The sequence below is a fragment of the Sphaerodactylus townsendi genome, linkage group LG07, assembly GCF_021028975.2.
Source record: "Sphaerodactylus townsendi isolate TG3544 linkage group LG07, MPM_Stown_v2.3, whole genome shotgun sequence".
Lineage (NCBI taxonomy): Eukaryota > Metazoa > Chordata > Lepidosauria > Squamata > Sphaerodactylidae > Sphaerodactylus > Sphaerodactylus townsendi.
The window spans coordinates 79,534,424-80,604,543 of record NC_059431.1 but is presented as its reverse complement, the minus strand read 5'-3'; the positions used below and the strand labels follow the sequence as shown (position 1 = coordinate 80,604,543).

General features: G+C 43.4%; 17 protein-coding genes across 26 annotated transcripts; 9 read left to right on the top strand and 8 right to left on the bottom strand.

The window, feature by feature from the left end:
- Window positions 1-10,511: 10,511 nt before the first annotated feature.
- Window positions 10,512-56,052, top strand: GLDC (glycine decarboxylase). The gene is made up of 25 exons (XM_048503833.1): window positions 10,512-10,951; window positions 11,395-11,473; window positions 21,262-21,397; window positions 28,043-28,207; window positions 28,554-28,631; window positions 29,256-29,403; window positions 29,979-30,175; window positions 31,758-31,854; window positions 32,324-32,429; window positions 33,414-33,553; window positions 34,483-34,563; window positions 37,002-37,099; window positions 37,676-37,760; window positions 37,854-37,895; window positions 38,699-38,841; window positions 39,167-39,242; window positions 47,316-47,441; window positions 48,091-48,240; window positions 49,026-49,138; window positions 49,785-49,926; window positions 50,775-50,886; window positions 53,568-53,663; window positions 54,044-54,216; window positions 54,650-54,730; window positions 55,223-56,052. The coding sequence occupies exons 1-25, from the start codon at window positions 10,646-10,648 to the stop codon at window positions 55,364-55,366; spliced, it is 3,114 nt and encodes a 1,037-aa protein (XP_048359790.1). The 5' UTR covers window positions 10,512-10,645; the 3' UTR covers window positions 55,367-56,052.
- Window positions 56,053-62,403: 6,351 nt separating this feature from the next.
- On the top strand, window positions 62,404-80,548 carry LOC125436692 (E3 ubiquitin-protein ligase UHRF2-like). The gene is made up of 11 exons (XM_048503911.1): window positions 62,404-62,616; window positions 63,487-63,610; window positions 64,488-64,595; window positions 65,169-65,273; window positions 71,536-71,642; window positions 72,929-73,091; window positions 74,479-74,616; window positions 76,747-76,870; window positions 77,244-77,407; window positions 78,640-78,738; window positions 79,479-80,548. Exons 1-11 carry the CDS (start codon window positions 62,528-62,530, stop codon window positions 79,623-79,625), a joined length of 1,368 nt encoding a protein of 455 aa, XP_048359868.1. The 5' UTR covers window positions 62,404-62,527; the 3' UTR covers window positions 79,626-80,548.
- A 977-nt stretch (window positions 80,549-81,525) lies between these two features.
- LOC125437011 (E3 ubiquitin-protein ligase UHRF2-like) lies at window positions 81,526-145,268 on the bottom strand. Its single transcript, XM_048504382.1, has 6 exons — window positions 145,115-145,268; window positions 121,168-121,410; window positions 113,733-113,995; window positions 102,328-102,546; window positions 92,851-92,960; window positions 81,526-81,539 (listed from the first exon to the last, which is right to left on the bottom strand). Exons 1-6 carry the CDS (start codon window positions 145,265-145,267, stop codon window positions 81,526-81,528), a joined length of 1,002 nt encoding a protein of 333 aa, XP_048360339.1. The 5' UTR covers window position 145,268.
- Window positions 145,269-181,055: 35,787 nt separating this feature from the next.
- KIAA2026 (KIAA2026 ortholog) lies at window positions 181,056-236,590 on the top strand. 2 transcript variants are annotated; one of them, XM_048503018.1, is made up of 8 exons: window positions 181,056-182,239; window positions 196,768-196,968; window positions 216,532-217,925; window positions 220,869-220,945; window positions 223,733-223,822; window positions 228,258-228,373; window positions 228,586-228,764; window positions 230,256-236,590. In XM_048503018.1, the coding sequence occupies exons 1-8, from the start codon at window positions 181,704-181,706 to the stop codon at window positions 233,921-233,923; spliced, it is 6,261 nt and encodes a 2,086-aa protein (XP_048358975.1). In that variant the 5' UTR covers window positions 181,056-181,703; the 3' UTR covers window positions 233,924-236,590. The 2 variants fall into 2 exon arrangements, with proteins under 2 accessions (XP_048358975.1, XP_048358977.1); XM_048503020.1 differs by lacking the exon at window positions 196,768-196,968.
- Window positions 236,591-238,213: 1,623 nt separating this feature from the next.
- Window positions 238,214-250,129, bottom strand: MLANA (melan-A). Its single transcript, XM_048502745.1, has 5 exons — window positions 250,010-250,129; window positions 247,837-247,931; window positions 241,800-241,896; window positions 240,384-240,488; window positions 238,214-238,776 (listed from the first exon to the last, which is right to left on the bottom strand). The coding sequence occupies exons 2-5, from the start codon at window positions 247,908-247,910 to the stop codon at window positions 238,708-238,710; spliced, it is 345 nt and encodes a 114-aa protein (XP_048358702.1). The 5' UTR covers window positions 247,911-247,931; window positions 250,010-250,129; the 3' UTR covers window positions 238,214-238,707.
- A 6,841-nt stretch (window positions 250,130-256,970) lies between these two features.
- ERMP1 (endoplasmic reticulum metallopeptidase 1) lies at window positions 256,971-307,558 on the top strand. The gene is given in 16 exon segments (XM_048503196.1): window positions 256,971-257,387; window positions 263,301-263,445; window positions 263,448-263,604; window positions 267,177-267,304; window positions 268,985-269,090; window positions 275,624-275,770; window positions 276,488-276,580; window positions 278,634-278,846; window positions 279,509-279,729; window positions 280,965-281,139; window positions 292,092-292,282; window positions 293,612-293,764; window positions 299,324-299,526; window positions 301,045-301,160; window positions 302,409-302,572; window positions 303,965-307,558. Coding segments are annotated over 16 exon segments (2,658 nt in total). The 5' UTR covers window positions 256,971-257,106; the 3' UTR covers window positions 304,130-307,558.
- A 587-nt stretch (window positions 307,559-308,145) lies between these two features.
- On the bottom strand, window positions 308,146-390,825 carry RIC1 (RIC1 homolog, RAB6A GEF complex partner 1). 2 transcript variants are annotated; one of them, XM_048504805.1, is made up of 26 exons: window positions 390,186-390,825; window positions 380,651-380,758; window positions 363,899-363,975; window positions 356,519-356,626; window positions 355,627-355,769; window positions 355,380-355,513; window positions 351,594-351,685; window positions 341,019-341,107; window positions 340,280-340,424; window positions 338,959-339,007; window positions 335,208-335,360; window positions 334,726-334,929; window positions 333,829-333,867; window positions 333,167-333,277; window positions 331,486-331,575; window positions 330,232-330,392; window positions 329,094-329,232; window positions 322,311-322,427; window positions 319,605-320,333; window positions 318,793-318,951; window positions 317,334-317,470; window positions 315,991-316,277; window positions 313,908-314,102; window positions 312,336-312,513; window positions 311,989-312,177; window positions 308,146-310,074 (listed from the first exon to the last, which is right to left on the bottom strand). In XM_048504805.1, exons 1-26 carry the CDS (start codon window positions 390,324-390,326, stop codon window positions 309,789-309,791), a joined length of 4,260 nt encoding a protein of 1,419 aa, XP_048360762.1. In that variant the 5' UTR covers window positions 390,327-390,825; the 3' UTR covers window positions 308,146-309,788. The 2 variants fall into 2 exon arrangements, with proteins under 2 accessions (XP_048360762.1, XP_048360763.1); XM_048504806.1 differs by lacking the exons at window positions 363,899-363,975; window positions 390,186-390,825.
- Window positions 390,826-390,866: 41 nt separating this feature from the next.
- On the top strand, window positions 390,867-462,371 carry PLGRKT (plasminogen receptor with a C-terminal lysine). 2 transcript variants are annotated; one of them, XM_048504812.1, is made up of 5 exons: window positions 390,867-391,046; window positions 448,657-448,743; window positions 458,599-458,729; window positions 459,504-459,613; window positions 459,719-462,371. In XM_048504812.1, exons 2-5 carry the CDS (start codon window positions 448,663-448,665, stop codon window positions 459,838-459,840), a joined length of 444 nt encoding a protein of 147 aa, XP_048360769.1. In that variant the 5' UTR covers window positions 390,867-391,046; window positions 448,657-448,662; the 3' UTR covers window positions 459,841-462,371. The 2 variants fall into 2 exon arrangements, with proteins under 2 accessions (XP_048360769.1, XP_048360768.1); XM_048504811.1 differs by lacking the exon at window positions 390,867-391,046 and adding an exon at window positions 438,096-438,312.
- On the bottom strand, window positions 404,270-438,096 carry LOC125437311 (programmed cell death 1 ligand 1-like). 3 transcript variants are annotated; one of them, XM_048504809.1, is made up of 6 exons: window positions 437,995-438,096; window positions 414,900-414,968; window positions 411,478-411,837; window positions 409,235-409,519; window positions 406,803-406,949; window positions 404,270-404,756 (listed from the first exon to the last, which is right to left on the bottom strand). In XM_048504809.1, exons 2-6 carry the CDS (start codon window positions 414,952-414,954, stop codon window positions 404,674-404,676), a joined length of 930 nt encoding a protein of 309 aa, XP_048360766.1. In that variant the 5' UTR covers window positions 414,955-414,968; window positions 437,995-438,096; the 3' UTR covers window positions 404,270-404,673. The 3 variants fall into 3 exon arrangements, with proteins under 3 accessions (XP_048360766.1, XP_048360764.1, XP_048360765.1); XM_048504807.1 differs by lacking the exon at window positions 437,995-438,096 and adding an exon at window positions 422,384-422,465; XM_048504808.1 differs by lacking the exon at window positions 437,995-438,096 and adding an exon at window positions 420,275-420,360.
- A 1,424-nt stretch (window positions 462,372-463,795) lies between the features above and the next one.
- On the top strand, window positions 463,796-468,114 carry LOC125436878 (relaxin-3-like). The gene is made up of 2 exons (XM_048504221.1): window positions 463,796-464,134; window positions 467,573-468,114. Exons 1-2 carry the CDS (start codon window positions 463,921-463,923, stop codon window positions 467,797-467,799), a joined length of 441 nt encoding a protein of 146 aa, XP_048360178.1. The 5' UTR covers window positions 463,796-463,920; the 3' UTR covers window positions 467,800-468,114.
- A 3,219-nt stretch (window positions 468,115-471,333) lies between these two features.
- On the bottom strand, window positions 471,334-562,436 carry JAK2 (Janus kinase 2). 3 transcript variants are annotated; one of them, XM_048503148.1, is made up of 25 exons: window positions 541,362-541,432; window positions 539,663-539,738; window positions 521,750-521,999; window positions 518,028-518,151; window positions 515,729-515,846; window positions 514,245-514,390; window positions 510,039-510,360; window positions 507,110-507,229; window positions 505,420-505,577; window positions 503,466-503,577; window positions 501,054-501,240; window positions 500,470-500,597; window positions 497,329-497,463; window positions 495,787-495,874; window positions 493,791-493,918; window positions 492,886-493,024; window positions 491,501-491,652; window positions 487,026-487,176; window positions 485,850-485,986; window positions 484,829-485,018; window positions 482,776-482,900; window positions 477,654-477,826; window positions 477,357-477,474; window positions 476,255-476,368; window positions 471,334-474,780 (listed from the first exon to the last, which is right to left on the bottom strand). In XM_048503148.1, exons 2-25 carry the CDS (start codon window positions 539,723-539,725, stop codon window positions 474,673-474,675), a joined length of 3,486 nt encoding a protein of 1,161 aa, XP_048359105.1. In that variant the 5' UTR covers window positions 539,726-539,738; window positions 541,362-541,432; the 3' UTR covers window positions 471,334-474,672. The 3 variants fall into 3 exon arrangements, with proteins under 3 accessions (XP_048359105.1, XP_048359106.1, XP_048359107.1); XM_048503149.1 differs by lacking the exons at window positions 539,663-539,738; window positions 541,362-541,432 and adding an exon at window positions 562,121-562,436 and having other exon boundaries at window positions 491,495-491,652; XM_048503150.1 differs by lacking the exons at window positions 514,245-514,390; window positions 515,729-515,846; window positions 518,028-518,151; ... (1 more) ...; window positions 539,663-539,738; window positions 541,362-541,432 and adding an exon at window positions 510,951-511,203 and having other exon boundaries at window positions 491,495-491,652.
- Window positions 562,437-569,530: 7,094 nt separating this feature from the next.
- On the bottom strand, window positions 569,531-603,266 carry RCL1 (RNA terminal phosphate cyclase like 1). Its single transcript, XM_048504220.1, has 9 exons — window positions 602,930-603,266; window positions 599,180-599,251; window positions 595,857-596,032; window positions 591,725-591,799; window positions 590,070-590,194; window positions 586,760-586,885; window positions 584,006-584,162; window positions 577,881-577,984; window positions 569,531-570,453 (listed from the first exon to the last, which is right to left on the bottom strand). Exons 1-9 carry the CDS (start codon window positions 603,066-603,068, stop codon window positions 570,303-570,305), a joined length of 1,125 nt encoding a protein of 374 aa, XP_048360177.1. The 5' UTR covers window positions 603,069-603,266; the 3' UTR covers window positions 569,531-570,302.
- Window positions 603,267-612,926: 9,660 nt separating this feature from the next.
- On the top strand, window positions 612,927-621,769 carry AK3 (adenylate kinase 3). The gene is made up of 5 exons (XM_048503110.1): window positions 612,927-613,286; window positions 616,316-616,435; window positions 618,660-618,832; window positions 620,529-620,647; window positions 621,373-621,769. Exons 1-5 carry the CDS (start codon window positions 613,136-613,138, stop codon window positions 621,494-621,496), a joined length of 687 nt encoding a protein of 228 aa, XP_048359067.1. The 5' UTR covers window positions 612,927-613,135; the 3' UTR covers window positions 621,497-621,769.
- A 5,087-nt stretch (window positions 621,770-626,856) lies between these two features.
- On the bottom strand, window positions 626,857-637,434 carry CDC37L1 (cell division cycle 37 like 1, HSP90 cochaperone). The gene is made up of 7 exons (XM_048503108.1): window positions 637,250-637,434; window positions 634,065-634,346; window positions 632,928-633,018; window positions 632,521-632,636; window positions 631,688-631,810; window positions 628,586-628,750; window positions 626,857-627,445 (listed from the first exon to the last, which is right to left on the bottom strand). The coding sequence occupies exons 1-7, from the start codon at window positions 637,322-637,324 to the stop codon at window positions 627,362-627,364; spliced, it is 936 nt and encodes a 311-aa protein (XP_048359065.1). The 5' UTR covers window positions 637,325-637,434; the 3' UTR covers window positions 626,857-627,361.
- Window positions 637,435-639,135: 1,701 nt separating this feature from the next.
- On the top strand, window positions 639,136-668,243 carry SPATA6L (spermatogenesis associated 6 like). Of its 3 annotated transcripts, none has more exons than XM_048502839.1 (13): window positions 639,136-639,250; window positions 640,185-640,322; window positions 641,325-641,373; window positions 641,854-641,895; window positions 647,918-648,042; window positions 653,695-653,772; window positions 654,538-654,804; window positions 658,091-658,202; window positions 661,292-661,335; window positions 663,435-663,613; window positions 664,967-665,060; window positions 666,090-666,205; window positions 667,746-668,243. In XM_048502839.1, exons 1-12 carry the CDS (start codon window positions 639,212-639,214, stop codon window positions 666,189-666,191), a joined length of 1,269 nt encoding a protein of 422 aa, XP_048358796.1. In that variant the 5' UTR covers window positions 639,136-639,211; the 3' UTR covers window positions 666,192-666,205; window positions 667,746-668,243. The 3 variants fall into 3 exon arrangements, with proteins under 3 accessions (XP_048358796.1, XP_048358799.1, XP_048358798.1); XM_048502841.1 differs by having other exon boundaries at window positions 639,144-639,223; XM_048502842.1 differs by lacking the exon at window positions 654,538-654,804.
- A 9,250-nt stretch (window positions 668,244-677,493) lies between these two features.
- Window positions 677,494-737,139, bottom strand: SLC1A1 (solute carrier family 1 member 1). Its single transcript, XM_048503886.1, has 12 exons — window positions 736,693-737,139; window positions 712,288-712,428; window positions 699,093-699,185; window positions 698,286-698,400; window positions 694,439-694,481; window positions 692,678-692,785; window positions 691,782-691,966; window positions 691,061-691,168; window positions 690,138-690,260; window positions 689,163-689,357; window positions 683,334-683,468; window positions 677,494-679,716 (listed from the first exon to the last, which is right to left on the bottom strand). The coding sequence occupies exons 1-12, from the start codon at window positions 736,787-736,789 to the stop codon at window positions 679,470-679,472; spliced, it is 1,590 nt and encodes a 529-aa protein (XP_048359843.1). The 5' UTR covers window positions 736,790-737,139; the 3' UTR covers window positions 677,494-679,469.
- A 69,105-nt stretch (window positions 737,140-806,244) lies between these two features.
- On the top strand, window positions 806,245-980,309 carry GLIS3 (GLIS family zinc finger 3). The gene is made up of 12 exons (XM_048504313.1): window positions 806,245-806,536; window positions 823,917-823,982; window positions 824,440-824,917; window positions 870,982-871,174; window positions 871,895-873,008; window positions 927,706-927,867; window positions 929,237-929,347; window positions 947,757-947,898; window positions 960,161-960,317; window positions 968,502-968,686; window positions 977,469-977,651; window positions 979,902-980,309. Exons 3-12 carry the CDS (start codon window positions 824,533-824,535, stop codon window positions 980,036-980,038), a joined length of 2,769 nt encoding a protein of 922 aa, XP_048360270.1. The 5' UTR covers window positions 806,245-806,536; window positions 823,917-823,982; window positions 824,440-824,532; the 3' UTR covers window positions 980,039-980,309.
- Window positions 980,310-1,070,120: the final 89,811 nt, after the last annotated feature.

The following is a 1,070,120-nucleotide window of genomic DNA, read 5'->3' as shown; positions in this document are numbered from 1 at the left end:
TTACAGTGACATACCTCTGAAGATTCCCACCATAGATGCAGGTAAAACATTAGGAGCAAAAACTACTCAACCACAGCCTAGAAAACCCACAACAGTCAGTTGATTCCAGCTGTGAAAGCCTTCAACAATACATTTTCTAAAATACTCTTTATTTTGCTCTGTATGTAATAATTTATTTCTCTGTGGAAGTATACCTGTGCAAGAATATATTTTAATTATTTCAAAATTGTTACTCTATTTTATTGCCCAATCAGGAGATTGTTGCAAAGTTGTATCATAATGTAAAATCTATTTGAAAGAAAAAGTTTTACATCAGAATTTACCTCAGGATTCTGCCATTAGATGCCCGTGAAGTACTATTTGTAATAATAAGTGAAGCTAATCATGAACCTCAGTATTTACTCAAAAGGAAAGCTAGTTTTTTCACGTGTGCCACCATAAAGGGGAGCTTGTCATATATTTGCATACAAATTAGAGTTATTTCATTAATATTTTTGTGGGAATAGGAGGTTCTCTCTTTCTCTCACAGATACTCACTTATACTCACAGGTACAGAGTGAAGCTTTTCTAACATTTTTGCTTAAAATGTTTACTGAATTATTTGTTATCTTGTGTGAAAACACCAGATGGCAGTAATGAGACAGTGAACAAAGGCTGTACAGATTGTGGTATTCAGTTATTTCTTCTGTGAAAAACGATATCTTTGTGAAGCAGTTAGACAGACTATTGGGAACAACAGCGTGCTGATTCTTCCAAAGTATGGTACAGAGGCCATTTACAAGCTTACAGGAGGAAAAAAAAGATTTCCACTTTTGGGCGACATCAAGTCATATCTGACTTACAGCAGCCCCATAGGGTTTTGAATACAAGATATATTCAGTCGGGTGTCATAACCCTGGTATTCCTTGGAGGTCTCCCATCCAGATACTAGCTAGGGTCAAGGCTGAGAGTGTGTGTCTGGCCCAAGGTCATACAGCAGGCTTCCATGGTACAAGTGGGGATTCAAACCTGGATTTCCCAAATCCTAGTCCAACACTTTAACCACTACAGCGCACTGACTCTCCCTTCTTTTACACTACTATTACACAATTGAATCATGTTCTGCTGAACTTCATTATTTATAGCATTTCTGTGCTGCCTTTTCATCTAATTTAGGGTCCCCAAGGTAGCAAACATTAAAACATTTCAGACATTAAAAAGCATTTGAAATGCACATAGATATAAACTATTCAGAACAATAAAATAAAACATAGAATAAATGCATAAAAACATGCAGAGAAGGAGAAAGGTTGACAAGGGTTAGTGAGAGAACTCCAAACAAAGCAACAAAGGTTCATCTGCTGGTGGAAACAACAAAATAGGGAGGGAGGCAAACTTTTCTGGGGAGAGACTTCCAAAATTTAGGCAGGACAACAGACAAGGTCCTTTCTCAGGTTGCTGCCTATCTGATAGCGGAGCCAGAAATGAATTATTCCATTTCTGATCTTGCTGTTTAATAAAGGTGAAAGTTATGTTTTATTTCTTTATAAGTTAGATAGGAACAAGTTGTATTAGGTAGAAAGCAGGAATTGTAGTTGTATTTTGTATTTGTATCTGCATGGAACCTCCTTTGCTCAAGGCAGGAATCCACCCCTGCTCCACCTGTGCATGTCCCTTTCATTTGCAAAAACCATGAATGGACATTTGACAAAAGGAACCCTGGAAGAAGCACATCCATCTGCCTAATCCCATCAGCAGGCAGATAAGGGTGCTGTTAGGTTTCGTTTCCTGACCTCAAGCACCCAAAGGACTTCAGTTATGCCAGCACCTTTAATTGGGCCTAGAGCAAACTGGGAGCCAGTATAGATGGAACAAAGCTGGAGTGATGTGGTCCCTATAACACACTCTAGTCAATGTTCTCACTTCAGCAATCTGTACCAACTGTAGCTACCGGACAGTCAGATGTTGTGTGCATTTCATTAATCCAGGTGTTATGAGAACATGTACATCTGGCAAACAACTCTCCAATGGTTTCATTTTATCCTCAATATCCAGAATGATTATCATTACAGACCTGGAAGTGCTTAACTGTCAATTGCGTTCACGGGCTTCTGTGGAGTTTACTGCGAAGTCAGTGTATTTTGGTTTGCAGTAAAGATTACATTTGCATTAATGAGCAATTTAGTTACTGTGCATTCTTGTCTTGAACGCACATAATACAAGGAACTGAGGATCTCTAAAGCTAACTTTAATCATGGTTTAAAGAAACCAGTTAAGACACTACAACATTTGAAAAATTAAATCCTTTTCAATTATATAATCAGAGACACCAAGAGCTGTGATGAAGGCTATACTTCATAGACTTTGTGAAGATTCTTGGACACCATTCTTGAGTTTTTCCTTCTGTATTAAGGTTGTGTGCATGAGTTATACATAATGTAACAAATTGTCTACGTGGTCAGTTTACTTCAGTATTATGTATACTAGAAAAAAAAAGTAGCTGATCAGTGTGCCTTATTTTTACATAATTGAGATGATTCTGTTATTCATGCTAAATGTATTGGGCTGGATCATTCGTTTTAGTTCTTGTCTCATATCTTTTGATGCCCATCATTTGTAGGCTTATTGCATGGGTGTGCTTTTTAGTGTTCACTGGGTGGCAGTATTTCTTTTTAATCCCCACCAAATGGGTATGAAACACTTTTTCCTGCATGCTAAAGATTGACACTGAACAGTCGACTTGACTGTAAAATTGGTGGGGGTGACAGTGCCTGGTTTACTTGTGACGAGGAGAGTTGCTTTTCTGGCTAAAGACAATAATATTAACATTGAAGACAAAAATTTTCTTTGAAACTGTGATTCAGAGAGGAAAAGAGCAATTTGCTACAGCAGACAGAAGGAAGATCTGAATAGCATGACACTGCCTTCTTTGTGATGGATTTGGGGAAGGGGGAGAAAGCCTATATAAAAGCATTAGTCCTGCCCCCTTCTTCTTTTTTGACCATTGGGGAGGGAGGGAGGCATCCACTGTCCATCCATGTATTTCAGAATGGGCACAATCTAGTTTCCCATTTGGGGGTCAGGTAAAAAAAAAATCCCCTCTGACCCTAGCCTGAATGGGGATCTTTTGCTACTCTGCTCTGAAAATGTTAACAGGAGATCCACCAGTTTCAGTAATGCCTAGGCATAGTATTCCATGTTGGCAGTTGCAGTGCAGGTCAAGTTGCTTGAATGAAGAAGAGGAGGAGGAGGAGTTTGGATTTATATCCCACATTTCTCTCCTGTAAGGAGTCTCAAGACAGCTTACAAACACCTTTTCCCTTCTTCCCTGTGATTAGCACAAGCTCACCCAGCAGACTTCATGTGTAGAAGTGGGGAATTAAAGCCCTGTTCACCAAATAAGAGTCCATTGCTCATGTGAAGGAGTGAGGAATCAAACCTAGTTGTCCAGATTAGAGTCAGCTTAACCACTATGCCATGATGGTATGCAGTACAACTTAGGTGAGCACCCTGGGGCATCTTTTCGTTGGTGAAAGATAAAACTGGGGCCTGGGTGCCTTCTCGGATGTGGAGCAGATTTCTCCAAGTCAGGAGCCACAGAACTCTGCGGCCCATCCGCCTCTGTATTTGCTGGCCCTGCTGTCTGAGAGCCACTTACTCTTGCAGAGTGAGCAAACATGCCATGATTCCAGGAGTCACTTTGATTTTGCCCATTGGATTGGGCTGCCCTATTTGAAAAAAATATCAGAGGTGAGGCACCTATAGAAGTAATCTCAAACTGAGAAGCAGGGCCAGGGGAAATGGCAGCTCAGCTCAGGAAAAGCAGTTGAACATCTCCTCATGTGTAAATGAGAAAACACAAGGAAACCCCACCGTGGCAGACAGTGAATGCACAAAGGGCCTATGATGAAACTGGAATCTGAACATGGATTTGTAAGTGAACATCTTGAATCACGTGGGGGGGGGGTTGTCTCTGTTTTGTGCATACTCTTTTTTAAAAATAATTGGTAATGTATTTCAAATATTTCAGCTTAATATTAGCCATGTTTCTCAATATAATGTGCTCAGTCCAAATAAAATAATATGATGAAATTGCCTTAATTTCTGTGTAAGAAAACGAAACTGCCTATCTTTACATTGTACAAGGGGGCATTCTGCCAGCGTACTGCTAGAAATTAGTAAATCTGACCCAAATCCCTGTTTATTGCTCAATAAGCCAAGGTTGGACAAGTCAAGTCCTTGTGCATATTGCGTAGCTGCTTGCTATAGATAACATTATTTGATGACAGACTTTTTTAATGGGCAATGGTTATAATATCTAGCGTTAAAAACTGAATGCTAGTTAACTGAATAATATTAAGCACAGAGTATGTAAGTGTTTTAATGTAATAAAATGCTAAGTTTACCTTTGTACCAGGTGGGAAGAAGGGAATGTGAGAAATTATAAAATGGTCTAGTTCTCTTGCAATAGTGTCTTTCCTAGTTTTCTTTTTCTGTACTGTTAACAGAATTTTCACATGACGTTCCTCCCTGTTGCGGGCAGGTAATGGGACCTTCAAATCGCTGTAAGTCCACACCTGAGCCAGGTAAAACGTATTTTTCCTGGCACACCAGGCCATGAAGCTGTTTGTGTTTAACTGTCACCCTTAGAATGTTCGTGCAGCCCGTCTGTCTGTGGCCTGAGGGCTTGGTATGAGGGCTTAGAATGTTCTCGCAGATGGGCAGAGATGAGCATTGAAAACAGTAAATAGGTAACACTGTTAGGTAATACGACTGGAAGTGAAACACATACACACTTTGCTGTGTGAGACACCAGGTGGGGTCCCCCCCCACACGCAGGTAACTTTCACTCTCTGTGCCTCACCCGCTGCTACCACACAACACACATCCAGCTCATCCTCACACACCTCACTCTGCCCTCCCTCACATCCAACACCACGTACCCACTTCCTCACCCATATTCGCCACAGCTCTCTTTTACTAAAAGCGAGCTGGAGTTTGCCTTTTTCTTCTAAGAAAATCCACGGGGTGGGGGCGAACCAACACTAGTGGCTCCTTTTGCACATGGCCCTTTAAGAACCCAGGAAGCTGGCCTCAATCTGAGCGCCTCACCACCCTGCCTCTGCTGCCTGACTGGGATAGCCTCCTTGCCCCAGTTCTGCCTTACCCAAGCCAGGACTGTGCGTGTCAACCAGCCTCATGGACATCAGGATTCGCACTCTGGACAGTTCCGCTGTGGAATGGAAAGGGTTATCCTATACTAAAAAAACAAGACAGCACCATATAACGATATGCATTAAAAATGGAAAGAAGGATTCCATTTGACCACCCCAAAAGGCTATGCTGGGGATCATTGCACCTGCATGGACATCTGTGTGGGTTGCGGACTGTGATGAGAAGGACAATTGCCACAGCAACGCGTGGCCGGGCCCACTAGTAAATTTATAAACTTCTGTATAATAAAAGCCAGCTTCTAAGTTTACTTGTATATACAAAGTCATGTAGCGAATCCCGCCTCTTTCCTTGATGTACTATATACTATCACACTAGTATTTCTCTGAAGACAGGAGTAAGTACATGCAGCTAAACTGAAATACAAGGTTCCCATTTCATTCATCTGATTTTAGATAGCTCACTCTTGAGACCAGGGACCAGCTTGTTTCTGTTGGAAAAATAATACCAAATAAAAAATCTGTGGACAGTAGAAAAGGATGGTTACGCAAGGATGCTGTTAAGTTATGCAAGAAGTGTTTTTAAAAATACAGCTTTCAACTGCATCATTTATACAACCATTAGTACATGAGTCACTTTCTGATTAGCCCTAAAACTTCGAACGTAATTTCCCTAGTGTATGCTTATGGTTGATTGGGCAGATTCTGCTGTACTTCCTGAAAGTTTCTACACACACTCTCTGTTCTGCATACAAAGGGTTTTGTTTTGTTTTTTGCAATCTGTAACATATTCTGTCTTCTTGACTTGACCTTGTGCTTCTTATGACCGCAAGCTAGTTTCCTGTTCTTCAACCACAAGCTGACATCTTATCCTGCTGTTTACCATCAGTTGCTTTTGTGTTGTCCCTTGATTTGTAAAGTGCTGTACAAGTTAATGATGCCATATTTATACCAGTAACATTGGTTATATTGCCCAGCCCGCTAAGGTAAACTAATATGGGATACTTGATGGTTGTAGTACTATGTCTTCTCAGTTGTTTGTTCAAATGCTTTTTAAAAATAATAAGAAAACAGTATTACTGGTAATCATCTCCTTTATGCTACCTTATTGGCAGTTGAAGGTGTCTCCAAAATAAAAATATTCACATACCTCATCTTATTCTGAGCTGCAATATATTCTCCTGCTATCCCCTTAATTCCAGAAGAAGAAGAAGAAGGTTTGGTTTTTATACCCAGCTCTTCTCTAACAAAAGGAGTCTGAAAGCAGCTCACAATCACCTTCCCTTCCCCTCCCCACTACAGACACCTTGTGAGGTAGGTGAGAGTGTTCTGAGAGAACGGTGAGTGGCCCATGGTCAAGGCTGCATGTGGAAGAATGCGGAATCTTAACCACTACAGCATGCTTAGAAATGTTCAGGAATTTGTTCACTGCTTTCATTCCCCATCCTGGATCTTCACAAAGCACATGTCATCAGTGATATGAATATTTTCCCTCATGCACAGCTTCTTCTTGCCTCAATATCAATCCTTTCTCCCCTTTTGATAAGTCACGTAATATACCTTGATTCCTTCCCTCTCTCCAAGCCAGGAAAACAGAATATTTTGTTTTTAAGTTGAATCTTTAGCCTACAACTGGAGCCAGTTTTTGCCAAAAGGAATTTTTGACTGGTTCCAAATGCCCTGTGTTTGTGCAACTGCTTAGAGTACTGCCTGCAGTGATATTGCCCTTGGACGAGTTTCTGATTATTTCAAAAGCTACTTGAACCTACTCAGATAATAGTTATATCTCTGCTTCTCCTTTGGTTCTACCGATTTGGCTTCTTGTCCCTCTTGAGAACGAGGTGTGAATAGTTGCCTTGGAATATCTGGCTCTTGATGGCTTTCTAGTGTTAGGCATTATTTTTGCATATTTGATATTATTTTGATGCTTCCATTTACTAATTCTTCCACACAAATATTCTATTTACCTTGATAAACTTCATCCCTGTTTTAACTCTATTTGAATTCTAAGTATGACTTCCAAGTAGGGTTACCAGATCCAAGTTGGGAAATACCTGGAGATTTGGGGGATGGAACCTGGGGAGGATCAGATTTGGGGACCAGAGGATTGCAAAGGGGTATAATGCCACCTTCTAAATCAGCTATTTTCTCCCGGTGAGCTGATTACTATTGCCTAGTGATCAGATATAATAGCAGGAACAAACCTTAAAAAGCAGACTTCTAGAACAGGAATACCATATCTTGTTGGGCCAAGCAAATAAATCATGTTCACCCCTTTCTGTCGGAATAGTACCAGAACAGGGGCACATAGTCAAATATCTTGAACTATTAACTGAACCACAACAGAGATGGATTATTACAAGGGCCAGATGCAATACTTTTACATTGGCCATTACAAAGGGTGTATCTATCCCTCTCCAGGATCGGGTCTGCCCACACTGTAAAAACCAAGTGGAGGCTCTTGCTCACATTATACTTGACTGTCCGAGATATGTGGGTATTAGGAATTTCTCTCCTGGGCAGGCCTTAGACGAATCTGAAAGAGACTCTGACAACTCTGTTGTGGAGCTTTTGTTAAATAACACAGAGGCCATGCTCTTGGGAAAAGTAGTAAAATTTCTTTCACAAGTGACAAAATTTTCTAAGTAACGTCCAATGCTAGATACAGTTTATCTGTCTGTGTTTTGAATGTACTTTTGATTTGTACTTCATAAATGTCTGTAATGCTCTGGAGCCTATTTTAATATGCCTAATAAAGGTTGTTGTATTGTATTGTTCTTAATAGCAGGAAGTTGGCAGTCCTACTTCCAAGCTTGTAAACATGCTTTACCACTTAGCAAAAGATTGCTTTTAGAATTTTATGTGGGTCACTACGCAGATGGAGGGCAGGGGAACCTTTAAGCCAGGTGGAGAATCTAATCCAGCAGCTTTTAGGAAGGAGAAGTGACTAGAAAAAGTTATTTTAGAGTGATGTGGGGAGCAAATAGATACTGGAGCACACTCAGACTTACCAGTCTAACAGTGCACTCTTAAGGAGAGTTAATCCAGTCTAACCCCATTCATTTCAGTGAATTTAGATTGGAGTAACTCTGCAAAGGATTGCACTGTAAGTGTGCATGTTGTCTGGTATACAGAGTAACAACTTTAATGGCTCAGTTGTCAAGTTGTAATATAATAACTCAAAAAACATGAAAAATGTGGCCTGGATTCTGAAAAATATAATCTTGGCAACTACAATAGAAGAAGAGGAAGAGTTTGGATTTATATCCCCCCTTTCTCTCCAGCAGGAGACTCAAAGGGGCTTACAATCTCCTTGCCCTTCCCCCCTCACAACAAACACCCTGTGAGGTAGTTGGGGCTGAGAGTGCTCCGAGAAGCTGTGACTAGCCTAAGGTCACCCAGATGGCGTGTGTGGGAGTGTACAGGCTAATCTGAATTCCCCAGATAAGCCTCCACAGCTCAGGTGGCAGAGCTGGGAATCAAACCCGGTTCTTCCAGATTAGATACACGAGCTCTTAACCTCCTACGTCACTGCTGCTCCTACTTCCAAATAGGATCAAACTTGAAACTGAAAAAAATTATGAAGCAAAAAACTATGAAGCAAAAAAATGGTTCATTATTTTTAAATAAAAGAATAAGTTCTTTATATCCAGACTTTGTTGATTTAAAGAGCAAGCAAGAAAGAGATTTTAAGTTTCACATAGTACTGGCAGCTCAGTCCTGGGCCTTAAATGCACTGGTTTTACTCAGTACTGATTTTAGTGATAATTATTTCATTTTTATGATACTGTGTTTCATTTGATTTATTTATAAGCTTACTATGAAAATGTGGTCTGGTGAAAGTTGGCTTGGAAATCATATAAGTAACTAAGATCAAATACAGTGCTTCATTTATTACAGGCTGGTAAGTATAGCTGCAAGCAATGTAAGAGTCTTTGAACCTTACAGAGATGCAGGCTTATATAGCGGAAGCGTAAATGGCTTTCACATCATGTTATCCAGTTTGCATGGATGTCAGTGATTTACCACGTAGTAACAACATCAGTCACATGGAGCAATTTAAACTAGGACTCTAGTCATTTGCACAAGCCTTCATTCTTGAGATTGTGTATTGTTACCAGTTTAGGATCCTATGTTCTTTAGATCATAATGTATAATGGATCTTTCTTTTTGATCTTTAAGTCCGACATTTCTTACAGCTTGATCCTCCCTTCCTCTTTTCATCCACACAGCAACCACCCTGTGAGAAAGGTCAGGCAGAGGGAAAATGACTGGCCTAAGGCTGTCTAGTGAGTTTCCCTGACAGAGTAAGGATCTGAACTTGGGGGGTGGGGGTGTCTCTCAGATGCCAGTCTCACCACTACACTGCATGAAAGTTGCTGTAGTTCAGTTTACATGCAGCAGTTTCCAAACAAATGTCCTTTCTTGCCTGCTAGTGCAAATCTAATTGACTAGATAGCTGCAACCAAATGCATGGGGAGTTATTTCAGATCATTTACAGTTCACTGTCATCAGAAGTCTCAGCCCTACAGTAAGCACCACAGTTACTTAATTCGTTGCTAGGCTGTTCACACACTGCAGGTGTTAAAAAGTTAAAGGGATTAGAGAGAATAGAAGCGGCTGTCTTCTTTGGGCAACCAGGAGAGGGGATGAAATGTGCAGGGCGGGGGGGGGGGGGGGAATCCCTAGTTTGTGTGTGAAGTGCAAAGATCAGCCCTGCTGCTAAGGAACTAGCTCTTTTGCAGGGGGAAGGAGGTCATGACAGAATCAAATACAACAGTTTTATAAGACACACACCCACCCAAATAACAGTTGTAAAATATGTTGTTCCGGGTGTTTTCAAGCACTGTGGTCTGAATTCAAGACGAGGGAATATTGTAAAGCAGATTAGTTTGGCAACAAGTGGGAGTCTTGCATCCAAAACACCGACGTGGAATTTAAACTTTAGAGTCCGGGTCCGGAGGAGACCTGTGCATAGAGGGCGGGAGTCAGAATTTAGAAATGAAACGAGCTGCGTTTTCGCCGCAGGTGGGCACGCGCAGCCCTGTGGAGATGAGCGAGGCAGCAAAAACTGGGCGCGGGCGGGCGCAGGGGGAGAGGGCAACAGGTGCCTGCGGGCGGGCATGGAAATGTCCTGGCAACGGCGCACCTCGTGCAGACCGACGGGCCGGCTGATTAAATGGGCTGGCAGGATTCGTCTGGCTGGTTACGCGTGAAACTGGGCTGTCTGCCACGGAAGACGCCTCCGCCGCCCAGCGACGCCCATCCTTGTGACCGCCTCGGGGGGGTGGGGGGGGGTGACTGCCTGACAAAGCAGGTGGCCTCGATGGGGCGGGGCCGGCAGGGCGGGGCCACCGGAGCCCCTCCTCTTGGGTTTGTGGTTGGCGCGGGGCTATAAGGGGGCTCCGCCGCGAGGAGGTGCGCGGAGGGCAACGCAGTCTGCACGGAGCGAGACAACTTTACTTGCGCGCCTTAGTGGTGGGGCCGTGGGCAGCATGCAGGCTTGTTTCCAGCAGTGGGGGCGACTCGTGAGCCGGGGAGCCCACCTGGCCGGACCCTATGGCAGCGTCTTGGGGGGCAGGAAGGTACAAAGCCGGTGGGGACGCCGGGGGCAGCAAGGACTGGCGGGGCTGAGGAGGAGCAGCACCGGCGGGGAAGGGGTCGGTGCTGCTATTGCCGCCGCTTCGACCTCCTCCAGGCACATCGAGAAGCTGCTGCCCAGGCACGATGATTTCTCCGAGCGGCACATCGGTCCGGGGGACAAAGACAAACGGGAGATGCTCCAGACGGTGGGGCTGTCGGTGAGGAAGCTGCGCGGGATCCCCTCTTGTCCGAGTGTCTTGCTCATGCCTGTTCCTCGTTCCATTAAACACACCCGCACCCAGGAAGACCTTAGCCCGACACTCCCCTTTCATCCGACCCCTGGCTAGCGCCCTCTTTGTCTTTGTAGTTTCATCCACATCAGTGGATGCACGCACCCTTCGAAGCCATTTGGGCTCATTTCAGAAGGCATCATTTAGGTGGGGATGCGGGAGGAGGGGGGGATAAAATCAATTTTTTTAAAGAGACTTCAGAAACAAAAGCTTTTGTTTGTTTTAAAAATAAGAAGAGGTTTCATGAGACTTTCCTTCCTTGCTTCTGTTGCTTTGTATTGCCATTCCTTTGTCTGCCTTGAGGGTAAGCTTTAGAAGTGTAGAACTTTAAATGTGTCTTTAATTAATGTGATGCTTTGGTGTATTTTTAGAGTATTGATGAGCTGATTGGTAAAACAATTCCAGCCAACATCGGCTTGCAAAGGCCTTTGAAGATGGATGACCATATTTGTAAGTGTGTCTTTTACCCAGATACATCTAAGCCATTATATGAAATCTGTCTGCTTTTCAATGCTGCTCAATTAATTAATTAATAGGCTTTAAAATAACTGTATGGCCAAATCCAGTTTTTCATCACTTTAAAAATCTGTAGTGATGCTGAACTCAAAAGCTAAGATTGCCATTTAAAATCTCTCACATGAAGTTAACTGTAGGGTGGATTTTCCCCAAACAAGGGCAAACCTTTTGTCTTTATTCATCTTGCTTTTTAATAGATGGTTTCTCAATACAGTAGCATATGAATAAGTGGAGATAACGTGTATGTGTGTAAAATGAAGATGAAAACTTTTACAGTACTTGTAAGGTCTGATAGTCTAAGATCTGACAGATGAAATGCATAAATGTTGCCCAGATGCATTTGAAACATTTGGCACAAGTTTTGTGTTATCCCAAACATCTACAAAACTATCTTTTGAACCATCATTAAGCATTTTGGCTGCGTAAAATGTCATTACATTGTTATACACAGAAACTTTGTCAGGCAGAATATCAACATTTCAAATGCAGATTGCTACTATCTGGGAGATGTAAATACTGTTATTGTCACTGGAATGCCAGAAAAATATCACTTTTGAGAGAGATGTTCCTCCTTGTGCTTTATTATCAAATGATCTTTACTTCAGCTATCATACTAATCTCTTGGTTCATTATAGAGATCCTTTTAAAACTAGTCAGAATGATTTTGCTTAGAACTACATACATTAGTGCATTCTTAGTAGTCATTCAGTAACAGTTTATGATTCAAAGAGTCTCCTGTATTATTCTGTGGGGACAAAGTATACATCAGCATTTATCTTTAGTCCTATAAATATCTCCTAAGCACCTAATGTAAAAATGGTATGTAACAACTCTTTGTAGAAAACACGCTAATGACCTAGACTGTTTTAGCAGGGTTTGATTAAACAGTTGTACTGATACAGCCTGGGAGTTTTTAAATTCCCTGAAGACTAAGGATAATCTAATCCATGATAATGTTTTAATATGTAAGCACACATATAATTTGATTTCTCTTTTGACGTTGCTCAGCAGCAAATTGCCATTTGAGTGTAAACCTTACGCCTTGCGGCCTCTGTGAGAGTCCTGACCAGTTCAATCTGGTTAGTTTGAAATATCACAAACAGAAGCTGCAAACAGAATGAACTGCCAGTATGTATCTCCATATTATATATTGCAGACTTCCCTGAAGGAGCCTGTTGGTAAAACACGTAGGGAATTTTAACTGATAAGATATATTTTTACTTTATTTTGTACTGTGTCAGCCTTGGTCTTATTTTATATCTCTTAGGCTCATTCCGCACATGCAGAATAATGCACTTTCAAACTGCTTTCAGTGCTCTTTAAAGCTGTGCGGAATAGCAAAATCTACTTGCAAACAGTTGTGAAAGTGGTTTGAAAACGCATTATTTTGCGTATGCGGATGGGGCCCTAGTTTCAAGATAAGCCAAGTTCTCTCTCTCTCTCTCTCTCTCTCTCTCTCTCTCTCTCTCTCTCTCTCTCTCTTCATTAACAAAAAGTTTTATATTAATGTAACAATTTATAGGTGTTTTTTTCTAAATAAGACAGCTATGAAGATTCAGTACTGAGGAAGGATGATTAAAAAAATCAGTAAATCTCATGTAACAATCTAAGTTATTCATACAAATATCTAGACTATTAGTGAACGGATTATTAGTGTGACAAAGATGATGCAGTTTCTTATTGCTAAATGAGATTGAGAGGGAGGGTACTTGGGTAAAGTATCCCAGTGCAAAATGAACATAAGAACATAAGACCTAGCCTGCTGGATCAGACCAGAGTCCATCTAGTCCAGCACTCTGCTACTCGCAGTGGCCCACCAGGTGCCTTTGGGAGCTCACATGCAGGATGTGAAAGTAATGGCCTGCTGCTGCTGCTGCTCCTGAGCACCTGGTCTGCTAAGGCATTTGCAATCTTCAATGTAAGTATTCTGTCTCAAATATGAAGTTTTATGGCTATAAATTTTACCCTTTATTTAAAAAATGAACTTGAATGTGATTCCTATCCTTTCCCAACTACCCTTTGGATGTATTTGAAGAGGTCCACAGTGAAGGATGCATGAGTTATGGAAAATGTGTGAATTATACACAGAACAATCTTGTTTAAAGTTTCTGAGAGCCGTTGTGGCATAGAAGATAGAGTGTTGGATCCTGAGAGACCTGGGTTTAATTACCCACTCTACTATGGATGCTAGTAAGTGACCTTAGGCCCATCACAAACAGGGCTACTGTTATGAGAAAATGGAGGAGAGGAGAATAATCTCCTAAGGTGCTTTAAGTCCTAGATGGGGAGGAAAGCAGAAAATAAATCAATATAAGTGCATATCTGTAATAGGAGGTCTGGATGTCCTGCTTCAAAGTAGCCGTGTTATTAATAAGTACATTTTCCCAAGGCTCAAAATATTAAATGGAAATTGAGGCAATGATTATTTGCTTTGCATGTTAAGTGTTGAAGCACCAACTTGTGTGTATGTTTGAGGTGAGTATTGTTGCCCTTTCCAAATCAAGGCCTCACAGTCGTCTCAACTTCTTTTCTCAGGCCATTTCCTCACGAATGCGGAAGCGGCCGGGTCGGTGTACTCGACGCCGACCCGACGACGCTAGGACCGTCTGCACGGACGGTCCTAGAAAGAGCCGGTGTGTCCCTGGGCCTCTGGCGTGTCGCCGAGGCCTGGGGACACGCCCTGCGCGCCTGCTCCAGCGGCGCAGGGTGGGGGGGCGTGTCCCCGGGCCTCAGCGACGCACCGGAGGCCTGGGGACAAGGTAAGTACAGGGAGCGGGGGGGGAGCGCCGGGAAGCCGCTGCCGTTCGCACGGCGGTGGCTTCCAGCCGGCGTTTTCCCAACAAGTGCGCTTCCGAGCGCACTGGGGAAACGCCGGCATAGGGACAGGCGGCCGGCGCGAGGGCAGCGCGGCTGCGACGCAGCTGCGCCCCCTGTGCGAACGGCGGCCTGGGGACGGCGTTTTTGCCGTCCCCAAGCCGCCGTTTATGGCCCGTGCAGAAAGGGCCTCAGTCTATTGCAAATGGACTTCTACATCAGAGCTATCTTACATAGGTTAAAACAACATTGGAGTTTGACTGAACTTCATTTTAGTCTCTGCAGTGTGGTAACAAATCCTAAGATATTAGTGGTAGCAATGTAACTTACTGAAACATTCCACAGTAGATCTTAAAAGTGACAAAAAAGTAACAGTGGTCAAATTAAATCTATTTATATTTTTGATTTATATACCTGACCAAACAGGCTATGAATTATCATTAATCATCCTTGTTGTTTCTTTAAATAAATCAACTTTATCTGGGTCTACTGATCACTGATATGAATTAGTAGCATTGTATTATAAATGGCTGCCTAGTCAATGATAACATGGAAAGAACAGCTGGTGACATTTCCACTCATGGGTACAGCAAGTCTTGTTTGGCAAGCTAATAATCTAGTGTACTGTTGCATAACATTGCACTTCCCTGGTAAAATACCTCATAGGGTTATTGACATTTGGATGTCTCAGAATCATAAACTGGAACTTTATTTCAAAAGAATGAGAGTGTACAAGGTCACCATATTGCCTAATCTGATATCTTTTAGTGGACAATTAATAATTTGATCCAATTACCATGTCAACATGTTGACAAGCAAAGTTCCCTCTGCAAGATCTTGTTACTGAACACTTTGTACTAAGAAATAGCATAAGATCAGTGCTAACAATAACATAAAGTGACTGAAGGGGGGAAGGCAAAGACAGGGTGGAACGAGAAATTCACAGTGTTTCACTCCATTAAATTATATAGAGCCTCACACGTTAACAATTGTTTAATGATTCACATCTGGTGTTGGAAAAAAATGTTCTTCACCCCACCCCACTCTGTTTTGTTTTTGAATTACAGCTCAGCCCCTGTTCTTGCTCTCCTGTTTTCCAAGAGGTTCACAGACAGTTTATTCTCTGGCATTCATGCCCTTTGAGTTTACATCCACCAAGAGAACTCTGTTGCTAGTCTCCTGAAATAAGCTGACTATTCATAGTACATTAGGACAGAGATAATTCTGTTCTTCCATTGTCTTCTCTCTACCTGTTACCATGTTTTCCACTGGCTTTCACTTTTACCTTTGGGAGGCATATAGGCATTATGTTAAAGACTGACATATTATATACACGTCCTTTTATATTCTCCTGAATTGTAAAGATTGAGAGGTGGCGGTGAGTGGATAGGTAATAGCAGATAGAACTGAATAGTCTTTTGATACATGTCTGTTCTGATTCAGTGTATATTTTCCCTTGTCTTTTTTAAGGTTTGTTATTTTATTTTCTATGCAATGATAGACATAAATCCAATAGAATAGTTAGAACTGTAGAATCTAAAGCTAGTTTAATGTCAGTAAAAATGAACTATCCCCGGTGAGAGTTTAAATGATGAGAGAATGGCATCTTCATGGACAAAACTGATTTTTGCATCTTAGCTAATGGAAATTCAGTGCTTCTCTTATAATCATAGGAAGCTTTACTTTTTCTCCATAGACTGCTTCATGACTTTCACTTTTATGTCTGCTGTTTGATTAAAAGCATATTATACAACAGCAGAAATAGTTTAGTGTCCTTGGTGGTCCAAGGCTTCATGCAGTACTGGCAGTCAGAGGAAGAAGTTTGTTTAAAGTGTTTAAACCCCTGCCTTTACAAAATGTTTTCATGTATTCTTCTTCCTACTACCAATATCTCGTTTTTTGATGAAAAGGAGAGAAGGTAGAGTTCTCCTTCCTCCAATCAAATATATTAGACGTGGTCATTCCTTATTTTCCTCCCTAAACCATGAAAAATATTTGCATTTATAGAGTTGGATTTAGTTTCATAAATCCTGGATTGTTTGTGATTCAGTGCAAACTGCAACAGCTATATCTTTAACAAAAAGAATGCCACCTTGTCCTGTAACTTCAGTTTCTAAATTGAGAACACCTAACAATGTCTTTCCTCTAACAAAATTAATCTTAATCACATACCCCAGGTGGTGCTTGCTTATATTTCAAATCAGTTTTGGGAACATCTGCATTTAGCTGGTATAAACAGCATTTGTGGAATGTAGAAATACGTAATTTTCCAGACACGCAGTAGCAAAAGTTCAGCTGAAAGTGGACTACCTCCCAGGTGAAAGTAGCGCCCTGCCCATAAATGTTAATATTGTACTGAATTCACAGTGTCCTTTCTCTTTCCTGAGATAACGGTGCCAAAAGATCAATGAACTCTATTCTTGGTACGTTAAGATCATTACATCTGATCATTATGCAATACTCACAGCCCAGAAACATGAGCAAGGTCAGTTGTAGGTATTGATTCAGCAAAAAAAAAAAAATGCTAGCTACATTTTTTGAATGATTACTCAAGTTCAGTGTAGTAGGTTTGTTGTAATGTATTTCATCTTAGCTGCTGGCCTAGAAAACTGGAAGCAGCAGTCTGAGGAGGATGGCCAAGTTCCAAGTGTTTCTTAATGGGTGTTTACAGTCCTCGAATTTCCATCTCCCTCCTCCCTGTTCATCGAGTACATTGCTTTATAGCTTTCTCATTGCACAATGGAGGGGAGAGCCTCAAATTAAGCAATTAGATTCATAATCAAAGTCCAATGTCCATAATATAAAGATAAATACTGAAGTAATTTGTTAATGGGTTGATCTCAATATGCTTAAGAAATCTGGTTGGCAGCCTAAGGTTTTGCCATCGCAATATTTCAAAACATAGAGCTAACTAACCTAATATTCTGGAATCCCTGACTTGTCAGTCTAGTATTTAGGATCAGGGTATTAGAGACACATAGACCAAAGCACTTCAGGAGGTCAAGTTTGTGATATTTAGTGAATACTGGGCTGCCCCCACCTCTTTGAGTATGTCCTTTTTACATCTAGCATCCATCCTCATTCTAGTTTTTAATGTTATCTACCTGTACTTCCATTTGAAGTTTTTTATGCATTCAGTCTGTTTTACTTTATTCAGTCTGTTTTACTTTTATGAACCAAATACCAATTCGGCTTAGTAACTGGAAAGGGAACAACACCACTTTAAAATCTGTATTGTGATCGAGTAATGAAACTGCTTGTTCTTTTAAACTGTCTTTTTAAGGAGACTATACAAGATTCAGTCAAGAAAAACACTACCACCTCCATTTTTTAACAAGTCCTAGTAAACAGCAGCAGTTCTGTTGATATTTATTTCTAGAGATTTCAAGTTCCTAAATAAATAAATGGGTCACGTGTTTTTTATTGATGAGTATACCACATACAGTGTGTTTTTGAATGAGGTGTTTTGTGGTGTTAACTGCCAGACTGAGGCATAAGTACATTTGTGTATTGGAGAGCTTTGGTATGTTCTGGAAAACCCATAATATTTGGGGTGGGGATGGCAAGACCAGAAAGAGGAATTGGATAAATCACCTTTTGCAATTGACATTTTGGATTACATTGAATAGGTCATAAATGTGTTCGCTGCGTGACCTAAATGAGGGAAGACATCATCTTTGAGCAAGTGCTTCTCCTGTGAGTCAGGCGTCTGTTAACGATCTCCACAGAAAATACATTCTTCTTTGTTTTGCTAAGAAAGGAAACTATTTCTGATAATGTTCCATTGTCAACTGTGTGTTACTTAGGCTAACTAAATATGCAGTTTGATTCTTTGGATAGTTTTGTGATTCCACTGAAGCCACTGTTTTCATTTCTAATTCATGCCAAGATTTTCATTTTATGAAGGGCTCAATCACTATTGGTAGATACTGGAATCTTCTAGCTGGGTATTTGTTCAAGCAGTCCTTTTTTCGTGATTTACGCACTATTGTACTTTGTTGTGGACAGTTACAAGTTCTATTTACAATAATTATTTCTATTTGATGTAAGGCACGCATTCCAAAATGTATTTGAGCTTAAAACATCTTAATATTAAAAAATTATTCTAAACTAAGCTTGTATGCAGTAATTTATAATATGCCCATATCACTCCTGTTCATGACAGTTGTTAAAGGAACAGTGATTATATTGGATTGGATATGCCCTATATGAAATGGGAAGAATTGCTGCCCAACTTTAAAATGTTTCTTAAGAGGAACATATCTGAACTTTTTAATTTGTGCAGAAGGGCATCTCATTCCTTGCATAAACTAAAGATTTATGTAAATAAGTGTCCATATGGATCAGTTGCCTGAGAATGAATTGGCAACCATTTCTTGTTGACCTCTATGGATTTAATTCTGTTACTAGCTAATTAAGGCAAATTACTGTTCTAGTAATTTGCCTTAATTAGCTGTTCACCAGTGAATTTAATCAACTTGGTCACTTAATGCATATAGGGAAAAAGTCTCCAAATATTGAATTTTTCATCCAAAGTATCAAACCTGGAATCCTATGCTTCAAAGTTTTTCCTTTTTGACACCATTCTTACTGGGTGTGATTTCTTTGTAGTGTGTTTTCCTATGAGGACCATAGAAAGCCTGTTTCATGTCTGTGTAACATACTTATATTTGTTGCCTCTTCGAGGAAATGTTTCTTTGATTTGAATCACAACCTGGAATTGTATTACTGCACCACATCACATAGATTTAGTCTGCCTTTGAGAACTTGCAACGCTGCATTCCCAAACAGTGATACTGCTGTAATCTTATTGATTTCAGTGGATTTAGAAACTAGTAACTCTTTAGGATTGCATTGTTAAAATATGCATGTGTTAATTCTTCTGTCTATAGCTGTGAATGGGGGCTTCCTCAGCATGTTCATTATTAATCTGCAGTATTGTGTACTCATGCTGTACTCAGCAAAACCGCATTATCTAAATAATGGCCAATACAATGCCCATCTGACTAGAAAGAAGGTTTCAAAATAGTCTTGTCCACCGGAAGGCCTTCTCTCAGGTGGCAAGTTAGCACGAGCAAAGTAAATGGTATTTTCACAGATAGGAGTATAACTTAAGCAGTGAAGGCTACTGAGATTGTTTTTCTGTACCAATAAGGTGGTAGTTGATAACCTCCACGCCACCAGATATAAATTCAGTGGTTTTTCTGTTGCCCAAGGTAGTCATGTGCAGAGGCATACAGCATATAGGGACACAGGGTCCCCTATGTCCCTGGGCCCATGCCTTTCAGTCATGTGGGGGGCACCTGGCACCCCCACATGATGAAACAGCGTATGCCCCAGCTTCAAGCCATTGAGCCCTGCTCCCCTGCAGGGAGGAGAAGGAGCTGGGCTCAGCGGTGGGTGGCTGCGGCACCAGCCTGGGCCACCCGCCGCTGAGCCCTGCCCCACAGCCTCCGTGCAGGCTGTCTTTTGCCCTCCCCAGGCCTGGGGATGGCAGCCTGCAGAGAGACTGGGCTCGGTCTGAGCCCCACCCTCGGCTTCCATGCAGGCCGGCTTTTGCCCTCTCCAGGCCCTGGAGACAGCAGGAGCTGGCCTGCAGGGGGGACTCGGTCCAAGCTCCACCCCCTGCCCCTGAGCGTGCAGGGGCAGAGGGCCTGGAGGAGGTGTTGCTCCCGGGAGCCATTTCCCCTCAATACACTTCTGGTCATGTGTGTCATTCAAGGCTTGCTAGTGAATTATAGTTCCAGAGGTTCCAAGAATGAATTGAGTTAATAGAAAACAGTTGTTTTATTCTTGCCAAATACATTTGCTTCCTGCAGAAGACCATGTTGCATGGTATACTGTTCAGAGGGTCCCCTGAACCTCAGCAGCTTCTCAAAGCGTGGTTGTAGTAAAGAAATAGCTCCGATAAATCTTGTGAAACTTTTCCCCTTTGGGTCAAGTCCTGCAATGTGACTGCTCTGATATCACAGCCTTCTAAAACACTGCCAGCTGGATGCCATGATCTTAGGGCAGTTCACTCCTTTGTAAGAATACACAAGACCTATGTGATACCACATATCTGCTGCTTGTAATAAAATGGGATTACTGATTTATGTTTTAGAGTACAAGTCCCCAACATGGCAGGCACCAGGAAAAGGTGTTGGTGGGCAAGTGTTTTTAGAAAGAAGGAGGGGCCAGATGGTGTCTTTGCTGAACTCATACAAAAGGGATAGCCAGGTTAGATACCTACAAAACTGAGACAGATGCTGCCATATAAGTGTTCTTACCTAGCTCAATATTTACTCTGTGTGTGCACAAGAAAATATTTTAAAATAATATGTGAATTTTAAAAGGCATGTGTTTTACAAAGTTTTTGCCTGAAATGTTAGTTACTCTCAAAGTTTTACAACCTCACTCCCTGACATTTTTTTTTACAGACTTCACCTCTTGTGGCAGCCATGTTGTGGTTCGGTCCACCACATATTAGAATTCCAAAGGTGACACAGGCTCAGAGGTGACCTCTGTTTTAGAGGCTTTAGGGACTTCTATGGGAAGAGTAAGTTAGTTCAGCTCCTTTAGAGGCCCTTTACATTCTGTGTTGCAAACTTTCAAAATTACCGTTCAGTGTGTTGCCCTGTTTATAAAAAAGGATTCAGAAGTTCTATGTGAGATATCAATTGCATATAAAAGTCTATACAGTAAAGGCCTTTTGACTCAGTTCTGTGGATTACAACAGACATAAAAGCTGATGAAGATAAGATATGCAACTAATTGATGAAATCAAGCAAGGAAGGAAGCCATAGCGTAGGAGATTCAGGACCACTCTAGCAGGCGGCAGCTCTTAGCTAGTACTATAATGCCTGCAAAAATGTTCAGCATTATTAAATCCTTCACAAGATGTCCACTATAACTTTCTTTTCAATTAGGTGAGAATGAAATTCTTGAAACTTTACACAGTATTGCCAGCAAGAACAAGATCTGGAGATCCTATATTGGCATGGGTTATTACAACTGTTCAGTCCCTCAGGCCATTGTGAGGAACTTGCTGGAGAATGCAGGATGGTAATGTACATTATTTTATCATTACACAAGTCTTTGGTTCATGAATATTTTTCAGTTTATTAACATTTTGGGCTACATGGAGGCACACTCGCTATATACAGCTACTTGTGCAATGCTTCAAAATGTTAATATCAGGAAAACAGCATCTGTTGAATTAACATTTTTAAAGGATGAAAATACTTCCTTTCAAATATGTATGCCTGACTATAGAAACATGTTGTTTCCTTTATTTCTTTGAATACCACCAGGTTGCTATTGTTGGTGGGAATAAATCCATCCGCAAAAGTTATCTTTTATAATTTTTATTGTGAATGTAAACTTTATTTGAAAATTCTCAGTTTTAGAATTACAGTGAGGGTAAACTTAGGAAAACAGGTTTGACAGTCTTGGACTTTGGTATATTAATTGTGCTAATGAAATCTTGATTATTAAATATTTATTTATGAGTTTTGTGAAACACATGGTACAGACAGTTTAATTCAAAAAAGTGGAAACTTGGGGTGTTAAAGAAGTGGAAAGCAAACTAATTTCAAATGTAACATAAATTGCTTTCATCTTGTCTTTGGCTATTGACAGAGGTTCATTTGCAGCAGCTACTGTGGTGTTTGGAAGGAAGGCAGTGTGGTACAGCCTGATTTCATCAGAGCTTGGAAGCTATGTAGGGTTAATAGGGTTAATACTTGGAAGAGAGACCAGCAAGGAGATTCTGCAGAGGAAGGCAATAGCAAACCACCTCGCTTCCCACTTGTCTTGAAAACCTTTGCTGGGGTTGCTGTAAATTGGCTGCAACTTGATGGCACTCCACATGCAGATGGTGATGTCCCTTTTAGGCCAGTGACAAACCCAAATATAAAGGCACTCCTTGCCTTTGCACCTCTTGATTGGAACAAGGCACACAGGACTCCTCTGACAATCTATAACGATGGTCTGCAGATGCCAGTGGTTACTTTTCATCCCAATCTGCCCTGAAAAATCTTTTATGTGACATGTTCTTGCAATACAGTGGGATTTCTACCCCTACTGCCATCAGAGGACAGATGTAACTAAATAACATAAGGTGAAGCATGTGGACTACATCAGTCTTGTAAATAAATCTACAGATTGTTTTTACAGTCCCTTGTGTCTACATATATCATTATTATCTGTGGCTTCAGAGGATAAATCCTTCCCCCACCTCCTATAGCTTATTTCCTTGATGCAAGTATTATCACCACAGGCAGCTGGCCATTTACAGGCTTAGTTTACGCAACAGAAGGGGGGAAATGCAGAGATTTTATATTGTTTAGATGGGAAGGCCAAACATTTCCTATGAAACAACTAATAGATTACTTTTAAATAAGTTTTTATTGGTCATGTTTCTAAATTTTTCTAAATAGCATGATGCCTAGCAGCATATTAGCAATGAATACACATTTGTCAAGTTTCTGAAATTTTTGATTTGCATATTAGATTTTCTTTTGACTATCCAAAGGGAACTCTGTAGTTGTCTTGTCGTCTGTAGTCATTAGAAATCTGTAGTCATTTTGCTATGTGTCACTGCTTCACATATTATCATAACAGGCTATAAAATGCTTGGAAACGTTCAACATTCTGTCTCTAGAAGATCATGCTGTTCATGTAAAAAATGCAGTTCTTGTGTACCAGAACATCACAGCTTTAGGAAGTAGTTCTAAAGTAGTGGTTTAGAGGAATGTTCTGAAAGCATGTTCATTCCTGGTTCCAGTAAAAATGAGCAGTGTCCACTTACTAAGCTTGTAAAGTTGGTCCTTGAAGTAGTTGACAAAGCTAAGAAAAGGATATATAAATGTATGGGGTATGTGGTTTTTCAAAAAGTTTATCCTACGTTTCCAGTGTGTTGCAGGAAAGCACTGTGAGGCTAACAGCTTTCAAAGACTAATCTGGCAAAACATTCGCATTCTTCCAGCAAGAATCAATAGGGGTCTTGGAAAGAGATGAGTTGTCTTGCTGCTTTTGGAAGACAATTGCACACAGTCATTCATTTATGACTAGCTTCTTTATTTTCAGGTGATATTTAGCAGAAATAACACTGTTTGCTTGTTCTCAAGGCCAGAGGTAGGATTCATGTTATTCCCAACCTGAATGGAAGGATATTTCTGCTTGCTCTAGGGGAGATAGGATTTCGATCCCTCCCCAGTACAGACTCCAGTGCTGCATCCCACCATTCTCAAGTGTCCCTGACCCTCAGGAGTGACTTTTTGGGAGGTGCAGCAAGAAGGAGAGTTAGATTATTTCCAGCAGATGCCCTTACCAACCCATTGTCTTACCCATTAAGCCCAAGATGATGAAACTTACCACCATGCACTGTATTCACGAGCCAGTATTCACCTTTGCATTTTGAATTAATCAGTAAGGGTTGATAAAGTCTGTAGAATTCTACCCAAAGGAAGATCTTTTTTACTCTTTTGAATTCTCTTTTTGGCTATAAGCAGCAGTTGGTATTCTCAGGTACCGCAATTTCAGTATATGCACAGGAAGTTTTTTGTTTTGATTTGTAGAAGTGCCTGTGACAAATATGTCAATAATGCAAGAGATGTGTAATTCATACAATATTTGGTGAATAAAACTTAAAGAGAAATGAAGAGATAAGCAAAGCCACAACTGGGACACTAACCTTATAGTCAACTTGGAAACGGGTGTTGAGCTATCTTCCCATTTTGAATTCATGCCACCATTGTTGAACAAACAACAGGAAGTTGTATGTGTGAACTTTACAAATATAATGGCTTCCTGAATGTTTATTTAGATAGATGAGCAATGTTGTACTGTGCACTGGATTTTTTTCAGCATTTGCAATAACGTGAAATTGTATGAAGAGTTTTAACTCAACTGATTCTGTTGCTGCCATGTTTTCATAAAACAAGTACACAGAAAATATGAACTTGAGGCATAATAATTACTCCTTGATATGAGTTAGTTCACAGAGAAAAGTTGATTGCTTGAATCTACCTTTCAGGTCCATTTTGTTTGTTCTTTATAGATCCACAGGGAAAAAATTGTATGTATGCTTGTATGTAGCATTGCTGACAGGTTTGGATTTTCAAATAAAAAAGTCAGAACTTTGTGTAAGATGTAAGAATAATAATCACTGAGATTTAGCAGCTATATTTTTCTTAATGAGAAAATCAACCAGTGTGGTAAGGGGGAGGGGGGAAACAAAAAAGCCCGGTGGTTTTTCTCTCTCTTCAAAGTTGTCTAGCATTTTTCATTTGTTCCAAAAATAGGATAGGTTTAAAAAACATCACTTTGGCTCAGTAACCTACAATCAGCTGTTAGCAATGTAACACTGAGGACTATATTCAGCTGCACATGTTTTGGTGTCTATACTTCCTGAATGTTTTCACACTACTTCTCTGCTTTGGTGTTGCCTTAGAAACGAAGCTAATTAATTCCAGCAACGTGACAAGAACATAAATGAATGGGCAAAGAATAGAACGTATGTTTGGCTTCATGAGAGAGGTGACAGTGTGTCTAGACTTTACCCTAGAAATCTGTTTTGGTAATCATTGGTAATTATTTTGAGGTGTACTTGAATTTGTGAAGTTTCATGTATGTTGATTAAACTTTTGGCAAACGCTGACTGATACTAGCCAATTTAAAAAGCAGAGTAATACCCATAAAAAGCAAAGTTACAGCATTCAAATGAACTCTGCAGAAGTAATCAAAATAGGATATATATGGGGGGATGGGTAGATAAAAAGCAGTTTCCCAGGACAGGAATGGTTAATTTGAGTGATACGTGTAACTAGTGGGGTCACATGGGGATTTAAAGGTTTCAGTTTTAGGACAGGGCCTAAGCTTCTTGAAACATTAGCCAGAAGTGGTACTACTGAATAGAGGTTTTGTTCTTTTCTTTTGCAAAGATCTTGGATTTTGTGATTAATTCTACTTTGAATTATGCTGTTGAAATTAAAATTGCTAGGTCACCGCTGGCCACTGGCAGGGGATGGGCGGGTGGGGTAGGGTTGCCAGAACTAGGTTGGGACACTCCTGGAGATTTGGGGACATCTGTTCAATGCCATACAGTCTGCACGCCAAACATGCATTATCTGTAGGGAAACTGATCTCTGTAGTCTGCAGAGGAGCTGTAAGTCCTGGAATCCACAGATCCCACCTGGAGGCTGGTATCCCTAGCTGGAATTGATCTAATTCTTACAATTTTGCAGAAGACCGCTTTCAGTACAGGCATCCGAGTCTTCCCCAAAAGCTCCTCTGAGGACCACCAGACCTTCAGGAATGATGATGTGACTGAGGGACAGGATACAAGTAGGAGTACCGTATAGAAATGCTGTCCATACACTCTTGTAGCAGCTTTCATTCTAATGGCAGAGCTTGCTCTAGTAGTACAAGAGAGTGAATGAAGTGATTTTTGCCAGTTCTCCCTTTTTTCCCTGCAACTTCATGACTCATCCTGCATGGTTGTAGAAGCTAAAAGGAGAAATTGCTGACCCCCAGCAGTTTTTCAATGTGCTTAAGTTAGGGCTGTTTTGAGAAAGTAGCAGAGATCTGTTCTGTGAATCTGTTAATTTCAACAAAGGCTTAGATCCTACCCAGTGTCTTTGTAGCATGTTGCTTTTTTCAGAGGGTACAGTTCTTAGATCATGAAGGTGAGCTTTCTCCCTTCCTTCACTTAGTTTTATCCAGCCTTGTAAATAACACATTACTAGTTTATAACATGTCTGAATAGGCCACCTGGAGGAGTTTTATTTGTCTAGGTACCTAAAAGCTTAACTAAGGTGCATCTTTTCCATTTTGATGATATTATAAAGATCAGTTCAGAAGCTGTAGGAGGGATTGGCCAGCCTTTGAACATCTTCAGAGGTTATAAATGTTTTCCTTAAGAAAAATAGAAGATACTGGATTAATGTAGAAACTTAGCTGTGCCACTTGTGTATTTTAAAAGGTGTTTTTACAAATCCTGTATGTTATTTGTAAAAGTGAAAAACACATGCTTTGTACGTTTTAACTGTTTAAAGCTGTGAAAAAATGAAAAATGTGCATTCCTTTTTAAAACCTAGGTCAGCCTTTTGTACAATAATAGGATTACCTAGAAACTGTGCTTTAAGTTAATAGCTGCCTTTCTTGAGGCACAATGATTGCTACTTTAATATTTTTACAAACATGTTTTAATAGGTGATCTTAAAACTTTCCAAATGACAAGTTTTTATACAGAAATTGTAAATGCACATAGCAATGCCAGTAATCATCTCAAATGGATAACCTTGTGTGTGTGCCTAAAAAGTTAAAGCATGTAACACAGGTCATGGCCTAGAGAGCATTCCAACGCCCAGTTGAAGCCATAATCTGTACATCACTAAACTGCTGCCTATAGAGACAATAAGAGTACAACATCATTCTTAACCTTCACATTATATGCCTGCACGACTGCTTACCTGGAACCAGTAATTCACAAAGTATTTGTGGTTTTGGTCATGGCTGAAATTATTAGAATCTGTTTGCAGTGTTGTTATTTTTTCTTTAAATGCAGTTTGGTAGCCAAGCTACTTTTGACAGTGTTCACATGTAGAAATTCCCTTGGAGGAAAGGAAAGACATGTTTGAGGTAGACATACTTGCTAACCATGGTTTCTGATGATGGTTTGTAACAGGGGCGGAAAGGGCGCCCCTGCACCGGCAGGAATCCTGCCAGTGGAGGGGTGGGGGCGGTTCGCACGGGAGTGTGTGAGCGGCCTCCGCAGAGGCTGGTGCGGGAGAGGCGGCTCTGCACGGAGCCGTCTCTTCCCCGTCCCCCCTCATTCTCACTGCACCTGGCCAGTGATACTGGCACGATTGATCCCTGCTGGACTACTAAGACCCGCCCATGCCGCCCTCCGACCTCCAGGGGTCGGAGGACAGCGAGGGAGGGTCTCAGCAGTCCGGTAGAGCGACGCAGGATGACGATGTGAGGGGGGGATGGGGAAAACAGCGTGTTCCCGGCTGTGCCGTTCGCACCGCACTGGCGGGAACACGCTGTTTTTAAAAAAAACCTCCCTCCAGGAGGGAGGTTTTTTGGGGCGGCCTGATGCTGCTCTGGGGGAGGTGGAGGGAACTCAGGTCGGCGCTGCTGCGTTTCAGCAGTGCTGCCTATGCGAACGGCGCCTGGGCACCTGTGCGAACGGCATTTTTGCCGTCCCTAAGGCGTCGTATTTGGGCCGTGCAGAAACGGCCTAGGACTCAACCAAGACACAATTCCCAACTATAGCTAAGCTTCATGTTTTGGTGCTATGACTGCAACTGAGTGACTAATGCAACTTTCTTATAGGTTTCTTTTATACTATTTTATTTATCTTAATAGATGATTTTAAAAACTTCACAAAGTAATATCAAGCATAACACTTTACATGTACTGAATGAACGCAAACATTTTATCAGAAAATTATATATTTTGAAAGCATTCTTCTGAGTTTGTTGAGAGAAGTTTATTTTCTTGCAAGCTACACAAATGCCTTTCTAAAATTGTGGTTTTTACCTGTTCAAATGATAATACAAATGACTATTTAAATTGATTTGGCTACAGTTTTTGGTAATAAAATTTTAACAATTTTAAAGAAAATTACTCATAGGTGTGCAGCATACTTTTTTCATTGGTCAAACAGGCTTGATTTCTGCAACCTGTTAATTTTACTAGGGTTACCCAGTATACACCTTACCAGCCAGAAGTATCCCAAGGCAGGCTGGAGAGTTTGCTGAATTTTCAGACAATGGTGTGTGACATCACAGGGATGGATGTGTCCAATGCATCTTTATTGGATGAGGGAACTGCTGCAGCAGAAGCGATGCAGTTGTGTCACAGGTGAGCAACTTAAATGCTTATGTGAGTTGAATAAATCATAATGAAATACTTTGCCTTACAATTTCCTTGAGTTAAATATATGATGTGTTCTTCCTGCCAACCTGCCTGGAATGGAAAACTGGACCACAAATGTTGAAGCCACACAGAACAGATACTTTATATGTGTCATGAAAACTATTGTGCCTTGTATGCCAGAAGCTACTTTTTTCCAGAAAAAAGCATAGTTTGGTAACCTTGAAAATAGAATATTAAGTTATACTATAGTTTTAAATTGAAATGAAGAATTGTATTATTTCCTAAGAAGCATAATTAAAATACCTATATAAAGTTCTTTTTCCCCCTGCAGGCAAAATAAGAGGAGGAAGTTTTATGTCGACATCCGATGCCATCCTCAGACAATAGCTGTGGTGCAAACTAGAGCAAAGTAATGTTTGTTTAATATTCTCTCAAAAAGCAACCTAGGCATTGTAAGAGAGATCATTAAAGTGTTAATTAATTCTAGCAAATCAAGTCTGAATGGTATCCCAGGATCTATGGGTCAGGCCTTCCTTGAGGGAGCATATTTTTGAAAGAGCACAGCAACCACAGCACTTCACTAATTAGGGGGGAAAATTTAAACCAACAGGACATGTTCCATATTAGGTATTCCATTAATGAAAGTTCCCAGTCTCACATCATTCCATTAATGAAAGTTCCTAGCCTCTCATTAAATCTCACATCAGTCAGGTGGCTAGTTGTAATGCAGCAGGAGTCCTGATAACTGGTGATCGCCTCTAATGTTGCCTTGCTGTTTTCCAATGTAGGGAGACTTTGAACGATTATATAGTTCAAACGATTATATAGTTATATAGAAATGAAGAAAATCCCAATATTTTGATTCTTGGGATTCAACTCTTGGTTATGTCTGGGTCAAGGGGAGACTAAATGTAGGGTGGGCTAGTTTTTAATTTTGCTGCCCAGAGATTTCTGTTTTTGTGTTTTCTCTTTTTCAAGTAGCTCATGCTTTGAAAATAGTTTCCTATATTGCTGAATGTCATTTGCTTTTCAGTTACACTGGCACCCTTGTGGAGTTGAAGCTGCCTCGTGAGATGGACTTCAGCAAGAAAGATATCAGTGGAGTCCTGTTCCAGTATCCAGATACTGAGGGAAAAATTGAAGATTTCACTGGACTTGTTGATCGAGCTCACCAGAATGGGGTAAAAGCAGCTGTAATATATATCTACAGTGATAGTGTGTCTGGTAAATTAGCTGCAGCACTAATGCATGTTGAAGACCATTTTCCCAGCATAACTGGTTTGTCTGGGCATTGGTGCTCCAGTGTGCTCACAATGCCCATGTGCCCTCATGGACTATCCCACAATGATTTCAGCTGAGGCATGAAATAAATCTGCATGTGTGTTCTTTGGTGTAAGTGAATCTGCAGTCTGTATCCAGATAAATGTTGGAGCTCTCACCAGGACAAGAATGCTGTATATTTTTTATCATATATGAACCATTGGAAATAAATAATTAGTTCCCTAATGTTGCATTCAAGAGATAGTTTGAAGATTATAATATACATTTTCATTAGGTAGGATACTATGTTACTGCTTCTATGTGAGTGGTCTTACTTCATAGGAGAAGATTGATCACCAGGAGAAGGGAGTGATACAATTGCTATCCTTCGTTGCTTTGAGAAAAATATGTGCATTTTATAACACATTTTACGCAATTTCTGTGTAGGTTTTTCTCTGTATAAGATGCTGGCAAGGTTGACCTTCTCTTGTTTCAGACTCTTGTGTGCTGTGCTACTGACCTGTTAGCTCTATGCATCTTGAGACCTCCAGGAGAATTTGGTGCTGATGTTGCTTTGGGAAGCTCCCAGAGGTTTGGGGTACCACTTTGTTACGGTGGGCCACATGCAGCGTTCTTTGCTGTCAAGGAGAACTTGGTGCGAATGATGCCTGGAAGAATGGTGGGAGTTACAAGGTAAACTATTTTTTAGTTTAAAATCTGAATCTCAAATCTCTCACGGCAGTTTGCTGCTCAGGTTCTTGGTGGATTGTTCTGAACTGGTCCAAAATCACAGTTTTCTGAGGTAGAATTTCCTTCTGTATGCTGTTACCTGCTCTTTTTTTTTCATGAAGAGAAATATCAGTCTGAAATCTCTTCTGCAAGAAGTTAAATTTTGCTTTATTTACTACGTGAAATTCATGCAGTAAATCACTTGCAATTTACTACATGAATTTACTACATGGAATTCATGTAGTATATCACTTGCAATTTACTACATGCAATTTTGCTTTATTTATTACATGAAATTCAGGTTTTTCTCATTAGATTTAGTCACTGAACTTTGGTAGAGAATTGCTTGTATCAAATAATATTTTAGCTGTGTTAATACTATAAAACTTTAATTGTGTCTTACCTCCTGTTAAATCTGTTCCCATCCATTATAATACCAAAGAATAATGAAGACAGAACTGTTAAATGGTTAATTTACAGTAAAAACTATGACTCATCCCAAAATAAATTTGTAGTGACCTTCAAGAAGCCATTGATACTTTTCACAAGAATGTAGAGTGGGCAGCTGAAAGCTCTAAGGCAGTTTGAGAAGCTGAAATTAGTTGAATGAATACTGCAGTTTCAGAAGAGTGCTTATACTGTGGATTTCAGGAATTCTAAGATGTTCATACTGAAGTTATACTTGGCCCCTTCCGCACATGCAGAGTAATACACTTTCAGTCCACTTTGAAGCTGGATTTTACTGTGCAGAATAGCAAAATTCACTTTCAAACAGCTGTGAAATTGGATTGAATGTGCATTATTCTGCATGTGCGGGAGGAGCTTTGGTTTATAAATACTGGATCCAGCTGCTTCCTCTCCCAGTTGTGAAGGGTATTGTTGGTTCAGTTTCACCTTCATTTTATTGATGGATAAATTGGCCTACTGGAAAATGTATATTTCCTAAATACATATCTGCTGATGAAGGCAACTAAAGGGGCAGAATGACTGCACAATTTTTTTCCCTACACTTATAATTTCTCTCTTGCAAGTATTTTGTTCCTGGATCATTTTTGTCCTACAGACAAACTCCTCCAATCTTGGAGCCCTGTTGCAGGGGAGAAGTTGTAAACTTGACTGGGAGATACTGGCAAGGGAGAACTAGCATGCTTGTGAAATATTAAGTGCCCCCACATACAAACATTTGTTTTCCAAGGAAATCATGAGGCTGAGTTTCTGAAGTTTCCCTACTGTGTAGTGACCTCTCTAGGGAAAACATTGCCAGGGGGAAAGGAGTGGGGGGACTGGTTTTATGGTGCCTTACCTACTGTAGCCATTTTCCTCTTTTTTTTGTTTCACAGGACTGCAGTTTATATGACTAGCAGCCATAGTGAGCTAAATTCACCTCACCCCTCTTGATGCTAAAGAAAAGAGGCCTTGATGCAAATATTCAGGAATAATTTGATAATTTATGCAACAGTTTTTCTGTTGTTCCCACTCCATTAGCAAAAGCAGAGGCCTTTAAACAATGGAAGTAATCTTTTTTTCTCTCTCTCTGTGGCTCAAGGGATGCCAATGGGAAAGAAGTATATCGCCTGGCACTGCAAACCAGAGAGCAGCATATCAGGAGGGATAAGGCTACAAGCAACATCTGCACTGCACAGGTGAGCTGTTCTGTGGGCTTTAGTTGACAAGAGCCATTTGGAAGTCATAGTAAATTGTCATCATAAGAATTAGCAGACAACCAAACAGTACAGCTCTCTCTCTCACTCACACACACTCACACATACACCACACACATTGTTCTTAAAGGTTGGATGTGAGCCTTGGTGTCTGTGCCTAAGTGTACCAAGGGCTCCAATGCCTACTAGAGGTAATGACAATATTGTGCCCTCAGATATTACTCAAATTTGCAGCTAATATTTGCATACTTCTTTTTTCACATCTTACACTTGACAACTTGTAATGTGTTATTGTACTGTTTATAGGCATAGTTGTAATTTTCTTCCCCCTTTTTTGCTCAGAATGATCAATGTGTATGACTGGTAATGTGTTTCTTAATATACTGCTGGATGATAAATTTATACTAATATGCTAGCAAACTGATTTGTTTGCCAATTGATTACATTTTAGGCACTTCTGGCTAACATGGCTGCCATGTTTGGAGTCTATCATGGTGCTAATGGATTAAAAAATATTGCCAGGAGAGTGCATAATGCCACTCTGATTTTAGCTGAAGGTAAGTTAATATTTAATAGCTTCATAGTGGCAAGTCTTTAAAGATTGGCATCCTCTGGTCAAAAACAAAGTCCTACACATTGATAAGATAGATAGGGGACCTATTGGTCAAAAGGAGAAGAGTTTGGATTTATATCCTGATTTTCTCAACCAGAAGGAGTCTCAAAGCAGCTTGCAAACTCCTTCCCTTCCTCTCCTTACCACAGACACCTTGTGAGGTAGGTAGGGCTGAGAGAGTTATGAGAGAACTGTGACTAGCCTGAGGTCACCCAGCAGGCTTCATGTGGAGGAGTGGGGAATCAAACCCAGTTCACCATATTAGAGTCTATCTGCTCTCAGAGGAGTATGGTCTATAGGGACATGGGGTCACCTATGTCCCTGGCTGCATGCCTTTTGGTCATGTGGGTGGGCACCAGGTGTTCCCCCCACATAACCAAAAGGTGTGCATCCCAACCACATGCCACTGAACCCCGCCCCTGCCTCCCTGCCGGCTGACTTTTACCTTCCCTAGGCCCTGCCAGCCTGCACGAAGGCCGGGGGCGGGGCTTGGCAGCAGCGGGCAGTCCCGCCTCCGGCCTCTGAGCACAGGGTGGCACGGGGGGCACCCAGAGAAAGGGTTGTCTTCAGGCTCCATTTCCCCCCGCTATGCTTTTGCCTGCTCCTAAACACTACACCATGCTATTGTGTCTGTCTATTGGAGACTAAGAAGAACTATTGTGTCTATTAGATACTAGAAAAATTGCCAGTGAAGCAACATATCCTATCAGGGCACATTAGCCAGCATGTTTCTTCATGTTTCCGTGACCAAGTCTGTCCAAACTTAAGTCTATTACAGTAATTCCTCCATCATTCTGGCTCTGGTCCCCAGTTCAGTTGTTGATAAAACTATTAACAACCTAAAGATAAGTACATGCACAACATATGGAATCTAAGGAAATGTGAACAGCTGGTGGCGCAGAGAGTTTTCATGTTTTGTTTCTGATAGGTCTGAAGAGAGCAGGTCACAAACTGCAACATGATCTATTTTTTGATACCTTGAAAATCCAGTGTGGCTGCGATGTTCAAGAGGTGTTGTCCAGGGCAGCCCAGAGACAAGTAAACCTGCGGATTTACAGTGATGGCACCGTAAGTGACAGTTTATTGGCAGGATTCTTCCAGTGCTTTTTAAAAAATTGAACATTGCCTGTCAGACTAATTACCTTTCAGACTATTGTATTAGTTTTATGAGTATGAGGGGTACATAATAGAAAAATTACGTATTTTACTGCATAAGCATATGCTACAGGTGGTAATAATGTCTGCTTTTTAGAAATGTGGTTGTCCATGTAGTAGGGTCAAATTAAATCAGAGAAACTGGAAAAAATAAAAAGATGTTGATCTTTTGACAACTCCATATATTTCTCAGCCTGAATTATGCCAGGTGCCCTTTGGTATCTCCTCCCTGCCCTTGTAATTTTTCTGTAAATTGCATTGTAAATATCTGATAGTGCTGGGGTTTTGTTTACCCAAATTACAATGAGTGGGACACTGAAAGGAGCATCGAGGGTAAAACTAACAAAAGCTGGTTCCTTTGCTAGTGATATTTTCCCATGAGTAGGGAGTTCTTATCTTTGTAGCCAGGGGGGTATATGTAACACTCAAGGATAAACCAGATTCATTTTCATCATTAGCAAACCAGGTTTTGTTATTAAGGGAACTTGTATCTCTGATGCCTCTGACTCTCTATGTTACCACATTTATAAGGTTTCACATTTACTGACAATACCTAGTAGTTTAGTAGTAAATACATTTAGTGGGGACTTGCTGTTGTATCTCAGAGAGCTGTTCTCTAAGACCTAAGAAAGCTACAGGAACTACATACTGAAACCACATAATTTTTAATTATTATTTTTAATTATTAATTTAAGTCTTAAATTTGGATACTTTTGCTTGCTTTAGTGAAACATTGTTTTAAACATAATGTTGCTCTTCTAGCAATTCAGAAGTTGTGAGTGAAGTATTAATGCACTATGAACATAAACAGAATTGACATTTCTGTATGGTTTTGTTTGCAGCTTGGCGTATCTCTTGATGAAACTATCACTGAAAAAGACCTGGATGACCTATTATGGCTTTTTGGTTGTGAATCTTCAGCTGTAAGTAGAGCTTCAGTTATAGCACTTCATATGCCAGTGGTGGCGAACCTATGGCACGGGCGAACCTATGGCACTTAGAGCCCCCTCTGTGGGCACACTCAAGCGGAGTCGCCCCCCTCCCACACACATCTAGGCTGGCCTGGGCCACTGGGTTCAATTATTAGCAATAAATTATTATTATTATTATTAACATTAAACCTATTAGCATTAAACCTAAGACCTAGTTTTGGGGAAGCAGTGTAGGTAACCCTGTTAAGCGCTGTTAAACCCCACTGCTTTTCATGCAAAGAACTAAAGCGTGATACTTTACCTGGGAGTAAGCTCGGTTGCTGGCAATGGGGCTTGCTTCTGAGTAAACCCTCCTAGGGTCATGATGCACCCATTGGAAGAGTTGCACAGTTGCTTCAAAGCAAAGCCACCGACTACCACCAAGCTTACTCCCGAGTAACGCACGCCTCGGAGCCAACTGTTTTTTCTAAACTAAAACCTCAGCATTCAGGTTAAATTGCTGTGTTGGCACTTTGCGATAAACAAGTAGGTTCTGGGTTGCAATTTGGGCACTCAGTCTTGAAAAGGTTCGCCATCACTGTCATATGCAATCAGAGAATAGTGTGCTGATATTAGACAGGGCCCAAACATATCTATCACAAACATATTGTAGATTCTTATAGACTCAATAACATAACACATACAGTGAGGGAGGTAGCTGTCAGACTGCTTGGATAATGAAGAGGTTCATTGGTCCTCAGATATATCTGTCCTGCTCTTTCTCAGTACAAGGTATTTGTACTCTGGAGCTTAAGTAACTAGCACTGAGAGAATGGGGAAGAAGATTTACGGGGTGGGGGAGGATCTGTAAGACATCAGTTCAACTATCATTCACTTAGATGGTCTTATCTTATTGCTGCTTGCATACTGGGGCAGGGGAGTACCAGGCCCTGTTGAAGTTATGGGAATCTAATCTATGAATCATTCCCATAACTTGAAAATATTTTCTGTTGCTTTGTAAGGGAGCTCATACTTATGGTTTTCCAAATTACTTTTCTGGCAGTATTACCATTCAGAAGATTGTAGGATGAGAAAATAAGCTGGCTATATCTGTTATAGTTTGTCAGTCTTGCTGGTAGTTACTGTTTCTCAGTTTTTGCACTCAGTCTATTTGTAAATAAAATCATAGCAGCTGACATAAATGCTCACCACATGTATAAGAAAGGGTGTCAGTTCTGTGGGTTTTTCCCCTTCCTGCTTGTTTGTGTCTGTGTATTTGCCAAAACGTCGTCCCTTCTGAAATAGATAAGGGTACTATATGACCCAAGAAAAGAAGGATCAAGGTGCGTAACCAATTTTCATTGCCTGAGGTAAAAAGGCCCATGTCTTGGGTCACCTCCATTTTGCATAGAAATTTTCACTATTTATCAGAGTTCAGCACCACCTGCTAAAATTAATAAGGGGGGGGGGTGCGTATCAAGGTAATGGGGACTGAAAATGATCCCATCATAAAAAACCATAGTAACTTTATGAGGTTTGTTCAGCAGTTAAGATATGAATGAGTTAGTCATTTAATGTATGTGTGGATATTGCTTTTTTAAAAACGGTTAGCTCCAGGAAGTATTGAGTTGAATGGAAAAGTATGTAAGTAAAATATCAAGGATCACTAAAAACCCCACTCAGTTTATGTTTGGGGTCCTCATAGATTCTAGATACCATTCCTGCATAGTTGTATCTGTGTACAATAAACAGTAATCCTTAATATAATATCCTAATTTTAAAATTAGAGTTTTTCAAGTACATTCACTGTGTGTATTAAAACTGGCTTAATAAGTAGTCTGTATGCTGTAACACTGAACAATACTTGTTTCTGGATTTGTTCTGTGAAAGAAGTGTTGTGAGACTATAATCTGTTCCCTGAAATCCTATGATTCAAATCCCTTAAATGGGCAGCTGTCTTAACTGTTAATACTTTGGTTTCCCATCTCATTAATTAGAAGCGTGTTCTATAATGTCTCAAGATCCTTCATCGATCCAAAAACAAGATTTGGGAAGGAATCTTTGTTTATTCAACTACTTAACTTTACTGGAATAAAATCTCCTGAGTTTTAGAAAATAGCTTATATTGACCTTTTCCCCTTGAGTTTTGTATGGTGAAATGTAATTTGAAAGGTAAGTTCACTTCGAGATATTTCTAGCTGTTGTGCTGCATGGATGCTTCAGAGCAAGAAAGATTGCTTTCCTGGAGTATATCTTTGAAGATAATTAATTTCTTGCAAGGAATTTGGGAATTATGCACACCAGAGTTTTATAGTGGTTAACTGACAAATTGCTACCAGAAAGTTAAAGACCTAAGATGGGAAATAAATAGCCTTTAGTTTCTAGACAGAATGCATTCTGCATGCAAAAAAATCCTACCCGTGAGTACATATACCTTTTTTTCTTTGAAGGAACTGGTTGCTGAGAGCATGGGTGAAGAAACAAGGGGAATTTTTGGCACTTCATTTAAGAGAACTTCAAATTTCCTAACACATCAAGTATTCAACAGGTTTGTGGTGCTAATTGGACTGTGTGTCTACATTTGGCTCTGCTTTCCTCTTACTCTTGTTGAAGCTGCAATACAGATTATAATAGTGAAACAGGGTTGATTTTATTGCTTCAAAATGTTATTGCTGCAGTTAAGGCAAGTTAAGAGTTGAATTCCTAGCTCAATTTTTCCAATATTTACATTTAGAAGACTGCCCAAAAGCTTGTGGAGGAATCTGCCTAAATCGGACCATGCAGTGTTTGTCCCTTAATGGCACTTTTAAAAATGGCATTTTGATAATGCTTGTGTATGTTTAAATATGGAGGGTAGGTACCATTATTGGGTCTGACCAGTTAGTGCAGTTGCTGTATGTTCTTATTGACTGGATAGTGTAATATATTACTGTCAACTTGTGGACAAATATTTTTAAGTACAAAATAGAAGCAAGAAGAGGAAAGGGTTAATTGTTTGCAGTAGTTACTAATCTGTCTTTTAAAATAGTTATTCTTATGACATTGTACTTTGTGAGACGCTAACTGTGAATTGTCTGTATTGTGTAGTTAACTGGCTTGTTAATGTAACGTTTTGTGTCTTCAGCTATCATTCTGAAACCAATATTGTACGATATATGAAAAGACTGGAAAACAAAGATATATCCCTTGTTCACAGCATGATTCCTTTGGTAGGTATTAATTTAAAAGGTGTAAAATTGATATTTGTTAGTTTCTTTGAATGAAACCCGCTGATCACATTTGTATGTGTTTTTCCCCCTCAGGGTTCCTGTACAATGAAGCTGAATAGCTCATCAGAACTTACAGTAAGCTTTTCTAGGAAATGTATGCCTTTTCTGACATCAATACAAAAAAGTAATAAGGGGTGGTTATTACCAGTGAATAATTCCTGACTAAGTGTATGCATTAATAAGAATAGAACACTTAAGATTTCCTTATGCAGTCTTTCTCCTTTGCATGAAGGTATGCTTTGTGAGATCCATGTGGTTGTGAGTGGGCTTAGCAGTTTTGAGCATGTGGTGGTGTTTGCCCTGTTCATCAGACCACTCAGCATCTGGATCTCTCCATGAGACTGTTGAAAGGAAAATCAGTGTTATGGGCTTGCTCGTACAAACAATTCATTGAAGAATCCTACTTACATTTACAGGGAGATTGACACAGTTGGTAATTCAGTCAAAGATACTCTCTTCATAAACAGGGAGATTTTGTATTCCTACAATTTTGTACTTTAAGGGGCGGCGGGGGGGCAACAGGACAAGTCAGTGACTGGTTCCTGCCTGAAGAAGGTAAGAAGATGTGGGGGTCAGTCGCAAATGTCTACAAATGAGTCTTTCTGTAGTAATTTTTGTTTTCTGAATTGTTCAGAAAACCAAATGTGGTTAAAATATAACAATATGCAAAGAACTTTTAATAGCACTCTATTAAGATCAAATAAAATCAGTTTCCAAGTTGATCTCAAAATTCAAAAGACAAGTGACAAAAAGAAAATGTTTTACCTATCCATTGGATTAACCTGTGTGTGTGTGTGTTTGGGGGAGGGGGGTCCTTAATCACATTTTAGAAGCAGGAGAATGTTTTAACTTTCTTCCTTTTCCCCCTTCTTCTTTAGCCTATAACGTGGAAGGAGTTTGCCAATATCCACCCCTTCGTTCCTCTAGATCAGGCTCAAGGATACCAGCAGCTCTTCAGGGAGCTTGAAAAGGATCTATGTGAGATCACAGGCTACGACAAAATTTCTTTTCAACCAAACAGGTAGGAGCAATCTTGCTTCTGTCACAGTTTCTGGGGCGGGCTTTTAAAAACACATTTTGGTTTATTTTCAAGGGCTGTGAATTTTTTTCCCACCCAGATATCCCTTCAGTGAAAGAAGAAGCAAGCACACTGTGTGTACACTAACAAATACCCAGTTGCCTATTTAGTCACGAGTAGTGTAATGAATGTTCATGGATATTTGTCACATATTTTGAGTAGGAAAGTTGGTCTTTTATGGGCCTTGCTTTAAAATGAATTTACCTTCTAAAAATTGAGTATTGAACTGCATACTTTGACATTTATGATAAATTCTGTGGTTTTGCAGTGGGGCCCAAGGTGAATATACTGGATTGGCTGCAATCAAAGCTTATTTAAATGCCAAAGGAGAATGTCATCGAAGTGTAAGTGAAATGATTTTTAGAGAGATGAACAGGTGCATTCTGAATGCTTTTCATTTCATGGGGTCTATACCCATGAATGATTCCATGGGAATTCATGAGGCCCAACACATCCATACTCATGAGGCCCAATGTCATCCATACTCACCTAGGCCCAGGGAGGGCCAAAGACATGTTGTGAAGGCCAGAATCAGGTCCAGTGGTGGTGCCACCAAGTGCATGGGTGACTTCTGCAGGGTCAGGACCTATTGTTGGTATTGCTGGCAAAAGCAGGTGGAGTACATGGCAGCTATGTGAGGGAGAGAGTTATACCCAATACCGAGATTGGCAGTGGGAGTGAGCATTTCAAGCAAGCTTAAGGGAGAGAAGAGTCACCCTATGAGAACCTTGGGATTAACACACTCGAGGTGATAGTCTCTGCCCCTTAGGAAAGTGGTAGGAGAAAGCAGTACAGGAAGAGAAGACAGGTTGATGCAGGCTCAGTCTTCAAGAGAACTAGAGAAGGGTAGAGGGGGAGGGGGTTTTATCACTATTTTTCACAACCCAGAATAAAATTTGACAAATTGTTCTTGGATTTCTTTTTCTATTGTGGTTGTAGTATCATTTAAATTTTTTAAAATTAATTTACCTTTTTTCTATTTGCTTTTGTAAGCTGTATGCCAAAAATTTGCCAGGTTTATTTCCATATTCAAAATGTTTCTGTTTTAAGAATGCAAGGCTTTTTTTGCATTTCTTCAAGTAAATCTAGTTGAGTCTTTTTACAGCTTAATCTTGAATATTTTTTTTCTGTATATTTTGGGTTTTTCTCCAGATCTTTTAACTGCTCCATAATATTTTCTATCCTTTGACATTTATCTTTTTTTGTATTTAATCTTCCTGTCACATATGCTTTGCTCATATTCCAAACTATTTTGATTGACATACCTTCAGTGTTGTTAATTTTTAAAAATCACCTAAGTCTTGACATTGGTTTACCACTTCTTTCTGTAACATCAGATTGTCATCCATTCATCTTCTTTGTCCAATTCTACTAGTACTCAGTAAGAGTTCAAATGGGTTGTGATCTGCAGAGATCTGTGGTAAGATATCAGTTTTTTCAACGTTTGTGATTAATGTCTTTGTGAGCCAGCACATATCAATTCTTGAATGTGTTGATGGTGATGTAAGAAATATGTGTAGTCTCTTATTTTGGGATTGTTTCATCAGTCAGGTTCAGTATGTCCATGTATCGAAACACATTCTTTGGTATTTACCTTTTTCTGGATCCATCCATATTTGGATCTAATACTGCATTCATATCTCTAATTAATATTAAGTTATCCTCTTGAAAATCTAAAGTGACTTGGAAAAGTTTCTAAAAAAAATCTCTTGAATTATTTGTTGCATATGTGTATGTTTGTTAAAACACATGCTTTTCCATCAGGTGATTAAGTTTGAACAGAATAAAATCTTCCATCTGGCTTTTTAAGTTCTTTGGATACAGGGATCTTCTGGATTGTAACATTAGTTATTATTTCTTATTATTCGTTGACACTATATAGGCATTGCCTAATTTCTTACTATTTAGTAAATGTTCATGTTGAACATTGATGTGGGCTTCTTGATAACAGATGATACCAGCATTTTGCTTATGTAGACAATTGAATATTTTATTTCTTTTTGAGGGAGAATTCAAACCATTGACATTAGCTAAAATGATCTTCATGATCTGTTATTTGAAAGAAGGGCTGCTGCCTCACTAAGTTTGTCATCTTCTTTTTGTTCTATTTGGTCCTCTTTGGAGTCAGGTCTGGAATTTTCTAAAGGATCTGCATCTGTGAGTTGTATTATCAAATGCCTGGCTTGTACAGTTTTGATTATTGTTTTCCTGGTAGATAGAAGCACTTCAAATGCACGTTGAATTTTCCAGTAGTATTAAATTATTTTTTCCAGTAAAACTTGTCTAAAAATTAAATTCTCTTATTTTCTCCAAAAGTGTACTCAACAAGTCTTGGAAGATTGATATCTCAGTCTTTTCCACCGTGTGGTTGAGATTGTTACTTTTTAAGAATAGTGTCTCTTAGGCTGATTCCACATGGGCCAAAAACAGCGGTGTGAAAATGGTGTGAAAACAATATAAACCCTTTTACACTGTTAAACCCTTTTACACCATTTTCACACCGTTTTCACACTGCTGTTTTTGGCCTATGCAGAATCAGCCTTAGTTTTCCCATGTGCAAACGTGACAATTATGTCTCTTGGTTCTTTGTTTTTTAGAACAAATCTCAAATTAATTTTATAGATTTGTTCCATGTCAGGGAAGCTGTCTCCAACTGGAATATGTTCTTATAGAATCTCACGGAATTTTTCTTTAAGGTTGTTTTTGCCAATTGTCTCTTACTTCTCTAAATCATAGATTATTAGCTCTTCATTGAACTTCTAGAACTTCAGTTCTTTGCTCCTTCTACTAATCTTTTGTCTTGGATATTCAGTTGGCAATCAAATTCTTGTTGCATCTCTTTTATTTTCACTATATCCTGGGTATTCTCTTAAATATTTCCTTTAATGGCTGCTAGATCCAAAGCTATCTCCTGTCTGACACTCTGTAACTCCACTTGCTTGGTGGTAAGTTCTGATTTTTTAATCTCTTATCTTAAGTTTTTAATTTCCTGCTTCATACTATTTTATGACTGTCTAAGTTGTGCAGAAATTGTTTGAACTTGTTTGATCATCTCTGCAGAATTGCACATTTCTTGACTTAGCGCTTCTTCAAAAACTGTATCTGACAGTCTTCTTGTGATTAATTTTTCTTTTTTTAGCAAAAGACATACTGTGTCATCAGCTAAATTTGTATTCTACAACAAACATATTCTTTCTCTTTACTAAAACAATATTTTATTATTAATAGTATCACATCACTTTTGAAATTTCAAGCATTACAATTAATATTACTATATAATGTATAAATGTCTCAGTTGTAGTTAAATATGCAGTATTTTCTAGAGTATTAAATCAACAATAAGCAATTCAATTTATTTTCTTGGAAATATAGGAAAAATAAAATATTTAGAAAGAAGAAGATAGTAACACCGGGATAGCATAGGTGAAAACACTGTGTAAAGACACTAGGGAAAATACTGGGGAAGGAATAGTATTCTTAAATTGACATTGGCAAATTAATATGTAAGTCCTGATAAGTATCATAAACAGGCCAGGCTAAGTATAATTTTAGTATGCTAACACAGACTGGAAAGATCATATTTTCCAAATGTTTATATTTAAAAAAATCAAAAATAGCAAATGGATCAAAAGGAAAAGAAAAAATAGAAAAATCAAAAAATATTCTTGATCCTAGATGTCACATCTCATGTATTTAGTTGCTCAAGGTCATTTATCTTCCAGTGCAGTGTTGAATCTTTATTATCAGCTATAATTCCATTAAGTCCACAAGATGGCAGCAACGTTTTGAAAATAAGTAAAGCAGTTTCCAAGGAAGTGAAAAAATCAGTTGTTTATATTATAGAATGGAGTTCCAGATAGGAGCTAACTTTGGTTCTCACGGGGCTCAGGCTTGAGAAAAAATATTCTTACTGTGATGGTATGAAGCCACCTATTCATAAATAGCATTTAATTCAAGCTCCAACCTCTGTCAAGAGTCCCATGATACTAATACATGTTGGAAAACCTGTTATCACTACCATAAAAGAGTTTCTCACATACCTTCATACCTTCTCACGTACATTTATAGGTGAATATAATTGACGTTATCTATTTATTGCCTGTCAGCTGTAAATCCTTTAAATAGAGTGATCTTGTAATCTATTTGGTATCCTGATGTCTTCATGCTATGCAAGTCCAATCTGATGAGACAAAGCTTATTTTCCTATTCTTTCTTTGAAAACAGTTTAATAAACCTCCAGTGTATTAAAAATCATGTTGCAGATCCAGAAAATAAAGGAAAAATACAGAACTTCCGTAAAAGAGAACATGCAGAAAAAGTGAAAGCACAAATCTAAACATCATCCTAACACCCACAATTGCCCAACAGTCATTCCTTTCAGTAATGTGTGGCAGAGAGCTTCTGAAGGCTCATCTGTTCAAAGCAGCATTTTCTCCAGAAGTCCTTGGTAGAGGAGTAGTTTTGACTGGCTAGGAGAGGGGGAAGTGACCAGCCCCTGCAGCCTGTCGGTCCAAGAAGCAGTGGGCTTCCACCAATCCATGGAGGCTTTTAAAAATCTGAGTACATCACTTTAACTTACAAGCTGGTTACAAGGGGGCATGAAGGAGACAGTCTTGGGTGCAGCGATCTCAAGACCCGCCCAGCTGTAACTGAGCCATAAAGAAGTGGAAGAGCAGATTGTTATCTGGTGACTTTCATGAACAGCATGAAGGAGCAGTATGATGTGTTTCTGTCCCTGGAAATACCAACTGGATGCCACACATCAGCATGGAAGCAAATTATTTTAGTATGTCCGATAAAAATTGCATTATGTGTCCAAACTTTATGAATCCTTTTAACTGTGCAGGGGAATGGATGGGGGGAAAGAACTAAAAAAGGCCAGGATTAATTATCCACTAAGGTCAGAGGTACACAAAAAGAGAGCATGACAATCCTCTGCCCTTGACCAAAAAAGAAAAAGGCTGAGAAAAGAAATCTCTCTGGTCCTCCATATGTTTCACGTTATTGTCTACAGCAGTAGAAAGTGAGGAGAGTTTTGGAAGGGCATATTTTGTACTTCCAATAATGTATGGAATTCACACAGTTCCTTTCAAAAGTGATCACTTCTATAAGATAAAAGCAATCCTCACCAGATTTCTGATGGCAAGCACATCTTTTCTTCTTGCAAGTTCATTTATAGCACCAATTCCATTCCAAAGAGAGAAGTGAGATGGAAGGTCTTGTCCCCAATTTGTGTAGAGTTTGAGAGGCTCTCAGAAGCATTAAGTAGTTTTTAAGTTTCCACATGGTTAGCCAGTTCCATTGTGCATACACGCAGGAGCTCATCCTGGGAGTTGCTTTACGTTTCAGAGGCACCCTTCAGGCAGCAAGACCCTCTTATTCCCAAGTATCTCTGAAGTTTGACTCTACATCAGAATTGGTAATTACTGCAAACTTTTGGCTCCCATTCAACCAGCCACAATTTGTCAGCTCTGTTGCTAACTTCTGTTGCTTAGTATAGCTCAGTGGTTCTCAACCTTCCTAATGCCGCGACCCTTTAATACAGTTCCTCATGTTGTGGTGTCCCCCAACCCTAACACTTATCCATTTTACAGATGGAGAACACTGATGCAGAGAGTCTTAGGTGACCCCTGTGAAAGGGTCGTTTGACCCCCAAAAGGGGTTGCGACCCCCAGTGCCAGCACCTCAAAGCACTGGTATAGCACCTCAAAGCAGTGTGCATAACACAGACTGATGCAAAGTGGCAGGTTTACACTTCTCTGTTCTTCAATAAGTCTTACTGGTCTCTTTTTTTAAAAAAGAAGTTCTTACTGAGGCCCTTTCTTGTATCAGGAGAACAGCTTACAGCACATAATGAAGTTCACTGCTGAAATCCTGGAACAAACTAATTAGGTAAATTAAATAAAAAGGCCTGCTGAGGCTGGCACTGGTGCTGCAATTTTCCAAAACCTCATCGGGACATTCAGAAGGCTTTTGTATCAGGATTAGAAAAGCAATGTAAATTGACATTCATGGCTTGCTTGCTTGCTTTGCACAGACATAAGGACTCATATGCATACTGCAAGCTAAAAATCTATCATTGGAGATTCAGTTGCACAGTCATATTTCAGTTTTTTCCCCTACACAGTCCAGTGTACTTTCCCTGATCTCTGGTTTTCTCTCACAGTTGTCATGCCTTTGTCAGATCTGTGCAGTTAGTTCACAACCACATAGAAATGAGACTTTTCCTTTTCAGTCAATTAAGAGACAAGCCTTGTTTGATCCAGCATTCTGTTCAAATAAGCCTTTTTTTCTGCATCTGGTAGCTTCTCAGTAGGGAAACATTTGCAATCTTTTCTACATTCCTTGTCCCTGTTTTAGGTCAGTTCTATGAAATGTATAACATAATTGTCATACTTTGAATTTTTTCACCCTGTTAGCACTGTATGATGGTCTCCTTTAAAAGATGTAACTATTAAGTCTGACCATTTAGAGGCATAGAATTGGAAAGGGCCATACAGGCCATCTAATCCAACCCCTTCTCAATGCAGGATCAGCCTAAAGCATCTTTGACAGGTATTTGTCCAGCTGTTGTTTGAAGGTTGCAAGTGAGGGGAACCTCAGCACCTCCCTAGGCAACTGATTCCCCTGCTGAACTACTCTTACTATATTAAAAATATTAAAAATAATTTTTCCTGACATCTCGTCAGACATTTTCTGCCCATAATTTAAACCCATAATTGCGAGTCCAGTCCTTTGCCACCAACAGGAACAGCTCCCTGCCCTCCTCTAAGTGACTGCCTTTCAGATACTTAAAGGAGGGAATCTTATTCCCCCTCCACCTCCTCTTCTCCAGATTAAATATTTGTCCCTCAGCCTTTCCTCATAGGACTTGGTCTCCAGGCCCTGATTGTCCTTGTCACTCTCTGCTGCACCCACTCCATTTTGTCCAATCTTTTATTTTTAAGTGAGGCCTTCAGAATGGCATTCAGTACTCCAGATGCAGCTGGACCAATGTGGTGCACAGAGGGATTATGACAGTTTGCAATTTGGATGTTATGCTTCTGTTGATATCCCCCAAGACTGCATTAGTCTTCTTTGCAGCTGCATCACACTAACAGTTCATATTTAGCCTTCAGTCCACCCATGCCTCCAGATGTTGTTCACACACACGGATACCCAGAAATGCATTTCCATGCAGGATGCGTGCTTCTCATTTTTGTTACCCAGATATACAACTCTGAATTTGACCTTGTTGAATTGCAGGTTGTTCACATCCATCCACATTCTCCGTATGTTCAGATCTTGTTGGATTCTATATCTTTCCGAGTGTTTGTTATTCCTCCTCATTTGATGTCACCTGTAAATTTAAGGAGTGGTCTCTCTACTACTAAACACTAGATATCAAGAGTCTTCTTTGGAACTTTTGTGCTTACTTCCATTTATTTATTTGGAGGTTCTCCCACCACAGAGCTCTTTCAGTCACCTCAGAAGACTGTACTAAAAAAAAAAAGGTCTGAATTTTCAAACTGCAAATTACTTAGCATGGCTTTCCAAAATTAAGAGGACTTATGCATGCAAAGCCTGTGTGGGTGCTGCCCTTGGGCCAGTCACATGCTTTCTCAGTCTAAGCTGCCTCACAGGGTTATAAGTAAGGATGAAATGGAGTGAGGGAGATAAAAGGTGGGATAAAAATGTAATATATGAACATCTTTGTTATAATTTTACAACAAAGTTACTTATTACATTTTTGTTGTAACTTTTGTTAACTTTAGTGTCTTATTACTTCATAGAAAAGGTCTCTTGCTGGCATTTCTTTTTAAAGTGCCCATTACAAGAGGGCTTAGGAAGAGATCCAAGGAAAAATACTTTACAATTGGGATCTGAGAATTGTAAACAAGCAGATTATGTGCTTAAGAGGCTTTGGGTATTACAGTATGCATGAGATGATTCCATGGCAAATTAGTGGAACTCAATTACTCGATCTTTACCCTTTCTGATAAGCAGTCCAAGGACATGGAGACTTTGCTTCATCTTCAGTCATTTCACAATCATCTCTAGCTTTATATCTGATGTTAGAGAGTGAGATAAACTTTCCTAGAATTTTTCCTAGAATTTCCTAGAATATCATTTAAACTGTGCTGCTATGCATGCAGTGTTACCATGCACGCAGCATTAGCTCCCCAGTGTAACAGCCACCCAGGCTGTGGATCTCTGGTGTGCTAAAGTTTTATGGGAAGCAGCTGCAAGCCCAGTTTATATGTGATGCTGGGCATGTGCAAGATTGCATGGATACGTTCTTCTTGCCTGGTACTGTATTATTCACATTAAACCATAGTACAATGACTTCAGGGCTTAACTGCCCTGGAGTGTAATATGCCTTAATGAACTTGCACAATATGGGCATTTATGTTAACTTTAGCTTTCATGTTTTTAAGGTTTGCCTTATTCCAAAATCTGCACATGGTACTAACCCAGCCAGTGCTCAAATGGCAGGAATGAAGATTCAGCCTGTTGAGGTAGATAAAAATGGAAGCATTGATGCTGGCCATCTTAAGGCAATGGTAAGTTTTTCTGTGGTGTCTCTTTCCTTCCACCTTGCATCTGTTAGAAGTTTTCATTAATGTTTTGCCTCTTGTTTTCCTTTGTTAGAAAAACTGGGTTTTTATGCTTCCCTTGGGGTTGTGCACTTCACAGTGGGTTTTCCTCACGGTTTTCAGTTTGAACAGGAAAAACCCTCTGTGTAGCTTCCACAGCCAAGACAAGCAGCTTCCTATTTCCTTGTTCTGGTTGATAGAGCAGAACTGCTTTAGTGTGGGTGGGGAAGACTAGGAGGAAACTGTAGGAAGCCAAACACATGTTAATGAGTAGCAATGGAAGGGAACAATTTGAAAGAGCAAACAGTAAGCAGCTGTAACTAAGTATTTAGTATACCAAGCAATAAGGAAAGAATGCATATTTCTTTCTAGCCAGGAAGATTGGTCTGTTTGCCTCGACCCGTGGTGGCGAACCTATGGCACTCCAGATGTTCATGAACTACAATTCCCATCAGCCCAATTGGCCATGCTGGCAGGGGCTGATGGGAATTGTAGTTCATGAACATCTGGAGTGCCATAGGTTCACCACCACTGGCCTAGACATTTGGGGAAAGTCTGAGAAAATGTTGCCCATCCTTGACCTCTTCCATGCTTTCTGTTTTTCCCCAATTTGAAGGTGGACAAGCACAAAGAGAATCTTGCTGCTATCATGATAACGTACCCCTCCACTAATGGTGTCTTTGAAGAGGAGATCAGTGATGTGTGTGACTTGATTCACCGACATGGAGGCCAGGTTTACTTAGATGGAGCAAATATGAATGCCCAGGTGGGAAATGGATTTTATGGATTGCTTCTGATAAATGTGTGGGCTTGTGCACCTCATCGCTATTAAGTAATTTTACAAGTGTGTCCAAAGGGATCGGATGCTGGGCTTCCCAGGCCTCAGCAGGGCTTTTCTGCATCTAAACCTGTAGTAATTGCTTTATCATACTGCCTGTTTCTGTTTGTACAAATCCTTTGGTCACTCTAATTCCTACTGCATTCCACATTCTTTTTCACAATCCTTGTATGAGTTAACTGGAAAATTATTTTGAGTCAACTGGAAGGATACTCATTTTCTGAATGAAGAATGCAGAATAAAATATAAGCAAGACTCAGCATTTGTTGAGGCAAACCAGGGTTTATCTGATCATCTGTTAGTCAAAGCCTAGCTTTATAAATTAAGCATAGATAAAATAAACAGTAGTTTCATGTTATGTCTGAAGTAGCCCAATGTGTCTTGTCAAGGTGGGAGAAATCCCTGGTGTGTGTTGCTGATTTTTGAGTATTTTCCAGAATTGCCAATGTAATATTCAGATTTAGAATTTAAAAAATTCAAGCCATCCTTTGGATAAGAGACTACCTGTGAGATGAATTGCACAGTTGCAGATTAATTTTTAATATATTAAGGGGGTAAGTGGGAATGTTATGGTTCAGTGTTGATTAGTCTTCTAGGGAACATTGTAAGCCTGCCAGATTTTGAATCTTAAATTGCAGGAGATACGCTTGAGATTCAGTAAGCCCTCCTTTCTTATATTTGCAATGCTGATGTTCTGATGTTCTTCCTGCTAGGTTGGCCTGTGTCGTCCTGGAGACTATGGATCAGATGTCTCTCATTTAAACCTTCACAAAACTTTTTGTATTCCTCATGGAGGAGGAGGACCTGGAATGGGGCCAATTGGAGTGTGAGCATCTGGTTTGTTTAATTTAAAATGTGTATTTCAAGGAAGTTGATGCTGTTGAGAGAGGGAAAAGAGTGAGTCAGAATGTTAATGGGCAGTCAACAGTACAAACTGAGCTTGCAGTTTTCCCTTAGCAATGGCGGGCAAAGTACGTAATTCCAGGCAAAGGGATTCAGATGTTAGAATGGTCACAATTCCTTCCTGTAACCTTCCTGCCCTCTGATTATGAAAATAGGACCTTTTTCTAGTATGGCTGGCTGTAGTCTTCTATTCTTGGAGCTAAAATAATGGTTGACACTTTAAAAATGGTATTTGTGGAGGGACAGAGAAAGACATTTAGAGGGAGAGAGAGAGAGATTTATAACCAATAATCTATCTGTAGGTTTCATACCATCTTAAGCATTATAAGCTGCTAGACTTTTATAGTGGTATACTGGAGGTCAAAATGCTTTCAAAATGTATTTGAAAGAGCCATCCTATTGGAATTAAGTTTACGTAGGTAGAGTTTCATCCTGGGATATTGAATGAAAGTATGCCACTTTCCTTAAAACTCTGAACACTGTTTTAGCATGAGGAGAGAGTGAGGGGAATGGTATGTGGCATTATGGAAGGAGTTTGATGTATATACTTTTGCTTTGTTTGTTTTTAGGAAGAAGCATTTGGCTCCCTTCCTACCTAGCCACCCTGTCATTGCATTACACCATGACAAGGACTCCAGACCATTAGGAACAATCAGTGCTGCCCCCTGGGGATCCAGTGCTATTTTGCCCATTTCTTGGGCTTATATAAAGGTTTGAGTTATCATTTGATCCATCTTGATTTTATTTTTTGAAAGAAGGTGGAGATTTGCATGAATATTGAGACCATCTGCCATCTATAAGAAGAGTTTCCAACATAATTCCCCAATACTTTAAATTAGGGGAATTGAGTGAGCTATTAGTCATTTTTATACACACCATTTGACTAGTGTCGCAGCTAAAAGGGTAAAGTTTCCTGTATATGTTCCCTTTGAAGAATCCCCTCCATGCCCATACTTCAAACTCATCATGTACAAAATCATGTACAAAATCAACCACCATTTATCCTTTCATTAACCATAAACAAAATTACCATTGTCATCTGTCGTTGATAGAAGTTTCTTATGATGGTTCAATGTTCCTTAGACCAAGTTTCCCTTAAATTAAATCTTTGAGGAAGTATACATTTTTAAAGAACCTGCTGCTGATTTACTTTCAATATACTAATGTCCCCTCCCAAGACCAGGATGGTGCAGACTAACTAGCCTGTTCTTGTCAGATCTATGAAGCTAAGCAGAGTTGGCCCAGTATTTGGATGGGAGACCACGGAAGTCCAGGGTAGGTGGGCAATGGCAAATCATATTTGTTTGACTTTTGCTTCGAAAACTCTACGGGGTTGCCATGAGTTGGCTGCAACTTGACAGCACCTTGTACATGCACTGTCTACTACATTCACAAACAGTAGAACTGCCTACTGCAACTTTCTAATATACTTTTGTAAGGTAAAACAGTTTGAAATGATCACCTAGAGAGCATAGTACTTTTTGATCAGAGAAACAGGGTAGAAAATCCAGGAGGGGTATGCTATTTTTTATTACTATTTATTGTTGCTCTCTTTTCAGATGATGGGAGGAAAAGGCCTTAAGCATGCATCAGAGATTGCAATATTAAATGCTAACTATATGGCAAAGAGATTAGAGAAGCACTACAAAGTCCTCTTTAGAGGAGCCAGAGGCAAGTATCTCTCTTACATCGTCTTCTGCCTAAGGTAAAGTGATCCATGGTTCACTATACATTGATGAGCATCAAAACCAGAGACGCTGTCCTTGGTTTTAACGGCATTGGTAGCAGAATTGTGAATGTAACCCTATACAAGTAGGCAGAATCAATCAACTGTCTGAAGCCATTTTTGCCCTGATGAGTACACAGTCTAGTTCACCATATAATTTTTCCATGTTCATATTGCAGAGGATCTGCCCACATTGTACATATTCAAGTAATAGCTTGAATAGGCTGTGCACTATAGAACTTTGCATTTTCTTTTTCTAGTTTCTTGCACTGAAGTGTGTCACCAGCTGCTAAGCTATCAAATTGTGCCCATTTCTTATCACTGGTGCCATGCAAAAACATGCTGAGACTGTTTGGGGCCAATTACAGTCTACTTAATACAAGCAGAAAGCAATTGTTTTTGTGAAAATACTTTCAAAAACTGTAAGAGCAGTTGTGAGGGTTGTGATGGATTTTCAAAGCAAAATCTATATAACCCTGCTGCTTATATATACTAGCCAGAGTGAAGGGTGGTTGGACTTCAGTTTTTAACGGCTGACAGGGAGAGGCAGTTGGAATTTCTTGTTGGTGAGACTCCAGCTGGTAAAGGCTGCTATTGGAAGGAGGTTTAAGTGAAGATCAGAAGGATCAGGCTGGTTATTTTGTCCTTGTTCAGCTTGATACAATTCTGCTTACTCACCTAGTGTTTTTAGTGTTACAAAGTATTCCATGTTTTGTGCATGTTGCGTGCAGATGTGCGGACTCCAGGGGCGTAACGAGGCAGCCCTGGGCAAACTGTAGCCCTGGGCAAAACCTGAGTTGGATGCCCCGCCCCATGGGCGGCCACTCCACCACGACCAATTTTTTTTTGCACCAGGACATTGGTGCCTGCAGGGGGTGCATTTTTAGACATATCAGCACCAAGGTTTCAGCCCACATCCCACAATCCCACATTCTTTGCTAAGGAGATGGGGGCTACCCTTTTGAGGGTCCATAACTTTGGACCCCCTGAACCAAACTGCACCAAACCTGGGGGGTGCCATCATGACAGTCTCCAGATGATACCCTAAAATTTTGGTGATGATGATACGTCCAAGAATGCCCTCCCTGCAAGAACATCCTGAAATTTGCCCAAGAATCTTTGTTCTGCATTGAGTTTTCTGCATTGCTGTCGATGGGGGTTGCAGGCTGGGGGAGGGGGGGCACATTTCTGAAGGCATAGTCTCAAAACTTTCAGGGTCTCATCAGGAGACTGCCCTAATGATACTCCCCAGGTTTGGTGCAGTTTGGTTCAGGGGGCCAAAGTTATGGACCCTCAAAACTGTAGCCCCCATCTCCTATTAGCTCCCATTGGAAACAATGGGGGATGGGGCACCCCCTTTGGGAGTCCATAACTTTGGACTCCCTGAACCAAACCTCACCAAACTTGGGGGGTAGCATATGGATAGTCTCCTGATGATACGCTCAAAATTTGGTGCCGCTAGCCTAAAAACTGTGCCCCCTTAAGGCCACAAATGGAAAACCACTAAAAATACCCAAAAATGAACCCAGCATTTTGATGCCCCCCACAAGGTGATGCCCTGGGCAGCTGCCCACCTTGCCCAATGGGCATTATGCCAGTGGCGGACTCCGCTTCCTTCATAAACCAAACACACACTTAACTTTGTTGGAAATAAATGGCCGCAGCCCGGTTTATTAACACATAAAACATAACTCTTTTGGAAGCTGGGCAGGCATATTGGGGCACATCCTGGCCACCAGGCAGCGAACCGCTGAACCTGGTCACTGTCAGCACCACAGCTGACCCCTGGCCCATCGGGCAGCGCACCGCTGAACCCGGCACCGTCCCCCAATGGGGACTGGGACAGGAGGTTACTAGATGTCACTTGGGCGCCTACCCATTTGTGACACCCCCTCCTGCCAGGGGTAGCAAGCTTGAAACAGGGCTTCCCAGGCCTGCATCCTCAAGCCCAGCCCTACCCCCAGACCTCTTGGCAGCCTAGCAAGGAGGCTGCGTTGAGCCGGGTATTGGCTTAAATAGCCTGCCCGGCTCCCCTGTCACATGATGGTTCCAACCCGTCACGTGACCCTCCATTCCAACGAAGGGGAGGCGAGCCAATCGCTCTTTCCTCCCCTGCCGCAACTGCACTCCGGGTGAGTCCTGGTGCGCTTTTTAATAAAGAATCCACAGTTTCTGTTATTTTTGCTTGTTAACCTGTTTTATTTAACTTCCTCAAGCCCTCCCCAGACTTGGCTATGCTTCCATGAAACAGGAATTGGTTTTACTTACTTGCGGGCCTGAGGTTCTTGGCACCAGGGAATATAATAGCTCCCAGTAGTTTTTCCAGGAGTTTGCAGAACCCCTTCTGATTAAAATGAGGGTCCTGCTGGTGGCAGCAGAAGGTACTTCAGGCAGCATGGGTTGGATAGGTTAAGTTCAACAACCTTTGAAGCAAGTTGGATCAGAGGAGGAACAGCCTGCAGTTCACCATGACGTTGTATGGTATACGTTTTGACTGAGCATTGTTCTGTACATTTGAGTGCTCAAGGCCCCTAGCATTGTGAATGCTTCAAAACAAAGTTATCTGATCTTTGTGTTTCATTCTTTTCCACATGTGCTGAGCATATAACATTATTTTTGTACCCAGGTTATGTAGCTCATGAATTCATTTTGGACACTAGACCTTTCAAGAAAACAGCAAATGTGGAAGCTGTGGATGTTGCTAAACGGCTCCAAGATTATGGTGAGACAACTAAAAGAACTACAGCCTGCTTTGTGGGTTCCCTCTTCCCTTCTTTATCTTAGTGCAAGTTAAGATTGGTTGTTTTGGAAGCCACGAATTTGACAGTTAGAAGAGATGGCATTAGTGGTAGCAAGATAGAATAATTTTTTTCTCTGCAGTATAATATAATGAATAGGTTAGTAATAAGGCTTTGCACTCAATCTTCTGTACAGGGGAAGAGATAAGGCCAGAGACTATTTAGTCAGCTTACAAAAATGTTGTTCTCTTCATGCTTGTTCTAGGCATGTAGGCTTTTGGCTGGGTAAGGGTGGCAGCCGGTTGATGCCTATTTCCAGGTACACCTGTTTGCCCTAAAGTCTAACAGAGTTCTTGTTTGGTAGGATTCCATGCTCCAACGATGTCATGGCCAGTAGCAGGAACTCTTATGATTGAACCAACAGAATCAGAAGACAAGGCAGAATTAGACCGATTTTGTGATGCAATGATTAGTATTCGGCAAGAAATTGCTGATATTGAGGAAGGAAGAATGGATTCTCAAATTAACCCCTTGAAGGTGAGTTGAGGGCTATCCATGGGTATAATTTCTTCTTTTCTAAGTAAACTTTTATTATGTTTGAGGATAACAATGCCTTGTAGAAAATGGGAGAATCTCCCATTTCCATTGTATATAGTATGGTGAACATCAGTATCCTGAATTTTAGCACTGAAAACAGGAAAGATATACCTGTTACACCCTGCTTTTCTGTTCTAAATCATCTATGAGTATCCCAAATTCACTGACTCTTGCCCCCAAAAGTTAATTTCACTCAGATCTCATTTAAACCAATGTGACTTCTGTTAGTCAGAATCTTCTGTAGATTGGGGGTAGTCACTCTGTGAACAGTTGAACTACTGCATTTCAGGAGATTATGGCTCCTAGGAAACTGAAAAGTTCTGTCTAGGTAAGTAATTTCACTGAGCTTACTATGTTGTTTTTGTTACCTTAGATGTCACCACATACCTTGACCTGCATTTCTACTTCTAACTGGGATCGTCCTTATTCTAGAGAAGTAGGAGCTTTTCCACTAGTAAGTATTAATAGAATGTAACGGCAACAAAGTGAACTAGATGAAGTTCATTTGTGGTGAAACTTTGAATCTATGTGGCATCCAAAAGACTGCACCAACCAACTTGGGTCATATGAGGCTTTCCATATATTCGACAGTAGCTGTTTGTAGCAAAGAAATATTTTTGCAGTAGGGCAGTGGTGCTCTGAGCATACCACTTGCTTATTTTCAGTGGCTAGGACCCAAAGAACCCTTGAAGTATCTCTGAGTGTCCAACCAGGCAACAGCACCCTCCTCTTCCTCCCCTCCTATGTCTCTTGGCCAACTGCTTTTGACACAGCTGTTGAAAGTTTGCTGGTAGAAGATCCTTGGTTTGCCTAAACATGGAACTAGTTTGGTCATGAAAATTTGGCTTTGGTTTTTCACTCCTACATCTGTTCTGTTATTCTGTTTTGTTGAAAAATGAACTAATAACTTTTTTGCCTAAGTATGTGTTTTATTTTTGTCCTTCAGCCATTTGTGAAACCTGACAGCAAATTTTGGCCCACAATTGCTCGAATTGATGACATTTATGGTGATCAGCATCTAGTTTGTACCTGCCCACCAATGGAAGTCTATGAATCGCCTTTTTCTGAACAGAAGAGAGCATCATCTTAGGACCAAGCCATCACCGCCTCCTTCTCTCCACTTACAAGTATACAGGGTTCCTTTTCCAAAAGCAACTGGGTTCCAATCTCACTGCTGCATTTTTTTGTCCACAAAAATGGATTATTTTAGCCCAGTGAGCAAATATATATACAGTGTATATTTTTGTAATCTCTATATACCTTTAATTCCTGTGCAGCTATATGTAAATATTTATGGAAACAAACTGACTTGCTTCGGTGCCTCAGTTTCCATGGCAGTCCATACTGAAGTAGCCTTGATTTAGTACTCTTTGTTCTATTCAGAACCAGGTCTACTCTGTTAATTATTTTTTTTCCTGCTTAAACTGTGTCATGGCAAGGCCTATGGCCCTGCTCATCAAAGTGCTCTGTGATACAGAGCAGCCATTTATTTGAATGGAATCTGTATATGGTTGGATTCATTTTGGGACTCAGGCTGCATTGTGACTGTGGGTATTATTCCTTTGTTTAAACAGGAAATATGGGCTATAAACCAACACAGATCTAGACATGTTGAAATCTAGTAAGATGAATGAATTTAAGCGTAGCTCTTTCTGTATTGGATTGTGGCCACAAATTTTGTTAAAATATATTGACTGTAGCTTTGATAATGTCATCAAGGAAATTCTTTTTTAAGTTTTCAGTATTAATGTTCCAATAAAACCTAATAGACCTCAACAAATAGCTTTTGGAGTTTGATTTCAAACCACCAAGAGATGCATTCTCCTGAACTATTCACAGCACGTTTGGCCGTTCTGGAACCAAATAAATGGCCTATGTTTAGCCTGACCTGAGATTAAGTCCTAGGGCAGTAATTGCTGTTTTACAATACTCTAGTTAGTCGTGACCAGAAACAAAAAAGGGGTTATGAATTTATATACATGAGTTTTCTCTTGCCAGTTGCAAGTGGTAGTATGGTTGTCACTTCAGGCAAATTCATGACGGCAAACTTCAGTAGTCAAAGTTTGAACTGCGTCGATCTAAATGATCAAAATCTAAATTATCTAACATTAATTTCAGCAGGTTTAGATTATACTAACCCCCCTTCCTTTCCAGTTTGTAACGTCAGTGACTTACTTGAATTCGGAGGTTCAGTCTCTTGCAACATAACTCCCCAGTGTGTTGCCTGCTTCCCGACATCTTCCCCACTTTAAATTACTTCCTTTCTGTTTTTTGTTGTTGTTCTATGCCACTTCAGCTCATTTTTAGGTGTGAACAGGACTTGGTTATGGAAGAGCCAAGCTCTAGCAGAGCACTAAACGCTTAGGCAGTAGCTATAGCTTGGCTCAGTTCATCTTTAATAAGAGCACACTATGCTTGAAATCAGCACCACAAGAAGTGGAAGTAAATATAAGAATGAGAAGAGCTAAGGTGAATGGACTACTACAGTCCTTCAGTGTCAACCAAACAACCCCATTTCACTCTTTTTGTCATTAAACAGAATACCTTCACATACACATCCCAAATAAAACTCACATGCCGTATAAGTGGCATCCACTTACAAGGAATTGTCAATAAGGTTACCTGCCAAAATTTCAGCTATGTAAAAATGAGTACACAGTGTAGTTACTGAGATTGCAATTAGCATGTGATAATACCCATTATCTCTTCTCAAAATTCCAGAATTATGTAGGTTTAATAAGATTGAGGATTCCATCATTCTACTTTTGAGGTGTTTTCAGTACATAACAGTAAAAAAAACACTATTCTCATCGCCTGTGAAAGCTAATTATTACTTCCTTTTCCTGATCTGCAATGATTACCAGTGCTTACTTGCTGTGTTGTTGGACTTTCTAGATACTAATGTTTAGATACAATACCAAGGCAGACTTACTCAGCAGACTAGGAGCCCCTACTCATGACAGGTCCACATGGCGGCTATTTCTGCTTCCCACAGTTAGAAGCAAAAGCACACCACTCTTCCTGGATCTTTCTAAAGGTCTTAAACAATCTCTATCCTTCTAGGACTCCCATTTTACCCTACAGGTCTCTATTGGAAGTGCTGACCTACCTAATTCAAGATTCTTTTCTGCCTTTGGCTACATGCACCTTAGATGTCTTCCCTTTAAAGGTGGATGTTTAAGTAGCCATTACCTCAACTAAACAGGTGGGTGAGCTTGTGGCTTTCAGTGCAGAACATCCTGCCATGAAGTTTCAAGATCCAATGTACACTACCTCTGCAAGGCAGTGTCAAGGGTTCACCTGATACAGGATATTTCACTTCTGGTGTTTTTTCCTACCCCCCTACCCCCAGGGACTGAAAGAGCCATGCACACTTTAATGCAAAACAATATTATTTTATTTAAGGAAGAAAAATCAGTTTAGGAAGGTTCCACAACTATTTGTTTTTGTGGGTCTCAAAGTGGAAGGCTGCCTTGTCATAGATTGACCATCTCCACGATCAGATCCTGCCATGAACATGCAGGACTCACCTCCAGGCAAGAACATGGGCTGTTTTTTCATGAAACATCCTGCTGGCAGAGATTTGCAAGGCTGCGACATGGTTATCTGCTGATGCTCAATCAATTTTGGGCACATCAAGAAAAGATACATCTGTGGGGATAGTAATGCTACAATCTCTCTTCCAATAGAGGCTAACCCCTCCTTCTGCTAATTTAGCTTCCTAGTCTTCTAATGTGAAACTGCACAGAAGAGCAAAGATGGAAATAGTCTGTGCTTACTTGTAACTGTTGTTCACTGAGTTGTCTTTTGTGCAGACATGCATTCTCTCCAGTTGTGGGATTCAAATAATTTAACAACTGGTTCTGGTGGTAGGATTCAAATAATGTAACAACTGGTTGTTTACAAGCACAATTTATCAACCGGTTATGCCGAAGTGGTGTGAACCTGCTGAATCCCACCACTGATTCTCTCCCTCCAACTCCACTGTGAGCTCCTATTTCATCCTTCCTTGATAGAGACTCATTGTGGTGGCTCAGGAGAACTGAGGGAAAGCATCTGCCTTTGGAGCAGGAAAACAGCTGCTAGAATGTTCCGGAGGGGAGAAGCTCCCCTGCTGTATCTCCAGACCAAAAATGTACGCTAAAAATCTTCCAAGTGGTTGGCCTGTGCATGCACAGCAGACAACTCCATGATTTACAGTTACAGGCAAGTGCAGCACTGTTTTCCTCTAACTTGTCTAGGATACTGTGTGTGTCTGTGTGGTGCAATTTGCATTTATAATTAATGCAGCTGCAACAAATTGAATCTATCTTATTTGGAGTAAAGGATGAGTATATATCCTTCAATATCGTACATCAGAAAACAACTCAGCCAATTGAAAGCATATCATACAAGAAAAAAATGTGTCAGCAATTACCAAAATAGAAATACACCTGAAGACACACTTACATAGATCTGGCTGACAGGAAGATACTTATAATAAATGCTTTGTTAACTGGCATCTTGAACCAGTCAACTTGCTTGAAGGCATGCCTGGGGGCCGATTTCCTGGGCTGGGCAGGCTAGGACATGAGTGACTCAGGCAAAGCATGGGCAGCAATCGAGCAAACTGTGGGTGTGGCTAGGGCCACTGCCTGCTTGACGCTTTTGTCCTCTTGCAACCAAGTAAAAGTTTTCTCAGTGTGATCTCCATATGACTGTTGGCTAACAATTTTTATGGTATGTACCTGTTGCTCAGACCTGGCTAAAATGAACAACACTGGGGGCAGATCAATAATTTTTGAAAAATGAGGGCTGCAAAGCTTTTTGTTTTGAATAGCCTGCACTTGAGGATTGAGAGGTAAATTGCATACGTTAAATTCCTTCAAGCAACTCTATGGCAACTCTATGAATCAATGTCATTAACAGCCTTGCTCAGGTCTTGCTGTGTCTCTAGGCCAGGGGTAGGGAACCTGCGGCTCTCTAGATGTTCAGGAACTACAATTCCCATCAGCCTCTGTCAGCATGGCCAATTGGCCATGCTGGTAGGGGCTGATGGGAATTGTAGTTCCTGAACATCTGAGAGAGCCGCAGGTTCCCTAGCACCCCCGGGCTAGCAGCACCAAAATGTTCACGCATCATCAGGGAGAGACTGTCCTATATGCTACCCCCCCCCAAGCTCTTGGTGCAGGAGTGTTTGGTTCAGGGAGTCCAAAAGTTAAGTGGACTCCCAAAAGGGGTGCCTCTATCATCCCCCATTTCAGTTTCAATGGGAACTAATAGAAGATGGGGGCTACAGTTTTGAGGGGTCCACTGATAACTTTGGCCCCTGAATTAAATCCTCGCATTCCAAACGAGGAGGGAGGCCATCATTAGGGCAGTCTCCCCGATGAGAGCCCCTGGATTTTGAAGACTGTGCCTCTCAGAAATGGTTCTGCCCCACTCCACCCCCCCAGCCACTGCAACCCCCCATTGACAGCAATGCAGAAAACTCCAATGCAGAACAAAAGATTCTTGGGCAAATTTCGGGATGTTCTTGCAGGGATGGGCATTTTTGGATGTAATATCAGCACCAAAATTTTAGGGTATCATCTGGAGACTGTCATGATGGCACCCTCAAGGTTTGGTGCAGATTGGTTCAGTGGGGTCCCAAAGGTTATGGACCCTCGAAAGGGCAGTGCACCCATCTCCTTAGCAAAGGGCCAATGGGAGTAGAGGCACCCCTTGAGGTGGGTCCTATAACTTTGGGACCTCCCCTAAACCAAACTGCACTAAACTTGGGGTCCCCACAGTGACAGTTTCCAAGATGATACCCTGACACTTTTGGTGCAGATACTATCCAAAAAATGCGCCCTCTTCTGTGGTAGGAACACATCCCAGAAATCTCCTTGCCCAAGAATCTTCTTGTTCTGCATTGAGTTTCTGGGCATTGATGTCAAATGGGGGCTGTGCAGGCTGGGGGGCACATTTCTGAAGGCACAGTCTCAAAACTTTCATGGTCTCATCAGTGAGACTGCCCTGGGATGATTCCCCCCCCAGGTTTGGTGCTGTTTGGTTCAGTGGGGGCTACAAAGTTATGGGACCCTCAAAACTGTAGGCCCCCATCTCCTATTAGGGCTCCCATTAAAAGCCTTCCCTATTGGGCATAGACAACAGTACAACAATAATAAAAACAGATTAAAATGTGTAGGGTCGGAAGGAAATTCAGAATAGTATGCTTTTAGTAATTTCCAGGAGAAAAGTCATGCCACTATCATACAGAGAGAGAAGGATCAGGATTGTCTCAAACAAGTGCAGTGTGTAATTCTGTTAATTAAAACGTGGGAGTATTCCTTGGTAAATGGGGTAAAGGAGTAAGATCTCACATACTTGGATCTGATTTCCTTTGAATCTGAGACAGTGTAGTAATCTGGTGGGCCAGAGATTCAACTGAGCTTCATCATTACATGGGGCACAATCTTTTAGCCTTTTCTTGCTTGTTAAATCTGCCATGTAACAAGGCAGAGGGCATAACTTTAAACCTGGCGAGCATTATGGCTCTCCTTTGAGCAGGGTTTATTAAGCAATACAGGTAGTGTGCCAAGTGGCCCCGTTCAAATGAGAGAGAAAAATACAGGGGGGAGCATGTTTTCTTGACTGCGGTGATTAGGGTAGAGAACTCTCTATCCAATAGTTGACCTTTTAGTACTCCAACTCAGGTTTTGCCCAGGGCTACAGTTTGCCTCGTTACATCCCTGGTATGAATACCTTTACAGTACTCTTCCACTTCTGTTTATCTGTTCCATGGAATTCACTACTTCTCTTTGCTGATTTGTTTCCACTGTATTGTTTTTGTGTTTTCAAAGCTTTCTAAAAATATATGGGTTAAAACATTATAGTTGATACTTAGATTATAGTTTTAGTATATTTACAGTGCCATTCTAAGCAGACTTATGCCTTTTTAAGTCCACTGAAGACAGTTCAGTTACAAGTGTTTTGCTCTGCTTAATGTACTATTAGAATGGAAAATTCCAAGATGTGTCACATATCAATACTGTACATTACCCTTTTTTTCTTTCTTTCTTTCTTTCTTTCTTTCTTTCTTTCTTTCTTTCTTTCTTTCTTTCTTTCTTTCTTTCTTTCTTTCTTTCTTTCTGTCTGTCTGTCTGTCTGTCTGTCTGTCTGTCTGTCTGTCTGTCTGTCTGTCTGTCTGTCTGTCTGTCTGTCTGTCTGTCTTTCTTTCTTTCTTTCTTTCTTTCTTTCTTTCTTTCTTTCTTTCTTTCTTTCTTTCGGAATGTAATCTATACCAGCCTAGTAGCCCATTTTATTGTTATACTAATGTAATGCTGAGTGTGCTGTTTAATATACAGCAGCACATTTTGGATCGTTTCTATATAATTTGTTTCAAGTTGGAATATGTGCAGCTGCTCACCAGCAGTTGACATTGATGGCAAATTCCATGTAAACCTCAGTGCACTTGTCATTTCTGTTTATTTAAATCTATAATTCACTAATCAAACAGAGTTACAGGCATGATCTGTATTAAAATTAAAAAGGTATTTAAAAATCACACAGCTTACCAAAATTCCAGTCAGACCAGCAGTCAAAAATAAGACAGGCCAGTCTCTCAAGATATCTAAAGATCAGTTTTTCCTCAAAGAGAAAGATTTAAACTACATACAAATGGGCCCAAATCCTGGACCTGGTGCATCTCTAGTGGCAGGGAGTTCAATGCTTCTGGAGCCACGACTGAAAAATAATCTGTTAAGAATTGTAAACAACTTTTTGATTACCTGTAAGATGCTAGAAACAGTGTAGACAGTGTAAATAGTCACCCCATGTCGAGCAGCCTCTTGTAGCACAAATCCTTAGCATTGTCATTGTGCTATACTTACATTTAACGTTTGTTTTGCATTCTGCTGTGAAGCTATGAGTAAACAGATCTGTACTGCATTAAATACATAGGAGGAAAAAAAACCAAATTTGTTTTTAAGCTTTTGGTTTTGTAGTAACTATTCCTAAACAAATTCTTAACATTTTCAGGGTACAGTATATATATTTACATCATTGGGGTAATCTTCCAAATATATATTTTGTGCAACCTGGCTTGAAAGTACCTCTTGATTAGCAAGCCGTGCACAAGAGTGAGTAAGATCTGTCATAAAGAGGAAAGATAATCTCACTTTGCTTTGCAGGAAAGAGTGGCCCTGAATGCAAGCATTGCCGAGCTGATCCAGATAAAGAATGTCGATTTTGTTCATGTTATCTATGTGGAGGGAAACAAGATGCCCACATGCAACTTCTCTGTGACGAGTGTAACATGGCCTACCATATATACTGCCTGAATCCTCCTCTAAGCAAGATACCTGAAGATGAGGACTGGTAAATAATGCAAGACATTTATTTTATTTAAGGTTGCAGAGAATGTGCTTTTGTTCGTTTGTTTACTGAATTATAAGACTTTCGGATTGGTCCTTAAAGTGATGGGCCTGATTGTTTGTTTTTAAAAAAGGAATATTGCTTTAATGGAACATAGTGCCCTTTGGACTACCAAGGAAAAGGATTTTGGGCCTAACTCTACTGAGGCCTAATTAACATAGGTGAAGTTGATATTTCTGAATAGAAAAATGTTGCCCTTGTTTATATCTGCTGCTGAAGTACAGAACAAAGTGAGCTCCTGTGAATAGATTTACCTAGAGGAGAGGACTGCAGTTGTTTAAATGCTGAGCTAAATGCTGGATCTACTTATGAGTAAATCTGCTTGCAAATTGGCGCTTCATCATGTCACATAGCATGTTCATTGTCTTATGCCCTCATTATTCCTGAGCTGGTTGTGAAACTGCAATTCTTTGCCAAGAGAATCAGAATTGCACAGATGAGACAAATTATACAACTTGAAGTAATTGTGCATATATTTCCTCTGCTGGTCATAGGGAGTTGCTAGGTGGAGCTATGCTCTGAAGCCCCTCCTTTGATCACTGGAAATATTTTTATGCAATTCTTGCTTGAAATAGCATAGTACACACAATCCTGATTATTTTTGAAGAAGAGATGTATTTGTTGAAGACGTACAAAAAGTCAGCAGCATGAGAAGAAAGGTGGATGGCAGATAACTTGGAAGAGACACAGAAGAAGAAACCAAAATACAACCATGATGGAGATGAGCAGAGTTGCGGAAATTATTCCAGCCATCTCATCATTGGCTCATGTTTTGTGCAGGAGTAGATAACGTAACAATGTGTTGTTTCTCAGGTATTGTCCTTCCTGTAAAATTGATTCCAATGAAGTTGTAAAAGCTGGGGAAAAGCTCAAGCAGAGTAAAAAGAAAGCAAAGATGCCATCTGCCTGCACAGACAGCCAGCGGGACTGGGGCAAGGTAACCAATAGAAACCAGCTGTACACTGTGTATATTTGTGTTCTCTACTAGCACACATGCTAAAATGCTTTATACATACTGGGAACATGAGCTGTAGGGATATTTAAATATTGTATATGACCAAATAAGTGTACATGTTTGTTTATATATTTAGAACATTTTTATGCCATCTCTCCAGGGAACTTGCCCAAGGCCATACTTTTCCTACCTTGTATCCATCATGTGTCCTCGAATGCGTGTGACAGTGCTTTACCTTGTCCCACTGATGATGCTGTGGGTGGTGCCGTATTATCACTGTTGTCTTTTACTCAAAGGATGTAGGCTATTTATGTCTTTATTTGTAACCTACCTTTCTCACAGGGACTCAAGGTGGATGACATGTAGTGAGTTACTACAGTCAACAAATGGTTACTCTTGAGTAACCAACATGCAGTTGCTGCTTAGTGCCATTTTGTTTCTTGGCTTAGCCATATATTTTGGATTAGCATCTCTTCAGTTATAAAATCCTTTTCAATGACAGTCACTGCCCACCTTATTCAGGATTTCAGTGATCCTCACTTGGTATCCAAGAGGCACTAGAATTTTGATGCAATAATCTAATAAAAAACAGTTTAGTAGTTTACATTTAGTGAAATTCACTGGTCAAATTGCTAGTATATATATATAAAATTCCCTAAGAGTAAAACTCATAAAACACCTTGTTTTGCACCAAGAGAGTAAAGGCTGCTGTCCACATCCCAACCTACTTTATGTGTATCTGCCTGTGTAATGAAATGAGTTCTGAACGTAAACAAGTGATACAAGTTGGTTGTGTGTCTTTTCATTAAACTTTGCAACTGTTACTGATAAAAGTCAATTAGTATCTTCATGTTTGTAGGGTATGGCCTGTGTTGGGCGTACTAAGGAGTGTACTATTGTTCCTTCCAACCATTATGGACCTATTCCTGGAGTTCCTGTTGGAACAACGTGGAAATTCAGAGTGCAGGTACATATGCTTTCTCTAGATTTATAAATTAAGCACACAGATACTTTTTCTTCTAACTTGTATCATTTGCACTAGTGGGCATGTTACTAAACATAGTCCAGTTTTAATTCCAATGCTTAAAATAAAGTGGTGTTTTTAGTGTCATTATGATCTAAAGATTGCAGTTACAGTGGTGGTTGGTTTCCTCTTGGCAGCCCCTTTTCATGGTGCGTTGGAGGCCATGTTTTAATTTCTCACAGGTGCTGGGCCTTTCCTTTGTCTGGTGGCTGACCCATTAACAGACTACTAGGCTTGGACCTTCTGTTTATAGCCCTGTGCTGCGGAGTCCGTTTTGTTGCTTAGGTATTACATTTGAACGAAGATCTACTTGCTACTGTAGGTCCAATTTGGGCTTGTGATTATTTTACTGCAGCTTCTTGGATGTATGACAGAAACCTTGAAACTGCAGATGTAATTTGTAATGAAGGTAGAAAGTTGGCTATCCAAAGTGAAATGGTGAATTCAAATTTAGATCATTGCTGTCATAGCCTGTGAACTCTTTTTTAAACCAGGTTGTTAATTTTTATTGTGAAGGTGAGTGAAGCGGGTGTCCACAGACCACATGTTGGCGGAATTCATGGTCGTAGCAATGATGGAGCTTACTCCCTTGTGCTGGCTGGAGGATTTGAAGATGAAGTAGTAAGTTTTATTTTCAGAATATTTTGTATGTGTAGAGAGTTAACTGCATTGCTTGTATTCACACCGTCAGTGATATATTTCAATTCAAGTATTATTTGCAATAAGAGAAATATTTCAGAATAAGGTGCTATTGTAATAAAGTTTGATCCATGAGGTAGCAGTGGAAGCCTGAATGAAAAGGGAAGAGAACAGCGACTTCCATGAACTGCAGGGAAAATAATCCTTACCTCCTCTGTTGTCCCTTTCTGCCCAGGAGCTAAAAATTATTCCTCTTGTTTCTTCATTCGCCCACACTTTGTACAAACTGCAAGAAAAGTCATAAATGTCTACAGGTCTTCCTTAATTCTCATGAGATTGTTTCTTTTCATGAGTGTTCAGTCATTGCTTTTGGTTGCAAACAAAACTTGAGCCAAGGTCTTTCAAAGAGAATGAATCTTGTAAGGGTGTAAGGGTTTGGGAAGATCTATAAGGCACATACAGATTGTTTCACTGTTATTAAAGGTGTTGGAAAGTGAGAAAGAAGGAGAATTTGCTATTCCAGCTGCTGCACAGGGAGGTGGCAAAGTAGAAGAAACTATTGCTGAGGAGATGGATATGATGGGAGACTGGTGATGAATAGGCAGGATGTTTCATAACCCATTTACTTTCTGAGGAGACCACCTCAGGGAACTTCAGTGTAGAGCGAACTCTACCACTCTTCTTCAAGTAGGGACATTCTGAAATTCATATAAAAATATCTCTGAAGCAGAGAATATCTTACAAATGATTAACAATTTTATTTTTCCTGTATATCCTTAGTAGTGGGAGTTCACTTCTTTTTGTAGTAAAGCATCAGCCATTGACTTCGTCATATCTGAAGACTGAAATAGTCTGTATTGGCTCAGTAGACTGCCACAGTGCTTCAGAGCAGAATACAAAAACTTGTTTTTTTTAAAAAAAATCTTTATAGAAAGGATCACTTTGCTTCAGTATCTGGTACTGAGATTCTCAGCACACTTAGTTGCAGGCCACCCTTTCTGAAATGGACATTTATTTCCCAAGAATTACATATTCAATTTTTATGCATTATTGTGAATATTGCAGTGTTTCATAATGTTAGGATTGAATACTTTCATTCAGTCACAGCAAATTCTGATTTTGCCAAGCTCTGTCTGGTGATAATTCTGAATAAACACTTAGAAATGGAAGAAGTTGACCGGGGTGAACGGAGTGAATGAAACATTTCAGGAGAAAGCTAAGCCAGACCATGCTTTCTGACAGCTAGTTTTCTTCATGGAAGGTTGTGTTTTTTTTTTAATGGAGGAACATTCATCCACACCTGCAGCCTGAAATTGTACAGTACATTTCATTTGATCCATGCCACGTTTGCTGCATGACTGTATGTATTGCTGGAGGAATATATTAATATCCCTAACAAAAAATACTGAATATGGTTTGCAGTGCCATCCTAATCAGAGTTACACCCTTGTAAGCCCATCTACTTCAGTGGAGTTAGCATAGTGTACTCTGCTTTGGATGACAATGTTAGAAACTTCCAGCTGGGTTTTTTAAAAACCTTCAGCATGTCACCATTCTAATATAGTTATTTTTGTGTATTTGTGTATTAATTCTTCACTCTCCCAGTGTCCTCAATGCAGCATACATGAAACCAAATTGCACCTACATTTATAGCATTATGATAAGCCTCCCGATGTTGCTGCCTATTTGGGAAGCACTAGAAATTAGTGTGATGTGTCAGAAGCTAAGGTTGCAGTGCTGTCTCATCTGCGACATTTCGGTGCAGAGGGAGAAGTATTCAATCCTGTGAATCCCCATCTACATTCTGAAATGGTATTGCCCAAGCGCAGATTTACCGCTTCAGTAAGATTGAAGAAGTGAAATCTTGAGATCTAGCATTGTGAACTACTGAGGTAGGTTTTGGAAGACTGTCTCAGACTAATCTCAGCATCTACCACCTGGAAACAGATGTTGGGGAAGTATGTACAATGCATAAATAGAGCTGCAAGCTGTTTCACTAGATGATGAATCAATCTTGTGGGTCTTTTTTCATTTTGTTAGCCCTGCTTGTGTTGTAGATATAAACTGTTTTCCACAGTTGGAGTAATGTTTACTTACCCTGGTCTCCAGCTCTGAACTGTCAGGAGGAATTTTGAAGCATGCTTCAGATGAACAATAAAGCAGTAAGCAATACGTTAAGAGTCATTCAGAAGGAAAATTAATCATCACCCGCAGGAGTACCTGAATATCATCTGTTCACTTCCAGTAGCACTTTCTCAGCTATTGCTGCTGCTATGGGAATTAGCTTCTAAAGACTTTGGTGTCTTTGGTTGGCGAAATCCCATGAGGAGGTACTTGATAGCTCTAAATTCATCTGCAAATGCCAAGCTTGCCATCATTACCAAATCCAGAAATGTGGGCATCAGTCAGTTGCAGAGTCTGTTGCTGGCTTTTAAAAAATAGTCCCGGCATGTATAATAGGATAGTAAATGAAGCATTTACGCAGTATCAGTCACATGGGCTAAGATTAAGGACCTTATTCTGTGTTCACTGACGACTGATGTTTTTTCCTTGCAGTTTTATGTTTCTTGTTTTCTTTCTTATGTATTATGTTTGTCACGTATATTAATTTTAAGAACGCAGTTTGATTTAGAAATTCTCTTCCAGTGCTACAGTTTGTTGTTGGGTTCCGTATACAGCCCTCTAGCATGGCTTGAAGACTATTTTTCACAAAAGCTTGGGAAAATTGCTGTAATGAATTATTACAGAATAACTTGCTGATTAGGAAAGTTGCTGTTGTCCCTACTGTCACCATTTGATCAGAATGCTGTATTTGCCAATAACTGTACATTCCCTCTGGTTGAACTTCTCACTTATTTACTGAGTTTTCCATCCCTACCCTTTGGACCTTCAAACAAACTTTGGAAAACCCACTAGTTTATGTTAAGTATATTTAATCTTCCTGGTTATTCTGTGCAGACACACAGGGGACTGCACTTGTGCAGGCCTGTCACGGAAAGATTTTCAAGCTTTTTGTCTGCTCTGCAGCTCTGAAGAACACTTGTTTCCCTCCCCCTCTTCTTGTGAGGGAAGTTTCCTATCCAAATGGTCAAGTGATGGGCAGGGGAGGAGTGCTATTCCCTTAGTTCTTCTTGCACCTGTCGTGAGGCAGTTTTCATCAAAACTGTACTGTTTTCTCTTCTACCATGGAAATTGGGCTCTGCCCTTTTCCAGCAGTTTTTGCTTTGGCTTTGATGTTTCTTTTCCTCACACCGACTTCAGGCCCAGTGAGGTAGTTTTGTTGTCAGAATTGTGAGTTTTTTCTCTTTTACAATGGACATTGAGAAGGGCTCTGACCTTTTTCAGGAAGTTTTTTTTCCTTCGGCTCTGCTGCTTCTTTATTTCACATCAGGCCTCTGGCCCTGTGAGGTAGTTTTCTTTGTCAAGATTTTGAGGGTTTTTTTACCATGGAATTTGAGAAGGGTTCTGCACTTCTTTCAAAAAGTGCTTGCTTCAGTGTTGCTGATGTTTTTTTCCCCTCACATCAGGCCTAAGGCCCCGTGGGGTAGTTTCGTTCACAATTTTCAAGAGATGTGTGATTTGTACTGTTACTGTACTGTTAGTCATGTGAATTGCCCCTTTTGGTTCCATCTTCATTTTCTTTGAAAACTCCTGTGCCTCTCCCCTAACTTAGGGACGGGCAGAATAGGACCTGTAGGCAGAATAAAACTGCCCCGTCTTCCTTCAGCCCCATGCCAAATTCTTACCCCTTACCACACAGGGGAGAAGTCAGGGATGTCTTTTCCCAGGAATCAACCCAGTGGAAGGACTTCTGCATCCTGACTACATGTTGGGTCCTTTTTTAATAGACTGTCTCAACTTGTGCCATTTTGGGAAGCCATTACTGATGACAGTGGGGTTTATTTGAAGATGGTAAAGTTGGGCTACCATTTGGAACTGTCTTCGTTGTCAGTTTTTTCTCTGAGTTCCAGTATGCTGCCTGTCACCCATTTTTGCTGCTGTTGCAGAGATTCAGTCCTTGCGCTCTTAAGGGGGCGATCAGAGAAGCCCCTGCTATCCAAAGGGCATCAGGATTATTCCCCTTCTTTCTTTCCAGAATAATTAGAAGTCTGGTGAAAGGTGCCCCATTCTGAGTTTGTATTTTCCCAAGTCCTGCATGTTTTTCCTGACAGACGTTCCACTGCTGGTAGCCCCTTACTCAGACTTTGCTGTGGGTGTCTTCACAGATGCATATTTTCATATCTCAGTCCAGCTGCAGGTGCAATGTCCATTGTAAAAGAGAAAAAAACTGAGCCCTCTGGGGGTAGGGCGGTTTATCAAATAGAATGAATGAATGAATGAATGAATGAATGAATGAATGAATGAATAAATGAATGAATGAATGAATGAATGAATGAATAAATAAATAAATAAATAAATAAATAAATAAATAAATAAATAAATAGGCGTAGTGACTGTATGGAAAAGAGAGGCAAACCAGCAGTCTCTATGATCTCTGCATGTTTGGTTGGATACAGATCATCATGCTAATTATCAAAAATGGAGGAAACACTCTTTGGCTTTTCTGAAAGTATTCTGTTCCTCAGCTAACAGTGTGATCTTAGACAGAGCATTACATGCTTGTAAGTTCATTGAACTCTGAGCTTAGAAGGGTTAGAATTTCACTGTATGTTTCTAATTCATCTCTAGAGAACAATTTTGCTTTCATGATATTTTTATTAGGAGGTGATGAATAGGGCCAAGAAGACTGTTTATGGTGTGGCTGTAAAATCAATTAATGTAATAGCAGTTAATGCTTCCATAAATTGCTTATAAAGTGTTAGAAATCAATCATCGAGTTACACTTGTCATACAGGTCAGCAGGTTACTTTGTTACACTAATTTGTTTACTTCTGCCCATAAAAGATGAAATTGTATTTGTTGATGTGTTAGCATTTTTAAATCAAATTTTTATTTGCAATTTTTTTAGTCTAATATTTTTGATAGCTAAGAAAAATATTAAGTGATGTCTCGTGAGCCCCTTCCCCTTTCTTGATTTATATTACAAAGAAAGGCCCTTTCCTCATAGGCCAAAAACAGCGCCCTAGGGACGGCAAAAACGCCATCCCCAGGGAGCTGTTCACATAGGAGGTGCTGCTGCATTGCAGCAGCGCCGTCCTTGCTCCTCCCAGCGGCACAAAGACGCCATTTTCAACCACGCTCCACGAGCGAAGTTGTTGAAAAGGAGCGTCTTCCTGTCGGTGCGGTGTGAACCACACCGCAGGGAAGCCGCTCCTTTCCTCGTTGCTCCTACTCACTTGCCACTCCAGCATCGTTCTGGAGGACTGCAGGGACCTGCCCACACTGTCCTCCAACCTCCAGGGGTCGGAGGGCAGCGTGGGCGGGTCCCTGCAGCCCTCCAGAGCGACGCTGGAGAGACAGGTGAGTGGGAGAGGGCGACCAAGAGGCGGCTCTGTGCGGAGCCACCTCTCCGGCTAGGGAGGAAACTGGGAGGGAGCATAAATTATGGTGGTGGAGAAGTGCTGCCGCCGCAGTGCAGAAAGGGTCAAAATCGGGTCTGTGACTTGTAACAACCAATTTTTTGGTGGAGTGTTGTGGCAATCCAGGTTTATTTCTGTCCATTTGTGTTACCAATTATTATTGTATCAGGGTTTTTTTAAGTACCTAATTTTAGTATATGCCATTAGTGTATGTTCAATTGTTACTGGGAGTCTTTGGGAGTTCACAGTTCATTTTTTAAATGGTTGAAACCAAATTCATGAAGCCCAGTTACGGTGGTTCTCATACTTCTGCAAAATGCTCTAATCATACATTTCCCTCATCTTTTAAATATTTGGAAGTTGCAATTCTGAGAGAGGCTGGTATCTCTTTTGAGAGGGAGATGTTGTGCAGGGGAATTCAAAATGTATTTGATTAGCACAGTGCTAGCGGATGTTTATTCCATTCTGTTGATTCTTGTGATGAGAAGATGATATAAGATGTTGCATGTTCTATACTATGAGTGTCTCATGAAAGCTGAATTAATCCTTTTAGAATTACAGTATTCTGTATAAAATGTGTACCTTATGCCAGGAAAGCAACCTATTCTTCTATGTTCAACCTTCATTAGAGACAGATTCTCCTCCTAGTTCATAGCAGACTTGGTGGAGACTTATTTTGATTATATTCAGAGCTATGAAATTTGTCATTTTTAAGCTGTTACATTCATTTGAAAGTTTAATCACTGACTGATCTTTTCATATAGGACCGAGGAGATGAATTCACTTATACTGGAAGTGGTGGGAGAGATCTTTCTGGCAATAAAAGGATTGGAGAACATTCATTTGATCAAACTTTAACACATATGAACAGGTAGGTATTATCTAAAGGAGAAATTCACTTGAGCTAAGGTTATTTGAAAACATGGGACATGATCCATCTTCTCCCTTATTCACTGTTTGCAAATTCTCATAGGACATAATAGAGCCCATTTATTCCAGTCCTCAGCCAGGCACAGTGTTCTATTTCTGTTTTGCAGTTCTTACCAAAGTATTTCAGGCTAGAATTTTGAATTAGTAATGTCTGTCTCAGCTGCTGTGAACATTTAGAGCTAAAATATTTGTAATGTTTCCTTCACTTAAAGAGGCATAGTCTTCAAAAATCATTAGAAAATTAACAGTGAGTCTTGGATCCAAACTGTGTTTTTCTGCTCAATTCTGCCATTTATCTTGCTGGAGACCCTCATTTTGCACCTGTGCAGCCACACAGACTGGCCCGATGATCTACTAGCTGCTAGGGGCAGAATTACTGGGGCATGAGAGTCTGAAGTAGGAGGAGGGAAAGCTCTCAACAATTATCACTTCTGAATTTGCTATACAGGATCGGATCCAAGCCAGTATTTTAATGAGTGACTTTGAAGTTGATCATAAAAGTCAAATTGAAAATGCTGAACACAGCAACATAACTACAAATGTTGTTAATCACCATGCTAAGAATTATTAGGAAATAGATTGATGATAATAGAGCCAGTATTGTAAAACCCATATACTGATGTTTGGTGCTTGTTCATCTGTAATATAGTCTATTGTTGACCTGGAAAAGATGCAAAAATGAACAACCAAAATGATCAAACCATCAGATTATGTTCTCTGAGGAAATGAAAAAAATGTTCAGAAAATGCAAAACTAAGAAAAACTTAGACAGGGTGAGGGGCACAAAAAACTGTATAGAAGCTTATAGGATTGTGCATACTGTGAAAGAACTGGAGTGGGCTTTCTCTCTCACAATATATGATATTAGAACTTAGGACTGCCCAATGAGATTGATGAGCAGTAAGCTTAGAACAAAGAAAACAAAGGACTTTGTGATATCACACATATTTAACTTGTGGGCCCCACTGCTACCTTACAGTGGCTTTAAAGGATGATGTTGGTTAGCAGCCGGCTACAAGCCATGATGCTAACAAAGCATCAAAGCATGTTTAGTGGCAGTGTATGTCTGAATAGCAGTTACTGAGAGCCTCAGTACAGGTCTTGGGCCTCTGAGACTTGCTTGTATGCGTTCTTGGAGTATCTATTGACCACTGTAGATTTTTGGACTAGATGGACCATTAGGAAGCATTATATCATATGAAGACCTCTAAATGCTTTTTTCCCCAGGGCACTGGCCCTTAATTGTGATGCCCCATTGGATGATAAAAATGGAGCAGAGTCTAAAAACTGGAGAGCTGGTAAACCAGTTCGAGTGGTTCGCAGCTCAAAAGGGCGAAGAATCAGCAAATATGCTCCAGAAGAAGGCAATAGATATGATGGCATTTATAAGGTGTATATTTTTCTTCTTTCTCTTCATGAAAAAATGAAAATAATAGCATTTTTTTCTTTTTAAAAAAATTGTGAATTTTCTCATTGTTCAACGTTTCTTTAGGGTACTTGGTAATCTTTTCTCATATTCTAAGGTAGCATCATTTTATCGTGTTTCCCAGTAAATCAAATTGTACGTATTCTGCTTTCAGATAAATAGACCACCAGATTCTTTACTTGCCATAGCAGTTTATTTGTTTGATTACCGGTAATCAGTCTATTCTCTTTCTGTCCAAAGGCTTCTAAACATCCCATTATAATATTAGAACAATACTATAGCCAATAAAACATTATCAAATTAATTGAAAACCCAGGCAGATAGGAAAGTCTGGCAAAGACTTTGTACCAGCAGTACTCTGTTCGGGAGAGTATTATACCATCTGGTTGCCACCACAGAGAAGGCTCTGTCTCCCATGGCCACTAATCTTACATTGGAAAACAGACACAAATAGAGCAGGTCTCCCAAAGTCCCCAATTAGATCAACAGCAAAGGGAAAGTTGAACAAGACAGGTATAATGTCAGCCAACGAGATTTAGCATTGGGAAAGTGGATGCTGATCTCCATTGTGTTTTGAACTGTGTCTTCAGTTTATTAGCCCACCACTGCACTCAGAAACTTGTTCGGATCCACCATCTCACCTGATACTTTACAGAAAGAGCAGTAGAGCTGAACCTTATAAGGGACAGAGTATAATACTGTAGTGGCACAAACTTATTGAGCCTGAACAACTGTATTCTAGCACAGCATTTTGGTACAAGTCAGATAAATAGACTCACTGGGGTGTTGTGTTCCTAATATCCATCTAGCTAAGGGTACTATATTTGATGGTATTGAAAGCAGTCCAGAAAAGCAAAAGAGTCACATTTCCCCCTGCCCCTTGATGGATGAAGATAATTTATTGTGGCCTGAAGCCACATTGAAAAAGTTCAAGTAATCCAAGAAAGCCTAGAAATATCCAGCTGTGACTCAAACATCTTGTTCAAAAAGTAGCATTTGTTATTGGATAACAGTTAATTAGTAATACTTGTGTGAGTTCAAAGGAGACATCTTTAATAGGGGCTTCTCAACTACAACCAGAACCATTCCAATCCTCTTAAATTTATCACTTATCTTGCCCTTGGATGCAGCTGAAGAATTCCTCAAACTAGATTCCTCAAACCAGCTAAGAATGTTTTAGAATTTAAAAGGTACACATTACTTACATCTTGAATTTTAAAGGTACAGATTACTTACATCAGTTTATAATTTAAAAATAAATGTGTAGAGTGTTTTAATCAGATATAGGTTTATAGGAACTTTCAGACCACAGACTGCTAATGGAACTTCTAATGGAACTTCTCTAATATAGGTGGTGAAATATTGGCCAGAAATTGGAAAGTGTGGATTCTTAGTTTGGCGCTATCTTTTGAGAAGGGATGATGCTGAACCTGCACCTTGGACTTCAGAAGGAACTGAACGGTCAAAGAAACTGGGCCTGAGTTTACAGGTTAGAACTTGCCAGAATTATATTGAGGAAAAAAATCAATTAAATGTGATACTGACCTCTTTGCCCTGAGAACCCGGTTGGATGTCAAGCCCCTCTGCCTAGGTGACCGACTTATTTGTGCCTGCCTGCAAAGACTTATGGATGCAGAGGATTTCCAAAATGCTCTGCAGGATGTGATGCCTATCAGCGATTCCCTCAATGAGCTGTAAGGATCGGAATGTCCGACACTCCAAAACCATCAGATGATCACTCCCCAGTGCCCTCTTCACTCCTGTGTCAACAAGGCCCCTTGGTGAACTGTGGGGCTGCAATTGATGAAGCGGGAAATGAGAGGGTTAGAGCGAGTTTGGCAGAGAACTTGTGATGAGGTTACTGGAGCATCTTATAGGACATTTATGAAGGTCTATGAGATGGCAGTCAAGAAAGCAAAGGAGGAGTTCTTTGCATCCTCGATTGTGTCCACTAGCTCATGCCCAACACAATTATTTGAAGTAATTCAGTCTTTAACATCCCTACCTGTGGGATCCAAAAGTACTGACATGACTGTTAGCTGTGAGGCTTTTTCGCGGGTAAAGGCTTCTTGCATTTCCATGACCTTCTGCCAACTGTTGGTAATAGTAAAAGAACTGGAGCCCCCTTGGCCATCTTCTGGTCCACCTTTGGACCATTTTAGTCTGCTGTGAGACCAACCTCCTGTCCTCTTGATTCGTGCCCTTCATGGCTCATGAAGGCCTGCCAGGAGGTGGTATGATGCCCTATGTTGGATATCATCAATCACATCCTTGAGCAAGGAGTGTTCCAAGGGAGGTTGAAAGAGGCAGTGGTACACCCCCTCTTGAAAAAAGCATCTCTGGATCCTGCTGATGTGGCCAACTACTGGCCAGTTTCAAATCTGTCATTCCTGGCTAAGGTAGTTGAGAGAGCAGTGGCAGAACACCTGTGGGCATTTCTGGATGACTCATTGAGCTTTCCAGTTCAGCTTCCATCCTGGCTATGGGATGGAAATTGGGCGAGTTGCCATCCTAGATAATCTTTGACTACAACTATTAGACCTCATCAAAGCTTTTGACATGGTCATTATATTTTGGCCCACTACCATGCTGATTAGAGGAACAGCCTTAAAATGGCTTACCTCATTTCTGCAGGATCAAGGAGAGCGGGGGGGGGGGGGGGGGGGGGGGATGATTTCCCAATGATAGCCGCTTGTTTGTGGAGTGCTGCAAGGGGCTATCCTTTTCCCCATGTTATTTAACATCTACATTCAGCTAGTTTTGAGCTATGCTGATGACACCCAGCTTTTTCTGTTGACGGAAGGCCAGCCGGCCACCTTCCAGTGTGTTGAAGCCATCTCGAGAGTTGAGTATAGCATCTGTAGTAGCCAGCCTTCCTTACCCATATTTACATCTGGTGCTAGATTATTACCATTTGCACCCCCTTAGTTTTCCTTTTCTCACTTTGTGAAATTAACAACAGAATGTGGAGAAAGAGTATTATGAGGCTTGGGAGATTTTAATTGGCAGTCACCTGTATTGGTTTTAAATAGTATCTATTTGTGCTAGATTTGTATTTATTGTAGTATTTTGCTTGTGATTTTATTGTATTATTTTAACCTATACTTGTAAGTTGCTCTGAGCCCGATTTCTGTCAGGAATTGGGCGGGGTGTAAATGTAATAAATAAATAAATTCTAACATCTACAGTAATTTAGAATGAATTACAGTTTCTTCTTTAACCTTCACTCATTAACCTTGAAAATTTTTAGAATCCAAAATAGATTCTTGTTAATTACATCAGGTAGTGATGGATGAAGTGGGTGAACTGCTGCTCATTTCTTTCCAAATAGATAAACAGCCCTCAGTTCCATAAATAATTCTGTAGGCTATAGAGCTGGCTGGAATTCCCAGGTCTTCAGGTCTTCTCACTGTTTCAGAGTAGTAAACACAGAAGAACAATATGTAGCTGTGTCTTAGTTGAGTCAGTTGTATGGATGAATGCTTTTTAGCTCTCCTTTCACAGGGATGAATGTCTTTTTCTATATGATAGTTTTTAAAAAAATATTTCAAGGCAATCTTGATTTTAATGCTAATTTTGTTTAGAATATTTCTAAAACATGATCCTTTTTTGCTTCTAGTATCCAGAAGGCTATTTGGAAGCCATGGCTAGTAAAGAAAAGAAGGATAAAGTAAAAAAACAAATTGTCAAACCGGAGCCAACAGAACAGAGCAATGGAAATCAAAAAAGGCCAGTCGATGATGGTATGGCTGCTCAAGTATTTTGGTGTTGAATAGACAGTAGAAGTGTATAAAGTGTATAAGATAATGCTAGGATGGTAGAGGCAGTTTGAAACAGGAATATGAAACTGGGGAGAAATATAAACACATTTGCCTTAACTAAAACTTAAGTGAGAATAGCAGTCTCTTGCAGAATCATGTGAATATTTTACAGTCAAAAACTCTTCTGCTGTACCTTTTTTAAAACTGGATTTCACAGTTGTCTAGCTATGCAGAAATAAGGTGAGTGGGAATCTCTCATCACTAGTTGTACCAGTAACCTTGTCGTGGTGGAGTATCCAAATACTCTTACCCTGAGAGCCCTTTGCAAGGCACTACCTGGGATAATATTTTTCAGAAGCTGTAGAAGAACCTCCAAAAACAGCCAAAGCCAGGCGGATGGGAGACGGAGGAAAAGGTGAAGCGTTCCAGTTGACTCAACAGCAGCAGTGGTTGATTCAGGAAGACTCTCCAAACCAGAAGCTGTGGGATGAAGTACTTGCTTCTCTTAAGGAAGGACCAGTATGTTTCTGGAGTAATTTACATATTCTGCATTTTTAATCTTTCTTACAACAGCTGTAGGAGATTCACATGTAAAACATTTATTGACATACAACAGGAGGCATAAACTTTGTTCAGATATACCACAAAACATGGTTTATTTTTAACCGTGGTTCATTTGTGAAACCAAAAATGGGCCTGCCAATAGTGATTGAAACCTGACTTGTCTTTCAAATTCTTGGTTTCATTTGTGGGGTTCTTTCTTCTACCTCCTGTCCAGATACCCAGCAGGTCTCTTAGGCTGCTACATGAAGCACGACTCAGAGCAAAACCTTATTGTGGTATCATCTCACTTACTGTTAGCCACTGGCAATGCAAGAGCAAGGAAGCCATATTCATGAATCCTCAGCCACTTTTGGAATGGCAAGCACCCACACAGCCATGTCCTCCTTTGCAAAAACTACCAAAGATCTTTGCTAAGGTTTCACATAAGCCCTTTCCTCACAGAAAACAAAAACAGCCAGAAATAAAACATATATTCTGTGTCTTTCCTGCATATGTCAGTTTCACCAATCACTCTCCCAAGTCTACGATTCCAGTCGTGCAAGGTGCTTGCAGTGCATACTGTATGTGCACCGGCAGGTTGTTGTCTTCTAGCAAAGACTACCTGCTTACCACATATCTAGAGTGTTTGTATGCTGAGTCCCAAACCTCACCAAAGCCCCTTGGAAGGGGTGAATGTCTTTATAAACTTTACAAAACAGTGAGAGCAAATAACAGGAACAACAGTAATTGCCAGCTTGGATATAAAATGGAGGATCTTCTCTCTAAGGAAAGGGCTGAGGAACTGCATGTGGAAAAATAGCTCTGTCAGTCCTCCCTACCTCCAGCTCTCCTCCCTCTCAAGTCCATTGCCTTAGTGAATATAAATAAGTTGCTTTTACAGAGCACTTCATTAGTACAGTTCAGACACTGAAGAAAGGCATGGATAGATCCATTGGTGTAGCCTTCCACAGCCATAGGAATTCATGGAAGGAGCATAGCTGCTCCTTAAGAAGGTAGAGATGGAGAGAGGAGTCTGTTGCCTGGCAGACTTAGAGCTAAGATTTCAAGCATGGAGAGGTAATCTGCTTCCTACTGTGAAAGTGACCTTTGTTTTTTTAAAAAATAAACTAATTGCTGCTATTTTGATATTTCTGGAGGTGCCCACTCTAGCATTTCATGGTCTGAATTATTTTTTATTTCTCTACTAGAATTTTTTGAAGAAACTGGAACAATCTTTTATGTGTGTCTGCTGCCAGGAGTTGGTTTACCAGCCAGTGACCACAGAGTGCCTCCACAATGTCTGTAAAGTAAGTACTCTAGCATCTGATCCTTCTGAAGGATTTGGGAAATTACTGTGCAGTCCAGAACTGAGTCACTCCAGTCTAAGCCCACTGAAGTCAATGGGTTTAGAAGACTGGAGTAACTATGTACTGGATTGTATTGATAGTCTTACAATCCTAGATTCATACTGTCTGTTCCATGGGAAGTAACTTGACCGACCATTCCAACTCAAGGTGGAAAAAAAATCCCCATGCTGTGTTCATAGTGGGATCTATATTAATCATTAACCATTTCATTGTTTTCATTTCATGAAAATAGTAAACCTATAGGACACAATATTACTGTAGAGCTCCTGAAAGAGAGACGTTCTTGAATTTTGAACTTTGAATTTTTGCATTTGATTTTAAATCTGTATTAACCGCTGTTTTTAAAAAGGGATTAGTAATTTATTTGTATTGAAGTTTTAATCAATCAATCAATCCATCAATAGGATTGTAGACAGCTATTAAAAAGAGATATTTTCTTGTGATTTAATTTCAACATATGGAGTTGCCGTGTGTTGAATCGGAAGATTGATCCAGTGTCACTCACTCAGAATGGTAGCAATTCTCCAGGGCCTCTGGTGGAAGTCTTTCATGTCACTTACTACTGGGTCCTTTTAGCTGGAGATGCCAGGGATTGAACCTGGGGCTAATGTATGTCAAGCAGATTCTCATAGAGACCTAGCCCCTTCACAAACCTGTGTCTTATCATTCTGTGCCCTCAGAGCTGTTTACAGCGCTCTTTCAGAGCTGAAGTCTTCACCTGCCCTGCTTGTCGACATGACCTTGGAAAGAGCTACATCATGGTTCCCAACAAGATCCTGCAGACGCTACTTGACCAGTTCTTCCCTGGTTACAGCAAAGGGCGATGATACATGATTGGTCCCCCATTCTTCTCCTAATGACTTATAGACTGTAAAAAGAGAAGAAACCAGGAAAGCTCGTGGACCAGAAGGGGAGGGAAATTCACTTTAAGGCCACCTTGTGAAACAGCTAATCCAGTTCTCTTTCCCATTTAGCAATCTTTTGGTGTAGCAAGAACTTTGACTTCTCAGCTGTCTTTGAAACACTGAAGGTAGTTTTGGACAGATGACAACTAGTTTGTACACAGGAAAAATAGGGGCTTCAGCTCTGACTGGCTACAGTAGCTGAAGCTTCAAATTATGATTTCAATTTTTGTAACTACCTCAGATGGAGGAAAACAATTTGTGGGGAATTTTAAGAGCATGTTGAATGAAGTTTCGCTACACACCACCTCCTGAACAATTAGTTTTGCCTCGTCCCTGCAGTTTGATTTTTACCAACGGAATACGGCACTTAATCCGGCTTTGATTACAGAACATCAACTTCTGTGGTGTGCATAATCTTTGTTTGTGTTTCTTCCCGTTATGCTGTATTTCTTTCTTTCTTTTGCAAGAACAGGCTTTTAGTCTATTTTGGTGAGCGTCCTTGTGCTCTCGTATCTTATGCAAGTTGACTACTAATGACTGAGAACAATATGAATGCATCGTTGCTGTTAATGTAAAGTGATTTGTGTTTTTTGCACTTAAGAGAGGTATTCCAGACACTCGATTTGTGTAAAAACTATTTCATATGAACCAAGCCACTTTTTGTATTCGGTAATACTGTATGCTTTTAGTAGGTCTTGTATCAGTGGCAATACATCTTAACACGGCATTGAGAGCAGTGCTAGCTTGGAGAGGGCTCAAATGGCTTCATATTGTGATCTGAAATTTTATATACAGTATATTCTTCCTCCCCATATACCTTATTAAATATTTTATGATTCTGAAAACCTTGTTAATTGCTTGTATTTTGCAGCATGAAACAGAGGGTGTGTGTTTTTTTCTAAAGGAGGGCATTTTGTAATAATTTGTGAAAATCACTTTGAAAATTTTGATAATCTGAGCCAATGTGCTTGATAAGGCTGAGGTTTAGATTAGATTTTTGGAAAGTGGTGCATTAAACAAAACCTATTTTATTTATTTATTGGATTTGTATCCCACCCAATCCCCGAATGGCTGGGTGGGTTACAACAATCTTAGAACATTAAAATATGGCTCTCAGCTCAAACTGGCTGAACACATCTTTAATAACCAGTGACCCATGCTGGAAAATGATACTCTTCTCACTGTCAATGGGAGGCAAACCTTTTCTTGCTCAAAGACAGTCTCCAACCGGGGCCTGCAACAAACCAAGATCTGGCCTCATATCTACTCATTCACTTGTTCATTTGCCAATGTTATACATGCCCTCAAATGTCAGCAGTGCCCTTCCACTCGAACATTGCACATATAGCTCAGTCCCTCCTGTCTGCGTGATTTTGAAATCTTTAACTAGATTAGTTTTCATATATGGCTTTGATTGCAGTTCTGTTGGTGACTTGCTACTGTTACAACAAATAGCAACAGTCTAGTGTCTACTCTAGAGCAAATTATTCAGAGCATTTCAGTAACCGTAAGACCTTAAGATAGGCTACTGTTATTTTCTTCATTACAGACTGGGGACAGGATTCCATAAAGCCATCTAGAGAGTTCTTGACCCTAACTGAAGACTGAGAAATCTATGAATAAGATTTTTCTCCTCTAGTGTACCATATCCTCTTCCTATCTTCTTTTGTCATTTTTTTGAGTAATAGCAGAACTATCCATCAAAAATATTTCTGCATCTTTGTTTTATAGTTTTATCAAAGTGCCAAAATGAAGACTAGTTGTGTGGGAAAGTTTGTATAGTTCCTGTTTTTTAAGTAGCAAACTCTAACAATTCAAGTAATTAAGTCACCTTTCCTTGGCTCCATAATCAACCAAAAGGGTGCCGCAACCAAGAAATCAGGAAGCATACTAGGAAAGGGCAGCCATGAAGGAACCAGAAAAGATCTTTAAGTGTAAGGAAGTGTCACTGGCAACCAAGATCAAGTTAATTCATGCCTTATTTCCTAAACTGGAAAAAAGATTACTTTGAAATGTAGTGTTGGAAAAGGGTGTTACAAATATAGTGGGCCACCCAAAAAACCAAATAAGCGGACTGAAGATCAAACATGACTAAGCTGAGGCTATAGTAATTTGGTTACATTATGAGAAGACAAACATCACTGGGAAAGACAATAACGCTAGGAAAAGTTGAAGGCGGTAGGGAAAAGAAGATGACCCAACATGGCCTAGAGCAGGGGTAGGGAACCTGCGGCTCTCCAGATGTTCAGGAACTACAATTCCCATCAGCCCCTACCAGCATGGCCAATTGGCCATGCTGACAGAGGCTGATGGGAATTGTAGTTCCTGAACATCTAGAGAGCCGCAGGTTCCCCCCCCCCCCCACCCCCCCCCCCCCCCACCCCCCCCCCCCCCCACCCCCCCCCCCCCCCACCCCCCCCCCCCCCCACCCCCCCCCCCCCCCACCCCCCCCCCCCCCCACCCCCCCCCCCCCCCACCCCCCCCCCCCCCCACCCCCCCCCCCCCCCACCCCCCCCCCCCCCCACCCCCCCCCCCCCCCACCCCCCCCCCCCCCCACCCCCCCCCCCCCCCACCCCCCCCCCCCCCCACCCCCCCCCCCCCCCACCCCCCCCCCCCCCCACCCCCCCCCCCCCCCACCCCCCCCCCCCCCCACCCCCCCCCCCCCCCACCCCCCCCCCCCCCCACCCCCCCCCCCCCCCACCCCCCCCCCCCCCCACCCCCCCCCCCCCCCACCCCCCCCCCCCCCCACCCCCCCCCCCCCCCACCCCCCCCCCCCCCCACCCCCCCCCCCCCCCACCCCCCCCCCCCCCCACCCCCCCCCCCCCCCACCCCCCCCCCCCCCCACCCCCCCCCCCCCCCACCCCCCCCCCCCCCCACCCCCCCCCCCCCCCACCCCCCCCCCCCCCCACCCCCCCCCCCCCCCACCCCCCCCCCCCCCCACCCCCCCCCCCCCCCACCCCCCCCCCCCCCCACCCCCCCCCCCCCCCACCCCCCCCCCCCCCCACCCCCCCCCCCCCCCACCCCCCCCCCCCCCCACCCCCCCCCCCCCCCACCCCCCCCCCCCCCCACCCCCCCCCCCCCCCACCCCCCCCCCCCCCCACCCCCCCCCCCCCCCACCCCCCCCCCCCCCCACCCCCCCCCCCCCCCACCCCCCCCCCCCCCCACCCCCCCCCCCCCCCACCCCCCCCCCCCCCCACCCCCCCCCCCCCCCACCCCCCCCCCCCCCCACCCCCCCCCCCCCCCACCCCCCCCCCCCCCCACCCCCCCCCCCCCCCACCCCCCCCCCCCCCCACCCCCCCCCCCCCCCACCCCCCCCCCCCCCCACCCCCCCCCCCCCCCACCCCCCCCCCCCCCCACCCCCCCCCCCCCCCACCCCCCCCCCCCCCCACCCCCCCCCCCCCCCACCCCCCCCCCCCCCCACCCCCCCCCCCCCCCACCCCCCCCCCCCCCCACCCCCCCCCCCCCCCACCCCCCCCCCCCCCCACCCCCCCCCCCCCCCACCCCCCCCCCCCCCCACCCCCCCCCCCCCCCACCCCCCCCCCCCCCCACCCCCCCCCCCCCCCACCCCCCCCCCCCCCCACCCCCCCCCCCCCCCACCCCCCCCCCCCCCCACCCCCCCCCCCCCCCACCCCCCCCCCCCCCCACCCCCCCCCCCCCCCACCCCCCCCCCCCCCCACCCCCCCCCCCCCCCACCCCCCCCCCCCCCCACCCCCCCCCCCCCCCACCCCCCCCCCCCCCCACCCCCCCCCCCCCCCACCCCCCCCCCCCCCCACCCCCCCCCCCCCCCACCCCCCCCCCCCCCCACCCCCCCCCCCCCCCACCCCCCCCCCCCCCCACCCCCCCCCCCCCCCACCCCCCCCCCCCCCCACCCCCCCCCCCCCCCACCCCCCCCCCCCCCCACCCCCCCCCCCCCCCACCCCCCCCCCCCCCCACCCCCCCCCCCCCCCACCCCCCCCCCCCCCCACCCCCCCCCCCCCCCACCCCCCCCCCCCCCCACCCCCCCCCCCCCCCACCCCCCCCCCCCCCCACCCCCCCCCCCCCCCACCCCCCCCCCCCCCCACCCCCCCCCCCCCCCACCCCCCCCCCCCCCCACCCCCCCCCCCCCCCACCCCCCCCCCCCCCCACCCCCCCCCCCCCCCACCCCCCCCCCCCCCCACCCCCCCCCCCCCCCACCCCCCCCCCCCCCCACCCCCCCCCCCCCCCACCCCCCCCCCCCCCCACCCCCCCCCCCCCCCACCCCCCCCCCCCCCCACCCCCCCCCCCCCCCACCCCCCCCCCCCCCCACCCCCCCCCCCCCCCACCCCCCCCCCCCCCCACCCCCCCCCCCCCCCACCCCCCCCCCCCCCCACCCCCCCCCCCCCCCACCCCCCCCCCCCCCCACCCCCCCCCCCCCCCACCCCCCCCCCCCCCCACCCCCCCCCCCCCCCACCCCCCCCCCCCCCCACCCCCCCCCCCCCCCACCCCCCCCCCCCCCCACCCCCCCCCCCCCCCACCCCCCCCCCCCCCCACCCCCCCCCCCCCCCACCCCCCCCCCCCCCCACCCCCCCCCCCCCCCACCCCCCCCCCCCCCCACCCCCCCCCCCCCCCACCCCCCCCCCCCCCCACCCCCCCCCCCCCCCACCCCCCCCCCCCCCCACCCCCCCCCCCCCCCACCCCCCCCCCCCCCCACCCCCCCCCCCCCCCACCCCCCCCCCCCCCCACCCCCCCCCCCCCCCACCCCCCCCCCCCCCCACCCCCCCCCCCCCCCACCCCCCCCCCCCCCCACCCCCCCCCCCCCCCACCCCCCCCCCCCCCCACCCCCCCCCCCCCCCACCCCCCCCCCCCCCCACCCCCCCCCCCCCCCACCCCCCCCCCCCCCCACCCCCCCCCCCCCCCACCCCCCCCCCCCCCCACCCCCCCCCCCCCCCACCCCCCCCCCCCCCCACCCCCCCCCCCCCCCACCCCCCCCCCCCCCCACCCCCCCCCCCCCCCACCCCCCCCCCCCCCCACCCCCCCCCCCCCCCACCCCCCCCCCCCCCCACCCCCCCCCCCCCCCACCCCCCCCCCCCCCCACCCCCCCCCCCCCCCACCCCCCCCCCCCCCCACCCCCCCCCCCCCCCACCCCCCCCCCCCCCCACCCCCCCCCCCCCCCACCCCCCCCCCCCCCCACCCCCCCCCCCCCCCACCCCCCCCCCCCCCCACCCCCCCCCCCCCCCACCCCCCCCCCCCCCCACCCCCCCCCCCCCCCACCCCCCCCCCCCCCCACCCCCCCCCCCCCCCACCCCCCCCCCCCCCCACCCCCCCCCCCCCCCACCCCCCCCCCCCCCCACCCCCCCCCCCCCCCACCCCCCCCCCCCCCCACCCCCCCCCCCCCCCACCCCCCCCCCCCCCCACCCCCCCCCCCCCCCACCCCCCCCCCCCCCCACCCCCCCCCCCCCCCACCCCCCCCCCCCCCCACCCCCCCCCCCCCCCACCCCCCCCCCCCCCCACCCCCCCCCCCCCCCACCCCCCCCCCCCCCCACCCCCCCCCCCCCCCACCCCCCCCCCCCCCCACCCCCCCCCCCCCCCACCCCCCCCCCCCCCCACCCCCCCCCCCCCCCACCCCCCCCCCCCCCCACCCCCCCCCCCCCCCACCCCCCCCCCCCCCCACCCCCCCCCCCCCCCACCCCCCCCCCCCCCCACCCCCCCCCCCCCCCACCCCCCCCCCCCCCCACCCCCCCCCCCCCCCACCCCCCCCCCCCCCCACCCCCCCCCCCCCCCACCCCCCCCCCCCCCCACCCCCCCCCCCCCCCACCCCCCCCCCCCCCCACCCCCCCCCCCCCCCACCCCCCCCCCCCCCCACCCCCCCCCCCCCCCACCCCCCCCCCCCCCCACCCCCCCCCCCCCCCACCCCCCCCCCCCCCCACCCCCCCCCCCCCCCACCCCCCCCCCCCCCCACCCCCCCCCCCCCCCACCCCCCCCCCCCCCCACCCCCCCCCCCCCCCACCCCCCCCCCCCCCCACCCCCCCCCCCCCCCACCCCCCCCCCCCCCCACCCCCCCCCCCCCCCACCCCCCCCCCCCCCCACCCCCCCCCCCCCCCACCCCCCCCCCCCCCCACCCCCCCCCCCCCCCACCCCCCCCCCCCCCCACCCCCCCCCCCCCCCACCCCCCCCCCCCCCCACCCCCCCCCCCCCCCACCCCCCCCCCCCCCCACCCCCCCCCCCCCCCACCCCCCCCCCCCCCCACCCCCCCCCCCCCCCACCCCCCCCCCCCCCCACCCCCCCCCCCCCCCACCCCCCCCCCCCCCCACCCCCCCCCCCCCCCACCCCCCCCCCCCCCCACCCCCCCCCCCCCCCACCCCCCCCCCCCCCCACCCCCCCCCCCCCCCACCCCCCCCCCCCCCCACCCCCCCCCCCCCCCACCCCCCCCCCCCCCCACCCCCCCCCCCCCCCACCCCCCCCCCCCCCCACCCCCCCCCCCCCCCACCCCCCCCCCCCCCCACCCCCCCCCCCCCCCACCCCCCCCCCCCCCCACCCCCCCCCCCCCCCACCCCCCCCCCCCCCCACCCCCCCCCCCCCCCACCCCCCCCCCCCCCCACCCCCCCCCCCCCCCACCCCCCCCCCCCCCCACCCCCCCCCCCCCCCACCCCCCCCCCCCCCCACCCCCCCCCCCCCCCACCCCCCCCCCCCCCCACCCCCCCCCCCCCCCACCCCCCCCCCCCCCCACCCCCCCCCCCCCCCACCCCCCCCCCCCCCCACCCCCCCCCCCCCCCACCCCCCCCCCCCCCCACCCCCCCCCCCCCCCACCCCCCCCCCCCCCCACCCCCCCCCCCCCCCACCCCCCCCCCCCCCCACCCCCCCCCCCCCCCACCCCCCCCCCCCCCCACCCCCCCCCCCCCCCACCCCCCCCCCCCCCCACCCCCCCCCCCCCCCACCCCCCCCCCCCCCCACCCCCCCCCCCCCCCACCCCCCCCCCCCCCCACCCCCCCCCCCCCCCACCCCCCCCCCCCCCCACCCCCCCCCCCCCCCACCCCCCCCCCCCCCCACCCCCCCCCCCCCCCACCCCCCCCCCCCCCCACCCCCCCCCCCCCCCACCCCCCCCCCCCCCCACCCCCCCCCCCCCCCACCCCCCCCCCCCCCCACCCCCCCCCCCCCCCACCCCCCCCCCCCCCCACCCCCCCCCCCCCCCACCCCCCCCCCCCCCCACCCCCCCCCCCCCCCACCCCCCCCCCCCCCCACCCCCCCCCCCCCCCACCCCCCCCCCCCCCCACCCCCCCCCCCCCCCACCCCCCCCCCCCCCCACCCCCCCCCCCCCCCACCCCCCCCCCCCCCCACCCCCCCCCCCCCCCACCCCCCCCCCCCCCCACCCCCCCCCCCCCCCACCCCCCCCCCCCCCCACCCCCCCCCCCCCCCACCCCCCCCCCCCCCCACCCCCCCCCCCCCCCACCCCCCCCCCCCCCCACCCCCCCCCCCCCCCACCCCCCCCCCCCCCCACCCCCCCCCCCCCCCACCCCCCCCCCCCCCCACCCCCCCCCCCCCCCACCCCCCCCCCCCCCCACCCCCCCCCCCCCCCACCCCCCCCCCCCCCCACCCCCCCCCCCCCCCACCCCCCCCCCCCCCCACCCCCCCCCCCCCCCACCCCCCCCCCCCCCCACCCCCCCCCCCCCCCACCCCCCCCCCCCCCCACCCCCCCCCCCCCCCACCCCCCCCCCCCCCCACCCCCCCCCCCCCCCACCCCCCCCCCCCCCCACCCCCCCCCCCCCCCACCCCCCCCCCCCCCCACCCCCCCCCCCCCCCACCCCCCCCCCCCCCCACCCCCCCCCCCCCCCACCCCCCCCCCCCCCCACCCCCCCCCCCCCCCACCCCCCCCCCCCCCCACCCCCCCCCCCCCCCACCCCCCCCCCCCCCCACCCCCCCCCCCCCCCACCCCCCCCCCCCCCCACCCCCCCCCCCCCCCACCCCCCCCCCCCCCCACCCCCCCCCCCCCCCACCCCCCCCCCCCCCCACCCCCCCCCCCCCCCACCCCCCCCCCCCCCCACCCCCCCCCCCCCCCACCCCCCCCCCCCCCCACCCCCCCCCCCCCCCACCCCCCCCCCCCCCCACCCCCCCCCCCCCCCACCCCCCCCCCCCCCCACCCCCCCCCCCCCCCACCCCCCCCCCCCCCCACCCCCCCCCCCCCCCACCCCCCCCCCCCCCCACCCCCCCCCCCCCCCACCCCCCCCCCCCCCCACCCCCCCCCCCCCCCACCCCCCCCCCCCCCCACCCCCCCCCCCCCCCACCCCCCCCCCCCCCCACCCCCCCCCCCCCCCACCCCCCCCCCCCCCCACCCCCCCCCCCCCCCACCCCCCCCCCCCCCCACCCCCCCCCCCCCCCACCCCCCCCCCCCCCCACCCCCCCCCCCCCCCACCCCCCCCCCCCCCCACCCCCCCCCCCCCCCACCCCCCCCCCCCCCCACCCCCCCCCCCCCCCACCCCCCCCCCCCCCCACCCCCCCCCCCCCCCACCCCCCCCCCCCCCCACCCCCCCCCCCCCCCACCCCCCCCCCCCCCCACCCCCCCCCCCCCCCACCCCCCCCCCCCCCCACCCCCCCCCCCCCCCACCCCCCCCCCCCCCCACCCCCCCCCCCCCCCACCCCCCCCCCCCCCCACCCCCCCCCCCCCCCACCCCCCCCCCCCCCCACCCCCCCCCCCCCCCACCCCCCCCCCCCCCCACCCCCCCCCCCCCCCACCCCCCCCCCCCCCCACCCCCCCCCCCCCCCACCCCCCCCCCCCCCCACCCCCCCCCCCCCCCACCCCCCCCCCCCCCCACCCCCCCCCCCCCCCACCCCCCCCCCCCCCCACCCCCCCCCCCCCCCACCCCCCCCCCCCCCCACCCCCCCCCCCCCCCACCCCCCCCCCCCCCCACCCCCCCCCCCCCCCACCCCCCCCCCCCCCCACCCCCCCCCCCCCCCACCCCCCCCCCCCCCCACCCCCCCCCCCCCCCACCCCCCCCCCCCCCCACCCCCCCCCCCCCCCACCCCCCCCCCCCCCCACCCCCCCCCCCCCCCACCCCCCCCCCCCCCCACCCCCCCCCCCCCCCACCCCCCCCCCCCCCCACCCCCCCCCCCCCCCACCCCCCCCCCCCCCCACCCCCCCCCCCCCCCACCCCCCCCCCCCCCCACCCCCCCCCCCCCCCACCCCCCCCCCCCCCCACCCCCCCCCCCCCCCACCCCCCCCCCCCCCCACCCCCCCCCCCCCCCACCCCCCCCCCCCCCCACCCCCCCCCCCCCCCACCCCCCCCCCCCCCCACCCCCCCCCCCCCCCACCCCCCCCCCCCCCCACCCCCCCCCCCCCCCACCCCCCCCCCCCCCCACCCCCCCCCCCCCCCACCCCCCCCCCCCCCCACCCCCCCCCCCCCCCACCCCCCCCCCCCCCCACCCCCCCCCCCCCCCACCCCCCCCCCCCCCCACCCCCCCCCCCCCCCACCCCCCCCCCCCCCCACCCCCCCCCCCCCCCACCCCCCCCCCCCCCCACCCCCCCCCCCCCCCACCCCCCCCCCCCCCCACCCCCCCCCCCCCCCACCCCCCCCCCCCCCCACCCCCCCCCCCCCCCACCCCCCCCCCCCCCCACCCCCCCCCCCCCCCACCCCCCCCCCCCCCCACCCCCCCCCCCCCCCACCCCCCCCCCCCCCCACCCCCCCCCCCCCCCACCCCCCCCCCCCCCCACCCCCCCCCCCCCCCACCCCCCCCCCCCCCCACCCCCCCCCCCCCCCACCCCCCCCCCCCCCCACCCCCCCCCCCCCCCACCCCCCCCCCCCCCCACCCCCCCCCCCCCCCACCCCCCCCCCCCCCCACCCCCCCCCCCCCCCACCCCCCCCCCCCCCCACCCCCCCCCCCCCCCACCCCCCCCCCCCCCCACCCCCCCCCCCCCCCACCCCCCCCCCCCCCCACCCCCCCCCCCCCCCACCCCCCCCCCCCCCCACCCCCCCCCCCCCCCACCCCCCCCCCCCCCCACCCCCCCCCCCCCCCACCCCCCCCCCCCCCCACCCCCCCCCCCCCCCACCCCCCCCCCCCCCCACCCCCCCCCCCCCCCACCCCCCCCCCCCCCCACCCCCCCCCCCCCCCACCCCCCCCCCCCCCCACCCCCCCCCCCCCCCACCCCCCCCCCCCCCCACCCCCCCCCCCCCCCACCCCCCCCCCCCCCCACCCCCCCCCCCCCCCACCCCCCCCCCCCCCCACCCCCCCCCCCCCCCACCCCCCCCCCCCCCCACCCCCCCCCCCCCCCACCCCCCCCCCCCCCCACCCCCCCCCCCCCCCACCCCCCCCCCCCCCCACCCCCCCCCCCCCCCACCCCCCCCCCCCCCCACCCCCCCCCCCCCCCACCCCCCCCCCCCCCCACCCCCCCCCCCCCCCACCCCCCCCCCCCCCCACCCCCCCCCCCCCCCACCCCCCCCCCCCCCCACCCCCCCCCCCCCCCACCCCCCCCCCCCCCCACCCCCCCCCCCCCCCACCCCCCCCCCCCCCCACCCCCCCCCCCCCCCACCCCCCCCCCCCCCCACCCCCCCCCCCCCCCACCCCCCCCCCCCCCCACCCCCCCCCCCCCCCACCCCCCCCCCCCCCCACCCCCCCCCCCCCCCACCCCCCCCCCCCCCCACCCCCCCCCCCCCCCACCCCCCCCCCCCCCCACCCCCCCCCCCCCCCACCCCCCCCCCCCCCCACCCCCCCCCCCCCCCACCCCCCCCCCCCCCCACCCCCCCCCCCCCCCACCCCCCCCCCCCCCCACCCCCCCCCCCCCCCACCCCCCCCCCCCCCCACCCCCCCCCCCCCCCACCCCCCCCCCCCCCCACCCCCCCCCCCCCCCACCCCCCCCCCCCCCCACCCCCCCCCCCCCCCACCCCCCCCCCCCCCCACCCCCCCCCCCCCCCACCCCCCCCCCCCCCCACCCCCCCCCCCCCCCACCCCCCCCCCCCCCCACCCCCCCCCCCCCCCACCCCCCCCCCCCCCCACCCCCCCCCCCCCCCACCCCCCCCCCCCCCCACCCCCCCCCCCCCCCACCCCCCCCCCCCCCCACCCCCCCCCCCCCCCACCCCCCCCCCCCCCCACCCCCCCCCCCCCCCACCCCCCCCCCCCCCCACCCCCCCCCCCCCCCACCCCCCCCCCCCCCCACCCCCCCCCCCCCCCACCCCCCCCCCCCCCCACCCCCCCCCCCCCCCACCCCCCCCCCCCCCCACCCCCCCCCCCCCCCACCCCCCCCCCCCCCCACCCCCCCCCCCCCCCACCCCCCCCCCCCCCCACCCCCCCCCCCCCCCACCCCCCCCCCCCCCCACCCCCCCCCCCCCCCACCCCCCCCCCCCCCCACCCCCCCCCCCCCCCACCCCCCCCCCCCCCCACCCCCCCCCCCCCCCACCCCCCCCCCCCCCCACCCCCCCCCCCCCCCACCCCCCCCCCCCCCCACCCCCCCCCCCCCCCACCCCCCCCCCCCCCCACCCCCCCCCCCCCCCACCCCCCCCCCCCCCCACCCCCCCCCCCCCCCACCCCCCCCCCCCCCCACCCCCCCCCCCCCCCACCCCCCCCCCCCCCCACCCCCCCCCCCCCCCACCCCCCCCCCCCCCCACCCCCCCCCCCCCCCACCCCCCCCCCCCCCCACCCCCCCCCCCCCCCACCCCCCCCCCCCCCCACCCCCCCCCCCCCCCACCCCCCCCCCCCCCCACCCCCCCCCCCCCCCACCCCCCCCCCCCCCCACCCCCCCCCCCCCCCACCCCCCCCCCCCCCCACCCCCCCCCCCCCCCACCCCCCCCCCCCCCCACCCCCCCCCCCCCCCACCCCCCCCCCCCCCCACCCCCCCCCCCCCCCACCCCCCCCCCCCCCCACCCCCCCCCCCCCCCACCCCCCCCCCCCCCCACCCCCCCCCCCCCCCACCCCCCCCCCCCCCCACCCCCCCCCCCCCCCACCCCCCCCCCCCCCCACCCCCCCCCCCCCCCACCCCCCCCCCCCCCCACCCCCCCCCCCCCCCACCCCCCCCCCCCCCCACCCCCCCCCCCCCCCACCCCCCCCCCCCCCCACCCCCCCCCCCCCCCACCCCCCCCCCCCCCCACCCCCCCCCCCCCCCACCCCCCCCCCCCCCCACCCCCCCCCCCCCCCACCCCCCCCCCCCCCCACCCCCCCCCCCCCCCACCCCCCCCCCCCCCCACCCCCCCCCCCCCCCACCCCCCCCCCCCCCCACCCCCCCCCCCCCCCACCCCCCCCCCCCCCCACCCCCCCCCCCCCCCACCCCCCCCCCCCCCCACCCCCCCCCCCCCCCACCCCCCCCCCCCCCCACCCCCCCCCCCCCCCACCCCCCCCCCCCCCCACCCCCCCCCCCCCCCACCCCCCCCCCCCCCCACCCCCCCCCCCCCCCACCCCCCCCCCCCCCCACCACTGGAGAGCCGCAGGTTCCCTACCCCTGTGCTAGCCTAAAAACTGCGCCCCCTGCAGGCCAAAAATGGAAAACCACTAAAAATACCCAAAAACGAACCCAGCATTTTGATGCCCCCCACAAGGTGATGCCCTGGGCAGCTGCCCACCTTGCCCAATGGGCATTACGCCAGTGATTTATACAAATAATGCTTCTTGTGATAATGAGGAGAATAGACCAGACAAGGAATTAGGAGAAAAATAAAGCTTAACAACATTTGAAGAAAAATGTAAAGAGGGTTAGCTGACATCACAAATTCATTTTACATAAGGCTATGGAGGACAAAAAATAGTTCTCCAAATTTTTCACACAAAGATTTTTTTAATGTCATTTAAACAAAATGTAATTTACCACAACATGAAGAGCTTATGTTCTTCCTCTATTGCAAGTGGTTAGCCTGCATGTGGCCAGAAGCATAAGTCAAAGAACTCTCGGCTCTTGGCTCACAATCCCCAGAGCTGAATAAGAGGGCCCAGTGGATACAGTACCAGCCCAAGAGTTGGAACAGAGCTTTCGTTTTATCTAAGGAGGAATCCACGTGGGCCAAAAACAGCAGTGTGAAAACGCTATGAAAACAAGTAAACCCTTTTACGCTGTTTTAAGCCATTTTACACTGTTTTCACACCATTGTTTTTGGCCCAGGGAGAATCTGCCTAAATTACATTCTGCTTTTCAAAAGCCACTTCAGCCTCCAGTGGGAAGAAGAGGGGTATATCTTAAGTATAGACACATTCTTTCACATAATATAAAAAAGCCTACTTTTGAACTCTCCATCTGCAAATGTCAGAGGATATGCTCCCGGCTTTTCAATCTTGTATATTTCCTCTACAAAAAGTAGTTTGCAATCATTTATTATATTTTCTGGGCCTCTGAAAAGTAAAACAAAATATTTTAGCTCAATATATCTCCAACTCTGAATGACTACACAAATGTACTCTGAAACCACTAGTGTTGGCTGTATGGACTGCATTTCATAAAAAGGATCAATCATGTAGTGATCATAGTCTGCAAACAAAACTGAACAACAAGCAGTTCTCAGGCAATAATCCTGAGGTAGTTTTACTTCTAATAATGATTTCCAGTACTGTAAATTCACCTAATATGTATATGCCAGATACATTGGATGCTAAATATTTACTTCCTTTTCTATATTGCCATTCAAGACATGTTGACCAAGTTGGTCCACAATGAAATTAACAATAAAATAAGCAGCAAGATAAGGAACAGTAAGAAGGGATCAGAAACCATTTAAACCCAAGTTTAACAATATGAAACATGTAAAAATATTAAAATTAGAGAACATTAAATATTTTCATGCCTCTCTGAATTCAATGGGAGAGTTAAGCACTCTCACACATACACACTGAAATCAATGGGACAAAGGGAGCATGAGGTACCCTCCTGGATCAGATCAGTGGTCAATTCAGTCCAGTGTCCTGTTTCACACACTGGCCAGCTACTGGTCTTGGAGGGTAAACTAACAGGATAGCTGCCTTGTGTGAGGTTTACCTCCCCCAGACATGGAGCTTCTACTGATCATCAACTTCATCAGATACCTGGTTCTAATATTATGGAAGAAGTTCTCTCTATCCCCTTTATCTTACAAGCCTCTATCCTCCACACAAATCTCTACTCTCACTTAAAAAGCTCACTCTTCATAATCTCTTCAGAGCAAAATGTCCCAACCTTGACTGTAACCAGATTTCTTGAATATGTCTTTAATGATCTCAGAATCTATTGACTTACTGTATTCTCTTGTTTTCATTTTATTTATAATTCTACCAGTTTTCCTCTATTGGACACCATAAGTTTGGAATCTTGTTTACAAATTATCACAACTTCACCCAAGTCAGGCAACTCCTGGACTCCTGGACTTCCCCATAGAGCACATTATGGAACTCCTGGACTTCCCCATAGAGCACACAGGACTGAAAACATACCCACTCTTCAGCATAACATAATAAAAAGTACAATTGCACACCATTTGTGTAACTGTTCATGCTCAAAAAACAAAGAGCTTGTACCACACAGGTGACTGTATGGTTAGATCTTTGAGGAGAACACTGTATGGTTAGATCTTTGAGGAGATCCAGTTCTCCATTATGGAAATAATGGAGAAGCGAAAAACTGTTCTATGCCTCTACCAAGCATGTTACTGGCCCAGCATCTGAAAAGAGGCCTGGTTTCTTAGACAGTTGTAAGCAAACTAATAATAACATACTATAAACACTAAAGGAATGCTCTCTATGATGTCAGGACTGGAATTTAATTCCACTTTCATTCTAGCAACCTGCAAGTATTCTTATTCCTGCTGCCACAGTAACCAGAGCTGAAAAGAGAAATTAGGAACTGTCGTGGCCACTGAAATCCCTGCAACCCAAAATCTAACTTTTGGGTTGGGAATCCAAGAATGGAGCATTGCCCATAAAATAACTACCAACTTTTATTTGATATGTCCCTTCAATGGAAACATGTAGAACATTTTTTGTTTGTGGATTTGTGTGCAAGATACTAGAGACCTGTGTCCTCTATGTGAGAAGGGATTTAGCCATGAGGTTCAGGGTGACAGCTGCATGCTGATCTATGTATACAGTATGTATACAGAACAGACCAGTCGAAGCTGGAAGTATATAATTTAGAGAAGATACTTATGTGGGTGGAAAACAGGCTATACTAATAGGTTGTATTAGACATCTTCATGCTATTCCCTCTTCCAATGTATTTCTCCGCCTGAAGTGATGGGTTGCCAGTTCCAGCAGCCCATCAGGTCCTAAATTGCTGCTCAACAAAGAATCAGGAAATGGGGAGAGACTTCCATTCAGAATTTAATCTTGTACATACCAGTTTGGCTGGATCATCTAAGACCAAGGAAGATTGCATTAAAGTGTGTGAAATGAGCAGAGAAGTCATTCTGGCATACCAGAATGTCATTTCCTCCATTAGTTGTAATGACAGGAACTTGAAGTTAAGGGATTGCCTAACAGACAATCAAGTAGACCCCCAACTTCAACACTGAAAACAGAATAAGGATACCAGATATAATGCCCCTATCCCACCTTCTGCACTGTCAGAGCTGGCATTGAAGACTACAAGCTGATTATTCTAGGGAATTTCAACCATCACACCAAGACCATCTTGTCAATGCAACTTGAAACTTCATGGTCTCTGTGGCACATCATGTTATATCTGGCTGCATGCAAATAGAAGAACCAAGCCCTTTAGGACTAAAATCTAGGCCTGGGAAACCTTAATATATCAGTAGACCATACCAGTAGACCATCAGTTAGGAATGTTTCCTGCCTGCTCTGGAGAATTTTACTGCTGTTGCGACAAAGATTCTATGAGAGACCACATTATTTATATATTTGTTTATTGGATTTCTACACCACTTTTCCTCTTAGAACAGGCTCAGTGTGGTTTACAGCCTCTCCAGAAATGGAGCAGTGGCATAAACAAATGGCAAGATTGTATTTTGGTGTCCTTTCCCACTGGGTCAAACGCAGTCAGTCCTTTGGTTTATTAAACCAAAGGATTGCTGGTTGAAGAACATTGCCAACAAGCCAGCTGAACACAGATTAAAGCTGTTCCTTATAGCCTACTCTGTAGCAGTGATGGCAACAAAAATACCTCACCCGCCACCACAGCTTCTATACAGAGCCATTCAGTTCAGGATTCTCACTGGGTCAGGGATCTTTCATAACCAAGACTACAAGACAAATTCAGCTTTGTGAGAGGCATGATGACTGCATGGTGACTTGCCTGCCTTGTGTGAAGGTTGCAGATGTCACGCTTCGTCTAGATAGGCTGATAGACAGTGATGGGGTAGAATCAGCAGCTGTGGTCTATGAAGAGTTGTAGCAACCCCCTTTTAATTTACACTTTTTTCTGCAAGTTGGGGAGGGGGGTCCCCCCCCCAAAATTTTCAGGAAAATCTTACTTCTGTCTAAATAGCCCCAATTCATTAATTTAAGAATCCACAGATTGGTTATGGATGATTCCTGCATAACCAATGCATGAACCCCACGCCTGATTCCTATTGAAAGATTCGCTAAGTAAGGACCATATTCTTCAGGATGGAGGGAAACTTGAAAGACAAAAGATCATCTCCATTCCACACACTTTATTTGTACCTTCTAAAAAGGTTCACTAATGGAATGTAGTAGAAGCTTTGTGCTATGAAACCTGGATGGTAATAAAAGATTCTCTACCCAGCAACCACATATTTCTTAAGAACATAAGAACAAGCCAGCTGGATCAGACCAGAGTCCATCTAGTCCAGCTCTCTGCTACTCGCTTGTATTCTTGTATGCTTCCATCATTTCCTTCATAATCTTTTAATTCTAAAAGCCGATCTAAAGAGAAGGTCAGTTTCTACATAAATTCATACAATACTACTGAATCAAAAGTATAGCATGGGCCATTAACTGAAAACCAATGAGGGGACAGTAGAAACTTGAAACAGCAGGTAAAAAAGGAAAAGAAATACTGAGCCCCAGAAAGCCAACAGGATTACAGTTTGAGACCCTGGCAAGAGATCCATATTTAGACCAACACTTGCTACAACCAATTAAGTAATCTGTCAGTTTCCACAGTTATTGTCAAAGAGCCTTTTCAAGGTCAGCAAAGAAACACTGGAGGCTACAAGGTTGAAATCAGGGGAAAATAAAGCAGTGGAAAGTACTGGCACAATCTGGACAAGCATACCACTAATTTTATTTATATTTTTCACATTAAAAGCCGACTTAAGTTAATAACCTTCACACCAAAATCTTTCACCTACTTTGCTGCTAATTCAATAAAGAGATAACTGAAGCTCCAAAGAGTTCAGTACTTAGTGGTTATTTTATCCCAACTTTGCTAAAAATTCATGAACATGGTTGTCTTGAATTCAACAGAATTAACCAGATGTAAACTGAAAGCTGGCTATGGCATGTTTGCAATCCCAAAAACATTAGGAATCAAATGCATTCTTCCATATTCTTTAGATTATACTATAAGAATAGGAACATGCCATGACCTGAATGGCTAAGATTAGCCTGATCTCATCAGATCTTGGAAGCTAAGTGGGGTTGGTCCTGGTTAGTACATGGAAATCAACAACAAATCAAGCGTTGCTATTACAGAGTCAGGCAATGGCAAATCACCTGTTTGTCTTTCACCTTGAAAACCCTACAGGGTTGCCATAAATCAGCTGTGACTTGATGGCACTTTGTACCGCCTCATTCCTACCTATCTTATTCAATTCCCTCTCTTTGGCTGCTGCTTCCCATGAAGTCACTTTTCAGCCCCCACATCTACTTCCCCTCAGGCCCATGCTCCTTCTTTCTATCACTACCCCCTTTCTGGCCCCTTACCTCGTTCTGGGGCCACAGAATGTTGGGTTCCATTGGGGGTTGCTACACCAACCCCAAATGCCATTCAAACACCACTCCTCCACTGTCCAGGTTTTCCTGCAATCCTGTACAGGTAATTCCATTAAGTCTATGTATCCCCCACTGTGTGGATTTTTTTAAATCTGCATGGTGGGGTCAAACTAGAAACTGATAGATCCTATAAATTTTTGCCATTGTAAACATAGTGTAGGAGAGGCTGAAGCAATGTGCATTTCATCTTTCATCACAATAACCATCAGTCTGTAGTCTTAATATTTTTTTAACAAACTATTAATGGTGCAAGTGTATTTATGTGTGATATGCCTATGGAAAATCTTCAAGAAGATAGACATGTAAACATTCTCTTTCTCCAATATAAATAAAAAAGATACCACTGTTTGTCCATATAGCTGACAAATCAAATAGGGATGGATTCAAAATCATTTCCACATTGGCCACAGAGTACAACTTTATCAACATATTACCACAAAAGAAAATTTGGAGGAATACACAAGTGCCTTTACATACATCTTTCAGCCCAGGTGTGGAATCTTGGACATACACTGCAATGTAACTGAAGTAATATTTAGAGAAATATAAGAAAAAAATACATTTGCACTAAACTAATTTTTATTGAACACCAATAAAAAAAGAAAGAAAAAAGGAAAGCAACACAATAAAGTACAAAAAAATCAGGGAATGCAATGGAATAACAATTCATGCACATAAAATCAGGGAACGTGGTTAAGTTCCTAGTAGAAGAAGTCACATTCAGCATACGTGCCCAACCACAAGTACTGCTAACAGAGCTCACCCAAAGATGCATGTGTATATCACCAATTATGACTGTCCTGCTGACATGGATCCCATTGCCATCCCACTTTCTGTGGACCCACCAGCAGGTCTGCTAGCTATAGCAAGCTCTGGGAGCTTTTCTAACTGTGCAGAAGGGAAAGGCCCATGCAGAAACCAGATGGTTGCAACACTTTCCTTGCTAGACTCTTTATTTCCTCCACCAGAGGTAACAATAGAGCACTGGACACTTCTTGACACAAGAAAAGAGGAGGGTGGGAGGGGAAAGTGAGCAAAAAGACTCAAATCAGGGATATGGCTGAAGATCAGAATACAGCAAGAGGAAAAGAAGGAAGGCTAAAGGACATGGAGAAAAAGCAGGAAAGGTCTTACATTGCCTAACTCTAGTGTTAGCACTGTCAAGAGTTGTGGGGTAAAGCTGAGCCTGACTAAACCTCATAAAGAGTCAAAGTGCCAGAGGAACAATATAGGGAACTTTAAAAGTTGGGCAAAAGGGGGGGGGGGTCCTTATATACTTAAAATACATGCCCCTTTCTGCCGGAAGCAGGAATAAATCAGTTTCAGCCACCTCTCCCTACAAAAAGTTCTTCCTTATTTTCTTTTTTTTCCCCCACCATCCAATCATCCAATATTGCTTGCCTAGAAGCAAAAAGTTAGCTTTCTTAAGAGCTCCGTTCCCAAGCATGTGTACAAAACATGGAAAGCCTGGAAAGTGGCCAGGTGGGAAAGGGAGGAAAGAAAGGCATGTTTTTATGCAAAGGAAGTCTCCATGACACTATTTCAGACAACCCTGCTAATAAAAATGGTGCAGTTGGATTTTCCACTTTAACACTACATCCCTCAGCCAGAATATCCAGTAAATCAGTTATTTCTGGCATTGCTGGCAATAGTCATGGTGTTATTCAGGACTATTGAATAACCATTGTTTAGCAAAGATTAATCTTTCCAAAAATAACAAAACGATACTTTGATCATTCCCATTCATAGCATCACTTGAGTATCTGCTGTTACAAGCAACAATATCAAAGAACGACATTCCACCCTTTTTTGGAGTCACTTGGACAGACAAGGGAATTATAATTTTGGCCATGATTCAAACTGTAGATATTATGAGCTTCCCCTTTTACCAGCTAACAACGCTTAACAACGCTGGATTTGATTCAAATTGATTTAAACCAGAAACTGAATTAAATAAAACTGATTTAAATCACAATTTAAATCACTAGTCAGTAAGACTCAATATAAATCACAGTTTTCAACATAAATGCTCGTTCTTGCTGATCATTGTAACCTTAATATTTATAACCCAGATAAAGGTTTCATTTTTGGAATATTAACTTTTTAGGTTAGTTTTACAGTTATATCAGAAAATTAACAATTGTTTGCTCATTTACCATTTGAAACAGATAATTATGAAATCACTGTGACATGAACTATTTCCAGTTTATTAGGCAAGTCATTCATATTTAGACAACTTTTCTGCTGTACATTATTGGAAGTAAAAAAATAATTAAGCATAACCAAAACCATTAAAATTGTTTTATTTAACTAAAACAGTAATATTATATAGCATATATATTCTTGTATTCGCTTAAACAACCATGTTTGTTAATTAACTTGGTTAAACAAAATACCTTAAAAAAACCTTCAGACTGACTACATCAACCAGGAAAAACTAAAATACTGTTTTCTGCAGCTTACTCATGTTCATCTTCATTTTCTTGTTTACTCATAATCTGGAAAAGAAACCATCTTTCCTGCTGTCTCAGATCCTGAATGATTTCTCAATGTAGAAATGAAAGAGTCCAAAGGGAAAAAAAATATTTTTATGTCAGCAGAAGAAGCTACTGCTGTTAAAAGTGAAATCATTTCTTCAACAGTCTCTAAATCCAAGTGCTTAAGTGACTTCCACCAGTTCATTGGGTGTGACTTTCTTCAAAACATATTTCTTAAATGGCTCCACCTTAGCTCAACATTTGGTGAATGACTGTTTGATAGTCTTTTTCTTCAACACTTTAAAGTCTAAATCTGGTATGAGGTATTGACAATACCTACAAGAAAATGAACTGGAGATAAGTCCCATTATTTTTTTAAATTCTTGTAATTTAATTCTATCATCAAACAGTTCCAGGTTTAAGCGGTCATTCAGTTCCTTCCAAATTTCAACAGCATCATCAACAAAACAGCTATTTTTCTGATCTTGCTTAAAGCTTCAAAAATGTTTTTCAGGATGCTCCACACAGGTTCAACATTTCTTTCAAGCCCAGTTAAGACAGTGCCATCTATTTTCTCCTGATCACAAACTGTCATCAGAATAGGTCAGTTCTCAATACACTGCTCAAAATGTCCACTCCAAAGATCCATGCAACAGCTCATAGGAGAGTAAGCTTGGTTTCCCCCTTCCTTTTCAGAAAGGCTGCTGCAACGGGATTGTTATGGCAGCATTTAGCAATTTCAATGACATTAGCCTTTATTTCTGAAGCCTAGGAAGTGCATCAAATGGGCCCTGCAACCATATATTATTAGCTTGGTATTCTCTTCATTCTTGGTCATCAAATCAAATCAATAAAATAAAATAAACTCTCTTCTAAATTTCTTCTCATCTCAGATACACTTGCAGCATTGTCTGTGACCAGGTTGCAAATTAGACTTTTGAATTTTCGTTCATGTTTTATTATTTTTGTTGCTACTTCTTCGAAATATGTGTGCATTTGCTGACATTACATTTGTTCTCAATCAGAGATTTATCTACAGTGGTTTCTGGATGGTGGATTTTTTTTCTTTTAGGTGATATGATGTGGATATGGGGTGTACATGATGTGACTGAAAAATTATCCTGGACAAATAATTCTGAAACTGTAGAACAGGAGAGGATTATCTTGAGGGTTTCCAGAATCCTGTAGGCTGATGATGGGGCTCACCTAAATAAAAAGTCAATGCTATTATTTTTATATACCATTGCTGCTTATTTAGCACTCAGTCCTTCCTGAAAAAGGAAAGTCTGCCTGTTCCAACTATATATTTCTTTATAACAACTGTAACAAAAGTGACAATACCATGCAATAAAACTAACAAATATATTTTGCTCAAATGTGATAATCCTTCAAGAAGGTTTTTAAGAAATATGATGAATCAAAAGGTTTACCAACCTGAAGATCCTGCATGTTCAAACATGTTCCTTTAGTCATCTTCATCACAACTTTCTCCTATGAATGAACACTTCTCATGATGTTGCCCAAAGAATGAATGAAAAGATGCCTAGAGTTCTGTTTTGTTGGTTATATCTGAATTCTTAGTTTTACTGCTCTAGAAACACAGGTTGTAAAAACTGCTAGATCATCAGAATTCTACTGTATACATTGTAGAAAAGTATCCATAAAACATTATAAAAAAAGAATAGCTCAATTATCCCATTTTCATTCACAGGAAGACCTACCTAGTTGTGACTGCTGGGAAATCTAAGGCCTGGATCGCTCAGAGCCCCACATGAGATGCCAGCTTTTCACTCAAAAGAAAAGATCTAGCACAGAGCAACAGAGAAGAAAGCAGAAGTCTTCTTGCCAGCTATTCACAAGACAAAGTGAACTGCAGTCTGAAACCACCTTGTTCTACTCTAGGTTCTCTTCCTTCTTCCTTAATTCTGCTTTTCTCCAAGATCAATTCAACAGGTTTTTCCACTTCCTTTCTGATCTTCATCTGGCTTATGTGTGAATTCAGAAGAATCTTCTTCCAATCCAAGTACTTAATGAGGAGCAAGGAAAAACAGAATCTGATACTCTTCTGTCTTTCCCCAGAACTTCAGTGGATTCTAGAAGAAAATCTCGTCTCTTCCTAGGCACAGAGCTTCATTCCAGTAAGCAGTTATAAACCAATCAGTGTAAACTATATCTATGTTTTAAAACAACTTTCTTCAAGAAATATAAGATCCAGAACTAACTGGAAATCAGGAAATGTGCTGGTTTCTTAAAAAAAATCTGTAGAGTCATGGCAATTAAAACTGAAGTCATCTTTTTTGTAAACAGATTTCTAAAATATATCAATAAATTCTTACCCCAACATAATTTTGGCATAAATTTCTTTGTTAGTCCTTGAAATTTCCCTTAAAGAGGTAATTTCTGCATCAAACCAAAATCCTCTTTCTTCAGGACTCTCTACATTGTAGTTAACCATTACCATATCACCCACACGTAATTCATTCCATTTCAAAATAGTTCTTGCTCGTGGTCGTAGATTACGGACAGTCATATCGACAATGCCACTTTCTGGGTACCTGAAAAAAAATGCAAAGGTCAAAGAACATCCACATCACAAAACAGACTTCAGAAAATGCAATATTTGCATTTTCACTGTAAGCATAATTAACTTTGAAAAGTACAACAAGCATTTTTAATGGAAGCCTGATTATATCAAACCACTATCATTTCCAGACTTGTGTATTTTTTTCAAGTATGATATGATCCAGGATACCATGCAACTAAAAATACAATCATAAATATATTTTATTAGAAATAAGTATTGCTTAGGTTCACTAGGATTGCTATTTAAGCCTGCTGAATCAGTGGAACGCCCTACAAATTTTGAAACACAGGCAGTTTCCAAGGGCATTATGCAATGTGGAGTAGTGAAGATGTTAATGAAAAATATGGGTAAGTTTATAAGGAGCTCTGTGCACTGTAGCCACACCTTCACAGATAAACAATCAAATTCACATACAAAGATGTCTTATATCAAGTTAGACAACTGATCTAATGGAGATGACTGGATATCACTGATACAAATGTAATTTCATTATTATCCCCCCCCCCCCTTATTTCAGACTATCAGCTTGAAAATATAATTTAATTTTGGTTTGAAAGACTGGGACCATTCAAATTCTAAATATACTGGATATAAATCCTAACAGTTTTAATCACTTCCAAATAAATGTGTTTAGGGTTATACATCAAAGAATCCTAATTCATGTCCACATCTGAATCTCAATGACACTGAAGTTCACAGGAGTAATCTCCATGAGAGAACTGAAGAGACAATAAAGGTTACTGTAATGGGTCATGAAGCTGTGATATCACAAAAAGGTAGAGTAGCACATCCAAACTCCTTCAGATTAAATGAATGAGTAAATTGGGGTTTTTTTCCTTGCCTAAAACCAGGAAACAAAGCCATGGCAGAAGCCTGCTGTAACTATGAAACAAACTATCTCTTTGGATATCATGACAAATTTCAGTTAGTGCTGCGAAGTGATATCTCTTTGGATATCATGACAAATTTCAGTGCTGGGAAGTCTTCAGTCATGGTTTGACATATGATGGGAAAAATGCATAGACCTGAGGACCCCCTCCCCCAGATCATTCTCCTCACAAACAATAATCAACCACAATTTGCTTGTGACATCTGAAAAGTAAGTCCTATAAGAAGAGGCTCATTCTTTCATAAAAAACCTTTTGCTTTTTTTTAAATGTCTGCATGTGTAAGTGCCATTAAGTCTCAACTGACATGGCATCCAGTGAGGTTTTCAAGGCAAGAGACGCTCAGAGGTGGTTTGCCATTGCCTGCGTCAGATGGGCTGAGAGAATTCTGAGAGAACACTGACTGGCCCAAGGTCACCCAGCAGGCTTCATGGGAAGAAGTGGAGAATCGAACCCAGTTCACCAGATCAGAGTTTGCCGCTCTTAACCATTACACTATGGTGGCTTCTGGATGCACCCTTGGGGAACAGTGAACGCCACAGAACAAATGGAAAAGTTCAGAGTGTTGATAACTTCTGAAGACAAAATGTAAGATCAAGAAACGGGATCAAAGTATGACACTCAGATAGAGTTCTTAGTTTTGAAGACTACAAGTCTACAGGGTACACTATAGAAACCTGTCAGAGGTATGCATCATACAAGAGTACACATTTAAAAAGAAACTAAGAACAATATCATAAAAGTTTTCTAGACAGCCTAGTTTATAATGTTAATTCCTGGTCTTAAAAAATTATGAAACATACATACTGTTGAATGCATATCTCAGTTACAATCTTATGTGGTGCTGTTTAAAAATTTATCTTAAAATTAATCAAGAGAAAAGAGAGGCAAAAATAAGGTTATTTATCAGCGAAGATTTTTGTACTACTAAAACAGTGAAATAAACAAAATACTTAAAACTAAACATTCAGTTTAAGAGGAGAATTGCTACAAAGTACAGAAGATGGTACCAGAAACTCAACAAACCAAGCTGATTTAGAAATCACAAATAGTCTGATGCAGAGGAAGATTTAGGCCTCAGTAAACAAAATCCTTTGGATACTCACCATGAAGATTCCTTCTTCTTTGAGATAAGGAGGGCATCTTCAGAGTGTGGGTTATTCCCACCCATTTCCTCAGGGAGGCAGGATTTCACAGCTTCCAGTTATTGGCCCTCTATTGGGCTCTGTGAATCAGGGCCTTAGTTTAAAGACTTTCTGAGCATGAGAGTTTATCAACAATAAGAAAGATGAACAAGTTAGAAAGGAAGCATAATAACATAACAGGTAACAGAAAGAACAACGTAACATCAGAAATCATTAGTAGGAAGGAAAGTGAAGGAATCTTGATCCTCTAAGCTTGATCTATCGATGATAGTCTTTTTCAAAGTACTTCCTGTTTACTTCTTCTCTTGACATACATCTGACCTGGTTAGTTGCCTTCAGGATTAGGAGAGTGTTTGAGTCTTGAGAAGCCCTTGGCTTGTCTCCTTGGTGGGCCAAGATAACCTCAGAGAAGAAGGAACCTTCACAGTGAGTATCCAAGATGGGCCAAGATACCCTCATTACCTCAGAGAAGAAGGAACCTTCTCTGAGTAAGCAAGGTTTTGTTCTCCGAGGTGGAGAGCATCTTCAGAGTATGGAGCATCTCTGACTAACTTCTGATAGGGGACATCCAAGTTCCAAGACTTGTTGCAGCACTTTGCAACTCAATGCAGAATACCCAGAAGTTACTTTTGTAGTGGCAGACAAAGGTAGAGCGGAGGCTCACATGGTTGCCTTGCAGATTTCTTCCACAGATGCTTAACATTTCATGGCCACTGTTGCAGCTGCACTCCTGGTAGAGCTGGCCCTAAAGCTTTCCAGTGGCAAGAGCTTACTACTCTATACACTTGAATGATGCATGGCTTGAAGTTATAACTAAAGGTCAGCTTGGACATGTTTTGTCCTTTGTTTGGTAGAGTCAAGGATATGAAGAGTTAATCAGTCTTATGGATGTCAGCAGTATGTCTCAAGTATACGAGGGTATGCCAGACCTTCTCACAGGGATGGGAAGGATTTGGTGAGAAAGAAGGAAGGTGCAGGTCCTGCTGCCGGTGGAAGGCTGAATTCATCTTGGGAATTAAGGTTGGGACTAGCCTCAGGACAACCTTGTGGAAAACGCAGAGGCCCTTTCTAGACAACAGTGCCCCCAGCTCAGGTATCCTGTGGGCAGAAATGATGGCAGTGAGGAACAAAACCTTCATCCTTGAGGACAACCTCCTGAAGAGGTTCAAAGGGAGGTTTAATGAGAATCAATAGCACCAAGTGAAGCCACCAGACAGGCAATCTATGGATGGGCAGAAGGTGATTGTTGTCTGGAGGCCGGCTCGCCGGCTATTGAAGACACAATTGTAGAGATGGCTGCAACCTTTGCATTTCCTCTCTCATGAATCTCTGTATTTCCTTCCTCATTGAGCGTTGTATGAGGGCCAATAAGTCCCAGGGACAAAAAGGCCTCCATTCTGCAATCTAAAAAGATTGCCCTCTCACAATATCCAACAGGAGAAAGGTCAGTCTTACATTAATCCTGAAGCCTTCTGCACCATCCCTGCCACTGGAAACCTGCTGAGCTGATGTAGAAGAGGTAGATGGAAAGCAAGCCTGGCCATCGTTACCCTGGAGGGTCGAACTGGCTGTACTTGGAGGGCTCTCAGCTTATGCTGGCTTTTTCACTCCTTTTTTGCTGGTCGCACTGCACCACTTCCTTCGGAGAGGCTTGAGTTCTTGCTCTGCACCTTGGACACTCCCAAATGACTGCAGCTCCATCAGTTGAAAAGGGGTCGGTTAGCTGTTGCTGAGCTGAGAAGAGGCCCAAGGCATCATCCTCATCTGAAAGAAAAGTCTCTTCCGCAAGTTCCAATGTCGCCTCGTTATGCATCTGCTTCATGGCTGAGAGGGAGCAAGAGAGAGAAAGCAGGAGGGGGCAGGTGAAGAATACGCCTTGGCTTGTCTCCTTGGTGGGCCAAGATAACCTCAGAGAAGAAGCAATCTTCACAGTGAGTATCCAAGGTGGGCCAAGATACCCTCATTACCTCAGAGAAGAAGGAACCTTCACAGTACCTCAGAGAAAAAGGAACCTTCATCCTCCAGAGGAGAATAAGGAGAAAGAGAAGGAAGGAGAAGGTCACTGAAAAAAGGAAGATTAAAGAATGAAAAGGCAACTAGGCTCAAAAAGGCAGAGAAAATGAGAAATGAGTCTCTCACTGATCTGCTCTCCCTCGAGTCAGGAAATAAACTGAGAAACTGATGCACAGAGCCCAAAAGAGAGCCAATAACAAAAAGCTGTGAAATCCTGCCTCCCGGAGGAATGGGTAGGAATAATCTATTCTCTGAAGATGCCCTCCATCTCAGAGTGAGAATAATCTTCACCTATGCCTGATCAGGCAGCAATAATCCACACCTACCTAGGACACCTGCCCTTCCTCTAAGCCCAGAGGCCAGCCATGTGTAGGTAAAATACATGTTCAATCCAATCTATGCAAGCACCAGATCATGCAGTCAGAGCAAGGATTTTATTTGTAATACTGATTACAGTATTTTGACTTGTATGTTAAATTTTATGCACATCCACCTTACTCAAAAATGCCATTCACGTCTTGGAAATTTCTTTTATTTTGTTTATTTCCACTTATACTTCACCTTTTTCACTGGGTCTCAAGGTGGATGACAGATGGGATGGGCATGCTAGATGGCTAGTGAGTCAAAGAGAGGTCTTGCTTCTCTACTATGTTTTGTGGAAGAATATCATCTAAACTAAGTCACAGATAACTTGCAGATTTGGAGAAATTAATGGAAAATAGTATAATTCAGTTGCTCTGCAACACATAAACAGATGCCAACTGGGATTTCAAACATCAACCATTAATCAACTTATTCAATGTCTTTATTATGCTTCAATCAAACAAAAAAGGTCTCTGGAAGAGCCAGAAGGAACAAACATACATGCTTCATAGATGGCAATTCGTTGTACAAGGATGAAAGGGAAAAAAAACATGTAATAATACCCCGATGAATGAAAATGATGTCACTTTGCTGGGATTGTACATATATACATATATGTACATGCATATAAGAATATAGGGGCTACAAAAGGGGCCTCTGAACTACTTCTACACGCTGTACTTTTTTGTAATGCATTTAGGAAGAACAGTATATGCACCAGTATATGCCTTAGAGCAGTATGTGAGGGGAAAAAAGAGAATATGACTAAAGCTCATAAGCACACAGCATTATAACGCCACAAGAAATTTAGAACTGGATCTAAAGGACATTTATAGCTTGGGCAGGGGGATTAAAACCCATTTCACCTTCCAATTTCACCCTCCTTTATGCTACATTCAATACCATTCTAGAGTTGCTTTTTAGGATGGTGTGAGAACAGTAACAGGGAAGTGGAAAGCACCATTTCCCAAGTGGAACTCTGGCTGCATGCCTCTTAAGAGGCATGACAAAAAGGTGACTGTTTTGAATATCATCAGTGCACCTTTTCTCACAAGCATGAGCTCAGAGTAGTTTGTCAGTACATAAAAGACAGGCAGATTATTAAAACAGAATGTCTAAAGGAACTTTAGAAGCCACAACACACCATTTAAACATTAGCATAAAAGCCAGCAAAAACCATGATAACCAGATCACATCTCCAGAAATTAACATAAAGCTCTCTGAAGTAAAATGGCCTCACTGGTCTCCTCAAGACCAGTAAGAAGGGATCTTCACTTTCTCTGGTAATGCATAAGAGTGGTTCAAACAAAGACACTCTTGGATAAGCAACCATCATCCTGACTTGTCTGACAAGAGATCATGTAGCCGGCACACAGTTTCATATGAGAATAAGTGGTTCTTCAGGAACTATTAAAGTTGATGTTAGTACAGCAAGAATGTCTGTGAAAGATAATACAGTAGAATAACAGAGAATAAAAGGCTTTATAGAAAAAAAGAAGTGTTTCACACAGATTAAATACCTTTAGGGATTCAAAAGGGAGGACCTTTCCAGTGAAAATAACATACAAGATGACTCAAGCAGTGGAAGATTGGAGCACCATATAATTAAGATGGCACAACAGGATGACAGACGAGCTGAAGGAACATAAAGGAGAAAAGATACTGGGCATATTTACTTTATTTATACCTCACGGGGACCTAAAGCAGCTTATGTTATTCTCCCCATTTTATCTTCACAACAAACTGGAGGCTGAGAGAAAATGAAGCCAATTATCTGGAACAAAGCATGGAATTTGCCAGAACTGGCGTAGCTAGAATACAGTGGTGCTGGAGATGTGTGGGTCTGGATGATAATGGAAGTCTGGGGAAAATAAAATGGTTGCTAGACAGGGAAACTGAAGCGAAGCCTGGGTGAAGCGGCTGACCTGGAGACAGGCAAGACTATAATTCAGTTCTGGGATCTATTGCTGCTACTACTTCTACTACCACTTTTCTCTTCTACTACTCTTTTCTGGCTGCACAGCTCTGTAATTCATTTAAGCCTTGAAAGTCCAAGGAGAATATTCTGTTCATTTAAAAGCAAGACAGCAATTGAAAAACCAACCTTAGCACTACTGAATACAAGAAGAAACTTATAAGAAATGTGAAATTTTGCATCTGAAGTCTAGTACCAGTAGTATAAAATAAATCACATAAGGGGGCACACATTTATGATTAAACTAAGCTGCATGAACAACTGCAGAGATTTTTGTACAATTTAAAATGTTTAGTCAAGGACTGGAGGGCAGAAAAAAAGAACACCAAGTTGAATAGGAACAGGGAAAGGGACACAAAGACTGGGAGCAATGAGGATGGTCAATGAATTGCAGAGAATATAGCCATGCTAATTCTATTCATAGCCTCCTATCCCTTTTAGAAACAATTCTTGTAAGTTTCCCATTTATTGTTCAATCCATAAAGACTGGAGAAGTATATATATATTGAAAGAACATGGGTTTCTGAAGGTTTGGATATCACTGCAATATTCATTACAAACCCATACTTGTACTATAAGTTTGTGGTTATGAAGATTTTCAAAATATCTAATAATATTTCTGCCTACTTCCTATATTTGTGCAAAACTCCTCTTCTACATACACACCTTAAACTGTGAACCATAGCAGCACACTACAGCACTCAAAATGAAGCACTGCAGTAAATGAAACAATGCTAAGATAAGAAACAAAGGAAATTCTCATTCCATCTGCACCAGACAAACCATTTTCACCAGACCCTGAAAACCAATAATGAAGCACACACATTATCCTCTAAACTCATATATTGCCCTTGTATAGTTTAAGCATTATAATCCTAGCAAAATATTAAAGGAATACAATTAAATGAATATGTATACCAAGTTTAATTATGCTACCTGATTAATCTGACCTTGGAATGGATACAATTCAAATCACACTGAAAACTATGTCAAATTTCTCATGGACTTTAACAGTTTGTGATTACAGCTGATTATATCACATCTGAAATAGAAACTAACAGTTTTTGGGAAAATGTGTTACAAGATACCAACATTATTTTACTAGAAAAGCGTTCCTAATAAAAGTATGAAGTCTTAATATATGTATTTAAACCTAAAACTTGAAAACATACTACACAATAGAGACTCTATTCTGTGAAAGCTTAACCCTGCTGAACCTGCTTCTAATTTTAAATATTAATGCTAACATAGCAGAACTCTCACGTGATCTTCCATCTCTATGGAAACCTTTCTTAGCAATTGGTTGCCCATGAAGAAAGACTCCCGTTTTTCTTGACCACAGGCTCTATTTGAACATTCCTAGAATGTGATGCAAACAAAAAACGTTAACCCTCCATGAGCATGCAACAAATCTATCTTGAAAATAAGCATTTTTAGAAAATACTTCCCGACTTTCCTCTAATTAGAATTTGAAGATAAAACCATTTTGATCCATTTACTGGATATAAAATCGAAACTGGTAGTACATAATAACTGTTTCAGATGCAGTTTTTCCCTCTCTTTTCTAATCATTTAACTGGCAACCTGAATCAAGCTCACACAGTCTAGCAACAATAATTTGCAACAGGAAACAGGCTGGCATTCCCTAAATGAACTTTTGGATATGGTCATGCATGCATGAATGTCATGAAAGAAGAGACAAAATAATACATCCCGTATCATCTTTTATGTTATCAATACTACATTTCCTGCTGGAGAGCTAGAAAAATCACTTTCCCAGTCTCATTCCACACAGCCTATAACAAGTTGCAATAATAACAAATGAACTTGTTTTCCCTTTTGATACATGGAAAACTAATTCATTCCTAACGATTGCAACTCGTTATAAATATGCTGTGCAGAATCCACTACACACTGAATAATACACTTTCAATATACTGTGCGACTGGATTTTACTGTAGTGGATTCTGCACAGCATATTTATAAACAGTTGCCATTATTAGAAATGAACTTATTTTCCTAAATGAGTTCAATGCATTGTTGAAGGCTTTTACGGCTGGAATCACTGAAGTGTTGTAATTGTTATAAAGGAGTTGCATAAACCAGTAGCATTTTTTCCTGATGTTTCGCCTAAATTCACCACAGATGCAGGCGAAACGCCGGGAAAAAATGCTACTGGAACACACCACACAGCCTGAAAAACCCCACAACACTCCAGAAAATGAGTTCATTCATAACGATTGTAACTCGTTATAAATATGCTGTGCGGAATCCACTTATGTGAAACGGCAAAATCCACTTGCAAACAATAGCGAAGGTGCACTGAAAGTGCTGAAGGTGAATTATGTGTAAAAGAGCTATAATTTGCAACACTCCCCAAGCAATGTCAAAATTAAAAGTGCAAAAGATTCAGCAGAAGAGAGTGCACACTATTCTATTTATGAGTTGCTTGATATACATGAGAGCATTTTATTTTGCTAAGTGCAATATCTCCCTATTGTAAATAAAATAAACTGTCAATATGCTGCCAGAAATTAAAGGATATTTTCAGATCTTCTAATGTATACATTGCTTGTAACAAATTATTATGTCCATGATCAATTATGTGGTTTGCTAGCTGTTACTGCTTACTAAAAGAAAGCTGTTGATTAAAAGTAAATATTTACTCAATTAAAATAATACAAAGGAAATATTTTTGGATTTCTGAACCTGTTTCCTTTATGTTACATAAACAATGAAAGCGACACATAAATCCACACTGAACAAATGGAAAATCCCTTACTTCTGACATTCTTTACCAATTCTTTAGTTCTTACACTGTTGATTTACAAGACAGAACTTGATCCCTGTTCCCCTAAAAAAGAATCCTCTTTCATTCTTCTCCAAAACAACATCAACAATGGGAAAAAAACGTTATCCAAATAAATAAAAACAACTAGTTAGTTGAGAAAACTGGGTGGCAGCAGTTTTGTCAAACCTTCCATTTAGTGTGAACTTCCAGAAAGTACACCATCACAGTTCTTCGGAGCGCTCTCAGCTCCACCTACCTCACAGGGTGTTTGTTGTGGGAAAGGAATTTGTAAGCCCTTTTGAGTCTCCTTGCAGGAGAGAAAGGGGGGATATAAATCCAAACTACTACTCTTTCTTCTTCTTCCATTGTGACAACTGACTATTTCTCCCTGCATCCTAATAATGATGCTAGGACAGATATTGAGTTAACTGGTACCCTCCCCCTGAACCCTTTTGATAAATGAGTACTACCTTGACCATTTTCCAGTCCTCTGGTACAGAGACTGATTTTGTCCTGTTTTTAAAAGGCACAACTGAACTGTATCACAGTAGCATTAAATTGCTCTAGAGGAATCAGGTTCTCCTCTGAAAGTTTGCCTAGAATTCTGACAAAAACATGACTGGGGTCCAGTGAAGTTATCATAAATCAGTACAGAAGAAACCAGGAACTTAAGTTCCAAGGCCAAATGTAACCTTCAAAAACAGTTTGCTAACCCAAAACTTTTGGGACTCCCAGGGCCATATGGAAAAAAAAAACAGCAGAAATCATACTACATCAGTCAATGAAGCCCCAATGTAGAAGAACCAGAAAGGCATAAGAGACACTCCATCTTTGATACAACCAGGAAGAACACTAAATTGTTCGCTGCAGGGGGGAAATGGAATAAAATGCCAGCCCAATGAGAGGCAAGAATTGCTCCATGAGAAATTATACACCTCAATCGAAGGATTTAACTTGTGGCTCCAAAAGATCATTCCCAAATACCAGCATCAGAAACTCCCGAATACTTAAGCAGATTTCCAAATAGCAGTCTATCGGACAGAATGATCTAGCCAACTTCCTCAGTTAATCACAAAGTCAGCATCATCTTCTGCCAAAATGTACCTATCTTCCAGTACAGTTCCTGATGAGACAACATCTACACCTCCCAAAACACCTATGAGAAGTATTTTAGGTTAGTTTCATTTTGCAGACCTATATTCAGCACCAGAGGGACACTATGGGACCAGTCACAAACTGTCAGCCTCAACCCTGGCAAATATTTGGATGGGAGACCCCCAAAGAATACTAGTATCATGATGGAAATGGCAAACCACCTCTCAGTGTTTGTTGCCTTGAAAACCCTACAGGGTCACCATATGTCAGTTGTGACTAGATAGCAAAAATATGTCTGAGAACTGTTTCTTGCTTTACAAGCTGACCTGCTTATTCATATTTGTCCCATGTTGTGCCAAAAGATGTTGTGTGTTGAAAACAGTGGCTATAGCACGGGGATTTGGTAATTGTCCACTGTTCTCCATTCCTTCCTAGGTGTGGCTCACCCATGCAAATTAAGTGAAATTTCTGCATAGATGTATAATATTAAAGTGACACTGATACCCACTTCCTTGAAATAAAGTAAACACACACAAGCTCTCCAAGAAAATTACATCTAATGAAAGATAAGTAAATAATGGCCAAAAACTGCCTTCCTGATTATTTCTTCATTGTCTTTCAAGCCCATTCAGAGTATTTTGTTATTTCCAGATAATTAGTTTCAGAAGTGAAGTAAACATTTCATCCCAATTCTTAGGAAGAACCATATCACTCCTAATAAATTCACTATATTCAACAAAATGTTTTATGCCGTTTAAAATTCTGCTTTCTTGGAACTGTAAAATTTGAGCTTGTTTTCTTAAGGATGCCAGTTTCTTGGGAAATTCTTAGTTTATACAAACCATATAAACTCACATGTGTCCTCATAAAAATATCAGCAGCACTTACTCATCATACTTGATATGATAAATAATATCTCCATCATTGTCCATATAATCTGAATAAGATGTGGAAGGCGTATTGTCCAAATTATTTGTCTTTTCTCTTGAGTGATCTTGGCTTAAGTTTCCATTAGTCCTTCTGTAATTACTTCCACTTTTTCCTTGAGCTTTTCCATTTTTATGTCCTTTTGTTGCTCGAGTAACATTATGTATATGAGATTCAAACCAGGATCCAATCGTGTCATCTCGGGCATCCACCAATTCATTTATCTAAAATAAATTTGACAATTAATGATTGCTATGTTGAAAAATAAATGTAACTATGTGGACACTTCAAGCTAGTTATGTTCTCAGTTACAATACAACACATCACTTTAACTACCTACACATCCTAAATAGAATGCTGCATATTTACAATGCAATCTGAAGCAAAGTTACACCCTTGAAGTTAACAGTTATAGAAGGATAGGACTGCATTATTAGAGCACCACTCTGATTTGACTTAAAAGGTGTCAGAATTTTTTTAAAAGAAACAGCCACAGATTTAATAAAACAGTTTTATTGTTTTACTCTTCACATCTCCATGGCATTGTGCACATAAAGAAACTAAGCACATTTGAAGTCTCCAGATTTTAGCATGAAGGTTTCCAATATTTCATTGGTTTTCTCCATAATTATATCCTCTCAACAGATGTTTCCATATCCACATAACACAGCTAGTCCTAGATTTAAAAAAAAACCTGTTCACTTCCCCCACCTTCCACATACACATCTTCCAACAAAAGAACTTAGCACTGCCAACAGTAATTGATAACGTTCTCGCATAGTATTCCACACAATATTGCACATTTATTGTGTAAAAAGTGGTTGGAATACGTTTGTTGAATGAATTCAGATCTCTCTCTTCATTAAACACTTCCAGAAAGAGAGAGATCACACCATCTTGTCACTGAAAACACAGTACTACATTTCAAAATCTAAAAGAGCGATTTATGGCTCTCCCTACCAATCTAAAACAGGTGGGGCAGGTTGGTTGACAAAAAGTCACATGGCCAAAAAAACTTTATTGGCCAATGCCAGACAGAACTGGGCATGAATAAAACTACCCCTTCTACCATATCCACACTTCTATGTGGTTTTTCAAAATCTGTGTATATATGTCTTTAGGGAGATTTTTTTTAAAAAATCTGTGCGTATATTTCTTTAGGGGGAGATATTCTCACACTATATCTCAGAAGCATTTATAAATCCCCTTTAAACAATGGCAAATTGTAGCAGCTTCCTCTACATCACTTTATGAACTTTTTTTACTATTGAGAAAAAATTACTTATTTGAGCTTTCTTTTGAAAAATGAAAGACTCCATTGGGACTGCCAGCATGAGAATAGCACTTAAGAATAAGACAGAATGTTATGTTGTCTGGAAAAAATTCTTAGGTTGTCTAAATTCAACTATATACTTATTCAAGGCAATGAGCCAATTCCTAGTTAGTGGTTTGAAAACGGAATAAAGCTACCGTAAACATGGCTTCATGAATCTTTGCATTTCACAGGTCAAACTAATTATATTATTAACGTTTTCATGCTATTCTATAGGAAGTTTAAGTTCATACAACTTAGATAGTCTGCCCATTTCCCCCAAAATCATCCAGCTGATTGCAGCTATGTTATTGTTACAATTCAACATTTCTATTAAGACATAATACTCGAATTCTAAATAAATACAAACTTAACTGAACTACTTGGAAATAAAATTTTATTCACTTATTTTAACAATATTTACTTGTTTAAGACTGTAGCATTAACATACAAATCTGTTCAAAATTTATCACAAATGCAGCTTTATTTATATTTTTGCTATTGTTTTTGTCAAGTCACAGCTGACTTACGGTGACCCTGTAGGGTTGAGTTTTCAAGGCAAGAGATACTGGAAAGTGGTTTGCCATTGTCTGCCTCTGCATCAGAACCCGGGTATTCCTTAGAGGTCTCCCATACAAGTACAGGGCTGGGAGTATGTGACTTGTCAAGTCATCCAGTAAGTTTCCATAGCAACGCTGGGGATTTCAACCAGTATTGCCCTCCATGGCCTCGTGGGCTCTCTTGCAAAACAGTTCAGTCCTCCTGTCTGCAGTATCTTTAATCTGTCCTTGTGCATCTTTGGTAAGTAAGCAGGCGGACTGCAAGGTCGCCAAGAGAGTGTCAATGAATGGGACCTGAAGCAGCTCATTGGTGTACTCGGGTAGAGCATAAAGCCTATGGAGCAAACTATGGAACTGCTTGTTAGGCTGCTCCCACTCTTTGGTGAGGTGATCTTCAAATAGTTCTGGTAAGGGAAACGGCTATTGGTTCACTCACCGTGAAGAGCCTTTCTCCAGAGAGGCGTAGGAAGTCTCTAATGGGTTCTCTCCCATAAGGGAGGTTTTTGCCCCAAATGTGGCAGAGTCTACGCGGGCAGTCCCCTGATTTTTTGGGGACTGTGAAAAAAAATGCTCGGGGGGGGGAGCATTTCCAACTGGCCCCGGCTGGGGAGTGGAAGCCCCGGCTGCTGCTGCCCGCGTAGACTCTGCCACATTTGGGGCAAAAACCTCCCTTATGGGAGAGAACCCATTAGAGACTTCCTACGTCTCCTGGAGAAAAACCTTTTTTGTTTGGTGGGGAGCTGGAAAATACTCAGCATCCCCTTTAGGTCTGAATTTGTGCTTAGGCTTCTCAGACTCCTCACTCCCCGCAGCCTCCTCCAGATGCAGTGCTGCTACAGCTTTGGATAAGAGGTACTGATAATCATCGGGGTTGAAAAAACGTGACGCCTGTTCCTGGACAGCTATGTCCTCAGGAATGTCTTCCCCCGAAGAAGGTGGCTCTATATCGCCATGTACAGAGTCTGAGGACCCTAGGGGTGTGTAGTCGGGGCTCATCCTGGGTTTTTTAAGTGCTGCCTTGGTCTTCCAAAGTGCGTGTGCCCATTTATTATCCTTAGGTGGGGGTTTGGGAGCCCTATCCTGATCACCCTGGGAGGGATTTGGGAACCCAAAATCCTTGAGGTGATCCCTGAACATGTTCACTATATCCTCCTTCATGGTTGTTCTCTCAACAGAATAAGATTTCGGCTTTAAAGGAGGATAAGTTCTCACCCATCTGCTGGGAATCAGCTGATGTTGGTAGAGCGTTGGAAGCCGATTCCAAGCCAGAGGTGACCTGGAGAAGGGCCCCAGAGCATCCTAAGCTCTCATCTTCTAAAACGCGCCTCCCCACAGCTGCAGCAACCATTTTAGGAGCGATTGCAATTTTGGCACCGAAAACCTCATTGACAGAGTGTGCCTCTAGAGAGGACTCTGGTGCGGGGAAAAGGAAGCAGGTCACCTGATGTAGGAACATATCATCCCTGGTCAGTGAAGAGGAGGTGTCAAGCTGGCCGTCCTCCTCAGAAGACAGGAAAACTTTTCCCTTGTGGGGTACTGCGATTGCCATTCGCCCCCCTTAGCTGCCCTTGTACTGAAAGGACAAACAGGCAGAGGCCAGCAAAGACACCCGAAAAGGAGCGTCTCATTAAAGCTACATGTAGTCCTTTCTATCAAAATTTGCAGGCAGCAAGGTTTGTAAGTTGGAAAGGAAACTGAAGAATAGAAAAAGGCAAGACAGTGTCCCTGAGGCAGGAAGAGAACTGGAGAGCAAAGGGAGCAGAGACCAACTGCCAACAAGATGGAAATCAATCAAGTTTTTCCTGCCTCCCTGACTGGGTGGTTGAAGAAATACCCAGCTGTCCTCTCGATCAATTTGAGATGAAAACTGTTACCTAATCATCTGTAATGAATAAGAATTTCTACCAGGCAACCAAAAAGCAGAACAACAAAAAGATGGGATTTCTTCCTTTTCTGAACCACAAGTAACTTCCACAGATATGCACAGGCAGACAAGCTAGATTTAGTGAACCAGTAACTTTATAGATATCTCTGCAGGACTATGTTGAGAATTAAACAAATTACTAGATTTGTTTTTTAGGGGAGGGGAATTATCTCACATCTCATTGGTTTGAGAGTCTGAGATGTTTGTTAACTTGCAGGAAGTCAGTTGCTGGTTTGCTCAGATCATTCTGAGCTATTAAGACGTAAAAACATTTCGCTACCATGTGCCTCCTTACTGGTGGCACTTGCTACCTAGACTGGTCTACTTTAGAAGTGGGGAAGACAGGGATGAGAGGGTTGAAAGTTGACTGGATGGTTCTGCTGTAAATTGAGTTAGATGGCTTTGCAATTCTGACCATTTGAAATAATTTTTTAGTTCCCATCCATTCTCTAGCCAGTAAAATATGGGACAACTCTAAGCCTGACAACTACAGCAGATCCTGCAACAAGTGTTAGCAAGATTTTTGTTCCCATGAAGAACATAAAGCAGAGGGGGCTGCACACATTAATCTGAACTCCCTGACAAATGTTTGCCTGCACTACCTTTATTACAATGCGTCTTCCTATTCTTGCTAGAATACCACAAGCACCATACTGCACTCTCCCTCAGATCGTCTTCTAGTTGAAAATATTGAGAAGAGAGAAACAGGTAGAGGAGTGATCAAGAGAAGGTTCCCAATAGCTAAATCTGGCCCATAACCTACTCACTGGATCACAATAAATTACATCAAAAACCTTAAATTAAAGTGGTACATGGCACTGTTCCAGCATAAGTGAGCTGAGAGTTATGACTCCAAGCTGTGTTACCACACTGCACTCCCCAGCCCTGGTAATAGGCTTCTACGAACTGAACCATTAACAATGCCTGAATTCCAGCTGCAGCAGTAGGTACTTCAGTATCAGCAAATTTCTATGGTAACTGAATATTAAATGAGGCATGTGAAAAGGCTGCTACATTTTCAGCCAAATCAAACCAGACCACAGACTAATTTGGAGTACAAGTCTGTAAAATAATGCGAGAAATCTGGATTGGTACGCCTTTTGAAGTGAAGGAAAATATAATCTACTAGTGGGGACCGGCCACGCGTTGCTGTGGCAATTGTCCTTCTCATCACAGTCTGCAACCCACACAGATGTCCATGCAGGTCCAATGATCCCCAGCATAGCCTTTTGGGAGCAGCAGTGGCGTAGTGGCTAAGAGCAGGTGCACTCTGATCTGGAGGAACCAGGTTTGATTCCCAGCTCTGCAGCTTGAGTTGTGGAGGCTTATCTGGGGAATTCAGATTAGCGTGTGCACTCCCACACACACCAGTTGTGACCTTGGCCTAGTCACAGCTTTTCGGAGCTCTCTCAGCCCCACCTACCTCACAGGGTGTTTGTTGTGAGGGGTGAAGGGCAAGGAGGTTGCAAGCCCCTTTGGGTCTCCTACAGGAGAGAAAGGGGGGGGGATATAAATCCAAACTACTACTACTACTACTACTACTACTTCTCCTCCTCCTCCTTCTCCTTCTTTTGGGGTGGTCAAATGGAATCCCTCTTTCCCTTTTCAATTCACATTATTATATGGTGCTGTCTTGGTTTTTTAGTATAAGGTAACCCTTCCCATTCTACAACGGAACTGTCCAGAGTGCGAATCCCTCAGTCCATGAGGCTGGTTGACATGCACAGTCCTGGCTTGGGTAAGGCAGAACTGGGGCAAGGAGGCTATCCCAGTCAGGCAGCAGAGGCAGGGTGGTGAGGCGTTCAGATCGAGGCCAGTTCCCTGGGTTTTTAAAGGGCCACGTGCAAAAGAAGCGGAGCCAGTAGTGTTGGATCGCCCCCACCCCGTGGATTTTCTTAGAAGAAAAAGGCAAACTCCAGCTTGCTTTTAGTAAAAGAGAACTGTGGCGAATATGGGTGAGGAAGTGGGTAAGTGGTGGCTGGATGTGAGGGAGGGCAGAGTGAGGTGTGTGAGGATGAGCTGAATGTGTATGAAAGTATGTGCGTTGTGTGGTAGCAGTGGGTGAGGCACAGAGAGTGAAAGTTACCTGCATGGGAACCCTACCTGACGTCTCACATGGCAAAGTGTGTATGTGTTTCACTTATTACCTACCAGTATTACCTAATTACTGTTTTCACTGCTCATCTCTGGCCATCTCTGCAGACATTCTAAGGGCATACCAAGCCCTCAGGCCACAGACAGGCTGCACGAACATTCTAAGGGTGACAGTTAAGCAGAGCCAGCTTCATGGCCTGGTGCGCCAGGAAAAAGATGTTTTACCTGGCTCAGGTATGGACTTTTGGCGATTTGAAGGTCCGATTACCTGCCAGCAACAGGGAGGGACGTCATGTGAAAATTTGGGGGCGATCTGTCCAGCTGTTTCGGTGTTAGGGCAAGACCAACAAACGAATTTTTTTCTAGCAACACAGTACCAAAGAAGCAAACTGTAAATGTTACAGACCATGTCTCTTAAGCAAAAAAGCAGCGCTGCACTCTCTACTAAACAGTATTAATCTAGCAAGAAAACATTAACAATGAACAAAACAGGCACAACAAACAAGCATGTAATTCCCAATAACTAGTATCTGCCCAGTAAAGTTCTCAGTGTCCTTATAATAATTCAACAAATTATTAAAAATGACTAGTAACACAACAGTATCAAATTTACAAAAGAAAGATTCAAAAGTATAAGGGAAGTTCTTACTCGCTTTTTTACTCTACCAGTTGATAAATGATCACCAGCTAGAAATAAAAGCACTCCTAATCACCTTCCAAAATTGAATAAAGTTGGGAATTTTAACATCACAGCTATATCTACCACCCATAGATTTTATCATGCTTTCTAAAAAGAGGCAGGCTGGGACAACCCCTCATTTTCATAGAACAGGAAAACCCAAGGGCTGATATATCTTTCCTATTTTCTGGAACCAATTATCCACTAATAATTGGTGTAATGGATGGTGTAATCAATGGATGTTTGGCTTTTTTTTTTTAGAAACAGAACTACTGCACTACAATTAACTTTTGAAATGGGCAGTCCAATCTGGGGGACGGGGGGAGAGAGAGAGAGATCTGGTCTTGGAGTCGTGCCAGCACATGTGCCCAACCCGCTGGCTTAAGTGGAAAACCCGATCAGTCCCAAATGCAGATAACAGCATTTTGCCAGCATAACAATTATCTGCAGATGAAACCAGAGAAGGCTCTCATGTTATTGAAAGAACAAAGAGATGTAAGTCACAATCCCAAACTCTGCTTTCGATTGCATGGCCAAAACTAAAGAGCCATCAGTATTTCTCTTAGATTGCATCACAGAATGCAGGGAAGGAAAACCTGACCACTTACTGGCTTCACCTAATTAACTAAACTTGCATCTAAAGAATAAAGCCCCCCACAGGATACTTTTTTCTAGGGTACAGATATTTCACTTTAGACAGGGGCTGAAAGTATAAATCTCAATTTGTTTTAAAGAAGAGTAACTTTTTATCACATTGGTCACATGAATAAACTGTACCCAGAGATAAGCCTGCAGGTGCAGTCCAAGACTTTGAAAGATACATTTACCTTATACTGTCCAATACCAGGATCAATAAGAAACGAGCGGGCTGATGTAGAAGGCTCATTGGATGATCCTCTGTTTGCTCCTTGCTTGGTTTTGTTCTTACAGTTGGCAACTGCACAGGGAACAGCCTTTCCATCTTTGTTAGTTAATGGAGTAGTAACAGCATCAGACTCAGAACGTATCAAAAGCTGAACTATATCATTCAGTCCAACATTATAATCAAATAATGTATGTCCATCTTCAAGCTGTCCAAAATAAAAATGTAAAAGTTATTTCAAAAATCTTTCTTACACATAAAAAGAACTGCATCACTATACCACTATACATCACTAAAAAAATGTTCCGCACAAAGGTAGAAAAGAAACATGAGCACGAGAAAAACAATTACTACTGATTTGCAAGAACACATTAAAGAATTCATGTTGTTTTATAAACAGATAAGTATTACAACAGCTCTTAAAGTGCTTATGCAAGAGTTTGTGTACACTATTATTTCCACTGTTCTTGAACAATATTCCAGTGTAAAAGTCCCCAACATAGTGCCCATGGGTACCATGGCACCTGCTGAAGCCTTTCCTGGCACATGCCAAGTATTTTTTTGAGAAAGTAGATGTGGCCAGGTGCCCAAAATGGCTTCTGATTAGTCCTTGGGATCTGATTGGCTGTTCAAATTGAAATGACATTGTTTCAGCATAAGCTACCTGTATGTAGGAGTTGTATGATAGTCCACCGCCCTGAGCCCTTCGGGGGAGGGCGGTTTATAAACCCAATTAATAATAATAATAATAATAATAATAATAATAATAATAATAATAATAATAGCCTCAAGCACTACCAGTTGGGGCGTTGCCTGTAGGAAAGGAGGTCATTTCTTGAATGAAGACACCTGAGGGTTGATTAATGGCAATGGCCGATATAACAAGCACCATTTGCAGGCTAAGGAAGTCAGATAACTGAGGAGGACAACGAGACTGGGGAATCTTTTCTAAAATGTGCTCAGAGGTGTGGCTTTTAAGAATTAGTATCCATCCTCTCTTGATTACCTAAAGAGACTTCCTCTGGTTCCTGAATAAAAAGGCTATTGGACTTTCTTATCATCTTGCAGCCGGGAGCTTTCTTGTGTTGTATTAGTCTGTCTGGAGGAGGAAACTCCTACACAGGAGGTTATTTCTTTGGGAGAAAGCTCGCTGGAGAAGTCAGCAGGCCACTTGTTATCTGGCATGCAAAGTTATTGAAAGGCCAGAACAACATCACAGGCTCATACACTACCATCACAGTGTTTGTTTAACTCTCTCCTCTTTTCCAGGGCACTTTTAAAAATTACTCTTCTTGTCTACTGCATTTGGGCCTCCTACGTATATGTCTCTCTATCGCCTATAGTAGCCATTTTGTGGTTGATTACATCTCTCACAATGGCCATTTTTGGTTGCATCCAATACGTATCAGAACTTTATAGCTTTAAAAGGGGCTTGGACAGATTTATGGAGAAGTCGATTTATGGCTACCAATCTTGATCCTCTTTGATCTGAGATTGCAAATGCCTTAACAGTCCAGGTGCTCGGGAGCAACAGCCGCTGAAGGCCATTGCTTTCACATCCTGCATGTGAGCTCCCAATGGCACCTGGTGGGCCACTGCGAGTAGCAGAGAGCTGGACTAGATGGACTCTGGTCTGATCCAGCTGGCTTGTTCTTATGTTCTTAACTCACACGGTGCCTTGAAGCTCAAAAAGGTTGGGGACCCCTGTTTTAGTGTAAGTTGTAAAACAATCCTTTCATTAATGTAAGTCATCTTGTGTCCAAGGAGTAATTGTTCCAATTCTGATAAGGGCAAAAAATCTTTCTTCAAACCGAATACAGATTTTCTGAACACCCTTAGTTTAACATAACAAATGTCCAAATCATGGAAATCAGAAATCCTTTTCCTACATAAAGGCTGACATAATAGAGGTTATAAAATTATGCACATAGTAGAGAGAGTTGACAAAGAACTTATTCGCCCCCCCCCCAAAAAAAATACCAGAACTTGAGAGCATACAATGAAGTTGATGGGCAGTAGATTCCAGATGGACAAAAGGAAATGCTTCTTTATGCAGTGACTGACTAAAATGGTCCATTGAATACTCACCGTGAAGGGTTCATCTCCACTGAAGACAATAAGACATCTTGAAGACGGGTGATTCCCAACCCTTCCAATAGGAAGGCAGGAAAGTATTTTCCTTGAACTTCCTGCTCCTGTTGGGAGTCGCCCCTCTCTTCAGTTTGAAAACTTCCAACGCAGTTGTGCATAACTAATTATACCTAATTGAAGCGTAAAAATACTAGAAAACATTTTGAACACTTAATTTATTACTTAACAGAAACAGGAAGTCATTGCAAAGAAGATAAATGCTAGTAACACAGAGACTAACAATATATAGAGAAGTGACTGGAACTACATACATAATGACTGGGAGAACCAAGATGCCTTCCTTTCTTCAGTGAAGGACCCTTCCCAATGAGTATCCAATGGACTGTTCTCCACTGAGGCAGGAGGACATCTTGAAGATAGGACTTCCTAGAGAAGTGTCCTAGAACACTAGGTGGGTTATAAATATTATTTCAGTATATGCTGAAGTATCTTTCCACCGAAGGCTGCATCAGAAGATGCATAAACATCAAGTTTGTAATGCTTAATGAAGGTGCATATATATTGGACCTACAGATTTTTTGTCGTCACCCTATCAGTCAGGGCAGTGTTTGTGCCAGCGCTTCATACTGAGTTTGCAGTGACTCCCTCTTGGATAGGCATTTTTGAGCTTTGTATGCCTCCACTATGCAAGTCTTTAAAGTCAAACTAATCAAGGCTCTCAAAATAGACTTGCCCTTGTTTGAGTAACTAAATGAAATAAAAAGAGACTGCTATCATGACCCTCCACTGTCTTAGCCAGAGTCATGCCACATTTCTTACTACAGAGTGTTTAAGAAGCCTTGAGATTTGTTTGCAATTCACTTCTCCCTGTACCAGTCTGCCCTTATCCAGCTTCAGCAGCTGGAGAGCAGGGGGTTGGGACTGGGTGTCATCTTCTCAAATTCTCAACATCTGAGGAACATGTGTGTGAGAGAGTGGGTAAGTATGTGACTGTACTTTCCCGCCACAGGGAAGGTAAGGGGAGGTGTTGTGGGCCTGACAGATCTATGCTGGGGGATATAATGCTTTGACAGTTCTAACAGACAATATGTCAACAGTTTTTCTGTGCTTGCAATCAATAAATAAGAATTCTTTCAAAGTACTGATTCATTTATTGGACAAGTCTGGGGTTGTGACAACTGCAACCTTCTGATGTCCTCAGTCCTGTGTAAGTACATCCTGACCACCCTCCAAAGCTTTTCTGGGGAATGTTTGGGGTTAAGACAGAAGAATGGCAAGGAAATTGCTTGGGAAATATGGAACCTACTCTCTGCATTAGATCAGAATGTGGGGTCTGTGCACAAAATGATCTTGTCCCTGTGGATTACACACAACTCTAGTGAAATTGATAGTGCCCCCAATTCAAAAACTCTGCAAGCTGATGCGATCACCACAAGGAATAATATGTTCATCCATACCATTTTAGCGTGATGTCCCTGATCAGTTCAAAGGGGGCTTTAGTCAAGGCTGAGAGAACTGTATGAAGAAGTACTGTAGTCCCGGGAAGATGGCCTGAGTCTCTAGCATGTTGATGGGTAGACAAGATTCCTCCCTTGTCCACACTCCCTGTGTGAAGGGGGTACCCATGGTTGCTCCCCAACCTTGTAGGCTTGCATCGGTGAATACCTGGGGACGATCTGGAAACAGGTACACTTTGCCCTCTGTCAAGTTTAGCCTGGACATCCACCATTGAAGATTGTCCTTTAAGTGGGATGGAATGACCAGAGATTTATCTTTTTTCTCTATTATGTCCCACTGGTATGGCCTGGGAAACTGCTGAAGGGGACTGGCGTGGAGTCTTCCCCATTGGATCATGTCTATGGTTGATATCATCAGTCCTAAGAGGCTGGTTAATTGTAGAAGAAGTTGCCGTTTGCTGCGAAGGACTGAAGACACTGATTGCTGAATTCTGAGCACCTTGTCCCTTGGAAGAGATAGGGCAGTGGTGGCGAACCTTTGGCACTCCAGATGTTATGGACTACAATTCCCATCAGCCCCTGCCAACATGGCCAAAAGGAGATAGGGTGTTCTCTTCCAATGATATCATGGCCTCTAGATGCTCCATCTGCCGCTTGGGTTCTAAGGAACTCTTTTGACGATTTATTTGGAAGCCATGCTCTTCCAAAACTTGGGATGACTCTTATCAGGTCTCGAAGGACTTGTTCTTGGAATCCGGACAAATGAGAATATCGTCCAGATATGGGTGGATGTGTATGCCGTGCTGACGGAGAAGCTCAGCAGGAGTTAGGACAGTGGAAAAGTCCCTTGGAGCTGTTGCCAATCCGAAGGGAAGTGCCCAGTATTAGTAGTGATGTTGATGCATGGCGAACCTCAATAATTTTCCGTGGGCCGGATAGATTGGCACATGAAGGTATGCTTCCATGAGCTCCAGGGATGACAGCAGGTCTCTGGGTCTCAGGGCTTCTGAAATTGATCTAAGGGTTTCCATCCTGAACTTCCATATGTGGATGTGTTTGTTAACATACTGCAGGTTCAGGCCAATCGCCATTCTTCTTTGGAACAGTAAAAAAGTGAGAGTAGACTCCTAAGGTTCTTTCTGAAGATAGGACTGGTTCGATCACTAGGATTTGTAGCAAATGTTGTATAGCTGCCGCCATTCTTCGGGCTTTGTCAGGCTGATGGCTCACTGGTGATGGCATAAAGTGAGGTCTCGGGAACTGAAGAAATTCTAAGGTGTACCCTTCAGACATGACTTGCTTGGTCCAGGCATCGACATGTTGGCCCTGCCATCTCTGACAAAAGTGGAACACTCGACCGCCAACCAGAATCCCCAGCCAGTCATGGCCAGGAAGGCCCGTCTGACCTGTTGAATCTGCCCAGTCTGTTGAAGGGACAAAAGGAGCTATTGCCCTGGAAGGACTGCTGTGGCTGCCATGCTGGTTGTCTGCCATCCTTAGAGAACCTGGGGAGGGTCCTCTGTGTCCAAAAGGATGACCCAGGAAAGAACTGAGGAGAATTGGTTCTTACAAATTTGGGTAGAGATTTCCTCTTATCTCAATTCTGCACTAGAATTTAGTCTAGTTCTCAGCTGAATAACTTGTCTCCTTGAAATTAATAACTTGTGATAACAACCATTGAATGAGGGTCTGCTTGCCACGCTCTCAGCCATGCATTTCTTCTCGCTACCATGGCAGATGCCATGGAGTGAGCAGAGAGGGAAACCACATTCAGCATGGCGTCAGCCAGAAAGGAATTTGCTATCAACACTCTTTCCAAACCCTCTCTAATACCTGTGTCCTCATGTGGAACCATGTCCAGTAGGCGCCTAATCCACACTATGGATGTACTGGCCATCATTGATGAAGTAACGAGTACTTTGATGGACATTGCAAACTACTTGTGCGCCCTCCTCAGCGCCACATCAGACCTTTTGTCTAGTGAGTTTTTAGGGTATCCCTCCCGGGATAATGGGCCTCCAGACTGCAACCCTGCCCCTGAGGCATCTACTAGTTGTACATGTAGCATTTGATTAAAATATTCTGGCACGATATATAGTCTCTTGGCTGCAGCAGGCAGTCCTCTGCTGTTGAGTGGCTTAGTCCAATCCTTCTTAATCCTACTCCGAGGTTCCGGTTCCGGCAGGCGTGAGGGAACGACCCATTGGATACTCACCATGAATGGGTCTTCTCTCGGGTGGTGAAGGCCATCTTGATGGGTTGTACTTCTTTACCAATCGCTAGTCAGGCAGGAAGAGCTTTTGGTGACTTCCTGTTGGCGCCAAAACCCAGTATCTGACGAGCAGAGAAAGTGGACAAGCAGACAAGAGAAATAGACAGCACCAACACTGTGTTAACCTACTCTAACTAAGAGAAAAAACTCTAACATTGCGAACATGGAAGGAACCAAAAACTCTAGATTCAAAAAACTGGATTAACTAACTCCCTGCAGACAAAATTGCTATTTCAGGGCGATAGTCCAGACTACCGGGAGCATATTATCAGAGGAGAACGAGAACAGGGAGGGCCAAGATGGCCTTCACCACCCGAGAGAAGACCCATTCACGGTGAGTATCCAATGGGTCGTTCTCTAGGGTGGTTCCGGCCATCTTGATGGGACTCTCCAAGCAGTACCCCAATAGGGTGGGTTCCGTTAGTCTCCAATAATATGCTCCAGGACCCTTCTGCCGAAGGAAGCCTGGACAGCGTCCAAAGACGTCAGCCTATAGTGTCTGACAAAAGATGACGGGGACGCCCAAGTGGCAGCCCTACATATCTGGTCTATGGGAACCTGCTTGACTAGGGCTGCATTAGCTGCTGCACTTCTAGTAGAGTGGGCCGTGATCCCACTCGGCACCGGCAGATTATTAGCCTTGTGTGCCTCGATAATGCAGGCTTTGATATTAGAGCTAATGGCAGCAGCTGACATCGCTTCCCCCAATTTGGGGGGAACCACATTGACAAAAAGAGCTTCAGATTTCCTAAGCTGTTCAGTGCGTATAAGGAACGCTTTTAGCGTCCGTCGTACGTCCAAACAATGCCAGAGGCGCTCCCTGGGGTGAGAAGGCTTGGGACAAAAGTTAGGCAACACGACCTCCTGTCTCAGGTGGAATTCTGAGGCGACCTTAGGCCGGAAGGTCGGGTCCAACTTCAAGACTACCCTGTCGGGGAAAAACTGGCAAAGGTTGGGGTTGACGGAAAGGGCCCTAAGCTCCGACACGCGTCGGGCGGAAGTAATGGCCACCAAAAAAAGGAGCTTCATGCGCAACCAGCGGAGATGAACGGACTGGACCGGCTCAAAAGGCGACTTGGTGAGCGCGTCCAGCACCGCGTGGAGGCGCCAGGAGGGGAAACGATGGACGGTTGGAGCCTGCGACTGTTTCACCCCTTTCAGGAACTGGAGAACGTCCGGATGGCGGCTAATGGAAACATCACCCACAGATGGAAGAACTGTGGCTAGCGCTGCGATCTGCCGCCTCAGAGTGGAGGAGCGGAGGCCTCCAGCGAAACCGTCCTGTAGGAAGGCCAAAACGGAAGAAATAGAAGGAACCTCTGGATCGACCTGCTTTCTCCTACACCACCTAGCAAACGCCTTCCAAGATGAGTTATAAATCCCGATGGTGGACCTACGTCTGGCTGCCACCATAGTGTCCACCACCGCCTCGGAGTAGCCCTTGCTAATCAACCCCCTCCGCTCAAGAGCCATGCAGTCAGCTTGAGCCACCCTGGATCCGGGTGGAGAAGGGGCCCTTGTGACAGCAGATCTTGAGTGACTGGAAGAAGGAACGGTGGCGTTATGAAGAGTTTCTGAAGCATGGAGTACCACGACCTCCTGGGCCAGTTCGGTGCCACCAGAATGATTTCCCTCCCCTCCTCCTGGACTCTCCGAAGCAACCTGTGCAGCAGGGCTAGGGGAGGGAAAGCATAGAGGAGACCGGTCGGCCAATGAGCTGACAGAGCATCCATGGCGGTCGCTTGAGGGTGGAAGAAGCGAGTGATGAAGACGCTGATCTGCGCGTTCAGGTGAGTGGCGAACAGGTCTATCACCGGCCTTCCGAATCTGGACACGATTTGACTGAAGACCTGAGGCTTGAGCCTCCATTCGGCATTCGACAACCTTGTCCGACTGAGCCAGTCCGCCTCCGTGTTGAGGCACCCCCGAACATGTTCCGCCTTCAGGGAGGTCAGGTTTGCTTCCGCCCACTGCAGGACCCGGTAGGCCTCCCTGTGGAGCTGGGAGGATCGGGACCCCCCCTGATGATTTAGATAACATTTGGAAGAAACGTTGTCGGTGTGCACCACAACATGTCGGTGTAGAATACTGGCTCTGAAGGACCGAAGGGCTAGGAGTATGGCCTTGATTTCCAGGACATTGATGGGTAGAGACGCCTGAGAGGGGGTCCAGAGACCCTGGGCAAACTGTTGGTTCAACTTGGCCCCCCACCCCCTGAGGCTGGCGTCGGTGAAGATGTGAAGTTGCTGCCGAGCCGCAAACACCTTCCCCCCGCTCAGATTGCTCGCTGAAGTCCACCAGCTGAGACTGGCCCGCGCTGAGGGCGACAGGGGGAGCACTCGGTCTTTCCTCCGGATGATGCGCGACGCATGCGGACGCAGTAGAGCCTGAAGAGGCCGAGCATGGGCCCTGCCCCATTGGATGAGGTCTATGGTGGACATCAGGAGCCCTAACAGGCTGGCAAGCTGGAGCAGGGTCGTGGATCTGACCCGTAGCACCCTGAAACAAAACTCCTGGATCTTTTTCACCTTGGCTGGAGGCACGAAGAGGGTGCAGGAGGAGGTATCTATCAGAGCACCAAGGTGCTCCATCCTCTGGGCGGGGGTGACAGAGCTCTTGCTCAGGTTGACGACAAAACCATGGTTCGACGGCGTTCTCCGCACCGAATCGACATCCCTGGACGCTTGCGCTCTGGACCTGGACCGAAGGAGAAGGTCGTCCAGATAGGGGTGGATGTGGACCCCCTGGCTGCGCAGGAGGGCTATCGGAGCGACCAAAACCTTGGTAAACACCCGGGGCGCAGTCGCCAGGCCGAAGGGAAGAGCCACGTATTGGAAATGTAGATTTCCCAGAGCGAAACGAAGGAAGCGGGAGTGTGGGGGGCAAATTGGGATGTGCAGGTATGCATCCTTCAGGTCGAGAGAAGTCAGGAAATCGCCCTGTTGAATCGCCGCTACAGTCGATCTGAGCGTCTCCATGCGGAAGCGAAACTTGCGAAGGAAACGATTCACGTGACGGAGATTGAGGATGGCCCTGGAGTCCCCGTTCTTTTTGGGGACAGTGAAAAAATGGGAGTAGACCCCCACTCCCTCCTGGCCAAAGGGCACTGGTTCGACTGCTCGGATGGAAAGCAGGTGAGAAATCGCTGACTTCAACCTGGCGACCTTTTCCGGTTTCAAACTGATGGGTGAGGGGAGGAACCGGTCCCGTGGCAAGCAGCGGAACTCTAAGGAGTAGCCGGAGGAAACGATCTCCTGAATCCATTGGTCGGTGAAAGGGGCCGTCCATTGATGTTGGAAGTGTCGAAGCCGGCCTCCTATCGGTATGTCGGGGCAGTCATGCCTTGTTGCCCTGGGCAAGGTCAGGGCGGAAGGACTTTCCTCCTCTGACGTGTCCTCTGAAGTCCTGTCGTTTCCGAAAGGAACTCTGACCCTGCCAGGTGGACCGTCTACCTACCCGTTGCGGCCGAAAGGACGACCGAAAGGACCGAAAGGCTGGCTTGTGGGCGAACCTGGGCTTGTCAGCTCTGACGTAGCGGGGCATAGTCTTTTTTCGGTCCTTTGTTTCCACCAGGATCTTTTCCAATTCAGAGCCAAAGAGAATGCCGGCCTGGTAATCGTAGCTGGCGACCACCGTCTTGGAGAGGCTGTCAGCCTGCCAAGGCTTGAGCCAAACCAGGTGCCTGGTGACTGCCGCCGATGCCATGATGCGCGACGAGGTCAAAAAAGCGTCAAGAGTGGAATCCGCGAGGAAGGACACGGCCATAATCACTCTTTCAACACTCTCACGAATACCCTGGTCCTGGGGCGGGATGATGGCCAACAGCCGTTTCAGCCAGACCAGGGTGGCTCTGGCCACCGTAGCCGAAGGAGCTAGGATCCTGGCAGCCATGGCGGAGCCCTCATGGACCCTACGTAAGCTAGCCTCAGCTTTTCTGTCAACAGGGTCCCTAATGCTGCCCTCCCCATCCCTGTGCACTAGGCCCCCTGAATGCAGGGCAGTGACAGGACCATCTACAAGCGGGGTTTTAATGAGGCCGTGAAGATGTCCTGGGGCAAGGTATAACTTGTTAAAAACAGAAGGAAAGCCCTTATTTGAGGCTGGATTAATCCACTCCTTTCTGAATTTACGCTCGAAGAATTCAGGTAGCGGAAAAAATTTGGCCACCTCATCCTCCGCGGGGAAGGATGAGGTCAGCCCCTTAGGGCACCCCTTGATGGGTTTGGAGGGCTGGGTGGAGTTCGGGTCCTCAGCGTCCTCTGGGTCGTGTAACGCCAAAGCGGAAATGGTTTTCGCGAGCAAAGTAGGGAGCTGCTCAACTTTAAAGAGCCGGTGACTTTGGTCTGTTGGCTCAGGGGCAGGGGGCTCTGGGTCAGAAAAATGATCCGATCCTGACAGTTCCCCCTCACTAATGTCACTGATGTCAGAACCATAAGGGAGGGCTAACCAGTCTCTGTCTGATCTTCTGGGAGACCTAGGGGATCTGTCTCTGTGGCGCGCCCTCTCCTTTCCCAGGGAAGGGGGGGGAATCTGATGCAAAACCTGCTCCCTAATGGAGGAGTGCATCAATGCCACTAACTGCCGAGGGGAAAACTGGCTCCAATCATTGGGAATATCCTCCCCCCGTGTGGATGGGCCCGGTACCGCCAAATCCTGCCCATAAAGATCGAAGTCCCTCAAGTCGGTGCATCTGCGTCGAGAAGGATCGGCCAGGCTGTCCGCTGCGCGGGCGGAGGAAACGGCAGAGTCGATGCGGCGCGGCCCTCCTTCGGCGGGATGAGTTCCCGCGTCTTTTTCCCTGCCGCGGCTGCTGCCTGCTAGTTCTTGGCGGCCCGTACACGGGCCGGCTGAACTTGCGCGCCTCGTTCCTCTCTCCCCTGGTGAGCGGGAGGCGTTGCGCTGACGGGCCCGATGGCCAGTCATCGAGGCGCGGGTCTGCTCCGCTCGCTCGGCACCGCCGCTACGGGGGGGGGGCGAGCGCAAAGCCCGGGCCGCTGCCCTGGTGTTTTCTGCAGTGGATCTGCAGAAGCCCTCCCTGGGCGGGGAAAAAGGCGCCGTGGCCATGGCCCCTGAGGGCAAGAAAAAACTCCTCCGCTGAGGTAAAAAACTGGAGACGGAGGGAAGGACAAACGGGGAAAAAACTCACAATCCACGAAGGGAAGGAATACACAAGAAATCCACAGAAAAGAAGGGACGAAGAAAAACTGCAAGGAGCCTGACGAAATTGCTGCTCTAACTAGCGTAGGCAGGAAGATACTGGGTTTTGGCGCCAACAGGAAGTCACCAAAAGCTCTTCCTGCCTGACTAGCGATTGGTAAAGAAGTACAACCCATCAAGATGGCCGGAACCACCCTAGAGAAGCATGCTTTTACCTTCTCCGCAAGTCTTTTATCAAATATTTATTAACTTTTACCAAATATTTATTAACTTTTATCATATTTTTAACCTTCTGCCGTTTCTCATAATAATTCCATCAAGCTTGAATAAGTTGCTCTAAATGTTTTGAATTCCTCCAAATTGGAATGAGCTTGCATCTCAACGCTGCTGAGCAGTTTTTAGTTAGTAAATTACTCCAGCTGTAGTTAAGTGCGAGGGTTTTTTTTTGCTGTTTATGTGATTTTTTAAAAATCCTACTCCTAAACAGTTCCGGGATGGGGAAGCACTCAGGTTGGGAATCCACATTAGGGAAGTTCTGCTTGCTTCCTTTAGGTCTTCCCTTAATAGATTTGCCCGCTTCTGTGGAGTCCCCCAAGGGGTCCAGATCAAACTCTGGATCTTGAAGATCCAGAGCAACTATGGCCTTGGTAATTAGAAAAGGCAGGTCATTTAGCTTAAAGAAGTGTGGAGCCTGATCAGCAGAGTCTGGGGGATTCTCCTCTGAGTCAGAAAAATGGTTAGCCCAATCTCCTCCCATCCCTTCACTCCACTGTTCCTCTTCTGGGAAGGCTACTGGATTCCTGTGAGAAGGTATCCTTCCTTCCAAGTTACCCACGGAGGATGACCTGGACCTCGATCTAGTAGGGAGAGAGCCTCCTGGAAGAACTGCTTGGTAAAGCTCCCTGGTGAGAGGATTCAACTACCTTCTTCACTATTCTCATTAGCAAGGCTACAAAGTCGTTGGGGGGAAACCCTGCCATCTCTGGCCAGAGGTCTCACTGGAGCTGTGAGTGACTTCCTATGCATCAGGCTCCCCCTGCTGCAAATGGATCTTGCCTGTTCTCGGCATTGTCCTCCGATGGGACATAGGGGCTGGGGAAGCTCAGCCACTGGTGCAGCTTGCCTGTTGTCGGTGCTTGCGTTCCCTTGCAGCATTTCTCCATTTTGCGCTTCTTCTTCTTCTTTTTCTGCAGTCTGGTCGCTCTAGCCACGATCAGCTGGCTGACTTCCTGGAGCTCTGTTGCCCTGGCCTCGGTCGGCTGGATCCTGGTTGCTCTGCCCTCGGCCAACCAGACGGCCTCCTTGGGCTCAGTTGCCCTGCCCTCAGTCAGCCAAGCAGCCTCCTGGGGGGGAATTATTGCCCTCCTCTGGGTCAGCCATGCAGTTTCCTGAGGGGGATAGCTGTTTTCGGGCCCTTGTGGCTTTTGCAGCACTCCTGGAGAAGCTTTCCGTTTGAGGAGAAAATGAGGCAGCCATTTTGTCTATCTAGTGAAAAGGGTGTCAAAAGATTGAACAACCTTCTCTATCCCCTATCCCCTTAAAATAACACTAAGGGAAGGGTAAACATCACCAAAAATGGAAGGATAGACAACGAGAAAGACATGGCACACAGCAAACCAGACAAACATTTTCTAACACAACGATAAAGCACCAATCGCTAAGGAGCCACTGTAGTTCCATGCACTCCCATACGAGGCAGGAAAAATACTGGCTAAAATGGAGTCCGCTGGCAAGACAAGAAGTTGGAAAAAAGTAGTTCCTGCCTCCCAGAGAACAGAGTATGAAACACCCATCAAGATGTCCTCCACCTCCAGGAGAACAAATAGTCTAACTCTACACATTTTCAGACACTTTTCTCGGAAGGGGGTAGGTGCAAGAACCATTAATTAAAGTAAGCAAAATCTTTGTTTAGATCAAGAAAGTGAAATGTGCTTCTAGTACTTATTAGGTCTCAATTCTGTTACCCCTCCTTCTTCTACCCAAAGCAAATCCCAGCACTGGCTTGCTTTCCCTTTCCTTAGTTGAAGATCCTATCCCATCTGCAGAGTGAAAGAGACCAACTGGGCACAGAAGGAATATGCAAGTCTAAAACCAACTTTCTAAACTGAACACAAAATATCCACAGACAGTTGCTGCCTATGCCCTCACCATGCAAAAAATAGTGAACCGATGACTTTTTAGTCTAGGGAATATTTATTTTGAAGAAGTTTATGCTTCCTCTGCAGAAACCTGCCAAAGGCAGCTTTCACATAAAAACAAAACGTTAAAAGATACTGACTAAATTTTTGCATCAAAAACTCACGGCATTATTTAAAAAGAGATCATAATACAGCTTAACATAAGTTAAGTTTAAACAGCTTAAAATAAGTTAAAACACTGAAAATAAGTGTTAAAATTAACAGCATAAAATAAGTTTCAAGACTAAAATAGTTATTAAAAGATCAACCCCATTAATTAAAATCTTGGGCAAATAGGTTTTGGTTGGTGCCTAAAGGAAAGCAACAAAGGTACTAGAGAAGGCCAGAATCGAAATACATTATGAGAAAGTGTTTCTTTTTTTAAGGTACCGTATATACTCATGTATAAGTCGACCTGCATATAAGTCGAGACACCTAATTTTACCACAAAAAACTGGGAAAACGTATTGACTCGCCTATAAGTCGAGGATGGGAAATGTAGCAGCTACTGGTAAATTTCAAAAATAAAAATAGATACCAATAAAATTACATTAATTGAGGCATCGGTAGGTAGAATGTTTTTGAATATTTATTTCAAAGAAAAACAGTAAACCAGCTCTGTAAGTGGAAAAGGGAGTCAACAAAAGCAATATGGTCTCAACAATAACTTTAAAAGTACAAAAACCTTAGCTCAACCAGCAACCAAGCCATAACACAAGAGTTAAAATCCTTCAAAACTGGATTTTTGGTCAGGGGAGGAATATTTATGTTAGCAGTACCAACATTTCAGAGTATCTTTAGGAGACCCTCCTGATGATACCACCCAGGTTTGGTGCAGTTTGGTTCAGGGGGTCCAAAGTTATGGATCCTCAAAATGTAGCCCCATCTGGTATTAGCTTCCATAGGAAACAATGGGGGATGGAGCACCCTCTTTGGGGGTCCATAACTTTGGACCCCTTGAACCAAACTTTACCAAACTTGGGTGGTATCATCAGGAGTGTCACCGCTAGCCTAAAAACTGCGCCCCCTGGCAGCCAACAAAGTAAAAACCCTAAAATATTTTTAAAATACAGCTGACTCGTGTATAAGTCGAGGGGGGCTATATGGTATTTGAAACATCCTAAACACACTGTCTGCTCGTTCTCTACTAGTACTTCTGCCATACAAAAGTGTTCCCAAAAACCATTTACTTAGAAATGGGTCCCCCTACTTGCATCCAAATTTCAGCTTTGGCAAACAATCCTCAAATAACACCTGAAAAATCCCCTAAAACATAAATCTGTTGAATCCAAATATTTTCATGTGGTGGTTGTCTCTTGCCTGTGTGTGAGAAAGGAGAGGAATTTGGATTTATACCCTGCCTTTATCTCCTGTAAGGAGACTCAAAGCAGCTTTCAAACTCCCTTCCCTTTCTCGTTCTCCAACATACACTTTATGAGGTAGGTAGGGCTGAGAGAGCTCCGAAGAATGTGATTAGCCAAGAACAGTGACTAGCACAGCAGGCTGCGTGTACAGGAACAGGGAAACAAATCCAATTCACCAGATAAGAGTCGGCCACTCATGTGGATAAGCAGCAAATCAAACCAGGTTCTCAAGATTAGAGTCCACCTCCTCTTAACTACTAACCTCACTGGCTCTCAAAGATGGCCATTCAAAAGTAATACTGACGAATTATTTAAATTGACCACCCAATAAAGATGCAAGTACACAGAAATGAGTAGACCATCAATAATTTAGTAAGAAGTCTTCAGTTTCAGATAAAGACCACCACCCTCCCAGGTTCTTACAACAAACAATATTTATTGCCATTATCTTCCTTAGTGTGTTATACAAACCACCATTCTGAATAATGCTTACAGGGTAGGATAGGGGGCACTGGAGAGGAGTTTATGGAACCAAAGGGGCAGTGTGCCTGGAGGTTTGGGAACCACTCTCTAGATGCCAAAAAAGTTTCTAGACCTTGAGGAACAAAGCTGCCAGCTAATGTAAAAGAGGCCAGCTAATGTAAAATACCAACCTAATAAAATCTGACAATTATGAATTACAGTGAATATAGTACTATTTGCCACAAGCACTAGGTAGCAGTGTCCAATGCTAGTTATCCTCACGTAGGGAAGTCAGCCCCAGTATTACAACACATCTACTGGCTCTAATGCTAGATGGAAGATATTGCATATATCCTCCCCCTATTAAGAGAAAGCTATACACGTCTTGCTGGATTAGATGGTCCATTTAGTCCACCAACCTGTTTCACAGAACAACCAATCAGGTAACCTGGAGGACCAACAAATAGGCCACAGTCATCCAGCACAGGTATTCAGAGGTTTTCTGCCTCTGAAAATTGAGTTTCCCTTACATCATTATAGCTAATAGTCATTGATGGTCTATATTCCATGAATCTAACTCACTCTTAAAGACATCCAAGCTAGAGACCATCGCTATGACTACTGTAGAGCATTTCACAATTGAATTACCCATCAAGTAGAGAAGTACTGCCTCCTATTTGGGTGCCCCCAAGTTATAGTACTATGGGTGAGGGAGAAAAGGCTTTCAAACCACTTTGCCTAATTCTATAAACCTCTATCATGCCCATCCACACACACCCCTTGCTCCAGCGTGGAAGAGAGAAGCACTTTCAATCATAGGAAGAAAATTGAAGCAAAGTCTACTACTGCCTTTGTTTTCACCATGCTGTACCCACCTTTGTTGGCAGCAAAGAATATCTCAATTCCAAATAAAAAAATTGTTCATTTATTCAAATGCATTTATGTTTACACAGTATAATTACATCTTATCATTCAGTTGTTAATTAGCACAAGTGTTATTGATAAAACACATTTTTCATATGTTTAATGACATTGTTACAACTGCCAAATATTCAACTCTAAAATACGAGGATTTTTTTCCTATAAAAGTTCGAGATTGGTGTAATTATTTTGCTGCTTCCGCCATGATTTAACTGCCTGAACAGCAAACCTGTTGCAACAATAAGTACTTCTTCCAGCAAGGAAGTGATATGCTAGGCAGAAATAAAAGCTGTTTTGGGTAGCCACATTCTCCTGGATCCTGTTTGCCTAGCCGTAGCCTTTATACCTACAACCCAAAATAATAGACCAAGAAACCCCAAAACAAGTAAATACAAATGTTCTGAGAAGAGGCTGATCCAATGACTCAAGCCCAGAGAGATCTTGCTACATTTACAATCTGTTAGTTTTAGTCATAGCCAAAACATAACATATAAATAACATTAAAAACCTTTTAAGGGGAGCATTAGCAAGTCTTCATATATTTAAGTGGAGCCTAACAAATACCTTACACTGAAATATATATTTCAAAGAGCCCCAAAGCATATAATTCCACAGAAAAATTAAGTCACTCAATCCTACATGCAGCTGTTTCAAATCAGAACTGTATCACACAGTATGCAGCACAAAATATGCATATACCACAACACACACTCAGACTGAGATGCTAGGAAATCTGGACTCCTTGCTGTTTGGAACTATGACAAGCAAGCTTTTTGTACTCTTATTCTCAGGCATATGGTCACACATTCACGTATGAAACAGCACAAAACAGCTTCCCACACAATCCAAAATATCTGCACAAACCACACAACTCAGGTAGCACAGATAATCGATTAAAAGAGCCTGGTTCTTAGGGGACATACACTGTCATCACCAATTAAAGAAAAATGGAATCAAACTGCATCACTCATACTCATCCCTTGTGGTATCCCACCCCTAAGCATTTTCCAAGTGTAAAGTTAGAATGCAAGTATTGTTGAAAGCTTTCACGGCAAGAATTAAATGGATGTTGTGGGTTTTCTGGGCCGTGTGCCCCTGGTCTGGTAGTTTTTGCTCCTAATGATTTGCCAGCATCTATGGTTGGCAGGACCGGAGCAAGGGAGAACTGCGCCCAGCCACGCCCCCGAGCGCACCCAGTGCATCACGCTCCCCTGCCCTCTTGGCACTACACCACTGATGGTTGGTGTAACAAAGCACCCCCTAGTCTTAGAGGGTATGGCTCTCTCACACACAAGCATCTGCCAACTGCCTATGCCCTGAGGGAAATTTTTCCCTCCAAAATCTCTAAGTGACCAAACAGCTCTGATTGAGCAACTTTTTAATAGAACAAAAATTTTAGTAATGTGGCGAGGATGCTTAAGAGTTTATATTTCTCCTTCAGTTTTCCCACACACACACACACACACACACACACACACACACTTAAGAAGCCATCTAAATAGTATTTAGCTGCTCTTCCAGGTCACTTGTCTTTTAGGCAGCATGAAAAAAAACCTAAAATTACCTGTGTCTTTCTGTCACAAAGTAAATAAAGAAATGGCACCAGAGGATTATAAAATTGAACGCAAAAATTGAAAGATTTTATTTACAGGAACAAGTTTAAAAGTGATAATCTAGCAAAGAATTAAGGAGGAAAAATATATAGGTACAAAGGAAGCTGATTTTAGAGAAGTTGCTATGTACAAGACTTTGTTTAGTAACTTATCCAGTTGATACAAATTACAGACTTTGTGATTTCCTGATGATACTGTCACTTTGCCACAAGATAAAATTAATCTGTTACTTCAATATAGTTGTTACAGAGTTCAGTTTGGCGATCTAGCCCTTTTTCTTAAAATCATACTTTTTATTCTCAGGTAAGTACAACACATACAGTTTTTTGGACACTAATACAAACTCTCCCTTAGAGTGTCTCTTTCGCATGATGCTTAGAAGGATGGCCACTCTCCTTGAGGAAGCTCCAATCCTCTCTATATAACTCCCCTTTCTCTCAGAAGTTTCACTGCTTCATATTTGAGTGGGGTTCTCATCAGAGAAAAAAATCACCATGGCACCAGTGTGATTAATCAGTGTTACTGTGCTACCTTTAACTCCAGGAGCTCTGGTACAGATTCCTTTACTGAACACTGCCCTTCCTGGCACTTAATTCAGAGAAGCACAGCTCACTCTGAACTGGCCCTCCACTTCCAGAGAACAAGAGCTCCTAAGTGCTTGGGTACGTTACAGTTGGCATCTCAGCAGGCATGTCATAGACATCTTACCATAGCATGCCTCTGAAGATGCCAACCATAAATGCGGGCAAAATGTTAGCAGCAAAATTTACTACACCACAGCTACACAGCCCAGAAAAACCAAAACAGCTTGTTACAATGCAAGATTCTTGGGACTGAACCTGCCTTTTGTTAAGTCATTCTAAAAAATTGTCAAGATTATTAGAAGTATGAAATAACAATAATACAGTGCAATACTGGTTTCCCAATAATGCTTCTGTCTACCTTACAAAACACTGTGCCCAAGTACAACATTTGTAACTGCACACATTAAAGTTATCCAGTCACTCTCAAAGCAACAAAGACAACAAAACTGAGCTCTAAACTGAGCTTTCCCAGAATGCTGCAGATATGGAAATATATCCTGCAGGTTCAGGATTCAACAGAGGGAGAATCCTTTCCCATCCATCCATTAGAAGAACATGTGTGTAAATGAAAGGTCCCAGAAAGTACAAGTTAATTTCAAAGATGCTTAGAGAACCAAGGTTCCTTTACATAAGGAACTGAACAGCCAGGGGAATAAGGGACCGTATAAGAACATAAGAAAGACCCTGCTGGATCAGACCAGAGTCCATCTAGTCCAGTACTCTGCTACTCGTAGTGACCCACCAGATGCCTTTGGGAGCTCACATGCAGGATGTGAAAGCAATGGCCTTCTACTGCTGCTGCTCCTGAGTCTGCTAAGGATTTGCAATCTGAGATCAAGGAGGATCAAGATTGGTAGCCATACATCTACTTCTCCATAAATCTGTCCAAGCCCCTTTTAAAGCTATCCAGGTTAGTGGCCATCACCACCTCCTGTGGCAGCATATTCTAAACACCAATCATGCGTTGCGTGAAGAAATGTTTCCTTTTATTAGTCCTAATTCTTCCCCCCAGTATTTTCAATGTATGCCCCCTGGTTCTAGTATTGTGAGAAAGAGAGAAAAATTTCTCTCTGTCAACATTTTCTACCCCATGCATAATTTTATAGACTTCAATCATATCCCCCCTCAAACATCTCCTCTCCAAACAAAAGAGTCCCAAACGCTGCAACCTCTCCTCATAAGGAAGGTGCTCCAGTCCCTCAATCATCCTCGTTGCCCTTCTCTGCACTTTTTCTATCTCTTCGATATCCTTTTTGAAATGTGGAGACCAGAACATGAACACAGTACTCCAAGTGCAGTCGCACCACTGCTTTATATAAGGGCATGACAATCTTTGCAGTTTTATTATCAATTCCTTTCCTAATCATCCCCAGCATAGAGTTTGCCTTTTTCACAGCTGCCATGCATTGAGTTGACATTCCCATGGAACTATCAACTAAGATGCTCAAATCCCTTTCCTGGTCTGTGACTGATAGCACTGACCCCTGTAGCGTGTATGTCAGGGGTCTGCAACCTGCGGCTCTGGAGGCTCATGCGGCTCTTTCAGCCTTATACTGCGGCTCCACATGTCCTGGAGGTCAGAGGGTAGCGTGGGCATGTCCCTCCGCAGCAGCGCTGGAAGGAAAGGTGAATGGAGGGCTGAACCGGAGGCGGCTCTGTGCGTGAGGGCGCTGCTTTTTGCGTCCCCTCCACTCCCCTCTCCTTCTGCCATCCCCCCTCTGTTATCAACCAGTTTTTAATCCATAGGGCAACTTCCCCTCTTATTCCTTCATTGCTGAGTTTTCTCAATAGTCTCTGGTCGGGAACTTTGTCAAAAGCCTTTTGGAAATCGAAGTAGACAATGTCCACTGGTTCCCCCTTATCCTGTTTACACCCACAAAGAACTCTAGTAAGTTGGTAAGGTAGGCCTCTGCAAAAGCCATGCTGACTCTTCCTCAGCAGGTCTTGCTTTTCTACATGTTTTATAATTTTATCTTTAATGGTAGATTCTACTCATTTATTAGGAACAGATGTCAAACTGACTGGCCTGTAATTTCCTCCCCCCCCCCCCCATCCTTTGGTGTGACACTGGCCATCTTCCAGTCCAAGGATGGAGGCTGATTTCAGGGATAAGTTGCATAACTTTTCCATTAGGGTATATTGTCCTTCCAGAATAATGAGAAAAGGGGTTCAACGTTAGAGAAGAATACAGCCTTACAGCTATGAGAACTATGACAGATCAGGAGCAGCTTAGAAATGATATGGAGTTGTCTTGGAGAACACCCAGAAACAAAAAGTTGGGTTTCCATTTACTCCAACTACACTATAGTAAGAGTAGAAACTTCTTTAGTTTTCGATCAACCATCACTTTTCAATTAGTGCTGGAAGATTAATATCTTTATTACATGATAAAAGCTCAATTTTCTATCAGACTTCAAAGTAAAATGGAGTCAGTCCAAGCTCTCATGCCAAATATATGCAGACATTTATGAAACCTGCAGATATGTGGGTTTTTCGCTCAAAACCGAAAACAACTTTATATACCAGTATAGACAAAGGGAGAAGAACCTATCTCCCTACATCCTTGCTCATGGATTATAATTAACAATTCAGCAAATCTAATCTTAGAGACAAGTTAACATGATTTTGAAAAGCATTTAACGGTAATTTTAAACACTTGCCTTTTTATACTATTTAAAGTCAACCCTTCTCGCTAGGACATAAAGTGGATTACAGTACAATCAACAGGATGGGACATTCAGTAAACACTGAAATACAATTTGCAGAATTAAGCAAAAATTTAAAAAAACTGAAACAAAGCAAATTGTTACAATGATCCATTAAATTATGCCAAATTACATATGATTCTACTTGCAGCAAACTTTGCTCAGTAGTATAGATCACAGTCCCTAATAAACTATCCAAGCAACTTTGTGATATTACCCTAATATCTATGCGGAAAAGTTCTCTTTAATCATTCAGTTTTGCATAGTTTGTGGGGGCTACAATGAAGATATACATACAAGCAGTTGTTGATTCTTCCCATTTTGGCTGTCACCTGCAGAAAGTCATCCTTAGATGAACAAAGCTGATTTGATAAAGCACAGGGGGGAGGCAATCTTGCGGATATGAGGGTCCAATGCCATCAAGGGCTTTACTGTGACAGCCAATTTAAACTGAGCCCAGTTACAGATGGGATGCCAGCAAAGTAACTGCAGAATGGGAGCAAGATGCATGCACCATCCAGCTCCAGATAATAGTTGGACCACAACATTCTGCACCAACTGGAGTTTTCAAACTGATTTTGAGGGGAGACCAGGATACAGTACATTACAGTCGTCTAGTCAATGTTACCCTGGCATGGTTCCAGGTGGCCAGATCAGCTGTATCAATAGGCCACAAGTTGCTACAATACATGGTAAACTATACATTAATTGTTGCAAGAGATTTTGCTATATATTTCTAATATGAATGCAGACAGGTAGTTTCTCAAGTCATGCAAGGCAGAAACATGCCAAAATTGGTCTAAAGATGCTGCAGTTAACAACAGCAAAAAAGCAGAACCTGCCACGTGCTTACACAGGAATGGGGCCATGGCTCAGTGATAGAGAATATACCTGGCATGCAGAAGATCCCAGGTAAAATCCCTAGCTTTCCCAGTTAAAAGGATCAGGTACCAGATACTGGGAAAAGCCTCTGCTTGAGTCCCTGGAGAGTTTCTGCCAATCTGAGGAGACAGTACTGAACCTTATGGACTGATGTTCGTATTCAGTACAAGGCAGCTTCATGTGTTCACTGCTACACCATAACATGTTATGTTGGCTATCAGGAGGCTTTAAAACTAATTACAGAGTTGTCAACAAATGAACTAGGGACATGTTTACTCAAGGCTTCCTGTAATAAACTAAGTTACCCACAGACAAAAGTACAATTATAATACTACAAAGGCATTTTGCTCAATAGCTGTGCTGGAGTCAGACTTCAGAGAAGATTGCTAGGTGATCTTTGACTAATCCCTCTAAGCCTAACCTACCTCACAATGTTGTGAGGATAAAATGAAAGGGAAAGATGGAAGGATAAAGACGTATTTAACAAATTCCTTACTCTGGCCTATGCCCTAGCAGGGGTAGGGAACCTGCGGCTCTCCAGATGTTCAGGAACTACAGTTCCCATCAGCCCCTACCAGCATGGCCAATTGGCCATGCTGACAGAGGCTGATGGGAATTGTAGTTCCTGAACATCTGGAGAGCCGCAGGTTCCCTACCCCTGCGGCCTAGTGTATCACATCGCATTACTGGCTCTGTTATATTAAATGGACATATCCAAGAGTCCTTTAAATAAACTTTATGGATATGTCTGTAAGGACAGAACTGAGGAGACTCTTCAGTGACCAGTCTCTTGAGGCATTTTCTGTCTTGTTCAAGTATCTACAACATTTTTTGCCATCAAATCACAGCTGACTCATGGCAATCCTATAAGAATTTTAAGGCAACAGATGTTCAAAGGTGATTTGCCATTGCCTGCCTCCACATCATGCCCCTGTATTCCTTGGAGGTCTCCCATCCAAATGCTAGTCAAGGCCAAAGCTGAGTGTGTAACTGGCCCAAGGTCACTCACCCATCAATTTGCCATGGCAGAGTTTGGATTCAAACCTGGGTTTCCCAGACACTAGTCCAACACTTTAACCACTATACAACATTGATTCTCATCAACAACACTCTACCACTCCCTCAACTCTTTTTGCCACTGAGATGTGAGATACACACTGTTATTATTGTCAATTTCATATCTACCAATGGGGTATACATTCTGACCATTCCTCTTATGAAGCATATTTGTACCCCAATCTCATCTTCAGACTTTCAAATAAGTCATTGGGCCATAATATGTCCCCAGCCCATCAGGGTGCATTCTGCCCATTCTGTACAACTTGTAAAGCACCAGATTCCAGAGGCTATGTGGAGAATCTTATAAGACAATACCCATAATGCATATCAATTATGGAAGTTCTGGCTGACTGAAAAAGTGCAGTGACTAAACCATGTGGCAAATGTACAACAAAAGATTACATGTAGGCACAACATGTAGTCATCAAAATGAAAAAAAGGCAATCCTTTATGTTGCTTAGGAATCCCAAACACCATCTATCACTGACAATTTGGTAAAGATGCCTACATTCTTATCTGCATTTCAAGCAGCTGAAATGCCAATTCCAAAAGCAGCTACTGTATATAATGCACTGAATGATGTCTTGCTCTAAGATCCAAAACTATTATGGGCACCAAAGAAAGGCTAGCTTAGAATGCTTTCTGGCAGCGAGTATATGAGTTTCTCAAATTGCGCCCAGGCAGTACAAAGCAACGATTCTGCATGCGGTGCATCACTAAGCAAGATACAGCTGGTTCATAAAAAGGGGGGGGGGGGGGGACATGACCCAGAACAGAACTTTTCTTGGATTGGAGACACTGTGTATCAACAGTTTCTGGAGACCGTTGAACCGCCGGAAGTGGCGCCAGCCACAGGAGAGGGGGCCCGCGTTACCTGCTCTCCTGCACACATACCCCGCCCTTTTTCAAAACAAGCGTGTTTCTGAAGCTGAGTGGCAGAAAACACACGTTAGAGGCTGAGCCTCGCCAGTAAAACCAGAAATTGGAGGTGAGGCAGGAAAGGTAAAACTGCCCCTTCCCCATCATTTCCTTAACACAAAGGCATTCTGGGGCTGCCACCTCCCCCCCCCCCCCGCCAGGTAAGGTGTTTGGTAAACAAAAGGCGGGGGAGGGCAGGTGCTGAAAGGCAAAGGTCCTGAAGGGGAAGACCGGCATGTCACCGCCTCACCTGCTTGCCCCGGTAGAAAAGGCGCTGCCGGTCGGGGCTCACACGGAAGCTCTCCTGGATCTTCTCGCGGAGACTCTCGATCTTGGTGAGGCGGCTGAGGTCTTCGATGGTCCGAGTCTGGGCACCGTCGATGGTGCGGACCTGGATCCACATGGCGGGCTCCCACTCGGGATGGTGAAAGGCACCCGACCCGCAGCCAAGGGAAACGGCTTCTCACGCCTCTTTGTTTTGCGGAGGAAAACTGGCAAGGGGAAGCGAGAGCAAGAAACCCTCCTCTTCAGCCCAGGGTCCCCCGCGAAGCTCCTTCACCCCCTCCCCGCCTCCGGCTGGCCTTCCTTCCTCTCTCCCTCGGGCCCCACCAGCAAACCACGGCTCCACCCGTCCTCTCGTTTTCTGTCGCCCGTACCCAACGGCTCCAAGGGACCAGCTCCGAATGGCCGCCAGCCTCTGCTACGATACCGGGTTTGGCTCCGCTAACGGGCGCCTACGGGAGCCATGTCCTAACCCCCAGGACTGTTTACCAGGCGGCGCCGCTCTCACATGGAGGTCACGGCGCCAACGCTGTTCTCGCGAGACAGGCACGGACCACCACACGCGCCCCCGCCCCGACCTTAAAGAGGCGACGGAGAGGCGAAAGACGAAGGCGGAGCTTAAAGGAAATCGGTTCGGATTCGCTCCGCTCCAGCCTGTTGGAAGCCGAGGCCACGCCCTCTTGCGCCGCTGCCGCAGGCGACGCATCTTGGACGGCGGTGGCGGACGGCACGGAGCATATCGTGGGGTCCTCTCCTTGATCTGTGCGCGTGCAAACATCTTCCGGGGCCAGGGCTGCTGGTTTTGCAGGTTGGGTTTACAGAGCTTCATTGAAAGCTGCATCTCAGCAACTGTGCGATTCTGTTCTTGGAAGTAAATCCCGTGGGGTTCAATGCGGTTTACAGACAATTGCAGTCTTATAGAGCAGTTCGATTAACGATTATTTGGGAGCAAGTGCCAAAGTCAAGTTAATGTCCAAAGAAGCATAAATAAGACTATACCTGATATCAAGAGTGTTCCCTTTCAGACTTGTCCTAATCATGGACTGAGTGAGTATGTGATCAGTTACTTGAGAGGCAGCCCAGTTGAGTTGATATGACTTCTTGGAAACACTATGTAAGGGTGGATTGCTTTTCATAAAGGTGGTCATGTTTGCTTATTCATTAGTATGCACAGTTCAGGTATAAAGTGGGAGTTGGGTAGGAGAACTGGGGGGGGGTTACAATATGAAAAGTTGTATGAATAGCAGCAGCTAAAAATGCTCATATTTAATTTTCCCTGATACATCCTTCAGGCTCCTCTCAGGAACTTAAATATAGAAACTAGGGCGACTCTTAGGAAAATTCCACATGGGTCAAAACAGCAGTGTGAAAATGGCGCAAAATGGTGTAAAAGGGTTTACACCGTTTTCACACCATTTTTACACTGCTGTTTTTGGCCCATGTGGAATTTTCCTAAGAGTCTCTGGTCAGTCATCCAAACTACCAAATAGAATGTACCACACCGGCCATGTAGTGTGGCCTATCAGATCCAAGCAAGCAAAAGCTTTATAACTTCTTTGCTGTCACCATACTGTGCTTGTAGTCAGATTGAAAAGTTGAAAATATTGCAGGCCTGACATTTGCCCTGGGTCTGGCAGCACTCATCTTAAGTATCTAAGCTAGGCTTGAACCCTATTGTCTCCAAAGCCATGCCCCTTTTTGTGATCATGAACAAAACAGCAATACAGCTGAGTGAATATCCATAAGAAATCTGTCACAAGGAGGCTGGCATGCTTCTTCCATAGTCCTTATTTATTTATTTTCTCCACAATGAGGTCCAAAGCAACTTACATTGTTCTCCATTTTATCCTCATAACAACCCTAGGAGGCTGGTTAGAAGGTGTGTTGGGCTTGAGGTCATCCTCTGAAGATGCCAATCACAGATGCAGGCAAGACCTTAGGAACAAGATCTACAGACCGCAGCAATACAACACGGAAAACCCACAACAGTCAGTTGAATCCTGCTGTGAAAGCCTTCGATAATACATTAAGTCAAGCTTGTTTGCAAGCTTTTGATATAGCAGTGTTATTGACAAATATTTTTTCTATTCCTCCATCATTAGTGTCAGAAGAACCTTACCCAATGGGGATTTTAAGGATTATTTAAGGCTTTATGCTACTCAAGTGCCCTGGAAAAGGAAACATTGATGGAACGCTATAACATATTTGCTAGATTATTTTGAAGAAATCTGTTATTCAGTGGTAATTGATATACAGATCCTGTACCAACAGTGTCGGAAGCAACCATTTTTCACAGTTGCATGGATCTAAAGTTAACAGACTATTTAAAGGTGTGAAGACCACTTGCAAATTAAATTCATGCATGTCATGGCTGATTAAATCTTGGCGCTATGCCACTGCAAGAAAAAACGCAATCCTAAACAGAGTTAAAAACCCTTCTGGGCTCATTTATTCAATGGACAGAAGGGTGTAACTCTATTTAGGATTGCGATATAACTTACATCAAGCACATAAGGAACAGTATTTTGTCTCCTCTTGGAAAACCCCCATATTGGATAAAGGTCTAACCAATTATCAACCTGTTTCCAGTTATCAACCTGTTTCCAGACTAGTTAATTGAGCATGTAGTCACAGCACAGACATATCTTCATGGTGAGAGAGGGTGACCGCAGACATATCACCGCAAGTCCCAGACATATCTTCCCTCGATCCATTTCAGTCAGCTTCAGGACTGGTCATGAGTCACATACAACTTTAGTAAACGCTAGCAGATTACCTATAGTTGCATGTGAACAGGAGTAAAGGTTCCCTCATAATTTTGTTGGACTTTTCATCAACCTTTGGCACAACTGACCATGACATTTTATTAGATTGTTTGAAGCATGTCCCTCTAGAGAAAGTGCCATATGTGAGCAGAACCACTGAAAAAGCTCAGTATCCTATAGATACCCACTTCCATCCTGAGGAAACCTCTAATGGTGAACTGCACTGATAGGTAGATAATATGTTATTTAATTCTTCAAGTTCAAGAAGAGTTCAAAAGTAAGACTCATTGAGTTCAGTAGGATAGTATTCTCCAGGATTATAATTTAATTTTTTCAGATGCTAAGTATGTTGTATCCCATAGAGGAAAGTTGAGTTTCCTTATAATTCACCTTTGTCCACTAGATGGCAAGACAGAATAAGAAACACAACAATAATAAATAACAGAATAGGAAACACAATAATGGCCCATTCTGCACAATGCAAATAAAACATTTGAAAAAGAACCATTTTGGCTTCTTTTCTCCACATAGCGTGGGAGGGGGCGGGACCATTCCAGGAAAAAATGGTTCTTTTGTCCACTCTCCCTTGCCCCTGTCCAGGTCTCACTTTTGGTTTATGAGCAGCTGGTTCCTGTCATTTTCTGCCACTTTAGGCTTCTCCGTGCTGCACAACCTTTTGCAAAAGGTTCCCGTGGACATTTGCTCTGCATGTAGCTCATCCGCCCACCATTTCCATGTGCAAAGTATATGAATAAAGTTAGTTTTGACGGCCAATTCTGCACACGTGTCTTTTTTCCCTTTGTTTTCAATGAGGTGTCTTCAAATCTACAAAGACTCAATATTGGTTGTTCCGGCTGCTTTTCCTCTTGAGGATTCAGGAGTGAACTGATGAACATTGAATTATATTTCAGTTGTTACACCATGGTTTACTTGCAAGCTCTGGTTAGCCGAAATCTTGAATGTGAGTCTTTACATTTGGCTCAGTAATGCTGGTGTGCTGAAAAATGATTTGTATGTAGCAACAACAGCTTTATTCTATCCTCTAGTTCAGTGATGGTGAACCTTTTAGAGACCAAGTGCCAGGGGCGGAGCAAGGGGAAACTGCGCCTGGTGCACACATGTGCCCTGCGTCCCTGCCATGCCCCTGTTCGCCCCCACCCTGCCCTGAAACACCCCCACCATGCCCCCAGTACGCCCTCACCTCGCCACCCCGTGTGTCGTGCACCCATCGCCCCTTGGCGCTATGCCACTGCCAAGTGCCAAACTGAGGCGACGGTGCGCGTGCCCACACAGAGGGCTCTGAATGCCACCACTGACACGTGTGCCGTAGGTCCGCCACCGCTGCTCTAGTTCCTTCTTACAACAATTTGGAATGTATTTTACCCTTCCCCCATCCCAGTCTGAAAAATCGTTGTGGCTAGTTGCATTATTACACGGTCTTTTCCTCTCCATCTAGGATGCCAAATGCAAACACATCAGGACTTGATCAGAGAATCTTAATTGGCATGGGGGGTTGTGTCAAAAAGGTGTTGGTCTTAAGCCATGATGGGCTTCAAGGATATTGATGAATAACAGCAGTTCACAGTATGGTACTAGAGCAAATTCGATTTTATTTTAGGAACGGAATAGACCGATAATACCTTAAAATAAAATTCACATATATTTCCACAGTAGGATGTTGCAGCACAGTGAAGATTCATAGTTATATGGGATGTTTATCCTAAATGATGTCTCATAATCCCAACCATCTCAGATAAATGTGAATATATTTTTTAAAATTTCAGAGCTTATACAGTTCTTACTAAACATTAGTTATTACTATTATTAATTTAAATAGATGCTCTTCCCCTTACAAACTCAGACCCACCACCAGCCCCTCCTACTCCCTTGCACTCCCATGCATTCCTTTCCCCTTCCCCTTTTCACATTTGTTAATTAAATTTTTGTTATTATATTGATAAGTCGATATAAACAGAGAATCACTACAAAATTGCTGTCCTTTATTGCATTGAAAAACCTTCAAATGGCTCATAAGCAATTTCCCTCATGCTCTCACTTCTAGAGCCATTGCAGTTAACAATAGGCTTGTGTGGGTGGGGGGAATGTCTGTAGGACAAATTACAAATGGTGGGTTAACCATTTAATAACAAGCCTCTCTCCTCCCACAGAAGCAGCAGGAAGTGTGTGTGTGGGGAGAAGAGATATTAGTTCTAGAACATGGACCCTTCTGCAGAGTGTAATCAAGAGAATTACCTTGCCTCTTTCTTTTTTCAAAGGGAGGTCATTTTTGGAAAGGATCTACAATATTAATATAACTGCAATTTAAAGGGCTTCAACAAAGCTATCTTGCAACCATTGGGTGTGATGAGGTCTGTGCCTTTAAGAGGGAGTTGATGGGCAGAGTTAAGTGAACCATGAAAAGCAGAGGCCCATTGAGCCTTCATCAAACAAGTAGGGAAGCAGGCAGTGAATGCCTCCTTGTGTGTAAACAAAGAAATGTGAGAAGACCACATCCCCACTGCACAACTAAGAGCCCCAAGGTAAGCATTCCATGCATAATGGGCTACAATTGCAGTCCAAATTGCAAAGACAGGATGGATCAACACTGGCTGACATTAGAATTACAACTCTATCTTATACCAGTACAAGGCTGCACTTCAAAAAATGTTGCTTTCTGTCAAATACAACTATCTTGGAAGCAAGCAAGGCATATGCAAGAGGAAAATTAATAGCAATTGCCACTAAACAGAAGAAAGACAAGATGGAAAAGAAATGAAATACTGTAAATAGAATGAAAATATTGGCTGAACATCATAAGAAAACAACAGATAATGAAACATTAAGAGAACTGAAGATGTTGAAACATCAACAGAACCTATTAGAAATGGAAGAAATGCAAAAAAAAAGTTAAGATTTTGAAGCAAAAATGTTTGAGCATACCAACAGGCCAGGACAATTTTAGTGCACCAGTTGAGGAAAGAAATTAGAAGAAGGACAATAATAGCTGTTTTTAAAAATGGTACTCTGGTATATTCAGAAAGAGAAATACAAGAACCATTTGCTTCTTTATTTTCCGAACTTTATAAAAAAACAAAACGTGGAAGAAGAAGCATTAAAAGATTATATTGCCCAGATTCCCATAAAAGAAATTCACAGTAGAGATATTCTGAACAAAAGTATATCCATTTTTAAATTATCACAGGCTAAAAAAAAATTGAAAAGGGAAAACTCCAGGACCCAACAGCTTAATCTCAGACAAATACAGATGTGTGGAAGAAAAAATAATTGTACCTCTTCAAGAAATGATGAATGAGCTATACTTAAGAGGGAATTTCCCCCTGACCTGGGAAGAGGCACATGTGACTTTAATACATAAAGAAGGGAATGACCCAGAACTGCCACAGTCATATAGACCAATATCATTATTAAATGTGGATTACAAACTATTTGCAATTGTAATGGCAGCAAGATTAAGAAAGTGCATTCAGGAGATGATACATGGATCAGACAGGTTTTGTTCCCAAAACATATATGAAGGACAACATACAATTTGTAACTGATGCTTCAAAATTCTCTAAGACCAAGAAAACGAAAACCTCGTTCATCTTTTTGGATGCAGAGAAAGCCTTTGATAATATTTCACGGACATTCATGTTAAAGACATTGGAACATATAAATTGTGGTCCTAGGTTTCTAGACTGGATACAGAGAATATACACTAGACAAAGAGCAAGAATATTAATTAATGGTACTTTGACAGAGGAAATCTAAACTGAAATGGGAACAAGGCAAAGATGTCTATTATCACTGCTATTATTCATCCTGCTTTTGGAACTCTTGGCAACAAAGATTAGACAAGATGAAAGAATCACAGTTCTAAAAATAGAAGGAAAAGAATTAAAGGTTAAAAGTTACACAGATTATGTCAAATAAGTAATCCTCACTTTTCAATAAGACATTTTATGGATCAAATAGAATTATTTGGACATTTTGCTGGATATAAAATTAATCAGCAAAAAAATTATCACAAGGTTTTTAACAAAACAAGAACAACCTGGAAAAAATTCAAGTAGTTCTACAAAGATGGTCCAAACTTCAGCTTTATATGTATATACATGAAAAGACCTTGAACGCATGGCAAACACATATTAATAAATTTATCTGGAGCAATAAAAGTCCAAGAATAAGATTTAAAGTTCTACAAGATGAAAAAAGAAGAGGCCCAGCTGCACCCAATATTAAACTATATTATCAAGCAGCAGGACTTGTGTGGATTCCTGATTGGATATTAAATCCATTTCACAGACTAGTAAAATTAGAAACTGCAGATTTAACAACAGGTATACATAATTATCTATGGCTGAAAAAAAATGTCCAAAAGACAGAGCAGATGAGAAAAGACTCCCATGTAATAAGAAACGGACTTTTTGAAATCTGGGAAAAAAAGTATGACTTGGCCCTCCAAATTTTCCTCGAGAATCTCCCATGGAAGCCACTTCTGATACAGAAACATAGAAGAAGAATGACAATATACTCTGTAAGGAAATTATCAACAAGCACGGGAAAATCAAATGATGGCATGTGATAAAGGAGGAGGACAAGAAAATACAATGACTGATATATTTTCAGATAACATCCAGACTCAGAAGAGAACTAAAATCACGGGGGGGGGGGGAGGGGGGGGACACAGTATATGAAAGTCAAATTTTGAAAAAGAGGTTACCTCACAGAAACAACATTTGATGGGAAGAATACATAAGATTCTGCTAAAATTAGAACCAGAAATGAAACAGGTAAATATATGCATGGTGAAATAGATGCTAAATCTAAAAAAAGAGATAACTTTTCAGTGATGGGAACTATTATAGACTAAAAGCATTAAACTTACTGCATGCCAAATGCTAAAAGAGAACTGGTATAAACAGTTATATAGATGATACATAACTACTGAAATGATCAAGAAGATCATTCTTCGTGACAGTCTGCTGGAGATGTCATGAAGTTGGGTCCTTCTTCTATATGTGGTGAACTTGTAAAAAAAATTAGGAAGTATTGGATAAAAATACACATGAAAATGCAAAAAATAATCAAATTAAGATTTCCCCTTATTGCCAAAACAATGTTACTAGGTATCTTACCAGAAAATATTCCCAAAAAGCTTAATGTCACTTAATAACCGCAGTAAGAATAATAACTGCAGCTTGTTAGAAAACCAGTAAAACTCTTAATGCAGAACTTTGGGAAGATAACATTAGAGAATATGCTATAATGGCTAAATTACCAAACCTTTTTAACAGATCGTCAAGACATGAATTTGATGATAAATGGGAACTGTATTTCTTATTTGAGGCTGAATCGACTATGTAAAAATAATAGCAGGAAGAAAACTAATTTGTTAATGATCAAGATACAAGAAATTGTTTAGTGATATTGCAGAGCCAGTGGACAGAAGGTAGTGAATGTTAAGACTGTATAACATTCTCTCTGATATTAGTTATGTGATCTCAAGATCCAATGAGTTCAAATTAATATTCATACAGTTTCTGGGTAGCTATATTACCTTTTCTGTTTTGTCTTTACTGACTTTTTTCTGCTTCATATTTTTGTTAACTATATTGAAAAAATTAATAAAATATTATTTAAAATGTTGCTTCCTTTTCTTGACATGGGATGAAGAAACACAATTCATGTGACATCACTATATGGGGAAAAAATTGTAGCCTATAGAGAAGGAAGAAGGAATAAAAATATGTGGTTGATGTGGTATATCATCTTGGCTTATCATATCTGGATTCTAAGATTGGATGCCTGTCTACTGTCTGTAATTTACAGCCTTTTAAAAACAGGATTCTTGTAAGTCTAGTTACTTCTTTTCCAATTGGAAGAGATAATTTTGTCCATCAGGAAGGTCATTTCCTTTCTTGTACTGCACGCTAAGATTGTCATTCACATACAGATAACGACTGTTATTTCTATCACCATGGCACTCAAATGATACAGATAGTGCTTCACGTGTATGCTTGATGAAAAGGTGTTCTTCGAGCCCCTTGTTCAATAACTGTGAAAAACACAAAGTGGTATACATTGTTTAAGTTTCCTACTTTTATTAAATTTTCTAATACATTATAGTGAAAAGAAAATAATTATCTGTATTAATGTACATGCATGAGCAATGGCTTCATGCTCAGTTTTTAAAGCATAATGTTTCTCAGAATTTTTAAGGACACTGCAGAGCTGAATGTCCAAGAAGTTTCACTTTCCTTTTGGATTCTAGATAATGCATTTCATTTCACATGGCAAGTCTTAAAAGACAAAAGAATTGGTTATTTCAACTTTCCAACCCCTGTGTGATCTTATGTGAAACCTCATCTGAACTCAGGCTTACTCTATGCAGAAGTTCTTGACTAATGTCAGGTACATTTGTGCTTTACTAAGTGAACAAGGACTTCATAATATGGGCAGCCATATTTGATGTGAGACTTATAATGTACTGTATATATTCGCATATAAGTCGAATTTTTCAGCACATTTTTGTGCTGAAAAAGTCCCCCTTGACTTATACACGAGTGAGGTGTATTTTAAAAAATATTTTAGGGTTTTTACTTTGTCGGCCGCCAGGGGGCAAAGTTTTTAGGCTAGCGCGGCACCAAAATTTCAGGGTATCATTAGGTTCCCATGATGATACCACCCAGGTTTGGTTAAGTTTGGTTCAGGGGGTCCAAAGTTATGGACCCCCAAAGGGAGTGCCCCCATCTCCCATTGTTTCCAATGGAAGATAATAGCAGATGAGGCTACCCTTTTGAGGGTCCATAACTTTGGACCCCCTGAGCCAAACTTCACCAAACCCGAGTGGTATCATCAGGAGGGTCTCCTAAAGATACTCTGAAATGTTTGTACTGCTAACATAAACATTCCTCCCCTGACAAGCACCCTCAAATTTTCCCCAGATTCTCCCTTTAAATCACCCCCCCCCCTTCTGAGTAGATTTAAAGGGAGAATCAGGGCCTACAGAGCTAGTTTACTGTTTTTCTTTGAAATAAATATTCAAATACATTTAACCTACTGATGCCTCAGTTAATGTAATTTTATTGGGATCTATTTTTATTTTTGAAATTTACCAGTAGCTGCTGCATTTCCCACCCTCGACTTATACGCGAGTCAATACGTTTTCCCAGTTTTTTGTGGTAAAATTAGGTGCCTTGGCTTATATGCGGGTCGACTTATACTCGAGTATATACGGTATATGGGCCAGCCCAGTCTCTCAGAGCTTTGTTATGTTGGCTGGAGACTGAAACATAGCAAGGCAAATGTATTACTCTATTGACTAGATCAGGGGTCGGGAACCCGTGGCTCCCGAAACGCAAGCGGCTCTTCGCTGCTTCTCCTGTGGCTTCTGACGTGGCTGCCCCTTCCCGTGCAAGCCCAGGCAGAAATTAAAGGCAGCGAGGCAAGCAGGTGAGCGAGCGGAGCGGGGGTGAGGGCAAGCGAGTGAGTGGGCGGGAGGTGGGCAAGTGAGCGAGCGGGCGAGCGAGCGAGCGAGGGGGAGCGGGCGGGCAAGCGGGCAAGTAAGAGGGCGGGGGGCGAGCGGGCGGGGGGCGAGCGGGCGGGCAAGCAAGCGAGTGGGCGAGCAGGCGGGCAAGCTAGCGAGGGCGAGCGAGTGGGCGAGGGAGCCGGGCTGCAGGGAGCCGGGCGGCAAGCAAAGAGCGAAATGCGAAAGTGGAAGCGCAGGGAGCCGGGCGGCAAGCGCTGCGGCCAGGGGGGCGAAGGGGGCGGGCGGGCAAGCGAGTAAAAGTTTGTGGCGGGCAAGCGGGCGGGCAAGCGAGCGAGGGCGAGCAGGTGGGCAGGCAAGCAAGCGGGTGGGCAAGCGAGCGGGGGCAAGCGAGCGGGGGCAAGCGAGCGAGCGGGGGAGCGAGCGGGTAAGCGGGCGGCGAGTGGGAGGGCGGGAAAGCGGGTGAGGGAGTGGGGGCGAGCGGGCAGGGGGGGCGAGCGGGGGCGAGCGAGCCAAATGGCTCTTGGAGGTTCCCAACCCCTGGACTAGGTAAAGAAACAAGGCAGCCCTGGCCAATCAATAACCTTTATGGTGCTTGCCAGTCATGGTGACAAATGTTCCATCCACAGTTCTTTTCTATGCCTAAAAAGATTTTGGAGCCAGTCACACATAGCTGCCTAAGCTAGATGTCAACCTTACATCACAAGGTTCATAATTCTGCTTCAATCTCAGGAGTCCCTAGAGTGAGCCATTCTTTGTGGGCAGCTGGTGGCATGTTATGCTACCAGCATTTAAAAAATAATAATAAAGGTATGATATACTGAAAATGTTTAGGTGCTTTAAATTGTATGTTTTAAATTGTATGTCTCCTTGAACTACACTCTAAACAAATACTATGGAGGTAGATACTGCTTTGAGCCTAACCAAGTTTGCTATGTGCCCGCTTTTCTCTTCCCATTGGATATGCCTGTATAATTGTGAATAACCAGACAGGGAAAAAATCCTCAATATTCTCAATATTCTGTCTTCACAAGAAAACAGACAATGCAAATGAGGGATTGGGAAAATAGGAAGCATGAAACAATCTAATATAAAGCTGGCCTGTAGACCTTGTCATGCACCAAATTAAGCATAGGCCCACGAGCCATGTATGGAAGCCCAATAGAGACTTATTAAACCTGTTTTTATTGCCTACATAGGACTTTAGAAAGGGTGAGGGCTGTCAAACCATTCACTCACTTACTGAAATCTGGACTGTGGGCTGGTTTGACTTCGCAGGTCACAAACTGTTTGGGCCTGGCATACAATAGTTCTATAATGTATTCTAAACATTCTTTTCAGAAACTGGAATTAGTTCATTGCTTACCATCTGGACATCAGGTTCCTCATCACTGTGATTATACGAATAGAGCTGAAAAAGCAGACACCCCAAATATTAAGACTGATCTTCTATTCAGATTTATCCTAATGACTTGTTTAAGGATTGATTCTGACTTAACTTCTCGCCAATTAACTGGGGATGAAAGAGAAGAACTCAAGTTATACCGTGTTTCACATCAAGACCTAAGTAAAACTGCAGCTTTATCCACCATTTCCTTGCTCCCGCTCCATGGGCTCCACACCCTCACTCATCACAGCCTGGTCCAGACTAGATAGTAACTGGGGGCATGGAGCACATGCAGGGACTCGGGGAGACAGAAGGAAATGGTGAGTGAAATTACAATTTTACTCAGGTCTTGATGTGGAACATAATACCAGCATGGAGCAGGTTCATGTAGTCTACACAGTTTGGTGTTTTCAGTGCATTTGATGACGGCACTTCAGGACCCAACTAGAGGTGATGGCATCCTCATGGCTGCTATGCTGTTGACGTTTTACAGTAATTTAATATTAACATTTTACAGTCATTTAATCCTGATTGTGCCTGCAACACAGTGCTTTTCTTCCCCATATATCTTTTCAAGTGCTGAAACAGCTGCAAGGGAGTGTAGCCATTCTGATGCTAGATAAATCACAGGGTGTGGGGGAGACAAAGACACCTCAGCTGCCTGCGCTGCAGGCCCAATCAGTACCCTCAATGTATTTTTAAATGACTTTAAAATTGTGCTGGTGGCATAAAGAGGACTATGAGGGCACTGTCAAATCTAGTTTGGCCTTCATTCTTTTCCCATTGGGTGCAAACAACTTCTGCTAAGGATTTGGAAATCAACCATCAATGTTGGGGAAAGAACATAGCCATAGTTCTCATCAAAGCATTTTCATACTTTGGGGTCCTTTAGTCATGTAAGGTGGGGCATAGCTGTGTAAAAAGGCTCCCAGGGCTCATCCTGGGCACCCCCCCCCCCGCAGCTGTGCCCCTCCCCCAAACTCCACATGAAGATTGGGACTCAGGCATTGTTGAACACCAGGCAGAAGGGCTTGCCCCACCCCCAAACTCCACAAGGAGTTCAGAAGCAGGGCCAGTAAGGTTTGCTCCGCTGGTCAGCATTCAACTGAACCCTTGCCCTGATCTCCACAGAGAGTTCAGGGGCAGGGCACAGTTGCAAGAGGGGGATGGTCCTGCAAAGCGCTTCCCCCATGACTGTGGGAAGTGAAACCTGGTTCTCTAGCCCCCCTACACCTCCCCTCACTACACCAGTGATGTTAGGTCAGGATTATACAGAAAAGCCAATTAGCCCAAGGCACCCTGAGGATATAGTCTATTTCCAAGTACAGTATGATGTTTTCAGCTTCCTGAAGAAAAGAAGATAAGAATCTAATCAAAGGCTGATATGATGAAGTTCAGTTCAAAAACAGAAAGCTAAAGAGTCTGTTAGTGATTTGACACATAATTTGGGTTAGACATATTAGAAAAGAGAATATTTATTTACCACTTCACATAATTCTAAAATTATAAAGAATCAACTAAAACTCAAAGCCAACAAACAACCACATTACATTACTGCTCTGTGGAAAGCCTGCTATTGGAATCTCATTAAATGAAGAGCTCAATGAAATAGTTCAGGTTTTTACTTCAAAACACACACACACCCCACACACAAACAATTGCAGTATCTTTCTTCCACTTTATGTAAATCATCATCTGGAAGTGAAAAGATAACCAAGTAGCAGGTTCTTCATGCCTCTGTGTAGTTTGGAATGGGTTGAAACATGTATTCTTATTAGCCATCAAGATCTGTCCTGCCTTTCTAGAGCTGGGTCAAGTTTTTGAAAAGGCAAATAGATGTAAAAGTGACTTGGTAGAACCATCCTATGAAAATATTATTTGTTCCATTCTGCCAAAGAAGTAAACAGACTCTAGTGTACTCTCTGAAAGCAACAGGTGATTTTGCTGTAGTGGCTTTCTTGTTTTACTCATTATGAAAACAGCTCCCCCTCTTTTTTTGGGGGGGGGGAATTTTGCTCATTTGGGGAAGTAGCTAACAGTGCAATCCTAAACAGAGATATACCCTCCTAAGACTATTGAAATCAAAGAAGGGTCCTGTTTTTATTGAGGACTGAACAATAAATACTTCCCTTCTGTATTGTCTTGTTTTGTAAATATGTAAATAATATGTCTTATGAAAAAGTCAAAAATCTCAAATTTGCAGGTTAAGTGTAACATAAAGCAAGATCTACATTTTAAACAGGAAACTGCATATGTACCATGGAATGTTGCCCATTCTTCCAAAATTCAAATATGGGGCATGTATGTATGTATGTATGCATGCATGCATAATCTACCTCTTTCACTGAAACTCAAAGCAAACTACTGTTATGAAGTATTTTGTGTGAATTGCAAGTGTGTTATTGACAAAGCAATCAATAACAACCAATTAATGTCTAGACAGTCAAATGTTTCTTCAATTCTCAATTCCTATCTTTATTCCAGATATAAAGGAAAACCAATACCTTCAGGTTGTTGCCATATTTGTCTTTAGTCAGTACCCAAAATTTATTTCTTGATTTCTGGGTGAAGGTAACCAAAGGTCTTCTACTATTCCGATCTGGAAAGACATAAGAAGGCTTGTTTTGTGGCTTAAATTTTTAATTCTAGGAAGAAGCAGTTAACAATATACAATGAAATACAGAATTTATTAGTTTTTCCAAGATAACTTAAAGACGAAACTGAACTGCATTATCCACAAATTGACAGGTCAGTTGCAAAAATGGAGATGTTAACCATTGCCATTAATACTTACCATGTAGTCCTAAGGGTGGGGGGCAGTGGCATAGCGCCGGGGGGGGGCACGATGCCCCAGGCAGAGCAGCAGTGGAGGGTGGCTGGGCTGTCAAGGGGGTGTGGTGGGCATTCCGGGGTGGGGCGGGGACAGGCAACGCTGCAGCAAGGGTGCAGGGCACATGCACGCCCCAGGCATAGTTTCCCCTTGCTCCATCTCTGGCGGGGGGCATGAAATCGTTTTGGAGGCAGCACAAGGGTGTGCCAATGCAAATGCCCCATACACCAGCAGAGGGGCAAATACACTGGTGAGGGGCATTTGTGTCCGTGGTGGGGCACTGTAGCTGAATGCAGAAGTTTTCCCTGCACTGGTACTAATCTGCTGCAGGAGCCGTGCCAGTGTTGGGGGGGGGGGGGCAGACGTTCCCAAGGGTCAGCTTCTAAAGGGCTTTCAACCTGGAATGTTCCCTACCCCAGCAGCTGATGTATACTATAAAAAAGTGAGTTGTAGCCCACTTGGGGATTTTTCAGGCAGCCAGGTATTTCTCATTTTCATTACTTGTTAAGCCACCCAAATCTCTTTGGAGGTGGCGCAGCTATGTGCTCCATCCCCAGTTGCTGCAAAATTGGATTGCACTGACCATGTTTTACTAATAATTGGGCAACCATAATTATTTATTATGAATTATGGAACTCTACTGGTTCAACAAGGTGTGTTTTGGATACTTGGGAAGACTTCATAATATGGTAGAAGATACCAAAATGTTTTTAAAAAACACACATAAACCAAGAATTTTGGAATATAAAGGACTTTCCACATGGATTTTTCTCATTGCTCCTAGCCCCATACTTCTTCAGTTTATCTCTTTATTCCTGCATACATTTTAGGCATTTAATTTTCACTTTTTGTTTTGCTTTTTATTTTTTCCATTTTTCCCATTTCTTCTGAAACCACTTTTAACCTGATCTGAAAGTCAGTTTTGAGACACCTTTTTCTTTTTCCATAACATTTCTGTTATTTTTTTTGTCCTGTCCACTCCCACCTACTAGTCCACTTTTTGTTGATTGGACTGCTGTCATCAAACCACTTCCCCTCCTCTCCCATCCTGAAGATGCACGGTTTCTTTTCTAATTTTTCTTTTAAAAGCACCAAAATATCAATATGGTGCTATAATGAAAGGCCAAGCAGATTGTCTACATTATCAGCTTCTGTATTTTTAAAAAATATGGGTTTAGGCCAGTGATGGCGAACTTTTTCGAGACAGAGTGCCCAAATTGCAACCCAAAATCCACTTATTTATCACAAAGTGCCAACATGGCAATTTAACTGAATACTGAGGTTTTAGTTTAGAAAAAAAACAGTTTGCTCCGAGGAGGCGAAGCAACCATGCAATGCTTCAAACGGGTGAATCACGACCCTAGGAGGTTTTACTCAGAAGCAAGGCCAGCCTAGATGTGGGGAGGGGGCGATTTTCCGCTCCCCCCACATGACAAACTCTGTGTGTGCGTGCCCACAGAGAGGGCTCTGAGTACCACCTCTGGCACGTGTGCCATAGGTTCGCCACCACTGGTTTAGGCCCTTTCTTTGTGGAGGTATAAGGAAGAAGGCATATCTCTGCAAGGGAAGAGACTGGAACCTACTTTTTAAAAAATGAAAACTGGGACTTCAGAGAACCTCTTTGACCTATGATTAAGAAAGGAAACAAAGAGGAACATGTGGTGGCGATTAGCAAGCTATCAACAACAGATAACACAAAAACAGCCACACAATAGGCTCAACATATATAAAGGAATCAGAGGAAATATACAGTATATATTTTAAAAAGGCACAACAGAAAGCAAAAGCAATATGATAACAGCATACAAACCACCAAACAGAATGAATGGAAATGCACAAGAAGCTGCAGGAGAACATGTAAGTTCAGTAAGTCCAAATGAACACCACTGTGAGATGAGTGTGCAGAAATTAAGATTCTCACTGTGGGAGAATTCTTCAATGAAGGAATATTTTTTGTGGTAAACTTCAAGCCAATGAGTATTTCAAAGGCTTTTGTTCTTGGAACAGCGAAACGGGAAGAAAAGCCATATTGCCCTGCCTACATTATTTCATAATAACTTTTGAAGATTCGTTTTGGAGCATTGACTGCTTTGCTGTCAGCATGTGTTAGCTAGGGTGTGGCCAGACAGACCAAAGTTCAGGCAGGCAGCAAGTGAGACATAGTCAAGACAGACCAGAGTCAGGGCAAGTTTCAGACAAAGGTCAAGGCAGTCCAGAGTCAAGGCATAGGCAGGAGATCAGGCAGGCAGGCTGGGAGCTGGAGGTCAGAGGAAGACCAAGCATGTAGAGCTTACCAGGAAGTACATTTATTGTACCCAGACAGAACCAAGCCCACAACATTATTTATGTAGGAAGTCTTGACTAATGAGGCTGGGACCCTGCCTTTGTACAGCTGGCTTGTTACTCAGCTCTTCTGAGATTCCTGATAGTTCTCCTAGCTGCATAGCATCACTTTCTCCCTTGGGTTGCAGGGAAGGGCTTGGAGCTGGCTCTGCTGCCTGCATCTCCTCACAAGGAGCCAGCTGTGGCTCCATAATACCTTCAGGCTCTACAGCAGAGTCCTCAGTGCTTTATAAAAAGGTTGAAACAATCAACCTATCAAAAATATTTTTTAAAGCAATATAATTACCAGATTCTCACCTCTGAAGTGGTGTATCCAAGTAAATGGTTGACTGCCTAAATATAATAAACAAAAATAACAAACACTTTTATGCTACTACAGTTTAGCAACATGAATTAATTTTAGATTCTCTTATCCATTAGACCTGAATCTGAATTTAACAGATTTTTTTTTTGCACACGCATAGAAATGCACTTTAAAGTAGGACAAGATCTTAAAGCAAACTACATCCTGGAATATATGCCTATGAGGGTGGAGGAGGGTGGTCTAAAAATCTAAAAATAAATAAATTTTATCATGTATCCAGTTCTGTATTGATGCAGCTTGTTAAAATCCACAGATTAAGCTGATAAATAGAAGAGGGAGATATGTTCACAAACTTCGGGGAAACTTATAAGATCACCAATATGTGTAACTTGCCATTAATATCAGATGTATCAGAAGACCTAGGAGTGAACATTACACCAGTTTTTTTTTCTTTTTTTAAAAAAAGGGTTCAGAGAGGAACCAGGAAATTACAGTCCACTTAGCCTAGCTTCTGTTCCAGGCAAACTGGTAGAAACTATAATCAAAGAATTATCAGGCACACAGATGAATGAAGCCTGCTGAAGGGAAATCAGCATGGCTTCTACAAAGGGAAGTCTTGCCTCACCAACCTTTTGAGAAAGTGAATAAAATATAGATAACAGTGAGCCAATAAACATTACATTTGGACTTTTAGAAGCTTTTCACATCACTAAAGACTCCTAAGCTTAACAATCAGGGGATAAGAGGACAGGTCTTGTTATGGATTAAAAACTGGTCAAGCAACTGGATTAAAAACTGGGTAAGCAACAGGAACGAAAAGAATAGACCCTTTGTTCAATGGAGGGAAATAAGAAGCGGGATCCCATATGCATTGGTATTAGGTTAGGGCTGGTGCTTTTTAATATTGAAAACAACACTTTGGTGGACTTTTTTTGCTAGTCTTATCCAAATCTTCACTAAATATGTTTGTAAGGTTTCTTTCATGATCAGATGTTAGCAAAAATTAATGATGAGGCATTTATTAATCCTCAAAGATCACAAAGGAAACACATCTGATCTGGAGCAACCGGGTTTGATTCCCAGTTCTGCCGCTTGAGCTGTGGAGGCTTATCTGGGGAATTCAGATTAGCCTGTACACTCCCACACACGCCAGCTGGGTGACCTTGGGCTAGTCACAGCTTTTTGGAGCTCTCTCAGCCCCACCTACCTCACAGGGTGTTTGTTGTCGAGGAAGGGCAAGGAGATTGTAAGCCCCTTTGAGTCTCCTACAGGAGAGAAAGGGGGGATATAAATCCAAACTCTTCTTCTTCATCATCATCATGCTGAGTTGTAGATTTTAAGTTTAAATCACTTTAAACATTAAAGTTTAAAATGTTTTGACACAGTAGGGCTGAGAGTTTACTTTTAGGATTTTGTGGGCAAACAGTCTTTTTTTTTTTACAGTAAACCTACAGCATTAGCCTTGAGAAAAATAACACATGAATCAATGGTTTTATAAACCTGTCTTTATTAATGGAAAAATTCCCACACCACTCCTAGAGCAATTATGAGACCCACCTGGCTTTATCAGAAATCATCATGCCTCCCTTCTCCCTCCCCTCATCAGCCAAGCAGGAGAACAAAGTCAGGGCCGGGCATCTCTGCCAACTCCATGCTGGTTCTGCAAGTCCACATTTCCTTGAGGAGCCCATAATATTGACTCGGTCCTTGTTGTCCTACCACCTATGGTGAGGCACACCCCAAATCTCCTTGGGCAAGGCCCAGAGAGCAAAGTGGGACTCTGGACAATAAGGAAATTTAAGTAAACATTTAGCAAAAGGTCAACATGAGAAACATATATACACTAACTTGTAATGTTGAATTATGCAAAACATACCTTGTGAATCCTGAAGAGATATTCCAGCTGAACCAAAATGCACCACTTTGGAGTTGGCTTTTAATACACATTTCATAACCTGGCCTCTATATTGAAAACGTCCAGTTGATTTCTAGAAAAATACATGATTTCAATTATGCTAAGCTGATGATAGCCATCTCTTTAAGAAGCAATTTACTCTTAAAATCTAGAGTAATGCACCATTGGAATTCATGTAAGAGCTTCTCTGTACATTTTTATGAGCAAGAGGAATGATCAGTGTTTGCAGTACAAAAAGCTGCACACACGAGGAAGATTTCCCTTCCTACCAGGAAACAATTACTTAAAAGAATCTTTCCTGAGTAAGCTCATGAAGCTGGCTTACACTAAATCAGACCATTGGTCCACCAAGGTCTGTACTGCCTATTCAAACTGGAAACAGCTCTCCAGAGTGGTTGAGGTCTTTCACATCACCTACTACACAATCTTTTTTTTTAATGGAGGTGACAGAGATTGAACCCAAGAGTTTCTGCATGTCAGACGCTGTTCTAGTGAGCCGTGGTTCCCAAGTGTTCAGTCCTTGTCCATGATCACATCACGTGCACCTCAGCATCTGTGTTCTTTTATTTCTAGAGTTCACAGTTTTTACTACCCTGGTTTACCATGAAAATTTGATCCCACAGTAATGATGGCTGAAGTTGATTAATATTATTTTTCTCTGCTATTTTGGAATTAAATTCTGCACTTAATGTGTTTTTTTGGCGGGGTAGGGGGTGGGGTGGGGTTATTTTGAATATGAGATCCAGGAATTGTAACTGCTGCTGTTGGCTCTCGCTTTCTTACACAATATTCTTGCTGTTTTTGCAATATTCTTGTTGTTTTTGCAATATTTTTGCGAAAAGCAAAACTTCCCTCCAGCAATATTACACGAAAGGAAAGAAATGCTATTAAGATTCTCAGCTCAGATCCAGAAATCATCATACTTCCAGCTGGACAGGTTCGGGGTGAGGCATCTCGGCCGCCCCCAGACAGAAGGGAAACTGCCTGTTTTAGATGTCTTGGTCTTTCGCAGACCCAACCAACAATTGGGCCACACAGTATACAGAAAACCAGAAAACCGACACACACAGATCGATATCTACATAAAAACTCCAATCATCATCCACAACAGAAAAGGGGCATAATCAAAACTTTCACAGATCGTGCAAAACGAATTTGTGAAGCTCATCTCCTCTCTGATGAAATCAACCATCTAGATTGGGCTCTGCAGGCTAATGGCTACTCCACAACAGAAATCAGAAGATCTTTAAGACCAAGAGAAACCCAGAGGACTGAGGAGAAACAGCCTACCACAGGAAAAAATATTTCTACCATACACCAAGGGAATCACAGATCAAATAGGGAAACTAATGAAAAAGCATTACCTACAAGCCATCTTCAAACCCACCAGGAAAATACAGCAAATGCTACGCTCAGCAAAGGACAAGAGAGACCCCCTCACTTCTGCAGGAGTATATCACATACCCTGTAGCTGTGGAGAGGTCTACATAGGAACCACAAAATGCAGCATTCACACCCGAATTAAGGAACACGGAAGACACTGTCAGTTTAACCATCCCAAAAAATCTGCAGTTGAAGAACTGGACCATGCAACTCTTTGAATGGGTGACTCACAACCCAGCAAGGGTTTACTTAGAAGCAAGCCCCATTGCCACAACCGAGCTTACTCCCATATAAAGGATCGTGCTTTAGTTCTTCGCATGAAAATTAGTGGGGTTTAGCAGTGCTTAACAGGGTTACCTACACTGCTTCCCCAAAACGAGGTCTTAGGTTTAATGCTAATGATCAAGCCCAGCAGCCCAGACTAGTCTAGATGTGGGGGGGCTATTCCCCCCCACATGTCGAACTGTTTGTGAGTGCCCACAGAGAGGGCTCTGAGTGCCACTGCTGGCACCCGTGCCAGAGGTTCGCCACCTATGTTCGAGAGTAGTCGTAGGGAGCATTCTTACTCAGATGTTAGACTACACTTAATAGTTCTCGCCAGCATGGCCACTGGCCAGTTGGCGGGGCTGATGGGAATTGCAGTCCATAACATCTGAGTGCCAGAGGTTCGCCATCTATGTCTTATAGAAATGGGTAGGAGACCTTATATTCCAGCGTTAGGGACTACAATTTCATTGCCTTCGCCAGCATGGCCAATTGGCCATGCTGGCGGGGGCTGATGGGAATTGTAGTCCATAACATCTGGAGTGCCAAAGGTTCGCCACCACTGTCCTATGGAGTAAATACCCTTGTGGCAAATGAAAAGGAGACAAAGGAAAAAAAAAGACAGAGCCTTTAAGTAGTACTGTGATAAAGAAAACTGAAGTGCTTCTCCTTCTGCAAGAGACACTTTTTAATACTAGAAAGGTGGCAGTAGAAATAACCACATAAAAGTTGGGGGCTTAGGAGAGCTGGATCTTTCCAAGCCCTCAGGTAGACAGAAATGTAGCTGGCAAGTTCAGTGCCTCCCCACAACCAAAATTTATTAGTATCTGTTTCAAAGGTAGGGAAATTGTATAGACTTCCCCCCAAAAATCAGGATCTTTTGTTGCATTATTGCAAAGTTTTAAAATCACTACTGCTTAATGGTCATTTTAAGAACTCTACCATGCAGGCAAACATAAATCTTTTTTAAAATGCTTTAAGAATCTTATGCTATGTACAGCTGATTCATTCTCATACTTACATTAGATTGCATGCTTAGTTTTTTTAGATTCCTCTGATTGAGATGCTTTGGAAGGCTAAAAGAAAGTCAGATAAATATTTAGCCAATGCACATACATTTCTTTTTTTAAAATGAAGGATCTCATGTTACATGTGGTCAATTTATCTTTTCACTTACGTTAGCTGAAAATCACTTCTGTTTTCTAGCTTTCATCACTGAGCTGGATGGTGAAATTCTCTAGCTTGCTTTGAGATGATCAATAGAAGACAGATGTTTGGCAAAACACACATACTGTAAGTATAACAGCTTTTAAGAATCTTTGGGATGTGAGACTCATTCTCATAGTTACAATATGGGTCATTCTTTGGACTAGTTTATCACACGTTCTTCTGCTGGCAGCTTACTGCAGCCCTAAAGTTAATTTTTAAAGACCAATATATGACTCATGGCCAGAAAACTCGCAAGACAGAGACAGGCAAGCAGTGACGTAGGTATACATTTTTTATGGGTGGGTTCGGTGACTGAGGGCGTTCCGGCTGATCCATTCCATGCATTGTTTCAAGCAAGCTGGACATGTAATGGGAGAGGTTTGAACCCAAGACGCCCCCTTACCTATGTCCCTGCAAGGTAAGCACAGGCTGAATGAATCAAGAAATAATGAAAAATAATCCCACCATTCCCAAGACCAGATTCCCCTCCCTTTTGGATGGGACTCCTAGGGCCAAAATATACCAGACATTTTTTCACTATCTGTCTCTGGTTTTTGACCAGCACATGGATAATTTCAAGCAAGTGCTTCTTCAAAGTTATGTAAATAACTCCCTTGAGGAAGGGGTTTTTTTTTGGGGGGGGGGAAGCCAACTGGGGAGAGGCAATAACACCCCCCCCACCCCTCAGTAGCAGTTCAAGTCAAAAACCATTCCCTCTAATCTTGAAAAATGATATTCCTACAGCTAATGTGTGGAAAAGCTGAATGAAGGAAAATGCTAAAGGAAAAACAAGTGAATCAGTATTTCAGGTATTTTGGCTCTTAGTTCCAGTCATTAATACTAATTCTTCTGCAGATGTCAAAATAAAAGCATTTTTTATTTCACTGATTTGCTGCCTAAGCCCAATGTAAATTGTGCAACAAATAAAGCACAGCCTAAGTGACTAGAAGCAGAAAGGGCATCACCTTGATTCTGTTTGTTGTCAGAGCATAAGCAACAATGTTGGCTCTATAGATCAAAAGCAAGGATGAAATCTGTGTGATTCTTTTTATTTGGAATTGAACAACCCAATATACTCATGACATTGTGCAAGCAATTTAGTTGGCCCTAATGAAAGGTATTACATGGATTTTGTTCTCATTTTTGGATTTTGCATAGGCCAATATGACTGTTCAACTTGTTCTATGGACCCAACCAGGTATTATAGAACACTTGGATAGTGGCACATTTATGTGCTAAATGCCATCAAGTTGCTTCCAATTCATGGTGATCCTATGAATCAATGTTCTCCAAAGCATCCTGTCATTAACAGCCTAGCTTTGGTCTTGCAAACTTACCAATCTTCCTAGCATTACCATCTTTTTCAGTGACTCTTGTCTTTTCATAATGTGACCAAAGTACTATTGCCTCAATTTAGTCATGTTAGCTTCTGAACTAATTACTGATTGGCACATTGTGTTATTTGACCTGAATTTGATTTTGAACCCACTTATTGTATTTTTGGTGGCCCATGGTATCTCTCAACAGAAGAGAACAAATAATTTTAGTGGTGATGAGGATGGAGGAATCTTGAAGGCTAGCTGGGGGGCAGCAGCAGTAATGAAAAGTGACATTGGTGGAAGATCTTTTGTAGACAATGAGAGTGCCATTACAGATAACCCTGATTAGTGCTGTGCAGAAGGCAATGGTAAACCATTTCTTCCCAACCCATACCTTGAAAACCTTATGAGACAATCCAAAATCAAAAAAGATATTGTGCTGAAAGATCATATTTCCAGGATGAATGGCACTCAGTCAGCTACTGGGGAAGAAAGGAGGACAACTACGAGGAACAGTACTCTTAATGATGAAACTGGATTAAAGTCAAAAGAATGTTCATTTATTGATGTGAATGGATGCAGAAGTCCAAAGCTGTTTGATGCATATAATAGGCACATGGAACATGAAAAGCATGAATAAAGATGAGCTTGAAATGGTAAAACAAGAAGAGGAATGCTTAAACATTTCCATCCTGGGAGGGAGTGAACTAAAGTAGACTGAGTTAGGACATTTTCAGTCAGCAAATTACGTGGGTGTCATATAAAAAGCAGCATTGGAAGGCAAGTGGTTGGGGTGTTATGTATCCTTTCTCCACCTTTCATTTGCCACCAAACTTCTTCTCCTCTGCTGTCTTAATCCTTGTAGAAGCTATTTTCGATATAAAGTCTACTCAGAGGGAGGAAATGATAAAGGTGGTACCAGGGTGAGAAGCACGTTAATTGTCCATTTTGTGGGGCTTCTTGATCACACTACAGTTTAAATAGTTCCATTTCTACTGCTCAAACTGTCACATATGAGTTGTTCTGCCATAATGATCTACTTGTCCATAAGCTCCTCCATTTCTAGCCCTCAGAAGTTCCAACTTAATTGTAATTGTTTGGAATCTGAGGAAATAGAAGGTATTAGTCTGGTCCTGTCTACTCATTAGAGTGCTTAGCAGCTCTCCTGACTTTCCATATTGAACCAATCAGCCAGTAGAAAACAGCTATTCCACTTGACCAGCTATATAATTAACTATTCCATCTTAGTTCTCAAGCTGGAGAAAGGAAGGAAATGAGCTTGGATTTGCCAGAACTTCAGCTGCAGTCCTGATTCTATAGCCATCCTTTTTCAGCCAGTATAACTTTTATGTGCCATGTCCTGGTGGCTGGAGAAAGGAAAGAGCTTAGTATCATCAGGCCCAACTACTTATGAATTGTCCAATAATGAGCTTCAGTAAGGATCATCTGCCTATAGAAGCCTCTGTATCTAACAGACATAACCTCCTAGGGGACTATCTCAGATTAAGACATGCTAAGGGCCATATGATATATCAAGCTTAAGAGACCCCATAACATTACTAAAATGGTAATTAAGTTCATTTTTATTTAGAGGCCCCTCATACTCTAAGGTCAATTATGTACAAGGTATCTTCTGTGCGGTGGGAGCGAATGTCCATCATGGCAAGATTTCTTGTACAGATGCATTTCCTCAAGCCCTGCTTTCACTTTCCATTCTCTCTGCAGTAAGCAAGACCACTTCAAGCCCAATTTTAATTTGCTTCACTGCCAGAGTGGGATAAATTTGCCAGTGAGCACAGCTTTACCCCAGATATCTTCCTTCTGCCCATTGCCACACTTCCCATTCCCTTGCACTGCCATTCACACCTTCTCCCTTGCCCCCCCCCCCCACATTGCTGGTTGCTTCAATTCACAGAAGGAAGCTTACTCACATGGACTTAGCCAAAACTCTCATATTGATATTTCAAGATATTGATATAATAACAGCAAGTGCTTGGAAATAACAAGCCTCTTTGTCCTCAGGCTGCAGCAGCTACAGCAGAAAGTGTGGGGGGAGGGAGACATAATATTAGACCTAAGTTATGGCCCCCTTCTTTAGCAGCCTGTGGTCAGCTAATTACTTTGCCTTTTTCATTGGTGTGTGTGTAGGGGGGTATCTTTGGAACTGTAATATCAATATAAGTGCAATTTAAAGCCAGCAATCTTGACTACAGGGTGTACTGAGATCTGGAAGCCAGTTGACAGGAAGTTTATATTCAAGCCACCACTGCAGTATGGTTGTCTGGAATCACTGGGACCAACCTGGGCTGATAGGTAGGAGCATACCACCCAGGGGGACATATGGGGTCAAATGTCCCAGGCAGCCATTTAGTCATATGGGGTGAAAATCACCCTCCACACCTCTCTTCCTTACTCCCTGTGTCGGAGTTTGGGGGCAACCCCCGCTTCAGACTCGCCCAGCTGCCCCACCCCAGCTACCAGCAACCTACCCTGAGCTGAAGGGTGAGCTGGGAGTGGAGGCAGCTAGTAAGCAAGACTGGGGAGGACAGGAGGCCTGTGGCCGCAGCAGACAACTGAGCGGCGAGTGGCCCCTCAGTGGGCGGCTCAGGTGTGAGCCGCAAGAGCCCAGCAGCCCAGGGTGACCCAGCAGACTTGAGGACGATCCCCATGCCTAACAGGAAGGCCATGGGTGGGGCTGGGAAGAAGCAGGCTGGCATGGAGATGGGCCGGGCCTGCAGAATAAGGGGGCAGGGCACTAATTGGCTGGAAGGCATGGATGTAGGTAAGGGGGGGTTCTCGGGTTTGAACCACCCCATTCATGTCCGAAGCTCCGCCCCTCCGTTTGTGGGTTTTTAAAACATTTTAGTGCTTTTTGGGCTTTTGGCCTGCAGGGGGCGCATTGTTTGGGCTAGCAGCACCAAACGTTCAGGGATTGTTTGGGGGACTCTCCTGATGATACTACCTGGGTTTGGTGAGGTTTGGTTTAGGGGGTCCAAAGTTATGGACTCCCAAAGGGGGTGCCCCCAATGTTTCCAATGGGAGCTAATAGGAGATGGGGGCTACATCTTTGAGGGTCCATAACTTTGGACATCATGAACCAAACTTCACCAAGCCTGGGATGTACTATTGGGAGAGTCTCCTACTGATACCACCCAGGTTTTGTGAAGTTTGGTCCAGGGAGTCCAAAGCTATGGACTCCCAAAGGGGGTGCCCCCATCCCCCATTGTTTCCAATGGGAGCGAATAGGAGATGGGGCTACACCTTCGAGGGTCCATAACTTTGGACCCCCTGAACCAAACTTCACCAAACTTGAGACTCCTAAAGATACCCTGAAAGTTTGGTGCTTCTAGCTTAACCATTGCACCCCTGACAGCAGGCACCCCCCAAATTTCCCCAGATTCTCCTTTTAAATCCACCCCCTTCGGCATGGATTTAAAGGGAGAATCCGAGGTCCTAAGTTTAGAAGAAGAAGAAGAGTTTGGATTTATATCCCCCCTTTCTCTCCTGTAGGAGACTCAAAGGGGCTTACAATCTCCTCGCCCTTGCTCCCTCACAACAAACACCCTGTGAGGTGGGTGGGGCTGAGAGAGCTCCGAAAAGCTGTGACTAGCCCAAGGTCACCCAGCTGGCGTGTGTGGGAGTGGACAGGCTAATCTGAATTCCCCAGATAAGCCTCCACAGTTCAAGTGACAGAGCAGGGAATCAAACCCGGTTCCTCCAGAATGCACCTGCTCTTAACCACTATGCCACATTGAAAGTGAAGCTGTTTCAGGGTGGGGGATAATCCACCCCAAAACAGCATCACTTTCAATGTTGTTTAACTGGGGACGCCAGATTCTCCCTTTAAGGTGGATTTAAAAGGAGAATTTGGGCTCTTTAATTTAAACACCATTGAAAGTGATGCTGTTTAGGGGTGGATTCCAGCATCACAGCGGCTGCCCATGTGGGGGGCGCAAAACTCAGATTTTGCACCAGGCTCCATTTTCCCTCTATGCCTCTGCCCAGAGGGGAGGGGCAGGGGAGGGGAGTCTGCCATCCCAGACCTCGGAGAGGTGCTTTTATAAGCGCTAGGCCGGGGGCAGGGCTTGGGGAGGTGTGGTAATGCCCTAAGGGTGAGGGGGTGGCCCCACCCCCGAACTCCCCCATAAAAAAATCTATACCTACGTCCCTGCTGGAAGGGGTGGCATGTGCACAGAGGGAGGACAGGGAGGATAAAAGGGGGGAATGTGAGAAGGTGGGGAGGGCAGCTTTGCTGCCCATGGGTGAGGGTGGCCCCCAGAAAACTCAGTTCTTCCCTTGGGCTCCATTTTCTGTCGATATGCCACTGCTGATAGGACCTGATGGGGAAAGCACACATTTTAGCTGGGTTCAAAGATGAGTTCAAATCATGACTAACTGGAATAGAAACTCTTTGATTGATTGATTGATTGATTGATTGATTGATTGATTGATTGATTGATTGATTGATTGATTGATTGATGATGACCAAGGTGAGCATCTGTTCCTAAGAAAGTTTGAGACACTGACAACTTTACAAGCAAAAAGCAGAAGCATATATAGGCAAACTGACATCAGGATCCTGCAGAACGTTTTCACCAACTATACAATGACAACTCAATACTGTACTATTATAACGAATAGAAAAGCAATCTATACTTGCTTCTTGGCACATTTTTAAGAATACTACTTCCTTATCTATCTTACTGTACTAGTGTACAAAGAATTGTTGACTGTTATGCTTAAGAAAACAGGATATGTGTCAAAGGTTTGTTTGCTCTATGAGGCAAGGAATACAGATTTTTGAAGACTTAAATTGAAAGCACAGGTAACAGTGCTAAATCAGCACTAGGTCAAACATTCCCCTTAGTTCTTTACTTGGCCTGCACTGACATAACTCCACTCTGGCTCATTCACATGTCACCTTTTCCCTCTTCAGACCTATGCCTCCCAGCTGCAAAAGCAAATATGTCAGAAACAGGGCAGATACAGGTGATGGGTCTGGAGCTACATAGAAAGTGGATTGGGAATGCAGTTCTGCTGGATCAAAGTTTTTATTACTTATTTTTACATTCTGACACTCTTCCATCTTGACAATTCTGGAAGGGTTGCCTGTGGGAGCATGGCTCTTTCCCGGCCTTGCTTAGCACTCCCAGAAGTGGTGGAAGGTACAGAGACCCAAGCTGCACTACCTTGTTTTTCTGTCACAGGCAGGCATGCTACCACAGAAAAGAGCTAAGATTGAACCAAGCCCAGCTCCTAGTTTGAGACTCACATGGCCAGTGTAGGATAAGTCAAATAATTCCAGAATGCACCCCCCCCCCAAATCCAAATGTCAAATATCAGGGGTTTGAATACCCTCAAATACCAGTATTTATGCACTTCCCAAAATGCAAATCCAACCCCCCCCCCCTTTTTGTAATGTGTGCACTGCTCATTCTTACTCTCTGGCTCTCAAAATGGATGTTTGGAAATGTCCATATGATTGCCAGAGGGAAAACCTCTAGGTTAATTTCACACTTTCAACACTTTAACTACAGTCACTCATTCGTTAGTTTTTATAGCACTATATTTCTCACAAAAATATGAAACTATCCGTTCCTCATAAGCAAAATCATATATAACATGCTGCAGTTTGCCACTGTCTGATAAAAATTCAACTTTCTTGTATCCTTTAAATTTTATTCCTCAGTTTGAAAGGTGCTTCCTTTTAATTGCTTCCTGATTATTAGAAGTGGCTGCATTAGTCCTGAAAGATCCTTAAGTATCAGTTCTTGTTCCCAAAAGGTGAGAGGGCACCTTAATTATAATTAATTAACATTAATTAATTTTTCTCTTTGCAGCCAAAACAAATCCTTTTCCTTTTATCTGTCAAGATTACAAAATGTAATTGTACAATTACAATAAATGGGAATGAAAGAATTGTAAGCACTCACTCCTGTGCTGCTCTGGCTGGCTGGTTGTCTACTTGGGTAGAGAGTCACTGTAGAACAGCAGGTTACAGACTCCCACACTAGACATTTGACTCTCTCAGAAAACAGTTGATATCAAAATAGCAGTTGATATCAAAATACACAACCCCAACCCGCTTCAGCCTCCCTGACTCCTTGCAATGCCCCAACACTGTAAGAATAATATTAATCTAACTCAATATCTGCAGCTGTCCAAGTCTCTTGAAATGTAATAATGTCATAGTTCCAATTAAAGAAAGGGATTTCTGGGCAGCAAGATATACAACAAAACCAGCCAGGCACCCTTCCACAATAAAATTTCAAAACAGTTCTCTTAGGATTGCATTGTACACAATCTCTTTGTGCAGCTGGTTTATTAAAGAGTAGTGGACGAATAAAAGTATCCTTAAGTACATGGGCCAGAAACACCCCCCTAGATGCTAAAAAGGCTCTTTTGCGCAGCATTTTTAAAGGGGTGCTATGTGAATAGAAAGTTAGTAACACTTTTAATTGCTGCGCTCTTGATTCCAAGATCTCTACCATTTTTAGGTTTGCATCATTAATTTCTTTCCCAAACAGTACTCTTAGATTCTCCAAACAGTACTCTTAGATTGTCCAGCTATTTTATAGAAGAAAAATTAGAAATAAATTTCCAAAAAACTAAAATTCTTGTGTCTGGGAAAAGACCAAAGATGAGAAAATGGCAAATCCAGGGTAATAAAATAGATCAAGTTACCAGATTTGCATATTTAGGGGTAACAATACAGGCCTCCGGTGCCAAAAATTTCCACCATAAGGCACAAGCTATAAAAGAAAACTGCAAACAGTATTCTATAATTTCACAAGACCCATGGAGGCTCATATGTTCCAGCAGCTCTCAAGCTTTACAAAGCGAAACTAATTCCCCAATTAACTTATGGTTCCTTCCTAGGACCTTCTCACTGTTCGTTTGGCACTTTGGAAAGAGTTCAATCTAGATTTTTAAGATCCTTAATGCAGGTTCCAAAGTTGTTTCCACATTTCAGCACCAAAATGTCAGGGTATCATCTGGAAACTGTCCTGATGGGACCCCCACCCCCAGGTTTGGTGCAGTTTGGTTTAGGGGGTCCAAAGTTATGGACCCTAAAAGGGGGTGCCCCATCCCCCATTCTTTGCTAAGGAGATGGGGGCTACCCTTTCGAGGGTCCATAACTTTGGACCCCCTGAACCAAACTGCACCAAACCTTGGGGGTGCCATCATGACAGTCTCCAGATGATACCCTGAAAGTTTGGTGCTGATACATCCATGAATGCCCTCCCTGCAAGAACATCCCGAAATTTGCCCAAGAATCTTTGTTCTGCATTGAGTTTTCTGCATTGCTGTCAATGGGGGTTGCAGGCTGGAGGGGCACATTTCTAAAGGCACAGTCTCAAAACTTGCAGGGTCTCATCAGGAGACTTCCCTAATGATACCCCCCAGGTTTGGTGCAGTTTGGTTCAGGGGGGCCAAAGTTATGAATCCTCAAAACTGTAGCCCCCATCTCCTATTAGATCCCATTGGAAACAATGGGGGATAGGGGCACCCCCTTTGGGAGTCCATAACATTGGACTCCCTGACCCAAACCTCACCAAACTTGGGGGGTAGCATAAGGACAGTCTCCTGATGATGCGCTGACATTTTGGTGCCGCTAGCCTAAAAACTGCGCCCCCTGCAGGCCAAAAAGGAAAACCACTAAAATACCCCAAAACGAACCCAGCATTTTGATGCCCCCCACAAGGTGATGCCCTGGGCAGCTGCCCACCTTGCCCAATGGGCATTACGCCAGTGCCAAACCCAGGAGATTCTGGCACACTTGGCCTCCCTCTCTCCCACTAGTCCTAATATGGCTTCATTGCCTCTGGACTGGCTTCTCCCAGACTGGTGATTCTGGTGATACACACAAGGGCAAGGCAGACTAGATAGGTCTGGTCAGTTTAAAAACCGCCAAGCTCCTGAAGGGCACTTCAATCTGCACCCAGTCAGGGCCTCCTCTCTCTGTCAAGCATACACCACTTAGACAGGGACTGGACTTCTGTCAGCCAACACTGCTGAGACAGAATCCTTTTCTTCCAGAGCTGACAGACTCCTCTCTGCCAGACTCTGCTCTGCTCTGACTGATCTTCAGTCTGGACTTCTCTCTGACAGACTCCGATCAGCACTCCCTCTAAGTGTTGTAAGCACACTAGCTCCCCCTAGCTTTGGCCAAATGTTATTGGTCCTTTCCCAACCAATCAGGTTGGTTCTCTGCTTGTGGAGCCTTTTTCTCTTACTCTGGCTGTTGCCAAGGCCTTCTCAATTAGGCCTGTTGTACGCCAGCCCTTCAGGGTGGGGCAAGTTCGTTACATCAGGCCATTTCAATCCCCAAGGTCTTTTCCCTTTAATACTGCGGGATAATTTGCAATCTAGGTGGCTTAAATCAGTCATTAGTTCTCTGTACAAGATGGGTATATCCCCCCCCCCCCCCCCCCCGGCTATTCTAGAGCTGGGATATGCACAGGCGAAATCATTTATCAAGCAAAGAATTTTTGATATTGAGCATCAGTCTGATTTAGCGGCTTTTTCAGAGTATCCCTCTCCAGATCACCTAAAAAACAAAAATGATCCAGCACCCTATATATATATTTTCTAGAAGGAAGTAATAAGAGAAGATCATTCACTTTAGCTAGAAGTGACTCACTCCCCTCTAGGGTTTTGGAGTGAAGATACAGGAAAATTCCCTTTGAAAAAAGGCTGTGTGATTGTCCATTAAAAGAGATAAATACGATGGAACATATGTTTTTCAGGTGCCCTTTGCTGAAAGAGCCTCGTAAAGATATGTTGGGTCCGATATTAAAGAGATTTGGTGGTAATAATAACAAATATATATTAAGAAGATTACTCCAGGGAACAGACCCTAATATTACATCATGTTGAAAGATTTTGTGGTTACTTGTGTAAATTTAAGAATTTTTAAGAACAATGAAAAATAGGGTGAAGTGACTTTTTAAATAGTTACTGAGAAACACCATTATAACTTTTGGTCATCTTGGCTGTTGAAATATGCAGGAGTATTATTTTAATTGTACCTTATATTAGTTAAGAAGGTTCTAAGCTGGTTTATTTTAAATTGTATTGTAAATACTTTGGTCAAAGACCGTAAATAAATATTACTACTGACAGTTCTCTAAGCATGTTTCTCCAAATCCAGTCAGGTGAGAGATTCCCAGACTTGCGATTGTGGGGAATCATCAAGTGCCTTTGCCCTCAAGGCTACCCCTTCATATTTGAAGTTAGAACCTATAGATCCACAGCTTGATTTTTGGGATGAAATGATGGGCTCAAAAAGCAGCAGCTCTTCCAGAATAGAATAATGGTCATCTGACTGCCTGTTATGGCCCAGCCAAGCTCAGCTGAACCTGGGATTTAGATGGCTGTTTTAATTAGCAGCCGGATGGTGGCATTGTGCTCCACTCTCAGCTGACAACAGTGGAGCTGCAGGAAAAGATGACCCCTCTTAAAACAGCTGTTAAAACAGTCACAGAACAGCAGTGGCATAGCGCCCCGGGTGCGCGTCTGTACAGGGTCATGGAGGGGACATGGAGGGGGTATTCCAGGCCAAGGTGGGCATTCCATGGCAGGGGCGAAGGGCGTGTGCATGCCCCGGGCGCAGTTCCCCCACTCTGCTCCTGTAGAACAGGAAGTGGGGCCCTTCCTGTCCCCCTCACTTGATGGTGACTGAGGCAATGAATTGTTTTGCTTGCCTGCCTGTTCTAAAATACTGGAAATGTAGGCAGATAAAGGAACAGACTTACCCACCAAGTTGTTTCGAAGGAGTTTCTATGAAGAGCTGCTTTGATAATGTAAAGGAGGGCAATGATGAGGAACCTCAGCTAGTGCTTTTGCTACATCTTTTGCGTACTTCTTCACAGTCCTTTCTTGTGTTACAAGTTTTAGTCCTTGGTTACTTCAGCTCAGCAAAACTTGCTATCTGCTCAGAACTTGCTGGGAAATTTGTCAGCTGGAATGTTTTTCACTGCTTGAGTTCTTGGCGGGCTGCCTAGAAGTAATATTCCTGCCAACTCTTAGCCCTTATCTTAGGCTGTCCCACAAATTGCGAAATTCTGTATATAGTCTACATTATGTGATTGATAAAAATTAACTTTGAAACTTTGAACTGGAGTAAGTATTGTTTTATCATCTTATCTTTATATTATAATCTCTTTTGCTTTAAAGGAATACATAGGTATTGTTTTATTCTGTTTTAAATTGAAGTTTGCTGCTTTTGTAAAACTGATTGTATGCAAAAGCTGGTCAATGACTATAATACACTGTCTGAGTAAACATTTTGTTGAGTGTGAGGAGAGCCGTAATCTACTTCAAAACCTGCAAGATCCCTTTGCAAACCAAAAAGATCTGGTTTGAGGTTTAACATCCTGGACCAAATGGTAAAGGGAGGAGAAAACCTGCTTCAATAAAACAGAGTGAACACTTGCTTGCTCACTTACATGCATGCGCGTGCACACACACACATACAGGCTGAAGCCATGAAACCTCCTGTGACTTTACTTATGCTGACCTCATGTATGTATCAGGAGTTAGATTTTATTTTTACCATACCAATTTACTGCTCTTGGGCAGGAGCCAGCCTGCGGCCATGGCTCAGCAGCAGGCAGTTCAGGCCGGCTCCTGCCCGAGAGCCAGCCTCCCTGTCAGCTGGGAGTCTGGGGAGGCAGGAGGCTCAGGCACCTGCCTGAGCTGTAAGCTGCAGCCACAGACCGGCTCTTGGGCAGGAGCCAGAATGCAGCTGTGGCTCAACAACAAATGGCTCGGGGGGGCTCCATCGGCTGAAGGAGCAGCCTGGCAGGGCTGGGCAGAGGGGCGGCCCATGGTAGACATGTTCCAGCCCTCTGGGCGCCCCTCGGCCCATCCCCGCCAGGCAGCCCAGGACCACCACTGCCCAAGTAGCTGCTGGGACCCCCGCGTCGGAGCAGTCGCTGGCTAAAATAAGTGGGGCGGGGGAGGCATCCAGAGCAGCTGCTGCCCCCGGCCACCAGTTTCCCCCGATATGCTATTGCTTGGACTGGACTCAACTCCCTTCTGTAACCTGATATCTCTGCCTGGCAGCTCAAGCTGGGACACAGTCTAAGATACGTTTAGCTGAACAAAGAGGTCAATAGATCTGCATTTGTTCACCGAAGGTGAAAAAATCAGCACTCGGAGATGACTTTTGATTATCCTATACGGTATTGATCTGTATCCATCACAACCATCTGATCTGTATTTATCAGTCGTTAATCAATATTTAGGAAACAGTTCAAAGCATTTTCTTGCATCCCGGTGGCCCACCACATTTCTTATCATTTTTGTTCAGACCTCCGGTAAGCAATCAACTCTTTGTCATTGGCTTACCTCAAACTGCCTCAGGAAACAATTTGCAGTATAAATATTAGTTCTTTAGTCATGCATAGTGTGTGTTTTAGATCTGTGCCCACACACCCATTTGCATGCGGATTCCTTCCTTTTGCTCTTGGATATTTCCCTTTTCGGTACTATTAGTTGTCCTTCTCTTTGAGACTGGTAAATATCACCAAATCCTAAACTCTATCCACCTTTTAACCTTTTTTTCTCAGTAAGCTCATATTTGTGGGCATATGTATGCTTGATCAAAATCAATTTTGATTTTCATTATTGTATTAATATAATCCTTAACTTTTACCTGTTTATTTGAGAATTGTCTTACCTGGACAATCCCCATACACCCAGGTTATAGATTTAAGTTACTGTCCACAGCTAATTCCACCAGAGAATCCAAACTTTTTTAAAAAAAAATCTTTCTAAACAGTTGACCTGTTCCAGCATGTGCAAACACAGAAAACAACTTGATGAACAACAGTTACAGGTAAATATAACCCTGTTATTTGTTTTAACAATCAACATAAATATATACTTCAGACATAATTCATTTATGTAATGAATTCATATTTTAGGATGGAGGATATTGGCATAAGTGTATAAGGAGTATAAAGTTCACACTGTCGGAACACACATAGTTAAATAAAAATAAAAATTACAGCAATGTAATTACAGCAATGGAACACCATATTTGTTCCAACCGTTAGCACAGATAAATCTGGAAGTGTATTAGCAGTCTTCCGTCAAGATCATTTAAATCAGAGCGCTAGGCTTCATCACTGCCACCTGCTGCTCAAACAACAGCACTTCCCAGAATTAAACATTTCTACAAAGGCGGATATTTCTCAAACATCTCACATCGTACAGCGCAGCATCGTCATTCTGTCTTCCTTCACTTCCCATTTTCCCGAAGGCGACCTTTCAGGAAAAACTTAAAAACACACACACACACACACAAGTAAAGCCACGCAGTGCTTTTTATTCTCTAGAATTCTGTAGAATCTGTTCTCTAGAATTGACGGAGCTCCCAAACAAAGCCTCCTATCAGTTAGCACTGGATTTAAGGCAAACCCACAGTTCTGGGATATACAGTCATCATCATTAGCAGCTGGTCTTTTAAAGATTGCCCCTCGCTCGCGCCCATGTGCGTTCCCCTGCCTTCCATTGGCTATGCAACAACGCGCGTGACCCCGCGGCTGTTTCTCGCCCTCCTCCCCTTTTTTTCGTCGCTCGTCGATGACGAACCCTCCAGCTGATGTCCAAAACAAAGCGCGCAGCGAAACACAACGAGCATAGGCCGCTTCTGTCGCACATGCGCAATTGCAACGGACTCTCTTCCCCACTCCCCTTTCTCTGTCTCTGAGCTGAGGGGAGGGGATAGCAGCTAAGGGCTAGTAGCGCCCCCCCCCCCCCCCGTCCATTAACTGACAGCGGCTTCGGCCGTGTCCTTCAGCAGGAGAGGGGGATATAGAGCCTTTCATGGGTCAGACGTCCTGACGTGACGACGGAGCAGAGGCCTGGTAATGGAAGCGGGGAGGGACGGAATGACACAGGGACCTGGGCAGCAGCAGGTCCTGCACAGGCAATCCTAAGGGGGCGGTGGTTCCCCTCTTCTTACTGTCTTTTAGGGCAGGGGCGCCTCAGGTTAACCATACCTGAGGCGCCCTTTATTTTATCCCCCACCCATAATAAGCAGCCATCCGTGATTGTGTGTCCTTTGCGCTCCTGGAGCTTGGAGCTGCAAATTCCAACGGCTTCGGGGGCCTCCAGCATCCCAAACACGAAGTTAGATAGGAGGCGTCGGTGGTACACTGGCAGCAGCGGCGGCTACCTGGGCCACGATCGTCCTAGCGAGTGGGGACTGACGGCGAGCAAGGAAGAGAACTGTCGGCAGGGCAGGCTGAGGGCAAGGGGGGCTCAGAGCCTTAGATGGCGAGGGGACTTCTTGCGGGGTCTGTTCCCTGCACCTGTCGTTCTAGAGACGGCGGGGCATGAATCTGGCGCAGCCCGGGGGCCAGGAGGAGGAGGACGGCGGCGAAGGAGAAGAAAACGGTATGGAGCCGCCGCCGCCGGACGAAGCCCCGGCCGCGTTAGTTGAGTGCCTGCTGAACGAAAAGGAGAAAGATGCCGGTGGCCTCCACAGCTGGGAGCAGAGCCTGAGCCCCGAACTGCAGCAGGCTTATCGCATCCTGAGCGAGTTTTTGCTGGAAAAGCACCGGCCACTGACAGCGCCTTTTCTGAAGCCCTTGGAGGGCCAAAGACCTGAGGACGGACCATGTGAAGTCGCCTTTTCCTCCTACCATGAAAGTAGAGGGCATCCGTCTCCTCAAGAACCTCAGCCGCTGACGTTACTGAAGATGGAAGAGAAGTTTTCTGTCGGGCAATATACAGGGATCGCGGATTTCGTTGCCGATTTTCGATTAATGCTGGAGAGCTGCTATCGGTTGCATGGTGTGGATCACTGGCTCTCTAAGCAGGCCCAAAAGTTGGAGATGATGTTGGAACAAAAGTTGGCGCTGCTATCTCGGTAGGTGTAACCAAGGCATTATTTTCAATACTGGGCTAGCAAGAAGGAAATTATGAGTATGTTCTATGCAGGATGGAGCAAATTGCACCTTACTTAAAACCACAGGTTATATTTATGGACATCTTGATTTGGATACATCAAAACCTATATTTCTAAGACTTCAGACCTAACAGATGCTAACTAGAGGGTAGGTCCCTGTGAATTCAAGCTCTATAGTGATGGGTGTTTTGGGGTTTTTTTTTGCTTTCAAAACATCTGACTTAAAATGACTCATGGTGATGTTTGCAAAGTAAGACATGTTCAGAAGTGGCTTGTCATCACCTGCTTCAATGTCATGACCCTAGTATTCCTTTTATTATTATTATTATTAAACTCATTTGAGGTGCTGTTCCACTTAATGTAATTTATCAGAAACGTTTGTTTTCATGTTTGCTGCGTGTTACTTTTTTATCTGTACACTATTTGAAAACAGTAGAAAGCTCACATGGCTGAATTTCTTAAAAAGGGAGGTGCTTGGCTTTAGTATTCCTTGAGTTAATGCATTCTACTATGAAAACTGGGCAGCCCAATGGGGGAGGATCCCCCTATGGAGCCAGCATAGCCCAGTGCCAGCATGTGTTCCCATCCCGCCAGTGCAAGAAGCAAAGGCCCCAGTGGACGGGGGTGTTTACCTTTTTTGTCAGCTGCTGCGCAGTTCCATGGTGCCCATCCCAAAAACCACACCGTTTCCCAGGCCTGCAGGTGCAAAACACTGCACTGGCGTGGGGTGGCCGTGGCTCCAATCTTAGTCAGCCAATACTGTCTGGCTGGACCTCATACGATGGCAGAGACATGGCAAAGATAACACCACAATTTGTGTTGCATATCTTTATTATCTCCCATTTTCACTGCTTTATTTTGTGTTTGTTTTTTTCTGGCTTCCGGCACTACGAGAAAGGCCGGGGGGGGGGGGGAGCACCAAAGTGGCACTGTCACCACCCACCTGGGACTTTCTGGATGGGACTGCTAACCATGAATATATGAAGGTAGCTGGCTGCTATAAAAAATCAGGCTGAAATTTTTTTAGCATTCACATGATTGAAGTAACTGTCTGTTCAAATCAAAATAACTATAGCCTAAGCTGAAAGAATAAAAAATATGAACTCAAAACCAGACCTTAGGCTTTGTGTGTAGTTTGTTTGCCATTTGAAAAACAAAGCAGTGTATGGGTGGAGAACTGAAATTTGCAGTCATAAGTGGTAGTGGTGTAAAGTGTGTCAAGCAGTCAACTTATGGGGGTTTTTAAGGAGAGAGATTAATAGAAGTGGTTTTCCTGCCTGTACATAGCAATCCTGGATTTCCTTACTTTTCATCTGTTCAAGTACTAGCCAGGACTGACCCTTCTCAGTTTCCAAGATCTGACAAGATTGAGCTATCCCAGGACATCCAGATCAAGGCAAAATTATGATGGCAGAAAATAATTATTCTGGAGAGAAAGGATATGGTGTTATGTGAAATAATCACTCATTTTGGGGAGAGCACTCACACTTTTAAAGTGTGCTGAGATATTGAACTAAACTTGATTTATCACCTCTTCTGTGTGTCTGTGTGTTTCTTTTTAAACACATCTTTTATTTACCTCTCCCAACTGCAATTGTGTGTTTGTTAAGTAAGCTGGTGATAGTTTTCCTAGATGCCCCGAAAATTAATCTGTAAAAATAAAACACACAATCATGCAAATATTTAGGTGACTGCATGAGGCAGAGGTAACTAAAAATCAGATTGGGCTTGTACAGGTGCAAAAAGGGAATATATAAATGTATTGCCATGGCAGTTCTATGAGTAAGAATTCATTGTAAGTTTTCCCTTACTATTCACAGGTTTAACCTGTGGCAGTCTGCACAGAACTGTTAAAGACTGGGGCACTATCAGTTGTGCTGGTAGCATATTTTGTCATAGTTTCGGAATGATTCCAATGACTGCTTACTTGGTAGCTTCTTGATATTGCTATGCCTGTTGCTCCCTACGAGTAGCAAGTTGGTTGCTTGCAGGTACCATCACACACAAACACAGTCTTTCCAGGCTGAATTTAAGGCACTGGTTTGATCTTTAAAACCTTTCATATCTCCAACCTACATATCTGAATGACTATCTTGCCTATCTTGTATTTCAGTACTTGTGCAAAGTATTTGGAGCAGGATTAGCGTAGATATAAATATTGATCATTTTCTATCAGTTTTTAAAGAAATGAAGATGCAAAGCTGCGCAGTTCCATGAGACTTTTTTCTTATTTTGCTTCTGTTAGCATTGGAGATGATGGTGATGTAGTTATGGTTTGTTTTATCATGATGTATGCCCCTGAACGTATTATTGTATACTGCCTTTGCCTGCTACATAAGGAAAAGCAGACTACATATTTTAATAAAATCAACAACAGTGGCTCAGGATCCACATGTAGCTTTTAGCTACATCGGGTAGGGAACCTGCGGCTCTCCAGATGTTCAGGAACTACATTTCCCATCAGCCCCTACCAGCATGGCCAATTGGCCATGCTGACAGAGGCTGATGGGAATTGTAGTTCCTGAACATCTGGAGAGCCGCAGGTTCCCTACCCCTGAGCTACATGCCCCATGATACCTGCCCCATGTTTCTGGAAAGTGGGTAGTTTCTTTAGAAACTACGATGATTTCATCATCACTACTGGCCCAGTATTAAGTACAATACACCTTGTTTGTAATAGTTATATAAAAGTTTCTGGAGATGTAGAGAGGTTTTGTATATGAGTCCAGCTGGGTGACCTTGGGCTAGTCACAGTTCTTCTGAGCTCTCTCAGCCCCACCTGCCTCACAGGGTGTTTGTTGGGGGGGGGAAGGGAAAGGAGATTGTAAGAAGCCCCTTTGAGTCTCCTTACAGGAGATAAAGTGGGATATAAATCCAACTCTTCTTCTTACAGGAGAGAAAGGGTTTAAATGCAAACCTACTCTTCTGCTGTTTTGTATCAGAATTCTCTTGCAAATCCTTTCCTTCTCTCCAGATACACAAGGACTGATTCAAGTCATGACAGTAGCGGAGAGAGAATCCTTCATGGTCAAAAATAGTATAGTAATTGAAAAAGGTAATGCAGGTATATATTATTTGTGTGTGTTTGACATGGTGTGAGGGGTCTGCAGTAGTCACGTGACTCTTGTGGTTGATGGGAACTGCAAATGTGACTTTTTGCAATTTTTGGAGTGAATATCACTCCAATAGTGTGTCTGGTTCCCTACATGATGATATATTTCGTTGTGGCCAAGTTCACAGTGACTATGTAGCCCAAAAAACACTGTAGTTTCCAGCAGCTGCCATATGTTATGCCCATAAAATTGAATGCCACCGTTTGTTTTTTTCTATGACTAAGAATTCACAGTGTTGGGCTTCACAGTGCTTCATGAAAGCAAGTCTCATCATATTCATGTGAAAGAGGTAGAAATATGGTAAAAATTGCAACTGCCCAAAGGGGGTAAAAAAGGGATTGAAATCTATGTTTATTTTGGTTTGTGCACATGACTGGTGTGCGTCAATACACTTATGCAACATAAGCTAACTATGCATTCCCACCTTCATTAGTAATGTTGTGGTAAGATCAGAGTTCAACTACTATTGCTATAGAAATACCCATTATTGGCATTATTAACTAATGTTAACACTAACATCAAAGTAAGCTCTGTAAGGGAGATTTTAATAACCATGTTTCAGTATTGGAAAAGCTGAGGCTCTTTGTGTTATATAGGATGTATTATATAGGATTATATAGGATGTCTTCTAAAATGGATTTGATTACAAATATGCACCATTTAATTGTTTTTAGTTGAACTCCTGACAATTCAGTTTACTTTATTCTACAAAAAAATCCTATCTGTAGTCTGTTAGTATGCTAAAAGACGGTCAGTATAAAAAATTGGAACATTGCTAATTTATGAACAGCATGGTATAAATATTTTAAACTGATAAAAATGTTGTTGTAAATCTAGAATTCACCTAGTACTTATGGGTGGGATTTTATGATGTTGTCCTCTTTATTTGAAAAGTAATATAGCTGTAGCATTCTATTCCATTCTTGCTTACACATGAGTTAAAGTAGCTCATTTTTTAGTTTCTTCAGTGAACCAAACAGTGATTGGTGAGATGTGCTTATCTCCATGATGGTATAAAAATATTAAACAGAGACCTTGCATGGTTGGTTTTGTTCAGTTTGCATAGGTTTAAGTTGTATTACTATGTCATCAGTCTCCCCCAATTTAGCAATGGTAAACAAGGTTTTTCCTATTGCATATATTGCTAAGCATGCCCAATGTGAGTAACATACTATTGAACAGATTGTTGACATCTGGCCGTTGCGTTCAGCATTTGGGTTTACATTCATGGTGACTTCTTGTGCATCCTAGGACAGAGATTCTTAAATTTTATTCTATTATGAACCACTTTTTGCCATCTGTGTTATTTGCAGCACACCAAATTTCCCTGTGTTGATTGTAGATTGTAGGACATCTGAAGAGTTTCTAAATTAAATTATCTCCTTTCACACTCTGATACAGTTGTACTGTGCGTACTAAGCAAAGGAATAAGTGTGTCAATTTAAAGGCAAAAATGCTAGATTTGCACATGTTCTGTATCAGCTATTCGCTAGCCAAGCTCTCTGGTTCAGGCTTACTCTTGGGTAACTGCATGTGCAAAGTGTTGCATTGCTTCTATAACACAGCCAGCTTCTTCTAATGCTCAGTTTTGGAGAAAAATAGTTGCCCTAAATACAAGTGTGCAAGGGCAATGAAAATATATGTGATTCATAAAAAGAAGACAGTATGTCATATAAGTGATTGTGTATGCTGTGTTGGTGATATACAAATAATAGAAGAGACATAGAACTTGATGATTGAATAGATTGAGTTTGCTACCCCCTGTTCAAGGATGGAACTGTTGTTGTTCTGGAACATCAAATCTGTGCCACCTGACCAGAACAATGATTACTGGTCCATTTTCTAGACACGAGTCTCTTAGCAAGGGGTATAATACTAATGATGAAATTTTGATGACATTTTTACAGCTCTTCCACAATTTATACAGTGAAATGGTGATAATTGAGGCTCACTTTCAACTTTCTGATACTCATGCAACAATGCATCAGAAATTGAGCTAATTCTGATGCAGGTGCATTTGGTTGACTCAACTGATAGTACGTCCCTAAAGTATCATGTTCACTGAAACAATCATTCTCCAGTGATGTCTTGTGAAATTGTCCATCTAAATTTGTGACTTCATCAAACTTAACTTTATGAAGCACTTGAGAAGCAAACTGCTTCATTTTTCTTTTGTTCCTTGTGGAAGTAGCATTGTTGGATGTCATCAGCTTATCACATACTTGTTAAAAGTCCATAATGGAATTTTGCAAGAAGTTGCCTGTCTTTCAGACATGCCACAAAAGACATGCCCATGAATGTCAAATTTGGACACCCGCATGCTTCGACTTGTATTCCACTAGAAACTCTCATAAAATTACATGAATTTTCTGCTGATTGGAGAATAAGCTGTTCCCAGCCTTTTTGAACAAATGGGCACCTTTCGATTTCTGATGCTGGATGGTGGGCACAACCATAGAATGGCTGCTGCAAGAGGTTGAGCTTACCGTGAAATTTCCAGGAGAGAGATTATACATAATTCCAATAGTAGTCCTTCATTGTTTTAAGCAGAAACTCTGTTTAAAAAGATGCTTTCTTAAATTGCCATATTGTTTAACAATATCAGTCAGAGGCCTTCTGCACATTTTTGGTCTTCTTTGGGTCAAATGTACATTACCGTATATACTCATGTATAAGTCGAATTTTTCAGCACATTTTTAATGCTGAAAAAGCATTATATGCGGGTCATTAAATTTTTTTGTGTGTTTTTACTTTGACGACCAGCAGGGGGTGCAGTTTTTATGCTAGCGGCACCGAAATTTCAGGGTACCCTCAGAAGACACTCCTGATGATACCAGCCAAGTTTGGTAATGTTTGGTTCAGGGGGTCCAAAGTTATGGACCCCCAAATGAGGTGCCCCCATTCCCCATTGTTTTCAATGGGAGCTATTAGTAGATGGGGCTACCCTTTTTCGAGGGTTCATATATCCTTTGGACTCCTCTGAACAAATGTCTGAATTCGAGCCGAAAACCTGGCTGGTCTCATCGAGGAGAGAGTCTCTTTATGATACCAGCCAGGTTTCTGAGGTGAAGTTTGGGTCAGGGGATCCAAAGTTATTGGACCCCCAAAGGGATGCTCCCCATCCCCATTGTTTACAATGGAAGCTAATAGTAGATTTTCCATTTCTGATAATATCCCTCTTAAAATCTAAGTTGGGTTACATTTGGGCATACAAATGATGATGAGGAATCCAGTTTTGGAGGATTTTAACTCTTGTGTTTTAGCTTGGTTGCTGGTTGAGCTAAGGTTTTTGTACTTTTAAAGTTATTGTTGATACCGTATTGTTCTTGTTGACCCTCTTTTCCACTTACAGAGCCAGTTTACTGTTTTTCTTTGAAGTAAATATTCAAAAACATTTAACCTACTGATGCCTCAATTGATGTAATTTTATTGGCATCTATTTTTATTTTTGAAATTTACCAGCAGCTGCTGCATTTCCCACCCTTGACTTATACACGAGTCAATAAGTTTTCCCAGTTTTTTGTGGTAAAATTAGGTGCCTCGACTTACATGCGGGTCGACTTATACGCGAGTATATACGGTACCTTCAGGTCGGATTCTCAATTGTGCACGTTTCCCTCCCAGAATTCACTGTGCTGCAGATCAGATAAACTCTGCAGTTCCCAGGAGCAGGCAATGCATGATATTGTTTCTTTATTTATGTTGGATTTATATCCTGCTCTGCCCCAGGGCTCTGGTGCAGGGAAAGCAGAGCAGAGTGATATGTGTTTTTACTTCCTTTGGCTTTTTCACTCCTCCCCACCTTTGCTTGTCAGACAGGAGACGTTCTGCTTCCATATCTAGGGGATTGATAGAGCCCCTTTTTGTTTTTTGTTTAATTTAAGCACTTTCAATCTATCCCAGGAACAGTGGTGTATCTGCCTAGGGATAAGGGAAACCCCTTGTCCCCGGGCGCCACTCTTCTGGTCATGTAGGGGGCACAAAATCGGCCCCCCACGTGACCAGGAAATCCTGCTGTCTTGTCGTTTTCGCATGCCTCGACCCCATCCGAGGCACACAAAAACAACGAGACAGCAGGACTTCCTGCTGCCTCCAAGCGCCCTCAACCCCGCCCTGGACTCCCCCTCCCTTCCTTCCCAGCCGGCAGCCTGCAGTCTCTTCTGACCTCCCCTCCGGGCAGGCCAGAAGAGACTGCCAGAAGAGACTGCAGGCCAGAAGAGACTGGCCTTGGATACCTTCTTTTATAAGCACTGAGGCCAGGGGTGGGACTTGGGGAACAGGAAGTCCCACCCCTTCATGCTCCCCATGCTATTTCTTCCTTAAGCAAAATCAGCTGAGCTTCAATTTCTTCATATTCAAAATATCTGTCAAGTTGCATTGTTGTTGGCAGTGCATTGATGACAACAACTTGCACTACCTTAGCTTCAAAAAAATATTTATACCTATTTCCAACAGCTGATCCTTCGACAGACTAGGCAGTTGACCCCCTACATTGTAAGCCTTCATCTCTCACTTTTGAATACATCACTTATAATCTGCTGTGTTAGAATCTTGACTTCTAGGATTTTTGAAAGTATATGTCAGTTTGTACATCTTTCTCTAATGTATTGTTGGTGGATTCTAGTTTTATGTAGTCATTTGATTTTTCCAGAAAACAAATATTAACTATTTTAGTTGACTACCCTGGGTTCTGTAGGACTATCTTAAAAATTAAGGAACTCTTTAAAAGTTAATTGTATGAGTTTCAATACCTGAAAGAGAATATAATAATATAATAGAGGATGTTTTGGAGGTCACTGATCATAAGTCAGAAGTAACTTGGAGGCACATAATGCACTGTTCTTGTTTTGTTTCCAAAGGTATAAAATCAGGCTCGTTGGGGAAGGCCAAGCCTATCACATGAGGGGTTGGGTCTGCTTGTGTGCTTTGGTGAAGTCAAGCATAAAACAGCTCCCAGTTTTAAAGTGGCGGAGAGGACAGGAGAAGAGCCTGTCCTCTTCACCTCCAATCAGTTTCAAGGCTTTCAGTTCACATCAGAGCACAAAAGGCTGTACCTCGGATCCCAGCATCAGTGAGTCTTTTGAGTCAACACCTCACTGATGCTGGGATCCCAGGTTCAGCCTTGAAATGGTTTGCCTTGTATCTCCAAGACCAGGGACAGCAGGTGACTTAGGGTGGGAGGGAGATGTCTCAGAGGTAACCTCTTGTTTGTTTGTGGGGTACCGCAAGAGGCTGTCCTATCTCCAGTGTTGTTTAACATCTACATACAGCTCCTGGCACAGCTTGTCAAGAGCTTTGGGCTGGACTGTCACCAATATGTGAATGACACTTGGCTTGTTCTGTTGATGGAGGGCTGGCCAGCCGCCGCCCCATAAAATCTGACATAGTGTCTGAAGGCTGTGGCTGGTTGGTTAGAAAAGAGCAGATTGAGGCCAAATCCACCAAAGGCGAAGGTTCTATGGTTGGGTTGGGGTGGTCCCGTTGAGGGTTTCTGGCTGCAGAAATTTGGGGCTACAGCATTGCATCCAGGTGCTTCAGTTAAGAAAATGGGTGTGACTCTGGAATCCACCTTTTCTATGGAATCCCAGGTCACCAACTCAGCGAGAACAAGCCATCTCTTCCAGGCAGTTGAGGCTCCAACACCTACCGCTGCTGCCCCTCTCTGCCCACTGCTCGCAGCATCTGCCCCCCTTCCCTGATCTGTCCCTGGGAACAGACTGAGCAGCAGCTGGGTACACCACTTGGCTTCCTACAATTTCAAAAGACTTAGGATGAACTAGTGGGCCCGGCCACGCGTTGCTGTGGCTCAGTTTGGTGAAGTGGAAAAGAAAGAAAAGGGGAAGCAAATGGTTTGAACATGTGTCATTGCACAATGCTTGAAAGGGAGGGGAGGGGCAAGGGCCCCCTCAGTCCCCTCCCTCTCTCCCGTCCCCTTGCATGGCACCCTGCCCCATCCCTCCCTAACGTTCCCCTTCCTCTGCTAGGGTGGATGGGCCATGTCCAGGTGGCGGGCCCTGTCTCTTTCACTCCCTTCCCTTGCAGGTGAATTACCTAGCTTAAAACACATTGGGAATCATGAGCTACGTTGTGTTCAAATTTCAGAGCGTTTGGTCCAGCAAACCCCCAGACCCTCCCTCACCTTCCCCTTCATCCACTAGGGTGGATGGACCATGTCTAGATGGCGGGCTCAATCTTTTTCACTCCAGATGGCAGTGGTTTTCAAGGAAGGCATGGTTGTTTCCCTTGTATCAGAGGGTGTTGCTTTGACGGCCAGCAGATGGCGCTGTTGCGGAACAGAACTGTGGTTCCAACTGTCACAGGTGTGGCATGTGCACAATAACTGGCACAGTTGTGACATGTACACAACAGGAGGTGTGGAAACAGTATGGAAACCTGGCCGCACGCGAATGCGACGTTATGTGAAAATTTCAAAGCAATCGGTCCAGTAGTTTGGGAGATTACCTGTCAGCAGAAAAACGCACTGATAGATTTTTATATATATAGATTAGACCTTGGCCTCTTCATTCAGAAAATCCTGGGCCTGGAGCTCATTGTACAGTTGGCACTGGGCCAGGAACATTGGAAATTCTTCCACGTTCCCCCTGAACTTCTCTGGTGGGCTCACCAGATATATTCCCAGAGGAAAAGATCCGGGGCATATTTGTAGAAATGGGACCCAGTGACCCCCAACTCCATGTGGAGTTCAGGCACCAGCGCACCGTTCAACTCTGGGCTCAGCTTGGCTGCGTTAAGCTTTAAACTGCAGGAGGAGCTTGGGGCCAGTAATATAAAGTTGAAGCCAACAGAGCCACTGCTCAGTTTGAAGCTGAACTAAGCCTGGCTTCGTTGAGCTTTAAACTACAGGTTCGAAGGCTACAGGCTGATCTCACAGTTGAATAGGCATGCCTGGCTCCCAAACTCTACATGGAGTTCGGGGAAGGGGGGGGGCAGTTGAACACTGAGCTCAGTCTGGCCGGGTTCACTGTTCAACTGTGGGCTCCACCCAGTGGTGGGATTCAAATAATTTAACAACTGGTTACAAGCTGGTTGTTACATTTTAACAACCGGTTCTGCCGAAGTGGTACAAACCTGCTGAATCCTAGCACTGGCTCCATCCTGAAACTCCACATGGAGTTCAGGGTGGATCGCAGTTCAATGGTGGTTGCTTGGAGACTGTGGGGCAGGTCACAATTTAACAATGACCGCTCAGAGACTTCAACAGGTGGCACTCAGGGCACTTGCCCTGCCTTTCCTCACCTTCGATACGCCTTTGGCAAAGGTACTGGTACAGGCAGCATGGTTCCATAGGGTAACTTTCAGACCTGAGCCTGCGGTGACTCAAGCTTACAGGCTAAGGTTGATGATGCTGAGCTACCAATTACATGGTAAAGTGACGGTCCTTCACATCCCTCTGAGTTCGCCTTCTCCTCTTTTCCAAGGGCTTTGGTAACCCAGGGTGTGAGGCTGATAGCTGTAGCACTTCCGCTTAAACTTCAGAGCCCAGGCTGCAGAACTGTAGGCCACTGACTGTGGCATGAGACTTCCTCTCTGCATCTGACAGTGTCTCTACCTTATCTGTAGGGTCTTCCTGCAACATCCAAGGGCCGGGGCTGGATTCAACCCAAGCCCTCAAACACTAGCATTTGCTTTTGTGAAACTGAGTCTTGCTGCTAAATGTTTTGTTGTCCATATTTGCTGTCTTACATTGATTTGAACAATCATATGAATGTGCTAATGGGAACGTGAATAATGTTTTTCTAAATAGTTTTAGGAAAGTACTGTGTGTGTGTATGAGTATGAGAAAGAGGTTTTATGTTGAGTTTGTGCTGCTGGACCATATTAAACTAAACAATTCTGCAGCTGCATAGGCTAAATTAATTTTTCAAGCTAATGGAAATTCTCAAGATTTCCATTTATGTAAGGTTTGAATTTGAGTTTATACATTGCCTATAAGTTCCTAGCTAGTTTACTTCATTTTGCTTGCCAAGTAGGCTGTGTATTTTACATTAAAATTTCAGAAGTCCTGTTGTAAAAATAAATCAGTAATGTTATCTGACGTGTCTTAACTGCCTTTTGACCTTTGTCCTGTTCCAAAACATGATGGCGGAGGTTGTATCCTTCCCTGACACTGCTGTTTTGCAATGGCAGGTCCATATATAACAAGACCAAAATGCTACAAGATTATTTTGTGGCACAAAATGTTGACCTGGCATGCATGACCAAGACCTGGATTAGGAAGGGTGAGACAGTCAGCTTAAAAGAGCTGACCTCACCAGATTTCTCAGTCCTCCACTGAGGGGTTAGGGTGTCTAGGAGGCTTTCTCTTTCAGAGCCCTCCCCATCCCAACGATCTCTGGCATTGAATGTGTAGGCCAGTATGGAATGCAGTCCAGAGTCCTCCCTGCCCTATGGAGATCCAGGTCACCAATACACCTTTTACCATCTTCGACACAGCTGGCTACCTACTTATCCTGCCCTGAGTTAGCTACAGTGATCCATGTGACAATAACCTCCAGGCTAGACTACTCATTCTATGCAGACCTGCTCTTGAGGCTGACTCAGAAGCTAACACTGTTCCAAAATGCAGCAGCCATATTCCTCACTGGTGTGTCAGCGAGAGAGCACATAACACCAGTGGAATTCCTAATCACTCCCAAGGTTTTGATTATAACCTTTAAGGCCCTGAGCAACTGGGACCATTGTATCTGTGGACATCATTATCACATATTGCCCACAGAGGGCACTGTGGTCAGCTGGGAAATACAGAGTTTCTTGCTCTTCATCTGATAAGAATCACATAGTGTCTACAGGAGGTCAGGGCCTTTAAAGGAGCCCAAATTCCTAGGCTGCTTGCCTTTCTTGACCACCCTCTTCTCTAATTTGTCCAAGATGAGGCTCCACTTGAACATCTTGCCAAGGTAAAACAGTTTAAGTGAAGTAGAAATTTTGCTCCTGCCTCCTACCATTCAGCTCTGGAGAGCCTTTCACGAACACCAAAGCTAGTTAACCCCTAACTGTGGACCTAAACAAGGGACACTTTTAGCCCAGGGATGGGAAGATTACCCAAATCCTGAAAAAAATGTGGTCCTTCTCTCCTGTAGGGGGTATGAACTCCCTTGAATCTAACAGCTGGTCCTGGTGGGTTTTTCTTCCAGAATATCTGTGGCAAGAGGGTTAAGAACCAAACTGAGCTAATGTGGTTCCAATTGCCTAAAGTTTTTAGGGTTTTTTGGAAGGGAGAAGTACCTTGCTCCAGGAAAAGGCTTGCAAACCCCAGGCTAAGGTGCTGGAAAACTCCTTCCCACTACCTTTCAACTTGAAAAAATACAGCTGCTTGCAGCAATTCTAGAGCAGTTCCTACCCTACCAAAAGCAATTTTGCACTGCACATAACCCAAGCCAACCCTGGGTAGACCACAGATGGGTCAAGAGGAGAGAAGTTCCATGTTGCCCCTTGCATTCTACTATATCATTTGCATGGTCTTGTGGACAAGTAGGGGTGTCTAAACAACACAGCTTTAGGAGATGAAAAAGGAAGTAAAGATTCTCAACCCCAATAGTTGTCAAACACACAGAATCACACATATACACACCCTAGAGAGTTTTCACAGGGGGTATCTCCTTACATCTGCGTGCTGAAAACGTTTGTCAACCCAAAGTATTTAGACATGCAGGGTTATGCCGGCATTATCCACCATTAATCTGTTACCTTGAATAGGCAATCTCAACTTAAGTTGTGGGAATTAGGTGAAGATAGGGTACAAGAGGGGATAACTGGGATCAAATAACCAACGTACACCAGGTTAGTCCTTAGTGGAAATTCTCATATAAAGAGGCATTTATTGGAAGTTGAATCAAGTTTAATTGAAAAATAATAAAAGGAGGAAAATAAGAGGGAAAATAAGGAGAAAATAATATTTTAAATCCAGTGAAATACACCCTTCTAGCTAGCTTTTCGAGCTAGCTAGAAAAAATAAGAAGATAGGATTTGATAAAATTTTGGGTTGGATGATAATTGCCAATCTTGGAGGGAGACATCAATGGGAACAGCATTGAAGAGGGAAAACACCAGCATTTCAGAGAATCAAAACCTAACTAACACATACAAGTGGGGGTGAGAGGGTCCAGGACACATATGTAGGACCCTGTTCTTATACCCTAAGATGATCACGGACGTGACATGAGATGTTACGGCAGGGAAGAAATTGCAGAGAGATCAAGGGAGTGATCGATTGCTTCTCTAGATCTTTGGATCAAAGGGAAGGAAATCTTTGAAAGTTTGCCACCATAGGGGTGGAGAATTGGTGAGAGAAAGTTCTTCTCAGAGAGCTGATATGATCGCCTTTGAGCTGACCAAATGAACCTTTACCTGACCCCTTTGTGTAGCCAGGCACATCTTTTGACGAGAAAAGGTGTCCTCTCCCTTCCTGCCAAAAGTTGTAAACCACAAGATGGATTCCTGAATTATCCAGAGGGCATCCATTTGGGGGAGGGGGGCAGCGTCCTGCTCTTTTACAGACCATTTTACAGAGGAGGGGTGTGACTGCTAATGCTGGACCTAGAAATGATAGGTCCCTGCAAAAACCTGGCTGAGAGATAAGTTCTTCACTGTCTGAGACTCTAGAAATCCACCGCTAGCAAAGAGTATGCAGTACTGGATTATTTAGACCAGTGACCTCACTCAATATAAGGAAATTATATGTAACCAAATAAGATGTTTCCTTACTTTAGTTTGTCACGTGGAGCAACATACAACAATGCTTATAATTAATTGTGAGTCTCAAAAAGCAGGCAATCGTTGTTTTAAAACATATTATACATTGTGCATACTGAGTCCTGTAAAAAGACATGTTCCTGCTTGAAGGAATTTGCATTTCAGTAGCACAAAGATGTGAGAAGTGAAAGGTGGGAAAGGGGAGGCAGAGTTAATGGATTAATATGATCATGTGCAGTTATATATATGTTTAGGCTTCTTTTCAGTTGAGGTCTTGGTAGCTGCTAATAAAATTGAGACTGCAACACTTGTGTTTCGTATGTATGTTTTAAAGTGTAGATTTGGTTTCTTACTGTGCAAAAGGCATAAATGAAACCTAACGTCAGAAAACAGTTGCCTATTCAGAAGAAAATAATTCCTACTGTAAAGGCAAATTTCTTTTAACAGAAAGCAGCTAATAACATAATGGCCAAATGTTTTAAAAGGTGAAGACCGTGTTCTGCTATGAAGGATTGGACGGTCCTTAGTATATGCAGCCATACCACTTGAGAAATAGCCTTATTCATTTTAATTCACCTTTTAATAATTTTTTAAACCTAGCTAAGACAATGACTGCTGGTCAGGAAAAATATACTTGTGCATTGATTTGATTTTTCTTTCAAGGCATTTAAGAGAGAAGACAGCAATAGCAGTAACATCTAAAGGGTTCTATGGGCTGGAAGATGAGAAGGGAACAGCTTGTGCTTCAACAAGGCGTCGTTCTACACCACGCAGTTTAGCAGGCTTGACCACAGGCGTGTTTGAATCCATAATGGTTCAGGTTCTGAGACAGGAAGAGCAACTGAGAGCCAAAGAAGAAAAGAGGTAAAAGGCAAAAGTGGCATATGTGTGTCGCTATCTTTTCATCCCCCTTCCCCAAGCTTTGCTCCTTTGGAGATCAAGCATATCATGTCCCATCATTTCTGGTTCAAAATGGACTGCTCAGTTGAAGATTTCTACATAATTAAGCATCACATTAGGTAGTCTAATGCTCCTGTGTCAAACATTTCTTATTCAGTTCATTTTTAATGGGAACATTTGTTAAAGTGGTATAAGATTCATAATGTGTTTTAATTGTTTTGCCCCAGAAATTAGATGTGGTGTTAAAAAGCTATCTGTTTATTTACTGATGTTTTATTTTACCTTTTGCTGTTACACTTTTGTATGGTTTTGTAATGTACCTGTCTTTGTGTGCCTTTTGAAAGTAGCATTTTAGAGCAAATAATGTAATATTGCTGGGAGAATTTACTTTGAATTTGATTTTGTTTTGAACTTGTTTTGTTTTCTTCATATGATAAATGAACATATAGTTGTGTTGTGGAAGGCTTTCACAGCCAGAATCATTGGGCTGTTGTGAGTTTGTGGACTGGGTGGCCATGGTCCTAACGTTTCACACGTGTCTTCAGAGGCATGTCACAGTAAGATGTCTTTCTCTCCATTGCAAAGTGTGGAGTAATGTGTTTTGTTGCATATCTATTTTGGCCCTCTCTCAGGTGGGAGGGGGCGAGGCTCATTTGAAGTGTCTGTGTGAAGTTCATTTGCAGTTGCATTTGTATGTATTCTGGTGGTTTGAATGTCAGTGTCTTATCTCAGACACTGGAGTAGGATGAGGCAGTTTGGGGGAAGGGAAGGAGTTTGTTTCATTTTGTGGGTTATTGAATGGTGTTTGAAAAGTCCCCTGATTTTTGGTTTTGGTGGTTTTAATACAGGTAGTCACGTTTTGTTGATTTTCAGACTCTTTTTGTTGAAACCGTCTCGGTGTTTAGGAATTTCAATGGTTTCCCTGTGTAATCTGCCATAGTTACTGTCAGAGTTGTCAAGAATTTGTGTCTTCAAATAAGATCCTATGTTTGGTTTGGGTTAGAGCATGTTCAGCTTCTTCTGATTTCCCAGTGGTACCCAGATTGGTTTAGCCTGCAGGAGCTTTCATGTTCTTTTTCTTGTCAGAATGCTGCATTTTGTAGTTAAATACTTGGACAACAATAAAAGAACATGAAATAAAAGAACATGGGGAGGAGATGCCTTCCAGATGCCTTTGGTCATGGGAATGCCCACTCCCGAAATGGAAGTTTATGTTTGGCAAAAAAGAAGTGCAGTCCATAGGGGCCCATATGAAATATAAAAAACTCACTGAGAAGACACCAAAATCCTTAAGGCAGGGTGTGTGGGATGGATGCTGTTAGGACTTTGAGCAAATCGAGTAATACCCATGATGGCAGACAGAGTACAGGGAATTCACCTTGCAGTACAGGACTACTACTTTGCATGACCCTGCCTCCAGAAGAGCAAAGTCCACACACTCTATGCCTAAGCCCACCCAAGCCTATTTCCCGGTACAGCGACTACACAGCCAGGACGCAGTGGGGGTGGCTACAACAGTACAGATAAGTTGGGCAACCTTTCTCTTGGAAGGCGGAGGACATCTTGATGGGTGATTTCTACTCCATCTCAGGGAAGCAGGAAAAAGAACTCCATCACTTCCTGTCGAGGCTTGGACTCCATTTTAGCCAGTATTTTTCTTGCCTCAACAGGGAGCGCACGGAATTCTTGGGACTCCTGCTTAACCTCCTTTTTATCGCTTTCTTGTGCCTGATCTGTCATCCTGTCCTATTGTATTGTCCCCTTTTCTCTTCTTTCTGTAACTTGGGTTTGGGGACCTTTCTGCTTATTTATTTTTCTACTAATAGTTTTAATTCCCTTAGGAAATTGCTGTAGGCTGCCTTTCCCACCTAAACAAGATGGCCTCCAGAGATTTCCCCCACCCCCAGGAGAGCTTCCATCACTCCGCAGCAGACGCCACCAGGGCAGCCCTTCGGGGGATTCCCCTCCCAGGCAGAACTATCCAGACAACCCTGAAGAGGGCCCCTCTAATCACTCCTCTAGCTGCCTGTTTGAAGGCTCTGCGGCTGAGCAAGGAGCGTCCTTGGAGGCTCATCAGCCTCCGCATGCTAAACGCATGCACAGCAAAAAGAACAGCCGACAGGGAGCAGCCAGCTCCAAAAACAGGGAAAAAACCCGACTAAGCACCTGCAGAGCAGACAAGCCCTGTCGCACCCAGCACAAGCACAAGCAGCCACTTCACAGGAACTCAAACAAGACCTATCCTTTTTTACAACCTTAAACATTGGTGAGTTGGAGGGTGGTTCTCAGCCCTCAGGCTGGGAGGAATCTGCTAATCCTTCAGCTGTGGCTCCGTTTAATTGGCAATCTCTTACTCCTGCTGACCTTGTGGAGTTTTTGAACAGAGCTATTGAAAATAAATTAGAGCAGTACCTTCAGGGCAGAGGGGCTAGGGCTACCGGCTCTCTCCCTTCCCTGGAATCTATGCAGAACAGAGAGGCCAGGGCTACCTGCTCTCTCCTTTCCCCTGAAACAGTGCAGACCTCTGATAATGGGCAGACTGGGGATTACCTCAGGTCCCCATTAAAGGAACAAGGTCTCTCTCAACATGCACAGACTAGGGGTTACCCTAGGTCCCCAATCCAGGACCCACACCATATTCCTCATGGACAGACTAGGGGTTACCCTAAGTCCCCATCGTGCAATCCCCTGACCTTCCCAGAGGAAGAAGAATATTATAAGGATGAGGAACCAGATTCAGCAGATCATTTCTCTGACTCTGAGGAGTTGCCAGCACTAACATCAGATAATGCGTTTAGATGATTCAAAGAAGAAGAATTAGCATTCTTAATTGCAACTACCACCGCCCTTGACTTGCAAGATCCTGAGAATGCCCAAGTCCCAGATTCCAACAGAAGCTTCCCATCAAGGGATGCCCTAAAGAAAGTAAAGACTTTCCTTTTCCTCAGGAAGAAGTTCACCAATTGGTTTTTCCCCTTCCTGAATTTTTTATTTGTAAGATTAGCAAAGAGTGGGAAGCTCCTGCTGCCAACAAACGCACCCTGTCGGTGGCTAAAAGGCATCCCTTGTACCTAAATATGTAAGCAATATGTTACAGGAAAATTTAGCCTCTAGGAGTTCAGACCCAGGAGCCTATGGATATATTCATATTCAGCCCTCGCCAGATGTTGGCCACTGGGCTGCATCGCCCGGCAGCCCCTGGCAGGGCTAATTGGGTCGTATGGGTGATGGGAATTGTAGTCCATGAACATCTGGAGAGCCGCAGGTTGCAGACCCCTGCCCTAGTAGATGCCCCAATTGCAGCCACCCAGTCGGCTGGCCTAGTTACCAAAGATGGGGAGGGCAACCTCAGGGACTGTCTTGACAAAAGAACTGAGGCTATACTTAAGGCTTAAGCAATCGCATGAGTCTCTGGCATCAGCCATGAAAGCCATAGCACCCGCCTCCACGGTCGCTAGAGCCCTTTTGTTTGGGTGAAACGCATCCTAGACTTCTTACCACCTGAGGAAACAGTGATTAGGGAAGGATTTGAACGCCTTAGGATTGGTTTGTCCTTCATCGCCAATGCAACCCTCGATGCCCTGGTCCTGTCAGCACGCTCCATGGCTTCGACCATAGTAGCCCACCACAATGGATGGCTCAGAGCCTGGTAGGCTGATAATCATTCAAAAACACTGGTGTCTGGCTACTCCTTTCAAGGCCAGGCCCTTTTCGGCAAGGACCTCAACCAAATTTTGATAGAAATGAAGGACAAAAAGAAAGTCCTACCTAAGTTCCTGTGTCCTGACAGGAACCCCTCCTGGCCTAGGACCACCTTTCGTTCACAAAGAACTCTACCCAGAGCCCCTAGGGATGGAAGAAATATGTCCTGGTTTCCCAGAGAGGGTAGGACCACCACATGGTAACCCAGAGGCTCTGGTTCCTTTCACCACAGAGGCAGCTTTCGTCCAAGATTCGACAAACCTCCCAGGGCAGATGGCACTTCCAAATCCTGTCTCCAACTCAGACTCAGTCCCAGTTGGCAATCTCCTCTTCCACTTCCAGGAAATCTGGAGAGGTGATCTCTTCCACTTCCAGGAAATCTGGAGAGGTGATCGTGTGAACTCATGGATAAGAGAGGGATACACCATCGAGTTTCTTCACCTCCCACCCTATCGTTTTCTACTCTCCCCTCTCAGCTCCAGATCACAGACTCTGAACTCCACAACTCATCTCATATCCATCAGAGAAACTGAACCGGTTCCAAAGGAAGAACTGTGCTGCTGTCATTACTTGCACTTCTTCACGGTCCCAAAAAAGACCGCGGACTGGAGGGCAATTCTCAACTTTCTGACGGTCAACAAATACATCAGGCTTCACAGATTCAAAATGGAGTCTCTCCGAACAATCTCCAAAGCGGTCAGAATGGGAGACTTCAAGACTTCACTGGATCTATCCAAGGCTTATCTACACGTCCCAACTTGACCATCTCACCAATGATTCCTCCGATCACACTCCTTTGCCAACAGAGGGTGCACATTCACTAATACTTGGACAACCTCCTCATCAGAACCAGGTCCAGAGAGACCGTGGGTCAAGATCTCAACCAAGTGATGCTGGTCCTGCAACAACATGGTTTCTTGGTAAACAAGGACAAAAGCAACCTCATTCCACCACAGCAGATTCTTCATCTAGGGGCCATCATTGATTCCACCAAGAATCCCCTCTTCCTCCCAGAGGAGAAAATCACCAAGATCCAGAGGATGATGATAGCCTCCTTACTCCAGTCCAGGTCTGCCTCACTTCTGTTCCTGACCAAGTTTCTTGGTATCCTCATAGCCTCCATATACCGGTTCAATGGGGGATATTCCATGCTTGGCCCCTACAGCTATTTCTTCGACCATATCAGTGGGACATTATCAACAAGAGAGATCGGACATTGAAGATACCCCAATCCCTCAAGGGACAACTCTGATGGTGATTCCACATACAGAATCTGAACCAAGGAAAACACTACCTGACAATCAATCAAATTCAGATATTCATGGGGAGCCAGCCTAGGGAATCAATATGGTCAAGGAAAATGGACATCCAATCAGTCCAAACTACCCATCAACATCCTGATGGTCAAGGCCATCCTGATGACCCTATAATGATTTCAGACCACTATCAAGAGCCAACATGTGTTAATCTGCACAGACAGATTACTTGCTGAGGAGACCTTGGTTCTCCACAATCCGGGAGCTTGCAAAGAGTCCTCCCTATCGGATTCCGGTGACTCCAGACCTTCTTGCACAGGGACCACTGCGACATTCCAACTTAGGTGGGCTCAACTTGACAGCCTGGCTGTTGAGTGGCGAAACCTAACCATGAAGGGTTATTCAACAGCTGTTACCAACACTCTTTTGGCTTCCAGGCATCCAGCTACCCTTTGCATGGAAGGCATTTGTCAGATGGGCCGGGAGAAAACAAATTGGCCTAGAGACTCCCTCTCTTTCTTCGGTATTGGACTCCCTCCAGATAGGTTTTGAGATGGGACTCCATAATAACACCTTAAGAAGACAGTTTGCCGCCCTATCCACCGTTTGGCATCCCTTCCACGGCCTTCCAGCAACTCAGCATCTGGACATTCTCCGGTTCTTGAAAGGTGTTTAACAATCACAACCACCAATATGTCACCACTTCCCTTCATGGAAACTTCACACAGTACTCTCAGCACTTACCAATTCACCCTTTGAATCAATTCAAACCATCCACCTTAAATGGTTTCGGATGAAGGTGCTTTTTTTAGTCGCGATCACCTCTGCTAGAAGGGTTTCAGAGCTATGGGCTCTTTCCATCAATCCGAACCTCTGTGTGTTCCATAAGGACAAAATAGTGCTCAGAATGTATCCTACTTTCAAGCCTAAAGCCAGATCAATGTTCCACCTGCAACAGGACATTGTTCTGCCCACGTTCTGTCCTCAGCCATCACATCCTACAGAACGTTCTTGGTATACCATGGATGTTAGAAGAGCAGACAAGGCATTCATAATCAGGACTGACTCCATACATCAAACACAGACTCTCTTCATCAACACAACTGCTCCTAGGTTAGGTCTTCCTATGTCCACGGCATCCATCAGTTCGACTTTGAAGGCCTGTATTATAGAGGTGCATAAGGCGCTTAATATACCAGTTCCACCAGGTACTACATCTCACTCCACTCACTCTGCAGCCACCAATACAGCATTCCGTCACAGTGCTACAGTGGAGCAAATTTTCAAGGCAGCCATTTGGTCTACCCTCTCCTCATTTGTCAAACACTACAAAGTACAATCTTGGGGCTGAAACCATCTTTGGGCAGAGAGTCCTCGAACACATCATCGACACTTAACGATAGCCCACCCTACTTATGGACACTGCTTTGGGAGGTTCCATCAAGATGTTCTCCGCCTCCCAAGAGAACGGTCCATTGAATACTCACCATGAAGGGGCCTTCTCTTGGTAGGCATGAGGACATCTTGGCCCTCCCTGTGCATTGTTAGTGTCTTGTATGGGTCCAGGGAACTCTTCTCTAGGAACCCCATTCTTCAGGGCTGTTAGGTACTATCTCTGTATTGGGCCTGTTGTTCTGGTTGAAGTTAACGTTGATTTATATGTTTTCACAAAGTTATGTGTTATTTGGCATACTTTCGTGTTCTATTAACTGCTCAGGCAAGTGAATACTGACTAAAATGAAGTCCAAGCCTCGAGAGATGAAAGATGCTGATCCTCTGCCTTTAGTAGCCGCCTGCTGCCATGTGACAGACCATTGAAGCATACAGTAATGACCGAAGAGGGAACCACACTCCTGGGATTCACAGTATGCCTGTGGGGACATAGTGGAGGAACTGTTAGACTTCGGATGGAGGACACTGCTCACCCTGGAGGGTCCCCTTTGACCTCCCTGCCCAGCCCTGTTGGATCTTACCTCCTGGTGTTGCTTTCAGGCTACTCATCCCTTCTAGGTGTTTAGCTGCTATGACCATGGTGACCTTGCAGGCAGATCAGAGCAGTGTGGGCAACAGGGTTTTCCACGTTGCCAGCCCAGCCCTCACATTCCTTTGTGAAATATGGCTGTGGTTTCACCACCAGTCATAGAGGGCTCACACTATCTGAACACAGTACATGCAGAGAAGATGCTCTTGTTCAGGCTGGTGGTGTAAAATGCCAGTGTTACCCTGAATTCGGACAGGCAGGTCAGGTTACTGCAACTTCTGGCAGATGACTGCTGAGCACATGTTGGCACTTGGCCATCCTTAACAAACACTGACATCCTGCATGAAGTGCTGCAATGATTCCTTCTACCAGGCCATAAGAAGAATATGGGACCTCATGGCCATGGGGGCATGCTACAAGCAAGCCCTCAGGGATGACCTGACCAGACCCTGTTCAGTCATGAGGGGCATCATCTCCACTTCTGTGGTTGGCAATCGTGGCACAAAGGTCCTCACTTGTGAGTGGACTGTCTATACTGCTCCACCAAGGCTGCTCTCCTGTCCAAGCTCCGACTGGTCCCCCTTCCCCCCTCTGATAGGGGCAACTCTCTCGCATACTCTTCCTCTCAGGAGAGTGTTGACAGCTGCAGAACATCTGCCAGCCTTCCTGGTTAGCTGCCCTCACCAGACAGTGGGGATTCAGGGGCCACCCCAAGCCTCCTGCCCGTGAGGGTCCCAATCCGTACTCGGTGCCATCACTGCCTTCTCCCTAGGGGTCAAGCCAATTGAGATGTGGGCCATCAAGGGCCTTGAGTGTTCCCCCATAGCAGTATCTCCTGTCCTAGCAAGAACTGGGGGGAAGGGGTTGATAGGGCTGGAATCTTGCTAGGGACACATCTTCACAGGTTCTCCCTCTGTTGCAATTGTGGCTCCTGTACCCCTATCATTTGACTCTATTGTCATTGAACACCTTCAGATTTTTGCCCCTGCTGAGCAGAGCACTGTGGCTGGAACTGTAGTTCTGCATTCACTTATCATTGCTGGGTTGCCAGGTGATGCTAAGGGAGACAGACTGTCACTGTGGGAAAACTCCACATTGTCTGATATTGGCCCGGCTCCTGGCTCAGTTCCTAATGGGACCAGGTGCCCCTCCTTGGAGCCCAGGCGCACCTCAAGGCAGTCCTGCTCCTCCTGCCATAGATGACACCACTGGCCCCATTCTGAAGCTTGAGGCCCTAGCCCCACCCATCCCCCTCGTGTTGGCATTGATGTGAGCAGCCATAGAACATGAGTGCCTGGGTGTGTACTGTAAGTGGCTGGTGTCCACTTCTAGCAGATCGCTATATGGAGGGTCTCTTGGTCACAATCACAATAGTCTCTGGCCACCTTGAAGATTTGCTTGTTATGGTATGGGATGTCACTGAGGGGCAGGCATGGATGGAGGGGTCCTAGTTGCCTTCTCCTTCTCACTGTGGGCCCCAACAGTGCCAACATCTGCCTGCCCACTGGCAATGCCACCTGAACCTGTCTAGAGGGGTTGCCTTCACCAGCAGGATCTTCCCTGGGGCCACTAGGGTTGCTGTTTGTTTGTTTGTTTGTTTGTTTGTTTGTTTGTTTATTTATTTATTTATGGGTTTTTTATACCGCTCTACCCCCGAAGGGCTCTGAGCGGTGTACAACATAGTTTCATCTACACAGTGCACAATAACCCATATAAATACCCCATTAAAATTAGATTAAAATACAGCGATAAAAATTAATAAATAAAGATGACGCCCCGCAATAACCCCAATTAAAACCCTCCCAGAGGGGGGAAGTAACAAAGGTGGATCCCAAAGGGGGGGCACTCTCAGCGACTGGACACTCCAAAAGCCCAGCGGAACAACTCAGTCTTACAGGCCCTGCGGAACTCACTTCAAGGTCCTCAAGCGAGGGCCCGGACAGCTGGAGTGAAGAGAGTGTTCCACTGGTAGGCAGGGGCCAGGGCTGAAAAGGCCCTGGCCCGAGTGGAGGCCAGTCGCATCATTGAGGGGCCAGGAACCACCAGCAAATTGGCCTCTGCCGAACGCAGAGGCCGAGTAGGGACATATGGGGTAATGCGGTCCCGAAGGTACGAGGGTCCCAGGCCGCGTAAGGCCTTAAAGGTCAACACCCACACCTTGAAGATGATTCGGAACTCAACTGGAAGCCAATGCAGGTGGCGCAACACAGGTTGGATGTGATGGCCCATTTGAATCAGGAGGATGATCTCGTACAGCTTCTTCTAACCCCAGCTCTTCGCTCCTCAAAGGACTCTCTCGTGAATGCGGCAGGAATTCAGTTAATCAAATTTGCCATCAAATTTAACAAATTATGGTTAAACGGCCTCAAGTGCTATAGGAATGCAGATAGCTTTACCTTGGTAAACTCGCTCGGTGCTAGCGTGATCGATTACATCTTAATATCCCCCTATCTACACCAGTGTGTCACATCTTTTAGCGTTGGGGACTTATTGCTAAGTGATCATCTTCCACTCAATGTAACTTTTTTATTTGAGGTAAAGACTAATACAGAGGACCCCACCAACTTTAGGCATCAGAAAATAACATGGTCACCTCAGGTGGCAGCTGCTACAGAAACACTACTTAGCTCTTTTACATTTAATAAATTAAAAGAGAATATATTACAGGCTGACACACCAGAACGTGGAATACATCACTTTGAACAACTAGTTTCAAATTTAGCAGGGGAACTTCAAGCCGTCTCCTCGACCAAATCTAAGGCTGTAAACGGTCATAGAGAATGGTTTGATCGCTACTGTATTGAATTTAACAACTTAATACGATCATTATATAGAAGTTACCGCAGCACAGGTGGGGAAAAGCTACTCAGCAATATAACGCAACTGAAAAGGATTTTCAAATTATGGTACAATGGAAACGAAAAAATCAATTCAACAGCAGTGGGAACAACTATATCAAGCCACTTTAACAAATAACATTAAGCAATTCTGGCAGATCATAAATAGAAGGGCCCAAACGTGCAGTATCCAGTTGCCCCATATTTCACTAGACCGATGGTTCAGTTATTTTTTCTAATCTGTTCAATGCTAGCCTAACTGAATACCCTGATTCCACTTCAATACCAGAGGAGCTACCAGATTGGCCTGAGGTTAATCCTCAAGAAGTGAGTAAACTAATCAGTGGTTTGAAAAGCGGTAAGGCCCCAGGTCCTGATGCAATAATACCAGAAATACTTAAATCCTCACCCGAGTGGTGGGCTACAACTCTGGCTTCCTTATTTACCCATGTAAATAACACGGGCCGCATCCCAAAGATGTGGCTGGCGTCTATAGTTGTCCCAATCTACAAAGGTTGGATGTGATCACGAAAGGCGCCCCCTGTGAGCAGCCGCGCCGCCGCATGCTGGACCAGTTTTAACCTCCGAATCAAACGCAAGGGAAGGCCCGCGTAGAGCGAGTTACAATAGTCTAACCTGGAGGTGACCGTTGCATGGATCACAGTGGCCAGATCCGCGTTGGAGAGGAAGGGAGCCAGCCGCCGGGCCTGGCGAAGATGGAAAAACGCAACCTGGGTTGTATGGGCCACCTGGGTCTCCATTGAAAGAGACGAATCCAGGTGGACCCCCAGGCTGCGGACAGAGGGGTCGGCGCCACGAGACCCTCCCACACCGGGCGGCTGGAAGTTCCCAACCTCCCCCCACGGTCAAGCCAAAGGATCTCCGTTTCCGATGGATTTAGTTTCACCCTGCTCCGCTGCAACCACCCAGCTCCCGCCCCCAAACAATGCTGTAGAGCCGCAGGGGCGGTGACAGCTCCTCCATCGACAGAATGAGCTGAGTGTCATCGCATACTGATGACAGATCAGCCCAAAGCTCCGCATCAGCTGAGCAAGGGTCGATATAGATGTTAAATAACAGCGGGATAATAGAGCCCCCTGAGGCACTCCACAATGAAGTGGGCACCTCTCTGGGAGGCTTGTTCCCCGACCACACTTGCTGACCCCGGTCCCGGCGAACGACAATCCACTGAAGGACAATGCCCTGTACCTCGAAGCGCCAGGCGGTGGGTCAAAAGGTCGATCGACCATATCAAACGCTGCGGTCAGATCTAACGATACCAGCAGCGCCGATCCGCCTCGGTCTAGCTGTATATCGAGCGCATCTGTGACAGTGACGAGAACCGCCTCCGCCCCATGCTCAGCACGGAAGCCGGACTGGTAGGGATCGAAAACCGCTGTGTCACCCAGGAAACCCTGAAGCTGCTCCAACACCACTCTCTCAATTACCTTCCCAGGAACGAAAGATTCAAACGGGCGTAATTGGCCAGATCTCCAGGATCTAACGATGGTCTTTTTAAGAGTGGGCGGACCACTGCCTCCTTCAACCCACCCAGAAAGACTCCTTGCTCAAGAGAGCCATTGATGATATTCAACAGGTGGGGTCGTAACTCCTCCCGGCAAATTTTAATAAGCCAGGAGGGGCACGGATCCAGAGGACAAGTAGTAGGTCTAACAGCAGCCAAGACCCTGTCAACTGCGGCTTCAGAGAGCAGGGAAAACCGGGCCAAACAAGGTCCTGAAGACGGCAAGGGGGCCTCCAGTTCACTAATTGTAGACAAGGTGGCAGGAAGGTCCTGGCGAAGCCACGTGACTTTATCTGCAAAAAAGCTCATAAATGCTTCACAGCTAATAGCCAATTGAGGATTTACTGAACCCTCCGATAGAGAGGTCAAAGACCGAATCACATGAAACAATTGTGCCGGGCGAGAGCTAGAGGACGCGAGAGAGGAAGAGAAGAACGCCCTCTTCGCTTCCTTCCTCACCATCTCGTAGGCTTTCATAAACGTCCTATAAGATGTTCGCGTAGCTTCGTCACGAGATTTCCTCCAGACTCGCTCTAGGCGTCTGAGTGCCCACTTCATATGACGAAGCTCTTCAGTATACCACGGAGCCCGCCGAGAACAAGGACGCAGAGGACGCCGGGGAGCAACAACTTCGATGGCATCGGAGAGCCGGGAATTCCATTCCTCCACCTGCTCATCGAGTGTGCCGGTGGGTTCAGGATCCCGCAGAGCATTCAGGAAACCAATTGGATCCATAAGTCTCCGCGGGCGGGCATAAATCAGCCTGTCGCCTAGACAGGGGTAGTGTGGCAGATCCATCCGAACCTTCAGGGCATAATGGTCGGACCATGGCACTCTGTCAACAGAGGATACGACCAAATCAATACCTGACCCGAAGACCAAATCTAGCGTGTGACCGGCCTCATGAGTGGGGCTGGAACTTACCAAGGAGAGGCCTAGTGTCGCCATGGATGAAACCAGGTCCACAGCCACTGCACATGAGGCAGTGTCAACATGGACGTTGAAGTCGCCCAAGACAACAAGTCTGGGAAACCGCAACGCCCAGTCCGCCACCACCTCCAGCAGCCGTGGCAGGCCATCCCCAGGTGCGCTAGGCGACCGGTACACCAAGAGGATTGCCAACCTCTCCAAGGCCAACCACTCTAGACCAACACACTCCATGCCAGTGATCTCCGGGACAGGGACAGCCCTAAAGGGAATTGAATCACGGATGAGCATTGCCACCCCACCCCCCCGGCCCTGTGTTCGGGACTGGTGGAGGCACGCGAAACCCGGTAGCGTGATCTCGCGCAGAGCGACGGTCTCACCTTCACGCACCCAGGTTTCGGTGATACAGGCCAGGTCCATCTGCTGGGCTCCAAGAAAATCATGGAGGACAGCGGTCTTATTATTAATGGACCTGGCATTTATCAACACCAGAGACGAAGCAGAGTGTCTCTGAGCCCGACCAACCTCGTTCCTTGGGATAGGACGGAGGTCAGAAGGTGAACGAGCATACCCATATCTCGTCCGTCTTCTATCATATGGCCGCCGCCTACCATCATACTTTACCAAATTCCGCCAGTACTGATTCCCAGCCCCATATATGGTGCCCCCATATTGCCACTATCCCCCCTCTATCAATAGCCTAGTTAAAACACCCCACAATGGGCCAGGCTTGCCACTAACTCACTTCCACTAATCTAACTAAGATTAATATTAAACTACCACAAGCAAGGCTGGACTAACTGCTTACACTTAATGTACTGAATGATGCCACTAGCTCTATTTTCTAACCTATAACCACTAAAACTACAACTCACTCTAAGTTACAGGTGAATCATGAATATATGAGGGCGAAGGAGGTGGGACTTCACGGTCCTCAGCAGGTTCTCCAACAGTCTCCCAATGCCCTCACCACAGGGTACTGTAGATGTAATGAGATTTAGTTGGACGGTAATAAATATCAGTAACCAGGCGCTTGGAAGATGTAGAAAAGTCACAAAAGGGGCGATAAGGGCCAGTAGAGGGCACCAACGGGTAACAAAAAGAACTGCTGTTACTAGTTCTCTGTGCAGACCTTCTCCCACTGTGCTCCTCAATAGTAGAAGCGTTAGCCAAGCGGCAAACAAGGGGCCTGCACACCCCAAGTAAACCACTCGTACGTCAGTCCACACATGTACAAATCGCTCTTGAAGCCACGGCTTGCTTGACCCTCTCACCGCCAGCCTGTCGTGTCTAATCGGGGCAACAGCTTTATCGTTTTTCCTGGACTGCACCACTAGTCCCGAGAGCCGCCTCCACTGTCCATGCCTCTTCGAATAATCAAGGTCTTGTCTCAGTTCCAGCACACCCCAAGACTGCGTTTTCGATGCTCGCGTGATGGTCGCGGTCTTCAAAGCGCCATACTCTAGCACACTCTGGTGCCGCGTTCCCAACGTTCGCGTTGTAGGCGCGGCCTCCGAAGCGCCGGAGTCGCCTAAGAAACCGGCAGCTATGCAGCCTCCCGCAGCGGGCGCAATTTCTGTGCTCCGCTCCTGCTGGCGACGAAGCTCCTGGCACGACGAAGTTCCCGCTCGGGGGCCAGATGGGGTTCCTGTCACCAACCCCCGATGTTGTTGCCACCGAGCCGCTCCGTCTCCGGGCCCCGCGCCCAACTTATTTTGGTCGCGGGTCTCCCGGTTCGGCAGGGACCAAGTTGGAAAATGGGAGGGGGTTACTGCCACCGACCCCCAATACTGCCGCCAGAACGCACCGTCTCCAATCACCAACCCACCAGACAGAAGAAAATTGACATGGTGGGGGGAGCGGGAGGCACCGCAGAGACCGCAAAGATGTTGACCCCTGCGCCCCCCTCCCCAGAGCCTTTGTGGAACTCCAGTGCTTCTCTGAGCCCTGCGAGGCTGGTACCTCTCCCTCACACTCTGCTGCCCTATTCAGGAATACATGTGGCAGCCCTGCTCCAGCCCTCCTTTATCTGATCCCAACCCTTCCCCCCTCTAGGCTGGCTTTGGCACCTCATTCCTCCCATGTTTCTCCACCCCGCTTTTCCCCAGTGTTGCTTTTTTCTCTGCTATTCTGGGGCTGGACATGGTGCAGCACATCACTGACGGTGCAGCTCAGCTGCGCCTTTGACCAAGGCGCAGGTGCGCGCGCACACACACACACACACACACGTGGATTGCAACTTATTATTCAAGCAGTCAAACCATAGAATTTTGCTGTGCAAAGGCTCAGCTCTGCTTTCAGTGATTAACTTAGCCAGAGAACAGACTTTTGCCAAAAGTGTTTATCTTGGGTACCAGAGGAATTTTATTAAGCTGATTAAGCAGACCCTGCAGTAGTGTTGTGTAGAACACAGATGGATTTTTAAGGATTTAGTAAGAACCAGTAGCAAATCCTACTTTAGTTTTTTTAAATAATCATCTATCCTTACCTCTTAAATACCATAAAAACAAAGTTACAAGAGAAATCCTTTTTGTAGTGGTACCGTATTTTGCCTTCTCTCTTTCCAGCCTAGTAGATATCAAAATAGAACAGGATCCCAAAACATCGAGTGCTGCTGAGCTACATAACAGACTTAAAGCTACAACATGCTTGAAAAACAATGCAAAAATGTTTTGTCCTAAAAGGCAATAATTGCGGGGGGGGGGCGTTACTGATGATATAGCAAGGGCTTTCATGGAACATTGCTCTTTAGAGCATTTAGAAATGTGTATAATGCTTGACTTGTAATAGAAGCCATGGTCAGGGATAGAAGGAAGGGTCTTTGAGCAGAAGAGGGGAAAGACTGAGTAAAAAGCTATGTCATTAAGCCAGAGTTAAACCTTTTTCAACGTAAAGGTGACAGTAGATTTGAGGATTCATCTGCCATTTCCTGGACCATCTTTATTCTAGAATGCTCCATTTGGATCCTAGTGCCTTGGGGACAAAACTAGATAGGCACCAGGACCCAAATTGAGCATTCTAGAACTAAGATGGTTCAGATGAATTATCATTTTTATGTTGAAAAAAGTATAGTATTTTGTTTGTTACCCCAGCCTTCAGGATTCTTTCACAGCCTGACTACTTCTGTAGTAGGAATTGCGTCCAGTGTATACCAGATATAGCAGGTTGACCACAACAAGAAAGTTCTTCTCTTTTTGATTGAGTCAAAGTCCTGTACAATTTTGTTTAAATTGCTTTAGTTATTTTTGCTGCTGGGAAGAAGGCAAGGCATCATTGTTGTTCTCTTGGAGGAATCAGTTCAACCTAAAAGTATTTAGATTTGAATGTGCCGAAGGAAATGCTTATCTTCTGTTTCCACCAATGAAGAATTTGAGGATGTGAGCCAGAGCAGTTATAACAGAATCCTAACACAATTGGAGGTTGTAAATATAATGAAAGCTTATAAGCAAAGCATTTAGTTAGAAATTAACTGAAAAGAAGCCTGAAAGTGGTACAATTTAATATCTCTATGAATAAGGTGACAAAGATTTTTAAAACTAATATTTAACCAAAGAAACAACTCACAAGGTTTTGTGAATCCAAAGTTAATCACTCTTAAGATTCATTAATTCTAGCTTGTGCATCCTCTACTTTACTGAGCAGGATAGTTTTCTAAATAGTAGTGTAAGACACTGAAATTACTAGATTTTTAATGTGATAAAATTGCATCTTTTCATGGTCAGTATAAAATCAGTAAGGCCAGACTTCTGAATACTAATATTTATGTATAAGAATTTCATACTTTCTAGACCATGGCATGGTAACTAGCTAAAGCTGCAATACTTCAAACAGTGGGAAGAAAAAAACACTGGATTCAATGGAACTTTTTTGTATAGCTGCAGGGCAATTAATAGATTTGAAACAGTTCGAAAAGCGCCCTTATTGTTTCCTATGTAAATAATGTACTATAACAAATGTAGAAAATAAAGATGATTTTTTAAAAACAGAATTGAGAAAACAAGGACTAAGGAGGGTATGTGGACTAATTAGCTTTTTGTGCTGTGGATTTTGACATATTAAAATCATTCTTGTTTAACTGGTTGTTTGTCATTCTAATATATCTTAGTGGTATGATACTGAATATTATAGGCTAGCATTCAAAGATGTGTGGGCCTAAGACTGCAATTCTATTCACACTTATTCAGGAGTAAGCTTCTCTGAATAAATGTTTGATTTAAGCTTGTGTGTGTGTGCTGATTAATATGTAAGAGTGCAAGATGCTGTAGTTCTCTGTTCTGACTGAAGCTGTTCAGGCTGTTCTACCAAGTTCTCTGAAGTTCAGAAGTGGACTTTGGGGCAGAGTGGAATCTTTTATATCCTGGATGGAGAGAGTCAAATGCCCACTATACACGCTGAAGAGTATGTTCTCTATTACATTCATTCTGGTGACTATCTGGCTGCCGTCTTCAGTTGTTGGTAGCAACAGACATAATATATTTTTATGTTTGTACCGAATACATTCACATTCTAGGAGATATAACAAAATAAAACTTTTACATCATTTATGTTTCTGCTGCCTCTCCAGAAACCTAAGGCAGCTTCCAAAGTAAAAAATAACAAAACATGAAAATATATTAATAAACATCTAGCATTTTAAAAAGCCTGGCATAAAAGCCTATATCATAAAAACAGACTATTGACAGCGCGGCCCTCCAGATGTTATGGACTACAGTTCCCATCATCCCCTGCCAGCATCATGCCAGCATCATGATGGGAACTGTAGTCCATAACATCTGGAGGGCCGTGAGTTTGACACCTCGGTAAGGTTTCCGACTAAAATAATCCTGAGTGAACAGAAATGTTTTGACCTGGCACCTAAAAGAAAGGAATGTAGATGCCAGGTGAACCTCAAGCGGAAGGGCATTCCATAAGTGAGATATCACTGCTGAAAAAGCCCTGTCTATGGTTGCCACCCACCTCAACTCTGAAGGTAGAGCCATAAAGAGCAAGGCTTGGGATGCAGATATTGGGGCACAGGCTGTTATAGGTCAGGCTTCAGAGTTCCACACTGCCCGGCTGCCTCCTAATTTGCTCTCCCTGCTGGTGTAAGTGCCACTTATGCTAGCAGAGTGGGCAAACACACCAGTGCAACTCTACACTAGCTCCAAGAGCCAGTTCGCACCTCCCCCCTGATTGGTCTGCCCATCATACTCCTATCTGAAAAGGATCACTGTGTCATCTGTCATCTGTATGATATCACTGTATGCATTGTCAGCCAAGAACGTTCATGCTAAATTTTCACCCTGATGCAATCTGTGTTATTCAATTTAATTTAATTTATATCCTGCTCTTTCCCCGCAGGGGAAATTTGGTCCTGATGAATTCAAAACTTAATAACTGTGTTTTCTTTTAATGTTATATTTATTACTGCCTGGACAGTTGTTTTTCTTATTTTATTATGGTCTTTGACCTTACACAATAAATTTCACCTAGTTACCTGCCTGCCTATTACTATTGAATGGTTTAGACTTAGCATATAAATAAGCAGTGAAATGAACTGGGTTGCATGTATTTTTTTTGTCATACAACAATTATGCTAATGTGAAATGATAAATAAGCTAGGTACTTCTGAGGATTGCCAAGAAATGCTAAAATAAAATAATTGTCGAAAATGCTAGGTTCCACAATGAAATTCCTAGGCACTCTCTATGCTGATTGTTTGAGTAAGATATAAGATCTTATTTAAAAAAGGATTAACTTGTTATGAGCTTCAATTCAAAGATGTATTAATATACTATTCAGTTTTCAAATGTTTTAGTTGACATTTTTGGTGTTTTTGGAGTAATACACTGTTTGAACCTAGTGGGCTGATTTTGCTGCACTATGCTAATCAGCAGTGTTAGTGCGTGTGTTCTACACAGCAGGTAGTTCAGTAGGAAAACAGCAATGTCAATTTCCACAGTTATATTATCTTGCAGACCACTGTGGTAGTAGCAGTTAGAGCATGGCTTCCCAATTTTGTTGAGTTTGTGGGCACTTTTGGAATTTTGAGGAAAAAGTTCCACCATATAATGGCTATTGTGTGATGCTGGGCCAAATCCAAAAATGATTGCCATGGTGAGGACCAGGATTGACTGTTGCTTTGGGATGCTAACTGTGCTAAAGTGGAGGGCTTGCTAACTGTTCAGCCGCAGGGATAGGATGCCAGGCTCTAAAACATAAAATCTGTTTCCATGGCAAGTAGGGAGGCCAACCTCCAGGTGAGACCTGGGGATCCCCTGGAATTATAGCTTATCTCCACACTACAGATATCAGTTCCCCTGGAGAAAGTGGATACTTTGGAGAGTGGACTCTATTGCATTGTTCCCATTGGTGTCCCTATCTTCCATAGGCTCCATCACCAAATCTCCAGTGGTTTCTTAACCTGGATCTGGCAACCCTCCCCTCCATCCCCCATCAGTGGTTAGGGGGGACCTGGCAAGCCTCCCCTCCATCCCCCATCAGTGGTTAGGGGGGACCTGGCAAGCCAGGGAGGCACATGTGACCATCATATGCTCATTCAGAACAAGGCCAGTGATTTATTAATGTGTGAGTTGAGAGAGAGGATCCCAGCAAAACCCTTTGAATTTTATATTTAAGACCCGAGAAGCAAGCAGGCACTAGAAAATGTATCTGTAGTGTGTGCAGTAATGCCCATGGGCATTAGAGATTGCTTGATTTGTGCATCAAACTGAGACTGGGGATACCCCATGCAGACAGGTTATCTAGGGCTTATCTAGGAGCAGCAGTGGCGTAGGAGGTTAAGAGCTCGTGTATCTAATCTGGAGGAACTGGGTTTGATTCCCAGCTCTGCCACCTGAGCTGTGGAGGCTTATCTGGGGAATTCAGATTAGCCTGTACACTCCCACACATGCCAGCTGGGTGACCTTGGGCAGCTTCTCAGAGCTCTCTCAGCCCCACCTACCTCACAGGGTGTTTGTTGTGAGGGGGGAAGGGCAAGGAGATTGTAAGCCCCTTTGAGTCTCCTGCAAGAGAGAAAGGGGGGATATAAATCCAAACTCTTCTTCTTCTTCTACTCAGCCTGAATTACCTCATTGGGTTGTGTTGAAGTTAAAATGGGGAAGGGCAGAATCATGTATGTAACACTAAGCTCACTGGTAGAATGGTGGGCTACAATTATGATAGTTTCTAAAAAAAACTCAGTATTAATAGAGTCATCCAATACTTTGTAGAAATAATTTTATTTTAGACCTAAACCGTATTCTAAATTCTTAAAATTCTAGATATTAAAACTGATCTGTTTGTTTTTTGCTTTATTAGACATCGAGAACAAGAAAGAAAAGAAGCAGAGGAAGCTAATCACAAAGAAATAGAAGAATGGGAGAAATCTCTCCTAGGTCAAGCAGCACCCACTCGAATGGAATGCATGTGGGAAATTCCAGCTATTGGTCACTTCCTTTGTTTAGCACAGCATATTTTAAACTTGCCCGAAATAGTCTTCTATGAGTTAGAACGCTGCCTTCTAATGCCACAGTGTAATGCTTTTTTATCTAAAATAATGACCTCTTTGTTAAGTCCTCCTCATCGGAGATCTACCTTGCATCGAAGGCCAACTCTTTCTTACAGCACTTGGGAAGCAGCACTTCGACAAAAAGTACAGCAGTGGTATACAGCTGTAGGGCAAACTGACAATCCTGACAGCTGTGCTGAAAAACTTGGTCTTTGTCCTCAATTTTTTCAGGTTCTTGGAGAAATTAATCCTTTGGAAGAAAAAGCATTTCATGAGCTTCCATTTCGCCAAAAAGTGTGGCTGCTAAAGGGCCTTTGTGACTTTGTGTATGAAACCCAAAAAGATGTCCAAGATGCTGTACTTGGACAGCCTATCCATGAATGCAGAGAAGTGATTCTAGGTTATGATTACTTAGAAAATGCCTATGTTCATTTCCCACAGTTCTGTGGTGCAGATGTCCGGATTTACAAACAGAGGCCTTTTCATGCCCCTGAGTTTCCAGGTCCATCTATCAAGGTAAAAAGAGTTCCACGCATTAAACTGGAAAAAGTGAAATGTGAATATGCCACCAAGAGCAATGGGGAAGTTAGATGTGGTGCTAAAGAAGAGCTGCTGTCTCATGCAAAGGCAGAGCCCAGGACAAGTCTTTGTTCAGCAAAGATCCATTTAGACCATTTGAGTGTTGCCCCAGAAAAAGAAATGAAATCCAGATGTGAAGAGAAAATTCATAAGGGCTGTGACTTTACAACAGACTGCTGTAAAGAAAATAGGGATCAAAGCATTGTTCTGGGAGAGAATGCTGACATTGGGGGGCCTCTCAGCCCAGGAGAAATCAGGATTGTGGAGAATGGGGGAAAATGTGATGAATCTTCTGTAGTGAAAACTGAGGCTACTCTGTTAAAAGAGAACACTCTTAAAACCTGCCAAATGCATGTGAATGGGAATCACACTGATAATTCAGCTATGAATAGCTACAAAATTGCTCGAGAAGTAAATTCAGTAAAAAATAGCAAAACACTAAAGCTTAGTAAAATGCGAGCAAAAAAGAAGAAAAAGAAAAAAAAGAAACTGAAAGATATTTTAAGTGAAAAGCTCCAGAGGAAGCGTGAGATTCACCTTCACTCCCTGAAATCTTATAAGCCTGAGATCCAGAATAAGTTGCTCATGATGAAAAAGAAAGTCAAACACAAGAAGCACAAATCTGGTAAGGTGATTTTTACACCTGATATGGGGAAGGCTATGAGTGTATGTCAGTCCTTGTAGGTGGCCTTTGATACCTGGTTGTCCTTGTGCCCAAAACATCCTAATAATATGGATCTGATACTTCAGAATGTTAAGTATTTATGCAACTCTGATTGTATGTTGAAGCAGGAGCTCTGGGGGGAAAAAACTTCCTTTTATACAAATGAAGAGCAAAAGTCATGATCTACAAAAATATTGTGGTTCAGCTAGAAATTGCTGGGGGGTTCTTTTGTTAATGGTTACACTGTGGCTCGTTTTTGTTCGATGCCTTATCCATGCTGTGCTGTATTATCATTGTGATGTGGTTACATTTTCAAAAGTGGACAAAACTACACTGAACATGGTTTTTTGATATAGATTCTCCCATTTTTGGTCAGCTTCCACTGAAAATATTCTGTAGTTCACTGCAAGCTTCAATTGCTTTGGTCATTTGTAATGGGCCTGAATTTATTTTTCAAAGATTTGTAGCCATATATTGAGAATGACTGCATTGCTTTCCTTTTTGACATGGTACTAATTATAACTTTTTTAAACTTCAAAACAAGAGTAGGCTGAGTGTTTTGTATTCAGCCTTCAGTACTGTTCAGAAGCAAAATGGGATACGGAATTCAGTATCTTTCTTAATGAGAGGAATAGATTGTTTTCCAGGACCCTTTAATTAAAAATACCTTATCAGCAAAAATACAAATGAAGATGATGTTATAGATTCACTGTTTGAAAATGAAATTGTTGTTTTTTAATTAGATCCCTAACACTGAGTAGTTACTAAGCAGACAGTGTTTAGACAATTCAGAGCACCCATTTACTATCCTGGTTTTAAAAGTTTGTTGTCCATGACATAAAACTATAACTCTGGAATGCCAAACAGGCAGAACAATAACACTAAATGTTAAGTTGCAAAAATCAGCTTTGCTTATGCTTTTTTGGTGCGACCTGGTAAAACACAACCAAGAAGAATCTTCTCAGTAAGTGTTCACATCTTAGATAATGTCTCTTCTATGTCTGTTCTCCTGTTTGGAGGAGAAGAACTTAGGGCTCAGATTCAGCTGTATTGTGATGCTGCTTCTACCGAAAAAAACACTTTAAAAATACAAAAAACCCACAAACGGGGGTGGAGCTTCAGACATGTAATGGGGGGTTTGAACCTGAGAACCCCCCCTTACCTATGTCCTTGCATAGTAATGCCTTTTGGCGACTCTGTTTCAGCCAAATTGGAGGATGCCTGTCTGAATGCTCACAGGCTAAGCAAGCTGGGTGCAGCAGTTGGACAAGGCTGGTAGCTTGTGGGGGGTTTGTATTTTTAAAGTGTTTTTTCCATTTTTGGCCTGCAGGTGGTGCAGTTTTTCGGCTAGCATCACCAAAATTTCAGAGATTTTTCAGGAGACTCTCCTGATGATACCGCCCACATTTGGTGAGGTTTGGCTCAGGGGGTCCAAAGTTATGGACTCCCAAAGGGGGTGCCCCATCCTCCATTGTTTCTAATGGGAGCTAATAGGAGACGGGGGCTACACCTTTGAGGGTTCCTAACTTTGGACCTCTTGAACCAAACTTCACCAAACCTGGGTGGTATCATCAGGAGAGTCTCCTAAAGATACCCTGAAAGTTTGGTGCTGCTAACTTAACAATTGCACCACTGACAGCAGGCACCCCCCAAATTTCCCCAGATTCTCCTTTTAAATCCACCCCTTTGGCATGGATTTAAAGGGAGAATCTGAGGTCCCCAGTTTAAACATTTGAAAGTGATATTCTTTTCAGGGTGGGGGATAATCCACCCCAAAACAGCATCACTTTCAAAGTTGATTCTCCCTTTAAGGTTGATTCTCCCTTTAAGGATTTAAAAGGAGAATCTGGACTCCCTAGTTTAAACACCATTGAAAGTGATGCTGTTTGGGGGTGGATTCCAGCATCACAGTGGCTGCCCATGGTGGTGGGGGGGGGGGCGTGCACGCAAAACTCAGATTTTGCACTGGGCTCCATTTTCCCTAGCTACGCCTCTGCCCGGAGGGGAGGGCAGAAGGGGCTGCTGGCTGGGAGCCCAGCTGGTGGGGGGGCAGGGGAGTCTGCCATCCCTGGCCTCAGAGAGCTGCTTTTATAAGCACTGAGGCCTGGGGCGGGGCTTGGGGAGGCGTGGCCGTGCCCCCAGGTGCGGGTGGTTGCATGGCCCTGCCCCATAAAAAATCTGTACCTACGTCACTGGCTGGTATCATCCCTTTTCTTGCGGAGGGGAGGGGAAGCTCAATATACCACACTACAGTTGTGCGGCTGGTTGCTTTTGCTCTTATTTATTTGTTCTAATGAACCTTGATGACTCAAAGTAGATGGTTGTTTTTAGGGGTCAAAAGGATTTTCTATTCTTATTAGTGAGCAAATACAGGGGATTTGAGAATGTTTGTCTTTTTTAAAAGCTTTGGGACTTTGCCTCCTCACAAATAAACCTATTCATCTATATGCAGTTAGAGATAATATAGCTGTGGTGGTTTAATTGTACATACATATATGATTTTTAGAAATAATATTTTGTTTTCTACTGTCTTCAGAGTTAAAACAGCTGGTCTCTGATTCATGTGCAGGTCTCTTATGAACATTAATATTTGAGGGAGTGTATAAGAGGAAAAATATTTTTCATTATTTTTCCTGGTACAGCTTCTGCAAAGGAATTCAATAAAAGAATAATAATTATTACAATATTCTTCCTGGAAGTCTAATTTTATAAATATTCTTTCTGGAAGTCTAATTTTATAAAAACCACTACCATGAGCTTGCTAAAATAATAAAATTTGCCTGTGAAGATACTTATAGTGTAGTTCTGAAACAGTCACGTGAACTATTGAAGTTAATTTTTCAACTCTTTTGTATTAATGCTTTATAAAGCATTAAAGATTTATGTTAATATTTTTCCTTCAAGGAAAGAAATCTGTGTCTAAAAAAGCAATTACAAAGAAGAGAAAATCTATTACGAAGCCAGCTGTTCCAGAATTTCAGGTAAATATAGTTTTCATCTGAATTAACTTGAACATTATGAAAGCAAAGAGGCGGCATACTTCTAGCATGCATATACAAATTTAAGATGATTTTGTGTTCAGTCATAGATATTTTTCCATTAAGTGAAACATATTACTTTTGTCATGGAATTGATATATCTAAATATTCTCACAAGAGTTAAATATAAATTTCCATAAACTGAAGAAGTAGACTTGAGATACAGGCACTTTGGCAAATATAATGACATGGGATGCTATATAACCTGTTTTTGGGGGGAGGGGAATCCACACAGGTCCCATCCCCAAACGATTTCTACAGATGTTTTATTTCCAGCTAACTAAGGGTTTTTTGAAAAGTACCTAAACTAGCAATGCTTTTTTGAAAAAATCAGGGTTATAACCAATGGCTACTACACTGGTAATCAATGGAAGAAGGTCCTTTATTTTCTTCCCTTCCACCATACCATCCAGTGTCAGAGAGAATCCACCTGCCATTGCCCAGCTGTCACAGGGAGCCCCCTTTTTCTTTATCTTTTGCGCGTTGCATCTGCATAGCTACGCAGACAGCCGGTCATATTGTGCGATGATTGGCAGGGCTGTGGGAGTTCATTTCTACATGCCTGCATAGCTATCCATATGCTGCAGGAAATTTTTTTTAAAAAAGAGAAGCCTCTCCATGCAAATGTTCGAAAGCAACTTGGATTGTTTGCATCGGTTCTCATCGCTGCCTGCACAGCGTGCATGTAAATGGGAAAATGGGTTCCCTATGCTCCCTGATGATTTCAACCATGTATATATCTTTGCTGTAGTCATACGTTTATCCAACCTCTCTCTGCACCAAGTGGAAAGAGCAAGTTTAAATCTGACATTTGCTCCCCTCACGCTAGGGCAGAGGTGTAGCTGGGCCAAACTGTGCCCCCACATGGCCCCTTGTGCCCCCCCACGGTGCCCCCCCATGGCATCCCCTTCCCCCCTTCCCCCCTTCCCACATTTACCTTAGTTCCTTTCCTTTTTCTAGTACTTTTTCAGGCTGAAAAAAGCGGCCTCTTCACAGTTCAGGCTAAAAACTGCCTGAGGAACTATACTTCCCAGGAGACCTTGTGAGCCCCAAAGGTCTCTCCCTAGGAACTCAGAGGCTCAATGAGGGTCGTATGAGGAAAAGGAGGAGGGAGACAGAATTTTACGCCCCTGGTGCTCAATGCATCCCCTGCCCCCTTCCCGCTCTGCCACTGTGCTAGGGATGTATGTGAACCTATCAATTTCCCTTCCTTTCTGCAACTCTCATGCTTCACAGCATTTTGTTCAGGAAAGGTTCTCAGCATCAGCTTTTCAGGGGCACACAGAGGTTTGAGGATGAGGGGAAGTTTGAATCCAAATCAGTACTGTGTTAAGCATATAAAACACGTGGAATTATCTATAAAGTGAAGTTACTTGAAAAACCTGATTATAAAGAAGGAAAACAGTTCCAAAGAAGAAGGTTAATTAAAAGAATGACATAGGAGATGTATTTTACCAGTGCACCATTCATATTTATCCTAGATTACATCAGCCATGATCCAGTGATCTTGTCACTCAAAAGCCAATCTGGGAATTGCTGCCAAAGTCAGGCAATGGAGAAAGGGCTGTTATCTAAGGCCAGTGTGTGTGGGTGTAAGACATTGGATTCATGGCAACTATAATTTAAAGCTTTAAAAAAATAACTACAGTCTTAGATATTTTTACATTATTTTAATTCAGTAATTTTGCCAGTATAGCATATGTCGATGAATACAATTTTTAAGTGCTGAGTTAAAGATACAGTTCCCAGTAATTGTCCTTATGATTGTCTTCAAGCAGTTCTTTCATTAAAACTTGCTTCATAGGCTGGATCCAGTGTACATTTTCCAGTAGCAGAGTCTGATCTTCACAAAATGCTGCTTCTGAGGGATAGGAGATCCAAAGGAATGAGATGGATTGGGGTGGGGGGGATGTCTACAGCAGAAAAGGGAGCTGGTGGAAATTGACAATTTAGTCTGGATCACACCCATTGAGCCAGTGCTGAACATGTGAAATGAGTTACATGATTTTATGGACTAGTTTTTATCTTCACTTTTTGTAGGGATGCTAGGACTGAAGACAAATATATTGTCTAAAGATCAACTAAAAATACAAAATTTCCAAGAAGCATCACATTGCGTTGGTCTTTCTTACTTTTAAAGTTCTGAATAGTCGTTACTTACACTACACTACATTACTGAGCCCTATGGGGGAGGGCGGGATATAAATCGAAGAATAACATAATTTTTAAAAAAATACTTTTTTCCCCTACAACAATTAGAAGCATTCTAAATGAGCCGTGCAATTCTAAATTGTGATAGAGTTTCAAGAGAAGAAAATACTGGATGGTCATCCCTGAACTGACCAAGTTAAATTTGGCAATTTTAATATAATCTTTATTTGTATACCAGCCCAATTCAATGACTTCTAACTTATACATATAGACTTGAATGGTTAAATTTGGAGTGTCTGAAGGCATGTGAGAATTAAAAAAAAGCTTCAAATATTTGTGTGAGATTAATTTTTCTAGGTAAAAAAGCCCTTCGGGGGAGGGCGGTCTATAAACCCAATAATAATAATAATAATAATAATAATAATAATAATAATAATAATAATAATAATAATAATAATAATAATAATAATAATAATAATATCTATACTTTTATCAGATGTTAATCAATCGTCAGATATGTTAATGTCTGTTTTTTAAAAAACTTGTTTGATATGAACGATGTGTTTGCTCTCATTTTAGCTTATTTGCACTAATCTTGACGAACTCAGGGATTTAATTAGAAAAATTGAGAATGAACTCAAAGATGTGGAAAACGTTAAAAAGAAATCGGTATGTTTTTCAACTTTATACTGCGGTTGTTAAATGTAACATATGTAAGAGGTTTCTGTGAGGGTTGTCTACTGCAGATGTATTTAATCAGTGTTTTCTTGAGTTAGATGAAGCATGGAAAACTTTTAAACATCCCCACTTTGTTCTCCTGGCAGCTGTCAGTCATTAAGTGCTCGCAAGGAAAAGGAGCTTGTCCATGGTTGTTTCTAAAGGCTTCTTAGTCAGATAAAGCTTAACGTGGCTAATTCCATGGGAAAATATAGTTTGTTCCTCCCCTTCCCTTTTCACTGCTGATGTATCAACCATTTCCCTTTATTCCTTTAACTGCAAATTTGCTGGGCATGAGTCATATCACTTCTCTGTGCTGAGTCTAGTACACATACTGGTGTGGATGTAAATTAATAATGGGACTGGTCCTACCCATGAAATATTGGGACAGTTAATTCAGAATATGACACAGTGAGTAAAAATAAGATATACTTATTTAGAAGAATTTGGAAAATAGTGTTAGATAGTTAGGTGGTGAAAAAAACTGATTCCAAGATAACTATTGGCCTAACCTACCTTACAGAGTTGTTGTGAGGATAACATGAAGGAGAAGCAAATTATGTGAGCCACTTTGGTTCCGCACTGGAGAAAAAGGTGGGATATGAATGGAGTAAATAAAATAAACTGTTCAAAATGTACTTCTTTTTTTAAAGAAGTCACACATTCATATATTTATGCAGATTCGTACCTAGATGGATGCTTGAGACTCATGCACTTTTTAATCGTTACTGCCTTAGAAAGAGACTTTTGCTAATACCTCATTTAGCAACTGAAGCTGGGAGAAAAAGGCAGAGGGGTCTGTTCACTGGCGTAATGCCCATTGGGGGCCAAGGTGGAGCAACTACTCAGAGCATCCTGCCTGTGATGGGGGGCATCAAAATGCTGGGTTCGTTCTTAGGTATTTTTAGTGGTTTTCCATTTTTGGCCTGCAGGAGGCGCCAGTTTTTAGGCTAGCAGCACCAAAATTTCAAGCGTATCATCCCATGGAGACTGTCCTTATACTGCATACCAAGTTTGAGTGAGGTTTGGTTCCCAGGGAGTTGCCAAAGTTACTTGGACTCCTAAAGGGAGTGCCCCATCCCCCATTGTTTCCAAATGGGAGCTAATAGGAGATGGGGGCTACCAGTTTTGGAGGGTCCATAACATTTGGCCCCTAGAACCAAACTGCACCAAACCTAGAGAATCATTAGGAACAGTCTCGATGAACCCTAGAAAGTTTTGATGACAATATTACTTTCAAAATATGCCCCCCAGCCTGCAACCCCCCCATTGACAGCAATGCAGAAAACTCAATTGCAGAACTAAAGAGATTCTTGGAGCAAATTTGGGGATGTTCTGCAGGAGGGAGGGCATTCTTGGACGTATCATCACCAAAATTTTCAGGGTATTGCTCCATCTGGAGACAGTCGCATGATGGCACCCCCCCAGGTTTGGTGCAGTTTGGTTTCCAGAAGGGTCCCAAAGTTATGAGACCCTCAAAGGGTAGCTACATCTCCTTAGCAAAGAGTGTGGGATGGGGGATTTATTTTGAGGGTCCCATAGCTTTTGGACCCCTATAAACTGCACCAGTGGGGAATTTAGAGGGTACCATAAGGACAGTTTCAGATGATACCCTGAAGCTGATGCCAATAAATCAATAAAAGCCCCCCTGCAGGAACATCCCAGAAAGTTACCCAAGAATCATTTATTCTATTGAATTTTCTATTGCTGACCATGTGAGTTGCAGGACTGGGGGACATTTCTGAAGGCACAGTCTCAAAACTCTAGAGGTTCTCATCAGGTGACTCACCCTGATGATACCCCCCAGGTTTGGTTTTGCAGTTTGGTTCAGAGGGCCAAAGTTATGGACCCCTCAAAACTGTAGCCCCCATCTCCTATTAGCTCCCATTGGAAACAATGGGGGATGGGGCACCCCCTTTGGGAGTCCATAACTTTGGACTCAGCAGACCAGACAATACCAAAACCTCTCACCAGAAGCTTGGGGATGTATAGCATAAGGACAGTCTCCTGGTGATATGCTGAAATTTTGGTGCTGATATGTCTAAAAACTTCACCCCCTGTAGGCACCAATATCCTGGTGCAAAAACAAATTTGGTCGTGGTGGAGTGGCCGCCCATGTTGGGTGGGGGGCATCCAACTCAGGTTTTGCCCAGGGCTACAGTTTGCCCAGGGCTGCCTCGTTACGCCCCTGGGTCTGTTGCATGAGGTGGGCACGTGTATTTCTAATAGAACTACTGCCAAAGCTAATTGCTATATGTTCACATCTTAATTATGTGTCCTATGGTTGCGCAGGGTGCTAGAACAGTAAATAAATGAAATGAATGATGGAACTTTATTCCATTAAGTAAGACACACAGTGGCACAGACACAGTGGCACAGATTATCAAACTTTTCCTGGTTTTGCATTTTGTTAATGTATAAGTTAACAGACTGGGCCTACACATTCTAACTCCGAAGCGAGTCCCACCAGTAGGCCTTGCTCCCAAGTAAGTGTACATGGGATTGCTATCTTAAACAGATTTTATTGTTTTTCTAAACTCTGGAGTGTCCATTCAAATGATTTCTGGTTGTTCTCTGTTTAAAAGAGCCTATGAATTGCAGGCTTACCTCTAGTTAAATATTCACCCACAGTAGCCCTATATTATGTTCGTTTTCCATTCCTAATCCTTAATTCAGGCATCAGTGTTTTTCTTCATCTGGCATTTTTAATCGGAAAGCTTATTTTCAAGGCATAATTTTAGGTTCTTCCATTCCCCTCCCCCCCCCCCCCTTGTTTTTTGCTGGGTTGCACTTTGGCTAGTAGCGTTCCTTTCCTGATCTTTGATGTAATCTGGCTATACAGCTACATTTTATCATGTGGTTTATGTTCTTTACTTCAGTGACTGAGTATGAGCTGCATGTAGAGTCTCTATTCTTTTTCTAGATGGTTATTTTATTCATCCCCCTTCTGTAATATGCCCAGTATACCAACAAAAACAGGTTCATGGCCATAGGTTTAGCACAACCAAGGTTCTATGTGAATGCTAGTAAAGAATTTTTAAAAAATTAATAGTAGGGAATCGGTGTCAAATTTGACTCCTCCTGTTTGTGTGTAACACTTATAGACCCAAGCAATAGCAGAAAAAATGTACATTAATGTTTTATGCTTTAATGTTAAGCATGATAGTGTAGGTTCAGTTGCCCAGCAGTAAAATTAAGGAATGAAGCTAGAGTAATACCACCCACTCCAGTCAAGATTATGGCTGCAATTGTAGCTTCCAAATAGTCTTCAAGAGAAGCCCCATGTAGAGCACACTACAGTCATCTATTCCAGATGTTAACAGGATATGCATTGCAGTGGCAAGATCTTTCCTACCCAAAGAATGGTCATAAATGGTTTACCAGCCAACACAGGTGAAAGGCACTGATGCCATCTGCTCATCCAACAGGAGGCCTGGGTCCAGGATCACCCCCAATCTACACACCTTCTCTTTTAGGGTGAAATGAAACCCCATTCCAAAGCAAGAAATATTCTAATTCCTGTATCAACACCACCACCGCACACACACACACCAGTAGCACCTTCATTTGGTTGGGACTAAGTTTCAGCTTGTTAGCCCCCATCCTTCCCGAACTACATCCTGGTACCCTGTTGATGGTTTTCTCATCCTCCCTGGGATTGCCAGAAGCACAAGATAGAGCTGAGAATTATCTGCAAATTGATGGCAGCTCAGGCCACATTTCCATACAAACTCTCTCAGTGACTTTACATAGATGTTAAAAAGCATTAGCGACAAGATAGAGTGTTGCAAGATGCCAGAGAAAGCAGTGTGCTGTAGTGGTTAAGAGCAGTGGACGCTAATCTGGAAAACCGGGTTTGATTCCCCACTCCTTCATATGAGCAGTGAACTCTGATCTGGTGAATCAGGTTTGTTTCCCCACTGCTATGTGTGAAGCCTGCTGGGTAACATTGGGCTAGTCACAGTTCTCTCAGAACTCTTTCAGCCCCACTTATCTCACAAGGTGTCTGTTGTGAAGAGAGGAAGGGAAGGAGTTTGTAAGCTGCTTTCAGACTCCTTACATTTGAGAAAAGCGGAGTGTGAATCCAAACTCCTCCTCCAGAGGCCAATGGACAGAGCAGCAGTCCCCCCCCAGTACTACATTTTGAAACTCAGCTTTGAAATAGGACTGAAATCAGAGCAGAATAGCGCCTCCGAGTCCCAACCCCAAAAGGCAATCCAGAATGATATAATAATTGATTCGTGGTATTTGAATTAATTCCCTTTTCTGTCTATAGTATTGGGTTATCTGTATGATGATGATCACAAAATGTTTGGATTAAGCTTAACAAACTAACTTAAATAGATGCAAATGTATTGTAATAAATATAGTATTTACTTATTTACAGGGAAGGTGGTATCATCGAAAGCAAGCTGTAAAGGAGTTACACTGTACCCTGATACGACTGCTAAATGAATTGTTACCATGGGAACCAAAACTAATGAAGGCTTTTCAAAGGAACAGGTAATTAGCCAGCTCCTCTTGAATAATGTGTCATGTAAGAATTCATCACCAATAATCTTAAAGTGCTCTTTCTGGTATGGTTATGGACAAACAGCCTAATTTTCTTGCACTACTTTCAACTTTGGAAGCTATGCATAGATAACTGACCAAATCTATTATTTCCGTAGCTAATTATTTTTAAAGTATTGCTGATCTCTAATGTTCTGTTGAAGGTCTCGACTTAAAAAGGATTATGATGACTTCAGAAGGCAGCCAGACTATGACAAATTTACCAGAGAACAGTGGACTAATGAAGATTGTGAAGTAAATTCTGGTAAAGAAATCTCCAGTACATTAACAAGTGAATCTTCAGAGCACTCTGAATTTCTGAAAAGGGATCACACTGACACAGGTAAGTGTTGTTTTTTTGTTATTGTGACTGTGTAAATATGTTGTAGTAGTTCATGTATGTTGGTTCTTGTTTTAATAAGTTAGAGCAGTCACTTAATAAGTTAGAGCGAGCCACTTTGAGCACCATTCGCCAGTGTGACACCCGCCTTATGTTTCAGGAAAGTGGGCAAGCCCTTTGCCTAATGGGGCATCTGGTTGGCAGGTGCTTTGCACTTTGAAACAGCTGCTGTCTGAGGAAAAGGTAAGCTCCAAGACTCCCTGAAGTGCAAGAATCATGCCAGGGATGGAAGCAAATGTGGTTCTTTTGGTTAACATTCACAGCAATTGTAACTCTCTGTGAGCGACAAAATAATTACTAGGGGTGTGTGTTCAGCAAAGCCAAACCAGAAAAAAAAATACTTTATCAATATTTTGGGAGAGGGGTTTCTCCCGGAAAAAAATGGTGATGATTTAAGGGAGCCAAAAAGCAGATGCCAAATAATGCTGATTTTTTTCAGCATTATTTTGGGCTTCTTTGGACCTGTTGCCATTTTTAAAAGAGAGAGATCCTCTCCCTCACCCCCTTTTCCCTCACTTATCTGTGGGCTGGCTGGGTCTCGGAGGCAGCAGGTAGCGCAGAGATGAATACTGGGCCAGGTCCAGCCAGACCCAACATTCAGTTCTGCACCACTGCCACCTTCAACACCCATGTTGAGTTTGAGGGCAGCTGGAATTTTTCAGGTTTAGGTTTAACAGACCTGAAAAATTTCAGATATCCAAACAACATTGAAACCCTCCATTCTGATATGGGAATTCAGGTTTGTTTGTTTTTTTACATTTCCAGACCAATTAAACTGGATAGCTGGAAAAGTGAACATAGAAACTTTTTGTTCTGTTAACCATCATGAAATTGTGGAATAGCAATACATTTGTTATATATAAAAACTCAGCAATTTTTTGGAGGCTTTTCAAATACGTCTCTAACGCACACATGAAGTAACCTTATACTGAGCCAAAACATTAATCTGCCTGTGTCAGTATTGTCTGCTTTGACTGACAGTGACTCTCCAGCGTCCCAAATGAAAGTCTTTTGCATTGCCTACTAAAACTGATCCTTTTCATTGAAGATGCTGGTGACTGAACTGGGACCTTGAGTATGCACAGTGTACAGTGGAAGGCTAAAGAAGTGTGACCTTGTACTTTAAAAACCCGTTGTCAGTTGGTAGTGAATGTCATGTCCTCATAAACTTTCATAATGTTGGTTCTTAATGATTTCCAAATGAAATTTTATGCCTGTTCAGAAAAGTTTTGAAACTTAAATTGGACATAATGTTCTGTATATTGTGTGATTAGCATGTGCTTGATGAATTCATGACCCGTAACGTTCATTGGAAGTTCCATTTGTTAGCGTATGGCTGCATTCCAACTATATGTTACTTTTAATACACTAATAAACTCATAACATTTTAGACATTGTTGGCTTTATAAAACCAATCCCTTTTCTGTCTTTCAGAGCACATGAAACTGACAGAAATGGATCTTGTTGCCAGAAAAGCCAGGCCACTAAGAAAAGAATTATTTTGTAAAGAAATACAGAAGATATTGCCTAAATCTGTTAAGCGACAGTCCAAGCAAAACAGCTACCTAGATGATAGCACAGAAGAGTTTTTGCCAAGAAAGAAACTGAAATTAAGCACAAGTGATACTGCAGTCCAAGGCATAGAAAGTGAGCTGTCAGTTGATAGCTGCCTGAATAAACTAAAACAAATAGAGTCCCCATTTTCAGAATCGTTGGATGTGACAGACTCCGTAACATCAATCTCAAGCATAACAAAAGGGACAAAACCTATCCAGGCTTTACTTGCTAAGAATATTGGTAACAAAGTGACCTTAACTAGTCAGTTGCTACCCATTCCATGTAGAAGCATTGCTGCCTCTGAAAAGTTGATAATGTCAACTACTGGTTCTTCCTCAGTCAGTCCAGTGCTATCCAGCCAGGCCAATTCAAAAAACCCTTTACAGGTGTTGTACAAAATGCCAGGAGGTCCCTGTGTGCCAATAGACTTGCATAACAATTCAATGAACATTCAGGTTCAGCCTGCAGTTGACTGTAAGCCAGGAGAGAAAGCCACAGGAGAAAAAATCATGCAGCAAGTTCTCATTTTGCCTAAAAAATTTCTCATCCATCATAGAGAAACCAAAAGCATGGCAAAAGATATCCTGTCACTGCAGCACAAGACTACAGATCAGCAGTGTATCTCTCTTCCACAGCCAATGGCTATCCACACTACTTTAGAAACCTCCCTTCCAGCTTCCTCTGTAAATGCTGCTGCCACATTTCTGCCCATCTCAGACTTCAAAAAGAATACTACACATTTGCCCCCTGGGGGCAGTGCAGTAAAGAGACTTCCAGTGTTGCCCTCCATAACTTCCACAGGTAGTGTACAGACATCAGTGGTAAAAATTAGCCAAAGTGAGAATACTAAAACAAAGACTGTAGTTTCAGCGGCCTCATTGCCTATCACTTCACCCTCTGATTCCTCGACAATTCAGTCTTTGACAACACCTCTCCAGCAAAATATTTCTGCAGGCACCAGTAGTTCTTCCTCAAGACTAGCATCTCTGCAAAAAAGCAATGAGGTTGGTGAAGCTAAACAAGAACTGAAAACTGTCTGTATCAGAGATTCACAGTCTATTCTTGTTCGGACGCGTGGTGGGAACACAGGAATTGTTAAAGTACAGACCAATACAGATCACTGTTCTCCAAGTAATTTAGCTCCAAGTTCTGTGTTCACTTATACACCTCAGCTTCAGGCATTTTTAGTGCCAAAAACCACACAGTTGACAACCTCTGCTTTTGCACCTGTTACAACTGCCATGCCCAATTTCTCAACACTTGTCCAATCCTCTCTAACAACTTCAGCTTCCATTCCAACTCTTCCTGCTGGTGTGAATCAGGTAATGGGGAAAAACATGACGTGTGCATTTGGGCAGTCTCATAACAGTGGCACAATTGGTCGTGGAATTCAAAAATCAGGACATGTTTCCTCACCTACCTTCTTGCCTCCTATGTCATCATCTAACATTGTTATGCCCACGTTGCCAAGTAGTTCTGGAAATGCAGTTGGCGTTCCTCCAGGAAATATTGGGCACAATACCTCTGGCATTACCCAGACCCCTTTTATTAATCCACAAGTTGATGGCAATAGTACACAACATCATACTACTCAGCCTGAGACCACAACCACAACCAGTGGTAATCTGATGTGTGGTGCTCAAATGCCAAAACTTATGTTAGTCACAAATCCACCCATTCTTTCTTCCTGTGGAACAGCAGGAGTCAACTTAATCCCTACTCCAACATCTACTGGCCTTAGTGCACAAAAACTGGTTCTTATTAATACTCCATTTGCCAATATCCAGTCAACCACCAATTTAACTGCAGAATCCTTTAAGCAGGCCTTTCCTCCCACAATGAGCAAAACATATGTTAAAAGCACAGAGCAGCCTCAGTTAGTTCTCATTCCTTCTGTTGGGGCTTCGCTAAAAGTAAATACATCATCAACTGTTTCTCAAATTAAAGATGTAAAAATTGGTGTTAATATTGGTCAAGCCATTATAAATAGCACAGGTAATGCACAGAATGTTCCTCCAATTAACATAATGCAGTCTGCAGCTCCTAAAGACGGGGAGGAGAAAAATAGCCAGAGTATAGTTTTGCCATTGTCAACAAGTGGTGGTTTGTCTCCATTAACTTCAACGGTGGTGAGTCAGAGTATTACATCAGTCAGCGAGTCTCCGATTGTTGCAGCACAAGTACTAAGTACACCTACAGCAGCAAATGCATGTTTAGATTCTGCTTCAGTGACATGGAGTAGAACTTCTACTGGAACACGGCCTACTGTTTTGGTTGGAGGAATAGATACTTCAACAAAAGTAACACCTGTTCCATCTACCCGATTGCGTACTTCTAATGCTGGAAATACTATGGCTATATCAACTGTAAAAACAGTACACCTGGCTTCATCTGTGCTGATTTCAAGTACTCAACCAACAGTATCTCACCCAAGTTTATCATCTACTTTTCAGTTACCAGTGACAGTTGCCTTGCCTGCACCTGTGAATGGTGCCCCTAAAGTAATACATACAGTTCCTCAGTTGCCAGTAGTTCCAACTTCTGCACATTGTACACCCCCTTCAAAAGGACAACAGTCTACAGTGATCAACTTTCAGCCTTCAGGAATTTCAGCTACCATGCCAACAAATGGAAGTGCTCAAAAACCACAGACTGTATTGCCACCTAATCCACCAAATGCAGGTAAAGTAATTAGTCTTTCAAACGTAGTTCCTTTGCCCTGCCCACCACTTCCCCCTAATTTTGTAAAGCCAGCTCCTGCTCTCAGTTGTGCCCCAGTTGCCTCTACCACTCATATGGCTCCAGTTTCATCTGTAGCAACAGGACAGCTGAATGAGTCTTGTGTTCAACAGAAAATAATTATTAACACCTCTACACCTTTGGCACCTGGAACTCAAATAATGATCGGTGGCACTGGTTTCATTGTTCCACCTCAGGGCCTAGGAGCTGGCAGCCATGTTCTTCTCATCTCTACAAATCCTAAACTTGGGCCTCTGTTGACTGTTAATAACGGCCATGGTTTTCAAGGAGTACCCCATGCCCCCTCTGGTCCCCTGAAGAGCACACAAGCATCAAATAATACATTGAGTTGGCAACCATCCAGGCAACCTTTGAAAAGCTCTACCAAAATTGTGAACTCTCTTGGGGCTGCAAACACTCTGCCTATTGTACATGCAACATCACAGACAGTAAACAGTGTTGCAAAACCATGCACTCCATCTTCTGCAGCAGCACTGGCCCCAGCTTTGGTTACGACCACCTCACCCTCTGCTATGGCTAAAACATTTTTGGTTTCTACAACTGACACTGACAACTCCCAGGTACAAGGGAGAACATCTGTACTGCATTTAGACACATCTATCAAAAAACTGATGGTCAGCCCAGAAGGAGCTATTCTGAATTCTATAAATACTCCGATCTCAAAAACCTCCTCCCTCCCTTCATCCTTCTCTCCTGACATAGTGTCCACAACCAGAAATCCTGCTGTTGTCTTCCCTAATTTTCTTAAATCCAGCATTGGTGTACCTGACACAGCTGCATCTTGAATTTAAAGTAATTGAGCCAAGTTAAAATGTTGGGGCATTCTTTTGTATGTGAAAGTAATTTATAATAGTTGAAAGTTTCCTTATTCTGTTTGAAACATACTGTGCTTGGAGGCTCATGTACATAAACTTAAGGCAAATCCTAAGCACTTTTCAATTTGAGCAGATGGCAGCTCTCAGATACAGGATTTTTTTTTTTTTTGCATGCCACCATGCACAGATCTGAATCAATTCAGAATTCTGCATGTGGCAACTTTATCATATATTTAGCTTGCTGTTGCATGCTGAAATGCAAAACTGCCACCAGCTGCCCAGGGTTTGTAGATTTAAGGCCCAAGTTGATTTGTTTTTAAATTGCTTATGTTAGATTGAGACTGCCTTCAAGGGTTTTCTTGTTTTTTTAAAAAAGTGAGGAAATTTCTCTCTAAATACTTTTCAGACTTGTGCTTTCAAAAGGTTGTTTAATAAAGTTAGTAAAGACCAGCTGTTATGGCATGTTATAACATGAAATGTTTGATTCTTGATTAACACACTGACAGGGATTTTTTTTCTCACAGTTTAGACTTTTCCAGTCTTGTTTATTAACAGTATAGTACAATTTATTACAAAATTTCCTTTGCATTGAATTTTTTCTGTTTCTAAAAAATAAGCCTATTTATACATTGTAAAAATGCAGCCCATGGTGTAAAATTGTACATTTCCCCAACTCCCTAACTGTGTGTACTAAAAGAACTACTCTGTCTTATTTATGTTTTGTTTATATAATGTATAGTTTTTTAAGTATTTTACTAATTTTGGATAAGTGTATGGTTTAGCAATAATGCAGAAGAATCTGCATGTAATAAACAAAATTGCTGTATTTCTGCTTTGTATAATGCTGTATCACTGACCCTAAGGACAAAGGAATATTTAAGAGCACGAAGTTCATTTGTCTGTGTGCATTAAGAAATTGAGATACAGTATTGGAGTTTGCAAAAAGACTGTAGTATTAAGCACATTAAATTTACACATTCCATTAAACTAGTGGGATTTACTTACAAGGCTGTTGTTTTTCAAGCCTTCAATTTTTTGTAGCAGCTCTTCTCTGCATCATTTCTAACTTTTCTAATGCTTATAAGATTACGGACACATACATTCCACTGTTGGTATTCCCGTTACCATGGGATGTTGAAAATCATTTTTATTGTCCAAAACATTTGCTAAATTTGATGTGTTGATTGGTTTAATGATACCAGCAAACATGTAAAAGGATAATGAAGATTTCACTGTTTTGTATCTAACAGTCCTACAAGATTGTCTTGGACATTTTTAAAAATGGGGTATAAATATTTTAAATAAAATAAGACAGAGAAGCCAAAATCTGAAGCATGCAGCCTTTCTGGCAAAAATAGGAGTGCGATGTGCTCAAATAGTTCTGAGCCAGAAGGATTGGAGAGCTGGAATTGTTTTAGGAATTACTGAAATCCAAAATAGTTTCTTTTATATCATAGGTCCTTGTAATTGCGGAAAAATAATTTAACAGTACATGGGAGAATAAGGATAGGAACTAAATTGCCTAATGGCCATATTAGAATTAAGAAAATGTTGTTTCTGAATGAAGGAATATGAGAAGCAAAGACAAGAACGTTAACACAGTGTTTGTTTTTCTATTTATTTTTAAACATTTTGGGCTGCAGGCTTTCAGCCAAATATAAAGTATGTTAGCTGAGCTAGTGGATGAACAAACCTGAGGTTTTTAACAATTCAAGAAATGAAGAAATGTCATCCCTGCTTACCCTGCTTCCTTAATTTTTGCTTAGACAGATTTTTATTTTTGCAGGCATAAACTGTTTTGCAGAATGTAACTGTTGAATTTTAACTGGACTGGTCTGAATAGTTTCTTGTAACAGCTGGTTTTCTTATCACCTCGAACTTCACACTAGTCAGTAAGAAATTAGCTGCCATTGGCTCTAGTGGCAGTGGAACTGTAGTTAGCAGACATTCATGTTGTCATAGATGACTGTCACTATATAACTGTATTGTGGAAAATCAAAAATTAAAGATGAAAAATTCATGAGATGTTTAGAACCCCATAGCGTGTGGTGGCCATGACAGCTTTTTAATGTAGGCATGTTAAATGTTTTGACTCTGTGGATGGAGCATGGCTGTGAAGCGTCTACACCAATTTGGACCTGGACTTCTAAATGTATTGTCTGCTCTTCTTCGTCTCTACTCCTTGTTTAGTTTATTAAACTTAACACCCCGCTCACTGGATCTTGGAGAATCTCAGAGAAGTGCCTTCGGTCTTGTTGTGGACTTTGGAAAGCATTGGCATGGTGCCTCTTGTCTTACTGTGCTCTACTGGTGACTTTGTTACATGACAAGACTTGTACTGTTATCCAGCTGTACTTGAGGTGGAACAGAAAGTGCTGCAATTAGTCAACTGTCTGTAATTATATCAGAATGAGGAAGAATCAACCTGACAGTCTGCAAATGGAGTTGTGTTCTCTTTCATCAACATCCAGCCCCTTCAACTCTCTTGTATTCTTTAACAAAGGGGATACAAAAAGTTGCTGCAGAAGGGGAACATTTTGGATTCACGATTGTGTTAACATGCAGCAAACTTCTCTTGCCTGGTAATTGCTAAGAACATCTATGGGATTCAATTACACCAGTGTTGTTTTTACCATATATACGATGTTACTTGATTAATTTATACCTTCCACCTGGTTACAGACTTACTCTAATCTCTGTTGGGCTAGACTTGGTATAATCCACATTTGCTGTTTCAGTTTCTTTAACAATACAAATGATTGGTTCTGGTGGGTTTTCCAGGCTGTGTGGTTGTGGTCTGGTGGATCTTGTTCCGAGTGTTTCACCGGCATCTGTGGCTGGCATCTTCAGAGGTGTATCACAGAGGGAAGTCTGTTACACACTGTGTCCAGGCACAGTGTGTAACAGACTTCCCTCTGTGATACACCTCTGAAGATGCCAGCCACAGATGCAGGCGAAACGTTAGGAACAAGATCCACCAGACCACGGCCACATAGCCCAGAAAACCCACCACAACCAGTTTAATCCAGCCGTGAAAGCCTTCGACAATACAGTGCAAATGATTGTTCACCAGGGCAGCTTGATATCTACAATAATTTACAGCAGTGATGACAACTAGTGAATGCAATGTAACATGCCCTAAAACTAATCTGACAAACAATAGTTTTCATCTGGTTGTGGTGGGTTTTCCGGGCTGTGTGGCCATGGTCTGGTGGATCTTGTTCCTAACATTTTGCCTGCATCTGTGGCTGGCATCTTCAGAGTGTAACAGACTTCCCTCTGTGATACACCTCTGAAGATGCCAGCCACAGATGCAGGTGAAATGTTAGGAACAAGATCCACCAGACCATGGCCACCCAGCCCAAAAAACCCACCACAACCAGTTGAATCTGGCTTTCGACAGTAATTTTCATGTTTTGATTATAACGCAGTCTCCATTTTGTCAAGACCACTTTGGGTTCACCTCATACTTCTTTCCTAGTTTCTTTTATCCTGTCCAATATATTCAGCAGTTGCAAACAATCAAATTAAGGAAATGTATTTTAAGAATAATTTAGATTTCCTTTGTGTATGTAATGATTTTCTGTAGAGTTTGTTTTGCAGGACATCCTGGTTATGTCATATCAGGCTTGGTATCTTATACGGATTCAGAGGCAGTGGTGTCAGATAATTTGACTATTCAGTGTCATTGCAAACCCTCCAAGGGATTCAGAATTTTAGCTATAATTTCTAAAGGGTGGTAATTTACCCCAGAGTCTGTAAAACATCTGATTATTTACCAGGCTTCACTGCCTGGGACTCCTGATGATCAGCAAGATTGGGTGTACTGCTCCTGCCATTTCTAAGTACGTGCTGCCAACTGCACGAGTAAGGCAAACAATGCTGCCAAATGTAACTATACTCATAACCTGCTGTGGAAAAGATGTCCAGATGTAGTCACCCCAGTGGTGACGAATGGTGTTTCCTGTCAACATCCTTCCCCCTGTACTACTGAATTGCTCCATCTGATTGATCAGACCTTTTTCTTCATAGCACTCACCTGGAGGTAATGCTGCATTCATGCTTTCTTTCCTTAAAGTATCTTACTCTGCTGACTTTTGCTGTAGTAATATTGAGAGAATGAAAGTAATCTCACTGGGGAGAAGTACTTTTGGGTAGAAATGCACAGGTAGGAAATAGATGTGACACACTGAAGGGCACCTTGTCTACAAGCATTGTCTTACGCTGCCTTAAGATCTTGTTTCACCCTCAGTCAAGTACTTCTGCATTCAAGAAAGCAGCATGGGACTGCTATTTATTATAATAGCCGAGCAAACAGAGGAGAGGAATTGAAGCACAAAAGGCTTAATTCCAATTCCAATTTCTGGTCTTGAGTTAACAGAAAATCCTATTGCATCTTTTACTACAATGTTATTTTTAAGCCAAACAGAATAATGCTTTTGTTAAACAAGAATTCACAAATTTGAAGAAGTCTGGATCTTGCTCTTCAATATGTAACATGCTTAGTAGAATGCTTAGGGTAACAATTTCCCATGTTACTTAATACCTTATCCTAAGTGAATCCCAGCAAGTAGAATCCCAGGTGCACAAAGACTAGGACATCAATATAATAACTAGATTATCCCAAGCAATAGTGGTTTCTGGAACCATTCATAGGCACAGGCATATATTTTTTCCTTATGAAGCACTAGAAAGGACATATATTTAAGCAAGAATCTAGCTATAGCTTCCAATCTGATTTAATTGTTCCTGTTTCATGGCATGTATGGTGGTGGCAAAGAGCTGGCAGAGATCTTCTCATAAGCTGGCGGAGCATCAGGCACCTGTGTTAACAAAAATTAGGTGGTGGAAACAAAGTTATCCACAGAAATATTACAAGTACTTAACAAAGGACATTAACAGACATATAAAATGCTTTTTAGAGAATTTTCCACCAATATTGTAACCCAACATTCTTATGTTAAAAGCAGTCATGTCTTTTGACTATTCTTTTTGTTTTACTATTGGATCAGACATTCCTCTGCATGTTTGCTCAGCCACAACTACCACTGAGTCTGTGACTCATTTGCTGATGACTGTCCATAGAATTGTAGTCTTTGTTGGTAAGACCTGATGTTTGTCCAAGAAGCTACAAGGAAAAGAATCATGCATCTGATGAACTTGGCTCTCACTCTTGAAGGCTTATGCCACAACACAATTCTTAGTCTTCAAGGGACCGATAGGCTCTTTATTATTTTAGCTGGAGCAGAAACATTCATCCCCCCCCCTCGTTAATCAAAATATAGGCATTCACTCTGCAATCAAACTTATACTCACTGCTTATAGATTTCAGCATTAATTCCAAAAAACAGACAAGATAGAACTATTAATGATACTATAAAATCAAGTGGCTCAGAGTAGGCTTTGTGTCAGTGAAATAAGAGTGCTGAGCCCCTCCCCTGCTTCCCAGTCCTGCAAAGTGTATTGGTTAATTGGCAAACAAGGAGAGACAGGTTTTTTTTTTAAGGAAAATTGCCAATTAACCAATGAACCATATTTTTGTATACTAATGGTTATTAGGTAAGTTTTCCATTGGGGCAAATCGTGGCTTCTTGAGACCATTTCAATTTGAGAAAGGGATTCGGAGGCTCAAGCCCGCCCCCCGCCCCCCGTTTCACAGTCCCAACCTGAGTTGGACTTGTGTACATCTGGGATTTGAGTTCCCACAACAGAACTTCAGGTGCATATCTGTCCTATGGACTTTGTAATATGTGAATCTACCCTAAAGTAAAAGGAAGCAGTGGAAGAAAGTGCAGTCAAGTCGCAGCCAATTCACATTAACCCCTTAGGGTTTTCAAGACAAGAGATAATCAGAATTGATTTGCTTTTGTCTGCCTCCAGGTAGTGAGCTTACTCTTGTTTGTTGGCTCTAATCCAAGTACTAATCAAGGCTAACTCTGTTTAACATCTGACAAGATCAGGCTATCCTCAGCCATCCATATCGGGGTAGAGGGTAGAATAGCTTTGTCAAATTGCATATATCGTCAAATAGGAATAGTTTTCATTTCATACAGCATCAGCAATATTGTACTGTGATTTAGTTCATAAAATGGCTTGGATCTGGTTTAAAGAAAGAGCTGAATGAAAAGCAAGGTGCTATGAACATTTTCATTTAATTTAGTTTATTCCATTTATAGGACATCTGTACAACTCGCTTATAAGTACAAAAAATGGTCATATCTGAACATGCCATATGAATTAATTCCTATTGCCCGTGCATTTCCTCCAAAACCACTAGAGAAAAGTGTTTTCTTAAACACATGAGCACATAGGTATCCCAAATTCTAGTTGCTTACTGAAATAGTTGAGGGACAAAAATTCCTGAAGTGGTATTCAGGCTGAGACTATTACATAAGTCTTTATTAGCTTTAGTGAGATACATTAATCTTACCACATGGTTGAAGTTGGTGGTGTATTCTTGTAAAGGGAATCTGGAGCCCAGCAAAGCACTTTTGCCTTCTGAGGAATTCATGGTGGCCCCTCCAGAACTCTTGCTCTTTGGTAAAGTGAAAGAAAAAAGAAGGGAAGTCAATGTCTGAGTGCAAGTAAAATGAGGTTATGGAAATTAGGGATCACAGAATCATAGAGTTGGAAGAGACCCCATGAGCCATTAAGTCCAACCCCTTGCAATTCAGGAACACACAATCAAAACATTCCTGTCAGATGGCAATTTAGTCTCTCTTTAAAATCTCCAAAGAAGGAGATTCCACCACACTCTGAGGTAGTACTGTCAAGTATATTGTTTTCTTCTTTCTTTGTTCATGCAAAACACCTATCATTAGGGGGAGTCTCACATATGTAGTAGTCTATATATTCATCATCATCAACAACTTTTTTATTGGCATGAGTTTATAATACAACAAAAGGGTTGAGGAGGATTAGGTTAGGATTAATAGATACAAACATTATAAATAGTTAATTAAAATTTGTTAAAAAGAATAGCAATCAATAAATACTAAGATCTAAGGCAGATCTGTTGCGCCAGCGCCAAGAATTTAGCAACATCTAAGGATCTCTGAGGGCATTGATCACAGAGCAGATAAAAAGCCTTAACTCTATCTAGTGAGAGGACATAATTCTCAGTATGAAGATCTATATACTGTCTTCTAATTGAAGCATATAAGTCACATTCTAAAAGGATGTGCTCGATTGTTTCACTGTCTTTTCGAGAACAAGGACATGTTCTTTGATGGTAAGGGATCTGATGAAATCTGCCGCTCAAGACTGCTGAGGGAAGCGCATTCAAGTGGGCTAACATGAAGCTACGTCTAAGGTATGGCGAAGATAAGTTGTAAAAATACATTGGTAATCCTTTGCTGATGGAAGAAAGGTTAAATCCCTCAGGTAATATGCCCTTCATGTGCTGGGTAGATAGTAGTTGGGTTTCAGCATCTAGTAGCCTTTGTGACAGGAGGTTGATAGTCTATATATTGTCTAGCTGCATGACTCACTCCAGGGCTTGGTACTCTATGTCCAAGCTCAATTTTGAAACAAGAACATGTTAAACAACCTCTGAGTAAGTATGTAATGCATTTCTCTCATGACGGCATAGTGTCTTCATGTTGAACCATGGAGATCTATGTATCGCTTATGTATGTATTAGAGAGCCAATGTAATTATAATGGTAGAGGAGGGTTAGAGAGACCTCGGTTCAAAATCCCCATTCAGCCATGAGGGTCATTGAGAGAGTCTGGGGCAGACACTCTCAGCCTATCTAATAGGGTGGTTATGAGGACAGGCAGGACAAAAATGTGACAGAAACAGGACATAGCAACCCTCCTATAAGGAAGCTGGCCACAACCCTTACCAGAAGGCTTTTATAACCACTGCGTCTTTTGTAATACCAACAGCCAAGGATCAGTAAAGCGCCAAGAACTGCAATGAGAATTCCAATGCCTGCAACCCTGTTGTGGGAAAAAAGAGATAAGGACGGGCACAAAACTCATGATATCGTTTCGGATAGGGATTTCTGTATGCTCTATGTAAAAATCCACTTTGGAACAAAAAAATATAAAACAACAGATGCTGTTGCTTATTTGGGTTTGCAACAAATGCAAATCAGCGTGTTCAGTTAGTGAAGTTCTGCATAATTCAAGATTTTATAATATGGTAGGCAGTGAAGGAAACATGGTCAACCTGGAATGAAGATGTATTCTTGATCATTCCATGTGGCACAATTGGCACACAGCATGACGTTTTCATGGAGGGACATGACTGCAGTCACAAACAGTATAAAGTTTTAGTACACAGTATTTCAATTCATGTTGCAGCCTACATGTTGCAGATAGAAGTTCTATGCATATTTCCATCCACTCTGGATGGGGTTAGTAAACACTGCTGAAGATGAACACAAATAATGTTGCATAGCATTCTTTTTTCATGATGAAAGCCTTATCCATCGAACAGATGTTGCTTATAAAAATTAACTTTAGAGGCTAGCCAGATCCCTTCTCTGGTAGCATCATTTTCATATGTACCAATAGATGTTTTGTGCATGTAAAGTGTCATTAAGTCACAGCCAACTTGTGGAAACCAAGTAGGGTTTTCAAGGCAAGAGACTCACAGAACTGGCATGCCGTTGTCTTCCTCTGCTTAAACTTAACAAGCCTCGTATTCATTGGTGATCTCTCACCCGAGCAAGGACCAGGGCTGACCCTGCTTAGCTTCTGAGACCTGACAAGGTCAGGCAAGCCAGGTCAATTCATCTCAGGGGATATGCTTATGAAAATTTCTTTTAAAAAAGTTTTAGGAGATTTTGGGAGACTAAATATACAATTGTTTATGTATCAACATTATCAGCATGTTTAACATCTTAATTAGGGACTCGGTTATTAGGATAAGGCCAAAAAACAAACTTACTTTTCAGGTAAAAGTCTCTTAAACTAACAACTGAGAGGGAGATGCTGCCCAAAACCTCCATCTGCCATCTTTTCTCAGCACTGTGCCAGTCATACAATGATTTTGCAGCTCCTTGTCCTGTGTGATAGTTGAACTAAGCTGCAGGCATGCCCTGAAAACTACTCTAAACTGGGATGTTCATTTCTAAATTTATGTTATTTAGAGTTTGCTTTTTTAAGAAGGGCTGAAGGCAGATTACAAATTGTGACTTAGTACAATCAACAAAATGGGACATCAATAAACAGTCTTTAGGACTGCAGAAATTAAGAACCAGCCAGAAAGAACTGAAGCGTAGAATAATACATTAAGAGGTACAAAAACTACACAACAGGATCCGACTTACAATAAACTACACACAGCAATATAGACCACAGTCCCTAATAATTTATCCAAGTTTGTAAACCATTTTGTCCAGTGCAATTTCATTGCCTGTGCAGAAAAGCCCTCTTGAATAACAGCTTTGCATACTTTTAAATATATATATATATATATACGAAAAAGGGGGTGGGGAGAACCAACCTGCCAAACAAGCTAGGAACCAACAAGGATTAGGAACTAAGAAGAAAATAAAATAATCAACATATAATCAACATCATTCAAGGTGGTATCCAAAGACCACTATTCTCTCCCAGACCGAAGTAGAAATCACAGTATGTGTTCTTGTGTAAACCAAAACACAAGGAAGGAGGATGCAATAACTTCTGATACCACCTTGAACAGTAGAGGCAGTGGTGGGATCCAAAAATTTTAATAACAGGTTCCGATGGTGGTGGGATTCAAACAGTGGCACCGCCGCACACACGCACCTCCAGTCCCTATTGGGCAGGGAGGTTGCTTTAGTAACCCCTTCTCGGCAGAAAAAATTAGTAACCACTTCTAGAGAAATGGTGAGAACTGGTTGGATCCCACCTCTGAGTAGAGGGGTTCTTAGTGTATATGGAACTATTTAAGACCTATATAGTAAGTTTCACTTGATTTCAAATGGTGGTTTGGTGGTACCACCTTGAATGGATGTGGACTCCTCAGTGAATATAGAACTATTTAATACATTGATTAGAGTTTTAATATATTTTAGATTCATATACAACCTTCCTAGCTGGAATTAGATTTTTTTATGTTGTTAGGATGGTGTATGTAATAGTTTGATTTCTAAGGAAAATCAATTTTGACTGAAATGCATTAGGTCCTTGGGTTATGTCGTGTGCTATGTATAACCATTTATGTTATCTATATGACTGTTATTTTTTTCACTCAGTTTTAATTACTATGGAGGGTTTTTTTTAACTTAAAGATTGAGTACACTGTGCAACAAATATTGATATAGTTTGCAGAAAGCCCGGAAAGTGGGAGTTTTCCTGACCTTCTTGGGCAGGCCATTCCATAAGGTGGGAGCCATAAAAGAAAGCACATGTACAGCCAGTTGCTAATTATGCCCGTTTACAAGTTGGCACCTGCAGAAGCCCCTGGTGACATGAGTGAAGATGCTGTGGTGGAGGATAAGGAGAGAGGCAGTTCCATGGATAAATCAAAAGAGCCCAATCTACACTCAGGCCCTTTCCATACAGTGGAAAGGGTGCCTCTCCGCCGGCAGAAATTATGCCAGTGGAGGGGAGGGGGCCATTTGCACGGGAGCGTGCGAGCGGCCCCCGCAGAGGCCAGCACAGAAGAGGCGGCTCCTCACGGAGCTGCCTCTTCTGCATCCCCCCCCACTCACCTCGTCCTCCAGCATCAGTCTGGAGGGCTGCAGGGACCCACCCATGCTGCCCTCCGACCTCCAGGGGTCAGGCAGCGTGGACGGGTCTCAGCAGCCCTCCAGACCAACGCTGGAGGACGAGGTGAGTGGGGGGGACAGGAAAGCGGCGATGGGAAGGCGGCACTTTCCAAAAACCTCCCTCGGGAAGGGAGGTGGAAAGCGGCGCCTTCACGCCGCTAGGGGCTGCACAGGACAGCGCTGCTGAAAACAGCTACCCAGGGACGACGTTTTTGCCGTCCCTGTGCTGCTGTAAATGGCCTGTGCAGAAAGGGCCTCAGACAGAGGTCATCAACTAAAGCTAGCAGAGCCTTCTCTGTCTTATAGCCTGATCAGAAGCCAGATCTAAAAGGGCCTAGAGCAGAAGACTTGGAGATGCTCCACTATTACTCTTTGTCACTTTGCCCAGAGAGGGTAGAATAGAGGCTGGGCAATAATTGGCCACATAATTTTTTCTGTAGAGGTGGGTTTTTAAATAGCAAACAGAAACCACCTCTTTGAATGACTGAGGAAAGGTGCCTTGAGTTAGTGGCTAATTTATAACAAATACTAAGGGTTTGTTGATGCAGTCCTCACATGATTTTAGCAGCCAGTATGGGCAACGGTCCAGGGTACAAGTAGTGGCTTTCACAGAACCCAGGATCTTGTCAGTATCCAGCACAGAAACTCGCAATACAGTAGGCCATTCTTGTCATTTATCTGACATCCAGAGTAGAATGTATCTCAATATTTTATCAACAAAAAACTGAGAAAAGTATTACAGGTAAGCCCAGTTCAAAGGGGGGCAGGCTGAAAATACTCCTGGAAATGGTGTGACCTTGTGCTGGTGCATTTACCAGTGGCCCTTGCATTTACCCCTTGTCCCCGGGCACCACTCTTCTGGTCATGTGGGGGGCGCAAAATCGGCCCCCCACGTGACCAGGAAGTCCTGCTGTCTCATCGTTTTTGCGTGCCTCGACCCCATCCAAGCACCCTCTACCCCACCCTGGACTCCCCCTCCCTTCCCCCCTGCCAGCTGGGTCCCCAGCCAGCAGCCTGCAATCTCTTCTGACCTCCCCTCTGGGCAGGCCAGAAGAGACTGCAGTCCCAGCCTCGGAGACTTTCTTTTATAAGCACTGAGGCCGAGGGGGGGCTTGGGGAGCAGGAAGTCCCACCCCTTCCTACTCCCCAAGCCCCACCCCCTGGCCTCACTGCTTATAAAAGAAGGTCTCCGAGCCCGGGACTGCAGTCTCTTTTGGGGGGAGTCTGTGGGGGGGGGGAAGGTGGGCACCCTAGACCTTGCCCATGTCCAGGGTGACATGGGCGGGGTCTAGGACAGTGGGTGTGGAGCCTGGGGCATCAGGGAGCGGAGCTAGGGTGGTGGGGGCAGAGGGGGGCGACAGAGCCTGGGGGCGACCTGGAGACAATTTGTCTCCGGGCGCCATTTACCCCGGTACGCTTCTGGCATTTACCCTCCCCAAGGTACTTACCCCAGTGGAGAGAGCTGACATGCCAGTGGCCAAGTGTCCTGCGGCCCCACTGGCACAAAACCTGGGCTGACATCCTGCTAGGACACCAGCATGGTGGGGGGGCAGGCTAGGGCATCCCTGGGAGCAGAGCCAAACCCTTCCAGGGTTCAGGGCTGGTTGTGCAGCACACCAGCCCTCAAATGTGTACCACCTTTTAAAACCTATGGGTGAGTTTGGGGGCTTTTATGAGCTTCCTGTATCACTGGAAAGCCCCATTGGAGGCAGCTGGGCACCACTGATGCTGTGTCCTGCTGCCTCTGGGTTTTGATATGGCTGTAATTGGGACAGTAAAGAATCAGGTTAGGCATCAGCAGAGGCTGGGGTATAGTTGATCTTATAACAGTAGAAAAGTAACCTTTCATTGCCACCGTCACCACTGCTTCATAGATATTACAATGAGCTCCACAGTGTGATCTGTCAGATTCAGTACCATTTCTCTTCCATACCATTCTGGACATCTCCCAATCCTTTGCAGATCACTTGCCTCTGTGGTAAACAACGGGGCTGGGTTTCATCCCAATGGCAGAAGAGATTGACAAGGGCAACCTTATTGATGGTTTTAAGGAACTTACATTCTGTGTTTCCTCAATAGAACACATGTTTGGGATCCTAAAATTCCTACAATGTTCTGGAATCCAATAGGATTCATGAGCCTTTGTGGGTGGATCATTGGATCATTTTAAGAGGGGATCTGCTTATGTAGGTGCTGAAGCCACATTGTCTTTAAATAGTAGGTCATGATTCGGGGCAAATCTGCAGCCCTGAAACCAAACTTTCTGTCAAAGGTTCAATGCTAAAGATCAAGTACAGGGTGCAACCTCTTTCATATGTTAAACCAGTCATATTTTGGGAAACACAAAAGGTAGTAAAAGAAGTTATAAAATCCCAGGCCAATCCTGATGAGTTATCCTTAGCATGAATGTTTAAATCCCCTAGAATTATCAGTCTGAGAGTCTCCAACACCGCATCTAACAGTATCTCTGCCAAATCGTAGAGGTTGCCCACTAGGTAACTTGGTGGCCAGTAAACAAGAAGAAAGTGTACTCTATCCTTAGTTCCTAATGTAAGGTGCATATGTAATTCTAGTGATAGTTTGCACTGGAAATCTGCAAAAGTTGAAGGCCTCATGGAGGATTATAGCCACGCCTCCTTCTCATCCAACTGTGCATGACAGATGAAGACCCACATAATCAGATGATGTTAATTGGGACGCACCATGTTTTTTTCTTCCAACCATGTTTCATTTATACAAACCAGGCTAGTTTCTTGTTCCTGCAAATCTCACACAGATGTACACTTTTCTGCTTCACTGATCTGGTATTGCACAATATTAGAGTAGACGTTAGGGAAATAGGGACTCCTGTATCATCAACTCCCAGGATGCTACAGAGGTTAGGCAGCAAACAGCCTTGTGAAGGACTGGCTATCTGTGATAAATCCCACCCCCATACATGATTTATAATCTACCTTTCTATCAGGGAGTCAGATTGAGTAAATTCAGTCAACATAATGGGACATTCAACAAACACTGCATTAGGATTGTAGAAGTCCGTAGTCTTGAGTTTCAGTTAAGTGACCTGTAAACTTAAACATGATTCTAGATGGAGAAAAACATATCTTGCAGTTAAAAAGATACATCTTTGTAAATGAACCAGAATTTTTATTTCTTAAATGGAAATGATCCTTACTCTTCTGCTGAAAGATAGCTGTACCCCTTCCCTCTGCCAAAGCTGCCATCTAGGTAATGCTCTCCCCTGGGCATCTTGTTCAGTCCAAGCCACTCCTATGAAATGAACAGAGTTATGACTATTCTGTACAATGCACTCCCACGGCATTATCTTGCTCCCACCCCTCAAATGTGTCTGCCTTTTAGCCCTCCCTGGAATGTATATGTGTGAATATTTGATGCCACCTCTCTTGCTTAATTCAACTCCATTTTTTATGTAGAGCATTTGGTACAATACTTTACTCACCATTACTTTCTGAAACTGAGCCTAAATATGCATAACTGAAACAAAAGTATGCTTTTGTTTGTCTTGGTGATGCTTTTATTGGGATGCTTTTATTTATCTCTATCTCCATTCCTTTGTATTCTTTCATCATAGATATTTCATTTATTAACACACCAGGCCAGAAGCCTGACTCCTTGTATTCTGTAAAATGTCATGCACAAGCACTAGTGTCATATGAACAAGCAATCTGATGTATAATTCTTGATGTTCCAAGTCAGACCAACAATCTCACATGCTAGTAAATACTGTGTCTGGTGAACTGAGCGCTGCATCACAAAGTTTATACTAGAACCAGTTTTGTCCGTTTTTAACAGGACACCTTTTTATTTTACAAATACTCTGTTAATGAAGAGAAAGATGTTCTAAGGAGGTCCTACAAGAGGTGAAGTCTTCAGCGTTTGTGACCTAGCAGAACAGAAAATGGCTTGGTAAGATTGCTGTACCTCAACTCTTGAAATAGAAACACTGTAGAACCATAGTGTTATTTTGTTGGATTGTAATGTTAATAAGTTTCTTTTAACTGTGGGAGAGATGAGCAAAAAATAAACAAATAAAACTATGCACATATTTTTAGTAATGATTTGGCAAGAGAGGTGATAATCTTTCAAATTAAGGTATGTGGGGCCAATTGACACTGACCCCTTAAAATATTATTGTTTACTGTGAAATGCCTGGGTAATCCATTTATTTATTAATTTTTTTGCCTTTCAGCTTCATATTTTTAAATTTATTTATACCTATTCTGCTTATATGCAGCTTGAGAAAAAAATTAAATCATATATGCATCAGAAATCAGCTCATCTTTTTTCCTCATACAGTTACTTTGCACCCTTCTCTAGTTTGAGGAAAAAATATGTAAAGATTGGATGAATCTGCGACAGATATGTACATAGATAGTTTGTGATCCATCAGATGCAGCCAAAAAAGTAATTTTATCTGGCCTCTAGCAGATGTAACGATTTTTTACAGTGTAGTTTAAAAATACCACTGACAATTTTGTTAAGAAAGAAAAGAGGAAAAGAGGAAAGAAAAGAGGAAAAATATCATGCATCTTCTTAAATTAATTTCTTTTGCTTTCCCCAGTAGCCTTCAGACTCATCATGAAAGGTTTTTTTCAGAAACTCAGGATACCCCCAAGGGTAATTTTACAATGTTTGCTCCATCTGGTCGAGTAAGGTCAGGGGAATTTTTTTAAAAAATAATTCTCATAATGGCTTTGAGGAATGATGGGTAAGGAGGAAGGTTGTAAACATTACTTCTATGAATTCACTTTAAATTCAAAGCTTTGGATCCAACCCAACGAATGTGTTTTATTAGATGTATATTAATTCATTGCATATAATTTTACCAATGCGGCAAACCAAAAGGCTATTTTATTTTAATTATGCTGATTGATTCTACCTCATTGGCATTCAGACGGCAGTATTTATGATTTTCCTAATGTCGTACTTAAAACTTTCTGATGGATTTGTGCCTACCGTTTATTTAAGTGCCAGAGGGAAATTAAACCATCCAAACCAAATCAAGCGGGATGGCTTAAGCTAATTTTTACACTCAGGTTCTTGGAAAAATATACAAATAAACATTTTGGCTGCAATTCTGCCAGCAGTTTTGCTGCTGAAATACCATTAAACAGGACTTAACCACGGGATCACAACTTGTTTCCACTAAGTAGCATTTACGGTGCACCAAAATAACTGACTCACTACTTTAAGTTAATAACAATATTCCATATCTTGAAGTCACCACGGTTTAAGAAATTTAGTTCATATTTTATTAAGCTCAAACTCTCCCTCCAGAACATACTATAGAAAGTGAAGATTGAGAGAGAGAAATATATGAAACATACCTTCCTCACAGGTCCAGACTCCTTGAGTACTGAAGGCGTAACCGGATATTTCCTTCCCTTCTTGTTCTTTTTTTTCCCTCCTCCATAGGCCTCGCTCTTATGACTATCACGAGTTAGAATTTCTGCTGGTGTAGCTTTTGATCACTAATTAGCGTGAACAAATATAACTTCTGCTCTTTCTGTTTGTACCAGTTTCCCGGATAATCCTGCCACTTTCAACTCATAGCTAGACGAGCTTGCCAGTGGATATTCAGGTCTTCCAGGAACTGATGGATACATAATCACTTCAGATATTTCTAACTTATTTGTGCAACCACAAGTTTGCATTAAAAAAGTTAAATACCAAAAATTAAATACCAAAAAAGTTAAATACCAAAAAAACAAAGCATTCCCTTCATCCCCATGTTATCTATTTCCCTTCTCTTAGGCCCTTTCCGCACGGGCCATAAGAGCGATTGGCTTGGGGGCGGCAAAATGCGTCCCCAGGCATAAATGCCGTCCGCCGTTAAGCACTGGGGCGCAGCTTCTATGCGATGGCAACCACGCCGCCCTCAGCGCCGCTGCAGCATTATCGTCCCCACGCCGGCGTTTCCCCAGTGCGCTCGGAAGTGCACTTGTTGGGGAAATGCCAGCTGGAAGCATGGCAGCGGCTTCCCGGTGCTTCCCCCCCCCTTGCTTCCTGTACTTACCTTGTCCCCGGGCCTCCGGTGCGTCTCCGAGGCCTGGGGACACACACCCCCTGCCCTGCGCCACTGGAGCAGGTGCACAGGGCCAGGGGGGCGTGTCCCCAGGCCTCGGCGATGCGCCGGAGGCCCGGCTACCGTCGACTGGAGTGCGGCGGCTCCAGCATGGTGCCGAGCTGCCTGGCTCTTTCTAGGACGTCGTTACCGTGCAAAAGGCCGGTACCCTATAAGCGTCGATCGAATTCGGCGTCAATCGCCCGACCGGCCATTGCTTCCGCGATTTGTCGGAAGCTTGGCCTAGTGACATTTACTAATATCTCACTCATTTTCCTATATCTGAAAACTATTCAGGTATATTTTCTTCTCTTTCAGAAAAAGAGGCATCACTGCTTAGAGTGAGGGTGCTGCGTGAAGAAGCTCTTTGTCTGTGCAACCAGCCCACAATCACAAATAATGCATGTGATGATAAATCCTGCATATTTTTTTTCGCTTTGCCATAGGCTTACTGAACATTCAAGATACGGGTTGTCAAAAGGTTTATTATTCTTGTGGCAAGGACACAAGACATCATTGTGGAAGTATTAATGCAAGCTTTCAGAACAGGCAGTTACAGAAAATAGTAGGAAGAAAATAACTGAATTGCTTATAAACAAAACATGGTCTTGGTGACGCTGGGCCACTAAGCATAACCTTATTTGTTTGTTTCACATACTTATATCCGGCCATTTCACCATTTAGGTTTTCAAGGTGGTTGACAACATCTGGATGACAAAGTCTAGGGTAGAATCGTCATGGGACTAACTGCCCATTCTGGGGCGGGGGGGGGGGGGTTGAAGGGAGTTATGGAGGCAGTGGGACCCTACATTGGTAAATTTGCTCTCCCCAGGACATTTACTGGGGGATAGGGGGCATTCCAGAGGCATGGCCGAGGGTGGAGCCAATGCTTTACCTTCCAGGATCCTTATGCCTGGGCTTCGACTTACACTACCCTTTGGAGTGGCATAAGCCCGCGGAGCACAATGGAAGGCTTTTGGGCAGCGGGGAGGGGTTTCTTTCTTTTGCCTCCCTATGATGCCAAAAAGCCACCTGGAGGTGACAGGGCACTACCGCAGTGGTGTCAGCCCTGGCTACACCAAGGGTTTGAACTGGGCTGTTAATAACAACATTTGAGGCAGAATACCAAATTTTCTCCTGCGAGCGATGCCGCGCATACCCTTCTAGCACGCATGTTGGCAGTTAGCCTCCAGAAGAGTCACCGCACTCCCAGTAGATGTAACAACGGTGATCACTCCTCATTTACTACACTGATATTCCATTTTTAACAGCAGTTTTTTGCTGCAACTGACCAACAGGGCTACATCTTACGTATTATAACCAGAATGAGAGAAGTCACACTTCTGAGTAGACTTGATTAGGCTTGCTCCCTGAGTTTATCAAACCTAGATTATTCAGAGGGTGTATTCGTTGCCTATGTAACGGGGGGCTTTCCAGATGCTAGAACTATTACATTCAATTGTCTGTTTTCATGTGGCATACTTTTTGTTTATAACACATATCACACGTGATTTTGTTTGGAAGGTGGGAGAGCTCCGCCGGGAGCAGCCTCTCAGCAGGCGGAAACCGGAAATCCCCCCGTGATTTTGTTTGGAGTCTTCTGCTTTTCCCCCTCAGGTATCCAGCCTACAAGTTCCGTGAAAACTGAGTGTAGTATTGTTCTCCTGTGGCATCCTGAAAGTTTGCATTGTGTTTATATGGGATTGATTTGATTGATCTCTCTTTGTACCAGAGTATTTGAACTAATAGATACTATCTAGCCTTTTGCGTTTGTGTAAATACAAGTAATCCATAATAGTTTCTAGTCCATAAAAATAACTTTTTAATCTATATGCATATGCTGAACCATGTTAAATATTTGTAACACAGCAATGGCGGTTTCTCTTAGAGTCAGTTTGTACTCAGCACAAATGACTAAGCAAATAGCAGTTTTGGATCCTACTTTATTCAATTTCTAGTTACCCTGTTTAAAAATGAACTGTAATAACTAACAACACAGAGGGACTTTAAAAAGCTTACAAAGTCCATAACCAGATCTGGGATAGGACAAGTATACAAGATGTGTGCTGCTGAGATCTTTTCAAATCCATGTTCTCTTCATCTTTTTCTGTGTAAACAGTGCCGCTGAGTTTTCTTACATTCTTTCCAGCTTAACAGATGATTGAGTTTAGTGGCTAATTTACATTACAGTTCAATTGGTACATTAAGCTATTTGTTCCAAAAATGCCTGCTTATGAGCACAGTGACCCATGCAAGCACACTAGGATGTGAAATGCAAAAGAGAGAAAAATGTTGAACATTTAAAAGGCATAATGTAGACCAGTGTCCTCAGGCTTACTTTCAACCTCTGCTAGTGCTCTGTATAAGCTGAAGTTTATGTGCTGTGAAATGGAAGGCAACACCACATCAATAAGAGCAAAATCCAAGACTCAAAGGCTTGTTTGCTGAAGAAACTGCATTTGCTGATAATCTGGTATAATAGTGACTTATTCTTCAGGGCTCAAACAACCTAAGCAGTTCTGTGGCAACAACTCCTGATTGGGGGTAAGGGAGTATGAGAACCTTTGTTACTCTTCATGGTCTTCTATGTAGACCCACATGGCTTCCCACAGCGCAGAGAAAATTAGTCAGATTCTGCAAAGAATCATCTAGAGTGCTTCCCCTCCCTCAACCAAGAGGCAGAAGAAATTCTGACTTAAATGATCACAGGATATAGGAGGGAGCACTACCCTGTGGGCCTTTCCCCACTCTCGTCTTTCCCCTCTATGCCTTGCGCTGCTCTCAGCGCACAGCATCCCAGGCGTGCGCCCGGCCGTCCCCACAACCCTGCGCTCTGCGCGGGGCCATCAAAAAGTGCCGTTAAGAAGAGTGCCTGGGATGCTGCGCGCTGAGGGGCGCAACAGCAGCAGCTTCGGGGCGGCTGCGCTGTCGCCGTCCCTCTCAGTGGGGAGTGCCGAGGGACCCCGCGCTACTCTCCTCGAGTAGCGCGGGGCTTAAGGTAAGTGGGGAAAGGCCCTCTGTTACCTTTTTGTCATTGCATTAAGGGAACACTTGTTCAGCTTCTTAGTGTTTTCAGTCATTGGTCAGAATGGAGCCAAAAGGAGCATTTTTTAAGAAGTGCGCTACTTGTGTGGCCAAGATGATGAAGAATGATGACCACTCAGATTGCCTCCTTTGTTGAGGGAGGGGTATATTCCCTTGGTTTGACAGACTTGCTCCTTGTTTACTCCTAAGACCTTCAGCATGAGCACTTCTCACCTCAAGGCGGCATTATATGAAAAATTCCTTGCCTTGGACATTGGGCCTTTCCCCACTTACCGTAAGCCCCGCGCTACTTGAGGAGAGTAGTGCGGGGTTCCTCCTCCCTCCCCACGGCTAGGCTACAGCGCAGCCGCCTCGGACGCTGTCAGCTGTTGGCGCCTCCTTAGCCGCATGCATCCCAGGCGCTCTTCGGAACGGCGCCTTTTGACGCACTCAAGCATTGGTGAGCTGGTCGTGGGGACGCCTTATGCTGAGAGCAGCGCGCGGCATAAGGGGGATGGAAGGGAGTGGGGAAAGCCCCATTGTCAGCAAAGGACAATAACATATCTAAGACCACAGTGCCAGTGGGAGCAGCATTGAGGGACCCTGCGGGGCAGCCCAGGAGCGCAACTTCTGTTCCATCGTGCGGGAAAAGGACCGTGAAGAGATCTCATCCTATCAAGAGGCACCAGTTAGACAGTCTTGCAAATTCATCATCATTTATTAAACTTTTATGACCAAAAGTCTTAAGCAGTCTCCTCCTTTCCATTTTTCTTTTTCTGCTCCCCTTAAAAAACTTTATCCTCTCGTTCTTTTATCTTTTATTTTTGCTCTCTGCCTCCCCTCCCCTCTGTAACGTTGATTGTCTGCTTGCCTCCCCCACAATTGCTGGCTCTCTGCTCACTTACCCTAGAGTCTACACTAACAAAACTCTGCTTACCTGGGACCCCACTATTGGCATAGTGATTGCCTGCCAACTTCCCCCCAGCCTCAGTAGGGTCCTTGGTTCCCCCCCAGCACCATCTTTGGCATAGTGCTCATCTTTGCAACCAGACGTGGAATCTCTCCCAGTGTTCACTCCCAGAAGATGCTTTGTGTAATTGGGAGGGATTTAAACCCAGCTTCGTGGGGGAGGATGAGTGTAGGACTGGGTGGGCTACTGCCAAGCCAGGCAAGTGGCTGCAGCTGGGGCAGCTGGGAGGGTGCCTTGCCATCGCTGCCCAACCAAGCCCTGCTTGTTTTTGGGGGGAAGGCTGAGTACTGGGTGGGCTGGTGCCGGGCCCGGTGGGAGGGTGCCTTGCCGCTGCTGCCTTGCCAGGCCCTGCATGGTTTTTTGAGGGAGAGGGTGGGTGGGGTATTGAGTGGGCTGGTGCTGGGCCATGCGGGAGGGTGCCTTGCCACTGCTGCCCCGCTGGGCTCTGCTTGTTCTTTTGTGGGCAGAAGTGGGCGGCTGACTAGAACACCGGGTCTTCATGGAATGCATGGTGATTGGTTGGAAGTGAGTTGTCACCACACATTCTCTTCTGAGTGAATTATGTATTAGGATGATATTAATAAATCTGTTCATTTTCTAATGGTGGGTGTTGGTAATGAAGGTTTGCCCTGTGTTTGGTTGTTGCAGCTTTTAAGGTGATTCCAGAACAGATAATGCTGAAATACAATGTTTCTTTCAGTGCAGCAATGATTCCTGAGTAGAGTTAGTCTTCTGTAGGGTGAAGTCAGTCACAGAGCCTTACCAAGGTATAGTACACATTTAAGGCCTTGTCGCCAACTAGATGTAATAAAAGGGCAACTTGAAAGACTGCTTGTTTAGTGTCTGCTCCACAGACTGTCAGGTACAGGCAGACTTCTTTCTAGAGAGCCCCTAGAGTTGCTCTTAGAGCAATAGTACCAATATACCACAGAAGTGCCTCCCTATTGCAGGAAATAAACATTGGGTTTTAAGGTGTCACTAGACTTCTGCTTTATTTTGCCATGACAGACTACTGTAATCTTATTGTAATAAGTGGCCTCAAATACAGGGTATGGGATTTAAATAAAACAATTAATATGGGAACGTAATGCAGAACTGTTTCAGTCTAAACCAGCGATGGCGAACCTTTTCGAGACCGAGTGCCCAAATGGCAACCCAAGACCCACTTATTTATCGCAAAGTGCCAACACGGCAATTTAACCTGAATATTGAGGTTTTAGTTTAGAAAAAACTCTGAGGCGTGCGTTACTCAGGAGTAAACTTGGTGGTAGTCAGTGGCTTTGCTTTGAAGCAACTGTGCAATTCTTCCAACGGGTGAATCATGACCCTAGGAGGGTTTACTCATTGCCAGCAACCGAGCTTACTCCCAGGTAAAGGATCGCACTTTAGTTCTTTGCATGAAAATCAGCGGGGTTTAACAGCGCTTAACAGGGTTACCTACCCTGCTTCCCCAAAACTAGGTCTTAGGTTTCATGCTAATAATCGAGCCCGGCAGCCCAGATGTGTTGTGGGGGGGCGACTCTGTTTGCTCGTGCCCACAGAGAGGACTCTGAGTGCCACCTCTGGCACCCGTGCCATAGGTTCGCCACCACTGGTCTAAACTCATTGACTGTAAAGGACTGCACTGTAAAATCAATAAAGATTGCCAGAAGGCAGTTTCATCTGCCCTGACTGAAAACACTGTGTGCAATGAACAGAAAATGGAGGGTTGTTGAATTATGAGAAATGAAAAACACTCTACGTGTACTCAGAAGCCCATTTTTAAAGGATTGCTACCTCCTGGTTGGGAAATTCCTGAGAGTTGGGGGCAGGGGTGCAGCTTGGGGAGCTCATGATTTGGTGAGGAAGCTCATCAGGGTCCAATATCACAAAGCCCACCCTCCAAAATAACCGTTTTCTCCGGGAGAATTGAGCTCTGTCATTTAGAGATCAATTGTGATGCTGCGAGATCCCCCCCCCCCCTTCTATGTTGTGGCATCCCACATTTCAGAACTCCATTCTGGTGATTCCAGGCAAGACCATGGCATAAAAATCGTAATGGCAGTTCCGTCCTAAAGATGATTTGTGGCAGTCATGAAGAAAACGAGATTGAAAAAAACTAGGAGAGGCTTTCCCCCTCTTCTTTATAGGATCGCCGTAATCCTGGTGACTGGCGGGAGGAGGAGCGAGTGCCATCATACTTTCTCCCCATGTGACCTTAAGAGAGCGAGCGCCTCCTTTTAACTCGAGGGCGAAGTCAAGGTGGGCCGGTCCCAGTCGAACACTTCTGGCCCTCCGTCGCCACCGTCGGCGTCGCTCTCCTGCAGTGCTCAGTCCGTCCTGGAGCGTCCGCGCGTGGGTTAGGTGGAACCGGAGTTCGGGGCTTTATGGAGCAGAGCCCGGCTGCGGTTGGGGCCGTTAGACGTCTCCGTAGCCAGGCCCCGCAGCAGCAGCATCACCACCACCATCAGGGTCCGGAAAACAACGAAGACGGGCGGCATGGAAAGAAGTCTGCCGGAGGCGGCTGTCCGAGGCTACTGTCCGAAGCGGGCGCCTCGCTTCCGCTGCTGCTATACTTGCTCGGGTTGCGCGTGCTCGTGCACGTCTCCTTCCAGCGGCTGGTGCAGGCGCCGCGAGACCCGAAAGAATTCGACGCCCTTCGCGCCAGGTACTCTCGGCTACTGGACCTGCGCTTGTTCTCCCTTCTTCTTTCTTGTTGCAGTTTGCTCTCTTGGTGCTTCACCCTTCCTGCTGAATGTCTGGGAAGGACGGTGGTGGTTGACAGAGAAATAAATCCTCCCCCCTCTACCTGTCTAGAACCGCAGGCAAAAGATGGCTGAGTGTGTGGTGGCGTTAAAGAGAAACGGGCTGTGTGACCAGATCCTCTAAACGAAATCCATGTAATACCTCATCACTTTTAGATAAAGTCGAAAGGTGACACAGGGTGTTGGGTTGGGCTTAATTAGACGAATTTTGCTTCTTGGAGTGAGTGCCAGTAATGGCATTCAATGGCCAGAGACTGTGCACCTGTGCAAATGATCTCTTCTGCCTGTCAGTGGCATCTTGGTCATCTTGTCCTTGGCCTGATCTACACTTGTAACAGAATGAGGTGATAGATTCTTTAATTGTGGAAAAGCCCATGCCGTTTACAGGGCAGTCCTCTGCAGAGTTAACTGAATCCTATTAAACTTAACCTGGAGTAACTCAGCATAGAGTTGTACAGCTAGTTTCCAGGTGTGAGAATATTACTTTTCATTGCACCCCAGTATTAAAAAAATACTCCCTGCAAAGAAGTTAATACAGGGAATAAACTGGATTAGATCTTTTCTGACTAATATGAGATATATGCATGTATGCATATTAGCAACTGACCACCTGCACTGTGTCCATGATACCTGTCAGAACTTTTCCATCTCATTTTGCTGCTGGTGTAGGCCATACCCAATTAACTATTTCCCACAACACTGAAGTTGTGGATTCTCTTAATCTACATCTTTCCGATCTCCATTAGACCATAAGATATTTTCCTTTCAGCCTGCTGTGTTAATCTTTATGCTGTCTTCAGAATTCTACAGAACAGAGATTGGCACTAGATTTTATTACAATATATATATAATGAGCCAGAGACAGTATCTAGTTTACAGAAGGGAAAAGAACCTGTGTGGCTCTAGTGCGAACTAGATTTTCTTACCCCAACACCTGGCTGTCTTCAGTGTGTTGCTCCTATGGATTGGCAGATGTAATCCTAGGAATTGTATTTTTTACATTCCAGAGTTAATGCATAGCTTATTTAAGAAGGATAATAGTTCTTCAGTTCAGGTTTATTACGGCCATTAGGCCAGCAAAAAAGAGCAGAGAAGAACAAGAAAAAGGAGGAACAACAAACAAAAGAACAATCGAATTTGCACTGAAATCCACGAAACAGAAATCCACACAAAAAATATCATCAGCTTGTAGCATTCTTACGGTCACCCTCATGTGGTCTGGCTCTTGGTCCCAACATGGTTCTTCTCTTACTATATGCCAGCATACAAAATTTAGCTACCTGCTGAGATATAAGAGAAACTCGGTCTTCCAGCAAAATTCTGACAGGATGTGAGTCAGAATTAACTCTAGTTAAATTTCTGTACTGGATAAACAATGGATGAATTAACGCCTCCCTTCCCCTTTATGGAGTTCACAATGCAATAAAATATGTAATACAGAGTCCACTTCCCCTGAGTTACAAACACATAGTCTCCTATGTCGTGGGATTTTTTGAAATCTGCCCATTAGATTGGCTGATGGAAAGTCACCAAAAGCGGGCCCTTTGAAAAGCCCAGCGGCATTTCGTAGATGTTATATTGGACAGGTAAGGGCAGTTTCGAGATACCTGTCCAAGATTTTAATGGTTTATATAATGCCGGTAACAAGGAGAAATCTGTTTGCATTTCAATATCATTGAGCTGTTGATAGACCAAGGCTGTTGCTCTGCAATGATCCAGTTCCAATAATTGTACAGGATCCAAACCACACTGTGTAAGTTTAAGTGTTATTTTTTCTAGCCAGCTTGGATATGGTGTTGCTGCCAGAAGCAAGCAAGCAATGAAACCCATGGGATGGGAGAGGACTTTAAGCCAGTATTTGATAATAAGCCTCCAAAAGGTTGTCTCAACTTTAGCCAACCCCTGCTTCTTGTCTTAAAACTACATTAGCTGTACATTTAGGAGTGTTAAAAGAGCTCTGAGGGAATGTGGATAGGACTCTCTCTAATAGAGTGAAATCGAAATTATTGCCAATGGGGCTCCATAGCTGAGTTGTGCCAGGGATTTAGCTTCAAATAATCTAATTGCCTGGAATAAATCCACCTTGTGATCAAAAATATCTTAGGATTGCCTGTGAGCTCCTTTGTGCTGTGTGTGTATGGCTGTTTGTATATATGGGCTGAGGGTTTTCCGTTGTACTGGAAAACCACACCTAGGAGTATTTGAAACACTTTATTTGTTCAATCTGATGACCTAACAACTGCCATTTCAGTTTCTTAAATTTGGCATTAAAATGCACTATCTCTTGGTCTTTGTGTAGTTGATGCTTAGCTGTTCCTCTGTGCATATCTGAGCAAATATCTTCAGCTCTTTTTAGCCCCACTCTTGTCAATGATAATACAACAGCATCATCGGCATACATGAGAATGGCTATACTCTTATCACGTAAGGATAGGGTGCATGGGTATCTTTCTTATGAAACCTGTTATTAATGTGTTAACATAAAAGTTAAACAAATGGGGTGCTAGAAGGCACCCTTGCTCTTACACTTTCTGAGTAGAGATGGGCGCCAAGTTAGATGACTAACATGTGTGAGAACCTTACCTGTATGGTCACGTGTTCTCATGTAACTTGACAATTAAGTGGAGAAGCATGCCTATCGATATTAGTTTCTGCTAACTTTGACCAAAGTTTTACTCACGAGTTACATTGTCAAATGCAGCTTTAAGATCAACGTAAAGCTGCGTGATAGTGATCCTTTTGACAAGCACATATTTCTACCAGGTAGTTTAGTATCAGGCAGTGATCCATAGTTGAACGGCGGCCTTTACGAAGCTAGCCTGTTCATCCTCCAATAGTTTTTTCTCTATTCAGCCATTCAAGTAGTTTTATACACAGATATTTAGTATATAGTTTGTTTGCAACACTAAGTAAGCTAATTGGTCTGTAATAGGCTGGATTTGAGGATAAGCCTTTTTAAAAATAGGGACTATAATTGCAGCACTCCAATCAGATGGAACACAGAAGTGATTGCTATTGATATGAGTAAAAGCTCAGCCAAAACTGGGGCCCACCATTCTACATTAGTTTTCAGTAATTCTGGTGGTATAAAGTCGCTCTGGGCCTTGCCATCTTGCAATTGCAAGATCATGATTTTAATTTCATCCGTGGTCACTGGAGGCCATAGTGGGATATCAGACAAGACAGAGTGATGCCAATGTTAGAGCTCCTGCTGATCTTTGTAGAGGTCAGAGAAATAACCTCCCAGACTTCTGCTGGGATTGTGTTTGCCATGGTAAAGTTGTAAAAATTGTTATTCTATGCTATTAGTCTCCAAAAGTTCTGGAATCATTGGTTTTGGCCTAATTAAGGCTTGCCATTTGGCATGACTGTCCAACTTTTCTTATGTTTTATTAGGGATTTGTATGATCTTTTCCCTTCAAGTACTTGAGATTGTGGGATCACACCAGCTTGAAAGCTGTGGAATAATTTTATAAGATTTTCCTTAGCTAATACACAATCATGGTCAAACCACTGTTTATGGAATGTTCCTGAATGAGAGATAGCTCTGCTGTTCTTTTGAAAGGAGGGTTTGAGGGTTTGTACAAGTTCCTCGTGCCCTTTTAGTATTGGCCCTTTATTAACCTGTTTTAAAAGTTCAGCTTTTTGTCCAACCTACCTATGTCTGAGTTGAACCAGCTAATGAACTGTTGTTCAATATTAGTATTCCATTTTATTGGGAATCTGTTTGACTCTACTGAGAGTGCCAAGTGTGAGGCTCTAAGAGATCTCAAGCGTACCAATTGTCAATCCAGCACAAGGGGAAAGTTGGTCACTTTCTACCTGTGGAACTACTGTAAAATGTCTGGTTCTAGTTATGATTTCCTGAGAACCCAACAGGTAATCATCAATAGTTGATGCTTTAGTACCAGACCAGAAAGTGTATTGCCCTGGGTAACTCTCATTGACTCCCATTCAGAATAACTAAATTAAAATTTAATTGCTGTTTGGTACAAAACACATTCCCCAAGATAATTAATTGCTATATCAAGATTGTTTCTCTGATTATAAATATATGGTGTGTCATTGTCCTCCAAGCATACCCCAAATCTAGCTAACAACTGTTCATCATTCTGTCCCATTTTGCATTAAAGTCTCCACCAATAATTAGATGAGCTGTAGGGTAGTTCAGTGATAGATGGCATAACATTTCCTCTACCTTGGTCCCACTTTGACTTAACCTGGTCCTTGGTTTGAGAAGGAGGAAGATAAATATCAACACACAGAAAACAAACTGACTTCGACTATAATAACACCACCAAAGCCCATGGGCATGGGCTATAAATTCTTTAAACATGCAGATTTAAGTTGGTTGAGATGAATATTCCCAGTCCCCCTGATGGTCTACCCCCTCTTATACTTGGAGTTGCCTCCAATACTACAGAACAAAAATTAGGGATATCAAAATTGTCAACCATCCATGTCTCTTGTAAAAGCAGGATATCAAATTGATTTAAGAAATTAATAAAATTGACATCCGTGGCTTTAGTGGCCGATAATAGTTCTCATGTAGTATCCATTTGCCAAAATGCTGTGTCGTCACTTTTCCAGCTTCCAGTTTTATGTTACCTGCAAACATTTTAATAATTGTTTTGCTTGCCATTGGTCTCCACTTGTACTTAGCCATTTTTCTCTCTCCTGGCTGTGACTGTACCAGCATGTGGGCTGACCTACTTTATTGAATTAATGAGCTCTGGCCCACAAATGTGTCCATTAAGCTAAAATAAAATAAAATCTCCTGCTTATTTTTCCTGCAACAGACTCCCATGGCTGCTTCTCTGGAACAATCTTTCTGTGTCAATATGCTTACTGCTGTGTCATATCAGATTGACCTTAGGGTGTGGGTGCAAGGAAAATGCCAACCACACTTATTGGGTGTGTTTGCAACACAGGGAAAATGTGGCTTTATTTTGTGCAGTGGTATCATTTGTAGGTATAAGCATTTGAATCTGGCAGAAGAGTCTGACTGAATAAATATTTCAAAAGCCTAGTCCCGTGTTAAATTTCTGAGGCTAAGAAGTGAAAGCCATAATACTTTCCAAGGTTTATGTGAATAAATTCTATTCTGATGGGCTGTTGTTTTTAATCTTCCAATTTCGTGCAGTAATTCTTGGAAGTTTTGTTATTTTCCTTGCTCTATTGTTTCAGGTTGTCTGTACCTGGAACTACGTAAAATTAATTAAAACTTCCTCCCTCCCTCTCAAATAGAGAAACCACTAGTTCAGTGAATGTATTTCTCACTAGAGAACATAGATTGTTATTAAAATGTTTATCTAGACTTACATTACCACATGTATGGATGTAAGGCCAGTTTGGGGGCATTGTTGCATCACTGTCTACTATGAAGTAAATCAGTAATACTGTTGTCAGAATAAATGAAATAACTTCGTATATGCTGTTCAGAATGTGTTAAAGGAATTGGAGTAGATTTCCCATGTATGAGAAATGATAAGTGAAGTGTGTGTAGGCAAAAACAATTTTTCCTGGACTTCTGGATGCCATTCTTGTACATTTGAAAAAAATTAAAATTCAATCCTATAACCCACTTTCTATACTGTTGTCTATTACAGTGATCTTTTTTCTTGCTCCTTGCAGTTCAGTGGAATGTTTACTGGCCCTTTGCCCTATAACCTTAAAACAATATGGACTGTTGTTAGAATTATGTCATTGAACTCATTGATTTAATTCTATTCTTGGTTTCTCTGGGATATTTCACCAACATTTACACGTGTGTTTTAAAATAATTATACTTCTAATATTTTATATTGTTTCTATAGGGCATATCTAGAAAATATTACCGCATTTGGCCCCAGGGTCGTTGGAAGCCCAGAAAATGAAATCCTTACTGTCAGCTACCTCTTACAACAAATAAAAGCAATTGAAATTGAAAGCAGTAATGTCCACAAGATCTCTGTAGATGTACACAAAGGCCAACAGGCACCTTCAGTATTGACTTTCTTGGAGGCTTCACCAGTTACTATGATAATATTACAAATGTGGTGGTTAAACTGGAACCTAGAAGTGGAGCTGAGCATGCAGTACTGTCCAATTGCCACTTTGACTCTGTGCCAAATACTCCAGGTAAGTATGTAACAGAAATCTTGTGTCCATTGGGAAACATCACTGTGCATTTGCACCTCCCGCTTTAGGACAGGGTCCTCAACTTTTTTGACCCTGTAGTCACCTTTGAAATTCTAATACAGGATGATGAATGGAACTGCAAATTATTGTTGTGGGAGGCAGAACCTCTTACAAAATGGAGGCAGAGCCAGCCACGATATGTCAAAGAGTAAGGTCATGCATAACTCTATTAGTAACTCTTTAATTACCTTTAGTCACGCAGTGAAGATCCTTGTGCCACAGTGGTAGCTGTCAGAGCAGCTTTAAACTACACATCAGATCTTCAGTGGCCAATCAGAAGCCCAACAGATTTTCTTGTAATTCCTCCTCACTGATTTACGGAGAATTGCTTCGATTGCTGGGTGCCGCCTTCTCTCTGCACTCAGAAATGCGCTTTGGAAGCCTTCGGGTTTCACCAATGTCGGAAGTTTTGAGGGCTACCTGCGAAACACTGTTGCACATGTGCAAATGGCGCTATGCGTAATACCTGCGAGTATGTCAAGCTTTCGGTATTTGCCCGGCCGTTGTCAAGGCTACGGACGGATTTCACTGCTAACACTGAGGTTCCACTGTATATAGTTTTTGGGAAAGGTAGCTGAGAGAGCCATTGCGGATCAGCTGCAGGAATTTCTGGAGAACATCTTGCTTTGGACCCCTTCCAGTCTGGCTTCCGTCCTGTTCATGGGATGGAGACCATGCTGGTTGCCATCAGGGACGAGTTCTGGTTGCTACTGGACCAAGGGGTTAGTGTTGCTGGTCTTGTTAGATCTCACTCCAGCTTTTGACTTCATCAATCATGATCTTTTGCCCTGCGCTTCACTTCCCTACAATGCTAAGATTCAAGATAGAGCTTTGAACTGGCTAACCTTGTTTTTCCAGGACTGGAGGCAGCTGGTGTAACTTGGGGAGGGGATGACTTCTGACTGGCCTGTAATTTCCTGGGTCCTTCCTAGTTCCTTTCTTAAAGATTAGTGTTACATTGGCCATCTTCCAGTCTTCAGGGATGGAGACAGATTTCAGGGATAAGTTGCATATTAAAGTGAGAAAATCAACAATTTCATGCTTGAGCTCTTTAAGAACTCTTGGGTGAATACAATCTGGGCCAGGGGATTTGGTAGCATTTAGTTTATCAATGGCTGCCAGAACTTCTTCCTTGTCTACCATTATCTTCACTGGTTCCTTGGATTCACCTCCTAAGAAGCTTGGTTCAGGTACAGGAATTTTCCTCACCTCCTCTTGGGTAAAGACAGATGCAAATAATTCATTCAGCTTCTCTGCAATCTCCCTGTCATCCTTTAGCACACCCTTTGTTCCTTTGTCATCTAACGGGCCTACTGCTTCCCTAGCTGACTTCCTACTTTTGATGCACTTGAAGAACTGTTTGTTGCTGGTCTTGATATTCGCAGCTATGCGTTCCTCATAATCCTTTTGCCCTCCGCTTACACGGCCTAATTTGCTTCTCTTTTGCCACCATTTGTGTTCCTTCATCCATTATTCTTCATCAGTCAAGCTAGACTTCCGTTTTCTAAAAGACATCTTCTTTTTTCTGATAGTTTCCTCAACCTCCCTTGTTAATTATGGTGTCTTTCTTTTGGACTGGGTGCTGCCTTTCCTAACCTGCAGAACACAATCCAGCTGAACTTTATTACTGTGTCTTAAAATAACCTCCAAGCATCTTGGACAGTTTTGACTCTCTTGATTTTCCCTTTCAGCTTCCATGTGCACTATCCCCTTCATCTTTGAGAAATTTCAACTTTCTGAAGGTGAATGTAACCTACATTAGTAGTTGTCGCACTTGCTTTCGTGCATGCAGAGATACTGAATCTGACAGCATTGGCTGGTCACTTTGTTCCCCTATCGGCTCAACAAGCTTACTGACTTCCTGTACCAGGTCCTGGGTCCCACATAGAATTAGATCTAGGATCACCTCTGCCCTGGGTTGGTTCCACAACCATCTGCTCTAAGCCACAGTCATTTAGCAAATCCAGGAATGCTCTGTCCTTACTATGACCTGAACCTGTATTTTTCCAGTTTATGTGGGGATAGTTGAAATCACCCATTACCACTTCCATATTTTTGCTTTTGTTCGGCCTCTCTAATTTCTTTTTCCATCCTCAGAATCTTCCTGTGCACTTTTGGTCGGGGGGGACGCATAATATATTCCACTAATATTAGACTATTATCCTTCACACCTGGTATTGAAGTATCCACAGTGCTTCTGGGTAGGGGAATCAGCTCCCTTGTGCATTGTCTATTTTATGTGACACTATGATCTCTTTGACATAGAGGGCAACACCACCCCCGATACACCCTGTCCTATCCTTCCTGTAGAGCCTGTAACCTGGGATAACAGCATCCCACTGGTTTTCTCATTCCACCATGAGAAGTGTTTGGGAAACACTTATATGTTTCTAAAATAGCATGTGATTTGACATGGAGTTTATTGTTGGAGAAACAGAAACCTAAAACCCTTCAGACATGTGAAACTAGTTTTACTATTTTACTTCTTCTGGTGCTGATCATTACATGAAAGTTAATCCCATGAATTTTGGTGGAACTCGCTTGAAGCAATTCATTACTCGACAACAAGTTTTCTTGAAAGTGAAAAGTTGCATTATAGTACTCATACATCTTGTTTCTGTTGAATTTCCTTATTAATACATTTTGACAACAGCTGCCTTTTAAAGTAAAACACCCAACATATCTTAGTGAAAGATTAATAGAATATTGTTTGAATAAATTGAAGTATTTTCAGGACTGAAGGTATCTCTTTTTATTTTTACATATTCTAGAAAATTGTTTGACAATATACAAAAAAGTTTCTAATACATTGTTGAGACTGTTTTTCTTGTATATGTGTTAACTTTCATGAAGATTAATTTTCAGCAGCTGTTTCAAAGTCCTGCCTACAAGCATTTTTGAGATTTATTGTGATTTATCATACTATTTTGCTTACAGTATGTTAACCCTTAGGCCAGTCTTACAGTGGTGTAGTGGTTAAGAGCAAGTGGATTCCAATCTGGATAACCGGATTTGATTCCCCACTCCTCCACCTTGAAGTGGGATGGAAGCCATCCTGGTGAACCAGATGTGTTTCCGTACTCCTACGTTCCTAGTGGGTGACCTTGGGTTAGTCACAGTTCTTTGGAACTCTCTCAGCCCCACCTACCTCACAAGATGTCTGTTGTGGGGAAAGGAAGGGAAAGGAGCTTGTAAGCCACCTTGAGTCTCCTTACAGGAGAGAAAGGCAGGGTATAAAACCAAACTCTCTGTGTTTTGATATGCAAACCAAAACAAAGAAGCATAGGACCTGATTATATTTCAAGTGGTTTCATATATGCAGATTTGGCTAGAGGAGAGAAAATTCTTCCTTGGAGTTATGTTAGAATTTTTCATGTAATTATCTAGGCTTGCAAGAAATTTTTATCATAAATATTTATCATCTGGCTGATTGAATTTAAAAGCTGATATAGGTAGAGAATTGCATTTAAAGGGATAAAAATGTATTGCACTGAATCTCTTATTATTATAAGGTGCCAGTGATGACGCTGTCAGCTGTTCTGTGATGCTAGAGATACTGCACACACTTTCAAAATCTCCTGAACCTTTGCAGCATGCTATTATATTCCTGTTCAATGGTGCAGAAGAAAGCATCTTGCAGGTAAGTCTGCATTATAGTTAAAATATAGATACAGTCAAACACTTGCACAAGGATACCACATTCTTCTTGAGTCCTAAGGGCCTAGAAATGCCCAATGTAATTTTTTTTATTTCTTCTTTGAGCTGAAGAGTGCCTACTTATTAATCATTTCTGAAGATGTCACTCTTCAGAAGTAAAAGCCTGAAGGTTCCTTAGATACCACAACTGGTTTGATTCCAATTCTGGTTTGATTCCAATTCTGGTTTGATTCCAATTCTGTTTAGAAGAACAAGTTTAAGTCTGTGTCACAGAAGCTTTCCCTGCTCAAAGTGGGTAATCTGGTGAGCAGGTCTGTTTGAGTGAGGTAGCTCTAGTTCAGGACCTATGTTTCTCTCAGCCTGAAGCACTCCATCAGCCTCTGTCAGCATGGCCAATTGGCCATGCTGGTAGGGGCTGATGGGAATTGTAGTTCCTGAACATCTGGAGAGCCGCAGGTTCCCTACCCCTGCTCTAGTTAAACTCCAATTGTATGCAAATCTGTTCATGATATAGACATTAGATAAATCCTGAGGTGGAACTTTGGCAGGTGGATTCGGCAGGCAAGTAGTAAATTCCATTCTTGTATGTGGTCGTGTGCAATCAGAATCACACATTTTAACACCCCCTTTGTTACCATCTTGTATAACAGTGGTGGCGAACTTATGGCACAGGTGCCAGAGGTGGCACTCAGAGCCCTCTCTGTGGGCATGCACAGAGGCCCCCCCCCCCCCCGCTTCTAGGCTGGCCTGGGCCGCTGGGCTCGATTATTAGCATTAAACCTAAGACCTAGTTTTGGGGAAGCAGTGTAGGTAACACTGTTAAGCGCTGTTAAACCCCACTGATTTTCCTGCAAAGAACTAAAGCGCGATCCTTTACCTGGGAGTAAGCTCGGTTGCTGGCAATTGGGCTTGCTTCTGAGTAAACCCTCCTAAGGTCGTGATTTACCCGTTGGAAGAGTTGCACGGTTGCTTCAAAACAAAGCCACCGACTACCACCAAGCTTACTCCCGAGTAACGCACGCCTCAGAGCCAACCGTTTTTTCTAAATGAAAACCTCAGTATTCAGGTTAAATTGCCGTGTTGGCACTTTGGGATCAATAAGTGGGTTTGGGGTTGCAATTTGGGCACTCAGTCTTGAAAAGTCTTTGCTATCACTGTTGCATAAAATGTGTAGCAAGTTGTATTCCTTAATAAATATAACAAAACAACATGCAGTATCAGTATATATTTATGATTTCAGTAAGTATTCACAACAAAATTTATAAAGCCCTTTAGTATAATGTTGCCCTTTATTCGTACTGTCGATGTGTTTTAAATTTTGTGGAGTATGCTAATATTCTGCTAATGCCTTTTATTAGTGTTCATCTACTAGGGGGCTTCAGGAGGGACCAGCATGAACTGTACCATTTCAGACTTTACGTGGGGCAGGGGTCATAATGGGATGCTGTGCTCCAAGCAATATTATGATACACAGACATGTCATGTAGGTGTGCTGCTCGATTACAGTTCAGCTTTTGTGTATGTGTATGCTGCCCTGCAATCATCTTTCTTGTCTGGCAGTGCATTCTACTACTGCGATTGGCAGCATCTTGTCAAAGCCAAATATTTTATGTATTGAGATAATAGCTGTCATGTTTGATGCCTGTTATCTTTGCTTCTAAAGGCTAGTCATGGCTTCATTACACAGCACCATTGGGCTAAATCAGTTAGAGCATTTATTAATCTGGAGGCTGCTGGAGTAGGAGGGAAAGAGCTTGTATTTCAAACAGGTAAGAAGCTTAGCACCTCTTCTGTAATCCTGTTGGGGTTTTTTCTCTTTTGAAAAAATTAAAAATGCTCACCACTTAAATACAAAATAATGTTTAAGGAAGAATAACTTTTGATACCTGATCTCTCATTCATTGTCCTGTAACTTTAATATTTTGCTGTACTGCTGAATTTTTGTTATGGCCAAAGTAAAAGCATATGAAAAGGGGAAATTACTTTTCATATGTTTCCCAGTTAAACCAGTTAGATCATCTTTGCTGTTGCCAGACAGGTATTTATAGGTTATAATATTTATGTTCTGCTTTTCTCCCCAAAGGATCCAAGGCAGCATATTAAAAACTGCCAGAATGAATCAATAATGACATTAAATGCTCATTAGCAGTAAAATGTGGTGATAGAAGGTGCTGTCAAGTTGCTGCTGACTTAACAGCGATTCCATAGGGTTTTTAAGGCAAGAGATGTTCAGAGGCAGTTTGCCATTGCTTGCCATTGTATGGCAACCCTGGACTTCCTTGATGGCCTCCCATCCAAGTACTAATCAGGGCTGATCCTGCTTAGCCTTTGAAATGTGATGCGATTGTGCTAAGCTGGACCACTACAGGACCAATATTAAAATAACTCTCCACAAATCTATCTCTAGCCTGCACCATAAAACTCAGAAGAAAGAACCCTTGTAAGTATTAACGCTGCAGCAATCTCTGAAATTACATCTCCTTCTGAAAATCAGAAGAGAGAGAGAGTTTTCCTCATTTGCTTCGGTTGTTCCATAGTTGAGGAAATCTGAACATTCTGAAAGGGAAGAACAAGGCGCTATAAGTTGATGGGAAGAACTCAGCTAGTTAAAGTGGCCTTGTTTCTTTAAAGTAGTCTAAAAATTGTTTTTACAGTTGCATTAAACAGAGATTTCTTTTGCTTTCTCTTAAGATTTGGCAGGATAATAGGCAAAAGGGAACAGTTTATAATCTTTGTGGTGTTTTGTAAAATCTGATTGTGGCAGCTTTCTTAGTTTCTTTCTCCCACTCCCCTGCTCTTAAGAATTAAGGTACTAATGTATTATCTGTTCCTCAGTTCACACACGGTTGGTTCTGTGCATGTGAGCAGTGTCTATCTGTCTTTCACCATACACTCGTAAGCACAAGTATAATGTACAAAGCAGAAAAGCAAGGATTTTGTCAGCAGTGATTTCCATGATTACCTTACCATGTTTTCATGCATCCTTAACAATGGCACTGTTTGTGCTTGCCCCTGTCACTTGAACATATGTCCTAGGAAGTTTTGGGCTCTTTGTATAAACAAAAACATGTTAACATGAACTTTTTGTAAAGAAGGTCATAGTAGATGTCAAGGGTGTGCTTCTAGACAGATCATGTAATTCGTGCCACAATTTATAAAATAAATATATTGATGAATAACATTCAGTGAAAATACAACCCTACCCTAGAAATCATGTGGGTTTAGAGGTAGCAACTTCAAGATGAATTTTAGCAATATGTTTTTAAAACTGAAACAGCATTTAAATTCATTAGACGGCCTTTGATGAAAATTTGATGTAATTCCTAACCTCTAAATATTTAAAAGATTAAAAATTCAAATGAAATTTCATCAGCTGGTGTAAGCAGGCTGAATAAGATAATAGAAATTAGGCACTGCCTGTTGTCATACTTATGACCCAATCTGGGGCGGGAGCAGAATGGCTGCAGGAGGTGATGCGGACTTACGCTGACATGTTTGTCCTCCTGGCTGGCACAAATGGCACTTATGCCAGCCAGGAAGGCAAACGGAGGCGGGAAGGTGTCACGGAGCTCCACAGCTCCTGATTCTCTTGTAGCCGCTGCTTCCGTAGCTGCGCCGGCCTAACGTGGAGGCCAACACTGTAGAGGCGTTCCTGGAGACAGAACTTCCCTGTGGAGAGCTTTCAGGCAGCTGGTTTTTTTCAGCTTTTTACTGCCTCCCCACAGCCCCTGGAAGCCCTCTGGAGGCAGAGTGGCAGCAGTGTATCACCCAAAGGTCTGGATTGGGTTGTTTGTGTCACTATTTTGTGTTCAATATTGATTTGCTATTTTGAGAGTATCTTGAGTGTGTGGCACAGCTGTTGACTTCACTAGATTCTCCAAATCATTCCTCACAGCCAACATGGAAGGTTAGTATGTGAAAGAAAATTGTGTGCATAGCTGAAATATCAGTTACTGTGTTTTTTTTCACAGCCACAGTTTCCTCAGCAGACAAATCCATCAGTACAATCCTATATAGATTTGCCTGTATGTCCTACTGAGTATAGTGACTTCTGAGCAAACATGCATAGGATATTACTATACATGCCTCAAAAGACCAACTGTTTCTTGCCGTGTTGGACAAGTGAGCAGTAACAGTAAAAATTGCAAGGAAAGCTCTGACTGTGTGCATAGTTCTCTTGCATACGCATAAATGGCTTTTTACATCATAATCCACATGTGTGGTAAGATAAGTATCTTGTCCAGGAGCTCAGAAGTAGACTCTCAGAAAACCTGTTGCTGTAACCAAACCATACAGTTCCTTTTTTGTGCAAGCTGAAGGAAGTGTTAAAAATAAGTTCCATCAACTACTTTGTGAAACCGCCCAGAGCCCTTCGGGGGTTGGGCGGTCTGTAAGACTGAAAAATAAATAAATAAATAAATAAACATAATTGACTTTGCTGTTTCCTCTTTTTCATTTGTGAATCACTGCAGTTTTACCGAAAAGATAAGCTGCTTCCAAATCAGTAGCCATGAGTCTATCTTCCCTAGTCTTCTGTCTTGTTTAGTATTACCTACTTGATGATGGCATAATAGTGTGGTTTGTTTTGTACATACTCCCCAGCATAAGCGGCAGCTGGCAGGAGAGGAGAAATATGTAAAACTGAGAGGAGGGACAGAGGCATATGGCTGCTGTTTTGGGTGTGTGTTTCAGCTAAAACACATTTCTTGCCTAAAGTTGTAGAATTTTTTTTGTAACCCTTGTGACAAGGGCCTTTAACTTCTGTGTATTAGTGTTTGCTTAAGTGACAGAGATTAGTATTTGTTTAAGTGAAAGTTTTGGAGGAAAATACAGTGGATAGAGTAATGTCAGATGAAATTAAAGATTTTGTGATCCTCATTTGCTTCCTCTTCACAAGTATTAGAAAAAGGAAAATATCACCATACGATATTGTTCATTTGAGACAGTTTCAAAAACTTATAATAATTTTTCCCCTGCTTAAACACATGCTGAGAATGGAATGTACGAGTGTGGAATGTACAAATACTTGGGAGAGAGGAGGAATGGGTAATGAAGTAGAAAAAGATTCAAGAGCACAATCTTCCAGGAGGTTTAACCACATAAGCTTTATTGCCATGAAAGGGAGAGTACTAAAATGCAGCTCTGCTCTTGTGCAGATTTGATTTGGTGGGGGTGGGGGTGGGGAGAACTTGTGTAGGGAACTTGTGCAGGGAATCATTCTAACTAGAAAAAAGGCACGTGTTTTCTTCTGGTTGTTCCTGGTACACCATGCAAGCTATGGATCAAACAAAACACATTTTGTTCCCTGTCTGTCCTGACGGTGCTGTTTTTTAGAAGTACTTTGAGAAATAGAACTGAAAAACTGCTTACTGCTTTGCTTTGTCACATGATTTATTTCAGCTATGAAATGGGGCAACTGGATACTGCACGTTTGGGCCCTTCTATTTATGATCTGCCAGAATTGCTTAATGTTATTTGTTAAAGTGGCTTGATATAGTTGTTCCCACTGCTGTTCGAATTGATTTTTTCGTTTCCATTGTACCATAATTTGAAAATCCTTTTTCAGTTGGGTTATATTGCTGAGTAGCTTTTCCTCACCTGTGCTGCGGTAACTTCTATATAATGATCGTATTAAGTTGTTAAATTCAATACAGTAGCGATCAAACCATTCTCTATGACCGTTTACAGCCTTAGATTTGGTCGAGGAGACGGCTTGAAGTTCCCCTGCTAAATTTGAAACTAGTTGTTCAAAGTGATGTATTCCACGTTCTGGTGTGTCAGCCTGTAATATATTCTCTTTTAATTTATTAAATGTAAAAGAGCTAAGTAGTGTTTCTGTAGCAGCTGCCACCTGAGGTGACCATGTTATTTTCTGATGCCTAAAGTTGGTGGGGTCCTCTGTATTAGTCTTTACCTTCAGCTATGAAGGAGCATCAGATAATGAGAGTGATGAGGAACGTATTTGCTGTATGCTGATTTTCCTGGGGCTGCTTTGGGGGAACATTGGCTTTTAAACTCAGAGTATCATTCTGGCACTGCTGTGCAAATGCTTGTGCATTTATAGGTATAAGCAGAATCTATCTATATACTAATGGCCAAGAAGACCAAAACGGAAGGTACCTAAATCTGGTGATTGGAGTTGTGCACGGGCAAAACAGCTCTTTCAACAAACTTTAAAAAGGCCCCAGATTTGCAAAAAAAGAAAAAAAAAGTGAAATATAAAAAACATTGGAGGTTTAAACAAAAACCCAAAAATGATAAAAGAAGTGCCTGTAGTTTTAAGCAATGGATTCCATTGCTAAGATTGCCAACTCCAGGTTGGGAGATTCTAACGTAGAGTCTGAGGAGGGCAGGAATTGAGGAGGGGAAAAGTCTCAGCGGAATATAATGCTATAGTTCCCACCTCTAAAGCAGTCATTTTCTCCAGGGAGACAGATTTCTGTCACCTGGAGTACTGTTTTAATTCTGGGAGATATCCAGGTCCCACCTGGAGTTTAGCAACTCAAAGCTTGGCAGGAAACGCTGGGTGACTTGATACCACCTGGCTACTTGTTACTGATCAACAGCAGCCACTCTATGAAAGCCAGTGTGGTGTACCAGTTAGAGTTTCAGAGTAAGATCTGGGAGACTCACATTTGAATACCCATCTTACTGTAGAAGCTCACTGGGTAATTTTGGACCAGTCACATACTTTCAGCCTAACACAAGGTTGTTGTGTGGATATAAAGGAGAAGAGAACAATGTAATCTGCTTTGGTTCCTGCTATGGAAAAGGGGTGTGTGTGTCAAAATGAACTGAATGAATAATAAAAATAGCTGAAGATGGGCAGATTAGAAGATTGTTGAGAAAGAGAGAAGGAGACAGGGAAGGGGAGAGGATATGGGGATTGCCAAGAGGGAAGAAAGAATAAATAGTATGGTTAGGGGGATATAGATCTTGAGGGTTCCTCACCATGCAAGTGGGCATGGCCCAGTAGCTGGCACCACACAATTGGGCCACAGTTTACCTAGGTAGAGGCTGCTGGGGTAGAGGAAAAGCTGAAGATAGGTGGTGAGGTGTAAAGGAGATAGGGTTGCCAAGTACCTGAAGATTTAGGGGAGGGGGAAATAAGCCTGAGGAGGGTGGGTTTTGAGGAGGGGAGAGACCTCAAAAAGGTATATCATAGGTTCCACGCTCCAAAGGAGCAATTTCCTTCAGGTGAACTAGGGTTGTCAACTTCAGGTGGAGGTTCGGGATTTCCCATAATTATAACAGCCCTTCAGACAATAAAGATCTGTTTCCCTGAAGAAAATGGCTACTTTGGAGGGTGGACTGTATGGCACAATACCCTGCTGAGTTCTCCCCTCTCCCCAAACCCCACTCTCTCAAGGCTCCAGCAGCCCCATATCTCCAGAAATTTTCAAACCTGGAGCTGGCAACCCCAAGGGGAAACTGATTTCAGTAGTTGACAGACCTGCTGTGATACAGGAGATTTCCAGCCTCCACCTGGAGTTTGGCAACCCTAGAAGGAGAGAAGAAAGCTGAAAAGGGGAGAGGCAATGCAAGCTTCCAGGGAAGTGGAAATAGTTGGGGAGAGGGAAATGAGGTGCCTCCCACAAGTCCTTGCAGGTTCCTACTTGTTCTCTCATCATTGCTGAATTTGCCCTTCCTGTCACAGATCTTGCTTCACTAATGCTTCACAGATCTTGCTTCACTAATGCTTCACAGATCTTGCTTCACTAATGCTTCACTAATGCTTCACAGATCTTGCTTCACTTTATTTATTTATTTATTTATTTATTTAGTTAGTTAGTTAGTTAGTTAGTTAGTGTCATTAGGAAATTGCAGGACTGAGAAATGGCTGCTCCTCATACATCCCTCTTTTTCTGACACAAAGATTAATACAGTTTGAGACTAACTGATTGATGTCCTTGGTATCCTTGGACCTTGCATTCTTTTTGCAAGAATTCAACTTTTTCAGACTTAAGTATTAAAATATTCTGGAATAAAATGAAAGGAATAAGCTCATATTCAAAATTATTTTTCCCACATTGCATTCTTTATAATGCTACATTACCATATATTCTACATTTCTTTGGTATGGATCTCAGAGGATTTGTATTGTCTACTTCATTCCAAATTTCAATATCTTCATTAATTGAGCTATGTTGGGACTAAAAGCACTGAAATTGCAAGTGGATTTTCTCACTTAATTTTACATTTGTTCTCTGAATCTTTTTTGTTGAGCAGCCTAAGAACTAAATAATACAACAATTATAAATGAACAAATATTTAGTTTATTACTGTTTTCTAATGATTACAGGACCTGAAAATGCTTGGCTGGTGCAGGCCTATATCTCTGCTGCAAAACATCCTTTTGCCTGTGTTGTAGCTCAAGAGGTGTTTCAAAGTGGCATCATCCCAGCAGATACAGACTTCCGAATTTATAGGGACTTTGGCCACATTCCAGGTATGTTGTCAGACAATACTAGTAGGACCGTTACTGGCTTCCTAGTATGTATGTATGTATGTATGTATGTATGTATGTATGTATGTATGTATGTAGTTAGTTAGTTAGTTAGTTAGTTAGTTAGTTAGTTAGTTAGTTAGTTAGTTAGTTAGTTAGTTTATACCCCATTTTTTCCACAGTGGGAACTGAGTGGCTTTCATTACTCTGCCCTCCTCCATTTTATCCTCACTATAACTACCCTGTGAAGTAGTTCATGCTGATACCAACCCAGCATAACCTACAACTATCCATAGACAGAATGGAATTTGAATCTGGCTACCAGATATAGTCTGGCTTCTAACTGCTATATACCTACTGAGTTTGCATTTGGACATGATGAAAAATTTCTGCCTGTGATGAATATGAACTTGGCTGTTTGTCAAAGTCATGCTCCTTTCTCTCTCTCTCCTTTTCTCATGCATGGCACATTTTTCACAGTTTTCTGGTTTGGAAGCCTTCAGTCAAATTCCAGTTTATTGTCATGTCTGAATGCAGGTAACTGGGCAAAGGAGAATTTCTTTCCTTCCCACAAACTGGGGTCCTCAACAAATTCAAATGTTAATACTCAGTCTGTCCTTTTAAAGATTAAGTTGCATAAAAATGTTCTGTGATTTGGTACTGTAAATGATGTCTTGACTATTTATTAAAATGTTGATGTTAACTTCATTGTATTTATAGGAATAGACCTGGCTTTCATTGAAAATGGCTATATCTATCATACAAAATATGACACAGCAGATCGAATTCTGACAGATTCTATTCAGAGAGCAGGTTGGTATGTGAGGTTTTTCAGATTTATTGCAAGCCTGAAATATTAGTTTCCATGTTGACTACAATGATAGCTGAGAACCACAGGCACTGTCTTAATAAATAATTCCATGATGAAGGAAGAAAAAGGAATTTTTCAAGAAATAGAGGGAAGGACATACCTCAAAGAAGAGTATCTGAGAGCTATTGTAGGTCAGCCATCAGAGGCCAAAGCTCAGAGTGAGCAGAGACTGGTTATGGAGGCTAACTACAAGAAGAAAAACTTCAGAGATGTGAAGAGCAAACACAAGGTAAAAGAGGTAATAGGCCCACTGTTGGGTGAAAATGGGGAAACTGACAGAAGAAAGAGGTGACAGAAAGGCTCTGTCTATTTTGCCTCAGTTTTTTTCCCTGAAGAAGAAAAATGGGCTCATCTAGAGTGGTATTGGCCAAGGCCTCGTGTCTGAGCTGCTGTCTGACATAGACACAAATATTGTGAGGCACCTGGCTGCATTGGGTGAGTACAAATCCTCTGAGCCAGACAGTTGCACCTGAGAGCCTTTGTCCATCATCTTTAAGACCTGTTGGAGGATAGGTGATGTGCTACAAGACTGGAGGAGGATGGATGTTATCTGTCTTCAAAAAAGGGAGGAAGGATTACCCAGGAAACTATAGGCTAGTCTGTCTGGGCCTCTGACCCTGAGAACATACTGGAGCAGATTTTAAAGGGATCAATCTGCGGCCATCTGAAGAACAACTTGGTGATCCAGGAAAATCAGCATGGATTGGTCCTTAACAGGTCCTGCCAGACCAACCTCATTTCCTTCTTTGATCAAACAATGAGTGTACTGGATTGTGGGAATGCCATTGACATAGTTTACCTGGGTTTCATTAAAGCTTTTGACAGCATGCCCTATGATATTTTGATGGGTAAACTGGAAGGCTGAAGATCGAACTCTAAGATAATTAGGTGGAGTAGGGAACTGGTTAGAGAACTGTGCCCAAAGAGTAGTTGTCAAAGGCATTTCATGATAAAGTGATGAGATCATCCTATAAGATGCTTATGAAAGCCTATGAGCTGGTAGTGAAGGCTGTGGAAAAAGAATATTATGCAGTTAGCATCGCATCTGCTAACTCCTTCCTGGATCTATAGTTTAGGGTGATTTGGTCCTTGATGACCCTTATAGAGAGGCCTTAAATTTTTATGAATTTGGAACTCATCTCTGAGGCATTTGCAAACTTCTTCGCAGATAAAATCTTATCACTCCACCAGAACTTTCTGTCAATTTTGATGTAGTCAGTAAACTGGAGGCCCGTTGGCCATCTTCAGATTCGATATTGGACCAGTTTAGCCATCTCTCCCAAGATGATATCAACAGGATCCTGGGAGCTGTGAAGCTTACCACTTGCCTCTTAGATCCATGCTCGTTTTGTCTGGTGAAAGCCACCAGAGACATGGTACAGGTACCTCTAGGGAAAATGATCAGTCTTGCCCCTGAGTTCAGGGTTCTTCCTTGGGGAAGTTGAAAGAGGGAGTGGAAAGGCTGCTCTTGAAAAAGCTATAACTGGATCCAACAGATCCTTTGAACTGCCACCCAGTGTCCTTTCCATTTCTGGGTAAGGTAATTGAGAAAACAGTTGTGGAGGCTGCATGACAAACAAAACAGCTTAATCTTTTAACCCTTGTATGATTTCCCATACCCTGTGCCCTGTATCTTGTAAAGAGAAGAAGACCATTGCCTTAAGCACCATCAACAGACAAACTGTGTGGGGTTGGAGGAATAAGTGCTTTCCCCCTTCCCTTCCCCACAAGACCCAATCAGAAGTGCACTTCTGAAATGTAGCCTTTACATTTGCAGGGAAGATATAATCTTGGTATTATTTGATTCATCCTTAAAGAGAAATGGGCATTGCAGTGTTTTAGGGTTTGAGTAGCAATATTCTTACAGTAATAAAAATGGTAAATAGGTCCAATAACTTTAATATGTGTCATGTTAACATGGATTTGATGAAATGTTAGTGTGAAAAGGCCGATACTAAAGCCATATACTAAATGTACATTTTTAATTTTCTAAAGGAGACAATATCTTAGGAGTGCTGAAATACTTGGCAAAATCAGACAACCTGGACAAATCTTATGAATATCAACATGGGGAAACTGTCTTCTTTGATGTCTTCGGTGTGTTTATTCTGGCTTACCCAGCTCGTGTTGGTGCCATTTTGAACTATGTCATCACAGCACTGGCTGTTCTTTATCTAGGCAAAAAAATATTACAGCCCAGAATGAGAGGTAAGTCCAGGCCATTATATGGTTTTCAGACAAAGTGGATCTCGTTTTTAATGGTTTGTGCCACGTGTATAGGAGCAGGACTTCCTTATGCAGCTTGAGCTTCCTCTTTAGTTTTTTGTGTTGTACCACCCATAACCCTCAAAACAAACTTCTGTTTTTGCCTTCTGTGAAGGGGAGTGAGGTGCCAAAAACTAGAGTTAGAACCCCAGTTACATGAGGTGCCTTTCAACAAGACAAGTTCTATCGATATCACATCTTCTAGTGATTTATTTCTGTTCTCATTGCAGCTTTCATTTTCCTGATCAAAATGAAGTTGAGAATGTTTGAGATCCAGTGTTTTCAAAGTCTGCATTCTTTATTTCTTGTACATATTTTAATGGTTTTAAAACATATAAGGTTAAAAAACATCTAAACTTGCTTTGCATTGCTTAAGTGGCAGAAAAGTTTAGCAAGTTTTTATGACAATGTAAATATCTGTATTCAACCAATTCTCAAATACACTATTCTAGAAGAATATACTTATACTCAAACCAGTGTTTTTATACATTTATACATTAGCTGTTCTGTTTTTTTGTTAGACAACCTTATTGTTGATTGTAAAAGAACACATTGTAGTAGAGGTTGTTAATTTGGTTGTTAATGTATTTCTCCTTCTTTTTCAGCGATTAATTACCCAAGGGAACTTGCCATTGCATTTGTGTTTACAGTTCTGACTTGGCTCACCACTTTGCTTGGCATCCTTATTTTGGCAGTGTTTATTTCTCTCATTGGACGCTCTCTTTCTTGGTACACTCACTTCTATGTGTCCATTTTTCTGTATGGAACTGCAGCCTTGGCTAAATTGATTTTTGTGCACACATTGGTCAAGAGATTTCATTATAAAGTAAGTATATATTCCATATATAAAGTATGTTGTATATTTAATAAATGATAAAATGAATAATAACTGTGTTTTTCTTCTCTGATTGTTGTGACCTGAAATTCTGACCTGATTGTCAGCTAGTTTATATGTTGCATTAAAGAGGAGCAAGGATCCAAGTCTCTTTTCTCCCTCACCCTTGTTCATTTGTGGATTTCAGCATATCCGTTGACTTGATTCTGACAGAATGCCAGTCTGTGGTTTGATGTGTGTGAATGACCCTTGAAGCTTTCACAATCCTCTTTTTTGTGTTTGACAAACTAATTACATGGCGATTGTAGAGGTTTTCCTCATACTCCGTTTCATTAAGTCTGACTTTCTGTTTCTTGTGGGAAGGGGGAAGTCCAGTTCTGCATGTGTTTTGCTCCCTCTAGTGGTCAATTTGTTATAACCTGTTATATTCTGCTTAAAAAAACCACCTGCAATGTTTATCAAATTGGCCACCAGAGGGAGTAAAGCATGTGTGAAATTACCCCCCCCCAACCCCCCCCCCCAAAAAAAACCAGGGAGTTAGACACAAGAAAACTGACAATGCGGAAAAACCATTAAACTGAATTACAGCCTCCAGTCCTAACCCCATTATTTTAGCAGGATGTACTTCTGCTGAAGTCTGCTCTGAGTTACTTTTCATCCAAACTGGTGACCTGTGGTTTGCTCTTTCCTTGCAAATGAGAATTTTCCTGTTGCTGTGTGGTGAACTAATTAGTTTGCTGTTTGGAGGGTTGGGAAGAGGGATCTGGAAGTGATCTTGAAGCAAAGTCAAAGATGTCCAAGGACTGCAAATTGTACTGCTTGTTCAGGTTACTTGGGTGGGGAAGTTGGATGAATGAAACTGCAAAAGAGTGCAAGATATGCATGTGTTCTGCATTCCAAGGAGGATGCATGTCTGTGTTCTAAATTTAAATTTGAAAATAGCCCTAATTAAATATTTATTTGGAAAAAATAATATAACGACATTTTGAGATAGGTTAGACCCTCAGTTGCAATCATGTTATGGGAATTATACAACCCAGTTTTTCTGTATCTCATTAGGAAATAAAAGATATCATGAGGCAAAATTCTCCTGAGGATGAGCACTGTCTGAAAGCATTCTTCACTTCTTGTGCTCTAATTTACTGTATCACAATGTTTGAAATATTGACTATTAGAAGTAAGGGAGAGGCTTTATTCTTATACTGTAAATTTTTCCCTTTTCCCAGAATGCAAATGAACAGTTCCTTGGAGAGATTTTCTTCGATGTTTCACTGATTTTTTGGTCGATTATGTTGGTCTTGTTTACGTACCTAGGAATTTGCTCAGCGTTTGTCAGTGCGATATGGGTAGCATTTCCCCTACTCACAAAATTAATGACTTATAAAGAGTTCAAAGAAAAAGGTAATGATTCTTCTTCTTTATCTGTTTAGTTGTGTCCGACTCTTGGATACTCTGTAAACCAGTCCCCTCCCTGCTTCCCTGTTTGCCACAACTTCTTTCAATTAGTTGATGTTCATTAATGTCTCTCTTAATGGTTTCCAACCGAGTCATTGGCCTACCCCGTTTCCGTTTACCATTCCAAGTAGCATCTCTTTTTCCAGTGAATTTGCCCTCATCACATGTCCGAAGTAGGTCAGCTTCTGACTAGTGATCTTGCCCTCCTGGGACATCTCTGGGTTAATACGCTCCAGGACAGCTTCGTTGGTGACTGTAGCTGTCCACGGGATTCGTAAAAATCTTCTCCAACACCACAGCTCAAAGGCATCCACTTTTCTTCTATCTGTTTTTGACAGTGTCCATATCTCACAACCATATGTCATGATTGGGAACACTATGGCTATTATCAGTCTTTCTTTGGTGGTAATTGAGACATCTTTGCACTTCCATAGTTGGTCTATACTCACCATGGCTGTTCGCCCAAGGGCTAAGTGTCCCCTGAGCTCTACTGTCGAGCTGCCATTAAGATGGATGACGAATCCAAGGAAAATGAATATGTCAACCACTTCTGTTTCTTTGTTGTTGATTTTAATATGGACTTCTTTGTTGGCAGTGGTATTTTTGATGTTTAGGTGAAGTCCCATTTTTTAATTACATTTTTACCTGAGGACAGTTATGATTGACTTGGTTGAAACAAAAAGCACACTATGGCTGTTTCCTCACAGCCAAGGGAGAGAGCCTGCATCAGCATAAATCATGCCAATGCAGGCTCTGGGGCCATTCGCACAAACGGCCCCATGGGATGCGCAGCTGTTGGAGCAGGCTCTGCAGCAGTGGCGTAGGAGGTTAAGAACTTGTGTATCTAATCTGGAGGAACCGGGTTTGATTCCCCGCTCTTCCGCCTGAGCTGTGGAGGCTTATCTGGGGAATTCAGATTAGCCTGTACACTCCCACACACGCCAGCTGGGTGAACTTGGGCTAGTCACAGCTTCTCGGAGCTCTCTCAGCCCCACCTACCTCACAGGGTGTTTGTTGTGAGGGGGGAAGGGCAAGGAGATTGTAAACCCTTTTGAGTCTCCTGCAGGAGAGAAAGGGGGAAATATAAATCCAAACTCCTTCTCCTCCTCCTCCTCTTCCTCCTCCTCCTCCTTCTTCTTCTCCCCCCCCAGCCCCAAATGCCTCCTTACCTCCTGCTGGCAGGCATCGCTCTGCTGTCACTCTGAGGAGGCCAGGGGACATGCCCCCATGGCCAGAGCGATGGCTGCAGCTACGGAGGCCAGGGGGTGTGTCTCCTGGCCTCCTCAGAGTGACAGCAGAGCAACGCCTGCCAGCAGGAGGTAAGGAGGCATTTGGGGCCGGGGAGGGGAGGGGAATATGCCAGCAGCGGATGGAAGCCGACGTTTGCAGGAAAACTTCCTCCCTGAGCGAGTTTTGAAAACACCGTTTGGGTGGGAACAGAGTGCTGCTGCATCTCTTTGGCAGCGGCACCTGTCCGAAGGATCCCTGCCAAAACAGTGTTTTACCAGGCTGAAGTCGTTGCTTTCAGCCCGTGTGGAAACCGCCTGTGTTCCTGGAAGAGTAGGGAGCAAGTTGTAAATTCTTCTATTCCCATGACTCCTTTGCATGTTTGAAAAAAAAAGATTGACAGCTTTTCCTGGGCCCTTTGCAGTACAGAAGGGGAATTAATATCCACAAATCCACACATTGAGGTATCACAGTATTTCACGGCTTTATGACTGGGGATGCTGGGAATAATGGTATGAGTAGGAAACAATCTTCTCTCCTACCTTCCTCGGCAATATCATTTTAGGTATGAATGATTATGGAGCTTTTGTGGTGTCCAAATGTCTACTAGAATTTGGCAAGATATGGGCCAATTGCTACTGAGCCATAAATCTTCTAATCTGTGTAGCTGCCCATGTGTGTAGTTGTGAACTCTTTGGGCTTATGGGGCTAACAAAAATCAAAATTTTGTTTGCTTTTGGGCAGCTAGCACTGAGCATTCTTACACAGGGCCTTCAGTCTCATCATCTACAGCCAGCTATCTTGAATGAGATAGTTAAAACTGGGTTGGAAACAAATTCATTAGAACACACACATAAATCAGAGTGTTTTACTTAAAAATTGATTTTTTAGTTCTTTCTGTACATTCACTAACCAGCTCATACATTTCTAATCAGAGTTAAAATCTGAACTTTTAAAAATTGGAGTCATTAATATTTTGGTTAAAGAACTGTGGGGCACAGAAGCACATCTGGGTTGAATCCAGTCATTTCATGAATGGATCCAGTTTACAGAAGGGGTTTTGGCCATCTCGCCCTTTCCCCATTAATAACCCCTTGTTCCCTCTTTCCCAAAGCTGTTCCAAAGAAGTCAGGAGAACTTGTCCCTTTCTCGTGCAAATTTCATAAACAGAGAAAAGGCTCACACCGGAATGATTCATGCTTATTTACCCATCCTGTTTTGGTTTCCTGGTGTTGTACATAACTCTGTATGGATACCTTGATTTGCAAAGGCATCTTTTTGGGAACTAGCAGGGCTGTTAGAAGAAGGAGCAGGTAGCAGAACTCTTTCCCACAAGCTCACTAAAAACTGGCTACAGTTTTTCATCTTTTAAAGCAGTTTTGTTGCATAGAGTTCAAAAAGAAAAGTATTAAGACTTGCTTGTAGAATTCACTCTATAATTCTGTGATGCAAAGAAATGTACCCAGTATGTCTGTACATTTGAGATTATGCTCCTGAATGCTAGAAAGTTCAGTTGTAGATGAATATTTGAGTTGGTAACCAGTAACATACGCACTTGTTCAAGCAGCATATAAATTGTGCAGTGGAAAAATTAAATCAATTATTTAAATGGATATAAATTTCCCGTACTATCACCTGTGCATGAAAGGGATATTCAAGTGATGGTGGTGTTGTAGCATAGTGGCTAAGAGACTGAATTATGACTCAGGATGTCCCCAGTTAGAAGGGATTTCCCCCACCCATAAGCTCACTAAGTGACTGTGGGCATGCTTTCTCTCTCAGCCTCAGGCCTGGGTTTCATACTTCACCCCCGCCCCCCCCACACACACACACAGGTTGCAAAAAGATTTTGATACAAGACAACTTTTGTGCAACACTTTGAACCCTGTAAAGCAGTAAATAAATGGTGAGTATTATTAAGACAGAAAATCTAGGGCAAATATTCATGATTAGTAAATAAACAATACTTTTATTGCACGAATTCTTTTCATTGGACCGAAGCGCAATTTTCACCTTGAATAGAAAACCCATTTTTGAGGATTCTTGGGAATGGTATAGAACACGAAGTGCTAGAATTGGTGGAAGTGGCTTCCCCCATTTGCACTTGTAGAAATGCCCTTCTGTTCAGGAAGAGGGAAGTTGGTATGTTTTCCCTTTATTTTGAAATATGATCAAGGTTGAGCCAGTTAAGATTGGGGGGAAAAAGGGCTGTGTGTTGATCATATAAATAAATAAATAATGAAGAAAGGATCCATGGCTCAGCTGTAGCTTGGCATTCTGAAAGACCTAAGTTTTAATCCCTCGCATCTCCTGTTAAAAGGATCAAGTACGAGATGGTGTGAAAGACCTCAGCCTGAGAACCCTGGACCATCAGAATAGAAAGTTGTGGCTTTAAAAAATATTTTAATTTTTTAATACATGAGAATGAACAAAAAGGAAAAAAGAAAATTGAATTAAACCATACTTACAGTTAGTTCTAAAGACTCATGGACCTATTTGGGGGCAGAAATGAGACCCCTGGAAGTGATGCGTGGCTGTGCCAGCAGATTTGCCCTCCCTGAGGCACTTGCCCTGGTGGAGGGGTGAAACTGCTGGCATGGAACCGAGGTGGTGTTCCCCAGCACTGGGATGTGGCGACAGAGTGCCAGCGCCCCTGATGCCACCACCAGTGCAGTGGAGGTGGGCTGGGGACATGGCTGGGGAAGGAGCCGACATTATTCAGCTTCCTCCCAGCCATTCACTATGTTACACCAGCAGCCAGGATTTGAGATGTACAACTCCCTTTTGGGTGATGTAAGTCTTTTTAGCCCAGTGGGGGGCTTCCTGGTGGTGGGGAGGCTTTTATGCTTTTGAAGTCTCCCCATACCACCAGAAAGTCTCTTCGGGAGTGGTGGCGTGGCCATGGCAGTGCAGCTGGCCGCCTGGCCTCTTGAATGGGACTGTAAGAGAGGAAACACAAGTATATATACATAATATTATATAAAAAGCAAAAACAATTACCAATAGCCATTATTAATGTAAATTCTGATAATCCAAAATTGGTTAAAAAAGTACAGATGAATGGTTACTATTATAAATTTCTGGATTTTTTTCTCACAAAATAGAAGTTATATTGGCATATTATTATCATTTGTCATAGTTTGATTAATTGTTTATCTATTTCCTCTTAGGCCCTTCTCGATATAATGTGTCGTAAAGGTTATTGATAATTTATATACATCATTTCAGCGATATCAGTCACATTTTGCTATTTTTTGGTGGGGGTTTAATATAAATGATATGCTTTCTATTTTTCTTGGAATTTTTTGGGTGGTTACTTGTTCACAGAGTTCGTTCATTTTGCCATTGTTGTATATTCCACTGGCTTATTTTCCCAATTCTCTGAGCCTGGACATTCTTATTCCTTCCGTTTTGTTGCAAATACTACTCTAACTGCCATTATTAAATATAAAAAGAGGTCTTCTAAGATTTTTGGAATTCTGGGGGGGTAACTTAGTCTTGGCTGTCCTGCCCGTCTTAAGGTGAGGGGGACAGAGGCAGCCTGGAGGGCCCTCTTAACAGTGGCCCCTGCACTGTGGAATACCCTCCAACCAGAGGCCCGCCAGGTATATACTCTCTTGGAGTTTCAGCTCCTGCAAAGACTGGCCTCTTCACCTGGGGGTTTGACTGATTCCACACGCCCTTCCCCACTGGGATGGGAGGGCTTGAGATGTCCTGTACACTCCTCCCACTTTTGGGAGTGGTTAGGGTGGGTGTTTTAGAGTCTAGAATGCTTTATGGTTTTAGGATTGGTTTTATAGTGGTTTTACTGTCCTATTGTGTGGGATTTTATTATGCCTTTTAGTGTAATCTAAATAATAATAATAATATAATTACATTATGTGAATGAAAGTCAAGAACATGCATTGATGGAAGTGAAAAACAGGCATTTATTGAAAGCCCAGAGAACCAGACAAGTGTACAGAAAAAATGTGATTAAAACAAGGACTGAAAGTTGGCACAACAAAACATTTGCACTGCCAATTTCTGGAGAAGATCAAGGACATGGTGGACAATGAAAAGATCTGGCTGTGGAACTGGAACTGGACCACTGGGTTTAGCTGCTCAAGAGCAGGAAATTAGGACAAATACTATCAATGCCAGAATGGAAAAATCCTCAGATGATGCAAAGTGCAGATTGTGCAAGGAAGCCTGTGAAACTGAAGATCATACTTAGCTGCTGCAAAAAGATCACCCAGACTGAGTACAAACATGGAGAGGAACAGAGCCCTCTCCAGCATCGCACAGTGTTGTTTCACAGCTAGTTGCAAATGTGTTACTGGGTAAGCATATAGAATCAAGGTGCTGTTAAACCATATGGACAGACACAATGCTGACAGTTCTCTGTGCATATATTTATGCACAAAGTTTGTCTATCCATGACCATCATTCAGAAAGATCAAACACTATAAACTAAATTTTGATATCACCTCTATTTGAATGCTTTCAAGTAGAGGCTGTTTTTAGTAAGAACTGTGTGACTGCAAGTGATATATATGCATGTGCTAATTGTGTCTACAATGTGTTACATTATAATAATTATGTATTTTCCTTGGAATTTGGTTCTCTTATAATCCAATCCAGATGGGGGGAGGGGAAACAGCTTTAGCAGCATGTTTGCCTTCCCCAACAACTTAAGTGGCACTTAACGCTTCCTGGTGCCCAACTCAGAAAGCCTGCCATCTGTAGAGCTATGCTGGTGGCCATGTTTTGGGGACAGGCTAAGGGTGTTCCCGGGGGTGGAGTTTACTTTAGTCAGTTTCCACTAAATTTTAAAGCTGGGAATGCCCCCAGGCACAGGCTTCCAGTGGCACAAGCCTAGTTAGCCCTATGGAGGGCTTTCAGGCAGCTGGAGGTTTCGCAGTTTTTGCTGCCTCCCCGTGCCATCTGAAAGCCCTCTGGAGGAGGTATGGTGGTGCAGAAGTGGTGCTGTCCCCAGCTGTCACAGCCTTGTTAGCCTTCTCCTTCTAGACCCTCATTCCAAAAACCTGTACCTGCTGGCAGTGGGTGGATCCTCCCATGCATATTTCTGCAAAGGTTTTGGCTGCATTACACCTTTCTGTTGCCAACTCCTGTTTACCTGAGCTGTCAGTTAAATTGTACTGTTTACAGTGATCCAGTTTGAAATTTCACCTTCACAAGGTTAATGTTGGGCTTCCCTTTCCTAGCTTAATTTTTAAGATTGTATTTTCCAAATATGACTTTCTGTTCCATCTATTTTCAATATGTTCAAGCACTGTTAGGCAGCTTTGAAAAAAAATTTTTTAGTACAAAATGATACTAGTAGAATTATGACAATCATTCTATGAGAAAATCTTTTCTACCTTTTCTTTCATCTATGCAGTTTAGAGTTGTTTATTTACTAAATTTCTATACTGCCTCTTCTCAACCAAGTTGGGCTCAGGGTAAAATACAATATTACAGTTAATTGTCAGATTTACCAACATTAAGAGCTCCTATTGGTGCCAAAAAAAGAGAAGAAGTCATATTCAGCACCAATAATGGGAATGTAAGAGGGAAAACAAAGAAAACACAGCTAAAAGTCAATGTAAAAGGAAAAAGCAATATTTTTAAACCTTAAAAGAAAAACAGGAAGGGATGGGAGGGAAGAGAGGAGAGGAGAGGAGGCCACCTGGATGGAACAACTCAGTCTTAAAGGCCCTGTGGATTTGTAGCAGATCCCACAGGTCCTGGGTTTCACTTGATAGAGTGTTCCACCAGGCTGGGATAAGAACTGAAAAAGTTCTGGCTCTAGTTGAGGACAGCTGGAAGGCTTTTGGGGCAGAGACCACCCTTAAATTATTTGCTGGTGAGCATAATGCTCCTTTAGGGATATCGGGGGAGCTGGTCTCTTTTAGGCCTTTGCAGGTCAATACCTTGAATCTGATCTGGTACTCCATCCAGAGCCAGTGCAGATGACAGAGAACTGAAAGGATATGTACCCTCCATGGGGTCCCTGTAAGGACCTGTGCCACCATATTCTGAACCAGCTTGGATTCTGTGTCAGTCTCAAGGGTAGCCCTGTGTAGAATGAGCTAACAGTAGTCTAATCTGGAGGTGACCATTGCATAGGGCACAGGGCTAAGTCAGGATGGGTCAGGAAAGGGACCAGTGCCAGAATTGACACTGATGGAAAACACCACTCCAGCTACATTTGTGACCTGTGCCTCAATTGATAAGGGATGATCAAGCTAATAATTGCACCTTTTTGGCTTCCCAGTCAATCAACTGTAAATAAATAAAAATCACACAGTATACAGAATAAACTGCTATTCAGCCCACGCTGAACTAGTGTGAGACATATTGTAAACAAAACTTTTTGGCTTCCCAGTCAATCAACTGTAAATAAATAAAAATCACACAGTATTCAGAATAAACTGCTATTCAGCCCACGCTGAACTAGTGTGAGACATATTGTAAACAAAACTTAGAATGGAGTACTGAGCAAAAATATATATTCTCATCTCTGGCACTCAACATTTAAAGAAACAAAACTAAAATATTCCCACATACTTCCAGACACTTTTTAAAGTTTACAGATTCCTGAGGGAACTTGATTATTTACTTTAGACGTCATGGCACTGTATATTAACATATTACATGACAAAGCATGGCAGATGGTAGAATTTTATTTGGATGCACATTCAGACTTAACCCTTTACTTTTTTCTTCATTGAGTTACTGTATCTGGTACTGGAACATCATTATTTTAGTTTCAATGACAATTTTATTTACAGTCCAGGGGAGTTTCTATGGGCATTCTCCTCACACCATCTGTGGCAAATTTATTCATGACACATTTATTCATGAACACGATTTTTTTAAATGCACAAGCCAATCCTTTTTTAAAAGAATATTGGTTTTTTATCTGTTTATTGATGACCTATTTTTGATTTATGACAACTCTGAGGAGTTGCATGGATGATTAAAATGGCTTAATTCTCTTCATTCCAGTCAATGAGTTCTATGCAGATTGCTTGCCTTGACACTTTGGTGCAGGTAGATGGGGATCACAGACTTTTTGTTACTGTCTATAAAAAACCTCACAAATAGGAACTTCCATTTTGACTCATTTCACCCTCCACACCTGAAATGCAAATTATCCTATTCCTTTTGGAGAGCCACTTAAGGAACAGTGCACTTAAGATAGATTGCAAGAAAGAAACCAGATCCCTCAAAGTTCAGTTGTTGAACCATAATTATCCAGGGCACATAATAAAATCTTGAAGGAAGAGAGCAGATGCAGTGGGTAGGAAGGACATGTCACCCAAAATCATGGATCCCCATCAGACGTTAACCTGCTCTTCAACCTCCCCCCCAGTAATAAAATTAAAAATATCATATATAAATATTGGTTCTTTCTAGAGGATAGAGGATCTGCCAGGTGTGAATAAAAAAAGACTAACATGTTAGATTAGAGGACATTATAAATGTGGACATTATGTTGCTTGCCCTTTAATTTTATGGTGCAAGGAATTCAGCCTTTCATCTGTGAACTATTGTAAAGCAATTTGTCATTTTTCAAATTGTAATACAAAAATACCATATATGCTCTTGTGTGCCCATGTGGTCTTAATTGAATGGGAAGTATGACATGCAGGATCAAGATACTTGTGATAAAGCATGTCTCACAGATATCCCACCAGATCAGGAAATCACCACAAGTAAACCATTTTATCAACTATCAACGCTCATCAGAGTCCCTGCAGTTTTTTGCATTACTATTGGTGACTACCTCAGTGAACCAGCTTTGATTTTCACAAAAGATTGTTGCAAATGGAATCTTTTTTTATTCATTGTTTGAATTCAGTAAAACCTTTTGGATTGAACCAAAACTTGGACATATCTCCCTTTATATGAGTTGTTGCAGACTTGGAGTATAGATAGTACGGTAGTTTAATAAGTTTATCAGTCATGACTCAGACTGAGGCTTGCTTAACAGAGTAACACTTATAACAAGGACTACAGCGGGCAATTTACTGATCTGCAGATAACGCTGTCTTCATGAGCTAATTATAATATGTGATTTTTTTCTATTATGTTTCATGTTTATGAGTCAGAATTATGTTACTTACTGAACTGAGATTGTTCTCGTGTTGTCTGTTTTGTATAAAGCCTGTGATATTCACATTGAACATTTTGCCACTGTTTTAGAAGAAAGTTTAAAATCTGCAAGTGTATTTGAACAGTATTTTTGTTTCATGTTCATGGGTCAGAATTACTCCACTTACTGAATGGAGACTTTTCTCATACTGTTTTTTGTAGAAAGCCTCTGAAATTTACATTGGGCATTTTGCCACTCTTTAAGAAGAAAGCTTAAAATCTGTAAGTTTATTGAAATTGTATTTTATAACATTTTTAGGATGTTCTTCAAGATTTATTTATCATATTTTGCATAATTTGTTCTAGCATTCAATACACTTCAAGCCCTTGAAGAGTAGAACTGTAAAGTTTATACCGGTAACTTTGAGGGGCACTTTGAAGCTCTTTTTTCTTAACATTGTTATTGCATGAAGGTTTGTTACAATTCTAAGTGATGTTTAGATACAGCTGTTTGTTTTGCTGAATTGCAGCCAGCATGAGATGTTTGCATTTTTCCCACTCAGATTGTGAGGTGCAATCAGTGCAAAGGTGTTTGGAAGCATGCGGGCATCTTTCAGTTTTCTTTAAATGTTGAGTGCCGGAGATGAGAATATATTGTTTGCTCAGTACTCTGTTCATTCTGACACTAATTTAGTGTGAGCTGAATTTATTTTGTATACTGAGTGTGATTTTTATTTGTTTTATACACACAGTCATTGACTGGGAAGCCCCACAGGTGCAGTTATCAGTTTGATTACTGTTTATCTGTACCTCCCAACAGTGGTTGCGATTACTGTCCATTGATAAAGAAGCATCTAGAGTCATTCTCAACCTTGTGACAAGCTGTGCTGGTGTCAGTTGCACACCGTCAAGAGCTGGTAATTGGCACTCCGATCCTGAAACACCTCACTACAAGACCTCGATCTTCAGTGGATTCAATTTCAGTCAACTCTGTCTCAACCGCTTCACCACAGCCTCCAGATGACTGGCCGATATCATTGGAATAGTATCTGACCATCCATCCATCAGCAGATATAGCTGAACTTCATCGGCATACTGATGACAACCCAGCCTAAAACTCTGGACTAACTAGTCAAGGGGGCATGTATATATATTAACATCATTGGAAAGACGATTTCCCCCTGTGGGACTCCGTGTAGCCATGATGACATCTTCTTCCCTTGCACTACCCTCTGTCCCTGTCCTTGGAGGAATGAAATCAGCCATTGCGAGGCTTTCCCATGTAATGCCAATGTCAGCACGGCAGTGGACCAATAGATCATGATTGACCATGTCCAAAGCTGTTGTTAAATTGAGTAGTAACAACAGCACTAGCCCACTTTGACCCAGCTGCCTCTGAAGATAATCTCTGAGAGTGGCCAGTGCTATTTCTATCTCGTAGTCAGGCCAGAAGCTGGATTGAAATGGGTCTGGAGCCAATGTGTCTTCCAGGAATGCCTGGTGCTCTCAAAGGCATATGTAGATAAACTCATCTTTGCATCTAGAACATCTGCAGTACAGATTTCTCATTTATTTTTCTTTTCTTGTAGGTGCCACAATGAAGTTTCTTCTGATATACCTTCTGGGAATGTTTGTTCCATACCTCTACTTAATGTACCTCAACTGGATTATATATGAAATGTTCATTCCCATCATGGGGCGCAGTGGTTCAGAAATTCCACCTGATATATTGATGGCTTCTTTTGTTGTTGTGTCGTTTATATTACTTTCTTCCTACTTCGTAAGGATATTTTTAAAATTACACGTTAACTAATACTTCTTGAGCTGTATATGTTATGCTTTTAGATGAGTTTATGATCTAAGAAAGTGGTACCATGGCACCCATCCATTGCTTTCTCTGATGTAGTGTGAAGTATTTGTAGACATGAATGGGAATTTGTGGACTGAGAGCTTGAATCTCAAAAGGCTTAATTTCTGGTCATGTCTGTTAAGACCAGACATGAAAGAGCTGGATTCTGGATCATGAACTTTTCTTGACGTTCATGGGTAAAGATATTATTCTTGACACAACTTACCTAGTATACAGATAAGAACAAAAACCCAGGGATTCAATGGTTATACAATGATCTAAGGCCGTTTCCGCCTGCCGGGCAAAGATATGGCGTAAATATGGAAAAAAAAATCGGAAGCGTTAGCCGCGGCGCAGCGGAGGAATGCGCCACGATGATCGGCGCCCGTGTAGCAGCTAAACCCGGTAGCGAAGGCGGTGTATTCAACAAGCGCTTAAAACCCACTCTTTTTTCCCCATGTATCGGCCTTTCGTCGCGAACAGCATACGGGCTATGCGTCACAAATGGCGTCAGACCTGCGGCCATGAAGTCGCGCCCGAAGCAACATCGAAGACGCGCTTCCTTAAGCGCTTCCGTCGCGAACCGTCACATTTCTGGCGGGCTCTGCGGGCGTATAACCTCGCTTGTCTGTGAGCAGCTTTGGGATGATGCGTCGCAATTTGCAGCGTCATCAATCGCTACTTTGGCGTCGCGGAAGCGGCCTAAGGCGTTTCCGCCGCGGGCAAAATATAGCGTCGTCATAGCGTCAGGCGAGAAGCGTTACGCGCAGCCTTTTGAGGTCGCGCCAGTCGGCGCCCGTCGCTAACGCTAAACGGCCGCTGAAAGGCGGTGTATTCAACAAGCGGCTTAAAACCACTCTTTTCCCCATGTGGCCGCGTCGGCCGCGCACAGATGCGAACAGCCGCCCGCCGGGCACAATAGGTCACAAATGGTCCGGGCCTGCAACCACCGCCAAGTCGCCAGGCAACTATCGCTGGCGCCCGCTTCCTTGGCGCTTCCGTCGCGAACCGTCACATTTCTCTTGAGTTTCTTGGACGTAGCAGCTCCGCCTGTCTGTATTGAGCAGCTTTTGGGATCTTTGTCGCCCAATTTGCGGCGTCATCGGCGTCGCTACTGGCGATCTTGGGAAAGCGGCCTAAAATTCTTTTGTACAAGATGGTATATGGGTAATGGAAGTGTATTCTAGACATCTGTAGCAGTTCTTTGTCAAATTACATAATCTGATCTTTGCTGTTTTGTTTCTGTTCTTTGCTTTCTAGCTTAATTTCATCTACCTTGCTAGAAGCACAAAGAAGACAGTAGTAACCTTAACTACAGTTTTTGCAGTTGTATTTATCCTTGTCTGCAGTGGCATCTTCTTCCCTTATAGCTCAGATTTAAGAAATCCAAGGCCTAAGCGAATTTTTCTTCAGGTAAGAAGTGCAGAGGTGGAGTTGTGGAGATACTGCATAATTACTTTCAGTTACAGCAGAACATCTAATATGAAGATAATTACAGTCTACATTTGGCTTCTTCCCAGACATATTTATGCTTAACTATTGACATTTATATCCCATAGCCTTTGGGATATAATAGTTATTATAGCTGAAGCCCTGACCTGGATAGCCTAGGCTAGCCTAATCTCTTCAGATCTCTAAAGCTAAGCAGCATTGGCCATGGCAAGTATTTGGATTGGAGATCTCCAAGAAATTCCAGGGTTGTCATTTGGAGGCAGGCAATGGCAAACCACCTCTTCATATCTCTTTTCTTGAAAACTTTACCAGAGATCACTGTATGTCAGATGTAACTTGACAGGAAAAAAATTACAGCTGAAATATGAAAAGTAAAAATGATTAGCCATTCCTCATTTTGTTCTGGGACATTTTGCTGCTTTTTGCAATACTGCTCTTGGCTACTGTTCCAAATTTTGTCTACACAGTTTGTGCTTTTTTAGGATTGTTCTGGCATTTTTTTATAGAACACGCTGTTTGCATGTGTTCTATTCTCTTTCTTTAACAACACTTTTGACCTTTGAAGTACCAAAGACAAATGTAATACTGCAATATGTGTGCGACTTGCCAGACTTCAATTCTTGTTTGTTATATTTGTGATCGAGGTTTATCTCTATTTTCATTCAAATTGCAGTAGTTTGCAGTTAGAAACCAGCTGTAGTGATTCCATCTGGAATTGCGGTGGAATTTTCTTCTTGCTAGATTAGGTAGATAGTAGATGGGAATTTATCTGTTCCTTAAAGTTTTTTGCTCCATTTCCATTTTTATCTGAATGTATTTATTAGGTAGAGTTTGGATTTATACCCCCCTCCTTTCTCTCCTGTAAGGAGACTCAAAGGGGTGTTCAAACTCCTTTCCCTTCCTCTCCCCATAACTACTGCACCTTGGTCCTTTCGGCACTGCACAAATAAAACGTCCTGTGGCCATTTTAAGAAGTATTTTGAGGAGGAACTCCACACAGCGTTTCCCCCTCTGGATTTTCCATTTCCGTTCAGGGAGTCCTAACTGTACACTTCCCCCCCCACAAATCACCCTGCAGATGTGTCACACACCCCCCCCCACCCACCCCCCACCCCCGGCTGTGCAGAATGCAGGCCAGGAGATGTCTTATGTTCCCTGTCTGACTATGTTGCTCTCTGGTCAATTTCACCCTCAGCTGGTGTCTGACATTTTGTATGCAGCTGAAGAGATTTTCCCTGCTGTCATTTGCTAAAGGTTGCCCCAGGACATTTGCCCCGCAGGCTCCAATCCTGGTTGCCTTTTCAACCCAAATAGTGCACAGCTGGTCCTGCCAATTCCAGTAATGTATTAGTTTCCCTTTAAAAAAATTTTCTATGAATTATCTCCATAGCAGGCACAGATATGAGAATCTCATATGATATGATGTAAAAAGAGAATCTCAGCCACTTGGAAGACCAGTCTACCTCCCATTGATAAGCATTGGGTTATAGCTCATTGAAAATAAAATGTAGAAAAAAAAGGAAAAAATGTGCACTATTTGGGCTGAAAATTTGCCCAGGATTGGAGTCTGCAGGGCAAACATCCTGGGGCAACCTTCAGCAAATGGTGGCAGGGAGAATGTCGGATACACAAAATATATCCCCCACTCAAACAATAAAACGCTTGTAGGTTTTCAGGGATTTTATTGAAGACATCTGAGAGACAGAAGAAGACAGTTCTGGCGAAAAGGTGTCAAGCAGTTGATAAGATGGATAGCATAATCCCCACCCCCACATGGGAACAGAGAGAGTCAGAAGTGTCCAGCCTGAAGGCCCATCCCAGCCACAGAACTCCATGACTTAAATCCTGCAAGCCAGGTTGAGAGCATTTTGGTAAAAATTAAGGGGAAGAGAAGCAATAGTGATCTCATTGTGGGGGGTCTATTATAGACCCCCATTCCAGACTGAAGAGATGGATGATGAATTATTGGAACAGATGACCAAACTTGCATGAAGGAGAGAAATAATAGTAATGGGAGATTTCAGTTATCTGGATATTTGCTGGGAGTCAAACTCTTCCATGACAATCAGGTCCAACAAATTTCTCACTTGCTTCACAGACAGTTTCATGGTCCAGAAGGTAGAAGAAGCAACAAGGGGAATGGCCAGTGGTGGGATTCAGCCCATTCGCACCAGTTTGGTAGAACCAGTAGCTAATTTTTTTATAGTTCGGAGAACTGGTTGTAATTCCCCCACTGAGTCCTTTCAGAACTGGTTGTTAAATTATTTGAATCCCACCACTGGGAATGGCTATTTTAGTTCTGGTCCTAACCAATAATGATGACCTGATTAGTGTAGTGGAAGTGGTAGGATCCTTATGTGCAAGTGATCATGTTCTCATGGAATTTGTTGTACAGTGGAAAGGGGATGCTAAGCGTAGTCAGACACACATTCTAGATTTTAAGAAAGCAGATTTCAGTAAGCTTGGGAATCTAATGGGTGCAATCCCATGGTCAAAAATACCTAAAGAGAAGGGAGTGCATGATGGCTGGGAGTTTCTTAAAAGTGAGATCTTGAGGGCACAATTTCAAACAGTTCCAGTGAGGAGGAAAAATGGTAGGTGTCTAAGGAAACCAGGATGACTGTCTAAAGAACTTTCAACTGAGCTAAGATTTAAAAAGGACACGTACAATAAATGGAAAAGAGGGGAAATTACCAAAGAGGAATTCAAACAAATAACCAGGATGTGTAAAGAGAAAGTCAGAAGAGCAACAGCTCACCATGCCAGGGGCTTGCCAGAGAGGTTAAAAACAACAAAAACCGTTTTTTTGGTTACGTCCATAGCAAAATGAAGGAAAATGGTAGGATAGAGTCACTGTATGGAGAAGACAGCAAAATGCTAACGGGGGATGGAGAAAAAGCAGAACTGCTCAACACCTTCTTTGTCTTTTCCCAAAAAGAAAATGGTGCTCATCCAGAAGAAAATGAAACAGAAGTAAGAGAAAATAAAGAGGTAGTGCAGGAACACCTGGTTACTTTAAATACATTCAAATCTCCAGGGCCTGATGAACTACATCCCAGGATATTAAAAGAACTGGCAGAAGTGTTACTAGGTACTATACTACGCATATAAGCTCAGAATTTTCAGCACATTTTTTTTTGTGCTGAAAAAAGGCCCCCCCCCTAGGCACCCTTGCTCATACCTAACCCGAAGTCAGAACTATTATCTTTTAAAATATTTTTAGGGTTTTTTATTTTGTCAGCCGCCGAGAGGGCACTACGTTTTTTTAGAGCTATCCCAGCACTGTGCCAAAATTTCAGGATATCATCAGGTGACACTCCTGATGATACCACCCAGGTTTGGTGAAGTTTGGTTCTGGGGGTCCAAAGTTATGGACCCCAAAAGGGGGTGCCCCATCCCCCATTGTTTCTAATGGGAGTTAATAGTAGATGGGGCTACATTTTGAGGGTCCATAACTTTGGACCCCATGAACCAAACTTCACCAAACACTAAGTGGTAAATATAAGGAGAGGTCTCCCTAAAGAATACTGCCTGAAATAAGTTGGTACTGCTAACATAAACATTCCTCCTCTGACAGGTTGTGTGAATGTCCCTTCTAAAATGACACCCGCCGTGTGCAATTTTAAAAATATGTACACTAAAATAATGAACTATCCTTTTAAAGAACAGGGTAGCTTTGAGTCACAGTGAACAGGCATGTTCATTCCAGTTTTTATTGTAAGATCCATTGTTTAAAACCCTTCCTTACAAAAAAGCTAAGGTTTTTGTACTTTTATAGTTATTGTTGATACCATATTGTTCTTGTTGACCCTCTTTTCCACTTATGGAGCTAGTTTACTGTTTTTCTTTGAAATAAATACTCAAAAAACATTTAACCTACTGATGCCTCAATTAATGTAATTTTATTGGTATCTATTTTTGTTTTTGAAATATACCAGTAGCTGCTGCATTTCCCACCCTCGACTTATACGCGAGTCAATAAGTTTTCCCAGTTTTTTGTGGTAAAATTAGGTGTCTCTACTTACATGCGGGTCGACTTATACATGAGTATATACGGTAATCTCAGAACCACTTGCTATAATCTTTGAGAACTCCTGGAGAACCGGAGAAGTCCCAGTGGACTGGAGGAGGGCTAATGTTATCCCCATCTTCAAAAAGGGGAAAAAGGAGGACCCTAATAATTACTGTCCTGTCAGCCCGACATCAATACCAGGGAAGATTCTGGAGCAGAGCATTAGACAGAATGATCTAGCATACCTTGATTTTAGTAAAGCTTTTGACAAGGTGCCCTGTAATGTTTTCACAACTAAGCTAGTGAAATGTGGACTGGACAATGCTACTATTAGGTGTAATTTGTAATTTATCTCTGTTGAAATTAATTTTGTTTGTTTTGGCCCAGCCCTCTAATCTGTCCAGGTCATTTTGAATTGACTGACCGAACTCAAAGGGTGTTCATGAATGGCTCATCTTCATCCTGGAGAGAAGTGACTAGTGGGGTGCCACAGGGTTCTGTTCTGGGTTCAGCACTATTCAGTATTTTTATCAACGTCTTGGATGATGGAATAGAGGGAAAATCAAATTTGCAGATGACATCAGATTAGGAGGGGTACCTAATACCCCAGAGGACAGAGTCAGAATTCAAAATGACCTGGACAGATTAGAGGGCTGGGCCAAAACAAACAAAATTAATTTCAACAGAGATAAATGTCAGATACTACATGTAGGCAGTAACAAAAATGAAATGCACTGATATAGGATGGATGACACCTGACAACACTACAAGTGAAAAGGATCTGGGAGTCTTAGTAGACCACAAACTAAACATGAGTCAGCAGTGTGATGCGGTGGCCAAGAAAGCCAATGCAATTCAGGGCTGTATCAATAGGAGTATAGTGTCAAGATGAAGAGATGTAATTGTACCTCTCTATTCTGCATTGGTTAGACCTCACTTTGAATATTGTGTACAGTTCTGGGCACTACAATTCAAGAAGGATATTAACAAGCTAGAATGGGTCCAGAGGAGGGCAACCAAAATAGCAAAAGGTCTGAAATCCATGCCCTACAAGGAGAGACTTAGGGAGCTGGGTACATTTAGTTTGGTGAAGAGAAGGTTAAGAGGTGACATGATAGCCATGTTTAGATATTTGAAGGGATGTCATGTTGGTGAGGGAGCAAGCTTGTTTTCTGCTGCTCCAGAGACTAGGACCTGGAGTAATGCGTTCAAGGTGAAGGAAAAGAGATTCCACCTAAACCTCAGGGAAAACTTCCTGACAGTAAGGGCTGTTCGACAGTGGAATGCACTACCTCGGGGTGTAGTGGAATCTCCGTCTTTTGGAGGTTTTTAAAGAAAGGCTTGATGGCCATCTGCAGGAGTGCTTTGATTGTGTGTCCCTGCATTGCAGGGGGTTGGACTTGATGGCCCTTGGGGTCTCTTCCAACTCTATGATTCCATGCTTAGGCTTGCTCTCATAAGAAGGCCAAATCTGCCCAGTATCTGATTTTTTAAAATCATTTTTCCAGCACTTGAGCAGAAGATTTCATGATCTGGATGGCCACTTAGCAAAAAGCGATTCAGGAATATGGGTTAATGGACTCGACTATGCTGGAATTTCTCATGTATCTCCTCATATTCCTGAACTCAATGACACAATTAGAACAAAATGTGAAGAACAGTCACCTCTCTGTGGATTACCTTGGATCCTTCCTGTGGACTATCTTTTTAGGTTGGTAACATCATTTTCAAGAGTTATTTGAAATAGGTCAACTGATGAAAGACCGTTAAAATCAACTAACCATTTATAAACAAAGCTGTTGCTACATATTTAAATTAGCTAGTACATTTATATACATTTATTTATATACATTAGCTAGCAAATACATTTCTGAGGAATTTGAAGGGGGAAATGGTAGAGCTTTTTACTTCAAAAGACTAAACTTGGAATTGCCAGGAGGATAATTTTCTTTTTCTTTCTGGTTCTGGCACCTCCTGCCCTTCTCCACAACTGTATTAAAAAAAAATTTCATTGTCTGTATGTATTATTTAACATTGTACACTCATAATTAACTCAAATAAAAACCTATTTTTTTACTTATGCATTTTACTTATGCTTATAACTTACATCAATTCAAGTGAGTCTTTCACATCTCTACAGGACCCCATATAGGCTTCCTATTAATTGTAAGGCTGTTTGGTTATTTATACTAGTATAGCATTGATGTGTAATAGCTGTAACTTCTCTGAAGGTAATTAAAGTTGTATCCTACAATTCTTCTCTATAATATGGATTCACAAATAACATGAAAAATCAAGACCATTTCCTAAGTGGCTTTTAAATCTATAAATCCACTTGGTCTCCCACTGTAATAAATGTATTTTTATGTTAATGGATTAATGGAAGAGAAAAAGAACCCCAAAGTGAAACCAAAGGGAGTGAAAGAGTTTTCCTTGAGTTGCCAGAAGTTGAGGGCGGTGTCCTTCCTAGAGTTATTTGAACACCAGATGACCCAAATCCTGTTTTTTATTTATTATAACATTTATACCCTGCCTTTCCTTGTGGTTCAAGGCAGCTAAAATTCTAACCCAGCCAAACAATGCTATTCTCTACCTAATCAAGCAATAGATCTTTTGTAGGTACATCAAGTAGATGTCCCAGGAATGGCACTCTTCTTAGGAAGCCTGGTGATGAAGGACATGCTTCATGCCTGTGCGACAGGCTGGATTATGAATCAGATGAAGAAATCTCACAAGGCCTCAGTTTGCTTGCTTACTTTCACCCTCCCTCCCTCCCAAATAGGGTCTCGTGGGTGGCAAACATTTCAGCGTTAAATCCGCATTTAAAATAAAAGCACATATGAATGAATTTGACTACACATCAGCACCAAAAAACGCAATTTGCTTCTCAGTTGCAGTTTGTGGCAGACTCTTTTTACTTGGTAATGGAAGATCTCTCTCAAAAGGCTGTGCTAGGGGAGGAGGGAGCATGCGAAGCCTTGACTAACTCATGTAATGTCAGACTGAGATTTGACATGATGTCTGAGCTGTAACTTCAGAGTAACCTTTCACTCAAAACAAGGGGTTTGTAGTACCTTTTATATCGCAAGACTCTTTTGTCATTTTCTCTGCAGCAGACTAAGATCCCTTGAAATAGCCTTTCAGTTTTTCACATGTTGTACAGAAACTATTTGTTTTGATAGAATTAACCCTGGACAGCAGTATAAGGTAACAAACTGTCTTCTTTCAGGAAAAACTGGTATCTTCCTGCTCCAGTGATTGTGCCAAAGGGCTCTATTCACTTTCAGCTTCTATCCAAAGAGCAAATGCCCTGGGATTCTACCAAGTTGACTTTTGAAATTTCAGGTGGGTTTTACACATGCCTTCAGTCTGTGGTTTATTACTTGTCAGTAGAAATTACTGTGGTTTTTACAAGTAAACTTTTTTTGCCTAAGCTGAGAATAAGATATGTCATAGAAAATGTACAGTCATCTCGTTCAGGTTCTTAGTTGTGGTTGTTCTGGCTGTTGTTGTTACAGTCACAACATGTACCTGGTAAATGTGACTTCTGTCTGTGACAAGTTATGACACAATAAATCTTTGAAGTGCCAGAGGCTCCTTAGATTTGACTGCGAGCAGTTAACAGGCTAATTAACAGGTTGATTCCACGGGATGATGTTTTTCCCATTTCAGTAACTCTGTAACACTTGTAGTTATGCTGCTCTCTCCAGTAGCATTTGCAAAGTTTCTGAAGCACTCTCTCCCCATCCCCCAAGAAGCAGGGGAACCAATGAATTTTCCAGTTTAGAGAAAGGTAATGGGACATTTCTACCTTCCAGCAATCAGCGTTACTGAAAGATTTCAGTATTGTTTTATTCTGGAACAGAGCTATTCAAATACACTTTTGTTTGTTTTTCAGTGTAGTATTGTGCAGTGCTGTGCATACACCAATTCTTGTTAAAGATATGTGGAGAATCATGACAGCAATATGACAAAAATGGGGTGAAGGGTGAAGAGTGAATGCAGCATCTGGTGTGAAATGAAACCATGGCTAACTAGAATAAAGCCCAGATTACTCTGTGTGGAATCGCTGTTACAAGTGTAAACTGAGCAGCAATGACAGTCTTCTGCAGTCAGCATGGCAACTTCAAACTAAATTTTTCCCAGCAATTTGCAAGGGTTTTCTTTTTAATACTTTGAAGCATTCTTTGAAGCATTCTGCTGGAAGTGAGAGCAAGAATTTTCAGTGTGATATTTTGTTTTGGAACTATTTTGTACTTGAAATTTCATTACTAGCTACAAATTTAAACTTTAAGTGGCTTTGATATCTTACAACAATGGGGAATTTTTTTATGCAACTGCTAGGAATTTTCTGATAGAGGCTTCTAGTTCTCTCATCCAGATACCATGCCTAGAGATCCTTGGAGTAAATTAATCAGTTTGTAGTGTGGATGTAACTTTGTTCGCCTGTTGTTGGGCTCGGCACTGTAGATTGTGATGAAGGACTTAAGCAGTTGGGGCATAAGAGAATGTCAGTGAAGGGAGATTCATCTCTGAAAAATGGCTCTTTTTATTGCACACCTGTGCAGGAACCTTTGTCTCCTTTTCGCTTAGGTCCAAGTCATATGTCGGTATACCTTCGACCACATCAAGGGGCGATTTTGTCCAGGTGGTCCCTTGGAGATGGAACTCCTGTTGTTAATATAGGGGGAGATTACTTTGTGTATTATTCACATGGGCTCCAGGCCTTGCCATGGCGCTTCTGGATTGAAATGAAGGTGAGAAAGGTGGGAATCCTGCTATACCATAAACATAGTTCTTTATTTCACAGAACTCTCTTGCCTAATCCACTAAATTACTTGGCTTTTGTGTTGTCAAAAAAATTGTACTAATGAATGTTAATTTTTTGCCTTTATTTTTAAAGACAATGTGGGTTTTCTTTTCATGATTCAACCTGTCTGTGTGCAAATAGTGCGGTTCCTTGCAAATGACTCAGTTTGGAACACTATGTGATGTGGAGGGAGTTTACTTCTTTCCTTTCAAGAGATCTGCAATGGAATCAGACATGTTGTTTGCAACCATGGCTGGGAATGGAAATTAAGTCGCTATGCTAGGCCAGTGCTGGCATGTTGCATAGAGAAATCAGCTGCCATTATTATTAGTTTGCCTAACTGGATGGGATAGTCTTCCTGCCCAATAAAAGAATGTGGAAGGGTGTGCTATCCTTGTAATCAGAGTTTGAAATGAGAGTGTTACAGACATTACTCTTATGCCATGATTGAAACAAATCATAGAAGAAAGGGAGGAGCCTTCGTTTCTGTCCGTAACTTTGGACTCCCTAAACCAAACCTCACCAAACCTGGGTGATATCATCAGGAGAGTCTCCTGAAAAATCCTTGAAATTTTGGTGCTGCTAGCCTAAAAACTGCGCCCCCTGCAGGCCAAACATGGAAAAAACACTGAAAATACCAAAAAAATCCCATAAGCGAACCTGCATTCTTGGCGCCCACCACAAGGGGGCGCCCTGGACAACTGCCCACTTTGCCCAATGGGAAGAATGCCTCTGGTGCTAGAGAGGACATATGGCAAAGAAAAAATAAAAATGATAAGTTTCTTTTAATGTTGCTTCTTTTGATAATATTTCTTTAGGTTAGAATTGCAGTAAGGGGACATTTGCCTTCCTTCTGCTTAGAGAACAAAGGACTGCCTTCCAGTTTGCCCAGTGGTATCCTTTCAGCATTCCCTTGAATCTGTAGTTAATATTGAGCTAGAGCATTGTGCTTGCATGTTCTGTATATTTCCCATGTACTCAATCTAGTGCTCTGGGCAGCATGCCTTAGTTGCCTTGAAGCCTGTTTTGCAAGAGAGGCAGCCTATACAGGTTATCTATAAATAAATCAGTGAACAAAAGCTATCCCATGAAGCTTTTCTCCATACTACCCGAATGCTGAATTTGCCTTTTGGTTAGATTTCAGTGTGCTTGCCACTCTCACCATTGCCCTTCATGTCTGCTCTTCTACTGTTTGCAGGCCCAAGTCTGCTGAATCTGATCTTGTTGTTGTATAGTGATTTAGAAGTTCTTTTCGGGAGGAATTGTTGCTAGAAACTATGAATTCATTTGACATCATTGAAAATGCGATTACTCTGACTTTGTTCTTTCTGTTTTCCAGGTCTCAGATGAGCCAGTTAAAGGAATGGTCACCCTTGCTATAGCTGCCCATTATTATTTTGGGGAAGATCAGAAGTCACCCCAGTTACATGCCTTATCAGAAAGATTTCCAAATTGGACATTTCACTCCAGTTGGGTCTCCACCTATGACCAATTTGTCTTTTAAACCAGAGATAACATAAAGATCACTTGATGATAGATACTGGATAACTGCTTTAATTTATAGGGAGTTTGGGCAAGTCAGAGGAGACAGGAGTTTGGCAATAGTGAAAAATACTTTACCTACAAGGGTGTTTCTATGGCAGCTCGGATACCTAAAGGGTGGTGAAGTTATCTGTTTCCTCCTTGGGAAAAGAAGAGCCTCAGTGTTTTCATGCAGTATGTACCACCCCATTTCTCTCACTTGAATGACCAATATGCCTGTGATACACTTAAGATGAACCTTAGCTTTGAGATATGGCTTTACGATGGACTTCCTGATCGTCTTGTAACAAAAGGGGCTTTTGTTCTGGATTCTGAGCACAATGAGTTAAATACTCCTCCATAGGCATTAAATAATGTGAGTTCTGCCTTCCCTAAACCCTTGTCGATCCTTTCTAATAATCTGAATTAAAGCTCAGAGATTTTTATGATTGTACATCATGGAGGATAAGCAAGTGTTAAATGATTACAGTTCTGGGGTAATGACGCCTACTTACAATGAATTCTGTAATCAAAGTTCTTAAAATTATGAAACCAGAGAAGTTGGTGATCAGTCTCTTTCAAACCCATTTTTCCTATGTTGATCTTACTGCTCTGTTTTCTTTATAATACTTGTCTTTCTCCTTTCTGGAGACTTGTGCTGATGCTTTAAAACAGTCTATTTTCAGTAAAAGTTGGATAATTTACCTTCTGCTCTGTGGGGATCAATAAGTGTGAAGGGCAGACTTACACTTATCAGATGCAAACACATACACATTATCTTCTACGTTAAGCACTAAGCTACCACTTTGGCCTTCTGTCATGTTTATGTGTTTTTGTTGTTGTTTTGTAGTCAATAAGTGGTTGATTATTAACTTTTATTTCTTATGAGTTTTTCATAGTTGAATTAGGAAATCTCATAGGAAATCCCATTGCAGTACAACTGTCTAAAAGTAGAAAATGTGCTCTGAAAAAAATTGAATGAGCTAGTGCAGCACAAAGTTTGAGTACCTGACAAATGTGTCACTGCTTTTTAAAAAAATTCTCCATAGCCTTTTCAGCATAATAATCTAAATATTCAAAGCCACAATATTTCTGTGCACTCAAAAAAAGCATGCTTGTGGAAGAAATGTATACTGGCCGGAAAGTACCTTTCACTTCTAGAGAGCAGAACGGAGGCTGAAAACAGAATTAACTAGGGCCCTTTTGCTGGTGAATATAAAAAGCAAACACGTTGTTTAAAATAAACTCTTTGCTTTCTGAATAAGATGATAGATTAGTTGTAGAAAGTAATTCAAACATAAACATCCGGTCACTTTGTCCTCTATTTGCCATCTTATGAAAAAGAAAACATGTAATTCTTTTTACTTTCTTAAGTCCTTGGTACTCAAATGATCTGGATTATATAGTCCTTTGTTGACAGAAGGTAGAAAACCAATACTTGTACATGCTGTTGTGTAAATATTTGGTATGTCGCTACTTGGCTTATTTTCTCTAAAGGGGCTTTACTACTTTGAATATCTACAGTGCCTGTGGGTAGAAAAGCAATGCTCCATCTCCCATTACAGGTGTGGTTTCAGCTTATGAAGTTAGGCTGCCCCCTTGAGAGCATAGAGAGAATTGCTGCTAAGATGCCAAATCACACAAGAGTCCAAAGATGACTCCTTGCGTATGTGCTCCTATTCAGGATGATATTCTGTGTTGGTTCCCAAACAATAGTTTAACTGACAAGCTGCTTTTCCTCTTTGCACACAGCACTCCCCATGTCATTCAGACCCAGACATTCCACTTGTATTAGCCTTTGCCAGCCACCTTATGCAGAAGGTAATATGAAAATCGGTGGAAGTTAAGATCCTATGTACTTGCTTCTAAAAACAAGTTATACTGTTATTCTCTCAAACCCTACTGTTTTAGCTTAATTGCTATCATTTGGGCTGTGTTAAATAATTCTTCACTTTTGTCACTGGGGAAAATTTTTATGATTTGGCTTATAACTTTTTTAAAAATGCCAGTAATTTTGAATTTCATCAGCAGTAAGTTATGCAATGTTTTTCTAGATGCAGAACAATTGCAATTTCCAAATTAGGGCAAAACTAGACAATTTTGCTAAAGACACAGGTACTGCCAAAATAGCAGTGCATTTCATATCTTTAGAGGTGCATTTCATATCTTTGCTCTTCAAGCATAACTTATGCAGCATGGAGGGATCACGACATTCACTCATCCCCTGCCCTCCCAACGACAAAAATGCAGAAAAACATAATTTCATGGCAGAAGATGTCTTCTGCTGGCTCTTAAGAAGGGAGGACCTAGTTTCATGGCTGCTATTTCTGACTGCACCTAACGTGTTCAGTGTAAGATAGCCCTAAGCAATACCATTGCTTTGCCCATGAAACCCAAAACATGCCAAGCAATGCTGATCAAAAGCCAGGTACACAAAGATGTATGTGACCTCTTGCCTTAGTAACTGCCAATCCTGTGTTTTTTTTCTGTTAGGAATTTTTCCCATTTAGAAGCAAGTACAATGTTCATTCGTCCTAATTGCCTTATACATATTGACATTTTATAGTAGGGAAGTGCTTGCAATGTATGCCACTGCACTATTGTACAGTTTGTGTTCTCTGGCAAACCCAGCTTGGAAGCAATTCACATCTGTCCACAAAGCCTTTCCTTAAATTGATGTCCATTGTGCCTCTAAACTTATGTAGCATGCCGCAATGAAAAATATCTTAAGATGTGTCAAAATATGCAAGAAATTATTGACTTCCCCGTTGGAAGAAAAGCTTCACCTAACTCAGGATGTGTATTTTTATTACATAGCAGAAAGAAATAATGGGATGAGCGGGGGGTGTTTTTTATTTAAAAATACTTAATTGTTTAGCACCGGAATTATTCTAACTTGTCTTCCTTTGTTCTGGCCTTGCACTGAAAGGAGCTTTGTGACAAAATGAGTTTGAGAATAAAGATTCTGACTTTATTACCAGTCAAATCTAACTTGTGGTATGCCTGATCATTGCTTACATATGCCATTGTGTAAAGTATACCTATATAAATCTATGCTGTTTTCATGCACAGCGTCTGCACCTTTGACTGGACTGTACCACTTTAGAGTATAAGTGGCCTGCTTCTTTATGGAGAAACACTTCCATCTCATAGAAACTAGTTGTGAAGAAAGGGTCTCGCTTGGTATTCTGGGGTTATGCTGCTTTTCTACCAGCAAGATTTATTTCAGAGTTTTTTTAGGGGGAAACATTTGTGTTGTACGCCCTGACCTGCAGTTTGAAATGGGAGAAGGGAGAAAGACAGACACTGCTGCAGCAAAAGGCTGTAAAACAGATGTGAAATGAGAAAAAAACATGAAAATAGAATGGAATGGAAAGTTAAATGATGCTAAATAAATACTTTAAGAAGAAAACTTGCAGTAAGTGAATTACTACCATCCTTACAGTGGTCTTCTAAATGTAGCTATACAACAGGAAGAAAAGGCAGTGAATTACACTCCATGAGCGTGCTTGGAGCCTTTGGCACCAACCCTTTTCACCCTCACGTGCAAGCAGCTGATGCAAGATACAAAAATCACCAACTCTCTTGGTCTTCATAAGACTCAGTAGTATTGTGATTAAACTGTCAGACTAGTAGCTTGGAGACCTAAATTCAGATCTGCACTTTGCTTATGGAAGTTGCATGTCCTTGGGTGAGTCATACATACCCAGCATAACTTACCTTATAAAACAAAATGGAGAAGAGGAGAAGGATGTAAGCTTTAGGAAGATGTAGGGTTTGGAGAGAAAGGTGGGGTAGAAATTAAATTACAGTTCTGGATGTTGAGGTATTGCTTCTGCATACCCTGTGGCTAAACCTGGCTGGAGACATAGTTCCTTGGAAAGAATACCAAGTTGATGCCAGTTGGTCTGGACAAATAGCTTGAGCACCAAGCTGAGGCCATGCCAAGGTGTTACACAAGGAGCAGCAGCATTTTAAATAAACAAAATAGATGTCTAGTACTTTCCACCCTTTTGTAATTTTATTTAAAATTATTGCACGTGTACCAGTACTAATGTTCTTATCAATTTTAAGATTATGCAACAGCAATAAAACTTAGTTACATTTATCCATTAAGACAATTTAATTTGGTCTTCTGGAAGAATACACGAAGTTATAACCAGTGACTTTCCCCACCCCTTTAAAATGTTCTGAACTCATTCCTGGATCAGAGTTCGAAAGAGGAAGCTGTTCAGACAGCTGTCCTGGGGGCTCTGGCAAATAAAGCTCATCCATCTGTCTGGCTGATAAACGATTTGGTCCATGTCAGTTTCCATTACATTCATATTTATAAAAATAAGTGTTAGTTTTTAATATAAAAGTAGAGTGTTGCATTCTTTTTGTTTCAATTGCACAGTATAAACCAGCCAATGTCTAAATTTTAATACTGTTACAGGTATTTAATGTTATGCATACTGGGATAGCAGATAGGAAAAATAAGTACCTCAAAGCAACCATGAACCTATGCCACAACCAGATTTACATAACATTGTATGAAAGTTAAAATAAACATTTGTAATTAGTTACAGTTATATGCCTTATAAAATATTTTCAAAGTGGTGGTTTGTGTACACCGTCGTTATCAAGTCCTAATTGCAGTAACACGTAATAAGATGGTCCTATTTACATAAAGACTAGACTAGAAAAAAGAATTTACAAGTGAAATAAATAAGAATCTTCAGCAATTGTTTAAAAATGTCTGTTCAGAATACCTTTAAGGAGGCCAATGATAAAATAAAAGCTCTAGCAACTGAACCCCAGCTGCTAGTCATGAAGTGTCAATGAAAGTCTGTTGCCTCTCAAGGGAACTGCAACTCTGCTTTCTGCTTTCATAGTGATAAAGGTATAAACATGCAGGATAGGGAGCTGTGAAACAAGCACCGAAGTATCACACCAATCTTGAGAATATACAAGAGTATTCACAAAACATACAATGTATTTTACAATTTCATACAAAAAGTTTAGTGATACCAAACATAATCTATGAAACAGAAGAGCCCGATAAATCAGGCCATCCCTGCCTTTAGGCAATCAAGCTAGTCAGAATGTACAAACTTGGCATACATAACATGCAGTTTTCATTCTAACAAACTTAATTTGTGAACTTTTAAGGGTGTGGGTTTGAAAACCAGTCTAGCTGAAAGTTACTGGACATGTGACATACATAAGTGCTGCCTTATATTCCAGCAGAAGTGATCAATTTAGAACTGTCTCACATGATTAGGTGACATTCTTCTTGCATCCTGAATGGAGCCAACAATAATCTGGGGCAATTATGCAAAAGTGATGTACTGCCCAATCGAGACGTTTAAGGAACAAAGTCTAGCACAACAAGCTCTTCAAAATGAAACCGTGACATGAAAACGGCAAGATTTTTGCATTCCATGTAGTCATTTTTAGAAATGATACAGGCAAGATTGATTGCTGGAAAATATTGTTTGCATTCACAGAGAATTTCTGGTCAACGCATGTAAAAAATTCAGCATAAAATCAAACACATTTCAGTGTTGTGGGAAGGCTTGAATTGCGTCCTGCCAAAATAGCATCTGTTAACGCCTTTACTCTGGCTGTGCTCATGTTAACATCATTGGCCAGCAGCTCTGTTAGGACACAGTGCAGTCATAACTGCCTTCCTGAAGGTGATCCTCTTCCTCCAATCCAGCCATGTCATCCTCATGCCGACTCAGGGTGCTACCACCAGTGTCATTTTGAGGGCTGGTGCTGTGGCTAGCTGAGCTTCTGTTTTCTTCTACCCTCGGAATGGCTTGCTCTGCCACTCTGGACAAGTTCACTGGCTGAAAGGATTCTGGTTGCACTTGCTCCTCCACTATCTCACTCAGCTTCTGGAGTTGTGGCTTCATAACAGTTAAAAATGGCTTATACCCAGGACTAAATAACAGCAAACAAATAAGCAGTCATCTTAGTTAATTATCCTAAGCATCTTTTGTCATTAAGCAAATATTAGATCTTATGTACAGAAAAAAACAAAAAATATTCAACAGGGATAGATGCATTGCCTGAACAATGAAAGCCCTTTAGCAGACACCACCCATATGAATTCCAGCCTTCCTTTGTTGTTTGGAGAAACATGGAATGCATCCAACTTGGGTTCTTCTGCTACTAGTAAACCACCATATTCTGTCGTAACATTACTGTACATATTTTAAAAAATACTGAGGGAAGAACAGTCCATTGGATACTCACTGTGAAGGGTCCTTCTCCTGGTAGAATAGGAGGAGATCTTTTAGTGGGTGATTCCACACCCCAATCTCAGGGAGGCAAGAAACAATTTTTGTCACTTCCTGCTTGTGGCTTGGAGTGCATTTTACCTCAGTATTCGATTGTCAAAGCAGTAGCTCAGAGACAGCAATAGCAATAACATTTAACAGGCAGCAACGTAAAACAGTACAATAAACGTGGACACAAAAAGGTAATGGGAACTCCAACTGGAATGCTAATTATGTTAAGGGAGGGTCTAGATGTCCTCCTTGCCTATCAGGAGAAGGCCCCTTCACAGCGAGTATCCAATGGACCGTTCTCCTGGAGGAGGAGGAGATCTTGTAGCGGGACCTCCCAGAGCAGTGTCCCAACAATTGGTGGGTCATCATTAGCCTTCCAGAACGTGCTCTAACACCCTTCTGCCAAAGGCTGCTTCCGTCGCAGTCCATGATTATAACTTGTAGTGCTTAATGAATGAAGATGCGGACGACCAAATAACCGCCTTGCAGATTTCCTCTACTGTTGCATGTTTCCTGAGAGCCGCATTAGTAGCGGCGCTGTGGATGGAATGTGCCATAATTCCTGGAGGAATTGGTAAATTGATTGCCTTATGTGCCTCTATGATGCAGGCCTTTAGTGTGGAACTAATCGTGGCCTTAGACATCAGACAACCGATGTTCTGTGGCATTACATTAATAAAGAGGCTCTCTGTTCGGTGAAAGGATTCCCTCTTTATGATGAAAGCTTTGAGGGCATGTCGGACATCTAAGTTGTGCCAAAGCCTCTCCCGAGGGGGTTCTGGCGACTCTAGAAGTGGCTCTCTGGTTCCTTCAGCTGAACTTTTGCTGAATTGTTACGTAATCAGAGAAAAAGATCCGTCCGTTATTTTGAGTGGAGGAAAAAGAGGTGGGAAAAATCACGAACGGTCAGACATGTCTTGATCTCCCAACCTGAAGGCCATAGGAGTGTGTGGGCAAGCAGGGAGAGGGCCCAACACTAAACACACAGTACAAACACAGGTAACATACAACAAAGGAATTCAACTATTCTAATGGCAAAGAGTCTATACGAAAAATGTGCTCTCCCTTTTGAGGTAGGAAAAATAGTGAGGTAAAATGGACTCCAAGCCACAAGACAGGAAGGGAAAAAAGTTGTTTCTTGCCTCCCTGAGAATGAGATGTGGAATCACCCACTACAAGGTGTCCTCCGCCTCCAGGAGAACTCTGTGCACCGCATGGATTCTCTGCTTCTGTCTCTGAGGTTCTTTCTGACAACTGAGATCGTTATGCAAGGGATCTGAAACATATCTTGCCTGATGAAACCCTTTTAGCTCCACACACTGTTGTATATTCAAATAATGGTTAAATAATCCCTCCTTGGGGAAATGTAGTGTTAGAAAAAGGGGACTGGAGGTGTTGGTGTTAAGCGAAAGCACCTTGCACCAGGGAAAAGCAGAGAAATGGAAGAGATCTTTGTTTTTAATAATGAGTTCACAAACCAAATATAGTCAAACTCTATACTAAATGGTTTGAGGGTCTAGCTGGCATATTATGTAAAGGGTAATATGGGAGACCAGGCGCTTACCAGTCTGTAGAAGCCCATCTGTCTACTGCGTACAATCCTGTCTTGATATTCTGCAACAACTCTCCATCAACCTCTGAAGACTGCAACAGGCTAAAGACTTGGTTGATTATTGAAGATTCTCTGAGAATAAGGCCTATAACAACACACCAGTCAAGGCATCCTGCTTCCATAAAAATGTGAAGCAAGTACCTACAGAAAACAAGAAAGAGAAATATCTTGCATTGCACAGTGGGTTGTAATGCCTCCATCTTTGGCCAGGAAAGGGTGGGGTATAAATTGAATATAATCATCATCATCTGGTAAGAGCAGTACAGAGATGACATCCCAAATTCATAAAGCCAACTTACCTCAGCTGAACCTGTGATTTGTGTGGCCCTTTACTGGCCAGTTCCAAGGAGATATGCTCCAGCTCTGATTGTGTTAAACTCAACGTGGAGAAATTTTCATCCACCATAGTCCAGTCTCCATCCACTATAGAGCTGGTTTCTGTCAAGTCTGTTGCTGAACCAATACTGCATTCATCACCTGTGAGAAGAGGAAGAGTTTGGATTTATACCCTGCTTTTCTCTCCTGTAAGGAGAGTCAAGGCGGCATACTTCTTTCCCTTCCTCTTCCCACAACAGACACCTTGTGAGATGGGTGGGGCTGAGAGAGTTCCAAAGAACTGTGACCAAGCCCAAGGTCACCCAGCAGGAATGTAGGGGTGGGGAAACAAATCCAGTTCACCAGATAAGAATCTGTTGCTCCTATGGAGGAGTGGGGAATCAAACCCAGTTCTCCAGATTAGAGTCCACCTGCTCTTAATCACTATATTATGCTGTAGTGCAACTCCCCAAGACAATGAAATATGCTTAAAAATTACTGGATGATATTACAGTTTGTGCACCAGAACCAAAAGCATATGGTCCTCTAGATCTTTGATTTTCCAGTGAGATTCCTCAGTTGTGAACTGAGTTGTGAACTGAGTTGGAATGAGAATATGCCCTTGAATTCTCTGTAGCAGGGGTTTCCTCAAGAACAAAAAAAATAGTACTAGATAATACTACTTAGAGATCAGTCTGTTGCTTGGAATCCTTTTGATAAAATACAAGGGACCAGCACAGTGTCACAGAAATGGGCGTTTAAAATATTGCCTCACCTTACACTTGCCTCTATGCATCAAGAACACTACTTATGAAATCTCAAACCACAACATGAGTAGACTGGCACAAAGGATAAGAACAGCATGTTTAAAGAATGAATTGGAGATTCTCAGTACTGCAGACATCCTTTCTGTCTCTATCTTTTTTACATATGTAAATATTGTGCAGCAGGAACCAATCAAATAATCAAATCCTCCTAAATTCAAAAACACAATAATCTCTCCTTTATCTCCTCACAGATAGTATTTTAAAAGAGTTTCAGAAGCATTGTCTATCCCTTTATACCAAATGGTTATTGTTGCTATCCTTTTAGTTCATTTTTACAATGTTTTCTAGTTATAAACTCACAATTAGTATACGGATCTTCCGTTGACCTTTTTCTCCGTCTCCTGGGGCTTTAACTCTGGGGAAGGAAGATGAGTTCTCCGACTCCTCTTCCTTCCCGAGGAGACCCCTGGAGAAATGTGGATAATCTCAAGTGCCTCCCCTTGATCTGGAGACGACAAATCAGGTCTGAGGCCGCCTCTTGTAGAGGAACTACAGTTGGTCCCAAGCTCAGACTGGAAGTCATGAAAATTAATTTTTTGTACGGTTTCTGTAGTAGATCTCTTCCTCACACTGTTCATGGTAGAACTGTTTTTTCTGACAGTCTTTTCTTCAGAGAAAAACTAAAGAGTAGCCATAAATACTGTAAAGCGATTGTTTCAGAAATAATACATAACTTGGAAACATCAACAGAGGGGGAAAAAAGCTAAGTATAAGAATGTTGTTGCATACCTTTATTCAACAAAGGTGAGAGAAATGCCTCCTGCATGTGAGGTCCATGGGATGATGCTGCATCCATCTCTCTTGGGGGGGAACTGATGGTGCCAAGCCAACTGTGACTTCTAGGTGCACTTGGACCTCCAGAATCTATTTCCATATTCAAAAAGCTATCTGCCGAGTGTGATTTTAGCAGTTGCTCCCCTATTACTAGAAATAAAAAATTAAGTATAATCTACAAATCTGATAGAAACATCTTTTTCAAGATGTCCTGGTATTTCATGCAAGCTCAGCTTTATCATCACAAATAATTGACAGCTTTACTATACCTAAAATATACACCAGAAATCTTACATTCCTCAAAATAAAAGTGAGGATCCCTGTGGGGCTTGTGACCAGTGCTTCAAATGGGGTTCCTATCAGGGGAACTGAGCTTGGGAGTTCAACGCGGGAGCAGGGATCCCTCTAGCCCCAGTTTCCTGAGAAAGGGCAAGCAGGCTCCACATCAGCAAGGAGGGCAGGGTACTGATGAATCCTTCCTGCCAAAGAAATCTGCACAAATTCAGGTAAGCACCCTGTTTCACTCTAAAAACACCTTTAAACAATTAAACCGATTATGAAGGTAGAAAGCCTGCAGGAGAGAGGGGGCTATTCAATATTTTGCAGCCAGAATCACATATGTGATTATCTACCCACTAGGGTGTGTTGTGTGTGATACGTAGAGCTCTTGTGGAGAGCGAGAGTCTCAAGAAAAGAGGGCATCAGTCTAAGGAGGAAGGATGTGACCCCTTGGAAGGGACCTCTTAGGGAGGTGAACTTTTAGTAATGGGTGATTCCATTATTAGGAATTCAGAGACTGGGGCCCATGACAGGTATGTTGACTACATGCTTTCCTTGGTGACACAAAATTATTCAGGATGGTGAAAACAAAGGATGACTGTGAAGAGCTTCATGATGATTTCCACAAATTGAGTGGGTGGAGTACAATATAGTAAACAAAGTTCAATGTACGTAAGTGTAAGGTGATCCACACTGAGACAAAAAATCCTACTTCAAGTATAGGGTAATGGGATCAGAATTTGCTTAGACTAGGGCATGGGGGAGATCTCATTGGGGATACTGTGTGCAACATCTGGTCATAACATCTCAAAAAGGGCACTGCAGAGATGAAAAAAGTACGTAAGAGGGCTTCTAAGATAAGGGAGTTGAAGCAGCTTGCCTATGAAAAAAGGATGAAGCGTCTGGGATTTTTCAGTTTAGGCAAGTGACAACTAAGGGGGACATGATAAGAGGTATATAAAATTAAGCATAGTGAGGAAAGAGCTGACAAATTGCCTGCCTCTCCCTCACAAAAAATACTAGAACCTGAGGGCATCCAGTGAAGCTGATAAGCAGTTGATTCTGGATGGACAAAAGGAAATACTTATTTATACAGCTCATTATCAAAGTGTGAGATGTACTGCCAGAAGATGTCTTTAAAGGGTGATTAGACAGATCCATGGAGGATTGGTCTATCAGTGGCTACTAGTCATAACTGAAGGGAACCTCCATGTTCAAAGGCAGTAAACCTCTGAATCTCAGTTCCAGGATTCAATAGGGGAAGACCTCAGCTTATAGGGCCTATTGTTGGACCTCCAAAAGAAATGGCTGGCTACTGTGTGAGACAGGATATTGGACTAAATGGACCTCTGGTCTGATTCAGGACAAGGATATTCTTATGAGAGAACATTTCTTCATCTCATCCCTGTATGTATAACAAACATTCATAAGCCACTACTTACTCTCTGTCAACGGCTCTTCATTACAAATTTACATTGGTTGATGGAGTTCAAGAAAGGCTCTTAATGAGGAAATGCAGGTATCCAACCAATTAATCTGCTTGCTATTCTAATGACCGAAGGGCAACACCCCTTACCTGCATGTCAGTTTTGTACTTTAACATAAATTATGGAAGTTGCAGAAACTGAAACTGGCTTGGAGAGAAAGTAGAACAGAAAGAGCCAAGTATTTGCATTTGTCTTCCTCTGCATTTATGTCAAACCTCAAATTACTTCTACCTCCTAGTTCCTTAAGAGAAAACTGAGGACCCCGTCAGTACCTGTTCTGTACTTCCCATTCTTGAGAGGTGAATTTATGGAGCAGACTGGAATAATTGGAAATGGCCAAAGGAAGTCATGGTGTAGTTTCTTCAGAGCCATTACAAAATCCTCTACACGGGCAGCTCTGCTGCGCTCCTTACACAGCCAGCCTATCAGCTCAAAGCCCAACTGTGCTGCAAAGCAACCAAGATCCTTAAGCCTGATTTCTTCCAATAGGCGCCGAGCATGTCGCCAGAGCATCATGTCAATGTACATGTTTTCAGCACAGTCATTTTCCTTACTCCACCTGGTGGAGAGAAAAAGAACACAGATGTGACTACAGAATTAATTTTTACTATTACTTGTTATACTTTTTTGTTGAACAACAACTTCCAAGAATGCTGGACCAGTATTAGAAAAGTATTAAAATATTTATTTTCTGAAAGGTTGGTAATACCGTTAATATATAAAGCATTACACTTTTTGGGGGGGCGGGGGGCGGGTGGGGAGAATCCTTTTTTCCCAGACTTCCAAACAATTTCCTCATATTCCTTAGAGGACCACTTCACTATTTCCAACATGTATAGCACTGATGCAACTTAACTAAACTAATCTGCTAGGAATTAGCAGCACAATGCTAAAGCTTGTTAGTGAACTATTTAGGATTGCAGTTATGTCAATCTAATTTGAAATATACTGAAATAGGAATACACTGGCATAAAGGGTCAGAAATCAGAAGTACTTAACTGTTTCTAACCACTGTTATAACACTACACTGGTGAAAACACTCATGTTAAGCTCAGAAACTTAAGTACAATTCAATGGGAGTAAAAAAGGAATTTCCCTCACTTATCTCTAGACATGGCACAGATATGGAGAACAGGTATGTCTGCAGCCAAACAAACTCTCCTCAGCACTATATAAACTCCAACGAGGACACCCATATCTCAGATGATTGAATGCACAGAATGAGAAATCTCTGTTGCCACACCTGGCCCATTTAGAGCATGCAAGAGGTGGTGGAAACCTCAGGGAAAGGGAAAACTTTGGGATGGGGAGATAGAGAGCATTCAGTGGGGGGTTGTTTTCACATATGGCTGATGCAGAGATGTCAGTATGCATGCCACTCTCAGTTTCTGTGCCCAGTGGGAGCATTCCTTTGAGTAGGGCCAAAATACTGATTCACATTTGATCCAATCTAGATATACTACTGGCATCAGATACAGGACTGCTCGTGAAGTATAATAATTTAACTGGCATGACGTATAAACATATTCCTCCAAAAGAGGAATCTATTTCCTATACAGCCAACGAAGAACACTTTACCATAATGCAAATAAGAAAATATAAGAATGACCATTACCTTTTACCAGAGGGACCAGATGGCATACTCAAAGTTTTCTGCAAATTAAACTTGCCAGCTGGGATGCCATCTCCAGACTGGGACAAACTAATGCTGCGATGTCTGAAGAATTCAAAGCCACCACTTGAACTAGGTTCCTATAAGAAAAACATATACTAAGTAAATATTACACATTATATTCAGGGGAGACCAAGGCAAAAAGAGACATACAGAAAATGTATACTAGGACTTTAAAGAAAAAATTACCATTTACAATTTTTGTTGACATTCATTTTCCAGTTAATTGTTTGATATGTGATTAATGACATTTCTGCCTGGGGGAGCAGCACTTGAGTGAATCAGTGAATACAGATTTCCATTGTGAAAATAAATGGTTTTGATTATACTAGCAAATCACTAGGCAGAAATTCAACAGGTAAAGCACTCTCACTTGTTAAACCCACTCAACACAAACCTATATAGCATTTAGAAATTCTCTGAAGGATAGCACTGCTGCAGAAGGTAGATTCAATGCATTTCTTTTTCTAAAAAAACTATTCTAGCATTAAAGACTTTGTTTGAGAATGCTCTGATAATTTACTGATGCACTCTTTTCAATTTTTTCATCCTGTAAATAATAAGTTCTCACAAAATGTTACCAAGCTTTCCCAAGGTTTTTAAGCCCAATTCTCTTCCTCTCTATGCTGGAGGCAACTCTGATGCTGAAGACCCCATGGTGACAATGACCACATACTGTTTTACCGATATACTTTATACTGCTTTACCTATAGGTTTCCATGGTGGCAGCGGGGAGATAATTTATAAACATATAGGTCATTAATCATCATTAGTGTAGGTTGAAACGGAAAGGAAAATGTAGTGTATGGAGCTAAGTTTTAGGCAACCATAATGTGAAAAGTTATACTTCTGCACCATACTAACTGTAAAAGCAGGAGCTTTCTAGTGCATGAATGTAGGCAAGAGTCTTAACTCTTCTCATCAGCTTAAGATTTTTTCAGTTCTCAAAAATAATATATGCAGGTTCCTAGAGGCTAAAAGGTTCTGTGTTGGCAGGCCTGAGCGTGTGCGGTCCCAATGTGGGGATGCACAGAAGATCAAAGACAAACTTCTAGTCCTGGACAGGAGGTCTCTCTGATTTTTAATGATTTTTCTTTGTTCACCGAAGCTCTCCAGGCCATATGCCATTGCTTTACAGAAGTGTCCCCTGATCCTCGAGCAGCTTTTCAGAAGGCATAGGAGGCTGTAGAAGGAAGAAGGGAGAGGAGGGGAGTCCTGATCCATGAGCAGTAATTAAAATCCAAGTCAGTGCTAAAGTATTTAATATATTTATGAACCACCTCTTTGTAGGTATGCTCAAGGGAACTTGTATATTTGCCTCACCTTTTAAGTTAAACTGATGAAATGACTTTTGGCTAATTACCAACATATTTATGACAAATATACAGCATTCCTAACAGACCTGAGTTGCTGGTGTAGCAGGTGGTGTCTCGGATTCTCCAGAACCAATGGCTTTCAGAAATCTGATCATATGCCGGCAAAGATCCCACTTGCCCTGCTCCAAAGCAGTATTGAATAGCAAAGTTGCATGCTGCCGGCTAACCGCTGGAACCTCCATATTCTAGAAGCAACACAAACTACATATATACAGACTCCCACTGATAAGTGAAGTAAGATAAGAAACATTCTGTGAAAAAAACTCTACCTCCCCCCTTAAGTTATGGCTTACAGCTAAAGTTAACCAGGTAAAAGTGATTATTCTAACAACAAATAATGGGTTGGATCCTATGCCTATCGTAACATTCAACTGAGCAAAGTTTATTAATGTATTAATTAATATATTCATACTGCACCTTTCCTTTGCTCAAATTTGACGCTTACTAGCAGTATGATAGGATCTACTACACTGACATGGGCTCTATTCAGGCATTTGGTTGCTATCAAGATATTGCTGGTAGGAGCAAATGAGGCCATAAGCAGGACTGTGACCCAACCAAGCTGGAATAGGAATGCCTGTTGTACCAGCTGGTGCTTCCATGGGAATTCCCAGGGTGTCTAAACAAGGCCTCAGGCTATGAATCACTGCTAAAGGCAAAAACATTATGAACTTTGGAATTCTCCCTTTTGCATCTCCCTGAAACCTTTATTTAATGCTTTTTGAACTAACGTATTTATGATACATTTTAAAAACAACCCAAAGTAGTAAAATATCTCCTTTGGTGTAGCATACCTACACCAAATGCTTTTTGCAGCAAAATGACTGAATGCTATTACCTGTAAGATAATAAGGTAAGAGGCAGCTGTGTCTAAGTCCTGGACCATTAAACACTCTTCAAACAAGTCTTTTGGGTTTCCAACAGCAGCAAAAAGGTAATTCCACAGGGCATATTCTGTCTTTCGAGCACAGTGAACAACTGTCTGCAGGAAGAGGGGGAATTCTGTAATGAATTTAGCCACAGTGGGAAGTAGAGGGTCAGGAATGGGTTCCCGTGAGGTAGCTTCTTCTTCCAGCACTTCATGAAGCATCAGTTCTAGTACATGAGGAAAGTACGGCAACGTATCACAGGACTGAGCCAAAAGCAAGGCTTGTTCACCAAGGTTCTTCACCAAGAGCTGGCGTAAGATATGATGGAGGTAGATCTGAGACGTTCTCTCAACAATACAGAAAGGGAAGAGAACCTCTAAGTGTTCTGTAGCACTGCTGTGAGTGTATAAACAGTCATAGAGTACAGTGTCATTGACAGCACCAAGAACCAAGGCATCTTCAAAAAGGACAGCCAAGGGGTATATGTTAATATGGAAAGGCAGCATAATCCGTCTTGACAGAAAGGAATGTGGTTTACGGTGGTCCCTGGGAAACAAAGGAAGCCAGACTTTCATACCTGATCCACCACAGCTGAGCCACAGGGCCTCCATTAAGTGCCGTTTTTGTTTGTTAGAACGGCATGTAGTCCAAACATTTTCAACAGATTGGGCAAGTACAACTGGAGCACAAAATGGCAGCTAAAAAACAGAACAAAACACCAAATCTATAAAAAGGTTTCTTCCACATTTTAGACACATTCTTACAAAAATATGGACAGGGTCTGGAATAAAGAGAACAGAACAGTGCTCAATGTGATTTGTATTAGAAGTCAGCATTGAAATAATCTACAGTTCTATACAAATCACATTGAAACCATGCCTCTGCATCTAGTCTAGTATATTGTTTCATATGGTGGCTGACCAGTTATGCAAGAGGGCTAACCAGGGGCGTAATGAGGCAAACTGTAGCCCTGGGCAAAACCTGAGTTGGACCCCCCCCCCCCCGGTGGGCTGCCACTACACCACAACCAAATTTATTTTGCACCAGGACATTGGTGCATGCAGGGGGTGCATTTTTAGACATATCAGCACCAAAATTTAAGCGTATCATCAGGAGACTGTCCTTATGCTACCCCCAAGTTTGGTGAGGTTTGGTTCAAGGAGTCCTCCATTCTTTGCTAAGGAGATGGGGGCTACCCTTTTGAGGGTCCATAACTTTGGACCCCCTGAACCAAACTGCACCAAACCTCGGGGGTGCCATCATGACAGTCTCCAGATGATACCCTGAAATTTTGGTGCTAATACATCCAAGAATGCCCTCCCTGCAAGAACATCCCAAAATTTGCCCAAGAATCTTTGTTCTGCATTGAGTTTTCTGCATTGCTGTCAATGGGAGTTGCAGGCTGGGGGGGCACATTTCTGAAGGTACAGTCTCAAAACTTTCAGCGTCTCATTAGGAAGCTTCCCTAATGATACCCCCCAGGTTTGGTGCACTTTGGTTCAGGGGGGCCAAAGTTATGAACCCTCAAAACTGTAGCCCCCATCTCCTATTAGCTCCCATTGGAAACAATGGGGAATAGGGGCACCACCTTTGGGAGTCCATAACATTGGACTCCCTGACCCAAACCTCACCAAACCTGGGGAGTAGCGTAAGGACAGTCTCCTGATGATGCGCTGAAATTTTGGTGCCACTAGCCTAAAAACTGCGCCCCCTGCAGACCAAAAAGGAAAACCACTTAAAATACCCAAAAACGAACCCAGCATTTTGATGCCCCCCACAAGGTGATGCCCTGGGCAGCTGCCCACCTTGCCCAATGGGCATTACACCAGTGGGGCTAACAACAGGGCATAAGAGGTCAAGGTCCTTCCTAATACTGCCGCCAAGCACTGTATTCAGAGGTTTGTTACAAATGTTTTGATATCTGCACCTGGGGACCCTGTTTAGTGAAAAGGAAGCATCGAAATGTTTTAAATAAATAAACTTTACATTTGAAGCATAAACTCCCCAATTCTAATCTGCATGATATCCTCTACTGCAGCAGAGACAAGGATGAAGAATTAGGTTGGGGGCACTGCCACAAGAGCAACATGCTGGATCCTAACGACTGTCAGCTGAAGTCATATGGAACTTTACTGCATTCTACTCCTGCGTCCCTTTTGACTTTTGGAAGCAGGACTCCTCCCAGTCCACCCCAGACAGAAGAAATCACTGGGAAAAGGGGAAGGTGGCAAAAATTTAAGCTTGTATTGGCAGAAGTCATGTCCTACCATATGTTCCCTAATAGTTATTATGAATTATAGGATGTTTATCCAGCCCCTGTCTTCTTCCAATTTCTGAATTTATTTTGAAGTACTTTTCACACAATTACATGTGTCCTCCTGGTGAAAGTATTTACACATAAAAGGCCTTGCACATTACTAGGTTGATAAGTAGCAATAAATAACTACAAAAGCTGACAATGTTACTAAACACTATTTTTTTTTAAATGGCCATAGAGACAATCTGTGTTACAAAAACTGGCTTCTAAATACCATCTGACAAAGTTGTAAAAAGATCTACATGCTTTAGGAATAACGGACACCTGCATTGTAAGCTGTGATTGCTCATGTTCATTTTGCATGTTCCTTCTACAGTCTGAAAAGATACTGGGCACATTCTCAACAGTTGTAACTCACAAGTTTCCTTTGGTTGGGATTACTGTCCTTTTCTCGTATCTGTGGCCCAGAACGATCCCTTTGCACCATAATTAGCTGTCCTGCTAAGTTTAACATAATGCTCTCTGCTTCACAGGCCTTAAAAAAAAGGAATTAAATTACTTTTTCCACTTTGAAGAATGTAATGCCTATATACCAAACTATAAAATGCATTTATGACAGCACAAATAAAGCATGTGAGTATCAATGCCAAGCGCTGCAAAATTAGATAAAGTAAGCCCCTAGTTGCAAAAGCTTGCCAATTCTACATTCTAGCACAACCTGGGTAGACTGAAGAGAAAGCTAGAAGAGACAAGAGATGCTCAGCAACAGACAGATTTTTAAAGTGCCTATAAAATATGAACATATATGAGGCTCATATTAAGGAAACAGATGAAATAAAACCAAATTTTTGTACTAAGCTATCATTCCTGTCAATTACCATTTTTCATTTTTACCAGGTTTGTTAATTTAACTATTTAAATCACAGGTGTCAAACTCGTGGCCCTCCAGATGTAATGGACTACAGTTCCCATCATGCTGGCAGGGGATGACGGGAACTGTAGTCCATTACATCTGGAGGGCCACGAGTTTGACACCTATGACTGATTTACCATTTTAACACACTTATAAATTGAAGGAGACTCTCCTAACATACAGTGCTCATTACAATTCAGTCTCATACGTTTCAATTAGCCCGCTGATCAGTCTCTGGAAAATTCTGCAGAACTGTTTGCATCTTATAAATGTGTGTAATTCACGTATCCTCCAACTATTTAAAAAACAGCTGATGAATAAAACAACTTTATGGAAGTTTTTGTAACTAGTCTATTAGGAATTAGCCATGACATATCATTTTTATAATACTAATCAATCTGTAATATGGTCATACAAAGCATAAGATGATACTCACAATTAAAAGGATAAAATACATTAAAACTACAACTGTATATCTAAACAATCTTCTGGCAGAAGATATGGGAACAAAAGGTATGGGAAAATAAAGAAGATGGGATAAGAGTGTAAATATTAAAAGGGAACAATAACATTGGCAGATAACTATTAGATTACAGTATACTCTATTAAAACAACCTTAGTACTTATTATTCCTACTCTGTAGCACAGACCATCTTTGATCTGTTCATAGCCCATGCTGAATAGAAGTTGTGAAGAAAAAAACAGAGATAAGATTTTAGACATCACTACCGGTTTCCATGCAGATTGAAAATTAATCATAATCAATGGGGTACTGCCCAGTGGCAGAAAAGATAGACTGATATTTTGGACCTTGAAAAGCTAATCTTAAAAATTTAGATTATACAAATTTCAGTGACTCAAAATTTGTGACGGGACCCAATTTGGCAGCACACAGGAGTTGCAAATTGACTTGGCTTCAAACAGTTTAAGTACTGAGGAGTAAATGGCCACCATTTTGTCTTAAGGAATTTAAACACAGTAGTTGAGCTCCTCCGCATTTCCAGCAGCAGAGGTCTTCGAGAGTTTTTCTGCTACCGGCAGAGTGGAGGACTGCCCCCAGATATTTAAGGCAGGAAATCAGCTCAATCCTATGACCATCAATGCTCCACAAATTACATTTTGGCATTTGGGCAGGTGCCATGATTTTGTTTTTCTGATAACCAAGTTCTAATTTGTCCTCCTTACAATACAATGCTAGAACGTTCAGTGTGCTTTTCAGGCAAATACACTTTCTTGAAAGGATTACTGAACTATTTGCAAAAAGCAGGACTGAAATATTTTGGGAGGTGAAAGTTCATGTTATGAAAATGGCTCACCATATTATTAATATGCATCTCTATCCAAAGGGTGGGGGGCGAGTCCACCACTGGGAGCAGCAGGAAGGCTGGGCTGGCAGATTCACTCTTTCTGGGGCATTTACACTGGTGGAGGGACAAAACCGCCACCATGCAGCCACCACTGCCCTTCCCCTAGCAGTGGGATGTGGTGCAGGATGCTATGGCAGCATCTCTGCAGCACTGCAACAGAGGTGGCCAGAGAGGAGCCAGCATTAGTTAGCTCCCTCCTGAACTTTGCCAGTGGGTCACAGCTCACACTTAGGCCAGCTATTTGGCTGGAGTAAGTGCAGTGCGGCCCACTGGGAATTTTCAGAGGTGGGGTGGCTTTTTGCCTTCCCCACACTGCTGGAAAGCCTCTTTGAGAGCAAGGGCCGGGGTGACTGAAGCCCCATGGTAGGTGCCCACCATGTGGATGGGGCTACCCGATGTTAAATAGAGGCAGGGCAAGTATACATCCTTGCTTTATACCTTCCCTAGTTTTATCCTTTTAATTATAAGTAACGTATCTACCTTATGTGGGTCTCTGTAATCAAGATAGATTGATAAATGTCCTTCTACAATCTATTAACAATCCGTGTATGTGTACAGTGACTTGAGTTTGAACACATTTTGTTGCTTCACCTCACTCGCATTATACTATTTAGTAAATAAATGCCGTCCAGTGAAATTCCTGCTCGATAGAAATAATACCGGTGCTTCGAAAAATTCTGTGTTTGGCCCTATTTAATAAGTTCGTTGAAATCATACATCAAACAATACAGTATGCTGTTGTACTTACAAACACCCCTACCAACCAGCACAGGCAATATTTTATTTCTGAATGAGAATTATACAAAGTGTATAAATTTGACAAATGTACTAACATGTGAGACAAATTTCCAGAAATATGAAGGTGGTAAAATAAAATGGCACACAGGTTTTCTTACTGCCATAAATTTAATATTTATTTATTTATTTATTGTTTGGACTTTTATACCGCCCCATCCCCGAAGGGCTCTGTTGAATATGTTGAATTGAGATATTGTTTACAAAGATGAATTCTTGCAGGAAGTCTTGGAACATCTGAATTCAAATGGCAGAATTTATTTGGAAAAATCTTGCAAGCAACCTAATTTCTGGTGACAATATATGCGCATAGTTTCAATCCTTCTGCCTTTCATTAGAGCTCAGAAATGACATTTGGGATTTGAATCCATGTGTGTTCAGAAGGATATCATCTCCACCGATATGATCATACAAAATATGCAAGAAAAGTAGCCACATCTTGCATAAAGGAAGATTCCCTAGGAGGTTCTTTAACAGTTCCAGTAGAGCAGAGCACTGAGTTGGTTATAGGGCGATGGGGCGGTATATAAATGTGATAATAAATAAAAAATAAATAAATAGGCTGTGTGATCCTGACCAAAACGAATACTAGCTGAATGTTATGACAGTGAGACAGCAGGAATTACAAAAACATGTTTGGCACTCAGCAGGTGTACTCCCATTCAACCTGAGTACTCCCTCATTTGGTAAAAGTAATAATATCTGCATTTGGAATAGAGATCAAATGACTTGCAACATTAATTCCTGCAAGAAAAGAGGTCACTGTAGTGTAATGAAAATGCCTCAGATTTTCAACATGCTCAGTGTGCTTAAGTATTTTTATCACATTTCTTGAAACACTTGAAAATGCTTACAAAGAATACACACAGAGAGAGTACTAAAAACAGTCAAACAAAATCCAAACTTCTTGCAGCCAGAAACAAGCCTATACAAAAATGCACTAAATCTAATCTGGGACTCAGACAAGAAAAGCTTGCTGAAACAAAGTCACTTTACACAGAAGGGGGGGGGGTTGCCTCTATATAGGGAAGAGGCAACTTTTCAAGTATGAAAGTTCCAAGCCATGAACTTTAAAGGCTAAAGCCAGCACCCTGAATTTCACTTGGAGCCAATGTAATTTTTGGCAAATACAGTAAAATGGGCATTTCACCCAACTTCAGCTAATAGGTGAGCCACAGCATTCTTCACAAACTGACATTTCTAGGTTATCTCTTAGGGCAGCCCCACATAGAGCATGTTACCATTATTCAGTCTGGAGGTGACAAAAAGTGAATGTATGGCCAAGTCAGCCCAGTCTAGGATGGCAGAAGGTTTTCTAAAATGGTGAAACTAAAGATATCACAAATAAGCTGCAAGGGCAGCAGAAGTTTTTTTTTTTTTTAAGTTGAATAATGAAAGGATGCCAAAGTCACCCACAATTGCATGGAAACCTCACAAGAAAGAAATCTCTGCAGAAATCTTCACTGGACAGGCACTCTCAGCCATGGTTAGAATGACAGACTTGGGATCTGGGAGACACAGGTTTAAATCCGTACACTGCTATGGAAGTTCACTGGGTAACCTTGGGCCAATCACATACATTCAGCCTAACCTACCTCACAAGGTGACTGCTGTGTGGATAAAGGAGTGCTTTGTGTCCCACTGGGAAGAAATGTGGGGTGATCAACTCTTCGTTTCTCAGATGGCCGATGAATGTACTTCAGAGGCCTTGAGATTGATGGCAAAGTATGTGTGATGGTACTAGGAAAAACCTCTAGTCTTAATATGTTAAGTGACTAGGGAAATAATTTTGTGAACACTTTTTTCACAGTAGACTCCATTCTGACAAGACTGACATTATGTTTGACAGATAAAGGTTACAATCTGCCAATGAAGTAACAAGCCACAAACAGCCAATCAAAAAGGCCTCAGTTGATCTGTAGATCTGCTAAATACCAAACTGTCCCATTTTCTAGCAATTAGCTAAAAGTCTTTGCTCTCTTCCAGTTATCCAAGAACAAGGTCAAGCTCCTGATGGGTTTAACAATGACAACATAGTGACATCTTCCAATACCAAGAAAAGAGGAAAGCATTTGGAAAGCATTCTGCTCAGATACATAAAAGACAGCAGAAATATTTTCCTGCAACATATACTGTCTTCCTAATGAAGGAGGCTGTGATAAATTAGAAGCTGTTTTGTTTGGCTACTGCTGGTCAACTGAAGCATTGAATCCCACAAGTCACGCACTAAAACTCCTGTATGATTCAAGCCTCCCTGTGACCCCCCCCCCCATTTTGAGTTGCCACAGAAACGGCAAAGTCAGAGGGGCACGGACCTATTTGTTTAAGGCCAGTAGCTTCCCTGATTAATAAGCCTTGCTATCCAAATCTTGGGGGTTTGTTTCTGGGGTGAGACCATGTACAAACTTGAGTTCCACACTTCTGTTAAATAAAACAAGTTTATTAATTAGAGAGAGAGCAAAGGTTAAATTTTCAAGCAAATAACAGGCATATAAAAATAACAAACTTCTAGCTGCTATATAACTATTCTAACTAGACTGTCACTCAATTTGCTAAGCAGCACCAACTTGAATTCACAGCCAGCTCCCACTCTTCTCCTGCATAGTGACCAAAGAAAGCAAATGAAGCCTACTCCTTTTTAACCTCATGAGGCAGACCTTAAGAACATAAGTGATCCATCCAATTTAGCTAAGTAAAGCATTTCAGCTGTGTAACTCTAGGGAGTGAAACATGGGCTTCTGCCAAATAACGTAACTCCCAAGGCCAAAACTTCTGAGAACAGGTTCCTTTAACAGTACATGAAGATGAAGCTGAGCTTGGAAAACAGCATTTTTGAAGGATGCATATTCAGTAAGTAGAAAAGTAGAAACAGGGTTACCAACTTTTTACTCCAAATTCCTTTTGGGAATCGGTCATCTGAGGTACTGCTGCTCTCTCCATGAAAACTACAAAACTGAGCTAGGTAAACAGAATTTTTGAATTCAGTACATTCTGTCAAACGACTAGGACACTCTCATAGTCTCCTGTTCAAAGTGGCACCTTGGTTCGGGCATACAGAATATGGAAAATTTCTGCTTCTCAGCAGCAAGGTCAAGCTGACAGTGAATCAAAGGGAAAGATATTGAGAAAAGGAGGCATTCACAGATGCAGTGCTTCATCAGCCCTAACCATTTCAAGACCACTCTAAGTTGGCCACACATTCCATCTTGTCAACATAAGGATCTGGCAACTGCAGAATACCAGATACTAATTGGCAATCTTACTTGACTGGTTACATCACCTGGTCAGTAACCCAAATGGTCAGATGGGTTATATCACTTGGCCTACATTTGATTGGCTAGCCTAAATCATGCCAGATAAGGCTGCGAGGAATAAAGGAAAGATCCCTCATTCTAGTTTCACCCTTTGCTTGAACTACAACTTGCTTTGGGACACTTCTGACTTCAGTTAAGACATGGTAGACAGACACCTGCTTTTTTTAGACTTTGAAAATATGTTGGACTTCATCTTGCTAAAAAACCCTCTGAATTAGAGTACCATTGTTTGTATGTATCTAGGGTTGGTATTGTTTTATACTTGCTATTCTTTGCACTTTGTTGAATATTCCTGCACATTGCTTTAACAAATCACTTCAATTATATTTTGGTGAGTTCTTGAATTCAGCAGGCTTCAATCCAGTACTTTGGCCCAAGTTGGCTACAGCTACGACAGTCACTTGTTTTGGAACTTCCCTTGTGAGTATGCAGCTTCACAAGTTTGGTTTCTGGTTTAGGGCCAGGAAGGGCTAGAGGCTTGGTCCCTTTGTCTCTGTCTGGATGGCCAAAGGGGCTGGAGGCAGAAATACCCTGAGGTATGTAGACTCACAAGCCAGCCTTTCATTTTGTTTTTCCACTGACCAAACCTACACTCTTCTGGAGCACACCCACCTGGCAACACCGAGGAGGTGGTGGATTTGTGACACATACCAATTAGGTAGAAGAAATATCTCTTATATTGTTCTTTCAGAGAATTTGTCCCAGACTATATAATTCTCTAACCTGTGGAGTATCACCAAAGATTTATCAGTTAGCACAGCAGTATTTGCATATTAATTCTCCAGTTTTGAGATAGTGTGAGTGTAATGTACCTGCTGCGGCATTTTCAAGCTGATGCCAGTCTCTGTTCTCACAGATGTCAAAGTAACAGACACAACAAGGAAGGGATGAGGAATATAACGTGACATCGAAACCTCCTGAAGAACTTGAATACTGGCAGTAGGATTTGGACTGCAAAGCCAAGACAAATTGCAGAGAAGTTATTAATTCTATACCACGCTAATTGCAGCCAACAGTTGAATGGAAGAATCTTCCAGTAATTTATAACAGAAGTCCCCAACCTTTCTGAGCCGGTGGGAACCTTTGGAATTTTGACATAGCATTTTGTGTGCAGGCACAAAAGGCTGCTACACAAAGTGGAGTCAGCCACAAAAATGGTTGCTGCTTCAGACACACAGTAAAGGCCCTTGTGCTGTGATGGCAGCCACTGTCCAAGCAATATTTTTAAAAATCTGCACAATGCACTAAATCTCCAGTGGCCAGTCAGAAGCCTTGCTGGGCAAAAGTCCTATCTGACTCATTCTAAAAACACTTGGCAAACACCAGGAAAGGTACCCACCGATGCTACCCACACTGGGGACTCTGACCTATAAATCTGTTAATATTTAGATTTTCTCAGATTATCATTAACATCAATACTAGATAATAGGTAATTGTTTCCTAGGTCTTATTTGAGAAGAAAATAAGACTGAGAGGAGGATATTAGTAAAATATTCTGTCAAATCAGTTACTAAATAAAATTTTATTTTGACAGGTAGTATAACTGCCAAACCTAACACTTAAATGTTACAGTATCTGTAAAATGAGAACAGGATAAGAGCTATTGCTCTTCAAGAAACTGATTGTGTGAGAGTGCTAATAGAGCGCTAACTTCCGTAGGTTCATTCTTTAAGGAAGTTCTCAGTTCTAAGTAAAATGCCAAAAATGTCAACAGTTACACACCATACTTTGAAAGCTTGCCTCAGTGTTACTGTAGCACTCAAACCTTGTAGAAGCCACCTGTTTTGTAAAATACAATCTTCACTTCATGAAAATAAAAAGAAATAACCTTCCATTTGAAAACATAACATTCCTTATCTTTCAGCCCCAAAATTAAAGGGCAAGTACTAAATTTTCACACAATGATATAAGAAAGTAGAAAATAGAGTAACCAATTCATGTGATCCTCACCCATCAGATTTTCTTTCAATACTGTAAAGGCAAATAGAACAGTCTGCTCTGAACAATATTACTATGTCCCGAAAAACACTGAGCAGTAATGTTTCTGCATCCACTTTGGTGATATGAGCAAACGCATTGTCCAGATTGGCTGTTCGCAAATACACTCTTAACTGCAAGGACATAAAAAAAAAATAAACAGTCCACATCTTTACGGCACAATTAGTATTGCTGAGTTTTAGTCTCTAAGCAGATAACGAGGACCTCCTAGGTGAATTATAACATGGGACAGAAAAGTACACTCAGTATTTGAAGTACACTTCAAATACTACACTAACATGACTTTCACAATTGGCCATCAAAAGAATAGGTAGGAAGACTGAAAATATTTACCAGTACTCAAGATAACCCCACCCTAAAGAATTTGATAAACATCTAATTTACATGTCTGGGTTAGCAAAGCCTGGGACGGCCACAAATCATCAGATACAAATTGTTTTACAAATTCTGCCCTCACCTACATCCTATTACTTCACTCTTCACCAATTGGAAATATGAAAAAATACTTTCCTTATTTCCCAAGCTTCTGCAGAGCTTTAATTCAGTTCTCCATATTACTGCTTTATGAGCTAGATACATTAAATACCCTTCCACCAGCATTCTTCTCTGAAAATGCAACTCACTCTCTCACCCAACAGTGATACTTCAATCCTCCTAATCCTGCATGTTACTCTCATTAGCAGCATGAAAACGAAGTACTGTATACACTCGCATGTAAGTCAAGTTTTTCAGCACATTTTTTGTGCCGAAAAAGCCCTCCTTGACTTATACATGAGCCACCCACCACCGCCCATCGTCCCCCTCACACACTCATCTTTTCCTTTCCCTGCAGGCTCCAAGGCTCGGCTTCAGGGAAGCTGCCGCTCGGGCAATCTGTCTCTATTATTTTCTTAAAAGGACAATGCTCCAAAGATTGCTCTGTCTGGCGTTTCCTTGCTTGCAAGCAAGGAAATGCCAGCGCAGCCAAGGCTTTTCCTGCCTGCTTTGGAGTTACCACCCTAGACTTATACACGAGTAATAAGTTTTCCCAGTTCTTGGTGGTAAAATTAGGTGCCTCAACTTATACACGGGTCGACTTATACACGAGTATATATGGTAACAATTTGATTGATATATCTTCTTGTGTTTTAACATGTCTTAGCATTTCAGAATGACACGTGAAAAATGAAAATAAATGAAACATTTTTCCTAAGACCCACGCCTTACCTCTTCTTGACGATCACTTAAGTTGTAACATGCAATAACAATGAAATCATTCCACCATACTAAGCCGCCAGTCACAGTCATGGTTTGTTCCTTAAAGAAAACAAAAAGTTAACTATCAGAGCTTTAAAATATGAATAATATATTTTTCACATTTATGGATATACTTCACAATGAAGCTCAGTGTCTCTGTAAACTGTGTTTATCATTGCATTGCTATTTTTAAAAGTCCCCAGTAGTTATTAAAGATGTAACCTAAACAGAAGTTGTTTGCATCTTTTCCAATATTCTGCAGATAAATATTAGCACAAAATTTGTGACTGATGTGAAATGCTTACAAAAATTATGATGGCTTAAGTCCATTTCCCTTCTTCTCTGGATGAAGATGGCCCTGCTGCTGTGACCGATGTTAACTGGAGACTTTCTAAAGCAAGGATGTCAGACTCATTTGTTATGAGGGCCAGATATGACATAAATATGATTTGGTGGAGCAGGGCCTGGGGGGTGGGGTGCTCACCCCCGTGCTCACCAGCCCAGGACAATACTGGATTAGGAGAGGCTGCCTCAGCTGGCGAGCCCACAGCAGGCCTGCCAGCCCAGACTGGCACTGGGAGAGGTGGTGAACCCGGGGGGGGGGGGGGGGCTCAGCATGCTCGCCAGCCCAGATCAGGCTGCCTCAGTTGGTGAGCCCACAGAGAGCTCACCAGCCAGATTAGCATGGGAGGTGGCTCTCCAGGCCAGATTGGAAGCAGGGTGGGCACCTAGATTGGCAGCAGGCACTCCAGGCCTGATCAGGAGGCCAGATCCAGTCCCAGGCCACATGCTTGACACCCCCCATCTAATGAAAAACAGAAGTGAGAAGCCCAAAGAATGAGAAATAATGATATCTCATCCCACCTGTTGTAGCAAAGAATGTGATGCTGCCTGGCTGAACTCAGTGATGGTCATCTGATGGCCTGTTCCTTAGGTACATCTGTCATTCATTCAAAAACAGAACTGCATCTGCATTGTCAGTTGCTTGGAAGCAAAGTGTGGGACAGTTGAGCCCCATTAGATGCTTAGAGACTTTCTCTCCTTCCCACAAAAAGTATATCAAAAAGGCCCCAGCTGCTGGTTGGAGAACTAACACCTTCCCATTCCTTCCAGCAAAAACCTCAACTCAAACAGCTACCTGTTTTCCATAAAGCTGGATCAAAAGAACCATCAGCAGCGCACTAACATAAAGGATCTTTCACACACAGCTTTCCTGCTAAAGCTCCCTGTACCAGTCCAAAAGGAATGGTATGAGTAGGCAACACAGAAGGAGAAATGTAGAAACTGTTCCCCCTAAGAGTGGAAATGCTCTTCCACTTGTGAAAGTAAGCAATACAACTCTGAATATCAACAAACAAGTCTACCATTGTAAGGACCTTTAAGAGATTATTAAAGACTCAATGAAGCCTTTCCTCTCTGGATACATAAAATGAAACACTGTAGCTAAAACTGAGAGATAAAGCCAAGCATGCAAATAAATATTTTTCTGCATTTGAGTGTAGCTAAATGTCCCACATATGAGGAACCTTGGCTGTATGAAATGAGACAAGCAGCAGCACACAATTAGAATTTAACCTTCTTTATATAAATCAGAAGCAGCATTTTTCAAGCAGCAATACATTGATTCCTTCCTCCTCCAACAACCACTCACTTGGGTAATGTTTCCAAACAATTTCCATTTTTTGGAAAGCAAAGAGTAATGTGCAAAACCAAATTTGCCAACGACAGCGACATTCTGCCCCAACTTATCTATGGCTGAAAACTGTTCAGAGAAGAGAGAAGAACATAAAACAACTTGTCAGCGTTTTAACAGGAAGAACACAATACTAGTTCAGCATTTGACATGTTTAATTAAATGAAAATAAAATGCTTAGGTTTTCCCGTTACATGTAACTTAGGGGTCACCAATCTTTTCTTTAACAAGAGCAGCTTCTAATTTTAAGAAAGCAACTCCTCCCACAGCATGCTACCAAAGTTTTGTTCTCTCCGAGAAACAGAAGGAGGCCTACAAAAAGCACCAGAAAGGAAGCACCAGAGAAAAATCCTATTTAAATAAAAGCTTCTCTAGAAAAGCCTGCAGCAGATCCTCTAGGCTGGGATGCACAAGCCGCTCAGCAGTCAGTGAGCTACCACCTGCTCACAAGCTTCCTGCTGGAGATTTCTAATCTAATGCAAGCAACAGAATTAATTTCTATAAGCATTTCTTAATCATTCCTAATTTCTTAATAATTCCTAATAATTTCTATAAGCATTCCTTTACATGGAAATGAACTCTCAAAAGGTATAAAATACAAAAATCTTAAAATAACTCACCCGTATAGGCCAATTGATCTCTAGATAGGTACTGTGAATCTTTAAAAACAAAAAGAGGCATTATAGACAAATTAAATTTAAAATTCCTGTAATTCATTGAAGTCAAATACACACAGACACGCGTGTTTCGTTTTTTACAAACCAACAAGGTTACAAACACAATATGTAGACAAACATTTAATATGGTACTTTGAGGCCCTTGGCATAGTCTACCTACTTTGGTCCCAAATTTTTAACTAGAATGCATGTAAGAAGAAGAAGGAGTTTGGATTTATATCCCCCCCTTTCTCTCCTGTAGGAGACTCAAAGGAGCTTAAATCTCCTTGCCCTTATCCCCTCACAACGAACACCCTGTAAGGTACGTGGGGCTGAGAGAGCTCCGGAAAGCTGTGACTAGCCCAAGGTCACCCAGCTGGCATGTGTGGGAGTGCACAAGCTAATCTGAATTCCCCAGAAAAACCTCCAGATTAGAATCAAATCCTCCAGATTAGAATGCACCTGCTCTTAACCACTACGCCACTGCTGCTCTGTTGTGCAGTTCAAAGAAGATTAAGCTCAGTTCTATATAATAGTAAAGCTATTTCTTAAATACTAAAAACTGCCTATATACAAAAAGTATGGCTTAACAGATTCAACAGATTCTTGAAAAGCATACTGAAACATACATACAATTTTATTAAATCCCAAATTGGCATGAATGCTTCATAAATATTGCATATGGTACTTCCTACAACCAAATTTAGCAAAGTCTCTAATGCAGGTAGGTCAAAGGGAGACGAAGTAACCCAGACTTTTAAACCCAAAAGATTCTGACAAGCATTATGCTTGTCAGAATCTGATAAAGAAATAAGACAGACCAAGTCAAGGAAGTAGCAAAATGCTTAAGAAAAAACTTACCTGTACAACATGCCAATGTCTGTGTCCTAATAAAGTGCTTAAACCCTGAGAATCTAAGCTCCTAACTGAAAATTGGCCTCTTTCTCGAATGGCCGTATGCTCAGTGTGTGCTGAGGAACTTCTAGGATTCTGAGCTTGTATTGTATCACCAGAATTCAAGTACAAGCGATCTTCTCCCTGAAGGAGGACCTGTTCCTGATTGCTCTATGAAAAAAAACAATACTTCTAGTCAGCCAACAGTGCAAACAGTAACAGAACTGCATAGCAACTAAACTAAAATGGAAAAAAATTAAACTGCTCAAGAAAAAAACTAAAGTAGCACTAAATTTTCTGATCTTACACAATATTATTACTAGGGTAAACTCTAACAAAGATGTTTTGTTCTATGAACAATCACATTTTTGCCTAAGAGGCATTAAGCATGATCTAATACTATGCACAAAACATGAACCTTAAGAAAATGAAAAATTGTGTATACTTACTATGCAAGGGTTAATGGTGAGTGCACTCTTGATGAACTGGAATTGCAAAATTCCAAACTGCTTGGCTTCACTTTTGCATTCCTTCTCTGCCATTACATTTCCAGAACTCTTTGCTTCGATCACCCATAGGTGATAGCCTTCTGATCCCCAACTCTGGAAAAAAATATTATCAACTATTTAAAAAATAATTAAAGGTACCATGAGAAGTGAATATTCTACAGCAATCTGTCACACGATAATCAAGGTTCTTTTACAAAGCTGAATTCAGGCATCACAGTTAGCCAACACTACACATGAAGCCAATACGGGCCAGTTTCAGGCTCATCTTATTCCTGCCTCTTGCTGCACCTCTTCTGATACAAAGGCTCATTAAGCAGAATAAGGCACTTTCAAACTGCTTTCAGTGCTCTTTGAAGCTGTGCGAAATAGCAAAATCCACTTGCAAACAGTTGTGAAAGTGGTTTGAAAACGCATTATGTGCGGAAGGGGCCAAAGTGTAATGGCAGGCTGTTGGTAGTTATGCCCCACTGTCCAAACATTTTGGAGGGAAGTTCACAAAGCGCTGCAGGAGATTTATAATGTTAATGTGAGAAAAAAAACCAGAAATGTACCTTTTGGGAATTAATTTAAGTGGGAAGTTTAGCAAAAATTATAAGTTTGTTTTATTATCTGATAACCTGTGCTAGTATTTCCTTAGCCAGATACTGCAAGAAAGAAGACGTTCCATCCAAATAAGAATGGTTGGACAAAATATGGTCTTTGTACAGAGCAGATAAAATGACATATCTAATTAAAGAAGAAAATGAAGATATATTTAAGATGTGGTCTCAATTTCTGGACTACATGTTGAAGCAACTAAAAATTATAAATAAAATAGAATAGTGGGAATTAAGTAGTATCCTAGATTAAAGTAATGATTTGACTTAGAATTGTATATCCTGTTCCACTTTTGCTCTCTTCTTTTCTTTCTTTACTTTATATTGTAAGTAATTTTGTTTAGTATACAATATTAAGTTTAAGTCAATCAGAATTTGTTTGAAAATGCTGCCCCAATTCAGAGGACATAGAAAGACTTCATAGACGATAAAGAGGGAAGTCACTGTTTTTGATTAACATATAAGAATTCATTTATTGTGTATTATTTTCCTCTTTGGGAATTCATGGATTTTGAAATTAGAACTTTGTAATTTTTCATTTTAATGATAAAAATTAATAAAAATGCATTTAAAAAGAAAAAAAGTGTGATGACAGAAACCTAGTTTCTGCAATATACCATTTATCTGCAACATACAAATGTTCCTCATGCATCCTGACCAACAGAAGGGGCAGTAAAAGAAGTCTAAGGCCTATCTGTCTCTGTACTGCTTTTGAAAACAATATGCTTTCTACTGAACAACTGCAACCAGGAGAATTGGAAGCAAGGACATAGGTAAGGGCGGGTTCTCGAGTTCAGACCCCCCCATTGCATGTCCGAAGCTCCGCCCCCGATTGTGGGTTTTTGTATTTTTAAAGTGTTTTTTTCGTTTTTGGCCTGGAGGGGACACAGTTTTTAGGCTAGCAGGACCAAAATTTCAGGCTATCGTCAGGTGACTCTCCGGATGATACCAGCCAAGTTTGGTGAAGTTTGGCTCAGGGGGTCCAAAGTTATGGACCCCCAAAAGGGGTGCCCCATCCCCCATTGTTTCCAATGGGAGCTAATAGTAGATAGGTCTACCCTTTTGAGGGTCCATATCTTTGGACCCCCTGAATCAAACTTCACTAAACCTAGGTGGTATCATCAGGATAGTCTGCTGCTGATGCCACCCTGGTTTGGTAAAGGTTGGTCCAGGGGGCACAAAGTTATGGACTCCCAAAGTGGGTGCTTCCATCCCCCATTGTTTCCAATGGAAGCTAATAGGAGACGGGGGCTACACCTTTGAGAGTCCATAATGTTGGACCCCCTGAACCAAACTTCACCAAACCTGGGTGGTATCATCAGGAGAGTCTCCCAAAGGTACCCTGGACGTTTGGTGCTGCTAGCTTAACAATTGTACCCCTGACAGCAGGCACCCCTCAATTTTTCCCAGATTCTCTTTTTAAATCCACCCCCTTCGGCATGGATTTAAAGGGAGAATCTGAGCTCCCCAGTTTAAACATTGAAAGTGATGTTGTTTCAGGGTGGGGGATAATCCACCCCAAAACAGCATCACTTTCAATATTGTTTTATCTGGGGACCTCAGATTCTCCCTTTAAGGTGAATTTAAAAGGAGAATCTGGGCTCCCTAATTTAAACACCATTGAAAGTGATGCTGTTTGGGGGTGGATTTTAGCATCACAGCAGTCGCCCATGGGGGAGTGGTGGTGCACAAACCGCACATTTTGCACTGAGCTCCATTTTCCCTAGCTACTCCTCTGCCTGGAGGGGAGAGAGAAGGGACTGTCAGCTTCCAGCTGGGAGCCCAGCCGGTGGGGGAGGCGGGGTGGGCGGGTCATGGGAGTCTGCCATCCCTTGCCTCGGAGAGCTGCTTTTATAAGCACTTAGGCTGGGGGTGGGGCTTGGGGATGCGTGGCCACGCCCCTAGAGGCAGGTGGGGGCGTGGCCTCGCCCCTGAAAACCACCCCATAAAAAATCTATACCTACATCACTGATTGGAAAGCATCCGAAGGGCTGAAAGTGGCAGCAGAAATAATCTAAAGAGGACTGGAATTTGAGGACACCTGGGGCTTGGTACCTGCCAACCTACAGTCTTATTTCCCCAGGTTTGGAGTATGAATGGTGACCAGCACATTAGGAGAATAGGGATTGGATTGGAGTGCTGCAAGATGCTAAACTGGATGGACATTTGTTGACTTGGTGAGGGAGCACAGGCATGCAAGGGAGGGAGGGAGGGAGCCCGGCATCTGGACATGACCCGCCCACCCTAGCGGAGGGAGGGGGAGTGGAGGGAGCGGGAGGGTTGCCATGCAAGGGAAGGGGAGGGAGGGAGGGGAGGGGTTAACCGAAGTTAGTTCCCCCCACCAACCAGGAACCATTAACATGTACTCTTTGGGGGTGATCTGTCAACCAGTTACTGATCTGCCTAACAGTATTATGATCCAATCCACATTTCACCAATTTGTCAACAAGAGTATCATATGGAACCTTATCAAAAGCCTTGATGAAATCAAGATACATTATTTCCACAGCATTCCCCTGATCCAACAAGATAGTAACTCTCTCAAAAAGAAAAATAACTTGTTCTTAAGGAACCTGTGTTGACTCTCAGTATTACAGCCATCCTTTCTAAATGCTTGACTGACTGTTTGATTATTTGTTCAGCAGGTATAGATGCTTCCAGGTATAAACATCAAACAGATGGGGGTCAGTAGTTCACTGGATCCTTCTTTTTCACCTTCTTGAGGATGGAGACAATATTTGCCTGCCTGCCGGGTACCTGTTCCCCAGGAATTGTCAAAAATAATGGACAGAGACTCCGAAATTCCAGTCATGACTTCCTTTAGTACCCTTGGATGCAATTAATCTGGTCCTGAAGACTTAAAATTCATTTAAAGAAACTGGGTATTTATGTAGCACACCTATAATCATTCTAGGTTGCAACTTGTTTCCTCATCATGTCCTCTGTTTTTGCCACATTGGACACCATTTTCCTTGCAACAGAAGACTGGGGATTCATTCTTTTCAGTGTACTGGAACAGTGATCTCACCTAAATTCCCTGAATAAAATCCAGCAACAGCTTTTACTTTTGTTGCTGTTTACTGAATAGTGCTTACCATAGAGCTGATCTTTAGAGGGTCTTTTTTGGTACCATCAGACTGATAACTAAAAATAAGAACACAGCACATTTTATTAAATACTAGATCATCTGAAGTTAAGAAAAATAACCTGCTATTTCTGTATAGGCAGATACACATTAGAGACAAGGAGGAATTCTTTATCTACCACCCTCAAATCCTTCCTTTTGCTTCTACATGTATTATACAGAGCATGCCCCTGGGGGAAAAAGTTCATATTACTTAGTCTGCTTGCAGATCTGGTATTCTCAGCTTTATATTGCTGTGTATGCAAAACCATACATGATCATGGCGAAAAGTTCAGTGGCCTGAATTGATTTTGAAAACAACATTTGGAAAAGCCCCCCTCCCCACCCCACAATTTCCTGACTTCCAAAAGATTCATCTCCTCCTCTTCACAGAACCCTTAAAATATGGGCTAGCAAGAAGACAACTCTTCCAAAGCATTCTAGCCAATCTACTGGCTTTTTCAGCTATGTTCCCTGCCTGATCCTATATGCAGAGAAAGGTGTAGCAACTAGAATTTGGAGTTAGCTAGAAACTGATCTTTTTTACTTTTTTGCATGGTGCAGTGGTTAGAGTGTCAGAATAGGATCTGGGAAACTCAGATTTGAAACACCACTCTGCCACAGAACTTTGCTGGGTTAATTTGGGCTAGTCACATACATTTAGCCTAATTTACCTAACAGGATTATTGTGAAGGTAAAACAGAGGAGAAGATAACAATGTACACTGCTTTAGATTCCCATTGCGGAGAAGGTGAACTACAAATACAATAAATATATTGTCTATAAATATATTGTTCCCTTCCCTCTCATTTGCTTAGATGTTCTTAGAATAAACCTTCTGAACTTGGAACTTCAACTCGTAGATGATGTTAGAAGCCTCTTTGTTCACGCACCAGGAATATTGATAGAGAGGCTACTGCCTGTGGCAAGAGGGAAGATACCCTTGACATCTTTCTAGAGGGATAGAATGGACTTTCCTAATCATATACAAGCACAGAATCTCCCACAGCACAGACTAAGAACTGGCCTGGAATATTTATCAGTGTCACACAGGAATTAAGCTACCCCCAGGTGATAGCAAACTACTGAAGACTTGGGGGATCTAAAATGGCTGAGTGGCATCCACAGAGGTTTTTAAATGTATGTGTCCACAGCAGGTCCAGTGAATCTTTTACAGTGTAAAATACTGACCTCTGTGGTTAGTACCTATTTGAAATAAAAAACCAAATACTAAAAGACAGGCCATTCCATTCTGCTCAAGATTCAGTCACAATAATGCTTAAAATACTTACGCAAAATCTCCACCCAAAGTACAGATCAGCTGGGCACCAAAAACACTCCATAAGGAAAGTCCACCATATTCCCAGGTTACCATAACAACACAACTATCAGGTGACCATCTGATTAATTTAACAGCACCTGTTTTGTTCCATATGTCTACAAAAAAAATATCATCCAACACATACACATGTTAAGAATAGTACAAAGAGTATAAGGAGCTATGAAGGTACACAGAAGATCTGTGAATCCAAAATGAAATTGTTGCTTGTCAAGCTCTTTTTCATTTGTTCAACAATTTCATTTTGCACTGTCTATCCACTGTCATGTAATGCAACTATATGTGAAACACAGATCCTCACATCTCTTTTCTGCACATGCATTATTTTATGCTATAATACATTACACACTTTTCTTCATCATTTAGGCTATCTACAAAGCATTCATGTTGAACCTTTCAGTAAAACGTATTAAACAACCATTAAGACAGTAAAATTCTGAGAACACAGTGGAGTAAAAGTAACAACTTGGAGGACAGTAAAAACATTTTCATTTTACATAAACTTGTTCATGACAAATACATGATGAAATCTAAATCTACCTATATTTCTGGAAATAGGTAGTCTTGGAGGTTGCAGGTCATTATGAATTATCTGCATTTGCACAATTGTTAACTTTCTATATTTTAATAAAACAAGTTATATTTTTGAATAATGAGGAATTCAGTATCAAAATTAATGTGATAGAACTCACCGGGATACTGCTTGGGTGTTAACTCCAGTTTATGAGACAGCTGCATGGCCCCTGTGGTGTTATCAATTGTATAAACTTGTACTGAACCACTGAAAAAGAATATGCTATTTGTGAATATTTAATGTTTTTGTTTTTCATGCAAGATTAAGCATGTACATGCTTCCCCCCCCCCCCCCCCCAACATACATTAGTGCATGTGCATCAGTTCATTCAATCCAAAACCCAAGTTAGGGATTTTAGACAGGACAAGGAGATGGACTGGAGATAAAGGGAAGGAGTTTAGGAAAAATAATTAGGAATAACTAGGCAAAATAACTCAGTATGGCAACACAGTATCTCAAAGGAGGGCAAAGGAAAATCGGCTTACAAGAAGAGAAGGCTGTAAAGATCTCAGTGGTGCTGATTCTCTTCACAGCCGTTTGGCCTTGACTGAATTCCTTGGCACGGGCGACGGGCCAGAATTCGCAGCAACCACACTGTTAGGGGGGCTTATCTCATAGAGCAAGATGAGAATTCCGTTCCCATGAGAATGGGACTGGAGACACCAGGAGGGGGATGGGACAGGGGATGTTATAACCTGTAGTTTAAGCGGGGAAGTTCCCATTCCTGTCGTAATAGGAGTATTATTGAGGCTTTCTAAGATGTCTGAATAAACGGTCTTTCAACCAAAAGCCTTTTATTTCTGCTTCGTTGGAATTCCTTACATTATGACAGGAATCACTCTTTATTACTCTTGGTAAAACCAGTGAATCTCTGGTGGTTAAACATGCAGAGATTGAACATTCCTGAAACTGTGGAAGGCACGGTAGCCCCCATAGAGGGTTCCGAGCCTTCCCTTCCAGAATCTGAGGAACCAGGGGAGAAGCGGATCTGCGCTGGTAACTCTCTCCCGTCCTGCGATCACAGCACGAGTCTTCCCCTACTTCGTTGGGATGAGGGATCACCGGTTCTAGCGATCATGTGGAGTTACATGAGTCGATTTAGGGAGCTGTCTATGGATCGGCGCCTGGTGATGGGATCTCTACCGTTTCCGAGTGGATTACAAACCCCAAATGCAACCCAGTCTCTGAGGAAATGGGCCTGACTACGCTTCATGCTGATACCGGGGAGTCACTGGAAGCGATTCCTTGACTTCGTGCCGATGATGCTCCCAAAAAGGACCCGGCAGTGGCATAGCACGGGGCCCGTCCCAAATCTACAACTGAAACCGGGACTATATGGCAGAGATTGGGATCGGTGATTGGGAGAGGTTTCCGTGCCAGTTCTCAATCTGGACCCCCCCAGTCCCTGGACGGGAGCAGATGACAGAGCAGGAGGCAGCTCCGTGGAGCCGTCGGAGGGCGGGAGGAGTTGCCATCGGAAGGAGGAATCGAGGAAGATCTGACTCCCCATCCAGATTCGTTCCCCCTCCCGTCCAAAGAAAGTTGGGACGATGAAGTGGCCAGGCTGCGCGATGCCAAAGAAGCATGGGACCGTGAGCGCAGACTCTGGGAGGAGGAGCGCGAAGGTCTGCAAAGGGACCGTGAACAACACCGCAAAGATGTCCAACTTCGAGTTAAACCGGGCCAGAGAGGCGTTGCAACGGCAGTATCAGCAGAATTTATCGATCCATGACAAAGTCTGGATCACTCCAAAATGGATCTGGAGCATGGCCTTGAAAGCATCAGGGCCATCAAAGCGCGAGAGTAGCTGACTGCGGCCATACAGCGGGATAAACAAGCTAAACTGGATGCGTGAAAGAAGCGGCCTTACATGCACATCAAGATGCTTTGGCTGCATAAAGAGAGGGAATTGGCTTGCCTTGGAGCAGGAGCTGAAGAGGCGGCGGGGATCACGATAAGCTACGAGGACCCAGGTCGGTGCCCACACCTTTACCAGCACCTACCACACGCAGCCTGCGTGGGGATTGCGATACTGCACAGAGATCTCGTCAATACGCTCCTGGCGCACCTGCTGCTACCTCCTTTCTGCTTGGCAGGAGGAGACTGACGGTGCAAGGCCCAGCTCGCTTCCTCAACTTGGCCGGTACCTCAGCGGTCCTGCTGCTCTCCCAGCCCGCCCGCCGCAACCTCCAACCTCAACGGGTTCCAAGAGCGGTTGGGGAGAGGATATTACAGACCCCCATCCCGGCTCGCTTTTGGCCAGGGACCGCTCGCTGCTTCCCTACTTCATCCTGCAACGATGCGCATATGCAGGAATTTGATATTGAGATTTGTATCGTTCCTGAGCATGAGAAAAATCACGGGGACATAGGGCCAGTCTTGGATGGGGTCGCTGCTGAATGGTTTGTGACTCTCCTCCCCGAATTGCAAGCTGATGATACTTCGCTGAAATGGCGGATTTTCTCAAAGCCTTGCGTGTCGGCTTCCAAGATCCAGATGCTGAAAAGCGAAGAGGCCATTCGTTACCCGTAAAAACCATTCAGCAAGGGCAACCGTTCTTTTGCGGAATTGCCAGCGTGAATTTTAGATCGCGGCCGGCTACTAAGAAAACTTCCTCCTGACTGGCCTGAAGCGCATGAAATGCTTGAATACTTCTTCGAGGCTATGGATATCAAACTTGGAGACGAATTGCTCCTCATCCGCATCCAGCGCACCGTCGCTGAAGTGGATTGATCTGCAGGATCGCAAGTAGCGAAGCCCGTCTCTAGATTACGCAGCTTCGTGCGGGGCGCCCGTCCGAAACCGAGCACCACGACTACCCCAGCTACTGCGCCAAGTCAAACCCGGCCGTCTCCACGGAAACCACATCCTGAAACGCCGCCCGCCCGTTTGGGATTATGCCTCCTATTGTGGTGGTCCTGGCCATCTGGCTGCCAACTGCCGAAAAGAAACAGAAACCCACCGTTCGACCTCGCGCACCCCCCCTCTGCCAAGCCTCCACGGAAGTCTGGTCCTCCGCCAACAGAGTTAGAGTCAAAGCCATGCTATCGAGAAGGGGACTTGAGGGAGGAAGTGGCGGTTTGTCTCTCTTCGGCGCCCATGGACATGTAGGTCCTACTCCCAGATTGACGGTGAGTAGAAGGCGAAGCCAGCGCCCATTACTATTCAAAGCCTCTTTAGCCAACCCTGCTAAGCATCGCAGCGTATCCCTAGCCTCCGCCCTGCGTCGACTCGGCTGCTCCCACTGTTTAATCTGCGGCCGCCCAGGTGGCTGAGAGCTTGAAAGCCAGACGAATTCCCCTAAGTGAAGCCCATTCCGTTTACTCAAATGGATGGCAGCCCACTCGGAGCTGAAAGGCCGGCCCGATTCAAAGCGCAACCCGTGCTTCTCCGTTCTGCGCTGACCATTTGGGAGAAAGATTAGTAGTTTCGTTCTTGCGCCAGTGTCCAAACACTCCATGGGCTTGGGCAGGCCAAGGTTGTTATTACATGAGCCAAATAGTATTTGGAAAGAAGCCGAATTCTAGAGATTCACTTTGGTCCCCTGTGGGGAGCACATGAAGTGGGGGGAAACCCCACCTCCAAATGACATTGAACAGCTGGTAATACCCGGCTTTGCACACATCAGTGACTTCTAATCCCTACCCGATATCCCCACAAGCTTATCAAGATTTGGCCAGGGTGTTTCAGGGAACAGGAATCGCGATCAGTTGCCCCATAGGGATACCGATTGCAAAATCATGCACTGCAGCCGGAGCTCAACTACCCCAAGGGGTAGAGATCTATCGCATGAGGCCCCACCCGAAGAGAAGGAGCTCCAGCGCTTTCTTAGATAAGAATCTAGCTCGTGGATTCATACTGACGAGCCACCAAACCACCCATGCCGCCCCTGTTCTGTTTGTAAAGAAAAAAGGCGGCTCCTTGAGACTTTGTACTGATTACCGTGGATTAAATGCTGTTTCCATGTCCAATAAATACCGCTTTGCCCGCTTAATCAAAGATCTCTTAGATCGCGCTGGGCAAAGGGCTGGATTTTACTAAAGTTGGATTTAAGAGGAGGCTTATTACAGGGTCAGGATTGCAGAGGAGTCTGAACATTTAACAGCGTTTAATCACGAGAATTTGGACAATATGAATACTAATAATAATGCCATTACGGTTTTGGCTGGAGCACCGAACTTTTATGGCCCTTATCAGCTGAAAGGTCTTACCCAAGATTTATTGTATAAAGGGGTGAGTCGTGTACTTAGATGATGTCTTGATTTATTCACAAACTATGGAAGAGCATGAAACACTGGTTCGGGAATTATTACCAAGCAGCTTGCTTGACAACTCCCTCTTAGCGAAATTATCGGGAAATGCTGTTGTTTTTCATCAGTCCTCCATAGACTATTTGGGCTATCCAGTTTCACCTTGATGGCTTAAAATGGATCCTGCAAAACAGGCGCTATGGTACTTCAATGGCCTGCCCCCACCAACAGAAAAGAATTGCAATCCTTCCGCTTGGTTTTGCCCTTCAATTTCTATCGTGATTTTATACCCCAATTTGCCAAACTGGCCCTTCCACTCACAGACCTCTTACGCGCAAGGCAAAGGATTCACAGGCTGCTAAGCCCGGTGCTCCCCTCCCTTGGTCTCTCCAGGAATGTCAATGCGGCATTCCAGCGTCTGAAAATCAGCTTTCACTACTGAACCCATTTTGAAACACCCCGACCCCGACCTTTCCTTTTGCATTGTAGGTTCCGTGGATCGCGCGTCCGGACAAAGGCTGGCGTAGCCCTCTTTGCAGAGAAATAAAGATGGTAAACTTGTTCCGTTAGTAGCTTACTTATCCAAAAAAGTTTTTCTGGCCCTGAGCTCCAACTGGACCGTAGGAGATAAAGACTGCTGCTATCAAGGTGGCTCTATGCGCTTGGCATGCCACTGGCTTGAGGGGGCCAAACACCCCTTCCAAGTTTGAATTCGGATCATAAAAGAATTTGGCCGCCCTCTCACCCACCCCCCCTCAAAATGTCCATAAAAGCAAGCTTAACTACGTTGGGCTGATTTTTTCTCTCAGCTTCTCCTTCACAGTCCATTTTTTCCTGGCAAAACCAAATAAACTGGCCTGATCGCGCTGTCTCGTCTCGGGGAGAGGTGATTCTTCCATACAGAAGATATCCCATGCGACCGTGCTCTCCCCTCCCAGCTGGGTTTTGGCTGTCACTTTCGGTCACAGGCCTCTGCTTCTCCTCCCCCTTCGCCCGTTCCGGCTATCGTCTCCCCTTCCTGCGGGAACTAGAGGAGGCGGGGCTCCGCGAACTTCCAGCGGAAGGAGGAGAACTCCCAGCTCGCGCAGCTTGCAGAGGGTGGCGTTTTGGAAACAGGGGGGTGTTGGTACGTGCCTCCCCGCCTTCGCAGGCAGGTTCACCCGAGAAGCTTGCCATGATGCCCGGTCGGCTGGACATTTTGGCTTCCTCAAAGCGCTACATCTGGCCCGTCGCCAGGTCTGGTGTTAGTAGCGCCATCGCCGCGCCAAAGATTTATTGAGGCTTATATCAAGGGGTGTTGTTCTGTCTGCGGAGGCCAAATCCATTCGAGGAAAACCCCATGGACTTTTAAAACCTCTCCCTGTTGCCTCCGGCCCTGGGAGGTTATTTCGATGGATTTTAATTGCGGATTTGCGAGGAAAGCCAGAGGGAAACACAGTTTTATGGGTGGTGAGAATTGGACCTGTTATTCTCCAAACAAAGCACATTTCATCCCCCCCTGCACCACCATTTCCCTCCGGCTCCTAGAATTGGCGACTGTTTATCCAACACATCTACTACCTACACTCCGCCCCCCCTCCAAGGTGGTGTCCGACCATTAGCCCCAATTCATCTCAAATTTTGGAAGAGCTTTCCTATGGACTTGTTGGGAGCCACCCCGGCCCGGTTGCCGCCCTACTGCGTTCAAAGTGGCCCGATTGAATCAGAGAGGAAGTCGAAGACAGAGCAGCTAGAGCAGTACTGAACGTTGTTACACTAACTATCATCAAAGACAATTGAGTCGCGATTTAATCCCATTTCGCGAATGATCACGCTTACAACAATGCCGTTCATAGTAGCACACAGAAGACCCCCTTTGAAATTGTGTCTGGGCGTTCTTTCCCACCACTGCCCCAACTGCTTACTGGACTACATCCTCCAGAGTTCAAGCTTAGTGGATTTCATCCCACTGGCCTGAGGAGGTGGAAGAGCTGGTCCCGAACTGCCCTGCAACTTAAACCAAGGACTCACAAAAGTTTCAGAAGGCGGATAAAGCATGCCCGTTACCTGATTTCCCTTTACGTGTGGGGGCTTGGGTTTTATTTGTCTACTAAAAATCTTAGAGAGCGTTCCACCAAATAATAATATTCAAAACTGGGCAAAGAAATTCGTGGGTCCTTTTAGAGTTACAAAAGTGATCCAATGATGCTACTGCTTTCGTTTTAGAACTTTGCCCTGAATTCCTTAAGTAATATCCATCCCGTCTTTCCATTTCCAGTTTTGCTCAAAGGAGGCTCCCGTTTCCGATGGCGGGCGCGACCCTCCGGAGATACCCCCGCCGACTATAATTGTTATGGCCACAAGCGCACTATGAAATTGGCCTTTATTCTGGACTCTCGCTTTAATCGCCAATCGCTTGCAATATTTGGTTTTCTTAGGGTGGGATATTCCTCCGGATTCATAATCAATGGGTGTGATTCGGAGAAAATATATCGATGCCCCTCCTTATTTCTGCTTTTTCATCGTGCCTTTCCACTTTGGAAACCGGAAGGGTTTTTTTTTTCTTAGGAGAGGCAGAATGTAAAGATCTCAGTGGTGCTGATTCTCTTCACAGCCGTTTGGCCTTGACTGAATTCCTTGGCACGGGCGACGGGCCAGAATCCGCAGCAACCACACTGTTAGGGGGCTTATCTCATAGAGCAAGATGAGAATTCCGTTCCCATGAGAATGGGACTGGAGACACCGGGAGGGGGATGGGACAGGGGATGTTATAACCTGTAGTTTAAGCGGGAGTTCCCATTCCTGTCATGTCGTGTGTGTGAGCTTTCTAAGATGTCTGAATAAACGGTCTTTCAACCAAAAGCCTTTTATTTCTGCTTCGTTGGAATTCCTTACAAAGGCTCATGCTAACCATCAACCTGTTCCCAGCCCTTCAAATTTATTTCAGTTATAGGCTTGAACAGAGCCTTAGGCAATAAAAAAAATTATAAGGTGATGAAAGGAGTAGGGGAGGAGGTAGAAGAGTTTTTTTAAAAAAAGAACATTATGTAGCATTTATTTTGTAAAATATTTTCAAAGTAATATTTTCAAACAGTAACCATGGCTCTCTAAATTCAGAATTAATCAGCATAAACCCACAAAATATTTCTACTAATAGTTTGTTTTTAAGCACCACACGTTTCCAGACTTAGGCCCCTTCTGCACATCCAGAATAATACACTTTCAATCCATTTTCACAATTGTTCGCAAGTGGATTTTGCTGATCCACACAGTAAAATCCAGCTGCAAAGTGGATTGAAAGTGCACTATTCTGCATGTGCGGAAGGGGCCTAAGACATGAAAAAACTCTCGACATTTTATTCAGTCTGAAAACCAAATGAGAATAAAAGGGAAATTACAAATCATAGTAGACCTGCTTTGATCAAAGACAGCAACCTCTAATCTATAATGATTTGTTGAAGTTCACTCGGCAGTTTATTTCCACTAATCAGTTTGACAATGTAGGTATTTCTTTTAGCACTCAGTGTTTATAGAGCAAGTGCAACAGAGCAGAGTATCATTAGCTGCCTGCTGGAAGAACTGCGAGGGCTTGGTCTCTATGCCTTGTGATCTGTTTGGCCCTCCAGGGGCCAACTGACAGGCAACATGAGAAACAGGATGCTGGACAAGATGGACCTATGGTTTAAGACAAAATAGCATATCTTACATTTTACAGAAATCCACTCCCACTCTCACCCTGAATCAGACATTGACATACACTGTGCTACTAACCCAGTCATAATCTTCCACTAACATTGGTGAGAAAGGAAGGGATTATCATTTAAAGTTATGGGTAAGCCAACTTGTTTGTCAAATAGAAAGGGAGGTAAACTTGAAAATAAATAAAAGTGGACAATAGCTGAACTTATTCTGTTTTCTCTGTTTTATAAGAAAATAATTTTTATTGGTCTATTCTTTCTGTTCATTCAGTGGCTACTTCATATACTGTTTCATCACATCCACAGGTTTTGTCAGCATCTCAATAAGCAATGCCTCCAACAACACCATTTAAAGACACAGGCATAACCCTGCAAGTCACTCCCACACTGCAGTACACAGCTAACCAAGACCGTTCTAAGGGAATAACTACCCACCCATAGGAGCAAGACATCTATTTATATTATAATTCTTTCTGCTGCTCATCAAATTAGATTGCACAAATTCATTTTTAAAATGGCCTTGTGCTTGCTTCAAAGTTATTTGTTTACATGCAGTCCTCATACAGTTCAAATGCTGATTTTTATGGTACAGATCATAAAGGTTCCCTATTTTAGCTTGACTTTAAGAATATGTATTCCACACACTTCACAGCCACATAAATTACACACTTGAATGAATTTCTTAACTTACACTATTTTGAATGCCGATTTCAGATGCCCATTGTATTTCAGCAACTCTCAAATTATTTTGGCATGGTAGCCCATGCAACAACATTATATCAGCTGAGATTTCCAACAACTTTTGACTGCCTATTTTAAAGGATATGCTATCTTATAAGATAGCACATGCTATCTTTTAAAGGATATGCTATCTTATAGTAAAAGATCTTTCATCTTATATTAATAGATGAAAAAAGTGTCACAGAAATATCTCAACTTGTCCTTTTTTAGCTGTATAGTCAATGGCTTTGGGATATGTTACCAACAGTCCAGTTTCAAGCTATGCCTAGGACGGCCTCAGGATGATGTATACCACTCAAAACAGTTGATAGTAGTAAGCATAGACTATGGTGAAAGGAAGGGGGTACCAGGCATAAATGCTGGTACTCTGTTACTAGTCTATGGATACAATACTATGCTAATGAAACCTCTTCCTCTGCAAAAGGACACTGCAGCAATCCAGTAACCAGACACTATTCATACTGTTCTACAGCTGCCCAAACACCTATAATGTCTATTGCCATGCAGAATCAAAGACCCATGGAGTATTCATAATAGAAAGAAGAGACATCATGATCACAGTGGATGACTATACCTTATTCTCTTGTCCCCCCACCAGGGCAGCCCACCCCATATGAACCTTCAAGATGTGTGGGGGAGCATGTTAATAGACTGCCATCCAGACTCTGCCCCAGATGCTCTTGCCAGTTGTTTGAGGGTTGTGGTGGAGTGGTTGAAAAAGAGCTGCTTGCAATTGAAGTCCCTCACAACTAACGGTCCCTCACAACTAACCTTTAACAGCCTCAACAGGGTAACTGCTGGTGAGTTGGGTGGATGGTATACCATCCAGATAGCCAAACTCTCCTCAGTGCCCCACGCCAGGCCAACACAACCAACACCTGGAATTTCCAAAGCAGGGAGTGCCCTGCAGGAGAAAGCCTCTCACATCAACATTGCCAGAAAATCAAATGAGGAACAAAAAAAATCTATCCCTCTCAGAAATATGTAGCACTTCTTTCAAACTTTTGTACAATGATCTTCAACAATTTGGAATGGAGAAAGGGGGTACAAAGAAAGAGCACAGAGGAGAGCACTCTACAAAGTAACCTGATAGATCTCCATACATTTCAGGGCACTCACATATCTATGGCCCAATCCAGGGGGTGGGGGAGTTGTGGAGATGGTGGGTCTCTATGCCAGCAGATTTGCCCTCCCCGGGGCACTTATCCTGGCAGAGAAGCAAATCCACTAGTGGGCAGCAGCCATGGAATTGCACAACAGCCAGAAATAACACAGAGCAGGAGGTTTGGTCAGGGATGGAGTCAATGTTAGTTGGCTTCCACCATGGCTTTGCCTTTTGGGTAGTGTAAGTCCATTCAGCCCAATGAAAGTTTTTTTGGCAGTCGAGAGAGGTTTCTTATTTTTTGCCTCCCGGGACTGCCAAAAAGCTTCTGGAGGCAGCAGGGTGATACCACAGTGGCATTGTCCCGGGTTTCTCTAGGGCTCTGGATTGGGCTGTCCGTCTCAGACAGGATCTTTGAGGACAAAATAGAGAATTCACTTGAAATCGTTTCCAAAAACAGAATTGGAAGAACATGGTATCCCAGCAAATGAGCCTCTAATAAGATGAAGATGAAAAGGTATTAAACAACATACTATACTGTTTAGTAATGACAAGCCCCAAGTCACTGATACGGAACATGTTTAGACAGTATGCCTATGTGAAGAATTCAAAACATGACTTTGCACGGTAGCCTAATTATCTTCAGTAAACAAATGACAAATGAGTTTTCCCCCCAGCCTAGCGTGTGACTTGCAAAATGCTTTATTTCATTAATAAATAGTTCCAATCAGACTTTTTACAAGACAGGGTATATTTTCTGTCTTTCTCTGAATGATGCACAGTTTTCAACAGGACTACCCCTAACCAGAAGTTTAGAAACTTCTTTTTTTAAAAAAAGAAAAGTGTTGCTTAAGAACTAATACAGCATAAAGTGAGATAGATTTCCAGTCTGTTAAGATTTACAGGAGAAACAGGCAACTTACTTTGCACATCCAAATGCCATTAATTGGTACTTGTTGTTTACAGCCACACAGGTTCCATCCAGAACATCCTGTGCCCAAACACCATGAAGTTGCTGTAAGATATGGTATAAAAATTTTTTTGTAAAGCATATTGCTTAGTCTGCAACAGAGCATACTTCAGATGAAGGCCGCACACTTCAAAGCCCTTGCATTTAATTCACAAGACACAGAGACTGTCACATTCAAGACCTTGCAAATAAGCTCCTAACAAGAACTGAAACCAGTTTCCCATACATAAATTGTTCATACCACTGCTTATCTATGTTTTAGAAAGCAGCAATATTATTCTCTGCACCTCTCTCCCAACCCCATTTCTCAACTGAGCCTTTGGGGGAGGGCAGTGTGTATATATAAATAAATAAATAAATAAATAAATAAATAAATAATAAAAGGCAAGCACATCTGCTTGGATGTGAGAGGCTCTCTAAAACTAGAAGCAGCTTTTCAAAAAGTAAACTTAAACCATTTGCTCTTGAATGTGAACTACTGCAAATGATGCTGTCATTTTGCATTTTATCTTTTCATCTAAACTGCTATTAGCACCTTGGAAGGTAAAAAGGCAGATTAGAAATACATTAAATAAACACATTGTTGATAAAAACCAAAGCATACCACGTGTTGCTGGATTTGGCAATCTTACATTAAAGTTTTCCATAAGGAAACCATCTTTTCCTTAAGGATGCTTTAAAGTGTGATGCCTCCGTTAGCAAAATAACTTCACTAAGTGAGATATTAAACACCAGACACCTCAATACAGGTTTTTGGAAACAAGGCAGTACTTAACTAGTCAGCTTAACAAACTAGTAACACAAATTTCCAAGTCTGTATTTAAAACACAAGTTTCAGTTAGCAAATATTATTAGTAGGACTTGGTGTTTATAATTTTTCATGATTTCATAGATATATAATGTAGCAGCTCTGCTGAAGTTAAACAATTCTGGGAGACAGTTCCAAAATCAATGTATGTGCATTCTGCAGAAGATGTAATCAAACACAGTAATTAGAAGTAAAAGAACCTAGAAAAGTACAAACAATTTAAAAATCAAGTCAAGCCAAGACAACCTTTATTGGCATATCAGCATAAAGACAAAGGAAAAAAGTCCTAAGAGTTTGAGAATTGGCTGCAGTGCTATACAACTCCTACTCTATGTTTGAAAATGCATCATGATGGCAAGACGTAGAAATCTGGCTGCTGTCTCGGTTATCTTAGCAACCTCATTATTCAACTGGTATAAAAAAAAATTGTTGGTCTGACAAACGTTTTTTCTTTGCCAGAACCTGTTGCAAAAGATTTAATCTGGTTGTTTCATAGAGAGGGCAGTACAAAAGCAGATGTTTGAGCAATTTTACACAATTCATGGTGCATATGCAAACTCTCTCATGATGAGGAATTTTCAGCTGTCTGCCATGAAACAAAGCTGATGGGAGTACAATACATCTTGCACAAGTAAAGGCTCGGTGCTGATTGGGCTCTGTTAGTTGTATTAAATACTTTGCCCATACAAGTTACCTAGAGGTAGATTCCAAAGTAGAGAATGGAACAGAACTTACTGGCTTCTCTGGTTAGATTCCAGTATTCTTGATCAGTCAACCGCCTTTTCAAGCTCTGAAGGATTTCATTGGCTGGTAACACTGCCAAAGCCTCAAGTAAACCTACCTAGAGTAAGTATTTTGGCCTCTATGCAAGCCCCCCACTGAGATCTTTGGAGGGCGGGCAAAGCTTCAAACGTTAAACTCAGGACCTCCAGGTTGAAGCATACATGTACCCAAAACTTGAAGGTCACTAACCATGCCCTGGTTGCAAGATGTTGACCAGCTTCCAAACACAAAGAAGCATATGGCACACAATGGGGGACACCTAGTATCTTATATAAGAGGCAAGATTGAATCCACTCAACCTAGTGGTTCCAGGCTCCTATCCATAGTGGTACACCATAAAGCAGTTGCTGGGCCACCTTGGCATAGAAAACTTTGATGGCCGCTGGAACAAATTCATGGCCCTTGGTGTAAAAGAAACGTATAATAGCCATGGTGCTGTTGTTACTTCCAGCAATTGCTAGATTTCTGTGTGTGGCCTAGCTTGCTTTGAAATGGAAGTTAAAGCCCAAATATTTGAAATGTTTAATTTGATCCAGGGGCTTACCATTTAGAAGCCATCTGACCGGCTTGTATACATTTGAGAATCTTGGATTTTGCAAAGTTCAGTACCAGAGAATTGTTATTATAGTACTCATTGCATTTGTTGAGGAGGTGTTTTAAGCCAGTTCTGAATTTTGACAAGAAGATTGCATCATCTGTGTACAATAACATCGGGATCTGAGCACCTCCTAGCCATGGGGCATGCAAATTAATTTATAGCAGGTTTGGAGCAAGATCATTCAAAAATAAATTAAATAATTCTGGCGCCAAAACACAACCCTATTTAACACCCCTTGTGGCTGCTATTTTAGGGTTGAATGACCCTGAGGGAGTACACTTTATCTGACACGTGGTATCCCTATGTAATGCCTTTATAAGGGTAAGGAGCCAACATTCATATTCATTTTATCCAACTTTTCCCAGAGTAGACTCCTCTCTACAGAGTCAAAGGCACCCTTACGATCAAAAAAGGCAATATACAACTTGGACCTCTCTTTGTCTTTATACTTGGTACTTAATAAGTTAAGGACTATACAGTAGTCCAAAGTAGATTTGCCCTTCTTGAATTCAATTTGTTCGCACCCCAATATCCCATTTAAGGAAATCCAGGAGACAACACTGTCTAAAAGATGTTTGGCATACAGTTTCCCAGCAATTGATAGCAAACTTATGGGTCTGTAGTTAGATGGTAATGTGTGATCTCCTATTTTGAAAATTGGGACAACAATGGCATTAGTCCAGTCTGGTGGGACTGCACCTGTTTTATCCACTGTTGTGAATAAAGAGGCAAGCAGTGAAGCCCACCATTCTATGTTCATTTTGAATAGCTCCCAAGGCAGTGCATCCGGCCTTCGGGATTTGCGCAACTGAATTGATCGATCCATACCCTAATTTCCTCCGTGGTGACCCATGGCCATTCAGGCATATCCTGAGACTGGACTCGATAGTCCAAGATCTTGGACTATTGGCCTATCCCCATCAGTATTAAACAGCTTTTGGAAATGTAAATACCATTCATGTGCAGAAATGCTAGAGATGGGGTAAATACTCAGATGCAAATCACCAGATATTATTGACCAAAATTTCCTATAGTTATTTGATAATGTAGCCTGAATAAGAGTGTCCCAGTGGGAAATTATGCTTCTAGAATTTAAAAATACACTTGTGTAGTAATTGAATGAGAAATATGTTTTAAGCTCAGCATATGAATTTTAAAAAAATAATAAATACATGATACAAAATGTGACAGTAGAATATAAATGAAATTTGGGTGGATTACACAGAATTGATGTTAGAAAGCAAGCAAATGAAACATGAATACTGCAGCCTTAATTATACAAATAGAACTTGTTGCTTGTGAAATGTTTTTCTTGTAAGAATGTTCAATATGGTTAGATTGAATATACTGATGAATACAGAAACCCTACAGAAAGAACAGTAATGGAGTGTGAAAAGAGCTCATTTTGTTCTAGGTTTTGCCCTAAGATCTTTTTTCACTAAACCACCCTGGTTTATTCTTACCATAAGAATAACACAGGAGAAATATTTCATTAGACTACAAATTTGAGCAGCCAACTAATGATGTACTAGTTCAATATAAAAAAATACCTCTGCTGTGAATCCACTTGACATTGGTGTAATAAAACCAACTCTGCCATCATTAAACACAACAGCAAATCCATCAAGCGTAGAACAGTATTCCATATCTGTGATATGCACATCTTCAAATCCCAAAAACGAGCCTGGTAATAGAGCAATTAAAGTGTTTGACTATCATATTTCAAACTGTCTTCTTGGTCTTCATTAGATTCAGAGTATTTCTTCTCTTTATAAACAGGATATGAATAAGAAATACCTCTGGAAGAATGTAGGTCCACAGAAAATGGTACTGTACAGAGATTTATGGCTTTCCTTCCATTTATCACACCATCCCAGTGAATTAGATGAAGCAGACCATCAACAGTAGCCACAAGAAGATCTTCCAGCATGGCCTGTAAACTACAAGAAAGGCACAGTAGGTACTACAGACAGTGATGACCAAACAAAATTTCTTTAATTTTATTATCTTCTTCTAAAACAGGGGTAGGGAACCTGCGGCTCTCCAGATGTTCAGGAACTACAATTCCCATCAGCCCCTACCAGCATGGCCAATTGGCCAATGGCCAGCATGGCCAATTGGCCATGCTGACAGAGGCTGATGGGAATTGTAGTTCCTGAACATCTGGAGAGCCGCAGGTTCCCTACCCCTGTTCTAAAAGGAAAGAATGCAGCTCAGACTTTGAGTTTTCATTCATTCTTTAACTGGGATTTGGGAAATTTCCAAAATAGGACACAGCAACAGGCTTTTTTTAGCAAAAAGAAGAAAAGAACTTAAAGACCCTGGTCATTATAGAAAATAAACCACAGTAAATAAATTTACAACCAGACTTTCTGATGAAGAAGAAAAGAACACTGGCACCTATAAATGGATCATCACAAGTTCTACTGAGTCACTTAGTAGACATAGAAGTAGGCATATGGCAAGACATAGAAACGAAACCATAACACAGTATTCTGATACACTGACTAGAACTAACCCAAAAAGATATTAACTTCCTGGATGTTACATAGTGTCAGTGCTTGACATCGCATAACTATACTGGTCATGCTTTAAATGTTCCACCAGTGATTTCCTGAATTACTGCTACCAAGCATTACACTAGCCATGTCTGATCCAGAAAGCAGAAATGAATGAGCATACACTGTACCTGGTTATAGATGCTTGCAAATCCAAAATGTGCTTCTTCTCTAGATTTAATGATGGGGCACATTGTTCTTCCTTATAGTGTGGTGTTCCTTTCATATGTGGGCTTCCTCTTTAAAAAGAAGACAAAGAATAATTCGGCCTTCACAAGGCTGTTTTATTGACTTCCTCAAACAAAACTAGTTTCTCAACTGAACAGAGGCCCTTTCCGCACGGGTCAAAAGCAGTGGCAGCGGGCCAGTAAAACAGCGTTTTGGCGGGGACTACTCACACAGGCACCGCTACCAAATTGCTGCAGCAGCGCCTGGATCCCGCCAAAACGGTGTTTTTGGAAACACCGGTGTTTTGGAAACGCCAGCTTCCATTCGGTGCCATGCGAACGGCACTGGGTGGAAGCTGGCGTTTCTCTCCCAGCCCTCCCAAATGCTCCTTACCTCCGGTCGCCTTCTGTTGCGTTGTGCAGGCCAGGAGACACGCCCCCTGGCCTCATTCTCCAGTGTCATCGCTCTGGCAAGGGGGGGGGGTGTCCCCTGGCCTCCACAACGCGAAAGAAGGCAACCGGAGGTAAGGAGCGTTTGGGAGCGGCGCAGCCTGTGCGAAGGCTGCGCCGCAGCTCCCAGCGGGACCATCCATGCGAATGGTCCCACAGGGGTGCACTGGCATAAACTATGCCGACGCATCCCCCCTCAGTGCCTGTGCAGAATGGGCCAGACACTCTATGATAAAAACGATGTTCTTTGTCATATAGTCCTGATGAATGTCCCAAACAGAAGAGGAATGAGGACATCAAGTGATCAGTGCAGCTCTTACTCTAACTCATCTATGAAGCAGGCTCCAGGATCTATGAAGCTGGCTCCAGTATCTTTTATAGCATGACAGTAACTCTACACTGGACAGCCACCCAACCTCGGTCAGAGGAATAGAGGACACAAAACCACAACACAGGAGATAGGTTTCCTCTAAATTAAGTACTATCTTTTTCTAGATGGATGTTATCCTTTTATGGGACAACTGTTCCATAAAAGTCACATGACCCCTATGATCCAATAAGAATATAGTAAGGATTCTGGGGGAACATAGGTACTAACTTATATTTGAATTGCAAACACAAAAACATCTCTGGAAAGGAAAGTAAAATGCCTAAGTTTGTTAATTTCAAGGTACATAAAAAAATTGAACAAAGTTGTCTATTTTTTATCTTGACTGTCATAGAAAAGGTTTTACCCAAAAGCAAAACGCACGGCTCAAAATATATTTTCATATGAGTGTCACAAATTGCTTTTTTGAGATGTCACATTCCACTGGTAAGTACTGCACTTTACACCTGTTTACTTAGCAGTATTCAACTATCAATGCAAGAAGCTTCATTTTTTAGGAAAAAAATAATTTAAGATTTTGAAAACTGGTTTTCAGATACTAAAAAATTGTATGCTACTACATACAAGACATAAATTATTAGACACCTCCGAGTTCATAAAATGCTAATAATATACAGTGAAGTGACACACAATTCTGACTGGAAATTTAAAAGGGAAAATCAGCATCATAGTTGCCAGTCATCTGAACTCAATTTTTGTGTGCGCAAGTACAGAAGTCTCTGCAATCCTATGGGTACAATTATTCTTTGTAATCATACTCCCTTGATAAACCTCATAGTTCTTATTTGTTTTAATCAAACACATTACTGTAAACAAATTACAATTATTTTCAGAAACAATTAAAGTTGAAAATCAATGTTTTGTAGTAAAAAAATAGAAGCATATAATTTGAACAGAAACAGACTCATACACAGTTTGTTTGGCCATGAATCAGGTTGAGGTTTTTCTGACCAGACTCACTTTCTCCATAGCCACAGATCAGCAGCTGAGAACTCGCTTCCAAGGACCACAGATACTGATTCTGTCCTGGCCATGGCACTACAGAAGGGGCTCCCAGCCATCCTCTCTGCCCTGTGTTCCTGAGAAAAACAGTTCTTGCCCCATTATGCAGTTGCAGGGAAAATAAGGTGAGTCAGCAGAACCCTGACCTGACCTGTGGCCAAACATATTGTACAATTTAGCCCACAGTTGCAACAGATTGTAATACCAGCATATTTGGATATCAACTATTTAACATCATGGTGGAACTCTTTTCAAACATACTATAGTATACTAACTGTTGCTAAAATGACTCACTTTCAACAATAGCCATATCCTTCAAAATATGATGTATATGCGCAGGAACTGACATTAGCTAATGCTTTAGATCACCTTATGTAATTTTTCATGCTATACATTTTGAGTAAAACCTTGTCTTAAAAAACATTTCATTCATTCAAAAATAAATTTTGCATTCCCAAATTCCCCAAAGAAGGAGGAGGAAGAGGAGGAGGAGACTGTGATCCTTATCAGGTGTGTTACATACCAGCATCTTCATCTACCCTTGTTTTGGTGAAAGTGTACTTAGCAGGCACTCTCTGGATAAACAGAAGCCCAAATTCAATTCATGCATTCCTCGTATTTATAATTAGAAAAGGCAGTTGGGGAATGCTCAAACAAAGATATATTTTTGCAGGATCCCTTAATTTCTATTTTCTCCACACTGCCAACAGCAACCGGAGTGAATCTTGAAGCATATGTAAGATGGTTAAAACTTTAAGTGTTCAGATATGGCACACATCCTTATGAGTCTGAGTATTCCAATTACTTTGACCTTTAAACTATGAACACACACTGCTGACAGAAGCAGGAAGGAATGCTTTGTCTGCGTTGCCACATCAGCAGTTGTTGATGTCTATCCAAATTCTAAATTACAGCAGACAGTTCTCAAAAGTGTCAGAACGAAAGAGGATATTCACAAAAGGCTGTCAGTATACTACTATAGAACAAACATATTTTCAACTGAAATGCATACAGGCCACAGAGACTTGCTGTAAAGTTATTAGCATTCTCTTTATACACTTAACAAACCAAAGGACACACATCACAAAAACATAGCTCCTTGACACTTCTACCATAGCAGAAAACAGTAAGGACATGCTTCAGGTCGTTCTGGCCACCGCAGCATCTACCACCAAAATTTTAAACAGTCAAGAAACCTCTGCTGGAAAAGAGGATAATTTTCTGTATGCCCCAGTGGAAGAACTAACCTGAAGGTTTAGTCCATTTTCTTTAGTAAAAAGCGAGAAAAAAGAATGTGGAGCCCAAAGTCTGGGGTATCCTGTAGCCCCAGACTGATTATCATTATTCTCACTGGGCTCTGGATCTCCCATGTGAGTGGAAAGTTGCAGAATCTTCAGGGCTCTGTAGAATAATGGCAGCAACTCATCCTGAGTCTGAGACTGGCGGGCCAGATGAGGTCTTCATCTGATAGCTCCCATTCTTTCTGTCTGAGTTAGACTGAGTGCTCAGAAGATTGCAAATCTCTTCATGCAGTTGGAAAGACCTTGGAGAAGAATCTCAGGAAGGGGGGGTTAGTCTTTTTGTGCCACTTCAGAAGGCTGAGAGGATTTTTAAGTGATCTGAGTCTGGCCCATAAGGGAGTCCCTGACCCCCTGGTTAGTCTGCCTCTTAGATAGAATGTAGACTGAGGAGAGGGCAGGTACATGAAGAGCTGTGCTTCTTTCTGTCCAGAGACTGCTCTGTTCTGACCACCTTACTATTTAAAAAGTTGGTCAGCCACTCCTGAAAACTCACTGAGCAACAAAGGAATCTTCTGCCTGTAAGAGGAGGATTGACCTGCATACTCTTGGTTAGTTTGCATTTGCTGCAGGGGAAGATGCAGCTGATGGCAATTGTTACAACATGTGGGCATTTTATACCCCCACTTTGCTTCCATAGTCTTCTGTCATCTAACATGATGACCTCCTATTACCTGCCAGTGTGCAGGCTGTTTCAGATTCAAGCATGCAAATTACATAGCCACGGGGGTTCTGTGGTGATGGTCACTTTAGCAGAACTGGAAGTAGGAAAGATGAACCAAGAGGGTATTTCCTCCCCTTCAATGAAGACAATTAACAGACAGTAAGGCAAACAAGGGAAAGAAATGGACCAATTACACACAAGGTGTTTGTAATGTGGTGGTAGCGAATATCTATTGCAGCAAGATTTCTTCTATGGATGTTTTCCTTTTAGCCCCACTTTCACTTTTCACACCCTCTGCAGCACTCTGTCTTGTAGCATGAATTTTGCTTTGTTGCCAGAGCAAGGAAGACTTTCCAGTGGGCACAACTTAGCCCTGGACCTCTTCCCTCCACCCACAGCAAGACTGCCTAATTTTACCCCCCTCCCACAATTCCCTCATAGTACTGGGCACTCTTCTCCTTTGCCCTCCTCCCTGCTGCCGATTCCTTCCTGCTTCTTGTCCTGCTGTCTCATTTCTATTGCCCATGGCCTCCCTACATATCTTTAGATTTTTAAATTTAAAAAAAATTAAATGACCATACTGTTAGATCGATAAATCAATACTAATACTAAAAAAGTAAAAATAATAAGAAAAGTCGATCAGTCACCTGATTTGCCCATGCATTTGATCAACAAACTGGGATGTCTTCATCCTCTTAGTATTAAACACAAGTGATCAATGATTCCAGACCATACTAGGAAAAGTAGTTGGCCTTGATGCCTGGGGTTACAGCAGTGGGAGATGGGCTATCGTGAACCTGGGGAACTTAGCAAATGGTGGTTCATGTTGTCCTTTTGCACTCTGCAAACTGCCATTGCTCCCCCCCTCACTCCCCACCACAAAAGACATTATGTGTTTGGGAAAAGTGTACAGATGCCGTTTTCAATACTTTTCTTTAATAGTTCACCTTTTTTATACTGCTATATTGCATGCATGATACAAAACCTGTGAAACATCTCCCCCCCCCCCCCCCAAACCGGACGCAAGCAAACATCCAGCTGATAGGTAATGCCGGCCCCATTGCAAACAAGGCAGAGGGTAATAATGGTGAGCACGTCTCAAAACAAAGACTCCCTGGCCAATTCTCTTTGAAGCTGAGGGACCCTCACTGTGTGTAATGGGCCAGGATCACCAAAAAGGAACTCCACAGCAAAAAGAGGCCAAGAGGTAATCACAGCTCCTCGAAGTCTGAACATGCAAAGGAGACAGGAAAAGAACTGAAGGAAAACTATTCTCATCAGAGATGGGAAGAAAATGATTTAATTTCCTGCCTCCTGGGATGGTGGGAAAAGTACCCAAAGGTCAGTAGTCTTCCTCTCCTCAAATGATAAGGGCTATTTAACAGCTCATGCTAGAATGTAGTGCAAAACATGAACACTAGATCCAAAGATGTTCTTCTACAACTTCTTGTTGAATTGGGAGCTAGGTAAATGTAAAGAACTAACTTGTTGTGACAGCACTGCAGCTGAAGTGTTCTACAGAATGTTTCAGCATCTCAAGTGTTCTACATAACAGAATTTGTTGGAATTTTCCTTCCATTCATGGGTTTTTGAATTGAAATGAACATTGTGTCTGTACTTCTGTGTTGTTGTTTTTTTGATACAATGTTTTTAAAAACACAAGTCCACAAAGTCTAGTGCTATTTATAAGTTTACACATACTTTATATCAAATGGTATGTCTGGTTCCCAGATGCTTTTGCCATGTTTTCCTTTGCCAAGCATTAGTTTCTAGTGCTATTTGGCTTGCTTTTCTAAACTTTAATCAGTTTTCCACCATAACATTAAAAATTAGGTTGAAGACTGAAATGCATTCTTTGTACACGCACTTGAAAGCAGCATCTCAGAGCATGGGCTTATGGCCAGCAATGACCATGTTCCAAGTTCTATTCTGAACTGGAAGGAAGCTGGAGCGCTGCCACATATGGTCTTGGCTTCATGCAAACATCAACTGCTATTTATTCTTTAGCTTTACGCCAATGAATTGAATAGAACAGTCTAGAGAAGAAGTCAAGAAACCCCTAAGGCTCAACAGTATTACAGTCATCCAGGAAACCTATTTTCTACATGAAATACCTGAAGGTCTTTCCACACAACCAGCCAAAATATACTGCACTTGGATATCAGTTCTTAAAGATCTTGTCAACAAATGCAATAGATCATCATCCCATCTACAGGGATGATGTCATCTACATGGCATGACCAGCTTGCTAATGTGGGTTAATTATGATGCCGTCCCTACACTGCTTGTTAATAAACATATGGGTAGATGAATGCTCCAAAGCGGGAAAGAAGTGAGCAAAAACTTGAAAAGAAGTTAACTCTTTAAGGATGATGAAACAAAACAGCAGAATGCTACCTCAAGGACAAGAAAGGAAACGTCTAGATCATGATCACAACTTTGCCATGTGGTTTGTGTACCATAACAGACAACAAGCCCTCAAATAATCCATCTCTCATCTTTTAATAAAATTAACATTGTATTAGCTTACCCCAATGTAAAAACTCAAAAATATATCAATGGTTATCTATTGTAAATTACAGAAAAAATATTTTAATGGGAAATGATTGAAGCAATCACTTTAATATTCTCTTCCAAGATTAACAATATAACACTTTTGAAACTATGGAACTATATTTGAACATTTGTTGGGTGTTGCCAATTTAAGGAGAAACCCACAAATAGAGGAAATCAACTATTTTGATCTACTTTATAAAGGTATTGACAAATTGGGTCTGCTTCATAAACTGTAAACACATTCATTTTGCTTGTCATTTCAAAAAATACATTCAGTTGAATCCTAAAGAAGTGGAAATAGACAAATACAAAAAGATTTTTGATACCTTCCACTTCCCAATGCATCTACTTTTGCTACCCAAAAAAGAATTGGGAGGTCCTTACAATGCAGCATGATGTCTACTACCAGAATGGAGAACTGCCAAAAATTCCATCCGCCATTTCTTGTGAGAGCTGTAGAAAAACTCACATAGCAGCTGACCAAAGGTGGCACAAATTTTGCTCTTATTCCACCAGCAAGGTAGTACAAGCCATTTGCAACTAGTCAAGAAGAGACAGGTCCTATCTTAACATTTCAAAGCCAGCAGCTTGGGGCAATTTATATACAGTTGGTCTTAGATAAAACAGCAAGAGTTACAAGATGTGCTCATATCTACTTCCTGCTTCTCAAGAGAGATCCTAACTAACCAGGACATTCCATTCTTTCTCAAAAGCTTCAAACAAGTAGAAACATAGTTGTTTGACCCCTGAAGTAAAACATGGTTTAATTCTTTTAACAAGTCTGCTGCAAGATGCATTGCTGAAATTCTCAGAGGTTTTGAGTGTCAGCCAATAAAGCAAATGACAGCTTTTCACATTTCAGTAAGTTCTCACTGACACACCAAAATACTGTATATGTATTTAAGAAAACATTTTTACAATAGTTTGTTTCAAGTGGTTTTTGAATGTATGACAGAAAGAAAAGAAAAAAATTATGGCAGACTTACTTGGGATAAATTGGTTCATAAAGGTACTTGTCTCTTGCAGATGGAAGATTAAACAACAAGATATATCCATTTGCAGTCTGAAAAATATTACAATATCCACATGAGTAAGTTTTTAATGAGTTTCCGTTAGAGCTATTTCAAAGCATTATAAATTTAACACCTATATGTTTTTCCTAGAACATTGTGAAGATATTGTTTTATGTTCACTGTCACACATGTACACACACACTTCATTCATGTAACACTGAATGTTGATGCATAAACATGAACATGTACTAGCTGCATTCAGAGATATCAAACCAAAGTTTCTCATTATGGTAACAAAATATGGAACCTTCAGGCTAATGCCCTCCCTCCTTGAGCTAAGAAACAGCAGACTCTATAGCCACAATAAACTACAGTTTATTATGCCATCTGAAATGGTCAAAACAATAAACTGTTTTCTGTGAACCAGAAACTCTTCAACTCCAAGTCACAGTAAAGGAAAGCCTTATGAGGCTCATGCCAGTCATAATAATGCATATTTTATTCTTGCATCTGAAAAGAGCCACAAAATATTACAATATTTGAAAATAAAAACCTCTATTTGTATATGAAGCGCCATCAAGTTGGTCCTGACTTACAGATACCCCATAAATCAACGTCCTTTAAAGCATCCTATCATTAATAGCTTTGCTCAGGCCTTACAAACTTGATGCCATGGTTCCTCATTTCCTGCTGCCTTCCACTTTTCCTAGCATTATGGTCTTTTCCAGTAACATTTGTCTTCCCATAATGAGACCAAAATACAATAGCCACTATCTAGCCATTTTAGCTTCTAGGGAGAATTTAGATTTGATCTGTCCTAGAACCCACGTCTTTTGGGAGGAACATGGTATCTTTAAGCCTCTCTTCCAACACCACAATTCAAACTAACCAAACTTCTTCCGCCATGGCTCTTTGACCGAGGGAGGGAGAGGGAGGGGTGGCATACAAGAGAGGGAAGGGAAGGGGGCCTGGCATCTAGACATGGCCCACCCACCCTAGTGCTGGGAGGGGAGGGGTGGCATGCAAGGGAGAGGTAGGAAGGGGCCTGGTATCTGGACCTGGTCCACCCACCCTAGTGGAGGGAGGGGCAGGGAAGGGAGGGGTGGCATGCAAGGGAGAGGAGGGAGGGAGGGGTGGCATGCAAGGGAGGGGAAGGAGCCCAACATCTGGACTTGGCCCACCCACCCTAGCGGAGGGAGGGAGAGTGGAGGGAGGGGTGGCATGCAAGGAAGGGGAGGAAAGGGAAGGGGGGTTGGAAAGGGGAGTTGGAAAATTTACTGTCCAACTGTCACATCCATACATAATATTAGGGAATCATATAGTATGAATTATCTTGATCTTGGTTGCCAGGAACAGATCCTTTCACTTAAAGAATCTTTTCTAGTTCTTTCACGGCTGCCTTTCCAGTCTCAGTCTCATTCAAATTTCTTGGCTGCAGCCTCCCTTTTGGTTGAAGATTGATCCAAAGAATTGAAAACCTTGAACAATAAATATTTCTTCATCATCAGCCTTAAAGTTGTGTCATTCTCCAGTAGTAATTACATATGTCTTGATGTTCAGCTATAGTTAAACCTGCTTTGGTACTTTCTACTTTAACCTTCATCAGTAAGCATTTCAGGTCTTCCCTATTTATGCCAGTAAAATGGTGTCACCTGCATATCTCATATTGTTAATGTTCCTTCCACCAATTTTCACTTTATCTTCATCTAAATCTAATCCAGCTGTCCTGATATGTTCTGCATATAGATTAAAGAGACAAGAAGACAACATACATCCTTGTCTAATACTTTTGCCAAATGGAAACCAGTCTACCTGGTAAAATCTACAGACTGCTACATTTGCAGGAAACATTGACTGATTCCTGTCTTTCACATCAGTGCATAAACCAGCCAACAAATTCCCATTATCTCCTCCTCCATCCTCATCCTCACGGCTATGTTCCTATTCAGTGTAGCTCAAACATCCCATCCATCTGATTTTCCAGGGAACTGATAGTTCTTGCTTTCACAATTTCTCACACCAACATAAAAAGCATCTGGGATTAACTGCATTGTGTGAGAATGAGTGAGATTTTGTATGTGTCCCACTCCTGGAATGGGAGTGCTAACTGAGTGTGTGAGTTCGTACACTGGGGAGGGACCCTCTGTGTAACCTTAAATTCCAGTCAGATGAAGGTCCAATTGCCTACTTTTCAAATACATTTACCCAGGGAACGGTCCATTGGTATACTTACCCTGAAGGGGCCTTCTCCTGGCAGGCGACGAGGGCATCCTGATTGGGTGATTCCCAACTCATTCTCAGGGAGGCAGGACGAAGCTTGATGTCACTTCCTGTAGATGGGTTGGGCACACCCTTCTGGCCCCAGTATTGGAGTAACGTAGCAGTAAAGAGGGAAAGAAACAACTGCACAACACATGAATATAACAGGAAGCAACAAATATAACACAAGGCAACCGTGAAGGAAACTGATACTAACGGTATCTAACGTGAGGAGCATATAGCGTCTAATCAATTTATCTAACCGTTATCCTACTAAAAGGATCTTTTCACTCAGGATTGGGGACTAACTAGCCCGGTTACCCTGTTAGATTAGTTAATGATGTGTTGATTCCCCTGTGAGATTGGTGAATATTTTGGGAGGGCCAGGATGCCCTTGTCGCCCGCCAGGAGAAGGCCCCTTCAGGGTAAGTATACCAATGGACCGTTCTCCTGAAGGCGGTAGGCTCGAAAGGCATCCTGGATTGGGACCTCCCTCGACGAGTGTCACTATAGGGTGGGATTATTCACCGAAAATATGCTCTAGGACTCTGTGGACAAAAGCGGCCTCATTGTCAGCTAGAGATTGCAGCCTGTAATGTTTGATGAAGGTTGTGACGTGAGGATGACCCAAGTAGCTGCCTCTCTGCAGATATGTCCTCCACTGGTATGAGCCAGCCGGCCTAAGTGTCGCATTGGCTGCAGCGCATCTGCGTGGAATGTGCGCAATGATTCCTGGAAGGTACGGGTATGTTTTACTGGGATCAGTATGCTTCTACGATGCAGGACCTGATATCGCGGTGCTGATAACTTAGCGTAGTGACATTATGCATCTGGCAGGTTAGGGGTGGACACATTAATTAGGAGCGATTCTGCTTTTTTTTCTGATATGTTCTGTGCGGATGATGCGCTTTTAAGCGCCCTCCCTAACACATCTAAGGTGTGCCACAGCACTTCCTTGGGGTGTTTTGGTGAAGGAAAGAAAGTGGGGAGCACGATTTCTTGTTTTAGATGAAAAGGAGAACCAACTTTTGGCCTGAATGTTGGGTCTAGGCGCATCACCACCTTGTTTTTATGGAACACACACAGTTGTGAATTTATCGATAGGGCCCTTAGCTCGGAAATTCTTCTGGCAGAAGTGATGGCCACTAAGAAAATTAGTTTCATGCGGAGCCATTTGACGTGAAAAGATTGGATTGGTTTGAAGGGGGGTTTGGTGAGCGCGTTCAGGACTAAGTTCAATTTCCATGAAGGAAAGCGGTGAAGGACTGGTGGTTGTTTTTGGCGAACTCCTTTTAGGAAGCACACAATGTCCGGATGTTTTGTGGCCGGTACCCCTTGTAGGTGACCCCAGACCGTCGTTAAGGCTGACACTTGTCTCTTGAGGGTCGCGCTTCTGAGGCCCCTCTCGTAGCCGTCCTGGAGGAATGCTAGGACCTGGGCCACCTTGGGACGTACCGGGTCTGTATGGTTTAGTCCATTTCACGAATGATTTCCATTTAGTCCATTTCACGAATGATTTCCATGAAGAGTCATAAATGCGTAAAGTGGAGGGGCGACGTGAGGCCACTATGGTGTCTATTACTTTTTTGGAGTAGCCTTTCTTTTTCAAAGCTGAGCGTTCAAGTGCCATGCGGTTAAGCAAAACCAGCTGGGGTCTGGGTGCGTGATCGGGCCCTGGGACAGCATGTTTGGAGGCGTTGGGAGCCGAAACGGTGGTTGACTGGACAGTTGCAGAATGGAAGAAAACCATGGTCGTCTCGGCCACCACGGAGCCACTAGTATGACCTCTGCCTTCTCCTTCCAGATCTTCCTCAGGAGTTTGGGGATGATGGGAAACAGAGTGAAGGCATACAGAAGTGTCTGAGGCCAAGGAGATGTCAGAGCATCCGTTGCTGCTGCTCGGTGGTGGTAATATCTGGTGAAGAACATTGGCAGCTGGTGGTTCTTTTCTGAGGAAAACAAGTCGACCCCTGGAGTTCCAAACCATTGGACTATCTGTTGGAAGATTGACGGGTGTAACATCCACTCCGCTTCCATGATCGTTTGTCTGCTTAGCCAGTCGGCCTCGACATTTAGGTTCCCCTTGATGTGTTCTGAGGAGAGGGAGCTGAGGTTGGCCTCTGCCCAGTTGAGGATATGGAGGGACTCTTGATAGAGGCGACGGGATTGCGACCCTCCCTGATTGTTGATGTGTGAGCTTTGGTACCGCCACATTGTCCGTTCTCCAGTAAGACATGTCGCCCCTGGATGAGGGGGTGGAAGTGCGTACCCAGGAGTGCCAGAGCGTGCTGCCCTCATCTCCTAGGAAGGTTGATGGGGAATTTGGACTGAGTAGGGAGTCCATGTGCCCCTGGGCAATTTGTTGTCCTTGGAAGGTGTGCTCCCCAACCTCTGGAGACTGGCATCTGTGAAGATTTGGATTCTGTCTCCGTAGGTAGGTAGACCTTGCACCCCTGGGTGGTTAGTAGGTTTTGAGGGTGTGACTATCACCGTAGGGCTGCGCCGGAGATCTCGAAGGAACCATCGACTGCAGCATTTGGTTGGCTTTCTGCATGTGAGTCCTTGTGTAAGGTCGCGAGAAACCTCCTGGAGGGTCCTGGCATGGAAGCTGTCCCTCATTGCAACATAGCCTCTATTATTGATATAGAAAAGTCCCATCAGTTTGGCTAGTTGCAACAGGGGAAACTGTTTTGGCTGAAAGGATGGATACCATCAGGCTTTCGGATCTTGAGGGTCTGATGGCATGAGGGATGAAGAGAGTTCAGCCGGGTGTCTATTACTGCCTCCAGGTGTGCGTTCCAGATAATGCGTGTTGAAGGGACGGTGGAACTTTTTTGCAAGTTTACTAAGAAACCATGCATCAGGCACCATGACGTGTGTTCAGATCCACCTCGGGCTGTTTTTTGAGACTCTGATCGGATAAGAATGTCGGCCAGGTTGAATGAAATGGACATGGATGGTCTGTTCCCAGAGACTCATGAGGGGTGCGAGGAGGACTTTTGTGAACACACGGGGCGAGGTGGCGAGTCCGAAGGGAAGAGCTTTGTATTGAAAATGTTGTTCTCCCTCCGCAAATCTCAGGAATGATCTGTGCTGTGGGTTGATGGGGATGTGAAGGTACGCTTCGGTGAGATCCAGAGAGGTGAGGAAGTCCCCCGGCCGGAGGTTCTCTACAATGGATCTCAGGGTCTCCATTTTGAAGCGTTGTAGGCGAATGTGTCTGTTTACGTAGCGAAGGTTTAGGATGGCTCGCCAGTCCCCGTTCCTCTTTGGCACAGTGAAGAAATGGGAGTATACTCCGGATCCACGTTCTGAAGGAGGCACTGGCTCTATGGCGTGGATTTTGAGGAGGTGTTGAATGGCCCGTTGTGTCCGGAGTCTCTTTTGCTGATTGCGGTGCATCGGGAAGGCTTGAAAGCGAGGCTTTGGAATGTAGGAAAACTCTATTAGGTAGCCGGTGGAGACTACCTCTGAGGTCCAGCGGTCGACGTGATTTCCCGCCCAGATGTGCCGGAAGTGTTGTAGACGGGCGCCGACCGGTAGATCGTGATAGTCACGGTTTGGTGGAGCGATCTGGTTGGAAGGACTTTCCACCCCTACCCTGTCTGTAGTTGGAGGTACGAAAGGAAGAGTTATTACCACTGTAATTGTTGTTGTTATGTCTACAGAAGGTATTAGAAGAGGAAGAAGGCCATCTTTTTCCGTCCCTAGGGGCTCTGGTAAGAGTTCTTTGTGATCGGAAGGTGGCAGGTGTCACCGGTTTTAAAGGGAGGAGGACTCTGATTAGGCCTAACGTACCTGGGCATGGACTTTTATTTCCTTTGATTCTACCAGGGACGGCATCTAGCTCTGGGCCGAATAAAGCGTGAGCTATGATGAGTCAAAGGTGAAAGCTTAATTTCGACCTGCTTAGATTGGAAGTCTGCTTGCCATGCGCCAAGCTTGTCATGGAGCTTTGCCTTCTGACAACCTACCGAATACCCCATCAGCCAGCAAAGGAGCCATGACAGAGGCTGATGGGAATTGTAGTTCCTGAATATTGGAGAGCCGCGAGGTTCCCTACCCCTGCTCTAGATCAGATCGGGGTAGGAGACCTGCGGCTCTCAGATGTTCAGGAACTTCCACAATTCCCATCCCAGCCCCTACCAGCATGGCGCATGACAGAAGGCTGATGGAATGTATGGACTATTTATCTGGAAAACATCGATTCTCTAGCTCAATAACAGGGAAGAGGCTACGTCAAAGGTAAAGCAGAGTCTGGCCCAGTATGAAACAGCCATCAACATCCTTTCCCAGTGCTCCTTCCACTCTCTGATGCCCCCTGTGTTCAAAGCAGGAATGAATTTCAGAATGCAGGCACTTCAAGCGATGGCTGTCCCGGGCCATCGGTGGCTGGAAGATGCTAGGGCTCTAGTGGAAAGGGCTAATCTGTCATGCTTAGCCTTTTAAAGGGTGACATCTCTCTCTCCTTTTCATAGTCCGGAGGCATCTTTTTAAAGGTGCCTTGTCGTCTTGCTTTGGTAACTAGAGCCTCCTGATTGCAGGGGCCACCACTGGGAGAATCAATTAAAGGGGTTTGAATCATGGCATGGACATGATCTGGCGGCATGCATATACAATTTCTTGAGTAGTGAGGGATAGCTTTTGTTGATAATTCTAGATGGAGCCACTCTCTCTTTGATTTTTTTCTCTCAAAGAGTACTCCGGTAGCAAGGAAGAGCCGCGAGGGGTTTCCTCCTATTTGAGGAAGAAGATTTCTTTCTTCTTCCCTTTGGGAAGGCGCCTTTTCACCGAGGCTTTTGGGTCCGGAAGAGAGTGGATGTAGTTCTTCATGCGTCTGCTGACATCGTGGAGTTCTCCCAAAGCCAGAGATGGCTTTCGCCATCATAAGTGCCAGATTTTCCCTGTTTAAAGAATCTTTGGCACTGTTCATTGCGGCTCCTACACTGGTATCCTCTCCTCCTCAGAGAAATGATCAGAAGAATCTGCTGATTTCTCTCATCACTACTATTTTCCTCTGAGAAGGTAGAATTGAGGGGGTCCCCTGTATGATGTGTGGGAGGGATATGGGACTGTTGGGATCTGGAATTAGGAACTGGACCTATTAGCGCCTCTATATGTCTGTTATGGGATCTCTGTGGCAGCCCCCTGCGTTTGGATTTCTTTTCTCCTTTTCACGCAGGGGACATTTCCTGTCTAGCTTTCATTGCTGTTTATTAAAAGCTTCTTTTCTTATTAGGTGCTGCAGGGGAAGAATTGGCCCAAGCATTCATATCAAAGAGAGACGGGGTAGTAGAGGGATCCCCTCCCTCATCCCGATCTTGCCTGTTGGAGGAGGCGGTGCCTGGGTCCTCCGCTAGACCGTTGTTATCAGCATTCAGGCTGTGGGTGTCTTCCTCATTCTGAGCTCTCCCCGCCTCCCCTCTCTGCAGAGGAGCCGGAACGCTCTCTGCTCTGGCCATCTCTGGTGTTATGAGGGGAGGGCGGGAGGCTGTAGGCCTGGAGCCTGCGCCATCCCTAGATCCCAAAGGGGCGGGGTGGTGCTCCCTTAAGGGGAGAGGCGAGGGCTCGGAGTCCTCCTGGCGCCGCGGGCGCTTGGCGGGAGCCGCATCTGCGCCTTGCGTTCTTTTGGGCGCATGCACATCCTCGTCATGCCACGTTTGTGGCTTTTTTCCTTGCTTAGCGTCTTTTACGCAGCCGCTTTGGTTGCCGTCGTTTTCTTCCCCTTTTTGGAGTTGGATGGGGGTTAGAAGTGAGCGTGGGTCTGATCCGGCAGTAATAACCACGGCTTTGGTCCTGCTGCGGGAATTATGGAGGCTTCGGGTGCCCTCCACGCTCGCGGATCCTGGCAAACTTGCAATGTCAAGATGGGAGGAGGGGAGAAGGCGCGCCAGAGGTAGGCCACCGTGGTACAGAAGGTGCTCCAATTAAGTTGCTTGCTCCTTGGAGGAGGAAGAGGAGGGTTGACACACAAGGAAAAAAACACTTACAGTATGAAGACAAAAGGAAAATACGAAGAGGTGAAGTTTCCTAAGAGAATTTCTGATCGGGCTTGGAGAGACTCCAAGACCTGACCTCCCTGTCTTGGAGAGGCAGGAACAGACAATACTGGGGCCAGGAAGGGTGTGCCCAAATACCATCTACTGAGGAAGTGACATCAAGCTCGGTCCTGCCTCTCCTGAGAGAATGAGAGTTGGGAATCACCCAATCAGGATGCCCGAGCCTCGCCCCCAGGAGAAGGTGGGAGGTGCAATTTTTTATACTACATGGATGCCAAATTAAATCCTCCCTCAGGCCAACTGACACAAAAGTCTTTATATCTCTATCCAGGTGTTTTAAAACTGGTCAAATTACCTACAAGTAAAGCTGAATTCTATGGTATCAGTATCACTGCCATCTATTAGGAAGAGTTAATCCACAACCAATTTATTGAATTCACTGATCTTGGAAACACCAATCTGCAAAGGATGCGAAGTAGTGATGGGCGAGTTGCACCTCATCATAGAATTTATTCCTGAGTCTCAGTGTTCCCCACTTGTAAAACAGGACTCATCGATGAAACTGGGGTGAAAGTTTACATGAACAGCTTAAATGTTCCTTAGCACAAATGCACTTTGAAAACTATTTCAAGCTATGTAGTTTCCCATGAGCAAAACAGGGCTGTATGGGAGTATTAAGGAAGAGATGGGTTGTATTAAATAGTTCTCTACTATGTATTAATAAATAATCTTGGGTTAGGCACCTTTAAATGTGCTCCAGTGTCCCTTAATTGAGAAATGGGACAATAAGTTTTAAAACAGACCTGTGATATGCATGGTTCATTTCTTCATTAGAGGTTGAACTCTGTGATCAAGGAGAAAAACTCCACTTACACAACAGAACTACCATGCCTCATTTCTTTCACAATGGCTGCTCCCAAACACCGCCTTGGAAGTTCGGGAAATGCCTTGCAATAACACTGGGTATTGATGCTGAAGTCTTCAGAGGGAGGCAGGTTGGTGAAACCTCACATGTACAGCAGGTGACCTTATGCTTCAGTAACAAACTGTAAGGTTCAACCTGATATATTGCATGTGTGAATTCTGTATGTCCCATATGTATGACTTTTTCCATTAGAGTTTTGTTCTCCGCAGTCCGCATTCATAACTGCCCACCAAATCATGCCTGCTACACACCACTCAGGCCCTTCCCTGGTCTTTGTGCTCAGGGGTATCCTTATTTTCACCTGTGAAAAACTGGACAGTATGTACTTAAGCACGTTGCGATCCAGCAGTTTGCAGTTCCATCTTTAGCAATGGGAATATTTAGAACTACGAACTGAATGAAAGGCATTTGAACTGTTAAAATTCATAAAGGTACCAACCCAACACAGGTCAATCTGATGTTAGATAATATGTTATATGCATACAGTAGAAGAGTCCAGGTATGATAACATAACATGTATGTTTCAATTTTCCCCCAAAAAAATTTCCTCCTCCTCATCTCTTCCATGACCAAATGCACTAAGACTCAAATGTAAGTTCAAGACTTAAAACGTGTACGTTTAGGATCTACAAAAACTGAGTAGACAAACTGCCCACAAATTAGAAAGCAGCATGCTAGCCAGTCAGTCTTCAGTCCATTTCAATAATTTAATATTGACTGAGTATACTTCTCAAAAGAGCAAGACTGAAGGAGAAAAATGAAAGGTTTCAGATTTCTTTCCAGGCATGGTTTCCTGTTTTTCAGTTAAGGATACAGATGTACAAGAAAAGTTGTCCATTTCACTAGCTGTTCTTCTCAGTAATATTTTTGCCTTCAATTGCAAACCAATTACTACAAACCCAATGCCTGTTTTAAGGCAATTTATGTCATTTTAGTGCACAAGAGACACAAAGTATCAAATGTAAGTCAGCACTATCTACTCCTAACATCTTCTTTACTATTTACCAATATTTAAATATTTATTCACCAGCTACCTTATGCCAGCAGAAAGAGTAAAACAATACTGTGAGGTACCATCATTCTGACATTAACATTACAATAGATCTCCTTGAATTTCACTCTTGAAGCAACCTGCCATTGTCTAGCAAGGCTCTCATCAAGACATCAAAATAGCCTATATTAGCCATAGTTAAAAGGCCAACTTTGGGCCAAGACAATCTTAGTTCAACTGTGATCTTGTTTTATACCAGTTCAGGTACTTTTTCTTAAGGTTGCCACACAAATTCACGAACTATGGACTCAACCCTACAAAAAGCAAGAACACCATAAAATCATGTTTACATGTTCCATCTAACAGTAATTTTTAGGCAAGTGAAAACAGCCACCTGCGAGGAACATTGCTTGGGAAGGGGGCTGGATTCACTTTTCGTGGATGGAGAGGAGTTGACATTTACAGAACAGATTAGGAATCTGGCATGGTTTGGGGCTGTTGGAAAAGTAGGTTCGAGTAGTGGCCTTCTATTGGCTGTACTTACACTTTCTGAGGCTCAGTCAATTGAGACAAACTAATTCAACTTTTGCAACATCACATTTTAAGTACTGTAATTACTATGTTTGACTGTCCTTGAAGACAACACAGAGACTAGCTAGTTCATAATACAGCAACCTGATGATTGTCAGATCCTGCCTATTTTAGAATACCTATATTTGCTGTCAATGTGTTTGCATTCAATTAAAAGTGCTGTCTATGGCCTCCAAAGCTCTTCACAGCTCTTCACACACCTGGACGGCTCTATCTTCACTTATGCCCCTGCATCCAATTACTGTTTTCTGGTTACCACCTGTTGGCTGTTTTTCTACTTGAAGTAGCCCACCTACCATTGACCAGAGCCTGTGTTTTCTCTATAATAGTTCTCACACTATGGAATGGGCTGCATAAGGAGGTGAGGGCATCACTAACTCCATAAATTTTTTTTGGAGGCACTGAAAGGCCATTTTATTTGTTAGGGATTTTAATAGGACATGGGTTGAATGCTTTCACGTATTTGTCATTTGAACTGTAAGCCACCTTGAGCCATGGAGAAAAGCAATAATGCATAAACATCCAAATAAATAAGTGGGAAAGCACTGCCTTCTCCACATACTCTGGAAACTGGATCTGTGGCATCAGGTTTTCAGTCTGCTACCTCTTTCTACAATCAAGTTCCAAGAAACATTTTGCACTGGCTTGACATTCTCAGAGAACATGGAGCTATTGTTTCCAAAAAGATCTTCAAGTTTCAGTGGTGGCCAAGAATTTCACCAAATGCTATTAATGAAATGCAACTGATGAGAGGGCTATCACAATGATCATTCTAGATGGGTAGTCATGTTAGTTTATAGCAGAACAACAGAACACAAACCCAGTGGCACTGAAAGACAAACTAAAAATACTGCTGGAATATATTTTAGTAGTCTTTTAGGTGCCCCCAGAATTCTGTTTTATTATGATAAGAAGGCTGTGAGCACTTTAGTCAGGCTCATGCCTAGCTTTTATTTTGTAATCTCAGAATCATGTATCTGGTGATGCTCTAGTTGTCTATCCAAATGCCAACACCTGGAGAATGTGGTTCACTGAGAAAACAGAACAATTATATCATTGTTCCAGCACCTGCTAGTCCTCCATTGTCTTCCAAGCACAATGAAAAGAACTGCTTTCAACCTCCATAAGATACAAGAGGCTTTAATTCTACACAATATAAAAACTGTCTTTACATATCCCACTGTAATCTCTCATGCTTCTTGTTCAAGAACATACACCCAAAATCTCTACTCCACACTTCATCACTTGATGATACTCACTACTGGTATCAAAGACCAGAATATTTGCATAACCAAGCAATTAAACAGCAAGAAGAATGAACATTTCAGTTTAAAAACACACATTTTTAAAGATATCAAAATGGCACAAGTAGTGTACTGTTCTATACAGAAATGTACTTTGAAATGCTATTCAAACAAGATTACAAATAGCCAGCACTGGTTCTAAATGAAGCTAGCCTACAAAGAATCAAAAAGCTGCAGCCAGTTTGTTAATTTCCCTGCTTCTTCTAGCATAAACCACTAAATGACACAGAGTGGCTAATGTTACCATTCAGTGCCATCCTAACCAGGACTACAGCCTTCCAAGGCCACTAATGAGCTTAGAAGGGTGTAACTCTGCTTAGAATTGTACTGTTAATACATTCAGTTTTACATAACTAAAACAGAATGCAACTTTTCAGAAGCAAAAGCTATCAAAAATGAAGGAGGACTTCATGATAAAAGAAAGCCTACAATACAGTTCTGAGCATGCATGTTTTGTTATGCTTGCTGCTTTACCCTAACATACGATGATACAGTGTACAAACTGAAATCACAATTTTAAAAACACCCAAAATAAAGAATCCTACCACTTCAAGCAGCTCCACAAAAGATATGGTTGAATGAGATTAACTATTAGCTATTTATAATGTGGCAATAGTTTACAGACTATACAATTATGTAGTTTCTCATTTAGATCAATACATACGCTTACCAAAATCATCAGTGGCATGTGTGACAACTTGGCACATTTAATCATTCATGCTCATTAGCCAAGTCTTCCATTACATGCACAAGCTGTCATGTTGAAATCCCTCACGAGGCTAACTTTATGTTTGCTAATGCATTGTCCCCACAACCACAGAAATTGGTCAACTCCTGAGCTGAGTTCTGAAGCACCAGGATTATATGTTTCAGGGTGCTCCTGAACTGAAATAAGCAAAAGAACGTATGTGACAGCAGGAACCATAAAACCAAATCTAGATAAGAGACATTCAAGTAGAAGAGACATTCAAGACAAAAACCAAAATGTTTAAACATGTGTTTATCAAATCGTTTGCATTGCAGCTATACAATCATGAGTTTCCCAAACATTCTGATATAGCTTTCATCTACATGTTAACATTCTAGAAATCTTTAAAATATCTGCAATATTTCTAAGCCTGATAATGGGGGAAAGCTTAATTAAAAGAGCATGATATTACCAAATGACCAAAAGCTATGAACTTAAAAGGAAACTATATTATGATAATTTCCAGCCTTAAAATCTTTAGATCACTTTCAGGACTGTGATTTAAACAAGGAGCCTGCAACGAAAGTGCTCTTTTTCACCCCAGCTGAAGTGTAAACAAGACAGAACATGTAATGTCAAGGTTTATTACAAGTATTGTTTACTGAAAGCAAAATTCTATACACAGGACAGTGTTATTTTTATACATAATACATTCAGAAAAAATTGTGGCTAAAATTGTTAGCCTAACACATAAAAATGGCAAATGGTTTGCATTTATGTATACAAATCCATAATATAAAACATTCTGGTGCTTGCCCACAAGCTAGCCTCTTATTTAAATCTAGGAACTTAGCTTCATCCATCTGAATTTCATTTCCTAGATTTTGCTTTCAGTCAGTCAATAGTCAGGGATGCAATTTTATATGCTTTGATGTGGCCAATTTAAAAATGAACAAATACCTCCGCTATTCCATGTACCAAACTTCTTCTTTTTTAAAAAAATCCAAACTCTCTATGTAAACATGCTATCATTCAGCTGGTCTTCTCAATACTTGATTTGAGGCCAGGTAGCTAATGTAAACTACTATAATTTAGGGAATTTCATATAATGTGTTGCCTTATTTCAGACATTACAGACTGTGGTGTTTTGTGAAAGACAAAAATCTAGATAATTTCCAGGCTTGTCCACTCACACATGCCTTTTCTCTTGCACAATATGTACAGATAGAAGGCAAAGAATGTTCAATTTTCCCATTATAGTGCGAAACAAAAGGGGAGAGAAAACATGAGCCCAACAAGTAAGAAGGCTTGTGAAGTCAAACAAAATCTGTCTCGTTTATGATACCTAGACACAGGTTTCATAGATTGATATTCCCTTTTTGTCATCCTCCACAATGTACAAATCAACAAAGAATTTGGAAGGGGAAGAGAAAGGGTAGTAAAGGATTCTATTTCTTTACTCCCTCCTCACTGGAATAGGAATCAATCACCAATAAATAGATTTGGCTTCTTTTGAACCCATTATCATGCAATGTAAAAAGGGGAATGGATACTACATAAACAATGCAAAAATGCAATAAATATCCACAAGGCTATCACCACAACCACGTGGTATATTTTAACTAATGAGTCAGTTTATAAATGGAAATTTACAATAGATCATGTGTTTTCAAACACTTCATATATACATTTCATCATCCAATGTAAAAGGAGCATGTTACGAAGAGGGTCCTTAGGATAACTTTTCTGAGACTCAAATCCTAATGCAGAAAATTTATTGAGGGCATTGGAAGGCTGTACGAGGTTGACTAAAAATCTGGAAGGTTAACCAGCCCCACCTAATATTTTCATAGTTCTGATTTGCTAGTAATTGAAAAAGCTGAAAATAGTTTATGTAAAATTATGCACTTATCTCTAATATTGGATGATGAAATGTATATATGAAGTATATGAAAACACATGATCTACTGTCAATTTCCATTTATAAACTGACTCATTAGTTAAACTATACCACGTGGTTGTGGTGTTAGCCTTGTGGATACCTACTGCATTTTTGAATTGTTTATGTAGTTCCTTTGAACCCAGCCAGTTCCTTGTAATTCATTCAGAATTACAAAGACCCTGCTCTTTATTCTCAGAGTGACCATATGAGACAAGAATTGAGCTCAGATATACCACACAACAAAGGAGCACAATGTCTGAGCCCAACCGTTCCCTTCTCTAATCCTACAGTAGCATCAAAGGTGGGTTTAGCCTTCCATTATCTCTGAAGTGACCACATAGAAGAGGGGTAAAATTTGGAAGTCAAAAAAACCTTACGAATGCCAGCATAATGCAGTAACTGTGGCAATCAGAGCTACAGGACAAGTCTGCAACTCAACCAAAGAACATGCCCTTTGTATATTGAAAGTTCCAGGCTCAACCTCCAGTTGAAAGACTCTCAGACAATAGGTGCCAGGAAGATCTTTCAGTACCCAGGACCCTGGAGAGCAGCTGCTGAGGTGGATACATTAAACCTGATCACTAGCATAAGGCAGCTTGATAAGATCATCCACCCTGCAGCTCTCTGTGTTGATTTATTTATTTATTTTATATCCTGCCCAATCCTTGAAGGGCTCTGGGCAGGTTACCACAAGCTTAGAATGTAAAAATATAGCTCTCAGCTCAAACTAGCTGAACACATCATTAACAACCAGCGGTCTATGCTAGAAAATGATACTTTAATTTGACGTGATGTAATATTCCTCAGCCACATGCCTTTGACTGCATCAAGTAAAAAGTGAATGGAGTAAGTGACTATTAGGTAGGCTCATGACAGCCACTATGTATCCCATTATTGCTTGAAACTTTGTTTCCATACAACCATGCTGCCAGGAGTTTCCATATATACGGAGGATCTGCACAGAAACCCGGGAGAAGCAAATTGCATTGACGGAGAAACCAGATACAGCTAATTATGTACAACTAGTATGAATTATTGATACTGTCATGTAGTGACATTGAAGGACTAAACCAATTGGGTTTATTTAGCGGATTACATTGGAAAATTGTAGTGTATACGTTTTTGAACACTTTTTTGTACTATTTGAATTATTTATTTAATGAGTATATTATACACCAGGGGTAGGGAACCTGCGGCTCTCCAGATGTTCAGGAACTACAATTCCCATCAGCCTCTGTCAGCATGGCCAATTGGCCATGCTGGTAGGGGCTGATGGGAATTGTAGTTCCTGAACATCTGGAGAGCCGCAGGTTCCCTACCCCTGTTATACACTTTATAGTGGTATATAGGTGGAGGGAATATAGAGTTTTTCAGTGTTTACATTAATATATATAAAATTGCCAATAGCAGTACAAGTGTGCAGCGTTTCTCTGTTCATTCTTTTCCTGTTCACATCAGGAGAGCCCACAGGCCAAGTTCACATCCAGGGTAGTTTTGACTTTTTTTGAGGGGTGAGAATATTGGGGTCATTCAAACCCATACACATTATTTTTCTGCAAAACCAAGTTATCTCTTCCTTTACTAGAAATCTATCCTACCTCCTCCCATTTAGGCTCATACTATTGCCTCACACATTGACATTAATATCGGGGAGGCAGGAAATGATTTCTCTTTCTTCCTCTTCCTGTTGGAGTGAGAACATCCCCTTTCCACAGTTCGGAAACTTCGAAAGTAGTAGCCTAGTAAATAACTAAAACTGTAACACTTAACCTTAGTGAAAAGAGATGAGGAAAGAGGTGGGGAATAGCTCATCAACAGTAATCAGAACAATAACATTAGTAAGAAAATGGGTTAGGAAAAAAGAAAAATAATTTCCTGTCTCCCCCATTGAATGGAAACATGCACAAGATGTCCTCCAGCTCAGAGGAGAACAGAGAATTACTCAGATGTTAAATGTCCCTACCACCAAATCAATTTAGTAGCCTAATTCCACCCCCACAAAAACTCAAGGAGCATCTTTACTCACCGAAATAGCTAACATGGTGCTGTCAGGCCTCCATTCAGCTTGGTCATAGTGTCCAAATTGCTGTGCTGCTTTTGGTAATTCTCTGTAGCTTACAATTAACACACTGGGCTGGGGAGAAAGAGTACAACATCTAAATTTGCTATAGTTAAGAGTTAATCAAGAGAAATAACTCCTACAAACAACCTGCTTACATGGCTACAAGAAAAAAATGCTGTATGACTGAAACAAAAACCACATTACATTTTATAAACATTTAATAGTACAGCAAAAAGGATCCATATATGATTGGTTCAATTGTCATTTCTCATTTTTAGAGATGTCTGTGTTCTATACTTCCACGTTTAGGCAACAGGTTAACATGGAAAAAATCCACAATCAACAGTAAATGGTTCAATTTTGGGGAATGTATATTAAGTTTTATATTAATTTTGCAGCAAAGTATTAGGGCTTGTAAAATCTCAAATGCCAAAAATCAATTAACTAATACAAGTAGCAATTTGTACAGCTGCCTAGAAGCTTAGCAAGTCCTTGCTCTTAAAAAGACACACTGTGCATGGCTTGTAGTTTCCCTTTAAGAATTACTAGATATAGCAATCAGTATTTAATTTAATACAGTGGTCACATCTCCTACTGACAAAATGAGAAGTGAAACTTACATTCTTGCAATGGTTTCACATGTTAATTCTTAACAGCATTCCACCAAAAACAATTGAAATGAATACAGATTATATACCGGGTGCAAACTGAAAGACAAGCACCTTCCTAGTCCACAAGTATCTCTCTAGTGATACTTACGGTAATAAAAAAAGTATAACAAGAGTCAATGGAACACATATTCTGATTAGAGTTTTTCCTCAGTCTCTCAAGTAATTTTGGAAAGGACCCAATTCTTGCTTACCTATGCCATTCCTCCAAACTAAATACATATTTAATGCACTTTCAGCAGAGACTGTAAACTACACAGACTGTAAACTACACCCCCCAAAAGTTCAACCCAAAACTTGTTCAGGTACCACGAAAACTCATCCTAGTACTTTTTAAAAATGTTAACTCGGTTACAATCTAAACTGAGAACTTTCATAGGATGAGATATAACTCTTAAAACAAATCAAAAACAAGAAAAGAGGCAGGATAATCTACCTATCTGAAGAACTGAATTATACTAGCACAGGACCCATAAAATTAACCAATGTATATAATCCTGAAAACATATTAAATTATGTCACTCCTAAATTCCAAGATTTTATTCATATTTACAAAGATATCTATTCCACTACTGGACTGCTATTTAGAAACAAAGCTGTCCAATACAATCAATGCTGGTTAGTATTAAGGATTGAGATCAGCATAAAATAAAGCATTTAGGCAGATTTTGTACATGAGTGACTGCTCTTTCTCTTGAAGGGAAGTCAAGAGCTAGGACAAAGTAAAAGCTTATTGTGCCTACGCACCTCACTCAAAAACTAATACATCATCAGGCAAGCTACCCATGCAGGCCTACACTGCAGACCTGAACATCAACATTACTGTGACTATCCTGCTCAGTCTCAGATGACTGCCAAGAAAGATCACAACAGTATTAAAAATGTATAAACCTGTCCTGCCACATCATGGAAAAATATATCTTTTCTGGTTAAGCATTATAAATGACAATGAATCACGTAGTTCCAAACCCAGTGCTTTTAAATATTTTTATAAATTATTTGGATGAGGGGTGGAGGGACTATTTATTAAATTTGCAGATGATACCACATTGTGAGGGTTATTAAGGACCCTAAAAGATAAAATTCAACAAGATCTGAATACACGGGAAAAGTAAGCAGATGTGAATAAGATTAAATTTAATAAAGGTAAGTGCAGAGTTCTATATCTGGGTAGCAAAAATGAGAAGCACACACACTGTACAGGAGATAGATTTCTGAGTAACATAGCTATCTGAACAAGATCTAGGAATACAGGAGGACTGTAAGCTGAACATGAGCAGTCAGTGTGATGCAGCTGCAAAAAATGCTAATGTGGTCACAGGGATGTATCACCAGAGCCATTACGTTCAAATCAAAAGATGTCATAGTCCGGCTGAACACCGCATGTGGAGTACTGTGTGCATTTTGAAGGCCTTACTTCAAAAAGGATGTGTACAGAATGGAGTGGAAACAGAGGAGAGTGACAAAGATGATCAGGGGCCTGGAGACTGACGAAGGGACTTAGGAGGGTTTAGTCTGGAAAAGCGGAAGTTGACGGGAAACATAATTGTTATCTTTACATTTTTGAAAGACGGTCACTTAGAGGAGGGTAGAGAGCTGTTCCTGTTGGCAGCAAAGGAGAGGACTCGCAATAATGGGTATAAATTATGGGCAAAAAGGTACCAGCTGGACATTAGGAAAAAAATTACAGTAAAAGTAGTTCAAGCAGTGGAATTGGCTGCCTAGGGAGGGGGTGAACTCCTCTTCAAGCTACTGCTTAAACCCTTGTCAGGAATGCTTTAGGGCCACTGATCCTGAAATTGAAGCAGGAGGTACAACTAGATCAGGGGTCTGCAACCTGCAGCTCTCCAGATGTTTGTAGTCCTTGAACATCTGGAGAGCCGCAGGTTGCAGACCCATGGACTAGATGGTCTACATGCCCCCTTCTAACTCTATGATCCTATAGATTTCATTTACTTCTGCCACACAGTGTTTGCCCTAAACATTATACATGACAGTATCAGTTCTTCAGATGCATCAGATGCTTTAACTTAAGCCACCCGAAACTGACAAAATATTCAAGGTGTTACAGGTATTATATGTACACAAGCAGTATACATAGCAAAGTATATATAATTCTACTTAGTACAACTATTCTATTCTTTCTACTGTGTTTCCCCGAAAATAAGACAGTGTCTTATATTAATTTTTGCTCCCAAAGATGTGCTATGTCTTGTTTTCAGGAGATGTCTTATTTTTCCGCTCCACAGCTCCAAGCTCTGGTGTTCTGTTTGATGGCCATGCTTCCAAACAAAAACTTTGCTACGTCTTGCTTTATATTCACTTCACTTCAGCAAAACCTCTACTACGTCTTATTTTCCGGGGATGTCTTATTTTCGGGGAAACAGGGTAGTCCAAAAATACATAGATGTGCGCATCAGCTGTCCAAACAATTTTACCAATGCACACTAACAAGCTAGTAATGCTTGAAAGAGGTACAAAAAAGTAACTAAAAAGATAAATCTAAGAACACATTTCACAACATATATACCTAGACATATTGAAATCCTTTTAGGCTAATACTGGGGATAGGTAAGAAAGAACATATACTTTATGAATTTCAGCATAATGATCTTTTAAAAGAAACACAAGATTAATTCCAAGAAATTTTGTCTCTCTTTGTTGTTACCCCATGGTAGTGGACAGTGCCATCAAAGCACCAGACATTCAGAGGTGGTTCACCATTGTCTGAGTCTGCATCAGGACCCTGGTATTTCTTAGATGTTTCCTATCCAAATACTAACCATGGCCAACCCTGATTAAGGCTAGTCAATCAATCAATCAATCAAAAACCTTTATTAGGCATTAAAACCACCATGTATCAAAATTACAAGGTTAAGGCTAGTCTGGGCTTAGTCTCTAATCAGAGATATCCAAGTATTTGCCTATCATTTTTAACCCAAAGTTAAGTGCTAAGAATAACATACATATGACATTGAAAAACCAACATAAAAATTCACAAATAGTGACCTGCTGCAATTATTTAATTGTATCGATTTCAAGGCTAGTAAGCAGCAAGACCTCTTCAAAACATGTCAAGTCTTGCTTTCTGGCTTGACTGGAATATTTTTTAAAGTACTTCCAATGTATAATGCACATTCTTTAACTGAAAAGCCAGGAAATCAACATTTTTTTATAAGTTGACATGTTTCATAAAAATTCTTCATGCAGAAAAATAACACTTCTTTGAAGGGAAGTTTTAGCTGCTTTATAGAATGATCCAATGAGATATCTTGTAAGCAGAGCAGCACATGTTGTTAACTAATATGGCATCAGAAATCACATGTTAGCTTAGCCTAGTGTGTCGAGTTTTTCAAGGATTTTAAAAGCAAGTTCAGAGTTGCATGGCCCAGACCTTCTTGCAAAACCACAGGATGCTATTTCACCTGCCATATCACAGACTACTATTTGGTACAAATCAGCTTTTAGATAAATAACCAACAGTAGCACCTGCTTTAGCAACATTTCCTATTCCACAGACTGCCGACAACAGTTATGTATACATTATTAATGCCTGGAAAGTTTCTGACCTATTAACTATAGGATAACAGTACCACTGTAATAATATGAGCAATTACTAGCTGCCCTTAAGATCATGCAAAATGTTAAGTCATCCACATTATCCAGTGTGCTGCTAGCACCAAACTTAATGCACCAATCTCAAACCTACCAGATCTTCTGTATCTCTACAGCCTAGAAGCCAAATTAGGTACCCATTCATTTACTACATACTTCATCACATTTAATGGCCTTCCCTCTTCAGAGCAAGTATCATTTTCAACAGGTAACCTGGCCTTCAGTAGACATGCTCATAAACCCATAAACTGGCCACACTGAGCATGACCTTAAGTTGGGAAAGGGAGGATATTAAGTTGAATAAAATAATAATTTCTTCCAGCAATCCCAGTGGGGTTGCAATGCATCCATGATAAATCGTAACCATTCTCAGACCAATAAAACAGGCAAATTTTTGTGTTGGACATCATTGCTATTAATATAATGCAACTCATGTTTATAAACAATTAGCTTTCCATGTTTTACAGACTGCAAGAACCTTCAGATTTTTCACAAACAAGAATTCCTTTTCATGTGTTCATGTAGAGAAAAGGGAGAAGGTACTTTCAATGCTTTTCAGCTTTTCGGCCTTTTTCCTACTTAAAAAGCTACACCAAAATATTTACATGCTGTAGTAAACCAGCCCTAATACCAGAGGCAGTAGCACATAAACAAGATGAAGTGTACCAACACATCAACACAAAGTACCCCAGATACATAAAGTGGATCAGACCTAGGTCCCTGTAGTCAGGGATGCTCTAGGGCTGATCCTGCATTGAGCAGGAGGTTGGACTAACTGGCCTATATGGCCCCTACTATCTCTTTGATTTTATGGTTCAATATTGCTCTTTGTGAGAAGGAACAATCACAGTAATAAAGGAATTACATCTCAGGCAGGTTAGACTGCTGCGATTTGTCATGAGGGTGCTGCAAAAACATTAAAGGCGTGTCTTGAAGTGTGGCAGCGTTACAAAGGGAAACAGCTTTGACATCACCTACTACTACTGGTCACAAAGCACCACTGTAAAATAACATTGTATCCTAAGCATGAGGGAAAGTAGAAACTCAGCAATGGCATGTGGAACAGCTGCCTGTGGACTGCAGCTTCCTTTGACAACCTTTTCAAAAGTCAAAGCTTACCTGATACAGCTGTAATCACAATAGTGATTACAGTATCTTTTTAAAGTTGGTTGCATTTTAAAAATAGTTTTTCACAATGCAATGGGAGGGTGGCAGGCAAGGAGGTAGCATGACTCCAGAGCTGAGGTAAATGCCACTTGCACCAGTGTAAGGGGCAGGGGTGTAGCTAGGGTAAATGGAGCCCGGGGCAAAATCTGAGTTTTGCGCCCCCCCCATTTGGGCAGCCTCCCTCCCCCACCACGACCAAACAACATTTTTTGCACCAGGTCATCTCAAAGTCACCATTGCATTATAGAACATGGCCCAACACACAAATCTGAACACACCCAGGGCTCCCTAGTTTAAACAACATTGAAAGTGATGCTATTTTTTTTTTTTTTTAAAGGAGAGATCCAGCCTGGAAACAGCATCACTGTTAATGTTCATTTAAACTTCTGAAACAGATTATCCTTTAAATCCGCCTTAAAGAGGGATACTCTGGGCTCCCTAGTTTAAGCAACATTGAAAGTGATGCTGTTTCAGGTGGATTCCCCACCCCAAACATCATTTTCAATATTGATTAACAATGAGTTTTTTCTGGGCTGTGTGGCGTGGTCTGGTGTATCTTGTTCCTAATGTTTCACCTGCATCTGTGGCTGGTATTTTTTTCAGAGGTGTATCACAGAAGTCTATTATACACTGTGTCCCTTCTCTTATAACAGACTTCTCTCTGTGATACACTACTGAAGATGCCAGCCACAGATGCGAAGAAATGTTAGGAACAGATCTATCAGACCATGGCTACACAGCTGTAAAACTCACAACTACCAGTTGAATCTGGTTTTGAAAGCCTTCAACAATACTTTTAATGTTTTTTTTTAATCCTAGGGGGGAGCCAAGATTCTCCTTTAAATCCACTCAAAGGAGGTGTAAAGAGAACCTGAAAGGAAAATGTGAGGGTGCCTGTCAGAGCAATGTTTAAGCTAACAGTACCAAACTTTTAGGCTATCTTCAGAAGACTCTCTGATTAAACCACCCAGGTTTAGTGAAGTTTGGTTCAGGAAGCCCAAAGTTATGGACCCTCAAGGGTAGCCCCATCTACCAGTAGCTCCCATTGGAAACAATGGAGGATGGAGCACCCTTTTGGGGTCCATAACAATTCAAACTGCACCAAACAAGATTGCTATCAACGGAGACTATCATATGATACCACCTAGGTTTAGTGAAGTTTGATTCAGGATCAAAGTTATGGACCCTCAAATGGTAGCGCCGTTTACTATTAGCTCCCATTGGAAATAAATGAGTAATAGGGTCACCATTTTGTGGAGTCCATAGCGTTGGACCCCCCTGAACCAAACTGCACCAAACTTTCAACTGGTATCTCAGGAGAATACTGGCAATAGTCCTGAAAGTTTGGTGCTGCTTGTAAAAACTGCGCCCCCTACCCAGGCCAGAAATAGGAAAAACCCTGAAAAATAGAAAGCCACTAGCGAACCTGCAGTTTTAAGCCCACCACAGGTGGCGCCGGAACCTGTCCCCGGATGTCCCCATGGTAACGCCCTCTGGTAAGGGGCAGGGGTGTAGCTTAGGGTAAATGGAGCCGGGGCCAAAATCTGAGTTTTAAGCCCCCCCCATTTGGGCAGCCTCCCTCCCCACCCGCGACCAAACAACATTTTTTTGCACCAGGTCATCTCCAAAGTCACTTACATTGCATTTATAGAGACATGGCCCAGCCTGCAAATCTGAACAGACACAGGGCTCCCTAGTTTAAACAACATTGAAAGTGATGCTATTTTTTTTTTTTTTTAAAGGAGAGATCCAGCCTGGAAACAGCATCACTGTTAATGTTGTTTAAACTTCTGAAACCAAATTCTCCACTTTACAAATCCACCTTAAAGAGGGAGACTCTGGGCTCCCTAGTTTTGAACAACATTGAAAGTGATGCTGTTTCAGGGTAGATTCCCCACCCCAAACAGCATCATTTTCAATGTTGATTACCAATAATAGTTTTCTGGGCTGTGTGTAGCGTGGTCTGGAATATCTTGTTCCTAATGTTTCCACCTGCATCTGTGGCTGGTATTTTTTTCAGAGGTGTATCACAGAGAGTCTTTATTATACACTGTGTCCAGCCTTCTCTTATAACAGACTTCTCTCTGTGATACACTTCTGAGAAGATGCCAGCCACAGATGCGAAGGCTGATAGGAACAAGATCTATCAGACCATGTGTACACAGCCTGTAAAACTCCCACAACTACCAGTTGAATCCTGGTTTTTTGAAAGCCTTCAACAATACTTTTAATGTTTTTTTTTTTTTTAATCCTAGGGGGGAGCCCAGATTCTCCCTTTAAATCCCACTCAAAGGAGGTGGATTTAAAGAAGAACTCCCTGAAGGGAAAAATGTGGGGGGGTGCCACCTGTGTCAGAGGCAATGTTTAAGCTAACAGTACCAAACTTTTAGGCTATCTTCAGAAGACTCTCCTGATTAAACCACCCAGGTTTGGTGCAGTTTGGTTCAGGGGGTCCAAAGTTATGGACCCTCAAAGGGTATCTACTATTAGCTCCCATTGGAAACAATGGGGGATGGGGCACCCTTTTGGGGGGTCCATAACAAACCCCCCAGACAAACTGCACCAAACCTGAATGCTATCAACAGGAGACTATCCTTATGATACCACCCTAGGTTTAGTGAAGTTTGATTCAGGGATCCCAAAGGATATGGACCCTCAAAATGGTAGCGCCGTTTACTATTAGCTCCCATTGGAAATAAATGGGTAATGGGGTCACCCATTTGGCCAGGTCCCATAGCGTTGGACCCCACAGAACCAAACTACATAAACTTTCAACTGGTATCATCAGGAGAATCACCTGGCAATAGTCTGAAAGTTTGGTGCTGCTAGCCTAAAAACTGCGCCCCCTGCAGGCCAGAAATGGGAAAAACCCTGAAAAATAGAAAAAGCCACTAACGAACCTGCAATTTTTGCGCCCACCACAAGGTGGCGCCCGGGGCACTTGTCCCCGGATGTCCCCATGGTAGCTACGCCTCTGGTAAGGGGCACTTACATAAGTGCAGAGGAAATTACACTGGTATTAGGGAGCACCACACCCAGGCAGAAGCACAGCCATGGTGCCAGCGAAAGAGTCCATGCTGAAGGGGTGTTGGCTTCCTGAGCCCTTTCAGCCCCCCTTGCCAGTGCTCCCTAACTCCAGCAAAATCAGTGGCCCAGCCTTTTGTGCTAGATAGACCACTTTCATGGAGGAAATGGTGGAAGCGCTTTTGGCTTGCAGGCCACCAAGGAGCAAGTCTCCTAGGGGGTGGCAAAGCTGCAATGTGTCTCTGCCATCCCCAACCCCTTCTAATCCCTTCAGCACTGTAATGTAAATTGAAAACAAAACTGGTGGGATGATTATATTTTGCTAACATGATAGGGAGATACAGCATATCCCCATGCATCCTCTCAAATCCCAACACTTCTGTGTTGTGTTACAGTATGGACATCAGATTGTGAAATGGGTAGCTACAGACAGCACTGCTGTCATTGCCAACTTTTGGTTCAATAACTTGGATTATGTTAATTTCACTCATGTTTAATGAACATACCAGACGAACATAATCTTTTTAATTACCTACTGCAATGGATTCAGATTACAGGATACTTAATTCAAAAACAGAATTTGATGGGCACTTCAGGTGTTTGGCCTAAACTACAGGCACTCAGCCATGGAGAATAACATCATGTGAATAAAACGTAGTTGCAAACTGTGAATACAATATTCATGGACTGAAGAACAGTAGAGAATGTGCAGAACACAGGACATGAACAGACCACTCTACAGCCATTACACATATTTTTATCATTCCCTTCACTTAGGGCACTTTACCATGCAAAACACGCCATCTGCCAGGAGTCCAGCACAACACCACTGTGGTGTAGGAAAGTTACTACCAAATTTGCTATCGGAGAACAAAGTTCGGAAGAGAAAGGCTTGCCCAAGAGTGAACAAGTGAGGGCTACAACCCAGGCCTGGGTGAGCCCTCTTCGAAAAGGACCTCCGACCTCGCTGGAAGGAGGGGATGGAGAAGCAACGCAGTGACGAAAGACTCCACAGGGACACTCACCCGGCTGTACCAGATGCTCAGCTGAGACCGGGACAACACAGCGAACAAAGTCCTTTGCGGGTCCGCGTGGATGCGTAGTGGGCGCTCGGCAGCCTCCAAGGGGCATAGTAGCCTCTTGGGCCACCCGCTCAGGAAATACATGGCTGCAGAAGCCCCCCGCTCTCCCCGGGCTACGAGGCGGCAGAAGCGGCGGCCGGAACCCGCGAGAGTTTCAGCATCGGCCCCGGGGGGCGGGGGCGCTCTCGAGGCGCCAGGAGCAGCAACGCAGAATAACAGCGAGTTTTGCGGCCAGAATCTTCCCGGAAGCCGGTCGGGCCCCCGGCGGAGCTAAGTGGGGGCGCTCGGAGGAAGGGGCCGGGGGGGATCACTTTTCAGTGGGTCTCAGGCGAAAAGAGGCGACAGGGTCGTTACAGCGCCAGCCGGAGTCCTCGCGGCGCCTCCTCAGTCCTCCAACCGCCTCGCGCCTTTCCCCCAACAGCTCCGCTCACTGCCGCCATCTCTTCTTTCTCTCCTCCTCTTCCTTTGCTCGGTTGGCGTCTGGCTGTCGGAACGCCGGAGGAGCCATAGACGGGGACGCGCATGCGCACACTCGTACTGGCAAAGGGGGAGAGAAGCAGGCAGCGGACGCTCTCTAACGCCGGCACGCTGGTGTGGGATGAGTGGGAGGGAGAGAAGGCAACGGAAAAACCGCTGATTGGGTCAGGTGTCTGAGGGAAAGCCGGAAGTTGCGTAAAAGGGCAGGCACCGCCTCGCTGCCATGCGCGAGGTTGGAGGGGCAGGGTTTAGTAATTTAGGAATTGGAGGAGTGGGCTACGTTCTCGGGCCGTAGTTGGCTCGGTGAGCGTGTAAGAGGAATCCAGTGTGAGTAGCGAGCATGCGTTTTTCCTGTTGTCGTATTCCTTTTCATCCGCAGTTCGTGCGCTAACAGGTTGATGCAAGCAGTATGTTGAATATTATCAAACTCATCGATTTTACGTAGGTGAAGTGCGGGATTTAATGGCAATTTCTGTTGAAGTTCTGTTCGAGAATTGAGTGATCCAAAAATGACCTACTGAAATCGTTTGATCAGTTAATGGTCTGAACTAATTTGCCATATCCAGAAAGGAAAATATGTGGTCATGAAGCTGCTTTTTCTCAATCAGACCTTTCAGGATGTCAGTACGTGAGGGGCAACACTCTTAGTCTGTTATAGCAAAATTAAGTAGACAAGTAGAAGTCTAGTAGCACCTTTTGTAAGTCTCAATGCTATCGGCCTCTTGTTTAATCAAGATTGATATCGTTTGAGTGAAAGTTAGACTCTCCAGGCTCAAAAGCAAAGGTATTTCATATCACTGACTTATTCTTTGATCCTGTTAGCTGATGAGGCAATAGATTGGATCCCTCTGCATACAGAGCAATTGCTCTGCTTCTTAGCCACAGTATTTTCTATTGAGTATTCAGGGTTACTTTGACCTTTGCAGATCAGTTCCAAAGGGATCATAGATTAAAATCCATCATGTAAAAATAATAGTTGTGCGTCTCTATTTGCATAAATTCTCAGATTATTTCTTGAATGTGTTTTCTGGGATTGTTTTCCCTAATCCATGTATTTAAAGCCTTTCGTATGTTCTGAGCTGGCCTGTAATAAAAATTCTAAGGAGTTCTTCACTGGGACTGATGCTGGAAATGGCAGTTCCAATGGGTGATATGAAAAGGTGTGTCATGCAGCATGTTTCAACATTAGGTGGCAGAAGAGATCTTTTGGGAAATAGGCATGCTTTTTGCTGATGCTCACTGAGAGATCACAAAATTACCAGTCAGTCAAGTGACTTTTTTGCTTTGACTGCTACCCATAGTTATTATATCTATAATAAGAATATCTAGCACTTTAGATACAACAAGATTTTCGGAATATGAGCTTTCAAGAGCCAAAGTTCCCTTCATCAGACGAATTCATCACAAAGCTTTGATTTTCAAAATCTCCTAACCCCCCCCCCCCATCTCTAACTGTGCAATTCTTAGAGGGGGTGGATATTGTAGAGGTGGTACAAGGTTACGACTATACAAATGCCCCAGTGCAGAAGTTGCCCGTGCCAGCTTCTTTGTTGCAGGAACCTAGACCAGTGGGGGGTGGGGGAGAGGGTGCCCAGGGGCATTCCTGAGGATGGGGCTAACTTTAGTCGGTTTCCAAAGGGTTTTCAGCCTATGAATGCCCTCGAAGCCTGCAACCAATTTATGACATTAAAAAGCGTGTCCTAGCACGCATGGTTTTTTTGAGAGGGCTGAGGATTTCTCTTGTTTCCCCTGCTTGTCGCATTGCCTGAAATTCCTTTTGAGGCGGTGCAGCTGTGCCATGGTGGTACCATCCCCAGTCATTACAAAACTGTCCCCCACTCTGTGGATTGCACTGCATGGTGCCACTGGACTCTAGCTCTTCCATTATCTAGCTCTTCCATTGCAGACCAACATACCCTGCCTCTGAAACTATAGAAATGCAAAAGAAGATAATGGGAAAGGAAGAGTCTCGAATGGAATACAAGGCAATTCATCAGTTTTTGTGATTTGTTCAGGAGAAACAAATACATAATTGTGTCATCACAATCAAATGTTGTTCTATTTTCCACCATAAGTTGCCCTTTTAATTCCTAATGCTCTGCCTTCTTCAACCACATTGAACAGGGAGGTATTTAATAACATCTATAAATCTTCAACTATGAATTTTTTGATTGGCGTTCATAATATTTTACACACAGGTGTCCAGACTTATTGCATCAGTTAACCTATATGTCTCTGAAACATGATTTTCATGACCCTGTTGTTGCTGTTGGTTTTCCCAATCTATTTTTTGTACATAAAATGTCAGGAAGTTGAGATATACTCAAAAGCATCTGATGAACTAGTCTTTAAGAGGTAACAGGGCTTCTGTTTGTTTGTTTATAAGTCTAGGGACTCTTCTGCCCCACAGCTGCTTGAATAACAACTATATTCCTCAAATGTCTTTCCATCTTAAAGTCCAACTGTGCTTGTTTCAAAAGGGTGTTGAGGAGTGACAGATAGAGAATTCTCAAAATGAATAAATGGTGCTCTTCTGCTCTTTTTCATCTAAGGAGCAAATCATGAAAGAGAATCCTGTGTACACTTCCCAGGAAGTCATGGTTAAAGCATTGATGATTTCGGACTGTAACCTGTCTTAGAGTTCAGTTACAAATATCTGAAAGAAGACAAATTGTTTTAAGTTCTGAGATGATCTGATTGTCACTTTCTAATACCTACAGGGATGCCATGCGGAGGATGGGCTGGAAGGTTTCCAGTTCTGTTGGATGGAAGGATTCAGACTAATGGATATAAACTACAGCAGAGGAGATTTCATCTTCGTTTGAAGAATTTCTTGCTGATGGTGAAGTGTGTTTGACACTGAAATAATCTGCCTTTTAAGGTGGTGGATTTTTTTTGTCACTGGAGGGTTTTTGAAGTATTGATTGGATATCTACTTGTTGGGGATATTACCATTAGAGTTCCTGCATTAGCAGGTGGTTGGACTAGATGACCATGGTGGTCCCTTCCATCTCTGAGATTAAATAAAGAAAATAATATTGGAAGTAGAAGGCAATTTTAGAAATCAGTGTTATTCTCACAACTAACTCTGGATTTGGAGGGGACTCTCAGCATACAGTAGGGTCATACATACAGATACATAAGGGGTAACCTTCCTCAACTATTTCCCTCCTCACAAAGAAGCAAGTGGCCATGGAGGCATGTGATGATAGCTGTTTCTGGTTACTGTTTCCACTCAGTTGCTCACCTGCACAGTAAATGAGCGAGTGACATTACCCAGGAATATTCCAGCTCATCCACCAGTTTTTTATCCAGATGGTAGCTTTTCATCTGCTACCGGTCAGTGATGCAGAGTGGAATAGGAGAAGGCAGTGCCAAATATGAACAGTGTCAAGGCAAGTAGTTGCTGAATGCAGCCAGCTATAACAATGGCCCCTTATGCATGGAATGCTTACCTCAGGGTTCATTATGCAGTAGGGTCATCTCACATTCCTCTGTTTACACATGAGGAGGCAGTCACTCCTGGGCATTTTGTTTTTCTCCAGGGAACTCTCCTGGGCCTCTTTCCCTTAACTCCGCCCATCAGAACCCCCCGCGGAACATAAAGCAATTTAAAACTGTGTAATTAAGATGGCACTGAACGAGGTTGACTGCTGCATTGCTCCCAGTTGTTAAACAGATAAGATTGCTGGATTCTTTAACTTTTCTTTTGGAGTTGGGGTTGCTTATACCGGTTTCGAACATAATTAGCGATAAAAACCCTGACAAATGAAGCTATTGTTCTATCCTGCTGTTTGCAAAGAGCTAGTTTTTAATTGGCAATCACAGGAGCAGTTGTCAGCAATAATGGGAGCAAGGAAATGCCAACGTTTTTCCCCGCTTTCACGAGAGCTGAGAAGAAAGAGGCAAAGCAGAATGGATTATTATTTTCAAGATAAATCTCCTGTATAGGATATGTTGGATGGTCTTCCCCTTGAGAATAGATTTACAGCTCTGCATAATTTACAGCCTTAAGACAATGCACAGCATTTGGATGAAGTCTCAGTGTAAATGGAGCCAATCAGTGTTCGTAGCACAGGATAATTCAGGACATAAATTAATTGAAAGAACTCCAACTACATCAGAGGTCTTTTCCTACCAAGCCTCTTTGATATCCTCAACTCTAAAATTACTACTAGAAAATTTAAAGAGCCTAGCTGCCAAACTAGACTCCCTGAATAATTTATGCCAAATAGTGGGGCAACATAGCACACAAAGGATCTGCGAATGTAAATGGAACACCTTCAGATCTAGTAGGACTTTTTCCTCTCCCAGACCATATGTGCAAAATGAATCATCATTACTGTTACAGAGGAAGAAAGTGGCTCTTTATATTGGAGGCTCTGAACTGAACTCAAAGAAATGGCATAAGCTTTACCAAGTCAAAAAATCTCTGAGCTTAGTATTGAAATGTAAAACATCTGAATTAAAATTACTGGGATATGATACACTCCCTAAAGAAAGCTAATATCACAGACTTGTACAGACAGTATATTTTATATGCAGAATTTTTTGTTTTACAAATATGACATTAGAGTGGTAAAAGTGTTTGAAAATCTAAGCGTAAGTTAAATCATAAATAGAAATGAGCTATCTTGCCTCTGCATTGGGAATAATCTTTCAACAATAAATGAAATAGTGATGAACGGGAAACAAATGGTTCTGCATTTAACTTCAATTAACAGTGCTCTACCACTATAGTAACCCTCCAAGATAACAACTTGTGTATAAAACCTAGTATCCCAATGAGACGGTTAGATAAGGATTTACTGATGGAAGACACAAAAAAATCTGCTTTCCTTTTATGCATTCCACCTCCTCAGTCAGCAGAATTTATCGATGATGCCGGACTGGTGACAGTGGATGGTTCTTCCAAAGAGAAGATTGATAACACTGACTTCGCATCAGTTGGTGTTAAACAAAAACAAGTCTTGTTACAACAAAATAAATTCCCCATGGAATGGGAAGTCGATCAGATACAGAAAGAGATGTGTGGCCAAACCACAGGAAAAACATGGGCCCAAGAACTTTTAAAATTGAATCAAGTAAACACCTTGAATTTTATTGAACAGCAGAGTCTTTTTCATCAAACCTCCAAAAATGTCTCCCTGGTTACAATATCTGCAACAGATGATCTGATCTTTGAGGAAGAAGTATTTGAGGCCTAGAAAGAAATTTCCCAGAAGGAGCAAACTGTAATAATTAACAGATTAGAAAGAACTAAAGAACGGCTTTAATCAATTTCAAAAGAACAGATCAAAATCCAACAGTCTGAAAATCTAATAGAACCAACACAGGATATGCATAGGAAGACTCCTAATGAGTTTGCATTGGAAAGGAAAGAACATCATATTGAAGCTGAAATCCATATGCCTCACCCTAAATTGGCCATCAACATGTAACCAAGACACTTGGGGGCTGAACCAAAAAGATTACTTATATCTGTTATTTTAGACCAGCCATTAAATTGCACAAAGAATCGGACAAGTAGCTAACAGATTTCAGTTATTGCAGAAGAAACCAATAACGGATGTATACAGCATAATATCAATTTACCTATTGAGGATCCAGATGCATCAGCTTGACTAACTCCAGCTAATAATGAAAAAGAACAAGAAGAAGAATTGGATTTATATCCCCCCTTTCTCTCCTGTAAGAAGACTCAAAGGGGCTTACAAACTCCTTTCCCTTCCCCTCCCACAACAAACACCCTGTGAGATAGGTGGGACTGAGAGTACTCAGAAGAACTGTGACTAACCCAAGGTCACCCAGCTGGCGTGTGTGGGAGTGCACAGGCTAATCTGAATTCCCCAGATAAGCCTGCACAGCTCAAGCAGCAGAGTGGGGACTCAAACCCAGTTCCTCCAGAATAGAGTATCCCTTCTCTTAACCACTACACCACTGCTGCTCCTGATGCTATTAAAGTAATCTTGTGGAACATCACTGGATGGGAGAATAAGGCTAATAATATTTCAGGATTATTTGCAACTGGATGGGAGAATAAGGCTAATAATATTTCAGGATTATTTGCAATATTTTTATATCCTTTTACTGCAAGAAACCTGGACCACCACTCCTATTAATATTAATGAATTCACCACATATGCTCTTCCAGCCAAAAAGACCAAGAACCATGGCCAACCCACAGGGGAACTCTCAATTTTGATCTCTCACACTTTTAAATCTAGTGAGCTGAGTTCATGTAATACTATAGCTTTCTCCGTAATGACTGACTTTAAGAATCTAAGGGTCATTATGGTCAATGTATTTAAGCCCCTAAGCCAAAATAAGGAGTCCTTGGAAGCAGTATGGAATAGTTTTCAGCCTATATTGGGGAGTTATAATTCATTTAGAAATTATTTTAGTGGATGATTTTAATGCTAGGACAGGCAATGATGTGTTTGTTTGTTTTTTAAAGGAATTTAGCTAGCTAGATCAACTCCAGTTGATGTTCACCCCTCATGTTTGCAACTCTAAAGATGGGATAGTCAATAAGGCTGGGCATAAATTGGCAAGATTAGCTTCAAACTGCATTAAAACCTGGGTAAACCGTGTATGCTATTTTGCAAATGCAAGAGAGTATACATTTACGTCCCCTAGGGATTGTAGTGTGATTGATTACTTGTTAATCTCCCCAATTATGAAAAATTATTTAAGATTTTTTACTGTTGGAGACACCCTTATAAGTGACCGTCTTCCCTTAGTTAGTGTCTCCCAAATTAAACAAGATCCACAAATACAAAAAGTAGTGGATTACAGTACGACCAAACTTATCTGGTCACCTGTTGTTGCCCTTAAAACACTGGCAATTTTAAATAGTTCTGATAATTTGAATTTTAGGACTTTTAGTAATTACAAAAATTTGCAAGAAATAATTGATAGTTTTGGGTCTTTTATTTTTTACATCACGACTCATAGCTGTTAAGATGGAAATGAGGAATAATTGAGTGAAGGGTGTCAGCTGGTTTGACAGCAAATGTAAATTACTACATACTCATATTAGGAAATTGTGCCGTCATCTTTGCTCAACAGGAGCAACAACACCTCCCAAGAAATATTTGTTCTCAAACATACCCTGAGCCAACTCATCAAACAGAAAAGAGAAGAGTATATTAAGTAATACTGGGATCATTTTGCCACTTTCTCCCTCCTCGTTGTAGCTCATAGGATTGGCTGCATTTTATAGGAATGGGCTATTACAAAAATAGCCTTTGATCAAGCAAGTACAATCTTGACCTATATTGCTTACGTTCTAGTGGTCTGTCCTCTCTGGCTTAAAATGGGAGAGGCGATCCAGTAGAAACTGCCTAGACATTTACCAGTGACAAATAGCAGCTGCCTCCACATTGCCTATGCATCAAAACCTCTGATAGCAAATTAAGTAAGGAAAAATGCCTTTTAAGCTGAGAATATCTCCAAAAACACTGATGTATTGACAACTGAGAGTAGCACATGACTACATGAACCCATGTAACAGCCTTTATGAAAACTCAGCATTCTATGTCACTATTTTTTTAACTGTGTACTCTTGAAAATGTCATGATTTCTTAGAAATGTAATTTCTGTGCAATATTTACTGCAGTACTTCTGCAATAAACAATGTACTGTCAACTGAGTGGCAAGCATTTTATATACTAATTCCTGGGAAACCCCGGAGCCTTTAACTAAATCAGCTAAAAAACAAATTTAAGGGAAGTGTTCCCTTGAAAATTTTATTTATAGCTGTTTTTAAAAATCAGTTTCAGTACAGGTTGTTTTATAAGTTGCTTATTGAAGATGTTTCCTAATGTTACAATCATCCTTAACATAACCCAGGATTAGTTACACAGTAATTTTTGGTTGATTCCAGCAATAAATTCCTATTTCTGCCACTCCTCCCATTGCAAACCCCAAAATTCACCCCTCTTGTTGTTCCTGTCATACACACACAAATCACTGAGCCCTATATCTCTTCACACTACATGATTTTTGTCTATTCAAAGTCAGATACTTGGATTAATCCATTTTTTATATGAGATCCAAGTATCTTGATTAAGGCATGCATTTTCCCAAGCACTTTGGAGAGCAAGTAGTTTAGTTATGAGAATTCCAGGAGCACATTAATCAGGCTCTTTTGTGCAGTCCTACACAACCTCTTCAGTCCTTAGCCATAAATTACCCACGTATGCAGGGTGATTCTTCTTCACAATGGGATCTCTGGTCCTAAAGTTTCACCAGTTGAAATTTCACCCAAAGTTTCACCCAAATTTCAGCAATGAGCAGCTGGATCCTGAATTTTGACTGAATGCTATTACAAATTGTGGTTCTGCTCTAATTTTGGACATTAGCACTTATTCCCTATTCATGCCCAGGTAAGACCAGGTGCATAAAAATGGTTTACCAAGCCCTTTATTCTCATATTTGGTTCTGCTCCCAAACCATCTACCATAATTGCTGGCACTGAAATTATTAGACTTTCTTGTGAACAGGCAGTGTGTGCTTTCTGTCTCCCTTGTTTTGCTTCCCTTCTTGAAACTGACTCTCCATGTCTTTTTACCCATTTCCAGTTGCCGCATGAGGATGGGACAGCTCTTGCTGCAGCCCCCCCCCCTTTTGACACAAAACGCTCAACACCCATAGCTGTGGGGGAAAATGTTGGCCATTTATTGACACATATGCAACAAAGAAGTGTAAGGCGCAGCATGGGATCTGATCTGTACACCGGGCAGCCCGACTGCTATCATCCAGTGACTCTTTCCTCCTACCTGCCTGTTGAAGGAAGATGTAAACCTTTTCTGTACCTCAGCTGGGCAGACGGCCACATGCTGGATCTCTACAGGACTCAGCTGGGCAGACGGCCCATGCTGAACATCCCTTTACTCCCATGGGGTGCGAGCCTCGGACATCCTCTCCTGGACGTTCCGCCACACAGCTTGCTCCACCCTGTAAATCTCTTCTGGAGGTTCCCCAAAGAGAGGTAGCTCCCTGGCTCCCCACCCACACAGATCAGTTCCCATGCACAACCTGCCACCAGAAGTTCCTGCATAGTGCACAGCCCAGTAGACAATGCTGTGTCCCACGATCCACACCACACACCTGGGACCTGCAGGAACTGAAGGACACGCAGTGTTAAACCACCAGAAATGGCCTGATGAAGCCCTTATAGGCTGCAGTCTGCCAGGGTTAGGACCCAGGTCCTGAATCTTTCCCCCAGGGTACCCCAGGGCTATAGAAACTGCCCCAATCTGGAAGGTGTGTAGCCCATAATCGGCATGTGGTAAGCCCAAGTGATCCAGCCTGATGTATACCGCCGCAGCCTGATGTATAAATATTGACCCTGGATGATAACATCACCCACCACCGGTGCCGAAGCTGCTGCTGCACAGGGCCTCAAAAAAGCCAGCAGAACAGCAGAATCTCATAATGCACGGCACATACAGTTGGCAAACTAAGGAGCAATTTGGACAAAACTTCTAGTAAGAATGGGCGCCACCCGTCCGCCGGGCATGGCCCTGTATGGACCCACCCATTCATTGCACACCAGGCCAGGAAGGAAGACGATGGGTTGGGCCTGCCGGTCACTCTGCAAAAGAAGGATACCACTGCCAGGAATATGGACATGGTCTTAGCCGAGCGCCCTAGTGAACACAGGTGGTCCAGGTGCTGCAGGACAGTTTCCTCGCTGACGGAGAGGGCCTCCTGTTCCGTTGCATGCAGCACCACTGTCATTCAGGAAGACCTGCAGGGCTCCCTGGTATGAACACCATGTCATCTGGGTGAGTGAGTCCAGCACCCCCTGTGCTATACACTGTTGTCTTCCCCTAGGACCGTGTGGCCGGGAAGGCTGAGCCACCTCCCCCCACCTCCTCCCCAGGGCTCATACATGAGGGGCATGCTGCTGCCCGTGGCCTTCCTGGGCCCCAAAGTGCCGTGCTACCTCCCCAGCCTTTTGCCAGGGAAGCCCGGGGACAAAAGTCTCCCAAGCCACACCACGTGGCCGGGGTCAGGACGGCTCCCCACAGATTTTGTCATGCTTGAGGATTTTCAGATGATCCTCTGAAGATGCCAGCCACAGATGCAGGTGAAATGTCAAGAGAAAATACTACTGAAACACAGGGCATACAACCCGGAAAACCCACAACATTCTGGTCTTTGATTTTATGAACAGTCCTCTCCAGGTTGCAGAGACACGATGCAAACATTTGTAGTGGGTGTTTGGAATGAAAGGGGGGGGGGTTATTGTGAGCTACTTTAATTATGAGGATGGTGGGAAAATCTGTCAGTACAAGTACTTACACATGCTGAAGCATCACCTCTCCAGAAACTGGACAGCCTCCATTGCTTCCTCGAGGGCTGTGGGCATACGTGGTGCTTCTACCTGCTATCAACAGGTGTTATCTCATCAACCCAACCCAACCCCAAGCCCAGCTTACTTCTGGTTTTGCAATCCAACTGAGTTTTTTAAAAGCTCTTACAAAGAGCTAGTGAGGAAAAAAACATTTGGAAGTAAGAATTAATGGCCAGCAACACTGGTTCTGCCAGCTGATTCTCCCTTAAAGTGCTATACCCAAATTTTGTTAGGATGTGTTGCTGTGCATTCCTGTGCTTCGTTCTCATGGAAGTGGTAAACCTATGTTTGGAACACATCACTTTGAGCTAATATGATTGAATAGCCCTTCTAATCTCAAGGCAGGGCCTGAAGTTGTCCTGGAATTACAACTGATCTCCAGACATGAGCTTTCCTTGGAGAAAACAGCAGGACTAGAAGACAGACTCTATGACATCACATCCCTTCTGATCTTCCTCCCCAAAATGCACCCTCCGCAGGCTCTACTGCCAATTTCTAGGAATTTTCCAAGCTGATAAGCGTGCTCCCTTGCCCTAAATCCCTCTGCATAGAAAACTAGATGTTAAGGGGAAGGGTCTAATCTAATCTCCTTGTCCTGCTGAGTTTCTTTGGGGAGGGACATCTTTGTCCAGTGGATAATTAAAACCTGTGAGCCCTTCTTAGGGAATCAAAACTGGCAAATGACTGCAATTTAAAAACCTGTCATATGATAGTTGGCTTTCATCTCTTCTGTTAAAGAGTCAGGAAATACTTTTTTCAGGTACTCGGGCAGCTTGAGTGAAATTAAGTGACGCAGAAAGTGCACAAGCTTGTATTAAAACCCCACATGCTCAGGAAGTAGCACATCCACATCAGATGCAGAAGCCCAGGCACAGCAATGTCCATCCAGCTGCTGAAACCTAAGAGCCGGCTTCCCTTCTCTTCGGGAACAGCCACACCTTTTTTTCAGGGCTTTTAAGATTCACCACGCATGCAAGCAGTTAAACTCATTCTTAATTGTAACAAAACCAAACGGCATTTACTTTCACTTAGGCCCCTTCTTCACATGCAGAATAATGCACTTTCAATCTACTGTCACAATGGTTTGAAAGTGGATTTTGCTATTCTGCACAGTTGCAAAGTGCGTTGAAAGTGGATTGAAAGTGCATTATTCCGCATGTGCAGAAGGGGCCTTAAGTTCTGACAATGCAGAACTGGTGGCCCATGAACTCTGAAGGCATGACAGAGTTACTCTGCTAGTATGGACTGTGTCCAGGTGGCAGTTCACCTCCAGCTACAAAACACAAAACACTGCTGAATAGGAAAGAACTTCCTCAAAGGGTGTACAAAGTAACTTGGGCAGCTGGTTAAGTCACTAATGGTTTTTGCTATGCCATATAATTCTGCCTTGGGGGTGGGGCAAACAGACAGACAGAGGTTGGGCCCTGTGTGGTTTGTGCAGAACAGCTTGTAACAAAACCAATCACAAGCAGAGTTACTAACCTGAGCTACCCAATAGGCTGGTAGGCTGCATTGAGCTGGGACCAGAATACATTACACAAACTGTGTATATACTCTGACCAAAGATAATCTAGAAGATTTTTATCCTAATATACCATTTTTCATATCTTATTGGCCAGCAACATAATGACAATTTTGAATAGAATATTCCTCAAACTTGAGGGGGTTGCATTTCCCTTTTGCAGAAATCTGGCATTGCTGCCTAGGTGTTATTTAAATTATTCTGTCTCTTCCCTACTAAGGTATCCTGTTGTTCCTCTTCCCCTCTCTCTACCCCTCTTTGACTGATCTCCATTATTGTTATGGTTTAAAGGTGCCATAGAATTTTAAAGAGATGCTGAGGATTTTAAGATGTTAAATGGTAAATTGTCTATTAAATAATTTTAATTGTTGTTGAAAATGTTTGTAAGCTGACTTTGATTTGATCAGGAAAGGGTAAGTTACGAGTCAAAGGAAGGAACATACAAACAAATTTACAGATTGGATCCAAACAAACAATTGGCAGTTTCCATTGATCTCTTCCCCTCCCTTCCTGATGAAGACTTCTCTCATACCTTTTCTCAGGGATCCCTATCTAATGATATGTGGAGATCAATGGGCTGAAGCAGAAAGGGAGACAGCAGGAAAACTGCTCTGTCGATGGAACTTTTAGTCTGGATCCCACTCATAGTGGACAAAAAAACAGAATTCTAAATCAACATTTCTAATGTTATATTTGTGTCATAGTGTGATCCTTGAAAAAAAGGCATTTATGTTAGGGGGGACTTTGATATCTCAAGCTCACCTTCCCTCTCTCTGTTCTAAACAAACTTCCCCCTCTGTTCTAAACATATTTGATACCTGAATATAGGCTTGAGTTCTAACTACCTCAAATGATTCCACTTGTTGAATTTCCTATTTTCGTATTTTCCCCTTCCTGGTGCAGCATCCTGTAGCTTCTAAAAAGTTCACTGTAAGTCAGGGAACCCTCTGGAACAGCACAAAATGAAGCTCAGGAAGTATCAGCAGGAATGGAAAATCTGTAAAAACTGGGAACCTCTTTAATATGAGAAGGAATGCCTTCTCAGGCATTTTAAAACCTAATTATGGTTTCAAGCAAATGTGACTAGGATGTGAGTATTACTGCACATTACCCAAGAAATCACCTGATCTGTGAAGTTACTGAGATGCAGTCAACCCTTTTCCCTTGTACTGTTTTCCCTCTTAAAACTACAGTTCCTTTCAAGACAATTTTGTGCTCAAACTTCCATATATTATTTCAGTAATCCTTACTCAGTAATCGAGCATGGTATAATAGTTAAGAGTAGTTAAGCGGTTAACTACTAGAGTGGTTAAGACTAAAGAACTGGGTTTGATTCCCTGCTCCTCCACATGAAGCCTGCTAGGTGACCTTGGATCAGTCACAGCATCAGTCACACAACTGTCCCATCCCACGAGGAAGCAGGCAATGGCAAATCACCTCCAAATGCCTGTATGGATGACCTAATATGGTAGACAGAGGTTGACAAGGAGTACCTTGCCTAAGGCCACCAACTTCTAGTGTTTGCCACTGAGTGAAGACATGAGTACACAAAAGAGTTTCTTTTTTTTCTCTCTGGTCAAAGTACGACGGATGCCCTTTTGACAACCAGATTAATTTACCTCTTACAATATCTCTTTAATGCATAAATAGACAGACAAAAAATAAACACAAAAGTCTTATTACCAAAAGTTCAGACACTTAATATGATGACAGAACATTTAAAATATACTCCAATAACCCTTTAAACTGCTGAGCAATAATACTGACAAAAAACAGAAGCACAGTTTACCTTTCAACAGCTATAACTTCTTGAAAAGGGAAATATGGAAAGTACAGAAATGAAAACAATATCACATGCTTGTTTGAGTTCTTCCACTGGTATGATCCAGATCCCCTCAGAGTAGTGGTGGAAAGACAAGGAACATTCCCTGATAATCTCTTATCTCATGGGATGAATGTGATGCAGATGCATAAGGGTCCCCATGATTTAGGCATTTTCATTGTGCAAGTCTTACAGATTTGTATTCTTCAGATTCAGAAACGAATGCACAGAGAATCCAAATTTGTCAAATTAAAGAACTGCTAGTAATTTCTAAACTGGCATCTGCTTCTTTTACCCTTGAGCCGTGGGAAACTTTCCTACAGTTACCTAAAAGTGAAAGAAGATGAGAATTATTACTGCTTTTCACATGTTTAGCTACACATTTGCATACAATTTTTCAGCTTTGCCCCCCAAAAGATAATATGTTTCTGGGCCAGAAGTAATTAAAAAATAGGTCCAAAAATAAGCCCCTAGAGTTTAATTTCTTTTCCATTATATTTATCCATTTAGAGTGGAATGATTCTGACAGTAATTGATACAACAGGATATGAGAATCTGCCTTAAAGTGTACTCAGATCCAGAATGTAAAAGCTCTGAGCCAGGCCAGTGTCTCCTGGCTGGGTTTGAGGAAGCCCAGCCAGCTGGGAGGCAGAGGGAGCTCCTTATTTCGGCAGTGACTCCCCCTGATGTCACTGCCCAAATAAGGAGCTCCCTCTGCCTGCCGGCTTCCCACCCTCAGCTTATACGCGAGTCAATAAGTTTTCCCAGGTTTTGGTGGTAAAATTAGGTGCCTCGGTTTATACACGGGTCAGCTTATACATGAGTATATACTGTAATCTGTTCCACTTCATGATCATTTATTCACCATTTATGGTTTTGCCACAAATTGGCAAAGACCATGATTTTTGTTTTTTCATAATTGATGGACAGTTTATTGCTTGTACAATACTGTGCAAATCGTTTCAGCTAACGCTTCAGCCCAATCTGCAAAGTTGAAAGCAAGGCAGAGTTATTGGCATATAACAATATGGCATCACTTTCAAATCCAGCCTTCGACTATGTCCATCCAGAGGCGTTCCTCCCATTGAGCAAAGTGGGCAGTTGCCCAGGGCACCCCCTTGTGGGAGGCGCAAAAACTGCAGGTTTGTTTGTGGGATTTTTTTGTATTTTCAGTGTTTTTTCCGTTTTTGGCCTGCAGGAGCGCAGACTTTTGAGGATCCATAACTTTGGACCCCCTGAACCAAACTTCACAAAACCTGGATGGTATCATTAGAAGAGTCTCCTAAAGATACTCTGCAAGTCTGGTGCTGCTAGTTTAACAATTGCACCCCTGACAGCAGGCACCTCCAAATTTCCCCAGATTTTCCTGTTAAATCCCCCTTCTTTGGCATGGATTTAAAGGGAGAATCTGAGCTCCCCAGTTTAAACATTGAAAGTGATGCTGTTTCAGGGTGGGGGACAATCCACCCCAAAATAGCATCACTTTCAATGTTGTTTAAACTGGGTACCCCAGATTCTCCCTTTAAGGTGGATTTAAAAGGAGAATCTGGGGTCCCTAGTTTAAACATCATTGAAAATGATGCTGTTTGGGGGTGGATTCCAGCATCACTTATTTAAACTAGGGAGCCCAGATTCTCCTTTTAAATCCACCTTAAAGGGAGAATCTGGGGTTCCCAGTTTAAATAACATTGAAAGTGATGCTTTCCCCCCCAACTGGGGGGACTGGATACAACACCATAAAATGTTTTCATAGCAGTAATAAAACATTTTGAAAGCATTTTGAAAATGTTTTCCAAAAATTATTTCTGCTGTGTGGCATGGCTGTGTTTAGATTTGTGAGTTGGGGTATGTTCTGAAATTTGGTGTAAAAAAATCATTGCTTGGTCACAGTGGGGGAGGGCGCCAAACTCCAGTTTTCCTAGATATGCCACTAGGTGTAGCTAAAGGGAGCCGGGGGGGGGGTGCACGTTGCACCAGGCATGCGCTTGGGGGGGCATCAAACTCAGGTTTTGCCCAGGGCTCCAGTTTGCCTAGTTACGCCACTGTGTCCATCAACTTGAGGGCAACAGATCAATGAGAAACAAATTGGATAAAGTGGGTGCTAAGGGGCAATCCTGCTTCACATCTTTGTTAAGTCTTGGTCAGGGCAGCTAACATAACAGAATTTCAAATCATCATCATGTGAAGATACACCAACTTCTAATTGAAAACTTAGTATGAGTAAGATCAGCCTGGACACTGGAGCCTTATATTAGGACTTAGGTAAATAAATCATGTGTGAAAAATCTTTCATTCAATATGTGAACCACAGCCACCTACAAAGATATTGATGGGCAGCAAAAGAGGACAAGAGAGAACCAAATACCTTCTTACCTTTTTGGATATACAGATTTGTAGATGATGTTCTCCTTACAACTTTGAAGACAAACAGCAGTAGAAAAGATAATACCACCAAAGAAGCTGAGATAAATGAAACGAGATAAAAATGTTGATACCCAGAAGCTGATTCATCCACGTAATCTGTAAATAAGAAAAATTATTTTATTACTTTTACATGTAACTTGCCCAGTTATGCCAAAGTAGTTTGATTTAATCAACTTGGGATAAGAAGACATTTCCATGATCATTGCGGTGGTAGCTGTCCTGTATGCTGACAGTAAGCTATTGCTAGCAGGAATGCAAGAGAGGTTATGTGAAGGCCAAAACTTATATTTGACCCACTCCTACTAATGCTTGGCACCAGCTGATCCCAAAATGACTTCCACAGGAATAGGGATGCCAGCTCTGAGTTGGGAAATACTTGCAGATTTTTTGGGTGGAGCCTTAGGAGGGCAGGGTTTGGGGAGGGACTTCTTGTGGTACAGTGCCATAGAGCTCATCTTCCACAGTGACCCTTATCTTCAGGTGAACCAATCTCTGTTGCCTGGAGATCAGATGTATCAGTAGGAGATTTCCAGCTACCGCCTGGAGGCTGACAACCCTACAGAGAAAGCAGAGCCAGCTGCAAAATGACTGCTCAAGCTTACATTCAGTCACACAGTGAAGAGCCTTGTATTGTGGTGGCAGTTGTTGCCAAAGCAACATTTTTGAAAATCTACACAGCCAATCAAATTTCGAGTGACCAGACAGAATCATTGCTTGGCAAAGGCCCTACCTGGCGATGCTTACTTTCTATAAAAGTATTGGGTGACAGAAAAGGCGGATTCCATGGTGCCCATTGGAGACCCCTAGATTAACATGATAAAGGCTAGGAAGTTTGAAGGAGATATACTGAGAGCAGAGCTGGTAATTATGAGTCATGAAAGGAGACAATGGAGGGATCCACCCTTGCCGAATGTCATGTCCAGTTTTAAGTCTTTATAAAAAGCATTTTCTAGAAACATGTTTTAAATCAATAAAACATGAGGAATAGGAATTTTACTTTTATAAAACAAAAGCTGTGATTCTCTTGAATTCTGAGGAAATGAGGCAAAATGACTGCTGAACTTAACCAGAGTCATAACTCACCTTTCTGTCCTGCAAGACAGGCCCTTTCCACACACATCACCCTAAAAGGTTTCTAAAATGTTTTCAACCCCCTTCTATACTATGGCTAAATCCCCACTGAGAAATTAAATCCAGAATACAACCAGATTTCAAAAGAAATGGCACCTTTTCATCACGGTTTCACTCTCCCCACTGCAGCATGTGTGTGATGAGGAGATACATGTCTATCACGCTTTCAAACAGTGCAGCACTCCCCACGATCACGCGATCAAACACACAGTCTGCTCAGTGGCTCTTTCTTCCTCATCCTGATTGGCTGTTGCGCTATGTTGGGGCGGGAATTTTTAAAAACTTTTTTTTGCGCAGGTATGTGACTTAGATGAGATGGTAGCTGTTTTTCGCGCTAAACTACATTTATGCTCGTTACCCATGCAGCTGCACTGGCACAAACATCTAATTTTAGTTTACAGTTGGCACAGAAATCACGTTCCATGCAACCACATTTCTACTAGCCTCTGCCAGCACAAAAAAAGAGGGGCTTCACGCACAGCCCACTGCACTCTGATTGGCTGGAAGGTTCCGCATTACTCCCTAAGGCGGGGAATTAAATCTAGATTCAACCCCCCGAACCTCCCCACCTATCTGGGTTCAGCGCATGTTTTTTTTTAAAGGTGCACTTCTATACAGGTTCTTAAAAACGCGTGATAAGGGAGAGCGGGAGCGCCAAAACTGGGATGAGTCCATGTTCGGCAATCAGGTAGTGATTCATGGCTGCCATTACATAATTTCCCCCTTTTTTTAGTTCTGTTGAATCGATGCTTTAATGCTTCAAATCTTTATGCTTCAATTCTCTACTCCATGTCTTCTTGATGCTTTAAAAATTGCACCCCCAATAAAAAAGAAACAGAAGTGATGCAAATAAACCGTGATGAAAGGGGAATGGACGAAATGTTTTATTTCCTGCCTCAAAATGTTTTAAAAGGTTTGTGTGTAAAGGGCCTAAGATTACCACCCCCTTCTTGTGCTTCTCTCTAGAATGTATGTGAGCATTTCAATCACACAAAAGCAGTTCACTTGTTCCCTTAGAACAGGGGTCTTCAAACTATGGCCCTCCAGATGTTCATGGACTACAATTCCCATCAGCCCCTGCCAGCATGGCCAAATGGCAGGGCTGATGGGAATTGTAGTTCATGAACATCTGAGGGGGCCATAGTTTGAAGACCCCTGCCTTAGAATATGAATAGTCCTGAATGTATGTGTGTCAAACTTTGACATTAATAAATGAAAATGATAATGTGAAATCACAGGTAAATTTTTACCTAACTGAAATGCTGATCTATATGTTTTTTCATTCAGTTTTTTATTCCAAAACACACAGGTGTAGTTTCCACTAATGCTTTGTTTGACTTGTAGAATACTGGTCACATTGAATAGTCCTTCTTCAGTCAGCTCAAAAGTAGTGTTTGCAAACATGCTGACATTAGGATTTCTCCCATCATGCCAGGATACTTCAGCCAGGGGATACCCTTCTGACTGACAAATTAAAATCAGACCCTCTTCCTTAGGATCTTTTATTTTCTGGATGTTTATTCTTTTGTATGGCGCTGCAGAAGAAAAAGCAGAGCACAACAACTTTGAAACATTTGCATTATTTTTGGGACACAATTACATGTTATGTTCATTGGGGCTAATTCACACTATTATTATATAATGAAATTCTCATGTTGTCTCTTGAATGCTTTGATATTTATCCCCAACATTGGATCTCTTGGCTTAAAGTATTTCAGGGGGAGTTAGGGTATCATATCTGAATGGCAACACAAGATCCCAAATTCAATCCCTGGCACCTCTGGTTAAAAGCATCCCACATAGCAAATGATGGGAAAGGTATTTTTCTGCCTGGAACATAAGAAAGAGCCTGCTGGATCAGACCACAGTCCATCTAGTCCAGCACTCTGCTACTCGCAGTGACCCACCAGATGCTTTTGGGAGCTCACATGCAGGAGGTGAAAGCAATGGCCTTCTGCCGCTGCTACTGCCGAGCACCTGGTCTGCTAAGGCATTTGCAACCTCAGATCAAGGAGGATCAAGATTGGTAGCCATAGATCGACTTCTCCTCCATAAATTTGACCACGCCCCTTTTAAAGCTTTCCATCACCACCTCCTGTGGCAGCATATTCCAAACACCAATCACGCGTTGCGTGAAGAAATGTTTCCTTTTATTAGTCCTAATTTTTCCCTCCAAGTTCTTGGAGACCCTTGAAAGCTGCTGCCTGTCAAAGAAAAAAGACAGTGTGCTAGCAGATTGGCCAGCAGGCTGATTCAATACAAGGCAACTTTACATGAGCCCTTCGGGAGTAGAGTGGTCTATTAAATTTAATAAATAATAATAATAATCACCATATGACCTGGTAAGTAAGCTCACAGCATGAGTTGGAACTTCAACAAGTCCAGTTGCTAGGCAAAAAAAGGCCATTCTTAAGAATGCTCAATGTTAAGTTGCAAAATTTTAAAAACCACAAGGGTATTTTAGAGTATCTGTCATGGTCCCTCATAATACAGGGTACTTCTGAGGAATAACATGGGTGGGACATGAAATATGGGGGACACTTCCAAACATAAGATGACACAACTATGACCTTAATTTAATGTAACCCCAGCCAATGTTCTCAAGTGAAGCTTTCACTTCAAAAAGATCTGACTTCACTGTTACAAGTAGACCATGTTACCACTGTTACAAGTAGACCAGAGGCCAATCTACTGGAGATCCCCGCCCCCTCTATGATGCGGCTGGCCTCCACTAGGGCCAGGGCTTTTACGGCCCTGGCCCCTGCCTGGTGGAATGCTCTTCCTCCAGCTGTCCGGGCCCTGCGGGACCTAAATGAATTCCGCAGGGCCTGTAAGACCGAGTTATTCCACCGGGCTTTTGGGGAGGCCGGCTGCTGATAGGTGCCCATTAACAACTGAGATCCGCTGTTCCCCTCTCAGAGTTAGAGGAGTTAATGGTTGAACGCCATCTGTTTTAAATATTTATGGATTTGGAGCGCTGCATTTTAACTGGTATTAATTTTTAGCATTTTATCCTGTTTATCCACTTGCCTGTAATTATGTTGTAAACCGCCCTGAGCCCTTTGGGGGAGGGCGGTATAAAAGTGGAATGAATGAATGAATGAATGAATGAATAAATAAATAAATAAATAATCAGAATCTTTACTTAATTTTGTCACCATGGCTTTTTACATGGTAGAAGAAGGAACTGTGGTAGAACAAGCATAGGCTATGTGCCATATGCCTGATCATAGTGTGAAGTAATTGTGTAGGTTTCCCGTATCACATCATACTTAGTTTTCCACAAACTAAGTCTGAGTATGAGTCATTGAACTAGAATAAAGAAAAACACATGTTCCTGTTCCCACAATATATCTGAGAAGTCAGTCCAAGTTCTTGAGAGTCAATTGATTTGATATGATGTCTGGGAAACTGATTTCATGCTGCTGTTGTGACCCATGCTATTCTGTTATGCAAAGTGGAGAAATGTCCCTCATGGTATGCATGTACCAACCTTTTACTTCCAAAGTAATGTATTTGTAATCAGCCTCTCCATAGTTTATGACACAGAGGAAAGAGCCTGCATCTGTGACCTTTACTTTGGTGATACTGAGTGCAGAACATCCCATTTGTAATTCTTCATGCAGTAGGGTGGCTCTCCCTCTATAGTCTGGGTCTTGTAACGTGAGGTCTTCCTGTCCCTTGTGGAGCTTGTAGATTTCTTTTTCTTCTTGTCTTGGTGATGTTCTTTTCCACAAGATGCTTAACATTTTAAAATCTAACTGGGAATTGACTGGAAAGCAGCATCTCAGTGTCACATTGCTCTGGTACTCCACAGAGTACTGAGACTGAAGAACCTCCACTGTAAATAAAGCTGAGGCACAAAAGCACAGCATGATTATCTATAAAGCAAAATATTACAAAATATTCTCCCTTCCTGCACCATTTTCTCTTTCTTTTCTCTGAAAGCTCCCATAGCCACCCTGCTTTTCCTCACTTTCCCGCACACCAGCCAACCTACCTTTATCCATCTTCAGCTCTCCCTACTTCAAGTCCTTCCCTCTCCCTTGGAGCCTCTGCTCAAGAAAACTATAGCTCAGTGGCAGCCAGCAGGCCCAGTTGTGTGGTGGAGAACCCTTACCACACTATTTCCTTTTTTTCTTCTCCTTCTGGTAATGCCAAATTTTCACATTTCTGCTTCTTTCTATCTTTCTCCATTAACCAACCTTCTTCTTTTTATTTGCTCTCCCCCTCATTTTTTGCTGTAGTGTATTTACTTCAGGTATACCATGCTGTTTTCTGCAAAGGGGACTCAAATCATCTTACATCATTCTTCTTTCCTCTATTTTCTCCTCACAACAACAGTATGGGGTAGTTTAGGCTGAGAACATGTGGCTGGCTTCCATGGCAGTCTGAAACGATAACCACTATACAGCACTGGCTTTTGTGGGGTGCATGCTGTTGAACAAATGTGAGCAAGCAGGTCTGGGTGAGTGGACTGAAGGTATCCACAGTCAGATGTCTGTAGTTAGCATGTTAACTGCATGAGGAAGAATCATGTGACAGCAATTCACCGTGAAAATATATACATTCACTTTTTAAAGGGATTCCTCTGCAAATGGTAACAGATTGCTTACCTGTGCCTTATTTTTCAAGGCAACATTGGTATGATTGATGTAGAGTTCCTATTTTCAAATGTAGAGTTCCTATTTTCATGCAGATTCGAGAACTCTGATCAAACACACTTCAAGAAAGAGGAAATCTCTTGTTTTCTTGGTTTTTTTTAAAAAAAAGAACTGAATATACTCACTATTCATTCAACCTTTAAGCCATTCATGTTAAGAAGGTAAGGAATTCCACAGAAAAATGTATTATCAAAGGCTTTCACAGTCGGATTGTGGTGGGTTTTCCGGGCTGTTTGGCTGTGGTCTGGTGGATCTTGTTCCTAATGTTTCGCCTGCATCTGTGGCTGGCATCTTCAGAAGTGTATCACAGAGGTGTATCACAGAGGTGTATCACAGAGGGAAGTGTGACTCTGCAGGTGAAACGTTAGGAACAAGATCCACCAGACCACGGCCACACAGCCCAGAAAACCAACCCCAATCCACAGAAAAAGTTTTAGTTATATGAAAACAGACCACAAAGGAGGTTTTTAAAACAATTATCAAAAAATTGCTTTCCAAAGCCCTAGTGTGCTTCAACAGATGTTACTCTAAAACTCTCTCTTCTGCTGTTGATGCCAGTTTCTCCCCTACATTAGACTTGAATCAAGATTGAGCAAACATCCTCTTAACTGCAGAGAATGGAAGGGAGAGCTAGAAGGGAAAATAAGAACAGCACCTAATTAAATCAAGCTTGCTGGAAAAGAACAAGAAATCCCAGGGAAAAGCTTGAGGAAATATGAGTCAATGCTTTGCCCAGAAGAAGTGAGAAGTGATCAGACTACTATCAGGAACTTCCAGTAATTATATTAGTGTGCCTATAGACCCAAAAGAGGCATTCACATTGCTCTAAGCATGGACATGCTGAAAACCTCCTACAACAAACTATCTGTTTGGATTTGTCCAAAGAATCTACCACTTTCTGTCTATATTCTGTGACTTATCTGGGCCTAACATGCTGCAGATTTGAGACAGTCTGGATTAATTCCCTTTCTACTGCTGTTTCCAAACCTAGCAAGGACAGAACCCTTTCCCAAAGCATACTTGTGTCTGGCATTGGTTCTGCTTTCCCCCTCTTGAACTAGCTGCCCAGACACCTGGAGCTTCATCAGAGGTTTTGGATACCACACTGGATCAGGAGAGGCAGCTATTCTGATTGCTTCCACGTTGATCTTTAGCTCCATGACACTCTCAGTGGTTTTGTTTTTGTTTCTGCATTACCTCAACCTGCAATCATCCCCCTGCAAGGTTTTTCCCTGTGTCAGAGTGGTTTTCCCAAACATACCTCGGTACAATACTTTTGAAAAGATTGTACTCAAACCATGTTTGGTCACTGTATAGATGGGAAGGCGCAGATTTCCATGTCTATCTTCCCTCATGCCCACTATTCTCCCCAGCACCTGTGTTTTTCTGCTGGCTCCTGCCACTGAGCAACACTAAAGAGGGAAGGCGTTGAGGTGTCATACTGGAGTGTGCCAGGAGGCGGTGAAAGAGGTGCTGGGTAGCAGCTACAACACTGTGCCGGTACATGTCAAATGGCAAACTGATCAGGGCATGGGTATGGGTGACAATGTCAGTTGCTGCTGATGGGTTCTTCTATCCATTCAATAACTGCATATCTGCATGTTGCTGCAAACCTGGGGCCTCTGTCAGCCCCTCCTGATGTATTCCAGTAAGGGTACCACATCCCCTTTCTCCTCTTGCAGGACTCGATATCAGGGGCTAAACATTTCCCAGGGATTCAATACTCAAGTCACTGTTGGTACCATGAATGTTAGCCAGTCACTTTGCCAGTCTTCAAATCCAAACTAGCATCTCTACACGCAGAATGAGAGAGTAAGAGGCTATGGCGGGAGAGAATATTCTGTCCACATTGGGTTTCTAAGGCCAGTTTCATGGGTATGGGCTCCACTCAAAGGAAAATGGGGCCACACTCACATAGACGTATGTCAGATAGCATGCATTGCTTCAAACCAAAATGCACATTCATCAGGAATGTCTGTTGTGTAATGCAGCATTTAACAAATGGAATCTGAGCAACACTGAATATGTCTCTCTCCACCCCCCACCTCCTCCAGTTTCAATTCTCCATTTACATTTCCTATTTTCTGCTAATTTTCTGGTTGGGTGGATTTTTTCTGACCTTGGAATTAGAAACTTGGGTTAGAAATCCAAGCCTATTGGATTGTTTTGAAACTCTTGGGCTATGTCCAAATGAAGTGAACCATTCTCTGGAGATTCTCTGTTGAAAAACTATCCAAGAAAATGCTCTCACCTGTCATCAAATGAAGCTGGATAGCAGGTAACACAACCAGCAGCAGCTTGAACATTTTTCTAGAGGTATCTAAAAGACAATGTTAACTTCATAAATATTTTCAAATATGTCAGCAGGTTGACACATGCCAAAAGTACTTTGCAATGTTGTTGCTTATGAAGGCAACAATAATTAAGGACCCGTCCTAAGAACTGGTTTGCCAGAAAGTCAATGGCAGTTTCCTCCTAAAGTACCTCTTTAATTTAATTTTGCATTCTTAAGGGAATGGAATGTATAACAGTGGCAAAAGCATTTCATTCAGGGCAAAATTAATCCACAAGGTTATAACAATTTAAGCATGATGGAGATGAAGCTGAAACCAAATAACTGTCCCTCCTCCATGAATATGTATTTGATAAGCATCCAAGATGGTACCAACCATGTGCACTGTATGCTGGATTCTTAAAAACAGTCGTTTCAGAGCAATGCTGTCTTGGGCACTAATTCTTGCCATCATCCAAGATTTTTAATTCGTAATTATGTCCATAGCGTTTACATTCTCAGATTAAATGATTATGGGAGGAAGTGGAGTGTGTTATGTCTCTCAACGAGCCCTAAAATATCCATCTGCTATGTTGATTGCGGGTGGTGATCTCAATGCAAGGATGAGACACAGAAATGCATCATGGGCACATAGGTCCTGTCTTTGGTGTCTTGATAAAGAAGGTAATCATTTTTTTTTCTTTTGCAAGTTTCTTTAGATTCTGTGTAACCTAGCTGGAGTTAACCCAGGGTAGCCTGGCTGGACTATGTCTGGCCCAAGTAGCTAATATAATACATTTAACTATTTTGAATGGAGCTGCCTCAGAAGATTGGTCTAGACAATTTTCCTTTTGGTCTGGAATTAAGCTTTCCACCACAGATTATTTGATGGTGTCACATGATTTGGCTTGTAGGACACAAAATTTTGAAATTTAATCAAGGCCAGAAAGTGATCACCACTTTGCCCTGTAATTTTGAGGATTATTTTCTTAAACATCCAGCACCTACACATCTTGATGCAACACTTGAAATAGTGTTAAAATTAAATGGAACTGGCAGTGAAATAAGGCAGTCAGTGAATGGATCAGTTTGCAGAAAGGTGGAGAGATTCACTCTAGATTATCAGGGGAATCGGAAATATCTACCTCTGTTCTTTGGAGCAGAATAAACTGAACCAGATCTGGATAATATGGTTTCATCCTCTTAATAAGTTCATCATATATATACTAATCTAGTTTTTTTTTAAATACTAATCTAGTATTTTTTTAAAAAAAAGTTAAGCCTATGCTCCTTTTAAAAAAAACTATCAGGCTTCTTATTTGGGAAGCCTAACAAAAGCCTAATTTTTTCATTTGGTGAACAAGTGAACACTAAGCTAAAATTTATGTTGTGTGTGTTAAAATTCCCAAACTGTCACCTAACTGTTATTAAAAAAAACTAATCAGAAATGTCCTTCAGAATAATTATATTTTTCAGATCCAGCAGCACTACCCCAGAACTAAAAAGAAACCCACCAAAAGCCCAGACATGTACCTATACACACCACAAAAGATCTTTAAAACAACTGAAGAAAAATGCCAAAAGGCAAACTTTTAAAAACAGCAACCAAGCTGGACCCCCCCATCACAACCCCTTTATTTATTTATTTATTTATTTATTTATTTATTTATTTATTATTTCGATTTTTATACCGCCCTGTCCCCGAGGGGCTCCGGGCGGTGTACAACAATTAATACAGATAAATACAGATAAAATAAAACAACAACAGCCCATAAAACTCCGACATAAAAACATACTGAATTTCATTAAAACAGCGGTAATTTCATAATAAAGGCACCCGGAGAATCCTTTCCTTTAAAACCCTCCCCTGGGGAGTAATCGGACTCCTCCATAGGAGGATAATCTTGATAGTATCGAACAGGGGCGCCATACTCAGCGGCTGGTTGCTCCAAAGGCCCGGCGGAACAACTCGGTCTTACAGGCCCTGCGGAACTCACCGAGATCCCGCAGGGCCCGGACAGCTGGAGGAAGAGTGTTCCACCAGGCCGGGGCCAGGGCCGTAAAGGCCCTGGCCCGCGTGGAGGCCAGCCGCGTCACGGAGGGGCCGGGGACTACCAGTAAATTCGCCTCTGCTGAATTAATGTGCAAAACATTCTACAACAAGCCAAGAGACCCCAACAAAACACCACAAAACCAAAACTGCCCAAAATAAAACCAAAGAAAATTATTTTTAAAGACACAGAAAGAAAACAAAGGCTCCCTCTGACCCACTGCAACCTACCTAGCAAAACAGAAAACAGCAGCAAAACCCCCCCAGAAAACCTGACATAATTTTAAATTTTAAAACCTAAAGTGCAAATCTCTTCTGATTTGCAACGAGGGTCCTCCCAGAAAAACAGGCAGGCAGGCAGCAGAATTAATCCAAGGCACAAACAGACCATAGCAGCTGAAGCCATACCATCAGCGCTCCAAAAAATGTTACCATGATATGGGATCAAGCAGCACCAGGACTGTGTTTTGTCTAATTTGCTCATGGTTAGAAAGCTATGGGCTACAAGAGAATCACTGTGATTGGGCAAACAGTGCATGCTCCCCCTAATGAGTGATTCCATTTGCCTGGAAATCCTCTTGTTAGGAAACCCATTAAAGAGCAAAAAACAGGCCTCAAAATATCAACAGCAGGCAATCCCATATATTTGTGAATATTTCTGAAAATATTTTGGACCTGGATTCTGGTATTCCCAAAAATCCCATATATCATCCAGATACTTGAGTATACCTGAAAAGTATTGATGAAATATTTCCCCCCAGATATATTTGGGTTGGATATATCCAAATGCAAGTCTTTAGTCCCTCATGCTCAATACTGCTCACTCCGGTTGACAGTAGTTCTGCAAAGCCTTAGAGAGTGTTTTCAATTCTGTCATGACAAAGTGTCAAGGACAAAGTGTCAAGGACTGTACTCTGGACTTCCTCTTTGATTAGCAAAGACATAGCAACACTGAGCTGTAGCCTTTGGTTTGAAGGAATATGGATATCTTTTCTTTATTTTATTTTTTTGGCCATCAAATCACATTTGACTTATGGAGACCCCTTGTAGGTTTTCAAAGCAAGGGACCTTTAGAGGTGGTTTACCACTGCCTGCCTCAGGTCACAAACCTGATATTGGTGGCCTCTCATGCAAATACTGTCCAAGGGCAACCCCCCTTAACTTCTGACATCTGACAAAGAAGAAGAAGAAGAAGAAGAAGAAGAAGAAGAAGAAGAAGAAGAAGAAGAAGAAGAAGAAGAAGAAGAAGAAGAAGAAGAAGAAGAAGAAGAAGAAGAGGAGTTTGGATTTATATCCCCCCTTTCTCTCCTGCAGGAGACTCAAAGGGGCTTACAATCTCCTTGCCCTTCCCCCCTCACAACAAACACCCTGTGAGGTAGGTGGGGCTGAGAGAGCTCCGAGAAGCTGTGACTAGCCCAAGGTCACCCAGCTGGCGTGTGTGGGAGTGTACAGGCTAATCTGAATTCCCCAGATAAGCCTCCACAGCTCAGGCAGCAGAGCTGGGAATCAAACCTGGTTCCTCCAGATTAGATACATGAGCTCTTAACCTCCTACGCCACAGGCTGCTCCAAAATTGAGCAAGCCTGGGCTATCCAGGTCAGGGGTTTCTTGATTAAACCTTTATCCTATTACATAAAAGGCTAGGCCTCGTGACAGTTCACTTCCAGGGTGTGGGCTGGGCTGGGCAGGGGATACTGTTGTCCCAGCCTCAAAGAGCTGCTTTTATAGGCACTGAGGCCTGGGGGCAGAGTTTGGGGAGGCATGACCACGTCCCCAGGGGTGAGGGCGTGGTCATGCCCCCGAACCCACCTCATAAAAAATCTATAGCTATGTATATTTGGTCATTGACTGTAAATAAAGTCTACTTCTATAGCTACGTCCCTGCTTCCAGTCAATTGCCATGCACACCTAGCTTGGGGTGGGGCTTACACAGAACAGGCAAAAACCAAGACAAAACAGTGGACTGTGGTTGTTACTAACTCTGTTACACTCTTGCCCTTGTCCCCCACTGCTGAATAATTGCAGTCACTGTACTACCAGCAGCTGCCTAAGGAGGAACAGGCACAGTCTTCAGCTGCTCCCCATGGGAGGGTTGCAATGGCTGGCGGTTGCAATTGCACTGTTGTATGGTAATAGGGACACGGAAAAGAGACAGGCATTCAGGAAGAGGAGGAAGGTGCTGACATAGTGCCAAGAGGAGTGGAAAGGCAGGAGGTCACCCCCCCGCCCTCGCTGGGTAACCTTAACCTTTGCGTGATGATACAGGCATCCCGGAAGTGGAGGAAGATGAGAAGCGAGCTGGTGATGCAAGGCAAAGGAAGAAAGGAAAGGCAGGAGGTGCTGACACACTCAGTGGGCACTGTTAACCCGCCAATAGTTTTCTAGAACTCTTTGTATTTGTTTGTACAATGGACTTTACTGCTATTAGATAAAGCAGGTTTGTCAGCACTCAAGGTCAATCTATATATTTCACTTCCACATACTTAACGGAGCCCTACTGCTGTTTTCTAAAATTAAAACTGCTGGGGGGTGGGGAGGGGGACAGTTGAAGCACCAGGGCAAGAAGTTTTTCCCATCCACCACTTCCAAACTTCAAAAAACTCCTTCAAGTGGCTTCCCCCTCCCTCCCTCCCACATGGAGTTCTGACGTTCCCTCCAAACAGGCATTTTGATTCCAAAAACAGAAACATACATGAGGAGAGTGAATCAGGGAACAACATGTGAGAAAGAGGCTAAGCATGTTTTCCTCTACCACATGTCCTCTGTCAATCATGTTGCCCTCAACTGGTTCATTAAACAAAAAATAGCCTGATGGAGGGGGAGGACATGGCCACATTCTGGGCAGGGAAAATGGCTGCTATATTGACAGGAACAGGAAGTTGTAAATTTTTCTACCCAGAAAGCCAGCCTTTGCTGCAATCTTTTACAAAAAATTAACAGTAAAGTAGGTTTGGGAAATATTGGAGAAAAACCAGGGAAACCTGCACTAATGTATCATGATGCTGTGGGGAAGCAGAAAAAAATTCCCAACAGCAAATAACCAAGGCAAATAACCCGTGTTTGCTGGTAAGTCCAGGGGTGGGGTTGGCAGTAACTGGGCATTCTGTGGTCCTTGGGCAATTGTATGGGTAAAGGAGGGAGGTGGGGAAGACTATGGAATGGTGGGAGGCAGACCCGTCCCCAGACACACTCTGAACTCTCTACTTTTTATGGAAAAGCTAATTTTAACTGTCAATGTGAGCCATTGAAGAAGGAGAAATATATGCAGTTGGGCATCTGAAGCATCATCAGATCCGACGATTACCTGCCTCCAGGCGTGCCCTCCACAGTCCAGAGAAGTCTCAGCCAGAGTGACATCCACCTCCACAAATGCACCAGCTTGCTTTTTACCCTGCCATGCCCCAGCAGACTGGCCCAGTCAGTATGCTCTCAGTATGCTCTGCCATCACTGACTGATTTAAAACAGGAACGTACTCAAATCAGAGTTCTGGAACTGTTAACAGCTGCCACCATGTCACGAAGCTAGGAATGGGGTGTTCACTCCTGCCTCTTTCAATCCTGGGTTCTTTTCTTCCAGACACTCCACACTGCTGAGTTTTCCAAAAATGTTGTTGGAAAAACAGAAAATAATAAACATTTCTAATACATAGGTTACTCTTAAGCATCGTTCCAGGCTGGTTCTTTGGTTCAGACCTGGCATGGAACTGCTTTCTCCCGCCTGGCCTGGAGTAGAATACCCTTTGTTAACTCTCTTTGGCACCCAGGAAAACTCTGTTTTCTGGCCATGTGATTAGCTAGTTCTTTGTCCTATCCTCACCGTTTGGCTAGACTTCCTTTTGGGTAATTTATTCAAAGCCCTTTGCCAGGCTAGTGTGAGATTGTAACCAGAGCAACCTCTTCACAGCAGTGTCACATCCTAGAACAAGGAAATTCCCCTGAAGCATTTGCCAGATGCTGAGCTGGCATAATTTAGATGAGTGATCTGTCACAAGTGTCAGAGACATAGAAAACCACACATTTGTATGCAGTCATTCTAATACTTTTTGTGAGCTAAGTGTGAAGTGGTTAAGATGAGTGTGAGCTAAGTGTGAAGTGGTTAAGATGTTGGACTAGGAGGTTCAAATCCCCACTTTAGCTCAGTCAATCCATTCTCAGCCTTGACCATGGCTAGTATTTTGATGGGAGACCTCTAAGAAATACTAGGGTCATGATGCAGAGGCAGACAATGGCAAACCACCTCTGAATATCTTTTGCCTTGAAAACGCCATCAGGGGTCACCGTAATTCATCTGTGACTGTGAAAAAAATCCTGAGAATAGAGTTCCTTTGGTGTTATCAGTTTGGAGCTCGTTAAGTTAAGTGACCAAACCTTAAAATTCTAGTCAATATAAACATTCCGTCGCACTGGCATAATCTGGTCTCCTCCAGCTAGTGCTATAAATCTCTAGATTTGTAATAGTAGTTACAATATTGTTGTTGAATAGTTTTTGAATGTCCCATCTGATACAGGGAAGGGGAGTGAGGGAGGGGATGGGAGGGAGGGGTGGCATGCAAGGGAGGGGAGGGAGGGAGAGGGGGCCCAACATCTGGACATGGCCCACCCACCCTAGCGGAGGGGGAAGGAGGGTGCCATGCAAGGGGAAAGATGGGAGGGAGGGGATGGGAGGGAGGGAGTGGTGGCATGCAAGGGAGGGGAGGGAAGGGGAGGATATTGAAATTTCAAGACATTTATTTATAGTGCCCATCTAGAGTTTTTCCAAAAGAAAGTGCAAGTTCACCTCCACCAATATCTATCCCTTTCCTTTAAAACAAACAACCCCCCACCCAAAAAACCCACACCTCATTTCTTTTTAAAAGATATACATCTGTGTCGTTGTTGTTAACAGTTTAAAAGGGCACAAACAGGTTTTCAACTGTGGCTAGTCCTCCTATTTGTACTGTCAAAAACTACTTGTATGAGTGGAGGGGTTTCCATTGGTCCAGCTATAGGACTACCTTTACACAAGACATTAGTAGACAGATATGAGACTTCCTCACATTGCTCAGCTGATGTGGATGCAGGTTTGCGTTATGAGGTTCACAAGAAATGGCAGGGAGCCTCCTTTGAGATGGAGAGGGATATTCAGCTACATTTGAGGTTATAATTTCTTTGTACACAAAAGGACACGCAATTAATGCTAAATCAAATACACTCAGGTTTGCCAAAGATGGACAGCTTAGAATATTTACCAATTCCCTGTTCCCTGTAGGTTTCATGTTTTTTGTATCAAGAGATTTTTGTTTTTAAAAAATCAAGTCCTTCTTCTCCAATTCCTTAAAAATAGTTAATACTTTATCAGCAGCATTATGTATTAAAGTCAGATCTCTATCACAGTGGAATTGTTCAAGTTTTCCCCAGATAAAAGAACACTGACCTGATTGAGAAAGGCAGGCAGGAGCAAAGAATCATTCTTCCTTCTCAACAGCTTATGGCTCAGATACTGATTTAAACCAGCTTCCTCTGGAAATTTTGTTTAAGGAAATCAAAAGCTTGTAGTTTCTCTTTCATTTTGCTGATGTAACCAATTTCCCGACCTTTAATAGCCTAGCATCTTTATAAACACAGATTTGTTGTCTTTATCTTCATTACAAAAACAATATAAAACCAATTAAACTTGTTTTCTGAATACTATGGTGACAAACTGTTCATTAGCATAATGGCCACCACACTCTTCAATGGCCATGCAGAATGACTTCATCCTTTTGCCTCTGAAATTTGCTGCCAGTAAACCACCACTGTTATTACTAGTCCTGGAAGCAGTAGGCTGTGGATTGCAAGTGTAATGATCATACAGAACACAGGACCAGAGGACTTCTTCACATAAGAACCTAAGTCAGGATGGCCTCTAGAAAAGTATGTGTGAGCCACAAGCAAGCCAAACCAGAGAGAGCGCCAGGCAGAAAACGTGTGCGAAAAAGGGGCATGGTGGAATTGGGGGAGAGAAGTGAGGTCTGTAATTCATCTCCTCTACTCTTAATTAAGAAGGAATGGACATATACAGGAATGGGCTTTATCTATATATATAAAAAGCTAACCGTGTATGTGTTGATGACAGTATACCTCAGTAACTGCTGGGCCAATTCCTCTGAAAATTCCCAGCCACTATAGTCAGTCAGGCGAGAGTGTTTTTAGATGTTCACATACCTGAAATTTCATACCTGGCCCAGGCAAAACGCCTTTTTCCTGGCGCTCCCTGCTGAAGGACATGCAGCTGCCTGTGTGTAACTGTCACTTTTAGAATGTTCGTGCTGCTTAGAATGTTCACTCAGATGGCCAGATATGAGCAGTGAAAACAGCACATAGGCAGTAACTCGAGTGGAAGTGAAACACATACACACACATACACACGAGGGAGAGGGAAGGGAGGGAGGAGGGGGAGGAGGAGGAGGAGGAGAAGAAGGAGAAGGAGGAGGAGGAGGAGGAGGAGGAGGAGGAGGAGGAGGAGAAGAAGAAGAAGAAGAAGAAGAAGAAGAGGAGGAGGAGGAGGAGGAGGAGGAGGAGGAGGAGGAGTTTGGATTTATATCCCCCCTTTCTCTCCTGCAGGAGACTCAAAGGGGCTTATAATCTCCTTGCCCTTCCTCCCTCACAACAAACACCCTGTGAGGTAGGTGGGGCTGAGAGAACTCCGAGAAGCTGTGACTAGCCCAAGGTCACCCAGCTGGCGTGTGTGGGAGTGTGCAGGCTAATCTGAATTCCCCAGATAAGCCTCCACAGCTCAGGTGGCAGAATGGAGAATCAAACCCGGTTCCTCCAGATTAGATACACGAGCTCTTAACCTCCACTGCCACTGAGAGGGAGGGGTGGCATCAGAGATGGGATCCAGCAGGTTCTCACAGGTTCCCAAGAGTAGGTTACTAATTATTTGTGTGTGCCGAGAGGGGGTTACTAATTGGTGATTTTGCCACGTGATTTTTGCCTTAGTTAGGCCCCTCCTCTCAGAAGTAGCACGCAGAACTTGAAGCAGTCTAGCAGGAGGTACACCAGTGTGCGTGGCAGCCTGCGTCTGTGTGCATTCGTTTCCCACCCAAGGACCGGCGCAGCGGCTGCATCCTTGCCACAGCCCCGCCCAGGAATGCCCCGCCCCTGGAATACCCGGCCACGCCCCCATCGTGCCCCGCCCAGCCCCATTGGTGCTATGCCACAGTTTGAATCCCACCACCATGGGAACCTGTTACTAAAATTTTTGGATCCCACTACTGGGTGGCATGCAAGGGAAGAGAGGGAGGGAGAGGAAAGGGACGGTGGGGGAGGCATGCAAGGGAAAAGAAGTGAGAGAGGGGAGACAGTGAGGGGTGGCATGCAAGGGAGGGGAGGCAGGGGGCCCAACATCTTGATATGACCCACCCACCCTAGCAGAGGGAAAGGGAAGGGAGGGAGGGGGAGGGGTGGCATGCAAGGGAAGAGAAGTGAGGGAGGGAAGAGAGTGAGGGGCGACATGCAAGGGATGGGAGGGAGGGGCCAGGCACCCTAGATTCCCTGAATACTGCAGTTACAGTTAAGAAAACCAGGCACACATTACTCAGGAGTAAGCTCAGTACAGCAACCATGACATACTTTGAATGGCTGCGTCACGCCCCTCAGAGGGTTTCCTGAGAAGCAACACCCATTGGCACCAACCAAACTTACTCCCAGGTAAAGGATCATGACCAGCCAGCCTAGATGTGTGGGAGGGGTGCCTTTCCATTCCCCCCCGCAAGGAATGCGGGCACACTCATCACTGACATCGCACAGTATCAGGCTGCGTGTTTGCATGAGCATGTACTGCTGGCCTCTGCAATTGATTTGCTGCTACTGTTCCTTTCCCATTTCACCACAATAAGCCACAGCAACGCGTGGCTGGGCCACGCTAGTATTTTTATATAAATTTTCTAGCTCTCATGTTTTACAGGCCTATGTCAGATGAGAGCAGGTTCCTAGACTGATTTTTTTAGGGGGCTTGAATATCCATGCTAAGGGAAACCTCAACAAGACCAACCTAGGATTTTATTGGCCCTTTCCCCACTTCAAAAGTGAAAGTGTAGGGGGCCCCTGCTCCGTGTTCGGTGCGTGGTTTCAAAAAAGTGTACTTCCGAACAGGATCCGAAATGACGCGTGCGCTGAGGGGTGGGAGGAGCGGCAGAATCGGGGTGACTGCGTTGTCACTGCTGGTGTAGTGGGGAGTGCTGCAGGACCCTGGGGTATTTGCTGTGAGGAGCGCGCATCTAATGGTGGGTGGGAAATCGACCATTGTCTCTTTAATTTGGACCTCTATCAGACTGCAATGTGCCCAACACAAACTGAGGTCACGCACTGGATCTAATTTTTTGGACTGAGCAACTGAGGGGTGGCTTAATTTCAGGATTAGAAATGTGGCCTGACCTTGGCTTTGTGTATGTGGTTCCAAGACCTCTCATTAGAAGAGTTTGGTTAAAATGGTCCACCCACAGAGACTCATGAATACTACTAGACTGCAGAACACTCTGGGGGATTTTAGGACCCCAAATATATGCTCAGCTGAGGCTTCAGTGGTAGTGAGAAACGTGAAGATCCTTGTAGCTATTAACAAGGTTGCCCTTCTACAACTGCTCTCATGCATGGGATGTAAACTGTCCCATTTACTATGGAACTGGGTGACATGAAGAAGGCTGGGAGACATGTAGAATGATGCTGGCAGTGAATCTGAACTGAATCCGATAGATGATGCTTAAAGCTCATTGGAATAGTTTTATTTCTTTCATTGTTCAAATTCGGTAGACCCTTTTGGACTGAACCAAGACTTAGATCCATCTTCCTTAATATGAGTTGCTGCAGACTTGGAGGATAATTTAATGAGTTCATCAGTCATGACTCAGACCAAGGCTTACTTAATTCTTCAGAGCAGTACTAGTAACAAGGACTAGAATGGGCAGGCCTTCCTGTGGTATATATAATTATAATTTGTGATTTAAACATGTTTCATGTATATGGGTCAGAATTTTGTTACTTACTGAACTGAGATTGTTCTCATGTTGTCTGTTTGGAAGAAACAATGTGATATTCACACTGAACATTTTGGCATTGTTTAAGAAGAACGTTTAACATCTGTAAGTGTATTTAAACAGTATTTTTTGTTCATGCATGGGTCAGAATTACTTCACTTACTTAATTGAGACTGTTCTCATGCTGTTTTCTGTAGAAACCCTATGAAATTCATGTTGAGCATTTTGCCATTATTTAAGAAGAAAGCTTATAATTTGTAGATGTATTGGAACAGTATTTTTTAACGATTTATTTGCTGATCATATTTTGTAGTTTGTTCTAGCATTCAGTATACTTCAAGTCCCTGAAGAGTACAACAGCAAAGATTATACCAATAACTAGCCAGCTTGAGGAGAGCTTTGAAGTGCTTTTTTGCTTTACATCATTATTATATGAAGGTTTGTTACACTTTCAAGTGATGTTTAGATGCAGCTGTTTTCTTTGCTGAATTACAGCCAGCATGAGATGTTTGCATTTCCCCCTACTCAGATTGTGAGGCACAGTCAGCAGTCAAACAAATGTGTTTGGAAGAACATGGGGATCTTTTGGTTCTGTTTCTTTAAATGTTGAGTATCAGAGACAAGAATATATTGTTTATCTGGTACTCCATTCAGAGTTTTGTTTATAATATATCTCGCACTAGTTCAGTGTGGGCTCAATAACTGTTTATTTCATATGGTAAGTGTGATTTTTATTCGTTTCATACATACAGTTTATTGACTGGGAAGCCCAACATGTACATTTATTACTATTTACCATTTTACCTGCATCTCTCCACTGCGGTTGTGATTATTGCTCATTAATATGGGAAGTAGCAAGACCATTTACTGTTCAATATGTTCTGTACTGTGGTTGAGGTATATTTTCCACTTCTTTTGGATTTGTGCTATTAGTGCTGGGGAAAGCTGCCATCTGGGTGAAGTCTGACAAGACAATGTAACTTTCTGTTGCAACGTGCTCACCTTGTACATCTAATAGCTGATATTTAAAATCAGCTTTTTTCATTATCAATACTGCAAACATAAATCTCTTTTTTAGTTAACTTTACATAAGTGGCTCACACAAACAAGCTCAGTTTATCTATCAATGTGTTGCTTTTCTCACTGTGCTGAGTTCAAATTTTCTTCCCCTTTGCAATGTTTATAGACTTATCAGAAAGGAAAATTTCTGCTTGTGGGTAAAGGAATTTACTCACTATCGAAAGCCAACTTTATAGGCCACCATCATAAACAACTATTGTGGCATTTTAGAGGCATGTAAGAGCAGAAGATGTTGCCGTTAATAAATGAGTCACTTTTAATAACATCAAAATCATTTCAAGAGTTCCACAGCACTGCGCTTCAACACCCACAAATCACAAAATGGAGCTGTGGTCAAAAGGATACTGAATTGAGAAGCTTTGGGTGGAATTGCAAAGAAGACTTACGGTAGACTTAGGATTGTACACAGTACTTCTTAAAATGAAAAAAAAAAGGTGGTTGCCCAAAAGAAATTAGGTGGTTTCCCAAAGGAATTTAATACACCAGTAGTTCGATATGATGATAGCTGACTTGGAAATTTGGTGATTATTGATTATTAACTATTGAAATTGTGTGGAGCTTACTCCCAAGTCATTATGCACAGAATTGCAATCAAAGGATAGAAGCTCCTGGGATATGCCAGTGAAAATATTTACTGGGAAATATTTAAATACTTGTATCGTGAAGAACATTAATTATACTGGTCAGTGAGCTTGGTTACTGAAAAGTGGTTATTGCTATTTTACTTTGAATCATATGATTTCAAAATACGATTTAAGTTTGATCATTTATTTTTAGTCAGGATACTTATTCTGTAAACACTGTAGATGCCTAAAAGGTTAGCATTTACCACAAAAATAAGAGGAAGATTATTCAGCAAGTAAGACTGTTACATACATACATACACGCACACTCTGCCCCAACACGCAAACAGGAAGAACTGTGATACCTCCAGTAGTTTAGCATAATGAGAACTAGATAAAGGAAATTAGCTCTTCGAGAAATATTTTTCTGTTCTAAGATTATTTTATGTTACTTTTTGCTAATGTCATAGAAAAATCCTCATCAATTTTTTTATCCTGATGGAAATGCGAGTAACACATGAATATGTATGTTCAATGTATGTCTTCCAACATGCAGTTAAAATTAGAAAGGAAAAAAAACGTTGTCTAATTACAGGGTGTCCCATATGAAACCCTGGAGCACTCCACAACTGACAGGCCTGGTCCTGGACTTACCACAAGGAGCAGGGACCTCCAGGAAGCTTGCGGCACAAAGGAACGGCAGAGAAATGTTCAGGAGAGCCTGAGCAACAAGAACAATCCTCAGCAGTTCCAGGAGGCAGCACAGCCCTGGTCAAGCTGCAATCAGCAGTCCACAGCAGCCTTAGAGAGCGGAGCCGGGCTGGCACAGCCCTAGCTACACTGCAATCAAGGAGGAGGGCCAGGAAGGCTGAAGAGCCAGTCACCGGCCAACAGGGCAAGGCAGACAGCTCGCCAGCTACTAAGAGGCTGGAACAGGGAGCTCTCAGGCAAGAAGGAACCTCCTGTGAGGGATAAAAGGGAGGCAGGGAAAGAGGGAGGTTTGTTTGGTGGGGAGGCTCAAGCTTGCAGGAGTGCTGTTTAGTACCTGACAGAAGTAAAGAGTTTATGAATAGAAGCCAGAGTCATGTTCTGTTGGTTCCAGAAGAATAGCCCAGCACTTGTGAGGCCAAGGTGGCCTATCTGCAGGGGTGATTGGCAAAGGGGACACTCACAAGTAATGTTGCACTTTTTTGCTTATGGTAAAGCCACTTTTGGCCGGGGTGAAAGCAGAATAAATTTCCTACTGGTAGGGTCTCCCAGGGAGGGGGCGGAGAGGCTGAAAGCAGAAACTGGGAAGGAATCCCTCTGACCACTTTCTCATCATCCCACAACTGTTCACTTTCACCCTGTTTATTGGAACACTATCCCAGATTTTATTAAAATAAACAACTCTTTTTGCAGTAATATAAGATGGAGTTATATTCATCTTATTTCTGAAATTGTATTTTAATTTTAAAAGTCGCATGTAAAACATTTTAATCAACAAAATGTGTATTTTAATAACATCAATTGATTGGTTTATTGCAGTTTGGGGGAAGTGACATTTGATTACTGTACTATATGCAATATGCTTTGAAAACTTCATCTGATGAAAATATGTGAGAATGACAAGTTGTACCTAGTTCTGAGAAACACAATGGTTTTATTTATTTATTTGATTCGGTTTTTATATCACCACTCCCTTTTGGGGTTTGGGATGGTTTCCAACAATAATCATTAGAACAGTAAAATCGAGTACAATTAAATCACAATAAATAGACGTTTTTTCTAGATGAAGTCTTGATGGCAGTAACATATCTAGTAAACGATACTAATTAGAAGTTGGAGGAATTCCTCCTCCTCCTTTTAATTCCTCCTCCTGATGGAGGAGGACCATCAGATGGTCTAAGGGGGGTGTCTGATGTGAAGGGTGGAAGCCCAAGATGGTATATGGCTGCCTCAACCATATGCTTATCGTAGACAAGGCCCAAGATGGTATACCACTGCTGCCTCAACCATATGCTTGCAGTAGACAAAGTCAACCTCTGAATAAAATATGCATATATCACATTGGAGGACTCATGAAGGTACTTGTGTTTCTAAGGTTGGCAGTATGAAAAATGGTTGTGAATGAACCATGCTAAAAATTCCCTGCCTGAATCTCCCGTCTCACACATTCAGCCCTGGAGCACAAAGTTCATTATGGAATATGTTCTACTGTGATACAGCATTCTTGCAGTTGAAAAACACCAGCTAATAGCTGTCTTGTTACAAGAAGACAAAAGTATTTCAGTGTGGAAAGCAGTTTTATTTCTCATAAATTAGGCTGATATTATAAACATGAAAATAAAAATAATGCCACACTATGTTTTTACATCAAGAAGATTAGTACACAACTGAAAACGAAGCGTTTGGAAACTACACTTTCCATGCTGCTTCCTTCCCTTGTGTTAAAACAGGTGCTGGAATAAAAGGAAAAGGTTGTCCCTCCTATTTATTCTTTGCCTCTTTGATCTTTGGTCTTACTGGATTATGTTGTTTCACATGTATTGTTGCAGCAGGCAAAGCTGTTGAATTTAACCCTTAATAGGGGAACAGAGAGAAAAGATGGAATACGGAGGAATGCAGGGTCAGAATTAGTTCCTATCCTTCCTGGGCTGTTCTCAAAACGCAAGTAGCCCAATAAACTTTGAGCTTCCTCAGCTGTTGGCTTTCTTACTCCATGGAACTTTCTAAGGGGCCCATGTGATCTAAGGGATCTTGGAGACCCAAGTTCAAATCCCCACTTTGCCATGTAAGTTTGCTAATCCCAATTCATCTTTACCTCATTCATATGGTTGTTGTGAGGACTAAACAATGTAAGATATTTTGGGTCGCCAATGAGGAGAAGAGGGGTGGGGATGAAGGAAGGGACTAAATAAATTGTACTATAATTGTACTATAATTACTGAAATCCTTAAACTCACTTGAGGCCCTAGTCAATGTTTTCTGCTGGAGCTGGGTACAAAGTCCCTGCAATTGAGATTACTTGAATCTCAGGGAAAAGCAGATGCCTTCTGGTCTCAAAGGTACTAGAGCCAAATCCTGAAAATCTACACAATGATTTGCCAAAACTGACACAAAATACTTCAAGGAAATGTGCACAAATGTAGAGATGTGTTATCACTCTGATCCCAGCACCTTCCAGTGATAAGCATCTTTCCCACCTATCAGAACACTTTGAATTTTTTGGTATCCTTCTTTGCAGTGCTTAACCCTGTTTTCCTCTTCTGCTGTTATGCCTATTTAACACAACCAGAAACTAACAAAGGCCTTGACGTAATTGGTAGATGCGGGGGGGGGGGGGGGTCCCAATAAAGAGGTGTGTACGTCTCCTTTTGGTCCTAGTGGGGAGAAAACTTTAAAATATTTGTTTACTTACCACATTAAACTGTGAGGTATGTTCCCCAGAAAAATAACTGTGCTGTTGGGAACAATACAAGCCGTAATGACAAACTCTATTTTTAAAGCTTAACTGACATCACAGGCATTTTCACCACCCACCTTATGCTAACATTTCCTGACTGGGTAAACATCAAAATACAATAAATGATGACACTTTAGTGAAGCCATTGGAAAATTAGGTTCATGTGTAGGGCTTGGAAATAATTACCACAAAGCTTACATCGAGTGACATTTAAAATGTGTTTTCAATTGCTGGTATTTGAAATGATTTTTGAGTACCTGGAATGTCTTATTACTACTTATATAACTGACTAACTACTTATGGCTAAAGAAGTAAACCATGACCCTTTTGTCACTATCACTTTCTGAAGTTAGCCCTTGTGGGGCACCATCAGTATCTCAGACATGAACAGTTCTACACACATCCACACTGGCACAAACTTGTGTCACCTCCACAGGCCCATTCACACCTCTCCGCTAGTACTGGGCCATCAGTCTCTGGGTCTCTGGCTGGTGGACTTGTTAAGAGGACTGGCGGTAGTATGTTGATAGAGTTCAGATGCCAATAAAGACTCAGGCCCCTTCCGCACATGCAAAATAATGCGTTTTCAAACCACTTTCACAACTGTTTGCAAGTGGATTTTGCTATTCTGCACAGCTTCAAAGAGAACTGAAAGCAGTTTGAAAGTGCATTATTTTGCATGTGCGGAATGAGCCTCAGATACTAGTGAGTTGCTTAATAAAAACTTTACTAGCTTAAAGGTAGAGTAACAAGGGGGAAAACAGTGAACACTATACTATACTATTACATTTTGCATGTTGCAACATGCTGGCACATGGTCCAAGTGGGAACAGTAACTTTATAACCTCAGGTATGCCTGCTGATAGACATATAACAAATGGCTACTATACTGGTCAATGACTAATCAATAGGTAGGCTCATCAGAATGTGACCACAATGTCTTGTTTACATACAGACAGACAGTTAACACTTTCATGACTGGTTGTGACCGACACTTGCAAATCTCAGCATAGTTTTTCCCTGAGGTTGTGAGCCTTCTTACTTCAGCACTTTATGATTTTGCCTTGGACCAAATAATCTCCTTAAGGCTTTTATAAAATTTTGACATGAAGTTTCTTTTTCACATAAAAAAAGCTGTGTGGTAAGTTTCAGAGAAGACTTATACAATAGCAAGTATGCAAGACAGCTGCAGCAGAAGTCAGCAGTACCTCAGCCCCCAATGAATTTTATCCCATTTTACCTCTAGAGTGCAGTCCCCTTCCCAGTAGTCAAAGTCAAAGAATATGGTGCCAAGGGAGAATACTTTTTTTCTCAGTTCCTTGGGGGAGAACTGGGGTTGCCAAAGCAGGAAGTTCCTTGGGGGAGAACTGGGGCTTGCCCAAAGCAGGAAGTCCTCGGCTCTGGGAATGTTAAAGAAGTCCCTTGGTGATGCAAGACCTCTGCAAGAGCATGTAACCAAAGTATTCTTTCCCCAACACAAGCACCAGTTATAGGAAGAAGGTTAGTTTTTATACACCACATTTCTCTACCTGTATGGATTCTCAAAACAGCTTATCATCGCTTTCTCTTCCCCATTCCCCAACAGAGAGCTCTGAAAGAACTGTGACTAGCCCAAGGTCAATCAGATGGCTTCATGTAAAGGAGTGGGGGAAACAAACCCAGTTCACCAGATATAGAGTCTGGAACTCATGTGGAGGAATGGAGAATCAAACCTGGTTCTCCAAATTAGAGTCCACCATTCTTAACCACTGTGCCACACTGGCTTCTGAGATGAAAGCAAAACTGATTGAATAGTGAAATGTTAAATGAGAAAAGGTTTAGCAAGTCTAAAACATTACATTAGGTCACACACTATTGTAATAATTCAAGATGTTGTCTAACTTCTTTCAACCACAGCCCTGTAAGTTTTTGTTTCCTCAGATTATGTCCAAGGTCCAATTGTGCTTAACAGGAATGGGCCCATTACATAGGGCAGAATGTCCCCTTGCAGAATGTGAACTCAACCTTGGCCAATACAGTCCTTTGCAGTGTTAAAGCTTGGACATGGATCAGAAAGCAAAGGGAGAAATTAAGCAGGATCCTTATGGCTAATCATTGAGGCACAATCGCTAACATGGGGTTTCTACTTTAAGTTCTTTATGAACTTAAAGCTAACATGGTCACCTCTCTCTCTCTCTCTCACACACACACACACACACACACACACACACACACACACACACACACACACACACACACACACTCATCTTCCTATACTTTCTCTGATGAAGAGATGGACTGGTTTTAAAAGTTAGCACCTGGCAATCTTACTGAGAAAGGACTACTTAGAAAGTTATTTTCTGTTAATATATTAGATATAACACCAGTTGCGACCCCTCCACTCACACAGCCTCTTTTACCATCCCTATCTCACCATGTTTTGCAGTATAGGCAGACATCTGTTCACAAGTTACAGGGAAGACACAGTCTGAGTACAGTATACATTTGATAGTTCTTTGTATGTATTTTGAGTAACTCTTACATAAAACACAATACATGTACAGCTGAACATGTGATACCAACCACAAAGATACTGGTCCTTGGTTTCATTTATGAAGTGAATGCATGTTGACTTTTTTCTTACAAAGAGGTATACATAAGATGTATATGTGTTCACTGTAACATGTAAACAGGGCTATTGTCTCTTGTTGATACAGCAACCAATATTTTAATGCTGTCCCCAGCAGAAATAATGGTTAGATTTCCTTTGGGTAGTCATGAGCAGCTAGCTGTTTTCAGCAACAGAGACTTTTTTCAGTGATGAGAGTTTAAGGAATACCATGGGCCCATTCTACTTTTCAAAAGATGTCCCAGTGAATTCAAAGGTGCTTACTCCGAAGTAAATTGCTTGCATCTGGCTAGATTATCTTCCTTTTTATACAAATCTGAAATTATTTCAAAATATTACTTATGATCCTATTATTATTGTCCGTCACCAGAGGAATCCAAAGGATTTCTGAAGGATTTTCTGGCTACCATGTCTGGTGCTCCTGTCTCATCCATGCTATTACTTTGGAATGGTGAGGTAAGGAGGGCCATAGAGACAATCGCTCCTAGGTGCCCTCGACCAACTGGTAGAGCCCCTTTGCATTTGGAGGAGCTCAAGTGATGAAACAGGACTCACTTCTTCTGATACATGAAGTGAACAATCCTCAGATCTGATTTTATATACCGTAGGGGGGGGGGGCATTACAGAAGGAGGCCACTGTAAAACAAGAACCTACTGAATCCTTTCCATATCACTGGGATTAGGGGCATGGCACCCCCCCCCCAATCTTTGTACCAGAGAATAAGTCTGAATTTTTTCTTTTTCTTTAACTTTAATGAAATGACAAAATATGTTGATCTTATACAATATTATACATATATTTTAAGCATTTCTGAGTTTCTAAACTTTTTCTGTGTTGTCTACTGGCCATCTGCAGCTTCCACAACCCCCTCCCCCCCAAAAAAATCCCCATTTAATTTCTTATGGTGACCCATGAGATATCAAAACCGCAGTGGGGAAGGGATAAGTGTACATCAAGTCTAAGGCAAGATGAAAAATTCACAAGTGTAACAGTGGAGTATGTGAAATGTTAGAACCTATGGCGAGCAGGAGTGTAAGGTCCTATTAAGAAGGGATGGCAGAATATACTGATGTTGGATTTGTGTCCATTTAGTCTTCTGTTCAAGTAGAGAACAAAAAAACATTATTGACACATGACAGCATATACTAAGTTTGAGGATGAATGAGTGGATAAGTTCAACATGATATGCTACGGTTATTGAGTCCAGTAATAATAAAATATGTGGGAATGAAATTGACATCTAGGTTTGTTGTAGGCAGGAATGGATTGAACATTATGGTTAATAGGACTTTTCCAGTGAGCTGATGGCCTATCCCTCTACCTGGGCAAGGCAAAACCAGTGGTGAGAAGGGTGGTCCCCAAATGCGCCCCAGTGGTATGGAACTGGGTGGTTCTTTATTCCTTCCTGCCTCCCTGGGGGCAAGGCTGGGACTGTTTTCCAGGACTGGGTTTTTTTTGCTCCCAGTCTGCCCAAGGTTGGAAGGGTTGATTTCTGGATTTGTGACTCTGCTAGATAATTCCTGTTCAAATCTGGGATGCTGGCTGTGAGAATGGCAAGGTCTGCCACCCAAGGTTTGTGAGAAAAAGTGTTATTATCCAAGGTGGGTTGCAAATTACTGATGATGTGTTGGACCTGCTCGAACTATGAGCTGTAATTGAGTTCTGTTGTCATCATCTCTGGGCCTGGTTGATCTGTTTCTTGACTTCACTAGGTGGGTTTTATAATACTAGGAATGCCTGAGAGACTCAGTGCTGCCTCCTTCTGCTTTAATGCTGCCAGGAGTGCTGGCACTCAGGATTAAAGCAATCCAGATGTGCAGATATATGCAAGAAGAGCCATGCTGTCGAAGGCTGAATCAACATATGCCTCTTTGGTACAAAATACCAAAAGGTTTTGCTTCTTTGATAGCAATAATAAAATTAGATCAGTACAAAGGTAGCACAAGTCCATCATATCAACACCACACAGATTTCAGTTTATAGAAACAACTTGCAGTATTGTCTTTTAGAATTGAAATGGTGCCATCTAGTGCTCACTATATACAAAAACACCCAGGAGATTTAAGCAGATTCCGCATGTGCCAAATTCCGCATGTGCCAAAAACATCGGTCTGAAAGCAGTGTGAAAGTGGTGTGAAAATGGTGTAAACCCTTTTACACCATTTTAAACACTTTTACACCATTTTCACACCGCTGTTTGTGGCCCAAGCGAAATCCGCTTTAGACACACAAATAAAACTGCATATGTGCTTAAATCAGATAATCTTTAACTGCTTTACATAAATTTCAAAGCTAATTCAAAATCTGGCCTTGGTGTGAGGACCAAAACAGATACAGAAAGGAAAGATGTTTCTGCAGAAAAAAAAATCAGAAAAATTGAGGAAATAGGAGGTTTCCCCCTGCCCAAAGAACTTGTGTCTATGCGTGTGGAGACACTGTAACTGAATGAAAAACCCCCACCAAATGTGCTATGGCAATGTTGTAACAACCTGACCAGGGGAGGTTTGTAGCAGAGAGCACATCCTGCATGTTTGGTAATCCAAGTCACCCTAAACCCACTAGCCCTGGGGTAGGGAACCTGCGGCTCTTCAGATGTTCAGGAACTACAATTCCCATCAGCCCCTGCCAGCATGGCCAATTGGCCATGCTGAAAGGGGCTGATGGGAATTGTAGTTCCTGAACATCTGGAGAGCCGCAGGTTCCCTACCCCTGCAGCTGAATAGCTGCAGAACTGTCTGCCACTGTCAAATAAGAGGGTGCGGGACTGAAATGTTACAGATGCTGGTACCTTTTCAGGGTAGGGTTTCAATCTGACAGTCCCCTGTACATGATCTTTTTTACCTCAAACATCCCCCCCCATTGGTAGACCTAATATCTTTTCTCCCCACTAGCTTTACAGTAAGGTTAAAAGCACAGGGACGTAGGTTTAGATTTGGGGGGGGGGTCAGGGGGGGGCCACAACCCCACCCACCCCAGGGCATGGCCACGCCTCCCCAAGCCCCGCCACTAGCCTAGCGCTTATAAAAGCAGCTCTCCGAGGTCGGGGATGGCAGACTCCCCCCCCCCCCCGGGGCAGCTGCTGTGATGCAGGAATCCACCCCCAAACAGCATCACTTTCAATGGTGTTTAAACTAGATCCACCTTAAAGGGAGAATCTGGGGTCCCTAGTTAAACAACATTGAAAGTGATGCTGTTTGGGGGTGGATTATCCCCTACCCTGAAACAGCATCACTTTCAATGTGGCGTAGTGGTTAAGAGCAGGTGCATTCAAATCTGGAGGAACCAGGTTTGATTCCCTGCTCTGCCACTTGAGCTGTGGAGGCTTATCTGGGGAATTCAGATTAGCCTGTCCACTCCCACACACGCCAGCTGGGTGACCTTGGGCTAGTCACAGCTTTTCGGAGCTCTCTCAGCCCCACCCACCTCACAGGGTGTTTGTTGTGAGGGAGCAAGGGCAAGGAGATTGTAAGCCCCTTTGAGTCTCCTGCAGGAGAGAAAGGGGGGATATAAATTAGCTCCCATTGAAAACAATGGAGGATGGGGCACTCCCTTTGGAAGTCCATAGGTTTGGACCCCCTGGACCAAACTTCACAAAACCTGGGTGGTATTAATAAGAGACTCTCCTGATAATACATCCCAGGTTTGGTGAAGTTTGGTTCAGGGGGTCCAAAGTTATGGACCCTCAAATGTGTAGTCCCCATCTTCTATTAGTTCCCATTGGAAACAATGGAGGATGGGGGCACCCGCTTTGGGAGTCCATAACTTTGGACCCCCTGAACCAAGCCTCATCAAACCCGGGTAGTATCATCAGGAGAGTCCCCCAAACAATCCCTGAAAGTTTGGTGCTGCTAGCCCAAACAGTGCGCCCCCTGCAGGCCAAAAACGGAATAAGCACTAAAACGGTTTAAAAACCCACAAACGGGTGGGCGGAGCTACGGACATGAATGGGGGGGTTCAAACCCGAGGAACCCCCCCTCACCTTACCTACGTGCATGTAAAAGCACATAGTTATTTCCGTCGGAGGATAAAATCAGGGAGACCCCCTTGTTAACCCCTCGTATGAAGTTAAATCAGTCGGCATTTTTTAAAAAAGAACTGTATAATGGTTAAGTTCGACACTTCAGGTTTTCACAGCTGATTCCTATTCTGTTTTTGTGGATGAGGCACATCACGGATTCACCAGTATGAAAAAAGTATTCGAATTTAGATCTCTTGCAATGCCAGTATTTGTCGGGTTGCAAATTCGAGCACAGCATGGAAATCTCGGGCAATCATATTTACCAGCCAAGCAAAGTCCTCCCAAACTTAAGCAAATCAAATCATTTCTTAACCTTCCACATTTTTTCCAGTCCGGTGAAGTAAGGGCAGATACAGCTGAACTCCATCCAAAAGCACGCAAACAGATCGCCCCCTCGCCACGTTAGCAGTAGGAACTGGACATGCCAAATTAAAGACAGGAAACGAAGAGGCGTGCTCTATTGCAGGCTTTTTCCTATTACAACCGGAAGTTTATCAAGTCAGGTGTTTCGCTGGCCAACTTTCCCCAGTTTACACACGGAAGGGAGCAAAGGTGCAGACACTCGCGAGCCAAGAACCGAGGCAGTAGTTGTAGTTGCAAACCTGCGACGACTCGAGGCTGAGTGCAGGAGGTAAGTTACTTTGGGATGGGAGTTGCTGAGAGTTGCAACTTGCGAGGAAGGGGTCTGTAAGGATGTACACGGGTGAACAAGAGATTGGGGAACACGTGCAAAGGGATGTGCGTTCACTGCAGGGAATGTAGTTTGTGAGGACTGACAAGCGTTGCACGGAGGTTTCCATGAAAACGTAGCCGTAGGAGGCATGCTTCAAAATTGCCCTGGTGTCTGAGTGCATACTTTGGAGGACTGGAATGGAGCACTGAGGTTGATGCCTGCTACTGACTTAGGAGAAAGGCACTGGTTCTAGAGAGATGAACCGCAAGACCAAGGTATTGATTACTGGACTGCTATCAGCCTCTGATATTGGTGGAAATTATAAGACCCCTGTGCCCTCAAACTTTCTTGAGAATTGTGGAGTTATGCCCTTCTCATCCTGACTTTATGGTGCCATCCTGGTCGCCAGTTCTGGTCCAGTTCTGGTCGCCGCATCTCAAAAAGGATATTGAGGAGATAGAAAAAGTGCAGAGAAGGGCAACAAGGATGATTGAGGGACTGGAGCACCTTCCCTATGAGGAGAGGCTGCAGCGTTTGGGACTCTTTAGTTTGGAGAGGAGGCGGCTGAGGGGGGATATGATTGAAATCTACAAAATTATGCATGGGGTAGAAAATGTTGACAGAGAGAAATTTTTCTCTCTTTCTCACAATACTAGAACCAGGGGGCATTCATTGAAAATGCTGGGGGGAAGAATTAGGACTAATAAAAGGAAACACTTCTTCACGCAGCGTGTGATTGGTGTTTGGAATATGCTGCCACAGGAGGTGGTGATGGCCACTAACCTGGATAGCTTTAAAAGGGGCTTGGACAGATTTATGGAGGAGAAGTCGATTTATGGCTACCAATCTTGATCCTCCTTGATCTGAGATTGCAAATGCCTTAACAGACCAGGTGATCGGGAGCAACAGCCGCAGAAGGCCATTGCTTTCACATCCTACATGTGAGCTCCCAAAGGCACCTGGTGGGCCACTGCGAGTAGCAGAGAGCTGGACTAGATGGACTTTGGTCTGATCCAGCTGGCTTGCTCTTATGTTCTTATGTTCTTATCCTGTGATTCGTGTGTTGCAGTACTGGACCTCTGTACTTTTGCATGCACAGTTATCATATACCTAGAATTTGCAGTTGTCATTGAAAAAACTATTGGTGGAAAAAGACGGTGGGCAGTTTTCCCATTCTTTTCACTGAACCTTGCTATAGACCAGGGGTCTGCAACCTGCGGCTCTGCAGATGTTCATGGACTACAATTCCCATCAGCCCCTGCCAGCATGGCCAACATCTGGAGAGCCGCAGGTTGCAGACTCCTGCTATAGACAGCACTTGGCTTTACCTCCTAGTGGTGGCTAGGAGCTGCTTCATTCTGTTGCCCACATTAACCTGACAACCTTCACCATATATTGGAGCTATCCTTATCCTTCTGTAACATGATTTTTTACTCTATGCACACAAACAGGTTCTTCTTCATGACACGCCCATTCTTATTACAGCTGTATACATTAACAAGTATATCTACTTGATATAGATTCATGCAATGCATGATTGGTGTTTGGAATATGCTGCCACAGGAGGTGGTGATAGCCACTAACCTGGATAGCTTTAAAAGGGGCTTGGACAGATTTATGGAGGAGAAGTCGATCTATGGCCACCAATCTTGATCCTCCTTGATCTGAGATTGGAAATGCCTTAGTAGACCAGGTGCTCTGGAGCAGCAGCAGCAGCAGCAGCAGCAGCAGAAGGCCACTGCTTTCACATCCTGCATGTGAGCTCCCAAAGGCACCTGGTGGGCCACTGCAAGTAGCAGAGTGCTGGACTAGATGGACTGTGGTCTGATCCAGCAGGCTCTTTCTTATGTTCTTGCTTGTATCTATGTGCCCCTGGGCTCGTCTGCTCTGTTGATTGTTCTGGATTTGTCCTTTAAGGAGTGGTGCATGAAATATCACTATGATGGTCCTACCTGTGCCATCTTGTGACAGTTAAAATAATAATTTTACTTTCCAAAAATGTATCTAGACATTTGCCACTCAAGCATGGAGCGTTCATATAGACCAGGAGTCTTCAAACTATGACCCTCCAGATGTTCATAGACTACAATTCCCATCAGCCCCTGCCAGCATGGCCAAGTGGTAGGGCTCATGGGAATTGTAGTCTCTGAACATCTGGAGGGCCATAGTTTGAAGACCCCTGATATAGACCTTAATTACCTTTGCTAAACTGTTGCCAGAAAATGAACAAAAGAATTCTTTCTCCCTGCCCTAAATACCTTGCAATTTCAATAACTTTCCCACCATTTCTTCTTCCAAGCTCTTCCCTCTCTAAGTGGACTACGATATTAAACTTCTCCCAGTGAGTTAAAAAGAAAGCCACTTTCAGCAGCCAAACTATTCACACCTTCCTTCAGTTTCAAGGACTGAGGAACAGTTCTACTGGTTGCAGATGGGCCTTGCATAAATACAAGGTCAGGAGAGATAAAAGCTGTTAACAGTTGTGTCTTTTTTCCTTTCTTTCAAGATCCTTTGATCTGATTATCTTGAGCGGTGGACAAGGAATGTTTATTTTTGAAGGAAAATATGGTGAAGAGATACTTGGCCCCTGCCAACATACTCATTGGGCCTCTAACCATCAACAAAAAGGGGGGTTAGTTAAAAAGAAGACAAATCATCAATTGTGATAAAGAGTTATAGTGAGGGCATTTCCAACATCATGTGGGACAGGGAATCAGCCTTTTCCAAATTACATTGGCAAAGTGTATCTGAATATATAGGTTCCCTAGAAGACTGCTGAAGGGGCGGTGTTCAGATGTGTGAGCATAAATGCTCTACTATAATGAGAGTCTGATAGATTTCTGATGTAAGCTGAGATATTTCGAGATGGAAGGATGCCAAAAAAACTGGATAGAACCTACTTTCCTAGCTTGTATAAATAAACTGAAATAATATCTTCTATATGTTTTTAATAGTTGTTAGAGATTCATTTTTCCCACGTCTTAATAAGTCATCCTTTCCTAGGCCAAAATTAAGTAGTTTCTTATCTATTGCCTGCAAGTGAGAATGAAAGTGACCTTGATTGAGTTCATAGAGCAGGGTAGGCGGTCCTTCTTTGTTGAAAAAAAAATTGTTAAACTATGTTTAAATGCTTGTAGCCACACTTTAACTTCCATAGAGCCTTAGCCCAGTTCTAATCTTAAAGCTACCCCATCTATGCATCTTGTGGTCCCTGTAATTCGTTGCAATAATTGACACAAAGATTGGTGTAAATTCTCACTGGTTCAAATAATCTATACTGAGGCTCCACATAGGAGCTGTGGGATAATTTTCATGTTGAAAATCTGCAGTTCCCCTGGAATATATTTGCCTTAGAAAAGTGTTCAACAGCTGTCACTGAGAGTTTAATTTTGTTATGAATTTGAGATGGGATTGCCAGTTGTAAAAATCACATCCATGCATGGAAATTTGGAAACTTGTTCTAATTGGTTGTAAAAATCACATCCATGCATCCATGCAGTTGTAAAATCACATCCATTCATCCACATCCATGCATCCACATCCATGGATGCATCCACATCCACATCCATCCACATGCATCCACATCCACATCCATGCATCCACATCCATGCATCCACATCCATGCATCCACATCCATGCATCCATGCAGTTGTAAAATCACATCCATGCATCCATGCAGTTGTAAAAATCACATCCATGCATGGAAATTTGGAAACTTGTTCTAATTGTAAGGTAGGGGATTGATGTGTGTTTCTGTTCAGGCATTCTGGCCTTGGCACATTCCAGGATCTGGGCTGTGTGCCCAGAGTGGCTGCGAAGTTAACCTTGCTTTTGCGCTTATCAATTATGTGTGTGAAGCTTGCTTTCTTGCATCATGGGAATTGGGTTGGGGAGGCATGGGAGGAGCTCCATTACCCGTAAAAGAGGCCGCCTATTCCCGGGAAGGTCAGAATCTGCATTCCGTGTAGTGTGATCATTGAAGTTTATGAAATAAAGAACTATTCTAAGTTACTTGTTTCGAGTCCTTCAAGGTTCCTTACATTATGCAGATTCTCACAACTTTATTTTCGGATTGATTGTGGCCAAGCACCATCCTCATCCGTTCTGTGGATCTCCGATGTCTTCCAACATGCGGAGTTTGACTTTTAAGGGTCCGTTGAACTCGGAATATGAAGAGACTGTGGTAGCCCCCAAAGAGGGCTCCCTCTCTTCCCTCCACACAACAGTCCCTGTGGAGGAGCCAGCGGAATCAATCTCCCTGGTGACCCTCTCCAAGCCTCGGCTCAGCCGGAGCTTAGCCTTCCTCCAACTGCACGAGCAAGTGGAAGAAGTCCCCCTGATGGCTCGGCGTACGGTCTCGGCCGAACGTCTTGAAGTGCGTCAGGAATTCTACGATTCTGGTGGCGGGATGTCGATGGATTGTGCCCCCCAAGAGCGGCATGTCACCACCCGTCAACATATGGATTACAAACCAGTGATGCGAACGGTGATGGAGGAAATTGGAGTATCGACCATCCATGGGGACACCCAGGAATCTCTGGAGAAATTTCTGGATCAATACCTCGAGGAGCCTCCTCCCGAACACGACTGGCAGAGCACAGGAGCGCGCCCGAAGGGCTCGTGCCCATCAGCACCCCGAGACTCCATGGAGGGTGTTCTGGATTTACAAAAAGGGTCCGGGGTCAGACTTACTTTTGCAGAGGATGCCCAGCCGGGATCCTCGGACCTCTGAGAACTTCGAGGCGACTGCCATGCCGGCTGTGGACTTGAATCGCCCTGTCCGGACCGGTTCCTTGGGCTGAGCAGCTTGAAGCCCTCGAGATGGCCCAACGTGATTGGGAACAAGAGCGTGAAGCCCTCGAAAGGGAGCGCGAAGCCCTCGAACTGGAACGGGAACAAGAGCGTGAAGCCCTCGAAAGGGAGCGGTTGGCCCTTGAACTGGAACGTGAACAGCAACGCCAGGACCTTGAGTTGGAACTGGCACGGGAGAAAGACGTTCTTAAACAACAATATCTCCAAGACCTTACAGTCCATGATCGAGTACTGGAACAATCCAGGCTTGAACTCCAACGTCAGCGTGAGTGTTTAAAAGCACTAGAAACCCAAGGAGAGGTCGAGTCCGCGAAATGCAAAGAGGGGCTAGCGCAACAGGCTGCAGCAGGACCGAGAAACTCTCACCACGACATGAGAGGGAACTGGCTGCAAGAGAAGTGTTGATCCAGAGAGACGGCGCGGCCCGATCGCGCTCGCCCGCCGCCCCAGTTCACATGGCTCCTCGGCGAGAGGCCCCCCCTGCTGCAGCGTAGGGCAGTTTCCCCAGTACAGCCCCTGCCGCCACCAATCCCAGTTGCACAACCACCGCCTGGACGGGTCCCGGCCCCTGCCCCGGTGCCACCAGTAGCCCCGGTGGCCGGTCGGGGTTACCCTCGACCCCACATCCCGGCGCGCTTTGATGGAACCGCTTCCAAATTACCATACTTCATCCTACAGTTGGATGCACACATGCTTGAGTTTGATTATCTTTATTGCTCGGAAGCGGAAAAAGTTCGAGACATCGGATCCGTGCTAGATGGGGATGCTGCAGAATGGTTTGTGGAATTACACGAAATGGGGGGGGGCTGAACTTCAAACCGTGGCTGCCTTACTCCAGGGACTCAGACTGCGGTTTCAAGATCCGGAAGAGGTGAACAAGGCTATTAAGACTATTAAAACCATCAAGCAGGGTACCAAATCCTTTGCTGAATTTGCTCGAGAGTTTCGGCTGGCAGCAAGCAAACTACCGGACTGGCCTGAATGCATGAAATGTGAATATTTCCACGATGCGGTAGACCCTGACATCTGCACCTGGGCAGTTACGGTGCGTGAGCCACGCACCATCGCAGAATGGATTGAAGTGGGCAACATCATCGCGGCCCGACTTACCCATTCCAAAACGGGAAAACCTGCAGCTACCAAACCTACCGCTAAACCTGCCGCCGCTATGCCGCCGAAGAAAACAGGTGGGGGGCCATCAGTCACCGAGTCCACCTCGGATCGTCGCCGACGCCTCGGATTATGTCTATATTGCGGAGGACCGGGCCGCATGGCGGCCAACTGCCCTAAGAAGCAGAAAACCCCCATTCCCGCTCATCGCAAGTCGACAGCACGGACCCCACGCAAGCCAGGGCCTAAAGCACCCCAAGGGGCTACGCAAGCCGTCTTTGATGACGAACCAGGAGAGATCGATGACACCGAGCCTGAAGGGGTGAGCCTCTCGTCAGCCCCTGCGGAAGAGAACCCAGCTCCAGATGCGGTGAGTGACGGGGGTGCCCCCATAACTATTATGACCTCTTTGGCCAACACATCCAAGCATACGCGCATATTGGCACGCGCACTAGTGGATTCAGGTTGCTCCCACTGCCTTATGAGGCCTCAAGTAGCGGAGCAATTAAGGCTTGAACGTATAGCATTGGCCAAACCCATTCCCTTCACTCAAATGGATGGCAGTCCATTAGGCACTGACGGCCCGGCCCGTTTTCGAACCCAACCGGTGCTCCTACGTTGCGCAGAGCACTGGGAGAGATGTAGCTTTATCCTGGCTCCAGTCGTCAAACACCCCATCATATTAGGGATGCCCTGGCTACTCTCCCATGAACCCACCATTTTCTGGGGGCAACGCATCGTTCGGTTCATGGATCCTCCTTGTGGGGATCACATGCATGAGGGGGAGCCACCGGAAGATTCTACTGAACTTCCCGATGAACCCCAACTGATGGCTCTCGATGTCACCCCAAGTCCGGGGTTGATCGAAATCCCCAAAATCTACTGGGATTTGGCCAAGGTCTTTGAAGAACAAGAGTGCGACCAACTACCCCCCCATCGGGACACAGACTGTAAAATCCTCTTGGTCCCAGGGACACAACTTCCTAAAGGTAGAATATACCAGATGAGCCCAACCGAGGAGAAGGAGCTTCGTGCTTTCCTAGATAAAAACCTGGCTCACGGTTTCATTCGTCTGGCCACCAAAGAGCACCCATGCAGCCCCTGTTCTGTTTGTAAAAAGAAAGATGGGACTCTGACTCTGCACCGATTATCGAGGTTTTAAGCGCCCGTCTCTATTTCAAATAAATACCCCTTGCCCCTAATCAAGGATCTCCTCGATGCATTGGGGAAGAGTATTTTCTACAAAGCTGGATTTCGCGAGAAGCCTACTACCGAGTCGCGGATCGCTGAAGGATTTGAACCTTTCACAGCCTTTAATACAAATTTTGGTCAATATGAATACCGTGTAATGCCCTTCGGATTATCCAGAACCCCAGGGGTTTTCATGTAAACTATCAATGATGTCCTGCAGGATTTTCTGTTTAAGGGGTGGTGGTGTATTTAGACGATGTCCTTATATACTCCCAATCGGAGGAAAAGCATGTGCGTCTGGTCAGAGCTGTATTACAACGTCTACTCGATAACTCCCTATTAGGTGAAACTGTCTAAACGTGCCTTCCAGCAGACCTCCATGGATTATTTAGGTTATCGGATCTCTCCGGAGGGCTTAGAAATGGATCCGGCCAAAGTGGCTGCTGTTGTAAATTGGCCCGTTTCCACAACTCGCAAGGAACTTCAGTCATTTTTAGGTTTTGCCAATTTCTACCGGGACTTTATTCCCCAGTTTGCCAAAATTGCCCTGCCTCTCACAGATTTGCTTCGCACCAAGGGGAAAGGTCCCCAGGCGTCAAAACCCGGGGCTTCCCTTTCCTGGTCCCCAGACTGTCAGGATTCTTTCCAAGCTCTTAAAACCGCTTTTACTACAGAACCGGTTTTGAAACACCCGGATCCCTCCTTGCCCTTCGCCGTGCATTACGTATGCGATGCCCCGGACAAAGGCCTTAGGAGGCGACTCTCTTGCAGAAAAAAAATAAAACAATAAACTTGTTCCGTGTGCTTATTTATCAAAAAGACTATCTGGTCCTGAACTTAATTGGACTGTTGGAGACAAAGAGACGGCTGCCATCAAGGAGGCTCTTAGTACTTGGCGGCACTGGCTGGATCGTCCCTTCCAGGAGCTGCTCGTCCCTTCCAGGTCTGGTCTGATCACAAAAATCTGGCGGCTCTGTCTACACCATTCAAAATGTTGGCTAAACAGTTGAGATGGGCTGACTTCTTCTCCAGGTTCACATTCACAGTCCATTTCTTTCCAGGCAATAGCAACAAGTTGGCTGATGCCTTGTCCCGTCTGCCTAAGGGGGCGGACACCTCCTTACATGCGATACCTCGTACCATCCTCTCACCCTCACAATTGGGATTGGCGGTAACCCGATCCCAAACGGCTGCACCCCCGGCGCCTCCCCCTACGAACATCCCGGACGTTGTCTCGCCGTTTCTACGCCACTCGGAGGAGGCGGGGTGGCAGGACGTCCTGAAGGAGGAATCCGACCCTCTTGCAATTGAAAGGGGAGTGTGGAGGAGGGGTGACTGTTGGTACGTCCCGCCGACCCTACGTAAGCAGGTTCTGTTGGCGGGCCACGACGCTAGACAAGCGGGACATTTCGGATTTTTAAAAACGCTCCACTTACTAAGGCGGCAATTCTGGTGGTGCACCATGCGCAAAGACATTGAAGCATACATTAAGGGTTGTCCGACATGTGCTGAGGCTAAATCCATCCCGGCAAGCCCGCACGGATTGTTACATCCCATTCCTCCAGCTGCCAAACCGTGGCAAGTGATATCCATGGATTTCATTACGGATCTCCTCGAGAGCCATGGGAATACGGTCTTGTGGGTGGTGGTGGATCTCTTTTCGAAACAGGCACACTTTGTTCCATGTCCCACCATTCCCTCGGTGCCAAAATTAGCCAGATTGTTTATTCAACATGTCTACCGTTTGCACTCGGTGCCGGAGAGAGTGATCTCTGACCGCGGCCCCCAATTCATATCTAAGTTTTGGAAAGCGTTCCTGGAGATTCTGGGAACCGCGTCAGCTGTCGCTGCCCCGTACCACGTGCAAAGTGAAGGCCAGACCAAACGGACCAACAGAACACTGGAACAGTACCTACGTTGCTACACCAACTACCATCAAGACAACTGGGTTGAGCTTCTACCCTTTGCTGAGTACGCCTACAATAATGCGGTTCATAGTAGCACCAACAAAACCCCTTTTGAAGTGGTGTCTGGTTATTCTTTTCCACCCCTGCCTCAACTCCCCTACCAGGCGTTGCAGCCCCTGGACTTTGGCGACTGGATCCAGTCTTTGGCTGAAGGCTGGAAGACCGTGTCTTCCTCGCTTGCACAAGCGCAGGAAGCGCAAAAAACTCAAGCGGACAAGCGATAGAACTGACTTTCCCCTACAAATTGGGACATGGGTTTATTTGTCCACCAGAAACCTTAGAGACGTGCACAAGTACTCCAAGCTAGGCAAGAAATTCATAGGTCCGTTTCGGATCACCCAGGTGATCAATGATGTGACTGCTTTCGTTTAGAGTTGCCAAATTAGTTAAGTAATATTCATCCTGTGTTTCATTCTAAGCTTACTCAAAGCGGGCTCCAGATTCCGATGCCTGTACGACCCAACAGAGGTTCCCGCCCGTGATTATTGATGGCCACAAGCATTATGAAATCGATGCCATTCTGGACTCTCGCTATCTTCGCAAACGCTTGCAATACTTAGTTTCTTGGGTGGGGTATCCCTCGGGCCATAATCAGTGGGTTTATGTAGAGAATATTGACGCCCCCCCCCGTTGATCTCCGCTTTCCATAAGTCTTTCCCACACAAGCCGGGTGGGGAGGGAGCTTTCTTAGGAGAAGCGGAATGTAAGGTAGGGGATTGATGTGTGTTTCTGTTCAGGCATTCTGGCCTTGGCACATTCCAGGATCTGGGCTGTGTGCCCAGAGTGGCTGCGAAGTTAACCTTGCTTTTGCGCTTATCATTTATGTGTGTGAAGCTTGCTTTCTTGCATCGTGGGAATTGGGTTGGGGAGGCATGGGAGGAGCTCCATTACCCGTAAAAGAGGCCGCCTATTCCCGGGAAGGTCAGAATCTGCATTCCGTGTAGTGTGATCATTGAAGTTTATGAAATAAAGAACTATTCTAAGTTACTTGTTTCGAGTCCTTCGAGGTTCCTTACAGATATCAGTTCTCCAAATCATAAAGGTGGTTTTCTTGGCTTAAGAGAAGGCTTTAGAAAATATCTTTGATTTTAAATGATAACTTTTGAGTATTACATGTTGAGTCTTGGAAGTAATTCTGTGCTTTTAAAAGTAACCTGAATTTTCAGAATGAAAACTATTCTAGCTGATAATGTGAATTTTACAATTTATTCTATTTGTTTAGGTTAAAATGGGATTCATCTTTTCAAAGTCAATAAATGAAAATATGAAGAATCAGCAGGAATTCATGCTCATGAACTCTAGACTCCAGGTTGGTTCTATAGAGAATCTAGCAATGTGCTTATTTTTCATTTTGGAAACACTGATTGAATTTGAGAAATTACTTGAATATACTTGAAAAAGTATATTGGTGATAAAAATGTTATTCTTTGTCAGGTTTCTGTCCCACCCTAAGCCTCAAGGTAAGTATCTGTTACTGGATACAATAAGGTAGATTAAAATTCCTACTTTATGCAGAAGTATTTCTGTATATATATCTATTTGGTTGCAGAGTTATAATGAGAAATGTCCAGCTGGCATTTTTTTCCTTCTGCCTTTGCAACAAAAAGATCTAGAGGCTTAGTTTTTTTTAAAAAACAAGAAAACTGTGAACTAATGCAGTGTTGCAATAGATTGTTATAGCATCAAAAACCTTTCACATAATAGTTAGTAGCGTTTTTTTCTTAAAAGCGTGAAATGGCCAGAGCAGGACTGAGGTAAATCAAATGGCACCAGGGTAGGCAGGGTCTGAAAAACGCAAACCTCCCCGCCTACATGATATCCAAAGGCACTTCGCCGCACTTTTTCCAAAACTATTGTATCAAACCACATTTGAGAAAGATCACAGCAAAGGAGAAGAAAATGCAAATGTGGGATGAATAGAGAATTTCAAATGGATCCCCCAAAACAGCCCTGCATCAAGGCCAAGGTAGAGTAAAACATTACGATGGAAGTAGCCCTAATATGGATCTATTGTATGGATTCCGAGACCAAACCATGTTTTGTGCTATAGCAGCTACAGTCCTATGCTTTTAGTATTAAAAAGTCACTGAACCATTCCTTTGTTTGAAGGAGAAAATAAAATATGATTGAACTGATGCATGGCCTCGTAGTTTCTTTGCACAGATCACTCTAAGCCATGAGACACTGTATAAGTGAGGTTATTTCTAAGCAGATATTGCTATTTCACTTACTACCATTATAGATCAGACTTATTGAGTAGGAGTCATATATGTCAGGGAGAGGGAGGAAGGAAACTCCAGAAACCTATTGCAGTGAAACTAAAAAAAAAAGTCTTCCTCTGTTTGCTGCTGGAAATCTTTTAAGTGAAAGTATATAACAATTAATACAATTTACACCTTAGAGCAGCTAATTGGTTATTCTGAATTTTACAAAATGCTGCATAGCAGCTTACCGTTAATTACCAACAACTGTTTAAACAAATCTCATACTTACTTTTTGTTTTCTCTGTATTGTTGTTTATCAGGAGGAATCTGTAGGTTAACTTTAAGTATATCTCCCCTAGGTAACACACATCACAGACATGAGTAGGATCTTTGCCATTTTGCAGCCAGGATGTGCATTTTTTTTCAACCATGAGGATGGAGAAAGATATATGTTTCCAAGTCTGAATTGCTTGTTATGTGGGGATGGCTCACATGAAGACAGGAAGGCTTGACACTTTAAAATTTCAGTTTGGCTCAAAAAGTTTAGTTGTTTCCTGCTCTCATCAGCCTTCTCATTTCTAAATAGTGGTGTACCAGGCCTAAATGGCACCTGGGGCATGACCACCTCCCCGTGCCCACCTCCCCGCACCCCCCCTTGCACCCCACTTACGGGAGCTGGCGGGGGAGGGTGGGGCTCAGATGGGCTGCTCAGACGGTTGCTGCTGTGGCAGGCCAGCTCCTGGGTTGGCTTGCGCCGCTGCGCCTCACCCTCCCTCCGAAAAGCTGTGACTAGCCCAAGGTCACCCAGCTGGCGTGTGTGGGAGTGCACAGGCTAATCTGAATTCCCCAGATAAGCTTTCACAGCTCAAGCGGCAGAGTGGGGAATCAAACCCAGTTCCTCCAGATTAGAATGCACCTGCTCTTAACCATTACGCCACTGCTGCTCCCAACTCTAAGACAATGAAAATCTTGTTTGTCTGTAAGGTGCAACTGGACTAAAATGTAGCTTTTCTACTGCAGAGCAACACGTCTGAAGCACATACTCATTTTTTCAGATTTTTTAAACCAAGAGGCTGCAACACCAAAGGAAGCAATGACCGGGCAGGCTGCCATTGTGTCCATTCAAAATTAACTAACCCTCCCGTGATCAAAAAGATACTGGGGATTCTACGCAAAAAGCCACTGAAGGCCAAGATAAAATAACTTATTATGCATGTCTCCCACCTTTCTTGCGGGAAACTCAGAGGATTTGTAAACCTCTTAACAGTCCTGGGAAGTGTCAAATCCTAGCTTAGTTATGAAGCTCTAAATGACCTTAAACATTATCTCTCAGCATGATCTGACAAGGTTGTTTAGAAGCAGTGGCCTACCACTAATGGGGACATGAAGTATCCCATGTCCCCAGGCATATGCCGTTTTGTTATGGGGGGGGGGGGTTGCCCTTCCCAGGGCATAAGCCGAAGGGCAGAGGGCAGAAGCATTTAATGGAAGCAAATTACACTAACAACAGAAGTATTATATAGTCCCACTCAAAAATAAGTCTATAGTCCTTAGAATAAACAATTGCTAATTCCTCTGTCCCTGTTTACAATTCTGACTGATCAGTGACTGTTGCAACTTCAAATCATAAACATATGAAGGTGATGATCTGAATTGGGCCACTGATCCATCCATTCCGGTATTGTCAACTTTGACGGGCAGCAGTTGCCAATCAGAGGTGTTTCAGTGCTCTACTATCTGAAATTCTATTTTTTAACTGGAAATGCCAGGGATTGAATCTAGGATCTTTTATATGCACAACGAGCACCTTGCCACTGAAGTGTGGCTTCTGTCTTAAAATAGCTTTGTCTGTAATTCAGTGATCTGAAATAATGAGTAATCACCATAACTAGTTTTAATAATGAATTCCTCCTCCTATTTAGGTAAGATTCTGCCCTTTATTCAACAACTATTTGGTATGTGGAAGAGGAATATTAGAACAGAAACTTCAATTCTGAGAAAAAAATTATACATTAAAAAAAATTTCTTGGCAAAGTCAGTTCAAAGAGTACAATTGGTTTTCGGTGGCATTTCATTTCCAGAAAGCACCATGATATAGCTGAAACAGGAAAAATATGATCCTACATCTGGCATTAGTGCTAGAAAACTCCACTTCACACCTCCATCCTAATACTTATATGGAATTAAGGTACCGTGATTTCAATTAGGTTGCTGCCTTACAGTATAAGCTGAAAGTTCTTAGATGCCTTCCCCTTCAGATTGGGAAAGGAACACTGGATTTACTCTGTGGAAAGGGTGGCATTTTACTGCACCCTTTTTTAGGGACGTGACAACAATTTATGGTGACTCTGTTAGTTATCTTCTTGTCTTCATGTTCATTATCTCTTCTGATCAGAGTTATAGTACAAGTTGGGAGCCATTATACTTTCTGGCGATCCCTATTCCCCTTTTAGCTTCCCACTTTTGCTGCTATCAGGGCTATTGTAGCTCAAGATCACAACCATCCCCATTGCTTACAGGCCTATCAGAAGCTCCTGGTCTCCATAGCCAGATCTACCACAGCTGTTTCTTCTCTCTTCATTGTCACTGCTGTCCCCAGAACCACTGTGGCTCCTGACCCCCCCCCCCCATTGCAGACACCATTGACTGGCTCATGGTGCCTCCTGGCCTCCACCAATGGACCTGGTACAGCTTCTCTCCACCACTGTCACCTTGGCCACCATATCTCCTTGCAACCCCCCACTCCTCCCTGCTGCCACTGCAACAATGCCTAGAGGAAGAGGAGGTATATGTGTTCTCAGTGATGTGCAGGTAGCACTTTACTTTGGGAGGGGAGTTAAATCCACTTAACATATTTTTAACATTTTTGGGATTTTTCTGCATTCCTGAGGAGCCTTTTCTTTTTCTGGGGTCCCAGTTAATAGGTTTAGATATCCACAGATGGGGCCATGCTGGAATATACAATTTTTCTCTGAATTTTAGAACATTTATTGTACAGTTTGGGTGTGATGGACCTCCAGACCTTCCTCAAATCACCAAGACAGGGAAACTGCTCACTGACCAGCCTTGTCTGATTTTTCCTGCCTTTTTCCTGTCAGGGACTGAAATGCTTCAGGAGTAGTGTTTGGTGACAAGAAGCACTTTCCCTCAGCCCTGTTATACTCCCAGAAGGTGAAGGAAGCCTTCCTTGGCAAACTCCTTTATATAAGGCACAAATAATAATACTGAAGTAGATGAAAAACTTAAACAGAATAAAGGATTTATTTAATAGAGAAAAAGATGGAAATGGGAGATGGATAACTTAGAGAAAGGAATAAGACAGCAGAAATATATATTTACAACAGAGATCTTTGGCAGAGAAGCAGTATTTGTTTTCTGGCACAGGGTCAAATAAGTTTGGTCAGTTTCAATAAACTTAGATGTTCTTCAGATACTACAGTTATTTAGATGGTACAGTTCCTTATATAAAATGTTACTGTGGCTAATGGATTACTTTACACACATTCAGGATCTTATCAGGCTTGGTACCTTAATTTCAGTTCCTGCACTCAACCCTCAGATAGAAAACCCTCAAAATAAACATAAAAATTCTCTTTAGAAGAAATTCAAAGCAAAACTCCATACAGCAGACTAACTGGTCTTTCGAATTCTTCTTCCCCTTCCTGGAAGATCTATTCCCCCTTGGTTATATATATATATAGTTCTTCAGCCTGAGCTCTTCAGTAACTTAACCACCAGATCTCCCAATCTGTGTATATCTACTTTCAACTACAGCAGACAGGGCTGTCACACAGTAGAATCAGACAGATTTACTTAACTGACTGAACTACTTTCCTTAGAGAGGTTACATGCTAAGCACAGCAAAGGCAGATAACTGTTCACTTCAGGAACTCTAAAATCTAAAAAGCCTCTCAGAGAGTTTTACACAGAGAGATAACCTCCACCCTCTCAGTGGCCCCTTCCGCACACGCAAAATAATGCGTTTTCAAATCACTTTCACAACTGTTTGCAAGTGGATTTTGCTATTCCGCACAGCTTTAAAGAGCACTGAAAGCAGTTTGAAAGTGCATTATTCTGCATGTGCGGAATGAGCCAGTGACATCAAAACTTTTACCAAATCAGAATGCAGGGTTGCCTCAGCCAATCAGGTGACTTCCCTGTTCTCTGCAGTCTGTCACATTGGGATATAGCTAAGTTGAGTAGGTGACCCCCACCATTGGAGATTGGAAGTTTGGAATCCTTGACTGACTGATAGCAACTGTCCATTCTAAGATGCTCTCTTTTCGTCAAAGTATAAGGTACCTTCATGATAAGCACAGTGCTTTTTTTGGTCAACACTTTTCTGATACACTTTGGGAGAAAAATGAATAGGCTTCAGATTTTGCTTAGCTGAGCAGTAGGATGCAGACTACTACAACTAAGAACTTTTAAGGAGAAATCTGTCAACAAATATGTGTTAATATTCTCTTGGCTGTCTCTTCAATCAGCATTGGGATATTCAGATACTAGTCTGCATTCAGAGAAAGACAATGTGGGGTCTTATAACAAATATTTTAATGGTGCAGCTTAAAAAATAATTGTTTCAAGGGACTTGATTTTTCCCCCCTCACTCACATCTTTTACTAGGATTATTGTTGAATATGATAAATACTGGCACAAGTAGGATGGAAAAGATATTGGCAGCTTCCTGTTTTCCTGACTATCTGATCCCTGTAGTAGTAATTACAGTGGTTTCACATATAACTGTTAGCTTCATTTGATGTCAAAAGCTTCCTCTTGTATTAGACAGTGACATTACAATAACTTTAAGGGTAGGGAATGATGCTTGTGTCGACAGGGATGTGTGTATAGTATGAAATATAAAATGGCTTCCTCTTTAAAAAGTGTAATATCCATTTTCTGTTAAGAATATCTCATAACTGCCTGATCAGTATACATTTAACACTAGTCTTTATTGTAATCTTTATTTTGGTTTTTGTTCTCATAACCATTTGTTATAATTTGATACCATGCTACAATTAACAAAGCCTTTATTTTTCCAAGATAATCAAGCACAATTCTGCAGGATAAATTTAAATCTGATATCAAAATAAAGGAAACCTGGCCTTAATAGTGCTGAAAAGATCCACTTTTCCTTTGTCAAGCAAAGGGGTTGTTTTCAATTAAATGTTATAATCACAGAAACTTTGATATTCAGTAGTTACTGCTACACAGCTTTAGCTTCTGGGTGGTTTTTTTTAGCAGATAGCAGCAATAATTGGAAGTAATAACAAATTAATTATGGGGATTAAAACCCCAGTAATAATAAAAAGAACAATTATGACCCTTGCTCAGAATTTAACATCATTCCATTTTGATCTACTCAATATTAAATGTGTCTTCTAAATATCAACAATCATTAATGCAGTTGGGCACTAAAGTTTCCCTTTACATTCAGGGTGTATGTCAGAATTTCTCTATATATATAAGGAAAAGAAACTCAGGCACTAAGATGATGTCTCATTATTTGATCACATTGGTATATTTTCTTGCTGTGCTTAAGCTTTTAGCAGAGGGCTAATATGAAACAGATAAATGTAGTTTGAGAATCTGTTTCCATATTCTAAACCAGTTTTAGTCAGCCATCATGCCAAATCATAGCTTGAGTTAACATTTTAGCATCCCCAGTCATAGTTTGAGCTGCCAAACCAGCAAGCAAACCATGGCTAAGAATTTCTTCTTTTCTGCCTACTCAGAACTCCAGTCTCTAGGGGCATTAGCCCAGGGCTGAGCAACAGTGGTAACTATGGTTTGTCGATTCAGACATCCATCCAGCAACAACTGACACAGATAACCATGGTATTTTATTCTGGTTTGATATCCAATTGCTAAGTGTTACCAATTCATAATCATTACCTCATAGTTAAGCTTTCTTAAATTTGTTTGTCATGCTTTCATCAGGGACTCAATACTTACCCAGGAGTAAATCCCATTGGATTTTATAAGACTTATTTCCCATTACATGTATATCGAATTGAGGTATTAGATGTGCAGCTCTGATTATAGTTGACTTATTTTTATAAAATGGTCTTTTTCTAGAATGGTCTTCACCTCACACCAATCCACTATGTTATGTTTCTTCCATTACTATATAATACTTGGCTATTGCATATTATTGTTATTGTTGGGAAATGGATCCAGCATTTCCCTGCCGGTGCAGGAACACAATAATTGCAGATGTAACAGAAAAAAATGAAGACTTTGAGGAGAAGCAGTCTTGCTTGGTTTTACTTATTGTAACCAGTTTTGTGTGTCATACTGGCCCATTGGGTAGGGAAATTAGCTGGTCTCTATTCTAGTTGATTTCATTCAAGAGAAAAACTTAAAGAAATCAGTATATGTTTTTGAGTGAAAGCTTTGTAATCACTACCCCCAGTCCATTTATAAAAGATTACTTGTGATGTTGGTAAGCAGACTCCCTTTCGTATACACAAACCCTTTTAATTTCTTTAAAATAAAAGTCATTTTTTGAAATAAAAGCACTGTCCCTTGGGCAGTGGGAAGGGGGAGGATGGGGTGGGCTATTTCTCTGATTATTAGTAGTGCGTGGACATTATTAGTGTCTATGGTTGTGAGATGTGTGTGTAATTTGCCTCTGGTCTCCTTCCAATCTCTGGTGTGACCTGCTGGTATGCCAGGGGACACAAATCAAACAATTGCCTTCATGCCAGGTAGGCACAGTCCCAGTATAACAAGCAAGCAAAAGTCACTGCTGCTTCGTCAAATTGAAGCCCTCTTCATAAGTCAGTAAGTCAGAAATGTGATTGGCATAAATAATTTGAAAAGATAAACGTCTGTGCACAATTCTCTTTGGCAAGATGTGTGTGTGATTCTGCTGTGATGTAACATAAACTTAAGTTTAATATCTGCTGATTTCACTTTCTGTGGTAGAATACTGGCCAGATCCTAATGTTTTGGAATATTACCAACTGTTGTTAGCTATTTAGTTGGTATTAACTGTAACAGTGGGAGACTTTAATTTCGGTTTTGATTATAAAGACATGCATTTGGATGTTAATTTTGGCTTTTGTATACTACAGATGAAATGGTTTAAAACCCAGCAAAATCAGTTGACCAGACATCATGGCAGAATCCAATCTAAAAGCTGCAGTATCATAGGCAGCTGAAGAACCATTGCTCAACTTGCTATTTGTCTGAAAGGTTTGGACCATATAAGCCTTCTGATTATGCCAGCTATCACTTACATTGCAAAATTATTCCCTCCAATGGACCATGAATAAAAGGTCTAATAATGCCACATCACCCAATATCAAAACAAAACAGAACTTTATTAGCATATAAGCAAGCCTGGTCTAGACCCTTCTAGGCCATAAGAAGCCATAGCCAACAACCAATAACACAAGTGAAAAATGAAACCAAAGGAAGACACTTACCTTAAGGGATCATGTTAAAATAATGTACCATATAGCAAGGGAGAATCAACAATTGCCCATGATGTAAAATTGATGATTTATGAAATGCTTCCCAAGCTTGTATCTTTTGATATAGTATTTTCCAATATCACTTCCAACTTTAAAAGCAACAGCCATGTAGTGTTTTACATTTAAAATGGTTTATGGAATTTAAAACTAATTTGAAAATATTGGGCCAAAGCAAAGTCACATATTTGGTAACTTCAGTGCTGGAAGAAAAATGTGTTGCTTATTAAATTTTAGCAAGTTGTTTATTGATCATTGAGTAATATAAAGTATAATGCTACAATCAATAAGTCTGTATACGAAAAGCACAGAGAAAGACTTGCATATTAACTAAAACTATTTTTTGCTCAGTTTCAGGCAAAACAAATTGTTATGGCTGTAGACTTATTTGCCAGGTCTTGTTAACAAGCTTGTACCAAAGAACAGTATCTGAAAGTCAGATGACTTCTCCCCCCCAAATAATTCAAAAGTTATTTTCTCCTAGTTAGGATCTAGATAACTATGCTATACAACTATGCCAGTAAATATAGTTTTGTACAGCACTAAGGTAGAGAAAATAAAACTATATGGGTATCAGCATTCTCAATTAGAGAAAAGTAAAGATGAGGCAGTGTATCAGAATATGACAAATCATTAAGTTCTGTAATTAGATGTCATGTAATGATTCGGTATTTTACTCAGTATATTGGAACAAGATGTGCACTAGGCACTAGTATCTAACCTAAGTCTTTCTGATGGTGCTGCTATATTGTCAGGGGGGAAAAAAATCTATGAAAGTGAACAAGCTGAAATTATTGTTTCTATTCATTGCCTGGGGCCCAGGCCTCCAAACTTCCCCAAGCAACCTGACCCCAAGCCACCTATTTGCAGGCCTTGACAAGCCTCAGCAGCCCAAGGAGACGGGAGAGCTAGGCAGCAGGCCAGGGCCAGCTAAGGCAGAGCTTGTCTCAGAGTCCCACCTGGCAGGAAGCCAGCTCAACAGCAGGAACAGACCTTTTCTCCCAGGAGCCAAAGGGGCAGGCTCAGGAGTGGGGCTGTAAGGGAGAAAAGAAGCTATAAAAGCTTCAGGGAGCCAGAGAGTCAGAAAGGAAAAGGCTAGTTGGTAAAGCCTGCTTGTAAGGACACTCAACTACTAGCAGTGTCTCATTGGGATGCTACCCAGCTGAGGATAACTGAAACCTGAGGAAAGTCACTAAGGTGACAGGAGCACTGTGGCTGAGATGACAGGGAGCCCTGGTCACAACATCCATTATATCTACTGAGATTTCTGTTTTCTAGATTTGTTCATGTCCTCATTCTGATTGTAATTCATTTTGCATAACTGAGATCTGAGAGTGGCAGTAAGTTACAATTGTGTTGCTGCAGGATACACCAGGTTGTTGAAAGAGTTTGCAACATCTGAACTGTCTTGATAAGAGCTTTTTTTGCAGGAAAGCTATTTGACCCTACACATAAATTTGTTTTCTCTCTCTTTACATTCAGCTGGAAAGACAACTGCTGATGCAAAATCAGATGCGAGAGAGGCAATTGGCTATGCAAATTGCTTGGTCAAGAGAATTTCTCAAGTATTTTGGGGCATTTTTTGGACTTGCAGCTGTGGGTCTTACAACTGGGTTTGTAAATTTTTATTCTAGATAACTAAAATGCTGTGTTTTAACTATACTTTTTATATGTTCCAACTTCTATTTTCAAAGAAGCCATATTTTAGCTAACAACTCATTGGTGTATGATTTGTTTGTTCCAGTGTTTGAGTGGTATGGATTGGAGGTACTCCAGTGTAAAATGTTGGATTTTGTTATCTCAGACTATTTAAAAGTTTACAAAATAAGCATTGAAGTAGCTGTGTCACTTGGTACTAGTAGTAACCACAGTACTAGAATCTCTTTCCACATTTCACATGGTTAAAAATGTACTTATTAGACAGAAATTGCCACCCATTCCTGCTACCATCTATTAAGAATTTTTTGCATGGAGAATAAAATAATCTCATGTAATAAATTACTATGTTCACATTTATTGGGTGTTTAAACTGATCTTCTGGAAACAGCACCATTTTTATAATGAAGTTTGTTATAATCTCAATTAACAACTAACAAGGAAATGGAACTTGCAGCTGTTCACAGTATCTGATAGTGAATATGATACTGCTACAAACAGAAGACAAACGCCTACTGATAAAAAAAATTTAAATAGCTTGTAGGGTCAATATAAAATTGTGTTTATGAACTGAATCACAAATAAACTAGAGAAGATCTTAGTTGCAACAACATATCCTTGTAACTATTGCATATTTATTACAAGTAATTTTAAACATGGTATCTTACCTGCATTGATTTTATTTCTGCCTGACATTTGGGTTGATATTTATTTGTAATTTTTTTAAATAGGGCTATTAAAAATAAGAAGCCTGGACTTTTTCTTCCAATGGTTCCTTTAAGCTTTATCCTTGCCTACCAGTATGATATGGGTTATGGCTCACTTCTACGAAGAATGAAAGGTAACCTACAAACCTTAAACAATACATACATAATATCAATTTGTCATCTCTGATATACAGGAATTTGGTCGATTTTTACATACATGTGCTATTCTTTTTTTCAAGGTGAAGCAGAGAACATACTCGACACAGACTGCGCTCTGCTAGAAATGCCAAAAGGACCCCTCACTTTTGAAGGCCTTGAAAAAGCCAGAAGAGCACAGAACAAGTTTTTTATTGAAAGATAATTTGTTCATACAGCAGTGCTACAGAGAACAAGGACACATATTTGTAATCATGTTGCTGACTTTAATATGATGAAATAATCATGCATAAAACCCCTTCAAAAGAGCTAGAAGCTTCCCATTAATCAGGCCATTGGTGAAAAAGGTTGAGCGGGGAATGATTGACTGGCTGCTCCCCCTCCCCCCTTAGGTCAAGAGTTCTCTTTTTGATTGGGGCTTGCATGTAGTGGTGGCTGTTTGGATCAGAGGAGCTATTATGCACATAGAAACCCACTTGGATCTCAGTGAAAATGTGTTTTTGAGTGTTTGTATTTGGTCAGAATACAACGTACTTTGTGGAAACAAAGCAATTGGCCTTTCCTCTGTACTTGCCTTTTTATTTTTATGGGTGCTGCAGAACATCTTCCTGACCTTGTAAATGTCATAAATGCCTTGTTTTCAGTTAATGAATTACAGTGATTCTCAAACGGTATTTGCCAACTCCTTTGAGGACTGTGGGGAACCTGGAGGGAGGATGCAAACTACTAAAAAGAGAGAAGATCCTGGAGCTCCCCTGCAGACAAGACTTGGGTAAACTAAACACACCCCAGTAATAGATGCCTCTAATCCACTTTAGAGTTGTGCAGGCTCCTGTCATTCAAACCTTCTACTAATGACCTCCCTGTGTTGACTCAACAAGTGGAGAGCAGGAATAAGCACTTCTGGAAAGCCACATATTCAGTCACAGAGAGGGCGCATACATTTAGATACCTCCTCTGTGAACAAGGTGGGGCAGTGTGCTTCCTTCCGTCCACTCACATGTAGAAGTTTGTAATGAGGTTTGGAAAGAACTGCAGCTTTTTTGTGTTTCTGTGCATGAGGCTTTGGGAAGTGGATCACAGATAGGGGCTGTTGTTTCTCATTGAATGTCAGTGTGGAATTACTACCCCAGAAGATTCCCGCATTCAAGCAGGAGGCTATATGCACAAGACTGCTTTTTTGCATACTCACCTTTAGCATGGATTAGAGACGCTAACGGAAAAGGGCCCTTTCTGCACATGCTGTTTATCATATATGCCAAATGGTACTTTTTTCCTTTTTACTTCCACACTTTTTTCTCTGTTTGGTTCTGAAAATGTTTCATTCATTTTTCCTCTGTGGTTTTCCAAAGCACTTTTAGTGCTATGTTTTTTATGTTTCCAAAACAGCTTCCCTTAAACATGTGATCATGTTGGAACAGTCTTTACTTCTCCACCCCACCAAACACATGGTTCTTGTCCATGCCCCCATGTAGTTGCCCAACCTCTCCTTCACTCATTTCCTCCTCCCCCTCCTCCTCCATTTTTGAAAAGATTTTTAAAAAATCTTTGTCTTATTTAATTAGTGAAGCAACACCGAGGCAGACACACATAAGCAGGGCAATTGGACCAACTTCAATTGGTCAATTTCATATAGAACTCGAAATGGAACATTCAAGCACAGATACAAGCAATCAGGGTTGATTTTTGGGGTGTAACGTTAGGGCACAGACACAAACATCATCTCTGTTTAACAGGTATGCCCGTGCCAAATGGGGAAAGACAAGGCTACAGAGTATGTATTATTGCATTGCTGTTATTACAAAAGCATTTGCTCTCAATGTATCATGCCAGTGCTAGCAGATACCCCAGGAAGATCAGATCAGTTCAATACTTCGCTCCTTCTTTCTGATCTTTCCTTGGAAAAATCCTGTGTGCATAAAAAGCCTATATGTTTAGAAAGGATTAAAGTTCAAATTGGAGAAAAGTTTTCACATTAAACGGTGGGCAGGGGTTGAAAAGCAAGATTAGAACGTTATGGGTTGTATCAAGCAATATGTGAGTGAAAAGGAAAATGTATTTAGTGTAGTAGGGCAATGGTTGCAGCAATACATAATGCAAGACTGGGCAGGATGCCGGTTAGCCACTGAACTTTTTCCTTGGCCCTGAGGTGTTCCTGGCTGGACAGTGGGGCTAGCTAATCCCCATTGTGTCACCCTAAGGTGATTTAATTAGTGCTCTGAACAGATCATTGTTATCTGCTCTCATCGCAGCAATCAATCAGTATTCAAGAGACTATCCCAGGCATTCTTTTGGGTCCTGATTACACATCTAGCCTCTCCTATATTTTTGTTGGACCCCTGAAAAAGCTATCAATTCTTTGTCTCAGGCTTTCCAGCCAGCCTACCTCATACTGCCTCAAGACCCATTTCTGGGTATAAATATTGGTCCTTTGGTCACTCATTGTGTGCGTGTGTTCTGGATCCATGTGCTCGACCCCATTTGTGTGGGGGCTCTTTTGCTCCTGAAAACACAAGTCATTCTCCTTTCCAGCATTGCTTCCCCAGGTCATCTCTTCAAAACTGGTAACTATTGCCCATCCCTGAAACCCTATCCAACGCCATTCTTCTCTTAGCCAGGTCTTGTATACTTAGTGTGTGTATGCTTGTATACTTGTATACTTAGTGTGTGTATTGTTTAAAATATATTCCTTGTTTTCATTCTTTTATTATTAATAAAACTCACTTGTTAACCATTCAACTGCCTTTCATTTAAAAGTTCTCACGCAGATGATCCCAGTACACGCAGGTATCAATCCCAGTTACCTGCTCTTGTTCTCTGTCTCCAGTTTATTCCCCCAGTTTAAGTAGAGACTGCCTGCTTCGGGTAACATGTATGGAACATGTACAACATACGGTTAATATGATTTAATTTTTCAGACCATGGCTATCATACACCAGGCGCCAACTTGGATGAAGGGCTTTTCTACAGCTTTGGGCAGATAGGAGTGTGTACTGAGGTAGCATATTCTACCTCCTCTCCCCTAGCTCTACTCCTTTTTGAGCTAGAAGCCAGAAATGGCACATCCTCCTCATCTTCCTTTATCAGACTTTTTAAAACACCCTGGTCTTGGTGGGGGAATTCCCAATGGCCTGTGAATACCCAGAAGCTCTATGCAGGCATGACCCAAGCCTGTGAGCAAACACTATTGGTGTGACAGCATTCTCTCTGCTGCTGCATTTGCCCCAAGGGTCAAGCCACCAGACAGATTATCAGGTGGCTGCTGTTAAAGGACCAGTTGTCATTGGTCTGGTGACTGGTGTGTGGATCTTTGAAGGGTGTGTCTATTATCTTTCTTGCCCTAGCCACTAGCGGATGCTGGATTTGGACTGTAGGACACCAAGAAGTAATGGGCTCTGGCATAGTTATTCACAATGTAATTTAATTTTGAAATCATATCTTATCCTATGTCTTGGATATGTGAAAAAGAGAAGAGATATATAATTGCTTTTACTTACAAAAGCAGACAGAAAGGAATAATTCTCGTATTCTAGTATCTGGGTCCCAAACATCTCATCTAAAGATGATGCTTTTGTTTAGGGATATTCTATATGTAAATCACTAGGAAGACACATGGAAGCTATAAATAAAAAGCAACCAAAGTATTGGGCCATAACACCTGGACAGTTTATAGACAAAAAAGGGGGGAAATTATCTGTACCCCCCTCCATGTCTAGGTACACAGAGACAGAGCTGCAGAAACAATAATTCCCAAGCTGTTAGTGGGTGATACTCTATTAAGCTCTTGTTACCATTAAAGTGAAGTGGTCAATACTGTGAAAGGTGGGGGTATGTGTGTGTGTCCTACGCCGAGCGCCAGTAACAACTCAAAAGAAAAAGTGAGGAAAGGAGAAAAAAAACTAGCGGGCCAGGTAGGAGAGCAGCAAAGCAGCGGGTTAGTTCGTTTCTACCAAAGTACCAATACGAACACTGATGCCTCCTTTAAGGAAACTGCCATCTGGCAGAGGATTCTAGATATCCTTGTAAATTAATGAGACAGGTGGGTGGGAAAGTGGAGGAAGGCAATTAGTAGCACGAAATCTGTGGCTGTGGTGACGGTCGCACAGCCCGCCTGTCCTGGACGAGGGCGGTGAATCAGAGGCGGAGGGAGTTGCTCTGGCTGTATAAAACGGGGCAGGGGGAGCTCCTGTCGCCAGGTGCCCACCAGGGACTCTACTTGGAAGGGCGCTCCTGCCCAATACCGAGGCGCGTTGGGCGGCCGAGGGTGGGTGAAGGAGCGCCAATCATGAAGCTGACGCATCCGCTCTTGCTACTATCGCTGCTGGCGGCGGCGGCGGCTGAGTTCAATGGGCACAAAGCTCCAGGACTGCGCCGAAGGAGCGACTCTGCCGTGAAACTCTGCGGCCCCGACTTCATCCGCGCCATCCACTTCAACTGCGGAGCGTCTCGATCCAAGAAGCGCTCAGAAAGTCAAGCGGCGGAGGAGCGGCTGCATCCCGGTGAGTAGAAAACTACTGGGCCGTTGGCGGGAAAAGTGGAGATTAGAAGGAGGTGCACGTGTTGAAAGGAAATGACTCCATCGTGGTGATGGACAGATTATCTTTAAGCAGAACCACAACAAACAGGCAGGCGAGTACAAGATCATTAAGTTTTCTGAAAGTTGGAAGTTTTCTGAAAGTTACCCGTTACTAGTCCTAGCCTATCTACAGTAAATAGCACCTGGGGCAAGCAGTGAAATTTCCACCCCCAGCCTCCATTGGCATGCGTGGGGGGGGGGGCACTCTGCACATGTTTGGAAAGCAGGGACCCTCACGATTTTTGTGCTAGGTCACCCCCAAATCACCATCATCAGATGACATGTCATACCATAGCCACAGATCTGAACACAACAATCATAGACCTATTTCATCACGTCGCCATAGTGACGCAAAAACGTGGTTGCAAAGCAGGATCCTCATAGATCCTCATGACTTTTTCACCCCCCCCAATCACCATCAGATCACAGGTCATGTTCCTAGCTATAGATCTGAATAAAACAGTCATGGAGCCGTTGCGCTGCAATGGGTGGTGCAAACATTTGGTTGCAAACCATGGATCCTCATGATTTTCAAAAGTAAAGGTAAAGTTTCCCCTTCAGTCATGAGTGATTTTATAGGCAAGCCTCTTTTGTGGAGTAGTTTGCCATTGCTTTCCCTGGCTATTCTTTACCCCCTAGCTATGAGCTAGGTACTCATTTACTGACCAAGAAATGGATGGATGGCTGAGTTGGCCATGAGCCAGCTGCCAGGATATCTGACCCACAGGGGGCTCGAACTCCTGACCGTGTGAGTGGCAGTGCAAACACTTAACCACTATGCCATGTGCAAGGTAAGGGGTTTTTTTCTCCCCCCCCCCCATTCATGTCCGAAGCTCCACCCCTCTGTTTGTGGGTTTTTAAAACATCTTTAGTGTTTTTTTCGGTTTTTGGCCTGCAGGGAATGCATTGTTTGGGCTAGCAGCACCAAACTTTCAGGGATTGTTTGGGGGACTCTCCTGATGATACTACCCAGGTTTTGTGAGGTTTGGTTCAGAGGGTCCAAAAGGGGGTGCCCCCATCCTCCATTGTTTCCAATGGGAGCTAATAGAAGATGGGGGCTGCACCTTTGAGGGTCCATAACTTTGGACACCCTGAACCAAACTTCACCAAACCTGGGAGGTATCATCAGGAGAGTCTCTTACTGATGCCACCCAGGTTTTGTGAAGTTTGGTCCAGGGGGTCCAAAGCTATGGACTCCCAAAAGGGGTGCCCCATCCTCCATTGTTTCCAATGGGAGCTAATAGAAGATGGGGGCTACATCTTTGAGGGTCCATAACTTTGGACACCCTGAACCAAACTTCACCAAACCTGGGTGGTATCATTAGAAGAGTTTCCTAAAGATACCCTGAAAGTTTGGTGCTTCTAGCTTAACAATTGCACTCCTGACAGCAGGCACCCCCCAAATTTCCCCAGATTCTCCTTTTAAATCCACCCCCTTTGGCATGGATTTAAAGGGAGAATCTGAGGTCCTCAGTTTAGAAGAAGAAGAAGAGTTTGGATTTATATCCCCCCTTTCTCTCCTGTAGGAGACTCAAAGGAGTTTACAATCTCCTTGCCCTTCCTCCCTCACAACAAACACCCTGTGAGGTAGGTGGGGCTGAGAGCTGTGACTAGCCCAAGGTCACCCAGCTGCTGTGTGTGGGTGTGCACAGGCTAATCTGAATTCCCCAGATAAGCCTCCACAGCTCAAGCGGCAGAGCAGGGAATCAAACCCGGTTCCTCCAGATTAGAATGCACCTGCTCTAAACCACTACGCCACATTGAAAATGATGCTGTTTCAGGGTGGGGGATAATCCACCCCAAAACAGCATCACTTTCAATGTTGTTTAACTAGGGACCCCAGATTCTCCCTTTAAGGTGGATTTAAAAGGAGAATTTAGGCTCTCTAGTTTGAACACCATTGAAAGTGATGCTGTTTGGGGGTGGATTCCAGCATCACAGCGGCTGCCGGGGGGGGGGGGGGGGCTCAGATTTTGCACCGGGCTCCATTTTCCCTCTGTGCCTCTGCCTAGAGGGGAGGGCAGAAGGAACTGCTGGCTGGGAGGGCAGGGGAGAGCAGGGCAGGGGAGTCTGCCGTCCCCGGCCTCGGAGAGCTGCTTTTATAAACACTAGGGCAGGGCGGGGCTTGGGAAGGCGTGGCCATTGCCTAGGGCGGGTGGGGGTGTAGCCCTACCCCCGAACCCACCCCCATAAAAAATCTATACCTATGTCCCTGGCCACGTGGCTCCTCCTCATGATTTTTTGTTACCCCCAAATCACCATCAGATCACAGGTCATCTCCCTAGCCACAGATCTGAGCACAACAATCAGGGGTGGGTGGGCTGGAGCCAGGCAGGAGAGCAAGAGAGCAACTCAAGAGTAGATGGGCACTGCTGCCCTCCACCTCCTGAGCACTCATGTCCCTATCCGGAGGACAGCTGCTGCCCCCCTTCTACCCCAGTCTCACTCTCAGACCTGCTCCTGATCTCCCACCTTCCCCTAGTGCCTTGGGGCATGTGCAGAGTGCTCCCCTCAGCAAGCTGATAGACAGTGGGGGAAGGGCAATTTCACTTCTTGCCCTGGGCATTATTTACTGTAGATACGCCCCTGGGAGAAGGGGTTTCTACAGCTAGGACTAATAATGTGCAACAGGTGGTAAATTTTCTTAGGAAAAGGGTGCTGGGAAGAAAGGTTAACATTTCCTGTGCTACCATCAAACACCATCCCCCTCACTGGCTGCTTAATGCGATTCAGACACTAATTACTTTAGGTCCTCATTTTGTACTGTAAAACCAGGAAGCTGACCAGAAACAGAGAGGTTCCTAAGAAATAAACAAATGTAGTCAGAAATTTGGGGAGATGGCTTCTAACCTGCCTTACCTAAATAGTAGTCTTATTGCAACCAGAAGTTAATTCTAGGTATAGAAAAAGGAATTCAGCAAATAACTTGCATTCTATCTTTGCCATCTTTCACATCGACCTACTATCATGAAATATTTGAAGTTTTCTGAAACATCTGGGTTATTTTCTGAACAGTGAGATACTTTTTAAAATCATCAAACAACCCATTTGAATTCTCCACACTACAGCCTAGAGAACCATTACAGGAATTACATTTGTTCCCAAATTATTTGGCCTTATAGTAGAATTTACTCAGGAAATTTGAAAAGGTTTATCACCCGATTCTCAATTTGTTTGAAAATTCATAGACTGCACATGACATCATTGAAAGACAAACCCAGTTTACTGACTGTGCTTCAAAGGAAATCTATTCAGCTTGTACTGCAAAACTACAGACATTGAGTAATGTTAAGAAAATTGTAATCCAGAAACTGGCATTGCACAAATAGTAACATTTTGGTGATTTTTTAAATTTTAACAGGGTTTGTTCTGCCTATCAGTTACGAAGGGATGGAGGATCCAAAGGAGCGGTCAAGCTTTGATTTTTCGAAAAGGGAAATAGAGGATGAAATTTGGCAATATATAAGTGAATTGGTAAAGCTGAGGGAATCAAAAGGTCTCCTCAGAAAACGTGACTACTCTGCGGTGGTGGCTGACAGGTGTTGTAAAAAGGGATGTTCCATAGCTGAGATTAATACACTATGTTAAGATTACAGTTACATCTCATTTTTTTTTTTTACAGATCAATGATATTGGGCTAGTTATGGGCTATTTGACTGAATACTGTGTGCAGGAAGAATCAGTAAAGACTATTAACTGTTAATTTATTTTGTTTGCAAGTTACTGATGGTGTACCTCTTATTAAATACAAAAACTACTACATGTACAGCTGTCTGCAGAACTCTCTTACACTTTTATTTACTGCTTCTAAAAATGTTCAGTTTTTCTATTTCTAGCTACTCTGAAATCATGCTGATGTTCATACAATATTAGCAAAATTGTAGAATTAAAGCATAGATTATAAGCATACAGAATCTACACGAATATATGTGTGTGCATTTCTTTTACTGACTTTTGGATAGCTTAACTCAAATGACATAACCAGGAATATTTTGCCTATAGTTTTCCTAACAATCAGTTTTTAATATGTAAATACAACATAAACATATAAAATGTTCTGGGGAGGTTCTAATCTCTGAATTGATAGAGGCACAGGGGCACAGGGGCACAGATGATGAGGAACAAGCTAGACAGCAGAAAGTTTACATGCATGGTCCAGATTATATACACTTATATAATCTGGAACACTTATACCTTTAAGGTGACACCTACAATATGCATTTACAATATAGAAAAACAGGTGGATGAAAAAGCAGAGGGACAAGGAAAGCAGCAGGAAGTGTAACTTTGAGTAGGTCAGATCATACACTGATACTCTTCTGAGATCTGTATAAGATTATTGACACGGAGTTCAAAATAGAAGGTAGATGGAGTGAGAGCTGCTATTAAGCTCAAAAGTACAGAGTGAGTGTGGGTGTCCCTGATGAAGAAGAGTTTGGATTTATACCCTTTTTTCTTAACTGTGAAGAGTCTCAAGGCAGCTTACAAACACCTTTTCCCTTGTTCTCCCCACAACAGAGACCTTAGTCGATTCCGCACTTGCTGCGTTCGACCTAAGTGCGCCGCACAACCACTGGGATCAACGTGGTTTTGTACCAACTTCGCCCTGTGTAACGGTCAAATTTCCGACTCCAGTTGGGAACTACTACTTTTTCAGGGAACCACGCTCAAACTCAGCTCAATTCCAGTAAAGTGCGGAATCTCTGGTGCCAGGAGTCCCCCATTCAGCCAATCGCAGCTGAGTGTTTTGGGCATGCGTACAGCTGGCCAATCAAAAAACGCCACCTCGTCCCTCCATTCCTGTGGCAGTTTTTTAAATAACGTGTGTGGGCATAGACGGAACATGGCCGTAGAACAGTAGCCAATCGGAACGGAGCGGTGAAGAGGCACAGGATGATTCCGCCCTCCGAGCTGGGATCAAGATGGTTGCAGTGGGGAACAACAATGGCTTCGACCTAGGTCAGTACCCTTTTCAGGGAACTGGGTTGAACCTATTTTACTCATGTGCGGAATCGCCCCTTGTGAGGTAGGTGGAGCTGAGAGTTCTGAAGAACTGTGACTAATCCAAGGTCACCTGGCAGGCTTCATGTGTAAGAGTGGGGAAACAAACCTGGATCACCAGATTAGCATCCACTGCTCTTAACCACTACATGATGCTGGCTCTCTAAGCACCATTCTCACTAGGCTACAATCAACCAATCAATGCATTCATAGCTAAAGTTCAGCTCATCACTCTCCAAGTTAAACCAAAGGCAGAACACAGAAAGCTCTGTTTGACTCTAAGATGACAAAAGTTTTGTCAAGTCTCAACTGACACAAGGAGACACCAACCGTGGTGTCCAAGGCAGGAGATGAGCAGCGGAGGTTTGCCATTGCTTTCTACCACATAGCAACGCCAGTCTTTCTTGATGGTCTCCCAACCAAATACTAGTTGTGGCTGACCCCATTTAGCTTCCAAGCCTTGATGAGCTTGCGGGCAAGCTGATACCATGCAACTTATATTTCTCAGCCATACCACAAAAGCCAGTTAGAGTTCCAAACCAGGTTCTGGGAGACTCAACTGCAATCTTTTCCCTTCTGTAAATTAGACTCAGTTGCAATCCCCACTGGCATGGTCGCTCACTGTACATTCTCAGCCTAACTGACCTCACAAGAGGAAAGCAGCCTGATGTATGCTGCTTTAGGTTCCCACTGTGGAGAAAGGTGGACTATAAATGAAGTAATAATAATACTAAATATAGCTGGCTAAGCAGATAAAAGACAGGGAGACTGGTGAGTGGGAAGAAAAGAAAGCAGCAAGAAAAGGGAAGAGATTAGAGATGCTTCCTGTGGACAGAAAAAGGAAATAGTGCAAGCAGAGGAAATGAAATGCCTCCCACAAGCCCTTACGAGTCCTCTGCTTGTTCATTCCTAAATGCCTATTTATTGGCACAAGAGAGCTTGCAATAGGTCTGAAGATCCTCAAATTTTATCAATGTAATTTGTAAAGTATTGCTGAATTTAAGTTAATAAAATTATGATGATGATTGTATTTGTTGTTGGAAGCCACCCTGAGCCTATTTTCTTGCTGAGAGAAAATGGGGTATAAATTGAATTTTTAAAAATTAAACTCTCCTTCTGTAGGTCAGTTTCCCACAACTGTCAACAACTAATTTACATAGGCAGTTTTTATTCATACTATCCTGAGTTTGAACAATGGTGAGAAGTATTGTGACACAATGTACAAAAATCACAACCCACTGTAGGATTTTAAAAAACAACATTTAATACTCTTGAGATATTTTGGTACAGCAATATACAGTAACTAGTGCCCAAGAACTGTGGAAGCGTTTCTTACAAATTCAAGATCGAGCTACTTTTCTTTTAAGCCACAGTTAATGCTGAAACTTTTGCTTATTTTGTGATTGATTCAACTCTCTGTAACAAAAGCAGGTAATTTTGAAATGTAGCATGTTGATATTTAATGAACTACAGACCGGTACATGAAGCTGAAAATCAAAGCAACAGTATTTCCCCAAGTTTTACAACATCTTATCAAAATTAGTTTCATTTTAAAAATGCTAGAACTTTCACTTTACTTCACAGTAGCAATACTGAACATGTAGAATTATTTCACAACCAATCATAGCCATTTTTTGGTATCACAAACAAAAAAGTGGTCGTATGGACAAACAAAAAATGGTTATATGGAAACTGCGGGAAAACAATTGTTAACTGCTTATTTTAGTACACAGATTGCATAATATGTGAAATGCACAGAATTAATGTCTCAACTACAGCATATTTCTGAAGTGTATTGATTTCAAAATATTACTTCTGACATTGTCACTGCACTTGTACCATGTAGGCATTCCGCACTGAGTGATTCAATTAAGAAACATAGAATCACAGTCTAAATTAAGTTTCAGAAGGGACAGGGAAAGGCTTCTGCAAGCACCCAAGGACTTTGCACACCTTCTTCCTTCCTTCCTTCCTTCCTTCCTTCCTTCCTTCCTTCCTTCCTTCCTTCCTTCCTTCCTTCCCTCCTTCCCTCCTTCCTTCCTTCCTTCCTTCCTTCCTTCCTTCCTTCCTTCCTTCCTTCCTTCCTTCCTTCCTTCCTTCCTTCCTTCCTTCCTTCCTTCCTTCCTTCCTTCCTTCCTTCCTTCCTTCCTTCCTTCCTTCCTTCCTTCCACACACACATTCCACAGCCTCTGTATTACTCTAAGAGCTTTTCTTCAAGGTTAGGGGAACCACTAGGCAGAGTCCAATACTGCAACTGGAAGTAAAATTTAGGAAAGTCTCCACAATCATGCAGAAACATGTTAGGCACAAGCATGAGGATATCAATTCCTTTACAAATTTCAAATAGTCCACGACTACCTTTTGACCATGTCTTTAAAAACCAAAAGTAGCTGCATTTTAACATATACTGAGTTAAAGGAATTATATCTGCAGGTGTCCCAATTCAGGGGCAGGGAATTTGGGGGGGGGGGGGCACTGAGTTTAAATAATGAAGACAGAAGTATTGTTCTTCCACTGAATGTTTTAAATTTTTATCCTAACTGGAATCCAAATTTCCATTTAAACTATGAGCTACTTAGTCCCAGCCTAATGAAAATATCAATTGCAATATACAAAACACAACTTCCTGAAAAACTGGAAAAGATATAAAGGTGGGGGGTCTCTAAAATACAAAACTTCAGAAGTCTATCTTCTTGTAAATTGGCATTCAACTGAAGAAAATTGACAAGTTTTACTAGAACAAGCAAAGGCTTTTATTTACATAGGGGGAAAACAGTACTATGGAAGATCTCTACATTGTATTTCAAAAACTTCCCTGAGTTTTTTTCTTTACACAGAACATAAAAATCCTTTATAAGATAGATGCATCCCATTAGTGTCATACTGCTACATTTGTTTGTCTTGATACCTTATATTGCTTTCCTTGCCTCTTAAAATGCTATCTGAAAATCTAGAATGCAGCCATGTTCAATTTTGACCCTGGCTTCTGTCCTCTTCCCAATCCAGCTGCTTGGCATAACTCCCTACTCTTAAACATCAACAAAAGTGTTGTGTGAATACAGCATACAAGACCGACTGTGTGATCCCTTTCCAGCTAGGCATTTCCCACTTCCCTTTACAAACATTTTCAGATGAAGTATACTTCTATTTGTAAGGGAGACCAAGGTAATTCCTGTAAGGATGGAAGTAGAACTTAATGTATGCATTAAAGCCACAGGCCAGTTCTAGTGCTGGTTCTAACACATTCACTGGAGTCTACTACACAGCACAGTCGAATGATGATGCTCACCAGATAAATATTTGCAACTTTTTTGTGGTACTTTTTCATCCTATACATCACTACACATACCCTCTTTGTTTGAAATACACACATAGACTATGAGATTTATGGCATAGTGCCATCAAGGCAACCGGTTCACGCATTTGTGAAGTTTGGAATGTTTCACAAATGCTTGTGTCAGTTGTCCTGTTCCGCCAACTCTCTCTTTGGATCAAGTAAGAATTACACTTGAATACAAATTTGCTTAAAAGGACAGCTATGCCTCTAAAGTACACCTGATTGGATAAGCAGTGTAATAAGGCAAATTATACAGCATAATCCATTTCCACTGAATTTTAGGGACAGCTTGGAAACTTCCAGCCGCAAATGAACAGCCAAGGGTACTACTACTAGCTACTCTGTACCTTTCCTTGAAAAAAAATTATCTGCATCACAAAGCCTGGGTCTGGTGGAACTGCACTAAACTTCAGTTTATTTGACAAATTACTCCAAAAAATTAAGCAAACAGAATCACATGGCTGCTGCTACACAAAGCCAATGTTCAAGCCTAAATGTACTCTCTTGGGCCCTCTTGGTTCTTAGCTACATTAGAATAATAATTTCTGTTTCTGTTTGAATAACTCACCCTGCAAATATGGAAAAAGCAAACCTGAAATATTTTATAAGACTGGCAAGGAAAATTTTGCCAATGTGGAAAAGTTTAAGCTGCAAAATGCTTGCAAATTTGTTTAGCTTTAGGAGACAGACAGAGAGAACGTAACACATCCACAACATAAATATAAGAAAATAGATGATTATATACTTGTTCATTTAAAAATGAAATTTTCAGCAGTTGGTTTTTTTTTTTTTGGAAAAATATATAATTTGATCCCTTTCCTTAAAAATATATACAGTACATCACTCTGCCTTAATCTTTATCTCTGTTTACATTGCTGGCCAGTGATTGACTCAGACAGGCACATAGAAAATTGCTTTGTAAACTATCCAAAAATATACATTTGACTTGTTCTACAGAGAAGCCATTATGGCTTGGACATTTTAAAAAACTATATAACCCCATTCATAAAACACAAGCCCTTGTGCAGTGCATGATAAGAATGCCAAGCCTCTCTTTGTTCAGCGAGGAAAACATTTATGATGCCTCCTGGGTTTTCTTTTTTTCTGCTGTCAGTTTGCAGAGAACAGACCTACACATCTCGCATCTGACACTCTATTCTGAATGGCTGCAAGGCTCCAGCAAATCCTCTTGTCGGCACCAGGAGTGGCCTCTTCCGTGACCTGCAGGCCAACCTCATGCTCAGTCAAGCGGCTTCCTTCTCTTGTCACCATAGATTGGTAGGGATTGTGCTTTTCTGCCACACACTTCAACTGTATGTTCAAAAAAAATTCTTCAAACTCTAGATAACTGCATAGCCACTAATTATCCAGAGAAATGTATATTTAGGCAAAATCAATTGTGTTATCTGTCAATTAGATGAAAAGTAGCTTTGTCTGGGAAGCAGCCACCTTTTATGGTAGGAAAACAGACAAGGGGAAATCAAGACAGACTCCACAAACAGCAACAGTGTGTAGTACAGGGTGACTCTGAATCTCTATATTTCCATACAGTTCGGTATGTTGTCTTAAGTGCGAATATTTGCCCTTCTTAAAAGGAAGCAACTTAACACAGACACTTTTAGCGGTGCTGTCAAACTGGACCCAAGATGTTTCCAACACAACGAAGTACGACGAGTCAGATGCTTATAATGTCACCTTCATTTGAGCAGCCACCCAAGGCAGCCATTATGTAGACAAATCCTCAGTCTCTACATTTAGTTTTCTTATCCTTCCATTACCTTCTCTGCTTGACTTCTTCTTTTTTTTTGGCAGAATTGATCTATGACCCTAGAAGGCAAACCATGGTGATTGCAGACTGACCATATATTATGCTATTTTGCTTTTCAGACAGCCAACGTCCTTTCCATTGGTGTGTCATTTTAGTATTCTTAATGAAGAAACAAGCAGAATTTGTCCACATCATTTGCAAGTTTGGATGTGATGATTCCCGACAGTCTCTGTCCTCAGAAGAAATGAATGCACATGACAGTGCACAGGAAGTCAATCATCTGCAGCCATCCAAAGAACCCAGAACACATTTGTTCTCTATGCCAGTGTGTCTCTCTAGATGAATTCCAGCAGTCTCATCCGCCCATGCTCTCCCTTATGAGATCCACTCGCAGACCAAGGTCCCTAAAGGAGGGTCGCAGGCTCACATTATTATTCCAGCATTCTGTCATGATGGCATAAGCCTTGGCAAGAGAAAAAACATCAAATGAGGTCAGGGGCCAACCATTCTAAGGAAATCTTGCAGGTCAGGGTCTCAGCAGCTCACACAATCGCACTTACCTCAACCCCTTCTCTGTAGCATACCCCCTCCTCCCACCTACATGGTTATGCATGCAAACCCCCATCTCTTCCAAATACATGCAAAGTTTGTCCATTCATCAGCCAGAAATAAAAATGGGAAAATGGAACTGTTGAAACCACCACCCATCTGAGATATCTGAGACTGGTCTGGCAGTGTCTCCATTCAGGGCAGCTGTTCTGTTGTTACTAGCTATAGCTCAGTTTTGCAAGTGAGGTTGGCTGAGTCAACAGCACAAGTGTTAATGACTTATAACTTATCGCTCTGCTAACAGTAGTGCCTTCTGGCTCATGCAGACTTTCTGTGATTTAATAGAATGCTGTTCTACTTTACACTCTTCCACTAGCGACACCTCTGTGGAACCACAAAATACAACTAATTCACTTTACTGCTTGCTCTACAGAATCTGATAGAATAGCCTGAACATATGTAGGTAGCTCCACAAATGATTAACAGTATTGTTGAAAGACCAGAGATCAGTGATTTTTCCCAGCTCTTGAGCTTTTAACAGTCTTTCCAGTAACTTCCCGCCCCCCTTCTTCATTGGAGCAAATGGGGGAAAAAACCCAGAATTATTTTAAGCAACTGAGGTGAGGAAAGGCTTCTGTTTCTACTCCATTGGACAACGCTACACACAAAAGGGGGAACTAAAAATAATTAAGACTGTTTCTTGCTTTCAGAAGGTCCAACATTGTAAAAACCATTCCAAGTAAAACCTAACCAAAAATATACTAGAAGAAAGAGTGGTGGATGGGCAAAGAATAATTTTTCAACCAGCCCCTATTTCAGAACTTCTGAAATTCCTTTGGGCATATTATGATGCACACTTGGCAAGGATTTCTGTCTGCTATCAAAATGATTACTTTCCCATAGTCACATCATCCCAAACATGGAGATATCTTAGTGACTTTCACTGTACTCTAGCAACCATTAACTGGATAAAAGGAACTCTGAAGGTAACAACCCTTATGGAGCTAACAGCACACACAGCACATTTCTGAGTTGCTTTAAAAAACAAACATGGTTTACAGAAGATGTGTCTGGTAGTGATAACATTTCAAGGGTGGGAATCTCAGCTGAAAACAGGTAACTTCTGTACTCTGAAAGTATTTTGTAAACTTTAGGTGGTTTGGAGCAACAATGGAGTATTGCATCTGGGGGGTTTCCCCTTTAAAATTCCAAGCTGCCGAAGAAAGCAAATGTTATTCTTGATTTTGTGATAACACCAGAGAAAGACAGAAAGTGAATGTGACTAATATAAGCCACTAGAGACCCAAGAACAATAGCACGTGCCCCTCGTAACTGGTGATACTTGCCCCAACTTTGAGAACAGCAAGATAAAGAATTACATTCCGTACCTCATCAGGGCACCCCTCAGGTCTTGGCAACCGTGCATTATTTTTCAAAAGCTCTATCAAATGGAACACGATCATCTGGTTTTGCTTATCATTGCCAATCATGCGCATGAACTCCTGAAACAGAAACCACCATGACTCTGGGTCAAACTGATAACACTGGAGCATGTGTAAATGTTTAAATGAAAGTTCTCAGCAGAGAGCCTGGTCTTTATATATATTTTTTTAATTTGATGCAATGCAATATGGCAGAGGCAAACTCTTGACACAGCAATGAAGCACCATTTTTTCAATGTAATTCTGAAGATAGTGCAGATACCTAAAATATGTTTGTATTATGCTAATGAATTTAACACTGTGCCTCTGATAGGGTTTTTACTTGTCACCATAAACAGAAATGGTTAAGAAAATGACGGTGGTGGTGGGGAACATGAGGAGGAAACAGAAAATCATGACACCGTTGGCTTGCTTGCCTGGGAAGCATCCTGGAATTTGAATGACCACACTGCAGAATTACACAGGATTTCCTAGGGCCCGCCCCCCAAGCTATGATTTATGTCCATGACTTGGACTGCTGTATTTTAAACTCAGTGTACTTTCTGCTCAATGTGTTTTCTAGCCATTACAAGGAAATTTAGAACGGTCAGAAAAATTGATCCATTCCAAATACAAATGATGGGAACTTGCCCATTTTGTGTGTACATCAAGATGGGATCTGTCAAAGTTCCTGTAAAGTATGCCCCAAACTAACACTTTTCTTTCCATGATCTATGTGTAAATTTCTGCTAATATTATCTTTTTAGTCTATGCTACAAAACATGAGCTGGAAAGAGAAAGAAGGATATTGCTGAAGACCCAGACTTATTTTGAGAGAACAAGGGTGATGCTATGGCATGGACATTTATTTATTATTCTTTTTATCTACATTATTTACAGTCCACCATTCTCATTTGAACTTAAAGTGGACTACCCAGAGTAAGTTAATACAATCAAAAATAGGATAGGACATCCAATAAACAATGCAACAGGATTTGGACTGTAGAAATCTGGAATAAATAAGAACTCAGAAACAGAACTGAAATAAAGCATAAGCATATATACAAACCGCTGGAGGGCTTTTGTTCTTGTCTATGTATGTGAAGAGTTCATATAGAACTACACCGAAGCTCCACATATCTGAGGCCACAGAAAACTTGTTGTCTGTCAGTGATTCTGGAGCATACCTATATCACAAGGGAAAGAAAATGGGAGACAGAATATGAAGCCCATAAAACACTGCATGGAAGTACCGGTACATTTATTATATTTCTAAACAGAATTAGGGACTTTTCAACCCTAATTCAAAAACCCAACATTTTAACGCAAAATGACACTTAGGATCAAGCAGCCAACAGACACTTACCAAAATATAGGGCTCTCGCCTGGCTCCTTAACTTTGTAGTACTCTTTGTCCTGAGGCAAAACTTTTGTCAAGCCAAAATCTCCAATTTTAACTCTGCTCTCATTCTCCACTAAGATATTCCGTGTTGCGAGATCTCTGTGGACGTACCTTTTTGTGCCCAGATACTCCATCCCCTGCACATAAACACGGTGTTATGAAATCATAGTTAGATGAATTGGTACGTAAGAATTAGAGAGAGGGAAAATACTACAAGCCACTTAACCCATGTCTGGAAACAGTTGTGATGTGACTCAGGTTTCCTTGTTTCCTGTGGAAACTGCTTTTGCTTTCAGTACCAAAAGCAAAACAAAAAGCAAAACACACCAACAGTAGCTCCTCACGGATTGGCTCACTGAGAAAAGGCCAAAAAAAGTCTAGCCTGTGTAACCCCCATGCCCAGAATGGGTTGGCCCAGAATGGGTTGACCCAGTAAGAGGGTGGAGACTCGAAGCAGCAGAGAGGCTGAAAGAGCTCCTTTGCAGAAGAACAAGGCTACCAGACTCGGACCTTGATTTCTATAAGCCCTTAACACCTTGTTAAGGTAATTGCAATATTGTTGGAAACTACTGGGAAGGTAGTTGTTGTTTTTGCTATGTTGTAAATGTTGGAGTTTATTGTTTCAGGGTTTCTTTTGTGGTTGTAATGGGTGAGAGTTCTCCTGGAGACCTTCATCATGTTGCAACCTGTTCATCAAGCCCTTGGAGTCTTCAGGAGCCAGCCAACTTGCAAAGAAGATTTGGACTTGGCAATATCAGTAGACTGTAAATAGAAGGACTTGAAATGCAACCTGAACAGGACCTTGAATTGTAACGTTAAATGTTGATGTTTTAAAAGTGTAAATTGTAAAGAAAAGTAAACCATTTTGTTGTTTAAAAATTGTTGTTGCAACTCATTCCAAGTACTGCCCCACAGAACCCACAAGCTGAGGTTACACCTGCTTCTGTTTTTTGTGCTATTAAGGTAAATATTATCACATCTTGATTTTTTGGATCAAGAACAGAAAAAAACATACTAGAAGGTATCAGGCAGAAGCATTCCCAAGTATGAGGATATCTATTTAATTTTGATTGAATCACCACCAGATGTCACCACTGGATTTGCTGCTAGGAGATGGGACCAAAATTATCTGAACAACCAGCATTCTCACACAAAAAATAGCCGCTCTGATACTCTGTGGAAAGTTTAGTTCTGGAAGGTCAGAAGAAGAAGGTTAAGAACATAAGAAAGAGCCTGCTGGATCGGACCAGAGTCGATCTAGTCCAGCACTCTGCTACTCGCAGTGGCCCACCAGATACCTTTGGGAGCTCACATGCAGGATGCAGAGGCATTCCTCCCATTGGGCAAAGTGGGCAGTTGCCCAGAGCTCCCTCTTGTGGTGGGCGCTAAAATGCAGGGTTCGTTTGTGGGATTTTTTGTATTTTCAGTGTTTTTCCCATTTTTGGCCTGCAGGGGGCACAGACTTTTGAGGGTCCATAACTTTGGACCCCCTGAACCAAACTTCACCAAACCTGGATAGTATCATTAGGAGAGTCTCCTAAAGATACCCTGAAAGTTTGGTGCTGCTAGCTTAACAATTGCACCCCTAACAGCAAATTTCCCCAGATTTTCCTTTTAACCCCCCCCCCCTTTGGCATGGTTTTAAAGGGAGAATATGAGATCCCCAGTTTAAACATTGAAAGTGATGCTGTTTCAGAGTGGGGGAGAATCAACCCCAAAATAGCATCACTTTCAATGTTATTTAAACTGGGGACCCCAGAGTCTCCCTTTAAGGTGGATTTAAAAGGAGAATCCAGGCTCCCTAGTTTAAACACCATTGAAAATGATGCTGTTTGGGGGTGGATTCCAGCATCACTTGTTTAAACTAGGGAGCCCAGATTCTCCTTTTAAATCCACCTTAAAGGGAGAATCTGGGGTTCCCAATTTAAATAACGTTGAAAGTGATGCTGTTTCCCCCAATTGCGGGGACTGGATACAACACCATAAAATGTTTTCATAGCAGTAGTAAAACATTTTGAAAGCATTTTGAAAATGTTTTCAAAAATATTTCTGTTGTGTGGCATGGCCCATTGGTGTGTTCAGATTTGTGAGTTGGGGCATGTTCTATAATGTAATGGTGACTTTGAAACGACCTGGTGGAAAAAAATCGTTGTTTGGTCACGGTGGGGGAGGGTGGCTGCCCAGCCGGCGGGGGGGGGGGGTATCAAACTCAGGTTTTGCCCAGGGCTCCAGTTTGCCTAGGTACTCCACTGGCAGGATGTGAAAGCAATGGCCTGCTGCTGCTGCTTCTCCCGAGCACCTGGTCTGCTAAGGCATTTGCAATCTCAGATCAAGGAGCATCAAGATTGGTAGCCATAGATCAACTTCTCCTCCATAAATCTGCCCAAGCCCCCTTTAAAGCTAACCAGGTTAATGGCCATCACCACCTCCTGTGGCAGCATATTCCAAACACCAAACACATTGTGTGAAGAAATGTTTCCTTTTATTAGTCCTAATTCTTCCCCCCAGTATTTTCAATGCATGACTCCTGGTTTTAGTATTGTGAGAAAGAGAGAAAAATTTCTCTCTGACAACATTTTCTGCCACATGCATAATTTTCAATCATATCCCCCCTCAGAAGTCTCCTCTCCAAACTAAAGAGTCCCAAACGCTGCAGCCTCTCCTCATAAGGAAGGTGCCCCAATCCTTCAATCATCCTTGTTGCCCTTCTCTGCACTTTTTCTATCTCTTCGATATCCTTTTTGAGATGTGGTGACCAGAACTGAACACAGTACTCCAAGTGTGGTCGTACCACTGCTTTATATAAGGGCATGACAATCTTTGCAGTTTTATTATCAATTCCTTTCCTAATTATCTCCAGCATAGAGTTTGCCTTTTTCACAGCTGCCATGCATTGAGTTGACATTCCCATGGAACTATCAACTAAGACACTCAAATCCCTTCCTTTCAGTTGGTCTGTGACTGATAGCACTGACCCCTGTAGCGTGTATGTGAAGTTTGGATTTATTGCCCCTATGTGCATCACTTTACATTTTGCCACATTGAATTGCATTTGCCATTTCTTAGCCCACTCACCTAATCTATAAAGGTTCAATTTGTTTATCAGGCTCCTCTATTTCCATTCATATCCCACACTGGGAGACTTAATGTTCTTTATCAGTGATAAATATTAGCCTTATTATATCATGTTTCAGCTAGGAAGACAAAGAATAACTTCTTGATTGACCTCAATGATAAACACAAAAATTCAACTTTCCATTAAATCTCTTCCTTTCAAAAAATATGTAACATCCATTAAAACAAGCAGGAAATGGAATCTTTACTGGACACAAAACAGTCCACATTTTGCCTGCACCTTCACCCCTCCCTGCAACAGATCTGGCAGTCAAGCCCATAAGGTGCACTGAGAGAGAGAACACGGGATGACTGAGCAACAGGATAAAGCCACAGCAAGCTCATTGAGGTAGCGGCACGAACCCTAAACTCTAGGAGGAAGCAGAAAAGAAGCAGGCAGAAAGCAAAAGGTGAGCTGTGCTTTTTTGGAGGGGTATTCTTAAGCTCAGATTTTTAACTGTGCACATTTTGGGAGGGCTTGTGTGTTTTCTTTTTGAGGACTTGGGAAGACTTTTGTGTGGGGATTTTTCTTTGTCCTGGTTGTGTGCTTGCCTCAGGCTTCTCAGAGGTGGGGCTTCCGGTAAGTTATTCAGCCAGTGATGTAGGTGTAGCTTTTCTATAGGGTGGGTTCAGGAGGCGGGGATCGGGGCCATGCCCCCACCCCCCCTGGGAAGGGCGTGCAGCACAACTAAGGGAATCCACCCACACAGGCAGCCGGCATCGCATACTTGCAAGCTGCAAGTCAGCCGGCTGGGGAAAGAAAGTCTCACCTCTCAGGAAGCAGGTTTTGAGCCCGGGAGCTCTCACGAGAGGCGAGACTTTCTTTCCCCGGGCAGCTGGCTTGCAGCTTGCAAGCGTGTGCGGGTGGCTTCCCTTAGTTCTGCTGTGCGTGCGTGCCCCCCCACCCCCCGTGCACTGGCTTCTTGTTGGGAGTGGGACGGACTGACGCCTTTTCAGTGCCACTGCCGCTCGGTTGCCTGGGCCTGGTGGGAGGCACAACTGGGGAGGACGGGATGTGCAGCTGGGGTGAAGGAGCGTCCAAGTCCCCCTGCCAGACATGTAATGGGGGGTTAAACCCATGAACCCCCCTTACCTACATCCCTGCATTCAGCTATCTTCAGCAATCTCACTGAGGTAGTGGCTCAGCTCCACTACTTTACTGTCCCAAAACGAAAACTCTTGGATATATGCCTCCTGGACTTGATAATTTATTTTTTATTTATGAATTAGCTCTAGAAATACTTCTTTGGATACCTCTGTTTGACTCAATTCTTCTCACGTCCCCGTTGAGAAATTCTTTACAAAGTCAGGTATCTGTATAATATTTTCCACAGTGAAGACAGATGCAAAGAATTTGTTTCATCTATACACAATTTTCCTTTCAGCATTCACTAAGTCTCTTATGCTTTTGTCATATAATGGTCTAACAACTTCCTTTGATAATTTCTTGCTTCTGATGAATTTAAATTGGTTGTCTGTTTGTCCAGCAACAAGCACCTCGAGTTCTTTCCTTGCCTGCCTTACCTTGTAACCTGCATTTCTTTTACCAGTTTTTGCCCCCTTAAATCTTTTCTATTTGAGTCAGACTCCCTTTTGCTAAAGAAATCCCACTCTTCCCAATTAGCAGTATACATTCTAGCTGAACTTCCACTATTGTGGTTTTAAATAGTCTCTACGCATCATGAAGAGCATGACCCTGCACTTCAATTTCATTTTCAATGAATCCCTTAATCTTTGAAAAGCTGCCTCTCTTGAAGCTTTACACAGCTGTGTTGGACTTCCCAGGCAGCTTACTGCTAACACGTAGGTTGAATTTGATAGCCCTGTACAGTGAAGCTATTGATGATAATGCAAATTAACCACAAGGAATAAATGCTTTAGTAAATAAATATACACATACATCCACAGTTCAAAGTGAAAAGCCTTGACAAACACACCTATCAGCATTAATGACACCTGTGGAATTTATTACCTTGCATATCTGTGAGGCGTACTGCAGGAGTTTCTTATGATCCAGTCTGTCTCTATGTTTCTGGATGTAGTCACGTAAACTTCCATAGGGTAAATATTCCATTATCAACTTCAGGTTTCTTCGACCTTTAAAATATAGTTTTAAAAAGTGTCAAACCCTCACTTTAAATTTTTCTAAAAGAAAATATTTAAATGTTACAATTTGTAGTAATTCCTTCATATAAAAGCTTTGACATTCTTCCACAGAATAGCAACAAATCCAAAATTGGCATATTTATTATTAATAAAAGGTAAGTATTCTACTGTTTATTTCCACAAATTTTGCCATTTGGCCAGTAAGAACATATCCAGAATCATGTCCAGGGGCAATTTCATGCTCCTTAGTCAGGGGTCTCCAAAGTACGGTCCACAGGCCACATCCAGGCTGCCAAATGATTCAATCTGGTCCGTGGCTGCTTGCCCTCCCTCCTGGCCTCTCTGCTACAGTGCAATCAGCAGCAGAGTGCAATCAGCCTGTTCAATGCTAGGCTGAGCCTGGCTGGCTCCAGCTCCACCTTATGCTGGCTCCGCCTTCGAAATCCATAGTAATGAGTACAACATTAATAGAAGTTCTCCAGTTTCAGTCCATTATGACTTTTATTACATTTTATGAGCTTTTTCATTAACATAAAAGGAAAGATTGTACTGGCTGGATCAGATTGTTTTATTTGTAGCATCAGTGGAATGGAAAAAAGTTTCAGAAGAAGGCAAAATAAACCTCAGCCTTAATATTGTATTTTTCAAGGAACAATGAATGCATGTTCTTTTTTATCTATCCTTATGCAATCAGTCATTAAAAGAGATGGTTAACAATAGCCAATTCCTCTCAAGCTTCCTGAATGACACATTTATAGTACGTAGAAAAGGTAAGGCATACATTTTCTAAATAAAATTACAGATATTTCTAGCTAAATATTAGCCAGGGCTAGGGGAATAGCATACAAACTATTGAAATTCTGTATGCTTTAGAAACAAAGCAACTGGAAGTTGAAAGACCAGGCAAGAAATTGCACATTAATTTCTCCCCTTCTAGATTTTAATTGTATAGGAAGGAGGTGAAGAAAAATTATACTGTGGTTTAGTTCCTTAATTTCTGATACTGCAAAATGTGACAATGCTGTCATGTATAACAATCACAAACATAATTGTTGTTTTTTAAAAATCACACTTTGTCTAAGAAGTCTGGATTGAAAAAAGATCCCCATACAGATTTCCTTTCTGCTCCTCCCTTTCTACAGTCTCCCAAAAAGTACTGAAAAGTGATCTTGAGGGAGGGAACCACTAGGAATAGTGTAGGATGCAGTATAGGGGCGGGGGGAGGTCTTGCACTTCCATTGGTAAGAAAGGGGCATTTGGATCCAACCCATTAGAAGAGTTCACTATGGTTACTTTCCTTTACCTGAACACATCCATTGATTCAAGTTGTGACAAGTGGAAATTTGTGTTGTTATTGATAGTAGAGAAAAGCTGAACGATAATTAAAATGCATATTTAAAATAAGTGGGAGGCAGGGGGAGAGAAAGTAAGAGCATGCCAGTGTGATACATTGTTAGCCAAGGATCTGGAAGACCCACATTCAAATCCCCATTCTGCTCTGAAAACTTTCTGGGTACTTTGGGGCAGTTATATATTGTCGACCTATCCCACCTCACAGCACAGTTGTGAAGGGGTCGAGACTGTTGTCTGCCACTTTGGGTCCCCACTGAGGAAAAAGGTGGGCTACAAATGAAATAAAAAACAATACTTTGGTTAATTGCTTTGGGAATTATATGAGGTATAAAATACAAATTTCACAAATTACCCAACTCACTTTTTAAAAATCACAGTGGACTCTGGGAAACTTAACTTTGTATACCAACTATAATATAGGAAATGTCTGCCTCTGATTAAAGGACTGTGTTTTGACATTGGCACTTACTGATTTCTGCTAACAGGGAACAATTTATAAAATGTGAAGGGATTGCTTGCTTTATAAAAAATGCTAACCGAAGACAGCTATTCAACATGCAGCTTACCAGCACTATAGCAGACTCCTTTGTACTTGACAATGTTGTCATGTTGCAGGGATTTGAGAATTTCAATTTCTCTTTCAAAGTCCCGCAGATGTTCTTCTGTGCTGTGCTGCAGCTTTTTAACAGCCACTACCTCCCCAGTATTGTCCTGAAGTGGATCGTATCGGCACATCTCCACACTGCCAAAATTCCCCTGCAAAGCAAATCAACACACATTTCTACCAAAAACATAACAGCAGAACACTTGATAGGTTGTTTTCCTAGAACCAGTGACCTGTGTGACTGAGGCCATTCAACCAAACACAGTCCATTCAGTCTCGTGCTTTTGCAGTCCTAAGCAGGACTGCACATCACCGGAACATTCCTCATGAATTCAAAAAGCACTGCATTTTGTTAGGATTTTAAGTCATCCAATAATCCCAACCCAACCTGAGGAACAGCTTGCACAATGCATATTTAAGTGCAAGAAAAAAAATGTTAAAGTGGAGCCAGGAAAGGAACGGAAACTGAAATGCAAATACACTATAAGCTTTGCAAGCCAAAGCCTCACAATAAAAAGAATGTATTCTAGCACAGCAGCCACAGAAAGTTTTCGAGCTCCCAGGGTTATCGACTAGGCAGAACCTAAGAGTCAGTGATGGTAAGATGTACAACATGAGCTTAATTATCAGAGTCAGAACAGGCAAGTTAAAAGCCCATGTCTTGTTCTCCCCATTAAGCCAATTCTTCCCAAATCACACTGTCATGACCAGCCAGTTATACATGTAATTATCTTATCCTCATAGATTCCATGTGGATCAATATGACGACAGGGTTGCTGGGTATTCCACCCATGGCCCAGGTGCCCCATCCTCTACTCCCAATCACCATAATAAAGAGGTGATACCATGAAAAAAAAAGAATGGCATTAAATAAGAAAAGAAATAAACATATAAAGTGTTAATTACATTAAATTATGAACATTGGTTGTAGCCCTCCTTTGCTGCTGCATGCCTCTGCAAGGCCACAAATCTAAGCTGCCTACCTTGCCAAGCTGCTGTAAGAACTTGAGGTGTCTCTCTTCAAAATGTGTCGGATCTCTGCTTGCAAAAGCCCCAGAAAATCCAAATGCACCAGTTCTCAAATTTGGCAACATGTCATTTTCTGTCAATAGTTCATAATCTTGGGGAAAACAGAGAAACAGGGAAAAAACTACTTAACCAGGTTCTCCATAATGCCTAATCAACAAATAGACGGTCATAGCAGGCCGATCAATTTGCTCTCACCATCAAAAAAAAAGATATGAATGCAGTATACTAGTTTTCTATCATAATGTTGTTAAGTAGCAACCTAGTATCTTTCAGAAGTCCCAATACAAGGTTGCTTCACTTATGTTTATGAGCACACACAACATTTGAGATGAAGATGTAATTTATGCATACAATGAAGATGTGTTTGCAAACACATATATCACGTAACAAACAAATGGGCTGGGATACAGGGCTAGCACATAGTCCAGTAAAAACAATGAGAAGGGGGTGGAGGTCTCGGTGACATTGCCCCTGTAGTGCAAGAGATAGAAATCTGCCATCTGAATTTTCTTTGGGTGAATGGGGAGCACACCACTCAATCATTATGAACTAGTGCAGAGGTCTGCAACCTGTGGCTCTCCAGATGTTCATGGATTACAAATCCCATCAGTCCCTACCAGCATGGCCAATATGCCATGCTGGCAGGGGCTGATGGGAATTGTAGTCCATGAACATCTGGAGAGCCACAGGTTGCAGACCCCTGAACTAGTGGGACCCTTTAAAATGTTAGCAAAATTGTGGAATAAACACAAGTATTGATAAGGGGAAGTTAAGAGCCTTGCAGAAAACTGATCAAAGAGAAATACTCAAAATTTAAAGAGTACTTTGTATTGTATTCATAAAGCACTTCACATAAAGTGTACTCTTTCCAACTGCCTTGTAAACAAGGTCATAATTGTTATCTCCAGTTTGCAATGAGGAATGGGGCTGAAGAAGCGGCTTGCCCAAGTAAGTTCCTGGCTCTTAGCTTACTGCTACACCAGCCCTCTGAATTGGCAATTAAGGTGAATGGCTACTAAATGACACCTCTTCCCTGGCAACCCTTCGCCTAGGCAACACAATACATTTTTATAGCAGGCTGAGAAATGGACAGTCATGCAAACCCTGTAACCCTTTCTCTGTTAACATACCTGGAGTGAACAAACTGTTAAGATCACGTATAATTGCTCTGAATGAAGGCCTAAAGTCTGGTTCATAATCCATGCAATTATTTATTAGATTGGCCAGTTCTGTCCAGTTTGGAGCAGGAAGCTGGTGCCTATCTTCATAAAACTGTAGTTTCTAGAATTCAAGATGGTATAAGGATGATTAAAAACAGCTTTAGAACAAATTCTCAGCAGCTTTGGAACAAAATACAGTATGTTTTCAACAACAAAGGGTGGATGAGGGATTTTGTCAAGCCTTTGAAGGAGATATTGCAAGCAACAAGTATGGTGCAGCAGTGAATGCCCTGCCTCTTTAAACCAACTCAATCTGAGTTTCCCAGTTAAGTTTCTTGCAAGTCAGTGAAACTCTTCAACAATACTGTAAACAAACACAGAACAGAAGAGCCTCTTGCACTGGGGAAGATTCCTTGCATTGGAAGGAAGTCCCACCATTAGCAGAACAAATCTGTGGGATCCAACCTACTGAAACCTTTGAATAATTCCAATTTAGCCTCTTTACACTGGAGTACCCCTTTGAAGGCTTTTGTTGATGAACTGTGACTTTCGGGTTGAAAATAGAATAGTCCAATAGACTGAGAGGTTCTTCCACTGGTTTTCTGAATACTGTGATTTTTAGTGTCAGATTTTTGACCATTTATACTTTTAAGTAGGGACTTGCTATTTGTCTTACGTAGAAATCAAGACTCAGTGTAGACACATGAATGGGAGAGTGAGGCCAAGATAGTAGAGCCAATGTTATTAGGTCTGTAATAATATTGCCTGTCAAAATTTTCTACCTGGTTCTAATTGCCTGGAGAGCTCAAATTCCACATCCAACATTTATTGTTATACAGTCAATAATCAGCATAAATGTCACAATTTCCTAAAACCATTAATAACCCATAAAATAATATCCACTTAAAATTCTGTAAATGCATAGGAAAACATTATAATTAAAAGTATAGAAGATTTTAAAGTTCCAGTAGTTAATCTTAACCTTAATCCAACAATATCTGGTGAATTGTTCTAGCAATAGTATGCTCCATGACCTTTGAGTTGATATCTACAAGAAGCATCTTAAAATATACTGAACCCAAACAGCCAGGATAACTGTTGAACAAAGGAGTGATACACTTAAAAAGGAGGCTCTTGATAAAAGGGGCAGCAGAGTAAAACGTGCTCTGAGCTTTCAATTTTCCCCAATTTCACTCAAACCTTTTTATAACATCCACCCAGGACTGCTGATGGGAATGCTTGGCATCCTGCAAGGATGAATGCCTGCTTCTGACTACAGGTCTCCAGTTGAGAAAGATAAGGGGAAACTACAGATCTAGTATTTTCTGGAAACAGGATAGCAGAAGATTTCTCTGCCTGCCTCTCTATCAATCACCCTTTGCTTTGAAGCTTGAATTAGAAACCTGAGATTTGAGATATTGCTTAATGTTTATAGCTCTCATGACAGCAAAAGAAAAAAGCCAAGTAAAATTGAACTAATTATATGAATCTATTGCAAGTCTAGGGAATAACAAGGGGGGGGGAAAGAGATCCATAACAGCTTATGTTTTAAATCTCATTCTGCCAGTTTGATCATTTGATGCATGGTAAGTGGTGTTTCTACTACAGATCACCTGTATTATGTAAGATTTATTAGATCCAAAGTTTGAAGACAGGGGACTGTTGCCAATTTTTATTTCTTATAAAGTATACTTTGGAACTAACCAATAATTATGAGGATGATGCAGTTGGACAAAGCTAAAACTTCACCTAACTGCAGCTTCCGCTGGCTCTGAGGTCTGCAACCTGTGGCTCTCCAGGTGTTCATGGACTACAAATCCTATCAGCCCCTGCCAGCATGTGGCCATGTGGAATTGTAGTCCATGAACATCTGGAGAGCTGCAGGTTGCAGACCCCTGCGCTGGCTGATTTAATTTTTTTCTGAAATATAAATGCCCATTAAAGAAAAAAGTTGTAATGAAACTTCAAGGCTCATTCTCTAAAAATGATAATAAAAATGCAAATAAATAGACCCCAGGAAATGACTTCATGCCACCAGAATTACTGAAATCCAATGCAGAATGGTGGGCACCGGTATTGGCCAAACTTTTTTCCCATATTAATAGCACCGGTCATATTCCATCAGACTGGAATGCCGCAATTATCGTTCCCATTTTTAAAAAAGGTTTGTCCACAGAACCGGCTAATTATAGACCAATTAGCCTTCTTAATGTCACGAGCAAACTTTATACTAAATATCTGAGTACAAAACTTTTAGAATGGATGGATAGGGAAAATATATTGGCAGATGAACAGGCAGGCTTCCGCAAAGGCCGGTCGACAATGGACCAGTGCCTAATACTTAACTATTTGATAGAGAAATATGTAAATATTAAAAAAGGATCTCTATTTGCAGCCTTCATTGACCTTAGAGCCGCATTTGATAATGTCACACGAGTCGACTATGGACAAAACTAGTGAAAACTAATATTGATAGGCGTCTCCTCCATCTAATTATCAAGTTACGACGAAAATACAACTGTACAGATAAGGTTTCGCATGATGGCAGGCCTAACAGCACCCATTCCTACCAGAAGGGTGAGGCAAGGGTGTCTCCTAGCTCCTCATTTATTTAACATCTATGTTAATACACTTATAACTGCATTTCAAGGGGCGAATACCCACGCACCTTCCCTTACCCCCAATAAAAGAATAGCCATTCTTATGTATGCAGATGATGCAAGTGGTATTATCTCTTACAAGGGTGGGACTGAAGAGAGCACTGAGGATTTTTGACCAAAAGTGCACCAAGAACTGTTAAACATCAATTATACCAAGACTAAGATAGTGCACTTCAACACTAAAACTCAAGAGATCTAAATGGCAGCTGAAAGGGCAACAGATAGAGCAAACAAAATGTTTCAAATATCTAGGAGTGGTGTACCAATACAATGGGAAGCCCACAGCCCATGTACAATCAGTTATTCAATCGGCTCAAAGAAGTTCACAGGCAATCTTGAGGTTTTCACTCACAGGGGAACGGATTCATCCCAAGTGCAGTTAGGACTGTTTGAGGCGAAAGCCTTAGGGCAATTGGCCTATGGTGCTCCGTTGGCTATAAATGATTTCAGATTTTGTGCCTTTGGAGAGAGTCCTATCGATCTTTCTGAGATACTTGTTTAATACACCGAAATGTACAGCCAATGTGGTATTAAGGCAAGAAGCAGGGATGGCCAAAGTCGAGACCATCTTTTGGAAATTAACCATCAAATACTGGCTTAAAGTACTTTCCTGTCCCCAGGGATTAATGCCTTCATTATTGGCAGCAACACCCTACCCTGGATGGCTAGAAAAGATTACATCAAAACTCAGACAGTGTGGTCTTGATCCAATGCAACTTTTGGAGATTGGAAGTAGCAGAGCAATGGGTATGGTCCACCAACGCCTTACTGACATTGAGTTGCAAAACAGATTTCCGCTACCTGTCCTATATAAACCACTCAAAATCATGGATAGGTATTTCAGCTGCACCTTATCTATCCGTAATAACATCAGCAAGAAGCCGATGGGCTTTTTCTAGGGCTCGCTTCGATGCCTTCCCATCAGCTAATCTGATGGGACGATTCCAAAACATTCCAAGGCACAGGAGAACCTGTGTGTGCGGCTCAGGGGAAGTAGACTCAATGTCACATATCTTACTGCATTGCAAGTTACATGAAGGTGAAAGGAAGCTGTTGATCCAACCATTGTTAACTCGTCATGTATATCCATTCATAGATAACTCGGATACGAATTCTGTAAGAATATTATTAGAAGATCGTGTTTCTGCCATCTCACAGAAGGTAGCTAAATTTTGCATACTGGTACACAACAAGCGTAGTTCCTTATTAAAACAAAGAGCCGCACTGTGTGATGAGGACTGTAATAATGCCTGAAGCTAATGTTATTTATTAATAGATTTTATAATGGATTTTAATTTATATTATATTTTTGTATAAGTGGAGTGCTATGTATTCACATGTACTCTGATTTTAAACTATTGGCTGGCCAAAAGGCCGTAATAATAAATATCTATCTATCTGCAAATAAATAGAAAAGTCCACAAGGACTTTTGCTATCATATTTACAGAATGAGCCTTGAAGTTTCATTACGAGGTCGGCATTGAGTCTAGATTTCCGGCTAGCTTGTTCTTGTGCAGATGGCTGGTTTGTTACGTACTTGTAAACGTGTGTACATTTCCATTTAAGATTGTAATGAAACGTAAGTTAAAAAGTCTGTTGTTATGGCACTCCAGTTGGAGGCTTTATTTTGTCAGCATTCAGCTGTAGCCTTGAGGTACAATTTTGTCCTTTACTACCTGGTAATGGTCAGAAGCAAATGAAGAAACTGTAAATTTGACTACTGCATTAGTAATATCACTGCAAATATTGTAAGATCAAAATGTTAAACTCCACATTACTCTTACTCTCTGAGAATCCAGTGCACTGAGAGGCTTGTCTCCCCCACTGCAGATTTCCCACAGAGTGGTCCCAAAACTCCATTTATCTGTCGCCAAACTCAACTGCTTGGGATTTTCTATGCATTCGGGTGGAACCCAGGGTATCCTCTCAAGAAGAACTAGATAATCGGGAAGACAAAGGTTAATCATTATTGAGAATAAATTCTTTACTACTGCATTTTGTAATCTGCCTTGAGTCTGAGTGACAAAGGCTAGGTGTATGTAAGTCAGTAAGTACTGCTAAATAACAAGGGGAATAATTGCTGACCTGTAGAAAACAATTCACAAATGCTCACATATAATATAGCCCTAAGCATCCGAGGCTTTCGATTCTATTTTGTTGAGGAAAATGTTCTGCAGACATACAAGGACTTCCCATTACAAGAAGAAAAATTCTTCTGATTCTAGCAAAGAACAGGGAATCTCTGAATATGGAGCGTAAAGCATTAGATTATGGCCAGGGTGCTGATTCTATTTTGTAACTTCCTCTGAGTGAGTTTGGCAGATTAGGAGACTGCAAAAGTAAAAAAAATTCCAAGTGCCTTGGTGCCTGGAATAGACAGTTTTTCAAAACCATTTCATATTAACCTTCAGATGCCTCTGTCTTGTATGGCATTCTCTTTTCCATTCTATGCCACAAGATCATTTGGGCAGCACAGAAGTTATCTCACATTAATTATTTATCATTAAGTTGTGCTTTTCAGACTGAATTTTAAGAAATAAGTAGCCCAGCTTTTAATGCCAGGTTTTAGTATTTGCCATCTCAATCATTGGATTTGGTCAGGCTATTAAATAAAAAAGGAGGCAAATACGTAAGATGCATTGGCCTGATTAAAATAGTATATGCTGTTTGAAATCCCAGTCCTGGGAAACCAACTGAAATGTTATAAGTGAACAGAGACCAGATTTTACCTTTTTGCAAGTGTGTCTGGCTAACGAAACAAATATGTCTAAGGCAGGCAAAATTAGTAATTTTTGTAAATGTGCGTGTGTGTGATTACTTAGAGAAGCGAGTCTAATGGTTCAAAAGCTTGTGTGCTGGACTAGGATCAATAGTCACCCAGACAATTTTGAAGCCCTTGGCAAATCTTTTTCTGTCTTGTGATATTGTTGGTGCCGCCCAATTCTTTCTGCACACATAGGATTAGATGCATCTTTTTGGAACCTCAGTACAATTTCCAATGCTTACCTTGGAAAATTTTTGATGCAGGTTCATGCTGCCTAACTTATTCTATTATTTATTATAGGGCTTCCCATACAGTGCCGCTGAATTATGAACAATGCACATAATTACATATTGACATTTTCAAGGCAACAAGTTAACCATTGAAATGGTAGAATCAGAGACTTACTGTCTTTGGGCAACACTGTAATGCTGATTCCGGGATCACTAAGCTTGATAAAAGGAAGGTTCCCCGACTTCCTATCTTCTTCTCTGATAAGCAAAATATTTTTTGCACATACATTCCCATGAACAAGGCTTTTATCTTCCTGGTAAAGACAAATAGTGTTATTTAGGTTTTTTCCCCTCTCCCAACACAAATCATTTACCATTTCAAGCTTCTGTAACACTGTAAAAATAATGTCGGACACTAAAGCATGGAAGATTTTCTACTGGAAACAAATTCCCAAGTGTGGTAAGGACAACAGTCTAAAGTCCCAGGTTCCACGGATGGGAACTCAGAGGATTCCACTGAGAACCCTAAGCAAGCAGAGTCTGTCTATTGTTTGCAGTATCAGCACACTCCTCAGATTCCATCCAGAGTCAACTGCTGCTCTGATGGAGGAGTGCCTTGCTTCTACATTGAAGTCTCACAATTTCAGGCTACAAACTGAATGAAAACTCATTAATAAAACTGTTTGAAAACTGGCAGATAATTTACATTGTATGATTTCCCCACAGATGCATTTTGAATCTTGGATACCTTTGTATTTTAAAATAACTATGACAAGAACAAAGTATATCTCCCCCAAAAAAGGTAGGGGAGGGGGACAGGATGGCACACATTTCCTACACATGCCCAACAGTAACATTAATATTTTCTCTACATTCCACAAGATACCGAATAAGTTTTTCCTTTTCTAAGGATCAGCCTTTATTAAAATGGTCTGTATTCTACACATCAGAATGTGTGAAGCCTCTATGTGAAAGCATGTGAAATATTTACCATAGGAAAGCAGCTTAAAGAAGTAGGGGGCACCTACCCAAAACAACTCAGACTGTTTGCTTTGGAATCACACCGAAACAGCTACTTACCAGAAAATGCATGGCCATTGCTAGCTGCTTGGCAACTTCCAGTTTCCACAAAATGTTTATAGAATATTTATTCTTTTTCAAATAAGTGTCCAACGATCCAAACTTTACAAACTCCTGTACAAGAATATCTGATAAAAAAACAAAAGAAATCCCAAGCCATCAATGCTTTCTAACCTCAATGCTGTTACACTTCAAAATCATTATCCTTCTTCACAGTTGTGCCACATTTTTTAAAAATGGCTATTTTCCCTGTAGTCTAGTGTGCATCTCCAGTTATGCATCAGACATTCAAAATATCCAAGCAGACCTGAGATTTTCTATCTTCATTTCTAGGCTGACCTTTTCTAAACTGTACAGACATTAAAAATGATAACACGAAGCACAGATTCCAATATACACTTTGCATTATACAATGTCAATATATCAGTGTACATTGCACATTTTTGGTTACTTAAAATCCCGAATTTTAAAAGGCAGCAATCCCAAACTGTTCTCAGAATCATAATTTTGAAAGCATTAAGAAGTTACTTTAAGAAGTTCAGCAGAATCTCTGCTAGCTGGCAACTAGACACTGACAAACCTATCTAGAGCGCTGCAAAAAGCAATTTATTCAGTACTATCACAGGACTCACAACAGACAAAAGAATAACTCATCTATACTGATTCTTCTATGTAAAAAGGAAGCCTGCAAATAGCACTGCAGTTTTTTATAGTTGCCCTTTTCTCGTTTATATGAGGAGGATGGTTAGAGCAAAAAGCTCCCTGCCCCACTATTGCAGGCATGGGTGAGCAGGAATCCAGCAGGGACTAAACCTCAGGTCAAATGTGCCAATTGCCAACCACTAAAAGAGAGAGCTGATATACAAGGCTTTCTTGTTGCTGGGTGTTTTTATCACTCAGGACCCTGCGAGACTTGCAGAGTTTTTGCAGGGCCTGCAAGAAGGACCCGTTCCGCCAGGCATTCGGCCAGCCTGGTTAGGCACATGATCTACCATTCCACCTGGCCTCCCATGGGAGTGGGGGTGGGGAGAGAAAGAAGTAGGGCGCCATCTGTATTATTTTTATGGTTCTGGTTTTATTGAGTATGTTGGAATTTTTATACTGTGTTTTAATGTATGTTTTAAAAACTGTTGTTCACCGGCCTGAGCCCCTAGGGGGAGGGCAGTTCACAAATTTAATAAATAAATAAATAATCAATCAATCCTAGGTGGTGTGGGTTTTCTGGGTTGTATGGTCGAGTTCCAGTAGTATTTTCTCCTGAGGTTTTGACTGCATCTGAAATCTTCAGTGGATGAAGATGCCAGCCACATCTGAATATGCCAACCACAGATGAAGGCGAAATGTCAGGAGAAAACAGTACTGGAACAGGACCGTACAACCTAGAAAACCCACAACACTTTAGTGAATCCAGCCATGAAAGTCTTCAACAATATGTTCTTATCCTCTTTGGGAATCTGCAAAAACTAGCTAATTTCAGGTGTTCAGTTCAAGAGGAGAAGATGGAAAGGAGATGAGGTACAAGAGCAGATTTTAAGAGCATGACTATTCAGAAGGTTTATAAAATTACAGAATGGCCCTTCTTTACAACTAATCTTAAGAGGTTCAATTATCTATTTCCCAATCTTTTGGAAAGTGTAAGCAAGAGGTATTGGCAAGTGACATACACTTATTAAGGAGGACAGGTAATGTGGATCTTTTCTCCAGTAAAATTGAACACGCGAGTTACAACTAAGGTAAAATACACCATTATGAAAGGTTTTTTAAACAAAATAGCCCTCAAATATTTACTCTGGAGTTGCAGCAGTCTGCATACACACAAACAAGCTGACGGGTATAAATAGCTTATGTTGTATGCATCTTCCACCGTTTCAGTACCTGAATGCTCCTGCCAAACAATGTTTACCTGATTGGGATGTAAATCAAATTCTGAAATAAATATTTATGCAGTGCATTATTATTCTAATGTGAATATGGAACAGTAATTGGCTTTACTCACTTTCCTCTCCAAAGACGCAAACGCCATAATTTAATACCAAGTGCTTGTAAGACAGCTGACTCATCATGCTTGCTGCCTCAAAGAAAGACTACAAGAGAACACGAACAACAATTAGTAAAGAGAACACTGATTAGTAAAGAGACTGTCTGAAATCGAGTCTCGTTAAAGCCCACCTAAATTTTCCACACACCTTCCTCTCCCAACCTTCTGCAATAATACTTCATGACTGATGGTGTACATTGGTCTCTGCAGGCCCCTATGAATTGTTTTGGTTACAATGCATAACTAGTTTGATAATAAATCTATCCAACTTATTGGCAGTAGGAAATCCCTAAAGAGAACATGAGGGGCTATTTTCAATGCACATAGAAATGTCTGACAGTTCCACAGCAGAAGCAGTAATGAATGATTGGTAATTGATCTAGCACTGGGATACAGCATTTAGTCTGTGTACTAAACACACACACACACACACACACACACACACACACACACACACACACCCCTGGTCAATTCCATGAATGCCTGGTTCAGCTGAGCATTCTCCTATTACTGGGCTCTCCCATTTGCCCTGCCTCTGGGCTGGTGGGAAACTAGGGATGGTGATGGAAATGACATTATGCTTTCTGTCAACAACATTCTAGGTGAAAACCAACACTCTGAAAATCCTATGGTAAAACTATGGCTTTGCAGCCCTATCCAGGTTTACCTGGAAATAAGCCCCACTAAACACAGTGAACGTTTCTTTTGAACAGACATGTGAATGGCTTGGCCAGATCCCCACCCTGCTGTGAAACTCAGTGGCTGACTTTGAACCAGCCAGTCCCTCCTTGATCTAGGCCTAATTTACCACCCAACTACATGCCTCATACATGATAGAGAAGAAAATCTACCCGATCTCCTTGGAGGAAGGAAATGACAAGAATGTAATGTATTCGCTGACCATCACCCATTGAGGCACTGAGCAAATCCTGCTTAGCTTCTGTAAAGTTGCTGAATCATGTGTTTTCAGACAATCCTCTGTCATATAGTAATGTAGTTGCCACTTGGGGTGTGGTTATGTGGCTTTAATGAGTGGCATGACAAAATTAATGAGGTGAAATTCTTCTCAAAAGCCTAGCATATTGGATTTCAGTCTTGTCAAATTATGTGTGGTGACTTCAAGGTGTTCCGCAGACAGAACTACAGAATTACTTGAGTGATCAGGCAGGGCTACTATGAGGGATTGTTGGGACAAAGCTGGGCTGTCCAGCACAGTAAAAAGGATGACGTGAAGGTCAAGTGGTGCAAAATGAACCCCTACATATGGTGGGTTGATGTAAGAAAAATGAGGGATGTTGACAGCTGTGATTTTGTGTGTTTGTGTAAAAACTGTCATTTTGTGCCTATTCAGTGGTAAGAACTAGAAATCCACAACCTTAAAAATGACAGGTGCAACACTCAACATGTAGAAGTGCACTTCTGTACGCTGCTTTGGAGCCACTATGCACCCTCAAATAATTACACTCATCATCTATACAGTGCTCTAAACCAAACACAAACCTCACAGTAGTTCCTGTGAACTTTATCCAGAACTTTCAGTAGGACTTCAGTTTCATGCACCTTGCCATAGTCTCCCGCTTCTTTCCTCACACCTTTGAAAATCTTAGTAAACGTACCCTGCCCAAGGCTTTCATTCTAACAGAAAACAGCATGAGAAGAAAAAAGGATGAAGAGGGAAGAGTTAGTTAACTGTAAAAACCTGTGAATTTTCAACTAATGAGGCATGCTGAGGAATAAAGCCTACTGACAGCAAATCAACATGGCTTCCACAAAGGAAGTCCTGCCTCACCAACCAATTCCAAGTGATTCGGGGAAGTTAACATGTATGTAGATATGGGAGATTCGGTACTCGTTATATTCTTGACTTCCATAAGGTTTTGGGCAAGTTACCTCACACCAAGGGCTCCTAAATAAGCTTAGCAGTGATGGGTTAATAGGGCAGGTAATCTTATGGATTAAAAATTGGTTAAAACAACAGAATGCAGAGAGTGTATACAAACAGACAGAAGAATGCACATAAGGATGACTTGCCTTATGCTGAAATAGATCCTTGCTTCACTGTCTACTCAGACTGGTAATGGCTCTCCAGGGTCTCAGGAAGAGGTCTTTCATATTAACCACTACTGGTAATTTCAACTGGATATAGGGGCATGACTAGGGTGGGGCAAGTCAGGGCAGCTCCCCTGGGCAGAAGTTTGGGGCGGCAGTTTGGCTGTAGAACCCCGACTGCACTGCCTGGTGCCTGTTGCTGCAGCCTGCAGCACCTAGCACAATGATATGTGTGTTTGTGGGTGGGTGGGTGGGTGGGTGGAGGGGGGGGGTAGGAGCCTGAGAGTGCATACATGTGTGCTGCTCAGGGCTTGGGGTGAGGCACAGCCTCTTCTTGCCTGAGTGGGTTGCAGGCGGGCTTCTGGAAGCAGGACTTTTTGCCTCTCCTCCCCTTCCCATGCAGGGTACCCTGCTCAGCTCCCTTCAGCAAGACTCGCCTTCCTGTCTGCCTTCTGGAGCCAAGCCCAGCTGGGGTGATTGGGAAACTCGAGACTGTTTCCCACTCTTCTCTGGCCCAGATCAGAGCTGCCTTCCTGCCATGCCCCCGAGCTTGAATGACAGCAGGCATGCATCATGCCTGGGATCAAGGCATAGGGACTTGGGGCAAGAATCGTCCAAGGAGGCACCCCAACAAGACTGAGGATGCATGGCCACTAGCAGCAGAGAGCAGGAGAGGTGGCAGGCAGGCTAGTGAGGGGGTAGGCAGCCAGTGGAGGGGGAGGGGGACAGCAGACTTGTGTCTGGGTGAGTGCCTGGTGAGTGCCAGGTCAGGGCTGGGCCAGGGTCCTTTCTTTCTTTATCTTCAACTTCAACCCTTTCCCTATTTTTCTCTCCCCCCTTCTCAGTCTACCAGATGGGTAGACAGTAGAAAGAGCTGCTAAGTTTCTTTCCTCCCTGCTGAACATTCTGACCACCCTCTCATGCAATCTAAGCCTGTGCCTCTAAAAGATGAGTGGGGTTTTTTTGGGAGGGGGTGCAATTTCACTGCTTGCCCTGGACACTATTTTCTGTAGATACGCTCCTGGCTGGATATGTCATGGATTAAACCTGGAACCTTCTGGATGTAAAGCAGATGCTCTACCACTAAGCCACAGTTCCTCCACAGTTCTCACAATAGAGGGAAACAAGCAGCAGGGTCCCTTGATCTGGTATTGAGACCAGTGCTATTTAATTTATTTATAAAACGAATGGAATTGGGGATGAGAAGTGTCATGGCCAAGTTTGCAGATCATACCAAATTATTCAGGATAGTGAAAACCACAGTGGATTGTAACGAGCTACAGGAAAATCTATCAAATTGTGTGAGTGGGCAACACCATAGGCCAAAGGTCATGGAACCCCCTAGTACCACTTTCTGGAACCAACTTCCAAGATAGCTTGAACCACTGTAACAGCCTTGAGTCTCAGCAGGAAAGGTAGATAACAAATAACCAAAATAATTAGATAAAGCAAGCCCAAGGGGGAACATGATAGAAATTTGTTAAATTATACATGTGTAGAAAGTGGATAGAGGGAGATTTTTATCCCTCTCCTACAATATTAGAACTCAATGGCACCTAATGAAGTTGCTGGGCAATGGATACAGGATAGACAAAAGGAAGTACTTTTTAAAGTAAATTGTGGAATTCATTGCCAGTAAAGATCATGGCCACAAGCAGTTGGCTTAAGACAGATTCATGGAGGAAAGGTCTATCAATGGCTACTAGCCATGGCTAAAGGGACCCCCCCCCATATTTAGAGGAGAAGTAAATTTCTGAAATTCTGTTAGGAGGCAACATCAGGGAAGATTCTGGCTTCTGTGCTTGGTTAGCTGGCCTTCCAAAAGAAGTGGTTGGCTATTGTGTGGAAAGAACAGCAGGGCTGTTCCTACATTCTTACATAAACAAGAGTGTACATTTTAAAACAAATGACGGCAGTCAGGCTCAGAAACAGTATCAACTGAAGAATAAATACAGCCAAAATTAAATTCCAGAGGTCTACAGTGCATGCACACACAAGAAAGGCTGAAAGGCCAAACCTACACACAATTATTCAAATGGAAATCCCACTAACTACATTCATTCTTACTCCCACAGAGCTGGGCACAGGATTGCTCACTCTCCCGGTCTGAGAGGGGAAAGCAGAAGGTGCTGGAGCAGATGACAAATAGCTTATTTACAAACATAGTTGAAATCAGGGGAGCAAAGGATACAAATTATGCTGTCACATGGGAGTAAGCACCACTGAATTTGATGGAATGCAGAGAGATGTCACAGCCCAACTGTACTCATATTTACCCCCATTATACTGGGGGGTGGGGGATGGCATCATCCTGCTCTTAAAAAATTTATTGGTGAAAAGTACAGATTCATTTGTCAATATATATTAAAGGGAACACTTGAATTCTATTTTCAAGCCCCTTTGGTTGCATACACACTCAGCAAATGTGTAGTTTTCTATATGAACTATAGCCCAAGTATACAGACTTTCCTATACTGCATCCCTAAGAAATATTATCATTGTGTTTAAACTGATGGATTTTGATCCTGAGCAACTGCATTTAGTTAAGATCCGGGTGTTACACAAACAAGGATTCAAGTCTGGAGAACTTACAAATATCAAGTCTTCATTGGAGATTTTGTGAAAGACCATTTGGTTGATGTTATTGTGCCTCTGCAAGGTAGGCGATGTTGGTATATCAGACACTCCATTGCTTCTGACAACTAGGAGGTTGGATTTATCTGTTGAGAAGGCGGCAAAGGGCATCACCTGATGACTCACAGCAAAGAATGCAAAAGGTTGCCACAAGTTTTATGAAAACTGACATTGGCTTAGAGCCTAAGCATAGCTTCTGCTTGCTAGGCTAAGAGCCAGCACAGTAGGAAAAGATCGGGCATAACTCCACATAATCTCATAATAATCACTTAAACAAATGAAGCCTCAAAGAATGAAGCCTCTCCCTTCACTTAGCTCCAGGACCAATCAACAATCAAAAGGCCTGGAAACTCTCTTCTTTTCATATTTCACCTATCAGGAGGATACCCTGTTAGCTCACTTAGATTCTCCTCCTTTCCCTGGCTCAAGGGACAGGTCACGTACTAAACTCGGGCAAATTACAGAAAATAAAAGTTCTAAGGAACAAAAAGTCAACTGAAGAAAAATGTCAGATATTTCAGTAATAATTGGAGGTCCTTTACCTTTTGGCTTTGGTGGACAGCATCTGGTAAACTGGAAAATTATGCTGTCTGATCGTACAGTTTCTGTGCGGTAACAATTCAACAAATCTGGGAGATTTGTAAAGCTTCTTCTTGTGCCAGTGAGATTATACTCTCCATTTTCACTTTTGGTTATTAAGCAATGCTTGTAATCAGTGATGTTGTCCCGCTGTAGAATTGTTCCAGAGGAGGGAAGTGGAGAAAAGGAAACACATTTTTGAAAACAATTTCTTTGCATTCTATTAATTGTCAAAGAAGACCTCTCTCTGTCTCTCTCTCTGTCTCTCTGTCTCTCTGTCTCTCTCTCTCTCGTATTCTGCCAAAGAACAGACTTCATAAATTTTATATTAACATTAAAGCAGATTAGAGTTTTATGGGTGGAAGATAATATATCCTTTAACTTTCTTTCAAACGTCCTCCTGATGACACAAGGGAACCTTGCAGGAACAATTTCTATATTCTCCTGCTTAATGTCTAAATGACATTAACCAGCTAGGAGTTGGGTGTAGAACATAACATTTCTTTTCTTTACTCTTTGGAAGGAGGATAAAAAGGCATTATGGAATCTGCTGAACAGGGACTTTTCCCCTCCTGCAGATGGGTATGATTGGCAACCACCAGTTCACCGGCATTCTCTGTGATGGCTCCCACCTTGTGGAATGGTCTACCTGAGTAGGTCAGGAAGGCTCCTAAACTTCTATCATTCTGCAAAATGTGCAATAACAATGTTCAGGAGGGCATCTTTACAGAACTTCAGTAGAACTGAATAGACTGACTTTATAATGGAGTACAATTGTAGTACACTGCAATTACCTTGCTTTTACTGTTCTTCTACTGTTGCAGCTCTACTATACCTTGTCTAGGCAGTGGGTTGTCCTGTCTACTATTCACCCTAGTTTAACTGCATTGTTCATTGGATGTCTCATGCTCTATGGCTGCATGTAAAAAAAATCTGTAATTTGCCTCAAGTCTTAGAAAGGTGGAATATAAACTGAGCAAATAAATAAATAATTCAAGGATGTTAAAGTATTCGGATTAACTTTTTTCAGATATGTTCAACTAATTATTGATATCGAATAACTAAAAACAAAACCACAAATCAAATGGAAGTCAAGGGGAATAAAATCTATGTCAGGGATGGATGACATGAGAGGGATGGATGACATGTGACTTAGTTGGATCGGGTCCTGGAGTGGGGGGGCGGGATGATAACTTCCTTGGTTGGTGAGCCTCCAGCAGCCTTGCCAATCCAGATCAGCACTGGGGGAGGGGGAGTGCCTACCTTGGCTGACAAGCCCACAGTGGGCTCGCCAGCCCAGAATAGCAGTGGGGGATATGGTTCACCAGGTCAAACTGAGAGTGAAGGGGTGGTTGCCTCCACTGGCAAGCCCAACCAGCATAGCACTGGGAGAGGTGGTCAGCACTGGGGGGACAGCAAACTCACCAGCCCAGATTGGCTTTGGGGAGGTAGTTGGTGGGGGGGCTGCCTCAGCTGGTAAGCCTGCAGTGGGGACAGTCTAGCTTGCCAGGCTGCAGTGGCTGCTTGCACTGGCAAGTCCACTCAGAATAGTACTGGTAGAAGTGGCTGGCACTGGGAGGATGGCTGCTACAACTGGCAATTCCACAGCAGGCTCATCAGCCCAGACTGGCACTGGAAAGGTGGTCAGAATTGGGTGTGTGTGTGTGTATAACTGTTTCACACTGGCATGGAGTGTGGCTTGCCTAATCAGATTGGGAGTCGAGTGAGGTGGGTGCCTGGTCTGGTGAGACTGCAGCAAGTTTTCCAGGCTGGATCAAGAGCAGTGGGTGTGTGGGTGCCTGGACTGGCAAATCTGCAGCAGGCTTGGCAGGCAAGATTGGAAGCGAGAGAGGGATTGACTCAGCAGTTGGCCAGATCTGGCCTATGGGCGCTGTGTTTGATATCCCTGCTTTAGTTCAAGCTTTTAGCTTCTTGGCATCAGATGTCAGGATTACTACAGAGTGAATCTCACAAGATGACAGACTAGGCACTCATAACCTAATTTTGAAAGTAACGTCAACTGCTCCTATAGCAGTGGTGGCGAACCTTTGGCACTCCAGATGTTATGGACTACAATTCCCATCAGCCCCTGTCAGCATGGCCAATTGACCATGCTGGCAGGGGCTGATGGGAATTGTAGTCTATAACATCTGGAGTGCCAAAGGTTCGCCACCACGGTCCTATAGTAATTTTTCTGTGCAACAATGATTTGATTGTCAGGAATTTCTCATTCAAATGTAAAGTAACAAATATGTTGCTCAGATATATTTTTATGCTATGAATTATTTACTCATTAAAGATGGAGAAAGCCAATTACATTCTGAAGTAAAACTGAGAAAAGTCAAAGGAGTTGAATTCTGATCCTCAGTACTAACCTGCACAGCAAAAGTCAGAAAATATTTCTTAAACTCTTTTGGACTGCAGCGAAGGACATAATGCCCAGTCTGATTACCAGCCTTCTTCAGTTTATTGATTGCGAAGTCCATACTGTTTTTTTAAAAAGAGAAGCAAGATTTTTTTTAACTTCTGAAAAGTTGTCAAGTTTTGAACCTCAGCCTGCACCCAGATATTCCAATGCTTAATCAAGAGTTTTATTGAACACAGTTATTATTGGTTGTTGTGGGTTTTCCGGGCAGCGTGGCCATAGTCTGGTAGATCTTGTCCCTAACATTTCGCCTGCATCTGTGGTTGGCATCTTCAGAGGCATATCACAGAGAGAAGTCTGTTACACACTGTCTAGTGAGGGAATGTTTAGTGGGGTATATACTGTCCATGTCCCAGGGTGGGGTAAGTGTTTGGGTGGAACAGTTATTATTGCTTACGGATTACAGATCTGCTTACCTTTTTCTAGTCTGCTTTTGACAAATAAAAATAAGTTCTCAATACTCAAGGGGAATGACTGTAGCTAAGTGACAGAATGCATGCATACTGAAGTTCTCTGGTTCAATACCTGGAATCTCCAGTTGAAATATCATAAGGCTGCAGGGTTACAAAAGGCCCTCTGAACTTTGGAGACTTAATGCCAGCAAACATTATCAGGACCAATTTTCTGATTTGACTTAAAGCGGCTACAGTAAATGCTTTTTCATCCTGCACTCGTGGGGAATGGGAGGAGGGATGTTTGCTGACCAATCAGTTGTGTTGGATACTCAAGCTAACTGCTCTGCTGTGCCCTCAACCTGGAAGAATCAGCAGGGGCCAAGCCTCACCAGCAATGCCATAGTAACTGCCTCATGGATGATGGGATACCCTGCTCCTACCCCCAAAAGCCACATATCTGTCCTATGCTGTGAGCAGAAAAATGGACCAGGAGCCCAAACCCCTCTTGCAGAGCTGGCTCCTAACTGCTTTTGGCAGATGCAGGAGGAAGTGGTAATTGAGGATGACATCAGCTGCAGTATCAGCTGCCAGATGCATCAAGCTGGTGATCTGAGGTATATTTGGTGGCTGAGGAGGAGGAGCTTGATCTGTAGGAAATGTACTTTGGGAAGATAATGGGAGGTAGAGCTGAGATTTGACCATCAGAGAAACAGCCTCTCTGCTTTCAAGACTAAGCAGAAATTTATTAATCATTGGTGCTGTTAACAAACTGTTGAAGCCAATAGAGCAGCTGGCTAAGCTATCATAGTTTTTTAAAATTGAGGATAAGTTTTTTACTGAGTCATACTAAAAATAATCTAGTTATAATAAATGTTAAAATAATAATCTAGTTATACAAAAATAATGCGAGTCACACTAGAAATAATCAAGTTATAATAAAATATAACATTATACTTTAATTTTGAATGAATACTCTGACATCATCTATCCCCTACCAGGGCAAAACACTATCAGGTGAGTGACTGTCATCTGACTCTACCGCCAGGATGAATAAAAGCAGTGTTAGCCTCTCACAACAGGCTTTACAGATAATGGCCACCTCAGACTGTATCCCTTTCAAAAGGGGTACCCTTTTCCAAATGCAGCCTCAACAGAGAAAAGTGAATTCTACCCTCAAGACTTAAGGAGAAGCTCCTATGAAGGTTAATAAAGGTTTAATTTTCTTCTTCCCTCTCTCTTTCTCTCTTTCTTTGAGAGCCAGTGTGGGGCAGTGGCTAAGAGTGGCAGACTCTAAACTGGGCTTGATTCCTTGCTCTGTTCCACCCAGAAGAATAGGACACCTCTGAACTCTGTTCTTTCGCTGGCAAAGGCTTGGTTTCCTTCTGCAGGAGGAAATGGTGTATGTGTGTAGCCAGGGAAAGGTGTCTTGGCCAGGGTCCCCAGCACTCACAGTTGCCCTGATCAAAGTTTTCAAGGTTTTGTAAAATGTAAGGAATGTGTACCACTTACGAAATTGGCCCATGGCAATTGCTCTGGATATTTTCAAGCACTGAAGGAGGAGCTACTTCTTTACAGAGGTAATGATGAGCATCTGCTGTTAATCTATAATAGCCATCAATTAACGATACAAAAGAAAGAGCGTCTCTTAATGAATGAAATTCTGCTTCCTGAAAAGATAAAGGAACACAATTATACATATTTCATAAAAATATTTCTCCTGCTTTCTCAGAATACTTATTTCAGCTCCTACATGCTAATAATTGAAAATGCATGGCAATAGTTGTCAACTATGTTTTATAAGAGGATGAAGTTCTATTTTACTTCAGAAAAGCCATAATGCTTCGATGTCAGGCAATGGAATGTAGATATTCTGGAAAGCTGAAATGTGCCTTCAACACAGCCGGCTTGCCTATGTTCTCAACATTATGAACTATAGTACATATGAACTACAGCACATATTAGGTGTTTTTTTAATGTATGAGGCCTTTGAAACATAGCAAAACAAAAAAAGCAGATTCACTGTTACATAAGCTACACTATAGTACAAATATAATATGTAGTCACAAGTGTGCAAGACCTCTCAGTCTGGCATCAAACAGCAACTATATCCAAAAATAAAAAATAAACTCCATAGAGTGGCTCTGTCAAAAAAAAAGTTTATCAATACACAGAGCCCTCTTTATAGGCATTATCCCTCCCCCCGCAAACCCCTGTATGCAAATTAAGACTATAAACCCAAAAATTTAGAAGATTACTATTTGAGGTTCAAAGGTCAGAGAATGCGATTATAACGGAATTGAGGGGTCCAAAGAAAATATGCTCTGCTTTAACAGCATGTCTTCTAAATTAAAATCAGCTGTCACAGATTAATCCACACAGCACAGTACAAGATGAAGTAAATCTAGATTCCAAACTCATCCTTTAGGAACTGGAAAAAATATTTTTATGGAGCATGAAAATGTTGTTAGATCGCAGCCACTTCCATTAAGGTTTTATGGTCATCACCATTACTGAATTAATGCTTCCATCCACTTTGAGGCCTGCTGTCCTAACCTAATTTGTGCATGTAGAAGCCAAAGTGTAGCCATAGTTCTAATGTGGAAGAGACCTCTTCTAGTTTCTGCTCTGCCTCTTGAAACATTCAACAGATTTCACACAACAGTTTCCTAATGAGTTTTTTAAAAGTTTCTTCTCCATCCTTCAAACTATAAAAAAAGAACCTATGGTATGCTCACACATTAATTTTTAGGGAAAGTTTTTTGACAAGGGAAAGAAAATTGCCTCAGTGTGCCTCCATGTGAGGAAAAAGGCACAACCAGAAATTTCTGGAATTTCACTGTTTTTAAGTCATCAGGCTCATTCAAACAGAATTATTCCTCTGGAACTTCTACATGTGCAGAAATTGGAAATAGGTTTCTGGGCATATTCTTATTCCACTGGGAAACGCTGCATTCAAATAAACACAGATGGGCTTTCAAAGAACTCTTAACTTCTGCATTCACAAAAGAAATATAAGTAAGATGAGTACAATGCTTAAGCCCAAGTTCCAATTCCAATTACATCATATGTACAAATATCACCTATGTATCTCATGGTTTCCCACAGTGGTGTTTTATTAGTCATGAATGCAGATTATCCAATCCAATTAGTGAAATAAATATATTCAGATATAACTAGCTAAAAAAATAAGTCATTATACCAGATTATTTGAGTCCTGCTTGTGAATGGTAACAATTCTGCTCTCACTGGAACCTTCCTGGCTTGCTTGCTTAATACTGACATCAATGATATCAGGAAAATCACAGTAGGTCTGTAGGTTCTGCAAAAAGGTATTCATTTATTAGAAAATGACTTAAGACATTACAGAGACACGAATCTAGGGATCAGACCCTGTAACAAACACAGATGCCAATGCCATCCTCATATCCACTGAATCAACAGTTACAGGACCTAAACACCAGATAGACCAAAAGGGACTCATTTATCAGTACACTGGTCTTCATGTGTCAATTATGCTTTTTACCTCTTTACAACAGGACAAACAGATCAGTCACTTAGCAAAAAGAACAGATGGACATAATTTAACAAAAAAGATAATCCTCAGAAACCCAAGTGAGAACATTTCTCAAAATGCCCAAAATCTTCATTTTCAGGAAAGAACTTCAAAAAAGGAGTCTCCAGCATGAATCTACTTAATTAATCAAGAACACCGTCTCCCAAGGACTTCGCAAGGTCCTGGAATTCTTCAGCATTTACATGCATTAACCTCCTTAGCAAAACTGGGGAAATTACATAGTCTGATTAGTGAGGACCCACCATACATATCTGATGAAAAGAGCTGTATAATCCATGGCAGCTCATACTGCAATATTTTTTTTAATCTTCAAGGTGACACAAGACTCTTGTTTATTTATCAAGTGATCTCCATGAGAGCTTTCCCATAGAATACACCAGGTATCTCAAATCCTTCTGCATGCTAACAGATTATCCTAATTGTAAGCATAGTAAAATGCATACCCAAATCAAGAACAGGGGAATATATCAATTTAAACAAACTAATCTTCTTTATAATACCCCCAGATTGCTTAAAGAAGGAAGAATATAAAAATAATAATATCAATAATTCCAGGTTTGAAATTTCCTGGAGATTAGGGGGTGAGACTTCAGGAGGGAAGAGTTTGGGGAGAGGAAGGATCCCAGCCACCATCCAAAACAGCCATGTTTTTCAAGGGAACTGATCCCTGCCCTCTGGAGATAACCATATTCAATAAGATCATCAAAATATTGAGTACAGCAAAACTCCACTAAAATATCCCCAATCTTCCACTATGACAACTAACAGTACAGTACAGTCCTAATCAGAGATATACCATTCAAAGTATAGTGAAGTCAATGGGTGGAGAAGGGTTAACTCTTCTTAGGATGACATCAAAATTTCCCTCACTTTTCGATTTGATCCCCCCTATCCCCGATCATCCTGGCGCCATGCCTTTGTAGGTGCATCCCTACGACCCCGGGCTCTCTACAGGGGTCATCAAAAGGCATGCCCTTTGCAGAGCAATTCCAGGGGATGCCACGGTGATCTGAGGGAGCCGCGACAGCGGCACAGCATCGGGGAATTGGCTCGCTGCTTCGCTGCCTCCTCTCGTGGGGAGTGCCGGGGGACCCCGCGCTACTCTCCTCAAGTAGCGCGGGGCTTAAGGTAAGTGGGGAAAAGGCCCACAGTTAATCACTTGTCCTACAAATTTTGCCTGTAATTCCAAATGTCTGAGAAAGAACTTCCAAATGTGAGATGTATCAGAGAATGTCTTTCAATGAGGTCACAGCTGCTTCCAGGATGAACTACTTATTTTTAATTCTACTTTTCATCCTGCTATAATTTATTTCAAGCAGTAACATTCAACTTAAAGTATCCTTTGGGGATTCTGTTCTTTGAGCTGGATTCAAGCACAGTGAAGGAGTGCTGCTGCCTTTTCTCCCTTTGGTGGGATCAGCAGTGGTGGACTAGCGAAAGGTTACTCCTGACAGATTGCAGAGATTATGGTGAACCAGAAGAATTAGGATCCTGATATGATATCAGTGAGATCTTCATCAGTGTACACAGATGTCATTATTCAAGTTTGTTCTTCTCTCTTTAGATAAGAAGCATCATTAACTTTAAGTAATGGTCTTATCACTTATATAATAAGTGTAATGCAGAATAAGTTATGCAAAAGTGTTTGTTTCAAACAATTCTGCATAATAACAACTCTCCTTTGCTTAATTTACCAGACTGTTTCAAAGAGAGTACAGTATTTAGAGATAAAATATTTTAACGATTGAGTTAACTCTGTATCATTACAGCTTTCTTGGTCAAGTTATACACTCTTACAATGCCACTGCAAAATAAAGACTGCCATTCTTTGTATCTTCGACCACATCTAATACCAAGTCAGTTATTTTTGTGACAAGAAACAAGCAATCTTTATTGCCTTGGCAGCAATTCTACTTAATGGTGAGTGCAAATAAGGTTAGCTGAAATCAACGGGAGTTGCATATGCACAAATACAAATAGATCCTCTGTTCTTTGGTACCATCTAGTGTGCTTATTATGCTCCAGCATGGACATGGTGCTCTACAGAAGAAACTAGCCCAGGGTGCAAAAGAGAAATGGGTGTGCAGAGTTTCCTCTAGTTTTAGGAGATGTAAGAAGCTTTCAATCAGACCCTAATGCTGGTGTTTTATCTTCCACAAAAGTTATATGTTTTAAGACCTATTTTGCATTTTACTGCTCAGTATGAATATCTAATTAGGCAATACGTCTTCCAATGCCAAGATCAGATCACACGGCTTCCAACAGTTTTCAGATTGTTTTATTTTAAATTTTATTCCATTACTCAAAATAAACATAACATACGCGGAAAAGATAGATTTTCACATTCTTACAGTTTAAATGGGACTTATTTATCTAAATTATCATTTTTAAAAAATTGCATTACACTGCCTTCGCACTATATCTGCATATTCAATGGCATATTATTCATATTAATAGCATATTAAAATATATATTGCCTAAATTTTTCTTGTGTTGGCTTAACCTTAGTTTCCAGAAATCTTTAAAGTAATGAATATGAGTTAAAAGAGATTACCTGTTCTGCCAGCATTTCACTGTCTTTATGTTTCCCTCTAGACAACTGAATTCCTCCATTTCCAGATATTACAATGGTTGCAAAACTCTCTTCATCTGAATGCTCTCTGCCAGGCTCCTTTACTTCAAACACTTCGGAGTAGAAGGCAGACTGGAGAGTTTCCAGATTGATAAGGTACTTCAGTTTCAAATTTCTGGCAGTTGCTTTGCATTGGCTGAACTGCTGGATAAACTTGCGAAACCTATACCTTATTCTTTTTCGTGTTAGAATGTGATAGTCTTGGATTTTTTCTCTGATACATTTGGGCAAAAACATTTTGTAGCTGTAAATACAAAATCCATCAGGTCAATGGCAATTTATCCATAGAAACTTCAACATTACGAATTATTTCTGTTAACAAGAAATAATAATAATAATAACAACAACAACAACAACAACAACCAGTCCTGAATCCTAAAATAATTTAACCTAACAGCTAATCAGACTGAACCCAAAACTGATGAATTCCAAATTATTGTATTTACTGTTTGCATCATACTGTCAAACCTGATTTTCTGCAACAATCAGAGCCAAATAATGGTTTTAAATAAAATAAAATAAAATCCAGGGTTGTCGCAATAGGTTTTAGAAAAGCATCTCAGGAGTCTAATCTGGTAAATGGACACAGTTTAACCTCACAACTACAGTGGCTCTCTCAAATCTCCCTATGTCTGAGTTGCTCTATTAGCCAGTTCAGTGGATACTCAGACCATTAAGTCCAGAGTTTAAAATCTTTGTTCATCCATGAAACTTACTGTATGATGTTCCTCTGTCTCAGCCTAGTCTATTCCACAGGGTGGTTGGTTGTTAGGATGTAACTGAGGAACCTACACAGGGTGCTTAGAATAGTAAAAAAAACAAAGTTTCACTTACCTGTAACTGTTGTTCATTGAGAGTCTTCTGTGCAGGCACACATTGGACTGTGCAGACACGGAGAACTGACTAGAAGGCTTCTAGAAGTTCCAGGGTGTTTCCACTCACCTCCATCTAGTATTGAGAGAGGGATGGTTTCCTGCCCAAACAGTTCACAAGACAGAGCAGGGAGAGTATCCTCCCTCAGTTCTCTCTTCACTGCCATGGAAGAGCATCAATCAAGCAAACAGCAGTCCACAGTGGGTAAAGAGGGGAGGGGTGCCTGCCTGCACAGAAGACACTTGACGAACAACAGTTGCAGGTATGTGCAACTTTGTTTTCATAGTTGTGTCTTCGGTGCAGTCCCATATGGAAGAGTAGCAAGCTCAGTAACCATGTAGGCAGGTGTGGGCTTGTCAATAAAACAGTTGTAAAACTGCTCTCCTAACAGCTGTATCTCTCCTGGATTCCACATCAATGGAAGAGTGTTGGTGGAACCTGGACAAAGTAGTCTAGGAAGACGCTTTGCAGATATCCTGATGATCGACCCTGGCAAAGAAAGTAGCTGAAGAAGTTTGCGCCCTTGTGGAATGGACTCTGACATAGAGTCAGCAAACAGTCAAGTTTAGTATTGACATTGGCCAAATAAATTACAGAAACTACCCATCTAGAAATGGTCTGCCAGGAAGCAGCTGCACCCTTTTTAGGCCTTCTAAAAAAAACAAGTTTTTGTCCGGCTTTCAAAAAGTAATATGGGTCAATTATGCCCATGGGGTGCAATGGGGGCAAATGTCCATCATAACAAGATTTCTTTTACGGACGTATCTCCTGAACCTGATTTGGTACTTCATCTGAAGCCAATGCAGCTGGCAGAGCACTGGCTGGAAATGTACCCACCATGGGATCCCAGTAAGGACCCAGGCAGCTGCATTTTGAACTAACAGGAGCCTCCAGAGTAGGTCCAAGGCCAGTCCTGCATAAAATGAGTAGATGTTGTCCAGCGTGGAGGTGGCTGCTGCATGAATCTCTGTAGTCAAGTCAGATTGGGAGAAATAGGGTGCCACTGCACAAAAACATGCATTTGGCAGCATGTGTGTGGACAGTTTACATGACCCCATTAATACTTCTGTGACCTTATCTAGACCCTGCTCTAAGGCAGGATTAGACATGCCATTCAGTGTAGGGAGGGGACATCACGGGAGAGGTTATTCTATCGTAATAAGATCCTCTTTCATTGGAAGGGCTATGAAATAATCTGAGTAGAGTGGGAAACCAAAATCTTTTTTGGAAAACAGCGGGCTATGAGAATCTCTGCTGATCTGTCTAAGGCAGCTGATTAACAAACTGGGGAATCAGACTGTGGATGCACCATCGACAAGCTTCAGAGACAACAGCCTTAGACTGAGAGATTTTCTTTACCTTCTTTTTTGTCTTTTTAAAGAGGGGCTCAGAAGTTGTCAGTTTGGCTACCAAGGCCAAGTAAGAAGTCACATCAGACAGAACGGTTGGGACTGCAGAGACTGAAGGTATACAAGCCCTTTGAAAAAGATTTCTCAGTGGAAGTATTTACTGGAAGTGAGAATTTTTCCCGCAACACAGCCTTGAGTCTGGAGGGATGTTCATGTTTGGCCTTTGGATTAAAAAGGCAGAAAGATGGGCATGCATCGGAGACCTGAGCCTCACCAAGGCAGAAAAGACATTCACCATGCTCATCATTCTGAGCCGTCTCCATTCTACACTCCAAAAATTTTCTAGAATAATGCCATTTCAACAAAGAAGACGAAAAGAAAAAAATCTCTGAGGTAAATGAGCTGTTCAGCTGACACCAATCCTCTCTCTCTCTCTCTACAGCAGCAAAGAGAGAACAGAGGGAGGAACATATCCATCACGTGACCATTTAGATGGAAAATCAGCCCACTCTCAGCTCCAGATGGAGGGGAGAGGGAGCAATCCAAGTGCTCTGAAGTTCTAGCAGTGTTCTAGTCTGTTCTCTGCAATCAATCTGCACTTGCATAGTCCTATGCAATACTGCACTGAAGACAGGACAATAAAGTATAGCAAAAGAAAGGAAAAATAAACAGTTTTCAGCTTTCACAGAAGCAGAAATACACTGTTGCACTTACCTGTGTAACTGTAGTTCATCAAGTGGGTTTCTGTGCAGACACACATTGGCACTGTGCTTGCACAGGCCTGCCATGGAAAAATTTATAAACTTTCTGTCTGCTTTGCGGTTCTGGAGAGCACTCACTCCCCCCTCCCCTTGGGAGGGAAGACTCCCATTCAATTGGTCTCATGATGGGAGGGAGAGGAGTGCTATTCCCTCAGTTCTCCTACTGCCACCATGACTAGACAAGGAAGACATGGAAAGCCAGCTGCAGTGCAGAAAAATATAACAGCCCACTGAGGGATAGGAGGGAATATATCTGCGCAGAGACCCACTCAATGAACTACAACTACACAGGTAAGTGCAACATTATATTTTATCTTTGTGGGTATTCTGTGCAGCCCCATCTTGGGAGACTAGCAAGCTCAAGTAGCTTGGTGGTGGATGTGAGGTTGTCTATTTGACTAATGCCTGAAGAACTGCTTTGCCCACTGCAGCTTCCCCGCAGAATAAGTCAAAGTTGGAAGCAGTAAAGGCACTCCTTATGACTATCAGTGTTAGCCATTTTCAAATTACAAGTCCTATGCTTTTTGAAAGGGCAGAGGCCTTCTTAAGTCCCATGGTGGAAGAGAAAGACTCACAATTTTGAAGAAAAACTACCTCACAGGGCCTGAGGCCTGGTATGAGGTGTAGAATCAGCAGAGCTGAAGCAATTTCTTTCCTCCATTGTGGTGAAAGAACAACTGAGGGACTAGTACTCTTCCCCCTCCCATCATGTGGCCATTTAGGCAGGAGCCTTCCCTCCTAAACCGAGGGGGAGTGAGTGCTATTCTGAACTGCAAAACAGAAAGCTTGTAAACCGTTCTATGGCAGGTCTGTGCAAGCGCAGTCCAATGTGGGGCTGTACAAAATACCCACAAAGATAAACTCTATATGATTGAACTGGGGTTTTTTTCACAGAAGAGTGTTTAGGAGAAAGGGATTAGACTTGAATTTTGAACAACTTTGTGACCTTCCTGATAGTCTGTAGTCATTCACTTCAACTAGAGGCCTCACTGCTTTTTGTTAATCTACTCATCAGCTACGCAACTGTTAGAATGTTCTGGATAGGTCATATGAAGGAATTAACATCTCAGGAACACTATTATACAGGATAATTTTTTATTTTAAAATGTAGTATGTCAATAAATATGATATTGCAAATTAATTACCTGACAGAATTGTAGATCGCCAATGGAGTTTGGTCCTTTTCTTTAGCCATTCTCATCATATCTAGAACAGCCATGCCAAGACACTCTTCTTGTGTCTCATGAGAAACAGACATCCTTACCCATCCATGGACAAAGTCTTCTCGCCACTGAATGCAAAAAGGAAGCAGATAACTCAGGTTGAACCTTTGCAAGATACCCACAAAGATAAAATATTGCGGTTACAATATCACAATGGTCACAAGTTGCCCAAATTATTTTTGAGACTCCAAAAATTAGATTGCAAGGACACTACCATTCTAACAGCTACCAATCATTTAGAGATTAAGAGACCCCCCCTCCCCAATCATTTTGGGAAAGAGTGCCTTAATCTTGTAGGCCATAACAGACACTCAAAAACAAACAGGAAAAGATAGTGAGATAGCCCCATACACTGACCTGCAGCCTAACTGATTTCCCTTAGTGGATGGAAGGGCCAAGTACATCTCTTGTCTCTTCCTTGGTCCCCTTTGTTTGTCATCACACCACCAACTTCACAGGCAGACACAGTCATTTTTTTCAGCACTCTGGCCACAAAAGTTACCATACCGTGTTCTAGACCGCAATTTTTTCTATTGACTTCATTATGTTATGTCACACATTCTGATGCTCTGGTGTTGTTAATTACCTCTGAGACTGACTAATAAGTAAGGGAATATATTGCCAAGGTCTAGACCAAAAGTATCTTAATATCTAAATAGTTAAAACAAAGTTTTTAACATTCCACCCATTCTAGAGTGTCGAAGAAGCAAAACTCAGGGCTATGACTCATCCATCGTAATGGCTAGCATCAGATAAAGAAGGGAACAGGTCTATCCAGCTCCTAATGGTACTCCCAAATACACCCCATTACTTTCTCTCACATAATTGAATAGTTGCCATTCACTACTGCTGGGAAAAGTAAGCTGATGCATTTGGGAACACTGGTGTCAGGGGGACAGAGAGTTCCATCTACAACAACACGATTTTCTGGACCTCATTGACAGGAATCTTACAGATACATGTATAATGTACAAGTGGGCACAGAAATGAATTGTATTAAAAATAAAAAAAACATTTTCCTAGTTACAAGCATTACTTAGTACTATCTTAAGAGAGTTGCCAACTAGGAAACTCTTGCTAGGTTTGTTTAAAACAGAGTACAATAGTGCAGTTAAGATTCCAGTTTCCTAAGCCTGTTCTTTCACAGCAGAGTTAATGCTAAACAAAGGTCTTTCACATAAAGACACAGAACCAATGCTGTTTAAGCTGCAGTGGAAGTCATCATTTTCTTCCATCTTTCTTCTCCACAGAAGATAAAACAATACACTTATTTCATTTCATGGAATTGTATCCTGTTTCCCCTGTGAAACTATCCATATTTGACTAAATGTAAGTGTAAACATGATGAGAAAGGACACAAGGGCACAAGCACAAACAGACCAAGAATGAAATTACCAAAATCTTACCTGGGCAAACAAATAAGACATGACTACATCATCAAGAATAGGACTCTCTGTGCCCCGAGAAACACCATACCGATATGCTTGTGTACTGCCATTAGAATACCAGTGAGGGAAATAATACCTGTTAGGGAACATATTTTGTATTCTGTATCAATCTGGTTTGTTTTAAACAGCAAAGCTCTAGAAACATGTTGCCTGAGTATAATTTCAAGGCTTTCAGTACTTTAAGCAGCTCTATCTATATATTTTTTTTAAGTTTATGTCTGTCTTTTTCGCTTGAACTCAAGGCAGATTACAGGAGGGGAGTCAATATGGATGTGCATTTGCTTCATTTTTCCTCCCAAACTTGGTGTTCCTGTTGAAAGGGACTTGTGTTACAACACATGGCAAGTAAAAGAAACCAAACAATATGGCTTAATTGGGAAAGAAGGCAAGCAGCAGCTCTCTGGCAAAAATTAGCAAGTATGCAATGACTACTCCTAAACACAGGCAATATGTGCATATGACCTTTATTCTTGCAGTGATAAGGAACAAGGTTGCCTCACTTCTGCCAATTTTATCATCAAACTCTCTGAAGGGATGAAAAAGGTAGACTCCAATTATGATTTTTTTAAAAAGAATCTGCTTCACATTGCCAATGCAACTCAAATCATAATATACATCCATATGATGCAGCACTAATGATGTCTGGTTTCTGGTGGCAGATTCACATTAACTCAGTACTTCAGACAGCTTTGGCTTACCTACAACTGTTATGCTCTTAAGTTATACCCAGACTCCTTGGAATTCACAAAACAACAACAATGTTTACTGTACTGGTTGCTAAGAGCTAAGGATGAAAATCCCAATTCTCACCTTCAGTCAGTTCATAACCTCAACAGCAGTGTAATAGGACAATAAATTAATCACTGACATATACAAAAAGAGGTGCTCTTGCAATTTAGAGTTCAAATGTTCAAACTCCCCCAATGCAACTTAGGAAGTCCTCATGATTTTACATAACAGAGAGGAGGCATGCCCATCAGTCATGGATCATCAGTCATGATATAGTCAAATGTTATGGAGGTACCTTTCTTCTCTTTTGTTTTTGTTCAAGTCAATGGCGTACATAAGAATTATGAGTTTATAGTCCACTATGGTTAATACTGAATAACAAGTGGGGGGCCACAAAACTCACCAAGGGGGGATCCCATTTTCCCTTTCTAACCCTGCTGCAACCTGCCAGGCCTGCCAGTGGCTCCCAGGCTGTGCCACTGTGGCAGAGCCACCTTTCCCTCATTTTTTCTCGCTCTCCCCTAGCAGCTCAGCCAAGGCCCCCATTGGCAGCTGGCTTTCTCTCTCTCATTTTGACCCCTCTGCCCCTGTTGGCAGTTGACCTGAACTGCTCCAAGTGGGCATGCCAAGGCCACTGTCAGCAGCCACTTTTCCCAGCACCCTTCCCCTCCTGCAGTGGCTGGCATGAACTGTTCCAGGCAGATGTGCCAAGGCCCTGCCAGCAGACTGTAGCCACACCTGTGGCTTGCAGCAAGACAGAGAAAGACATCAGCCTGAGACTTCAGAAAGCTTCTGTCCCTCACTGTGCTAGGCTGGATTCATAGGAACAGTCTGCAGTCCTGCAGCTTAAATAACCTTCAAAGCTAGAGAACAGCCACCCATTCATTAACATGAGAATGTTCTTATTCACAAGAGGAGGAGATCTTTTCCAGTTGCAAATTTACATTTGTCAGAGATTTCCTCTATGCCTCAGAGCAGGAGACACCACTACAATAAGGCAAATTGTTCAACTTCTTCTGTCACAGCTACTCATTGCAGGTTTCTGAAAGACGAACAGTACAATTCTAAGCCACTTCTTCAGAAATATTAAAATGAAGTCCCAAATAATTCATACCTCCTGGACTTGTGGCTTGTGGATAATGCTAAGAACAAGAACAGTATGAGCTGTCTAATGAGTTTTTGGTACAGTTATTATTCACACAGCAAATCTCTGGGTTCCCAAGAGTGTCATGAAAAAAGCTCACCCCACAAATGTGTAGGAGTGACCATGCAAAACCTTCCTCAGACTGTCAACTCATCGAGGGAGTGCACCCACCTTCTGCATAATATGCATGCAATAAGGCTGATTACAGAATAAAAAGATACGGGCAAACAGCATTATTATTCTATATTAATCTTTCTGACAATTAAAGTATAATGAAAACCATGGTAAAAGGAAAACAATAACTGAATTACATTTCAACAGTTTAACGTTTTAATTAACAAATAACATTATTTCTACATGTCTAAGATAAAGCATTAATACTACCTTAATCGGTACAGTACGGTGTCACTAGCTGATCCCTCTGTTTGGAAAGTATGGTTTGGAGGATACCAACATCTATCTGCCTGGTTCATTAATGCAAACATGTTATGGTAGACTGGCAAGATTCCTGGTAAAGCAGAAGAACAACACATTTTACTGACTTTTAAAAAATACACCACAGAGAAATCACACACACACACACACCCTCCCTCCCTCTCAAGAGGCTGTCATGGAAAAACCTAAGCAATCAAGTATTCAAAGTACATTGAATTTAATTCAGGTAGACGCAAACTTTATTGAACCAGTGAGACAAACAAAAACAGCTGCCATATTATAGAAAGAAGGATGGAACAGGTTTGTCTATTCCTTAGTATATTTAAATATGAAGCTGTAGCCATTCCAAGTATTGCTTCCAATACTGACTAAAATTAGATACATATGCGCTCCCAAACAGCACAGCAAATCTGTATTGTAAAATGTGGGAAACAATTAATTTAGAAAGTTTTTTGGGGATGTAGATGTTATAAACCCTTGTACTTTAGCAGAGGTTATATCCCACCCACCCCTCAACACACAGTAAATGTAATCTAAGCTGATGGTATGTTAATAACAGGTTTTGATACTACTTTGGGAAACAAGTTATTCCAGTGGTTTCAGCTGGAGAAAAAGAATCAGTCCTTTGGCTCAAGACAGCCTTTCACTTTGCTATCCACAGCTCTGAAATTCCCTCATGGTCGTTCATTCCCCCTACAGAATACACAGTAGGTAAATTTGTACTGGAGCAGGTCCTTAGTAATCAACTTGCTGCTTTTGTTCTATTACATGTTTTAACAAGAAAAAAGAAACACAACTAGGCTTCATTGGTTATTAGTGTTTAACACCGCAGAAGTTTAAGCTTGTATACATTATTAATGAAGTTAAGTCATAGATATTTTTAAAAACTACTTCACAGAGATTACTCTCTAATGCATTTGAAGAACTACCTAGGCAAACATTTGCCATAGCTACGTTGAATAATTTCACTGAAATATTTCATAACATCAATTCCATCAGAATAAAAAAAAGGTCTTATAAACAGTAGTCTTCTTGTAAATTCCAACAATCCTTCCTCAGTGTAATAAAAAACATGGCCGATCAATCTTCCTTTATGTTTGATTCTACCCAGAGTACTCTTAAGTCACTGGTTAAATTTTTTTTTAATCAAGTTTAGGAAACAGTACTTTTGTCTTAGTTTACATTGGCAGAGAAGTGCAACAAAAGACAAATTTTAGGCAGAAGCAAGCTATGAAATCTTTCCTAGTTTTGTTAAAAAAAAACACACCCTGGTTGTGGTGGGTTTTCCAGCTGTGATACACCTCTGAAGATGCCAGCCACAGATGCAGGCGAAATGTTAGGAACAAGATCAACCAGACCATGGCCCCACAGCCTGGAAAACCCACCACAACCAGTTCCGACCGTGAAAGCCTTTGACAATACATAAAACACACCCTGATAGTACCTAAGATGGCTGCATACCACTATTAGATATTAATTAATATGTGTCTGTAGCCAGCTCCAGCTGCCATCCCAGACCTTCCACCACTACCCCAGGCTCACCACTCATGAGCAGATCTGCAAGTGCTCTGTGGAGGAGGCAGCAAGCGACAAGGCAGAGAGGCAGCAGGGATAAAGACCGCACTGAAGATGCCTCCAGCCATCCCAGGAGGAGGACAAAGGGAAGCAGGGCAATTATTTGCAGGAGGGTGAGAGAAGGAGGTTCAAAGGAAGAGCCAGGACAGTCTCCAAGAGAAAGGCCTCTGCAAGCACTCTGGCCAGTGCGCAGCTCAATGCGGCTGCGGGGCCAGACAATGCCTCAATTACTAATGGCTGGGGGGCTCTTGGGCCATGAGGCCAATCTGTGGGTCTGTGGGACCTGATGATCGGCCCGAGAGCCAATAGAGGTCTACCAACAGGCTTTGGCCCAGTGGAGGACAGTTAATGAGGATAAAAGGAAGAAGACAGAGAGGCCAGGGGAGGAGAAAGACAGAAAGGAAGAGAAAGGAAGGAAGAGGCCAGAGAGCCAAGCAAGAACAAGTGGGAGCAGAACAGAGAGGGAGAGGGAGAAGAAGTGGAAGAGTGAATAGGAGCCAGGTCTGACCCAGTCTTAGGCTCATTCCGCACATGCAGAATAATGCACTTTCAAACTGCTTTCAATGCTCTTTGAAGCTGTGCAGAATGGCAAAATTCACTTGCAAACAGTTGTGAAAGTGGTTTGAAAACACATTATTTTGCGTGTGCGGAAGGGGCCTTAGTGCCAGTCTGCAGTGTTAGGCCTGGGGCATGGCAGGCTTGAGGCTCAGGCCTTCTGTGTGGTTATGTGAGTCCTGGCCACAGAACTGGCAGACTACTGCACATGAAGGGATGGCTGAAGGCCCCCAACCCATAGATGGCACGGGAGGTGCTCCACAGTATATCACAGGCCGTTTCATCGGCCTCCTTATACTCTGCTAATCAGCCAAGAGTGCGCGGGCTGGCATGAAGGCGCAAGCCCGCTTTGCATGAACGGGCTATAGTCAGTAGATCTGGCAGGTCGCCGGCTTCTTTTTTCATTCACGGCAGCCGTATTCACACGCTGCCCCTCCCACCCCTGGAGGTCTGGAGGACAGTGTATGGGCCGCTACTTCCAGCAGGCGCACGCACGGGACACCGCGAAAGGGGCTGGACGGAGATAGTGTCGCCCCAGCGGCGCTGTTCGCACCGCCGCTGAAAGACGCTTCCCAACAACAACCCTTGGGGCATTGTTGTTTAGGCAGCCTGAGGTCAGCCCTTGGGAGGGAAAGCGCATCCAGGGTTCAGCTGCTGCGTTGCAGCAGTGGCGCTTCTGGGCGAACGGGCGGCCTGGGCAGCGCTTTTACCGCCTCTAGGCCGCCGCTAATTGGCTATCGGTGGAAACGGCCATAGTGAAATTTAGGCTACTCATTAACAATAGCTAAGTCCGAATTAACAAGGAAAGATTTATTTAATTCCTGAATGTATATAGTGCTTTCCATTCTAAAAAAGACAGCCCAACTAAAAAATGAAAAATACAGGAAGGGGACAATCAGCTGGAGGATGATTTGATGAAGAAGTGCTAGGATACTTACATTCTTAAATGACCCTTACAGAGGATTATAAGAAATAGAACTGAATGCCTAAAAGATAGAAATTCAAAAGGGAGTTTGTTAATTTGGAGAAGCTCCAACCGTGTTTCTAGTATCCCTAGATATAACAGTAAAATGGAAGAATTGAGAATAAATAACATATACTATCTTTAAATGGCATGCCCTCACAAACAGTTTACAGGATGCCAGCAGTTAAAAAATAGGTCAGTCAAACTCTGTGTCTTTGTCCCTGGGTCTAGTGTTTGCCCAGGTATCACTCTCTGCTCCTAAATGAGGACCTGCTAAGTGTATTTCAAGCAACAGTTCTCTCCACGGTTTTATCCTCAGAACAACCCTTAGATAAGTTAGGCTGAGAGCTGCAGGACTGGTCTAAGGACACTCTGTGTCCGGTGTGAGTGGAGTGGGGAGTCTAGTTCAACACTCTACCCATTCCTTACAAACCCACCAATGCACAATCACACCCAAGCTGAAAAGAAAGTATGAACTAAGCCCCAAGATAATTTCTGACCTGTCTTCCTTGTTAAATAATAATTTTAAAAAGCAACCAAAGTGGCTCAACCAGTTAGAAAACTGTCGCAATCTTACCACAAGCCTTACAGGCAGCCATACAGAGCTCTTCCGCAACATATTGTCCAGCTGGAAACTGCAGATAATCGCCTTCCACTTTCCCTGGGAATAATAAACATAAAACCCTCAAGCAGCGCTTTCTCCTCGGCTGTGAAGGGCTGGCCCTGCTGATGCTCCATTCTGATGAACAGCAGGTGATGTCGGTCCTTCCATCTCTGTTATTGTAAGACAGGCCATGGCATCTTTGATATCCTTTCAAAGCATATTTCTGCAAGAAATTAAAAAGAATCTAATGATTTAACATTACGAAAAACATTCTATAGAAAAGTGTTGTTCTGCAATACTTCCTCCCCAGTAGCATTCATAAAGCAACAGAACTTTTACTTCAACAGTACTAAATTTGTTAGGGTTTTAAGATCCTGTATGAGAGTTGAAGTGCTGGCCTTAGGGTCTCAAGGGAATTTGGTGTAGATGCCCCTCACAGAGCTTCATGTCAAGTTGTAGGGTTTTTTTACTACACTAAAAAGATTCTAAATATGAACCAAACAGCAAGTGGAGGTTCTCTGCTCTACCCACACAAGCTTACTAACCATCCAACGGAGCTTTCTTTTAAAATGATAAGACTATGGTGATAATGTATACAGGGAAAAAAACAAAGATATTCAATATGCTGACTTCCAGATGCAGGAAGAGAAGCTTCACTGAAGACCTTAGGTAATGCTAGGAATTCATACTGCTACCCAACAGAAATTACTTTCTATAAAAGCTTAATGGTAAAACAGAATCCTCCTAAGGGCCTCCCTTGGCAAACTAATTCATGCATGTGTGTTTTCCGCTGGCAAGCAACTGCTAGAAGGCTCCTTGAGGTGAAGAAGCTGCATGAATTAACTCTAAGAAAAATACTGTTCTTAACAACAAATAGCAAATAACAAGATCTTTAATGGCATCAATACACAAAATAAAACTGCTGGTTTCACTGCCAGGGCTTCACGGCTCTGGCCCCTGCCTGCTATGGAATGCCCCACTCCATCAGTCCTGGTTCTGGCGGACCTCATGAAGTTCCTAGGGCCTGTAAGACAGAATTATTCCACTGGCTTTGAGAGGCTGGCCGTTTTACTGCCCCCCCCACCTGGAGATTCTGCCATTTCCACTTCCATCTTTGTCACCCTTGTTGGGCCTTGCTGTGATTCCATCTGGGCCTCCACCTGTTCCTCCTCCTTTTCCTCTTTTTCTTTTTTATTTTTTTTCCCTTGCTTTTGTACCTTTGTGTTGCCTGTTTTGAACTCGGTTTTAAGCTGTTTTGAATTCCTTCTTTGGATTGTTTAAATTATATGTAATTGCTGTCGGAGTTTTAATGTTTATTATTATTATTATTCTGTTATTGAGTTGTTGCTGATAATAGCCATATTGTTGAGCTTCCTCGAGTCTCCTTCCTTCGGGAAGAGGTATGCCCAGGAAATCTAAAATATAAATAAATAAATAAATAAAAAACATATTCAGAAAAATCAAAGCAAATTCTGAAGGTCGTAAAATTTCGAATAAAAGCTTTGAAATAAAAAATCTGGTAACCATCTCTTTGTATTATGTATTGTTCACAATTAAGTAAATAGGTTGCTGTTTCATGATCTCTCTCTGGTCTCTTTAGAATAGCTTCATAAAAGTGACCGTATAAGTGCTGTTGTTACAGAACAGTACGCGGTCCTGTCGTTTTCGGGAAGTTCCGGGTTGGAGCAGGAACAAAGTCTTTCACTGTTCTTAACTAAAAGTCTGGGAATTTATAACCCGGAGAAATTAACACAATGGTTTAATCTGGGAACTTTCATTCTTCTTTTCAAGGACAAGCATATTAACCAGTTCCCTGATTCAGATGTTTCATTTCTGCATTTAAAAAGCAAAAGGTCTTAGATCCTCTTTTTGTTTACTTCCTCAAAATAAAAGTACTGAAGAACTATTGCTGAAATATTATTATTCTTGAAATCTTCATCACTGTTTTTTGTTTTTTTTCATGGCTAAAGTAAATTCTTAATGTCTGATCCTCCAAACACCTAAATGTCATAAACTTGGCACCTAAGGATTTTTTCCCCAAAGAGCACAGGCTGCATTTAAAGTTACGCAAATCCTGGTTAGTCTGTACTTCATGTGCACAAGACCACTGTTTGTTCATGAAGCTGAATTACTGTGCAGCTTGCCTTCTTTCCCAGCTTCAAGCAAACATCTCCAATGCCATCCCAAGCTGACTGTACTAACAAGATGTAGTACAAATATCAGTATGTATTCCATTCTACGAAGTGGTCAGATCCAGAAAGTGGAGAGAGAACTGAATAGAGATATCCTTATATCTTAGATGTTATGGATTCACACTTATCAGCCTTCGCTAGCATGGCCAATTGGCTTTCGCTAAGCAATGGATGGGAATTGTAGTCCATAACATCTGGAGTGCCAAAGGTTCGCCACCATGGAACTAGAACAAACCCAGCCTCCCCAGTCTAACTTTTGACTCAGTGTATCTCTTTCCCCCTTTCTGTCAAGTTTTCAACAAACTTCTACACATTTTAAACATTGAAACAAAGTTGATTTTTTGCAAGCCTCATACCTACCTACAGTGGCATAGCTATAGAAAATGGAGTCCAGGGCAAGAACTGATTTGGTACTCCCTCCCCTCATGCAAGCATCCAGTACTCATATTTTAAATAACTACACAATAATATTAGCATCTCCCCCACAACAGCCCAAACATTACAGCACACAGGTGGAAAGGCAGCGAATTACCCCAAGCACCAAAAACTGCCTCCCCAACACTGCAACTGTTATGGCACAGAGACAGAAAGGCGGCAGATTACCCCCGTTTGCAGGCTGGGACACATAGGGCCTTTCCCCACTCACCATTTGCTGCGCGCTACTCTTGCCAAGTAGCGCAGGGTCCAGCGCACTCCCCACTACAGGGGCGGTGACAACGCAGCCGCCCCGACTCTGCCACTCTTGCGCCCCCTCAGCGCGCGTCATTTCTGGAGCTGCTGAAAACGGCGCCTTTTGATGACCCCGCGCAGAGCGTGGGGCAGTGGGGAAGCCGGGGAACACAATCCCCTTGCTGAAAAGGTCCATGCTGGATGAAACTGACGTCATTTTTAAAAGTGGGGAAACGGCCATATTTGTAGCCTGCAGTCTGACATTTCAAATGGGATGCTTTGGGCGGGGGCAGTATTCTGACAAGGCAAGTTCCAAAAGGTTTTAAAGCAGAAAGGCTGCTCCCCCCCCTCTCCCCCACCCCCAGAATTGCTAACAGTCATAGCTTGATGTGGAGGCTGCTTGCTGGGGCCCTGCTGGACTTGGAGTCGGGAGGACTGACTGACTGGCCGAGCTGCTTTTTCGCACACCTGCCAGGCCAGCGAGCAGGCACCTTTGTTGCCATGAAGACACAACCCACCACCTGCTGGTGCTGCCCCTGCTGGGCCTTGTTTACTGAGCCAGAGCCAGACTTACGAGAACTGGCCAGGGTGCTGCACATGCGATGCCGAGAGAACTGGTCAGGCAAGGGTTGCTGTGCTTCTGATGGGCCCTGCACATCTTGCTCCTGGTAGGCAGGGCTGGGGGGGGGGGGTGCAAATGCACTCCACATGACTTTCAAAAGTGGGGCCCAGGTCACAAGACTCCCCACCCCCTAAGATATACCTTTCCCTTCTGCTGTTACACCTTATTCTTTAACCTTGTTTTTTGCCAAACAATAAGCCGCTGGCTGGGAACACACGATCTCTTCTTCTTCCCCCATCCAGGTGTAAACACTGAATTGGAGGAGGAGATCTAGGGAGTAAGGAATGGCAGTAGGTGGGTACTTGTTAGCATCTATGCCTTGTGCAGAGCAACTTCTATTGTGTGTGGTGGTAAACTGAACAAAAACCCATGCAAATATTAGAGCTTTTTTTACCCTGCTTTCTTTTAAGTTTTCCCTGGGTAGAGGTTGAAGTCTCTGAAACACAATCCAGCTTGGCAAGTCAGAAGCATAGTCCTATATGAAGTGCTGGTTGCAGCTGTCTAATACAGAAGCTCTAAATAAAGATGACAGTGCCCCTCTTGAACGATTTTTCACCCAGCAGGTTTTTCATGTTAAATATGCTTTCCATTTCATAATGCAAACTACATTTCCGAACAGACAATGAGCCAATAAAAGGATTTATTTCTTCTGCATTGCTTATTCCTGCTAAATTCAAAATACATTGTAATTTAAAAACTAGTGTCCTGCACTTTGCAGGTCAGCCCAGTTAGGTTTGATTTGAAGCAGTCCACTTGAGTCTAGACAGCAAGGCTTGAGAGCACTGCTAAGTGCTGGCAGCCAGAGACTGGAACTAGAGCTGGCACACAGGCTTGTGCCTAGGGGACCAGTTGATCCAGCAAAGCAGTTTTCCTAACCCTCAGCAAATAGGCTGGGAAGTAACTAATCTCAGCTGCCCTGCTGGCAGTTGTTGAATGTCTGCAATGCACTATGCCGGGGTGAGGATCCTGCAAAGACCTACTGTCCTCATTTCCTGGCTCTGGAATGCAGCTAATCAAGCAATTTTGCCTCCTTTGAACTACCTCAGTTCCTGCCTGCCTTAGTTGGCCCACTGTGATTGGGGCTTCCATGTCCCCTTCAGAGAGAAAACTATCTTCTGCAGTGCTCGATAAAAGCACACAACTCCCAGAGCAGTTTAAAGATGGATTTGTGCAGCCTGGGACTCCCATATCAAAAAATGGAGAGGGATGAATACGTAGGCTGAGGACAGAGTAATCCAAAGGTCAGAAAAAAAAGAAAAAAGAAAATGAAAGCAGAGCAGGCAACTAATGCTGCTTCTCCCTGTGAACAAGGAAAGAAACTAAGGCTCAAGGGTGACACCCCCAGCCAGTGACTTAGGTATAGATTTTTTATGGGGTGCATTCAGTGACTGAGGGCTTTCTGGCTGTTCCATTCCATGCATTGTTTCAGGCAAGCCGGACATGTAATGGGAGTGGTTTGAACCTGAGAAACCCCCCCCCCTTACCTATGTCCCTGCCCCACCAGAAACAGGAAGCTGCATAATTGGTGGAAATCATGCACAAGATGTTCTCCTTGTTCAATGGGAGAGCTGTTTCAGAGTTGCAGTAGTGTATCTTTTAGGACTTCTTTTGAGACAGTAGCTTTCAAGTGCCCAATCCAAATTTACATAAATATACATACATAAACAAACACACACATTAGTGGGGCTTTGAGCAATAATGTGAAGTGCATTTTATGCCAGTGGAAAGAATTCAGTTTCAAGATATTAAAGGACAGTAGTAAGAGAGATTAACAGTGCAACTGTAAAGCAAGTTACACCATTAGATTTCAGTTAATTTAGAAGAGCATAACTTGGTTTAGGATTACTGTTAGCAACTGAAAGGGAATATTTAGAACATGGGGGCAGGGGGACCAGGGGCATAGGATAATTTCTGTGTACAAATTTTGAAATATACAATAGGAGATATTTTAAGCAATGAATAGTCAATAAAATAAAAGATTTTGCCTGTCATTTCCTTTCTTGTATAGACAAAGAAACATATATTTTGGCTCAAGTGGGGAAAAATGGGACTTCAATTTAGGCTTGTGGCATTTGTCACACTGGAAGAGACAGACAGCAGAAAGTAAATGAACATTTTCATTCCAATGGATAAACATTATCAACCCTTTTCATGAAAGATCCTGTAGTTATCTGTTCTTTCTACCCCTTATTTCATTTATATAGCATTCACATTATGAAAGTACATTTTCTGCTTCGGGCAAATTTCTATTAATGACACTGGAACCTTGTATAACAATTATACAAATTAGCAGTTACATAACAATAAAAAAATAACTTTGATATTCAGCTGTTTCTGATTTTAAGAATGCTACTTATTGAGATGGAAATACACCTGAAGTTCCCAGGGAAACCTTGTTTGCCTCATCCATCAAGTTTTCACTTTCCCCCCATAAACTGCACATACGATTCTTTCAAAAAATTACCCATAGCTTCAAGGAAAAGTCACAAAATAAAGAATTTATCCATATCACCAATTCATTTTTTAAAATTTTAAAAATTGTTTTATTGTTTTATTCTGTTGTTCACCACCCTGAACCCTTCAGGGGAGGGCGGTTTACAAGTTTAATAAATAAATAAATAACTGCTGTCAGATTAAGTAATAATTATATAGCTGCTTTTGATACATTCTATGGTTCTGAAAGATCCAAAGTTATCAGACCATCTTTGCTTTCTCCTTTTGAAGAAAGGAAAGGGCAAGGATTCCAAAACCTAATTATATGGATTGTATGGGATTCTAACACAGCTAACAAGCTTATCAATAGAAATTAGTTTTCTTTACTCTGACATAAGGTTCAAGGGTTGAGTAAACAAACACGGATTAATGGATTCAGTTATCAACTGTATACTTATCTTTTTACATTATAAACACGAGTATTTCCCAATACGTTAGGCTCAAGGGTTGGGTAAACAAATTAATGGATTTAGTTATCAACTGTATATTATTCTTCCTATATTTTAAACACTTGTATTTCCCAATAACTCATTAAACCACTCAACCAACCCAATCTATGTAAACAGATTCTTTACTCAGAATAGAAGATTCACTGCTCCCCCATTTCCCAACACTTAAGCAACTTCCCCAGTCTCTCTGAACACTAACATCCTCACACACACACACACACACACACACACACACACACACACACACACACACACACACACAGAGAGAGAGAGAGAGAGCGAGAGAGAGAGAGAGAGAGAGAGAGTAGGTGGGAAGTTGATGCTTTGACTATAAGCCATGTCAGCTTTCTCCCTATAGTAATTCTTTAATATTTGATGGATTCAAATAGCAATCTCTGATGATTTTAAACTCAGGGGTTCTTTTTTCAGCATTAGTTTTCACTCAGATGCAAATCCATCACTCCCTATCTATTGTGCTTCGGTACTTCTCCTTCTAATCAGGTAAAACATAATTTCTTTCCCTCAACTTCCTTCCTCAGGTCATCTGTCTGCACCCTTCTCCAACAGCCTTTATTAAAACCTCAGCAACTGCCAATCAATCCCTCTCCCCACCTTCCCTCACCTCCATGATAACATATCACACACTGCTGATCCACTACACCCCATGTTAGCCATTCTCTGACAAGGGTCACTACGGTCGATTCCCCATGGGGGAAATATCCCGGAATACTCATGGCAGACATCCCAGTTCAAGGAGGGACTCCCCATGGCTCCCGCGCCAAATTCGACTCTGTCCTGGCCCTGCCCTGCGATATCCTCCTCATCCTGGGGTTTTCAAAAAATCACCAGGAAGGAGGATCTTTTCTAACAATGAGGCTGGTATCATGGGGAAAATAACCATTATGCCGGGTTGTTTTTCCCGCCCTGAGTCTCCATTCGAGCTGTCAGCCAATCATAGCACACAGTGGCCTGGGCATGCTCAGAATGGGTGACTCAGGATGGGCAGGAATGTGCTTTTTATGTTTTCTTCTTGGATACGAAGCTATGACCATGCAAAGATAAAAACTGAACACACCTTTTTTGTATGCTGTTCTTGGCCACGAAGCTCTATGCTTTGTGACGACGTAGCTATGTAGCGGTGACGAAAAAGAAGAGAACACTCATTCAAAACAACAGCCAATCAGAGAGCTAGCAACAAATGAGCCTCAAAGCTGATCCTGGACTTGTGGAAAATCGGTGGACTTCTGATCCCAGTTTCAACTCGAGACCTCAGCTGCAGTGGAAAGGGACACACTAGGATAAAAAGTTACTAGTATTTTATGGTCCCGGTCCAATCCCAGGATATTTCCCCCATGGGGAATTGACCTACATCATATCTCCCTTAATAGAAGTGTGTCAGTGTTGGAATAAACAATGGCACTTTGAAAATTATACAGTAAACAATCTTACTGGCAAAGAAAACCCCTTTCATGGACATGTGATTGTGGAACAAACTAAACACAAATGTTGCTCGTTTCATTTTTCATTTCCAAAATGGCCACCCATGGCTCTGTCACATAGGATATGACAGAAATCCTAAAATTTACTAAGACTCAAGAATGTCACCAAGAGTTTCTGTGATCTTGAACCCCTGGACATTCTATCACAATAAGCCATTCCCTTTCATTCCACATTGGACCATCCTGGCAGATTTAAACTCTTTTGGACAAATGACAATCCAGTCTGGACTAGACCACCTATCTGTCATGGAAGTTCAGAGCCATGACCAGGTTCTTGATGGAGAAGGGGCTATATTTTATGCAGCTCCAATTGGTAACATGTGAAAAATCAGCTAATGTTGAGGAACTGACTTGGTAACCAGAGACAATTTCTCACACCTCAAACTGTAGTCTCAGTGAAATGAATCCTAAAAACCCAGTTATTAGGAGTAACAATCATCATCAAAGATAGAGCTCTGACATCAAAGATAGAGCTTTACATGGGACTTGCTAAAGCCATTTGTTACTCCTAATAACTGGGTTTTTATTCATTTCACTGAGACTACAATTTGAGGTGTGAGAAATTGTCTCTGGTTACCAAGTCAGTTTCTCAACATTAGCTGATTTTGCACATAAAGACCACACATTTGCCACACACTTTTCCAGTCAATGTTGGCAGTCATCATGTCCCCATTTTTCATCAATTGTGTTTCCATCTTCATTTTGGAGGCTGTTGCATTGTCTTCCTTTCTGTCTCATGTTCTGTTTAATATTATCTCTGAGTTGCAACAGGATCCACCCTAATTAGATGTGCCAATTTGAAACAGGGCATCAGCATTCAAATGTCTTTTGACAGATCAATGTGCATGATCATTTAGGAATTCATATCATTCAGTTAACAGTAACAGTAGCACAAGCCAGACACTGCCGCTTCTGGTGTTTTCCGTATGGGGACAGGCTTGTGTAGCTTTCTTGATATATCATTATACCAAAGGTTTTTTTGAATTCCCAGTTTTCCTTAAAAAATGTTCGTAGCCCAGTTAACTGTGGAGGTATCCTTTTTTTTTTTATATCTCTCTGCAAGGAAAGGGTTTAATTTTTTAAAGAAGGAAGCTAAGAATTCAGATAACCTGATGTTTATTTTTGGATAATGATGTATCAATGAAACACAAATCACTGATTTTAAAAAAGAAAAGAAAAATCCTCTGCGGTAGAGAGAAAAAATGACAGTTGAAGTGGAAATGGATGTTGTATGGGCAAAACCTGGGAAATCTGGGCTTTTCTATCCATACAGCCATCTTGGCTTTGCTGTGGTATTTGCAAACTTTAAAACAAAGGTTTGAGAAAGACATATACAAATACACCACAATGCTGTGGGGAAGGAGAAAAAATCCACTTCCAAACAGCATCAAACCCAAGGCAAATAAGGCATGTTTAGATACTCCCCCCCCCCCTCTTAGTAAGACTACAGATGCAGCCCAAGGTAAAATATTGGGTTATATGATGCCTTTCCCTGCATCTCATGCAATAGTTATCCAAATTCCTGTTGACAGCTGGATGAACCTACTTATCAAATTTTTATTCTCCACCCCCGCCCTTTGTTCACAGTTATATAAATGGCAGATTCTAGATATCATTTAATAAGATCCAGCTAATTTGTCCAGCCCAAATCATGTTTCCCCCTTTACCAAACAAATCAGAATATTTTAGTTGGGCTTCTGAGGCCCTTCTTAACTAGTTAACATTGGGCAGCATTACTACAGTTGAAATTCTTCTGTGAGAGTAATAAGAGTCCATTTGGATTTTATTGGTATATGGCCTTTTCTTCCTACCAGGCAGTATGACACCTGGAAGGTCTCCTTTTTGTTCATACATAACTTGTATCCTAAGTCCCGATCACAATGTCCAAATACAATGTCGGCATCAAGATACAATGTCGGCAAATACAATGTCAGCAACACAGATGGTTATCATATTGTCAGTCATTTTCCTACTGAACTCCCAGTTTACACCTATCTTCATAATGCTGGCAATGTGTTCACAATCCTCTCAATCCTGACATTACTACCCACTAACATTTGTATTCCATGGGGCAGTGACCAAGTACTGAGAAACTATCACTATCAACAATATGCAAAACATCCAGAGGGCTTCTTTGGTGTCGGGACACAGAGGTCCACAAAAAGGGGCCCAAACACATGTTCCAGCAGCCTATCTTTCTATAGGCTCATGAGGTGGCATGCAAGGAAAAGGGAAAGCATAATCCAAGTGCAGAATGCAAGTAATCTAAAACCAAACATAAAGACCCATAATTAATTCTCTTTCTGTCAACTTCAAAACACTAATATTTCTACTCTCCCCACTCTGAAAGAAAGTTCTCAATTTATTTCTGTATTGTTGCCTAAACAATACAAAGTTATTTTCCTCCTCCATCCCTCCCAATCTAGAGGTTAGATTCCAGTAAAGGTTCTTTCACTCCAGTCTGCGGCCATGCGATGTTTCCTCCTCTACCATGCCAAAAGGATCTCTGCAGGGAAAGGGAAAGGTAGGGGGTGGCATGCAAGGGGATGGAGAGGGGAGGGGGCCCAGCATCTGGACATGACCCACCCATCCCAGGGGAGGGAGGGAGAGGGAGGAATGGCATGCAAGGGAAGGGGAGTGAGGAAGGGGAGGGAATGAAGGGTGGCATGCAAGGGAGGGGATGGCATGGGCGCAGGCATGCAAGGGGAGTGAGAGAGGGGAGAGAGTGAAGGGTAGCATGCAAGGGAGGGGGAGGGGAGGGAGCCCAGCATCTGGACATGACCCACTCACCCTCACAGAGGGAGGGGGAGGGAAGAGAGACGAAGGGGAGTGGAGTGAGGGAGGGAGGGGAGTGAATGAGGGGTGACATGCAAGGGAGGGAAGGGGAGGGAGGGGTAGTATGCAAGTGAAGGGGGGAGGGGAGGGAAAGGGTGGAATGCAAGGGAGGGGAGTATGACTCTGTATAGAAGTAACATGTTTCTATACAGTTTATCATTTCAATAGTGGCCAGCCAAACAGAACACAAAGATCATAGCAGCTCCCAGTTGGTACACATGTTTCTCTCATCATGGAGGTTTCATTGAATTATTAAAGCCAATAGAATAATGTGACAGTTTTCTATCCACCCAACTGGGAGATACAAGGACAACCTCTGGTTTCACAACAGAGAATGGCCATTGGTCCTTACCTATAAAGGATCCTTTCCCTTTGAGAGAAAGGAGGACATCTTGTGGATGTTTCCCACCATCTAATCAGGAAGACAAGGTTTTTTTTTTTCTTCCTCTTCCTGTTGGAGTGGGAATGCCCCCTTCCCCAGTTCAGAACTTCAAAAGCAGAACATAGTGCAACCTTAGTGTAGTGCAACCATAGTGTATAGTGCAACTTTAAACTTGGTGGTAGGAAGGAAAGAAAAAAAGGCAAGCAAATGCTCATGAACAATAACCAGAACAATAGGATGCATGCTTTTAAGCATCAGCTGATAGTGCTGCTTGAGGCCTAAGTTGGAAATGAATATGGACTCCAACTTGCAAAAGGGCTGAGTGCTGACAATATAGGCTTTTAGAGACCTTCTGATGTCCAGGTTGTGCCAAAGAACCTCCCTGGGATGTTTTGGGCTGGGAACAAATGAGGAGAAACAAAGTTCTTGCTCCATATGGAACCTAGTGTCCACCTTTGGTCCGAACATCAGGTCAGGTCTCGGGATGACTTTGTCCCTGTGAAAAATGCACAGGTCTGGATGAACAGATAGGGCTGCGAGCTTCACGACACATCAAGCAGATGTAATACCTACCAGGAATGTGGTCTTCATTCTGAGATATTTGAGAGGAATATATTGAGATATTTGACAGTCACAAAGAACATATAGGCAATCTGGACTGCAAAAAAAGGAAAATACTTTTGGCCATTTTATATCGTGAGAATAACATCACAGACTAATGCTAAATATAGTCCTTCCGGCTTTCTCTTGCCACTTCCAGGAAAGGATAATAAAATAACATTATCAAAGTCCCAGGTTATTTATATACATATTATATTATTACCCTTTTCCTGGGTTTGTGTGTGTATTTCATTACACAGCAGCTTTCATCACAAGCTATGATCTGTTAAAAAATATGAAGCTATAAGACAGGTTATTTTACTGTGTCATACATTCTTGGACCCTGGACTAGAACACTTTCTACTTGCTGCGTATCTGAAAAGACAGACAGCCCAAAGTACAGATATGACAGCTTGCACAGCAAAGATCTCCTTTATCTCTACAAACACAGCTTGACAAAATGGAAGAAAGCCCACAAAAACAAGGATCTGAAAGCAAACATAATTTTTTTAAAGTGTGCTGCTAGCATAAACATCTGCTTTAATTACAGGACAGAGTCTGCAGTTCGTTAAATCTATACAGTTTGAGCACTCAAACAAGTATTTTTTATTTTCTCTGAAAATGTCTGCTGGCTCAGGTTGGTTTTATAAACTCAATGGAAATTGATAAATGTTGTCAGAGTTCAATTAGAAGTCCACTAATATTGTAATTACACTTAACATTTAGAAATGAATAAAAATTATACAGATCTGTATAATTTATTTCTCATGCAGATTATTTATATAACCCAGCTTTCTCTGTACAATTAGGAATCAAGGTAGGTGACATGAATAGAAACCATACAAAATAAAGTATTACAAGAATGAGAACACAATTAAAAACAGGTAATTGACACAGATAATTAAATACAGATAAGCCAGAGCCAGTTTAAGCTGTCCCAGAAGTTGTTAAATAGCTCTAGCTTCCAGAATCAACAGACACTGCATGGATTATGTCTATACTTGTGTAGGCAGTTGCACATAAACAAAACCATTGCCCTAGAACTGCAGAATCCTATGCACAGAGTGGATGCACAACATCCTTTCTCACCTGCAAATCAACCCATGCAGTCAAAAAGGGGTTGTAACATGCCCAGAACAAAATGGATTATGAAGGGTAACTGGTGGCTCTGGCTTTTTACTACTGCATGCCTGCAAGTTTGACACTGCATTACATGGAAAACAATGGACCTGGGAAGGCATGAAGTATGCCCCCACATTAACCCCCTCATGACATTGCTGAAAGGAAACAGGCTAGCTACTGAATACGTATAAAAATAGCAGAATCAAGATTGCAGAAGTCATTGCATACTTAAGATGCTCACCAGAATGATAGGAATTAATGCACAAAGAAAATAAGGAGGGAAGAAGCCCTCAGAAGTAGCTTCTTAACAAATGACAGTGCTCCAAAAGAGGCAAAATGTTGACAGCAGCTAAGTCTGTTACATAGAAAGGAGAATCAGCCTGTTCAACCCACCTATAGCTGATTCTCCCCATTCCTCACCCAGTCTGTAAAGACATCTATATGTCAAACAAAATTATCTTACAGGCAGGGACGTAGGTATAGATTTTTTTATGGGGGGGCTTTGGGGGGGCCACACCCCCACCCGCCTCTAGGACATGGCCACGCCTCCCCCAGCCCCACCCCAGCCTAGCGCTTATAAAAGCAGCTCTCCAAAGCCGGGGACGGCAGACTCCCCCGCCCTTCCCTCCCCTGCCCCCCACCAGCTGGACTCCCAGCCGGCAGCTGGCAGTTCCTTCTGCCCTCCCCTCTGGACAGAGGCATAGAGGGAAAATGGAGCCCGGTACTAAATCTGAGTTTTGCGTCCTGCCCCCCCCTCCCCCCGGCAGCTGCTATGATGCTGGAATCCACCCCTATCACTTTCAATGGTGTTTAAACTAGAGAGCCCAAATTCTCCTTTTAAATCCACCTTAAAGGGAGAATCTGGCGTCCCCAGTTAAACAACATTGAAAGTGACGCTGTTTTGGGGTGCATTATCACCCACTGTGAAACAGCATCACTTTCAATGTGGCGTAGTGGTTAAGAGCAGGTGCATTCTAATCTGGAGGAACCGGGTTTGATTCCCTGCTCTGCCGCTTGAGCTGTGGAGGCTTATCTCGGGAATTCAGATTAGCCTGTGCACTCCCACACAGGCCAGCTGGGTGACCTTGAGCTAGTCACAGCTTTTCGGAGCTCTCTCAGCCCCACCACCTCACAGGGTGTTTGTTGTGAGCGGGAAAGTTCAAGGAGATTGTAAGCTCCTTTGAGTCTCCTACAGGAGAGAAAGGGAGGATATAAACCCAAACTCTTCTTCTTCTTCTAAACTGAGGACCTCAGATTCTCCCTTTAAATCCATGCCGAAGGGGGTGGATTTAAAAGGAGAATCTGGGGAAATTTGGGGGGTGCCTGCTGTCAGGGGTGCAATTGTTAAGATAACAGCACCAAAATTGTAGGTTATCTTTAGGAGACTCTCCTGATGACACCTGCCAGGTTTGGTGAAGTTTGGTTCAGGGGGTCCAAAGTTATGGACCCTCAAAAGTGTAGCCCCCATCTTCTATTAGCTCCCATTGGTAACAATGGAAGATGGGGCACCCCCTTTGGGAGTCCATAACTTTGGACCCCCTGAACCAAACCTCACCAAATCTGGGTAGTATCATCAGGAAAGTCCCCCAAACAATCCCTGAAAGTTTGGTGCTGCTAGCCTAAACAATGCACCCCCTGCAGGCCAAAAACCCAAAAACCCAAAATATTTAAAAAGCCCACAAACGGGTGGGCGGAGCTTCGGACATGAATTGGGGGGTTGAACCCGAGAACCCCCCCTTACCTATGTCCTTGCTTACAGGTACTTCTTGAAAAACTTCCAAATAAGCAGCTAAAAAAATTCCTAAAGCAGTCCCTTGAATCATTTAGGCATAGTATTATCTTAAAACCTATGTCGTATTTTAAACAGGTTCCACCACCACTTCAAAAAAGCCTGGTGACACTTTCCTGGCTTTCAGAAAAATGCACTAGTGCAGGGGTCAGCAACCTTTACCACCCAAAGAGCCATTTGGACCTGTTTTCCATGGCCCCGAAGATCTACCAAGCCGGAGAGTGGAGCTGCCTCCAGTTCGGCCCCTCCACTCACCTTTCCTTCCAGTGCTGCTCTCCAACCTCCAGGCCATGCAGAGCCGCAGAATAAGGCTGAAAAAGCCGCATGCGGCTCCCGAGCCGCGGGTTGCAGACCCCTGCACTAGTGCATCTGCAGCTCCCAGTGCAGTTAACTACCATGAAAGAGATTTTAGGGGAAAAAATAGTTTACAAAGACTTCGGACAGTGATGCAAAAGATGCTGTCAACTCCACATCCAAGACAGACATCCATATATTTGTTCATTTATCATCAGATTAGGTTTTCATACAGTTTATTTGGTTAAAGCAAATACATAGCAGAGCTATTTTGTCCTCAGTTCTTCCAGTAAACACATACATACACAAAGAAAGGAAAAGCTAATAATCTGGATGCTTAACAGGCAATCTAAAGTGGTTACATTGAATCAAAATGGTAGCACAAACATTCAATTAATTTGCTCATAGTTATAACCAAGATAATGATGAACAAAAAAAATTAAACTGGCAAGCTATTGTTTCAGTCAACATTACCTACAAAAAGTCTTCGTCATACAGGCTATGGAGGCAATCAGTCAAACTTAATTGAAAACTTCAATAAAAACCTTATCCCACTAAGGTGCTGTAGTAGTTCGTACACTGGGTTCAAACATGGGTGAGATATTTCAAATCTCTGATCCATTAAGCAGTTCAATGGTGATCAAGTCACAATAACCTGCCCCCAGATTTTTCCACAGCTAACAATCCATAATGATTTCATTAGAGGAAGCATGCATAGTCTGCCAACTACACATAATGACCTCTTTAAAACTGGCACATTTTAGAGAGGTAAACATAGATAAATGGAAAAGAGGTTGTTTAAATGGAAAGGAGATGTATGAATAAAAAATAATTAACCAGCACACTGCTATGGTGGTTCTTCTGGAAACTGGTGAGACGAGGGTGGAGGAAAGGTAATCAATTTACAAGGCTGCGGTAGCTACTATATGCAGAAAGTGCTTCCAGAACGAGGCAGCCTTGGTTTAGAACCAGACAAGAGTAAATAAAATCAGACAACACAAATGAACAGAATGCTGCTCTAGCTTAAAATGAGAGGGCACTGAACTTATTTTGGCCATCTATCTTTACAGAATAGATGACACTTGTTTCACAATACCAAAAAAATATACCAAGGGTTGCAGCTCTATGCATTTACCTGGGAACAAGAATCAATGTGCATAGCGGGAGGTAGTGTCCAATGAGAAATGTGAAGGTGAGAAAATTACTGTGGTTTTCTCCATCAAACTCTTCTGTCTTGTCCCTTCCCCCACTGAGAGAATCTTTTTCAACTTTCCCAACATAAAAATTGAAAACATGGACTTGGAAGTTAGTCATTAATTAACATTTTTTGCCGTCTAAGTAAATAATTCCAAGTTTAATATGGGTATATTTATCTGTTTTTTGGGAAAAAACTTTATTGGAAAACATAAAAGAACAATTCAGGAAGTACAAGTAAGGTCCAAATCAAGTTATCTTGTTTTTTTTTTAAATGATCCTTTAATATCAAAGTTAAAGCTGTTACATAATCAACGGGACAGTGTATTTCTTTCACATGGGAAATATGTTTCTAAGTATAATTCCCTGCTTGGGGTGTAGTTCTCTGGGATCCTCCCTCCCCAAAATTTCAAGCAGATAAAAGCAGGCAGGCATATTGTACAGGAAATTAAAATTCTCTCTTGTTGAATAGGCACAGCAATTCAGATTTGTTTTTTAAAAAAATTAAACTGAAATTATATCTTGCCTTTTTTCACCCAAAGTCTTGGTGAAAAAAATAGTATTCTACTGCTCATTTAATATTATAATCTCACAAATTTAAATTACCCTCCAGTGATTATAGTTGTAACATATTTCTCATGTCTGGGTTGAGCATCCCAAGAGGAGGAAACTAACAGCATTGAGCCCACCTAGCACAACTAGATATTATAGAATTAATAGACAATAACGGGCAAATGAAGGGGTAGGGGAAAGGTGAGAAGGCTAGCAATGGTATATTTGATGGTCTTGTTTAACTGTTCATGCCATCACTTCTGGCTCATTGTGTGTGTATATATATGTATATGTATGTATGTGTGTGTATGTGTGTGTGTGTGTGTGTGTGTGTGTATGTATATATATGTATAAATATGTGTGTGCACACACACATATGCATACATATATATACATACATATACAAACTTTGAATCCAATTATAGAATTTACAGGCATATTTTAAATGCTCTAACGTTTTCAGCATGGAGTTCGAGAGATGTTATCAAAAGCCTTCTCAGCATCATAAAAAAGCAGCTAGTTTAATTTCTTATATTTAAGGGCTCAACAATCATACATTGTCTTTCATATATCTTTTGTGAATAAATCCAGTCTGATCTTCAGGAAACTGTACATAATGCCTAAAGAAATTCACAAGACATAGGCAAGATCGCTAGTTTCCTTCAAGTTTTTGTTGTTTCATCTCTCTCTCTCTCTCTCTCTCTCTTTTTATACTAGGAACTCTCTCCCCCTCCCGGCTGGGTTTGAGGAAGCCCAGGCAGCTGGGAGGTGGAGGGAGCTCCTTATTTGGGCAATGACATCAGGGGGAGCCACTGCCCAAATAAGGAGCTCCCTCTGCCTCCTGGCTTCCCACCTTCGGCTTATACCCCAGTCAATACCTTTTCCCAGGTTTTGGTAGTAAAATTAGGTGCCTCGGCTTATACACGAGTTTATACGGTAGTTTGAAAATGTAGGAAGACTAAATCATTTAGAAAATGTTCAGACGAGATCAGGCGTGTTCAGGGTGGTAAGGCCTTGCTTGATGCCCACACCTATACAGAATAGCAACAGATTGAGCAAGGAATCCAGAAGAAAACTGTAAACACAAAATTTATCTGTCCCTCCTTCTGTATATGTGCTCTAGCAGATGTTAATCTAAGGCAAGCTCCTTAACTTAAATGTTTCTATGGTTCAAAAGCATTCCCTTTACCTTACCTTGGAATCTCTGTTCAGGCCTTTAGGTCCCACATGGCAATGACCACTTTCAGGAGGTCCCATGTGACAGCTCTATCTACATCAATAAAAGCAATAAAATCAGCACAAAAGAGATCCAACTCCTTGTGCCAAGGAGTTTTAATATCTGTGTTTGCCAACCCACTGGAGTCTTCATGAAAACATTTCTCTAGGGTTCCAACATACAAAACTGTTCACTACTAGATGTCATCTTTCCAGTTTGAGGATTGTGTATGTCTTGACATTCTAACTGGATCCAGCCAGGCCTGCTATCTGCATTTCTAAGGCATGGCTGGGTATAAAAGGAGAGCAACTGATGACTCACACCTCTACCATCCCCACCCCAGCTTGTTCTCACTGAAAGTTTTGCTCAGTCCAAACCTCCCAACAAAAATGTTCTCCACAGCGTCCATGCACAGATTAAATTATTTATGACACAAGTTTATCAGAGATTAATGTTTTGCTTTTCTCTCCTAACAACTATATTCTACATTGCATACAATTGTGGGATTTGTCAAACCAACCTCTACCAGAATTGGGAGTGGGGAGAGAAAGGAAAATGAAATGTAAACTAGTCTTGTCATTATATGTTATAATTATATAGTTATCTTTACCATTATCTTATTGGGGCTGCCTCCAGATCAACTTTTTCATCAAATCTTCAAGGTTTGTGCCACCACAACTTTATAGTTTTGCTGGGTGATACAACAGAAGAGCTCACCAGACCCTCACTGCTATCTGAATGCCAGAATTACAGCAGAACTGGCCTGTGCACTTCCATTTAACAAATGGGCATTTGAAGGGAATCCAGTTGGTATTAGCTGACCTCAATTAAAGTCCCTGCTTATGTTTAATGAAAGGATAGGAGACTCAGGCATTCTTTTATTCTAGCAAAACCTTGTTGATAAGTCTGAAGAAGTTGCATAATCTATCTGAAGCAATCATAAGAGGACTATTGTCAGTTGGACAGGCACAATATTACAAGGTCTTTTTGTACAATAAAAACCTACTCGTTCACATGCTTTTCCACAGCCAAGACTTGCTGAAAAACAAATAAAACTGGGTTTATTTGTTCATTTGGATGTACTACTTGTCCTATTTTCCATAAACTGTCTTGCACTAATGAAAGGATGTTAAAGTACACAATATTTTATATGCTTAACATACCCACAAGCATAGAATGCTGGATTTTGTTCTTTTTGAAAGATGAGAACATTTGGCCTAATAGACACCTGGCAGAAGTTTCAAAACAGAGGAATAGTCCTTGCAAATGACTTTCTAGGTCAGCCTTACAAAAAGTTGGGAGTGAGGGAGGGGTGACATCTATTCCCTTCTCTGGGACCTGGATTTTTAAGTGCACCCTGTGAAACACTACACTGAAATAAGAACTAGCTAAATGATTTGACTGTACTGAGGATGTTTCTCCTACTTCAAATAGGCCAGGAAAGTTTTGTGTGAGGATATTTTTCTGAAGGCCAGCTGGAAACCTTATATTACAACTTCAACAGTCTGGAAAAAAACAGATTTTTTTCTAAAGAGGAAATTCTATTAGACATTTCTCATAGCCATTAAGATCTTCCCCTTTATCCCTTCTTCCTTACACTACAATCCCTCTTCCTAACTCTACAATGTAGCCTTTCCTTTATAAATTAATACATTTTATTTTCCAATAATTACTTACTTGTATTACTAGTAAAACAATTTCTTCTCAACATAATGATGGTACCATCTCAAGCAGACAATACAATTCCCCTTCGATACCAATGCTCATTATCTACTGAAAGAAAAGAAGTTGTCTTGAGTTCTTAAACTTTCCCTTCTGTGCTTTTCATCCTTGCCAGGAAGATATATCAACTGCTCAGAGACTGAAGGAACAGCTTTTTATTCAGTCTTTACTAGTTCCAGATAAAAATTCAACACCAAGACTTATGAACATTTACTAATGCTTATGCCCCACTGAACTGAAAAAGGTTTACTTTCAAGTAAACACGCCTAGGACCATACTGTTTTTTTCACATATCATTTCACATAAATATTTTAACTTTGCTTTTCAAAATGCCCTAAGAAAAACACAACTGAGCTGTGCCACAAGCCAAGTCACCTGATTCATAGATTTGTGCAACCAGACACAGTTGAAATGTGCACAGAGACATGCACAGAATTATTGAAATCTAAACTATACACTATATTTTTCTATGTCTTGTATAATCTAGAAAGATTCACTGATGTTAAAAAAAGGAATTAAGCCTTCGGCAGGAACAAAACGTTCCAAGATACTTCATAAAATATGAAAAGGTCAAATGTTCACACATTTGTTGCCATGGAGAAACACTGCTATTCCATATCAATAACACTCCATTTTTATCACTCTAAAATTGTACATGGCATGAAAATTACCCGTTTTAAATTTTAAGGGGCTATTTTTGTAAAGGTTGAAATCATTAAATAGAAGAAGTTGCAGAGCATTAAAAGTGTTCTGGTTGGAATGGCTTTTAAGATAAAAGATAGTGTTTTATTTTTAAAAGGCCAATTTCCACAAATGATTTAGTTTACATATGCATTAACTACAGTTAGAGCAAACGAGTTTACATAAAAATGCACCCAGATGTTCATCTCTCTCAAGACTTTTTCAATATATTATCTACAATAGATATTTTAATGCCAATCGCTTGTCAAAGGAAAACCACATTGCACTTCAGTGGACTTCACCCTGTCCCATCATACATTAATACTCATGTATTAAAGGAAAATCCCATTACAAACTCTGTGGCTTTAACTAGTAGCTCATGGTGGGATTCCCCACATTGCATAAAATTATAATGTGTGGTTGGCTACACTAGATTACATAAAATATTTTAGGTATAAAGATGGCCTTAATGTATCCTAAAATCAACCACTCCAAGTCTCTTGTTTGACCACAAAGCCTAACATAACTCAAAGAACTATGTCCCAACTTATAGCACTGGTCTCAAGATTACATAGCCTATGGTATCTTCTGTTCATTTCAAGTTTCCACTTAACAAGTCTGCACTGCCATTTTCAGAATTTCTTTAAATTATGTTAAGTAGATTATCTTTGTCTATGCAGTTTGAGCTTCAAGAAATACTTTCAGTGCTTGTGAAGGACAATTGGGAAGCCTCAGCAAATTGGTAGAAATTTTTTTTTCTTCCCCATTTTTCTTCAAGCTTTCTCTCCCTGCCCAGTTCTTTTCCTAAGGAAAAATTAGAAACTTTGGAGAAGCAATTAAAAAATACAATGAAATACTTTCTGTTTTGGAATTTGATGCATGGTTTTTAAGAGAAGGTTTTAGCTCAACATGTGGCATATGGCAGCCTATAGCATATTCTGCAGACAGTTACAATATTTTCAAGCACATTTTTTATTTAAATGCAAATAATTTTGGCAGCAATTTATCTGCTATGATCTCTTTAATGATGAAAAATTATAAAAGAGTTTAACTTGATAACAAATATGTTGCTTAATACTCTATTGCACCTGTATGAGAGCAATTCTCACTAGGTAATGATGAATGTTCTGTAGAGTAAAAAGTTATTAACAAAAAGCACTATTTGAGAACATCATTACCGAAGGTCTTTGTGGACACGGGGGTGGGGGGTGGGGTGGGGTGTGTGTGTGGACCCTGAAAGATTCCAGCCACAACTGAAGGCATACCAGGGAGGAAGATGGCACCAGGAAGGTGGGAAGCACACTGGTCCCCATTTGGTGATCTATTCTCTAAAAAGAACCTAAGCTAAGGGAACAGGAAACCCCTTCCAGAGTCAAGAAGGAACCAGTGGGAACTCGCCCCAAGAAAGGGAGCTGGGAACTAGGTCTGAATCTTAGAAGGCATGACCCCAATATAATCAATTATAGGTCATGTTACAAATGTTCTAAGCATACTAGTTCAATACCAGGAAAGCATTAAGGCATACACAAGTATGGTTGTAATATTTTCCTAGCTGGCTTTTTGTGCCTTTAACAGCTGCAACTTTGGCCTCTTCCACACATGCAGAATAATGCACTTTCAATCCACTTTCACAATGATTTGAAAGTAGATTTTGCTATTCCACACAATAAAATCCAGCTGCAAAGTGCATTGAATGTGGATTGAAAGTGCATTATTCTGCATGTGTGGAAGGAGTCTTTACCACCTCCCTGAAAGCCATGGAAAAATAAAGTAGTTATTGGAATGCTCCTCTAGGACCCCTTCTACACAGACCAAGAAACCCAGGCTTGGGATGGGGAAAACCCTGGGTTTTTGGGGGGGGGGGACTTTGCACAGCTATCGCCCCTAAAGTGAAACTGCCCCGTGTCCCCCCCCCCGAAACGGGTTATTCAAGAATCGTGATATCTGTGATTCTCTCCTTTTAATGCAGAGTGCAGCCGCTCACAAGCAAATGGCTGCCCTGGGAAGCGCTTGCTTCCTGGTTTGTAAAGATCATTCCCACACAGCTGCACAGAATGGGAGGTGAGGTTTTTTTTAAAGATGCACTCCATGCAAAGGTGCAACAGCAGCCTGCATTTATTCCACAGGCTTCGTTCACTGCCTGCATGGAGGCATGCGAATGGGACAGCAGGAGAATGGGTTACTTTATTCCGCCTGTAATCAGCTCTCCCAGTAATGTGCAGAAGGGGCCAAGGATAGCTCTATCACAGTAAATCATTTTGCACCAGTTTAAAGCAAAACAAGTAATTTGCCAGCTTTTTGCTGCTATTATATTATATTTTATAATATAAATAATAAGATGTTAAAATCCAAAATTGCTTCTATGTAATTTGAGCTATAATTTCTAAACCAATTGACCAACTTTAGATTTTAAAGCACACTGAAGAAGCTAATAAATTCCCTTACACATAATTATTTATGCCTCTATTACCATTTTGTGATATAAGGTATAAATCAAAGAGGGTCCATTTTTAGCACATTTTAATAAGATTTATAGCATATGGAGCTTTATCTAATCCATACAGTAACCTGAAGTACATTAGTCAATTGTAGCTTATTGTTTTGCTTTTCCAATGAGTTACAGAATGAAGTAATTCATCTTGATATGCCCAGGTTAAGTAAACAAGAAAAGATCCATGTTTTATGCAATTGTTATAACTGGATAATAGTTAACTCTGTGTTACTGCAAAGAAATACCTTTTCCTTTTGAGAGTTCAGAATGCATATGGTTATATTTACAAGTTTTACATTATCACAGTTTCATTAAACTTATTCTCCAAGGGACCATATATAATAATACTGCTCTGTTCTAGCCTCAAATATGTTTTCTTCTGTTTGTACTTATTTGCACACAATAGCAATACAAATGCCTGTAGGCGTGTCTCCTCCTTTGGTCAGGACCTGGTATACAGTGTTACCTATGGCAAGAAGGAGCTCCTCAAGCATATACTCCTTTCACTTGCAGTAAAGTTGCTAGAAGAACTAATTAAGATATAGAACCAACTTCATCACAGTATTTCAGATGGATACAGTTCTCAGCATGCACAGGCTTGCAATGCTGGAAGGAGATGGTGCAGTTCCAGCTAATATTTAGCCTGATATCTCTATAATCTGTACTGACATCACAGAAGAACCCCCAGAAGGAGAAATAGGGATTGGTGTTATCAAGTGACCTTATTCTTACTTCAAGAATATTGACAGTTAGATTCTAACACCAAAGTGGTTGCAGGATTACCGTATATACTCGTGTATAAGCCGACCCGTGTGTAAGCCGAGGCACCTATATTTACCACCAAAACCTGGGGAAACTTATTGACTCGCGTATAAGCCAAGGGTGGAAAATGCAGGAGCTTAGTTAGTTTAGTTTATTGGATTTGGATACTGCCCTCCCCTCCCCCCCACAAGGGCTCAAGGCATTGAACAACAGACTGGGGCTGCTGGCTTGGGCTCCTCCCTTGCACGGAGGTCGCTGGGCTGGCTGGGGAAGAGGGGAAGATCTCCCCTTTTCCCCAGCCAGCTGGGCAGCCTCCATGACTTGCATATAAGCCGAGGGGGGCATTTTTCAGCCCGGAAAACGGGCTGAAAAACTCGGCTTATGCGCAAGTATATACGGTACTTTCTGCTAAATTTCAGCCTTCCTAAAAAGAGAGCGCCAGGCGTAAGCAGTAGACTTAAGGTGGGCTGACCCAGCATGATTGCCAGGTGATACTTGTCCTGGGATGCTGTATCTAAGCAGGCTGAAATGTATAAAAGAAGAAGAGGAAACAGTAGCAAATGGGCTTGACTGCAGATCTGGAACAGGTGCTGCTGTAGGAAGCACTAAGAAACCAAAAGGATGTAAGTAAAACTATGTTACCCTTACTTGTAACTGTTGTTCAGCACATGATCCTCTGTGCAGGCACACATGGAACTGCACATACACAGGCCTGCCATGGAGAAGAGTAGCAAGCTTTTCTTCAGGCATTCGAGTAGCAACAGAGTGTCCCTCCCCCTTGGAGCCAACAGTGGGAAACTTTCCTGCTAAACAGTCACAAGTCCGCAGGGGATGGGAGCAAAACCCTCCATTCTCCAACCGTCACTGTGGACACATTCTTTTGGGAGGTAAGTGAACCCATACAGGTAAGTGCCAGAGTGATTAAGGAACAGTCCACAGTGGAGAAGGATGGAAGCATCTGTGCCTGCACAGAAGACCACTCAATGAATAGCAGTTCCAGGTAAGTCCAATGTTGTTTTTCATCTCCATGGTCTTAGTGCAGTCCCAAGTGGGGGAGTAGCAAGCTAACCCATCTTAGAGGTGGGGTGAGATTGTGAATGAAGTCGCTCTCATTGTAAAAAGAGAAACTGCACTGATATAACAGACAATATTGTTTTATTACCATAGTCACTTAGATTCTGTAATACTGCTCTCCCAACAGTTGCATTACCTCAGGAGTCCACAGTGATGGCATAGTCAACGTCTGGCCATGTCATTACTCAGCAGATGTTTCCAATGTCCCCATGAGAGGTGAATGCAGCTGAAGACGCCTGGCCCCTTGTAGGCCAAGTCCACACAGTGATGGGACAGTCTATTTGGGCCACATCATATGCTTGTTAACCTGTTTGAACAGTGCTTGGGCCAAAGCCCCCTTTCCCCTTAAGGAAGCTCGAGAAACAGATAGATAAAATTTTATCAATCCTAAAGCTTCTTGTTCTTTCCAAATAGTATAAGAGTGCCCTGCACACATCTAGGAAATGCAGCATCTGATGAAGGATCATCATCTCAGCATCCAATGAAGGATGTGGAAAGAAAACAGGGAGGACTATGTCTTGTCCTAAGTGCAATGAGGATACCACCTTTGGGAGATGTCCCATGTTAAGGCAAAGCACTACCCTATCCGCATGGAACTTCATGAAGGGAGTGTAACATAGGAAGGTCTGTAGATCCCCCAGCATTCTAGCAGAGATGATGGCAACCCAAAACATCACTTTGTATGGTATATCACAGGATGCCAAGAGTTCAAAAGATAGAGAGGTGAGAAAAGATAACTCCAAGGACAGGCTCCACTGGGTAATTGGCTGGGGGTGGGGGGAGAGGTTAGCCCCTGAGGAATCTTTTGCAAAAAAAAAAGGGTTTGAAAAAAGAGATGCTGGGTTGAAACCCAAATGAAAAGCAGCTGCTAAATGTATTCTGCTAAATGTATTCTGATAGAGGTATTAGCTAATCCTGTTTCCTTTAATGACCTGAGGTAATCCAACACACACTGTAACAAACACAAACATGGATTAACATCCTTTTACATAGCCCACAGGGAAAAATGCTTCCACTTATTCGTAGGATTTTCCAGCAGAAGTCTTGTGGCAATTAAGAAGTACACTCTTGACCATATCTGACCTGCTGATCAATGCAGTACCAGCAAAGCTGCCAGGTGGAGTGACTGAATACCCTCCTACCTCAGACGCACCATAGAGAGGTTACTCTGCAAGAGGTAATCCCTGTTGAACCACCATGCCAATGATCTGAATGTGGCACCAATAACTTCATCACAGCACAGGGATCACAGAGCGGGTCATATCTGTGAAGGAATCTAGATGACAGAGTTCTCATTTGCAGCCTGGCCTGGGACATCAGTGCTGTTGTGGATGCCATCAATCCCAGCAACTTCTCAATGGTGACAGCAACTTAAAATCTATTGCACTAAAAACACTGCACCAAGGAGTTAAAAGCCAGAACCTTGGATATAGGCAAAAAGGCCCAGTCAGTTCTAGAATCCAAAATTGCCCCAATAAACTCAATAGATTGACATGGGATCATAACAGACTTTTCTGAATTAACCAGCAGATCCAGTAATTACAGTTAGTGGTACCTAGTGGATCACATCTCCTGGGAATCACCAGTGATGAAGCAGAATACTGTGGCATTTCATGGGTTTCTGCCTATACTGAATTACACTGCTTATGCAACTGATGTAATGCTGCTCCCAGGCTGGACACCTGGTCCATTACCAGGAGGCCTTGGGATGGAGCTGCTTCTTAGCAACAGGGGATAGGGCTGCTGCTTTTTTCTCTGGGGTTGTGGGTGTAAAAGTCAGACTTGAAAAAGATCACTGCTTGATCCTTTCTATCAATAAATGGAATTTGTTTTAAATTGAGTATGTTTGATGGCAAGTCTGAGGAACACAACAGCTGCCATCGCAGACATGCATTTGGTAAAACTCTTGGCATAGCAAGGCCAAAAGACAGCCCAATATATTCATAGAATTTACTACAACAGTGAAATCTGAGGTACTTCCTACATTGCAGATGGATAGAGATGTGGAAAAACACATCTCACAAATCGGGGACAGCAAACCATGCTGTAGGTACCACAAGGGAAGGATGTCATTCAGTTGCAACATTCGAAATGTGTGGATCTTCAAATGCTGGTCTTTTACATCTTGACTTCCTATCTATTAAGAAGTATCTGGAATACAGGCCCCTAGTGGAGAATTTGCCAGGAATCTCCATTATGGCCCCTTTCTCTAAGTACCTCTTGAACTAACTCCGGTGGTGGATCTCCAGTTACATATTAGATTTCAGTAAGGGAGAGACAGATGCCAGTTCCAAGAAAAAAACCAATTTTATTATCTAAAGAACCCACTGTCAGTGGGCACAGCCTCCCAAAATGACAGAAACTATGAAAGCCTATCAGAAAACAACGTCCCTCCTAGTCATGCCTTCTTATGTTTAGCATTGGAAGTGGAAGAGAATGGCAACCCTTTCTAGCTCTTTGGGGGCTCTAAAACCTCTTGGAGGCCTATTGGCTGAAAGAAGGATGCTGGTGAGCCCTGAATCCACCATCAGGGTGAACTTAGATTGCCTCTAGTATTAAGGGAACCTAGAACTACCTCAATCAGTAGTGGGAATGATGACTGAGTGGATCCCAAGAGACCTGCAGTGGCCTGTTTTTTAAGAGAATTCAAGATGTCACTGGCTTTAGAACTGAAAAAGTTCTTCCCATCAAAGGGGAGATCCTTAAGCCTCAACTTCGTTTCTTGTCCCAAGGCCAATAAATAAAGCCAGGCATAGTGATGAAGGCAAACTGCAGACTTCGAGGTCATTTATTTATAATTATATTTAATGTTGTACACCGCCCAGAGCCCTCGGGGATGGGGCGGTATAAAAGTCCAAACAAACAAACAAACAAACAAACAAACAATAAATAAATAAATAAATAAAGATACCATGCCTCAACCCACTGAATTGTTGGCAGCCCAGACGGATTCCTTCACCATTCCTTCACACATATGGTCTTGTATTCGATCAAATAATCTGGCTATCTTTTCCCAGAGATGGATCTCGTACTATTCCATGACACCCTAAACATTCCCACTTCTCATACCAAGTGCCCCATGGGCATACAACTTCATCCCAAGGAGGTCTAGCTTTCTACTCTCCTTATTCTGCAGGGAGGTATGCAACCCAGATTTCCAGTGGGAGAGAAGGGCTCTCATCACCATACAAAACAGAAATTCAGTCCCTTTCTCCTGGATCCTGTACATATTTTCTACTTTCTTTGTAGAGCACCATGTAGATGTGGGTTTTAACCAATTAGCATTTGCAATGTCTGGAAATGTCTTGAACATGGGTAACATAGATGGGTTCTTATTTGAAGAATAAAGCGCCCCCATTATGGGTTCCGAAGAAACTTCCGAAGTGGGCACTAGAGTCAACTTAAGCGCATTTGCCATATGAATGATCTGTTCAGAGTACGTTGTGAGGTCATCTGATGGTGAAACCTCTGTTGCCTGCCCAAAATTGTCCTCCAGGGATGAGTGTAATGTTCTGCCAAGCCATCATTCAAGGTCCTCCCGGGACTATCTGAGAGATGGTATAGACACATACGGCCACTTCCTAGAGAATTATAAACACACTGTTGAGACAAATCCCAGCATTGAGGAGAGTCTCAGTGCCAAGGAGAATTGTGATGTTGAGGGGAGCCATGGCATTGAGAGGAATTATTCCACCATGGTGATCTCTGCCTTTGAAGGCTGACCAGATCCCTGCTTTGAGGACTCAAAAATTCATGCACTGCCAATTGTGGCATCCAGTTCCCTGCAGATATGAACAACTTTGTTCTCAAAGTGTCTTGCAAAGTCATCACAGCAGACATTATCTGGCCATTGCCTTTGCTTCCTTGGGCTTAATCTGACAAAGCTGTTCACTATACAGAAAAGTTATGCTGCATGACTACTTGAGGACACAATGGTGGCAGAGGACACAAAGATGCCTTTTCACTGTCACTATCACCACCTGATAGGCATGATAATGTGCTCTAACTTGTGTTCAATCAGCCTCACAGAAGGATTTATGCCATCTACATTCTGTTGTCCTTCCTGTTTCAAAGCCTGAGTTCCATAGAATGCCAAAGAGTTTTACTGGCTTGATAGGTAAGGTGAGGGACTTGGGAGTGATTGAGTCAATGGTCCTATTCATCTTACCAAAGAAAGACCAAGGTCTCAACAAGAGCACCATCCATGTCAGCTGTCAAGTACCCCAGAGCATTCGGGAATCATGAGAGTTACATAAGTCTCTGAGGGTGAACCATATCAGTGGGTCTCCTTCCTTGGAGGGGGGTTGTCACTGCGAGTCCAAAATGTGCCAGGAAAATAGCATAAATGTTAAGTTGCTCACCTTTCTTTTCACATACAGGCCTCTCTCTTTAGACTGTAGTCCCTATTTCAAAGTAGTCAGGAAAATAAACATGCTTAGGAAGTGCGGTCCTTAGAATGTTGCAGCAAAAATGGTTTAGCAGATTTACTGCAAATTTTGTTGACTAGAAACCCTGTTGCCTTACATTGGACAAAGCTGGCTCTAATTTACATAAGCTTATACCACAACAGACTTGTCAGTCTTAAAGATTCTACAAGGATCTTAACTGAAATATTCCAGCCACAGAGAGGGTACGTTTGTGTAACACGCCGAAGTTCATAAACCAAACTGCCTCTCTAAAAGCAAAACTATACCCAGCACATGACATGATTGAATACTGGCACCAACCACCATGACAGGAACATGTGTAAAACCTAGAAAAGGAAATAAGAAAGCACAAAGCAATGGCAGTAAGCACAGAGACAACCGATGAAGCAATCCATACTGCATATGCCAGGTTGTCATGGCAAACATAATTAAACCAACCAACAGACAATGCAAGTTAACTCATTCAGGGCAACAGCCATCTGTTGCAGGCACCCAATGAGGCTACTAGGTCTAATCTTAAATATAAATTAGTATCTATGCAAAATGTGGGGCCTGAATATGAATACTGTGCTGAGTTACACAGCTTTTGCTAACAGGAATTTTGTGCAGTTTTTTGTCTGCTGAGAATACAGGCAATGACTGGGAAATATAAAGACTTCAGATCTGAGGACCACAGGGTACAAAAATTATATCCTGTGCTGAAACACTGACTACAGAGTACAAAAATTCTTTGTGCTGCAGAGTTTCAGTTCCCTAGTGCCAAGCGAATTAGATGCACAGCTCAGAGCTTACCATTTGCATCAAACTGACTTTTCAAACAACTGACATCTCTTCGCTCTGAATTGATGTTTATGCAAGGCTACTATTATCTGTAATGCCTTCCGTTACATGCAAGTTATTAACAGTTTTTAAATTGCTTACTTTTTCTACTCTGAATACAACCTTTAATAAAACCTTTTAAAACTCTGTTGGAGCTTCTGTACACTGATACTCAGTGGCTGATCCAGGGGAATCCGCCTTGCAATAAAGAGAGACACTGCTAAGGGAACTGAAGGAGGGGGGGTGATCTGGGCCCCACTCAAGTTAAAGATGAACCCCAAGAACCAGGTTGGTGGCAGTGGCTTGCCATACCTCATCGATCCAGGAATTAACTGCAGTGCATGGAAAAGAAGCAGAAGGAATGAGGGCAGGGTAGCTTGCCTTCCAAGGAAGAGTCTCCCTGGCTATCCCTCCCACTCCAGGTGCCCCTCACTTCTGCAATGTATGAACAGTCATACCACATGAAGGTGAACAATATGGCAATAAGGCAATATGAAGATGTCACAATAAAATATGATTTACAGACTGTGGAGCAAATCCAATTAAGTTATAGGATTTCAAGATAGAGTGTGCAGATGATTAAACAGCAACATTTACTACAAACTATGGTTTGTTGTGGGATATAAGTTCACAGACCACTGTTTAATATTGCTTGTCACAGCCAACAAGTCACAAAAGATGGCAGCAAAATAGGTCAAAAATAGATTTAAAAGGCAGATATGCAAAAGAATCAGGCTTTGTTACTTATATCAGGCAGACTGATGAGAAATAGTGGTGCAAACCATAGTTTAAACAGTTTGAAGTCTGACTGCAACCTTGCCATGGAAATATTACATACAAATGTTTGTCAATATAATCAATTAAAAGACTATAGCTTATTTGTAACTAATGTAATATGCTACAAAAAGTTTTATTTTTAAAAAATGCTTTTCAGAGCATATTCTTTTAGCTGAAAGGAAATAAAATAATTCTGAGCTTTGGTCACTGAAACATATCAAGGTGCAGTTGATGACCCTAGGTTACTTTCAGCTCCATACTGCCAGTTAATTTTACTCCACAGGTGAATTTATGAAATTTAGTAAAGTCATTCATTTTCATCTTTACAGGAGACAAGAATCCACATACAAAAACCTATTTTTTTTAATATGATGCTCTCATTCCTCAATTTACAAATACTTCCAGATTGATTAGGAAGCATCTGTTTGGAAGAATTCCACAGTTATTTTTCCTTTCAATTTCATCGACTTCTAAACTCATTTCTGTTTTCAATTGGCTGCTGCACTATTCTAAATGTTGCAGAGGCAGGGGCAACAGTAAGCCACAAAACAACTCATCACATTTTTCAATATCCACATTGATCAGGCTGCAAATATCACACTCCAGCAATTTTTTTTAAAAAAAACCTGGATTGTGACTAGGCTCCCTGATCTTGCTGGTTCCTGCTGCCTTCCCATGTAAAGGACTAGAGGTAAAATTTGAAGCAATTCTGCATGAAAGCCGGTTAACCAGAATTAGTTCCCTGTCTACCATACATGCACAAACTCCATTTAATCCACATACTTTTATTTGCATGTCTCAGGGAACAAGAGCTGGTATTTAAAAAGAATTCTCCACACAAGAAACAAAGAAAAAAGGATGTATATGAACCTAGCCAAGAAGTTACGTTTGTGCATCTTATTTGCTCAAAGGAAAATCACTCTGCATGTGGCCACATTCTACCAAAAGATTCCACCAATTTTTTTTATTACTGTACATACTTGTAATTTCTATGTGAATACAAGATGGCCTCCCTTTTTCTTGACAGCATGCCTGAAGAACAAGCTAGTCTTTCTTTTGTGTAAATACAGTAACTTAAAAAACCATAATTATTATTAAGTGTGATATATGAATGCAGTCACAGTGTATACATTAAGACACCAATCACTCAGCTTGAGAATATGCTGTTCATAATTAAGACAGTTCTATTGCTGAAAGAGTTCAATCATACAGAAATTAAGTCACAGGAGGGGAAAAGGTATAAAATAGTCAAATATGAATGGATTCTATCAATTAATGTGGGAAAACAGTATATTTAAATCTTCTCCCAGAATACAGCAGTACTGCTACCCCTATTTCCCCGAATATAAGACATCCCCTGAAACTAAGACATAGTAGAGGTTTTGCTGAAGTGCGAAATATAAGGCATCCCCAAAAGTAAGATGTAGCAAAGTTTTTGTTTGGAAGCATGCCCGATGAACAGAACACAGAAAAATAAAACATCCCCTGAAAATAAGACATAGCACATCTTTGGGAGCAAAAATTAATATAAGACACTGTCTTATTTTCGGGGAAACACGATATGTTACACAAAAATCTGGAGTACGAGGAAGGAATACAGTTTGTGCTTAGTTCAAGACATCAGTTCAAATTTCCTATATATTTCACTGTACAGCTTTAAGTCATCATCTTTAAGTTTCTCCCAGGAGATAATTTCCATTTATACTGCTCAAATCTCCATGAAAAAGGATAACATATAGTGCCATAAAACATGAAAGAGCTTGCAGTGAGAGATGTGATCATTAGTAATACATGCAACTGAGTCTACAACACATATAGAGATTAAATGAGATAGGATAGCTTAGACTCTGAGGGTTTTATGGCATGACAGCAACTAGTCCAAGGCCCTTTCTGCACAAATCTCCTAAAATATTTGTAAAATGTTTTAAACCTGCTTTATTCACACTCATCCCTTTAAAACAATTCCTGGCCTCCACTTTGTGATTTTTCTGTTTTTTTCTTTTAGTTGAATTGAAGCTTCAGTGCTTCACAGTCTACAATCTACAATCTCTATTCCAATGCTTCAAAGATTTACCCCTCAAAAATAAAAGAACAGCTAAATGCTGAAAATACAGGTGAAGGGCAACTGAGTGAGCTCAGAAGATGGCGACAAGGAGGAAGTTCATGGAAGTAGAAAGCATGGGAAATGTAGTCAACAGATCACACGGCAACTGATTTGAAACTGAAATTGTCAACACATTTCGGCCAGAGAACCGCTTTAAAAGGGATGAATTTAAAATGTCTTGAGGCTGGAAATAAAATGTTCTGGGATAAAAACAATGTGGAACTTCATGGAGGAAAGGTTTTATTTCCTGCCTCAAAAAGTTTTAAATGAATTGTGTGGGAAAGTCCTACATTGTACTAAACACCAAGAACATTTTACAGCCCAATCCAGGGAAGGGAATCCCACGCTGGAAGTGGTGAAGGCCTACGCCAGCTGAAATGCCCTCCCTGGGGCACTTACCCCAGCAGATGGGCAAATCCGCTGGCGCTCTGCAGCAGCCGGCCATGGTGCTCAGCCACACATCGGCACTCCCACACCACTTTCAGTCATTTAGCATGGCACGGGCATTCCCAGGGGTGGAGCCGACCTTGGTCAGCTTTCACCTCAGGTTTGGCACCAGGCTTCAGCCCCAGCCTACATTTATGCCACCCTTTTGTTGGCTGATAATGGTTTCAAGACTGCAATACCCATGTTAGCATGTACAGGGATGTATATACATAAGAACTGCAGCATCACAGTGTACAAACTGAAATGATTAGCTAGGAAGAAGAGATTCAGACTCTCACCACTGAAATATGATTCACCACTGAAATATGATTCATGGCAAATATGGTGATACTAAAGATGTAGTATCATCAGAATTTAGCACCTTCAGAAATTAAGCTTGTGAAGCTTTGTTTGAAGTAGAATAACGTATATACTCAAGTATAAGCCAACCCGAATATAAGCTGAGGCACCTAATTTTACCACAAAAAAATGGGAAACTTATTGACTCAAGTATAAGCCTTCGAACTTGATTCAGTAGCAGCTAAAAACAGAAGATTTGGGAGCAAGATGAGATAGAGTTGCTTAAGAGAGTTTGAATTAGGGATGAGCAGCTTCCCAGCGCTCTAGAAACACAAATGAACCACAGTTTTCCTCCAAATGTAGAATAATTCTTGGATTCATAGCCATGCCACCCTAAACTTTGCTCCAAAGAAAGTCTTTGTCTTCAGCAACATCAGTATTTGGCAGTAAACTACTGTATGAAGAATTGTATTAATCTAGAATGCAACACACCAATAACCCTTAGGAGGGAAATGCCTCGGTTTCTTACAACACACACTATGCAGGCTGTCCTTACAGCTTATTTTTACCGCTCTCTGGTGAGTTAGAAAAAAAGCAGCAACATGCTTACCGGATCCCCACAGCAGCCCTAGCTCCAGCCGCCATCTTGAAATTACTGTATATACTCAAATATAAGCCGGGGGGGGGGGCTTTTTCAGCATAAATAAATGTGTATACGTTACCTGATTTTAGAAATTTAAATGTTCATAATAGTAAAATTTACAGCAAGCAATGTAAGTGGAATGACAAATGAGTTTACATAAGCATAAAGTAATGCATATTGAGTCACAGGAAAAACTACTTCCTTGTCTTTGTTGCTTTCACTGTTGCAGCACACCATAAATGAAATAATTTGAAAAAGGCTAAAAAATGTTTTTTAAAAAACAACAACAGAAGACGAAATGCCATTATGCTATGGCACACATGTAGCTATTTAATTTCTCTAATGATTTTCTTTAAATATATAGATTCACTTAGAGAAACCTTAAATTAATAGGAATAAAATCCTCCAAACAACCATTTTCAGAAGACTCTTTCAAAATCTCAGAACAATTTTAGCCAAGAAGTCAGGCTACAGCATTTGAAGCTATGTTTTTGAATCACAAATTAGAAGCAACTTTTTTGTTCAGAGGGAACAGAAAACCACTCTGACATTAAGCACTAGATATCAGAAGAGACATAAAGTAATACATTTACCATGTGTCTAAAGAAATGCTCACTATTTCATTAAAAAGCATACCATCTGGGGCAGGGGGAGTCCCATTATAATCACACATCAAATATGCATCTTTGCCATATGAACATCATGTTCTTGATTATTCTGTGATGCAAAAAAGAAGTTAAAATTTTTATAATACTACTCTGGCTCTGAAAGCTCCACAGAGTATGTTTAAATGATCTGGCCTTTTCACATCAAACTAAAATAACATTCAAATTATTTATTGTGTCTCACAGCTGCTTTTCTTTCTTCTGAAAATAATTTAATACATTTTTAATTATAACATTTTAAATAACAGTTTAAACAGTAAAAACATACAGAGATAAAATCAGCTTATGTAATTAGCTGGCACTGAAGAAAATGAGTAAATATGTGATTGTAAACTCTTATAAAAGGGACGTTACTGTCTTCGAGTCATTTTGTGTAGCTCTACACAATTTGCACCAGGGGATTTAGAAAAAAAGTTCCTCCCAAGATGTATTCTTTAACTCTTAATATGACTGATTTCTACAACTCTTCAATATCAAATGAAGTACAGCTTAGCACTATTTTCAGCTTGTTAAATGGACTCTGCCTGCCAAGAACACGACAACTTCCATGACGTCTCTTTAAAAGTTTCCTCTACCATCTTAGTAAAAAGCACTTCCTCTTCCAGAAATGAAATACAATTACAATGTCAAACATGAAGCCTGCCAGTCATAGTTACACTGTACACTGCCATTAACAGTGATTTTTCTCACAGTAAATGCCATGTGAACATCCGTCTTCATGTAGCTGAGACACGTGGCAGCAACATGCATTCTTTAAACAGCCATGTAAACATCAGTCATTCATATTTACATTTACTATGAAAATCACCAGCATAATACCAAGACACCTGCAACAAATTCAATTAGTACATGAAAAAAACAATTCTGAAGCTTTGTGTTTAAAAAGAAAAATCTCTCAATTAATTCTGTTTCAGCCTTTCATCCAGTTTCTCCCTTCAAGCAAGCTGTAAGTACCTCAAATATAAAGGTTTTATACCCTTCCAACTGTTTCCATGTTGCTGTCATTTGCAGAAAGTGAGACAAATTATTTGATCTGGTCAAATACAGCAATTACTCATTTGCTGCCTTTAACACCAGCCCGCAAGGAAGTGATACAAAAGAGGTAGTAATTTATCAGGCAACAAAATAACGAGCACATTAAAGATGTCAAGAAGATGGAGAAGATAAGACAAAACCTTATCCTCCTATAGCAATACTGTTGCTCAGTTTTATGTGTAAAATGAATAGACACTGTACGAACATTTTACTGTCAACTGCCCAAGAAGTACTCAGGGGATAGTCATTTGCATACAAGTAGCAAATTCAGCTGCAACATCTGACATTTTATCCAGAATGCGTAGTTAGAAACTACACACTAAAATGTGTAGCTATAAAGAAAAAGCAAACAAAAACATAAACTTCTCAATGATACTTGTGTCAGGAGTAAAGAGTGAAACAGCCTTTCCAACTCCGTTAACTGAAAGTCAGCCTTTATTTTTCCTCTTCTCAAAATCACAAAAAGTTTTTTCCATCTCCAGCCTTCCCTAATACCTCACACAACTTTTTCATTCTGACAAAATGGATTGGCAGCCAGAAAATAAGTCTTCCGTTGTTAAATAAAGGGGGAGGGTAAAAGTCCGATCTAGATAATTTTAAATGGAACCCCGTGAACGTATATGATATTGAAACAAAAGAAGAACACTATCACATTGCAGATCATGTCTTTGTGTATACGCCAGTGATGGCAAACCTTTTTGAGACCGAGTGCCCAAACTGCAATCCAAAACCCACTTATTTATTGCAAAGTGCCAACACGGCAATTTAACTTGAATACTGAGGTTTTAGTTTAGGAAAAAAATGGTTGGCTCCGAGGCATGCATTACTCGGGAGTAAGCTTGGTGGAGCAACTGTGCAATGCTTCGAATGGGTGAATCACGACCCTAGGAGGGTTGACTCAGAAGCAAGCCCCATTGCCAGCAACCGAGCTTACTCCCAGGTAAAGGATTGTGCCCAGGCCAGCCTAGATGTGTGTGTGGAGGTGTGTGTGTGACTTTCCGGCCCCCCATGACGAACTCTATGCACGTGTGCCCACAGAAAGGGCTCTGAGTGCCACCTCTGGCACCTGTGCCATAGGTTCGCCACCACTGCTATAGGCAATACCACAAAAGTAACACATCCACTGCTTTGCACTGTCTTGATAAGCTGAATACATAGTTCCAACCACAGATCCGGATACATTCTCATTATTTTTGCACTGGGTTTCCCAAATTGAACATCAAATCAAATATTACATCTGTGGTATGGATGGTGGCACTAAAGTGCAAAAACATGGATCCAAGCATTGATCCTCGGGATATTTATGTGGGATCAACCTAAACCCAAAATCACTCATCACATTTGTGGGAACAGACTACACTACAGAAATCATGGATCCACCACGTTGTGGTGCCACTCAGGACCCAAAGGAACCTCAGGATTTGTATGTGGGGTCACCAATAATTCACATGTTGCACCCATGGGGGCAAACTGCACCACAAAAGGCATGGGTTCACCTCTTAATGGCACCATCCAGCTCAAAAATACAGATCCAAAGCACCAGAGCCTCATGGAACCCCATGAGGGCTCATCCAAAACTCCATTAGCAAATCACATATAACATCCATGACCACATAATGAACCACAAAATATACAGATCTTAGTCTTGTGGCACTGCATTAAATACTTGGATCCTTATGATTGTTAAATGGATTCCACCTAAATACAGTTCTATTAGTTGTAATCATACATCAGCCAAGATTAATACCCAGAACCTCCAATATATATAGTAACGTTACACATTTCATCAATGTCCATGGAGTAACCCACAAAAACAACAGATCTAGAACTTCATGGTCCCACAATAGTGCAAAACCTGCATTAAAATCCATGGATTCTCACTAAAATTCACTCCAATATCATACACTACATTATGTCCATGGATGGGACAAGAAAAATAGGCATCTGGTTATCAATAGGATTGTCATGGCACAAAGCTGCATTTAAAAACATGAGTTGTCAGTGATTCTTATTATTTTTACACTGCTTCTACAAAAATCAACATTCGTACATATATCCATGGGCTGAACCACAAAATACAAAATTCTCTGTTCTGTGGGATCCAATAGTACAAAAAACATGGATTCAAGGTGCAGTTCCTCTTGGGACTTGCATGATTTCTTCATGGAACAGTCCAATGTAGACCATAAAATCACAGATGAAGAAGAAGAGTTGGATTTATACCCCACCTTTCTCTCCTGTTAAGGAGACTCAAAGGGGCTGACAATCTCCTTGCCCTTCCCCCCTCACAACAAACACCCTATGAGGTGGGTGGGGCTGAGAGTGCCGAAGAGCTGTGACTAGCCTAAGGTCACCCAGCTGACATGTGTAGGAGTGCACAGGCTAATCTGAATTCCCCAGACAAGCCTTCACAGCTCAAGTGGCAGAGTGGGGAATCAAACCCGGTTCTTCCAGATTAGAGTACACCTGCTCTTAACCACTACGCCACTGCTGCTCATGACATCAACATTAATGACATCAACATTAATGGAATGCACCCCCATCTCTAAAAAAAAGTGCCATCATGGTGCCAGCCTAGGGCAGGGAACATGTATGCCTACCCATTTTACTTCAGTCACTAGAAAGAAATTACTGTCAAATTACAGATCATATTCATCTCCACAGATTTTACCAGCAATTTTCTAGAACATTGCATCACTACAACACAGAAATTTGTTTTAAAAAAACCTATTAATCTTCACAATTTCTACACAGAATATTCCAAAATACTGTGTTTGAAAATGTGTGTTGTTATTGAAATGAGAAAGCATGTCCACAGCTTCCATTGTACAGAACTGCAATTTGAATTTTTGGTACCACCACAGTGCATAAATATCTAAGGCCCTATCTGTGATGGTCCTATCTGTGAACAGTGTTAGTTTTGTACCATGGTGGTGCCACAAATGTTGCATCCATGTTTTCTCTAATCAGTGGTCATAGTTGTGATGAATGATCTAGTGGTGAGTTTGGGGTACCCAACATAAAAGTTATATGAATTCATAAGAACATGCTTTGGATCCATATTTTTGTGCTATGAAGCTCTGACTTTGTGATTTCTGTGGTACAATCTGTGGCAATGGATGTGATGAGAAATTAAAGGGTTAGTGTGGGGTGAGGACTCAAGCTTTGAAGCTATATTTTTGCACTGTGGTGGACCTGTGATTTTTCTGATATAATCTGTGATTATGGTCATCATATGTGATTTGATGGTAAGTTTGAATTGACCTAACTTGAAAATCCTGAGGATCCAAGAGGATCTGTGGTTTAGAACATGTCTGCAACACAAAGTGGTAGATCCAAAATTTTTGTGAGGCAATCTGTGGTCATAAAATAATACATGATAGGATTGTGAATCTGAGGTAACACAATGAAAAAATGCTGGTTATCCATGAAAATCTGTACTTTGGAATTATGTTTTTGCATCCTGACAGAACCAAAAAGTGGTGGATACCTGATTTTTGTGGGGTTTCCTATAGATTAAGGCATGACCTACGATATAGTGGTGCTTTTATTTTCTTCAGTGTAAAAATTATACAAATGGATGAGGATCAATACTTCAAATCTATGTTTTACCCTATGTGGTCACCAGCAAGCAATGAGTGCACAATTTTTTAGGTGTTGTCTATGGATTAAGCAATGATGTGCAATATGACAGTGGTTTTAATTTTAATGTACAGCTTGTCTGAATTCATAAGACTCCATGCCTGGAACTAGTGGAGCTATTTAAAAAGTAGAGGATCAGTATGGATGCCTGTAGATCTAGATTTTTTTTCCCCAATAATGAAAAAACCCAAACAAAACTTTATGTAACAGTACAACATTTACACTTGATTCAAGCTGCAATAATTTTATCAGAGAAGGAGCAAAACAGATCTCCAAAGCACCTTGTGAATTGTCGGGATGACACCATAGGCATATCCAAAATACGGGTCCAAAAAAAGTTTTTAAAAACGCACATACTGTGGGAAAGGTGAAAGAAAGGCCCTTCTGTTCATGGTCTCGGCATTCGCAACACTATCGCCTGAACAAAAGAACTCTTATTTTTATAGGATTGAAATCCTTCTGGCTGCCCAGTCAACTTAAAACGTCTCTCTCTCTCTCTCTCTCTGTATATATTAACTCCAATTCAGTTTCGTCTGCACACACACCCAAAGCGGGAAGCTTGACACCGCGAATCTGGAGGGGAAATTTTTAGGGTGGAGATGGTTGAGAAATCAGCAAGCAGAAGGGTTTTTTTGTTTTTTTTTCGCCCCGCCACATTGTAATATGGCAGAAACTCCATCACCTCCGTCTAGTTCACCCACCTTACTCTAACTCAACGACATCCCCCACTCCCAAAAAAGACTTGCCGCCCTGGGGAAGAGGAACACTCCAGCGCGGCCCCCTCTACGAGCCAATTCCGTGGAATGACCAAAATAATTCTTTTTAAAAATGAAACAGATGCATTTGCTGAAGCATGCCACTGACTCACCCGCCTCGCTGCCGTCGGTGGTCCCTGTGACAGCTTCCTGCAGGCTGCACGCAGGCAAGTTTCCCCTGGCGCTTGACGGTGCGAGGAGGAGGAGGAACCGGTGCCCGCCTTTGGCCAGCGCGCTGTCTCCGCGCACCAACAATCTCCCGGCTTGGCCCCGTCCGGCAGCCTGCAGTTTCTCCTTCGCTCGGCTCTCTTTCTCCGCTGGGGGCAGGCAGGGAGGGAAAAAGGGAACAGCCCCCTTCGCCAACAAGACTGGGGCCGAGCACAGCCCTGAGAAAGGTCCGCAGGCCGCTCTGCGCTCTGGGGAGACCTCAGCTGCGTCACGACGCAGAGATTAAGGAGCGCCGAGGAGGCCGGCAGGAAGCCGGCTGCTCCGCCTAGGGGGAGGCACCCTCCTCCTCCGCCTCGTCAGGGTGGCAGCTGGGAGACGCTCTGCATTTTGACTGCATGAATTGGGGCAGATGGAGTCCTGTTCCGCACATGCAGAATAATGCACTTTCAATCCACTATCACAATTGTTTGCAAGTGGATTTTGCTATTCTACACAGCTGCAAAGTGCATTGAAAGTGGACTGAAAGTTCATCCTTCTGCATGTGAGGAAGGGGCCAGAGGGCAAGCGTTAAGCGACTTCGTTTAGCTCTCCAGGAAGGAGATGGCTTTGCTCCGATAAAGCATCCTCTTAACCCTGTTCTCTGCTGCAGTCAAAATAATAAAGAGTCTTTTTGAAAGATGTCGCCATGTTCTCCTAAGTAGTGCAAGCCAGAGCAGACAGTCTAAACTACTTGTAACCTACTCATCCTCAGCTACATCAATCTCCATTGGAGACGTGGAAAAATTTAAAATTTAATATCATGACAGCACCCTGTGGCTTGTCAAACAAATAGAAAATTGTCGAAGGCTTTCACGGCCGGAATCACACGGCCGGAATCACACAGCACCCAAATAGAAAATTGCTTCAACAAATTAACAAACCTTTAATTTAAACAATATTCTATCATTTAGAGATAAATAATTGTGTGTGTGTGTATAGTACAACTCAGTTATACAAAACTGTCAGTGCTTTTCAAAAGAACAGTGCCTCGTAAATAAAGAAAAGTGAGAAAGTCCAAACAGTAAATTTAAAAAGTGAGAAAGTCCAAACAACAATGCAGGGCTTCTTTATTCCATCTGTTCTTCTGCATAGGTTGTAGCTGCCGCATGTCTTTCTTCAACCTGGGCCTGTAAAAAAATAAGCAGTTCCTTCAATTAAGCCTTGGGCTTTCTTCTCCTGTTGCAGGCAGGATCAACTGAGGACAGTGGAGCTCTTGTAATATGTAAGCAAGGTTACCAACTGCACATGTTCATTGAGCTCTGGGCCCTAAGATTCAACCAAAACACAATTACTCTTTAGTTTGGAGAGGAGGCGGCTGAGGGGGGATATGATTGAAATCTACAAAATTATGCATGGGGTAGAAAATGTTGACAGAGAGAAATTTTTCTCTCTTTTTCACAATACTAGAACCAGGGGGCATACATTGAAAATGCTGGGGGGAAGAATTAGAACTAATAAAAGGAAACACTTCTTCACGCAACGTGTGATTGGTGTTTGGAATATGCTGCCACAGGAGGTGGTGATGGCCACTAACCTGGATAGCTTTAAAAGGGGCTTGGACAGATTTATGGAGGAGAAGTCGATTTATGGCTACCAATCTTGATCCTCCTTGATCTGAGATTGCAAATGCATCAACAGACCAGGTGATCGGGAGCAACAGCCGTAGAAGGCCATTGCGTTCACATCCTACATGTGAGCTCCCCAAGGCACCTGATGGGCCACTGCGAGTAGCAGAGTGCTGGACTACATGGACTTTGGTCTGATCCAGCTGGCTTGTTCTTATGTTCTTACTAAAATGGCATGGGTTACATTTTCTGGGGATGTCCTATATTTGGGGAAACAGGGTTTATATGTGATATTTTGTTAATGTATATACTGTATATGTTTTTTCTCTCAGTTAAGTAAAGTTCTCCTTATGCTTATGAATTTCTGAGGTAAAACAGCTGGTCTTTTGAGAGATACACTATTCTAATTTGGCATGCTGCACAATCCACATTTCTGCTCATTACTCTGTTTGACAGGATTATATATTCTAAATATGCCTGTTGCCCTTCAATCATAAACAGAATTACACCCTTCCAACTCCATAGAAATCAGTGAGTTTGCATGTGTGTAACTCTGTTTAGGATGGCATTGTAACATAGCAAGCTCTCTGAAATGTGTTTTGGTTGTGTCTTTTTTACACCTTTCCCAGGAAAAATAGGGAAATATGACCTCACACATCCATCTACAAGGAAGGGAAAAAATTGGGCTAGATTTTCCTGCTTTGTAAAAAAAAAAGTTTCCTCCCTTTTTAGTAGACCTTAGTATCGAGTGTTAAATTAAGCCCCAATAAAATGTTAGGCATTTTATTAGTATTTTTATATAAATTTCCAGTTGAGAGATTGTTGTGTTAAGTGGCTTTGAGACTATTTAAGCTACACATCTGATTGGAGGCTGCATATTGGCTTTCAGTTGTGTATCAGTTGTATACTAGTTTCAGTTTCTTATTTATGATGTTTGTACCATCATAACTTTTACTATTTTATTAGTTGCCCTAAGTGTGAGGAGATAAAGTGGGGCACAAATATTTTAAATAAATAAAATAAACATTAAGAGGTAGGAAGAGTAGAAGGAAAGTGCTGTTGTGGTTTAAAAATAGATTTAGGTTAAAACTGGGCAAAGTTCAATTTAGTGGAGAGAAGTGAGTTCATATACTTGTAGCATAAAACAGATATCCAAAACAGAAACCAGTTTATTTGTTTTTAAATTTCAAATGTTGAACATCCTTTATAATTATTTTCCTTTTCACTTATATTCCACTGTAAATCAGTTCAATATGATTTTAGAGATGGGAAGCAAAAGTAGAAAGCTGGAGAGGTTGAACCTGGGGAGGAAAGGGAAGGGACCACAGTGGGGAATAACACCACATAGTCCATCCTCCAGCCATTTTTATCCAGGGAATCTAATGTCTGTAGTTTGGAGATCAGTTGTAATTCCAGTAGCACAACCCTGTGAGGTAGATTAGGCAGATAATATGTAACTGGTTCAAGATCAAGATCACCCAGCGAGCTTCCATGGCAGAACGGGAATTCAAATCTGAGTCTTCTAGATCCTAATCTGAAGTTCTAACCACTACACCACACTGGCTTTTGTGGGGTGACTGCTGTTGAATAATAGACAAGCTGCCAGTCCTGAGTGAATCATTCTTGTTTCATGATATCAAGCTGCCTGGTGGTTGCTGCTGGGCCAAGCTGTGATGAGTCCTCCTTCAAAGGCTAAAACAGCCCTGGAATGTGTCCTACCCCATCCTTCACCTTTCACAGACAGAAATTGAGACTGAAACACTTGACAATACTGTTTTGGTTGACTAGACATAGCCCCTGAGGGCATTTCATTCTTAAAGCTACTGGTGCTGCTTCTATTATTTTTTTGAACAGGTATTAACCCATATATATAAAGTTGTGAGTGTTCCCTTCAATGATTCTCAAAAGTTCTTCCCCCTGAAGTACTAGGGAACAGGGATACCACTGGGGGAAAGTCTCTGTGACGATATGAAGGGATATCAAGTTCCAGGTGGGAATTTCAGGTCATCTCTAAATTAGTTCCTCTGGAGAAAATAGATGCTTCAAAGGATGGATTATATGGCACTATACTCCACTGAGGTCTCTTTCCTCTCCAGATTCCATACCAATATCTCCAGGAGTTTCCCAACTTGGACTGGCAACTCTCCCCACCCCCCAATCCCTCACTGGTGGCCAAGGGGAACCTGGCAACCCTCCAGATGGGCTGTGGCTTCAGACCACAAGCTGGCCATTTAAAAGTGAGCTTCCTAGGGAGTCTTCCATGGTCTTTCAATGGTATTGTGCTCCCTTCCCAGGGCCTTCTCACCATGCTGTCTCTTTGACCTCAGTATCCAGAGACATCACTTGTGCCTGCCTTGCTTTCTCTTGCTGAGTTCTGTCACTCTTGACAGCTAATGCAGTTTCCCTTTGCCAAGGCTTTTTCTGCAGCTGCCACCTCCAGTCCCAGGTCTCCTGGGAACTGTAGTTCCTCAGGCAGTTTTTCCCCTGAACTGTAACTAGGCCACTTTTTTCAGCCTCAAAAAGTACTACAAAAAGAAAAGGAACATAGGTAAGTGTGGGAAAGTGGTTGGGGGGTGTGTGTGTGTGCTGCGGGGGGGCACCGCGGGAGGGCCGCAGGGGGGTTGTGGGGGAGGGGCCAGAGGGTGATTTTGCGCCCCCCCAGGCGTGCACCCGGTGAACGACGCACCCCCTGTCCCCTTGGCCCTCTGCCACCGTAAGCTACACAAACTACATCGACCACATTTGTAATGTCCTAGTGTGCTGGATATTCTTTGAGCTTTTTGTTTAATATCTGCTCTAATAAGCTGTTGTCTGATGTTGCTAGTACGTTGGTAAGCAATGCACGGGGGTACAGCACATCCTGGAATGGGTGCAATAGTCTCAATATCTTTGGCATTTGGGGTGTAATTAATAGCCCAAGTGATTCTTTTATCTTCAGTTTTTTGTTTATGTCTCAGGAATTGTTCACAAGGAGCCCGAGAAATTCTGTTGAAGGCACGTTTTAAAATAGGTACAGGGTAACCTCCTGCATGATAATTTTGTATTATTCTATTCGCTTCTAATTGAAAAACCTCTTCTTCTGATACGTTTCACTCTTACTAGTTGACTGTAAGGCAGATTATTAATTAGGAGTGTAGGATGATAAGATTTGTAATGTACTGCCATATTTTTTTCAATGGATTTCAATGGATTTATGATATGGTGCAAAAGCTATTTTATGGTCTTTATTGAAATATATTGTAGTGTCTGGAAAATTCATTTTGATTTTACTGCTTTGTCCTGTAAATTGTATTGTGCTGTGTAAGCCATTTAGCCATGCTAGGAATATTGGAAAATCAATATCAGGTTGCATAATCAATAAGATGTCATCTATGTATCTTTTGTAATAAATAAGATATTTGTACTAGGGATTGTTTTTTTCATTAGCAATTAATTGTGTCTCTAGGTTCCACATGAACAAATTTGCACAGCTGGGAGCTAGAGATGAGCCCATGCTTAAGTCAGTTTTTTGAATGTAGAAAGTATTGTCAAAGCAGAAATAAATCCTTTGCCATACTATTCCATAAGTGATTCCCATGCTGTAAGAGCAGTACCATGATTTCTTTGGGGATGTTCCAGTTAATACATTGCTGGATTATTTTAAGCACAGCATTCAGAGCTTGCTGTTGACTCAAAATCATTCAATTTCCTTTGAATTTTTGCCCAGCCAGTCCCTTTATACACATGCATTTTTTTCTTTCCTAGGAATCACAATCTGTAGTCCTCTCTACTGAAAATCATTTTGTTACTGCATACCTAGTAATATCATATTCTTATTTGGAATTTGTAGTATATCCTTCAAACACATGCAACGTTTCCCAGCTTTAAATAATGGAAATTACTGCACCTCTCCATTATTAGGGCCCACAAAAGCTTGTTGTGTTCATTCTGTGACAGCTATTTTGCACAATGAGTGACCAGTGTACACACCAATGGTTTCTAAGGGTCCACTGACAGAAAGCAAGAAACTACTGAATCCTGCACAGCATAACAGGGAAGACTTTCTTTGCTTTCTAATGCTTATCCCTTGAATAGCTAGAGAAGCAAAATGATCCATCCTCAAGCACCTAAGAAGACCTTATGGCTAGTGCAGAGTTTTCATTATTTGTTGACTGGGCATTCAGAGCTGTTAAGGAGTCCATGGCAAAACAGTCTAAGCTTCATACCTGTGATCTAAAAACTTATTGAGAATATGGATGTCTTATGAATTCAGAACTTGGAGAAATAAAAGAATTCAGTCCATCCAAAGTTGTTGTGAATTCAAATCTATCATTAAGCTACCATAAGTACGGAAGTTGGCTGATGAACTAAAACAGAGTTGTTTTTTACAGGAAAAAAAGTTGAGATGATGACGACTGATGAGTGACTCATACATTTACTGACATGAAGAATGCAATCTCGCTTGCCTCAATCTCTAGGCAGAGATGACACAGCATAAAGACTCAAAAATGAGAACTAGGAAGCTGAGAATCCTTACTGAGAAAATGCTATCAATTCTCCCACAGCAACAACTTTATGAAAAGCTTCTCTACTTGCTGCTGCAACCATCAAGAGGTCAATCAAGTGCTGTGCTGAGGATTCAAGTACATCACTGTAATTAAATGAGAGGGGCATACTGGATCTTGTTTCCTTCCTGAATTTAACCTGAATTTTTTTTGCACCTGCCTAAGCCTACTTAAGAATTTTCCCATCTGACTGCTGCTCAGCAACTTGGCCAAGATTCTGAAGTGGTGTATCTTCATGGTAACTCACTCAAAGATTTATTTTAAAGAATTGATGTTTTCAGCACATGAAACAAATTATGTGATGCAGCTGTGCATGGGATAATGTACCATTAGCAAATCACCTTTTGCCAGAGCTAGTCAGCAGTGCAGCAAAGACTACCACAATGGAAAACTGCCATGGCTATGACACTGAAAACAAGCTCATGCCAGGGTCAAAATCAACCATTTGCAGGTAATGACTGGAATGAGACAGACTTTAATGAAGATGGGACTCTCATAAAAGTGCAATAAACATATACTACTGCAAGATGCAAGCAATTATATTGCTTACTTAGACATGGGATTCAACTGTAGTCTTGTCTCACCACCTTCTAAAGACCAAGAGAAAATGGATGGTTTATGCCCTAAATGTGCTGACTTCGTGCTTTCTCTGCATCCAATGGGGACCTGATACTGTTTGTTAGCAACCTATACTGACATAACCATGAAGGATAAAGAACAAGAAAGTGGGACATCTGTATCTACAGGCTACAGCAAAGAGGTCACTGTATGTGTGTGGAATGAGAAATCTATATCAAGAGTGAAGAGAGCTGCCAGAATCATCCTACTCTGAAGACATGTTCTAGTTAACATAATAAAATTAATATTCAACAATTTTTGAAGACTTTTTGATTGAGTATGAAAAGCAGCATCTTTACCTCCATTTAATGTACTCTGAGCAAAAAAAAAGTATATGGGAGTTTTTCATCAATAGATGAATATATCCACATTAATTAGTATCAGTATCCCCACCCAGAAGCAGACACCATCTGTACTTCTACAGAGAAGGAAAAATTGACAAAGGGATGTTCTCACTGATGAAAAAAACTGAAGATGTTCTTGCATGTCACATATGTGTATAGTATTGCTTTACTAAGTAGATTGTTCACCAGCAACCCCAATATGGCACACCAATGATAAGAGATGGCAAGAAACATAAGTGCACATATGCAGAAATAGTATTACCTATATTTCAATGGACATTATGTAGGAATGAAACAGTGAGAGTGGGATAGCAATTCTTCAGTTACCACAACTGGCTCCAATTGATTGGTCCTGCAGATCATGCTGCACAATTTTTTTCAGAATTTCTTGCATAGTAGATTAATGGGCAGCGCTGACTTCACAGAAAACAGAGAAGCACCTTATGCTTAACATTAGTAGTGACAGGTGGCCATTTGAGGCTACCAATTGCTCAGGACCTTGCTTACAAGAAAAACAACAGCTGGTAAAAGTTTTGTTTTCCAGTCCAGTACTAACTACAAGTCTTCCAAGCAAGCAGGTCCAGCATGGCAACCTCCCCTGAATAAGATTCTCTCACAAGCTGTTTACACAAGAGAAACAGCAGCAGATCACTAGATTAATGGTTCTGTTCTATGATTGGTATGCACATATCATACAAAACTAAGCATAACGACTTGCAAGTAGGTTCTACCAAGGTCGTCTGGCCAAATGTGGGCATCAGAGTTCTTCAGTTCAACTATAATGCTTTCCATGATCTTTAAGAAGGGTTTTTGAGACAGAACACAACTACTGATTTGGAGAAACAAAGCACACACACACCCCACCAAAAACAGTTTGTAAGTTTTTTTTCCAGTGCAGACAAAAATTGCATGAAGGTTTCATAACAGACCAATACCTTCTGAGTATTAGTTGAGGATAGTTCACTTTTAAATGTACAAACATGGGTTCATGTTTCATTAAAATCTTCAGACTCTTCATCATTTTACTGTCTTGCTCAGATTTGAAAATCCAATGCCAACACAGGTCATTAAGACTTTATCGCCACCTTTATGCTCTTCATCAGATGGTTTCATTTCAATTTTAAACATAACCTGGAAATAGCTTCTCAAATGTCGCAGAAACTCAATCCTAGAAGGAAAAAACGGCAAAAATAAGCATAGGTATAAGCATCTCAACTGGTATCTCTAGTTAGTTGGGACCAAAGCTAGTCTCTTGGAGGAGCAACCATTCACTGAAAAAATCAACTATATATATAGTTTAAAATAAAAACATGGTTTAGAGAAACTGGATATGCAAAATATTTACAGACAAATATCTAAAAGATTACTTCAAAATCCAAGTGGTAAATTGCACTACAAATTCAATATTTACCAGGGTGCCATGGTCCGGTCGCCTAGCGCACCAGGGGAGAGCCTGCCACAGCTGCTGGAGGCGGTGGCTGACTAGGCGCTGCGGTTCCCCAGGCTTATTGTCTTGGGGGATTTCAACATCCATGTCGATACCGCCTCGTGCTCAGCGGCTGTGGACCTGGTTTCATCCATGGCAACACTGGGCTTCTCCTTAATGAATTCTGGCCCCACTCATGAGGCTGGTCACACTCTAGATTTGGTCTTTGGGTCGGGAGTTGATGTGGTCGTATCCTCTGTTACCAGAGTGCCATGGTCCGACCACTATGCCCTGAAGGTTCGGGTTGACCTACCACGCCAACCCTGTCTAGGCAACGGGCTGATTTATGCCCGCCCATGGAGACTAATGGATCCTACTGGTTTCCTGAATGCTCTGTGGGATCCTGAACCCACAAGCACCCTCGATGAGCAGGTGAAAGACTGGAATTCCAGGCTTTCCGATGCTATCAAGGTAATTGCTCCCTAAGTAGCCCTCGCTGCAGCGACCGGCTTTATCTCCTTGGTATACCCGAGGCTGTGCGTGCTCAAGTGGTGAGCTTTAGACGGCTAGAGCGAATGTGGAGGAAGTTTCGTGACGAAGCTGCGTGAGCATCTTATAGGACCATGGTGGCGAACCTTTGGCACTCCAGATGTTATGGACTACAATTCCCATCAGTCCCTGCCAGCATGGCCAATTGACCATGCTGGCAGGGGTTGATGGGAATTGTAGTCCATAACATCTGGAGTGCCAAAGGTTCGCCACCACTGTTATAGGACGTTTATGAAAGCCTATGAGATGGCGACGAAGGGGGCAAAGAGAGACTATTTCTCCTCTTCTCACACATCCGCTAGCTCTCGCCCAGCCCAATTGTTTCGCATCATTCGGTCTTTGTCCTCATTAAATGAGGGCTCTAAACATTCTCAATTGGCTCTTGGCTGTGAGGCTTTTATGAGCTTTTTTGTGGATAAATTCACGTCGCTCCGCCATGACCTTCCTGCCACCCTTGATACAATAAGTGAACTGGAGGCTCCGTGGCCATCTTCAGGTCCTTTTCTGGACCAGTTTTCCCTGCTCGCCGAGGCTGATGTTGACAGGGTCCTAGCTGCTGTTAGACCTACTACCTGTCCTCTGGATCCGTGCCCCTCATGGCTGATTAAAACTTGCTGTGAGGGGTTACGGTCCCACCTGTTGAATATCATCAACTGCTCCCTTGAGCAAGGAGTGTTTCCTGGTGGGTTGAAGGAGGCAGTGGTCCGCCCACTCTTGAAAAGACCATCCTTAGATCCTAGTGATCTGGCCAATTACCGCCCCATCTCGAATCTTTTGTTCCTGGGGAAGGTAATTGAGAGAGTGGTGTTGGAGCAGCTTCAGGGCTTGCTGGAGGAAACACATCGACCCTCGATCCCTTCCAATCCGGCTTTCCGTGCTGGGCATGGAGACGAGGAGACGCGATCCTTTGTTGCCCGAATCACACGGAGAATCACGCTCCCGTGCTCCCAAAGCTTGACCCGAAGCGGATTAGGCTGCGCTGGTGCTTTTAGATCTCACCGCAGCGTTTGATGTGGTCGATCACGATCTTTTGACCCACCGCCTGGCTGTTGCCAGGGTGCGGGGCACAGCCCTTCAGTGGCTTTCCTCGTTTCTCCAGGAATAAAGTCAGCAAGTGTGGTGCGGGGACTGGGCTTCCCAACAGCGCCCACTCACCTGTGGTGTGCCTCAGGAAGCTTTGCTGTCCCTGCTGTTATTTAATATCTATATGCGACCCTTGCTCGGCTGGTGCGGAGCTTTGGGCTGATCTGTCATCAATATGCTGATGACACTCAGCTCATTCTGTTGATGGAGGCGGGGACGGCCACCGCCCCTGTGGCTCTACACCATTGTTTGGAGGCGGTTGCTGGTTGGTTGAAGCAGAGCAGGTTAAAACTTAATCCAATGAAGACGGAGGTCCTCTGGCTGGGTCGTGAAGGGGGGGTTGGGAGCTTGCAGCCGCTGGTGCTGGAGGGGGTCTCTCTGACATCGACCCCTTCCGTTTGCAACCTGGGTGTCCACCTGGATTCATCCCTGTCCATGGAGACCCAGGTGGCACATGTAACCCAGGTTGCTTTCTTCCATCTCCGCCAAGCCCGGCGGCTGGTCCCCTACCTCTCCCAGACCGACCTGGCCACGGTGATCCATGCAACGGTCACCTCCAGGCTGGATTATTGTAATTCGCTCTATGCGGGCCTTCCCTTGCAGCTGATCTGGAAACTGAAGCTGGTCCAAAACGCGGCGGCTCGTCTTCTCACGGGAGTCTCAGTTAGAGATCATATTACCCTCGTGTTGTGCCGCCTGCATTGGCTCCCAGTGGAATTCCGGATCGTCTTCAAGGTGCTGGTTTTGACCTTTAAGGCCCTTTATGGCCTGGGGCCCTCATACCTATGGGACCGTCTCACCCCTTACATCCCGAGTTGTGTCCTCCGCTCTGCGGAGGTGAATCTACTGGTGGTCCCCGGCCCCTCCATGATGCGGCTGGCCTCCATGCGGACCAGGGCGTTTACTGCCCTGGCCCCTGCCTGGTGGAACACTTTTCCCCCAGGAGTTAGGGCCCTGCGGGACCTTGGAGAGTTCTGCAGGGCCTGCAAAACTGTGCTGTTCCTCCGGGCTTTGGGGGGGCTGGCCGCTGAGCCCGCCCCTCATGTTGTCCTGCGCACCGGTTATCTATTGGACCATCTGCCAACCCCTCCCCTCCCAGGGTTTGATCACTGGGGCTGGGTGCCAGATGTCTTCTATTATTAATTATTTATTTATTGAAGGCTACTGCTGCTGCTATAGTTTTATAGTTTTAAGGTTTTGTATATTTTAATTGGGGCTATTCGATTTGTTTTATTGTATTCCTATTTGTTGTACACCGCCCTGAGCCCTCTGGGGGTAGGGTGGTTTATCAAATCAAATCAAATCAAATCAAATCAAATCAAATCAAATCAAATCAAATCAAATCAATAAATAAATAAATAAATAAATAAATAACACACACACACACACACACACACCAGGATCATATCTTTTTAACAGGCATATGATATGGATAAATTTAATAGTACCAACCCCGCCCCCCCCCAACAACAACCTCTAATGCTGTTATTTCATCATAAAAGTTAAGTAGTAGGGACAATCTAATGCCACTATCTTAGTAGGAACTACCACTAGAAGAGCACATACCAAGGCTGCCCATGACTGAAGACAAGCCCAGTGACCCACAGGTGGATACCAGATCTCTTCTGGAAAGCCTGAGCAATTAATGACCCAAAGATGTTCAGAAGATCAACCCATATGATTTCTTGAAGGTGAGATCCTAGCCCACTCTCCAGTCTTGGACACCACAATTTACACACCAAAGTCCTTGCTCTATAATTTTGCTTGTTTCATTTCCCCCCTCATATGGTACAGCAATTTCCAGGAATGACACATTTATTTTATCCTGACTTGTAACACACAACATCTTAAACAATAAATGGCTGAGGGAATGGAATGTCACGATGACAAACCTTCCACCAATGGGGGAGAAGGACTCACAAAGTGGGCAACATTCCAACCCCTTCAGCCCTAATATAGCCCATTGCAGGGGCAGATGCTTCCTCCTCCACCCTTTACTAGCGCCCATTGCATCTCCTCCACAATGGGCTCTGCTGCTAGTTCTTTAATAAATAGCCAGTTTGTTCTTTCTTGAAAGTTCCTCTGTGTTAAGACTGACTTACCCTCCAAAATGGCACATGGAGTTCCAAGCTCTTATGAGACCCACTGCAGCATCTCACAACTCCCCCTGCAAGATGTGTCCCACTAGCAGAAGCTAGGTTGCAAGAGGATTTCACTAAGATCTACTCCCAGATATCTTCTATTAACATTTTAGAAACTCTGGATGAAACCCAGTTGTATCTTTGAACTAAAATCTAGAAATCTGGTAATGAGTACCAAGCTTATTGTGACTACACAATTAGTATTCACGTGGTACTGACAAATTAAAATCTGGCAGCCACACTTATCAAAAGCAATTACATGCTGCTGGATGATTTTTAAGGCATCATTGTACCATCTGGATGGAGCCTTATATATTCTCTTGATGTCCCCACATCTATACAGGTTATAAATATTCTTCCCTCTCTCCTGACTACACAAAATTACTTGCAAAATGATAGCAAGGGGATACAGAATAGCTTACCAGGTTCGCTAGCCCACAAGTCTATCTGTCAACATCCCCACAGTCTCATAGACATACTCTTTGAAAACTATCCAGAAACTTCAGTGAGTCTAAACTGCAGCAACCAGGTTATTGTCTGAGAGAAGACTCGGGATCATATCACCGTTGTACTAAAAATCCCTACTGGCCATCCAAAAGGCTTTCTGATGGCTTATGGGGATTTTCCTGTTGATGTGGTTTGTGCCCCTGTTGACTGGTTCACCTCTGGAATAAGGAAATGATCTGGGCAGTTCACATGATTGAGCCTCTCATATGTTAGAGCCCAAGCATATCCCTGGTTTACTGAGGGGGGCTGCATGCAATTCAAATACAAGGGAGACGGCTAGGGCAACAGTGGAGGAAGATTCAGGCCGAAACTGATACGGCATGGGCAAAGGCTCATTCTAAAGCATACGGCATTGCTGTGATGGCAACAAAGAAACAGCACTTCTCTGCCACCATTGCATCCTCACAGTGCAGGGCAGTGGAACTGTTGAGATCTGACCTACAGGAGGAAATGGAGGGTCTCTGGCCTAGTGGGACTGTTTTGCTCAGCACTGCAGATAAAATCTCTTATATAGGTTCCAATTTGGATTCTATGTTAGAAGTAACAGAGCTGGATGATGCCAGGTTGCTGGCATCCAATTGTATAGGATACTTTTTTAGTTTATTTAGTCTGAGAATGTATGGGAGGACGTATTACATTTCACATTTTATTCTGCCTTGTGAGACTGGTAGGTCAGAATGCTTGTTTGTATGAGTTACTTCTTGCACCCTTCAAACAATTGGACTGTCCAAATTGTGGCATCTATTCTAGCATATTAACCTTTTGAATAATATAAGTATTGCTCTAGTATGGGCTTTGCAGAGAAAGGCAATAACAAACAACCTCTGTTAATCTTGTTTTGAAAACACTACAGGGTTGCCATAAGTTGGCTGCGACTTGATAGAACTTTACACAAACACTTATGTGTTACTACATTTAAAACTGGAGAGAAAGAGTCACTTTAAGAAGCTGTGGGGGAAAAGCTACTTGGCATTATTCCTCTCTCCCCCTTTCCCTTCAGAGCCACAAACAACTAGAACAAACAGCTCAAGTATTTTTATAGCCATGAGCTTGTATGTTATTTTGTTTCAGTTTTAAAGCAAGTTTCCTGACCTATTAGCAGCTGTTGGGAGAACATCTTTAAAAAACAGTACTATCTGCTAAAAACAGTGCCAACAGGACTGGTCTGCATGTATTTTTGCTGAGGACTTCTCCCCAAAGGTTTCTAAAATCCCAATCTGTATTCTCACTCACCTTCTGAAGGATTTCAATATATTCTTTCCTGAATTTTTATAACCCTGTGCTAGACTCCATAATGACTATATTCCCCAATCCTTCCTCCCATGTACAAACACACATGCACACACAAACACACTATCGGCCCAATCATAAGGGGCGGAATCGCATCATAAAGCTGGTGCAGGGCTACACCAATGTATTTGCCCCTTCTGCTGGGCAACTCCCTCTGGTGGAGAGGGCAAAAGTGCCAACAGTCACCCTTCGCCTCCACCGTGGTGGCACCTGGAAGTCGGGGTCACTGTGGAGCTGCACTGGGGTCCAATCAGAAACTGGAATGGGGAGGGGGTGAGCCAGGGTGTTCCCAGGAGTGGAGCCAACATTAGCTTCCATCCTGGGTTTGCAGGCAATTATGCTGCAGTCCAGAGTTGGACTTAAGTCATCCTCTTGGGTGGTGTCAGTCCATTCAGCCTTAAGGAGAACTCCCCCCACCCTTTTTTTGCCTTTTCTGCCTCCCTGCACTGCTGGAAAGCCCTCTGGAGGTAGCGGTGCGGCAGTGGCACTGTCCCCGGTGCCTGGGAATATGGATTGGGCTGCCCATCACACATCTCCACCTGATACCTTTGTGCCTCTTCTCCTCATGCTGTTCCTTCTTCAGCCTCAGTAAAACTCACGGGAATCATAAATTTGTAATTCACATTCCTCCTCTTCAGTGATCCTAGCAATATCATGACTTACAGGTTTTACTCTTTAAAGGGTGATCACCAGATTATTAAAGATTACTTGTTAAACTCTTTATTACCAAGTCATGGACAAGTGCTTGCATTCCGCTGCTAGTTGACACCCTTAAGAATCACTGGACTGTCATACTGAGTAATTTGGGACCACCCTTTATACAACCCAGAAATCTCTCCTGTTGGCTTCCAAAGTCAGATGCCAAAATTCACTTGTAGATTTCAGTTCTCATTGTGATGGCACCATCATTCTTCAGTTATCACAGTACTGTACCTTTCGCACATACAGCACCGGTACCATGATAACCGAAAAAGGACAGTTCATAATCTAGACGTCTAGCCATGATTTCCATGAGCATGTTCTGTGACACAAAATCTAAAAAAAACCACACTTGGAAACAAAGTTGAGCTGCTTTTCCAAAGGTGTTTGTTGAGTCAAATACAAAGGTTGGATGACTCATGTTGATCTATTCATGGGAAGAAGGCAATATCCTTCTTAAAGATTAATTGAAGAAAACACACATAAATGCTCCCAAATGGATTCTGGACATTTTCTTTTTAATATTCATTGAAATAATTAGAGTAGAAGCTTTAACTTTAATAGTAAAAACATTTGGTGCTAGGATTATGGCTCTCTGGCTGATGTGTGAACAAACTTCAGTCTGTTACTGTAATTTTCATTGCTCTGGGATTAAGCTGTATTGAGGACTAGGAAAGTCACCCAGTGTAATGTACAAAAACAGACACCTGACAACATACAATGTTGTTGGGTTCTTTGACAGGGAATACAAGAAGTTCCTTTTACAGTTAGAGCATGCACTTCAAAACAACCCCCCCCCCCCCGAACAGTTATTTAATGTAATTAGCAAATGGAGCAAGGCCTGTTAATTTCACTTTTGGCTGGGGGGGGGGGGGGGGAGAAAAAAGAAGAAGAACTTACGTGTATGGAGAGAGTGTTCCTAACAGGACTTTGGAAACATCCTGCTGTCCAAGGGTCATGAGGAGGAGGACTAAGCTTTGGTTTGTTGAATCCACACAGCCTCCCTGCAAATACAAACATTTTAATAATTAAGCTTTATGCTAACCTAAAAATAGGGGCAGAAAAAGGGGACAGGGAGGAACATTTGCTTAAACTTCAGAATTCCCTGGTCCCCACATTTCAAAGTGTTAGGTCTTGGAACCTTAAGCCAATAAACGGACTCCTCAGTATTCATCAGTAGCGTTTGTTGAAGAGGCATCGAAGCAGCACACTTGGCAAAGCCAGTTAGGATGAAGCGGGCATTCACAGTCCCCTTTATCCCCCACTGAAAGTCCCCCTCCCATTTTCCGAAGAGTTTGTGAAAAACAGCTTTTTGGAGCTGAGGCGCCCCAAGGTCGGCAGCAGATAGCACGAGAGAGTCACCTGGCTTCCTGCCCCATGAGATAACGGATATAATTCTTTTCTCATGGGACAGAAGTACCAGGGGAAGCCTAATTGTCTACAAAGTGTGTGAAGCCATAAAGTAAAGGTCAAGGAAAGAATGCACAGATGGCAGTGGTTACATTAAGCAGGCTCATTACATATATCTAGCAGCATTGATTTGTCATAAGCAGTTACACTGAATTGGAGACACATCTCAATCACATAGGCCGTTTCCGCACGGGCATTAAATGGCGGCCTGGAGACGGTAAAAAAGCCGTCTCCAGGCCGCCATTCGCACGGGGGGCGCAGCTGCAACGCAGCCGCGCCGCCCTCGCGCCGCCCGCCTGGCCTGAAGCCGGCGTTTCCTCAGAGCGTTTCCCAGCGCTCTTTTTGGGGAAACGCCACTGTGAAGCCGCTGCCGAGAGAACGGCAGCAGCTTCATGGCGCCTCCCCCTCCCGGCACTTACCTTGTCCCCGGGCCTCCGGCGCGTCACCGAGGCTTGGGGACATGCCCCCCTGCCCTGCTGGAGCAGGCGCGCAGGGCCAGGGGGGCGTGTCCCCAGGCCTCGGCGACGCGCCGGAGGCCCGGGGACATGCCGGGTCGGCCGGGCGCCGGCGCTCCGTGGCGCCGGCTGCCCGGCTGTTCCCAGGACCGTCCGTGCGGACGGTCCCAGCGTCGTCGGGTCGGCATCGGAAACGCCGACCCGGCTGTTTCCGCCTTCATGCAGAAACGGCCCTAGATAACATCCCCCTGACATTAAGGAAAGAAGATAAAACACACAGATTGAGCAACATTTAACAACTCAACTGAACAGAAAAGAGGTTTCAGGGCAAAATTTTATGTGTGAGAGTCCACAGCTGCATCTGAAACTCAGCTCAGGAAGGCAAACTGTTCATGCGAGTCTACACAATTGAATGTTCAGTGGCAATCTCCTGGCCCTTTTCATGCAAGAACTAGCTCTCCAGCTTGCACAGAGATGTCAAAGGGCAGTCAATGTTCTTGCTCCTGCTATGTAAATAGAAGAGCTCCTCTGAAAAATTTCAGATATTCCTGAGTAAATAAAACACTTTGCCTATGAGAGTGAGAATGGTGTAGTGATTAAGGCGTTGGACTAGGAGCCAGGAAAACCAGTTTTGAATCTCCATTCATGCCATGGAAGTTTCCTGGATGACCTTTGGCCAGTCACATCCTCTCAGCCCTGATTCTGGATAGTTTCTGGATGGAAGACCTCCAAGGACTGCCAGGATTGTGACCCAGAGGCAGGCCACATCCAAATGTCTCTTGACTGGAAAATTCTACAGAGTCAGCTATGACTTGACAACAACAAAAAATTGCCCACACTGCACATTTATTTTTACATTTCTTCACAACTAAGGCTTTTTAAAAAACACACACACACTAATGAACACTGTTTAAAAGGTCAGCAAAAACAAGCATACAAACACCCTAGCAATAAGCAGGCCAAACAGAGCAACATAACAATAAAAACAGAAGCAAAGTTTCACATAAACACAAAAGTAGGTACTATGAACATAAAAGTAGATAATGTAGAAATTGGTAGCACATAAAATAAAGAAATCATTACAAATAAATCATAGATAGTGTCTAGCACACAAACTCTCACAATCAGTGGCTAACCATTACATGCCAAATTACACAGCAACTGCCTCGGTGAATATGGAAATGTTAACTTCATGCCCGAGCCAAGCGGTAGGATCAGGGAGGAAGGCACTTGAGGCATCAAATTCCCAAGACTTAATTCTATGGGTGAATTTTTGCCTGGGGACCTTTAATCAATTTTAGCAACTCTGAGGCTGTTTAAGCACAGCCAGCTGAGCGGGGGTGCATCGGCATAGTTCATGCTGATACACCCCCCAGGCCATTCGCATGAACGGCCCTGCTGGCTCCACAGTCGGCGGTGCAGCCTTCACACGGGCCATCCTGTTCCCGAACACCTCCTACCTCCTGCTGCCTTCTGTCACTCTGTGAAGGCCAGGGGACATGCCCCCATGACCAGAGTGACGCCTCTGGGGTCGGAGGTCAGGAGGCGTGTCCCCTGGCTCCACAGAGTGATGGAAGGCGGCAGGAGGGAGGAGGCATCTGGGAGCAGCACGGTAAATACACCGGCTTCCACCCGGTGCCATTCACTCGGCACCGGATGGTGTTTTCCAAAAACCTCACTCAGGAAGCGAGGTTAAAAACACCATTTTGGGGGGGGAGGGGGAGAGCAACACTGCATCGATTTGGTGGCAGCGCCTGTGTGAAGGCACCCCCCAAGGTGTTTTACCGTGCTAAAATCGGTGATTTCGGCTTGTGCAGAAACCCTGAGTGAGAGTTCTGTAATTGAGGTACTACCATAAAGAAGGTCCTGTCCCTCACAGTTACTTGCCTCACCCAGCAGATGCGGGCATAAAAAGAAAGACCTCTGATGCAGACCTTAATACTCAGATAAGAAAGTGATTTTAAAAGCATTAAAATTTTGAATTTGCTTGGGAATGGATCAGTAGATAATATAGGGAGGGGGAGGGGAGGGGATGTATTTGCAAAAAAATTTCTGAACAAATTTAGCCCCATGTAGTGCACACTGAAGCTACTGAGTCTAGATATGATTAGAGCCACAGCTCTATTATTATCAGGAGCTAGGCAGAGCACGCATATTATTCTGAAGTAACTGTAATGGCTACCTATCAATTACCAGGTTCAATTCAACATACTGGCTATCACATACAAAGACCTTCATGTCCTCCTTATGCTCCACCAGGATAGCTTCACTTGCTGAGCAGGGCCTTCTGCAGGCGCCACCCTGCAAATGGATGTCAACAACTGCTCATACATGAGCATTCTCCATTGTTACTCCGCTTACGGAACGGATTGGCTGAGGAGGTCAAGAAGCCTACCACTGTCCTGGCTTTTTGTGAATTATACAGAATTGAATTACCCTATGTAAGACGGCTTTATTTTCACTAGGGTAATGGGACTTTTTGGAGTGGTCAGAACGATAATTTTGTAAAGAAACTGGACTGTGTATGGTACATTTTGTGTGTTGGTGTAAGTATGCACGTACTATATAATTTCTGGATCATTTAACATGTCACGCTAATGCTGATGCTTTCTCTCAGCTTTGTTTCAACTCTTTTTCAGATTTCTGCTTGTTTTTTATGGGAAGGGGCTGATCTGTTCATCAGATGGCCCATCCTGTTGATTGTATTGGCTTGCACTGTGTAATTCGCCTTCAGTCTCAATGAGAAAGGTGGATTTTAAATAAGGCAAAGACAGTCTGACAGCTAGGTAGAAAAACATTCAGAAATACTGAAGTTGCAAGGCAACTGTTTGCCTAAATGCTTTGCTAAAAAATGGAATGTGTGCTGCCAGGTAGCTGTTAACAGCTATCAGACTATTTTATTTTATTAAGTTTCTGCCCTGCCCTTTTCCAGCACAAGCTGGGGTCAGGTCTTGTTGCAACAGAGCCAACAATTACAATTTACTCTAATTGCAATACAAGCAGATATTTCTGAACCAAGAGTTATTGTGTAGGAATGCGCTGAAATATAGAGGCTGATTTCTCCATTTAAGTCACAGTACAGCTCTCCTGAACAAAGATAAGTGATACATCCATTTCATCGATTCAGCAAAGGCTGCACCGATGTCAGGTGCTCTGAGGACTGATCTAGTGCCACTTGTTCATCTGCCTATTGTTCTTCCTCCATTCAAAGGCCTCAACATCTTTGTATATCTCGCCCTCTACAGATCTATTAATGTAAATGCTCTCTTGAAAGAGAGAACCCTTCTTCCCCTAATTGGGTTTATTCGTTGAAGCAGTCTGATGAAGCAACTTCATACTATAAACCTCTTTCAGTGGCTGTAACTTCTCTAGTTCTCTAATTCTCCTTAAAAACAAAAGACAATCCAATTCCTGGTGAATGTTTTAAAAGCAAAAGTGTTAGCACCTCCAGAATAAAGGATCATTTGGATAAGATTCACAAAGCTCAGTGAAAGTCAACAGGCACTTAATATACCCTTTTTGGATACAAACTAGGAATACGTAGATTATAGCCAATTCTTTCAAGGAGCACGCAAACACATTTAAGTCCTCAATAGTGGGAAAATCTCTTGGATAGAGAAAGAGAAACATACACAAAAATGAAATTACTTTTCTCAAGTAAAAGGTCACTACAGAAATATTGATACTTCTACCTTTCCCACATACATAGTACTGTTCATAGTACTGTTCAGGTCAGATGCCTTTCTATGCAAGTTCTGTTGTTAATACTTAGACCTAACATACTGTCTTAACTGGAGATAGCAGAAAGAACTGATTTACTAAACTTGGTCTTAATTTGGGCCAGGGGTTAGAGCACAGCATCTATTGTAAGTTAAAATCTAGTTTTCTTGTTACTTTTAAAACATTCAGCTCAGCTGCTTAACCTCAGCTCACTTTTTAAAAAATTCATCTACTCTTATATGGTTCAATTCAAGTAAGCTACATTTCCTACACCATAGAAATCTGGCTCAAGTGACCAACCTATATCACATGCTACTGGATAGACAGAGATCCCTGGTCATATCGGCTGGTGTCACTGAAAGACATATATTTTCTTGCCCTTAAACACAATTTTACAAAGTATACTCTGGTTTCCCAAATCAATCTGGTTTCCCAATCTCAATCTGCCATTAGGCTAGCCAGGATAAGGCCCATTTGTTCTTTAGCTTTTATTAGGAAGCAGTAATGTTTATTTTTTATTTTATTCAGTTTCTATCCTGCTGTCCCCAACTGAAGTTGGGCTCAGGGTGGTAAATATTTAAAAACAATTTTAGCAGTACATAAAATACACAATCATTAAAACACAAGATGGCAATAAATCTAAGCCTATGAAAGAAATCTGGCCCAGCTCGAACAGAAACTTTCATTCAAAGCTGTCCAAGCATGGGTTAAATCAAGGGGGTTAACACGGAAAGACAGAACATTTGATAAGGAGGCTGACATATGACATCAGTGATGCACAAGTTGTATCAACCAAAGGCCTGGTGGAATAGCTCTGTCTTGCAGGCCCTGTGAAATTGTCCAAGATCCCACAGGGCCCTGGTGTCAGCAGACAGAGAGTTCTACCAGGCTGGAGCCAGGGCAGAAAAAGTCCTGGCTCTGGTCAAGGCCAATCAACATGCCTGGGGTCAGGGACAGCCAAGAGGTTTTCATCAAAGCATTTTCACCTGAGCGTCTTCCGTGGACAATATGGGGTGATAATAAGATAGTAACAGCAATATCTGATTACTTGATCTGACCACTAATGGATCAAGAACTCCATTTACTGCCAAGTGAATTGGCAACAGGCACAAAATGATGCTTCAGCACCTGATCTTCCACAGTGATCTGCTAATCAATTTGGTGAGGCTTCTGAATAACAACCTTGTTCCAATCGCCTGCTAAAATAACAGTTGCATTTCTGATAAAGATTACTTCCCTCTATTAAGATAAACTGAATTAAACAGAGTGCAGCATTCACTTTTATCATCTATAAAATGAGAATGACGAATAGCAAAGTAATGTTGATAGTATTATATAGCCCCCCCCCCCCTATAAATATGAAAAATGAATTTAAGGAGATCGGGGGCAGGGGTGCACGTTCAAATTGTATTCAAAGGAGACTGTAAACCAGTCACATACCCTGTAAATCTCCTCAAGTAATAACTTTGCACAGTTTGTGCCAAGGTCTTCTGGGAGTACAGCAACACCCTCTCCCTGGGGGTTAGAGGCCAGCTCAGCACTAAGGAAAGTACCATTAGTAGTCTCTGCCACAAGGGACAACCCAAAACCTGGAGACCTGGAAAATAGCAGACCAGAGAACAAATGACAAAAATGTCAACAGTTGTCATCAGGGATATATGCTTAATAATAAAATCTGTATTTGTGTATATCATTGCTTGGCTCAAGTATTTGCTCCACTCCTTGCCCTTTTGCAACAGACCTGGAAATATCTTTTTCCACATTTGTTTCATAGGCCTGTCTTGCAGCCAGGCCAGAAAGTTCTTCAATTTCCTCTTTCCCCACAAAACAAACCAACTAACAAACCAGCCCTGCATCATAACAAGGTGATGTGTGTACTTCATAGTCGCCAGCCATGACTATGATTCTTCAGTGTAAGAAAAGAAGAATCAGATGCCAGCAGGGGAAAGCAAATAGCCTTTAATCTGAGACTGGCTCTAAGAAGTCAGAGGAAAGGACTGAAATTCTAAGCAGAGTTGTGCCCTTCTAAGCTGCTGATTTCAAAAGAACTTAGGAACTGGGCTGCACAGAGCTGTAGTGTCAGTTTGGGGAGGGCCACTTGAGAATAGACAAAAGACTCTGCTGGTAACTCTGGCTATGCTGATGAAGGGGTAGTAAGGGCCTCGAAGGGCATCTTTGGCAAAAAGAACATAGCACGTCTGTTCTTTTATTCAATCATTGCTATTCATTTGCTGGCTGACTTTTAAAATATCCTTTTGACACCAGAAATCATGACCCACCTCATACATTCACAATGCATGTGCTAGTACGTTAGCTATCCATATTTACAAGGTGGTCTATGCCAGGAGAGGAGCATCTAGAGAAGCCAAGCACTTGGTGCTGGACAAAATAATGTGCAAAAGATAAGCTGACTCAGATGATGCAACAGATGTTTATGCAGCAAAATGAGGCAACAGAAAGGGCCATACCACTTCAGACTGCAGGTAGAGACACATTTAGCACTCCCCCTACATAAAAACTCTGCACACAAAAATGAATTCATCAAGGGGAAAGTTTCTGGACTAGCCATTCACATACAATGCTAGTTTTCTACTTAAAGAGAATGATAAATGAAACTAATTAGTAGAACTCTGAAAAATTAATCTTTCAACTGGCAACCTGTAGTGGTGTTGTCCATTTTACCACCTGAGCACACTGATGCCATATTAACACCCCCTTCCCCTTTGCCCCATGTTTAGGTCAGGCCAACATCTACCTACTTCCATCAACTTTAGGGGTTTACCTCAGTTTACATAAAATCCACCCTGAGACAATCTTCTGACCCATGAGAAAAATCTTCTCACACAGGGTTTTAGAGCAGGACATCTACACTTTAGGAGATGACTGAACATGCTCTTTTCCTAAGTCTGAACAATGAAAAAGAACTGTTTTCCCTTTAGGAAAACAAACATCTGTTTTACTTGGAGGGAAGTATGGATTGTGGATATCAGTAAAATAGGAACCAACCTAGATTTTCACTGAAAATGAATTTTCACTGGAATGAATTTTGCTCTCTTTCTTGAACCCTTTCCTCCCCTTGTCACTGTATTATGATAACCTGCTTAACTAGATTATTGCTCTCAATTTGCAATCAAGGATAATCCCTTACAGCATCCAGCCGATTGCTCACAATACTAAATATGGACAGAGGCAGAGGGAGTTGTCAGACATAAGAACAAAGGAGAGATGGGAAAGATCTTGTCTTGCTCAAGAAAATCTCCCTCTAAATAGTCTCCCTTCCCAAAGGGGTCACTCTGCCTTGGGAAACTAGCTGTAGTCCCCATGGTGGGAGTTGTTCCCTGGGACTCGAGCAGTCCGGCTGCCAGCTCAAACCCTCCCCCCCGCCCCCCGCAATGCCATGAGGAGCGACCACAGCTATCAGCCATAACTCGAAGATGATGGGGGAGTGCCCAGACATCCCACCCCTTGCTCCAGCTGTTTGGCCGCTGGCAGACCTTACCTCTTGCCACTCAAGAACTGCGAAAGGTGGAAGAAGGTGGCAGCCACAGGAGGGAGGGATGGGTCTCAAATCAGGGCTGGGGAGCAGGTGCATGAGCCAGAAGATGGCTTGGAGGGAGTCTTCCACAGCAGGGAGGCCTAACCAGGACAGGACTTGGCCTGTCCATGTTAGCCAGGCCTCAGCATTTATGCAGAGTTGGGGAGTGGGGCTGGGAGTAGATGTAGGAGGGGATGGGGAACAGTGGCGAAGGGGAGCGACCAATGTGGCCACAGAAGGGCAAGCTCGGGCCCAACCCCGAGGCCAAGACAGGTGAAGGTAGATGGGAGTGCAGGACAATCTCTATATATGGGAGAGAGCAGCCAGGTTGAGGAGGAAGCATGATCTCTAGTTCCCAAGGTTGGGGAACTGTGTGGATCGTGAGGGAGAGGCCGTTAGCATGCCCACCGTCCTCACTTCTGAGGCCAAGCAGTGACCAAGGGCACTGGCGAGACCTGTTAAGGGATAGACAGCAGGGCACACACAAGCCAAAAATACTAGTACGGCCCTTGGCAGGCCACTGTTCCCTCAGTTGCACTAGTCTTTTGTCAGCAATATGAGGAATGATATTTGAATAGTCTATAGGGTTTACTGACATTACATAGTGAAGGTCTGGAACCTTGAAATGCAATGTCTTTTTAAAAAGTCTGTTAACTTACTTCCCAGAGCTGGTTCCTTTCATGTGATCTGTATAAATGTAAATATCTGGCAGGAATTTATTCAGGATGTTCCTTGCAGAATCCACAATTCGATTTGCTATCTGGGGTGATACTCTCACAGAATAGCTAATTCATTCAGTTTAAGGAACTTTTCATAAAAGATCTTTAAAATAAGCAGACTATAGCAGAAACAGATTTCTGACACATTTCCTATTTTCACTTTCCGTATCTTGAACACAGAAGCATACCATTTACAGCCTGTGGTTTTGGAAGCAGTACTTACATCTCCATTTTGGATTCCAGAAGACAAAAGGTCACAATTAATGTGGGGAGCCTACTGGCAGTTGTAGAAAGTTACAGTATCATTTTAATGAGCTCCATACACACTTTTGAGAGCCAGCTTGGTGTAATGGTTAAGAGCAGCGGACTCTAATTTGGAGAACTGGGTTTGTTTCTCCACTCCTCTACATGAAGCCTGCTGTGTGACCTTGGGTCAGTCACAGTTCTTTCAGAACTCTCTCAGCCCATGCAAAGGTAGGCAATGACAAATCATCTCCAAATGTCTCTTGCCTTGAAAACCCAACAGGGTGGCCATAAGTCAGCTATATCTTAACAACATACACATACACACTTTACTTAACAGCTCTGTTCACCACATGGGTCTAATCAACATTATAATAGCCATACTCATCAACTCCTGGAACACACTATGAGACCTTCCCACATCAAAGAATGACTTATCTTTCAGAGGGTGCCCCTAGCTTGTTTTGGCAATATAGAAATATCTATCCTGCAACCAGAATTGAAAATATTATAGCACAACTATCTGAAAAAATGACTGTACTGTCAATTATTGTCTCTAGCAAGAAATGTGTATTTGTTCTTTATTAATCGAATGGAATGATGAAATGGACAGAGCAACCACAGAACTGAGTCACTCTCTGCTTTGCAAAGGAAGAATAAATCACATGCCATTTCTTGAAAGACAGTATTAGGACTTCAAATTAAGTCTTGCAGTCCCATGAAAAATGAAGGGAAGACCAATATCTGATCTATAATACTTGTAAATGTATCAAGGCTGCAGACCTAAGAACAGTGTCCTAGAAATAAATTCCACTGAATAAAACAGGGCTTACTTCCAAATAAATATGTTTAGAATTGATCTGTAAGGCATTTTAATTCAAACTTCATAGAACTGCTTGCTTCTGTGAATTAACAGTTTATTTCATATCATCTGATCATCAGAACTGTTTCACTAGAATAACATCAGCTTTACTTCATATATAAACTGAGCAAAACACAGAACCAAAATTTAGGCATTCCCATGTGATTCTGGAACAAAAATACATACAGGAGTCTTGCCTACAACAAGTTTGCTTTGTAACAAAAAATGGAGAGTGGGGAGAAGCTGGAAGTTTGCTATTTAGGTTGCTATTCAATGGGAAAGCATACTTACTAGTTCAGATATTTCTCACCCTGTGTATACCGAGTGGAGGTGTTACCGCCCAGGAAAATAGCCAAAATATTTTCCTGAGTCAAGTTACCTGACTACACTGGCTCCAGGTCAGGACACAGAGACCTGTGTGGTTCAGAAGCCTCCATAAGGCTTGCAAAGGACATATATATGTGATTGTGCCAATGTTTTACATGGTTTCCCTCTTGCCTTTGCCCCTCTTAGGATATAATGAAAGCCCTTTAATGCTGAATTTACAATTTGCCCATTGTCTAGGTTTATATACTAGCTAGGTTTTCCAGTTGATTTAAGGTTTTGTTATTGTTAATTTAGGATATTCTTGCCTATAAGTATATGTGTTTGTACTCTTTAAGGTTTTCTCTAATGTTTAAAGTTAGAAATGTTATTTTTGATATTTGTGTTTGTTAGTAAAAGCAGTAGCCCGTAGAAGCTAATATTAAGGGACAAGGAATTTAGCCCTGGAATTCAGCTTAGACCAAGACCTTGGGACTCCTCAGCAAAGACCAAGACCCCTTTGGTTTTGCAAATCAAATCTGATGACAGCATCTAGATGTCCCAGCCATTGGAGAATGTGTCGGGACCACCATTGGACAGTTTGAACTTTCTTTTGTTGCGGAACTGAGGTGCGGGAGCCTCAGGTCAGAACTGAAGGAAATAGCCCGTCTGATAATAGAGATAACTGGCTGCGGTAGCAGGCCCACCCAGTTCTATGAATGGACCTTCTCCGCTCTCCTTTCAGTACCATTGTAAAGTATCGTGGGAAGACGCTTGACAGAGAGATCTTTCTTTTGTATTGATGTATCTTTATTGGTGTTCAGTAAGGGACCTGCCCCCTTTACCTGCCCCTTTACCCCTTTTGATGTGTGTGTATAAAAGTTCTTGCGCTTGGCTACGAGAGCGCAATTCTCCTGCCCGAGCTGTCACCACCACTTCCGAATAAAATACTTTGCTTTGAAGAACACTGGCTTCCTGCGCCTCACTACGTTGCCTGAGCTGAAATCACTTAATGTTACCCGAGCAGCAGCGGTAACAGAGTACATCTTAACTACACGCTAAGCTTTTGACACCACATGTATAATATTCAAACAGGCCCAAATTCAAGGTGTGTAGGTTTGGGTAATGCAGTTAATTCCCAAGTTTTATCTGGAAGATCTACTGTGCCATGTGCGTTTGTACATGTAAGATTTGTTCCCATCTAAACCGTGTATCTCAGTGATGATGGCCAAGCATGTGCTAGCAATGGAGCTGGCACTCCAGATGGATATAGAGAGTGCTCCCCCCACCTTCAAACCACCACTTTGGCTCTCCCAACCTCCAAACCACCCCAGGGAAAATCAGGCTTGTAAACAATCGGTTGCCTATAGGGTGATTAAGAACTGCCTCCAGGCAGCTAGCCAAGAAACTTTGTCAAAACCGGTTCTGATTTTTTTGGCCTATTTACATATAAACAAGTGATCTACCCAAAATGCTTAGAGGCTTTTTTCCAAGGCTAGCAAAAGCCACCTAGACAGCCTTCATCTGACCAGCACACATTTAGATCAGTGGTTCTCAACCTTCCTAATGCTGCAACCCTTTAATACAGTTCCTCATGTTGTGGTGACCCAAAGGGGTCGCAACCCACACGTTGAGAACCACTGATTTAAATTATCTTTGGAACTCTTTGGTCATATGGCATGATTACTCTGTCACAGTTCCACTGCATTCTTTCACAGCATAGGGTTTTTGGACAAACAGCAGCATTCTCATAATCCTGCTGCATATCTAATAGGCTTTTCAGTAGGCATCGTAACACCAGAAGACCACCCTTTCTCAGAAGACCACACTTTCAAAGGATACGCCACACCTCTGATGCGCTTGATTTTGCCAGGGTCAGTCAACTGAACAGGCTTCACTGCTTTCTTAACAGGGCAAACAAATACCACTTCACCTCCTCCTTTGGGTGGCATACCCCTCCTGGTAATCTGAAAGTAATAAACCACAGAAAATTAAAACCTAAATAAACATATGGAGACTTAGAAAAATTTGGCTGCAATCCTAAAGAAGCTTTCTTGGGATAAGCATTGTTGAATAAACGGAGACTTATGTCTTTGTAGACCAGCTTATGATTGCTAATGCTTGTCAAACGTGAAAGGATAAAGGAATATCTCAAACAACACTTTTCCTCAGAATTAATTACTGAATAACTGCCTATGATTAAAAGTGTGCTTCGTGTTTCATAAAATATGCTATACTATTTCTATTCAGTGGGATAATTATGGCAAGGCATGTCCATGTTAAAACATAGTGGGTTAGATCCACATTAAATTTTCTATCTGACTAAAATTTTCATCAGGATCACTTTCCTGCCTCCCTGCTCCCACTTCAGTCCAATCATCTCAGGGGACCCTCAGGACTAATTTGAGGGGGGGGGAGTTGCAGCAGGAAAATAAATCAGCAGAATTGCCAGGTTAGTCTCCACACTACCAATACTTTCTTATATTTGAGTGTGCACTAGCATGTATACATATGTGCTAATCCTCACAATCACCATTCAACACAGATTATATATACTGGCATGGCTTCTTGCAGACTTCAAAATACCTAGGGTCTTTACTCATTACGGAGTGCCTGTTCATACATGGGACTGCACACTGGCTGGAGTCCTTTCAGTACCTATATTAAAAGCTTTCATTGTTTTTCAGTGAAGAACAAAATAGAAGCAGACATACAAAGTCAGTTGGAAAGGCTCCTAAAATAGGTGAGGCACAGTGAGATGACTCAACAGATACTGACATTTGGGATAATTAAGTCACAAATACACAACAAGCGCTTTCCTCATAGCCAGAAACTGAATGAGGGGGAGGTTTTCCCCCGTTTTTTAACATTCAGACATTTGGATCTAGAACAGACTTTTCCAAAGGAACAGAAGAACACAGAGACTAACTTCTCCAACATCTGGTGCTCATCTCTATCACTCAGGGCCCTCCTTCATTCTGGGCCATTCCCTTGACTTTGAACATAAAAATGCATTTTCTAAACAACTGAATAACAACTATTGTGTCAGAGAAGTGACATCCCCCCCTTAACTACTGTTTCTCAAACACCCCACCACTCCAAACCAGAGCCTGTTCCTCTCCTGTTCTACCTGCTGAAGAGGTTTAGTTGTTCAGTGAGTTGTTATTACTGTTCACAACATGCTATGGCATTTCTTTATTTAAAATATTTTACCTCACCTCTCCCATGTCAATAAGACTTATAAAGTCACAATCAAATGGAATCCTTTGACAAAGAACCCCTAAAAACAGCACATTCAGCAGCAGCAAAAAAAGAAGCATGATGTTCTTGTTTTAACTTCTCCCTTCCCTTCCCTTCTGCAACTACCAAAGCCTGGATGAAACATTTTTGGAAAGTTTGCTTCCTCCTAGTGTTATTGAGCATTCTCTTGGTCCTTAGAAAAGGGAACAGATTTGTGAGAGCATGTGAAGAAGGAGGAGGCATCGCAATGTACTTACTTTCAATTCTAACTCTTCACCATCAATTCCAAATCTTTTCAATAAGGGCAGCGCAGTGGCTTTAAGAATATCCACCTGAAAGACAGTTTTACAAGAGAGCCTCTTTACCTAAAGATGACACACAACATTTGCATATCAATAAATTAAAAGCTCATTTTAATTTATATTTGGTTAAATGAAACATAAACATTCACAAAGTAATAACAGTGCAAGGCACATCAACAAATATGGATGATATTAATTATTTACTGATTATATAAAGCATAAGAGAGTGAAAACAAATGAGGAAGAACAGGAAAAAAGGGAGAATGCGTTAACAAAATGTTTGAACTGACCAACTGACAGAAGTTGCCCGCTGTTATTCATCTACAGAATGTCTGTGTAAACATGCTGTAGCTGCATGTTTGCTTGCACAAGCAAACTAATTGTAGATAATTTTTCAGAAATGTCTTATTAAGATGACAACTAGCATGGTATAGTGGCTGACGTATCAGACTAGGACCAGGGATGATGGGGTTTGAGTCCCCATTCTCCATGTGACCTGTCACAATTACTCAGCCTAACCCACTTGACAAGGTGGTTGTTGTAAGAATAAGGTGCAGGAGGGCTGACAACTTGAAAAGTCAGTCTGGGTCCAATCAGGGAGAAAAATAGGATATCAATAAAAAATAAGTATGATCTTCCAAACCAAATTTTGGAGGACTGGACCAGTACACTCACTCACTCCTCTGTGTGGTTTCCTTTCCAATTTTTTGTTTATTGCAGTGATGGTCAAAATGGTAAATGATAGTTAAGGCTTATTTTGCAGATCAGAATCAAAACCCAGTTAGCACTCATCTCTCACCCAGAAGGAACACAAGCTCTTGGTCTGTAGGGGTTTCCAACTCTGGTATACCAATGTTGGACTTTAGCAATTCAGGCATAATGGCTAACTCTGTGATTTTGAAAAGATACTGAAAAAGAAGCTGCTTGCAACATGAAAGAACCATTTCTACTCTTCCAGTTAGGAAGACTGACTGAACTGAGATGATGCTTAAGTTTATTTTTTTTCTATGTATCTCCTATTGATCTGACTCTACCACAAACATTTTACATGATCCCATGATAATGAGCCATTTTGAGATTTATTTATATTTTACAGCAACTTTACATAAAGGATGAGTGACACTGGTGGTGTTACTGCAACATTCTTATAGCTAGGGCAGTCAAATAATAATATTAACAACAAATGACAGCAAAATTCTATGCCCATGCAATTCAAATTCTGCGCTAAAAAGGCTGATACTGTACCCTAGATTACAAACATTATCTTATTTAGCATATTTTGTTTTGGTTTTGGCAGACATGGAACAGGTAAAGGTGATGAAGTCTTAAACCCCAACTATAGGAAATTCAGCAGTCTTCTGAGATCTCAGGAACTGCTACCCACACTTTTTGGATATATCTTTGAACCCATAAAAGATAGAAATGTGCTTTTTAAATGAAAGCTTAGGAACTTAGAAAATATAAATGTTGCTTTTCCTGAGGCCTGCTTAAGGTAGCTCACAATATAATACATGATAAAATAATAAAAACAACAGCAGAAAAACATTAATAACAAACAGCCTTAAACACAAGCCACTAAAAACAAGCCAGATCATAAAACAACCTATGAGGGGTATTAATAAAATAGTCCTGAGACACAAACAATCCATACAGCAACTTAAAAGTGATGGAAATACTTAATTAATAGTCTGGATAAAAAAAGAAAAGAAAGAAAGATGGAAATGTTTTAGCCTGGCACCTAAATTAAATATAAGCACCAGGCAAGCCTGAAGGGGGAAGGCATTTGAAAGGTGAGGTGCTACCAATGAAAAATCCCTGTCCCTGGTCACCACTTGTTTACATTTATAGGTTAGGGCACAGAGAGAAGGTGTTAAAAATTAGATCTTAACTGTTGGGATGGATAGTACAGGAGGAGGCAGTCTTCCTTAGAATCTAAAAAAGTTTAGATTTAGAACCTTTAAAAGTTCAGGTTCTCAGGAAGCTGATTCTGTATCTACTTAACATGGTCTGTACCCCCCACCCCCCTTTGCACAGAATCACAGAAAGCATCAAGAGCTCCTTCTCTATAGTACAAGCTCAAGCTTCCATAGAGAATACAGTTCATGAATAATCAATTAACAATTGAGTAGCTCTGAAACAACTGCTTGTAATCATGTATATATACCCTTAGCTTTGTTATTTAAAAAAATGTTTTCTTTTTGTTGCAGCTGGTATAACCCCACACACTGAGTCACATCCCTTAGCTTATCCCTTATCTGACACATACTCTTAACTTATTGGTCAAGAAAAATGCTTGTTGATACCCGCCAAAATGGCAGCTTTTCACAAACAGAATAGAAAAGTCAGTAGAGAAACACTAGGTTTTTTATGTTTTCAAAAGGGTTTACAAGCATGTTGAAGTAAAACAGAGTGCTTAGTTTTAATTGCTATCCAGCAGAGAGCTTGTTTTCATGCTGGCATGCAGCTGACAGGCGTTTCAGCTGCAATTCCCAGAATTTGTGGTTTAGAATATTAGTGCCTCAAATGAAGCCATCTCAGTTTTTTTTAACCAATGTCAGTTCCAGCAGGTCAGGACAATCCATTTACTTGCTTGAAATGTTAACTAGCTCTTAGGTACTGCTGCCACCCTCTTTGACAAGAAGAGCTTGTGCTACTTTAACAAAACACACACCAACCAACACTTTAATTTGTCAGTACTTCTGCGCCAAAATGAAACAAAACCTTGACGGGGTGAGCTAGGGAGCTTCTCTTCCGACTGTACTTTTTTTCATTTCATTTTGTCAATCATAGGCTCCCAAGGAAGAGTGCTAGATCCTCTTCCCCACAGGTTTTCAAGAAGGCTGAGAAGGTATTTGAGATTGTGTTTCTCATCAATTCTGTATATGCTGTTTTAACATCATTTTGCTAGCAAGCCTGAGATAAAAGCTTATTTATGTGAAGAACTGTTCCTCTTGGGCTCATACACAACTCTGTACCTAAATGCCACTGATGCAGGGGTCACATCTAAAAGCAACTTTCTTAAACCTGCCAGAAATATTCCATGTCCACACATGCACATAGGTGGGCTAGCCAGGCAGACTTTGTACTGTGTGGATACACCCACTATCCGCACACATAAGTCATCCAACTGACCCAGAGGAGGAGGGCACTTAGTTGGTCTACATCCATGTTCATAAACTGAGTTGAGTGGAAAAGGATGCAACTGAAATGATCTAGAGCAGAAATACATTTGTTTTTGCTTAGTTCTCTCCCTTCATTCCATTTTTCATTGGGTATTTTTTTTTAAAGTTCTGTCAGGTCAAGAGCCAAGACAAAGGAGCTCAACCAAAAACACTGAAATATAAGAGGGGAGGAAACACAGGCTGAATTCCGATGGCCAATGGTTTGGAATGTATCTGAAATGTTGGAAACCCTTTAGATGCTGGCAAACTGCATTTTCTGACCATGCTGTTTAGTAATGCTGTGAGTTGATAAATCACAATATCTAACGTCTTCCTAACAATCCAGACCCAAGTCCTTACAAAAAAGGCATTTTTATGGAGTATTAGGGATGAGAATTATGCTTATATTTGTGAAGGTCAGAACACTACCACAAATGGCTTGGATCCAGCCTAAGATCTGCAAGCCTCATTTTTCCCATTTTCTTGATAGGTGTTCTTAAGTTGGCCTTTGTATGGGACTGCAGTTGTTCTCATAGAATATGATATCCCACCCTCATGGTATTCCTAACTGAGGATCCTTCTCCATAGAAGCAAACAGGATTAGTACAACACTATTGATTTTTCAGACAAAAAATAAAGATCTGAAATTTTGGAAACAAACCAGGGAAGGTGGGGAAATCCATGTTGCCAGGTCAAAAGGCAAATGAGACTCCCATTAGCAGCACAGCTGCCCTTCACTTCCTGGTCCCCCTTTGTTGCAGACACCTCCTCTTGCTAGCTCCACCTCACTCCTCATCATCTCACTCCTCTTCCTGTCCTACACCCATCTTCACCTTTCCCCTTCTTGTTGTGTTTTTGGCACTTTGCCATGAGACAGGGAGAGTTGAGGAAAAGGACACATTTGTTGTGGAAGCTTTGCTACTTACCGAAGGATCTACTTGATCATTTGTTATGCCTCTGAGAACAATTCTTAAAGAGTGTTTCATGAATGGTGCCAAGCAGAGAAGACTTTCCAAGTAATAACCAATACTTCGGTTAGGACTACAGTCATGTTCTAGTGACCCTCCATAGAGCAGGCCAGGCTGGTAATATAAAGTAGTACCTTTTAAAGAGAAAAAGAGAAATTGCCAGCATTAGTTTCAGGTGTTTAGATGTTTTGCCTTGCCCAGCACTGGATTGTTCATAATGTACCAAAGATTCTTAGATGAGAACATAGAGCAGTTCTCTTCAAACTCAATGACACGTGAACCCTGCAGGTCAAGAATAGGGTTAGCTGCAGGTATTTTTTGTCAGCCCAGACAAGGACATATATTAACTGCCCATTCCCATTGACACTTCCTGGGCAATGAAAACAAATTGTATGCAGTAGAATAGAATTTAAAAGCCTACACCAGATACTATCAGCATGATCTGAAGCAGAGATACCTTTCTAATCTCACTGAAGTTAAGGGGTTTTAAAGGGTATCAAGAACTGCACTGCAAAACACATTTAAAGCAGTTGGGAAAGAAGGGGAAATAAGAACCACACAGCCTGGCAACTGACAGTCCAATTGCTAGCAGTCAGGTGGTTGAGACTCAATGAAAGTTGCCAGGAACCACAGCAAAGGTCTAATGAAAGTTGGGGTTTGGAGTCTGCTCCACAGGGTTGCTGCATTGGAGCAGCACTTCCATCCCCAGTTTACTCATACATGGTTGTTGTGCAGGAATCACTTTGGAGATCCTTCTGGCTTGAAAAGTGAAGTATAATTCAAACCAAACTCAATACATCTGCGTCCCCTAGTTTTGTGGCATCATATTACAGTAACTCAGACCCGTTTTCTCCACAAGTACTTTGGTTTAACAATAAATTAAGATGCTCCACAACAAACCTCTATAACAATAAATAGGACAATCTGCTGCAGATATTGGCTTGGAGGAATGGGGGTAGAGCATCTAACTTGAATTACCACATATTCACTGGCCCTGCACCAGCAGCTTGAGACAGAAATCTCATTTGCCTGCCACTTCTTTTCATGCAACAGAAGTACAGACTGATGAATGCCAGTCTGCTGGCACAGAAGCAAGGCCAGGTGTTTGTTTGTTCATTTGTTTTAAAAAAGGAACCTAAGCCTGAGGAAGGATTTTGTGTTGGTCCTAACAAAAGTGTTGTTCATCTTATCTGATTGTTTTTCCTTGCCCAGCCCTGAATTGTCCATGATGTACCAAGGATTCCTACGTGATCTTTAATTCAGAAATTCACTTCAGTCACCCGCTTAATAGTACTGCTTGACAGTGTTTAAAAATGAAATTAAAGTTTGGCATTCCCACACCTGGGCACTTACTGCTGGTGACTGTTTTTAGTAACAAAAGGTATCTTGGAAACCCAGAACACACATAAAGAACCACTTTCACTTGTATGTAGGTGTCCTGTGTTTTTAGCATTCTAACAAGTTCATATATGAATAACATCAAAACAAACTACATGACATGAAATCCCAACTTCTAACTGACAACGTTAATAAATGATCAGAAATGGTTTAGGGGAGGAGTATAGTAGTTAAGAGAGGCAGACTAATCTGGAGAACTGGGTTTGATTCACTGCTCCCCTACATGAAGCCTGCTGGGTGACCCTGGGCCAGTCACAGTTTTGTCTGAACTCTCTCAGCCCCACCTACCTCACAGGGTGCCTGTTGTGGAGAGGGGGAGGAAAGTCATTATAAGCCACTTTGAGTCTCCTTTCAGAACAGAAAAGTGCGATATAAAAAATGAAACATTCTTCTACCACACAATTCTTTATTTCTAGATCACTTTCAAGCACACTGACACAAGTCAAAAACACACAGGCATGTACACTACTCAGGTCAGCAAAGTTTGGAGCCTTCCTCCAATGTAAATGTAAAGTTCCTTCCACTAGGAACTTAAGCTACAAGAATACTTTACACTGCAGCATTTGAAAAGGACACTTGGTAAAACATGCCATAGTTTCTACCAGATGCTAAACAATGAAGAACTATATTATAAAACAATATGAAATGGTTGTAAATAGTATTCAGCCTCCTCAAAACTACTGCCAATTTCTTTAATTTACTTCATTTCTAAAAAATACAATGTTAAAATTCATAACTAGCCTGTTCAGTACACAAAATTATTGCACTGTTAATATTCAATTGAAAGCCTCTTCCTGAAGAATTTCTCATTCAGAATGCAGTTTTATCATGCATACACAGAGTTCTTTAATATTACCCCATTAATTTCAGTGGACTAATCAACGTGACTACTTTTAACTTATGAATTTCTCCTCTAATTGGGTAAATCAATTATTTTGATTGTTTCTGGTGAATGGTCTAGCTCAGGGGTAGGGAACCTGCGGCTCTCCAGATGTTCAGGAACTACAATTCCCATCAGCCTCTATCAGCATGGCCAATTGGCCATGCTGGTAGGGGCTGATGGGAATTGTAGTTCCTGAACATCTGGAGAGCCGCAGGTTCCCTACCCCTGGTCTAGCTGATTGTCATCTCCCACCTAAATCTTAAACTCTGGAGAGCTTCACTATGTTTGGGGGGCGCGGGTTGATCTTGTGGGCAACTACTCCAATGGTGGATGGTGCAGAAAGCAAAGAAAACCAAACTACAGTTTGCAGGATGCAATATGCCATCAGCACACAGATGCCAACATTGGAAGTGCAGAAAGGGGAAAAAAGGAGCTTTTCCAAATGTTCTCTGAGGAAATTTGTAAAGATCTGATTTTGAATCCCAGCCAAAACCCCTTGGTCTTTCACACTATCTGTTCTTCTTTTGTTACGCTGCTGACACCTTTGCCCTGACCTGGATGGCCCTGCTCAGCCCAGCCTCATCAGATCTCAAAAGTTAAACAGAGCGGGCCTTAATGAATGAACAGGAGATCATCAATGAAGTCTAGGTTCGCTATGCAGAGGCAGACAATGGCAAACCACCTCTGAACTTCTCTTGCCTTGAAAATCCCACAGAACCATTATGAGGTGGCTGCGACTTGACAGCACTTTCCACCTCCAGTTATAACTTTCCCTTAGTATCCTAGTATTCTCCCCAATTACTGGGAAAGTGACTGTGAGATTATAAACGAATCAATAAAGAAACACAGTACTTGTCCCAGATGTTGGTCACAGCTGAATAACTTCAGCCAATAGCTCTTTACTACATTACAGATGCAGTACTAGATAAAAATGAGCAGAGGTTTTGTAACATATAGGACAATAAAGAAATAATTGAATAAAGAAATAAAGAATAATTACCTGTTTGGTTTATTTCAATCCTAGAGCCATTGGTTATTTTGTCAATCAGCCTTATAAAGTTTGCTTCGAAATCTGTCAAAGAAACATCAAACATATTAGATTTTTAATATTTCAAGAACCACGGTAACCTTTATAAAATCAAACAACACATACAGAATGCTGACCTAAAAAGGCTTTCCTAATACAACCTGAAACTTGTAACCATGTAATTAAAGCTGAAGAACAAGTAAGATTTATCTTCACTTTATAGCTGACAAAACCAGAGGAAGAGTATATACTTCATCTCCCCTCAAGCCTTTACTGCTGCAATTCTACACACACACACTTCAGTGTAAGCTCCATTGAACACAATAGGACTTTCCCCCAAGAAACCATGCATAGGACTAAGCTGCAAATCATTTGTTCAGAAGAGTATACTATTGTTCCCAACCACGGTCCTGTGCACTAGATCAAATGTCTGTTGTTGTACAGAGCATCATAACAAGATAATTAAAAATTCCCAAATTATAAGATTTTAAAATTTTTATTTTAGAAGGAAGGTATTTTCATCATCATGGTCATAATTTGATATATACACAAGATGGTATGATTCCACACAATAACCATGATCAGTGATGCTCACCACTACAAAGGAATGAGTACTAATGAGCTGAGAGAGCGAGCACATATGTAATTATTGAACTGAAATTTCTGCTCACATTATGGAACAAAAGCATCCCACTTCTTCAGCCCTAGCCCTCACCTTCATCCGTCTCATTCACCAAGTCCTTGTGACCATCTCTGTACAAGCTGCCCCCTGCCCCCCATATATATCAAGGTCTGCTGCTACGAAAATGAAACATTCCAGGGTTTCTTAGGCATTAGTTAGAGGAGATACAGCAGAAAAGATGAATATCTGCTGAACAACTTAACCAGTATGTAGTGACTGTTAGTGAGGTTACAGTGTCGGACTAGGATAAGAGAAACCCAGGGTTGAACCTCCCTTCTGTCATGGAGGGTTGGTGTGTGACATACAATCTTAGCCTAAATTACCACACAAGTAAGGATAAAGCAGGGGAGTGAAGGATGTAAGCCACTTTGATCCCCACTGAAGAGAAACATCTGATATTAATGAAGTAAATAAACACAAATATTGGGGTTCTTTCTGAATACTTGTATGCAGAATACCCAAAATGATAATAAGGGCAATGTTTTCAGCCAGTATTTACTCTTTCTATTGGCATATTTTTGGATACCTTTAATCACACTTCGCTTTGTAGGCTGACCAGTGCAAAGAAGGATAGCTGCCATGTAGTGATTTTAAATACTTGTAACCTTGGTCTATTTATATATAACACTGCTTTGAAGAGTAGCAAAAATGAACACCTGCAATGTAGCTCCAGGCAGAGTTACACCTTACTGTGCCCATTGATTTAAACAGACTTTGAAGGGTGTGAATCAGGTTTGGATTACATTACCAATCTGATCTAATTTCTTTATAAGGTCTCGCTGCTCCACCCAGAAGACAATACTGAACTTTGCTGGGCTATTCTACAACCCTGGGGCCTCCACCCAAAAACCTCCTAATAAAAGAAGAAAGATTTCACAGCTGTTTTTCTTCAGTCTGCACAACAAGTTGCACTGCTTTAAATTGTGTGTTCTACATGGCTTTTTAGAAGGCATATAAACCCCATCTTTCCTTGCTTCAGCTCACCTATTATCTCCTCTCTTCAAATGGCAGTCTCCTAAATAGTATTGTGGCAGAAGATCAGAAAATGTATCCAGAAATATGTATATTGAGAAAGCATGGGGATTCTTCAGCATGTGTAGCATCCAACATGGAGCAGATTTCTTCCAGCTAAACTAGCAACTAAGTGGGAGATCAGAAGGTGTGTATCCAGCAAGTAACTTTGCATATCAGTTGAAGGACTATAAAGCTTTATAAGTCTTGTTTTAAAATTCTTTAGGATATAAGAGAAGCAGTCCATGTGCAGCATGTTTTACATGAAAGGAATGCAGAATGGCGTATTAGTAGAAGCAACTGAAAACGCTTTCCTAACCCCTCCCCCAGGGAGGAGGGGTATAGATAGTTGTAATGAAGGGCTGAGATCAGAGACTGGATCTGAAGCAATAAATCCTTTCAGCAACCCAAACACCCCTTTGTATATATTTCTAAATCCTTAGAGACCACTGAATCATGTGAGGTTTTTCAAAATTTAGAGGGCCTGTACCTCAGACATCAAAGCACATGATTTGGGCAGAAAAAGGTCCCAGTTTCAATCCCTACATTTCCATTTAAAGGTGCTAGAAAAGTCCTTTCTCTACCCATGACCCTAGAGTTGCCATCAGTCGTAGAAGATAGTACTGAGGCAGATGGACAAATGGAGTGATTCTGTGGAAAGCACTTCATATACATTCACAGGGGCAGTTGCCAGTCTAAAACTAGTATTAGTTAACCAGCAGAACTGCCATTCAATATATATTTATGAAACTGATATCACAGCGTTTCTCTCAGTTCAGTTATAGCCTTCTAAGTTAACTGAAGACCATGCGCAAAAGTAATTGTGCTTAGGATTGCACTCTCAAGCAGAGCTAGGTGAGGCCTTGTCTCACAGGTAGGTAGACATGTTACTATTGTTGTTTTTATGGTGCTCATGCTAAAGTGACTGAAAAAGAGGCATTTATCAAGCTTCTCTGCCATGGAGTTGTGAGGCCCAGAACCATCTTTTAAGATCAGTCACTAGCAACCATACCCTTGAGGTCATGACAAAGCAATTCTGCATTGGTACACAGGGCTGCAGCTCAGCCAATGAAGTGCATGTGGAATCAGCCAATAATTTTGGCCCAAGGAGGATACACATCATAGCCAGAAAGATGCTAAGTGCAAAGAAACACTTCAGCAAATACTGTAATGTAAAAATCTGCCTTCGTAGTGAACATCCTGAAGAACATATTAAAACAAGACTTATAAAGCCTCAGAGTCAATGTGTTCAGCGTTATGTTAAACAAAAACATTGGGGAACAACCGTAACATGTTGCTATGGTTGCAATACCATACCTGAGAGCAACTGCCACTGAATTAAGTACATAAATGTAGGATTGGGCTGTAAGTCATGAAAAATCAACATTGAATGTGCAGTGGAGAAGCCCCATTAAATTGTATTCAATGACCCTGATATTAAAATATTATCTTGGGGGCAGGGTTCAGTTACCTTTTAAAGGAACTTTTATATCTGTTGTGTGGTTTGTTCACTTTTTGCATCTTTCCTGAAACAACTAGAAAAGGCTGTCTAAAACACATCAGCTGACAGGGGTGCATATCCATCTATGGCCTGCCGACATAGCAACCATTCAGAAAACTACTGACAAAGCCATCACTTTTTTTTTAAGCAGTTGATATTCTATCAGACAGATGGATAAACAGTCATTGTGCAGCCGCAGGGAAATGCTGAGAGTCTATTCCACAGCTTGCTACCCCGCCGAAAGACGGCTCTTTCTGCATTACTCAAGTGGAAGACAGCATAGCAACGCACTCATTTGACCCTGCCTAACACGGACAAGCATTCAACCCTGCACGTTGCGAGTCAGGCAAACGGTGTAGCCTCTCGACACCGATTCCAGGCTGGCTGCTGCTCGGCGGGAATTCATGCCACCCGCCACTCTGCCCTCCTTTCAGCAAGCAAGCCTGCCACAGCCAGTCTCAGCTCCGCCCTCCTCCGTCCTCGCCCCCACCTCCCAAGGGATGCGCCCTCCAGCCCAGCGTTTACCAACCTCTGAGCCCGGGGTTGTCATCCTTGGCCCTGATCTTGCGGATTTTCACCGGCCGGCCGCTCAGCGTGGAAAGCACCAGCCGCTGCCGCAAAAAGTTGCACCCAACATAACTGAGGAGGGAGTGAGACTGGCTCGCCATGTTGTTGCTGTTGCTGCTACTGCTGCCGCTGCGGAGGTAGCAACGAGCACCGCCAACCACGAGCCGGAGAGCTCGCCGCGCGCTCGCAGGCAGGCGAATCGCCTCGTTGTTTATGATCGCAGCACGGCCGTGGTGGCCCCGCAGTGCCCAGCGCGCGCCCACGTGGTTTGGAAAAGGAAGATGGAACGCGGAGACATCGGCGGGGTCAAAGGGGAACGGGGCGGAGCTTGTGGGGAAGAGCCGCCGCTTTGCCAGAGAACGGGCTGGGCGACGCGGGCTGCTGCGATGAAGTGGCGTGAGATAAAATTTGAGAGCGGAGGCTTGGAAGGGACTTTTCGTGCAAGGAATGTGCGACAGTTTTCACAGCAGTGTTCAATAATCTGCCCGAGAGGCGCCAATTCTTGGACAAGCATGGGGTTTCAAGCTGTGTATGTATTGAGTGTAACAAACATGAGAATTACTCTGCACGCATGTAGAGAAAAATCAAGTGTACACTACGCCGACTATATGCGTTTTCACTGTAACTTGTAAATGGGACTGTAGTAGATAATGAAAGAGACTTCTGGGAAGCCACCATCAATCAGGGTAGTCAAAATTGATCTTGATAGACATAATGGTCTAACTCCGTTTACATCAACGTCATGCTTTGAAGCATGTTAATGGTAGTCATTTTCAGGGACAGGATAAAGCACCTGTTTTGCACTTAGAGTGTCCCTGGTTCAATCCCTGTCAATTAAAAAGGAGCAGGTGATATGAAAGATCCTGGAGAATTGCTGCGAGAGTAGACACTAGTGGTCTTGCATGAATGTGTACATTTGTTTCTAAGGAAGAGGTGACATACATTCACTTTAAAATCATTTGCCCCATTGGGGCTCTCCATGTACTGGTGGAGCAAAATGTCACCACCACAGGACTGTTTCAGGTAGGGGAAACAGAGGAGACATAAATATCTCTCCCTATTGTTCACAATCCAGATCGGGCCCCTTGTTCAGAGGAACAGAGTTTCCAGTGGGGAACTTGCAAGCACAGTTCTGACCATCCTGGTGGTTTACTGGAACTTGACAGCTGTGAACTGTGTCATTGGGAATCTAAGAAAATTATTGCTGAAAGTCTACCCAGAGACTTCCATAGTGTGAACAGGAATTCAAAGCCAGGTTTTCTCAGTTCTCATTCCAGTCACTACAGCACCCTAGATCTTAGGGGCCTTAAGGCACCATAATTACAACTAACAAAAAATATACCCCACAGAAGTTCACCTCATTCATTTAGGATGGCTCCATCAGGGATACAATTCAATTAAATAACAGCAGCATTCTCTTTGAAGTTTGGAATACTAAACTTGCCTACATGTGTACCCATGTTCTGTTGGCAGCCACCCATGTGCAAAGGCCCCTGTTGCATTAGCAGCATCTGCTGTCTATTCTAGATCTCCTTTTGGCTTCTTTTCTAGCTTAAAGAGGATTGTTGAAACATTAGCAAAGTACAATTTGAGGAATAAGACTGTCTTATGCAATCAGGACTAATTGTGAGTCAATTATCCTTCAGGCCCAGTGATCTATTTTTTTTTTGCTATTGTCCACTGTTCTCACTATTCCTCTCTGTTAAAATCTTGCTGGTGAAACTGAATTACACAGAGACCTTAAGCAACTGAAAATTATTATGTTGTTAATTTAAAAATACATTAATGTGGCAGGGACTTCACATAGCTGTTGTTAGGTAAACATTACCAGGCTAGCACAGCACTCAGAATTTAACCTGATGCAATATTCAAATACTGTGTAAACAACTAGAACAACCATGCCATTAAGCATGGTGGCATGAGATGCTTGGCACATCACCATTAAAGGGCAGCAGTTATTTATTTATTTATTTATTGCTACAGTGGATCTTGGATAGTCTCTGGTCATTTGGATGGTGTGGCAACATCTTGGAGGCAGCAATGCTCATACAATGAGTGGCTGGTCCATGTACTGAATCCCTTTCTTATACTGAGGCAGCTGCCTAGAACCCTTTAGTACCATAGGTGTATAATATGAAGTACCAGTAGGTCTCAATTTACTTGCTGATGAGTGTAGTCTTCTACAGAAGACTTTAAAAAAAAAGGGACAAAGACCCTTTTTTGCATTTATGTTTGCATGAATTTACATTAACAAATGCAAATGGACACTTAATCACTTCAATTTAAATAAAATACAACTTATATATAATATATATATTATATTATAATAGTTTTAAAAAATCAGCAGCAGCAAGCCTTTATTGGCATGGAGTTTTAAAAAATCAAGTCAAAGCCATATGTAAAATAACAAATTCTGCATCTCTCCATCCTTCTATGCTGAAAAGATGCCTGTGTTTCAAACCTTCCCCAAATCCCTGGCAAACAGGCTGCCTTCCACACCTTGTGAAGATCTTCAAGGAGGCTCCCTCACAACTCTTCAGGGAGCCCATTCAACAGATCCACAGCCACAATAGAAAAGGCCTGGACTCTGGTTGATGCCAGATAGTCAACAGATGGCTGCCTGACCACCATAGTTGGGGGGCAGGTACATATAGGCCAACTCTGACTGCTCTTCAGAAGTCAGTTGTTTAAGGGGAACTTTGAAGGCTCTCACCTTCCCTTCTTATGATCAGGGGAGTATCTCCAGAAAATGGCACCTGGGGCTAACACTGAAATTGTGCCACCTCCACACCTGGACTCCGCTGCAATGGGTCAGTGTATCGAGGGGGCAGCACTGGGCAATTCTAGTTATGTTAACTAAAAAGAAGGATTTGAGGGAAAGAAAGATGGACAGAAAGAAAGGTAGTTTTGGCCAGGTCTACATATGAAGCAAAATTATATGGTAGCATGGTTATGTGGTAATTGAATTGGTTCACTTCTAACAGCTGGTAGAACATTTTTAAATATTATCTCATGTTAAAAATGATTTCAAAGAGAACAACCCAAAGATCAAGCACGGGGCTGAGAGGAAAGAAAGAGAATGTGGGGAAAGAGAAGGGGGGCGGGAGAGTTTCAGCAGCAGCGGTAGGAGCAGGGGGAAACATTGCCCATCTTCTGCTGCTGCTGCCCTGTGCAGTTTCTGGGGAGGCAATTCTGGATGGTAGATTCTGGGCGGGGATATCCTCAGGAGACTGAGGATTCCCTTGCCCAGAATCCAGCATCCCAGTGCAGCCTCCATGACCCTTCTTCAGTGAATGAGGAAGGGCTGTGGAAGCTGTTGCTGGGGCAGCAGAGTCAGGGTAGGGAGGGGCATCAAGGAAAAGACTGGCAGAGGCTGCAGGAGGAGGTGGCAGCAGCAGGCAGCACAATGCTCCTCTAGTTCCTCACTCCTGGGAGGGATGGCAGGCAGCCAAATACACCCCACATGACCTATAGGAGTGGTGCCTGGGGCTCCTGCCCCCTCAGTCTCCCCTCACAACGCCTATGCTTATGGCTCATCATCATCCTTCAGTTATCCCAAACAGCCTGGTTAACTTTAGCAGCCTTTCTTCCAACTGCAGGTGGCAATGGGTACCTGTAGGCTTGCGCAGGAATCTAGTCTCCCCAGCCACTTAATCAGAGTAGAATTGGAGTAAAGTAGAATTCACTGCACAGGAGTAGAACATCAACATTTTAGGATAGATAGATAGGACATCTGGCCCAGAAACGTAGGTATAGATTTTTTATGGGGGGGGGGGTTGGGGGTGAGGCCACACCCCCACCCACCCCTAGGGCATGGCCACGCCTTTCCAAGCCCAGCCCCCCGGCATAGCGCTTATAAAAGCAGCTCTCCAAAGCCAGGGACGGCAGACTCCCCTGCCCTGCCCCCTGCCCGCTGGGCTCCCAGCCGGCAGCTGGCAGTTCCTTCTGCCCTCCCCTCTGGGCAGAGGCATAGAGGGAAAATGGAGCCCAGTGCAAAAGCTGAGTTTTGCGACCCGTCCCCCACCCCCGGCAGCCACTGTGATGCTGGAATCCACCCCCAAACAGCATCACTTTCAATGGTGTTTAAATTAGAGAGCCCAAATTCTCCTTTTAAATCCATCTTAAAGGGAGAATCTGGGGTCCCCAGTTAAACAATATTGAAAGTGATGCTATTTTGGGGTGGATTATCACCCACCATGAAACAGCATCTCTTTCAATGTGGCATAGTGGTTAAGAGCAGATGCATTCTAATCTGGAGGAACCAGTTTTGATTCCCTGCTCTGCCGCTTGAGCTGTGGAGGCTTATCTGGGGAATTCAGATTAGCTGTGCACTCCCACACATGCCAGCAGGGTGACCTTGAGCTAGTCACAGCTTTTCGGAGCTCTCTCAGCCCCACCCACCTCAAAGGGTGTTTGTTGTGAGCGGGGAAGTTCAAGGAGATTGTAAGCTACAGGAGAGAAAGGGAGGATATAAATCCCAACTCTTCTTCTAAACTGAGGACCTCAGATTCTCCCTGTAAATCCATGCCACAGGGGGTGGATTTAAAAGGAGAATCTGGGGAAATTTGGGGAATGCCTGCTGTCAGGGGTGCAATTGTTAAGCTAGCAGCACCAAACTTTCAGGGTATCTTTAGGAGACTCTCCTAATTCTACCACCCAGGTTTGGTGAAGTTTGGTTCAAGGGGTCCAAAGTTATGGACCCTCAAAGGTGTAGCCCCGATCTTCTATTAGCTCCCATTGGAAACAATGGAGGATGGGGGCACCCCTTTTGGGAGTCCATAACTTTGGACCCCCTGAACCAAACCTTACCAAACCTGGGTAGTATCATCAGAAGAGTCCCCCAAACAATCCCTGAAAGTTTGGTGCTGCTAGCCTAAACAATGCGCTCCCTGCCGGCCAAAAACAAAAAAACCCACTAAAATGTTTTAAAAACCCACAAACGGGTGGGCGGAGCTTCGGACATGAATGGGGGGGTTTGAACCTGAGAAACCCCCCCTTACCTACGTCCTTGATCTGGCCCCACTGTTACTGTCCAAACAGCAATATTTTCCTTTAACTTTCATTTGAGATAGCCATTATTTTTATTCCCTTCCTTTTCTCTAACCATTTATCAACCTTTCTCTGGCATTTGTTCAGAGTACATGCATTTTTGTGCTCCTCACTTATCCAGGCAGCAAGCTGTTCAGGGGCAGTACTCACCCAGGTTGGGTTTTTTTGGACACTGGGGACTCACTGTGTTTTTAAAAGTATTTGCTTTATTTATGAATACACATGTGAAGCAGAGGTGGAGGCCAGGAAACATTTTTACAGGGCAGCAAATTTGTTACCTCGCATCAAATCCTCAAAAAGAAAGGGTGAATGACAGAGGAAGAGCCAGAGAAAATGGTGGCTTTGGAGGGTGGATTTTGTGACATTGTATCCTGAAGTCCTTCCCGCCCCGCCCCGTCCCTTCCCCTCCCATCCTGTCCCTTCCCTTCCCTCCCCAGGATTCTCCAACAAAATATCCAGGTATTTCCCAACCCTGGCTTGGCACCCTTAGTGCTTGTGGAGGGAGCTCAGCAGGAATGTGATGCCATACAGTTCATAAAAGAATCCCATGAATGTTGTGCTGAGCTACTTGGGTGAAATCCAACAATAAAGAAATAAATGTATTTCAAAGCTGGTCTTACTCCATACTCCCAGAATTCTCCAAATACCTCACAGAGATTGCAAAAGCAAACCAGAAATCAATCTTCTGAAACAGGATTGCTCAACAGGAAACAAACAGTAGCTATGCCTACATATTAACTCACTGTAAAATTGTCTAGATATAGCAGCCATGAAACGTTGGATGTTCCTCATGAATGACAGTATGAGTTTATAGAGATCTGACAACTACACATGTCCATTTATGTACAATTACAAGCAACCTTTAGCCTAAGGACTTGATCTATGTAATGATATTGTACAATATAAATGTAAGCAGTCCATTTGTCTGAGACTAAGTGCCAAATCAGATGTGAGCCAATATATCTTCAGTTAGACTCTCACACACGTGTATTTTTAGTGGCATTGAGTGATAAGCTGCAGTACTACAGTAAAAAACTCTGGTCATGACCAGAATTCAAATGTGACAGAAGTCTGTTTCAGGTACCTGGCTCAAAGTTGACTCAGCCTTCCATCCTTTCAAAGTTGGTAAAATGAGTACCCAGCTTGCTGGGAGTAAAGTGCAGATGTCTGGGAAAAGTAATGGCAAACCACCCCATAAACATAGTCTGCCTGGCAAATATAATGACATGATGTCACTCCATAAGTCTGTGATGTCCTGGTCCTTTCACAGGGGACTACCTTCACCTTTAAAGCAGTCATGGTGTGGAAGTTGTTTAGGATTAGCACTGTGACCCAAGAGTGGGAATTAAAACTATCTTCTGTACTATTTTCCTGATGCAAATTGCCCATATCCAGGGGTTGAGCAAGTGAAAACTGTGCCCAGGGCATGCGCGCCCCCTGCGCCCCCACTGCAGCGCCGCCCTCCCGCCCTGGAACACCCATGCCATGCCATGGCCCACCATGCCCCTGCCACAACTCCATCTGGGGTGTTGCGCCCCCAACCCCATTGGCGCTACACCACTGCCCATTTTCCCCAAGCTATTATTTTCTGTATTTCTCAGTATGTTTGTTCCCTGGAGAAGCAGATGAGTGGCGAGAGATTGAGAAAAAGAAGTTGGTATTGAGACTAAGAAGCCTCACAGTACCCAATCCCAGAAGAACTCACTGCCCCATGACTTCGCCAGCATGCGAGGCCCCATCGCCCTACAGGGGGTGATCTGGGAACATTCCTGGGGATGGAGCTGACTGGAGAACATCTATCTCATGGGCCGCAGATTTATGCCACATCAAAGTCTTTTTTGTCCAATTGGAGATTTTCAGGTGACCAAGGGATTTCTCTCTCTTGTCAGCAGGACCACAAATGTGTAATTCTACAAGTATTCTGTATTTACCTTCCAGAAGCTTCTGACGATGTAGCATGTATGTTTTTTCCTAACTTGAGTCCTTTCCAAGATAATTTCAAAACTGTAAGCAAAGAACTGTATGTAAAACTGTAGTTTTAAGAAAACCAGTGAAACAGCTCATTTTAACAAGCATATATATGATCTACATATTATTTGCCTGTGAAACTTAAAAGAGAAAAGATTGAATCAAAATCCTACAAAGTAGCTTTCCTGTATTGGGAATGGGTGACATCTATGGGCTAGAGATGGTGTTTGCAACTATTAAAAACACTCCCCTGTCCCTCACAAAATGCTTTTTTCCTGTGTTCTGTGAAGAAGACTTCAGGGATGAATTTTCACAGGGCTGATTCTGAGAATCCGTTTTCACTATCAGTGCTAAGTCTTGAAAAATGTACAATTATAAGAAAATGATTATAGCACAATGCTAAATTAAATGAATCTGACACAAATGGTTTATTGATTGCAGCCTCAGTCTAAACCACAACCCAATGAAATCAGAATAGTTTTGAACATATTTAAATGCCATTGATACAGTGTTATATCACCAGCTTTATATATCATTTGAAAACTTCCATTTTAATAGATTCTTTTCAGTCCATTATTGAAGATATAAGGCTGCTATCTCTTCTAAAGGGCAGAATATTAAAACAGTTGGTCACTGTGCATACAATACTATACTGACACAAACTATCTATTGATTAGAATTCAGTGTGGCAGTTTTAAAAAAAAGCATGCCAGGCTGGTTTAAAACCTCTAAGCTAAGTAACAGTGCTTTTATAGTATTCCCATACAAATGTTAAAAATGTATGCAGATTGTAAACAACAGCAACTGATTTTTGGACCAGTTGGTTGGTTTTTCAAACAGAAAAACTATTGTATTGTCGAAGGCTTTCACGGCCGGAATCACTTGGGTGCTGTGTGGTTTCCGGGCTGTATGGCCATGTTCTAGCAGCATTCTCTCCTGACGTTTCGCCTGCATCTGTGGCTGGCATCTTCGATTATGCCAGCCACAGATGCAGGCGAAACGTCAGAAGAATGCTGCTAGAACACGGCCATACAGCCCGGAAACCACACAGCACCCAAAAGAAAAACTATTGTGAGAAATTATACATGGTTGAAAGATTTGGTCCCAAAACTGCAAGTGTACCATTTGGCAGGTTTTAGTCAATGGTTAGCTCAGGTTTCCAGATAAGGGGGAAAAACAATGCCTAATTAAACCACAGTTTGTATAATCTGAATTTGTGCTTCTTTGTAATCCTGCAGAAAATCGCCTCTCTCCAGGATCCAATAGAAGAATGCCTCAAAAGCAAGAGTCCTTATGTACGCAGATCCATGCTTAAAAAAGACCCCACAGACAACTTGCACTAATATAAACCTACTGCATCCCAGCTTGCAATTCCACTACTCACACAAGATGTTGTGGAATTCATTGCAAGTATTGCAGCACAGGCACTACTATTGCCTGCACAAGCAGAACTGTGCTAAATGCATTTGAGTTTCCATTCATGCATCAATGGATGTTTCCTAATATTGTCTGATAACTTATTCTGGTCCCATGAGGGATTGCCTGAGTATTTAGAAATGTCCTGCCTCACTCAGTTTCATAGAAACGGCAGCTAAGTTCATGGGGCAATAAATCACTTTTGTTCTCAGGGCTTCTGTCCTTAGCATCAGACATGCAAAAAGTGGGTGGATCTCTCCCTGGCATGAAGATGCATTGTGAAGGACTGTTTCATCTGCTAAGTGTCTGCATACCATACTAAAGATACAAGACCTTAGACTCTTTTGTTGATGTTCATGGAGTCTATGATACACAGTAACAAGAGACACATTCAGTTTGAGTAGGACAAGATGCTGTTTCCAGTATCACAGATCAATGTTCCATGTAGAACATTCGCATAAATAAATTCAAAATTTCAAACAATTTGTCTATTCATCATTCGATATCCATTTTATTCTTGCCTTGGGTGACTTCTGATGGAAGGGGGCCTTGATGACCAAACAACTGTTGATTTTGGATTTAAGACACTATCTTGGATTTTGCTTTGCTAAGTAAACTTTAGATTAGAGGATAATACAAAAAAGGGAGCCGTAAACATGCTCATTGTGGAATGTGAATTCCCTTCTCTTCTAACTGATCAGCAGATGTGAGTGCAAAATTGTCACCATTCATTGGAAGGATGGTTCCAAGCATCAAATCTGGGTGCAGCTCAGCATGACGTATAGGTGCTCAATAAGAGTGAAAGGGATCTCAATGCAAACTGGACTAGGGTACAGGAGATCTGGAATATTTTGCAGTAGGAGGAGCAAATCAAATTGAAAAGGAAGAGGCGTAAGACCCCTAATTTCCCATCTGTTTTCCCTGTGGGTGAAATACACTGGTACAAAGATACCTGTGTGTATGTAAAGCTGTAAAATATGTCTCTGTGTTTGGGATATATATTAAAATAGGATGGGAGACTTAAAATTTTTTATTCTTCTCTGTCCTTAGCCGAAGGGTTGCCAGCTACCAACTAGGAAACTCTTGTGGGGGTGGGGTAGAGCCTGGGAAGGACAGAGTTTGGGGAGGAGAGGGACCTCACAGGGAAGAATGCCCTGGAGTCTGATGTTGCCTTTTTTTCCAGGGGAACTGATCGCAGGAGATGAGTTTTAATCCTGGAGATCGCCCTGTTCCACCTGGAGGCTGGCCTCGCTATGTACGCGTCATTCGTGGATCCTGATCACACAATCTGGGCACGGGGAAGGGAATCTTTATTCCCGATTCATCTGCAAGAAAGAGGCTTGTGAGTGGGCCCTTTTAAACAAGTGAAACAGAAATGCTAGCAAGGAAAAATGCAGGCAAAGAGCACTGGGGAGTCAAGGAAAGTCTGGCGTGGGTCTGCGGGAACCAAAAGGAAAGCTGCAGGCTGGGCTGAGCTGAGCTGAGGCCGAGGGAGGAGCGTCGTGCGCGTCTACGGCTCTGCCTCCATTTCCTACGCTGCTGCTGCTGCTGCTGCTGCAGCGGATGGGTCTTGTTGTCCAATCTCCTCAAGAAAGGGGCGGGTGGTTGAGTTTACTCCGGGATCGCGTTATAAAGACGATGCTGCAGGCTACTCAGAGCGGCTGCTGAGCCTGCCCGGCCTGGAAGCGTCCGCACCGGCTCTTGGGCATTGCCAGTCGCACAAAACGGTTCCAGCATGGTGGTGCGGCCTCTGCTGCTGCGGGCGGTCATCATGGGGCCCCCTGGCTCCGGGAAAGGCACCATCTCCTCCCGCATCGTTAAACACTTTGCTTTGAAACATCTGTCCAGCGGAGATTTGCTCAGGGACAACATGAATAAGAGGACAGGTATGGAGAGCGCGCGCGCGCTTTGGGGTCAGAAGGCTGCTGGACGTGCTCGTGTGGGTACCTGTGTAATGCTGCTCGGCCGACCATGACCTTCCACAAGTTGCAAACATCTGGGTCCAGTGGTAGTGCATGCGGGAAAAGCAACCTGGAAAGGCACCCCCCGAAGTTAAGCTTGCCACCTTCCCACCCACCCCCACCCCCGTGCAGTATTCTCGTGCCTTTAAGAGGTAGGCAAGAAGCAGACATTTCGCAGATCGAACTGCGGTGATGGCAGGACACATCTTTGTGGAAGCCCTTCTGGGAAACGGAAAAAGGGCAGCTACTCTATAGCGACTGGGGGTTCTGAATATATCCGCTCTGCTGTACGGTTGTTGCACATTTGCCTGTTTCTTTGGACTCACTGAAACCCTCCCACAAGAGGGTGACCACTTTGTAATGATGGTGCTAGATGTGGAAATGGGTGGTGTTTGTGTAATACAGTGTCAGCCCTAGAAGTAAAATTAGTAAAGAAGGGTATGTGCATGCATGAATATATATTGTAGCCTTACCCAACATTGTGGACTTGGCTTTTGACATGATGGCTACAAAGGGATGGTAACACCAAGTTGACACATGTATCTCGCTTTGGAAATGTACTAATCATCTAAAAGGTGCCCTGCTGGTCAAACCATTGAGGTATGTAGGTTTTTAAATTCTGCTTTTGATAACTGGGAAGGGGCTGTGGCTCTGTGAAAAGGCCCCTGATGTGGATGCAGAATGTCTCAGCATTTTCAGTCAAAAAGGAGCAGGTCGTAGTGTGGGAAAGACCATGAGACCATGGAGAGCGGCTGTGAGTTTCAGACTCAGCAGACAATACCGACCCAGATGGAGAGAGGGTTATTCAGTAAAAGTATGTGTTCAACTGTTTCTTTTTGTAGTTCAAAAGGGATGTGGCTGCTAAACTCTTGCTACCTTTATGGTATATATAGGGAGACCATTTCAAAGTCATTTTAACAATTACATTTTTTGCCAGTTGCTTGGAGGGCCGGGTGACAGAATGGGGGCATATAGACCCTTCAATAAATGGTCATTTCCCTTTCTGGTTCTAATAGTAGCCAAACCCTCAAGCAGGGCATGAAGACAGTAGCTGTGGTTGTTGCCAGCCTGTACCACTCAGAATACAGGCAGCTGCTGCTTAAGGACTGTTCCTCATTTTCTAGGCAGGAGATGCTGGCAGAGAAATGTATTCTTGATGATGGGAAACCCAGCTGTGGGATTTTCAAGCTGTGGGATTTGCATCTGACATCCTGTGGCTAATAACAAGGGAAAGCACCAGCCTTAGCCTACAGAGCCTCACTTTCCTGAACTCGGTTCTCTGGGAAATATAGACATGTTTTGGGCAGTGAATGCAGCTTCATAATCTGCCTTGGAAAGATAAGTTTGCCTGTTGACTTTGGGGACCTTTGCACTGGCTTATGTCCTGGATCCCATTGCTGAGAATATCACAAAAGTAAACTGGCTAGCCCACTTGTGGATTACAAAATTCACAGAACAGGGTCATTCACAGACAAACTAAGATTGTTGCACACTGGGGATGGGGTGGGATTCCATGTCTGCAGAAAAATGTGATGTATAAATTCACCAAAAGCAAAATTATTTTCTAAAATTAACAAAATAAAATACAGTTGCGGGAGGTCTGCAAGTATTCCCAAATGGGTAGTATAGTGAGAGCAGATGAGCTTGGTTAATGGGAACAGCAGAGGTGGGAAGAAGTGGGAGAAATGAGCTGGCTTAAATCCCTAAGGACTCCGGAGAGACATGGAGGGGAGATTTTGACAGTGAGGGATTTCCCATTCATTGTGATCCATTGCAGCTTCCTAGCTTGTCACTTCTTTAATTCTCCCCTGCACCAAACTTGAGATTGGTTTTTTTAATGGTAGTGTATGCTATTTCCCCCCTCTTCCTGGGATGGATGAATCTGCATGGGTAATAGAATGAAATGAGCTCTGACTCACAGAAGGAATAACCTGTTGTAGCAAAACAAAGCAAAAGTCCAGTAGTACTTGATGGACTACCTTGGTGGAATTTATTAACACAGCTACCTTGATGGAATTTATTAGTCTGAGAATTAAATGCATAAGTAAAAAGTACCTGAAGTGGTTTGTGTATGATACTCCAATTTCACTACTCCATTATCTATTGCATATATACATTCTGTATCTGCATAGATCAGAGAATATAATAGCCAGATCAATCACTCTGTAACTTGCACCAAAAGGTGCATAGTGTCATCTGTTACCCTCATTTTTCTTCCTGTTCCAAGAGGCATTTAGCCTGTTTAAATACACAATGCAGCAGTCACAAGTTCATGCAAGTTAAACATTTACTTACACTGACATGAGCTGACACCCTGCTTCATTGCTGTTGGTGAATATAAACCTGTAATAATGCAACTGCCCTCAACTTTACCACTGAAATTAAAGAAGGGAGGGAGGTAAGACAATGGAAAAGAAAGAGAAGAGCCATTATTGTAGATTATGTAGTTTACTTACGGGTGGCAGATGAGGGTGTAAGAGATATTCCACTCAATGCCTGACTTGAGAGCTGAGGAGAATTTCCCTACCTTCTGCCTATGATACGTGTTAATAGTTCATAAATGCCAACAAGATGGGTTAATTCTAAACATGTCATATACAATCTTTCCCCAAAGACTGAACATACAAAAAAGAAGTAATTGCGGAATTCTTAAAGTATGCAGTTTTTGTTTTGCAAGAGGAGATTCTTTGGGGCTTGTACTCCATTGCTTGGCAACTGATGGCATGCAGAAAATGGCATACATTAGCCACAGTGGGCATCTGGTGTAGTCACATAACAAAAATCCCACATCCTCAAAGAAGAGACAGTTTGTCCCTGGTCTTTTTCCACAAGAAGGCAGAAATATTGAATGAAAGGCAGAAAATTCAAAACTGTTGGGGGTGGTGGCGGCGGCAAGTTGTATAGTGGAATACTGTTGCTGGATTCTAAGGACATTTGTTTTCTGGTTTCCACAGAAATCGGTTCAATTGCAAAGACCTACATTGATCAGGGGAAACTTATTCCTGATGATATTATCACCCAGCTGATGCTAAGTGAGCTGAAAACAATAGAGCAGCACCACTTGCTGCTGGACGGTAAGAGTTGCGTCACAACCCATTGAAAAACTTGCCTCTGGATAGTATGTTAAACACTGAGGCCATTCAGAGAAACATTCTGTGAGACTTCTGTCCCCCAGCCCCTCAAAAGTCTTCTAGAAGTTAATGAAAATCTGAGCCTGAACAATTTTCTGAACTGAAGTAAGAGTTTCAGTGAGAGACTGAGGACACATGTTGTGCCACATGTTTGTATCAGGCAGAATAGAGTTTAAGAACGCCAGGGCAATGTCTGCTGATTCCCTTAACCCCTTTAATAAAGTTTTGCTAATAGTACACACATGCTTGGTCTAAGCTTGCAGCTATGATCTACAGTTCATGAGGGGAGTTTTTGTATGGAGACACAGGCACTTGCAAAACCTTTTTAGCGTCTCTTCTTGGGGATGGAAAAGCACTTTGAATACACAAAGACAGTCTTATATTAAACAGCTGCAGGATTTTCTGAGATAAAGAAGGCAATTTGAGAGAACCAAACCTGAGACTGGAATCTCTGTGAGACAAGCTGTCAGGCCAACCTAAGCCCTGTCTTTTTCTCATATAGTGAGTGAAATTATTTGCTTCTCTGTGTGAAGGGGGAGGTGCTGCCTGCATTGTGCCTCTGCTCTACACGTTTTTTTTTTCTGCTGGCCCATCCAGAATTCCAATGAGCACCTTATCAATTTGAAACAGTAGCTTTCAAACTTTCTACCTCCAGGGAATGATTTTCATGCCAGCTAGTCTGCAGAGAAGCCCTTCACATTGCAAAAGAATCTGGAATCTTTCCACTGTGAGGCTCTTATCACCCCATTGTGTTGTGCACAGTGTTGTGTGAACTAAGTGTATGCACTGGAATGTGTCCCAGATCCTTTGCAGTTGTTCAACTCCAGGAAAGATCAGGAGTGAAGGGCAAACTGGTTTTTGTTTGTTTCTTCTTTACTAAGGAGTCCCTGAGAAGCTTCCAAGGAATTAATAAAGATAAGAACCCCCCCCCCCCCACACACACACACAAATTGTATTAGGGAATCAGAGAGACTAAACTGAGAAAAGAGAATAAACAAGCTATTAAACAAAACAATTTCTTAGAGAAAAGAATGAAGAGGACAGTTACTTACTTTCCAGTTGCTCTATTATTACAGTGAACAACTTATTTCATTTGCAGCCAGGTTAGTTTGATTGCTGTAGAGTGAATTGTAGGCATAATCAGAACATCTCAATTAGCACACACATTTCATTTTAAAGTATTCTGAAGGCTTACTCTGGATTCTCTGATCAGGTTTTCTCTTAAATTGGGTGTTTTCTACCTGAGTTATAATTGAGTATTATTAAGGTTGGTATGTTTTCTTCCTTAATTTGTAGATTGGAAATAGGTAGCAGAATTACAGAGATACTAATCTCACCAGCAAGGCCTTTATCCCATCAGTGGCCTTAAAATGAATGTATGTGATCTAAAGAGCATTTTACTTTCAGAAACAGGTACAACCGCATGTTAATATCTCCAGATGACTCAAGTAAATGAGTCATGCTCTGTACTACAGAGAACTGCAACAACATGACTGGTTTTAAGGGTTGCCAACTGTAGATTGGAAAATTCTTGGAGATTTGGGGGGATGGAGCCAGGAGAGGCAGGAATTGAAGAGGGAAGGGAGCTCAGTAAGCTATAATATAGTTAACAGGACCTATGCTTCAAAGCAGCCATTTTTTCCAAGGGAACTAATCTGTATCATCTGGAGATCAACTGTAATTCCAGATCTTCAGGGTCCACTTGAAGATTAGCAACCTTGCTGGTTTTACATCTCTTCTCTTCTTTATCCGTTTAGTCATGTCCGACTCTTGGATACTCTGTAAACTAGTCCCCTCCATGCTTCCCTGTTTGCCACAACTTCTTTCAATTGATTGATGTTCACGCCCATGTCCCTCTTAATGGTTTTCAACCAATGAGTCATTAGCTTACCCCGCTTCCGTTTACCACTGACCATTCTGAGTAGCATCTCTTTTTTCAGTGAATTTGCCCTCAACACATGGCCAAAGTAGGTCAGCTTCTGTCTAGTGATCTTGACCTCCAGGAACATCTCTGGATTAATACGCTCCAGGACAGCTTTGTTGGTGGCTCTAGCTGTCCATGGGATTTGTAAGTCTTCTCCAACACCACAGCTCAAAGGCCACTTATTTCTTCAAGAGTACACTCCTATGCCGCTAGACTTTTATGCTGGCATTTGTCATTTCACAGGTTTCCCAAGGACTGTTCCACAGGCCGAAGCTCTGGAAAAAATGTGTCCAATTGATACTGTGATTGACTTAGATGTGCCTTTTGAGACAATCCAGCAACGTCTGACGGCACGATGGATCCATCCTGCAAGTGGCAGGGTTTACAACCTGGAGTTCAATCCTCCCAAAGTGCCTGTAAGTGATCTGAATTTTTCTGCATGGCTGTACTTGGTTATCAGTATCCCCTAAACGCAAACAGTGTACTGAACATTTGGGTTGCCTTGTGTCTATTGACAATATCTGCTGATTGTTACGAATGCAATTGAGCCAGAAGTGCAGATCTTAGGTTTAGAGGTCTGCTAATAGCTAGTTTTAATCAAAACTGGAATAGACTCATCCTTGCTAGCAATGGGAAAAGTTGTGATCTACACTACTTGGAAATAAAAGTCTGCATCACACCTTTGCTTTAAATTGCAACATACTTTTATGAGCATGTGCCTTTCTGTGACTGCTCTAAGCTGCTGACCATGTAAAATCCAGATGTTACTTCTACGTCACTTTAATTCTCTTAGGTTATGAGTTCACAATGAGTAAAAATATTCTTCTCCCTGTACCACCTCTGTGACGCTAAGTGCTTATATGCGTATTTATCTGAGGGAGAAATACCTTCTCCAGATCCAGTAAGGGAAGCCTGTGCTTCAACCGTATTGGTTGCCTAATAGCAGAATGGGGAGACTAAATTCTTCCCAAAAGATCATTTGGCACTATCAGAACTGACAGCATCAAATGGCTAATGTTCAGGTATGAAAGAGGGAGTTACACACTTTAAAAAATGCCAGCGTCAGGCTTATTACACATTTTAAAAATGTAAAATACAGAATGAAATATGCAAATGACCCCTGCCTAAGGTTAGTACTGCCATCTTTCCCTCTGTAATTTTTTTGCGTACTGAGCAGCAAAGCCTGTTGTGGGGGAGATGCAATTGGCCCTAGCAAAGGATGGAAGAGGAAGCATCTGCCCCTGCCGTGGGCTTGACTAGAGCTGTAACAGGCTCTCCCCTGCTTCTGGTGCAAAGCTTGCCACCTGCCTGGTTCTGTGGCATGGGGATGGGAGAAGTTGGACAGTGTGGCTTGGGATAGGTGGAAAGGTCAGGATAGGGGGAGGATGGAGTGGCTTGGGGTGGCGTGAGGGTTGAAAGGTGAGGCTTGGGGAGGATGGAATGGAGAGGCTTGGGGTGGCGTGAGGGTTGAAAGGTGAGGTTTGGGGTGGCAGTAGGGTTGGATGGTTAGGCTTGGGATGTGGGGAAGGTGGACATGGAGTGTGGGAGGGTTGGAAGGTGTGGCTTGGGGTGGGAAATGGGGTGGTAAGGTCATGTTTGGGGTAAGGTTAAAATATGTGGCATGTGGTGGTGGGGGGAAAGAGTTGGAAAGTGAGTATTGGGGTGGGAAGGCTTCTGCGGGCCTAGGAATGGCCTGTGTGGCTGGTGGGGGTGGGAGGCAGGAGGGTTTCTGGAGACCCACAGAGAAGTGGTGCCAAGGTGCCACTGCTCTGGGGAGGGAATGGAATGTTGCCAACTAATGGGGGAGCAGGTCTCACTTCGTTCTGCTTTCTCATTGATGGAGGATTCGTCGTCATGACATTCCATTTCCATAGCCATTTATTGTTTAGGATAGGGACTAGCATGGCAAAGGAAGTATCAAGATTAGTGCCTCATAAGACAGCTACTAAGACACATAGAAAAGAGAACATGACAGCCACAAGAAAAACCTAAAACTGCATTGAAATCAAGGAGTCCTGCATATTGGTTAGAAGTCAGATTGCTCAATATCTTTCCCAGAACCGGCCTGTGTGAAATGGCATTGTGATTGTACTCATCCTTCACTATAACTAGGGCACTGATGATGCTACTGGAGAGCCTCTTGTTCAACGTGATGACGACAAACCAGAAACTGTTTTGAAGAGACTGAAATCTTATGAAGCAGAAACGAAACCTGTCTTGGAATATTACAGGTAAGATTATTTTATTAGGTAAGAAACGAGCAAATCAGGACCCACCCAGGATGAACATTTGTGGGATAGGAAGGGTTGTTTATTTAAATGGCATTGTTTAAATTGGCTGCTTGGAAAATGTATATAATCTAGGGCTGTGTATCTGGAACTGGGAAAAAAACACCCCTGAAAAAATGTTGGTAATTGAAGGGATCCCAAAAAATGCTTAATTTTCCCACTTCTGCCCCACTACCATTAATAAAAGGGGGGAAGTTCTGCTGAATGCCACCTCCAGGCTTAGAGATGGCAGGCAGTACAGGGCTTGGCACCGCTGCCTCTAAAGGCAACATGGTCTTCAAAGGCAGTGGAGGTGCAGAACTAAATGCTGGGCTTGGCTGGACTTGAACTTTTTGGGGGTTGAAGTTTAAAGGACCCAAAACATTTCAAAAAGGCTGGGGATCCCTCCCCCCAACTGCTAAGGAAGTTCAGCTTTTTTTTGGTTTTTCAAAAAAATTGTTTTTAAAAACCCAAACCTGAAAAAATGGTGCACACCACTAATATAATAGTGCAATATAATCCACTTAGAGGAGAAAAGCAATATAGATATGTGTGAATACAAAGTTCTCTTTCTGCTGAAATCCTCACAGTAGCTCAGACAGTTTTGTTCCTAGATAGAATTGGGGAGATATTCTGAAGGAACAGACTCCATGAGTAAGCCAGACTTTTAACATATCTCGTTTTTACAGAGGTCAAGGAGTATTAAAATCATTCTCTGGAACTGAGACCAACAAAATCTGGCCCCAAGTTCATCATTTTCTTCAAACCAAGCTGACTGATGTAAGCTGTAAGGACGACGCCACACCCAGCTGAAGAAGACCTGACCCAATATTAAGTGGATGTATCAAGAGATGACGGTTCTTCTGGAAAAACTAATCTCACAAGCACTTAAGTCATGAAGACTAGATCGGTTGTGTTATGAAGTCATGTGCCACACTGATCTACTTCATAGTTAAATCTATAAGAATGCCACATTTCAACTCTGTTACTGTCTAAGATTTCTGATTTCAATTTTAAAGTGGTATTTTCATATTAGATGCCTTGATTTTTGTGAAACTAATTTAATAAACTGATGTTTAAATTAAAGTATAGGTGGTAAGTGTATCTAGATATTGCTAGGAAAGGGAGCTGGTATGAAAAGGTTGCACATTTTATATATAAATTTGTGTGAAACCAGACTTTCAATTCCATACAATATCAAGGGCACTGCTTACTGTAATATACGTGCAGGCAAATTAAACAGACAATAGGAACATTAAGGCAGGCTTTTTCTTGTACTGTAATATGGTGTTGACTGCAGTGCCTTGCAGGAAATACTAATCCTCTTGAGGCAATGAGCTTTCATCTTTTTTTTTTTGGGGGGGGGGGAGCATATATAGAACAAGCTACCTTACAGTGCTTTTTCTAAACTGCCTCGTCTTACCTCAATTTATTGTTTCTAAGAATACAGAGTTCCCTAGCTTAGCAGTTGTGATAGGCCATAAAGGAAGGTTAAAGCATAACATGTTAAACTAAGCCATCTGATTTTTGGAATCCAGTATATAGCTTTGTTTCAAGCATTTGCCTTACCTATATGCTTCCCTTGCAGCACACATCTCAAATAGGGTGGTTAGTCTAAACTCTACATGATCTAGCTGTGACTGGAAATAACACTAGTCCCTGGTTTAAACAGACTTGGTTCTTGACAAAGCCTAAAGTCTGTTTAAAATCAATGCTTGTTACAACAAAAGTACATTTTATTAACATATGGTGATATAGCCAAAAGTTGGATGGGCAGTTTACAGGCTGTGAAGCTTAAATCACATTAAGGCTTTAGAAGTATTGTATTTTAAAGGAAATTACAAAGCAGGGTTTTCATAGGCTAAATTACCACTCTAGCCTATCCAAAGAAACAATTACTGACAAAACATGGTTGATATAGTAGAACAACCTTTGAAATTATCATCTGGTAATAGTATGATGCCCTGACCTGGATGACCCATGCTAGCCCAAACTCATCAGATATTGGAAGCTAAGCAGGGTCAGCCCTGGTGGAGGACCGTCAAGAAATACCGGGGCTGCTATGCAGAAGAAGACAATGGCAACCCAATTCTGTTAGTCTCTTGTCTTGAAAACTCTACTGGGGTTGCCATAAGTCAGCTGTGACTTGGTGACACTTTATACACACACACACAATAGGATAACAGGCTAAATACTGCAATTGCAAAGAAACATGTATATTCCAGTCTTTTAGAGGGCAAAATGGAACGATTAAAAACAAAAACAGAATCATAAAATAAATGGGGCTGTCGACTGATAAGCTGTTTGCTCTTCCCACTGCATATGGAAAGTTTGTTCCAGTGGGTTTTGATAAATCATCCCCCCAGCAAGGCTAGTAGTCAAGGCTGAAGAATTTTGATAATTGTCGAAGGCTTTCACGGCCGGATTCAACTGGTTGTAGTGGGTTTTCCGGGCTGTGTGGCCGTGGTCTGGTGGATTTTGTTCCTAACGTTTCGCCTGCATCTGTGGCTGGCATCTTCAGAGGTGTATCACAGAGAAAAGTCTGTTTCACACTGTGACACAGTGTCTGTTTCACTGTGACTTTTCTCTGCGATACACCTCTGAAGATGCCAGCCACAGATGCAGGCGAAATGTTAGGAACAAAATCCACCAGACCATGGCCACACAGCCCGGAAAACCCACCAGAACCAATTTTGATAATTCTTTTCCACCCTGAAAGATCTACAATTTCTGTAATAATAATACTGTGAAAATAGATCGCTCTCATTCTGTAATGGTGGGAAAACGCCACTATAGTACTAATTTAAGTGGTTAAAGGCCATATCTATGTTATATTAAGTAACCTTATACATTTCACAAATATACCTAACCTGACCCTGCTTAGCTTGATAATAAAACTGCAACGATTGTCATGCCCTTATATAAAGCAGTGGTGTGACTGCACTTGGAATACTGTGTCCAGTTCTGGTCGCCGCATCTCAAAAAGGATATTGAGGAGATAGAAAAAGTGCAGAGAAGGGCAACAAGGATGATTGAGGGACTGGAGCACCTTCCTTATGAGGAGAGGTTGCAGCGTTTGGGACTCTTTCATTTGGAGAGGAGATGGCTGAGGGGGGATATGATTGAAGTCTGTGTAAAATTATGCATGGGGTAGAAAATGTTGACAGAGAGAAATTTTTCTCTCTTTCTCACAATACTAGAACCAGGGGGCATTCATTGAAAATGCTGGGGGGAAGAATTAGGACTAATAAAAGGAAACACTTCTTCACGCAACGTGTGATTGGTGTTTGGAATATGCTGCCACAGGAGGTGGTGATGGCCACTAACCTGGATAGCTTTAAAAGGACTTGGACAGATTTATGGAGAAGTCGATTTATGGTTACCAATCTTGATCCTCTTTGATCTGAGATTGCAAATGCCTTAACAGACCAGGTGATCGGGAGCAACAGCCGCAGAAGGCCATTGCTTTCACATCCTGCATGTGAGCTCCCAAAGGCACCTGGTGGGCCACTGCGAGTAGCAAAGAGCTGGACTAGATGGACTCTGGTCTGATCCAGCTGGCTTGTTCTTATGTTCTTAAAATAGAAAGCATGAATGGAACAGACATTTTGCAAGTCTATATTTTATACCAGTGGCTGCAGCCGAGTATATGTTCAACAGCAAACCCAAGTTTGCCACTGCGAACTGAACTAATTCCAACATGACAATCCTAAGCCCATTTTCATGGAAGCCCAATTATTTCAGTTAATTTAATGGTCAACTTCAGAACTAGCATATAAACCAATCAGTTTCTTCCAAGAGTCCCCAAACATCTGCTAGTTACAATGGTATTAGCAACTCCAGAAAGCATCAGGCTAATTTCTGATAATGTGCAAATGAAATACAAGTTTAGATAATGGAATACTCTTAAGTAACGGAGAACACATAGTGGCTTCATGCAGCTGGTTCATATGATTAAACTCCCCCTATCTGAACATCTTTTGCCTTGAAAACCCCAAGGGTTTTCTATGGCTTGGCTGTAAGCTGACAGCAAAAAATACAATAAAAGTATTCTGCTTCTACATGAGAAAATATCTCTTGTAAGTTTTATATTCACATACCCATGACGTCCATCCACCAATCTATCCATCCACCCATAGGAGTCTACTGCATATTATAAAACAACTTTAGTAGCTAGGGCAATTGTCAGCATAATTCCATATCCTTGCCCAGGACACAATCCCAGAAGAATCAGTAAACCATTATGAAAAATGTAATGGTAGTCAGTTGCTCCATTCTCTTGGTGACTCTTCATCCATTCAGTAGCTAAAGGTTTCCAGACATCCTGACAAGGAAGTTAATGATTACATAAGATTTCTGTTCTTTGTCCACAGTCTTTTTTTCTGAATCGTTATTTTTCATCAAGTTCACAAATCAATCCATATTTTTTAAAAAGTTGCTTTGTTTTCAAACAATTGCCAATGAATCTCATCTGATATTCTACTAAAACCTGTACAATTTGCCACTTTAATGTTTTTATGGACCTTTCCCAGTAAATTCCTTTTAGGAACAAATCCTTTTATGGGCCTATTAATGCACATGAGGTAATGATTTCAATGGGGCATACCTCCATATATGCATTAATTTCAAAAGAGGAATCTCAGATAAGCCCAAAGGAAGCACAGGACTTGGTCAAGAAGTTATTTTTCTAACATTAACAGCTACCACAAACATTTTTCCTACAGTAAAGTGACCATAAGCAAGAATAATCTTTTGTTTCCTTGCCTGAGGAAATGAAAGGCCAAGCCGCTCAATCTTACACACTGAATGTAAAGGGAACCAGTTTTAGTTCCAATTCTACATGAGCCCAACATATTCAGGAAACAGAGGAAAGCAATATCACCTTTTACTTATAAACTATAGGTCCGTAGTGGCAAACCTTTGGCACTCCAGATGTTATGGACTACAATTCCCATCAGCCCCTGCCAGCATGCCATGCTGGCAGGGGCTGATGGGAATTGTAGTCCATAACATCTGGAGTGCCAAAGGTTCGCCACCACTGCTATAGGTCATGCTGGTGGAATGTGCCCCCCACAACCAGGTTCTGTTTGTTTAGCTGGAATGCTTAAGACTATTTACTGAATAGATGAAAATATAAAGCAATTGTGAAAATACTGAGAAAATCATGTACAACCTGATTCTCAGTTACAGCTTCTTCTACAACAGGTCCTATTGCTAAACTGACAAGTCACTGTTCCTTTTTTAAAAGCTTAGCACCTGCCATAAAGGCTTGGTTGTATACGCAGTTCTACCCCATGTATTTGTACATGAAGTTCTACCCGATGTATTTATATAACTCCTCTGCAACCTGATGGCAGGTTTCCCTTTGGATTGCCCTTTCTCCCAGATGAAGTAAGGAACAAGGGAACAATGGCAAACAAGTTTCCAGATTAAAATCTAGCATGTCTTCCTGATTCTGGGTTTGATTCTACCCATGCCCCTGCGAGGGCTAAAAGTGCACTGACACTAACAGCAACAGCCCATTTGTGTTTTCAACCTGTGTCTACGTCAAGGATGATTAAGCTGAAGAAGCAAAAGCTACGGTACAACTGGGTGATTACTCAAGGAGAAGAAGGGTAAGAGATGGTGAAATGTTTCTGTGGGAATCATGAGTGATTTTCATGTAAAGATGACAAAACTTGGTGTACATGGAAAACACCCTGGGACTAGGAGTCTACAAGCCCATTGTTTGGGTACTGGAGATGTTTTCATTTTAAAATGCCAACTGAAGACTTGCCCTGCTGAAGCCTTAAGCTTCACACTCAATACAATTTGATTAAAGGAAAAAAATTGTCTGGATTTGGCACATGACTTCCTTTAAATACTCAACTTAAAAAATTATCGCGAGTGTTATTTGGACACAAAATGAATCTTGATTTCTCTTCCCTTCTTAATGCCTACTGGTAGATATGTGTTAAACCATTCCTCTGTTCTAGGAAAGCTAGATTCCCTGTAACAACACCTCTAGAAAATACTGTTTTTACATTCGATCTAGACAACTGTTGCCACTTGTACATTAACTTAGGTTAATGGCAAAAAAATAAAAGCAACAAACAAAAATCCTTTGGCCAAAAGCAGAAAATAAAAAAGTCATCCTTGCGGCAGAGATAAAAGGCCAGTGCTTTCTCCCTCACCCCCCCCCCCCAGCCATCCAGATCAGCAGTGTTGCTAGCAACCACTGATTTATTGCTACTCATGATAAAAATTAGATTTGAGCGCTTACAATGCAAGCAGTAGAATGTATAACAATGCTTTCCATATCCAGAGTGAGACATGGGCATGTCTAATAAAATTAAAGCAGATCCCTCCTAGAATCAACCATTTGTAAACATTGCAACTGTGCAGATTTCCCCCCACTTTGATTCCTAAAATTTAAAAAGGCAGAGTATAGTAGTAACAGAAGAAACCTCCAGTTTCACATTCAGCAACAGACAAGAATCCCTCTCCTAAAACACAAAAGAAAATAAAAATCCTAGCAGCACATTTTCCAAACAAAGGACAAGTGTGTTTTTGGATTATCCTCTCTCCAAAAAACAGACACCCAAACTAAAGTGCAGCACCCTTAAAATAAGTCTCCATAAAGTCAGCATGTTCTTCTCATAGCAATAAGAGCAGCTGGGCTCTACAGTCTTAGGAGTTCTATACGGTATCCATCATTTTGGGTTCTTCCTCATCCCTGTGTACCACCGAGTTCCCACTACAGCTTTGAAGCGACTCTGAATTCTGTAACAAAGAGAATAAAGACCAGGAAATCACTTCTGGGCAAACATCTCATTTGAAACTCAGATGTCAAGACAATGTTGGACGAAACTTCCAGCTTCCCTCCTGGCCACCTGTGACTTCAATACCATCCCCAAGGTAATTGCCAATCATCTTATAGTCATTCTAGAAACATACATAAAAGTAATTTTTCACTAATAAACTGCTATTAGCCATTGTTGAGAGCTATGCTGGCAACAGTTTTTGGGAGGCCACTAAAGTAGTCTTGGAACTTCCTTTCCCCTCTGCTGATGTTTAATTAATTCATTTAAACCTCACCTTTATCTGCAATGGGGTTCGTAAGTAGGTTAAATCACTCTCCTCTCCTGCATTTTAGAAGCGGGGACATTTTAGAACCTGAGACTTAGGCTCTTTCCACATGGGCGGAATAGAGCGCCCCAGGGACAGCAAAAACACCGTCCCTGGGGAGGGGTTCGAACAGCTGGCGCAGCTGCATTGCAGCAGTGCCGGCCTCACCCCCCTGAGTGGCGTGAAGATGCTGCTTCCGAACCTCGCTCCCTGAGCGAGGTTTTTTGGAAGCAGTGTCTTCCAACTGCTGCCGCACGAACGGCAGCCTGTCGGTGTGTGTGTGTGTTCCCTGGCCTCTGTGATGCGCCGGAAGCCAGAAGATGAGATACGGCGTTCAGGGATGGCGCCGCCTGTGCGAAGGCTGAGCCGCCACCTGCACCCCTACTGGGACCATCCATGTGAACGGTCCAGGGGGGGTGGGGTGCGCGTTGGCATTGTTTATGCCAATGCACCCCTGCCCGTACCTGTGCAGAAAAGGCCTTAGATAGTAACTAACTTGCAAACTAACTACTACACCACTCTGGTGAAAATGTTTCTGTTTGTTAACACTGGGAAGTTAACGGAGAAAAGAAACAAATTTCTTCCAAGCAGATACTACTAAATCAGGGGTAGGGAACCTGCGGCTCTCCAGTTGTTCAGGAACTACAATTCCCATCAGCCCCTACCAGCATGGCCAATTGGCCATGCTGACAGAGGCTGATGGGAATTGTAGTTCCTGAACATCTGGAAAGCCGCAGGTTCCCTACCCCTGTACTAAATGTTAAAAGTAGCAGAAAACTACATAACAAGACCTACCTGTGGAAAACATGCAAACCCTCCTATAGAATTCAAGCTGGTATGAACTGAAGGATTCTGAACAGACATTGCCTGAAAATTTTGGGACTGCGAACAAATTCTCACTCTTGATTTGAATGCTTCAAGTTCATTTTTAAAAGCCTCCAAATAGCCTTCTTCTCCCATCTGTCAAAACAACAACAACAATAGCAATTCACAAGAAATTAAGTGGTTTCATGTTCATGGCTACAAATATAAAGTAAAAAAGCAAAATAAAATTATCTGACCAGGTTATCCACATTCTGTGCTAAAAGCTGAATGCAATGACTTGTACAAATATGACAACTGAGTACATTCATGTAACTTGTCTTTATTTTGTAGGATTTGTCTCCCTCCACACTAAGTTGATCAGCAAATAGCCATACAGAACCACACAACCCTACTAGTAACCTACAGAAATCTTATTCTACAACCCTGCTGACTTCTGAGAGTTCAATAAATATTGCCCACACACTATGAAGCATTGTTGCAAGCACAAGAACTAGAAACTCTCTCCCTTCTTAAAATAATGAGAGAACGGATGATAAGAAAGCGGAATTTTGAACTCTCATAGAATCTTGGCATGCACCCAGCCTTGTGGATAGCTATAGTTGCATACCGCCTATAGAGAGAAACTAAAAATGAAGGAATGGCCCTCTTTCAAACTATTCATATACTGAACTATGTAAATTTTGTGCATAAACATTTCCTGCAGTAATAATTTAAATATAAGAGCAACTTTGAATGTAATTTTGATTAGAAATATGAAAAGTGCATCCTTGAACGTCAAAGAATTAAACTAGGCACTAAAAGACACAGAATTAAACTAGGCACTAAAAGACAAAGCCTACAATGAACAGATTCCTAGTGTCCCTCTTTAAAGCTGAAGCCATTCCTTTGCAAGTGTGTTTGACCCAGGACTTGAAAGGGAAACTGATTTTTTTCCACAGCTATCATCAACACATGGTGATTATTTTTAGGCATCACTTTCCTTTGCTGTGCTCAGGCCAAGCACAGTCCATGAGTCTATTTAGAGAAATGAAATGTAGATCATTTAAAATATGTAATTCCATATTTAAGAACCACCATCAAGACTCTGGTATTTATTTACTTCATTTATACCCCCTATTTCTGCCCATGGGAGACCCCATTTTTCTCTTCTTCATTTCATCTTCACAGCTCCATGAGGTAGGTTAGACAGAGAGTCTGCATATGGCCCAGAGGCACCCAGTAAGCTTCCATGGCAAAGTGGGGATTCAAACCTGGGCCTCCCAGCTCCTAGTTTGACATTTACTGCAACATACTGACTCTAAAATGAGTCTAATCTTACATTATTAGCTCATTTTAAAAAAGCTGAGTTGGTGACTGAAGTCTCTCAACTTTCTGAAGCTTGTCAACCTCCTTATTAAGCCATTTAGAAGGACGGTGGAGAGGTAATATACTCAGCCTCAGAATAATGTGTTGGATCCCTTTCAGTGGAGGCTCAGGTCAAAATGTAGCCAGAGCGACATTTTCCCACCTTCACCAGGTTAGGCTGCTCTTGCCTTACCTGTTTCACCTGTTACCTGTTACCAACATAGTCCCAGAGATCTATGCAACAGTCCCCTGCAGGTTGCACTACTGTCACTCACTCCATGCAGGGCTACCCTTGAGGCAGCTACAAAATCTTCAGTTGGTCCAAAGTGCAGCAGAAAGGGTCCTTACATAAATGCCATGGAGACGACGCACACAATCAGTGCTCCACCAGCTGCACTGGCTGTAAGTTGAATACTGGATCAGGTTCAAGGGTTTGGTATTAACCTTTGAAGTCTTAAATGGTCTGAGACCATACCTGCAGGACTGCCTCTCCCAATACACCTCCCCAAAGAAACATCTGGCTGTCCTCAGCCAAAGTCACAGCCTTCCGGCTCTGGTGGAACTTTCTATCAACTGAGACCCAAACTCTGGCTCAATTCTACAGGCCCTGCAAGTCTGAGATGTTCCGTCAGGCCTATGGCTGCAGGCAGCGTGACCATCACATATTGGCTGGCTTCCCTATCTCCTACCCTTACTTCCATTTCATTAGTTGTTATTGGCTTTTTTTGGTTCTGCCTTCCCTTCCCTTTATCTCCACACTGAATTTAACGTTGAGGGCACCAATCGTAACGTAAAAAGTAATACGATTTTTAGTGTGAGTGTGTGTGTGTGTATATGTATTTTAACTGATTGGATTATTTTATATATTTTATATAATACATATATATATATTTTAACTGATTGGATTATTTTTGTTGTTAGCCATGCTGATCCTGAGTTAGGAAAGGGTGGGATACAAATCTAATAAAATAAAAAACAGATCTTGTGAATGATGGAGTCAATAGAAACTGATCTTTATTTCCCATAGTCCATGAACCCCAAGCACCCTCCAAAAAAGCCACCACTGAGAGTTAGGCAGGAATCCCATGCATGTCATTGGCACAGATGCTGTGGCAAGAAAACAGCAAATAAACCTTAAGCAAGAAACTTCTCCCTAGCACCTGCTTATTCACCTTTGTCCCTCCCTCAGGGAGCCCCTCCTGTATCATAGTGATATAAACAGTCTGTATAAATTCCAAGGAAATATTTGAAGATATATGTGCAAATACACAGAGAGAAATGTATGACTATGTGTGTGACCAAGGAGAGTGATGCACAGGTATGCATGCATGATAAACAGGGTAGATATATACATGTCCATGGTTAATGATTATGTGGTGTGCTCTGCTCAACAATTTCATAAGTTGTAATTTCTGTTACAGAAAAAATCAAAATTATTCCACAACATAACAGAATATTCTACATGGAGAGTAAGTGGCATTTCAAAGAGTAGTGGCAAGGGTGACGCAGAATCTAAGGCAGGACAGGAGCCAAGGAAGCAATGCCTTCAGGGCATTTGGTATTGCTACACAATTTTGGCTTATTCAAAATGTGATGCGCTTGTATTACCACCACCAGATACATATTTATGAGATGTGATCAGAAAACCTTCTGCTAGGCCATCAATACAAATTCTTCACACCTACTCAAAGCACACACACCCGCAATTAAAGAGAAAGCACAACTCACTTTAGCTCTTTGAAAAAACAGACGAAAACAGCCTCGAGGATCCACATTACAGCTTTTGGCCATTTCAATAATAAACTGCATCACAACAGCTTGGTGGGCCACTTGCTCCATCAAAGCTCCTTTCTGAAAATAGATATGACCACAAAGTACAGTCAAAGCAAGACCAAAGGATTCGAAAGAGCTGCAACAATCCTGGTAAGAGTTTCCAGTTGCAGTTGAGAAAGGATGCTGCAAAGCATGCAGGACAACGACAGGTAAACTAGATGTCGGACCGGAACTAACACTGCCTGTAAAAAATGAATGTACCATTTCTTTAATGGCATCTTGCACTTGATCACAATGTAAACAATAGCACAGTGGTGGCAAACCTTTGGCACTCCAGATGTTATGGACTACAATTCCCATCACCCCCTGCCAATTGGCCATGCTGGCAGGGGCTGATGGGAATTGTAGTCCATAACATCTGGAGTGCCAAAGGTTCGCCACCACGGCAATAGCATCTCCCTGGCCAAGACTAACTAAACAGAATAGAAGATGGCATGGTACAAGTAAACTGCTAGGTTCATTTGAAGTACCAGAGTGGCTCCTTCAAAATCTGATCTGAATATTATCCTCCACCAATTCCACGATGAACAAGTTCAATTGACAGACCACAATTATCACATGATAAAAGGCTGCCAGTAACTTCAAAACATCCTTTGGATGTTGTATACTTTTCCCAGTGCATTAAGATGCCCAGACACAAATACAAATTAAAAAAAATGGGGAACAGCCTTGGCTCAGAATAGACAGGGTGATGTGGAAAAACGAAACTGGAGACTGTTAAGTAATACCTTTTCAGCTTCTAGATGGAAACACCACAGAATGAGATATTTAGCAGTTTCTTCACAGACAAGATAGGGATGTTCAGAAAGAAATCGCTGACTGTCAAACCATCTACTCAACATTCCTAGAAAAACAATAAGGGGTGAGTAAAATAATTTATTTTGCAGAAATGCTTTGATACAAATTAAGTCCAAAGTTGGCTATCCAAGTATTATAATATGTGGGAAGCTACTTCACTGCATTCCTCTTCCTTGAGTACTATAACCTTCAGTTAAGTCACTCAAGATCACCATCAAGCTAAAAAGTAAAGCAAGTCTAATATGATCATTTGGCCAAATGCTATACTTTCTACATAGGATTTTAAAGAGCTGATGTAACATCAGTGCTAAAAAGGTTAAAGAAGCCTGGTACTTACCAAAATGTCTAATCTTTTGCTCATGTTTCTGCATGAAAGATTTAGATGCATCTTCTTCTGTTTCTTTCCTTTCCTTTTGATTAATGAAACTCTGGTAAACAGAATTTCAACAGTGGTCAACACCCGACATCTTTTAGTAAAAGGATCTTACATGGGAAAGCATTCAAGAGTCATCTACCAATGGAAACCATGCATAGCACAAAAAACAATAGGCTTCTGAAGCTAAATAAAAATTCCCCAAATTACTTCTTTCTCAGAGTTGCTGTTAGGATGAGGGGACTTCTGCTAACTATGTCAGATACTGAATCTGCACTAAAGTCATACATCCATACACATGTAATATATTACACATGTATATATTAAGAATCTAGTAATCCAATCTATTCTACTAAAATCCACTGGACTGCTTCCACAGACAAAAGGATTTCTATCTGTAGAGTACAACTTTCTTTCTGCTTCTTCCGCTTGTAGCACGGAGCAGCAATTCAGGGGGCTCTGTCTCCAGTGAAAAAGAGTTCAGAAAATTGTGCTCCGTAGGTGGAAATGGTTCAGTCTATGCAAATGTTTGTGGATCCTAGGCACAGGGAATTAATTCAACCACAGTAACTAAAATGGCCTGTGGATCATACTTCATGCCTGCTTCTGTAATTTTTAAAAATATGTTCTCCATGCAACCATTCAACAAGATTATTTTTGAGCGGCAGAAAGACAAAAACTTTAGCAGCTGAAACCTATGCAGAATAAGACACACCCAAACCAAACGAAAGCAAAAAGTCTATGTGCACATAACCAAGCACAGAACTGAACTGTAAGTCCTGGCAGTTATGCAATTAGCATCTGATCAGCTCTGTTCCAGATCACACATGACACTACGAACACAGGCTAAAACCATCATTTGGAATAAAAGCCCACTTCTTGATTTTAAAATTTAGATCAGTGTAACTGAAAAAAATGAAATGTTTATCCTATATTACATTTCTGGTAGCTTAATCACAACCCTCACTCCAGCATCCTGTCAGAAATATAGGTAAAGAATACACAAAGATTCAACAGCAGCAGGCACTAAAGGCCCATTTAAAAATGTTCTGAAGAATCTATGCCTGTGTTTCTGTTGTTTAGAAATCAATTAGTTCATACCTTATTAAATACTTCCTTGCTAACAAAATCTATGTTCCACTGATCCTGCCTTTCCCGTTGCCTTAATGCCTCTTCTTTCCGGCGCCATTCTTCTTCACTATATCTCAGCTCTGTAGCTGCTGCCTGTGCCTTGGCGTGCTCTTGGTCTAAGGATTCGGAGTTGTGCAGGGCTAGATTGCCAAGTTTCTGCTGGGCTTCTGCTAAATTCCACTTGCATTCCACAGAACTCTTCACAAATTCCTTTTGTTGCTGGCAGGCCATTTCAATTCCGTCACTATAAATCTGCATGAAAAAAACTTTTAATTATTTTGGAATGAAGCAGACTGGGTTTTATGGAATATCAGCAAATAGAAAAGCTCTTTTACATACACTCTTGCATAAGATATTGTATACTAAGCAGTTACATAAGAATAGTTATTTGAGGTTATGAAATTACAAGGATAAACTTGCATACATGATTTAATTAGAACGCCTTTCATACATATTTTCTACTAGACAATTACTCACAGAAGCAGGCTGACAGTTGGTCACCTCCGGGGAAAAAAATCCTAGTGGCTTACAGCTAACATATATGTGCTTTTTGCTGGGCTTTGTTTAGCACTTTTTTGTTTTAATAATTTTATGTTTGGATTGCTGTAATTTTGAATCATGAGAACCACAAGAGGCCTATGAGTGCTCATTTCTAAGTAAAAATAATAGGACTGAACCAAAGCATGGTTCCTTTTAAAGATGTTTTGGCAAAGGTAATTTTGACGGGGCAAACTCATTTCTACAGGGCAAGTCTATTCTCATGCTAGGAAAAGGTTAGTTCAAAATCTGATATAGCAGTATCAAGAGGGTAAAAATGATCCAAACCAACACCTTGCTCAGATAGCTATTACTAACCTTTGCAAAGCCAAGAGACAGTCTCCAAATCACTGGTACTTTGAAAGGAAAATTCTATATGATTATTGGAGTACAAAAACATAATTTTGCATATACAAGGAAAGATGTCACTTTCTCACTGCTACAAATCAGAACTATTCTGAAATATACTGCCACGTTCCCTACAAAATTATTGTATAAATATAGCACCAAAGACATAAAATAGCCTCTTCGCATGATATGCAAGATCACATTTTTGTAACTCATATTAACCAATACAGAATAAATATACTCTATGTAGTTAAATTCCTATGTACAGTCACATGGAAGTAGATCCCATTAAATACAAGGATTCCTTCCATGTAAATCAGCAGGACAAAGTTTGTCTCTGTTTCAGTATTTTTATGTACAACAGACAGATTCACACACACATGCTGTGGGGTGCTCTCCATTCAATGATTACTTTTCAATTTCCTATTCCATGCCCTTTTAGTATGCTCAAGAGAGAATTTTTTGTTCACTACCATCACCACCACCCCTCGCCCATATGAATGGTACTTTGGAGAAGATTTTTCATTAAAAGGAACCAACTAACAAAAACCCTAGAGAGAGACAGTGTGCTGTTGTGGTTAAAAGTAGGTGGACTCTAATCTGGAGGACCAAGTTTGCTTTTCCACTCCTCCACATAAGCAGCAGACTCATCTGATGGATTGGATTTACTTCCCCACTCCAACACATGAAGTCTGCTGGGTGACAATGGGCTAATCACAGTTCTCTTCAAACTCTCTCAGCCCACATATCTCACAAGGTGTCTGTTGTGGGGAGAAGGGGAAAAGTTTGTAAGCCGCCTTGAGGCTCTTTACAGGAGAGAAAGGCAGAATATAAATCAAAACTCTTCTTCTTTTAGCAGGCCAAGAATGGCAAGGGTAAACAAGATTTTTTCAAAATAGTAAACATACTAACATCCTTGCAACTGCAGTGACATGGGGGTTAATGAATGCCCTTTAGTCTCCTGAGGGAATAGACACAACAAGACAGCAATTCACTGAAAACAAAAGAAGGCAAAAGGCCAAACTGAAGATGTTGTAAAAAGGGGAAAAGTGGGATTTTCATCTCTTCATAGTCCTCCTGCTTTTTTATATAAGCCAAAAAGACAGTCAAGGCAGTGTTTGGCATGCTCTCACCACAAACATTCTGCAAATTATAGAAAACCCAATAATTCAGGAGGGCATTGTTACACAAGATTATTATAATGAAACTGTTTAGAAACCTTAGGAATTGTGAATTCCTGGTGTATAGTATCTGTTGCTATGTGATCCCACTATATGTTTTCTGCATTGTCTACTAACGTATGTTGATACTTATGCTTTGTCTCACCTCTGCTTTCAGATTTCTGCAATTCTAATCCTAATACATCATATCAATGACAAAAGCAGCTTGTAAACAACATAAATAAAAAGCCAAATGTATGACTGTCTGTAGCAGAAATGATCAGATTTGGCCCTTGGCTTCTCCTCCTCAAGAGCATCCAAGATGCAAAGGAAAACGGTCAAAGCTGGGGCTGGGGGGTAGGGAGAGAGCAAGCAATGACTGCTCAATGGCCGAGCCTCAATTCAGCTTAAGTTGAGGAAAGCTTGACAAAAGAGGTGCCCAGCTGCATCAGAACAGCCACCTGTTTTACATAGTGTCTCACTCCCCTCCTCTCTCCAGTTTTTTAAGACTAAAACCGATACCGCCAGAGAGGGCCAGAACTCCCTTCCTGTCCGTCGCTCCTACACAGAGAAGCAGCTATACCCTACAGAGGCTGAAAAATCTCTGGCTGCTTCCGAACTGAGACGGGGAGGTAAGAGAGAGATTTTGGGTTAGATCCTTGAAAGTGGAACAAGAGCCAGGACAGTAGGGCCACAAAGAACTGAAAAGTTGGAAGATGTGGAACCACCCCTTGTTTGGTGCGCGTGGCAAATTGGCTGAGTTGTTGATGGATTTTGTGATCCGCCTGGACGCCCACGTGGAACAAAACGGCGGAGTGACACAAATCAGATGAATCGAGTACAGAGGTAAAATTAAAGAGAAATGGCCAGCTCAGCCTGCGGAGCCAGAGATGAATCTGAGCCCTCCCGAAGGAATCCCTTCGTGGTGGGACTGTCCAGAAGCCAGTCAAGGATGGGGGTTCCGTTCCTCTTGGGAATAATACCGGGCCCGACAGCCGCCGCCCTTTTTCTCCGTGTCCCACTAATAGAAAAGAGGCGGAACTTCAGGGACATGATGCCCAAGCATCTCCCGAAAAAGGAGCGGTGCTTCCACACGGAGAGAGACGGTACCTGCAAGTCAGGTGGCCGCAGCTCCTCTTCTCGATTCGGGCATAAATCGTGAGAGCGCGGCGGCCACATCGCCATCCCGCACTCTGTCGCGGCAGATAAAAATAGGGTCGCCTTGCTCTGATTCACGCGGCTACCCGGGACCGTTATGGATCCCACCGGAAATTAGCAGAGGTACTTCCACCAACAACAAAACGTCCTGTGCTTATGACTTCATCATGCCACCCCGCCTCCCGGAATTGCCACGTGACCACAACAATGTGCGCCTCGAGGTTGCTAGGAGATAGGAAGGCCCTAGTGCGGCTGCGCGACAGCAAAGCATGGCTAGTTTGAATTCGAGAGGGCAGATGTGGGAGTAATAATGATTTTGTAAAGCCCACTGTTCACTTAAAGGGTGGTTTATTAAAGTTAAATGTTTCTTAGTAAACGTCTGTAGTATCCAGGCGTGTAGAAGCAACATTTAGGCGCTGTAAACATCTCACACTTGGAATACTTTTTTCCCCCTTGGCTAGGCTCCGGGTGCCTTTAACTGATGAAATGGCAAACAGAAAAATAGTAGGGTGAATTTTGTCGCGGCATGCAGATGCAGGGCAAGAAAAAGCTCGACCTGCTGAATTTCTGCCTGCCACACTATAGTTGAAAGGCACTGGATTTCTCTAACCTCGCCCCGTCCCCCGTGAAAACTTTTAACCGCAGGCAAGAGTCTTGCATGCTCCATTACCTTCTATCTTATTGAGCCTTATCTTATAGACTGCGCATTTACAACAAAAATATGAGACTGGGTAAAAGCCGGAACGGACATTAAGCCGCTAACAGGAACACAGAAACGCTGGGATGTGTTGAAGGCACTTTAGAACAATATTTTGGAAATCAGAGCACAAAGCACTATGGGGTTTTTTTGGCAGTCCTGTTATTTAATTCTGGCCCGTTCCATGGTGTTTCAGAGACATTTTGGCCTGAAAATGGTTATTAAATGCATGCTATTTCTGTGTTCTGATTTCCAAAACATTGTCCCGTTCTGAAATGTATCCCACTGTTTTCTTGCGGTCCCGTTATTTGTGTAATGCCCGTTCCAGCCTGTTCCAGCTTTTACTTCATCCGTAAAAATATTTATTGAATTCTACAGAACTAAGTAAAGGATCGATTCCAGTTTAATCTGTCCTGTCTCGTCTCCGTGGAGAATGTCAATAGCCTTAAATACTAGGTTTTGTTTTCAACCGTTATCTCAGCGGTCAGAAATGGGCTGACTTGGCTTCAGGGCAATATGTTGGCACCTAATTTGGACATATGCTTTAATTATGAATGAATCATGTTAATGACAGTATGTTCGGCTCTGAGGATTCAACACAGTGCTCATAGATGCTCCAGTAAGTTATTCTCCGCATCCAGTAAGTCATTTTCTCGCTTCTCAGCAAAGCGTCCCCCACACCACAACGCATCTCTAAGGTTGACAGACCAGGTGATCGGGAGCAACAGCCGCAGAAGGCCATTGCGTTCACATCCTGCATGTGAGCTCCCAAAGGCACCTGGTGGGCCACTGCGAGCAGCAGAGAGCTGGACTAGATGGACTTTGGTCTGATCCAGCTGGCTTGTTCTTATGTTCTTATGTTCTTATGTTCTTATGTTGCATCTAATAAAAACTGCCACATCAGATCTCTCCCGATGCCAGGGCTCACTTGCACGCAGACGTTTGCGTGCTTCCACCGCCAAGAGTAAAATTAAATCTGTTCCCAGTAGGACAGATTCCAGCAGGGGCTTGCTCACGAATAGACACTAATTGCTTATGTCTCTGAGGACGCCCCTCCCCTCAGCCCTCCTCCACGCTAGCAGCGTTGGAACGTTGGCGTTTCCATGACAACGCGACGCTTTCCCTGGGACCAGGTGCGGCTGGCACCAGCGGACGAACAAGCAGGGCGGGAGTCCTCTGTCACCCCCCGAGCCCCCTGGGTCTGGCCGAGAGTGGGGATGCCGCTGAAGGTAGTGGTGGAGCTGCAGATCCATGCGGTGAGAGGGACAGAGAGGGCGGGGCGGGTGCAAGACCTCCGCGGAGAATCCCAACTAGGTAGCCGAAATGTCAGTTGTTTAACACATTATTCTCTTCACGTGTCTTTCCAGTGCTCTGATTGTAACGCCCCCACCATTGTCTAGATGGCAGGAGAAGGTGTGCCTATGCATGTGCTAGAGCAGCAGGGATATTGCTGGTCTGTAAATGCTACTTTTTCACAGCTCAGACCTGCCTAAAAGTAGCTAGAGAGACTTGCAATCTCTGCCTTTCTCCGGTTGGGATCTACAGGTAGTTCTTGGCACTCTGCATATACCCAGAGGCACTCTCTTATGTGTAACTGTCCCTTTTAAACCTTGGAAGGCTGCTTATCTCAATCTTGAAAACCAATTTCAACTGCCAAAGGAAACCTTTGATTACATATTTGGATTTCTGATGATATGCACTGCGTCACGAGACTTGCATGGATTCTGTGAGCAGAAGTAGATGTTTGGTTGCCCAAAAAATCACTGATAGAAGAAGAAATGGTGTAGAGTATCATGAATAGCCTGAAGTGACATGCATCTAAGGCACAGAGCGAGGACTCACCATCGTTTGTGACTTTTTGGAGTTTGGATCCAAGCAGCATGACATCACAAATACAAAGCAGAAGTCACAAGAGGTGTGCTAAATATATTATCTGTATTATAGAATGCTTCATAACATGTAATGACCAAGTAAATGATTCCTAGTTGTGTGACAATTATAGTTCTCCTGTTCCTGTATTATTCATCTTGTTTTGAGCTCTTCTGAGTATCTTAAATAACCACTTTGTTTTGCAATTGATGGCAAATGGAACACCTGTGTGAACACATAGTTGTTCCATGGAACACCAATGTGAACACTACTGCCCCCCTTGTTTCTAACTGTGTGATCTTTCTTTTCCTGTCTTCATAGGTCACTTGTCCTGGAGTATACTTGACAGAGAAGAATGATGTTTATCTCACTGTTTGCATCCTGGGTCAGAGCAAGGAAACTGAATCCCTTCCTTCCATTTTCCCACTCTTGTTTCATGAGAAAATGTGGTTTGAAAAGGTAAGCCATTAAAGGTTTTAATCTTGATTTTTTTTCTTTGAACACACTTCAGGAGGGTCAGACTAAAGTTTCAGTGAAGTTTAAACAGTGGCCTGCTACATGCCTCTCGAGAAATTGACAAGCAGGACATAACAGGCGTTGGGTAGACATGCATATTTACCTAGAACAAATGTCAAGAGAGGAGAGGGTCTGAATATTTTGTTTACATTTTCATTGGTAACTTGGCTCTACTGTAAATTGCTTTTTTCCAATGCAAACAATATCACGATGAGCTTTGCTGAACACAGTGGCTAAATATTTCAACTCAAGAGTTATTTTTCTCAGCCAGTTGGATAGACAGATGATGCTAATGCTTGAAAAGGACATTAATGTTACAATCCTTAATAGAGTTACATCCATCTTCCCCCACTGACTTCAGTGGACTTAAAAGAGTGTGACTCTACATTGGTTTTACTGCAGATAATTTCCTATGGATTTATCTGATTGTGGCCTTTCATTTTGGCTTGAGAAAACCATGCATCCATTGATGTAAATGGGGCTGAAACGTTGCTGAATTTCTTAACATAATGATCTTGGGTAGTAATTTCTTGCTGCTAGCATAGGGTTGCCAGTATTGTTTTTCTTTTAGGATAACAACTTTCATTTGATTTATTCAGAAGTGACAAACCTTTAGCCAATCAATTGAAGTGGGCAAATTTTAAGTGACATATGTACTAAAGTATATACTAAAGATAATCCTCAGACTTGTTACTTCTACTGTGTTGATGCGCTAGAGAAAGAAAATATTAAAGAGCACTTTTCCTTCTAGCAGATTTTATTTTATTTTTGAATAGTTAATTCTGCAGTATCAAAAAGGCACCTAGATTAAAGCTTTGATAATGTAGATATGTTTTTTAATGAAACCAGTTTAATAATTAATTTAACAGTGAAAGCAGTTAATGAAGAGCTCTTTAATCAATGTAATGGCTTTATTATTACATTCTTTCTTTTGCTTTTTTGTAGGTATTTGAAAAAGCTAAAGACCCTATTGCTGTAGTAGAACTGCTAGGAAGTAAGTCCCTAAAGTGTATTCTATGATTATCACAGATGTACTGTATATTGATATAACCTGTGAGTTTCTCTTAAATATTTTTGTGTGGCTCTGAGAGAAAAGCTCATTTGCTGTCTGTGGTTTGTGGGTCATTCCAGCTATTTTCTGTTCCTCTGCAATAACATCAGGAATATGTGACCAATGAAAAGGGCAAGGAGTCCAATTTTACCTGAATAGTTTGGGTATTTTTATTCATTTTGGCCTTAGAAACAACCTGACATTTTTGGGTGACTCTGGGTCTGAATAAGAGGAAATATAGAGCTTGCAGGAAGAGAGGGGAGAAAGAAATGAGAGTCTCTGTGTTGTGGCTTTCAGGCAAATTAAAACTGTGTGTATGTTGTTAGTTACAGAATCCTTCCATCTGTTTAGTGAAAATATAAGTTAAGTGCGAAATACCTCTTCAGCTGTCATGAATAACATTGTTCATTTGTCTTCTTTTAGGAAATGTGACAAAATTTCGGCTATCTGAACTAATACCTACAGGTAAATGGAGAAGGAAATATTATTTAAAACTGCCATAAACTTTATTATGAAGAGATGACTATCACAATGACGTTAGGACTTTACCTCTAATATTCCAAACTCTATCATCAATATTAACCACATATAAAGAAGAAAAAGTTCTAGGCAAAGTTGTGCAGTCATTTATCGAAAAAGTAGGATCTTCAGTTTCCATGCATAAGAGTTTATGGTAGCAAATATAGCTGGTTATGTGTGTGCGGGTTTGTGTCTGTGTTGTGGCTCTCTGATAACTGAACACAGGGTGGCAGAATAAGCCTTCTTTAGGTCATTTGCAAAGTGTTGTGCAGATCACCATAGTGTAAGAAAGATGTTGCCACACTGGAAAGGGAAGTTCCCCCAAGCAAAAGATAGGAAGAAAAGTTTAAAGAGTTCGCAAAACCAAGTCTAGCAAGGATTAAAAAATGGTGGGATATGTTTACCATTTTCAGGCATTTGAAAGGAAGTCTGAAAAAAGAGAAGTTTACTAAGTTGGTTTTCAAACTACTGTTTGGAGATCTCAAACGTTTCTTTGGAAACTTCACTAAAAAGGTCAGTAGTGGCTGACAAACCTCCCCACTCTTTCTGTACATTACCGATCTTCCTCTGCAATGGGCAGACAGAGGAAGAGTGTTGGTGTGTCCTAGTACTGTTCTCTCAGTTAATTCAGAGGGATGATGAGGCCTGGATGAATGTCTGTGTGAAGGAACTATATATGCAAAAAATGAAAAATACATCCCAGAATCTTATGTAATGCACAGGAGTTGCAAGAAATACTATCAATTTTTTATTCTGCTTTCCTGCTAGAAGCTCAGCAATGCTCATCAGTGTCCCCCCCCCCCCCGCCCAGTTCACCATCAATTTTATCTTCATAACAATGCTGTGAGGTGGATAGAACTGAAAAATACTGACTGAGCTTCACGGCTGAGGGTTTGAAGCTGGGTTTCTCTGATTACAGTCCAGTATTCTTGCTTCTGTACCACACTAATGTGCTGGGATCCTTATGAGCCAGGTCATTATGGAAAGGGTTAATTGAAGGTAGAAATTATAGGCTTACATCATGCTCTGAGGACAGGCCAGGACAAAACAACAACAACAACCCCCCCCCCCCCGAGCTTAATTGCAAGAGATCAAAATATTGAATGAAATATTCCAGATATTAACATCAGTTCAGAAATAGAAAGTTGCTTAGGAAAACTGTGGAGTCCCAATTCAAGAGCACTTTGCAGTCAGTAGTAGTTTTCAGGTAATTGGAAACTTAGCCCTTCTATAATTCCTGTTAATCTTCATTGTAAATAGTCTTTTAATCCCCTGGTTATTTTTATATTTGTTTACTGAATTACCGTAGACCAAATTCAAATATATTCTTATCCATTTGCATTGCTCCCCACTTCATAGTAGAACCTTCTGATTTAGTTGCTAGTCAAATCAAATTCAAATTACCTTTAACGGCATTCGTTCAGTTTTACCTAGATAAAATTGGATAAAAGGACGCATGCTAAAAATACAATAAAAGGCCATCATATTCAAATTTCAGTTGATTCTCTGTCTTAAGATTTTAGCCAGAAGAGTTGCCACCACCATAGTAAAGTGAGGGTCTTGGTCTCTGAGAACGAGTTAAGTCAACATGAAATTACTCAGCTGATTCTTCCCCTTCATATTTATTAAATGGAGAAGGAGTTTTACAAAAATGATTAAATAAAATAAACTGACTGTGATGATGATAAATGTGGTGCAACTATAACATATCCCTTGATGCTATGTAAGTTTGGAATTCCCCACAAATCAGCTGGACAGTTTGGCATTGGTTCTTTCAGGAGTCATTCCTATCTCAAAATAGAATGGGGGATTTGTTATTGCCTGACTGAGAACTAAAGATGGCATCATGTTCTTGTTTGCTATGCTAAGCCAAGTGTTCCTACTGCAGAAGAAGGCACTTCTCTTTTTTAATTGCAGACATTAATCACTATTACAGCAGCCAAAATCATTGAAATTAACTTGGCAAGTCAACTGATTTCAAGGCATTTTCTAGGCGTTTGAGTCCAGTCAAAAATGATCGGTCTAGAATCTTTCTGGCAAGTTCTGGAAGGAGTAGGCAATAAGTGGCCTCTCATTATTTATCCATAAATTTATGGGATGTTCATTTCAGTTCCTACCTAAGTGCTCGCATGTTTAGAGCATCTTCATGTGCTTTGTTTCTCAATAAAACCAATGAGAGGAACCAAAGCAGACAGAGGATCTCTTTCTTGAGTATTTTTCATGTTGGATCTCGAAGGAATAGCTATATAGTATATGCAGTTGATTGGTATTGGGGCTCAAGATATTTGTGTTGAGCTGGCCAGAAAATGTGCCATTGGCAGTACAGGCCTAAGCAGAGTGAAACTCTTCTAAGCCCATTGATTTCAGTGGATTTAGAAGGATATAATTTTTTTGCCTAAGATCTCACATTTAGTGATGGCACGAGTGGCTGGTTCTCCAAGCTTCATGTCCTTCACACCACATTTTAAATTGCCTGTGGTAATTTCCTAAGATTATCAATTCCCCTAGGTCAGTGATGGTGAACCTTTTTGAGACCAAGTGCCCAAACTGTAACCCAAACCCCACTTATTTATCGCAAAGTGCCAACACGGCAATTTAACCTGAATACTGAGGTTTTAGTTTAGAAAAAAACAGTTGGCTCCCTCTTTCTCCACCCCACCCGCTTAGCAGGGGCCAGCCTGCTCTAGCCTCCAGCAAGTCCTGCACGCACTGCTCTGTGCCTTTCTAGCAGCAGCCACCCGGAGCACAGGCACCAGGCCCGCCAGCCGAGTCCTCCCTGCTCACCACAGTGCTCGCACGTCGTACTCAGTGGCCCAGACCAGCCTAGATGTGTGGGTAATTTTCCGCCCCCCACATGATGAACTCTGTGTGCGTGTGCCCACAGAGAGGGCTCCGAGTGCCACCTCTGGCACCCGTGCCATAGGTTCCCCATCACTGCCCTAGGTTATTATGGAGTGTGAAAAATATCCCTAGCAGTTGATTTCAAAAATACAGTTCTTGAATTTTGAATATATGTCAAAGAGTAGACCTCTAAGTCTTGCTGTGAGTCTTGGCCTTCTCATCTGAAATCTCTTGTCGCTGAAACCAAAAGTAGGTTTCTGCTTACAAAGTACTTGAAGGAAATTACATGACATTTTCAGGTCATAGAACTCACCTTCCCCTCTCCCCCACAGTTTTTAAAAACATATATAGAATTGTAGGTGCACCCCACAGTACCAGGACAGTAGTGAAAAAAGATAAAGCATAAGATTGAAAAATTGCATAATTTGCTAAACAACAATCCCCACCATATTTGCCCATTTTCCTCCAAGGGTTGTGTTCAGTTACTCTAGTGCATTCAGTGATATTTCTTACATCTGAAGCATGATTCTGTGCCTGGGAAGGAAGATAAAGCTATTTGGAGACCTCAGTGCCCTTCATTCTGTTATGGTTATTATGTTTATATATTTACAGAATTTGTGTCCTGTCTTCTTACCCTTACAAGGGCAACCAAGGCAGCTATTGTAGGTGCAGATTATTTACTTACATGTTACTTTGCTTCATTTATACCCTGGCTTTGGTTCCCAGCAGAAAACTAAAGTGACTTTCAACATTCTTTTCTCCTCCATTTTATCCTCACAACAATCCTGTGAGGTAAGTTAGCCCGTGATGTCAGACTGGCACAAGATCACCCAGTCAACTTCCATGGCAGAATAGGAATTCAGACCTGAGTTTCCCAGTCCTAGTCTAACACTCTAACCACTACACAACACTACACACACACTTGCAGTGGTCTCTTAGGCCCTTTCCGCACACGTGCGGAAAGGAGACCACACCATGCTAGCGTGCGAGCGGTCCCCACATCCCCCCCCAGCCGGAGAGGCGGCTCTGCACGGACCAGCCTCTCAGTCAGCCCCCTCCTCTGACCTTCATGTCCAGCGTCGCTCTGGAGGACTGCAGAGACCTGCCCACGCTGCCCTCTGACCCATGGAGGTCGGAGGGCAGCATGGGCAGGTCCCTGCAGCCCTCCAGAGCGACACTGGACATGACAGTCAGTGGAGGTGACGGGGAAAGTGGCGTCTTCCCAGCGGTGCGGTTCGCACCGCGCCAATGGGAAGATGCCGCTTTGCAAAAACCTCGCTCGTTGAGTGAGGTTAAAAGTGGCAGCTTCACGCCGCTCCTGGGTGGCCAGGATGGCCTCCTGTGTGAACAGCAGCCCAGGGACGGTGTTTTTGCCGTCCCTGGGCTGTTGTATATCGCCTGTGCGGAAAGGGCCTTAGATCCCTGTGGCCCACAGGGTTCTGTGTAAATGAGTAGGACATATTTCCTGTCTTATTCTTCAAAGTAATGTTGTGATGAACTTTGGTAACTATGGCCGTTTCTGCATGGCAGCGGAAACGGCTGGGTCGGCGCTTCTCGCGCCGACCCGAAGACGCTGGGACTGTCCGCACAGACGGTCCCGGGAAGAGGTGGGCAGCCGGCGCCCGGCACTCACCTTGTCCCTGGGCCTCCGGCGTGTCACCGAGGCCTGGGGACACGCCCCCTGGCCCTGTGCGCCTGGTTGAGCGGCGCAGGGCAGGGGGGCGTGTCCCCAGGCCTCAGCGACGCGCTGGAGGCCCAGGGACAAGGTGAGTGCCGGGTTGGGGAGGCGCCGTGAAGCCGCTGCCGTTCGCTCGGCAGCGGCTTCACGGCGGCGTATTTAGAAAAGAACGCTTCCTAGCGTTCTCGGAATACGCCGGCTGCGGGCCAGCCGGGTGGCGCGGGGGCTGCGCGGCTGCGCTGCAGCTGCGCCGCCCGTGCGAATGGCAGCCTGGAGACGGCATTTTTACCGTCTCCAGGCCGTCATTTTCCGCCCGTGCGGAAACGGCCTCAGTTGTGTTACTCTGAACCCAAAAGTGGGGAGTGAAGGGCCATTTATACATGCACTAATTTATCCCACAGTTGATTCTCTAACTTTGATTTGTAGTGAGGTTTCCCCAATTTTTTCATTTAAACAAGTTATCCTTTTGTGAAGTGTCCCTAGCCAAGCCAATTCGCCATTTTGCCTGCCCGTCTACCTCCTTTTGTGTGTTAACATGCAACCTCGTTTGGGGAAATAGCCTGTTGTCTTTTTGTTGTTGTAGTGGTTGTTGTTGTCTTTGGTCTAGCAAAACCTCACTAGACCAGCTTGTCAGTTTCACTTAGGTTCATTCTCTACTCCAGCAATAGATGTTTGGTGTTAATTTTTTTTAACAAAAGAGAAGCCCTTCTGATCCTCCTGCAATGGTGGTCTGAAGAGTGGGAGAATCTGCTGTTGTGTGGGCGGGGGACGGTGGAGAGGAGGGAGAAAACCTGAAGAAAGCTTCAGTGATTTTCTTTACTTTCCCTGTGAAGGGAGAGAAAAAGTTGCACTTTAATAGGTTTCAGAAACCTCACTGATCTGAGGAAGGGGAATATGTAACTGAAAATGCAAAGGAGACCACAAATGACTTTGTTGGATCTAAAGTTGCCCACTTCTTTCATTAGCTGATGGACATATTTGATCCAATCTGTTGTTCATAGTTTCCTAAAAATAGTTGTTCAGTGGGTTTCAATCATTCAGAATAGCTACTTATTTTGTGTAAAACATGCAGATTTGAACACAGTCAAAAGCAGCATATTCGGTTGGAAGATTAATTAAACATCTGATGGTCTGTAAGCCCTCAAAACTTAAGCTACATATCTTGTGTTCTTAAAAGTACCACAAGGTTTGTTTGGTAGTGATGCACTCAGACTGTTCAAATGTCTGTGGACTTAAAATTATAGTTCACCTCAATGACAAAGAATGCCCAAGTTAGTTAATGTTAGTTATCACAAGATTTACCCACAGTGTATACTGTGTGATGAAATGTTTCTTGAAGGACAAAAAGCACTACTCCTGTTAAACTTTCCTTTTATATGAAAATATAAAGAGCTTGTGCATTCTATTGGGAAGACTGTACAACTAATGTATGCATCTTTTGTCTTTTAGAGAGAGAAGGGCTAGCATTTTATGAAGTGAATACTCGAGATTTTCTGTTTCCGGAGCCCAAACTGACTCCTGTTTATCCTGGTGTGGACAGAGAGTTACTGATGAAAACCCATCCAACTTTCCCAGTAAGTTGTTGAAGAATGTCATGACTACATTTAACACTGAAAGGTTGTCTTGATGCCCTGGTCGTATTCATAGTGGAGCAATAACTAATATTTAGAAATCAACATTTGCCTTTTAATTTTTCTGAATGGCTTGTTGGCATACAATAATAGTTAAAAAGTACAATAAAAAGAGTCTGGCCATTAAAACTAATTATTTTAAAAGTCAGCACAACAATTATGGAAAACCAAGTAAACACATAAAAACCTATTAGCTAGCATAAGACATAGTAGCCATTTCAGATGTTCAGTTTTATTTTTAAATGTTATTCAACTTATACTCCTGATACTTGTTTGGCTCAAGGCAACTTCCAACAATGATCACACACAGTAGTTTTACATTGGACATGATACATTCACACACACACAAAAAAACATGAATAAAACAGATTCCCATTATAACTTACAAATCCATTTTACTATCTTCTGGTGCCCCCAATAGTTTTATTCACTATGATTAAAGAAAAGATAAAAGCGAGGCACCTGAGATAGGACTTGGAGAAGGAGAAAATGGGAGAAAAGGTGGGAGACCAGCTAGGTGTGTACCACTGTATTCCTGGCAGAACATTTCCATCTTGCAGGTCCTGCAGAACTGAGCCAAGTCCCACAGGGCCTGGGTTTCACTAAACATAAGAGTTCCAGTAGGCCAGAGCCAGAGCCAGAGCCAAAAAAACTCTGGCTCTGGGACCAGGGACCACCAGAAGATTGCTTCCCTAAGAGCGGAATGCTCTCTGCAGGGTATACTAGGATCATGTGTGACCACTCCAACTGTGCACAAAGTATGGATAGCTGTCATTTTGTGTAAATGGCCAAGCATATTTTCCATGTCAAGAGCTTCTGTACGTGTGAATTTGTTCCTTCAAAAGTTTCGGGTTCTATTTGCATGTATTAAAACTGTATTGGCATGGAAAATACAAGAGTTGCCCCTGGACTGCCAAAACTGAGCATCTAAAAAGGGGTAATGTTTCAGCTGGAAAAGTTGTTCTATAATATGAGATTCAAAGCTGAAAAAGCTTCAGTTAGAATGCCTATGATTTTCTAACTGGGAATACTTATCTGAGGGGATGATTATGTAGGAGGTTTGTCCTAAGATTTGTAATCAAAAATGAAAACTGCACCTTTGGCTTATCAGTCAGAGGACTGTGAATTTCAACAAACTCTGTAGCAAAATGGGTGTTTACTTAACACAGTCGCCAAATATTAAGAACTATAAATTAGTAGATTTCAGCTCTTTGGTGCAAGTTTTGAATAGGTTCTTATTAAACAAGAAACTGTCATTACAAAAGGAGAATCATGCTACACACATCTGAGATTAAAGAAATAACTCAAAACAATCCTTTGTCTTGAACAGAACATGGGTGCAGCTGTGCCTCACACTCTGGGTAGGCATTAAGAAGAAGAAGAAGAGTTTGGATTTATATCCCCCCTTTCTCTCCTGCAGGAGACTCAAAGGGGCTTACAATCTCCTTGCCCTTCCCTGCTCACAACAAACACGCTGTGAAGTAGGTGGGGCTGAGAGAGCTCCGAGAAGCTGTGACTAGCCCAAGGTAACCCAGCTGGCGTGTGTGGGAGTGTACAGGCTAATCTGAATTCCCCAGATAAGCCTCCACAGCTCAGGCGGCCGAGCTGGGAATCAAACCCGGTTCCTCCAGATTAGATACACGAGCTCTTAACCTCCTATGCCACTGCTTCTCCTAAGAATACAATAATCCCATGCTGTTAACAAATCATGTAGCAAACGGGCAGCCCCATCATGAGCTGGGCACTTGGCTACTTCACTGCCACTGTATCCAGCCGCTGCCCACAAAGAGGCTTCCCGGCAGCATGGGGAGACTGGAAAAGTCAAACAGCCTCCCTGCCCCCAAGGAATCTCTATGGGCCACAGTGGATTTACACTAGCCAAAAGACTGGTTTAAGTCCTTATTGCAGCCTGCTGGCATAAGCCTGCCAAAGGCCGGGAGGGAGCCAACTAATGTCAGCTCCTCCATGGGCCATGCTCACCCTGCTCCCATTATGCTGGTGAGGGAGCCAGGACGCTGGCACGGCATTGTGTGGTGTTCCAAAATGGTGGGGTGGTGGTGGTGGTGGTGGTGGCAGTGGCAGCTGCACAGTGGCAGGATCACCCCTTCACCGGGATAAATGCTCCAGGAAGGGCAGATCCGCTGGAGCGCTTATGCACGATTCCCAAAGATGTATTTGCTCCATCAAAATTTATAAATTCAGTAATGAAAATGTTTACAAGTATCCAGTATTACATTGATCAGCACAACTTGCTTTAACAAGGAAAACAGCACTTAAAGTGCTCTCAAAGTGACATGTTACCAGATATTCCCTTGATTCACTTGCTTCTCTTGCTTCACAAATAAATCTTCTTAGGCTTGAAGTAAATCAGAATTATGGTAAAAGTTCCCTTTTAAATCCTGTGGCAATTGCTCAACACTGGTTATCCATCCGTTTTCATGTTAGGATGGCCTTGCTTCTACTCATTGTATTGCCCGCCAAAGACCTAAGATTTGTAGGCTGCCTTGAGTCCTGCAAGGTAGAAATGCAGCGTTTTAAACACCCAAACACGCAAACAAGATCCATAGGCATGGCCATTTAAGAATAATGACTGGTAGCCGGACTTGGGCCTGGATTTTAACCTGTGCAGTTGCATCAATGGAGTCCTACATGCTCAGCCACTAGCAACTGTCAGGCTTTGGATTTCTGTGTGAGTTGAGGTGCGCAACGGACTGACTGTTCCAGTTGCCAAGTGCCGGATGTTACTTTATGCATTCCTGTATTTGCAGAATGGCTTGTGCTCATATAATTGTAAGCACAACTAGTTCAATCTTACTAGAAGTGAGAGATCTCCTCTATACTTACTCGTGTCCTGCCTTCCCAAGAACGGAAATGGTGACTGTTACATAATGCCAAAGGTAGTGATTTTGAGAGAGAACAGTTTCATCTTTTCTCTAAATAGTTATTTGCTGACACCATGGCTGATCTGATTTGAACTTTAGGAGTTAATAGTAAATTATTATACTGAGCTGCAAAGAATTTAATTTTTAACCCAAGTTTGAAGCACTTTTCAAGCTAGAGACATATGCCAAAGGAAAGAGATACACTAGAGATCTACTAACCAGTGGCTGCTTATTTTCCCCTCTCATGCTTTCTGAGTTAGAGGAGACAGATACTGTTGGTATCAATGAGTCTTCTCAAGTGCTTGCTAAAAGGATCATGCACTTTAAACATTACTGTTTTAATTTTAGTTTGGGTTTTCCCAAAGTGCATATTTTTTGTCACACTAGCATTTTAGTGGGCCGGGGTTTGTTTTAAGAATTATTTCTGGTATGGGTCTTAAATTCTGGAATTTCAGCATCTGAAAAAGATGTTTTCCTTAAAAAAACACACAACAACCCTTCCCTGAAATGAAAATGGAGATTTTTTAAAGTGGTTTCCCCTCTACTCTTTTCATTGGCCTTTCTATTTTTTAAAATTACAATGGAAAGGAGGCCACTATAGTATGTCCCTGCTGACTGGGTCTGCATTACATCTACTGGCCCTTCTCCTGGCAGTGTCCACCTGGATCCTGAGAACTGGTGGAGAATGGCTGCTCAGCCTTCATGCATTCCAGGGCTTGGGCCAATGCTGTGGGAATTGCAGGTGGTTCTGGAAGGCTTTGTGAGCCTTCAGGAACCTTCAGGAGGCTCTAGAGCTTCACAAAGTTTTCTGAAGACCCCTGAAGGCTTCTGGAACCCCACACAAAGTCTTCTGGAGCCCCAGACGTTATGGCCCAGGACTCTACCACAGGAAGGGCCAGCTGCTGCAACACAAACCCAACAAGGTAAGTTTTATTCTTCTTTCTCTTTGCTGCTTAAAAAATTGAAAGAGCCATGGGGATAGCTGGCTATATCTCATTCCTTTGAAAGGATGCTAGTTCCCTTTCTATCTCTTTCTACTCCCCAAATCCCCCCAACTTTTGAGGGATAATTTTTGTAACTGCCAGAATTGTAGAAATGGTTATGATATGGTGTTGGTGGTCACAGGATGTGGTAGATATGTGCAATTACATTTTATACTGGAATATTTTAAAGTAATTAATGTACCTGAACCATTATAGTACTATTTTATTGGATGTGTTCGGTTGGTCAATGACTGATCATGTATTTTACTTGGACAATTGATGGGTGAACATGGGAATAACTCTGTATAGCATAGTACCATTAATTAAGCATTCTGAAGCTTGAAAATCAAAATAGATTATTAGTTTCTTAGAGTAGCAGGGCTGAAATGTTTATTCATTAGCATGGCTGAAATGTGTAGTCACATTTCCTTTGATGTTGCAATGATATGATAACTTGGATGTTTACTTTGGTGTAGCCATTGCATAAATATCTACAACACCTACAAGCGCCATAGTAAGCAGAGTTACACCTTTCTAAACACTCTGGCCATTTTTGCATGGTCACAATATCCTGGTGTAAGCACAGAAAATATCCCTGTGCAGCAGGGAATTCCACACAGTTCCTGAAGCTGCACAGGGTTTGCCCCAGGGGTGGTGTTTTTTCCATCCCTAGGGTGCTGTATTTTGGCCGTGTGGAAACAGCCTTTGTTTTATTATACAGAATATCTCTTTGGCAGTTAGCATATGTAGAGAATCCAATGACAAATCCAGGTCTTGTAATTTAGCATTTATATGAGCCCACCAGCCCGTTGTATGGAAAAAGGTGAGAGCATGAGAAATAAAACTAGAATGTTCATTGCTGTAGCAAATTTGTAGCCAAAACTTGAAAGTGAGACACCAAGCTCTGGTTTCCACCAGATGCTGTCCTACTTTCAAGCACAAGACAGCATAGGGCACAGAGTAAGGGGTTCCAAAAATTCTATATAGGAACCTAGATTGGATTCTCTCAATTTCATTGTTCCATGCTTGAATCCATAATAGGATATCATAGAGAAGCTGCTGACAGATTTTGGTGTGACCTATTCACTAGTTTTCTCCCTCTGACAGCAAAATCTTACTTTAAACCATCAAGAACACATTCAAGCTGCCGCTCAAAAGCAACAGCTAATCAGAACACGGGATGCCAGGCAAGCTCACAGGTGCTGGCAACTGCCACTCAAAAACAACAGCCAATCAGAACGTGGGACACTGGGCTTGGTCAGACATACTTCTGAAGTAAATACAGATGTCTGGCTCATGCGGAGCAAACTGGAGCATTTCCTACTGGTCCTAACTCTGCTCCTGGGCAAAAGTGGGGAACTGGGCGTAGGCAGAAATCGGGATAAAAAAGCCTAGGTATAGATGATCCTGGTTCAACTCTGGTGTAATTGTACTGTGCAAAAACAGCCACTGACTTCAGTGGACAGAGGGGCATATATCTGGTCAGGATTGCAGTGCAATAAACTTGGTAGATGTTAATCTCCCTCATAATGGGCAATTTGATTTCCCTCTGAGTTTCTGCAGATATGAACATTTACTAGTATGCCTTCAAATCAAAACCTGATGAAAATGTGAAAAATACATCCTTGGTTTGAAGCCTTGGTTTGAAATCCTATCATCTACTCTGCTGCTTTTATGTTTGGCTACTCATTACATTTTGTTTCTGTTTATTTCTATTTCAAATCTTGAAGGGCATTGCACCAAAATTGGAGTTTTCCACAAGGACAACCATTACTGAACTTCCACTTCGGTCCAGAAGATGGTACCACGTAGGTATTTTTTAGTTAGACACAGATATGGAGGGAAATTATGTATGATAAAATCTCAATCTTATTGTACTTTATTAAACCAGAGAATTCTAACCAATAATTGCCTGGGCGATGGAATGTTGCGACAATGAACCTCCCACCAACTGGTGAGCTGGTGAGCAGGTGAGCAGGACTCACGAAGTCTATTGGTGGGTGACATTCCACCCCCTCCCCACCTTCTCTGACCAAGGAGTAACATTATTTTCTCAGTTGTATGTGAAGGTCCCAGAAGTTTGATCCTCTGGCCTCTGGGACATACCTGTAGGAGTATTTTTTTTTCTTTTAAAGAAGATGCACTTTAAGAAATAGCCACTGATTATCATGCTCTGCTGCTTGTTGATTTTTGAACAAGCTTTAACCAGTTCTGGTCACAACTCTATTCACTTGTTTAATTGGGAGAATTTTGAGATGTGCAGTCTGTACAGTTGGCTTCATTCCATTGAGATGTGGAGAGATGCCGTTCATTGAAATGTTATGAGATTAGATATTTATTTTGAGTGTTTATCTTTATAATGGGAATTTATTGTATTTTTTTACTGTATTGAATTTTATGATGGCCACTTTCGACATTTTGATGATAAAAAAACTTTGAAATGAGATAAGTATTTCCCATTCTTTCAAGGGTGGGCTGTGTTGCTATGGTACAGCTTATTCATTCTGACACCTGACTTGCCTTCCACAGCTAAGTCTCCAAACAGCAAATGTCAACATTACTGTATTTTTCAGGACAGAGGTAAAATCAAGCTACAAAGGCCTACCTCTGCATCACCTCAGCGAAGGAGCATCTCACCAATACGATGTAGACCCACAAGGAGGAATAGCATCTGTAAGAGATTTACAAGATCCTTAGGATCCCGTTCTCCATCTCCAAGTCCAGCAAAACACTTCCATGAGTTTGGTAGAGACAATCAGAAGCAACTCTCTCCTTTGAGCTTTAGGTCTGTTAAGTTCAAAACAGAACCAGATCTCAGGCCACCTTTTGTAGTTAGACATGTAAGTCCTGAAAATGGTAGAGTGACAGTAACTCTTAGGAATTGTTCAGTGAAATAAACTGTATCCAACATTTTTTTCTAGTAAACAGTGACCATAATATTTTTGTGGAACAGTGTGGTTTAGGGAGTCTGGGGCTCCCACTATAGCAGGAGACCTTCTGCCTCTAGCTTCTGGTCCTCCACTGCCACCTGATGTAAGAATGGGAGGAAAATGGGGCAGTGGAGAGCCACTGCAGTGTCTCAACATCACTTCCAGTTGCATAACCAGAAGTGACATGATGCATCACTGTTATGCTCTTGAAACTCCCAAAATCATTTGGGGGATTTCTAGAGTGTCACAGCAGTGTGTCATTTGAAGTGACATTGCAGCACTGTATGATGCTTTGCAATGACTAGTCCCCCACCCCGCACAAGCTCCTGGAGATTGCTATCCCTTGACTGGCAACCTGAGAACAGCATGAGCCTAATCCCAATCATGTAAACTATATCCTTCTCAGAGGTTCTGGATACAACCACATATGTATAGGCATTTTGGCATGATGGGAGATATAGTTCTATGTGCTGAAAAGTATTCTTCCTCAGGGTAGTGGGGAGGGACTGACTGATACTTTTTACGCCACAGCTCAGAATTTTCCAAGCTTTGGCACTCTGCAGGAGTGGTACTATATATTAAAGACTGTTACATAACTAAAAATGCAGAATGTTTTGGAATTGTACTTCCAATTATTATAAAAGATCTTAGAAATTAATTATCTGTACCTTTAAAGGCATAGTTTTAATGAAATCATACAACAGATCCACACATTAAGCATATGTGTGGGCAGTAGTGGATCTGGGGGGCCAGAGGGGTCAGATGACCCAGGCACCATTTTAAGGTGTCACATGGGGAGGCGCCATTGGACCAGTCCTCCCACCACTGCCCCCACCCTCCAAAATCTTTTAGTACTCCACCTTTAAAATTGGGAGAGTTGCTGCTGGGTCCTGGCAGCGGCCAGCAGCTTCCCCGCCCCCTCTGGCCTGCAGGAGAGGCAGCAAGGCAACAAATGAGTGAAATGGCAAGTTCAGGTGCTGGACAATCTTTGGCTAGCCACTTGAGTCGGCCCTCCCTGCTTTGTCAGTGGGTGAACTGAAGTTTAGCCGAGAGGGGGACAGCTGTGGGGGGGCAGCACTCAGTGCAACTGGAGGCACCATTTGAGAGCTTTCCCCAGGCACCACTTTCAATAGATGCCCCTGTATGTGTGTCTTTTTGTTGGCATGTGCATTATGTGAAATTTCTGAAGGGTTGTCTCAGCTATCTATCCATGTTTCTGCAGTGTCCATAAAGTAAAAGAAAACACATATGTCTTAAAACACTGTTTTATCATGTTTATAATCATAACATGAGAATTTCCCCAAAATTACCTTTTGGTACAATGACAAAACAAACTGGGCTTGGGTATTTACAGTTCTTTTTTGACACTTGAGGTAGCCAACCGTACCATATTTATCTTGAAGTGAGGACAATTTCTGTTATTTCGTTTTATCTTTTTTCAAACTATTTATTGTACCATCTCTCTTTCTCTACCTTTGAGGGTGGGCGATATAAAAGTTATAATAATAATAATAATAATAATAATAATAATAATAATAATAATAATAATAATAATAATAATAATAATATACAGCAAAATAAGGGGGAATACACAAACAAGAAAGATATGGTAAACCAAAAGGTTGAGAAAAACCAAAAAGAGTGTATGATGCAATGTACACAATCCACTTTTATACACAAAGCACATATAAATGTGACCAAATTAAAAATTTGCCAGACATGAAAAGAACTTTATAACCAATAAATTAGTAAATAATAACAATTTTTTAAAATTGCATATACATACTTGGAATATGTTATGAACACCTGACTTCAGTACTATTATTCACATCTGGATATCATACATACATAATCCAAAAGACACAAAATGCAAAACTAAATAGCATGTAGAATCATATATTGCATCTCACCTGGTAAAATTAGCAAAACCAGTAGATATGTTAGTATACTTCCAAACAGATACTTAATAGCTGAAATACATCACACTCTCAACAAGATAAATGTATATGGTATGTCCCAAATTACACTTCTTACACCTGGAAATAACAGTTGAACAATTCCTTCCTTTATGAATCTTAAAGTGAGATATTGTGCTTTGAAACATTAGTCATCATTGTTCTGTCTTGCTCTTTTACATGGAAAGATGTAAATGTAAGACCTTATTTTAGGCCCATAATGCAGTGTTTCCTGATAATACATTTCTGTGCTGAATTTTAATTGGAAGCATGCACTAGAAAAAAATCGGTCTAGAGTAAGTAAAAGTAAACACATGTATTTCTGATGGAGTCTGTTTTCTGTGCTGGCATTCTGGTTGAAGGAAGTAAATCCAGAGCAGTGACTCAAGCAGAGAGGCTGAATTCCTTAAAGAACGGATAGTTTTATGTTGTCTTTGTATCATAAATAACACGCAGCACAGCACAGATGCAGCAAAATTATTAACCTTCATCGGTGACAATTTGGAAGGAGACAAGGCCATATAGCAAGTGTGCCATTCAGAGATACAATAGGCAGGCTTTGGATTAACTGAAGTCTTAATTATTTAACGTTCTTATGGCAAACAGTTTGTTTGTACTGTCCTAGCATGCCTCAGCACCCAGTACGTGAATGGCTTTATTTAAAAATATATATTTTCATTAATCAGAGTTTTAATCATTAAATGTTTTGCTTTTAACTTGTAAAGAAAACAAATCAGGGAATGCAGAAAGGACAAGGAAAATCTGAAATTAAAAATATACAATTTACAAATAGCAAATTCAATGTTCTTGGGCTGATGACCTGCCCTTCTTCACTGGGGCCACCCTAGCCTAAAGAGATGGGTGGGTGTGAGCCAGAGGCATCGGGGAGGAAGGCTCGCAGTTGGGAGACACATGCCCTCCCAGCCCAGTCCAGCCCAGTCCACCCTCACCATGGTGAAGGAAGAAATGCACCCTATCAGCCTTGCCATGACTTTAGATGAGAAATAGCTGCTCAGCCAGGCTTCACCACAGTGAGGGACAGGACAGGCGTGTACAGCCATACCTGTTCCGGTAAAAGCTGTGACAGGCAGGTGATCCTTTCTTTGGGGGAGGATGTGAGGTCAGGCTGTGAGTGGCTTTTTTCCAGGGCTTTTTTCTCCCCACATTGTGCACATGATTCTCATCCAAGTGCAATTTCCATTGCATTCAAGATTACCTTGATATTATTTCTTAACTTTCAGGTAGACCCTTCTAAATCATTTGCTGAACAGACTCCGTCTCTGGTACCATATCGAAATGTAAGACAAAATGTGAGTCCGGGAAGGAATTCGCACAAATCTCAGCTGAAACGAGGTACATAATGATCTGCTGTATGTGATGACTACAATGTAATGATACTGATGATAAGATCATTGATGATACTACAGGACCCTGTTTCTTCTTATGATTTGTAGATCTAATTCTGTTATCCTTCAGTTTAACAATTTATTACTCCCTTGGTTTATATAGAACGCAAGATACTATTCAAAATTAAAATGAAGTGTACAATACGCCTTTGAAACATATTCCAGAAGGCCAAACTTTGAGTTCAGTAGCACCTTAAACCAATCAATTTTTCCAGGAGACAAGATTTTGTGCCCTTGCCTGGCTGCCCGAGCAAGCCTGATCTTATCAGATCTGGGCCTTGTTAGTATTTGGATGGGCAGCTTCCAAGGAATGTCAGGTTTATGACTCTTGCATTTGACTTCTGCAGCAAAACAAAACAGAAGTCTTGCAGCACCTTAAAGATTAATCAAGTTTTATTTTAGCATGAGCCTTCATGGTCTAGAGTTTACTTCATCAGATACATGAAATGGAACATTAGTTGGCATATGTGTATGTGTATAAACACATGGAATGCAGAAAAAAATTGTGTATAGCAGGGTCAAAAGGTCGTGAAATGCAAGAAGTAAAGGGTATGAAATTATTCACATTTTATAAAGTTCACTGATCATTCATCACAGCTATCTTTGGAGATAATGCCCTCTCCATAGTTTTGCTATATTGATTAACACTTGTAATAACTGTGGAATTCCTGGTGTTTGTTCAAGCATCAGAAAGCGCAATCACATTTTTAGTTAATTCTGGGCACTTTCACACTAAAATTTCAATCTGATGTTTTTGTTGTTGTTGAAGGATAGTGACTTTTAAATCGACAACAGAGTCTGAAATGTTCTGTCACTGGCTTCTGAACATTTCCATTTCTGTGTCAGTTTTGTTCATTTATCACTTGTGTGGAGACATGCGTGTTTGTCTATGCAGAGAGTAGAAGTGCATTGCTTACAGATAATCTATATCTAAAACGCGAAATACCACTGACTGACTCACTGACTGACTCATCAACAGAACTCAAAAACCACAGAAGCCACACACATGAAATTTGGCACACTTGTTCCTTATGTACTCCAGGTGCTCACTAAGAAAGGATTTCCCAAAATATTCACTTTCACTCGATTTATTATCCATTTACTGTTTTAACTGCTCATCTCTGGCCATCTGCGCGAACATTCTAAGGGCAAACCAACTGCTCAGTCCCCAGACATGCTGCATGAACATTCTAAGGGTGACAATTCAACACCACCAGCTTCATGTCCTTCACCAACTGCACTCTACCACCACCCTCCACAACACACATGGACCTATTTGAAAACAAACCCATCAGTCCACAGACAGGCTGTGAGGAAATATGCTGAATGTCACCCCGAAGTTCAGACAGGCTGTGAAAAAGTACTCCTCCACCCAGCCTCACGTTAACAACACCGCTACAGCCAAATACTATCAAAACAGATTACAAAACACACTATCACCTTGGACTACTAAACATTTGTCGGATTTTGCATATGGACATCAGATTTATTACTGTGGAGACAAGTTTATTGCTCTCGGCCTCCGATCACCCTGTGCTTGGTGTCGTGCTCTGAAGTGGCAGGATGAGTCCCCAGGAATGTGCTGCAGTGGCGGTACAGTCCTGCCCTTCAACCCTACCCTGAACCTCTTCACAGCCTTCTCACTCATCACCATCCAATGGCAGAACACTTTCTTTCTACATCCCGAAAATACAACGGCTGCTTCCACATGACGTCTTTTGGAGCCCACCAAGTGAAAGAGAGCAATAACATATTGCATTATAAAAAGACAACTACAGGAAGCTGCTGCAAAATATGTGAAATCCATCAGTCCACAGACAGGCTGTGAGGAAATATGTTGAATGTCACCCCGAAATTCATAGAGAGCCTGTGATGAAGTATGTGTAGTGAAGCATGGGTGCCCTGCTATGACATATATATCATTGGAGAATGAACAAGTGAATGAATTATTAGTGTTATGGTTTAAGTCTATTTGGACCTGTGATGGGTGTGTGAGTTTGGCAAAGCCAAACTGAACCTCCCTGAAAAATACCTTACTGGTAAAATTTGGATTTGGGTCTAATGAACTCAATTTTTTTGAGGGCAAGGGGAATCTGAATATTCTTGATATGGGATTTGGGAGTTTCTAGGTTTCCTGAAAAATGTCAGGTCCATTAGACCTGAATCTGAATTTCACCAATTTTTTTTTGCCTACCCCTACCTGTGACCGTTGCCTAAGTGGATATGAAGACAGAGTTATCATTGAGGTTTGTTTCTTCTTGTGTTGGGTGGCATATTGTTGTTGGTAAGAAGCTTAGGAGACTGCCTATAAGTCAGGAACAGGAGCAAAGCATACCTATGAGAAAAAATATCACTGTTAAGGATCAGCTATAGATTATTGATTGGTCTTTGATTGTCATGTTGCAGCTGGAAGCTGCAGGTGGCATCCAATGTTCTATTGTCTTCTCTTTGAGGGCCATCTTGTAGTACAAGTTGGCCCTCAAAGAGATATTTGGTAAAATTTGGATTCAGGTCTACATAGTTTTAGTTTACACAGTATTTTTCTGCAGTGTTGTTTCACAAAATGGAGAGAAACCAACATGATTATCCACCCTCCAGTATTCTGAACACACTGCAGTTCTTTGGCAAAAGCACTACAAATATAGGAGGAAATCCCAACTGAAGTATTTCATAGATTGATCAGAGGCTCCACCTCTGGACGGATCTTGCCTTCCCTTCCAGCTCCAGGTGGCTCTATTCTTGGACCAATTCCTGGTGCCAGAATCTTGGGTTTCTGATATAGGCACAAATAAATTTGTAAATAGTGGCTGATGAAATTCCTGTTTGAAAGGAAGTTTCTAAATTCTGAATATAAAATATTGCTGAAAATGAACAGAACAAGAAAGATGCCTACCCATGGGAAGGAAATATTATACAACATGAGACATCATATTCTTAGTCCTGATGCCACATATTATACATCTGTATATGTATTCATAACATAAGTACAATATAAATATTATTTTGATTATTTAATAGGAATGTTATTTCTTTCAGCATTATCTTTTGATAGCTGGAAAGCATCATGTCCTGCAGCTAAGGTAATTTAAGAAGGTGAACCTGCAAAATTATAGCTTGTAAGTGTGGCACAATTATTTTATTAGGGCAGTGGCTGATATTGGTTGCCAGTCATGATACTGAATGAGGTTAGCAGATGAACATTGAGAACTTTGTAGGTGAATAAAAGAGAGATGCAGTTTTCATATTTTTCAGCAAAACATTCTTTACTCAGCAATAAAAACTGTATGTTACTAGTCCAGATTTAGGCTGATTTTTGCTGTGAAGAGCATGTGGAATTATGCCCGTAATTTTTGCATTCAGGGTCCTCATGTTTTTTATGGCTGCTTCTGAAGCTTAGCAAGATGGGGATTTTGATTGTGGGAGGTCTGATAAATCTGATAGCTAGTGCTTCTCTTGCTGTGGATGGCAACCATACAGCATGGGTACGCTTCTGGAATAACTCCTGGAAGGTCAGGTGAAGTTGGCTTGGCAACTGCAGTCTTCCCTAGAAAATGGTGATTACGGTAGCTTTGCAATACCCACTCTTATTTATTTACAAATAAATATATATAGATGTAAAATAATGTTTATTTATTCCTTTCTTCCTCTATATTTCACTGCCACCAGGAATATAATTCCAACCCCGTTTATACTTTCTCCTGAAGTAGTGTGCCCAAGCTTTAAAGCAGTTTCAAAGGACTATGTGGTCCTGAGGAAATTACTGTGGGATTCCAGGTCACTTTTAACAAATTGAAATTGTATTTATATTTATTTTTATTTATTTATTTTTTCAATTTATATACCGCCCGATCCCCGTTCTGTAGCTTAAAGATTTTTTTAAAAATAGTTTACAGTAAATAAAATGAACTGAGGCAACAACTTCTGCTGAGGTGACTTTCACTTTACACCAGTTGCGTCTCGCCGTCTTTACATATATGAGATCATATTAGGATTTGACTCCATTTCTAGTCTCTCAATGTTGCTACACACTCTAGCCCCTTCCACACATGCATAATAATGCACATTCAATCCACTTTCACAATTGTTTGAAAGTGGATTTTGCTATTCCGCACAGTAAAATCCAGCTGCAAAGAGGATTGAAAGTGCATTATCCTGCATGTGCAGAAAGGGCCTATGACTCAGTTTAGCTCAGACTGACTCCCTGTCAGTCTCTCAGACTGCTGTCTCTCTCTCAGGTTTTACACACACTCGCTGACTCTCTCAGATCAGAACAGACTCTCCACAGTCACTCTCCAGTGTCAGCTGATTACCTCACTCTCTCCTCCTCCTTTCATCCCCTTCCTTCTACAGTTTACCTCTCAATTTAAAGAAACACACACACATTTTAAATCATCCCATGCTCCATACAGTGCTTTCTTCATTGGGTCTTCTTAGGGCTAATATGTTGGAAAAATGGCATTGCTTGCAGGGTCAGGGGGAGATTAATCTTTATCCTGTGCTATTGTCCATGGGGCTCTGCCTTAAAAGAATATTTGAAAACTTCAGTTAGCACAAAATGCATGAGTAGGGGAATGTAGAGACCTGTGCTGAGAGATCTGAAGCAGCTCCTAAGTAGTTTTCAAAGACTATATTAAGTTTGGCTTTAAATCCTAAATGGTCTTGGTTCAGCTTATCTTAGAAAGTGTCTTCTTTTTGAAACCTTTCTCTGTACACTCAGGGAGCAGTTTCACATTATGGAACTCCCCGAACTGCCCTGGATTCTATCAAAATCAGATACGTATTGAGAGTTTTGTGTTCTATTGGTACGTAAGTTTTCCCAACAAAACAAACAGCAGCTTCCCGGGGCTGTTGCAGGTTAGGAAAACAGGGGGAGGGTGGTATAAAAGTAGAATAATAAATAAATAAATAAAAACAGAGAGATCAATCCCTCTTCACATGCCACAGTCCTGTTCTGAATCAGACCTCCACATAGCTGAGAATTAAGTTTCAAGAATCACTGAGAACTCCAAATATGGAACACCCATCACACAAGTGGTTTTTCACAGAGGTAAACCTGGGAAGTCATGATGTTTAGCTGGGCCTCTGGTCGCTGATGACTGAGAGTAGGCATATGTCTAAGATGCCCCAGTCTTCTAATGTCCTTGTTCTAAACAATGGAAATGTCTTCCTTGTTTCACAGGTTATCAGAGAACCAGATGCCTGCAGCAGTTCCAATCATGTTTCATCGTTTCTTGAAATAGAGCAACCTCTTGATTACTCATGCAGTGATTCTACATTTGACCACAAATCATCAGTTGGATCCCCAAACTGTTACCGGTCACTAAGTCCTAGTGAGAGATGGGAATCTTCCCACCAGAGGTTATCACTGCTAGGATTTGAGTTCAGGGCTTGGTTGGCACTTGGCTGGTTCCAGCAGGTGACCTGAAGAAAAGCCTGTCAATATGGCTGCTGATTGCTGCAGTTACTGCTCCTCCTCTTGTTCTTACTAGAATTGGCAAATGGCCCTATGGAGAAATGGAGAAAAGTGAACAGGCTGACCTGAGATGGGAATGGGGGTCACTGTGCAGCAGAACCACCAGCCTGCTTTCATTGGCAAAAGGCAGTTCACTGTTGCCAGATGAACCTGCTGACCAGGCAATAGGTGACTTCATCATACTTCCATAGGTTCAAGCAAGTGGATGTCCTTTCCTTGAATACACAGCAGCATTCTGCTGTTATCCCACCAATGGGATCAAAGACTGCAGGTTCACTGAGCCTGGCATGTTAAGGAAGTGCCATTCGTTGCCTGAACATCCAAGCTGATGGTTTTCTCCCCAGTGCTGTGTGTAACTGTACTTCTTCACTGTGTCTCTCAGTATGGAGGGAAAGCCCACCCAGTTCTTAGCAATCAGGCCAATGTATTCCTCCCCACATTCTATTTTCTAATAAAAAAAACATATGCAGGGCTGTTAGGAGAAGGGTTGAAGGCAAGGAACCATAGTAGCTGATGTGACTATTATAGCGTAAATATGTGTGAGTTCCAGGGACTCTGTGCATATGATGCAGATCTGTCTCTCGTAAATTATGTGAGGCTTGACAGGATTCTGTGGAGGACAGTTAATTCTGAGAGTTCCTTCCTACAAACAATCACTCTGATTCTTTCTCTGCCATGCTGACTGGAGGATGCAGTGCAATGATGCTGATCGAGGGAGATTAAGAAAAATAACTACACAGATGAGCTGAGACTTAGGCAGTTCCCATAAACAATCCTGACCTTGTGGTATAAATAGTCCAACAGATCAGAGAGAATTCAGAACATCTGAATCGATTCAGCCTTTGTCATTGCCTTGCAAAAGAGGCACTTTGAGATGCATAGTCAGCACTTTAGTGAAAGTTAACCTTATGAGTGGAATGGTGCCATTTGTTGTCCATAATTGCAAGAACAGTCATTTTGCAGTTGTCTCCTTGTCCTATAGTGTACATTATAGAGGTCAGAGGTTGAAACAACTTTTTGGGAATATAAACAAAGTCTAAGAGCACCACAGGGCTTTTCACCATCTCCCTTAGGTCTTTTTGATATTTGAGGCTTAAATGAATTTCTGCCTTTCTGACTCCAATGCGAAGATTTACCTTGCTCTGATTAAATAACTGTGCTCGAGATTAATTGAGTTACATGACATGGTAGGCTGTGAGGTAATTAAAAGCATATAATGACTTGTTTAAAATTTTCAGGTTGTACTCTAGCCCCAGTGCCAGTTGGGAGGAGATTAATGAGAGAGTGAGGAATCTCTTAACCTCAGAGGAGGCCAAACAGAGACTTTTCCTTGTGAGTATATGATGCACTTTTTGTTGCAGCTTAAATTTTAGAAGCCTCATTCCTTATACTTTTTTTCCCACAGGCCACTGATGTATCTTGCCTCCCTTAGCAGGTAGACTACAAGGTAAAAGAAAGTTTTGAATACAATGTAAAGTCTGGGTTTTGGGGCCATATCTGAAGAGATGCAAGGGGTAGAGAACTGATTCTTGACTGCTTATCCACCAACCCCCACATAAACACACTGTAACGTAATCACTTAGGCTGTAAATTTGATCATAGCCAGCAGGCGCAGGTGAATCAGGGAAGACAGGTGCCTTAATCTTTTCCTCTCAGGCTGTTTTCCCAGTCAAGATTATATCTATCTGCTTTTATCCCTCAAAATATTTTTACTCTGCAGAAAGAAAAGCAGCTGGAGGGCAACTATGATAAAAGAGATTAAGAAGATGTTAAAGTATGATTTTGTTGAATAAATAACTGATCAAATATATACATAATGTTAATACAGGCAATGGCATGACGATATTTTGTCAAGATATGGGCTTCTTTTAAGAAACTGTGGATCTGTTCATTTTTACAATATGAAAACAATTCTTCCTCCTATTTGAGTGCATAGCTCGCATTTTGCCACTAAATCTTAGACCCTTCTGAAGCACCTTTTTCTTCTCATAATTTTTGTGTGAATTTCCTGTCTGCCTCTGTAATGCCGGTGTTATGCTTTATTTGAATCAGAAACTGCTTTCACTCACTAATTTCAAACATTTGGAGACGGTGATCCATGTGAGTTAACCCAAACTGACACTACTTGCTGTTGCCCCTCTAATGAACCTTTTTAATGATTTCTCCTAATGAACCTTAACAGAAATGTGCTGTGACCGACAAAGGACAGAGGAAGTGTCCTACATCAATTGTTCTTGAATGTGTAGTGATAAGCCATTTTAATTCTGTTAGAACGCCTGATAGATTTGTTTTCACAGTTAGCTACATTTTGCAGTGCTGATGACGATGAACAACCAACCTAACAGAACAAGTATTTTGCAGGGAGCCACTGATTCTGAGATTGATGATGTCCTTGAAAGAAGGTCTATCTCTTTGAGGTCTTCCCCGCTATGTGACTCACTAGGACAAAGATACTGTTCATAGCTGTCATTGACAAGGTACGCAGCTTTAAAATCCTTCTCTTTGCTGATTTAAGGGAAGGTATTAAAAAGGAAGATAAAAAAACAAAGATGCAGAAAGGCTACCAACATTTGAATACACACCTGTAAGAGAAACTGTTGCAAAATAATTTTAGGCAGCCATATTTCTTGAATGTGTGTGTGGACCAACGTCAAGCTAAGATTCAAAGTCAGTTGAAAGTGACTGTGTGGATCATTTCGGTTGTTCAGGAGTTGCTTTATCTAGACTGTTATGCTGTTTTCATCCATGAAAAGCACAGGATTAAGGAAAACTATGCCAGATTGAATTGCCCTACCCTGGGACTTTAGTATGGAATCTTGAAGGCTCAGGTTGAGTTGGTTGGATGAGAGGACAAGTTTGGATTATTGAATAGGTATGTTGCTATTCCAAGCAATTATGCTCCTCTGAGTTCAGTCCAAGCAAATAGGCTTAAGATTAGTCTTGATATTAGTCCTACAGTACAGTAACAGGAAACCAGACCTGCCAAGTTTCTGCCTTATCCTGGAGCCTTAAAGTAAAATATATATAATATCTACTTGTCTACATGCTTGTTCACTTTCTCAAAGACTCCAAAAAGTTGGTGAGGCAGGACTTCCTTTTGCAGAAGCGGCACTGATTTTTCCTTCAACAGGCTTTGTTCTTCTATATTCCTAATAGTAACCTCTGCTGCATGACAGTAATCATTTACATACTTTTTCATTTGTCAAAATTTTCCATTATGATGGAGCAAGTATAAGGGCAGGTACTTAACTGTGGGATTCCCCAAAAGAAAAACTATGGCTGGAAGCATTATACACATCTGGTACCATCCTGTTCCTTTTTAATGGCAAAACTTCCACTGGAAAAGCAGAACTGCTGCTATATATAATTTTGTAAACTTTTAAGAAACCTGACCTTCAGGCTGTTCTAGAGGACCCAGATGTGCTTCAGAGAGGAGATTGCTATAGGCAGACAAACTCCTCTCTGCCCACCTTTGCTTCACAGTGGGACTTTTCTGCAATGATGGCTGGTGTGGTCATCTTGGGGCATTCTTGGGTACACTCCCAATGTATGTGGTGCAACAGCTACATCCAGAAGGTCAGCATCCTGCACAAACTGAGTGGGCACCTTTGGACCTGTCCCCAAATCCTTTGTAATATAATCATTCAGTGACAAAGGTTCATAGGCTCCCACTGATTTAATGCTTAAATAAAAGCGGAACATTCCAGCATGCAGTCGGCCAAAGAAAATATTTGTCAACCCCACTCAATATTAGAACTAATAAATGGTTTAAGTCAGAGGTGGGATCCAACCAGTTCTCACCACTTCTCTAGAAGTGGTTACTAATTTTTTCTGAGTGCCGAGAAGGGGTTACTAAAGCAACCTCCCTGCCCAATAGGGACTGGAGGTGCGTGTGTGAAGCGGCGCCACTGTTTGAATCCCACCACCATCGGAACCTGTTATTAAAATTTTTGGATCCCACCACTGGTTTAAGTGCATGAATTTTCTGTAATATTTTGTCCATTGTTTTGCTAACAGATAATACAGTGCCTTCACAGAGATAATGCAGTACCCATGGTAATGCAGAAGACCTAGTGGTGCCAAATCTCCATTCGAGAACCGACTTGTGGATGAATTTATTTTCTGTGTGATGTTATATCCATACTGATTGGAAAACAAAGTCTCTAAATGTTATGGTTGTGCTGAGAAAGAAGTTTGATTAAATGGCTGATTTATGTAACCTATCAGCTTATTAAGAAGGAAGTAATAATAATGTTGATGGCATAATGCATCCTTGAACTTTGGCTGCTGAAAGGGTTTTTTTCTGTGAAAAACTTCTTGGAATTTTCATGCTGATAGGCTTTTTCTTTCAACAGCTTATGGCTGTGCTTAGCTGAAGTGGTTTTGAAATAAATGGAATTACAACCAATCAGGAGTGTCATTTTGAATTTCATCAAAATGTCAGTCATGTATGAGAAAGATTCACTGGTAGGATATGTTCAAGATTAAATTGCAAAATAAAGATTTTTCAGAGTTTATGTTGTGGTTGCTTTTTGTATCTTATAACAATAAAGTGGCCCAATATAGATTGAAGTTCCGAAATCCTCAGTAGATTAACTGTGGGTGCCCAATAAGTTGCTTGTGAGGGCTGTGGCATATTCTGCGCAGGGTTGGTACAGCCATATACCCTTTGGCTTATTGTCTCTGGGCTTGGCAGCTTCTCCCTGTGGCTGCACAGAAAGCAAACCTTCTGCTTCTTTGGAAACAGAAGCCTTGTAAATCTGAATACAGCTCTAGTTTGCAGGAGAATTTCATACAGTATGTAAGAGCACACTAATAAGCATCATTAGGAAGCAGAGCATATGATTTTTAGAAAATCCCAGTTTGTATCCTAACACCTCCGGGGAGAGTCACTGCTTGTCAGTGTTGTCACTGTTGAATGAGAAGGATCAATGACTGAACTTGGAATAAAGTACCTTTGTGTATTCATAATTATAATTAAATTAAATAATGCTATATTCTGATCACCTGCTTCTGAGGCATCTGGTAAAATAAACCTTCTATGAAAAGGCAGTTTACTGGGAGAAAGAGGACTGTCTCCGTTCTTCCGAACACAGAGTCTGTGCTTGGGACAGCTGCATAATGAGCTGAAATGTCATACAAGGCTATTCTGTGAGGGTGTCTCTGTGAAGGGAGGGGACAGTTGTCCCTGCTGAATTGTTGCTTGCCGCACATCAAATGAAAAAGTAGGGTCTCTGTTGGAAGTTTTGCCAGTACTGCCTTCAGGTTGTCAATGTAAAGGCACTGTATTGTCTACAAAGTTTCAGTGTATTATTTCATCTTGGTTACTTTCAAGGGTACTGACCCTCACAAATTAGGTTGCCAACTCTGGGTTGGAAAATTTATGACTTCTAGTTTTAGAATGTGTGTTTTCTAGGCAGGCTTAAGAGTAGCACATCTGATTTTAGAAAATGAACTCTGCATCTGCATGCAAAGGAATATTGATATTTTAAATTAAAAGATTAAATAAACTTTCATGTCTCACTGCTTAAGCTATTTTTGCTTGGAAGAGAAAGAAACAATGACCTTGAACACTGTTAATGTATTATTTTCAGCAAATTGCCAAGTCAAAGTTACGTTTCAACAGTTGGAAGAGGATCAAAGTAATTTTCTCTCAAAATTGCTGCTTTAAATGACCGTCCACCCTTAGCACCTTGTAGGAAGTGATTTATAGAGATGGGAACCTTAATGCAATGGCAGAGCTCTTTATTTCCGCTCTGCTACTCCACACTGCACAGACATTGGACTGTACTCTCCAATTCATTTCAATCAGTCGTTAGTTAACCTTGGAAAGGAGTAAAATTCCACGTGGGGAAAGCAATGTTCTTCATCTACTTCAGGATTTCAAAAATATGCTTAAGAAAGAATTAGAAATATTCTCCTGCCTACCTCTTTGTCAATATAATAATTTTGTCCTAAAAATGGATGACCGGCAAATCTGGAAGGATACTGAGAAGTCAGTCTAGATACCATTTGAGGGTGGTTGATGATTACTGCTAGTGTAAAGAAATGTGTCCTTTTAGTAGCAAAACTTGAATCTGATCAAGCAGCTGAAATTCAGCAAAAACATCTCTTATCCCGTTGCCAAGGACCAGTTTGAATTGGGTAGGATACATTTTGATCAACAAGACTGCCAGCGTATATTTTTCTGTTTTGTTTATTTGGGCCTATTGCCACAATAGAGAATGGCAAGGAAAAGCTGAAGTTGGTTGGTCCTACTATAAATGAATGGTAGCCTTTTTCATTTATTGGAGTGTATATCATCTCACATTTCAGTCTCTCAAAAAAGGACCAACTTTGAGCCATTCGGACAAAGATCTAATTGGCATGGTCTTACCCTGTGTTCAGAAGACCAATGCAATTTTAAAGAAAACACCAGGCCAGCCCACTCACTTGAACATCAAGCTCAGTCTGCTCAGATGTTTCACTTTCAGTCCAGTTTCAGCTCTGCCTCAATTGGCCATTTTGCCAGCTGGGGAAAAAGGAATTCAAGTGTAATCATAAGAAGTGCAGTACTTGACTGAGACACGTATAACACTTTATAATGGTACTGTTAGTCCTGTGGCAAATTATTGAAATGTACTCTGTAACTTTGAAAGCGTGGGGAGGGCTTTGGGTTTTGGGAATGCTTGTTGTCATGACTCTGTATAGCATTCCCATATGACTCCTGTGCTCGGGGTAGGGTTGTCAGCTCCAAACTGGGAAATATTGGGAAATTGTGGAAGTGAAGCCTGAGGAGGGCAGAGTTTGAAGAGGGGACATATTTCGGTGAGGTATAATGCCATAGAGTTCACCTTCCTAAGCAGTCATTTTCTTCAGGTGAATTGATCTCTGTAGCCTGGAGAGCAGCTGTAATAGCCATCACCTGGAGGATGGCAACCCTGACTCTGAGTGCCATTATCTGAGTTACAAAGGTTGTTATTCTGAGGGAACTAAGCATCCCTAAGATCCACTGAAATCATTCAAACTGAAGCGGCTATCATATTTATTTTATTTTTATTCATTTAATGCACCTTTCATCAAATCCTTTGACTATAGAAGTCTTGGCAGCATGTATGGTTTTCCTCTCCTTCATTTTATCTGCACATTAACACTGGGGCAGCCCCAGCCAAATCCAGAGGTGGCGGGATGTGGATCTGGTGTGGTGCTGCCCTGCTCCCTCCAATAGGGATTTCCAGTGGTGCAGGAGCCTCAGGAAAGCCCCCAAACTCTCCCACCTCTGGAAAGCCACATAGGGTTTAAAGAACACAAAGGTGTGCTGTGCAGTTGGCCCTGAACCCCAAGAAGGAGTCGACTAACATTGGATCCACCCCTGGAAACACCTTGGCCACCCCTCCTCCACATTGCTATTTGAGCAGGTTGCCAGTGTAGCCCCACTGTGGCCCAAATGACTAGGTTTTGCAGTGGCAGGGCTGCAAGACATGTGGCTGCCACAGCGTCTGCCCCCTCCACCAGGGTAAGTGCCCCAGGGAGGGCCAATGTGCCAGCACAAGATCGCTCTGCTCCCTCGAGCCTTTTGGATGGGGCTGTTAGGTAGGTTAATTTGAGCGAGAATGACTGAGCCAAGGTTACTCAGGAAGTTCTTTGTGAAATGGCACCATGACCTTGAGTGTCTCCAGAACCAGGCCAACACTTCAGTCACTATACAACACTGGCTGTCTTATATACTTTGATCTGGGAGTAGGTCTCATAAATGCAGTAGAATTCACTTCCTAGTAAACGTGCATAGGGTTGAACTGTGTGAATTTAGTCCTATATATATATATCCTTAACAATGAATCCGACTGAGTCCAATTACTTTTAAACAAATGTGCATAGCATCAGACTGTTAAGAGCATAATAAGAGCTAAATGCATTCAACTTTTTCCCCAATTAAAAGGAATCTTTAGTTTTACATAATGTTCTCTTTGTCACAACTGAATAATAGCAGCAATGCTATTAAATTATGAAACCCAAGCCATTTTATCTACCATGGTGCAAGAAAGATATTTATTTATCATTGCCTAATATTAGCAGGTAAAAACAGGGTCATAAGCTTTTTCTACTGTCTTGCTTCATTTCTCAGAATATGTAAAATGAAAGGAACCCATGGATTCTTTAGAAAAGATTAAATGATGGACATGGACAATCCTATTTGATAAAACATTTTATCAATGTATGGCATTGTTTTGCACTCCTTTCTGTGTGCAGCTGGTCACGACAGTGTTCCTTCGGAGAGTATTATGGGGCTCCATCTGCTCCATTGCAATAACAGCCCAATCAGTAGTACAATTTAGCATGAAAGGACTATTGCTGGATCCATCACTAAACGAACACAATAGAAGAAGTCAGGCCAGATTCTTTACCATTCATGTGGCAGGTGCAAGGTGGTGTTACACCCCTTTATTCCAATCTAGAAACTGAGTTATCCTGGAGGAGTGGGAAAGCAGGGACAGAGCAATCCAAGAAGTTTACCCCAGAGATCAAGAAAAAGAATGGAAGGATGAAGATATCTACTCAGGCACCTATCCAGCTGCATTCCATCTCAATGGCTACACGTCCATATGAATTCTCACTATATCAGGTTCTTTTGCAAGTCATTATTATTTCACACAGATATAAATGTAAGAGTTCTTACAAATGTGCAATTAACGTATAATTAAAACCTTACTTAGCTCTCAAGAGCTGACATAACTGAATTCACTAGTTATTTGGATTCCCTCAACCTAAACTGTGGTTGCCTACCCTGTAACTCTAGTCAGCCTCTTTACATTGCCACAGGTCTAACAATTCTTAGGTGAAATGTGCCTCCACTGTTTACTTCTTCCTAGAACCCAGGTGCTGGAATCTAAAATTACCAGCAGTTAAACAGTTTAGTGTGCCTGTCAGTATCAAACACTATTTGAGCTGAGGTGACAGTATCTGTCTTCCTCCTTTATTATTTTTCCATCTGTCTGACAAAGGATTCATACAAACTGGAATACTCACACAGTGTTTTGTGTCATTTTGATTTGCCCTAATTAAAAAGTATGACTTGGATTTTCTTCTGCATATCTGACAGCTCTTTTTAGGCTAGACTCTGAAATCTCGGAAACTGGATGAATTTCCCGAAGATAAGAAAATTCTTAACATTATGCTGTTCTGACAGTTTAATGTTGTCTTTTCCTGATTATACATGTATGGGCAGTGTTGCAACAAGCTCCATATTTCTTTACTAGTAGCAAAGCTTATTGTACGAACAAATACAATGGACAGTAGAAAACTATTAGTAGGTTAACGGCACCCACCCAGGGGGCCAATCTCTTCTGCCTTTCTTCCCCCCTTGACCCTGTGCCACCAACTCTCTCTTTATCCTCTTCCTGGACACCTGCATTGGCATGCAAGGTTAATGGTGGTCACTTTGGGGGGCAAACCTTCCTGCTTTTCCTCCCCCCTCAGCCTCATGTCACCAACTCCCTCCTCCTCCTCTTCCTGGATGCCTGCTCTTCTTCTCAAACACATGTATCACCGCACAACAGTTAATGGGGCAGTTGCAGCCATCAGCAGTCATGACTCTCCCACAGGGAGCAGCTGATGCCTGTGCCAGCTCCTCCTCAAGTAGAAGGTACAATGTCTGTGATCATTCAGCAGTGAGGGATGCAGATGAGAACACATTCTGTTGTTTTGTTTGTGTTGTTTCCCCCCCCCGTTCTGTGAAAACTCCACTCCCAAGCCATGCGTGCATGGTGATTGGCTGGAAGTGAGTTGTTGCCACTACAGTTAGTCTTTTATATAATAGGATGACTTATGTGATATAACAGCTATCTTGTAAACATCTGATTTACAGTTATAATTTCATTAAGTTTTCTCCTTGGTTTGTGAATCTCCAACTGAAACTGTAAAGAAGCTTGTTTCAAAAACTCCTTTAAAATTGAAAGGTCACCCCTCTTCCCTCCTTTCTTCTTCTCCCCTCCCCCTTCCCTTCCCTTTTCCCTACTTGTTTTTCTTTAACCCTATCTTATGCCCATCATTTAACACCTTGTGGCTCCCTACAGTGGGCCAGCATGGTTCTCCAAATTTGGAAACGACACCATCATTTGAAAGCCATGATTAGGGTGCCATTACTGTTTATTGATAATCTAATGTTTTATTTATATCATATTTATGATTTCAGTTGTAATTCTATGTTGTCAGTCACCCAGAGCTGAAATTTAGTGAAGGATGGCATAAAAATATAAAAAATAAGTAACTTATCCTTTCTTTTCATTAAAAAAATGCAGCCTAGAAGAAAGCAGTGTTATTTTGTGAGTTCTTAACTGTGCAACTAATATGGGGTGAAGTTGTCCCTAATGTTAAACAGACTTCTATTCATTCCTTGATTTGTCTGTGCAGATTGTGGAATGGGACAGTGATAGTTTCATGGTTTATTGATTGCAGTTATGCTGAGGTAGAAAAAGAAGCCATCCATCAGATCTCTGCTTTTTTCTTTTTTTGTACTGAAGTTTGTCACGGTGTTCTTGGTACATGAACCCTCCATCTCCCCAAGAAGATGCATTTGTTGTATTTCAAGGTGTACACAGAAAAGTTAGTGCCAAATGTGTTTCAGGGGCTGCACTCATACGTTATCGAATGTGTGCTGTTGTGCTATACCTACCATTTACAACTAGAGCAGAGGTGTATGGGGGGAAGTGGAGCCTGGGGACAAAATGTCCTCTGGGCACCCCCATGGGTCACGTAGCCTGCCCCCACACATTTTGTAACCCCCCTTCATGTCCCTGCTGCCTGCTCCTGCTGTCCCCAGGGTCTGGGGAGGGCAAGAGCCTGCCTGCATGGACCCCGGGAGGTGGATCAGAGGCATATCTAGGGAAAATGGAGCCTGGGGCATGGTCTGAGTTTTCTGCCACCCCACCCCGTTCCATTTTCCCTAGATACAGTGGATGGGGGAGAGAAATCAAGCCATCTGCCAGTCTCATGGAGGACTGCCCAGGTCTACTGCTGGGCAGGCTGGAAGGGGTCGAGTTGGTGTGCTGGCATGGGCTCTGGCTCTGAAGGGTCAGTGCCCTCCCTCAACCTGTGGCACCCATTTTAAAGGGAGAATCTGGATCCCCCCCCAACAGCATCACTTTCAATATTGTTTAAACTGGGGACCCCAGATTCTTCCTTTAAGGTGGATTTAAAAGGAGAATCTTGGCTCCCTAGTTTAGACACCATTGAAAGTGATGCTGGAATCCACCCCCAAACAGCATCACTTTCAATGGTGTTTAAACTAGGGAGCCAAGATTCTCCTTTTAAATCCACCTTAAAGGGAGAATCTGTCTATCAAGGACAGCATCAGTTTCACTGCTGAAAAAATTATTTCCCTCCACTCTGGCCCTAATGTCACGGGTTAAGGATGAAGATTTGAGCCAAGCATATCTTCATAAAAGTACTCCAGATGTCTTGGCTGTGCTAGCCATATGCCCCACATTGTTTAACTGCTATTCATCCAAACTGGATCCCTCTGTAAACAAGACCTTGCCCAAGGTCGTCTTGTCTTCTGGTAGGAAGTCAATGCACTGGATCCATGCACCCCCAAAGGAATATTTGGTAACATCCCACGATATTAGTGGAGTTGGAAACTCTAAGGCTAAGGGCAACAAATATAAAGTGTCTAATTTCCTCCCTTCTTTATCCATAGTGGGTGAATGGGAACCAGAATGGTAATGAGATGGGAGTACCTTTGTGACCATACAATTGGGCATGGGGTGATAGAAGAGAAATGCAGACCCCCCCCTGTTTAATCTTATATAGGTTTTCTACTTTTTTAAGTGAAAAAAATGATTGGAAGATGGTCTAACTTACACACTCTCAGCTATTTCACAAATATCCTTGATTAAAAGGAATGCAACTAGCCCCGTATTGGCACTATATAACACACTCCTTATTGGATCCAAGATTCTGACTGAGCATAGCGAATTTCCAAAGCTTTCACCATCCAGTTGTGTTGCTTTGAGTAGAGTTTGAGGTCTTCTGTAAATAAGATCAGTGCAGGGTCTCCAACCGTGTAATCTGGGGAAAATATTTATGTGTTCTCAGACTGCTCCTCTCAGTTGGAAAGAAGACTATCTTTGACATAAGGTTGTAGATGTGGTGAAGTGGCTGCAGCCTCCTCATGTCTCAATGTCGAAGGAAGCTTGTCAGTTGACTTCAAAGGATGGTGGGATGGAGTGTGACATGGCAGAGGCAAGTCCTAATGAGCCCATAGGGATTTATATACCCTCCAAGAGAAATTGCATGAAGACTGACATGAATTATATTGGATAATCTGAGGAGGGAAAAAATGAGTAAGTAGATCTTGATCTCTTTTTCTAATCCAAAGGAGATAAGAGAACTCATCTGATTCCCTACTGAGGGAAGAAGAGGGTGTCCTTGGCTGACAGAGGGGCTCAGGACTCTTTCTGACAGCAGTCTCTGGAGACAAAGATGTTCAACATGGGGGGGGGGGGGGAAAGCAGGAGCTTCAATATAGAGACACCTAGAATTTGACCTTGACTGTGACAAGGATTCCACCTAGGTGGGGACATTGATGGTTGGTGTCAAGGAGACTGTTGACTTCAAGCAGGAGAATCTTGGCATCAAGCAGACAATGGTGATCAGTTTTTAGAAGAGACAGCCAGCTGACGAACCAGGGAATCACACGGTGGATATGTTGGCGATAAGCCTCAGCATGGAGAAGTCAGGCAGCTTAGACTGAGAAGTATCCTTTACCTTCTTTTTAGTTTTTTTTTTAACAAAAGGCTCAGAAGTTGTCTGGCCACTAAAGCCAAGTCAGAAGTTGGATCAGACAGAGCTGTTGCAACTGAGGAAACTGAAGACATGTGTGCTCTTTTTAAAGCTTTTTCTGTGGGAGCATCCACTGAAGTGAGGGATCTTCCCTATGACGCAGCATTAAGTCTGGAGTCATGCTCGTCTAGTCTTTGGAGTAAAAAGGTAGCAAGATGGGCACATCTTAGAGACAGGAGTCTCACTGAGGCAAAAGAGACATTAATCATGCTCATTATTCTTAGCCATCTTTGTTCCACGCTTTGAACATTTCTTAATAACACCATATCGATGAAGACAAAAGAAAAACTCTGAGATACTTGGTACTCAGCTGAAGCCTGTCTTCTCTCTACAGCAGCGAAGAGTGAACTGAGGGAGGATTGCTGTCCCCACCTCCATCACATAACCTTTTGGGCAGACAACCTGCCTGGTCTCAGGTCTGGATGCAGTAGAGGGGGTGCATTCCAAATGTTCTGAAGTTTCGAGCAGCCTTCTAGTCAGTTTGCAGTTAGCCTGCACAGTCCTGTGTGGGACTGCGCTAAAGACATGATACTGAATGTAAGTATATTTATTGTACATAGCTGGTGATTCTATATACAATTTTATTCTGTGTAAGTCTGGCTAACAGATGTAGATACGTTATTAATTCAATTTCTGCCCCATGTATGATTTCAAAAGGATACTAAAATTAGCTATCAGAAACATAGCAAAACACAGTTAAAGCAACCAATTCAATTAGCCATTAATATGCATATATTTATAGGGGATGCCAGTAATTCGGGGGTCGGCGGCATAATAAGTCTTAACAATAAATAAATAAATAATTCCAGTCTTAAGTCCATTAACTTTTCAGAGGTTTCACTGAAATGTTCCTGTTTGATGTGAAATCTACAGAGTGCATTCTTCTCTAGTATAGCAAAGATATTGAATTCTGTTTTAAAAAATTGTGCACAAGATAAAGGACAGATTTACACTGTACATCCCTTTATTTTATATAAACATATCAACATATACTTTGTATCCACACTGCATTTATAACTTATTTTATTTAAATACATATAATGCCACTCACTCAATTAAGGTGCAATTTTTAAAAACCTACACTAAAATGTGAGTTCTTTTCAGTTGTCTTTGGCACAGATCCTGGCTTATTTATTGAATACAAAAATGTAGGACTGACTTCTTCTAATACTACAGAAATGTATGTACTTCTTGATAGCAGTTTAGTGCAATTTGTTTTGCTTTAATGCAAGCTTATTTACAAATAAAGATCTCTGAATTTCATTTTAGTCAGATGGCTAATAAGTGATGCGCCAGGCAAATAGGTTTATATTTTGTGATAATTTTTGTCCTAAAGAAGAAGGAAGATGCACCATAAAAATACCTGATGTAGCCATTGGGAAAACATTTTACATCGTGGAATGTTTTAATGAAAGTGCCACATTCATGTGGTCAGTGTAAGAACATGTCTCTATTCACTATGCAAGATATGACTATCCATTAACCATTCAAGTGGCTTATGCTGGTAGAACACTTTGATAAGTGGAGTTCTCATTTACCCTAAAAGTTTGGTTCAGCCTTGAGGCTGAACATTTCGTCCTACTGCAAGCTTTCAATTTCAGTCACAGGATTAAATTGAGAAGCAAGCAAACTGACATTTCACTAGCCACTAGCAACTGAACAATGATATCTTTTAAAACACAAAGTGTCTGCAAGACATTTGAATAAACTCTGCAGTCCATTTTTTATCTTTTTGACCTCAGTTTTTTCTGTGGCTGATAAATCCTGGATTGCAATAAAATATGGGCAGCTTATTTCTTGCCCGTTCAAATAAGGACTACAAAATGTAGTGAGCTACATTGTAAAAAAAAAAAATCCATTTGCAGCAAAGCTGTTGTGATTATCTGAGCCTTCTAATTATGTCTTCTGGGTTAAATTTAAGACAGAAAAGAATGTATAATTAATATAAGTTCTTAAGTGGTAGCTTCCAGTTTCCATAAGCATATTTAAACACACACACACACAAACTTTTAAAAAGTTAACAGTTAATACACGTCTATTCTTATCTCTTTTTTCTTATTTGATACTTAATTAACTACGGGAATAAACATTTGACACAAGATCAGTTTTAGAGCAATGTCTGAAATGCAATTAAAATAAGTGAAAGGCTTTGTTTCTTTAAAAAAAAGAATTCCATGCACAAAACAGCAGCCAGGAAAATGTAAAATGCTGCATTTTTCCTCAGAAAACAGCATAACTTTCCCTATGTTATCCCAATTTATCAGCATGCTCATTGCAAGCAGGCACCCAGGAACCACCGTAATATGAAGTTAAAAAAAACCTTTATATAATCTGTCTTGTTCAAAAATCTGCCCACAGTGATCAAATGGTAGAAAAACTATGAGGGTAGGAGTTTCTGTTATCAAAGTAACACACTTAACTGACTAAATGATCTTATGAGTGACGATATGCTTCAGAGATCCTATGCAAATAGGGCTAAGTAAATTAAATCTGTTACAGTGTAGGACTTCAGTGATGTTGTATCCCCTGACACTAGGCATTTGTCTGAGAGCACATCTGTGCTGAGAATACATCTGTCTTTCTGCACTGGGGCTCCTGTAGATATCTCCACAGCTTAAAGCCTATTGGCTGTTGCCTCACAGAAGATGGTGGGGAAAGAATAGTGGTCATATTCCCACTGTAGAGAAACACAGAATATAGGTAGCTTGCAAAATATAAGGAGAAGAATGGCTGTGCTGTAGCAGCTTCAGGAGTGGGATTAGCCATAGAGGAAATGGGCCTCCTTCTGTGTCCTTTAGGAATGCCGGCAGAGAAGAAAGTACAGCAGGTGGGGTCAGAACTGTGAGGGACCCAGCATATGGGGCAGCAGAGGGGCTCCTAGGTCCTTCAATCCAGTGTTGCTCCTCTGTCAGTCTCTCTGTTTCAGAACTGTGATGTCTGGGTGAATGATACAGTGTCAGATTTATCAATAGCAAAAGCACCATTCACATAGGATTTCTTGGTCTCTGCTTCATCACAGTCAAGTGTTGCAGTTTCCAAGGCAAAAGGATTTGCTATGTTGACTTCTGAAGCGACATCCATCTGCTCCAGTTCATTTTTGGAGAGTTTCTCCACAACCCCAGTTCCAAAGGCATCACCAAGAACATTCACCATTGTTCTGAATCGATCCCTACAGAAGAAACACATGGGGTCAGATTAAGCAAACAGAGAGGCTTCAATCTATTTAGATCAAAACTAAGATTAGCACTTGTTTCCAAGGTCATCCATTTTTATGAAGCGCTATGTATGGCAGAGTGCAATCCTAAGCAGAGTTACACCTCTAGGTATGCCTGGTAACATAAATGGACTTGGAAGGCTGTAGTTCCTTAAGATGACTCTGCTTGTAATGAAAGGCACTCTACTAGCACTGATAAAGACCACATTTAAAATGTGTTTTCACAGTTTGATGTTTAAATGCCAGAGTTTCAACTTTAAAATTTGCATTTAAAATTTCAACATGAACTTTGAATTGTCAGTAAATTAGTTTTTAAAAGTCATTTTCTGCCTTTAGAATATAGGTGTAAGATCATGCTTTGGTCTAAAGATGTGAATTTCAGCTAAACACTACTGACTACTGAAACGAGTTGCAATTCTCAAAATTTTAAATATTGAAAGGTTGATTTATTTGGGTTTGTATGCAAAATTTCAAATTGGCTGTATGTAATGTACCAATTCCTGTGCTGACTAATAACTTTGATGGAGATTGCAGGGTGGCAGCACTGACTGAATTTAACCCACACTTCCACATGCTGTTTTTCCATGAGATTGCAATGTTTTTGAAGATGCTTTAAATCGTGCATGGCCGACCTGCCAGGAGCAGAGAATTATACAAGCTGGAGGACCAGTGGCATTGCTACAATTTAAAGCCAGGTTGCTTGCCTCTCCTGTACTTCTCTCCCTCTCGAGCCAGCAAGGTGTAGTGGTTAAGAGGATGTGAATTCTAATCTGGAGAACCAGGTTTGATTCGCCACTCCTCCACCTGAGTGGCAGAGGCTTATATGGTGAGCCAGATTTGTTTCCCACTCCTACATTCCCTGCTGGGTGACCTTGGGCCAGTCACGGTTCTTCAGAACTCTCTCAGCCCCACCTACCTCACAAAGTGTCTGTTGTGTGGAGAGGAAGAGAAAGGAGTTTGTAAGCCACCTTGAGTCTCCTTACAGGAGAGAAAGGTGGGGTATAAATCCAAACTCTTCTTCCTCTTCTTCTCTTTCTCTCTCTGGGTAAAATACACCTAATTTCATCAGCATCACAGGGATATACAGCTTTGTAAATTCTAACTGAATGATTGTGAAAGACTGCACTTTTTCCAGGGTGAAGATGACACATGTTAGGTAATAAGTACTAATCTACATGATGCCATGATGCGAGCCATCTGGTGAAGAAATCAGAGACCTGTCTGAAGACTATGGGTGTGTAAAATTAACATACTTCTTGCTTCCTGAAAAAAAAACACTTTTTCCAAATAGATGAACATGATGAGATTGCAAATATAAATCAGCACTTTATACTCCTACTATGTTATCTCTGCTTCATTTAATGTGTCATGTTTAAATGTTATGCTTTGTTATCAGGTTTATTTCAGCTCTGTTTCAGATTTCTACTTGTTTACATAATTCTGCAATCCAAACCCTATTGCACTGTTTATTGAATGTCTCACCCTGCTGATTGTGTTTTTATACCATGTATTGCACCCTGAGTCTCAGGGTGAAAGGCAGTCTATAAATTATGTAAATAAACATAAATAAATAAGGGATTCTGATGACATTGAAGTTATTATTGACACAAGTGTATCTTTAGCCCATTACGCATGGAACACTTACGTCAAGCCTGTTCTCTGAGCACAGACATTAGACAACTGAGGCTGTGCTGAGGTTAGACTCAACTGAGGCTGTGCTGGTAGAGGAGAGACTGAACACAGACATTACACAGAGATGAGAGAAGGTCCCCCCCCCAACTCTTCATGAGAGATTGATCTATCAGTCTCTTCATCAGTGCACTTATGAAAGCAGAAAGGAGCCAACAGCATGAAGGGTGCGTGTGAGAGAGGGAAGACATGAAAAGTGCTGTGAGGGAGTTGGAAGGCTGGTAATGGGCAGAGGGAAGAGGTCCAGGGCAAAGTTGTGCCCACTGGCAAAATCTGTCCCACTCTGTTGATTTAAATTACACTGTAAGTGGTTTCACTTGCCACGAAAAGAATCAAAAGTGAAAATGGGGCTCCAGAAAATACATCCATACAAGAAATCTTGCTGTGGTGAACAGTGGTCTCCACTATGTAGCAAAGACTTTGTGATAACTGGCCTGTGTGTCTTGGATCTTTGAACCTAACTAACCTGACACCTGTTAATATTATTAGTTGGAGCTGTTACTGAATGTCAAGGAAGTGTTAAATGGCTGTGAAATGTCTAATCCTATGTAAACACAAGTATTTCTTCTGAAATCACTGATGTTAGTACATTGATCATACCCATTCAGTACCTGAGTTCAGTATTGCTGCCTATTTACCGTGTGGTTAATAAATACCTATGGCATAGAACAGTTTCTCGGGTAATTGTATAATGAGCTCATCTACATTTCCAACCATATGAAAGTGCTGTTTTCTGAATGACAAAGGAATGTGAAAATGCCTGTGCCACTAAAGTCAATGGTTCTGAAATATCCTGCTCATTCATCCCCCCCCCCCGCCCAGAGAAGCTATTCACTTAAAAAAAAAAATAGAGAACTCATGCAGTACACATATGTGTCCAAAAGTAAGCTCTACTGAATTCAATTGAGGTTTCTCCTTGGTAACTAGAATTGCCAACTTTGCGTTGAAAGCATCTGGAAATTTGGGGACCTCAGCAGGGTATAACGCCTTCGAGTCTAACCTCCAAAGTAGCAATTTTCCCTGGGCCCCTGGTCTTTGTTGCCTAGAGATCAACTGTCATAGTAGAAGATCCCCAGGTGCCACCTGGAGGTTGGCACTGCTTCTGGGCAACTAGGCTTAGCACTGCATCGTTGAATCAAAAGTTGCACAAATACATGGAATGGAAAAAAATGTTGAATCTCACATCTTGTGACTGTGGTGCTCCCAATAAACTGACAACTACCTATTCGCTAGTATTCCTAGTTATATGTAGGGCACAAAATGGACAGAAGAATCAACAACTGTGGATAAATGAGACTAGCTCCAGTGAGTTAATTTTTTAAAAAGAAAATCTGTCTAAAAGAAGAACACAGTTCTGAAGGTCTGGAATGCTGAGAAAGCTGCTCCTATTATGTAGAAATGGGATAAGACATTGCTTTCAGAAAATGTGAATTCAGAATTCTGTGCTAACCCCACAAAATCATGCAAATTCAGCACATAGCTATGCAAGGAAATGAAATACCCTCTCCTTCCAGCAATCTTTCTAGTTTGTTGGGTTGCCACCTTCAGCTTTGAAAATTCCTGGAGATTTGAGAGTGTATCAGTATATTTCAACACAAATGTATACAGTTGTACACAGTGGTGGGATCCAAAAAATTTAATAACAGGTTCCGATGGTGGTGGGATTCAAACAGTGGTGCCGCCACACACACGCATCTCCAGTTCCTATTGGGCAGGGAGATTGCTTTAGTAACCCCTTCTTGGCACTCAGAAAAAATCAGTAATCACTTCTAGAAAAGTGGTGAGAACTGGTTGGATCCCACCTCTGGTTGTACATTCTGACTTGAATCCCATTACCAATTTCTGTGGGTGGAAAGATCCCCATTCAGGATTAGGCAACTTACAGAAGCCAGTCCACGGCTATGATGAGGGTAACATCTTCAGCAGGCAGTCCGACTGCACTCAGCACAATCACCATGGTAACCAGTCCAGCTTGGGGCACTCCTGCAGCTCCAACGCTGGCTGCCGTAGCTGTTACGCTACATTCAAAACAAGCCAACAACAAGATGTTAGATGTGTTTCTGCTTCCATCAATAGAAATCCTTCCTGAAGTTTTTGAAGTAAAGAAAGTTGTTAAAAAATGCCTCCTGTTGTTCCAGGTCATATACTTTACTGGGAACTTTACCTGCACAGCACTTCAAAGTTCAAGAACACAGCATCTTTTCAAGGGATACATTAGTTCTCTGTTTAAAAACTGTATTAGTGATTTGTTTTGTATCATAAAATTATATTAACGCAGTCTTAGAAGGCAAAAATGATGATATCTAGAAACCCAAGTGCATTTTAGTGGTGAAAGGCAAAATTCATTTCACCCGTTTTTTTAAACTATAAGATTCAACTGAAAAGTAGCACTGAATTTCTACTGTGGAAGAGGTATTTTTGCTTGCAAATCTGTTGCAATGTGGCGTATTCTTCCACAAGAACTAACATCCCCCCCCCTTCTATTTTCACCCTGCCTTTACTTCAAGGAGTTCTCAGCAGCTCTGGGGCTTCTCCTTCCTCTTTTTTATTGTCTCAACAATCCTGTGTGATAGCTTAGGCTGAGAGTGACTAGCCCAGGGGTCTGCAAACTGCGGCTCTCCAGATGTTCATGAACTACAATTCCCATCAGCCCCTGCCAGCATGGCCAATTAGCCATGCTGGCAGGGGCTAATCTTGTCAAACAGTCCATGTTTATCTGGAAGCAGGAACTGCGAACCCCTGAGACTAGTTCTTAAGCTTCTCCAATGAGCTTTAAAGCAGAGTCAGTGTTTGAACACAGGTCTCCTTTTCCCTAGTATAAAGCCGTATACTACGCTAACTCTCCCCACTTCCCCAGAAGTGTTGGGAATCCTATGTTAAGGATGCTGAGCTTTTGCACATTTGATGGCAATATAATATCGCAAAGGGACATTAAAGCAATGTTTTAAATTTTAATAAGTTAGAACATTTTCATTGTTACCCACCCGCCAAGGAGCTCTGAGCTGTGCCATGTTATTGTCTGAACAACCTTATGAAGTAGTTTAGGTTGAAAGCGAATGATTGGTCCAAGTGAGTTTTGTGGCAAACAGTGATCTGGACACAGTTTTTCCTAAGCATAGCCCAACACTATGAGTCAGTGTGATATAATGGTTAAGAGTGACGGACTCCAATCAGGAGCACAGGATTCAATTCCCCACCCCTCTGCACAAAGCCTATTGGATGGCCTTGGATCAGTCACAGTTCTCTCAGAAATCTTTCTGTCTGCAGAGGCAGACAATGGCAAACCACTTCTGAAAGTCTCTTGTCTTGAAAACCCTACAGGGTTGCCATATGTCAGCCGTGACTTGATAGCACTTACCACTACAGCCCAACACACTATCACATAGGAAGTACTGTTGAATATGCATGTTTGTTAGATAACCTGTAAAAATGTTAAATGGAATCAGAGTATGCTAATCTGTATTTTATTAGGTGGAGAAAAAAGTCTTTTTGTAAGAAACTGAAAGCATGGTACGAAGCCCACCTTCTAAAATTTGCAGAAAAATAATGAAAATAAAGACATAGGATGGGTTTCATGGAAAATTTCCTCTAGTTCAAGGGAAGGATTTTCACTAATTTTTCCTTCCTTCCTAATGCTGTTTCTGGTAATCCCTATGCCTCAGAAGCAGCATTTCGGACTGCAGCAGAAGGAAAGGGGCAAGGAGGTCCTGCCCATTCTTCCACTGCCCCAAAGCTGTGATCCAAGTTAGTGTGAAAATTTATGTTATTATTAAAACATGTAATAATCTACAACTTATTTTATTTGTTTAGAATATTTATATACCTGCCTTTCTCTCAAGATGGGTAATAACAATATAAAAACAGTCTAATAAAATAAACTAAACATTAAAACAACAGATCCACAAAAATATTAATAGTCTAACTATAAACACCTTTGCCTCAGAGAAGTTCAGAGTTGAGGCTAGGCTTCCCAACATGCCTGACAAAAATGCATATCACCCATACAGCTGTGGAGAAGGGGTCACCTCATGCCCTTCCACCTTTAGGGGTTCTGCCAGATCTCCGGGGTATTTGCGGGCCTAAGTGAGGGAGGAAGTCTCAGTGGCGTAGGAGGTTAAGAGCTCATGTATCTAATCTGGAGGAACCAGGTTTGATTCTACGCTCTGCCGCCTGAGCCGTGGAGGCTTATCTGGGGAATTCAGATAGCCTGTACACTCCCACACATGCCAGCTGGGTGACCTTGGGCTAGTCACAGCTTCTCGAAGCTCTCTCAGCCCCACCTATCTCACAGCGTGTTTGTTGTGAGGGGGGAAGGGCAAGGAGATTGTAAGCCCCTTTGAGTCTCCTACTGGAGAGAAAGGGGATATAAATCCAAACTCCTCCTCCTCCTCTTTCTTCTTCTTGTGCTGCCTCTCCCTCCTGGCATACAAAATCCCCCAGCTCTGGGAACTGTCTGTCAGAGCCTTCCTTCCCGGCCCTTCACTCTCCCTCCTTTATATTCTCCCTCCCCACTCTCCAGTCTTGCCTTTCCTCAATCAGCCTCAGGATCAGATGTGAGCCTGCTTTTCCTTGGCCCCAGTAGCCCAATGCTCTGCCTGTCTTGCATTGGCTTTCCCTTCCCCTTGACTGGTCATTCTCCCTTCCTGCTGCCCGACGCCAAGGCCTGGCCTGTGTTGGCACAATGCTGAGCCTCACAACTGCTAGGCTCCAGCTAGCCTACAGCATCCTGCTGCTTGCCCAAAGTGGCATGGCTCGGCTTTCCAGCCTCTGTAGGCTCAACCTCAGAGTTGCACCATTGAGCTTCGTTGCCATCTCCTCCCGCCTGTGGCTGCCATCTCCTCTGCTGTGCCAGGTGAGCATTGCCTCTCAGCTTTGGGGCAGTGGGGGAATGGGCAGGCCTTGGTCCCATGTCAACGGCTTCTGTGGATGACAAGTGGGGCTGCTGCTAGCCTGGTAGACCAAGGGACCCTGTTTTTAGGACAGTGGCACCTCTACCACCTCAGCCAAATCTTAAGTGCTTGGCAGGACAGTGTCCCAACATGGGGGAGACTATTTTGGGGCATTGGCTTAATGTACCTACAAGGAAAAAGAACTTGGACTTGTCTCCCTATAAAGCAATTTGCATAATGTTCTCTCACACCCTTTCTGACAGGATTAAGTCTACACAAAAGCCTTTGCCCTGGAGAGAGTTCCCATCTCTAGCCCTGGACCATACACCCCAGTGAAGACAATAAATATATTAATGTTAATAACCTGACCTGCATTATACTAACTAATGTTTCTTTCTCTGAGTAATACCTTGAACGACCACCTTATTTTGCATTGTCATTAGAGGCGTAGCTAGGGGAAATGGAGCCCGGTGCAAAATCGGAGTTTTGCTCCCCCCCATGTTCATTTGTGGATTTTGTATTTTTTAGTGTTTTTTCAGTTTTTGGCCTGCAGGGGGCGCAGTTTTTAGGCTAGCAGCATCAAAATTTCAGCGTATCTTTAGGAGACTCTCTTGATGAAACCTCCCAGGTTTGGTGAAGTTTGGTTCAGGGGATTCAAAGTTATGGACTGTCAAAAGGGTAGCCCCATCTACTGTTAGCTCCCATTGGAAACAATGGGGGATGGGGCACCTTCTTTGGGGGTCCATAACTTTGGACCCTCTGAACCAAACTTCATCAAACCTGGCTGGTATCATCAAGAGTGTTGCCGGACAATATCCTGAAATTTTGTTGCTGATATCCTAAAAACTGCCCCCCCTGCCGGCTGACAAATAAAAACACTAAAAATATAAAAAACACATTTTTGCTGCCCCCACAGCGCGTGCCTGGTGCAATGTGCACCCCCTACTCCGTGGTAGCTACACCACTGATTGTCATTGTTTCATAGTGGTAATCTTTTCAGCTAACTTCCATGGGCACATCAGGCTGATGTCTCAACCCATTAGACTGATGACCCACCATTAAGGTTAATGTTTGACTCTTGTCCTTTCCAGGAAGGGCAGGAAATCCCTTTTGTCTAGGGAAATTTAGGATTACTCTGCATGACAATGAAGATTCATTTTTCCTTATAAAAAAGTCCACTTTCCCAATAGTATTCAATATCTCTGGACAACTCTCTGTCTGTGATACTGTTCCATAGAGCTAAGCACAGGTTGCTCAGTTCTGTTCATTGGACAATTCCACTCCAAGATCAGGCGACTATAACTTTTATTCCCTCTCCACATTTATTCTTCATCTATTCCAGACCTATCATTTTACAACTGTCTATATCTTAGGAATGTGTGTGTTCTTCTGTTTTATTGTCTGCCTGTGGACCCCCATTTTTATCCCTTGATAAAAATAGTTAAACTCTGATCAACTCTCTTGCATCTTTGTATATAAAAGCTGACTCTCATATAAATAGGCAGTCAAGACCCTGTGTTGCCAGGCTTTTTGCAGTGCCAAGAGTCTGGTCGAACTAATTTCCCCACACTAAAAGGGAGAGACTTCCCACCACTTCAGGTAACAGGGTGTGTTGCTTCCCCCACAGTTGCAGGCAGCTGCCAGAGAGGAGAGTGACTGGTGAGGCAGGTCTCAGGCAGCAGACCTGCTGGCAAGTTTGGGCCATTTTTCCATTCTGGGACAAAAGGCTTTGTGTGTGTTCATGGGAAGTGAAAAACTTCTGTGGAAGTATTGCTGTGGTAGTCCATTAGAAGACTCTACAGTCAAATATGACTAGAGGTGCCTCCCTCAGGATCTGATTACAATTTGCAATGTATAATTCACAGAGAAGAACAACAACGGTTCAAGGATTAGCAGATCATGCACAGAACTGGTTTCACTGCTAATGACTGCCAGCTGAGCAAGCCTGCTTGCTGGTGCACGGGAGGACAAGGTGAGGCTTTTGTCTGATTAAATGAGAGAAACGGTCTGAGACTGCAAAAGCAACTCTTCACCAGTGTTCAGAAGAGTAAAAATGGTACTTCTGAGCTGAATGACGTGCAGAACACCATGCCTGCTAACAAGAGCATCTTTTTGTGATGATCTGTGTCCACGAACATTTTAAAGCACAAATAGGTCATCTGTCTTTTCTTTTACTTTCCTTAACCCGCCCATCTAATATCTGAAGCACTGCCTATAGCACAAGAAAGCTAATGAACAAGGCATTTATTTGGAATGCGAACATCTTAAAGGTTACTTATTCAGGTCAGAGACTGCTGTCATCCCAAATGTGGTTTCACCAACTGAACATATGTAGTGCTTGTGTGGCCGAGCTAGTCCTTTCAATACTGTTTTATGACATGCTCATCAGCAGCATAGTGAAGGAATTGGGCTCATGCATTTGCAAGTCCATACAAATCCAAAGCCCTCACTCTGTACCAGAGTGTTCAACTATAATCCACCTAAGTCCCTTCTTTGTAGGGTTGACAACTTCCTGGAGGAAGTCCTCCCCCTTAAATAGTAGCTGAACAGGTTGTGATTCACCAGATGATGTTATTTAACTCCATGCCACGAAAGCTTCAGCTGCCAATTTTTACACATGAAGCCTCACAGGAAAGGCCCAGGACATTTTTCTCCAGGCCTGTTGGCACACCTAGTTCACTCTTTCAATAAATGCACTCTTTTGTACATATGTTTCTTTTTTTCAGCAAGACTACCAGATTTTGCAATTTGTCCATTAAGCATTAGATGAGAAAATCAACATTTCATTAATTAAAAATAAAAGTGAAATGTGTTAATTCTTACCTAACAGTAACTATTTTGCCAATATCTAGCTCTAAGTCATTAAGCTGTGCAATAAAAATAGCTGCCACTGCTTCATATAGGGCAGTGCCGTCCATATTGATTGTAGCTCCAACTGGTAAAACGAATCGGGTAATTCTCTTGTCAACGTGGTTTTTTTCTTCTGCACAGCGAAACGTGACAGGCAAAGTCGCTGAACTGGAACGCACATATTGAAAAAAACAAACAGGGAACAGGCTTAAGAAAATACTGCTAACCTGCCAGTGCAAATGCCTGTTGTGTTAGCTATAAGGAAAGAGACTCTAAAATTGGAAACATTCCTGCTAATAAGACTCTGCTTATGGAGATTGTTGGCAGGGGATGATGGGAACTGTAGTCCATAACATCTGGAGGGCCGCGAGCTTGACACCTGTGCTAGGCTATACTATTCAGTTTGGCTTCTATTCTATCACTTCATTAATATATTGTGCTTTTTTACCCGCAGTTTCAGCCTTACAGAGACTTGTGTGCCTCAAACAGCAGTGACTGAGTATTAACAAACTACTGGTTTTTATATGTCAGTGGGAGAGAGACTATTTTTACTTATTCATCCTAGGAATATCTAGATCATTTTGTAATCTGATTTACAATAAGTACCATGTCATCTAATTACATCGACAATATCTTCTAGTCTCAATTTTTTAAAAAAACTGCAGGCCTTTGGACTCTGCTGTCATGCTGTAAAACAACCTTTCATCCTTTACCCTCTAACTTAGTATCCAGCCTGATGGAGGGAGAGTGTTGGGAACACAAAGGTTTGTATAGTTTTGTGCTATTTTGGTTGGTCCAACAACAATTCTTGTTTTTAGAGTTTGTCTTTGGATGAACACAGCTATCTATAATTTTTGAAATCAGGATGTGGAATGCAGTTAGAAGGCACTGCAAGATACTAAAACGACACCAACACAGACACCAAAAGGAGAACTTTTTTACTCTTACCTGGAGGAGATCATAAGTGCTGTCAAAAGTGCCTGAGCCATCCCCATGGCAAATCGATAAGGATTCTTCCGGACAATTATTAAATATATCAGTGGCAGAATTACAACAGAATGGATTGCAAGTCTGAAAAAGAAAACAAATCTTAGGCAATATCTTTCTGATAAAGTCCTAATTATACGTCTTTCATGGATTTCAGAATATATAGATCAATCTCAGCATGTAAAGAAATACACTATCCTAGAATTAGCAAGTATCTAGCCATGTATTTCTGATGACTTAATGGCATTCAAGTCTTGAGGGAAAGAATTTTCTGCTGATTCCACCTCCCATTTCATACTCCCTCTGACATCAAAGTTTTTCATGGGGTTCTGATGACCCCTAAGAACAAAATGGGGGGCCAGGGGGTGGGAATTAGTGGCCTGCAGCAGGAGGCAGAAGTGAGAAAGCCCTGCTGTGAAGTCCAAGGATAGTTCAATATACTGAAGTATTCCAATTTGACTCACATAACCAAGATGAGATATGAGATATGCTAGGGGTCCAAAAACACATGAATATTTGGCTGATTATACATTGGTGTTCTGCCCTGTAGCGAACATATGGTTCTTATGGGGCAGAGATTCTAGTACTGATGCCCTTAGAATTGTGTCACCAGAAATCCTGGGCGCCCCACAGTTTCCTTCTCACAGCAGGGGTTCTTTCCTTCCAGGTCGCTGCAGTAAAAAAGCAAGGTGAAGGTTGCCTGTTTTGTTTCTATACCAGTTCCAATCCATTATATTTTCAATAATTTGGGACATAATGAAATTCGAGATTTTATAAATTTAATATTTTTTCTCTATCTACGGGAGAAACTCATGAATTGTTTATAAATAAAATAATGAAAAGTAAGTATTACATTTTTCCTTGTCAGTTAAGCAGTAACATACCCACTTAAGACAGTAGCCATATATAGACCCAATTTGCGAAAGATCTCCCAGTCTTCAACTTGTATAATTTTTCCAGCAATCAAAAATAAAATACCCAGTGGCATATACCTATAATACATAAACCATCAAAAATGTAATTACGTGATAATGATTACGTGCCATTTCATATAACTATAACCCAATATCCTTAACATATTTGCATCACCTTTTATGATGTGATGAATAAAAGATGGACATACGTTTGAATTCTACTTTCTGGTTATTTTCTTCTAGAAGATACTACTTCAGAAACTGTTTATATTTGATCTCTGCGTTGTATCAAACAGTTACATATAGTAACATTTAAATAAAGATTAGACAGCTGAGAAAGGGAAAACCTTTCTTTGTAGTAATGGAGACTTCTGAGAGTTGAGAAAGATTCATCCTGACACTGATCTGAACACAAAGTTATAAACCACTTACCAACAAACAGTTTCTAAACAAGGCTTATGCTGAAGCATAGTTAAATACTAAACATAAAATTATTTTTTAGGTATACCCTACTTTCATTACAGCTAAAATGGCTCTACAGAGAAGACTTCAAAATTTAGAAAGCATGGGGAAAAGACCATTAATTATTTTGACTTTACAAAAGAAGGTTCATCTAGGGTTTATGAAGGTTAATACTATTTTGCCGAAGGCAATAACAAAGTCTTCAAAGGAAAACATACACCCTACTTACCACATGATTATCTGAACTATTCTCATTGTGGCCTCATTCAGTGCATTGAAAAAATCCACCAGTACTTGTCCCTTTTCTCCCATTTTCCCAATAACAACTCCAAAGACGATACAAAAGACTATCAAGCCAAGCACATTGATGCCATCAGAGTACATTCCGACTACTTTGTATTCCTTTGTTTTGTTCTGCAGATTGACAGAGAAGGAAAAAAGTTACCAAGTTGGAATAGCGCATCTTGATGAAAAAATGGTTAACAAGCTTTATTCTTGTTTGGGAAACGATAGCGTCTGAGATCACTTTGGAAGTCTTTTTTTTTGCTTGCTGATATTTCAGGCCATAGTTTGATATGCCCTTACTTACATAGTGTTTCTGATGTACATTAATAGTATATGAGATATCTAAAAAATGGCATTAAGGAACTGGGAAGGACATTTTGTCTTCAACAATTTGATCTCATGAACTGGTTCCACTTCTCTTTATGATTCATGACCATATTTCCACCCAGAATCTTACCAGAGATTCTATTCCTTCACCTGTCATATTTACTGCCCAATCCAGATGGGGGGCAGGAATCAGCTTGGGGAAGTGGTGCAGAATTGCCCTCTGTGGGGCACTTACCCCAGCAGAGGGGCAATCATGACAGCAGGCAGCCCCTGCAGTCACCTGGTACACCTAGATGTGGCACTCATGCCACCACCAGCCTCACTGGCACAGTGGAGGTGTGGTGGAGACATTCCTGAGGTGAAGCCGGCCTTAGTCAGCTTCCATCCTTGCTTTATGGCAGTTGTGTCATGGCCCTGGCCATTGGACCTGCGCCGTAAATCCATTAAACCCTCTCCGCAACACGAAAAATCCCTCTGAAGGCTGCCTGTGTAATACAACAGTGATAACCATACCTCTGCAGCCTCAGTTGGCATTACAGCTGTAACAGAAGGTTCTGTAGGAATAGTGCCATTTTTGTCTGCTTCATTTGTAATGAGTACTTCTTCACGTTTGGTTTTATACTACAAGGAAAGAAAATATATATATTGCAAATTAAGTAAAACTGAAAGGGAAAGATTAGAAGAAAAAGTTTATATCCTGTTTTTCTCTACCATATGGAAACTCAGAATAGTTTACCATCACCTTCCCCTCCCCACGCACAGATAGGTTGGGCTGAGAGAGCTTTGAGAAAATTGTGACTGGCATGCTGCATGTGGAGGACAGGGGAATCAAACCTGGTTCTCTAGATAAGAGTCTGTTGCTCTTAACCACTATATCATCCTGGCTCTCATTGTAAAAGTATTCTCTAGGATGCAAGATGAAGCCAGAAATTTTATGCATACAGTTCATGGTTGCAACATGCTATACTCTGTCTCACCAAAAGATCTCAGGAAATTCTTGAATTAATCCACCAATTCTTCCTGAACCTTCTTTGTAGTGGAATGCTCCTCTGTGGTCCTAGTGCCTACCTAGTTCTCCCACTCTTCCGATTCTTTACTAGCTTTAAAGATTTTTTTAAAATGCTGTTGTCAACAAAACCATTATTCTGTGTACTATGAAACACTGAACAGTTTGTATAATAGCATCCGCCATTTTCTTCTCCGTTCAGGAGCCTCTGTGCTGCCGCGGCCATTTTAAGAAACTTCCCAGCAGTTTATTCTGCTTGCAGCTCATCTGATAGGCATTTTCATGTAAAAGATAGACAACGTTTGTTTATCCTGGCGATTTGTGTATGTGTTTTTTTCTTTTTAAAAAAGAAGTAACAATTTTCAAAGCTTCACAGATTGTATATTAGAATAGCAGCTGCTCGGAGGACTGGTCTACCTCCCACTCAGAAAAATTGGATAGACTTGTTCTCCGCCAAAAGCTTGTAGACAAGCCCTCTGGGAGGTAGACAAGACCTATGAGCAGCTGCTGTTCTAATATACAATCTGCGAAGCATTGTATATTGCCACCTAAAAAAAAATCACATGTGCATGGGATTTCAGGATAAAGCAACTTTATTTATCTCCTGTCACTTCCATTACACCACACACAACCACACTTAGATCTTTTGGTGAGATAGAGAATAGTAATAACTGACAAAATAATTGTTAATCTATTACTTTTTAAAAATCACAAAAAACAGACTACAATAATAAATGGTTAAGGTTACAATTCTAAGAACCCTTTCCGAGAGTAAGCCCTACTGAATAAAATGGGATTTCCAGTAAATTTCTTTATGATTGCTCTCTAATAATTTTTCTTCTGTCATGGTAATAGTAATATTTTTCTTTACTGATGGATAAAACTATTCTTAACTATCTTAGAGAATCTGCTGTCTAACAATAGACTGTAACTTGGTTTCAGTGGAAAAATTACTGTGATTTAACTTCTGTATTACATCCCTTTGTTCTCTTTAATTCTTTCTTTCTCTATCATAACATTGATAACCATTACTCTAGTGCTTATGCTGAGTTATGGAGGCTGCAAAGAATCCTTTCTTTGCTTATGAGCGTCTCTTAGTTTAATATTATGAGACTTTATTTTTGTTAACATATCAGTTACTCCACAGCACTCTTATCCAAAATATTATCTTATAACCTACAGCATACAAATTATATAATACTGTTTTCTAAATGTGCAGAAATAAATACCCATTTATTTCTGTTAATAAATACCCATATTGAACCTACCTGTTGAAAACAGGCCTGGACAAGGTTTTCTGGGAACATATTCCTGTAAAAGGATTTGAAGGTATGTCAGTGTAACAATGCAAACCATATGTAGAAAACACTTCAACATGTCGGAAATGATTATTTTCCACATAGTCCTCTGAACAAATTCATGAAGGCAGGAGATCACAATTACAAGAAATGCTCCCTAATTCTTCTAATTTTCTTATTTTCGCTGCTAGTCAGGTTTTACACCCCCACCCCCATTTTGAGAGTTTTCTCCAAATGTTTCACCCTGTGTGTCCGGGCTTGGCTGTAGCGCCTGGACTTACTCAACTGAGTCCCGCACCAGCTGGCACTGTGGGAGATGGGAAGGCTGCAGAGGAGCCTCTTGCAGGGAGGGAGAAGGACTTAGAGGCGTCAGAAGCCTTGTTCAAAGGGGAAGGCAGGGAAGAGAGAAGGCTTAGGCCCAGAAAGCCCGCAGCTGAGGCAGCTGTAGAAGATGGGCTGAAGAAGCAGCTCAGACCAGGCAGGGCCCGCCCACCCACAGCTGAGGCGGCTGTAGAAGATGGGCTGGAGAAGCAGCTGGGATGAGGAAGAGGAATGAGAGGGCAGAAGGTATTTAAGGAAGTGGGAAAGGGTGAGTCTGGGGCTGCCGCAGCAGCAGGGAATGTGGGTGGTGGTGTGAAGAGACAAGGGAAAGGGACAGCTCAATGGTGGGAAGTGGGAAGGAGGGAAGAGGACCCTGGAGTCCAGATCCCCTTTGAGAACCTAGACCCTGGTTCAAGCTGGTCCCCACCCTGTGCAGTAACAGGGTGGGAGTCGTTCACACAAGCTGTAAACACCTCTCCCTGTGAGGTCACAGGGGAGAGGCATAGCCCTGGAAACTCCTCTCCCTGTGAAGCAACAAGGGAGACAAAGAGGGAGGGTGTGAACTCTCAAGCCAGACAGGGTAAGGGAGGCAAGGAGACCTACTAGGAGGAAGGTGGCGTGGGCGAGGACTGCCGCGTACACCCAGTGCTTTGTGGGCGCAGTGGTTTCTTGGCCCTTGGGCCAATTGGGAAAGTCATTGTCTGGGGAGACCAACCCCCAGGTTATGGAGGAGGGAAGGATACACCGCCCAAAGGGCCCGGGCGAGGGTGGGGGAACGCCACAAGGTACTACTTTAAAACAAATACATAGAACCAGCATAGGGAACTGCAGCTGTCCTCAGTGATGTATGTATAGATTTTTTATGGGGTGGGTTCAGGAGTGGGGCCACACCCCCACCTGCCCCTGGGGGCTTGGCCATGCCTCCCCAACCCCCGCCCCCGGCCTCAGTGCTTATAAAAGCAGCTCTACGAGGCCAGGGATGGCAGGGTCCCCTGCTCCCCCCTCATCGGCTGGGCTACCAGCCGGCAGCCAGCAGTCCTTTCTACCCTCCCCTCCGGGCAGAGGCGTAGCTAGGGAAAATGGAGCCCGGTGCAAAATCTGAGTTTTGCACACCCCCCCAACGGCAGCCGCTGTGATGCTGGAATCCACCCCAAAACAGCATCACTTTCAATGGTGTTTCAACTAGGGAGACCAGATTCTCCTTTTAAATCCACCTTAAGGGAGAATCTGGGGTCCCCAGTTAAAACAACATTGAAAGTGATGCTGTTTTGGGGTGGATTCTCCCCCACCCTGAAACAGCTTCACTTTCAATGTTTAAACTGGGGAGCGCAGATTCTCCCTTTAAATCCATGCTGAAGGGAGTGGATTTAAAAGGAGAATCTGGGGAAATTTGGGGGGTGCCTGCTGTCAGGGGTGCAATTGTTAAGCTAGCAGCACCAAACTTTCAGGATATCTTTAGGAGACTCTCCTGATGATACCACCCAGGTTTGGTGAAGTTTGGTTCAGGGGGGTCCAAAGTTATGGAACCTCAAAGGTGTATTCCCCATCTATTAGCTCCCTTTGGAAACAATGGGGAATGCGGGCACCCCTTTGGAAGTCCATAACTTTGGACCCCCTGAACCAAACTTTACCAAACCTGAGTGGTATCAGGAGTATTATGATGATACCACCTTGGTTTAGTGAAGTTTGATTCAGGGGATCCAAAATTCTGGACCCTGAAAGGTGTAGCCCCAGCTCCCATTGAAAACAATGGGGGATGGGGCACCCCCTTTGGGAGTCCATAACTTTGGACCCCTGAACCAAACCTCACCAAACCTGGGTGGTATCATCAGGAGAGTCTCTCCAAAAATCCCGGCAATGTTGGTGCTGCTAGACCAGGGGTAGGGAACCTGCGGCTCTCCAGATGTTCAGGAACTACAATTCCCATCAGCCTCTGTCAGCATGGCCAATTGGCCATGCTGGTAGGGGCTGATGGGAATTGTAGTTCCTGAACATCTGGAGAGCCGCAGGTTCCCTACCCCTGTGCTAGACTAAAAACTGCGCCCCCTGCAGGCCAAAAACTGAAAAAACACTAAAAAGTACAAACCCCCCCCCCACAAACGGGTGCGGAGCTTCAGACATGTAATGGGAGGGTTTGAACCTGGGACCCCCCTTTACCTACATCCTTGGTTGTTTTTCTTTTTAAAAGTTCAACAAATAAAATAGTAGAAGTATATTAAACACCTCAAGGTATAGGATAGGAGAATTGGTAATAAGAAATGTAAAATTGCCCTTCTGACTTGAGAATGGTTCCTAATGGACACAAACTCTCAGTCAATTCCCTCAGATGTACCCACTCTGTCCAGAAGACAAACTAGCTCTGTTATTAGAATCTGAGCTAGGAATTCTCTCCCTAGAAAATTCCCCTCTATGGCTAGACTATGGTCCTTCCCCCTCAATACTCTCTCCCTGCTAGTAACGCAATACTCCCTGACAATACTATTCACAAACACAACACACGTCTCATCACTCTGGATCTCAGAGTTTAACTCCTTACACTCCTGTCAGCAGCTCTGATTGCCTTCCTGGCTCTACGCACTCCTAGCCTGTAACTCACGTACTCAGTGAGGGATTTTCTGCCTCTGCATGCTGCTTAGATCTGTCACAACATCCTTTTTTTTTTTTTGGGAAAAAAAAGATTTACAGTGCAATCCAAAGCACAGTTACAATCTTCTAGGGCCATTAAGTCAACAGACTTAGAAAGGTAGAACATTAATTACCATGGAACAGTCCATGAAAGATGTGGTAGAGTGGAAATTTTCCCCTTCTCCAAGTAGCCTGCAGATTGTCCTGAATCTCCCTCTAAGAATCAGGGAGTCTTGTAAGCAAAGTGCTACCAGACAACGGGGCACTGCTGAGATGTCTTCCACTTGTAGCTTATTATTAGCAGAGGATCCATTGTCACTGCAGCACTACATCCTCCACTGCATTTTGCTTGGAGGCTCTGAAAATTTTAGGGGGAGTTCTGAGATAAAGGACAGGCTGCTGGGGAAATAGGAGAGGTTCTCCCAGTTGTGAACTCTTTTTCTGGATCCAATCATGTGTGCTTTTCTCTCTCACTTGGTGGAACATAGGGCACATGATAATATATACAGCATTTTATTGTATTGTAGTAGCTTCACCGAAATATTAGTGTGTTGCAAGTCCAGAGCTTTGCAACATTTTCTAATTTGATGTTTTAATGGCAAAATGATTTTGCAAGAACAAGCAAAGAGTAAAAAGTTAACTTCCTTTTTGGAAAACAATGAGGATGTTAGATAAACAAAGAAAGCTAATATACAACAGCTGTAATGTCTATTTTCACAAGGAACATCTTCCGAACCATAACTCACTGCTACATATGTACTGCCTAAAGTTCTACAGCACAGGGCATTTGATCTGCCAAGTATTTCTGCACTGGGACACTAGAATTCATTGTGCAATCTTTCAGCAACAGAACAGAACTTAAAAGACTCACCTAATCAAGTCCAACATGGCATCCACGGTAGATACTTCAGGTGTGCTGCCCATTCTATCAATTTCTTCAGCATTCTGGGACACTCCTGGTTTGATGGTCACAACTAATACAATTCCTGCAATTGAGAAAAATCTTCTATTCTGAATGGTAGAAATCTTGCAGAAAGCTACATAGTTCATATCTGCTGTGTATAAATGGCAGACCAGGTGCACACCTTCCTTTGAATGAGAGTCTGATCCTTTCAGGTTTGGTGGCAGCTCATTAGGTCCTGTATGACAGCGCCTGGTGCTGAATCAGGACTGCCAATGTCTAGGGTGTGAGCACAAATTATTTTATTAAATATTGCAGTTGTCCATAGTAGACAGGCTGTTGAGCTATCCTTGCTATGTCTGGTCTTCACAAAACTTTCAATTCAGAATATTGTTATCTTACTACACTACTGCAGAAAAGCAAGATACTTTCTAAAAATAAAATCTTTGCTATACATTGTATATAAAAATGCGAATGATAGCTGGCCCAATTCTGTTCCAACAAAGGTTGATATTCTTATAAATCTCTGTGGGAGAAGCAGCAAGTGTTATTATTCTCATGAGGTAATCCCACAGAGAGGCATTTGATTGTTTAGCAAAAGAAATATATGTATATGAAACTGCACATGGGGAGTGAAACATGAAGCAGTAGAACACTTGCCCATGTATACGGCCCTCTAAGTACAACATGAAGGGGAACAGAAATTTGTCCTTATTTTCCAAGAATCTGGTCTTAGGCACAGTTAAGGGTTATAAACGTTACAGGATTGCAAATTACCTAGGATTACAGCTAGAATTGTAGTGAAGAAGTAGTATACAACTGCTCGCAAGCCAATCTTTCCAGAAACACTAGAATCCAAAGCAGCAACACCTATGGAGGTTACCAAAATAAAAGAAAAAAAGAATTAGAAACTAGTACTTTTATAAACAAATTCAGTGCATCCCTCATTTTCATGATATGAGATCTGTATCTCATATCTGTACAAGATCTATCTTATACAGCATTCTAATTTCTAGTATCCACCAGCCAGGAACCTCAAGAATCCCCAAGCAGGACATGAAGGTAACGCCTTTCAGCTGTTGCCCATTGCCAATATCTGAAAATGAAATATTGATTCACAACATGGAGATAATGTTTAATTATAACCGCTATTGATAGTCATTCCTTCCAAAAAAATCATACCATGGTATAGTGGCTATAGTGCTAGATTAGGATCTGGGACACCTAGCTTCAAATCCCCACTCTGCCATGGATGCTTGCTTGGGTCACTCGCTTTCTTTCATCCTAATCTATCTATCTCAGAGGGCTGCTGTTATGAGGATAAAATGCAGAAGAGGAGAGTGATATAAGGTATTCTGGGTCCCAACTGAGGAGAAAGACAGCATAATAAATGAAGTAAATAAAATATAATTATGTCTAATAGTACCTAGGTACTTCAGTCTGCTTTTAAAAAATGCTAATAATTTAGGAGGAAAAAAAGAAAGGAGGAAAAAAAGAAAGCTGTTTTGTTAGAACTGATGGATCTATCAAGAATCTTAAGGTGTAAGATCAACGCACTGGACTTACTGAGAAAGTGTCTTCTCATCAGTGGGGCAAAGTTATCCAGGTGATACCTCCAGCTGTCCAGGCAGGGCTATGTAAATTAGATGCATGCTTTCCTGGTCTGTAAAGTGCTGTCCCTATCCAGTCATGCAAAAGCACTGCTCTACGTGCCTATTGTTACTTCCACACCACATAATACTTTTTTTGGAGGGAGGGGAGGTGGGAAGTGGATGACTTTGCCCCCTGATGAGAAGACACTTTCATGGTAAGTCCAATGCATCTTTCTCCAACAGTGGGGCTCAGTCATCCAGGCTGGTTATATACCACAGCACAGCCCTAAGGGTGGAACAAATATAGGGGGAAAAAACCCTGTGATCAGTAAAGTATTTTTACTGGAATGAAGTGCTTACCTTGTACCACTTGTTGCAGGACTCTCCTTCCAAAGGTGGCTTCGATTGACCTTTATTGGTCTAGCCAATAGTGTTTCACAAACATTGAGAAAGATGACCAAGTTGCCACTCAGCATATTTCCCTGATGCAGAAGTGTACCGCCTATGGCAACATGGCTCCTTCCCCCCCTCGCCCACCTTCTACCCGCTGCCGCTGCTGTCCGCTGGTGGTGAGGCTTGGCTTCAGGGAAGTTGCCACTTGGGCAGCCTGTCTCTATGACTTTCTTAAAAGAGCAATGCTCCAAAGATTGCTTAAGCAATTTTTTTGTCTCACAGCAAACAAGTCCAATACAAATCTGTCCACTATGAGCTGAAAAACTGAGGGGTGAAGAGTCCATTTCCCTTGGCCTATTTCTTTGTGACTGAGCCAGTCTGCAGTCATGTTCAGCACATCACTTAGATATTTGGTCCTAATGGCCCTATTTCTGCCCAATCTAGTAGTGAAAGGGCCTCCTGATGATGGAGACGCACCCTGAGACCTCCCTGGCGATTAATGTGTGCTTTAGTGATGGTACTGTCTGTCTGTACCAGGATGTGCTGACCTCTTACTAAGTCCTGGAACACTATAAGAGAATGCATGACTGCTCTCAGTTCCAGCCAATTAATGCTGTTCTGAGAATCCTCTATCCACATTCCTTGTGTCACCTGGTTCAAGCAGTGAGACCTCCTCCAGCTGCCTTTGCTGGCATCTGCAGTGACTATAATCTGGTTTACCTGCATGAAAGGGACACCCTTGATCAGATTGTGTCCCCCACAACAACTGTCTCTTGAGCAGTGGTGGAAAGAAGAGAGATCTGTGTCTTTTCTTTGCAATGTCTTTCTGGAATGGAATGCCTATTGCAGTGATCTGGTATGCAGTCTGTCACAAGTCACCTTGTCTACAATTGACATGACTAGTCCTAGCAAGGCTGGTAAGTCCATTAGGTTTTCTGACTTCTTTTGGCAGTTGCCTTGATGAAGTCCATAATCTTTCATCTTTTGACTACAGTCAGGTTCACTCTACCTTTGGCAGTGTTGATCAGCGCCCCCAAGTATACTATTTTCTTTTGTGGGAAAAGTCAACTCTTTTTCCTGTTTAATAGAAATCCATGGTTACTCAAAACCTGGATGATCTTGTGTATGTCTCTGGATAAAATCTGCTATGACATCACCCTGATTAGCAGGCATCTGGGTACAGGTAAAATAGATTTACATAAACAGAGAGGGACTACCACCCCTACCAGTACCTTGGGAAAGATGTGGGGTGCCACAGAAAGCCCAGATGGGGGGAACCTTGTATTGGTAATGTCTATCCTCAATACAGAAGCAAAGAAACTTCTGGGAAGTCATGTGGATAGGCGTATGCAGGCAGGCTTCCTGTAAGAAGTTGTGTTGATATAATGCCTGCAGGATCATGTGGAGTGATTCCATTCATAACTTCCTCTTTTTCACTCTTGAGATTGAGGATTGTTCTTCAGTCTCCTGAGTTCTTTGGAACCATGAGTAAATTCCTTTCCCTTATTCTTTCACAGCACTGCTTCTACTGCCACTATTTCTTCCAGATGTTGCACAGCTTTCCAAAGGATTACTGCTTTCTGTGGTGTCTTTAGTACTGGCAATTTTTGAAAAATATGAAGAGGGTGTGTGGAGAATTATTTTTTGTAACCCTTTCTGATGATGCCCAGCATCTATTTGTCTGAAACAGTGTGCTCCCAAGCCTGGGAGAAGAGTGCCGGATGACCTCTGATTAGATAGTCAAATGAAGTGGACCTGCTTTGTCTGTCCGATTTCTTCCGTGGTTCTGTTTCCCTTCTGATCTCTGGTGTTAAAGGATGGAAAGGAATGAAAGGAGTGAAAGGAAAACTGTCCCTTTCTTTTACCCTCTTTGTGTTTTGATGATATGATGAAGAGGGCATCACCTTCTGTCATAGACAGGCCCCCAGGAAGCAACAGACAGTCTGGACACATTATTCCACGGGTCCACTTATTTATTGAAAACACAAGGCTAGAAACAGAGACAATGACCCACAAACTGAAACACAACATTGCAGCCACAAGATAGCACAGCTGCAACCTCTCTTTTATAGCAGCCTCCCATTCGCTAGTGCAATAATCTCTTGCAGCTGAGTTACTGTAGTCTGGTTCCTGTAAGGACTTAACATCCAAGTCAGCTCATCCCATGGCTGCTAAACTGCTACTGCATCTCCTCTACTGTAACCTAGCATGCAGCCTGCTCCTGCATTGCTCCTGGGGCTCTGGAGATGGGATGTGGGGTGATGGGGCTGGAAGGGTCCCTTCTGGCTCATTGTGAAGAGGCTGAAGTGTCCCAGAGCTAGACCCTGGCTGGGAAATTTCAGACCTTGGACCTGGCTGTGGATCCCTGTCTGCACTCTCTGTCTGAGCCTCTGGAACAGGGACTAATGACTGGTCAGGCTCTGCATTTACAGGCAGTGCCTGGGGATCTGAAACCAAAACTGTCCCCTCCTCTCCATCCGAGTCTTCCTCCCAGGAGTCCCCAACAAGACCAGGCAGAGACAATAACACCTTCTTCACTTCTTTAGTTTCAATAAGTACCTTTTCCAACGTGGCTTTGCTGAAGAGAATTCTACCTTCAAACTTTTTTGCTGCCAGGTTCACTTTGATCAGGGAGTCTGCCTTCCATTTTGTAATCCACAGGTTGCAGCAAACCAAAATGTTTGTGGCCTGAGACTGAGCACAGAGTTACATATTATCCAAAAAGGCATCTGCAGTGAACTGTGCTGCCCATTGAATCTTTAGAAGCAACCTCTTGAGTGTAATGGGGTCTACCTCTGGCTCCCTCTTCAGGTTCTCTGTCCAGACCACCATCACCTGGCAAAATTTGTTAGAATCACAGATGTTCTGATCATGATGGAGCGAGCCTCATGTGCCTTTTTAAGGGCTGCTCATTTTTCCCGTGTAGTTGATCTTTTAGGACATTTTCGCCATGCTTAGAAAGTATGGCATCCAAGTTGAGTGCCACTACAGGAGCATCAACCAAAGGGATTTCTAAGTCCTCCATGGCTGCCTTAGATAATGCGTAGAACTTCTTTAATGGAATGCTCAAAGAAGAAACATATTCTGGGGTTCCCATTCAGACTTGATTACTTTCTCAAACTGCTCTGGCACAGGGCAGCCTAATACTGGGTGAGAAGGCTGTTTGAATGTCCTTGCTTTTAACTTGCAGGAGGGAGTGCCTGACTGCTGCCCCTCCTCCTGATACCTTAGGGTCATAATGACCTTTTTGAAGAGACATGTGAAATGTTCCAATTGAAAAAGACACATAACTTGTCCCCCAAATCCTTCTCCTCACCCTGTCTTCCTGATCTGAAGTTGTGGTAACGGATGCAACCGAGGCAGAGTCCTCTGCCTCAAGGCGAGGTTCACTGGGACACTATGCCAAGCTGCACCTTTGCAGTAAGCCATGCCTGCATGAAGGAAAATGGGGCTGGGTTTCCTCCTTCTCGTCATTTGACTTGGGAAGGTAGGGGCTGGTTCTCTTAGAGTGCTTCTCAAAATGGCTGCCCAAAATCATAGGCTCGTCTGGGGACAGAACTGGCTTGTGCCTCCTTTGGAATGCCCCATACAGAGGTCCATTCCTCGACAAATTGTGTCTGGGATGATTGGAAAGGGTTTATTCCCCCACAGGAGTCTCCAGGGCTGCATTGGCCAGGCTTGAGGGTGGATGGGAAAGGGACCCATTAGGAAGAATGCTGCAGCCATATTGGCTGAACTTACCAGCTGAGAAAGGCTGCTTATTGGAATTGGCATCTGAACTGGAGTCTGCCCACTCAAAGAAAAGACCAGGCCCTGGAGGTGGAATACTTGGGCCCTGGGCACTGGGAAAGCCTCTGTTTTCCATCAATACAGCCCTAGCAGCAGCAGCAGATAGGCTGGCGGTGTTCTGGCTGTAAGCCCATGGAATTCAGCTCTGTGGGGTCAGAGGGCTGAGACTGCAATGTAACAGCTCCCACAATCACAGAGGTGGCTATTGAGTCCTGTGCCCAGTCCCAATCAAGGTCAAAGGTCCCTCCAAGGGATCTTTTCTCAAACATCATTTTTTCCTGGTGAGATTTCTTCCTGAACATCTTTTTTGTTCCTGGTATAGGCGCAGAGGCGGCGAAAGAAACAGACTTCTTCAAGTATTTTTCCTGATCCATAGTAAGTAGGCAAAACTAAATCCTATCATGTCAAAAAAAGCAGAGGTAGGGATCTAGTGTACTGCCCAAATAGCACGGCTATGGATAGGGAAGGCCTCCTATAGCCCAGAGATAATATAATATATAATATACATGATTATACCAATTGTCTGCATTCATGTTTAGATCTTGTACTAATATTTCAATTATTTTCCAACAGATAACCTCTTTCAATGTACATTACTTGGACTTCTCTTTATAATACAGTAGCATCATGCTGAAGCACAGAAAATCCATTCTGCATAAAGAGCTGGTTCTACTGGAGGTGGAGACCATCTTGCATGGGTTTCTGATCCTCCCGGCAGTTAGGCCGGGAGGATCAGAAACCCATCCAAGATGGTCTCCGTTCCACCAGTAGAAGACCCCTTCACGGTGAGTATCCAATGGGTCGTTCTGCAAGGGAATCTTGCCACCCTATCATGGTGCTGCTATTAGCTGTTCTTTACCATTCTCTGAATAGATGTTTTTATTTGGCTGCACTGGAATTGTATTCACAGTCCTATATATCATGCCCACACAAAAGGGCAAATGTGCCACTACATGTAGGCTCTTCCCTGTTTATTCTTCAAGCTGGCTCAACTGACTTTATCACATGACACAATATCCCACCCTGTGTAAATATGTGTTACCTTTAAAGGTTCCTGTGGGAAAAAAATACTCAAGGATATTATATTAAGGAGGCTGGAGAGAAGCTTGCCATGCCCTGACTCAAAAGATTAATGCTATTGTCCCTGTGCAGCCAGAAGACAGTTGTCAGTTCAGGAGCACTGGTGGTTGCTCCTGTGCTACTGGCAGGTCTCCATACTAAGTTGTAAATCCCACTCGGTGTTATAACTGTCTGCTTCAAAATCCTTGCCTTAAACAGTTCAGCATTTTAAAAGCCCCCACTATAGTTCCAGGACTTAATTTGATAGAATTTTCTAGGTCTGATCCCTAAAACAAGATTTTAATTAAGTATCCTTGAATCTTTTGCTGAATGACTTCGGTTGGTTCCTCACAACATGACACTATGGTGCATACCTCCCAAGGTGTATCTTTCAGACAGACTTGAACTCCACCACTTCTCTTTTTAAAAATTAGCCACTGCTACAATCTAAAAGTTATCCCTGAATGTAAATCAAGAGATCTCCCTCATCCCTTTCTTAAAACTTTCAGCAAGGCCAGAACAAGTCACCAGCTATTAGAGGGAGACTGACAGATTCCATTTCTTCTTTCATTCCATTTAGCCCACACAATAAATTGGTCATTAAATAGAATCAGCAAAATTCTGGCCTGTTTAACTGCCTCTGCCAACACAGCTATATTTAATGATCATGGCATAAGTCCTTATAATGATTGATTTCATATTGCATACTTGGCCTGTTCCCAGGACAGGCGATGGGTTGTTGTTGTGCTTGCATGAGATATAGACAGTAAAGACAAAAGCCCTATCTTCAAGCAACTGAATCACTTCCTTTGTCACACTGTTTAAGAGTGTGGTTAGTCTTTTACCAAACACAAACTGAAATAAGTTCTTTTGAAACTTCATGTGGACAATGGTCTGTTTTATACAATCACCTCAGAGTATTTGGCAAAAGTGGGTTGATTTTTTTAAAATGCTGGTTACACTACAACCTTTTAATAGAGTTACATGGCCAATTTGCCACACGCAGGGAGCTAGCCTAAGAAGTCTACTCAGAAGAAAGGGGCTTACTTCCTTTAGGACTGCAGTTCAGTATCCAATGCATAGCCATTTCCTAGCAAAACCAATGATCCCATCATTTAAGATAAGTTAATGATCATGCCCACTCCCGGAATATTCCTGTTCCTGCCTGTGCAGAGTAAGTGACCTTCCCCCACCAGCACATTTGCTCCTTGACCAGTGGGTGGGCACCCTTGCTGGCTCAGGGCTGCACCAGCTCCAGGGGGAGTTTCATGCCCCCACCCCTGCACTGGGCTGCCTGTTTCAAGTTGATAAGTGATACAAGTGCAAATCAGTTTTGCATATTATTATTGGCCATCAAAGCTTAGGTGATGGTTACTTATATACCAGAATGCATTATACCAGAACAGCCATGAAATCTCAGTGCTATAAGAATGGATTGTGATCCAGGATGGTTGCTTATCCCCCTTTGCCCAGACTATGGGCAACTTGCTCATTAATAAAACAAGACCATTTAAGAGAAAATAAAAAGAATTACACCTTGCATTGTAACATAGATAATTAAGAGAACAGCAGTCCAGGTGGTAGGCACATGCATTCAGGACATAACTAACCAAATACTAATCCTAAAGGGACTATATCTGTTACAAAGTTATTGGGCCAGATTTGCCCATTTCTCTGGAAACACCACAATCCCTGTCATCGAACTGTTTCAATTTCCATTTATCTGCCTGTTTTGAAATCTCCATTACCCAAGGACAGATAAGGGTGATGCAAAGGAAGAGAGTTACACTGCAATCATAAAAGGAGGGGTGAATTGGCTCAGAGAGCTAATTGACCCTTATGCTGCCATATCTTCAAAATATGCCAGTGTAAGGGACAGTTTCATCAGCACAGAACCCCAGCACTGCTGCATGACTTTCAAGAACTAGTGCAACTCAGACTCAGCAGCCAATTAAGTGGAAGGGGGTAAAGGATGGGCTCAAGTCGTGCTGTGAAGATATGTGATGCACCATTAAGAAGGTCTAAGCTTGATCAGCATCTGGACGGGTGACCTCCTGGGAACACGATGTACATAGGCCATGGAAGAAAGTCCAGAAATTGGCATCTGCACAGGCGCTGTCATGGTTGAATTGTGGGGTGTGTGCTAGCTGAGGCAGATCTCTGGGGTTGGGTTTCAGTGCTTGGAGTTGAGCCCAGGAAGCAATCGTGCATAGGCATAGGCACTGTACACAGAAAGCCTATTCCAGTCCATTCATCAGGAGGCCAGGATTTCCAAGAGGGTGGGGGGAGGCCAGGAGGGTTTGCACTTCATGAGTCCTGCTCCCTTATTGGTAGAAGGTTTGTCACCGGACATTCCATCCCTTTTATTATTGGTAAGTTTGGGCAGACTAGCTATCATCCTGCTATCATCATCAGACTAGCTATCATCATTCATTGTTCTCAAGCAAGTGTCGTTTCTGCTAGAGCGCGACACTGCATCTTTTAATTTCCAATTCACTCCTCAGGTACTGCTGGTGTCATTCTGCAGGTGAGCTTGGGGAACTATGGGACCCCTCAACTGGTGCCTGACTGGGAAGAGCCTCTGTCAACACTTCCTCTTGCGTCTTAGCTCCTTCTTGTTGGGTTTCTGGCAGAGCTGCTTTCTCCCTAATTGGCTCTTCATCAAATGCATTCCCACTATCATGGGACTGACTCATGACACGATTAATTTACTCCCTAAGCCCTTTCAGCCTGGAAATGCCCCTTAACAGAGGCACAAAGTTGCACCAGTGTAAAACCCAGTGCTGCCCATAGGTGCTCACTGAGCCAAAACCCTCCTCAAGTGTTACCTTATTGCAGTGGCCAGTGTATGTGATCTAGGCAGAGCTGCTTTCTCCCTAATTGGCTCTTCATCAAATGCATTCCCACTATCATGGGACTGACTCATGACACGATTAATTTACCCTAAGCCCTTTCAGCCTGGAAATGCCCCTTAACAGAGGCACAAAGTTGCACCAGTGTAAAACCCAGTGCTGCCCATAGGTGCTCACTGAGCCAAAACCCTCCTCAAGTGTTACCTTATTGCAGTGGCCAGTGTATGTGATCTAGGCTGGGAAAATTGGCAGGACAGTGGGCCCGAGCTATTGTCCATTAATCTGGCTGACAGCTCATTAATTTGCTGGGCTCTCCCTTTGTTGGGGGGCAGAGTCTCACTATGCTGAATGGCATGCATAACCACACAGTTCTTGAACTCATTCTCCTGCAGGAGTACAGCCATGTGGAGCAGGTGTCAAGGTGGATCCAGCATTAACCATTGCTTCAGAGACACACATTGCAAATGTGAAAGCATTTATGATGGCACCAGCCTCTCTTGGGGTGGAAGTGGAGTGGGTAGGTAGCTGCACTAGAATACTGCTGCATGGGCCTTGAAGAGTAGAGGACTCCCAGTGGAGGGATTGGCCATCTATACCAGGGGTCTGCAACGTGCAGCTCTCCAGATGTTCATAGACTACAATTCCCATCAGTTCCTGCCAGCATGGCCAATTGGCCATGCTGGCAGGGGCTGATGGGAATCGTAGTCCATGAACATCTGGAGAGCCGCACGTTGCAGACCCCTGATCTATACAGATGAGTGGTTCCTTCCATGTCTGACGTGACTGGATGCTTCGAAAGAATTCTGTTTCTGCAGATGTCCTTTGTCAGCAGAAATGAACCCAAACTGATGCAGCAAAATATTTCTAGCTCACTCAGTGTGGGAATTCCTAGCTCTGAAGATGCTGTCACTCCCTTCACTTTTCAGGGGAACAAAACAAAAGTAAAGCAGAAACCCAAAATCCTGGAGGAAGTCTTGGGAGACTCCTGTCTTGGCCTCCAGGGCTGCTAACTGGTGAGTACCATCCTGTGTTCCTCTGTGTTGTCTGGCTGGGGGGGGGGGGGGGGAGATGCTTGTGCAGTTGCATGCAGTTATCAGTGGTACAACTTGCAACATTTTTGATCAGGGACCTGCAGCCAGGCTATGCAGATGCCAAGCTGAGTACTCTTTAATTACAAAGGAGCCCATAAAACAGTCCTTCCTGCACCTGGTGACTGCTAGTGGGCAATGAGAATGGTGCAGAAAGTTGGTGGGGTTTCCAAAGGAGCAATCTTAAGTTCAAGGGGGTATCAATGATCTCATGTCTGTTGCCCTGATTGGTTCTGCCTGCCTCATCAGTCACAACCCCAATCTCTCACCACAACACCTGTATGAGATGCTGCAGTGCGGTTGTTGGGGATTCTGATGCAGTTGTGGCCATTGAAACCAGACTACCAACTCTTTTTCCTGCCCACTGCTGCATAACCAAACTCTTTAGGGAGTAGACTTAGAGCTGCCAATTACACTATGGCTGGCTGTTGCAGCATAGGCACCTGATAAAATTACTGTGCTTGTCAGCAGAACAGTACCTGAGTACCACCAGAACACTTAGGCCACATCTGGGCCATACACTGTGGTTTGCACCCTGATTGCACAGCATTTCCCCAAACCCATTGGTAGTTTACAGACACTGGTTGAGCTCTTATTTTTAATAAGCTCATTGTCAGAGCCATTTGAGCTATTTGGCATTTCACTTGCTCGTAAAGTCAGAGATAGGAGAGAAGTAGGCAGAGAATTTGGCCTACCCCAGTTTCTCAGACTAAACTGCTAACTGGAGCATTTAGGTAAAGGCAAACGCTTTGCTTGTATACTATATAAGCCAGGAAGGGCTACCGTGCTTTGCAGAAGGCCGACTAAGCCCATTTTTAAATTGAAAGGATGAAGGTTTCCAGACCCTGCATGCACACAAGAGCATACACACACATACACACACAAATCTCAATTCTTTTCACTTTTTTTGGTCTGGCCCTGGATTACCGTATATACTCATGTATAAGTCGAATTTTTCAACACATTTTTAATGCTGAAAAAGCTCCCCTCGACTTATATGCGGGTCATTAAATTTTTTTGTTTTTACTTTGCCGGCCAGCAGGGGGCGCAGTTTTTATGCTAGAGGCACCAACATTTCAGGGTACCCTCAGAAGACTCTCCTGATGATACCAGCCAAGTTTGGTAAAGTTTGGTTCAGGGGGTACAAAGTTATGGACCCCCAAAGGAGGTGCCCCCATTCCCCATTGTTTTCAATGGGAGCTATTAGTAGATGGGGCTATCCTTTTGAGGGTCCGTAACTTTGGACCCTCTGAACCAAACTTCACCAAACCTGGCTGGTCTCATCAGGAGAGTCTCTTTATGATACCAGCCAGGTTTGGTGAAGTTTGGGTCAGGGGATCCAAAGTTATTGACCCCCAAAGGGGATGCCCCATCCCCCATTGTTTACAATGGAAGCTAATAGTAGATTTTTCATTTCTGATAATATCCCTCTTAAAATCTAAGTTGGGTTACATTTGGACATACAGATGATGATGAGGAATCCAGTTTTGAAGGATTTTAACTCTTGTGTTTTAGTTTGGTTGCTGGTTGAGCTAAGGTTTTTGTACTTTTAAAGTTATTGCTGATACCATATTGTTCTTGTTGACCCTCTTTTCCACTTACAGAGCCAGATTACTGTTTTTCTTTAAAATAAATATTCAAAAACATTTAACCTACTGATGCCTCAATTGATGCTGCATTTCCCACCCTCGACTTATACGCGAGTCAATAAGTTTTCCCAGTTTTTTGTGGTAAAATTAGGTGCCTCGACTTATATGCGGGTCAACTTATACACGAGTATATACGGTATATAACTCTTCAGGACTTTAGAAGGATAATTTCCTTATTTAATTTTGTCTTTTAATTAGCTCTCAGAATTGGCCAACTTTGGAATTTTCCACATTTTGGTTAATTTCTGATATCATATTTTTCTGCATATTTGGTGAGTCATCCGAGGAGAATGAGAGAGAGAGAGATCGAGAGATCTTTTCTGTGGCTGGTTTGTTTTTGATGTTAAGGGATCCTATTTATTATTAGCTGTAACAATTACTTTAGGGAACATCCTGAAAGACTCATTAAGAGAATTTAGTTCTATTAGCACATTTTCAAAATGCCTCACTGGAATCCGTTAATGAATTCATTCTGAAATGTACACTGAAGAGATGGGTGAACAATTGCAGCTTTCCTATCTTCTCATTCACATTAAATCTGCAGTTTCACTTCTTAATGAACTTTATTTTTTATACTACATGAGAAGGCAAAACTTACAGTGCAATCCTAAAAACATTTTCCTGGAATAAATTTCACTGAATAAACCTGGATACGATTCTGAATAGACCTGCTTAGGATTGCTCTCTTAGAGGACTGGTTTTAAAGTTAGCTGGGATCAATTTTCCAAAGCTGGTACATCATCCCATTCAAGAAGTTATTATTATCAAAGACCAGCTTGAACCAATTCCTGATGACTTTGTGGGAATATATCAGTGGCTTGGCATGGCAGGTAGCCTTAAATCTGTGAAAAGAGTGTGATGTAATATTTTTAACTGTAATGGTAATTTTTTAAAAGAAAAGAAAAAAGATACACAATATTTAGTTTAGGGTTACTCTGAAAATCATTTTGAAAATGTCCCTCTTCTAATATTTTATGAAACAAAAATTAGCCTCTCAACACACATTTGGTGCCTTAATAATAAACATTTACTTAAACAGAGTTGCAATGATCTGGGAACAAATAATAAATTTTTAACAGCCCAATTCAGAGCCTGCATCAATGAGCCGCAGTACCACTTTGGAACTGCTTCACTGCCTCCAGGAGGGCTTCTAGGCAGAATGGAGAGGCTAAAAACAGAAAAAGCTTCCCTGCTGCCGAGAAACCCTCCATTGGGCTCTATGGGCCTACGCCACTCAAAAGGGCAGTGTAAGTCCAAACCCCAAATGTCCATGTTGTGGTGGCCAAAGGCCAGAAGGAAGCCAATTAATTTCAACTTTGCCCGCACCATGCTCCCTAGCCATGCTGATGCAGCTTTTTGTGCCAGCGCCCTCACCAGCGCATTCGCCTCTTGCACTAGCAGGGTGGGCACCCATATTGGCACAGGGCTGTACCAGCTCCAGAGGGGGATGGGGCTACTCCTTTGAACAGGAAACCACATGGCCTTTTTACTACATAGGTTTTATTTATAGAATGAGCCAAAATGAAACATGACTACAATTTTTGCCTTACCTGTTATCATGCTTGATATAATTAATGGTAGTATGATGAGCTTAAGCATTCTCATAAGAACCTCTCCTGGAAATGAAAAGTAATACTTGTCGAGACTGGAGAGTTTCCCATATTCTCGAACAGCAACTCCTAGTCCAATGCCTAAAATCAGAGAGAAATATAAAAACAGATTTAATATCAAGAAGAGCAGGTAATAAATATTTTGAAGGTATTTTTAATTTTAGCATTAAAAATAACCATAGAAATTAAAACATGTATTATTTTCAAAGCAGCACGATGTCAGTGGCAAAAGATTCCCTTAAACCATGGAGGTGGCTAATCTTACAGTTAGTTATAGAAGCTCCTTTCTGTTAAAGCCCTCACAGATGACTCACTCCTCCCACTGGAGAATATTCAAAGTATTTCTCTAAGAAGTGTACACAGGGTTCTGATAGATTTGAACTTTCTTCATCATTGAATGGCATACACAATTTCACAAAGAATATAAAGAAGACATCTGTACCTATGCCCCATCGACAGGGGAAGAGCAAGGGGGAATTGCGCCCAGGGCATGCGTGCACCCTACACTCCTGCCGCAGCACTGCCCACCCCTGCCCCAGAACTCCCCTGCCCCGCCCCCATTGCAGCGTGCGCCTGTGGTGTCGCTCCCTCCCCAGCCCCGTTGGTGCTACACCACTGCCTGTCGATATGTGTTGAGGAAGCAAAGAGAGCTGTGGGTAAAGAAAGGATCTATCTGAGGTTCTCTATTTTGGGTAGCAGTCTGCACCCCTCTCTTCTGAGTCCCCCCCCCATGCATCCCAGAATAGATCAGGTATTTACTGCCGCCATCCTAGTTTGGAGATTTTACTGTAATTTGGGGAGTACCCAAATTACCCTCTTCAATTCACTGGGCAACACCTCCCTTCAAAAGGCCTAGATACATAAGAACATAAGAACTAGCCTGCTGGATCAGACCAGAGTTCATCTAGTCCAGCACTCTGCTACTTGCAGTGGCCCACCAGGTGCCTTTGGGAGCTCACGTGCAGGATGTGAAAGCAATGGCCTTCTGCGGCTGCTGCTCCTGAGCACCTGGTCTGCTAAGGCATTTGCAATCTCAAATCAAAGAGGATCAAGATTGGTAGCCATAGATCGACTTCTCCTCCATAAATCTGTCCAAGCCCTTTTTAAAGCTTTCCAGGTTAGTGGCCATCCTGGATAATCCTACATAACCAAGACCAGCAGAGTTTCCTCAAGATTAATTAAATTATTATATTTAACGGAAAAGCAGAAAAGAGTAACCAGGGATTAATAACTTGAAGTGAACAAAAACACAGAACTGTAGGTCTAAATTTGACTCCCAAGAAAATTTCCCCTGGATTGACAGAGTAAAGGGAGGCCGTGAAAAAAAGAGAAAATAACAATTAAGTCCTCAAAATGAATGTCTTAATCGGTTTCCAACAATGCAATCCTTACACCCTTCTAAGCAATGGCCCTAGAATATGCTTAAAATGGCATTGTCATATTCACATTTTTATCTTGGTCCAGATCCTGAGTGAGGGATACATTTTCCTTACACACAGCAGCTGCCTTATTGAGCAATTGTCTGGTATCACCATTTTTTAAGCAATGAAGATAAATGTAAATAATGGAATAAGTGGGAAATCACAGTTAGCTGGATTGGGCCCACACTTATACTTTTGCAGAGTTTATTTATGCACTGAATCTCTGTTCACAAAAACTGAAACCCTGCAGTCATTTTGCCAATGCTATGAAATTTGATGTGGATATATATGTTGTTTTAAAGAGAACTTTCAAGGATGAAAGTGCATGCTTTTTCTCTCGGAATCTTGCTTTTAATTATATCACAACTTTGCACAGAGCAACGTATTTTGTCAGACAACTTTAACTATTTCATAGAATCATGGAGTCAGAAGGGTCCATACGGGCCATCAAGTCCAAACCCCTGCTCAGTGCAGGATCAGCCTAGAGAATCCCTGATAAGTGTTTGTCCAGCCACTGCTGAAAGATTTCCAGGAATGAGAAGCTCACCTCTTCGCTAGCTAACCAATTTCACTGTTGCACAACTCTTACTGTAAAAATGTTTTCCTTAACATCCAGCTGGAACTTTTCCACCCATAATTTAAACCCATTATTTTAGTCCTATCTTCTACTGCCAACAGGAACACCTCCCTGCCCTTCTGTAAGTGACTGCCCTTCAAATATTTAAAGAGAGTAATCATTCTCCCCTCAGCCTCCTGTTCTCCAAATTAAACATTCCCAAGCCCCTTTGCCTTTCCTTATAGGGCTTGGGCTTCAAGTGTCAGAAGAAGAATGTTTTTCTTGAACCTGATCTTGAACTATGTGAAAATCAATTGGATTAAAGCACATAGTTTCTCATTATAGTGTTGTCGGTTTTTTAAAAGTAGTTTCCTGAGTTAGGTTTTCACCAAATTCAGCCTATAATAGACTAACAATCATATGAACGAATAAAAATTAAAATATTCAAGTCTAGAGGTCCAAGGCATACTTTAATAGGACTCAGGTAGCCCAATACTGGGGGCGGAGAGAGAAAACAATCAGCATGGGCTCCTACCTCACCAGCACAAGTGGCAAATGTACTGGCAGAGGAATAAAGAGGGTAGTGGGTGGGAGCTACACAGCTCAGCAGCATCCAGAAGTGGGCTGAGGCCTTAGAGCTGCATCAGCCTAAACCTGATTATCAGCACAGCTGGGGGTGGGCTAGGGGTGTTCCTGGGAGTAGAGCCAGCCGTAATTGGCTTCCACTGGGCCTTCAGTCTGGGAATGACCATGGTGCAGCCCTCAGATGTAATCATCTGAAAGGTGGCATAAGTCTGTTTCGTGAAATGGAGAGCTATTAGGTGGTCAGGATTTTTTTGGGTGCTGTCTTCCTGTGTCACAAGAAAATTCATTTTGTTTTCTGCAAGGCCTAGAAAAATCTTTTTACCTCTCTTGAGCTCAAAGAATTTAGAAAGCAGATGTGTTTAATTGGGAATGAGTGTACTGTCTCTCCAAGGTCTTAGTGTTTGTTAGAGAGTTGCAATCATTTTCATTAATTCTACGCAACTGGAACTACTCAGCTGGAGACTAATTGAAAAGGTCTTGTTTTAGAGGGAGGGGTAGGTTGGATTGTTGAATAGAATCCCTGAGTTTCCTGATAGACAGCCTGAATCCATCTCCCATCAGTTCTACCAGCATGGCCAATTGGCCATGCAGCTTCTTTCCAGGAACTATATTTCCATCAGTTCCTACCAGCATGGCCAATTGGCCATGCTGACAGAGGCTGATGGGAATTGTAGTTCCTGAACATCTGGAGAGCCGCAGGTTCCCTACCCCTGAGCTAGAACTTTCTGATCAAGGCAGACCCTGATTGGTTAATCAATGATCACCTGGTGTGGTCAGCCTAAACCATTAATTAGCTCTATCAGTGTTGGCACTCTACTTTCTCTTCTATCTTTGTGCTATGCTTTGGCATTTATTCTGCTTGAAGATTTTATTGGAACTTTGCATGTGTAATGAAGATAACTAGTACCTTTTTGCCTGCAAATATTTCTTTCTGGTATGTAGATTGTAGCTTTTGTTGTTTTATTTGTGTAACTGAATTGCACCTTAATTTTGTGTTTACTGCTATGTTTTTAAACCTATGTTTTACTTTCTTTAATAAAATCTAAAAATATATATTTTGTGTCTGGAGTTTTGGTTCAGAGCTCACAGCTTCGTGTTGCAACCACCCCAAGGGCCAGGTCAGACCTTTGACACCCTGCATTGCCTGGAAACCCTCTGGAGGTGGTGCGGCAGTGACACTGTCCCTGAAGTCCTCTGGATTGGGCTGTAAGCAGTGGTGGGATTCAGCACTTTCACACCACTTCAGCAGAACCGGTTGTTTAAATGGTGCTTGTAAACAACCAGTTGTTAAATTGTTTGAACCCCACCACTGGCTGTAAGTCAGAATTTAATAACAATTCTGACTAAATTGAATAAATCGTTGATGAGTACATGTAATTCTAGTTAAAAGAGAGAGGTCTTGAACAATTAAGCCTTGTTTTCAGTAGGATTACTTCTTAAATGTAAGATATCAGTTGCCACATGTGTTCCTGTATGCTGCAGTAAGTTAGTCAGTGTTGTATCAAAAAACGTTGATGTATAATGACTGCAGCAGCCTTAATAGCTCAGAAATCCTGATGAGGTGGTTACGATAAGTCAGTTGTGACTGGATGGCACTAAATTATAATTCACTACAGACATAGAAATTGGTTTAGCAGTAAATACTTCTCCCAAGGGACCTGTGGTCTGTGTGAGGTAAGGGGGGTTTGGAACTCTTAGCACTCTCCGACTAAATTTCCTCAGAGGAGTCTATGATAGTTATACTAGTATAAAACTGGCAGCACACATAAAGTCCCTGAGCATGGGATCTATTGTACGGTGGGAACAGCACAACATGAGACCACTCTATGCCTTACCGACCATTGTTTACTTAGAAGTATCTGAAAGATCCATGATACTACTACCTTAAAGTAGTGTGTATTTCACTGAGTGCTGTAGAATTACTGAACAGCTGCTTTAAATCACTAGTACTGGCATAAAGCACAATGCTGGAAAAATGTAGCAAAATACACACCACCTTCTATGATTTATTTACTGACTACTGATCAACAGTAATCCAACTGTCTTTAATGGTTCTGCTGAGGAGGGGGATTTTCTAGGAACAGAGAGTCTACTGTCCTTCCAATCCTCCTATCTTGCTTCCCTCTTTATTCTCTTTCAACAACCTTCCTCTCAGAGTCAAAATGCACAATGCAATATGAATGAGAAGATCACTTCCTGACCAGACTTGTAGTCATATGTAGAATCAGTGTAACTCACTCTAAAAGCAGTGTGTTGCTTTGCTGCAGGCTCTCACTGGCGCCATTTTGATCAGCAGAAATGGCTGCATGAAGGGACAAATAAGCCTCCTCTGTGACCATTTCTGCTAGTGAAAATGGAACAAGAGAGAAGTTTGAAGTCTCTCCCCATCTTGCAGTGTTTAGAGCAGCACAGAGTCAACACAAAGCTTACAAGAGGAGTCACACCAGTTCCACTTATGACAAGTTGGGTTGGGCACCTATGTAATTATTCATGTCACATGTATTTTGGCCCTTATTCAGAGAACTGTCCAGAATAAGAAAAGTTTCCATGAATCTTTAGAGGTCTCCCTCTCTGCCTAAATATTTGCTGAAGTGCTGAACTCCTATGCAGAATCAATGAGAACAATAATCTCTAGCTAGAGTGTGGTACTGAGAAAGCCTTGTCAAGAAATGTTTACAGATAGCACGGTTGTTGAGAAAGATCAAGAAAATTAAAGGCTTAGGTTGAGCAAGTTCAGATTGCTTATAACTTTTAAAAGAGGAGGAGGAGACGGCATGACATATTTGTTTTGCAATGTATTGTGAAAATGTTAGGGTTGGGCTGGACAATTCTGTCTCTGAAAACCAATTGGTATTTATGGAGTAACTATTTCCTGGAACAATTTCTTAAAATGAATGATGGAAGAGAAATCCATGCAAATATATTCATTCATTCAGTTCTGCACAGGCTAACAGTAAGTTTATATTGCACAGATGTGTTTCAGGTTATCTTGAAAAGCAGGAAGCAAACTAGATACTATGTATGATTCATTAACCTCAACTGGCTTCAACTGTTGGGTAATTATACTTGCAGAATGGTGAAAAGACATGGTTTTAAAAGATAATTTAGTTAAGATCACATTGTATTAGAGAAATCTGTAACCCACCAAGCCAAGTGTAGTTCATGTTCTGTCACCTTCTTTGTTTGGCATCCTGCTTGTTTCCTCAGTTACAGAGAGATAATAAAAAGGAAACTTATTGGGGACTCCGTGGGCTGCCATGCATGGCTGGTGGGCTAATAGTTATGAGGGAAATATCATTAATCTGATTAACTTCAAGCGTACCCATTTGCCCATAAGCATGTCGTCATTGGAATTTAACACCCTAGTCTTAAAGATCTATTTTGTACATGTATCTCTTGCTTGCAGTAACACCGTTTAATGTGATTGCCACAAGGAAGACAGAATGTTTACCAGTTTTATGTTGGCCTAGGTCTTGGTGCATTCCATCCAAAGCACATGTGTGCTGACATAACAGATCTTAGAGCCTTTACAGATAACCATCAAACCATGCTATCCTGCATTTTACATATATATATATGGAAGAAATATATATATTTCAAAGGAGGGTTGATAATGCAATATCTCCTGATCGGTAGAGTTATCAAGGAAAAGGAAAAAAAGGAGAGGGGAGGGATGCTGATAAGACAAAGCGGGGAAGTGGGGTGTAAAGGGAAAGAAGATAATCATATAATATGCCCAACTGGCAAAAACAAATTGGAGTTAGAACAACCAGAGGGGAAACTGTTTTTATAAACACAACAAATCAGTCTCCTCATTTAATCCTCATGGTATCAAAGTAACTAATGTGCAGATCCAGAAAGTTTCTCTCTTGCTCAGCTGTTGGAGAAGTTGATGTTGGAGAGCCAAAGCTTGTTCCGCCACCGAGAAGAATATATCCTTATCAGTGTGAACTAAGGTCACATGATGCTAGATAAGAAGAGCAGAAAGTTTTCTTGTCCTAATACTACTCCTGTTTCACAGATCCAAGTTTTAACAGTTCTTGCTGACAAACACATGTACCAATCTTACTTGGACATTCTATTGTACTGTGTACATAATGCCTTTACAGCCCAATCCATATAGCAGAGGCATAGGGAAGAGAAACAGAGCCCAGGGCAAAATGGTGCCCAAGCCTGTCTGCCCCCCCCCCCCCCCCGAGGCCAGACCCCCTACCAGGCCAGGCACAGGTACATCAGATGCCCCAGACACACAGGTCCACTGACTTTAAAAATATATCTTTTAGCAGGCATGGTTCTGCCTTTGGGATATCTTTTCAGCTATCGAAAGCATTTTTAAAATTATGATTGTTAACTGTAATGTAGGTTTAACATGTTGTTGCTGCCCTGGGCCCTTCTGGGATGGGCAGGGTATAAAACTAAAAATAAATTTAATTTTTTTTAACAGCATATCCATGAGCCTTTACTAAATATGCGAATTAAAAATTTGAGAAGCAGTATCGCTTGCAGTGACTGAGGAAAGCTAGGTGCATTTAACTTTCCTCCATTCCTCTGAGCAGTGCTGTGCCTGGCAAGACACTGAGAGCAGTGGGGACAAGGCCAGGGAGGACAAGCTCATTCCCTTGTCCCCCCCCCCCACCCCCAATGTCTTGCCAGACACAGCACTGCTCAGAGGGATGGAGAAAAGGTTTGTTGATTTTTTTGTCAGGGTTGGGGTGGGAAAAGGGGGAGTTCAGTGGGGTATGTGTGGCAGGGTAGTGGGCAGAGCTTGCCCGAGGGCTGGGTGCAGAGGGGCGCAGCACTCAGGGCAAGCTCCAGGTGCCATTTTATAGCGGTATGCCTCTGGCTGCTAGCAGCACACCCTGTCTGGGTTTCCACACAGATCTTCTGCAGCCCAGGAATACTCTGAGCCCCAAAGATGGAAGGAGCATGGAAGAGCTCCCTCCCTTCTTCTCACAGGAATGGGTAGGGGAAAGAGAGTCTCCATGCCCCCAGCCACCTCAAAGCTGGAGGGAGGAAATGCGGTGGAGCTTCCAGCCATCTGCTATTCCTCCCTCTGTTATGGGCCAGGGTATAAAAAGCATGTTAAGCAATCTGCCTTGCATAGCTGTGAACCTGAAGGGGGAAAGAGGAGTCAGGCATAGTGTAGCTGGCAGCTGCCTGCTTTTCCTCCTACCCTCCTTCATGCCAGAAGGCAGACAGGGTGAGCAGGGCATCCCAGACAGTTGCATTGGGACTGGGGGCATTGTTCAGGGCTGCAACCTGTCCCTGCAAGAGACTTTTGGTTCCCTTGGCACACCATGCACTCTGGTACCCTAGACAACTGTCTAGATCCACTCAGTGGGTATGCAGCTGCTGTTATGGTAGGGTAGTATGTAGAGTAGGTACTGCAGTGTGCTCTAAGCAGGGTTTGGAAACTTCATTTGGTTATGAAAGCTGAAGTCAGAATGTTGGCTGGAGTGACTTAAAGAAACCATATCACTCCAGTCTTGACCCATTTACACTGATTCTCAATTTGCCCCTGAGCCCAGTGCAAGGTGCCCTTAAAAATTCCCCCAGTCATCTCTCCCTTACATATTAAAACCACACAAAACAGTAATTTAAACATGGTTTCAGTGTTAGCAGTTTTTATGATACATTTTTTTAAAGGGAGTAAACAAATTTCATAAATAAATAAAAATTGTAGCTAGCAGTCCTGCTTATGCTCACTGCTTTTAAAAAAAACATGTATGTCTTTATACATAGACATGTTCATTCCATGCGTAAATTGCACTATAAAAAAGTGTATAAGCCTCCAACAGATATTGAAGCTAAAGAAAAAAAATTAGGCAAAGTAGGTTAGTATGTCATGGATGGTTGGAAGGAACAGTAGAAGTTATATCACAATCTGTAGTCCGTATACACTTCAGACACTCACGCAACCACAATCCATATTGCAATTATAAATACTATGAATGCACAATTTGGAAGGCATATTTCCCTAGCAACCAAATGTAGTGCTTTGACTGCATGGAAAATATGATAAACATTAAATAAAGCATTGCTTTCCTGGAAGAGGTATGGTCTAGTTTGCATATGGAAGATTTTGTGTGTGTGCAAAAATTGATCATACAGGAAGATCCTTGCCAATACCTGGCTATTAATTTATGACAATCACAGAACCCTTAAGGATTTTTTTTTGGGGGGGGATCTCATTTCCCCTCCTCCACTATTTAATATATTTCTTTCCTGAAAGCCCCCATCCCTTTTCCTTCTTCCTTCTCTTTCCTGCCCACCAGGAACTTTATCTGCCTTCACGTCTTCAGTGCTGGCTGCTGGGGAAGGGCCCATCACACAGTGGGGAACCTGCAGAGAACTTTTTGGGGAGCACCACTTTCCTTTGTATCCCCCCCCAACTATTTTTTCTTTTCCTTCTACTGACAACCCCCATATCCTCACCTTTTTCTATTTCCTTCACTTTTTTCCTCTCACCAATCTGTCTTTTATCTGCTTCTTCAGATATAGTCATCATTTATTTACTTCATTTATACACTGACCTTTACATATTTTATTTTATTAGATCTGTATCCCCCCCCTTACCTGACCAGAGCATCTAACAACAATATAAATCAATTAAAATACATAATACAATTAAAAACCTCTTTGATTAAAATCCCTATCAGCACTCCAGTTATTTAATTTCATTCACATTATACAGGATGACAAACCAAAGAGGGAGGAACGCAAGGAGGTAAAAGGGGGGAAAAACAGAAGAACCAAGACCAAAACAGCTAACAGAATCAAATGAATAAAAGTACCGTAACTAAAAAGGATAAGGAGACCAGCAAGGATGTAATCGTTGCTGCCTCAATCACAGGCCTGGCAGAATATCTGTCTTACAGGCACTGTGGAATTGAACCAGATCCTGCAAGGCTGAGGTCTCAGTTGACAGAGAGTTCCCACACACTGGAGCAAGAGTAAAATAAGGTCTGGCTTCGGTTGAGGACAGCCAGTTGCTTCTAAAGCCAGGAACCACCAGGAGATTATTTCCAGTAGAGCATAACACCCCTTGAGGTTTGTGTTAGGCAAAGCAGTCCCACAGGTACAATAATCCCGCAGGTGTAACAGCCTTACACAAGGTGTTAATTAGACCTGTCATGGTATCTGAGCGGACTGCCTTCAAGTATACACCAGTCTTCTAAATTGATATGGGAAAGGTTTATAACCCTAATTTTCACAACAACCCTGTGAAGTAGGTAAGGCTGAGAATGTCCAAGGTCACCCAGAGAGGCTCCTCTGCAGACTGGTGATTTGAACCTGAGTCTTCTATATCCTAGTCTGAAACTATCTATTACACATATCGACTTTTCATGGGTGGGGTGGCTGCAGCAAGCAGCTAGTCCTGGTCAAATCATGCTTATTGCGTGCTGTTAAGTTACCTGGTGGTTGCTGCTGAGCCTGGTCGAGATGTGGGCTTGTCAACTCTGGGTTGGGAAATTCCTGGAGTTTTTGAGGTGGAGCCTGGGGAGGGCAGGATTTAGGGAGGGGAAGGACCCCAGGTGGTTATAATGGCATGCAGTCCATCATCCAAAGCATCCATTTTTTCCAGGATAAGTGGAATAAATATTTTAATTAAATAATAAATAAATAATTGAGTATGTAGTCTGGAATTCAGCTGTAATTCTAGGAGATCCCAAGCCCCCGCTTGAATTTTGGCAAACCTACCAAGATGAGTCCTTCCTTAAAAGTCAAAGGAGCCTTGAAAAATTATCTTCCCCTCCCTGTCTTTTATTGCCAGAAACCAAGGCTTGAAGAATGGCAATATTCATGTGGTTGCCTACCAACCCTCTGTAGAGGACATTCATTTTCTAAAGGTACAGGTGTTCTCCTATTATTGGGTTTTGTTTTAATCCCACTATAAATGTATGCATTAACTGCTGTCAAGTTGCTTTCAACTTATGGTGACCCTATGAAATAATAACCTCCATAATGTCACACTTACAGCCTTGTTCAGCCCTTGCAAACAGAGGGCCTTGGCTTCCTTAATTGAGTCAATCAATCTAATGCTGGGTCTTCCTCGTTTCCTGCTGGCTTCAACTATTTCTAACATTATTGTCTTTTCCAGTGAGTCTTGTCTATTCAGAATATGACCAATGTATGCTAGCCTCAGTTTAATAATTATAGCTTCTAGGGAGAGTTCAGGTTTTTGTTGTTAAGCTTGAGCTCTCAGGTTTGTAGAAAGATGTCTCTTATCTGTTCATTGTCCCAGCCTCTGGATTTAAACATCCATACATTAGGTCATGTTGAGTATTAGATGTATTGATGACGATGCATATCACAAAATATATATTTCCTTTTCTTATACTGTTGCATCCTCAGAGTATGATCTCTGACACCATGAAGTCAGTACATACTGATCTGAGACTGTAGAGTGCTAGAAACTTAAAAATAATTCACCAAGGAGGAAACAACATAACATTTTTATCTCTTGTGGATCAAAACCCTGATTTTTAAATATGTAGTAGTCTGCTTTCACAGACACAAAAAGGAGGAAATGAACTGAACATCAATTATCTGTGCTTTATGCTGAAGAAACATTTCCAATTTCAGAATGCTTGTTTCGTACTTCAGTTTAAAGCAAGAAGTTTTCAAATGAAACAATTTGACATCTGTATTAGATTTGTGTGTTTAGGCAGATGCTATTCACATTTGTTTTTGTTTTTTAATGTTGAATTTATTTTGTTTGAATGAAGAGCATTGTATTCAATGATGAAAATAAAGAATAAGCATTTCAGTTGTTTAAGGAAGTATTGTAATGCACAGTGGCATACTACACAAAATTCCTTGCTCAGTATCATGACAGGAAATAACTGAAGCCACCAGTTATATTTCTAGGCAGTCATGATTTATTTGGAGTAAATTAACTGCACTTACTACAAATTTCAATTTGATAATTATGAATTTGTAAACATAGCAAATGCATCAGAAAAAGTCAGAATATTCTTGTTTTGTATACACCGAACATTAACTTGAATAGTTTATGTAGAAACACACATGGAGTTGTTTTAAAATTTTATTTCCAAAAATGTGTCATCCTGTAAATTATTTTATATAATTTAGCATTAAGTCTAGAGAGGAAGGAAAATATCAGTGAGAAGAACTCCGAGTAGCATTAAGAGTGTCATCTTGTGTCAACTGATAGATTATGATGATGAGTTTTTGTAATTTTCTCAGCTGAGATCTAGATATGACGTCATCTTCTATAGTTTGGCAATATTTGCAATTTCAGCATTTGTTGGTATCTAAATAATGCCCTGTGGCATCAAGTGTCTCATAGCCCCCTTTGCTCCTGGAAACTCTAATTGAATCAAGGCAGAAAACAAAACCTACAATATTTGTTTATAAATATTTTAAGTCAATTAATAAATATGATATGCACAGTCTCAGGAATGAATGGAAGAAAGAGCTAGACTGCCCTGTTTTGTCAAAGCAATGAACCATGGTCTTAACCTGCTCTCTCCATGGATCTTAAGCCGAGACTTATTCAGCAAAAAATTATGTTTAGGATACACTGGATACCACAGCAACTCTTCATCAAAGGATTGAGTAAAATGTCTAATTGTTTGCATTGTGACTCACAGGATGCATCCCTTAAACACATGCTTTAGGCATGTCCAGTCATTCCATTTTTTGGGAAGAAGTTATTATTTATATCAATTTTGTATTAGAATGTTCATTGATTTTTGAGGATGTCTACGTACTACGTATTGTCTCTTGGAGGCTAACTGATGAAAATGGACACTCCATGGACTTACGATAGTTAAAAGACAGACCTGGAAGGATAAAAGCTCATCCTCGGTGAATCAATGGACAGAATTTCTCAGAACTTTGAACACATGGCGTATACATGGCAATTGCATATAGACTTATTTTTAGATATGTGAAAACTGTTTACAGAAATATATGTGTAAACTCACCACCACAGATGTAATATTTTTATCTTTTTGTGAAGCTTTTTTTTTTAAAAAAAATCTTACTAGATTTTAAGTTTTGTCCATTTCCTCTTTTTTCAGTTTTTTTAAAAGAAAATTTAAAAATTGCACTAAGGATGAAACAAAATTCTTATGATTATAGAACAGATTTTTATTTTTATACTATTGTTCCTAGCACCTGAGTTATACTTAGAGGCCTCAAACTAATAGTAAACACTGGTTTTCCTACTTTTGGCTTCCAGGAAATCCTTTTAATTGCAGCAAACCCATGTGTCTTGTATAGGGAAAAGCACTAACGTTAGGAATTGGACGGGCTTGTTGAGCCTACCCTATTTGAACTCAGATTGTGACTTGGAAGGCACTCACTGCTCGCCAACTTGAAAGGTGAGTGCTTGTTAAATCAGTAATTAGGAGTCATCAGATAATTTATTTATTTAAAAACTATGCAGCAAATTGGAAGTCCCTATAGCCCTTTACAGGATTGACAGACTGTACAAATGGGAAGAACAGAAAAGCACACTTCTGTTTATTTTTTATATCTCAGTAAATATCACAGTGAAATGAAGATGGTTTTCCTAAGGGAACAGGAATTACAATAGTTCCTGAAAATTTTGTGATGGGGAAGAGGGTTGTGTAACCCTGTTGGACAGAAAGAATGAGAAAGAATTTGACAATAAGTAGATTCATTAAGCTGCAATGTCCATAGTCACCAATGTACCTGACATCATGTTTTCTGGCACTCATTTAATTCTTGAGTCCTGGGGACAGAATCCAAAGGGTCTTGGATAGAACAGAAAATAGGGAATTTCTGGCTGGCCCTTCTAATCTGACTGAATAATTCATTCCAGGGAGGCATGTCATAGCTATGACCCCTCGACCTGGAAGCTACTTTCTGTGACGGGCCTCACTTCCATTGCTGCCATTTTGTGATTGTCCCTGCTATCTCTTCTCAAAAAATTAAAAGTGTCCATGAGCTCAACAAGTTGAGAACACCAGCTTTATATGATACCGAAGGGAACCAAAAGGTGAGGCAGCAGATTTTCCTTCTTCTCTCACTGACAGGTTCCTATTCATCAGTGGAGGATGAAGGTGGGGTGGAAGGGCTGGTGAGTGGGAGATATGGATCAGCAAGAACAACAGAACAGCATTTACCTCTGTCTGCTGTCTGCCTGAACCTCCAAATCATACTAGAAACCACACTGACTCATCACCATAATTATTACCACCATAATTACTTTAACCTTGAAGAATATACTAAGTATTGAGCTGAGCATAACATAGGGATTATCATGATTGAACTATTGAATGTCAACCTTTTGCTCCTTTTAAAGAAATGAATTAATTCCTGTATTTTCTAGCACCGAGTCACCTCTTGCCTGAGTTTCTGAAGGGGCAGAATTGTAATATGCTTTGTCCTCTTGTATGAGAAGAGTTAATGCAGTGATCATTTATGAATGTATTCCAGGAGTCCATCAGATAACTGTTTTGTCTTAATTGTTAAAGGAATTCCTATCCTGGATAAATCATATATCAATAGACCCACATATAAAACTGGACTTCAAGTTACTTACAGAATTATATCCTCAAAATTCTGGATGGGGTTTGTCTCAGAATTTGTTAAGTTTAACCCAACAACCTTCCTCCATTGGGTATTAAAATTTCTTGCTCCCAAATCATGATGTCAAGAAAACCAACAAATAAGAATGATGGGGATTAGGCAGGTAGAACTATATCTTTCAGCTCCCATGTACAAGATCAGGAAAGTCAATTCTCAGTTTTCCTTCTAGCCTAAACAGGTACCTTTTTGTGCTAGAAAAATAACAAGAATTATTGTAACGCCCCAAAGATTAATTAGTTTTTATTCTAGCATAAGCTTTCATAGACGATGGCATGGCTGGTTAAGGGATTAATAATTTACAGCTCAGAGCACTGCATGAGAACAAATTCTAATGAAATGAACAGGAATTTTTTAAAGTTATTGGAAGACTATGTTCAAGTTTCCTGGTTTTTGTAAGATTCCATTGAGAGGCCTAATTGAGTTTACAATGCTACTTGTGGCAAACGAGGGATGTATCTTTCCTGCTTCTGTGCTTGTTTGCTGACCAGTTACCTTGTTCTCTTCATTGTTAACTTAATTTCTTGTACCATCTTGTTTCCTTTTTTACATCCCCCAGAATCTTATGTTGTTACCATGGACAGCTCCTGCTTCCCCTTTACAGTACATTTCAGAACAACATTCCAATCATTTTTCAGGGCTTTTACAGATTATCAGTTCATAGTGAAACAAATACACAGCTGTTCTTTATTTGTTGTGCAGAACCCAGTCATCTTCCCTCCGGGAAACACTTCTGTGTCAATGATACTGCATTTTCCAAGCACCCAAACTACAGTAAAAATATAATTCTTCCAGCAACTCTGCTGCCATTTCATGTGCTGCCTGGAATATGGTTTCATAGCATTAAAACAGATAGCATGTGATATCACAGATCAAGGGCAATGGAATAGTGTAAAAGTTTGAACTCACAACTCAAGTGTCCAGAATGCACAGTGACAGCTTCACATTCCACAGAATTAAGACTAGTATAATACATAGTCTTGTTAGTTCTACCCAAGGCAGTGAACCTTCACTTCACTGCAGAGAAAAACTGAACAAAATAAAGGCAGCTGAACAGGATGCTGAAATGAACCAAAGGTGTTTTTCCAGGTTTTGCCTTGACATTAACCAGCTTTAAACTAAAGGCACAGTGCTATTCCCTCTCATGCACTGGAGCACATATGTAGCCACTCCAGATGTTAGAATCAGAGAGTTGGAAGAGATCCTAAGGGCCACCAAGTCCAACCCCCTTCATCTATACTCCTGTGTGCTCACTGATCATGTTCTCTGCCCTTGCCCCCATTTCTAGCTGGGCCTCTACCAAAAACGTGTGTAGGTGTGAAAGATTAAACATGTATGTTCCTTCAAGTGATATGGACTCTGACTTCTTCAGGACACATAATTCATGTGGCACAGCCTATTTTGCAAATGTTCAGTTTAATGTGTAAAGACAGAAGACGTAGACAGAAGACATGCTAAAACTCTCTTGTATGCTATGTACATTCATTAAATGCAAGAGATAAACATCTGAAGCAAGCTATAATCTAACCTTTAAAGGAAGAAAGGGGGACAGAAGCAAAGTACATGCCCCCCTTGCCTGCAGCAAGGTTACTAACTCATCCAATGTAACACTATTGGCTGTTAATGAGTACTTAAACAACCATCAATAGCAAAAGTGTGATAGTTAAGACACTTGGTATGGACTGTTGAGATAACCTCTTTGCACAGACACATAACATAGCACAGCAGAATTAACTATGTAACAAAAATGTAAAATGTAAAATGCAGCATACTTTCTGCAGTCTTCTTTGTTCATTAATTAAAAATAAACTATAGAAATTTGCTTTTTTTTACAAAATAAACTTTTCCCTACTTAGTTTATAGATATTTGCTTTTCCTCAGGCTTAGACAATGTGTAAAAAGGAACATAATTACCACAAACAGAGCCCAAGTACTTACAAAAGTTGCTTATGTTTGAAGGGGATAATTGAATTTACAAACAAATACAAATACAATACCTTTAATGGCATATAAAAAGTGGTAAAATACAAATTATGTTAAAACCAATTGACTAAAATTTACACAAAGGTTTCACCCTTGATCCAAGTGCCTTTGTTAAAAACCTGGCAACTGATTCAGTAGTGTGGGGATGATGGTCACTAAGCAAGTATGAAACTATTTCCTTGTCTGATCTCACTGAAAATTTCTTCAAGATGGCCCTCTAAGAAAAAGCAATCGCAGTAGACTGCCAAATCTTTACAATGAAGGGAGCATGTGTTCAGTTGTTTCAATTAGGCCAAGCTGGCGCAGGAACCACAGCCCATGTATAGGTTCTCCTGTCGGGATGCCATGATATCTGCCTCTTTGTTTGGGCAGTTTGGTAGCACATTAAAGCTGAGCAAGCATAAAATATCTAATGGAGATGTGGATTGATTAAATTACTCAGATATTTAGGCATGAAACCCGGCAATGGTGGTGAAATGCCATAAAATGTCGGGATGAACAAGTTCTGCAGGCTCCAGCTGTGAGGAAGCTGCCCTTCAATGTCATGAAAGTAACGCTTGTTTCCAAAACTCGAAAAGCCTGTCTTCTTCATCCATCCAGAAATAGGAGTTGGTCAAAAGATACACCTATGTTGCTTCTATTTGATTGATAATTTTGGTGTGCGCCAGGTGGAGTGGAAGTGGGTAAACGCTAACAGAAGATACATGTCCATGCAGGACTGCTTACTGCGGGAGGAATGCCTCTAAAAAATGAAAGCCCGAAGCCAGTATTTAAAACAAAGAAAGCTTTTCAAACCTCGAAAAAAAATCGCCTTGGCTCCGGTTTCTAAGCACAAAGCAACTTGTCATACGTGACTGAGTTTGGAAGACCCAATAAACGACAATAAAACAAAGATTGGAACACTCTCCTAATTTCATCAGCCGGGCTTTTGCTCCCCTAGATTGGAGTCTCCGTAAAGTAGTATTGTGGCGATGTAGTTTTGCAAGCCAATCTGAAAAAACTTCCATTCGCGGCAGGGAAAAATTGACCGCCTCTTGGTGTGAAAAAATCTGGATATTGCCAACACTTCGGTTTTACTCTTGTATTGAGAGTCTGGTGGATATGAGAGGTTCCAGGTTAAGGAATGGTGGAAGGTGATTCCTAAATATCTGGGTATATGAATGGAACCTGTTCAATCAATGTACTGCGTTGTATTTCTCCACGCTGAGTTCCGCTGAGGTTTTTGAATTCTAAAAGATCACCACTTTTGACGATTTGTTATAATTATAGTGTCGACAAGGCACTGTTTGTGCACGTACGTCCAGCAAAGGCTTGTAGAAGTAGTCTTTGCGAGGCCCACCTATGGACCGCAGACAGTAACACAGTGTCGCCTGCATTGAAGAGAAGTGCACATGTGGGTCTTTGTCCCAAAATGGGTGCATGACCTTTCGAAGTCTGAGAATAAAATGAGGAGCAAGGTCGTTTAAACAAAATAAAGATCGGGAACAGGTGAGAGGAGGCAAGAATACAACCCTGCTTTTGACTCCCTTTGTTTAGGAAACTATAGTGAAGTTAGGCGGCTACGCACGATCACAATCAATCGTAACTGACGACAGGTAGTTGAGGAATACAACTGAGAGCGAATAAGTTGAAAACAGTAATGGCCTCTGGTCTATTCCCAACACTGCTCAATTTTTCCCACAGCTGACTTCCTGGGGATAGAGTCGAAATGCGCATTTCAGATCTAGTGAAAGCCGCAAGGAGTTTCCCACTTTGGAGTGGCATGTACATTTCATCCGCCAAATGATTTAAAATACTCGAAGACAATGGTCATAGGGGTGGATTTACCTGTGGCATATCCTATCTCTTCCGGGCCTAGCACTGAAGAGGACCAGGCAGTGAGACGTATCATAAGGTACCTTGCGTAAAGCTTACTAGCTACTGAAAGCAAGCTTATCGGGATAATTGAATTTAACTGTAGCATGTAATTCATCTGACTTATTAACAGTGCAATCCAGAAGGGGGAGGGGGTGAAAGGGCTGTGGAACCAGTGGAACCCTACTGCATGCATAGATGCCACATACGCCATATGGAGTAGCGCAGCTTCACAGCACCCAGGTATGAATACTGCAGCTGCACTGGTGCTCATGTAGCTCAGAAGCCTATGCCAGCATCAATGGGGGCATTCCCAAGGGTGGAGCTGACTTTAGTTAGCCCAGAAATACCCCCTTTTTCTTTCAGTGACATGTGGCACAGCCCACTAAATTGCATAGGAGGCTTGCGGCTTGATCAAAGGTTTTCCCCAGTTTTTCCTTTCTTCTTACAGCCCATGATGCTGGGAACCTCTTTGGAGGCAGTGGGGCTGTGCCATGCCCTGCTGAGGCAAAACTACCCCCCTTTTTGGATTGAGCTGTCATAAATCTAACAGTTTTCAAAATATGGGTCTTCATAAAGTATGTTAGTTCCCACCCCTCATCTCCCTGCCTTGGAATCACAGCATTTGCTATCACAAACTAAGGGATGTACAGCGCAATCTTGCTTATATTCAATACTACAAGAAAGACAATGTAAAGAGACTGAGTGGTAACCTCTTTGCATCTCTTATAAAATTCATTTTAACCTTGATGTGTATCACCAAGTACTTCCCCCATCTTACCAATGCATTACAGGCCAGATCACTCACTGGGGTGGTGGCTCCTATGGAATATGATGAAATGTTTCATAAGAGGATGTCTCACAGTAAGAAGGCCAGTGAGACCTCATCAACAAAAAGCCCTGGATGCTGATATCCAGGGCAGATCTGATTCAACCACAGTAGGAAAGTTGGGCATAAAATGTCAGCCTTCCCATGTGGCCTACTGGAAATTTAAACAGGGAAGGTGCCAGTGGGCCCATTGCAAGTTTGACCATGGTTGTGAGTACTGCCTATGTTCACACCCCAGGATCTTCTGTCCTCATCTTCTCCTTGGCCAGGGAGCTCATGCTTTGGGGATGTAACTGGAGACCCTCTCAATAGCTTTCTCCAGAAGAGAGAGGGGAGCTCCAATTATAGGAGGCTGTGAAGCTACAATGGGGATATTGGGGTGGCTTGCCCCGGGCACCGCCATTGCAGTCACATGGGGGGCGCGCAGGGCAGTTCATGCCCTGTGTGAAGCTCCCCCTCCCTTCATCACTGGCCCAATAGCATTGTAGCCCATATTCCTGACTCCAGAAATTGAGCCTTCAGGGCTCAGATGGGGGCTGGCTTTTACCCCAGACAGCACCAAGGTTCTTCCCCTTTTCCTTACCCAGCACCTATTTAAGTCAGGTGTTACTTATCTGTGGGAGGGGTTCACTCAGAGGTTCTGAATTCCTTTCACCAGCCCTCAAATCCTTATGGATTTGGGCAATTTGAAATCTGCCCAACATTGTGACAGCAAAAATAGAAAAGGAACGTTCAGCTGGCTGGATCATGGGACCCTTTGCTGCTCCTCCAATATCTAACCTACATAAGTCCTCCTCAGGCATAGTATCTAAAAAAGCACCTGGTGGGTTCTGGTTGATACACCATCTGACATATTCCAGGGGCTTCTCAGTCAATGATACAGTCCTGCTGGAATTCCACACATAAAATATACCTCCTTTGATCATGCCGTGTGCCTTGTTAGATCAGGTAGCACCCTTATAGCAAAATATGACATCCAATTGGCCTTCCAACAGCTGCCCTGTGAAAAGTGTATGCTGAGGGAATTCCAGTCTCTCACTGGGCATTTGAACTTTACCTCACGTGGACCACCACAGGTACCTCAGCCTCACACCACCACTTTAGATTGACCAAGGGCATGAAAGAGGATCTCAGGACCTGGCTCACCTTCCTGTCCAAATTTAATGAGGCTTCCCTTTGGCAGGAACCTTTAGACTTGGGATCCACAATCCAAGTACAGTCTGATGCTGCTGACAGAATTTGATTCAAATTTTATTACAAGAAGTGTTGGTCACCCATGGCCATCCCACTGTGTGGGCTCCAGCATTTCATGCAACCTTGTGTTCCTAGTTTTTTCCCCATATTGGCTTCAGTTGTCATTTGGCACAAGCACTTTCACAATAGAAAGGTCTGGTTCTGGTGCAACAACCAAGTTGTGACTGGGTCATCATAAGGAGATGTTCCAGTCCAAACAGCTCATGCGCTTGGTACACATATTGATTTGGTTGCCAATTTGGTTGCCAATTTGGTTACCATTTGGTTGCCAATATAACTTTCTCAATGCAGCATGTAGCAGACATTGGTAACAGCATCGTAGATGCCTTCTCTCACTTTCAGGAGGAGAGGTTCCACAGTTTGGCATCTGAGGTGAACTGCCACCCAGACCCCTTCCTGGTCAAGCTCTGGGCTCTTGGGATCCCCCATAATGGTAAGTTGCTCCATCCACCTTCCATTCCTATTCCTTAGTGGCAGTGAGTTTTTGGTATCTCACTCTAGCAGCCCATCAGAAGTTGGTTTGAATCTGCAAGCACTGCATCATCCATTGGACAGGAGTTTATGCTGCGTCTCTTGGCTGGGGACAGCATCTGGAGGTCTCACAGCAGCTCATGTAGATTGGATATCAAGGAATGCAATGGCATGCACTGGTGCCGACAATTCTTCACTGTGTTCACTGGAAGGGACCCCTGGATAAACTAGTAACATATCTGAGTGGGAACGATCATGGATCCACGACCAGGGGCCATAACTTAACATGGTGGGTTGAGGCTGATTTGAAGGCCAGACTCCCCACACTGGTTTTCTTTCAGTCTGACTGACTGGAAAGGTGTTCATGGCACAGGGTGGCTGGCCCAGAGAAGATGGATTTGATCAAGAGGAAGATCACCTGCAAGATGGGCAAGGTGATTGAAGCCCTAGGCAGCTATCAGATCAGTCGCCCAGACATTTCCTTCCAACAAGGAATTGACCAGAGTCCACTTTTTGGAGTGGGATCAAGATCTCTGGCTGCATTGTATTTGGCACAACCTAAAAGTTTGGTTGCAGCTGTAGGAACTTTGTTAGGAGCTGGGTGGAGTTCATGCACACCTCTTGTGACAGTATCACTATGGGGTGAGATCCATTTTTTGGGGGGACAAATGGCCTGCATGCCCATTTTGCCCATCTTTGGATTTTGGGGTAAGGGCTTACAGGGGGCACAGCCAGCTTGGGGCTGTCAAGGCACCTTCACTTTCAAGTGGCAGGAAAAACCATTCCATGGCAAATAGCTCATGTGGAATCCTGCTATCTGCCATCCTACAGTATCTCCCCTATTCAGCAGGGTGGAGTAAATTGGCTGGCAAGCAGGTCGGCCGATGCAGGGATGCATTGCTTCATGCTGTGCCAAGGCTCTTTCAGTTGTTGTACCAATAAAACTGAGACCATTTTCAATTCCAGAAGGTTTTAGTTTTGTTAACTACATTTTGCTGCGGTGGGTGGTATCTAGCTGTCTCTTCACACTTTCACCACTGACATTTTGCTAATGACGTAGCAAAAAGGCAGTCCCTTCTATCCTCTGTTCCATGGAGGCCAGAAGCGACTGCCGTCACCGGTCCTCTGAGACCTGCTTTTATAAGCACTGAGGCTGGGGGTGGGGCTTGGGGAGGCATGGCCACACTCTGTATACAGAATATATATGTTCAAAGGCCAGTAAACAGTGGATTCCAGTATCATTCTAAGCACAGTTTAGCAGGGGTTATGATGTCAGTGTGAACAGCGGTACCTGTGGCCTGATACATTGTAAGGCAGCCTCATGTGTTCATGTGCACTTCTGATGATAGTTTTATCTATCACTAAGGTTCAGTTTTGTTGGTTTTATTAAAGGGAAGTTCTCTCCAGTTACACCCATGTTGCAAAAAGCTGCCCCACAGTCTCTCTGCATCAACCCTCACAAAGATCAAGAAATTATTATTTATACTCTCTACAAATTCAAACTTTCAGTGATCATTTTAAAACATTAAAGAAACGTAATTTATATAGGAGAGGTTTTTTTCATAATCGCTTCTCGACCTTTTGGCTAAGATCAAGTGTATTGTAGGTTTTTTTCATATTTGCAAACTCTGACCATAATCTAGCCAGCTAAGCACTTTTATGTCATAGTGCTTTCCAAGGAAGAATTAAACCACACTTAATTATTACTGATATAGCAAAACTTAACAGTGCATCTGTAAGCAGAGTTAAACTTTTCCAAGCCCAACAGACTTAGCAGGGGTGTTTAGGATTACATATTTTTCACTGACTTTTACCTTTTTTTGCAAATTAAAGAGGAAAATAAAATGAATATAACTATTATTTATCATTCTTTTATCATAAATATGTCACTCAGTATCTAAATTTGATAGAAGTAGAAAACCTATCTATAGCTATTTGGGAGTGTCACTGAACAAAGTATGAACATGACTGATCATTCTATGTTTTTCTGGAGCACATATGTACCTATATAATCCAGTTCTATATGTATTTACTCAAAAGTAAGACTTACTCTCTATTAAGTGTACTTGGCTTCTTTTCTAAACATCAATTAAAATCACAAACCTAAATCTCTAAATCTCACTGGCTTCAGTTGGACACAATAAGTATAAATAAGTTTTAGAAAAAGTATAAAAATCAAATTCATTATTAAATGTCAAATTTCTTCAAACAAAATCACACAATTGTCCTTTATAGCTCAATTTTGAAATATTGAAAGATATATCTTACTGAAAACTAGCATTTAGAGATGTGGCAAAGGGATTTGTTTCAGTTAATTTACTCATAGTCAGTTTGAAACACTTTCCCAATGGCATTTTAAAACAGATTAATATTTGATGGATATAATAAACACAATTTACACTTCTAACATCTGCATCGATACCAATAGCTGAGTGCAGTCAAGTAAATTAGATGACTGAAATGAATTATTTAGTTCAATCCTAGTTGGAAACAACCACCGTGTACTTTATTTTTGATAATGATGAAATTCATTCACGTCATAAGGATAGGCCTAATTGTATGTGAAAAAATATGTGCCTATCTCTAGCAAATGATTACACTGAAAGAATTTTCTGTGTTAGAGATGTCTTGGGAAATTCCAGATTGAGGGAAGTATGAATAATAATAGAATAATAACTCTTGAGGAAAACTTCCTAAATTCAGTGGCGCTTACTTCTGAGTGCAAAGATGCTTTGGCTATCACTGTCTGCCTGTAATCTTAAGCCTACTTCATATGAAGAAAGTTCAACTGAATTTTGTAGGACTCTTTTCCAAGCACACATATTTTAACTAGGGCAGCACAACTTCAGTGCAATAGCCATTCACAGATAATGGTGGCATTTATTTTTCTCTGTATGTTGGAATGCTAAACATATTTACTCGGGAGTAAACACTCCAGAAATAAATGATCCTGCCTTTCTAGATGGGTAGGGAAGGAGTGCTGGGTATTTCAAATGGGGCAGGTCAAGGATTACTTTCATGACTATGGATTAATTACCTGTAGTGGGGCTAGATCTGTGTCAACTTATCAGGCTGTCTACAGCCCTTAAGCATACTTCCCATGAAGTATGTTGTATTAAACTGCTTCTAAGATAAAAATGTTTAGGACTTGGCTCAATGTTCTGTGTCAGCAGCCCTTCAGCAATGTTCAAAGAATGCCGAATCAGTTCATTGTCAAAGAATGCCAAATCAGTTTCACCACAGTGGACGTTCTGGGCATGAATAATTTAATTCAGTCATTTCCCATATTTCAGCTATTGCAGTAGGGGTGATCAACCTTCATGTGGAACTATGTGAGACTGTCATACCAGCCTTCTCACCCCCACCCCCACACAAACGAACACACCCATCCCTTGGCTACCCTAAATCAATTCTGCAAAGACATAATATGCATCTGTTGCAAAGAGGGAAATCTCCAGTCTCTAGAAAGGTTGTAGAGGGAAAATAGAAAGACATGATTCAGAGCTATGTTGACTATCTGGAATTTCTTCATTATAAGATAGCAGAATGACATACACACTTCACCCCGTTCCTGGTTACCAGCACCACCTTTAAAGAAAAACACAAAGCCTAGCAAATTGGAAATCTCTAATTTGACCGAAGAACCCCAACGGATGCCGCATTTCAGGGAAAGGGAGGCACACAGGCAGCGACAGACCCGCTTCCTCGAATCAACAGCCTACCCGGCTGCCTTTCCTGACACGAGGGTGCGCATGGATGAATGAAAGCAAAACCCTCTCCTCGGGGAAAAGACAGTCTCCCCAACTCACCCAGAACCACGGCGAGGATAGTGCTGAGCAGCAGCCAGTTGTTGGCCAGGAACCGCTTGCAGTCGCATCCTCCCTTCTTGGAGCCGGCTTGCTTCATCACGGCGCCGGGGCTGCCGCTGATCAGCGGCCGTTGAAAAGAAGCGCAGGAGGAGCGCGCGGCAGAGGCGCTTCAGCAGCAGCCGGAGCCGGCCTCGCGCGCGCGGCTGTTTCTTTGGAGGGTGCGCTGGAGAGGCAGCGCGCGGTCCTCTGCAGGTCTCGCCTCCCGCCCGACCCTTCGCCTCCTCTTCTTGCTGCGGCCGTTGCCCGCGCCTGCCGGGCTCTGCGGCTCCTGTTTCGCCAAGCAGCCCAGGAGAGCCGTGACTGCGGTTGTGCGCGCGCGCCCTCTTCCTTTCTTCCCTTTCCTCTGCCACGCGCCACGCACAGCTGGCCACTCCAGCGGCGCCCGTGCGTGCTCGACGAGTTCTGGGAGGGTCCCTGTGGGAGGAGATTTCGGGTTGCCGCCTCCTTGAAGGGCTGTGGGAAAAGGAGGGGGGGGGGAGCGCAGCCTGGCTTGGGCATGTCCGCAGATGGCCAGAAACTCTTAGGTACCAGCATGGCAAACAGAACGCGTGGAGCGGCTGAAGAGACTGGAGAAGTTTCCTTTCCTGACATTGTCCCCCCCCCCCCCCCCCCCCCCCAATGTGGATTGGGTTTTCTCTGCAAAGGTTAATTCCAGTCCTGGAACTTTTACCCGCCCAATAATGGCACCCTCAGCAGTGGTGTGTGAGAGAAGGAAAAGAGGCAGACCTTTGTTCCTGCAGGAAACAAGACCTGTCCATACCTGGGACACCTGAACAAAGTTACAGGAAGTCATATGACATTCACAGTCATGTATCAGGAAAAGAGCGGGCCAGTTATGTTTTCAACTGTGTCAAGGCTAGGATTGTGGGATTAGGGAAATGGTGGCCCTAGTGCCAGTCTATGAATTGAAGACAATTGGTCTAGCATGGCAAAGTATATCTCAGGTAGAATGAGAAAACCAAGGAGGTTAAGGACAATTCAAGTTATTCTGGCAACTCAAGTAAGACACATCCCCTTATCTCTACCCCAACCTTGAGACATGGCTCCAAGAGAGAATGGGGGTAAGGGGGAACTCTCTTCCCTGTAAACTAGTCTGTGTGAAAAAGTAAGCTGCTAACAGCTTGTATCACTAATGTGAAAAGGGGAAATCGCTAGTGGAGCCATCATCTATGTTACTTCCCCACGATTTAACTGTCAAGGGGAAAGTCCAAGTGGGGCTGACAGACTAATTTACAGGTAAATTCCCTACTGCCACTGGCCTAGGGTCACTGGGAATAAGTGGCATACAGAATGAAGCCCCAGTAACTCTGCCAATGCCTCAAAGGCCTCTTGGCTCAGACCATTCAACAGCAATGATAATATCATTTAATCCATTGCCTCCTCCATCTATCCTGCCATTTTGGGTCCAGAAGCACTGGTGAGTGAATATCCCTTCATCTAGGGCAGCCTGCCTGGCAATGGACCACATATGTCAGAATCTGTCCCCAATCCTGTTGGCCAACCCAGCAGGTCAGTCAACCTTCCATGCTGTTGGTCTGTTGCATCTTGGCTCAGCCCAGAGGATGGTGGCATGCCTGACCCAGTAGGGTCTGATGAGGGAGGAACAGTCTCATTGTGAAATGTCCCTGAACCTTTGAGTGCTGGCATCACCATTAAGGGTGCTGAAGGGTAAGCTGGAGGCCAGGCCAGCTCCATTGGCACTAGTTGCCACCCATCAACCTGGGAGAGTGGGGCAACCCTCAGGGAGGCTGGAAGAGGAAGGGACAGGCAAATCCCAGGGAATATCAATCATAAGGGCCAGGGACTCAGGCCTGGACAGGCAGTTAACCCTCCCACCAGCTAGCTGGCTACATGGGACAGCAGAAAAGAGAAATCAGCAAGAGCCATTTTCCTCTTCCCCTCTCCAGTCTGAGGCTTCTGGAAGCTCTTGAGATCATGTCAAGCTGACTTGACCCTGATGGCACAGAGACACACACCTCGAGAGAGTTTTTCCCATGGGCAGTATATATAATGTCTAGTATATTGTATGCAAACACTTTGTCTATTTTAATTCGAAAGTCCACAAGTTCTTGACCTTCTCGTTTTCTGTGACTTTCTCTGGACTATATTCCCACCATTTTTTATCCATCCTAATATTGTAATTCTTGCATAATTTACAGTAGATAATCTTGGCCATTGAGATGTGCCTCTGTACTCAGTCTGGGCAATCTTTTTGCAGCAGCTGAATACGTGATCTACAGTTTCATTGGCTTCCTTGCACAATCTGTATTTTGCATCATCTGAGAATTTTTCGATTCTGGTCTTGATCTTGCTCTTAGCTTGCTCTTGCGTGGCTAAGATCAGTGATTCAGTTTCCTTTATCATAGTAGATCTTTTCATTGTCCATCTTGTCCTTGATCTTCTCCAGAAACTGGCCATGTAATGCTTTGTTGGACCAGCTTTCAGTCCTTGTTTTAATCACATTTTTTTTCTGTACTCCTGCTTGGTTTGCTGGGCTTTCAGTAAATTCCCGTTCTTCACTTTGATCAATGCCTGTTTTTGACTTTCATTCACATAATCTGCACATGTTTCTCTTCCTTCATTGTTTGCTTTACTTGCAGTAATCCTCTGCCACAAGATCTCTGGGGCAGGTATAATCTATCAGTATCACTAAGTGGGTGTAAGGCATAGTGCATTGTCATAAGCTTCTGAATTTTTCTATCGAATGCATCCAAACCAGCCTGTGTCTTCTGTGGTTAATTTTTTTCTCAGAGAGAAAAAGATTATGGATAAACATATTTTCAGAAGTAATTTGTCACAAAGAAACTCTTTCAAACAAAATTTTCTAAAACTCTCTGGAAGGTTCAAAGCCTCTGGTCTCCATCCTGTACTTTATTTTGTGGAGCTAGTTGTTCCAGAGGGCAATCTGCTTTCTGATCTATATCAAATAGATCTGATTCCATAATATTTAATAAGGATCAGGTGATCATTGCATTGTGTATCCTGGAATTTCTCTTAATATGTTCATTTGCCTAAGATATTTCATTTCCAAATGTGCTGATCAGTTGCACTAAATAAATAAAGATGTCCCTTTGTTTTCTATTTTATTGCCATTGCCACCAGCAGTGAAGAAAACAGAAAAATAAATAAACTATAGCTTACTCCTTTCTAAGTGCAAACTAAACAGTCTGGTGTTGAACAAGGATAAAGATGGGTAAACATTGGCTTGAATCCAGGTGATTTCCACTTATAGAATGAGTTTCCCCACCTGCCTCTAGCTGCAGTCCAAAATGGCTCTTGAAATGCTACTTGTGGAGATGGGGACCCTCAGAAACAGTGTAAAGGGGGTAGTTGGTGGTCTGTAGTGGAGAAAAATTGCCCCCACTGTTCTCATGTGGAAATCATCCATTAAATCTGTCTAAAATATTATGTTTATTTTATAAAGGATTATGTTATTTCTGTCTCTGCCTTGTGACCCGTACCAGTTAGTTTCAGAATGCACAGACATTTGACCCAACATCTCATAAACTGATCTGAGCATATTTTTAAAAATGAAAATTAATGGGTATAAGAAGTATAGACAGCTAGTTTTAGAGAAGACAGAATTGGAAAGACTGGATAGGGTGGGAGTCAAATTCCAACTATTCTATGAATAGATTACAGTACAGATTTACTCCAGTCAAAGCAATTGATGTAACTAGAATTTCACTATTTGTCAAAGAAGAACAAGAGTAGTAGTAGTTTGGATTTATACCCCACCTTTCTCTCCTGTAAGGAGACTCAAGGTAGCTTACAAGCCCCTTTCCCTTCCTCTCCCTACAACAGACACCTTGTGAGATAGGTGGGGCTGAGAGAGTTCTGAAGAACTGTGACTAGCCCAAGGTCACCCAGCAGGAATGTAGGAGTGAGGAAACACATCTGCCAATTGGCCATGCTGGCAGGGGCTGATGGGAATTGTAGTCCATAACATCTGGAGTGCTAAAGGTTCGCCACCACAGTATGATAAAATGGAACATCACCCTTAACTTCTTGGAAGAAGTAATAAGTGATTAGCAGTGTGATCTTGTGGAGTAGAGTTACTCCATGCAAAGTCTGTTGAAGTCAATTGGTGTGGAATTGAGTAAATCTTTATAGGATTGAACTGTTAAATTCAAAAAACAGATTATATACAAATATGGTAAAGCAAAGAAATGGAATGTCTGGACTACTTTTCTTTGTCTCCCATTATTTATTCTGAATGATGACTATATATCATTATTCTCCAAATGCATACCAAGCAGAGATGAAAAAGTATCTCAGATGCAAAAGTATTTTTAAAAAGGTATTTTTTAAAAAAGTTGACAGATATTGGCTCCAATCCTGGATGAAAATTCTACTTGGCAGTTTCTGTACAGGCAATCAAACACATTTCTCTAATAAAAGTGTCCCAATAAAATGAAAAGGTATTAAAGGTACCACAAACTGTTGGACTGTTCCCAAAAATCTCCAAGTTATATAAAAGATTAATCCAATGGTTAAAAAAAATGATGCTAAGTGTTTCTATTCTGGAAGAGCTGGCAACTATCTAAATCATGTCCTCAGTAAAAATACTTGGTCAGCAAAGAAAATATCATTTTTATTTAAGAAATACTTTTTGATCTTTGTATTTGCTATGATACAGTCTACATCCTGCATAAAAATTTTCTCTCAGAAAACCCCAGGGGAATTGAGCTCCCCAAGGAATATACACGAAAAACATTACATTACAACTTGTTTCCTATTTAGAATTTCCTGGAAGTGAATAAATATTCTTCCAACAAGGTTATCAAAGTGATAAACTCATCACTTGATAATCACCAGTTGTAGACAAGAAATTCAGCTAGTGAACCTACATCACTGCAGTCCATGCTAAGTGAGTTATCTTAGGCCCTTACAGTGCAATCCTGAGGTGGGGAGGGGGAACTCCTCAGGAGGTGGTGTGACTTCAGTGCCAGGTGGTGTAAGGGACTTATGCTGGTGCTGGGAAGCTGTGTGGCAGTACAACATGTTGTGCCAGTGTTTCTCCAACACAAGAGCGCTGGTGGCGCCAAAGGAGATGTTCTGGGGTAGAGCTGGATTTAGCCAACCTCTGTAACCCTTTCCAGCTGGGAACCCTCCCTTTTGATAGTTCCAACTTTTGCCAACAAAATCAGGGTACAGCCCATTGTGTTTGCTATGCCACTAGCACAGGGAAAGGTGTAGTGTCACTTTTTGTTTGCTGGCCACGGCACAATAAGCCTCTTAGGAGGCAATGCAGCTATACCATCTCTGGCCATGCCACAACACTCTCCCCTTAGGATTGCTCTGCCCAGGTTTATGTTGTGAGGTTTTTCCTATGCCTTCTGTTGTACCTACAGCACAACATTCCTGGCCCAGACTGGCTGACATATATGTACAAACTATAGCTTACCTACAGAATATATTTGACCTATGTCAAAGTCATTTATACAATGTACAAAATGGTTGAATTGTGAATATAAGGCTGCTCTCCTACGGTTCCCTCCCCTTTGGAGAACAAGGATCCCCCAATTTAAACTGAGCTTCCACATGTTCATTCTGAGCACAACTCACCGGGTGCACCATTTCTAGTCATGTGGGGGGCGGAAAAATCCCCCTCCCCCTTCCCCCCGCGGCGCCCCCCCCCCACAGCGTCCCCTCCAACTTACTTTTAGGAATGGAGCAGGCCGGAAGCCTGCCTGCGTTGCCTGGGCCAGGTGAGAACTACATTTCCCAGGCTCCTGGGAAATGTAGTTCTCACCAGGCCCAGGCAACACAGGCAGGCTTCCGGCTTTTTTCTCCGGCCTGCTCCTTTCCTAAAAGTAAGTGGGGTGGGGTGCCGCGGGGGGGGCATCATGGGGGGTGCGGAGGGGTGCGGGGTGTGTGTGTGAAAAAGCCAGAGTGTGCACCGGGCGCACTCTGGTCAAGCTGCGCCTCTGCACACAGCCAATATGAGGAAGAGGGTGAATCTAAACTTGGCCTTCAAAATGGCAGAGCTAGCCTCCATATCCACCCCACCTTCGGCCTTTAAAGCACCCCCCCACACACACACACAACTGAACCACAATGTGACTTTACAGTATAGCTAAGCTGCAAAAGGGTAGGAAGGGTTACTAGACTGTCAAAGTCCCAGGGCAATCTATGTTACATTTGTGCTGCTGAGCAGATATGGGGGAAGAAAAGGGAGTGACGTCACCACTGATCAGTGCAGGAATGGGGATGTGCATGCTGTTCCAACCCAGTCTCATTCTAGGAACTAATGCAGGGATGTGTGCTGTTGCTGCTGCCATGTTTAAGCAGCATAAGTCCGTCTTTTTGCATAGCTGTCAACAAATGCAAAAGTCCAGTAATATACACATTCAAAATTGCCTTTATGTGTTTCACTCATCAGAAAGCAATTACAAATGTATTAAATGCTGTTTTTGTGTCAGGGGGGTAAGTCTTTTTTATGTTCTTTCACTAATAACAGGAGCAGAGGTGAAAGGTGCGTTATATGTGATTTTACTCTTAGGCTATCTAAGATTTTTTAATCCAGGGTTTATCTCTGTTCTCTTTGCCTCTACCTCATACAGATTTTCTGGAATTCAACATGCATCTGATCCCTTGACACCTCTGCTGGAGCTGTCCTTTAAATGTTTTGCATAAGCTTTTACCTTTCCACTTATTGATTCATGACTCTGCAGACTGACGGCATGCTTTGAAAAAGAAGAGTTTGGATTTATACCCCACTTTCCTCAGCCATAAGGAGTCTCAAAGCAGCTTACAAACTTCTTCCCTTCTTCTCCTCACAACAGACACCTTGTCAGGTGGGGCTGAGAATATTCAGAGAAAATTGTGACTAACCCAAGGTCACCCAGCAGACTCAACCCCGTTTTACAAACAAGTGGCTTTGTTTCAAAAGTTTTTTTAGAAATCAAACTAAAATCCATTTGCAGCCAGGAGCCAAAATGATTGTGTCTGAAAAGACACAAAAATCTTTTGGCAATCAGCAGCGAAAACAGATTACAAGGGGTGTTTGAAAGGAACCATTGTCCTAGTCAGGCTGTGCCGCCCACCTTTTGTTATTCATACATAGGCTAGCCACAGATATTAGTAACTTCAATTTTATCCAATCAAATACATTTCTTAGAAGGATATAACAATTAAAATATGCCATTATGAGTAGTGAAAGTGTTTTCAGTTGCTTCTTGGTATATTGAAGAATTACAGTACAGGTTACATGGGACATTTTCAGAGGTATCTAGGAAAACTGGATTTTTGGTGACACACTACATACCAGTGGCGTAACTAGGCAAACTGGAGCCCTGGGCAAAACATGAGTTTGATGCCCCCAGGCGCGTGCCCAGTGCAATGCGCACCCCCCGGTCCCCTTGTAGCTACGCCCAGTGGTGTATCTAGGCAACCTGGAGTTTGGTGCCCCCCCAAGGGCAACTGCCCTCCCCCACTGTGACCAAGCAATGATTTTTTACACCAGGTCATTTCAAAGTCACCATCACATTCTAGAACATGCCCCAACTCACAAATCTGAACACAGCGATAGGCCAGGCCACACAGCAGAAATAATTTTTTTTGAAAACATTTTCAAAATGTTTTCAAAATGTTTTATTACTGCTATGAAAACATTTTATGGTGTTGTATCCAGTCCCCCCAATTGGGGGAAACAGCATCACTTTCAACGTTATTTAAACTGGGAACCCCAGATTCTTCTTTTAAGGTGGATTTAAAAGGAGAATCTGGGCTCCCTAGTTTAAACAAGTGATGCTGGAATCCACCCCCAAACAGCATCATTTTCAATGGTGTTTAAACTAGGGAGCCCAGATTCTCCTTTTAAACCCACCTTAAAAGGAGAATCTGGGGTTCCCAGTTTAAACAACATTAAAAGTGATGCTATTTTAGGGTTGATTCTCCCCCACCCTGAAACAGCATCACTGGGGACCTCAGATTCTCCCGTTAAATCCATGCCAAAGGGGGGATTTAAAAGGAAATTTGGGGGGTGCCTGCTGTCAGGGGTGAAATTGTTCATATAGCAGCACCAAACTTTCAGGGTATCTTTAGGAGTCCATAGCTTTGGATCCCATGGACCAAACTTCCCAAAACCTGGGCGGTATCAGTAAGAAACTCTCCTGATGATACTTCCCAGGTTTGGTGAAGTTTGGTTCAGGGGGTCCAAGGTTATCGACCCTCAAAAGTATAGCCCCATCTCCAATTAGCTCCCATTGGAAACAATGGGGGATGGGGTGCCCCCTTTGGGAGTCCATAACTTTAGACTCCCTGAACAAAACCTCACAAACCTGGGTGATAGCATCAGGAGTGTCTTTCGAAACATCTCTGAAATTTTGGTACTGCTAGCCTAAAAACTGCACCCTGTGCAGGTAAAAAATGGAAAAACACTGAAAACACAAAATAATCCCACAAACGAACCTGCAGTTTTTGTGCCCCCCACAAAGAGGCGCACTGGGCAACTGCCCACTTTGCCCAATGGGAGGAATGCCTCTGCTACATACCTGATTAAACAGTGTTGTATCTCTCTTTGTTACATTAGTTAACCATCGCTGATATACCATGATTGGATATGTGCACCTAATGACCAAATGGCATGGCCATATAAATCCAAGAATAGATTGTTCTTTGCAAATGTATTATAGGCAAAAGACAGAAACTTGTCTGTTTGCATTCCAGTTGTACTGTTGTACTGGTAATTTGTGTAATTTGTACTTTGTAATTTGTGAAAATATTATTGGTCTTTTGTTCAGAGTCCTACAGCAGTATTTCTTCATAAAATACAAATTCAGAGAAAACATAACTTCTGATTTGTAGATTCCACAGGTTCTTCCTGTAGTAACTTTGCCAGATTAGCGTCAGGTCTTAACGACTACAAAAGAATTGGCTGAGAACAGTTTGAACAACTCAGAGCACACTTTTGTTTTCATTAACTGCATTCCTTCCTACTATACACGCCACAGGATGTCCAATCAACCAATAAAATCAATTTTGGGTAACTGCTCCCATGGACACTACTATATTATATTAGCCCTTATTTTCCTTGCTGTCTGGGCATAAATTGACATTCTGTAAGATATCAAATAATCAAACTCTGAGATCAAGAATATTAATTTTTCAGTAACAGAATGTAAATTTAAATTAGCTAGTACTCTAGCAAGAAATTTAGCCCTTGGTTGCACATGAGGCAGGCAACAACTGATATTCAAATGCATGTTGTCCTGAACATAGGGGAGTCTATTTTGTTTTCATGATTAGTAGTGACTGAAATCTTAGGGAAAAACACATTTAAAATATACATACAAATATCCTGTAGAAAGTTGATATTTTTACTCTCAAGCTTCCTTTTAACTGGTTTTTGAGAAGTTTCATCTTTTGACATTAAATATGACTAATCGGAACTTTCTGGACAGCCTTCCATCCATTAGTAACTTGAATTGGACAGTAATATGATCACTGTACCCAACTGGTTTGACAGCCTTTGCAACTTATACCAGGTCCTTGCTGTCACTATGAATTAAGTCCAGTTGCCTCTCTTTATCTAGCTTCATGTCAAATTGTTCCAAGGCCGAGTCATTTGCTGTGAAAATGCTATGAACTGGAATAATAGTGTGTACTTTCTAACCACTGCAACAAATAATGATATAAATAGAAGCAAAGGAGAGGATAAATGAAAAAAAAACCCCAAGAGACTGATGCCTATTCTCACATTCAAACTTAAGGTTTTTATTGTGTAGTCAAATTCCTGCTATCAGTCCATGCCATATGTACTGCCCCTATTCAGTCAGATGTAGAGATCAAAGGCAAAAACAACAGAACATACTGGACCTTGAATCCAAGACCATGCTGTCCTCTGATGGTGGACTGCAGAACCATAGCCACTAAATTTATGTTAACTACCTTGGGCCTTGGGTCAAAATATTTTCAATGAATTAATGAATTAGATCCAGCATAACCACTTCACTGCATTCTGTTTATTAATTAGTGCAATAAATAGTTCTACTGTCAAACTGATGTGCCCGCAATGTAATGCCAGCTTGATCTGCTTCAGCATCACAGGGCAGAAGCAATTCTTAAAGAGTAGAGAAGCAAAGAGGCAGTGGCATCAGGCAAGGCAAGGAGGGAGGCACCAACTTGAACATACAAGTTTGACAATTTTTTATTATGCCCATTTTCACTGTCTTTCCATTTTACCCTGTATGATTATGAAAAGCAAGTGAGGCCAGTGCTAGAAGACATGAATGTTTCCGTGATCTACTCATTATCATAATTACTAGAAATCAGATGCGTAATGTTAAACATATTAAAAAGGGAATAGGCTTGGATATTCATTAGTTAATTTTAAAGTGCATATCCCTATGAAAGGAGCATATGTAGCAGCCTAGTACAAAGCAGTGGCATATTTGCACAGGGACAAGGGGTACCCCTTGCCCCTGGACACCACTCTTCTGGTCACATGGGGGGCACAAAATTGGCCCCCCACGTGACCAGGAAGATGGCAGTGGGGGGGGCGGAGTTGGGCGCCCCTGACCCTGCCCATGTCGATGACACATGGGCAGGGGCGAGGGTGCTCAAAGACAACAAGGCAGCAGGACTTCCTGTTGCCTCGTCGTCTCCAAGTGTCCCTGTCCCTGTCCATGTCGATGACACATGGGCGGGGTCGAGGGTGCTCAAAGACGACGAGGCACCAGGACTTCCTGCTGCCGTTGTCTCTGAGCGCCCTCGACTTCACCCATGTCGTCATCAACATGGACATGGGCAGGGTCGAGGGTGCCCAGCTCCACCCCCCCTCCACTCCCCAGTTAAAAGGAAACTGGCTGGGGATGGGGCTTGCGGAGGCGTGGCCATGCCCCCAGGGGTGTGTGGCCCCACCCCCTGGTCTCAGTGCTTATAAAAGCAGCTCTCCAAGGCCAGGGACCGCAGCTCTGGCAAAATAGGTGGCCTGGTGCTGAACAGCTTTCCCCCCAGCCCCACTGTCTGTAATTATCAGCAGTAGGAATGCAAATGCTGCAGTGTAGTGTCAACTCCCATCTCTGCCAGACAGTTCAGAATTCAAGATTTAGCTGTTTTGAAATCTATTTCTTTCACTTACATGGACTACTCATACACCTCTACCAAAACCCTCTGAAATATATTTGCTCTTTTTAACATTTGAATGAGATGAATGCTACTTCATGATCATCTTTTGAGATGATGAGAGACTTATATGACTGTATTTGTAAGTTCTCATGTATTTGGAAATGACCTGGCAAAACTCTTACAAGCTAACGGCATTGAGTTGTATGACAGCTAAGATGTTTAATCATGATGGAGCTGATCCATTCCTTTTTGGAAGTTGAGAAATAAATAAAACGAAGTTAAATCATCATTGTTCAGCTAAAAGGCAGTACGGTTGCTTTCAGAAGATTGTAAGAGTTTATGTTGTCATGACATGGTGTGATGAATTTCTCTTTTCATTGGGTAAATTCTTATGCACTCTGTAAATATAACAATAAGAATAAAAGAAAGTGGAAAGTACCCTTATAGCCTTTTGCCATCCTACACTTCTAGAGAGTAACCCATTATTTAAAAAATCTAGTGAGGTCATAATTACACATTTAGTGATTTCTGCAGGCAGCGATCATGCTCTTTGCTGCTCCCTGCAAGTTGTATTAATGGAGGGCTGTATCTACCCACATGCTATTTAATGGCACATAATGTTTTTTCTGTAAAAAATAATAGCAAAAGAGAAAAAAAAGAACAATAAACAGCCACACAATAATGAAGCCCCATGTTTTATAAAGCACCGAGGTCTTCTGTGCCCAGAATTAGAATTTTAAATCATGACAGTTCCACCTAAATGGCTGACTACTTTTTACATGTATGGATTATTAAAAATTATATCCTGCCTCTCTAGAGAACCGACTTAAGATAGTTCACAAACATGATAAAACTATATAACAGCATAAAATTATTAAAATTACAAAGTATTACAAATCCAACCATTATGGATGACATAAAAAATTTAGCAACCAACAATGATCCTATAAGCAGACAGTAAAAACAATTAAACAGATCAAACTCTTCTCTTAAAAGCTTAGGCTCATTCCGCACATGCAGAATAATGCACTTTCAAACTGCTTTCAGTACTCTTTGAAGCTGTGCGGAATAGCAAAATCCACTTGCAAACAGTTGTGAAAGTGGTTTGAAAACACATTATTTTGCGTGTGTGGAAGGGGCCTTAGGTAAGAAGTAATGTTTTGTCCTGGCACCTAAAAGAACATAGAGAGCATAGAGTATGTTCTAGGAGAGTCTCAAGAGAAAGGATGTTCTACAAGGGAGGTTCCACACCATTGAAAGCCCCCTGTCCTTGGTTGTCACCCACCTCTAAAAATGGGAGCACACCAGAAATTGTGAAAAGAAACTTAACTAGCAGGTTGGACAGTGTGAGTGGAGGCTATACTCTGTATATCCTCTCCCCAAGCCATTTTGAACTGATAGATGACTCAGTTAACAAAAGCAAACATCAAAATTTAGTGAACCATTACTGCATGGTAGCGTAGAGTAGAATACAGTACAGTAAAGTACAAGTGGGGCCCCACAAAACTCAGGGGAGGGAAATCCCACCTTCCCCCTTGTGGGGAGGTGAATTCCCCAGCCAGCCTGGCTTTCTGAAATAGGGATGGCTGCCACTGCTGAGAGACAGGTCTGGCCATCCCTGGAGCAGCCAGAGGTGTCCACTGCAGCATCACAGTCATGAAACCACTCCCAGTGCCCACTGCCATCATGGCCTGGCCTGGCCTGGCTTGGCTGACATTGCTGGGCCTGCCTGTCTGCATGACTTCAGCACAGCCCAGGAGCCACTCCCAGCATCTGCTGCAACCTGGCCTGGCAGCAGACCCCAGCTCTTGGTAGTGGTCACTGCCATTTTGGTTTTTTTTTGGTTTTTTTGTTTTAATAAATGCTTATTTAACTTAATGACATTACAGAAAAGACATACATTGTCTCAAAATTAAAACTTTACATGAAATTTGCTTTAAAAAGGGTGAGATGAACTCCCTTCCCAATACATAAACCCCTATTGGGGATTGTCATATCCATAATGTTCAACTTATTCAACTAAACTTGAGTTTGACTTCACCAATCGTAATAACATTCTTTAAGAAATTATTAATTAATTATTACTAGCCTTCTATCTTATACAACATAACATAACATCTTCCTGTCCTTTACACCAAAAAAGAACTAAGATTAACAGATACAACTTTCGTATATACTTTAGTTCAAATAGTTTCAAATCTATTTGCGAAGAATTCTTTCAACGGAGACCAGCTGTCTTCTTTATTTTCCTGCATATCCTTGTTCTGCAGTGTAATTGTCAATAAGTCAAGGTCCATGTAATTCCATGATTTAACATACCAATCGTTTAAGGAGGGGAGTTGCGGTGATTTCCAGTACTTCGCTATTTCGATACGAGCTGCTGCTACTAAGTAAGTCAATAGTTTGGAAAAACAAGTAAGTTTTTTATCTTTATATAGCCCCAACAAGTATACTTCTGGTAACATTTCAAAATTAATTTTTAAAATAACTTGTATTTTTTAATGTATTTTTCTCCAGAACCTTTGCACTTTTCCACACGACCACCACATATGATAGAAAGATCCCACCTCTTTCCCACACCTCCAGCACAACGGTGAGTAATTATTGTTTATTTTAAATATTTTTAGTGGCGTGATATACCATCTATGTATCATTTTTCCTATGTTCTCTCGTATATCTATACAAGCTATTTGATTATATGCATTTTTCCAAATGTATTCCCAATCTTCTAGTAATAAATTTTTTTAAAGTTTTTACTCCATCATACTATCTTTTATTAGTTTCTCTCCTGTATCCAATATTAAGAGTAATTTATATATTTTGCTTACTGTTTTTTGATTTGTTTGTATTATAACATCAAAAGTGGATGGTTTCATAGTGAAACCCATGTTTCCTTATCTTTTTAAAAGTAATGGTATAGTTGGTTGTAGGTATACCACTGACATGTTCTACTTTCTATTACAATCTGTTCTCTATCTTTCAAAATGATTTGGTTGTTATGATGGGTTAGTATCTCTTTATATGTTGGCCAATTTCTGTTATTTATGTCTTTTATCTGCAAGGATTCCATACAAGATACCCATAAGGGAACATTTCTATATAGTATGTCTTTATATTTGTCCCAGATTTTTATCAGGTGTCGTCTCACGTAGTGGTTGTTAAATAATTTATACTTTTTATTCGGGTTAGGCCATAACCTATCGTGCCAACCCATCTGCATATCAAATCCTTCAAGTTGTAGTAGTTCTATATCCTGTAGGATGATCCATTCTTTTATCCAGACACAGGCACTTGAAACTAAATATATATATAAATTGGGCAGCGACCATCCTCCTCTATCTTTACTCATAGTCATGATTTTATATCTGACCCTGGGTTTTTTCCCTCCCCATATGAATTTGGAGATATTTGCATTCCATTTTTGAAGAATTTTTATCGAATTAATAAAGGGAATATTTTGGAAGAGATATATAAATTTGGGTAAGACAGACATCTTAATTAATGCAATTCTGCCCATTAACGAAAGGTGTATTTTACTCCATTTTTGCAGGTCTATTTGGATTTTTTTCCATAACGGAATATAATTTTTTTCAAAGATACTCTGATTGTTATTTCCTAATTTTACTCCTAAATATTTTATCTCTTTTTCTATTTTTAGCCCGGATCTCAACTCAAGTATTCTGTCTTCTTTATTCGTCATATTGAAGGTAAGTAGTTTTGTTTTTTCTTTATTTATTGTTAATCCTGCAAGGTTACCAAATTCCGTAATGCCATTTTGAAACAGCGTTGTCTCTGCATGCTTATGCACAGACAATGCTATTCAAAAACAGGGGACTTAAACCCTCCCTGCTTTAAAAAAAAATCATATTTTTCTTCAGACCTGACTCTGCAGAAAAACCTGTTGGGGGTAACTATGTCCCCATTTGCTGATTTAAGTATCCTTAGGCAGGGGCACACTTCAGAATTAGATATATAGATAGTCTGGCTGTGGAAAGCCAAGTGATAGATACTAGTTAGGATTACCTTCTTTACCAAAAGGGAGTGACATACTTTGCTGCAAATAGAGAAAAAAATAACCTAAATTTTCCTTTATGAACAATAGATTATGGGAATTTTGCTAAAGCTTGTGTTTCTTGTACTGGTAAAACTTGCCTTGCCATGCTTCCTTAGATCCACCCATTTCTTTCTCATGACTTGTGCTTGTGAAGTCCCTTCTGTTGACCTCACTTCACCTGACTGTGGATTTCCTCCTACCTATTTACCTTGTTCCTGGTATATGGTCTCCTGAATTTGCCACACACCAGTGTTTCCTCAGACTGATTTGCAAGCCACACTGAAAAACCAGTCCTGAGATTTCTACATAGAAAGGTAGCTCTGCTTCCTATTTAATTTCAGTCCAGGCAACCTGATCTTTTACATGTCTGCTTATTGCTGGTCCAAGTTATTCAGACCTCCTGATCCTTGCCTTGGTGCCTGTAGTGTGACAATGAAACTGACAGTGTTTTACAAATGGCCATGCTAACTTTTCTGACACCTGTAACCATAACATAAATGCTATCATAATAGCAAGACAAACACCAACATTTAAACTTTTGTTCCAATGATGCCAAATACCATTTTTCTTATGCTGACACTTATATTAACTGCAGAATTTCCTAAACCTATTAAGGGGCGCATAAATTAGCTACATTGGATAGAATTAGCATCTGATTTTAAAAGGACTCTACTATGTTTTACTGCACATTAACAGCAGTCATAAGTAACACATTAGAGTCTAAGGGCCTTTCCCCACTTACCTTAAGCCCCGCGCTACTCGAGGAGAGTAGCGCGGGGTCCCTCGGCACTCCCCACTGAGAGCGGCGGCGACAGTGCAGCCGCCCCGAAGCTGCTGCTGTCGCGCCCCTCAGCGTGCAGCATCCCAGGCGCTCTTCTTAACGGCGCCTTTTGATGGCCCCGCGCAGAGCGCGGGGTCGTGGGGACGGCCGGGCGCGCGCCTGGGATGCTGCGCGCTGAGAGCAGCGCGAGGCATAGAGGGGAACGACGAGAGTGGGGAAAGGCCCTAAAACGTATTCTTATTGTCCCTTGAGAAAATGCATGAGTGAAGTTGGGTTGTTTAATAGGTAACCAGCATAGTATTCAGCAGAAGGAACTGGCTGCAGCTTTTGGATGAAAATACATAGTATGACTTGCTGTGTAGTCATACAACCAGGTAGGCAAATGCTGACTTAGAGCAAAGAAACCTCAAGATAAGGGCACAATAGGGGCAAAGAAATGAAGAACAGAAGATAAATGAGGGCACGTTTGTTTGGAACAGATCGACATGTGCAGTTGAATGTACAAAATGATTTTTTTTCCTTTCAGAAAGTGTCTATGGACACATTCTTGAAATACGTCATTATCACTAGCCAGAGGCCAAAGAGGTTTTGGACTGAGTGGTCTAGCTATGCAATTAATTTCAAGCAATACTTGCTGAATAACTCTTTTGGCAATGAAGATTAAAAGAATCTGTGAAGATTATGGTTAATGTGTAGAAATATCATGGTTCAACAACAGCAGTGTTTCTGAATCATGTAAAACCTCCTTCTGTATTTCTGTATTTTGATAAGGATTGCCTCTACAAAGTTCAGCTATGTAGACTGGGTCAGATCAGATCAGATAAACATATTGCCAGCCTCCACCATGAATGATGTTCTACACATACAAAAATGTAAGGTTGCATTATTTTTCTTGCCATTGGAAGAAGCACATAACATGCAGGGTAAGACTGCAGTCATGTCTATAGTTTCTTGGAACTACCATGCCAGTCAATGGAACTGGCCACTGTAAATATGTAAAGGATTACACAGTCACACTAATTTTTATTTCTTCTAAGATCATTTCCTGGAAAATACAACAAATACAAATACAAAACCTTTAATGGCATATAAAGAGTGGTAAAATACAGATTATGTTAAAACCAATTGACTAAAATTTACACAAAGGTTTCACTCTTGATCCAAGTGCCTTTGTTAAAAACCTGGCAACTGATTCAGTAGTGTGGGGATGATGGTCACTAAGCAGGTGTGAAACTATTTCCTTGTCTGATCTCACTGAAAATTTCTTCAAGATGGCCTCGAGAAAAAGCAACCGATAGACTGCCAAATCTTTGCAATGAAGGAGCACGTGTTCAGTTGTTTCGGGTAGGCCCGCTGCACAGGAACAAGTCCTGTTCTCCTGTGGGATGCCATGATATCTGCCTCTTGTTTGGGCAGTCGGTAACACATTTAGCCGAGCAAGCATAAAATATCTGCGGAGATGTGGATTGATTAAATTACTCATATATTTAGCCATAAAACCCGGCAATGGTGGTGAAATGCCATAAAATGTGGGAGAACAAGTTCTGCAGGCTCCAGCTGTGAGAAGCTGCCCTTCAATGTCAAGAGTACGTTGTTTCAAAACTCCGAAAGCCTGTCTTTCGTCCATCAGTAGGAGTTGGTCAAAAGATACACCTATGTTGTTTATTTGCTTGATAATTTTGGTGTGCCAGGTGGAGTGGAAGTGGTCGCTTAACAGAAAATATGTGAGACTGCCCGGGAGGGCTCTATAATGAAGGCGAAGCCAGTATTTAAACAAAGAGAGCCAAACCCGGGAAAAAATTGTCTTGGCTCCGGTTTCTAAACAAAGAACTTGATACGTGACTGAGTTTGGAAGACCCAATAACCGGAGAAACAAAGATTGAACACTCTCTAATCTCTCAGCGGTTTTGGTCCCCAGATTGGAGCTCCGGAAAGTAATTGTGGCAGTAGTTTTAACTGAAAAAACTTCCATTGCGGCAGGAAAAAATTGACCGCCTCTGGTGTGAAAAAATCTGGATATTGCCAACACTTTGATTTTACTTGTATTGAGAGTCTGGTGGATATGAGAGGTCCAGGTTAAGGAATGATGGAAGGTGATTCCTAAATATCTGTATGAATGGACCTGTTCAATCAATGTACCGTTTATTTTCCACGTGCTGAGTTTTTTTGAATTCGAAAAGATCAGCACTTTGGATTTGTTATAATTAATCGACAAGGCACTGGAAAATATCTTTGTGATATTTTAGACAAAATCAGGCTATTATTATACCAGGATTGCTAACCACCAGGATCTGGAGAATTACAACAGATGACAGATATCTATTCCCTGGAGAAAATGCATGCTTTGGATGGTGGAGCGTATGCCATTATGCCATGCTGAGATGGCTCCCCTAACTGAGCCCTTCCCAAACTCCAGTCCCAAATCTTCTCTATTTTATGAGTGATAAGAAATGTGGGACAGATCTTCTGGGAATGAGTAAAATATTGTTACATTTATAAAATGTTTAATAGCATTACTCTTTTTAAAATTCATGAGGTACCAAGCAATGATAATAGTACAGATGAAAATAAGAAGGAATTTCTGAACAATCACCTTTCCTTCTTCCAAATTTAAAGAATTCTTGATTTTACACAGCTCCATGTGGCCAATATATTTGAGAGGCAGAACAAACGTTTCAATGACTTCTCCATAACATTGCACCACAAATCTTTTCTGTGGGACTGTGGAGCTTGAATCAGGATCTTCTAGATTGCCATCAAGGACGTAGGTGGGGGGGTTCTTGGGTTCAACCCCCCCATTACAAGTCCGAAGCTCCACCCCCGTTTGTGGTTCTAAACAAAATATAATCAGGAGAGTCTTTCACTGATACCACCCAGTTTTTGTGAAGTTTGGTTTAGGGGACCAAAGTTATGGACTCCCAAAGGGGATGCCCCCATCCCCCATTGTTTCCAATGGGAGTTAATAAAAGATGGGGGCTATACCTTTGAGGGTCCATAACTTTGGACCCCCTGCACCAAACTTCACCAAACATGGGTGGTATAATCAGGAGAGACTCTTACTGATACCATCCAGGTTGTGTGAAGTTTGGTCCAGGGGGGTCCAAAGTTATGGACTCTCAAAGGAGATGCCCCATTCCCCATTGTTTCCAATGGGAGCTATAAAAGATGGGGACTACACCTTTGAGGGTCCATAACTTTGGACCCCCTGAACCAAACTTCACCAAACCTGGGTGTTATCATTAGGAGAGTCTCCTAAAGATACCCTGAAATTTTGGTGCTGCTATATTAACAATTGCACCCCTGACAGCAGGCACCCCCCCAAATTATCCAAGATTCTCTCTTCGGCATAAATTTAAAGGGAGAATCTGAGGTCCCCAGTTTAAACATTGAAAGTGATGCTGTTCCAGGGTGGGGGAGAATCCACCTCGAAACAGCATTACTTTCAATGTTGTTTTAACTGGGGACCCCAGAATCTCCCCTTAAAGTGGATTTAAAAGGAGAATTTGAGCTCTTTAGTTGAAACACCATTGAAAGTGATGCTGTTTGGGGGTGGATTCCAGCATCACAGCAGCCGCCCATGGGAGGTGGGGTTTGTGCAAAACTCAGATTTGCACCAGGCTCCATTTTCCCTAGCTACACCTCTGCCCAGAGGGAAGGGTAGAAGGGGCTGCTGGCCGCCGGCTGGGAGCCCAGCTGGTGAGGGGGGTGGGGAAGGGCAGGGCAGGGGAGTCTGCCATCCCCCGCCTCGGAGAGCTGCTTTTATAAGCACTGAGGTCGGGGCGGGGCTTGGGGTGGCGTGGCATGGCGTGGCCACCCCCCCAGAGGCAGGAGGGGGCTTGCCCCCCCGAACCGCCCCATAAAAATCTATACCTACGTCCCTGATTGCCATCAACTTTATTCACAATACTATACTACATGGTCAGACAGGAAGCCAGAGAGCGCTTTCTTGAGACAGGTTTGGGTAACATTTTTAACTCTATTAATCGTCTGTGACTTCACAGGGAAAACAAATCTCTTTATAAAAATGTTCTCCTGAACAATTTCATTTCATACATGCTGCAGCACTAACCTTCCCAGACAGGTCCTTCCACAAAATGGAAGCCAAAGTAGGGAACGCTCATGTGCAGGCAGTTGCTGATCTTACCCATGCATTGAGTGGTACTTTCAAAAGTCTTTGCTAGTAGTTTATATCATGCGACAGGAAATTCTTTCTTGCTGAGGCTGACTTGAAGTAGGCTGTGAATTAAACAGGTATATTAGTCCTATGTTGGAGGAGCTGTTTCACAAATCAAAATCTGTTCTTTCACCAGTTCGTGTTTATCATCTGCCAGTTTAGTTCGCATCCTGCTAGTAGGCTGTGAACATTGACATCAAAAATCTCACACCCTTTTCATCTTTCAAATGTAACATTGCAGGAAATTGTGACACCTTGGGGAAAACTCAGGAGTTTGAAGGCAGAAGCACTAGAAATGTATTTGTGCAATTACTGAATCTTAGAAACTGCTGTCAACAATAAAGTGGAGACCTGGAATTTCAAAGAAATGTGGAAAAATGGCTCTGAGCATGAGGAGAGTCATTACTGCCTGTGCCTACTTATATATGCGAGGCTATATTTGACACTCTTGCACTATAAGACATGGGAAAATTATGTCCTGAACTAGCAATAAAGCCTACTGTGCAAAATAATACAACAGGATCTACAAAACTGTTGCTCTGGTCGTGGCCCAAATTGTAAATGGCAATGCTCAGTGGGCCCTGCCTTTTTTTACATTATACAAGGAAATGGCATCTGGGGCAAACACTGAAATTGCGCCCTCCCAAACATGATTCCTACAAGGGGGGAGGGAGCAGCATGCCTGTGAAGACGGGGAGAGTTCTTCCCACCTCCATAGGTATCCTCCCCCACTCCTCATTTGTAAAGCTGGATCCTGGTGAGGGGGAGTCAGTAGAATGCCTGTGAAGATGGAGAGAATTCTGAAGTGCTAGTTTTGAATCTGCTGGGAAAGTTTAGCAGGGAACAGGAGAATGGGGGAGGAGGCAGTTGCCACAGACATTTGAGGTTTGGCATTGGTTCTGTTGCACTTGCCAAAGTAAGAATATGTTTTATTCAGAATTTCCAGATAGCAGCAGTTACAGATCTGAAGGGCTGGTTTTGAACCAGCTTGTAAAGTTTTGCAAAGAAGAGGGCAGGGAGGAGGCAGTTGTCATGGGGCGTTTTCACACACACTGTTTGTTGCAGATCTGGCATGTAAGGTCGTTGCCGTATCACACATTTGTTTGCACACACTTAAGCCGAAATGTGTCCTGACCCCCTTTCTGTTCCACATTCCAGCCGTTGTTCCGCATTTTTCCTGTCGCTCGATATTTGTGCAACTTTCTTGGAAAACGCAGTTTCCCCCCACAACTTGGTGCCTAGTTGCGAAACAAAAGTGGAGCGAAAGTGGATCAGGCAGCAGCAAGGGTTTACGCCCACCGTGTGACGAGATTTGATCCATCCAATGGGAGTGCGACGGGGCGTGCTGGCTGCGTGCGCACATTCCTTTGTTCCTTTTGCATCTCACTCGACTTCCCCCCCTCATATCGTTCGGTCGTGTACGCCTTGCAGCTCGACCCACCGAGGCCTCGTGGCCCCGTTGCACGGCGATATTTGCCCAGCACGGTGACTCGTCAGCTCGTCTCCTGCCCCGTTACCGCGGTGCAACGTTTCGACCATTCTCAGTAACGGGATGGGAGGAAACTTCGATGCGCACAAACAGTCGGCCGCCATTTCGGGTAAGGGTCCTGGTAGGGGCGTATCATGGCGGCTGGAGGAGACGAAGGACCTCATTGCCGTGTGGGGGGAAGAGGAAGTTCAGCGCTCGCTGAAGTCCACCTACCGCAACTTGGACGTATTTGAGAGGGTGGCAGTTGAAATGCGCCAAAGGGGGGGCGACAACAGGACGTCCGCTGAGTGCAGGACGAGAGGCAAAGACTTTGAAAAGGGACTTTAAGCGGATACACCAGCACAACAACACTTCAGGGAATGGGCCTCGGACGATGGCCTTCTATGAGGAGCTCGAGCAGATGTTGGGGGGGACAGGACGATCAACCCCCCACATCAGCTCCGGGCGACAGAGTGTGTGGTGACCGCTTCTGCAGACGCGGCCGCGAGGGATTCCACCAGTGTGGGGAGCAGAGACTTGGAGACCATAGACACGAGACCCCTGCAGGTTTCCACCCCATCCCCTACATCCCAGGGTGAGTTTTCCTATTCTTCTGCCTGATACCCCCGGATGCAGCGCTTGCTCTGTTGTGCCTCTCTTGTGATGGGGCACTCCAGACTCTGCACCCTTCACTTCTGGGTTGGTTTAAATGTGCTCCCCGCTCATGTCCTATTTTGCGGTAATGTGCGGATGTGTGTGTGGGGGGGGGAAGCAATGCTTGCATTCCCGCTGTCACTGTTGTTGCACAGTGCTGTGGACTTCAGGGTGAATCCTCAATTGTCCCCTCTCTCCTCTTTGCTCAACGTTTCTGCACGCAGCTACTGAACTTTTACGCTTTTCGCCAACAGTGTCCACCTCTGAAATCAGCAATTCTCCTGAGGACGATGCCACGCAGATCCCTATGTCGCAGATGAGTGGTGAGTTCATTGGCTGTTTAACCTGCTGGTGTAAGGCCATGCTTTGTGGGGTTCCCACGACATCCCTCCATCACAGTGCGCCAAAAGTGGGGACTGGTTAAGGGACACAGCTGCTCATGATGGAATTTCCCCCAAAACAACAGTGCACTTTCAATGGTTTCCTGCCAGGAGAACGATGCAGGGAGCAATGGTCCCTCACAGGCTTGGCGGGCAGGTGCCTCCTCAACACACTCTGTGCCACGCAGCCTTACCCTTCAATGTGTGCCAGGGGATGTGGGCAGGTGGACCAGCCACAAAGAGCTGAAGTGGAACTTTGCCTGTGCATCACTGTGCATGCTTGTTGTGAGCAGAGGAGATGGACAGAGGAGTTTCACATCATCATGTTCCCCGTGGCTTCAGCCTTGCTCTGACAGCACAGAGAGGTGTTTGCTTTTTGCAACATTTGCATGCTGCACAGACATGCCAGTTTTGGGTGTGGGGAGGGGGGGGATTTTTGATTTGCTGACCTGTGTGAAAATCAGATCAATTTCCCCTGCAAATGCTGGTGTGGGAGCATTGTTTGAAACAGCGGTCTTGAAACTCTGGCCAAACATATGTTCATACAGTACGGTTCAAGGGAGCGCGGCCACCTTGCAAAGCTTGCTGGTGCTTTTCTGCCTGCCGTGGTGTACATGAGCATCTGGATGGTCGTGGCTTGAAGACCCATGGTTTACTGCCAACACGGGCAATGTGTCACGTCTTTTTTTGAAGAAAGCATGTGAGGCCACCACAATAGGATGCCTCTTAGCCATTGCATGTTAGTGCTGCGTGTCTGCGCCCTGCCAGGGTGGTGTGCTTCGGAACGATTGTGCGGCCAAATACCCTGCAGCAGGCAGCACTCACAGCACAATGCGTTAGTGCTTGTCCAAAAGGAAGAAAAGTGATGAGTGCGCCCTCATGTTCTTTCTCCTTCATGGCAGCTCTCTTTGCAGACACCTCTGGTGACATGAATGATGTCCTTGACCATCCTATTGCTGGGAGTTCTGGTGCCAATGAAGGTACGTTGAAAAACAAACCCCACCCCACCCCAGCGATTTTTATGATAGGCACTCTGAGAGCATCAGACACCCACTCCATTGCACGACCAGAGAAGACACCATGCCGCAAAACTGAGCTGCTCATTACTCGTGCCCGTTGAGCTCTCACTGCTTGAGTCTCAATGTGAATGCTAGGGGTTCTGATTCAGCTTCTCTGCAAACCCTGGGATGCCTATGCAGATCTGCTCATGTGCTCAACAAGAAAGTGTGTCTCCCTCCATGCGAGCCTAGGGTAGATGACAGTTGATTCATAAAATTCCTTCCATAACCTGGGGCAATATTAATTTTGCTTCTTTGCACAACATCAATGTCTCCTCTTACAGGCTCCACACCCATGCCCATGATGGAACTGGACTTCACCAGATGTGGAGAATGATCTGGCTGACAGGCGTGCGTAAGCGGACGTTGTTGGAGTGCTGGCGCTGACTTTGCAAAAGGCCATGGTGGAGCGAGGAGAGGCCCGAGGCGGATGGAGAGGAAGGCCTTCGAGGATAGGCGGGAAGGAGGGAGGTGCATGCGTCATTCATGCAGAGTCCGCACAGAGCAAAACAGCGAGCTGTCATCGCTGGGGAGGCTGGCCACTCGACAGGGGGAATGACATATATGCAGACCCCCCTTGCATGACTGCTCTTGCTGCAGCCATGGAGCTCCCTCGGGTGGCAGGGGTGCTGGGGTTCATTTGGCGCCTCTGCTCCCTGAGGTCGCGATCACACACCTGCTGGCCTGCCCCAGCCTGCGTTCTGCAGTGCCTGCCCACTTGTGCAATTTCTGCCCCAGCTGCAAATCTCAGTGGAGATGCTGCAGAGTAAGTGACTTTGCCACCCCACTCGGCTGAGGGACACCGAAGTTGGAGTCCTCGTGTGGAGCTGCCACGTGCAGCCTCCCATCATACAGGTGGAGGGACCTCATGATGGTTGGGGAGACCTCTGAGCTGTGCTGCACTTAAGGTGGCTTTGCCAAGAATCGTTACATCCAACGCACAAGCCGCGTGAGGAAGCCCAAAGCCAGAATGGATTCCTAAGGCATGAGGGACCCATTCCCCTGTTATTTTCTCTGTCTGCTCTCCACTCACGGCCCAAAACACCCCTGCTTTTTACACTAGGTTTAGCGATGTGCTAAGCATCAGAGTTTAATTTGTTTTTTATATTTTATAAAACCTGCTACACAATGCCTGCATCCTCTGGTTGGTCAGTTGCCAGGAGAGGGATGGTCGCTATGGCAAAGGCAACAATCCCTCTGCTTTGCAGAGATGTAAACTCTAGCAAGCACATAATAAACCATGTGCCCGAGCATTTGGTGAAAATTACCACTTTGCCTTTATTATTGTGTGTGAGTTAAGCTGAATGCATTAAAAGTTAAAGACAACTTCCAGGGTGCGGGAGATGGGTTAGGAAAGGATTTGGTGCTTGTTTCGCTTGTGGTACCGCTGCACATGTGTGTTTTGTCCGGCCTTCTCTGCAGCTCCTCCGCTTTTCCAGGGAGCTCTCCTGGGCGGCTCCCTTCCTCCTGTTCATCCCACTTCTCAACCACAGCCAGCTCATGCGCCTCCAGATCCCTTGTCTGAAAGTGAGTGTGGAAGATATAACACCCGTTAAAACTTCTTTGGTAGGGATGAGGGCAAGTAAAGGGCGCTGGGTCTGGATTTCCTGTGGCTTGTGTCCACATCTCCCCCCTTCCCCTTCAGAGCTTGGCAGTACCGCTAACCATCCCGGCTTCCATGCAGATCATTCTAGCTGCCGCAAAGCCGCTTATGCCCCCCCCCACCTGTTTTTTTCTTAAACTCACAGTTGGCATCCAGCGCATGGCTCTGTCTTTGAGTGCCAACTGCATCGTGTCGTGGTTTCTGATGCAGAGCGCCTCTGCCGTGGTCAGGAGCCCCCCCCTCTGGGTCCCCTGTGACATTCCTGGACGAAACATGTGGAGAGATTGCCGCAGAGCCAGTTAGCATTGGAAGATGCTGGACACAACTCTCAATGCAACATGCGGCAACGCGCTTGGAACTCCCAGCGACACCGACCGTAGTCCCCAGAACATGGCACTCTCTGGGTGACAAGTAGGTTTACCCCTCATCAACTTCACTGCACTGTGCAGCTGGGTGGCCCCTCGCTCCTCTCCTCCTTGGTTTTGGTATGGTGGGGCGGCTTAAGCGTCCTGAAGGGAATAGGGGATGCATGGCTTTAAGCTCCATAGATAGCCACATACATCTAACATTTAAAATTGCGCTCTCTCACACCTTCAACAGAGCTCCTGCGCTGTGTCAGTGTGTACAGTCTTAAAAAATACACTTTCAAACACCTGCCACGCGGTTGTTTGGAAATGCAATGCATGCTAAGGCGTGTAAAAGCGGGGAGGGGCAGCTGCTTGGTAGCCCACTGGAATTTTGCACCTTCAAAGCCAACCTCTCCCTCTCCCCACCCTCCATAGAACTGCAGGCCAGCATATGTAGGCCTCCCTACAGCCAAGGGTAAGCCTTGCTGCAACTGCATGCAAAGGTCCCCAATTTCTTAACTTTCTTAAAGTTTCGCTAAGTCTCTTTCTTCAGTTTGTTAGAAAGTTGTTAGGGCTTAGACTCCACTACATCAATCTTTCTCACCATTGCATGTAGCAACCCTCAACACTGGAAGGGGGGGCCGGGACTGTGGCGCGCTCTTCATTGTGTCCGCTTTTGGTTAAAAGAGTGTAACCTGTGTACCGTTAATCGTTGATGAAAAAACTCTGTGCCGCGAATGCAAGGAAATCAGGAGAGGCAGAGGCAATCCTGACACCCCTCACGTGATACAATGCGGCTTCCCCACCAGGATTTCAACATGCGCTTTTGCAGCTAGACTATAAAGCCTGAAAGTGCGAGAAAATGCATGTGCTGGAGTGGGAGAGATGAAACGCGGTGCTCACATGCCGCTTCCATTTGTATGAGTAAGTAGAGAAGTAGTAAGGGAAGAGCAGAAAGAGTGTGGTTGCCCTCCGAGGGGCCCTCTTCACTCTACTGCAGCCATGCTCAAAGGGCATCACATTCCCCTCTCACTTGCCCACCCTCAGAAGACCTCACCTGGCGTGGTTGGGTCAGATAAAGCAATTAAAGGCTGGGGGTGGCCAAAGTAAACCCAGCAAGTCTATTTGGGCTTGTGCATGAAAACCTGAATTCAAAAGGTAAGGCTTCACATCACCAGCTGCACACGGTTGGGGGGGCGGGTTGCACCACGCCCCTAGAGTGGTCTCGCTCTGGCTGTTAACCTCCAAAGCCACAGCTGCAGAAAGTTCATTGCTAGCTGCAATTTGCTCCTGCACACAATCACTCCTCAAAGCTTTGTGCTCAAGCAGACCCATTGCAGCCGAGTGCTCTGTGAAACTAATGTTAAAGTCACACTCCTTCAAGCTAACCTCACAATCTCACTGCACATGCAACGCATCTTTGACATTGCATTTATCTTAAAGCTGCATATGTCCCTGAAACGAAGTTTCATGATGAGTGCAGGTGCAAGATTGGTTGGTTCACAGTGGTGCTCAGATTAAAGCTAGCAGGTGCATTTGTACCCAGAAACTGGTTTGTCTCTGCAAGAGCATGATGTGGAAAATTTCCAAACTCACCCCCCTTCATTTCCGATGTTCGCTCGGGACCACCAGCCTTCAGCCAAGCCTCCCGCATAAGGGAGTAGTGCTTTGGCCTCCCAGCGACGCTTGGTTCTCCACTGCAGGCCGCTCTCAGCTTTAAGAAATCTTTTTTGAGCGCTTTCCATTTGTTCTGTATCTGAGTTGGGCTCCTGTTGTGTCCTCTCCTTGCCATGGCCTTGCTGAGGCCAGAGTAGATTTTCCTGTTGGGAGCCTTACCGCTCCCCACCAGGTTTGGAGCCACTCCCCTGCTGATTACGGCCTGTATCATCACCTCCACCTCCTCTTCAGACCAGTTCACACCTCGAGAGGACGACATATCGACCATTAAGTGCTCACTGTTACTGAGGGCGATAGAAGTGCGAGAGGGGGATGGGCCAACAAGCCCGCACAGGCGCCTTTGAAGGGCAGCCTAGTGAGCTAACGGGAAAACGAGGTGACGTTGCATGGATAACCCCGGAACTTCCTGTCCGTCATGCCTCCAGCGCACAAGTTGTGAAACTGCTGTTAGAGTGCTCCCAGCAAACAAGCATCCGTGCGTTACGCAACAGGAATGCAGGCAGTGTCCTATGAACTTCCAGTGCACAGCCTTTACTTAAGGCCTCAATGTTCCCAGACATAACTATTGATAATACAATTTCCCGCCCGTGTTTATAGGTCAGGGCTGTCATGATCCCATCGCGGAGCTTGGGCAGGGAGCATTGAATTCCAGGAGAGATTGCGTACCACCACCACCACCACCCCGCACAAACCACCGCATCTATTTTTCACGGCTCCCAAAGGTTGCACCGTGCCCCCACTACACAACTCATGAGACATTTCTTTTAATAATTGAAAGGTGGTTCACCTGGATGCTCTCTCCCAGTGTAAGTGGAGAGGGGGGGGGAGATGTGTGGTAGAATTGAGAGACCGCAGGCGTGTAAGTTTGATTTATCAATAAAAAAACTTTATTATGGCAAAACGAATACACATTGTGCACATTAGCGCACACACCAATGGGACGAGATGTGAACGGATGCCCATGCAACGAGGAGACTACTGTTGCACAGGGCGGTTGCAGTAGAGGTAGGTGGCCAGGGCATTCCTCACCGCCTTCCCCCTTGCCAGATGCTGATCCTCAGAGTAGGACCCCTCACCCTGGTCAACTATGATGGGCTGCTGCTCCTCCATCTGAGTTAGCAGGGGGCCAGTCCGCCATTCACTCTCCAGAGAGTCATGATCTTCTGCTTCGCATAGGTTGTGGAGAACAACACAAGTGGCAACCAGGGAATTAACCCTCTCCACCCTTATGGGCAACTTGTGCCACAGGCACTTCCACCTCCCCTTTAATCGCCCAAAGGCACGCTCCACAACACATCTGGCCCTGCTCATTCTTCTGTTGTATAGGCACTCTATCGCGTTCCGTGGATGAAGGAATGGCTTTACAAGCCACCTCCGCATGGGGAATGCGCCATCCGCCAAAATCAACGGTGGGACAGCCACGCCGTGAATGGACATTACAGGGTTAACTGGGAAGAAGGCACCCCTGTCCATGGCCTGCGTGAAATGGCAACCTCTGAAAATGTGTGTGTCGTGGCTTCTACCGGGGTGACCAATGTCCACCTCAAAGAAGCGTCCTTTCCTTGTCATCAACATGCAACAAGCCATAAGAACAATGGAGGCCACCCTCTTCCTTAAGTTGATGTAGAATCCGCAGGGGTGTCCGATGGGTTTAGGAATCCTTGAATGTGGCACTCCATCAATTGTTTCGACAAGACTGTGGGAAACCAAGGTTGGCAACTGGCCACAGGAGTAACCTTGGAGGTCGCTTTGGAAAAAAAAAAGGAAACAGTTAGTGCTCATGGCTTCATTGCCTCCTTGTGTCTCTGAACAAACAGCAGCAGCGCCGAAAGGCACATACGAGTGTGTGCTATGGGATCTACTCCCTTCCCAGCATGCCCCCTGTTGCTATGGGCGCTACTCTCCTCTATCAGAGCTCCTGCCTGAAGTTTCTCTCATTTCTTCTCTTCTCTATTCTTTTAAACCAGCAAAGGTGGAGGGCCAATTGGCTGAATGGCCCTCCCTGGATTAGGTAAAAAATCTGGGCCCATCCTGAGTACTCAAGAAAGCACTGCCAGGATGAACAGGCCCCAGTTTAAAAAGATGCTGCTCGCTAATCTCAAATTCACTCACAAACCCTGCCTGGGTTGTGGTTGCCCAAGCGCCTGGCAGCTTGTATCAATACAACGGTAAGGCCAGAGCTTTGTAGCCAAAACCGCCTCTTTAAGTGAGTGCGTTTCGGCGGCGGCATTTCCCAAGATACTCAAATGCGACACTCAAATTCCTGGAACGCCTATATCTGGGTTCCTCAACCCCTGCGCATCACGGTAAGTATATATATGCCCCAGGGGTGGAACCTTCCCCAGCCCTTCCTCCCAAAAGACATTGCACCCTCAGAATGTGCAACTGTTTTGCCCTCTTCTGACCTGAGCGCACCCCTAAAGGTCCCTTTTTTTGTCTTTCAAAATTAGATATGCATACCCATTAAATTCCTTGGCGGTCCCACTTCTGGGCCTCGAACTCCTCGCGAAAGACGCGATCCTGATGACGCTTTTTTGAAGCCAACTCCCCCCATAGGAGTCGCCTGCCCTTCGTAGACTCCCCACTCCATTTCCAAATAAATTAAAGAAAGGGGGAATAGGGTGGGCCCCCACTCGCCTGCCCCTTTGTCAAATCAAATAAACTCCAGAAAATTCGAACCTGTATCTCAGGCCCACTCAGGAGCCAAGAGACACGCATCCCTAAAAGTGAGAGTGTGCAACGACTGGTAGCACTATCTAAACCTACTGTGAGCCTATACCTTCTCCACTGGATCCGCGAAACCAGACAACCCTCTTTGAACAGGATGTTCTTCACGGCTCTCACAGAATTCATGGACAGCCTCGAAAAGCAGTGGTGGTGCCCACTCGCAAACTGCTGCCGCGACTTCCCTGGAAGGAGTTGGGGCTGGCCAGATAACCAAATCGGCCATCTCCACTTTGCGCATCTCCATCGGCAACGCTCGATGCTGCAGGTCGGTTGGCTTTTCGCTATTGTCAATCGATCCTCTGGAACGCTCTCTCGTCTGCTCAATGAGCGAAGTTCTTGATCCATTCCTCATCGCCTCCATGATGACCACATCGCAGTTATACCTACTCATGTCCCTCGCTACGGTAAAAGCGGGTATATTAACCCAGAAGCGGCGCCATGGGCTGCTACGGGCGCCAAGGCAACCTTAACGGCGAGACCCGCTCTGCGCCTACTGTCCGGGCGATAGGTAGCAGAAGCCTGCGGCAAACTTTCATGCACAGCCATGTATACGCGCATGAAGGCTTGCTGCGCAGACACAACCCTCGTCCAGCATGCAGCACAGCAGCTGGCCACAACCAGAAGCAAGAAGCAGCTCTGTTCTCCTCTGTGTCAGGAGGCATGGCGACCTGGTTTGGCTTTCCTCTTCCATCCTGATATTATGCCCACAAAGCAGTTCCCTTGTAGCCAAAGCGGGCAGCACAACTGGTGAGGGGAAACCTCCTAACCAGGTAGCAATACCCTCGGTTCCTTTGGGCAGTAACGCCGAGAACCTCCGAGGCTAATATATAAAAAAATGGCTTACCATTTGTGATCACGCCTCAATCAATGCGAGATGTATCGAAAGTTAACGGCGGCCAATCCGGGGTTTCACCCGCCCACGCCACGCTCTTCATCGCGGGATTAACGGTATCCAGGGGCTATAACGCCTTCCCACGGGTGATTTGGCGAAGGAACGCTTTAGCCCAATTCCCCGGACCGCTTCCCAGGATCATGCGCGCTACCAGCCTATCAGGATTCTGCTTCGCTTGCACCGCATTCCTGAGGGATGCAAAAACACGGGAGTTGCGAAGCAAGCGGAAGATGCGTGACTACATGGCCATGTGCGAATGCCATCGAGCGACGAAACTACATTAAAAAGGCAAGGAATCAATGCGGTTCGCTTTTATTCTGGAACAAAAAGTGTTTGCGAAAACGCCCATAGGCTTTTGTAGCACTTTGGCAAAAGTGGCCTACCTTCTACTGGGCTTATGTGAATTGGCCTTAGTTGTTTATAAAAAAGGGCAAAGATAGTCAAAAGGCTAAAGATAGCATAAATCTTCAGCCATTTGGTTTTTATCTGTAGACAGGAAAAAGAAGTGGGTCTGTCCCCAGGTCTCTGCTCCCCTCACCGTGGAGGCAAAGCAGAGGCTTATCCAGCCGGCGCCACCTGGCTTCACCCACCTCCTTTGCCCCTCAGGTATTCAGCGATGCTTCTGGAGCAATGTATCTTATAATAATAGCATCACTTTTGAGAAGAAAAGGCACACTGCTCAACCATGTTGTGGACAGCAGCGCTGTAAATCCACTGGCAACCACACCGTCTCCTGTCAGTAAACAAACTGCCAGAACTGGCAGCCTTGGTTCTTCAAGTTGCAGAGGCTGATGGAAATTGTAGTAAATTACTATCCAGAAGGGCCAGACTCCTGCACTTCCCAGATGGTAATGCAGTACAATTCCCAGCAGCCCCTGCAACTTGAAGAACCGAGTGTTGCAGTCACACATGCTCTGTCACATCTCCCCAAACGTGGGCTGATAGGAAGTGTAGTCCATGAGTATCCAGGAGACGTGGGGGTCCTGCCCTCTTGGATGCTCATGGACTACATTTCCCATCAACTTCTGCTTTAAAAAGTGAGTCATCTGAAACATGCTGGGCTTTTATAAAGTAAAATACTTAAGAAGATTCCTGCTTCTCATCTTCTTTGGCAGCCTTCTTTTCTAATCAAAAATAATTTAACTGGTAATTGATGCTGTAGCTGTGGAGTACAGTTGGCTCCTCATTCTCTTCCTATTCATTTCCTTCATGACATTTAAGTTTATTATACAGCAATTAAGCTTAATCTTGTGCAACTGAATTTTTTCCTTGGGGGAGGGGCATCCTGGACAAAAGAGCTGGCTTTCAAGCAAGATTATGACTCTGGATTGTGCACAGAATTAAGTGTTTGGCTTCAAGATGCAAGGACAGGGCTAACTTCTGGCAGATTGGCCTGACTGTGTCTGAAAGTATAATTTGAGATACCTTCTGACATATGTGCTTATTGTGAAGGAAGGGGATTACTCTAACGTGTCCAGCTTTTTGTAGATCTTGTTAAGAATAATAGCCATGATGATAGCTTCCTCATGTGAAATGAGAATGGGTTTTAAAAAAGATTATGTTTTTTTAAAGCTCGGCAAATACTTTAAGCTTATTTCTTGACCACCTGTAAATGAATTATTACTAGAGAGGCATCAAATTAGTGTCTAGAAAAAGATATGCAATAATACACATTTTAAAATTAAAGATCAAAGAAATATATTCTGAGGAACTGGAGCTTTGTACAATATTTAGCACTTAATTAGGACCCAGTAAGGAACAGAAGAATCTCCAAATCCTCTTAACAGAGCCCATTAAAAGAAGTTGCCATACAGCTGGAATTCCAGGCAAACAAGATTTAGTATAACAAGATTATTCACTCATGATTCAAGAGCCTGATTAACTAATCCTCTGGGATGAGAAATAATTGAAAGACAGTTGTTTGATGTAATGTACAAAAGGCAAACTAGAGACAGCTGGGACTCCTTGCATTATTGAAAACAAAAAGCACTATAGGATGGTCAAACATTTACACCTATTGTTAAGTTTTCACTTCATTTTAGGGAATAAAGGTGAAAGTTTAAAGGAAGTACAAATGTTATTTATATTTTATTTAAGCATTTATCTCCTCTTTTCACTCCAGTGGGGATTCCTAGTAACACAAAACCAAAAATACAACAAACTGTACAATATTTCTACATCTTTGATACACTGACTCAATCACTTAAAATCAGACTGTAAATCAGGGGCCAAGAGCCGAGGCACAAGAGTCCTCTGGCTCTTGCCTTTTGGCTCATGTGTCTGCCCACATCCATACTTAAATCTCCATACCAAGAAAGGGGCAGAAATTCAGTCCAGGTTTCATTGAGTTTCCAGCTTCCTTTCCTCTATGCGCAAGTGTGGTAGACTGTATCCATTTCCTTTGTAAATTAAAACAAGCCAAAAAGCAATAGCAGCATCAAATTGAGGTCGTTCATAACAGTCAAAGTTCAGCCATATTGTTCAGCCAGGGATGAACAAGCATTTCATTTCTAAATCTATATTTTAACTCCAATGACTGTTGGTCCTCCATTTTAACTTAGTACATCTTGCTTCATTTTTACTGCAGGCACATTGGGAATTAACTTTTTTTTAAAAAAAATAGAAATGTTAATTTCATATTATAAAGTTCTATATTTGCCTTCTGAGTAGTCAGAAAAGAACATGCAGCCTTCATTATAGATATAGGAATGCTATGTGCCAGAATTTTTAACACCACCATTAGCTGCAGAGTGAATATTCATTGCAAACGGCATCATTTTGTTTCCAGGCATAATGATTAAGCTGTCTAATGAATGCCTTCAATTGCACTGCAATACTTATTGTGCATAGATGTAAATTATAGCAGTTAGCCCCAGCTCTTTGTTACACTTTTAATAAAAATACATTGCTTTTTTCAGGAAAGTTCCATTAGCAGTAATAAGAAGTATCAATGCACGCTGGGGAAGATGAATTGTCTAGACATTGCTGTTAGAGAAAATAAGATAAAAAATTGGCTTACTAACTCAAGCCCATGTTTTTCTAGAATTTTCTGATCTAATATAGTTGAGAAGACCCTGAATGATATAAAACATTTGTAAAAGGACAGTATAAGGACCAAAAGGCTGTGTGAATGATGATCTAGATCCAGATCTTATGCATCCTTGATCAGAGGAAACTTTTGCGGATTCAGGTCAGTAGAAATATCCTGTAGTAAGTTCACATTCCAGAGTGAGTTTGCGCAGGACCTCAGATCTGTAAAATTTAGGATAAAATAATGCTGGACAAATCAAACCCCTTCTTATTGAAATCAGGCAAGTAAAATGCAAATTTTATTTTAAAAAAACTCTGCAAGAGAGGAGAAGGATTCTACAGCTCTCAAGCCTCATTTTTAATTAAAAATTGTAAAATGGTTTGCATGTAGTTCTATGGTTTAAAGGTAAGGTTGTCAGCCTCTAGGCAGGGCCTGGAGATTCCCATTATTACAGTTGATTTCCAGATGTTCACCTGGAGAAAGTGGTTGCTTTGGAAGGTGGGCTCTATGGTATTATACCCACTGAAGTCCCCCCCTTCCCCAAACCCCACCATCCCCAGGCTCCACTCCTCAAATCTCCAGGTATTTTCCTGCCCAGAGTTGACAACCCTATTGAAAGGGCTTCATCTTGACCTCAAAAAATAAAATAGAATTTATAAAATGGATGTAGCATTATCAACTGGCCTGGATATAAAATCCTGTCCCCTTAATAGAGGCTTATTGTGTGGAAATGGGAAGTTGAAGGTTTTCATGGAAAGGAAGGAGGTAAGTATTATCACCTGGTAAATAACATCCTATAATACCTTCGTTAAAGGGTCCACATAATTTCTGTATGCCAGCTGGAAACCCAACAGCGGTGGTGAACCGATGGCACTCCAGATGTTCATGGACTACAATTCCCATCAGCCCCTGCCAGCATGGCCAGCATCCCAACACATGCACCAGTATTGAGATATTAGGTTTTTGTCTGTACAGCTGTGTATTTGTGGTTATATTTAGGAAATACTAAGGGGAAGAAAGAAAGATGCTTCTAGTTAACTAAATCAGTATTATTGGATATTACACATGATAGAGAAAGATAAAGATAAGAGAGATTTCAAAATGCAAAATAAGAAAGCAATGCATTCTTTGGGCACTTCTAGCACTGCAGTACAGAGCAATGAATTGGTTTGTGGGGAGAGCAGTTTTATTATCTAAATTGGGGGTAGCAACCTGTGGCTCTCCAGATGTTCATGGACTACAATTTCCATCAGCCTGATGGGATTTGTAGTCTGTGAACATCTGGAGAGCCACAGGTTGCAGACCCCTGATTTAAATGTTTTCACCAAAGAGTAGTCCACATGAAACTCATCTGTAAATGTGAATACAGGGTCCCAAAGGAAAACAAGAGAAAGAGAGATAGAGGGAGGGCAAAGTGGAGAATGGAGCAAGTGTTGCAAGATATGAAAAAAGAGTAGAGGCTGAGCAAGAGAGAAAGCAGGGAGTCAGAAAAGAGACCACACTTGAAACAGAGAATTGAAGATAAAATATGTAAGAAGTTGTCAACAGGCAGAACTGTGGGTTTGAGCTTGGAGGACAAGAAGGGAAGAAGGCCCCAAAGAACTAAGAAATGAACTAAGAATAAAAGGAGGGGCTGTTGTTATCTTGGGAAAGGAGGGGTTAGACAGAGAGAATAAGAGAGCAGAAAGCTTTATATATTGCCTGATCCTGAAGCATAAGCATTGTCAAGAGTCATGGGGGTGGAAGACTGTCTGAAAATGAATCTGAAGATGATGGGGATAAAGTGGCACCTTTTCTTACAATGGTAGAAACACTGTTCATACACTAGAAACCAACAAACATTGTAAGCTGTTTTGCTAATACTGGTCCTGAAAGCAGTGGGAAGCTCTCTTGCCTGATAATACATAGCCTAGTAGCCTCTGTTCCCTGCTGTCACAGAGATGGTTGAAAAGTGGCTTTTCATTAGATTCATTAGAGCGCAGCAGGATGACGAACTAACAGGAGGCACTCTATGATCCTGCTGTGATTGGAGCTAATTTTGAAGGATAAGTAGACTTTAAACCCTGGGGTCATTTTAAATTGACCTTTGAAAGTGTGACTGACAGAACCCACTACTCTTCCTTTAGCAAATAAAGCAAAACTGTTTGTAGCAATCTACTGTAAATCACATGTTTCCATGGGCTGTAAAACCAACTCAGTAAAAGTTCTGAGAAATGTCATATTTAATGTTCAGCACCTTTGGTATGGGACTGTTGTCAGAATAAGGAACCCTGGCCTTAGATATTTGGGAATAAACGAATAAAGCCTGTTACATCACAGTCTTATGAGACTTTTGTGTTTTTACTGTGAGTTTGCTGTTCGTATTATACCTTTTTGTAAGATTGTGCTCTCTGGATTCCCTACTGTCAGATTTCCCTAACATGATGACAATTTCCGTATCACTTTCATCAAAAGAAGCAGTAGAGCAGTGCTCCCAGGCAAGTTTCAGGGGCAGAGTAGAATGGAGTTGTGTGCTTATGTGAGAATATCAGCATGGAACAGGGCATGTCTTATTTGAAAGAGAGTCCTGCTTCAATATGGGACAGTTGGTGTTTGATATTTGAAAAAGTATGTGGGAGAAACAGAGATGTCAACAAATTGAAAGATTATCAGTGTAAATGTCAGAATCTGGAATCAACATATGTGCTGCTGGGATACTTGGACCTCCCTCTCCCTCCCCGCTCCTCCTAGCAGCAGCCTAATAAAGGGAACAGGGTACACGCACTGCAGAATGAGCCATCCCTGCTTAGCAATTCAGCCTCCCTCACCTCCCAGCAGCGGCCTAACTAAGGGAAAGGGGCTTGCATACTGCAGAACAAACCATCTCTGCCAGACAGAGCTCCCTTCACCATTCACAGTTTAATTGGGGGAATGGGGCACACATGCTGCAGAATTAACACAGATACCAGAACAGCAGCTGGTTGCCTGTTTGTTCCAAGTTCAATGTAAGGTGCTAGTTATCTATATATATAAAAATCTATCAGTGCGTTTTTCAGCTGACAAGTAATCTCCCAAACTACCAGACCAATTGCTTTGAAATTTTCACACAATGTCGCATTTGCGTGCGGCCAGGTTTCCATACTGTTTCCACACCTCCTGTTGTGTACATGTCACAACTGTGCCCGTTATTGTGTACATGCCACACCTGTGACAGTTGGAACCACAGTTCTGTTCTGCAACAGCGCCATCTGCTGGCCATCAAAGCAACACCCTCTGATACAAGGGAATCAACCATGCCTTCCTTGAAAAACCGCTGCCATCTGGAGTGAAAGGCATGGGCTCCGCCATCTGGACTTGGCCCACCCACCCTAGCAGAGGAAGGGGAACTTTAGGGAGGGTCCGGGGTTTTCCTGGACCAAACGCTCTGAAATTTGAACACAAAGTAACTCATGCCTCCCAGCATGTTTTCAGCTAGGTAATTCGCCTGCAAGGGAAGGGAGTGAAAGAAACAGGCCCAGCCACCTGGACATGTCCCACCCATCCTAGCAGAGGAAGGGGAACGTTAGGGAGGGATGGGGTGGGGTGCCATGCAAGGGAACGGGAGAGAGGGAGGGGAGCGAGGGGCCCCTTGCCCCTCCCCTCCCTTGCAAGCATTGTGTAATGACACATGTTCGAACCGTTCGCTTCCCCTTTTCTTTCTTTTCCACTTCACCAGACTCAGCCACAGCAAAGCGTGGCCGGGCCTGCTAGTTATCTATGAAGATCTTCATGATGCAGAACCTCACATTTAACCACTGCTCCCTGTATAGACACAGATGTTCACTTTGTCCCTTTAAGTAATTTTTGTTGGCAGTGTCTTTCACTCAGTAAATGTGACCCAGTAAGGTTGTGCAGTGATAGTACAATATTTGGCAATGTTGATGCAGCCTTTTATCATATATCGATATAGTTTTCACAGTTGGATACCTTTCTTGCTTGTAACATATTAACAGGGTTCATGTATAATTGGCCAGAGAATATTGTTTTTCCTTCTACCTTTAACGTGATACAGTAGTTTGGTAGAAGGCATTTTTAGAGTTAAGAAATTTAGAAAGTATGGTATGGTTAGTACATGGAGGAAGGGGAACAGCTGTGAAGAAATGCTGGGGAATGTACATTATATTGCGAGGAGAAAAGATAACTGGATATTTTGGTCACTTTCCCCTCCAGAGACAGGAATACACCCTCCTGTCCCCCCCTGGCTGCTGAACCTTGTGGCAGCAGCTTGTCTCACTCCTTGACCCAACACCCTAATCTGTGTGCCTGGCCACCAGTGGGTCCCCTCTAAGCCCATGGGAGAGGAGGATGGCAGAAGCTCGAGTGGATGGTAAATGGCTGGTGGTGGGTGAATGGTCAGCAGCAGCAGCAGCAGCAGCAGCAGCAGCAGCAGCAGCAGCAGCAGCAGCAGCAGCAGCAGCAGCAGCAGCAGCAGCCCAAGGCACGGCAGAGATTTGGGAGGGGCGCAGAAGGAGAAGGCAATAGGCATTGCAATACAGTTCCTTGCTCCTGGGGGGAGGGGGCAACCAACCAAATGCACTCCCCCATCACAGATGCAAATGGTGCCAGGGGCCCCAGTCCCTTTGCCCCCCAGTCATGCCATTGCCCGTGTGTCAAGTGTGGACATCCTCCTGAGGTAAGTGTGCCCTGTTTGCTTGAGCCATTGGTGGGCCATTTGCCCTTTCCACTTGCCTCATTCTATCTATGTAAACTATAAAACGTTCACAAATTCAAGAAGGTTATTGACAATCTGGAATAGGTCCAGAGGAGGGCAACCAAGATGGTAAAAGGTCTGGATTTCATGTCTTATGAAAAGTGACTTAGGGGGCTGGGTATGTTTAGTCTGGAGAAGAGACGGTTAAGGGCAGAGGTGGGATCCAGCAGGTTCTCACAGGTTCCCGAGAGAAGGTTACTAATTATTTGTGTGTGCCGAGAGGGGGTTACTAATTGGTGATTTGCCACGTGATTTTTGCCTTAGTTACGCCCTTCCTCTCAGCAGTAGCGCGCAGAACTTGAAGCAGTCTAGCAGGAGGTGCACCAGCGTGCGTGGCAGCCTATGCCTGCGTGCATTCGTTTCCCACCCACAGCCCCGCCCAGGAATGCCCCGCCTCTGGAATGCCCGGCCATGCCCCCGTTGTGCCCAGCCCAGCCCCATTGGCGCCACGCCACGCCACAGCTTGAATCCCACCACCATGGGAACCTGTTACTAAAATTTTTGAATCCCACCACTGGTTAAGGGGTGACATGATAGCCTATTTAAATATTTGAAGTGATGTCATGTTGAAGATGGAGAAAGCTTGTTTTCTGCTGCTCCAGAGATGAGGACAAGGGCGTTTTCCCCACAGACAAAATATCCTGGGATAGGCCGGGGATCATATATCCCAGGATGTTTTTATCCCGGTTTCTCCCTTCACACTGCTGTCTGTCAACGCATTCAGGCCGGGAGGAAGAATTCTAGTGAATTATGCATGAGCCCCCAGTTTATTTTCATTTTCCACATGAACGTTTACGTTTACATAGTTTATGTAGTTTGTAAACGTTTATGTAGTTTACATAGATTCAGTTTTTCTGACGTTCTGATTGGCTGCAGCTAAGGGGCGGGGAGAGCAGGCAGCGAACACGGAAAAATAAACCGGCCCATTTCCCATGGTGTTTGCATGGAAGCGAGAGCAGCGCACACTTTTTCAAAAGAACCACCAATTTAATTGTTTTTTGAAAGCCCCGGGATAACGCAAATCTCGCAGGGTGGGCCCGATTTAGGCACGGAAGCCTTGTGGAATTCATGCTCAAACCGGGATGGTTCACTTCCTTATCCCAGGATATATTGGCTGTGGAGGAAACGCCAAGGAGTACTAGATTCAGAGTACAGGAAAAGAGATTCCACCTAAACTTTAGGAAGAACTTTCTGACATTAATTGCTGTTTGACAGTGGAATACACTGCCTCAAAGTGGGATTGAATCTCCTTCTTTGGAGGTTTTTTAAATAGTGGCTGAATGACCATCTGTCAAGGGTGCTTTGATTGTATATTCCTGCATGGTAGGGGGTTGGACTCGATGGTCCTCCTTGTGGTTCAACTCTATGATTTTATGATTCTATAATTTGGGGATATAATGTTCCCAAGTATGTCAAGGCCTGATTTGGCTCAGGAGAATGGCATTAGGTGGAAGAGGGGTAACAGTCTTCCTTCTCCCAAACCAAAATGATTGCAGAGGGCCCCTATTAGTCCCACTGTGGAGCTCTGCATGCTGGCAGACTCGTGATGTACGTCTTGTCTAGTTTGGCCCTTCGGTCTCTAGCTTATATTTCCCTGACCTACATTGTTGCTTGAGTTCTGATATGGCAGTATTCCATCCTCTTGTCTGATTTCTGTACCTTGACTTTCTTTTTTGCCTAGAAATATTTTCTTTTGTAGGCCATGTCTTAAACCAGTGACTTTGAGTGTCATTTGAAAACAGACTTAAGCTGACTTCAGTCGCCTATCTAGACTTACAAGATATTTGATCTCTCCCTCTCTCATTTGGTTTTATCTTGCCATTCTTCAATGGAGTTCAGGGCAGGGTATGTGATCTTACGCTTTTCCCATGTTATCTTTACAGCAATACTGAAAGGCTGAGAGTGATTGGCCAATGGCAACTCAGTATATTTCACAGCTGAATGGGGATTTGAACACGGGTCATCTGGGGATAGTCTGAGCCTTTAACTGCGGTGTCACAGTGGTTCTTAAATCAATATCAGAGTCTTTTGCAGTTCTAAGAACATTTTAAAAATTGAGAACAAAATTATCATTTGTTAGTTCCTGCATCATAGAAGTACTCAGTAGCATATGGCCTTGTTTGAACCAATGTTAATTATACTGGTGTTATTTTAAGTTTAGATTTCTGTGGTAAAAATGATATTGACTCCAACATACCTGGCTTTCTTATATCAATGCAACAAAACAATATGTGTACAAACACATCTGATTCTATTTTTAAATATTTTGCTTTCTGGATTTCCTTTTATTTGGTAGTGGTGACATCTTGTGGCAAGTTAGCTGAAGTTCTGCTTTGCTAGAGCTGCTGAAGACCAAACTATATATTATGTGAGAGACTGATGACTGGATCTCATGACATTCTCTTTAACATTAAAAAGCAACTGTGTGGAGGGGGATTGGTTTGGGGCCATGACCATGAGCAAGTGGCTAAACCTTTTCCAATATTTCTCCCCAAGAAATCACCCCACCCCAACCACTGTAAGTTATTTGGTTCATGATTATTTTTCTTCTTGTTGTTCATTGCTTCTTATGTAGCAGCCATGGGATACATGAGATCGGAAAAGCTGAATTCCTCCTCGATGCTACAGTTCTGATTCAGTACCTTCAGCTACTCTCTTCAGATATCTGATAACACTCCAATTGCATGTAATGAGAGCACATATAATGTTTGGAAGATTTGATCAGTGATGTCCCACAAAGAAGAAGAAAAAAAGGGGAGAAATCAACAAAAAAAATGGATCTGGTAATCCAAGAGGTTGAGAGACTAACAGCAAAATAGCCAGAATCTCTGTACCAACAGATGTCTTTAATGATTCCAAAGAACAGCCCTATCTTATAAAAAAGTTTAATATGCACACTTCAAGCTGTATGTCATGTACAAATATAATACAATACACTTCAACTATCTTATATAAATGCAGAATTTTAAAATATATGCCAAAATGCATGTCATAAAAGAGTCAAAACCAGTAGTATATATATATATATCACAAAATGTCGAACATATTTAAGCAAATAGCCTTCTTTAGTGACACATATTATCAAAGAGAGGTAAATATTGTCATGTACAGACAAAGCAATGGTATGAATAATTCTTATCTGATACAATTAATATCATGATTCACTAATTACTTTCTCATAATGTATAGTTTACAGTGGGCTTCAAAATGTCTTCTTGACAGTCTAAATGAAACTGATACGAGTTACAAAGCTTGTGTATGTGCACGTTCAATCATTAAGCGCTGTCAAGCAGCTTCCAACTTATGGTGACCCTATCAACTAATGACTCCAAAAATGTCCTTAACAGCCTTGCTCAGGTCTTGCAAATTGAGGGCTCTGACTATCTTAACTGAGTCAATCCGTTTCGGGTCTTCCTCTTTTCCCGCTCCCTTCAATTTTTCCTAGAGTTTCTTGTCTTCTCATAATAAGACATATATACGATAGCCTCATTTTAACTTTGAGGGAGAATTCAGGCCTGATTTGATCTACAATCCACATATTTGTCTTTTTGGATGTCCATAAAATCCTCCTCCAGCACCACATTTCAAAGGAATCAACTTTCTTCCTGTCAGCTTTCTTCACTGCCTGACTTACATATACATTCACAGTAATGGGGAATACTATGGTATGAATTATATTGATCTTGGTAGCCAGTGAAACATCCTTAAGATTAAGAATTTTTTCTAGATCCATCATGGCTGCCCTCCCCATCTCAGTCTCCTTCTGATCTCTTGGTTGCCATTCCCCTTTTGGTTGATGATGGAACCAAGGAACAGAAAATCTCAAACCATTTCTCAGTTTCTTCATTGTTAACCTTAAAGTTGTTTAATTCCTCAGTAGTCATTACTTTTGCCTTCTTGATGTTCAGCTGCAATCCTGCTTTGATGCTTTCTGCTTGAATGTACATTGGTATCAATCATTTCAGATCTTCATTATTTTCTGTCAAATTAGTAATGTTCCTTCCACCAATTTTCAGTCCACCTTCACCTGAATCTAAACCAGGTTTCCTTTTTCCTTCCTTCTGCATTTCGATTGATGAGATAGGAAGACAAAAAAAATTAGTAATAACTAAAAATAAGTACTAATAACTAATGCATCATTTAAAAAGTCAAATAGGCCATTTTTTTAATCTTGTCATGTGCAGTTTATGTCTATCATCTGCATAAAACTTACAGCCTCATCCAAACTCAGTAGTGGCAGGCTGGAAGCTGATGCAGCACTGCCCACCACTCCCATGGAGTGAGCATGGTGGGGCGGGGCAGCTGTGGCACTGCGACGAGCCACCTGGCCCTGCTCCAAGGACGTAGGTTCTTGGGTTCAACCCCCCCCATGCATGTCTGAAGCTCCGCCCACTCGTTTGTGGGTTTTAAAAACATTTTTAGTGTTTTTGTTTTTTGGCCTACAGGGGGCACATTGTTTAGGCTAGCAGCACCAAACTTTCAGGGATTGTTTGGGGGACGCTCCTGATGATACTACCCAGGTTTGGTGAGGTTTGGTTCAGGGGGTCCAAAGTTATGGACTCCCAAAGGGTGTGCCCCCATCCTCCATTGTTTCCAATGGGAGTTAATAGAAGATGGGGTCTGCACCTTTGAGGGTCCATAACTTTGGACATCCAGAACCAAACTTCACCAAACCTGGGAGGTATCATCAGGAGAGTCTCTTACTGATACCACCCAGGTTTTGTGAAGTTTGGTCCAGGGGGTCTAAAGCTATGGACTCCCAAAGGGGGTGCCCCATCCCCCATTGTTTCCAATGGGAGCTAATAGAGGATGGGAGCTACACCTTTGAGGGTCCATAACTTTGGACACCCTGAACCAAACGTCACCAAACCTGGGAGGTATCATCAGGAGAATCTATTACTGATACCACCCAGGTTTTGTGAAGTTTGGCCCAGGGGGTCTAAAGCTATAGACTCCCAAAGGGGGTGCCCCATTACCCATTGTTTCCAATGGGAGGTAATAGGAGATGGGGCTACACCTTTGAGGGTCCATAACTTTGGACCCCCTGAACCAAACTTCACCAAACTGGGGTGGCATAATTAGGAGAATCTCCTAAAGATGCCCTAAAAGTTTGGTGCTGCTAGCTTAGCAATTGCACCCCTGACAGCAGGCACCCCCCAAATTTCCCCAGATTCTCCTTTTAAATCCACCCCCTTTGGCATGGATTTAAAGGGAGAATCTGAGGTCCTCAGTTTAGAAGAAGAAGAAGAGTTTGGGTTTATATCCTCCCTTTTTCTCCTGTAGGAGACTCAAAGGGGCTTACAATCTCCTTGCCCTTCCCCCCTCACAGCAAACACCCTGTGAGGTGGGTGGGGCTGAGAGAACTCTGAAAAGCTGTGACTAGCTTAAGGTCACCCAGCTGGCATGTGTGGGAGTGCACAGGCTAATCTGAATTCCCCAGATAAGCCTCCACAGCTCAAGCAGCAGAGCAGGGAATCAAACCTGGTTCCTCCAGATTAGAATGCACCTGCTCTTAACCATTACGCCACATTGAAAGTGATGCTGTTTCACGGTTAACAGCATCACTTTCTATGTTGTTTAACTGGGGACCCCAGATTATCCCTTTAAGGTGGATTTAAAAGGAGAATTTGGGCTCGCTAGTTTAAACACCATTGAAAGTGATGCTGTTTGGGGGTGGATTCCAGCATCATAGCGGCTGCCCGGGGGCGGGGTGTACGGGACGCAAAACTCAAATTTTGCACCAGGCTCCATTTCCCTCTATGCCTCTGCCCAGAGGGGAGGGCAGAAGGAACTGCCAGCTGGGAGCCCAGCTGGTGGGGGGCAGGGGAGGGAAGGGCAGGGGAGTCTGCCATCCCCAGGTTTGAAGAGCTGCTTTTATAAGCACTAGGCTGGGGGCGGGGCTTGGGAAGGTGTGGCCATGCCCTAGGGGCAGGTGGGAGTGTGGCCCCCCCGAACCCCCCCATAAAAATCTATACCTACGTCCCTGCCCTGCTCTAATGCAGTCCTAAGTAAAGCTACATTTTTCTAAATCCATTGACTTAGAAAGGCATAGCTCTGTTTAGGATTGCACTATAAGCCTGTCAGATGGATACAGGAAACTGAATTTAAGCAACTATCAGAATGGCACTTACCAAATTCATTGCAAGTATTCTGCAAACAGAAACATTGTTTTTTGCATTACTCTTTATGCAAAATTCTACAAATTTTGGAAATTGTCAATTTACCACCTTGTTTGGCTGTTGCACCCCTTGAGCTTCCAGTGTTGTCATTTTCACCTAAGTAGAAGGTAGAGGGCAGGAATTGACTGCTGGAATCAGTCTCGGTCTCCCTTTCCTCCCCACTTCTCACCTAAGTAATGATAAGTACTTAAGTAGGGCAGGGAGAGAACCTGTTCAAGGGTATCACCAGATATGCAATTTAGGTTTGCTGACTAGATTCTCATTTTTACATTGAAAGAGATAAGCAGCCCAGTCCTAAGAACCCTAATGTGACACGCTGCTATGCTGATATATCTGTAAATACTCCATTGTACATCCAAGTTATGCCAATGTAGGGTGTGAGAAAGCAATTAAGGAGATCCACTCAGAATCCTGCTCAGGTCTGTTCAATAGGTCTTACTCCCAGGAAACTGTTCTTAGGATTGCTTTATTAGTTGCCATCCTAAGAAACTGGAGGATGGCTTTAGGCTTGTTCTGCTCCTCAGCAGTTAACCATGAGCCAAATAACACAATATACCCTTACAAAAGGTGGATGTGTGTATAGATGTACCACAACCTGCAGAATTAATGGCTTTTCTTTACATATAAGTATATTAACTTTTAGGACTGCCCTATAGAGGGCATTGGAAACCTGCTGGTGACCAAAATATGTTTTACGTGTTTTATAATGTTCAATACAATGAATCTGTATAGGAAAGAAAAAAGTACTTTATAAAACCAAACTTACAAGAATATTTATGGCATATTTATGTCTTGACTTATGTAACTTTAAAAAATAAAGAAGGGTGGTTGTATCATTGCTCTTTCTTGCAATATGCTGGCATGTCAATTTATTCATGAACAGACTTTAGTTACTTCTAAAAATGTTGCCTTCCTTTTTATGTTATCTTGGTTGTTATGAGAAGGTTCCATACTGAACTATAGTGTGGTAGTTTCTGTAATTTTTTTTTTAAAAATTAGTTTTTATAGCATGGGAGTCCTATGTATAATAACAATTATTTGATATATTTTTCCTTTTCCCCGTAAGATTTAGTTTTGATTTAACTTAACCAGATATGCAAAAATCTAGAATTTTACATCTTTATCAAACTTTAGGACTGATACATTTTCCTTAGTCTAGAAGGTATATAGTATTAATAGTGTCAGATTTTGATGATCATTCTTTTAAATGTATTCAGGTCAAAATATAAAATGTAAATAAAATCAGCCTCCAAAAGAGATATATTTAAAAATCTGTTTTGTATCTTATTTAGCTTGATCTCTCCTAATTCCATATTGAACAGATTGTATACATTTTAGGTACACTCCTTTATCTGTTATTTCTCCTTTTGAAATCTGTTGAAAATGTGATTTTTTAAATCCATTTGTACTCTAAGTATCTTTTAATGCCGTAAATACAAACACTTTTAATTTGAGCTTGCCATAATATCTTGAAAGGATATTTTTAGTAATTTTAGATATGGCACTGAAAATTAGCTTCCAGTACGTGCATTTTTACTGGATCAAATTAATACAATACTGAAATCAGTAAGACAGATCAGAAGATAGTAGTAAAATAATATAGTAAATTATAGTAAAATAATTTAAAATAAATATAGTAATTATAGTAAAATAATTACTTTGTCTTTATTACAAATTTTCAGTAGATTTTAGAAATAAGTCATTAGGTCTTATTCTTGGTAGTCTGCCTTTTAAAGAAGAAATTGCATATCTGAAACAGATTTAACCTGTTAATAATGCTAGTAGAATGAAGCCTTTTAATCTATTATGTAGTAAGTAGTCCTCAGGTCACTCATGAATGATTGTGCAGAGGAAAATAAAAATGTCACTTGTTATATATTAATAACACCTGATGTAGATGTTATTAATATATAACAAGTGACATTTTTATTTTCCTCTGCACAATCATTCATGAGTGACCTGAGGACTACTTACTACAAGTAAGTAGCAAGTCATAAACACAAACATCTTAATGCAAACCAGATTCTGGTGTCCTGCAGATTATTCTGCATTTTGCTCTTTAACCCTGGATTTAAGACGGTAGAAAAGCAGTCCTTGATGCCCTCTCCATTTTAAGGTGGACCTGCAGTTTAAAGAGATTCTACAATATTTATGTGAAACAGATCACTTTTTCAGAATTTTGTTATAGTGTAGGTATTTTTGATGAGAGAAACATTATAGTAAAATAATTACAATCTAACACATATAAATCATTTATCAATCTAAGGTTCATTTAAGATCTATTAAAAGCATTTTTTCTTTGATATACACATGAGTTTAATATATCAGTACAGTGATTTTGGTCCCCTGTTCTGATTAATTAAAGCAATATGATGGAAACACAGACCTTCAACATTTGAGGAACAATTGGATGAATGGTGCAGCCCTGACACTTTAAATGTACAGCAAGATGATTACCTTGATTGGACGTTTTGCCCTTCAGATTGTGGGTTCATAGAATGCTTTGTAGATTTACTGATAAATCAATAATCCTACTAGTTTATAAACTGTTTCATAGGAAGCACTATTATCACAGTTGTTTTGTTGTAGGTATGCTGATTGCCTTTATGCCCTGTTTATAATGAAAGAAACAAAAAGGGAAATGTCACGTAGAATACCATATTCAAACCTACCACAAGTCATTTGAACTCGGGATGTGCATTTGGATATGCTAAACCCCCCAAAAGCCAAGAGACTTTTGGCTTGTAAACCAGTATTTCCTTTGATTTTGGCTTTTTGGGGGAGGGGGCATGGTTGGCCAAAAAACACCACCTGGTTATCAGGATGAAGCCAAGAGTTGACATCCAAAAAGCCAAAAACAAAACAAAACAATAATTCCAGCATTCCTAGAGTCCATGTAAGGGTACGAGGTAATTGGGAGGCTGGCGCTTGAGCTTTAAATTTTAACTGCCCCCCTCCTTTAAACTTACTTTGGCTGGTGCTCTGCTGGGTTTCCAGGTGAGTTTGGCTGGGCTGGCAATGGTGCCCCCCCCCGGCTGGATTGATCTGTAAGGAACAATCTACTATTGTTCTCGAAAGGCCTGTGGGACTGGTTGTCTTCTCCTGTTTGGTTATGTGGTTCTTGCGGGGAGTGGTGGTGGTGGTGAAGTTTTGTTGGTTGCAGAGATTTTTTTCTTTTGCCCTTGTGTGGGAGGCTCTGGGGTTTTTGTTTACAAGTATTTCCTTTGATTTTGTGTGTGTCCTCCCATTCCTGTTCCAGGTCCCCCCCCCTAGTCTCTGGGGCTGCTGCGGGGGGGTACAACTCTTTAAGCTTAGTTTCAGGGGCTGGTGTGGGGGGACGACTCTTTAAGTTTTTGCACTGATTTTTCCTCCCCACCCCTTCATTTTCTGTTGCTTGCTTCTCTGTTGTGTTGAGGTGTTGTGGTGGGCTGAGCCTTTGTTTCCTGAGTTCAATCTCTGATGCTGTAATGGTGTATGAGACTGCAGAGAGAGGAGGCTCAGGGTGCACATCTTTGTGCACATCCTTTGTGCACATCCTTTGTGCACATCAGGGTGCACATCCTTGGGAAAATGAAGATATCTTTGTTGCCAGTGTGCTTGGTTTTGCCAGGTACCTGCAAGTTGGATTGGCTTTTGTGCCCCCATACCTTCAGCTACCTGGCACAGTGTGGTTGGACATTGGTTCTATTAGGTTTGTTCTGCAAAAGTGTGCCTGGGATTTGGTGGGCACCTGCATGTTGGATTGGCTTGTGGCTTCATCTAGGTTGGCAAAAGTGCCCCATTTTGATTTTCTTCTGTTGTGTTTGAGATTTTTATGACATAGGTTCAGTTAGACTTTGTGATGCAATAGTTTGTGATTCTACTGGATTGGTTTCTGGTTTGATTCTGCTGGGCTTGCTGGTTGTTAATTTGGGAGGCATTAATCTGTAGTGGTTGATCATAGGCATGTCTCTTTTCTTTTACCCTGGAGAAAAAAGGCTAGTTTTCCTCCAGTTAAAACAATTGGGGCCTGGGAAAATGTTTTGCTACAGCTGCATTTCATGGGAGTTTGTGTTGGGGCTGTTTTTCAAGGAAGAGCCCCCATATTTATAATACAGCTGCTGGTGACACTCTTTAGATGAACCCCCAATTTGGTGAAGCTTGGTTCAGGGAGTCCAATTCTATGGGCACCCATTTTTCCTCCGTTTCTTCTGTGGTAGGATGTTTACAGCAACAAAGCATTTATATGGACAAACAACTGTTAAATATTAAAAAAATTAATCAATAACATCAAAATCAAAACAATAAAAATTAACAACAAAGATACTTTAAGGGTTCAATCCATATTAAATAAAAACCTTAATAAGCAAAAACAATACAAATAACAATGCAAAAGGAAAAAAAATTAATAGACCAGGAAAAAACAGACCTTGTCACACAGAAATCAACTTTCAGGGATAATTTAATTGAAAAGCCCCTTGTAAGATAATTGTTTTTCCTAATCTACAGAAAGCAATAAACAAAGGTCAATTCAGATCTTAGCATCATGGAGTTGGAAGGATTTGTAGGCCAGATAGTCCAATCTCCTATACAGTGCAAAAAGCCCAAGTTACAGTTCAGAGGCATAGCTAGGGGAAATGGAGCCCGGGACAAAATCTGAGTTTTGCGCCCCACACCCTTTATAGGCAGCCACCCTCCCCCACCACAACCAAACAACATTTTTTGCACCAGGTCATCTCAAAGTCACCGTCACATTATAGAACATGCCCCAACACACGAATCTGAACACACCCAGGGCTCCCTAGTTTAAACAACATTGAAAGTGATGCTATTTTTGAAGGTGGGGAAATCCACCCTGAAACAGCATAACTATTAATGTTATTTAAACTAGAGAGCCCAGATTCTCCTTTGAAATCCACCTGAAAGGGAGACTCTGGGCTCCCTAGCTTAAACAACATTGAAAGTGATGCTGTTTCAGGGTAGATTCCCAACGCACCCCCCAAACAGCATCATTTTCAATGTTGGTTATTGTGGGTTTTCTGGACTAATTTATTAGTTTTATTTAATTTATTCAGTCATAAATTGTTCCCAAAATTGTAACAAAAACCCAAAACCTGAAACTGACCGTAGACCTATTCTCGGACTGCACCCTAGTACTCAACATAACACTAAGGCAAGCCCCAGTCCCTGCTCTTGCCTTAACCTAGCTTTAAAAGGGGCTTGGACAGATTTATGGAGGAGAAGTCTATTTATGGCTACCAATCTTGATCCTCCTTGATCTGAGATTGCAAATGCCTTAACAGACCAGGTGATCGGGAGCAACAGCCGCAGAAGGCCATTGCTTTCACATCCTGCATGTGAGTTCTCAAAGGCACCTGGTGGGCCACTGCGAGTAGCAGAGAGCTGGACTAGATGGACTTTGGTCTGATCCAGCTGGCTTGTTCTTATGTTCTTAACCCTAACTTACTATTTTTATTTAATTTATTCAGTCATCAATTGTTCCCAAAATTGTAACAAAAACCCAAAACCAGAATCTCACCATACATCTATTCTTGGACTGCGCCCTAGAACTCAATGTAACACTAAGGGAAGCCCGTGTCCCTGGCCTTGCGTTAACCCTAACCCTAACTTATTATTTTTATTTAATTTATTCAATCTTAAATTGTTCCCAAAATTGTAACAAAAACCTGAAACCTAAAACTGACCATAGCCATATTCTTGGACTGTGCCCTAGAACTCAACATAACACTAAGGCAAGACTGAGCCCCTGCCCATGTCTTAACTCTAACCCAAATTTATTATTTTTATTTAATGTATTCAGTCAAAAATTGTTCCCAAAATTGTTATAAAAATGCAAAACCTAAAACTGACCATAGCCCTATTCTCAGACAGCGCCCTAGAACTCGACATAAACCTGAGGCAAGCCTGATCCCCTGCCCTTGCCTTAACCCTAACCCTATCCTATTATTTTAATTTAATTTAATTTTTGTTACAATTTTGGGAACAATTGATGACTGAATAAATGAAATAAACGGTTCAGGCAAGGGGACAGGTTAAGGCAAACCCCCAAAACCTCAAACTGACCATAGCCCTATTCTCGGACTGCGCCCTAGAACCCTAACCCTAACCCTCAATGTAAAACAAAGGGAATCCTGATCCCCCTGATCACAACAAATAAATTAAATAAAAATAATAGGTTAGGGTTAGGGTTAAGGCAAGGGCAGGGTCTCAGTGTTGCCTTTGAGTTATGTTGAGTTCTAGGGCACAGTCCGAGAATAGGGCTACGGTCAGTTTTAGGTTTTGGGTTTTTGTTACAATTTTGGGAACAATTTATGACTGAATAAATTAAATAAAAATAATAGGTTAGGGTTAGGGTTAAGGCAAGGGCAGGGGCTCAGGGTTGCCTTAGTGTTACGTTGAGTTCTAAGGCAAAGTCCGAGAATAGGGCTATGGTCAGTTTGAGGTTTTGGGTTTTTGTTACAATTTTGGGAACAATTTATGACTTAATAAATTAAATAAAAATAATAAGTTCGGGTTAGGGTTAAGGCAAGGGCAGGGGCTCTGGCTTGCCTTAGTGTTACATTGAGTTCTAGGGCACTGTCCGAGAATAGGGTTTTGGTGAATTTTAGGTTTAAGGTTTTTTTTTTATGATTTTGGGAACAATTTATGACTGAAAAAATTAAATAAAAATAACAAATTAGGGTTAGGGTTCAGGCAAGGGCAAGGGTTAAGGAAAAACCACAAAAACAGAAAGTGACCATAGCCCTATTCTCGGACTGCGTCCTAGAACTTGATGTAACACAGAGGCAATCCTCAATCCCTGCCCTTGCCTTAACCCTAACCCAAACTCATCATTTTTATTTATTTTTTTCAGTCATAAACTGTTCCCGAAAGTGTAACAAAAAATAAATTAAATGAAAATAATATGTTAGGGTTAGGGTTAACTCAAGGGCAGGGGCTCTGGCTTGCCTTAGTGTTATGTTGAGTTATATGGCGCAGTCCGAGAATAGGGCTATGGAAAGTTTTAGGTTTCGGGTTTTTGTTACAATTTTGGGAACAATTTATGACAGAATAAATAAAATAAAATAATAAGTTAGGGTTAGGGTTAAGGCAAGGACAGGGGCTCAGGCTTGCCTTAGTGTTAGGTTGAGTTCTAGGGCGCAGTCCGAGAATATGGCTATGGTCAATTTCAGGTTTCTGGATTTTATAAAAATTTTGGGAACAGCGTATGACTGAAAAAATTAAATAAAAAATAAAAAGTTAGGATCAGGGTTCAGGCAAGGGCAAGGGTTAAGGGAAAACCGCAAAAACTGAAACTGACCATAGCCCTATTCTCGGACTGCGTCCTAGAACTCAACGTAACACAGAGGCAATCCTCAATCCCTGCCCTTGCCTTAACCCTAACCCTAACTCATCATTTTTATTTAATTTTTTCAGTCATAAACTGTTCCCAAAAGTTAACAAAAAATAAATTAAATGAAAATAATATGTTAGGGTTAGGGTTAAGGCAAGGGCAGGGGCTCAGGCTTGCCTTAGTGTTATGTTGAGTTATATGGCGCAGTCTGAGAATAGGGCTATTGTCAGTTTTAGGTTTCGGGTTTTTGTTACAATTTTGGGAACAATTTATGACAATAAATTAAATAAAAATCATAAATTAGGGTTAGGGTTAAGGCAAGGACAGGGACTTAGGCTTGCCTTAGTGTTACTTTGAGTTCTAGGGTGCAGTCCGAGAATAGGTTTCGGGTTTTGTTACAATTGTGTGAACAATTTAATATTGCAGGAGAAAATTAAATAAAAATGTTAGGGTTAGGGTTAATGCCAGAGGCGTAGGTAGGGAAAATGGAGCCCAGGACAAAAGCTGAGTTTGGCACCCCCCACCTGATATGGGCGGCCACCCTCCCCCACCACGACCATAAGAAGTCTGCTGTATCAGACCAGAGTCCATCTAGTCCAGCCTGTGTTACTTGCTGTGGCCCACAGATGCCTTTGGGAGCTCATATGCAGGATGTGAAAGAAATGGCCTTCTTCTGCTGCTACTGCTCCCTAGCACCTGGTCTCCTAAGGCATTTGCAATCTCAGATCAAGGAGGATGAAGATTGGTAGCCATAGATCGACTTCTCCATAAATCTGTCCAAGCCCAAACAAATTTTTTTGCACCAGGTCATCTCAAAGTCACTGTCACATTATAGAACATGCCTCAACACACAAATCTGAACACACCCAGGGCTCCCCAATTTAAATAACATTGAAAGTGATGCTATTTTTGAAGGTGGGGAAATCCACCCTGAAACAGCATAACTATTAAAGTTATTTAAACTAAAGAGCCCAGATTCTCCTTTGAAATCCACCTGAAAGGGAGACTCCAGGCTCCCTAGCTTAAACAACATTGAAAGTGATGCTGTTTCTGGGTAGATTCACTCCCCACCCCCCAAACAGCATCATTTTCAATGTTGGTTTTTGTGGGTTTTCAGGGCTGCGTGGCCATGGTCTGGTAGATCTTATTCCTAATGTTTCACATGCATCTGTGGCTGGTATATTCAGAAGTGTATCACAGAGAGAAATCTGTTATACACTGTGTCCAGACTTCTCTTATCACTGACTTCTCTCTGTGATACACCTCTGAAGATGAGAGCCACAGATTCAGGCAAAACGTTGGGAACAAGGTCTACCAGACCACAGCCACGCAGCCTGTAAAACCCACAACAACCAGTTGAATCTGGTTGTGAAAGCCTTCAACAATACTTTCAATGTTTTTTTTAACTTATGGAGCCCAGATTCTCCCTTTAAATCCACTCCAAAGGGGGTGGATTTAAAGAGATAACCTGGGAAAAGTTTGAGGGTGCATGTCAGGGGAGTAATGTTTAAGCTAACAGTAGCAAAATTTTAGGCTATCTTCAGGAGACTCTCCTTATGAAACCACCCAGGTTTAGTGAAGTTTGGTTCAGGGGTCCAAAGTTATGGACCCTCAAATGGATAGGCCCATCTACAATTAGCTCCCTTTGGAAACAATGGGGGATGGGCGCACCCCTTTTGGGGGTCCATAACTTTGGACCTCCTGAACCAAACTTCACCAAGCTTGGCTGACATCATCAGGAGTGTCACCCGACAATAGCCTGAAAGTTTGATGCTGCTAGCCTAAAAACTGTGCTCCCTGCTGGCTGACAAAATAAAAACACTAAAAACACCCCCCAAATTAGAAATGAGCCCAAATTTTTCTGCACCCCAATGGTGGGCACCCGGGACATTTGTCTCTGGATGTCCCCACTGTAGCTATGCCTCCGTTATAGTATTCCTGCTATATAATGTTAAGTTTCTGCTTGAAGACTTGCATTCCCCCATAACAGCTATCATTGCTAACCTGAAATCTACCCTCTGAAATGCTTAAACTTATTAGATTTAGCCTTTCTTTCCGGAACAGGAAGCACCAAATTCTTGCCCTTTTCCATGTGGCAGCCATCTGCTTGTCTTGTCTTCTCCAAGTGAAGCATACTCAATTCTTTCAGTACCTTCAGATTAACATAAAATATATTTTGTTGGGTCATGTACTGAAATATACATCCAACATGAATGCTGTTGGGGTCATTTGAATTTTGCAGGGTGATCCTGACTTAGTTTGCAACAAGTCTGCAAGAACTAGAGAGAATACAAGCTGCAATTTATTTGAGCATTAGGCTTGGGCATTATGGGATACGGAGAATGTGTTTGGGGGATACACTTGAGATTTTGCAATTTCCTGTCCCCACCAAGATTTCAAACTGCCGGTATGTAAAGTTTAGATACTTCAGGAAGAGTGAAAGAATTAGCAGAGATGGAGTGAGCAGCTATTTTCTACATTTTACCAGAATGTCAGAACTGATATCTACATATGCTCTTGTGGCTCTATGATTACATTATTTAGTGAGCAAACTCATGAATGAAAAGGACACCAGTTAGTGAGAGGCTTCAGCGAGCATTCTCTCAGTACTGGAAGAAATAGCGCCTGCAGTCTCTTTGAGCATGTTTACTTGCTTCATAGTCTCTATTTTTTTTATTAAGCAATGTTCTGTTCCACTGTAACTGTTGCAACCCTTGGCCTTTAAAGCACTTATTCCCAAATGTGATTCCCAGCCCACTAGTTAGTCATGGGAGTCTATTAAGTTATCACCCTATTAATTATACTTTTGGCTAATGCAGCAGGAGCATTTCAGATTTTTTTCATTTAAGTGTTGCAAACATTGAGTAGGTGCCAAATTTTTTTTAAAAAAGATGTATTGTTGCTTCATTGTTTTAGTAACAAGTTTTGGACCCCACTGTCCTGAAATTCTTTGCTCTCTTATTGCATAAGAAGTGAGTGATTTGCATTCTTTCTAAATAAAATTTTTCCACTGTGTTCTATGAAGGTGTTCTGTGAAGAATTTCTCTGCATGCATGTATATGTAAAAGTAACAGTTTAACAATGGAAAATGGTTTTGCCCACCCACTAACTGACCCCAAATGGTGCATATAACAAAGATAAAAATAAGAGGAAAAGAAAATGAAATAATATGCATGCCACTGTGGTGATTTCAATAAGGTTGATGCTAGGAAACAAGAAAAGTGAGTTTCATTACTGTACTTATCTGCCGTACAATCTCAAGCTACAGGGGTTTACGCTTACATGAAGAATTGGTATTAATATCTGAAAATTTTGGTTTAGAGCAAGCAGTTAGTGATTCCACTCAATTCCATTTATTAAAATAGCTGTGAATTTATAGGAAAGTCCTTTCTTTGCTTTAGAAAAGAGCTATGACTATAGTAATACAGTTTTCAGAACAGAAGAACAGTATACCAAAGGATATGACAGGTCAGGTCTCAGCATTAATACTGAGACTTAAAGATTAAATGGGCATTAGACTTGCAATAGAGTAATGACTAATTCTAAGTGAATAAAAACCTTTTATTTGACTCAATATCATTATATTATAGAGTTCACCTTCTTCATGCACTAAATTTCTATACCAGGATGTTTTAGAGAATTCCTTCAAAACTGACTTGCTGCTGCCCAGCTTCTAGGGATTCTTGGAAATCATTAATCCTCAAGGAAGTTAAATCTTAGACCTCTGCTGAGGCAGGAGCAAGGGGCTGAGGAGTGTTGGGCTTCTGTCTCAGGGCAAAGGCTTTCACCTTTGTTTAACTAAGGCCGTTTCCGCACGGGCGTTTAATGGCAGCCTGGGGACGGCAAAAACGCCGTCCCCAGGCCGGCATTCGCACAGGGGGTGCAGTTGCTTCGCAGCCGCACCGCCCTCGTGCCGCCCACCCAACCCGAAGCCAGCGTTTCCACAGTGCGCTTGGAAGCGCACTTGTTGTGGAAATGCTGGCTGGAAGCCGCTGCCAGAGCCCGGAACAGCAAAGCTTCCCGGAGCTTACTCCTCACCTGCACTTACCTTGTCCCGGTGACCTCCCGAAATGTCGCCGGGAACTGGGGACACGCCTTCACCAGCGATGCTGGAGCAGTTGCGCGGGGCGGGGAAACGTGTCTCCAGGCCTCGGTATTGTGCTGAAGGAGCCAGTGTTCTGCCGAAACTCGGCGAGCGGCCGGCGGCGCAGCGGCACCGTCGTGCTGACTTTCTCTGAACCGTTCGCATAGAATCACGCTGCGTCCCAGCGAAATGCGCCGACCCAGCCGCTTCCGCCTCCGTGCAGGAAAGCAGGCATTAGGACCCAGCCGAGCACTCAACATAAAGAAGACCAAGGAAGATGTGGTGAATTAATTCATACGTCACCTGCGTTCTTTAGGTTGAAAAGGATTTAGCGATCAGTTCTTTTTCCTTTGGAAGGCATGCTGTTCATGTTAAAAAGGAGACTTAGGAATGAAGCCAGCATTTTCCTGGATGGTAGAATTTCCAGTGCAAAGACTCAGTTTCTTCTGAAAAACAGAAGGAGTACTTGAGAAGTACATTTGTATTTTGTAGCACATGCTTATTTGGAGAGACATAGACTGAGCACTTAGTGAGGCACACAGGCACATAGGTAGTAAATGATACACTAAGCCAATATCACACTATGATCACAAAGAAGAGCTCCAGCTAGCCTATCTCCACTGCAAATTCCATCTCCCAGACAGTCTTTGTCCCCTCTGCCCTTGCTCCAAGCCCAGGGATAGGGAAATGGCCCCAGGAGGGAATTGCAAGGGAAAACCAATAGGTACAATCTTTCTGCACTCTGATCTCCTCCACAAATACCTCCCTGCTTTATCTTGATAGAGATTTGGGAACTTGCATTTACCAAACCCACATCTGTTTTGGCCCTAAAGCAGACATGTGTAGTGAATTCTCAAGGGTAATGCAGGTCATTGCTCGTTAAGTTCACTGAGTGCAAGGCAAGACAGAAACTGAGGATCAAACTAGATGCTACATCTGACATGAGTTGGGACACAGGTACTCATCCTGACTTGCTATCAGACAGAAGAACAGGGTATCTTACCTTTATAATAAGGGAAAGGAGGGGCTTTCCTCCCAAACAGTTTTTGCCAGCAAAAATGCCCATAGGAGAGGCTGTATTTGCCCCTTTCTGTGGCTCCATGGGTGCTAGAAAAGACTAATGGAGTTAGAGAAAGGGGCAAACGGGCCCCGCCTAGCAGTTGTTTCCACTGGCAAAAACTATTCAGAAAGGAAGTTGGGAAGCCCCCTTCCCCCTTGCATTGTTCTAAGCTAAATGGTGTAATGGGGCGCTGTTAAGATATCTTGTGTGTGGGTGAGAGAGAGAGAGAAGTTTTGCATAATGCAATTGAAGTCTGTAACATTTTCAGTTCTTACTTAATTTTATTTGTACATTTAATATAAATGCTTATACAACTTCTAATGATTTTGTTCCCTTGGATACCAAACTCTTTGTATTTTTTTAAAAAGCAAATACAGATATTAATCTGTATAACAAAACTAATTGTCTCTAGTGCAGAGTCTTTGTCAGAAGAATGACTGTGTATGTCACTCTGCATTCTTAGTAATAGGATCTGTTGATGATGTGGCTGTATGGAACATTTGGACATATGGTAACAATGAAAAGTAGTCAATAAAGATAATATGATTTATTAGGCCATCAAATAAAAATGACTGCAAATTTTCCTTCTTCACTGTTGACAGTTTTAAAGTGAGATAAAAAGTACAAATAATTGTTGCGTAAAAAGCAAATTTCTAACGCTCACAGTTCTGGTTTACCCATTCCCTGCCAGAACATTCATATATTTAATGATACAAGTACTGGCTAAAATTGTGGTCACAATCCAGAAAAACTGAGTCTCAATATTATTATTTCTTGGATTTTTATCCCACCCTTTCTCAATCCAGGTTGAAAATTTATACACATCAAATAATACATACTCAATTTAAAATCACAATAATTAACCATTAAAAACACCCATAAACTCCCAATTTCAATTCCTGTTTATCTCTTAATCCAGGTGACCAACCAAGGCGAGGAACAAAGGAAAAAATCAACCCCAAAAGCCGGACAAATTAGTAAAAGAGATAGTTCAAACTTATATAAATAAAAATAAGGTTAGAGGTGGAGAGCCCAGCAAAGATGTAATCATCTTTACATCAATCATAGGCCCAGCAGAACGTATCCATGTTCCATGCCCTGTAGAGCTCAGCCAAATCCCACAAGGCCCAGATCTCAGTTGACAGAGTAGAAACCCTCTGGTCCTGGTTGAGGACAACCAATTACTTCTATGGCCATGGACCATTAGCAAGTTATTTCCAGTTGAGCATAATGTTCTTCGGGAGTTATATTGGGAGTGACAATCCCACAGGTATGATGGTCCCAGATGGTTTAGGGCTTGAAATGTTTTTAATATTTTATATATTTCTATACATTTGTATTTTAATTCTTTTTAATGTTTGAAATGTTTTGTTTGCCATCTTGCAGAATCTGAATTGTGAGGGAAGGTGGCATAGAAATGTTACAAATAAATAAATAAAATAATAAATATTAGTTGCAATTCATTGTGATTCCATTATTTCCGTCAGAGGCATCCTACCCAAACAGTTATTTGTCTTTGTATATTTGCTACAATATTTAGAATAACTTCAAATATATATGATTTTTCACTTACTGAGGCATGTGCCCATGTTATTTCTGCCCTTTTCTAAAAACAAATGAAAAAGTTCCTAATCTCTTAAGAGTGGTTAGAGATCTAGAGCTGGGGTGGATTAGTACATCATGAGGCCCTAAACAATGTCAGTTTAAGAGTCCCATGTGATAAAACAGTAGTTTATTGTTTTCACAGAAAGGACACAAAATATAAATATAGAAGCAATTGGAGGCTGGCTTAGTCTGAATTGGGGTGGTTATTCAAGGTCACATATTGGGAGGCTTTAAAATGTAGTTTACTTAATTTATAACCAGTGTTATCTAGTGGATAGATTGTTGGGCTAGGATCTGGGATACCCAGGTATAAGTCCCCATCCTGCCATGGAAACTTGCTGGATAATCTTGAGTTGGGCACAGATTTCAGTCAAACCTACCTCACAGGGTTTTTGTGATGATAAAATGGAGAAGAAGGGAATGCTGTGAGTCAATTTGCAGGCCCCCATAGGAGAAAAATGGGGATCAAATTAAGTCAAGAAATAAAAATATTTCTGAATCAGGCTCTGTCAATAACAGTTTGTTCTGTACCAAAGATGTAAGTGAAGCCAACATCAAACTCTTCTGCAAGTGACATTTGGTACTAAAGTACCATTCCACTTTCCAACTTCTACATGGTAAATTGTCAACTAGATAAACAGTTACAGAATGTGCAGGGCAAAGGACCTTCTGCCAGCTTTCCTGGGCCTCAGATAAAGATGAGATGGAAAATCCTCCTCCTCATTCCTTGGCTTGCTTTTGTCTCCAGGCAGACCCTCCCTGTTCCTTCTGCTGTATCTTGAATAAACAGGCTGGTACACTAACCTTCCCTTGCAGGTATACTCCTGCTGGAGTTGCCAGTTCTGGGTTGAGAAACTCCAGGAGATTTGGGGGTGGAGCTAGGTCTCCCAGACCCTGCTCTTCAGCTCTAATCGCTTTTTAAGGTGGCTGCTGTTGTATAGTAGCATTCAGCCAGATCAAGGTGAGTCATACAGTCAGGTGGTATCAAATCACCCAGTGGCTGCTGCTAGACCTGGCTTTAATAATACCTCCTTCAAAGGCCAAAACAGCCCTGGAAAGGGGTATGCCCTTTCCCCTCACTTTTACTAACAGAAATCAGTAGAAACCAGAATAAAAAAACTAGAGTGCTGTGGTTGCTTAGCAACAGCCAATTATGTCTTCTGTTTTTTCATGTGTTTCCTTCCCCCTTATCTAACAAATTTTCCCCTTTTCACTCCCCTATCTGACAACCTACTCCCTCTCTCTTTTGCCCTGCTTTCTTTTCCATGAATCTCCCATTTCCTTCTCTGTCAGCCTACAACACTCTCTATTTATCCCCTTTTCCTCCTTCCCTTCTCTGTCAATCTATCCCCCTCTTTTGCCCCCCTTTCCCATCAATCTCCCGTTTTCTTTGTCAACCTGCCTCCTGTATATTTCCTCCCTCTTTTTACCCTCTTCCCCTTCTCTTTCTTTCCCTTTCCTTACTTTTCTGGCTACAAGCAGCTGTGATGTCAGGAAGCTGCTCCATGCTCAGAACAGCTTCCCTGTCACTGAGTCAGATGATCCAGGCTTCCAGGCCCAGCTGTTGCAGTGCCAAGTCTAGGAGCTGCTCTGAGCCTTGAGAACCCCCAGTCACTGCAGCCACCAAGATCAAGCCCAGTGAGTCTCCCAGATGCCAGTGCTGCCATTGTTGGGCCTGGAGAGCCTCCCTGAACCAGCACCTCTGTGGCTGCTGTGCCGTTTCCTGCTGTCTGCTGCCACAGTTGCATCACGAGAAGTTCCTGGTATCCTCCACCTTCATGGCTGAGCCTGGAGAGGTTTCCAGCATCTTCTGCCACTACAGCTGGGCTTGGAGGGGTTTCTAATGTCCTCTGTAGCTGGTCCTGGAGAGGCTACCAGCATCCCACTCCTGGTGTCCCGCACTGCTGTAGCCCGGCCTGCCAGCTCTATGGGTAAGGGCACTGTCTGCCCTTAGGGGGCGAATTTGGGGGAATTTAAGCCCCCTATGTATCTTTTTAACATTTCAGATTTTTCTGCAAACCCAGGGGGTCCCCCAAGCTTGCAGAAAAATTTGTTTAGTGTCAGTTTGATTTAGATATCCACAGATGGAGGTCAGATTTTGCTATGTAGATGATGTTATATCCCTGCGCTCACATCTCTGAAGAATGAGAAGTTCTGGGGTCAATGAATAGTTTTCCTTTGGATGAGAGAACACTGGAGACTTATGGCATATTTATTTATGCTGCATGTGTAACCCAACTTAGAGTTTAAGAGGGATATTATCACTAATGGAAAAGGAGTTCAAGTCTTTGACAGTGTGATCCCACCTTGTGACCCTTACCATTCACCAGACTTATAACAAAATAAACTTTAATTCTGTTCTCTGTTTCATAAACAATAATTTGCAGTACAACAATGAAATATGGCAAACCAATGCAGAAACAATAATCAACATGTAATAGTTCTGGCCTGTTGTGCAAAACAGACTAGCATGGTCTCAGTCCTTTGCAATTTTCTCCTGTGGCACTGTTGATGGACTTGTAGCTTTGCTGTTCTTTGCTGAGCCCTCTCTCCTGATTGTCAAGCCTTCAAGGGTAGCCCTGAAATATGCAAATATAATTAATAACAACTGAACTCTGTGAAGTAGGTTGGCTCCAGTTACAGGCCTCTAACAGATCTGAGGAAATCATTTATATAGCACCCATTGTAACATTTTATAACAGGAAACCAAAATACAAACTAATAGTCAATCAATATAAATACAATATCCCTCCTCAACATTTAATACAACATTTTCATACCTGAAATATGCAAATATAGTTCATAACAACTGAACTCTGTGAAGTAGGTTGGCTCCAGTTACAGGCCTCTAACAGATCTGAGGGAATGGAGTCTTTTCTTCCTTATATGGAAAATCTGAGCTCTTTAGCCCCCCCCCCCCATTGGACCCTAGGTTACACGTGGTGTGTTATTTACAATTGTATAGGTATATCATTAGAGGCAGGTACAGACAATGGCAAACCACCTCTGTCTTTTCATTTGAAAATCCTATGGAGTCACTCACTGTACGACAGATTCAACTTGATGGCACTTTCCATCATCTAAGTATAAAATAGGAGGAGGATAAGCAGCACTCTGACAAGACAGCAAATACATCATCCTACATCAGATTTGGTGGAGCAATCCTGCACCCACTATATCTGTCTGCCTTTTCTTCTGGCCCATTATGCACGGGGAGCTTACCACAACCACAAGAGGAATTCACTGCACAGTCTTTGCTTTGGGGCATGTTTGCTATGATTACCCACTGCCCTGTTTCCTGCTCTTTTTGCCCTGTCTGCAGCAGGGAAGGCATTACCTTTTACCATTGGGTTTGGTCCAATATATTGATATTGTGCTATAATAAATAACAAATATTGAAGTAATAACATATCTGAAAAAATTCTTTGCCTGCTGTTTGCCCAGTGTTTTCAATCCTTGGTGGGAGGGAAGGGGAGTGGCATAGAACGCCATGAACAGTGCGCTCTGCCTTTTGGCACACTCTTCTGATTCCTAATCCTCTCTTTTCCCCACAGGCTGAGAAGCTAGTGTTGTGTTTTATTTTACGCAAACTGCTTAGTCTCCTGCCTGTCCAAGCAGACAGCACTAATAGTATTTCTGTGTCCAAATGCTCTCCATCTGGGTCAGAAAACAGATGGCAGTTGGGGCCAGGGAGAAGCAATCAAAGCAGAAGGAGGAGGAAGGAGGAAGCCACATGGAGGGGAAAGACATGCATGGCAGTGCGAGGGGTAAAGCTAGATAGGTTGGTAGTGGGCAAAGCTGTGCTCACTGGCAAATCACCATAATTCTGGCAGCAAAGAAAATTAAACTTGTGTTTAAAGTGGTGTTGCTTGGTAGAGAGAAACTGGAAAGTGAACTCTATAAAATACATCTGTACAAGAAATCTTGTCCCAATGTACATTCACCCTTGCTACGAGGCAGAGACCCTGGCATAATTGGCCTCCGTCTGTTCAAGAATCTTAACTGTTGGTTTTTCACACAGAAATATCAATCCAGTGCCTCCTTTCAGCTAGGTGTCACTTCCTTTGATTCGTGACAGGTATAAAGTAATTCCCTGAGAGTTAAGACCCGTGGAGGAAATAACTACAGTTTTGTGACCATTTTGCACATTATGCAGAGGCAAATCTACATTAGTATATGCAGATACACACCTGCCTGATAAGCATATTGTTCACTGCTCACATTTACAATTGTGTGACTTTTGTTTTTTAGGCACACACTTAATACAATATTCGCTGAGAACAAAAAGCAACTCCCACTCTCTTGGTCAAAGAGACAGGATTCTGTTGAAAAGATCAGAGGGGCAGTGGTACTAAGAGAGAAGCCAAAATGAGGCAGGACTTTTCATCTTATACCTGAAGCCCAAAACTAGAAAGAATGAATAAATGTGCTAGATATCTTGAACATACCTGGCAAGGACTGTGTTCTCTATTAAATTTTTACTCCACCTGTCTCTCAAAAGAGCTCAGGGCAGTGTGCATGTTTTCCCTTTTGTCTAGAGTGGACAACATCACTGCTCAAGCTTAGTTGAAACTCAGCTGTTACCTGGACAGGTCTGGGATTTTACAAGTATGGGCCACTATGCTTGTTACCTTCTTCTTTGCTGTGGCTCATCTTTGTCAAAAAGCCTGTGTGCTGAACTCTCACCTTGATGCCAAAACCCACCATCGCCTCTCAGACAAAGATCCCTTGTTGGCTTCCTTTCACACAACACTTGCTGATCTCTAAGGGCCTCCAGAACATGCTTCTTATCCTCCATCCTCAGCAGCCCTGTTCCACTGGTAACAGGCTGAGTCTCTTCCTCTCTCTCTGAGGGAATGAGTGGGGCCATAAGGCAAAAGAGAGCAGGGGAAATGAATGCAACAGCTTCTCCCACTCTTCTCTTCTCTTCTCTGGAAGGAGGCAGGTCCAGAGTCTGTTGGCCTAACTCACGTTGTTCCTCCTCTTCCCCCCTAGTCTTCCAAACCTGCTAGAGTCATAACCTCATTTTGGCTCCCAAATCCCAGTCCACAATCTAACAATTGCTAACCTAGTCAAAATTGAGCTGAATCTGGATGACCAGCCCTCAGGTCCACCATCACTGTATGGCCTTGGAAAAAATAACTGGCTCTCAGCTTTTGTATCCCATAAATACATTGTGGAAGAATAAATACCTCACTGTAATGTTGCAAGGGCAACCATAGATGCAAATTATAAGTGCTATCACATGTCAAACAATAATGTAACAAGCATTCCTGAAGTTTACCATCTACATTTGTTCTTTTATGTGCTGTTGTCGAATGAACAATTATAATTCCAGTATGACTTTGCCAGTATACGTAGTTCCTTTGTTGATCATTTGGCATGATAAAGGCTGAAGGTGAAAACTATTATTGCCTTTCTGAAGATTAAAAACAGAACCAAAATGCTTTGTCCACAAATGCAAACTGAAGACATTTAAAATTGCCAGTACCTAATATACAAAGACGTCTCTTTAGAGTCCATTAATATCGTCACACATAATAGGTTGGAGTTTTATTTCCTGGGACCCTAATTTAATTGTCAAAAATGTTTGCCTGGTGCCAAGATGTTAAAAACAACTGCCTATTTCTTTTTGAAAATGAGTAGGTTAGTTTGGGAGAACAATTAATGTGTCCTATTCTCCACTATTCCTACGTTTCAGGAGCTATTAAAAGCAAGAGCTGAATGACTGAATTTTATTTCCTGGTCTCTTTCAGTTGACCCAGATATATCAAAGGTTAATTTGTCTTTCAACTGAAAGTTGTAAAAATCTACTTAGTTCACTGCATGCTTATTCATGTTGATTGCTTATTCTTTTCTTTCCTGGCCAAAGCAGATAATGGGGGATACATGAACAGATCTTCCCTCGTTTAAAAACTGAAATAGCACCTGCCTAGAGACAAGATTCAGATTGGAGCCATCCTGTATAGTTTTCCTGATGAAAGCTAGCATTTCCGTGCTTTTATAAATTCTGGAAGGGAGGGAAGATGGGCACCTGGTCCCTAAATATGTTATAATTTTGGCCCCCATTAAAAAAAATATGCCTTGAGACTTTGGGTCACAATATAAATGAAGGTAAATCAGAAACTTTGTAATTTAAATTTATTGGTAAAACTTTTTAATCAGATTATATCCTTAATGGATAACAAACTCATTTGAACAAATTTAGAATATTTTAATCTTGTTAAGATACCACACATAAAATAAAGAATATATCTGAAATATAATTTTTTCATTTGCAATTTCCAAATTTCTAAAATAAGTCCATATGCAATTGTTGATACTGATACAGTTCTAAGGTATTCAATCCATTGATTCACAGGAAGTGGGCATTTTATCTCTTCAGTGTTGTAATATAAGTCTTTTAGCTGTAGTAAGGACAAGAGGGTCAGTTAACCTCCAAAAAGTAGGCAGATAATTTAAAGGTACATAAGAATCTTCAAAATTCAAAGAATATTCTAATACACAACCAAAAGACCAGACACATCCCATGTAAGGAACATAGCTGGTGAGTTACAGCACCAACAATTAGGCACTTTATTCAGTCCTTTACTAAAGAAGTGGAGTGGTGTCCTATATACCCTACACATAATTTTTTGCTGAATAAGTCTCAATGTAAGATGCACAGCAGGTATAAACTATTGCATTGCTTTAGCAAAATAGGGTGACATTGCTCCTTATTCCATTCATTCCTGAGGCCATGCATATCATATTTATTAATTGACATCTAATATTTATAAACAAATATTGTAGGTTTTATTTTCAGCATCATCAGTTACCGTTTCCAGGAGCAAAGGGAATTTGAGACATCCATTTCAATGGGTTTAGACTGGAGTAATTCTGCATAATGGTGCAGGGCCATATTTAGATATCAACAGACATTGCAAATATAAAAGCCACCGTTGTACAGAAGGTGACAAGTCATATCTAGTTCTCAGCTGAGAAAGTGGGGGAAAAATCATCATCACACTCTATCAATTTATCCAAAAATGAGAAAGGATTCATTCTCCGACACTCTTTCTGTGGTGGCCCACCACAGACAGCTTTTGCTGTATAGCCTCAGGAACAACTGAGTTGTGAGACCAGCTGCTAATTGCAGAGTTGGCTTAAAGGGCCCAGTCCTGTAAAGAACAAAGAGCACCTCCCCCTTGCAGCCAGCAATACCAGTGGTGCTGAGCAAAAGCAAGATAAGAAGCCAAGAAGGGGGTGGGGTCCAGGTCACTCACCCACTGGATATGGTCAATAATAATTTCCTTTGTCTGGCAAGGCTTCTCCAGGGTCAGTCATAGGCAGCCCCTGCTATATGGCCCCAGCAACAGCCTCTTTTTGCTTTCCTATAATCATTAGCCCTTGTGCCACCAGCCCACTCTGTTTTCACTTACACAAATTAACCCATGAAGCTGCTACCCACCCCCCTCTCCACCCCTGCCCCATTGGTGCTACTTGTGATGAAAATTATTCAGTCTTTGAGTCAGATACTGGGGGCGGAGGGGGGGGTGTATGTGAGAACTGAGTTTCAGTTGTATTTGAAATGTAGAATGCTTTCCTGAACACATTCCAGCGTTCATTCTGATTGCTCAAGTCTCAAAGAAGAGATCACTGGGCATTATGTTTTACATCAGCCTTGGCTATGTTTAACATGGTTATGGTGGCTAACCTGGGATTTGAACTTTCGAGAGAAGCTATGGCTTAGTGGCAGAGCATCTGTTTTGCATACAGAAGATCCCAGGTTCAATTCAAGATCTTTGCTTGAGGCCCTGTAAAGCTGCTGCCCGTCAGAGTAGAAGATAACTAATGGTCCAATGCAGTATAAGGCAGCTCTATATGTTCAAAACTGAGTCAATATGCAAGTTCATCGCTTGACAGCCAACATTTATCTTAAACACAAAATACTTTCAGGGGAAGTAATTAATGCTTCTGTGACTTCACTAAACACTGACTTCACTAAACACTGAAAGAAAGAATAGGCATCATAAGAAGAACCTAAGTGGATTGGAGGGGCCTCAACTGGCAAAGGGGAGACAGCAGCCAACGAATTCTTCCCAATTATCCTGGCCAACTTTCTATAACTGTGTGGAATTCAGGTAATGCACATTTTTATGATAACAGCATCCCCCCCCCCCCCAGTCCCATCCTGGAGAAATTCTGAGATAACAAGAAACTTCACCTCAAATGCTAAAGTGTGTACTGATACAATAATTTCACCATTTAAAAATAAATCCCATGGAGCACTGTAGACCAGCTGTTTCTATGGTGCTCTATACAAGAAGTTTGCCATCCCCCCACCCCCCAAATCAGGGATCTTATGCTTTTAAGAACTTCATGACTGGATGAAATACTGAAATCTTTCCCTTCATAAATCTTTCTCTTGTAAAAAGATATTCTTGCTGAATTGTATGCATGTCACCGAAGTTGTTAAAGGCACAAGAGTTCTGCTAGAAACAAAGAAGTCTATCATAAATGGAAATCTGGATTTTGGAAAGGAAAACCTTGTCAAAAATTGAATATTAATTTATCTTCCAGGCTACATTTCAGTTATCAAATGACTCTGAAGCTGAAAAACTGGATTTCTCATGCATAGTAATAATGTAGTCCTCTGTGTCATTTTTAAGAACTGCAACAGCTTTTCTAGATGTAATAATTTCTAGTTTCATTATTTGAAAACTCATTCATTGCATGCCAGGATTGTTCTTGGAGTTACACAAAACACAGAAGGAATGGAAGTGTTGCTACATGAGCTCCAACTCTCCAAATAGTGAGAAATTCCAGGAGTTTCACTTACTTGGATCAATACCCTTTGGATGAGAAAGAGCACTGAAGACATATGCCATATTTTTAGTATTGTTGTATTTGTAAATATGCTAGTATAAATTGATTGTTCTTTTGCTCAGTTTATGTATATTGTGTTTCTGTTGTTGAGAACCAGTTTGAGCCCCTTTGGGAAGAAAAGTTGGATATAAATATTTAAACAAATATTTTAAAATATAGTAAATAGGTAGAGGCAAAGGGTGGTACATCCAGCACTTCACATCACATCCAGAGATGCTGCACCCTCAAGGTGCTTCAGCCAACTCTTTAGTCTTTCTGCTTTTCTGTCTATTCCACCATCAGAACTATGCTTTATGTTTACATATCTGCTCCCTCTTACTAGAAAGGAAGATCACCTGTTCTAAGCCCTAATGGGCACTTGAACAATGCCATTTCCTGATGCTCAGGGATCATCCTGGAGAGATCTGCACTACAGTCTTTAATACATGTTACCTATTGTCATGTATGGGAAAGAAGGTGGCATGGTATATAGTCCTATCTCATCAGATCTCAGAAGGTAAGCAGGGTCAGAACCTGGAAGAGAAACCACCAAGGGAGACTTCAGAGGAAGGCAATGGTAAACCATCTCTGCTTTTTACTTGCCCTGAAAGCGCCTTGCTGGGGGTGCCATAAGTCAGCTGTGCCTTGATAGCATGTTACACACTCATTGTCATGAAGGCCAAGCCTACCTTACAGCACGTTTGGTTACATCTTGGTACCTATCTGCTGTCTCGTGCTGGTGGTGCTGGTGCTCAAACAAAAAAAAACTCCAGTTAACTTTATAACTTCAGATGTACGCGCTCACGAACATGTACCTCACTGACCAATAGCTAATCAATAGAGCAGGTCATGAACAGTGACTTCGCACACAAAGTTGTGACAAACACTTGCAAAATCCCAACAAAGTGATGCTGAGGAGGAGAAAAAAAGAAAGAGGCAAGTTATGTAAGAAAGAAGTTAATTTGGTCAAGAACCAAGAGGACAGCGGCTCTCACGAAAAACGGGTCGGGATGACGGGAAAAGTGTCGCCAGCAGCTTGTCACGGGCTCTATGACTCATTTGGTGTTTGAGAGTGAGGGGAGAGACTCCTCATTTGCTGCCCCGGGCTCCCCCTCCCCCAAGGCTCTGGCACTGGCCGGCCTGCTGGCGGGCTGCTCTCACGCGCGCCCTCTGACGCTCCGCGCTCTTTCTTCCTCCCGCATCCTCCCGCAACCTGACAATCCACCCGAGCAGCGAAAAACAGCCCTGCGAAAAGCGCGGGCATCGCCGCGGCCGACGCCAGCCTCTTTCTCTGAACACAGCTGGTGTATGGTGGGGGCGACCCGGACGACAAACTTCCCTCATCCCAAAAGCCAACTAGCCTCCCCAGTGGAGCAAGGGGCATCTTTTCGACCACCCAAAGACAGCCGCATCCCAACCTGCGGGCAGCCGAGAGCGGGAGGGGCAACTTTAAAAGCAGGAGGGGCAACTTTCTGGAAAACGGGGTCCAGAGGGAGGAACAAACACGGCCCTCCCACGCCTTCGCAACTTCCTTGAACTCTCGGCGGGGATGGAAACGGGTCCAGTGGCGAGCGTCTGCCCAGGGGGCTGGCAGTGTCCGGCGCCCGAGTTGCTTTTCCATAATCAGCAGCTGCCCCCTTGCAAGTAGCGGCTGTCACGGGAGAGAGGTGTATGTGTGTGTGAGAGAGGGCGGGGTGTGGGGTGTGGTGGCGCCGGCTGTGCGTGGCCCAGGAATATGTACCTGGAGCTTTGTTGTGGAAAGTCTGGTTACCTGGCAAGTGGATGCTGCCATAGGAACTCTACTCGCAGGCGCACAAGACAGAGCGGGGTCTGACCCGGCCCCACCGCAGCCGGGGACGCCTGTCAGGGCTCAGCAGAAGCCACGGATCTGGACGCCCCGCTTTGGCGACGGCTTCTGCCCCGGGCCACCGCGCAGGGCAAGGGGGCGTCTTCGTCACCTGTCAGGTCCCGGAGGACCCAAAGAAGGGACCTGGAGTGCAGAGCGATGACACCAGGGACCGGACGTCGGTACGTATATAGACCTTCGGATCTAACTGCGAGGGCCCAAGAGTTGGTGCGGCGTTGTGGAGCGGGTGCGAGGGTTGCTTATTTCAGGAAGGGGGCGGTTAATTCTTGCAACGCTTCTATCGTCAGGAAGCGCCCGAAGTCTTTTCAGACACAACACAAAACCTCGGCGGCTTGTAGCGTAAACTTTTGCCTTGTTGAGAAAGGAGAAGGGAAGGGGTGATTTTTTTTGATGTAAGTACAAACAGAGCCTTCTTTTCATTTCGGTGTTCGGATCATTGGAGCGGATACCTCCTTATCTGCTGTTTTAACATGTCCATTTCTTATTGCGATTTCCGCCCCGTTTTATTCGTTTCAGCTTGGAATCGCGTCTTGACGTCGAAAGTGGTTCTTTCTCGCTCCCTGTAACCCACTTTCCCCTCTTATCCCCCTTCTCACGCTTAGTCCTACATTTTTTAAGAACGATATCCCTCCCCCTCCCCGCCACCCCCGCTAGACTTTGCTTAGATTGCTTTTTGAAAGCATTAGCCTCAATCTCTCTGTTTTCTCACATTTGTCTCTCAAGTTATTGAAGGGCTGCTGGGGAAATGGGAGGAGAGAGAAAAGTGCCTGGAAAAAAGAAGAAGAGACAGCTATTCCCTTCGGGAGACTGGTCATCTTGTTGATGATTAAACTGAGAAAGATGCCGGACCCGTTTGAGTTTTTCTGCCTCCCTTTGCTTTGAAGCAGAGTTCTGGGTTGCTTTCGTCTTGTGCTCAGAAGTTTCAGACGCTCTGGCAGACTTCTCAGTTAGTCTGTTTCGTGCGTGATAAATCTTCAGGATTCCCGTGTAGTAGTAATCGATTATCTCAGTAGTAGATTATCAGTGGGAGATTTGGATGGCAGATGCCTTGCTACAGTCCCAGTTGTGACATCCAGTAGCTTGGAGCTGGGCGGGGTGGTGGGGTGGGAGGAATTGGCTAGCAACCTGGTGGTTAAGAAAGCAGTTGCTTCTCACTTAAGGCCCCTTCCGCACACACAGAATAATGCGTTTTCAAACCACTTTCACAACTGTTTGCAAGTGGATTTTGCTGTTCCGCACAGCTTCAAAGAGCATTGAAAGCAGTTTGAAAGTGCATTACTCTGCATGTGTGGAAGGAGCCTTAGACATGACCTGAACAGGTAATCTATTGCAAGTTTAGAAGGCCAGCTTCTTAGTAGGACGAAACTGTGTACTGGAAGCGTCAGGATTCAGATTGTGGAAAAGTGGCTACAGTGTAGTTTTCCACCTCTGGACAGCACTTCATGTGACACTCAGCAATGAGTGTAAAGGACACATAGCTTTCCTCATCCAACTTCTCTTTTGAGAACCTTCTATAGGTCTTCCCCTGAGCCAGGACTTAACTCAAGACTTCAATGGCTGGAGTGAACTCAGAGAGTACCCAGGAGCATGTCCAGAGTGCCACTGAAAAGCAAACCCCTCCTTTTCACAAAGTATAGTTACAGAAGTAGCTTCCAGGACAGAGTGCAAGAATTTCATACTGTCTGGAATTATACTAAGGTTAAGCAGATTCACTGTCTCCAGTAGATTTAACAGGACAGTGAATGCTGACTGAAGCCCTGTTTTTCACTCTGTCAAAAGTCGCTTAATTTGGATTCAGACAATATGCATGTGCCACAGCATGACCCAAACCGTGTTTACAAAGCAGGAAGGGCCAGTCAGTTCAGGATGGTTTAGGACTACATCTTAAAATGAGCTATGTAGCAATTTGAACTGCATGGAAGGGATCCTGGTGCTTCACATACAATTAAACAGTTTATACTAGGTATCAAAAGTTTCTCAGAGCCCCAGGAATGTATGCCTCACTGTGTAGCCAAAGGTCACTGAAGTCTGGATAGGCTATTGCCTTTGCAGTATGGTTATTATACTCTATCCCACAGAAAGATCTCTGGAGATTTGTGAATTGATCTGCAATTCCTGAACTGTCTATGTTCTAGAGTGCTTCGCTTGGATCCTAATGTTTATCTAGTGTTGTCCCCAAGGCACTAGGACCCAAGCCGAGCATTCTAAAACAAAGATTGTTCAGGAAATGGCAGATCAATTCACAGATCTCCTGAGATCTTTTGGTGGGACAGAGTTAGCTGGTCGTAGTTAGCTTGGTTGTAGTTAGTTAGCTGTCATGATGCACTGGTGGCATCTTAATATCTGCATTGTCTTGTGGCTGTTTCCTGTGTCAATGGTCCAAAGGACAAAGGGAGAAGTTGGTTTGATCCATATACTGTCAAATTTCAGACATTTCTCGTGGGGCTGCATCTTGTGGACTGGGCTTAACAGTGGTCCATACAATATACACATCATCACCCTTTCTTTTTTTTCTTCCCTGTGAAATAAAGTTGAGTTTCAAACTTTACTTCACTCAAGACTTCAATGGGTGGAGTGAAATAAAATTGAGTTTCAAACTTTACTGAGCAAGGCAGTAAAATCAGCTCAAATATCTTCATTTTAAAACCACCAGTTTCTGTACTTCTGGCAAAGGATTGCTATTTTACACAAAAGAAATACCATTCAGGGGAAAAAACCCCTTCTGCTTATTAGGGAATTAGTTGATTGGTATGAGTTGTACCACCATCCACAGCAACCACCAATTTCATGTTGGAATTATCTACATACTTTTCAGGAAAAGGTGCCACTTATTGCCTTGTGAGCTATTATTGAATGAATGAAACGAAAGCCTTTATTGGCATCATGGCCTATTGCTGATTTTTCTGATATCAGAGTCTAGAAAGTAATACAGAAAAGAATGCTTTGGGGCATATACAAAGTTCCTTTCTCTGCTACTGAGTGCCACAGCTAGCCCATGCATATACACATATCTGGAATTTGGAGGCTGGGTTTTCAGGTCAATGAATATGTTCACCTACGTCAACAGCACATAGTTAGTATGAAAGTCTCTGTTCATAGAAATGAATCACTGGAAAACGGAAGCAGTTAGCATTGTGATTTCCCAACAGCCCGTTCTTTATGTTACCACCAATGCATAAATATGTGATGTGAGGCATATGATCCCACCCTTCAAACTAATAGAGGAAGGAAACCACATTAGCCTAACAAAATGAGGAGATGCTTTTTTCCCTTTCACCCTTTCCTGCTATGTATTATAGTGGCAACATATATTACTACAGCTAGTCATGTGTATAAGGACACATTGCAGAGTTTTGTAAGAGATACAAATGCAGGATCTCCCCCCCCCCATAAACTCATTATTGTAATGTTTTTAATGCCCATATCAAATTCTCACTTTTCCTGCAAGAGCTTGGAGGCAGAAGGATATAAGATGCATTTTAATCAGTTTGGTACTTCCTCATAGAACTAGAAAAGTAAAATTTCAAGAAATATTATAGTGGGAATCATTTATATCTGTTCTTAGAACAGATCCCCCATCACTAGGGATATGTTGGAAAAATGAATATAAAAGTGATGTTTATTTTTCATCTGATTTAAATGTATTTCTCACATGTGTGTGTATGTGTGTGTGTGTGTGTGTGTGTGTGTGTGTGTGTGTGTGTGTGTGTGTGTGTATGTGTATGTATGTATGTATGTATGTATGTATGTATGTATGTATGTATGTGTATATATATATGTGTGTGTGTGACTAGTTACTATATTAAAAAGTACTGTTTGGCATATTTATGATATTTAAATGAATAAAAGTCACAATTTAATTTAAATAATGATTGCCAATATACCCTCTATTACAGATAGAACATAAGCTGCTGTTGTCTAGCTAAATAGCATGTCAAAGCTTTGTCAGGAAAGAAGAAACAGACATAAAATTATAATAATCTAATAAATACAAGGAATGATTTAATTAGAAGCATTCTCTCATGAGCATTCTGCAGAACAATGCAAAAACCTGCAGCACCTCTTTACCAGAGAAAGAAGTGGGATAAGTACACACCACAAGCAATGTATGCCTTTCAAATTAGTTTTAAACTTTAGAAAGCCTCTAGTTTGTCTGTCTTCATCTGAAGGATAATTTATGCTTTCTTCAGCTGCAGTGGGGTAAAATTAACCATCTAGAATCCATACGACACCATTCATGCAACCCCCCCCAGTGGTGGGATCCAAAAAAATTAATAACAGGTTCCGATGGTGGTGGGATTCAAGCAGTGGCACCGCCGCACACACGCACCTCCAGTCCCTATTGGGCAGGGAGGTTGCTTTAGTAACCCCTTCTCGGCACTCAGAAAAATTTAGTAACCACTTCTAGAGAAGTGGTGAGAACTGGTTGGATCCCACCTCTGAACCCAAACAAACAAACAAACAAACAACAAACACCTTATGCATTCTTGAAAAAACTATTAAGTTTGGAACCACTTCCTGAAACACAGTCTGATTCTGAACTTTCTCCATGCAATCGAGAACTGAAAATCTGTATTAACTGAAATATGTTCTTCTGTTTTTACTGCTTGCTAGCTTATTCATGATAAGGTGTGCAGTTTCTTTCAGATGTTGCAGAAGATGGCAAAATCAGAAGCAGACAAGGGGTTATGAGAGTTGTATGTGTCTACAGAATTCAAAAATTGCAGGAAATTATCCTAGAGACCTGCTTAGGAAGTCAATCCTAATTATTATTCAATGGGGTTATTTCCCAGGAGAGTCTTCATGAGATTGCAAAAGTAATTACCTAATGTGGTAGAGTGTGTTATTTATTGCACAGTTGTCAGAAAGCATTTTAGAAGACCTGCAAAAACATTTTAAAACTTTGCTTTTGCTTATCATTTTCTATTTCTTACCCCCCCCCCCCATTTCCACTGGGAAAAATGGGTTCTTCCCACATTTTTATGCTCCCCCACTTTCACATATCTCTCAGCTATTATGTTATTTCTGTTGCTTCCCATGCTTGTTAGTCCCAATTAGTGGTAGATTGCGGACAGTACTGTGGTTCCTAGCATTTCTACTGCTATAGCCCATAATGTTGTCTAGTTTATTTGAAAAAAAATCAGTTCTTTCCTTTCTGCCAAAATTATCTAAGTGGTTAATGACTGTAGAGAGATTTATGGTGCACAGTGGTAAGCTGCAGTACTGTAGTCATGACATTTGTTTGATCCCGACGAAGTCGATTTCAGCAGCTGACTCAGGGAAGTCAGCTTCTGGTAGCTGGCTCAATTCTGACTCAGACGTTCATCCTTCTAAAGTCAGTAAAATGACCCAGTTTTCTGAGAGTAAAGAGACTGAGAAAGGCAATGACAAACCACCTTGTAAACTTAGTCTGCCTAGTAAATGTTGTGCCATGAGTCAATAATGACAGAAGCTTGCATTTACCTAATAATAGTAGAAAGACTAGTACAGATAAGGTCAAATTTCTGTTGGAGGCCTCTCACATTGGCAAATGCAAAATTATTTCTGCATTACTATTCTACTTTGGCAGGAGAGTAAAAACACATGGACAAACAAAAGATGCAGAATAAGGGTGCACAAAAAAGAAAAAAGATCAGAGTTGGATTCTGTAAAATCCGAATTAAATCTAGTTATCAGGAAACTGATCTGATATTTATTTCCAATTCATTTTAATGTGAAGTATATTTCTGGGTGTAACCTATCCTAGCTGGTTGAAACTGGTTGAACTGGTTGAAATTCTGCTTGAAATTCTGTGGGATTGTGCCCCATCCAAATTTCAGGCACAGTTTATATATGTTCTATAGGCAACAGTTTCTCACAGGTTTTGTGAACAGAGGGAAGTATGAACTGGCATGTGAACAAACTCTTTTCCTAAGATTCTCAAGTGGAAGGAAGAAAGAGGTTTAGCTGGCTGTACTTGGATTAGTGATGTCTTGACTGTACGTCCCTAGTTTAGAATACATTCTAGTGGCATGGGTTCTTTTTCTGAAATAATTTTACCAGAACACCAAAATATCTATGGACTCATTTTCAGAATACCTTGCTGTCTAGTTTCTTACTCTTAACAGTAAGTTCCTCAGATTCTTTTTTCCCCTGACATTGTGAGCTTATATATGTTCTAACGAAGTCTTTGCTCCTTATTCGCCTCATGCTGGGCAATACTTCTACTTTTTAAAGGATGTCTTCTGGCCTTTTATAGTTTTCTTTGTTTATTAACTATGCTGTTTTTTTTTAGGTTGGATATCATCTTTCTTAATGCACTCAATATAACAATTAATTTTATGGAATTCATTTCATGCCACAGATTGTAGTAATGGCCACAAGCCTAAATGGTTTTTAAAGAGGGAGTAGACACATTTTTGGAGGATAACTTCATCAGTGGCTATTATCCAGTGGTTATTGCAAGGATGACCAAATGTTCAGAGGAAAGATACTCCTAAATAACTGTTTCTAGGTGGTATCAATAGGGGCACTTTTGCCTCTGTCTCCTGCTTGTAAACTGTCCAAAGGGACCTGGTTGGCTACTGTGAGAAACAGGGTAGTGGACTAGGTGGATTTTTGATTTGACCCATAACTTTGTGAAAAGCAAATTGCTATGCTAAGCATCTTTGAGACTAACTTTTAGTATCCCAAATGTAGAATGATTAATTTGGCCAGAACTATTCCTTGAGGTTTAAGTAAACCCTTCTAAACTGTTGTCTATGTACTCCTTTATTATAAATGTTTCTATTTCTAAATTCCCATTCCACACAAATTTCTCCTCACTGTGGTTTTGCTAAATGAGAATTTTAGCAGCTTATGAAATGTGTGCGGCAAAATATTTCCTTTATTCTGCTCCAAAATAGGATAGCCATTGATAAAAATCTTTAAGTAACTGGATGCCATGCTGTTTTATCCTAAAAGTAGTTGAGTTTAATTTTGTTTGTTTGCAGTTGACCTATCATATGTTTTTGAAATTTGTTATGATAAATGTCTCAGAATGCAATCCATCAATAAGTAGCGTAACCTATCCCCATTGAAATGAGTAGAAACCAGAAGAGAATCTATGCTACTTCTCCCCCGCCCCCCATCAGTAGGGGTATGTAGGAAAACTTCCTTATGGCATATGTCTCAAATGCAACCCAACAGTTATATTAAATAATTACATGTAACAAATAATTAATAAATGCAACAAATAATATATTTTATAATTCTGTATTTCCATTTGCACAATTATTGTAAGCCAAATTGAGAAAATTGTTGTTAAGTTGTTGGAATATTAAAAATGCTGTGCAAATGACCAATCAGTTTCCACTAAAGGAAGACTTCTGCAAATAACAGAAGCCTAAACTTGATGGATGAGGAAGGAAGGCAGTATGTTATAGTCTTATCTCATCAGATCTCAGAAGCTAAACTGGGTTGGTACTTGGAAGAGAGACCTCCAAGGAAAACTCTACAGAAGAAGGAAATGATAAACCACCTCTGTTTCTCACTTGCCTTGAAAGTCTCCTGCTGCAGTTGCCAAAAGTCAGCTGTGACTTTAAAGAACTTTACACACAAACATCATGGATAATAACAATAATTGAAACTGTCATATTCATTTCCCGATTTCTCGAGGAAATTCAGTGTACATTAAGTTTTGTCCCATGAATAATGTGGCGAGCAGCTCAATCCATACAGAGGGGTCCAGATGGCCTTTGGGAGTGGAGGAGGGCTGTGCTGATGTGTTTGCCGCCCCACCACTGGCATAAGGGGCATATACGCCATGGAGGGAACAAACACATTGATGTCTGACCACTTCACAGCTCCATGGTGGGCAAATCCAGAAGTGGGTACTGCTGCAGAGTTATGCTAGCATCTGAGAGGATGCCAGCATAGGGGGTGGATGTCCAGGACATTCCTGGGAATGGAACTGACTTTAATTGGCTTCCACCAGAGCTCTAGCACAGGAATGCCACCTTCATGTGGTATAAGCCTGTTTGAGCTATGAGGCAATTTGAGCAGCAGGAGGGTTTTCAAATTACCCTCCTTTCTGCGCTGTCCCTTTGAACGCTGCACCGCCTTTGCTATGCCATGCCCAATTGCTTCAGCATTCCCCCCAATCTGGATTGCACTGTAAGTCTACAACTGTCAATTAGGCCACTGTTGAATGGCAATTGAGAGGAAGAGGAAAACACACTACTAACCACTGGGAGATCTCAGGATGGATGGGTGAGACAACACCATTTGAGAACACTATTGCATGCTGGCTAGCAGCTGCCACTGATGTCAGCAACCCATATAGGGAACTGTTGTTGTTTTTACTTGGTCCAAGCCCTGCTGTTGTGGGGCGGAGTGGGGGGGGGGAAGAGGAAGGATATAAATGTAAATAAAATAAAATAAAATTGCTTGCCAATTAGCAATCATGCACTCATACACTGCTGACTGAGACAACTCTTGTCTCCAATTCTGGTGAGGATAGCCTACCTCCTCCTCCTTGCTTGCCACAGAAATGGCTACAAGTGGTTCCTGCTGGAGAACCATTTCACCAGTTGTTTCTCTATCTATACATCTACAGAATTTATGCCAAACGTATTGCTTCTCAAAAACACATATTTTGAAGGAAACGAATAAGAAAACACTGTTTAGAACAATAAAGAATGCATTGACGTAGACCTGATGAATCCCTTTGCGTACAGTGTTGCATATAAATGCAACTCTGTCAAGTAATCAGAGCACATTGTTTCTGAGCAAAACTAATGAATGTGCAACGTGTAATCTCCTGTTTATTATGTTTGCACATTTCTAATGTATTTTAAAACTACAGACAAGAATGATTTTGATTTGCTGCTGATTTATAATGCTGTAGTATATTCAGTTTTGCCAACAGAATGATTCTCCTTTGTTTTCATGTTCTTTTTCCAGAGAGCCACTCACCTGTGTTAGGGCAAGGTACATTCTGCTTTACTAAAACAAACCCTGGGAATCTACGAACATTCAGCCCCATCTGTCTGTATTTGAATTGCAAAATGTGATTTATGTTGTAGCCGGGCAGGAAAATAAATATTTCTTTAAATCAGTAAATGGTCTTGCAATCTACAACTTGAACAATGAAAACTAACAATTTAGCATTTATCTTTTTGAATTAAATAAATTGAGCCGGAGCCTGTGACTTCTCAGAGGTGTCAAGAGGACTTCTGCAGCTGCTTTTAACTCAACCAGGATTAGGTCATTTGTTATTAGATCATGAAAGTTTGGTAGAAAAGAAAGAGGGAAAGTGTGCATGTTTAGGTATATGTATGGTATTCTTGCTTGCATGTTCTTGTAGAGTTGCCAACCTCTAAGTGTGGCCTGGAGATCTCCTGGAATTAAAGGTGATCTCCATATGACAAAGATCAATTTCCCTGGAGAAACTGACAGCTTTGGACAGAGGACTCTGTCATTATATTCAGCTAAGTCCCCCCCTTCTTCCAAACACTATTCTCCCCAGGATCTACCCCCAAATCTTTAGGAATTTTCCAACTCAGAGTTGGCAAGTCTAGTCTTTTAGTGGTTTTGCCTGTACTTAGTGGCAGACTCTGCTGGTTGAGCTTGGAGTTGCAGAAGGGGGAGGACTGAGTTTGTAATTTCTCCTTTTTCAGCAGGTATAGAGATGAGGGATATTCCTTCACCCACATTCCCTCTCTCCCTGGCCTTTGTCTGCCTTGTGACTTTGAGGACAAGACTTGGCTTCCTTCCTCCTTGCTGTGTCCAGGCAGGTTTTCTAAATTGGTTGCCAGATCCAGGTTGAAAAATACCTGGAGATTTAGGGGAGGTTTGGGGAGGGGTTTAATTGATATAATGCATAGAGCCCACCTTTAAAGTGGACATTTTCTCCAGGTAAGATGATCTCTGTCATCTGGAGATCAATTGTAATAGCAGGAGATCTCTAGCTACCATCTAGAGCAGCCATTCTCAACCAGGGTACCGTGGTACCCTGGGGTGCCGTGAGCATATCCCAGGGGTACCGCGGCAACACTACCACCACCACCCTCATTTTTGTGGTGTCTCCCACCGGCGCCAGCAAGGACATGGAACTGGCCCATGGGGCAGGGCCTGCCACAAGGTCAGCAGCCACCACCACCCCCAGTGCTTCCCTTCACCCTGGGAGGGGAAGGTGGAGGGTGGTGGCAGGGGTACCGTGAGATATGAAGAGTGAGGTCAAGGGTACCCTGACCTCGAAAAGGTTGGGAAACACTGATCTAGGGGTTGGCAGCCCTACTCATAAAGGAGTACAAGGGGTGGTACTTTTCTAGGCTCCCACCAAGGTGTCCCAAGCCTCTTAAGTGACTGGTTTCCCAGTCAGTAGGCAATCAACCTTCCACCCTCTCCAGCCTGTCATTTCTCCTGTAAGTCTAGTCTCTTCTAGGCCCATCCCATGTTTCCCTGGACTGTTTTTGGCCTGCTGGGCCACCAACCTGCATCAGGGAGTCCTCAGAGGCCACCCTTCCTTCTTCTGGTCTTCTGCAGCTGCCCTACCACCTCTTGCTGCGAATGCCTCACCTTCCCTCCCTTGCTGAACTATGGGTAGCCAGGTATCCTAAACAACTATACCTGGACTACAATAATAACCTTAAATATAGTGCAACAAGTATTATGCCCATTTAATATCTCAGTGAAAGCAAGTGCAATTTAAACAATAGAAGCAATTTATACAGTTTGAATAATATAAACATTCAAGTAGACCATTGATCATAAGAGATCTGTTATCTCTCAAACAAACCTAGTCCAAACAAGCCACCTGGTTTCTTTTTTGCTTGTTTCATGGAGTTATTAAGTCTACTTCTTCTTTAAAAGTTTTAAAGTCTTGCCTGCATTCTTATAGGACTACCATTCTTTTAAATATGTTCTTGAAACTCATTCTTAACTAGGGTTCCCATCAGCACAAGGCTAAGTGTGTAAGCACTGGGTCATTACTGACCCATGAGGTGGTTTGTTATTGCCTTTCCCAGTCATCTACATTTTACCCCCAGTAAGTTGGGTACTCATTTTACTGACCTTGGAAGGATGGAAGGGTGAGTCAACCTTGAACCAGCTCCCTGAAGCCAACTTCCATAAGAATTGAGCTCAGGCCATCAGCAGAGCTTTAACTGCAGTACTGCAGTTTACTGTTCTGAGCAATGGAGCTCTATCCACTTATTACCTAGTAGTATCCATCTTCTCCCCTTACTATATGGTAGATAGATATGCATTTGATTATAGTGCAGTGAAGAAAAGGTCCAAGAACACTCTCTTTTTTTGTTTGTAATTTTGGCACTTAGGCAGGCTTATTTTGTGTTCAGTTTTCCTCAAGGTCCTTCATCTTTTCGGGTTGTCAGAAGTGGTAGAACTTAAAATTGCCTGCATATTATGGCCACTACAATACAATACTTCTTTCTATGTAACATAGAGAAATCCCAGGATTTAAACTTGCTTGAGGATTATGCACTTTTCAAGGGCATCTTTAAGCTCTGATCCCAGACACTGGAGGTGATAAGAATGGCAGATATTCTTTGGTAACTAAAAGGCATGCTGCAGCTGATAAGAAAGATGTAGTTTTTCATATAAGCATATTGCAGTAAGGCATTCTTCAGTGAATGATTAAAAACAGGATGACTGAGATTGCACTCATTTTTCCTCTTTTGTCCTCCCATGATCCAAAACCCCAAAATTGTATGGATATCACTCAAATGGCATGCATATTGCAAATAAGCAAAGGGGGACCTGTGAGAGAAGATTATGAAACAGGAAAAGGAAAAGGAAAGAGAGCTCTGTCAGTACGCAGTTAACTAATTCAAGAGAGGAAACATCTCCAGTGCCATCTTGAAGTTTCTCCTTCCCTGTCACCAGAGGGGGCAACTGGATAGAATGCTGCAATATGGGAAGATTTGGTTTTTCCTACTCTAACTAATAGTAACTCTAAGGCATCAATTTCTTTTGGGAAAGAGCATATAGGAAAGGTTAAACACACTGCCAAAACTCCTTTCCCAGCAATGTTGTTCTGATCATAATTGATATACTTCTAACAAAGAAAACACTAGGAGATCTACTAATCAATAATAGAGTTCGCCATAATGTGTAGCTTGGTCCATGCATTTAATTTGTATTTTATGCTGACATGTGAGGTAGAGGACCTGCCAACCTGGTATATCCCTACTGGAGCATTTAACATGAAGTCTGGGGTTCTAGAACAGGGGTAGGGAACCTGCGGCTCTCCAGATGTTCAGGAACTACAATTCCCATCAGCCCCTACTAGCATGGCCAATTGGCCATGCTGACAGAAACATTGGGGTGCTAATTGTGTTCCTGAACATCTGAGAGTCTATTCCCACCCCGTTCTAGAATAAGGAAAGACCCTTTGTAATACAAAAAATAGATATCTTAATGACATTACTATCCACTACTAGGAGGCTAACACTTTGTTCTGCCTTTTGTAATGTCAACGTTTAGTCTGGCTATCTGACTTACATTGAGAGTGCCAATATGTAACCATTAGCAACACCTCCTAGAGGAAAAGAATTACTTGTGTTGTTTTCCATACTCCCCAAAGGGAAACCCCTAAGCGGCTATATATTGCTCATCTCTCCTCTATTTTGTCCTCACAATGATCTGAGAGATAGTTAGGTTGAAGAATGTGTGACTGGGGCACAAGTTTACCCAAAAGATTGTATGGCTGAACAGGAATTTGAACCTGAATTTTGGAGATCCTGGTCTGACACTTTAACCACTACACCATGTTTCTTGAAACAGAAAAATTTGCTGCCACCCCTCTACAGGAAACTTGCCTGAGATGATTTACTAATAAAACATCACAGAAGTTAATTTTTTTAAATTAAAAACTCATCCAGAGCATAATAATATAACATATTGAGCAGTTCAAAATGAGTCTCAGAGAGTTCTCAGGCTAAAAGCATACTATAAAAATAATGCTAAAAGATCAACCCATAATGAAGAGCCTAAATAAATAGAAATGTTTTGGCCTTGCATCTGAAAGCATAGGTGCCAGTCAGCTTCATGAGCATGGGCATTCAACAGATGAGGTCCCACCACAGAAAAGGCCCTGTCTCTAGTAATCACTCACCAAGCACTGCAGTCTGGGGAGAAAAATGTTTGTTCTTTTAACAGAGGGTTTGCAAGAGTCCCCCACACACTTTCTTATCTTCTTCAGGCAGGGAACTACTCATTTTTTAATTTTTATTTATTTTTCAGTCTTATAGACCACCCAACCCCCGAAGGGCTCTGGGCGGTGAACAACATAAAAGTACAATTACATAATGGACTTTAAATAATTTAGATTAAAATCGCAACCAATTAATAAAGCAACAATGCTTAGCAATTCCTATTAAACTCTCCCAGAAGGGGAGAGAAAGAATGGGGCCCATAGATGGTGTGGGCCCGAGGTACAGGTGGGAAGAGGCTGGGGGCTCACCTCATGACTGGACCTCCAAGGCCTGGCTAGGAACAGCTCTAAATGCCTTTACAGGCCCTGCGGAGACTCACCAAGATCCCACAGGGCCCAGGACAGCTGGAGGGAAGAGTGTTCCACCAAGGCAGGGGCCAGAGCTGTAAAGAGATCCTGGGTCAGCGTGGAGAGGCTACAGCCGTGATCGTGACTTGTCCTGTCAGTTTCCCCTTCAGGGACTGAGGTTCTTCAGAAAAAGGTAATGTTTGGTTGAAAGCACTTCCCTCTCAGCCCTGTAACACATCCAGAAGGTGAAGGGATACTTGTGAGGCTTTTATTCCTTTTCAAGGCACACCCCTCATTAAAGCACTCTGGAAAAAAAATACTGGAGGCAGATTTCCACTTAAACAAATTAAAGATTTGTTAACAGACAGAGGAGATGACAGAGTGTCATGCTCCCAGAGAAGCTTTTACTGTTTTCTTTATTAAGCATCAGTTGTCCTTGTAGCTTGTACGGGTTTAGTTCCTTCTGTATAGTGTTCTAAGGGAGGGAACTTTTGTTAGACCCTGTCCCTTTATAAGAGCCTCTGAGGTAATTGCATTGTACAGTCTTTTCATTGCAAGCCAGTGCAGTTCCTGTTCAGTTAATTTTAGTCCTAAGGTGCCAGTGGAGCTGGAAGGGCTGCAATATCTCACCGTCTAAGGTGTATAAAGAAGTATGAGCTATTAAGTTAAAGGTGTTACAGAAGGCAGAGTCCAGATAGAGGACACTGAAAGGAACCAAGAGTAGCACAGACAAAGTGGACTTTCTTGGAAGAAGTAAAAAAAAAGTCTCAAGCTTCAAGTTGTTCCAGTCAAGCAAGTACTTTATTTTAGTCAGACCCTGGGAGGAGTTAACGTCTCAATTCTTCTATGCAATAAAACCTCTTTTTTAAACTGTTACACCTTGCTTGTGAGTCTCCCACTCTGTTCTGACTGAGTACAGGGCACCTAAGATGTTTTACTTGGGGAACAGAACAGGGAGGAATAACTTGGAGATGGGTTTTGATGAGGCAAATAAGGCAGGAGGCAGGATAAATGTGTGTGTGTGTGTATGTGTGTACACACATATATATACACATACATATATATACACACACTATACACAAAAAGTTGGTACAGAGGTTCAGAGGTTTGTTTCTCTGCACAGCATTTAACAAAATTGTTCGGTTTCAGTTCAGCTTAGATTGTATAGTTTCTTAGACGTTTCACAGATTGTACAGTTCCTTTAATTTTACAGATGGCACTGGCTTTTGGCTTCTTCACATACAGGGTCCTAACACTGGCTTGATACTTATACACAGCATCATCACACGGTCTGTACAGTTAGAAAAACACTGAAAAATAAAATATAATCTCTCTACTGAAGTAAACCAAAGCAAATTCCAATACACCAAACCAACTGATATACAGGAATCCCCCTCTCACTGGAAGATATTCCTATCTTGGTTTATTTTGGCCCTACAATAAACCCCTTCACCAATATACTTTGTGTATATATTTGCTTTCACCCAGCACTCAGGATGATAACAGTAGCAGTTCCACACTTTGATTGACTACTTCCCTCAGAGATGTTTTCACAAACAGTTAAGGCAGACAGCACTTAACAGCAGGAACACTCGAGATCAAAAAGCCTCACAGATTCATTGTGGAATTGTCGATGCTACAATTAGATGGATTTGTAATTGGTTGACTGACCAAACTCAAAGAGTGCTCATCAATGACTCATCTTCATCCTGGAGAGAAGTGACTAGTGCGGTGCCACAGAGTTCTGTCCTGAGCCCAGTGCTATTCAATATTTTTTATCAACAACTTGAATGATGGAATAGAGGGCATGCTAATCAAATTTGCAGATGACACCAAATTAGGAGGGGTAGCTAATACCCCAGATGACAGTTAGTATTCAAAATTACCTGGACAGATTAGAGAGCTGGGCCAAAACAAACAAAATGAATTTCAACAGAGATGAATGTAAGATACTACACTTAGGCAGAAAAAAATATGAAATGCATAGAACAGAATGCGTGCCACCTGGCTTGACAACACTACATGCGAAAGGGATCTGGGAGTCTTAGTAGACCACAAACTGAACATGAGTCAGCAGTGTGATGCAGCAGCCAGCTAAGAAAGCAATCGCGATTCCTGGGCTGCTATCAATAGAAAGGATTATAATGGCTAGATCGAGGGATGTAATTGTACCCTCTTTATTCTGCACTGGTTAGACCTCACCTAGAATATTATGTACAGTTCTGGGCACTGCAATTCAAGAAGGATATTGACAAGCTGGAATGGGTCCAGAGGAGAGCAACCAAAATGGTAAAAGGTCTGGAATCCATGTTCTATGAGGAGAGACTAGGGCTCATTCACTTTGCATAAAATGTGCAAGAAGAAAAAAAGAAGAAGGAAAAAAAAAAAAAAAAAAAAAAAAAAAAAAAAAAAAAAAAAAAAAAAAAAAAAAAAAAAAAAAAACTTACATCCTGCTCAAGCTGCTTTCAGGAGGGCTCTTTGAAATGCTGTGCGGAATGGCTTAAAAACAGTTGTGAAAGCAGCTTGAAAGTGCATTATTTTGCGTGTGCGGAATGAGCCTTAGGGAGCTGGGTGTGTTTAGTTTGGTGAAGAGAAGGTTAAAAAGGTGGCATGATAGCCCATGTTTAGATGTTAAAGGAATGTCAGAGGTTGATGTGAGGGGAGCAAGCACTTGTTTTCTTATTGTCTCAAGAGGACTAGGACCAGAGGAGTAATGGGTTCAAGGTGAAGGAAAAGAGATTCTACCTAAACATCAGGAAAATCTTCCTAATGGTAAGGGCTTTTTGACAATGGAATGCACTACCTCAGAGTGTGGTGGAGTCTCCTTCTTTGGAGGTTTTTAAACAGAGGCTGGAGTGGTTTGATTGTGTGTTCCTGCATTGCATGGGGGTTGGACTTGGTGGTCCTTGCGGTCTCTTGCAACTCTATGATTCTTCTGATAAGGAGCAAACCTCCCCCCCCCCCCAAATAATATAGTTACTTGGCCAGTCAGAGTGCAGGAGGCTACCTGTTCCTAGCTCTTTCTGCCTTACTCTGACCGTAAACAGTAACTTTTTAAAGACAAAACTTCACTTCAAAAATCATATTTCCTTGCAGTCCATCACAGGGTTAATGTGTGGAAATGGTCACTTGCAGATTTTCATGACAGGGTGGTAAATAACATCCACTACTAAATAACATACCATTAAACCTATGTCAAAGACACAGGGGGTCCCCCCCCCCCTTCCAGGCTGTTGATAACCCTACTCTTGCCAGATTTAGCATAGTTCCAGAAATAGTTACTTTTGATCAGTATAAAGCAGTACTGACTGAGTCTCATAGCTGCCAAGAACAATTGCCCAGGGTTTGTTAAATCACTACTTTATGTTAAATAGTTGCCAGGATACAAAAAATAGAAAAACTGCCTGAGTTTAAGAGTTATAGGCAGTGGTAACATTTTCCCCACTGGCCAGCTGATCAGCGGTGTAGGGAGATTACTGGGGACAGGGGAAAGGTATTTAGGTGGCAGCTAGCAGCCCAACTTGAAGTCCTAATGCATCTTTCTCAATTGTTTGAACACACGTTATTTCCCCCCTAATCTGCTTTTGCCCATGCATCTAGAGAACCAGTATAGAATAAAGAATTAGAAAGATCTTATCTATCTATCTATCTATCTATCTATCTATCTATCTATCTATCTATCTATCTATCTATCTATCTATCTATCTATCTATCTATCTATCTATCTATCTATCTATCTATCTATCTATCTATCTATCTATCTATCTATCTATCTATCTATCTATCTATCTATCTATCTAATTAGAAAGAGGGGGACTTCAAATCCACACTGAGCCATGAAGCAGTTAGCTTAACCTACCTCACAGACTGTTGTGAGGAGAAAATAAGGTATATATGATGTTCTAAGTTCCTGGGGGGGGGGGGGGAATTTGAACAGTGCTTTTTGGTTTACATATCGTAAAATTAAGAAACCTATATGTAACTGTTAAGTCATGCATGCATATTGAAATCGGTACAGTATGTGGTATTTACTTTACTTTGCATTCATTGCCTTACAGTTTTCCCTTGCAGTTGGATTGAAGTATGCTGTGCTTATGTCTGTTTCATTGTGCCCCTGGCCTTTGGTAAGTAAACTGGCTCTGATTTCAGATTCTACTGCTTCACAGCTTTGAAAACCTTTCTGTTCCCCTCTGTATATTAGCAGAAGGTAAAAATAAAAAGAATGGGACAGTGATGCTCTTCTCAATGAGAGTTTCTAGTCAATAGATGGCTTTTCACTTTGGGCTGACTTCTTTCACTTGCTCAGTGTTCAATCCATTTCATGGCTAGTTAGCTAGTACAAAAGCAGTTGACCTCACCATTAACTTCTGCTTTTGCAGGGGCATGATTTCCCTTCATTATAGTTCTCAGTAATCATTTATCTTTATCCCCAGAGCTTTTACTCTGTGATTGCTTCTACTTTGATGCTCAAACAATCAATAGTTTTCCCTGTGCAGTTAAACATGAAGCATTGCTTTAACCTCTTGTATTTTATAACAGCGTAAGTTATGTTATTGAATCTCCTTCTTTCCTTTTTAACAGGTTTTATCTATGGATAACTCACTGACTGTGGACTAATGTCTTTGCCACCTGGGGATTTGTACTGCATATGTTTGAGAGAAGTCCCATTTAACAATGAATGCAAGATCATGCAATGGGAGCCATTGGACAAAAAGCACTCTTCACAGTCCTGGGATGATCAATGGACAGCAGATTCCACCTATTAGAGTTCATGCAGGAATGCCGAGCTCTTCCTCTAACAGTAACGCACCAAGCCCGGCTATTGGAGGCCTATCTACCAACTTAAATTTAAAGACATCTCTTGGAGGAGGGGTAGCTCCTCAGAGCAACTTTATCGATAGCAATATTCACTTCCCAGCCTTAAGTCCTAGGAGACAAATGATTACAAATGGGAAGCCTCTATTCCACTCCCCACAACCTCCAGGACTACCAGCTCCACAATCTCTGATGCCAAAACAGCAGGAGTTTGGAAACAGTTTCCCTATAAGTACAGTGAAAGGTAGGATTCCTTTAACCCCTAATTTTGCTTTCTTACAAGTCATAGTAACATTGTTGAAATTATTTTGTAAGTCTTTTTGAACTGTGAGAATTCTTTAAACAGTACAAAGATGTCACATGCACACAATGAACTATATGTATCCTGTTTCAAAGAAATTTCCATTGCATCCCAGTCCTTTTATTGTTTCTGTTTCTGTGAGACTATACTGTCCTTAGCCCTTGAGTGTTCATGCAAAAACTTCGTTCTGTCCTTTGTCTCCTTTCACCACTCCTGTCCATCATTATTTTTCACCTCCAATTTGCCTGTTGTTGTTTTTTAGTCATACCCTACTCCTCCAACGTACCAATCAAAGCAAAAAATAGAACTCATCTAACGTATCAAAATATTATAAGTTTATACAAACAGCAATGGAAAGAAAACAAGAAGGTTTAAATGCCTTAGAACAATAGGGAAATAACAACAGAACGGAATGGAAACAAAGCAAACATGGGAGAATGGTGGAGCTTTTGACAGGAACCTGTATAATAGAAGCACCAGGCTAACTTCTCTGGATGTACGTTCAAAAGAAGCATGTGATTAATGGACTGCCAAGGAAAGCCTTACCTCTGGCCATTGCCTACCTTATATCAGAAGTCTGGCATCTACAGAAAAGCCTCTGATGGTAATATGAGAGAGCAGGCAAGGTCAGACAAAAGGAAATGACTTTTCATGTGTACCACAGACATTTAGGTTTTGGAGGTTAAACCCAGCAATCTGAAGTGTACCCAAAAATAAACTGGAAGCTTATATAGATCTTGCAATATAGTCATGATATAATAATTATGAGGAGCCCCTTTTGTCCTCCTTCAAATATAGTTACTGCTTCTATCTTTCAGTTATAGAATCAGTTTGCCAGTTTTTTGGGGGAGGGGGTTTCTTGCATAGTCAAAATACCAGGGCCTCCATAAATTTATCTTGTTTTTCCTTTGGCATTGGGACTCTTAGCATATCTATTTTCTGTTCATAGAATTAGCATTTCAAAGAACGATTACAGGAGTTGAGCATAAAAGATTATGGCATGAATTTTTTTTAAAGAACTAGTCAAAGTTCAGAGTCTAGAATGAATGTTGTCTCTGAATTAGCTAATGATTATTGTGGCACAACCACAAATGTTGAGTTTCTGTTTACTTATGCTTTCAGCGTGGCTTCCTTCATGTTTAATTGTAATAGAACTGGCTTCCTTCATGTTTAATTGTAATAGAATTGGAGATCCTCTGAAGATGCCAGCCACAGATGCAGGCGAAACGTCAGGAGAGAATGCTGCTAGAACACGGCCATACAGCCCGGAAACCACACAGCACCCAAATGTAATAGAACTATTGTTCCATTTAAAAGTTCTGCAGTCTCAGGTCCAGAGGAGTGTCACAGCCATTATATCAGCCTTCGACAATACATTATATTCTCAGTTTGCATATATTCCATTAATATACTCTTAGCATCATCTAAAGTTGTCAGCCTCCAGATGGGGCATAGAGATCTCCCAGAATTTCATCTTATCTCCAAATTGCAGAAATCAGTTTCTCTGAAAAAAAATATGGCTGCTTTGCTGAGTGGATTCTATGACATTACACCCAGCTGAGGTCCCTCTACAAACCTTCCCCATTCCCGATTATAAATCTCCAGGCATTTCCTAATCTTGAGTGGGCAATAGGGTTGTCCATCCAAACCAAAAAATTTCAGTCCCCTCGAAACAGCCATCTAAATGAAGCCAAATAGCTAAAAAGTCTAAGAATATTCCAGCTTTCCTTTTTGAAGTGGGGGGCTTTCTCCATGACCCAGTTTCCACGTCCCATTTTAGGGAGATTTTTTAAAACCTACAAAAATTGAAGCCTAGTTGTGAGGCTGGAGATCAGTGTGTTCTTTCCCATCTGAGTGACTTTCTCAGCTTACATGGCTCATCCCTGCTCACCTGGAAAGCTGAGCAGTTTTCCTCTAAGCCAGGGGTAGGGAACCTGCGGCTCTCCAGATGTTCAGGAACTACAATTCCCATCAGCCTCTGTCAGCATGGCCAATTGGCCATGCTGGTAGGGGCTGATGGGAATTGTAGTTCCTGAACATCTGGAGAGCCGCAGGTTCCCTACCCCTGCTCTAAGCCAACATGGCTGTATTCAGCTACATAGCGCTGGCCTTTGGGGTTGACTGAAGGGAGCACGTGCTTGTGCCTTCATCCTCTCAGAGCCCTATTGCCAACTCAGCTTTACTACTCAATGTACTGCCCTATTGCCAACTCAAGATGCCACCTTGGGCAGTTGGGGCAAAATGCTCTTCCCAAAATAAACAAGTCAGATGAAAGTAGCAGCAGGGCAGTTTCCTAATTTGATTGACAGTCCCCTTGATGCCATTCCAAATCCATCTGCACCAAAAGTCTCCAATGAAATCTAGTAGCTGTGCAGCACAGAGGGATGTTGAAGGGATGTTCAGCTCACTCAGTCCTTGGCCAGTCACTCCAAACCAAAATTGCATGCTAAGAATAATACAGCAGCACCTAAATTGTTCTTCATCTTGGTGGAGGTTAAATGGATGCAATAGGATAGGAACCAGTGTATCAAACAAAAACCACCAGAACCCACAGGCGTGCCACATATACTGGAGCTTATGAAGATGTGTTTCTGCCTAACATTCTCCTTTGCAGGGGTGGGAGATGAGCCAGCAATGAAAGGCAGCTGCAGCACCAAAGATTCAACCTCTGAGGTTGTGATGGTGTGTGAGACTGCGGAGAGAGGAGGACCAAGGTACACACAGGACCCCCTCCCTCTCCCTTTCTGAGTCCTTCCTTCCTTGGGAAAATGAAGGTATCTTTGTTGCTAGCTTGCCTGGATTTCTCTGGGCATCTGTGCATTGGATCAGCTTTTGGCTTTGTCTGAGTTGTCAAAAGTGCTCCACACCTTCAGCTACCTGGCATTGTGTGGTTGGACTTGTGCTGTCAAAGTGTTCCAGAGTTTTGTTGGATACCTGTGCATTGTATTGGCATAAGTCCCCCTGTTTTGATTTTCTTGTGTTGTGTTTCTGTTGTGTTTGACATTGGTTCTGTTAGGCTTGGAAGGCATTGCTCACAGGCATGTCTCTTGGCTTTTCCCCTGGAGGAAAAGGGCTGTTGTTTTTCCTCCATTGGGGGCCTGTGTAATTGCTTTGTTCCAACTGCATTCAATTGGGTGGGTGGGTCCAATTCTATGAGCTCCCAAATGGAGGAAAGCTGTGTTCCCATAGAACTGGACCCCTCTACCCAACTTCATGTATCTTGAAAAACAGTACCTCCCCCTCACCCATAGCCCCCAAAAGATCTGCAATTGAATACAATTGGAGCACGACAGTTATTTTTTTCCTCTTCCCACTGAAGTCAATGGTGAGAACTCCCCCGCCCCCGCAGATGCTCAGGTGTTGTATTGACCCATTAAAATCTAGGAGGAATTCTAGGGGCTTTGGCGGGCAGTTTTTTTAAGGCAGAGGCATCAAACCCTCTTTAGAAGAACCTCCAAGTTTAGTGAAGTTTCAGAAGGTGTAATTTTATGGTTGCCCATAAAAGCCCTTTAAGTTGCACTTATGTTGATACTACTGTTCCAAAAGTAATCCCACCCCCCACCCCCCGAAAAATGAAAGAGGCAAAGCAGTTCCCTGGACCACAGCCTGCTAAAGAAGGAGGCTGTCCTAGAGCAGATATTATCTCCCCCTCCCCTCCATACAACACCTCCTGCTGCTGGTGCCACCTGAGGACAGAGGTTTATTATTTCCAAGCTCTCTATATATTGATATCTTGAAATATCAAGAGAATTCAAAGTCAGTGTTGTGTGAGGGAGCTTCTCTTCTGTTATTTGAAGCAGCTGACAACATGGAAGAGGAGGAGAGGGGGAAGGCGTGCAAAGTTACATGAGAGAAAAAGCAGGCTGGCCATGGGGAGAAGGATGATATCCAGGGCAAAACTGTGCTCATTGGCGTTTCCCCCTGCTTTGGCAGTGAAGCAAATTAAAAGCCATGCTAAAAGGAGTCTCACTTGCTGACGAGAGAATGAAAAGTGAAACCAGGGCTTTGGGAAAGGGGTCCATACAAGAAAACTTGCTGCAGTGGACATTTGCCCCCACCATGCATCAAGCACATTGTACATAATTAGCCATAGATAGAATGTGAAATTCATGTGTAACTTAGCAAATTTGCTAGCAGTCTGGAAAAAAGTATTTTGTCAAGTATCTGGTGGGTAGTAATAAATATACATTCAGGGCCATTAATCTGACAGTGTGGTTTTCTGTCAGGAGACATTGACAGGAATTGTTAGCAAAACCACCCCCACACTGGTGCCTAAGAGGCAGGCCTCAGCCCACCCCTTAGGCAGCAGACTACCCAGCTGCAAGGCCATATCCTCTCTGTCTGGTCAACTGCTGGCTGCTGCGCATTCAGTGGGGGTGGGCAGGTATGGGGCCTCATGATCCTTATTTTAGCAGGCCTAGTCTTGCCTTGGACTATCTTTTCAAGTTATGGTGAGCATTTTAACAACATACCCATGAACCTTTGTTAAATATGCAAATTATAATTTGCATATTTAACAAAGGCTCATGGGTATGCTGTTGAAATGCTCACCATAACTTGGAAAGATAGTCCAATGCAGACAAAGGGGTGGGGCTCAGGGGTAGGGCCCTACCATTGGCCCTGCCCACTGTCTCCAGCAAGCTGAGGGGGGGGGAACAGGGGAGTGGGTCTGCGTGCCAATTTGCCCCCCTATGCCTCTGGTGTTATGGCAGCCACACCATCTCTAGGTTTACACCCATGTAGGTTTACACACCATCTCTAGGTTTACACCCAGGGACTGAGCTGGTATTTCTTCCAGTGGAATCAGAATGGAGTTAATTGCTATCTTAAGCAGTTTACAGATTGATCTTAGATTAACCCTTAGGATAGTAAAGTAAATCTTTCAAACTTAATAGCAAGCTAAAGGATTGCTTAGAAGGATGCTTCAATCATTTGTCTTGGATGTCAGTTTGAAGGAGGCCTGGAGACTTACACACTCCCTTCTTTCAGGTCATTTCAGATATTCAATATCAAATTGACCACACAGTTTCTCAAGCCCTCTAGGTCTTATGCATTAAGTACAGTGGGATCAGAAAAAAACTGCAAAAACTAATGTTTCCATGTCTTTTAAATTTTCAAAGTCCCAGTTTGATAATCTTCAGACTTGGGACCTGAGTCAGTCACAAGTGACATCATACAGCAAAACTCGATAAGCTGCTTCACAACCATTAGCATTTAAACTGGAAATTATAGGAAGGATAGAATTTCAGCTTGAAATAGAGGAATAACAAGGGAAAATGGAGCCCTGGTCAAAATCTGACTTTTGCCCCCACCCCCATATGGTACTCAGAGTCCATTTTCATAAGTGGCCATTTTCTCCAGGTGTACTTATCGCTATTGCCTGGAGATCAGTTGTCATAGTGAGGGATCTCCAGCCACTACCTGGGGGCTGGTAACAGTGTTGTCAGGCCAGGAGGTCAAGGAGAAGGGGAAGAAAAAGAAGTCCCCTCCCCAAGGTTGCAAGAGTGTCCCTGCCATGCCACAGTTGTTCTCAAGGCAGGTCACAGTAAAGGAAAAGTTTCCTTTCATCCACCTCACCTTGCCTTCATCTCCCCTCCTCCACACTTCTTGTGGGTCACCACTTGTTGCTTGGCCGTTTCCAGGCTTCCCCCAGTTCCTCTGAGCCTGTGTAGAGTGCTTTCTCCTCCCCGCCCAGGTAAGTCCTATTCCCCTTGAAAATGAAACAAGAAAAGAAAATCAACGATCTGCTGGTTTGAGCCCTTGCATGGGTGGGGGGAGGGGAGCATTGTCTGAACCCCCACGCTGGTAGCCCCAATCCTTGAACCTGGTGCAAATGCAGCATGAGAATGAGAAAGCATCTCTCTCTCTCTCTCTCTCTCTCTCTCTCTCTCTCTCTCTCTCTCTATCCATCCTTGCAAGCCCAGAGATGGGAGGAGAAAGGGACAGGGGTGGTCAACCTGATTGCAGAGGAGGCTCAAGTGGATCTCTCCCCATTCCTCCCCCTTGGCCTGGCCTGGCCCTGCTGCAGTGGCGATTCCCAGCCCCTGATCATGATCCCGGGCTGGGTTACCCACAGGAGAGGAGTGGCGATGCGTACTGGCTGGCCAGCCTGCTGCCTCTGTCCCTGTAAGCTTCAGGCGGCAGCGTGCGCTCAGTTCCTGGGCTCCAGGGTTCTGTGCAAAGGTGCGCCTCGCTCATGATGAATATAATGGACTAGAAGAACTGGGAAGCTGCAACTCAGAGGCTACATTTAGGTTACTACATGTACAGTGCAATCCCTAAGTCGAGTTATACTTTTCCAAGCCTGGAAAAGTACCCCAACCCAGAACAATCCCCCCAGAGGCTGCTCCCAAATCTCCAGCACAGAGCCAGCTGGACATAACAGCAAGCCCCATTGAAGTCTATGGTGGGGAAAAAACAATTATTTTTTCCCACCACAGAACTTGCTGAAGAGAGCTGGGAGATTCTGTATTCTGAAGGGGCTCTCAATGGGGAAGGGCTGTGGGGTGCACATTTTTCAAGGTAGAGGCACAAAACTTTCAGAGCATCTTCAGGAGACTCTCTTAATGACACCACCCAGGTTTGGTGAACTTTGCTTCAGGGGGGCAGTGGGAGATAGGTCCTACCGTTTTGGGGGCCCATAATATTGAACCCCCTGAAGAAAGGTCACCAAACCTGGATGGTGTCATCAAGAGACTCTCTTGAAGATACTCTGAAAGTTTTGTGGCTTTACTTTGAAAAATGGGCAACCCACAGCCCTCCCCCAATAAATTCCCCATTGACTACAATGGAGTCAAGGCACTTCAGAGCACAGAATCTGGGGAAATTTGTTTGGGTGGCTGTCAGAGGCGCATTTTTAAATCTACTGGCACCAAAATTTTGGGGTCTCATTCAGATACTGTCTTTATGATATCCCCCAAGTTTGGTGAAGTTTGGTTCAGGGAGGCCAAAGTTATGGACCCTCAAAGGGGTAGCCCCCATCTCTTGTTAGCTCCCATTGGAAACAATGGGGGATGGGGAACCCCCTTTGGGGGTCCATAACTTTGGTCCCCCTGAACTAAACTTCACCAAGATTGGAAGGCATCATCAAGACAGTCCCCAGATCATACTCCAAAATTATGGTGTCACTAGCTTTACAAATGCGCCCCCTGCAGTCTAAAATGTGAAAAAACACACCAAAAATACAAAAACAATTCAAACGGACCTGAATTTTTTGAATATACCTGAATGTTTGGGTATATCCAAATATGTTATTTGTCTTATTTGGGCATACAGATAATTTTATGCCTGAATAAATCCGAATCCAAATTTTACCAAATTGTTAGGGTATTTACCAATCAGCCACTGCTGATTGTACATGCAAAAGAAATTTTACCGCAGCTTACCAGTCTATAATGGTTCACATTCCAATGACAGCATAGAAACATAGTGGAATAAAGGACAGATAATTCAAGGAAAATGTTCATGTAGTTCACATAACATATTTAAGAGGTCCATTAAAATCCAACCACATTTTTCAAAACTTGTTCATAAAGATGTCAGTGGTGATGGTAGGGTGGTTATGTCTCTATGGAAAAATGTATAGTCATCAAACTGTGAATTGTGGAAAGCAGTGAACATTTCATCATCTAGATAATTTTTTTGGAATTGTCAAGAAAGCCTTTACTGTAACTAATAGGTACATAGATTTCTGAACAGTGTTACAGGCAAAAAATGTTAATCACTAAGTAGTTTGAGCCACACTTGAAATCCCTTTTACATAGTTATTGTTTTACTCTTTAGGGCCATTGTTTTTCATCTGTCACTTGGCATGGTGTGAAAAAGAAGTTCATCAGTATGCCATGGGACTCTTTGCACAAAAAGCTGGATTCCATCTCCATTTGTTTTTCTCCCCACTGGCTGCCTTTAATCAGTTTCGAATGGCTCAGTAAAGCTTGACAATTGACAGTGTTTTACACTGAAGCGATTTAATGATAAACCCTTAGGTTTGTATTCAACATGTCAGACTGATGCTTTTCAGCTTTGTGCATTCCAGCAGCTTTGAAATGGTTAAACAAAACTCAAATACAAAACAAGATTTGAATCACAAGGGAATACAGTCACAAATGGAGACATAGCAATTGGGTGAGAGATTCTCTTGAAGTCAGTAGAAATAGGTCTGGGTAAATTCCTCTAGTGTTTATGTTTCTTGCCAAAAGGACAGAATTTAGCACATAATAGTCCACTAAATTCCTGGTTTTGAGTATGAGTGTGTGTAAACTTTGTGAAGCTACAAATAGAGTGCCCTTGTGGTTTATTTTCCCTGATTTCCATTTAAACTGAAATGTTCATTGTTGTAAGAACTTCTGTTGCCACAGGTTACTTCAGAGAACTTCTAAAAAAATACTGTGTTCCTACGAAACTGCTGAGCAATTGTTAGAATAAATCCTAGAAGAAATTCATGTTTTCACATAGAATTCCAATAAATTCAGAAGTTATCCTGACAGTTTTCCAATTATTATTATTTCATTCCTAGAAGTAGGGTTTCCAGATTCCCTCTGGTCACAGTTGGGGAACTGGAGGTAGGGTTGCCTCATCCAGATTGGGAAACTTCTGGGGATAACAGGGTAGAGCTTGGGGAAGACAGGGACATCACTGGGTTACAGGGCCAGTGACTCTACTCTCCAGAGCATCCATTTTCTCTAGGGGAACTGATCTCTGTAGTCTGAAGAGGAGCAGTAATTCCAGGGGATTCTGAGGCCCCACCTGGAGGCTGGCATCCCTACTTAGAAGGAACCTGATAGCAAACATAGAAAGGCCTATCCAACAGGCAGCAAGACATTTTATTTATTTTATTTATTATTACATTTATACCCCACCAATTCTCCCAGAGGACTCAGGGTGGCCTTTAGGTAGGCCTTTTTATCTTTCATTTAATGTCTTTATAGTATGCTTTTCTCACCAGGCTTTGTGTCAGATCTGATCTACTGTTATATTTTAAAATGTACAATGCCTTAAAGAGCGTTAGCATTATGTCAGGTTTCATTCACTTTTTAAAAAATGCTATTCACTGTTACATTCAGTATTTGACCTTTTCATTCTATTTCCTAATAAGCTGTGGCATTTAGATTTTGTATGAACTGGTTTCATTTTTAATATACAGCACAAAAAAGATGTCTCAACAATTAAAAAGGATATTGAATTGATAAGTCAGTATTAGGCCGCCACAATCATAGCCTCTCTGTATACAGTTCCTTTTTCTAACTATGCATCCTTAGTCTCTCAAGACTGAAATAATAATCAATGTGACAGCAGTCAGTTGGAGCAAGTTTCCGCCCCTCCGCCATTTTTCAGATTGTGTAGGAGTTTTCTTACACCTTGCCTTCTCATTCTATTGTACCCTTTTCTTCACCATTTTGGTCTCTATCCACCCTGCTCTTTTCATTGCCCTGTACATTACAGCAAATCATTCAAAAGGTTATAATCAATAGAGATTTCATTTTTGGCTTTCGTAGGATAGAAATCAATTTGATGATTGTTTTCATCATGGTATGGGTCTTTCTGCTATTGCTATCCACTGATCTATGGAATGTACTTTCCTAGGATCCAAGAGTGACTCTCTGAGAAACTGTTTGAAAGACCTGCCTGTTCTGGAAGGACTTTTATTCAGATTGATGGGTGGCTGAGGGTGGGAGTGGCCTCATTTACTGCTGTAATAATGTTGTATCATTTGATTTAAGTTGTATTGTGAATTGCTTTTTTGAAAGGTGGGTTTGGAAGTGAAGTCTGGGGAGAGTGTGTTTTGGGCAGGGGAGGAATCTCAGCTGAGGCAATGCTATAGAGTTCACCCTCTGCAGCTTCCATTTGCTCCAGGAGAACTGGTCTTTGTCATCTTTACATGTTTGCATTGAGCATACATTCTTTTTGGTTTTGATTTTTTGTTATACACACTTTTCCCCCACTTCAGCAGTCACCCCGCCTCCTGATCAGAGAATCCCCAGTTTCCAGAAACTCTGAAAGTGCAGCTTTCAGAGGGAAAGTGAAAATCAGCATGTGTTTACCTTTTTTCATGTTTTCGCGCTCCTCCCTGCTTTTCCCCACTCACACCACAGCAGCTTCTCCCACCCTTCAGGTCGCCTTTTCAAAATGTTCAAAAGGGCTTTCTTTCATTTTTTAAAAAAGATTGTCATGAAATTGACATTGTCTATAAACGTAATGCCAGACCAAAGGTGGGCAAACTACGGATTGAGACTGGAAGAGGCAGCAAGAGCATGGAGGCAGAAGGGCCTAACTCACAAATGTTGATGCTGGGACCTGCAGCCATGCAGTGACCTGAACTGGATCTGGCTCATGAGAATGGTGGTTTTCCTGGGACCATTGCAGGCCAGGAAACAATATTTGGGGGGTAAAGCTTAATTCCCCCCTGGAATGCCTCCACCACACCCCCACATCGGCATGTGCCCAGTGCGTCACCCCCCGCCCCTTGGCACTATGCCGCTGTTCTAGAGTTACCAACCCTAGATTGAGAAATTCCTGCAGATTTGAGGAGGAGCTTTGGGAGGGTGGAGTTTGGGGTGGTAAAAGGACCTGGAGAAGTCAAATAGCATAGAGTATGCTCCCTAAAGCAGTCGTTCTCTCCAGTGGAACTTATCTCTCTAGTCTGGAGATCAGTTGTAATTTTAAGTGATCTCTAGATCCCATCTGGAGTTTAAAAATTACTGGGTTCCATGCAGTCTTTGGGAATTAAAAAGAGAACCCATGGTCTGGAAAGTTTGTAGACCACTTCTTTAGACATTTCCCCTCAACGTAGTAAGAAATTTGTTGATGTATAGTTTCTTAAGTCTGATCCTTAGGATTGCCTCTCCCAGGGAGGCATGACAGATACCAGGTTTGAACAGGGGTCTTTCATACCATGTCTAATTTATCCTTGTTTCTTCTTCTGCACGGCTCTCTGCTTCTTCCCAGGAGCAGAGTTAGGACTGGGAGGAAATGCTCCAGTTTTCTCCGTTTATTATGGAAGCATGTCTGAGCATGCCTGGTGTCCCGCATTCTGATTGGCTATTGTTTTTGAGTGGCAGCCTCAAGCACCTCTGAGCATGCCTGGTATCCCATGTCCTGATTGGTTTTTGAGTGGCAGCTTGAATGAGTTTTTGAGTGGCAGCTTGAATGAACGTCAGGCGGGCAGATCAGTTGACTGGGCAGGAAAAATAAACTGGTCCTGCTCCCAATTGGTTTTTGCATGGTATCAAGCACAAACAGGGTCACACTGGGATTTTTCAAAAGGACCACCAAACTGGTGGTAAGGGAAAGATAATGGGGTAGCTCTGGGGCAGGCCCGCGTCAGCACTGGGAGCCATGTGGAATTCACAGCTGTGCTGGGATATTTTTCTCGCTCACTCTGGGATATTTTGACCATGTGGAAACAGCTAGAAATAAGAAAGCAGGCAAGAGAAAGGCTGTGTTTGTTGAGGAAAAAAATAGGAAAACAATAAAGGAAACTACTTTAAATCTGTGCAACGTGTGCATCTTGCAAAGAAAAATCAGCACCAATGTGTGGGTACTTTTATTCCTTCCTTCCTTCCTTCCTTCCTTCCTTCCTTCCTTCCTTCCTTCCTTCCTTCCTTCCTTCCTTCCTTCCTTCCTTCCTTCCTTCGACTTCTGTATTGCCCACCCCTGGAGTTTTGTTTTGTGGGTGATCATAAAATACACTTTTTATGGTTTACCATAAAATACACCTTTACATGTTTCCTGCTACCTTCTATTGAATTATTTATTTACTTCCATGTAATGAAATTATGTATCACAACCTTACTCTCTGCTTTCCAATTAGGGCTGCTAATGCCCTGGTAGGGATAGAGGCTCCAGTGATGAAGGGAGGGGAAACTGTGGCCGGGGCATGAACTACCAGCATGCCCCCTCCCCCCCTGCCCTGACACCCCCGACATGCCCCCGCCCCCAACATGTGACTTCAATAGTGGTGCATGGGGTAAGCCATCCTGGATGTCCCCATTGCAGCTCTGTTACCCAACACAACTCCAAGCTGGGTGGTGGTGGTGTAAAAAATTAAGAAAAAAACAATCTTTTATATTTACTGTAAGTTTATACAGGAAGAGGCAAAAGAGTAGCTCTAGGAATCAGCAACTATATAGTAAAACCACAAAGTTCCAAGAATTACCCTTTTTCACTTCCTGTATAAACTTCCAGTAAGTTCATGAAACTGTATTTCTTTAAAAAATTAAATTTCTCCCACAATACTGTGCCCCCACCCTACCAGCCCTACCATGAGTGGACAGACATTGCCGGGCAATCCTATTTCCAATCTTTTCCAGAACTGGTCCTGTGACTAGTTTTAAAGTAACAAGGAATGGACATTCTTTTTCTAAAGCTTAATCAAATGACAGGGGAAGGTTGTGAAATGATTGAGCTGACCAGAATTCACCCAGACCATACCCAATAAAATGCAAAAATGAATACATTTATTTATTTACATATTATAGTCTGTCTTTGTACTTGAGAAATGTCATTGAAAGTCTGTTTAGAGCCTTAATTTTAAAACAATGAAGTCATTAAAACAGCCAAAAGCAATTTCAGTGTAAAATGTGTTTCCATATTTACAGGATGATAACCCTGAATGTGAGATGATCCCCTTAAGACATTACAGAAAATTATCCCTGTGCAAAGTGTCCCTACCTGATTTGATCCACCATTTTGCCCATGCATTACTTCCTTGTTGTTTCTGTGGAACTTTTCTATGGGGAGGTTGCCTGCCGCTTTTTTTCCTTTGCTGTCTTTGGTTTAGCGCATGTAGAGTTTGGAGCGGCTGTTGGTGACTGGCCTCATCTGGCCCCAAGCCTTCTTGAAACCAGCAAACTGAGCACACAGCCAGTCCTCCTCTACTTTTATACTGTTGGCTCCACCCCCAAGATCTACCTCTGGTCAGGTGCTGTTTGGGGCAGAGCCAACTGTATAAACATAGAGGTGAACTGACTGTATGCTCAGTCATAGCCTGGCTTCAGTCAGGCTTGGATCCAGCTTTAAGATGCCTGCAGCTTAGAGCTAGATCCAAGCCTGGCTAATGCCAGGCTCAAACAGCCGCTTGCTGCTCTGATCTCCATTTCGAGATTGGCCGTGGTTGGCTGCACACCTGACTTCCATGTGGAGGTTGGGGGTGGGGTGAGCTGTGGGGGTGCATGGTGCCATTTTAACAAGCTTTGCCCCTATCTGCAACTATAGTGGTTAGTTCTCATGGACAAAATGAAAACTTTAGATAGTGGACACTATGGTATACCATAGATTCCCAAATTCTACCTTCCACAGGTACAGCCCCTCAAATCTCCCAGAATTTTTCAGAGTGGAGCTGGCAACCTTATCACTGTGTCATGTGTAGTTTGGCTGTCACTTAAAATTATATCATGTTAGAATGATCTTACAGTCTTGATAAATTGGTTGTTTAGGAAAGTGTTCAATTTTTTGAAATTCTTTTTAATTTTGTCTAGATTTAGAGATTTTGTTTGTTCCTGGTTTCAGCCTTTTTCTGGTCATTTTGCAGCTATATGATCTAGAGTGTTTTACTTTTTATAATTACATTGAAGAAGAAGAAGAGAAGAAGAGTTTGGATTTATACCCCACCTTTTTCTCCTGTAAGGCATCTCAAAGTGGCATCTCCTTCTCTTCTTTCCCTTGCAACAGACACTTTGTGAGGTAGCTGGGGCTGAGAGAGTTCTGAGAGAACTGTGACTATCCCAAGGTCACCCAGCAGCTTCATGTGTCGGAGTGTGGAAACAAATCCAGTTCACCAAATAAGAATGTGCCATTCATGTGTAAGAGTGAGAAATCAAACCTGGTTCACCAGATTAGAGTCCACTTGCATAACCACTATACCACACAATTTAATAGGAAGACATCCAAATATGGGGCATTTGTATAAAACTTACATAGCTTCTGAAGTTTCTAAGTTTTTGTTCAGTTCAGTTTTATTACGGCCATTAGGCCAGCAAAAAAGAGCAGAGAAGAACAAGAAAAAAGAGGAACAACAAACAAAAGAACAATCGAATTTGCACTGAAATCCACGAAACAGAAATCCACACAAAAAATATAATCAGCTTGTAGCATTCTTACGGTCACCCTCATGTGGTCTGGCTCTTGGTCCCAACATGGTTCTTCTCTTACTATATGCCAGCATACAAAATTTAGCTACCTGCTGAGATATAAGAGAAACTCGGTCTTCCAGCAAAATTCTCACAAGAACTGAGTCGGAATTAACTCTAGTTAAATTTCTGTACTGGATAAACAATGGATGAATTAACGCCTCCCTTTCCCCTTTATGGAGTTCACAATGCAATAAAATATGTAATACAGAGTCCACTTCCCCTGAGTTACAAACACATAGTCTCCTATGTCGTGGGATTTTTTGAAATCTGCCCATTAGATTGGCTGATGTTTTTGGTTGTTTGATTCCCAACATGGTTTGGGAAATACTGTGGCAACTGAATTTTAAAGTTAACTATAATCAGTTCTTAACATATAAGACAGTATATGAAGAATCATAGGCAAATTTCTTCAGATGGATTTTGTCATGAATTCCTTCATTGTACAGTAAATTATTAGTTCATAAAGGGTGAGAATGATTCAAATGGCTTTTCCCCTCAGACCACAAAAGCAAAGTTTCAGAAATAGATTTGCTGAAAATTTCTTGAAAGGGATCCATTCTAAAATGCTATCTATAATTACAGTAACCATGTAATTTTTTTTCCTTTTATGCTGTGCGGTATAGCCAGATTACCAAATATGGATATATCACATTTAGGGTATGCAAAAGCTAAAAAGCAGTACATTTCTTTCATATGTATGCACCTCAGGATGACTTCACAATATTTAGTCTATGGGTCATTTCTAGACAATGTGGTTTCTGTTCAAGGAATTTGTTGGGACCATTCCAGGGAATATTCCCTAACAAGCATCACCGTTGTAGGAAAATCTGTTTGCAAGGCCACCAACTGCCATACACTAACTGACAATCGGTGGAGGGTGCAGGGGAGATGTTGCAGTGCCAGTTGTATGCCATCACTTCTGGAAAATTCCAGATATGGTATCACATCACCAGCACAATGTTGCTGCAACACTCTAAGGTTTGGGCAAAGCAGAGCACTCTAGGAGTTTGGGCAAAACACAAAACCAGAGAAATTTACTCAAATTCTAGAATGTTCCACCCATCATGCCAGTGATGATGTCACTTCTGAGTAGTTGCTGGAAGTGACATCACACCACCTGTGTGGCTCCATTGTTTTTTAAAAATTTTTTCCCCTCACTGGCCCTTATCATGCTAGTGGGCAGGAAGACTCCTAATAAAGTCAAAGATCTGGTCTCCTTTGCACTGTGAATGTTCTAAAGCACTTTACATTATGTTGTTGAGGTTCATCCACAACTCTGGAGGATATTTAATTATTACTGTCCTCACAATACAAATGGGGGGGGGTAGGGATTAGGCTGAGAAAGGGTGTTTCCTGAGCCACAAGGAAAGGCAAAGTGTGAATATTTGAATTAATGTTTGAATATTTGAATAAATGGTATGTAAGTGAAACCTTTATGCACTATGTCACACCAACTCTTCAGCTGGCCAATGCCCGATACAACATTTACTTGAAGATCCTATTATTAACCATAGCAATGTTGTGTAATGTATTGTCAAGGGCTTTCAAGGACTGAATCAATTGGCTGTTATGGGTTTTCTGGGATGGCTGGCTGTAGTTTGGTAGATATTGCTCCAGATGTTTTGCCCATATTTGTGGCTGGCATCTTCAAAGGTATGCCATGGCAAGATGTGTTTCTTTCCATGGTTATGCCATAGAGAGAAACACATCTTACTGTGACATGCCTCTGAAGATGCCACCCATGGATGCAGGTGAAACGCCAGGAGCAAAAACTACCAGACCACAGTCAGACAAGCCCTGAAAATCCACAACAGCCAATGTTGTGCAGATTGTTCAGTTCTAAGAGCTCCTATGGAAATAAGTCACAGTGGTAAGGATTTGTTTTATTTTATTTTACAAAATTTATATCCTGCCTTTCTGTCCTCAGAAGGACCACCAAGGCAGCCAACAAATTAAAGCATAAATAACAGAATCACATTTTGAAACCATTGAAACCAAACCCCCAACAAACATCATTAAAACACTTAAAAACAGAGCTGAAATACATACATATGGAAACAACAATTATAACTGGAGGGATTGCTGGGGGAATTCCAAAGTAAACAGAAAGGTTTCACCCATTGGTGGAAGCTAACAAAGAAGGGGATAGATAAATCTTCCAGGGAAAGAGAATTTCACAGAGTTTTGGTACAGAGGTACCACAGGGAGCAGATACCTGAAGCAGGACCTTGAAGATGACAATAGTGGTCAGAATCATGCCTCTCTGTCAGATATTATCAGCCACCTGAACGTTTGCCTGGGCATGAAACATTTTTGTATGACTATTCATGGCTAATTCATCCCATTGCATGGGAAGTAGGGGATAAATGTTGCTGGCACTGCATGTTTTTAGTGCAGGCACTCAGTTTTGCATTTTTGTGTTAGTTTTCCTGTAATATATTATATATCCAATAGCAGCTCTTGGTAATTTTGAAAGATTATTATCAATTAAATGAGGATTCAGTTTACATTCCTTAAGGCTGAAAAGTTTGTTATTTATACTCCAGTACAATAATGTAAGGGGAAAAAAGGAATTTGTTCTCTGTATATGCGGCAACAAAGGCATACATTTTCTGTACAAAGACTAGCTGAATTCCACAAATTTGTTCAGTTATATTTTAGTTGCATTTATTTCATATGGTGCTTATTTTTATTCCTAGCTTGCTGGTCATTCATCTCTAGTATGCTGATTGATCATTTGTAGCATGTTGGTGACTGAAAATTTAGCTTTGCTGACTATTTAAGGATATTTTTTAAAATGTGGCCTAAAATTCCTGAACCCCACAATCCACAGTCTGTCATTTTTATAAATTAACCCCTATTTTAACCAACACATCACATTTTTCTTTCAACTTTTTAGTCCCTCCACCCGGGCAGTGCAGTCCTAAAGGGGTAGGGGTCATTTTGCTGCAGCTGTGGACAGCGCAGCCATGCCACCTCTAAGAAAGCTTGCAGCACTGTGGGCACCAAGGGAACAGAGATGCCCCCCAAACCAGATGGAACTGCTGTATGCAGTGGTACAGGCTGCACCTACCTTTTTGTTGGTGCAAGTCCACACCAGCAAATGGCTTAGGAAGGGCTTAGGAAGCTGACTATAGCGAGCCCCACATCCAGGAACGTCCCTGTCAGTGCTTGTGCTACATCCTATATCAGAAGAGCACTGGTGCCACAGTGGCATTGGTGCCTGAACATTGCACTGCCACACAGTTTCCCAACATTGGCAAATGCGCCTCTGTGCTGATATAAATGCGTCTTATGCCAGCACAAGTGCATTTATGCCAGGGTTGCAATCATGCCGCCTTCTGGGTGGTTTCACCCTTTTCTGAAGACATTAATGTATTTTACTGATAGACCCATATATGAACTTTCTTTTAGTGTTTCTTTAAAAAGGTTTTGCATTATTCACCAATTGCATTATTCACCAATGCCTTTTAATTGGCATTCTTCATAACATCCTTATGCTTGACGTAAGTTTTAGTTTTGACAAGACTGACATATTAGCAGTTCATGTATACTTTTGCCATTTTGTGCCTCTGTGTCTGAAAAAAATCAAGTCCTTACATGAGCCAGTTTCAGATTTTAATCAGTTCCCACTCAGTAAATACCATCGTCTTTGAGGAAACAAAAGCCATGGTTAAGATGTCATTTCACATAAATAAGTTCTGGCAGAATGAAAGCTGAAGTTAGGAACTGAAACAGTTGTCTTTACAGGGTTCAAGTAATTCAAAATGGCTTTAATCCTACTTCGTATTCTCACTGGTTGTATAAATGGTAGATTGGCCTCCTTTAATATGAAGAAATGAGGTTGCTGTTCTGTGTGTGTGTGCACCCTGTAGTGACAAAAGTCCAGCAAAATTCCAATTAATTAGCATGCTTTGGGCTAAAGAAACAATGACACTGAAGGGAAAATGCTGCTTAGGAGTATGTAGGAACAATGCAGGTTTAAATGTTTACAGCTGCTTATATGAGTCCGTTTCTCTTACACATGAAGGACCAAGTTTTTAAAAAAGGCAAGTGGAAAGCTGTGACAGGTTCATGATCTCATAACATTTAAGCTTTTAAGGAGCTAATAAGAAACTGGCTGCTTGATTATTTTAATACAGCAAAGCAATGCTAATAGCAGTGTCAGCTGCTGTTAGAACAAATAAAATAAAATAATTGGAAAATAATAGCCTATATACATAAAAGAGTTTAGGACATATTTGGAAGATAAGTAAAAGATCTTATTGTTATGCCTTTTAAACTCTTGGCATGGCTAATATGTTTTATGAGGAACTCCTTGAATATATTGGCATGTACTCAATCATACAGTTTGTAAAAAAGGGAAAGGAAAATTCTATTGATTCTGGTGGTGGTGGGTTTTCAGGGCTGTGTGGCCATGGTCTTGTGGATCTTGTTCCTAACATTTTGCCTGCATCTGTGGCTGGCATCTTCAGAGATGTATCACAGAGGGAAGTTTGTGTCCAGAATTAAGTAACAAACTTCCCAAGGATGTAGGTAAGGGGGGGTTTCTGGGGTTCAACCCCCCATTACATGTTTGAAGCTCTGCCCGCCGTTTGTGGGTTTTTTGTATTTTTAAGTGTTTTTTTGTGTTTGGCCTGTAGGGGGCGCATTTTTAGGCTAGCGGCACCACAATTTCAGAGATTTGTTGGGAGACTCTCCTGATGATACCACCCAGGTTTGGTGAGGTTTGGTTCAGGGGGTCCAAAGTTATGGACTCCCAAAGGGGGTGCCCCATCCCCATTGTTTCCAATGGGAGCTAATAGAAGATGGGGGCTAAACCTTTGAGGGTCCATAACCTTGGACCCCCTGAACCAAACTTCACCAAACCTGGGTGGTATCATCAGGAGAGTCTCCTAAAGATACCCTGAAAGTTTGGTGCTGCTAGCTTAACAATTGAACCCCTAACAGCAGGCGCCCCCCAAATTTCCCCAGATTCTCCTTTTAAATCCACCCCCTTCAGCATGGATTTAAAGGGAGAATCCGAGGTCCCCAGTTTAAACATTGAAAATGATGTTGTTTCAGGGTGGGGGATAATCCACCCCAAAACAGTATCACTTTCAATGTTGTTTTAACTGGGGACCCCAGATTCTCCCTTTAAGGTGGATTTAAAAGGAGAATCTGGGCTCCCTAGTTTAAACACCACTGAAAGTGATGCTGTTTGGGGGTGAATTCCAGCATCACAGCGGCCACCCATGGGGAGGGGGGTGCGCGCAAAACTCAGATTTTGCACCGGGCTCCATTTTCCCTAGCTACACCTCTGCCCAGAGGGGAGGGCAGAAGGGACTGCCAGCTGCCGGCTGGGAGTCCAGTCAGTGGGGTAGGGGCTGGCAGGGCAGAGAAGTCTGCCGTCCCTGGCCTTGGAGAGCTGCTTTTATAAGCACTGAGGCCGGGGGTGGGGCTTGGGGAGGCATGGCCATGCCCCCAGGGGTAAGTGGGGACATGGCCCCACCCCGAACCCACCCATAAAAATCTATACATACGTCACTGAGACTTCCCTCTGTGATACACCTCTGAAGATGTCAGCCACAGATGCAGGCAAAATGTTAGGAACAAGATCCACCAGACAGCCACACAGCCTGGAAAACCCACCACAACCAATTGAATCGGGCTGTGAAAGCCTTTGACATTTACAGATTCTATTTCCTGTTGTAGGCATCCTCTTTGCCCACCTATGCTGTTCCTGAGAGACTGCTGAAACCCAGGGAATAAAACTTAAGGGAGCTCAATTTGGGATTGTGGTGTGAAGCGGATAATTTTAGGTTTCTTTTTATCAGGAGTGGATTTCAATTTACACACACACACACACACACACACACACACACACACACACACACACACACACACACACACACACACACACACACACACACACACACACACACACACACACACACACACACACACACACACACACACACACACACACACACCCAATCTAGATGGGCAGAGGGAATGGCCAGAGGGAGAGGTGGAGGGCTTTGCCAATACATTTGCTCCCTCTGCCAGCACAAGGGATACCGCCAACAGCGAAGAGGGCAGAGTTGCTGGTATATGTGTGGTGTCCACTCGAACACCAGTGCATGCGGTTGAGTGGGCTGGGACATTCCCTGGGGGAGGAGCTAAAGCTAGTTGGCTTTCACCAGTGTTCCACCAAAGTTCCAGCCCAGGAATATCAGCCCCTGGACTTTCAGACTTACACTGCATGAAAATGTTGCATAAGCCATTGCCTGCATTGGGGCAATTCAGACAGTGGGAGGGATGTTGAGTTTCCTTCCTTTCAGTTCCAACTGAAGCCCCTTTGGAAGTGGTGCAGTGTGCCTTCAGACTCCGCAGCCTTTCCCCTTCAAACTGGATTGTGCTGTCTCTGTCTCACATACATGTTTTTGTCTTAGTGTGACACTGTTAAGAGCCAAATTGGCTGCATAAGCAGTATCATTAAAGATGTTTAATTTTGAGGGGAAAAATGTGAAAAAGCACTGTATTTTCCCCACAGAAAATAATGATTAAAAAATTAAGTCCTTTTCAGAACAAAACAAGATCTGCATACTGTTTAGTAATACAGCTGCTATAGTAATTCTGTCTTTGATAGTTCCTGATATGCATGCTTGAAATGCATATGTCAGTTAACAACATTATCACTTGAAGAAACAGTTATAGTTTTCTTGTAAGCTTTTTTAAAAAAGGCAATGAAATGTATTGATATTTAATGAAGCGTGAAGTTTTCAAATGAACCACAAAAGCAATAGCTAAACTAATTAACTGAACATCAAGACTCTCAGAATATGTTATGTGGGTTGTATGCATATTATTTCTGCCTGATTAAATTGACATCCAGGGTAAAACGCTCATGTAAGCTTTTCAGAGAGACAACATTAAATATCCTGTATTCAGTGCTGCAGTTGAGAAAAAAAATCTCAATTTTTAATTCCTTCAAACTGGATTTGTCACTATGCTGTGGTTTCCTATGCGGATGGGACACAGTGCTTTGCCCAGTATTGGTCAAAAGTTTTTACTTTGTATAGCACATCGTGCTTGCCACTGCACCGGCTCCTTTCCAAAGCTAGAGAAAAAGGGTGTGCGTGCCCTGCTTGGTTTTCCTGTGGTTGCTGTGGATCCATCAATCTATCCAAATCCCCACCAGGAAATTCAATCTAGATCAAACCAAGTTTGAAAATAAACTGCACCTTTTCATCAAGGTTTCAACCTCCCCACCGCAGCATGTTTCCAGTGAAGACATCTAGGCCTATCTTGGATTCAAGAAATGTAACAATCCCCACTACCACGCGATTGGCTTGGCAGGTCTCTCATGGTTGGCTGTCGTGCCATGTTGGGGCAGGACCTTTTTGTTTCTCCCGCAAAACTGTGCTCAGCATGTCAGCACGTCTCCCCCACCCAAGTTTCTGGTTGTTTATCGTTCTCTCGCGCTTTTGTGGGAACAGCACCAGGCACACTAATTGTAAGGCATTTGCGTCATGCTCCACAGTGGGAAATTTGAACAAGGATTCGACCCCCAATCCTCCCCTCCAAACTGAATCGAAGACGTGTTTTTCGAAAAAGTAGTACTTTCAAGCAGGTTTGGCAAAGGCATGGGATAAGGGAAGAATGAGCGCCAGAATCGGGATGAATTCTTGTTCGTCGATCAGGCAGTGGGAATTCTTCCTGAATTTTTGATATTTCGTGTATCATGCGATTAATTGACCATGGGGAATCGGCCAAAAGCATTGCCTTTGGGGGGGGGGGGGAAGAGCCAATAAGAATGCAGCACGCTGGGGCTGTTCGAGCACACATACTGCATCTACTTTGTAAAAACAAAAAGAGTCAGGCTTGTGTGAAAGAAATTGGAGTATTTCCTCCTGGTCTTAACTTGACTCCTTCACAGAAACAGGCACCCATGCAAAGGGAGAAATCAGGATAAAATAGACCTGGATTTTTAAATACCAAATGTAACCCGGTATAATTATGCTGTGCAGAGTTAACCTTCTTGCTTGCATTATTTAATAAGCCTCAGTGATAATCAACGAAGATACAAAGCCAGTAGTTGTTGGTCAGGATAGTCAAAAATGCAATCTCAGTATTATCCCCATTGAGATTTATTAGAAAAAAAAAGCAAGCAAAAATTCCAGATATGATGATTGAGTCAGCTGCCCAAGCCGCTGAGGGCAGAAGCACACTGGCCTCCATTGAGCTGGCGACCTGAGAGTTGGAGGGAGTGGGTGCAGGCAGTAGTGGGAACTTGCCTGCTCTTCTTCTGTTTTTTCCCTCAGGTAGGGGTGTGTGTGAGAGAGAGAGGGGGGAGGGAGGGAGGGAGGGAGGGAGAGAGAGCGCTGTTGGCTGCCAGTGCCACCCCCCAGGCCCCCAGCTCAGGGCAGCTGCCTCAGATGCCTTGTGGCTAAAACCACCCATGGTAAAAGGGAATGCTTCATTTAATAATTGTTCAGTTTCTTGTACATCTTGGATGAGAACCCCACATTTTGACACATACTGCTTTAGTCATAGGCTAACCTAGATAACTGTTTCATCAGTACTATGAAGTTTTGAAGTTGTTGATTCAGTTTTCCCTCAGCACCATGTAGTGCACTCATCTTGAGCTTCATAGTGGTCCCCAAGTTCCATGTCCACCCCCAGTGTTTCCAATGATTGGGATGTGCTTTCATAAAAGTCAGTAGACCTTTCCTACATTAGACTGAGGAGAAGGCTAGGAGTAAAAACACCATTGCATCTTCTCTAGATTGTCTGACACCTGCCACTTATCCCTGCTTCCTCTCTTAATGGAGAAGGCAGGTTTCCATGCCCTCTCTCATTACAAAGTGAGGAAGCTCTAGATCAGATCTTCACAAATTTTCTTTGACTCTATGAGCCAGCCCAAAAATTTAGTGGGCAGATTCTTAAGGGTTTTATGTTTTAATGACCAAAAGTTCTAATGATTGCTATTGCAAAATCTAATCCTAACCTCTTAACAGTTTTACATAATTTTATTAAAACCAAGGCAACAGTGTAGTAGTACTTAAATAAATATTGGGGTAATCTTGGTGTAGTAGTAGTTAAGAGCAATGGACTTTAATCTGGGGGGTTGATTCCCTATACATGAGCAGTGGACTCTAATCTGGAGAACCAGGCTTGTTTCCTTACTCCTACATACGAAGCTTGCTGAATGACCTTGGCCTAGTCACAGTTCTCACAGAACTCTCTCAGCCCTACGTACCTCACAAAGTGCTTATAAAGAGCGGGGGGTGGGGGAAGAAGATGATTGTAAACAGCTTTGAGGATCCTCTTGGTAGAGAAAGTGGGGTATAAAAACTCTCTTCTTTTCTACGATTAAAAGCTAAGCACTAAAGTTAGTATAACATCCCCCCACCCCCCATATTTTGTAACTATTCTGGCTAAAAGCTCCGTTTTTAATATTGGAGCCACTATAGTAAGCGATTGGTTAAGTAGTGAATTCTGACAGCTGTCTTATTCAACACTTTTAAAGCCTATCCTTTCAAATGGTTTCAAGGATAGCTTGGCAAGTATAAGGACAAGAGGTTTTTTCAAAAATGAAAGCTTAGATGTGAAATGCTGAAGCTGTAGTAAATTCTGACCTTGTGCAGAATCAGGGAATAGATACAGCATGAGAACTAGCATAGTGTAGTGATTACTGTCAAGACTAGGATCTAGGTCAGGGGTCTGCAACCTGCGACTCTCCATGGTCAGGGGTCTGCAACCTGCGACTCTTCATGAACTACAATTCCCATCAGCCCCTGTTAGCATGGCCAATTGGCCATGCTGACAGGGGCTGATGGGAATTGTAGTTCATGAACATCTGGAGAGCCGCAGGTTGCAGACCCCTGATCTAGGAGGTGATTCAAGCTGAAATTAGGGCTGGTGATTTGGTAAACTCGGTTGTTGGTTTTGCAGTTGGGAAGGGAGCCGGGTTGATTGCAGAGAGTACAGCATTCTGCTATCTGCAAGCAACTCCCTCCTCCTGGGGGTGGAGAAGTTCTCCCCATTGCTGCTTCTCAACTCCATGTGAACTTGAGAAGCAGCAGCAGGGAGAATTGAAATTTTCAGGTTTGGGTTTTGAAAACTTGAAAATTTTTGGTAAAAAGCTGAATGAGTATTGGCTTTATTTTACTTTACTGAAAATTTCTAGGTTTTAAAAACTCAAACTCAAAATTTACCAAGTGCAATTGTTTGGGCTCAACCCTAGTTGAAACCCACACTCTGTAATGGAATTTTGCTGGGTGACTAGGTTTGCTAGGTCCTTCCTGGCAACCAACGGCAGCTTTGTAGGGGTGGGGTTGGGGTTGGCAATCCATGTGCTCTCTTCAGCTGGCCTGCTTTTTCCTGCCAATCAGCTGAAGGGCAGTAGGCACCCTGGTCAATTGGTGAACAATTGCCCACCCATTCCAGGAAAATTGGAAACCCATGGATGACCTTGAGCCAATCACATGTTCTCAACCTAGCCCAGGGGTAGGGAACCTGCGGCTCTCCAGATGTTCAGGAACTACAATTCCCATCAGCCTCTGTCAGCATGGCCAATTGGCCATGCTGGTAGGGGCTGATGGGAATTGTAGTTCCTGAACATCTGGAGAGCCGCAGGTTCCCTACCCCTGACCTAGCCTATATCCAGTGGTGGGATTCAAATAATTTAACAGCTGGTTGTTTACAAACACCATTTTAACAACCAGTTCTGTCAAAGTGGTGCGAATCCCACCACTGCCTATATCCAGGTTGTTGTAAGCATAAATGGAGTACTGGAGGGATTTTGTAAGCTACTTTGGGTCCTCATTGGTGGGGAGGAGCAAGCTATAAGTCTCTAAACAAATAAATAAAACTTTAATATTTCAGGTTACTGGTCAAGCTACCATTAATTTTGTTATGTTAGAATGCTTTAAAATTTTTAAATCTTGCAAACATTTGATCTTTCAATTGTAACTTGCATACAAAAATGCTTTTGTGACCCTGGGAATGCTGGCATCAAGAACTGCTTCATATTGTTATCTTATAAGATTAATGACAAAACTGAGGAATTTCATGTGATATGCAAAGAATGTATTTCTTATCTAAATAAGAGAAGAGATGTGCAATGTAAGGTGTCTGATATTATTAGGGAGGCATTGTGGGAGGTGAAAAGCTACAGCAGACCAACAGTGTTCTTTCCTCAAAGTATCTACCAGTAATTTATCATTTGCTTTTTTTTATAAGTACAAAAAAGTTTTCCATCACTTTTAAATGGTAGTACATTTTCTAAAATTAGTCACAGGAAATTGTGAGACATAATCACCTATGTCCTTGTTTAATTTTTTTAACATTGCCATCCACAAAGCTTAGACTCTCTCTCTCTCTGTCTCTCTGTCTCTCTCTCTGTCTCTCTCTCTCTATCTATCATCGGCACAGAAAATAGTTTTTTTTTCTATACGCAGTCCCACATAAAGATCTAAGTTCAGTCTGTGGGTTTGCAGGAAGAGGAAGTAGTATTCTTCCACTGAAGAAAAAACAGCCTTTCATTGGCCTGTATGACTACTGGTGAAACTTTCCCTTTTTACACAGAAACAGGAGAAGGTCCCTCTTAATGAAAAAACATTTGCAAAACGTTTTCAATTCTCTCCCCTCGTTTGTTCACACTTACCCCTTGAAACAATTCCTGACTGGTATTTTGTGCTCTGTTCAATTTTTTAACCTTCTCTGGATCCTATGCTTTGGATCCAGAGAAGCAGCAGTGGCATAGGAGGTTAAGAGCTCGAGTATCTAATCTGGAGGAACCGGGTTTGATTCCCAGCTCTGCTGCCTGAGCCATGGAGGCTTATCTGGGGAATTCATATTAGCCTGTACACTCCCACACACGTCAGCTGGGTGACCTTGGGCTAGTCACAGCTTCTCGGAGCTCTCTCAGCTCCACCCACCTCACAGGGTGTTTGTTGTGAGGGGGGAAGGTCAAAGAGATTGTACGCTTCTTTGAGTCTCCTGCAAGAGAGAAAGGAGGGATATAAATCCAAACTCTTCTTCTTCTTCTTCTTCTTCTTCTTCTTCTTCTTCTTCTTCTTCTTCTTCTTCTTCTTCTTCTTCTTCTTCTTCTTCTTCTTCTTCTTCTTCTTCGATGCTTCAAAGCCCCGTGATGTGATCCTTCATAGGTTGTGCACTTGAAGCTTCAAAAATATCACCCCCCCCCCCCAATTTTTTTTAACAAAGGTGAGACAATGGAGTGATCTCGGAAAATGATGCCAAGAAAGAAGTCCAAGGACTGCAGAGAGGTGTGGGAAATGTTTTAAAGAGACTGCACAGCCAAGTGAAAATGTTTTGTTTCCAAAATTGGGCAAAGTGTGACTTTCCTGTCCCTTCCCTTCGTAGGGAGGTGAACTGAATCAGGAAGCATTACTCTTGATTTGGGCTTTCCAGTTCCGCCCCACCTTCCCCTGCCCAAACAACAGCTTTTCCAGGCAGGATCTGCCAGGCTGGTTTTTTTTTCATGCTGTGTTGGCATGCAATCCCATAGCAGGACAGGAAGGCCATTTCCTAAAATGTCCTGCCAGTCATGTCTAAGTATCATAGGCAGTCCAGACTAAGATGGAGACCTATCTTAATTCATGGACTTTGAAACTAAGAGAGATTTGCCACATGTTTTTGTTCCCCCTCCCAATCAGGTATGCATAGCAGGAGACCAGGGGTGTCGAACTCATGGCCCTCCAGATATTATGGACTACAGTTCCCATCACCCCCTGCCAGCATGGCTAATTGTTCATGCTGGCAGGGGATGATGGGAACTGTAGTCCACAATATATGGAGGGCCATGAGTTTGACACCTGTGCAGTAGACAATGCCTTCCCTAATGGCTCACCCAGTCAGATCTGGATAACAACAGTTCAGCCTTGAGAAGACACACTTGCCCTCTACTTCACAAAGAACATGAAAATATCTCATTCCTTGATTCCAGCTAGTTTATCCTTAACCCTCCTCCCCAACCTTTAATTTAATCTTAAACCTCCCATCCATCTATTAAAGAACCATCAACCTTCCGCAATTTCTTTGTTTAGCTTTCCAGACTCATTCTGAGTTACATTCTGAGCCGCTGGTTCCAATATTATCAGTGCAGCTCCTAGGTTTTAATATCATTCTTCCCTCAACATCCTCTTCTATTCCCATCTATCCTTCACCTCTCTTGACAGCCTAGGCTCCTTGAAACTCTCTGCGTGTTTTGTGGAATTGTGTCTGTATTTTTTATTATTTTTGGTTCTTCAATAAAATTGTATACATTCTCTAAATTCTGCTTTGTGTGGATTTCAAAGGAAAGATCAGTGTAAAACACAGGTGTAAGATTCCTGCCTGGCCTCTCACATTGCAAGATCTGTTCCCCACTAATTCCCCAAACTAAAACGGAACAGACCAGACTAATTTGGGGAACAGCTTCAGGTCAGTTGACAGATCCACGGAGCTACAGATCCATGGAATTGACATGGTCTATTGCTCCAGTGATGGACCCCAACCGGCAGCACACACATGCTCGCAAGAAGTAATTAGCAGCCTCCCCAGAAGAAGGTTGGCTGGAAATGCAAAAGAAGTAGTGGTGCAAAATGGTAGATCAGATTAGTGCTGCTGGGGACACCCTATAGCAGGGGACTTCCTTTTCAATGGAAAACTGCGGAAAACCCCCACTGCGAATCAAACAGCCTCACCAAAAGCAGTGAGTGTGGTGCAAAGTGATATATTTGGCAGGTTCCCCGACTGGATCAAAGACATAAAACTGTTCTTTTTTCTGCCCCATTTGAATATTTTCTAAAATCAAATCCTAAATGTGGTGCTTGTTTAGTAATACAGTAGCGTTATTTTCACCACTAACATGATTATATTTGAATCTTTGGCCTCAAAGCAGCATAATTTGGCATAACAATGTTGTATTTAAAGCACTGTTTTAAAAGATTTTTCTTTTATTTTGTAAAACATAGCTTTATAAGAGACATTTAAATCCCCAAATTTAAAAATTTTCCACTTCAGGGTGGTGATTGGATGGACCCCTTCAAAATATTTCTGTAGTTTTCCCATGCCTTAAAAAAAGTAGTAAATATCCTAGCATATAGTGCGTTTTTATTTAGTAGGTAAAGTTCAAATTTTTTAATTTTGTTCTGTAGTTCTTGACAGATAGTAATCTTATTGTGGCATAAAGCTATGCCGGAATGAAACTGTTGGACTCAGTTGGACTCAGAAACTGTTGGACCACAAGAACTTTTGTTTTTGTTACAACAGGCTAATAATGCAATATGCCTAGAATTGATTTTTACATACATTTTCTTAAGTCTCAGTTATATTTTAATTAACATTTAATATTTTCCGTATTGAGCTTTAAATATTAAGATAATCTTTGCACTGGAATAAATATATAATTTCTTTTCCTCGTAATAGATCAGTATTAAAAGGAAATTAATAATGATCTATTCATAGCAGCTGCAATGTTAGAGAAGACTAATGAAACTTAATAAACATTCCCAGTGTTCCCGTTAAACATTAACTGGTAAGTGTAGTTAGCTAATAACTTATTCTTCCTTATGCAAAATAAGAATTGAAACTCCCAAACAGTTGTCCAGTAGATTCTTGCTAAAGCAATTACAGATAGTAAAATGCAACGTTCAAATATATTGTAAGTTCCACTTTCAGGAGAAACATACAAGGCCCCCCCCCCCCCCCAAGAACTTTGTGTGTAGGTATTGTTTAAGCATTCTCATTGCAGTTCTTAGAGACCACGCTTTTAATTTATCTAAACTCAGCAACTAAAAAGTACTTCCATAGAAGGAGGTGATCTCATTGCTCTCTGCTTTGAACCAGCCAAGTTAATTACCTGCACAGTATTGTTTGTACTGGTCAATGCTGGATAATTTCTTACCCTGGTTCCACTTGAAGGGAGACATTGTTCTCTGTACTGCTTTGTCAGCCTCTCACAGACATTGTTGCTAGTACACGCCTGATTACCTCATGGCACTGAGCTGCAAATAGACCTTGGAAATTAATGCTGTCTAATTTACTAAGAATGTTTTGGAAAGCAAGATGCAAAGAAACTGCCTGTGACATGCTGGGGATCTCCAGTTACTTTTATGAGTATACCCACTTCCCTAAGAAAATAGAGTAATACTATAACTCTGTTTCTTCCAGATAAAATGAATGAGCTGTTAAGTTCAGTATGCTATGTATGAGTGGCCAGAGGAAGTGAATCATACAAGACTTATATTCCTTGGGAACTTTATTGATCATCATAAAATAAGGGATCTTCTTTTGCCTCTCTGGCTACTGTTTCTGATATCTACTTTTCTTTTTGTAATAGCAGGAGCCTTGAATCCTTCCTGTGTCTTAGAAATGGCTTACTTTACTGCAGATGCTAGAAATCCAAAATGAAATGTTCATTTCAATGTAATTTAATTATTTGGTTTCTAAACCATCCTCCCACTGTCCCTGTGCTAGTCAGCAAACATGGACCTTGCATGGTTGTGAATTTTAACAATGGTTGTGAATTTTAACAATGTAATGCAATAGCATGTAGAACTTGGAATATGGTGTCACAAAGGAATGAAGGTACTGAAACGTGTTCCGTAAGCAAAGAAAGTTTCCCATGCAGCGTGACCAGTTGCCTGTCACTGGAAGGAGGGCAAAACCTGGGCATCTGTCCCTCATTGTCCCATCTTTTCAGTCTTGCCTTCCTGTCTCTTTATACAAGGGATTCTTCCTATCGAATAGCATCTCTGTCCTGCACATATTTTCTAGAGTTGAGTCTCTCTCTGGCCCTTCCTGCATGGTGGGCGAGTGGGGGTGCACCGGCATACTTGCAGTTGGTGCACTCCCTGGGGCCATTCATACGCCATTCTGTAAACGGCCCCAGTGGCCCACAGGGCCCACCGCTTTCCCCCCTCTTGCCTCCTCTTGGCTGCCATCACTGTACAGAGGCCAGGGGACACTCCCCCGTGGCCATGGCAATGCCTCCAGGGACAGAGGCCAGGAGGTGAGTCCCCTGGTCTCTGTACAGTGACGGCAGCCAAGAGGAAGTAAGGGGGAGGGAAGCAGCACAGGGAAAATTCTGCCTTCCACCCGGTGCCGTTCGCATGGCACCATGTGGAAGATTCTGCTTTCAAAAAAACTTGCTCATTGAGCGAGTTTTGAAAGCAGCATTTTTGCACAGTTGGGGGTGTGAGCATGGTGTTGCTGTGCTGGAGCAGCAGCACCTGTGTGAACTGTGCCCCAGGGATGGTGTTTTAACCATCCCTAGGACGCTGTTTTTGGGCCGTGCAGAAGTGGTCTCTCTTTCTCTTCAGTGCCCAAGTCCTTATGGACAGCGTTAAGTTTACCAACCTCAAGGTAGGGCCTGGATTTCTCCCAAAGTTATAACTAATCTCTACTTTACACAGATCAGCTCCTCTGGAAAAAATGGCAGTTTTCCTTCTTTTGGAGGAAATGACATCATATCCCTGCAGAGTTCTCTGTACCCCCCAGGTACGTAAGCCAAATTTCCAGGAATTTCCCAAGCCAGTTGGCAACCTTAGAGGTGGCAACTCTGGACAATATATACATCTGGTGAAGATGAGTTGTCTTTTCCTGGTATATCAGATCTTTCTACTGCCTGAGCTAACCAAAACTATTTCTAAACTCTGTAGATTATTTTAGTTGGATTAGGAACTTCATCAATATCTCTGAATGGAGTGTGATGTAGATCAGCTCTTTATCAGTACATTTTCAATTTCAGAATGACACTGCTATGATTAACTGTAGGATTCAATACTACTTTGCATATTGTGGGCCACTTTTAGTAAGTCACCATAGGGGTAGCATAAATATTTTCTAAACAAATAAAAATATAGTCAGCAACTTGTACCTTATGAGGTTACACATTTTTGGAGTAATCTTTTAAGTTATTTTTCTGTGGCTCCTCCATCTGTATCCATATTAGGCAGTGCTGAGTTAACTATTATATTATGTTTTCAGTAGACATTTAAAATGTGTCTTTTATTGGTCACCCTGTGTCATGATCAGCCCCTGTTTGATCCTGCCATGTCTCATCTCCTGTCCGGGAGCTGGGAACCTGCATCTGTTTAGCCCCCCCACTCCTTCCTCCTTCCTTTCTTCAGACCCATTATCAGCTCGTTAGCCACCTGCTATTGCAGCTCTCTTGCCAGTGTGAAATGTAGGTTGTTTTGACCCTAGTGGGAAAAAGCAGTTTCTCCTTACAGCAGACCATGGGACTGGAGAGGTGTCATCTCCCCCTTGGGAACTGGCAAGTGGGGCAGGGTGACAGGATGTTGGGGTGACAGGGGGTATAATCAGTGGTGTACTGCCTATGGAGACATGGGGCCACCCATGTTGCCGGGCGCATGCCTGTGGGGGCGCCCAGCAGGCTCCTGCCCACTGCCCGCCCACCTGCTTGCCTGCCCGCTTGCTCGTCTACCTGCCCGCTGCTTCACTCACTTACCCTTTCCTTTCCCCGCAGACTCTGAGGCTCGGCTTCAGGGAAGCTGCCTCTCGGGCAGCTTGTCTCTATGATTTTCTTAAAAGCTTAAGCAATCTTTGGAGCATTGTCCTTTTAAGAAAGTCATAGAGACAGGCTGCCATACCAGCAGCTTCCCTGAAGCCGAGCCTCAGAGCCTGGGGGAAAGGAAAGGGTAAGTGAGTGAGGGGGACAAGGTGCTGTGGGAGTAAGCGCTGCAGCGCTTACTCTCAAGTAAGTGGGGCTCTACGGGAGTGTGTGTGCAAGGAGGGTTTTTTGTCTCCAGGTGCCATTTGGACCCCATACACCATTGGGGATCATGGTACTTGCAATATTGGCTATGCTTAGTTCTGGCAATAGAAGTCTAAATACTCATTTCCTGATGCTGTTTCATCATAAAGAAATCAGTTGGAACCAGAGTTTTGTTATTGAACAGTCTGGGGTGCAACACCATGAATCTTTCAATGGGTCAATTGTAAGTAACTCTAGCAACATTTGGATTGGTGGCTGTTTTTTAAAAGTTTTCTGGTTACTAGAATTATATGAATACAAATGGTTATGACACATATTATACTTTTTAAAGCCCATCACTCTTTGTCACACTTTTCCCATTTTAATCATTACAAAACTTCTGCTTCTTTACCGCTTTTCTACTGCTCTCCTACACTTTGTAGGTAACATACTTTATGGGTGGTTCCAGTACAGTATGCCAGATCTTAATCCTAACACTTGAGATTTGGTTAGGAAGACAAAGGATTTACTGGATTTTGACGTAACACCTTCCCGTAAATCACAAAGTCTTTGTGGAAACAAGATTTATATGAAACAAATGTCCTAAATTGTAGCAATGAAGAGACTTAAAATCTGTATGAGACCCACATTCTGGAAATATTATTGTGGAATACTGTTGTGTATCTGAGTGACGGAAGCTTAGATATTAACTCACTACAGAGACGAAAAAAGAAAAATAAGCAGGCTCAGGAATGAGGAACTGGACAGATAAAAGCATTTTGTAAAGTATTTCACTGTTTGCACTTGTTAATTATTAATGCTTAATTATTGTTGAAAGACACTTTTGATTTATATGTAGCATGGCAGTTTGAAATGAAACTAGTTGTGCTTCCATTTGCAGGTTCTGATAGTATATTCTCATGGATTTTGTAACGGTAAATCCTGAATGGTTTAGATGTGGCTGAAGTGGGTTTGAGCCAGTAGCGGGCACCAACAGCTGAGGCAGTTTTCCTGGAGAGAGGCTGCTGCGGATGGGGGAGGGAGAAGCTTAAGACAGAAGCAGATAAAGTTTGGGCAGGAAGGATATAGGGTTGTGAACTCCAGGTTAGGTAATATCTGGAGAGTTTGGGCCTAGATCCTGGGGAGGTTGGGATTTGTGGAGAGGAAGGACCTCAGAGGGGTATAATGCCATAGACTTCATCCCCCAAAGCAGTCATTTCCTCCAGGTGAACTATAATTGCCAACCTTCATGTGGGAGCTAGAGATGGTCAAGAACTGCAACTGCTGTCCAGATGACAGAGATCAGTTCTCCTGAAAAAAATGGCTACTTCAGGGGGTTGACTATATGTCGTTATACTATGCTGAGACTTCTTACCTCTGAACATCTGAAGGCTCCATCCCCAAATCTCTAGCAGTTTCCTTACTTGGCAAGTTCAAGGGAGAACGAATCTCTGTAGCTGGGAGATCTGTTGTGATTCCAGGATATCTCTAGGCCTAGGATTGCCATCCTGCAGGTGGCAACTGCAGATCTCCTGCTGATGCAATTGATTTCCATATGGTCACTTTGGGAGGTGGTCTCCATGGCATTATACCCTGCTGAGATTTCTCCGTAAAGTCTGTGTGCTACAGACTCAACCCCCCAAATCTCCAAGTATTTCCCTACCCGGAGCTGGCAACTCTATCCAGGCTCCACCTGGAGGCTGGCAACCCTAGAAGGAGAGAAGGAAACCGGGAAGAGGAAAGACTTTGGAAGTTTCAGGGATAGGAAAGAGGAAACAGTGTGGGAGGGGAAAAATGAGATGCCAGTTTCAAGTCCTTGTGGGTTCCCATCTGTCTTGTTTTAATATAATACTAGCGGGCCTGGCCACGCTTTGCTGTGGCAATTGTCCTTCACATCATAGTCCGCAACCCACACAGATGTCCATGCAGGTCCAATGATCCCCAGCATAGCCTTTTGGGGTGGTCAAATGGAATCCCTCTTTCCCTTTTCAATGCACATCATTATGTGGTGCTGTCTTGTTTTTTTAGCATAAGGTAACCCTTTCCATTCCACAGCGGAACTTTCCAGAGTGCGAATCCCGCTGTCCATGAGGCTGGTTGCCACGCACAGTCCTGGCTTGGGTAAGGCAGAACTGGGGCAAGGAGGCTATCCCAGTCAGGCAGCAGAGGCAGGGTGGTGAGGCACTCAGATCGAGGCCAACTCCCTGGGTTCTTAAAGGGCCACGTGCAAAAGAAGCAGAGCCGGTAGTGTTGGTTCGCCCCCACCCTGCAGATTTTCTTAGAAGAATAAGGCAAACTCCAGCTCGCTTTTAGTAAAAGAGAGCTGTGACAAATATGGGTGAGGAAGTGGGTAAGTGGTGGTTGGATGTGAGGAAGGGCAGAGTGAGGTGTGTGAGGATGAGTGGATGTGTATTGTGTGGTAGTAGTGGGTGAGGCACAGAGAGTGAAAGTTACCTGCGTGTGAGGGGGGGACCCCACCTGACGTCTCACACGGCAAAGTGTGTATGTGTTTCACTTCCCCTCGTATTACCTAACAGTATTGCCTATTTACTGTTTTCACTGCTCATCTCTGCCCATCTGCACGAACATTTTAAGCCCTCATACCAAGCCCTCAGACCACAGACAGACAGGCTGCACAAACATTCTAAGGGTGAAAGTTAAACACAGCCAGCTTCATGGCCTGGTGCGCCAGGAAAAAGACGTTTTACCTAGCTCAGGTATGGACTTTCGGCGATCTGAAGGTCCGATTACCTGCCTGCAACAGGGAGGGACGTCCTGTGAAAATTTGGGGGCGATCCGTCCAGCAGCTTCTGAGGGAGACCATCAGGGACAAACACACTGTTAGATTTTTATATATATGGATATTTTCAATTAAATTCAGTATAAGCCCATTGAAATCAGTGAAACAATTAGCAGGAAGTAAAATTGTATAGGAATATACTCTAGTGGACTATATTTTATACTGTATAAGAGGGCAGAATAAGAGACACTATCCGTCCAAAGCTAAGCATTTTAAAATGTCTATTGTCTTGAACAGAAACTGCATATGCTTACTGTCTCTGAAATTACTGGGTGAATTGCCATGGAATACTTACCATACTCATCATCCTATCCTTAAGTAACCCTCAGTGAGCTCAATGGCACTTGTCAGTAAATGTGCATGGTTTTGGAGTCTTGAAATAATGAATATAGGATCCCCAACCCTTTTGAGCCTGTAGACACCTTTGGAATTCTGACACAAGATGGTAGGCACAACCACAAAATTGCTCTGCCCCTTCAGCTGGCCTGCTTCTACCCACCAACCAGTAGAGAGTTGGTGGGCAACCCAGTTTGGCATAACTGGGCAAATGGGAGCTCTGCTTCTTAATGGTGTCTTACTCCATGGTGGATGCTGTTCAATAACAGAACCTGTATCTCTGTTTTATAACAATTAGCGGATCAATTCCCCTGCTTCTTATTCACCTCAGCTTTTTTCATGATGGGCTACATAAGCACTGAGAGGTTATCCGCATGTTACCCCACCAAGACTGATATAGCTTGGTCGCCATCCTTTGACTGGATTGTGTCCTTAACGTTAAGCATCAGAATAAGCAGACAGCATAATTTCAGACAGAAACACAATTTAATAACAGGTTCTTTTTCTGTTTGGAGCTGCAGTAACAGCTTTTTTTTGCTCTGTTCTTGCTCACACTAAGTGCTATAGCAGTCAAAAAGACTGGCCTGGATTAATGGAACAGAGCTGTCACAAACAGCACAGGAGGTGCTGAACAGCTCAGTGTCTTCCTGGTCTTCCCTATGTAAGAGGTTAGAACCAGGGTGAGAGGTATAAGCTGATTCCTTCTGCCTATTATTAGTTTTTGTTTTTCCAGTGAAAAAACTGGAAACTTTTGAGACCATTTAATTTTTTAAAATCCTGTTAAATATTGCTGGTTTTGAATGTTTTTAAAGACATATTTTATTCACTCAGAATATATAGTACGTTTAAATCAGTTTACAGCTGCAGAAATAATTTGTATACTGTAAACAGTGATAATATTTTCAGTGATATATTTGTTGTTTATAGATGACCAATTTTGTCCACAATTATTCATCTAGAATGAATATAAGTTCAATATTTTCAGTGCTGTAAAATTTAACCCTACATCCAATATACTCTTTATCCTATTGTGACTATTTCTGTTAAAATAATATACCCTTTGGGGCCAATATCTATCCTGTGGAGGCTACCTTGCCATATTCCAAGAATGGGGCTTGAGCCCATATCTCGTGTTTCCTTTTCCATTGAGCTACATGCCAGTCATAATGGTCTTTACCATGAGCTTGCTGTAGTTGTTTTCATTTTGCCTTGGCCCTTTAGCCCCTTGTGTCTCTTTTCCTTTTAAAAAACATTTAATTTTTATTTATTCAACAGTATATTACATGGGTTCCAAAATATACAGGCAGAACAGTTTATATAACTTTGAACAAATCCATTAAATCCATTAAAATCAATTGAACAAATCCATTAAAATACAAAACTTTTAGCTTTCCTTACAGATAGCTTAAATTTAACTATCTTACCATTGTCAAAAAAACTCTTCTCTACTTCTAAGAGAATAATAATAAAGACCAAGAGTGAAATGAAAGAGTTGTAAATATTATGGTATTTTTGTGTTATTATTATTATTCTCTAACCTTCCTTGTCAAATCTTATACCTCAAAGCTTGTTTTTCATCACTAGCATATTCTGAGCAGTTTTTTAATATTGTTCCAGTGGGACCTTTAGCTCTGCAGTAGAACTTGAACTATTCCTCTAGGGAGCAGGTGACTTTTGGTTCAGCAGGTTTCCCGTTGGGCTATGAAACAGGCTGGCTGCTGTGATTGGAACAATCTTCCTTCCCTTTCTAGACCTGACTTTTTCCTTAGAAAGTTTGTTCATTATGTTGGGTTTTGAGGGAATGCCTGTAGAGATTGGGGTTGCTAATGTCAGTTGCTGTCCTCCTGCTAGGCGAGCTTTGGAGATGGTTGATCAAGGAAGGTCTGTGGGCTCTTTGTAGCTGTGTATTTGTGCATTGTGTGTGTGAGGGTGACATAATTGTATGAAGCAGGGTGACATAATTGTTGTGAATATTGATTAGCATCTTCCATGTGAGGTTTATATTTTTGTTCTCATCACATTGTTGTGATTTGTAGACAAGGGAGCTGCCGGAAGTGTAGGTGTGCCTGCTAATGTTTCTTCAACATCTGTCATTTCTAGATAGCTATTTTTGTACATTCTGCTGTGTTTCTGACTTAGCTGCTGGAAGTGTATAGGATCATGCTAGAATTAGACAGAGCAAAACAGTTGCTGATATAGCTGGACCATGTGACTGACCAGTTAAACACTGCATTTAGTTTCACTGATTTTAATATGATTTGGCATGCCTCACTTTAGGCTAGATGACAGGCATTGTTTTTTATTGGTCTTTCTTGACCACCCACCAAAAATAGATCTCCGAGGGCTAATATTAGATCTTACAGCAGCGTTTGATATGGTCGATCACGACCTTTTGATCCACCGCCTGGCCACCTCTGGAGTACGGGGCACTGTCCTTCAGTGGATTGCCTCGTTTCTCCAGGGTGCGAGGTCAGCAGGTATGTAGTGCTTGAGATGGGAGGCCTCATAGGGCCCCACTTGGTTGTAGGAGTCCCCAGAGAGCCTTGCTCTCCCATCGCTTTTATTTAACATCTGTAGAGCCCTACGCTCCCAGCTAGTCTGGGAGTTTTAGGCTGGTCTGGTCACTGCACAATATGCGGATGACACCCAGCTCATTCTGTTGTTGATGAGTAGCGGCCTCTGCCCCCTGTAGCCTTCCTACAGCACTGTTTGGAGTGGGTTGCTGGTTGGATTTGAGGCAAGAGCAGGTTAAAAACCCCAATCCAACGAAGACGGAGGTCCTTTGGCTGGGCCGGAGACCAGGGGAGTTTCGGGTCAGCCAGTCTTGGAGGGGTTGGAGTTGGCCCCAGTATCTTTGGCTCTGCAGCCTGGGGTCCCGCCCTGGACTCTTCAGCGAGTATTGATGGAGGCCAGGTGGCCCATGTTACCCGAGTTATGCGTTTTTTTCACCTCCCGCCAGGCTCGGCCGGCTGGCTCCTATCTCTCCCAGTCCGACCTGGCCACTGCTTGATCCCATGCCACGTGGTCACCTGAGGAGTTGGATTACTGTAACTTCGCTCTGTGGGCCTTCCCTTCGCGGTGACTGATCCGGAAGTTGAAGCTGGTCCAGAACGCGGCAGCCCTGGCTCTTGAGCAGGTGGTGGTTATTCAGACTGGTCACATCACTGTGCTGCTGCCTCGCACTGGCTCCCCGAGTGGAGTTCGGATTATAGTTTTTTTTCTAGGTGTTGGTAATGACCTTTGGGCCTTACGCTTGACATGGGGCCCCTCATACCCTACGTGGACCGCATCACCTCCTTATGTCCCAAACAGGCCGGGCTGCTGCCTCGGGCGTTCGGCGGCAAAGGTACTGGAGATCCCTTGGCCCTGCAAGGTATGATGCGGCTGGCCTCGACCTGGGCCAGGGGCGCTGCAACTCCTGGCCCCTGCCTGCAATGGAATGCTCTACCTCCAGCTGTCCAGACCTCACGGGACCCAGGTGAGTTCCAAGGGGCTATAAAGACTCTGAGCTATTCCACGAGACGCTGGGGGGGGGGGGCTGGCGGCGGTTCTACCACCCCACCTGGAGAGCTGCCCGTTTCCATCTGGCGGACCCTGGTTTCCATCTTGGGGTTACCGACCTATCCTCCTCCATTTGGCCTCTAGTCCGAGGCTCTGATATTTTAACCAGTATGTAAGTGAAATCGGCTTTTAAGTTTTAAAGTTTTACTGCTTTAATGAATTAAGCTGCACTCTTGGCCAGCGGTAGGTTTTGCTGATTGTTGTTGAATATTGCAGCCATTCTGTGAGCCATACCGAGGCCCTTCAGGGTGAGGCGGTATAAATCTCCATTATAAATAAATAAATAAATAAATAATATTAGATCTTTACAGCAGTTGATATGGTTTCCATCACTTCTACCTTTTGATCCACCGCCTGGCCACCTCTGGAGTACGGGCACTGTCCTTCAGTGGATTGCCTGCTTCTCCAGGGTCGGGTCAGCAGGTATGGTGCGGGATGAGTACCATAGGCCCCACTTAGTTGTGGGGTCCCCAGGGCCTTGCTTCCCCCGCCTTATTTTAACATCTACATACCCTCGCCAGCTAGTGCGAGTTTTGGGCTGGTCTGTCACCAATAGCGCGGATGACACCCAGCCTAATTCTGTTGATGGAGGGGGGGATGCCTCTGCCCCCGCGTAGCTCTACAGCACTGTTTGGAGTCGTTGCTGGCTGGGTTGAGGCAGAGCAGGTTAAAACTTAATCCAACTAAGACGGAGGTCTCTGGTTGCCGGGAGAGACCAGGGAATTTCGCCGCCAGTCTTGGAGGGGCTGGAGTTGGCCCCAGTATCTTGGCCTGCAGCCCGGGGGTCCTCTGACTCTTCAGTATTGATGGAGGCCAGGTGGCCCATGTTACCCGGTTGCGTTTTCACCTCGGCCAGGCCTCGGGCGGCTGGCTCCCTATCTCCCAGTCCGACCTGGCCACTGTGATCCATGCACGTCACCCTCGAAAGGTTGATTACTGTAACTCCTCGCCTACGCTGGCCTTGCGACTGATCCTCGAAGTTGAAGCTGGTCCAGAACGCCGCAGCCCGCTCTTACAGGTGGTGGTTATTCAGATCACATCACCCTGTGCTGGCGCTTGCCTGCACTGGCTCCCTGTGGAGTTCGATCGCTTTCAAGGTGTTGGTAATGACCTTTAAGGCCTTTACGCTGCATGGGCCCTCATACCTACGTGGACCGCGATCACCCTTACGTTCAAACAGGCTGCCAAGTGCTCAAGGCGCAGAGTTGCTGGAGATCCCTACCTCTGCGATGGTGCGGGGTTGGTTTCCGGACTGGCCAGGGCCTTTTTCCTGGAGCCCCCGCCTGGTGTAATGCTCTACCTCCAGTTGGTCCGGGACTCCCCAAGGGATTCCAGAGTTCTCAAGAGAGGGCCTGCAAGACCGAAGCTATTCCATCAGCCTTTGGGGCTGGTCAGCGTCTCTACTCACTCCCCACTGAAGCTGCCAAGCCTATCTGGCTGCCCTGGTTTCCATCTTAATGACTCATCTCTCCCTCCATTGGCCTCCTAGTCCGGCCTGATATTTTAACCAGTATGTAATTGAAATCGCTTTTAAGTTTTAAAGTTTTACGTTTTAATGAATTAAGCTGCACTCTTGTACTTGATAGGTTTTATTGATTGTTGTTGAATGTGCAGCCATTCTGTGAGCCGCCTCGAGCCCTTCAGGGGTGAGGCGGCTTTATAAATCTCATTATAAATAAATAAATAAATAAATAATATAAATGTGATGGCGGCCATGTAGAAATAATCCACAAATGTTTAGCTGTGATTGAATTCCACATGACTGTCACACATTCAAAATGTTCATAGCTCAACAAACACACTCAACAAACACATTGTTTCCTTGAGTGCAGCTACTTGTTTTTCTTTGAGATGTGTGTAATGTGTTGTAAGCTGTTTATGCAAATGTAGAAACTACATAGATATCATATGGTCCCATTTGTAGAAATATGTAGTTCTCCCTATGTAAGGGTGTTAAGTGCCATCAAGTTGCTTCCGACTTACAGTGATATTAGGAACTGATGACCTCCAAATCATTCTATCCTTAACAGTCTTGCTCAGATCTTACAAACTGAGGGCCATGACTTCCTTGATGGAGTCAATCCATCTCATGTTGGGTCATCTGTTCCTGCTGCCTTCAACTTTCCCTTAGTATTATTGTCTTTCCCAGAGGCTCTTGTCTTCTTCTAATGTGATCAAAGTATGATAGCCTCAATTCTCCCTAGTTTATCTATTTCCTGCCTTAAACTGCTTGTGAATAGATGGTTGCACATGTAAAAAGTATGAGCCAGTATTAAAGATTCTCTCACTGATAACATATCTGCCATTTTGGCATTTAACTACCGATTAATTCATGTGAAGTATGTACAAACTGCCTAATTATGTGGTTTCAAATGTTCATTTTGACAATTTGATGCTGTCACAACCTCTATAAGAAACTTGATAACTCCACAGTCCTTGAATAATTCTTTTTTAAATCCATGTCAAATGAATGTTGCTCTTATTTAACATTTGAGATAACATTTCAGTGGCACTGCTTTATCATGCACGAAACTCTCTGTGTGCCTCTGCCAAGTTTCTGTGGTAAAGTTGTTCTTTTCAGGGCTATGTGTTAAAAAAAGTTTAAAAAGCTAAACTATCCATTTTGCCATCTTAGGAGGGGAGAATAAGCTCGAGGGTGCAGAAATGTAACACAGACAACCACCTTGTGTGGAATAAAATTTGGCCACAGCCTGTTTATTGGGATGCTGGCTGAAGTAAGCAGAGGCGCAGCATAGGGGATGGGTCCAGCACTGGGCAGCACGCCTGCTGTCCCCCAGCCCAATGCATGGGGGGAAAACCAACACCCAGAGCAGCAAAATAGTGGGAACCATCTGGGTGGTGGCCTCTGGATGAACTCTTTTTGCTGCCAGGAAGCATGAGCCACCCACAGCCCCCACCTGGGCATGTGGTATGCATGCTCACAACCACCCCCAAGCCTCTTATGGAGGCCCCCACCAAAAGGGGAGGCACACAGGCTCTTCTTCCCCTGACAGGGTCAATCCCCATGAGCAACCTGCCAAAGAGCGAGTGCACCTCACTCCCGCCAAAGCTTCCTAAATGAACAACCAACCACACAAAGCAGATCTGATGCTGTGCAGCCAAAGGTCTATACCCCGTTCCTACAGATGAATGCCATTATTCCGATACAGCACCGGAAGGCAAAACAAAATGTCTGGGTGGGCGAATGCACCTGCCCCCCAGAGATTGTACAAGGCATGCTACTGTCTTATCAGTTCTGCATCTGGCCAGGTCCACTTTCTCTGGGGCCAGTGCCCACACCATATTTGATGCTTGTCAAGTTGCCATATTTGGGAAGGGGGAATTCTCTGGGAGCACTTTTGCTTATGCAGGTGCCTAATTATCTCCTAGTGCTGTCCTTGAGGTTTGCAGCTGGGAACAGCCTCCAGGCTGGTCACTATTAACTCTGTTGTTCCCATGTGGGTTTGGGGATTGTTCTATTCATATTATCAACTGCTCTGCCGCACTTTCGCCAGAACTGTCTTTCTACTGTTCCTGACCTGCTTCAATAAAACCCTTTGAACCTCACAAGCATTTATTGCCTGAGCGGGGATTGACAATGCTTCAATACGTGTGACCAGAAAATAGTAATCCCTGGCAACAAGCGCATCATGAATTTCAAGTCCAACACTATGTGGTGAGCCAGCAACATGCTCTTTTCTGCATGTAGATCATTCTCTCCCAGCTGAATGATCAAGGCGTGAGGTGGTCCATCCCTTGCAACTGCTCCACCAAGTATTGGCAGCAAGGCATCCCTCTCTGTCCCATTCAAAACATGGTTGCGTGGCTGGCAAGGCCAAGGTCTCTCCTCCAATCAGAAGATGAGGCCTACTTGGCAGCCCAATGGACAATGCTGTGGCCAACAATCCAGATAATCCTGTGATGGCCTGAAAGGACTGAAAGATGAGACATATTAGTTCTCAAGCCAGGGGCAAACATGTCCCTTGTATGCAAGGGAGTGCCAGTGCCCGATGGTGTGGATCTGCTCCTCAGGCAAATTCAGGTATGCTGCAGTGGTAGTGGCACCGATACAGAAGGAGTGGGGGCCAAACTCTGATGCTGGGAGCCCCATGTGGCTCAAAAGGATGCTGGTAAATTGAAACATGATAAATGTGTGCCGTCAGAATTTATAAGGAAGAGGTCCTGGGTCGGTGGCTGTGTCTCTGACTGGACAGGGCAATCCTGAAGGGGAAGCCCCAAGGACCACCATGGTCCCATGCACATGCTGACCTGTCTTGAACCGGTGAAGTCAGGTGCACACCTTAAAGCCACTCACCCATAGGTCCGACAGGACGAGGGCCCTGCCACTACGGTCATCCCAAGATGTGAGCACCAACTCGCTGCAGTGAAAAGCCCTGAAGAAGGCCAAGGAAAAGGCTGCCCAGAACAGCTTTAATTCAAACTGGAGGAGCAGATACTCGACAGCTGACTGGACAGGCCTGCCAGCATGACTAGGGTAATGGGCCTACAACTGTCGTGGGGACACGGTGTTAAATGACTCCACCCTTCAATAGCTCTCCTAGCGAGGAAAGAGCGACATGGGTCGGGTGAGTTCTTGCATTGGGGCCCCTGGCTCAGAATGTCTCTTCCTGGAAGTGAGACAAGGAGTCTGCAATGCCAGTGTCTGGAATATGCTTAGCTGAGAAAAAGATGTTATGAACCAAGCATATAACAACAAAGTGCCACATTAAATGCATGACCTGCTCAGAGTGGGACATTCAGCGATTAATAACCCTGACAACTGTCACACAAAAAGACTGTCACACTATCACACCAAAAGAGAACACACTTAAATAGGTCACACCACAAATAAACTGCAACCAGGATGGGGAAAACTCCAGGAAAGTGATGTCCTGCGGTAAACCAGAGCCCTCTCAGCTGCTGGGCCATCACTGTGTGCACCACTGCCCCTTAAAAACATGCTAAAAACCATAGTGCCAGGGGTGTCAGAGTGCACCTGGAAGGCCTTTGCCAGGGTTGAGTGGTGTCTGCCAAAGCGAGATAATGGTTGAGGACTCCAGCCACACAGCCAAATCCAACTTTAAACTCCTGCCCAACCCTGGAGGCAAAGTTAAGGTGCCTGAGGACCATCTGCAACTCCCAAAGAGTGCATTTTTTCTTGCCCAAGAGGCCCTGGAAGAGCGAACATAGGGTATCCAACTTATCCCTTGGCAGGCAAGAAGTGTCCTGAATGGTATCTAACAAAACACCCAGGTAAACCAGTTTAGTGGTGAGGCCCACCATCTTTTCCCCTGCCAGTGCCACTTCAAGTTCTTTGGCAAGGGCCTGGAAGGAAGCCAACCTGGTATGGCAGGCCCAGACCCCACTGGGCTCACAAAAAGGAAATCACCCAGGTAGTGTGTGACAAGAGAACAGGTCATGCACCTTTTACCACCCATTTGAGGAAGGAACTGGATGCCTCAAAGGCAGTTCAGGCAACTGAGCAGCCCAGGGGCATAGCTTTATCTATGTACAATTGATCCTGGAACTTAAAACCTAATAGGCAAAAATCATCTAGATAGATGGGCAGAAGGCTGACTGAATGTCATACTTTGCCAGGAGTGCCGCAGGAGTGAATGATAGATACAACGTGGTGCAGGGATGCATAGCACACAGAGCATAGGTCAGGGTCAATGGCATCATTTACAGAGGAACCCTTGGGGTAGGATATATGATGAATTAGGTGACACACCCCAGTAGCTTTCTTGGGGACCACCCCAGTGGGGAGACCCTCAGATGCGTGAAGGGGGTTCAGGAAAAGGACCAGCGACCCAGCCAGCCCTGCATTCTATCTCAGTCTTGGAGGCAACTACATGGGGCAGGTCCCATACAGATTTTAGGTTGCCGTAATCTCTGGCTACCTAGGCCCCTTCATAGGGGATCCTAAACTAAAACCCCCTGTAAAGCCCTTTAGCAAGTATTTTGCAGCTGTCCTGTTGAGATAAGCCTGAAGCGGGGGCACCAGAGAGCTGAGCCAGATGGGAGTACCAGCTAGCTTCCCCAAACCTGGCCCAGCTAGAGAACAAAGAGGAGGTGGTGGAGGAGGAGGTGCCCAACCCCTGTCCCTCCTACCTCCCCCCTGGGTTGGCAGATCAGGCTTCTCGAAAGGGCTGCTGGCTACTCCCCTTCCGACATGAAAACCTGGGGGCAGGCAAAACATGATTCACAAACATGCTCGAATCTGCACCGCTGCCGCTGACACTTCCCTTGGTTAAATTCCCAATAGACTAGTCAGCACCAATCCCTTTAATAGGAAGAAGTCTTAAGAAGTCACCCTGCTGCTTGGCGTATGGGCGAACTGTGACCATCCAGACCTGGTCATGGATAAGGTTCCAGCATGCAATTTCATCACAGGATGTGCTTTTCCTTAAGCCTTCATCATAATTAATGGCAGTAGCCTTTTGTGTGGGTGTTTTTTTGTTGATAGTTATTGTTAATTGCCACCATTCTGCTCTGTTTTTGTTTCTTTTCTTTTGATTATTTTAGTGTGGGACAGATTTATTATAGTTTAGTTTGAGACACCTCACTTTGAGATGAAAAGAACACCATTTTCTCTGATGTGACTTCCATGTGTGATCCATGATCTCAAAGATCATAGGTCTGTCCACGCATGAAATCTGTCGATAAATTACATCATGAAGATATTGCAATTAATGCAGATATAGGAACTATCCCAACATCTGCAGAGATATCTACAGAATACCTGGATGTTCATTGGTCTTAAAGGCAGACATTGACTGAGTTTAGAAATGAAAAGACAAACTTTTTTTTACAATTTATACCAAGATATAAAAACTAATCTCAGAAAGTTTATTTTTGATTTGCTTATAAATTTGAATCATTGGAGCTGTAACTTTCAGTCAGATCATCTGTTTCCTTTTTTTGCCATTAAGTCACACCTGATTGATGGTGACCCGGTAGGATTTTCAAGGCAAGAGACATTCAGAGGTGGTTGGTCATTCCCTACTCCAAGTCATGCCCCTGGTATTCCCTGGAGGTGTCCCATCCAAATACTTGCCAGGATCGAGGCTGATAATATGTGACTGGGCCAAGGTCACCCAGCAAGTTTCCATGGCAGACTGGGGATTTGAACCTGAGTTTCCCCTATCCTAGTAGAATAAGAAAGTGATAACTAAAAAAATTGTTTAACTTGGCATTGCTTTATTCCCTTGCTTCTTTTTCAATTTTTGTAAATAAAAGCAATCACTTTTCCTTCCACTAATGTGTCACCACAGTCTTTTGATTCAGTGATATTCACTGTCTTAACAACACTCAAGAACCGCAAGCATTCAAGAAATGAGGTGTTTAATAATTTCTGATCTAATGATTTTTCTCACTTGTGCTATAGATGAAAATAAGTTTAACATGAAATGAATTTGCTAGTCTTAAGCGACAAAAGATCTGCAAGCTAATCTGACTTCTCTATTTGTAGGAGGTAGTATTTATGGGCCTCGGTGCAAGAATATGGGAAAAAGCAGCTGCAACAACTTAATAGTCACCAACAGTCCCATGATGGTTCAGCGGCTGGGACCTCTATCTCTTCCTGCAAGCCAGTTCTCCACAGCATGCAGCCAAATCAGCCCTTGTTTGCAGAATGCTATGAATATACCTCCATCAGATACAAGGTCTTTAGTTACATTTCTTAATGTTAGTGTTTTCAAATCTGCAATGTTATATATAAAATGTGTATGTAGGTATATACATGTAAGTGTAGGGTTGACATGGAGCCATCTCACTTCCCCCTGTAGCCCCAAACCTTCTTGCCCATTGCAGACTCTAGCTTACATAATTCTCCTGTGCTCCATTTAATCCTCAAAACACCCCTGTGAGATATGCTAGGCTGAGAGTGTGTGACTGGTCCAAGGCCAAATGTGGATCTCCCAGATCCTAGTCTGAAACTCGAACCCCAACTCCACATTTGCTTTTTGTGGTGGGTGCTCTTTAACTGTATCTAATAGCTGGACCTGGATAAGTCGTGGAAGTTTTGTAGTAGTATGCCTTGTGGTTGGTGCCAGGCCCATGAATCCTCTGTCAAAAGCCAATCCTCTCCTGCCTTTTGTAAAATTTAAATTTTAAGTAAATGTCAGATAATGTAGTCCCTAGCTGTCGTCGTTGTCATCATCGTCATCATCATCAATACTTGCTAATGTGCATAAGAACAATAACTCAGCATTTACAATTTTGAACAAAAGCTGAAAGGCCACAGTTAAAAAATGGCTCTTAATTGCTAATCATTGTTTATGCCAGTTTTTTGTATATATATTGATTGTTTCATATCACTTCTAAGGTCTAGATTTTAAGTTGCTAAAACCAAGTTCCTTTTCTCTTACTTGTCTTTACTACAGGTCACTCATGTCACGTGAATCTTTGGCATCCACAACTCTAAGTCTGTCAGAAAGTCAATCTATACAAAGTGTAAAACAAGAGTGGTTTCATGGTTATAGGATTTTTCCTTCTCTTCCTTCCAACCAAGGCTCCCAAAATGGCAGTGAACTGGGGGATATCACAAGTATCCCATCTGGGACATCAATGTCCAACAATGTCCCTAACTCATTACCATCTTACTTGTTTGGTATGGACCACAACCATTCACCCTACCCTAGTCCTCACTATTCTTCAAATAGGTCTCATTCAGCCAAAAAGAGGGCTCTTTCTTTGTCCCCTCTGTCTGATGGCATTGGAATTGACTTCAATACAATTATCCGTACATCCCCCACTTCCCTTGTTGCTTATATAAATGGTTCAAGGACATCTCCATCAAATCTGTCCCCTCAACCTGAGGTCTATGGGCATTTCTTAGGAATAAGGGGAAGTTGTATTCCCCAGACTTGCTCTATTCCAAATCCCCAAAAAAGGTTTCTTGTGGCTAATGGCAGTGTTGCCCTCCCAGGATACAGTGAAAATGGAAGCATGGAATACCAACGCATGCAACAGCTGGAGCAAAATAGCTTACAGACTGCAGTCACAGACAACATGGTTGTTCAACAAGGTATGGCCGTGCTAGACAACCAATCTATAGGAATATTTAAAAATGGACAAGTGGATGGTTTTTCTGGGAGTACAATTGATATGTCCTCTGCTCGTTCACTGGCTCCTTCTGCTCTTCCTCCCCCACATGGTCCACCACCACCATACCATGCACATCAACATGACCTTGTAAACCATTCCCACCCGCTGTCCCAGCTACCAGCTGTCAAAGGCCCTCTCTTAGATGAGGATGGTGATCTAGATGATTTTAATGGCAAGCACTGCTGTCGATGGATAGACTGCAGTGCTTCTTATGACCAACAAGAGGAACTTGTGCGGCACATAGAAAAAATTCACATAGACCAGAGGAAAGGAGAAGATTTCACTTGTTTCTGGGCTGGATGTCCTCGAAGATACAAGCCATTTAATGCCCGTTACAAACTGCTAATTCATATGAGAGTGCATTCAGGAGAGAAGCCAAACAAATGTATGGTAAGTTTAAAATGCTTTTAATGAAACCAATGTTTAGATTGCTGCAGGCATGTACAATTGGAGCAAATTCTATTTTACTTATTTTAGTTGGTCTGTCTCAGTTGTCCTCACTGGCAAGTAAACACAGTGTTTTTCTATTGTTTTCCAAGTTCCTAGATGTCTTAAATTCCTTTACAAAATACCAAGTGATCTTGTCGGAAAATGACATTGGATTACTATAGACAGAAAGTTGGCTGTAAGAGCCCACTTAGGGCTAATTTAGGGATACAAGTTCACTTTCAGCTCACTGTATTAGGAATATGTTGTTAGATGTAAGACTAAATGTATAGTTTAGTTATAAAAAAGGATTGGGGGAGGGATGAAAGCATTGAGGTTGTGGTTTTGAAGAAGAGGAAGTTATCTTTTCCCTTGCCTCTGCCTAATTAAAAGCCCATTACACATGGAACATTTACAGCAAACCTGTTCTCTGCGCAGTGGGCTGTTAGTGGTATCTCCTCACATTTCTCTGTTTACACACAAGGAGGCAGCCCAGTGCCTTGCAGCAGCTTGCAAGGTTCAAAGGGTCCTCTGGTTCTCTCCTGGTTCTCTCAAGTCCAACCAACAACAGCCTTAAAGGCACAGAGCTGATATTCTCTCCCCATCTCTTCTCCTCCACACACCTGCACACAACACACACACTCTATGTGTCTTTGCAGCTGTTGCAAGAGATAAGAGAAGAGGGAGACTTGTTTTCTTGATCTCTCAGTATGCTCACTTCAGAGAAGCAGGAAGGAGCCAACAGCATAGAGAGGAGGGCAAAGGGGAAGGTTCCAGAGCACCTGGTACCTGTGGCTGTGCTGTGCTGTGCTGAGGCTGTGCTGGTGAAGCTGTGGTGGAGGAGAGACTGAACGCAAATGTTAGAGATGGGGGTCCCCGTCTGCAGTCACTGTACATATGAGAAACTGATCCCTCGATCTCTTGATCAGTGCATTTAGGGAAGCATGAAGTTGCTGACAGCATGAACATGGGTGAGAAGGAAGGAATGCAAAGTGATGTGAGGGAGTGGGAAGGCTGGCCATGGGAAGAGAGAAGATGTCTGGGCAAAAGGTGCCCACTAGCAAATTTCCCCAGTCTGGTGGCAAAGCAAAAATTAAAATTGTGCTAGAAGTTTTGCTTCCTGCAGAGAAAATGAAAAGTGAAAGCGGGGCTTAAGGAAATATATCCGTATAAGAAATCTTGCTGTGACTGACATTCACCCCCACTGTGCACCAAACACATTATGCATAATTTGCCAAAATCACCTATCCAGGTTGCTGTTAGCAGTGGTATGGGGAAAAGGCAGGCACCCTATCTATCTTAAGTCATTTCAAGTCTCTTTCTAAGGCTAAATTACATATTGAATAATCCAATCAAGGAACCTGAATTGCTTCAGAAATTTGAAATGTGATAAACTGCATGCTGGACTTGGGAACTGAACATATCTGGTGGTGTTACTGGAAAAATATGGGGCCTAGAATTCTCTAATTTTACTGCACCCTTCCCAGTATGGTCTCCTTGTATGGAGTTATCATTGAAGGCAGAGATGCCAATCAACGCAGAAAGCTATGAAATACTTTTCTATGTTGTGTCATAGATTTGAAGTAGCCCAGAGCTTGAGTCTTAATATGAAAGTAACTTGATTATTTTTGACATCCTATGTGTATAATCTTACTCTGTGTTTTTTGGAATGAATTAAGAATCAGATAGTTAAGGCGAGCTTTGTCATCATGTAATATACAAAGATTTTGATAGGATTTAGAGCTGCTTCAAATAGTGACATGCCAAATCACTTTTTAAGCAGAAAAATGCACCAGCCTGTATGAGAAGGCCTTTTAAATAAGAAGGCTTTACAGTGTCTCCAAAACCACTTAACCTTCTTAACTTCCTCTGTTTCAGGAGGCTGGTGGCATAGCACATTCAAGCCATAGCAAATCTAAGAGAGAGTACTGCCAGATGAGATCTCTGAGGGAATGTACAGGGTCATACCAGGCAAGATGATCTTCCAAGTAATAAATAGGCAAATGACTTTTCTGTTATTGTCATGTTGGAAGCTGACTTTGAGTGTCACTCTCCTATAGCAATGGCAATCCAGATGTAGAACTTAAACACAATTTTTAACATATGCAAATGCGATTGTATCTGCAACACTTCAGGATAGACCTGTCCTGTTTCATTTACCGGTGAAGTGTCAGAATGTAAATAAATTTGTTTATTAAACTGTACATTCCCCCAAACCTCCAAATCCAAGTAAAATTTTGAAGAAATTCTGGAGAATCTAATTTTAGATGAGCAATGCAAATGAGAAATGCTGTAAAACATGTTCAGTACAGATTGTACTCTGTTTCATAAAGTACAAGTATATTTGCTAGAAATAGCTGTTGGACAGAATTCAATTGAGAAGTTGATACACATGCTGCATAAAGTACATTTAAATTCTTCCATAGTGAAGACATTTTTATCCAGCCTCCCCCATGCCCAAAAGAGGTTCCTTTCTCATCTCGCATTCCTCTTTATATGTACACATAGCAGGACAGAATCCTTAAAAATAAAATATCTATTAGTAAACAGTAGGAAAGTAAAAAGTAGGAAATTGTCAACCATTATTCCAGTAACTTAAAAGCTGACATAAAATGCCTCCTTAATTTCTGATGCAGGTTAATGGTTTATAGTTCTAGCACCTAGTTGACATCTTCTGCTCAAATCCTTTGTGAGAATGTGACTTTTTTGAGATTTTAAATTCTTCAGGGGGGAAAAACACAGCCCTTAATGGTGAGATGATAGCTTTAGCAAGCACAAGCTAACCTAAGGAAGGACTTACTGTTCTGCAATTTTTGACTTTAAAATGGCATCCAATTTACACTAGAATGCACACACAGAGGTTGTTTTTCAGTAGCAGTTTTTCCTCAACTACAGGATTTTTATAGGTATATGAGATCTGATATCTCACCAAAATGAGGCCAGCTTTTCTTTGGCATAGCTCTTTTGCAGTTTCCCAAGAGGTAGGCATGCAGCAGGTGAAGTTTTCCCTGTTATTTCCATGCCAGGAAATGTTTTACCTGCTGGACACCAGAAGCAGAAAAGCAGAAAAGGCCTGCCCCCCCCCCCCCGCCCCGATAATGGCAAACCTACAGCAAGGAGTGAAACATACTGGGCTGGGGGCAACACTCAACTCATAGATACTCCATAGAGAGGAATAGAATTTGTATAGTAACAGAGATTAAGTTTTAAATCTGTGCTTCTGGTTTATAGCCCTTATAGTAATGCCACACTTTTCAGCCAAGCTCAGTAACTGTCAAACCCATTGTTTGATATTGGGTTACTAAGCTGGGAGAGGGACATGTTTAGAGTTGCTTTTGCTTTTTCAAGTACTCTGCTATCTAATGATCCGGTCTTGAGAGTCTGCTGCTTGGACCGGCCTCATGTCTGGCTTCTGTTATGCTACACTATGCTGCTGTGTTTCCAGGGTGGGGGGGTGGGGGAACCTGGGTCACATTATCAATTGCTTGGTGCTCTTTTACTCAGATTTGCCTTATTTACTGTACCCTGAAATCTGCCAATAAAATCCTTTGATCAACCAGAGCACTTATTGGGTCCTGCTCCAGGGAGTCTGACAGTAAGTTCCATGTCAGTTACCCAGACAGTTAAAATACAGCAGTAGCGCATGCTGATGTATGGCCATCAGAGGCGTATCAGGGGAAATGGTGCCTGGACACAACACCTTCTCCGAGTGGCCTTCTCCCCCCACGCCCCCATCCCTGTGCTCCCCCACCCCCAACCCCCACGAAGGAAGGGAGCCCCTGTCCCAGCCATTCCCTTTCCTCAGGCAGAGCAGCCCTACCAGATCCCTTGCGCTTATTCAGCAAAGGCTCATGGGTATGCTGTAAAAAATTTTTTAATTCATTTTTAATTTTAGTTTTATACCTTGCCCATCCCCAAAGGGCTCAGGGCAACAACAACATGTTAAACCTATATTACAGGTAAAAATTATAATTTTAAAAATACTCACCATAACTTTAAAGATAGCCCAAAGGCAGGACCTGTCTGCTACAAACCCACCTTTATTAACATAGAGAGCCAGTATTGTTCTGTGTAGCCAGGCCCTCTGGAGCACTTGCACTCATGCTCAGCCTGGTAGGGGTGTGTGGCCTCATGGGGGGGCACTGCAGACAGGGGGCACTGCAGACAGGGGGCACTGCAGACCATTTTGCCCTGGGCTCTGATTCCCCTTTCTACGCCTCTGCCTTGCTTCCCCTTGCCATGGCAGGAAGGGAGGGGGCTGACAAAGCCTTGCAGAAGCCTCACTCTAGCTGTCATGGCAGGGAGAGTGAGGAGCAGGGTACAGACATCCCCTGCCCATTTCCATCGGAGACCCTGTGGGGCCTTGGATGGAGGTGGGGAGGGGAAACGGGCCAGGCTGCATCCTGCTCTGGGCTCAGTTCCAGCCTGGATCCAAGCCCAGTGCAGAGATCCCCTGCCCATCTCCATCAGAGACCTCGCGGGGCCTCGGATGGAAGTGAGGCAGGGGAAACTGGCTGCTTCATTTCTTACCCTAGACGTATACTCGAGTTAATAAGTTTTCCCAGTTTTGGGGGGCAAAATTAGGTGCCTCGACTTATATTCGGGTCAGCTTATGCTCGAGTATATACAGTATTAGTTGTGGCTAAGCTGTACTGAACATATTAGGGCTTCAGTTGATTATTGGAGGCGAGGCATATGGTTAACAACTGTCCAGGGGAAAAAAGCCCTGTCCCTTTAATAGAGGTTTAATATGGAGAAATGGGCAGTTGAAACATTTCATGGCATGGAGCAAAATAACATCACCTGTTAATTGCTGCTCAGCAAACTTACATTACAAGGGCAGCTGGAAGGGCCAGTTTAAAAGCTGAAATGCCTACAGAGAGACTATGACTTTATTGGTTTGCTGCAGCAGAATCAAACAGGAGTTTTGTGGCACCTTAAAAATGAACCAGTTATTACTCTTGCACAACCTTTTGTGAACTAGAGTCCAATTAATCAACTACCAGTCCACAAAAGCTTTATGCTAAAATACACTTTGTCAGTCTTTAAGTTCATAGAAGACCCAGGATCATTGATTTGTTCCACTAACTTCTGAGTTACAGCCCAAGCCTTTAAAAAAATGTCTGACTTTCTTCAGTGAGGCTTACTTCCAACTCCATCCAAAAATGCTTGTACTACTCTAGATAATATCCAGTACTTGCTCAGCAGAGATAATAAAATAATATTTGTGCTCTGTTCATGCCTGTCCCCCTCATTGTGCACATTTCATCCAGACCTCTATTTCAACATATAGATCCCCCCACCCCCTCTGGCAGTTGCATTCAAAGATAGTTGAGGTCAATAACAAGCAGGACATAGGAACTGATCCTTGACTATGAAACCTCAGAAACACAGCTGTAAACAAATACATGCATCTATTGAATGACATGAGGCAAATGGGCAGCAAGAATTCTTGCTAGCATGACATTATGCTGATGTGCTGGTCGAGTCTTAGGATGCTGGCTAACAGTGCCATCCAAATGAGGGCGGGGGTGTCCATGAAACCACTGAGAAGGCAGTATGTAAATGCCCTTTATGCTGGGCACTTACACTGGTGCTGGGGAGCCATGCAGCAGTGTTATGCCCTGGTTCCAACGCAGCACAGCATCCTCTGGCGCAGGAGCTGGCCCTGAACCCTTTTGGTCCATGAATGTCCCAGTTTACCAGCGCAGACTTACACCAGCAAAAAGATAAGCACAGCTCATTGTGATGCAAAGGGGCTTTCACAGAGGTTGGAGGAGGGTCACTTTTGGTTTGCTGGCCATGGTGCAGGAAGCCAGACTCACCACAACAATCCTCCCTTAGGATTGCACTGCCCACTTTCCCCTCTCCCAGTATGCCCTTAATGCTGCCCATTGTATGCTGGTGTTGGAATTACAAAGCCAGCACAGTACTGATGTACCCTAACACAGGTATATATCCAGATTTGTCAGTATAAGGCTGAGTTGCTGTCCCAAACTGTTCAGAGGCAAGTCTAAAATGCCACTCTTAATCCTGACCTTCTTTAGCTGAGTTTAAATTTTTTACAGTGCAACTTGATCCTGGTTAAGGTTGCAATCCTATGCACACCTAAGCCTCACTGAACATAGTGGAACTTAACCTGTCTTTGTCCAGACCACTTCTTAGATATTTATACTTCTTAATAAATAGCTGTTGAATTCCCAGGTTTTCTCTTTCTTCAGGCAAGTTTGTTTTCACTGTTGACTCAATCATACAGTCTTACAAACAGCTTGGTTGTTTCTGAAAACTTAGTACAAATACATTAAAGAAATAGTGCAACAAATAATGGAACAAATCAACACAGGCTTCTTCCAGAGGGTGAGAATTATCTGCTTTGAATTAATTTTTGTTGTCAATAAAAAGGCATATGTGATGACAACAGATCTCCCACACGGGGAAACTGGGAACTCCTCCCCCTCTTCTACTTCCACACATACCCTGCAGCACTGTGTTGACTGTCAGGACTGTGTTCATCATAGCCACCATGGTGACTCACCACATTGTTCTTTCTTTTTCCCCTCCATGCATGTGCTATATAGCTTCCCTCCACCTGAAGCACTGCCTCTATACCTTTTGTTTCATTTAGTCGGTACATGGAGGAATTACTGCATGGTGGACTTTAAAACAAATGATTGAGCAGTGAATTTCCACCCCACCCCTTTCGCCCCCTACCAATTCTTTTCCATGCACTCTGGACAAAATTGTCAGCCTATTTCCCCTGCAACGAAAAGGACTGAAAGTGCCTTTTTAAAATAAAAACTGGAAACTCAGAAGAATTAGAATTTTGAAATGGAAATTAATAGTTGGCACCAGATGTTTATAATGTTATTGTGCAGCCATGCAGTAGCATCGGCTCCCAAAAAGTGCTGTGATGTCTCTGCAGAAAAAAAATGGTGTAGAAATGGCACCCAGAATGGGTTGGTAGTGAGAAAATGATGCCAGTATGGGAGGAATCTTTGAAAGGCAGGAAAATATACACCACTTTTTTCAGACATTAAAATAAGGCCTTGGACAGAGTTGTTCCCAAAAAGATGAGAATAAAACATTTGAAGAAGAATGTTTGAGGATGGAGAAAATCTGAGAAGAAGATGATTACATTACAATGCCATGTGGATTCCCCCCCCCCCTCCGGGGGTCTGCTCTGCTGTTTGGAAGCCAAAGGAGACAAAAATCTTGGTGTGGAAACAACCATTCTTCTCCTTTTGGATGCCCCTAAATGCAGCAATTTGTCTATTATTGTTATTATTACCATCATTGTCATTATCAGTGATGGGAATGCTATATGGATTTTCATCCTAAGGCAACACAGTTCATTAGCTGCTTCTGTTTCACAGTGCAGTCCTAAAGAGAATTATATCAGTCTAAGACAGACCATTAATTTCATTTAGACTGGAGTAACTTATTGCACTGTGAGAACATTTTTGAGGCAAATATTTTGGCTTGTGAATTTTAAGGATTGCATTAATACATAGTTTTTGTACTGTACAAACTTTAATAAGATGTGTATAGAATTGTGTACATCATTATACACACACATACCTTTAAAACTGAAATAGCAGATGATCTTATAAAATAATTTGAACAACACGTAGTACCAATTGGTGGGCAGTAAAAAGTTTTTCTTGTCTTTCATTCATGCAGACACTTACATCCTTCTAGGTTCAGAATTTCTATATGAAAAAATCTATTGAATGCGATTAATGTAATAGTTTTCACTATTCCCATCCCCCCCCCAAACTTAGTTAATTCTTGTCGAAGGCTTTCACGACTGGATTCAACTGGTTGTGTGTAACAGTGTGCAACAGACTTCCCTCTGTGATACACCTCTGAAGATGACAGCCACAGATGCAGGCGAAATGTTAGATCCACCGGACCACAGCCACACAGCCCGGAAAACCCACCACAACCGTTAGTTAATTCTTGTAAAAAAAATTTCTTAAAGTTCAGCTGTCGTATGAATAATATTTAAGTAGCGTTCTATGTGTTTTATGCAAATGACTACCACACAGTAATGTCTCAGGTGGAATGAAAAAAATATGTTTCTGCAGGAATATTGAAAGATCTGCTTAGTTCACATTTTCGTAGACAAATATATAAAATATTGCTGAAATACCCTTTTTTGTTTTTATATTATAAGGAACACCCTTAATATGTATTTTCTGCTAATAATATTTTGAAGGCTAGTTATTTAAAAGTATCCTTGACTCTAGTTTACCTAATATAATTGAAAGGATTATATTATTTAATAGCAGTTTATATGCTGCTGCGCAAGATAACATCAGTTAAATAAAATATAAAATATCTCACTGAATATCAAAATCAAACATATTTTAAAAGAGAATTAAATAATAGAACACATAATCCTAAAGTAAAGATTTTTACTATATTTTAAAGTTACAATTCCATGTCCTTAAATTAAACTTTCAAAGTACTTCAAGTTAATTGCTTTCTTCATTTATTGGGGACAAGGACAAGAAAATTAAAATGTGAAAATGTATGTGTGTGTGTGTTAAATAGCAAATAGTTAAAGGATTTCTAACACCATGATTAAAACAATTTTGAGAATAGCATAAACCTACTCATTTGGTTCTCACCAGACCTAATCTCCTAGCAAATATTGTTCATTTATTTGTCTTGAGTGATGATTGTGTGAGGTTGAGAGAAGTTGTCTTAAGACTGAAACGAAAACATGACCTATTTCTGGTAATAAGTGACTTGCATTTCAATCCTGGCGGGGGAGTGGGGGTAGTTGCGTCGCAGTTGGGGATAGCACAACCACACCACCTCCAAAGAGACTTGCTGCACTATGGCTAGCAAGCCAACAATGATGCTCTCCTGAGCCCTATGGAGCAAAGATGTTTTTGAAGTGAGTTTCTAGATCAATAAATGGCTTTATTCAAGAAATACAAAGAGTGTTTCACATCTTTGCAGACTGTTTCTGGATGGATAGTGGCTGCTGTAAGAATGGCTAACTCCTTCGTAGTTGTTTCCTGTCCACTTCCTTTGAAAACTTATTCCACCAGGACTCAAGCATCACTCACTGCTATGTTAGTCAGAGTGGCACTGCTGGACATCTGCAGAACAGTGGCTTGATCCACACCTCCACACGTGTTAGGTATGACTCCATCGACATGAACTCCAGGAACGAGGCAGCTGTGGAAAGAGCAGTGTTACAGTCAGTTCTTCATTGATGAGCCCACACCTACCTCCTCTGTAAGTGAGCTTGCTACACTCCCATGTGGGACTGCACAGAAGCCACAGTGATGAAAACAATGTTGCACTGTTGTTCATTAAGTAGTCTTCTGTGCAGGAACATAACCCTCCCTACTTTTAACAGCTGTGGGCTGTTGGCTCCAGGCAGAGGCATACCAGGGGAAAATGGTGCACGGAAACATCCGTTCTCTGCCCCCCTCACTACGCCTGGGTTGGGGCCCACCCCCAGCCACACCCCCAAGTTTATAAAAGCAAAGGGCCCAGCATAGAGTCTTCCAGTTGTTTCTGTCGGCTTCCGGCTGCCAGCTCGACTGCCGGCTGCCAGCTTGGAGCCAGCAGCCAAGAGGGGCAGGGCTTGGGGGAAAGCTGGCAGCCAGGAGGGAGCAAGGCTTGGGGGATCCTCTGGCTTCCCTGGCCCCACCCATGTCAATGATGACATGGGTGGGGCCAAGGGCGCCAGAAGATGACAAGGCAGCAGGACTTCCTGCTGCCTTGCTGTCTTCCTGGTCACGTGGGGGGCTGATTTTGCATCCCCACGTGACCAGAGCAGTGGCGCCCAGGGACAGAAGGTACCCCCGTCTCTAGGCAAATACGCCACTGGCTCCAGGTCAATATCATGATAAGCTGTATGGAGGTGAAAGGAGATCTGAGAGAACATGGTTCTTTGGCTGGCAAAAGGATATCTCAAGATGGAGAGCAGGCAGAGTTCTTCTATTGCTTTGATTCTAGAAAATGGTTGTAAAGTCCTTTCTATGGTCACCCTGCACCTATGCAGTCTCATGTGTTCCTGCACTGAAGACCATCAATTAACAACCATTACTGGTAAGTGTAGCATTTTTTTCTCAGCTGTGTGTGCTAACAATGAATTTTTTGACCTTTTAATACCTAAATTAATGACCAGGTGTTTATTTGCACATAGAAGAGTTTAGAGCACTCAGTTATTCTATGAGTCTTTTCTCTATTTCGGTTTCTGATTAATCTTTAAGAGAAATCACATAATGGCTGAATAGTTAGAGTTGCCAGGTACATAGATAAGAGGGGGTTCATGGGTTTAAACCCCCCTTACATCACCCCAGCTGCATGCCCCTCCCTCCCCAGCTGTACCTCCCCCTGGACCGGGCTGAGTTGACTTCTTGCAACCAAGCAGCGGCGGTGCTGCAGAGTCCTTGAGAGGTGTCAGCCCCACTCCCAACGAGAGGCCGGTGAGTGTGTGTGCGTGCGCAATGGAAATAAGGGAAGTCACCCGCACAGGCAGCCGGCATCGCACACTTGCAAATTGCAAGCCCACAGGCCGGGGAAAGAAAAGTCTTGCCTCTCGCGAGAGCTCCCGGGCTCAAAACCTGCTTTGCGAGAGGTGAGACTTCGGGCCTTTCCCCACTCGAAGTGATCCCCCCTATGCCGCGCGCTGCTCTTAGTGCGCGGCATCCCTGGTGCGTGCCCGGGCGTCCCCACGACCCCGCGCTCTGCGCGGGGTCATCAACAGGCACTGTTTTCTCCAGTGCCAGGGATGCTGCGCGCTGAGGGGGCGCAACCGCAGCAGCGTCAGGGCGGCTTCGCTGTGGCTGCCCCTGTCGTGGGGAGTGCCCAAGGACCCCGCGCTACTTGAAGAGAGTAGCGCGGGGCTTAAGGTAAGTGGGGAAAGGTCCTTTCTTTCCCCAGCCGGCTGGCTTGCAGCTTGCAAGTGTGGGATGCCAGCTGCCTGTGCAGGTTGGGGTGGCTTCCCTTACTTCCACTGTGTGCATGCATGCCCTCCCATGCACTGGCCTCTTGTTGGGAGTGGGGACTGACCAATTGCTCAGTCACAGAACCCACCCCATTAAAAATCTATACCAGCGTCCTTGAGAGTTGCCAACCTCTAGTGGTCCCTGGTACAATGATTAGGGTGTGAGATGGTTCTTCCTTCTTACTCATTCATGTTGTCACTTGTCTCTCCTACAAAACCATTAGAAGAGCAACAAGAGGGAGACAGGAGTGATAGCTGAAAGTCCAGCCAGCATAATTTGATCTCTGTGTTGTCAGGGCCAAACTAAACAGTACTTTTATTAAAAGTGTGGTCTGGGTTCCTTGGACCCAACTAATGTTCCCTGCCACACAGTAGCTGCAGGGAATTGCTCCTTTTTAAAAAGGAGAGTCTAAACGGGGTTGGAATAGTTCTGCAGGAGAATGAAGAGTTCCTGATTCCCCTCCCAATCTGTTTTCCCATGCAAAAACTGTGCAGGAGCTAGGAGAGATTTCACTGATTTTGTTGCACAGATACTCCATGTGGAGCAGCAAAATCCCGGGACTCAACTCTTTAAACAGTGATGTTTTGTTTGGCCCTTCATTTAAAAAGTAACTGGCCATCATAAAGTTGAAAATCATAAGCAAATCATTTAGAGATGTACCTGTTTTATATTTTTTAAAAACAAAAATGAACTTTTATTGCTTGCAAAATAATAGATGGGCTTGCAATATTGCCCATCTACTCATCTAAAAGTATGTTGGCTGAAAGCTGTAAAAATATTTTCTTGTTCCTCGTTTGAGTCGTTTCCATTTGAATGCATTTCTTTGGTCGTAAACTGGCATTGGCTTAAGGGATAAAATAAAATCATAATATGAACATGGATAAAACACTTTCATGAATATATTCATGCACAAAAAAAATGATTTGGCTTTTGACTGCAGCAAGCATTATAAAATTGTAGAATCATTCCCAAGGATGGCTAGCTATAAACATCACACAATGCTGAATCTAGTTCAAGGCCTAAAACTCTGTACTGCTCATAAATATATTTTTCAACCCACAATACAGCTATGAAAATGAATTTTTGAACTCTAGTGTATTTTACAAGTGAAGCCAAGTCTTACAACCTGCTTGAACATATAGTTGTCAGGTGTGGAGATGAAAGTCAACCTTTCAGAAATGTTACTTTTTAAAATCTATCTCATAATATTTGGAACCAAAATTTTAACCACTTCCTAGTTTTACAAATTATTTTTAATATCCTTTTAAGAACACAAAACTATATAAACAAGTTTATCTGAACTAACAATAGAATATTCCTGAATGTTACTTTATTTGGTGAAAGCTTGCCTTATTAAAATACATGGATATTTCCCCCCAGGTGCTTTTAGGCATGACAAATTCTAGTCCTCTGAACTCCTGGTTCTGCTCTGCTAATTCAGTCACACATGTTGAAACTTGTTTTATATGAGCATTCTGGTTCTACAATCTGAACTGTTTGCTTATTCATAAAGTTCCATGACACTTGAAAAGTTAATTTACACTTAGCATAAGGTTGGGGTTGTTTATTTTGGGCATAGTCCATAACCCTACCCTGCTAAGCAATAACCATCAGTGGCTGAAAAGGAGGCTGAACCACCACCACCACCATCCCCCCCCATACACCTCTGTAACAATATAAGGAAGGTACACGTCATAAAATCTTCCTTGTTACTTAACATTTAAATGTGTGGGTGTAATATGAAAAAGGGCTTTCCTTCCTAGGTTGGGCTTGGCTGGAGCTCAAGGAAATTAATGGAAAATTATTTCCTCATAACCAACAGAAATTTATTAGCCTTTTAAAAAGTATCTATGAATATTTTACTATTCACAAATTATCAACATCTGAAATATGTGTTGCACAATTAGAGACTCGGGATACTTTTGCCACAGCCTATCTCTTAAAAAATGGGCAGTGGTGGTTGCTAGAAGCACCTGCTATAAATTATTATGTGGTTTGCCAGATGATGAAGAAGAAGAGTTTGGATTTATATCCCCGCTTTCTCTCCTGCAGGAGACTCAAAGGGGCTTACAATCTCCTTGCCCTTCCCCCCTCACAACAAACACCCTGTGAGGTAGGTGGGGCTGAGAGAGCTCCAAGAAGCTGTGACTAGCCCAAGGTCACCCAGCTGGTGTGTGTGGGAGTGTACAGGCTAATCTGAATTCCCCAGATAAGCCTCCACAGCTCAGGTGGCAGAGCTGGGAATCAAACCCGGTTCTTCCAGATTAGATACATGAGCTCTTAACCTCCTACGCCACTGCTGCTCCCTTTGTTGACCCAGATGATCTAGCCATAATGACTCATATTTTTGTAACCTCATGGTTGTCCTTCTGTAACATAGTCTACATGAAGCCTGTTGTGTGACGTTGGACAAGTCAAAGTTCTCTCAGAATTCTCTCAAACTGTGCAGAGGCAGGCAAGGGCAAATCACCTCTGAACATCCCTTGCTTTGAAAACCCTACAGGGTCGCCATAACTCTGCTGCAACTTGATGGCACACACACACAAAACACAATCTATACATGGTGCTGCCATTACAAACAACTTGGTCAGCATGAAATTCTGACACTAGTGTTGAAACTAGATACATTGGCTACTAAGTGATTCCAAACTCAATTTAAGATGCTGATGTTTAGATATGGGGCAGCAGAAAGTCCCACCCATCATTTTAATGTTCTATATAGAGTTGGAAGAAGGGCCAATTAATTTTGGAACTCTATATCCAGAAAGTGTTGGTGAATCTCATTTTTTCTTTGTTAAGTTCCATTTCCAAAGTTGGTCTGGGCTTAAGCCAATGGAGAAAAGTTTATTGATCAGAATCCAGTTGGGCTGTGGATCAGCTGATGGAAAGAAAGGAATAAAACCTATGAGGGAAAGATGTGTGGTAATTTCAACTAGTAGTCAGTGATAATCAACCAGGCCCTGGTTTCTACTTTTAGGATTCCAGCCTCCTATCTGAGAACCACATTAGTGATACACTTAGGGATATTAAAAAGAGCTCTAAGGAAACTTGATTGAGTTCATTGAGAGGGCATTGTTTCTTAAAACTACAGGGGCTAATTTCATTATTGGGGGTGGGTGATGCCCCAATAATTTTTTTAATTAAATGTCAGATTATTCCGTAATCTGAGGTTTTTGTGGTTTTATTGAAAAATCCATCTTGTCTGTTCATAGTTGCAGTCACCAGATTTAAGTATTCATAGATTTGGCCATGTTGAGAAGTAGATATGTTGATATGTCCTAAAAATCCTTTTTGACTCCTGTCCAGGAAGATGTCAGTGCGTTTAACTTTTGTAATGGCAGTGATCACATGTATGTAATATTTGTCTTGAATACTTTGAGCATGGAAACACGGGGAAAAAATAAAAGACTTGCTGCAGTAACTGCCTTCTGCAGTCCCTTGTGCCAAAGTCAATAACAATGTCAAGCTTCCTTTCTATTGTTTGGTCTCACTGAACTATAGGTAAACAGAGATATCTTCATCTTATAAGAAAGTCTGAGCCAAGTCTTTCATTTTCAGAGTGACTAATTACTTTTTAAAATCTCATGGCAATTGTCACTGTGCAAACAGTTTATGTTGACCATCAAAAAGAAGCTATTGTAACTGCCCAAATATAGTTGAACATGTAACAAAGCATGCCAGCCCTTTTAAATAATGGAATTCATAGTAATTGTTATAACTGTGATTTTATTGTATCCCAAATAATACCTTATTGACTATAATTGAAAACAGGAGTGAATTAAATGCTTTTTGCCCAACTGTTTTGATTTAGCTGAGATAGCTACAGTTTTCAGAGCCTTCCAGGGAAAACCCCATTCTTTCATTGTCCCAATTTTCAAAGAAGCAGCTATACTTTCCTTCTTACTATACACACATTTGCTAAAGAAGAAGTCCAGAAAAAAGGCACCAGAAATGAAACCCTCTTACAGTTCTGTTTAATCTATGAGTTCTTTTTATTCGGTACATTATAGTGATACAAAGTAGGATGTGGACCTTTTTTTGGTATTTTTTGGGTTCGACTTTAAAAGACCCATTTTTTTAAAGACATGCCTCCAAATGTTCAGGTTTTTTTTAAAGCCAAACCCAAAAAATTCCAAGCCACGGAGCTGAATGCCAGGGTCAACTAAACCAAGCCCAGAACTCAGTTATGCTCTCTGCCTCACCGCCTCCAAAGTCCAAGCAGACGTCAGGGGCAGCATGGAATAGCTGAATGCAGGGATTGTCTGAGCCCAGCCTGCCTTTCAGATCTCTTGCTTCCCCCAGTGCCTGCAAAGTCCAGTCAGGCTTCGGAGGTGGCAGGACAGAGCTGAATGCAGTGATCGGCTGTCAAGCCTGGCAAACTGCTCTGCTGCCTTCCTCGCCACCTCCAAAGTCCAAGCAGGCTTTGGAGGTGGTGGGGAGAGCAGAATGCAGGGATAATCTGAATGCAGAGATTGTCTCTCCTGCCTCCCTGACTGCTTCCAAAGTCCAAATAGGCTTGGGAAGCAGTGGGGAAAAGCAGAGGTGGAGTGAGGGGAAACTGTGTCCAGGGCATGCATGTGCCATGCACACCTGCCACGGCATTGCCTGCCCCTGCTCCAGAATGCCCCTGTCACGCCCCCTTGATGGCCCGACCATGTCTCCACCACTGCTTTGCCCAGGGCATCGTGCCCCACCCCACCCCATGGGCTTTTCACCACTGGGGAAGAGCCAAGCCCAGCATTCAGCTCAGCACTTCTGCTGCCTTATACATAATTTGCTAGGGGGGGGGGGGATGTCACAATAATGAACCCTCCACCAATCGGTGTACAGGATGCATTCCTGTGCGCTCATTGGCGAAAACATTGATATCTGAACATTTCACCCATTCCTTCACCTGCCTTCCCCCAGGCTGGCCAACCCTCTCCATTCCCTCACCCATCCTATCCCAGGCTCCAACCAGCCACTTGGGCCAGCGGGACACTGCCAGCTTGCCATGCACTATCTCCCTGGCCCTGCCAACCCTCCCCACTTCTTCATCTGCCCTTTCCTAGTTTGGCCCAAGCCACCCATTCCCCCTGCCCCACACCTCCCCTATCTACCCTCCCTCCCATTCCACCTCACCATTCCACCCTGCTCCTTGCCCAAAGCCTCTCATTCCCCCGCATGCCTATCCATGCCACACTCCCCATTTCACCTCCCCCCAAACAGCAAGCTTCTCCACCAGCTCGGCATACACCTTCCCAATCCCCTGCACACCCTCTTCCACCCTCCAAATCCCAAGACAGCCCTGGCAAAGCATGCACAGGAAACTGGAGAAGCCCCCTTTCTCCTCGCCACCTCCCATTCCCACCAACAACCAAGACAGACCCTGTGGGTCACCCACCCAGCAGAAGCCTCCTTCTACCCACCCTAAACAAAAATCCAGCCCACCCAATCTTCCCCCACCCAAAAATCCAAGCCACGCCAGGAGCAGTGGAGGGGGCAGGAGAAGGCAGGCAGGCAAGCAGGAACAGCAGCTGCCCTCTCACCAGCTCAATCAGTCCCCTGCCCTCTCCTCCCCACCCCCTACCTAGATCTCATTTTATTTTAATTTAAAATGGGCTTTACTGCTTGTTTCTTCATATTTCAGTAAACATCTTGCATACCATTTGTTCTACTGACTTTTTACATATGCATGGGACTACTATATCAAAGCTTTTACGTTTGTAGATCATTTGAGGCATAATTCTGGTGAGATAGGAACAATTATGAACTTTCCGTTCCTGCTGGATCTCTCGCTGAAGCACACTGGTACAGAACTCCGGTCCCCAGAGATTCCAGTGAAAATGACACATTTTTAATTATCCTGGGCCATTTCCCCACTGAGAAATTAAAGCCGGATACAACCAGGTCTCAGAAGAAACAGAACCTTTTCATCGCGGTTTCTCCCTCCCCACTGCAGCATATGTCTAGTGAAGACCTCAATGTCTATCACGGTTTTGAGCAATGTAACACTCCCCACGATCGCGCGATCCGCTCAGCAGCTCTTCCTTCCTCATCCTGATTGGCTGTTGCACTGTGTTGGGGTGGGAATTTTTAAAAACTTTTTATTGCACAGCTACATCACCATGCACATGTGTAGATAGAAGCTACGTTTATGCGCGGCTTCGACTTTTTCAGCACTCTTTACCCACGCAGCTGCACTGGCACGAAAGTTTTATTTTATTTTAGTTGGCACAGAGATCATGTTCCACACAGCCACGTTTCAATGTAGCCACTACCGGCGCGAAATTTTTTAAGAATGCTGCGTGTGTATTGTGCACAGCCCACTGCGCTCTGATTGGCTGGAAGACTCCACGTCACTCCCTATGGTGGGAAAATAAGCCTAGATTCTGTCCCCTGATCCTCCCCACCAATCCGGCTTTGGCACATGTTTTTTTAAAGGTACACTTACATGCAGGTTCTTTAAAAAAACACGATAAGGGAGAGAGGGAGTGCCAGAACTGGGATGAATCTGTGTTCAGCAGTTAAGAAGTGGGAAGTTCTTGCTGAAACCTTGATGTTTCACGTGAGCATCACACAATTAATTGACCGTGGGGAATCGACCTTGGATAACTGATCAATTTTCTGTGTCCTTCTCTAGTGTCTGATTTGCAGTGCCTCAAAAATCTACAAAACATGATTTATCCAAGATGACAAAGGAACAAATGGAATGAGGGAACTTACTTCATATGCAGCTGAAGCTTCTTTCACACCACTACCATCGTAACATTTTTTCCTTTGAGAAAATAAGGGAAGTAGTAGTCTGGGCATGTTTCTTCAGTCATAGGTCAGCCTTGATTTGTATGAGGAGAATAACAGCAATTAATATTTCAGGGCATTTGTGTTTCTGTTTTGGCTGGCAAGAACTCCTTCAACATGCAGATGTGTCTCTGAGTCTCTCAGGTGACATGATTCCCAGCCTCTTAAAAGAATGGGGAAAAAATCCATTTCACAGGCAAAAGGAATCTATTAGCTTGTTTCTGCTACACAGCAGGAGGTTATACAGAAATACCTGGTGTTATATTTAAGTAGCAGGAAGATACCATGCTTGTGTTATGGAAAGGGGGTAAAAATGATAGAAGCATTAGAGATAGTAGAGGGACAGTAGTGCCTGGAACAACATGTGGACCTCATGTCCTCGGGAACTAGCAAAATAATGCTAAATCTACAGCTTAGGCCGTTTCCGCACGGGCCAAAAACAGCACCCTAGGGACGGCAAAAACGCTGTCCCTAGAGAGCTGTTTGCATTGCACCAGTGCCGCCCTCACTCCTCCCCAGCGGCGCAAAGCCGCTGTTTCCCAACCTTACTCCCTGAGCGAGGTTTTCCGGAAACAGCAGCTTCAAACTGCTGCCGTGCGAACGGCAGCAGCTGGAAGGCGCCATGTCCCCTGCACCATCCCTGAAAGCTTGCCTCATCTCCTGGCTTCCAGCTCATCGCAGAGGCCAGGGGACACGCCCCCTTGGCCTGCGACTCTAGAGCTGTCGCTCCAGCCTGTGGGGGTGTGTCCCCTGGCCTCTGCGACAAGCCGGAGGCCAGGGGATGAGGTAAGCTTTCAGGAACGGTCCAGGGGCGGGGGGTGCGTCAGCGTCTTTTACGCCAATGCACTCCCGCACCATCGCGGTGCGGAAAGGGCCATAGAGTGACATTTCTTGTTTGTATCTTCTGTCATTTCCAATCTCTTGCTTAACCCTCCTTGGTAGATAGAAGCATTAGTATACAGAAAAAACAGCAAGCTATAGTTTACAAATTGTAATCAGCATTAGTAGCATTTAATTTATTTCACAGACCCGAATAAGAATAGATGGTTGAAAACTGGCCCAGTGACTGACCCTCACAAACAATAGTTCTTTTTCCCTGAGTTCAATTGTAATTTGACAGTGTTCAGGCTTGACTGGAGGTTATATACTTGAACAGAAAAAATGTTTTTCTCTAATCTCAGATTTTGTGAGGTTGGTATTGGAGAAGGAAGAGAACTTCACACATGTCTAAATGCACATAATATTAGTTGATGCAAGCCCTAATATTGAACAGACGTTTCAGGTCATCCTGGGTTCAGATTAATTGCAGGATGTTATTAAACTACAGATTTTCCAGCTCTTTAAACTTTACTTACCTAGGAAACAGTTATTTTGAAATCAGAAGTAAAATCAATATGAGTCCACAGTGTGTGTGTAAGTACAAGGCCAGTCTCTCTTTTAAAAGTGTACCTGTAACAGCAGCAAATGAAACATCAGCAAACATTACTGTGGGAAAGTGAGTTTTGATACTTTCACATCTTTCCCATGGCATGCATCCAGTATCGAGGTTATATATTAGATAAATAAGGCAAAACAGGACATTATTTGCTGAAAATAATATTTCTGTAAGATTCACCATTTCATATGGAAAACTGGATAGCTTGATGGTTTGTGTTTTTCTTTTGGCACTGCAATAGCATAATTCTTTCATGTGTCAATTTCATGGAAGGTGGTAGTGAAACAAGGATAATGACATGCTAACAAGCTCAATGGGTGTCTATTCCTCAAGCAATCACATCCACAGGATTATGTCAGCAGACTTCTACTTTCTAATATGTTCTCTGACTTGCGGAAACAGATAAGATTGCCAAGTTAACAGATAACAGATGTTATGCTGAAATGGACCAACCAGCTTGTACCAAACCACATAGTTCTACAGAGTGGCATTTCATTTTGTACAATAGACAGTGGTGACTTCCACTAATTTCTGCTTCCACTGCAAACCCCAGATTTGTCCCTTGCTGTCCTTGAAGGGGGGCTGACCCCACCAGTAACAGAAATTGGGAAGCTCAGTGGTCTGCAGCAGTGGGGGGATGTGGAAAAGTCCCTCTCTGTGAAATCTGTAGGTAGTTGGATGCACACCATTGATCTGTTAGTGATGGCCCAGTGGATATTTAGTGATGTAAAGATTTAATAAATGTTAGATATATAAATAATACTGCACTGTAATCACTAAAATGGATACCATACAGTCAATGTAGCTGTAAGAGGAAAAGAAGCAGGCTTCACAAGGCAGAAAAGTAGTACAGTCCAAAGAGACAAGGATCCACATGTTTTTGCTTTTAAAAAACACAGTTGCTTTTAGAAAAAAAATACACCATGACACTTCCAGAACAATGGATAAGAATGTATAAGTATTTTAATATAAGTACTTTAAGTAAATAATAATTTACAACAGTAACAGGATCTGTAATGATCAATATTCCCACTGGTGAGCAGAGATATTAAGCTTCAAGATGTATGAAGCACAGCAGTAAGATTGCTGGCTGGTGTAACTATCAAAAACACATCCCACAGTTTTTAAAGTACAACAATGGCATAATGCAAAGCACTATGAACAATCTTTTAAATCCCTAAATAGTCAGGGAGCCTGGGTTTTTTAAGGTCTGCTCGGTTCCTTATGAAGCTCCCTGTCCTCTAAGAACTAGGAAATAAGAAGATGCAGACTTGGAGTCCCATCCAAAACCAGAAACGGCGGGGCTATGGCACCAATGCAGCATTGTAAGCTGTGTAAACACCTGTGTTTCAGGTCTGGGAGTCTATCTGTAACTTGGTCAGATAAACTCAGGACTGCAATTCTCAGGAATTTATCTGAGGCCCCTTCCGCACACGCAAAATAATGCGTTTTCAAACCACTTTCACAACTGTTTGCAAGTGGATTTTGCCATTCCGCACAGCTTCAAAGAGCACTGAAAGCAGTTTGAAAGTGCATTATTCTGCATGTGCGGAATGAGCCAGAGTTTTGTCCAGTGGCCTGATGGCTCATACAAATGGAAAGCCTTTGCTATAAACCCAAGAATATGCATCTGTGATGACTTTGTTCCTTGACCAATAGTGATTAAGTGGTGTTTCATAGTAGTATATGCTCTTGGTATTTAGGAATCTTTGTGAACCACTTTTATGGCAAGCTTTATCAAGAAAAAAAAGTCTGAGATTTGTCTTCATGTTTCAAATTTTGAAAAGGACCAATTTGGCAGCATAATGATAAACTTAAAAGCAGCATGACATAATTGTAAGTGCTTTAAATATAAAGAGTTTTGTTCAGAATGTACAAAAGGCCTTTCTTTTTCAAATGTTACATTCTTTTTTTAAAAAAACCCAAGTCACTGTCTTGGCAAAGCAAGCCAAGGGACATGACTAATGCTGTGCTCAATGGACGTACCTGGATATTCCTTTTAATAAGATTCCTTAAACTATATTAACATTTAGATTCAGTTTTCTGGACATACATTTTCCTCTGTGCAAGTTGCCGGCTTAATCATGGCTCAAGATGATAGGTGACAACCTTTTGTATTATAGTGCAATGCAGCTGATATAATATTTATTACAGTTTTTTCCCCAATCTAGTTAACAGTTTATTCAGTTGTAAAATGACAGTGACTCATATAATTAGAGGTTTCCATGTGTGTCAACAAAAAGAATCTTTATTGCTCAGTAATGAGTTGTGCAACTGTCTGTAAGGAACTTCAAAAGAAATAATCATTCAAGTGATAACACTGTTGGAATGTCAGATCTGACAAATGACTGGCTGTTAATCACATTAGAAAGAATGCCCTTGATGAATTGCTTAATGAATTATTCTTCTATCTCTGTGATTTATTGAGTCTCATTTTCAAAGCTGCATATCCTAGAGCATTTCCAGTTGATGATTTTTATTAATAAAAACATGTACTATTTAAATAAATGATTTATCTAGGTTGGAGAAGTGGTATTTTGGCTGTGGAGTAACTTGTAATGATCTGCAAAAGTTTCTTGCAGTTGTATGAGTAAAATAATCAGTTAGAACTATTTTCCCCTCCAGTGGTGGGATTCAAACAATTTAACAACTGTTTCCGGTGGTGGGATTCAAATAATTTAACAACTGGTTGTTTGCAAGCACCATTTTAACAACCAGTTCTGCTGAAGTGGTGCGAACCTGCTGAATCCCACCACTGATCTCCTCCCATTTTCCTACATGATTGTCAGACAGCCCCATCCAGTATGGCTTTCTGGTGGTGTGGAGAGCTCAGAAAAGCCCCCAAACTCCCCCATTGCCAGGAAGCCTCATAGGAATTTGAGGGTTTGGGTCGCATAAATCTGAGGGCTGGTGTGCTGTGCAACCAGGCCTAAATCTCATGAGGGTGTTGACTAATGTCAGCTCTACTCCCAGGAACACCCTGACCTCCCCCCCCCCGCGACACCCCCCCACACACACATACTGGTGTCCAAGCAGGATGCCTGTGCAGTCCTGTTGCAGCTTGGACGTCCAGGTTTTGCAGCAGTGGGGCTACCAAATGTGCAACTGCCAGCACATCTGCCCCCTCTACTGGGTTAAGTGCCCTAGGGAGGACAAATGCACTGGCTCAAGGTCACACCATTTCCAGGAGCCCCTTCAGCATCCCCCTTTGGACAGGGCTGGTAATCATAGTATTTGTATAACCTGTTGAACAACTTTGCTAGGGGTGAACCTAATGCCAGGTGAGGTTAAGAGAACCATGAATAGAATGAAAGACACATTCACAAATTAAATTGTGCTGCAGCACAACTGTGGGTTCTCACAACCCTTTGTATACAGTAGGATCACATGTGAAGCTGTCTTTTATTGAGTTAGGCCCCTTCCGCACACGCAAAATAATGCGTTTTCAAACCACTTTCACAACTGTTTGCAAGTGGATTTTGCTATTCCGCACAGCTTCAAAGAGCACTGAAAGCAGTTTGAAAGTGCATTATTCTGCATGTGCGGAATGAGCTTTAGATCACCTAGACCAGTACTGTGTTTTCTGACCAGCAATAACTCTGCAGGATCTTAGTTAGAAGTCTTTCCAAATCCTGTTACTGGATTCCACGATACTGTCACTTTCAGCTTATAAAACACTTGCTTGACTGCTAAGATATGGTTGTTGCCTAAGAGTAATTGAGCAACAGGATGTGTCTGATGGTGTAATCTTAAATAGAGTTATATTCCTCTTACTTCAGTGGATTTAGAAAAGTTGTGATTAGGTTTGCACTGTGAATGTAGTGAGCGCTGAAGTGGATTGGCACTTCTGAACTGAACAAAATATTATTATTCAACTATATTGATTGTCTTATGTCAATTGAGGAAACCAACAGCTGTTAATATGCATTACAATATTGAAACATATTATTGATAGAACACATGGATATTCAAGTTTCTTAATGGACTGCAAAAACACAAGAAGCTTACAATCTAAAATTTGAGATAAGGAAGGTAAATCAGCAAGAGGGTAGAGGCAAGGATAAAATAAGGAAACCAGTGAACTATGGTTTTACATGATCTATTTTATTTTCTATATCCTACTGACCTCTGGCAGACAGAGACATCTTAAATCAGTCGTCCCCAATATAGTGCCTGTGAGCTTCATAACAATAAGCAACACCTTTCCTGGAACCCACTAAATATGTTAGGAAGTGGGTGGGGTTTTTGCCCACAGGATTTCTGACTGGCCATTGGAAATTGGCTATGCAGATTTTTTTTAAAGAATTGCTTTGGCAGCGATTGCTACCACAGTACAAGTGCACCTTCACTGCATAACTGAAGGTAAGCTGTGTGTATGCAAAAAATTTTTTGACCAATGTGTTCATTTTAAAAAGCATTCTGTTAAACAGAACTTCTGCCTGAAATGTTGAAAAGGTACATACTGTTAGAATTATGCATAATCATATTCCTTGATATTTTGTAGTTGGCTCCAGCTTCTGAGGCAGCCTTTTTGTGGTTGTGCCAGCCACCTTGTCTCAGAATCCAAAGATATCCTTAGGGTCAAAAAGTTTGGGAACCCCTGGCTTAAACTGTTTTTGTCAACTTATTAGCAGTACCACACTGCTGGCCTGGATAATACTGCCAGCTTACTAGGAATTAGCATGCAACGCAGTTCCTTTGTAAAGAGCTTTCAGTATTCTGAAAGGAGAGCTTGTGCACTCAAAACTCCAGATTGGTGTAAAAAATAGTCAGAATGTGTTCTACTCTCTCTCTCACCTACACATGCACACACACACGCGCGCGCACACACACACACACACACACCATTCTTAATTTATGTATATGAAAGACTGCGTGGAGTTCTTAAATTCTGAGATGTATTTCCATGAACTGGTTCAGTATTTCCTAGGAAAAGATTTATGCCACAACATTCAGAAGATGCACAATTATGTGCTTGGTGCTAAATAGTGGAGGCATTGTTAGTTGTGTATATTGAGCTACATATCATATATCAGAAAAGCATTGTTCAACAATGAGACCACACTAATTCCTTTCAGAGTTTAAGTGTGTTCAGTGTATGACCAATCGGGATATTCTTAAAGCATATTTTACAAATGCCCAAAAACTCTAAAAACTGACAGATTTTTATTTGTTGCAAAACATTAATTAATTTCTTTTTCTCCATGCATGTATAAAAATTATCCTTCTTTGATTATTTGGAAGTTCCAGAGGAACTATATTCAGTTAAAGTCTTGCTGATACCTACTAAATTATCCATGATTAAAAAGAAGAAGAGTAGTAGTTTGGATTTATACCCCACCTTTATCTCCTTTAAGGAGACTCAAGGTAGCTTACAAACTCCTTTCTCTTCTTCTCCCCACAACATACACCTTGTGAGGGAGGTGGGGCTGAGAGAGTTCCGAAGAACTGTGACTAGCTACAAGCTGGCATGTAGGAGTGTGGAAACTACTCTGCCACTCAGGAGGAGGAGTGGGGAATCAAACCCTGTTCTCCAGATTAAAATTCACCTGCTCTTAATCACTACACCAAGCTGGCTCTGGAGGGCTGCTATTTTTCCTGTGTCTGGTATTGTATTTTAACCAGAATGTATAGTTCAGATGCTTGTTTATATGTTCACTCACATTACTTTGGCTGAAAGAAGGCAACTGTCTACCAAAATGGCAGAAGAACTTCCCATTTACATCCACCCTTTGCTTCCTGTTTCTCAACCAGTTTTTAATTCATAGGAGAACTTCCCCTCTTATTCCTTGATTGCTGAGTTTTCTCAATAGTCTCTGGTGAGGAACTTTGTCAAAAGCCTTTTGGAAATCCAAGTAGACAATGTCCACTGGTTCCCCCTTATCCACATGCCTGTTTACACCCTCAAGGAACTCTAGTAAGTTTGTAAGGCTCATTCCGCACACACAGAATAATGCATTTTCAAGCTGCTTTCAGGGCTCTTTGAAGCTGTGCGGAATGGCAAAAACAGTTGTGAAAGCAGCTTGAAAGTGCATTATTTTGCGTGTGCCGAATGAGCCTTAGGCAGGACTTGCCTCTGCAGAAGCCATCTGAATCTTTCTCAGGAGGTCTTGCTTTTCTACATGTTTTATAATTTTATCTTTAATGATAGATTCTACTAATTTACCAGAAACAGATGTCAAATTGACTGGCCTGTAATTTCCTGCCCCCCCCCCCCCGATCATTTCTTAAAGATTGGTGTGACATTGGTCATCTTCCAGTCTTCAGGGATAGAGGCTGATTTCAGGGATAAGTTGCATATTAAAGTGAGAAGAACATCAAGAACAGGCATTGATTGAAGTGAAGAACAGGCATTTACTGAAAGCCCAGAGAACCCAAACAGGAGTACAGAAAAACTGTGATTAAAACGAGGACTGAAAGCTGGCACAACAAAGCATTGCATGGCCAATTTCTGGAAAGAAAGAAGCTCAAGAACAAGGTGGACATTGAAAAGACCTGGCTGTGGTTAACAACTGGAAGCCTGAAAAAGGAAAGTGAATCCCTAATTTTAGCAGCTCAAGAGCAAGCCATAAGAACAAATTCGATCAAGGACAGAATCGAAAGATCCTTGGATGATGCAAAATGCAGATTGTGCAAAGAAGCTGATGAAACTGTAGATCATGTCCTCAGCTGCTGCAAAACGATTGCCCAGACTGAGTACAAACAGAGGCACAACTTAGTGGCCAAGATGATCCACTGGAATTTATGCAAGAATTACAACATAAGATCAGCTTAAAAACTGATGGGAACATTGTCCAGAGAAAGTAACGGAAAATGAGAAGGTCAAGAGCTTGTGGGACTTTCAAATCCCAATGGACAAAATGTTGAAACATAATACACTGGACATCTCCATGATCGAGGACAAGAAAGTGGCCATCATCGACATAGCAGTACCCGGTGACAGCAGGGTTACTGAAAAAGAGCACGAGAAGGTCACTAAATACCACAGTTTGAAAATCGAGCTTCAGAGTCTATGGCACAAATCAGTTGAGGTCATCCCAGTGGTAATCAACACCCTGGGCGCCATCCTGAAAACGCTAGGGCAGCACATGAAATATCTTCAAATCGACAAAATTAACATCTGTCAGATTCAGAAGGCAGCCCTACTGGAATCTGCATGAATACTACATCAATACATTATAATTTCCTAGGCCTCTGGGCGAGGCTTGAATTGTAATGAAGGCCAATAACCAGCTAAAGAACTGGCAGCTGTGAAATCAACCAATTATTATTATTATTATTATTATTATTATTATTATTATTATTATTATTATTATTATTTTTACAGATCAAAATGAGCAGAGTTTCCCATGGTTTTACATTTACATAGTTGGCAGCATTCAACATGGCAGCTGGTTGAGTAAGAACAATTGGCATAGGTTCACTATTTCCTGGACTGGTGGGATTGCACATTCCTCAAGCTCTTGATGAGCATTACATACATACATACATACATACATACATACATACATACATACATACATACATACATACATACATACATACATACATACATCAGCTACTTTAAGTTTTGCTTCCGTGCAATCAGCATTCATCAGTTTGATCACGTTGACAAAATACTCTTTTTTATAGTACAGTTTCTTTGGCTTCCATCCTCTATACTGTTAGGATTTGTAACGTCACTTGAATTGACTTTAGTGGGAGTTAAATAGCCTTTGTACAAACTGCAGCCTTTGTCATTATTTGTTTTTGTTTTTTAGCATAAGAAAGCATAAGAAATACTAACGTATTTTTAAAATGTATTATTCCTGCTTTGAGGAGTACTGACTCTGCCTACTTTCAGAGAGTGTTCCCCTACTGTTCTTGACCTATGAAGTCTTCAGACTACATAATGGAATTGAATAGATGGCAGGGAGTAATTTAATTCAGTCTAAGAAGGTGAAATTGCTTCAATAAATTGCATTCTTTCCCTCTCATTTTTCCTTGACTTTATTCCAACTTGAGGTATTGCATACGGGGGGAGGGGGGTCCTAAGTTTTCATTCAGATGCAATGAACAGTTTTCCATACTTCATCTGTATTTATTTTTTTTTTTTAAAAAACCCTTTGAGATTATTTTTTTAAACTTTTAGCAATTTCATTTGAAATTCCACCTGACTTTCTGGTCTTTTCATTACTAGAAAAATAGCTTTTCACACAGGTGTCAGTAGTGCTGCTTGACTTTTGGAGAGTAGCTAAATCTGTCCATACTAGCATAAATGTCATTTCCACAAAGTACGTCAAGTATTAACGAAACTTGAGAGAAGTATTTTCTTGCATTGTGAAGGCGGTTGTTATTGCTGATGAGAAGTGGATATAGGATAACCCTGCATTCTCCAGAGCTGGTGAAACGTTTCTCGTAAATCATATATTCATCTACAATCAAATAAGGAAAAAAATGAATTTTACAGTTTCATGATGTTGTTAACTTAGGGTTACCTATTTTCAGGTGGGGCTGGGAGTTCTCCCAGAATTGCATTGAATCTCGAGACTATTGAAATCTGTCTCCCGGGAAGAAAGGGCAGCTGTGGAGGATGGACTCTGTGGTGTTACATCCCTACTGATCTCCCTGCCCTCTCCCAAATCTGTTCTGGTCACTGCTCCCAAATTTCCAGGCATTTTCTAAATGGCAACCCTATTTAATTGTGATTTTAAAACTTGAAATGTTTTGAGAATGTTTCTGTTGAAAAGCAGAATACACATTTTAATAAGTGGTTTTCTGAAAAGATAATAGACATAATCTGTTCATTTATTGTTATTGCTGGTTTTTGTGTGTCTCATTCATAGCTCCACATGCTATGTATAAATTCATGGAATGGCCTAACACTCCTAGTTCTCCTAGTATAGTCGGACCAAGGAGAGACCCCATTCGCTTCCTTGGAATATCTGCTAATGCCATGGAAGTTTGCTGGATCACTCTGGGCCAGTCACACACTCTCAGCCCTGACCCTATCTAATATCTGGATGAGAGACCTCCAAGGAATGCCAGAGTGATGAGGAGGCAGGCAATGTCAAGCTACAATCTGAACAATAAATGAGATTTTATTAGCCTTCTGAATGTCCTACTAGACTTTGATGTCCTGGAAAACAGGATCTTTTCCTGAGCCCTGAGACAATAGGTAATGCTTTGATAATTATCTCTGTCTTAGGCTGTACCACTCTTGCAAAAAAAGTTAACTGGGTATCCCTGGGTATTGTCTCCTGAGTCTCAAATAGAAAGACTGTAACAGTGTCCAAGATAAATCCTGTATCTCTCCATTCTTTAATATATAATTCACATAGAAGGGAAAAAATAGAATGGCTGGTGTGGTGTGTTGGCTATTCTGGTTTGCCATACTAGGACGTGCAGCCTATTCCCTGTACTCACATTCTTTCCATACTAGTTACACACATTCTTTCCATACTAACATTCAAATGTTGCTGGAAGTGTGGTGAGTTGCAAAACTACAGTATCTTGGAGACATTTTGTTTGGCTTTATATTGTCACTTGGAGTATGTATTCCCACCCTCCAATCATTTCACAGTTCTTTTATCATCTCTTCTTGTGATGCACTCTTGGGTCTTTTCTGCACATCACACTTACCCCATTTGGAAGGTGTTTTCAATCCCATTGTTTTCTAAGTTTGTCTGCACTCACCCTCTCAGGATGTTGTTTACTGGCCACCATCATTAAGATTTTTTTTTTTTTGCTTTCAACCATGTATATGCTATAGCGATGATTTATAGCATCACTGATTCAATGATGAGAAAAAGTAGAGGGGGGAAAAAGAACACCACAAATAAATTATAAATTAAGAGTGGCGAAAGAGTGAGGTGAGGGATGGAAAAAATTGGTGACCAAATGCTGAAGGAGAGGTTGGGTGACTGCACAGGGACATGGATAACAGCAGTCTTGGGCACAGGAAAAAAGTTTCAGTATGAGGGAAACTGGTTCAGAAATGTTTCAAGGAAAAACATCATAGTAAAAGTGTTTTCAGAAACAATGGAGAAAAAGTTAACTGGAAACATTTCCAGAACCAAATGGGGCGGGGGGGGGGGGGGGGAGGCACATATTTAACACCATAGGAAAAATGCAACATTAGAGTGCTGGAAACATTTGAAACCAGTTGTGTGGTTTTAAAAATGGTAACATGCAGTTGATCTTAGGGTGATTCCGCACAGTACATTCTGTAGAGCTCAACTTGCGTCCACCTGATTTTCTCTTCATGAATTTGACTCGCTGTCGTTCCGCACAGCGGCCGAGCCTGTTGTTCCTCAGCCAAGCTAGTACATCCTTAGCCGAGCTCAGAGGGCGGGATGAACTGCCCTTCCATCAATGATTCTATTGCCAAGCTGGTAGCTGAGCTCGATTCTTCCATTCATCCGGCATTGCTTTCTTGGCTCTCTCCCCCCAAGCTCATTGGGCGGGTTGTACTCTGCGCGTCATCTGCCCCTTTGCTCCGATTGGTTCCCTTTTCCATGGCAGGAGATGTGAAATTCCTTTTTTTGCGAGCATGTTGCAAAGTCGGAGGAACTGTGCAACACCGTTGTGAAGTTGCGACTTTGCGTCCTTCCACAGAAACTGGCTGGTGAACCGCCATGGATCCAGAATTTGAGGAGTTGTTTGCCACCATTCTGGCTGTGCTTGCACATTTGAGCAACCTGCTGGAGACAGCGGCGATGGTTTGCTGCCGCATCATCCAGTTGCTGAGCCACAGCTGCTCTGTTCCTCTTGCCCATTGTATGGCCCTTTCAGCAATTCCGCAGCATCCACGTCATTGGGTATATCACCACTGCTCCACACACTGGTGGAAGAACTGTGTGTTGCTAGCTTAACAATTGCACCCCTGACAGCAGGCACCCCCCCCCCCCCCCCCCCCCCCCCCCCCCCCCCCCCCCCCCCCCCCACCCCCCCACCCCCCCCCCCCCCCACCCCCCCCCCCCCCCCCCCCTCCCCTACCCCCCCACCACCTCCCCCCACTCCCCCCCCCCCCCCCCCCCCCCCCCCCCCACCCCCCCCCCCCCCCTCCCCCCCCCCCCCCCACCCCCCCCCCCCCCCACCCCCCCCCCCCCCCACCCCCCCCCCCCCCCACCCCCCCCCCCCCCCACCCCCCCCCCCCCCCACCCCCCCCCCCCCCCACCCCCCCCCCCCCCCACCCCCCCCCCCCCCCACCCCCCCCCCCCCCCACCCCCCCCCCCCCCCACCCCCCCCCCCCCCCACCCCCCCCCCCCCCCACCCCCCCCCCCCCCCACCCCCCCCCCCCCCCACCCCCCCCCCCCCCCACCCCCCCCCCCCCCCACCCCCCCCCCCCCCCACCCCCCCCCCCCCCCACCCCCCCCCCCCCCCACCCCCCCCCCCCCCCACCCCCCCCCCCCCCCACCCCCCCCCCCCCCCACCCCCCCCCCCCCCCACCCCCCCCCCCCCCCACCCCCCCCCCCCCCCACCCCCCCCCCCCCCCACCCCCCCCCCCCCCCACCCCCCCCCCCCCCCACCCCCCCCCCCCCCCACCCCCCCCCCCCCCCACCCCCCCCCCCCCCCACCCCCCCCCCCCCCCACCCCCCCCCCCCCCCACCCCCCCCCCCCCCCACCCCCCCCCCCCCCCACCCCCCCCCCCCCCCACCCCCCCCCCCCCCCACCCCCCCCCCCCCCCACCCCCCCCCCCCCCCACCCCCCCCCCCCCCCACCCCCCCCCCCCCCCACCCCCCCCCCCCCCCACCCCCCCCCCCCCCCACCCCCCCCCCCCCCCACCCCCCCCCCCCCCCACCCCCCCCCCCCCCCACCCCCCCCCCCCCCCACCCCCCCCCCCCCCCACCCCCCCCCCCCCCCACCCCCCCCCCCCCCCACCCCCCCCCCCCCCCACCCCCCCCCCCCCCCACCCCCCCCCCCCCCCACCCCCCCCCCCCCCCACCCCCCCCCCCCCCCACCCCCCCCCCCCCCCACCCCCCCCCCCCCCCACCCCCCCCCCCCCCCACCCCCCCCCCCCCCCACCCCCCCCCCCCCCCACCCCCCCCCCCCCCCACCCCCCCCCCCCCCCACCCCCCCCCCCCCCCACCCCCCCCCCCCCCCACCCCCCCCCCCCCCCACCCCCCCCCCCCCCCACCCCCCCCCCCCCCCACCCCCCCCCCCCCCCACCCCCCCCCCCCCCCACCCCCCCCCCCCCCCACCCCCCCCCCCCCCCACCCCCCCCCCCCCCCACCCCCCCCCCCCCCCACCCCCCCCCCCCCCCACCCCCCCCCCCCCCCACCCCCCCCCCCCCCCACCCCCCCCCCCCCCCACCCCCCCCCCCCCCCACCCCCCCCCCCCCCCACCCCCCCCCCCCCCCACCCCCCCCCCCCCCCACCCCCCCCCCCCCCCACCCCCCCCCCCCCCCACCCCCCCCCCCCCCCACCCCCCCCCCCCCCCACCCCCCCCCCCCCCCACCCCCCCCCCCCCCCACCCCCCCCCCCCCCCACCCCCCCCCCCCCCCACCCCCCCCCCCCCCCACCCCCCCCCCCCCCCACCCCCCCCCCCCCCCACCCCCCCCCCCCCCCACCCCCCCCCCCCCCCACCCCCCCCCCCCCCCACCCCCCCCCCCCCCCACCCCCCCCCCCCCCCACCCCCCCCCCCCCCCACCCCCCCCCCCCCCCACCCCCCCCCCCCCCCACCCCCCCCCCCCCCCACCCCCCCCCCCCCCCACCCCCCCCCCCCCCCACCCCCCCCCCCCCCCACCCCCCCCCCCCCCCACCCCCCCCCCCCCCCACCCCCCCCCCCCCCCACCCCCCCCCCCCCCCACCCCCCCCCCCCCCCACCCCCCCCCCCCCCCACCCCCCCCCCCCCCCACCCCCCCCCCCCCCCACCCCCCCCCCCCCCCACCCCCCCCCCCCCCCACCCCCCCCCCCCCCCACCCCCCCCCCCCCCCACCCCCCCCCCCCCCCACCCCCCCCCCCCCCCACCCCCCCCCCCCCCCACCCCCCCCCCCCCCCACCCCCCCCCCCCCCCACCCCCCCCCCCCCCCACCCCCCCCCCCCCCCACCCCCCCCCCCCCCCACCCCCCCCCCCCCCCACCCCCCCCCCCCCCCACCCCCCCCCCCCCCCACCCCCCCCCCCCCCCACCCCCCCCCCCCCCCACCCCCCCCCCCCCCCACCCCCCCCCCCCCCCACCCCCCCCCCCCCCCACCCCCCCCCCCCCCCACCCCCCCCCCCCCCCACCCCCCCCCCCCCCCACCCCCCCCCCCCCCCACCCCCCCCCCCCCCCACCCCCCCCCCCCCCCACCCCCCCCCCCCCCCACCCCCCCCCCCCCCCACCCCCCCCCCCCCCCACCCCCCCCCCCCCCCACCCCCCCCCCCCCCCACCCCCCCCCCCCCCCACCCCCCCCCCCCCCCACCCCCCCCCCCCCCCACCCCCCCCCCCCCCCACCCCCCCCCCCCCCCACCCCCCCCCCCCCCCACCCCCCCCCCCCCCCACCCCCCCCCCCCCCCACCCCCCCCCCCCCCCACCCCCCCCCCCCCCCACCCCCCCCCCCCCCCACCCCCCCCCCCCCCCACCCCCCCCCCCCCCCACCCCCCCCCCCCCCCACCCCCCCCCCCCCCCACCCCCCCCCCCCCCCACCCCCCCCCCCCCCCACCCCCCCCCCCCCCCACCCCCCCCCCCCCCCACCCCCCCCCCCCCCCACCCCCCCCCCCCCCCACCCCCCCCCCCCCCCACCCCCCCCCCCCCCCACCCCCCCCCCCCCCCACCCCCCCCCCCCCCCACCCCCCCCCCCCCCCACCCCCCCCCCCCCCCACCCCCCCCCCCCCCCACCCCCCCCCCCCCCCACCCCCCCCCCCCCCCACCCCCCCCCCCCCCCACCCCCCCCCCCCCCCACCCCCCCCCCCCCCCACCCCCCCCCCCCCCCACCCCCCCCCCCCCCCACCCCCCCCCCCCCCCACCCCCCCCCCCCCCCACCCCCCCCCCCCCCCACCCCCCCCCCCCCCCACCCCCCCCCCCCCCCACCCCCCCCCCCCCCCACCCCCCCCCCCCCCCACCCCCCCCCCCCCCCACCCCCCCCCCCCCCCACCCCCCCCCCCCCCCACCCCCCCCCCCCCCCACCCCCCCCCCCCCCCACCCCCCCCCCCCCCCACCCCCCCCCCCCCCCACCCCCCCCCCCCCCCACCCCCCCCCCCCCCCACCCCCCCCCCCCCCCACCCCCCCCCCCCCCCACCCCCCCCCCCCCCCACCCCCCCCCCCCCCCACCCCCCCCCCCCCCCACCCCCCCCCCCCCCCACCCCCCCCCCCCCCCACCCCCCCCCCCCCCCACCCCCCCCCCCCCCCACCCCCCCCCCCCCCCACCCCCCCCCCCCCCCACCCCCCCCCCCCCCCACCCCCCCCCCCCCCCACCCCCCCCCCCCCCCACCCCCCCCCCCCCCCACCCCCCCCCCCCCCCACCCCCCCCCCCCCCCACCCCCCCCCCCCCCCACCCCCCCCCCCCCCCACCCCCCCCCCCCCCCACCCCCCCCCCCCCCCACCCCCCCCCCCCCCCACCCCCCCCCCCCCCCACCCCCCCCCCCCCCCACCCCCCCCCCCCCCCACCCCCCCCCCCCCCCACCCCCCCCCCCCCCCACCCCCCCCCCCCCCCACCCCCCCCCCCCCCCACCCCCCCCCCCCCCCACCCCCCCCCCCCCCCACCCCCCCCCCCCCCCACCCCCCCCCCCCCCCACCCCCCCCCCCCCCCACCCCCCCCCCCCCCCACCCCCCCCCCCCCCCACCCCCCCCCCCCCCCACCCCCCCCCCCCCCCACCCCCCCCCCCCCCCACCCCCCCCCCCCCCCACCCCCCCCCCCCCCCACCCCCCCCCCCCCCCACCCCCCCCCCCCCCCACCCCCCCCCCCCCCCACCCCCCCCCCCCCCCACCCCCCCCCCCCCCCACCCCCCCCCCCCCCCACCCCCCCCCCCCCCCACCCCCCCCCCCCCCCACCCCCCCCCCCCCCCACCCCCCCCCCCCCCCACCCCCCCCCCCCCCCACCCCCCCCCCCCCCCACCCCCCCCCCCCCCCACCCCCCCCCCCCCCCACCCCCCCCCCCCCCCACCCCCCCCCCCCCCCACCCCCCCCCCCCCCCACCCCCCCCCCCCCCCACCCCCCCCCCCCCCCACCCCCCCCCCCCCCCACCCCCCCCCCCCCCCACCCCCCCCCCCCCCCACCCCCCCCCCCCCCCACCCCCCCCCCCCCCCACCCCCCCCCCCCCCCACCCCCCCCCCCCCCCACCCCCCCCCCCCCCCACCCCCCCCCCCCCCCACCCCCCCCCCCCCCCACCCCCCCCCCCCCCCACCCCCCCCCCCCCCCACCCCCCCCCCCCCCCACCCCCCCCCCCCCCCACCCCCCCCCCCCCCCACCCCCCCCCCCCCCCACCCCCCCCCCCCCCCACCCCCCCCCCCCCCCACCCCCCCCCCCCCCCACCCCCCCCCCCCCCCACCCCCCCCCCCCCCCACCCCCCCCCCCCCCCACCCCCCCCCCCCCCCACCCCCCCCCCCCCCCACCCCCCCCCCCCCCCACCCCCCCCCCCCCCCACCCCCCCCCCCCCCCACCCCCCCCCCCCCCCACCCCCCCCCCCCCCCACCCCCCCCCCCCCCCACCCCCCCCCCCCCCCACCCCCCCCCCCCCCCACCCCCCCCCCCCCCCACCCCCCCCCCCCCCCACCCCCCCCCCCCCCCACCCCCCCCCCCCCCCACCCCCCCCCCCCCCCACCCCCCCCCCCCCCCACCCCCCCCCCCCCCCACCCCCCCCCCCCCCCACCCCCCCCCCCCCCCACCCCCCCCCCCCCCCACCCCCCCCCCCCCCCACCCCCCCCCCCCCCCACCCCCCCCCCCCCCCACCCCCCCCCCCCCCCACCCCCCCCCCCCCCCACCCCCCCCCCCCCCCACCCCCCCCCCCCCCCACCCCCCCCCCCCCCCACCCCCCCCCCCCCCCACCCCCCCCCCCCCCCACCCCCCCCCCCCCCCACCCCCCCCCCCCCCCACCCCCCCCCCCCCCCACCCCCCCCCCCCCCCACCCCCCCCCCCCCCCACCCCCCCCCCCCCCCACCCCCCCCCCCCCCCACCCCCCCCCCCCCCCACCCCCCCCCCCCCCCACCCCCCCCCCCCCCCACCCCCCCCCCCCCCCACCCCCCCCCCCCCCCACCCCCCCCCCCCCCCACCCCCCCCCCCCCCCACCCCCCCCCCCCCCCACCCCCCCCCCCCCCCACCCCCCCCCCCCCCCACCCCCCCCCCCCCCCACCCCCCCCCCCCCCCACCCCCCCCCCCCCCCACCCCCCCCCCCCCCCACCCCCCCCCCCCCCCACCCCCCCCCCCCCCCACCCCCCCCCCCCCCCACCCCCCCCCCCCCCCACCCCCCCCCCCCCCCACCCCCCCCCCCCCCCACCCCCCCCCCCCCCCACCCCCCCCCCCCCCCACCCCCCCCCCCCCCCACCCCCCCCCCCCCCCACCCCCCCCCCCCCCCACCCCCCCCCCCCCCCACCCCCCCCCCCCCCCACCCCCCCCCCCCCCCACCCCCCCCCCCCCCCACCCCCCCCCCCCCCCACCCCCCCCCCCCCCCACCCCCCCCCCCCCCCACCCCCCCCCCCCCCCACCCCCCCCCCCCCCCACCCCCCCCCCCCCCCACCCCCCCCCCCCCCCACCCCCCCCCCCCCCCACCCCCCCCCCCCCCCACCCCCCCCCCCCCCCACCCCCCCCCCCCCCCACCCCCCCCCCCCCCCACCCCCCCCCCCCCCCACCCCCCCCCCCCCCCACCCCCCCCCCCCCCCACCCCCCCCCCCCCCCACCCCCCCCCCCCCCCACCCCCCCCCCCCCCCACCCCCCCCCCCCCCCACCCCCCCCCCCCCCCACCCCCCCCCCCCCCCACCCCCCCCCCCCCCCACCCCCCCCCCCCCCCACCCCCCCCCCCCCCCACCCCCCCCCCCCCCCACCCCCCCCCCCCCCCACCCCCCCCCCCCCCCACCCCCCCCCCCCCCCACCCCCCCCCCCCCCCACCCCCCCCCCCCCCCACCCCCCCCCCCCCCCACCCCCCCCCCCCCCCACCCCCCCCCCCCCCCACCCCCCCCCCCCCCCACCCCCCCCCCCCCCCACCCCCCCCCCCCCCCACCCCCCCCCCCCCCCACCCCCCCCCCCCCCCACCCCCCCCCCCCCCCACCCCCCCCCCCCCCCACCCCCCCCCCCCCCCACCCCCCCCCCCCCCCACCCCCCCCCCCCCCCACCCCCCCCCCCCCCCACCCCCCCCCCCCCCCACCCCCCCCCCCCCCCACCCCCCCCCCCCCCCACCCCCCCCCCCCCCCACCCCCCCCCCCCCCCACCCCCCCCCCCCCCCACCCCCCCCCCCCCCCACCCCCCCCCCCCCCCACCCCCCCCCCCCCCCACCCCCCCCCCCCCCCACCCCCCCCCCCCCCCACCCCCCCCCCCCCCCACCCCCCCCCCCCCCCACCCCCCCCCCCCCCCACCCCCCCCCCCCCCCACCCCCCCCCCCCCCCACCCCCCCCCCCCCCCACCCCCCCCCCCCCCCACCCCCCCCCCCCCCCACCCCCCCCCCCCCCCACCCCCCCCCCCCCCCACCCCCCCCCCCCCCCACCCCCCCCCCCCCCCACCCCCCCCCCCCCCCACCCCCCCCCCCCCCCACCCCCCCCCCCCCCCACCCCCCCCCCCCCCCACCCCCCCCCCCCCCCACCCCCCCCCCCCCCCACCCCCCCCCCCCCCCACCCCCCCCCCCCCCCACCCCCCCCCCCCCCCACCCCCCCCCCCCCCCACCCCCCCCCCCCCCCACCCCCCCCCCCCCCCACCCCCCCCCCCCCCCACCCCCCCCCCCCCCCACCCCCCCCCCCCCCCACCCCCCCCCCCCCCCACCCCCCCCCCCCCCCACCCCCCCCCCCCCCCACCCCCCCCCCCCCCCACCCCCCCCCCCCCCCACCCCCCCCCCCCCCCACCCCCCCCCCCCCCCACCCCCCCCCCCCCCCACCCCCCCCCCCCCCCACCCCCCCCCCCCCCCACCCCCCCCCCCCCCCACCCCCCCCCCCCCCCACCCCCCCCCCCCCCCACCCCCCCCCCCCCCCACCCCCCCCCCCCCCCACCCCCCCCCCCCCCCACCCCCCCCCCCCCCCACCCCCCCCCCCCCCCACCCCCCCCCCCCCCCACCCCCCCCCCCCCCCACCCCCCCCCCCCCCCACCCCCCCCCCCCCCCACCCCCCCCCCCCCCCACCCCCCCCCCCCCCCACCCCCCCCCCCCCCCACCCCCCCCCCCCCCCACCCCCCCCCCCCCCCACCCCCCCCCCCCCCCACCCCCCCCCCCCCCCACCCCCCCCCCCCCCCACCCCCCCCCCCCCCCACCCCCCCCCCCCCCCACCCCCCCCCCCCCCCACCCCCCCCCCCCCCCACCCCCCCCCCCCCCCACCCCCCCCCCCCCCCACCCCCCCCCCCCCCCACCCCCCCCCCCCCCCACCCCCCCCCCCCCCCACCCCCCCCCCCCCCCACCCCCCCCCCCCCCCACCCCCCCCCCCCCCCACCCCCCCCCCCCCCCACCCCCCCCCCCCCCCACCCCCCCCCCCCCCCACCCCCCCCCCCCCCCACCCCCCCCCCCCCCCACCCCCCCCCCCCCCCACCCCCCCCCCCCCCCACCCCCCCCCCCCCCCACCCCCCCCCCCCCCCACCCCCCCCCCCCCCCACCCCCCCCCCCCCCCACCCCCCCCCCCCCCCACCCCCCCCCCCCCCCACCCCCCCCCCCCCCCACCCCCCCCCCCCCCCACCCCCCCCCCCCCCCACCCCCCCCCCCCCCCACCCCCCCCCCCCCCCACCCCCCCCCCCCCCCACCCCCCCCCCCCCCCACCCCCCCCCCCCCCCACCCCCCCCCCCCCCCACCCCCCCCCCCCCCCACCCCCCCCCCCCCCCACCCCCCCCCCCCCCCACCCCCCCCCCCCCCCACCCCCCCCCCCCCCCACCCCCCCCCCCCCCCACCCCCCCCCCCCCCCACCCCCCCCCCCCCCCACCCCCCCCCCCCCCCACCCCCCCCCCCCCCCACCCCCCCCCCCCCCCACCCCCCCCCCCCCCCACCCCCCCCCCCCCCCACCCCCCCCCCCCCCCACCCCCCCCCCCCCCCACCCCCCCCCCCCCCCACCCCCCCCCCCCCCCACCCCCCCCCCCCCCCACCCCCCCCCCCCCCCACCCCCCCCCCCCCCCACCCCCCCCCCCCCCCACCCCCCCCCCCCCCCACCCCCCCCCCCCCCCACCCCCCCCCCCCCCCACCCCCCCCCCCCCCCACCCCCCCCCCCCCCCACCCCCCCCCCCCCCCACCCCCCCCCCCCCCCACCCCCCCCCCCCCCCACCCCCCCCCCCCCCCACCCCCCCCCCCCCCCACCCCCCCCCCCCCCCACCCCCCCCCCCCCCCACCCCCCCCCCCCCCCACCCCCCCCCCCCCCCACCCCCCCCCCCCCCCACCCCCCCCCCCCCCCACCCCCCCCCCCCCCCACCCCCCCCCCCCCCCACCCCCCCCCCCCCCCACCCCCCCCCCCCCCCACCCCCCCCCCCCCCCACCCCCCCCCCCCCCCACCCCCCCCCCCCCCCACCCCCCCCCCCCCCCACCCCCCCCCCCCCCCACCCCCCCCCCCCCCCACCCCCCCCCCCCCCCACCCCCCCCCCCCCCCACCCCCCCCCCCCCCCACCCCCCCCCCCCCCCACCCCCCCCCCCCCCCACCCCCCCCCCCCCCCACCCCCCCCCCCCCCCACCCCCCCCCCCCCCCACCCCCCCCCCCCCCCACCCCCCCCCCCCCCCACCCCCCCCCCCCCCCACCCCCCCCCCCCCCCACCCCCCCCCCCCCCCACCCCCCCCCCCCCCCACCCCCCCCCCCCCCCACCCCCCCCCCCCCCCACCCCCCCCCCCCCCCACCCCCCCCCCCCCCCACCCCCCCCCCCCCCCACCCCCCCCCCCCCCCACCCCCCCCCCCCCCCACCCCCCCCCCCCCCCACCCCCCCCCCCCCCCACCCCCCCCCCCCCCCACCCCCCCCCCCCCCCACCCCCCCCCCCCCCCACCCCCCCCCCCCCCCACCCCCCCCCCCCCCCACCCCCCCCCCCCCCCACCCCCCCCCCCCCCCACCCCCCCCCCCCCCCACCCCCCCCCCCCCCCACCCCCCCCCCCCCCCACCCCCCCCCCCCCCCACCCCCCCCCCCCCCCACCCCCCCCCCCCCCCACCCCCCCCCCCCCCCACCCCCCCCCCCCCCCACCCCCCCCCCCCCCCACCCCCCCCCCCCCCCACCCCCCCCCCCCCCCACCCCCCCCCCCCCCCACCCCCCCCCCCCCCCACCCCCCCCCCCCCCCACCCCCCCCCCCCCCCACCCCCCCCCCCCCCCACCCCCCCCCCCCCCCACCCCCCCCCCCCCCCACCCCCCCCCCCCCCCACCCCCCCCCCCCCCCACCCCCCCCCCCCCCCACCCCCCCCCCCCCCCACCCCCCCCCCCCCCCACCCCCCCCCCCCCCCACCCCCCCCCCCCCCCACCCCCCCCCCCCCCCACCCCCCCCCCCCCCCACCCCCCCCCCCCCCCACCCCCCCCCCCCCCCACCCCCCCCCCCCCCCACCCCCCCCCCCCCCCACCCCCCCCCCCCCCCACCCCCCCCCCCCCCCACCCCCCCCCCCCCCCACCCCCCCCCCCCCCCACCCCCCCCCCCCCCCACCCCCCCCCCCCCCCACCCCCCCCCCCCCCCACCCCCCCCCCCCCCCACCCCCCCCCCCCCCCACCCCCCCCCCCCCCCACCCCCCCCCCCCCCCACCCCCCCCCCCCCCCACCCCCCCCCCCCCCCACCCCCCCCCCCCCCCACCCCCCCCCCCCCCCACCCCCCCCCCCCCCCACCCCCCCCCCCCCCCACCCCCCCCCCCCCCCACCCCCCCCCCCCCCCACCCCCCCCCCCCCCCACCCCCCCCCCCCCCCACCCCCCCCCCCCCCCACCCCCCCCCCCCCCCACCCCCCCCCCCCCCCACCCCCCCCCCCCCCCACCCCCCCCCCCCCCCACCCCCCCCCCCCCCCACCCCCCCCCCCCCCCACCCCCCCCCCCCCCCACCCCCCCCCCCCCCCACCCCCCCCCCCCCCCACCCCCCCCCCCCCCCACCCCCCCCCCCCCCCACCCCCCCCCCCCCCCACCCCCCCCCCCCCCCACCCCCCCCCCCCCCCACCCCCCCCCCCCCCCACCCCCCCCCCCCCCCACCCCCCCCCCCCCCCACCCCCCCCCCCCCCCACCCCCCCCCCCCCCCACCCCCCCCCCCCCCCACCCCCCCCCCCCCCCACCCCCCCCCCCCCCCACCCCCCCCCCCCCCCACCCCCCCCCCCCCCCACCCCCCCCCCCCCCCACCCCCCCCCCCCCCCACCCCCCCCCCCCCCCACCCCCCCCCCCCCCCACCCCCCCCCCCCCCCACCCCCCCCCCCCCCCACCCCCCCCCCCCCCCACCCCCCCCCCCCCCCACCCCCCCCCCCCCCCACCCCCCCCCCCCCCCACCCCCCCCCCCCCCCACCCCCCCCCCCCCCCACCCCCCCCCCCCCCCACCCCCCCCCCCCCCCACCCCCCCCCCCCCCCACCCCCCCCCCCCCCCACCCCCCCCCCCCCCCACCCCCCCCCCCCCCCACCCCCCCCCCCCCCCACCCCCCCCCCCCCCCACCCCCCCCCCCCCCCACCCCCCCCCCCCCCCACCCCCCCCCCCCCCCACCCCCCCCCCCCCCCACCCCCCCCCCCCCCCACCCCCCCCCCCCCCCACCCCCCCCCCCCCCCACCCCCCCCCCCCCCCACCCCCCCCCCCCCCCACCCCCCCCCCCCCCCACCCCCCCCCCCCCCCACCCCCCCCCCCCCCCACCCCCCCCCCCCCCCACCCCCCCCCCCCCCCACCCCCCCCCCCCCCCACCCCCCCCCCCCCCCACCCCCCCCCCCCCCCACCCCCCCCCCCCCCCACCCCCCCCCCCCCCCACCCCCCCCCCCCCCCACCCCCCCCCCCCCCCACCCCCCCCCCCCCCCACCCCCCCCCCCCCCCACCCCCCCCCCCCCCCACCCCCCCCCCCCCCCACCCCCCCCCCCCCCCACCCCCCCCCCCCCCCACCCCCCCCCCCCCCCACCCCCCCCCCCCCCCACCCCCCCCCCCCCCCACCCCCCCCCCCCCCCACCCCCCCCCCCCCCCACCCCCCCCCCCCCCCACCCCCCCCCCCCCCCACCCCCCCCCCCCCCCACCCCCCCCCCCCCCCACCCCCCCCCCCCCCCACCCCCCCCCCCCCCCACCCCCCCCCCCCCCCACCCCCCCCCCCCCCCACCCCCCCCCCCCCCCACCCCCCCCCCCCCCCACCCCCCCCCCCCCCCACCCCCCCCCCCCCCCACCCCCCCCCCCCCCCACCCCCCCCCCCCCCCACCCCCCCCCCCCCCCACCCCCCCCCCCCCCCACCCCCCCCCCCCCCCACCCCCCCCCCCCCCCACCCCCCCCCCCCCCCACCCCCCCCCCCCCCCACCCCCCCCCCCCCCCACCCCCCCCCCCCCCCACCCCCCCCCCCCCCCACCCCCCCCCCCCCCCACCCCCCCCCCCCCCCACCCCCCCCCCCCCCCACCCCCCCCCCCCCCCACCCCCCCCCCCCCCCACCCCCCCCCCCCCCCACCCCCCCCCCCCCCCACCCCCCCCCCCCCCCACCCCCCCCCCCCCCCACCCCCCCCCCCCCCCACCCCCCCCCCCCCCCACCCCCCCCCCCCCCCACCCCCCCCCCCCCCCACCCCCCCCCCCCCCCACCCCCCCCCCCCCCCACCCCCCCCCCCCCCCACCCCCCCCCCCCCCCACCCCCCCCCCCCCCCACCCCCCCCCCCCCCCACCCCCCCCCCCCCCCACCCCCCCCCCCCCCCACCCCCCCCCCCCCCCACCCCCCCCCCCCCCCACCCCCCCCCCCCCCCACCCCCCCCCCCCCCCACCCCCCCCCCCCCCCACCCCCCCCCCCCCCCACCCCCCCCCCCCCCCACCCCCCCCCCCCCCCACCCCCCCCCCCCCCCACCCCCCCCCCCCCCCACCCCCCCCCCCCCCCACCCCCCCCCCCCCCCACCCCCCCCCCCCCCCACCCCCCCCCCCCCCCACCCCCCCCCCCCCCCACCCCCCCCCCCCCCCACCCCCCCCCCCCCCCACCCCCCCCCCCCCCCACCCCCCCCCCCCCCCACCCCCCCCCCCCCCCACCCCCCCCCCCCCCCACCCCCCCCCCCCCCCACCCCCCCCCCCCCCCACCCCCCCCCCCCCCCACCCCCCCCCCCCCCCACCCCCCCCCCCCCCCACCCCCCCCCCCCCCCACCCCCCCCCCCCCCCACCCCCCCCCCCCCCCACCCCCCCCCCCCCCCACCCCCCCCCCCCCCCACCCCCCCCCCCCCCCACCCCCCCCCCCCCCCACCCCCCCCCCCCCCCACCCCCCCCCCCCCCCACCCCCCCCCCCCCCCACCCCCCCCCCCCCCCACCCCCCCCCCCCCCCACCCCCCCCCCCCCCCACCCCCCCCCCCCCCCACCCCCCCCCCCCCCCACCCCCCCCCCCCCCCACCCCCCCCCCCCCCCACCCCCCCCCCCCCCCACCCCCCCCCCCCCCCACCCCCCCCCCCCCCCACCCCCCCCCCCCCCCACCCCCCCCCCCCCCCACCCCCCCCCCCCCCCACCCCCCCCCCCCCCCACCCCCCCCCCCCCCCACCCCCCCCCCCCCCCACCCCCCCCCCCCCCCACCCCCCCCCCCCCCCACCCCCCCCCCCCCCCACCCCCCCCCCCCCCCACCCCCCCCCCCCCCCACCCCCCCCCCCCCCCACCCCCCCCCCCCCCCACCCCCCCCCCCCCCCACCCCCCCCCCCCCCCACCCCCCCCCCCCCCCACCCCCCCCCCCCCCCACCCCCCCCCCCCCCCACCCCCCCCCCCCCCCACCCCCCCCCCCCCCCACCCCCCCCCCCCCCCACCCCCCCCCCCCCCCACCCCCCCCCCCCCCCACCCCCCCCCCCCCCCACCCCCCCCCCCCCCCACCCCCCCCCCCCCCCACCCCCCCCCCCCCCCACCCCCCCCCCCCCCCACCCCCCCCCCCCCCCACCCCCCCCCCCCCCCACCCCCCCCCCCCCCCACCCCCCCCCCCCCCCACCCCCCCCCCCCCCCACCCCCCCCCCCCCCCACCCCCCCCCCCCCCCACCCCCCCCCCCCCCCACCCCCCCCCCCCCCCACCCCCCCCCCCCCCCACCCCCCCCCCCCCCCACCCCCCCCCCCCCCCACCCCCCCCCCCCCCCACCCCCCCCCCCCCCCACCCCCCCCCCCCCCCACCCCCCCCCCCCCCCACCCCCCCCCCCCCCCACCCCCCCCCCCCCCCACCCCCCCCCCCCCCCACCCCCCCCCCCCCCCACCCCCCCCCCCCCCCACCCCCCCCCCCCCCCACCCCCCCCCCCCCCCACCCCCCCCCCCCCCCACCCCCCCCCCCCCCCACCCCCCCCCCCCCCCACCCCCCCCCCCCCCCACCCCCCCCCCCCCCCACCCCCCCCCCCCCCCACCCCCCCCCCCCCCCACCCCCCCCCCCCCCCACCCCCCCCCCCCCCCACCCCCCCCCCCCCCCACCCCCCCCCCCCCCCACCCCCCCCCCCCCCCACCCCCCCCCCCCCCCACCCCCCCCCCCCCCCACCCCCCCCCCCCCCCACCCCCCCCCCCCCCCACCCCCCCCCCCCCCCACCCCCCCCCCCCCCCACCCCCCCCCCCCCCCACCCCCCCCCCCCCCCACCCCCCCCCCCCCCCACCCCCCCCCCCCCCCACCCCCCCCCCCCCCCACCCCCCCCCCCCCCCACCCCCCCCCCCCCCCACCCCCCCCCCCCCCCACCCCCCCCCCCCCCCACCCCCCCCCCCCCCCACCCCCCCCCCCCCCCACCCCCCCCCCCCCCCACCCCCCCCCCCCCCCACCCCCCCCCCCCCCCACCCCCCCCCCCCCCCACCCCCCCCCCCCCCCACCCCCCCCCCCCCCCACCCCCCCCCCCCCCCACCCCCCCCCCCCCCCACCCCCCCCCCCCCCCACCCCCCCCCCCCCCCACCCCCCCCCCCCCCCACCCCCCCCCCCCCCCACCCCCCCCCCCCCCCACCCCCCCCCCCCCCCACCCCCCCCCCCCCCCACCCCCCCCCCCCCCCACCCCCCCCCCCCCCCACCCCCCCCCCCCCCCACCCCCCCCCCCCCCCACCCCCCCCCCCCCCCACCCCCCCCCCCCCCCACCCCCCCCCCCCCCCACCCCCCCCCCCCCCCACCCCCCCCCCCCCCCACCCCCCCCCCCCCCCACCCCCCCCCCCCCCCACCCCCCCCCCCCCCCACCCCCCCCCCCCCCCACCCCCCCCCCCCCCCACCCCCCCCCCCCCCCACCCCCCCCCCCCCCCACCCCCCCCCCCCCCCACCCCCCCCCCCCCCCACCCCCCCCCCCCCCCACCCCCCCCCCCCCCCACCCCCCCCCCCCCCCACCCCCCCCCCCCCCCACCCCCCCCCCCCCCCACCCCCCCCCCCCCCCACCCCCCCCCCCCCCCACCCCCCCCCCCCCCCACCCCCCCCCCCCCCCACCCCCCCCCCCCCCCACCCCCCCCCCCCCCCACCCCCCCCCCCCCCCACCCCCCCCCCCCCCCACCCCCCCCCCCCCCCACCCCCCCCCCCCCCCACCCCCCCCCCCCCCCACCCCCCCCCCCCCCCACCCCCCCCCCCCCCCACCCCCCCCCCCCCCCACCCCCCCCCCCCCCCACCCCCCCCCCCCCCCACCCCCCCCCCCCCCCACCCCCTCCCCCCCCCTCCCCCCCCCTCCGCCGCCCCCCCCCCCCCCCACCCCCCCCCCCCCCCACCCCCCCCCGCCCCCCCCCCCCAGCCCACCCCCCACCCACCCCCACCCCCCCCCAACTACAATTCCCATCAGCCTCTGTCAGCATGGCCAATTGGCCATGCTGGTAGGGGCTGATGGGAATTGTAGTTCCTGAACATCTGGAGAGCCGCAGGTTCCCTACCCCTGTTTTATTCCATCCTTCCTCCAAGGAGCACAGAGTGGTCTGCCTTTCTCATTCCTCACAAGAATCCTGGGAGTAGGTTGGGCTGACAGTATGGGATTGGCACAAGTCACCTGATAAACTCTATGGGGATTCGCAGCCAGGGCTCCCAGATTCTAAAGCAACACTGTAATCAGTAAGTTCCTCTGGCCCTTCTGCCTTAGTCTCTGTCCAGTGCCATCTGTGATAATGGAAATCAAACTGAGCTAGCAGCAGATATGTTAGGATTTTAAAAGTGCCTGCTTCATTCAGTCAAGCTAAAGTTAACTTCTGAAGTCACATGCCTAAAATCACATGAGCTTCCGAAAGAGTCCTCCTTTCTTCGTATAGCAGAAGAGGCGAAGCAGACACACAGGCACATATAGACTGCACAGACTAAGCTCTTGGATAGATATACTGTTCCTATATTTTGTGTAAATTCATTTGTTATGTAATAAAGTTTCACAAAACAACTCACATCTCTGCCCTATTGCTCTGCTAACTCGTTACAAACAAGATGACACGAGGCAGCATGGCCGATTCCATCCCTTCCATCCCTTATCCCCCTACCCCCTTCCAGCTGACCAAGTATAGGAACATCTGTTTCTATTTTTAAAACACAAAAGAAACATCAAGGTCAGTGGAATGGAGAAAGCCTGTGCCTGCAAGAATGTGTAAAAACACAGGAATGCACTTTGTTGATGATTTATTTAGTGGGGTTTCAAGCTAATCTTGAATTTCTGAAGTCAATGTTTGACTAAGAGTACTATTTCATTTCTGATCATGCTATTTGCTGTCTCAGTCATTTAAAATCTGGTGCCAATGAGCATAAATAACTCAGCAGCCAATTATACTGTATCCAGAGCATGGTTTTAATGAGAACTCTTCAAGCTGTAATTAGAATCGATGTTAGTTTATCTAACACTTGGAAGACATAAAACCGCAACCATCTATTTTCCAGGGCTCTCTCTTTTCTTAAGCAAATAATACCCAGTGGTAAAGTTTATGCTTAAGAATATGCGTCAGTGTATTTTAGAATGTTTGACAATAAATGCTATGCTTTGAAAAGTCAGAATGCCCTGTAACTGTTTTCCCTCTGTGCTTTGTACTGAATGATAGTAGATATGTTTTGAAATAATATGGAGCCTATTCTAATGTCCATTTACTCAGAAGTAATTCCCACTGAATTAATTAGAATTGAACTTTCCTGTATCCCCCTCCTCCTTGGTGCAACTGTCTTCACATTATGAAATGCAGCCCCCTGGGGTTCAGGGGAACTGCAAGGATAATGCTGGTCAAAATGTGAAGGTCTGCAGTGGAGGTCAGCAGCAAAAATGACCATTGGATGCAAGCCCACATAACAATGCACAGTGTTAGGACTGTTGTCTAAAATTGTTCACCACCCTATTCCCGCCCCCCAAAAGCCTCTCTACATATCTATAAAATGTGGTGCACTGGTTAGAGTGTCAGACTAGCATTTAGGAGATCTGGATTCATATGTGAAATCTGCTTTGATGCTTGCTGGGTGGTGTAGGGCCAATCACTATCACTCTGAGCCTAACCTACCTCACAGAGGTATTGTGAGGATAAATGAATAAAGGAAATATGGCATACATGGCCCTGAGCTCCTTGGAGGAAGTCCAGGATAAAAATGTGGTAAATAATTATAATAAATGGGTGGGGTACCAAGCCATATGTAGTACAAGAAGGTGTCAGAGGAGGAGAGGAGTGACCAGTCAAGGTACAATATTGGGCAATGGAATGGATTTTCACCTAGTAAAGGCTTTAACTGTCCAGTCCCGGAATACTAGAAGGATTGTCTTCTCTTATATAAACCTAACTATTCAGTCCAACAATCCTTCAGGAACTTTCACCCTAGGATCTGGCAAATATTGACTGGTGATAAGAACTTTTTTGAGTAACATTGCTCCTTTGGAATTCATCTGGCATCTCTATTGATATCATTCAGAGACCAGGCAAAGACCATTCTTTGACTCTTTGACTTTTGCTTGATTTTGTTTACTATTATTGTTTGAGCTTTTAAAAAATATTGTAAATTTGTGATTTGCTTTATTTTCATTTTTTTAATGATAAAAGTGTCTGAACAACAGAAAATTGAGGTAAAAATACTTTAAATAAGTAAAATAAAATAAATTACTAACAGGGAAGATAGATAATAGGTTAGATACAATGAAAGTAGGTTTTGACAGTGGCTATCAACAAAGTTCAAGTATTTCTATATTCTGGGGAGGAGGAGGAGGAGGAGGAGGAGGAGGAGGAGGAGGAGGAGGAGGAGAAGAAGAAGAAGAAGAAGAAGAAGAAGAAGAAGAAGAAGAAGAAGAAGAAGAAGAAGAAGAAGAAGAAGAAGAAGAAGAAGAAGAAGAAGAAGAGGTGAGGAATGCTCTCTAACAAGCAAAAGTATTGTTCATGTTTCTTCCAACGGCTTTTGCTCCACATAATTTTCAAATTATTGCCAGCTGACGCATTTAGAAGTAATTTCTTTTCCAAGAACCTTGTCATAATATTTATTTTCTTCACAATAACAACATAAAAGTCTTCCAGGACTAAAGCAGTTAAGCTTTCTAGCCCAATCTTAAACTTCTCTTGGATACAATTCCTATGGACTTTGTAAATACATACATATTTTATGTTCACATATAAAATACATGTTGAACTGCAAAAGTATTTTACATAATAATGCACTTTACCTAATAAGTACTTTACACAATAATACACATGAAGTTAATAATTGTTCCAAAGAGTATTTGAAGTTCAGTGGATTAAGTTCCTGGAAAATGTACTTAAGTCTCCAGTTCCAATGAAAGCAAACCTAGCCCATTCTCATGATGCCCACAATGGTAAGGTGTATATTTTGTGGTTATGCAGTCCCTAAAGTTGAGTAAAGAATATAATTTTAAAGTAGTTTTTATTCAATTATGTGTTTCACTGTGAATTAGGGTCACCATGTGGAGCTTGGCAACTGATGGGAGAGTTCGTAGACGGGGATATGAGTAGCATGTGACATCAGTCACATTGGGTAGGCCATGTTTCTGGTAATTTTTAGTGCTACCATATTGTTGCTTCTGGGTTTTCTACAGAGGTGATGTTGGTGATGTTGCTTTTTGTCCTGCCCCACTCTGAGCTGCCCTACTATGAACAGATGGACTGCCATTTGAAATACAATATTACTGTACCTAGAACATGAAATGGGAAAGGATGCATTTTCCTAATGGGAAAATAGGGGGTCAATTTCCCATGGGGAAAATAATCCTGGGATTGAACTAGGACCATAAAAGACTAGTACCTTTTGATCCTGGTCTGTCACACCCCACTGCAGCTGAGGTCTGGAGTTTAAACCAGGATCAGAGCCCGGGATCATCTTGGCGCCTCTTCTGCTTCTCGTTCCCGATTGGCTGTTGCTTTAGGGTGGGAAGGTGAACGGGCGTTCCTTTTTTTCTTTACGTAATGGCTACGTAGCTATGTCATCACAAAGCATAGAGCTTCATGGCCAAGAACAGCATACAAACATGTGCCTATTAGTTGTATGGTTGTGGCTTCGTATGCAAGAAAAAAAAGATGCGTTCCTGCCTGCCCTGAGTTTCCCATTCTGCGCATGCCCAGGAGATTTAGCTGTGATTGCCTGCCAGAATGAACAGAGACTCAGGGCGGGAAAAACAATTCCCCACAACACTGGGCTCATCCCATGTTCGCCAGAAAACATCAGAAAAGATGTGCCTTCCTGGCGGTTTCTGAAAAACCCTGGATGGGGTGGGTATTGCAGGGCTGACACAGGACTGAGCCGAATTCGACCCAGGAGCCATGGGAAGTTCTCCTGTTGTCCCAGGACACCTACCAGGTCTATCACATGTTATTTCCCCCGTGGGGAATCAACCAGAGATAAGTTTTTGCTGTTAAGGACAACTGTTATCGAGTTCTATTTTTGTAATGCTTTTTCTCCAAACTCATAGCCCACCTAGATCCTTGCTGCTTAATTTTCTCTTTCCAGAATTATTAGTGTTACAATGTAACTAAAAGGGCTTTTTCATGTATAACAATTTTTGATCCACCACTGGATGGATCAAATACTATAAAATGTTATTCTCTATTGGGTTTAAAATATAATTACTCTATAGAGTTCAATAACTTGTGTACAAAGTTTTTGACAGTTCTTTTTTCATTCAAACTCACAACTCTGAAGTAGATCATTATTTTGCACAATAAAAAAGATTCTGCATCAAAGCTATTTTATTCATCATTGAGGTTACTCTGAGCCAAGGATTAGCTCCAATATTTAGTTGAAATATTCTGAAACCTACTCTTTTTTTTTCTGCTCCTAGACTAATTTTCTGCTCCTAGAGTAGACTAAATAATTTATGTAGACCCAAAGTTCACAATACAAAATGAAATAAGCAATTGGGGGGGGGGGGGGGGGGACACTTTTCACATGGGTTTTTTCTCCCACTTTTATTTTGAGACTTCATGCCTTGTATGGAGTAATAGTCTGTTATAGCATTGTCAGGTCACCCCCCCCCCGTCCCCGCAGCAATCATACTCAAGCATCTCCCTCAACATCACCAACCTGATGACATTCTTCCAGAAGCAATATCATTGCACCACTAGGTCCTAGGTAATATCCCAACAGCCAGCTGGACAGAACCAGGGGGAGGGACCCAAATTGAGGATCCCGTGCCTCAAGCAGGGTTGTGGCCATCCTACTCAGTAAAAATGTCAAACCATGAGTTTAATTTGGTTTTTGAATTTGTTTGTGAACTAACACAGACAAATCTCTTCGTGCAATTTTAGTCTATTCAGGAAATTCCAAACATAGTCATTTACCAGAAGGATGCTTTAGAGAAGCTTCCATTCACTCTCCATCCATAGTATTACCTAATTTGACTTCCATTACTCTTTACTTAGTGCTACAACTTTAATTAATGTCCAACTTTTTTGATATAATGTGTGTCTCATTTAGTGATAGAGAAAGATTTTACGAATGGCTGCCTTTCATATTCACAAAGAGAGAATCTAAGCTTCTATTGTCTCTTTTCTTCAGCAACTTGGTGCATCTTGAAAACTGTGAGAGGGGGTGTTGTACTGAACAACCAGCCTGATAAAGAGTTTTAGTCCATGAAAACAAGCACATGGTCTTGTGATATTTTTGTTAGTCCAGATAAAAGATATTGTGCAATTTTTAAACATTTTCCATACCCTTGTATTCTGTACCACTGATGGCTTGTTTGGTCTGTTGGAGAACAGTCTCCTGCTCCAAGAAGATCTCTCCAAGCAGGCCAATGGACAAAAAAGAGGCAAATCAGGTTCAGAGTAAGTATAAAATGATTCACAGAGGTAAAAATACTGATTTTATATATACTCTGATGAAATCTAAACAGCAGTGTCTGACAAGGAAAGAGACAATAGAATTGTGGTAGGTACCGCACAGAAAATGTTGATCCAGTGCGTGTTTAGCAATAGTGAAAAGGGCAAATTCTCTGCAAATTTTAGGTATGTTGACGATAGTACAATGGCTGGTGTTACAATGTCCTGATATAAACCTGGCATGGCCACATTTCAAATACCGTGTGTAGTTCTGACTGCCCCATTTCCAAAAGGATATCACAGAGCTAGAGAGTTGCAGAAAAAGGCAACGAAAATGTTGAACAAGTTGGAACACATTTATTACAAGGAAAGGTTAAGGAGTTTGGGGCTTTTCCATTTAGGAAAAGGCAACTAAAAAGGGACAGCATGGAGGTTTATAAAATTAAGTATATTGTAGAGAAATGGGAGGAAAAGATCTATGTATCCCCAATACAAGAACTGAGGGCATTCAATGAAGTTTATGGCTGTTGAGTGAGAAAAGGAAGTGCTTCTTCATACAATGCAAAATATAATACCTGTCAACAAGCGAAGCTAGTAAAGAGAAATTTTGGTTTCTGTGGCCCTGCTTGTGGGCTTTATTTAGCACTTGTCAACCATTGTGAAGGAAAGAATGCTGGTTTGATACAACAGGGCTATTTTCATGTTTTTCTGTTCTTAATATAAGTTCTGCTTTATGTTCCATATTTTATGTGATTGACAGGCTTGTTTATTTCTTTGGATTCCTTAATATCATGTCATAAGTTTGCAGTTGTTAATGTATTCTGATTATGTTTACATGGCTTTCAATGGGGAACACATTCTCACCTGTTTTGTTGCCCAATCAATTGAAACAACAGTGTAAATAAGGCAACTTGCATATTTTTCAGCTTTGCTTTGTGCAAATGCATGCTCATCAGAGGAATAGCTGGGCAAGAGTACGCCTGGTGCGCACTCTGTGTTTTCCACCCCCCTGTGGCACCTTGACCCCCCGCCCCCACCCCTTACCTTTGTGCAGGCTGGAGAAGCGGCCTGTTCCCTTCAGGCTGAAAACGGCCTTGTGGAAACTACACTTCCCATGAGACCCTGGGGCTCGCAAGGTCTCCTGGGAAGTGTAGTTCCCACCAGGCCGCTTTCAGCCTATAAGGAACAGGCCACTTCTCCAGCCTGCACAGTTTGACAAAGGTAAGTGTGTGGGGAGGCACTGTGGGGGTGGGAGGGGCCACTGCAGGGGGTGGGGGCAACTTCCCCCCATGGTCCCCTGGTAGCTCCACCTCTGATGTGCATAAACACCTGGATTTCCAGTTGTGTTTGCTGAATCTGAAAAATTCAAGTAATTTTGTAAACAGAAATCATTGGATGAAAAAAATTATATACGCCTGAGCATAACATGTAATTTTTACCTCAATGAGACCAAGCAAATATAATATAAATCTATTTGCACAGGAAATTAACATAATAATACACATTTTGCTTGTTCATAAGTATTATCACGTGGCTTTGTATTTTTAAACCTCCGATTTAAAGTACTGCTGTACACACTCTTGGAAAGGAAAAATAATTCTAAATTAAAATATATTGTAATTCCATTGGCTTGATGAACACCAGTTCAAAACCAAGAACTACCATGGGCCAAGGAATTGTCTTTTGGGAGTTAGTGAGTTAGTTTGCATGCAGTACTACAACGATAATCATAGTAGCTAGGGTTCCTTTATTGGCACTTTAAAAAATTACAGAAATCTTTTCCTTTTTTTAATTGAATCCACAACATTTTAATACTTCCAGAAAGTCTGAATGAGTCAGCCTTGCTTCTAGGATTCTTATAGTGTTCTAAAATGCCTACAGTTTGGCATAAATTAAAATGACTAATTGTAGTAAAGGTGATATATCCTGCTTCAAAACCATACTTAATAACTCAGAAGTTATGAACATTTCCATTTGAAGAGGTGACTAAAACCAACGATTGCTAGTTGCTATGTCTCATTTAAGCAGTTGTAGGAATAAATTTGAAATCCCCTTAGCAAAGACGATCATTCATATTATATATAGTATAGAAAAACATCAACCTGTGAAACATCATTCTACTATTGAGAACGGAATGCTGTCCTCCTCTTAAAGTGATTTCCACATTGATATTATTATAAAAAGAGAATTTGTACATTTTAGAATGTGTAAGAGTTCAGTGTTGCACCAGTGCAAAGCAGTACCCAAATTTTACAACTATTCTGGTGCTTTGTTGTCTGATTTCATTATACTGAGCAGGAAATGAGACGGACTGAGGCGATAAGGGAGAGAATGACAACAGCAGCAACTAGGCATATTTTCCAACTGGAAGAGCACTTCCTGTACATGATTGTCCTAATTGGCATTTCTGTGATCAGTGTTCTTATTTCCTGCCTAGATTTGAACTAGAGCAAAGGATTTCTGGAAAGGATTTCTGATTATATATAAGTACTGGGATTGCTGCAAAGTCCAGTCAGCTTGGTTTGCTCCTGGGTCATTTTTACTTCCCAATTCACCTCTTCTTTTTTTGTTCTGCTGCTATTCTGTTAAGGTGTGTGGATGCTAGGCAGGCAAGAAAAAGGCTTTGCTTGTAACTACCAGAATCAAAGCAAGACAAACTATGCGAGAGACAGAAATTACATTACTCCTCCTTTAATTAAGCACTGATACTCTGCGGCAGCTCTATGTAGCATCTACTCAGCTCTATTGAATGGAACTCACCCAGGGGAAAGACTTCTTAGGATTGCAGTGTAGGAGAGGAGGTGGTGAGGAAAAGCTAAAGCTACTGCCCCTTACCCTAGTACTATAGGGAGGCAGTTATCAGTGAGTCTACCATCCTGTCTCTCATTTTATGCATTTTACCCAGTAATTTTTAGTATTGAAACAAGGCTGAGGAAAAATGCTGAAAGCATTGGAACCAAAAAGGAAGACGGGGGCAGGGAGGTACCAAGTTTAGCCATTCTTTTCCTTGTGCTCCAACTTTGTTCAAAATAAGCCGTCTTATCTACCACTTGAGGAAAGTGCTGACAAGCACCTATTTGTGCCTATTCTGCAAGTGAGAATTCTTCTAAAGAGGGGGTGCTTACTCTTATCTGCCTGAAATTTGACAAGAAATATGTCTTGGATCATAATTCAGCTTAGAGAACTTAATTCCAACTGGAGGGAGACAGCTATTCTTTGAAATGTTTCCCTTGGAAGCCAATGGAAATGACTCTAAGGTTGATACCCTAGTATAACTACCTTTAAGGGAGCAAGTTTTTAAAACAACTAATAACCCAACTCCTAGTTTTTTCTCATCCCTGTTGCTTATAAGAAGAAAGCACTCCCCAAACCACTAAGTCACCTGTGTGTTAACACCAACTGGGATGGCCTGCTCAGCAGAACTGGGTGCTATTAGCACTTTCTGTTGGATCATCTTCCTGTTACATATCTACAGGGCCATTCACTTACTTTGCTCATGGAACTAAGCTACACCCTGAAGCATTACAGTAGCAGCTGGAGCTAAGAGTCTGCCGTTGTTACTGAATGCTGTTAGTAACTGCATTCAGAATACATTCACTGTATTAAATACTGTACACCATCTGGGACAGATTCTTACCTCAAGCCTTGTAAGGAGCAAAAACGTTTGAGGAGCTGAGGCTAGACCTTGCTTTTATTGACAAAAACCTTAAAAGGGGATCATAGTTCCTTAATTCATTTTCTTAGCAGACTTCCTTTGTCTCTTTGTGCATACTGGGAGCTGGTTAATTTGTTTGAACATAAATTGAAATAAAAACTAGTATATCCATTTGCTTATACAGAAGGATGAGTATGTGTATAAAGTACCATCAAGTTACAGCTGACTTACAGCTACTCAATAAGGTTTTTCAAGGAAACTGACTAAGCAGAGGTGGTTTGTCATTGCCTGACTCTGCAAAGTTTTCCTTGGTGGTCTCCCATCCAAGTACTGCCCCTGCCTCTGAGAGCTGATGAGACTGGGCTATACCATATCATTCCATATGGAATTACTTTAAATTATGTGGTTAACCTGAACTCACAAGTACAGGTGTGTAAAACATGAAAGTGTTTGTCTTTCCTTCTATGTAATTTTTTTGGGTTTTTTTCACAGTTTGAAGGCTGCAAAAAGGCCTTTTCTAGACTAGAAAATCTCAAGATTCACTTAAGGAGCCACACTGGAGAAAAGCCTTACCTTTGCCAGCAACCAGGTTGTCAGAAAGCATTCAGTAATTCCAGTGATCGAGCGAAGCACCAGAGGACGCACCTGGACACAGTAAGAAAGAAGAATTTCAGATTTTCTGTTACTATCTTGTTTGTGCTGTTCCTTATTTTGTAATCTGGTTTTCAAACTGTCTGTTTTAAAGAAGTAAGAAGGTGTCAGATATGGAAAACTGACTTTGGGACAGTAGCTTTTTTAACTGAAGTGTGCTCTGAAATTCAGCCTTTTCCACTACATACTGTGGAATTAGATCAGAAAGCTGTATGAACAGAGCAGGGTGGCCCCTTATAAGAAGCCAGTGTAGGCCCCTCCTTCCCCAAGGATCTTATTGCTCAGATAGTATGCATCTCAGCAGGCTCATTCCCTCTAAGCATCGGCATAGTAGGAGAAGAGCAGGTTGAGTAAAAGCAGACTGGAGTGTCTGATCCAGAGTATGAACACTTGTATTGCACTTTTACTGCTATAACATACAGTTATTTCAAACACAGCAATGTTGCTCTATGGCAGGGGTGGCCAACCTATGGCACTCCAGATGTTCATGGACTACAATTCCCATCAGCCCCTGCCAGCTTACAGTAATGTAAAAAGAAACGAGACTGTTGCATTTACCAACCAAACTTAGTAGTATATGGGAGAAAATGACAGATAACAGTGTGTGCTTAAAATGATTGCATGGAGAGAAAGAACTATTTAATAAATGTACATTACCTGTAAAAATATTCCTTGTTTAACAGTTCTTTTGAAGATTTAAGATTTGCTTTCTGCTCCTATTTTTAGTCTGCCATACCACAGACTGACCTTTCCCCTTCAATATCTCTTTCTGAAGCAGGTTTCTTCTATCTCTCTCTGTCTGGGACTTTATTACAGCTTCTTTACCTGACCCACTAAAGAAATGTAATTTCTGACTATTCCAAAGGTTTCTATGGGGGTTACATAATTGTAAGTACAATTAAAGATGGTGAATATAATTTGACCAGTATATGAAAATAAGTTCCTCCTATCTGTTCCTTTTCTTTTGCAACCAACATCATATGCCTCACCATTGACCTATTGAGATTCTCCTCCATCTAGTCAAACAGAACTTTTGCTTCCTGCGTAAAAGCTTCACTAGTGATAAATAACCTGATCCTACTCCCACAATTTGAATTTTCCCTTGCATCAAATAGACATAGACAATTGCCAGCAAAGGCTGATGAGAAAACAACTGATTTTGTAATTATCATGTGTAAAATACAGAATATGGAATACAAAGTATATTTGTAGAAGTCCAATCATTCACTTTCTTGTCAGCTTGTTTTATTTTCTGTTTCTTAGCCGTCTTATAAGTATATAGTCATCACTGTATTAGCACAATATTCAAGGAAGCACCTTTTTTAAAAAAAAGAATGAAACTCTGACATAGTTTTTCCTTCTGTTGTTGTAGAAACCTTATGCTTGCCAGATTCCTGGATGCACCAAACGATACACAGATCCAAGTTCATTAAGGAAGCATGTAAAGGCCCATTCCTCCAAAGATCAACAGGCTCGGAAAAAGGTAATATTCATAGATGCCCTCTATGCAAAAGAAATATATAGCAGAAAAAAATATGTAGGTCCTCAAATACAAAGGTATACAATAGCTGTGATCTATATCTCATGGCAGTCAGATCCACTATCAATTTGAATAAATTTGGACTGCATCCAGATGAAAAATCCCACACATGCTGGGTGCTTGTTTTTTTCTGAGTACATAAAACAACATGGAATGATTTTAAAATAATTATTATTACCTTGATATCTGGAATGTTGTGTGTGTACTTTGTTTCTCACAGGCTACTGTACTGTTCTGTCGCTTTCCCCACTCCATCTCAGAGGAACAAAATGACATTATCACTTTTATATCTCACTTATACATAATTCACACATTTTGCTTCATTGTCAAATTATTTTATGTCTGTCAATTAGAACTGGAAATATTTTTGCTAAGTGATGAACTAAAGAACCGCAGTCTCAATCAAAAGAGTCTTTGGAAATACACTCTTAGGTTGTAATATGTAAAATTTATATGCTATACTGTACTTACGAGACCTTGGAGAATTTTATATGGCTTGCTCATAGCAAGCTTTGGTATTTTAAACATTTCTTGACATAATAATAAACCGTAAGAAATAATAAACCTTTAAGGTCAGAATTAAGATTGTTTAGGATTTAATTAAAAATTAAAATTGGCTTGATGTCAAAAAGCCTTTACAAAAATGTTGAGTTCATCAGAAATAACTATAAAAATTCCAAGGTGATAAAGGCACAGTGAAGTAATAGATCCAGCCCTAGGGAACCATTCAGCTGAATAGAATGAGACCCTTTGCTGTTACACCCTGTTAGTCATGGATTTGTTTAATGTATATTGCTTGATGGCCTGTAATCCTCTTTTTATACTTCTTGTCTGCACATTAAATGACATTATTTTGGTGTCTTACGATGTTCTCTTCAAACTGTCATACACATTGCATATTTTAGGAGCTAAATATACATAGCAAGAAATATACTACAAACCTATATTCTTACTTTGAAAAAATTCTGTCTACAGTGATAGAATGTCCATTGATTGCAGTACGCCTGGGATTACAGCAGTTCTGTCGGCATGTGGTTACACTGATATTGCCAGTATAGTAATGAGTCATTAGAGCATTTTGCTTTTCCTTCTGGGAATTCAGTCAAGGCTTTGATAGTAATTTATTTGAATTCTACATACCAACTGTACAGGTTTACTGCTTGTACTATAAATTTGTACCACATCCGTGGAGATGTACCAAGACTGGCAACATAATACTTTGAAGGCAATGATTAAGAACTCTATGTGGATACAAATAACAGCATAGACCTTTTCAAGGACTGCAACAGGACTTCTATCTGTTTATATTACTAGAAACCCTAACTATAACTAGAACAGGGTGCTTTCAGGAACGATTGCAGGAGACTTCCTGGCAATCCTCTTGGTTGCCCACCAGCACCTGAAATACCATCAGGAAGAAATGGGGGATGTGCCAACATTACACTGGTGCACTGATCTCATTTTGGTGAAAACCCTAAGCAACATTATGAACCCTAGGATTTACAAAAACTCTCTTGCTGTACCAAAAGCTCTATGACTTTCATCATAAGTTATGTCATAGTACTAGTGTAATGACAGCATAATCGCCCCTGAACCCTAATTGTTCCTGGGAATTGTTTGCTGCAGCCTGGCAAGTCTAGGTGTTATACATACTGTGATGCTCAATCAAAGGTTTTCCTAGTAGTGGATGAGTCTGTACCTTAGTCTAAGCTATTCACATCTCCTGTAATTTAAGGCCAACTGTGGAGCAGACAGTAGCTCTTTCCAAAGATTCTAAGAGGACATATTGGGGGGAGCAAGACTGTAATGGCAATCTCACAAGGATTTACTTCATTTATTGGAACTCCTTCATAGTGCCTACATGTATATAAGGTTACATCCATGAGCTCTATACATACATTCTATTGAACATACAAAATCAAGACTATGATCCCATAATTTCAATCTCACATATACATGCCCTCCCATGCATAAAACTATCTGGAGATAGCTATTAGCTTGCTGTGCAAATGTTACACCTGGAGAGGAAGGTCATCCAGCAAATGCCAAGATAATAATGTATGAGTCAATAAACAACCCAATAAGTTCCACTTCTGCCCTGATGCAAATGTACGACAGAGAAATGATAGGCTCATTGGTGTGGAGCTTGAGACATTGGGAGAGGGGTTGTGAGCAAATGAAAATGAGCAGTAACGAACTGCTGCAAGATGGCAATCAAAGGAAAGCCAACTTCACAAAACCTTGTTATGGATTTCTTAGTAGTTCATTTACATTTTTGTGAGCCTATTCCATGATTAGTGATGACTTGACAAGAAGCTGCCTTTTCTGAACCAGATCACCGGTCTATCAAAATTATTGTCTCCTTTGACTAGAAGTCACTTTTCGGGGTCTCAGATGGATATCTTTCACATTACCTATGACCTAATCCTTTTCACTGAAGATGCCACGGGTTGAACCTTCTCTGGGCAAAGCAGATGTACCACCATTGAATTGCAGTTGTTCTAAGAAAAGTTGTTCTAGGTTTCTTGTTCATCACATTGGTGAAAAGTCCAAAAAAGTTGGATTTCTATGTGACCTTCCTATCCACAAGCCCCCACTGAATTGTTTGTCCTCAAATCAGATTAATAGACGATAACATTTCGATGTTTTTCATTGCTTTAGTTTTCATTGCTAGTTTTGAAAAGGAAAATCTTGCAACACTTAAAAAATCATTCCAATAAGTAACATCATAGGTTAACTATTCATAATCTCTCAGTCTTTGGGTAACATGTATCCTAATTATATCAATATGTAATAAACAAAAGCAAACTTTATTTTGCAATATATTGTGAAGGTTTTAATATAAAAATATTGATTTATGTAATGTTAAAGTGAATTTTTATTAATAAGGACTGCTAGGATGATACTCCAAAGCAAAACTACTACCTAGAGTTCATTCCCATTCCCATTTACTCAGAGTTAAGTCCCAATGTAAATATGCATGCGTCAAATTATAACCTTCTAATACCTACTGATATGCTATCTAATTAACAGCCCACTTCTGAGAGGGGTTGGCAAGGGAGTCTTGGAAGTGGAATGGGCTTGTGCTGAATGTGGGTGCCCATACCACCAGAGTAAGGGGCAAACATGCTGGCAGAGAGGGCAAACCTGGAAGAGTCCACTGTCCTGTAACTTTGCCAATGATCAAGTTCACACTGGCACAGCAAAGGGCAGGCTGGGGGTGTTCCCAGTGGTGGAACTGATTTTAGTCAGCTTTCACCAAACTTTCAGTCCTGGAACACCTCCTTTCCTGGCCACAGACTTGCACCCCAAGAAGTTGTTTTGACAAATGGTTTTTTGCGGGGGGGGGGGGGGGACTGTTTGTTATGTTTTTTTTGGCCTTCCTGCTCCCCCTGAAATTCCTTTAGTGGTGGTGCAGCAGTACAGAAGAGGCCCATCCCTGGCCATCACATGATCTGGATTGGGCTGTTATTGTATCAGTCTCTCTCTCTTTCTCTCTCTCTCCCTCTCTTGCTCGCTCTCTCACTTTTGCTTAAAAACATTAGTTGCTACATGTTTAACTGAAATTGGTAGGTCACATTTTGACTCAAAATATTTTTCTGTCTCTCTCTCTAAAAGTCAGATGCCAAGATTTTGTTTGTGATTTGTTGGTTGTAGATATTTTAAATACCAGTTAAAAGAAAAAGCTACACCTTTAGAATCTTTTTTTATGGACAGAACAGACAATTATCTGTTTTGTAAACTGAATGAGATCCCAGTTTTCAGTACTAGAAGAGAATTTGCCAGTTTTACTGTGGAACATTAGGGAATAGTCCAATTCAAGATGAAAAGTTCACACATGTTGGTAATGCCAAGTGTCAACCATTATTAAGAAGGGTTGCTACAAACATGAGCGATTTTGAAATTTCTAATGCTTTGTGCCATAATGCTGTTACATAATAATTGTGCTTGGCACGTACTGAATCTTTGTTCCTCATCCCTAGTCTATTTTTAGTTTCACTGCTATGAAGAAATATACAACACTAACTCTGGCAAAATTGATTTCCATAAATATTTTAAACTGGTGTTATGTGGCCAAAATAAGTTTCTGCCTCAAGGGATGCCAGAAAACATCTGTCTTTCTCCATTTCAAAAACATGCAGATTTCTCAGAAAAGTTTATGAGAGAAGAAATGTAAAACTGAGCAGATACAATTATTTATGGCCACCACAAATTCGACCTTTAGAGAGGTAATTAAATACCACTCTGTAATCAATGTTGGCTAAAAGTTGTCTCCAAAAATATAACTGTTTGCATAAGAAAGGGCACAATTATAATCAATGAGGCATAAACTGACTGCAGAGAATTAATAATTATTTTCAAAGTCATTGTTAATAAAAGATTTTTGGGAAAAAAATTAATAAATTTAAATATCAAGAAATAATGCTAGATAAGAAAGGAACTGTCCATTTATAGCAACTGTTTTTGTAAACAATCCATAAAAACGAATATTTGTTTGTGCCACATGTAGAAACAGTGTTTTGGAGTGTTATAGAGACAACATCTTTGGGATGCATCAATTAAATTAATATTGGCTAGAGTAGCAGTGATGATATCAAAACATTCTTAAAAATAGCAAAATATTTCTTTACCAGGCTCAGAAGAATTATAAAGTTATTGCACACACCTAAGAAAACTTAAGGTTTATGTTTCTCAAATCACAGCATCCACTGCCTCCTGGTAAATAACTTGGAAATAGATTTTCAGAAGCATATGTTGCAAGAAATTTCAACAAATTATTCTTAATTTGTGGGGATTAAGAAAGATAGGGGGGGGGGGAGCTAACATAAAATATACCTGAAAACTAAAATGTAAAATAAAACATTACTGCTGTCAACCTATCTTTTCAACAAAATATTAAAATGCATTACTTTGGAATCAATAGTGTGCTGTATTCTTTTGGAAATTATGTGGAAGTCATACAATGTCTCATGCATCTTGATTATTAATATGCTTTAATGGTAACAATGTAATTCGAAGTGGTGGTCAATTTGGTAAAAATAAAAATGCATGCTGGCTTCTACAGACTTTGAATAACATTTTTTAAATGTTAATATAATTCACTACAATTTATAGAAAAACCTGATGGTTAGAGATGGTTATTAATTTTATTTTATTTTCCCTCTGAGGAAACAAATTTGGGATTATTTTCATTCATCTGCAATGACTTTTACTTTGTAATTTTTTTGAAAAAAATATTATTTACAAATTCACTCAAAAAAATCACCTCTTAATCTTTTTTATTTCTCCCAATCTAAAGAGAAGTGAAAAAGGCTCGAAAAAATCAACTAAATTTCATGTTCATTTCAAACAACATGGCAGAGAATTAAGTTAAATTATCTTCATAGAGTGCTTTCAGTACAGTACTAACCCTTCATATTTCAAAGTTTGCATTTCAGTCTCCACCTCATTCAGGTACTGTTTTTTAAATTATACTTCTCCGTTCAGTGTAAAAATTGCAAGGAAGATAATCAAGTGGAATAAAAAATGGTAATCTATTTTCTTTTCGCAAGCTTGACTATTAGAAATATCTCCCCTCATTTGCTTTCTATAGTCCAAATGAAATATTTCATTAGAGCAAAAGGAATTGCATTTGGAGACGAAGGGTCACTGAGCAGTGCCCATGGCAACTAAGAAGCTATTCTTCTATTTAAAAAAGCTGTAAAGAGTAAGTGTTTTAATCCTCAACTTTAATCCCCTTACTTCCTGTTCTCGAAGTAAAATATAAATCAGACTCTGTAGAGATCAGCAATTTTTCTTAAAAGGGATGTTGGCACCAATGGATTAGTGATGGGCAGTAGTGTTTAAGGAATTTAATCACACTATTTGTTGTGAAATTCTTGGGACTGCAATTGACCATTTCTTTTGAGTATGGTAAATGAAAACCAACAAAATAACTTTGAAAGTCATTACAAAATCATTAGACCTTTATTCATCTCCCATTTCACCATGATTACTTCCAGTTGTTGAAACTTAGATACTGTTGAGTTCTACTTTATGTTCACCCAGTACAAAACTTTTGGGATAGAGGGCCACTACTGAATTCTCAAAAACTTATCTCTCTCTGTAAATCTTACTCATGAACATAAAGTTGTAGTTGTTAAGAAGACTATTAACACATTATGATGTTGTATTTACAGAGAACCGTCAAATCCTTGGGCCCTGTTCATGGAAAGAATAGAATCATTATCTCTGCATGAAAATAGATGCTAGGTGCTAGGAATCAGGGCAAATTCCAGTGTGTATTTAACACTTCAACCATGTTAGTTGCATAACTAAATAATCTGTGACATTGCAGTGGAAGATTGATCTCATCTAGAGAAAAAAATTATCAAACCTTGTCCATGCATCCCAAGGAACTTATAAGTTATTTTAGCTAAACCTTGCATTCTGCTAAAGGGGAAAATATACATCAGATGTAAGACAAAGGAAGATTTTTTTTTAAAATGTGATGTCAGATGAGAGTTTTATGGATACCATATACCACCAAAAGACAAATCAGTGGATTCTAGTTCAAATCAAGCCTGAATTCCCCCTAGGAATTAAAATGACTAAATTGAGGCTATCTACTTTGGTCACATTGTGAAAAAGATAAGAGTCACATTCACTGGTGACTACAATAAGGCTAGGAAAAGTTGAAGGCTCCAGGAAACGAGTAAGATGCAACATAAGATGGTTGACTCTATTTTTTTTAAAAAAAAAACTACAGCTCTCAGTTTGCAAGACCTGAGCAAGGTCATTAATGATAGGACATTTTGGAGGTCATTAATTCATAGTGTCACCATTGAAAGCAACTTGACAACACTTAACACACCTCCAAGACCCACAGGAAAATCCAACAGCTAAATCTTGGGAGATAAGACTTCACCTGTTCTGACTCTACCTTCACTCATCCTCTGTTTAAGCTCTTCCCTTTTCACCTATTTTACTGCTCCAAGAGGTTGATTGCTTTCTAGCAAAAGAGCCTCTTAGCAAAAGAAGACTTCCTCCACTGCTTTGGGAGGGGGGGTCATTTCCCCCCATGATTTTATAATTGACAAGAACTCCGGAGTCTCCTAATGTAGTGACATTTCTGGCCCTGTGCTCCCTAAATAACTTTTAAAAGTTCACATTGGTCAATTATGAAAAGGGGGTTTGCTGTGTGGTGGAGGCAAATGCTCACTGTGGCAAGATTTCTTGTAGGGACATATTTTGTCTAGCCCTGCTTTCACTTTCCACTCCATCCATGGCAAGAAAATCCACTTATAGCATGATTTTAATTTTGCTTCACTGCCAGAGCAGGACAGATTTGCAAGTGAACAAAGTTTTGCCCTGGACCTCTTTCCTTCATGCACAGCTAGCTTACCTAGTCTTACCGCCCCCTGCCCCACACTCCCTCATGCTACTTTGCATGCTTCACCCTTCTCCTTGTTGCTGACTACTTCCCGTTTCTTGTTCTGCTGTATCATTTCTGTTGCCCGTTCCCCCTTCATTCCTGCATATCTTTAGATTTTTAAAACAAATTTAAATAACCATATTGATAGATTGATAAATCAATACTAACAAAAATGTAAAAATAATAACACTAGTTGATCAGTCCAAACACCCGATTTGTGGTTGCATTTGATCAACAAACTGGGATGTCTCCAGCCTCGTAGTTTTATACATAAGCAATCAGTGATTCCAGACCACACCAGGAAAAGCCCTTCAGCCTTCATGCTTAGGTTTACAGCACATTGGAAGACAATCAATCATGAACCTGGGGAACTTATTAAATGGCAGTTCACATTGGTTTTTTATGGTTTTGCAGTTTGCACGCTACCATTACTTCCCCCTCACTTTCCACCATAAAAGACAATCAGTGTTTGGGCAAAGCATGCAGATGTCATATTCAAGACTTTTCTTTAATAGTTCACCTTTTATATGTTGATATATCGATCTATTGATTGATATATCAATCTATTTATAAGATTAAAGATAAAAATTAAAGATTATATTAAAAATTAAAGCACTCATGCATGATAGAGAACTTGCAAAACATCATCACCACCACCACCCTCCAGACGCAAGCAAAAAGCCAGCTGATGTGTAATACTTGCTCCATACTTGTCTATCTAGACACAGAGTGTAACAGACTTCTCTCTGTGATAAACCTCTGAAGATACCAGCCACGGATGCAAAACATTCGAAACAAGATCTACCAGACCATGGCCACACAGCCCAGAAAACCCATCACAATCATTTGTTTATTATGTTGGCATATCGTTCCAACACCCCATCCTCCCCTGCCACCACTGCTCTTTTTCTTGTTTTTCCCCATGTTTGGTTCACAACCATAGAGCTTTGAGATACTTACTTCCAAATCTCAGTAAAGAAAGATTTCAGAAAATTTCTTCATTTCCAGTGTGAACAACAGAAATTCCAGTACCTGCCCTCCTGTTTGGTCTTTTCTTAGACTCAAGGGTATTTACAAAGGTTATGGCAGTAATAGTTATACACCTCAGGGAAAAGAGCTGCAAGTAGCAACATCTTCCCCTATCTGGATAATGGATTAATTACAGCTGCATTTAGGGACATCCTATTGGCACACACCTCCTATATTCTGGACACTCTTCAGGGATTCTAGGCATAGTAGAACTTCATGCTCTCAGGATATGGACTAGTTCATCATCCCCTGCCAGCATGATGCTGGCAGGGGATGATGGGAACTGTAGTCCATAACATCTGGAGGGCCGCGAGTTTGACACCTGTGCCTTAAGGTGAACCTAGAGAAGGCTGTTCTCTTTCCCACTCAGTGTAGAACTTTTGTGGGCACTGTTCTCAACTATCTTACCCTCCAGAGGACAGGGTTGCCAGCATTTTAATGAGCAATAAACAAGGCTCTCATGCTGTTTCCAAATAGCAAGAAAGGCTGTTAGATTCATGCCAATGATGACCCAGATACTTCTGATTCATGTACAGCCCTCATTTTTCCAATTCCTAGGAGAGTCCTCAAGACTTTAATGCAGTAGTCCCACAGGGTGAACCTCCTTTTCAGGAGCCTCTTAGTATATACCCTCATTTATGTGTCTTTAATCATGGGCTGTGGAACAGAACACATATTTCCACGCCCAGCCCAGACCTCCTGTGGATAATAGAGGTTTTACATCATGGCCTCCTACTCTGAGACTTATTGCCTGGTTCATAAAACTTCTAACTTGACTTTTTCCCATTCAGTACTAAAGATCTTTTTGGAGACTAGGAAACTCCACCTGGAGGTCTTAACTATTTTAATAGAAAAGGTTCCTTCACTGGTCTGCTGTATCATGGATTGACCTCCTAGTTATCCTAAATCTTTCATTCTTGATTACCTAGCCACTCTAAAGATAAGGGCCTGGTTACATCCTCAGAAAAAAAAAATCCACCTCAGTACAATATCTGCTTCCCACGTTCTTGGAAAGTCAAACTTCACACAATCTGAATCTCAACCTGTTCTCAAAGTATTTCCCCATCATTCTCCACACTGCGCAATAGAGTCTTTCTCTGGTCCCCTCAAAGCTTGTGTCTAAATCCTTTAAGCCAAGGGTACCTGCTTTCTGCAACTACTTTCACCTTCATTCCCGCCTCCTTGCTAATCTCCCATGTGGAATTGCACAGAAGACCCGACGAAAGCATGTTTGCACTTACCTATTGTTCATCAAGGGAGCACATCCCGCCCTTTGTCTCTGTTGTCAGTTTGTATAGTCATTCTGTGTTTTACCTCCTTCAGTGGCAATCTCCATGAAGGGAGGAAGATGTTTTCCCCTTTTTATGGGATCTTTTGGTAGGAAATCACACCAAAGGGTGGGAAAGCACCTTGTGCTGCAAGGCATGTTTAGAATGTCTGTGGCTGGTCCATGCATGCACAATTCCCTTTTGTGCCTGCACCCAAGAATACTCAATGAACATTAGTTGCAAGTAAGTGCAATCATGTTTGGTTTACTGAGTGATGCTATTTATTTTTATGCTATGAAAAGTTTCATCTTACCGTTTCCACACATTAAGGCTTTGTTAAAGCCACAGGACATTTTTCTCCATGCTGGTTGCCAGGGCTAGTTATTGGGGATCTTTTTGTGTTTTCCTTTCTCGTCGATATCTAGCATGAGTGTTATGGCTCAGTGTGATCTGGAGAAATTACCACATATATTACCAAATATTCTTTGTACCAAACTACAACAGTGGGTTTGCAAGAAAACATGATTCACATATGCTTGTATAATTTCATAAATATCAATAGTGGAAAAATTTCAGACATCAGTTGAATTCTTCACTGCCACAATATTAGGAAATATGAGTCTGGGAACTGACTCAGGTATTATTCCATCTAATATGTTTTGATAAACTTAATTTATCTATGTGGGTGAACAAATATCAAGCTACAGCTTGAGTCCATTCAGAAGCATCTGATTTCCACTGAACAATAAGACTTCCAGGGCCTCTATGAAGCACACCTTAGTCCAATTACAACGATAAGAAAAATGCAAAAGAAAAGATCTTTTGATTGTTATCCCTTGTCTTGGGAAGTGTGTCAAACATCAAACCAACTTAATACCTGTACTTGTATTCACATATAATGCAGCTCAACACTGTGGCATTTAAGGGCCTTATCCCCTTCTAATTATTTCCACTTGATTTGTTAAATCTTGGGTGACTTATCTAATCATATCTGACATGAGAAAATGAGGGGAGTTGAATATCCATCTCTTGTTCTGGGAGCTTATAAACATTAGCAGAACTGTCATGAAAATACTATAAATTGTTATAGCCTGTATATTGTTTCTAACATACTTTGACAAGCCAGCTTTTGCCCCTGTGAACAATTAACATTTTCGTATGTACTGGTAGACATATCACCTAGGTGGCTGAAGAACCTCACATTAAATAAATTATTTGGAACATATATTTTTTTAAAGTTTTTTTTGAGAAACAGATAATTTATTTGCATTATATCATTTCGAGTAATTTGGAAATGGCTGAGTGCATTCAAAGTTTTTTTTAGTCAAAATGAATTTATCCTTCAGAAGAGTATCTTATTAGAGTGCACATTTGTACCTTTATTATAGAGAATAGATACAATATGACAAGATTTTGGTCACATTAGGTCTGTGTATATATGTAGGATAAGAGTAATTACAATTAGAAGAATATAATACTTACAGGGGCATAGAAAGAGTAATTGCTTTAAAATCTAGTTTAGGACTAGATTACTTTGCAAAAGAAGCTTGGGCATAGATCGAATTTACTTATTTGTGGTGGAGAAGTGCATTCCACTTTCAGCTGCATTACACTCTGGATAGTTTAGAGAATATAAACCCTCCACATTCATTTTAAGAAGTTTCTGGGTTGATACAAGTACAGGAAACAGGAGGAGAGTGGTTAATTGCTCTAAAGTACTTCTAGCCCATTGATGGTTCTCCCAAACACTCATTAGAAGAATAAGAAAAAAGAGTTGGTTTCTATGCCCCTCTTTTCTCTACCTTAAGTAGACTTAAAGTGGCTTATAATAGCCTTCCCTTTCCCTATTGTGGAACAGGCACCTTGTAAGATGGGTGAGATTGAGAACAGTGACTAGCCCAAGGTCACCCAGCAGGTTTCATGTGAAGAATCAAACTCAGCTCACCAGTAAGAGTCAACTTGCTCTTAACCTCTACATCATGCTGGTTGTCTTAAAATTTGCCTATACAGAGCACAATCAAGGGTCATCTCACAACCTGGCAGGAATGTTACACCAAGGTGAGGACACATGCTACATTGTATTCTTTCTGAAAAGGACAGGAAGAGAAGGACTGATCTACCAGAGCTGAACTCCTCAGAGACAAAGGGAAGAAGGTCTATTTTTTGCAGGTTCTTCTTGATACATCCATCTTGGCTGAACCTATCTGAATGGCTTACATTACCATGTGGCACTAACAAATGGCTTGTCACCTTGAACACAGACTCAAGGTAATAGATAACTAACAGAAAACAGTAAATTAAAGATTAAACAGCCTACCCTAGAATAATAACAGTCATAGCTACCCACCTGAATATACAGTCATAGTATGTTAGGCAATGGGCCGAAGAATAATACCTTTATGTCATCTTGCTCAATCCATCACTGCATTGAATATGTCTGTGGAAATTTCTTCTGTGTTTTTTGCTGTAGTTTTGTCAAAAAATAATCATTGTTAAATAAGACAACATCTGGGTTATCAGTGAAGAAAATGTCTTGAAAATATACTGTCTCACAGAGATTTTTTTAAAAAATATTTTTTTTATTATTTTGAATGTTAGAAGTTTGTTCTCCATAACCATGATAAACCCCCACTTGAATATGTTACTAAAATGGTATCAAATGAATGGAGACAGTTGATCAATAAATTGTTAGAATTAGTATAATTTAGGATATTTTATTATTTGCCAGTATTTGTATTGTAGTTGGTTTATATAATGATTAGTTGGTATTTTTTAAAGAAAGTTAAATTTAATAGAATAATATTATTTTAATGGATAATTAATAAGAAAGGCTTTCTCAAACATGAATAAATAAATATAAAGAGTCATTTTACATCTATATGTAATGTTTCACTGTTCATATCTGTAAAGCTGTGGTGGAATTCAGCAGGTTCGCACCACTTCAGCAGAACCGGTTGTTAAAATGGTGCTTGTATACAAACAGTTGTTAAATTATTTGAATCCACCACCAGAACCGGTTGTTAAATTATTTGACTCCCACCACTACTGTAAAGGTTTGTTAATTTGTTCATTTTTACATTTTATTTGCTTAAATATAACATTAATATAAAAATAGCTTGTTATATCTCTGGGAGTATGCAAGTGTAGTTAGTAATCCCTGTGAAAGCTAGTCAGAGCAAAAGAAAGAAAGGCACTAGCCAAGGACGTAGGTAATGGGGGGTTCTCGGGTTCAACCCCCCCCCCCCATTACATGTCTGAAGCTCTGCCCCATTTGTGTTTTTTGTTTTTAGTGGGTTTTTTCAGTTTTTGGCCTGCAGGGGGTGCAGTTTTTAGGATAGCAGCACCAAACTTTCCGGGATTTGTTGGGAGACTCTCCTGATGATACCATCCAGGTTTGGTGAGGTTTGGTTCAGGGGGTGCAAAGTTATGGACTCCCAAAGGGAGTGCCCCATCCCCATTGTTTCCAACAGGAGCTAAAAGAAGATCGAGGCTACACCTTTGAGGGTCCATAACTTTGGATCTTCTGAACCAAACTTCACCAAACCTGGGTGATATCATAAGGAGGGTCTCCTAAAGATCCCCTGAAAGTTTGGTGCTGCTAGCTTAACAATTGCATCCCTGACAGCAGGCACCCCCCAAATTTCCCCAGATTCTCCTTTTAAATCCACCCTCTTTGGCATGGATTTAAAAGGAGAATCTGAGGTCCCCAGTTTAAACATTGAAAGTGATGCTGTTTCAGGGTGGGGGATAATCCACCCCAAAACAGCATCACTTTCAATGTTGTTTTAACTGATTCTCCCTTTAAGGTGGATTTAAAAGGAGAATCTGGGCTCCCTAATTTAAACACCATTGAAAGTGATGCTGTTTGGGGGTGGATTCCAGTATCACAGTGGCCCCCCATGGGGTGAGCAGAGCAGCCACCCATGGGGGGGATTCAAAATGCATATTTTGCACCAGGTTCCATTTCCCCTAGCTATTCCTCTGCCCAGAGGGGAGGGCAGAAGGGGCTGCTGGATGCCTGCTGGGAGCCCAGCTGGTGGGGGTGGGGGTGGGCAGAGCAGTGGAATCTGCCATTCTGGCCTCAGAGAGCTGCTTTTATAAGCTCTGAGGCCGGGGGTGGGGCCATGACCCCAGGGGTGGGTTGGAGCATGGCCGCATCCCTGAACCCCCGAACCCCCCCATAAAAATCTATACCAATGTCCCTGGCACTAGCCCAGGGTGGCCACCTATGGTGCTCCACATGTTCATGGACTACAATTCCCATCAGCCCCTGCCAGCATGGCCGACTGAAACTTTATCCAGGTTTCAGTCACACAGACTAGGTGTACTTCTTGCTCTACAAAATAGTTATGCACCATTATGGACTTGGCATCACACAACTTCAGTGTAAATTGAAGTTATATACTCTGTGTTATTCCTAATTTGCCATCAATAATACAATAATAATACAGAGTATAGCAACTTAAAGTTTAGCAAAATGTATTCCAACATAAGTTTGTATGAATCAGAATTCACTTCTTCAGATGCATGAAGTGTTCCTCTATTAAGCAGAAGTATTTATACCCGAAGTTGCAGCCAACAGAAAGGTATGGGGTAAATCACTGTTCTTATGCTTGGGAACGACATACCCTCTTAAAATTATGTTAATATGTATTACTAGAGTTATCCCTCTTCACTTCCCTCCTCAGGGTTTCTAGAAGTTAAAATCAGGGAACAGCTGAGTAATGCACATTCATGTAAAATCCATATTCTCATGTATGAATGCATTAAATTGCCATGTAATATAGGATAATTTTGTTTTCATAATGAACATTTTTCTGGTTTTTAAGTCATTGGAAGACAGGTAGTTGTACAGTAAATTAATAGAGCATACAGCAGATGGAATGTGGCCTTCAGCCATTTGTAACAAGTTAGAGCAGTAATCTAAGTAAGTTGGGCAGTAATCTTAAGTGTGAGAACTGAAGTATAACAAGCATATCCCTATTTTCAACTGCAAAATCTTAGAAGGTATGCAAGCTTACTTTATGCAGATTCAGGTCGGCATTTCTGAGAAACAGTCTTCTATAAAGTGTGAACTACCAAACCACATTTTTCTTTATTTCACTCCTTATTATCCCCTCACCCCTTATTCTGAACTGTATTACACACACTTGCAATGCCTATAAAGGAACAAGATCATCTGCAACATGGTGAAATAAAGCATGGGAAAATTGCCACCAAGCTAAGTTGAAAAGGATTTAAAAGGTAAATCTAAATATAGGGTAACTGTAGCCTTGAACCTTTCTTAGAAAGGTTGCTCTTCTTTTATGAACAATGTTCCATGGCAATTAGCATCTGTTGCAGTGCTTACACTCAGAATGGGGTAAGGATAATGCAACTGTCTTTGGCCTCAGAAATACACGTGCATGATAGCAGACATAGCTGTTGAGTAATAGAGAGGAGAGTTCATGGTTACAGCATGAGAAACATCTGAGTCCTACAGCTGGTTTTAAGCAGGAGAGCTAAATAATGGAAGATCTCAAGAAATCATGGTAAATATTTTTAAAACTTTTCTAGATTTGTGCTACAAATTAATCATTAAATAAACTTTAAAGTAACAAACTTATTTACAAAAAGTTCATTTAATAGTATTGTTCTGCACTATCTTCTTTCTGAAGACAGAAAGTTCATAATGTAAGCCTATGCAATCCAATGGGCAGAGACTGCAATATCTCTGCATAGGACTGCTTGGTCATTTCATTAGAAAAATGTACTGAAGACTGTGGAAAAGATACATTAGTTTAGCAGTCAGTAAAAAGGCAGATAGCATGAGGTCCGAAGGAGCAGTGAATCCCATGAAGCCCCAGTCCTTCTAAACTAGACTATTTATAGCTTGGGCAGATCATTTTCCTTTGATCAAAGAGAGAATGGCCATCTTAAAACTTGTGTTGTATCCAACATTAATTAACCCCATCATCACTTACAGCCCAATCCAGAGCTCCAGGCAGCTGGGGACAATGCCGCTGCTATCCCACTTCCAAAGGGCATCCAGGGGGTGCGGGAAGGCAAAAAAAAAGACCATTAGAGAATCCCCCATAGTGTTAAATAGACTTATGCCATCAAAAAGATAGCATAAGTCCAACTCCTCCAGTGACGGTGTACCCAGGTCAAACAGCTAGTGGAAGCTGACTCAGGTCTGCTCCACCCCCGGAAATGACCCCAGAACACCCCTAGCCACTCTAGAATATTGCCCTGTGCTGGTGGGGCTGGGAAATGGTGGCCACTTCCAGAGTTGAATGCTGTGGAGGTGTGTGGCTTCTGGCTGCCTGAATATCTGCCACTTCCGCTGGTGCAATTGTCAGTTGTGCCAGTGAAGTGCGCATCCATGTCGGCACAAGGCTATGCTGGTTTCAAAAGTGAGTTTGCACCCCACTCCTCCGGATTGGGCTGTTAGTCACTTAAACTTCCAATTCATTCTGTATTCATTTTAAGATTCTTCAAAGGGAAACCTTCAAGATCCTTCAAAGGGCCTTGACAAAGAGTTCTGGAGTAATCGAAAACTTCCTTACAGCTTTTTAATATATTGGTTGGTTCTAATAAAAATACAACAATTGTTGTTTCTAGAAATCTTTTGTTATAAGTTCCTTGTTTCATTCATCTTCAAAGTGCCTCTGCTGTTTATCAATTCATAGGGTGCTGTCACATGCCTTTTCCAGCAGTGATGGCAATGCCAAACCAGAAGTATAAGGGAAAATGCTTTGCATAAGTGAATTGCCGCCCCTGCGGCTCTCCAGCATTGTTTGGAGGCGGTAGCTGGTTGGTTGCAGCAGAGCAGGCTGTGACTGAATCCATCGAAGACGGAGATCCTCTGGCTAGACCGCAGGGGTGAGGTCGGGGATTTCCAGCCGCCGGTGTGGGAGGGGGTCTCATTGGCGCCGACCTCCGTTCGCAGTCTGGGGGTCCACCTGGATTCGTCTCTCTCAATGGAGACCCAGGTGGCCCATACAACCCGGACTGCATTTTTCCATCTTCGCCAGGCCCGGCGGTTGGCTCCCTTCCTCTCCCAGGCGGATCTGGCCACTGTGATCCATGCAACGGTCACCTCCAGGCTGGACTATTGTAACTCACTTGTACTGGCCTTCCCTTGGCGTTTGATCCGGAAGTTAAAACTGGTCCAACATGCAGCAGCACGCCTGCTCACAGGTGGCGCTCTTCAGAGAACACATCCAGCCTGTGTTCGCGGCAGCTGCATTACGGCTTCCGGTTGAATTCCGAATCATCTTCAAGGTGTGGGTTTTGACCTTCAAGGCTTTTGCGCGGCCTGGGACCCTCGATACCTTCGGGACCGCATCACCCCATATGTCCCAATTCGGCCCCTGTGTTCTGCAGAGGCCAACCTACTGGTGATCCCCGGCCTCTATGATGTGGCTGGCCTCCACGCGGGCCAGGACGTTTTGCGGCACTGGCTCCTCGGCCTGGTGGAACTACCCCTTCACTTCCAGCTGTCCGGGCCCTGCAAGGGACCTGGGTGAAGTCTCCACAGGGCCTGCAAGACTGTGTTGTTCCACCGGGCCTTTGGAGTGTCCAGCTGCTGAATGGTGCCCCCTCACTGCTCTGTGCCTGGGACAGTTACATCAGGGTCCCCTCATACTGAGGGGCTCCCAATCAGCCCCTCATGAGAGGGAAGGTTTTAAATTGGGGTTGGACACCTCTTGTTGTTATTATGTATTATGGTTATTTGCTGTTTTTATGAGTTTTAAGCTATTTTATGGGATGGAGCTTATGTATTTATATTTGTATGACCGCTCCTGTTGATGTTCAAATAATGTTGTTCACCGCCCGGAGCCCTTCGGGGATCGGGCGATATATAAATTTAAGAAATAAATAAATAAATAAATAAAATAACTAGCACAGGACTTTGAAACTACTTTGAAACATTGATATTTCTAGTGTTATCTGAGCTAGCAGTTATGAGATCCAGGCTGTTTTTAGTCCTTATGTGTATGCTCTCTTAGGTTAAGTTGACACAGAGTATTTTATAGGTCATAAGGTCACTCATCCTTACACATTCCATGTGTTTTATAGTGTCTTAATGTGGATAGCTCTGTTTTTGGCAGACATAGGGAACTGCCTACATCAATGGGAAGGAATATACCATGGGGAGTATTTTCTCACCAAGCATCCATTCCCACACTCAGATTCAGAGATAAAATTATTGAGCCAGACATGTTGCAGATTGCTGCATTCATGTGCCTTTATTCATGATTTATATTTGTACAGTTATTTAAAATACTTAAAGCCCTCTTTTTCCTGTTAGAGCTTTAAATGAGATGTATCAGTCACCACCACCACAAGGATAAATCACTCTGGTACCATGATTGAGATGTACTATGACAAAACTTGAGATTCACCAGTTGTATATCCTACACTTTCCAATAAATCATGATTGATTTTGAGGGTCACTGTAACTCAATCTGTCCTTTACAGTGTGTTCTATACAAATTCTCCTATTATGTAGATTATGTTGAGAATATTTATTTGGTCTTCTCTTAAATACCTGACTGTCTTTCACGAAATTTCCTACTGTCACCCATTAAGCTTATGCTGAGTCCTTTCTTCACAATTATGATTTTCTTTTTTTGTGTGTGCGCTTGTGTTTCAGTTGCGCTCGAGTACAGAGCTTGACCAAGACATCCTCAATGACTGTCTCACTATCCATCCTCTCCAGCCATCCCCATCTCCACATGACACTTCAGATAGCACCATCAGACCATCGCCAGGACCTACTCATGACATTTATACAGGTATAGGAGGAAGATATGCTTTGACTTAGCACATCATTCTCTAAATCATTAATGACCCATAGAAGCAGAAGAATGCATTTTGAATACCCATTGATTTCACAGGGATATTCAGTTTTCCCATATAAAGCAAAGGGACTTCACATAGCTTCATTTTGACTGGATTTTACCACTCTTTCTTTCCAGTCCATAACAGTAAGGCAGAGATTTTCATTTTGTACTGGGAAGTTTCTTGTATATTTGGTGTTGGGTCAATATATGCTGTTCCTAAAAATATTCTAAATCAAAAAATACTAGAAGACAATTTAATATGATTAATTTGTTAGACTTTACATATTTGAAATATTTTGGTTGACAAAAATACTGACCATTTTCTATTCCAGAATAAATTTTATTTGCTTAATCACTCTTTCCTAGAGATACCAATTTTAATGTAACAAACTGGAACTTAATTCAGACAAGATGAAGTTATTTTTAGTTGAAAATATGACTGACCTGGAGGCAAATATTGTCCCTTTATTGTGGATAGGGTCTCACTTTTGAAAATGCAGGTTGGATCCTAGATTTCCTACTGTTCCTGGATTGCCAGCTGGCAAATCCCAGAGTTCTTGTAGCCAGTTTCAGTTTGTAGATGTATCCTTTCCTAGGAAATCTGTCCATAGTTACTCATTTCTTGGTGATATCCGATGCTCTACATGTGGATACCTCTGATAGGTGTTCAGAAACTGCAGCTGATTGGAAATGCAGATCACAAAGTTTTGGTAGGGGTAAAATTCTAGGAGTGTATTACTTTTATTCTGCTTCGTCTATATTGGTTGTCCATAAATGTATGGGCCCAAATGAAAATGGTCGTTTCATGCCTTTGGGGTGCCTCCTAAATGCTTATAAATGGTTACTGTTGAAAATGTAAGGCTGCTGTTTGAACTTTGTCAACTTGTGCTTTTAGCAACATTTGTGCCCGCTTGGAATTTACTGTTTGGAATTGTTGTGTGCTTTTCTATTGTGTACCTTTTAAAAAAACTTACTCTTGACTAGACTGTTTTTAAACTTTGCAACCCAACATCAGGCTGTTAATAAGAGAATGTTTTGCAGGTCAATAATTAATGTCAGAAACAACTTGATGGCCTAGAAGGCACATGACTAGGCCTTCTGTTCTTATCTCCCACCCCACTTTCTCAAGGTATAAAATCAAACTCTTTGAGGAAGACCAAACGCTTCAGATAAGGGGGCTGGTCTACTCGTGGATTTTGGGAAAGCCAAGCATAAAACAGCTTCTCCTTTAAAGGGAGAGGGGGAAGAAGAGCCCATCCTCCTCCCCTCCACTCTATTTGACTCAGAGCTAGGTGAAGTAGGGAGATTAGCAAGGCCAAGAAAGGTTACCTGGTGGTCTATGCCTCCCATTGCATAGAACTTGACATCTTCGCAGAAACCTTCCGCTTTTCTCCTCCGCTTTGCTCACCATAGTCTTGCCCAACTAACAGTCAAAACCTCTGCTTTAGCAAGGGTTACAACTCCCTTCTGTGGCCTGGGGTCTTCTTCTCCTCCCCACTCCCAGCAGCCTAATCAAAGGAACAGGGCATGTGTGCAACAGAACAAGTCATCTCTGCTGTGCAATTGAGCCCTGCCCCCCATCTCCTAGGAACAACCTAATCAGAATGGGGGGGAGGCATGCATGCTACAAACTGAATCTCCCTCACCTCCTAGCAGCTGCCAAACTGGGGGAAGGGAGAATGTGCAGTGCAGACTGAGTCATCTCTTGCTGGCAATTGAGCCTCCCATCTCCTGACGCCCCCCCCCCTCTATGCCAATGCCCAGTTAGCCTTGATAGCCCTGAAGTTAAGATACTTCCCCCAAGGATGAAAATACAGGAATTTTGAGTCAATCTGATGCAAGTGGCACAGATATTTTTGATGCACATTTCTCAAAAACTATGTTGGCTAGAACTGCTGCATAATTTTGCAGGTTTTTGTTTCTTTTTGTTAAGAAATCTAGTATGGAATGTTTATGGAACTAGGGAATTCTCAGGCTATTTATGCTACAGCTTTTTTTGGTTCATGTTTTCATATATTAGTATTCAATTACAAACTTTCACAATAATGGGAGGCACACAAATATTCTGAAAATCCATATAGAGAGGGAAAGTTTTCCAGTGATGCAGTCAGACTTGTGCAAACCATCTCTGCTTCTCACTTGCCTTGAAAGCTCCTTGTGGGGATGCAATAAGTCAATTGTGACTTGACAGCACATACATATGTAATGAGACTTGAGAATTTTTCATTCAAAATCAGAATCATAGAGTTGGAAGAGACCACAAGCGCCATCAAGTCCAACCCCCTGCCATGCAGGCACACACAATCAAAGCACTCCCCGCATCCAGCCTCTGTTTAAAAACCTCCAAAGACGGAGACTCTACCACTCTCCACCAGAGGGTTAGGAGTTCAAACACCAAGAGTCACTGGGGTTATTAGGAGGGTCACAGACCCTGCCCTTACTTACTTACCTGCAGTCTTAGAAGAGCACCAACACATCACTGATAGTTATGAAAGGAGGGAAAAAAGAAATGGAGCACGGGGAAGCAAGGTGGCAAAGAAGGTAACCCCTAACCCCTGACCCCAGGGCATTAACCCTAACCCTCACCATAACTGGTCGAACAGCCCTACAATCAGAAAGTTATTTTTAATGTTCCTAAGGTGGAATCTCCTTTCCTGTATCTTGAATCTATTACTCCGTATCCTAGTCTCTGAGGCAGCAGAAAACAAGCTTGATCCCCCTTCGACATACATCTCTTCAAATATTTAAATATAGCTATCATGTCCCCCCTTAACCTTTGCTTCTCCAGACTGAACATCCCCAGCTCCCTAAGTCTCTCTTCGTAGGGCATGGATTCCAGACCTTTTACCATTTTGGTTGCCCTCCTCAGCACAATATCCTTATTAAATTATGGTGTTTATAACTGAACACAGTATCTAGGTGAGGTCTGGCCAATGAAGAGTAGAATGGTACATTTACTTCCCTTGACACTATACTCTTATTGATGCATCCCAGAATTGTATTGGCTTTCTTGGCTGCCATATCACACTGCTAACTCATGTTCAGTTTGTGGTCTACTAAGACTCCCAGATCCCTTTCACATTTTCCAATGGTGTACCACTAATGGGAACATGGAGTATCCCACATCCCCGGGCGCATGCCATTTCATCATGGGGGGGGCGCCAGGCACCCCCACCCACATGACAAAAGGGTGTGTACCTGAGCTGCGTGTCGCAGCACTCCGTCCCCTCCTGGCCTTTCTGTAAGCCAACTTCTGCCCTCCCCAGGCCCTGGGGAAAGCAGGAGCCAGCCTGCAGGGACACAGGAGGATGGGGCTCCATGGTGGGTGGCTGCACTCCACCCTTCCAGGCTCCCTGCAGGCCTTCTTCTACCCTCCCCAGGCCCTGCAGGGAGAAAAGCAGGAGCCAGCCTGCAGGGGGGCAGGGCTCCATGGCAGGCAGCAGTGCGTCACCCTTCCGGCCTCCTTGCAGGCCAGCTTTTGTCCTCCCCCTGAGTCCCGCTCTCCCCTGGCCTCCCTGCTGGCTCCCATAAGTGGGGCACAGGGAACTGGGCAGGTGGGGGGCGCAGGAGGTGGGGGTGCGGGGAGGCGGCCAAGCCCTCTGCTGCCATTTAGGCCTGGTACTCCACTGACATTTTCATATCCTTTTCAAATCAACTTGCTGCATGAAGGCAGATCTTGAAAATTCCCCAATTACAAGTTCTATTAATGAAAAAAGGTTGTAATCTTATAGCATGTGTGGAACTAATCACAACATCACTCTTTAGATTTTGTCCTCTATTTTCCTTGAAAACCTGCTCTCTTGATGAATACCCTATCTTCTGGCTTTAGGTGAATGTCTACTTAAACATTAAATTGAAGGTGCCCAAATCTCCTTTAGAACTGATCACAGATAGTAATGATAAGGAACAGTTCAGTATCAAGTGACAGATGAACTAATACACATCAAATTTCCCCCCTTTTCCCTACAGACATCAGAAATTAGACTTGATAGCTAGAACAAAATGAGGGATGCACATTGTATCCTAAGCACTTTCATTATAATGAAGCTGCTGATACATGAGAACATTATTATGCAATTACTGAGGGCTCTGTGTTTCTCCCCTGTTGTTCTAGTGAGATAGCTTTTATGATGTATGTGAAGCATCTGGGCTATGGCTCTCAAAACAATTTCCAAAGTTAACAGCTGAGAGAGAAAAGCACCAACATAAAATTCCTCTGTGCCACCAGCGTGCATTGCAATCACAGCAGACTTGCTGTGATATAATATACAACATGTCAGAGATGCCCAAGAAAAGGGTGAAGTTCACTATGTCAGCTTTTTGGTGTTCCCAAGGGGTCACAGCTGTTTTGTTGTCTGGCTGATATCATTTAACTTTGCCTTCAGATATTTCTAGTGATTGGCAGCTGGAACAATTGATTAAGTGCAGCAGATGAACATATTGGAAACTCTTATTGCTTTTGTGATTAAGAGCTAGAGAAATCCCCAAAGCAATAAAATGTGGGACCTGGATTAAAATCTAAGAGTCTTGCTAAAACTGAAGGTCATTACATTAGATCCCTGCCATTTATAATACTTATCAGACTCAATGGATTGTAGGTTGTTGTACTGTCAGGTAAAAAATAAAATTAGAAGAGCTGCTCATTCATTATTTCACTTGATATAAATATACTTTAAATCTTATTTCCCAGTAGATCATAAACATATTTATTTAGAAGCCCCATTGACTTAAATGGTTTGGCTGCTTCAGATCAGTCAGGACACTCTGATTTCAGATAAAAGGAATATAGGCATTTTTGTTCTTTTGGCTAAATATATTTTATGGTTATTTTCTATTTCCCAACACTGGAAATAATAATTCTTGAATTATAGCAGGCAAGTGACATGAATTGCCATTAAGGCTACAATCCTGTGAACATTTACTTAAGAGTATGTCCCACTGAACATGAAATGTACTTTTGAACAGACCTCCATGAGAATGTGGTGTGGTGTAAGTCCTTGACAGGGCAATTCTAAACAGTGTTACACCCATTGAACACCATTGAAAGGTAGAACGCTGCTTAGGATTGTACTATTGGTTGTAGAAATGTTTTCTCCTCACCGGAATCAATGTGTGAATTATTAAATAAAGAAATCTTCCTTCACATACTCTCAAGAATAGCTACTAAGTTACTTGACCATATGGACATAATTTTTCAAAATTAAATGAATGTATAAATGTTCTAAATGAGTTTTAAAAGATGAACAGCATATATACTCACCAGCTTTTTATTCTATGAATTGTTTAGTTAATTGACTAAATGCAAATAAATGTGTACATTACCACAAACTGCAACATTGTCTCTTTTTTATCAGACAAAGGAAATGTTAGAAACTTTTAGATCAATTCGAAAAAGTTTAGCATACATTACTTTAAGTTTGTTTTAATAGTTTGCTGCTTATTCTCTTACAAGAATACTCCAGAACAAAAATAAACTCAAAGGCCAATTATATAGTCCTGCTTTGTCAGTCAGCGAGGGAATGTTTCCTTCGCAGCAGAGATTTCTGTACAGGCGCGCTTACCGTGCCACTGATCCCAGAATCCCCACAGTTAGCAAGAGAAGGGAAGCCCTGATGTTTTTTCTTGCTTTGGGGTTTCCCTATTTCTGGGTCGCTCTCCCCACTCCTTGCAGGGATCAATGGTAGCAGCCTGCACAATATCAATGTAGGAATATCAATATTATACAGGCTGCTACCATACTTATGGTAGATATCAGAATATTGATAAGGAATATCAATGTTACATTTAAAGGGCTAAAAAACCCAAAAATGGCAATCTTCAGTCTTGACCTGGATGGGGGAGCAACCTAGAAGTGGGGCCAGACAAGCAACACAGGCTGCGCAGCAGGCAGTGGGGCACCCCCTTGCATGCAAACAAGGAAACATGAGTAAAACCCCACTGCGAAGACACTGTGGGGCAAGTGGTGGCACAGGATGCCCTCCACATATTAATGGGCCAAAAACAGGTCAATAAAAAAATGTCCTGAGTGACTATAATCCCTCCTGAGTACTTAAAGCTCCATTTATCTGCTCAGTTGAGTCACCTGCTGATTCAACTGGGTAACGCCAGAAATCCTCAAAATTCATCCTTTATTTAACACTCCCTTGTTGAGTACCAGCAGCAAACTTTGTTCTGAAATGGTCCCCTTACAGCAGTGATTGAGAACCTTTTTGAGACTGAGTGCCCAAATTGCAACCCAAACCCCACTTATTTATCGCAGAGTGCCAACCCAGCAATTTAACCTGAATGCTGAAGTTTTCATTTAGAAAAAAAACGGTTGGCTCCCTCTTCCTCCGCCCCACCCGCTCAAGCAGGGCCAGCCTGCTGTAGCCTCCAGCAAGTCCCGTGCACACCGCTCTGTGCCTCTCTAGCATCTCTGCCTCCTCTGCCTCCCCCCTTGGGCAGCTGCCACCCGGAGCACAGGCACCAGGCCCACCAGCCGAGTCCTCCCTGCTCACCATGGTGTGCGCACATCGTGCTCAGTGGCCCAGGCCAGCCTAGATATGTGTGTGTGTGTGGGGGAGATTTTCCACCACCCCCACATGATGAACTCTGTGTGCGCGTGCCCACAGAGAGGGCTCCGAGTGCCACCTCTGGCACCCGTGCCATAGGTTCGACATCACAGTTTTACAGTCTGAGGAGGAGTCTTTGACCTCTGGCAGTTCCATTTTTTACGACAGCTGTGTGATAAGCCTACTACAATTATATACTTGGCATATTCTGTATGCAGGTAGAAGAGGTGGTTTTCTCTAGAAGAGATTGACAGAGGACTGATTTAAGAATAATATACCCATGGAAATAAATTACAACATTTCTGGTAATTTGTGAGAGGAAAGGTGGCAATTCCACATTTGAAAAAAAAAAGGTTTCTTTAAATTATAGAGCACTTGCTCTGCTAAAAGGAAAAATAGATTTTTTAAAAAGCTTTAATTTGGGAACTGTTTCAAAATGTAGGCTTTCATCTCTTAATTGTGAGCAAGGCAGAATTGTCCATCTACATAATTTCTTTTTTGTGTGTTTTTGGAATTCATAAATATGAAATCTCATCTAGACAAGATCTATGTGCATCAATGTTTCTGATGGACAGTACTTGTGTTAGTAAGCATCTTGGTGATGAAGAACTAACAATTACAGCATAATGTGTCTTAAATATTTACTGCAATTACTGTCATTTTTTAAAAAAATGTATAATTTGAGTTTCAGCTTACAAAAATTATTTTTTTAAATATCATAGCATAACTATCTTAGGTAAAACAACAAGAACAGTGAGCATCTATTTTGTTCAGGTTGCCTATTTTTTTTCAAATGGATTATTTCACAACATTCTAGTCCTCATGTGTATTGAAGAAGCAGGAAATTACCTACTGTACTGAGAGCATGCATTGTAAATTCATAAGAGGTTGATTCTGTGCTTGGTGAATTAAAGAAAAGAAGGAATATTGTTGTCCCTTAGCACTGACAACTGTCATTTAAGAAAATTCAATTTTCTTCCTGTGAAATAATCTCAGTAAAATGTGGAAATGAGTACAATCTCTCAAATGAGTATAATTCTTCAGAAATATTAGTATAGTGAAAAATGTTTACAATTGTCAGGTATTATAAACTCCTGTAATTTTTTATGAATCAGAAATCTGATCTTACATGTAGCTGCTTGTAACTATTTTGTAGGACCTCCAACATCCAGTGTCTTCCAAGAAAAAATTGTCTGCATCCTATCCATAAGATTTAGTTTAAGTTCACCAGTTGTTGGATACATGGTCCAATTTGTCTGTCTGGAAAGTCAGTATGGTTTAGTGGTAAGAGTGTCATACTAGGACCTGGGAGAGCAAGGTCTGAATCCCCCCTCTGCCATGGAGATTCCCTGGGTGACTTTGGGTCAATAGTCTACTCTCATTCTAACTTACATCGACTTAGGGCTTTTGTGAGGAATAAAATGAAGGACAAGAAACCAATGTAAGCTACTTTGGGTTCCCATTAGGTAGAAAGGTGGAATAAATGAATAGAAGAGAAGAAGAGTTTGGAGTCTCTATCATGGGAGGGGATGGCAGCGGGGGGGCAGTATGCGGGAGCCAGGAGATCCCAGTAGTATGGGGACGGGGTAGATATGGCGGTAGGAGGGGGCCATATGAGAGAAGGGGGAGGAGATGCATTCATGCTCGGCCCCCTTCTGGCCTCCGGCCTATCCCGAGGGATGCGGGCAGAAGGGCTCAGGTATACTCTGCTTCGAGCCTGGTGTTGATTAATGCCAGGTCCATCAACAATAAGACCGCGACGCTCCGAGATTTTCTCGGGGCGCAGCAGGTGGACCTGGCTTGCATCACCGAGACCTGGGTGCGAGAAGGTGAGACGGTCGCCTTAAACGAAGTCTCACCCCCGGGTTTCGCGTGTGTCCACCAGCCTCGAACACAGGGCCGGGGGGGAGGTGTGGCAATGTTCATCCGGGATGCCATCGCCTTCAGGGCAGCCCCTGCCCCTCAAATTCCCGGGTTCGAATGTGCTGGTTTGGAGTGGTTGTCAGGGGAGAGGTTGGCCGTCTTCTTGGTGTACCGGTCGCCTAGCGCACCCGGCGACGGCCTGCCACGGCTGCTGGAGGCGGTGGCTGAGTGGGCGTTGCGTTTCCCTCGACTTATTGTCTTGGGGGACTTCAACGTCCATGTGGACGCCGCCTCATGTTCAGCGGCAGTGGACCTGGTGTCATCCATGGCGACGCTGGGACTCTCCCTATTAAACACCGGCGCCACCCATGAAGCCGGTCACACTTTGGACCTGGTCTTTGGGGCGGGAGTGGATATGGTGGTATCCTCTGTTAGCAGAGTGCCATGGTCCGACCATTTTGCCCTGAAGGTCCGGATGGATGGGCCGCGCCTACCCCGTCTAGGCGACGGACTTATTTATGTCCGCCCGCGGAGACTTATGGAACCGATCGGGTTCCTGAATGCCCTGCGGGACCCTGAGCCCTCTGGTACCCTCGATGAGCAGGTGGCGGACTGGAACTCCAGACTCTCTGATGCCATCGAGGAAATTGCTCCCAAGTGCCCTCTGCGCCCCCGCTCACGGCAGGCTCCTTGGTATACTGGGGAGCTGCGCCAGATGAAGAGGGAACTCAGACGGCTAGAGCGAGCGTGGAGGAAGTCTCGCGACGAAGTGGCACGAACAACTTATAGGACGTTTATGAAGGCCTATGAGTTGGCGATAAGGAGGGCGAAGAGTGCTTATTTTTCATCCTCCCTCGCATCTGCTAGCTCTCGCCCGGCACAATTATTTCGGACTGTTCGGTCCCTCACCTCTTTGGTGGAGGGATCCACAAATTCTCAATTGGCTATTGGCTGTGAGGCATTTCAGAGCTTTTTTGTAGACAAAGTCATGTCACTCCGCCGGGACCTTCCAGCCACATTTGATACAGTAAGGGAACTCGAGGCTCCTTCGCCGTCTTCAGGTCCAAGCTTGGACCGGTTTTCCCTGCTCCGCGAGTCCGATGTTGACAGGGTCCTAGCTGCTGTTAGACCTACTACCTGTCCTCTGGATCCGTGCCCCTCCTGGCTAATAAAAGCCTGCCGGGAGGAGTTACGACCCCACCTGTTGAATATAGTCAACCGCTCCCTTGAGCAAGGAGTGTTTCCGGGTGGGTTGAAGGAGGCAGTGGTCCGCCCACTCTTGAAAAGACCATCCTTAGATCCTGGCGATCTGGCCATACACGCCTGTTTCGAATCTTTCGTTCCTGGGGAAGGTAATTGAGAGAGTGGTGTTGGAGCAGCTTCAGGGTTTCCTGGAGGACACATCGGCACTCGATCCCTTCCAGTCCGGCTTCCGTGCTGGACATGGGACGGAGACCGTCCTCGTCGCCATCACAGATATACTCCGCTTGCAGCTAGACCGAGGCGGATCGGCGCTGCTGATTCTATTAGATCTTACAGCAGCGTTTGATATGGTCGATCACGACCTTTTGATCCACCGCCTGGCTACCTCTGGAGTACGGGGCACTGTCCTTCAGTGGATTGCCTCGTTTCTCCAGGGTCGGGGTCAGCAGGTATGGTGCGGGGATGAGGCCTCCCATAGGGCCCCACTTAGTTGTGGGGTCCCCCAGGGGGCCTTGCTTTCCCCGCTCTTATTTAACATCTACATGCGACCCCTCGCTCAGCTGGTGCGGAGTTTTGGGCTGGTCTGTCACCAATATGCGGATGACACCCAGCTCATTCTGTTGATGGAGGGGGGGCGGCCTCTGCCCCTGTAGCTCTACAGCACTGTTTGGAGTCGGTTGCTGGTTGGTTGAGGCAGAGCAGGTTAAAACTTAATCCAACGAAGACGGAGGTCCTTTGGCTGGGCCGGGGGGAGAGACCAAGGGAATTTCGGCCGCCGGTCTTGGAGGGGGTTGAGTTGGCCCCGGTATCTTTGGCCTGCAGCCTGGGGGTCCGCCTGGACTCTTCAGTATCGATGGAGGGCCAGGTGGCCCATGTTACCCGGGTTGTGTTTTTTCACCTCCGCCAGGCTCGGCGGCTGGCTCCCTATCTCTCCCAGTCCGACCTGGCCACTGTGATCCATGCGACGGTTCACCCTCGGGATAGGTTGGGATTACTGTAATTCGCTCTACGCTGTCCTTCCCTCTCGACTGCTCTGGAAGTTGCAGCTGGTCCAGAAATGCGGCAGCCCGGCTTCTGACAGGGTGAGGTGAGTTATTCAGATCACATCACCCCTGTAACTGTGCTAAGCTCTGCACTGGCTCTTCCAGTGGAGTTCCGGATCGCTTTCCAAAGGTGTTGGTGATGACCTTTAAGGCCTTATGCGTGCATGGGGCTCCCTCACTATTCCTACGTGGGACCGTGACATCACCCCTTATGTCCCAAACAGGTCCGCTTAAGTGTCGGCGGCGGCAGAGCTACTGGAGATCCCTGGCCCTGCGATGGTGCGGCTGGCCTCGACCCGGGCCAGGGCCTTTACGGCCCTGGCCCCTGCCTGGTGGAATGCTCTACCTCCAGCTGTCCGGGCCCTGCGGGACCTTGGTGAGTTCCGCAGGGCCTGCAAGACTGAGCTATTCCACCGGGCCTTTGGGGGGGCTGGCCGCGGTTCTACCACCCCCCACTGAAGCTGCCGTTTTCCATCTGGCCGGGCCCTGGTCTCCATCTTGGGCCGACCTATCCCCTCCCTCCATTGGCCTGTAGATCGGGCGCTCTGATATTTTAACCAGTATGTAATTGAAACTGCTATTAAGTTTTAAAGTTTTAAGTTTTAATGAATTAAGCTGCACTCCTGTATTTGATATGTTTTATTGATTGTTGTTGAATGTGCAGCTATTCTGTGAGCCGCCTCGAGCCCTTCGGGGGTGAGGCGGCTTATAAATCTCATAAATAAATAAATAAATAAATAAATAAATTTATATCCTGCTTTTCTCAACCATATGGAGACTCAAAGGGACTTACAAAGGAGCTTACAAAGTCATTTCCGTTCCTCTCTCCACAACACTTTGTGAGGTAGATGGGGCTGAAAGCATTTTGAGAAAACTGTGACTAGCCCAAGGTTACCCAGCAAGCTTCATGTGTAGGAGTGGGGAAATGAACTTTGTTCACCAGATTAGAGTCTACTGATCATGTGGAGGGGTGAGGAATCAAACCTGGTTCCCCAGATTAGAGTCCAGCTGCTCTTAACCACTACACCACTCTGGCTCTCAAATATTTAAAGCAGCAATATAGGATCAGATGCGATGATTCTGTTGAATGCCTCAAATTCACTGAAGTGATTTTTCTCAGATCATCCTCCAGCATAGTTCTCTGTGATCTGCAAAAGCCACTCCTCCATGGGACACTCCAGAAAAGTCATGTAGTATGGCACTTCAGCAAGAAGAGAGGCTTGGCAGGAATCACCCTCCTTCCTTACATAAATGGAGTGAGCTCAGCAGATAAAACCTCTGAATGCAAGAGTGACAGAATGCGGAAGGAAGAATCAGTTGAAATGGCTTACTTGTCTTGCATGAGCAAAAGCTTCATTCTGTTCAGAGATTGGGAGATTTAGATCCAGTGCAGTTTTCTTATTCACTATTTTAAAAAGATTCCAATTTTTTGGTTACTGCAATTTTCACAGCCAGAACTTCTGTCAAATTTACTTCTGAAAACTGCATGATAACCTTGATATATGAGATATGTGAAAATGTACCTTTGATAATGGTATTTTTGCCTCATTTCAGCTGCACTGTTCTCCAGTTCTCATTCAAGTCAAAGTGGAACTGTGCCTCCATCCCACTCCATGAGTCATGCTTCACCAAGCCAGAATGCACAGGGCAGCCCACATAACCCTCCAGCCCAGGTACCCCCTCTTGCAACAGTGGACTCAGGAACTGAAAGGTAAGGCTATCAATGTTTGGGAAGCCATTTCCTTCAAAAAACAACAACCAAGGAACGTTTTGAGTTGTGATGTTAGAAAGAGATATCCATGACATTGTATAGAAACTTGGAATATGGATTTTTTTTGAAAATCATCTATAACATCTGGAAGAAACATCGTCACTTACCATTCATATTCATAAATTACCAAAGCTCTAAGTGTGTACGTCTGATGTGCTACTTTTACTTTTAATGCTTTGGGTCCTTATGCTTTGGGTCCTTAGAGGCTTGGTAAACTTTTAATGCTTTGGGTCCTTAGAGGCTTGGTAAACATTACGAATACAATCTAAACTCAGTTCAGCATGCTTAAAATAATTGGTGTCAGTGGTCTTAAGAAACATTGTGCTATATTATGTCTGGGGAAAGGGAAAGAAGTTATGGAAAACAGATTTATTTTAAAATATCACCCAGCATCTTTGAAGCCACTGACCTTTATCATTTACATAAAGACAAGCTTTCTTCTTTTATTTGCTTTCAGCTTTCCTAAGGCACACAGGAAATAAAAGAAGAAAACTGGTCTCTTATGGAAGAAATAACCTTGATAAAGGTGGTGTCTCAAAACACATAGGGAAATACCTCCTGTTTTTAATCAGAGCATAGTAAGAAATATAATGCATTTTTGTTTTTATTAATCTACAATAATAATATTGTAGTATTTATCATAAATATCTGGCCTCTGCTAATAAGTGGTAGAGAACAGTATATTCTGAAGAGTGCAGTTAATGATTATTGTATGCAGTCAGCAGCTATTCATTGCTGATTAAATTATGAACCTACATTGTCACTTATTTCAGGTATGTTAGATGTCAGCTAGGGGAAACTGGATGGTTGTGCATTCATTTTTTTGAAGCATTATCTACATATATAAATAAATACAATGAAAAAATATATTGCAGCACTTCTTTGATTTCTTCTAAGTTTATTAAATCAGATGCTTCCCTATATCATATGAATAGGCCATGTGGGGTCATATGTTCCCAGGCGCATGCCACCTGGTCATGTGGGGGGAGAATCGCCCCCCCCACACACACACACACTCTTCCCTTGATCCCTCCCCACTAAGTTGCTGCTTCAGCTGGCTGAGCCTCCACTGGCCGAAGGAGTAGCCTGACTGGCTGCTGCTGGGTGCCCCTCAGCCCCACCCTGACAGGCTGCTCCAAAGGGCCAAGAGATGGCCTGTGGCAGGCTCCCGCCAGCGAAGGGAAGTGGGGCGCGGAGGGCATGGGGGGCGTGAGGAGAGCATGGGTATGGGAGCACAGGGGGCCTTGGGGGAGCACAAGGGGGACAGTGGATGGGGGCACAGGAACAGGTGTTATCCCGGGTGCCATTCCCCCCTACGCCTCTGCTTCTTGTATAAGCCTAATAAATGGTAATATAAATCTGTCATTATTGCTTTTTATCCATAGAAATTTCGAGGATATAAAATTTCCTGTTCTTTAAATTTTTCAGACCAACAAAATAATTGCTGCCATGTTCATATTATGAATGTATTCCAAAGTATTTTATCTCCCAGAGAAACTGAAATACCAGAAACTTTGAGAGCTCCTTGGTTAGAGAGACCTCTTGAGAAATTTCACTAGTGTTCATATAATCTCCCGGACAGTTGTCATGACTATGTTAATTGTGTTCCTTTATTTGTTTAAATCCGTAAGTTATATTCACAAATATATATGAGAGAATATGTATATGTTATATATGAGATACATCTCCCAAAATTACAACTGATCTCCTGACAACAAAGTTCCCCTGGAAATAATAGCTGCTTGGATGGCATTATGCCCTGCTGAGCTCCCTTCTCTACTTAAATGCTCCTCTCTGCAGGCTCCATCCCCGCAAATTTCCAGAAATTTTATAACCCAGAGTTGGCAACCTTAAACTGCACAAATCCCTTACTTGGCTTATGTTCTTGTCTTTCTTCCTGCAACTGAAAGCACAAATGTCTGCTACTATTGAATACATACTCCTTTGAACTTTCTTCAAGCTGAGATTCAGAGGCATGCATTCTACTGCAGGGAAGACTCCAGAGGTATCAAAATATTCTTATCTGAGGGAATCACTATGCCTGGGATGCTAGGAAAAGGAAATTCTTCTAATAGAATCAGGGAAGAAATCCAGATGGTAATAAGTAGTTTTCAAAACACAAAACATGGTTCTCTTAATTCTACTTTATTTGCCAGAAAGTACTAACAAGTCAAGGAAGGCTTCAGAGTATGGAGGAATAATTCAGTGACAAGCAGAAGTTGAAACAAAGAAGACAGACAATGGGGATTTTCTATAGTAACTGAAAGATATTCCTTTGAGACTTGGAAAGAAACTCTTCAGGGATCTTTGAACCAGCGTTTTGCCTATGAGCACAATGAAAAGCTGTTCCTTTTCTTACTCTTCTTGTATAATAGGAATTTCTGCTGTCTTCTGTAGGAATTCAGCATACCAGAACTTTTTGAAATGATTATATTCCTGTAGAAATACATGCACTTTGTGAAGCAAATCTTTAAAGAGGATAAATCCATAAAGAAAAACAACTATTCTGTGCACTGCTCTGGATCCCTGATACCACAATTTATGTGTCAGAGTGTGTCTTCACTACAGTACACTAGCCTTTTCTGCATGAGTTGTTTACAATAAGTCTTGCCACTAAATGCTACTTTTTATTGAATTCCACATTTTTTCCTGTGTTTGGTTTCATAAACATTTTTTTCATTTTTCATTTTTCCTCCATTGTTTTACTGGCCACTTTTATTGCAATATTTTTTGCTATCCATTTTTGAGCCAATTTTCCTTGAGCATTCAACCCTGTTGAGAGGGTCTTTGTTTCTTACCCCACCAAATACCTGGCCCTTATCCATGCTCATTCTCCCCTTCAGTCATTTTCTTCTCCCACTCAGCCTCCATTTTCAAAAAGATTTTTTCTCATTGTCATATTGAACCAGCAATGCAACGTTGAGGCAAAGAAGCAGGAGCGATTAGATCAGTTTTTTCACTGTCACATAGAGCTTGCAATGCTAATGTTCACTGAAATTGCATTCACACCCACCCACCCAGACTCCAGTGTAGTGGGACAGTGGATTGGAGAGGGGGGGGGGAGTCAGACAGGACTGAGCAACCATAGTTGTCTAAGAGGGAGGGGGAAGCAGGGAAAGACAGACACACTGTTGGAAGAATGGAAGGAAGACAGGGAAGGAAGAGGAAGAAAGGGAAGAGAGAGCCCACATTCCACATCCCCTCAAAAGCCTGTGTGGTTGCTGGGATGGTGATTTGGGTTCTGGGTGGGGACATCTGCAGGAGCTTGAGGATTCCCCCACTTAGAATCTGGCTCTCCAGCACAGTCTCCGTGGTCCTTTCTCGCTGAGGAAGGGCAATTGCATTCACACCCACCCACCCAGACTCCAGTGTAGTGGGACAGTGGATTGGAGAGGGGGGGGGGGGAGTCAGACAGGACTGAGCAACCATAGTTGTCTAAGAGGGAGGGGGAAGCAGGGAAAGACAGACACACTGTTGGAAGAATGGAAGGAAGACAGGGAAGGAAGAGGAAGAAAGGGAAGAGAGAGCCCACATTCCACATCCCCTCAAAAGCCTGTGTGGTTGCTGGGATGGTGATTTGGGTTCTGGGTGGGGACATCTGCAGGAGCTTGAGGATTCCCCCACTTAGAATCTGGCTCTCCAGCACAGTCTCCGTGGTCCTTTCTCGCTGAGGAAGGGCTGCAGAGGCCATGCTGGGGTGGTGATTCTGAGAGGCAAGTTCTGAGCCTGAGGATTCCCCCACCCAGAATCTGGCATCCATCTGTGCTTGAGAAGCAGAGTCAGGCCAGGAGGCAGTGCCAAGGGAAAGACTGGAAGGGGGCACAGGAGAAGAAGGCAGCAGGCAGTATAATGATCTTCCAGCTCCTTGCTTTTGGGGGGAGTGGGTGGGTGGCCAAAATTCACCTACCCCACATGATCCACAGGAGTGGTGCCAGGGGACCCCCCCCCCCGGGCCCCCTCAGGATGCTTATGATTCTGGCACACATACAAAGAAGCAGGAACTATTGGATCAACTTTGTCGGTTTCACATAAAACTTGTGATGTTTACATTCAGACACAGATTCATATAGACCTTGTGATGTTAATGATCAGGCAGAGATACAATGAAGCAGCAATGATTGGATCAGCTATGTCAAATTTATTTTGAATGAGCAATGGAACGTTAAGGTGAAAATCCACACTTAGGAGTGAGTAAAATTGACAAGGGACTGCTGCAGTAATGATTGTACATTAGTGCAGCTCTAATTTAGCAAAAAAAGTGTGTTGTTTGGGAGGGGCTGAACTATGTGTTTCTGTTCCTTCACATAATAGTGCCTGCCCTAGTCTTTTTTATCTTCTATTTTGTGGACAGTTTTAAATGGTAGAAAAGGAGGCTGAGATATTTTTCAATGTAGCTGCAGAGTAATGCAACAACACCTGCGCAAAAGAAAAAAATGGGGGAAGGTTGTCCTTCAGCATTATGGATGACATCCCACTACCATTAGGAATAATGTGTTTTCAACCACAGTATGTTGAATAAATGCAACTACTGAAGAGACAAGGGAGGAAATTGGGGGGGGGGGGGTAGAGATGTGTGGAATGATTTCACAGAAAATATTTCCAAGAAACAAGATCTGACCAGTGAGGAAATCTGTGGTAAGCTGTGCATTGACAATTAAACAGAAGTCTATTGACAATTCTGCAGTAAGGATCCTATAGTGCAATCTAAAACAGTTACTGTTAGTTTCTGTCACTGCCTTGTACCATTTCCTTGCCTGTTTAATAAGTGCATGAAGCCAGATAACAGATTAACACAAATAAGCAAAATTCATGCTTATTTAGAATTATGATGCTCTTATAAACTATGAGCTAATGTGAGGGGTTGAACAACATTCTGTTCATTTAGATTACCTAACGAATCTAGAGTTGCCAACCTCCAGTTAGGGTCTGGAGATTTTCCAGAATTACAAGTGATATCCAGACCATAGAGATCACTTCCCCTGGAGAAAACAGCTTTGGGGGGTGGATTCCATGGAATTATACTTGCTGAGGTCCTTTCCCTCCCCAAACCCTCCCCTCTGCAGGATCCCCCTCCCCAAATATCCAGGAATTTAGCAACACAGAGTCAGCAACTCTTTTCTCTTGTGAATGCTCCTGGTGCCTGAGAAAATGAGCTTTGGTGTCAACAGAATCAGAACTAGCAAGCCAGAGTTAATACAGGTATCCCATATTTTCCTTCCTTCCTATGGAGACATGGGGCCACCCATGTCACTGGGCGCATGCCTCTGGGGCGCCCAGCAGGATCCTGCACCCCCCTCGCTCACCCCCACCCCTGCTGCCGCCACCACTGCCCACTGGGCTGCCAGCCCCCTCACTCACTCTTTACTTCCCCGCAGGCTCTGAGGCTTGGCTTCAGGGAAGCTGCTGCTCGGGCAGCCTGTTTCTATGACTTTCTTAAAAGGGCAATGCTCCAAAGATTGCTTAAGCCAAAGATTGGTAAAATGGGGGGCGGGGCGGCTGAAAAGATTATATCCATCCACTTTGTGGTACCATTGGCTACTATGTAATAAAACTAGAAACATCAGATGATCTAGTCACAGATTTGGTTGAAAGTAAGGACTGATGCTGGAATCCAGTAGGAGCAATGCGTGCTCATCACTCATTGCAATCCAACCTGAGCCGCAGCCTCATTTGGATATATAATAAATTCTCCAAATCCAAACACAATTATTTCTGATGTTCAGCAGTGGTAGAAACCTTCCAACCTGCAACTTATTCTGACATCTTGCCTAGGTTCATTCCCATCTTCTTTTCAGACTTTGGCACCATGCTTCTGTCTTATGCAGTACTATGGACTTTAATTAAATTCCTGATTGCAGTCATGCATGCTCATCAGTAACTTCATTTGGAGGCTCTTGGCAATACAGAATTGGATCAAAACTTTGAATGATCTGACCTTCTTAGCCTTTGAAGTCAGAATGAGGTACAAAACAGGATTTTTTTTAAAAAAAAAATCTGGGTTGTAATTGCATGCATGGACTTCAGGCCTTGACCACAATTTCTGATGGCAGTTTCCCGGTGCTATTGATTGTTGCATACACAAAATTTAATTTGCTGTTCCCCCAGTAACACACTGTGATTTATTTGAGGACAAATCTGGATTGAAACAAGGCCAAGCCTCTCTTTTGTGAGATGGGCAAGCTGTTTAGGTAGATGCTATAGTCACCAACTTGAGTAAGCTAGGAATTCATGAAGCGATTCATAAATCATTATCAAGACCACTACAGTCTACTAAAAAGGCAACTGGTCTAGCTATACAAAATGCTGAATTATCATTGTGAAGCTTTTCTTGGATGTTAAATCCAATTTGAAATCTTTAAAACTGTCCTTTTATATAAAGCTTTCAAAAGGATTTTTCCCCTGGGTTGTTGGCTCACAGTTAAAGTCATTTTTCATTGATTAGATTTCACAGGTGAATTTTACAAAACGCAGAGGATAATATGCCAGAATTCTTTACACAGAAAAGGCACCCATCTGTGCATTGTTTCTTATCCCTGGCAGCAAATCAATAATCTTTTCAATTTGAATGCAAAAATGTAAAAAGCAAACCCATCTCTTTTCTGTTCCTCTGAAAGATGTGTAATATGTCAACATATACAGCAGGAGTCCTAAATATTTGGGAATGGAGATTGATTCCAAGATGTGTGTATAATTGCTTATTCAAATCCCAGCAGGTCTTGTTGTTTATGTGAGCTTTTCCCGAACCATTGTGAGATTAAGTGACTGAATATCATTATGGCTCCTGTGAGTCATCGTTACGATCCAATGTATTTTCTATATGTCAGTTAAACAGAAGTACAGTTCAGTGTGAGAAATCTCTTGTATTATCTCCTGACAATCTCTCTTGTTACCATTCCCTGAGAGAGCAGCTAATCCTTGAGCTCAATCCATTAGGCAGGGGCAAGTGGAAAAGTTCTTTTTTTCCTTCTGCACTGATGAAAACAAATGGTCTGTCCTTGCCAGTCTTTTTCTTTGCCAGTTGCTGGAAAGTAAAGTGGGAAAAACAGGACTGAAGGCATTTCATGCCAGTAGGACTTAGGGGTAACAGGAGAAGGAAACAGAAGCCAAAGAGATAAACGTATCAGTTGAAATCTTGTTCTGTCCTTCATTTCTGCTAAAATATGTTAGCAAGGAAAGCTTCATGGATTGCATATCTCCCTAACACAGTCAGTCTGCTTAGAACATGGCCATCCATTCTTCAATCCATTCTCATAGGACAGTTTTTGCCCACTGGATGAGTCTTGGATGAGACATTTGATACTTGATCTGGAGCCTTAGTTAGCTCTTCCTTGTTTTGAGGAGCTGCCCCATTTCCTGATAGACTTTAACAAAATGAATGGTTGATCAGGAGTTTTCTCACACATAACTAAAATATTTTTCTATTTCATTGCCAAATACATGTATCTATGGCCATTTACACACTTGTGGTCTCTTGCACTGAGCATACCTTTGGATTGGATTCTCATTTACACATGCATTCCCCCCTCTTCAGAATTCACTGCACTGTCAGATCAAAGAATCTCTGCATCTCCTCAAAGCTCTCAAAGTGCAACTTTTCCTTTCCTTTCACATGGGAAGCAAAAAGAATCAGTATTTAGCTTTCTTTGGGTTTTCTCACTCCTCCTCACCTTTCCCCACATGCACAACAGATGTTTTTCCCGGTCTTCCAGCCACCACTTTAGAAGGATCAAAAGGACTGTTCTTCAATTTTCATGCTGAGGGTCTATCGTTAAAGTGATAGATCCTTGAAATTGAAATAAAACTTACATAATTTATTAAATTAACAGTAGACAAACAAACAAAAAAGAGGGAAAACCCACTGTAAAGCAAACAGCAATAGGGTAAGTAGTTTATGTGTATGGCCAATGCATTTTTATTGTCTATGATTTATAGGCCAAAATAAGAACAATATTTTTGTAGTCCAAAAGATCTGCTTCATTATAATTAATGTCTTTCTTTAAATATTTGTGAAACTGTTATTTTATAACTTTAAAAGAACATGTGGAGGATTGAATTATTTGTAAATTACCTTTAGGGCAATACAGCTGACTGTTGCTAATGCTGGCTTTTTTCTTAATTTCCCAGATTTTCAGCTATTGTTCCCTTTTCTCCTCACCATATAAGCCCAAGAAGAATTCCTGCTTCGCTTCCCTTGAATCAGAAAAGGACACTGCAGGGTTCCAGTACCCAGCAAATTGTTGGAACTCACATGAAGACATGTGAGCCATTAACGAATTCCCCTTTTCAGTCAAACAGCATCCAAATCCAAGGTGAGACAGAATCTTGTAATGTTGTACCTATTTTTGGAATTTTTCATTTAAAATTTTTAGAACATGGCTTTGAACCTTTATTAATAAGAGCAATACAATTACCATCGACCAAAAGAGCCACATAATGTATGCCATGTGTGTCATCCCAACAACATGCATATGATATCCCTTTCTCCCCCAGGCATTAGGCACAACAATTAAAGCTAGAGAGTAAAATTGCCAAGGCACCTGAAAACCACAGAGAATTGGGAGTAAAGCCATTGCTATCCCACTCTGGCCAGCTTGCTGTGTTCTCTGGTAGCTGCTGCAGTTATGGCCATTTGACTCTCTCTTCTCTGCACCTGTTTCTCTCCTCCAGGCAACCAAGTGGGTACTGGGATGATAGTGCAGAGGCTGGTGGTGAAGTTGGAAAGGATGGCAACTTTGTTCCCATCACTGGCACAAGACTCACCCATAGCTCAGTTCCTCTGGTTGCAGCTGTTTCAAGATGGGAACCATTTACTAATGACAGTCCCTACCAGACAACAGGCCTTGCCCATCTTTCTAGGAAATTGTGCTCAGAAAAGCACAGGTAACTTGTGAAAGAACCACAAGTGGTTACTGAGCCACTGGAGTGAGTACCACTCCTTTACATCAAGTTACAAATTCTTTCTCTGGCAACCCTTTTGCACTGCCCTAATATCTTTGCCCTTTAAATCACAACTTTTCCTTATTCAGTGTTTCCTTTTGGCACTTCAGAAAAAAGAAAACAATAAAGCCAAGTACTTAGTTATGGTTCTCTGGAGCCTGCAAAAAAAAATGTCCAGTTGTCTCAGGTCATGCTAGTTCAATTCACTCCAAGAATCCCATGGAGCTACTTCATCAACCTGGCCTATTCGGTATATATATCAGGGGGCAGGGAAAGCTTTGTTAGCCCTAGCCTCCTGTAATTCTTAGGCCGCCTTCACATGATTTAGAGGGCTGTAGCTATTGCCACTGAACTTTCAGCTCAATCTGCTACCAAACAATAGTGACATTTTTCTGTCTCAATATGTAGTCTTAAACATGTCAGCTCCATTTAAATTGGCTGTACCAAGGAGAAAAAGAGTTTCACTGCCAAGAAGACTTTCAACAAAAAAGGTTGTAAATAGTTTCCTATGTTGAAAGATTTTTTTAAAAAAAAACTGGAGTAGAAAGCACTGTGAAATCAGAGGCTGTTAGAACTTAAAAGAAATTTTGCAATCAGACACGGATAGCTTCTGCACAATACACTAATAATGTATGTCACACATTATTAATAAACCCAGTTTCCCCTGTTTGCCTTCGCACTGGAGATTTCACCCCTCGAGGAAGTAAGTGCAAATAGCCCGGGTTGTCATGACTCCTTCGGTTTCTCCAAAAAGATCGCTAGTTTAGCAATGTCTGTAAAACCTGGGTTGAGGGAATTATAATGGACTGAACCTATTTTGGGGAAGAACCCTGTGTGAAGTTCTTTCCCAAAATGGGATAAATAGCTTCTTTAGTTCGTTATATTTGGGCTATGTGGAAACCATCACAAACTAATATATTTTACTTACAGACTTCTTACAGTGCACATATTCAGAACTTTACCGTATCTTGCCCTAAAAAGAAAGAATAACAGATAATTCTATCACCGCTGCAAAAAAAATGCTGATACAGCAATATTATTTGTGGCATCACAAGTGATGATCAGCAGCTGTCACCTTTAGAAGATGCAGTGTTTTGGCAGCACACAAAACCATTATAACCACACAAAATTGACATCAAGACCAGTACTAACTCTGTCTTTAAGCAAAGGACCTTAATTGGCCTTTCCCCCTCTGGTGTCCTCTGACTGGGTAGCAGTTCTGTGACGGAGAACTTCTGTATCCACTTTCCATGTGTCACAGACAATGGCTGATTCCTTGCTATATATGCAGATCTCTAGAGTTTCCAATCAAATGGGAGGTGGTGGGTTTGTTAGAAAAAGAGAGAGAAGGAAGGGGGAAAGTGAGTGGAAAAATGGATCACATTGGCAAAATACCTCTTATATGGTTTAGTCATCAGTTGAGTTAAGTGGTTAACAGTGCAGTCCATTGGAGGTGGGGGCTGGGGGCTGAATGAATCATGGATGCAGCACCAGAACACACCACTGCTGCTGCCCCTAACATCAGTACAAGGGACAAATGCAACAGCAGGGGGCAAATATACTAGTGGCAGGGTGCACACAGTTTTGAAAGCTGCCACAGTGCTGGCACTCCTCCAGTGCAAACGCTTGCACTGACATAGGTGGGGGTGTTTTGGGGGTACTCCTGGGAGTGGAGCTGATTTTAGTTGGTTTCCACAGGTTTCAGCCAAAGAACTCCCCCTATGCCTGCTGGCAACTTATGCCATGTTAACAGCAGGAGTAAGTCATAGAATAATAATGGTGATTTGTGGGGGAGGGGTTGTGACCACCATCATTTAGTTCCCTATACCCCAAATGCAAAAGTTTCTTTCATAGACGAAATGGCACTTGAGGCTTTCTTGAGTAGTTTTAAAAAACAACACATTTTCTCCTTGTTGAGAACAAGCAGGACTAGGGCAGGTCTGTCAGGGAACTGCACAGCTTACTGGATCCTCAAAAATAATAGTTTGGGGAAGAAACACAATATCTACTAGTGCTCAGAACCTGGATGAACAATGCATGAAATTATAAGAGATTAGTCAAGAGCATAGCAAATAAGGGAGATGTTTTTTGACATTAGCATAAATGAAACCAGGGGCAGGGTGGCGGTATTCAAACTGAGTCCTTATTAAGTGTGCATAAGGAGCTTCAATTAGCCAGGATCTCCTGACCCAGTTCCTTGAAATATCTTAGTCTGGTCTCAGTTCAGATTTGTGTACGTATAGAACTTCTTTTAAAAACAATAATCATGCTGATCAGGACAGGGGAGGTATCAGGGTCAGGGGAGTCAAACCTCTAACTACTAATAGGCATGTTTTGAAGGGGACTTCTAGTACTCCAGCTGTAGGGAGAAGAACCTCATATGCAGTATGCATTTATGGGCACTATGTCATCTCCTCAGGGGAAATACATGTCCAGGGCATATATGGATATGTGCCAGAAAGCAAATACCATGGTGAAGCAGTACTTCTTTACACCACAAGCTGACAATTCAAAATGACCTTGTGCTAAGAATAAAGTCTCCTCACAGTCACTGTGTTTAAAGTACTCTTTCTGTATCTGAAATAGTTTAGGAAACACTGCAGCTTATGTAATAAGGTGATATCCACAATTCCACAAAGGAAGAGAAGAAAGCAATATTTGGAAGGATTAGGAAAGCTCATCTGTGCTATTTGCTTTCTATCTACCAGTTCCAAAAGCCCAATAATTCCCAGCCAGTATAAGCTTCATCTATCCCCTCTGGACCTATTCACCTTGGATGCCAAAGTTTTATTTATATAAAGATTCTTTCATTCTTCATTTCCTATATGCTGCATTTGACATTTTAAAATGTGCATGTATATATGTGTGTCAGAAAGAAAAGAAGATGTACAGAAAAATTCCTATAATTTTTATTCAAGCACTTGCTATGCTTGTAAATGGCTATGCCTTATACCAAGATTTTAAGGAAAATTATATACTTTCAGAGTAATACACATACAATAGTTTCGATATCTCAAACTCTAAGGGGAAGAAAGACAATCTCTAAAATATTTTTAGCTAAGTTCCTGATTATGAATCCAAATTGGTGAGAGATTTGCTTGTGACTTTGTTTGGCTGACAAGCATAGCCATATTTGATAACTAAAATCTTTAGTTTTGAATGGAACTGAGAAATCAATAATAACTGCCACTTACATCTTTCCATGTATTCAGCAATCTTAAAGATTACTTTTGTAAAGAATGAACTTGAAAGAACAATTTATTGCACCTAACTATCGGTTGAATCTAGCCAGCCTTTTTACTCTTTGACTTGCCTCCTTTCTACAATTCCCTCCTCCCATTTTGCCAGTCCATCTACAGTTTCGATCCAACCTGTATCTTTAATTATATTAAAGGTAGTATAGAACTAGATTGGTAGGATTCATATGTGAATAATGAATGTGGATAAACAACAGTGATCATGAAAGCATTGAGAATATGCACAACTTGTCTGCGTCAACAGGATTTCGTCATTATTTCCTAGTCATTCATAGTCTTCAGGTTTTTTTTTGGAGAATGTAAGTTTGTCCATGAGATTACAAAAAACACCTTGTTGTTAAGTGTGACCAGCCAATGTATTACATTATTTGTTTATGCTGTCATTTAGCATACATTCTTCACCATCACACTTGGAGATTCAGTTGATTGACTGGGCAATCTGCAAATTTTTCTGTTTGCGATATCCACTTGAGTACCTTATCCATGTTTTCATGTGAATGTGCAAAATTGCCAGTTTTGTTCATATTTTCCAGTTAACTTGCAGCAGAGGTAAGGAATCTGCCTATGGAGGTAGTATGGGACTGCCCCAGCGAATTTGCCCTCCCCAGGCCACTTACCCCATTAGAGGGGCAATTCTGTGGGAGGGTTTTTGCTGTAGCTCACCAAGACAGACAGACCTGACATAAAGCACCACAGAGGCATACCAGGGGTAAATAGTGGCCAAAGACAAATTATCTCTGTGAGCCCCCCTCCTATGGGCGGGGCTCTGCCCCCTTGCTGCAGCTCCCATGCTCTTCCCCCATCCCATCCCATCCCACCCCCTGCCAGCTGGGGGTGGGGCTTGGGGAGGTGTGGCCATGTCCCCATGCCCCTGAGCCCCGCCCCCAGTGCTTATAAAAGCACCTCTCCGGGGCCAGGGACCGCAGTCTGTTCTGGCCTGCCCGGGAGGGCAGAGCAGAAGAGACTGCCATCTGCCGAGTGTGAGCCTAGCCTCCAGGGGGGAGGGGAGAAGGGAGCGAGCGGGGGGCAGACCCAGGTGCCCTTGACCCTGCCCATGTCAATGACGACATGGGTGGGGTTGAGGGCTCTCGGGGACGACAAGGCAGCACGAAGTCCTGCTGCCTCTTCGTCCTTGAGCGCCCTTGACCCTGCCCATGTTGTCATCAGCATGGGCAAGTTCAAGGGTGCCTGGCTCTGCCCCCACTGCCATCTTCATGGTCACATGGGGAGGCAATTTTGTATACCCCACGTGACCAGAAGAGTGGCGCCACTGAAGTACCACATGTGTGCTTCTGCACCTCTGCTGCCTCCACCGTTGTAGCAAGTGTGTTCTGGAGGCATGGTCGGGGATGGAGCTGACCACCCTTTTGGGTGGCATAAGCCCACAATGCCCAATGGAGGGCTTTTCAGCAGTGGGGAGGCTTTTTTGTTTTTTTGTTTTTGCCTCTCTGTGCCACCGAGAAACTTTCCCAGAGATGGTGAGGTGACTCCACAGCAGTGCTGCATTTTGCCACCAGAGGTTCTGGATTGGGCTGCCTTCCCCCCACCCCTTCAGGATATGTGCGTGATCTGAAAATTATTAACTTTAGCTGTAGTGCATGAAAAGAAACACAGTTTTGTCACATGCATTTGAATAAAAACACCTGTTCTCTCAATGCTATGTAGTACTTTTGACACTCTGTATTTTACACTTCTTATGTTTGCAGCTGGGCTTTGGCTTGTAAACTGGATGAGTAATGGTATCATTTAAAAGGAAGAAAGATCAGGAACATCTGTCTAGCTGATAATGATACTTGTTTGATAAACATAGATAAAACAAAACTTGGGCTGTCTTGAACTGTATGGACCAAATCATCTGGGAGCCGCAGTCTCAATGACAATTTTTTTAATGTTAGAATTTTGAAGAGACTTCTAACTGGATTGTTATCTGACCATGTTTGCTACATTCCATCTCTTCCCTGCTGCCATTCCTTTGGCTTTCTCTTCACCCTCTCAAGGTTGGTCTTTGGTTGCATTCCTAACATTTCCACCACACAGATCTTTGTGTACAGAGATAACAAAATGTTTCATCACTTTTACATAGATGAGATATTAAGATATTTTAAAATACCACTTTTTAAATGATTTTTTAGTTTTGTCATGTTACACCTAATATGAAAGATTAATTAATTGCCAGTAAGAGATTCAAGATTGAAATGTGGTTCTGCTCTGCAGTGGAATTATATTGCTTGTTGACCCTCCCTTGGGCAATTAACCTCCATCCTTTTGTTCAGACAGAAGTTCTCATTGGAGCTTCTTTAGTTGGAAACTTGGATGAAGGATTTCGATATATGACATTCCTTGTACAGCTTTTCCATTGGTGCTGCCTGTTTATTGGGCTTTGGCATTGGTAGCACTTGCATTGCTTACCACTGCAGGTGCCATTTTTTTCGACACAAGATGTCAGAATTAAGGCAGATTTGGCTTCAGGTATCACAATGCAATGAAATCTGATGGGCTAAGTAGCATTGACATGAAACCACAGGCTCCCTGCCTTCACTCTGGAATCCTGCAGATAAAGAAAATTTGGCTTCCAGGGGCTAAGTGGTCACCACCATGACTACCAGTCCTGGTAACTGAGATTATCACTTGACACTTATTCACAACATACATGTACACTCAAGCAGTTGCCAAACGGCCCTCCCAACTATGCATCCTTAGAAGAGGGTGATGAATTTTTAGGTCTTGTTTCAGCTTATAGTTATCCAGGACTATACAGACTGGCTTTCTTTGGTGAAGTTATTCCAATAAACTAATAGTGATATCAACAACATTCAGACATGGTGAGTTTGGAATATAAATGTGCCCAACTCATGATGCCCAACTCATGATTCCAACATCACAGTGACTGCCCATGCGGGGGGCACAAAACTCTGATTTTTCACCAGGCTCCATTTTCCCTAGCTATGCCTCTGTCCAGAGTGGAGAACAGAAGGGGCTGCCGACTGCCGGCTGGGAGCCCAGCTGGTGTGGGGGCAGGGGAGGGCAGAGCAGGGAAATCTGCCATCTCCGGCCTCGGAGAGCTGCTTTAATAACCACTGAGGGGGGGGGCTTGGGGAGGCGTGGGCATGGGCATGGCCCAGGAGTGGGTGGGGGCATGGCCCCGCCCCCCAACCTCCAATAAAAATCTATACCTACGTCCCTGGGTGGTAAGATTCCAATAATTTAACAACTGGTTGTTTACAAGCACCATTGTAACAACTGGTTCTGCCAAAGTGGTGCGAACCTGCTGAATCCCACCACTCGTTACGGGCCCGTGAATAGGGTGCCCCCAGCTGCCATAGTTGGATGGAGAAAAAGGGCTCTGCTCTCACACATCCAGGAGGGAAGAAGCAAGCAAGAACCTTGGCTTTACCATTATTCCCTGTAGGGGAAATTTTCAGGGGAACTAGCGTAGCTGTTTTTCAAAATGAATTTATAACCTGTAAATTCAAACTTTCATCATCATCTGTTTACCCCTCAGAAACAACCGAGCACCATTCTCCAAGTTCTAGTTTGCAAACTGCTTTGGCTATTTGCAACAGATCTCCCATCCCCCATGCTGACATTTAAGAAGAAAAGTGGCCATAGTAAAATAATAGAAAGCAACAGCTTTCCAAAATAGTTTTTAGCTCATTACTCTCAATGGTGCTTTGTGCTTGCTTGAAAAGCTCTCTTAAAAATAACTGCTGTCCCAACCAGCAGTGGCCACGCTGTGAGAGTTTACAGCTGAGTCACAGCAGTTACCAGAAACAACTATTTCCATCGCTAGTAGATGATGCCAGCTGGCAAAGCTCTATAAAAGTTAGGCTGAAAATGTTCTTTTACATCACCCCACACTCATTTTTCATTTATGCATTTTCTTATAACTCTTCTACACAGAAACTGAAATGCTCAAGGGGTAATACTGATTTATATAAGAATGCCAAATGGGTTTTTCTAAATATGATTCATGCCATCATGGTTGATATTGGTTATTTTCCTTCTCCAGTGAATAAGAATGTACATTTGTAATTGTTACCCTTCGGTCATTATTTTGAAACTCTACTTTTTATCCTCAAAGGCATTTTTAATTTAACATAACATTGTCCAACATGGTTAGCCTTTCACCAAATATACAAATATAGACTACATATTTGTTTATTTCCTTGTTACCACTGGCCTGGTGGGATCCTCTGTTGTTGTTGCTAGGGGTTCCCAAGTGAGCATCCTATAACTTCTGGGTTATCTGGGTTATAAGGGAAGGTAAGCTCATAGGCAGCTGTAGCAATGGGAGTGGATACTTCCTTGATACATTCTCGATGGAGGAAAGGACAGCTCCTCAGGGCTGTTCTAGTTCATGAAAATGGTACAGGAAGGAAGGCTGAAGCTCCTTTTCCCTGAGCATCATAGGCAGATTTGGAATATGGCCCCTGCACACGCCTGGCAGGCATGGAACTCCAGGCATGTGTGATTTTAAAAAAAATCCTTGTAACATCCTTGGGGTCTTTGCATTGTGGGACTCAGCCCCATACAGGTCAATGGGATGTTTGCTTCTCTTCATGGAGACTAATAAGGCTGAATTTGTATAGTTGACCATAAGATAATCAAGCAAAGGTGTTATTTCCTAAAATTAAAGAATGTTAGGCTGTGAATATTATGTGAAGTGAGAATACTCTTGAAAATATCAGGACAGTTAATAATTCCTATGGCAGGATATGAATTAGGATTATTTTTCTCTGGAAAGATTTAAAATAGCTAAGAACAACTAGCTGAACATTTACACAAAAAAAGTCACGAAGTTTGTAATGAAACTAGTGTAAATGCAAAAAAAAATGTTTGTAGTACATGAGCCAATAAAGCAGATGGCTGCTATGTTGATATGTGTTCTTCTTTTTAGGCGTTTATGGGCAACTGCAAACTTTCTGTTCTCCACATTATGCTGACAATCAGAAAAGTATACAACATGTTGGTACTTGCAATATGGTTCCTCCTTTTGAAGACTGTCTTGTACCCACATCTATGGGTCAGTCAGGTTTTGATGTTTTCCATACGGCATTTTCAGCTCATTCTGGTATTACAGGTAAAAAGAAAAATCTTGTTGTTTTGTTTTTAAATACAATTTCTATACTTTTACACAAAAGTAACCACCATTTCTGGCAGTATGTCACTGGGCTTAATACCTTGCTTAGTCCAAATGGATTATTGTATGAAGGTATTGCTTATAAATATATTTTTGAGAATACCCATCTGCTTTTTCATAAAAGACAATGGTCACTTTTCCATTTTTGCAGAAAGTGACAGTGAAAATACTAGTCACCTACATATTTTCTAACCTTGACTTATCTAGACATCTGAAGAATCAAAGACAGAGAGAAAGCCATTACTTATCCATAGCAGTACTTCACCTTTCAATGACTGAAAACCTATGAACTGGTTCACGCATGCACTTAATAGCACCTATCCCTACTGCACCTAACATAATAGGGTAGAATCCTGCATGTGCATATTGAAATTGCTGAACTTTTGATGACTTGCTGAGCAGACTCCAAAGAAAAAGGATTTTGCTTAAATTGGTATTGAACAAAATAAATGTTCTATTGATGTGTCTGATGCACACAAGCAAGTCATCTCCCTGTGCAGGTCCATGAGTGCTGTTCATACTTTTATGAACTGAACTCATATAATTCTCAGATTTGTAGTGTACTAGAGTTCAATTCAGCTGTGAAGTGATGGTACTCTTGTGGTAATTCACAGATTTGTTCAATACTGAGATATTCTGGTGGTATTTTTAAGACTTTAGCAATACGCTTGTAAGCAGAGTTACATCCTTCTAAGCCAATCAATTTCAGTGGACTCGGAGGAGTGTGTCTTTGTTTAGGATGGCACTGTAGGTGGCCCAGAGTGCAACATCAAAAGATGATGACATTAATCAGTAAACACCAAACCAAATGTGGACTATCAAATAAATGTTCAAATATCAATTTTATATTAATCAGTCACTAGTAAAGGACTTGCTGAGCAGACTCCAAAGACTACCATGCCACAGGGGTAAACGTTAAAAATTAATCCCATGGCACAAACGTTTCCTGCAGAATGTCCTAACATAATAGGGTAGAATCCTGTAGCTATACCACTGGAAGGAGCTTGTGCAAAAGTACTTCCTTTGCCTTGCCTTTCTGCCAGAAACCTTCAGTGCATTAATATGTCTCTATTGAGGGTTGGGGCCTCCATGAACAAAGTGGCATGTGGTATATGTGCTTCACTCAGAAAAGGGTAAAGGTGGGTGGGTGGGGGTTGTTGTTTTGGTGGATTCCCTTTCATTACCACAGCTCCCCATGACCCTCAGCCAAGAGTTTCTGGGTACATAGGGGAAGGAAGATGGGTGTGTTAATCTTACATGAATGCCTTCTGCTTGCACATCCATAGGAACTGACCCTTCAAATTTACCAGTAAGCATCAACATTCTCTGATATTGACCATAACATATATGGAAAAATTAATACTCCATAAATCCATAGGGGAAAGTAACCAGGCTTCCCTAACAGAGGCCCTTTCCGCACAGGGCTAAAAACAGCGGCCCAGGGACGGAAAAACACCAGTCCCTGGGCAGCCGTTCACACAGGCGGTGCTGCTGGAGGTCGGAGGGCAACATGGGCGGGTCCCTGCAGCCCTCCAGACCGACGCTGGAGGATGAGGTGAGTGGGGGAGATGCAGAAGAGGAGGCTCCCACTCACCTCATCCTCCAGCCGTCCTCTTCTGTGCTGGCCTCTATGGGGGCCACTCACATGCTCCCGTGCGAACGGCCCCCTCCCCTCCACCGGCATAATTCCTGCCGGTGGAGGAGCGCCCTTTCCGCTGTGCGGAAAGTGCCTATGTTTCATATAACTTTGACAATATCTGTACTGTGCCATCTAGAAGACATGCAATCGAAGCCTGATGGTTGCTTTCCTTAGGGAAATATGCTTTAGGAGGAGGGATTTGCAGGGGTTCATAGCCCTTTCCTTGCTTGATACTTTTTTTGGTACAAATTGCCCTCCAAGCGGCTTCTCTCACATGGTGTTCTGGTTGTATGTTTAGAGAGACAAGTATATTTGGAATCCTGCTGAGAGGAAAGTGGCCAGGGGGTGCAATTTGTAGTAAAGAAGTGGTAGGTGGGGAAAGCGTAACATGACTCTGACCTGGCCCCATTGCTTCTCTTTATCCCTGGAAAAAGCAGCCCTCATTTTTTTGTTGTTGTACTTAATTGGCAGTTACGGCCCTGATTCTTTTATGTTATATATATAGAAATATTCTTCCAGTTTGTTCTTAATGGTTCTTTTTTCCCTTCTAGTTTATGATCTTCCATCAGCCTCCACAGGTATCTTCGGTGAATCATTGCGCAATAGTGCTGAGGACTCCAGTTTTCTTCAGATAAATGCTGTAGATCGTTGCCCTAGTCAGCTTTCATCAGTTTATACTGAAGGCTAAAGAAGGCAAAAATACAGTCCTGCATTAATTTCAGTCAGAACTATTCTATTAATATCTTTTCTTCGTCAGGACAACTGCTATAAACTATCATTGAAGATATGAAGAATCATAATGCTCAGTTTCACAGATGCTGCTAACAGAAGTTATCAGGGGAAATGCAGCGTGCCAAAGGATGAGCATTTTTTAAAATAAATTCACTTTTTTTTTTCACTGAGGCAAAATCACAGTCTTCTGAAAGGGAATGAATTACCAGTATAACTTGGGTTTGTTTGTTTTTTAAAAAAATGAATTTGTGGGATTTTTTTTTCCAAAAGGGTTTTTGAAAATCTTCCAGGAAATCCAGGAAAATTAACATCCAGTTTAAACCTTTCTGTAAAAGTAGTTTGCTGTGTACAAACTTTGTCTGGCAGTGCTCTGGAACATAAGCACACAATCTCACAGGAAGAAGGGAGAATAATTTTGGAGACATGCTGAGGCACCAGCTGCTAGTAGTGATAGTACTATTTTGGCTTCCTCTAAAAATCTAGGAACATTGGTTCTGGATCTAACATACTTTTTAAACAACCCAGTATTAACTGTATTAGCTTTACAAGAGAAGTATTCAGTTGTGCTATTGTCACAGCATTTCATTAGAGAGAATCAGAGAGAATTTATTCTCCTGCGTATCCACTAATGCTTATTAATTGACTATTCCATGTATGGGCAGCTTGGTTTTTTTTTTCAAGAATTCCCATTTAGGAACCTATTCATATTTGCAAATATATCAAACCACTTCCACTAAACTTCATTAAAACTTGAGTTCATGAGAGGAGGTTGAACTATATTCACTACCACTGCCAGAAAATAAAGGGGCTCATTTGGCACCCTTCAGAATCCCCATGTGTCATACTTAGCCTCGTGGGGTGATGCCTCTTCTTGGGCTTTGTCTTCTAAACTCTGTGAGGCTCTGCCAAAAAAGGTTGATAAACTGTATAGTATGTTGATGTTGTAATTATTCTTAAACCTACATTCTTCTCTCTTTTTCCTGTTTTCCTTTCATTTGCTTGCTATAGCCTGAAAACCTTGGCATGTCAGGTTTTCTATCCATCCCAAAAGAAATCATGTTGCTGATATTTTTCTGTTGTATTGCTGCAACTATGTGTGGGTAGTAGAAAATGAATGTTCGCAATCATGGTACAGTTTTTGTCATAGTTATACTGTTATAGAATTATAACTGTGACCTTTTTTAAAAATGCAGTGCATATATGTGGGCCATTCATTCCTTTAGTGGCCAAAATATTGTGCACATTTCTTATCATGCACATTTTTCACTAGTAGCATCTTACCACAGAGGAACAAAATGTGAAGAAGAGCCAAAGGAATCACTGCAGCTGAGATTTCGCAAAGATATATAGAAGCGGGCTTCAGGATGTTTTTCAAATAATTAATTAGGCTTCCCAAAATAATTTCGAGAAACGTGTTATTTTTAAGCCAATTAAGTCCGTTTCTGAATTTATTGATATTCTGCAGCTATTCCCCGTGTATGAATTTTGGTTGAGTACTCCTGGCTGTTATGAAAACTAAGGCACCCTACTCCGTTAATGTCATCTTGCAGGATTATGTTCTGCATGAATGTTACAGTGCCCTACTGGATAAAAATACCCTATATTCTGAGCCTAGCAATCCACTGCATGGGTGGTGATGTGTGCAGGATTAGTTCTGACACTTTTAAAATATTTGTCAACTGAGGAGGGAAGGATGGCGTCAAGGCTCCTCATTACCCAAGGGAGCCATGCCAGCTTGCTAGAGAGCACACATGTGCAAGAAGATTTTTGTATTCAGCAGTCCCTATGCACAAGTGGGGGTCTTTGGACTGGGACTTTGATATCTCAAAATGGATTCTGAGCTCCAGTAACTGCATCTTGTCTATAGGTTTTTTTAAAAAAAATCTTGCAACTCAGGTTATTAAAACTGGAAGTTTAAAAATAGTCTATAATTGTTCCTTAGAAATTATGTATTCAGGAAAGAACTGTTATAGGCAGGAACAAGTGTAATTCTCACCTAGGGGCTTAACCAGAAAAACACAAGTGGTTGATGATCCAATTAACTGACTTCTTCCTGACTGTTTTTTGGGGGCGGAGCAATTAGAATCAGAACTGTGTAGGAGTGGAGGTAAGCTGGTATAAGCCAGTATTGAGTAGTGGTGAGAAAGTGCATCAGGCTGCCTAGCAGAGACAGTACTGGGTAAAATGTAAGTTACTTCCCTGCTGCATTGTGGTAGGGTTGGTTCAACCATTTTCTTCCCCATGTTGTTTTCAGATAGAACAAATGCCCAATATCAGCTATTAGACAACCTGTTTTTCCCCTTCTAGGCTAGGGTACTGGGGATGGACGGGTACCCATGGAACAGTACTAGGGGGAGTCCCCTCCCACACATACTCTGGTGGTTGTTCTAAAATAAAACTTAATATTTGGGGAGATCCAGTCATGAATATGTTGTGGCTTGTCTAGTTATATCCTTATTTTGCAGGAATTTTACAAAATGTGTCTTGATTAATTAGCATCAATGATTTCTAAAATTCATTTTTTAAAAATAAGATATGCCACTGCACTTTGTTATTATGTAAAACTCTGACATGAAAAAAAACAGGCAAAATATGAAAACTCTGGAATGGCTGGATGTTGAAAATTCATTGCTAGCCCAGAATTTTGATTAGCATGTCTCTCTTGCACTCAGAGTTTCAGTGGGAATAATACTGAGCCCATACTGGGTAAATTCAAAGAAAACTGGTACCTTTAACAACTACTGAAATCTTTTTTACAATTAGTTATTCCTAACTTTTTCTGCATTGCATTGGTCTTAACAAAGTTGACTTTCAGCTGTTTTATTGTGGCATGGTCAAGCCTCATTTTATGAATGTTTTCCATGATGACCCAGCAAGTGGTGTGTCCACTTACAAGATAAATTTTCTCATGAGTCTACCATGAGGCGACAGCCAAGTTTCACATTGTGGTAAGCAAACAATAGTGTGAACAGGTACACAATCTGAAAAGAAAACCATCTATTAGAATACTGTCACTTAAAACTTAAAATGGTGAGCTACTGAAATGATGAGATGTGACATGTATGCTTAGAAAGGCAGCCACAGACTTATGAAAGTATTACACATATACCTTGGACCTTCTCCAAAGAGCTCAGAACAGTTTAATATTCTGAAGTTCTCATGTGGTTCCCTCCAGATTTTACTGCATTATCAAAAGAATTCATTCGCATTTGCATTCCAGAATAAAAAGATGTCACAATTCACATTGCTTTACTGGTTTATTGTAATTAGCATTTCACATTATTGCTTCCTTGTATGTTTTATTTAGGTAGAGAATTGTTTGTCACATATTACAAAATTGGTGCTCATGCAAAAAAAAGTAATTATTCAGCTTACTAAACACACACATCTATGCCTAGTTTTTCATTGCTGGGTAATACTACCTAGTTACAAAAAAAAGTATTTTTATATAAACATGCAGATCTCTCTTGGGCTGGCTGTGTTAAATCAAGCAATGGGATAGGCCATCTTCTCCTCTTGTCACCCTTGGAAGAAGTGTATACTGGAATTCACATGTGCCTTCAAATAGCAGTTCATCTCAAAAGTTATTTACTCTAGTTTACAAGTATCACTGCAGAAGTTTGCCAGGTTCCCATTACAGGAATATTTTTTATGTATTGTGTATTGCCCATGTTTTGATTATGCCATTGATATTGGCATTTTTATTTGTTAAAAAGCACTATTAAGGTGATGTTTTAAAAGGAACAGATAAAACAAATAGATGCACTTGCAAATTAGCAAAATGTTGTGTTCATTTTGTACACAAAGTAGAGCATCTTTTGTTATGTTGCTTATGCAAAGCACTTTGGGGTAAGAGGAAGGAGTGTGAAAATGTGTTTCCTATAACTCTAATTTGTTCTTGTATATATTTTTATATGCTCTTTTATATAGATTTGAATTCTTTATTCTATATTGTATATCTGGCTAATTTACTATTGTTGGCATATATCTGTTGCATACTGTATATCCTAAAAGAATTACAGTGTCTTTTTCTATTAATATGTATAGTTTTGTGATTGGTTACAGTTACATTTCATATAATCATAAGTTATTTTTATCTCATTTTGTGAAGTCTTTTTTAATATAAAAGGTGAAATGAAGGGTTTGTGTATGATACAAAAATAAATAAAACAAAACTAGAAATTTATAACAAACTGCCCTGATCAGAAGCTCTGATTCCAAGACCTTATAAAAGTACTGCTGCAAAAGGATTTGTAATATTTGGGCTGGTTAGTATAATTGGAAACTTCTTGGGAAGGGGGGGGGATCTGAGGTTTGTTTGGGAAAATGTCATTGTTTGGGGCCAATATTTGGGACTGTGCTTAATTATAGGTAATGCAAGTGGGATTAAAGCAGAGATAAAGTAGAATGCTTTTAAAATTGACTTCCACTTTGGAAAAATGGGTACATAAAATTCAGTTTTGAACTCTTCGGTTTTATTAATTTTTAGTGTTGCTGGGCTTCTCCAAGGAAAGGAGCAAGAGGAGTTGTTCAGTTCATATTGTTTTCAAATATATTTTTCTTCCCCCTCACTCTCTCTCTCTCTTAGGTCATTTCCGCACAACACAATTATACCAGGTTTGAACTGGGGTCTTACATATGCATCTAATTAATCCCTGTTTCTTTTTCCACATGGCTCCCTGCTTCTTCCTAGGAGCACAATTGGGACCAGGAGGAAATGCTCCAGTTTGCTCCGCACAGTCTGGGACTTCTGTATTGACTTCAGAAGCATATCTGAGTATGCCCAGTGTCCTGCATTCTGTTTGGCTGTTGCTTTTGAATGGCAGCTGCAAGCACTTCTGAGCATGCCCAGTGTTCCACATTCTGATTGGCTGTTGTTTTTGAATGGCAGCTTGAATGAATGTCAGACGGCGAGATCGGGCAGCTGGGTGGGAAAAATAATCTGGTCCTGCTCCCGATTGGTTTTTGCATAGTAGCAGGCACAAGCAGGGTCACGCCAGGATTTTTTTAAAGAACCTCCAAACTGGCGATTTTTGAAAATCCCATGCTAAGGTAAATATCACAGTGCAACACAGGCCCACATTAGCACCGGGAACAGTGTGGAATTCTTGACTGCACAGGAATATTTTTCTTGCTCACTCTGGGATATTTTGGCCATACGGAAACAGCCTAAACAAGTCCACAGCACCAACACTCTGCCATGCGATAAAGGCATGCTGAATATAACCAATCACTTGTTTTCATCATGACAAGAGAAATCCTTGTATTCACTTCCTGCTCTGCCAGTGCCTAGTCCTTCTAGGAGAATTTAACGTTTGAGCAATAAACTGGAGGATCTCTTCTCAGGACAGGATTGTTCTTGTATGAAATGCATGTGAGACCAAATGCTGGCATGAAAATTCACCCCAGCAGCAGCAGCAGGCAGTTTGACAATAGGTGGAAAGGCAGCCACAGACACCTATTCCTAAGTGACTTGCTGCTGCTACCCCACTCCTCCCTCCCTGTTTCCTATTGTGGCTTCAAAAGCACAGATGCAACTGCAATTTCAGTGCCCTCCAGCCTAGAAACATTTTTCCTTTGTGTACCAAGCTGTACTGTAATTCTACAAGGGAAAAAAGCCTTGAAAGAGCTGGGATTTGGAGTTTAGCTATGCTATTATGGTAAAGCTTAGCTCCACCCCTTCTCATGGTGACTGCACAGGAGTATCCATCTGAATGCCCAGTCAGCAACTGTGCCACACTTTCCCCTTTGCTTTGGAAGAAATAAGGTGTATATTTTCCTGCAGGAGTTTGCTTCTATCCCTCTGGGCAAAATCCTTATAAAGCAACAAATTACCTGAATTTACCTGAACGTGCTTTATAAGAAATTATGTTTTGAGAGCTGAAGTCTTTCATGGAGTACTGTGTTCAGTTCTGGTCACCACATCTCAAAAAGGATATCGATGAGATAGAAAAAGTGCAGAGAAGGGCAACAAGAATGATTGAGGGATTGGAGCACCTTCCTTATAAGGAGAGGCTGCAGCATTTTGGACTCTTTAGTTTGGAGAGAAGACGTCTGAGGGGGGATATGATTGAAGTGTATAAAATTATGCATGGGATAGAAAATGTTAACAGAGAGAAATTTTCTCTCTTTCTCACAATACTAAAACCAGGGGGCATACATTGAAAATGCTGGGGGAGGGGGAGAGAATTAGAACTAATAAAAGAAAACATTTCTTTACGCAACGCATGATTGGTGTTTGGAATATGGAGGTGGTGATGGCCACTAACCTGGATAGTTTTAAAAGGGGCTTGTACAGATTTATGGAGAAGTCGATGTATGGCTACCAATCTTGATCTTCCTTGATCTGAGATTGCAAATGCCTTAGCAGCAGCAGAAGGCCATTGCTTTCACATCCTGCATGTGAGCTCCCAAAGGTATCTGGTGGGCCACTGAGAGTAGCAGAGTGCTGGACTAGATGGACTCTGGTCTGATCCAGCAGGCTCTTTCTTATGTTCTTATGTTCATGGATATCTAGATCCAATCTGCATAGGCAAGACAATCATGATATGGTGGAAAGTACCGGCCCTCTATCAGTTCTAGTCTAGTTTTTCCAGCATGCTATTTCTAGTTGGAAGGTGTGTTTTTTGTTTTAAACATGGGATATTTCAAATGGGGTCAGATTCCTATGGTGCATTTTACATTAACGGCACATACGTGACCATTCTTATGGCATACTGACAGCAAAGCAAAAAGAAAATAAATTCAGTGCCAGTTCACACAAACAGCAACTGCACACTGACTGTTCCGGATGCCGTAGTGATCTCACTCTGGCCCCTTCCGCACACGCAAAATAATGCGTTTTCAAACCACTTTCACAACTGTTTGCAGGTGGATTTTGCTATTCCGCACAGCTTCAAAGAGTACTGAAAGCAGTTTGAAAGTGCATTATTCTGCATGTGCGGAATGAGCCTCTATCTTAAAACAATTGCATAAAGGTGTCTACTATGTGAAACATCTCAAAACCTTTATAACTTGCATCAGATGACAGGACATGAGCTGCTAATGGCATAGTGGGAATTGATTAGTAACCACTAAGTCTTGTCCTGTTGAAGCCAATGTCAAATTTCTCCTTGATATGCCAAGCAGTAACATTTACTTTTCCACTCCCCACAGCGAGCTACACAGTGAGTCTCAGCTCTCAGATTCTTCATTTATCACTTCCCAATATCCTCTATTCAACCCCAATGTTCTTAATGCTGAAGTCAGATATGAAAATCATTCTACCACATCTTCCCATGCCTTGTATAGATTTACAGCCAAAGTAAATTTACCAGGCCATCAGCATCATTAATGATTCACAAAGGAGATGGGCTAGTTTAGTCAACTGTAACAAAGAACTCCTTTCCGTGTTCCTTGTTAGAAATTGCAGCATACCTTTGAAGCAACTAGCAAATACCAGCTTCATGCATGGCTGCAGCTGGGTATGTGGGCAGAGGGACTCCACTGCAAGTATGTCCCAGCATGCCAAAAGAAACCAGAAAATTTTCTTGGAAGAAAATGCAGCCCAAAAATTTTGGTCTGATGTTCTGATGGTTGACATCAAGACGATGAAAGAAATATAGAAAGTAAGGTGATAACTGTTGGTAACTGTTGTTGCATTGCAGTTGAAGTACCTAGCCTTCATAGTCCCTCTGTCTTAAAAGTAACACTCTGTCTGTCTGTCTGTCTGTCTGTCTGTCTGTCTGTCTGTCTGTCTGTCTGTCTGTCTGTCTGTCTGTCTGTCTGTCTGTCTGTCTGTCTGTCTTAAGTGATGTCAAGTCACTTCGGACTCATGGTGACCCTATGAATTAATGTCCTCCCAAATGTCCTGTCATTAACAGCCTGCAGAGACTAGTGAATGTGCATATGAATGTGCATTTTTGCATATCTCTGAGAATTGAGATTCTCAAATGATGGCTAGTTTTTTTAGCTCCCTGAAAGATTTGCTTTTCAGTTTATTCCCAAGAGATTGATGTTGACAGAGTTCAGCATACCTTTCTTCTGTCTCTCTCTGTGTGCCACTGTGCTCCACCAGATAAATTAAGCAGTGGCAGACAGCAGTCCTTTTCATGTGTTTGCTCTAATAAAGAAGGCATCAACAACAATGCTTTTGCCTAGGCAGGCCATAGCAAGTTGGATGAGCGGAGCACTTTGGTTCCATCTTTTGCCATAAGGCTGGGTGCTCTAATATAAGCATGGAGTCCCCCAAGTGACAGGACTGGTCTTTCACTGCAATGGGAGTGGGAGTTCTGCAGTATTACCCCTGAACATTTAACAATCCTCTCAGAAGAAATGGGTGGAGAAGCTCCTTTCAGGAGCTGCATCAGAGTGAGTCTGTAACATTTTTGATTAGATCCCTGGACCTAATTCTGTCAATTTGCTCATCAGAACTCTCTTATTTTCTTGTTGCCCCACAAAACCTCCATTAGCTGTTTTGAGTTCCCAGTGGAAAGAAAGACAGGGTACTAAGGAAGTAAAACTAAACAGAATCGAAATAGCTCAAATAAATATTACAGAACTAAAAACAAAAAAGTAAAGGTAAAACTGATGAAAAATGAGATCAAAATATATTCAGGTGGTTTCAGAAAGGTCATAAATACCAATTTAAAGCTCATGGGCCAAAACAAGTGTAGGCTGTGTCTTTTAACAACCACATGGCGCTCAGATTCAGAGACTAAAGCATTCATTTCTCATCTCTCCCTCTACATGGCAAGAAATGATTCCACCTGATTCATTCCTGCTTATCATCATGATATTAGACCCAAGAATCCATCCAGAAAAAGGTGGGAACTTAATGGGGAGGGGGAGATGAGCAAAAAGCAAGGCCAATATATGTATGTCATGGCTTTCCTGTGGAAACTGCATTTTAGAGAAAGCACTGAGATTGGACCTCTGGGGTGCCTGATCCCACTTACACAACTACAGTTCCCAGGATTCCATGGGAGGAAAAGATTAATTCTAAACTATTTATTATGCAGATGCAACATTGACCAGAGTGTTCTATAAGAGAGCAAATTTTAAAGAACAAATGTTGTTTGTTTTCCAAATGTTTCTGCTTTCCTATTCATTTCCTACAATGTCCTGATCTCTTCCCCACCCCCCTTCTACAACTTTCATGAAAAGTATTGAGGGGAAGCCCTGCTCGCAACACACTGGCCTTAATTCTAGTCTTACCTCATGCCCCAGGCATTTAACAAAGGCAGCTTTATTGAATACTAAGTTCCAACTAATTATCTAGAAAAGGGGAAGGGAGGGGAGAAGGACAAAGAACACCTGACACGGAAATGTTAATCATTCACCCAGATGTCTTGGATAAAATAAGCAGGAACCTGGAGAGTTCTCTTAATGAGCTTTCCTTTTCAGAAAGGGATGCAACCCCAAAGAGAGTTCCACATCGAAAGCAGCAGACTTGTGTGAGGACTTGCCACCTTTTAGAAGGCATTCTTGCCCTTACGAGGCAGCTGGCTCCTTGTAGAAGAAGAAGGATCGCCTGTGCCTTGTCCACTGGGCTCCCTACAATGAATTATGACCAGTACAAGCTGGAATTCCAAGCATTCTGCATTAAAGGAGGGGGAAGGGAAACAGGTTAATCAACAAATGGACATAACAAAAAAAGGGGTGTGTGTAAAGGAGTGTGGAAAAGAAGTGATGTAATCATACTCCTCCCCAAAAGGTCACATTCTTAGTCAAACCTCTGCATAACTTCAAATACTTTAGTTCTGAGACAAATAGTCATGCAATTTAGGGGGAAGTCAGGTGCTCCTAAGTAGGGCCATGGTGGAGGAGACATAAGTCTGGAGACCTATGAGGCTGAGCAAGTCATGTGACTTTCTTTCACATGATGATTGGGTTGGGTTTTGCTAAGGGGGAGGAGCTCCTAGTGGCAATCTTTGTTATCCATTTCCTTCAATCTGTACTAGCTTGTGGAAGCCCTGCTGCTAAGCTTCTTCTGCAACAGCCTACTCTTGACAAGTGGGGTTCAGCACTGCCCCTGTTTGCTAGCCAAAACACCCCTTCTCCCCTTAACCCATAGCCACCATGACTTGCCAGGAGGCTGTAGTTCTGGGGCTGGGAAGAAAATGCAAAGGCCCTTAGTATATGATGGAAATGGCTGACTGCATCTGGGTCCTGCCAGGGGTGCAGTTGAGCCAGCATGGATCAGAAGTTATGAGACCCTCTGTTCTAGAAGTCTAATGTTCAGTCCCATGCCCTGCTGTTCCTGCAAATGAGATGGGACGTCAGAATTAAACCTTGTCTAGCTCCTTACAACTTCTAGGCAGCCTTGAAGAGCCAAGGAGAAGCTGTTTCAAGAGACATATTTTGTAGGTTGGTGGAAGCAAGGAAACAACATAAGGCAGTACAAGGTTCTAGTATTCTTACACCGCCTGCTCTACATTCTTCCCCTCTCTTTGTCTCATTTTCAGTCTATAGGGGTCTAATTAGCCCCACAGCAGACTATGGTCTCCCTAATGGAGCAAAGCTCTAAACTGTAGTCGTACCCACGAGGTCCCAGTGAAGAGACGAGACGCAGAGATTTCATCTGGTGGAGAGAGCCAGCAAGCAGGAAGTGCGGGATCCCGTGATCCTGGCAACTCTGCCAGGCAAGGCCAGCCTCAAGCCACCTTTTATTAGGGTTTCAATGGGGGCGTGTAAAAGGGGTCGGGCAGGCGGGAGAGCGGGAGAGCGGGAGATCATCATGTGATGCATGATCTCATCGGGCTGCTACGTGCAAGGGAGGAAGCATCCATGTCTGGGTCCACCTTCACCTGAGGGCAGGGAGCCTTTGCGTCCCTTGTGTGGGACACTTGGTGACCGGGCATGGTCAGGCAGTCTGGGCGACCCTGTGACTCCATGGGGGGAGCGGGGCTGGGGAGCGTGCAGGCGCCCGGAAGGTCAGAGCCGGCACCGGCATGCCTGAGCGCCCCTTCCCTACGGGTTCTGCCTGGTTCCGCTGGCTCACCTCCCTACATCTCCCCGCTTCTTTATATTTTAGGAAGTTGGGGCAATTTGGGGGGATGTGCTTGCCTCCCAGGAACTTCGCTTTAAGCTGGCTGAGCTGTTTGTGCAGCATGAGGACCTGGTTGCGCCAAATAGGGGAAAGTCAAGGGTTTCTTACAAATGTTACAGGCAAAGGCAGATACACACCCGAACAAGGCAAGATCCAACAACAAGGCATTACAATTAAGCCAATGAAGAATTCGTAACAATAGTACTCTAACCATCTCTCGTAGCCAGCTCCAAAGCGGCTGACCACCAGTGAGGCAACACATCGTATTTCAGATTAATAGATACAAACATCTTGTAACTCATGAACTTTCTTCATATGAATCCAAATGGGAATTCATCAGAGAGATTAAAACAACACATATTATGTACATTCTCACAACCTTGGTGATGCAGTGCACAACAAATAATCAATAGCTGCAACGCATTATTCTAAAGTCGCTTTTGATCGGTTCTTGTTGCTCGGAGGCCAGGAGCATCTTAGAGCGGTGGAGGTGGGAATTCAATGGACTTCGGCGAGCAAGGCACAGGGCACAGCCGCCAATAGCGTCTTGATGCTATAGGTGGCGGTAACCAGGGACTCCCCACCAGGGAGGTAATGCGAGGGAGACATACCTCGGCTTTGGAAAGGGCGACCGCGTCGCTCCGGCAGGAAGCTGCCGAGGGAAAGAGCCGAGCCGGGCGATGCATGCGCTGGGCTCCCGGGTGGAGCCTGAGGCAGGACGATGGTAAGACGGCTAAGGCAACAGCAAGAGTTCCCGCAGAAAGCAGGCTTGGAAGCCGGGAATGTAGTTGAAGCTGTTCTCTCCCCGCAAAGTCCAGAACCAGCCTTTAGGAGGAGTGATGTTCCCATATATGGGGATGTCCTCAACATGCTGCAGTTCCAGTTGGCCGAAGCCGGGTGGACGGGGCTCGGCCAGTTTCCTCTGTCCCGCCACATCAGCAATGCGTGGCGCAAGTGTTGGACCCGTGAAGGTTACGGCACGGGTTTGGGTGATGAGAGAGAGGGCGCCAGCGGGAGGGTTTGAACAACGGGTCCCCAATCGGGCGCTCATGGAGTAAACCGGGATGGACGAGGGTGCATTCATGAAAGGGCTCAGGCCCGACTCTTCCAGGAAATCCCCAGGGGCCTTGGCAGACAGGGGAGTAGGCAGGAGCTTAGCAAGCTTCCCACCTCCGAGATACTGGTCCTCCAGGCAGAAGTGTTGATGAGACTTTGGCAGCTGCAGCAAACCGCTTCCCAGATGTGCTACAATCTTGGTCGACTTCTCCGTGCGGGGTGACCGAAAGCCGCCACCGGCAAGAGGCAGCAGAAAGCAGGCAGGATGATGGTGACTGCGGGAGTTTGCAGTGATGATCGCGCGAAAGATGGCAGCGCCAGAGACCGGTGTCTCGCTGGGCAGCCTTTGCTGTTGCAGCAGCCTCGAGCCCGGCCGGCTCGCTGCCTTTGATCGCCCCCCTGCCCAAGTCATCTGGGTCCTCGCTGTTCTTGGCGCCTGGCTACGGCGGTTCCGTCGGGGTCGCGGGACCGGGTCTTCCAGGGAGATCCGGCCCATCTCCGGGATCGGGTTGGTTTCCCCTTCTGGTGCCATTCCATGGGCTGGTTGGACATGGCTAAGCTGGAATCCACTGGGGACCTGTGGTAGGGAGAGGGGATTGGAAGCCTAATACCCCCTTCCCCAGGTTAGCTAAGTGAGGGGGGGGCCGTCCCCGCCAAGCTTCTGGTCTTGGCTCAGGTGGGAGTGGGGCCTTGGAGAGCAGGTTCGAATTGGTGTTCACACTTTCAATTCCTGCAGGGGGGGGCAGGCCATGGAGGCTCCAACCCTACTCCCCTTTCTTTAGTTTGTTTGGGCATGGGACAGGGGGTACGAAGGGCAGGCAACTCCCATGTGGAGTTGGCTTCAAAGACGTCATCAGGATGTGTCGGAGCTACGGCCCGAGCCCCTAAAGAGGGGGGGGGCGAGTGGACCGTCAGGGAATTGTGGGTATGCATATCTAATTTGTAGGACAAAAGGGCTTTGGGGGTGCGTTCAGAGAAGGGGGTGCGTCAGAAGAGCAAGGCAATCACACATTTGGGAGTTGGTCTTTGGGACAAAGGACTGGGGGAGGTTCCCCCCTGGGGCAGATATACTTACCGTGATCCCAGGGGTTGAGGCAGGCATGGCGTTCAGAATTTGGAATCGAATTTGAGTATCTTGGCTTGGCGCCGGCCAGAGACCGCTCCTTAAGGGGCGGTCTCGGCCAGAGACGCCGGAATAGCCCAGGGTCTTTAATAAATTTAGAAGTGATTATAGTGCTTAAACTATAATTAACCGGAGAATCCAACCTGGGGCCTGTCCTGGCAGTGCTGTGGTACCAGGATGGGCCCAGATTTTAATCCAGGGAGGGCCAGTCAGCCAATTGGCCCTCCCGCCTTTGCTGGTTGAAAAAACAGAACAAGTGAGGGAAAGAAAGAAGGTGTTCCAGAGCGAGGGCTCTGGGGTGGAGGTAGGAGACACAGTCGGAGCTGGGGGTTAGGGATCTCAACGTGGCCAGCTGTTATCTGTTCTTCTTCTGGGTAGCGGCCATGGCGGGAGTGGATTTATCCATCCCAGACTAGAGTCGTCTTTACTTGACTCATGAGATCCCTTCCCATAAGTTAACATGGATATCCAAAAACGATAATGGACGGTGAGCTGCCGCTCCAGCCCTGGACTGCGGACTGTGAGCGGGCGGGTGCTCCGTCTCGCAGTCTGTTTCCCCCCCACCCCCCAAATGTGCGGGCAAGCCTCGGTTGGCCACTGATCAGGCCACCTCGGCTGCTCTGATGACGGTTACGCCGGCGCCGTGTCCACAAGTCCCTTGAATGGGCACCCCTCTAAAGTGAGCTCCAGGTATGGGCGGGAGCTGCCGATGGGCGTTTCTACCGCCACTACGGTGGTGCCGGCTGTGCCTCGATGGCGATCTGGGCTCGTGGCCTTTATTGAATCGGCGGCAGGCAGCATGTGGGGCAGGAGGATCAGCTGTGCGCAGCTGGTTCCACGGGGCGACTCCTGCGGGATGTTTGTCCACACCTGAATGTGAACGGCTCCTTGGTGTGTAGAGTCAATGACTCCCGGAACGACAAACAGTCCCTGCTCAGCGGCGGAGGCTTTCGGCAAGATTAACCCGATGGCCTCTGGGGGGATGGGATCGCTGTACTGGGTCGGTACAACGAGGATCTCATTGGGAAACTTGAGGGAGAGAGGCTGAGTGCAGGAGAGGGAGATACCGCTGGGAGGAGGTGGCTTGGGTTCGGGCCTTGGTTCTCGGAGATGGTTTAGTACTCTCCTCCTTGGTCCTGGGCTGGGGAGAGGCCCGGGTAAGAGTTTCCCGACGGGCACTCGCTTCTCCAGTGGAAGCCCTCTCGGCATCGGGGGCATTTGGTCCGGGCTTTCCTGGGGCCTTCGCCTCCCAGGGGAGAACCCCCCTCCGTCGGGGTTGTAAGCCCCCCCACTGGGCTACTCACAATCCCTCCGTGAAGTGTCCCCGCCGTCGCAGTTGAAGCACTCGTCTTGGGGCTGTCCCCGGTGGTGGAGAGTGCTGCGCTAGGAGGTTGGCCTGATGGGCGGAAGATCCGATATCCTGGAAAGCCTTAAGCCTGTCGGCCAGCTCGGGGTTCTTCCCTTAAGCCCGCGGATCGCCCTGCTGCACTCCAGCGGAGGCATTCTCTTTGGCGAAGCGCATGAGGAGCTCGTGGTTGGGCTGCGCCGCTGTCAACTTGTCTCTGCAGGGCCTCCTGGAGCCTGTTCAGGAATTCAGCGTAAGGCTCCTGAGAGGCTTCTGCCTAACGCTAAAAAGCTCTGCTGGCTGTCCGCAGCGGCACTCTTACAAACGCCAGAAGCGGCACAGTCAGAGGCAACCTTAAGGGTGGCCTCCAGCAGGACAATCTGCTCTTCGGGAAGGGCGAAGCCTTCGCAGCCATAGAGCTGCGCGGTGGTATAGGCGCCGCCAGAGGCTGCCCCTCTGCTTATGCATTGTTGGCGGTATTCGCTTTCCCAAACAACAAATTGCGCAGGGTTCAAGAGCATGTGAAAAGTGGTTTTCCAGTCCTCCGGAACCATTATGTGATTCCGCATGACGGCTTCCAACATGCCTCTCACATAGGGGCTGGTGATCCCCACGCCCCGCATTGCCTTGCGGCTCAGTGAGGACGCTATAGCCTATGGGGCGATACTCAACGACCTGTTGGACGGCCCTCCCCCACGGGTCAGTGTAGTGGGCTGGGCAGACGGCGAGGAGGTCGGCATCGTCTTCCGTCAGGGTTTCCTTCCTCTGCAGATCGTGGGTAATACGCCTGCTAGAGTTTTGAAACTCGCGCCATTACGTGGCATTGACGGAGGTGCGGTGGCTTCAGAAACGGGAGGGGGGAAGCGGGGCAGAAGGCAGAGCAGAAGGAGGAGGCGGCAGGGCCGCAAGAGCACGGCAGCGGAGAGTTTGAACGGGAGAAGGACAGGCCCCTGCTTAGTGGATAGAGAAAGTTCCGGCTTGAAATTGTAGGTGAAAGATCAAAAGGAGGGAGATCCATGGTAAAGACACCATGGACCTGCAGGCTGATGGCACATAACACTGTCTCCATCGCCAGTAGCAGCGACATCGGCGCTGAGGCTCTCTGCAGCAGAGTGCTCGATGTTTTCCCAGTCCCAAGATTGAATGTCCCCTTTGGGTACCCACATGGACATTGCCTATCAATCTCTCAACCACCAAGAGCTCCCCTCTCTTTACGGAGACCCTGCCACGCTTCGCTAGTGCTTTCAGTTCGCTAACGCAGTTTGTCAAAAGCCGCGCTTTTACGTTTCCATGCTTACCGGTGGTTCGATCAGACGAGAGAGTGTCCGAGAACACGAATCCCTGGATGCTCGATCCAGCCGGATGGTCGGTACCGAGGGGTGGGTCCCTGGATGCTACGATCCAGCCGGACGATCAGTACCGAGAAGCCCCTTTCCCAGGCGACGGTAAGTCACGGCGAGGTCTCGAGGATTCCCGGTTTCGCACCAGCTGTAGTCGCACTCCACGCAGGTCCCAGTGAAGAGACGAGACGCAGAGATTTCATCTGGTGGAGAGAGCCAGCAAGCAGGAAGTGCGGATCCCGCGGATCCTGGCAACTCTGCCGTGCGCTCGCCCCTCACACCTTTTATTAGGGTTTCAATGGGGGCGTGTAAAAGGGGTCGGGCAGGCGGGAGAGCGGGAGAGCGGGAGAGCGGGAGATCATCATGTGATGCATGATCTCATCGGGCTGCTACGTGCGGGAGGAAGCATCCATGTCTGGGTCTAATCTTCACCTGAGGGCAGGAGCCTTTGTGTCCCTTTGTGTGGGACACCTGGTGACCGCGGGTCAGGCAGTTCATGACCCATGACTCATGGGGGGAGCGGGGGTTGGGGGAGCGTGTGCGCCCGGAAGGCCGTAGCCGGCACCGGCATGCCTGGCGCTCCTTCTACGGTTCTGCCGGGTTCGCGGGCTCACCCCTACACTAAACATCAAAATAAAATACAGCTATTAAAACACAATAACATGCAAATCAGCCCAGCCTTCATTCTATAGATGGCACCTGCTGTAAAATTCAGATTACTTTGGGAATCCTTGAGAGATCAGGATATGAGGAAAGAGGCCAGTGCATTCTTGGCATAACATTTTTCTTAACTACAGCTGCAGGAGCAGGTTGAACTGAGTTCTTTGTTCACAACAGTTTATAATGAGCCACCCTTCTGAAGGCTACTACAGGCTTGTCTGAATCAGGTATCAGGGAGAGAGGTGAAGCCTGGAAGCTGGCTGAACTTAAGGGAACAGTGCACAATTAATTCATAATTCCTGAATACAAGATTGTCAGGAGCTGCCAAAGAGATAATCCAGACCTGTGTGCACAAACTAGCAGTGTTGGATTTTCCACGGGCATGACATAGAGAGCTGACACCAAATCTGGAATAACCAAAGGGACAATTTCATTTTCATTGCTCAAGAGGAATTTGCTGCACACACAGGCCAAAACTCAGAGCTAACTGCTGTGCAGGCAATTAATGGGATGCAGAAGAGTCTGCCTGTTTTGTGCATCCCAGGTCTTAGACTCAGGAAAACCTGTCTCAGAGTCTTGAGGTGTCACATGGGTACACCTAATGCATTTCCTTGCTGAGCCTTCTTCAGTGCTTGAGGGAGGTGCACACTGTCTAGTTCCCCAAGCTGTGAGGTCTATTGGTCAATGATAGTGGCACCCCTCAACAGGTTCCTGTCCCAGGTCCCTGAAGGCAGCAAGGGCCCAGGCATCTGGTCTGAGAGTTACCCCTTCATCTTCGAAACTGATGCCGCAGGGTGCCCACTTGAGTTGACCCTTGTACCATTGAAGCCACATTTTCCTGCACAACTCCCACATCCCATCAATCACTTTCAGAGTCGCATAGGTGAGAAAACCCCCACAAACCCCAGCCAATTGTGCCAAAGGGGCAAAAAAACTCCTACCCAGCCTCTAAAGGGACAACCAGCTTGTACCTGCTCTGAAACTGAGGGCAGGAGGGTGCTGCCTCACAATCAGTACTGGTTTCAGCTCAAAATTTATGCTTGTGTCACATTGGCTCAATTTTTACTCCAATTTACTTACCTTTCTGTTTAATGGTGCACTCCTAAGCAGAGTTACACCCTTCTAAGTCCATTGGTGTCAATGGGCTGAGAAGGGTGTAAGTCTGCCTGCGATTATACTGCAAGTCCACTCATGTCACCATGAATAGAAAAGACCTTTATAAACTACAGCAGGAAATGGGTTTGTCAGCATTTTAGAGCTATCAGCTAATAATTTGACTGATTTGACATCGTTGTCATCAGGCAGAAGTGACATTATGCATGCGATAGTGTCCCATGGGTGCAGCTTCATTCCAGATCAGTCAGTGTCCTTATAACATCCGATTTGTGCTAGGTTTGGAAAATAAAGATCTGAAGGATGGACTTAGAACTCAAATCCTCATGTTCTGCAACAAGATGCATGCAAACATCACCACAGACCAGCCACCCAAACAATTGGTTGGGAGAGAATTGGGAGAGAATGATGGGTAAAGAGATAGAACACACATTACACTCAAACCAGTGATTCTCCTCCCAAAAGTAGCACACAGAATGAGATGTCCCTCTGAAAAGATAATGTAGGGCATGGAGATTTCCTAACTGATGGTTGTGCAAACCTAAGTGTAACAATTTAAAATGTTGTGTGTATGTGTGTTTTTAAAATGAGAGGTAAGCTGTAGAAGAAAGGAGGTGAGGTGATTGGTTGTCTTGGGAGAGTGACTGAAAAGTCTATGCTGAACTGAGAGTCAGTCTGTGATATGCTGTGAGAGAAAGAAGCTGTCTGTGCTAAACTTATAACGTTATATGATGTGTAGAAGTAGAAGGAAACATCGAGAAACTAGAAATGGAGTCAAATCCTAATAGGGTCTCAGAGATGTAAAGGAGTGAGAAAGTTGATTAATGTAAAGTGAAAGTCACCTCAGCAGAAGTTGTTGCCTCAGATTGTTTTATTTTTTGTAAATTATTTCTTGAAATCTTCAAGTTAAAGAACATATATAAATGAAAAATTAATTTGTTAAATATAACCTGGAATCCTACACAGGTAATTTCCTCAGGACCACATAGTCCTTTGAAACTGCTTTAAAGCTCAGACACGCTACTTTAGGATAAAATATAAAAAGGTTTGCAATTGAATTCCTGGTGGCAACAAAATATAGATAGAGAAAAAAAGCAATAAATGAACATTATTTTACACCTATTATATTTATTTACACAGAAATAAGAGAGGTGGGCATCACAATGATAAATACTTGTACAAGTTACTACTGAGACAGAGTATGCATCACAGGGTATTGTGGCGTCTCCATGGCAAACATAATGTGTTCTTTGCAAAAGGCTTCTAAGGGTAGGGGTAGTAGGATCTATGTTTCTTTACGGTAGGTCCCTGAGGAAGTGATGGTGAGATGCAAGCAAGTTAACAGGTAAACATTCCCTCTTTTGTTTGCAGGTAGCTGTTTACTAGGAGGGGCCTTGCCTACATTCCTGCCTCATTCATTACAGTTTCTGAAATCAAACTAGCTAGATTACCACTTTGGGTCCCAAGATTGCTTATTGGAAAAAGAGCTTAATTTCATTTTTTCAGGCGAAGACCTCCCAGCCGATAGCCGTCACAACTTCCATCCAGCAAAGGCAAAGACCATCTGCTACTGAGGGCAGGACAGCACTAGCCTGCTGGTTTCCTAGAAGCAAGCTGCAACAGCGACTGGCTCCTCCTCTAATATCCCAGGCTTCCCATTTTAAAGCAGATTCTGCCTCTCTTTTCATAGCAGTCAGGGTGGAGGGAATCTCTCTTGCAGATTCACTGAACTGTGCATGGTAGTTTCTTTCTCTGGAATCTAGGGAAGCCTTTATCCAGAATGCCACAGTCTGAAGAGGTAGTTATAGCCAATGGGTGACAGGAGTAGCTGCCCCAGGGCCTTGGGATGGGGGCACTGGCTGGAGCCCTGCTCCCTCAATGGAAGGGGAAAGAAAGAAGAACAGTAGACAACTGTTGTTGCTTGTATCTTTCCATCTGGGGCTTGGGTAGCTGGCTTCCTTTGGCAGCAATGGCTCCTGTCCACTGACACATGGCAAAGCAGCTCTGGCAGTGGTGGTGGTAATGGTGATGTTGGAGGTATCAGTTGTTCTGGCAAAAGCTCAGGATCCCAGAATCGCAAAGAAATGCTCCTTGCAGTCTGGCTTGGACTGCCCTCATCAAGACCTGAATGCGTGAACTGGATGGTTGATAGATCCTTGCTTCAAAAATCTGAGAACCTCCGGGGCCAGAGCCAAAGATCTGGTAAATCTTCATTTCTTTTACTATCCAGTTAAAAATTCTTGATTTCCTGCAAAGTCACTATACAAGCTGACACTCATTTCCTACTGCAAGGTTGCTGTGATTGTCTTTGACAGCAGAACAAAACTCGGAGGAAAAGAAAAATGAGATTATTTTTTTACAAAACAACTCTTTATACAAACAGTATAATGAAGAAAAGATAAATGCTGAGGTTTAAGGTTCCACAAATTATTCTGTATAAGGGTAAATATAACCCCCCTGCCCCCCCCCAAACCCCTACTGCTGTCACTTCCAAAGAATTTTCAGGGCATGCCAGAAGATTACAATACAACAATGGTTACCCAGGAGCTTGCTTCTAATCCATGAAAAAGAAACCAGAGTTTTAGTCTTCCTCTTATCCCACAGGAAGCAGAAAATAAGCAAAACCAGTAGACCTTTTCAAATATATTTACTGCTGTTTTGTTTTCAGTGGGTTTTGTAATGACATGGTTTTGTGTGCCTTGACGTTTAGTCTGTGGTTAAGATGCCAATATTCACTGTGGCACATCCCATTATTCTGTAAGCAGAGACGGCTAGAAAGGAATTCAGAGAGTCTCAAAAAAACACCTTCCTTGGATAAGCAAAAGACAAAGAGAGTTGCCTGAGTTGATTGCTATTCATTGTTGCAAGAGCTTTCCTAGGATAATTCTCTTGGATAGGGGCTTTATTTTAAACCGGCTCTTTCTAAGGATGTCCAAAAGAACATGGATCTGGGTTTTACTTTTGCTTCATAGTTAAATTGGAACAACTCTGTCAAATCCATTTGGATCAGAGCAATCTAAATTTCATCAGTAGAAGATTATACTGCAAGTTATGTAGCTATGAAAGAGCAGCTATCCTGACCTGAGGCTTCCTTAGCAGGTTATGCATTTCATTATTTCATGTTTTCATTCTCTGCCATGAGAAAAACATACACTAGCTGATTTGATTAGTTCATATGCCCCTCCACTAATCCCAGAGTAGAAAATATTTCAGAATAAAACAATCTAAAAGTTTGTCTGGACAACATGAACAAAAAAAAATGTTGCCAGCCAAAATGATTCTTTTTCAGCCTCCTCCCACCCCACAGTAGCTTGACAGTATATTTTGTTGCACCTGCCATTTTGTGTGCTGCTGCAGAGATTCTCCATCTGGCTGGCCATATGCTAAAGGCTCCCCATGGAGATTTCCTCAGCTAGCAGCCCATCCATGTGCAATTTCACTGCAAAACATACATGACTCAAATATGCACATATTGCTGATTGTCATGGCATCATAGCTTTGCAGACACATCCCTCAAAACAAAACAAAAAAATACGTATGTGGGATCACCTGGTAAAACAAACTTTATTCATGTACTTCTCACAGTGAAATCGCATGTAGATGAGCTACTAGCAGAGGAAGTCTCTTTGGGAAACCTTCACCAAATGGCCGGCTTGATGGACAATCTCTGCAGCAGCACACAAAATGGTGGGCATGAGCAGTGAAAATGAAAGCAAGAGGAGCTGGGCAGGAAAAATAATAAGTTTCCTGCCTGCTTTGTTTGTACAGACCAAGCAGGAAACATCTTCAATCCGGCATGAAGAGAAAAGATTGCTAGTTTAGCAATTTTCAAAAAAATCTGGCTTCAGAAAAATAAAACAGTATAAAAACATTTTGTGAGAGACACCTGTGCACACATCCTCCCTAAAACGCTTTATAATGTCCTCAAGATGTTATATTTGTGTTGTGTGGGAAAGGCTAGTCTTACACACATTGCTGAGCTAAACTAGAAAATACAAGCTTTGAGGAGTTAAAAAAAAATCTTAATAAGAATACAAACAGTTTCCCATGATTGTTTTCTTGGGCCATCTTTACCAAGAATGAAGAGGCTTGCTTACTGGTATCTCCATGAATGCCCATCACACATCACATGCAGACCACCTCTTGGTGTGCTATTCTGTTCCTGACAGTTCATTGTCCCCCGGCAACAAGATGTGTGTGTGTGTGTGTGTGTGTGTGTGTGTGTGTGTGTGTGTGTGTGGAGGGGGTGGGTGGGTGGGTGGGTTAGTAAATTGCTGCTGGAAGAAGAAGGGAGGGAAGTCCTGCCTTACCGAGTCAGTGGTTGGATACATGCAACCATTTATAATATTATTATATTAATATATGTTTTATATTTATATATTTAATATATAATATATTTAAAATCTTGCATATAATAAATGATCTTATTTCACTGCACTTTCAGACTAGGGCAGGGTTTCAATTGGTTGGTCTGCCAAGTCCTGTTTTAGGAGATGGAGTAAAGATGTACATGAATGATGGGATAGGAAGACTGTAGCAGAAACAAACTACGGTAAATCTTTTTCTCTTTTAATTTTTCATGTTGCAAGGAGATATAGAACCTCAACCCCTACCTTGCAGATGTATGTATATGGTCATGAAGCACAAGAGAACATGAGGACAGATACGCAGTTCCCAATGCAACTTTTCATGCCCATTTACTTCCCCTGATTCAACAGCTAACATAGGTACTGGCTTTATGAAGAATTATAATAAACAAAAGAATATTCTATATCAAAACAAGCTTTCCTAGCAAAATCTAAAAGGTGTTTTAAAGATCTCATTTGGGAGACAGGCAGAAAAAAAGAATGTCTATGTTGTAAACTGCCAAATTCTATATTAATATAATTTACAGTTATACAGATTAATAAACAGAAATCTAGAAAACTTCATCCTAAAGCCTTGAGGTTTCTCAGTACATCTGAGTCAACAGGTACACAAAGAAAATCCAGACCTTCGATGACCCCTGGTGAATAAATTTAGCACTGCATTGAAATCCTAGCTTTGAAATGGTACTAAAATGCAATCTGCAAACTCTTAGAAATCAAACAACACAGTGAAAAATGTTTTCTTAAGAACAATCTTATCTCACACACCAAAGAAAACAGGTTTTCTGCAGTTAGCTAAGTATCACTCACAGAAATGCTTGTTTCAGTGAACCTTCAGATAATTAAACCCATATTTTAAAACTCCTGTAATGTTGGTTTGCAGGGATTGTTATAGAGGAAAATAGTTCCTAGAACCAATGTAGCAAACATCTCCTGTGATCCTTGGATCAAAAGCAGCAAAATCTGTACAACAGTTATAGAGGGCACTCAAAGCCAACCAGTATTGTTTGAGGTTTGAATGCCTCTGCAGAATGCCTCCATGGAATAGTTATTTAGCAAACAACTGAAGCATCAGTCTTACATACTTGCTGTATATATAATATTATTTCATAAGAAAAAATATGTGAGTGTATTGGGATAATGTGTATTATAGGTAGCTAAATACAATACTTTGGAACAACAATGACAAAGTGAAATGTATGAGAAATGAGAAACAAACTGGACATTTGTTCATCATTACCTAATCCATACATAAATTCTAAGACCTGAATGCTTCTGTATACCCATAATTATACAGCTAATATTTTTAACTGCCTGACATAACAATCTTGCAGACGACCTACCAATTTTAAAAGTCACATTTGAGAAAAATATACCAAATCAATCAATGTCTTTCAAAACATGCCATTACAAGGCTCTATGAAGGCTCCTTTACTTGCTGCACAGATCAAACACAGGCATAGCTTCTGAACAAGAATCAGAATCCTGCATTGCATGGGACACACTCGCATACAGGATTGTAACACGCAACAAACACATTAATCACACCTTGTGATAAGCCATACAATCTAATACAGCTCCTCCATCAGTGACTAGGAATGGGATATCATGCAGCTCCAGACAGGAATTATGCAAGCAGTCTTTCTCTTGACAGTCATTCTAAGCCATTGGCAGTGGCTTAGTTAGTGATGCGGTCCTGGACAGTTTGCCGTAGTCTTTATAGGAATCTCATCCTGTCAGACTTTATCATTTGCAGCCATTCTGAAGATCACCCACATAATAAAAAGAGTGGTGGAAATTTAAAGTTCTGTTAACCATGACTGTAAAGGCATTCAGTGAGCTTTAAACCAAATGTCTACCTGTCCCATCCCACTGCTCACAGCACCAAGGCAAACTACAGCATCAGAGAATTAGGGGACTGGGCTGCACAACTGCATCATCTGAGCTGAAAGCTCAACTCCAGCTTCAGATACCACCTGACTTTGCCTCAGCACAAGGTATCTCAGACAAACTGAAACACCTCAGGCTCTGGCTCTGGCTCCTTAATCTTAGGCCATTTCCGCACGGGCAGAAAATGACGGCCTGGGATTATAAAGACAGTAAAACGCCGCCTGAGTGCCGCCATTTGCATCGGGCTGCGAAAGAGCCGCAGCCGCCTCGCGACCGGGCCTCTCGCTTTGCCTGCAGCCGGCGTGATTCCCAGAACGCTGGGAAGCTGCTTCTGAATATGCCGCCGCGAAGCCGCTGCCGAAGCTTAACAGCAGCGGCTTCCACGTCAGCCCTTCACTCCGGTATCTGTTTCATCTTCCTTTGGCCGTTGCCGCCGAGGTTCGGGGACACGCCTCCTCTGGCCTGCGCCGAAAGCAGGCACGCAGGGTTGTGGGGCGTGTCCCCAGGCCTCGGCGACACCGAGGCCCAGGGACACGGCGGGTGGCGGGGTTCTGCGGCGCCGGGCGCCGCCGCTTCTCTCTTCCCAAGGACTGCGCGGACGGTCCCAGTGTTCGGGCGGCGCTGAATGCGCCGACCCAGCCAAGCTTCCACCGCCGCAGCGGAAACGCCTCAGATTAAGCTTTCGCTTCCTTTTTTTGCCAGCCTCGCACCTTTTCCCTCCCCCTTGACTACACCTGTTTCCTTTGGCCCTTGGAACATGATTGGACACTAATAGATGGACAACTGCCAGTTCTTGACCTTATTTACTGCCTGTGGAGTAACAGAACCTTGGGAAAGGCAAACCTTAGCACATTATAAAATGCCTCCTCCACTGAACAGATAGTACCCAAACTCCAGATACAATTAAATATGTAAAACTTAAACACTGTCAGCTCCAAGGCATCTAATCAAAGAATCAAGGTAGCAGAGCAGAGTGGGAATCTGTATAGATGCCCATTAAACAGACTACATAACAATGATGTAGGAAATGTTGCTTTCTTCTCTTTCTCTTCTCTTTTTTCTTACTGTTGTTTTTTATTCTTACTTCCTTTTTCTTGGGTTTTGTTCACAGTTAATTGTTTGTGATGATTGTACATTTATATATATATAACCTTTATATATACACTCATGTATAAGTTGAGTTTTTCAGCACATTTTTTGTGCTGAAAAAGCCCCCCTTGACTTATATACAAGTCAGGTGCATTTAAAAAAATATTTTAGTGTTTTTATTTTGTCGGCCACCAGGGGGCGCAGTTTTTAGGCTAGTGACACCAACATTTCAGGGTATCATCAGGATACCCTCCTGATGATACCAGCCAAGTTTTCTAAAGTTTGGTCCATAACTTTGGACTCCATCCCCCAATGGGAGCTAATAGTAGATGGGGCTACATTTTGAGGGTCCATAACTTTGGACCCCTTGAACCAAACTTCACTAAACCTGGGTGGTAATATCAGGATAATCTCTTGCTGATATCAGCTAGGTTTAGATGGATACTTGAGCCTGAGGGAGGTCCAAAGTTATGGATCCCCAAATGGGTGTTTCCTTCATCCCCATTGTTTCCAATGGAAACTAATAGTAGATGGGTTATCTCTTTGAGTGGTCCATAACTTGGACCCCCCAAACCAAACTTCACTGTAAACCTGGGTGGTAATTACTCAGGAGGGTCTCCTTAAGATAATTTGAAATGTTGGTACTACTAATATAAAACATTCCTCCCCAGACAAATTGTGTGAATGTTCCTTCTAAAATGATGACCTGCCAAGGTGCAAATTTTAAAAAAATATAAAATCTAAAAAATAATTGAACTATTCTTTTAAAAGGTAGGTTTTTTTTGAGTCACAGTGAACAGGTGGGCATGTTCATCTCCAGTTTTTATTGTAAGATCCATTGTTTAAAAACCCTTCCTTGCTAAAAAAAGCTAAGGTTTTGTAACTTTTAAAGTTATTGTTGATACCATACTGTTTTTGTTGACCCTCTTTTCCACTTACAGAGCTAGTTTACTGTTTTTATTTGAAACTAGCGGGCCTGGCCACACGTTGCTGTGGCAATTGTCCTTCTCATCACAGTCCGCAACCCACACAGATGTCCATGTGAGTCCCAATGATCCCCAACATAGCCTTTTGGGAGCAGCAGTTGCATAGTGGCTAAGAGCAGGTGCACTCTGATCTGGAGGAACCGGGTTTGATTCCCAGCTCTGCAGCTTGTGGAGGCTTATCTGGGGAATTCAGATTAGCCTGTGCACTCCCACACACACCAGCTGTGTGACCTTGGGATAGTCACAGATTTTCGGAGCTCTCTCAGCCCCACCCACCCTCAGGGTGTTTGTATTGTGAGGGGGGCATGCAAGGAGGTTAAAAGCCCCTTTGAGTCTCCTACAGGAGAGAAAGGGGGATATAACCAAACCACTACTACTACATTGACTACTACTACTACTTCTCTTCTTCTTCTTCTTCTTCTTCTTCTTCTTCTTCTTCTTCTTCTTTCTTCTTCTTCTTCTTCTTCTTCTTCTTTTGGGGTGGTCAAATGGAATCCCTCTTTCCCTTTTCAATTCATATTATTATATGGGGGTGACTTGGTTGTTAGGATAAGGTAACCTCTTTCCATTCCATTAAACGGAACTGTCCACAGAGTGTAATCCCCGGGCTGTCCATGGGCTGGTTGGACACGCACAGTCCTGGCTTGGGTAAGGCAGAACTGGGGCAAGGAGGCTATCCCAGTAAGGGCAGCAGAGGCAGGGTGGTGGAGGCCAGATCTGAGGCCAGCTCCCCTGGGTTTTTGAAGGGGGGTTGGCCACATGCAAAGAAGCGGAGCCAGTAGGCAGCTTGGTTCAGCCTCCCCACCCTCCATGCTGATTTTCTTAGAAGAAAAAGGCAAACTCCAGCTTGCTTTTAGTAAAAGAGAGCTGTGGCTTAATAAGTGGGTGGAGGGAAGTGGGTAAGTGGTGGTTGGATGTGAGGGAGGGCAGAGTGAGGTGTGTGAGGATGAAGTGGATGTGTATGAGAGCATGTGTGTTGTGTGGTAGTATTGGGTGAGGCACAGAGAGTGAAAGTTACCAGCATGTGTGTGTAGAGGGGAACCCCACCTGACGTCTCACATGGCAAAGTGTGTATGTGTTTCACTTCCACTCGTATTACCTACCAGTATTACCTATTTACTGTTTTCACTGCTCATCTCTGGCCATCTCTGTGAACATTCTAAGGGCATACCAAGGCCTCAGGCCACAGACAGGTTGCATGAACATTCTAAGGGTGACAGTTAAACAGAGCCACTGGGTTCTTGTTTCTTAGTTTGAAGCTGCTGAGAGGTGTTGCTAATTGTATAATGGCAATGGGGGTAGTGTTTTTCCCTCCCTTCCTTGTATAATTTTTGCAGCCTAAATAATCTCCTCCACTTCATTTACAATATGGGGGAGGGGGACCACGCAGAAAGCATGGCTGAGATTTAACTTGGCCTCCATTGCTACCCGGGAGTGGGGCAGGAAGGGGGGCAGGTTCAGCGTGGACTGGGCTGCCCAGATGGTGAGCAAATGAGTGACATGCCTGAGGAAGCAGGGCTGTGACCTTATATGGGCAGGTAGGGCCATCCCGCCCCTCTTCTCGCCCGAGGACTGAGGTGACCTCACTCGTTGGCCAGTTGTGCATGGTGACTGTGGGGGTCTGCCCTGCCCTCCTTGCCCAGGGTTAGGTGTGCCATCCCTCCTTCCCTAACACAGCAGTTGGTAAAGCCATCCTCACCACTGGTGTCAGAGTGGTAGTCTCTCTTTCCCTTCTCCTAGCGTGAAGACTGACCTTAAGATTTCTCAGCTGGCTCTAAACCAGGTGTCTGTCAGCAAAAACCTCTTCGCCACCCTCTTCAGGAACAAATGCTACCCCAGCCTGTCCCTTGGGGTTGAGGCAAATGCGCTGTCAAACCCTTACGTGCACCACTGAGTTTCCTTTCTCCCTCACTTCTTTCAATCCTAAACCCTTGCCAGAGCAACTGGCTTTTTCTTTCTCTCAAACTCAACAGCCGGCCCCACCCTCCTCCTTCTTCCCCTTTTATAGTCTCTCCCCCTTTTTAACCCCATTGCTTCCTGCCCCGCCTCCCCCTAATGGCCGCTTAGCCTGCAATTTCAGCCGAGTTCGTCCAGCTTCTGTTCGCTCCAGCTGTGCAGCTTCAGAGGCCGGTGTTTCATCTTGGCTGTCAGTCAGAGCTCTTTGCCATGATGACTTTTATAGCATCTCCTCTGGCCTGAGGGCTGTTGCTGCTGCCCCTGGACAGTGACTGATCTGTTCAGGGGAGGGGGAGCCTGTGTGCTGGCCCTCCCCATTTGGGAGGGCTCCATAAGAGGCCTGGGGGGTGAAGCGAGCCTGTGGACCACATGCTCAGGCAGAGGCTGCTGGTGACTCATGCCTTCTGGCAGCAAGGGGAGTTCAGCCAGCGCCCAGATGACTCCCACTATCTTGCTGCTCCAGGCGTTGGTGTTTTCCTCCATGCCTTGAGCTGGGGGAAAGTTGTTACTGAAGGACAGTGGACTTGCTGCCCAGTGCCGAATCCATCCCCTCTGCTGTGCCTCTGCTTCCTTTTGCCAGCACACCAATAAAAACGGCTGTGGCCAAATTTTACTCCACACAATTGCGTTTCTATGTCTTCTTCTTCACCCTCAGGCCGCTTTCCTCCCATGGAACAAATAGCACCTGTGGTGGCTGTTGAGATCAGAAAAATGGCATATGGGACTCCTTCTCTCCCAGTGCTGATTCTTTCATTAAAAGAGTTGGTCTATATCCTTTGAAGGAAAAACTCTGGGTCTCCCACATTACATCTAGCTTGACCTCTAGTCACATTAAAAATATAAAATATATACTCCTAAGCAGAGTTACACACTTCTACGACACTGAAGTCAATGGGCTTAGAAGGATTGAATTCTGTATAGGTATGTACTGTAAGTCTCCTCAAACTAGGATTTCATGCTCCCCCTCTCCCCACCACAATAAATCAATATGTCCTGAGCAGGCTGCTGCATTCTGCAACGGCAAGGTTAGCCAGTCCCTCAATGATGTGGCTGGTCTCCGCCTGGTGAAACATTCTTCCTCCAGCTATTCGGGCCCTGCAGGACTTTGGTGAGTTCCGCAGGACCTGTAAAACTGAGTTGTTCCACTGGAGAGGCTGGCCGCAGATCAGCTGCCCCCTTGATAAGGCCCCTGCCATATTTATACCATCTCCAGCAGGGCCTGTATTTGGAAGAAAACTTGTTGCTTCAGCATGTTCCAAACTGAAAGGTTGGAAGATTTTTAAAATTTGAATAATTACAATTTAAATGCACATATTTTAAAATGCCAAACAACTGATCTCTCAACAACAAAACTATTTGCCATATGGTCAGAAGAGAACTTGTGTCATTAAAATATCTCCCCAACACCATAGAACTCACTTCCTAAGAATGTTCATTTGTGCCCTTTGCCTATCTCATCATCAGGCAGGTAAAATCTATTCTCTTCTGTCAAGCATGTTTTTAACATAATTTCAGCTGATTGACATTTTCTGCTGCTGTTCATTGGGATTTGGTCTGGCTCAATCTATAATGATTTGGATGGTGCATTTGCCTTTCAACAGTTTTATGATAGCTGTCTTATGAGTTTGATGATGCTACTGTGTGTTTATATGTTACTAATCACTACACAAGACTTTGACAGCCCAAGCCAGAGTGGGGGAGATCCATGGCAGCTGGGGACAGCACAGTGAAGGCACTGCTGCACCTCCTCCAAATGGGCTTTAGCAATACAAGACAAAAGCACAAAAAAACCTGGCTGTTCGAAAAAATCCCACACCTGCACAATGGCTTTCTCTGTGGGCAGGGTGAGCAAACATGACAGCCTGGGCTTGTGCTGCTTCCACAACTCGGTTTGTTCTCCCCTCTGGATTGGACTGCCCAAGCAAAGGAGGTATAGATATTTTGTAAAATAAAAATTGTAAAATGTTAAATTTTGTAAAATAAATCAAATCACTACAGCATGCTACTCATGCTGATCTTTTAGAAATCAGTAAAGCGTACACAAATTTGCTAAAATGTATGTGACCTTCCTAAACTCACTTATACAGTATATTCTTTGTTGAGGGGCAATGTGTGACATAACATTTAATTGATGGAGTCTATTCTTCTCTTCCCGGGTTGTTGTTGTTTTTTGCATTGGTAATGTGGGCTGGGCTATTCTTCAGATCTCAGAAACTAAGCAGAATAGGTACTGGCTAGTACTTCAATGGAAGACCACCAAGGAATGCCAGTGTTGTGGGTTTTCTGGGCTGTGTGGCCTTTGCGTGAAAATTATTGCTCCTAATGTTTCACCCACATCTGTGATTGGTATCTTCACAGGTCTGTCATGGTAAGATGTGTTTCTCTCCATGGCATCTTACTGTGACATGCCCCCAAAGAAGCCAGTCATAGGCCCTTTCCACACGGGCGATAAAGTGCGCCCCTCCTCCCCTGGGGAGGCGTTCGCACAACCACTGCTGCATTGCAGCAGTGCCGGCCTCGCAACCCCCGAGCGGAGCAAAGACGCTGCTTCCGAACCTCGCTCCCCCAGTGAGGTTTTTTGGAAGCAGCGTCTTCCAACCGCTGCCATGTGAACGGCAATGGCTGGAAGGCGCCATTTCCCCCGCACTGTCCCTGAACGCTTACCTTGCCTCCTGGCTTCCGGCTCGTCGCAGAGGCCAGGGGACACGCCTCCCTAGCCTAGCCGAATGGTCCCTGGGGAGTGTGTTGGCATTATATATGCCAATGCACCCCCGCACCATTGCGGTGCGAAAAGGGCCGTAGATGAAGGTGAAACAGTAGGAGCAAAAACTAACAGATCATAGCCACACAGCCTGGGAAACCCACAACAGTCAGTTGATTCTGGCCATGAAAGCTTTTGACAATACAATACCAGAGTTGCTATGGAAAAGAAGGTAATGGCAAACCAGCTCTGTTAAATCTCTTGCCTTGAAAACTCTACTAGGTTGCCATAAGTCAGTTGTAACATGACAGCATACACACAATATTGGCTTGGGAGGAAAGGTGGCATAGTATAGCCCAATCTTTGGAAGCTAAGCAGGTACTTGGATGTAAGATCACAAAGCAAGACTGTACAGAGGAAGGCAATGTAGAACTTCTTCAACTTCTCATTTACCTTGAAAGTCCCTTTCTAGGGTCACCATAAGTTGGTTGGAACATGATGGCATATACATACATATAATATGAGCTGAAGCCATCAAGTAGCTTATTAGTTTGTCATATTTGCATAATATATGGCTATGAAAATATCCTAGCAGAAATACCAAAAGTTTAGAGAATTTTGTCACAGATGGCATATATGCCTGCCTAAGATGGCAGTTGGCAGGGTACAACAAGAGCAAATTTTGTAGGCTTTGTAAATTGCAAAAATCTGAGTTTTCTTCAGAGTTTGACTGTACTTATTTTTCTTAGATATTCATAAAAGGTTCAAAAGCTAATATTCTTCAAGCAAATATAATGAAGTGCCAGCAAGAGGAACTTTTCCTTTTGAAAATACTCAGCTTCCTTTTTATGAGATATGCAAAACATGGCAACCCCATAAAAGATCAAGGGAAGGAAAGAAGATTAAGCAGCAGATGAGATAATAGACAAGATAATTACACAGCATTAAAGCCTTGGGTTTATTTTTAAGATGTTTAAGCTCTTTTTAGAAAAGCCCTTGCTAACTTTTGTGAAGCTAAAAAAAATGTCCTCATCATCTATATATATAAAAAGCTAACAGTGTTTTTGTTGATGACAGTATACCTCAGTGACTGCTGGGCCAATTCGTCTGAAAATTCCCAGCCACTATAGTCTGCCAGGCAAGAGTGTTCTTAGATGTTCACATATCTGAAATTTCACACCTGGCCCAGGTAAAACGCCTTTTTCCTGGCGCTCCCTGGTGAAGGACATGCATCTGCCTGTGTGTAACTGTCACCTTTAGAATGTTCATGCTGCTTAGAATGTTCACTCAGATGGCCAGATAAGAGCAGTGAAAACAGTACATAGGCAGTAACTTGAGTGGAAGTGAAACACATACACACACATACACACGAGGGAGGGGAAAGGGGGGAGAGGTGGCATGCAAGGGAAGAGGGGGAGGGAGAGGGAAGGGATGGAGGGGGAGGCATGCAAGGGAAGAGAAGTGAGGGAGGGAAGAGAGTGAGGGGTGGCATACAAGGGAGGGGAGGCAGGGGGCCCAACATCTTGATATGACCCACCCACCCTAGCAGAGGGAAAGGGGAGGGAGGGAGGGGGAGGCATGCAAGGGAAGAGAAGTGAGGGAGGGAAGAGAGTGAGGGCTGACATGCAAGGGACGGGAGGGAGGGGCCAGGCACCCTAGATTCCCTGAATACTGCCGTTACAGTTAAGAAAACCAGGCACGCATTACTCAGGAGTAAGCTCGGTACAGCAACTGTGACATGCTTTGAATGGCTGCGTTGCGCCCCTCAGAGGGTTTCCTCAGAAGCGACACCCATTGCCACCAACCAAACTTACTCCCAGGTAAAGGATTATGACCAGCCAGCCTAGATGTGTGGGAGGGGTGCCTTTCCATTCCCGCCCCCCAGGAATGCAGGCACACACATCAATGACATCGCACAGTATCAGGCTGCGTGTTTGCATGAGCACGTACAGCTGGCCTCTGCAATTGATTTTCTGCTACTGTTCCTTTCCCATTTCACCACAATAAGCCACAGCAACGCGTGGCCGGGCCCGGCTAGTTCATCATAAATGTGAAAAGAAATATGAAACTGAGACTGTGTTCTCATCTTACCAGGTAGTAGGGAGACCTTAGGTAAGGCCAGAATATTTGGGAATGGAAGTACCGCCCTGAGCCCTCCGGGGGAGGGTGGTATAAAAATCAAATAAATTAAGTAAGTAAGTAAGTAAACAGAATTTTTGTGCCATGGATATTTGATGCATTGAAGAGGCAGCTTTTTATGTTTCTACTTGGTCTTAGCAAAAAAATTCCACAAAATGGTGTTAGGTGGTTGTCCATCATCTTGCAAAGCCTTTGCTGTGGATTCTCAGAGGACTCCATCATTCTTCCCCCTGTTGTGCATAGTGCACTATTGAAATAAAATGGCTGATATAGATGTATGGTGCAGCCTTATTTGTAATACTGTGTGCAGTTCTGGTCACTGAATCCCAAGAAGGACATTGCAGAGCTGAAAAAGAACAGAAGAAGGCAACCAAAATGATTAGGGTGCTGGAGCACCTTCCCTATAGGAAAGACAGAGCTTTTTCAGTTTAGAAAAGAGACAAAGGGAGATATGATACGTGTTTACAAAATTATATCTGGGATGAAGAAGATTGCAAAATGAACTTTTCCTGCCTTTCCCAAAATAATAGATGGGCAGTAAATCCAGGCTGGACAAAAGAAAATATTTTACACAATAAGTAATTAAAATGTGGAATTCACTGCCAGAGGATGTAGTGATGACCACAGGAATAGACAGCTTTAAAAATGGATTAGGCAGATTCATAGAGGATAGTTTTATCTGTGGCTACTAGCAATCGTGATTGAAGGAAATTTCAACAGTCAGAGGGAGTAAGCTTTCAAATACTAGTACCAGGGGGCAACATCGGGGAAGACCTTGGCCTCTATGCCCTGTTGTTGGGTCTCCTGAGGAACTGTTTGGCTATTGTGTGAGACAGGGTGCTGGACCAGATGACTTATTGGCCTGATCCAGCAGGGCTCTTCTTATGTTCTTATAAACGAGAATAAGTGTTTAGCCTACTGGCAGAGGATCAGACTATTATGAGAGCACCAGTATTATAGTGCTTTTTGAGTATCTTTTTAATCCAATGTACATGAGGGTTTATGTAGCACATGGTCATTGTAAAATGAGACTGAGCCTCTTCACCCACTTCTAGGTGAGATTATTCAAATAATGGCAGGTGGTAAAACAAGGCTGCATTATCCTGTACTGTTGTTTATTAAGAGTTTTCTGTGCAGGTATACATGGGATTGTGAGGTGCAGGCCAGCCACAAAGAACAGATTCCTGAACTTCAGCTTCTTTGGAGCATTTCTCCTCCCCTCTGTTTGGAACTAAGAGCCGGGTTCTTTTACCACCCAAATGGTCATGTGACAGAGGCAGGAAGAGTGCTCCTCCCTCAGTTCTCCCTTTGCTACCATGAAGCAGTATAGTGCAGCCAATTTTTAGTTCACAGCAAGGAAAGGAGGGAAGGATGCATGTCTGCACAGAAGACACTCAGTGAACAACAGTTATATGTTAAGTGCCACTTTGTTTTCCTATCATGTCTTCAGTGCTGTCCTCAGGGATATCCAGTGGTTTGAGATGGCTACTAGAAAAGATTCATAACAATCAATTACCAAGAGATGTTGAACAATGTGAGAACCATGAATGCAAAGTCTACAAAGTCTACAATTGAAAATGGACTCTATAAAAAACTAGTGTTCAAAACATACCAGCAAAAATGGCTGAACTATTAAAAGACATTAAAGAAATCAAGAATAATATTTTAAAAATTTGACAGTTGGAAGAAGACGTAAAAGTAGTAAAAGAACAAATTAAATATTTTTAAGAGGAGTTGACTCAATTCAAACAATCTAAAGAACATGAACAAGCCATTCTTCAATTGGAATATCAGACCAAAGAAAAGGCTGTTTGATTGAGAAAATTCTTGGAAAGAGGATATTAAAAAGAAGCTTGCTTTGGCTCTGGCCAAATTTATGATGTTACAAGGAGATGGCTAGAAAGATTGAAACAATTTTCAGAGTGAATTCCAAAAATCCAAAATTACAGGGAAATGTGTAGAGATATTGTCATCTTCTTCTATGCTAAAGATCAAATTATGGAGGCCCATTGAAAGTCTAAATTTAAGATGACAAAGTAATTATAATCAGGAAGGAAATTCTCTTGAGGGTCCTGTAGAAGTGAAAGGACTATACCATTTTAGCGGAACCTCTGAAGAAGAAGCAAACTAGGTTCACGTAGTTGAAATGGGAGGGAAATCTTTTCACATAGAAGGGCCAGACATAGAAAATCACTTCTGCAACTAGCACCAAAGAGTTTTACCAGAAACAGATTAAAGAGTTTGTTGAAACACATCCAGTGGAATAGTTGAAATGTAGATAAATATCAGTAAAACTAAATAAAATGCTAGATATTATTTTAAAAAAGAATATCAGACAGCAGTCTTAAGTATTTATCTGTTGGATCAAGATGTTTAAGAATTTATATGTTAATTGTCTTTAAATCCAAAAAATAAGTTAGAGAGATAAAGTTATAATATATATGATCTTTATATGAAAAGCATAGAAATGTGAATAGTTTATTTTCTTTTATGCTAATTGCTGGTCTAGACATCAATGGTAACAGTACAGTATTAAATATTAATTCTGCAAGGAATTCTAGGTGGGAAGTAGTTGTTTTTCTTTTCCTCTGGTAGAAGTTTGTACATTCCCTAAGCTAAGTACCACAGAGTGCTGGACCATGTCCCATGGTTCAGCATGAAATGAAAGTCAATAAAGGGCTATGAAAGAGCAGATAGGGGCTATTTTCAATCAAGGGGAAGCACGGAAGGGAAGAGTTAAACTCCTCCTTCCTAAGTACTGTGCAGGCAATCCAGATTGTGCACACTCTGAGCAACTGGCTCCTTGGGGTACATATTTCTAAACATGGAATTCTAGTGTCACATAATTTGGATATCATCCAAATTATGGTGCATTGATTGAGGAACAGTGTTACAATGTTACCGAGCAAGGCTGAAAAACATGAAACTTTCATAATGTATCTGAATCCCAAATACTTTTGTATACTTGAATTTAAGGCAACAAGGATGAGGAATTCAGGAACAGAAAAATAATTTTAAAATATCTTGCTTTGGCATATTTCCCCCTCTCTGAAAATCTGCATCCGTGTCTTGTTTTCCCTTCTGACTCAAGCACATTTTTAAGTTGGAACATTTTGTATTGTCAACTTGTCTGTTTATGCCCCTTTGCATTCCTAGAACCAGAAATTCTGCATGACATGTTCATTTTGACACTGACCCTTCATGCCTTTTACATAAGTCTGGTTTTTTGATGAATCCTCTGCAAGATCTGGGGAACTAGCAACAGTAGATATTTTATTTATAAATGGTCATTTGCAGAAAAACATTATGCATCTTTAGAGATAAAAATAACTATAACAAGGATGCATTGTATAAACCTTGGAAAAGCCTGTAAAAACAGTAGAAAGAAATCAATTAGAATTGCCATGGCAACAACTAACAATGTTACATGCTAGAAGAAATGAAAAATAAAACAAGGAACTAGAAAAACAAAACTTGCTTATAGTGATCAAGGTAACACAGAACATTTAAATTAATTTAAATAATAAATAAATTAAAGGGGATCTTTTACATGACAGGTATGTGACCTGTCATGTAAAAAAAAATATGATGGAACTTTAAAATGATTCACATTATCATCATCCTCATCAGTCCAAAATGAGATCTATGGTATTATGTAGGGTCCAGTCACATACTGAAGGTTAAAAAGGCAGACATTTAAAAAAATTTATTGTTTGTAGCAGATCTAACAATTAGCTAATATTTCATATTTCTACTCTTAAGAGGGTTAGAAAACATGAAAAAGAGATAAAATGTTCATATACCAAGTATCTCATTGGACTTAATAGATGGCAGCAAAGCTAATATAGGACTATGCTAAATCTCTGTTCTTTGACATTCTTTAAAATCCTAATGAGAGCTGGATATTCATAAGAGGGCAGAATCTTCCCCTGTCACCTGCCATTTTTATATTAATGCTTCTATATCAACAGAATTGTGACTAGCCTTTTGTGTCCTTTTTCTATAATAATGTATTGTTCTACTATTAGTTAGTTCATGGCCAATTGGCCATGCTGGCAGGGGCTGATGGGATTTGTAGTCCATGAAGATCTGGAGAGCCGCAGGTTGCAGACCCCTGAGTTAGTTAGATCCTCCCATGCTAAGTAGCATATTGGGCAACAAGTGCTCTCCAGCATTTCCAGTCTTGGGCGAGTGTTTCAGCCTCTTCCCATGAAATATTCAGTGCCTACAGGTCTTGCTTGAATGTTCTCCTCCGGGTGTTCTCTGCCATTGCTGGTCCCTGAGCTCACATGTTCAATTTTTGTAAAGATTAAGAGCCCTTCTCAACCTCAACTTAAGGGCCCTGGGAAAGGAGGGGAAAGCTGTCTCCCATGCCAGTTCACACTTTTTAGTGCTCACTCTGTACAACTTTAATTGCATATAGAATGAAGGTGCCTTTCCCCCAGAAATTTGGAAGGGGGGATTCTTTGTGTGAGGGTGCAATCTCTGAAAGTTTGATTTATAATTTTTTTGGGGGGGATACAACTTTACATTAGGAAATGTGTTTCCAGTTGAAGATAAGAAGAGCAAACTTTTCTATATGGAGGGCAACTGTAGGACCATCAAATGGAACAGAAGCCAAGGCAGTCCCCTGATGCTATCTCCCAGCCCTGGTATTCAGAAGTTTACTACCTCTGTATACTGAGGTACCCTTACTTACCATGGACTAATATGATTATCTGGATTTTCCGTATTAAAGAATCTAACTCCCGCTACAAATCAGAGTTTAAAAATACAACTACTGATTACCTCAAATATCTTGGTAGCAGAAAAGAACTTAAAACAGTGATTTGTTGTATTTTGACCGATACAGTCATGAAAATGTAGTTCTTTGGAAAAACCCAGTCTTAAAAATTGGGAGTAACAATTAATTTGGTCCACATGGGCCAAATGTGTTTTCCATAAGTAATCTCAGAAATGAACAAAAGGCTGGGGTAGTCATTTTGTGCCTTGATGGAAGGGGAAGTAAAGCAAAGATGCTTTGGGGCAACTGGGCTTAGCATTGGCTGTCCAGCCAGCCACTTCTCAAGCAGCTTCCTGTAGCCTGAGAGATTGCCCCATCATGGAATAGGTGGGAGATGCAGAACTGCAGGCTGCTACTGTTGCTGGCACATAGCTCAGATTAAAAGGAGCAGGAGTAGGAGGTGCTTGGAATTCAACAACTCTCTTCGCAAAGACCAGTTATCCTGTCTCATGCTTGTGCTTTTTTATTTTCCATGTGGCTATTCATCCTTCACTATGACTGCAGTGGATCTTTGGTCCATGGTGCTAAGAGGCTGGTAGCTGTGGGATTTTTGCCTTCCCCATAGCAAAGAATATGTTTTTATATTTATACCCAAGCGCCTTCCTTCTGCCCACCAGTGCCCTGAGATTTTCCCTCCAAAGGTTGTAGTCGTGCCCACGAAGTCAGCGCAAGAACGAGACGAGACGCGGAGATATCATCTGGTTCCCACCCCCAGGTGGAGGATGGGGGAGCGGGTGCGACCAGAAGGCCGTAGTTGGGCCGGCATTCCAGCGCTCTGCCTACGGTTCTGCTGGGTCAGCGGCTCATCCCTACAAAAGTTCTGTCAGATAAGGCTCTGACTGAGCAGTCCCTTTGTGAGTTCCTATATTGATGCAGTAGTGTAAACAATTATTTTAGCTTTATTTTTCTTCATTTTGTACTTTCCCACCTTACACTTACAATAAAAAAAGTAAACTGTTCTTCAGCTGCTCAGGTAGGGTACAACTCAGCCAAGCAGAGGTCTGTGTTGAGGAGACACAAAATAAACACTTTTCCTTCTGTCAGAAATAAAACAACATAGACCCCAGAGACTTTGTAACATTAAAGTATGAAAAATATAGTTTTTATTAACAGGAACATAAAAACAGTTTGGTAAAATAATAAATATAAAAAAGAAGCTGGTGAGTTGAGATGTTATTATTTACAAGTTATTTCTGTATATTTTCTTCACAGTAGTTACAAGATGACTCAGCTTAGTGCCTTCAACATGTTACATTCAGTTTATTATATACAGCTGTATACACACCAGTATAGGTGACACAATATGCAGTTTGTCTTTCTATTAGTTTGAAAGACCTTGGTTTACCCTCAGGTAAGTATTCCATCCATTTCTTGGTCGGTAAATGAGTACCTAGCTCATAGCTAGGGGGTAAAGAATAGCCGGGGAAAGCGGCTTTTGTGGGGTAGCGGCCTATAAGCGGCCTATAAAATCATTGCTTGCAGTGGTACCCCAGGGTCAGATACGACTGAAGGGGAAACTTTTATTTACCTTTTAAGTATTCCAAAACAGTTTCTTCAAACACTTTTAAGAGTCCACTAGAGATGCCCTGCCTACACGTTGCTTAACAGAGACAAAATTCCAACTATCCCTCAGAAAATCAATTTCCTTTCTCTGTATATCTCTATATTAGGATCCCATTCATTCTCAGAAGCTTTACTGTTTAGTATGTGAGTGTGGGTTCTCCTCAGAGAAAACACCAAGCAACCCATATTTTTAATTAATGTTACTGTTTTGTTAATACCAGGGACTCAGTACAGATTCCTTTTTAAAATCTGACCCTTCAGTTGCTCAAACATAGTAGCTTAACTTTGAGAACAAAGTCCCTTCAGCACACACCCATTCACAAGCTCACTCTAATAAAGAACTCCTCCAAAATTTCCTCACATAGCCTTTAGAACTCTGCTTTTCGCAGCCAGCCAACAATAAGCAGTCCTGACTTAACTCCTTGTGGGCTGCAATCCACCTGCAGTAAATAAGGCTAAGTGCTGGAATTTGTCACACACATTAACACAGTTGTCATAATTGGTTGCTGGCATTTGCTGGCATTTAGTTGTCATAATTGGTTGCTGGCATTTAGTTGGGGAATGTAGTGCAGATTATGAAGGGGGTACCCCCTGCATGAATAAAAGGGGAGCTTTCTGGAGGCACTTTGGGGAGCAGGGCACAGGACAGCCAATCTTGGTGCTGGCCGTGCCCCCAGGAGGAGGCAGATGCCTAGGAATAGTGATTCCTGCCACTTCCTGTCCCAACATCAGCCCTTGGCCCTTGGTTACCCCAACAGGTGGGTTGGGGAAGGCAATGACAGCAGTTGTGATGACCTGATTCCTCCCAGCACAGCATGTCTGTGTTGTCCTTCTTTCCCCTCCTTTCCATGGGCTGGTCACCATTCCAGGAACAATTCATGGATTTGGATCCAGCCAAGAAATTTCTAGAGGTGGAATTTGAAGAAGACATCTACTCTCTTATAAGATAGGAAAATAGTTATTAATTTGATAAATAATGTTATTAAAAATAGTTGTAGGGCTGGCTCCAACCAGCTTTTCTGCTGGGAAAAAGCATAAGGGCCCATTCAAAGAGGTTATGTTGGGGAGCATGAGACCTGCATAGAAAAAAATGTGCAATGAATACCTGTAGTAAAGGTAAGAATTAAGTGAGTGAAAGCTGTTCATAATTAAGCAATAATACTTCAGCTGAATTAAGAAAATACAGTCAGTACAGAAGTAAATCAACAAAAATTATAAAGAATATGAAGTTATAATTAAAAAATTCAAACTAATGTTAGAGGCATAAAAACACATTGATAGATCTATTCAAATATTAAAAAGTTAATATAAGTTAATATTACTAAAATAATAGCTAAAATAAAGTTAATATGAGAATAAATATGAGAATAAATTAAATTGTGTATCCCTAGACTCTATTACAATAAAGTCATAAATATGCATGAGAGGGAAGGGCGAGACTAACAATGGCAAAAAAGGAAATAGGGAATCACTGATGCTGTGGTATACTATGAGAACTTTTAAAGAATAAAGATCAGTATTGTTGGGAAATAAAATCACAGGACTGGACCAGACACTCTTGCTGCCTTAGAGGTACAATACTACTTGTGAATACTCTGGCACAGGCTCTAAAGATCAGAAAATCAGGTGCATTCTTATATCCCCACTTAAATAAGATTTTTCTCCAGCAGGATTTATATAGCTTGTATATTAAGTGGGATGTGGAGTCTAGCACATATATTTCTCCTAAACAATAGGAAGCAGCTCTACACTCAGTTTCTTCCTCCTCTTTAATTTGCATCTGAGAGCCAAATTACACATTATATGGGAGATCTTTTATTGAACCTCCCTGGTGCTTTTGTTTCTTACTTAATGCAGTGCGTGCATAGTTCCAAATTTATCAGAGCAGTGGCCTCATGGGTGGGGGTATTTAACTCTTTCCCCACACCCTATTCTTTGTTTATCCACCCCAAAAAGCTGCTATTAGTCCAGTGGATGGAAAAATAATGGTACCTTCGTCAGATGCATGTAGGGTATATGTGCTGAGCTATGAATTCCTAGGATGTGTTGAAATACCACGTTCTAGAATGTCAGATTTGCAAGTGATTTTATTCCATGGATTCATATTAGAGTTTCTCCTTGGATTCATATTAGAGTTCCTCCTTTGAAATTATTTCCTAGCAAATGTCCTGGATTATTGAAATGTTCCTCCAGTGGGTTCTTCTGACTCAGTGTTACTATGTTTATCATTTGACAGAGATAAAGTTCTTTGGCTGTATAAATGGCAGAAAAGCACTGGAATTGATGGTAGAAATAGAGGCTGAGCCATTTTTTAATTGCCATTTTTAATTGTAACTGTGCAGTAACCCTAGAACACCTGCTCAAAAGAAAAAAAGGTGGGGGGAGGGTTGTTCTGCATTATGGATGACATCCCACCACCATTAGGAATAATACATTTTCAGCAGAAGCAGGTGGAACAAATGCAACTGAAGATACAAGGGAGAAAACGATGGGGAAATGGAGGTGTATACAATGGTTTCACAGAAAACATGTAGAATGTTGTGCTGTTTGACGAAGCACAATGATAAACAGTAGCTCACCAGCTCCACAGCAGTTGGTGACAAAAAAACCACCCAGGAAACTCATCAGCACTCGCAGCAATTATGTAAATATATTTATTTCTACTGGCTACATTTTGCTCTGCCCATTTTCCAAAGAGTTCAGGGTAGCATGCACACTCTGCCCCATGTTTTTGCCCTTGCAACAACAACAGACTGGGCCAAGATTACCTGGCAAGTTTTACAGTTGAGGAGGAATTTGAACACAGAATTACAGCTGAACTCCAGATGATGGAGATCTGCCCTTTGAGAAAGTAACTACTTTGGGGGATTGACTCTGTAGTATTATGTTCAGCTAAGGCCTCTTCCCTCCCAAACCTCCCCTCCTGAGATTCCACTATAAAATATCCAGGAATATCCCAACCTGAAGTTGGAACCCCTAGTCATGCCTGGTCCAAGGTGCCCTCTCTCAAAGACCAAAAACGGGCTTGGAAAGGGCCTCCTTCTTGCTTTTACTGACAGAACCAAGCCTTAGAAAGCTGTTTGCCTAGCAACAGTCACTGAGAGAATTCAGTTCTTAAAGCTATAGGCATTAATTTTATCATTTCCAAGGTTTTTTTTAAATACACACACCAATATTTTTTTTAGGTTTCATATTTTTATGCAAACTTGGGGCCTATTTCAGGTTTGTAGAAAGATCTGTCTTACCCTTTTACAGCTCCAATCACTGGATTTAAGTATCCAAAGATTTGGCCAACTTGGCTATTACAACATAAGATGTAGGGAATCCACAAACATTTGTAGGGGCATTTCATTCTACCATATTGCACTCCCCACTACTTCCTGTGATTTTTGCTTTATTTTTTTCCTTTGTCAGCCCAGTTGGTGATGGGGGTACTGGGGCCAGTGGACAATCTCATAATTTAGAGGTAGGCCTGGCAAACCTATCATAAGAATGCAATTAAAAGTATACTGCCAGGCAAAAACAAGAGTAAAACAGCTAAACAAAACCACAGAAAGCCCATCCAAGCTGAAAATGTTCAGACATTATGACATTGGGAAGGGTGTGTTGTCTTAGGAATACTGCTCATGAGAAATGGAATTTCTAAGTAATCTACAACTTTTCAAAGATTTGGATTTTCAGCTTTAGCTTTTTTTTCTTAATAAAACTGTGCAAATAGCTGCAAATAATCTCATATGCTAAATCCATCTCATTGCTATAGTACAGCTTCTGACTCAATGGCTGAGATTAAAAGATTTATCTTCATAATCCTTTTCCAGCTGATTCAGAAGGTACCACTTCTGGTGAGTTTCAGGCGGTATTCAATCAAAGTGCTGTATTTGGAATCTGCATCAAAATCTCTCCTGTGCTTACCCTTGTTACCTTAATAAGTAGCCTTTTCTCAATATAAACAACTGATTATCTGAGTATTTTGAATATTCCCAAAGTATTTGGAAGAATAAGCAGTGTACTTTAAAGTGGCCAGCTAGGCTGGGATTAGGATTTAGAATCAGTGCTAGTGAGATTAAAATTCCCTTATGTAAATAGAAACAAAGAGTTAATGGTAACACATACATGTCCCTCTAAGGCACAAAAAATATTTTAGCCTGATTACTGCTACTTTGATGAAAAATGTTATCCAAAATTAGCAATGAACGAGGAGAAGCCCATAACTTTTTCCCTGCTTTTCTAGAGAAATGTCTTCCTCCAGGGCAAAACTAGATGTTGTCAAGGCTCCCCCCAGGGTCTCGCCATGTATACCCAGGGGAGTCCAGGAAGACTGTGGCACCAAAGAGTCCTTGCTTATGCTTGTGCTTGCTTTGTTTAGAGATTTGCAGCAATGATTTTCTCTTCCTAACCAGACAGCACCTGGTCTTTATCACGGTTCTGAGTTCTGACCTTGGAGGAACTGCATCATCAGTGAACGCTTTTGGTTTTTGAAAAATAATTGAAGGGAGGGGTGCATAGTGGAGAATATTGGGGCATGGAGGGGGCATAGAGGGGCATTACGGGGTGGGGGCAGGTGGTGCCGTGGCAGAGGTGCAGGGCGCATGCACGCCCTGGGTGCATTTTCCCCTTGCTCCGCCCATGGGAGGAGGTCAACAGGCACGACAGATGCTATGACACCCATGGGTCCAACCATTTTCAGCTTTAGCTTCTGCCATTTTAGAAGTGAATTTGAGCCCTCATGGCATGAGGGACCGTTTCAGCACTTTGAAAGATGCAGGATTCAAGATTACCTAGTCCTACTGTGTTGTGGGCTTGATCAGGATCTGATTTAAGCTTCACAACATTTTTCAATGGCCCAAATTCACCTTTGCAGTGGTGGTGGCATGCACGAGAGAGACTCATGGATGCTGCAGCATCTAGCTGGCCCTTCAACCAATGAAGTTCACATTGGAACGGAAGAACCATGTTTATCTTTCAAATTTGGATTGGGATCATGACAGGGAGAAAATCAGCTTGGAGAAAATTTCAGAGACAAACAGAGACAAAGACTCTGACTAAGTCTGCACTAGGTGTCACCTCACAGAAAAAGATACAGGTCATATTCTGGAAGCTTGCATCCACACAGAGGTTTTGCTCTAGTTTAACATCTAAACTGGAGTTGCTTTTTTGGAGCATCCATACAATGGCTTGGATTCAATAATATGCAAGCAGAAATATAAACAGGCTTGGTTGCATAAGAACTTGTTCCAGCAGAATTGCAAGTTGGGATACAATAAAATATGACTTAGTGCAAAGGGCTGGTAACCAAAAAGTTCGATGAAAAACCTAATAATGAATTAGATAACAATAGGTTTCAGACAAAAAGCAGACAAACCTTTAATGCATTTTAAATCATTAAAAATATCCCTCAATATCCTTAAAAATGTGTTTGGTTTTAAGGATATTTATAATGATTAAAATGTATTAGTTTTGTTTATTTTTTGTATGCAAAAAATGTAGGACTGGGCAAAAATAATTATCAGTATTTTTGGGGTTTAGGTTTATTAAACACAAAAATTTTTGAAACCCCCCCCCCTTCCAAAAAGCTGATACTACATATACTTTTTTTCTGTTTTCTGAAAATGTTCAGGATATTAAACCCAAACTTGAAAAATACACCTCCAAATAAGCCTGGGGGGCAGCAAGCAGCAGAGACATAAACCTGTGGTGCCTGCTGCGTCTGAGACCCACAGTCTGGAGTCTGGAGGCAGGTACACGGTTGAATTTAAAGCCCGGCCAGACTGAGCTCTCATTCAATTGTGGGCTTGGCCTGGCTGGGTTCAGTTAAACTGTGGGCTTTGGAGGCAGCACCTACAGTTTAGGACTGAACTCAGCCAGGCCAAGCCTGGCATTCAGGTCCTGCCTTAAACTGCAGACTCTGCCTCATATCAACAAGGTGTTTGGGTGTTTTTTTTCTGGTTTGGAGTTATCCATCCCTATTATCCAGTCCATTATTAGATTTTGCTGGGAGAACTGAGACTGACTATTAGGCTTCATGGGGAGGAGTAGGGAATCAAACCAGGTTCTCCAGATTAGAGGCTGCTGCTCTTAACCACTACACCATGCTGGCTCGTGTTTATTATATAGTAAAGTTATCTCTACTGTCTGGGTTAGACCTTTTTGAAATGCCACCTGTTCCCATGGTCTTCAGGGTGGTTTGCTTATTTGGCTTTTTAAGTATTTCGAAGTGGATGGAGCTTCATAGGGTTTACACTAAACTGTTGGAAGCTCAGAACTGAACTTCACCAGCCTTTGCTATTAGATGCACTCTGTCAAACAGATCCTCAAATCAACAGTAAAGCTGAACATGTGGATTCAAGCCAGGTGTCATTTTTAAAACAGATCAGTTATCCCAGAAGCCTGTCTTGAAGTTGCATGTGCTTTCATTCAAGTAATGAGCCTTCCAGTCTTCTGAAGAACAACATGCAATGCCTCCTTTGCTTTCATACTGTTTTCAAATGAAGCCAGAACAATACTTATCATTGAAAAATAACACCGGGAATAAATTGCCACCCATTTCCTTTGTGTATGGTATTTTTTTCTAAAAATGCAGACATTAAAAAGTCAGTAGGTGGAGCTGCTATATTAGCAGGGCTAATATAAGTTTCAGGGTTTGAAAGAATTTTCCATCTCTCTCTCTCTCTCTCTCTCTCTCTCTCTCTCTCATTCTCTCATATGCATGTGTGAGTACACACAGCCTATCCTGGCAGATGGTACTGGAAGAAAGTATGAACAAGCAAGAATATCATTGTTTTACCATGTTACTAAATGACATAAGGTGTGGGGGGGAAGCAAAGCAAAGGCCTGACACTGGCATAAATAAGAAAAAAATTGCATTACGGTTGGTATCATTTAAATTGATAAATACGGAGCTAAGAAATGCTATAGTATCAATGCCTGCCCTATTCACTAGAGTGCGGATTCAAAGGAACGTAATAGCAATGTTCTGTTCCAAACCAGTCAGCTCTGGAAATTTTTGGTAAAGAATGGATCTATTGTAAACCTCCCAATCCTGTAGTGGATTAGTGATAGTGGAATGGATTCTTCAGCCACTGCAGTCTTGCTCATTTTGTCTGCCTGATTACTACAGACAAATATTTTCATGTTGATCCTGTGTTCTAAACTGGATTGCACATGATTGACACATTCTTGCACCACTATCCAGGAGCTGCAGTTTGATCCACTTAAATCCTGAGCACAAGCCAGATGATCAATGTCACCATGGCTGAATGCCTCTAACTACACAGGTGTGAAACCAGCATGTGTGCTTGAAATGTGGCTCATTTTAAAAGACACAAGTCTTGTTAGTGATGCGGGAATCCAACCATGTCATCAGCAGCTTGTAAGCATATGCTAGAAGTGGCCACCAACAGCATGTATGCTTGAAATAAAACTGCAAATGGATTGTCAATGTGATCAAATGGCAGCACCAGCAGACAGGCATTATGACCAAGCCAGTTCCATGTATTTTCAAAAACAGAATAATCTCTCTACTGTTTCAGAAAAGCTACTGCCTGAGGCATTTGCTATCTGCTGCGGTTGTACTGAATTTATCAGGATAACTCCCTCTTTGAGCGCAGTGTGTTTGGAGCACTCCCACTACGCAATGATACTCTTTCATCACTAGAGGTGCTATAGGTTCACCTGTGGCGCACTCATAGGTAAGACTGAGTGACCACTGTTGCACCTATGACTGATGGACTGTTTCAAGCAGCTCAAAGTGATCACAGACCTACCTCAATGTCTGAATACCAAGCCTGGGCTGCAGGAGAACTACTTAATTACCAAAAGAGTGATAGCAATGTTGTTCTATTTTGTGCAATGGAAGCACCATTTCACAATAGTGTATTTACCATTTATACTTACAGAAAGAGTTATGGTTGCCAGCTCTGGGTTGGGAAATTCCTGAAGATCTAGGCAGTGGAACCTGGGAAGGATGGGGTTTGAGGAGGAGTGGGACTTCAGCAAGGTATAATCCCACAGAGTGCATCTTCCAAAGCAATTATACAAACCCAGAGTGGGGGTTGTACACTTGACCTGTATGCTGGAGAGTAATGGCTACATGGAACAACATATTTGCATTTATTAGTGACAATCGAAACATGATTTAATCATCCAAAGCAGCCATTTTCTCCAGGGGGACTGATCTTGGTGGTCTGAAGATCAGTTGTAATAGTGGAGATCTCCAGGTACCACCTAGAGGTTGAAAATCCTAACAAGTGTAGCAATAATGGGCCAGGATACAACCTAGCCAAGCCACTGGGCATAGAGGGTAAGGCCTAGTACAGTCAGAGGATTCCTTAATCTCTTCTCTCCGCCTTGTATTCTCAAAGGCCTTTCTGTATGAAAAGTGAGGAGCAAGAATGGTCTGGGGACTGCCTCACAAAGGGTTGCTAGGTACTTCCTGGTGACTTGCAGGGGACAATAGGTTGGGTTATGTCTTACCAACAAATTGAGGCCTAGGCCTCATTGCTTTTGGTGTGTTGACATTACTTCTAGAAGTGAAATCATCACATCACCGACATTGTGGGAGATACTCTGATAATTAGGCAAAAACTCTATGGCCCTTTCCGCACGGGCGGAATATGGCGACCTGGGGACGGTAAAAACGCCGTTCCCAGGCCGCCATTCACACAGGGGGCGCAGCTGCTGTGCAGCCGAGCCGCCCTCGTGCCGCCCGACTGGCGCGAAGCCGGTGTTTCCAAACCATGTTTCCCCAGCGTGGTTTTTTGGAAACGCCGGGTTGGAGCCGCTGCCGTCTGCGTAATGGCGAGTGGCCTGCTGCGTCTTCCCCTTGCGGGCGACTCACTCAGTCCCAGCGGCCCTCCGGTGACGTCGCCGCAGGCCTGGGGACACGCCCTTGCCCTGCGCTCCTGGAGGCGGCGGCGGGGGCAGGCGTGTCCCCTGGCCTTGGCTGACGTGCCGGAGGCAGCTTAACTCTGGTAAGAGTCGCTTTTCACAACGACGCAGCTCTGTGCCATCGTCCCAGCCTTTGATTCTGGGACCATCCATGCGGGCCTTTGTCCCGGCGTGCGATCGAGTTGCCGGTGGATTTGACCCAACCCCTTCCGCCTCCGTGCGGAAGGGGCCGAAGATAGCAGTGGCTTTTACCATATGTATCTCCCATAATGTTGGAGATGTGAAGATGTCATTTCTGGAAGTGATGTCAACATGTAACTCCTATGTTAAGAATGGGATGACCCAGAAAGGGGTGGAATCTGAAAGAAGCAGAAGGCTGCAGAACTCATGAGGTTGGAGGAAACAAGGTTACCAGGCTTGGGCCTGGATATATTGTTATAAGCTCTTAACACCTTGTTTAAGGGCTTTGTGTGTATGTAATTGGTGAGAGTTCTTTTGGGGACCTTCATCATCTCGAATCCAATTCACCAAGCCTCTGGAGTCTTCATGAGCCAACCACCAGCAGGAAGAAATGGACTTGGCATTATCAGACTGTAATTAGAAGGACTTGGAATGAAACTTGAACAGGACCTTGAAGTGTTAGGTTAAATGTTAATGTTTGATAAGTGTCATATATTAAGGAAAAGTAAACCATTTTGTTTAAAATTTAGTTGTTCCAAGTTCTGCCCCACAGAACCCACAAGCACAGGCCACAAGCACAAGCCTAGGCCTCACTTTGCAACTGGTAAGACCCCCACCAGCTGTCTGAATGGTGTCAGGGGGCAAGAGCCCAAAGTAGCTGATCCCTACTTCCGGCAGGGGTCTGGCAACTCTAGCCTCAGACCATGTTAGGCCTCTCTTCAGTTAGTGACCATATTAGCAATGCAACAGTTGAGATTTTTTTTAATTCCTGAGAGAATGAAGCTGTGCTATGTGGGAGGATTGTTTTTGCCATGTAAAAATCTTCCTTGACTTGCAGATGGTGTCACAGGTATTGAGTTTCAATGGCCAAAGTAGATAATAAACAGCAGATGTATTGAATAGTCTTCTTTTCTGAAAAGTAGCTACAAGAGATGGCCAGTATTAGCAGGGAAGGAACTGGGGGGTCAGCTGAACCTTTTCCCAGTGGTTTCCCCGCTACTTTTTCCCATATGTGGAGTAAAATCCTGCATCTTTTCCCTATCAATAATGAAAGTAATCAAGCAGCAATTCTAAGAAAGAAAACAGCAACAACCCCTACTCCTCTTTTCCTTCCCTACCATTTTTTCATTCAACAACCAGCCTCTGTGTCAGGGGTTGCCACCTCTGGCTCTAGAGCCATATGTGGCTCAGTCAGTATGGAACCAAATATGGATGTTTAAAGAACACTGTTTTGGCTGTAGCATCTCTCTGGATTATTAATGATGTCAATTATCAATGATGTAAAATGGTATGCTTGCAGCTATGCAAATAGGCTCTCTGATTTGGCTTTTTGTTGACCTCTTGCTCTGAATTTTGATGTAGTTTTGTTCTTTAATTATGGAAGGTTACTGACCTCTGCCCTAGAAGTTGCTTCTCATTTAAAATTGGCCTTCAGCATCTGATCAGTAAAGCTGTTCTTCAGGAGGCAAAAGAGCAAAGCGGAAGGGCAATATTAGTAGAAGAACTAATGCCAAATTGAGAGCCATTATGTTGTCTGGAAATGTGAGGGCAGGACAAAGAAGGCATCTCTTAAAATAGAAAAGAAAATACTGCTTCACTCCAAAAATGAAAGCTTAGTCACAGTGTGTTCAGCATTAAATACCAGTACATATAAAAGGAAAGTTTGGTCACTTCCGAACGAGAGGTACCTACTGGTCCATTTGTATAGTCATGGAAGGTGACCATTTGAGATATGGAAATATTTTCGGCTCTTCACTTTGTCTCCACTCTCAAGATTAACATTTTATTCATTGCTGCTAGTGTTTTATTAGATTTGCAACTTGCTTAATACTACATGCATCTGATAACTTCCAAATGATAAAAGAAAATGAGTTAAAAACAGAGGATGAAATAAATTTTGAATAAGGACCTGACTAATAAAATTTTATGACAATGCTCAGCATGTTATGCCTTTATACATGAAGACATGTATAGCCAACATTAAACAGGCTGTGCAATGATTATGCTTTTATGAGTGGTACTGATCACATCAGACCTCCCGAGCAAACAGAATTTAACAGAACAAACATAGCTCGTTCAGTGGAGTGCGTAATATGGTGGATGGAACAGGGTTTTGTAGTGGTTAGTATGCTGCTGGGCTAGGATCTGGGAGACCTTGTTCCCACTCTGCCATGGGGGACTGTTGGCCAGCCGCACCCTCTCAGACTTACCTGCATCTCATACAAATACTAAACTACTTCACAACATTCGGGTATGGGGAAATGTATGGTATCCTAAAGGTCTTAAAGGGAAAGATTGGAGACAAATATGTTAAATTAATAAGTAATAGGCTGCATAAATGTGAACATAATCTCTGGTAGTTGGAGGGGGGAAACTGAAGTGGGAAGAGTCTCCTCTTCATCTACAATGCAGTTGTTTCCAAGTTGTTGCCTTGACCCTTCAGCCTCTGCTTTATTGGCATCAGTCTCTACCTTGGCATGTGTTTAATATATCTGTTCTGCCAGACTAAAAAAATTCTAGCCAACCATTATCTGGGAGTTGTTCTGGAGTGTATTTGCAAAGCAAAGGAAGTGAGTGGGGTAGATGAAAAAGCAGAAACTGACTGTTTCATGTAATTTAGTTCATGAAGGATCCACGAAGGAGCAACGGATAGCTCAGAAAAATGAAAGTCAGACTCAGAGATCAACACAATCAGGCACAGAGACTATTTGCATTTTGATTGGGCACAATATTCTGTTCTCTTGTCTCTACCTGAGACTCTGGGGAGCTGTTGCCAGTCAGAGTAGACAGTACTGACCTTGGTAGACCTTTGGTCTGACTCAGTATGAAGCAGCTTCATATGTTCATGTGAGTTGTGGCGGCATGCCATGATTTTTTTTAAATTATTGTTGTTATATTCTGGCATGCGTACTGATTTCCAGTTCAAAGGATTTGAATGTATGGGAACCAAGGCGTAAAACCTCCTAGTGTGTGACTATTATGCAGCTTTCCATCAGTTTTACCAGTAATGAGACAAGAAGAGAACTGATCTAGAAATCCATGTGCTGCAATCATCCCATGACTCATGGATCTGAAATCTCTCACAAAATTTGTTGGTTTTCATTCACTCCAGAGAATCCCCGCTTTCTTGATTCTTACACAGAATGCAGCAAGTGCGAACTGTTATTTATCCTTTCAAGCTAGAAAATATATTTGCAGGACATTTGTTTTTGTGCCAATACTTTAAATCTTTGCCAGTTTCACTCTTGCCTACATCAGTATCCCCATGATTACCCTCATCATTCCCTGCCAGCAAATCAGACTTTGCAAAAACAGGCTTTCAGTAGCATAAATTACAGAACATGATGCACGTGTAAGACTTTATCAATTTTTCCTTGCAATTATCAGCCTCTGCTGTTGTGCCCTGCCTTTCCTACCCTGCCCCATGAAAGTTTCTTGATTCCCCTTCCCAGAATAAAATATTATAAGAAGAATATGCTGCATTTGCCAACTTCATCAAAATGTGCAAATTAAATGTAAAAAAATAGTTTGGTGGCAATAAGGGAGAGTACTGGATCGCAAGACAATAAATAAGGCAAAGCAAGGGTGCTTGGATCCTTATACTAGACAACAGTACGTTTTCTCAGCTTTCAAGAATTTATGTGAGATCTTTTCTCAATAAGAAGACTTAGTTTGCTGATAAAGTGTGTGCTAATGAGAATTATTATTACTAAGCAATATAGATGCTGGCATCAATCAGTAGTGATCTGCTCAACAGCAGCAGTAAAAAGGGCAGAAGCGAAGCAGTCAGGAAAACAGCTTTTTTTGCCGCTGATTTGTTTGGGTTGTTCTCAACATCAGGGCAAGGCCAAGGATAATAGTATACTTAACAAATCTGACATATTTGACTGCAGACATGATACACCCTAGGACTAGAGGAGGATTTTGGCATTTGTCTGAAATAAACATTCTGGACATATTTTGTGACAAATTGCAGTGACACATGCCCAGTTCCCAAGCTGTTGTTTTGCTGATCTAAATCTATAGCTGAAATGTTCAGATGCATTTGACACAGTTGCATTCTCCAAATGATGCACAGTCCTGAGCTTGGGTGACGTTGAGTTTGCAAAATTTGGTTTGCATGGAGCTCATAATCTATCAAAATGCGGTTGATCTAGAATATGGCTGAAGAACCAAGTGTTCTGCTGTGGTTTTCCACAAGCATTTAGGAGCCCACACACATTGCTCTTGATTAGATCTTGTCCCCACAACCATGGGTGAGTGAAAAGGCTGTTTATGCTCTAGGCAAGCTGGCTTGTCAATATTTAATTCTTACCAGCAATGATAGCTTGGGGATGCTGCTACTGCAAAGCATTTGAAGAGTCACTGAGCAGCAGAGGCTCTGCATTAGTGGCAGAGTATAGCTAGATGACAGTGTGAAAGACTTCAGGACCAGCTGGCTCGTAGTAGCCCATGTTAATGAAGCTCTAACAAGGCAACATGCCAGGAGCCCAGCAAACTGCATATCAGCCTCTATTTGTGAGAACAAGGCAGCCATTGTTATCAGATGCATGATTGAGATAGAAAGGGTAAATTAAACCTGCCAGACACAAGCCACACACCAATTGCTTGGTAGGCTACTTGTCAAGAAAATGAATACCGATTCTTTATTATTTAATTCTTTTTTATTTAAGTTTTACTGAACTTTTCTGGACCTTTAAAACAAACAAGTAATGAACAGAGGGAAAAATAATTCAGGAGGAGTGAAAAAAAGGAGAAAAGGAAAGAGCAGGAGGAATAATGGATTGTTTGGTCCTGAACAGATGAATAGAATATTTCAGTATTGGTACCAGAATGCCTTTTTGTTTAGATGATTCACACAGGTCAATGTCTCTGAACATGGTTGTTTTGTTGGAATACTTCAGATTTTATCCAAATAGACAATAAGTATCTGGTGTCATCCTACAATTATACATAACTTTTTCTTGGATATAGAATAAACTGTTCCTCAGTTCATCACATGGGTTTGGGAGAAAAGATTTAATTCCATGTCTGTAATAGTCATCTTCTGGTTGCAAGAGACCCACAAGGGTTGAAGATCATGAACTATCATATATCATGTTAAAACTTGTATAAACGTCTGGCCATAAATAATGAACCTAAGAAGAGCCCTGCTGGTCAGACCAGTAACTCATAGTGGTCAACCAGTTGCCTTGGAGGGCCTATGAACAGGGCACAGAGATCTCCCCTTGTGTTGCTTACAAACACCCATATCAGAGGTTTATGGGCTCTGCATGTGCAAGTTCCCTTCAGTCACCATGCTAGTAAACCACTGATGGATGTGTCCTACATGGATCTGTCTAATCACCTTTTTGAGAGGTGGGTGTGTTAGGAGTCTATTAATATCCAGAGTAATTTCTGATTAACTTTAACCTAAAATTCAACATGGATTGTTTGATGGGTAATAGAATGGCTTTTCTTTAAACCATGATAGCCTCTCACTGAGACTATCCTCAAAAAGTTCCCATCCTTTATTCCCATATACGTCTATTAACTTCAATGGATGACATGGTTTCTTTGTATTATTGTATTATAAATTAGGGATGGATATATGAGAGCTCAGAGGGGAAGGACCAAACGTTCATAAGGTGTTGGATAAAATTTTGAGGTAAGAGGCTGGTATCCACGAGATATTCCCATCGCTGCCACCATGTATGAGTCTATGCCCTTGTTCTTGCCTTCCTGTGACTTTATGAGCCAGATAACAAGCAGTTCATAGACTCCTCCAGAAAGCTTATCTCCAGCCTTCTCCAGAACATCCTTCTCTGCTGAGGCTTTTTCTTTCAAGAACGAAGTGAAATGTAAACAAAAACTTCCAGCTGCCTGCGGTGATAAAGTCCAAAAGCTTTTTATTCAAAGTGGTTAAAACAAGAAAAGGCAATCCTTAAGATTATTCAATAACTCTTAGCAATCAAACCTTTTGATATACCAAGGAAAAGAAGATCAGGGCCATCCGCCCTAACAAGCTGCCAAAATACCAAGCCAAGCTAGCTTGAATTTCCCCCTCCCTCCTGTTTTAACTTATCTGACCTTCATTAGCACAGAACCAGGTGTTTTCATTATCTCCCTCCCCCTCCTCCTCCCAAAGTCCCAAATTGCTCAAGGAAACCCTGGAAGCAGCATGAAGAGAGTCAGAAACATAAGAGAAGAATAAGAGATCACCTCCCCACTGTCCACAGAAAATGTCTATGGAATCCAAAGCAAAGGGAGAGCATATTAGTGCTAAAATTCTATAATTTCCTAATTCATCCTCCAGTTTAACTGACCAAGCCAAGATAATGATTCTTCAAATAGACAACAGTTTTCAAACTAAAAATTTGCCTACAGTGTACATCACTCGATTGATTTACAAAGTTAATTCTCTGTAGGTGTATGAATAAAATTTTAAAAGCTTCCCCAATTTAAATCACTCCATTGTAGGTATAACTTATGTTAGAACAATGCTGCCATTTTGTTTCTAATGCTGCCACGCTATGAATGGCAGGCACCAACATTATATATCATGGTATGATGAATTATACACCGGTGTTTCAGTACAGAGATAAAAAGCTCATCGGGTACTTCAAATTCACTTTCTTCTGCAGTAGCTGAACCTCACTCTTCAAAAATAGTGGCCCTCTGGAGCTTCAAACAAATGTATGCATTAACATTCTTTTTTTAAAAAAAATGTAGCTGGGATTGTGACAGAGACCTTCAATTATATAATAATATGTGAGTGTATATATATAATTATATAATATGTGAGTTTACCATTTAATTTTGCCCAAATACTTTAATTTGGGAAATCTATTATTGCTGTCCTTCCATATCATCTGAGATATCCAAAAAAATCTAAGTTAAATTTAACCCCCAATATCATAATTTGCTTGTTGATTAATATTGCACTTGTGAAATTTGACTCACATGTTGCTATCCCCAGGAACATGGGCTCTGATTTTTCCAGTTGACATTGGTCCTTTCTGCATAATACAAATAAAACATCTTGAGGATATTAAAAGAAGCATTTTGGGGGAAACTCTACACAGCTTTTCCCCCAAGATCTTCAGCACATTTTATTTCTGCTCAACCTGTCATATTTAGAAAGCGCTAAACTAGCGATCTTTTTGTCCCAAAATGGGGTCAAGATGTTTTCCCTTGTCTGTGAACAAGGAAGCATTTTATTTCCCCCCTCCTGACTTCTTTCAGCTCTTATTTTCATTTTGGCCATAGTTCACACCCACCATTTCTCCTGCTTGTGATTCTCATGCCCGCTGCCATTTTGTGAAGGTTTCCCTCAGAGGTTTCCTCTGCTTGCAGCTCATCCGTCTGCCATTTCTGTGTAAAAAGTACATGAATAAAGGTTTTTTTGACTGCCAATTCAGTTGATGATGTTTTGAGGGAGGTGTCTTTGAAACTACAATGACTTAAAATATGTACATGTGGCTGATTCTCATATTATGTCATCATAGTTTCACAGACACTTCACTCGAAACAAAAAAAGGGGGGAATCACACATGCTGAATGGCAGGCAAAACAAACATTATTCATGTACTTTTAACAGGGAAATGGGAGGCAGATGAGCTGCAAATAGAGGAAACATTTGAAGGAAACCTTCACCAAAGGGCGGCATGAATCACAAGCGGGGAAAAATGGTGGATGCAAGCTGTGGGGAAAATGAAAGTCAGAACTGGGGTGGGGAGATGGGGAAAAGAACTGCCTTCCCCGACAACACTTTTTTTTATCCGCGCTATGCGGACAAAAAAAGCCAAAATAGTTCTTTTTAAAACGTCTGCAAGATTTTTGTGTGTGCGCTATGCATAAAGGGCCACTATATCCTGAATAACTTTCCAATTTTTTTCTATTAATTCCATCCATTTAGGCATGGAGGAGTCAGGATTTCCAATAAATATAAAAGAATCAGCAATATTGGGGAAAATACCAGTTGCATTCCACATTTAAGTAAAATAGATTACAGTTCAAATAATGTGTTCAAACTCTGGAATACTCAGGAAACCTAAATAATTTCTTTTTAGTTGGTGACATCAGGAAGTATACCATGTTTCAGCAAGACAGTAAATTGAAAATGACACTTGAATTTATCAGCTACTTGTTGAGTGTTGAGGGCTAAAGTGGCAATAGGCGTTTGTTTATTCTTTGTAATGTCACTTATGTTGGTGAATCTTGTCAGAGTTCTCATATTCTTTTAAGTATTCAATTTGATTACTTTGTATCAGAGTCTGAATGACTTCTTGTAATGTGTCAAGCAAAATAACAGCAGATACTTTAAAACCACTTTTCATAGCTGAGATTGATCTACAGTTGTCACATATTATGTGATCTTCATCAGATTTTCAAATACCTGAGCAGTTAACCTTACAGAATTTGCTTCTATGTCTGGAGACATATGTCTGGAGAACCATGTCTATGAGTGGGTTCTTTGGTGGTCAGGAAACTTTGTTGAAAGAGCATTTTGTAAAAAAAAAACCCTGCAAAAAAGGCAATGAGAAATAAGCAGAAAGGGCAGTAGACTAGCACTTGCCTTATCCAAGTCTCTACAAACACTTTGCCTTCAAACTCCAGAACTGGATCTAAACCTTGTTAGTTCAAAATATTTCAATTTAATTGGGTTATGGCAAGGACTGTAAGAATACATTGGTTTTCATATACTGATTAATATCTTAACACTTTGTGTTGCTATTTTGGCAAATTCCAAAAATCTCATATGGAGAGACTGTCCGTCAAATATGGGTTCCTGGAACTGACAGACTTGGACAATACAATCCATGGGGTGGACAGTTTCATGGTGGCCAGGGATGGTGCACACATGGCACAGCCATGCCAACTGTAAAGGGATTTCAGGAGGCACAGGAAGCATGAAGAACTGTAGTAATCCCAGCCACCATGAAATCCCCTATAAAGCCCAATGGGCAGCATCACACTGTTGGCATAAGTCTACATCAGCAAAAGGGGGCATCCTGGGCCAAAAGGCCATAGAAAGAAGACTAAAATTGGCTCCACTCCTGGGAATGCCCCCACTAGTGCTGGTGTGGGCTCCTGAAGCAGCACCAGCTTCAGTATTTGGGTGCCACAGATCCAGTGTTAATGTCCCTCTGACCAGCATATTTGCCTCTTTTGCCCCTGGCAATTGTGCTTCTGGCAATTGGTCCTGAGAATAGTTGGGCTACCACTTTCTGGATCAGTTGTAGTTTCTGGTATGTCTTCAAGGGCTGCTCCACATAGTGCCTTTTGCCATGATCCAACTATGAAGTTACAGAAGCATGGATCAGCATGGCCAGATTGGCTGACTCTAGGTAATATGAATTCTGGCAAACCCTATGCAGCTCATAGAAGACATTGTCTCCATGCAACCTGCTTTTCAAAGAATAAGTCGGGGTTCATGAGCTTTATATAGTTTACAACGCAATAAAAAAACACTCTCCTTGAGTTGGAGTAAACCCCATTAAATAGAAATGATAGGATTTTGAGTAGACTTGGACTCCTTCTGCACATGCAGAATAGTGCACTTTCAAACTGCTTTCAATGCTCTTTGAAGCTGTGCGGAATAGCAAAATCCACTTGCAAACAGTTGTGAAAGTGGTTTGAAAACGCATTATTCTGCATGTGCGGAATGGGCCTTGGTTAGGATTGCTCTTTAGGCCGTTTCCGCATGGCCACGCTGGGGGTTGGGTCGGCGTACGGTCCCAGTAACGAATGGGAAGCAATGTTGCGGAAGCAAGGGGACTCCGTTGTGCCATGGAGCAACATCGTCCAATCGACCTACCTTCTCTGCGACTGTCAGGCGCGTCGCCGAGACCAGGGGACACCCCCCTGCCCTGCGCAACTGCTCCGGAGTCGCAGGGCAGGGGGGCGTGTTTCCAGGCCTCGGCGACGTGCTGGATGGTCGCAGAGAAGGTAGGTCGATCGGGCACGGGGCGGGGATGGCGCCTTCCAGCTGCTGCCGCTCACACGGCAGCGGCTAGAAGCCGCCGTTTTCCAACAACTTCGCTCGGGGAGCGAGGTGGGAAAATGGTGGCTTCGCGCCGCTGGGGAGGTGCGAGGGTGGCGCGGCTGCAAAGCAGCTGCGTCCCCCATGCGAACAGCAATTTTGCCGTCCCCAGGGCGCTGTATTTGGCCCGTGTGGAAAGGGCCTTCGTTTAAAGAGAAGAAGAAGAAGAAGAAGAAGAGGAGGAGGAGGAGGAGGAGGAGGAGGAGGAGGAGGAGGAGGAGGAGGAGGAGGAGTTTGGATTTATATCCCCCCTTTCTCTCCTGCAGGAGACTCAAAGGGGCTTACAATCTCCTTGCCCTTCCCCCCTCACAACAAACACCCTGTGAGGTAGGTGGGGCTGAGAGAGCTCAGAGAAGCTGTGAGTAGCCCAAGGTCACCCAGCTGGCCTTGCAGAACCCTGCAGCCCTCCATAACGATGCTGGACAGGCAGGTCAGTGGAGGTGACGGACCGGAGGCGGCTCCATGCAAAGCCACTTCTGCAGTGTGGCGGATCTGCGGGACTGCTCAATGCTGCTGTATGAGCAGTCCCCGAGCCTCCACCGGCATAATTTATGCCAGCGGAGGTTCGTTTCCGTTGCCGTGCAGAAAGGGCCTTAGTGTCAGAGGGAAGATTTCTCGACTCCAATAGATTACAAAGTGGCAAATGGAAATGAGGTTCATAACCAGCCCCCAATTTTAAATCAAATAAGTTTCTTTGCTTCCACAGGTGTTGAAGGGGTAAGATTTCAGATTTATAATAATCTGATATTGAGCATAGATAGTAAGTGTCTGTTTTTGAGGCTGGAGCAGCATAAAATGGAACAATATCAGCAGTTAGGTTAAAATAACTGTATTGTGTTTAATCTTTCATGCTGCAGAATGTAACATTTTTATTCCTACTGAAATTCAGAATTGTCAGTGGAAAAGCAGATGGGGGAAAGTAGTTGGAGTGTTTCAATTCTGAATGGTTCAGACGCCAAGATTCATCAGTACGGTTGTCTTAGTAAAATCAATTGCAGTTATAAAAAGCTGCAGTAAAATTATACATGCACACACATACAAACACAAGCAAAGGACCACAAGGACTTTCAGGGGACATCCTATTTTCCTCTCTGCTGTGATTTTCTCTTTCCTTTCCTGAAAGCCCTGACAGCCTCTCCTCTTTTCCTGCTTTCTTTTCTGCTCCCCACCCACCAGTCAACTCACTTTCATCTAACCCCTATCTTCCTGCCTGCCTTCCCCCTGGCAGCCTCTAATCAATGGGTGGGATCAAGAAAGAGAGAGGGACTATGGGGGCTTTTAGGGAAGAGAATGATGAACAAATTGGGGTGGAGAATACAGGGGAAAATAGAAATTCCCCCCTCCTGACCAGTTCTTGCAGGTCCCCCACTTACAATTCTGTTTAGAAAGTTCTGCAGTAAGTCTTTACAAGGTTGAATGTTATGGCCAGACAGGACACATTTTAAGTATACTATATTTACATTGTAAATTATATTTATTTTGTATTTAATCTTTATGTTATATTGTCTAATGTACTTGAATATTTTACTTATAGAGGATTATGTTTTTCCAGTTTATATTGCTTAATTCTACCTTGTAATGGCCTTTGGCTACAGACAAATCAATACGCATACTCAAGGTTGAATGTTATTGTGGGAGACTGTGGCTCAGTTCTCCCCTCAGCTATGGACTTTGCTGGTTGACGTAAACATATCATAAATGTCCGTCTAATGTAACGGAGTGAGCTGAAGGAAAAGGAATTCTGATAGTGTTATTTTTTTAAAAAAAAATAGTAGCAAGTATCCTTCTTTATTGATTTAGAATGTTCTACTTTATTACAAGTAAGTACAGGAGGACATCTATTTGCTTTTGACTATTTCCGTCACCCAGGCTATTTGCATAAATATAGAAGGTTCATTGTTAGACTTTCTTTTTTAGAAGGTTAACTTGAGTTAATTATTGTTCTATGTTAACCTTTTCTACATACAAGTGCTGCTGTAACTCAGATATATATGTGTGTGTGTGGTGTTTAATTATCCCTCCCATTTAAATGTAGCCATGTGATCTTGCTATTTCAATTCTATCAAAACCATTTTTTTGCATTTAAACTGTGCATTTAATGCAATGACCGGATGCCATTGTACTGTAATTTGTTTATAGGTGATGCTGCTGCTGTTGTTTTAAAGGATTTTATCTGAAATTTATTGTATTTTAATCTATATTTTGGATTTGTTGTACTTTACTTGTTGGTTGTTGTTTATTGTACACCAGCCAGAGCCCTTCGAGGATCAGGCGGTATACCAAATCCAATAAATATACATTACAACGCCGATACATTACAACTTCCTAGGCTTCTGGGTGAGTTCTCGAATTGTAATGAAGGCCAACAACCAGCTAAAGATCTGGCAGCTGTGAAATCTACAATAATAATAATAATAATAATAATAATAATAATAATAATAATAATAATAATAATAATAATAATAATAATAATAATAATAATAATTATTATTATTATTATTATAATACTTGGGCGGTGCCTGTAGTACACTACACTGCTGGCATAATTAACTGGACACAAACCGAACTGGACATCCTGGACAGAAAAACAAGGAAAATTATGACCATCAATCGAGCACTGCATCCAAGAAGTGATGTAGACAGACTCTACCTAGCAAGGTCAGAAGGAGGAAGAGGGCTGCTCCACGTCAAGCAATCAATAGAGGAAGAGAAAAGAGGCCTGACAGAATACATCCAAGAAAGTCAAGAGCCAGCATTGAAAGAAGTCCACAAGACTGAGATGCTGAAAGCCAAAGAATCAAAAGAGTATAGAGTCCAACAGTTTAAAACACGAAAGGAGCAGTGGCTAAACAAGCCACTCCATGGGCAGTACTTTAAGAACATTGAAGGGAAGGTTGACAGCAAGAAAACATGGGAGTGGCTCAGAAGGGGAACTCTAAAGAAGGAAACTGAAGGTCTGATTTTTGCTGCCCAGGAGCAAGCATTACGGACAAATGCAATAAAGACATGAATTGAAAAGTCCTACAATGACCCAAAGTGCCGTCTCTGCAAAGAGGGTGATGAAACCGTGGAGCACATCATCTGCTGTTGTAAGAAAATAGCCCAAACTGACTATCTCGAACGTCACAATAGGCTAGCAGCAATGGTGCACTGGAACCTTTGCAAAAAGTACTGCCTGCCCTGTAGCAAGACCTGGTACGAGCACAAACCAGAGAAGACCACAGAAAATGAAGACGCAAAAATACTCTGGGACTTTAGAATACAGACAGACAGACACCTGGCACACAACACCCCAGACATAACAGTGGTAGAGAAAAAACAGGTTTGGATCATAGATGTTGCTGTGCCAGTTGACAGCAGGGTAGAGGACAAAGAGCTGGAAAAGATCACAAAATACAAGGACCTACAAATTGAAGTTGAACGATTGTGGCAACAAAGAACAACAGTAATCCCACTAGTAGTCGGTGCTCTAGGAGGAATCCCAAAAAATCTTGAAAAACATCTGGAAAGTCTAAACTTGGACAGAACATCAGTCCACATGCTGCAGAAAGCAGCACTTCTAGGAACTGCACATATTCTATGCAAATACCTCTAATATCCTAGGTCCTTGGGAAGGACTCGATATTCAGAGATGAATTCCAGACACTTGTGCAGTGTTGTGTCCAATATATATATATATATATATTCCTTACTATTTCAGGATAATAATTGATCATATATGAGCTATTTTAATTACTGGTAGGTGCTATTAGCTTTGTTCCCTTGATCAGTGGCAAAACTTCCCTTTAGTTGCTTTGAAGTGTGGCTGTTACTTCACAATATGTTTTATTATTGTATTTGGGCACTATGGCAAGATACAATGGCAAAACAAGGGAAGATACAAATAAAACATAAGTATACCATTTTCATTCTGGCCCTCTAAGTGTAAAAGAGTTAGAATAGATTATCAAAATATGGATTCCATTAAATGTCAGCCATACAAAAGGAGTTTTTGTCTTTCCCAGGAAAGAGAGAATATTAAACAATGAATTACTAGCATCAGGACCAGATCTGGGGGGAGGTATGTGAAGAGGGTTGGTGCCCCATATTTTCTGATCAGAGAAAAGTGGTAGCAGGAGGTCGAGGAGGCAGAATTGCCTGGAAGAGATGGCTTGTTCTGCAGCATGACCCCCTTCTGCCAAATAGTGTGCTGCAAGGAGGTGGGGGAGGATCAATTGCCCAGCAGAGATGGCTTGTTCTGAAGTGTGTGCACTCCATTCCCCCCATTAGACTGCTGTTAGGAGATGAGGGAAGATGAATTGCCTGGAAGACATGGGTCATTCTGTAGTACATGCCTTCTTCCGCCAATTATTTGCTGTGAGGAGGTGAGTGAAGCTCAGTTGCCTAGAAGAGATGCCTTGTTCTACAATGCACATGGTTAGTTCCCCCAGTCAGGCTGCTGCTAGGAGGTGGGGGAGGCTCAATTCAAGGACATAGGTAAGGGGGGGTTCTCGGGTACAACCCCCCCATTTATGTCTGAAGCTCCGCCCAGCCATTTGTGGGGTTTTAAAACATTTTAGTGTTTTTCGGTTTCTGGCCTGCAGGGGGCGCATTGTTTAGGCTAGCAGCACCAAACTTTCAGGGATTGTTTGGGGGAATCTCCTGATGATACTACCCAGGTTTGGTGAGGTTTGGTTCAGGGGGTCCAACGTTATGGACTCCCAAAGGGGGTGCCCCATTCTCCATTGTTTCCAATGGGAGCTAATAGAAGATGGGTCTACACCTTTGAGGGTTCATAACTTTTGACACCCTGAACTAAATTTCACCAAACCTGGGAGGTATCATCAGGAGAGTCTCTTATCAATACCAGCCAGGTTTTGTGAAGTTTGGTCCAGGGAGTCCAAAGTTATGGACTTCCAAAGGGGGTGCCCCCATCCTCCATTGTTTCCAATGGAAGGTAATAGGAAATGGGGCTACACCTTTGAGGGTCCATAACTTTGGACCCCCTGAACCAAACTTCACCAAACATGCGTGGTATCATTAGGAGAGTAGGAGAGTCTCCTAAAGATATCCTGAAAGTTTGGTGCTGCTAGCTTAACAATTGCACCCCTGACAGCAGGCACCCCCCAAATTTCCCCAGATTCTCCTTTTAAATCCACCCCCTTCAGCATGGATTTAAAAGGAGAATCTGAGGTCCTCAGTTTAGAAGAAGAGGAAGAGTTTGGATTTATATCCTCCTTTTCTCTTTTGTAGGAGACTCAAAGGAGCTTACAATCTCCTTGACCTTCCCCCCTCACAACAAATACCCTGTGAGCTGGGTGGGGCTGAGAGAGCTCTGAAAAGCTGTGACTAGCTCAAGGTCACCCAGCTGGCCTGTGTGGGAGTGCACAGGCTAATCTGAATTCCCCAGATAAGCCTCCACAGCTCAAGCGGCAGAGCAGGGAATCAAACCTGGTTCCTCCAGATTAGAATGCACCTGCTCTTAACCACTACGCCACATTGAAAGTGATGCTGTTTCACGGTGGAGGGTAATCCACTCCAAAACAGCATCACTTTCAATGTGGTTTAACTGAGGACCCCAGATTCTTCCTTTAAGATGGATTTAAAAGGAGAATTTGGGCTCTTTAATTTAAACACCATTGAAAGTGATGCTGTTTGGGGGTGGATTCCAGAATCACAGTGGCTGGCGCCCCCCCCCCCCCCGCAAAACTCAGATTTTGCACCAGGCTCCATTTTCCCTCTGTGCCTCTGCCCAGAGGGGAGGGCAGAAGGAACTGCCAGCTGCTGGCTGGGAGCCCAGCTGGTGGGGGGCAGGGGAGGGAAGGGCAGGGGAGTCTGCTGTCCCCAGCCTTGGAGAGCTGCTTTTATAAGCGCTAGGCTGGGGTGGGGCTTGGGGAGGCATGGCCATGCCCTAGGGTGGGTGGGGGTGTGGCCCCACCCCCGAACCCCTCCATAAAGAAATCTATACCTACGTCCCTGGCTCAATTACCTGAAAGTGATGACGTCTTCTGCAGCATTATGTTTCTTTTTCCTGGGTAGGCTGGTGCAAGGAATTGGGAGGAAAGGAGAGAGAGACCCCAGGCCTGAGAGGGGAGTCACGGCCCTTGATAAGGCAGAAGCTGTGGCTGTTAGTCAGGCGAGGCTGTGGCAAGTGAACAGGATTGGGAGCTAAAAATTAGAATGACTAGGGGAAAACGAATGGGTCAGTTTAGCTCAGCTAGGTGAAAATTGTGCCTGCATAAGAATTGTAAGGCTGAATTTGTGAGTAAGTCCAAGGGCTGTATTGCTAGTTGTGAAATATGTGTGGTCCGATATTCATGTGAGTAAAAACTTCAAAGACCCAACAAATCCCCCCCCCCCCCACAAATCAATGCAATATGAATCTTAAAACAGTTTAAAAATCATTGAATAACACTGCTGTAAAAACACTGGAATTAATGGTGTAGTGAGTGTTTGGAATTGGATAGATGCAGACACTCAAAAGCAAGCACTGATGAATGCTCGGAATGCTTGAAAATGTTGACAAGATACTTCTGAATATCAGTAGGCATCTAAATCGAATACTACTACTGCTACTACTGCTGCTGCTACTACTACTACTACTACTACTACTACAACAACAACAACAACAACAATAATAATAATAATAAATGGGATTGGTAAAATGTGTGTTCAAATATTCACAACATTCTTACAGGACTGTCAGGATCCACATGTTAATGCTGAGAATCACCAAATTTTAGACATTCTCTTTAACATTAGCAGCATTGTCCTTGAATATGCTACATCAGCACAGTTGGTAATATAAGTCATCGAGAGCATTCTGCTCTTAATGAGTCTATTACTAGTGTCATATCTATAATGCTGTTTTGCTCGTGTTAGAGAGTAATGAAGGAAAAGAAAGATATATTCCTGAAGGATCAAGCTAGAAAACTGGCCTAGCTGACTTGCCTGCTCACTCCATATGGGCGACAGGAGAAGCAGCCAAGAACTCACTGGTGGCAGAGAAAGGATATGTAGAACACTGGGTGCTTTCCCCAAGCCAATTAGCTGTTCCCAACAGAGTAGGAAACAGATTACAATCTTCCACCGTATTTTCTGTTCCCTGACAAATATATGGAGTCATTGCTAGCAAATGGGTCTCACAGATCTTTTCCTGTCCAATATCTCTATAGATGGAATGACAAGGTCATGGGACGATGTAGACCTGACATCATTCACTGAATCTGGCTTGGCAGCTGGAGGAACACGCTTATAGGGGACAGTGATAGAAGGGACTTAGCTTGTCACATATGCCACTGCTTCTCCTGAACATTATGGCAGAAAATAATGTGATTGCTGCCATACAGCTTGCTGGGTCACCTTGGTCTAGATTCTTTTGGTCTTTTTGTCAAAGGCTTTCACGGCCGGATTCAAGTGGTTCACCTGAAGATGCCAGCCACAGATGCAGGCGAAACGTTAGGAACAAGATCCACAAGGCCACGGCCATGCAGCCCAGAAAACCCACCACTCCCTCACAATGTTGTTGTGAGGATAAAATGCAGAAGAAATACTGTGTATACCCATTTTGACTCTTGGCAGAAAGGCAGGGTAAAAACATACTTGATAGATAGGTACGTTGTCCTTTTTGTTGTGGGAAAAGGGGGATATAGTATTTCTACCTTTCAAGGCTTGAATAGGTAGGAGCTTCATAGTATTTTTCTTTCTTATAAAAGTAGCTGCTGCCAAGCTGCTACAATACACTACATGCTTACCATGTATTTTGTATACATATGCAAAGAGTGAATGTCTAGGTTATGTTCTATATCTTATATTTATATATTTGATACTGTACATTTTAGATGTTATTAGTTACTATTGATTTATGGATTCCTAATTTTAGATCTACTTAATGTCTTTTGATTGCTGCAAACTGAAACTAGCCAACAACTTCAACAAAATTTGAAAGCTGATGCTGAGACCCCCAAGGCAGATTTAGTTGATGAACCATTCCCTTTAAATATTACAAGTGATAATGGTTATTGTAAGTCAAACCGAGTATGAGCCATTTAACGTTTGGGTTACCCTCAGGGGCTTTAATCTTAACACAGTTTGTATGCAGTTCTCTATCTTTCTGTGTGCATGTAAACATTATTTAAAATTCTTAAGATTCAGAGTATTAACATTTTTGTTGCTTTGTTGCTGATGGAAATGCCCCTGACTTTGATGAAATATGGTTCAGGTTGTAGATTTGTCTTGTGATAGTGTCTGGAAAAAGAATGGAATATGGAACAAGCCCAGTACATAGAAGAGGTTCCTAGTTTGATGTCTTTCCTGTAACACACACACACATACACAGAGGCCAGAAAATGATCTGAAGGTCTACAGTGCAGTTCCCATGTCATAGGCCCAAACTGAGCCTCTGATTCCCTATATTTATTTATTTATTTATTTATTTATTTGTTTATTTACTGTTTGTTTATATCCATATCCTGCCCTCCTTCTATCTGGTAGGTCTCAGGGCAGCTCACCAAAAACACAACATAATAACAATGATTTAAGACTATTAAAACCACAACAGATAAATTTGACACATTACATCTAAGGTATGAAAAGATAGAGCATTAAAAATCTGCACCCCAGATTAAAATGAAATAATAACCTTACATAAAATTTAGGGGTACAGCAATTGGTGGAACAGCTCAGATGACAATTGGGAGAACTGGCATGTGGAGAGGCTGGGTAGCAGAACAGTGGAAGGGGGTGCCACAATCCAAGCTAGCATACAATGTTAGCCATATAAGGCATTGCTTTCCTCAATTTTGGGTCTGGTGGAACATCCCAGTCTTGCAAGCCTGGGGAAGGTGGGCTACGTTTTTAGTGGCCTGGATCTCCTTTGACAGAGAGTTCCACCAGATATGGGCCGCAGCTGAAAAGTCTCTGGCCAAAGTTAAAGCAGGAGCGTAAAGGGAGAAAATGGTACCAGGGCAAAATGGTGCCCAGGTGCCACCCTCCCGCACAGCCCCCCTCCCCGCCCTGCTCCCCACTTACCCTTTTCTGCTGGCTGAAAACAGCTTTCTGCTGGCTGAAAACGGGCCAGGCTGGTGGGGCGGGGCCAGACCTGGCAAAGCGGAGCGGGGCAAGGGGAGGGGGGGCAATTTTCTGGGCTGGCCCAAGGTTCTTTGGTATCCTAGGTAAACTATTACATTTGCACCCATGTAGTCCAGCATTCCATTTTCTGTAGTGCCTAACCAAATGATTTTGAGAAATCAGCAAGCATCACTTAGGCTAATTATGTACAAGGTGTTTGCTACATGGTGGAGACAAATGTTCGCTGAAGCAAGATTTCTTGTACAGACGTGTTTCCTCTCATTTTCCACTCTCTCTGAGGCAAGCAAATCCACTTAAAAGCATAATTTTAATTTTGCTTCACTGCCAAAGCAGAACAGATTTACCAGTGGGCACAGCTTTCCCCCACACCATTTCCCTCTGCCTACAGTCTATCCCAGTGGTGGCGAACCTATGGCACGGGTGCCAGAGGTGGCACTCAGAGCCCTCTCTGTGAGCACGCGCAAACAGAGTGCCCTCCCCCCCACATCTAGGCTGGCCTGGGCCGCTGGGCTCGATTATTAGCATTAAACCTAAGACCAAGTTTTGGGGAAGCCGTGTAGGTAACCCTGTTAAGCGCTGTTAAACCCCACTGATTTTCATGCAAAGAACAAAAGCTCAATCCTTTACTTGGGAGTAAGCTCAGTTGCTGACAATGGGGCTTGCTTCTGAGTAAACCCTTCTAGGATCGTGATTCACCCGTTGGAAGAGATGCACGGTTGCTTCAAAGCAAAGCCACCAACTACCACCAAGTTTACTCCTGAGTAACGCACACCTTGGAGCCAACTGTTTTTCCTAAACTAAAACCTCAGTATTCAGGTTAAATTGCCGTGTTGGTACTTTGCGATAAAGTAGTGGGTTTTGGGTTACAATTTGGGCACTCGGTCTCAAAAAGGTTCGCCATCACTGGTCTATCCACTTAGTCTTACCCTCCCACTGCTTTGCATGCTTCCTCGTCTTCCTTCTCCCTGCTGCTGACTACTTCCCACTTCTTGTACTGCCATATCATTTCTATTGCCTCCCCGCTCCTGCATATATTTAGATCTTTGTTTTTTAAAAAAATAAAAACCACATTGATAGATCGATAAATTGATCTTAATAAGTAAAAAAAAAGTTAAAAGTTAAAAAATAAGACTAGTTCATCAGTCCAAACACTCGATTTGCATTTGATCATCAAACTGGGATGTCTTCAGCCTCATATTTTTATACACAAGCAATCAGTGATTCCAGACCATAAAGTTCAGTCTACAGCATGAAAGATCTGGAAAAGGTGAACCAAAGCAGACATATGAGATGGCAACAATCATGTGGCTGACCTACTATATACTTTTCTATCTCACAGCTTCCCTTCCTAGGTCAGCTGCATAATTATGGTCATCTCATATGTCTGCTTTGGTTCATCTTTTCCAGATCTCCTATGCAGTAGGCTGAGCTTTATGACCTTTGAGACAGCATGATTTTTTCACTCCATTTCTTCTAACACCCATAGAATAATAGTCACTGAACCAAAAGGCCAAGTCATCATCTTGCCTCCAAAGGTACAAGGATAAATGTTTCCATTCAAACGGCAACTACTACAGCCTGAAAGCTTGTAATTAAATATGATCTAGTTATGTTCTTTTGTTCAAAATGTTAATTGGAATCAAACTTGAAGGTGTTATCTTCTGCCGGCCAGCATCAGAACAATAAGCAGAGATGGCAGATTGGTTTTTCTGATGGTTGTTTTTTATACTGAGATAAAGGCAAGAAGAATGTAAGGCTATATGTAGGAACCTGCAAATCTGCAAAAACAAAACAAAACAAAAAACCTGTTTTGCTATTCAGAGATCCATATGATACTGGAAGCAATTCGTGTGGGGTGAAATACTAAGCAAAGGTCTGGATCATATCTAATTTTGTGTGTTCATTGCTCATTTGTTGTACAGGTTCCACAAATTCTTCCTCAAGGAGGCACTTCTGCTTCAGTGATCTTGCACTTACCTAGTACTGAGACTGTAATACTGCTGCTGGGAAAATGTGATTTCCTTTTCTAGACCATTTATCAGAATCACTGAAGTTTGCAGTTTGGAGTGAGGTTGCAGAATCATAGAATCATGGAGCTGGAGGAGACCAGAAGGGCAATCAAGTCCAACCTCCTGCCATGCACAAATACATGATCAAAGCACCTTTGACAAACGGCCATTCAGCCTCTGTTCCACCACACTCCAATGTCAAACAGCCCTTACCATTCTTCTTAAGTTCTTCCTAATGTTTAGCTGGAATCTATTTTCCTGTACTTTGAATCCATTACTCCTTGTCCTAGTCTTTGGAACAGCAGAAAACAAGCTTGCTCCATCTTCAACATGACATCCCTTCAAATATTTATGTTCCTACTGGAGAGTACCCATGATGTTACTAATGCATTTGCTGGGTTTTGATTAATATATCTTAATGTTTTATAATTGATTTTATTTTGTAAGCTGCTTTGGGCCCTGACTTAGATGGTCCAGGCTAGCCTGATCTCATCAGACTAGATGGGAGATTACCAAGGAATACCAGGGGTCTTATGCAGAACAAGACAATGGCAAACCACCTCTGTTAATCTCTTGCTTTGAAAACTCTGCAGGGTTGCCATAAGTTGATTGTGACTTGATGGCACGCCACACAGACACTGTTAGCCTTGCCCTTGACACCCCAATATATATTATTTCATAATATTTTCCTGTTAAACTACATAGGCAGAAGCCACCTCTCATATTTTTGTGAGTAGCAGTGTGTCCACTTAGAAGCAGGCCTCAGGCAAAAGGTCTGTTTAGCAAGATTAAATCAAGAGAATGAGTTACTCCTGCAATCTGGAGGTCTCATCCTGCGTAAGGGAATGCTTGATTACCACACCTTGCAAAGATACTGTTAAAGACAAAGAATATGGAAAGCCACTTTAATATCAGATACTGCCTTTTCCCTATCTCTTCTGGAAACCAGGTCAGCAACAGATGGTTGCTTCTTTGCATTTCCTCTACCCATTGTTATGACTTTCCTAAACCACTCACCTTATCCCAGTCAAATGTCTCAGCTAAATCTAAATAACCTGGGCAGTGTCTCTACAGAGTTACTCTGCATAAAGCCATTCTGTGCTTCCTGATTTAATCTAAGAACAATTGACCCCCATTGTCCCGGGTACTTAGAACAATAGAAGAGCTGCTAATTAGCTCAGCCCAGCAAGGGAAATTCCAGAGAATTTAGGAAAATGAAAACTTAAACTTACTAGCTCCCGCCCCAAACTGCTCACAGGGGTATAAAAATACAGTGCACCCAAAGTTCCACGTTCTTCTTAATGCTGGTTCTTTACTCTAGCGCTAGCTGGCTAGTTAGCCAGCTCCTGCTGCTGGTTCAAGTTCTCAATGCTGGCTCTCAATGCTGGCTCAAGCCCTCCAGGCTGGCTCCAGCTGCTGCTGGCCCCCACTCTCCATGCTGGCATAGGAATCCCTGCCTTCTACAAGAACTTCTTCAGCTGAATTTAGGTAACGTATAGTCCCTGCTTCCCCAACTCCCTGTGCTATTATCCCACCTATCTTTCCTCCCTATCTATATACTAGGAACTGTGTGTATGTGCCTTGACTTCTCACTGTGTGATTGTTTGCAACCAAAATTTATATAAAAATATTTAAACTGCAATTTGGTCTTTTGTGAATTCTCTGCAGATTCTCTGCAGATCTCAAGCCATTTCTGGTATACATAGTCTTTAAAAGATTCCTACCCAGCCTGCCTCTCGCATTGCTAAGCCAAGTTATTTTCCCCATTGCTACTTAAAATAGTTGTGTGCTGTTACACTCTTAGCAGCTGGTGAAGATTCCTTAAAAATAAGTTCACAACCTGTGAAAGCTGGGTAACAACACACAACCTGCTTTAGGCAGATTCCTGGGGAGGTGGCATAAAAATGTTCCAAACAAACAAAGGACTGTGTCTCCCTTCTTCCCTTCTTCCCTCATATTATGATCTGAACACCAGATCTCAACTTGCAAAGAGAGAGCTCATATGGGAACAGAATCTGACAAGTTCACACCAAAATGGTCTAAGATCCCTTTTCAGTTTCATTCCCAGCTGCACATCTTCAGATTTTGGTTTGATGCTTGAGTAAACTTGGAGCTTTTGTGAAAGTGATGAAACATTTGTTGAAAGCAGCCATGTGATTATTCGGTTTCTAGTGTGAGCCCACCATCTTTATGCTGGAATGCCCAATTCTGCACTTAAATGGATCAGAAACTTGCCTGACTCTTCATTCCAAAAGGCTACCAGTACCCTATCCATTCTATGTTGACGCAATCGTATAGTACTGGTTTGTCCTATACTGGCTAAAATGCAATAGAGGCAGATTTTTAACTGATTATTTGAATAAGCCCTATGCAATCCTTTGACATTTTAAAAGAAAACTTTTTCAGTGTTGTCACCAGTTTCTAAGCATTTACCTGGAATGCTACCAAGCATTTACCTGGAATGCCTCTGACATTTCCAGAATACTATTTTTTGTTAAAAAAAACTTTAATAACTTTTATGGATTACTGCTAAAACAAGTATTTTTGACATTTGTTAATGCACATATGTGAAAGTGCTTGGGAATCCTTGGGGGAAAAGAAAGCTTATATATGGTATTAAAAATTCTATACTTCTGAGAACTGTACAATGCTTTGTTTTGGTGATAAAAAGAACTTCCTCCTTAGTACTCCAAATAAAATGGAATTTTAGACCTATTCCTGCATTACTTTGTGCCCATAGAAAAATGTCAGTGTGGTTTATGATTTTCAAGAAAGCCAGAAATCTGTAGACATGGCAAAGGTCAACCTTTTCGCCCATGGTAATTCAAATATAGCTTCTTGTGTGCAGAAGAATGAAGAATTTGCAGTATCCCATGCAATGTATCTATCGCTGTCGACAGGGCCCTGTCGACAGGGCCCTGGCTGCTGTTAGACCTACTACCTGTCCTCTGGATCCGTGCCCCTCCTGGCTTATTAAAGCTTGCCAGGCGGAGCTACGACCCCACCTGTTGAATATCATCAATAGCTCCCTTGAGCAAGGAGTTTTTCCGGGTGGGTTGAAGGAGGCAGTGGTCCGCCCACTCTTAAAAAGACCATCGTTAGATCCTGGAGATCTGGCCAATTACCGCCCCGTTTCGAATCTTTCGTTTCTGGGGAAGGTAATTGAGAGAGTGGTATTGGAGCAGCTTCAGGGTTTCCTGGAGGACACATCGGCCTTCGATCCCTTCCAGTCCGGCTTCCGTGCTGGGCATGGGACGGAGACTGTTCTTGTCGCCGTCACAGACATGCTCCGTGTATGCAACTTGACCAAAGCGGATCGGCGGCTGCTGGTGTTGTTAGATCTCACCGCAGCGTTTGATGTGGTCAACCGCGATCTTTTGACCCACAGCCTGGCGCTTCACCTGGGTCGCGAGGCACTGTCCTTCCAGTGGATTGCCTCGCTTTCTCGAGGATCGGACCCAGCAAGTGTAGTCAGGGGACTCAGCCTCGAAAGTGCCCACTTCAGTGTGGTGTACCTCAGGGCGCTGCTGTCCCGATGTTACTAACATCTATATCACGACCCCTTGCTCAGTTGATGCGGGCTTTGGGCTGACCTGTCATCAATCGCTGATGACACTCAGCTCATTCTGTTGATGGAGGGAGCAGTCATCGCCCTGTAGCTCTCCAGCATTGTTTGGAGGCGGGCGCGGGTTGGTTGAAGCGGAGCAGGTTAAAACTGAATCCATCGGGGACGGAGAGCCTCTGGGTGGGGCGGGAGAGGTTGGGGACTTCCAGCCGCCCGGTGTGGGAGGGGCTACATTGGCACCGGCCTCCTCTGTCGCGTAGCCTGGGGGGTCCACCTGGATTCGTCTCTTTCAATGGAGACCCAGGTGGCCCATGTAACCGGGTTCGCGTTTTTTCATCTCCGGCAGGCCCGGCGGCTGGCCCTTCCTCTCCCAAATGGATCTGGCTACTGTGATCCATGCAACGGTCACCTCCAGGCTAGACTATTGCAACTCGCTCGCAGGCCTTCCCTTGGCGGCTGATTAGGAATTAAAACTAGTCCAGAATCGGCGGCCCGCCTACTCACAGGAGAGTGCAGCCAGAGATCATATTTCACCTGTGTTGCGTCGCCTGCACTGGTTACCGGGTTGAATCTCGAATCATCTTCAAGGTGTTGGTATTGACCTTTAAGGCCTTGCGGCCTGGGACCTCCGTACCCTCACGGGACCGTCTTGCCCCATACGCCCCAAATCGACCTCTGCATTCAGCAGAGGCCAACTTACTGGTGATCCCTGGCCCCTCAATGACGCCTGGGCTGGCCTCCACCGGGCCAGAGCCTTTACAGCTCTGGCCCCTGCCTGGTGGAACACTCTACCTCCAGCTATCGCGAGGGCCCTCGCGGGATCTTAATGATTTCCGCCAGAGGCCTGCAAGACAGAGATTGTTCCACGGGCTTTTGGAGAGTCCAGCCGCTGATGGCCCCTTTTTAACATCTGTGGACCCTGCTGTCTCTCTTCTTTCCTCTTCTTCCCCCTCTTCCGTTAGGGGATGTTTTAATAGGACACCATCGATATATTGATGTTAGAACGCTGCATTTTTAATTGGGTTGGTTTTAAGTATATAGAGCCGTTATTTAATGATTGATTTTATTGTGCTCTATCTGTCTGTTTGTTCACCGCCCTGAGCCCTTCGGGGGAGGGCGGTTTAGAAATATAATAAATAATAATAATAATAATAATAATAATCTAGAAAATCTCCCAGTTTTGTCCTGAAAGGGAAAAGCTTTCTGTCACTTTCTTCCTAAAATGGCAGACAGAGGTCAACGGAAGTGCTGCTAAGTCTGACCAGTAGGTGCTGTCTGAAGTACTACCACTGTAGTTATAGCACTGTTCTTCTTCCCACATCATAAAGATGTTTTGCAAAGCGGATATCAGTGCTGATGAAACTGAATTTGGAGTGGTCCGGTAAGTTACTTGTATGGAATGTATAATTTAACAAAAAGATCAAACTGGCCTCTAGTAATTAAACAGAAGAAGAAGAAAAGTTTGGATTCATGCCCTGCCTTTCTGTCATGTAAGGAGACTCAAAAGGGCTTACAAACTCCTTCCCCTTCCCCTCCCCACAACAGACAACTTGTGAGGTAGGTGGCCTTCAGAGAGTTCTGAAGAACTGTGACTAGCCCAAGGTTACCAAGCAGGCTTCCTGTGTAGGAGCAGGGAAACAAATCCAGTTCACCAGATAAGAATTGGCCGCTCAGGTGGAGGAGTGGGGAATCAAACTCTGTTCTCCAAATTAGAGACCACCTGCTCTTAATCACTACACTATGCTGGTTCTCAGAGCACTGGTATGTAGGATCTACAACTGCAGGGTTTTAGGAAGATGTTACATATCCACACAAGCATATCCCCTGCATTAAGTAATTTGCCATCCATCCATCCATCCATCCATCCATCCATCCATCCATCCATCCATCCATCCATCCATCCATCCATCCATCCATCCATCCATCCATCCATCCATCCATCCATCCATCCATCCATCCATCCATCCATCCATCCATCCATCCATCCATCCATCCATCCATCCATCCATCCATCCATCCATCCATCCATCCATCCATCCATCCATCCATCCATCCATCTGTGTATGTAATAGCTTTTCTGAGTAATCTGTCTATCCCCTTTTTTGCTACAGACATCACAAATATAAGCAAGTATGCCTTGGGACACATCTAATGTTGCATAGATGGGATGACATATTTGAATATGACATTTTCTCAAACAACATGTACATAACCAGTGACTTGCCTGAATTCTGACGCAAAGAGCAGGTGTGATTGTTCAAAGAAGTAATGTTAAACATATCTACTCATATACTAATGTTAAACATTTTTCTCAAAGGAGTAATGTTGAACACATCTACTCAGAAGTTACTCCCATATTATTTGTTTGGGGCTTACTGTCACAAAAGTGTTGCTAGAATTGGAGCCTAAATGGGAAGACTGAAATTTTTCTAAGTGTGGTTGAGGCAGTGGAGAAGAGCTGAGTGCAGGGCTCGGCTAAGTGGATCTCTGTATTCTGGAAGGAATGGAGGAGAGCAGAGTGTAGGTATTGGCTGAGCATTCAGCAGTCCCCCCCTCCCCATTTTTTTAATGGTGGCAGGGGTGAAGAGCCAAAAACGTTTGTTGGCTCCCTTACATTGCCAATCAAACTGAAATATTAACTACTACTCCCAAGCTATTGGCTAGTGAAAAAACTACTGTTATTAGGATGCACAGTGTTCATTTAATAACAAGGTATAACAGTCACTTATCACAAGAACAACTCATGAACAAGAAGACAGACAAATTTAAGTACATGTATCTGCTAACCAGCTGGTAAGTATAGAACATCTAAGCCCTCCTGAAGAAACCATACACAGTGAAACAGGGGTCATTGGGAAAATCCCACCTATATTGTTACTTCACATTGATATTTGTTTCTTCTTCACTTCCCTGGCACTTACCTGAAGTGTATTTGTTTGAGGTTTGATTCAGTATATGTTTTGATGACCTACTGTATATTTTTTTAGTTTGACTTTTTCCCTTCAGAGGCTTTCATACTACCAGTACTTACTAGCTGGTTAGCAGATACATATGCATGTACTTATTTTTGTCTGGCTTATTGTCCATGTGTTGTTCTTGTGATAAATGACTGTTACATCTTGTTATTAAATGAGCCTTTTGCATCCTATTAGTAGTAGTTTTTTTCACTAGCCAGTTCTTTGGGTGTAGTAGGTATCCTTTTAGTTTGATTAGCTTGTTCTGCTATACCACCCCTTTCTTTTTTCTGTTGTTTTGACGTCCTTTAAATTGTCGCCAGCCAAAAATAAACTTTAAAAAATTCAAAATGGCTTTTAAAATGTTTATTTTTGGATTGAGTTTTTCAATTATACAGAGTTCAGCAGAGGAACCAGAAGCCAAGGGAGGTGGTGAGCTGCCTCTCACTGGCAGTCTTCAGACAGCAGCTGGATGAACACTTGATGGGGCTGCTTTAAGTTGATCCTGCATGGAGCAGGCAGTTGGACTTGATGGCTTGTATGGCCCCTTCCAACTCTATGATTCTACATCTGTAACAGTCAGTCCTCTTGATGAACAGGCTCTTTGTATATACCATTTTGCATCAGCAAATAAAATTTGGACATCAGCAATGGAGTAACCTAGTCATATCCAGTGCATTGTAAAAGAATATACAACATGGCTAATAAGATGGAGATGTTACACACAATTGTCAGTATAGTATATGGGTATGCTTAGATCATGGCCGAAGAACTCCAGCTCACTAGGAGAATGAAAAAATTGTACTCTCCAGTTCTAGTAGCTGATGAATTGTATCAGTTAAGTCTGCAAATAAAACCGTATTCCTTGCTTATCATTTTTATAGTAAAGATGATATGCCTTTCCTTACAGAACTAAGTTGTAGTAATCTCAACTGCTAAGGATTTTCCCGCATGGTCCCCATTTAGTGGTGACGAAGTGGTCACCCTCATTTCTAATTTAAAACAGGGGAAAGCGCTAGGCCCAGATGGCCTTCCACCAGAACTTTTAAAAAGATTTCCAGATTTTTGGGCTCCTATTTTGGCAATGTTGTTAACTCAAATCAATAATAAGCGGATGTATTCACAAGATTTGGACTTGAGCCATCATTATCCCCTTGTATAAGAAAGGTGACCCACTGAATGCATCTAACTATCAGCTTACTTTCTGTGGCCAGCAAGCTCTATGCAAGGTACCTTACGATGCATTTAACAAAATTGTCTTTCTCTGTGTTGGGCCCAAGTAAATAGGATATGCCACTGGCAAAACCACCCTTGATCATTGCTTGGACTTATATCATCTGGCAGAGAAGTACACTTTTTGTAGCTTTTCTGGACTTGAAATGTGCATTTGATTCTGCCCCAGTAGCTATGGAACAAACTGACATAGTTTGGCATATCAGAGGCTACTGTTTCTTATCCACCAACTTCATTCCTCCACTACCTGCCAAGTTCGCTATGACGTTCTGTGTCAGTAGCTGCAGTATTGTTCTCTGGACATCTGTAGTGGTGGCATCTAAGTGCAGGACAGAGTGGACCAGCACCATTTGTTTCAGAGAACTGGGCACTGCATTGGGGGGTGGGGGTTGATGAGAACCCCTAACTCATGTGTGACTATTAACACAGGATATTTTATTGTACTACTTCTACAAAAGTATGTGAATACATGGTGCCACTGCCACTTTCATTCAGGGTCCTCAGAAAACCAGTTCTGTGGAGGAATAGAAATATATGAGTATACGTAAATTTAATCTGTAATCAGTTAAAGGCAAGGTTAAAATATTAACATGATTGACAGCTGTAGAATTAAGAGCCATCTGCAAAATAGCAGGAAATATCCCTCCAGTTGATTTTGGCCTCTTGGGGACGGGGGAGGCTCAACTTTGCCTTGGCTGTGGAAAACTGCTTCCCCTCACCCTTTCCTCCAGCAGCTATTTCTAAAAGCCTATCAATAACCTTAGGAAGTGTATGATTATCAGAAGTTACTGTGCGATAAGAGTGATGGGTTTTATACCATAAAAGAATACTGTGACATCTCCTTTCTTAGCTTCACCTAGCTGTTGCCTAGAAAATGGCTTATGTCCCACCTTCTGCCTAACTGCTACCCTAAAAGTGGGTATAAGTATACAATTTACTGATCATTGCTAGAACTGAATTTGCCACACTGAAGCCATGGAAAGGCCATGTTGTGGTGTAAATCAGTAGACTGCAGCCGATAGAGTCAAATGTGCTTCAATATGGAAATAAATATGGAAATATGGTTTTAAAAAGTAAAATCTGTAAGTTAAGGTATATTGTGGGGGGGGGGGTAGGTGGAATGCTAGAATAATGACTATGTGAAGGAAATGGCAGGGAAAGATTTTTATGGTAGTAAAGAGCTTCTTAGAGGTTCTTTACTGAAAGGAAAATTATAGAGGTAAACGGTTGCTGGAAGTCCAAGTGCACACCATGCACACATTTATGGGCTGAGGAAACCTTATTCTGGCACTTTGTTGATCTTTTGAGATGAATGTTGATGCAATTTGACTCTAGTTTTAAAAGGTTACAGGCTTCCTTGTATAAACTTTCTCTTCAAAAGCAAGTACAGCCATATAAAAACGTTCTTAGCATTGATTCAATTGACTAAGGCTACAATACTGTGCATACTCTTCACCTCAAGCAGGTTTCTGGAGAGGTGGCATACATTTTATAAGTAATTACTTACTTAGCAATAAGGCCCATAGAATAAAATGGGACTGACTCCTATGTGGACACATATGCTTGGAGTCTAACTTGGAGCAATTTTTGTTCTCATCTATGAAATGATGGATGTGAAAGTCCTTTGCAAATGGTACACATTTAACTCAGGGGCTGATGTGCAAACTGCAGTCATTTTAAAAGCCCCAGTTTCTGGTCCATGGCAAAACAAGTGGAGTCTTACAAAAGACTCTAAATTTTCCCACTGAGACAAATCACTGGAAAAAAACTGCAATGCATTTGGATCAAGGCACTCATGTGAATTTATCCTTCATCATACTATAAAATACTGTGCAATATTTGTCCAAAACTGAATGTACACAGAATGCAGGCAAGCAGTAACTCCTCAAGTACATATAACCTCTCAGTAAGCCAAGCCTACATCATCTTGCCAACCAGTGAGAACTTCTTAATGATTTCTTTGCTTCTCCAAATTTCTGATTCTTTTCAATCAGGATGATTCAAATAGCCAGCTTGACAAAAGAAAACAAAAACAAAAATGCTGTGGTGCACAATGTTATGAGACTGTTTTGGAAATCATAATCTGTATTCCTTTTTATGTCTAAGTGGTCTCTAGATTTTCATTTGCAAAACAATATTCCAAGATCCATTCAATAACCTGGACTTCATTACTTCTCCTTCATTTATTTCAAGGTCCATGCTTTCCAGGTGATCCGGCACAAGATACTAATGATATCAGTAGAGCAAATATACTGAATAATAAAGTTGCCTTTTCACACACTCACTTTTTGGTCTGTAATCACAATTTAATTATTAGGTATGAACTGAAAATGTATTGGCACACAGAGAAAATATGATAATAATACACTGAAATTAACTATTTCCCTATGTAAACTAATATAATTGTAGTTTTCCTAAGAAATGAAGTCTATAGATTTAATGAAATGGGTCAACAAAAGATATTACTTTAAAATCTTTTGATGAAACTTTTTGCACTATTTTTATCATGGAAGATTACAATATATGTCAGAGAAGATCTAACAGAATAATATAGACGGAGGAGATAATCATATTAAATATGAAAAGAGAATTTTTGTTCACTTTCTACCAGAAAAAAACAAAATAAATATGAGATATTCAGCAATTGCCCACTGAGTTAAACATATGAGGAAACAAGAAAGAGGAACAGTCAAAAGTGATACACTCTGGCTGCGCAGTTTGCAGACAAGATTGGATTCTGATTCTGTAAGCCACAAGTCTTAGAATATCTGAAGGGAGCGAAGGCAGGAAAAACAAATGTGAGTTGCAACCACGTTCACCAGGCTTTGGAAAGTTTAATTCCACAAACTTATGAAGCTGCCTTTCAGTGAGGCTGACCCTTGATCTATCAAGGTCAGTAATCTGCTTTGACTGAAAGTACCTCTCCAGCAGAGATCCTATAAATCAACCACTATGTGATCCTTTCAACAGGAGATCCCAGGGATTGAAACTGAGACCTTCTGTATGCTATATCCCCTCCCTTCACTATGTTGGACCAAGGCAACAGTACACTTATGTTGTATTTGCATCTTTCTTTGGATATATGAGCATTACCAAACATCCCCAGATTCTTTCAATACACCTCAGATGAATTTCATAGCCATTCCTAGAAATAAGGGAGTCCTTTCAGATTTCATTGTGGACATTTCAGTATGCATGTGAGTAGGAATAACAGAATGAGTGGCTGGTGGTGAACATTCAGAAAGTGTATAGCATCAGTAGTTAGATTAGTGATACAGGCATTCCTGAAATCTGATTTCTCATGGTCATAAACCCAGGCAATAATTTTCTTTTCTAACTAAATGGCCCTTCACTAGAAAGTTTATCATACACTTTTTCTGCCATAGGAGCAGTAAGCAAGAGTTTGCTGCTCTGGAAAGCAGGGATTGGCGGAAAAAAACCTAGCCTAATTACATAGAGACACAAATTAGAGCCAAACAGAAGTAATGGAAAAGACAGGGAGGCCCATGGGCCTGGCGATATGTGATGAAGGGAAAAAGCGAATCAGACCCCCAGATCCAGTCCTACAATTCACTGAAAGGTAAATATCAGGAAAGTGGAGACTCCCAGGCCTGCCAAGAAGTGAGTTGCTCACCCATGTCTCCTTTTGATAGTGTTTCACATTTAAACTGTGCCATCACAAACAGCACCATTTGTTACATTTGGTCATTCTAACCTATTCATACTAATTTCTGCATACTCTTTGTGTTTTATTTTCTGTCTGAAGGTTTAATTTTTCTCACTGAATGCTACAGTTTGGTGTCACAAAGCATTATGACCTGCTGGTGTTCATTTTGGAGGGCTTTTCTCAAAGCCACATCTTTTAAAACAGTGTATTTTAACAGGGGTTTGCAGGGGTTTTCTCTTTTTCTCCTTGTAAGGTTGCTAAGAGCTGAGACTGCTGGAGGTGGGGCTTAACAGGGGTTAACAGAGGTTACTCTTTGTCCTGGGCTTATGAGGTGGGAGCTCCTGAGGTGGAGTCATTCAGTCTTTAGTTCAGTCTCTGGAACCAGTAGCGCCTAGCCGCTTGTATTTCTTCTTCCTTTTTTAAAATAAATAAATTAATTAATTAATAAGGACATTTTTTTTGAGGGATAGTAGGTACAGATTGCTCAAAGAGGCACTGACTAAAAGTTTAATATCTAAATATATAAACAAAAGCAGATATGAAGGCAGGAAGCCAGCAGGATGGGGGCTTCCCAGTGTTTTGCACTGAGTGTCACATGTATGACTATCTGCCACTAGGCCAGAAGTCGTGGGTGTGCCCTAAGCTGCATGAGCTCTGGCATACAAGGAGGCGTGTCATTCTGAAGCCAAGGTGGCAGAACCTGGAGAGAGAGAGGAGAGGCAGAGAGGGCAACAAACAAGGCTTTCAGGAGGCCAGCAGCGGGTCCCTCCCAGAGTGACATCTCTTCCAGATGTCATGGAGAATGAAGTCTGGGTGACAGAGGGTGCCAGTCTGCGGTGGGGAAGATGTTCCCTTAGATGGGACCCCTTCCTTAGTTGGTGGTCAGATATCCTCTCGCACTGAGGATACCCTCGGGGAGAGTGGGGGGCTCCTTGTAGTGGGTGATTCGATCATCAGGAATATAGAGAGTTGGGTTTGTGACAGTGATGACCGCATGGTGACTTGCCTGCCTGGTGCGAAGGTTGCGGATGTCACGCTACGTCTAGATAGGCTGTTAGACAGTGCTGGGGTGGAGTCAGCAGTTGTGAGTCCACATTGGTACACCAATGACATTGGGAAATGTAGCCGGGAGGTTCTGGAAGCAATTTAGGCTGCTAGGAAAAAGGTTAAAATCCAGGACCCCCAAAGGTGGCATTCTCTGAAATGCTACCTGTTCAGCTAGGCAAGCGGAGATACAGGGTCTCAATGCGATGAGAAGGTGGTTGCAAGGCAGAGGGTTTTCAGATTTGTCAGGAACTGGGAACCTTTTGGGATAAGGCAGGCCTGTACAAAGGGACGGGCTTCATCTTAGCAAGAGGAACCAGGCTGCTGGCTCAGCATTAAAAGGTGGCAGAACAGCTTTTAAACTGATCCCTGGGGAAAGCCGACAGGAGCTGAGGTGACTTAGGTTGAATACAGAGTCCATGGGGATGCAGACAGAAGGTTTTTTAAATCAACCACATACAAGTGAAGAGCACAGCAATGTGATAAGTGATAGTGTCTACAAAAGGCTAGAGGGCAAAACACATAAATCCCAGGTTAGGGACAGAGACAGAGTATACAAGTGTCTCTATGCGAATAGTAAACATTCGACCTAAATGCATGGAGCTGGAGTACAGAGTTTTGAAGGAGGACATTGATATAGTGGGCATCACAGAGACATGGTGGAATGAGGAGGCAGGTGGGATGCTGTTATCCCAGGTTACAGGCTCTACAGGAAGGATAGGACAAGGCGTGATGGGGGTGGAGGTGGCCTCTACATCAAAGAGAGCATAGTGTCACATAAAATAGACAATGCAGGGCTGATTCCCCTACAGAAGCACTGTGGATATCAATACCAGAGGGGTGAAGCATAGTTTAACATTAGGAATATATTATCGTCCCCTGACCAAAGCACCAAAGAGGAGTTCTGAGATGGAAAAGAAATTAGAGAGGCCAACAAAAGCAAAAAATATGTAGTGATAGTAGGTTTAACTATCCCCATATAAGAAGCTGGAAAAAATGCATGTTCAGGTCATAGTAAGGAGAGAGAACATTCCTGGATATGCTAAACTCAATGACTTAGAGCAGATGGTTGTAGAATTCCAACCAGGGGAGATGTGATCACGGAATCTAATTCTATGTGGGACCCAGGACCTGGTCTTGGAAGTCAGTGTTGTTGAGCCGATAGGGAACAGCGACCACAATGCTGTCCAGATTCAGTATCTCTGCATGCCGAACAAGTGACAACTACTAATGTAGTTACATTTGCCTTCAGAAAGGGAAATTTCTCAAGATGAGGGATAGTCTTGAGGAAGCTGAAAGGAAAATCAAGAGAGTCAAAAATGTCCAAGGTGCTTGAGGTTATTTAAAAACACAGTCACAAAAGCTCAGCTGGAATGTGTTCACTTGAGTTAGGAAAGAGCAGCCAGTCCAAAAAAAGCCACCATGGTTAACAAGGGACGTTGAGGAAATTATTAGGAAAAAAAAGATGTCTTTTAGAAAATGGAAGTCCAACTTAACTGATAAAGAATACCAGAGAACACAAATGGTGGCAAAAGAGAAGCAAGTTAGCTGTAAGGGAGGAAAAAACGTTTATGAGGAACACATGGCTGTGAACATCAAAACCAGCAACAAACAGTTCTTCAAGTACATCAAAGCAGGAAGCCAGCAAAGGAGCCCGGTGAGCCCGTTAGATGACAAAGGAACAAGGTGTGCTAAAAGATGACAGGGAGATTGCAGAAAAGCTGAATGAATTCTTTGCATCTGTCTTCACCCAGAGGAGGTGTGAGAAAATTCCTGCACCTGAACCAAGCTTCTTAGGAGGCGAATCGGGAACTAACAAAGATGATGTGGTAGACAAGGAGAAGAAGTTCTGGCAGCCATTGATAAACTAAATGTTACCAAATCCTGGCCCAGATTGCATTCACCCAAGAGTTCTTAAAGAGCTCAAAGCATGAAATTGCTGATCTTCTCACTTTAATATGCAACTTATCCCTGAAATCAGGCTCCATCCCTGAAGACTGGAAGATGGCCAATGTCACACCAATCTTTAAGACAGGATCTAGGGGGGACCCAGGAAATTACAGGCCAGTCAGTTTGACATCTGTTCCTAGTAAATTAGTAGAATCTATCATTAAAGATAAAATTATAAAACATGTAGAAAAGCAAGACCTGCTGAAAAAGAGTCAGCATGGCTTTTGCAGAGAAACAAATCCTGTCTTACAAACTTACTAGAGTTCTTTGAGGGTGTAAACAGGCATGTGGATAAGGGGGGAACCAGTGGACATTGTCTACTTGGATTTCCAAAAGGCTTTTGACAAAGTTCCTCACCAGAGACTATTGAGAAAACTCAGCAATCAAGGAATAAGAGGAGATCCTCCTATGGATTAAAAACTGGTTGAAACAGGAAGCAAAGAGTGGGTGTAAAATGGGAAATTCTCACAATGGAGATGTAGGGAGTGGTGTCCCCCAGGGGTCCGTATGGGACCAGTGCTCTTTAACCTATTCATAAATGACCTGGAAGTAGGGGTGGGTGGCGTGGTGTGGGATTTGCAGGATGATACCAAATTATGTAGGGGTGGTGAGAGAACCACAAAGAGTTGTGAGGCTCAAAGCGGGACCTTGATAAATTAGGTGAGCGGGCTAGAAATGGCCAAATGCAGTTCAATGCTTAACTTAAAATGCAAAAGTGATGCACATAGGGGCAAAAAATCCAAACTTCACATACATGCTACAGGGGTCAGTGCTATCAGTCACAGACCAGGAAAGGGATTTTGGGCGTCTTAGTTGATATTTCCATGGGAATGTCAACTCAATGTATGCTTGTGTGAAAAGGCAGAACTCTATGCTGGGGATAGTGGAAAGGAATTGAGAATAAAACTGCAAAGATTGTCATGCCCTTATATAAAGCTATTGATGTGACGCACTTGGAGTACTAATGTTCAGTTCTGGTAGCCACATCTCAAAAGGATATTGAAGAGATAGAAAAAAGTGCAGAGAAAGGAGCTTAATTTAGGATGATTGAGGGACTGCAGCACCACCTTCCTTATGAGGAAAGGCTGCAGCGTTTGGGACTCTTTAGTTTGGAGAGGAGACGTCTGAGGGGATATGATTGAAGTCTATAAAATTATGCATGGGGTAGAAAATGTTGACAGAGAAATTTTCTCTCTTTCTCACAATACTAGAACCAGGGGCATTCATTGAAAATGCTGGGGAAGAATTAGAACCTAATAAAACACTTCTTCAGCATTGAGTTGGTTGGAATATGCTGCCACAGGAGGTGGTGATGGCCACTAACCTGGATAGCTTTAAAAGGGGCTTGGACAGATTTATGGAGGGAAATTCGGTTATGGCTACCAATCTTGATCCTCTTTGATCTGAGATTGCAAATGCCTTAACAGTCCAGGTGCCGGGAGCAACAGCCACAGAAGGCCATTGCTTTCACATCCTACATGTGAACTCCCAAAGGCACCTGGTGGGCCACTGCGAGTAGCAGAGAGCTGGACTAGATGGACTCTGGTCTGATCCAGCTGGCTTGTTCTTATGTTCTTATGTTCTTATTACATGCAAGATATTTTTAATTATGAGACATGACAGGCATGTTTAATCATTAACCCCACTCAAAATCTTTTGTCAGGAATGACTATTTTATATATAATCTGTATTATTCACATTAGTACTGCTTGTCTTACATCAATCTTCAGTTCAAATTAGGGCTCTTTCTTTAACGGTTATTTTTTTCAGGGTGAAGAATACCACATTTTAATAATAAGTCTGTAATTATGGTGTCACACATCTACAACTACAAATAGGGTGTCCCTGCTTTGCAAATCAAACACCTTGAGCTGAATCTTAAATGTTATCTTGTAATTTCAGTGCCCAATCAGTGCATTGAATGCAAAGGCACCTGAATAATTCCCCCCCCCCTTTTAAAAAGCCTTCTTGATTCATTACTTTTCCTATTATGAGTCAGAAGTCCAAAGTTCCTGCCTTAGCAGTTAGATATAATGACTTTTTAAATGCATGCCCAGTTCTACAGAGAAAGAAATTATAGCATATATTTGATTTCAGATAATAATGTTTGAATTCTTAAAATGTTTTTCTTCTGGCCAGATCACAAATTCAGTTAAGGGGTGGGGGAGATACAGGAATAAATTCACACACCAATCTGAAGCAATGCTGTGCTTATGTCACTGCAATGTCGTGCAACAGCAGGTTTGGTGGTTGCTTTCCCTGTACAAGAAACAATATGACCAATTTTGATCACTTGTTGCCTTGGCATCAGGCCTATGTGTCCTCTTGGTTCCTAGAGAGCTAACAAAAGAAAACAAAAGGAATCATTGCAGTACATATTGTACCTTTAAAATTTAGGACAGTAAAGGATTAAGAACACCGACAAGCATCAATAGATCAATGACTGTATTTTTATTTATTTCAAAAAATTAAACTCAGCACCATTACAGCCCTGATTTTCCACAACCTCATCTATTTCACCTGTATGGGCTGCTAAGAATGTTACTGATTAGAATTCGTAAACTTTCCATTTTAAACACTTTGCTTCCTTCCTTCCAACTCATTTCATTCAAGCATCCTTAAGAATTATTCTTTTTTTGTAGCTATTTATTTCAAAATACAAGCAAATTGCAATATTTTCAATTTCTAAAACGCTATAATTCTTTGGTTTGCTGTAGGGTAGCACATGTTCTGAACACCCTCATTGGGACTTACATATCATAAAAAGATTTTGTACTGCAGATGATTCTCGACACGTTTACAGAATAAAACAAAGTTACTTTTTCTGGAAAGTGAAATAACTTAATAACTTTTAGTATGCACATGCATTAATGTTTGCATATGAAATGTTGTCTGTTTCAGTACTGATAATCTGGATTGCATTTAATTTTTAGAGACCGTCATCTGGCAGCACAGAGTCATACAACGAGAGCTGGTAATGCACAGGCAGATGTAATAGGCAAAGGGATAATAAGTTTCTTAATCTAGCAACAATACATAAGAATAGATGGAAAGACCATTGCTAACGGGAAGAGGATTGATGAACTCAAATATGTGTGGAAAAAAATGCTGGGACTTTCAGTTGTCTTTAAAAATATCGTCCTCCTTAATTTCAATGAAAATTCTTGGAATATTATTGCAGTATTTCCTGAAGCCAACATCTGTGAGCCACGTGGAGTGCTGTCCCTGCACAGCTGGTGCTGATCTTCAAGTTAAAAAACCAGAAGCTCGCGTCAGCTCCATAAATTGGCTTCTTTGGAGCCTCAGCTTCTTCATTTTTACACAATATAGAGCCACAATGTAACCAAGGAAAGATTTCTTTCTATATTTGTGGATCTGCTGTTGTAGTCTGCTGGGGGGGGGGGGGGGAATCTGAAGAATTCTCACTATTACTGCACTTTGCAAATTTAGCAAGACTGAGGAGAAGTTGTGGTACACAAAATAAGTCTTTCAGATTTTATCTCTTCAACTCTTTAAACCTCCCAAGCGCATTTAGTTTGAAGTTGAAAAAGATCAGGGGAAGTACAGAATTTAGTTCTATTTCGCTCATCTTAACAAGTACAAAATGTTACTGTAAGATTTTCTGAATGTCTTTTATGAAGAACAATGTACAAATATAACAAAATACATAAAAGTAGGTTCCTTTTTTCCTCAGCCAACACACTCACATTCTGATTTTCCATTTCCTTGTTATAAAAGTTGGGAAAGTGGCTTTCAAAAATTAAAACTTCCCTGTTGCTCCTGGATCACAATCACAATCTTTTCCATAGGAGGAGTCAACTGGATCTATTGTGGGATAGGGTGCTGTAACCAGCTTCACATCAATATCCCTTACCATCTTCCAGTAATCTTAAGGCAGCCAGTCTTGTCCTATCCTCAGAAGCAGTTTGTGAAGTAGCTTAAAGTGTTACTGGCAAAAACTCAACCAATGAGTTTTATAAATGAATGGGAATTTGAATCCAGGTGTTCTGTGGTCCAAGATGAATTTTCTCTACTGGTAAGTTGTGCTTTCCAGAGAGCAGAGTTGGGAGATGACTGTGGGAGGACAGGTCTAGAGCATGCAGGCAGATCTAGTAGGAAAATAAGCAATCTCAATGGAGTTTGTTTCATAGCTCTGTTGGCCTGCAGTAGAGCTATATTTGAGTCCAGTACACCTTAAGAGACCAACAAGATTATTGGAGAATGAACTTTCAAGAGTCAAATCTTCCTTGACAGACTCCGACTATCAAAAGCTGATATCCTAAAAATCTTGTTGGTCTTTAAGATGCTCCTGGACTCAAATCTAGCTCTTCAAAAGCCTTTATAAGGTTTGATCTAAGAGTGGGTACACAAAGGTATGATTCTTAAACAGCAAGGGCATCCTTGTAAATATGGCTGGAAGTGAATTTAAGCAGTTATTCAAGCAATCGTCTTAAGGATAAACTCCACTTAAATATTTTCTCAAGTTACACTTAAGAACCACGATCAATACTTCTTCATCATAACTTGCTTCCACCATAGTTACTGGTATCACATGTTTATGAATCAGGATCAGATCCCTAAAGACTCAAGACCCAATAAGAGACTTGAAGTGAGAAGTGTAAAAAAATAAAAAGGATTTATTTAGCCGTAGCAATATAGTAGGTCCACTGACTAAGGCAGACGTGACACATACCTCTTAGGATCTTAGTTTTATAGTGTTCTTTCGTCAATTGGTGGTACATCATCAATACATCATTGATTTCATCACTTCGATCCATCCCATTACATGTCAATACTGGTTAAGCCCCTTTCACACTAGTTCAGAGGTTGTATGCACTAAAACAGGTGGGCTTTTCCCACCTGGGGTGAAGATGGTAGTTAGCTATCCTGATGGCAGACCCATTACCCCAAAATAGTAACAACCAGCTATTGAAGGACAAGCTGACACCATAAAAAAATAAACAATTTACACTCTTATCATAGGGAGAAGCAAGGAGGTTCAGAGGCTGGAGAAGTGTCTGGGATACATCCATGAAGATTGGAACATTGTGACATACTACAAAATCTACTGCCAGAAATCCAACATTTCGAGGATATAACTCACTCAACCAGGCCTCCTCTAAGGGCAGGCAATAAATAAAATAAATAAACGCCTCTTTCTTCCTGCCCAGGTACTTAGAGTATGGGAGTAAGGGTTTTCTCAGAAAAAATAACAGTGCAAACCTAAGATTGTTATCCAGGTTAACTGCTTTCCATAAATAACCGTCAAAACCTACAATTTTAACTGCATTTCTCAACTTACACTTAAAAGTCAATTTCTTTGCTAAATTAAGTTACTCCTACAGATTATGTAGTTTAATAAAATCAAACTATATTATTCTACTAAAATCAGTTATTCTAAAAATAAGATAAAAATCATTTCTGTAAAGTTCCCTGCATAAAATAATCTGACCTGCCAATGCTTGTTTTCTTTCTTTTATTCTCTCAGTGCCTAATAAGGGTTATTATTATTATTATAAAAATCATTTTCCAAAATGTTCTTTTGTTACAACTAATCTCTCCTAATTTGCTAATTGATCTTGGCTAGTTTAAATGTCTGTTTCTTTCTTGCAGGAAAGGGCAACTGTTTATTCTTTTTCGTTCTTAAGGCAACATCTGGAAAACTTGCTCACCTCTATGTGATTTTAAGTTGGTAATACTAAAAAGTTCCAGGTTGAAGGGACCTGTTACTACAAATTTGCTGAAGCAAAGTTGTTCAATGCCTTGGGGACCTCATCACAAAAATCAAGACACCCTGAGCCGCTCTGGGGAGGGTAGCATACAAACGAAATAATACATAAAAAAGGAGTAATATGGTTGTTTTGATGCTGCATATATTGGAAGTCTTATGTTTTCTTCATCAAGCCCTATAAATTGAATTCCTTCAACCTTTCCCCCAAAACCGTTATCACTAGTGTTCTGATAAATTGTTTCTTTTACCGAATTTTCTCATTACTTTCCCAAAATATGATATACTATATCACCAATTAATGCAAGCTGTGTTTTTTTCTCACGTCTTAAAAAAATACATTGGGATATTTGTGGCTGAAGCAGGGATCCTAATTGTCCTTGGTGATTGTGTTGATCGAAGTGCCAATTATTCCACATTAACCCACAAAAGTTACAAAATACAATCCTATTATGGGAAAATAAATAAATGGGAACTAGCCAGCCTTAGCAGTTCATTCTGGTTGTTGAGTGCGACCACTTTAGCGCCTCAGAGACAGGTAGAAGTGAAGGGTAGCCAGGCTCCCGCCCGCGGCATTATCCCTAAGTAA

Excerpts from the sequence above, each read along its gene's own strand:
- LOC125437311 (XM_048504809.1), bottom strand. The coding sequence starts at position 414,954 with ATGTTCAAGCTGCTGCTGGTTGTGTTACCTGCTATCCAGCTTCATTTG. Across the intron at positions 409,520-411,477 it reads CATTACTTTGGAAGTAAAAG|CGCCATACAAAAGAATAAAC; the intron begins GTTGGTACATGC and ends TTTCTTCTGCAG. Across the intron at positions 406,950-409,234 it reads TAGATCAGCATTTCAGTTAG|ATTACGTGGATGAATCAGCT; the intron begins GTAAAAATTTAC and ends TCTTATTTACAG.
- RCL1 (XM_048504220.1), bottom strand. The coding sequence starts at position 603,068 with ATGGCGAGCCAGTCTCACTCCCTCCTCAGTTATGTTGGGTGCAACTTT. Across the intron at positions 584,163-586,759 it reads AAAGGAACCAGCTCTGGGAA|GTCTCCAGGTTTTGGGTTGT; the intron begins GTAAGTTAACAG and ends GCTATTTTCCAG. Across the intron at positions 570,454-577,880 it reads GGAACACTCTCTCCATACAC|GATTGAGTTTCTGCGACATT; the intron begins GTAAGTTCTTCT and ends TTTTCCTTCTAG.
- AK3 (XM_048503110.1), top strand. The coding sequence starts at position 613,136 with ATGGTGGTGCGGCCTCTGCTGCTGCGGGCGGTCATCATGGGGCCCCCT. Across the intron at positions 613,287-616,315 it reads CAACATGAATAAGAGGACAG|AAATCGGTTCAATTGCAAAG; the intron begins GTATGGAGAGCG and ends TGGTTTCCACAG. Across the intron at positions 616,436-618,659 it reads GCACCACTTGCTGCTGGACG|GTTTCCCAAGGACTGTTCCA; the intron begins GTAAGAGTTGCG and ends GTCATTTCACAG.
- JAK2 (XM_048503148.1), bottom strand. The coding sequence starts at position 539,725 with ATGGGACCTCCTGAAAGTGGTCATTGCCATGTGGGACCTAAAGGCCTG. Across the intron at positions 500,598-501,053 it reads CTGTCCACCAAAGCCAAAAG|ATAAATCCAACCTCCTAGTT; the intron begins GTAAAGGACCTC and ends CCTTCTCAACAG. Across the intron at positions 476,369-477,356 it reads AGAACAAAAGCCCTCCAGCG|GAGTTCATGCGCATGATTGG; the intron begins GTTTGTATATAT and ends TTTCTGTTTCAG.
- LOC125436878 (XM_048504221.1), top strand. The coding sequence starts at position 463,921 with ATGAAGCTGACGCATCCGCTCTTGCTACTATCGCTGCTGGCGGCGGCG. Across the intron at positions 464,135-467,572 it reads GGAGGAGCGGCTGCATCCCG|GGTTTGTTCTGCCTATCAGT; the intron begins GTGAGTAGAAAA and ends AAATTTTAACAG.
- MLANA (XM_048502745.1), bottom strand. The coding sequence starts at position 247,910 with ATGCCCAGGGGAGAGCATTACCTAGATGGCAGCTTTGGCAGAGGGAAG. Across the intron at positions 240,489-241,799 it reads GTGGTTATAAAAGCCTTCTG|AGCAAGAGTTCTGGAGGGGC; the intron begins GTAAGGGTTGTG and ends ACTTTACCAAAG. Across the intron at positions 238,777-240,383 it reads CCACCAACTTCAACCATGTG|GTGCCTGATGCTCCGCCAGC; the intron begins GTAAGATTAATG and ends TTGTTAACACAG.
- SPATA6L (XM_048502839.1), top strand. The coding sequence starts at position 639,212 with ATGCCGCTGAAGGTAGTGGTGGAGCTGCAGATCCATGCG. Across the intron at positions 648,043-653,694 it reads AAACCCATCCAACTTTCCCA|GGCATTGCACCAAAATTGGA; the intron begins GTAAGTTGTTGA and ends CAAATCTTGAAG. Across the intron at positions 665,061-666,089 it reads CCAAACAGAGACTTTTCCTT|GGAGCCACTGATTCTGAGAT; the intron begins GTGAGTATATGA and ends AGTATTTTGCAG.
- SLC1A1 (XM_048503886.1), bottom strand. The coding sequence starts at position 736,789 with ATGAAGCAAGCCGGCTCCAAGAAGGGAGGATGCGACTGCAAGCGGTTC. Across the intron at positions 692,786-694,438 it reads TCCAGGCCTGTTTTCAACAG|TATAAAACCAAACGTGAAGA; the intron begins GTAGGTTCAATA and ends CTTTCCTTGTAG. Across the intron at positions 691,169-691,781 it reads ATAGTTCAGATAATCATGTG|GTATATGCCACTGGGTATTT; the intron begins GTAAGTAGGGTG and ends TATGTATTATAG.
- LOC125436692 (XM_048503911.1), top strand. The coding sequence starts at position 62,528 with ATGCAACTTCTCTGTGACGAGTGTAACATGGCCTACCATATATACTGC. Across the intron at positions 73,092-74,478 it reads GATATGATGGCATTTATAAG|GTGGTGAAATATTGGCCAGA; the intron begins GTGTATATTTTT and ends TCTCTAATATAG. Across the intron at positions 74,617-76,746 it reads AACTGGGCCTGAGTTTACAG|TATCCAGAAGGCTATTTGGA; the intron begins GTTAGAACTTGC and ends TTTTGCTTCTAG.
- GLIS3 (XM_048504313.1), top strand. The coding sequence starts at position 824,533 with ATGAATGCAAGATCATGCAATGGGAGCCATTGGACAAAAAGCACTCTT. Across the intron at positions 871,175-871,894 it reads ATACCTCCATCAGATACAAG|GTCACTCATGTCACGTGAAT; the intron begins GTCTTTAGTTAC and ends TCTTTACTACAG. Across the intron at positions 929,348-947,756 it reads ATCAACAGGCTCGGAAAAAG|TTGCGCTCGAGTACAGAGCT; the intron begins GTAATATTCATA and ends CTTGTGTTTCAG.
- CDC37L1 (XM_048503108.1), bottom strand. The coding sequence starts at position 637,324 with ATGGCGATGTGGCCGCCGCGCTCTCACGATTTATGCCCGAATCGAGAA. Across the intron at positions 634,347-637,249 it reads TGCGGCCACCTGACTTGCAG|ATTTATAGTGACGGAATTGA; the intron begins GTACCGTCTCTC and ends TTTTTCATGCAG. Across the intron at positions 633,019-634,064 it reads GCAAGGAAGTATTTAATAAG|AGTTTCATTAATCAAAAGGA; the intron begins GTATGAACTAAT and ends TCTGTTTACCAG.
- PLGRKT (XM_048504812.1), top strand. The coding sequence starts at position 448,663 with ATGGGATTCATCTTTTCAAAGTCAATAAATGAAAATATGAAGAATCAG. Across the intron at positions 458,730-459,503 it reads GCTGTGGGTCTTACAACTGG|GGCTATTAAAAATAAGAAGC; the intron begins GTTTGTAAATTT and ends TTTTTTAAATAG. Across the intron at positions 459,614-459,718 it reads ACTTCTACGAAGAATGAAAG|GTGAAGCAGAGAACATACTC; the intron begins GTAACCTACAAA and ends CTTTTTTTCAAG.
- GLDC (XM_048503833.1), top strand. The coding sequence starts at position 10,646 with ATGCAGGCTTGTTTCCAGCAGTGGGGGCGACTCGTGAGCCGGGGAGCC. Across the intron at positions 28,208-28,553 it reads GCGATGCAGTTGTGTCACAG|GCAAAATAAGAGGAGGAAGT; the intron begins GTGAGCAACTTA and ends TTCCCCCTGCAG. Across the intron at positions 49,139-49,784 it reads GGAATGGGGCCAATTGGAGT|GAAGAAGCATTTGGCTCCCT; the intron begins GTGAGCATCTGG and ends GTTTGTTTTTAG.
- KIAA2026 (XM_048503018.1), top strand. The coding sequence starts at position 181,704 with ATGAATCTGGCGCAGCCCGGGGGCCAGGAGGAGGAGGACGGCGGCGAA. Across the intron at positions 196,969-216,531 it reads AGAGCCAAAGAAGAAAAGAG|ACATCGAGAACAAGAAAGAA; the intron begins GTAAAAGGCAAA and ends TTGCTTTATTAG. Across the intron at positions 228,765-230,255 it reads AAGGGATCACACTGACACAG|AGCACATGAAACTGACAGAA; the intron begins GTAAGTGTTGTT and ends TCTGTCTTTCAG.
- RIC1 (XM_048504805.1), bottom strand. The coding sequence starts at position 390,326 with ATGTATTTCCTGAGCGGGTGGCCCAAGAGGCTACTATGCCCCTTGGAG. Across the intron at positions 333,278-333,828 it reads AGATCAATTGGCCTATACGG|TTTTCAGCCATAGATAAGTT; the intron begins GTGAGTTATTTT and ends TTCTCTGAACAG. Across the intron at positions 317,471-318,792 it reads CTGCTACACCAGCAACTCAG|GAACCTAGTTCAAGTGGTGG; the intron begins GTCTGTTAGGAA and ends TTTTTCTTATAG.
- LOC125437011 (XM_048504382.1), bottom strand. The coding sequence starts at position 145,267 with ATGTGGATCCAGGTCCGCACCATCGACGGTGCCCAGACTCGGACCATC. Across the intron at positions 121,411-145,114 it reads TTTTCTACCGGGGCAAGCAG|CTTGAAGATGGACATACATT; the intron begins GTGAGGCGGTGA and ends TATTTTGGACAG. Across the intron at positions 92,961-102,327 it reads TATGCCAAAATTATGTTGGG|AGGCCCAGAAAATATAATAA; the intron begins GTAAGAATTTAT and ends TTTACTTTTCAG.